This window comes from Canis aureus, chromosome X (genome assembly GCF_053574225.1).
Source record: "Canis aureus isolate CA01 chromosome X, VMU_Caureus_v.1.0, whole genome shotgun sequence".
Lineage (NCBI taxonomy): Eukaryota > Metazoa > Chordata > Mammalia > Carnivora > Canidae > Canis > Canis aureus.
In genome coordinates, this window is record NC_135649.1 from 115,128,803 (window position 1) to 116,282,235 (window position 1,153,433).

The 1,153,433-nt window shown below is 41.9% G+C and overlaps 6 protein-coding genes, 6 long non-coding RNA genes and 4 pseudogenes across 28 annotated transcripts; 6 read left to right on the forward strand and 10 right to left on the reverse strand.

Annotated features, from left to right (window-relative positions):
* Positions 1-1,273: 1,273 nt before the first annotated feature.
* On the reverse strand, positions 1,274-32,157 carry TLR7 (toll like receptor 7). 6 transcript variants are annotated; one of them, XM_077890348.1, is made up of 5 exons: positions 32,035-32,157; positions 28,807-28,930; positions 28,193-28,298; positions 27,520-27,752; positions 1,274-6,293 (listed from the first exon to the last, which is right to left on the reverse strand). In XM_077890348.1, exons 4-5 carry the CDS (start codon positions 27,733-27,735, stop codon positions 3,144-3,146), a joined length of 3,366 nt encoding a protein of 1,121 aa, XP_077746474.1. In that variant the 5' UTR covers positions 27,736-27,752; positions 28,193-28,298; positions 28,807-28,930; positions 32,035-32,157; the 3' UTR covers positions 1,274-3,143. The 6 variants fall into 6 exon arrangements, 5 of the variants coding, with proteins under 5 accessions (XP_077746474.1, XP_077746472.1, XP_077746475.1 ...); XM_077890346.1 differs by lacking the exon at positions 32,035-32,157 and adding an exon at positions 30,422-30,562; XM_077890349.1 differs by lacking the exon at positions 32,035-32,157 and adding an exon at positions 30,235-30,415.
* On the forward strand, positions 30,637-32,537 carry LOC144309163 (uncharacterized). Its single transcript, XR_013375250.1, has 3 exons — positions 30,637-31,120; positions 31,210-31,407; positions 32,240-32,537. It is a non-coding gene; the product is annotated as an uncharacterized LOC144309163 (long non-coding RNA).
* Positions 32,538-35,262: 2,725 nt separating this feature from the next.
* PRPS2 (phosphoribosyl pyrophosphate synthetase 2) lies at positions 35,263-80,563 on the reverse strand. Of its 7 annotated transcripts, XM_077889136.1 has the most exons (8): positions 75,664-75,802; positions 75,394-75,452; positions 72,501-72,684; positions 54,722-54,820; positions 53,905-54,029; positions 48,069-48,242; positions 46,814-46,973; positions 35,263-36,066 (listed from the first exon to the last, which is right to left on the reverse strand). In XM_077889136.1, exons 3-8 carry the CDS (start codon positions 72,603-72,605, stop codon positions 35,617-35,619), a joined length of 1,113 nt encoding a protein of 370 aa, XP_077745262.1. In that variant the 5' UTR covers positions 72,606-72,684; positions 75,394-75,452; positions 75,664-75,802; the 3' UTR covers positions 35,263-35,616. The 7 variants fall into 7 exon arrangements, with proteins under 7 accessions (XP_077745262.1, XP_077745260.1, XP_077745261.1 ...); XM_077889134.1 differs by lacking the exons at positions 75,394-75,452; positions 75,664-75,802 and adding an exon at positions 80,352-80,563; XM_077889135.1 differs by having other exon boundaries at positions 75,394-75,800.
* Positions 55,277-59,781, forward strand: LOC144308530 (uncharacterized). The gene is made up of 2 exons (XR_013375000.1): positions 55,277-55,521; positions 59,000-59,781. It is a non-coding gene; the product is annotated as an uncharacterized LOC144308530 (long non-coding RNA).
* Positions 80,564-132,230: 51,667 nt separating the features above from the next.
* FRMPD4 (FERM and PDZ domain containing 4) lies at positions 132,231-697,774 on the reverse strand. Of its 4 annotated transcripts, none has more exons than XM_077889744.1 (17): positions 697,369-697,774; positions 329,837-329,953; positions 225,581-225,741; positions 220,349-220,451; positions 178,743-178,788; positions 168,666-168,770; positions 166,112-166,219; positions 161,568-161,699; positions 160,128-160,247; positions 154,650-154,786; positions 150,928-151,054; positions 148,593-148,682; positions 147,845-148,027; positions 145,545-145,683; positions 139,707-140,771; positions 137,948-139,237; positions 132,231-136,307 (listed from the first exon to the last, which is right to left on the reverse strand). In XM_077889744.1, the coding sequence occupies exons 1-17, from the start codon at positions 697,398-697,400 to the stop codon at positions 134,983-134,985; spliced, it is 5,280 nt and encodes a 1,759-aa protein (XP_077745870.1). In that variant the 5' UTR covers positions 697,401-697,774; the 3' UTR covers positions 132,231-134,982. The 4 variants fall into 4 exon arrangements, with proteins under 4 accessions (XP_077745870.1, XP_077745869.1, XP_077745871.1 ...); XM_077889743.1 differs by lacking the exon at positions 697,369-697,774 and adding an exon at positions 696,119-696,558; XM_077889745.1 differs by lacking the exon at positions 697,369-697,774 and adding an exon at positions 449,264-449,477.
* On the reverse strand, positions 223,843-224,244 carry LOC144308607 (large ribosomal subunit protein eL38-like; annotated as a pseudogene).
* Positions 313,883-314,344, reverse strand: LOC144308281 (large ribosomal subunit protein eL29 pseudogene; annotated as a pseudogene).
* LOC144308758 (uncharacterized) lies at positions 555,467-572,379 on the reverse strand. The gene is made up of 2 exons (XR_013375085.1): positions 572,223-572,379; positions 555,467-555,649 (listed from the first exon to the last, which is right to left on the reverse strand). It is a non-coding gene; the product is annotated as an uncharacterized LOC144308758 (long non-coding RNA).
* Positions 566,237-584,502, forward strand: LOC144308757 (uncharacterized). 2 transcript variants are annotated; one of them, XR_013375084.1, is made up of 3 exons: positions 566,237-566,529; positions 576,376-576,509; positions 584,224-584,502. It is a non-coding gene; the product is annotated as an uncharacterized LOC144308757 (long non-coding RNA). The 2 variants fall into 2 exon arrangements; XR_013375083.1 differs by lacking the exons at positions 576,376-576,509; positions 584,224-584,502 and adding an exon at positions 571,900-573,273.
* A 206,843-nt stretch (positions 697,775-904,617) lies between the features above and the next one.
* On the forward strand, positions 904,618-904,734 carry LOC144309342 (U4 spliceosomal RNA; annotated as a pseudogene).
* A 55,155-nt stretch (positions 904,735-959,889) lies between these two features.
* LOC144308699 (large ribosomal subunit protein eL39-like) lies at positions 959,890-960,187 on the reverse strand. The gene has a single exon (XM_077889575.1). The coding sequence runs from the start codon at positions 960,158-960,160 to the stop codon at positions 960,005-960,007; it is 156 nt and encodes a 51-aa protein (XP_077745701.1). The 5' UTR covers positions 960,161-960,187; the 3' UTR covers positions 959,890-960,004.
* Positions 960,188-997,393: 37,206 nt separating this feature from the next.
* LOC144307934 (uncharacterized) lies at positions 997,394-1,004,532 on the reverse strand. Its single transcript, XR_013374594.1, has 3 exons — positions 1,004,439-1,004,532; positions 1,004,060-1,004,185; positions 997,394-1,000,855 (listed from the first exon to the last, which is right to left on the reverse strand). It is a non-coding gene; the product is annotated as an uncharacterized LOC144307934 (long non-coding RNA).
* Positions 1,004,533-1,041,708: 37,176 nt separating this feature from the next.
* On the forward strand, positions 1,041,709-1,058,033 carry LOC144308602 (uncharacterized). The gene is made up of 5 exons (XR_013375019.1): positions 1,041,709-1,041,866; positions 1,043,507-1,043,654; positions 1,045,888-1,046,054; positions 1,054,351-1,054,390; positions 1,057,844-1,058,033. It is a non-coding gene; the product is annotated as an uncharacterized LOC144308602 (long non-coding RNA).
* On the reverse strand, positions 1,050,193-1,066,540 carry MSL3 (MSL complex subunit 3). 2 transcript variants are annotated; one of them, XM_077889355.1, is made up of 13 exons: positions 1,066,380-1,066,540; positions 1,065,013-1,065,095; positions 1,064,519-1,064,614; positions 1,063,962-1,064,062; positions 1,063,319-1,063,404; positions 1,062,519-1,062,641; positions 1,061,568-1,061,728; positions 1,060,623-1,060,781; positions 1,058,686-1,058,948; positions 1,057,910-1,058,019; positions 1,053,700-1,053,799; positions 1,053,170-1,053,254; positions 1,050,193-1,051,000 (listed from the first exon to the last, which is right to left on the reverse strand). In XM_077889355.1, the coding sequence occupies exons 1-13, from the start codon at positions 1,066,479-1,066,481 to the stop codon at positions 1,050,901-1,050,903; spliced, it is 1,569 nt and encodes a 522-aa protein (XP_077745481.1). In that variant the 5' UTR covers positions 1,066,482-1,066,540; the 3' UTR covers positions 1,050,193-1,050,900. The 2 variants fall into 2 exon arrangements, with proteins under 2 accessions (XP_077745481.1, XP_077745482.1); XM_077889356.1 differs by lacking the exons at positions 1,063,962-1,064,062; positions 1,064,519-1,064,614; positions 1,065,013-1,065,095; positions 1,066,380-1,066,540 and having other exon boundaries at positions 1,063,303-1,063,387.
* Positions 1,066,541-1,069,456: 2,916 nt separating this feature from the next.
* LOC144308963 (uncharacterized) lies at positions 1,069,457-1,075,746 on the reverse strand. Its single transcript, XM_077889908.1, has 5 exons — positions 1,075,481-1,075,746; positions 1,074,103-1,074,226; positions 1,073,860-1,073,969; positions 1,073,299-1,073,789; positions 1,069,457-1,069,895 (listed from the first exon to the last, which is right to left on the reverse strand). Exons 1-5 carry the CDS (start codon positions 1,075,744-1,075,746, stop codon positions 1,069,729-1,069,731), a joined length of 1,158 nt encoding a protein of 385 aa, XP_077746034.1. The 3' UTR covers positions 1,069,457-1,069,728.
* Positions 1,075,747-1,081,637: 5,891 nt separating this feature from the next.
* Positions 1,081,638-1,081,751, forward strand: LOC144309343 (U4 spliceosomal RNA; annotated as a pseudogene).
* The last annotated feature ends 71,682 nt before the right edge of the window (positions 1,081,752-1,153,433 follow it).

Sequence of the window (1,153,433 nt, forward strand, 5' to 3'; positions counted from 1 at the left end):
CAGGGCTCTCTGCTCACTTGGGCGCAAGCGGAAGACGCAGAGGACTGATGGAACCTTCTCCCCATCCCCATTTCCCACTTCACCCAGAAGTGCCACCCGTGTCTCCCATCCGTCCTGGTTAGGATGAGAAGGCGACAGAACCTAAAAAGCCGGTTCGGGGGCAGACGGCAGCCTCACCAGAGGGAAGAACGTGGGTCCTTGCCTGGCCTTTAGTTCCCTGGTAGCCTCAGGACCGAGGCGCCCAGGTTCTCAGGTCACCGTCCCCCTCACGTACTCTGTACTTTCCGATTATGTTTGAGAGACCATCTAGACCTTGCAGTGTCCAATCAGGGCTGGGAACAGATGTGAGGATGGGGCCCGGAGCCCCTGGCTCAGGAACGGGGCCATGATCACACTCGTTCCCTCTCTTGAGAGACGCCAGAAGCTAGCTTTGCCTTTTCCCAGCCATGACATTTGCCCTGCCCAATGCTTGGGTCCCCCACCCCTACCCCCGGCTTGGATCCCTCAAACACTTGGGTCCTGAGTCTTGCTGAGGCACAGGATGTGTGTGAGGAGGAAGGACACAACCCCGCAAGTGCAGGGGTGAAAGGAGCTGGGGGCCAAGCCTTGACAGCGGAGTGGGATTCTTGGACAGTCGGGGAGGCCCTTCCGGAGTAGAGCCAACCAGAGGTGGGTCAACCGAGCAGCAGGACATTCAGAGCTTTGGAGGGGACCCGGCAGCCAGACGCTCCTAGCAGCCTGAGTTCTGGCTCCAGGTGCACGGGACTCCGCGGAGGGCCCTCTCAAGGTTGAAAGAGTGACTACCCAAGAGTACAAAGAATTTAAAATGAAAACCATTTGTCGATGTGCTCTTGGTTGTTGCCTACAACAAAGCGTGTACATAACCTCCTGTCAAAATACGCTGTGGTTTCTGAGATGCATTGTTTTCACTTTCCCTTCCCCTTAATCCATTTCAGAAGATGTTTAAGCTGTCTTCAAGGGCTTTATGGTTTATAAATCACCAAAATAGCTTCAACCTTATGTGTTGATGTGTTTTAATCGAAGAAGCTTTAGGATGGCCAAGAGCCAATTTTTATGACATTGTCTTTGTTCTTCACACTGAAGAAGAAAAGAAGAAGAAGAAGAAGAAGAAGAAGAAGAAGAAGAAGAAGAAGAAGAAGAAGAAGAAGGAGGAGGAGGAGGAGGAGGAGGAGGAGGAGGAGGAGGAGGAGGAGGAGGAGGAGGAGGAAGGCATCTATTAAGTACAATAAAGCTTAAAGACGTTGTCAAATAGTTGGCTCTAGCAGCTTAAGTCTTTATTTGTGACCCTTATCGATTACAAGTCCTTTGGAAAGAATTCCTCTACTGTGTATCTACAACTAGACTTAAAGCAAAACCCTTGGCGTGTCATGCATACGTAGCATCTCCCAACTAACGCTCCGAGATTTGGGCCCACGCACGCTTATTTTCCAAAGGACCCCGACACCTCTGTTGATAATCGCTCTCAGGAAACGGAAGCCAAGTGATCAGGTCTCAAACGTTGAACTCGTGTGACTTCGTACCCAGTTGAACGCGTGCACGTCTTCAGCGCGTCTTGGTCCTCTCTCTTGCTGCCTTGGAGAACGCAAGTAGGTGCTCAAAACTGAAGCCTTCTGAGTGTTGAGGTCCGTCCACCTTGGTTTGTCCTCTCCCTGCCTCCTCCCCGCAATTTAAAAGGAATCCATGGAATGGGCACCCCTGCCTGATAACCGTAAATAAATCAATGGTCTTGGGGTCCTCCAAAGCCATCTAATGTGGACGGATCAAGTTGGCAGATAATTACAGATACATGATATTAGTTGGCAAAGCGGTCTGAGAGACCATCGCATGAGGCCGTTTTACTTTGGACACAGCACATTGCAAAGCAGATAAAAATAGGCGTTAGAGTCGCTCAGGCTGCTACATAACAAAATCTCACAAACCGGGTGACTTCCACAACAAACACCTATTTCGCCCAGTTCTGAAGGATGGAAGTCCCGGGTCAGAGCGCCAGCATCGTCCATCTGGTGAGGGTCCTCGTCCGAGCTGCAGGCTGTTGACTTCCCTCTGTATCCTCACAGGGACGTGGTGGGAACACAGCAAGCTAGGTCTCGCTGTCTTTTTTTTTTTTTTTTTAAAGATTTTATTTATTTGTTCATGAGAGACACAGAGAGAGGCAGAGACACGGGCAGAGGGAGAGGCGGGCTCCCTGCGGGGAGCCCGAAGCAGGACTCCATCCTGGGACCCCGGGATCACGCCCTGGGCCAAAGGCAGATGCTCAACCCCTGAGCCACCCTGGCGTCCCTCTGCTATCTTCTGATAAAGCACTGATCCCATTCCTGCAGGCTCCACCCTCGTGGCCTGATCACCCCCCCAAAGGCCACCTCCTGACACCATCCCACTGGGAGTTGGCACTTCAACATCTGAATTTGGGAGGGAACAGACGTTCAGTCCGTAACAATACTTGAGCAGGTGAATTATCATCAAAGGTAAAGAGCCTCATTTGTATAAAGGCAGATCAACTTCAATTTTTTTCCATTTGTAAGTAGGCCAAGCCCACCAGTGGTAAGGGTGTTTCTCACTATTTCCACCAGGGACCCAGCAACAGGCCCAAGGGCAAAGAGACAGTGGCACGTAGGCAATCCTCCGTGGGGAGCCAGCTCTGGGTCTGCACAGAAAGAAGCCATCAGGTGACGAGTTGACTGGGTTTTCATTTCACAAACTCTGCTACATTTTAATGTCCTGTACGCAGGCCCCGAGCGTTTTTGACACATACCAGTAGTTCTTCTTCGGGAAGAAGTGCAATTCTTCTCAGTAGTCTGTGATTGCACGTCTATTTAATAATCACTAGAGAATTACAGGAGAGTCAGAGCCTCGTGTCCTCTCCTTGCCGCCGTCCTCCCAATAGCATCTATCCAGGAACAGAAAGGAGAGGCTCCAGTGCAAATGGAGTCACAGAGAGATAAGTAAGATGACTCGATGTATCATATAAATTCCATTTTCCAACTTCCACCAGCCTCTCTGCTATGGGCCATCCCGGGTCTTAGAGAATTTACGAACACCCTTCTAGTGAGACATCGAAGAGAAAATCTAGGCAGCCAAGCTTCTCCTTGGTGAGTCAGGCAGCCCCATTTTGCAAAGAAGGCCTAGACCGTCTCTTTGAACACCTGGCTATAGGTCACATGATTGTCTGTGGCCAGGGCATTTTTCAGACACTGCCAGAAGTATGGGTGAGCCTGTGGGTTTCTTGGCCACTCCAGGACAGAACTCTTACAGAGCCTCTTGCGGAGCTGGAGGAACTTGGATTTCTGAAGGGGCTTCTCAAGGAATATCAAGATAATGACGTCCACTTTTTCATCCATGAGCCTCTGATGGGACAAGTAAAATGCTATCTTAAAGTTCTCGGTCTTTGCATACTTGTTCGTCATCACAAACACCGTCTTTTTGCTAAGCTGTATGCTCTGGGAAAGGTTTTCCAGAACTGGCTGCCCTGGTAACCAATCCCTTTCCTCAAGACATAAATTGAAATGTTTCTCCCTTGGGTCTTCCAGCTTGGCCACCAGCTCATCCAAAACCCATTCGGTCACTGCTGGGTCTTTAGTGTCATACACAACGAAAGCATCATAGCAAGAGTCCAGTGATTTCAGACGCCGATACCCCTTTATTTTGGCCTTACAGTAATGGTAACTGTACCACACGTCCCAGAAGTAGAGGTGGTTTGCTGTTGTAATCACCATCAGAAAAAGGGCCAGCGATAGGGAAAATGAGAACAGAACCAGGTTAGTCAGATCTAACTCACAGGTATACAGATCCAGGGAGACCACACTCTGGCCCTTGTGTGCTCCTGGCCCCACACAAGTCACATCTGTGGCCAAGTAAGGAATAGTCACCTCTGTGTGGTTGACCCACCAGACAAACCACACAGCATCACAGGTGCACAGAAACCGGTTATGATGCAAAAGTAACATCTCCAGGTTGTTGAGGACATTTTCTGGAAAGCTAGTCTTCTGGATAATCTGGATTTTATTTGAGCTGAGGTCCAGATATCGCAACTGGAAAGCATCTTGTAGAAAATGCTTTGTCAGCTGCCTGATTTGATTATACTTAAGAATCAGCTTCTTGAGGCTTCTGGAACAGTTGTATAATCTCTCAGGGACAATCTTCAGCTCATTGTAGCTGAGGTCCAAAGTCTCTAGATTCTTCAGATACTGGAGTCTTTCCCAGTGAAAGGACTTGAGCCCATTTTTGACCAAGGAGAGAGTCTTTAGATTCGGAGGCATGCCATCAAACACTCCAGAAGGCAAGAAGCTCAGGGAATTTTCAGAGATGTCTAATTCCTCTAAGTTCAGCAGATTCTTGAAGAACTTTAAGTATCTGTTATCACCATCTCTCCATAAAACATCCAAATGATTTCCTCTGAATTCCAGAATTTTAAGAGACTCGCTCTCCATGGTCCTGCTGGTGGACGTAGCGATGTCATTGTTGTTCATCATCAGTTTCTTCAGAACTTTTAGGTTCTTGGTGAAGTTTAGCATGTGAGTGATTCCTTCTGATTGAAAGTAATGGCTGTTACTGCTAATATCTAGAACTTCCAGTTTGCGTAGCTCCTCAAATGCCGTCGAGTAGAGTAAATCAAGCCGGTTGTTAGAGAAGTCCAAGTATTTCAGCTCCACTAGTGGCTGAAATTCACTGCCATTGAGAGTTTGGCCAATGGTATTTCCTGACAAATTTAGGCATTTGAGGAAAGAAAGATGCTGAAAATCAGAGGACTTGATAAAAAAGATGTTGTTTCTACTTAGGTCCAGGGTCTGCCCATACATGTAACAATCTTTGTTAAAAGGCAAGAAAGAAGGAGTCTCTTTGTTTTTGAACCTGCAACTCCTTGCATACTCGTCATATCTGAAATAATGTAATGTCTCAAGGACCTGAGGCGCATGACCTTCGACAGAGGTTCTGGTGCTAGAGCAGAAGCCAACTTCACCTGAATCTCCTGAAGGGGATATCTTATTCATCGAAAGGTCTATGACTTTCAGTGTTTTAAATTGTTCAAATATGCTGAGGTCCGCAATTTTTATGAAGTTAGTGCCGAGATCAAGAACTTCGAGATTGGTAAGGCTCTGTAACGGAGAGAGATGATGGCTGCTCAGCTCCTTAAAGACGTATCCTTTGATGCGCAACACTTTCAGGTTTTTCAGTGAAGAAAACGCGTCGGACAGATTCAGAGCTGCACGATAGACCTGAAGTTCATAATTGAAAGATAGATCCAGTTGGACAAGGTCGTGAAGAAGATACAAAAATTTGGCATCCCCAATTTCTTTGGCCAAGAAGTTTTGGGACAGATCGAGCTCCTTGAGCTTTTTAATGTTTTTAAACCATCTCTGGGGCACACGCTGAAGAGAGTTACTGTGTAGACGTAACACCTGTAATTCTGTCAATGCATCGAAAGCTGACTCATGGATCTGTAGGGGCGAATTATTTTCACAGGGTGTGCAAGGAAATGGGACATTGTAACAACGAGGGCAATTTCCACTTAGGTCGAGGATGCGCAGTTGATTGAGGTTATTAAAATCATCTTCTTGGATTTTTGCAATGGCGTTGTTATAAAGGTAGAGTTCTGTTAAAGTAGACGGCAAAGTAGTAGGGACATACGTGATGTTGTTATCTTTGAGGGAGAGCAATTTTAGATTTTTCAGACTTAGGAAAGCATCTTTTTCGATGAAAAATGAAACATTACAAGGATTGCGAAAATAACAGTTTTGGCCCAAGTAGAGCCTTTCTATGTTGGTCAGTTCTGTTAGGTTATTTTTCATGATAGAGAAGATACTGTTGGCTTCGAGGCTCAGCAGCTCCAAGCTGGGAGGAAGACCCTCGGGTATTTCTAGAAGCTGGTTTCCATCCAGATAAAGGGATTTCAAATAAGTGAGGCTGCTAAAGCTTCTGGGTTTAATCTGTGGCCTCCTGGTGCACAGATGGTCTTTCGGCCCCAGTCGAACAGGTATACAGTTGCATCGGAAATCGATCTCTACCAGATAGTCCAGCTGGTGGAAGGAGGCTGGAGAGATGCCGGGTATGTGGTTAATGGTGAGGGTGAGGTTGGTGGCGTTGGAGGGAATACCTCCCGGGATTTCCGTCAGGTGCTTGTCCGTGCAGTCCACAATCACATGGGCCTTCGGAGCATCCAGGCTGACATCACAGGGCAGAGTTTTAGGAAACCATCTGGCTCCAAGGAGTTTGGAAATCAGGATTATGTTCAAAAGGATAAAGAACTGTCTCTTCAATGTCCACATTGGAAACACCTGAAAGCATAAGAAAGAACAAATCACCGTCATTCTAAATCATTCTAAAATATATCAAGAATCAGATTTGAAATGTTCCATTTGCTGCCTCTCTTTTGCTACAGTTTATTTATTTTTTTAAAAGATTTTATTTATTTATTCATGAGAGACACACACACACACAGAGGCAGAGAGAGACACAGGCAGAGGGAGAAGCAGGCCCCATGCAGGAAGCCCGACGTGGGACTCGATCCCGGGTCTCCAGGATCACGCCCTGGGCCGAAGGCAGGTGCTAAACCGCTGAGCCGCCCAGGGATCCCCTTTTGCTACAGTTTAAAAGATACAACCCAGGTCTTAATTCTCTGTTGCATCTCCCCACCCCCTGACATTATGATGAACCTACTACTGAGGGTCATAATAATCAAGTTACACATTTAGCTTTTAGCACATTAGCTCTTCAGTTCCATAGATTTGAAGGTGGTAGAGGAAGCATTTTCTTACTCGCTTTTATTTAAAATAGTATAACAGAAGGGTTGTCAACTAGTTGCCAAAGTCTGAAATTTGGGGATGAAGGAATATTAAAAGGAAAATGCATTGGGAAGAACAACACATTAAGTCTTTAGTGCTGGGGCGCCTGGGTGGCTCAGTGGGTTAAGAATCTGCCTTTGGCTCAGGTCACGATCTCCAGGTCCTGGGATCAAGTGCCGCATCGAGCCCCACGTCGGGTTCCCTCCTCAGCTGGGAGCTTGCTTCTCCCTCTGCTGCTCCCCCTGCTTGTGCTCTCACTCTTTCTGTCAAATAAACAAATAAAATCTTTAAAAAAAAGACTTTTGTGCCATTACTTTTTGCTTGCTAAGCCTGCTCTGATACATGTTACAAGAGGCCTTCATAATACTCAAACCTCTTAATATTCTAAGTAGAAAAATTAAGAGATCTATCATCCCTATTCTACGGATTAAGACCCCACCTAGCAATAACAGCTCATTTGCCCAAGGACACTCAACTGTGTCATTCCGGCACTGCCATCCTATGAGCTGGCTTTCCTCTTGGATTGTTTTTGGAAATCCAAGATGATCTGGGGAAGGAGCATTTCCCCTACACTTTTGCTTTGCATTACATAAATTTGGAAAGAAGAGAGCAGAGAGTCAGGCCATTGCCTTGGTGATTCCTGATTGATCAAAGAGGATACTCATGGGAGTGAAAGGAAGGGGAACCTATTAATAATTTCGCTAAGACTACAGGCAGAAAACCAAGACTCTCTCAGGCAAACTGGGACATATGGAAACCTACTCATAATGGTGATTCTTGGGCAACCAGGTTTAGCATGAGAGACCCCGGGACCTTGGGGAGAAAGACCTTGAAAGGTAGTATGGGGAGTACTGAAGAGCTTTGCCAGTCATCATGTTAACTTGGACTGGCCCTGCCTTAGAGGGTGGTTTAACCAGAGACTAGCCTTCAAGTTTCAAGATTTCTATCAATATTCTACTCCAGAACACTGGTTTTAGTTTAGCTGGTGCTTATCCATGGAACGATCTGGCCTGTGTCTCTACAATAGGCTTCTAGATCAATTAATGCTTTTGTTCTCCCAATGGACTGAATCAACCAATTATGTTGATATCTAAGAAACCAAATGCCTACTTCCCTTAATTCCTCCAATAGAACGTAAATAAGCAATTTTCCCCTCAGCTTTTTTTTTCTCTGATCCAAGATGGTTCAGAAGGATCTTAAAGGACTTCTTCATACACATTTACACACCCAACCTTGTTGAGGTTAGAGGTACAACATTGTCTTTTTTCCCCGCCTCTTTCACCACCTTGTCTCCTCTTCTCCTCCTCATGAAAATCATTCACTGAGTCCAGTTGACATTCTTCATTGACCTTCTTGGCATCCTCCTCGCTTTGCCCATTTTAGCTGACACAATTTCAGTTGAGATTATTCACCCTTGGTCCACTCTAAAGCCTCATCTTTGTGCTCAGGCTCTCACTCTCCCAATCCACCCTAACCATTTAAACTTTCCAAACATTAATCAGATTACGTTATTCCACAATCTTTAAAATGATTTCTCTCTCTCTTTTTTTTTTTTTACAGAATGAGCCCTAACTTTTTATCATGACATCCAAAGTCTTCCATAATTTATTCCCTATCTACTTGTCCAGGCCTTCCTAATACACTGCCCTGCCAGCTTTTCTAGTCACTAACCCAAGCCCAGTTTGTGTTCCTTACTTGCAAGTCCTTTCACCTGGACTTCTCTTTTCTATCATTTCCACCCAGCAGAATTCTGGTTATCCCTTAAGGCTTTACCTTCCAATCTGGAGGAATCAAATCCCTGGGAAGATGGCAATAGGCCAGGGTGTACAGGAAGCCCTTAGATAAATAGGGTCTATCTCCCTTGAGCACCAATCTTACTCGAAGATTTAGGAGAAATGTTCATCACTCAGGGAGGAGGGGTTGAGTCAAGATGAGAAAAGGGGAGAAGGAGAGTGAGTTATTTTTATGGTTCCTGACTATAGGATCCCAGACCCTGGACCCCATCTCCAGCTATGCTTCTGTCAGAAGACACGATGGGTTCATGAACCCCGCTATCAGAAGGTAAAAAGTAATGCTGCTAAGGGCATTACTATGGACCTGGGAGGTGAGTTGTATTCCGAAGGGGGCCAAAATGAGTAAAGGACAAATCGTGAACCAGGTGCCCTCTTCTGATCCCACTCTCACAAACCTAGACGAGCTCCTGGGAAGAACTGGGAAGATCCCTGAATTAGCAGAGTTAAAGACATGAAGTGACAGCAATCACCACACCAAGGTTCCAGAATATGCCTAGTTCTATGATGGGGGGAAGTAGATGCTCTAGTTTAGTTGTAGGAAAAAAATAACAGTGGTGTGCTGGTCAATGTTTAACAACTGGCTGTCTCCCCACGCCCCACACCTCTGATTTGTTAAATCCTGATTTATAGCATTTTCTAGTTCCCATAGTGTGAGCTGCCATCGTGATGTCACTGAATGCGGAGTTGGAGAGAGATGTGCAGAGCTGCCCTGGCAAGCCCGTGGGAGCTGCGTCCAGCAGACCCTGCCCTTAACACACCTGCGACCATGACTGTGGAGTTTTTAGCCTTTACCTATTGACGTAGTATGAACTAGAAGGAAAAATTAATCAGAAAGTATTTCACTCTTGTCTCTCTCTTTTTAAAAAAGATCTTATTTATTTATCTGAGAGAAAGAGAGAGAGAGTGCGCACAAGTAGGGGGGAGGGGCAGAGAGAGAGAAGCAGACTCCCTGCTGAGGGACATGGGGCTCGATCCCAGGACCCTGAGATCATGACCTGCCAAAGGCTGGTACTTAAACAACTGAGCCCCCCAGGTGCCCCTCTTTCTCCCTTATTTCTAAACTTTTTTCTTGCACCTGTCCACTTTTCTCCTCGTCTACTATCACCTCCTTCCTGCCATTAGCCATTAGGTCTTACCTGGACTACCGCAAGAGACTCTAAACTGGTCCTCCCAATTCTCCTTCTCCTCTACAATTCTTCCATCAAATGGCATGAGAGCAGTCTTTCTAAACATGAATCACATCAACTACAACGAATCGTTACTGCTTATATCATGCATGTTCTGACTCCAGCCTACTTCCATGACCTTGAACCATCCTCCCCCTACTTTGACCACACGCCAGACATCTGGCCTGTTTTCTGTTCTGCATTCGAGCCAGTCTTGGCACTTGCTGTTCCCTCTTCCTGAAATTATCTTTCTCCTCCTCTTCCCACAGCCAGGTCATCCTCATCCCTTAGGGGTCTGCACAGATAACACGTATTCAGACAGACCATCTCTGGTCAACTTACGTAAATACGCTTCCATGTAATACTAGTGATGGTGACCGTAACTTTGGTTAACTTCGGTAGCACTTACTCTATTCTGAGCCTTATTTTCAGGGTGTAAATATATTAACCCATTGAATCCTCATAATAACCACATGTGAGTGGTACTACAGATCCTCAATCCTTACCCAAAACCTTTGGGGTTAGATGTGTTTTGGAACTAAGAATTTTTCAGACCTTAGAAGGTAATACATATCCATGCATTATGTAATCTTCCTACTGGGGCCCGGGGCAGCATCCCATAATCAAACACATAAAAATTTGTGCAGTGAAACAAAGAAGCCTCCACAGTAAGTGGGGAAGGAAGGAAGGAAGGAAGGAAGGAAGGAAGGAAGGAAGGAAGAAGGAAGGAAAGAAGGAAGGAAGGAAGGAAGGAAGGAAAAGCAAGAAAAGCAAGCAAGCACACAAGTAGACAAGGAAGAAAAGAACTAGTTTGTTCAGTTCAGATCAAGATTCACCTCCAGATGAATTCAGGTCATGTATTTGCCATTGACTGAGTTAGGACAAAGCTTTCAGTCAGGGGATTTTGGAAATGTGAATGTCTACTATTAATTTCCATTTTAGGGATGAGTCCACTGAGGTGCAGTGGGGTGCATATATGTCGTACCCTGTGCTAGACCGCCCTGCTTTATTTCCTTCATGGCCCTTAGCACAATCAGAAATTACCTTGCCGATAGTTTGTGTGCTTGTGATTCATGTGCTTAGTTGTTTAATGTCTCTCTTGCATGAGAAGATAGATAAGCTCTGAGAGAGTAGGGCTTTGTGTGTCCTTGTATAAAACAATGCCCGGCACGTAATTCGTGTTGTATCATGCTTGCTAAATACATGAATAGAAGAATGAAAGCATGAATGAATGAAATAAAGCAAAATACTTCCAAGAAATTTCTCCTTGGAGTAGATTGCTTTAGGCTAAAGCCCCACATTGCCAGGGGATAACAGTCTATTTCATCTATTTGCCCAAGGATTCCTCGGGGAAAAAGGTTTCAAAAGCTCTGCTTTCTATTGCTCACTTCGAATTCATCTTCTTCAAGGCACTCTCTGGGACGAACCCAGACAGAAGTAGTCGCTCCCTCTTCTCATCTTCTGCTCTGAGTACACACATGGCTGTGAAATACCACTCTGGAATGAGGGTTGGAAGAACTGGCTCCCAGTCCTGGCTTGGTACTCCACCCACGTCCCCTTGTGAGGCAGCCACTGTGCCCAGCAGAAGAGCCCCTCCAAGAGAATGGTGGACACAGAACCAACAGTACAAGACACATCAAGGACCCAGACAACTGTCCGGAACCAAGGCAGTGGACCCGGGGATGCCAGGGTAGCTCAGCGGTTGAGCACCTGCCTTCAGCTCAGGGAATGATCCCGGGCCCTGGGATCGAGTTCCGTATCAGGCTCCCCACGGGAGCCTGCTTCTCCCTCTGCCTGTGTCTCTGCCTCTCTCTCTGTGTCTCTCATAGATAAATAAATAAAATATTTCATAATAATAATAAAAAGACAGTGGACCCAGACCAGAAAATTCTCCAACAATTCATTAGCTAGGAATTATACCAAGTACCTGGTGAGAAAGAATTCATTTAAAAAAAAATCAGGATTCCACTGACACAGTCATTCTTTCATTTGACAAGTATTTATTGAATACCTACTAGGGGCAGCAAACACACAGCCCCTGCCCCTAAAGAGCTCAACTCACAGTGGAGGAGAGAAAAAATATGTGCATTTAAAATTAAAACGTGGAAAGACCAGTAGTTCTTTCCAGACAAGATGATGATACTTGTAGAGGTGGAGCTTAATTGTTTTTTTTTTAAGATTTTATTTATTTATTCATGAAAAACACACACAGAGGCAGAGACACAGGCAGAAGGAGAAGCAGGCTCCATGCAGGGAGCCCGACGTGGGACTGGATCCTGGGACCCTGGGATCATGCCCTGAGCCAAAGGCAGATGCTCAACCACTGAGCCATCCAGGTGCCCCGGTGAAGCTTAATTGTATGTTGTTCTTATTTCATGCAGGGTATTTTCTGACACTTTAAATTGGTTATTTTTATCAGCCTCATTGAGTCCAGAGATTGTTAAATCTCTACTCATATCTTTGTCCCCTTTCTTTCATTTCATAGTGAGAGAGTCTTCATTAATAGTTGGGAAAAAAAAAGTTGGGCATATACTACTCTGAAGAAAAGATTCTATTTCCCAGACTCTCTTGCAGCTAAGCATGGCTACATGACTAAGTTAAAGCCAATGTGATGTGAGAGGAAGTGAGACGTATGATTTCTGGGATATGTCCTTGAATGGCGGGGCTCTTCCCCTTCTTCCTGTCTACTTCCATCTAGCTTCTTGTAATATGGGTGTGGTAGCCACCTATCTTGATTTTTGCAAATGAGGAAAATATGCTAGGGATGGCGAAGCAACAAGGTGGATGATCCAGAGCACCGGATCCTCCTCGCACGACCTCCTAGAGCGGAGTATAAATAATGGCTCTGATCTCTAGGAGTTGATGAGAAATCACAAAGTTGTTATACTAAGCCAGGGTTAACTGGACTTTCTTTCTTCCTTTTTTTTTTTTAAAGATTGATTTATTTATTCATGAGAGAGAGAGAGAGAGAGAGAGAGAGAGAGAGAGGCAGAGACACAGGCAGAGGGAGAAGCAGGCTCCATGCAGGGATGCAGGGAGCCTGATGCGGGACTCGATCCTGGGACCCCAGAGTCACGCCCTGAGCCAAAGGCAGATGCTCAGCCGCTGAGCAACCCCGGTGCCCCTGGACTTTCTATTGTACAAATGCAATAGAAATTGCATTTCTTTTAGAAACAGAAATAGTCTACTTTTAGCCAGTGTAAAAGGTAGAACTTGGGAGTAGGTTGCTGCTCCTGAAAGAACCTAAAACACGTGATGTCGATGTTATTACGCTACGGGCAAGACAGATGCCGATGTTGGAGGCTGGAAAGCTCGCAACGCATACCACACCATTGCAAAACACCGGATACAACCATCACCCAGCCCATCTTGGAAGGCGGGACACACGTCCACTGTGACTTCTGTTTCGTTCTCCCAGCTTTATGGAGATACAACGACATCCTAACATTATATCAGTTTAAAGTGTCCAACATAATGATTTGGTAAACCCATATATTGGAAAATGATCACAATGAGTCTAGTTAACACCTCAGATCATTACCATTGTTTTTCTTGCAGTGAGAACTTTTAAGATCTACTCCCTTAGCAACTTTCAAACACACAATACAGTATTGTTAACTACCGTCACCGTGCTGTACGTAACATCCTCAGTGTGCCAACCGTGACTTGTGACTTCGCTGTTAGGGGAAATGGTGTGGCGGTATTTGTAATGATGATGCACGCTGATGACCTCTTACTGTTTTTAGCAGTCTTAGGGGAGGCATGAGCCATGGCTGAAGTCAGCCATCTGCAAGCATGAATGGAAGGAAGTACAGCTCGGCCAAGGGAGGCTTTCTCTGCCTGCAGCCTGAACTCCAAGGTTGATTAAGACTTCCTTAATCTGGGGCCTTGCGGGGTTGAAAAAGCCTCCTGCCTTACCCCAAATGAAAGCAGATGAATGGACAGAGTCACTAGCAGCCTTAAGAGAACATAAGTGTGTGCTCACATGCATTTTTCAAGCACTTTCCATTAAGTATTTTCCAGCAGACAATGGAAGCCAGGCCAGGCCAAAGAATCTGATTAGGATTGCTGCCTTCCCCTTGACTCATACAGCCTCTGGGGAGTTGATTACATTGAGACTGAGGAACATTGACGGAATACAGAATCTTTACATTTAAAATGGTCTGGAGCTGCTCTGTCTAATATGATAACCACCAGTCACATGTGGCCATTTAAATTTAAATTAATTAAAATTAAATGCAATTTTAAAATTCAGTTTCTGTTACACGAGCCATATTTCAGGTGCTCAAGAGCCACATTAGGCTCAAGGCTACGGTAGTTGAGCACGCAGAGAGATTGCAGGAAATTCTATTTTTTTAAGATTTTATTTATTTATTCATGAGACACACACACAGAGAGAGAGAGAGAGAGAGAGAGAGAGGCAAAGATACAGGCAGAGGGAGAAGCAGGCTCCATGCAGGGAGCCCGACGTGGGACTCGATCCCAGGACCCCGGGATCACGCCCTGGACTGAAGGCAGGAGCTAAACTGCTGAGCCACCCAGGGATCCCTGCAGGAAGTTCTAGTAGACAACATAGGTCTAGACCGAGGGATGCCAAACTTTTTTCTGTGAAGAGCTAGAGAGTAAATATTTGGGGCAAAGTTGAGGCAATTATATGGGTATTTAAATTACCATTTAGAATGTAACTCATCAAAGTGATAAAAACCATCCTTAGCTCACGAGCCACACAAGCACAGGTGGCTACACAGATTTGGCCCACAGGCCGCGATTTGCAAACTCCTGGTCTAGACAAAATCTTCGGGTGTATTAAACTTGTGCATAGAATTCGCTCTAAGCAAATTCAATCCAAGACTGCCTAATATTAGAAGAAATTACATTGCCTGCGAAGCCTGTGCGTCTGTTCACGTGCTGCTGATTTCAAGCGAATGATTTCCTCGTCATTGCGATTCTAAGAAATAGGTTGTTTGCAATGAGGAGAGTGAAATGCAGAGCCCACAGAACCGGCCCAAGGTAAGACTCCGGCAAGTCAGACACACAGCTTGCACTCTTGGCTGCTTTGTTATACCTCCTTTCTAGAAGGCTCTATGTCAATGCACCCATTCCTCTCCCTGGGAGCTGAACGCTCTTAGGTCCAGAACCCGGCCTGTCTCTCCACACGCTCTATCATTATGATGCCTGCCACATAGTGAGCGTGAGATCAATATCTGCGGAATAAATCAAGGCTTCGAACGTCCTTACAATCCCATGGAAGACATGCACTGAATTGTCCTCAATAGTGAAGTATTCCAAAGGTCAGATTGCTGACAAGGAAGCGAGGAGACCCCAGGAGGGCTGGGGGCCTCTAAAAGGAAGGGGTACAGTGGTGTCAGAGGAAGGCCATGCAAGTGAAACTGCAGAAGCCCCCACTCGATCCTTTCTCAGTTCTGTTCCCTGGAACCTGAAACCCCAGTGACAGTGCAGAGCTCATTTGTCTCTCCTGGGAGAGGCACAGCCTGTGCTCCATAGCTGAGCCCCAGCCCCGCTGGCCCTTGTGATGCTCTAGGGTCGACGGGAGGTCTTCTGGGTCCCCACCCCCGCTGCACCAGGAGCCTGGAACTCCGAGGTATCAGTGAGCTTGCGCGGATCTTGGAACCAAGAAAATTAACTGCAATGAGAGGTTGGGTTCTGACCAAGCAAAGGAGGGGGAAAAATGGATTCAATGAACAAAGCCTTTCTAAATTTGTTAAAGAGAAGTAATGCCCTTTTGAAACTTCCAAATTTAAAAGATATTTTTGAGAAGATGACTGAAGGATGTGAAGCTTTGGGGATCCTGGGTGGCTCAGTCGATTGAGTGTCTGACACTTGGTTTCGGCTCAGGCCGTGATCCCAGGGTTGTGAGATGGAGCCCTGTGTTGGGCTCTGCGCTCAACATGGAGTCTGCTCGAGATTCTCTCCCTTTACCTCCCCCTCTGCTCCTCCCCCTGCTGGTACTCACTCTCTCTCTAAAATATTTTTATTATTCTTTATTTAATTTTTTAAAGTTTGTATTTATTTATTTGAGAGAGAGAGAGATAGTCACAGAGATAGTGAGAGAGCACAAGCAGGAAGGAGAGGGAGAAGCAGGCTTCCTGCTGAGCAGAGGGCCCGACGTGGGGCTCCATCCCAGGACCCTGGGATCATGACCTGAGCTGAAGGCAGATGCTTAACCGACTGAGGCACATAGGACCCCCCCCTTAAAATCAATCAATCAATCAAACAAACAAACAAACAAACCTTAGAAAGATGTGAAGTTTTCCTAAAGTTTTCCTTTATTCCTTAAGTGTAAAAATGTCCCCTTTCAGACCACCAGGAACCCCCTGCCTCTGACTAAAGTGAGGACCTGAGCATCACATAATGGTGATCTAAGAGTTCACTCAATGCTAGAGGGGCACCCAGATGGTTTAGTCAGTAGAGCATGTAACTCTTGATCTTGGGGTGGTGAGTGTGAGCCCCACGTTGGGTATAGAGATTTCTTAAAATATACGAATAAATAAATAAATGAAAGTCTTTGAAAAGAGTTCACTCAGTGTTGAGCCAGGACTACTTTTTCATCTGAAACAAATAAATAGATTTATACAAATAAATCCACATTATTCTGTTTTGCTTGCTTTTTGGGCAACAACTGCCAAAAGACATGTGCCTTTCAGTAATTTGATTTATAAAGTAAGGGAATACACCCCAACGTGGGCTTAGCGTTGGCCACAAATCACAGCTAATTACACACGCAAACATGCTGGGTAAATTTGGATGCTCGATTAGCAAACTCAATACAGTTAAAATGGGAATGTTTGACGTTGTATGCACAGGTGTTCTCTTCTCTCAGTAAATCGTCTCTTTTTGTTAAAATGGAAAATGTAGAATTCATATTGAACGGTCATTAGTCATTTTTGTTGAATGGCTGCTTTCTATCTTGTGATTACGTGCCAGACGCTGAAGAGGACACGGTGCTGATGCTACATGACTGAGCCCTGACGGTGAGGTTAAGAGGATATATAAATATCCTCATTTCACTCTTGAAGAGGCAGCAACCAGAGAGGCAACTCTGAACCAAGAGTCAAACTCCATGATGACCAATCATCTTCAAGTTACCTCGTGAAGTTAGAGCAAACGCACTTGGCGTGCGTGCCTGTGTCTTCATTTATCTCCATTTCCATTCAAGGATTCTGAGCACTGTAATGTTTCCATATTGCGCTATTTAGAGGTTTTTTTTTTTTTTAAGATTTATTTATTTGAGAGAGAGAGAGAGAGAGAGAGCAAGCAGGGGGAGCTGTAGAGGGAGAGGAGGAGGGAGGATTCCCAGCAGACTCTGTGCTGAGCATGGAGCCCGACGTGGGGCTGGATCCCCTGACCCTGACATCCTGACCTGAGCCGAAATCAAGAGTCAGCTGGTCAACTGACTGAGCCACCTGGGTGCCCTGCTATTTAGAGTTTCCATAAAGAAATTTGCCAAAGAACAAAAAAGATATTTACAATTTGAGCGGGACCAACTTGAGGGGAAAAGGAGGCTTTTTGGACAATGCATTCCTTACAAATTGCACCTGCTAGCCAGCAACGCTATGTCAGGCTAGTCTGTGAATTTGTAAACTCAAAGGCGTGCTGAGGTTTATGTTCTGCAATAAAGAACTATATGCTTGCATAGTCATTCAACAACCATATTGGGAATGTACCCTATGCAAGGGATGGTGCTAGACCAAGTAGGGGCCTTGGACACCATTCCTGCCCAACTCAAAACCAAAGGGCCTTGCAGCTGCCACCCAGAGGCCGTGTGTGCTTGAAAGTCTCTGCAGTCGGGGCAAGGCAGCGTGGAAATCCAAGACTGTAGGACAACCTCTAGTCAGGCCTAAAGGTAATGCTGCCCACCCTTCAAACGAAAGCTTCAATAAACCCTTCAAAGCAGCAAAACATATCCTCTTGGCTGCGTTGTGTCATTTGTGTGGTTCTTATATTCAGATCCAAGCTCCCCAACTTGAGACCCACATTTGGTTCCCGCCAGGAAGTCTATGGCTAAGAGAGCTATGATGACTGAAAGGGAGACCCATTTCCCAAGAGGTTGCCAATGTCCCACTTTGCAGATAGTGTTTTTATTTTTAAGACTTTGCAAGCTTGGAACGGACGTGTGGCTGCAATCTGAGGAGTTCTGAGGACAGCTGGCCCCAGTGGGGAAGTGAGGCGAAGTGGTTTGTGTCTTGCAACAAGCTAGAGGAAGACCAACTATAGTCTGGCTTCGCCTGTTTATTCTGGGGGCTGGCGTCCCGGGAACTGAGTCAGCCTCTCTAGCGGATAGAAGGCGACCAACTGAATTCTCCTGAACCTTGACCTTCTCATCCACAAACTGTGTGGGTTGAGCTAACTGACCTCCAGAGCCCCCCGAAACTTATCTGCCAGCATCTGACCTCAGCTGGGATCTTCCTAACCCCCCAGAACCTCAGGCTGCTGCTGTTTCAAAATGGTCAAAGCAAGGCTTCCAATCACTGTGAATCTTCTAAGGGGTCCATAGAAAGGAAAAAACCACCACTAGCACATAACAGGCGTCCTGTGTCTTCAGGTGACACCATTTTGTGAGCTTTCTTCAGCTCTCTGAAATTAATGAGACTGGGAAGAACTGGATGATGATCCATCAATGGGAGGAAATGGCTAAAACCATTTGGAACACCAAACATCCCTTTGAAAAGAATGTGGCAGACATATAGGTGAAAAGCTGTGTGGTTATGCTATTAAGTAATAAAGAATAAAATGAAGTTTTAAGACAGCATGAAAATAACATAGCATATGATCCCTTTGTGATGAATACAGACACACAGATTTGATTTGTATCTGCAGAGAAAAGTACAGAAAGACATGTGAGAAACTGAACGGTGATACCTTCCAGAGTCTTTGCCAGGTAGGAAAGAGTGTGTTATATCTTCTAGTCCTTGAGGGTTTTTTTTTTTGTTTTTTTTTTTTAAATAAAGATCATGTATCGCTTTTACCTTAAAAACATTTTTTAAAAGATTTTATTTATTTATTCATGAGACAGAGAGAGAGAGAGAGGCAGAGACACAGGCAGTGGGAGAAGCAGGCTCCATGCAGGGAGCCCGATGTGGGACTCGATCCCGGGTCTCCAGGATCACGCCCCGGGCTGAAGATGGTGCTAAACCTCTGAGCCACCCGGGTTGCCCTTAAAAACATTTTAAACATCACAGAACAGGCAATAAGATTGTGTCATAACAATGTGGAAGAAAATTGTGAGAAATGAGGATTTCAACAAGTATTTACTGATACCTGCCATGCGCCAGGTGCCCACTTTTAAGCATTGGGTCACATCGGTGGCCCAAACAGGAGATTCCTGCTCTTTCTGAAGCTTATGTCCTCCAAATAATAAACTGGAAAGTATAGAACTTTCCGTGATAATCATATCGATGTCAGGTGGTATAAGGGTTGGAAAGGAAACGTAGGGCAGGGCGAAGGGGATCAGACACAGGAGACAGGTTTGTGACCGTAGATGGGCGGCTTGCGTGGACATCACGGAGAGTTGACATTTGAGCAAAGATCTTGAGGGGAGGAGGAAGTTGACCACGCAGCTCTATCCAGGGGAAAAGCATTCCAGGCAGAGGGGTAAGCCTCACGCAAAGGTGGAAAACTGTGCTGGAATATTCACAGAGGTGGCAACGAGACTGGTGTGCCGAAATCAAGGGGGAAAATTTGTCAAAGAACAAAAAAGATATTTACAATTTGAGCGGGACCAACTTGAGGGGAAAAGGAGGCTTTTTGGATGATGCATTCCTTACGAATTGCACCTGCTAGCCAGCAATGCTATGTCAGGCTAGTCTGTGAATTTGTACACTCAAAGGCATGCTGAGCTTTATGTTCTGTAATAACCAACTATATGCTCGCATAGTCATTCAACAACCATATTGGGAATGTACCCTATGCAAGGGACGGTGCTAGACCAAGTAGGGGGAGGAGATGAGTAGGAGATGAAGTCAAAGAGGAGGGCCTCCTGCCCCTGCCAAGGACGCGGGCCCTGCTGACCCCTCCGAGGACGGTGGTTTTTACTCTGCGTGGAACCCTGGGGAGTGACGCAGCCTGACCTACATGCTGGAAGCCTCACGCGGGTGGCCGTGTTGAGAAGGGACAGTGAGGGCGCACAGGTGGAAGGATGGAGGCCGGTCAGGAGGCGATTACAGCGACTCAGGCAACAGACCCAGCTGGCAAGGGTGCAGGTGGTGAGAACTTGCCAGACCTGGATACATTTTGAAGGTGAAGCCAAAGAAAATAGGACTTGAAAGTTCTTGGAAGAATGAGGGATTGGAAACAGCAAACATTGCTGGGGAATTTCCGACCAAGGGAAACAAAGCCCCTGGCAGGCGTTCGCAGGGCCGCAGGCGGGGGAGACCGTCTTAGGAGGAAAGAACAGCACGTTACATAACGCTGGTGGGGATGAAAAACCCCAAACCAACAAAGCAACACCCAAAAGCACTAATGATGACGACGACGACAATGATGATGACATAGAGAGAAGGGACCACGGCTGGGACATTGACTGTGAGCAGCAGAGCAGGGAGGAGCCCCAGCGAGGAGAGGAGCAACCCCACCCTCCGGGGTTGAGTGGTCCCTCATTCCCACCCTCCCCCCCGTCCCCCCCTCCCCTGGGCCGCAGGCCGGCTCCTGCGAGTGACTCCCCCGCCAGCAGCAGCACAAGAGATGCCACAGAGTTTCCAAGGCCGGGAGAGAAAAGGCGACCGGGGTCCCACGTCCCCCCCCCGGAGCTCGCTCCTTCGCCCCTGATCTCGGTCTCTCCCCCACTCTGGGAGCCCTACGGCCTGGGGGCGGCCGCGGGTGGCCTGTTGAGAAGGGACAGTGCGGGGCCTGTCCCGCGCCGAGCAGCCCCGGCTCGCATGCACCTGCTGAGGGGCGGCCCCGGGCACCGCACCTGCACCTGGGAGCCAGCGAGTTTTCCGGGGAGGCCAGCCCCCGCCCCAGGGCCCCGATCCCACGGGTGTTAGAGACCCAGCGACCTAACCGCGCCCGGTTGGAGACCAGGACACAGAAGCCACAGGACTGCGGTTGACTTTAGCGCCGTTGTTTCAGGGCGATCTGCAGGCCGGGCTGGGGAACCGCCGAGGCGTTGAGGGGGGCAAGGGGGGACAGAGGCCAGGCGAGGGGCGCAGGACCTCGTCCCCACGTTCGCAGCGAAGCGGGAGGCAGGTTTAGCAGCCCCAGGTGAGCAGACAGCAGGTGCGGCAGGAGAGGCGCCCGAGGGAGCCGGCGCCCCGGCAGCAAGGACCCCAGCCCCTCGCCCTCCCTCCGCCTCTGGCTCTGCCTCTCTGTGTGTGTCTCTCAGGAATAAATAAATAACATGTTAAAAAAAAAAAAAGCACACAGCAGAAAAACAGCCAAGTCGCCCTGGGGGGCGGCGGGGGGGAGGAAGTTCTAGAATGCCTTTCTGGTGCTTTTTCCAGGCAAACCGGGGAAGGAAGGCAGCTCATGTTTCGGGTGGGGGGCCTGCACCCCGCTGGGCTGGGGGAACCCAACGCGATGGCTGGCTGCAAAACAATGAGAGGGGGCCCCGGGAGGCAAGGGGAGGCCAGGGCGGCGGGCAATTGTTGGCAACCTGTGAATCTGAGTTCACTCGCCTTTTGCCAGGTGCTGTGAAACCGTGCACCCCCCCCCCCAGGGTTAATGAGGTTGGGACTACCGGAAAGGTGAAAGCGGCCTTTTCAGACAACTGATTTGCCCTCGAGGTCAAGTGAAGACTTGGTGGGAGTGTGAGCTGGTGCAGCCACTCTGGAAAACTGTGTGGAGGCTCCTCAAAGAGTTAAAAATAGACCTGCCCTACGACCCAGCAACTGCACTGCTGGGGATTTACCCCAATGATTCAGATGCAATGAAACGCCGGGACATCTGCACCCCGATGTCTCTAGCAGCAATGTCCACAATAGCCAGACTGTGGAAGGAGCCTCGGTGTCCATCGAAAGATGATGGATAAAGAAGCTGTGGTCTATGGATACAATGGAATATTCCTCAGCCATTAGAAACGACAAATACCCACCATTTGCTTCAGCGTGGAGGGAACTGGAGGGTATTATGCTGAGTGAAGTAAGTCAATCGGAGAAGGACAAACATTATATGGTCTCATTCATTCGTGGAATATAAAAAATAGTGAAAGGGAATAAAGGGAAAGGAAGGAAAATGAGTGAAAATATCAGTGAGGGAGACAGAACATGAGAGACCCCTAACTCTGGGAAACGAACAAGGGGTGGTGGAAGGAGAGGTGGGCAGGGGGTTGGGGTGACTGGGTGACGGTCACTGAGGGGGGCACTTGATGGGATGAGCACTGGGTGTTATGCTAAATGTTGGCAAATTGAACTCCAAAAAAAAAAAAAATTTTAAAAAAGGTCAAGTGCAGAGGGTGGGGACTGTGAACCAGCATAGAGTCTGTATTCCTTCCTGGAGATCAGGAGCCCAAGACCCCACCCTGCGGAAGCCGGCTGTCCCCTGGGGCGCCTCTCCAGCCCCTTCGCCGTGTCCCACGGCCACCCCGGAGCCGCCGACCCCGGGAACGCAAGGTGCACCGATGGGCCCGTTTGCAGGACGCACCTGCGCAACCGTGCGCCCACTGAGGGTGCCAGGGCGGGGAGCGAGGCTCCGGGTTCTGAATTTCCATCTTAACCATAAATAAAAGGAAGCCCCTCACATCTGCTCAGGGTTTCTGGAAGTTATTCCGCACGGCCTCCTTCTTTGCTTCAAATACCTTTTCCTTCGTGTGAGCGCTGCGCTGCTGTGCTGTCTGGAGCTCACCCAGGAGGGCCCTCCGGTCAACTCGGCAGCGCCCTGAATTGTTCCAGAAGGAGGTAGCCATGTGGCCACCACACTCCGCGAATAGGGAAGTTAGCTGGTGAATCACTCCACCTCAGGAGCCCCTGGTTTCCTTCTTTTTCTATTTACTTTATAGACTGAGACTCTATTTGGAATTTCCCTAATAAATTTATGATGAAGTAGCCCCCCTCTTTTTATTTTTTTTTGCAAATTTTCAAAGATTTCTAATTATAGACTAATCTCTGTAAAATGTAATTACCATAAATGTCAAAGTCTCATTATATAACCAAAAAAAAAAAAAAACCTAAGGATATAATCAACTCACTCTAAAAATACAGAGACGTTTCATCATTTATTTCTTACCATTTTAGCCCAACAGACTTAGTTTTCAAAATAAGAGAATAAAATGATAGAAAGTAGTCTTACATAAGCGAGGAACTTGACAGCTGTTACCCATCACGACAGGCACCCAAGACCAGAAGATACTAAATCTTATTTGACCTTACACCCTGTGTGCTTGCTTCCCATAAACCACACCAAACCATCGGCACTTGTTTTCACTTGTTAGTAAGTGTTTTATGTTTCGCAGGCCACACGGTCTCGGTCACAACTACTCAACCAACGAGGAGGATGCCCTATAGTGCCAAAGCAATTACAGACCGTATCTAACCAAACAATAACACTATTTGCGAGCACGGAAATTTGAATTTAACAGAAATGGGATGGGTCATGAAATAGTATTCTTCCTCTGACTTTCTCAATCACTCAAAAACTGAGGGCTTTCTTGGCTTGTAGGCTGTGCAGACGTAGGTGGCCAACCGGGTATGGGCCGTGGCCACGGTGTGCCGCTCAGCCCCAAGCTTTGGTAAGCTTCTGAGACAGAAGGGATCTGCCCTTGGCCTGCAAGACACTGGTTGGTTCATCTGTAATGATTGGATTTAACTGTAGCACAATCTTTCAAATGTTTAAATGATCAGGTTTGGGGAGTCCCTGGGTGGCTCAGTGGTTTAGCACCTGCCTTCGGCCCAGGGCGTGATCCTGGAGACCCGGATCGAGTCCCACGTCGGGCTCCCTGTGTGGAGCCTGCTTCTCCCTCTGCCTGTCTCTCTGCCTCTCTCCCTCTCTCTGTGTCTTTCATGAATAAATAAGTAAAATCTTAAAAATAAAATAAATGTTGGTTAATTTGGTTTGATTAATTTAGGAAATAAATTTCTCATTACCTCTTTGCTGGGCCACAAAGAAATATATTATAGTCGAGAGCAGAATAACGTTTTTACTTTTAAAACTGCTTAACCACGGGTACATATCGACACGTTTCCTTCTAATACGGATCGCCCCATTGCTGTGTCTATTTCACGTAGTCAGAAGCATTCCAGTCTTAGCTAGGGGTTTGTTGGGGGAAAGATTTCATTTTATTTTGTTTAAAATTTTTTTTAAAGATTTATCTTAGAAAGAGAGAGAGAGAAAGAGAACACGAGCAGGAGGAGGGTGGGAGGGGCAGAGGGAGAGAGAATCTCAAGCCGACTCCCTGTTGAGCGTGGAGCCTGATGCGGGGCTTGACCTCAGGACCCTCAAATCATGACCTGAGCCAAAATAAGAATCAGACACTCAACTGACTGAGCCACCCAGGAATCCCAGAAAGATTTGATATTCAATTCTTATCGTACCACATAAGAGCTCTCTGACTTTGGTGAATCACTTTGCCTCATGAGAATCTTCATTTCTCAACTGTAAAATGGTTAGAATGCAGGGCTGTTTTGAGAAACTATTAACAAAAATAGGTAACACATGTGTTCGTGTAAAACATCCTCCCAGATGAGCCAATGCCGAGTAAGCATCTAGCGTGGGCACGTTAAAAACACCAGGAATATACGATACTTCCCAATTTCTAGCTTGCTGTTTTCATTTATCACTATCTTATAAGTACCTTCTTGTGTGTGTTCAGTGTTCTTTTAAAAAACATGATTTGAGGGGCCCCTGGGTGGCCCAGCTGGTTAAGCTCAGCTCAGGTCATGATCTCAGGCTCCCCGGATCGAGCCCCGCGTGGGGCTCCCTGCTCAGTGGGGAGCCTGCTTTTCCCTCTCTCTGCCCTCCATTCACGCTCTGTATCTCTTTCTCTCTCTCTCAAATAAATACATGAATAAAATCTAAAAAAAAACAAAATTCACAAAAAAACATGACTTGAGGGGCGCCTGGGGGGACTCAGTCAGTTGAGCATCCAACTCTTGGTTTTGGCTCAGGTCATGATCTCAGGGTCGTGAGACCGAGTGCCACGTCAGGCTCTGCACTCAGCACTGAGTCTGCTTGAGATTCTTTCCCCCTCCCTCTCCCTCCCCCTCTGCTCCTCCCTCCCACTGGCACACACTGTCTCTCTTTCTCTAAAATAAATAAATAAAATCTTTAAAAATCAATCAATTAATTAATTAAGACATGATTTGATGGGGAGTCACATTTAAGTAATCCCTCCCCAACATTGGCATGAGATACTCTCTTTGCCACGCTGCATAGACTATTCTATAAATAATTTGCCACATCCTTGATCATGCCTTTAAAAAGAGTTTCTAGAAGTGGAGTTTCCATATCAAAGGATAGGACATATAACTATTAATAAGGTTGAATAGGGGCACCTGGGCGGCTCAGTCAGTCAAGCACCTGCCTTTGGCTCGGGTCATGATCCCCGGGTCCTGGGATCGGGCCTCGCATCGGGCTCCCTGCTCAGCAGGGAGTCTGCTTCTCCCTCTGCCCCTCCTCCCCCTGCTAGTGCTCTCTCTGTCAAATAAATAAATAAATAAATAAAATATTTTATTTTCTTATTTTTTATTTTTTAAATATATATTTATTTATTTAATTATTTATTTATTTATTTATTTATTTATTTATTTATAGACATAGAGAGAGAGAGAGGCAGAGACACAGGAGGAGGCAGAAGCAGGCTCCATGCAGGGAGCCCGATGTGGGACTTGATCCCGGGACTCCAGGATCACGCCCTGGGCCAAAGGCAGGCTCCAAACTGCTGAGCCACCCAGGGATCCCCCAAATCTTTTATTTTTAAAAATATTTTATTTATTTATTCATGAGAGACACACACACACAGAGAGAGAGAGAGAGAGGCAGAGACCCAGGCAGAGGGAGAAGCAGGCCCCACGCAGGGAGCCCGATGTGGGACTCGATCCCGGGCCTCCAGGATCACGCCCTGGGCCGAAGGCAGGCCCTAAACTGCTGAGCCACCCAGGGATCCCCCAAATAAAATCTTTTAAACAAAAGAGGTTGAATAATTTCCCTGTGCTTTCTGACCTCTTTTATCTCTTCTTTTGAAAATTGTTTCCAAATCTTTTCTTATAAAAGATCTGCCAGTCGCTCCTTTTGCCGGCCGCCGTAAGGGATCATAATGGAAGTTCACACGTACGGTCCCCTGGGTATGGGTGTGCGGTGGGCTTGGCCTAGGAGAGCAGGGGGGCCCTGCACGGCTCCTGCAGTCAGGGCACCCGGGCACGACCCCCTCGGGTTCCTTAAGCCCCTGAAGACCCACTTCCCTCATCTGCACCGCACCGGGCGGCTTAGAAGCCGAAATGCTCTGCCCTTAGCGTGACATGTGGCCTGTAGCTAGTGGTCAGTCACTCTGAGCCGTCTTTATTATCACCAGTCCCCTCATCCCATCCCTCAGGGGGCAAAGGCAGATGTGGGCATGGGTTGGCCTAAAAATAGACATCTGAGTTTCTAGGAAATGAAACTATAAGCAGTTGTTTCCTTTGTCACATAGCTCCCCCCGTGGTTAACTCTTCATTAGACCTCAGGACAACATGAGCCCTGGCGCCAACATTCAGATCTAGAAATCGGAGTGGGTTCCCGCTGAAACGCACTCCACCATAGCTCACTTGGGGGACAAAAGAGTTTCTGGAAAAGTCCACTGACGTCTTTTCCTGACTAGTTTTGGGCTTCTCTAATGGCTCACTCTGCTTGCAAAGAACTGGAACACATCTTCTGTGACTTGAGCCTCACCGTGGCCCTGGAAGGCACCTGGAGGGGTACTAGAATGTTCTGCCTCGACAGAGGAGGTGGGGCTCGGAGGCCTTTGGTGACTGGGCCACTCATTGGCTGAACCGGACTCAGGCCCCTCTCAGCCACTAGGCCTTGACGTTTGGGTTTCTGTGTCCATCTGCACAGGTTCAGCGCGAGTGCTGGTAGGTGGGTTTAGTGAGAACCCCTCCCCACTGATCCCTGATCATCCTCGGCCCCTCCCGTCCTCCGGGTGACAGCCCATCTGCCTGGCCTGCTGGCAGCAAGTGTCCTGTCCCGTCGGTTCATCCAGAAGCCCCCCCACCCCTGATGTCCCCTTACTCATTTTCTATCCACCGACCCGCACTCTGCTCCTTGGCTGTAAATCCCCACATGTCCCTGCTGTGCTGGCAACCGAGTCCAGGGCTCTACTGACGACGCCTCTTTCCCCCAGTTTCATTCGTTCTCGAACAAAGCCTGCTTTTCCAGCCACAACTACTGTCCACAAGCGCCCCTGGTTTCTTTGCCAGCACAGGTCTCCTGCCCCGCTGCTCCTATGAGTTTCCCCACATACGTACTCGTTCAGAGGACCCCGCATGCTGGACAAAGCACAAAGTGACTTCAGGGATTTGTACAGTTTTAAAGCCAAAAATGCAGAATGAACAAATGAGATCCACAGAGGCGATTGCCTCAATCCAAGCATCTGTTTTTCCTCACGACAGCCCGCATTAACGCTTGCAGGAAGTTGGACAGAGCAAGCTTTGATTAATCTGAAATTATGTAAGACTCCCATGATTAATCTTGATTATGAAATATCACGAAGAAGTTTCCCCCGCAAATAACCAAGATGCAAATTCTTAAGCATCTCTCTTGCCAGCTGCTTCCAGTTCTCCCCGCAAAAGATTACAGATCACACTCGTTTTCAGGGAATCTCTTAGCCGTTCTTACCATTTTTAGTCTTCTTCCACCGTGAAATACAGAAGTCTGGTTGAAGAGAGCAGAGCAGAGGGGCTGTGGGGACCTCGGTGGTTCAGGGGTTGAGCGTCTGCCTTCGGCCCAGGGCGTGATCCCGGGGTCCTGGGATCGAGTCCCACATCGGGCTCCCTGCAGGGAGCCTGCTTCTCCCTCTGCCTGTGTCCCTGCCTCTCTCTGTGTGTCTCTCATGAATGGATAAATAAAATCTTTTAAAAAAAGAGAGAGAGAGAGAACAGAGCAGAAAAGAGGTCAAGATGAACCTGAGATGGACCCAATAGCATCAAGTAAGAGAAAGAGAAAATACTGAATTTTACATCTCAGAGATCTTAAAGGACTGTAGCTTCAAAACATGCTAGAATGTGGCTTGAAAATGTGCTGTTGAAAACAGCCATTAATAGTATTTACTTCCTCTAAGTTATATAAACTAGAGATACACTCCAGAAAACCATTTCTAATATTATTAAACATCAGACTCTATCTTCTAAGAACTGGTGTTCGAGACTATCAAGATTTTTCTTTAGATTAACGGAAAAAAAATTTTTTTTGCATATGATTTGGGTTCGCTCTCCTCCCCTCTCCTCCCCTGAGAGCGGCTCAAACATCTACTTGGTTAAATTATCCAAATTTGTCCCAGTGTTGAAAATACCTTTTTGGGTGGCATGGAGTGATTCTATGTCTGGAGTCTTCTGAGATGAAGAGATGGTCTTCAGGAAGCATGGGGTCACAGAGACTCCAGGCTACCAGCCCTAGAGCTTCCCAGTGTGAACACAAGGTTGGGGGTTTAGGGGAGGAGCATGAGTGTTAAAGCCACCCCAGACAGGAGGTTTGCAGAAGCCCCAGGTTCCTCTTACTTCTACCACTGTAACTGGGGCAATGTTTTGCCTAAAGCCAAACAGCTCAGTAAATTGACCTTCCTTCTTGTTGTATGGGTGACTTTCTCAACCTCAGCCCTATGGACCTTTTGGGGGACATAATTTTTTGTTGCATTGTAAGATATTGAGCAGCATCCCTGACCTCTACCCACTAGACGCCAGTAGCACTGCCCTTCCAGTTGTGACAACCACAGATGTCCCCAGACATTGCAAAATATCCCCTGAGGGCCTGAAGCGCTCCAGATTGAGAACCACCATTCTATAGATATCTGAGAGGTTTAAATTTACCTTGCTCTGTTGTCCACCCCACACCCCACACCCCACCGCCTCCCCGAAAGGGCCCCTTGGGTTTGTAAGCAGTAGCAGAGCTTCCAGCTAGCTGACTCACTTCAGTAAAAAAAAAAGGGGGGGGGTCAGCTGCACTTGTAGTCTGGTGTCATATAAAGCCTTGCTTCTCGAAGTGGGGTCTTCATGAGAACTGTTCCTTCTTCTTAACTGATGATTGGGTCCTTCTGTAGAGAGAGTCAAAATATCAGTAGGCATGTTTAAAGGTCTATAGGCCACCTCGTCCACCTGGAAAGAATGTGAAGAAGGCAGGTTGGCGTGGGGAGGTGAGCTGATAACAATCAGGGTTAATATGCTGAAAAGTCGCTGGTGCCCCAGATTGGCCCCTGGATACAATAAAAATCAAGATCTTTCCAGGGATGTTGTTACAAGCCAGACACTGTTTTAACTGCTTTATATGTACTATCTCAGCAAATGCTAAACAGAAGCAAAGTAAACATATTATTTTTTTTATAAGTACTGGAATTAATGCACAGACCATATAAGTGATGCTTACAAGGGCGGTAAACATCAATACTTCTTTTTTTTTTTTAAAGATTTTATTTATTTATTCATGAGAGACACAGAGAGAGAGAGAGAGACAGAGACAGAGAGACAGAGAGGGAGAGAGGCAGAGACACAGGCAGAGGGAGAAGCAGGCTCCATGCAGGGAGCCCGATGTGGGACTCGATCCCGGGTCTCCAGGATCAGGCCCTGGGCTGAAGACAGCGCTAAACCACTGAGCCCCCCAGGCTGCCCCTATCAAATAGCTTCTTATCAGACCAATTTGCTCTGGAAACAATATGTACACATTGGTCATTTTCTCACATATAAACAATGACCGATCCAGAGGGGCATTCGGAGGAGAGATCCCATTGAAAACAGTAACAAAAATAGGAACTAGTGGGGTAGCAAACTAGCACAGAGCATTTAGGAACTCAGGGGGCAGGAGGAAGGCAGGAGGCTCTAATGCTCCGCCTTGAGGGCTGCGGGCCCTCTCACCTGCCCCCAGGTCCATTCTGCTCCATGTCCCAGGAGGCTGAGCTGTATGAACTTCACCAACTGGTTGGTGCCAAAGGCTGCTGGTTAGGTTTGGCCAATGGGGGTAGGGGTCAGGGTATTTAACCCCCTGGCTCCCTCCCTTTGCAAGGCTGTGGGTTGGCGGCAACCCTCTATGGACGCTCTTGTCAGGTGATGCCCTCCTGGACACCACTCTTCTCAAATTCCACTGATTGCTCCTTCCCTATGCCATTGTAGGCCTGGGGTTGCAAAGTGCTGCCCTGAAGTGCTGCACTATCCCGATTTCCCCAAATCCTGTCCAAACTGTCTCTAAAGGCACTTTGCTAAATTCATTGATTTCTTTCTTTGAGCGTGCCACCTGTTGCCTGCCAGGACCCTGGCGTCCGTGAAGAAGATGTAAGTAAATGAAGAGAAATAAGTTGTCATTAAGGCTAGAGTCCACAATATGGTAAAAAATGGAAATGTTGCTTACATTGATTTATAAATGCTGTGCAACCCCAACCAAACACCAGTAGGATTTCATGAGTAACTTGCCAGATTGACTCCAAACTGGGAGGCATGTTGGAAATCACTTGGGCATTTTTGTTTATCACAAAGATTAGGGTGATCTCCTAAAAGAAGGATGACATCTAAGAGAATAAACAATAACCCCATAATACCATCTCGTGTTGATTCGGTATTCAAATTTCCCTGATTTGTCCCCAAGGTCATCTCCTTGCGAAGATTGAGTAAATCTTTGTTAGAGACACGAGGCATTGGATCTGACTGGGCTAAGAGCAGGTGTGAGACCAGCCAGGGAACTTCTAAATGGAAGAGTAACAAAGGGAGGGTTCCCCTTCCAGATCTATAAACGCATCATAATGCTGCATTGCCAACGGCATGGTACCAGCACGTCGATGAAAGAGAGGAAATGTCAGAATTAAGCAAAGGCACATACGAGACATTAGTTTAAAGACACATCAGTGGCAAAATAAACCATTAAAATAATGTTGGGCAGCTGGTTTAAAGTTTAGAGAATATTAAGCTACAGTCCTCCTTTGTTTCTTACATCGAAATTAATTTCAGATGGTTCAAAATTCAAATCTAAGTAACCTAGAACATTGAAAGTCCTAGAAGAAAAAAAAATAAAAGTCCTAGAAGAAACCACAGAGAAATAGTTCTACGATCTTAAGATGAGAAAGTCGTCCTACGTTCTATGTACGAAGACGACAACGAACAAACAAAAACCCAACAGCAACAACTTCAGAGCCTCAAGGAAACACTGAAATATTTGACTACATGAAAATAAATCTACTCCCCCATCTGTCAGGGAGGGATGAGACTTTGTGATCAGCAAAGACACATCCAGTTTTCATATGGTAAGATCCTGAGAAATGATGATACCCTGTATGTAGCATATTGATTACGCTTTCTTGTATTGTTATTACCTATGATTTGTATCTCCTAGCCCCCGAATGATAATACAGGCCCCAAGAGTTAGGAATGCGTTGTCCCCAGCATCCTGTGCATAGCGGGTGCTGAAGAAATCAAGCTCTACGATGATGAAGATGAAACTAATCATGAAAACAAGAACAATGTGATCAGTTAGGTCAATTTTGAAAGAAAGATGGTTACAGATTCATCCATCGAAGTGACTAGTCATCTGGTGAGTTTCACTAGCTGCTTAAATTAACCAGTTCGGTCAAATGCCACTTGTCTAGTAGTCGAGTGTAAAGAAAGCCTGCTTTTTAAAAATTATTATTACTCAAAAGATCCTAAGTCCTCCTTAAATCAATGTGGTAAATACAGTAGCAGAGCAGTTATTGATTTTCTAATAATGGATATTGTATCATTCTACTTTAACTTCAATTATATCAATAGCCTGGTTGTTTAAATAAAATCTTCCTTTTTCTGCCCAACATAATCTTGAAAACTTTCAGCTCTATGGAGGGACAACAGGTGTTCAAGAAAAATCATATTGTTTATGAAAACAGTTGAGTTGCAGTGAGCCACTCTTATCAGTTCTGGGAAATGGTGCGAACCCACTAGAAATCCAAGTTCCCAGATGAACCCACTAGAAATCCAAGTTCCCAGATTCTAAAGGCCAGGCTTAAAAGCGGGCCTTTCTGAGGAGAGAAGCCTATAGCCTGCTGTGTGGTCTCTTCCGTACAATATCTACATACAGCCACGTGCAGGTGGATACAGAGTACAAGATGGTCCACTGCCCTTATGCACCAGCCACCCGATTCCACCCCCTTCTCCACAAGAGCCTTTGTCTGTGGTTTATCCTTACTTGTCTTTCCAAAGTTTCTTTCCATCTGCAGACCACTGGCCTTGGGGAGTGGAGGACCAGAACTTTTCCCAGGCCACAGAAGCCAGGGAGTCTGTTGGACGTGGCCTGGGCTTTCTGATTAGCCTACCTACTTTTTTTTAGCAACATATTTTTCCTTTTTTAGGTCACACAAACGATTTCACTAACCTCCTTTGTGTATCCACAGACCTTGCCCTCCTTTGCAGAAAGCATAGAGTCCTCCCGCACATCACCAGACTGAAACAGGACGCCCCTCCCTCCTCCCCGAGCACTGAGATAACGTTTGTAGCTGGCACCATCGAGTCTGTAGGACGTCAAGAAATGTTGCAGGCCACGGCACTCCCTTTGCTGATTAACTACCCTAAACCCCTTTCAAAGCCCCCTGGGCCAGGCGGAAACCTCAGAGTGGGCCTTTGAACAAGAGTCCGCCTTCTCCCCGGGCTGCCGGCCTCCCAAATAAAGCTCCTATTCCTTGCCAATCACAACTCGTCTCTTGAGTGATGGCCTTCCGGAAGGAAGACCAGCTGAACTTGGGTTGGGTAACAGCACACTTTGTTGGCAAATCCTTTATCCTTCTCTTGCTTCTTCCATTCGGAGTTCTATACTGTCTGCCCCTGAGGATGTATAAGGAGCATCCTCCTCCTTTCCCTACAGCTGGAAAATCTCTCATTTCTGGACATTCCACAAGTTATCTAACTGTCTCCCTATCGACGGACAGGTGGCATGTTTCTGATTTGAGTCCCTGTCCTACCATTTGACTCTGACATGGACGTCAAAGTAGTTCCATAGAAACTTAGCATCATCCACACTCTCCTAGAGCTGATGGGAACCTAAGTTAAGGCCCTTAAACAAATTGCTCCAGTCCCCCTACTGCTGTGTTCCCAGCCCGGGGAAGCATGACGTCTTACATTTCTCTGCCACGGTTGCTTGATTTCGGTGAGTGTGTGAGTGAGAGGGAGGTGTTGATCCCATCGCCCCCCCCCCCCCCCAGTTTCTGCTGGTCCCACTGGCAGATGCTGGAAGTCAGGGTCTGCTTGTAGAAAGGAGAGAGGACTTTAATGGTGAGCATCATGGTATTTTTATAACAAGTCTGAACTTCTAATCCATTCAGTCAGATACAATCATGACCGTTTCCAAATAATATTCTTTGTTGGAAATGTGCAGATCCCGTGAGCCAGCCCTGCGTGAGCGAGACGTGGAGTAGAACACAGCGTGCGACGCTCCGTTGTATTCCCTATAACTGTAGCACTGGAAGGCCCCGGGATCATCCTTGACCTTGCCTTTTGTTCCTCGCCTCCATCCCCATAAACCCTCTGCTTAGTCCCATAAGTTTCATTTCACCTTGAAATGAAAGTGTTCTGAAGATGTTCTTGACAGGATATGCAAATTCGTATAACAGAATCCTTCCTTCACCCAGGGCTGGTTCCACCCAAGTATTCGCGTTCACCAGATGACTCCAAAAGGTCAGATGCTTTGAAAAAAAAAAAGGCCCCAGATGCAAATAATGGAGTAGATGATGTGGTTCAAAAGAAAAAAGGCTATTTCTGGACGTAGTGGTCTCCAAGCAGGTCTACCTGCTTGTCTTGGAAAACCCGAAGCGGGTTCGCCAAGTGGGCACTACCGGTAGTCTGTCTCGCCGTCTGGTTTCTGTAGCCCCAAGAGGGGGTTCATGAGTAGTGAGGTACAGTGGGAGGGTGCTCGCTGGGGATTTGAGGGACAGGGCCGTGTCACAAGCAACAGGAACTCGCATCCGCACATTCCTTCAGCCGGTTGGTGATTCCGTTGAGTTGGAAGCACCATCATTCACAACACTTGCGATGTTGCTGTGAAGGTGTTTTGTGGATGTGATTAACCTTTACACAATCTGTTGGCTTGAAGCAAAGGAGATGGCCCTGGGTAGCGTGGGTGGGCCTCATCAAATTAGTTGAAGGCCTTAAAAGCAAAAACAAATTTCCCACAGGACAAGGAGTTCTGCCCTAGGACTGTCACGTAGAAATCCTGTCTGACTCTCCAGCCTGTGGCCTGCCCTACAGAATTCGGATTTGAAAAGATAACCAGGGTTTCATTGACCTTTTTACTGTTCTTTACCTGACCGATGATATTGGGGAGACAATGGCGCTAAATAAAGCTACTTCTCTTGGTTCTAGCTTCCCTCCTAAAGAAACTACTTATTAAAGGAGAGTCTCATATTAATAAAACCATTGGAAATTACTTAGATATCAAGGAGTGTGTGTTGAACCCCTTATTATAAATGATTAAGAACTATTTTTAAAAATATTTCTTGGTAACAACTATATTTTCACCAATGAAATAATACAAGAGCATTATCTTAGATTTTGTGTTCCTAGAAAACCGAGATTGTATTTTTCTCTTCATAAGTTCAAAGCATGAAAGGGACGTCTGTGTGGCTCACTCGGTTAAGCGTCTGACTTCAGCTCAGGTCACGGTCTCAGGCTCTGGGATTAGGGCAGAGCCTGCTCCCTGCTCAGCGGGCAGTCTGCTTCTCCCTCTCCCTCTGCACGCCCCCCATCCCGCCTGTGCTCTCCCCCTCTCTCCCAAATAAATAAAGTCTTTAAAACATTAAAAAAAAAAATCAAATCAAAGCATTAGAAACAACTCAAATGCCCCAAGCAATTAAGTATCTGGCAATGATAGCTGTTGGGTAAGTGAACACAGATATCAAAAATTTCTATTCTAGGGGCGCCTGGGTGGCTCAGTCCGTTGAGGGTCTGCCTTCCAGTCTGGTCATGATCCCGGGGTCCTGGGATCGAGTCCCCTCCCTGTCTAGCTCCCTGCTCAGTGGGGAGCCTGCTTCTCCCTCTCCCTCTGCCCCTCCCCCTGCTTGTGGTCTCTCGCTCTCTCTCAAATAAATAAAATCTTTTAAAAAAAAGAAAAAAGAAAGAAACTTCTATTCTAGGGACACTTGAATCTTCAGATAAATTGAAAACCATTATTCCCTCCAAATGTCCACAAAGCAGGCCTAACTTTTGAGTTGAATACGAGAGTTACAGTCATGCACCATGAAACGTGACGGCAACTTACCCGAGTCAGAAGCACGTTTATTATTATTATTATTATTATTATTATTATTAATTTTTTTTTAGAAGCACGTTTATTAAAGCAGGAAAGGATCTTCCCCTATACGACACACACGGATCACCACCTCGACAAGGCCCAGGCAACAAATTCATCATTTTTGAAACTGAGACATAATTGACATATAACATTTTATTAGTTTTACGTGTACGACGTGATGATTTGATACTTGTATATGTTGAGAAATGATCACAAGAAGTCTAGTTCACCTCTATCATCACACACAGTTACAATTTTTTTTAAATCCATTTCATTTAACCAATATTTTTCGAAGCTCCTCTGAGGTGGTTCTGATACGCAACCAAGTTTGTCCACTACTCGACTAGAAAACGTGGCCTTACAGGGTAGTTCTCAAACTTTGGTGCGCTGAACCCCATGCCTGCCCCTCCTCCCCATGCAAGCCACACCACCTATACCCAGAGTTTCTGATATAATACAGCTGGCAGGGGAAGGGGGAAAGCAGAGAATTTACATTTTTCCCAAGTTCCCTGGTGATACAGATGTGGCTCGTCCAGGACCCCACTTTGAGAACCACTGTCCTACAAAATAATCATGATCTGAAAACCATCCATGACCCAGTGCCATTGTTTTGAATCTCCCCGTGTTGGTAGGACCCTGAAAACGGACCAGGCAATGGCAGGGAGTGCAATTAAGAATTTCTGGAAGAAAGAAGGTGAACAACCAAATCTGCGGAGGAAGAATTCCAGGTTGATGGAAGTCAGCACAGCGTATTTTGTGCTTTTCCTCACGGCCCTGAGGCCTAATGATAAAGTGCGCCATCGTGATACAGCGGTTGGTCATCAGAGGTGACCTGGGTTCCAGCCAACATCTCCGGTCGAAGCAGCAAGAGGTCCTGTTTCTTCTAAGGCATGGTGTGGCTTCACTGAGCCAATAAATTCCATCTCTTTGAGCCTTAACCTGTAAAATGAGAGGGGACTCCCTCAGTCTCGAATGTTCCATCTCACTCCCAAATCCAATTAATTCCGTGACATTTGTCAAGAAGTGATGGACTCTGGTTTGAACACGGGAGACTTTGGCCCTTTTAGCGCATGGCAGTTCCATGGCCTTTGGCATCACCATTAGCCTTCATGCGGGCCTCTCACGGCTGGGTGAAGAATTACTGAAGGGCCACCAAACCTGCCACCTGCACCGTGCACCAAAAACTCTGCCCTCCGGAGGTCACTTGAGGTGAGACCAAAATTCAGTCACCTCTTGGAGGGTTGCTCTGCTTTAATCCGTTTTTCTTTCTTTCTTAAAAGATTTTATTTATTCCTGAGAGACACAGAGAGAGAGAGAGGGGCAGAGACACAGGCAGAGGGAGAAGCAGGCTCCATGCAGGGAGCCCGATGCAGGACTCGATCCCAGGACCCCGGGATCACGCCCTGAGATGAAGGCAGATGCTCAATCTAGCCTGAGCCCTCCAGGCGTCCCTTAATCAGATTCTTGATTAAAACAAAAACAAAAACAAAACACACTTCATGACCCATTCTAAGGCTGGAACCATTCCTGGAGGACACTGAGGAAACCAATAAGTTAGTGACTTGCTCAAATCTCACCCACCTCCTGCCAGAAGCAGGGATCAGTGTTTGCAGCCCTGCACCAAAAGGAGAATGTGATTTTTTTCGGTATTAATTTCAAGTCCTGCCAAAACAGTGCCGCTTAAATTTTTTAAGTGATTGATGATCGCCATTGCCTTATTCACTTTGCTCCAGGCTGCTTTTCTACTTGAAATTGGTCCAGAAGCCAGGATGGATCTTCTCTGGAATTCTGACCTGAGTGAATGTCAGGAGAGAGGATCAAGGAAGAAGGTCTTGGTTAGAATCCATCGGTGGTTCTCAACCAGGGGCGATTTTGCCCCCAGGGCACATGTGGCAGTGTCTGGAGACGGGTTTTTGGTTGTTACAAACGTGTGTGGGTGGCTGGGGGGGGGAGCATTGCTACCTGCGTCTCCTAGGTAGAGGCCAAGGAGGCTGCTGAACATCCTATAGTTCACAGGGCGGCCCCCACCACAGAGGGTGACCCAGCCCCAAATATCCAGCTAAGGTTGAGAAACTCTGACATAAATTCTCCTGGGGGAGCAAAGAAAAATGGCCCGAGGGACAAAAAGGAGGGAGCAGTGGGCATCTGTCCCCAGGGAGAGGCAGCTGAGCTCAGGGAAAGGCTGGTCCTTGCTAGGACCCCCATCCTCCCCCTGCTTTCCCTCCTCACCTCCCGCCTCCCCTGCCCCTCCCCGAAAGGCCTCCATCAGGGACCCTGAGACGTTCCTTGGGGAACAAATTGGCTCTGAGGAAAATCCGTGATAAGCAGGAGAAGCCAGCGGATGTAGGAAAACAAGCTTAACAGCAGAAGCACACCAGAAATGGCTAGCAAAGCCGAGACGTCTCTTAAAGCAGGTTTTTACCCTGGAGGGGGCATGGTCGTACTTTTTATTTTATTTATTTATTTTTATTTTATTTATTTATTCATGAGAGACACAGAGAGAGGCAGAGACACAGGCAGAGGGAGAAGCAGGCTCCATGTGGGGAGCCCGATACGGGACTCGATCCCGGGTCCCCAGGATCACAGCCTGGGCCAAAGGCAGGCGCCAAACCACTGAGCCACCCAGGTAGATGATCCTTCTAATTAAATGTTTTTTTCGAATATAAAAGAATACTGACCTCCTTCCAGTTGTGTCTGTCAAAAGGATTGCTTCAAAGGCATCTCTTCTGCTACTTAATTGTATAAACTTTTTTTTTTTAAGATTTTATTTATTTATTCACGAGAGACACACAGAGAGAGGCAGAGGGAGAAGCAGGCTCCCCTCCGGGAACCCGATGTTGGGACTCGATCCCAGGACTCAGGGGTCACGCCCTGGGCCGAAGGCAGATGCTCAACCGCTGAGCCACCCAGGGATCCCGATCGCACTTTTTAAAGAGATGCACTTTGGTTGTGTTTCCGTGTCGTGCCGAGTGTGGCTGCCTGGGTAGGCTCACGATAGAAACCCTTCGGGTTCCGGATTTTTTTTTTTTTTACAGGACCCAAAGAGCAGCAACACGCCAAGGAACGCGCACAAAACCAGAGCAGGTTGTAGCACAAAACGGGGAGGGGGAGAAGGCATTGCGATCACCGCCGAGGGTTTGCCCCGGCAGATGGCATTCCCAGCTCTTTCCTAACCCCCCCCACCACGACTACCCGGGCCCCAAATAGATGATCGTGTCCACAAAGGGGGGGGGCGGGCACCGTCCCTCGTGTGTGGTCTATGTCACACAGCTGTGTACAAAGCAGTCCATGTCAACTGTCTCGGCTGGACACATGGGAGCCTTCGCCATGTGTTTTATTTCTCGCCTACCTACTCAGAGCCCCCCCATCCTAAATGACAGTCCCCTGGCAGGTGCTTAGTAAAGGATGATCGGTGAGTGAAAGAAAGGAGACCCACTCCTTCACTTGATCCCATGGAAGAAAGCATCCAGCCAAAGCCTTCACAAGAATCACAAGACATGGGAGCAAGTGGCATTTGTTAGGTCGATTACAGCGCCCAAGTTGTGTGCGCGGAACGAAACCTCTTCAGATCACCGGGGTGGAACCATGTTCATGGCCACACCAAGGCCAACTGGGAAGGAATCCGTGACTCATCAAAAACTAGTCTTCTTGGGCCTCCTGGGTGGCTCAGTGGTTGAGCACCTGCCTTCAGCCCAGGGCGTGATCCTGGAGTCCCGGGATCGAGTCCCACGTTGGGCTCCCCGCATGGAGCCTGCTTCTCCCTCTGCCTGTGTCTCTGCCTCTCTCTGTGTCTCTCATGAATAAATAAAATCTTTTAAAAAAAGCCAAAACGAAAACAAAACAAAACAAAACAAAACAAAAAACAACCCCTAGTCTTCTTGTGCCAACTGTCCTTTCTCCGCACACTCTCTGATTCATGGGACATCTGTGAATTTTGTCTCCGCCAAGTGTTGCTCTTTGAAGGCTCTGAATGCAGTTAGTGTGGGAATGAACGCACCATTGCTGAAGACACGGGTCTGTCCCTTTTTCAATACCAGGACACTGCTCAGTAGCCCCAGTCCTAAACAGACGATATTCTGGGGCTCAAAGAATTTAGGGTTGGTTCCTTGGTCCCTCAGATGAGTACATGTCAGCGGCACTTCCTGGAGGAGGTCATTCTACAGCACACACACATCAAGATGTGTCCCCAAGGAATCACCGTGATGATGCTAAAGAGTGACACAAATTCAGGCGGAGTCCTTCATTTTTTTTTTTTTTCTGTGATTCGTAGTCTTGGCTTCAATGTCAGAAGATACTGGATTTAACGCTCCCTTGTCTAGAGAAAATCAGAGAATTAGACATCCTCAGACACGGATGGCCAAGTGCTCATGGATCCATGACCCACCCCCCCAAGTGCAGAGGCCAATGTCCATCAGTGAACGTTCGGGACACACTGCCTTCTGCTTGGACTGTGCCGTGGTGTCTCTAAAGACCACTTACGGCATTGAGGGCCGCTGTGCCGAATGACTGACAGCCCAGGTCTCAAATGCATTTTCTTTGGTTTTTTTTTTTTTTTAAGATTTCATTTGTTTATTTGACAGAGAGAGAGCACAAGCAGGGGGTGGAGGCAGAGGAAGAGAAGGAAGCAGGCTCTCCACTTAGCAGGAAGCTGGACACGGGGCTTGATCCCAGGACCCTGAGACCATGACCTGAGCTGAAGGCAGACGCTTCACTGACTGGGCCCTGCCAGGCACCCCTCAAATGCATTTTCTAAAAGTGTGTCCCAAAATAAAAATAAATAAATAAATAAATAAATAAATAATTTATTTTCTTTATGATCTTTCTAATTAAATGTTACAAGTGTGTCCCTTTTCCCTCCTTTATTTGTGACTACAGCTCTTCAGCTTCTACAGTTAATTGACAACGTATTCAGTAAGAACTGTGACATCACAGGTCACTGGCACCCAGTTGGGCTTGTCATATGGCCGGGCACAAAATCAGAGCCACACTCATGGGAGTCCTTAGGGCCGGTGCTGGGGATCCAGAACCAGCTACCGTAGAGGACAGAACGAGGGTGACCACGCATCCTGGTTTGCTCAGGCCTGGGGGGCTTCCTGGGAATCAGGGCTTCCAGCAAAGAAATGGCGAGCGGTGCAGCCAGCAAAACTAGTGCTGCACCTGAGGGGCAAGTAACCAGCTTGTCTCTTTGGGGCCACCTTTGGTTACTAGATGTTCCAACTACGTCTGGAACAGAGAGCCTAGGCTAATTAAAAACTGCTGGGGAGGGATCCCTGGGTGGCTCAGCGGTTTGGAGCCTGTCTTCAGCCCAGGGCCTGATCCTGGGGTCCTGGGATCGAGTCCCGCATCGGGCTTCCTGCATGGAGCCTGCTTCTCCCTCTGCCTGTCTATCTGTTTCTCGAATAAATAAATAAAATCTTTAAAAAAAAAAACTGCTGGGACTTCAGCAATCATCTACCCTCTGATTTTTGCAGATACTCAGACTCACAGGGGTGTAGCCCTTTTCCCAAGGTCACACAGCTTGCTAGTGGTATATCCGGAACCAGACTCCAGATTGCCACACTCCCGATTTAGGACACTGTCCACTGCATGCCATCTGTCGCTTTCCCAGTCTCTTTTTATCGCTCTTTTGAAATGCAAATTTAAAAACATGTAAAATGACTGCTGCTGGTTTTCCTTTTGACCACGGAACTCTGCCATTAGGACAGTGTAAACCGGTGGGGGGTGAGGATGGTGGCCGCGAGGCCAGGCAGGGAGAAGCCCAAGGCCGAGGCCACCACGTCCCCAGATGACCACCCTATTCACACTCCCTCGGGCACCCGCGGGGAGGTGCGCACCCACAGCCGGAAAGTGCACGTGGGCCAGCAGCACGTGTTCGGGGGCGGGGTGGGCCGGCACCCTGTGTGTGGGCTGCCGAGGCTGGAGCCCGCCAGGTCACCGGATCGAGGCTCGGCCCGATCGCGCGGCGTGGGCGGCGGGAGCCAACAGGTCAGAGCACGGGCGACCGCGTTGCGGGGCAGGGCGGCTGGGCTTCGGCCTCTCCTCGGGCTCAGCGCTGCACCGAGCTCCGGGCCCCAGACGGTGGCGGGCACCCGGCGGCCTCCTGTCCCCGGGCCGAGCCACCGAAGACGGGGACAAAGACAGGGCCCGCTGGTGGCAGAGCGGCTGCCAAAGACGGGGAGCCCCCGGTGGGCGTGTGGACCTCCGTGTCCACGGAGGTGGACAGTGACACCGCCCAGGCGGGGACCCGAGCGGCCCGGCCCGTCGCGCCCGCAGGCCAAGCGGCAGGACTCCGCGGCCCGGCCACCGGCTCGCGGTCCCCGGACAGCGCTGGGGGGACAGAGCCCTACGCGGAGGGGCGGCTGACGGCGGCGACGGCGAGGTGCGGCGGGGGCATGGGCCGTGCGGCCACCACCTGGCCTGCAGCCCCAGGGAGGGCCCTGCTCCCCCCCTGCAGGGCTCTGAGGGCCTGGCCTGCCACCACAGGACGGTCTTATTCGGGGTGCATTTACGCCCCTAAGTCCTCAGCTGGGGAAGCCCCCAGGGCGGAGCGCCCTTACCCTTTACACCGGCGCCGCCTTTGCTGGTCTTTGTGCGGGAAGGAGAATCGAACCGGGTCTTTGGGAACGGCCCTGATCGACCCCGGGGCACGTGTGCCCTTCTTCCCCGGCAGCTCTACGCCACTGCAAGGATTCTCTACATGCAGCCACTTGTCACCACCGACCGCCGTCGTTGACAGTCACATGTCAGGACGACATGCTTGTGAGGAGACCACACACGCACGAGCCTTGACATCTGCAAAATGCATGAAAATCCTGCGGCTTCGCATCTACTTAGCTTCTTTCAAAGTAAGATTTAAGACGCCTGCCCTTAAGGCGGAAAGTACTGTGCAAAACGTCTAGGGATCTCATGCAGTCCCCGTCACACCCCAGTACAAGCCCTGTTAGGCCATTTCCCATCTATGGAAACTGAGGCACGAGACGTGAAGCAACGCTCCCAAAGAGCTTTGGCTGTTGCCTTGACGTACTAAGTGGTAAAATCTCTGGGCATCACGCGCTTCGCTGTCGGAGAAGACAGAGCTGAGACCACAGTGAAGCAACTCTGGAAAGCAAGGGCAGGGAGAAGGTGGAGGGGCGGGACCCTGGGCTGCAGGAAAATGAATCAGTAAGGTGAAGATCTGCAGCGAAAAGGAGGCATTCTGGAGACTTCTCCATGCAATAGAGGTCAACGCTCTGGCGACGTGCTTCAGCCCTTACCTTCCAGCCTCCTCGGCCAACCTCAAACATATCGTGTACCAAATGCCCTATGCTGTCCTGCTTCAGTCCCTGCTGGAATAGAGCCACGCGGTTCTGGAAGATTCCTCCAGGAATGATCATCTATAATGGCAGTCCCTTCACAAAGCCCTTTCTGATCTCCCCAGCCTGATCGATCCCCTGAACCCCCGAGAATTCCTGTTTTCCCTTTGACACTTGGCCTGTCAGCTGGCAGGATCTGCCCATATGAAAGGAAACCCTTCCGGAAGACATGTGACAGCATTTTTAGGTCTAAGAGTTTTTGGATTCCAGGTCTCCATCATTTTTCTTCCTTCTAGTACATTCCATCATGTTGGGTCTTAAACCGTGACATTCTCTGGAAGACTGTTTTAGTTCTTTATATTTTGCTGGAACTTTTGAGGCAAAATGCTGCCACTCTCAGCACTACCCACACTATAAAGCTGAGCTTTGGCGGGAGAACAGAATTATAAATTTCCTTTGTCCCCCAAGAGTAATTTAAAGCTTCACTGAATAGATAGTTGCTTCAAGGGAGCAGGAAACTCTTGGTGCTTCTGAAATCAGAGCAGATGGAAAAACTCGATGGGGCCTACGTTTGGTCTGCTCCAATCTGGGGACACCAACCATTACTACTGTAATGTGTAAGCATACCGTGTGATCTCCAATGTTACAGGCAACGTCTAGAATGTTCAACTTGCGTCATCTTATGTGGCACGGCTGTTACACTTTGGGACGAGGAGACTGCTGGTCACTCCCCAAAGAAATACCTTCAAAACAGACAAGAGCTGACTTCCATTAACTTCCAGCTTTTCTGTAATTGTATCTGCCAGGCTATAATCCTCAAGTACCAAACACGTTCGGGTCCCCCCGTCAAAACACAGCACTCCGTAATGATGACACGAACTATGATAGAAAGAAGTAGCATGATTTTATTGAAATGTTTTAGTACAGTGGTGGATGATCTTAAAATCGTGTGTTCTAAACCAATACAAGCACTGCAAATGATACATTCCTGAATCTAAGGGACATCTAAACAAAGGCAAGTTCTAGTATGAATTATCTGCAGGTTGATTAATATCATTTAAGTTGGAGGACGAGCAGCTTTGGTATGCATGTACTTCTCTGGCTCCCCTTTTCGGCTAGATATCCATGAGTCCAGCTCCATTCGGCAGAGTTGGACAGAACCGATACACTGGGTGGTTTCCCTGAATGCTTGCACACCAGCGGCAAGGGATACACAAGTTCTGCGATCGGGCCGCTCCTGAGGCCACCCCCATCATCTTTCTGGAGCTGAAACCATCAAATGGTTGAGGTCTACATCGCCCCCGTGTATGGCCAAGTCTAGTCGAATTAGTGAATATAGCAGAACTACTTGAAAACAAAAAGTGAGGCCAAAAGAGAGAAAAAGTCAGTTAATTCGATGACAATGCAGATTTTTATCTGAGGATTATTTTAAAACTAGCTCTGTATCTTAGACTCAATCTGAAGGCGAAATGATCACGTTTAAATCACCTCTCGTCAGTCATGTCAACATGTCTATGCTTATATGCCAAGGCCGTCTACCTGCGTGTGTCTGTAACTACATTTTCATCTGTCTTTGCATAGAAATTCCAAGAAATAGATATCACTCATTTATCAAAACTAAAAATTACATACATCTAAGGAGGCTCTTTACATTATCAAGTCAACTCTTCCTAGGTAGAGCCAATAGGTATCGCATAGCTGACTCTACCAGGCTAGAATGCCATTGTTTTTTTCAAAAACCATTTTAAGGTACAGCAAAATGCCGGTCTCTGCAATGACCAACACGATACTTGCTAAACTTCAACCTCTGCTGGACTGAAGTTTGAAATCTTAAAAATTGCTGTTCAAGTGACTTAAAGATTTGGTTTTGCCACCTGCAAAACTTAGATCAGGCAATTTCCTCTCTTCAAGTTTTAAGATTCAGCAGAAGGGAGGGATTGTTATTATTCCCAGCCTTTGTCTACGCAGGCAAATTCTCTTCTTTCCGGGCTGAAGAATTTAGTTGGTTGTGCACCAGTGCGCATCTACCAACACTCATGGGGAGTCAAAGCTCGCCTTAGGGATGCACCCCACTGAGGAAGATGCTGTCAAGCGCCATCTGTGGATAAAGCAATCTTTGCCTCCATGATCACTCTTGGGCCACCACTTGAACCTTATCTCAATGAAGCAATTAATGCTTACTTATTTGTACTTTCTTTGTAGGCCTTTCTTACCCACGTTTTCATGTAACAGTTTTAGTTAAAACAATCAGTTGTCTAGGAGACCTGCTACTTCTGATTACAAAAGGCAAAAGACTATTAAATCAAAACGAAGGAGGTGATGTTTAAATATGCATTTGGTGGTACTCACAAAAATTCGCCTTTTTATGATGTCAGGAACAAATAACGAACAGACACTAGTAAGCCTGAGGGAACTTAGGGGAGTCTTGGTTTTGGTGGAAACCCACAACGTGAGATTATTGGAAAGAAGGCGAAGTAAAAGCTAGAGCTAAAAAGAGGCCATAAAAAAGATGGTAGGACGGAGTTGCTGCTTGCAGAGCCGCTTGCAGAGCCATCCGCCTCAGATGGCCAGAGCGCAGCGTGAGTGGCACCAGCGAGCCTGTAGGGTCTATCTTGACACTTTCTCAATCAGATCCATTGCTGAACATAATTTTGGAATTTCAGAACGCGACATTTCAGGTAAGTGGCAGTTATAATGCGTTTCTCAGCAGTGGTAACAACAACCAAAGAAATGCTGAATTGCTTGTGATAATGTCTAATGTTTATCAGAAAGTAAATGTGTCAGCAGCCCTCTGAAGCTACCTAAAATTTGGTCGAATTGAGCACGATAACAAAGGTTTATTTGAAACCTGGTTACTAAAAAAGCAAAAAAACAAACAAACAAAAAAAACCCAACCGAATTCAGGGTATTATAAATTTTCTAAGGTGCACTTGGAAGGAAAAGGCTAATTCTGTATACAGGGTTTGACCCAAATGTCCATAGGCATTATCAGTATTTACACAGAAGGCTTTAATCTGAAGTCACCTTTGGCGACCTCGAAGTAGACAGACTATGACCTTCCGCAGTGGAATTACATACTTGAAAGTTGTGGCCTCGGAGTACTGGTAAAACAAAAGAAAGGTCACCTGTCAGAATGAGCCAGGATGACCTTAAGGACAGTTCATGTAAAAAGATCAGATAACCACCACCCTCCCCCTACCCCTCCCAAACCAGAAGTAAATGGTCTTGAGCTTGAGAGGGGGGAAACAATGGATCTTGCAGGGTACAAAGATCGGACGCTTTTGCATTATCCTAGAGTTGCTGAGTCCTAAAACTAAAGTCAGGCAAACGCACACAAGGCAGCGGCCCGAGCAGGCCTGCTCCACACCTCACGTCCGGGCCTATAGCGGGACGTGGCTGAACAGGTAGGACACGGATTCACCGTTGTGCGTTCTTCGGATCGCCTCTGCCAAGATCATCGAGATATCAATGACCTAAAGGCCAACAGAAAAGGGGAGAGGACAGTGGGACACCTCAGTCGGAGTCCACGAAAAACTTAGAAGCCAGAGAGCCCAGGAACGACTTCTCCAGCACAAAGACGCGCGATCACCAACCCCCCCCAACCTGCGCCCGTTTCTACCTTCCAATTACAATCACACGTGGGTCCCTGGAGGCGAGACCTTCAATCAAAGGCTTTTCGGGGTCACTGGTACTCAGAGATAGCCTTTCCTTGGGTTGTCTGTTTGATTTTACTCAATCATCACATGGAAGGTTTTCTTCTTAGTTTCCAAAAACGCAGTGACTGCGTCACTTAAGAGCACAGCTGGGGACACCTGGGTAGCTGTCTGCCTGCTTTTAGCCCAGGGCGTGATCCCCAAGTCCTGGGATTGAGTCCCGCATCGGGCTCCCCACAGGCAGCCCGCTTCTCCCTCTGCCTGTGTCTCTCATGAATAAATAAATAAAATTTAAAAAAAAAAAAAAGAGAGCACAGCTGTGATCACCTCACTCAGGGTTCAGTGAGTAGCTTTTGGGTAAAAATAATTTACCAACGGTAAATATTTTCAGCTCTGCGGGGCCAGACTCGACTCAAGTCATCGTAGCGTGACGACAGCTACAGACGATACGTCAATGAATATGTGTGGCTGCATTCCACCAAAACTTTTTTGCAACAACAGCCTGTTCTTAACTGCTTTTCTAGTGCGGTTTTGACTATTTCCAACTCTGACCTGCACCGGCCCCAGCCTTTCTCAGACCTAACGTGAATCCCACCCCCCGTTACGGGAAGCCACAGCATCTGGCAGCTATCCCTGGGCAAGCATGTCACACACGCAGTCACACACACAAGACTCAGCGCTATCTTTTGGGGCTCAAGGTAGATTCCTCACTGCGTGCCTCTGCCTGCTGTGTAGCAGTACCTGAATCTTGGGACAGTGTTTCATTTTGTCCTCTTGCGGAATGGTGTTTGTGACGACAACAGCCTCAAAGGCGGCGTTGTTTATTCTGGAAATAGCTGGCCCAGAGAAGATCCCGTGTGTAAGGATAGCATAAACCTTGGTGGCTCCGGCGGAGAGCAGCCTGTAAAGCAGAGAGCAAAACAATTAAGTGTACACAAATATTCCTGAAACATTCTCCCCTCAGTGTGAATTAAAAGGCAAAAAGCGTGTTCCATAAAGAAAAACAGAAAACCAATCTGACTCACATTTATTAGCCTCGAAAACAATCTTTGAAGGTACGTACTGGCAAAACCTTTTGTATTCCGCTAAATCAGGGATTATCAGCCTTGGCCTTGGGCCCACATAATGCTTTGCTGAGCAGCATCCCAGGCCTCTCCACTAGCAGCCACCCCCTGACCCTCGGCTGTGACAACCAAAATCGTCTCCAGACACTGCCAAATGTCTCCCGGGGAGCAAAAACTGTCCTTGGTTGAGAACCGCTGGTTTCAACTGATAAAGCCAAACTACCGGGCAGCCTGGGTGGCCCAGCGGTTTAGCGCCACCTTCAGCCCAGGGTGTGATCCTGGGGACCTGGGATAGAGTCCCATGTCGGGCTCCCTGTGTGGAGCCTGCTTCTCCCTCTGCCTGTGTCTCTGCTCCCACCACCCCCACCCGTGTCTCTCATGAATAAATAAAATATTAAAAAAAAAATAAAGCCAAACTACCATCATTTTGAGCCACATTCAATCTAAACTACTGACAGATTTTGCATTCTTGGTTTCACACTGCCTTTGGCCCAGTGGGAGCTGCGTGCTTGCAGCCCGGCTCAAGTCAGAGCGGCCCCGCGCCCAGCGCTCCGTACCACGGCTCCCACTTGCCACGGCCCAGCTCTCGAACCTTCGGGAGCCGCAGCGGGGGAGGCTCAAGCGAAGGCCAAAGAGAAGGAAGACCAGGCCCAAAGGAGCCCACAAGACGGTCTCTTCCCTCCGTGCTCAGGTGCGGGGGGAGCACCTTCTTGGATCCTTTTCCAGACACTGAAAGCTCATCCTGGAAAATGAAAACCAGGCCCTAAAGGCCCAGGGGATTGTCTTCCACCAAGAAAAAAATAAATGGGCCTGAAAGGCCACCCCCCCCCAGCAATCAGCAATCATTAGGAAGAACAGGCCAGTTTTTAAGAGCTGACATTTTTCCTTTCCTAATGCGATGCTCTAACGCTTCCCCACGCCACCCCTCGTACTTGTCCGCGGCGTGGCAGATGGTGCCACAGGTGTCAGCCATGTCGTCCACGAGGATAGCCACGCGGTCCTTCACGTCGCCCACCAGAACCATCCGGTCCACTTCATTTGCTTTCTTCCTCTCTTTGTGAATCAAGGCGAATTCCACATTCAACCTGTCTGCAATCGACGTGACCCTGCTCGAACACACAGCCAGACATGCAAAATACTGTCAACAGAAGAAAAGCCCTTGACGTCTATGGTCGTATTTTAGGAACACGGTTAACCAGCCACGCTCAAGATAACGAGGTAATCGGGGCTCACTTGGAAAGACAGGCCTGGCATGGGGTGCACAGTAGACAAGCCGCGGGGAGACAAGTGCAGAGGTGGCCTTGTGTTCGTGGCACCTGGCAACGAACGCCGGGTGCCTGGACCACTGGATGGAAGTACTGGATGGGAAATCAATATGGGAATCTGTTAGTGCCTGTGCATACTTTAAAAAAAAAATCACGGGCACGTGTACAATCAGGTGTATTGTACACCTGAAACTGATATTACACTGTGTGTGAACTGGAATTTAAATACAAACTTTCAAAAAGGGCAGCCCGGGTGGCTCAGCAGTTTAGCGCCGCCTTCAGCCCAGGGCGTGATCCTGGGGACCCGGGATCGAGTCCTGCGTCAGGCTCCCTCCATGGAGCCTGCTTCTCCCTCTGCCTGTGTCTCTGCCTCTCTCTCTCTCTGTCTCTCATGAATAAATAAATAGTCTTAAATAAAACTTTCAAAAAAAAGCATAAGGAAAAAAGCATTAGCAGCAAGAAAAATACAGCATATATGAAACTCAATAAAATAGAAAAAAATACAAGTCATAGACACAACTCAAATCAAGTGATTTAGAAACCGCCACTCGCTCAGTCTGTGGTGCAGCCAGTGGGGACAGAAGTCCTAGCTCACAAAGGCACATACCACACTGGGGCTTATGAAAGTGGACTTCACTGCGCTGCAGGCCTTGGGGCTTGTAAACCTTGAGTTTCCTCATCCCTGGCAAATGCTCCAAAGTCACTCACTCAGAAAGGGCTGGGCTGGCACCAGAAAGAGAAGGTGGCAGGCCAGGCTGATCAGTGAGCTCTGGGCACGGGGCTACAATCCTCCTTTTCCACGTACAGGACACTTAAGGTGTGTTCCTAACAACTCCTGTTGAGACAACGTATCACACGGAAACCTCAGGCAGGGCAAGCTGGAACCCAAATCACATGCAGTTTCATTTCTGTTTCTTCGACACACGTGTTTACGTGCTTTCCGGAAGAAAAACAATAAAAGTTAAACCTGAATTATTTCATTTCACCAACTTCCCACACCAGTTTCACGTTACTACTGACGGGCAGTAGGTGTGCTCCCTGCTAAGGTTCACTCTTCCTTAGCCCGAGCCAACCGAGCCGCAAAGCCTACCGGACAGTGACCTCTTGTGGCAATGTTAAGTTTTACCTGCAGTGTGTCAAGCTTTGAGGCTTTTCGCAAAGGCAGAAAGTTCTAGTTGGTCAGAGACCTGTTTCCTTTGATGAAATGACTATTTTGCATCAAGCAAAGATGCCAGTGGTAGTATCTACTGCATTATCACGTGTTACCGCTGTGACTGTTCTGTCCGCTGGGGAGCAGCTTACTCCACAGTAGGAAGGAGGTAACGAAACTTGGGGGGAAAAGGAAGGAAGTGGCAAAAAAATTCCAAAATATATGCTCTTAAAAAGCTTGATGGTCCCTGGCAGAGGGAGCAGGGCTGCTCGAGTGGGACAGCTTTAAAGGTGACCTGGAAAAGGACAGCATCTCAGTGCTGGCCATTAACTCTGCTTCGTTGGTTCTGCATTTTTGAAAGCAACAGTTGGGACACCTGCGTGGCTCAGTGGGTTAAGCATCTGACTCTAGGGTTCAGCTCAGGTCGTGATCTCAGGGTCCTGGGATCGAGCCCCGAGTCAGGCTCTGCACTCAGCATGGAGTCAGCTTGAGATTCTCATTCTCCCTCCGCCCCTCCCCCTCTCTGAAATAAATAAATCCCCCCCCCCCAAAAAAAAAGAAAGAAAAGGCAAGAGTTGGCAAGTAGATAGGGGAATTTGGTGCATAAAATGGTGTTTCAAATCAGCAGGGGAAAGATGGATTATTTAACAAATAGTTTTGGAACAACCAGATAGCTGGGGGGAGAAAAAGCTGGATTCTTCTTCACTCTTTGTTCCAAAACAAATATCAGATGGAAGAAAAATTGGAACATTAAAAAGGGAAGAAGGCAATTTGTCTTAAAATATATGAAATCATGGGAGAAGAAGAATTGAGGAGGGTGAAAACTTCCTACACCCAGAAGTCAGAACATGAAGAGATAAATGACGACAGAAGCAACGTTCTAAAAAGTCTTGCAGAGATGAAAAATACACCAAGGGAAGACATGAAAAACTCGGGGAAGTATCTGCACCGCCCCCACCCCCACAGGAAACAAAGATGTGACCTCCTGTCTGCACAGAACTCCTAACGATCCGGAGGAAAAGGCTTCCGGCCAACGTGACAACAGGCAGAGGCACGACCAGGCCCTCGGGGAAAAGCAGCAGGCCGCAGAGGGCGCTTGACCTTGTCCACGGCAACCAGAATTAACAGGAAAAGATCCCGTATCATCGCCATCTGTTTATAAACCAGACGATGTCTGCTCCACAGCAGGCCTCGGAGAAAGTCACCCGCGTCCACACTCAGAGCGCTGACCCGTCTACCTTTTCCGAAAGACCCAATTATTTTGTCACTGTCCATCAAAACCCGAACGGCTCTTGCCCCAGGACCTGGTCTCTTCTAGAAAGAGACCTGAATGTACACAAAATGTAGTAAGTACAGTGTGGCGGGACGGTGCTTAAGAGGACACACAATGGTACCCCCAAGTGAGGAACGGGGCGACCTGATAAAGGAACGATGATCTATGCCTATGACGAATTATCACCCAGCTGGAAAGAGCAATAGAGTAGATGTACTGCACAGCTGTGGAATCGCTGCTAAGATGGGATGAGGATGTTTTTTAAAAAGCAGATATTTCCATTTGTATGAAGTAAAAAGGGGGACATGTCTGAATAACGGAATTCTGGCACTGGGAAGAACAGAGGCCTCTAAAGAAGGAAATGGGGTGTGCCTCGGTGGCTCAGTGGGTGAAGCGTCTGCCTTCAGCTCAGGTCATGATCCTGGGGTCCTGGGATCGAGCCCCACATTGGGGTCCTCACTCGGCAGGGAGCCTGCTTCTCCCCTCTGCTGCTTCTCTCGCTCCTACTGTCTCTCTTAAGTAAATAAAATCTTCAAAAAAAAAAAAAAAAAAAGAATACACCAGACACAAGGACCACATATTGCATGATCTATCCATATGAAATGTCCAGAGACACAGAGAAGAGATGAGTGGTGACCAGGGGCCGGGGGCAGAGGGAATGGGGAGCGCCTGGCTATTGGGAACAGGCTTCTTTGGGGGTGATGAACACGTCCGGAACTCGGTGGTGGTGATGGAGGCACAACTGTACGAACACAGTGAAAGGCACTGAGCTGTGCACTTTAAGTAGGTGGACGGTAAGTAGATGACTTCTATCTTAATAAAACTGTTACTAAAAACAAGTTACATCTTATGCTCAGGTACCTCTGGCCTGCTTGTTCACCTCGAACCTTCCATCGCACCAGTGGATTCACCATATTTGAAGGGAGTCCACTATGTGACTTACTAAGGTTTCCAAGTGAACAGCAAGCATTTGCTATAGAAATAACTCCAAAATGCCACTCACATTCCCTGTGTTTTTTTTTTAATACTTGAGAGAGAGAGAGAGAGAGAGAGAGAGAGAAAGAGAGAGCGCGAACGAGAGAGAGAAAGCGAGTGTGAGCGAGCGCAGGGGGAGGGGCAAAGGGAGAAGTAGACTCCTCGCTAAGCAGGGAGCCCAACGTGGGACTTGATCCCAGGACCTGAGATCATGACCGGAGCCAAGGCAGATGCTTAAGTGACTGAGCCCCCCAGGCGCCCCCACTGCCCCGAGTTCTTACGCGGGCAGACACTCCACGTGCTTTGACCCAGAGGTCCCTGCATGGGGGCTTTGCCGCTCACTTTCTGCTTCCGACTCTGATGTATTTGTGTCTCCTTCCTGTCAACGGCCACTTCCTGCTGCTGTCAGAGGCCCAGCCCCACCTGTTCACCCCCTCTCCTGTGCGGGGGACCAAGCACCAGAGATGGCAGCTTGGTGCTCATCGTGGCTCTTCTAAGAATTAGCACCTCTGCTTCCCAGCTCGGGTTCATGACAGCTTTCTGGGCCACTCCTGAGCTTTTTAGTTTGATTCTAAGTCCCTTAACCAGGCTACAGGTGGACAAGAGAGCCAGGTGACGCATCTGCAGGTTACAGACGTACGTCCTGGAGCTGGGCGGCTGCAGGGCACTCCTGGCACGTTTATCAGCTTCTTTGCTTTTGCAATGGACTGACAGAGGTCTTCTGTCCCTCTCCCTCCCTGACGGAGGCCCCTACACCTGGGCCCTGAAGCCCCAAGCACCCTGTCTTCCTTTTCCAGGAGGCCGCTGCCCCGTGCGACAGGGTCACGTCGGGTCGCGGAAGAGCAGCGCGTCTCGAATCCGTGTTGCGTCGTCGTCGCCCTTCATTCTGAGCTCCCTGCACTGACTGTTCCTTCATTCCCAACGCCTGCGAGGTCCCCCGATCCGAGGCTCAGGGCCACTTTCTCACGCTAGTCAGTGTGCTAGCATTGGGACGCTTTGGGTAGCGTGTCCCTTTCTGTCCAAGCTGGTCATTTTACGGTCCAGAAAGTGTCCTGTCACCCCACAGGGCCGGCCGCCTGCCGCCGACTCCTCTGCGCACGCCGGCTCCGGGTGGGCTGTGCCCTCCCGGGGATCATCAGGCGCGAGGCGGTCTCCTGTGGGGAGTGCTCAGCTGGGACAGTGGGATTCCCGGTGGCCCGGGACCAAGTGTTCTTAGCGTAGGGATCCCCGCACCAAGGGGCACGCAGAGCTCACCGCACACCTGCACAGGGCACAGGCTCTCAGTCCGATTTCTCATGAGTGGCTATTTTGTCCTCCCCACCCCCACCCCCCCCAAAGGCCTGAGTAAAGCTGGCTGTCCCCCTGTGCCACTGGGGAGAGGTCAAACTTTCATCTCCCTTCTCTCTGAAGACCTCTACGTGGGCAGTTAACACCCAAGCCAGCAGCCTCTTCTTGGATCTGATAACCCCCCGCCAGGCCACATAAGCAGGGTCTTCAGCCCTTCTTTATTTCCCAGCCCTGGACATTTCCTTTTTTCCTGGTGTTCTATGGACACAGATTTCTTTTTTAAAACGCTATTTTGGCCTCCACTGTCAGGTGTTTATAGGAGGAGGGACTAGCTTAGTCAATCGTGTTGTTAATTAAAAGTCTTATTTTCCAGTTGGGCTCGTTGCTTTTATAGTCAGAAAAAAGTAACTTAAAAACCAGCACTGGGGCACCTGAGGGCTCCATCGGTGAAGGATCTGCCTTCGGCTCGGGTCGTGATCCCGGGGTCCTAGGATCGAGCCCCCCATCGGGCTCCCTGCTCAGCGGGGAGCCGGCTTCTCCCTCTGCCTCTGCTGCTCCCCTGGCTCGTGCTTGTTCTCTCTCTCTCAAACAAATAGACTCTTAAAACCACCGACTGAAACATATTTGCTGAAAACAAAGACGTGCCTGTACTTCTTGCATGAACGATGACAAAGAGGACCGCTCCCTGCCCTGCAGGTGAGGACTGCAGTCCCCTTACTTGTTCATTTACAAAACAGAGCATTAAGTAATTCAGAACGTGCTTCCTTATCTAACATATTAAAAAAAATAAAACAAAGCAAAACCGCGCGTCTGCCTACCTCTTGGCTCCCCCGGCGTCGGGCGAGACAATGATACAGTTCCTCCACTCAGCAATGTTCTCTCGGATCCACTGCAGGACGGCGGGCTCCGCGTACAGGTTATCCACCGGGATGTCAAAGAAGCCCTAAGGGGAGAAGTGCGCGACACACCGCACAGTTTTGTTTTAAAGAGAACCTCTTGCATGAAGTCAAATTTGAATTTTTTATTCAAAAGAAGTCTTTTCAACAGACTCCCTTTTCTTGATTTTAACAGAATTACATTGAAAGACAGATACATTCCGGGAGCCTATGTAAGTCCAACCCATTATCTTTGGAAACCTATTATCTTAGGGTTGCCTATATCCTAAGGAATAGGAGAACGGTCTTGCAGGGCAGTGAGGTTTGTTGTCTTAATTAAGCACCTTATTATAAGCCAAACGCTTCTTCATATTCATGGTATCACAGAGGAGGCACAGTATAAAGTGGCCTGTTTTATAGATGAAGAACTAAGCTATGAGGAGGGTGAAAAAACATACGTCACAACTCTGCCACTGTAATTATTTGAGGAGTGGAGATGGAATTGTAAGGCTGACTACCAAGAAGCCATTCCCACTCCTCTGAAGCCGTTTGCAAGTTGGTGGCAGACAGCGGTAACAACCTTCAACCATGTTTCCAAGTCCACTAAAGATGAAAATCTAAGAGAGCCACCGCATACAAACTTAAACACGACTCACGTCACCCCCTTCGAAAACAATTTAACTTAATAGAGTTAGGATTCAACCAGTTGCATTAAGCCCCCGATCACCACCACCAAGGGCAAGGAAGAAAATGCTGGAACCTGGATCTGAGAAGCATGCAGGTCCATGGTGATGATGTGATCGGCCCCAGCGACCGAGAGCATATTGGCCACAAGTTTCGCAGAAATCGGAGCTCGGCTCTAAAACATAAAGATGGAGATTTTATAACAGGAAAAGAGAAGGGAAGAGATGCATTAATAAAATTAACATGTCATTTAATACTTTATTTGATTATTAATAACAAGGAAATTACATTCTCAGAACGGAAGATATGCATTCCATTTTATTCGCCCAATGTTTACGACTTACGTACGCTGTTGCAAGACAATGTGCTTGACACCAGGTAGAGAGAACAAATATCAAAGAAGCAAACAAATATATACACGTTAACATCACTTTTTATACAATTCAAATAGTGACAACTGTGCAAAATAAAAGGTACCGAGGATAGCATGAAGGGCATCCAGTTTAAGGAGACTGGTAACCAGAAGCCCCTTGGAGGAAACTACTTTTAAGGTGTGGCCGGCAGAGAGGAGAGAGAGGAGAGACCAGTGTTCCAGAAAAAAGCAACATGTGTGACATCACAGAGGCCGAGATGTTACATGCAGGGACTGCAAGAAGTCCACTGTGGCCACAGGCTGGTCTGGGAGGGAGTGTAAGGGGATGCTGAGAAGGGAGCCAGAGCCTCCCCTGCACAGCCCTGAGAGCCCAGGCCAGCTCCTGAAGACTTGATGTACTACAGCTGGAAGCTCGTACCATCACAAATTCAACGAAAACCAGACTGAAAAAAAGAACACCATACGGCGATCGAGAATTTGCTACTTCAAAGAAGGGATGCCAGGTGATTTATTGTCACTGTATCCTCTTTAAAAGTAACCTAACTTCTCCATAGCTTTAGTTTCTGTATCATAAATCCTGGACCATGGCTGTCTACATCCAAAATAAAAAAAAAAAAAAAAGGAAAGAAAAAGAAAAAAAGAAAATACACAGAAGAGACTACACATAGATTAAACCCAAGAAAAGAGGTCGGCATTTTACTGTAAACAGTAATATTCTCATACACCAACCCTAAAATATATAAGCTGAAAAGATTTCATTCGGACTCACAATGTTGTCAATTACACCTCAAAATTGAAACAAAAAAAATTTCACTCCCAACAGCCACAAACTATGCCCATTAAATACACAAGAGTGTATTCATGTAAAAACACACAGGAAGGAATTACATCATAATGTTGAGATCATTTAGGTTTTCTCTTAACACACCATACTGAAGAAAACCTTCTAGTTCCTAACAGCCTTCCCAACTTCCCCCTGGCCTCCTTCAAAAGCCTACTTCTCCTGTCTTCCGCGCTTGCTATACAGTCTTGCCACACCTTCCTCGTTTGTTTCTAATTCTCTTTCATTCCCAAAGAAACCCATCCTTGCCGGTAGAGTGACTGGCAGTGTCTGTGTTTAAGGTTAGGATTACTCGGTGATCAGAGGCTGAGATGCAGAGAGGACCCCCGATGGCTCCGGGGCTGGGGAGCAAACAGGTGCAGCACCCTCCGAGCTGTTAGGCCGCACTGCTTTGTCAACGACCCTGGGGTTTTAAGGGTACGTTTTCTCCTGGATTTTGAGCTTCGTGCCTTGTGTCTGAGTTCTCCAGGCTTTACTTGGGATCTATTTAGGTCCTTGGTTGTACCAGTATTTCATCGGATTCCTTGTCGAATCAGGCTGTTCATGAAGCACGTCTATGAAACAGGATCCCAATCATCAAAACGCTCTGAGGGCACGCCAGCCCCTCCAACTGGGGCTCCAAGCGAGTTTTATGTTTAAAACCTGTGGTCCTGCCACATGCACATTTATAAAGAAATGGACTGGCTTAACCAGAAGCAATTTAGAACTTCAATGGCCATTATGGGGAACTTTCGATCTCTCCAAACTTAATTTTCTCAAAGTTGAATTGGACAACCACCAGGATTCTAAAACGGAATGGGATTTCTATTTTAATTGGTATTTTGAAGCTTCCAAACACTCTCAGGAATATAAAATTGCCTCTCTCCAACATACACTTTATAAACTAAATGAGGCAAACAATTAAAAAAAAGGGGGGGCTTCTAGGGCCTCTTCACCCTGCCCCCCAGACCCGAGGCAGCCATCCTGTGCTCAGGCCCCGCCCCTGGGAATCATCTTCTCTCTGCACCTCTCATCTCCTCTGCTCTCACCTGCTAATCCTTTGGCCGAACTTTCCTTTCATCACAGTCTCCCTCTGCTCTCTCCTCTCCTGAAGCAATTAAAACTTGCCCCTTAAAAAAAAAAAAAAGGGAGAAAAAAAAAAACTTGCCCCTTTAATGTAAAGTCTCCTAAGGACCTGAACAGACCCAAGTTTCTTATGTTCCCTGGCCTACTGCTGAACTTCCAGCCATAGCTATAGGGTTTCCTAAAATGACTGAGGGACCCCCACAGGTTTGCTGAAGAATTTAAATCATGATTTGAACTTACCACCTTGCTTTCTCAGGTTTCTATCAGTTGGTGCACGTGCTTGCTGGTGAGGGCCGGGCAGGCCAGACAGTGGATGAAACTAGCCCAGTGGGGAGATCCTGAGCAGGATTTTAGACAAACTGACCCCTATCCTTTGGCAAGATGCTATTAAGCTGGCTGGAGATCTCCACTGAAAAATTATAATGGCTTTTCCTAAGCCTGTTGACTGGAACAAAATTGAGGCTTACACACAAAATTTGATGGATCTGTTTGTGATTAGTAGAATCGACTCCAAACTGTCTTTAATGAAAATTCTGGTCTTCCTTTAGATGCTGAAGCCATCGGGGTAACATTCAATTCTATGTTATTAATGACTGCTCTAGGATCTTTCCCTTTTAGTTAAAAGGACCAGGATGGAATGAGAAACTACGTCCATTTCAGATTTGACTAACCTGGCAAACCACCTTGCTCACACCCTAGATGAGTTACCCAGAGGAAAGAGCAGTGAAATTTTCGATATTCGGCTCCAGCAAATGAAGGCCCCCAACCCAAACTGGAAGAGTAGTTTCTGCTGATTTCAAGGAACCAGGACACTGGGAAAAGATTTTGTTGCAAATAAACGTCAGGCGCCTTCAGCCCTCTCGCCAACCTTCCTAATGTCCTAATTCCCAATGATGAGTGTACAGAGCAAGATGGAGTCACTCATGTCAAGCAGGAGCCTGTGTCAAGCAATGACACAAGCACTAAGCATACTACAGCCATAAGGTATCGCCAAGACCAGCATCAGGTGACACCCCAGAACCCATTACAGGCAGAAGCATTGAAGGTCTGCTTTGATAATCACACTCTAGGGGTTATCAAAATCTCCTGGGTCCTCAAGTTGGGCACCTTGAGGTCCCCAAGGGTACTTCATCCTTTAAATTATTCATTGATTTGTCCTTCCGTACTACTCTATTAGCTAGCTCTTTGCCTGTCCTGGTCTAACTGTGAGATGGTTTTCATCAGTAAGATGGGAACCTCCACGGTGGGCACCCGGGACCCTAATGGCTTTACATTTTTAGGGTCCTTCAGATCCATGATTACATCTCCCAGGGTCTCGGTACTGAGTTTCCTCCTGACTTTTTTTTTTTTTTAAGATTTTCTTTATTTACTCACGAGAGGCACAGAGAGAGAGGCAGAGACACAGGCAGAGGGAGAAGCAGGCTCCTCGTGGGGAGCCCGATGCGGGACTCGATCCCGGGACCCCAGTATCATGCCCCGAGCCAAAGGCAGATGCCCAACCGCTGAGCCACCCAGGCGTCCCATTCTTTCTGACTTCTAACTCCATGGGGTAGGGTAGCCTGGGTCTTCTGTACAGAATGCGGGGTCTCAGGCCTCTTAGCCCTTTTCACCTTCCACTTTAGGCACCTACCTAATGCCCATATCTTTCTTCCCTTTTTGTGACCCAGCAGCTGCCATATACAATTTCTTAACTATGTAGAGCTCTATTTCCCACTTATACTTAGCAGATTTATACACATTTCCTCACAATTTTCCTTCACATGGCTCTGCCAAGTTAGAGATTACTGGGGCCAGTAGTGGCATGTATTTTTGCAAGATCCCCGAATGGTTCAATTCTTCTCCGCCCCCCAAGCACCTTTCTGAGGCATTCTCCCTTGGTCTCAGCTCTGGCTAGTTCCACCTCGTGCCTGGGGGTGCAAAGGGGTGAGCCCCGGACCGCCTTCCGCTGACTGCTTCCTGCAGGGCGCCGGGCTTGGCCTCACCTACGTGTGCCCAGCCCTTAGGATCTCACCCTGCGTGAGACGTCTGCAAAGTCTACGGTCACATACGTTCACTCTCTGATTTATTCCTTTTAGTGCTGTTATGCTCAATTCAAGCAGGACTCCGGGGGACTTTTCTGACTCTTCTGAATTTTCTAACATCCGAGGAGTCGAGGACACAGAATCCTGTGGGCCAGGCCAGCGGTCCTGAGCATGCTCCGAGGTGCACCTGCGGGCTGTGTCTCTCCACGGTGTCGGTCACGGAGCAAGGGCAATGTGATTGTGAAGCGGGCGAGGAGTCCACACTTCAGGACACCCCACCACATGGCTAGCTCGGCTTCTTACACGGCGCGCAGAGCAGGACAGAAGACAAGCCACACAGTGAACCAGAGGAGGGGCGGGGGGGCAGGACGTTCCTGGGCCAAACACGAAGTCGGGCTGTGGGCGCACCCCTGAGCTGGGGCGTCGGTGGGTCCGGTGGAGAGGCTCAGTTCTGTTGGGGGACACATCGGGCACAGCCCTTGGCGGCGGCTGCCTTTTCCGAGTGCTCAGACACAGAGGGGTCATTCTCAGGAGTCTGATGTTGCTGCAGAAGTCCTCTCTTGCTAAAGGGATTTAATCACCAGTCCTGGGCCCCTGCAGACCTCCTCTGCTTCTGCCTGGTATCGGTTCTGGGGTGTCATCAGCTAGTGCTGGTCTCGGTGCTGTCTGGTCGCTGCACTGCCCTTAACTGCTCGCATCATTGCTTGACATGAGTGACTCCGTCTTGCTGTCCACAACGGGGCCACCAGGAACTACAGGGGCTCTTCCCAATCCTCCCTCTAATGAGCTTGCAGAAACTACTACCCAGATTGGAAATAAACCTGTGTCTGTCCTTACTGACACCAGAACTGCACTCTGGGGGCTATAAAGCAGCCCCGGCCTCGGGGTACTGAAACAAGTCCAAATGGGGGGGCGGGGGATGTTGTCTGGAAAATCTCACCAGGCTCCAGTCTCTGCACATACTCCTTTTTGTCTCGGCCCTTTGATGGAGAGACACACACCCCTTCTTCCCTACTTCCTCTGCCCATATGCATTTACAGGGCTGAGATTTCTTAGAAAAATATGCCGGAATTGCCTTCTTCCCAACAAGGAAAATAATTCTAGAATTTGACAGTAGTAACCAAAATAGCCAACAGGGGGGGAAACAAATGACCCGCTGGCGTCTTTTCTACGCTCCATCTCTGAGAGCACTATAGCAGTCTGGGGGCCCTGATCATTTATTCCTACTGAATCAGCTACCATCCTCTTTATGGGCAAAATCTCCAACTGATATTGGCAGAACCCACATTGTGCCTCCCATGAGGATTCAAATCAATCCCTAGAATTAATACCCTATAAACAAAGAAGCCCTTCAGGGCATCGAGCCCACAATAGAGATTACAAAGCTCAGGGCCTCATATGTCCCTGTGACACCCCAATTTTACCTATGAGAAAACCCAAGGGCTGAGAATGGAGGTGTGTCCAGCACCTCCAAGCAATAAATACCACTGGCATCCCTTGACACCCTGTCGTTCCCAACCCGCAGGCGTTACTGACATCCATTCCCCCTGAAAGCACATTCTTCACTGTGACTGACCCGTGCGGTGCATTTTTCCCGTTGATAAGGACAGCCAGCATCTCTTTCACTTGGGCAGAACGGCAAGACACCCAGACGGTGACGCCCCAGGGTTACAGAGTCCTTCTTAACTTTTCACAAACCTTAAAAGCTGATTTGGAAGCTACAAAGTTTTCTGCAGGCCCTACTTTGTCATAATACACAGACCATTTGCTGCTGTCCCCCTCCTCAAAACCTCTTCCCAGAAAGACAGCATGCACCTGTTACAACTTTTGGTCTTAGGGACCCCTGGGTGGCTCAGCGGTTTAGCGCCCCCTTCAGCCCAGGGCGTGACCCTGGAGACCTGGGATCTGAGTCCCACGTCAGGCTCCCTGCATGTGGCTGCTTCTCCCTCTGCCTGTGTCTCTGCCTGTCTCTTTGTGTCTCTCACGAATAAATAAATAAAAATCTTAAAAAACAAACAAACAAAAACAAACAAACATAGAAGTCTCCAAAGAAAAACTGCAGTTTGTTCAAAGTCAGGTCTGATGTCTCAAGTACGTGATCTCAGAACACGGGCCAGATTTGAATCCGGGTAGACTCCAAGGCATCCTGAATTTCCCAAAACCTAAAACTAAGAGCCAATTATGAGGTTTTCTTGGACTGGCTGACTTTTGCTGAACTCGGGGTTCCCAACTTCTCTTTCACGCTTCTATGCACTTTACTGAAAACTGACAAACCTAACCCTGTTCTTTTTTTTTTTTTTTTTAAAGATTTTATTAATGAGGGATCCCTGGGTGGCGCAGCGGTTTAGCCCCTGCCTTTGGCCTAGGGCGCGATCCTGGAGACCCGGGATCGAATCCCACATCGGGCTCCCGGTGCATGGAGCCTGCTTCTCCCTCTGCCTATGTCTCTGCCTCTCTCTCTCTCTCTCTGTGTGACTATCATAAATAAATAATTAAAAAAAAAGATTTTATTAATGAGAGAGAGAGAGAGAGAGAGAGAGACAGGCAGAGACACAGGGAGAAGCAGGTTCCATGCAGGGAGCCCAACGTGGGACTCGATCCCAGGTCTCCAGGATCAGGCCCTGGGCTGAAGGCGGCGCTAAACCGCTGAGCTACCTGGGCTGCCCACCTAACCCTGTTCTTTGGAAAGGGGGGGGGGATGACAGAGTCTCAGGGACTTGAAAAGCCAGGTCTAACAAAGGCCCTGTCCTTGGGCACCCCATCACCAACCTGCCCTTTTCTTCTCCATACGCAGGAGGTAAGGGAATGCCCTCAAGCGCTCACCCAAAAGCGTCACCCCAGGGGGTTGTACAGCTGGCAACCAGACCCTGTGGCTCCTGTGGCTCCGGGCTATCCCCCCGGCCTCAGGGCCATTCCTGCCACCGGCCTCTTAGCTAAGGCCACTTTAGAAAGTCATGCGGGTGGCCCTGCCCCGTCCCCTTGTGCCCCACAACAGACACCCTCCTCGATTCTCAATCACACTCAACACTTGGCCAGTCACCTTGTCCGATGACATCCTTCTCCGATGACATCCTCCGGCTGACTGCTGCTCCCCGCAGCAGCCTCCCTCTGCCACCCTCCTCCCCCTTCCACTGATGAAGCCCCTCCCGACTGCTTAAGGCCACAGGTGACCTTCTGACTGGCCGGGACAAGTGACAGGGACTCCTCTAGCCGGTGCAGGCTTTTCGATGGTTCTTAAACAGTAAAAATGGCAAATCCCCCGCAGGGCATGCTATCTCGACTCCCTCTGAAGTCACCGAGGCTTGTCACCTCTGCCTTCAGCGACCTCAGCCAACAAGGCTGGGTTTTACACTCGGACTCAAAGCCTGTATCTTCGCCAAGGGCAAAACCACAAACATTTAAACTGACAAGTCAGTATGCATTTGGGGTGGCTCATGATTTTGGAATGTTAATGGCAGCAATGAGGTTTCCTTACTCTCTAGTGGGGCTAAGATGAAAAACGGCTCCTATGGGGGCGTCTGGGGGGCTCAGGTTGTGATCTCAGGGTCCTAGGATCAAGCCCTCTGTCTGGGCTCTCTGCTCCGTTGGGCGTCTCCTTCTCCCTCTCCTGGCTCATGCTATCTCGCTCTCATATAAATAAATAACATCTTTTTTAAAAAATGACTCCTATGTCCAAAATTTATTAGGTGCCATACTTTTGCCGGCAGCTCTGGCTATGAAGGTTCCCAGACATTCCAGACTCCGTTGCAAGCCCAAGGACATCACTTCGCTGTATTTCCACCAAAAAATACTGCTCTCGAGGAGCCTGATAGCCAGACCCCTGTCATGTTCCAAAGGATGTCCTTTCAAATTAGAAAAATTGACTGGAGAGATGCCCAACAATTAGGCCCAGAAAAGGAGAAACGATATTGGAAATCTAATAACTGTCGCTTCCATGAAGAAAGCAAGCTCTGGTTTGGACCAAATAACAATCCGGTCTGACCAGAAATTCTACAATTCCCACTGCTTCCAACTGCACATGCATTAAATCATTGGTCTACTGACAAAACGAGAGTGTTCATGATGGGATATTGATGGGAAAATATTAAAAAGGCTGCAAAAAGGGTCTCCTTGACTTTGCTTGTTCCACCTGTCCAAAGTACAATCGTGGGAAGCCTCGCCCTACTGCCCCTGGTGTCTCAGGTTGTTCAACAGGGCACCTGTGCCTTGCAGATGGACCTTACGCAGCCCCCCCCCCCCCACCTCGTGGGTACAAGCATGGTTTAGTCATGGTCTGTTTTCTTACTGGACTGAAGCTTCCCTAGCAGGTAGGCCAGTGCCTCTTCGGTGGCTAAAACTGCGTAAAAAAAAAAAAATAATAATAATAATAATAACCCCTACCTGGGGAACCCATTTTACAGGTCAGGTGCCTCTACAAGCCCGTGCTGTGTGGCCAGTTTTACACAATCATTTTCATTGTGCGTCCCATCCCCGATCCTCAGGGCTGTTCGAATGTGCTGAAGACACTAATGTTAGGACTCAAGTGGCAAAGTTTATAGACTCCAAATCCCTTGGCCAAAGGCACTCCCGTTAGTCCTTCTAGATCTCATGTCCTCCTCTCTTTTGGGACTCATGCGCTCTCGCTCTTGGAGACAGTCCTAGGACGCCCATGCATGTGGCCCCTGCCTCTTATTTAAACCCTCAGCTGACAAAGAGAGAGATCTTCATTATTAAAAAGGTCTAGTTGCCGCTATTAAAAATCACCATGCTCTCTGGTGATCTCTTCACTGTGCACTCTGAGCAGACCATGATCCTGAGTCCTCACACTTCCCAACCTGGACAATCTGTCTACTAGAAAGGACACCTCCAAAAAGATTCTTCAGCCTCGCTGCGCTCTGTGCTGCCAAACTCCAGGGAATAGATTCATGGGGGTGTCTGGGTGGCTTAGATGATTGAGTGTCTGCCTTCAGCTGGGGTTATGATCTCCAAGTCCTGGGACGGAGCCCCACATCGGGCTCCCTGCTCAACGGGGAGTCTGCTTCTTCCTCTTCCTCTCCTCCTGCCCGCACTTTCTCTCTCTCTCTCTCTCTCAAATGAATAAATTTAAAAATCTTAAAAAAAAAAAGGAATAGACTCCTGGATCCATGTTGACACATCTAAAGAAACCACCACACCTCGACTGGACCTGTATACCATCTGATGATGTGAAAGTAAAGATTTTCCCAGAATTGGAACACACAACATCCGGAGAGACCCCTTTCCCAAGCCATCCAGACCAGGCCTGTATAGTTTTTCTCACTGTTGCTTCTTGCATCTTTTTTGTGGCAAGAAAATGCCCTTTATCTGCCATTTCCCAATTTCTTGCACAAAAAAAAAAAACAAACTTTTGAAACAGAAACAGCCTCATTAGGATCCTGTGAGTGTTTCCACAGAGTTACAAGGTCCAGAATTCACACGGCTTTCTTTTATCTAAACTGTTAACTGACCCTGGATTCTTATCCAAATTCATAGTTGAGGAATTCACAACTTTACAGACTATTACTGATAACACACGTGGTTCTAAACAGCTCTTTTGAGATAACAACGCTGTTTCTAAAATGCCCTTGAAGTTTTGCTGTTCTTGCAAAAAGGGTTCATTAACCGCTGCTTCATGTTTATACGTGTCCTGTAGCCTCCTGAATGCACGCTCGGTTTTTCCCTCCAGTGTACTCTTGCACCGTTGCACTATTTTGTCTCAGAGCCACTTGAGGAGGCAACTTTCTGGAGGCAAATGGCCTTCACAGGGAGAAGCCTTTCTTCCCTAAATCCAAAGAAGAGCCAATAAGTATTTTGAGACCAAGGGTTCTGGTTTAGAACCAACACGCAGTTTGGGACAGACACGTTGCTCTGGACTGGGTACCTGTTGTCTATCCATCGTTTGCAAAGGACAGGCCCTCCCTGTAGGCGGATGTCGGCTCCGTGCTCGCAATCCAAAGATACAGACGTCAGATGGGCAACGCCTGAGCCTTCGTCTCTTCTAACTCTCCCTGTGCTCGGTGTGGCTTAAGTGGTTTCCGACTGCTACGCACTTGCCCTCCGTGACGGGAGACCTGACAACCAGGAAAGGCCCATCCTGGCCCCGAGAGGTCAAACCACTAAATATAAAGAACCTGATTGCTGATCAGAGAGGCTTCCAAGGAAAGATCTTGATCAAAAGAGGAAAATAAGAACGTCAGTAACGGGAACCCTCTCTAAAACGGAGTCCGGAGCGCTCAAGCCCTCCCAGGCCTAGTCAATGGCAGACCCAATGGCAACAAGAGGGCGACTTGACCTTGCACGGGGATACCGCTCGATCCCTCCACTGCTCCAGCAGGAGGAATTTTCCTTATTTCTGGCAACAGCTCCGCCGATGAAAAGCCACCATACTTCAAACTCCCAGTTTCCTAACGGTCCTCCCAACTTCCCCGTTTGCTCCTTCAAAAGTGTCCCTCTCCTTCATCCTCTGGACTTACCAATGCTTTTTTTTTTTTTTTAGTTCTCGAATAAATCTACCTTTTGCTGGGAAAATAACTGGCACTTTTACTTTTAAGGTTAGCAATACATATGTAACAAACACATGCACAGACACATTTTTTCCAACACACAAGGAATGAGAAACACACCCCAAAATGTTAACTTTCCAGAAAGTGAAATTACAGGGAAATATTCTTTTTTTTTTTTTTACATTTTTCAACTTTTTCCACGAACTACATATTATAATTCATGTTTTCATTGTTTAATTCCCTGTTCTGGAGGGCCTGGGTGGCTTACTCGGGTTAGGCATCTGCCTTTGGTTCAGGTCACTATCTCAGAGCCATGGGATCAAGCCCCAAGTCAGGCTCCCCGCTCAGTGGGGAACCTGCTCCTCCCTCCTGCTTGTGCTCTCTAATAAATAAAATCCTTTTTAAAAAAAATTACATAAAAAAATATTTCCCATGTTCTGTTCCACGTTGCCTTGGGATAAAAAGACCCTGACCAGTATGGCTCTAGTTCCTGTGAGCGGTTTCTCCACGTCTCAGCTCCAAGGGTCCTCCCTGCGGTCTACACTGGGCTCTACTCTCTCTCTCTCTTCTAGAGAACAATTTAAGACTTGCTGTTTATACCCACATGTCTGCCTGGCTCCCATGCTGCTACTGCATTTGACCCTCCCAGGTCTGGTTCAAATCTCCAAACGTTGCGACGCTCTGAGAACTCCAGAGAGAAATGGTCTGTCCACCTGAAAAGGGACACCGCCTTGGCGGAGCCCTCAACCTCTACCGCTGGGGCCAACCTTACGCCATCCACTGGAAGTTTGACATTAGAAGATGTAATACGTACGGGTGTCATAGTTCACAACTAGCCTAGGCATCCCTTGAGGGCAAATAATTGGTTTTGGAGATTTTCACATCCTCTGCGGCACACAGCTCTGTATCCTAAATATTAGCTCCTAAATATCCTAAGTATTAAATATCCTAAGTATTAGTTCCTCACTAAATACTTTTTTTTTTAGTTCCTCACTAAATACTTAACAGAATCTACATCACGTCAAGTTTGTTTCAAGGCTTGGTTATTTGCCTCAGTGACAGAATTATTCATTCTAACATGATTTCAGGATAATTAAAAGAACGAATTGATCACTGGGACTTCTTTCTAATAGAATGCGATTCTCCATGCTAATCAAAGTGGGGCTGGTTCCTATAATTTTGTAACTGGCAAAAACATTCCTCCGTGGCATCCAGCATTTCCCGCTCCTGAGATCCAAACCACAGGTAATTTCTAAATTCATACTTTCTGATTTCCTTCTCCAGATCTTGTTTATAAATCTGCGTTCTGTACTATGGATTTGGCTCAACACCCAACTGAATCTTGCAGGAAAGAGGATTCACAAGTTAACTCACTTTACAGCCACTAACAGATCAGTATGACATTTCCACAAAGGTAGCGTCAAGGTACAATAACCAAAAGTAAAATGTTCAACTCCCCAGATAAAACACGGAGAAAGGTCAAACATTTTGTGAGCCAGTCCAATCGTGACAAAGACTTCCAGATAGTCCAGACCTTATTCATTGTATCAGAAGCCACACTGCTAAAAGCATAAATTTGGGACGCCTGTGGGTGGCTCAGCAGTTGAGCTTCTGCCTTCAACCCAGGGCGTGATCCTGGAGTCCCGGGATCGAGGCCCACGTCGGGCTCCCTGCGGGGAGCCTGCTTCTCCCTCTGCTTCTCCCTCTCACCTCTCTCTCCACCCCCTCTGTCTCTCTCATGAATAAATAAATAAAAATCTTTTTTTTAAAAAAGCATAAATTTGATGAGCTTCATAAATTTCTAAGACTGGAGAAACCAATGTCAGGGCAAATGTTCCCAATTTTTCCAGTTTAAAAAAAAATGAAAACAATTTGATAATTGAAACGAGAACATAATCTTGAAAATGACTGTGAAAAAAGCTACAAGTTCTCTACCCTGTCAGAAGTAATGCTTCCCAGCTTTGCCCACGTCACACTGTTTGTACCAGGGAAGGAAGCTGGCAATCACCGCGTGTCCACCGTAGCAGGCATCGGCCAGCTGCAGCCCGTAAGACCAACCCAGCCTGTGGTCTGTTTTTGTACAACCTGTGGGCTAAGAATAAGAACAGTTTCTATGTTTTTAAGAGGCTGAAAAGCATCTGAAGAATGTTTTGTGACATTTGAAAAGCTTATAAAATTCTTATTTCCATGTCCATAAACGAAATCTTATTGGAACACAGAGGACCCCCCCCCCTTCACTTCCGTACCCTATGTGCTGTTTTCATGCCAAAATGGCAGGGCTGACCTATTGCAAGAGATCTGGTGGTCCATCAAGTCTAAAAACTTGACACCTGGTTCTTTTGGGGAAAAAAGGATGCCTACCCATGGATTTATTACACGCTATATGCATTTTAGAAACAGTGACAAACGCTATCCTTACTTTACACACGAGAAGGCTAAACACACACAGAGTTTAAGCTACTGTTCCAAAGGACACACTGAGTGAATAATGGGGCTGAAATTCAAACCCGAGTCCACTTGTTTCCCAAGTTGTAACCCCAGAGCTCAGATGACGCTACAGCCACGCATTTTACAATCCACCCTACGTCACCTGCCTTTCTGCGGGTCAGCGCCAGCCTGTGCTGGTGTGTCATGATTTATGGACCCGTTCCTTCACCGGCAGAACTAGGCCCCGGTTTCTCGCACACCCCGATGGAGCCAAAAATAAAACTTTACAGATGTGCGGGGTGTGATTAAAAAAGAAGCAGTACGATTAAAAATAATGAAGCAGGTTTGGAATACGGTTAAAAGGCTCTGGCTTTTTCTGGGCCTCTTGGCAGGGAACTCTGAACCTCACAGGCAGCACGGTCCTGTGGGAGGGAAGAGGGCAAGGGCAATCCGGGTTTGGGGGGCCCAGGAGGGGTGGCGGTGGTGCTACCCGGGGTTCCTCCTGCGGCGGCGGAGGATTTTCTTCCTGAGGCCCGACGGCGGGTATGGCCCATGACTTCTGGTCACATTCAAACACTACACGGAGGCAGCCCGGGTGGCTCAGCGGTTTAGTGCCTGCCTTTGGTCCAGCTTGTGACCCTGGGGTCCTGGGATCGAGTCCCATGTCAGGCTCCCTGCATGGGGCCTGCTTCTGCCTCTGCCTGTGTCTCTGCCTCTCTCTGTCTCTCATGAATAAATAAAATCTTAAAAAAACACAAACTAAACACTACACGGCCTTCGGCCTAGCTGCGCAGAGCACAAAGGGGGAAGGAGGGCTCCCCCCGCATCCTGGGTCTCACCTCAGCCCGACAGTGACAAACGTCGCTAGTGTGCTCCCAGGCTCAGGCTATTTCCCTCAGCACCTGCCAAATCCCCGTGATAATCGCTTCAAGCGGGAGATTTCACGGACATGAGAAGCCAAGTGGAGACAGAAGCTGAGGCTGGAGGGCTGTGCCTCAAGCCCAGGAGCGACGCAGCCCCCAACACGCAGGGCTCAGCGCCGGCTCGATAGAGACCCCGACCCCAGAGCGCGAGGCCAGCGTCCTGCGCCCTAAGCGCCCGAGCTCGGTTAGCTCCCTGCAGCACCGGCGCCCAGTGCGGCCCCCACCGTGCCCTCGTCTCATCAGTTCTGACGACGAGCCACGCAACTTTTTTTTGACTTAAGATTGATTTATTCAAGGGGATCCCCGGGTGGCTCAGCGGTTGAGCACCTGCCTTCAGCCTAGGACGTGACCCTGGGGTCCCAGGATCGAGTCCCACGTCGGGCTCCCTGCGTGGAGCCTGCTTCTCCCTCTGCCTGTATCCCTGCCTCTCCCTCTATGTGTCTCTCATGAATTAATAAAATAAAATCTAAAAAAAAAAAAAACATTAAGATTGATTTATTCACGAGAGACCCAGAGAGAGAGGCAGGGACACAGGTGGTGGGAGAAGCCGGCGCCCTGCAGGGCCCGACGTGGGACTCGATCCCGGGCCCAAGGCAGGCACCCACCCACTGAGCGGCCCCCCCCCGCTGTACCCGCGCAGCACACGCCGCCTCTGCTCGTCTCGGCCACCGGCAGCGAAGCTCGCGGAGTCGGGAACCTTCTGAGGTGGTTAAAAACTACCAACTGGGGCAGCCCTGGTGGCGCAGCGGTTTAGTGCCACCTGCTGCCCGGGGTGTGATCCTGGAGACCCGGGATCGAGTCCCACATCGGGCTCCCTGCATGGAGCCTGCTTCTCCCTCTGCCTGTGTCTCTGCCTCTCTCTGTGTGTGTCTCTATGAATAAATAAATAAAATCTTAAAAAACCTACCAACTGCTACCAGGTTTTTTCCAAGGAACACACTTAGAGCCAAGTGATTCAGAAAGAGTGGAGGAAAGACAGACCCAGGGGCTCGAAACAGCCCCTAACGGGACCCCCCCAAATGTCCGATGGTAAGAAATAGGACAAGGCGTGAGCCCGAGGCCACGGCTGCACAGAGCGGCTCCCCCCACAACTGGCGTCTGAAGGACGCCGGCGGCTGGGCCCGTGGGTGCGGGGCAGGTGCAGCGGGGCCGGCAGCTGGGGGCGCCGTCACAGCCCCCCGCAGGCAGGCCCGGCCCAGCAGGGAGGGTTTCCCCACGCAACAAAGGCGCCCTTGAGAATGAACATAAGCAACCAAGTTTGCAAATACAACCTTGGAAACCGAGGTAGCTACAGAACGGAGACTTGGAAACAACTGTAGGAGTCCTGGTGGGTATCAGCTAAGGAAGTTAGGGCTCCCTTCCTGCGGGGCAGGGGCCATGCAACAGTAAATGCAATGGGTTACTCGAGAAGATACAACCCGTAGCTTAGCACCAAGTGCAAAAGTTCCTAGAAGTGAAAGGAGAACCGGATGGCAAATTACAGAATTTGCTAGACCTCTTGCCAAGCGGAAGAGAACAGCAGAATATTACTGGCTCCTCTAGGACATGGACAAAAATGGAGATGTTCAACGATGCTATGAACACACAAACAGGGGAAGACCTAAGTCAACAGACCGTGCACCTGGGACAAAAACAGAAATTTCGCAGCTAAAACCGCACAGAATGGGCAGCCCGGGGCAGCGGGGGGGCTCAATGGTTTAGCACCGCCTTCGGCCCAGGGCAGGATCCTGGAGACCCGGGATCGAGCCCCACGTCGGGCTCCCTGCATGGGGCCTGCTTCTCTCCCTCTGCCTGTGTCTCTGCGCCCTCCGTCTCTCATGAATGAATAAATAAAATCTTAAAAAAAAAAAATAAAACCACACAGAAAATCCTTCCCATCAAGTTGGAATTAAAAAATGCTCCATAAATAACAAGGGGCAGGTCATATGCTTCACGCAGCGTATGTGACCTAAGGTTTTGGCTGCCCTTAGCTAAGGCTAAACCACAAAGTGATACGTACACACAGTCACAAAGTCACTCACGCCCAGTCAATGCTCCAATCGAAGGAAGGGCTGCCAAACTAGGCTACGGGCCAAATCCAGCCAGCCACTTGTTTTTGTGCTGCTTGTGAGCTAATAATGGTTTTTGCATGACTAAATAGCTGGGGGTAGGGGGGGTAGGGGGGCGGGGGAGGATCAAAAGAAGAACATTTCATGGCACATGACAATTACATGAAATTCACATTTCAGTGTCCACAAAGAAGTTTCCCTGGAACACAGCCACACCCGTCATTTACATACTGTGTCTTTGAGATACAAAGAGAATTCAGTTGCTGCCAGAGACCAGACCCCCCTTTACATAAAGTGTGCTGATCCCTTCTAATCTATATAGGGTAAATCAAAACTCAATTGCAGAACAGAGTTCTGGAGATCCAATTTCGAATGAGAAATTAATTAACTGACAGCTGTGTTCAGCATGGGGTCTGGACACCACACCTGAAGAGGCATTAAAATTTAGGGGGGCCTTGGTATAGGCATTCAAATTTGTAAAGGGATTTTCTTCCACATATGAGGGAACCTTATATGCTGTTTGGAAATTTGTGCTGTTTCAGAAAACAGATAAACAGATAAACGGAGGTGAAGCGAAGGAAACTTTTCTCACGATTAGTCACCACATCACAGAACAGCCATGCGTCTTGTCAACTGGCAGGATCTGTACGGAACCCAGCTGGATGTCTATCTATCCATAAGACATTAAGCAGATAACAGCTGAAGAGTTGATCCCTATCGTGGTTGGAGTGATATCCCAACACTCATCCACCCATAACCTTGGAATGTGACCTCATTTAAAAAGAGGTTTTTTTCAGCTCTAAGATGAAGAACAAAACGGGATCACTCTGGATTAGGATGGGTCCTAGCCAATGGCTGTCCTTTTATAGAAGAGGAGAGCACAGAGACACAGGGAAGAGGGCCATGTGGGGAAAGAGGTGGGGATGGGAATGACACTACCAGAAGCCGAGGAATGCCAGAAGGCACCAGAAATGAGAAGCAAAGAAGGCTTCCCCCCAGAGTCTTCAGGACTACCACCCTGACCCCTTGTTCTCTGATGCCCGGCCTCCAAATTGTGACACGACACGTTTCTGTTGCTTTAAGCCACTTCGGTGTGTGAAAAATGCAACACATATTAACTTCGTTCTTCTTGAAAGGTTCAAAAGACATAACGGTGTATTTCTAAAATTCAATTTGTGTTTTGAGAGAACCGTAGATCCGGATGCAGTTATAAGAAACAATTCAGAGATCTGGTTGCGCCTTTACCCAGTTTCTCTTCATGGGTAACATCTGCAAAACTATAGTACAGAATCACAACCAAAATAGTGGCAGAGACAGTCCCGTGATCTGATTCCACTTCCCTAGTTTAAGGTACTCAGTGGGTGGGTGGTGTATTTAGTTCTACCCACCACCATAAAGATACACACGATTTCATCACCAGGGCTATATGGTCTCACATCACCTGCAAAAATATGCCTTGTCTGTCTCTCTAAATACTCACATGATGGCTAGTTCAAAGACAAATCTTTGAAAAGCCAAGATGAGAAAGCTTATTTATGCGATCATGAAAAAAGAAAGCAAACATTTTTCAGATATTCTGAGTTGGAATCTGGAGGAAAGAATGTAGATGTTAGTTAACCCAGAGCAGGTTCTTCCAACATGACCCCAACTCTCATACCTTGTCCTTCTTATCCTGTCGGGCGTATGGAAAACACGGGATGACGGCAGTCACCCTGGATGATGACGCGATCTTGCAGGCGTTGATCATGATGAGGAGCTCCATCAGGTTGTCATTGATTTCTCCACAGCCGCTCTGGATGATGTAGACATCTTCGCCCCTCACGCTTTCACCGATCTCGACGCTAAGAGAAGGAAAATACCATCCGTTAACGGTCAAGTATGTCTGTGTTTTGGCGGTCCCTGGGAGCGCCACCAGGTGTGCCAGGATTCACTGGATACTAGGATTTACCACAGTGAGAGGATATAGAGGAAAATGAACAAAGGGAAAAAGGGCAAGGAGCAAAATCCATGGGAAACCCGATGCAAGCTTCTAAGAGTCACCTTAAGGTGGAGTCACACAGGCTGAGCTTCATTCCCCCAGCAACCAGCCATGACAGTATGCTTGAGGTGTTGTCCACCAAGGAGCTCATCATTGCCCAGGCCACTACTGGGGGTGCTGGTCACATGGGCTCCATCTGCCTGGCACAGACCAAAATTCCAGACCCCAGGCATTCCACATTAACCACATTGTTTCTACAGTTAGGGAAGAGTCAGCCGATCCCATCTGGGAATGGCGGGAACCCTTCCAAAAACAAAGCTCCCGAAGGCCAGCTGAGGACTACCCCGCAGACCTTTTTCATATAGGAGGGGATCTTATATGCTCGTTAGAAATAGGTCTCAGTCCTGTTATATCAACTTCTTTCTGGTCAACGGTAGATTTTTACTTTAATTATTAAAGTTACATAAACACACTGCTTCAAAAATTCAAGTCGTTCAGTAAGGCTTGTAACAAACACTTCAGAGGCAACCAATTTCAATCTTGCTATGGTTCTCGGGCATTTATCTTCAAGTCTCCAACTAGAACGTTTCTATTGCTTCATCTTGAGCTTTCGTTGTAGGCATCACGTGTTGATTTCTTGCTACGCAGATGAGGACCTAACTACCCCCCACCTCCTCCCAACACTTGCATCCCTTGCAGCCTTCTGGTCTCACCACCATCCCAACATAGATCAATCTTCTAATCGAATAGGATGCCTACTTTTAACCATGTGCTATTTAGAGCTGAGCCATAAACTTACATTCAAATTTAGACTTCCCTTTTATACACAATTTTTGGTGGTTTGTTTTCTCTGGAGTATATTATCCTACCTTTTCACCTGCTGAGTTTTCTAAGTAGTGAATACAAATTCCAGCCTAAACACTGGGCTAAGGACAATCTACATTCCCACCACGACAGGGGCCGCAAGTCCAATCTCTAGCTCACTGCCCTGCCCATGTTTCCTCCCAGTCGCTGGCTGACTGGGGGGTGTGTGTCTCCTGTCCATGCACAGATGCCTCCTGGAGAAGCCCACTGCCCTTCCCCTGCACTCAATTTCCCACCTTCAGTGTCCTCTTTTTTGCTGTACTTCTTTGTTTCGCTGGTTGGCATCCTCTAGTAACTTTTGAAGAGTAAAGAGGAGCTTCAAAAGTCTTTGAAAACTGCATGTTGAAAAATTTCTGTTTTGTGGGCATAGAATGCTGAGTGTTCAACATGAGAGCAAGCCAGCCCATCCCTGGCATGTACCTTCCATGGGAAGCAAAAAAAAATGCTGTGTGCAGGGGCAGGTCCTTCCCAGAGTACTGCCAAGAACTAAGGAGACCTTCAGCTGCTCTGTTACCATGTGCATTTTGAAAAGGCTAATTTTGTTCCAATTGATATATTAGGAACAATTCAAGCATAATATGAATTTTACATTTGCTTACACACCACCTTTCATCTGGAGATAAGAATGTAGAACACTGCACTGCACCCAGCTGAATGGAGGAGCCAACTTAGAAATACTCCCCCACCACACCAGGACCACAGCCACACCCACCCACATCTGGTATCACCATTTTCCACATGACTTCGGATCACCCACCTTTCGTCGCCTCACAAGAGCCCAAAAGCTACAGCCCTTCCAAGACCCACTTCCATAGGAAGCTGTCGGTCTTCTTCAATGGAAAGTGCCATACTTACTACAGAGTCTATGTATTTTTTAAACCTGTAGTATTTGTAAAGTGTTTTACCATTTCTATTATACTCCCATCTTTTAAAAACAAGTTACTGAAGAGGTTTGATGTTGTGCCCCCAATCCTATTTTTCCCATAAACCCTGTGGTTTTTATTGTATGATTTTGCATAGCATGATGGATTTTTAGGAAAGCAATAAGTCATATTATAGTACGACTGGCTATAAATGGGCTCACCCTAAAAAATATAATGAATCTTATTCTAAAACTACAAGGGAGGTACATAAGCAATTGCCCTTATCTCTTCTACTATCAGAAGCCAATTATACCTGATGACACTGTTTTATCAACAGAGCCAATTATTTCTACAAAAACTTTAAAATGAGTTAACATTTTGGATACCATGCAATAAGTGTACTGAATCAACAGAAGCTTCTAACCGACTTCAACCAGAACACAAAAATGGAAGTTTTTCAAGTTGAACTGATCTGAAAATGAGTTTTGGTAAACAGTGGGTCATAATTTTTTATGTTCTCTGCTATGAACGGAAACAGGATGACGTCACCCTCAGGATGAGAGAGACTGAATTCTATACACTCCCTCCTATTTTGAGTTCTAAGGAGCTAAATGTAATTCCTTTGTGAATATCCTATCAACTGGGGAAAAAAGTCCATTTGGAAATCGCAGTATCACATAGCTAGGAGCTGACAATCCACAACCCACAAGCTGAGAATGACGACGTAGGCAGAATGGTCCCACAAAGAGGTCTAGGTCCTAAGCCCCAGAACTTCTGAATAGGTCAGTTACTTGGCAAAGGGGAAACAGGTTGGCAGGGAGAATTAAGGTTACTAACTGGCTGACCTTAAAATAGGGAGATTTTCCTGGATTATTCAAGTTGGCCCGTTGTGATCACAAGGGTCCTTAAAATGGAACAGGAAGACAGAAGACGTCAGAGGAAGCGATATGAGGTCTGAAGCAGGGTCGGAGAGGTGCTATATTGTTGGCTTTGAAGATGGAGGAATAAATCAAGGACTGCAGGCAGCCTCTCCAGCTGAGACAGGCAAGGGAATGGCTTCTGCCCTAGAGCCTCCAGGAAGGGACGCAGTGACCCATGACAGACTGCTGACCTACCCAGCTGTAAGACGCAGCAGCAACAGAGGACGTGGGGCCCCCAAGCTGGAACTATTTACTGCCTGGCCTGCCTGTTACAAAGAAAATTTGCCAGCCTCTGGCGTTATGACCGTTTATCCCCAAAGACCTGCTTCTTTGACCTATTTTTCTTCAGGAACTTCAGTCCCCTTATGATTAGCAGTCCAGCAGAGGATGGAAAATTCTATCACCATGGCAACTTTTCCCCCAAAGCCATTCCTGCTTCTACTCATAAAGATGATCACGACTGATCTTTCTTGTAGGGCCTCTTAAAAATTGTGGCCAGAAGGCAGCATCCATTTGTTGTTCAGATGGAGAATCTTCACAGATCCCAAAATAAGAAGGCAGATGAGTTTATCTGACTCAACAATGAATGGGTGTGGTAATTAAAAGATGGCTGCAGATGCTTTAAAACTTTTCCCATCAAGAAGTAGAGTCTAAAAGAAAAAAAAAAAGTAGAGTCTAGGGGTACCTGGGTGGCTCAGTCGGTTAAGCATCCGACTCTTGGTTTCGGCTCAGATCACGAGCTCCACCTTGGGCTCTGTACTGAGTGGGGAATCCGATATTCTCTGCCTCTGCCCTTCCCTAGCTTGTGTGCTCACTTGCACACACTCTCTCTCTAAAATAAACCTTAAAAAAAAGAGAAAGAAGTGAAGTCTATGTTCCCCTTCCCTTGGATTTGGGAGGAGTCTGCTTGACAACAGAAGTGACAATGCACCAACTTCAGGCCCCAGACCTTACCAGACTGGCAGCAGCTTCTTCCTGTCTCCCATGCTCTAAGGAAGCTCAAGCAGCCCTGAGGAGAGGTACTGAGGTTCCTGGCCAAGCTCCCCGGCAAAAGCTAACACCAACTTACCAGCCAAGTGAGCAAGCCATCTTCGAAGTGGACCCCCCAGCCCCAGTTAACTGTCCCAGGTGCCATCACATAGGACACTGCCCAAACTGCACCTTTGTGAGTCATATACACAATTGTTGTCTTAAGGTGTTAAATTCTGGGGTGATTTATTACACGACAGAAACCAAAACTTTGGGTCTTTCAGTACAGCTAACCACTCTGTGGGCAAGTTAACTGACTAGGATAAAATGTTACAACAGACTTTCAGACACCTTCATTGCGGGATTTCAGTGGTCTACAGTGAAGCTGGTGCAGACATCTCTCTGCATACCTAAGACGATTCAGAGGTGTGCCTGGGTAGCTCAGGTCATGACCTCAGGGTCCTGGGATGGAGCCCCATGTCGGGCTCCACACTCAGAAGAGAGTAAGCTTGTCCCCCGCCATTCGTGCTTACTTGCAGTCCTTCTCTCAGATGAATAAATAAAAAAATAAATCAGTAAAATGATTCAGAGATGAGAAGGGAAAATCAGGAGGCCCTGTGTCTGATTACGTGGTGGTGCTTTAAACGTGAGGAATGGGGACTCCTGGGTGGCTCAGCGGTTGAGCATCTGCCTTTGGCTCAGGTTGTGATCCTGGGGTCCTGGGATCGAGTCCCGCATTGGGCCTCCCACAGGGATCCTGCGTCTCCCTCTGCTTGTGTCTCTGCCTCTCTCTCTGTCTCTTATGGATAAATAAATAAAATCTTAAAAAAAAAAGAGTGGGGAATGGCCACAGGGGGTGGGGGGTGGGGGGTGGTGGGTGGTAGCTGGCTGAGTCGGTGAAGCATGCTACTCTTGATCTTGAGGTTCTTAGCTTGAGTCCCACACTGGGTATAAAGATTACTTAAAAATCAAAACTTTAAAAAAAAAAGTAGGGAATGGAAGGAGTGACGACCAGGAGACATGAAAGCAGATTTCTGGTCCTGGCTCAGGGGAGAGGTTCAAAAGGGGCCTCTTAAATGTACTGAGTCCATTTTCTCTTCCTTTTACCCTGTTTCTCATCTCTAGGACCACACAGTAAAAAAACAGGTCATTAGGACAATACCTAGTACAGAGAGGACTCTTTATAAAAATCAACCTCTGGACCTAGACAGATCGTAGGAAAGAGAAAAGTCAGGAAGAAGCTAAACTGTTATATTCTAAATATTAAAAATGTATAATGTTGGGGTGCCTTGCTGACTCAGTAGAGCATGTGACTCTTGATCTCGGCGTTGTGAGTTTGAGCCCTACCTGAGGTATAGAGATTACTTAAAAAACAAAACAGGGCAGCCTGGGTGGCTCAGTGGTTTAGCACCGCCTTCAGTCTAGGGCGTGATTAGGAGCAGACTGTGATAGTTCAGTGTATACAATTATAATCTCATTGGGATCCCTGGGTGGCTCAGCGGTTTAGCGCGCCTGCCTCTGGCCCAGGGTGTGATCCTGGAGACCTGGGATCAAGTCCCACATGGGGCTCCCCGCATGGAGCCTGCTTCTCCCTCTGCCTGTGTCTCTGCCTCTCTCTCTTCCTGTGTCTCTCTCATGAATAAATAAATAAAATATTTTAAAAAACAAAACAAGGGCACGAGGTAGCTCAGTCAGTTAAGCATCCAACGCTTGATTTTGGCTCAGGTTATGACCTCAGGGTCCTGGAATTAAGCCCCACAATGGGCTCTAGATCAGCTCTGGGTCTGCCTGTGATTCTTTCTCCCTCTGCCCCTCCCCCTGCCCACATGTGCCTTCACATGCACACTCTAAATAAATAAAATCTTTGAAGAGTGAATTGTTAAAAAACAAAAAAACATATACTGTACTAACTATTGTTAGTCTGTGACAAGCAATTGCCAGACTTCATGCTGAATGGTTTTTGAGACCTCAGGATTTCTAGTTATCAGGTGGTGGCTATAAAATACTCAAAACCAAATAAAACAGAGTTAAAACAAACATGCAATTGTATTTCAATGTCTCAATGAGTTCCAGCCAACAGTACATACAGTATCTTGGGCAGAAATGCAACAGTAACATCTCTAAGCTGGATTAACTCTGCTCCTGGAGCACCAAAGGACTGCACTGCCCTGGGGAAACAGGGAAGACCAACATACTTGCTTTCAAAATCTACTTCACCCAGAAATTTCTCCTCTAGTTACAGGATGCCACCTGGTGAACAAAACCCCGTATCCCATTCTCCGTCTAGCTGCTGAAGCTTGAATAGGGCTGGCCAGATACAACAACATTGACACCTAGCTATAGTAGCCTTTTCCAGAGCCCTCCACGCCATCCTCCCAGACTTCTGTATTAAACCCTTCCTGCAAAGCGGAAATCTTGGCAAGGGCCGCCCGCACATCTACCACCTGTTACTCATTCACGAGCGATCTCTCCTTGCTGGCCTTATCAACAGGACTGTCTGTGTGGTGATTTCCCACCTGGAGGAAGGGCTGCACATAGCCTATAAAGCTGACTCTAAAACACCATCCTCCCCAGATGTATTAATATTCATGAACTCCTCAGCGTCTAAAAAATTTCTGTCTACTCCAAAAGTCCTCAAGGTCTTCTCCCTCGTTTTTTCTTTTTTTTTTTTAAAGATTTTTATTTGTTTATTCATGAGAGATGCAGAGAGAGAGAGGCAGAGACTCAGGCAGAGGGAGAAGCAGGCTCCATGCAGGGAGCCCGACGTGGGACTCGATCCCAGGACCCCGGGATGACGCCCTGGGCCGAAGGCGGCGCTAAACCGCTGAGCCACCCAGGGATCCCCTCTCCCTCGTTTTCTTCTGGAAATGTTTAGTTCCAGGCTTCACATGTACGTCTGCGATCCGTCTCAAGTTAATTTCTGAAACAGTGGGAAGCATGGATGGGTTTTGCTGTCGTTTTGGCAGCTCGCTCCGCTTGTGGAAAGTGGTGGTAGCCCTGGACCTGTGCCAGAGCGAGAAGTGATCGGTAACCGCGGGCGCGCTGGATCCTTCGGGAAGGAGCTAAATAGGAGCTACTTGAAACTGGTTCAGAGCTTTGTGGACTCAGGCAGGTGGAAACCGGAGCCCGTCCCGCTTGTGAGGCGGGCCGCCGGCCTGGCGACCGCGGCTGCTGCACCGAGACCCGGGTGGCAGTCACGCTGGGCCACGGCCTTGCCCTGGACCCCGCCGAGGCGCACAACCACGACGATGATGAAAGCCATCAGCTTTGAGGCAGAAAAATTCGAGGAAGCCCCGGGAAGCAGCACGTGCGCCCGGGCGCTCTCACGCTCCGTAAAGGCTCCGCACCAACACGCCCTGCGGGTAAGCCCGCGGGCTGCACCCCGGCTGCTGGGGACTCACCCGGGGGCTTGGAAAAGGCCCCCGCCCCCGCCCGCAGAGCAGAAGCTCCGGGGCAGGGAGGGGAAGCGGCTTTTTAAACGGCCCCCAGGTGAATCCGGCGCGCGGCCCGGGCTGGGGACGTGGGCGGAGCCGTCGGTCGCACGCCCGGGGCTTGGGACCCGCCCGGAGGGGACCGGGAAACCGGACTCGCACGCCCAGGGCCGTCCCTAGCCGCGTGCCCTGCACCCAAGCGGTTCCCGCCGGCGGCGCCCACCTCGCCCCGACGCTGCGGGCGCCCCGAGGTCGCCCTTCCGGGCCAGGGGCCGCCCTCCTCCGCGTCTCCCGGGCGCCGCAGCGGTGGCGCGGAGGCCGCGTCGTGAGCGTCCCGCCCCGGAAGGGGGAGCGGGCGGCCGCGGAGTGGTCCCCGGGGGGGGAGGTGGCGAGGTGCAGCGGGGCGACGGTCCCCGCCCGGCCCCGCGGCAGCGCGCCCAGTGCCCTCCCCGGCCCGGCCCGGCCGCCGGCGCGGCCCCCCACCTGGTCTCCTGGTTGCTGAACTTCTTAGTGACCACCTTGCCCAGTTCCAGGCCCAGCCGGTCGGCCACGCGCTGGGACAGGTCCTGGTGCGAGCTACCGCTGAAGAGCACGATGTTGGGCATGGCGGAGGCGGCGGTGGCACCGGAGGCTGCGACGCGAGCGGGAAAGCGCGGCTGTCGACCAAAGGAGGAGCGCAGGGGAAAGGAGCTGGAGGGGGCGGAGCTGGAGGGGGCGGAGCTGGAGGGGGCGGAGTCGGGGCGGGGCTCGAGGGGGCGGGGCGGTGGAGCGGGAAGGCGCCGCGGCGGGACCGGAGAGGGGCGGGGCTGGAGGGGGCGGGGCTGGAGGGGGTGGAGTCGGGGCGGGACTCGAGGGGCGGGGCGCAGGAGCGGGAAGGCGCCGCGGCGGGACCGAAGAGGGGCGGGGCTGGAGGGGGCGGAGTCGGGGCGGGGCTCGAGGGGCGGGGCGGAGGAGCGGGAAAGCGCCGCGGCGGGACAGGAGCGGGGCGGAGCTAGAGGGGGCGGAGCTGCGGTAGGACGGGCGGCAGACCGGGAGCACTTGACCCCGTTCTTGACCTTTCTGCCCTGCCTGGAGGTGCCGGACTAATTGGACACCGAGGGAGGGTGCAGGAGGAGGCGACCGACGTGCCCGGCAACTGCAAGCGACCCCTCGACCCGGAATACCCCAAACCCATTGCAGACGACCGGTGTGCAGCTACGGGGGGCTGCAAAACTGCGGCCCGCGGGCCAGGTGCCCGGCGCTGCCTGTTCCTACCGGAGAGCTAAGCATTGCTTTGACACAAGAACCTTCGCAATCTGCGTGATCACAGCTGTACGACGTTCGCAACCCAATTGAGAAAAAAAAAATCCCCTTCAAAAAACAAACACAAAAACCCCAAAACCCTTTCCTCTCATTAGTGGCTGTGTACTGCAAAAAGTTGTACCAAATTATTATGTTTTGTCAATAAAAATGTTGCAAACGTGTTTTCTCTCGTTATGGAAGTACCTACATAATAATCTCTCCATTTTGCTTTGTAGCCCACAAAGCCTAAATTATTTATTATCTAGTCTTGAGTCAAAATTATCTGATGCCTGAACTACAGGATTACCCTTTGTCCTTGAAAAAGCCAGGATGCCAGATCTGAGCCCTGACCACAGATGGAGGGGCAAGGTTGCTCTCCTTAATGACGGTAAATTGGATCAAACCAAGCCTCCTCCATATTCCTCATTTGTAGGTACCCATCCGGCCAGCTTTGCAACTTCCTGCCTTTTGGGTTCTCAAACGCCTGACCCTAGGGACCTCACCCCCAGCGCCCCAACTCCCACCAGATGGTCCCCAGTCACAGCTCTCCATACCCCTGCAGCGGGCTGCCTTCCCCTCTCTCCGGGCAGGCCAGAGCAAAAAAAAAAAAAAAAAAAAAAAAGGTTTTCTCAAGCAAATGCAGTCCTAGAGCCAACCCTTGTGCACAAATCAAATGTAGGGGAAAGGAATGTATTACGTGGGAACGGAGGACCAGCGTGTTAGTGATGCTGGCCAATTTAATGCTTCTCAATGACAGCAGATTAAATAGGTCAGATAAATGGCTGGGCTTTTCCTAAAGTTGCCAAGAATTGGCCGGCCATCCACACAGAAGGCCACTTGCAGGTCAGTTGTAGCCCACTGTAACCTGACTTCATATTATTTGGATTTGGGTGATTTCTGGGATTATTCATGCAATTCAGATTTTTCATCCAGGTCCATGCACTTTTCAAATTTGATTACCTAGCACACCAAGTGTTTCTTTAAACTGAATCGGCCCGCTTACCAAAAAGCTGTCCAGAGCACCAATTCTGGCAGCGTTTCTGCCCCTTTTTCATTCTTCCTGGAGACGTGTATGTGCTCTATTATTAAAAAAGAAAAAAAAATCCAACCCTACTTGCAATGATTTATTATCTATGTGTTTTACAGTTAATTACCATAGCAATGAGATTTATACTGATACTCAACCATATGTCTAAAATTTTTATTGAATGAGTCTGCTAATGTAATTATTTTTAAATTCTCCTAATAAAATTTTCTACTAACAATATTACTGTAATTTTTATGTCCTTAAAATTTTTCTCATAGACAAGCCATATACATGTTCTTTTTAGTGGGAAAGTTGCTTCTCCTTAGCATGGCAGAGCCATGGTTCTTTGGTAACAAAACTGACGGACTCTATTATACAGTAGAAGTTAAAGCGCCTGGTCCCTGAGTATGTTAATGGGCCAGGATTTGGAAGCTAGGGTTGAGTTCTCACAAACCATGACCTCAATACTACCAGGGAGAAGCAATATCTAGGTTGGGGCAACTAACAAGATGGTCATTGGCTCAACACTCTGATGAGTTACTAGGCTTAAATGCTGCGGGTAAACAAGGAGAAAAGTACCACTGGGATCGTCTAAGATCACCATGAGTAGCAGATGCCCAGAGAGCTGGCACTGGCACAAGTGCAGGATTAAAAGAGCAGCTGTAGGTGATTTCATTTAAGTATGAACACTTTCTCTCCAAAGCCCTTTACTTTGACCCAAAGGATCCAGGTTGTTGTGACAAAACCTTGGTCTAGAGCAGATTTCTCAACCTTGGCACTATGAACATTTGGGCTGGGTAATTCTCTGCGCTGGTGCTGTAGTCTCTGCAGACATTGCCAAATGTCCCCTAAAGAGTAAAATCACACCCGCTTGACAACCACTTGTCTGAACGAACCTCTGTCCCGTTCCTCCATGTGGGGTTTTCCTTAGGGCTCTTTGGACTTCCTCCCAGAATGGCCGCAGGGTTCCAAGAAGGAGTGTTCCAAGAAGATAAGCCTCAATGAGCAAATACCGATCAAGCCTCTAGTATTATCACATTTGCTAATGTCCCACTGGCCAAAGCAAGTTATGTGGCAAAACCAGTATCAGTATGGTACGGGACAGTATACGGGCATCACTACTAGGTCCACTAGTCCACCAACCGTCTACCACGGTGTACTTCTTGGACAGAATGTAGAGTTGAGAGAGCCTCCAGGAAAATGGAACACATGTACAAAGACTCAAGACTCAAGTGAAGAGAACGTATGCCATGTATATATGGGATCTCAGATTTTGGACATGATATAAAATATTCATTATTTTGAGATAAAATGTTTGTGGAGAAAATAAAAATAAGATATTTCCAGGGAGATCCCCGGGTGGCGCAGCGGGTTAGCACCTGCCTTTGGCCCAGGGTGCGATCCTGGAGACCCGGGATCGAATCCCACGTCGGGCTCCCGGTGCATGGAGCCTGCTTCTCTCTCTGCCTCTCTCTCTCTCTCTCTCTCTCTCTCTCTCTCTGTGTGTGTGACTATCATGAATAAATAAATAAAATCTTAAAAAAAAAAGATATTTCCATTGTTGGCTTCTGCCTTCACCAACTCATCAATAGGGCTGATAGGAGAAAATACTGATTTGAGTTGGTGAATAGTTTCACATCGTGCATCCCCCACAACTCTTAGCAAAGATCTTTGTAGATGGTAAGAGCTCTCAATATTTGCAGAATGAATTTATTCTCAACAATCTCAGGGCTGAGAAATGGAAGAAATGGCCCAAAGTGAGATGGCTAATAAAAGGCAGCAAGGGAATCAGAATGCAGGCCTTCTAACTCAGTTCTTCTCTCTCCAGAACAGTGATGTGCAAAAGAAGTATAATGCAAGCCACATATGTAGTCTACACCTTTTCGTAGCCATATTTTAAAAAGAGTAAAAAGAAACCAGTGATGTTATTTTAATGACACACTTTTATTTAACCTAATATGTCCCAAATGTTATCACTCCTACACGTAATCAATATAAATTAATTAAAGGGATATTTTGTATTATTTTTTTGTTCCCAGGCCGTCTTTCCAGTGTATACTCTACACCTATACACATACTCTACACCTATAGCACATCTCAATTTGGACTCACTATATTTCAAGGGCTCAACAGCCACATGTGGCTAGCAGTTGCTATGAGAGTGGGAGTTCTAGAACACTGGTTCCTAAGAGCAGTGCTAAGACACCTTGATGTATCCATTCTATTGTGTGTTTTTTTTAGGAGTGTGGCAAATAATTTATAGCTGGTTGTAAACTGCAAGAGTTTATAAATAATTTAGTTTAAAATGCAAGTTAAAATAAATACAAGCAAAAAAATAAAATAAAATAAATACAAGCTTATTCCTGTATTACTGACATTATCACTTATAACCAATTTTTTTGTGATTTTTATTTCTATATCATTTCCTTTTACTTTCTATCATTTAAAGAAAAAAATTGTTAATAAAGAAGAGTAGAATTAATATCCATAAACCCATCACCTAGATCTAGCAGCTATCAAAATTTTGCCAGATCTTGGAAGCCTGAGTGGCTCAATCAGTTAAGTCCTTGGCTCTCGATTTCGGCTCAGGTCATAATCCTGGGGTCCTGGTATCGAGTCCCAGGTCAGGTTCCCTGCTCAGTAGAAAGCCTGCTTCTCCTGCTCCCTCTGCCTCCCACTCTCCCTGCTTGTGCTCTCTCAAATAAATAAATAAAATCTTAAAAAAAGAAAAAAGAAATTCTCAGTAGAAAACATAGGTAGAGCTCTTTATGACCCTGGTTAGGCAATAACCTCTTTAATATGACACCAAGAGCACAAGCATCAGCAACAATAGAAGTAGATAAATTAGATAGATTTAAAAAATCAAAATTTTAAACTTTTGTGTTTCAAAGGATACCATCAAGAAAGTGAGGACAACTCAAAATGTTTGCACCTAATCTATCTGATAAGGGAACTGTATGTAGAATGTATAAAAATGGCCACAACCCACTGAAAGACAAATAATTTTAAAAACAAGCAAAGGAATCTGCACACGGATGTTCTTTTTTATTTTTAAAGACTTTTATTTATTTATTCATGAGAGAGAGAGAGGCAAAGGGAGAAGCAGGCTTCATGCAGGGAGCCAGACATGGGACTCGATTCCAGGTCCCAAGGATCACGCCCTGGGCTGAAGGCAGCACTAAACCACTAGGCTACCTGGGCTGCCCAATGTACATGGGTGTTCATAGCAGCTTTATCCATAACTGCCAAAACTTGTAAGCAACAGATATGTTTTTCAGCGGGTGAATGGATAAACAGTGATACATCCAGACAACGGAGTATTATTTACTGCTGAAACAAAATGTGCTATTAAGCCATTAAAAGATACACAGGAACCTCAAATGTATATCAACTGAGTAAGAGAAGCCAACGTGGAAAGGCTACATAAGTGTATAACTTTAAGCATGTGATATTCTGGAAAAGGCAAGACTAAGAAAACAGTAACAGAAAAAAAAAAAGGGGGATCAATGGTTGCCAGGGCTTGTGGGGAGGGAGGGATGAAGAGACAGATAATCAGTGAAACTATCCTGTAGAATACGATAATGGTGGATACATGTCATTATACATTTGTCCAAACCCGGAGAGTGTACGCTAAGAGTGAACCCTAATGTAAACTATGGATCTGGGTTGATAATGACGTGTTGTGGTCGGCTCATCATTTGTAACAAATGTACTGCCCTGGGACAGGATGCTGATGGTCAGGGAGGCTGAGCTGTGTGTGGAGGCTGGGCGGGTGGGGGGGGGTATGGATGGGAACTCTCTGTACTTTCCACTCAATTTTGCTATGAACCCAAAACTACTCTTTAAAAAAACAAAACAAAACGAAAAAACAAAAACAAAAAACAAAAAACAAAACCCAACAACACCAACAACCCAACAACCCAACAACACCAACATTTAAAGATGAAAAAAAAACCATTTAAAAACAAAAAAAAAAACAAAAACCATTTAAAAACAAAAAAAAACAAAAAACAAAACAACAAAAAACTTAAAAACAAAAAAAAAAACAAAAACAAAAACCAAAACCCAACAACACCAACAAAGTACATTTAAAAATGAAAAAAAAAAAAGAAGAAGAAAGAAAAGAAAAAGAAAAATAAGCAAAGGGCCTGAATAGGTATTTCCTCAAAGAAGGTATACAAAGGGCGAATAAACACAAGAAAAGACGATCAGCATCGTTAGCCATCGGGGAAGAGCAAAAGAAAACCACAGTGAGATACCACTTCATATCCAACAGGATGACTCTAATCAAAAAGACACATAAGACGCGTGTTGGTGAGAATGTGGTGGGAATTTAAAATTGCGCCACTGCTTTGGAAAACAGTCTGGCAGTTCCTCAAACAGTTAAACACAGAATTGCCATATGACCCAGCAATTTCACTCTTAGGTGTATAGCCAGCAACCGAAAACAGGTGCCCGAATAGTTGACGTGAATGTTCATAGCGGTACTATTCACAATAGTTAAAAGATAAAAACAACCCAGATGTCCACGACCTGATGAGTTAGCTAAACAAAATGTGATCCCTCCACACAATAGACTATTACGCAGCCATAAAAAAGGAATGAAGTTCTGATACATGTCATGACACAGGTGAACCTTAAAAATAGTACGCTAATGGACTCTTGCTGTCCTTCCCTAAAAGAATAAAAATAAAAATAAAAATAAAAAAATAAATAGTACGCTAAGTGAAAGAAGCCAGTTACCACGGAGGACCACATATTGCTTGATTCCATGATCAGAATAGGCAAGTCTAGAGACGGAAAGTAAATGAGGTGCTGCCAGGGGCTGGGGGATGGAGGCATTGGGGGAGGGTGGTGGTTAAGGGGGGTGGGGTTTCTCTTGGGGGTAACGAAAATATCCTAAAATTGTAAAGTTGATTGTGGAGAAGGATTGCCCAACTCTGTGAATATACTAAAGCCATTGAATTTTGCGCTTTAAGTGGCTGCATTGAATGGTACAGAAATGATACTGCAGTAAGAGCAGTTGAAGAAAAAAGAAAAGATAAGGACATTTCTCTTCATGATTCCAACACCACGATCACATCCAATGTATTAACATGTCATTGTTCTGGTATCCATGATCCTGAGATCGATCACCAGTTTAAGGTGGTGACAGCCTGATTTCTCCATAATTAGGCTTTCTACTCTGCCAAGTGCTAGGTTTCTAGTTCCACGATCCCATCCTGTCTCCAAACACTAGCTGGAATTCCTCAGTAAAGAAGGGCTTAAAAAGACAAAAACAAAAAACAAAACACAGAAGAGCTTCCGTTCATCTTCTGGGACTACTTCGTTACCCTCCAAACATGGTTTGTATCGGAAAAGCAAGGGAAAAGCTTCATTTTCTTCCCTTCATTTATGTATTTTCAGAGAAAGGAGTTAGTGGTGCCTCCCACTAAAAGGAACTAGAGATTCTTGTGGATTTGGTAGGTCCAAGGTCTGGGGCAGGGAAGGGACAAGGTGAGCCAGGATTCCTTGCCTCAGCTATATATCAAAGACAAGGAGGACTGTGTCCAGAGGATAAAGAAACCAACTTGGAGCAGTTGCTACTGACCCAACGTAGGACGGTGGGAACATCAAGAATTCATGGAATGATAATTGCCTGATATGTACCAAATATGTTCAAATCAATGAGTCTACCATGATACTCGGTTAAATGAAAACCGGAACAAAATCGAGAGAAGTAAACCTCACTCAAACCCAATGAAGATGGATATGAAACTAACTCCTTTCCCTGAAAATTGGTCATGAAAGAGTTAGCTTTCTTGAGAGGCAAGGTGAAGATGGACTTAACTGATTTCTTGGGTGATTACATATCATCTGATGCTGTCCAGGGGAATGTCCTTTTCATGTAGGTCGGATCAGTGACTTCTGGAAATTAGATCAAAGATAAAGACCTTGGTGACCTCCATGAGCTAGAGACAGCATACATAATTGAAGCAGAGGAGTCAAAGGTAGGGAACGCCCATCCAGGGTGTAGATGGGGGCATGGGGAGGTTTTACAGCAATGGAGCTACAAGGTTTTTAGATGGGATGCACCATTTGCTTTGTTGCGGCAAGGTGGGGTAATGTCCTGATGAGGGGAGCAACAGAGTCGGTGAAGTTAAGCTGAGCTTCATTTTAGGGCGAGCCAAACTGACGGAGAAGTAGAGGATCTAAATGAAGTGGGGGTCACTAAGTTTCCTTTCTAGAGTAAGGTAGCCAGTGAGAGAAAGAAGAATGGTATTGGAGCTGTATACACACGGCACACCTTCACAGCGACCCTATACAGTCAGTTTTATTATTCTCACCCCCATTTCACAGGTAGAGAAACTAAGGAACAGAGGGGTTAGGTAACTTTCCCAAGGTCACACAGCTACGTAGGGGAGCCAGGCAGCTTTTACTACGGCCTCTTACTTCACTCCGTTATGTAAGTGGGAGCAGTTGAAGACAGCCGTCCACCTGGGATCAATGGGGTGTAGAAAAAGGGTACTACTCCCTTGTCATAGGTTTCCTGCTCCCAGATAATCCCAGTAACCCAATTTCGGTAGAGATTATCCCACCCACCCAACATTTTTTTGGAATGTTGTTGGAGTAGCTCCAAAAGCATGATCCAGGGCTCTCCTGTCTTCTTTTTATAAGCTCTCCTTACCATCAACTAGGCTCCTGACTGAATCCTAATGACTTAGATGTTTATATCTCCAGCTCCGATCTCTCTCTCTCCAGGGCTGGAACTTGAACACCCAACTCTACAACAGGCCTTGGCAAACCAAAGCCAAATCTTGTTGTGCTTTCTTTTTAAAGATGTTATTTATTTATCTATGAGAGACACAGAGAGAGACGCAGAGACCCAGGTAGAGGGAGAAGCAGGCTCCCTGCGGACTGAGCCGAAGGCAGGTGCTCAACCACTGAGCCACCCAGGTGCCCCCCAAAGCTTGTTCACAACCTGTCTTGTAAATCAAGTTTTAGACATTCACACACTTATCATAACCTTGCCCACGGCTGCTCTGCACCACGAGAACAGAGTTGAGGAGCGGGGGCAGAAATCATGGGGCCGTAAAGTCTAAATATTTACAATTTGGTCCTTTACAGAAGAAGCCAGGCCTCTCCAGTGAGAAGTCCTTTGCTCCTCCAGCGTTACCGAGATATAACTGACGTATACTTATGTACGTTCGAGGTGTGCGAAGTGCCGATCTGATACACTTACGTATCGCAGAATGATGACGACCGTGGCATTCGCTAACACCTCTATCATGTCACGTAATTACCATTTCTGTTTCGTGGTAAGAACAGTTAAGATCTACCCTCTTTGAGACTTTCAAGTATATAATACACTATTATTAACTATAATCACCAGGCTGTCCATGAGATTCCCCAGAGCAGGTTAATCTTATAACCGGAAGTTTGTACCCTTTGACCAACATGTCCCTGCTTTCCCCACCCCATGGCTTCTGGTAACCACCACTCTACTCTGTGTTGTTCTGAGCTTGGCTTTTTTAAAAAAATTTAATTTATTTATTTTTAGTAATCTCTTTATCCAGCGTGGGGCTTGAACTCGCAACCCTGAGACCAAGAGTCGCATGCCCCATCGGCTGAGCCAGCCAGGTGTTCCTCTGGCTTCTTTAGATTCCACATATAAATGAAATCATGCAGTGTTTGTCTTTCTCAATCTGGCTTATTTCACTTAGCATAATGTCCTCAAGGTCCATCTAAACTGTTGAGAACAGCAGCATTTCCTTCCTTCTCACGGCTGAATAATATTCCACTGCGTGTGCGCACACACACGCATGCACACACACACACTTTTCTCATTCATTTTCTGACTTGACGTTTTTCCTCCCAACAACCCATTCTTCCCTCATTACGTAGCACCACTAACCATCCAGTTGCCCAAGTCGAAAATATGTGACTCATCCTTGATCCTGACTTGCCCACTGCTTCTTGCATGCTGAGACTGTTGGTTCTGTTTGCAGAGTCTCGATCCAAGCCTGTTCGCTTCTCTATGTGTCCACGGCCGCCGGGCAGCCCCAGCATGAACCTCCCCCACAGTATTTTCCTACCTCAGCCTCCTCCAGCCCCTTTCCACACAGCAATCAGAATGTTTTTTTAAAATCAAAGCCAATTGTATCATGTCACCCTCTTGCTTAAAACCCATCTTAATGACGTGTCGTCTGTGTGTCTTAACGACGTGTCCCATCTGTGATGGGACGCCTGGGTGGCTCAGTGGTTGAGCATCTTCCTTCAGCTCAGGGTGTGATCCCGGGTCCGGAGATTGAATCCCACATTGGGCTCCCTGCATGGAGCCTGCTTCTCCCTCTGTCTCTGCCTCTGTCTCTGTGTCTCTCATGAATAAATCAATAAAATCTTAAAAAACAAAACAAAACAAAACCCATCTATGGCTTCCCATGCTACTTGGAATTGGGCCGTGTCTCTTCTGCCAGCTTCACGTAAGATTCATAAAACATATACGAATCTTCTGGCCACAGGACCTTTGCATATGTGCCTTCCTCTCTCACAGAGCTCTTCCCACCGGCTCCTCCATCACAGGCTCGGCTCCTTTGATCTCTTGGTCTCAGCTTATAAATGTCATTTCTTTAACCTCCACTCAAACCACAAGTCTCCTTCCTCTCCCACCCCCACTCCAGTTTCTCTTTTTCTCATTGCTCCCTGCGTCAACTGCCGTCATAGCGTTTATCTTGATCTGTAATTATCATTTTGTTGCTTTTATGCGCACTTTGCTTCCCTGTTCCATTAGTGACTAGTCTCTAAGTAGCAGCAGGTCAGAAACTGGGTCAGTCTTGGTCACAGTTTTATCCTCAGAGTCCAGAGAATGAATAGTCTCAGCTTTGTCAGCTGTAGGGTACCTATCGCAGCACAAAAGCAGCCACACAGGGAAGCTGATGCACATGGCTGTGTTTCCATAAAATTTTATTTATGGGCGCTGCAGTGTAACTGTCGTTTTATTTAATGTGTCATGAAATATTATTCTTTTGGGTGGGATCTTTTTTTTTTTTTTTTGGCCTCCAACCACTTAAAAATGTAAAACCCATTCTTAGCTCAAAGGCTGTACAGAAGCATTTGGCCATAAGTGGCTTGCCAGCTCCTCATCTAGCACATTGCTTGGCAGATTCGCACCATTTTTTCCTTCTTTTCTTTTTTTGGAAATAAAGAAGACATGCAGTGAAGAACTTAAAAATGAGAAATGTTTGGGATGCCTGGGGGGCTCAGCGGTTGAATGTCTGCCTTCGGCTTAGGCCGTGATCCCGGGGTCCTGGGATCGAGTCCCATATTGGACTCCCTGCATGGAGCCTGCTTCTCCCTCTGCCTGTGTCTCTGCCTTTCTTTCTGTGTCTCTCATGAATAGATAAATAAAATCTTTAAAAAAAATGAGAGATGTTCTCCAAACAATATTCCTTCAATGTGCATTCAGAGAGGACACAACACATGGATAGACGAAAATGTGATTATTTTGCAATTGACATGATCAATCTAGACAGCAACCAAAAGTCCCTTCAACGTTTGGCAGCTTCCAGAAGATCCACTTCCCTCTGGTCTGTGCAGACACAGCCACTCTCATAAATCCTCCCATGATCAAATGGGAATTCATATGAAGTGACCCCTAGAAACTTCTTAGATGACAAAGACCTCAATGAGGGATGCCTGGGTGGCTCAGTGGCTGAGTGTCTGCCTTCAGCTCAGGGCGTGATCCCGGGGTCCTGGGATCGAGTCCTGCCTCGGGTTCCCCGCAGGGAGCCTGCTTCTCCCTCTGCCTGTGTCTCTGCCTCTCTCTGTGTGTCTCTCATGAATAAATAAATAAAATATTTAATTAAAAAATAACTCAATGAAATATGTCTCTGATCATTATATAATAAGGGACACACACACACGCACGCACACACGCATGCACACACGCATGCACACAGCTCTCCAGATCTTTCCAGTTCAACCATTGGCGTTTTGTCCATTTAGATTCTGAATTGTGTCAACCTCTTTGCCTCTTTTGCCAGAACGCTGACACCCTATTCCTTGGAGGAGCAGGTCGTGGCCAAGAGAACAACCCCCAGGTCGGCAGTGCTCTGGCTTGGGCTCCTTTGTCTCCTGACTCGGTTCTTTCCCCCGCCACCTGTGTTCCAACACTGCCATTCAAGTCATCAGGGCTGTGATGGTAAACCCATCTCTCTGTTCTCCCGTGCTAAGGTGCTTTTGTTCCCCAGGTTTGGCGGTGTCCAGTTAACAAGAAACTGTCTAGGTCACCTATTGAATTTAGCAAAGGTAGCAGGGAAATGTTGAAATCAATGATTCTTCGTGTTTATTTAAAAAAAAAAACCCCACACCGCTTTATTTTAAAAAACCAGTGTCTGGGTTTTGTTTTTCTTTTTCCTTTTTACAAAGAAAACGAATAATTTTTTGAAAACATTTTTTTTTTCCTGGAACCTAGGTCTCTACAGGGGGCAAAAGAGTTCAGAATGCACTTTCCGAAAATTTATCATATATAAGAATCTGATTTACAAGCACAGGTTTTTCACCAAAAAATGTTCATTTCTCTGAATGCCAACTTATGACAACTATCTACCATCGATCCTCAAAAGCATGATGTGATTTTTCTTGATCTTTTAAGAGAAGAATAATGTGACCTTATTCAGGCTTGAAAAAGCCTCAGCTCAAGTGTCTTTGGGGAGAAAGCCATGCTTAGTAAATTATTAACCTCACTGGCACTCCTTCAAGGTTACAGTATCATAGGTAAGAGAAGGACTGTAGCCAAGATCAGGAATTTTCGTTCGAACACACTCCTCCTGGAATATCTAGACCCTTAAATTCCAGGTGCTTTTAAATTCAGTCAACATAATATATTTAATAAGCCGCCCCCCCCACTGAGTGAGGCACAAAGCATTAGGTATCCATCATCTCAGTGTAATACCGAAGAAGGTTGCTCGTGAATTCCTTCATTAACGGAAACCCCGGAGGGAAACTGAGTCCCTCCTGTAGGCCACACTCCTTCACACCGAGACGTTCATTCAATTGTCCCCACAACCCTGTGGGCCATGGTCCCATATCACAGACGAGCAAACTGAGGTTTAGAAGCTAGTAAGGCATCCAAGGCGAGTGGTGGGCAAGTGGTTTCTGTGTTCCACTTTTCTTATATGTCGAATCAGACTTTAATTGCTCACTCCTCAGTTTGGATTCAGGAACCAGTGGGATTCTAGACATCTGATGATAGCCACCGGTGAAATAAATATATTTACGGCTGCAGTGGGAATAAAATTAATATAAAAACCAACACGTAAAATTAAAAATGTGCTCCCTGTACACGCTAAATTAATGAAACTACACCAATCCCAAACTACTCACCAAGTAGTCTAAGTGGTAGCATATTGCTCGTCAGATGTCCTAATAATCCAAATCACTTCTCATTTTTTAGAAACTGTTGATGTGATCTTTTGTTTGTTCAGCTACGAAGAGCTAAGGGATGCCTCTGTCTGAGCCATGACTTAACACGAGGAACCACGTCTAACGCATCCAGTGACAGGCCCCTTAAATGGATGTTATAGGGCCCCAGTGCCTGATTTTTGGATGTGCCGTGGCCCAGGGACCACCAGGCTGGGTGCCCCGGATCTCGGGTGGCTGAGCCTGTGCACACCACAACGCTCCGCATGGTGTGGACCGGAGAGCTGTGGCTCTGCAGACCCGGGCCCCTCGCTCCAGCGCCGGCCGGAGCTACCCTACCCTGCGCTGCCCCCCATCCCATCGCCCGCCCTCGAAGCTGCCAATAAGCTCTCCGATCTGCTGACTTCTTATCTAATCAGCAGAGAGTCTATGTTCACGGCACCGACATTATTCTGGGCACTGATTTTCTCCTCAGCTTCTGATGAACCCACAGCAGATTGATGAAAACATTTTCCGGCCGCTCCCCCCAGCTGGGATGTTAATATATTTACCATCTCTACAATCTACCGGGACACAGCTGCTGCGATGACTGGTTATCATGACGCTCAGCGACATGGCAATTAGCTCCCACTAACAAGTCTGCATTAGAAGGCAGGGTCTTCGATCATTTTCCTACTACCAGCAGTCGCTATTTTGCCCTTTACCAGTCAGTGTAGACATGGACCGATGTCAGGTTGAAACTCATGAAATTGCTGATATTCAATCATTTCTCACCAACAAAGACGTTGGTTTCGAAAGGTTTGGTGGCACCTGCCAGTTCTAACAACCCGAACGGCAGCACTGGGCATACCTGTGGAATAAGCCCGGGTTTAGATAAACCCGCTTGACTCTTTGCCAGTGGTTCTCAAGCAGGGCCAACGTAGTGCCCCGTCCCCTCCCTGGGAGACATGTGGAAACGTCTGGGGGCATTTTTGTTTGTTATATAAATGGGGGGGGTACTGCTGGCATCTAGTGAGAAGAGACCAGGGAGGCTGCTAAACACCCCCCCAGCTCACAGGACAGCCCCACCACAAAGAAAGATCCAGACCAAACCGCCAGTAGTGCTGAGGCCGAGAAACCCGGCTCCAGGCTGATCCGTGGACTAGCTGGCCACGCCTGTGTGCGCTGCCTTGGCTTGCATTTCACATCGTTCCTTTTCTTCTGGTCCTTTATTTGTACTTCATCTTGACCGGTACATACCTTATATTTCATTGCCTTGGTGAAGGCAAAACAATTGAAAATCACAAGCTAGGAAACTGGTAGACCACAGATGAAAAAAGCAGCCCTACCGTGACCATAAAATGACATTTTGGGGCGCCTGGCTGGCTCAGTCGGTAGACCGTGCAACTCATGATCACAGGTTTGTGAGTTCAAGCCCCAGGTTGGGTGTGGAGCCTACTTAAAAAAAAAAAAACAGACAAAAAAGAAAAACAAAACAATAAGTCCAGAGAAAACAAATGAGTCATGCCACCGTCTACTGCCTGCATATGGCGCCCAGGTCTATAGCAGCTCGCCCTCAATTTTTTTCAGACTTTTCACCTAAAACTTCCCCTAACAGATCCTCTGCCCCATCCACAGTGGTTTACCTAATTGTCTTAAGATATCTTGTTCTTTCTGGAATTTTTACTTTTGCCCATACGTGAACTCAGCTGTGTCTTCACCCTTATTTCCTACTTACTTGCGACACAGACAAGCAGTGATGTTCACGGACAACCTGCTTGTTCAGTATGTGTTTTATGAATTAACTGATTGAACATGTTTCACACATGTCATTGTATATAGCTTCTTTTAAAGCAAACTGTATTGGGACATCTGGGTGGCACAGCCCGTTGAGCATCTGACTCTTGATTTCAGCTCAGGTCGTGACCTCAGGGTCATGAGATCGAGCCCTGCATCGGGCTCCGCACCGTGTCTGTTTGAGATTCTCTCTCCCTCTCCTCCTGCCCCTCTGCCTCCACACATGCTTGTTCTCTCTCTCTCTCTCTCTCAAATACCTTACCATTATGGGTGTTTTTTTTCCTCCTGTTCCAGGATCCAATCCAGGATACCACCTTGCATTTAGTGCACAACATTTTTTCTTTTGTTATTTCTTTGAGCGGCAAGTTTCTGAAAGAATGGTATTTGTCTCTGTTTATATTTCAAGGAGAAATGCAACCCTGAAGCGAGCTGCATATTTTAGGCCACAATTAGAAACCTGTGCCTAGCAGTTCTGTTTTCTTTGCTTGTCATAGTGATGTTGCTGTGTTATTGCCTGTCACTTGAACGAGTTGCTAACTTTTAAAACACAGAGCAGCTCCTAGAAAAACCAGATTTAGGATTCTCTTGAAAAAAATCCAAAGATCTGGAGTGCCAGTCCCGCTTTGGCACCAGGCCACAATTGTGTGCCCCCGAGTCAAAGCTGTCACCTTTCTGGGGGATAGCGTTGTCCCCTCTGCCATGCCCCAGCGGTCTCTATTTTATCCCCCATGGAGGCCAAATGTCAACTGTCCTTTCTCATCAAGACCGTGCTTCTGTTTGTCATCACGCCACGCCCTAGTCACACGTTTCCGTGGCCGGCTTGGCTCTTGCAGGCGGCTGATTTTCCTTGTCTACCTCTAAGCCTTAGGACCCATTTAAATTAAAGGACAAATAGCTGCCTGGCTCCAATTATCCTGGGCCTGCAGCTCGGGACATGCATGCATCTAGAGAAATTTAATTATCCTTCCAGAGAGGGAATATGCTTTTACTGTTGAAGGGAAAAAAAAAAAAAAAAAAGAACCCAAACAAAGAACATATCGAATAAGTCTGTATAAATGTTGCCTTAATATAGAGGCGGTGAGGCAGGTGCTTCTGCAGTGGCCTCAACAGAGCCTGGCAGCAGCGTTGAGGTGGGGAGAGAGAGATCCAGAAGGTTAACAGCTCCTTGCTCCTAATGGATCTGCCCTGGCTCATCCCCCCCCCCACCCCCCCCACCTCCGTGGCCTTGTACTCTTTGAGAATTAAATATAATCTCAATTGTGAAATAAATAATGCATCCCTAAGAAAACAAGTGACAGTAGAATTGTTTACATTTCAATTTTTGTTTCAGATACTGGGGGTTGGCAATTTTCCTTTCCATTTGGATTGATTATATGCAGGTTTAGCTTCACCCCCCAAATAGCAATTATTTTAGGAATGTGTTTGTATTCTAATTGTCTTCTACAAAAAGGCATTTACTGAATCGTCATTGTTTGGGTAAGAATTTTCATTTTTTTGTTGTGCATTTTCTCTGCGACTTGGGAAAATGAAAATATGGGAAGTCTGGGTCTCATGGTGAATTCAGTCTGTAGAAGGGAAGGCACCAGAACTTACTATTTTAGCTTTCTGGAGTAGAGCAACTTCCAGCAAACTTGTTTTTCTAAAAGTGAAGGAAATACAAGACTGTTTTACCTCTTGGTTATTTTATCGATATGTGTCTTGAGATCATATATGGTTAATTTTTAAATTGGGGGGGGGGAACCTCCCAAGAAAGCATCTAATTATCTTGAATTAAGGATCCCCCTATGCAAATCAAACCTTTAACAGTCTTATTAAACTAGTGTTTCCCTACAGCTACATTACAGATATAAAAATTCAGGAAAAAACACTGGGAAACTTGTGAAGAGGGAAGTAAGGTTTTCCTAAAGGGTTTTCTTTCCAGAACCCCCACACCTTCTTACAAAAGAGAGCAATTTTAATTGTGCCTACTATCAGAATGATGAATAATAACAGAGCCAGTCACACAGTGTTGTCTGGCTTTCTTCTGGAAACAAAACGATAAAACTATACTTAGCATATGTGGCTATACTATAGATTAAGCGCCTGTTATGCGTTCTCCAAGCGCTGTGCGAAGTGTTTGCGTTGATCTTCTCAGTTTATCTTCACAAAAGCCAAAGAAGGGTGAATTGCTGTCCCCATTTTACAGAGGAATAAGGGAAGGACAGAGAATAAGCAACGTGATTGACAGGTGGCATGTGGCACAGCTGGGGTTTGAACGCAGGGGTAGCCGATCTCCCGAGCCTACCGGCCGAACTCCTGCACACACCGTCACTGCTTACTGCTGTGGCTTTCTGCCCCATGATTCCTATGTTTTTTGTTTTAAGATTTTATATTTATTTGACAGAGCACGAGAGAGCACAAGCAGAGGGAGCAGCAGAGGGAGAAGGAGAAGCAGGCTCCCCGCTGAGCAGGGAGCCCGATGAGGGGTTTGATTCCAGGACTCCAGGATCAGCACCTGAGCCAAAGGCATATGCTCAACCGACTGAGCCCCCCAGGTTCCCCGAGTCCTATGTGTTAAGAAAAAGGACAACAAACGCATGTTTCTACCCCCAGCCACCTCCTCCACTTCCATAAGCAGGAAGCAGGGTCCAGGGCTCCTGGTCTCTTGTTTCCCTAATTGATCTGATTAGCAAAAGGCTAAGCAAAGGCTCGGAGTTAGAAATGCATCCTTCCAACTCATGTGCTTGCTCATTCTACTCCCCTTTCTAAAGGGATTTGGAGCAGCTGGAAGGGAAAAAGCACAGAAATCATAAAACTGACCCTCCTAACACAGGATTCAAAAGACCTAGTGATTTGGACGAAGTACATTAGAAAGCCAAGGTAATAGCGAACATTCGAAACCCCGAAGGGCTCTGAGCTTCCAGGCGGCCAAGGGAGGCAAAGAAGGCAAAGTAGTGTATTCGATTTCTGTTCCCGGAGCAACCTTGGTGATGGGGGGGGGGTGCGGTGGAATTGCATTTTGCAAGACAGTTTCTGCCATTTACTGAAGATCCAGTTGCAGGAGGAAATGAAAGGAGCGCTGGCCAGAGCTGAAGCAGCTCAGCACGCCTTCCTTAACGCAAAGGTCTCCGGAGTTCTCTAGCATACACGAGGCCAAGCAATCCCAGTCAGCAAGCAAGGTTCACCCCTTGCCCTTCCAGAAACTACTTTGTGATTCCCAGCTGAGACAGGCTTCCATTCACAAGTAAAGACATTTCAAAGGCCATTTGAAACACAAAATTGATAGTATTTTTGAGAAAGAGGTTAAGCTTGTATTTGAAGATGAGGGGAATCACTGGCTGCTCAGAAGAATAAAGGCAAGATTGACACTGAAGGTCAGTGAGGAGCCATAGCGGATGTTCAGGGGAGTAAACAAGATCTTTCTAGTAGCTCAATTTTTCATGTTTAGAGCACAAGACATGAAGTTCTCTTGAATATGGATGAGTTGGAACAAGTCTTTAAAAAAAAAAAAACGGGGGCACCTGGGTGGCTCAGCGGTTGAGCAGCTGCCTTTGGCTCAGGTCATGACCTCGGGGTCCCGGATCGTGTCCCGCATCGGGTTCCCCGCAGGGAGCCTGCATCTCTCTCTGCCTGTGTCTCTGCCTCTCTCTGTTTCTCTCATGAATAAATAAATAAAATCTTTTAAAAAATAAAAATAAACGTTCTCAGAGAAAGTATTTTTTAGAAGGGGAAAGAGAGAGAGAGAGAGAGAGAGAGAGAGAGACGTTCTTCGTGTGCATGAAGCCATCCCAGGAGAAACAGTACTGGCCTTGAAGTGACAGCCACTGGGTTTGGCTGCGGGGGTCTTACAAAATCGAGCTGGTGGGTCGCCAGCTCTCATATTAGAAACACGAGTCAAGATAGTCATCTTGCATCCTTCTGCAACACCCAGCATCAGAGCAGCCCCACCACGTTGCACAAACAAGGGGCTGTGATTCACATCATTGTCCACGCGGCACAGGCCTCCTGGAGTTGTGCAGTGCACAGCCTGTGTACCCATACACAGCAGCCCCCAGGGAGGGGGATCTCTTTGGGTTTTGGAAAGTTCCTCCTTCTGTTTTCTCATCTGCTGGATGGACAAGCGCGAAAACAAAGAGCCAACGACTTGGACGAGTATTTTGATGTGCTCAGCTTTAACCCAAAAAAAGATTGCCAAGTAGGTGAATATAGAATTAGGGTGGGTTTTTTTTTTTTTTTTTTTTTTACTAACTGATTTAAGATATAGAAAAGGAGTCCATTCTCTTAAGAAATCCCATGGTCAAAAAAAAAAAAAAAAAAAGAAAGAAAAGAAAAGAAAAGAAAAGAAATCCCATGGTCAATTTTTTTCATAGAGGAAGCCTTTCACAAAGTAAATAATCACCCCATATAATCAGAAAAATTTGGATTTTCCTGCCTCTCTTTTGCTTTAAATAAAGCACACTGAAATGAAGGACTTTGGTCTGGGATGGGGACCGGGCTCTGGAATTTTTAAAAGATCCCAGGTGATGCTAATGTGCAGACAGCTGTCCAAACCACTGGGGTAGTCCAGTTCTCCCCCTTTCTCTAGACAAACCTCTGCTAGGAGACATCTTTGCTGGATTAGGATACAGAGAAGAGCTTAGCCATCAATTCTGTCCCTTGGTTCTCTTTCACATCAATACATAAGCCGTATCTTAAAATGTTTGGTTGAACTACATTTCACTTTACGTCAAACAATCTTGAACATCTACTCCGCATTAGGCGCTTAAAAAAACCCACCCAACTCACATTTCAAGGATGAGATCCCTACTCAAAAGAAAGGATGTGTTCTTAATTTAACCACTAGATGGCAGGAATTTGTAAATCAAAGTGAACATACAACCCAAAGCCCTGGATAAATCAAAGCATTTTTACTGCAAAAGCAAATAAAGGGCCCCTAGGTGAGGATGGGGCGGGCTTAGATAGTATTTTAAGGGAAATGCAATTTATCTCCGATGCCTCTAGAGTTCCCCGTCCCCTGCTGGTTTTGGCTCTGCTCCCATCTGGTACGGCCCCACCCCACGTTGGTAGCTAACACACACACACACACACACACACACACACACACACACACACACACACACGCCCCATCTGCTCCTCTTCCTGGGAGCCCCATGTCTCCTGGTGATCAGGAAGGGCTGGGAGAGCAAACCAAGGGGCAGGCCACGGCACGTGGATTCTGCTAATCCCAGGCCGATTTTTGCACGATGGCCAACAGTGAGTTACGACCTTTTCCGGTCTACAGTTTATTCCAGGCCACCAGGCAACTGGTAGAGGCAGAGAAGGAAATGTGGGCGCACTGCCACCTGATCCAGGGTGCGTGCTGACCCCATCAGTGGAGGAAGCCCCAGGCCCGAGCGACCCTAGTCAAGCAGGTGTGCTGACTTGGGTGCCATACCACTTTAGCTGGGATTAGGATTGCCTCCATGTTTAAATTGTGACAGATAAGCAAAAGAAGCGTAGTTGGTTCCACCTCCCACTATTACCTGTCAGTGCTAGCAGGTGAATGTGGCTTTTTCTGCTTTAGTTTCTTAGCCCCAGGTCAGGTAGGCTGTCTCCCTATGCCAGAGTCCTTGGAGTCCTTTTTACACCTCAACTAAAGTCCCCACCTGCTAATTTTCAGCCGCCAAAGTTGTAGATTGAAACTGCTCTTCTATATAGCAATGACTCAGTGCTTTCGATAGTGAGGTGGGACAAAAGACACCTGTAGAGCATTCATTTGGGGGTGCCTGGGTGGCTCAGTCAGTTGAGTGCCCAACTCCTGATTTTGGCTCCGGGCACGATCTTGTCATGAGACGGAGCCCTGCCTGTGTCATGCTCTGTGCTCAGCGCCAACTCTGCTTGGGGTTCTCTCTCCCTCTGCCCCTTCCCCTGATCGAGCGCTCTCTCTCTCTTTCTCACTTTCTTTCTCAATATCTCTAAATAAATAAAAAATTAATTTAAAAGAAACAACAACAACACCCATCTGACTCATTTCCACTTTCCAATGGAAGAAAGATGTAAGCCATAACAAGGGAATGTTGCTTTATAAGCACCTTCAGCTGATAGTGTCATCTTTAGCAATAGGAATGGGGAAGACCACCAAAATCCACCTCCTCCTTCCTGGGCTCATGGCCACACACATGAAAACTTGGAGAAAATATACTGAGATTGTGATTTGAAAACGTATCTAAAATATTCTTTCAAAGTAAGTCCAGACTGGGGCACCCGAGTGGCTCAGCGGTTGAGCGTCTGCCTTTGGCTCAGGACATGATCCCGGGGTCCTGGGATTGAGTCCCACATCTGCCTCCCCATAGGGAGTCTGCTTCTCCCTCTGCCTGTGTCTCTGCCTCTCTCTGTGTGCCTCTCATGAATAAATAAATAAAATCTTAAAAAAAAAAAAAAAGTAAGTCCGTCCTATGTTTCCTGATGTTTCAGATATGTGCAAATTTCCCAGCTGCCTTTGCAGTTAGGTGCGGGCACGTGGCTGATTTCTAGCCAGTGGAACTGGAGAAGTGACCTCAAGCATCACATACTCCTCCACGGCCTTCCTCACTCCTGCTGGCTTCCCTGCTGACGACTGCGGTGTGCCCGGAAGCCACATACTGAAGATGGCAGAGCTGCCATCAGCCCCGGGCCCTGAGTGACTGTGTGGAGCAGAGCCCCTCCCTTCCCTTTCGCCACCAACCTTGCACGCCGCACCCCCTCCCGGCCCTGTGCTCCTGCCCCTTCAGTGTACTCTGTGAATCAGAAACTGCTTTGCATGAGCTGTCACACTCTGGATCTACTTGTTACGGCAGTTCAGCTTATAACAAAGCATGTGGATGATTCACATTTGGAGTCTCAATCTCAGGCACCTCATACCTTGTTTAGGGAAATTATAGGCTCCCAGCTGGCAGTAGCATACCTTGGACTGATAAAAATCAGTGTCAACAAGCTAGAGGAAAACTTTGCAGTGGAAAGCAACTGCAAATCGCACTCAGGGCAGCACCGATTACGTGCTCTCAGTGTTCTTGAAAAATCTGGGAATCCTTTCTGCACGAGCTTTATGTTGCCAGGTGTTCATTGCACAATGCTCCATGGGCTCGCCTGCCAACCCTAGTCACATGCCAGGTTTCATTCATGAAACCTTAGTGACTTTTTATGACCCACCTACATGGAAAGCCACTTAAAACCAGGGAAAGGCGAGGGGAGACAGCAGTGTGGTGGTGGCCACAGGGCTGTGGGGGAACCAGGGCCGGGAGAACCAGGCAAGGTCCCTCCACTGCCCTGACCTGGACCCAGATCCAGACCTGGATCCAGACCCAGACTCGGACCCAGACCAGGACCCAGACCCAGACTTGGACCCAGACCCAGACCTAGATCCAGACCCAGACTCGGACCCAGACCCGGACCCAGACCAGGACTCAGATCTGGATCCAGACCTAGACCCAGACTAGGACCCAGACCAGGACTCAGACCAGGACCCAGACCAGGACCCAGACTCAGACCGGGGACGAGCTGATTCCCTGGGCACACCTGTCTCCTCCCTTGTCAACAATGCAGCTGACCGTGATCTCTGCCAGTGCTAACGTCTTAGGATTCTGTAGTCATTCATTTTCGTCGTCGTTGTTGTTGCTTTTCTTTCATTTAGTTTTTATTCTTATAAGCACTGACTTGATCAATGTTTTATGAAACAATCATGGCCATCAATATTGTATTCATTTCAGGTGTAGAAATACTGATGGTTTAAAATGGGGGTTGGGAAACTTCTGGAAAGAGCCAGATAGTAAATATTTTAGGCTCTGTGGGCCACAGAGACCCTCCCAACGACTTACTTAGGTCTGCCCTTGTGGGGGGAAAGCAGCCAGAGAGACGGTACATAAACAAGTGGTCAGGGAGGTGTGCCAGGAAAACTGTGTCTCCAGCACCAGGTGGTGGGCTCACTGTCCCCCCAACGTCGCTGACCACCAGTGTGGGGGCCAAATCTCTTTCTGACAGGGCCTACTTGGGCGATCACCAGAGTTTCCTGCTCACGCAACTCGCCCAGGCCCATCACTCCCTCCTTCCGCAGATACAAGCACTTTCAACAGTAACCATCTCTCCCCTAAATGATCTCCGGAGCTCTCCAGAATATGTACTTGGAACAATTACTGCCCAGGAAGCTTGCACTGCTTCAACTAACCGTCAGGGTGATTTACGTTCAAGTTGGAGACCTCTGCTCCAGAGAATTTTCTCCGCTACATTATTCAGGATGTACGGAAAACACTGTTTAAAAATATGTTTGCTTTTCTCTTAAGCCCAGTCCTTCAGTTACTAGCCCCACCTTTATCACCGGTTCCAGACTTTTTCTGGAACCATCTTTCTTTCTTAGGGACCGACTCCCTCATGGGGTGGGGGTGAGGGGCTGTCTTCCAGTAGCTTCCTGAGAAATAACGCATAGGAAATGCATTTTTGCAGTTCTGCAAGTCTGAAAATGTCTTCCACGTGCATCATTACACTTAACTCCAAACTTGGCTGCCTGCAGAATTGTTAATTGGAAATTGTTTTCTCCCAACATTTTAAAGGTTTTGTCCTATAAACATAGTCCCCCTTATCCGTGGGAGATTCTTTTCAAGACCTGCGGCGGATGCCTGAGACCGTGGTTAGTACCCAACGCTATGTGCTATGTTTTGTCCTATATATACATACGTACCTATGACACGGTTTAATTCATAAATTAGGCCCAGTAGATTAATGGCAATAATAATAAAATAGAGCAATTATAACAGTATACTGTAATAAAAGTTAGCTGAATGTGGTCTCTCTGTCTCAAAAATATCGTACCGTGCTGCACTCACCCTTTTCCTTTGATGAGATGAAGTGAAGTGAACGATGCAGGCGTGTGACACAGCGTTGGGCTACTGTTGACCTTCTGAGGAGAGGTCAGGAGGAGGAGCATCTGCTTCCAGACCGCAGTTGACTCTGGGTAACCCATACCATGGGTTAAGAAAGTGAGGACTGCCATAGTTCTTCCAGCTTCATTTCTGTTGAGAAGCCCAAAGCATTTCAACTGTTTTTTTTTAATTTTATTTATTTATCTGACAGAGAGAGAGCACAGGTGGGCAGAGCGGCAGGCAGATGGGGAGGGAGAAGCAGGCTCCCCACTGAGCAGGGAGCCCAATGCGGGGCTCAATCCCAGGGCCCTGAGATCATGACCTGAGCCGAAGGCAGATGCTTAATCGACTCAGCCACCCAGGAGCCCCAGCATTTCAACTTCTGATCTTTGGGTTATTTCTTCCCCACTTTCCTTCTCAAAGCATCTATGAGCTTCTCTTTGAGCATGGGTCTTAGGGTGGTTCTATTTTCCACCCTTGTCCCCTTGGGGGACACTTTCATGTTTTTGAATTCTGGAAAGTTTCTTGAATTACTTCTATGATAATTTCCTTCCCTCCATTTTTTTCTCTTCCCTCTTTCTCTCACTTAGCTGTTGGACCTCCTGGAGAGATACTTTTTACATCATTTCTATTTTCCATTCTTCATCTTTTTGTTCTACTGAGAATTTTCTCAGTCTTTTTTTTAAATGTCATTTATTTCCTAGAGAGAGACAGAGAGAGGGAGGATGGGAGACAGCACGGGCAGGGGGAGGGGCAGAGGGAGAAGGAGAGACAGGCTCCCCGAGGAGCAGGAAGCCCGACACAGGGCTCAATCCCAGGACCCTGGGAGCATGACCTGAGCCTAAGGCAGATGCCCAACCGACTGAGCCACCCAGGTGCTCCTCAGTGTTTTCTTCTATTGAGTCTTTTTTTTCCTGTGTTCATAATAGGTAGAATTGTACAAAATTGCTAATATTTGATGGCTTCCCATCTTAAAAAGTGTCAATTTCATATACTTCCAACTACTATTTTGAATTTCCAAAAGCATGCTCTTGTTTTCTGGTTGTTTCCCTTCATTTTGAAAGTTCTCATTTCAGGGATATGACTTTTTTTATGTCCCAGAGGAAATATCAATGGCAGATTTCTTGGTATGTTTTCATCTTCCTGTGCAGTCTTTCCCCCCCTGTTTTTTTCCCTCTGTTTTATTCTCTAATTTTAACATTAGAAGGTTTCCTTTGATGATAATACTATCAAATAATATAAGCCAACATTTTTATGGTACTTACTGTCTGGCAGAAAGTCTTTCAAGCACTTTACACATTTAACTCACTTAATCTTAATATTCCTAAGTGGAAGGGACTATCAGAGATAAGAACGCTGAGGCTCAGATATCTAAATGTTCTGCTAATATTTAAGACATGCGCCAAAGAGAGGAACAGAAGCTGTGTGCCAGTGAGCGGGGCTTGCCAACCAGGGGTTTCATTGAGAGTGATGGAGACATCGGTGATGAGAGGAATAATGGCCTCTAAAGGTGTCCTTGCCCTCAGCTCTGGAACCCGAGAATATGTTATTTTATATGGCCAAAGAGGACTTTGCACATGTGGTTAAGGACCTTGAAATGGAGAGATGATCGTGGACATTCCAGGAGGGCCCAGTGGGTTCCCAAGGGTCCTTGCAGATGAAGAGGAAAGCGGGAGAGAGAGTCAAAGAAGGAGATGGGAGGGAGGAAGCAGAGGTTGGGTAATACAGGGCCATGAGCCAAGGAGTGCAGGTGACATAAACCACGTAGTATGCCTTAAATTGACACAATGTCATATGTCAATTATATCCCAATACAACTGAAAAAAAAATCCCTATTCTTAGCCTAGGGAGCTTTGGGATGGAACAGGGAAAAGTGCTGAACTTTAATGGACCATCTTTACCTGGCAATCCTGGTCATTAAATTGATATTTGGGCATTTCAGCAGAGATCAAAAGAAATTGAAAATTTGAAAATCCAATTTTTTTTCAGAACTTACCCAGGGTCCTTTAAAAATAAGCCAAACTTGCTAGAGTATTCCATTTTAAGCATTTCAATAAATACCCTAGCAGATTTTTGAACTAGCACCAAATCTCTGTATTTGAATGACCTTCCTTGAGGTCCACATAGTAAATGATGGATTAGTTCTAATTATCTGAAGAACATGTGCTAAGAAAGCGTTAGAATGTTATAACTGCCAATTAAATGACCACGGAAGTGCATTTTGCACTTTATTCATTCTCATGAGTCCATCAAGGTGATGTTGCTCATAAAGCTAGAATATTCTTAGAGACAGCGGTGAGGTTCTTGCATGGACTAGGCTATGAGGAGACAGATGTTTCACATGTGAGTTCTACAACTCCTCTCTCAAATCTCACCTCCTGAGTGTGTCACAAACTGAAAACATCTTTTAGAGTATGCACCTTGACAGGTGACTCTTAAGAGTAGTGGTTCTCGAGCCGCCTGGGGGGCTCAGTCGGTGGAACGGATGACTCTTTATCTCAGGGTTGTGAGGTCAAGCCTAGGTAGGGTGTAGAGATTACTTACAAATAAAATCTAAAAAAAAACAAAAAAACAAAAAAAAAGCAGTCGTTCTCAAGGTGTGGGCCCTGGACCCACCCAGCATTAGTATCACCTGGGAACCTGATAGAAATGCAAATTCTTGAGCCCCATCCCAGACCTTGTGAATCGGAAACCCTAGAGATGGGCCGGGAGTTTTAACAAGCCCCCCAGGGGATTGCAATGCACACTCAAGTTTGAGAAGTACTGTCTTAGAGGACTCCAGGATAAATTGGCTGCTATTTTAGCAGCTGGCACAGTGTCTCACACACTGAAGATACTCAATAAATTTTTCAGAGAAGGAACCTAAGACTCACTTAAGACACATAATATTGGAAGAGACAGCCTAATGGGCATAGTATATCTTTAATCTTTATAAAGGATCAATAGAAGAATCCATCACGCAGACAGCCAATGACTCTTACATAACTGTAGTTAAAGGTGTTGTGTCAACTTTGGGACCAAATGTCCTTTACTCAATACCCTGTTGTGATAAATGAGTTGACTTTAGGAGAAAAGTTTATTTCTGAAGAGGAATAATAATGAAAAAAAAAAAAACACTACATAAGCCAAGATCTGCCTTTTTGGCTTCATGGTCAGGAAGCTTAGGGCCTCTCGATCACTCTCTGCTCCCTTTGTCATGGGGGCTCTTTATTTTCTAGTTACCCCATTGGGCCTTTTGCGTGTTCAAGTGAGTAGCCTCCAAGCCTTTGGAAACAGGCAGGGTTTGGTCTGAGATAAGAATGTGCCGGAAGGCAGCCCCACGGCCAGGGCCAGCTAGCAGAAACCAGGCAGCAAAGGTGACCTTGGATCACCGGGGACAATGCAGTAGCTTGCGCCCAGAGCAGGCGGGTTGGCCAAGACTCCACAAGCTAGAGAATGTGAAAAACCCTGAGGGAATGGCAGACACGAATTTCTGGAAAACAAGCCGTGACCTCCTCCTCCCTGATCAGCTGAGTGACTTGGGGGAAGGTCGAGTTTAGTGAAGCTTGTCCCCCCAGTTGGGGGCACGCCCGGGCTCCTTCAGTGGGTAGATTACTGGTCCATCCTTTCTATCCTGTAACAACACCGAAGGAACTTGTATCCTTGGCCTGGCATCTTTTCAGCAATTGCATCCTTGTCCTGTTGTGACAACCGAGCAGTGGTTTATTTATTTATTTTTTAATAATAAATTTATTTTTTATTGGTGTTCAAATTGCCAACTACAGAATAACACCCAGTGCTCATCCCATCAAGTGCCCCCCTCAGTGCCCGTCACCCATTCACCCCCACCCCCTGCCCTCCTCCCCTTCCACCACCCCTAGTTCGTTTCCCAGAGTTAGGAGTCTTTATGTTCTGTCTCCCTTTCTGATATTTCCTATTCACTTCTTCTCCCTTCCCTTCTATTCTCTTTCACTATTATTTATATTCCCCAAATGAATGAGACCATATAATGTTTGTCCTTTTCCGATTGACTTATTTTACTCAGCATAATACCCTCCAGTTCCATCCACGTTGAAGCAAATGGTGGGCATTCGTCGTTTCTAATGGCTGAGGAATATTCCATTGTATCCATAGACCACATCTTCTTTATCCATCATCTTTCGATGGACACCGAGGCTCCTTCCACAGTCTGGCTATTGTGGACATTGCTGCTAGAAACATTGGGGTGCAGGTGTCCCGGCGTTTCATTGCATCTGTATCTTTGGGGTAAATCCCCAGAAGTGCAGTTGCTGGGTCTAGGGCAGATCTATTTTTAACTCTTTGAGGAACCTCCACACAGTTTTCCAGAGTGGCTGCACCAGTTCACATTCCCACCAACAGTGTAAGAAGGTTCCCTTTTCTCCGCATCCTCTCCAACATGTGTGGTTTCCTGCCTTGTTAATGTTCCCCATTCTCACTGGTGTGAGGTGGGATCTCATTGTGGTTTTGATTTGTATTTCCCTGATGGCAAGTGATGCAGAGCATTTTCTCGTGTGCATGTTGGCCATGTCTATGTCTTCCTCTGTGAGATTTCTCTTCATGTCTTTTGCCCATTTCATGATTGGATTGTTTGTTTCTTTGCTGTTGAGTTTAAGAAGTTCTTTATAGATCTTGGAAACTAGCCCTTTATCTGATACGTCATTTGCAAGTATCTTCTCCCATTCTGTAGGTTGTCTTGTAGTTTTGTTGACTGTATCCTTTGCTGTGCAAAAGCTTCTTATCTTGATGAAGTCCCAATAGTTCATTTTTGCTTTTGTTTCTTTTGCCTTCGTGGATGTATCTTGCAAGAAGTTACTGTGGCCGAGTTCAAAAAGGGTGTTTCCTGTGTTCTCCTCTAGGATTTTGATGGAATCTTGTCTCACATTTAGATTTTTCATCCATTTTGAGTTTATCCTTGTGTATGGTGTAAGAGAGTGGTCTAGTTTCATTCTTCTGCATGTGGATGTCCAGTTTTCCCAGCACCATTTATTGAAGAGACTGTCTTTCTTCCAATGGATAGTCTTTCCTCCTTTATCGAATATTAGTTGACCATAAAGCTCAGGGTCCGCTTCTGGGTTCTCTATTCTGTTCCATTGATCTATGTGTCTGTTTTTGTGCCAGTTCCACACTGTCTTGATGACCACAGCTTTGTAGTACAACCTGAAATCTGGCATTGTGATGCCCCCAGATATGGTTTTCTTTTTTAAAACTCCCCTGGCTATTCGGGGTCTTTTCTGATTCCACCGAGCAGTGGTTTAAAACAGAAAAGGCTGAGGGGCGCCCGGCTGGCTCTGTCAGTAGAGCCTGTGACACTTGACCTCAGGGTCATGAGGTGGCGCCTCATGTAGGGTTAGAGATTACTTAAAAAATAAAAAATAAATAGGGGCACCTGGGTGGCTCCATGGTTGAGCATCTGCCTTTGGCTCAGGGCCTGACCCCGGGGTCCCGGGATCGAGTCCCACATTGGGCCCCCCAGCAGGGAGCCTGCTTCTCCCTCTGCCTGTGTCTCTGCCTCCCTCTCTGTGTCTTTCATGAATAAATAAATGAAATCTTTCAAATATAATAGTAAATAAATAAAATAAAATTGACTGAGATGTGGTGGCCTTAACCCATGCCCCGAAATCCTTGGCCTGGGCTCCCATCAAGAGCCACTGAACACAGGTGGGCTTTCGTCACTGGCCTCGAATGAGATGCTTCATGACTCCTGACGCTAGGTCATAAAAAGTGACATGACTCCTACCTGCTGTCTCCTTGGGTCATGTGCTGTGGATGGTGGGAGAGGTGAGGCTGCTGGGAAGCAGTCGCAGGGAGGAGACCCCGCAGGAAGATCACCACGCTAGAGGATGATGCTTGAGGGGGCTCGGCTGCTCCAGCTGTTCGCATCCGGCCAGCAGGCCTGCAGAGCCGGGACTGAGGAAGCCTTGAGACGACTGCAGCCTCAGCCACCTGCTGACCGCAGTGCCTCGGGAACCCCTGAGCCAGAGCCCCCAGCTGAGCCCACTCAGTGCCCCAGACCACGAGAGAGGGTAATGATCAAGGAGTGCTGCCTGAGGGCACCGGGTTAGGGGCTGTTTGTTACGCAGCAGTACACGTGCGCAGCCCGCACTAGGCACTTCTCATCACGCAGCTTCATGGTGTCCCCTCCCTGGGGTTTCCTCTTGTTCTGTGGCTCCCCTTCCCCATCCCGCCATGGGCTCTTCTCTCCCTGCCAGTCTCAGGTGGCTTGCTTCCTGGAGATTCCATCCTCTGTGCTTTTCATTATTTGCGCTGTCCTTGGATCACATCACCCCCATGACTCCCGTGACCTCAAGTAGGAGACGGGGTAGCGGCGGGTACCACTGACAGCCAACCCACCAGCCACAGGTGGCACCGCTGAAAGAACAGGGACACGTTCGGGTCTCTGGCGGCGACCCCCCGATCTCATTCCCAGCAGCGGGGGATGAATCACAGTTGGTCTAAATCCACACGGGGATCTCGTTCCCTTTGGCCATTGATTGGTTTGGGGGGCGAGCGTTTCTCGCAGTGCTGGCTGATGAGCTGAAAGGGGAAGTTTGCTTGGGAGTTTCCCTTCCCACATAAAGAAACGACAAGAATGTGGGAGCTGGCAGGGAAGACCTTTTGGCTGTCATCCTTTCCCACTTCTTTCGGCTTGAAACATGCATGTTACGTCTGGAGACTGAGCAGCGGCTCAACCTCTAAAGCAAAAAGCCAACATGCTAGGGATGGAGGAGCCACGAGATGGAGCATTTGGTTTCTGGGTAGCATTACCATCCCCCTGATCTCACTCTTCCAACGGCTTCCCTCTGTGTTTTTTGTGGAGGAAGAAAAATAACATATGGATGCCCCAGTGTTCTGCCCAAATTTCCTTGGCTACACGTTCCTGGTTCCAGGGGCTACTTCTCCAGTTTGGGTGCACATTGCTTCCAACTGTTCACACTGGTGACCTTTTTTGAGTTCTACCCGCAGGCTACTGGAGTCCCAGCAGCTTGACAGCAAGAGGTGTCTGTCGCAGCATACAGCCTTCTTGGGCGGCCGCGGCCAATGACAGATGGGGACAGAGATTTGAGACCCCAACTCCTTTCTCTCAAAGTGAATCAAACACCCCAGAGCCCCTCCAAGAGCACAGTGACTAAGTAACTAGGATGAGAATCAGAACCCAGTCTTGTGCCCAAAGGCAGAGCTCTGTTCGTTCGATTGATCGATTGATCGATCCATCCATCTGTCCATCCATCCAACCATCCATTTATTTGACACAGAGAGAGAGCACATGAGCAAGTACAAGCAGGGGGAGTGGCAGACAGAGGGAGAGGGAGAAGCAGGCTCCCAACTGAGCAGGGAGCTTGATGTGGGTCTTGACCCCAGGACCCCAGGATCATGACCTGAGCCAAAGGCAGATGCTTAACCGCCTGAGCCACCCGGGTGTCCCCAGAGCTCTGTTTTTTTGGAACTCTTGATCGCACTCTTTTGAAATAACAGAAATCCAGGAGTAAAATGACTCACAGCCTGGTCAAGATCAAACTTGTGTTTTCATACGCCCTATTGCTTTCTAGTTCTTCTCAATCTGTACATTCAAGTTTTATAAATTTGCAATTAAATATCTTACGGCATTTGACGTCTGATGTGCCCCGTCTATATTACAATATGCATCCTCTTCCATCTGCTGGTCTTCTGTCCCCAAGCCCCGGCTCTGCAAACCTTTCTTCCCCTGCCCTTTCTCTGCTTGTCATGAAGACCAGTTTTGGAAATGGCAAAACGATGTAAATGTGTGAACACTAGAATTTGAATTTTGGCTTTGCGGCTTCTGGGTTGTGTGATCGCAGATATCTTTTGTCGTTTCTTTGTGCCTCATTTCCTCATCTGTAATATTGGGATCAAAATACAGGTATTTACCTCCTAGAGTTGTTGGGAGGCTGAAAGGGGTATTATCTATCCTGCCCGTGGAGTACCCAGAGCATAGTGAGCGCTCTGCACACTTGCTGGTTATATATATCGATCACACACCTATTGCTATGCATATTTCCGCCCAGCAGGTCAAGGCCATCTTGGCTGGCTATTGAGTTCTTCGACTACAAATTCTCTTTTCCTCTATCATTTGTGGATGTTATTTCACATCCTTCTAATTTTAATTTTTTTTTTTAAGAGAGAGGGAGAGGGTGGGCGAGGGTTAGAGAGAGAGAGAGAGAGAGAAAATCAGAATCAGGATCTATGCCCAGTGCAGAGCCCAACACAGGGCTGGATCTCACCACCCTGAGATCATGACCTGAGCTGAAACTGGAGGGTATTATGCTGAGTGAAATAAGTCAATCGGAAAAGGACAAACATTATATGGTCTCATTCATTTGGGGAATTTAAAAAATAGTGAAAGGGAATAAAGGGGAAAGGAGAAAAAATGAGTGGGAAATATCAGAAAGGGAGACAGAACATGAGAGACTCCTAACTCTGGGAAACGAACTAGGGGTGGTGGAAGGGGAGGTGGGAGGGGGGTGGGGGTGACTGGGTGACGGGCACTGAAGGGAGCACTTGACGGGATGAGCACTGGGCGTTATTCTATATGTTGGCAAATTGAACACCAATAAAAAATAAATTTATATTAAAAAAATAAAATTAAAAAAAAAGTAGAATCAGACACTTAAGTGACTGAGCCCCCCAGGTGCTCCAGGTCTTTCTAATTTTAAATGTTGTTTATGAGAAATCTGAGGGTTGCCTGATTCTTCGGCCTAAGTAATGCATGATTTTCGTCTGAACGATGTTTATAGGATTGTCTCTGTACCTCTGGAGCTCGGGAATATCATCAAGACATTGCTAGGTGAGGGCCTTTGATCTTCATTAATCCTACCTGGAGCCTCAGTGGGCCCTTTTGGTCTGCAGCTTTGTCTTCCTTCAGAACAGGAAAATCATTCTTTTATTATCTCTTTAATTATTCACCTCCCGTGTGTTCTTTTCCTGCTTCTAGAACTCCTGTTATTTACATAGGAGAGTCCCTGACCTCTTGTTTCCATGTATCCTATCTAGCGCTTCCTAAATTCTGCTTTGGTGAATTTTCTCCAGAGCTTTTTCATCTTCCCAGACTGAAACTTTATGCCCATTAAGCAATCCCCCCTCCTCAGCGCCCACCAGCACTCTACTTTCTGTCTCTATGGATTTGATTATTTTAGATATCTCACAATTTTTTTTTTTTTTTTTAAAGAGGGCCCCTGGCTGGCTCGGTCAGTAGAGCATGTGACTCTTGATCTCAGGGTCTTGAGTTCCAGCCCCATGTTCCATGAAGAGTTTACCTATAAAAAAGAAATTTAGATACCTCATGTGAACTGGAATCATACGGTATTTGTTCCTTTGTGTCTGGCTTATTTCAATTAGTAAAATATCCTCGAGGTTCATCTGTGTCATACCAGGTGTCAGGGTCGTCTTCTTCTTCTTCTTCTTCTTCTTCTTCTTCTTCTTCTTCTTCTTTTGTTGGGGGGGGTTTCCTTTCTTTTTGAGGCTGAATAATATTCCATCGTGTGGATAGACCACACGTTGGCCATACATTCACCTGTCAATGGAGACTTGGGTTGTCGCCACCGTTGAACTACTGTGGATGCTGCTGCTCTGAACGTTGGTGTGCACGTGTCTGCTCGTGTCTGTCCTCATTTTTTTAAATTTTTATTTATTTATGATAGTCACAGAGAGAGAGAGAGAGGCAGAGACACAGGCAGAGGGAGAAGCAGGCTCCATGCACCGGGAGCCCGATGTGGGATTTGATTCCGGGTCTCCAGGATCGCGCCCTGGGCCAAAGGCAGGCGCCAAACCGCTGCGCCACCCAGGGATCCCTCTGTCCTCATTTATTTTGGGTGCATACCCAGAAGTGGAATTGCTGGGTCTCATGATAAGTCTACGTTTCATTTTCTGAGGAACCATCGCACTGCTTTGCACAGTGCGCCCTGTCACCCTCCCAGCGGCAGTGCAGGGTTCCCTTTTCTCCACATTGTTGCCAACTCTTGTTATTGTCTGTTTTGCTTTGTTGTTTAATAATAGCCTTCATCCTACTGGATGTGAAGGGGTAGCTCCTCGTGATGTTCCCTTTCATTTCCTTAATTGTTGTAGCATCTTGAGGCCACATGGACGCCCCCAATTGTCTTCTCATCAGTTCCCCTTGCCTCTTCTATTTTATCTATTGAGTTTTATTCACTTATTCATCGAATATTTGTGCAAATGTGCAATGAATAGGAACAGAGAGCAGTGAACAAAACCCATACATTCTCTTTTAAAACTTAGACATCTTTTGCTTGGTTTGCCTTTAGCTCCAGAACGTGGTTTTCTAATGCTAACTTGAATTTCCCGAAGTCTTCTCTTTCATTTGCTTTTTCAGTTAGAGGCACTATGTGTCTTCCATGTATTGTGGTTCACTTGAAGCTATACAAATTCTGGGGCTTCTGTTTCCTCTCCCTCTCCTTGGTACTGGGCTGAGAGGTCACCTTCTACAGTCGGGTGATGCTGTTGGCGTTCCCCCCTGCCCAGGGATGGCAAAACTCCGTCTCTCCTCTGATGGGGTGAGGTTGACCCTCAGGGAAGCTCCTGGGAGAGAAAGCCTTTGGCAGAAGAAAGAGCCAGTGAGCCCTCCTAGGTTAATACTCACAGAGGCAGATAACACACGTCCTGGGAAGGATCCATGCACCAGCCACTTCAGAAGATTTAGTTCCTTTTATTACTTCTACATTTTTCATTAGAACATATTGTGCGCGTTCTGCTCCTGAGAAAGAAAATTTGTGTGAAATGTTTGCAAAGCTTGCTCCGCGACCCACCGAGGCTTTTGGTGATTTGAAAATTTAACCCAATGTTTATGGCTAAGTTCTCTCTAGTAACCCTTTACGGCGGGAGAGGAGAGGACGAAATTGGAAGTGTGGCCACTCCAGGCGCAGAGAAAGGAGAAGGAAGCAGCTAAAAATGGGTCATGGGGAAGTTTGAACTTGGTGGCTGGGAGCGGGAGTGGCATAACTGAAGTGACTCCACTGGAAGGGTTCAGTTCCTATCCCATGATCTTTAATGTGACAACTTGACTGGGCCATGGCGGCCTGACATTTGGTCACTCTTCCTGTGAGGGTGTTTTGGGGTGACATTAGCATTTAAATGGGTAGACTGAGTAAAGCAGATGGGTCTCCCTCGTGTGGGCAGGCCTCATCCCGCTCAGCTGAAGGCCTGAACAGAACTAAAGGCTGACCCACTCCTGATTAAGAGGTTTCTCCTGCCTGTGGGCCCAACGGGGACATTGGATCTTCTTGGTTCCGGGTGTCTGGGCTCCAACTGGGACAATGGTTTTGGGTTTGCCAGCCTCTACAGTCTCACGAGCTAGTTCCTTATAATAAGTCTCTTTCCATATATATACTCATTCTATTTCTGGTTCTGTTTCTCTGGAAAACCTTAATACACGTCCTCCCCAGGGATATGTAGAGTTCTACTCTTTGGCCAGGTGGCTCCACCTTTTGTCTCTTGCTTCACTGGAGAACACAGTCCCTTGCTTATTGTTACCTCTAGGATGGTAGATACTACCTCTCTCTCTCTCTCTTTTTTTTAAAGATTTTATTTATTTATTCATGAGAGACACACACACACACACAGAGAGAGAGAGAGAGAGAGAGAGAGGCAGAGACACAGGCAGAGGGAGAAGCAGGCTCCATGCAGGGAGCCCGACATGGGACTCGATCCCAGGACCCCAGGATCATGACCTGAGCTGAAGGCAGACGCTCAACCACTGAGCCAGGTGCCCCACTACCTCTCTTTGTAAAAACAATTTCAGCATCATTAGAAACACATACTATGTACATAAATGTACTTATTTATGAATTATATACACGTACCACTCCACTGATGAGTCAAAAATATTGCATACATTGACTTACAAATTAAATAAAGGGATCACCTCATTCACAGAGCAAATGTGCAATATACTATAAAAAGATGAAAACATAAATACAATGTTCTTCTTTCACCCCAGTGAACAATCTCACATGACTCCTGGGGTGTTTGCACTGCAATTTGCAGACCACTGGCTTAGAGATCCCTGCCCAAGCTGAGGCTCCGGGTGCCCCCCAGGCTCTGTGAGCACACCAGGGGGCTCTGGAGAGGAGATTGAATGGGACTTGTGAGAGGAGGGCAGTCAGGGGCTCCGGCTGACATCACCATTTATCTTTTCACATTAGACTATTCGCCTACACGAATGCGTCCCCAACCTACTGAGAAGGTTGGGTCTCCATATTTCTTTCTTTGTTATTTTTTTTTCCTATGGCTTTCCAGGTGATTATGATATCTAGTCACTTTGGAAAACTGTAAACTATAGGCAACCCGGGTGGCTCAGCGGTTTAGCGCCACCTTCAGCCCAGGGTGTGATCCTGGGGTCCCGGGATCAAGTCCCACGTCTGGCTCCCTGCATGGAGCCTGCTTCTCCCTCTGCCTATGTCTCTCATGAATAAATAAATAAATAAAATCTTTAAAAAAAGAAAAAAAAAGGAAAACTGCCAAACTAGACCGGGCTGCTTTCTTTTGCCATTTGTGAATGGTCACGGCTTCATACGAATGAAAACAGAATTTTTTTTTTTTTTTTGAGGAAGGTCAAAAATAAAACCAGGAACAAATTCTGGTCTGTGCCCCAAAAGGTCTGAGAAGGAATAATTTTATGAGAGATACAGGGTATGTCTATTTTTATTGATTTTGCTTTTCCTTTCCCCTGAGTTAAGTACTGCCCATCTCTTACATTTTACTGAGATTGAGCTGTCTTTCTAGTTTCCCAGCTGCTCGGGGAAGAGATGACATGACTAAATTTCATTTTACTCTTGAGCATGGGGCTGTGTGTGTGTGTGTGTGTGTGTGTGTCTGGGAGGGGGGGTGTCCCGAGTTTGAATATCCAGGCCTTGCCACAAAAAAGTAGACAACATTTCTATCTATCGTTCACAAGGTATATATAGTTAATTTGTATATCTACTACGACAACTTCTAGCAAAAAATAATAAATTGCATTGGCCTAAAAAAAATTCAGTACACTGCAGCAATTTTCCAACATGTGCAGTAACGGATCTCCGGGAAGGTGTGGCCTTTTTTTCTAATTTGCACAAAGGTATCATGTGGACTAAGGACAGCCTTTGTGGCTGTGGGGTTGATTAACTGTTCAGCTTCCCAGCTGAGGCCTCTGGACCGTGCCCCAAATACGATATCCCCCTACGGAGTGGAGACTGCAGTGCCAAGTCCCATTATTTTATTTGGCGACCCTTTCTGGAGGCTTCCCCATGGGGCCTGCCTGCAGTCCTACCCGGTTGGCCTGCTTGACCTGGAAGGCACGGCCGCACGCCCTGGCCCCAAAGCCTTGCACGCCGAGCTCAAAAACCCCATGAGATGCTTTCCTTCTCTGTACTCACTTGATTTTAAGGAAACTAGAATAAGACCTTGGGGCCCCATAACAGAGGCACAAGGCCCTTGCACGGGATTCTCTCCTTTTGTGACAATCGAGTCACATAATCATTGTTATCTGCATTTTAAATGGAAGAGGGGGTGGGCCTCGGAGTGGTTACGTGGCTCCGGGGAAAGAGCATGACTGGGCTTTGAACTCAGGTCTGTCTGGTTCCCATGATCACAATTCTGGTGGTCACTGGTCCTGACAGAAAATGACTCTCTGGATTGCCACTGTCAAGGGAGGGGTTTGGCTTCTTCTCACAGTTGATGCAGGAGCCGAGCTGCCTATTTTGTTCCCTTAACCACGGGTCATACATACAACCTTCGCGAACATTCTAGAGTTAGTTAAGGGAAAGGGAGTGGCTCCTGAATGGATAAAGCTACCAAGTTGAAGTCAATTAATAAGTGTTCTATTAGGGACACCTGGGTGACTCAGCGGTTGAGCGTCTGCCTTCAGCTCAGGGCGTGATCCTGGGGGTCCCGGGATCGAGTCCCGCATCAGGCTCAACACAGGGAGCCTGTTTCTCCCTCTGCCAGTGTCTCTGTCTCTCTCTGTGTGTCTCTTATGAATAAATAAATCAAATCTTTTTTTTTTAAATAAGCGTTCTGTTAAATGGCTGTGAGATTTAATATGCCACCTTGTTAAATTTGGTGCTCAAAGATCCATAAAAATGCATACATTTTGTAGAAAGTTCTGCACATTTGAAAACAATTTATAAATTGGATTTTTTTCTTTGTGACATTCCTGCGTGTTCATGAAAAGAGCCAAGAAATGATAAGCAAAAGCTGATTGAATGGTTACTCATACCTAATTTCAAAAGCGAATTATGAAAACCGTGTCATTCTAAATACACATTTAGTATGGAATACGGGTGATTCGTTAACAGTTTATTTTCCAACTTCTTACTCTGAAAATTTTCTTTTTTAGATTAAAAAAAATTATTCATAGATACACAGAGAGAGAAAGCTAGAGACACAGGCAGAGGGAGAAGCAGGTTCCCTACGGGGAGCCCCATGTGGGACTCCATCCAGGATCCCCGGATCACGTCCTGAGCTGAAGGCAGATGCTTAACCGCTGAGCCACCCAGGTGTCCCATGAAAATTCTCAAATATATAGGGAAGTTGAAAACAACAGTGCAACAATTGCCATATACCCATCACTTAAATTCAATTGACAACATTTTACCATATTTGCTTTCTTTATGAATCGATCTATCTTTATTTTTGTTCTTTTGAAAGCTGCAGGTGTTATAAGGTATCACTCTTGTAACCTCCTAAAAATAAGGATATATTTTTATGTGATCCTAATAACTTATCGCCCTTAAGCAAGTCGACAACGTCCTGATAGCATACACTATCTAGTCCACATTTGAACCACCATAATCTTACCCTGTATCAGTCCTCACCTGCCACGTAACAAGCATGCAGACTCCTGCTCGGTGCCTTCGTACAACAGCCATTTACTTAGCCTGTAGGTTTGCTCTGCAGGCTGGGCTCGGCCGGGCGGTTCTGACTTCCGTTGGGTTCTCTCCTGCAGTGATGGACGGCGACAGGTCAGCTGGGCCTTTCTGTTTCTGGGGTGCGGGAGGCAACCGAGCCTTGCGCCTCTCCTCAGCTAGCGGGCTTGTCTGAGATTTCCCACGTGCAACTATGTTAGCTTGTAGGGCAGCCTTCTCGATGATCACAACACTGTCCTGGGCCTCTCTCCCTGTTTGTCCATTTAGCTTCATCGTTTCTGCACGACCTCCGTTAGCCACCACGGCGACACCTTGACTCCGGAGAACAGTTCTGTCTGTCGGGCTGGCTGCACGTGGCATTCTCAGGCAACCTGTGCTTCGAGCCAGTGTCCCATCCTTTGTCAGCCTGCTCACTTCTTGGCAACTGCTCCGGGCCTTCAGCCACGCAGCCACAGGAGGCAGTGCTCCAAGCGACAGAAGCCACCGCACCTAAGCAGGCAAGTGTAGCCAACGCCCCAACCTGGGGGCTTTGAAGACCACCCACTTCCCCTTAATTCGTGGGACCCAGCCTGACTGTTGGGGACCTGAAACCACCCCCTTTAATTCCTCATTCTCTTTCTGCCCAGCCTGGCTTCCTGATCTTTCTCTCCCCTCCCCTCCCCTGCACTTGGTGCCCTCAGGAGACACTTCCAGTGTGTGGCAACCTCTACTACACGTGGGCCACGACCATAGCAGAGGAACTTCGGGTGGATTCAAATGAGGGCTATTAGTCAATATCTGACTTTTTTACTTCGGGCAACAGGTGACTTTGCATCCTTCATACGTCCACAGGGCACGACCTGCCATCTAACATGGGGTGGTTTCGGGATGCGAGCTCAGGACTCCAAGTCAAAGAGCAGAGCCCCATTTCTGCCTCCCGTCCTTCCCTCTCCATGCACCCCTGAGCAGATCCCCCAGCCTCTCTGAGAATGCTCTTCGTAAATGAAAAAAACAGTGTGGAAGCCTAGGGAATCGTTTTTAAAAACTGTGGTGAGAGAACTACCCTCTTAACTTTCCAAGTGTACAGTGTTGGTAAATATAGGCACAGCGCTGTGCGGCGGATCACTAGGACTTCCTCATCTCGCACAACTGAAACTTCATCGTTCCTAGAAACCTGTCTGTTTGCCGGCCCTGGCTCCTGGCAGCCCCCACCCTGCTCCCTGCCTCTCTCGGTTCCACCACTCCAGGGGCCTCCTGGAAGTGGAGTCGAGCCACATTTATCCTGCTGTGAGTGGCTTATTTTACTCTGCAAACTGTGTTCCAGATTCATCCATGTTGCATGTGGCAGGCCTTCCTTTTTTATGGCTGAACAATATTCCAGTGTGTGTGTGTGCACGTGCGCGTGTGTCTTGCATGTCTGTGCTACCAGTTGCATTTTCTTTGTGTAGTCATCTGTCGATGGACACTTGGGTTCCTTCCATGTCTTGGCTGTTGTGAAAGGGGGTGGGGGGGCTATGAACATGGGGGTGCGGATCTCAGGAGCCATTAAGACTCGGAGAGCCAGGAAGCAGCGGCCCGGGAGCACCGGGTCTGAATCAGGGAGGCGCCACGGCCAGCTGCGGGGGGGCCCGGGTGGGTCTGCCCTGGGGGGGGGGGACTACGCAAACAAGGCCCCTCGGGGCTCAGGATGGGGGGGCTCGCCTCTGGCTACTGTGGGAAAGCCCGCACCTTCCTGCAAACGCATTTGGTTTTGTTCAATCTTAAAATAATCGCAGCGAACAGTCATTAGGGCTTGACACGTGTCACACACGCTCCCGAAGACCTGTTCACCCGCGTGTTTCCCAGGACAGCCAGGTGGCCGGACGTGGGCCGGGGAGCCGCCGCCCGGAGGATGTCTCTTACTAGGCCTCAGCGCAGGTGCTGCTCCCTCCGAGCCAACCCCCCGCCAGCGCGCACCACCTGCCGCCGACCCCCGCCCCTGGAGCCCGTCCCCAGGGAACCGACGCCGCCGGCCACAGCCCCCATCGCCACCCGGATAGGGATCGGGATCCAGATCGAGATCGGGGTCGGGATCGGGGTCCAGACTGGGATTGGGGTCCGGATCAGGGTCCAGACTGGGACCGGGGTCCAGAATGGGGTCGAGATCGGGATCGGGATCAGGATCAGGATCGCCTGCCCCGGGCCGCTGGGCTCTTGCCATTGCGGGTGAGGGTCGCCTTAAACGCAGCTGGAGCTCATGCCCCAAGGTCTTGGGAGAGCTTTCGAGATCAGCAAAGAGCGTCCTTGCGCGGCCCCAGCGGGGGGACCCCCTGCCCCCCGGAGCCCAGCTCCCAGGGCTTCTCTCCTCCCGGGGAGGAGGCGACACCCTCCGGTCTCAGCTGACCTCACCCTTCTAGCAAGACACTTTACTCATAAAAACAACTCCTTTTACTGGGTGACGGGCACCAAGAGGGACACTTCACAGGATGAGCACTGGGTGTTATGCTATATGTTGGCAAATTAAGCTCCAGTAAAAAAATACACAAAAATAAATGAACTAAAAAAAAAAAACAAACCTCCTTTTTTGTCACACACAGGTGGCCCTGAAACCGTATCAAACCAGAATCTACAACAGCTAGTCTTTGTTTTTTTTTTTTTTTTACATCTTATTTTTTTAAGCGCTCCCTGCTCCCAAGGTAGGAGTCAAACTCACCACCCCGAGATCAAGCGTGGCATGCTCTACCCTCTGAGCCAGCCAGGGCCTCCCAAGAGAGCGGCTTTATCCCCGTCTTACAGGTAAGAAAACCGAGGTGCCTAAACATTAGGTGCCTCACCCAAAGTCCCCCGCGGGACACCACAGGGCTGGGGGAAAAAAAGCAGAATGTGGATTTATCACTCTGTTAAGCAGAAAAGTCTTTCTGACTAAAAAATAACTTCTGAAATCTAAAAAACAAACACCTAACTGCAAAAAGATTCCTTTTATTAATGAAAACTTTTACAGTAATAAAAGCCCCTGTTTATTTATAAAAGCAAGGCCCTGTAGGAAAACTTTCTTAATAAAGCTTGTGATAAAGAGCCACCGTAAAAATACTTGCCTGCAAAAATAATTCTATGTATCATTAAATCTGAAAATTAAAAAAAAATCATTTATAGCTCAGCAACCATGGATCCATCCCAGGAGAGTCGTGTTCGGCATTGAATTATGAGTCTCTCATTCCCAGCGCTACCTGGTGGGGCCTTCCGTGCTTGCACTACTTGAAAGCAGCTAAAATTAGAGAATTAGCATAAAGCCAGGACCTAAAGGGCTATTTGGAGCCCAGGGTTTATTACTTTTATTCATTCCATAGCAAACATTTAATGAGTACCTGCTCTTTGCCAGGAGTATTCTGTGCTCGAGAATAAATAGAAATAAAACTCGTCTCTGTCCTCAAGGAAGTCAGTCTTTCATTGAGCTAAAGACCCACCTTGTACTGCTCAAGAACAAAGGCCAAAGGTCCACGGAGCTGGACGGTGGCAATTGCCTGGGCAGTTCTGCTGGGTTGACAGGCCGGGGCTTACGGCAGCAAAGGGTTGAAGGATGGATGGGGAAACTGAGGCTTGGGGAGGTTGAGAACTTTGAGAGCTTCCCAAAGGGATGTAAATCACAGGTTCGAGACCCAGAGCCGGAAGCCAGAATCGGAGCCAAAGTGAGGCTGAGTCTCTGAGCTCACGGGCCACCAACTCACTGGCAGATGTCAGATGGTTCCGAGGTGCTCCCACCTGTTCCTGGAAAGGATTAGATTCTGACGATTGTTGATGAACTGGTCCATAATATGGTTTCAGGGTGACTTTTATTTATTTATTTATTTTAAAGATTTTTTTGTTTATTTATTCATGAGAGACACACAGAGAGAGGCAGGGACACAGGCAGAGGGAGAAGCAGGCTCCATGTGGGGAGCCCGATGCAGGACTCGATCCCAGAACCCGGGGGTCACAACCTGAGCTGAAGGCAGGTGCTCAACCGCTGAGCCCCCCAGGCAGCCCTGATGGAGCCAGTTTGTAAGCCACTGTCTCGGAAGTTTGGAAAAGCTTAATTGCACATTCATTTGCTTGTTGATCAGTCGTCCAAATGTTATACATAGATTTCGTGCATTTGGTTAGCAGTGAGGACTAGATTCTGGCCACTTCATGTATTGGCTGGTGGATCAAAAACCCGGCGGCCTAAGCCAGTTTCCGTATTTTAGCAATTGCCCGGGTGATTCACACCCACGTCAAAGCTTATGTCAATAGGGAAAGAAGGTCCTTGGCATTTCAGTTCAATCTTTTTTTTTAAAGACATTTATTTATTTTATCTTTTGAAGTAATCTCTACACTCAACGTGGGGTTTGACTCATAATCAAGAGTCGCACACTCCGCCAACCGAGGCAGCCCCACACCCTAAGAAAAACCCCATTTATATGGTGGCTGCTGTATACACCAGGTATTGTTTGAAGCATCAGGAATACGAATATGAATAAGATGCAGGTATTTTCCCAAGAGCAGATTTAAAAATGAAACCTAAAAATATAATACTGAGTGAGTAATGCAGTAATGGAAGTATTGACCAGAAGAGGGAGTGTTGCTCTTTAGGGTTGGAGGGTCAATGGCAGAGGGCTGTCTGGGGAGGTGACCCCTGAGGTGTGATTTGAAAAACAAATAGAACCATTACTTGGATAAAGCAGAGAAAAGGCTTCAAGATGGAGAGTTATTTTCTTAAAAAAAAAAAAAAAGCTCACTTCGAATTATAATTACAAATTCAAGAAGTATTTTTCTTAAATCAGTCATTATTACACTCTTAATCTGTACTTACTCCTGGGTTTCCCCAGGCACCTGTGACCTCTACTCTGCCTTCTGTTCCATATTCTCAAAGACAGGAAAAAATGTCTTCCTGAATTTAGTTATTTTTTCCATTATGCTATTTTATTTGAGATACATTCAAGTGTGATTCAGTGAGATTTTTACATGATTAAATGTTATAATTATAATGTCTTATTTCATACCCATTCACCTTTAACAGTATAAATATTGTGTAATAGAAAAATAATTCTAAAATATAGAGTCATCTTTCACTCATAACAACATGAATGGGAGACCTATACAGCCTTGGTTTCAAGAATAAACTTTTTTTTTTCTTTTCAAAGTGCAATTTACTCCCAGGAATGTAATTCCTATTTAATGAACCTACAAATAAGTGGTAGTTTTACCCCACCCCACAGTAGACAAGGCGATTTACATATACTGTCCTATTTCCCTGACCCCACCAACGGTGTGGTTGTAGAAGGGATCGACTTGGTAGCAACCAACAATGGCCTGGCTGTTCTTGAGCCTACCTAGGAATGCAGGACTTTTCCTTCCTGCTAACGTCTCACCCAGTTTCTCCTGGGAGTCCTTGACGGCATCTCATGGGAGTTGACCGACAGTTCTGCCTAGAACATGGGACATTTGCCGTGTTCTTCTGCTTCAGTTCACCCTTGTTGTGATCTGCTCCCTATAAGCTAGTGGGGAGCACCTCAGTTTTTCCCCAGGCCACTTCACCGCCATGCGATCTGTGTCCTGGCCAAGGGTGTACCCCCAAAGAGTACCAAGTGGACCAGAGGCAGAAGGAGTATAACTTAGAAGTGATACAAATCACCATCCCCAACCTGTCCACACTTCACCATCTGAGCCTCTACAAATTCTGCTCATTCCACAGGATCTGATGGGCGATTTGATGTTAAGGAAGTGGTCTACATCTCTGGGGAAAAATAAAAGTAGATTCCTACCTGACATCATACAAAAAAGTGGATTTCAGGTGGATCAAAGGCCTAAATACGAATGGTGGAACCATAAAGTAAATAGAAGATGGTGTGGTAAAATACATCTCTCATTAGGGGCTGAGGAAGGACTTTTAAACTAAACCCTGAAGGCATTCATCATATATTTAAAGATTGGTGGGTGTGGTTATTTCCACACTAAGGTTTTCTGTTTTCAAAAGGAAACTATGGGCAAAGATCACTAATGATGGATTGGAAAAAGATATTTACTATGTCCCAAACCAATGAGGACCTTCTATATAAATATATTTTATTTTATTTATTTACTTTTAAAGATTTTATTTATTTATTCATGAGACACAGAGAGAGAGAGGCAGAGACACAGGCAGAGGGAGAAGTAGGCTCCAGGCAGGGAGCCCGACGTGGGACTCAAACCCTGGACCCCAGGATCACGCCCTGAGCTGAAGGCAGACGCTCAACCACTGAGCCACCCAGGTGCCCCTATATAAATACATTTTAAAAGTCTGTAAATTAACATAGAAAAATAGAAAACTTAAGTGAGAATTGGGCAAAAGACATGAAAGGAAATTAAAGGAAAAAGAACCCAAGTGGTCACTGACCATATGAAGAGAAGCTCAACCCCTTTATCATTCAGAGAATGCAAATTAAAAAAAAAACCAAATCCATCAAATAGGCAAAGTCAGAAAGCTGGATAACGCACATCATTGGTGGGATACATCATTCAATGCCCTGTGGGAGTGTAGACAGGTGCCACCATCTTGGTCACATTAAGTATACCTTGTGATCCAGTGTGTGTGTATATGTGTGTGTTTGCCTTGTTGCTCCTTTCTCAGAAGTCCAGGGAGTACTAGAGGAGTAGTCCAGTAAAGTCTGATTCAACAATATAGCTTTATAAAGCTCTGGAAAATGAAGGGGGAGAAAAAAGGGCCACAGAATCTGGGAAGAAATGAGCCCTGTTCTATATTCATCTCTGCTGGAATCCGCATGGAGGAAGTGGCATCCTTTTAGGGTACTCTGGCCATGAGTTCCAAGTGGGACATGGTGGGGAGCTGAACTAGAATGAGTGGGTTCCACTTCCAGCTGAATAACTTAGGAGCAAGCAACCTGAGTCGACTCATCCCCCTTCTCATAAATACTTGAGAAACCCATGGTTACACTGGTTAAAGTTCAGCATCTTTAATAATTCATCTGCCAGTTGAATTATTTGATCTAACCCGATCTTGAAGTCATAACTTGACTCTAAAATGAGTGCGACGAGAACAGTCATATTGCCACAGAAAGCTTACCTATGGACTTAGCACAAATAAAATTCTGGCCTGCACAGGTCAGAACATAATTATTGGCATTTGCAGCCCCAGAGGAACTTGGCATATTAACAGGGAAATATGTCTAGAGAATGGGCCTGGGCCAGGGCAGAGAAGGCTGAAGTCCGCGAGTCCTGAAAGCCTTTCAAGTCTGCATTTCAAGTGTCTACACTATTTCTTCTGTCCAGAGGAATATGTGATCTGTTGAGTTTGTGGCTGAGGGAAGAGCCCTAGCGGGCATGGTGGAGAGACCCTAAGATGGTCCCCCATGATTCCTGCTTCCTAGCATTCACACCCCAGACAGCCCTCTCCTCTTGAGTGTGGGCAGAACCTGTGACATGCTTCTAAGCAACAGAATGTGACAACAGTGAAGTAATTTTGGAGATGTACTTATGGCCCCAACTCAGTTAATTTGTCTTTTTTTTTTAAGATTTTATCTTTAAGCAATCTCTATACCAAACATAGGGCTCGAACCCACAACCCTGAGACTAAGAGTCACATGTCCCACTGACTGGCTGGCACCCTCAGCTCAGTTAATTTTGAATTAATCAAAAGAGTGGGTCTGACTTAAACAGGTGAAATCCTGAGTGGGTCTGACTTAATCAGGTGAAATCCATGAAAGAGGGACTGGATCCTCCCTGAGGTAGGAGGGGGGCTTGATAAAATAAGCAGCCATATTGGAAATATCCCTGTAGCAGGGAAATGTGGGCAGCCTCTATAGCCCGAAAGCAGCCTCCAGCCTTCAGCCTCCAGCCTCCAGCCCCCAGCAGCAAAAACACCAAGGCTACTTGCCAGTCGTCTAGCAGCAGGTAACTGAATTGTTTTTAACAATCTGAATGAGTTTGGAAGCAGATTCACCCCCAGCTGAGCCTTCAGATGAAAATGCAGCCCAGCCAAAACCTTTATTGCAACCCTGGGAGACCCTGAGGGGGTGACCCAAATAAGCTGTGCCCACACTCCTGAGCTCTGGAAGCTGTGAGATAATAAATGTGCCACTAAGTTTGTGTTCACTTGTTAAAGAGCAATAAAAAACTATTACAGAGGGTGGGTTGGGGAGTGTGAGGGGAGATAAAGAGGGGAAAGAAAGAGAGAATATAATGGATAGTGGAGACTAAATTTAAATTGGCTTTCATCAAACTCTGAGCTCATGTCTTCCTTTATTCCTTACCCTATGTATATTTTAGACTGCAGAGGGTATTGGGTCACATCTGAGTGGACTTGGGTGCAGGCTTGGAACCAAACCAAGAAGGAAGTTGGGCCCAAGAACTGGTAGAAAGATGAGGAAAGCAGAAGAAAATTCCAGCTCTGGGGTAAGGGTTGGTATGGAATCAGACTGTGTTGGGAAGGACATGTTTTAGGGAACAGATTGCTTATGCGGGCTGTCAGGTCAATACCTCCCACAACACTTCTCGTACCCCAGAACAGTTGGTCATTCACAGACTGACATGCACCCAAAATTCCACAGCAGAACTTCAGCTCTTGGGAAGAAATAGTCATCCATGCAAATCACACATCATCATCATCTAAGGCACCCAAAGGCTAAGAACAAGTGTGTGTGTGTGTGTGTGTGTGTGTGTGTGTGTGTGTGTTTGTGTTGTTCAGGGAGTACTCAGTTGTCTTTGGACCTGGAACTTCCCTGGGGCTGAGGGAAGGATTTGGTAGGTCAGAACCTGAGTCTGCAGAGGGAGAGCCTTTATCTGCTCCTGTCCTATTGCACATACCATTTAAATACCTTTAGCAGGGCCTGTGTGAAATGGGCATCACGTACTAACTGGTCAGAGTTGGCTCCTTCATTCCAAATCCAGACAAAGTCCTGACTTATGTGTGGTCCCTTCCTCGGCAGCCTATCCATTTCCCTCTTAGAACTTACTGCATGCAATCTGCCATTATTGTTTATTTTTTTCTCTTCTTTCCTTGCCCCCTAGCCCTGCACTTGCCCACCAGACCTCCACGGGCCACTAGCCACAAATGAGTTTCAAATTTAAATTAATTAAACTATATTAAAAGATTCCATTGCCTAGTCATTCTGGTTGCACTGCAAATATACAATAGCCACAGATGGCTATTTGCTACCGTATTGTGCATCATGGATTTAGAAAATGTCCAGGGATGCCTGAGTGGCCCAGTGGTTGAGCATCTGCCTTAGGCTCAGGGCATGATCCCAGGGTCCCGGGATCGAGTCCTGCATTGGGCTCCCTGCAGGGAGCCTGTTTCTCCCTCTGCTTGTGTCTCTCATGGATAAATAAATAAAATCTTTAAAAAAAGAGGGGATCCCTGGGTGGCTCAGTGGTTTAGTGCCTGCCTTTAGCTCAGGGCATGATCCTGGAGTCCTGGGATCAAGTCCCACTTCGGGCTCCCTTGCCTATGTCTCTGCCTCTATCTCTCTGTCTCGCGTGAATAAATAAATCTGAAAAAAAAAAAAGGAAAAGAAAATGTCCATGATTGTAGGAAATCCTACTGGACAGTGCTGAATGCTACCCATTCAGCTCTTTTCACCACAGGCTTCAGATCCTTTAAACCTCTGTGTACAGGCAGCCCTCATTCTGCATGGGTCTAATATGCATGAATTGCAGTTATCATGCTTTAGCTAGACACCCATCCTTCAACAACATGGCTTAAACTTCAGTTACCATGGCATGATAACTGTGAGTCATTACACAAAGTACAAACTTTGCTATTAGTCCCCAAATCACTATATAAATAAAAGATGTGCATGATGATTAGTGACCAATCATATCACTTCTTTCAAAGTCCATTGGTGATTGGCACTGAGCATCTGCTAGCTGGCTTGGGCACAGACAGCAAAGCATGGAGTCGTGCCGCCTCCTTTTCCCCCCTGGGTGATAGAGCCACATAACATTTTATAAAAATGGATGCTTGAAAGACGGAAGTGGCCAACAGAGATGAAAAGTGCAGTAAAGAAAAAAAAAGTGATAATGCTGGAAGTGAAATGAAAATCAAATGCAAATGAAATTATAGAAAAAAGTAGCTGATTATAGGAATATGAACACTGCCTTCATTTGAGACTGGACATACGCAGACAGAGGAATGCAGTGAAGGCGAATTCATTGACATAAGTGATGAGGGTGGCTGTGATGAAAAGGATGAAGCTGTCCCAGAGGAAGTGACACTGGAAAAGAAACCCACTTACATTAAAGGAACTCTTGGAAACATTTCACAACACTGAAAGCATGAACGATAAAATATGGGAAGCTGACCCAAATTTAGAAAGCAGTATGACAATTTGCCAAAGCATGGAAAAGATGCTTACTCCAGATTACAAGTTAAATAATGAATAAAAGAAGACAAGCACTGTTCACACTACCCTTTATAAGGCTTTACCAAAAAGGGGACACCGGGTGGTTCAGCGGTTGAGCATCTGCCTTCACCTCCAGTGTGATCCTGGAGTCCTGGGATCAAGTCCCACATCGGGCTCCCTGCATGGAGCCTGCTTCTCCCTCTGCCTGTGTCTCTGCCTCTCTCTCTCTCTCACTCTCTCTCTCTCAATAAATAAATCTTTTTTTTAAAAAAGGCTTTACCAAAAAGGCTCATTTTAATTCGTGAAGTTTCTAACGTTTTCAATTACTGTGTACTAAATATCCATTTTAGTATATTTTTTCATGTCACTACACTTACAATTGACAGTAAGATTGTAATGTTTTCACAAAAATATTGGGACAATTGTAATTTTTTCCTCATTGACTGTTAAGATCATTTTGCACATTTTTTATGGCTTGCTTGGTCATCTTTGTGCTGCTGCGATGCCATGAAAAGTGAAGACCGCCTGCAATGCTGACTCACTCTGAACCCTTCCTTTCTTGAGGAATGACAAGTGATTACTCATTCTAGCAAGGGTGCTGCATTTTTTTGGCAAGGACTATGTCAATCATTCACCATTGTATCCCACCTCCAGCACCTAGCACAGTGTTTGCCCAGATGAGGAATGAAGGAATGGACTCATCTTGCGTCTTTACGTGGGTGACAGAAAGGAGTCGTGGAGCATTTAGAGGGCAAAACATGAAAAGGGTACTAATCAAAGTAAAAACAGAACTATTACTTGATTGGAGCTTAGCAAGAAGGCTCAGCTTCCCGAATCCCACATACCTCCACTGCCAGAGCTAATTCTGCCTTAATTTGTGAATGATGATGCTGCAAACAGGATTTTGGTCCAGACTGTTGAGTAGAAAATGAGAATTAACAGAAAGAACAAAAAAAAAAAAAAAAAAAAAAAACCAAGCCCACAAATAATTCAATGCTTTGAGGTTAATGTGTAACAGAAAATTGAGATGGGATTGGAAAGACTGGAGAACGCGCAGCTGAAGGCAGCAAGTTAATTTCAAGTTGAAAGGGTGAACGAAGCAGCGTGGGATAATTGGCTCTCTCCTTCCAGTGACCCAGGATTTAACTCATTCCATTATTTTGTGCAGCAGAAACGCTTGATAAAGCCATGGATTGTTCTTCCATGGATTTCCTATGTACAGGCTTTGAAATTGAAAAATGAGTGGAGTAGGCCAGAGAACAGGGAGATAATTAAAAAGTATCCAACTTAGTGATGTTCAAGTTCCTATGAATATAAATTCAGTTCAAAAGGTTAGATTCTGACTCTGATCTTTCAAAGCAGAGAAGCTATCTCTGCAATGTAACTTTAAAGGAAGATTTGGGATGTTATACAGAGAAATGTTTTATCTCAGTTTTTGGACTGCCACAGGGGAAAGTAGCACTGGAATCCATAAAGCCGGACTGAAAGCTAGTCTCTCTCTCACACACACACACACACACACACACACACACACACACACACGCAGAGCTACTCAAATACCCACCCCACCTCCATGCACCCCTCCACCCCCCAAAATGTGGAGACAAAGTCAGGTTAGCGAGAAACAATGTAATATGTATGTATTTTGATCCCTATGAAGATTTCTAAATATTTGGAAGAGGAATCACCTGAACATAGCTGATTTGCTCATTTTCCAATTTAAAAATCTGTTGACAAAATCACGAATGGTAAACCAAAGAGAGCGGTCTTCTCCCAGGGCCGAACCAAGAGTAATCCAGGAGAAATAAATTAGAGTGACATCCTGAGTAGCTCAGGTGTATCATTCACAAGATAACTGGCATTTGGAAATGTATAAAAAAGGAACATTAACAAATGAAGCCTGTCTTTCCTAAGATGAATGATCATGGAAGGTGAAATTCATAGCAAAAGGAATTGATTCATTACAGTGATGCTGTGCTGGGCATTCCAATATTTATTGTTAGTCTTTCTTTGCTGGAAAGTAATTTCTTTTGTGATTAGACTGATTCCAGCTGGGCCTAGGCAGCCTGTGTTAATTTCAATGTCTGAGGCAATTGCACCAGTTGTTGGTCTTTACGAGAAGCCTAATGGTGTGGTGGTTGTTCATCTGAGTCTTTCCACATCCATCGTATTCTGGCCAATCTATTTACATAAAATATGCTGGGATGGGGACTCAGCTACAAGGGCAAATGCAGTCAGACCTATTCTGAGTCAAATGTTAAACTCATAAACCCAGATGATAACACTAACATCAGTATATACACATAAAGCTGAAAGCAGATGCCTTACATTGTTGACAGTGACTATGGGGCTTGGGTTTATAGGAATTTTCACTTTCTTCGTCACTTACTTCTGTAACATTTACCTGATAACATTAAGAAATGATTGATTTTTAAAAGTGTGAAAATGGCATTGTGGTTGTTTAAAAGTTCTTATCTTTTAAAGAAGTTCTTAGTAAATGAATTGGTGTGTGAGAAGTACAGATGAATTCATTATATGATTGTGTCTACTTCTGTATATGTTTCAAAGTTTTAAAATGAAAGATTAATAGCGGTACACTCGGAAAACCAGGCTGGGAACTCAATATGAAGGACCTCAAGTACGGGGGCGCCTGCGTGGCACAGTTGGTTGTGTGGCTGACTCTTGGTTTCAGCTCAGGTTATGATCTCAGGGTTCTGACATGGAGCCCTGGAACGGGCTCTGTGCTCAGTGAGGTCTTTCACTCTCCCTCTCCCCCTCCCCCCACCCACACATGCTCTCCCCCTCTCTCTAAAATAAATACATCTTAAAAAAAAAAAAGGACCTCAGGTACAAGGAAATTTTATTCTCTTGTTCAGTGGTCTCTCAACCTGTGTGAATGCAACCTTATCTGCGACAAGATTTTTGCATACATGCACCAGGCATATGCTTATTAATTGATTTATTTATTTAAAATGATGTACATATACCACCGTACTATTATGCCATTATAAAACATACACAAACATAAAAAAGGCTAGATAAAAATAAACACAAGGATCATTCTAACATGTTCTTCCTACACTCTAGTGGACCTGGACCCCACTTAGGAGCCCCATGTGTAGTGAATGGGAGGGCTCTTGAGGTTTTCTAAGTACTAAAGAGTTTGTTTATAAGAAACAGAAACGTACTGGAGCACCCATAGGTAATGGGAGATGGTTTAGAAAGACCCCTGCTTCACTGAGGCCTCTCAAAGAACTGGGATGGACTGGGCAGCTGTCCTATCTAAGGGGATAGGATTTGAACAAGGATCACCACTTCCTTGTACACTTCTTCTATACACATGCAACGCACATAATGCATCCTGCACATACAGGCAGGAGACAATATGCATACAAAGCAAACATCCCCCACACATTATCTTGGGCAAGATATTTACCGTAGGGACTACGATGAAATCATCTTAACATTAAGTAAGTATGTACTTTGCCAGGTATTGCAGCAAAACCTTCACACACATGATTGTACTTAAAAGTCATGACAATCCTATGGAAAGAGATGTCCATTTTACTATAAGGAAATTGAGATTAAAAAAAAAATTGATGAACTTTCCCAAGATGAAGGGGGTAGAAAATGGCAGAGTCGAAATTTAAATCAAGAAGTTTCTGACCCCAGGCCCCATGTCCTTAACTAGTAAACCATATTGCCTCCATAGGGAATTAACAACAGTGTCCAAACCATAAGATTGTTGCGATGGTTAAATATATGTGATATGTTTAGCACATTGTCTGACATAGAACACACATCCTATTAATGTTAGCATTTTAGTACACAGAATATTTACCAAAAATTTCCACAGTAAACACCATTAATATTTATCAATATCAAACACCAATATTTATAATTATAAGAAAATAATGTATTATTTAAACATTATTTATAATAACACACACCTAAACTCCTTTTGTTTGCTACCATCTAGAAATATGTGTGACTTTTGTGATGGAGTCTCTATGGAATGACTGATGAGATAGCAACTATAGACTGTTCCGCCTCCTGCCCAGTAGGCTACAAAAATGAAGTATTTGCACCTGGCATACTCCTGTCATCTTTAAAGGAGCCGTCTACACAAACAGGAGTAGGTGTAGCTTAAGCACTAAATGACCCATGAAGTACATATGTACATATCAATTTTATTTGACAATTGCGGTTTGTATCCTTTCGCTTTGACCAAAAGACACATTTGTTGACAGAGGACAGTTCTGAAAACTTCTTTGCATTCCATCAGTTTCACGTAAAGTGGTCAAATTTGCCACTTGCTTGTTTGTTTCCTTCAGCTTTCATATTTCTCTCTACCAATCCAAATTAGAGCTTTTACTAGATACTTTGTTTATCATGGCTTCTGTATCAGAGGAGCCATCTCTCCCTGATTTTTCTGGAACGTTCTGGATTTGAAACTGTCCCAACGTCAGGCTGGAATTCCAAATTTGGTTGGAAGCATTGGCCCCTAGAAAGGTGATGCATGAAGCTCTGTACGGAGAGCTGTGACTCACAGGCTGGTGTCTGGGCTGCTTTACATGACTGGATCTGCACTTATTTGATGATCATTGAATGTTGCTTTTTGTAATTTCGCAAATACTTCACTAAATGTTCTGTCACTCTTAATGGAATTCTAAGTTTCACGGTTGAGTCGGGGTGGGGAGGAAGATGATGTCTTTGGTTTATATATTTTGACATTTAATCAAAAGAGATCTCTCTTTTATCAAACAATTTAATTTTGATATTATTCATTCCTTTCATTTTACGTCATTAGATCATCTCTAACTCTAGGTATTACCTAGGAACCTGCGCATCATTACCTCTCTTCTTCTATTTGGGAAGTATTTGAACTACAGAAACATCATGAAGAGCATTCGTACTGACACAATCGAATCCACCCCCACCCCATTTCTAGCCCAAATGGCAGAAGCCAAAATTAAATTTTATGTAGGATTCTTGGAAGAAAGCATCAGATAACCAAACACTATGAGCAAAAAATTAATTTATTATATATATTCTCTAATAATTCATAATAGCTTCTTGGATTTTAAATGTCTCTTTTGCTATTTCCAATGCTTAAAAATCATAATTTTAAAACATAAGTACTGTTTTATATACACTATGATTTCTTTCTCTCTCTCTCTCTCTCTCTCCCCCTCGCTCTCTCTCTCTCCCTCTTTTTTAACTTCTAAGTATGAATGATATGGTCTCCAAGTATCCGCTTGGAGGGAAAGGGGATGGGATTCATTGTTTTGCTCTAACACGGGAGAATTTAAAACTTCACATCATATACCTGGAGTTTCAACTATATGAAAAATAGCCAAATGTCATCACTTTCTTGTATATTTCTTTTACATGTATATATATGTATAATATAAACAGAATACTTCTGATTAGTACATTTCAACATTTCATCAATGTGACTTTTATCTCCTATTTTATATAAAATAACAAAATATACAGAGAGAAGAAAGGAGACATCTGTTCATCGTACACATAAAGTAAATAAAAGTTCATGTATGGCTTTGCAAAGGTAGATTATGATGTGACTTTCATACTTTATTTATTTAAAAGCATCTTGAGAGAACGTGTTAGTGTGCTTACGAGGGCGGCCATGGTGGTTGAATGTCGCGCCGAGAGTCCAACATTAGGATCCCCAGTGGTCTTTCCAGTGGCTGCCTCTGCAGCTTTCAGGAGACAAATGTAGTTTATGACCACTTCATTGATCTTCGCTACAATTTCCTGCCGCTGTGTTTCTGAGTTCACGACTTTAACTAATCGCATGCAAGCTTCCGTTAGGCAACAGAGCACTTGAAAGCTGGAAGTCATAGCTAGGAGCATCTCCTCTGGGCTTTTCTCGGCCATCGCCAGCTTCCTACAGGCACTTCCCAACTGTCTGGACTCAATGGACAACAGTTGCTTGTACTGAGAAAGCGTAAGGTCATATGCTTCAGGGCGTGACTCCTCCCTCTTCCCCTTTGTCGCCCTTACGAGGCAGAGCAGCTCATTGGCATCATTTTGGGCTGCGAGGAACCCATCGGGCATTGCGTATGTGCTCTCTTTTAGGGCATTTATTCTTGCAATCCGGGCATCGAAGGCCAGGTTGCTAAAGTCCGCGTCATCTGGGCCACTCAGGTCTTCCGCCCAGACCTTCAGCACTGACCCCCTGGACAGCTCCCCTCCTTGCTTCTGAATCCCAACAGCCGGAGGTGGGCTGATTGGTTCTGGCGTGGCTTGAGTCATCTGTGGCCGAAAGAGGCAAGAGACCTGGCGCGTGGCCTCTCCCTCCTCTTCATCCTCATCTCCATCTTCATCCTGCCCTCGGTTCAGGAAGCAGTAGCTGAAAGGTCCCCGGCATCTCCAGTTGCTGCCTTCCAGCTTGCGCAAGGGTAATGTCCTGTACAGCTTGGAGTCTTTGTGAGCCACCGGGGACCTCTTGTGAACTTTTCCCTCGGAGCTAAAGAACATCGAGCTTTGGGAAAAACTTTTGGTGAGCTTCTTCCCCAGGGGGAGTTCTGCTCGCCTTTCCGAACTGGCCTCCGGTGCTTCTGTGATTCCCGGACACTTTAAGCTGACCGCACCCTTGGTTCTCTCTTGGAAGGTCTCCAAACCCACAGATCCCGAGAGGATACTGCTGCTACGCCGCAGAGCCTTCTGGCTGGGGGGTGTCCCGAGGCTCCCCCCTCTCAGATCCAGTGGCCGCCAGTTCACAGCCTCTCCGTATGCCAGATTTGCTTGGGAGAAATCATTAGGGTCTTGATTTGGAATTGGCACCTTTGATTCCGAGTGAATGTTTGATGGTAGCAGGATGGGATCAGCTTCAGGATGTTGAGACCAAGCTGAAGGCATGCCTCCTCGTCTCTCCTTCCCAGGCTCTGTCAAAGCTACACTAGGGGTAGCAGAAAAACAGAGAGAATCGTTAAGCATCTCATGGGTGGTCATTTTCACTGACTCTCTAGGTGCTGGCTGTCACTTCCCGAGGATGTACTCTAGAAGGGCTGCCATTTGTCAGGGTCACCCTCCTTTTCAAAGACTGCCTCCTGAGATCTCATAAGATTTCCATTTCAAGATATATTGGGTAGCTGTTATTTCTGAAACTATGGATTTATTTGTTTTGAAACTATGGATTTATTTTGAATTGGCTAGAAATCACAATTATTTGCAGAGACTGTGGCGCTTCACAACTTGTCTGACCCCCGGTATTTATCTATCAGTGTTTAGACATGTAATTAGAAAACACACATCCTAGATCTCGGCTATTCAAAATATTTATGACATTTGAGTTTCATTTCAAGGGCGTTAGGTTAGTCCTGGCATCAGTTACTTAGTTACCTTTTTTTTTCTTAAGTGGTCTAATTAAGGCAAAGTAAATAAGGTCAGTTTTTCAAGAGGACCCCACGAGGACTGCCTGGTATGGGGTTTGAAGAGGAGACCCTGGGCGAGTTGCTCAACTTTTTGCAAAAAAGTTGTCATGTGAAGAAAATATTTCCATCTCACGGAATTTTTGTGCGAAGAGGGAAATTAGGTGAAAGCTCTTCATGAGCCACGAAAGATTAAACAGCGTGCTTCAGTTAGAGGTCAAGACACTAGCTGAGTGATGAGTTAGGGAACATTCATAGGCAGGTTTCCCGAGGCTGGTGATGTCAGTGGTGGGTTTTGTGAAAGTAGATCATCTTAAAAGGGCAGGAATGGAAATGAACCTATGCAAGATCTCACTAACATCTACTGACCTAGTCTGGAAGAGATGTTATGGATATACTTTGATATCTGAGAGTAGGAAAGAACATCTGTTTTGGCCACGTGATGGCTGGCCGAGTGGATTGGTGAGAGGAATATGTGCCCACTGGGTGGTAGGATGGTGAAGATGGGCACAGAGGTGGTTGTGTTCTTGTTTCTACCTATGCCTATGTTTTATTATTTGGGGGAAAATAAAGCAGCTCATCACACGTACCCCCAAAGCCTTCCTGACACTGAGGTGTACCGGATACTTCAGGACATGTCTCTAAGAGAGTCTTACGGAGTAGGGAGGGATATTAAGTATTGCTGAAAGGCAAACGATCTTCCCCACCCCCTTCCATCTCCCTGCTACCCTGCTCTATCATCCCTTCTTGACTCTCAATAATGAAATGGCAAAAATAGAAATTCGAGGTCTTGAGGAGGAAATCAAACTCTTGTGACACTACATGACACCATCCTGTAATTAAGAGTCACCCTGAGCACGGCTAAAAATCTACATTTTTAGAAAAAAAAATGTGTCGCTCTGCCAAATTTTGGAAGCAAGCATAGAGCAAGGTTCTGAAGAGCAGATGCCATCTCCACTATTGTTACAGATCTAGAAATGTCAGTGTTTGCTCAGACACTGGGGGATCGCTGACCGATACTTAACCTGGCCATAGTTTTGCAGCCCCTACCAAAATTCTAACTTCTACTTTTCTTCCCGACTTTCTACTTTGGGGTTTGTTGTCAATCCGGGTTACACGCTTCTGGTGGGCAAGGCAAAGCGCTAAATCCATCATTGCTGTACCTGTGGTTTCCTTAATCTTGGGGAGTCGATGACATCCATCTCTCAAAGTGCCAAACAGGGGTTCTGCATTAATAGCTGTGTGCAGAGCGGGCACTGCCATCCGTGGACACATGCCTTCTGTCTGGGGGTGCAATTCCTTAAAGGTGGCTCCATGGCTGGGGAGCCCGGTGGCTCTCTCCTCGGCGGGAATGTAACTCATGCCTTTCCCTGAAGTCTCAGGAATCAGGTGCTTCCCCATGGCGGGGCAGAGGGGGGACTCCACAGGCGTGGCACAGGTGCTGCTGCTGCTGCCTGTGCCACAGCCCGCGTCCACCGAAGAGCCTTGAGAGCTCTGCAGAGAAAAATGGCACTCGCTTTGTAACGATGACATCCGCTTGGCCAAGTGGTAGTCACAGAGGCGGGCCACGCTCTCTTCAGCCTCCGGAAGCTTGGAAGGATGGTCACAGGTAGACGGGTCGGTATCCTCTGGGTTATCTAAGTCTTTGGCTGAAGATACACAGGTCACGTCAGTTAAGAAGTGGTCCCGTTGGCCAAGTGCTGAAACCTCACCGGCTTCTCCGTCGGGAGCCCCTTCGTCCTTCTCTTCCGCCTCCCTGGGCCCCAGTCCGGGAGCTCTGGGGAACGGGATCCCCGTCGCTGCTTCCAGCCCACTTTTGTCGGCCACTGCCCCCTCGGTGGCCACGTACCATCTTTGGCTGTCCTTGCGAAAGGCAGTTCTTTCCAGGTTAAAAGTGCTGAGGTGTTGGCTGTCCCGTGAGGACACGGTACCGAATTTACCTTTGGCTTCCTCCTCTGCCTCGGCTGATTTGGTCCCCTGCTGTTTTTTCCCCGGCACGTTCCCACTAGGGGGCGCCTTCCCTTCCCCGTCGGCCAGCTTGCTTTTCCTTTTGCTGGTGCAGGAATACACCACCGACCCCATGTGCAGTTTGCTAAAATAGTCAGTGACCGACTTGGTCTCCATGGTCTCGGGCTCCATCTCCATGGGGTCTGGGTGCAGGATCTGCTTGGAAGGCACGACTGGGGGCGGGAGGTCAGTCCCGGGGCGGGCGGCCAGGCCGTGAGGGGGCTTGGGAGGCAAGCCCCCCGCGGGGGCCTTGGAGGCGGGGAACTCTGTCTGCTCTTCCGCAAGGGGGTGGTAGCCTTCGTGAGTGGCCAAGAACATGCGGGAGAGGCTCTCTGACTGCTTCTGCGCGGTGGCCAGTTCAGAGTTCTCAGTCATTTCAGAAGAGTTAGTCTCATTGCCCGAGTCTGACGAAGACTCGGGACTATAAGCCCGCAAGATGGCTACACCTGCATGCCGCAAAAAACAAGAACCGATTAATGGATGCATCAGAGGCACTAGGAGACATGTAAGAAGACGGGACTCGTTATTATCAAAAAACCAAAAACCAAAACAAAACAAAACAAAAAAAAACCCAAAAGCCAACGACAACAACAACAAAAAACCAAGTTTTTCCCTTTTCAGCAAGGACTCTCAGTTTATTGCACAACTGTTCCAGAAATGGGGAAAAATACGTGCCACATATTTAAAAAAAAAACACAAAAAACCAAAAAACAAAACGAAAACAAAGGAAACCACATACACAAGAAAAAAAAAAAAAAGGAAAAAAAATACCCCATGACGGTAGCTTCAGCACACTCATGAAACGGGACATGCGTGAAATGGACAACAGCACATCAACAGGGCTCCAAGGGTAAATGGCTTGAGAGGATGGAATGCATGGTTATCACTGAATAAATGTAACAATCGTGAAAGAACCTGAATTGTCACTGGTCTGCTGTTCTTCTGACACGGACAGAGCTTCTAGAGCTTCCAGCGTGGAAACCACGGTGCTATCCAGCCCCTTCTCACACTTCCCCTCGGCGCTGGTGGGCACAGCGTCAATGAGGGACACGGGGATCTCATCATTTTGCAGACTTCGGCCCGGCTCCTTATCCTCGAGGAAGGACGCTGCCTGGCTCTGAGAGTCCTCCTCGTCTGAACTATCTCGAAAGCCAGGTGGGGGTGCGGCGATGGCCATGTTCAAGGAACGCAACAGGAAGTCATCCTCATTGTCATCCCCTTCTGGAGGGGGCAGGGATGTGAGGTCGATGATGTCATCGCTCGAGCCAGACAGGTTGAGGATGGCTGGCTGGTTCATCTCCCCCACCACGAGGTCCTCCTCACAGCTCACTTCATCCTCGTCCTCTGCGTCGTCAGTGTTTTCTGCATAACAGATGTCGTGCAGGAGGGGCTCCTCTATCCCCTCGGCGGCCTCAAAGTTTTTGACGTCACCTATGTTTGCGTAAACAGAATTTGCCACAAACTGGATGCTCTCTGCGTCGGGAGTGAGATCCAGGCCCTTCATGTCATTGGCACTGCTGATGTAGAGATTCCTCTGCTTCTCCAGCAGTTCTGGGCTCTCCTCCAATAGTCTCTCGTAGCCGAGAGTCGGGGGATTAAGACCATCATCCAAGGCGAGATCTCCGAAAATAAAGGACACTTTGGCTCCTCTCGGAGACTCCTGTGCTTTCTTGAGAGTTTCTGGTCCCGAGAGGGTCAACAGGGACCGCTGTGCCAGACTTCTGTAGTCCGCCTCACACGCGGCATCGCCCGGCTGGGTCAGCGGCTGGTTGAGTTCATCTGGATTATAGGTGTTGTCTAGATACAGGTGCCGGTGGTCTTTGGGACACAAGGTGCCATCTGAAATATCGACCGTCTTCTGTTTTGAATCGATGTATGTTATCTGGGCTTCTTGCTCCCCTTCGCCGATAAAGGTGGTCATCTGGGGGATACAGTTCCAATCTGGGCCAAGGAGGTTATGCTTTCCTTTATTTTCAGCTCCTAAGAAGAAAGAATCATGCAAAGACAACGTTACTCTGAGGCCTGGTTTCTTAATTTAACGACTGGTAGCACCACTTCTGTAAATACAGTCATGCAGCTTTCCGGACATGGTACCGGTTGATTGAGGCTTCAGGTGTCAGGATTTCTTGGTTAAGGTGAACTGACCCTAACAAAATACATCCCGCACAAAATATAATTGCTATTCCATAAAGGACAACACCATCTGAGTACAGGGAACTACCCCTTATCTCCATCTGACCCCTGGTTCTGTTATTAGAAGATCTCATCTACGTCTACGAATGTGAATAGACGACACGCCTCTAAAATTCCTTAAAGGCCGCAGTCCAATCGGCTGGCATTCCAGAAAATAGATTCCCCCCTTCTTGGTAAAGCGAGATCTAACATTTACCACTTCGCCGAGGGAGATGTTGGACTTTTTTCCTCATTGAGGTAGAAGAAAGTCAAGGAACCTCGTACTTCCACCACAGATTTTAGGAAACATTGTAATGATAATGTCATAATAGAAATAATCTAGTATATACATAAATAAAAACATAATCATGTTGTAATGATGGCACAGAGACCTCTTATCTTTAGCCTTTTTACATCCTAGTAGGTGTTAATATATTCACGTATAAATGTCAGCATGCACGCCTGTTTGTGTGCGCATGCACACACATGTATGATGCAGCTGGTGGAGCGTATCATAGGTAACGTACTTCTCTCTGCTATTTTTTTCTCTTTTCTATTTCTAAGCGTAGTTAACAGTTTGGCTAATTTCGATTTTTATTTGTATCATGAAAACTCCTGAAGATCTGTTTGATGTTCCTCATGAATTAAAATTGCAAAACCCTAATTTAAAAATCACTGTTTTCTTTCTTCCTCAAGGGTCTTCCAGCAGGGAATTTTGATGTGGAGACTCTGCTCTGATATTTAACAAGACAAAGCAGTGCGTCATTCTGTCAATATTGCTTTGTAGACTGCAGAGGAAACATTCTGAGGACATGTTAGGGCCACATATTCTCCCATTAGTGCCCTCCGATTGCTCCCTGGCCTAGGTTTGGATAATACTGACATCAGATGTGCAAGACATACGGGGAGAAAAGTCAGTTTTACTGAAGATGTTTCTGCTCCAACTTGTACGCATTGAACTCAACGCTGAATGTTGTTCCAAGTCCTTTTGCTAAATGCACATGTTTTCAAGAAGAGCAAGTAAAGAAATAATTTTGAAGACACTGAGCTACACAAGAACATATTTACATGTTACCTTACAATAAGTATACTGGGGGGGGGGTCAGCACTGTTTTGTGAACAATTTCGATTACGACCGACTGTGTGCGGGGCTGGGGGTGTGCACGCGCACGTTCATGTATGTCAGGAGACTGAATTGCTGGGGGAGGAAGAGTCGTTTAGCAAAGTTGTGACGGAGCTCTGGGTTTAAACTGGTGGTTGGCAAACTTCTCCTGTAAAGGGAGGGCTAGAGAGCAGACATTTTAGGTCTTGTGGGCCAACTGCTCAGTTGAGCAACCACTCAACTCTGCTGTTGTAACAGGAAAGTAGCCGTGGTGAGACATCCACGAATGCATGGAGTGGGGTGAATGGTGGCCTCGTCAAAAGATAAGTCCACTCTGTGAATATGACCTTATTTGAAAAAAGAGCCTTTGCAAGTATCATTCAGTTATGGATCTTGAGGTGAGTTCATCTGGATTATCTGCGTGGGCCTTAAATCCAATGATGACTGTCATAGGAGGAAAACAGAGGGAGATTTGGGCCCCACAGAAAAGCAAGGAAGGCCATAGAAGATGGATGCAGAGACCGGACTTGTGCAGACACAAGGAACGCTGGCAGCCCCTGGAAATTGGAAGAGGCAAGAAAACATTCTCCCCTTGAGCCTTTGGAGGGAGTACGGCCCTGCTGCTGCCTAGATGTCAGACCTGTGGCCACCAAAACTGTGAGACAGTAAGTTCCTATCATGGTAGACTTTTTTTTTTTAAGATTTTATTTATTTATTCATGAGAGAGGCAGTGAGAGAGAGCGAGAGAGAGAGAGAGAGAGAGAGAGAGGCAGAGACACAGGCAGAGGGAGAAGTAGGCTCCATGCAGGGAGCCCGATGGGGGACTCGATCTCGGGACTCCAGGATCATGCCCTGGGGCGAAGGCAGGTGCTAAACCACTGAACCACCCGGGGTCCCCCCCCCCCCAGGGTTTGTAATAACCTGTCACAGCAGACCCAGGAAACAAATACAGTGTGCTTGGCTGAGTACCAATAAAACTTTATTTACAAGAACAAGATTTGATCCATGAGTCATAGTTTGACAACTTCTGGTTTGGAACAACATGAAAGCGGGACAGATCAGCAGGCTAAAACAGCTTGATAGATACTTACTCGGCTCCTCCTAATGCTCAGAGGTGCACAGATAGGTGGGTTCAGGGATTTTGAAAGTAACCAAAGGTTAATTTTCAAGATAGGGAAGAAATGGGGGCTTGCTGTTCCTTATCAAAGATCTTGACTCAGGTCTCTGATCAATTTGAGACAAGAAGAAAATACACACTCAATCTTGGCTTCCTTCTAGAAGGGTGTACTGACTTAGCTTTTGGAATGATTTTAGAGCCACAGAAGGAAGTGGGTTAGGAACTGGCCCCATCTCCCGCAGAGTGGGAGGACAGTGTGGACCACGGATGAATTGGTCTAAACAGACTTTATTCTCTACACTTCTTGGGTCTCGGGTGGGGGTGGGGGGGTGTTTCTGAAGAGGAGAGGGAACTTGCAACTATGAGAGGATGCTAAGCCCCTGGCTGCTGCTCAGCTCGGGTCAACCAGGTGCTTGCTCTTTGGAGCGTGTTGACTCTCTCTCTCTCACCACCCCCAACCCCCTGCTTACACGCGCATTCCCCACACCCCCTGGTGGGGAGAGATACCCGGAGCACATGCCCTCACCCTCATTCTCAGTGTAGAACTGGGAGAAACGACTGAAAGGCTGAGGTTCCATTCTTTCCCCATGGAGATAATAGCTTTTGCCCCTCAAAATCTGATTAAACATTACACTGTGAGTCACCATCTACTGGACAGAATGGAGGCCCCTTATTACCGTGACTGTTTTTGACACGGTAGGTTGCAATTTCTTCACGCACCTCTACAATCTCAACAGTCTAGGGGAAGAAAGGTTTTATTTTCAAGATAAAATTCAAGATTTGAAGATAGATAGCCAAAAACTGGTTTTCCAACGCGAAAGGACTATGTTGCGTTGCAGAACTGACCTTTGGAATTTCCCGGGCCAGCGCGAAGTTGCTCGAAATCTCCTAGCTCAGGGAAAACAACTGCTCGTACAAATGTTCACCACCAGAGCCAGTGCACACTCGCCACCACCATTTCGTTCCTTCCCTGTTTATCTTTGATCACTTGTGTGTCTCAGGGTCCTTCTTTGCCTCCCATCTGTGTTCCCTTCCCTTCTCCATTTCTATCACTTTCTTCCTCAAGTTCTCCAACTCCTGCTTCCCTGCCACTTGTTGAAAGAAGTATCGGGCATCCTTTTAGGTGTCGTACACAAGTTCCTTCCGAACCCTTTTGTTGCAAGCTAACTTCTTAATCCCAATTTTACAAATGAAGAAACCCAAACTTAGAGAAATTTTAAAAAGCTACTTCCAGGTGGGGCTGGACCACATCTAGTTATAATTCAGAGTTGCCTTCTGGCATGCCTTTGCCACTCCCTCGTTTTCTCTTGGCTTCCCTTCTTCCTGTGACCAACTGCTTCCCCCTAACCAGCCATCATCATAAACTGTGCAAGTCTGCCGGGTTGTGTGTGTCTATCTGCAAATAACAAGATATTTATGGAATAATGATTTATGTTTTCTCCTAAGTCCGAAAGTGAGAGGATTTTCCTTTCTCCCCCCATCCGTTCAGAAATAGTGACAATGGGATTGCTTCTTAAGGCTTTCCCTTTCTTTTAAGAGAAACTCTGATTATGGAACCCCAGTGGGTCAGCAGCTCTGGCTTGAGGACTAGTGTCTGTTCGTCCATCAGCCACGTTTGCTGAGTGTTCACTGTAGATGGAAGTAAAGAGTCAAACACTAAAGAACAAAATTCTAAAGTGAATGAAAACCACCCACTCTCAAAGAAGCTGTTAACACCGCAGCCCTCCTTGTCATCACTCATGAGCTATCCTGTCTTGTCAAGTGACTGAACCTGTTGGATGTCTTTGCCATCTCGATGCTCCCGCTACAGAGCTAAGATGGCTGCTGGGGTTCCTTCTAGAGGCCCAAGTCCAAGTGCTGGGTGAGACCCAAGTCCTCCAGTTGGTTTCAGAGCTCCCAGAATCCCGGCTGGAAGTCTGATGTAGGAGGAGGTGTCCGGATATCTGGGCCTAGGGCCCCTTAAGGAGGGAGAAGCCCTAAAGGTGGGGGTTCACAACTTCTATTGTGCATTCCATCATTGGCTCTCTGCATCCTGACCTCTGCAAGAGTGAGGCAGTAAAAACTCAGTCATAAAGACTGATGCTTACTGTCTTCAGAATAGGAAAATCACTCCCTTTGAAACATGTTCTCCAGCATTTCCAAGTGATGAGTAAAATAGGATGGGGGAAAAATGAATATTTTCACTAAAAAAAATAAGGCCACATCAGAATTATTTGAAGGCTTTTGTCTTAAATTTGGATATAAGACTTTTGAATGAGCACAATTTTAACTTTTCAAGAAATGTCCTTATTGTTGTCACATTTAGGTGACAGGGGATGGGGAAGGGAGGGGTCGGTGTGTCATGAGTTTAGGAAGAGAATACCTGTTTCCTGGGTTCCTGTATTTTTCTTGTTGGCCATGTTAAATATTGACCTCCTGGAATCCACAAGGAGCCGGTAGTAGCCAGCAGTTAAGCAGGCCAGGTTCATGGCATCTGATGATTCCATCAGCAGTGTGATGGGCTGCGCAAAAGAGAATAGTTTGGTTAAAGCCATCCCTCCTTAATAAGCTCCCTCAGGTAAGTTTGTGCTTATGAAATATAACAAAGAAAGTTACTGAGCAACCATTTCATTGGACCAAAAGGTCGGAAGTAACACCGAGAGCCTTGCTGAGAAACATTTAGGTGACGCCATCTTGAAAGCGTAGACATTTTGAATCTTCCCAAGTAATATTGGAATGGGAGAAAAAGATAACATTGGTTTTACTCCAAATAGTTAACATTTAAAAAAAGTGACAGGGACACCTGGGTGGCTCAGCAGTTTGGTGCATGCCTTCGGCCCAGGGCGTGATCCCAGGGTTCTGGGATCGAGTCCCACATCGGGCTCCCCGCATGGAGCCTGCTTCTCCCTCCGCCTGTGTCTCTGCCTCTCTCTCTCTCTCTCTCTCTCTCTCATGAATAAGTAAATAAAATCTTTTTTTTTTTTTTTTTTTTTGTAAATAAAATCTTAAAAAAAAAGTGATAGTCAGTTACCAAATGTGAACCTGGGGTCCGAATAATCACAGGAAGATTAAGTTTGGGTTCATAGTGAAAATTAGTGTTGAAAAGAAGTAAAACTTCAAGTGAAAATTATGTCTAAGATGGAATGAAAAGTGTCAAAAAGATCCAGGAAAAGGATGCTCGCAAAAGACGTTGTAAATTCACAGGAGAGCAAAACAGATGCAAGTTGAGAAAAGGCCTTGCTATAGCTTTCTGGAAACAATGAGGTTATCATAGGATTGGAGACAAGTCTTGGGCATATGGGGAAGGAAGTGTTTAGTTGAAGCAATTATTCTCCTTGAATTAGGAAGGGTGGACTGGCTGGTGTGTTCTAGTTGAGAGAGAGAGAGAGAGAGAGAGAGAGAGAACTTGACAGAGGAATAAAGGAGCAACATGAAAGCAGACACCCAGAGAGGGACAGAAACGTCGAGGTGACCAGCTCTTGCTTTCACTCCCAGGTATGGGACCGTTGCCACGTTTGATGGCCCTGGCTAGTGGAATCTAACTTCCCACCCAAAGTCTCACGCTACTTAATAAACTGCCTTTTCTTTCTATTTCAATTGAGGTCTCCCCTCAAAGGATCCCACAATTCTTTCGTATAAGCAGGAAACCACCAATTGGGTCGTGCCACCTGCTTCTGTTGGGCTGAACGATCCCGTTATCAGGTGTGTGATGGCTGCATCCAATCCACGCTCTTCCCTACTGTTTCTATGAGGGGGCCATTCTTCTTAGCATCTTTGCTCATGGAGTGGGTCAGGCATTCTGAGTCTATTCTAGCACTTTCACTGCCATGAAGTTCAACCAGAGTCCCTGGATTTTGCCCACGAAATGCCATGAACCATGGCCACCATGTCTGAGCTCCATACTCTCCCTTCCACGGTCACTTCGTCCCACTGCAGAGCACACAGAGGCTTTTGGATTTGCTATGTAGACAGAACCCTTGCCTGTTCTCAGAGCATTCCTCTTGGTTGACATGGCTTCTTTTTTTCCATGGAAGCAGAGATATGTTACCATGGCCAAAATCCAATGACTCATCTACTACTGGGGTAAGAAGGTAGGCCCAGGGGACCTGGATAATTTCCTGTCAACTTCTGTTTTGGGAGTAGAGTTCTGCCCTTTGAGGACCATCTCAGATTGTTGTTTTCAATGGAATGGCCATGACATTCACAGGGGCCAGATGTTCGGTCGGTTCTAATTGCTGTAGCACAAAAAGACAGACTGACTCAAGTCCTCAGCTTTTCCCAAAGAATAAACACATATGGGCTGGATCTCACAAAAGGGAATGGGAGTTCTTAACAGAGTTGGGGAAAATCTCCCTGACTCTCTGGACATGAATATTCTAGAAGGTTAGCAGGGAAAAATCTCCCCCGCCTCCTCTCTGATTCATGCACTTGGGAGCTACAAGGAACCTCAGAAACGAACTGGTTTGCTTTCTCATGTATAGATGAAGACTTTGAGCAACTTGTCACGGCTCCTTAGGGAGGACTGGAGTCATCAGGCCTAGGTTGGGTGGATGTTTTCTGTAACTCGTCACATTTCTGATCCTCTGCCCACGTTGAAATTTTGACCGCTTTGTAAATATTGGCGGTGTTATCACAAATGTGCTGTTCAGATCAAGGCCCTGTGTCAGCACCTGAAGAATTTACCTTTACATCCAGCACATGGAGCTCCACCCGCACCAGGCTGTCCTCCTCGGTAAACATCTCGATCCTGTTGACGTGGCTGAAGTCAGCTAAAAGAGCCACCAGATTGGTTTTGGTGTTTATGACGTGGCTTATGCCATATCGGGGCCCAACCAGGAGAGTCACTTCTGAGCGCTTTTCCGCCTGCTGAGAGACGTTGACAAAGTATAAAAATCCTCGACCTCCAAAACACCATGCAGAGTTGAACCTGAGAGCCTATTCTTACAAGATCACATTTTCTTTAGGAAGTGTTTCTCGATCATATTGTGCTAAATCACCCAATTAGAAGAACCAGACATCATGATTGCATCGAGGCCCCGATAAAGTAGGAATAACGTAGAGAGTAAATGTTATCAGAGCACATAGATTCATAATCATGAGACACTTTTAGAAATGAGGATTTTTTTTCCCCCTCTTTTAATATGAAAGCAACTTCTGGCCCAATGATTTAAAAGAAGGCCATTGTAAGAGCGCATCAACTCTCTCGGTTCTTCATATTACTTTTTCTAGGGCATTCTGCAGTGGTGTTATCTAGTTTAACATTTCTTCTGATATTTCCAGACTGGGGTGCAGCCGATTAGAAATGAAGGCTGGAAAAGATTCACAGCTGATTTGCTTTTGTCATCAAAGGCAGCTCATTCAAGACAGCCTATGGCAGTGACATTTTGCAGGCTTCCGTAGCTTCCAAGAGAAAGCAAGAAAAAGCAATTACCACTAATGTTGCCTTGAACACACGACCCCCGTACAGTCGAAGGTCACTGAGGAACTTGAGATAATGGACCTTGGCTTGCAGTGCAGAGAGCTGAGGAGAGAAAAGAAACCTCAGGTGTTAATTCCAGTGGGTATGGTGTGGTTTCTGCTGGAGACCAGCTAACCACAGGGGCAAACCGGGATGCTCTCACTGCCAACAGAAGGGGTGTGACAAGGACTCTTCATGACGAGTGAGGGTAAACTGCTATGTATTTGGGTTCGTAATAAAGGGTTGCAACAAGACATCCAGATTAAACCCTTTTTTTATTTGGGGGGAAAGGCCTGGCGGGGGAGGTCATAAACGTGGATCCGCTGGGCCGGGGCACTCAACAAAAGAGATAAGATGGTAAGATATTCCACTGAAATGTCTGCTCACTGGAGACCCCCAAGAGTCGAGTGGTGCTTTCCAATCGCAGGTAGGGACGAAGCGGGTTGTGTACAGGAGACTCACCTGTACACAGAGTTCGTGGGAGCCGTTTTGAACACACACCTGCCATCTACATACAGCCTGTGAAATAGGCTGGCCACGCTCATCTCAAGTTTCCTCCAGCCTTGGCATGTTTTCAGGGAAAATGAGCTTTCTGTGCTCCAATCATTGTAGAAATGTTGGGACTTGCCAGAAGTCCCTGTTTGATTAGTTCAACTCAAGGATCTACTGAGTTTCATAAAGGATATAAAACATAAAATTTTATCCAGGTGAGATGTATCTTTCGAAAGACTCAAAAATGGAGATTCCCACATCACAAAACAAGTACTTGATTGTTAACTATACCCAAATGCACTACCCTTTATGTCACTGGTAGCCAGCACTGTTGGGCCATCCTACTTCTTTCGAAAACCCAAAGCACTTTGCAAATTGATTTGAAAGCAAACCACTCACTCTTGGGTAGAAAAACTGACCTTTATAGAAAAACAGTGATCGATCGATCGATCGATCAATTCTAGAACAGTTAACCAAATCCAGTGGGCCACACTTGAAAAAAATCCTATTGGGCCAATCAAAAGAAATTAGCTTTGGGCAAATCAGAACCAAAAATTAAAAAAAAAAATTTTTTTTTTAAAGTTTACTTATTTAAGTAATCTTTACACCCAACACGGGGCTTGAAGTCAAGACCGCGCGGTCAAGAGCTGCTCGTTCTACCAACTGAGCCAGCCAGCCAGGCGCCCCTACAAAATCTTCATCCCTGACGTCCTGCTAGATTTCTGTGAGCTGAATGCTTTCAGAAATGAGGAAGTAAGGCAACAGTGGCTGGAGTGTGTCGAAGCTGATTTTACTTTTTAAAAAGCCATGGGGTGAGGAGGGAATAGCAATAAGTATGTTTTAGCCAGTAAAAATGACTTATAATCCAATACCAAGACCAAAGAATTACCCACATAAACAGTGATTTGTATTAGAGCCACCCAAGTCTCTATGGCCAATATCAATTGTTAAGTGTTCTCGGGTTGTAACACTGCTTCCAATTTTATAGGTCCTGTATTTTTAGGGTCCTCTTTCTGGTTCTTGAAGCCCTTTGCTTTTTATTGCCTATAAACATAACTCTCTATTCCGACCAACAAAGTTTTAAAATGCCCTTTCTGTGTCTTCTGATAAAAAAATAATAATAAGGGAGATTTTAACACTAATGGTGGTGAATGGCAGAAATAATTTTATCTTCCTTTCAGAAGTAAGATTTAATTCAGCGGTTGTCAACCGGGGGTGATTTTGTTCCCCAGGGCACATTTGGCAATGTCTAAAGACGTTTTCCACGTCGTGATGGAGGGCGTCTTGTAGGTAGAGACCAGGGATGCTGCTAAATACCACACAATGCACAAGACCGCCTCCCTCCGCCAGCAAACAATGATTCCAAATGTCAACAGTGGGGACGTAGGGAAACCCCGGGTTAAATAATGCGGTATCTGGTCTGCAAGGCCCCTTGCTGGCTGCTGTGTATTTAAGACAGTCTGAGCCGTACGCAAGAGCACGATGGAAATGCGCAGTCGTCTTGCAATTCTGTTCTCTAATCACAAGATCTCAGTGGCTATGCAAGGTTCTCTTGCACGCACACGTGAACACACACACACTCCGTACAACAAGGAGTCCATAGCTTACAAGAAAGAAAGAAGTCTCCACAAGAACACCTACTTTTCATTAGCCTTAGAAACAGGTTAATAGGGAAGAAAAGGGGTGGGGGCGGGGGTTATGCGGTGTTACTGCCTCTGAAAATATTTTATTCACGAGCTAATTTTAAACATTTTTAGAAATGCATGCAAGCCCGGCTCTTTAAAATCCATTTTCCATTAAGATGCAAATGTGATACCTTTTTACCCGGTGGTACCAAGTTTTGATTTGCTTTGACAAGGTGTGAAAGTGCTTTCTTTATGTTCTTCTCTTTCATGCTTTGCAGCACAGCAGAGGGAAGAAAAGTCTCTAATCCCCATTCTTTTCTGCAATAAAGAGCATATCTTTAATTTCACGTTCTTGTGATGATTAGTTATCTAAGACAAGATGGCACTCTGATGTTTGTGGGAACAAACGAACTCCGAGCAAGTCAGGAAATGGAGCTGGGGCCCCAATTAGGGAAGCAACTTTGAATTTACGCTCGGGGAACATACTAGCTGATTAGGAATACAGCTGTTTGCACCTTAAAGGAAACATAGCCTTCCCTCTCCAGAGAGAATGCCTTGGGGACCAGTGGAAATGGAGACCATTTGTCCAACCCTCTTGGAAGGCTGGAGTCTCACTGAATTCATTCACATACCTGAGTATGTATTTCCAACACCATTTCTGCCGGTTCCTTTGCTTACTGCCACTGTTACTACTCCCCGTCCCCCACACCGTCTCTCTCTTCACTAGAAGGGCCTATGCCAACTCCTTCATGCCCCAGACCGCTCTTCCCTCTCCTGCCCCCTCCCCCCCCCGCCCAGTGGCTACTTCACTACAAACATACACTTCTCCGCCGGCCACATGATGTCCATCTAGCTCCTTCAGGCAACAGCTCTTGCTGGGTGCGTGTGTGCATGCAAGGAGCGCGGCTGGTGTGGTGACGGGGTGGGGGTCGTGACCCTTAAGTGTGTGTGGTACTGGTGGGGAGGCGCCACATTCCCGACAGGTGTGCACAGACAGGAAAAATGGGCAGCATTGGGTTAATAAGGTTTGTGGAGGGCCCATTTCCTCAGCAACGACTACACCCCTACCCCAGCAGGGTTCCATAGTTTGAACTCTATGAATTCCATCCTGATTGGTCAGGCGCCCATCCAGGGTCTTCTAAATACTATAAAGACCTTCAAGAAGGTTTGCTTGTGTCTCCGACTCCAGATCCCCTCCAAAGAAGCGTGGGAAGACGGCCTTCCCCCACTTGACCATCCATGCCCATCGCTGGTTAAGATGGTGTTTTTCATGATCACCATTTCCTCCTCCTCCTCCACTCGCACTTATTATTTCTACCCATCATCTGGCACTCCTTATGGGGTGCCTGGTAATTCTACTTGTATCAGCACTTTAAATCATTACTTTCGTATCTTTTTTTTTTTGTTTTTAAGATTTCATTTGTTTATTTGAGAGACAGAGAGTGTGAGCATGAGTGGCGGATGGGGCAGGGGCAGAGAGAGAGGACTCCCTGCTGAGCAGGGACACGGGGCTTGATCTCAGGATCCCGAGATCATGGCCTGAGCTGAAGTCAGATGCTCAACCGACTGAGCCACCCAGGCGACCCTCGTATCTTTATAATCAGATCATGAGTTCTTAGGATGCTCGGGATTATAATTTATACTTATTTGTACTTCCTGCTGTCCTAGCGTGAATACCACATAGAACGAATGCTCAGTGAACAGGGATTGGGTGAGTGAATGAATTAATAAGAACATCATCACAGACTTTGTGAGATTCTTACTCAAGCCAGTTATCTCTGGGAGGTTTCTGACTGTACCATATTCCAACTGGTAAAATGTGGGGACAGATAATAGGAACAGAAATGCATTTTAACAGTCTGAAAACCATGTCAAGTTGTACGGGGCGCTCTTTCACATGGAGGCCAGTATCATCCCTCCCCAGGAACATAAGAAAGGGGAATGGAGGGACCCCTGGATGGCTTGGTGGTTGAGCATCCGCCTTTGGCTCAGGGCGTGATTCTGGGGTCCTGGGATCGAGTCCCGCATCGGGTTCCCCACAGGGAGCCTGCTTCTCCCTCTGCCTGTGTCTCTGCCTCTCTCATGAATAAATAAATAACATTTTTTTTTTTAAAGGGGAACAGATGAGGGAGGGAATGTGCCCAACTGAGCCTAAAACCTCTCTGCGAGCCGAGTTGCTCTCAGGTGACACAGCACGTGTGGCAAGAAAGAGAGAAGCCATCTGCGAAAAAGAGTGGGCTGAGAAGGGAAGGCCCGAGGTTCTCAAATTGCACACAAGGGTTTGTCCCTCGGTGTAGACAGGAGAACCCAGAGTTGTGAGACTAGTGGCCTTGGAGCCAGAGCGCTGGAGCTCCCATCCTCCCCAAGACAGGCTCGCGAACTCGTTGAGAAGCCTTTCTGCTCCCTGGTGGGTCACCCTGGCACAGCGGGAGTCGAGAAAGGCTTTCTAGGCAGCCCACGGGAAGCTTCTGTGGCAGGTGGGTCGCAAGGAGCTTGCACATCACTTGTGCAGATGGACAGGGCTCTAAGGCTTGCAGTGTTACGTGGCCATGTGGCTGCACTTCTGCCATCGACTTTGAAATATGAGGGTTCCTTGCTCTCAGCAGCAGAGCTGCCAAGACCAAGGGAGCGGTGGCTGCGGGGGGCTCCTGAATCACCTGCCAACGGCAGGCGCACAGGCGGGTGGCAAAGGGTTCTCTTTTAAAGGACGGGCCTTACGTCGACCTAACTGAAGGTAACGCAAACTGCTTTTTTGTAGGGTGGAATCTTCTCTGGCCAAAGAGCAGGAGTGGGCTGATGCGGAGCGAGACAAGGCAGCCCGATTTCCCGCAGAACATTCGAATCACAGAGCCTGGCTTGAGCGTGCGGCCTTCTTTCCCACCGTCACGGCTCTTTGCCACAAACACCATCCTTCCCCATGGTGACGGAGCGTTCCTTTTACACCGCACTTAGGCACCTAAAGTGATCTCAGGTGACGCGGGCCACCTTTAAAGCACAGGTATTTCCACTGACTGCCCCAACTAGCACAGTGCGAGCCCCGCCGCCCGGGCCCGAGTCCTGAGCCCTCTGGCTCGGAGCCGTGGGACTTGGGCAAAGCAACCCGTCATTGTGCCTGGGTTTGCTCATCTGTAACCTCCCGTGAAAATGCTACCGATCTCCTAGGGATGTCACGAGAACTTAAAGACCTGCATGTCTGAAAGGCACTGACACCTAAGCCTGGCTTAGGACCAGAGTCTGCTTAGGAATCTTAAGACGTGCGCTTCACTTGAAATCGGCTCCCCATTTTCACCACAACTTGCTAATGGTGGATTGTGCAAGGAGTGCCCCCCTCCCACCTGGTGCATTGTGCAAGGAGTGCCCCCCTCCCACCTGGTGCATTGTGCAAGGAGTGCCCCCCTCCCACCTGGTGCATTGTGCAATGAGTGCCCCCCTCCCACCTGGTGCATTGTGCAAGGAGAGCCCCCCTCCCACCTGGTGCATTGTGCAAGGAGTGCTCCCCTCCCACCTGGTGCACTGTGCAAGGAGTGCCCCCCTCCCACCTGGTGCATTGTGCAAGGAGTGCCCCCCTCCCACCTGGTGCATTGTGCAATGAGTACCCCTCTCCCACCTGGTGCATTGTGCAAGGAGTGCCCCCCTCCCACCTGGTGCACTGGGCAAGGAGTGCCCCCCTCCCACCTGGTGCATTGTGCAATGAGTACCCCTCTCCCACCTGGTGCATTGTGCAAGGAGTGCCCCCCTCCCACCTGGTGCACTGGGCAAGGAGTGCCCCCCTCCCACCTGGACCGAACACGGTGTTCGGCCCCTTTGCCCGCCTTGCCCCGGGGTTTTGGGAACGGAGGCCACGTCCCCAAACGCGCCGGCATTAACGGAGGCCCCCTGCGGCGCCCCTCGCGGCCTGGGGCCCAACACTTACTCGATGTACTTGAGGGAGATTTTCTGTGTCTGCTTGGTGGTGACGGTGGCGATGTACATCTGCAGGGCCGCCAGCCGCAGGGCGATGTCGTACTTCAGCTCGGGCCCAAACCGCTCCTGAACGACGTCGTTGCAACTCTGCGAAACGGACACCAGCAGGGGGCGCCGCGCGTCAAAGAAAGGGCGGCAGGGTGGCGGGGACAGGGGACCTGCACCCCCCCCCCCTCCACCTTCCTGCCCAGCCAGGAGGCCAAGCGTGCACCGTGCAAACACTGCCGCCAGGCCGCGTGGAACCCGGTCAGCACCAGCACGGAGGCCGCGCGACACATGCCACCGCGGCCGCCAAGGGAGCTGCGGCTGGCGTGGTGGCTGTTTGTAAAAACAACGAGGAGCCGAGGCCCACGTCGGAGCACAGGTGCCACCATGCGCCCTGCAGAGCCCGGCGGGCGCCGCGTGGCTTGTGCCGGGGCGGAATCCTGGGTTCGAATCCTGTTCCTCCACGTCGGAGGGTGGGAACTCAGGCAAGCGCCTTAACTAGTCGGTGCCTCAGTTTCCACTTTAGTACACTTTAGTACAATACTGCTCGCCATTCCCAGGGTCAGAGCGAGGATTCCACGAGTGAACCACGTGAAGGACCCCACCGGGTCCGGGTCCGTTGTAAGTGATCGCCCGCAGAAACAGCTGTCGGGGCCACATCCCTAACTTCCTCCTCGTGCCTAGAGCAGCCGGGGAGGCCGTTCGCAAGGTAGTGGGCTCACCCCTGCCTGCTTCGGAGGCCTGGCCTTGCCAACGGCCACCGGTGCATGGAACTGCGACCACTTTGCCCTTGCAGCCTCGGTTTACCTGTTTGTGCAATGGGGGTTCGTGCCAAGGGCCTTACGGGGCGGGAGTGGAGGGAGTGCGAGGGCCCCCCCAGGGCGAGCTCCGTCTGGTGGTCCAGGGTCGTGCCTCTCGGCTCATCCCATCAGCCCTAAGCGGGAAGTCATTCCCTCCCCGCCTCCCTCCTCCATGAGGGCTTCTCCCTTTGCTCCTCCTCCAGATCCTATACCTGTTGGGGTTGCAAGCCAGCACCCCTTGCTGGAGGCAGGTCACAGGGCGGGCTGAGTGCACCTCTAGGCTACCATATTGCTTTAGTGTTGGGTTCCTAGTTACTTCCAGGTGCCTTGGGGTGTCCATAAAGGGGCACCGTGGGGTTGAGCGTCACCCTACAGTCTCGCGAAGGGTGAAGGTGAGGAAGCCACTTGGCACAGTGCCAGGCCACGAGCAGCCCTTGAAGCTTGTAGGTAAATCATTTTTATTATTATTATTATTATTATTATTTTTTGGTAAATCATTTTAGTACATGGCCTTCTTCTAGTGCTGCTATTGCACATCACGCAGGATTTAGAGACGCAAGCCTTGATCCTAGGCTCTGTCAACGACTGATCAAATGACCTGGGACATGGCATTTCATCCCTCAAGTCTGTCTCCCCAGCCGAATAGCGGGCTAACTCTCACGGTTGCTGGCACACCTGTAAGGATGTTTCATGAAACGGAATGCGCTTCATTAGGGTGAGTCACCACTCTTATTTCTCTGAAGAGTTGTGACGGGGACTGTTGTGTCCTATTCCTTTCACACCCTGTGTTTAACCAGACTTCTTGGGTGAGGTTTTTGTCAGGGTGATTAGTCACTTAATTACATTATATAATTAGTTCAGACTGATCCTGGAGAATTAGCGTGAAGTCTGACATGTATATTGTGCGGTACGGATCGTGCTTTTATTACTCATAATTACATTACTGAAAATACAGTTCACACGAGCAAATGGTGGTCGTTGTTTTGCCGAAGAGAGGTCCTGACAGACTCTACTTGGGGCCCCCAGAAAGTTCCTTTACAACGGACATGTCAGATGCTAAGAAGGAAACCAATGCCGCGCAAGTGTCTTAAAACGCTTTGTGGCCTCTTAGGTGTTGTCCTGTTGACGAGTTGGGGGGACAACCGTTCTCTTCATAGCTAGCACACGGGCGATTATGAGTAACAACCGTCTGAATGGCGAGGGTTTTCTGTTACTGTATATGCTAAAGTCTGTGAAATACGTCATGGCCCATTAACAAGTGGGAGGCTAACAGCTAGGACCATATTCGAACTTCTGCTCGTCTGGAGTCAAGGGCTGTTGCCCTCAACAGGAACCCACAAAGCTGAACGGGGTTTGGTCGTTGTAAGATGATATACATTGCTTCTGCTTACTCTTTTGTTCTCTAGGCTAATTTTACTGCATCTTTTTAGTGCCTTAGAATCGACGTGGGCACCCGGCACCATTTGCAGATCCGCTGACTTATGTTAGACAGCTAAGTTATTTTAGACACACCTCACATTCTGTGATACAAAGGCTGATGCCAAGAAATTCTCATTTCCTATTCTCAGTGGAGGACATAGGGGATGATGGGAGCTTAATTTTGGTCCACCACACATGGCTTCCCACCTCCTTCCCTCCCTCCATTGGCTGGTCCCTGAAGGGGTGGCTGGCTGGTCCACCACCCATGCAACACCCAGGGTGGGGAAGCAGAAAACATCATCACAGTGTTTTGCGAGTCCCTGGGCAGCATCGCGGGGCAGGCTTTCCACTCCCCAGCAAGGCCCCACGGGAATAACAAGTGCATCTTTTGACTGAGGAAGATCTCCATGCGCTGCATTCGATTTGAGTAGACAAACCTTGAACAGAACCGTGCTTAGCAGGTCTCCTGGTCTACGGAAGAGGTCGGCCCTCCGCGGGAGAAGCACAACCGCGTTCCTCTTTCGTAAATGCAACGGGCATTTTTTTTCCCCAACATGTGATAGTTTTTCTACGGTTATTTCAAATAAATTAATGCATATTTTTAAAGGCAACCGGCATCGCTAAGGGGGCTGTTGCAAACAGGAGCGGAGTAAAATGGTTTGGAAGCATCATCTTGTGGATGGGAGGGGTGCAGCATTATAGAGAATGCCAAGTGAATGCTTCCATCGTCTACACCGATGCCCTGACTGGCACCTGTAACTATTTCCTTGCAACTCACAAGCTGAGCTGCTGTGGCAAAGCCCCGGATTGGGTCTCAGCAGGAATGGGGGGGCTGGAGAGGCAGTAACTGCCGGCTCAGAATCAGGCGGTCACGTCTGGGTTACTCGGCCTGCAGGGCCCAGGGCTTCTAGCTGAGGGGTCCAGGTGACCCGAGGTCCCACTTAGAAAAGCCAGGTCATGACAGTTTTGCCGTCCTGGGTAGGGAATGGTGTAAGGTGCAATGCACATTTCTTTACTTGATGAACAGGGTACACCGCATAGGACTTGTCTTTTCCAGATGCCTCGGGGTTATGGTCATGACCATTAATCATCTAATCATCCTACTGTGCCGGAGCTACTGCAGTCTCTTCCAAGACCACTGAGGTGGGGAACGTTTTAAGTGGACCTTGCCTTTAGTGCCCCATCTGCTGGAATGTTCTAGTACATATTCTGCTTCTTTCTCCTTCGACCTTAATTTCTGTTCTCTAGGGCTTAGCGCCACTTTAATTTACGTCACCATTCCCAACCTCTGGCCTTTAGCTTGTCTGTGTTTCTGCCGTCTTCTACTGGTTTTCTTTTCCCACTCAACTTTTCAAAGACCACAAAAGTTTTGAAATGTGCAAGGAAATACTGAGAATAGGAAAACAAAAACCAGTTTATCAACTACCTAGAACTAACAAACGTTTCTATCTTTTTTTTTCCTTTTTTCCAATGTCTTTGCTTTTTTGTTTCTGATGATTCTAGAAATCTCTGCCTTATACAGGTACGCCCAGCCAAAGGGAGCACATCCTTGGGGTTTTTTTTTTTTTTTTTCCTTGCTTTGGCATTTTCTCCCTTTTCTTTTGTCAAGGGAGGTTACATTTAGGTTTACAATCTCTTTGAGTAGCTCTAATGTGAGATGCTTAAACTTCAGGTAAACGGGTTCTTACTGTTTAATGTGATTGTACCGGGAATTTAAGTGAGAGTAATGGGAAGCAGTTACGGAAAAATACAGGGACATCTCCTAAATGTCAAACGAATAAATTCCCTTTGGGGCAAACTGGTAAAGATTCTCATCTCTCGAAGCCTTGTTTTTTGAGAATTGTAACCCAGAATTGGAGAGAGTCAGTCTGCAAAAGATACTATTTTCTCAAAGTCTTATTCCCTTGAAATTAAGTATTCCATTTTAAGGAATATCACATTTCACAACAATCTAACCAGCAAATAAATGAGTGTATAAATGGGTAAATAAAGGAGAGAAGGGAAAGAAAATCTTTTTTATAGTAGAAAGTCAAACAATAAATGAAGAAAAAATAATGGAATTAGAAGAATCACCATTTTGAACCCTTGCAGTAATAGTGGATTTGGGCAAGAACCATCAGTGAAGATGAAAACCAGTGAGTGAAAGGGTATTAAGAGAGTTGCAAGCACCTCTCCACGAATTACTTATTCATTACCAAAAAACCCTAGTAACCTCTGGATGGATAGCTTTGGGGAACATCACCGTAACCAAGGGTCAAAGTTAAGCTCATCGTTAAGGGGACAAACGGACCTCAAATGTCCCCTGATATGGTGCCCAGGTGACATAACCTCAACCTCATCAGGAGAAAACATTAGACCGGGAGGTTTCTACAAAATAACTGCCCAGTACTCCTCAAAACTGTCAAGGTCTTAGAAGACTGTGGAATATTCTGGATTTAAGGAAATTAAAGTAACAAGACATTTAGATGCAAAACAGGATCCTGGCATGGATCCTGTTGTAGGAGAAAATGGATTTCCAGAAGAAAAAGGCCATTTAGGGGGCAGTAGGCAAAATCTGGATATAGGTTGTACACCAGGATGGAAATATATCTGTGTTAAATTTCCTTATTCTGTTAATCATACCAAGATTATATGAGAAAATGTCCTGTGCTGGGAAATACACACTGAAGTAGCTAGGGGTAAATCAGCAGGATTTGGTAAATGGCATTCATATGCTTTAGAAAAAGGACTTGTGTGTGTGCGTGTGTGTAGGGGGAGAACATGTGTTCTCACTAAAAATAAAGTAAATATGTAAAATGTGAACAACTGGTGAGTCTGTGTGAAGATTATCAGAGTTCTTTTACTACTCTCGCAACTTTCTCTTAAGCATGATAGGATTTCAAAATGAAAAGGGAAAATAAAAAAAACACACCATGGAATGGTTTCACAATGCCCTGAGCTTGGGATGGGGGAAAAAGAGGAAGAAGATCCCAAATGCAAGCATTTAGGGGCAAAACCCTGCACTTAATTCATCCCCCGGCGAAACGAACAAGGGGTGATGGAAAGGGAAGTGGGCGGGGGGTTGGGGTGACTGGGTGACGGGTACCGAGGGGGGCACTTGGTGGGATTAGCACTGGGTGTTATACTATATGTTGGAAAATACTCCAATAAAAAAAATACAACAAAAAAAAAGAAATAACTCATCCTCCGGTATTACTATAAAGCATGCTCCAATTCTCACATACCTGAACATAGAGATACTCGAAAGCAACTGGATCTCTCCTTAAAAGGTCAATTGGATCCTTTGGGACGAAGCTAATGCGGAAAAGACACCTCATCTTATGGGAGCTGGGCCGCTGTGTCACCTGGAAGAGCAGACCAGACACGAGCATCCGTCAGTGCTGGCCGAGGGACACGGAAGCAAAGGCACGTGTGTTTGGACACCAAGGAAGGAAGTGGTCCAAGTTCTTTTGCTACGTGTCCTGGATCCTGGTTCCCTGAAAACTGCACATATCCTGGGTCGGTTCCCCAGAAGCAGACCCTGAGCGGAGGGACCCGCTAAGGAACTGCTCCCAGGAGAGGCCAGGAAGGGAGTGGGCAAAGCGGGGCAGGCAGGAGAGCCGAGCAAGGGCACAGAAGCCAGCAGTGGGTCGCTCCGGCCTACACCGTAGAGCCACCAGGACCCGAGCCAAAGGACCACTGATCAGTCATTGGGTTCAGGCTGGCCCAGGGGGATGCGAATTTCCAGGTGCGGACAGCATGGGTGGCAGTGGTCTACGGGCAGTCCTCTGGAGACGATCCGAGGGTGCTGGGGCTGTAAGTCGTAGCACTCCAGAACTAGGGTGGGGGTGGGGGGCCGAGAAGGAGATCGGGGGGTGGGGGGGGAGTGCAGAGACTGCTATTACTCTCTAACACCGCTGTGGGTTTCTCCCTAAATCAGACTCCAGACTGATTACAGCAGGGAGAGAATGACCATGGCTCCCCTCACGTCCCCCCCCCTTCCCCAAAGTTCCCTTATCCCTGAGCTCTCCTACAGAAGAGGAGTTTGTGGGAATCCCTTATACTTCCAGCAAAGACTCTGCTTGTGTCGAATCACAAGAGAAGTCAGGGTGCCACGCGGAATTCAGCAGCCAAGCAGCCTGCTTGTCTCCCGAGAACAGATGGGGGTGGCACTTCGGTAACCAGGAACTGGGACGCATTGGTGGATCACGTATTTACGGTGGGCAGACTGGGGCAGGGATTCCAAGCTTCCACCAATAGTCACCAGTATGCAACCCAGAGCTTAAGACAACGAAATAGAGTTTTGGCTTCATTTCAGTAATCTCAGGAGCTGTTTCCTGTCGACAGTTTCAAGAGATCGATTGTCAGAACAGGTGAACGAGTCGTTGCCCTAACACAAAATATGATTCTACGGAGCCATATTCCCAGTGAGTAGTTGCGGAGTCTGTGACAGTTCTGTATGTGACACCGATCGACAATCTATGAAAAATTGCCCAAAAAGAGAAACATTACCTTGAGATGTAAAGCCCATTATGAACGCCAGAGCTTTCTTTAGCGGGAATACCCAGGGCTGCAGTGAGTACGTTTAAAGGGTCGGAGGACAAGGGAATTCTGGGGCCGGGCAGCCTCTGCTTTCAGCAGCAGGTGTAATTTCTGCTCTCACCTGGGGGTGTAATTTCACACACCTGAGTTAGAGTCTCCTGTTCGTGAAGCAAAAGCAGCTTGGTTCCGGCCCCTTCCGTCCTCTGCTCCAGCATGAGGGAGAAGTGTTCGATGCCTTTGATGGAAAGCTTCTCTTGAAGAGTTAAGATGACATCCTTACAAGGAAACATTGACAGATGCCGTCAACATCAGCAAGGCCCGCGTGCCGAGCTTACCAGGAATGACAACTGTTGCACGAGTAGGCTTCAGATCTTTCAGTTTTATACTTCTGGTTCATTCCGAAGCTTGATGATCCTTTTCCTGACCTCACCCACCGCCCCAAATCATTACGGAGCTCAGAAACAGGGAGGCAACAAGTTGACTCGTTGGAGGAGGTGCCTACTTAAGTCTTAACTTAGGGAGGGAGAGACTCTTAAGCAGGCTCCACCCTGGGTGCTTGATCTCAGGCCCCTGAGATCATGACCTGAGCCAAAATCAAGAGTCGGATGCTTAACCGACTGAGCCACCCAGGCGCCCTTCTGTTAAAAAAAAATGTAGTAGGGATCAGGGAATGGTGGTTTCCACTCCCAGCTCGACTTCATGTTAGCTGTGCAGCTTAAGGCAAGTTATTTAACTTCTGAGTGTCTTAATGTCCTTATCTATAAACTGGGGATAATACTAATACCAGCCTCCGAAGAGACATAAGGACTAAATGAGTTCATACACAGCACACATTTATTGTAGCACCGCTCGATAGAGTTAGGGTACTGTAACAATATACGTTATTGTTATACAAGAATACAATATAGTAGCTTTTATTTTAAATCTCTGGGGGAAAGTAGAATGAGCAAGCTTTGTTAGCAATCCTCTGCAGGATTAAACATCTATGACCTGATAGGTGTTCTACACGGAAGCCCATGTTTACTGCAGTGCAAAAGAAATGTCTTTGAAAATGAAGGAAAAAAAAACACATACATTTTTTTCATGTCTTTGAAAACCAGTAAATGATCTCTCTTCAAGATATTTTTTACTCCGATGCTAAAAATCCCAAAGAGCAGTGCTTTGCAACCCCAGAGCAATTCTGTCTCATAGTAACATTTGGCAATTTCTGGAGACATTTGTGGTTGTCATAATGGGGTTGGGGCTGCTATTAATATGGAGGAATGCAGCTAAGCATCGTGCTCTGGACAGGCCCCGCAATAAGGAATTACCTCGTCCAAAGTATCAACAATGCCAAGATAGAAAAACCCTACAATACAGAGTAGGTGTTTTTTTTTTTTTTTTTTTTTTTTTTTTTACTGAGCTGTCTGAAATTTTGATTCTTTTCTACAGACCTTTCTTAATTTCCTCAAGCTCCTTTAATGGTTTTGCTGTTATTTACTTTTTTCTTTTTAAGTAAACTCTACCCCCAACGTAGGGCTTGAACTCACGACCCCGAGATCAAGAGTGGCATGCTCTACCCACTGAGCCAGCCAGCCGCCTTTCCCTAGGCCTCTTTATTTTTTTTTATTTTTTGATTTTTAAATTTAACTTAATTTAATTTTTAATTTTTTTCCCTAGGCCTCTTTAAAACCAAGATCCCCGTACCCACTCACCACCGAAGAAGTCATTCCACAGAAATGCCTTGACTATATTGAATTTCATAAGAAAGATTCTCTGTGTCATAATTTTTGTTCAAGGCCCAGAAAAGAACAAACAAAACCAGCCTTTGTGTGGCAACACATAGTTTATAAACTATTCTCCTGAATAGTTTATAAACCAGGGAGGACACTGGAAAATCAGAAAATCGATAGCAAGTTTTTCTTCCCTGTGATTCTGTAGCAAGAATTTTGGCAATTTTTATTAAACAGTGTCATATCCCTTTCGTAACTATACTATTTCTATTTTACGCCTACCCACCTGTGTCTGTGGCGATAGTAAAGCTGTTAGGTACGAGCTAAGCAAGCTTTAATTTGCTGTGAGTTCTGCACCGTTCCCTGTCTTCTCACCACCATCTGCCACCCTCAGGGAAATCACACTCACTCTAGGGTGGGTTCCTAATAAAAAGGCCACAGGGAATTAACAGCAGGGCTCTCTTTTAAATTTAGAGTTCTTTCTGTTAAGGAATGCATGCAAGTCCTAACCTATACCTTCGGATGGGGTAGGGGGTCTAATGGCAAGGAGCTCTCCTGACTATTTGGTATCATAGACCAAGCCATGGTGTCACAGGGCGTTATCATGATGCGGTGCTCTGGGTTATCTCAGGGCTATTTATTTATTTATCTAATTTAAAAGATTTTATTTATTGATTCACGAGAGACACACAGAGAGAGGCAGAGACACAGGCAGAGGGAGAAGCAGGTATCCTGTGGGGAGCCCGATGTGGGACTCAATCCCGGGACCCCGCGATCACGCCCTGAGCTGAAGGCAGGCGCTCACCCACTGAGCCACCCGGGTGTCCCATCTCAGGGCTCTTCCAACTGTGGCCTGGCCCGCGCCCAATCTGGTCATGCCCATTCATTTGCACATTGCGTGTGTAGTAGAGGCTTCGTCTTGCCTTAAAGAAAGTTTTGCCTCCTGGCTCCCGGCTCTTGGGAGGTAAAGTGTAAGCCCGTGGAGTGTACTGCCCCAGGAGTGTCTGTGTACCTGGGAGCCAGGTAGAGAGCAGAGAGCCTGTGCTAACGACGTGAGGGCCTTGGGCCAAGTCGTACCAGCTCGACCTCTGCAGGAGCAGGATACGGGAGCTCAGCTGGTCTATGTGGCCAACGTCTAACAAAAACCCTGAACACCAAGGCTCAGGGGAGCTTCCCGGGTTGGCGCTACCACACACACGTGGTCACCTGTCACTGCTGGGAGAAATAAGAACCATGTGAAGGACCCCACAGGGAGAGGGCGTTGGGAAGCTGTAAGCTGGGAAACTCTCTTGCCCTATGCACCTCTGCCCCCTGGTGATTTTAATCTGTATCCTCTGGCCACGATAAACTGGAACTGTGAGGGCACCTGGCGGGCTGAGTCAGTGAAGCGTCTGCCTTCGGCTCAGCTCATGATCTCGGGGTCCCGGGATGGAGCCCCATGTCGGGCTCCCTGCTCAGCGGGGAGTCTGCTTCTCCCTCTCCCTCTGTGATCCCTCTCGCTTTTGCTCTATCAAATAAATAAATAAACTCCTGAAAATAAAAGACCTGCAATTGTGCTTCTAACAATTTGCTGAGTTCTGTGAGTCCTTCAAGTGAATTATGGAACCAGAGGGCGGACTTAAGGACCTCTCCGAACACACCGTCTACGGCTGCTTTTATGATACACCAACAGAGCAGAGTAGTTTCGAAAGGGATCAAATAGGCCACAGGGCTGGAGATATCTACTCTCCTTCCAGAAGTCCGCCCACCTCTAGGCTAGCAGATCAATAATAAGAGTAACACGTTGCCATACACGGATTTTGAGTAGGAATAAAGGGAAAGGACTTTGTCAGCCGCCCCCATTGAAAACGAGCAGTCTTGCACGAAGCTGATATTTCATGTGGAAGGAGTTGAGGATGGCTTATACACTCCATCATCAATCTAGAATACTGTCTGCCCTGTTACGTGCTACGTCACCACCTATTTAAAGCAATTCCAAACAGGCTGCTTGTTGGTGTTGTGGCAATAAGTGACAGGGCCTTGGCACAAATGCTTCCACTCCCAAGGTCCATGCTGACTAATATAAAAAACCCGAGAATTCGGGGTTGACTCTTGACAGACATTTTTAACACAGACTTGATATTCTCTTGATACATTATTATACAGATCATCACTACTACTTTTTTTTTTTAAACCTCAATAAAATCTCTTTTATTGTTCCATTTGCAGAAAGCCTATTTTAGGCTGCTGGAGCATTAGGGAGCAATCAATTTCTGAACATACTTTTGTCCAATAAAAAATAGAATATGCGCTTTTTTTTCCCCAGGAAGAGGGCACAGGGGGAAAGAACCCATCTGCTTTGTTATAACACCCATTACGTAAAACTCACCTGTGGCTCTGCAATAATAGGACTGCTAAGAGACTCTTCCTTTTTACTCCTTCTCCGAAGAAGCATGCTTCATTTCTGCCCTTTTATGCATTATTTCCATGAAATTAGTTACAGCAATTAAAAGTAAATGTTATCTTTATATTATTCCACCCCTTGTTTTTGCCGGACATCAAAGTAGCAGATATTCAATTAACGGCTAACATCTTAATCTTTTTGGTGGCTGACATTGCTAAGAAATCATACTGGCTTTTTTTTCCATTTTTTTTATACTGGCTTTAGGCAGGGTGCCAGGCTTTCCTGGGGACAGTCACACTATTTTAATTAAACTGGAGTTGCATTAAAATGACTAGCCCTAGTGGTTCGTCACTGAGAGCATATTCTATCATTTTGTGACACACACATACACACAGCAGAACCTTCTTAGTTTCAGCTCTTCTCCCCCAAGTTTGTTTTTAAGTATTCACACACTACCTTATTTGGAAGCAACCAGAAAAGCCTCAGAAATAAACAGGTAGTTCTAAAAGAAGGCGCTGCGACACAAGGCTGTGGGTGTGACTTCCACGCCATACCTGCCAGGGTCCAGGTGGAGGTTAGCGGGTCCGCTTACCTTTATGGAGGTGCTGCAGTCAAAGCGAAATGATTTGGTCTGCCCGTTTTCCAGATACACTTTCAAAACATTTGGCATAAAAAGAAGTGAATTATCCTTGACAGTTTCCTGTTTTATAACAACAAGGAAAGAGGTCAAGTGAGAATTCTGCTCTTTGCAGAAGCAGCATATATCTACAATTTATTATTTTTTAAAAAGATTTATTTATTTATTCATGAGAGACACACACAGAGAGAGGCAGAGACACAGGCAGAGGGAGAAGTAGGCTACGTGCAGGGAGCCCGATGCGGGACTCGATCCCAGGACCGCGGATCAAGACCTGAGCCAAAGGCAGACTCTCAACCACTAAGCCCCTGAAACATCAGGGGCTTAAACAATTTTTTAAAAAGTAGGCTCCATGCCCAACGTGGGACTCTGACCCATGACCCTGATGTTAAGAGTTGCACATTCTGCTGACTGAGCCAAGAGGGTGCCCTTTTATAGAACAGTTTTTACCCCATTTAGAAATGTTCTTTAAATTCAAAAGGGACTTATAAGGAAAGGGTTAGTGTGTTCAAGATTAGAACACTGGATCTATAACAAACACTATAACCTAAAAACAATTCAAAAAGAGATGCCTGAAACATGACAAAAATTAACAATAGAAACATATTCCTTTGAATTCTCTCTTTAATTGGAAATAGGGAGAGATGGCAGGAGAAGAAAGAAGGCATGTTGGGTGAGTTCTGGCAATCTTTGGCGGGCACTGCATTTCTCACATGTAGCTGGTCACAGAGTCATATAAGTCAAGTGGAACTGGACAATCATGAAACCATATGTCCTTTGTTTTACAGATGAAGAAACAGAAGACAAGATCTCCAGGGATTGGCTAATGTCCTACAGATATTCCGTGAGAATTCAATCCCTAGGTATTTCTCTAAGAGGCTCCGTGCCTTTCACTTCTTGTTCCTTTCTCTGAATTTCCTCCCTCTCCTTCCTCCTCGTGTGAACCTCACACGTGACTCTCCTGCTACCCACTTCGTGGAGTTGGTTTGGCGCCAAGTCCACACGAAGTGCCACATGATGACTCCGTAGAGCAAGAGTAGGCTGGAAATGAAGATGGTCCCAAAGGTTGAGGAGCAGACACGTGAGTGGACATGCCTGCCACACACCAGCCTGGGGGGAGGCAGCGGGGGTTGCAGGTGATGACTGACCCCTGGAGCTGTCCTTACACACCAGCTGCCTTGAATGAGCCCCCTATTATATCCAGGATGAAGTAAAACTGCCATAGCAGCTTCTAGAATCATAATCTCTCTAAAGATACATAAACTGCCCAGTCTCATGCCTGGAAGCTCGAGAAAATATGGGGGAAGTTCCAGATGACTTTCTGTGATACTGTGATTCCTCTGTGACTGGAACCTTCCAGTTTTGAACTGCTATAGTCTTGTGAAATGCTAATGGATGCTAATTGCATCCAGAGGGACAGGGATGCACTGTGTGGAGCAGAACAATGTGGGGTGAATGGAGGCAGCAGAGATGGGGTAGGAGATGGTGACTGGGAGGACAAGGCTGAAATGCCCCCAGGGCAGCACAGTGACAGCTGGAGGCCCCTCCTACAAGCGTCACAAGGTTGAACAGATTAGTCATCGGAGCTCTGGGCTCCAAGGTGGGCAGACACAGGTCAGCAAGTCTTGACAGGGAGACACTCAGACCAGGAGGGCCTAGCTCAGGACGTGCAGGCCCACAACTTCAAATTCAGATCCCTCAGGGAAGAGTTTGTGACCTCTAATGCACATGTCATGGATGACATTTTGTCGTTGTAGGTTTATTTAAACACCACCCCTGGCAACAACAAAACCCCAACAACGAAAGCTGCTATTTCAGAGGTCCAAAAACATTTAGTGCCTCAGATAACAGCTTTCTGAAAGCTAAAAACATGAAGTTAGATTTTCTTGGGGGAAAATAAAAATCAAAAAGAGAGCATCCTACTGATGTTTGCACTCTTCATTTTGAAGACCAATTATGTGCCTCAGCAATCATGATTTCTTTCAAGACCTATTGATGGAGATCCAGGCAGTATTTCTTCACTTCTGGTTGCGCACATGACAGTGGCCCAGCATTTTAACTTCTTTCCATTTTGATTAGTGAAAAGAATAGAGGCATTTCATTTTTGAATAAGGCAAAACTTAGGGGAAGCCTTTCTCGAAATATAGAATGGAAGCATGCTCAGTTGGCATGATGGGAAGAAGTAGGTAGAAATTTCAAAGAGGCCTATTTTACTCAATATGGGGCAATGCCAGGGATCTCAAATCAAATGAACTCCTTTGCAAAGCAGTGAGGTCTCGAACACTGGAAGCGTTCGAAGAAACCCTGGACGACTATGTATTCTGGATACGATAGAGAGGACCCATCAAGCATGACATGGGGATCTCTCAAGCCCTTTAGAGTTCTGAGATTCAGCAGGCCTGAATCTCAGAATTCTAAATTGATCTTTCCAGAGGGGCAACTGGCTGTGCTTCGTGCAAAGCCCCTATGTCAGCCACTCTGAGTCTCAAGCAGGCAACAGTCAACTCACCGACACTTGGCCATTGATGATGACCTCCTCAGAGAACCGCACTTTGACTGGATTGGACTTTAATCTTGCCTTTTTTGCAGCACTAATAAATGCTGACTTGGGAGACTAGAAAAAAGAAAGCATTGGATATGATTATTGGGAACATAATGCAAACCCTGGAACAGTTGTTTTCTAGCTTTATTCTCTCGAATATGCATTATTTTTGCTAAAAAGTATGTTTGGTGCATGCCCAGTTCAAGGACGAAACACAAATCACAGAGGCAATCAAAACCCTGTCATGCTCATAAAGTGGGAGGTTTGATTTACTCAGCAGACCAGAACTGCAAAGAGTACATTCCATGTTCTAGCTGAGCACATTCCCAAAGATCTTCTTATTTTTTTGGGAGAGAGAGAGACACACAGAGAGCATGAGCATGGGGTAGGAGATGGGGTGAGAGGGAGAGATTAAGTAGACTCCTTGCTCAACACAGAGCCTGATGTGGGGCTCGACCTCACGGCCCTGAGACCATGACCTGAGCTGAAACCCAAAGTGGGTCATTTAACCAACTGAGCCACCTAGGCACCCTGCCCAAGGATCTTTAAAAATGATGCCTGGGAAAGTACGCAAACCTTGCTTTGATTACAGAGCTTTGAATGCAATGTGGAGGGGAAGTGGTGGTCAAATCTAATGTTGGGTTCATGTCAAATTGATCATTCCTGATTTTAATGAGGTGGAGAAGAGTCACTAACAGTTCTAACTTGATTGATAATCCCACTATTTTTTCACATGAAGGATTTAAGGGCACGTGAACAGGCAAGTGCACACACTCATAAAAAAACCCCTCTTTATGTACCCAAAACTCTAATTTCAGCCTCTTGTTGGTAACCTGTCATCCTGTGGTCTTGCGGGACAGGACAGAGAGACCACCCTGGCTTACAATTGAATGTTGACTTCATATTCTGTCTCATTGTAAAGGTTCTTTGTACCGTTGACCCTTTAAGAGCACAAGATCCATTTATACATGGATTTTTTTTTCTGGAAAGTACAGTATGATACCATAAACATATTTTCCTTTTTAAAATTTTTATTTATTTCAGTATTATTTCTTTAAGTGATCACTACACCCAACGTGGGGCTCAAACTAATGACCCTGAGATCAAGAGTCAAATGCTCTACTGACTGAACGAGACAGACACTCCAACATATTTTGCTTATGATTTTCTTAACACTTTCTTTTCTGTAGCTTGCTTTTTTCTAAGAATACAGTATATAATACATATAAAATACAAAATATGTGTTCACATTATCGGTAAGGTTTCTGGTCAATCATAGGCTATTAGTAATTAAGTTTTTAGTTGCATGCAAGTCTGCATGCAACTTTTGACTGCAGGGAGGTTGGTGTTCCCAACACCTACATTGTACAAGGGTCAACACTGTCTTTTATTGGAAAGAGGGGCTGAGTGACTCAATTTTTCTTCCTTAGAAACTAAAAGTACAAGAGGGAAACTTGCTCAGAAGGGTACCGTGATCCAAAGCAAGCTCTTGCTGCACAGTCCTGATCAATGTACACCCTCTGAAAACCATCCTTGTTTAATTATAATGAAGCCTGAGGAGAAGGGAACTCACATCTAGGAGGTATCTACTATGTTGTGGACAGCATTTGCTTATTTTCAAAAAGGACTGCATTCTCATTGAACCTAATATATAGGTAAATATTTAGTTTGAATCACGAAATTGCCATTTTGTATATTAAAATAGTCAAATATTGCAATTTGCAAATTGTTCAACCTAATGGTTTTTACGGTATGTATCTGTAAGAGGTTCAGACTGTTGTGAAAAGAATCCTAGTAATTGACTCTAGAACCAACACAGAGGCTCAACTTTCTGTGTACTGTATTAATCTCAAGGCACAAAAGCCAAATAGGTGTCCCATACTTTGATGTTAAACTCAACACCCAAGAAACAAACAATCCAATCATGAAATGGGCAAAAGACATGAAGAGAAATCTCACAGAGGAAGACATAGACATGGCCAACACGCACATGAGAAGATGCTCCGCATCACTTGCCATCAGGGAAATACAAATCAAAACCACAATGAGATACCACCTCACACCGGTGAGAATGGGGAAAATTAACAAGGCCGGAAACCACAAATGTTGGAGAGGATGCGGAGAAAGGGAACCCTCTTACACTGTTGGTGGGAATGTGAACTGGTGCAGCCACTCTGGAAAACTGTGTGGAGGTTCCTCAAACAGTTAAAAATAGATCTGCCCTATGACCCAGCAATTGCACTGCTGGGGATTTACCCCAAAGATACAGATGCAATGAAACGCCGGGACACCTGCACCCCGATGTTTCTAGCAGCAAAGTCCACAATAGCCAGACTGTGGAAGGAGCCTCGGTGTCCATTGAAAGATGAATGGATAAAGAAGATGTGGTCTATGGATACAATGGAATATTCCTCAGCCATTAGAAACGACAAATACCCACCATTTGCTTCGACGTGGATGGAACTGGAGGGTATTATGCTGAGTGAAATAAGTCAATCGGAGAAGGACAAACATTATATGGTCTCATTCATTTGGGGAATATAAATAATAGTGAAAGGGAATAGAAGGGAAGGGAGAAGAAATGGGTAGGAAATATCAGAAAGGGAGACAGAACATGAAGACTCCTAACTCTGGGAAATGAACTAGGGGTGGTGGAAGGGGAGGAGGGGGGGTGGGGGTGAATGGGTGATGGGCACTGAGGGGGGCACTTGATGGGATGAGCACTGGGTGTTATTCTGTATGCTGGCAAATTGAACACCAATAAAAAATAAATTTATTATTTATTTAAAAAATGATCCCCATCTTTGTCAAATACAAGTACACCTGAGATCAATTAAAACAATAGGATGAGAGATGCCTGGGTGGTTCAGTGGTTGAGCATCTGCCTTCACCTCAGGTCGTGATCCTGGGGTCCTGGGATTGAGTCCTGCATCCCCTGCGGGGAGCCTGCTTCTCCCTTTGCCTGTCTCTCTGCCTGTCTCTGTCTCTCATGAATAAACAAATAAAATAAAATAAATAAATAAAACAGTAGGATGAAATGGAGAAATGAAATGACAAATCCATTTGATGGAATATTATTCAGCCATAAAATGGAATAAAGTTCTGGTTTGTGTTACAACATAGATGAACCTCGAAAACATTATGTTGAATGAAAGGAACCAGACACAAAAGGCCACGTGTGGTAGGAGTTGATTCCATTTACATGCACTGTCCAGCACAGCCAAATCCATGTGACAGAAGGTAGCTTAGTGGTTGCCCTGGGCTGGGGAGGAGAATGGAGAACTATCATCTGCGGGGTTGGTTTCCTCTTGGAGTCACAGAAGGTTCTGGAACTAGTCAGCAGCAACCGTTGAACAAGATGGTGGACATACTTAATGTCACAGATTTGAACCATTTAAAATAGTGAAAATGGTAGCTTTCTGTTCATTTTAAAATTCATTCTTATTTACTTGAGAGAGAACAAGAGCTGGAGAGAGCACAGAGGGAAAGGGAGAAGCAGACTCCCCGCTGAGCAGGGAGCCCAACCTGGGACTCGATCCCGGGCCCCTGAAATCATGACCTGAGCCAAAGGCAGACACCCAACCACCTGAGCCACCCAGGTGCCCTTAGCTTTCTATTCTGTGCATCTTATTATAATAAAACAAAATCACTGTTGAAAAAAAACACAATATGTCTATGTATATTTCCAGGTGGAGTTTTGCTTGAATACTGGGGAAAAAAAATCCTGTTATTTCACGTTCTCCTCTGCACCCATCCCACCTCTGCTTTGATCAGGGTCTTCGAGGACTGGATGGATGAATGAATGAATGAATGGTTTGGCCGCCAGAGCTTTAATTCCCCTACTTACTCAAGATGTTTTCAGAGAACGGCTGCCCTCTTGGAACGAAACCAAAGAAAACAAAACCAAGAACTCAAAAGACTCTAAATGGCTGCTCCTCAAGAACAACTTTGAACATGTTCAACATGACTTTTTTTTTTAAGATTTTATTTATTTATCCATGAGAGACACAGAGAGTGGGGCAGAGACATAGGCAGAGGGAGAAGCAGGCTCCCTGCAGAGAGCCCACTGTGGGACCCGATCCTGGGACCCTGGGATCACGCTCTGAGCCGAAGGCGGACGCTCAACCCCTGAGCTACCCAGGTGTCCCTCAACATGACTTAAAAGTCCTACTACAAAAAAATAAAAAATCCTACTACAGGGGCACCAGGCTGGCTCAGTGGGTGCAGCGGGATCAGTGTGCTTCTTGATCCCGGGGTCATGAGTTCAAGCCCCACGTTGAGTGTAGAGATCACTAGAAACAAACAAACAAATAAATAAACAACGACAAACAAGAGTCTACGACAGAGCTTAAGTGATGGGATAGTGGTGTTCTCCTCGGTATCTCTAATTATAGGCTGAGTTTAGTAATGATTAACAGACAAATCGTACAGTAGTGAGTTCATTTGCTTTGGATATGCCATTTTTTAGCTGAAGGGAAAACATTCTTCTCCCCTAATGATTTTAAGCAGGCGATATTTACGCTGGCACGATGGGTTCAGTGCAAGTGAAGTGGCTGTAAGAAAACTACCCAGAACAGACGCTACTAATTAGATGAGGTGCTTGAACGCTGAAGCACCCCGCTGCTCCAGCGTTGTTGGGGAATGAAGGATCTCACCCGTGTTCAACATGCCAGGCACCGAGGCTCATTTCCCTTGTGCATCAGAATCTTTAAATGGGAGATTTTGCCAGATTTTTCTAAAATGATCTGTGTCACTCCTTGCCTCGATAAAAAGGTATTGCACAGGACTTATTTCTTATGCTTACCAGTGGATATATAATCTTAGAAGGTATTGATGTTCCCATGGAAGTAGTAGGGTGATTGGCCCCTAAAGTATGTGGCCCCATGCGGCAGAGCTTGTCAAAGCTGGTGATGCTTCTCTCTTCTCCCTGAAGCTAGAGCATGCTGTCCCTTATAGCCTCGTTCCCCTATTTTTTTTTTTTTTACCCTGCCCTAATGACAAACCTGATAAACTAGGAGAGTCAGCAAGGAAACCAGATAGCCAATGTAGTCAAGTAAATACTATTTTACATGTATTCTGAAGTCAATGCACTTGGGATAAAAGTCCAAGAATTCACACGAGGGCCTTTTTCTCATTCTGGATTTGTGACTGTTTCATATAATTGCCACACATTTTACAAATTACTTTTTGATGATAAAAACATAAGCTCCTCAAGTGTGAAGGTTACTGAATTGGAGTCAACAAAGTAATGGCTTATTCCACTGGCTGCTGGAATTACTTGTGCCACACATGCTACGTCAACCCGTCACGACTGCGGTTTGCACTCAGATCTCCTTTCGCAGCTCAAAAAACATACAATGTACACCACTCAGAAACCTGATGAGTTAATTCTTAGCAACCTGCAGACCTGTAGGGGCTGATCATAAGCACTTCCTATCCTGTGGTGGGAATGACAAGTAATTACCATTTAGAATAATCAGATTCTCCTGCTGTTAATTAATTTTAAGATTAGAAGGGCTCTAATCAACCTCGGCACCTCTTTCCAAATTTGCTGTTGCTGAGGTGGCCAGAGTAGATATGTGGCATGTTCTTGATGCTTTTAGATGCTGAGAAGTCACTAGAACATCATTTGGAAAAAAATTACGTAAATAAGATAAATTTCCGAAACTACAGCCAAAAGTCTTAAATGAGCAATTCATAGTCGGCATGGAGTAAATATTTGGTGAGGTCTAAGTGGCCCACAGTTATCACTGGGTAACTTAGTTTGGAGTTCCCCCAAAGCAGACCCCAAGACAAGGATTCACAAGCAGGTCGCTGTCTCGGAGGTGCTTGCAGGAAGCGCGCATAGGTGAGAAGGAGGAAGGGAGACAGGGGGTGGAGGAGTGAGCCAGTGAAGCATTCTTTAAGCCATTCACCACTGTAAGCAACAGGAGCTTACGCCTGTTGGGGGCCTCTGGGAACGAGGCAGGCCACAGGCCTCAGAGTTATCATGTCCGAGGAGACAGAGAGCTCGGGTATATATATTCACCAGCTCCTGTCAATCAGTGATGGAGTGGCTGTTCTTCCAGGAACGTTAATTCCTCAGCACCTCTGGCCTGCTGCATGAGCCTCATCTTGCGGCCAGAAAAAACCCACGGGCGAACAATCGTTGGTGCTCTCAGCTGGAGACTGGACTGGCATGCTCAGCGTGACACGTGGCAGGAGGACACGGTCTGGGTCCTGATAGCATCTAATACACTGGCGCTGCCGTGAGGAGATATGTAGCCTCCCTCAGGTGTGTGGGACATGGTGGAAGTTGGGCAGGAAGTGAGTAGCAGGCAAGTAGGTCCCTCAGCTCTTTGGCCTAGAAAAAAAGCTGAGTGAATCTTGATAGCTCCAGGACAAGAGAACGGACAGTGACTTATGCCAAGCGCCAGCGAGCTGGGATTGTGCGAGGGGAGGTAATCGGGACTCTTTCAATATTCCCTGTCTCAAGCCACATCAGGCTAGGAAGTTCTGGAAGTTCTAGATTTGGCAACTGTGGAAGGCAGAGTCAAAGGAAAGGAAGAAGGAGCTAGCCAAGAAAGATCTGTAATATCAAATGGTAACGGTGCAAGGAAAGAAGATGGCATGTCAGAGCAAAACAAACAAAGTTCATAAGAAATCCAGAAATTCCTTTTCTAGAAGGCCATCCTAGTGGAATGGGGAAATGCTACTATCTGGATACAGATAAAGACTTCTACGCAAAGGTGTTCCGTGCAGAATTAGAAGAGAAGGCCGCTGAAGTATGAAGGGCTCACTTAGCCAACATAAGGGGGTGCTCGTTAAGTAAATCCTGGTTTGATATAATGCTTTACAGCCGCGTATATGATGCTTATAAAGAATTCTTGATGATATGCAACCACGCTTATGCTAGACTAAGTGATAGGAGCAGAATAAACCTATGTCCAAGACCTCCACTACCGACAAGGCATATATCAGAGGACTAGAAGGAAGTAGGCCAACTGTTTACTCAGAGACTGGCTGTCTCTGAGGAAAAGGTGTGCCGACACACATGGTCTTGCTTTGTGGTTTCCCGCTGCACGTCCATAATTTTTCTCTAAGAAATAACGTGAAAATGGTGGAAGGAGAGAGCCGTCTGTTATACTACTTCAAAAACAAGGCAGCAGCCGGTTAAGGATGACTTCTCAAAAGCCTCAGGAATCCTGAGACTGTTCTCCCAGGCCCTCTTGACCTGAGCATCAGTAAAAATCTGGTCCCTGCAGCTGGGTTCCCTGGGGGTGCCCGGGGACCATGCGGAGTGAGGTAAGAAGGGGGACGCATGGGCTCTCTTGTCTCGACTGGACCTTATTATGCAGAAAAAAGACAAGGTAACAAATGCTGGCCAGCACTTTACAAAAGAAATTAAAATGCTGATTTTTACTGTCTGCTATAAAAGTAGAATTTACACACATTCTTTTGGTCCGGTGGGTCATCTGTTTTCAGGACGTCAATCCTGGCTGCTGAGAGGATGTTCAGCAAGCGAATGGAACCCAGTAAGTTTTTGTATCTGAAAAAGCAAATGTGCCGATGGGAAAACCCAACCACAAGAATGTAAGGAACAATTTGTAGCCTCTTCTCCCATCTTCTCTCCTCTCTGAGTCTAATCTGCCCATTTAAAGCACTTTACAGTTTTAATTCCTTCATTTCCACTCCCACATCACAGAGGAAAAAGCCACTCTGGGCTGGATCAGTGAGGGGAGATTCTGTGTGGGACAGTGGTTCCCAAGTGGAGATACCCCCCCCACCTCCACCCAGGGGACACCTAGCAATGTCTGGAGATGGTTTTGGTTGTCACAATTTGGGGAGAGGGCAGTACTGGCATCTAATGGGTGGAAGCCAGAGATACTAATAAATATCCTATAGTGCATGGAACGGCACCAGAGAATGGAGAGTTCTCCAGGCCAAGTGTCGCAGTGGTGATGGTGAGAAACTCTAGGAGAGCATCTAGAAGTTGTTCCGAGGCTTGGAAGGTGAGAAGGGTTTGGCTAGGCCAAGGAGGTGTTGGGGTGGAATATGCAGTGGGCATTTCAGGAAGGAGGGCTGGTCAAGGAAAGTCAAAGATGAGGATTCCATCAACAATGACCGGGCAGGGGGAGAGTGCTGCGAGGGGCAGAGGTGCAGCTGTTGGCCAGAAGAACATGCAACACTTGCTCCTAAATGCTGACTTTCAATATAGCACAATAGCAACAGCCGCCTGAACTCCCGGAAAGTTGCAGATGATCTATTATAGGAAGTTCCATGACTCACTGATAATAATGAGTATTCATATGAATAACGCACACTCAAATGGCAAAAAGAGCAAGCAAAGCCACAACCCTTAACTTAAATGCCACCTCCTTGATCTTTCTCCAAGCTTACTGTATGGGCTAAGACATTACCTCACTTTGCAAAAATAGCCTGGTTCGAACTAAAATGGTTCCGATCTCACACGCCCTAAGAGGTTACAAAGTGGGAAGAGAGAATTCAGGAAAGACAATGTGAACTTGAAGTGCCACCAGGAATTTACAGTTGGTCAACCACTCGGTCATTGTAGACATTTCCATTGGCTTCCCCCAACCTATCTGTCCACTGCAAAGAAATGACAAAGTGTGGACAGATTTGAAGTGAGCATGAGTGACAATTTGGTTAACTGAAACAATGTAAAAACAGACCAGCTGTACTTTATCTGGAAGGAATCACGGAATCATGAGATGGTGGAGCAGGGAAGCCCTTGGATGTGAGTCAGTGTGACCTTCTCAGACAGGCGCGGAAATCCGAGCAGGTGTGGGAGTCACCTGTTCTAGCGCCAGGAACTAGATCTCAAATCTCGGTTCTCTTACTTCCTGCTGTCTCCTTGGTTTTCAAATCCACACATGCGCGTGTGGTTGCATCCCAGAGTGGGACTAAAGGTGACAGTCAATAGTAAACTAAGCTTTTATTATAAGTAGTTATATCCTGGATGGCACGATCTGTGGTCTCGGTTAGTTCTATTTGTCATCTTATCAGAATCTTGAATACTTATTTTTTCCTGCCTGAAATGCTTAGGCTATAGGGCTTAGGAGGAAAATGCTGGGACAGGAGACAGGAATGACTTTGGTCAGGAGATGCAGAGTGGCCACTAGCAGAGCCTCCAACTCCCTGGGGAAGAAACGAGAAGCGCAAACAGGCGGGAATCTCTGCCAATCCCTGCAAGGGGCACACAAGGTACCAAAGGCAAACGTTTGGGGGAAAATCTGAAGGAATTCGCCTTGGTATTTTTTAGCTCAACTGCCAATGTATGGAATTCACAAACAACAGCAAATCTCTAGAAATAGAAAGTCAATTAGTAGTTGCATGTGACTGAGGGTGGGAGGGGTATTCACTGTAAATGAGAACGAGGGATCTCATTGGGCTAAAGACAGTGCTCCCAAACTGGATCCTGGTGATGGCCCCATGCCTGAGTAAATTTTATACAGATCATTGAATTGTATGCTTAAGATGGGTGGATTTTAGGATACACAAATTATACTGTGATCAAGTTGTCAGAAAAAAAATCATGGCAACTGAAGGCAGTACGATTTTAATCACTCCGCATGCTCCTGACCAAGGCTGCCGACATCAAATTCTGACAGTTGTATTTCCTCTAAGAGCCACCTTCAAAAGGGGGAGGCTCCCTGAAATATCTACCAACTGATTTAGAAGGGGATATGAGAAAGCATCACGCTGGAACATCCTACAGTCAAACAGTCCCATTATATTTGTGATTCTTACGCTGGGAACCCTAGGAAAATCTTGAGTCTTGTGGGATTTCTAGATGTGAGTCCCATAGGACCGAAGAGCCGGTTTTCAGGATCTATAGAAACTGCATTACTTTCTTTTCTCTCCTCTGAATGGTTTTGCTATCACGGTGTATAAAATACAAATAATGAAGATTTCTAAACTCATATGGTGAATGCGATGCTGTTTTCCTCTGCCGTTATTCGCGGGCACGGTTTCAGGGGACGGGGAAGAGGAGACCACAATCCTGGGCTCATACACCGGCACTTTTACTCACAGGACACTTACAGGGTAAGGCTGAATGACAGTGAGGAGTATCGATTCTTTGCAGCTTCTGAAAGAGAAGAAAAACAAACATATTTATGAAATGCACAGAGGCCGGTCTCTTGATAGTGACAGCGTGCTTTTGAAATGCGATGTGTGATGTGTTGGCGACTGTTTCCTGGGCTCTCAGGCAGAGTAAATCAAAAAGCTCAAAGATGGGCTTTCAGACCGCGGAGAAAACCAAAATCAAGTGTTCACCCAGTGTAACAAACGGCCTGATGGAAAGCTTCCCCTGCGGTTTGCGTTGGGCGCTATTACCTGTGATGCCAAACACCAGGGCTTTCGGAAAACACTCGCCCAGGGAAGGGGTGTCTCAGAGGCCTCGACTCCCTCCGTCTCGCACTTTCCGCGGCCCTCAACACTGATTCTCCCCTTTTGATTTTAATTTTCTAGAAAGGGAATCGATTTTTAAAAATTCACAACATCATTATCTGCTCGGGGTCATCAGCATCATGAAAGAAAACTGTCACTGTGGGGTTCTCGTGGGCAAACGGCACCCCCGCAACATCACTTCCCCGCGCCAGGTGGCTCATGGGGGTCCACAGTCGCAACGCCCAAGACGCTGGGCCGCTAAGCATCTCAGGTGGCTGCTCGCTGGGCAACGGTGTCCATGGTGGGGGACACCACGCAGGAGAAGCAGAACGAGGCAAGATCGTGGTCTATTTTTTTTTTTTTTTAAGATCGTGGTTTATTTAATTTCCCCCAGATAACCCAATCCTGACAAATAACTCAACCCCTTGGGAAAATCATGCTGTGGTTATAGTGGTTTTCCTTCCTTCCTTCCCTTTTTATCCCAAGTAGGAGAAAGGTCAGTTGTCACTTTGTTGAGGAGACGCCGACTTTTTTCTCCTTTAGGTTTTAATTAATGGCCTCCTCTTGTGATTTATTCTGCAAAGGAATAAGGTGAAGGGAGTCTGCTGCACGGCCGCTCCCCGGAAGGAGCCACTGCAAATCGGCCTGCTAGCCATCATTGCACTGAGGCTGGGTCGGACCGGGTCGGACCGGGTCGGAACACTTGCCCTGGCAGCGCTCGGTGTGGACCGCGAGGTGCGGGAGGAGAGCAGTCAGCCGAGTGGGGAAGGGTGGGCTAGAACTCAAGAGCAACTGGAAGAAGTATCAGAACATTCCGGGTGATGGTAACTGTGGGGAGAGTAGCACGTGGGTGCCAGTGGCCTGGATGCTCCCACGGGGTCCCAGTTGCCAAGGGTGGGCGGAAAGCTCCACTAACAAGTAGGCAGCCCGCATTCTCATTAGATGGAGAAATGCAGCGACAGTATGACCAAACCAGAGTTAAGTGGATGAAATGAATGACCATGCACGGCTGCTGGGTGTATGGACCCGCGTAGCAGTTCAGGGGAGCAGTCTGGCACCACCAGGCAAAGACCTCAGTGTCACCTGTGCCACTGAGGCAGCCGTTCCCCTCTGGTTGACACCGCAAAGGCATCCTGTCTGGCTCCCAGGACCATGGAGGTGAAGTGCTGGAAACGAGCTGGGCGTCCAGCTACAGAAGAGTGGCTAAGGAGACGCATGCGTGCACGCCACGGAATGATGTGGCGAGACGAGGCAGGAGCCCAGTCTTGCCCGGGCACTCCTGGAGGGTGCTTTGCATGTGGGGGAAGAAACTGGACGAGGAACACAACATAATACCATTCCCAAGAGCTCAGAACGTATGTGCTCCAAAAAGCAGCACACACTGGGGAGAAGGCAATAAGAGAGCACGAGACACGCCAAACAGGTTGGAGAGGATTTCTCTCGGGGACATGGGAGCGGGTGTGACTATAAATAAGTAAAATCAGTGGAGAAGAGCCTTACATGGGTCTATGATGACGATCGTTGATACCATGAACAGATGAGTTTGATGACCTCAACTCTCTGCACGTATGGTTTAATAATAATAATAAAAAAAACCCCTCACAATTTGGAAGAGGATGAAGAAATGTGGGGTAGACGTATGCTAGCAAACTCACCAACTGCTTAAGGGGAGGTGGCTCTTGGGGGCCTCTAAAGAAATCCCTCATTTGCTCACCAAGACGACGGAGGACCAGCCTCCCAACTCTCTGGGGCTGTTCAACTGCACCCAACTACCACTGGGGGCTGAACACAAGCCCCCAGCCCCCACTCTTTCCACACAGATCTCTGCGTAAGAGAAACACACACTCAGAAAGCGACACACACAGAAGCAAAGTACTGCTTCTTAGCTCTCACTCAAGTTCCCCTTGTTCACGGGAAACAAGGAAGGCCCAGCAGAGGAGAGATGTGATACAGCCCAGCTGATGGAAGCATTTGTGTGCATGTGGCAGCGGGGGTCCTTGCTAGTGGGCTAGTAGGGCTCTGGGGATTGTGCCCTGGGCACAGCTGATTGGGCCTAGGGGCTGAGTGAGCCAATTAGATTCCCCTCTGTAGGATCAACTAAGAAACAGAGTGTTGGGAGCCGAGTGCCAGTCATGACTGGGCAAGAGTAGAGGTGACAAAGGCCGGTAGTCCCCTGCGCAGTCCTGGCTCCCACCATTCTGTCAGAAAGAAAGAAATTGGTGGAAAAATCTCAATATAACTATGATCAGTTCTGGGAATGGGCTTTTACTTCTGTTTCCTTTCACCTACAAGTACTTAATTATCCCCTGCCAGACATGAAGAATTAACTCCATGGTGCTTTGCATCCCTTAGGATTCCTAATTCAATCCTACAAGGGGTAAAAAACAAAAACAAAAACAAACAAACAAACAAAAAACCGAAACAACAACAATAACAACACCAGCAAAAAGGAAGCCCTATGTGTTCATAGGTCACAGGATGCCAAGACGGCTGAGGTAGCTCCAGCTGGGGCCTCAGGCCAAAAGATGCCAATCACCTTTGCGCGCCAAAGCTAGGTGCCGCAGGACTTTCAAAGGAAGTATGGAAAACCAGAGTTTGGGACCTCTAACCCCTTATGCACCTTGGAGCTGGACTCATTACTTAATTAAAAGCGACAAAAAAAAAAAAAAAAAAAAAAAAGGCTACCGGGAGAGGCCGGTGGAAGCAACCTATGCCCAAATTACAGAGGCTATGTTTGCAAAATTGCTACCCTTCCACTGAGGCAGGCCCAGTGTGCCATTCCTAGGGCCAATATGTGGAAGACGTGGTAGAAACAGCACCCGGAGTCGCTTACTAATGGCATCTTGCTCAGCTGAGCTGCCCGAGGGGTGAGAGAGCCTTGGTAGAAAGAGGTAGAAGCTGAGGAGTATTGGACACAGCCAGCCTCTGCCTTCTCTCTGACTCAAGAGAGCTACAGCTGGAGCCACCCGACAGACATCTTCCAGGAATCCACCAACATGCCCGCAAGGGAAAGAGTCAACTTTCTTTTTTTTTTTAAGATTTTATTTATCTATTTGAGAGAGAGATGGTGAGCATGAGCAAGGGGAAGGGCAGAGGGAGAGGGACAAGCAGGCTCGATGCGAGGCTTGAACCCAGGACTCTGGGAACATGACCTGAGCTGAAGGCAGATGCCCAACCGACTGAGCCACCCAGGCGCCCAAGAGTCAACTTTCATTATCCTCCACAGATAGAGGAAACCAATGGCAGGTTACATTGGTGCCAATCAAGTGAGAACCCTTGTGGCTCTTTCCCTCACTGTCCTGGTCCCATTTCTATGCGGAAGGAGCTAAAGCTATAGAAGAAGGTTGGGGAATGCCTCTTAGCCCACCGCAGGCTTCCCAGGCAGGAAATAGGGGCGAGAGAGAGGCATTTTGTGCAGTTGGGAGTTTTGATTCTTATTGACAACTGAACATTTAAATCAGAGATTACAAGTTGTTGTGATTATAAGTGTACAAGTGACGGAGAATTTTCTGAAACCTGCCGGATATGCTGATGGAGCCTGCCTGAGGTTTCGTTGAGGGCTCAGGAAGAGCTGGCCCTGGTGGGCAGTCACGAACGGGCAGCGGGGAGAAGACAGAGGCTGTAGGATTCCACCCTCTGAGACCTGCTGGCTACATGCTTCTCCAACTTCTCTACTTCAACTGACTGGAAGAGATCGTATTCTTTGAGCCCGAACAACCCTTGACGGAGACAGTCAGTGCTCAGAGCTCTAAGAAATAAACAGTCAAGAGGAAAACACAAGAGTGAGGGGACACGAGGTGCTGGGGAAAATGCTCATGTCCTCCAGAGCGATGCCCAATGGCACCGTATTCGTCTGTTCACTTCTGGAAAGGGAAGCAGATATCCCAGCTCCGGTGTAGACTGTTTGAAGCAGAACAGTGCCTGGAGAAGGGCACAGGTTATGCATCTCAGATGCTAAACAAATAAGCCAAGAAACCGGATTAGCTTCCTATCACTGCTGTAATAAATTACCACGGACCTAGTGGCTAAAAACAACACAAATGTATTATCTTACAAAGATTGGAGGTCAAAAGTCTGAAGTGGGCCTCACTAGGCTAAAGTTAAGGTGACAGCAGGGCTGCACTCATTCTGGAAGCTTTTCCAGCTTCTAGAGCCTTCCTGTATTCCTTGGATCATGGCCTCTTCTTCCATCTTCAAAACCAGCAGCGTAGCATCTTCAAATTTCTCCCTGGCTTTCCTGCCTTCCTCTTTCAATTATAAAGACCCTTCAGATTACATGGAGTCCCCCTGGAAAATCCAGGATAATCACCCCCTTCTTAATGGAATCACATCTACAGTCACAGGCTTTGGAGACTACGCTGTGGACATCTTTGGGGGTTGGAACATTATTCTCTCCTACCACAGATGCTAGCTTTATTAGTTATCTAGTGCTGCATAACAGACCATCACAAATTTAGTGGCTTCAAACAACACACATTTATTATCTCGTACTTTTTAGGAGGCGGAAATATGAGCATGGCTTAACTTGAGTATCTTTTTTTTTCTTTTTAAAAATGTATTTACTTGAGAGAGAGAGGGAGAGCACAGAGGAAGAGGCAGTAGCAGATGCCCTGCTGAGCAGGGAGCCCCACACAGGGCTCGATCCCAGGACCCCGGGATCATGATCTGAGCTGAAGGCAGATGCTTAACTGACTGAGCCACCCAGGTGCCCCTTAACTTGGCTGTCATTTAAAGATTTTTTTTTAAGATTTTATTTTTATTTATTCATGAGAGACACAGAGAGAGAGAGGCAGAGACATAGGCAGAGGGAGAAGCAGGCTCCCTGGGGGGGGGGCCCAATGCAGGACTTGATCCCAGGACCCTGGGATCATACGCTGAGCCAAAGGCAGGCACTCAACCACTGAGCCACCCAGGCGTCCCTAACTTGGCTCTCATTTAAAACTTCTCTCGGGCAGCCCCGGTGGCACAGTGGTTTGGCACCGCCTGCAGCCTGGGGTGTGATCCTGGGGACCCAGGATCGAGTCCCACATTGGGCTCCCTGCATGGAGCCTGCTTCTCCCTCTGCCTATGTCTCTGCCTCTCTCTCTGTGTGTCTATGAATAAATAAATAAAATCTTTAAAGAAAATAAATAAATAAATAAAATAAAACTTCTCTCATGGGGATCCCGGTCTCTCATGAATAAATAAATAAATAATAAATAAATAAAAAATAAAATTTCTCTCATGAGACTGCCATCAGAGTGTTGCCCAGGGCTGAGATCTCATCTGAAATCTCGACTGGGAAGGATTCACTTCCAAACAAACCTCTGCAGCTTTTGGCAGGATTAAATTCCTTTTGACTTGTTGGACCAAGGACCTCAGTTCCTGGCTTGCAGTTGGCTACGGTTTACCCCTAGTTCCTTGCCACGTGGGCCTCCCCAACATGGCAACTTGCTTCATCAAAACCAGCAAAGGAGAGTTTGCTGGCAAGATGGAAGTTACAATTGTATATAAGATAATCACAGAAACGACATCCCATCACCCTTGCCCATATTCTGGCGGGGAGAAGCAAAGGTCCCACCCATACTAAAAGAGAGTGGAATGCAAAAAACTATGAATATCCAGAAGCAAGGATTATTGGGGACCATGTGAGATTCTGTGTGCCCCACTAGCAGAAAGATTAATAACCAAGTGAACGCTAAGTATCTTAAAAGTGGTCTCCACCCATGAATTCACCTCAGGCGAGATTATTTATGCATGGTAAGGAACATCCGCATAAAGAATTGTTCAGCACACCCTGTTAATTTAAAAATGGAAAAAATTTTCAAAATATGTCTATTATGTTTATGGCATTTAAAGTTCTTGTGCCTATAGTAAATTCTCTACAAAGTGCCTGAAACACAACCTAGCTTGGTTTTAACTTTACCAATTAATGAATAGATGACGTTATTTGAATTGAAGTAAAATACTCCAGTATGTTATTTATCATCCAGGCTGGAGAGGTGCTTTTCTTCTGTTTCTCTCACCTATAATTCTTTCATTATAACCTGCCAGACAAGAAGAATGAACTTCATAATGTTTTGGATCTCTTAGAATTCCGAACCCTAAGATCCTGGGGATCCTAGGGAAAAAAGATCAAAGCCATTTTAAAATCGCTTCCACAGGAAGATTAGAACAGAGAATGGAAGATGCCACATTCCAGGAAGCACATAACGAACTTTTATGAAGGTCTGAAACAGCTGGGGATGTTAAAAAATACAGTTGGGGCATGTGTAGAGAAGTATTCTAATAAATTCCAAGTACATCTTCTACTTTTGACGAATAGTTTCAAAGCGCAGTACCAATAGTTTTGAAATAGTTGAGCTTGTTAAAAACATCATTTAAATCCCCGAATCACAGTGCTGACATGCAGAGGGAAAATAGAGTCTGACCTCCCCTAAACTTCTCCTATCAAATTTGCCTTCAATTCTTCAACAAAAGTCTCTTTTTATCCCTTTTTGATGGAATCCCTTGCAGCATGCTTGGGACATCGGGCATCAGTGGTTGCAGGTCGTGCTTTGCCAACACATCCCATTTGTAAAATTCATTGGCTGTGATTTTGTTGCAGCAGAAGCAAAGTGATGTGAGGAAAAGCTAGGATTCTAATGAGGCTTTCGGTGTTAAATCTCTTGCAACAATGCAGCTAAAGCTGGTGTGGTCTTTTTCTTAGAGCGGCATAGCTTGGCATCTTTCCCAAACTGCCTTTCTCACTCTATATTTACACGAATTTAATATTGCAGTAGGTAATCATATTGGCGTGCAGAATGTTTCCTCCTATGCCACCTAAATAGATCCCTTGATCAACTCTGAAATCGATAGGGATGTAACAGAGCTGTGAAGAGCATGGAGATCTCAGAAATCGGGAAAATCAAACAAAACCAAGCCCAAAGAACTAAAATATATAGGAAGATATTTTATGTCAAAACTCAAGACTCTTGCTTTACAAAACAAGTCCAAACAAGTTAACTGGAAGGTTCTAAACTTCAAAAACGAAGTAAGGATCCAATCCATGAAGGCTGGAAGGTGATGCTCCCGGAAAAGCAAAATAAGGAGGTAACTGAGGGCCACATCTGAAAGGATTTTGTAAACTGCAAAATGACATCCTCGCATAACTCGAGAGACTGATGTGCATTAATTTTATTTGGAAAGAAAGGTGCTAAGGCACAGAGAAAGGGCACTGGAACCTTCACTTCTCAGGTAAATGCACATACACGTAAGATTCTTCTTGCACTTCAGAGAGATTAGCAAAATATTCTGTTCTGCAAGCTCCTTAGACTCTCGGCTGGTGGACGGCCACGGATGATGGAAATCAGAAATGATTATAACAGCATTTCTCCAGCGACTTTGCTCAGAAGAGGCTTTCTGCAATCCTAGGGTATCGGTATCCCAGTGGTTTTCTTTCCATTTTTTTTTTCTATCCGAACCAGGAGATGTGAAAAGAACATTAAGATTTTTATGATCTGATAACCAGCCATAACATAGTCCGCCCAGTCAATCGCTGGCCAAGCTGGAGGAAATGATGCGCCCTTCACTTCTAGAAAAGTTGCCACAGGACTACTTAGATTGGCGGCTTAATGCTTCGTCTAGTTGACCTTTCCAACACTCTGAGAGACACTAATTATCCGTTCTATCGATTCCGAACATGTACTCAAGCCATTAGCTGAAAGGGAATGAAAACAGCTAGCAAATGACTAAGCATTCAAACCAGATCAACACATTAAGGCTAAGTGTGATCCGTCATGGACTTTGGGAAACATTAACGCTCTAGACATTGGTGCGGAACCGAGCCTTTCCTTTGATAACTGCAAAGAATGGGATTATGTGGCATTTCTCAGTCAACGTTCAGGGAATGCTGATGAAGACAATGCACATAATGAAGCCAGCAGAGTCATCAGGGCAACAAAGACAAGAGCTGGTTTAAGGGTTTACTTGTCCAGGAGCACTGGCTTGGCTTCTCCCAATTCTACAATGTCCCTCTCAGTACCATTTTACCCTTGAGAGGGGGGTTAGACAGCTGAGCAAGGAAACTCCACCACCTTGGTAGCCAATGGGGAAAATGAAGAGACTTTAAGAAAAGATCCTTATAAAGCGATAGGTTGAAGACTTCACCCTGAAAAAGTGGATGACTGAACTGTTCATCTTTTCCCATCTGTGACGCAGGGGCCCCGGAGATGGACCTCAACGAACCACAGCTTTTCGAAGACCCTGTGTAGTGTCCTTCCCTCGAATCTGGGCTGGTCTGTGACTTGCTTTTGACAAAGACAAAGTGTGGAAGTGGCCCTGCATGACTCCCAGGCCTTGGTTAGAAGAATCCTAGAAGCCTCCCAGAGACCCCTTCTGGGGATCTTGAAGTCCTCACTGAGAGAAGCCAGCTACCAGGTGAGAAGGCCAGCAACCCTGTGACCACCATGTTGTGAGGAGGCTGGCCAGGTGGAGAAGCATGGGGGGTGGTGGGTGCGGCAAGGGGGGGCTTGCCTGGCACCTGGCTGGTGGCACCTGTGTCAGCTGCCCGAGTCCAGGCAACAACCAGGAAGGGAGGAGCCACCTGGGATGTCCGGCCCAAACAAGCCTGTGTGTGGCTGCAGCTCTAGCTGGCTCCTAACAGCCACATGAGAGATACTTGTGAGAACTACGTGGATGAGTAGTCAACCCGCAGAGTCATGGCACATGAGAAGTTATTTTATCAAGCCATTACATTTATTGGACAGCAAAAGAAAACAGAATACCATCTGTCCATAAAGACATGGAAAACTATGTTTTGGGACGCTTGGGTGGCTCAGCGGTTGAGCCTCAGCCTTCGGCTTGGGGTCCTGATCCCGGGGTCCTGGGATCAAGTCCTGCATTGGGCTCCCTGCATGGAGCCTACTTCCCCCTCTGCCTTTGTCTCTGCCTCTCTGTGTGTGTGTCTCATGAATAAATAAATAAAATCTAAAAAAAAAAAAAAAAGGAAACTGTTTTTAAGAGCACCTGGGTGGCTCAGTAGGTTAGGCATCTGACTCTAGGTTTTAGCTCAGGTCGTGATCTGAGGGTTATGAGATCGAGCCCCATGTTGGGCTCTGCACTCAGCTGGGACTCTGCTTGGAATTCTCTCCCCCTCTCCCTCTGACCCTCCCTGCCACTGACACACACTTTCTCACTCTCAATAAATGAATAAATAAAAAAACTTTAGAAAAAGACTAAGTTTTTAAAAAACAGTCCTCCAAGAGGTCAAATGATTTTGAAATTGAACATGGCTCCCCAGAATACTGACACGGACTCACATTTAAAAACAAAATGTGGGTGCCTGGGTGGCTCACTGGGGCCCTGGGATCGAGTCTTGCATTGGGCTCCTTGTGGGGAGCCTGCTTCTCCCTCTGCCTGAGTCTCTGTCTCTGCCTCTTTCTCTGTGTCTCTCATGAATAAATAAAATCTTAAATACATATATATTAAATCTTAAATATATATATTAAGTCTTAAATTTATATATATTACATATTAAATCTTAAATATATATATTATATATATATAATCCATCCATCATACAAACTGAGGCGGAATCGTGGACAAGGATGCTAATGCTCTAACTGGCGGAAGTGAAGAGAGCACAACTGCCACAATTACACACTTTGGAGACTGAGGTGGAGGAGAAAGAACTAATAATAAACTTATGAGAGAAAAAGACCCATCAGAGTCTTGGACTAAAAGTGCTCTACTACAAAGGAGAATTTGGAGGGCACAATCAGCTGCATATTGTCGGGTATATATTTGAACTTTGCAGAGCACGGATTAAAGTACATTGTAATTTTAGCTTTCGAATTGAATACTTATATACAACCGAGGCCTATAAATACAAACCCTACGGAGAAGCCAGATTTTTTTTTGCAAAATCTAATTCACATTTTAATGAGTGTATTTAAGGCTTAGGCTGGGTTTTTCTTTGTGAAGAATATTAGGTCATTAGGTTAAAATCCACATAAATGATGCAGTGGTTATCAAAATTAACATTTAAATGAAATCGGCTCATTTCAAGCACTTTATTTTATTGTCCTTTTTAAACCTTTGCAGTGAAATTTCAGGTTAGGCACTTGGAAACTGCTGTCAAGAGAGTTTTATTTGCATGTAGTGTTTGTTTTTGGTTTGACCTAAATTTTTTGTCTGTTTAATTCATTTTCAGCTGAATGAATGCTGTCTTTCGCCTTTGAACTACTTACCTTTAACTAATGGATGAAACCGGTACTTACATTTAAGATTCATAAAGGACAGCAGGAGTTCTTTGAGATAAAAATTAAATTGTTTTACACACACGTATGATACTAAATAGCTCTCACCTCATTCACCTCTTTGATGAGTATTTACTGAGTATCTCGGGGTGCCAGGCATTTGAGATACATCAGTGATTCTCACTGGGGAACGATTTTGCCCCACAGAGGGCATTTGGCAATGACTGGAGACATTTATGGTTATCACAACAATGGGCTGCTACTGGCATCTAGGAGGTGGAAGATAGGGCCACTGCTAAATGTCCTACGGTGCAGAGCACAGCCCCCTAAGCCAAAGAATTTTCAGCCAAAAATGTCAGTAGTGCCCAGATTGAGACACCCTGGGCTACATCAGACATTCCTCTCTGGAATAATCACTATCCTGACTGTCGTCTTCTTCTTCTTCTTCTTCGTTTAAAGAAAGAGAGAAGGTGGAGCAGGGAGGAGCAGAGGGAGAGGGAGAGAGAGAGAGAATCTTAAACAGGCTGCATGCCCAGCACAGAGCCGGATTTGGGGCTGGATCTCTGAGATCACGACCTGAGTCGAAACCAAGTCTCATGCCCCCATTCACTATCCTGATTTTTTTTTAAAGATTTTATTTATTTATTCATGAGAGACACAGAGAGAGGCAGAGATACAGGCAGAGGGAGAAGCGGTGAGGGACTGGATCCCAGGACCCCGGGATCACGCCCTGAGCCAAAGGCAGATGCTTGACCACTGAGCCACCCAGGCGCCCCTCACTATCCTGATTACCTTATTTCTTTTTTTTTGTTTTTTAGGTTTTATTTATTTATTCATGAGAGACAGTGAGAGAGAGAGAGAGAGAGAGAGAGAGGCAGAGACACAGGCAGAGGGAGAAGCAGGCTCCCTGCGGGGGGCCCGATGTGGGACTGGATCCCAGGACCCTGGGATCACGCCCTGAGCTGAAGGCAGACGCTCAACCAGGTGCCCCTCACTATCCTGATTTCTAAGACCACAAAACATTTTACGAACTGATGGACATGTCGCTGGTTTTCACACTGGAGCTGTAAAGACAGTATTGCTATTATTATTCTTGTAGATGTCTTTTGGTGAATATACGTACGCACTTCTGTTTGGTACACACCTAGGAGTGGGAATGATATAGGTCATGCACGTGCCCAGCTGAAGACTGTTTTATTTGGCTACGCCATTCCTTTGTAGTTCTGTGACATGGATATCTCTTTACTCTGATGAACTCTACTAGCCTTTCTTGACCTGATTCTTGTATTCTTGCTGAGTTCCAAGAACATCCTAAAGTTACTTACACGTAGTTAAAGCTCCGTCATCTTAGAGAGTTGCAAAAAGGGGTAAGTGTACAACATTCAACTCCCCCAAACTAAATAGTATACATTTTATCAAAATTATTGGGAATCCCAGTTTTCAAACTGTGCTCCATGCAACCCTTCTGAGACAGAGACAAAGGCTGGTAGAAAGAGACCTGGACGTGCTGTGCATTTTCTTATTTTTTAAGAGGATTTTTTAAAAAACCATTTTATTCATTTATTTGAGAGAATTATTGAGGAATACACAAGCAGAGGGAGGGGAAGATGGAGAGGGAGAAGCAGACTCCCCAATGAGCAGGGAGCCTGACGTGGGACTCGATCCCAGGACCCGGGATGATGACCTGAGCCGAAGGAAGACCCTTTACCAACTGAGCCACCCAGGTGCCCCTAAAATGGCAAATTTAATGCTATACAATGTCACCAGTGTAATAAAAAAGAAAATCCTTGTTGTTACAAGCCGCTGAGACCTTGTGGTTATTTGTTATGAAGCAATACGGCCCCTAATCTAAGGGTAGAGCAGATATTCTATAAAGAGAAGAAGGAGAATTTGCTGTAACGCTAAATATGAGTAAGAGGAGAAGAAAGAGGGGGAAATGTCAGATCCAACATCTGGTCTGCTGAATAAAATCTCTCCACGTTAAAAATAAATTAGGTAGCGGGCCAAGGGAGGAACTGATGGTTGGGGCCATTAAAAGGGACCATTTGGAAGTGGTTTGTGCCATTTCAGGGTCATTCCCACGGAGGCACTGCTGTTGTGGAGCATCCGAGATGACTAGAAAAATTCAGGGAGCTGGAAACATTAAAAAAATTGAAGCCAATAAAAATTTGGAGCCTGAAAGACTGGAAGAGATCAGAAGGAGACAGGTAGTGTCATCTGCCAAGTTGAAGCTGTTAGAAAGAATAGTTCATATCCCCCAGTCGATTCTTAAAAAAAAAAAAAATCACATTGTTATGCAATTCAAATCAATTTGCCTTGACAGTCGCTTCCCATTTCTCTCTTTAGTTCAGAGGAATTTTATGTTTGATCCTGCCCTCTTTCAGGGCTCACTTCACCTTCTGTTCACCAGTCCTGCAGCGCGCACACAATACAGGGATTTAATATATTTTTAAACGATAAAATTAAACAGAAGGCCAGAGACCGTAATGGAATACGTGGCACAATGGCAAATGGGAGGTGGCAGTTGAAGCCTTTTTTAATACGTAAGCGGAGGGGCGAATATTGTTCAAGAAATGAGGTGTTGTTGGCCAAAAGTCTCAGCGGCAAGCAATGTGCCCACAAAATGGAAATAATAACAGTAATAGTAATAACAGGGCTGTTCGGGGATTGTTGTGAGGAGGACAAATTATAGATGGCTGAATTGCTTTTAGTATCTTGGCAGAAAGGTATTATGTAAATTCCAGTTCTTTTTCTTTTCATTATTTTTCCTTGAAGACTGCCAAAGAAAAAAAGAAAAAAGATCCTAGTGGGTGGATGAGAATGGGGATTGAGGGAGGAAAGGGGAGAGAAAATAATTCAGAGAAGCGAGCGATAGAGAGAAGCACTTCTTGGCCATAGCATTTGCTTTAATAAACTTTGTGTACTTAGCCACAGGGCTACGGAGGGCACAGAGTGTCTGGGAGATTCCCAACCCCAACCTGCTCTTGCCCAGGAAATATTTAGACTTTATGCCCATTTTGCTAAGAGAATCCTCTCCGTCTTGTTGACACAGCTATTGCCTTCACTTCCAACACCGTGCTTCTGGGTTTTAGCATCCATCAAGAGCATCTCCCATAGCCAACTAGAGGTGCCGGGCCCCAAGGGTAGATGCTGTGACCCCGGGCTCTGGGACAGGGCTGTGCAAAGGCCCGTAGGTGCACCTCTTGTTTCTAATGGACCATTTCAGAAGGAGGGGCTGAAGGTTGGCGTGTTGCAATGTGCAGTGAGAGAAATGGAATTCCGAGCTTGGGCTAGAATGGATAGAGTGGATGTTGCCAGGTGAGACGATAATGAGGTGCTTAAGGCTTTCAGACAGGCAACACAGGGATTGGCCTTTGAGTTCATTCAGTTCATCAGCATATTTGGAAAAAATGGCTTTTTAAAAAAATATATATATTTTTTATCAAGAAGTGGAATGCTTCCTGTCTCCATTCTCTCTGGTCTATTTGGAAGCAATTTTAACCATCTTCTTGAGCTATTATGTTGATTGTACCACTTCCCTTCACAAAATACTATAATGATTTCCAACTGCATCTTATCTCGAGTAGGATTCTTAATCTTTTCCTCCCAGTAGAGGACACCCTTAGTAGCTCTCCATTTATCTTTACTTACATTCAACTTTAAAAACCACTGGAATTCATTGAGCAAATGTTTGACAAGCCCCTACTCTGCAACAAAGACTCTTCTAGACTATACCGACATATCAGTGAACAAAACACAAAATAATCCCTGCCCACCTGCGGTTCCCATTCTATGGGATCACCTGGGGCCTGGGCATTGAGCACAGGATGCCTGAGCCGGCTGGCAGTGGGCAGAGGGCAGAGCCCCTTATACCTCTGGCCATTTGTGTTCTTATCCTGACGATGCAGAAACCGGATGGAATCTCCAAATACAAGGGTTTCTCCTAGAGACCCTGGGCCACTTACTATTTCCATCACCTACATCAACCAATCTGCCTTGTTCAATGTCATTTACCTAAAACTCCCCATAACCTTTTCTTTCACAACAAATGACACTCCATCCTCTTTCTTCAGACCACTCTCCAAGAATCACTCCCTTCAAGTCTTCCCAGATTACCCCAACTGCCTTCAAACCTATTGGTGTCTATGGCAACCTTTCAACATTTAGAGACAACTCTGCAGGGGCGAGTGGGAGGAAAGATGGACTCTCCTTAACGAAAAGAGGGAACAAATTGGGGAAAGAGAGAAATGGGTTGCTTGGCGACCTGCAGTCACACAGCCCAGACCGGTTTTATCAGAAGGCTACTGCACACAAGCTTTCAGTGTGCATAGGAATGAGGGATGGTCAGGATCTACGTGGGGCCAACTGGCAACTTTGTTCTGAAACAAAGTACTGGGACAGCTGAGCATTTATTTCATGCCTACTGTATGCGAGGGACTATGTAAAGCATTTTGTACCCAATATTTCTCACGTACTCCTTTTTTGGGGGGGGGGGATGCACTTAAAAAAAGATTTTATTTATTCATGAGAGACACACATAGAGAAGCAGAGACACAGGCAGAGGGAGAAGCAGGCTCCTCAAGGGGAACCCGATGTGGGACTCGATCTTGGGACTCTGGGATCATGCCCTGAGCTGAAGGCAGATGCTCAACCACTGAGCCACCCAGGTGTCCCTCACGTATTCCTTTCAAGTAAATTAGGAATTAAGTGTTATTATTTCCCATTTAGAGACAAAGATACAGAGGCTCTGAAGATGCAAATGCTTTAAGCCCAGGTGCCAGAAGTAAAAACAACAAAATTGAAAAAACCCCCTCATTTACCAAAGCTTATTCAGTCCTGTTGTCCTGCTGCAGGAAGGTCCTTGCTACAGACTCAGTTGCAAGCTCATCCCTGGGGTAGAACCTAGGTCACGAGTAGTAGGACTAAGTAGGACAAGGTATGAGAGAGGTACTGCACACTACCCTGACCCATATGTCTTTGTAAGTGGTGGGGCCTGCTGTCGTCATTGCAACCATTATTGTCTTTATTACCATTAATGCCTGTCCCTAGAGCCCAGAGGAAGAGCATTCTAGAAGATCCAGAGGAGAGGGTAGCTCAGTGATGGAGCTGCTCATTTCACTGCAATGTAAAGAATCGCTCTTCCCCCACCAGGCACGCTGCCCACTCTTAGAGCTTCTGTGTCAGCTCACCATCCCTGAGGTTCTGAGGATAACTCGGACAGGAGGTGACAAGATGCTCTAGACTGTTCTCACCGGCGACTTGGAGAAGGCCTGGGAGTGTGCTGGTTTACAAGGTAGGTTACTAAGGCAGGAACTGGACACTTGCCTGGGTCGGCAGCCTCCTAGGATGGGACTTAGTCTCCTGGGCATGACAAGCACTTTCTCAGGCCTCGACCAGCCACAGAACACTGCGTCTTGCCCGGGGCATGTGTCCCAGCCCGTGTGGCCCATGTAGGAGATGATAAAGGGAACACTGCAAAGCAGCCAAGTTCAAGACATCACAGGCACGTTGCCTTCCACTCATTATTCATCACTGACTGCACCAGGCTGGGCTGAGGCTGTCTAATCCTCATTATCTCATATCTTTAAAATAACTCAGCAAGGTGTTTTTCATGATCTCTGCCTCCACATCAGAAAACAGGTTCCCTTCAGAGGCTAAGCATCTTGTCCAAGACCACACTGCTCATTCAAGGTGGAGCCAGGAACCCAACCCAGGCCTCATGCCTCAGTGTCCTTTCCCTCTGTCCATGGTAGCCACTAGGGTGTTCAGAGGGCCTACATTCCGAAGTTTTACTGCTGACACGTGCCTAATACAGATACATGCTGTGTTTATCTTACAGGCCCCAAAACATGCTCCTATATTGTTTCTTTATATCTCTACGATGCTAGTGACAAGTATGGAGCTCTCCATTTGGTAGTTGACTAAACTGTGGTACAGAGAGGCTCACCAGATCTGTGCACTTGACCCAGCGGGGTGGAGTTTGGCAGCTATAAAGCAGAGCTACTGCAGAAGTGTTGGAAGCATAGAATGGGGAAAAAACCAACTATTCTTGTGGGAGCTAGGGAGATGCTCAGTGGAGAACCACAGAGAAGGAAGCTTTTGAGCTGTATCTTGATGGATGGGTAAGAGCTTGACAAGAAAAGTAGTTTCTAGGAACATTGAAGGTGAACACAATTCCTTTTTTTTTTTTTTTTTTTGAGAGAGAGAGAGAGAGAGAGAGAGAGCAAGCAGGCATAAGCAGGGAGTGGAGGGACAGAGGGAGAATCTTAAACAGGCTCCACGCTCACGACCCTGAGATCACGGCCTGAGCTGAAATCAAGAGTCGGACACTCAACCACTGAGCCACCCAGGTGCCCCAGCTTTTATGTTTTTAAAGTTTTTATCTAAATTCCAGTTGGTTAACATAGACAATCAGCTTTATTTCTTGAAAGGTTCGCTCAGCCCACAGCGCAGGCAAATGTCAGGGGCGAGGGGAGAAAGTGACTCAGTGATAAAGCTCTTGCCATATTCCAGGTCAGGGGAAATGATGACTTAAACTAAAGATGCAGAAAGGGTGACAAGGAAGGGAGATATAAGGACGCTTTAGAGGGAACCTGTGTCCGGAGGCCTCACAATCTGAATGGTGTCCAAGGACGAAAAGGTGAGAGGCACAGATGGAGCTGGTGAAATGGAACCCGTCTATAAAGTCATTTGGGTGCCAGAAGTAGTAGCTGGGCTCTCAGTTGTTCCGAGGGGCTAATGATCATAGCCACTAACTCCCAATCTACGCGTACTGGAGCCGGGATGACGTGGAGCTCTACGGGGATTGAATTTGCTTGAATATGAACAAGGCCATGGTACTCTCTGAACTCCTGCCCAGTTGGTAACTTTGATACGCACGCCAGTGAAGAGGCGGCACATGCTAAGTAGAGAAATACTATTTTTAATGTTGACAAGGAAGAGAGGTGATGCCGATGGAGAGGCTGTAATTCGAAGATGGCACACACACAGAGTGCCTGTAAACAGCTGCAAGACAGACTGTACCTTCCCACTAGGAGAAAATAAATCAGGTTAAGGAAGCACAGGTATGAAGCTCAAACAGCTATCCTAAAACAACACCCCAGATCTCAGAAAACCTAGCAATGCCCTAATCCCCTCTAAAAGTTGACAGATTTTTCAGCCAACCATGATATTTCACTGATGGAAAAAGGTTGTGGGATTTATACTAAATTTCTGAAGTGTGCCTGCCACGTCCGAATTTAGCCTCAACCGAAGAAAACTATTTATAAAATAATCCATGGCGAGGCAGAGAGAAATCTTGTTTTCCTGTCTATTGGGAAATAACTGCTTTGAACATGAGCTTGGACTGCACTAACCTTGCAACTGAATTCTGAGACCTTTCTGCTTTGTATGAATAGGGTTTATAGACTATGTTTGGGCTGACGATATGAAAAAAGAAAGTGTTTCACTCTCAAAAGCTATGTAATTACTACATGAAGAATCATATGAAGATTATTTTTCAAAAGCAGATATCCACTGGGGTTAAAAACAAACAGCAAACAAACATAAATAATGAAATAGCTTCTTTCCTATAGAACCTAAGAGCATGGCGTAGGATCATTTCCCCGTATATAACCCCATTATAATAAGAGATTAGAGTTTTAGCACAACAGCCACCCTTTTCTACTTTCAAGGCCATTAAGAACCGAGGGTGTGGCTGGTGATTTCTATTTGGAATCATCCTGCATTTTTCACTCCTGCCACCAAATGGAAGCATGTCCATAACCAGAGACAATGCAAAAGGATGTAAGTCAAAATGTATATAACAATCTTAAAAATATGAACAAATTTGTATCTCTTACACTATTTTTTTCTCTTGAGTTTCATGAATGTCCAAGGAGGCTCAATATTCAACTAGGTAAAATAGAAAAAATAAAAGTCCTGTAGGGTGGTGAGGAGATTTAAGAAAAGGCAAATATAAAAACTGAGTTAAAGAGCAAGTTTTCAGAATTACCCGATGCATAATACAAAGTAACACGCATAGGCTTGTATCAGAATTGCTGTGTGGATTAAATATTTCAAGCGCCCAGTATGAAATAAAATACAACAAGGCCTAAATGAATCATAACATGTTGGAAACAATGGTAAGGGATTAGTAGGAAATATAAAACAGGTAGGAAACTATTGCCATGTGGATATTACTTTCAGAAGATGGTGAAGTCTTATTTTTCATATTTGACGAGCAGTTGCAACATTAAAAATACCAGGAGACACGATTATCCAAACATACATTAGGAGCTCTTTCAAAACATGCATTTTCTTGGCCCAAATGAGACATTAACGGCTCCTTTGAAACTCATGTAATGTATCATATAAATAGGTCTTTAAACATATGCCCTATGAAACTCTTAGGGGGGAAGTCTGAACAGAACAGGTGAAGTAGTCCATTTGCATAGTCAATAAGTCACTCTTCACATGCAGTTTCTCCAGGTAGAGAAACGGCTGTTCATTTAAAGAAGGGGAAACAAAAGTCCTCCCTATGGATCCCAGAAAGTAATTACGTGTGAGTGGTACTCTGAGCTTGAGCCTGAAATGTGGCTAGCGGGGTCATCCTTCAGCTTGCAAGCTGTGCCAGGTTCTGACCTGGGCCGGGTCTGCTTAAGAGGACAGGGGTGGAGGTACCGTGGAGCTTAAAATTCCCTTCCACCCGAGGGGAGCAGTGAGGCCCCGAAGTTAAACCCCTTACTGGCCTCCCAGCTGCCTGTGGGAAGATGGACACATGTGGGAGGTCTCGCTCAGGAGCTGCTCCTGGCCGGTCTCTGGCTAAGCACAATTCGATAATCTCCTGATTTCAAATCAGGACCTGAGAGATGTTAGTGAGTGGGTCTCCCACGGCTGTCGGAGACCGATGTCATGGTGACCAGGACCCGACAACTATTCTGAATCCTATCCCGTATGTCCTCAAAGATGCTCCCTGCATAATGTATGTGGGTACTACATAATTCATAACCGAAATATTTTAATCAATGGTCTGAAATGTTTTTTTTTAAAGATGAAGCTTAGGATTAGCTCACGCTTATGCATAATATAAATTATACATAAACTCTGTCAAGTATAAAGACAAGGCCACACAATTAGAGGCATATCTGCCTAAACCGGATCGCTCTGACCATTTCTTGGGGGCCCCGATTATATAATTGCTCCAAAGATCAGCAGAAAAAAAGATTTATTGTCCGTGATCTTAGGTCAAAGGCGCTCATTCAACAGAGTTAAACTCACGTGCTGATTCCTACGGAAGGCCACGTCGTTTATCTGAAACCCATGAGGAGCTGGTCTCCAAGGCAGGCTTTGTGACCCAAGGACACAGAACTCTGAGCAACAAACTTATTTACTTGCCCAAATTACTTCTGCCAATTCCCGTTGGCTTATCCCCTTGCCTGGCACCACCATTCACCTACAGCTCCAGCTAGAAATTCGGGAGGTACCCTCCATCCTTTCTTGTCTCGCAATCTCCGCATCAAATACACCACCCAGTCCTATACCGATCCTTCCTCTACGACACCGCTTTTATACTCCCGAGGACTCCTCTGGGCCAGTTCTCTAGCTGTTATTTCTCACCATTCTCCACACAGGACAGCTGGAGTGAAATTGTAAAAATGCAAGCTGGATTATTCTCCTCTACTGCTGAAAACCCTCCAGTGGGTCCTTCTCTCTCTCTTAGAATAAAATCCAGACTTTGTTTTTTTTCACAGTCTAGATCAAAGGTCAGCATACCTTTTGTGTAAAGAGCCAGACAGTAAATATTGTAGGCTTTGTGGGCCACATGGTCCCTTGTCACCACCCCGGTCTAGAGTCAGAGCACAGAAGTAGCCACAGATACTACGCAAATGCGTGGTCGTGGCTATTTCCGATAAAATCTGATTTACAAAAACAAGCAAAGGGCCAGATTTGGCTCTTGGGCCACAATTAACTAACCCCTACTCTAGAAGGCCCTCTATTACTCAGTTCCTTTTTTTCTCTCTCTCTCTAGTATTTTCATACCACGTTTCAAATAGGACAACTACACTGTCCTATTTTTCTCCCCAAACACTGTAAGCTTTCTTCCTCCCTCCACTCTGCCTGGTTGGCTTTTCTCATCCTCTTAGGAACAACTCGGATGTCACCTCCTCCTTCAGGATTTCCCAGTCTCCTACCCTATACCATCATGCCCCCTTTTAGCGTCCCATTCTCTTCCTTCATGGCACTTACTCTAATTGTATTTGCTTGTTTCACGGCTTTACTGTCCATCTTCCTCAGCAGACCACATGCCTGCGGAAGGAAGAGACCAGGTCTGTGTTCAGTACCCATAACCAGCAACCGTCACCTGGCCAAGCCCAGAGTAAGCACCTGGAAAATGTTGTTTCTTGGAGTCTTAGATTGGCAGTAACGATACGACTCGCCCCACCGGCTTGTATCAGAATTGCTGTGTGGATTAAATATTTCAAGCGCCCAGGGAAGTGCTCAGATTCATTTTCCTTCCATTTGGTTCTCTTTAGCACAGATATAGTTAATAAATAGAATCCATTCTTTTAAAAAACCCATCCAAAACAAAAAACAAAAAAAATTAAATAAATAAAAAACCCATCCATTCATCCATTCTTTCAAGCAGCATTCGAGTAGTTGGGGATCTATCACCCCAGGCAGAACATTCAGGCTACTTTACTTGCATATTTATGATGGGAGTTAAAGATTAGAGAAGCATGTTTTCCTTTTTATAGCAGATTTTTTTTTCTACTTAAATTAATTCACTCTCAAGTCCTTTTTCTAGAGATAATTGCCAGTAAATGTGGAATGCTGGGCTAGAAACAAATGTTGGATTAGGTACAAGTGGTCTCCGATATTTAATGTGTTTCTAGAAAACATATCTGAACTTGAATCTCTTACGCACCTCCGCTAAAGATGCCCATGGAAACTCTAGGATGTGTTGCTGGAAGCAGCCAGAATAAATCACGTGCGAGAAGCAGTGAGAGCGCCGTAGGCAGTCATTGTACCGGGCATATGCTGATCCCAAGGGCTTTTACTCTGGTTACTCAGCACCTGGACTTGAATCTTTGCTCAAGAAATACCTTCACGCTGCTGAGTTGGCCATTGCCTTAGAGCATGGAGGGGGCGTGAGTGGGAGTTTACAAGCCTCAAGGGGAGACCCTAGCCAGTGACTGTCCTGTGGTAAAGGAGGACTACAGATGCCTCTGATGGGATGACTATTAGGTGTGACATAGAAGATACCCAGAATGCCCTTGTGGATTGAGCCAAAGATACCTATCTGGAATATGGCCTGATATGGCATCTTTGTTTGGCTTCCTTTTGTTCCAGGTCTGAATTCCCCACTCCTCTATTTAGTTTTTTTAAATTTAAATTTTATTTTATTTTTAAAGATTTTATTTATTTATTCATGAGAGACACAGAGAGAGACACACACAGGCAGAGAGAGAAACAGGCAGAAGGAGAAGCAGGATCCACGCAGGGAGCCCGACGTGGGACTCGATCCTGGGACTCCAGGATCAGGCCCTGGACTGAAGGCGGCGCTAAACCACTGAGCCACCCGGGGTGCCCCTAGTTTTTAAAATTTTTAAAAAAGATCTTATTTATCTATTCACACAGAGAGGCAGAGACATAGGCAGAGGGAGTAGTAGGCTACCTGTGGGGAGCTTGATGCAGAACTTGATCCCGGAACCCTAGGATCAAGACCTGAGCTGAAGGCAGATGCTCAACCACTGAGCCATCCAGGTGCCCCTTCCCCCCTATTTAGTTTGAGAGAATTCTTCCTACGAAGCCACTTGCACATGAATCTCTATCTCAGGGTGAGCTTCTGGTAGCCCGGCCTAAGACAGTGAACAAGTGCTTAATGACAGAACATTGATATTCCCCCTACAAGTTGTCATTTCTTTTTTTTTTAAGATTTTATTTATTTATTCATGAGAGACACACAGAGAGAGGCAGAGACACAGGCAGAGGGACAAGCAGGCCCCCCGTGGGGAGCCCGATATGGGGACTCAATCCAGGGATTCCAGGATCACTCCCTGAGCTGAAGGCAGATGCTCAACCACTGAGCCATCCAGGCATCCCCAAATTGTCATTTCAATTCCACATCTTAGTGGTCATGATTTGGGTAAACGTTTTGTAGAAGGTATACACAGAGAAGTCCAGCTTACTTGGAAAGTTGAAATAAATGCCGTTCAACAATCTGAACTAGAAAGAGTAGAAGAAGAAAACTCAAAGTATTTGGAGCATGCAAGTAAATAAGAAACAGACCAGATTAAAACTATAGCCTCCCCAGTCAAGGCCATACTGGGAACATTTTCCCTCTATCAAAACATATTGAAATAAGTATCATTAATAAGGATCATTCTTTTAAAAGGATGACTGGAAATGTTCTTTTAAACCTAAGAGATGCCAATCTGCATTAGTCTTACATAAAGATTTCTCTGAGCAAAGAGATAATTACAGCCTGACAGATGCCTAAAATAGCCTCGATTCTGTGTTTCTTTTTCAATCCAGAGGTGGGCAGATACCACCCTAGTGCCTCTCTGAATTATAGCTTATGAAACTTGGGAGAAAAAAAAAAAGATATCTATTGAACCGCAATGTTTAGACTACCCAAGCCTTTCAACAAGCTTCTCCTTCCCCCTCCTCTCCTCACCATCCTAGAAGCAAATGAAAAGCCTAAGTTCTCTTCTCCAATGGAAACTGTTCGAATCCCTTCTTGTGTTGAAAATGGTGCTGCAGGCTTTCTGCATGTGCTCATACGATGGTTCTTAATCTCCATTCGTGTATGTTTGACTTAGTATCCATGTTTGACTCTGGGCGCTGCTATTAATTGGCTGCATAATTGCAAGAAAATACTATACACCTTTAAGCCTCTATATCCTCATTCATGGGATAAAGAAAATCTTGGGGATCCCTGGGTGGCTCAGCGGTTTAGCGCCTGCCTTTGGCCCAGGGCGTGATTCTGGAGACCCGGGATTGAGTCCCAGGTCGGGCTCCCGGCATGGAGCCTGCTTCTCCCTCTGTCTGTGTCTCTGCCTCTCTCTCTCTCTCTCTCTCTCTCTCTCTCTCTGTGTGTCTATGATGAATAAATAAAATCTTAAAAAAAAAAGAAAATCTTTGCTGTCAGTCTACCATTTTGTGAAGGTGAATGGTACCCTTAACTCACATATATTGATCATAGAGGAACATATGGTAGGAAAATAATACCAGCAGAGGCAATTCCTTCAGTGGATTGAATATTTCCCGCACTACTTTATAAAAAGATACTTTACAGTGCAGGAAGTCAATTTTTAAAATCTATGCTTTGCTTGATGTCCACAAGTATTACAGTCTCAACATTTAAATTCAGATGGCAAATTTCACGAGTACCATAAAAACTGGTCTGCTTGTCATATCTAAGGAAAAAGGAAAACATTTTGTTTCCAACAGAAGAGCTATGTTTTTAAAAAATTTTTCCATAAAATAGGATTATTTCTTCTTTATTAAAAAGAGCAGGACTTGACCTGAACCCATGATCATTGATTGCTATTTGATTATATTTGTTGGATAGGACTGAAAGTGAATGACTCAAATGAAAGTACTATGTGACCATAAGAGATACTGAATATTTATATAGTTCTTCAGATGTCAAGCTTTTCAATAATATCTGCAGCTCTTGGAGGATTATGTGAAGTTGGTGAAATAGTATTGGAATCTCATTGAGTTAGCCCATAAAAAGAGAGAAAGCAACTAGGATAGCAAAGCCAAAAACCCATGGCAGCATCCCAGCAAAGCTAGGTGGGAGATATCCCCATGGGAACCAAAATTGGAAGACAAACTACCAATGTATCTATGTGGGAAGACCTCAAGGGAAGGGAAAGGGGCCTCTGATGGCTCAGAGACCAGAAAAACCTCGGAATTGCCAACAGATCCTCCCCCAAAGTGGGCGATTGCCATCCAGGGAGAACAAGCTGCAGACATCTGTACAGAGTGGTGAGGTGTAAGCACATACTTCCCTATGGCACTACCACTCTGATGCTCTAAGGGCGACAGGGAGCATCTGTGTTGGTTCCATTTGGACAAGGTGGATATAGTATATCTATCTAAAAATGGGGAAGAAAAAGGAAATTTGACCAAGAGCCGAGGTAGTTAGATGCTTGCCTTATAGGTATTAATATGAATTATGAGTATAAAGATTATAATTCAAGTTAAATGTTGAAGCAGATGGCAAGAAGGGCAAAGAAGAGGTTATTCGTTAATTTCAGAAATGTTCAGAGTAGGAAGCCAATAGATAATAGACCGAAGTAAACAATGGTGGGTAGGTGTGTGTGGGGAGACTAGGGCATTATATAAAGGCATCCGTCTAGGGCAGCTGGGTGGCTCAGTGGTTGAGCATCTGCCTTCGGCTCAGGGCGTGATCCCAGGGTCCTGGGATTGACTTCTGCATCGGGCTCCCTGTGGGGAGCCTGCTTCTCCCTCTGCCTATGTCTCTGCTTCTCTCATGACTAAATAAATAAAATCTTAAAAAAATAAAGCATCACTCTAATGACAACCACCTGACCAAAAATATATGTCTTCCTAATTACGATGAGTCACCCACAAACATACACGTGTGTGTGTAAGAAACACGGTTTTATGACATGGTGATCCGTAGGATGTATGTTAAGAGAAAAAAGTATGTCTCATTTACTACCATTTCTAAGAATGGAGAGAAATTGGAGTATGTGCTCATATTAAACAACAGAAGAAAGAACTGCAGTATAAAATAAAAAATGTTACATATCTGAGAGGAAATAGGGAGGGGAGCACAGGGTCAGAATTTATACTTTCTTGAACATACATTTTGTAGATTTGGCTTGGGAATCCTGTACATAAACATAATTATAAAACACAGCTAAATAAAATCCCTAAATATTGCTTTTAAAATGAAATAAAGAACCCACATATCCTGTTGGAGGAATGGTTCTAGCTACGCATAATTTTAAAACAGAATTAAACAAAGGTGCCATCCTAGCAATTGTAGGTAAGATGAAGTAATTGCACCTGTGAATCCAGTTGGAGGCAGAGTGACAAAGAGAGGAAGTGTCCCAAGTGCTTTTAAAACAGTATTTTGAACATTCTCTTGAGACATGTCAGGAAGACAAATAGAACTGCAACGCAACGATCTTAAAATGCGCTGGGTAATCAGGTTATTTGTGGTAGTGTTGTTATTCTGAGGTGGGAACGTGTGTAGTGTGGGATCAAACTGAGAAGTCACGATAAGGTCGCTGAGAACAAGGATGTAGTTTGAGAAAAGGAGATAAAGATTAAAGATAGATGGGGTCAAGTTAAAACATTTTGTCCTCAACTTGCATCAGACCTATTGTTATCAGCTCATGATGTAGTTCATCTTTAAAAGACTGTACACCGATGTCGTAGTTCTATCCGTCTACCGAGCACGCTGGCATTCAGATTACCAAACACCATTTCCCACTAGAAGAGATCATGGCTGCTTGGAACCACAACTGGTTCCGGATCTGGAGTAACAAACACGTAAGCCAAACCTTGAGCATCTTGTCTTATCAGAAAGTCAAGACACGAACACAGAGCATTAGGGTCATGTGGACATTAGGGTCTCGAGGACAACAGGCTCCCACTTACCAAAGATGAGACGAATTGAGCTTTGACAAGAATAAGAACATCAATGGATTTAAATAATCAAACATACATAAATCCATGAGTTCATAATAACATTCAAAAAAACTGTTTTGGGGGTAAATGGCAGTGAAACAACTCGTTTTGAAAAGTGGTAAAAGAAGGGACAGAATCAAATATTTGCCCTACCGTCCATATGAATTGTTCCTCAGGGTAACCAAATTTATTTTCTCTTCAGAGTTGTTCAGCTAATGGATTCCACGTTGGCCGCGGAGCACACTCATAAATAAACAAAGAAATTTATTCAGCTAAGAAATATTAGAATTAGATATTACTTCATTGCAATCACTAATGAAATGAGAGCTCTTGGCCAAGATTATCAATAGGAGCTTTTATTACACAAAGAGTCACAACTTGCTATCACACTGCCCTGGAGATGCAAAGTACACAGTATCCTCCATAAGGAAGCAATCAGACCCTTACAGAAAATACAGGAAGACAGAGGATCATGGGACATGACACCCAGGGATACGGTTGGCTCTAGGATTCTCTACAGGACAAATAACTTGTTTTTTTTTTTTTTAAATAAATTGTTAAGGAAGACAATTAAAAAAAAAAGATAAAAGGAGAAAGTATAGTTTAGAAGAGTCATGGGGCCCCTGGGTGGCTCAGTTGGTTCAGCGTCTGCCTTTGGCTCAGGTCATGATCTCAGGGTCCTGGGTCAAGCCCTGCCTCGGGCAGGTCCCCTGCTCAGTGGGGATCCTGCTTCCCCTCCTCCCTCGGTCCCTCCCCCTGCTTGTGTGCTTGTGCTCTCTCTCAAGTAAATAAATAAAACCTTAAAAAAATAAGAGAATATTAAAAGACATATGAACAACCTCATATTACATGGACTTTATATGGATCTTGAATCAAATACACTGTAGTAAGAAATCATTTTCTGAGACCATGGAAGAGATACAAATACTGTGAATATTTGATTATATTGTATAGTATACAGTATGAAAATGCTATGATGGGTTTTTAACTTTTATAAAGAATGCTGATCGCTTAGAGGTACACACTGAATTATTATAGGTGAACTGATATGTGGGGTTTGCTTCAATATCATGAAAGAGTAGAGGGGTGTCTTGGGGTATGGACGACTGACTGGCCGTGAGTGAGGACAGTTGAAGCTGGGTGATGGGAACATGGGTTGACTACACTTTTCCCAACCCTTACGATCCTTTTCAAGATTTTCCATAATAAAATGTTTCCCAAACAACCTGCAGCCGTGAGTGACCAGTAATAGTGGTAGAGGTCTGCTTTGCTGGACCAGGATTCAGCTCACTCTTCTAGTAATGGCCACCAGATGTCCTTGGCAGAATCCAACTCTTAGATCCTAAAAATCCATGGAAGGCTGATCCCAACTTTGTCACATAACCCAGACCTTCCCTACCCCCACCCCCAGGACATAGTCTCCTCCCCGAATGCCAGGGGTTTTATTTAGGGGTAGACAGTCACCCTACTGGGCCAGTAAAAGCTCTGTCTGGGAAGTTGGGTTAGATTTTTGTGGGAAATGGTGGGCTTTCCCCGCCTTGTGTTGTTGAGCCGGTGGCATGCAAGCCTAGAGCTCTGGTTCCGCCTCGCCACCACTTGGAGAGAGCTCTCCTAAAGAAGCTGATGCAGGAAGGTGGGCCGGGACCCCAGATGGAGGCCAAAGGACTCCCGGCACCCACCGTCGGGTTCCAACACCCGACTCCCCTTCGCCTGACCAGCTCCACCCTGGATCCGTTTTGAGTTCCATCAGCCAGTAGATTCACTTCTTTCCTTAAGCTTGTTTGAATTATGTTTCACTGGTGCCTGAAAGGCTCTTACTAATCACAGCTATGCTTCTCTACTTTTAAGACCTACTATATATTTGAGAGACCAAGGAAAGGGACTTCATGGAGAAAAGAAAACAAATTACAGAGGAAGGCCAGTTTTAAGGGCCTCCCACGTACTGTATTTCTTGGTAAAAGAATGGAAACCGGCACCTCACTGTGCTTAAGAAATGTAATATATGCAGGAAATTAAAGGGTGAGAAATGTGAGTTTTTAAAAAAACGGCCACACTTTTAGAAGCTTTCCCCAAACTTGGTGTGTTTTATTATGAATCCCGAGAGGTTTCTTTTGTTATTGTGTGTGGCTATTCAGTTTTGAAATCACCAAGCTCCTAGTCACCCAGATACCCTGAAGTGCCCTATGAGAAAGAACATTCCCTGTTATTTCCAGAATTCAAAGTGAGCTGATACTGTTGATTGGGTTCAATGAAGAACAGTGTGTTCCACCTCTAATATCCTCGATTTAACATTAAATATAAATGAAAACACCCTGGGGCAGAGTTTCAGAGCGCATGATGAAAATTCAGCTCTGACACGCTTCTTGTAAAAGCCCAAGAATGCTCAGCCCACAGAGCAATCCCATTTATTAGACACAGACGTGCAGAGTATTTTGTGCATAAATATATAGATAGCAGCAAGGAGGCAAAAAAAAAAAAAAAGAAGAAGGTTGTTTAATAGTGAAAGTTCTCCTATGGGGGGAAATGAACAAATCTTTTGTTTTCTGGGTCCTTTATTATTTGATCTAGAATCTGAAATGAATCTTGCCTTGGTTGTTTAAATGGGAAATACTCAGGATACTAGAAAGGGAAGGTGTTGAAGTAGAAGTGAAATCTTGTTTAGAATAATAATATATTACACATGCTTCTGTCTAAATGCCAAGATCCACAATTCTCTTTTTTGGTACTTTTCCATCTAAACGTATATAACTTACAGAGTAAATGAGTTTATATTTCATTTTTTAAGTTGTAATCAAATGGCTTATTAACTGCTTTTTAATGTCTACTATGTGGTGGCATATAATTTGGTACGCTTAATAAAGATTGATTTATAATATACCGGATACTAATAAGCCAAAATGTGGAAATAAAAGCTGGTTTGAAAGAGTTTTTCTTAAATTTATTTGAGAGGGAGAAAGAGAGAGCACGAGCAAGCACGGGAGAGGGGCAGAGGGAGAGGGAGAAGGAAAGAACCTCAAGCAGACTCCCCACTGAGCACAAAGCCAACGTGGGGCTTGACCCTACAACCCTGAGATCATGATCTGAACTGAAACCAAGAGTCAGATGCTCAACCGACTGAGCCTCCCTGGTGCCCCAAATGCTGATTTGATAGACACGAGCTCATACGTTTGCACGTGGAATCCAAAAGCGTTTCAAGGTGGACAAACGGCCTTCAAGAACGTGTGCATTTTCCTTGTGTGTGCATTTTGTCCAACCTAAGAAAAGGACGAGGTAGTGTGTACCACATTTTAACTCCATAACACTAGCTGTGGAAAAAACCCATCCTTTTAGAAAAAATATTTCTACTTAATGTATCTCTGCTCTGAACTCCTGCCCAGTGGCCTGGTGGGAGACACATGCTCAGTTGTATCTCGGGGAGTTTCCTTCTTGCCCTGGCCACACAAGGGTCCCGGAGATGTGACTCGGCTCTCACCATTCAGGAAGGCTACTCTGGTGCTAATCCGCACAGCCACCAGAGACCGGTCTGGCTCAGTGTGTTTAAGGGTCCCTCAGATACCAGGTGACAGCACTGAGTAACAGACAGTACATACCATAGATGGACATTGGACCGACCTCCTGGCTTCATCAAGTATGACGCCTCTAGCATAATGTAGAGCCCAGAATCCACTTGGCATGAGCTTAACTCTGTTTTCTTTACTTCTTTAAAGATTTTATTTATTTATTTAATTTCTTTACTCATGAGAGACACACAGAGAGAGGCAGGGACACAGGCAGAGAGAGAAGCATGTTCCCTGCGGGGAGCCCGATGTGGGACTCGATCCCAGGACCCTGGGATCACACCCTGAGCTGAAGGCGGACGCTTAACCGCTGAGCCACCCGGGTGCCCCAACCCTGTTTACTTAACTATAGATGAGTCTGATTATTCCTAATCACAGAGCAGTGCTAGGATTTGGTGTGTGGGGCCCAGAGGCGGGCTTCATAAATGGTGGTTGCTTCACTTTTCCATGTTTGAAAAATTCTGGTTCAAGGGCCTCTTTCGGAGGGTTTTGTTTGCTTGAAGAAACACGGTAGTAAGAGAGTGGCAAGGGAGTACAAAATCTCTCCTTGCATCTTAGTTGTTCAAAGAATCCTTTTCTGCCTGAGATTTACAAGCCAATATGGTTTTTAGAGATCCTATTTATAATGAAAATTCACTGTCTTACCATTTAGTTTATGAACATGGGGTCTCTGCTACCACACCATCTGGACTCCCAGCAGGCAGAGGGTGGCTCTTGGTAATCGCTGCTTCCCCGCTCCCTGCTCTGTTGCCTGGGAACAGGGACAGGACTTGCCTCATTACTTCCCCTCCTCTCTTCTCAACCATTTCATGGTTATTTTGCCATTTTTGGACATTCCCACTTGCTGGGGGACCATTCATCTGCGGGAATTTGAAATCACACCCTCTTGAGAAAAAGGAGAAATGTTGTCTACAACTGCTTAAGATGGTAAGATTTCATAACCGTCATCTCCAGTGGCTCTTGATGGGGGGGGGGAGAACATCCCCAATTATCGGGGAGCACCACCAGGCTTTAGTGGATGAGATGCCAGATGTTAAATGTCCTTCTGGGGCCACCTGGGTGGCTCAGCGGTTGAGCATCTGCCTCCTGTTCAGGTCATGATCCCGGGGTCTTGGGATCGAGGCCCACATCAGGCTCACTGCGGGGAGCCTGCTTCTCCCTCTGCAATGTCTCTGCCTCTCTCCCTGTGTCTCTCGTTAGTAAGTAAATAAAATCTTTAAAAAAATATGTCCTTCCATTCAAGGACAGACCTACATATGAAGAATGGTCCCATGCAAAAGGCCTATAGTCCTTCATCACAAACTTCTGGGGGATGAGGACTCGGAAGCAGTTACATACCCAAACTGACAGAGCTGGTTGGGAGGTGCCTGGGGGACGAACCCCGATCTTCTCTCTCCCACACGCAAGTCTAACACACGCTCCTACATTCGGCATCTTCACGACAAGGGGGCACAAGGAGATTCCAAAGCATCGGTGCCGAGTGTATCAGAAAGGGAGGACGTTTATGTGCAAGTTCACACGTAAGCAATGCATATTAGGCATAAACACAACCTCTCAGACCCCACACTGCATTTTCGTAGAGCAGCCTAATGTACACTAGAGATCATCTTAGGCGTAGGCATCAGTGTAACTCTAGTTATGCTGGCTATGGGGTCTGACACTGCGCTGAGGCCAAGGGGCGGTTAATTCCAGAACGATCACTTAAACCACTTACTAAATACCCCGCTGCAAACCTACGAGCAGAGCGTAAGGTGATGTAAGAGGTTGAGGCCCATGAAGTCAGGAGAAGGGAGGCAGGCAGGGACAGGACAGTGAGCCGTGCTGGCGAAGTGGGCAGGTGTTTGGAACACAGGTGTCAAGAATCAACACGTCTGCAAAGACCTGAGACAAACACAGGACTGCCGGAAAGGTCATGAACTTACTGACATCTGATGGAAGGACTAACCTAACGAACCGTTCGAGCTCATTTCAAAGGCAGGCCCACAGGGAATCCACCTGGGGTATTCCTAGGAACCGTCATTTCTGTTTGATTTCGCGTTGAGCACTGCACCTGGCACGACGGCTAGCGTGGAACAACGCAGGGCCCGGGAGGGAAGTGGCTCTGGGCTCTGCAAACCCGCTCCCTCCACTGATGGGGCACAGGCCTGCACCGCAGGAAGCTTCCAGGGCAGGGAGATTGACCCAGCTGGCTGACTTCTTACCAAAGGGAGGGGAGTGGAGGCGCTGTATACCCTCCCCGGGGTCGTTCCAGGCCCGTGTCCTTCCCGACTGTTCCCTCCGTGCAGTATGACAAGGTCAAGGCTGAGCTGCACCAGCCAGGAGAGCTCAGGACGGACTTTATGGGATGCACTGATTCCCATCGTGACGGAAGCATCATAAGGTTTTGGGTTCGTTACAGCAGCTAGTGGTACCCTAACCCGGGCCTTGTCACCGCGAAACACAGACTCGTGACAAAGACCCACAAGCTCGCAAATAAAGAAAACAGATAATAATAAAGATCTTGGTATGATTCAGAGGATCAAGGTACGGGAGTGATTAGCTGTGAGGGCTGACGGGAGAGCATAAGGGAGGGCAATACGCAAATCGGTGAGGTTTCTCTGTTTGCTTGTTTCCTTATTTTTTCCCCCCATCGCTCCACTTTCCAGAAAGGTTTTCAGGTGGCCACAGAGCTCCTCATATTTGCTTTATCTTTACTGTTATGGCCAGCACCCCCCCCCCCCCCCCCCCCGCCCCGCTTCACTGCTCGGCCTCTCGGGCCTCTGATCTCAGAACAGGTGTCTAAGTTTCATTGCTTGAAGTCGTGGCCCAGCAGACAAGAGCCTGGGGGGTAAATCCGTCCCTCTCTGTTTCTGTAAACAAAGTTTAATTGGAACACAGCCACACTCATTTGTTTACATATTATTTATGGCTGCTTCTGTGCTACAATGGCAGAACTGGGTTGTTGTGACAGAGACCATATGGGCCGCAAAAGCCTAAAATATTTACAACCTGGGCCCTTGCAGGAAATGTTCACCAACCCCCGATTTAGGCCGTTCCTCACCCAATCTTCACCTCTGCAGGGCACGTGCCAATAGCTCCCAAGTCTGTTCATACCCACTGCACCCATATGACACGACACTGAAGTCCCTCTGGTTCGAGCCACCAGCTGATCACCCTGCTGCACACCCGTGTGGACCCCCGAGTCAAGTTCACCCATCATCACTGCTGGGTTCTAGCGCCCCAGGGGGCAGGGGGTGAGACTTGGCTACCTTTGCCAACAAAGCCTGGGGGCGCTTTCTGGGCTTTTTCATCATTCCTCAAGTCATCTCCATTCATCCTAAAAGACTGCATTTCGGCTCGGGTTCCTCCTTCGTTTTGACCGAATACCTGGATTGTGCCCCAAACCCCTGCTCTGCAATTTCAAGAGCATTAATGACAACATCTGACACAAGGGCCCGAGTGATGACAAGTCATGAGGTGCTGTCACATACGTTATCTCATTCCGGTTCTATCCAACTCTTCCATTTGTATGAGCTAGGTCTCCGGTTTTAGGGCTCAAGATACAGGATTAAGTAAATGAAGTCCTCGCCCAACGGCAGCCACTGCTAATCTATTTCGGACGGAGCACTTGAATTCACATTTTTTTCTGATTTCTATGCCATGTGTCTTTTCATCAGGAAGCAGGAGAGCACTTTGAAACGTTCGCCAGTGTTCCCCTCTCCCCTCCATGACGTCCCCGCTCATTTCTTTGCTTGATCCCCTCTATTCCTCTGCCTGTTTGGTCAGCCAGACCACACACCAATCATCCGCCCAGGACAGGCTCACGACACAGGTGGAAAACTATAGAGGGTCTAGGAACTGAGGGTAAAAAATAAGAGTAGGAAGGACATTCAACAAAGCAGAGTAAAGCGTACTCCTCTCCAGCACAGGGACTGGTGAGAGGATGGGGAGACAGAGTGAATCTGAGGGTACTCAGAAGAGCACCGAATCGGGGTGCCTGTGAAACAACAGGCATCCTCCCTCTCTTTCCAGAAGCTTATCCTCCAGGAAGATTCCATTGGGAATCCCCAAATAGTCTGGTGGAATGAAAGACTACAATGACTGGTGCCTTCTTTTGTACTCAGAACCCCAAGACCATGGAGGAAATTGGCCCTAGAGAGTAGTCCATGTCCTAATACAGCACAGGAGGGGCAAGTGCACCCAAGATGACACACAAGTGGCTAAGGAAGTGCTGACAGTGGTGAACAGGGGTGCCACAGTACCTCCCTGCCAAGGTGAATGACCAAAGGCAGACCAGATGGGCACAAAGGTATCTCAGCAAATTCTCATGGCTGACGCAGGTAGAGTAGATCCACTTCACCTCTCCTGGTGCCTCCTCCTGTTCAATCAACCGGCCCAGTGGAGAGGCAGCATCATGGAAAATGGGACGAACTGACTGCACACTAGGATGGGCATTGGGAATAATTGGGATTATTATACATAATAGATAAATAACGGTACACTTCTGGGTGCCAGGCTGGCTCAGTCAGTAGAGCATGTGACTCCTGATCCTGGGGTTGTGAATTCAAGCCCCATGTTGGACAGAGACCTTACATTAAAAAAGAAGAAAAAAGAGAAGAAAAGATACACTTCTTCCGTATCTGAGCACGTGGCCCGAGATTCTTACCCACCCACTGTGTTGCCTGTAAAGATAAGGCTCGGGTGCTGGGCTCCTGAGACCTTCTAATAAAATCTCTAGGAAATGGGGCTTCCATTTGGTCCTGGGCATGTTCTGACTGCAGGCTCACCAGGATGTCTTTTGTTTGTTTGTTCTTGTCTCTGTAGCTACTTATAGAAAGTGTGTGGAATAATTTATCAATTTGTATTTCTAAAGGATCAACAGAAATAGCATAGGGCTAATAATCATCTTCTACCATTTGTTCTAAGATGGTAAGATGTTAAGACGTTCAGTAGTGTCAACCATATGAGATCATTGAAAATATGCCCTAGCTGAAAGATTTTTTCCTGTTCTTCCATCTTTGCCATCCATCGCCATCCAAGAATTGCATAAAAGCACGTATAGTGATGGAGAGATCTAGTGAGAGAGTAGCAGATGCTCATCAACAAGATATAAGGGACGTTGAAATAATCTAAATGAAACCATTTTTTAAATTAATTTTCATTATAACTTTCATGAACTATGGACCCAAGTCACTTTTTCTACTTTGTCCTTATTAGAAGGTTTTCCCACATATTCCATTTTCTAGAATCGCTGCCCTCTCTCTCCCCAGGCTCTGTAATTTGCAAATGTCAGAAAACGTGTACACTGCAAATGTGTATTAGGTGACTCTACAATGTGTAGTGTCAGCGTACCAAGGGGCTGTTCTTTTCTGTTTTCACCGAAATTGCTTGCCGGTCTTACTGTAATAAGGCCTTATTATATCATACATCATCATGCATATTTTATATGCCTGATGCTCGGTGGATGCTCTTTGCTTTGTTATTTTACGAAGCAGCATCGAGATGCATCTCAGCCCAGCTGAAATTAGACAGGAAGGTGACCCTCCTAATATATTCTTGTGCAGACACAGTGCCCCCGGAACATGATCTGATTTGACTTTCCATTATAATTCTGATGAGGACAGGCTGATACAAAGACAGAGGGGTTAGATCTCATTTTTAGATGGGTCCCTTCTAAAGTGTTTCTCTTGCTCCTATTAAGCTTGCCAATCTCTCACCGACTGCAGCAAGCAGGTACTCCTGAGCACTTCCTGCTAAATTCAAAGCAAGTGCTTGGCAAACCTGGGATAGGAGACAGGCTCTGTGCATAGAATTAAAAAATGGGGGTGTCTCTGGGGTGCTGAGACCCATGATCTAGAGGCCAAATTCAGCTCTGCTATTTGATGGGCCTACTAAGTGAAGACTTGATGTGTCAGATCACTAGGCTTGGTCTCCTTCTGAGCCGACGGGTCTTGGTGGTTGGTACTGGCTTGTTCCACCCCCACTGTGTGCCTCCCTATTTGCCCTAAGCAACTGCTTTACTCCTTTGAGCCCCCTTCCCCATTCTGTAATGGGGGTCCAATAAAAAATACTTGCTCACAGGGCTGTTGTAAGAAATACACATGATGAGCAGGTTATGAGTGGTCCCTAAGGAGCCAGACTGGGTTTCACTCCACCACTTACTAACTAGGGGATCTTGGGCACATTCCTTAACCTTTCTGTGCCTCAGGATCCACATCTATACATCAGAGGTAACCACTGTACCCATTAATCACTGTGAGGACTGAATGACTTAATATACAAAACGTACACAGGACAGTGCACAGTAAGTGCTGTAGAAGTATTATCTGGTGTTAACACTAAGGAAGGAAAGTGTCTTGCATGTAATAAGGACTTGATACATGTTAACTCTCATCATCATTAGTAGGGATGCGACCAATAATATTTGCTTTTTCTCTCCTGAGAGTCAAAAAAGTTACCCTTAACAGTTAGTTGTACACCAAGTTCTGGCTTCGACTGTGCAAGTGAGTTGGCTCACTTGTTTTGTTGAGATGCGTGTGTTCCAGGAGGACAGGAGTCTTATTTTTGAGCTTTCTTGCTATAATTGGTAGAATAATCTTCCTGGCCTTAGAAGGAAATTTGCACATTGCTCGGCATGTGTGTGTGCATATTAGTTACTTAGGTAAAAGGAATGTCACTAAAAATTAGCGTTTGTCCATTGTGAATTGAAGTGATGATTAGTAATGTATCATCTATTCTTACTCTAGTTACTTATTGGAAGAACCCTAATGCTCCCCAGAAAAGCTCTCCAGTCACAGGACATTAGTACAGAAGGGGTGACATGTCTGAGAGATGCGGACAATCTTCTCTAGATGTGGCTGTAGCTATAGCACAGCTCATTAATTAGATCAGCAGGCCTAATCAAACTAGGTAGTGAGAGAAGACAGATGGAGGGACAGTCGGCTGCCTTATTGTAGGGGATGGGAGAAGGGAGCTTTGGCCCCTGTGCCTTCTCATCATGGGTTGGGCAGCCCTCAGCTTTCACTGCCATGATGGAAAGGGGTGAGATGGAGCTGCTCACATAGCTGGCTCTGCAATGTTGCCTTCTGATAGAAACAAAAGGAAAGGAAGAGAGCCAGTCAGTACTTTCAGAGTCCACTGCCAGGGCCCTAACACTGGGGTTCAAGAAGCATTCTGACGCTATATGCAAAACTGGTATGCATATGGATTCTTCTGGGTGGAGGCAGAGGTCCATGCTATTTATCCAATTCTCAGATGGATCTTGAATCGCAAGAGACCAATGCCTTCAGTCCAACACAACAAGCCAGGAGTTTTATTGCTGTCATAAAGGGGTGACTGCTGCAGGAGGGTGGGACCAAATTTTGAGGTCCTGGTTTGGGACCGCCATGTGGCAAGGGATATTTCACTATCTGCAGGTTGGAGAAGTTAGCGTCCATCAGGAGGGTCTGGGTTTCCAGAGACAAAGGCAAGATGCATTTGACAACCCTCTCTCCAGCCACGAACCTGCCATTCTACTGAGGGTCAGTAGCTACCCATTGCCACTTCCCTACATTCCTGCACATTCCCATCCATCCTCATCAAACATTCCCACCAAACACTACCCTCCACTGCAGCCTTGCAACACGCATAAATAGAGTGCAATTAGTTAGAAGTCTCCTCCTGAAGTGCAGGAATCAGGTCTTTGGTATTTATGCATGGCCAGTACCCTACACGATGTTTGCCACTTACTTAATGTTCAATAATTGTTTATTGAAGTCAAACGAATTCAATTGGGTTGGCTAGCCTTGAGGGACGGGGCATGATTCATAATGTCTATGAGCAATTATACTCCATAGTTTTCAAAAATGAAATTTTGGAAACTGTTTCAAGTTAATTTGTCTAATTATGAAAAGCCAAGGGAAATTATCCGCAGATACTTCTAAAGAAGAAAGATAGGGTAATTTGCAAAGGGCACGAATTCTGCAAAGATTTTGCTCCTCAGCCGCTATAAAGTATGAGAGAGAGTTAAGAACTTAGAAAACTGTGAAATGAACAGAACTCGTCTAATTTCAGTGAAGCAATTATAGATGTTTCTGAGGATACATGAAAAAACCCAAATGTGGTTACTATAGTAGTAAATTGGTCTCCAAGAAACTCTTTCATTTTCTCTAGAAAAATAAATAATTTTCTACCATAGAGAAACCAAATGATAAGAAAAATAACCCGCAAAGAAACACAAATGTATCTGGAAAGAAAAACGATCCGTGAGCAAAAACTGTGATGGGAGGAAAAAAAAAAAAAAAAAAAAAAGAACAAAACAAGACTAAACCACTTACGTGAATGAATGGATGCCAATTTTTAAATAGCGAATTTTACAGGGTTATTAAAATGATGAGTGTTTTTCCGAATTTCCTTAGTGGTGAAGAAAATGGGATATTTTATTAAACAGAAAGGGAATTTATCCCAAGTAAGATACAGGCATTAAAACACATATCGGCTGAGAAGCCCAGAGCTGGTTACACGAGCTACATTTTTAGGTTGGTCCACATATGGCAGACAGATGACTAAGCTGATGGGAAGGCGAGGAAGATTTTCTAATACTTGAACTTCCTCATTAGTGAGAAATGCATTATTTCCAAATTCTGGTTTAATGAGTTGGAAGGTATCTCCACGACCGACTGCATTTCATCTCTGCGAATTGCACGAGGCTTGCTTTGCTTAAAAGAAAGCACCTTGTTACCTTTTTTAAAAAAGATGTTAATCATTTATTCATGAGACACATAGAGAGAGGCAGAGACACAGGCCGAGGGAGAAGCGGGCTCCCCGAGGAAGGGCCTGATGCGGGACTCGATCCCAGGACCACGGAGTCACGCCCTGGGCCACCCACTGAGCCACCCAGGGGCCCCACCTTGTTACTTTTTACACAGATAAATGGACTGTGCTGAGGTGGAAGGGAGCACCTTCAGGACTGCTGCTCGCCGTCTCAGTGGCGTCCAGGGCCCGAGTTTCTCTGGCTAGACAATCCCTTGGATCCTGGCACATGCCCCCAAGGGTCTGATGGGGGGTCTCGTCTGTCTTGGGGGGTCCGCGCTGAGTGCCCTGGCCGTGGCAGCAAGTGAAACTCCCCCTAGAACTTTCTAGAAAGCGGCACAGTGTGATCTGCTACTGCCAGCCAGCACCTCCTCCCTCCTCCCCCTCTCGTTTCCCTCCTCCAGGCCTCATAAGGAGTGGAGAGAGGGACCTTCGGCGTTGTCAGAAGGGCCGAGATCCAGGGAGAAGTTCCTTCCTCTCCTCTGGGGTGGGGCCCAGCAGACAACCCAAAGAGTGGCTGGTCTTACTGGCGCCAGGCCCCCGGGCACGGTACTGTGCAGTGCGGTGGCTCCGCGGGATGCCCTCCTTTCCTGCCACCAGAGAATTCATGGATGAGCTCCATGGGAGAGCCATGGCACACGGGACCGATGACACACGACGAGTCGGCAGCCAAGGCCAGGCAGAGGAGCAGCCACAGCTGACTTAAGGGGGAGGCGGCTCTAACGTGGGCAGTTTGGCAAGAAGGCCTCGGCTCTCTATTGCCCTGCGGGCCTCTGACCCAGGGGCTGGTCTTGACAAGCCAATGGGAGTTTTAAGGACCCGAAGAACTTCATGATGGTTAAAGAGCACCCGTGCTTTCCATTCTGAACAGCACAACCTCTTTATCAAGTATGTGGGCATGGTGCAGGGATCGCCAAGAAAATGCTATTGATGACTTTAGGATCTTCTGAAACAAGGGCTGACCAGCTTTCCCTGTAAAGGGCCCGAGAGGCGTCGGTCACAAGCACTCAAGCTCTGCTACTGTAGGGAGAAAACACTGAGACAACACATAAATGATGGCGTGTGACTGTTTTCACATTATTTATGGACTCTGGAACTTGAATTTCACATGGATTGCATGTGTCACAAAATATTCTTCTTTTATTTTTTTCCCAACCGTTTAAAAATGGTAAAACCCATTCTTAGCTCATGGGCTGTGCAGGAACAGGTGGCAGGCTGGATGTGGACTGTGAGCTGTCGTTCATTTAGTCAACACATCCTGGCTGAGCCCTGCTACATAGAAAGTTCTATAGAGACTTTGTTTATGGTGAGGTCACTTGCTTCAAAGTGCATTGAAGCAGAAGGAAAAAAATGGTTAGGAGAAACATCTCTCTAGATGCCCTGGTAGGATTGCTGGGAAATGATCCCGCTTTTGGATGGTTTTTGCGCTGGCTGTGTCCTACAGCGAGCAAGTCAGCCCCAGCACCCCAAAAATGCCACCTTCATTCTACCATCCTCCGGGCACCCAGATGAACAGAACTGATTATAGAGGGGTGCGCCCAGGGGAGAACAAGAGAACCCCGTGGCCTGCCCTCAGGCCCAAACAAGGCACTCCAAGATGCAGGCCTACCGAAGGCTCAGAGCCTGCCTGGATGAGGTCTGTCCACAAGCATCTCGAGAGAAAAGGGGCTCCAGATGGTAACCTTGCCACTCCCTTCCCAGGGCTTGAAAATACAGAGTCACTCCTGATTCTTGCATTCCTGGCCCCCAGGAAAATTGAAGGTGTCCCCAGGTCTCATTCCTGATGCAGGGTAAGTCTGACGGAGCATGGTCAGTGACTGCTCACATGGATGAACAGCCTGGGGAGGAACCCTTGGGAGATGTGGACGCCCCACGAAGACTTGGCCAGCCAGCTGCAAAGCCTCCATGATAGTGGGTCTACACTGTAAGGTAGGGTGACCAACCCTTCTGGAACTGAGAGGCATCCCGGGATGTGGGCCTTGCTGGGCTTCAACGGGAACGGTTGCTCACCCTTAAAGTAAGCCTCTTCTATTTCTATTTCTCTGTCTTTTTACCCCTCTCCCAGTCCTCCCAAGGAAGCGGGACCCTCCAGGGTTTCTCTGAGAAGCAGAAGCAGAACAAACCTTGGGAAAGAAACTTTCTCTTGAAAGCCCCTGAAACACTCCACTTAATGCCTTTTCAAAGTGTAGATGTAGTTTTGTTTTTTGGGTTTTTTTTTTTTAAGATGTAGTTTTAGATTTTTTTTTTTTTTTAGATGTAATAGCTTTAGCTTCTGCTGCAATCTTGCTTGAAAAAAATCAGTATATAAAAGACAGGTGTCACCCACCCATCATTCCTCAACACCCCGGGAGCCCAAGTGGATCCACTCATACAATAGGCATAGCCTCATTTCTAACTTGTAATGACCCGTTTTTGCCCTAAGTACACTGTGGGAGAATAACTCCAGGGGGCTTCAAGAATCTTTTGACCAATATTTTAACATCACATAAAATATTTTCTGCTGCTCCACTAAGAGTATCACACGACAAATTATTTACATCTATGATCAAGCTAAACCAACAAACCAAGCACATTTTTAAACAGTCATATCCTTGACCTATTTATCCTTTTGCTTCGGTTGATGATTCACAATTCAGTAATGAATCACTCAGTCAAGTATGAAAAATCAGTGAACTGTATGTTTGTGTATCCATGAGATTATATAAAATTACTCATCACTTATACGGAATTCGGGTATTGCATTTTGATCCCCTTGATGAGGCAATATCAACGTGTCAGTAATTTTGGAAGGGGAAGAAAATGCAACCTTTGGATAGAGCAATGGAAGTAGGAGTCAAGGAGTGTTCCAGCTGAGGCACAGGCACCCTGGCTGTTAACACAGAACGGGCAGTTAGGTGTTTTGTCTTTAGGGGGCCTGTTTCTATTTAGAGGTCAGTGTCAGCCCCGTCAAGGTGAACGGCAGGGACTTGTGATGCTGCCCCACACTGGCTCACGGGAAGCCCTTCCTCCAGGGCCCGAGGTCTGCCTTTGCAGCAGGACAGGGCCCAGGGGAGTCACGCACCTGACCAGGTCGATGACCCGCTCCCTCGGCGCAGCGCTGACTGGCTCATCGTTAATCATTACAATCTGATCTCCCGGGATCAGCTTGCCTTCGGAGGGGCCACCTGGAGACAAATGAGAACGAAGCGCAGGTGAGAAGACCATCGCCAATCCCTCCGAGTCCTTCTCGCCCCATCACCATTCATTGTAAGCGCCGGGCACTGTCTGCCAAAACAAAACCCAACCACCCGTCCAAGTTCTACACAGTCATCCTTCCCAACCCTGGTTGGACATTAGGAAGAACTGGGGAGGGGGGGCTGGCTGGTTTGGTCGGCAGAGCACGTGAATCTTGATCTCAGGGTCATGAGTTCAAGCCCCACATTGGGAAGAGAGAGGAAAAGAAGGAAGGGAAGGAAGGGAAGGAAGGGAGAAAAGAAAGGAAAGAAAGAAAGAAAGAAAGAAAGAAAGAAAGAAAGAAAGAAAGAAAGAAAGAAAGAAAGAAAGAAAGAAAGAAAACTAGAGAGCTCTGGACAAGCTCCAGAGACCCAGGCTACACTCCGGCCTATTAAATCAGATTCTCTGGAGGTGGGAATCAGACATCATTATTTCTCTAGAACTTCCCAGGCAGGCTTGAGACACAGCAGCCTAGCAGAGCCTGTCACACTTTAATGGGCACACATGACCCTGGGGACTTTGTTGCCCTGCAGACTCATTCAGGAAATTTGGAGGAACAATGGGTGAGGCAGTGTGCTTCTTGCCAGCTCCCAAGGGCTCTGGAGGCTGTTGGTCAACTGATGATACTTTGAGTATGGAAGCCCCTAGAACGTATTGCCCCTGATGGATGACCAACTACGTGCAGCCAAAGCTGCCATAACCTGGGCACTCCTGGATTTGAACAAAGCCTCGTTTACACAACTAGGGAGGCCACATACTGTGGGGAACCGAGAGGCCCCTGTATTATGTGCTTCTGGGGAGGGTTCAAGAAGTGGGAGCGTCTTCAATCATCCATGCCTAAAAAGTGGGGGGAAGGAAGCAGAGCTAAGGCGGGGATGGTTAAGGAAGCAGCAAATACTCTTATCAGCTGGGGGATGAGGATGTTTTATTATTTTTGTGGCTGGGACCATGCCTGTGTGTGTGTGTGTGTGTGTGTGTGTGTCCATGCTCACACAAGATGCCAGATGGCTTTTGTTTTGGTCTTGACCCACCATGGTCTTTGTCGCTTGTGTTGGCAAGGGCGTAGGGAACTTATATTTGTTGAGCATCTATTATGTACCAGGCAAGGGGCTAAATGCTTTGCCTAGAATCCCGCTGACACTTTGATCCCTTCCATATAATAAGATGCCTCAGGCTCACACAGGTTGAAGAACTGGACTAAAGGGTAGAACAGGGTCCCAGCTTAGGTCTGTGGACTCTTTCAAGTTCAGGTGGCCAGCATCTCTTTTGAACTTGCTCCTATAATTTAAAAACTGATCATTGCCAGGTCCCTCGATACATAAAGCCACAACTGCATGAAGCATACATCCAGATTAAATAAAACCTATAAATATCAACTATCGGGATCCCTGGGTGGCGCAGCGGTTTGGCGCCTGCCTTTGGCCCAGGGCGCGATCCTGGAGACCCGGGATCGAATCCCACGTCGGGCTCCCGGTGCATGGAGCCTGCTTCTCCCTCTGCCTGTGTCTCTGCCTCTCTGTCTCTCTCTGTGTGACTATCATGAATAAATAAATAAAATCTTTAAAAAAAAAAATATCAACTATCTACTGGTCTAATGTAATTACCTCCCAAATATTGATGGGGTACTATAATTTCATTTCCAGGTCTGTCACTGGGTAGTAAGTGCAGCTGAAACATTATCTTTCAAATATTATTGCTATTACTTTATTTAGTAATTGGAATGAACATTTCACACCCAGAGATGGGATCTCGAAGTAATTCAGATGCTTCCCACCCACCCAGACACTTGGCATTATGTGTCACTCAAGCTGGAGGATAAACAAATCTTTCTGGGTAGTAAAAAAGTGGGGAAAACCTTAATATTTCCTCATATCAGTGATAAAAAAAATATTCACTTCAAGATGTGGAAACTGAGATTCAGTGTTTGCACACATAAGAAAATTTGAAAATCACTTGAGAGAGTTTATATAACCATTGGATTATCTGCAAACATTCACTCAAATTCAGTCCAACAAATGGTTAGAAATCAGATGCTGATCAAATACAGAAAAATTTTCACACTAATTGGCTAATGGATTTTAACTACTTTCCTGGGAAAACCACTTGCAGATTAATAGGACGTACATTTACATCTGACCTATGCTTCTTTGGCCAAATGGAAATATTCTTGTTTAATCGAGCAACTAAAACCAAGAATTTCAGGGGAAGCAGGACGGTTCCATCCAGAATATGAAGCAGAGACATACTTCAGGGAATTGTCTTGTGCCTTGTGCTCTGAAGGCTGGGCTGTCGAGCACAAAAAATCTGGTCATGCCACAGAAATCATTTGAGACCTCAGCAGTCATTTTTATGAAAGACACAACTTATTCGACCAGTATTTTCACACCTAAGAATGACTGGTAACAGTACTGTTTGACTTGTTTTCACTTTTGTCCACTATTCTCAAAATTGTCGAATATTAGGTGTTAGTGGAGGACCAAGGAGAGTGGAGGGTGAAAAAGGAAAGAGGTTGAAGGAGGAGTGAAGCAATACAAGAAAATACAAAACAATACTCAAATCTCCAGTCGGCTCTAGGGAGGACCTAGTCTTTAGAGAATCTCAGAACCAGAGAGGTTATAGTGTCCCATTATCAGAAAGCAGCATGTCAAATGTTAACCCACTTAGGGAAAAAAAAGGTGTACACACCCACCGATTATACATCATATATCTCATACATATGATACGTAACATATGCATATGCACGCACAGAACTGTCTCCTCTATGTACGTGTTACTAATGGTTCACTCCGAGGACTAGCAGCTCAGGGCGACTTTTGGTTTTAACTTTCTCCTCTATACGATCTACGTTGTAGGATTTTTACAACGCATATGTAATATTTTGTTATCACAGCAGGCGACAAATCTCTTTCATTTTCAGAATGAAATTCTAAATTGCGTAGAGCTCAACAATCCCACACAGAGAACTGAGGTGGGACCTGGGGCTAGTAAAATAAAAAGCTGGGCAAACAGGACCAAGTGGTGTGGTGAGTCAGTGGTGGGATAGAAAAGGAAGCCTCTTCTGCCTGAACAAGTCTGTGAAGTGGTTGACCGTGTTTGCAGCGCTCACCCTGGGCCAGAATGATATCAAATAATGAAAAATACTATTAACTTTTGAGATCTATACTACTCAGTAGATGCCTTTCAATTTCCTTAACTGGCAGACTCAGAAGCCCAAATATTTTAGAGTTCAGTAATAATAACAATAAATATGTTTTGGAATGGGAAGCATGTACCTGGTGCTCTTTTTAAACTATTTTTTCAATTTTAAAAAATCTTAATTCGGTTCAAGTCAGTGTACCACCTTCATTTCAGCTCCTTCACTGCCAAACCTGGGGGCAGGAACTGCGTCACTTCTCTGCCTTCTCTTTGCCTGGAATGATCAAGGTATAAAGGTTTCTGCTGCACCCAGACTTTATTTTTATTTATTTATCTATTTAAAGATTTTATTTATTCATGAGAGACACAGACACAGGTAGAGGGAGAAGCAGGTTCCCTACGGGGAGCTCGATGCAGGATTCGATCCCAGGATCCCAGGATCATGCCCTGAGCCAAAGGCAGAAGGTCAACCACTCAGCCACCGAGGTGCCCCTGCACTCAGACTCTGAACTTCACATTATCCTTATTTTTCTTGATCTTGACAGGTTTGGAATCCCTTCGCCTGGCCAAGAGCAGAGGGTCTCTGATTCCTTCAATTTTTCGAGGCATGGTGAGGAGGGGAGCAGGGGACTGTATGGCCGACACAGCAACTGGCAAGACGGGAGGGCAGAGAAAAGGCACCTGCACTCTTATAATGTATTTTGTTCTCTCCCGAGCCCTTAAAGACAGATACGAGTATGGTCCCCATTATTCAGGTGATGTAGAGAAGTGTCCATCAAACTGAAATGCAAAGGAATTAAGGCGGAAGCTAAAAACAATCTAATAGGGGGCAGAGACGAGCTCGGAGCGCATCACACCCAGGCACTCTGCGTGGCACCACAGGACTGTACCACTGTGACTCTGTTACCGGTTTGCCCAGCCCGGGGGAGGAACGGCATGCAAGGGAATTTCCTTTTAATGTGAAAATAAATCCAATACAAGTCCATTAAAACGAGCACATAGATGCGTATCTTGAAGAAAGAAATCATTAAAAGAGCCTTGTTTCTGGAAAGGCAGAGGGCAGCCCACTTCGGGCAGTTGCATCCCCAGGGCAATGTTCAACTGTGTTGAGAGTCGAACGTGTGTATAGTCTGATAAAAAAAGACGGAGGTGAAGGACATTAATGATCTGATCACGCTGCAGAACAAGAGACCGGCCACGGCGTGTATGAGTGGGCCACTGCCGCGTAACAAACTGCCCTCAAACGCCGTCGGCTGGCCGACAGTCGTCACTGCTTCTCAGGCAGATGGGCCTTTGGGATGACCACAGACCGGCTGGTGCAGGCCAGGCCACGTCTACCTCCACACAGCAGGCCCGTAGTGCCACGTGTTCAAATGGGAGCTCGGGCTGAACAGGTGACAGCCACATGAGGGAAACGCTCCCATCCCATCACGCCCATGACAGAAACCCGATCGAGCAGGTCAAGCGTGCAAGCACCTCTCAAGCCCCCCGAGTGTCATCTCTGCTAATATGCCATCGGCCAAAGTCAGTGACCCGGGCCGGCTCCGCAGCCTCGGGGTGGAGAACTCTATTGGGCCTCGACTCAGGAGAGAAGAGCGCATCTTCAAAGAACGATCCAACCGCTCCCATGACTAAAATCCTTCTGCGACTTAAATGTCACTTTCTGCCTTTCTTTTCCCCCCACTAAGGGGTTTATCGGGAACTTAGTGAAATCCAGTGCAGCGCCTGCCTCTTTTGATGTGCATTCCTACTTTAAGAAGTGGGTCATTTCCATGGTTACAACTGATAGATCAGTGTTTTCCTAAGTCAAAAGATACGATGCATTTGGTAACTGAAACCCGGTTCACACCCAGATGTTGGAAGGACTCCGCGAGGCTCCACAGCCGGACAGGGAGCAGTAGGTGGCGGGTGACCCCAGGGGCCCGGGAGTGGCCCGGGTGCTTACCTGGTGTCACGGAGCGGACGACCACTGGCTTTTCACTCCCGGCCACGAAGCCAAAGCCCAGCACGGGGTCCCTCCTCATCTCCACCCTCCGAGGGGCCGGAGGGAGGATTTGGCAGCTCTCTAAGCGAGGGTCGTCAAACGGGATGCCCTGCGTCATGTGACTGTGGGAAAAGGACACACAAAGGAAAAGTGGCATTAGCGTAAGCGCTTGGCAGTGGCTTGGCAATCGCATCCCCTCTCCCGTTTCAAAACTTTCTGCTCCCTGTCTGGGAGAGCGTGGGGAAGACATGGGAAGGCACGTGGTCATGCTTCTCGCCTGCCCTCCTTAATTCCTTGAAATCACTAGAGCCGCTTCTGCTTCAGGCTTTTGCACTGGCTGTTCCCCCCCAGCTGGCATGCTGATCCTGCAGCTATGTGTGTGGCACGTGCTCAGCGCTCTCCAGCCTCTGCTCAGGCGTGGCCCTCCGGCCACAAAGTCGCACTCGGCAAGCCTGCTCCCCCGCACCCACGAACCCCGTACCCTCTTCTACTTTTTTGCTCTTAGCGCTAATCGCTTGCTAATGTGCGATAAAATAAGACTTCTTTTGATCGTTTGGCTCTCCACACTGGAATGTAAGCTCCACGAGGGCAAGGAACTGGGTTTCCTTCACTCATTTATCCCGGCTGCCTGCAACAGTACCTGTCCCAGAGTGGATTCGCAATAAATAATTGAGTGAACCGAGAGAGAGAGAGAGAGAGAGAGAGAGAGAGAGAGAGAATTCTTTGTGGAACACTATCGATTTATAACTGGTGTGCTGAGAAAGAGCCTCAGAGGATTCGGGATACTCAGTAAGTAGGGTCTATGGCTTCTGGCTCCAGTGGAAGTGAAGTGATGGGAATCCTACTGGTGGTGATAGGTTATCCTAGCGTCAGCCGCATTTCCCCCTTTCCAAAAAAGATGAGAAATGAACTCTTGGCATTTATTTTCTGGAGACATTTTCAAATGATTTAAATGAATCTCTTTGTTCACCACCTAACCTCAGAAGTTTTATCAGTCGTCTAAACTCAAAATAAGTGTGGCGTTCACACACTTTCAAAATGCACCCACAAAGATCTCATTGGATGCACAAAACAAGCTGGGAAGGAAGGAGCCAGGCCGGTGTTATTATCTGCATTACCCCCGGACGGAAGCTGATGTCAAAATAGCAGCTTATTGTCCCACAGGGCCCATGCCTCGTGTGCCAGAGTATCGTGTCAAAAACCCACTCGTGTGACTTTTCATGCAGTCTTCGCCATTGTCCAGTAATCAGGGCAGCCTTTTTTGAGGGAAGAGTTATTAGTCTGAACGCTAGAAACCTCTTTTAAGAAATGTAAGGCATTGTTATTTCAACAACACGGACTTCATTCAAGTTTTTGGTTCTCTAATGTTCAATAAGTAAAAGAAGATCATTTCTAAATACCTTGAAAGATGCTATTCTATATGCCACGTAGACAATACATTGTTCCAATGGGAAAAAAAAAAAAGACGACGACTGGGAAGGATGAATTCTTGTGGTCCTTTTGTGTAATTAATAAGATTTGAGAGAAATGAACGGAAACCCTCCAGGATTCTGTGCTATAGGCATATACCACTGACTAAGAAAATAAAAGTTTAAAATCCCCTTTAATCAGAAAGGAGGTGTCTTCATTTAGCAGCTCGCAGTCTGGAATGCTCAGAGGGAGAGAAGCGTTGAGAGCTAACGTGGTATGCGCTGCCTGCTGACACTCATCTGTTACCCGATCCCATCTTCAGAACACCCCACAGCACCGGCAGTTTGACCCCACGGCCCCCTCGTTGCCAACGCCAAAAGCAGGAAGAATAACTGGGTCAAGGTCGCACGCTTCTCAGAGGTAAGCCAGGTGCAACTCACACCAGGTCTCCCAAGTGTCACGCGCTTGACCAGCTACATGATTTGCAATGACAGTGCAAAACCAAAACACGGGACCCCCTCATCCAAACGTAATTACGGACTTCAAGGCAGCAGAATGTGCACCCTTGCCCAGGGCCCCGGGGGATGTCCTGGGTCACGCACCTGAGAAGCTCGCCCCGGTAGTGTACTAGCTCCAGTGTCCCACCACCATTCCAGGCACGACCAGGCTCTGAGGGGTGGTGTTATAGGGTCAAAGGGGAACGGAGTTCTTCTGTGCTGCTGCAGGTGTTTGGCGGGAGCCAGAGGGGAGGCATGGCTACCGTGGTGGGCCATGTGCTCCGGATGAAGGGAGGTGAGCAGGCCACCTGGGGGCATGAGGTCACATGAAGAAGGCCAGCAGTCTCCAGGACAGAACTCAAGGCCCTGATTAAACCAGCAAAACGGATGCGGAGTGAGCCCCAGCGTCCAGGACCAGAGCCTCCACTGGGCTCCTGGCAGGGAGGGCCTGAGTCATATGGAACAGGTCAGGATGCTGGGACCAGAAACTGCTCCCCAGGGAGGCCTCGCTGGTGGGAACGTGACCCCTGACATGGATCCCTCCCAGGCCTGTCACAGGCATGGCTGTGTGTACCTGGGGGAGGAAGGAGCCACTGGGGCATGGGGGACACTGTTCTGTTGTCCTGTCTTCCTTACAAGAGAGCATCTCAGAGCAGGCTCTTCTTGAGCTACTTGCTGTTCATCCCCAGATGGAATAATGGGAAAAAAGAGAAGGGGATGCCCACCGTTTTAGGGTCTGGCCTTCAGCTATTAATTGGCATCATAATCCACAGAAGACATATTCTAAATGAAGAAGGTTGGAGACGTGAAACCACCAGCTCATGGTCACCCTTGTTGCAGAACAGAGAACCGAACCCTGGTTGGCTGAACTCTCAATTCCAAGTGTAGAAAGGAACTGGGGAAGGCTTTGCCCTGTGCCACTGCCGGTCTGGGAAAAGCTTCCAGCACCCGTTTCCAAACTTGGCTGCACATTAGAACCACCCAGAAAGGATTAAAAAGTCCTAATGCCCAGGTTTCGCTCCAGACCACCACATCAGAATATCCGGGGGTGTTTGGCAGGATGGATTTTGAAAGGAACTCTGGGGGATTCCAAAGTGCAGCAAGGACGAGGGACCATTCCCTGCTCAGGGAGGGGTGGCTACTGGCTCTGCTTCGAGGCAACAGGAAAAAAGACACAAACGATGTGCTGGACCACTTCCTCCAGCATCTACTGAAGTGCAGGTTAGGATATTGAAAGCATTTATCGCTTGATTATCCTCTTCCCACCGCATGATAGAGTAATAGCCTCCAATTCTTAATTCATCATTCATTCAATAACTGTAATATTGTTATTTTATTAATACCTGACATTTATTAAACACTAATTTCATGCTAAGCAATTTTTGAAATTATTTCCATATGTTAGTTCATTTAATTCTCTGAAACAACTCCATAATGCATTCATTTAGTCAACAAATACTTATTGAACGCCCACAGGCTTCTTGCTTCCAGGGATTCAACAGGAACCAAAACAGAGTAAAAATAATAAAATGTTCACTCTGGTGTTCTGAGACAGAAAATGAACTAAGAAATTAGGAAGACGTATGGCATATCAGGTCTTTACAAGCACTGAAGAGAAAAATAATGCCGGGAGGAAGAGCGGGGAGCCACTGGGTGGGGACACTTGGGGGTTCCATCAGGGGTCAGATAAGTATCTGGGGGAGGAGTGTTCTGGGCAGAGAGACCACCAAGTGCAAAGGTCCTGAGAAGGGCTGTGCCCTGTGACAGTGTGTCTAGGGGACAGCCGGGAGGCCAGGATTCCGAGGTAGGGGTAAATAAGGGAGGGGGTGTGAGGGGGTGATACAGGCAGCCTCTGGAAGGCTCTGAGTGGAGAAGTGATGTGATTGCGAGCTACCCCACAGAGAACAGACGGGGGAGGCACCGGTGGAGCAAGGAGAGCTTTTCAGGGCCTACTGCATCCCTCCTGAAAGAAGAGCACGGTGGCCTGCACCAGGGTGAGAGGGGCAGGGAAGGCAAGAAATCGCTGGGGTTTTAACATATTTGGAGGCCACTCCGACAGGGCCCGGACTCCTACTCTGGAACCTCCTTCCTGCACACATAGGATGTTTAACTGAGGGTGGACATATGAGCACACTGTCTAATGCAACTTCGAGGTCCTGATGTCTGTAGATCGCAGGAGCCATTTTTTTCTTTGAGGAGCTAACACCTATGGTCTACCCAAGAGACCCACACATGCATCCACCCAGGTACAGGGCAAGCGTGAGACTGCTGCAGTGGTCTGCACTGAGACTGTGGCGACTGTCTACAGCCGAATCCTGAGCACCCCCCACCTCCTAGCAGCGGGCCCCGTACAAACTACCTCCTGACTCGGTGCCTCAGTTTCTGCATCTGGAAGATGGCGAGACTAACAGTCACAATCGCCTAAGACAGTTGTGAAAATGAAATGAATAGGAGTGAAGCGCTTAGCACAATGCCTAGCACACAATCAGTAATCAAAAAGCAATAGTTCTTCTTTTCATCTCTTAGAGCCAATGAATAGAAAGGAATAGGTTTCACATATGATGAACTCATTCACTCTTAAAATATGAAAACAAGGGGTGTCTGCGGGGGAGGGGCTCAGTTGGTGAAGCATCTGCCTTCAGCTCAGGTCATGATCCCAGGGTCCTGGAATTGAGGCTCACATGAGGGTCCCTACTCAGTGGGGAGTCTGCTTCTCCCTCTGCCCCAGATTGTGTTCTCTCTGTCAAATAGATAAATAAAATCTTTTTAAAAAAATGAAAACAGATTCAGTATTGTTTTAAATGCCGATAGGCGAACTCCCAGTGAAATGCCACAACAAATCCTAGCTAAGCTCTGAGACCTTTAGTTTGAAAAATCTTATCAAATGCAATGACACAATAAACACAACTATAAACTGATACACATGAGGCAAAACTACAACAGAATACAGACAAAGAAGAAGGCAGACAAAGAAGAAGGAATAAAATCCAGGCTGTCTGAGGATTAAATCAGGAAGTTTTCCTTTGCCACATTTCGAGAACCCTAAGTAAACATCGAATCTAGGGCCGGGGCAGGGACCCACGTCATGGGACAATGAGAAGCGCCACTTATGTTCAGAGGAGCCTGCACTTTCAGCTCAGATGCTGCCACCAGCTGTGTCCACAAAGTGACATTGGGCTACATCCATTCAGGGTTCTTTCCCCATCCAAATACCATTTGAAACTCACAATCGAATGTGTATTTTGTGGTTGATGTTTGTTCCAGTGTTTTTGTTTTTGTTTACAATTTTTTACTCTGTTTTGTTTGCACTTGAGGATACCCTTCCAATTGCATTTTTAGTCTTGCGCGACAAGTGGGGTTTTCAGAAGTTACTTAAAATAATCAACCTGTCTTTGATCTCCCCCATGAAACATCATTTTGTGGTTTGTATTAAGGTAAGCACTTTTTGGCTCCCTCTTCGTGGCATTTTTTACAACGAAGCTTGAGTCCTTTTACAATGAGCTGAGAAAGCAACATCTTCTTTACCTGCTCAACATGCTTCAGTGAATTCTGATGCTAAGAACAGAAGAACACAACTGATGAGACACACAAACTTCCAGCCCCTGCCCCCAACCTTCTGCAACACACACATAGAGACCAGGAATAGGTGACCTGAAAATCCAGGCTATGTTAATTGAGATGGAAAACATATCCACTGAGATTCAATGAACAATCTTCCTGTTTTGACTAGATTCATCCTATTTTATTTTAATAAAGATTTCTTTATTTGAGAGAAAAAGAGAGAGTGCATGAGCAGGAGTTAGAGAGAAGCAGACTCCCCACTAGGATCATGACCTGAGCCTACTGAGCCACCCCGGGGCCCCAAACAAATTCATTTCAAAAGGAATGATGGTGATCCTGCTGTCCAACCCCTCATAACAAAAGGAAATGGCTTTCCTAGTACATTGGGAGCCTTTCTTCCTCCACAGAAGTCAAAGACTGATACATCCACGCATCACAAAGAGTCACTTTGGTAGATAGAATGCTATAAGAAAACCTAAAGTGGGGACTCCTGGGTGGCTCAGTGGTTGAGCATCTGCCTTCAGCTCAGGTCGTGATCCTGGGGTCCTGGGATTGAGTCTCACATCGGGCTCCCTGCTCCATGGGGAGCCATGAATAAAATAAATAAAATATTTTTAAAAAAAAGAAAAGAAAAAGAAAACCTAAAGTGATTCCATTTTTATATATACTCATCAAAGACAGTGATGTCCTTTTATGGAATATGTGCTGAGTGGAAAGATTCTGGTAGGAAAAGCTAAATTTAGAAGTTATTACTCTTAAAACTTAAGAATGTAGGAAGATGGTAGCAGGTAGGACACCTGGGCAGTTAGGACTGGAATGAAAAGAAGTATAAATAAACAGACGGTCCAGAGTTCTACTTGGGAAGGTCATTGGCAGTGTTACTTGTCAGGGAGGGCCAGCTGTGATTACATGACAGCATGACATGTCAATACATCATATGCTCACCTTGGTAGTACTGGATTCGGTGACAGACTGAATTATTCTTTATTTGCTCCCCAAGAGGGGATCTGCCAGCTTAGACCACAGTGTTTTCCAGAGCCTCCCACTATTCACACGGTAGATTTTGCTACTCCTTGACTCTGCTAACATCTCACAGCACAAAGCATGTCACACAGCTGAGCCCAGATGTGACAAAACAAAACAAAACAAAAACCTCTGTAGTTGCTCATGTGCTCTTGCCTCTATTTTTAAAGATTTTATTAATTAATTAATTAATTAATTTATTTATTTTTGAGAGAGAGAGAAAGAGCAAAAGAGCACGAGTTGCAGGGAGAGGGGGCAGAGGGAGAAGCAGACCCCCCGCTGAGCAGGGACCCTGACATAGAGCTTGATCCCAGGACCCTGAGATCATGATCTGAACCGAAGGCCCCTGCCTAACCAACTGAGCCACACAGGTGCCCCTGCTCTTGCATCTTTATCATCACCACGAGAAGACCTTCACAAGGCAGCTGCTGCCCTTCCAGCTTGGGCTCGAGAATGGACACACGTGGAAGAGGTCAGAGCTCACAACTCAGGAAGGAGCCAAGTGTAGCAGAGATTCCCAGCCCCCAGGCCGAAGACACGCTACTAAAGAATGACTCTAGGACACTGAATTTAGGGGATGTTTGTTATGTACCAGAAGCTCACTCATACAATCTTTAAAATAGTGATTTCAGTATTACTTAAAAACTCTGGAATTCCAGAGGTCGCAGAGGACTCTACCAACCTTATAGTCCACACCATTTATGCTCGAGTATGTTACATTTTACAAATGCTACAGACACTTCCAAAGGAAACGTCCCCCCTCATTATCTCAGCTGGCAGAACATCCACAGGAACCCGATGGACTCTTCCTCATGACTTCCTCATTTCCCTGAGCGGACGTGGGTCGCAGTGGCTCCCAAGGCAAGGGGAAGTATTCATAAGCCTTACTGTGGCCTGTGAGGGGGCCTAGTAAGGAAAGCTCTGAGCGAAAGTCCTAAGCTAGGCAAACCAGAACTCCCCAGAAGAAGCAGCAGGAAGGAAAAGGAATGCAGAAGTATGGATTATTAAAGTTGGTAGCTTACCACTGAGAGGTCAGGAAGTGGATTAGACCCCAGGATGGGTTTCCAGCAAGTCCGAATCATAATGACGTATAAGGCAAAGTAACGTACTGAAAAACATCTGAGCTTGCTTCTCATGGAGTTTTCCCCTCTACTGGGTCTAATGAAGAAGCCAGGCCGTCGGCAGCCCCCCAGCCTCAGGGAAGATGCATTTACCAGGGTCCAGGGCAAACGATGACTACCGATACCCCTCTCTTCTGACTTTTGTTTCCTGAAAGTGGGAGCACCTTGGCTAAGGAGGCAACGGCAGAGGGTACTGGGAAGTGGCAGAAACTTCAGGAGAGAGGGTGCCCGTGGTGGGCCTGACCCAACACCAACATCCCCAGGTCGAGTGTAAAGAAATGGTGGAGTCCGTGAACCTCAGGGACCTACCCAGTCTCGGGTGAGGGTCTTAGGAGCAGGTACCCATGGGCTGAGGAGCAGAGGGGCCTACTCCAATTCTGACTCTGTGAACACCCAGGGGACTTCTGAGTATTTGACGTGATCATACTCGAATTGCCAACCAGCAGGAACATAATATGACGCTCCCGCGTGACTTTAATTGTTTTGCACACATGACTTGTCTGTGCTATGTGGGAGAAAAGAAATGGAGTAAACAGGATCTCTGAGGGGAAGGAGAGAGGAGCCAGAAGAAAAGTGACTAAGCGTGGAAAGACACCATCCTGTGCAGGGACACCACGAAAGGAGCTCTGGAAACTTCTGTTAATATGGATCGAAATCCCCAGAATCTGGAGCTACATCCGCGTGCTGCATCCCACGAGGTGGGAGGCTCAGCCACTTCTCTTGTATGTCCAGGGGATTCCAGCCTTCTTATGATCTGTGGATTTTTACACCCAAAACCGATGTTTTGAGAGCAAATCTGGGCAAGCCTCTGACCTCAAGGATCAAAAAGGCTCAACCAGACGCCGCCACTGAGGACGAACTAAATTTACTATAAAAATATATAACTGTACCTAATGTGTTTCCAGCTCACATAACATACTTGGTCTCGTGCCTTTTTTGCCTTCATGAATATTCATATTGTGGGTTCAGAAGAACTCAACCTGCACTAATCAATTCCACAGGCCACTGTCACTCAATTCCACAACACGGCAGGAGCATTTAAAGATTTCCAACTGTTTAGTCAAGCTTGGAAGCTTACACGGTACGTGCAGAGTGAAGAGAATCCTGAATGCTTAACTGAGAAGACACAAACTGTGGAGAAGCCTCTTGTTGGAGAGGTTTTTTTTAAGATTTTATTTATTCATTCATGAGAGACACACAGAGAGAGGCAGAGACACAGGCAGAGGGAGAAGCAGGCTCCCTGCGGGGGGCCCGATGTGAGACTCGATCCCAGGACCCCGGGATCACGCCTTGGGCCAAAGGCAGACGCTCAACCACTGAGCCACCCAGGTGCCCCTCTTGTTGGAGAATTTTATGAGGGTCTGAAATAAATGGGACTTCGTAATGGGTAGACTAAATATGAAAATCTCAGTTCTCAAAAAAAAAAAAAAAAGAAAGAAAATCTCAGTTCTCTTCCAGCTAATTTACAGATTTAATGCCATCCAATAACGATACCTCAACAGTCCGTGTTAAAGAATTCAACAAAGAGAATTCTAAATTTTTATATGATCGTAGACAAGAACACTTTGAACAAGAAAAACACTGACTGTCTAGCCGACAAGAATAGCAGACCCTATTATAAAATGACAATTCTTAGGAAGCTCTGGCCCAAACATAGAAAAGAATACACTGGTGGAGTCGCAGCTTTGACGAGAACGAACAAGGGTCTCGGGGTACATGTAGAGATGCCCGCCCTCTTGAAAGAGTTGAATGCGAGCCAAGGCACCAAAGAAACTGAAGTGCTTTAGTGTGTCAACAGCACGGTTGGTTTGGAACCGAAGCTCCAGCAAATCTCTCGTCCTCCGCAGGGGCTGCCGACTGGTAGCTGGTGACAATGAACTTAAAGAGTTGTCTCTTCAGAGTAAAGGAGAGATCAGAATAGTGAATGAGAAAGTACCTTAAATTTTAAAAGAAACTTGGGTTGTGTTAAGAATGTAGGGAGACAGATGTTTAAAAATGATTCTACTATTATGTGCTTGTTTTATTGAAAATTATGCAAATATGTATCTATAAAAACAGCAGCCATTGAAAACCCAGAAATGAATTCTTCGAACCCTTTTAAAAATCCTCAAGTGAAGCATTTCTGGGGATTGTGAACTCATTTGTTAACTATAATAACAAGTAACATCTTCCATTTGGTTTGTGAGAGCAGTTGGAGGACATCAAGGAACATGGAAACTTTCTGGCTGAATTTTAACACTTGCAGAGATGAGATTGTTTCACCAGTAAGCAAGCTGGTGAAACATTCTGTCCCTTTGCCTCTTTTTTTTCTTTTTTAAGATTTTATTTATTTATTCATGAGAGACACAGAGACACAGGCAGAGGGAGAAGCAGGCTCCCTACGGGGAGCCCGATGCAGGACTCGATCCCAGGACCCCAGGATCACGCCCTGGGCCGAAGGCAGATGCTCAACCACTGAGCCACCCAGGCGCCCTGGCTCTTGGCCTCTTGATAGGTCTCTGCAGCTTCTTTTTTTCTCCCAATGACAACGACTGAGACACCAAGTGAAGAAATAAGCTGAACTTGCAAACAGACCCTCGAATTGTTATTTGATGAAGTGGTAAACTAAGGTGCTCAAAAATAAATAAGCATCCTCAATCACGTTGCTGTCATTAAAATATTACATAATTTGTAATACAGCAACAGCAGCAAAGTGTTTACAAGTGATTAAAATATCCTACCTTCATCTCATCTTATTTTCACATCTTATTTAACATCTTTTTCACATATGCTTTCTGTAATATACTCTTCACTGTGGTGTGGGTGTATATACATATAAATTACAAATAAATTAGTATATATTCAGAGTTTGCATGTTCACAGCTTTTTAAATAATAGAAATGGAGTACAAAAGCAGAAAATGTGGAGATTTCTCTTCTGTATAATATGACTTATGGTGTGGGCCCGAAAAGTGTTTTATATACTCAAACATGATGGACAGGATCACTGGTACTACAAAACTCAGCATAGCTCTTAAAAAGCCCAGCTCTCACATTCCAATCTCGTCAGAAGCATTTTTAGAAACCTACAAATGAAGTTAACGTGCTGATGAGAAATGGTGCATTTCATTCTACTTGTCTAATCCTTAGTAATTCTAGCAAGAACCATGAAACAGGGTGGCCTCAGGTTTGGGTGACAAAAGGACAGACAAATTGATCATTATTAAATGCGTTCCTGCTCTGGGCTCCAAATGATTGAACTCTTTGGGGGTCGGAAACCCAAGCACTCCAGATCTCTCTAACTTTCATTTGGTATCTGGTGTTTACGGAGCATATAGAATTACAGGGCAGGGCAGACTTTCCCATCTTGAATGATTCCCCTTATTTTTTTATACCTATGGGAAAACCATTTTTGAACAAAAGACTTGATAACAACGAGCAAAGCCTTCCCCAAACATGTTAAAAATCATCGCTTTAGGTCTGAAAGTTTGTCTCCATCAAATTGGATTCTATCCATACTTCAGGGCAGTACATGCGGGAAGCAGAGGGTTGAAGATGCAGGAGGTACCCTCCCCATCGCAACATCGGGCTGTTGTATTTCTCTGTGATCTATGTGTATTCTTTGAAGATTTCTATTATAGTTTGATATTTGGAGAGTGGAAACAATCCCATGGGTTTGTAAATTCAAACTATGAGTGGTGTGTTATAGAAACTGTGATCTAAGACAATATTGGACAGCATGAATTGATATTGGGGCATGAGACTGGCTTAATTGATAGAGCAGGAGACTCCGGATCTTGGGGTTGTGAGTTCGAGCCCTACAGTGGGTGTAAAGTTTACAGAAAATAATTAACTAAATAAGTAGATACAACGTGGGGAACATTTGAGAAAGCATGATCTGATTTTTAAAAAGGACATACGTTTAGAGAGATGATTAGTCACACTTTGTAAACTTCATGATTTTATAATCTTTACACAAAGGATTTGAAAAAGTGAATAGTAAGGGCTCCTTTGATGACTGAGAACTTTTTTTAAGTTTTATTTATTTTAGAGAGAGAGCTCGTGCACACGAGCGCACATGAGTGGGGGAGGAGCAGAAGGAGAGGGAGAGAATCTCAAGGAGACTCCCCACTGAGCACAGAGCTCCATGCAGGGCTTGGTCTCATGACCCTGAGATCAAGACCTAACCCAAAACCAATAGTCAGACACTTAACTGACCAAGCCACCCAGGCACCCCCAATGACTAAGAACTTCTGATAGAAGTTAAAAGAAGTTGGTAAGGAAATCACAGAATCCAAGGATTCAGCTAACGGTTCTATTTCAGTTAAGAAATTGTGATCTCTTAATCTTTTCCGCATTCAAATAATTATTCATAGCCCCTTCCTAGGAATTTAGTTTCCTTAGACATTGAACTACATTACAGCCCAAGGTTACACAGCTTTTCCATTTTGGGTTTTGTTTGCTTCTGTTTCCCCTCTTCTAAGCTCCATATGGTATGAACTGAACCTCTCTACCCCAGGCCCCGGATCCAGGCCTGCTTCCTTCTCTGCCTGCTCTGTGCAACGGGAGCTTTGCCCCGTGGGTGGCATCACGTGGGCACCTTGCCCACTTCCCAGGTGTTGCTAGTCGCTAGTCCCTGGGTGTCTCAGTGGGACTTACGGATATCTTTACCTGTGTCTACATCCATCCATTCTCTGCCAGGACTCAACTGTACACCATGCCTCTCTCCAATGAAGAAACCTGCCAAGTCCCAGGAAATACTCCTTGCCTTGGGAATGGCACTGATGGGGAGCGTCCTCATCCCAACTCCCAGTTGAAAAAACCAGAACTTCTGTTTTAATTCTTAGCCAAGAGCAATAAACATTTCTGCCCTAAGAGCAATACTGAGATCAATTATTCAACTAATATTTATTTATAATACATCAACTATACCTACATATACACCAACAGTTCTCACAAAACAAACAAGTCCTAAATACCTATTAAATAAATACTTCTTTCAGGATGTAACACATTTTCTACATAAAACCTTTAAATACAATGAAAACTTTAGCTTCATGTATTGACCGGTGTAAAATTCATTTCTAGTTGCCTAATTTAAATGAAAAGCGATCTCCTTTGTCTTAACTGAAGCATTTTCTCTGGTTGTCTTTGTACAAGTATTATCAGTAAACCTTTGTCTTTGGTCAATATTAGCCACATAGCAGCCATTTTCATGTTTTAGAGGATTCGATAGGCTCAATGGAAGATTTTGTCTATCATTTTCTCTCAGACTAGCAGCCGCTGACTTCTCAAATTCAGTCAAAATTGGGCTCTTTGGTTACTTGTGGTGGATCAAACTTGATTCACCATTAGTTCAACAACTATTTAATGGAATCTTTCTATGTGTCTGGTACCCAAGATATGCTGTGATTCAGACCAACGAGCTTGTATTCCAACACAGGTGGCAGCAAACTACAGTTTGACCCACGGGCCAAATCTGGCCTCTGCCTGCTGTAATAAATAAAGTTTTATGGGAACACATTCATGCCCTTTTATTGATGCACTGTAGCTGCTTTTATGCTACCAAGGCAGAGGTTGTAGTGGTGATGGGGGCTTTTTGGCCCACAAGGCCTGAAATACTTAGTATCTGGTCCTTGACAGAAAAAAGGTTTGCCAACCCCTCTTCTAGTGGAAGGACTAAAACAATGAAAATCAAACATAAACTATATCTCATATTGTTGGTGGCTGATATGTTTTTATGAAAAAAATACAGCAAGATAGAGCGAGAAAGAGGGGGTGGATTGTTTTTAACAGGATGGGAGTAGAGGATTCTCTCAGGACGTTACCTTTGAGACCTGAATAAAGGGAGGGATTTAGTTGGGAAGCTATCTATGAAAAAGATCCCAGGCAGAGGGAAGACAGGTATAATGGCCTTGAGAGAATAGTCTCTGGGCCATTGTTTACCCATGCATTCCTTACTCAGAAAAGTGTTATTTATTTATTTATTTATTTGTTTGTTTGTTTGCTTGTTTAAGATTTTATCTATTTATTCATGAGACACACACAGAGAGAGACAGAGACATAGGCAGAGGGAGAAGGAGGCTTGCCATGAGGAGCCCAATGTAGAACTCAATCCCAGGATTCTGGGATCACGACTTGAGCCGAAGGCAGACACTCAACCACTGAGCCACCCAGGTGCCCCTCAAAAAAGTTTTAGTCCTATTTACTGTGATGTTCTCCTTGGTTCTATGTCCTGAAAGAAATTCCAATCCAGTAGGAGGAGCTACGGATATAAACATCTGAGTACAACAGCAGGTACCGAGGAAGGATGTAGCTTGTACTATGGGGGTGCATCCCACAAGGGTAGTCAATGTAGCCCAAGGACAGTCACTGGGGACCAGGAAAGACCTCACAGAGAAGGTGCCCATGAGATGAGGTTAGAGATGTGAGGCGGTAAATACCAGATGGATAAGGAAGGGAATTACATTCCAAACCAAGGGAAGAGCAAGCAAAAAGCCATAGAGGCATTAAAGAAACCAGTGTTTGGGACAAGTGGCCATGTTACTTGTTGGGTAATGGGGGAGAATGTTTAGGAGAGCGAGCAGTACCAAGGACAAAAGAGGTTAGAGAAGAAAACTATAAGCCATGTTAGAATGCTGTCTGGTATCACACACGCACCCTTTATGTAAGCAAGAGCACATCCTTCCTGCGAAGGTCAGAGGCTCTAAAATCTATCACTTGATTAGGATCTGGTATACGCTGGGTTGAGAAAAGAAACATCCTAAAATTCCTTCCACTCTGTGGAAGATGAGAAAGATTATCTTAGAACAAAAGGTTAATACAGTTCTTAAATATTAACTTGAATGCACATATTATGAATTTTATTTATGAATCAGTAATATTCATGTTGAGGGTTATAGTTTGAAGGACTACAGAGCTGAAACAGAACCCAGACTGATACATTTTTCCAGTCGTGGCTTCAGCTTTAGCAAATGAGATGCAATAAATCAAGGATCTATTAGGGCTTGTATAAATTAACGTCCAAAATAGGTTCCATTAATTCATGATCAAATTTAGCTTTCGAGGGTTCAGTTCTATTTGTCAATACTATTGAAAACCACTTCAAGAATTAGTCTTTTATCAACAGCCAGTTCATCTACCCAGATTTTTGTCATCGTTAAAGATGATGAATTTAGCGCCTGCAAAATGCTTATTGACCGTGCCTTGTGAATCTAATGGTAGGATCTAAAAGGGCACAAATGTTTGTGAGTTTCCCTAAAGCTTGCAAAATCCCTACAGCTAGGTTGGTAATCAATTACATTGAGTTCAGTTCAATGTGTTTAAGAGATGACTTTTATGTTAATGACACTCTAATGTGTTTGAGACAAGAATAATCGAGTCACATCCTTGGGTTGATTGAGATGCTCAGCAGAGCCAGTAGCTCTCAACCTCACCTCACACCATCAGGCCAGATAGGCATGACTCCTAAGGAACCTTAGATTGAGATTTATTGGGGATTACTAATTTAAAAGACAGGTAATATAGGAAGATAGCCACACAACAGATGCCCAGAATCGTATGGTTGGCAATAATCTGTATAAACACATTTGTGCCATTTGGGTGAGTGTAAATTAATGTGAACTGAATTAGAGAGGAGGCTATAGAACACTTCAAATACCACTATGGAAATCTATTCCTGGAGCAAACGTTGGAACAACCACGTTAGAAAATGATTTAGTAGTCGATCAACCTTGTAATTCTCAACCCTGACTTCTGAGCTATTGGATAGAACACAGAAGTACGGGTCTTCAGAGCATGTTAAATGGTCCTCCCATGATACTTGGTAGGCAGTCTAAGGTTCGAAGGGTGGGTGCACCTAAGCCAGACGAGAGGTGGTAGTGAGCAAGAGGAAAGTGGACTGGGAAGAAACCAGAGGATTCCGTTGTTCAGATCCCATTCAAGCAGGGAGAGTGATCAATTTCAGTAAGAGGGGAATTGTCACTGAGAAGAAAGGTCAATATCTTCCAAGACAATAAATTTCCCAATACCGGGCTCCATGTCAAAACAAAACCATTAAACAAAATAATTAAAGAAAGTACAACAATGCTCTGATATCTTCCATATCTACTTTAATGCTGTTTGCTTAAAATGATTTCATTTTTCAGACCCAATTCAGCCGATAACCTAAATCATAATTCAATTTGCCCCATTAGTTAATGCAGCCTTAGCCAGGAATCTGTGCTTTTAAAGGGTATTCCAGGTGATTCTGGTGCAGGATTCAGGACCACACTTTGAAAAGCACTGGGTCAGTGGGAGACATCCAAGGAGGAAGCCCAAGAGATGAAACAGACGGCCAACCTCCATATATCTTGTACTTTGCAGTCATGCTCACTCCATAGCTTGCCTTGGTGACAGCCTCTGATGTAGCATCTTCTTCCCTGTGACTATCTTGAGCATCTGAGTTCCCAGATGGAGAAGCACGAAGGGGATGCCATAGCAATTCTTGATGATAAACAATTTCATGGCTTGAATTAGCATTTGCCATTATATTAGTATGAATCCAGGACACTCTCAAGGATTGAAAAGCATAAAGATTAGAGGTGTGCATCTCAAAGTCTAGTGTGTGTTGCATTGTTGTGAACTGGTGTCCCGTCAACAACTGGACAAAGGAAACCGCCTTTCATTGTTTTATTTTATCTTACTGTGCTGCTCCAACACAGACTGGATCTGATGAGACTTGAGAACGTGCCTACCTGAACATCTGAAGTCTAAACCAAGTATCTTTTATAGACCCTTGGCTATAGCCAATTCCATTTGCCTTTTGTCTTACTAAGAGAACTTTAGGAAAAATTTTACTTCATTTCATATTGTTCAGATTCATTTGTATAAGCTCAAAATAGCTCAGACCTTCAGAGGACGTGCATGCTTAAATCCATATGCAACTTTAAAAGAACTCTGTTATTTTCAAAAATAATTAACATGTATCAGCAGTACCCATTTTACTAGATGCAGATTTCTTATGAACATAATTGATGTTTAACAAATTATGAAAGATAGGCATTTTCAATGACATATATTTAGCAGTTTTATGCATGCCTAATTAACTTGTCACAATAGCATTCGTTTAACTCAATTTAAGGGCTAAAAAGTATCTTCAGCTTTTATTAGTGTGACACTTATTTTCTGGGCCACACAAACCAAGGGGGTAAACAAATCAAAGGCACAGGATACAACTGGGAGATTTTGCCTCAATCCTTCTTCACCTTTACAAAAGGGCATTAAAACTTTCCATTCTTCCATCTTCTTCACAGGGAGTTTCCATTTGCTACAATAATTTGTGAACTCATTTATCTAATCTTTACAGCCGTCATTTAGTCAGGCCCTGTGCTAGGTCCCAAAGAAAAGAACCCTTACCATAAAAGCAGCAGATGCTGCCAACATGTTTGAGCTTGCCAAGCACTGTTCTTGATGATATATATGCATTGCCAACATTTATTCTCACAACAAACTCACTAGGTGGGTAATATTTTTATCATTTATACTTGAGGGCACGGAGGAACAGAGCAGTCACATTTAAGCGTTGAAAGTACTAGAATAAAATACTTTTTTAAAAAAGAAACGACAAGCTCAAAATGGAGTCACTTGTGCAACGCCTCAGGTCACCAAACCAAGGCTGGATACAGAACCTAATTGCAGTTTCAGCCTCTCCCAGGAATGTAACCTTTCCACTCAATTTGAAATTACCTGGTCAGCAATAGTGAGGTAATCCACCTCATAGATGCTGCCCATCCCCCTTAGGGAGGGGGCTTTGTCTGAAACAACCTATTCTTTGCTAGAAATTTCCTTTTCCTGCCTCCTTCTATCCATAAAAGCCTTTTATTTTGTGCAGTTCTTTGGAGTTCCTTTCTATTTGCCGGATGGAAGGCTGCCTGATTCATCAGTCACTGAATAAAGGCCAATTAGATCTTCAAATTTACTCAGTTGAAATTTTTTTTAACATACTAAAGAATACATTTAGAGTCTCGTGGTAGGAAGAGAATTTCCAAGTATAATGCGAAATCTAAAAGCTACAAAGGAAAAGACAAACAGGTTCAACTCCATAGTAATTCAAGAGGGCAAAAGCACAAGCAAAGCTACAAGACAAAACGCTGGAAGAAGATGTGTGCAACATATAGAACAGACAAAATGTATAATATATGTAATAGATAAAGAGTTTGCACAATTCAGAAACCAAGGAGAATCCAATAAAAATGGGAAAGTATATGATCAGGGACATAGATGAAAATAATACAAATGGCCAATAACGTTCTCAAAGATCACTCATTCTCATTGAGAAATGCAAAGTAAAATACTGATATACCACTTTTTCCCCATCAAAGTAAAAATGTAAGGTGGGGCAACCTGTTTCTGAAGGGCCATCAGAAGCTTCCAAAATTTAAGTGCATATATTGTGTCTCAGCAATGTTGGTTCTAGGCCTGTATCCTGTAAGATAACTGGGTAGAGCCGTGTACCGATGCAGCATTTTATTGAAAACAAAAATAGGGAGAAAACATGAGAATGAGGAAGTGCTCTTGAAAAGTAAATATCTACTTTCATATTCAACGCAATAGAGACCTTGAAGGAAAAATTTTTAAAAAATCCTTCACACATTTGAATAACAAGGCAAGGTGTTGGAAATATAAAGGAAACAAAAAAATTACAAATGATCGATTCAGAAAAGCCAATACAAATTGATAAGAATTTCTAAAATCAAAAAGCAAAAACAACAGGGAGAAAGGAATTATCGAAGAAATGATTCTGAATAGTCTCTGAGCTGAATGACCTGGGAACTTAGCTGGAGAGCCTTTAGCCAGACAATAGAAGTAACTTTCCATCTGGATGTATCACAATGAAATTTTAATACACCAAGGATAAAGAAATTATCTTTAAAACCAGAGGGAAAAAAAGGTACACTGAGGATAAAGACATGAGGGGGGCACTTGACGGGATGAGCACTGGGTGTTATTCTGTATGTTGGCAAATTGAACACCAATAAAAAATAAATTTATTATTAAAAAAAAATCTAAAAGAAAAAAAAAAGATAATCAGATCATTGTCTCAGTGCAGCACTGGAGGCCTGACAGCAAGGTAGCCTGAATTCAAACATTCCTGGGAAAATAATTTTCAACGTCAATTTCTACATCGAGTGCGAGAGCAAAATAAAGGCAGGTCCAGACATGCAAAGATTTAGAAAGTTTACGTCCCACACATCTTCTCTAAGAAAATCATCAGAGGATGTGCTCCAATCAAATCAAGAGAGAGAAAGGCATGAGATCAAGAAAACCTTAGCTCCAACTAAGGAAAGATGGAAGCAAAAGTCTTAAGATGACAGTTTACTGGTGGCTCAGGGAGTCAGCAATCAAAATTAGAGCAGGAAGAGGCATTCAGGAGGGACACGCTTGGGAAAGAAGGTGCTTCCAGAGATCGGGCTCTACCATTGAGAACAAAGTATTCAAGACACGGACATGCAAGGGAGAAAAGGAACACAGAGAAACTGCTAGAAAACCAAAAAACTTTAAAGTAGTGGCAAGATAATCAGCACTAATTAGTGATACAATGAAAACCCTTTATTAGTCATAAAAATTAAAACTCTTTGGTGAGCTTGAAAATTGAGAATCAACCTATAGATAGGGCCCTTAAGACTCCCTAAAGATTACAAGACGACTCTAAGTTTTCAACCTTTGTCTTATTAAAGAGAAAATATGTTTTAAAAAAAGTGGGAAAGAAGAGGCAAAGAGAAGCAAGCAAGAAGGGTGCCAGAAATCTATTTTCACCTCAGTACGTGGAAATTACTAGTAGCAGGACCTGCTGCTTAAAGTAGAAGGAAAAAGAAATAAAGGTATAATCTATCAATTAGGATCAGAAGGGTAAGCAGCAGTAACAGAACTAAACTGAGAAAAGAGAGCATGAGGAGAGGGAATGGGAATAGGGAATGGGGCCACTAATCCAGCCTTTATCTGGCAGAGTGAGCAACAGGAGATAAGTTCTAAAACTGGTAATCTTAGAAATATCAGTTTAAGCATAATATTTACAACAGAAGTCGGCAGACAGTATTCTGGTAGAAGCCAGAAAGTAACTATCTTAGACTTTTTGGTCATATGGTCTTGATCACAAATCATCAACTTTGCTGTTGCAGCACAAAAAGAGCCTTAAACAAATGCATAAGTAATGAATAGGGCTGTGTTACAATAAAACTTTATTTACAAAGACAGGTAAAGGGCCATTCTTTGGCCTGGGAGCCACAGTTTATGGAGGCCAGATCTAGCTGCGCATAGGAAGTCATCTCATTACAAAACTCATAGAGCACGATTTAAAAACTACCATTAGAGAGACATTGAAGCCAAATATCTAAATTGACTTTTTCATTTAGCTCCTAGAAGAAATTCTCGTCCTTGATTCCTAAAGTCCTATCAGGAGCAGAAACGTTCCAGGAAAAATCAACAACGGGCGCCTTTTCCCAAAATTAAGGCCAGGAAAGGTCCAGACCGAAATGTACGTAACGTAAATATAAGCTTTGTTCCACTGTTTGTCCTGGTGAATCACTGATAAATGCACCCCTTTGGGATTTTAGACCTGAATACTATTAGGTTCTAAACTCTTTGAAAGTTGTGTTGTCTCTCATCTCTGTCTCTTAAGCATATGCCATCGTGGTGCAAAGCATACTTGAAAAATACCCCCCATTTGCTTCGACGTGGATGGACCTGGAGGGTATTATGCTGACTTAAAGAAGTCGATCGGAGAAGGACAAACATTATATGGTCTCATTCATTTGGGGAATATAAAAAATAGTGAAAGGGAATAAAGGGGGAGAGGAGAAAAAAATGAGTGGGAAATATCAGAAAGGGAGACAGAACATGAGAGACTCCTAACTCTGGGAAACGAACTAGGGGTGGTGGAAGGGGAGGTGGGCGGGGGGGGGGGGGTGACTGGGTGACGGGGGCACTTGACGGGATGAGCACTGGGTGTTATTCTATATGTTGGCAAATTGAACACCAATAAAAAATAAATTTATAAAAAAAAAGAAAAAAAGAAAAATGCAGGTATAACGTAGCCAAACTCACCTATTCAGTCACTTTAAATTTAATTTAGGAATATATTATTATGTTTCACAAAGAGTTCCGGAGACATTGCTCCCCACATGAAATTTTACAACCATTGTTTGAATTCGAAACTTGGTATAGTCAGCATTGTTTGGTGTAGTTGGAAGAGAAAGAAAGCCTATAAAGCCAGATGATGATTCAGGGTTAGAAACTTTTGCAAGGTTCATTTCAGGCTTTCGAACTGCCTGATGAATAATGGGGTCTTTTTGCACGGGTATCTCAAAAGCTATCATAAAAGCTTTACAGAATATTTTCAAGGCAAAACCCAAAATGTAATGCTGATGATAAGCACTTCGTAAAGTTTGAGAGTAATGCCTATTAACACTGAAGCGGCAATCATATTCGAGTTTCCAGTTATTCGTCAATTCAAGAAATTGCCTTCTCTCCTCAAAATTAAAAAGGTTCCCACGGGAACTTAAACTGTGTTGGAAATGAATTGCTTGTTTATATCCCCCCTCCCCCCCTTCCCACCACCAAACGAAAGTTAAAGCAAAGAAATAAACTTTTGTGATTTTAGCTCACATCAAACCTTGTCTAGGCACGGGAGCAAAACCACGTTTCATCATTTAATTATAGATAGTCTCACATGATAATTATGCAAAGTAGACTTTCATTATGTCTCAAATTGAGCCCTGAAAAATGTGGATTCTGTAGGTGGAAGAAATCAGCTGATGAATTTCTGCTACGGAGCTTTGCCCCGTTAATCACGACCATGAAATTGGAGTGTAGGGCGAGGGAGAGGAAAAAAAGAAAATGTTTGGTGGAAACATCTGGAAATAAATCTAACTCTCCTTTTCGGAAAAGCGCTGCCTTTGAAATGTTATGGCTATAAATATTATTTTATGGGCATTATAAAAGCATGCACAATTAAGAAACAAATTAAGCATGGAAAGGCCACAATTCACTTGTCAAAAGCCTGTCTCCAGAAGTGTTTAATGATAACAGTGTATGAAAATGGAGGTTATGGAGACAAAGAGTTTAAACGCTTGTTCTCTGCTCATATCAAATTTAGAGGTTTGTAGAGGATAATCACAAAATTGCTAATACTTCCTCTCTTACCTGGGCTATGGGAAAAAGATAAACATTGTGAGGATTACTGTGAAACAGAATGTAACGCTTTTTGTGTTCAATCTCGGATATGTTAAAATCTGGGACTTTTCACACCCGGGAGCCCGGGTTTCTCTCCTCACAGCATTTCTTGAATTTGGAGAATTTGTTAAGAAGCAGCTGAATCCACAGTGAGGGCCTCGATGTCTGGAAAGGTAACTGCGCCGCTGCGTTCATCAATATCTTCAATAGACAGTCAACGTTTCACATGAAACACCTACTTTTGGCCGAAGGGAAAGGGTCAGGTTAGCCATTAGCTTAATTTAAAACACATTGGATAAAATTTTCTCAAAGATTCTAAGATTCTAACCTATCAAGTCTCAGTGAATCTAAAATGCCTAAGTCTACCTTATGAAAAGAATCCGACACACTCAGTAAATAGTCTAATTTCAATATGCCGTCGGCCAAATATTTGGATAATATTGACTAGGGTAAAACTTTTATTCAATAAAAGCTGGTGATAAGTGATGATTCCCCAAGACAATACATAAGAGCATTGGAACCAGAGTATTTTTTATGAATGTTGATAGTTCTCCATAGAATATAGGTGTGTATATATAAACCTATCCATACACATATTTGAAACGAGCTGAAAAATATTTCAAAATAAGATATATTTGAAATATACTGGTAAGCAACTGAATGTTCCGAGCAGACTGACACTAGTTGTGGGATGGAGGATTTCCTTACAAACTAAGTACGCGGAATTGGAAATATACAGACTTGGCTGCATCATGGAGAACCATCTGGCTTACTTTTAGCAGGGAGAGAAAGCAAAGTGAAATGTGAAATATTGTTGGGGAGGTTCAGGATCTCTATAGAGATATCTTCTGTAGCTGATTCCTTTTTTTTTCTTAAAAAAAAGACTTATTTATTTATTCATGAGAGACACAGAGAGAGAGGCAGAGACACAGGCAGAGGGAGAAGCAGAGCCCAGTGCAGGACTTGATCCCAAGACCCCGGGGATCACGCCCTGAGCCAAAGGCAACCACTCAACCGCTGAGCCACCCAGGCGCCCCTGTATCCCATTCTTTAGCTCCTCGTGAGTTGTGTCACCTTTACTTACTTATGCAGTGAACATAAAGATGCTCTGATTTTCTTCTTTCTTTTTTTTTTTTTTTTTGATACTCTGATTTTCAATTCAGATACTCACGGACATGGGCGACCCTGTCCAATTGTTAACAGCAGAGTAGGGTGTGTGACATGGCACATACTAGATCCTCATTTTATACCCCAAAGCAAGAAATCCTGGGTCCTGACATTTTGCACTTCACAAAGACTCCTATCATCATTTCAGTTAACAATTCTCTTAATTACTATTTTTTTTATCTATTGCTGAAATCATATTAAAGACCTAAGAATTCTACATACCAGGCCACAGTGGTTTTGAAAACTGCACTACATATGGAGGTTCATCGGTAGGTTAAACACAGAGATTGCACGCAACTCAGCGATTCCTCTCCTAGGTACGTACCAAAAAGAATGGAAAATAAATGTGAAAACAAAAAATTGCACGTTAAAAGGTTTATAGCATCACTATTCATGATATATCCATTTATCTAGTAATGGAAATTTGGGTTGGTAGCACTTTCCACAGATCATGAACAGTGTTGCTGTACACATATATACACAAATACACAGAGCAAGGAAGCTCCACACTCTTTCCCCAGATCTTTCGAGGCTTCTCCATTTGCCTGTTCTTGAGGTATATTCTTTTATAATAATAAGCTGGCGATCTAGTAAGTAAAATGTTTCTCTGAGTTCTGTGAGTGCTTGAGCAAATTAATGGAACCTAAGGAGGGGATGTTGTGTGTAGGTTGGTCAGGAACACAGGTGACAATGGGCAAGTGCTACTGGCCTCTGCAGTTAAGGGGATGGGGGTCTGTCTTGAAACTGAGCCCTTGACCATGGAATCTGATGATAGCTCCAAGTAGGCCCGAGTGGAGGACACCCAGCAGGTGTCAGAGAATTGCTTGGCGGTGTGGGGAAAAATCCACGCAGTGGAACTGGTTGCAGAATCATAGCCGTTAACATTATGAATATATAAATGTCCCTAGTGGTAAATTTTGGGTTAATGATATTGTACCACAATAAGAAAATGCACTCAAGTATTTCCTTTGGAGGGGCTAATTTTCTCCCTGAATCTCCCTTGTTCCCCTCAATGTTCCCATGGGGCATTGCCTGGGAGTAAGGATAATATGAAAAAGAAATGAAAGCTCTTGTGCGAAGTCCAAGCATTCAATCTCCTGAGACATTATTCACAGGATTGTTTCTAAGGAAGGGAACGAGGGAGAGTAGGAGGTGGGGAGGGATTCATGAAGGAACCGTCGGAAAGAAAAGACACAATGAATCCTACCAGGTAATGGAGGGTCCTACAGTCCTGTTGGGACAGGCTCCTGGCCCGATACATGGTGTTTGTGATTCTGAGCAGGAGACTTGTTGCCGTGGAATTAGCTTTGAGTCCCCGTACTTCCTGTGTACCAGCGAGTGAGCAGTGACAGCTAAAGCTTGTGTTGCATCATCTGCTTAGTAATGTCAAAAGCCACATTTAGGAAGCTAGGCCGCCAGTCCAGCTCAAACCTTGCAGTGGGCAACCAGCGCCGATGAGTGTTTAGCTTTGCAGAAAAAATGAACAGCATGCAAAGAGGGGCCAAGTCGCAGACACCAGATACTAAAGACGTTACTGTTTTTTTGAGGAACCAGAGCATATGATCTCTTTGGCATTAGATCCATACTTTCTGTGTTTAAAGAAAGCAAAGAATAAGCTTCGAGAGTGGTTGACACTGAAAGTTGACTGTCCCGGAACCAACAGGTTGGCAGAGGTTCTAGGTGATTGGGCATAGCTGCCAGGTGGGTTTGTGGCTCTTATAATATCAAAGCTACTTCTCCAGTGTTTCATCAACTCTTGGCCCTAGCAACAAGGAAGAAGGAAAGGTCACGGTGTACAGCGTGAGGGGAGCTCGGCTTTGTCACTCACTAGTGACAGCTTATAACTTCGCTTTCCATAATGCAGCAAATATTTCTGGAGTGCCTCTAATGTACGAGACAGTAAACAGGCACTTCCTGAAGTACAAAGGTATATCAATATATTGATCATCTATCTCAAGGGTCTTCTATGTACCAGACACTACACCTACATTATTCTTAGTCTTTGCAACCTCAATTTGGAAAATTTACTGTTTCTGACTTTCAGAAGACATGGGTGTAGTTCAGAAAGCAAAGTATTCTTATCCTCGGAAGTCTGCAGTCCACTGAATGTTGACAAATATATTCATAATTTTTTAAAAAAGATTTTATTTATTTATTCATGAGAGAGAGAGAAAGAGAGAGAGAAAGAGAGAGAGAGAGAGAGAGGCAGAGACACAGGCAGAGGGAGAAGCAGGCTCCACGCAGGGAGCCCGACGTGGGACTTGATCCTGGGACTCCAGGATCACGCCCTGGGCCTAAGGCAGGTGCTAAACCGCTGAGCCACCCAGGGATCCCTATATTCATAATTTGAACACACAGCAACTAGTCACACAATCAGAGAATTCTTGCCCTTGAAGGGACCTGAGCGGTCAGATTGCAAACCCTTGCCAGGTGAGTAACTGGACACAACAATTTGTCCAAAGACAAATAGCAATTTTGTGACACAAGTGGGGGGCAGAGCCCAGACTCAAGAATATAATGAAGGTTCATAAAAACGAGAGTGCGGTGAGGTTCTGGGACCCCAGAAAAGCTTGATTGAGAAGGTCGGAGAGGAAATCAGTCTTAAAGGATGGGTAAGCATGGAAGGAGGTGGGGGGCAAGGCAGGCGAAATGCAACCAAAGAGTAGAGAGCGACTCTGGCAACCCGAGAGTAGTAAGAATAAGGCTAAAAAGGCAACAGATGCTGGCAGTGTAACATGGCCTGTATTTCTAGAGTCCATGACCATTTCCCTATATCGTGTCTCCAGATGCTTCCCTCCCAACAGCTAGCACACTGTCTCTTGGTTGGGGGACAGCACTAGGCTGCCACAAACTATCTTGCCTATGATCCCAGAGAGCCAGGAAAAAATTTACAACGAAGGGAGAAGAGCCTGAGAGTATACTGAGGTAGAATTACTCCAGCTCCCTGTCCCTAGAGTGTAGACAACACTGGAGATGTGAACTTAATTGTCCATAGCACCCCGCTGTACAGCTGGATGAAGACGGCCATCCTTCCTGGTGATTGTCTTCATGTTGCAACCTTGTGAGGTCTCCTTCTCTTCCGGGTCCTACACTTCCTGACTCCCACACGGGGGTCTTCCTGCAAAGCGTTCCAATAACTCAGTTCACCAGAAAGCCCAGTCTCAGGCTTTACCTCTGGAGATGCCACCTAAGACAAGGGCTGTATCACAGAGTCTTGAATAATAGGATGTGAGACACATTCTTAATTTATTGGGGCAGGCAAGTTTTCAAGCTTTGGGAAAGGAATCGGCTGCTGACATAGACGGTGTGAGAAAAACCAAGAGACGATTTTCATCAGGCAGGTATTATTGACTTATCAGGGCAAACCAATCCAATTCCATTATACAAGTAATGGATTTTTTTCTCTCAAAAGGAAACCAAGGCAGGGAGACACCAGTGCTATTTTTCAGGATCTCCTTTGATATCTGCATTTCTGAGTCAGGGGCATACGGTGAATGTATGGCAATTAATTCATGATTATAACATGTTGTACAAGGAGATAGAAAAAGGCCCTTCACTCACTCATGCGTTTCATGAATTTTTTTTAAAGATTTTTATTTATTTATTCATGAGAGAAACACACACACACACACACACACACACACACAGAAGCAGAGAGAGAAGCAGAGAGAGAAGCAGGCTCCACTCAGTGAGCCCGATGTGGGACTCGATCCCGGGACTCCAGGATCACGCCCTGGGCCAAAGGCAGGTGCTCAACTGCTGAGTCACCCAGGCGTCCCTTTCATGAATATTTTTAACAAGCTACTCCATGTCAAGCATTGTTCTAAGAACCGCAGAGACAGCAGATAACAAACAACAGAGGTCTCTGCACTCAGGGGAGCCTACATTCTAGGGAGACAGGCAGTAAAATATGGAGTCAACAATACACAGGTGAGAGGCTAACAGGTGGTATGGAGGAAAAAAAACCAGGAAATGAATTTTAAAAAGTGTCAGGAGGCAGAGGTGAGAAAGGTCTCCTTGAAATAATAGGGTTCCAGCAAGAATCTGAAGGAACAGAGTGGGTGCATCATATGGATTCCTGAGGGAAGGGCATTTTAGGCAGAGGGAGCTACAAATGAAAAAGCCATAGGTTGGCGGGGGATGGGTGTCCACTGGTCTATAGGGAGACAGGTCCAAGGGGCAGACCATGTAGGGACTGGTACGGAGTGGACCTTACTCATAAGTTTACCAGGTACTGGACATCATGCTCAGCACCGGGGCACTCTTACAGGCCCAGGAGCTCCAAGACCTGCAGGCACCCTGCCTTTTCATGCTTCCCTACCTTGATCTGGAATGCTCTTCCTGTCTCTCATCTCCTTGGCTAATGCTTCCTTCTCTCTGGGCTCAGTTCAGTTACCTCTTTTGTTAGGTAATCTTCATTGGCCCCCTTTATCCCAGGCCAAATTAGAGGACTGCCCTCCTTTGGGGGCTCCTGTTATATCCTGAGTTTACTTTCTATAACATTCGGATGACACCGCAGGGACCTGCCTGCTCTATTGTCATTGTCACCTGTAAGACTGAGATACTTGAGGGCAAGAGCCACAGGTTTAATCTCGGCAGCGATAGCATTGTTGAAGTTTCTAGCACACAGTAGGTTCTCCATAAATATCTCTAGAATAAATGCCAGAAGAGCATTCTCAAGGTCCACTTACTTGACAAACTGAGATATAAAAGAGACTATCAAAAATAAAATAAAATAAAATAAAATAAAATAAAATAAAATAAAATAAAATAAAATAAAAATAAAAGAGACTATATCACTGGGCAGCCCAGTGGCTCAGTGGTTTAGCGCTGCCTTTGGCCCAGGGCGTGATCCTGGAGACCCGGGATCGAGTCCCATGTCGGGCTCCCTGCATGGAGCCTGCTTCTCCCTCTGCCTGTGTCTCTGCCTCTCTCTCTGTGTCCTCTCGTGAATAAACAAATAAAATCTTTAAAAAAATAAATAAAATAAAAGAGACTATCACCAACTCCACTTTTTATTTTGGGTTCTGCATTCAACTCTCAATCTTGCAAGAAGGTCCATGACAATTTCCTCGACCACTGCCGCATAGGAAATAAGAATTTACTTCAAGACTAGGTGAGAATAAGGATTTAGACCTAGAAACATTAGTCTCAGTGTCTGCCCCATTCATAGTTCCTTCCAAGATGAACCACCCTGCCTAAATTCCCTGAACCATGTCACTCCGACTCTACCACTGGGCCATATCTAACTGGACAGGGATGGCCATCCAATGCAAGGGAATCTGGTTCATAGTGTGACCGTGGGACCTCTAATTTGGTTCAGCAGCAAAAGACGAGCTGGGCTAAACAGTGTCTCTGTTGGAGACAGAAACTGGGAAACGATGTCTCCTCTCAAGCAAACTAGATCCAGATAACCAGAGTCAATAACCGCACATCTTTCGAGTAGCCCAATCTATAGAGGCAAAGGAGAATTAGTATATCCCTCTTTAGTCAACACCGTGGGGGGTTCTTGGAGTTAAAAAAAGTCAGTACAACCAGTTTTATTGTTGATGCGGATGAAAGAAAGGAAGAAAATAATCCATGGTCAAATGATAAGAATTTATAGATACATTACACCAACTTTTAATCCTGCTCAAGAATTGTAATAACTTTGACGTCGGTTAGACCAAATTTGCTACAGTAGTCTATGAAAAACAAAAGAGACTTAAGAAACAACACTTAGCAAACAATAAAAGATTGCAAAAGACCCTTTAATCTTTTCTTAAAACTTTAGATAGCACGTTGGTATTATACATATATATGTATAATATATATATAAGTATATATATATATACTTAAAATTATAGTATATAGAAGTATATATAAAATTAAGTATATATAAATATACTTAAAATATATATGTATAATATATATAAGTATATATATATATATATATATATATATATATATATATACACACACACTTAAAATTCTCAAGCAGACTACAAATGATCTGTGGCTGTTACTTAAAGCAGGAATTCTTGACAATTTATCTGGCACTAGTGTATACTATTATCCAAATCTTAAAGTCATTGTGCTATACTGACTTTTCAGAGATCACATTTTTCAATTCCATAACTTCCATTTTCTTAATGAATTCTACTTCTCTGCTAAGATTTCCAAGCTTTTCATTTATCATACATAGATTTAATTTTATGTCGGTGAGCATGGTTATGCTCATTGGCATCATCAGTATTGGTCTCTATTGACTGTCTATTTTCTTAAGAATGATTCACATTTTCGGGGTGCCCGGGTTGGTTCAGTCAATTGAGTGTCTGACTGTTGGCTCAGGTCATTGTCCCATAAAAACTAGCAAATATCTCTTGCAGTTCCTTTCTTCCAAGTGTCAAGTCCACTCCAGAATCTTGTTACCCCTGTTAATTTTCTGCTGTCTGTAGTAGGTGTTTAAATTTTTTTCCTGTCATGTTTGGCATTTACAATTATTATATAGGAGAGAATCAGTCTAGTAGGAGTTTCTTTGGCCATACTGGAAAAGGAAACCCATTTTTATTTTGAAATAAATCTGTAATTTGAACTTGTCACCTGTTCCAATAACTTTCCTTCTCATGGAATGAAGTCTTATTTTATTTTCCAAAGACATTTTATCTCCTAGTTTCAACAGCTTTTCTTTCGACCGCAATTTTTTCTAAACCCCATAACAAGGAAACGTTTTGAGTTTTATTTTGCTCACTGGGAGTGTTTTTGAACTGTAATGAAGCCTTCACGAAAGGAACTAGATTCAATTTCTCTGTCCAATACAAATTTAAAGAAGGCCCTAAATAATTAGGTCCTGTTGGGTTAAAACTGACTTTTGTCTATAAAATTCAGATTTAAAAAAAAATATATATCAAAAAGCATTATTATGTAATGATGAAAATGTCAGGCTGAACACAGCATACTCAGGCCACTCCTGACTCTTGATCACCGCACGGGGCTCCACTGGGGAGCTACAGGATTTGAGACAAGGTCAGCAAACAGTTGCCCCTGAAGCGGATATCACTCAAGACGACACATAATGGATCAGGTGGGGTAACTCTCCTCAGTAGATGGCTCTGCAGTGTGTCCCTGATGACACTGGAATCTGCAGTCTGATCCAATTAAGAAAGCTAAGATGGTTCTCAAGGGCTATCAGCAAGTGAACTGCATTATAACAAGTATGAGACAATTGCTATATTATCATAAAATTGGAAGGGTGTTCTGAAGGGTGTCTAGAAAAAGCAGAATGGAAAAAACAGATTTTGGAAATTCATTCGGCATTGTCGACGAGACAGCAATATTTTATACACGACAGAGTTAGATTTTTTTCACTAACATAAGATCTTATAAGTTTTTTTTTTTTTTAAGATCTTATATGTTAAGAATAAGAGTTAGGCCAGCAGATGTTTCTACACCTTGGATGAAATGTTCTGCAGGACTATCCACATCACTGTCTTTGACGCGGTGGTCTGCAGGCAGTCCTCTTCCCCCGTCTACTACCATTTTCCTGGTAGATGGTTGGAAGGCCGGAATATTCAATCTTTTGGAAAGCAACATGTTCCATTGTGGATGAAGAAGTAACATCTGATTTGGCATCTTATCTCTTTTGCACAATAAGGTGACACACAAATGAGTACACAGACGCGTACACACAGACACATATGTAGTATGCTTTCTCAGTAGGAGTGATATTGCTTCCAAGAGGGCGGAAATTGGTTCTTGTGAGGCAAAAATTTCACTCTTTTTATATATAAGGCACAGATATATACATACAGTACATATACTTATATGCAGCTAAATACCTGTGCTATTGAAATTAAATGGAGGGGCAATTAGGAAAAAAATTGTTAAATTGTTGAAAAAAGCTTTTTCTACAGGGGGAAATAATGAAAAACGCTAGAGAAACACGGACATAAACGCACACACACCTCTATCTCTCAGAATACTCATTAGGTATAGACAATTATACGGAGCTAAATAGACTTAAATCTAAAACTATCTTTATATCACTTGGGAGCTTTGTGTGAGTCTGTCAGTTTACTGTGATTGCCTCAAAAAGCTATGTATGCCCCAAACCAACATCTAATAATCACTGCTTCACACAGTGGGTAAAAACCACACGACACTAGTCACTGAGACCCATCTTGGGCAGGGCCAGCGCATCTACTGCCATCTGCAATAGCCAAGTGTGGGCAGCCCGAGCTCCCAATCCAAGCAGCCCTCTTATGTTCCCCTGAAGTTCAGTGCCTACTTAACTCCTCCCTCCTCTCCTATCTAGGCACCCCGGCTTTGGCCAAACCTGAGGGGTTCAGCACCCCCACCCCAAATTCTCATCTCTGCCCATCCAGCCCTCCTGCTGTGGAGTGTCTCGGCCACCAACGTGGTGTGAAATCAAATCCTGCAGACACCAACAGGCAGCTCAGAACCTCTTCCCCAAACCTGCCCCTGCCTCACTCTGGAAATAACGCCTTCTAGGCCCACAGGCCCCATCCTCCGCCTCCCTGGCTTTGTTTCTACTTCTTCAACAGCACTTCTCTGATTTTGCTCCCATGACAGCTGTCTGCATTGGGGTCTTCTCTCTTCTACTGGGGGGTAGCCTTCTTTCTCCAGGAGAGATTGCTTTGGGGGGGGGGACTGACTTTAGAAATGCAGAGCCCCTAACACGATGCCTGGAAGGTATCAACAGCTGGGGATCCAGACAAACGTATTGTCTCTCATCAGTAAGTAATAAGCATTTATGGAACACCCCCTATGTGTGAGGCTCCTGCTTCTGGAGGGATAGGAGCCTAATGATGAGGCAGGATTCTTTTCCTCAACGGTCTGAGAATTCAGGAGGTATCTTAAGACAGGTCCAGGGCTTGACAACTTAACAGGAATCGAAGAGGCTTCAAGTGACAGCTCTCATGGACTTCGGGCATCTGTGTCCCTCAAAGACCCTTGGCCAGCCCAAAGGACAGATGCAGCACCCTGAACCGGCCTCAGAGTGAGTGCCCATGCCTACACGCTTTCTTCCTACAGAAAGAGGCTAAAAAGTGACGAATCCTTCAAATTCAATGATCCTAAGTTCCTTTGCAGATTCCACACAAGATTTGTGGGATTTGAAACATGACACCTGTAGCAGCGGGCTGTGTGTGTGTGCGTGTGTGTGTGTGTGTGTGTGTGTGTATGGGGGGGTGTCAGGCAACGGGCCCCGCCCCCGTACCCCCCACCCCTGGGATGCCACGGGGAAGGTGCCCTCCACTCATTTTTCCCTCTTGCCCGGGCTCAGCCAGCCTCCTGCAACCTTGACAGCGGATTTGTTTTTCTCACTTGGATTCCCACGAGAGTGCCAGAGGGTGCTGCTGGGAACGAAGGGACGGACAGCTTTCCAGATCCACAAAAGTCCCCTGCAAGCCATAAGCAGCTGAAAATGTGCTCTGATAAAAAGCAAAGTCCCCCCCCCGCCCGGACAGATGGACTGCCTGCAGGCTCCTTGCAGGCCCAGACATGCTCAGTATCTGCGTTCGCGTGGGCTCTGTGCAGAGCAGGAATCTTGCTTATGGTCCCGCCCCAAATTCAGCATGATTCATTACAAGTCTGAAAGGAACCTCTTTTTCTGATTTTGGTTTCATTAAAAAAACAAAAGAAAAAAAAAGAAATCCATCCAACATGAAGCTAAAGCCCTTATTTTTATTTATTTATTTATTTGAGAGAGAGAGAAAGAAAAGGAGGGAGGGTCCGAGAGGGAGGGGCAGAGGCAGAAGGAGAAGCAGGTTCCCCTCTGAACAGGGACCCCAACTTGGGGCTCGACCCCAGGACCCCAGGATCATGACCTGAGCCCAAGGTAGACGCTTCACCAACTGAGCCACCCAGGGGCCCCTAATCTCCCTAGTTTAAGGTCAGCTGAGTAGATGCCTTGATTATTTCATCCGCAACCAAGATTTCCCCTTTGCCATTTTCTGTAACATATTTACAGATTCTGGGGGATCAGGGCATGAAGCTCTTTTGGGGGGGCCCTAGTCTGCCTACCAAGAGCATCTTTCTGGGGGAAAGGATTCCTAGCTATGAACAGATCCTCAAAGGGCAACTGAGGCAGCACTGGATTCAGTGCTACAAGTTTTCTTGAAACACTAACATGGCTTGACACTAAGAATGTTCCAGAAGTGCCATGCATTCCCAGGTAAAGGGTTTCAGCTCATCTACCTGGGCCTCAGCTTTATTAGGACTGAGAAATAGAGAGGGTCACAAAAGAGATAAGACATAGTGTTGAAAAAATAGATCTTAAAATGTAAAAAATCAATTTACAGCTTCCTCTTTAGCCCATCAGGAAACAACATTTTTTGGCTGGTTTTTATAACCTACTTAACCAATGGGGGAAAAACAGAGAATAGATGATCTGCCCGGTTCCAGGGAAGACTGACAGTTAAGTCTGGTGATCCAGGCTGACGTGGGCTTTCTGGCTTGGGTTTTTTTTCCCCCCTCCCTGTGGATTTAAATAATCGTGCACATTAATGAGTTCTCCATGAACAGCATCACTTGAGGGACCTCCTTGATCTGTCATTTCCTGGAGGGAGCGATGAGTCGGGTGGAGAGGACAACCAGACAGCCCAGGGACCCGCAGTCCCTCTCGTGAAATCAGAGCTCCTCTTTATGAGTTAGTAGAAGGTGAAGACGACGCAAAAGCTGTCAAGAAGGAGCCTCATTTTATTGATTTTCCTGTTTAATTAGTGCCCTCAGGAGATAGGAGAGTGTCAGAAGAGAAGCCTAATTTTTAATGGGGCATTTTATTGGGTTGAAGATGTTAATGAATCCCAGCCGTGAGACTTTAAACTTGCTTTCAATGTGTATTTAAAATGCTCCCCCATGCTACAGGCTCCTTTGGGTGTAGTCTCATCTTTCCCTGTCCACACACACCCAACAGAATATTCTCATTCTCTAGCAGGGTCCTTCTTAAACTCTTGGACGCACAACCCCATTTTCTCTGTCTCTGAATTGCTAGGGACCTCAAGGAGCTTTCACTTATATTGGCCATATCTGTTGATCTTCACCCTGTTGGATGTAAATACTGGGAAAAAAATTTTTAAATACTAACTCATTTATTAAAATGACAATAAGCCCATCTATTGTAACATAAACACCATAGTTATAAAATATAACTGTTTTCGCAAACAAGAAAAATCAGTGGCAAGAGTAGGGCTGCTTTCCATTTTTGCAAAATCTCTTTAATGCCTGGATTAGCACAAGACAGCTGGTTGCTCATCTGGGCTTCCCTATGCCAGCTCTTGTAAGATCACACGGAGTAGCAAATGCCACTGTATACTTTTGACAGACAGATTTTAAAGGGCAACTAAAATCTCAGCACTATTATGCACATAGTTTCAATATTGTGGACCCCCTGATAGGTCCTCACCCCCCCCCCCCAGGGTCCTTAGATCACCCTTTGAGAACAGCTGCTCTAGTGGTTTTTCATCAGGGAGTTAGTACTATATGGAACCCTGAACTTAAGGGCTGTACTGAATATGTGCTGGAGCTGAAGTCAGAGAGAAACTGCATTAAAAAGTGAAGTTTTGGGGCACCTGGGTGACTCGGTGGTTGAGTGTCTGCCTTTGGCTCAGGTCATGATCCCGGGGTCCTGGGATCGAGTCCCACATCGGGCTCCCTGCGGGGAGCCTGCTTCTCCCTCTGCCTGTGTCTCTGCCCCTCTCAATCTGTGTCTCTCATGAATAAATAAAATATTTAAAATAAAAAAAGCAAAGTTTTGTTCTAAAGATTCCATGTTACCAAACTGTAAATGAATTTAGACTTTTTTTTTAAAAGTGATCTCTACCCAAATGAAGGGTTTGAACACAGGACCCCAAGATCGGGAGTCACACACCCACCAACTGAGTTAGCCAGGTGCCCCTTCATTTAGTCCTTAAAATTGAGAAGCAGGAAAAGTTTCAGGGAGCAGGACATCTCTGGGGGGCTGTTCTTTTTTTAAAATCTTTTTTATTGGAGTTCAATTTGCCAACATATAGCATAACACCCAGTGCTCATCCCTCCAAGCGCCCCCCTCAGTGCCCATCACCCAGTCACCCCAACCCCCCGCCCACTTCTCTGGGGGGCTGTTCTACCCTCTATTCTCTCACATGCCCTCTGCAAAAGGCTGGTCAAGCTTTGATCCTTCATGGTCTTTTGAGATTTTTTTTTCAACTGGAAAAGTTTTAAGTGGCTTTTAACCAGACCTACAATTAAAAGCAGCTTGCCTTTTAAGTCCCTTTTAATAAGGAAAACAGGTAGAGCACTATTGTACTTTCAAGGTACAAAACAAAAGCTCTCGATCGATGTTCCCTTTGGAGATTTCCTGGCCTTGCCTCTCAATTCTATTAAGCAACTAAGTTCATATGTTTCATTTGGTTCTACCTTCAATAGGAACATAGGAGATATTGCTGGAAGGGAGCAAGGTACATTTTGAACAACTCTGAATATTTCATGTCAAAAATGAATTGGTGGCCATTCACGGTTAGGGTACATCAGGCAGTGTCTGTAGACTTTTCTGGCTCTCCTGACTGGGGATGGGAGGGGCTATTGGCATCTAGTGGTCCAGACCAGGGATGCTGCCCACAACCTATAAGCTACAGGCCTCGACCACAAAGCAGCCTCTGGCCTCAAGTGTCAATAGTGGTACCGCTGTGAAGCTACGCTCTAAAAAAAATGATTTTATTTTATTTTTTAAAGATTTTGTTTATTCATGAGAGACACAGGGAGAGGCAGAGACACAGGCAGAGGGAGAAGCAGGCTCCCTGTGGGGAGCCCGATGGGGGACTCGATCCCATGACCTCGGGATCACAGCCTGAGCATCACAGCCTGAGCTCAACCACTGAACCGCCAAGGCATCCCTAAAAAATGATTCTATCTTTAATTTTCATCTTACAACAAGGGCACGTCTTTTTCTAAAAGCGGCATGCATCCTGCATTCTTCAATGGGACCCCAATCACCTCTCTTTCCATCGTACCTTTTGAGGAGGTTTTGGAATCCTAATGTAATGAACTGAGAATGTTTATAATAGCATGGGGAAATGTTTGAATGCATTATAAGCGAAGTTTTACAGATGTCACCTGAACACAGGCTCTCACAGTTATCTGGGAGACGATGTATTGATCTAAGTTAGAAAAAGTAAGAGTAAACTAAACAGGGTTTGTTGTGCTGTTGTGTTTTAGACTCTCAAAATCATCAGAGACTTCGAGAGTCTAAAACACACTGTGAGGGGTGCGGGGGGTGCCTGGGTGGCTCAGTCACTGAAACATCTGCTTTCGGCTCAGGTCATGATCCTGGGGTCCTGGGATGGAGCCCCACATCGGGGAGTCTGCTTCTCCCTCTCCCCTGCTTGTGCTCTCTCTCTCTCTCTAGTTCTCTCTCTCAAATCAATAAGTAAAATCTTAAAACAAAACAAAACCCCCACACTGTGAATCTCAAAAAGCAGTGTATACTGCATGTCATTTTGGAAGCACGACTCTTTTCTGAAGGGAGCCCTTTCGGTGGGCGTATCTGAGGAAGACTTGGCATAACTGTCTTTTTTTTTATTTAAAAAGATTTTTTAAAGATTTTATTTATTTATTCATGAGAGACACAGAGAGAGAGAGAGACAGAGACACAGGCAGAGGGAGAAGCAGGCTCCATGCAGGGAGCCCATTGTGGGATTCGATCCCAGGATCTGGGATCACGCCCTGAGCCGAAGGCAGACGCTCAACCGCTGAGCCACCCAGGCGTCCCTACATAACTGTCTTTTGAAGACAGGGCAAATTGTTCCAGAATTCTATGTATGCGAGGTGAAAAGCTCATGAAACTTATTCATTTTTTTCTTGCTGTTTTCTTCAATGTAGAAAATCCTGCCTTTGTTCAAGACAAATAGAACGAAAATCACTATTACTTTACACACATGTTGACTGCTGACCACACACAAAAGAACTCTGGTTGGAGCAAATGAAAGATTTGGCGACCTCGTGCTTAGTGGACCACAGCTTTAGAGCAAGGAAATCTCCAGTTGCGTCAACAGTGGCAATTAGGCCACCCCTTCCCAAAGTTTCCCACATCTGCAGAGTGTTCATCATACCACCTGAGTGTAGACACGGCCATTCAGATGGTAAAGAGGCGGGGATAGATAATTGCCTAGAAGGGTACAAAAGAGTAGGCCGGGGCCCTCCAATGGATTGCTCCAGAAGAGCCAGGACGTGGCCTGACTATTGCCAATCACAAAGTGGAATGAAAATTTATCCTGTACAATTAGGAGACGGAGTGACAGCTCTGAGCTATACTCCAGAAGCAAGACCCCACAGACCCTCGAGATAGAAAGCCTGAAATGGCTCGGGCGAGGAGGGGGAAGCGGGCAGGAAGGGAAGACCCGGCCACCCCAGGTCTCACCAAGCCACTGCCACGGTCCGTGGCATACAAAGACATGCTCGAAAGAGATTACCCAAGACCCATCCTTACTTCGTGTGCCAACTGTCCCAAAATTAAGAAACAAACTGTTTCCATAGCAACAGCTATCTGTAAACAGCGAAAATATGTTTTATATGCAAGTTAATAAGGGTTTTCTGAGGATCGTTTGTGCAGTTTGCGTTTAATTAATTCACAGGCATGCTTGGCTGAGGAGTGAATTATTCATTGTGGGAGAAGAGAACTCAACAGTTCAATAAACGAAGGTCAGGCTTAACGATCGATCAGGGAGAGAATCTTGACCTCCAAGTGGAGGTTTGGATGCAGGTTACTTAGAGGCACTTCAAGCAGAAAATGACATTTAGTTTACTTACTGAGATGAACAGGCTTGCTGTGTTTTGCACTGTGGTGTTGTGGGGGTTAAAGGCTGAAGGTAGATGCCTGTTGGGAGCTAGAGCTCAGAGGAGGGGAGTCCTCCTTCCCTGCAGCCGGGGGCTGGACGCTGCCCCCCAGGCAGCTCAAGGGCCAGAAGGGCTCCCATTTACAGGAGATGCCCCGGGCTACCATTCCAGTCCTGTCTCAGGCAGGGGTCTTCACCTCCTGGCCACTCTTGGGGAATATACATGTGCCCCAAAGCCATAGCAATGTAAAAAGCAACTATAAAGTGCTTTTCGATTTTTTAAAGTCAAACCAACCACGAGTATAAATTAAGAGCATAAGGCAAACACACGAACAGGGGGTAACGGGACATTTAAATGTAATCAGTGCATCTTGAGATCCACAAGTGAGCCCTTTGTAAGACTCAGGATTCATTTATTTTTTTTTTAAGATTTTTTTTATTTATTCATGAGAGACACACAGAAAGAGGCAGAGGGAGAAGCAGGCTCCCTGCGGGGAGCCCGACGCGGAACTCGAACCCAGGACCCCGGGATCACGCCCTGGGCGGAAGGCAGACGCTGAGCTCAAGGCACAGGATTGTAAACTAAGGCAGCTCAGAGGGGGAGCTGGAGCACAGCACTGCAGGGGAGTGGCTGGATTTCAATCAGGAAAGGAAAGGATGCGGGGAAGTGAGATTATGTATGCGGATCAGTAGACCAGGAATTCCCGGGGATGAAGCATTGGGGGTGCTGTGACATCACTGTGCCTCCCCTTGGTGCGGGCACCTTGGCGCAGGAGAGTGTGTCTCCAAGACGGAGTCAGCTGCCCCGGCCAGCAAAGGGATGGGAGAAACAGTGGACAAGCAGCCTCAAAAGGGAGTCCCGGCGAGGGTAAGACGAGGCACTGGGAGGCCCGGGGGCTTTTGCTGAGCAGGCCGGCTAGGATAGGCAGGAGGGCAAGTATTTCTGACCGCCCCATAAGCACTTAGGGAGGGGCCTGGAGGCTCAGGGACGCTGTCAAGACCAGGGCCCAGGGGATCCCCGGGTGGCCCAGCAGTTGAGCGCCACCTTGGGCTCAGGGCCTGATCCTGGAGACCCGGGATCGAGTCCCACGTCGGGCTCCCTGCATGGAGACTGCTTCTCCCTCTGCCCGCGTCTCTGCCTCTCTCTCTCTCAATGTGTGTCTTTCATGAATGAATAAATAAAATCTTAAAAAAAAAAAAAAAAGACCAGGGCCCAGGAGGAAAGAGAGCTCCGAGAGACACAGTGGGAAAGAACTCGAAAGTCTACATTATAAGCTGTTGCAGAACACGAGCCATTTGGGGCCGGGAGACGGCACCTAGAGAAGGCACAGGAAGGAGACTCCTCCAGGCAGAAGCAAACAGCTTTGAAATCAGCCAAGGCTCGATTGCATCCCCCCACCAACTGGCCTTGTGATCTACATCTAGATCGATTAAAAAAAAATCGATTGGAGCGGAGGGTGGGAACCTGGGCCTCAGTGGAAACCTCTGCTTTACCCCGACCACAACATTCCTGGGTACCTGATTCTGTGGTAGCTATTTTACCACTCTTTAAATCATGGACGAACTGACAGCAAGGCAAAATCATTCTTGACCGTAGATAGATGTGCAAATCCCATCCCCGCAGGCCAGGGGGCTTCTGTTGAAGCCTTCTGGACTGTGCCAGCTGATGCTGCCTCCATTTGCATATTTACATCAATATTCCTGATCACCACGGGGATCTGTTCCTTGGATTCTCTTTTGGACTAGTTGTAACATCACAGCACTTTCCTATTTAATGAGTTAAATGAAATCTATTACACAGGTTAATTTTAAATCTGCACAAGAGTCATGATTTTCCCTTGTTTTGAAAACTATCTTTTTTTAAAAAAAAAGGATTTTATTTATTCATTCACGAGACACAGAGAGACAGAAAGGTAGAGACACAGTCAGAGGGAGAAGCAGGCTCCATGCAGGGAGCCGGACGTGGGACTCGATCCCGGGTCTCCAGGGTCACGCCCTGAGCGGAAGGCGGTGCTAAACCAATGAGCCCCCCGAGCTGCCTTGAAATCTATCTTTTAATGGGTAACTATTAAGTAACGACTAATATGTCTAATGCTGTACCAGGTAGTGCTGTAGATACATGAACAGGTGATATAAGTTCTGAACTTAAGGCATTTACCTCCAGAGTGAACCATCAAAACGAACTTGTACAATCTCTCTGATTTAAACACATTTACTGTTGCTCAATTCCTTACATTGATATATATTATGTTTTTAAACTACATTCCCAGGTCCCTAGACCAAGAGAAAAAAGTATCAGAATTAAATGTTATTTTACCAGTACAAATGGACTAAAACCTAACAGTAGGAAACGGAAAATTAGGACTATGTTCTTTTAAAATCCTTTTCTTCAAGTTTCTATCTGAATTTCTGAAGACTAAGTCATGGGTAAAAAATGTTGGTCTCCCACTCATATGCATGAATACAGTCATTCCCATTCTGCTTATTGATAACCTGTGGCAGAGAGAACAAAATACCTGAATATTTTGTTCTCTTTATGTTTTTAATATCTTATTGTAGGATGAATGCTTCAATCAAGAGGGAAATTTTACACGGTGAGTCTCCCGACTTACAGCTTAAAAGCATTTGAATACAAACTTGCATTAGCATCACCAGTTTTCTTTAGCACAGTTTAGTTTATCTAAATGCTCACTTGATGTATCCTAAATTTCAATCTCAAGGAACTTCTTGGGTATTTGAAATTTAGATGTGATTTTTGTAGGCCATGTAACTCTGAAATGTCCATCATCTTTGTTCACGGACCACAGTAAATTGTCTGCATCACAGACTAGAAATCATGTTGTAATTTATAAGTAAAATCTGCGTTAGGAGAAAACTTCACATAGTACAGAAGAGTCTAAAATGAAAAATAGGCACCTTGTCCCAGTTCCTCAGATGCCAGCCCAGAAGACATTATTAACCATTTCTGGTGTACCTTCAAATAAAGCATTTAATGATATACAAAACTCACACGAAATGGAATTCTATGTAGTATTTTTTTTTAAGATTTATTTATTTATTTCAGAGACAGAGAGTGCATGCACAAGCAGAGGGTAGGGGCAGAGGGAGAGAATTTCAAGCAGACTCCCCACTGAGCACAGAACTTGATGCTAGGCTCTATCTCAGGACCCTGAGATCAAGACTTGAGCTGAAACCAAGAATCAGATGCTTAACCAACTGAGCCACCCAGGCCCCCCTCTTTATGTAGCATTTAAAAAGGATGAGAGAGGTATATGGAAAAGGTCAAGATATACTAATTTAGCCTTTTATTAATCGTATGTATGGCAAATATTTTCCCAGTTGACCTTTTAAGTTTGCTTTGGTATTTGATCCTTAATCTATTTAAATTTTGAAACAATTATTGTTAATTGCAACAGTTATTGCCAGCTTAAGGTTTACAAAGCACGACCCTTAGATAAATAAACTATGCTGGAAAATTATTTGAACTAAAAGATAAGACAATGAGATGCAAGGAATCACCAAAAGGTACCATATAGTACCTTTCTTGACTGAGTTCTCCTTCTAGCTGCTGTACCTAGTCTGCTTACCTAAAATTATTCCGAGTGCCAATATTATTTTGCTAAACAAAATGAAGCGTGATGCAGATTCAAAACATATTTTCAAAAGCATTGAGCCTTGGCGGCCTCTGGAGGGCAGCAAAGAGGCCTCTCCATTTTGTGGCTGTCATCAGATTTATTTTTTAGACAGTCTTTCCCGAACTGTAGATAATGCTTTAAATACACATAATTGGGTCATTCTTAAAACAGCCAAAGATAGGGGTGCCTGGGTGGCTTAGTTGGCTAAGCGTCTGCCTTCAGCTCAGGTCATGATCCCGGGGTCCTGGGATCGAGCCCCACATCAGGCTCCCTGCTAAGAGGGGAGTCTGCTTCTTCTTCTCTCACTCTCTCTATCAAATAAATAAAATATTATATATAAATAAAGGAACCCTGGGCAGCCCAGGTGGCTCAGTGGTTTAGCGTCGCCTTCAGCCCAGGGCATGATCCTGGAGACCCGGGATCAAGTCCTACGTCGGGCTTCCTGCATTGAGCCTGCTTCTCCCTCTGCCTGTGTCTCTGTGTCTCTCATGAATAAATAAATTAAATTAAAAAAAAAGGAACCTGCCTCAAACCATCCTCTCCACGATAATCTGGCATGCCACCTCACTAAGATCCAGGGACACTGATCCTAGCATAGAGAAGACCTAAGCCCGATCATGGGCATGACAGTCCATGCTATTCCCTCTTTCCCCAAAGTTCAAGGCTTATCTACATAGAGTGGACTCGTGCTCATCACGTGTACGTCATCTCATCTACTGAAACCTTCTCCAGTGCCGGTTATTTCTGGAGTTCACCACTGGCCACACTGTATGGTGATTACCTTCTCGAACTATACTCGTTCCCTCCATGAAATAGTAGACTCTTTAGTGTAGGGCGCCCTTGGCTTATTCATTTGGTAATCCTAACACACAGTAGCCGCCAAGTGTTTAAGCAAAGGATGAGTGCACACATGCATGCACGCAGAAATGAATGGTTAGGGGGAGCCAGGAATTGTAGATTCTATTTTCTTAAAAAATCAATTCTGTGTCACAGAAACATCACAAAGAGACGGAGATATTTCACTTCAAATAAAACCCTTCTCTTAAATCGAAATGGCTCTAGGACAACCAGCCCTGGGGGGGCTGCTGGAAGAGGACTATTGTACAAATCTTTGACCTTGAAGCCTGATGTAGCCAAAGTCTACCTTCCTCAGAAACCCAGAGCAGTAAGAGTACAGTTATTTATTAGAGCTTCGACAATGGAAAACGCCAGCAGTTTCGACTGTGTCTGTGGGTGACAGAGCTAGCCGAGGGAGGAGAAATTTGTGAAGAAGGAAAAAATTGTTTCCTTCTAAATCTAGGACAAAAGGGAAAATGTACGATGGCTTATCTGTCTTTGTGGGAAGAATATACTGAAATGGAAGGAAGGAAATTAGCATTACTTCCTCTTCCCTGTGAGTAAACTTTGGGTTATGGCCAAGATAAGAATGAAGGATTTATATTGCAAGTGAGCAAAGAAAGGTGGTTTTCCCATCACTGAGCACTAGGTGAGAGCGCTGGTCTAAGGGTGTGATCTGGGGGGGCACAGTTTCTGCCATTTTCTAAATGATCCCCAAACACTCCTCAAACAAAAGGGTCAATTCCTAAATCCAAAGAACAGTGAACAGCTATTAACAAGATCTGCTATGAAAAAAATCCCACCCTCCTGCCTCAAGGGAAAGGGGAAATAAAGATATTAGATAAATAACTTCTTATTCATTCTCACTCCTTCAAATTTTAGAAATTTAAGACAGTTCCTCTTACGGCTGCTGCTTTTTTGTTGTTGTCTTGGAGGTCCATGGGGAAAAGTGACTTTTCCTTCATTTGTCTTCTGTCAGCATGATGAAAATAATCGCACAATAAAACAGTACACACACACATTATGATACTGGGTTGCGTGTGATTTTTCTGAAATGAATCCTTTTTTGAGAACAAAATAAGCATATTAATTTGGAGTCTTCAGGAAGGAGTCATGGTGGTAAGATTAGAAAGCATATACAGAAAACAAAATGCCTAGTGTCAAGAACTGTAAAATTATTTGAAAAACATGAGTCTTCCCCAGGGTTTGCAGGAGATGGGAGCAGACGAGGTCGAGCAAAGACTCAGACCCGACAAACATGCTGGGGGACCTGAAGCCCTATACAAATCCTTTGCACAGGGTGCCTGGCTCAGTGGTTGGCTCAGGGTGTGATCCTGAGGTCGCAGGATCGAGTCCCACATCAGGTGCCCCGCAGGGAGCCTGCTTCTCCCTCTGCCTGTGTCTCTCCCTCTCTCTCTGTGTCTCTCATGAATAAATGAATAAAATCTTCAAAGAAATAAAATATACAAATCCTTTGCACACTTGGCTACACCGGATTTCCTGCAGTTTTCTAGGCCCCATGGTATTCAGATGATCACATACGGAGTTATGTTCGGATTCTCTTGCTGGCGGACATTCTGCGTAAGACGCTGGGTCGAGCCATAGGAGAGAGTTCTCAGGCCCTGGCTTGCATGTGCTCAGGAGCTTTTAGGCTTGCAGGACCCCTGACTTTGACACTCTTTCCTGGACCACCCCCCCACCCCGCCCCGCACAGTTCATACACCAGCATCAAGGTCTGCAATGACTCAGTGCCCCACCTCCAGAATGCCTGATAATGAGAAAGAAGACTGTATTTCAGATTCATGGGTTAAAGCTTCACTCCATCATTTTAATACATTTTGTACTTTGGAAAAATTTTAGGTTTGGAGAAGAGTTACAAAGATAGTACAGAGAGTTCCAGGATACATACTCCTGGCCATTTCTCCCACTGTCAAAGCTAAGAAACCTACACTGGCATGTTCCTATGAACTAAACGCTGGGCCATATTTGGATTTTTCAGGTTTTCCCATTAATGTTCTTTTTCTGTTCTATGATGTATTTCGGGGTGCCACATCACATTCGGTTGTCACATGTCTTTAGGCTCCTCAGGTCTGTGACAGTTCCTCGCTCTTTCCTTATTTTTCATGACCTTGACAGTGTTGAGGAGTGCTGGTCGGGCATTTGATAGACTGTCTCAAGAATTGGGTTGGTCTGACATTTTTTTCATGATTAGACTAGGTCATGGATTTTTGGAAAGAGTATCGCTGTGGTGATAGGCCTTTCTTGTTACATTATGTCAGCAGTTCACGCTCTCCACATGACTTCTCACTGCTGGTATTAACCTTGATCACCTGGGCAAGTACTGCTCGCCAAGTTTCTCCACTGTAAAAGTTGGTTGGTTTGTTCTTTCTTCCTCTGCACATTCTGCTCTTTGGCAGCAGCAAGAGAGGAAGCTCAGCTTAGACTCAAGTAGAGGGCCTGGGGGGAGGGGCTAAGCTCCACCTCCCGGAGGAAGTAGTTACACGAATTATTTGGCATTCTTTCCTAAGGAAGATTTGTACTTGTCTCCTTTCTCATTAATTTATTTCTTAAATTGTTCATTTATTTCAGTCAGGGCTCATGTCTATTTAATGTTTACTGTGGGTAGTAAGGCAATACTACATTATTATTTTGTCGCTGAAGTTTTCCAGGGATGGCCACTGGGTACTCTGTAAGGTCAGCTTCTGTGTCCCTCTGATTTGTCTTCATTTATCTATTTTTGTCAAGCATTTCTGAACGTTCCAGCACAACAAGACGCTTTGGCTCAATTTGCATTTTCCCTTGTCAGGTCCCCATATCACCATGTCTCCAAGGAGCCCTGCTTCCTTTTACTAGAAATTGGTCTAATTCGTTCAGTTTAATGCGGGCCATAGTAAGAGTCCTGTGCCTTAACCTGCCTCAATCCTACTTATCGATTCCAATGATGGCTTCTTGAGTATAAAACTCACTAAGTACCTACTTCGTAAAATATTAAATTGGGAAATTGCAGGCTCTGGGCAAGACTCATTTGGGAAGAAATCATTGCATTTATATATAGCATTAGCTCTTTCAACTAAATAGTGTCTTTGATGAGGGAGCAGAAGGCAAGCTGAGGACAGAGCATGAGCTGACCCTCCTAAGCCCCACCCCACCCCGATTCCTAGGTGGGATGTGTGAGACATGCCTCAGGCACTCCTGGCTGCCCTGAAGCCAAGGGAAGGAAAACCTCCAACTGGTTAACTAATAGAGATCACAGTCTAGCAAGACAAGAGCCTCCCTCAGTTTAGAAATGTCTCAGTGATTTGCCAAAATAAGGCATTCTTATCAATAACCTAACTTCCAGAAGGGAACTCCCAACTGTCAATGTTAATGCTTTACCAGAGGGAAAAACAATCTTAACTTGACATGGCAAGGCCTCCAGTATCTTGTAGGTCCTCTTCTACATACAGGAATTCTTTAGAAAACCTCCCTTTTTCCTTACCTCTTACTCCTAAGTATATTATCAGTCACGTGTCACAAGCCTGGGGCAACAGATCCTTCTACCCACGGCTCCTGTCCCCTGTGATTTAATAAAACCACCATTTTGGGCAGCCCGGGTGGCTCAGCAGTTTAGTGCCGCCTTCAGCCCAGGGCATGATCCTGGAGACCTGGAATCGAGTCCCACGTCCCACATCGGGCTCCCTGCATGGGGCCTGCTTCTCCCTCTGTCTGAGTCTCTGCCTCTCTCTCTCTCTGTGTCTCTCATGAATAAATAAATACAATCTTAAAAAAAAAACCCTACCATTTTGCACCAAAAGACATCAAGAATTCTTTCTTGGTCATTGGCTCTGGACCCAGCCATTCTCAGCTACATTCGAGGGGACTGTCTTCATGCAAGAACACATGGCCGAAGAGTTTCGTTTTGCCAGATGAAATCAACTCTATCGATGCATGTTTTATCTTTTGTTATAACTTTACCATAAAAGAGAGATCTGAGCCATTCAGATATAAAAAATGTAGCCAGTTAAACTCAGGTTGTTTAAATGTGTAAATCCGCACACCTATTCCCTTCTGGAAAGCATTGAAAGGAATCGGCAAGAATGGGAAGTCAAGTTCCCTTGGGATTTCTGGTGCGCAGGTGAAGCAGATCAAAACCTAACGCTCCATGGAAATTTCCATGTTTCAGCATGCTCAGGGCTTACAGGAAAACACGACTGGCACCTGCTTTAAAGGGCAGCTGAATAGCCACCCGAAGGATGGAGGGCTCCGTAATGACAAAGTCTCAGGTAGGCCTGGAGCCCTGTGTTTACATTCGATGGTGGTGAAGCAGAGACCTTTCCCTCCTCTCCCAGAGAGGATCTGTCTACATATCACAGCAGAGCGATCCTCTCTCTCTCGAGGGGGAAATGGATAGATGTTTTAGCAGTTCCTATCTCAGCTCTGGGGTTCATAATTCTGGAATTCATCTGTGTTGGAAAGCTTCTACACATGGCAAGATACATTTGGCTTTCACTGACTTGCCCTCGGAGAACTGGGGCTCTGAGAAGAGTTTCTATATGAACAAACAGTCTACATCTGATCCACAGGTCTGCGGGTGGGGGGTGGTGGTGACAGGCTGATTTGTTGTTAGCTTGAGAATAACATTTCAGACTCAACTAGGAGCACAAATACCCCAAGGAAAGAAGGGCTGTGTTTTCATAAACTTCCACGGTTTGGTGAGGAGATGTCATTTTTGATAATGATCTCCCCTGATTTCTCTTTGTCCATTCCATAAATGCTATTAAAATATTTGGACTATCCCATAATAGCCACACTGTGGAAGGAGCCTCGGTATCCATCGAAAGATGAATGGATAAAGAAGATGTGGTTTATGTATACAATGGAATATTCCTCAGCCATCAGATATGACAAATACCCACCATTTGCTTCGAGGTGAATGGAACTGGAGGGTATTATGCTGAGTGAAGGAAGTCAATCGGAGAAGGACAAACATTATATGGTCTCGTTCATTTGGGGAATGTAAAAATTAGTGAAAAGGAATAAAGGGAAAGGAGGGAAAATGAGTGGGAAATATCAGAAAGGGAGACAGAACATGAAAGACTCCTAATTCTGGAAAATGAACTAGGGGTGGTGGAAGGGGAGGTGGGCGGGGGGTGGAGGTGACTGGGTGACAGGCACTGAGGTGGGCACTTGATGGGATGAGCACTGGGTGTTATTCTATATGTTGGCAAATTGAACACCAATAAAAAATAAATTTATAAAAAAAAAAGAAGCTGTGGTCTATGTATACAATGGAATATTCTCAGCCATTAGAAATGACAAATACCCACCATTTGCTTCGACGTGGATGGAACTGGAGGGTATTATGCTGAGTGAAGTAAGTCAATCGGAGAAGGACAAACATTATATGGTCTCATTCATGTGGGGAATATAAAAAATAGTGAAAGGGATCATAGGGGAAAGGAGGGAAAATGAGTGAAAATATCAATGAGGGTGACAAACCATGAGAGACACCTAACTCTGGGAAATAAGCAAAGGGTAGTGGAAGGGGAGGTGGGCGGGGGGTTCGGGTGACTGGGTGACGGGCACTGAGGAGGGCACTTGGCCGGATGAGCACTGGGTGTTATGCTAAATGTTGGCAAGTTGAACTCCAATAAAAAAAATAAAAAAATATTTGGACTATCACCCATAATAAGAAACACCAAACAAAAAAAAAAAAAGAAAAGAAACACCAAACATACTAAGCTCCAAGGTTTCACCTGGGAAAAATGTCTTTAGTTGAATGCATGTAAATAGAAAAAAATAGGCCAAGATTTACTTCTGCCCCGACATGCTTCATGACAGATTTTAGCCAAATCAGTTTTTTCAATGGTTTTTCACTCTGGGTCTCAGCATGCAAGGTCAGTTCACAGAGGGTGTGTTTATGTGGATTTTCAACTCAATTTCCTGTGTTTCATTTTGTTTCATCTTTCAACTAACACCACTGACAGGAATAAAAGAATTAATCATAACACTTTGTACTTCTTTTGCACATTTTTTCCTCCTGAGGAGATGATAGGACTTCCACTGAGATCGAGAAAGGAGTCTCTGAGGTAGACAGACTGCAAGTATTTTCCTAATTGTCCAGACGAGGGAAACGGAGCCACAGAGATGTTTGTGATGGCCAGTACTGGAGAACAGCAATCTGGGGCAATTTCCCAGCTATCATGGTGCACGATAGTCCAAAGTTGGATGAGATCATTGGAGTTAGGCAGCTCTTTGTAAAACAGTAAGAGGAAATCCCCCAAAGAAGACAGAATCTTAAGAAAATAATATTTACTTACTTTTTTAAATACAGATTTTATTTATTTATTCATGAGAGACACACAAAGAGAGGCAGACGCTTAAGCATCTGACTTTAGCTCAGGGCAAGACCTCAGGGTCTTGGGACCTAGTTGAGTGGGGAGCCTGCTTCTCCCTCTCCCCCTGTTCCTCCCCCTGCTTGTGCGCACTCTCTCTCTCTCTCAAATAAATAAATTCTTAAAAAGAGAGAGAGAGAGAGATTCACAGAGCCACAGTTTTTTTATTCTTTTAGAATATAATGTGCCATGGTTTCTCTTTACTTTCGATCTTTATTGTATTCTTGCCTCAAGGTTAATCTTTAAAATACCATTTCCTCTGGCTCACAAAATGAGCTGCAATAGAATGCTCGGAGAGCCAGGGGAGAGCCACTGTGTTGCTCAATGATTTCAGGTTCATTGCTGTAACTACCAGAAACCAACCTGCTGCCTATAGCTTTAGTGGGGGAAAGTATGAATCTGCAAAATAATACGCACAGTTCTGCATATGCATAGTCTAGAAACAGGTTATCATTACCGTCAGATCCTCCAAAAATATCTGGGACCCAAAGTAATAAGCCTTCGTCTAAGGCAATCTTTGTCAAGCTTTCTTTATTGTCTGTAAGGAGCCATTTTAGACATTTTTTCCTAATAGCCCACACATGAAATTTCATCAAAGATTTATTGTAATATTATTTATGTACTATATTCATATCTGTGCTTTATACATGAAAAGAATAAAAGATTTTTGCCTCTAAGAAGCAATTTTTGCCCACGTTGAAGCCGCATCAGCCTCCACTGAGAATGCCTGGTCTACAGGGTCACAACCAAATCCCTCTATTTGGTTCACTGCCTTTACCTTCTGCTCATTCCAACACTAACCAAGCCCAAGCTGGCAGTTGATCAGGGGCATCGTCCTCCAGCATTCCAGCCTGAAATTCCCCTGCACAATCGTATCTTCCGTTGGTCCAGCAACTCCATGAAGTTCATATTAGATGCTTTTACTGGCTCTTCCTCCAAATACCTAAAGGTGTTTCCATCTCAACAATTTATTCATGGAATCATCAGCTTTGGCTTGGCTGTCTCTTCTCCTTGGAACTCTCCTTTCTTTCCATGACATAGATCAGGAAAATATATACTAGAACCATGGCATCATTTTTATGCTTCTATTTTAAATAGCAGGTAGACAGCTAAGTGACTTTGCCAGGCACATTCCTCCTTCTCAAAAGTTTTCCTCTGAAGAACCACTTGGCACCCTTTTAACTCACGTCTTTGTTGAGGTGACCCCCAACATTTGGCTCCTGTGGCAGTCACACGATGTAGGTCTAGACAATGACCACATCCCACCAAAGCCAGTGACATAATTTGCGGGATATGGTTTATTTTAGTTTATTTTTTAAAGATTTATTTATTTTAGAGAGAGTACGAATGCATGAGTGGGAGGTGGGGGGCAGAGAGAGGGAGAGACAAGCAGACTCTCTGCTGAGCTTACTCCAGGTTCCATCAAGACCTGAGCTGAATTCAAAAGTCAGCTGCTCAGGGCACCTGGGTGGTTCAGCGGTTGAGCGTCTCCCTTTGGCTCAGGGCGTGATCCTGGAGACCCAGGATCAAGTCCCACATCAGGCTCTCCACAGGGAGCCTGCTTCTCCCTCTGCCTGTGTCTCTGCCTCTCTCTCTGAATCCCTCATGAATAAATAAATAACATCTTCAGGGAAAAAAAAAAAAGTCAGCTGCTTAACTGACTGAGCCACCCAGTTTAAAATGAAAATGCAGGGTGCTTGGCTGCCTCAGTAGGAGTAATACACAAATCTTGATCTTGGGGTCAGAAGTTCGAGCCACACACACGGAATAGATATTAGTAAAAAAAATAAAATGAAAATGTAGGACTCCTTATTCAAAAAGTAATATGGATTTCAACACGGTAACAGCAGAGGATTAGAGCAAGCATGGGAACCTTCTACAAGCAGGGACCGCAAAGAGTGCACGCCTAGGAGGTTAGCCCGGCATCCCACGCGTCCCCCCACAGTTAATGATTCAGGAATGGACACCCAAGATATCAAGATTGTTAGACCTACATACTTTGTGCAGGAGGGAGGACCGAGAAAGAGAAACACTCTTGCTGCCAGATCCAAAGTTGGCAACAAGAATCCCTGAAACTGATGGTGGTCCTTGAAAATCAAGCCAGCACAAAGGGAAACTCAGCAGGGAGAAAGCATAGATACTGAGCCCTGGTAACATTATTGGAGGCCCTGGGTCCAGACCTACTGCTGGAAATGAACCCCCAAAGATCCTCTTCTTTCTCAAAACACTTTGAGTTGGAATTTCTGTCATTTGCAACCTAAAGAGCCGTGACTAACAAAAAACTATGTTTTAGGGCTGTAGGTGGATGGAATTAACATGGTACCTAGAACAGATAAATATTAACTGCTATAATTATAATGATTGATACTTCAAACTCCAAAAGCACATTTGCACTTGAGATGCATCACACACACTGCTTTATACTGTTGATTAGGTTTATGACGACCACATTTAAAGCTTTTTGAGAATACGGGTTATTTAAAAAATATTTCGTAAAATCTAAAATGATGACTCGAATAAGATATACTCATAAATATGTCAATATGATTGTGTTAAAAAATAGGACGTGAATTGATTCCTAATTTACTAATCTGGAGGAAGATTAAGTATAGATAAGCATATTTAAAATATGTGATTTCATTCGACAGAAACAGAAAATTCTGAGGCGCAACACAAAATTTGTGAAGTTTCTAATTTCTTAGGATCGTAGCGAAGGCACTTTTCCAGGTAATTAAATCCATTGGGAATATGAGATTGAACTGGAAAATATATTTTAACCTATTTATATCTTTTTGAAAAATTATTTCAACTATGAATGTTACACTGAATTATTGCAGTCTTCAACTAATTGAAAAGGGAGACTATCTGTAAATTTTTAGGCACTTAAGACCTATAAATTTCCTGAAGGCCTTGGAAAGTAAAACTGGGTAAAAGCAAATTCACAGTTTCCATTTGACTGAGAAATTAATGGTGGAGCTGTCAAAAAAGATGAGGGAACATGTAAACACAGGGATGGTACAAAAATGATACACCAATTATTGTCTAGACACTTGTCATGTCATATTTATAAAAAATAGCAAAAATTTGAGAATCACCGTACATAATAAATATTTACAGCTAATGGAACTGAATTTTGTTAGCTCCAAAATTTTATTTTCCTGTTATTCTTAGTAGGGTTTTCCAAAAGTCATACCATTGCTTTTTTATCTTTTTCAAGAAATCATTTCCTTTTTTTCCTAAAATTAAGAATCAATGTTATGAATGCAAAATACTGTAAAGTCTAGTCAACATCCCTCCTTTGAGGTCCATCAGTAGATGTGGGTCTGTTCTGGTTCCTTGGAAATTCCTTCTTGCAGACTCTCCTTTTCCTCTATCAATCCAGGCTGTTTAATCTTTGCATATCCATGAGATCTCAACTTGGTTATATGTGGTTTTGGCAACTCTAAAATAAACGAACCTCAGATAAGAGAACAGAATCATATATTTGAATACAGATTTTGACAAGTGAAAAATATTAATTACAAAAATCACAGGCCCTTATATTTAAAGAGGAGCAGTTTGCACCTGTGCATATACTGCCTGTTATTTTATTGTGAGAGTTAAATCAATATTTTCTTCAGTGGATTTTGAAAAAAGTACTGTGAATTGTTCCTTAATAAATTTTGTCGCTTCCTCGCTCAATAAAAGCTCTATTTGAATGCACTGTAATTGCAATGCATTTCTAAAAGAAAACTCTATTTTCTCTCTGAACTAGATCTTGGGTTTACTGCACTGAAAACAGGAAGGGCATATCGAAAATAGAGTAGATGTTTTTTATTCTTCCGAGAACAATATCTAATTTGAACACATCAGCTTTCTCTTCCCTAAATTTAAAATTTAAAGTAATTGCTCAACCAAGCAAGTCACAAGTGCCCAACACTGTATGAGTTTCTGTAACTAAATGCTTGTTTGAGGAAGGTAGTTTTGCTCGAATAAGAGTTATATGAATATTTCAACAGAAGAAGCAATTATGCCCTAACTGGAAGGTTCTTCTACCACTTTTCCAAACCTCCTCATTCTTATTAACTATTTCTCCTTTACCTACTCCTTTAAGTAATTCTGTCCATTTCACTGCTATTTCTCTTTTTGCTATTATTTTCTCAAATGTACTTTACTACTGATATGCTAGAAGGTATGTCTATTACCAATACACCATTTCTCAACCCAAAATCTGGCAGGGTGTAGGATGTACAGCCCAAATAACTTTTCTTTGCTTTAGAATTATCCTGGATAATGGATAGGCAAATTTTGTCAGTTTCCTTTTTTTTTTTTTAAGGATTTCATTTATTTATTCATGAGATACACACACACACACACACACACAGAGGCAGAGACATAGGCAGAGGGAGAAGCAGGCTCCCTGCAGGGAGCCCGACGCGGGACTTGATCCCGGGACTCTGGGGTCATGCCCTGAGCCAAAGGCAGATGCTCAACTGCTGAGCCACCCAGGTGTCCCAAATTTCATCAGTTTCCAAATGGAAAATTCTGCTACTTAATTTGTTCCTCTTGGTTCAAATGTTGATGCCAAGATAAAATTCTTTTTTTTTTTTAAGATTTTATTTATTTATTCATAGAGACACAGAGAGAGAGAGAGAGAGAGGCAGAGACACAGGCAGAGGGAGAAGCAGGCTCCATGCAGAGGGCCTGACATGGGACTCGATCCAGGGTCTCCAGGATCACACCCTGGGCTGCAGGCGGCGCTAAACCGCTGCGCCACCGGGGCTGCCCCAAGATAAAATTCAAGAAAGAAAAATCTATAAAGTAGTACTAAGGAGGTTCAGTCTCTCAGAGGAAGTCTCTAAAAATGTGCCACTTTGGCAAGAGGAGTATTTTGAGCTGAAGGTAACTGAGACCCTATGGGCCAAACACAAACCTCTGCCTCTCCCTTAACTATCTAGCAAAATCTGAATTGGGATCTTTTCTAGAATGAGATTGATTACCAGAGATCCATTTTATCTGAGTGACCCATCTGTATGGAAGGGCAAACATGAATTACCGCACATCTGCTCTACATCTTATTGTGCCGTGAGGTGCCATCCTACCCTCTGAAGCCCCAGGACCCTATCCTGTTGCTCAGCTGAGGATGGCATTGATGCTTCATTTTATATTTCTGTCATTGAACTTCTCAAATATGAGGGGTTCCTGTATGAATGAAGTTAAATTTGACTTGTTAATCTGTCTCACAACAATTTCATTCTCAGGCCAGCTGGAAAAACCTTTGCAGGGTAGAGAAAATTTCTTGCTCCCCAGCCTTTTCATGCCCTGAACTTGCCCTTTTCATCCTGGGAAGGTATTTAAATGCTGTCCTTGTTTGAATAAATCCATTTAATAACTAAGCCTGATGTTTCCCAAAAGACATTACTTTTGCTTAGCCTTCTTATGTGTAAGGGAAAAAACCATGCATTTTGTCTGCTATCTCCTGTTGAAGAAAGTTGACATGTATCATGCTACAACAGGCATCATTTAGCAAAAAAAAAAAACTGTTTATATTTTAAAGGCAGATAACTTCCTGAAGATATGTCTCGAATTAAAAACATAAAATGTCTGGTTTTCATTATAACCTTATACTTGCAGAGACAGGTAAGAGTGTTGCTATTGTTTTGTTTACAAGACAACAAGGATGGTCATCTAAATGTCTGAAGGCCCTTTTCTTTTCTCTTTCTTTTTATCAATGGCTTGTTAGGCAGGAATCTATTCTTGTTCACTTCCAGATTATGTGCTTTCAAGTGTTTTTAAAGGGAGAGCATAGGACAGTTTTGCATGATCAATCAACCTTGTGAGATCAAATGAAATGCATGCAGGTTAATTGCAGCCCAAGAAGGAATGTACAAATGGCAGCCATTATTGTCACTCATGAATGCTTTAGTTGGTGACTTTGGGGAAGAATGTGCAAAGTTTGACATCCTGTTCATCTCCAATTGTACAATGTGGTGGTAAAAGACTGGCTTTTTGGTATCTTTCCGACTTAGGATGGAGTAAAAAGGAGACCTGATGTTAAGTATGTCTTTGGTTGACTTCATCTCCCTGAGACTGTTGTCTCTTTCCCAAAAAAAGGGGGAAATACGTCTAATCCAGAAGATGATGATAAAATTAAATAAGCTTACTGAATACTACAGAACTTGATCCATAGAAGACTTCCAATACTGATTTATCGTCTTCTCCTAAAAAAATCTCTAGCTCCCCAGCTTTTAAAAATATTTATTTTAGAGAGAGAGAGCGCATGAGTGGGAGGAGCAGAGGGAGCGAGAATGCTAAGCCGACTTTGTGCTGAGCCCTACAGGGACTCCATCATGGGACCTTAACTCAGATCAGGATCTCAGCCAAAACCAACACTTGGGCAGTTAACCAACTGCGCCACTTAGGTGCCCCTCATTGTGCCTATTTCTTATTGCACTTCATTGAGGCACTGATGAAGGTGTTTTACAATGACCTGGAAGAAGCCAACCATCAGATCAGAAAAGTTCTGATATCAACAGAATACACCAAAGAACACACTCGACAAGACCTTCACCTGCCCATGAGCATGGGCTGAACACATACTGACGCTCCACCTGTGATCACACGCTCCCTGCCTGGACTGACTGCCCTAGGGCTTTCCTATCAACTCTAGGTGTCCATCTTGCAGGCAGAGAAGTCAGTTGTTGAGGTTTGGGCCCGCCACCTCCTCCAGACACAGGCACCCGAAATAAATCTCTGGCTTTCTCTTCTCCAAACCTCATTTCTTGAGTTATTGGTTTCTCTTGTGATAAATTTATTTGGCAACATTCTTGGCAAACCCAGCCAGGGGCTATGCTTTCGATTTGTCTAGACCCCTTGGGATTCCCTAGGACAGAGCAGTCTGCTGTGGCAGCTACAGGGCTCACCAAATCAATTCGATTTCTGAGTTAGCAGCTGTGATAGATCATTCCACAACAAATAGAGTACAAGAGTTACTACTAGGCCAAGGCTAGGATTTGAAAAACAAGAACTCCTTTGTTAACCTTTTCTTCACATATAAACCACCATATTCAACATTTGGGCAGCTCCTGAAGACACAGGGGGCCTTGCATTGGAGATTAGCAACTCTAGGAATCAAAAATACCACTCTTTCAGAGCATATCTAATTTGTCAAAGACACTGGCTAAAGAAGTTATGTTTGTATAGGACAAAAATTTATATAAAATACTCCTCGATCATATTTTTTGACATGAACATAAACACAAGCTAAAGTGTAACATTAAATATAAACATACATACATATATATATTTATCACTGTTACTAACTTTTTTATTTTTTATTTATTTTATTTATTTATTTTTTTTTAAATTTTTTTAAATTTATTTATGATAGTCACAGAGAGAGAGAGAGAGAGAGAGAGGGGCAGAGACATAGGCAGAGGGAGAAGCAGGCTCCATGCACCGGGAGCCCGACGTGGGATTCGATCCCGGGTCTCCAGGATCGTGCCCTGGGCCAAAGGCAGGCTCCAAACCGCTGCGCCACCCAGGGATCCCTGTTACTAACTTTTTTAAAGCAGAGTTAACTACTTGCCAAATTCTAAAACATGTATGTCTTTTAATATGTTCTTTGTTTTATAAATATACAAAGGCAGAAACTCATAAAAATTAAAATGCCCCAAAGATAACTATTGACACCCCCCCCCCATTATGTGAAATTATGAAGGAGGCCTCTGAGGTCCCTGATGCAAATTTTTCAATTAAAAAAACCCCTGACCCCACAGCTTCTTGGGGGTCAAGTCACTATTTTTTTTCTGGAATCCCCTCAAAATGTCATCATGGTAGAGAAATACACATTACAGGGCTTTGGAAACCTGCAGTCAGATACATTTTTCAAGGGCACTGATGTTTGTAAACATCCTTTTAAATGGAATAACAAGATATATTTGCATCTGTCCTCCTAGAATACTGACAAGGCCAGGATACAAAATGAGACTGTTGCAGCAAGACTTTGGCTTCACAGACCTAGAATCACTCAATATTTTAAAAAATGATGTTTACCATAATACTGATTTAAAAAAAATTTAGTTTAACAAGAGAAAGGAAAATACAATCATGTAGTTTTACATATTGCTGAGTGGGTCATGAATTAGGCACTCAACTTTCTGGAAGCAAATGTGGAGGGAAATCTAGCCAGGTTACAACTCAAAGTGTCTAGAAGATAAAACTCAGAGCATTATTTAAATGCTTAAATTAAACAGATGTTTCTCCTGAAATGCTTCTCAAGGTAATGGACACAAACGAGACTCCAGCTTTCTTGCACCCAGTCATTAATTGAGCAGGACCTGGGCCTGTGAGTTCAGTGCCAACTACAGCTTTGGCGAGTTTGTGCAAAGACCTGGGGCCCAGGGTCAGGGGCAATGATTTGAAGGCAATCCCATGTGGAGAAGGTTGCTGCAGGTAAAAATAGAGGACCAGATGTCCTTTTTTGGAATATGGATAAATGTCATGAAGTTAGTGTACTATTTGTAGTAGGATGAGACTAGAACCAACCCAAATGTCTGTTAGCATTCTCTGCAGTTGCAAAATAAAACAAAGACCACTTCTTTATTTCTCTAGTAAGTGATCTCCAGAATATAAGGTAAAATGAAAAACATGGTGGAACAGAGCATGTTGAATATGCAACTGTTTATTTTAAAACCAAAGATAAGTGGTAAATTAATGAAACGAGGAGGCCATTAGACTAGCCTGGCTCTAATGCCAAAGGCAGCCTACTTAAGCAAACCAAAATCTAAGCCTTTAAATGCCATAAGTTGATAAAGTCAAAACATTAAGAACAATCAAACACAGAGCCAAGTAGGCTTTACACTACAGCCAATCAATGATTTTCTGACGTTCTTCTGCCTTTTGTCTAGAAGTCCTTGCCCAGTGCCCACACTGGAGTGCTCCAAACTACTTCTGGTTTGGCATGTCCCAACTGGAATTGATTTTTGTTATAATAAACTCAATTTTTTTAGTGTGCCTCAGTTTATCCATAATCAAAGGATGGAATAAAAACTAGAAAAAAATTAAAGTATTACCTCTGAGGAGAGACTGAAGAAGGTGGAATGGACAGAGAAAACATTTCACCTTTGTATATGTGCTGCTGAAGCGAGCACAACATTTCACCTTTGAATACATCTCATTTTGGAGATGGTGCACTGGGACCAGGTACAGGTTTTAAAAACTTATAGAACAAGATTAAATTTAAAAAGGAATTTCTAGGGCAGCCCGGGTGGCTCAGCGGTTTAGCGCCGCCTTCAGCCCAGGGCATGATCCTGGAGACCCAGGATCAAGTCCCACATCAGGCTCCCTGCAAGGAGCCTGCTTCTCCCTCTGCCTGTGTCTCTGCCTCTCTTTGTGTCTCTCATGAATAAATAAATAAAATCCCTTTTTTTTTTTTAAAAAGGAACTTCAATAAATAAAAGCAAAGTGAAAGAAAAGAACATAACTGGGAATTGAATTGGTAAAGTATAAAGAAAGGAAACATTTCAATTAAATTTAAAGCACAGAAATGTAACTAAACATCTCTAGTTAGTTGTTCCATAGGAGAGAGTAAAATAAAATATAGAAAAATATTCCCCAAAATACATATGTAGAGGATGTTATATAAGAAAAACTAATATATAAATATGTGGGACTATATATGTACTGTATTCACATATATTATGCTCACTATAAAGGAGGGCAGCTACACTCACAAAGAGAATAGATATGAGCACGCATGTAGGGGAGCATTATTTGAATCGAGAAGGATTAATGTTCTACGAATTGAGGAGTAATATGAAATCAATCTTCCTCACTCACAAACCAAAAGGAAAAAAAAAGGCTGTGAACATATAGAGAACATTTTTTTTTTTTTTTGCTACATCATTTGCCTCTGAAAATGAATACTCTTCAACAAATGGGTTGGAAAACTGCATTCAAAGTTGAAGCTACAAACACAGTACTATGGTTCCTGCACTTGGCATGCTATCATGCAATATTTAATACTACACCTCAGTGAATCTGAAATCAATCAGTCTATTCTGTGAAAAATATCAGATATAATACTGTCATTTATTTACTTATTTTATTTGTATAAGTTTTACTCTTCAAGGAAGATGCTAACTTTCATCTTTAAGATCATTTTGTGGGAGTTTAGTCCTGGAATTGGAGCTTGGTTATGTTCCACACCTGACATAGAACTAACTCTACCCTAGAATAGTGATAGAACTAATTGTTGATCAATGGTATCAATTTGAATTATGGTTTGAAAAACTCAAGACTACACTTCTACTGTATACCTGTTACTTTGTAATGTGTTATACCTCCTTCCTGTTGGAAAAGTATTTCCCCAACTTCCAAAATGCTCCACTTAAGAAAGACATACATGCAATTTCTAACTAAAATTGACCCTGTCACAGGTAAATATTTAAGCTAGGAAAACAAAAAATTATACATTCTCAGGTTAAGAGATGTAAGTCTCAGGGGCACAGGGGTGGGTCAGTGGTCGAGCATCTGCCTTTGGATCAGGTCATGATCCCAGAGTCTTGGGATCGAGTCTCTGAGGAGAGCCTGCCTCGCCCTCTGCCTATGACTCTGTCTCTCATGAATAAATAAATAAAATATTTTTTTTAAAAGAGAGAGATGTAAATCTCACTGATTTTATGTATTAGATGCATTATTCCCCTCATCGCTATTCTGGTAAACTGACTGCATGTAATACAGTTTTATAAGTAAATCAGAGCTCAGGAAGATAGTATGTGGACTACTATGAAAAAAAGGGGGGTTTCTAAGATTCAAAGGATTGAGAAAACCCTGAGTTGAAGGGCATGGAAATGATTTCTTTATTCAGAACATAAATGATAAAGAGCATTGTGATTCTCCAAATAAAGGCAGAGGAGAGGCAGAGTTTTCCAAACTTCTATTCCTTGGAAGCCTTTACTTTCAGAGAGTTTGGGAAATGTTGGTATATTGGCGCATGGATACTGTTCAACAATAGGTATGGAGAGCTAGCAGCATGGAACCCAATAAATCTTTTTGTAGCTCTGACTCAGAACCAAATGCAGAGGTTGGCAAATTTAGAGAAGAAACGAAAGTCTGTCTACATAGATACATTCTGGGCTTTTGTATTAAAATAACCTTATACAAAATACAAAATTGTAAGAATTAATTAAGAAAATGAAGCTTAATTTCAGCTATAGAATATAAATGAAAAAGATCTACAATTTGAGTAATCTAATTTAATGGAAAATTTAAAAAGTTAATATTACACGAGAAGCAGAATTTTGAATTCTCATGGTAGGAATCAGATTTGTGAAATAAATGACATTTTTCCTTTACAGAATTTTCCAAAGAGGAGGCTGGCGTCGTTAGTAGTTCTGAGCTCCCCTAGGAGAGAAAAGCTATGGGGTGGGGTGTGGGGGTGAGGGCGGAACCCATAACTCTCTATGAGGTCCCTATCACCAACATACACAAAACAACCTATGGAATTCCTACTACTATTGGCTAGAAGTGATGGCTTTTTAAAAAATCTGATAATCTGAGTACTTTTGTATGTGTGGTCACCTTCATTTGTGTGTGTGTGTGTGTGTGTGGTCACCTTCAGCAAAAGGCTTATTTTGCTAGCTGCAGCTCTATCTTCCTTATGCTGCATGTGAGATCCCCAAGGAGATAATAGGAAGTTTTTCAGAACTAAAACTTCTGCAAAAATTAAAAAAAAAAAAATCAAGCTGGAACTCCGAGGGAAAGCAGCCTCCTTCCGAACCTTTACCATCCCGGGCACTATCCATGGTTCTGAGCTCCTCCAAGGGAAACTCCTAACGAAGAGTCACATCCCTGAGCTGGGCTGCCCAGGCCTTATTTGCTTTCATTGAATTCCAGTCTATTTTTTGCTTCTCAAAAATGTATTAGCTAACCACTTCCCAGACCCACGCCTTCCTCATGATGATCGAAACCTACATCTTCTGCCTGATGCGACCAGACGCGACACTGGCTACTATATCCTGTCAGTAGCTGGTCTCCTGTCCATTCAATTGTTGACTGTGTGCCATGCTCTAGACTAAGCCGCCGAGTTCCCTCTGGTTCTTATCAGATTACTTCTCATTCAAGCAATCCACAGAGTGGTGGAGAAAATACCAGAAAAGGAAGCCATAACGGAGTGACACTCTTTAATGAGAACCAAAGGACAGTTTAGGGTAGGATGCACTGCAGTTATACTAGATGTCATCATGTTGGCATGTGGCCAAACGGGTGAAAGGCACATTTTCCACAGAACTGGATAGGATTCCAGACTGTTGCATTTAGCAGTTACATGACTTTGGGCAAGTCAACTTATCAAATTTCAGAAAGTGTTAAACAATGGGTTGCAATAATTGAATGACATGAGGAGGGAACGCATAACCCAGAGAGCTGGACTAGTACATGACTAAAAGGCCCTCTTTATGACCCTCTCTAGGGTCGTAACACCTCTTATAAAAGCCTTTTCATTTAAACTAGTCTTTTTTTTCTGTTTCACAATGTTCAGATATCAATGAGATAGCTTCATTGTTAGTTAGTGATCTCTTTTGACATCTTGAATTTCAATAATAATTATGATGATGATAATATAGTGGAGCAGTATAGCCAATGGGGCAAAATTTCTTTTCAGGATAACCACACTAAGAAGCTAATTAAACCTGAAACAAACAGAATCTTAAGGTCTACATTTTCTACTATTATAGAATTAATAAAGATATATATGAAAGATACTTAGAAATTTGTAAAGATCATACTTGTGAACGTGTAATTTACAATTCTTGTAATGAAAAAAGGGCGCCTGGTTGGCTCACTCAGTAGAGCTTGCAACTTTGGATGTCAGGGTCAGGAGTCTGAACCCTATGATGGGTTGAGAGATAACTTCCAAGAAATAAAATAAAACAAAATAAAAATAAATATATAAAATAAAATACTTGTAATGAAAGAAAATTTCGTGTAATGTACCTTTGGCAAGTTTTAATCCCTGAAAAGTGATTTACATCTAGAGGTTATTAAAATGGACAAGATAGGGGCACGTGGGTGGCTCAGTGGTTGAGCATCTGCCTTTGGCTCAGGGTGCAACCCTGGGGTCCTGGGATTGAGTCCCACATAGGGCTCCCCACAGGGAGCCTGCTTCTCCCTCTGTTTGTGCCTCTGCCTCTCTGTCTCTCATGAATAAATAAATGAAATCTTAAAAAAAATGGACAAGGTACAGTTAGAAATTTTGATCCCAGAGTCCTTCATTAAAGGATTATGTGTTTTTGTCATTTATAATCTTTTATTCTTTGATGAATTATCCTATCCTGCACCAACCTACTTAATTGTTAAAGTTCACATTGTTACTGCAAAAGCCATACCTTATCTCTGGAGAGAAGGTAGAAACTATAGATTAAAAAAAAAATCACACCGAAGAATATTTCTATATTCCATTGTTAATGTTTTGCTGTATTGACAGTAACATGAGTTTTCAATTTTTACTCTATTTTTAAAAAAGATTTTATTTATTTATTCATGAGAGACACACAGAGAGAGAGGGAGAGACACAGGCAGAGGGAGAAGCAGGCTCCATGCAGGGAGCCCGACGTGGGACTCGATCCCAGGTCTTCAGGATCAGGACCTGGGCTGAAGGCGGCGCTAAACTGCTGAGCCACCTGGGCTGCCCAATTTTTACTCTATTTTTGCACTATTTTGTTTAAAAAATTTTATAGAAATAAATGGAATCACACGTCCTATATACTTTTTTAGCTCTTATCATTATGCCATAAACCTTTTGTCATATTGAAAATTCTTTATAAAACAGCTTGTAAATATGTCTACTGCACATTTAATGTTTACTGTAATGTTGGGTATTAAGTGTGCTTACTGTTCACTCTATTGTGAAAATTATTCCCCAAATTATTTTTATATAAAAATTATTTCTACATTCATAATTATATCCAAAAGATTATAATCTTTGAAGTAGTTCTAGTGGGCCAAAAAATGAATTATTTTTTTAATTACTTGTATCATTTATAGTGTTGCAACAGTAATTTTCCACCACAAGATTCTCAAAATCCTTAATAATTGACCTCTAAATCATAACTCCATATAAATTCATTTATCCATGTACTTTAAGTTTCCAAAAACATTTATCTCAGATAATACACCAAAGAGTGGCAACGTACAAAGCTCTAGGCACTTAGCATTACTTCATTGAGATACTTTTATTTGGGACACCTGGGTGGCTCAGCGGTTGAGTGTCTGCCTTGGGCTCAGGGCGTGATCCTGGGGTCCTGGGATCAAGTCTCACATCGGGCTCCCTGCGGGGAGCCTGCTTCTCCCTCTGCCTGTGTCTCTGCCTCTCTTTCAGTGTCTCTTATGAATCAATAAATAAAATCTTAAAAAAAAAGAGATTTTTGGTTGAGGCAGGAGCCAGGTCATATCTGACATCAAATGTTACTTTGCTAAGTTTTGGTGAGAATGCCAGTGTTTAAAGGTGTAGGGCATGGAGAAGCAACTCATTTATACGTTAGAGCAGAGACTCATCTATATGTTTAGGCATTTTCTTGGTCAGAGCTGAACAGAGGTGGAGGGAGATGTCATCACTGCCTCAGCTGCAAGGACAGCATAATAGTTGCCACTTTACCCATGGTCCATGGGCATTCACCCCACAGTGTTTAGTTCTTTCTGCCTAAGGGTATTTATTCTGGAGACAGGGTCACCTCAGCCTGAGAGTAGCACAAGTAATTGTCAAGGTGTTAATGCTTCCAAGTAGTTATCCTTCCATCAATGCTAATACCATGGGGCCTGCCCCTCCTTTGGCAGAACTCTGAGTCTTGTTCTATACTGGCTCTAGCGTTCTCCGAGGAAGGTGGAGTCTACAGGAGCCATGTATTTGATAACACATCTTCTGCTGACTCCCTTCCCTGTGTGTGTGTGTGTGTGTGTGTGTGTGTGAGAGAGAAAGAGAGAGAGAGGGAGAGAGAAAGGAGAGAGAAAGAGAGAAATAGGATACATCTCTCTTAATATATCAGCTGAGTAAACATTTGAGGAAGACAATGAAGTGAGCCACAATTATTTATTTCTTCTCCAGCTCGCTACCATTGGGGTCGTAGCCAGGTCTTTGCTATTAAAATGCTACTCTGAATATTTTTGTATGACATTTTTTATTTTTTAAAGATTTTATTTATTTATTTATTTGAGAGAGTGAGTGGGGGGGAGGGGCAGCAGGAGAAGGAGAAGCAGGCTGCCCACTGACCAGGGAGCCCGATGTGGGGCTCCATCCCAGGACCCCGGGATCATGACCTGAGCCGAAGGCAGATGCTTCACCACCTAGCCACCCAGGCACCCCACAATCTCTTAACATACATAGGCAAGAGCCTGTCACTACTAAATACTTCTGCTAGATGTTACATTCCTCATTTACAGAGACTATAGTATTTCAGGCAGGGGAGGTACACTCTGCTTAGGAATGGATCCAAAGTATCCCTCTCGGCTGTGGACTGTGGGCTGCCAGGGTCAGTGAAGGATCTCAAGATGGCTGGGCGAAAACTTGCTCTAAAAATCATTGACTGGGTAGCTTTTGGGGAGATCATACCCCCAAACCAGAAGGCCACTGCCAACTCCCTGCAATCCTGGAATGAGATGCTTACCTCCAGGTTGGCTACTCTTCCTGAGAAACCACCTGCTATCGACTGGGCTTACTACAAGGCCAATGTGGCAAAGGCTGGCTTGGTAGCGGACTTTGAGAAGAAGTTTAATGCCCTGAAGGTTCCTGTGCCAGAGGATAAATACACTGTCCAGGTGGATGCTGAGGAAAAAGAAGATGTGAAAAGCTGTGCTGAGTTTTTGTTTTTGTTTTTTTTTTTTTATAAATTTTTTTTAAATTTTTATTTATTTATGATAGTCACAGAGAGAGAAATAGAGAGAGGCAGAGACACAGGCAGAGGGAGAAGCAGGCTCCATGCACAGGGAGCCCGATGTGGGATTCGATCCCGGGTCTCCAGGATCGCGCCCTGGGCCAAAGGCAGGCGCCAAACCCCGCTGCGCCACCCAGGGATCCCTGTGCTGAGTTTTTGAACCTCTCAAAGGCCAGGATTGAAGAATATGAAAAAGAGCTGGAGAAGATGAAGAACATAATTCCATTTGATCAGATGACCATTGAGGACCTGAATGAAGTCTCCCCAGAAACCAAATTAGACAAGAAGTATCCCTATTGGCCTCACAAGCCAATCGAAAATTTATAAACTTGAGTTGAGGAGAAAGCCCTGGCCCTCATATTATAAACATTGGACATTAAAAATAATGATATGGAAAAAACACAAAAAACTCCCCCAAAAAACCCAAAGTATCCCTCTCAGTCAACACCTTAAGACCCTCCCAGGCAGCTGGATTTGGAGTCTAGCCCTCTAGTCCCCCAGAAGATGCATTTGGTCTTCCTGGAGCTCTCCTGCCTAACAGGACACCAGCGAAGATCTCAAGAACCACTGTCCCAGTGAGACAAGCAAACCCTCAGGCTCAAGGCCTTTGAGCGAGCCCTGGCAGGGGAAGCTAGCGGGGGCTTGCAAGGAGGTGCCGGCAGCAGGGTCCTGAAACTGAGGATCGGGCTGTCTGGCATCTTCTGAATGGGAGAACCCGGTGCACTAGCTCCAGCAACGGGAGGGAGACGAATTTGTTTTTCAAAATGCCAATATTGATTGAGGATTTATAATAATAGAGACGTTGGGCCCGAAAGCTTCCTGTGCACTAAAGCAGAGATTGGCAAACTTCCTGAAAAGGTCCAGAGAGTATTTTAAACTTTGTAGGCAACAGGGTCACAACTACTCAATTTGGCCATTCTGGCCCCAAAGCAGCTAAACAGAGTATAGACACGAATAGGCATGTGCTGTGTTCTAGCGCTTGTGGTCCTATATGCCTGTGTGAAAGCAGGAATTTATATTCCGTAGCATTTTCACAGGTGACACAATACTCTTCTTTACCAATCCCAACACTTTAGAAATGGTAAGACCCTTTTTAGCTCAAATGCCACACAGTAAGAGACAGAGCGCTATGGTTTGCTGAGCACTGAGCACCTAGGGCTCCACATCTGACACCAGGCCACTTCCGCTTCAATTGGTTCAGCTGTTTGAAAGCTCTATGACCTTGGGCAACGTACTGGATGGACATCTCTGTGCCTCAGTTCCTCAGCTGTGAAATACGGAAGTAGCACTACTCTATGGGACAGTTTATAAGGGTGATGGACACATATGAACATTTAATAAATATTATCTCCTTGTATTATTGCTCTTATCACATATGATGATTTTTTAATTAATCAATATTATCTCCTTGTATTATTGCTCTTATCACATATGATGATTTTTTTTTAAAAAGATTTTATTTATTTATTTGACAGGAGGAGCCACAGAGGGAGATGGACAAGCAGACAGCCTGCTGGGCAGGGAGCCCAAGCTGGGGCTCGATCCCAGGACCCTGGGATTGTGACCTGAGCCAAAGACAGACACTTAACTGACTGAGCCCCCAGGTGCCCCTTGCTCTTGTCATATTTACATGTAAACACAAATAGGATCTTTCAAGTCAGATACTAGTGTTTTAGTGGAGGATGAGGTCAAGGCCAGGCAAAGGCTCAGCTGAATTCAGCTCTGAGGATTTTCCTGGGTGGACTCATTTGCCACTTCTGCTCCAGGGGAAGGAGAGCTGAAATTAATGGATCATAATACCATGTCGCACGGGAAAAATATGGGAAAGACTCTATAATCCCAAATACAGCTAAATTATATGTTAATTAAGTACCTTTTGTGGGCTAGCCTGGAATTTTGCCACCACTTTTAACATTATTTCTATGGAAAATTACATTCCACCTTCCAATTTGAGGCTTACAAACCACTAATTGGAAAACATTCTGGTAATAAGGACACACTGTAATAGAGCTGCCTGTGGGCTACTGAGAACAGGAAGAAAGGCAGTTGGCACCAAGTAAAGCTCTCACAATTCAGGATACAATATATTTCATAAACTGATGGCTGGCATAGAACTAACATTCATTAGGAAACGCTATGCAAAAATCTGGACGACTCTTTTATTGACATACTGCCACGGTGGCTCGACACGGGGCCTTTAAATGACATTTCTCCTAAACCATTTCTCCAGCTGTTTCTAGCAGTGATTTTAAGCAGAAAAGCTAACTGTTGGACAATAAAGATAAGTAAAGTGGCTAACTGATAATTAGGGAGCTTTCAGCCCGGCTTTCAAGATTTGCCACTGGCTGGGATGCATTTTTATTTTTTCAAATTTTCCTTAGGCTGCGGAGCCCTAAGCTGGAAGGATTATTTTTATTTATTTATTTTAAAGATTTAATTTATTTATTCATGAGAGACACACAGAGAGAGGCAGAGACACAGGCAGAGGGAGAAGCAGGCTCCCTGCGGGGCGCCCGATGTGGGACTTGATCTCGGGACCCTGCAATCCAGACCCAAGTCGAAGGCTCAACCACTGAGCTACCCAGGCGCCCTGGAAAGATTATTTTAATAAAGGGTTGGCCCATGCATTAAAGTATGGAAAGATGCTGTTTTTTTCTCCTCCCTGCCTGACCCTTGCAGTTTATCACTAAACATCACTACCTCGATCTTTCTAAACTAAGTCATGGTGGGAGTCTGCAGTCTAGACAAATCTTGCAGTCTTATTAAAATAGCTCTGGTTTAAAAAATAATAATAAAATAGTTCAGGTTTGTAGCAGGAATCTGCTTCTCAAAAAAAAAAAAAAAAAAAAAAGAGGAATCTGCTTCTCCCTCTGCCCGCCACTCCCCCTGCTTTGTATACTCGCCCCCACAATTAAATATATAATAGAATCTTTTAAAAAATAAAATAAAATAGCACAGGTTTGAAGAGAAAAAAATAAATAAATAAAAGCATGGAGAGCCCATTCCCCCCACCTGGCAGTAGGTCCTAAATGCTTCCCAAGTGAGTTGTGCCCATCTGAATTATTCTGGGAGATCTCAGGGGTTTACACTTTTTAGAAGTTGTTCACTGTGCCTGCCCTGGGGCACTGAGCATCCAGGGAGACTTTGATGTATCTTACACTTTGGCCCTGATGACAGGAAGATATAAATGAGAAAAGTGCTTATTCCGCAGCAGATCCAGGGGGAATGAATGGCTGAGTTTCAAGGAGCACAGGAGAAGGACTCCAGAATCAACAAAATTCTATTATTCGATATGCTAATATCAGAGCCTCGGGAGTTTTGGTGACAGGCTAGACAACCGGGTAGAGAATTCAATCGGATCAGATTTAAAAATCCAAGAACCTGGTGGGTGCTGAGAATATAAAAAGAAACAGCATTTTGCCCCCAGTTCAAAAATCCTCAAATTCTACAAAAGGGAATTGACAGGGACATAGAGGCAAAACTACGCGAATTCCAATCGGGTGGATTAATCCGGGCGGGGTCTGCAGTGTTCAGGGAGAAGAAAGGACCAGGTCTTGTATGTAATTCAACTGCAGGGATCTGGGCTCCCTGACCACACCCCTGGGAAGCCCTGGGCTCCCCAACATCAGTCAGGCAGACACGGAGAGCACAACACATTAGGATTCCTCCCAGGGACCTGCTAAAACCGCTTGTTCAAATTTTCAGCAAGCGAGGCAGGTGCCAGATTTCATGGGATAATATGTTTGTTTGTATAGAAACACCCAGCTTCGATATGTTGAAATCTCGGGTCCAAAGTCATCTCAGAAACTGACACTGCGGGGCGCCTGCGTGGCTCAGTTGTTTGAAAGTCTGCCTTTCACTCAGGTCAAGATCCCGGGGTCCTGGGATCAAGGCCTGAGTCCGGCTCCCAGCTAGGTGAGGAGTCTGCTCCTCCCTCTCCCTCTGTCTGTTCCCCCTGCTTGTGCTCTCTCCCTTTCTCTCTCTCTCTCTCTCTCTCTCTCTCTGTCAAATACATAAATAAAACCTTTAAAGAGAGAGAGAGAGAGAGAGAGAGAAACTGACACTGCATTTGACTTGCTAAGTGTAAGAGCATCTTTAAAATCTGGGCATTCAAGTACCAGGCACAATTAGAAATATTGAGATTGTAAATTGTAAATTCAGTGTAGAACTGAAAAGAGAAATAACCAAAAGACTGAAAATCCCCATGTTAATATTTCTTGGTTACAGTATCTGCACAAATTTGGTGTGGAGTAGTCTTATAATAGCTAAAAGAATTTGACCTATTGAGATACTAGGATTTTCATTTACAACTGAACTCTAAATAAATTTATTTATATTTGAAAGCATCGGATGGTGATTATTTGAGCAAAACAAGCCCCTGAAGAGTCCCTTCTGTGAATAAAGGCTGCCTGGAGACCAGCAAAGATCTTATATCAACAAGTGAAAGGTGACAAAAATCTGATTAGGTGGCTCAGCCTAGATCTGGCATTGAGCTAAATCTTTTTTTTTTTTTTTTAAAGATTTTTATTTATTTATTCCTGAGAGACCCAGAGAGAGGCAGAGACACAGGCCGAGGGAGAAGCAGTCTCCATGCAGGGAGCCCGACATGGGACTCGATCCCAGGACCCCAGGATCACACCCTGGGCCGAAGGCAGATGCTAAACCGCTGAGCCACCCAGGGATCCCCATTGAGCTAAATCTTTATGCCCGGTGTCCCTTCATCCTTACAGCTATATTCTAAGTCAGCATCAAACAAACCTTTTTTTTTTGAGAAAGGATGGATTGTAAATATTTTAGGGACTGTGGGCTATATGCTCCATGTTGTAAGCAAGCTCTGCCATTGGACCGTAAAAGCAGACATGGATGATATGTAAACAAATGGGTAGGGGATGGGTTGCAATAAAACTTTATGGACAAAAACAGGCTATAGGCTAAATTTGGCCATTTGTAGCCCTAGTATCCTGACTCTGGGTGAAGGATTATTTTATCCATCTTTTTTTTTTAAGATTTTATTTATTTATTAATGAGAGAGAGAGAGAGATTGAGAGAGAGAGAGAGAGAGAGAGAGAGAGAGAGGCAGAAGGAGAAGCTGGCTCCATGCAGGGAGCCCAATGTGGGACTTGATCTGGGTCTCCAGGATCACGCCCTGGGCCGAAGGTGGTGTTAAACTGCTGAGTCACCCCGGCTGCCCTATTTTATCCATCTTGTGTGAGAAAACAGATTCCAAGATGCTATGGTCTGAATGGCTGGATTCCCCCCAAACTTCACATGTGGAATCCAAAGCCCCAAATCGATGGTATTATGAGGCAGAGATTTCTGAAACTGATTAGGTCAGGAGGGAGGAGTCCTCAAGATTGCGATTAGTGCCCTTATAAAAGAGGCCACAAGGAATGGACTTTTTTCTTCTACTATGTTTAAGGATGCAGCTAGAAGGTACATACCATCTATGAGTCAAAAAGCAGGTTCTAACCAGACACTGAATCTACCAGTGCCTTCATCTTGGGCTTCAAAAGTCTCCAGAAGTGTGGAAAATAAATTGTTGTTGTTCAAGCTGCTCCATCCCCAGTACTTTGTTACAGAGGCCCAAAAGTACTAAGACAAACAAAGTGTAAATGATTTGGTCAAAGTCCTAGAAGCTGTCTGGGTAGAGTAGGCGCTTGAACCTTGTCTTATTCCCGTGTGTCAGGCTACGCCCTACCAGAGCGTCAGGTAGTTGAGCTACAGTTTCCTGGTCTACAAACTAAAAGATCTGAATCCAGATGACGCCTGCTAGCTCCTTTTAACATGCTTTGTGCCATGGACCCCTCTGAGAGTCTAGCAAGCCTATGAGGCTCTTCTAAGAACAAAGTTTGTAAAGGCAGAAACGAAAATACACAGGATTACAGAAGAAATTAACTATACTACAACATAGTTATAATATTTTTACAAAGCCTTTAGTGGGCTTTTCAGTCACAGCACTATTGAAATTTGGGCCTGGATGCTTTTTCTACCAAGGGGACTGTCTTGTGGATTCTAGGATATTCAGCGGGATCCCTGGCCTCGATTACACGGGGTCAACAAAACTTCCTTACCTAGTAGCAACAATCAAAAATGTCTCTATACCTTGTGAAATGTGACCTGTGAGGCAAAAACTCCTACTTGACAAACGGGGTGATCGTACTAGATGTGCTTTTTCACTAGCGTGTCCAATGAGACGAGGTAGTAGTAGGTCTAAGAAGCACCAAAACGTTGATGTCGTAGCAAATATCATGAGATTCTGATGTCTATAAAACCTGTAATGTGACATAACATGTATGTGTGCTTTGTATTGGTGACGAAGTCACAATCACTGCAAATACTACCAGAGTCTGTCCCTTATATTCCTGATTAAGGAAAGTGCTCACTGACAGCCAGAGGGCAGTGAAAGTAAAAATATAATTCCACACACGTCCTCCCCAGCGAATCAAGGTTCATGGACTCTCTGACTTCTATTCACAGAGTTCTTGTGGAGATCCATGGACCTCATGTTAGGAAACTCTCTCATTTAGTTTAGACATATAAGGAGGCTATGAGGCTCGATCAGCCACTAGGTAATCAATTTTAGCAGACCATAGAGGATTATTTAAATTTAATGTACTATTTTACAACCAACAAAACCTGGGCTCAGGACGGGTAAGCAATTTCCTCAAGGTCATATAATTGTTTAGCGCAAAGGTGGAGACTAGGGCTGCCTTGTTTTGAGCTAAACCACCATTCCCTAGGAACAAAGGCTGAACGCATCCCTCCCTTGTTTTCCTAACACACAACGCTGACCCGCCCAAGATGGCAAATTATCAGATCCCAAATTCCTACTTAAAAAAGGGACTTGATCCCTGACCTCTGAACCTTAATTGATTGTGCCTGTTTGAAGACTTTTTCAGGCAAGGGGCGGGGGTGGTGGAACCAGAAGACTAAATCTAAGGACTGCAAACAAAGCATTAAGGTAAGAAATGGTGGCAGAAAGTGGAGGGAGAGACACTCAGCTTTGACAGCTTCACTAAGGATCTGGAGGCAGGGAAAGACAGCATGCTGGAGCTATCCCCACATATTATCATTAAGTTAGACGAGCTAGAAGCATCAGGGAAGGGAGAGATAATAAAACTTCACACAGGGAGGCTATGAGCAATGGCAGGAGGTAAATGAAATTATGAAAGGCAGCTTACAGCCTGACTGTGTCACCAAAAATAGATGAAGTCAGCCAAGTCACCAATACCAAATGGTACCTTACCATCCAGGCCATTCAAAGGGCCATCCATGGAGTGGTGGCAGCAGAAATGCCTCGAAGCTTGTTAGGAAAAGACTGTCAAGCCCCAGCTCAAAGTCTGAATCCACATTTGAAGTAGATCTCTAGATGATGTACTTTTCTTTTTTTTTTTTAAGATTTCATTTGAGAGAAAGACAGAGCACAAGCTGGGGGAGGTGTAGAAGGAGAAGGAGACTCCTCGCTAAGCAGGGAGCCCGATGCCAGATTTGATCCCAGGATCCTAACTGACTGAGCCACCCAGGCACCCTAGAGGATGCACTTTAAAGTTTGTGAAGCACTGCTTCAGAAAATCTGATGTCCAAGAAAAGTGCCAAGAAGTATGGTTATGGCAGTAATAGAAAGCCTTTTCGATATGAGTCTCTGGAAAAATTTTTTCAATATTCCCACGTTCCTAACAAAACCTATAGGGATGCTAAATGGCCTCAGTGACCAGACTGGTAGTTGCCTTACAGGCTTAGAATGAAGTGATGAGAAATTTAAGAGATTTCCAAAATGTTCATATGATCTTCCTAAAGAGATTTGTTCTCTAACGAAACTATTCTTTCTCAAAATTTGTGGATGCAGATGGAGTAACAAATTCTTGAAAACTAGGAAAGCGTGGAATAACGTACAGAAGAAACATGGGTTAGTTTTCAAGTTGCTCTCCTAAATCTTTCCACTTTAGCCACCTGAGGTTCTTACTACTTCTTTCGACACATTTCCTCACATAACCCCCAAACTGATTACTCTACGGTGTTCCCTGGGATGTTCCACAACTCCATCAATAGACCCATGCTGCCCACCCATCATCTTTCCATCCATCCAACATACATCATCTGCTCATCTGTCAACCCACCAACTGTCAACATTCAAGTACCAGGCACAATTAGAAATATTGAGATTCTGTTATCAAATAAGACAGGGTTCTTCTTTTCAGAGGCTTTTATTCTCTTAAAATAGAAATTCCACAGAAACCCTTGGCTCTTCCATTTGCCTCCCTCATTCCTAATAACCCTTGCTTGAATCTGGCAATCCTGTCAACCTCAGCCCTAAAACAGTGCCTGAAATTTGACCACCCCATTTCCTTGGCCTTCTTCTTTCATTACCTTATTTTACAACATCATCAAACTCTCCTTGGAATATTATCTTTCCTTCTTTGATCTAGTGTCTCCAACAAATACTCAGTCCTCCTCCCATTGTTCTTTTCTAAGGCATCTATCTCAAGCACAAAATCTACTAATTAGAGAACCTCACTGGCACTCTCCTTTCTATACGGTAACGCCCACACCGCATGGTAATAGCATTCACGTTTTCTTTCCTATAAGCACACTTCTCATTTCCAGACATATTTTATGCCATCAACAACTCCCTTTCCCTAAACATATCCCCAATATTTCTAGCCATATTGTAAGTTCCACTGCTCCTGGAATGTGTCAAATTGTACCATCTCTCCATGCCTTTCATTGTGCTGTTTTATACCTGGAAAGCCATTCCTATGTTCTGGGTTTCTTAACAACAACCTCAAAAAACTTAACTCTTTTGGGAATGGAGTTGGGGAAAAACAGAAGTGTCAGAGAAAGTTCCACAGAAAAAGTGACAGCGTGTTTATTTTTAACTGTGAGAGAAAATGAGAGTCCCACGGTGGGATCAGTTTTGGACAAAGATATCCCTCTTTTGCATATGCTTATTGGGTTTGAACTTGATTTTACTGTAACATTTTCCAAGTTAAAGTTGTTAGAGGTTAATATGTTCATGTTTGCAAGCCGACTAGGAGATGCTTGAGGGCAAGGGCCACTAATTATCACAGTTGCACCCTAGAGGTGACATAAAAGTTGCTAAGTGAAATAATTACCGGTCCAACTTCTAAGATGTCTGCAAACACTCTCTACCTATTGGTATTAGCTGCCTTGCATAATCTCTTCCCTTTGCGCAAATTGTTTCTAAATAATACAATATGCAATGTCAGGAGACACAATTATTGTAATTGGATTGTAAAAATTATTATTTCCATGTTGCTAGCAGACAGTCTCTATGGCCTTCTTGGATGGGATGTCATGATGAAATGAGCAGTTCTGCTAGGGAGGCCTACTTGGCAAGGAATTGAGGGCAGCCTCTCAGGCCCAACAGCCAATGAGGAACTGGGACATTCAGTCCATCAAAAGTGAAGGAAGTGGACCCTGCCAATAACCACTAAATGAGTCGGGAAGTGCATCCTTCTCCACTCTAACTTCCAAAGAAGACACCAGGCATCAGCCAACTTTCTGAGTGCAGCTTATGAGAACTCTGGGGCTACGGAACCACCTTAGTCATGGCCACATTGCTAACCCACAGAAACTGCAAGGTAATCAATGCGTGTTGTTTTAAGCCACTAAGTTTTGGGATCATTGGTTATTGCAGCATAGGTAACCACCACAACAACCGCTCTGAGTGGGTCGCTAAATAATAATGACTCAAGGATAGTTATGGAGGATCGGGGACGCTGGGTTAATCATAAGTATGAAAAAGAGTCTTTTAAAGGTGAGATATATTTAAAGAATCCTGATGCTGGATTTTTATATACTATGCATCTATGCTATAAAGAATTATCCCTCGGAAGAAAGGTTAAGATACTTCAAAAAGGAGACTTCCACTTAGCAATGCTGCTATCTTTCTTCTCACCCTGGCAAGTATTTGTAATGTGAGGAACCCGGTGCAGACAAGGTCAGGTCAGGGAGGCTTTGCAGTCACATCAGAAGTGAAAGAAGTCACCAGAAGATCGGCTATTAAGAGGGAGATAAACATTTCTGCCAGCTACTTCCTCCAGGAGGCTTTGTCCTCTCTGATCTCCTGCACAGCTCTTACATACACAATATGCTCATTTCGCCTCAACTAACTTATGTGTCTGACACACATGGGATGTTTAATAAACATTAGTAAAATGAATAAAAGAATAGATGCACGAATCTGGGCTCCCTGAAACCAGGGCGAAATTCTGTATTTTTCCCTATTTACTAAACACGTTGTTTGGCATACAGTAATGGCTCAATGTATGTTCATGTTGATTAATTGGCTGATGGATGACACATAACATTTTTAAAATGCTGATAGTGATAACATAAGACAATATTTCAATGACCCTACTAAGCTAAAATCATTTCCTACGCTTGGACATTTTATTGGGATGAAAATTTGAGAAGCCTCATCAAAACACCTTAGGAAAATTTCAACTATGGCACCTTGGCACTCTAAGTATATTTTTCTAGTAGAACAAATGAACCTAGCACCTGCATTGTGGTGATTCACTTCCAGATGGTTGGGAACTAAATGTTGCATTGGTATTTCATGTATGCTGACCCAAATCCAAGTGGGACTTTGTATACACGTTGTTACTATACAGATGATGGCTAACATGGGAAAAGGATCATTTTCTTGATTGGCGGAGTTCTCAGAAATGCAAAGCCAAGTGAACCAACAATCCAACAAATAAAAAACACCCACATTCCAAGGAGGGTGACTTGCTTGTGCCTCACAAAGAAGGAAGTCACTAAACAAACTCAGATCTCTGATGTTGGCTAGGGGCTAATTAATATTGTAAACCCTAAATCCAAAAGATTAACAAGGATCTCTTAGAGTAACAGAAGCAGTGCCAATAAAAAAACCAGAAATGTAAATTAACAGAGGAAGAAATGAGGCTAAACAGTAGGCAACAGGGCACCTGAGTGGCTCAGCGGTTGAGCAGCTGCCTTCAACTCAGGTCATGACCCTGGAGTCCCGGGATCGAGTCCCACATGGGGCTCCCTGCGAGGAGCCTGCTTCTCCCTCTGCCTGTGTCTCTGCCTCTCTCTGTGTGTCTCTCATGGATAAATAAATAAATAAATAATCTTTAAAAAAAATAGTAGGCAACATAAGTGGAAAGACCTCTAGTGACTTCCCCAGGTGCAGATGTGGCCGGGAAGATGTCACTTATCCGCCATTTTCTAGGAAGTAAAAAATCAGTAACAGATTTAATTAAGCACCATCAAGTATGTGGAGATATTGTAGCTACTCACCTGATATTTATGTCTCAAGGGATGCACTGATGATGAGTTCACAACTTTAAAAAATAATGGTAACTAAGGCCATAATTTTCTTCAGGGATTGCTTTACTATTTTTTTTTTTTTTTTGAAATTCCTCAAATTTTATCCTGGTTATATGAGAACCTATGAAACTAACTGGATGTAACAAATGAAGGCAGACCATAGATAAAAGGAAGCATTCTTCTTTGTTTTTTTGATCTACTTCTTTGGACTGATCCTCCCGGGAATCTCAGGAGGAGCATTTACAACCAAACGTGTTGTGAAAGATGAAGAATTTAACAAGTTCCACACGCAAGTATTTCCTCTTAATATATGTATACTGATATATGTGCAAGACAACAAGATTATTTGAAAGCATAAGAAGTCTTTTTGCCTTGGTAGAAAATCAGACTGTTTCCTCATATAATTTCTTCTAGGAACTAAACACCTTTCTGTTGTTGCCCACCTGCGATCTCGCATGGAAACCCAAGGTGCTTCCTGAATTGACAATTTCCACAATGCTGTCAAAGGCACTTTTAATGCACATTTGACCACCAGATGGCTGATGCTCACGCGAGAAAAAGATTTAGAGACTGTGTTATGAAGGTTGGCACTGGAGGGCAAAGGGAAAATGATGCAGAGGGAGACAAATGGTGAGTAGAACGGACATTAGGATTCCTCTCGAGTCCTTTAGAAACGGTCTTCTGGGCAGTCAGCAGTTTCTGCACTCTATCTCTGTGCTGCTAACACCACACTTGCCCCAAGGGGCTCCTGGTGAATGAAGACGCAAACCTGTGCATGTATTAAGAATGATATACCAGGAAGGGCTCTCATTAGGGGCTCCTGGCACTCTGGCGGTGAGCAAACATGAAGACTTAAGGTGCCTAAAATTAAAATTCAGGGCAGATGACTGACTCAGCTCTTGCTTTTGGAACACTGACACAAACAACCTCCACTTTGATGACCTGGTCCCACCAAGGGAACAAAACCATCAAGGGAGCCTGCAGATGGCTTATGTGTTTGTGGGGATTGTTAATCAGTGCTGCACCTGTGAGGAGTTACTGTGAAGGCCTGGGAACTTTATTTATTTAAAAAAAATATTTCATTTATTCATGAAAGACACACAGAGAGAGGCAGAGACACAGGCAGAGGGAGAAGCAGGTTCCCTGTGGGGAGCCTGATGCGAAACCCGATCCCAGGACCCCAGGGTCACAACCTGACCCAAAGGCAGACGCTCAACCACTGAGCCAGCCAGGCACCCTAAGGCCTAGGAATTTCAAATTACCTACTGTAGCACTGTCAGATAGAGAAAATAATTATTACCAAATGTTTCAGGAAATAAAAAAAGAAGTTTTATCCTGAATATATGAAGAACCCTTACATCTCGTAAATAAGAACATAAATGATCCCGTTTAAAAAGGATTTCAATCATTTTAAATTAATTTTTCATTAAGAGATTTGAATAGATATTTCTCCAAAGATAGGCAAATGGACACTAAGCATACAGAAGACCTTCAGTATCAATAATCATCAAGAAAATACAAATCAAAACAACAAGATATCACTGCACACCCATGAGGATGGTGATATTTAAAAAGAGAGATAATCACAAGTATTGGTGAGGATATAGAAATAGAAAGCAATTGGTAGTTTCCTTAAAAGTTTAACATAGACCACATTTGATCCTGTAATTCCACCCCCAGTAATCTACCGAGAGAAATGAAATCCTACGTCCACAAAGACTTGTACATGAATGATCAAACACTGGAAGCAACCCGAATGTCCAGTATCTAACAGACAGATAAACCAAATGTGAAATCAGCTTCCAAAGATGCAGCTGGGTTTGCATCAATGGACCGAGGAAACATCTGGATCTGACGCACAGGGGCTTCCTCTATTACAATGATGAGGCCAAAGTGGGTGAGAAGAGATAAGAGTGCACCTATGTTTATTGGAATGTGAGTCGGTGGGTGGGCAAGAAAGTGAAAGATCTTAGTGAGGTCACTGACACCAAAACTCTCCTGGTTAGGTTTAATTGTAGGGTTAAAGGTATTGTACTTTTAATAAAATGCAAACACCCCTGGGAAGCACAATACCCTGGATCCTCAGTAATTTAGATGATAATATGGCCAGCTCCATCACCTGCATTCCCTACTGAAAGTTTTTTTCTACTCTTTTTTTTTTAAGGATTTATTTATTTATTCATTAGAGACACAGATTGAGAGAAAGAGCCAGAGACATATAGGCAGAGGGAGAAGCAGGCTCCTCTCGGTGAGCCCGATGCAGGACTCGATTCCAGATCCTGGGATTCCGACCTGAGCCAAAGGCAGGCGCCCAACCTCTGAGCCACCCAGGAGTCCCCCACTCTATCTTCTTAAAGACATTCCTTTTTGGGGATGCCTGGGTTGCTCAGCGGTTAAGCATCTGCCTTGGGCTCAGGTCGTGATCCTGGAGTCCCGGGATCAAGTCCCACATTGGGCTCCCTGCATGGAGCCTGCTTCTCCTCCCTCTGCCTGTGTTTCTGCCTTTCTCTTTCTGTGTCTCTCATGAATAAATAAATAAAATCTTTTAAAAAAATTCCTTTTTCAAATTTCTGCTTTTATAAGGCATACACCAGGATGATTTGAAAAACATTCACATGGTGAAATTATTACAATGATGTTAACGCATAAGTAACCTCACGTAGTTACCATTTTGCAGGTGTGTGTGAAGGTGGGTAAGACCAGATAAGAACTTGTCTTGGTGAATTTCAAATATAGAATACAGTATTATTAACTACAATAAAGGGGCTCAGATTAGATACCCAGAACTTACTCATCTCAAAACTGAAAGTTCGTAACGTTTCCCCAACATTTCCCCATTTCTAATCCAAACTCAGAACCATCATTTGACTCTATTTGTTATAAAGAGTTTGACTTTTTCAAATTCTACATATATTGAAATCATAAGCTATTTGTGTTTCTCTGTCTCACTTATTAAATTTAAAATAATGACCTCCACATTTACCCAGGCCGTCATAAATGGCAAGATTTCCTTTATTATTACAGCTGAATAATATTCCATTGTAGACATATGACTCATCTTTATTCATTCATCGCTCAAAGGACACTTAGATTGTTTCTATTATCTTGATTATTGTGAATAATGCTCTGCTGAACAGGGGAGTACACATACTGATTTAATTGAAGAATCTGATTTAATTTCCTTGGGCAACATTACCAGAAAGGCGATTGCTGTGTCATATGGTAGTCTATTTTTAATTTTTGAGGAGCCTCCATAGTGTTTCCAACAGTGGCTGTAGCAGTCTACATTCCGACCAACCATGCAGGACGGTTACCCTTTGCCCACATGCCAGCCAACAGTTCTTCTAATAGTCATTCTAACAGGTGTGCAGTTATCTCATTGCAGTTTGGATTTGAATTTCCCTGAGGATTAGTGGCTTGATATGTCTATTCGTTATATGTATGCCTTCTTTGAGAAAATGAGAAATGCTTATATTATGCCCACTTTCAATGAGGTTATTTCAATTTTTGCTATTGAGTTGTATAAATTACTTACATATTTTAAATACTGCACCACAATCAGATAAGGTTTGCAAGAATTGTTTGCCATTCTGTAGGTTGAAATCTTACTGTTTCCTTTGCTATATAGAAGCTTCTAAGTTATTTATTTTTTGATATTTTATTTATTTATTCATGAGAGATAAAAAAAGAGAAAGAGAGAGAGAGAGAGAGAGAAAGGCAGAAACACATGCAGAGGGAGAAGCAGGCTCCATGCAGGGAGCCCGATGTGGGACTCGATCCCAGGACTCCAGAATCATGCCCTGGGCCGAGGGCAGGCGCTAAACCGCTGAGCCACCCAGGGATCCCCGAAGCTTCTAAGTTTAATGTAGTACCACTTGTTTATTTTTGCATTTCTGTCTTTGGTGTCAGATTCAAAAAATTATTGCGAATACCAGTGTCAAGGAGTCTTTTTCCTTGTGGTATCTACTAGAAATTTTATGGATTCAGGTCTTACGTTTAAGTATTTAATCCATACTGAGTTAATTTCAAATATGGCAAAGGGCCCAATTTCATTCCTCATATACATATCCTTTCCCAATACAATTTATTGAAGACATAATCCTTTGTCTATTATAAATTCTTATTTATTTATTTGAGAGAGAGAGAGAGAGAGTGTGTGTGTATGTGAGAGAGAGAGAGAGGGAGAGAGAGGAGACTCTTGCTGAGCAGGGAAGCTGATAATGGGCTCTATCCCAGGACCCCAAGATCATGACCTGAACCAAAGGCAGATACTTAACCAACTAAACCACCCATATGAACCCCTATTGTAAATTTTTAATGCACCTGTCAAACATTATCTGAACATATAAACATGGGTTCATTTCTGGGCTCACCATTCTGTTCCATTGATTTATGGCTCTTTTAAAATAATTTTTCTAAGATTTTATTTATTTATTCATGAGAGACACAGAGAGAGGGGCAGAGACACAGGCAGAGGGAGAAGCAGGCTCCCTGTGGGGGGCCCGACGTGGGACTAGATCCCCGGACTCCGGGATCATGCCCTGAGTCAAAAGCAGACAGACAGCCGTTGAGCTATCCAGGCGTCCCAATGGCTCTGTTTTTATTTTTATTTTATTTTTATTTTTTTGGCTCTGTTTTTATGCTAGTACCATAGGGTTTTGATTATTAGAGCATTATGATATAGTTTCTAATAAAGCAGTGTGATGATGCCTCTAGCTTTATTCCTCTTTCTGAAAATTGCTTTGGCTTTTTTTTGGTGTTTTATAATTCCATACAAATTAAAGGATTGATAGTTCTACTCCTATGAAAAAATGCTGTGTGACTTCTGATAGGAGTTGCAGTTGAATTTGTAGATTGGTTTGGGTAGCATGGTCATGCAAACAATATTAACTATTCCAATTTATAAACAGGATATACATTACCATTTATTTGTGTCTCCTTCAATATCATTAATCAAAGTGTTATAGTGTTGACTGTATGGGTTTTTTACCTCGAATAAATTTATTTCCATGATTTTTTATTCCTTCGGATGCTTTTGTAAAGGTCATAATATACTTAAATACTTTTTCAGATGATTTAAGTTTAGAGTACAGAACTGCACCTGATTGTTAGGTATTGATTTTTTTCTATAACTTTACTGAATATATTTATTCTTTGTTTTTCTTAAAGATTTAATACAATTATTTGAGAGATAGAACAAAAAGAGGAGAGGAACAGAGGAAGAGGGAGAAGCAGGTTCCCTGCTTAGCAGGGAGCTTGATGAGGGGCTCAATCCCAGGACTCTGGGATCATGACCTGAGCCCAAGCAGATACTTAACTGATTGAGTCACCCAGGCAACCCTGAATACATGTATTCTAACAGTTCTTTTTTTTAAAAAAAAAGTATTTTATTTATTTATTCATGAGAGACACCGAGAGAGAGGCAGAGACACAGGCAGAGGGAGAAGCAGGCTCCCTGCAGGGAGCTGGATGTGGGACTCGATCCCAGGTCTCCAGGATCAGGCCCTGGGCTGAAGGCAGCACTAAACTGCTGAGCCACCCGGGCTGCCCCTATTCTAACAGTTCTTATTGGGAGGTATGTGTAGTGCTTTCTAAATATAAAATACTGGGCACTTGGGTGGCTCAGTGGTTGAGTGTCTGTCTGCCTTTGACTCATGTCATGATCCAGGGGTCCTGGGATTAAGTCCAGCATCAGGCTTCCCATGGGGAGCCTGCTTCTCCCTCTGTCTGTGTCTCTGCCTTTCTCTCTGTGCCTCTCATGAATGAATGAATGAATAAATAAATAAATAAATAAATAAATAAATAAATAAATAAAATAAATGTAAGATCCTGCCATCTGCAAACATAGACAAGTTAACTTCTTTTCCAAATTGGATAACATTTATTTTGTGTTCTTTTTTTCTTTTAAGATTTTACTTATTTATTCATGAGAAAGAGAGAGAGAGAGAGAGAGAGAGAGAGAGAGAGAGAGGCAGAGACACAGGCTCACAGAGAAGCAGGGTCCATGCAGGGAGCCCGATGTGGGACTCAATCCTGGGACTCCAGGATCACACCCTGGGCCGAAGGCAGGCGCTAAACTGCTGAGCCACCCAGGGATCCCCTTATTTTGTGTTCTTGCCTAACTACTGTGGCTAGAACATTCAACACTATGTTGAATAGGAGTAGTGAAACTAGGCATATTGGTCTCATTCCTGATTTATAGGAAATCTTTTAGCTTTTCATCACTGAGTGTGAGGTTAGCTGTGGAACTGTCATATATGGGTGTTGTCATGTTAAAGTACATTCACTCTATACTTAATTTGTTGAGAGCTTTTATCATGAAAGGATGCTGAATTTTATAAAAGTTTTTTGATTCATCAGTTGGGTTGATCATATAATTCTTAGCATTATTCTTTTACTGTGGTGTATCATGTTTATTTATTTCTGGATGTTAAACCATCCTTGCATGCAGAGATAAATCCTACTTGGTCATGGTGTGTGAATTTTATCAATGTGCTTAACTGGGATTGTTCTCTTAATTTCAATTACAGATAGAACGTGGTGGATAAAAAAGCAATTCATTTTACATACTGATTTTGTTTCCTGATGTGCACTTAAATTAGATTTGTGAGTATTTTCTTGAGGATTTTTGTACGTATGTAGTTAAATTCTTCTCTCATAGTGTTCTTATCTGGTGTTGGTATGAGGGTAGTGTTGGCCTTGTAAAATGAGTTTGGAAGTGTTCCCTCCTGTTCAATTTTTAGAAAACTTTGAAAAGGACTCACATTAATTGTTCTTTAAATACTTCATGGAATCGATCCATAAAGCCATCTGGTCCTGGACTTTTCTGTGTTGGGAAGTTTTGAATTCTTCTGCAGTCTCTTTCTCATTATTTCCTATTCAGATTTTCTATTTCGTGATGATCGTCCTGGCAGGCTGTGTGTTTCCATCCACATGTTCTGTATCATCCAGTTCATTGGTATATAAATGCTCATAGTAGTCTGTGATAATCCACTATGCCTCTGTGGTTATCCGGTGCAACATCCCATGTTTTATTCATTATTTTATTCTCTTGAGTTCACTCTCTTTTTCTTTGGTTATTCGAACTTAAGGTTTCTCAGTTCTGTCCATTCTTCCAAAAAGACAAAGGCTCAGCTTCGAAGAGTCTATCTATTGTCTCTCCAGTCTTTATTACATTTATTTCAACTCTAGTCTTTATCATTTCCCTTTCTGTGGGATGCCTTCGCCCCACCCATTCTTCCCATTGCTCAGGGTGCAAAGCTGGGTTGCCTGTTTGAGCCATTTCTTTTTTCTGAACAAAGGCACTCATTGTTATAAACTTCCCTCTTTGAACTGCCCTTGCTGCATCATACAAGTTCTGTCATCTTGTGTTGCCATTTCTGCCAATCTCAAGATACACTCAGGTTTCCCCGTTGATTTCATCCCTAATTGGCTGTCCAGGAGCATGCATTCCATTTTCCAGACATTTGTGAATTTCCCATTTTCTTTCTGCTATTGCTTTCTAGTTTCATATCATTCTGTCTGGGGAAGAAACTAGATATGATTTCAATCTTCTCAAGTTGGTGAAGATATGTACCGAAGCCCAACTTTGACTCCATCTTGGAAAATGCTCCATGACTGACTGAGAAGAATATGTACTCTTCTGCTGCTACTGGAAGGAAGACATGTCTGCATATGTCTGTTAGGTACACCTGGTCCACAGGGTTATAAAAGACCACTATTTCCCCATTATTCCTCTGTCTGCTGAATCCATCCGCTGGTGAAAGTGGGGGCATTGTAGTTCTCTACTATCATTGCAATTTTCTTGTTTCTCCTTTGAGCTCTGTTCCTTTTATGTCAACTGGACTGGGCTAAGACATGCCCAGATACCTGCTAGACATTACATCCAGGTGTGTCTGTGAGGATGTTTCCAGATGTGATTGCCATTTCAATAATGAGACTACATAAACAAAAACACTCAAACCAATGTAGGTAGGCATGATCCAATCCCCTGAGGGTCTAAACAGAACAAAGAGAGGAATAATGGGCAAACTGATTGACTGTGGTTGAGCAAGAACATCCATCTCTTCTCCTGTTCTAGGAAATTGACGGTCCAGAATCTCAGGCCTTCAGATTCAGACTGGTATGTACAAAAGTGATACAGTTTGATGCAGTTTGGACTGAAATTACACCACTGCTTTTTGGAGACTCCAGCTTGCATATAACAGATCATGTGGCTTCTCAGTCTTCTCAATCATATTAGCTAATTATTCACAATACATCTTTCTTTTTTTTAAAAAAAGATTTTATTTATTTATTCATGAGAGAGACAGAGAGAGGCAGAGAGAGGCAGAGACACAGGCAGAGGGAGAAGCAGACTCCATGCAGGGAGCCCGACATGTGACTTGATCCTGGGTCTCCAGGATCACACCCTGGGCTGAAGGCGGCGCTAAACCACTGAGCCACCTGGGCTGCCCACAATAAATCTTTCTATATCTTTCTATATATCCTATGGGTTCTGCTTCTCTGTAGAATGCTAATATACCTTACTAATATAATGCTTTATTTATAAACATGAATATTTCAAAAAGACAGGTATTAGAAAAGTACACATCACATGTCTTAAGACACCATTCCCAGTGGTGATATTTACCTTGATGTCTGCAGGGAGAGGGAGGCTTCCTTACTTTTTCTACAACTTGATCTATTCCCAATGGAAATAATAATAATAATAATAATTCTTGAATATTTACTATTTTTAACACATAACATCAATAAAGCATTTAACCCTCCTAAAAGTCAATGAAATAAAAACTACTATTATGCCCTTTTGACAGATGACTAAATGAAGACAGAGAAAAATTAGGTATCTTGTCAAAAATCATATGACCAGAAAGTGAAAGATGCAAAGCCAGGCAGCTTAACTCCAGTGCTCTCATGCTTAACCACCAAGTTTTCCTCCATCTTAGCTTTTTTTCCCCCACAAAAATTAAAAACACTAAGTAATAATACTATTTGCAAGCCACTTTCATATAAAGGCAATTATTTGGAATACAAAAATTAAGAATTGGGGACACCTGTGTGGCTCAGCAGTTGAGCATCTGGCTTTGGCCCAGTGCGTGATCCCGGAGCCCCAGGATTGAGTCCCACATTGGGCTTCCTGCAGGGAGCCTGCTTCTCCCTCTGCCTGTGTCTCTGCTCCGCCCCCCGTGTCTCTCATGAATAAATAACTAAAATCTTTTTTAAAAATTAAGAATTGGAAAGGACATAGTTAATGGAAACCCAAAGACTATTTGATCAGATGATAGAGATATAAGCAACCTTAACACTTAACCCATTTCTCTTTTTTTCCTAAATCCATAAGGATCTTGTTAGAGACTATTAGCTTTTAATTTATTTATAATTCTACCAACCCCAACTAAATGCTTTCCTAATCATACTATTAGGCACATTGAAAGATGAAACCTGTGTCAACAAGACACTGGGCGAGGCAGGAATCCTCCAATTTAGAAAATAAAAGAAATTAAAGAAAAAATGCAACAACGACGGCCAGAGAAAACAGAAAATCAGCAAGACCATGATGGGAACACTTAGATTTAGGATCCAAACTAACACTCTGTACTTTCCTCGAGTCTATCTCATAATTGTGGCTCAAGAGAGCTTGAAAGGAGGTACTGCATACTATTCACGTGGAAATCTTCCTTTTTAAGCAACTGCTATAATAACATTCTGCAGTTTATAATATTTGTGCGTTGGGATTAGGCCAAGTAAGCTTGTGAAGAGCTATACAGCTAGATGTCTATTTCGTACGTACATTTTTGTCAATGCATGTGAATTTCACCTAACCCTTCACAGTCCTGTCCCCGTAAGTGGCCTTTTGACCCTGTGTGAGAATTATACCTGAGAAACAACTATTCAGTGGACTGCCACTCAATCAGGTGACTTTTAGCATGGACAACCTCAAACTCAGGCCCCCGCAATCGGACCATGGACAACGAGCCAAATTGTGCTTGAAATCTAACCCTATCACGGGGCCCTGAGAACCGTGAATAATATCACAAAGATGCCACAAACTAGTGCACAAGATGCCAAATGCTGCACGACTTTAATTCAAATTGAGAGCTCCACAAATGAGTTGAGGCTCACATTTTTTTTTTTTTTTAGAAGTAGGAGGGTCATAAAGAGGGAACAAATTTAAAAAGTCATTATATGTGCTAAAGTATTTGGACAACAATTCAAAGGCTGCCAAAACACATTTGACCAAATCATTCCACGGCTGCCAATTTTAGTTCTAAAACAGATCATTGCCCTCCCACAGCACCAAGCTATTCCAATCAAGTTTGCTTTCTCCCAAGCCTGTTTTCTTTTCATCTTCCTCCAGAGATAGAGCCAAACCCTCCCCTTGAAGGAAATTAAAAGCTTCCTTGACTTTATTCTTCCTCTGCTACTTACTGTTGAGCTCTATCTCTAATTCCTCTCTCTGCAGTGTCACCCTATGACACTAAAGATCTTGAAACCCACATTTTGAATACTCACTTCAATCATTTACATAATGGCACTCTGATCAATGACTGGAAAATAAAGCCATTAAGAGAGAGATCTTTCTGAAGACTGTTTCAGTCCTCTAAATACTTAAGCTAGACAAAAGGACATGAGGAAAAGTCAACAAAAATAGGAGAACAATTGCATTGCCACATGAAAACAGTTTTAACCTAAGTCAATTCATTGTTCCTGCAGATTTGAAGGTATCTCTTTAATTTCCAATAATAGTGGAGAAGAGTCATATATCTCTAATATTTAACAGTACACTGTCCTGTATGTACAAAGTGTCCTATGGCGACCAAGGAATTATGACAATTCAGCACACAAGGGAAAAGGAAAAGAGATTATTGCATGACCTTCCAAATGCCTTGTTGCAACTGAGACACAAATGCCTTCTTTCAAGAGCTAAAAGGCATTTGGACAGATTATCTTGAACAGGGAATCTGCAAACTACAGCCTGTGGGCCAAATCCTACCAGCCATCTGTGAGCTAAGATGGTTTTACATTTTTAAATGGTTAAGAAAAAACAAAGTGAGTATGACATTTCATGATAGATGAAATTATATGAAATCCAAGTTTTAGTATCTGTAAAGTTTTATTGGAATGCAGCCACACTCCTTTATTTAAGGTCTATGGCTGCTTTCATGCTACCATTGGAGAGATTAATAGCTGCAGGGGAAACCACATATGACCCACAAAGGAAAAATATTTATAATGTGGCCCAATACAAAAAGTTTGCAGACGCCTGGTAGGAAAACGACCTCTCTCCCAAGTGGTAAGGCAAGGATTGATTCCACTGGCACTTTCAGGGTAAGCCCTGTTTGTTTTAGGTCAATCGACATTTCCCATATGTCCAACCACTGTGATTTGTTGAAGTTGGGGTATGTGGCCTACACCAGTTGGACCAGTGAGAAACCAGGGACTGATTCCGAGCATGCTGGGAGGCTGCTTATCTCTCTTTTGAATGGTGACTGCGAGAATGGGAAGAGTTGCCTCTGTGAGGTATGAAACTGGAGGGTGAAGGCAGAAAAGAGAATCCGGAGATGGGGGGAAGCTCTGATGACGCTGGGTGCTTGTTAAAGCTCTTGTGAAGCTGGTGCTAGTACTTTGCATGTATATATATATATATATTTTTTTTATCACGGTGAAAAACACGTATCATAAAATGTTCCTTCTTAAGCATCTTAAGGAGCCGAGTTCACTAGTGTTATGTAGAATTACATTGTTGGGAAACATTTCCAGAATCGAGATTCTGTTCAGAACAAAAGCGTTATACGTATTAAACAACAACTTTCTGTTCTCACTGCAGACGCTGGTAAACACTGTTTGACCTCTATATATCTGCAAATGGGATATTTTTTTAAAAAGACTTCATTTAGGGATCCCTGGGTGGCGCAGTGGTTTGGCGCCTGCCTTTGGCCCAGGGTGCGATCCTGGAGACCTGGGATCGAATCCCACGTCAGGCTCCCGGTGCATGGAGCCTGCTTCTCCCTCTGCCTGTGTCTCTGCCTCTCTCTCTCTCTCTCCCTGTGTGACTATCATAAATAAATAAAAATTAAAAAAAAATAAAAGACTTCATTTATTCATTTGAAAGTGAGAGAGAAAGAGCACACAAGCCTGGGGAGTGGCAGGCAGAAGGAGAGGGAGAAGCAGGATCCCTGAGGAGCAGGGACCCCAACACAGGACTAGATCCCAGGGGATCATGACCTGAGCTGAAGCAGACCCTTAACCAACTGAGCCATGCAGAAGCCCCATTTCTGAGTTTAGATATTGAAGGCTTCTCTCCTTTTTTCTTTTCTTTTCTTTTTTTTTTTTTTTTTGACAGATCCTGCCGCAGGTTTATTTGTACAAATAGCACAGCAGGACACCAGGCCCATGCAGACAGAAGCCTCTACACTGGAGCCTTTGTGGGGGCCTGGGCACCTTTGGGAACCTGCGCTGCAGGAGTAGAAGCAGGAGCCGGAGCCGGGGTTGCAGCTGTAGCCTGGGCCTTGGTTTGAGCCTTGGCCTTGGCCTTTGGCCGGCAGAGCAAGTCGACTGGGCTTGCAGCTGCCGCGCTTTGGGATCTTGGGCTTAACCTCCTTGGGCTTGACAAGGGCCTTGATAGCCTCGGCACGTGCAGTCATGGCCTTGGCATTGTTGGCCTGCATCTTCTTCAGGCCCTTCTTGTGCTTCCTGGCAAAGCGCATGTTCCTCAGGAACTTGGGGTCTACCCCCTTAAGATATTTGTATCTTTGTGACTGGGGTTTCTTGATGCCATTTCTGTGCCATTTTCGTGACTGGTTGTGCGTGGTGTGGTTCTTGGGCTTGGCCATGCCTGCACCAAAGCCCGCGGCTCCCCAAGTGCCTCGGACTGGACGAGAAAAAGAGTTTCTCTCCTTTTTCTTAAACAAGATAATAGCTTGCCAAGGATTGTGATCTTTTTTTTCCTTTTTTTTTTTTTAAATATTTTATTTATTTATTCATGAGACACACACACACACACAGAGGCAGAGACACAGGCAGAGGGAGAAGCAGGTTCCATGCAGGGAGCCCGATGTGGAACTCGATCCCAGGTCCCCAGGATCACGCCCTGAGCCAAAGGCGGCTCTAAACCACTGAGCCACCCGGCCTGCCCTGATTATGATCTTTTTAAAAAAAAATCACAACTTTGGTTTTATTGAATTTTTTCTCTTCCTTTGCTATTTCCCAGTTCATTAATTTGTGCACTCGTCTTTATTGTTTCCTTCCTTTTGCTAGCTTTAGGACTAATTATTTCACGTTCTAGCTCAAGGTATAAATGTAGTTTATACATTTCAGAAATTTTTCTTTTTTTTTAATGTACATTTTGAAGCTACTAACATCCCTCTTAGGTTCTGAATTCAGTGCATCTCATAAGTTTTAATATGTTGAGTTTTCACATTCATTTCTCACAAGGTAGTTTATAATTTCCCTTGATACATTTTCTTTGACCAATTGGTTGGTTAAATGCATTGTTTAATTTTCACATATCCATTAGCCATCCCCTTTTCCTTCTTCTGATGATTTCTAGTTCCATTCCAGTTTAATCAGAAAAGAGATTTTGCATAATTTCACACTTTAGAATTTGCTGAGCCTTCTCTGAGGACCTAACATGTAGCCTACCTTGGATAATGTTTGAAAGGTTCGTTGAGAAGAATGTATATTGTGCTGTTCTCTGCTAGAGTATTCTGTGTATGACTTCTAGGTGCAATTAGTCTATTTCTTTATTTATCTTCTTTCTGTTTTACCCATGATTGAAGTGGGCTGCTAGGGTAGCTCAGCGGTTTAGCGCCGCCTTCAGCCCAGGACCTGATCCTGGAGACCCGGGATCGAGTTCCACTTCGGGCTCCCTGCGTGGAGAACTGTTTCTCCCTCTGCCTGTGTCTCTGCCTCTCTCTCTGTCTCTCTCATGAATAAATAAATAAAATCTTTAAAAAAATGAAGTGGGCTGCTGGAAGTCTCCAAAAACCACTGTGTTGCTACATATTTCATTCTTGAATTCTGCTAATAGGTGATTCATGTATTTAGGAGCTTAGTTATGTTTGTTGTATGAATATTTGTAAGGATTTTGTCTTCTTGGTGAATTGTCATTTTATCCTAACATAACATCCCTCTTTGTCTCTTGAAATTGTTTGTTTTGTTTTGTTATTTTTAAATAGTTTTTGACTTAAAATGGACTTTGGGGGTGCCTGGGTGGCTTCTCTTTCTGCCCCTCCTCCTGCTCATGCTCTCTCTCTCACTCTCACTCTCTCTCTCTCCCTCCCTCTCTTTCTCTCTCAAATAAATAAAAAATAAAAATCTAAAAAACAATATGTAACTGACTTTGTCTGATATTAGCATAGCCACTCCTCAGCTCTTTCGATACCATTTCAATGCAATTTTTCTCAAACTTTCACGTTATTTCTCGTGAAATCAAAAGTGAGTTTCTTATACACTGCATATAAGCAGACTCTCCATTTCTAAAATACCTTCTTGCTAATTATGTGTTTTGATTGGGGAGTTTAACCTATTTTTACTTCAAGTAATTATTGATATAGGATGTACAATTGCTATTTAAATTGTTATCTTTTTGTCCATCCTTCTCTCTCGTACCACCATTCACTGTGTTTCATTGAGATTTTGTACTGACATGCTTTCATTCCCTTCTCATTACTTTTTTCTTCTATTTTATAGATAATTTCTTTGTGGTAATCATTACAATTACATAAAACATTGTAGTATTATACCATTCTATTTCAAACAGATAAAACCTTAATTTCAATTGCATAGAAAAAACACTAAAACAGCTCTACACTGCCCTGGCACATTATGTTACTGATATCACAAATCACATTTTTAAATATTGTATATTCATTTGCATAGATTTGTCATTTATTAATGTTTTTATCATTTAAATTCTATACAGGAATTAAAACTGAATTGATGCATGGAGACACTATTAATAGAAGATGCTATTTATGTTCTCCTTTCATGAAGAACTTTATAATTTCATTTCACTTTGCATTAAGGTATACATTCTTTCACCTTCAAGGACTCCTTTTACCATTTCTTAAATAATTTTTCTTAGAATGTCTTAATTCATTTTTCAAAAAAGACTTCATTTATTTATTTGGCATAGAGAGAGCAAATACAAGCAGGAAGAGCAGTAGAGGGAGAGGCAGGCTCCCCCCTGAGCAGGGAACCCAATGTGGGACTCAATCTCAGGACCCTGAGATCATGACCTAAGCCAAAGGCAGATGCTTAATGGACTGAGCCCAATTGGTGCCCCAATTCCTTCTTTTTTGAAGGACAGTTTTTCTGGATACATTATTCTTGGTTGAAAATTATTTTTTATTTTAGCAATTTGAATATATCATTTCACACATCGTAGTCTACAATGTTTTTACAGAGGAATCCACCTATAACCTTATAAAACCTCCTTGTGTGTGATGAGCTGTTTTTCTCTTCCTGTCTAAGGTTCTCTCTTTGCCCTCAACTTTAGCAGTTTGATTATCATCTGACTGACTATATGTCTTCTTGGACTTATCCTGATGTTAATTGAGTCTAATTTCTTCAATTACTACGTACATTCCTTTCCTCAAATTTGGGAAGTTTCCACAGTCACTTGTTCAAGTAATATTTATGTCCAACTCCGACCCTCTTTTTATATTTATTTTTTTGACCCTCTTTTTAAACTTCCCTAATGCATATAATGTGGATTCGGGTCCCACAATCTCTAAGGCTCTCTTCATTTTTCTTCTTACTACACTTTTCTTTTTGCTCCTTTGACTCCACCATTTCAAATGACCTGTCTTCAATTTCACACCAGTTTTTTTCTGCCTCATCAAGTCTGCTGTCAACTCCTCCAGCATACCTTTCATTTCAACACCAGAATTTCCAATTGGAGTGTCTTATAGCTTATATCTCTTTAGTGAAATTCTCACTTTGTTCATGCATTGTTTTCCTTATTTTGTTTAGTTGCTAACTCTGTTCTCATTTGGCTCACTGAGCATTTTCATGACCGGTATTTTGACATGTAAAACAAAGCCATGCACATGGATGTATATTAGAGACAGTTTCTTTCTTTTTTTTCAAAGATTTTATTCATCCATTCATGAGAGAGAAAGAGAGAGAGAGAGAGAGGCAGAGACACAGGCAGAGGGAGAAGCAGGCTCCATGCACCGGGAGCCCGACGTGGCACTCGATCCCAAGACTCTGGGATCACGACCTGAGCTAAAGGCAGGCGCCCAACCTGAGCCACCCAGGTGCCCTAGAGTCAGTTGAAAACATTTAATTTTGTTGCTTTGCATGGTTCATATGTCCTTGTTTCTTAGTATGCTACAATTTTTTGTTGTTGTTGAGACAGGCATTTGAGAAAAAAAAAAAATCTCTTCCAGCCTTTATACACCGGCTTTGTTTAGAAAAATACTTTCCTGATCAGTCCAGATTGAAACATATTCTGAGGATGTTTCTTCTCTGGATCTGTGCATATCATTTTAGTCATCTTAAATTCAGTGGGCAGCTTATTCCTACTTCTTCTCAGAAGCCCACAGTCTTTTGCTCCTGCTGACACCAGCCCCAGGAACTGTAGTTCGAAGATGCAATAGTGATAGCATCTGGTGTCATCAGCTTCCAAATGACACTTTCAGACCAATCAGCACACCATGGCAGGTGAAACAGATTACAGTCCTGGAGGGAGCCCCCAAACCAGCTAGAACATTGGGTGCATGATATGCTATACTGTTTGTGTCCCTGGGTCCTGGGATTGAGCCCCGAATCGGGCTTCCTACTCAGCAAGGAGCCTGCTTCTCCCTCTCCCTCTGCCTGTCCCTCTGCCTACTTGTGTTCTCTATCTCTTTCTGTCAAATTAATAAATAAGATCTTTAAAAAAGAAAGAAGAAAGAGAAAGAAAGAAAGAAAGAAAGAAAGAAAGAAAGAAAGAAAGAAAGAAAGAAAGAAGGAAAGAAAGAAAGAAAAAAAGAAAGAAAGAAAGAATCTGTAGCGCAGGTATCTTCCTGGTTGCACAATGTTAGGTCACACAGAGGGAGGAACGTGGCCAAGGATGCAAAACAAGAATTGAACTAATAACCCAGTTACTAGAAGTTTTTCTTTCTTTTATACTGGTTAGGGTACTATTACTTCCTAACTGGTCTAGAGACCTCTCACAAAGGTAAATTGTGTTCCATATAGAAACAGTTTCTATGTGGGAGAGTGAAGTCATAAAGCTTCTTTGACTGTTATCCCACCACTGTGAGTATTTCTTATATACAATTTATTGTAGAACACTTGTACTGTTATAGAAAATTACAGAGTTTGGGCAGCCCGGGTTGCTCAGCAGTTTAGCGCTGCCTTCAGCCCAGAGCCTGATCCTGGAGACCCGGGATCGAGTCCTGCGTCGGGCTCCCTGCATGGAGCCTGCTTCTCCCTCTGCCTGTGTCTCTGCCTCTCTCTCTCTCTCTGGGTCTCTCATGAATAAATAAATAGAATTAAAAAAAAAAAGAAAATTACAGAGTTCCCATTCATCTGGCACTCTCAGTTTTGACTAATGTTAACATCTTATGGTAGCCTGGTAAATTTGTCACAATCAGTGAACTAATACTGATATATTATTAGTAATTAAAGTTAACATTTCATTCAGATTTCCTTAGGTTCTACACCTAATGTCATTTCTCTGTTCTAGGATGCCATCCAAGATATGGCATCACATTTAGTACTCCTACCTTCTTAGGCTCCTCTAGGCTATGAGCATCTTACTGCTATGTTTTAGTGATACAAACCAAAAAATTCGTTTCATAGTTAAAGCTAAATTTGTTAAAAGTTTTCTGCTGATTGTAACTTGCTAAATTGCCAAATGGTACTGTTTTCTAGTTCAAACACACTATTTTATAATGATAAATGTGAGGCCAGGCCCACAGTACCTAACGATTACCCACCATTACACAACTAGTACTAGGAAGAGCTGGGATCTTAGCCCAAGAGTTTTTAGTTTTTATCACCCAATTTCTGTGCCTTACAATGTAATTACACTACCCTAGAAACTCACCTTCATTACCTTCTGAATTTTGAATATCTGATAAACGGACACAATAAGGTATGAAGCAGTGACCAGAATGTGATGATTTTTCAAGGTCTCAAGATTTTATTAAGAAATATATGCTTTATCAATGTGCTCAAATTCTGTTAGTGAATTTCCTAAAGCAGAAAGTTAACAGGTTATTTTAAGTCATTGACTTAAAAACCAACCCTGATTAATTTGTAGATGAACCATCATGAGTTTCCAGGAATTTTTGGACTGAAATTAAATGGTATCGACATAATGAAATTAATAAATCCATTTAATATTTTGGAAGTTCTAAGTAGAAATGTAGGCTTAGTACGGTGAGAAATGGAACTTTAATCATTGAACTAAAAAATAAGAACTAGCTGAGGAGATAAGAGAAGGAATGGCTTTAGAGAAAAAAGGAAGGGGTGGTATCATGGAAGCCAAGAGAATAACTTAGAAGAGAACACCACCAGAAATGAATTGGGGATTTTTATTTGGGAGCTTTATAAAATTCCTCCAGTAAAATGAGCAGTGTGACTTCAAAACACTATGGACAATTAACTTTTTCAAAGTATAATGCTGCTGTTTCTCTGTCGACCACTGGTGACAACAAGTTGCTATGTAATTTTCACATCCCTAATAATTATTTGCACTTGCATTTGGCATTCCATTGTGACTGGGTTTCTGTTGCTATCACTGCCTCCCCTACAGCCCCTCCCACAAAGGTGCTGGGTGTTGGTGGGCGCAGCTGCAAAGCCTGTGATCAGCACACTCCTTTCCCTCAGCCCCCATCACAAGGAAGGGGGAGCCACGATATTCACATAGGGAAGGTTTTACCTTTCTGTTGGGTTTTGATGATGTTAATAACCCTACCACACTCTTTAGAGGTAGGTAATGGTTGTTAGAGCTGTGCAAGGAGTTCCTGTGGACAGTAGAAACACCATGGAAGTTTGCATTACTCATAATACAACCTCAGAAAAGTCACTTTACCAATGTCTGCCATAATTTCAGTCATACATAAAATAAATGGCAGCTTCCCATTTTATGGGAGGGTTTTATGCATTTATCAAATAGTGAATCAGAAATACAAGAATGGGATCAAATGAAGATATTATAGGGAACAGTTTGGGAAACAATTACATGCCATAGGACCGTTGTGGGTACCGATTTCTTTTTGTAAATAAAGTGTTATTAGAAAAAAACCCCATCAATTTATTTACATATTTATGATGGCTGCATTCGCTACAATGGAAGAGTCACACTGCTTTGTGTTGTGACACAGATCACATTGCTTCCAAAGCCTAGAATATTTACTATGTGACCTTTTACAGAAAAGGTTTGCTGACTTGGCTTACAGAAATAGAGGCTATGGGGGCAACTGGGTGGCTCAGTGGTTGAGTGTCTGCCTTTGGCTCAGATCATGATCCTTGATGGAGTCCTAGGATGGAGTCCCGCATCAGGACTGGTCATGGTCCTAGGATGGAGTCCCGCATCGGGTACCCCATAGGGAACCTTTCTTCTCCCTCTGCCTATGTCTCTACCTCTCTGTGTGTCTCTCATGAATAAATAAATAAACTAATAATAACAAAGAAATAAAGGCTATGGGTGGAGGAAGGAAAGTGTGAATCTTTTGGTGAGAAAACCCATCCTTAACAAGGCAGAGAGATGACTTTTTGAACGAGTCAATAGCTAGAAGCAATTTGTCCTCCTTGCTTGGCCTTTATTGAAAAAAAAAAGTTAAGAAACAAAAATCAAGAGGTGGGGGCTGAAGGTTAATCAATCTTTACTCGTCAAAGAAACATGAATGATCAAGCAATCTTGTTACACCCTTTCTGACTTGTCTTCCTTCCCTGGATTGGCCATCAACCTACTGAAAATGATGACAGAGAAGAAAAGCGAACGATAGGACAAAACATAGTTCCTTTTACTTTCAATTCTACTGTGCCCAATAGTAAGCCAAAAGTAGGGAGCTTTGCTAGAGTGCATTCACGCCAAGAAGTGAAATTAATTTTGTGTACCAGTTTGACTTTCCAGGTTGGAATGCAAAACGTATAAAATGTATAAGCTATGAGATACAAATCCTATAACTTCGCCAATTCTGCATATTGAGCGAAAAGCCCTTATATTTGCATACAAAGCTCACTTTGTACCATAGAAGGATGATCAATAATACCCATGATAATAATTCAAACTTTTAATTTTAACTTCTTAGACTGGTGTCAAATGGCCAATACAAAATTATGAAATATTTGCAGACCACGAAGGAAAGGGAAAACCTGTAGATTTTAGGAGCTTCCTGAGAATGTTTATCTTGTTTTTTGAGGAAGGGGACTCTGTTTTCATTTGGCAACGGGTGCTGACAATTCTGGGGTCGGCCCTTTGTACTGACCAGTACCCTTTAAGATCAACTACTCTTCTTAGAGAGTCTCTCCTGGCATCACAGTCTGAACTGCTATTGTCAACCATGAGCTTCTTGGGCAGGTGAGTGGCACGCTCCATGAAACAACCAAGAGATATGCCTACTCTTGACTCAGGCTGATCAGTGTGTCCACCGGCATAGAAAAGTAATGCCACAGCTCACCAGTGCTGCAATGGAAGAGACTCTCCTCCAGAAAATGGCCATTGATAACAAGGTGTTATTCAGGCTTTGAGAAGCAATAGAAGACAAGGGCTTGGCAGGGAGTGGGGTCTCGGTCCCCTAGGGCACCGCAGCGAGACACTGTATATCCAGCCCTCCTCTCCTCTTCTGTAGGAGTGCAGACATAAAGACACCTGCCACAAGGGTGATACTATGTCCTCTTCAGTTCAGCCGATTTACTTGGCAAAAACACCCACAGCCGCCAGTTGGCATTTGGCAGAGGCCAAAATTTCCTGCCTGTGCCCCAGCCTTAGGCGAGGACATCAAAATTGCTCTCTGCAAGTGTTGGCTCAATCCAGAAAGAAGAGCTCCAAAGGCTACTCAAAAGAATCAAGAGGTGGTAGCAGCCTCAAGCTAGTATTTCAATTACAGGCTGTGACAGAAACCTGGTCACCCAGGTGCTTCTCTTTTTCATGGTTTGGCTGTCCCTGTGATCCTAAATGGCCTCTGTGACCCAATTCATGTACATCCCTAGAGGCTGCAAAAAAAAAAAAAAATCAGGAGAAGAAGGAATGGATCTTGTTCACCACCTTGCCTGCTGTCCACAGCTCCCTTAAGCGGGCAAAAGCCAACTCTCTGTAGTTAAGTAGCCCAAGGAAATTCAGATAACGACAAAACCTTCAGATTCTTTGGCTTCCTAGACTAAAAAAAAAAAAAAAAAAAAAAAAAAGCCAGGGGTTTGAGGGGTTTATACAAGAGAGATGGACACATTAAGTAAACCAGCCACATTTCTAGAGCAAATACACAAGAAAATGGAAACAGACTCTGATACAGGAGAAGACTGTGTAGCGCAGCTCTTTTTGCCATATGCCAAGTTAGAACAGGAATGATAGAGTCATTTCAGAGCCTTACTTTTCAAAGCCCTTCCATCAACTCTGCAAACGTACCTTCCAGCTGGGAGCAGTAATTATTAACTCAGCAGATAGGTGCTTTGTCAGATCCAAAAGAAAACAAATCTGCTCCAATGAAGGGAATAAACAGCCCCTAACGTTCAACCAGGGAAGCTGGTGCGTTGACAGGACATAATTACCTTTCATTGCATGTAATGATATTATCACTTTTACTTTGTTCCTCCAATTCCAAAATTATAATATACCTCCCTCGCTTAAATGGATGCTTGGGATCCTCAGGAACTCATTTAACTCAATGGCATTTGCTTTTGCCATGAGGCAATTATTTGCATTTTATGAAGAATTCATTGTGTATGCTTGGAAGCAATATGTTTTATTTAAGAATTCTTCATCACAAACACAAAAAATGAGGCAAACTGCTTCTTTTCTAACATAATGCCAATTTGTAACTCTTTCTACAGTTAAAAAGTCACAAAATAATATAGCAACCCAACTCAAATAAATCTCTCCTATTTCCATCCTTGGCACACCTTTCAATTTCCACAAAAAACTTTTGCATTTCATTCCCAGAATCAAAGGGTGACAACTTATGTAATCACTCAGATCCATTTGTCCTTTGTTGGATGTCTATTAATAATGTCGGATTGATGAAGCAGGAAACTGATGTCTATTTCAAATATGAAAATAATACAGGGGATAGTGGGTGCTACCGCCAATATCCAAATCCAACTTTACAACTTTAATTTTTTACAAAAGGAAAAGATTTAAAAAACTGATGAGAGAGAAATGGAGGGATTTATCCACAGAATATGAGCCAGACTCTCTTATGAAATCTTGGGGTGAAAATCAAGGGAAAAACACCTCAAAAATAACCTTAAGAGAACCATATAATACTTGTGAATAATCAGTTGCTTGTGACTTGTTGGGGATATTTGAATTACACTAGGTAAAGCCTAGGGAAAATACTCTGTGGCTCCAGCTGAAGGATGGGGTAAGGATTTGCTATTTCTCTATTCCATGATAATACAGTTGATCATGGTGACTTGACTATTCTGCTTGTAGTTATTAATAAAACTGAGAGATGGAAGACATAATCTGATTAAATTTCCTTAGATTATTCTTTTCTGGAGCTAGATAAGTCAAAAATGCATTTCACACTGACCACTGGACTGGCTAGAAGATGGGAATGCCTAAACTACTCCCAAGACTGGCAATGTCCACACTGGAGAACAAAGTGGAAGTTTCCACATCTCATTATGAATCTACACTATTCAGGATTCGGGACTGAACTCTCTTGCATTCAGAAGATAGTGACTCAGTTTAATTGCCCACCATGGGAATTGCTGGCAGAGTAATAGAACAGTGTGTCTTGTCCAATAAGTAAGCAGGGCTACTTTTTGTAGACTCACAGGGTGAAGGTATCCAGAAATCCAACAGGCCAAAAAAGAAGAGGAGAAAAAAAGAAAAGAAGAAGAAGGGGGGAAAAAAAGCAAGGTTCTCAAATGTAGAACTTGAAAAATCAGGGCATGTATTTTTGCAATGACCCTCCAGTCTCCTTTCCCGCCCCCGATTGCTATCCCCAGACTCCAACTGGGCTGGCTGTTCATAAACATCTATCTTGCCAACAGTGTTCTAATATTTATTTTGACCATGTTTTAATTTTCTGTTCAATCCTCAAAAGCCAAAGTTCCAAATTTATGAAGGACATTTTTTTTTACATGAATCCTCCCCACTTGCACAGGCCAACGAGAATGTTTTTACTCCGTTTAATGAAAAAATGGTGTATTAGGAACACACAGTGCTCCCTAGTCTCTATGACATATATTTTATGTCTCTGAGGAGGTTAAACAGACCTTGCACAGTCGAGAATGATGGGACACCTATCGCTTGCACCATACTCTAAGATCATAAAAGGTAAGACATTGTCTTACTAATCTCGGTATCCTCAGCATACACTTGTGTTCAATAAATGTTTGGTGGAGGCATGTTGGCTGGGGCAAGGAGTGCTTTTCAAGGAAGTGCATGACCAGATGACCAGGTGGATGGGCCATTTCTAATGATGCTGAATGGGGAGGGTAAGCCAGGGAAAGGTGGAGGTGAGTAGAGCTGGACACACTTTAATAGGGCTGGGTGATTCCAGGGGTGGCGATGAAGGCTATGGAATATAGGAGGCTTAACATGCATTAGACTCCATTACAAAGCACAGACAAGCGAGGCTTTATAGTCTGATGATGTGGAACAAATGCTACTCTGACTATCCAGAGGATGTGGCAATCTCAGTTCCAGCGAATCTCACCTTTTTCTCAAAGAGTCAATTCCCCAATGTAGCTCACTATCTCTCAGGTCGGTTGTCATGGTTTAATGAAATCTTTGGTCTCGCAATAATTTTCTAAACTTGCTTTATCCAAAATTAGATCATGTGAAGAGGAAAAGGAGGTGCTGTCCATTAATTATGTCAGAACAATACTCATAAACCAGGATGCTCCTGGGCAGACAAGGTTATACTCCTCTATATGTACTGTCCTATATGCGCACATAGGGATCATCTATATGTATCTTCTATATCCATTTATACCAATATCCACAACTACATCTGTATCTGAATCAAGAGCTATGGTAATATCAATATTTCTTTTTTAAAAAAGATTTTTAAAATTTATTCATGAGAGACACACACACACACACACAGAGAGACAGAGAGAGAGAGAGGCAGAGACACAGGCAGAGGGAGAAGCAGGCTCCACACAGGGAGCCCGATGCAGGACTTGATCCTGAGACTCCAGGATCACAACCCGAGCCAAAGGCAGGCGCTAAACCACTGAGCCACCCAGGCGTCCCAATATCAATATTTCTATCTACAACTCTAAGCTTTATGCATCAACAGCCACAACCACACCAACAACTCTTATTTATTGATGCTGTTCTTATAGCAAACATGGCAGTGCACATCAAATTCTTTATACTTCTTTCTCTTTCCTTCTATTTCTGGCTCTCTCACCATTTCTTAAAAGGACATTCTTTCCTGAGACTTTCCTTCCAGTCCAGTTTCTCTCTTCCTATCCGAATCTCTCATTTCCCCTGGCTTAAATGGTAATAATAGTAAACTGACCAATTCTTTTTTTTGACCAACTTTTCTTTGACATCTCCCGTAATTCTTAAAGAATATTCTCAGTTGCTCAAACAAATGTATTTCATATTTTTCTGACAATACCAACAACTGTTGTCCTTTTCTTTTTTTATTTTATTTTTTTAATTTATTTATTCATGAGAGTCACAGTGAGAGAAGCATAAACATACACATAGAGAGAAGCAGGCTCCCTGCAAGGAGCCCAATGCGGGACTGATCCAAGACCAGGGATCACACCCTGAGGGAAAGGCCGAGGCTCAACAGCTGAGCCACTAGCCCACTGATCTTGGATTTCACAGACTCTAGCACTGTGAGAAATAAAGTTCTGTATTTCAGCCACCCACTCTTTCACAGTTCATTATAAAGGTCCAAGGAGACTAAGACAATAAGACGTCAGGATTTTTTTACTGCTCCTGAAGCTATTTCAATGTGCAGCAAATGTTGATAAACAGTAGTCTACAGAACATATAATACTATACAAATGGGCACTAAATATGTGCATAATGACATTAAAGTCTTTTTTTAAACTTTATGTATTACCAGTGTTTTTTTTTTAAATCAAATATCAGGTATTGGTTCTACTCTAAATAATTGGGGATGGGAAAGGAAGATGAAATTTAAACACATTTAACTTCCTTCGGCTGTGTTCTAAAGGAATCATCAAGATAGAATTAGCTCATTATTGAGCTAGGAGACCCTAACTTTGAACAAGGGAAGCCTGGATCTTCCCATAGCTTCATTAATAACTTGAAAGTAGTTATGCCACCATCAAAACCAATTGTCTGATATGAGATATCATTTAGATCCTAAGAGAAGATAAAAAAAAGAAGAGATCTAACATCTTTCAAAGAGAATATGTAAAAGAGTGAGAAATTAAATGCAAAGGTGCTAATTACTAGTCGCAGCTTAATTTTCAAATTGTTCTTTTAACTTACAAAACTAATGAGTAGATAAATACTCCACACTGCAAACTAGAGCTCCACAGAAACCTGAGTAATTAGAGTATTTCTTTGTAATCGACAGTACTCAGTAGATAAGAAAAAAAAAAAAAGACCCATCAGGATGATATTCATTATAAAACTCACTAGTGATAAAGAACAAACCCTTTTGAAAAAAGTAGTGTTCTTCACATCTGAAAACAATGAGTCTGAGAGAACCGTGGAAACTTACTTTTCCACTAAAAAAATCCTACAGATTTAGGGGCACATGGGTGGCTCAGTATGTTGAGCGGACAACTCTTGATTTCAGCTCAGATCATGAACTTGGGTTCCTGAGATTGACCCCTGCATCAGGCTCTGTGCACAGCAGGGAGTCAGCATGAGATTCTCTCTCCCTCTGCACCTATCCCAGCTCAGGCACTTATGATGGTTCTCCTTCCGTCTCAAATAAATACATACATACATACATACATACATACTTTAAAAAAATCTTACAGATTGGGAAAAGTGGCACTGGTAACAACGGTTTTTAATGTTGCTATTCAGTAATCTGTGTAGCTTTCTCTATGAAGTTGCTGCTTTATTCTTATAGGTTTTAAGAGCTGACAGTAGGCCAGTGTAAATGTTACATTCACACCTGGGCTTGCCCTTAAAAATGTCAAGAATACAAAGAGAAATGCATGTGGCTAGAACGAGCTATGACACCTGGCATCTACAAACAACAGGCCTTGGTTTGGGTTTTTATCTATTGATCAAATGGTTTGGAATGTATGGGAGCCCCAATCCAAGGAAAAAGAAAAATTCATTTTCTTGAAAAAGTCTAACATATACCTCAATACATTTATAATCTGAATCTTTTAGAAAGTGCATTTCTTTGACAGAAATTCTTATTGTTTTGAGTCAAAGCATCTAGGCCACCTGAACTGAGCCAACTGCATGAATTCATAACCATGCTATAAAATAGCACAATATGACAAAATATCATCTTTTCAGCAATAGAAAGCACTTGGTAAACTGTTCAAAATGAACAACTCAGAATCGAGGATATAAGCAAAATTGTTGGTCTTTCTTCCAGTCTTTGTGCTTTTGGGGAGATTTTACTCCCATGGCCAATCCCAGAGTAGTTTCTATGGTATCATATCCTCAAGAAAGCCATGAAGAGCTAGAAGACCATTGCCCATAGGCTCCCTGTAGTGGGTTATGTTCAAGGGCAACCTGAAAAAGGCCAGGCCATCAGTAACAAATTGTACTCTGAAGAGAGCTGCTCTCCCCATTACAGGAAATTCTAGAGGTGAGATTTGAGTGACAAAGACTGGAAATCTAAGCACAACGTTCATATGTTTTCCACACAGATCATTCCCGTAATCATGTGGAGGTGCTGAGCTATGCAAAGACCAAATCCCAAAAAATAATCTTGAGGAATAATTTTATCTTTATAAACGAGAACTTCCACCTCCGAGTAGCCCTGTTTGCTTATCAGTCCACAGGCAGATTGACAAGAACAAAGAAATGCAGCTGTGGTCTGAACAATGTTTCCCTTGGTGTCCAGTATCAACTCAATTGTGTTCGGTTAGGATTGGACATGCTTGCTGGTCTAAAAGTTCTTTTAAAAATCCTCATACTTAAGAATATTCCACATAGGTTGTAAAAGAAAGCAGGGTGGACCCTTGCTTTTTTGATAAGTGCAATATGAAAACTCATCTCAGACAATTGCAAAAAACCAGAGAACTACAACCACTGATTCCTCCAAAACTCTTTACCCAAACAGTAAACATAGATTTATCTTATGATCCAGTGATTACACTGCTAGGTGTATACCCATAAGAATTAGAAGCAGGCTCTCAAACAGATACTTACAAAGCAATGGTCACAGCAGAATTATTCCTAAGATCCGAAAGGTACAGACAACCCACATTTCCATTGAGAGATGAATGGCTACACAAACAAAGGCTATCCATAAAATGGAATATGTACAATGGAACATTATTCAGCCTTGAAAAGGAAGGAAATTGTTATATAAACCACGCCACGGATCAATGCTGAGGACATTGTACTATGTGAAATGAGCTATTCGCAGAAGAACAAATACTTGATTTCACTTAGATATCTACAATAGGTAGATTCCTACAGAAAGAAAGTAAAATAGAGCTTACAAGAGGGAGCAGGGGAATGGGAAGGTAGTTTTCAACAGAGCTTCTGTTGGGCATGATGATTAAGTTTGAGAAATGGAGAGCGGTTAACAGTTTTACAATGTTCTGAATGTAGTTAAGTGTCAGAACTGTACACTCCCAAATGGTTAAAATGTTAAAAAAATTTACCATTACATTATACACATTTTATCCCATTAAAAAATAAAAAACGCACCACACAAGTCCAAAATCTTAGCCAATGTCAGCAAAAGGAACACATATAATCCTGTTAGCTCATGTTTTTTTATAATGAATGACCCAGTAACATCTCTGTCTTGACCATTTCTACAAGGCAATTGAAATGACACTCCTCCAGTGGGGACAACTGGCCTTGGATTGACTAATGAACACTTTTGCTCTTTCCCGGAATCACCTTACTGTACCAAGAACTATCAGCCTAACAGGGCATGTGACCAACTCTGAAGCAACTGCATGTCACAAGACATACAAGTCAGAGGAGATTAAGCACTTTGATTAATGGCCTACGAATATAAGTATGTTAATTCTCTGAGTCAAGGTCGGAAATAGAGACACAGAAGATGGAGAAGATATCACAGTTTAAGCCGTTAGCTCTACCTACTTGATGAAGCAGTCTCGGCCATCCCGGTTCGCAGTCATCTCCCATCCATAGGGTGGCACCTGGTTCAAGCCCCAGGTTCCCGAGGGAGGTGGCCAGCCAGAAGACTTCGTCCTGTGGCTAGAAAAAAAAAAAAAGAAAAATATCATTACACCTGACACCTGAACATTTCTTCTGAGACAAACTCCAGAAGGACCATAGGATTTGCACCATTCACCTGTGGGCTAAATCCTCAGCTGATTAAATGAATAAATATAATGAGTGATTTTACTGTAGGTACCATGCTCATCGGTTTTCCTTACACTATCCTCCTTCTTTCCTTCCTTCCTCACAGACACCCCGAGTAAGTACATGTATTCCATTAATGTGTTCCATTAGAGAAGAGGAAACAACGAATGGCTCAGAAAAGATTAAATAAATTTATTAAGGACACAATACACATTTTGAACAAAATTTTTGCACACATTCCATGACATTACACATTCCTGATACCAGACATTAAGAAGAGTGGCACATAAATAGTTATCACACACAATATCAAGATGTAGATGTAAACTTTCTAGAAGCCTGCATTCCCTCTACACCGAGGACCTTCAGGACATCTGTTTGTTCAACACAACCAAAATTGCTTCAGAGCAAAATCATAAGAGGAAATATGAAGTAGCGATTTGGGATTGACCAACATCTTTCATCATTGGTCCACCCACCCAATGTGAATTTCTGGATGGCCTAGGAGATCTTCCAGGCACTTGCAGATTGCAAACTGGGGTCAGGAAATGTGGGGGGCAAAGCCGTGCTAACATTTCCAGGGCATCGTACTCAGGATCTGTGTATAGCACCCAGGAGCATTTTAGGAGACACCAGGTACAACACCCACAATAAGCACAAGTGAAAGTGGCAGCTCTCCCTAGCCAGGGGCTGGCCCCTGCAGCAAGCATCCGAAGACTGGATGTTAGCTTTCCTAAAAGGAGGCAACATTTAATTGCCCTGAACACAGGGCAACTCAACCCCACCTCCCACCCAATGTAGACATTTGCTCTTAAGGCAACAAGTCTCTGCCGGTGAAACAAGCCCATTTCCGGTAAGATTTCTAGGCGGGAATTATTTTGCATAATTTAAACCAAGTTTGTGGCTGTTTTATCAACCTCCTTTCAGGTTGCCCACCTCCTTCACGAGGTGTGGGGAGCAAAGGTCACAAATCTAATACAGATCGGGCAAACTGAAGAAAATCCCACCATAGGATTCGTTCTTGGCCCAGGAACATTCTTGTTCATTATTAACAGAAAAGACAAGGGCAACAGTTTCTGTTCCTCTTCTTTGCCCAAAAGTCAGCAGTGGTAACTTCCTCTGCAGGTTTTATAAAAACGGGCTGCTTCCCTACAGTTAGAGAACACATGAATTCGCCACCCCATGGCAAGAAAACCTAAATGCCAATTTCCCAGAAGTAGCAGAGAATGCATTTGGAGACCTTTCTCAGGTTAGACCAAGAGCACAAGCCCTTGGTGGGAAGAACACACCATATTCTGTTATTGAAAAGTCTTCCAAAAGCAACAGGATATCAAGAGGTAACAGAAGAAATACTCTAGCGAAACACTGTTCATGTAGAGAATGCAACTATTTATACTGGATGACTAAGTTACGCACGTATCAGGACGTTCATGTTCATCCATGCCAGAGAGGGCTAACTTACTAAAAACACTCTCCTCTTTTAGGTAGCCTTCTCTTTCATGGGTCACAGCCACCAGAGTCTAAATCACTAAAACAAGACACAGGCTTCCTAATGTAATTAACGTGTAAAATACGGTATTAGAAGGCCTGGACTTTTTTAAAGATTTTATTTATTTATTTGAGAGAGAGGGAGAGCAAGAGAGAGCAAGAGGGCACCAGCTGGGGGAGAGGCCGAGGGAGAGGGACAAGCAGGCTCCCTCCCAGGACCCTTACATCATGATCAGAGCCCAAGGCAGACACTTAACAGACGGAGCCACACAGGAGCCCCTAGAATGCCTGAATTTTATTATAAAGTACATTCTCTCCTGTACAGTATGTTCAGTAAGAAGAAAACAACAGTTCATGAAGATGTATTCCAATAAAGTCTTTTGTCATAAAACACCAAATGAAGTGCTAATACTAGAGAAATTTACAAATGTTAGTTCAGTAATAGGACATTAGCTGATACAAAAAAAATCAAATAATTTGTCTTTTAATGTGCTGACATAAAATACATGGAATGTAGCAAATTAAAAGTGCACGAAGAACGAAAAAGAGCACCCTAAGTATCTAAACATAAGGGTCTTAAGACAAATCAAGGACAAGGGTCATAATTATAGAGGGATTTTGCTCCTGTTTCTCTGGGATTGCTGGAGGTCCACCCAACAATATGTAGCCTTGTAAGCGGAGTTTGTGCTCCCTTTACTAGGGACTCCTTTCCGGGCTCCAACCCCTGTGTCTTCCTGAAACTCTCTTCCACTCAGACATTTCTCCATCCCGGAATTGCTGAAAGATCTATCTTTTCCACCAGGAATGCAAAGAGTTAGCATCTTGGAGAGGAGAAGATGGGCCTGTGCTTATAAAAGTAGAGTTCCCTGGGATGCCTGGGTGGCTCAGTGGTGGAGCATCTGCCTTTGGCTCAGGGTGTGATCCCGGGGTCCTGGGATTGAGTCCCACATTGGGCTCCCTGCAGGAAGTCAACTTCTCCCTCTGCCTGTGTCTCTGCCTCTGTCTCTGTGTCTCTCATGAATAAATAAATAAAATATTAAAAAAAGAAGAAGAATGTTCTCCACCCTAGGGGTGCCAGATTTGCCAACTATAAACACAGGATGTCAAGTGCTATGAGAATTTCATATAAAAAACAAATTATCTGCATAAGAAAATCTCACATAATATTGGGGGGGCTACATATACTAAAAAATGGATTCATCACTTCTATGAAATTCAAATTTGACTAGACATGCTATATTTCATCTGCAAGCTCTATGCTAGCGCCTCAAATAATTGAATACCCAGATCCTCTTCCACAATCAAAGAAGACAACTTATCCATGGAAGTAAAGTAGCAAAGCCCCAAATCCTTACAATTTGCCCTCACCTACTAGTGGGACCAAATACAACTCTCACAGAGTCCGTGATGTGCTATGAAGCATCCTCAGCTCCCTGACTAGACTGAAACCAAACTACCCATCCTCCTCAGGTGTCTGTGGTCGTGACAGGGGCATAACAAGGAGTCATGACGTAGGGGTTTTTCTATTTCCCAAATTTACCTGGTAAGAATCGCCTCACATCATTTGGTAACTATAAAGATTACCACACCCTATAAATTATGATTTTGGAGGTCTGGGTTAGAACTAGGAATCTATGAGTGAGTGAACGAGTAAGTGTGTATGTTAAAACAAGCAATTCACATAATTCTGTTTTGAATAGTATTGCTTGATTGACCAGACTAAATCAAACAAAAGAAAACAGGAATGCCCAAGTCAATAGAATTTCAAATACACAATGAATAAATTTTATTATAATTATGACCCATGAAATATTGGGAAATACTGATACAAAAGAATAAATATTTGCTGTTTCTTGAAAATCCAGATTCAACTGGACATCCCATATTTTATATGGGAGCTGTGGAGTGTGGAGAACACTAGTCTCTGCTACTCAAAGTTTGTGTGAAAATCCAATGGCCCGAGAATCCGCTGCGATGTCGGCATAATGTGAAAACTGTGTTTTATCAAGATCCCCAAGTGACTCCCACATGCATTAAAGTTTGCTAACTACAGCCCAAATCAGTGGTTTCTGATGAAAAAGCCTCCCAGCAGGTTGGAATCACGTGGTAAAACTTGTTAACTCCAGATGCCTGGGATGGAGGCCAAGCCACTTGAGGCAAGGTATCTGAGAATGAAGCCAAGGCATTGGGATTTCACCCCAAGATGGCCACCCACTGGTCAAAGTCATTCTGTATTTGTATTTGGGCTGATTGAATCAAGAGCCTGAATATCTCAGCAGTGGGTTCTCCAAGTGTGGCCCCAGGACAGCAGTGGCAGCAACGAGGACTATATGGCAAATGCAAATTCATATCCACCACCCAAGACCTACCAAACCGGAAAGGCGGAGGCGATGATGGGGCTGGCGCCTGATGGAGGGAGCTCTGTCTCACAAGCCTCCAGGCAAGGCTGATGCCCACTTAACGTGGAGAACCACTGAGTTAGAATCAGACTCTCTTTAACTCAAGCTCTGCTACTACTTTTCCACAATCCTCAACGAGTTGCTCAACTTCTAACCGCCTCGGTCCCAGCAATTTCTCTATAAATGGTGGTAATGGGCCAGGTCCTTGGAAAAACATTAAATTAGTTTTGTAAGGCACTTAGTACAGTATGTGCTAAAAAGGCACGGCTAAATAAATCCCAACGTAGCACTGCAGACAATAAAGGGACTTAGGGGTGAGGCAACAATAGGTGTCTCTAATCATTCTCGAAATAGAAGAAGGGTGAATGGCTCAGTCCTCTATTCTTTTCCAGTCAGGCAAGAGCAGGCTGATAAGGGGCTGAATCAAGCCAGGTGATACCTTCTTCCAAGGTCACAAGTTGAGTTCAGCTGTTCTCGAAGCAGAGGAAAAACATGAGAGAGTTTTGCCCAAGGAGGCAGTAACCCCAGTCCTGTGTGCGATCCCAGGGTACACAGGGACAATTTCAACTGCTCTCAGGCCACACCTTGAGATTCCTTGCAACCCCAGGTCCTGTCACTTCAACCTGAGATCATGGTTGTGTGAACGGCTTTCAAACACTTAGCTCAGCCTTCAAAATAGCGACCTACATTGCCAGGGCTATTTCAGTCATTCCAGAAATTCTCGGCCACTGACTGAACTGCTTTGCAGTGCTGTGCTTCTCACATCTATTGTTTGCAGCAGATCGAAAATGGCCTGGACAAAAAAGATCTTCATAGAGGAGATGAAGGGAGAGGAGCCACGAGGGGTATGGGTCAATCTGCGACAGTATTGGTGTTGGGACCGTCAGTGGAAGCCACGCACACTTTCTAGCTGTGTGCACACCTCTAAGCCCAGGACCCAATCCTGGTGTCATATCTACCCCCCGGAGAGGGCCAAACCTTAGAAACCAACCACAGGGCAATACTGGGACCTGGTGGGTGAGAAACAGGACTCATGATGGGAGAAAGGGATGATATCTGGGAGAAGGATGGTGACCAAGGTCTGGCTCCACAGTCCTGATTCAAATGCATTCAGATGCTGCCACTCACGAGCTCTGTGACCCTGGACTCTAAAGTACTTAGGTTCCCTCACCTGTGAGAGAGCCTTAGTCACCGTCAATGGTTCTCACCACCAGGAAGACACTTGTTTTGGAGACATTTTATGTGATCATAAAAGAGGCGAGTGGAAGCACTGCAGGCGCGTACAGGGGACGAGGCTTGGATGCTGCTACACATCCTCTAGGGCACAACTCACCGCCAACACAAAGAGAACATGACATTCTTGCCCCATCTTAGCTCATCAAATTGTTGTGCAAAAGAAACAAAATGATGAACACACAGTTCTTCCCACATTCCTTGATGTGCTCAAAACACTTTGGTTGAAAAACAAACAAAACACCCGAACATTCTCAAAGTCTCCACTTAAAGCCAAATTAAAACGAGCAGAATCTTATCTTTCCATCACAATGAGAGAGTTCAAAACCAAGGTTGTTCCACAGAAAGCCTCAAGGCCTTGGGTAAATCATTTGGCCTCTCTGGGTTTTAGTTCAATGTGTAAAAATACAAACATCAACATCCAGCTCTCAGTCAGGCTGTGCAGACAACTAATCTATGCCAAGCACTGAGGTCCAGTGGTCGACTCAATGAGAATAGTCTCATCAAATGCTGTTGTGTTAGAAGTGGTTATCATTATAATGAAGGTGATTTTAGTATTTGACCTCTTGGTTTAACCACCACTTCTACATACGGAATGTCTTTTGATACAAAATCGGTGTCATCATGGAACAAAACGCCTGCGAAAGCAATAGTGTTTTTGTTTTAAAGACGCAGAAATGTACCTCGGAGAGAATGAGCAACTTGTCCCATGTCCAATGGAGGCACCCGATTGTCCTCAATGGAGGGAAATAAGGTCAGCCAACAGAGTTGGACTAGAGAGCACGGTGTGTTTCATGGATTGTACGAGGGATGGACATAGTGGGGCAGAGGGAACAGGCCCTGAAACGACTCCCTGTGCACAATGCCGACTGCTGTGACACAACTAGTTAGGAGCACCCAGGGCTTCCTACCCTAAATTCCATAATACTTACAGTGTCGTGAATTGTGACTTCAGCATATGGGCTTATTTATATACCTGGGAATATTATGGACAACAAGCCAGAATTAGCCTGAATTGTTTGAAACTGGTATTGAGAAATGAGTTATTATGTCCATTTCAGATACGATAAAACCGAAGCCATATCCATTCAGTTATTCATCCCGGATATGCAATAACCTTACAAATCTGACAAAATCTAATTCTTCCCCCAAATTTGATCATCCTTATCTCTTTGGACTCACAAATATTATGTTCAGAATACCCCAAGGTTATATAGTGATACAGATGATGTTACAGAATGTAAAGCATTTTCTCATTTGTTTTGCTCCAAGTGGTGGCTGGATTACAGTACCCAAAAACCTACAAAAATTCCTAACGTCACACAACACACAAACAGGTGATATACAAAGTAGTAGGTGACAGCCATATGGTTTAAGGTAAAGGAATTAGAGGAAATAGAGAGGGATTGAGACAACTGAATAAAGAATGCTTTTGAGGACTCCAGGGTGGCTCAGTCAGTTAAGCATCCGATTCTCTATTTCTGCTCAGGACAAGATCTCAGGGTCTTGGGATCAGTCCCCATGTCAGGCTTCTCACTCACTGGGGAGTTTGCTTGTGATTCTTTTCTTTCCCTCACCCTCTGCCCCGCTAGTTCTCTATCACTCTATAAAGTAAATAAACTAATCTTTAAAAAAGGATTGTTACTGGATGAATTAAAAAAGCTCCATGACTAGTGGCAGCTTTGTTCCTACAGTGACCAATGCGCTGTGCCTCAATTGTAGGCGAAGGCCTCTATGCTGCAAAGTTTCCTGCCTCCATGGATCAGGGAGGACTTGCCCGGCCAAGCCTTTGGGCTCCAGTTAATCATGCTATTGACACAAAGACACATCCTAAATTAGCTGCGTTGTGCTCTCTCAGAACAGAACTATCTTCATTCATTCAGGCTGTAGTACCCAAGTCACGTCACAGCATGTCAATCTCACTTAGGAGGCAACAGCTTTCCATCCAATTGCCATTTTTTGGACACATTGAGTGCAGGTGCATGAGAAAGCTTGATTGATAAGATAAGAATAATATCAAAGCCATACAGGTAGAACTAAAAGTCATCCAACCAATAATTTATAAGATGTCACTTCTGTTTAAACAAGGAATACAAAAAAAAATACAGTAAATGGGGAATAGCGAGTAGTTAAAAACTCATTTAAATATTATTAACAAATAGCATAAATATATATATATATATATATATATATATTCCAAAGTTATAGTCAAACAAAAATGTATTAATCAAGAGTTTAACTGGGTGCCTGGTTGGCTGAGTTGCTTAAGTGTAGGCTTTTGGCTCAGGTCATGATCCTAGTAGAGTCCTGATATGGAGCCCAACATCGGGCTCCCTGCTCAGAGGGTAATCTGTTTCTCCCTCTGCCTGCATCCCGCTTTTTTTCTGTCTGTCTCCCTCTCTTTCTCTCTCATCTCAAATAGATAAAATCTTTTTTTTTGATAAAATCTTAAAAGAAGAGTTTAAGTATATTAGGGATGCCTGGGCGGCTAAGCAGTTGAGTGTCTGCCTTCGACTCAGGATGTGACTCCGGCATCCTAGGATTGAGCCCCGCATCGGGCTCCTTGCCTGGAGCCTGCTTCTCCCTCTGCCTGTGTCTCTGCCTCTCTTTCTGTGTCTCTCATGAATAAATAAATAAAATCTTTAAAAAGATTATAAAAAGATTTTAACTATGGTAAAAGACATTTGGATGTAATTTTAATTACCAAATTTAAAAATTATTCTGATCACTTTCATTTGCTTCACATACCTAGTGTCCCTAAACATTGCACACATTGTTGGCCATTAATGACAGATACAGGTTTGCACAGAATTAAATTTTTGCTGTTTGCAAAGTGCAGTTTTATGTATTAGCTGGCTGAATTCTCTAATACTATGCATTGAGAAGGACATTTATAATTAGCCTTGTACTACACAAAATAAAATAGAGACTGGACGCAGGAGCAGAGGATTCTCAGAAAGGCAATAGAGGTATGTGTAGGAACATTCACCACATCAAGGTCGGAGCCACTTTTGATGGAATGCTTTTGAACTGACTCCTGGGTTCAAAGCCCTAGCTCTCAGGTACCCACCTGATGTCAACGGGCTGCTAAGGTGGGTGTACACCTGTGAAAGGGGCGGTCTTCTATACCCTTACAAACTATTATTCACAATATGATCTAGCACATAAGAGATACTAGGTGTGAATCGAATTAATAAAGGAAACCAAGGTGCAAGCTACTATTCACAGAGAGTCACAGGCCTTAAAAGTGCAGCTTCCTGCCTTCGGGCATTTCACAGTCTGTAAGGGGAAGAGGGCAAGGTAATGAGATTAATAAATACTATTAGGCAAGTACCATTCTAGGAACTTTCATAGATTATTCCTTTTTAAATCTCATGACCAGTCAAAAAGGGGGGCTTGTTGCCACCCTGATTGGCTAATCCAACAATGGATACCATTCAGCCCTGAATCCAAACGGTACACGAAGACTTTTTGCTATAAGATTTTCAGTTAAATGAAAAAAATTGGTTACAAAAGGAATGACCACAACATGATCAACTATGTAAAAGGGAAAGTCATTGGCTATCGTGGCCATTGCTGCTATAAACATCGGGGTGCAGGTGTCCCGGCGTTTCATTGCATTTGTATCTTTGGGGTAAATCCCCAACAGTGCAATTGCTGGGTCGTAGGGCATTGTCCACAGGAATAGAAAAACTGTATGGAGGGATCTGAAGTTGCTGTCCATCAGTTGTGAAATTGTGATTTTTTTTTTTGGCAGGGGTAGTTTGTGAAATTGAGATTTTTTTGGGGGAGTGGTTTCTGGTAGGATTGTCTTTCCTTATGCCCTACAGGAAGAATGCATTACTTTTATAAATAGAATTTTATTTTTTAAAAAGATTTTATTTATTTTTTTGATACTGAGAGAGAAAGAGAGATGTCACAAGCAGGGGGAGCAGCAGAGAGAGGAGAAGTAGGCTCCCTGATGAGCAGGAAGCCCCAAAAGGTGCTCAGTCCCAGGACCCCAGGATTTTGACCTGAGTTAAAGGCAGATGTTTAATCAACTGAGCCACCCAGGATCCCCATAAAATTTCATTTTAACCCCCCCCCCAAAAGAGGGATTCCATATGGAATTTGGGTGGCTTCAGTGGAGAAATTGTACAAAGATGGTATTGGAAGTCTGAAAACAAGGTGTTAATGAGGCTATAAGGAAATACGCATTATAACATAGTGTTCAGGGTATATGTCAACACTCCTCTATGGAGAACAGCCTAGGAGTTTCTATCCAAATGGCAAATGTCTAAACCCTCTGAGGTCCAATCAGTGCAAAATGGATTAAATAAACTCTAACACAAACACGGTAAGATACTATGCACCTATAAAAAAAGATAGAGGATTTGCAATGTTTACAGATTTACGAAGATCCTAAAATCTAAAAAAATATATATAGACAAAAATATAGAAATACGGAGACCCTTTTACCATTTCACGAATATCAGAAGTAAAAAATTCCACATAAGACTAACTCACAGAATTTAGATTCAAACAGAGTGACATTGAAACGTGGATTGATTCTGGTCCCTATTCCTTCCCAAAACAAGAGCATCATCATCTGAAAGTTAAGCTTTGCCAGGACTATTGTAAGGAATACAATGATTAAGTATAAAAATTAGATACTATCATTACAGCTTGCACATATCGATGCACATAAATAATATTGATTGAATACCTAGGATATGACACATGCTGTTCAAGGGGCTGCCAATGCATCAGTGAACAAAACAGATGCTGAAAATAAGACTCATGAACGCAGGAAATAAACACCCCAATCATCTGAACCAAATCTTTTTATTCACGATGTAGAATCATGCTTTGTAAAACGATATCCTGTGACTTTTAAACTAACTTCCCTAATCATTCCCTAAACACGTTTCTCATGTTCACATTCCACTTCTGGCTAAAAACACTTTTTCCTCCATTCAAAACCCACATGCCTCTACATACCACTAAACTTGACCCATGCTACAAAACTCATTACAAATGTTACTACCTGCATAAAGTAGTCCCTGAATAGCCTCACCCCAAAGTGACTACCTTGCTTCTCAATAACGATTGGAAATGAATTTGCACTATGGAGGTAGCATCTATATCATGTAATTACAAATACCTGTGAATACATGTCTTCCTAGATTATAAGATGCTGAAAGTTCCTACAATTTAAAAAAAAATTGAACGTTTGCATGTTCATATGTTTATTGAAACTTGAAATTTTCTCATTAGCCTTGCCACCTTTATCTGTTATGCTACGTAACCAATTCTGATTTCCAGAAGGTCAGGGGTGAATCTCCTTCATCTTTATATCCCTGGAATTCACGTAGTACTTGGCAATGCTAGCTGTGCAATACATACTGTGTGTTAAATGAGCTGATACAGAAGTTGTCCTGTTATGCTTGGTTTAGTAAGGGTTTCAAAATTATACAGAAATTGGAATTTTAGCAATTGCTTTTGGAGCAATTTGCTTTCAGATCTAAACACATGAAAGCAGTAACAGGACTTCTTTTTTTTTGTTTTAAAAGATTTTATTTATTTATATGAGAGAGAGAGAGAGAGAGAGAGAGAGAGAGAGAGAGAGGGGCAGAGACACAGGCAGAGGAGAAGGAGGCTCCTCGCAGGAAGCCCGATGTGGGACTTGATCCTGGACCCCAGAATCATGCTCCGAGCCAAAGGTAGACACTCAACCACTGAGCCAGTAATATGACTTCTTAATATTGCCTTTAATTGCTGAGTGGCCAGGTGGATCTATCTCTGCATGATGAAGATGTAAAGACAGAAGATTCATGGGACTCCAGGATCAACAACCCTCAACTCTGGCCACCAAGCCTCGATTCTGCATAACTGCACCCAAATCCACAACTGCTCCTTACATAAATATTCAGTGCATAATCTGGCACATGGAAACAGTTTTATAATAGGATTTGTTTGAACAAACAAACGAATGAATACCAATCAACTATAGAGCAAACTCCACAATGAGCAGTATGATAGTGCCCGTGTGGGTCCAGGAATACAAGAGATGGACATTAGAGCCTCAAAGAGTCCACCATATAATCAACACACCTTCCTACCTTGGCATTCTGAAAAGCCTCATGATTTCTTCTGAATTAGGACCCAAATGGTTTACATATAACTTTATCGATGTTAACTTATTAGAACTTGGTTAGTTTCCTTGACAAAACCTTGTTTTCTTATTCCAGTTCAAGATTCCTAAAGTAGGAAATGGCTCATCATTGATGGTGAGCTTGAAGTCACAAGCATGATTGTATCCCTGACTTATAATTTTGAGAAATGCCAATCACAGAAAAGTTGAAGGAGTACAGCAATCATGTTTGTAATCTTCTCCTAGAGCAGTGGTTCTCACCAAGAGATGGTTTTGCCCCCCAGTGGACATTTGACAATATCTAGAGACATTTTGGTCACAAGAGGGGGTGGTGGAATGCTACTGGCATCTAGTGGGTAGAGGCCAAGGATGCTGCTACTCTACACATGACAGAGCCACAGCAGAAACCAATTTGATCCCACAGGTCCATTGTGTGGAAGCTGAGAAACACTGACTGAGGTTTACCAATTATTTATACTTTGCAACATTTCTACAATTCCTTTTCTCTCTTTATTTGAAATATTTATTGAGTCATCTGATATGTACTAGTGGATGTTACGTAGTAACGGACAGGAAGACACTTTCCCTCAAAACTCTACAGAATCTATCACTTAAGAAAAATGAAAGAAAAAAAGAAAAATGACATACTGCAAAGCCAAAACAGCATATCAAACTAAATTTTACTATTTTTAATATATTATATATATCCCATATGTAAATTTCCCCAATGATATTACTATTTTATAGGTTTTTCTGTGTGATTCAATATCCAATTAAGCTCTATATGCCTTGCATTTAGTTATGCTGTCTCTATTAAATGATCATTTCAGGATGCAAACCTATCTTAAAAATGATAGAAAGAATATTGCTGCCACCTTCACACCCCAATAAACAACGATGACCAATATTTCTAAATGACTCTATATGACTGAGACTCCCAGAGTTCAGGAAGTGCCTAGCAATGCTAGTTGACTAACAGACACTGTTAATTGACAGAGCTAACACACAAATTCTTAGAAGCTATTGTGCAAGAGCATGGTACTAGCAGGAGATTGGGACAAGGCAGAAAGGGCCCCAAAGAATCCTAAAATTTCTCAAAAGCAGAGTTCAAGATGACAACATAATATAGCAACGTAAACAACAAACAAAAAGCAGAACCCAAAGTGTCCAGCGACTCATGATGAGGAAACTGAACAGTTATCAGAGGCCCCAATATTTTGTGCAGCAACACAGGCAGACAGAAAAGGGGCAACAGCACACAAATAAGCACCAGAAGAAGGGCTTTGAGATCAAACATCCCACTGCAATGAGAAGGTCCCTCCCAGATGTCTTGATGTACTGTGAAGCCAACGTACCTTTGGCTCAGGGAGTAATCCTGGGGTCCGGGATCAGGAAGCAGGAGCCTGCTTCTCTCTCTGCCTTTGTCTCTGCCTCTCTCTGTGTCTCTCATGAATAAATAAATAATCATAAATAGATAGATAGATAGATAGATAGATAGATAGATAGATGATAGATAGATGATAGATAGATGATAGATAGATGATAGATAAAAATCAATGACAACTCAATGTACTGACTCCTTTCTGCAAGGGTGTGCTACACTGTGTGGAAAATATAGCCACTCTATAATGCATGCTTTCTATTCCCTGGGCCAAAAGGCAATCTAAGGACTTTTTGCCATTGCAAGCAGCTAGTGCTCTCAGGACACTAAATTGATTTCCTAAATCCTTCAAGACACTTCATTGTAGAATTTCATGGCAGTCATTGTATGGGATGGGACCTGAGATAAGCAGACTGGATGTTTGCCCTTGGGGAATTGATAACACTGTTGACCTAGACTAGCAGGATAACATCTCACCCAACCTCCACAGGGTATGAGCTCTGGTTTGTTCCATGCACATTATTCTTTCATTGAAACTTGGCAGTTAGGAGTCCCATCCTAGGATATTCAAGCATCAAAAGATAAAGAACTCTTCCTTATACAATGAGCCAACAATACAACTATTTCACCCATACTAAAAATTAAGTATTTTTCCCCCACTTCATCTAAGGGTCAGTCCTCTTTCTCTTATTTGTAATATGGAAACTTAAAATTCTCTGACGACCCACCAAATGCATTGTTGGAGAACTCGACAGTGATTATAAAATAAATAAAACCCAACATTGGCAAAATCTGCCATATGGTCTATGGTAATTTTCCAATGTGTTATTAAAACACTTTTGCAAAGATTCATCATTTTAAGAGGTAGATTCATGTTTACATTTGACTTTTTAATAGATGACTCACAGAGTATATTGCTACTTATCAAACTTAGCCAAATTCAACTGGCTTATCAATGAACATGCTCATAAACTGTATATAGAAACTTCAAACACTTCCCAAGTTAGCTATCCATTGTGAAAGTTGTATTTTCGTTGTTTGTTGAAGATATCCATATGTCTTTTGATCAGTTTTTAAAGTTTATGGTTTATCATATAAGTATTTGCTTTTACAGACCAATTTTCTTAAGATTCTTAGCCTTGCTTTATAACTTTTAGCACGGTGTGTTACACGGATATCTGTTAGCTATGGGATTTCCCATTTCATTGAAATTTAAAAACAATTTTTTTTAGTGGGGATCCCTGGGTGGCTCAGCGGTTTGGCACCTGCCTTTGGCCCAGAGCGCAATCCTGGGTCCCGGGATCGAGTCCCAATGTCAGGCTCCCAGCATGGAGCCTGCTTCTCCCTCCTCCTGTGTCTCTGCCTCTCTCTCTCTCTATCATGAATAAATAAATAAATAAATCTTTAAAAAACAATTTTTTTAGTAAAATAATGAAATATTATTTAAAAATTCTCCGCACTTTGGTGCCAACTGGAAAAAAGGGAAGAGATTAGTACAAAGAAGAAAGTGGTGAGACAGAGGAAGGAAGAGAGAGGATGCAATATGTACCTTTGGAGAACTCAAAGTGAGAAAGAATATAAATGGAAGAACACTAGCCAGGAAGGCCAGAAAGGAAATTCTACATTGGTGACTGATAACAGGGACAAGCAAATGTTCATGAAAAGAAACAGATAATAAATATATTCAGCATTAAAAGTCATAGGGTAAGTGGGTTTATGCTAGAGAACTCTATCATTATATCAACTTAGCCACACAATTCATAAACTAATGAAAAGGGGTGTATTCTAACAAAACTTCAGTGAGAGAATTAAGACTGGACCTTTGGCACAAGCAGCAGAGTTTGCTGATCTGACTTATAGTGACATTGTTGAAAAGTCATTTATAGGGGCGCTTGGGTGGCTCAGTCTGTTTAGGAGTAGGCCTTGGGATCAGGTCATGATCCTGAGGTCCTGGGATAGAGCCTCACTTGTGCTCCCTGTTAAGCTGGGAGACTTCTCCCTCTCCCTCTGCCCCACCTCCTTCTGCTCCTGCTCTGTCACTCTCACTCTCAAATAAATAAACAAATCTTTAAAAAAAAAAAAAAAGGAAAAGTCATTTATATTTTTGTGCCTTGCTTTTTTTTTATTCAAAAATAATAGTGCTGGTCCGCATGATTTGAGGCTCCATTAAAATTCAAAATGTTCACCTTTGAAAACTAAAAAGGTCTCTTAGTCAAAGGTCATAATTTTTAAAAGGATTTTTAGAGACCTATACAGACAAATTCTATGAAACTATTTTTTCACACAGGTAACAGTTTGACAGTCATAAACAGTGAACATGATTGCTATTTTATTTTATTAATAGATTTTATTTATTTACATGAGGGAGAGAGCATGAGCAGAGGGGTAAAGGAAGAGAGAAAAGCAGACCCTACATTGAACAGGGAGCCCAATGTGGGGCTCAATCCATAGACCCTGAGATCATGACCTGAGCTAAAGGCTGACGCTTAACCAACTGAGCCACCCAGGCAGCCCAAGATTCCTATTTTCAACAGCATTTGAGCCAAGGATAAAATATTATACTTCAATCCATTATGTACCTGAATATTTATGGGGAGATTTAAATCTCTGAACCATTTATCTTGTCTTATAAATAGGACTACTATCTAGATGAATAGTATTTCAAATATGCAATATGTAGGAAGTCTAAAACCATAATTGAAAAACTCAACTCTAGTGGTTGCATTCCAGAATTCAAATAAAGATTTTTTTGGTCTTAAGTAAACAATATCACAAGTTGATTGTGTTAGGGTTTTCAAATGTGAGGTTATAAGATGGTATTAATACCAAATAGTATGATGCTTAATAACACATAGCTTTATTCACATATTCTAAACGACCAAAGGGCATGGATCTGACAAGCTAGAATAAGTCTATTTGTTTAAAAAAAAAAATATATATATATATGCTTGACTTTGGTTTGCTGTGTCCGAGTCTGCTGGAGAATTCTTTATTTATGGTTGAATTACAATCCTGAAAGAACAGGTGTTTATAGGACACCTGCTGACATCCTTAACACAATAAGACAGAATGTTACAGCCCATTTAAGTATAAGGAAGTACACTGTCACACTAAAACGTGTGATCTGGCTTCAATCCCGAGGGATAGCCTGCGTTTACGATGTTGTTAAAGGGTTATTTGCAAAGTAAACAAAACACACCAACCTAGTGTTACTTTATTTTTATCTAATTGAGGAAGATTTCTGATGGCTTTTCAAGTAGAGTCATATAATACAGAGATTCTTGGATTTATTCCTGCATTTATATGACTGTTGCCAATCCCCATCACAACCCTGAATTCATCATGCATTTCCAAGGCTTCTCCTCCTTCTCAAACAATGAACATAGAAGCAACAAATGTGGACGAGATGCTAAGTGCAGAAAATTAAAATTATTTCATTAACACACAGCCTAGATAACAAAGGGGAATACATTATTTCACTAGATTTCTCAGTATCTGCACATCGCCAAGGTCACTGAAAATGTATTAGAATAGAAAGCACGAAAGCCTCAGAGGAAACATAAACACATATATTTAAAAATACCTATCTACCCTCAGGGCCTCCCCTGCTATATTTTGTTGCAGGGCGGGGGGCAGTCTTTAAACAGCTGTGAAGATCTAAGTGAGAAAATATTTGTAAAGGAGGAAGAGAGAATTCTCAGGTCATAATGGGAGCCAGCCTCTGTTGCTTCACAAACATTATTGACTTTCCTCATATTTCTTTTGGTTCTATAACTTCAAATTGCTTCCAATAAGCACCATTGTATAGGGAGTAGTGCAACAGATGAAGATGACAGACCATTGTCTTCAAAGAACAAACAATAAAAAAAAAATGAGAAAGTACAAGTAGATGCTGAGCTCGGGTTTAAAATCAAAGCCTGAGGTCTTGATGACGCATGGGGAGAAACCCCAATGATCATGTATGTGTTCAGAAAGTCTCTGAGAGTCCGAGTCAAACTGAAACTCTGCAGGGGAAAGGAAAGTCGAATATTCTTTGAGAAATTATCAACATTGCCCATTCTACCTTCACCTTTTCCTGATAGCGTGGGAAACAAGGATATTGATCATGAATGGTATAATAAAAACTCTTGCAAGATAAATGGCGCGATTATGCAAAATACTCCGTGGTTTAGTTTTTGTCTATCTTTTCCGATTTCCATTTGCCCTTCATTCATACTCTCCATTCCAGCTGTTCCTAGTATAGGTAAGTTAACTCTGAAAAGAGAAAGATCCAGAAATTTCCTGTCCCGGGTCAAGTAATGCGCACAAGGAAATTCTGCTACCTTTGGATGCGCAGACATAGGATCATTTTATAAACCAGAACAAAGGCTATCATGACATTTCCCTACGAGGTATCCTAGAGAAGAAAGGGCATAAAACAGTGGGAAGAACAGGAGCTCTGAATATTATTACATTGTGGAGTATTTACATCCACAGCAAGGAAGACATTTATTTACAAAGTGTGCAGACTTACAAATTATGGGAAAACATAATATTAGAAACAAGGCATGCTAAGTTTTTATTAGACAAGGTCTGAAAATCTGCTCTTCTGCAAATGATAATATATATTACAACCGTTAATATCTCTAGGAAAGAGATGTTAGCAACTACAGCATACATTCATGAGAAAAGGGCTGAAAAGCTTTTCATGATGAAAACTGCCCCTTAAATCATCCTCTGACATTCACATGCATACATTATTATCTGAAGATCATGTTAAAAAATAGGTTCAGATTCAGTACGTCTACGTTGGTGCTCAAGATTCCACATTCCTAAAAGCTCCCAGGTGATGGTGCTGGTCCAAGGAACCCCACCTGAGTATTAGACCTAAACATGTTTTGAAAACGGAAAGTAAAGAATCTCAGCTAGACTCGGGGCAGACCATTTCACAGGTGTCTCTGAGTCCTTTGAGGTTGGACTGGCAGGTATCCTGAAGGGTGGAAGTCAATACCCACTCGTTCCTTGGCACTGACCTGGGCAGACCCAGCGTAACTGGTTTGAATAAGGAAAAAAGAAAACAAAAGTAGGTCTCATGAATAATAGTGACACTTCACATTTGTGATTATCTTACATTTAATATAGGAGCATTGTGCACACGCATTAAATGGAGACTAAATCATTTCTGTTGAAAATCACAGAGCCTGACTTGTAATCTGCATTCGAAGGGTCTGCTTTACTGGGCAATGTTCTAGAGTAAGTGTCTACCTTAGAAGCTCTATCAGCGTCCATAACCATAGAGAGTACATGAGACATGGCGGGGCTCTCAGCTTTGGTTGTGGTTTTCATTTCTTAGCCCAGCAGAGACTCAGAGCTGTGGAAAACTTTCCTTAAAGACCCTACCCTACTTCTGTCTGAAAGAATTTACTGAGCACATATTGTATCTTACAACTCAACTGAACTGTGTAATACCACAAACTGATCACCTGTTCTCGGCTCTCAAGTAGCATAACTTGAGAACATCAAAGAATAAACTAGAATGAAAATCCCTACGAAAACTCTGCATATTCCGAGGTGGCCCATTTCTTGTGCTACCTCCCTCACGAGGGCTTAGCTATCGGATGTAGTAAAAGTATCTCCCCTCTATTCCACATAACACTGGACGGCAAATGACAGGCCATGGGTGTGAATCACCAGGCGCTTTTGTGAATAGAAGGTCATCAGAATATGGCCATGCACACTGATTTAAGTATAGCATATGGTTGCTTTTTCGAGAAAATGGCAGAGTTGAAGAGTGGGGGAAGAATCCGAATGGCCTGCAAAGGCTGAAATATTCACTATCTGGAACATTACAGAAAGATTTGGCCAAGCAGTACCACCCTGAAATCACTCAGATTTCATCTTGTATTACATCAAGAAGGGTGTGGGAAGGAGAGAGGGAGAGAGAGAGAGAAACAGAAAAAGACAGAGAGAAAAAGAAGAGGGAGAGAGTGAGAACCAGGGAGTTGTACAAGTCCAGGTGACGTGATGTCCTAAGTGAGCCCGTATCCTACACACATACATCTCTCTTAAAGGTCTTGAACTTTCTTTTATCGGAGTGAGTCTGGGATGACCAGGATAGGGATTGGCCTAAACATGGAGCTCGATGGGTACAAGTGAAAGTAAACTCTGGAGTTTTTCCAGGGCACAACTAAAGCTGTGATATTTAGGATGGTGAAATGACTAGAGCAATAAGCAAACATCTGATTATACCTGTAACTAAAATAACAGAAACCAAATGGTGCTTTTGGCAGCTCTGTAAGAGCTGATTTCTTTCACAGGGATTTTACAAGAGCATCCATAATGAATTGCAGCCATAAAATACTTGATATTAGCACTACCAATCGATGGTGGATCTTCAAAACCACAGCAGAGTTAAAGAACACAGTCTCTGCCCTTTGCAATGCAAACAACCCAGAGGCTCAGCCATCACCATGCTGGCTTATGGGCTGTGTATTTCTCCTTCTGTTCCAGCACCCCCATTCATCTGTTATTTTACAATCTTAGCTAGGCTCCAAGGACCCAGCAGGAAGAAGAGGCAGTAATTGCACTCTGTAAGCAATTAACTTCTTTCTTCCTTTTAAAATTTACTCCTTTACGTTCATCAATTCTTAAGAGAATGAAACAAAAATATACACCTTCTGCCATTGCCAATGGAAAGAAGACTAAATCTTATCCTTTCCAAATCACCGTATGCATCTACTGTATGTTCCGGCGTGAAGCATTTCATTCATTTACTATATTTCTACGAATCCAGCAAATGGCACACTTTACCATTGTGAGTCCTCTGACCCACACAAGTACTACTAGTCACAAATATCGTAGAACAGCAGACTTCCCGAGACGCTAGTGATGTTTTCGATTTTGAAGTTCATATTTATGGACAAAGCAGGCTATTTCATTAGATTTCCCTCACTAAAAAACAACAACAATATTAAATCTTCTCATACACAGATTCTATATCAGAACTTAATATATAAGGGCAACTGAATGTCTCTCTTGGTAGAGCATGCGACTCTTGATCTCATGGTTGTAAATTCGAGCCCAACTATGAATGTACAGATTACTTAAAAATATTTAAAGAAAAAACTTAATATATAAACTTAAAATTTTTAAATATTAGAAACAATCGGGATAAAAAGACTAGTAAATACGATGCTTAAATTTTTTAGGTAAGCTGGACACCCAACTCACGACCCCAAGGAGATGAACCAACCATAAGCTTCAACGACTGAGCCAATCACGGGCCTCAATATGATGCATAAACTTAATATGATGGAAGAAAAAAAAACTACATGGTAAAAACTAAACATTTTAGTAAATGAATTTGCCTATTAACATAAAATTTATAAATTCCCCTAAACGACACAGAATGGGTCTTGACTTCATGAAGGAGTAGAAATACAAATATTATAATTAAAGATCTAGTATCCTATATCCAGACGTCCTTTTAACATCACAAGAACCCCAACTTTATTTATAGAAGATAATGAGGTATGAAAGATATAGTCGAAATCGGTGGACATCAACTTGTGATGGTACCTATAACTACCTTTGTTCCTCTGAGGTGAATGGGAAAAATGAAGAAATCTAACCCAATGGAAAGCAAACACTGTAGGATAAATGGCACTGGCTACACCCAACCTTGAAAATGCTGTAAAATTCAGTCCTCTCTGTTGAAGCCTCATTACTCCAATACACACTGAAGACTCCAAATTCCTAGACTTCTGATCATCTCACTCCTCTCCCTGGTCATCCAGAGGTAAGTCCAATTCAATAGATCCAAAATGTCCTTTCCCTCACATCTGCTCCTCTACCTCATATCCCCATTCGGATAAATGGCCAACCCTTGTCTTCCAAGAGAGGCTACAGTGAATTTCATGTATTTCTGGGAAGACACCTGCCTTCTCTAGCCCTGAAGTGTTGAAAGTTCCTAATTCATCAAGCAGGGAAGCATTCCCATTGCCATTCTCCCAAATGACCAAGACCTAATGCTTCATCCTCCAAGAAACCTTCTGTCAACCTGGTTTGTCCGATATGGCAGCCAAACATCACACATAGTTTATTTTCTTTTTAAAGGGTTTTATATTTAAGTAATCTCAACACTGAACACGGGGAGGCAACTGATCAACCCAAGATCGAGGGTGGCATGTTCTCCCGACTGAGGCAGCCAGGCAATCCACGCCAGAGTTATTGAACACGGCAAATATGGTGAGAGGGAATGGAGATGTGAGGCATGTGTAGAATATACATCAGACATCAAAGACTTAATAGGAAAATAGGAATACAAAATGTCTCCGGACCTTTTTTTTTTTTAAAGATTTTATTTATTCATTTATTCATGAGAGACACGGAGAGAGAGAGGCAGAGACACAGGCAAAGGGAGAAGCAGGCCCCATGCAGGGAGCCCGATGTGGGACTTGACCCTGGGACTCCAGGATCATGCCCTGAGCCAATGTCAGGCACTAAACCGCTGAGCCACCCAGGGATCCCCTGGACCTTTTTATACATTGATTATATATTGAAACAATGCTATTTTGCGTACATATGGGATAAAGCAAAATATATTTCTCAAGTAAATTTCAGCAGCTTTTTATTTTTAAAATATGGCTGGCAGAAAAATTAACATAACACATGTAGCTCAGATTATTATTGGACTATGCTGCTCTAGATTTTTGGGAGAGGGTCAGGCGTTCCTCCTACAGCTTCCGTTGCGTCTCCCATTCTCTTTCTTAATTTGCCAGGTGGCTTGTGATCTTTTCTGGGTGCTGTTAGCTACGTGAAGCAAGGACTCGGTTCTCCTTGATCGCGACGCTTCCTGTAGCTGACCCTTGATAGACATTCACGTATGTTCACTCAATAACAAGAACTACATTAGGAATCAAGAATTGCGGGGCACCTGGGGGGCTCAGTGGGTTGAGTATCTGCCTTTGGCTCAGGTCATGATTCCGGGGTCCTGGGATAGAGCCCCAAGTCAGGGTCCCTGCTCAGTGGGGAGTCTGCTTCTCCCTCTCCCTGCTCTGCTCTATCAAATAAATAATAAAATCTTAAACAAAATAAAGAATCAAGAATTGCTGTCCCATTACCCTCCTAGGTCATGATCACACTGAGAGATTAACATACATTATCTCCACCAGCCCTTAAAAATTCAGGGACTGAAATGAGTAACAGGGATGTGTCAAAGACTGTCTTATTCAGATATTTAGATCAGTCCAAAAAATGCCTTGTTTTGTTATCATTCAATAGACTCAGTAAAAGTTAATATCTGAAAAGTCATTATGGAATGAACCAATAGTAAACTCAACTTTCATACAAGTTCTACAAGGTGGGTCTGATGTAGGGGAAGTACTGAAATTCGATGGACCCCTTCCATCAGGTGGAAATGTGGAATCTGTGTCCCGGGAGAGGAGAGGCTAATCCCAGAAGCTGGGGGACAGAAGTGGGCATAGAGGGAGGGACTAGAGCAGCCTCTGGCCTGGTTGGCAAACTCCCAAAAGCACTTGTGCAAATTCCCCACACGAGCCTGAGGAAGCCAGGATGCAGAAAAGGCTGTTTCCAGGGACTGGGCCTCTCTCCTACTTCCTCCCCTCAACAGTAAGGAGCAGGGAAGAAAGACTGCCCCAAAGGTATTGTGCATTACCGCCACAGCGAGGTACCCAGCTCTGCAAACTGTGCCTCAAGACCCCAAATCACCTATTCTTCACAGCTAATGATGCTCTTTTCTAGAAAAACACAAACTTAATTTACACCGCGATAAGCAAGAACACAAGTGAACAACTGCAAAGATTATTTAATGAAAACAGCCACATCGAGACATATGTTTCTTCTGAGGCTTTTTTTTTTTTTTAATTTTAAAGGAAACTCAAAAGCGGGTTGTCCAATCCGTCATTATTTACATGCTCACAGCCTCTGTTCGGCCCACCGCTATGATAAATGTTTCTGATGGGAGCTCCCAGAGTCATTAAGATCATTTGCGTTATTCACACAAAGGATACCAGCCATCAATCAGGATGCACAAGGCAACCTGATGATAGGCCAATCGCAGGGTAGTGGAAGGAGGCAAGCTGAAAGTAGCTTTCTCCAGAACACAGGTGAAGGACTTGAAAGGCAGAGCCTCTGCAGTCGAGAAGCTTCCTTAGTAAGTTGCACAAAACGAAACGACTACTTATGTTCCATTAGAGTCTATGTGCATGTGTCCCATTGATATCCAGGATCTTATGACTGAAACCTCTTTTCTGGGAGATAAAGGAGTCAAAGATGCAAAGGGAAATTGGAAATCTTTCTATCCCAGTTTCATTTCATTTTTGATCGCCTGTAGCCTACCTGAAGCTTCTATTCTCGAACCTCTCTGATCGCCACTGGAGAATTCGACATTCTCTCAAAGGGTTTTTGTTGTGTTTTTCTCCAAACACAGCAACTGCCTTCCTCCGATTCTGGGATTTTGGCCATATGTCCTTGAAGCCAATCTCTGTTTATGTAATTGTTCTAATTTCTTTCCTGCAATTACTTTTCTTTTCTTCTTTTTTTTTAATCTCCCCCTTCGTTCCATTTCTTTTTCATCTCTTGCCCCAGGAAACTTCTCTTTCTGGCAGGCTCCTCTTGTTCGCTTTGGCAATATTTCACAGAGGCACAAATAGTCATGATGATCAAAATGTGCACATGGAAAGGGGGCCTCACCCAGGAGGTGGGGCAACTCACCAGCCTTATCTCATCATTCTGCCCTCCACTGTACAAATTAGGGACCCATTTCCCAGCAGATAGAGCAGTAGGTAAAGACAGCTGCATTATTAGACTTATAGAACCAGGAAGGGACAGAGACTCATTTTCATCACATTATGACTCGTTATTTTTTACTTCTCCCTACCTTTCCTTAGAGTCCCATCCTTCATTGTTTGCCCAACACAAAAGTTGTTGACTCGTCCCTTGAGATTAACATCTTATTATATATGTGGTTAATATTCTCCTACTGTTCCATGTTGTAGAGGCAACAGAGGGGACGAAATGTCAGTGTAGTTTATTTATTTATGTATTTAAAAGTAAGCTGCATCCCTAACAAAGGGCTCGATCTCAGGAGCCCAAGTTAAAGAATCCAATGCTCTAGCCACTAAGCAAGTGAGGTGACCCATTAATTTTACTCTTGGGGTTATAGGTTTTCCTGCTTCCTTGGACAGATCCACAACCATTCCTCCTTTTCCATTTATTATTCCCGTTTTTACCTACATTTCATTAATACTGTTTAAGAACTTTAAAAGAGGGGCACCTGGTGGTGCAGTCGGTTAGGCATCAGACTCTTGGTTTTGGCTGAGGTCAGGATCTCAGGGTGCAGAGAGCTAGCCCTGCCTTGGGCTCCACACGTGGCTGGGAGTGGGACTGAAGATCCTTACCCTATGCCCCTCCACCAACCCACAGCCACTGAGGGTGGAGACCCCTGGGGTTCTCCCAGTCTCTTTATAAAAAAATAAATAAATCTTTTAAAAAAATTATTTCAAAAGGAAAAAAAAACTTGCAGTCGCACCATGCTACTCCACACCCATTGTGATCAATGGGGCCAGTGGTTCTGACCAGTGGAAAGATGTGAACAAGGTAAGGATGTCCAAATTAGCCATCTTAATGAGGACCTCAGACCTTTTTGGTCTCCACTTTTATTTTTTTTTAAAGCACATTATAACAATCATTGCATTTAATCATCTACATGGCACTGGAATGCCATTACTCCTCTTCCAGCTCCATAGATGAAGCCACTGTCAGACCACATGTCCAGAGTACTCTAACTCCTAAGTGGGTAGAGCCCAAATTTCAAAGCAGGTTTGTCTAGTTGCAAGCCAAGGCCTCTACTATTTGGTGTTTAACTACATCACTCTTGACAAGTTAAAGAAACGGGTTACCTCGCCCTCACCACCACCCCTTCAACAAGGTTTGTTAGGGAGTGACCTGACCAGCTATCACCTCAATTTGGAATGTTCCCTTGAAGGGAATCAACAGCTCACCAAATGTAGACCGCCAACCCCTGTGAATAGAAAATGCTGCCAACAGACACGCAGAGCTTATCATTTTGTATGAAACTTGAAATACAAGTCCCTGAGAGGCAACACAGTTTTGCCCGCTAATATGCTCTTGGACTAGTGTTTCCAAGGACACGAGGAAGTTAAGGGCCTAGAAACATGTTCCTCCACCTCTTGTCCCTCTCTTACCACAGGCAGTTGACTGCTTCAATCTTTCAGGGGTCACCGAGGACAGAAACATAAACTATTGTAGCATTTTAAAGGAAGCAAACATGCAGCTTTTTTTAAAAACACATTTCTGCTTGGAGAGTAAAAACAAAACAAAGAAAATGCTATAAGTACCTTAAGATGGTTCTTTTAATCTATAAACATATGCCCCCTCATGCACACACATTTGTTTGTGTAAAAAGATTATATATTCTGTTGCCATAAATAAGAGATGGGCAATAATTATTAACAATGCAGTAAAAAGGGAAATGTGTAAATGTGCAAAGTTTTCATATAATTTTCAAGAGAGAAGAAGAAAGAAATCTTGCTTCCCTACTGATCTAATTATCTCGTCATCCAGCCTCCCCTGAAATTATCTGCAAAGGCAATATTCCCTGAAAGATATAATAACTCAATAATTAGATATGGGTGTGTTATCTGGAAGAAAGAACCGCATAAAGTCAAGTCTTCTTCAACACAAGCCCTCTTCCAAAATTCAATGTCAATGGGTTTATAACATTGGCGAAGAGAACCTGAGAACAACATTTTGCTGAACATTGAAACCGAGTAGATGACAGTCCTTGCCACATAGAGCTCATACTGCTTTCCAGTTTGCAGATGGGTACTCTGGGATAACACCAAAAGAAGACTTGAAACTAAGCAAGAGAAGTCATGTTTTCCAGGGTTACGTTCTGAGGCGGCATAACCATCAGTGTCTAATTACGTGCTGCGCATCTGAGCAAACACAATTAAGAGCCCAGTGTAATGAGAGGTTTTTATATTAAAATTGGACTTTTAAGACCTTATATATTTTATAGACCGAGCCACGAATGGTATCCACTAACAAGGGTGGAAATGTATGAGTGTTCTCGAGCTGGGCACGTATTGGGTGTGATTCCAATGACTGAGCAAGACTCCTAGATTTCACTCCACATTGGTGATCATATGCAGAAAATTCTACGTAGCAGGAGTGGGACAGGAATGCAATGGTGAGACGTTCTAGAGTTGGAGTAACAATCTTCCTAATTGTTTTTTTTAAAATACTTTAGAAACTCTAATTTGTTCTATTACCACAAAAGCATTATGAAAACCTTTTGAGGATAACAAAAGAAATAATGATGGCTAATAGCAATATACACCCATTATACTATTCTATTATTATGTAACGTGAACTTAATATCTGTCAGCAAATGACAACAATAACAACTCATCTGTTCCTAATTATGAGTTATGCTTCTTAATAACCCCACTGTGTCTAACGCATGGCCCTATTCTCAAGGAGCATTCAATATTTGGGATTGGCGTTTGTATTCAACGAGGCAGCTGGAAACAACCCAGCTGAAAATACTGACGTCTACCCAGCAGTTCTTCTCATGCTCCCAGCAAGGCGAGCCTTCCAAATGATTTATGGCACAAGCAACAGCTTCTCAAATTCCGTGTAGGTAAAACCCGGGATAGCCCTTCACAATGCAGGGTTCCATAATGAGGGTTCTCAGGCTCTATGCTCCCCTCACAACACATATTGTTCTTGAAACAATTCGTCTTTTAACATAACTTCCACCTTATAAACAGCATGGTTGCAGAAAATAACTGGGTGAATGTCTTAAGAATTAAAACTTGTACAAACTCAGCTTTCATAATGGATTCCAGGTTCTCTTTTGTACTCTTTGAGTTCAGCTAAAACTGGGAGTAAAAAAGCTTACACAAATTTTTACAAAACTCAGGGGACCTGGGTGAGTCACTGGCTGAGTGCCTGCCTTTGGCATTCAGGTCGGGATCCCGGGGTTCTGGGATTGAATCTTGGACTGGGCTACCCGTGGGGAGTCTGCCTCTCCCTTTCCCTATGTCTCTGGGTCTCTCATGAATAAAAAATTAAATTAAATTAAAAAAAGAAAGAAAACTTTATAAACCATTCTAACATTCCAGAACGATATTTTTTAATGAGAGATACCTTTGCTTAAAAGTGCTTGTCTGCTCCACCCACCAGGGGGACACGTCCCAATTTCTGGAAACATTTTTGATTGTCACAAGTAGGGGGCTGCTACTGGCATCTAGCAGATAAAGGGCAGGGGTGTTGCTCAGCTTCCTAGAGTGGACAAGACAGTGCAGATCACAAAAAGGACAATCGAGGCACCAATGCTGACAGTGCCAACATGGAGAAGCCAGCTCTAGAGAGGGAGCAGGAAAAGTGGGTGAAGGGGTTGGGAAAGAGGAAAGCCTGAGGTTGAGTCTGGGCTCTGTTTTGGCAAATAATTCAGCTTCAGTAACCTGAAAAATACATTCTCATTTGCTCGGAGGTGAAGTAAGTGAGTCAATGAATGCTGAAGACAGAGTCCAGTGTCCTTCCACTCAAATACAGGGTAATCCACCTTGCCAGTCAAGGAAGGTCAAGAGTGAGTTTGCCAGGCCGTGAGGGTCAATTGACAACTTCTCAAGGTTGTGGTGATTACAGTAGGGGAGGAGTGCTATTCTCCTCAATGAAAAGACAATAATGAGCACCAGAAACTGAACAACACCGAATGTCCCTATTAACTGGCCCAACTGGGAGCCAAAGAAAACTCTCCATATTGGTGCTGGTGAGTATGCCTGAACTCTCATCTGTGCTGAAGAATGGCCAATCAAATGTGCCCACGTCTTTTATTTCAAGCACAGCAATGCCAGCCAGCTACTGGGCTCTTCTCGTTGGTTCTAATCACCATCACCTGAATTCCTGATAAAAACAATTCTGCGAAGGAGACTAAAGTTCCTTAAACACAAATTATTTTCATTTCAGATATCTTCTGTGAGTATTTTAGGCGTTTCTCATTGTACTTATTCTTCCTCCAGTGCTCATAACCTTTTTTTTTTTAATATTTTACTTATTTACTCATGAGAGGCACAGAGAGAGAGAGAGAGGCAGAGACACAGGCAGAGGGAGAAGCAGGCTTCCTGCAGGGAGCCCGTTGCAGGACTCGATCCCAGGACCCCGGGATCACAACCCGAGCCAAAGGCAGACGCTCAACCACTGAACCATCCAAATGCCTACTCATAACGTTCTTAAAAACAGGTTTTTTGTTTCTTAATTCTTGAGCATCCTTCCTTAGGGTGGAATTTAGTTTGGTGTAAAGTGGCTCCTACTCAGGCACGAACAAGGCACAGAACTCTTCTCAGAGTCAGACAGATCAAAATTCACCCTGGGCATGAAATATCAGCCTAGCCAAGCAAACTTGAAAAGACAAGGTGAGGAGAAAGTTTCTTAAGGCCCAAGTTCTGATTTGAATGGTAAACATTAGAAAGATGACAGCTGCACTGATAGGATGCTCAGGGAAAAAATTTCAATGAATAAAGTATCAGTAGGGGGCTCTGAAGGTTAAGCATCTGAATTCAGCTCAGGTCCAGATTCCAGGGTCCTGGGATGGATCCCAGCCCCGGGCTCCCTGCTGAGCGGAGAATCTGCTTCTCTCTTTCCCTCTCTCCACTCATGCTCTATCTGTGACTCTCTCTCTCAAATAAATGAAACCGTTAAAAAATTATTTATCCGTAAAGAAGGATTCCTTGATCTAGGGTCTTTGAAAGTATCTAGTATATGACACTACATGGGAAATAAATATGTGTTGCTTGGATGGATAGATGGACGGATGGAGGGATGAACAAACATAACAGTGGTAAACAATGAAGGGATTAGAAGCATAAAAAGCTAGATTTCTGAATTTGTTTTCAATAGGAATAGTGAGATATTCAAAGATTAGGATAAGGAAGAAGACTTACCTAATATGATGCATGTAGCAGATATATAGAAATACCATCAGCACAGGACATCTGAATTACAGACCTTATTATATCAACTTGATCTTTTCATATGAGGTCTAAGAAAAAAGATAATACTACTTTCCCAACGGAATTTGAGACAGTTTTCTAATACATTGGTTTTTTATTGTATTTCAAATAACCAAAAATAATTATAACAATACTACAAATAATTACTTCATGTTTAGTATGTGTGAGCCTAACCACAAAGACATCAGGCCATTGGACGTTGCTGGAAGGAAAACATCATAGTAATTGTAGTCAATCAACTATGTTAATGAACAATTCATTTCATCGCTACGCAATTGCAATTTAATGAATGGGGTTATACAACCAGAATTGGGTATTCCACATGCCCAAAAGGGGGGCATCAATAGCTGTAACTACATTTGCTTATTATGAAAATAATGGCATTGGATCATCAGTTAGATGGATATTACAGTGGAAGAAAACAAAGAATATATGATGTTGAACCACTTTCCAAGTATGTTTAAATAGAAAGAGATCCTAAAGAATCCTGCCTTCTTAGAGATAATTTTTACTAGTCCCTAAGTGACCCCAAATGGAAGCGTTTCTTACTCAATGCTGCACAGGTCTTAATTGTGCCTTCATTGTGATTGGCTCATTACTAAATTTCTCAGTAAGGATACGTTTGTATACAATATCGATATAAATATATTAAACTACTACTGCAACACATGCAGTATCTGCAAAGGTCACGACATGAATGTCTTAGATCATTGCTTTAAATTTAAAAAGTGTTTCACAACTGTCATTTCACCTGAACACTAACTGTACAAGCACAGAGGGTAAAAACCATTCCCATTTGAGAGGTGGTAACTGGACTAGCCCAAGGTAAATAGCAAATTGTTTAGTATCAAGGTTCATTAGCGTTCCTACCATTCTATGTTAACTAACTGAAAAGCTCCACTCCCAATGGTAGGTCAGGTCAGACTTTGCTGGATATTTTTACTTAATGGATGACTTCCTGTTTCTCTGCATATATTACCCATTGATAAGCCGCATGGATAATTAATTTGAAATAAGTTCGAAGATTTTCAACTAATCAGTACTATTTTAAAGGCTGAAATCCTCATCACCTTACTTATGAGCATTTGCCAATGCTTAGCTTCAAGAAGGTAATTATTGTTATTTTTTAAAAGATGTTATTTAGTTATTTGAGAGAAAGAGCACGTGCACAAACAAGGGGGAGAAGCAGGGTCAGGAAGCCGGATGAGGGGCTTGATCCCAGGGTCCAGGGATCATGCATGAGCCAAAGGCAGTTGCCCCACTGCCTACCCACCACCCAGGTGCCCCAAGAAGGTAATTATAAAAGCTAATCTATGACAACCTGAAGTGCCACGACCCTGAGAATAACAATTAAGAGGCAGTTTGTCACAATGATCTTTAAAAAACAAATCCAAAAAGAACAGATAAAAAAAGAAAAGGGAGAGAAAGAATGAAGGAAGGAAGAAGGAAGGAAAAACTAATCTCTGTTAAATCCAAATAACCAAACTGTTAAGCTCTACTTCCAAATTTCCGACATTCTGTTTACCAAAATTTTAGACCTGGACTCCTATGCCAAATGTCCAGGTCATTCTAAACGAATGGTAAGAATCGATTTAATTTTCACATGGAAAAGAACTTTAAAAATCACATAAATAATTGACATTTTACTCAAGAATCAAAGCGTTGATTTTTCCCCTCCAAAATTGATTGAAGGTTTTCATTAGAATGTAGCAAATATTAAAGAACTCAGATTTGGCCATGCTACCATCCAGGGTGTCCTCTCCCAACAACGCGAACCAGAGTTAGACAAATATTTATAATGCACTTTTCCTTTTAAGATCACTGAGCAATTTTAGTACACTTCGTTCCCTATGAACATCTCTCCAGGAATTTCTATAGGACTGTCAAGCGCAGAAAAGATCACATATCTTCCTAGTACAGGATGTCAAGGTGACTCATCCTTGGGACCCCATGTTAGAAGGGTGAAGATATGGATAGAATCTTCTCATCATTTAGTTCACAGTTCGGGCACATCTGTCACTTATAATCTTCAAATCATGCATGCTAAATGACAAACAAGGTGTTTCTGAGAATTCAATGGATCCCCCCAAATGAACAATTTCTTTTCTGCAGGAGCGCCCAAAATCTTGGTTCTTCATAGGGGATGAATAAAGACACTTGATAAGCTCTGAGGATCAAGTGACATGAATTTGCCTCATCAAAGGCACAGGGGCAGGACTACCAATGATGGACGAGACACCTTTAAATGTCGATTGTATGGATTAATTGTTGATAGCTTTTGCCATCAAACAAAAACTTTTTTTGTGTTCTCTTCAAAAACACTTCTTACTTAAAAGCATAATTTCTTCTAGTGCTTTAATAACCATCTAAAGTAAATACAGCTGGATCCAAACCAATTACTTACTCAACAAAATTCATACACGATTGGTACCCATGAAATAAGGAAAATGCACTTCAATTCTCTAATGGCATTGAAATGAAATTCTTACATAGGCTGAAAGGCAGATACCATGTGGGGGGTAAGAGAAGTAAATGGGATTTCTGAGTGATTCACAAAAACTCACAAAGTCTTACAAATTCACTCTCAGCTCCAATTATTTTGACTATTCCATTTTCGGACTTAACCGTTACTCTATGCCCCACATAGCACAGAGATTTTACAAGAAAAAAAAAACGGGACAAATGTACTAGTACTTTGTAGCACATCAGTAGTAAAGTGTATTAGAAATTGTTTTCCTGCAAGTGTGATGAACACAAGCACCTCTTCTGACTTTGGATATGGAGTTTTATTTATGGTAGCTTTGATTCAGTGACAACTTAAATAGTTCACATGCTGTAAAATCGAATTCCTCAATGAGGCATTACCCATGGCAAGGATGTTATATAGAACAGTATGCATGTTTGCCTTCGCCCTTGTTTACATTACATTGGAACGGATTAACTTAATGTTGCATGAAAATAAGTGATGTGTCATCTTAATTAAAAGATAGAAGTGCTGTATCTATTGGCTGAAACTCAACAAGCACTTTTCATTCTGTAGAATTAAAACAGATCATTTTTCCTGATGGATCATAAACTAGAATTTCATCTTAATCTATTTTGCTATGTCGGACCAGGAACATTTGTGCTCAGAACCGGTGACATATCACTTGTGAATCAAGCCTGGACATTTTCACGATCGCCCAGTACTGGGGATTCTCCAAAAGGGATAGGAAATGACAGTGTCCATCCGGGGTGGTCTGCTACCAGAACGTGAAGGAACAATTGTCAGGAAAGGAACACTTTTTGAGTAGACCCCCACATACTGCAGTTCTGTAGGAAGGGACTTGAGTTTCGCTCAATGAGTCTTTGAGCCTGAGGTGAAATGTAGTCTCTGGCTGTAAAGGGAAACCATGATGGAAATTTGATTAAAAAGAGAGATTGCACAGGACAAGTTCGCCTGTTTCAATGGAGCACGTGTTGGGGGTGAAGCTCTGATGTACTTTCCTGAACTGGCAAAGGTCTGTGGATGCACACTATTTTTTTTTCCCATAGCATATGGACAGAAAGCGTAGGTATCTTCTCACTGACATTTGCAAAAACTACCGTAGAGCTGCACGATTATTATTTCTGAGCAAGCAATCAAACATGCACTCATGTAGCAGGCACACAATGAAGTCTCTCTAGCAACAACACAAGCACATGTGCATGCACTTAATTTGCTCCATGATTGGAGACAAATGCAATTCTAAGTGCAAAAGAAAAAAGATAAGAAGCCAACAAGAACGCTCCAAAAATGAACTAACTGGAATAGATCAACTCTGATAACACACAGTTTGACGCTCCTTGAATTGATCACACCCTTCCCAATATACCAGTCAAGTTAACTGGTACATGACGCTGACCATTTCTTTCAGGGCTATTCGTTTAGGAGGACAGACAGCTCTACAGAGTGATTTAGAGCTCCCTGGACATTCCCTGAAGCATGGTCTTCAGGCAGCTGTAAAAGATATTTCCTGTGACCCTCACTAACAGGGCTTCTTGTGAGCTTTTCTTCCTGTCTTCCTCCATGTTTTGAAGACTGCAGGCATTCAAAATTGGAAGTTCGTTTTGCACTTGTCCTGTTCTTAAAAAAAACACACAAACAAATTAAAAAAACAACCTGGTTTCAGAGGATATAGAAGAGTAAGAACAGATGATAGGGAAAAAACAATTCTGGGTGAGTGGAACTTAAAATGGAAACCAGGAAGATCTCCATTAGACATTGGGAGTGAACACCACAACAACGACGCCTGTATTTGCAAAGAAAAAAAGTTTCTTAATCCCATGGTTTTAGAAGTATGATTTTCATCATCTTTCTTATTCATTGCAGGCACATCTGAGGGGAAAAATGCAACACCGGAAAAAATATTCAACTATGGTTTTTCCTGGCAAAATATTTTGTTTGCCTGTTTAGTCGCATATGCAATCCTGAGAAGGCAAATCAAGAAAGCTCATTCTCAGAAAAAGAGTTATATTCACACTACTAGTGCTCCATGTATATTGATGAGATGAATATTGATAAAATAAGAATATTCAGACTGGATATTCCCTTACACCATTTAACTTCCCTCTCACTCCACAAATTCAAAAGATAGCCACCATCTGATTCAGGACAAAACTCCAAGACTCCAATGAATAATCTAATTTAAATATGTCTATAGATATCCATAATCTTTTAATTAGAAAATGCAACTGAACACTGGGTTTTCTACACAGGAAGGAAGAGGGCATGGTGTAGGTAACTTAATGCTTCAATCAACCCATGGAACCCATGGTGCCAATCTACCTGCAAAAGACATCCATAGTCTGTGCCATTCCTATGTTTCGTAAGAGATGTGCTAAGAATCAAATGACTGTCAAACTTCCTCTTTAGCATTAAATACAAAATCCTTATTTTGACATGTTATCATTACTACATACAAGCAGCAATAATTGTACATTTGAAGCACAACATTTATTTCTCAATCTCTAACTCTGTTTAATCTTACTATTCAAAACTCTTAAGCAAATGCTTATTAAATGCTATGTCTTCAAAAATAAAAAGTACAGCATCCAAGAGGATAAACAGAACTTCTAGAACCCAACTGAAACCCAACAGAGCATTCCTTATCAAGCACAGATGGCAGGGAAAACCTGAGTGTTTTCTAAGCAATGGAATATGACATTCATATTAGGTTTTGGGAGGGATTCTACTCTACAGTGTTTTATATAAAATAAAAACTCATTTATGTTGATTGAAAAAAAGAAATTCAGCCAAGTATTACCAGGCATGGACCTTTGAGGCCATAAGGACAAGAAGCCATTAAGCAATGTACAATTGGGGGCCATTTTACCAGGTTTTTTTCATTCAGTGATTAATTCTAAGACTAGAAACACTTCCTAGTTTGGGATTATGTACTTTTTTCCAAAATCAATGACATTTTGTTTCTCTTATGCAGTAGGTCATGGGGACACTGACAAAAAAATTAACACCTTCACCCTCCTACACTGAGCTAGTCCACTGGAATTGGAGCAGGTAAGTTCCTCCTGGAAAATATGGTTTCAGTAAAAGAACTGCTATGGATATAGACTCAAAATGTTCTCTACTGCAAAATATATGTTCTATTTTGTGAAATAAGTGGTTATTACCTATAACAGATAATGTGTTCACAAAATCATTGGCCATAAAATTGCACTTGTGGTAATGTGAAAGGAGGGGGCGTACCATTTCATGAAAATCAACTTATGTTTGCATCCTGGATCCATGGCTTTGCCTACTCAAAATGAATCCCTCTTTTTTTCAACTGAATTCAGCATTGCAGCACCTAGCCCACCTATAATTCTTATATAATCCAACTCCAAAGTATCTCTTCATGGGAATATGGAAAGTGTTAGTTTTGTACATAATTATGGATAATGAGCATCTCAAACAAGATCAAAAGAAAAATTGTTCTTCCAGGAGGCATTCCATTCCAAAGAGCTTGCTCTTGCTGTCAGGTACATGCATTATTTAGAAGCTGTCTGTTGGACAGGGACTCCTGTCGACTCCGTCCCTTACTCTGTGACAATGAATAAAATTCCAACTTGGTCATATTGTCAGCCTAACTTATTTTATCAAGTTTACTTAAAAAAAAAAAAAAGAAAAACAACTACTGGGGAACATGTGCATGCAAACATACTCACACAGCTAACATTTGAATATGAGGTATTTATGTTAACCAGAACATTCTGAGTGATGGTAAAGGGAAAACAAACTCTTTATTGATCAAATAAGCACAAATGTTAGCAGATGAGAAGAAACTAATACTTGGAAAAATAACATTACTACAATAGCTGCTTTTAATATCCATACTGTAGCTGCGGTAGATAGTTCTATGTCCACTGGTGTTCTCACATTAAGGGTGCTAGTTCATTGACCAGTGTATTTTTTTGCCTCAGAAGTATCACGTTAAATTTATTTTATTTTTTTTCACGTTAAATTTTTAAAATGCAATTCTTATAATGGTGGAAAAAAATCTTGGCTTATGGTTAAGGGTTCAATGAATAAGTTACTCTACTTTCACCTTTCAGGAGGTCAAGTTTGGGATAAGTTCTACACCAGATGCCAGTAAACTTTTGCAGTACCGACGCACATATTTTTAGGTACTTAGATATTTAAGGCCACATGATCTCTATCCATATACTCAACTCTACCACTGGACCACAAAAACAGCCCAAGTCCTAATGTACACAAATGCATATGGTGGCATGCCAATAAAACCTATTAGCAAAAAGCTGGTCAGGTGGTCCAATGGATGTCATCAATTAACTTCTGTTCTAAAGGACTTCTTAGAAATTCTCCAATGGTTGGGGCCTCAGATATGCACACTGCCAACCTATTATACTCCGCTGTTCTCAATTTCATCCATCACTCTCATATTTTTCCCACTAACCTAATAAAAACAACTTCCTGCTGTCTACAATAACATACCAAAAAAACTATTTACACTCATGTCCTTCTCTCGTACAATAGGCACAGGAGCCATTCAGTGTCAACTGACAGAAGTAATGAAGGAAGCACACAAGCGCAAATGTGCACAGCCATTGTATGGTGGTTCAGGTAGAAATGGCTGCTTTATGGAAGGTGGTAATAAAGGTAAAACAGCACCACAGGACCTAGGCTTATTCTAGGATGGGAGTAAATTGTAGTATCACCTTTATATTCTACATCTTATCCTCGTCATGTATTTAATGGAAAAGTATGATAGGGGAACAAGCCCGGATCTTGTACAGCTATAAAACATTATGAAGAATGCTGACTGGTACATCAATGTTGAAGCAATGGCCCTGGCGAGGATGGCAACTGGACGCTTGTCAAGCAGTTTTCAAAAACTCTGCTAAGACCTAGTCTATCCCCATCCCAAAATGTAGTGAACAGGAACCACAGGTGGGGAGCCCTGCTAAAAATAAGAAAACCAGAGGATGGAATCCTCTTAATGGCCTCTACAATCACGTTTTTGGTTACTCAAATTCTTAGAATTCACTTTTTTTGCTGTTTTTCAAGGATGGAGGGGGCTTTCAGTTTCAGACCTAACCACTATCTCTTAGCTAACAATAGTGATTAAAAAAAATATATATATATATATATAGCACTCTTCCTTCGGTAACAATTAAATGTGACATTAATGGCAACTTGATTTACCCAAAGATATAGACCTAAATAAAATGTTTCCCTCGTATAAACCTACACAAGACAGTGGATTGAGTAAACTACACTTTAGGAGAGTGCTTTTGTCTATTTAGGTTTATTGAATAATGGGAATATGGCAAGTGGGCAAATATTTGACCATTTTCCATAAGGGCTTAAAGGCCCTGTGACTGTATAAAGTTGGTAATGATAACTGACTAATCTCACAATCAAATATAAAGATCTTGACAACAGTCTAGTCCACAAATTCCCAAAGGGTTAAGTATTTAAGGTTCCACCTAAAATAATATAAAAAATACATGATATCTACTGTGTTATCCCCGCCTCTATGAAAACAGTCACCTGTTTCAAATTTTATGGCTGATAGGCTATGTTGTTTTGTATTTCCTCCTCATTCTTCTCATATCTCTTGCCAGCATGCTATTCTTTCATTCATAAAATAACAAAATGCAGTTAACTCTTGAACACCATGAGTTTGGGCACCATTTATATGGGGATTTTTTTTTTCCAATAAATTAACTGTAAATGTATTTTGTTTTCCTGATGGTTGTCTTAAAACCATTTCCTTTTCTCAAGCTTACATTAGTGTAGAACACAATATGTACTACATATAACATACAAAATATGTGTTAATTGACCGTTTGTTATTGATAATGCTTCTGGTGAACAATAGGCTACATTTCGAGAGTCAGCCCCTGAAGCCTAAATTGTTTAAAGGTCAAATGTAAATATTATCTGTTAAACCACAAGGGTGATTTGGAACACAATGTACAATATCTTTGCTAGGGGCAGATTTATCTGATTACCTCATAGCAGTCAGTCTTGGACAACTGACTTTCTCTGGCAAATAAAAAATAAGTAAAAATGATTAAACACTTCTTACTAAAAATCTGTAAGAAAAATCATGTTGATCTACCTTCCATTTCCTTTTAGCCGGTTCCCAAAATAATGGTAGCATGGCAGACAGCAAGTAACAAACAAGTAACAGGTACTCTAAAATATGGTGTGGGATGGGATTATGGGTGATGTTGAAGAACACAACTGTTGGATTCAGGGAGCCCGGGATGCTAATACCCTGTGGCTTGTAAGTTGAGCTAGCATACACAAATAATTTAACCTAAGACATACAAATATATTCCTTTTTTTCTTTTAAGATTTAATTCATTACACAGAGACAGAAAGAGACAACACTAGTTGGGGCGAGGAGATGGAGAGAGAGAGAATCTCAAGCCAATTCCAATATGAGTGTGGAGTCCTATGTGGGGCTAGATCTCAAGACCCCGAAATCATGACCTGAGCTGAAACCAAGAGTCAGGCACTGAACCAACTGAATCACCTAGGCATCCCTAAAAGTGTAAGTATCAACCTGCTCAGTTGGTGGGAAGAATAACTAAGATTATATCACCAATTACACAGAAGACACAGTCGTTTTAACCCAGTAAGTGCACAATCCAATCTGTGAATAATTCAAAGTTGTTTAAAGGAACCCAACATAACAAAGAGGGACTTTGGATGGATAAGAGATTTTACAACTTAGTTTCTCTAAAGACCTTGAAGTAATAATTGTTCATCAAATAATAAGACAATGTGTAATATGTCCTGAGACCTGGCATCAACCTTATGAAATTGTTAGGTTACTAATATTTCACTGAAAAGATAAGGAAGAAAAAGAAAAGAAAAGAAAAGAAAAGATAAGGAAGTTGTGACTTCTTGAATTTTAATCCAATAGGTGGAGCCAATACAAAAACCCTACTTAACACCAAATCATAGGCTTTCTTAAAATTCATTTAACCATGTTTTATCTGAAAAAAAGGATTTCCCATTATACTGGATAGATCCACTAACAGTGATGGATTGATATTTATCCCTAATAATCTGTAACAAAGCTGCAGATCTATATTGCCTTACAACCTATCAGCAATAAGTCTAGAAAATCTCTGCTCACATGGGATGGCATCTCTCTTTTTGTTATAAAACTACATTGGCAGAACTGGTCTTGATCATCAAAAAGGTCATTTTCCTTTACAAAATCTCCCTCCAGCCATTCTTTGACATTTAATATTCTCTGCAGTCCATGATCATGTGATGATTCTTAATTGCATTGTGGAATCGTACAGTATCGTGGAATGCTTCCAGAAGTCTCATTGTGTTCAATGCACACATGACTTTTAGAAGTGATTATAGAGCAAGAAAAGTCTTCTTAGCTTAGAAAATAGGAATCTGTCATGCAAAAGTGACCTATGCACATTCCAGGAGAAATATGTTACCAACCCAAATCTCTAAAGCCTCACTGTATTTGGGAAAATAAAAAATTCAAAGCTTGAAGCTACATCACTGAAAAAAAAAAAAAGAATAGAGAAAAGAAAAGAAAAGAAAAGATAAGATCTTATCCAGAGATTCACTTTTGGAAATACAACTTCTTTAGAATGTTAGTATTCAAACACACATATGCATCTGAAGAAATACTTTTACATTATGCACCTATAAAGTACATTTCAAATGTTCTCAGAAGTCAAAATAAAGATACTTTTTGGGGTATCTATTTGGCTCCATTGGATAAGTGCCTCACTTTGGCTCTGGTCAGGATCTTGGGGTCCTGGAATCTATCCCCACAACAAGCTCCTTGATCAGTAGGGAGTCTGCTACTCCCTCTCCATTTCCCTCCTCCTGCCTCTCTCTACCTCCTGCATGCTCTATCTCTGTGAAATAAATAAATCAAACCTTTCCCAAAAAAGGACTACTTTTCATCTGCTTAAAAAAAATTCTGAATAAAAAGGAAATCCATTCACAACCAATAAATTACATTACCATATCTTTTATACCTATTATTGAAACATAACAAATAATAATCCTTTATGATAATACAGAGGAATAAAATTTGAATAGACATCCATAGACTTAGGATATTGATAGGCTAGCTAAAGGAGCTGGAAAACATTAAAGGATAGGTGAGATATTCAATATAGTACACGAAACTCAAGATCTATCTTTATGTTTTTCTGTAACATACAAGTGCTTAAAATGTGGTTCTAAATTAATGAAAAAATGAATGATAGGATTAGGTGTTGCCCTTTTCCTAGTGGCAGACCCCAGCTTCCTATAACCTGCCCAAGATGATGTTATCAAGGTCATTCAGAATGGATTCTGAAGGATGATACTCTAACCAATGAACCCATGGCCCTATGGTTACATTTCTACTACTACTGATAACATAAGGATGTACTACCTCCGAATGATGAAGGAAGCCATTCCTTTCTTTAAGAAAAAAATAAAAAAGGGTCCAAGTAAATTCTTAGCTTCAACAGTAAATAAAGACAACAACAAACTCAAAATGGAATCTTAATAGAAAAGGAACCCGGGCATTCTACTATGAACATAGACATTCTGAGCGAGCCTAGGTGGATCAGTGAGTAGAGCATGCAAATCTTAATCTCAGGATGCAGAGTTGCACATCATTTTGGATATATAGATTGCATTAATAAAAAACAAACAAACCTAGTGAAAACATCAACTTCTGTAGCTACATTGTTCTACAAGTGTATCTTATTTTCAGGCTGGAGAACATCTCACAATTTGAAAGATTATCAAGTACTGATTCTCCTATATTTTCTTAATTTCTTAAACACACTGTAGGGACACTAGAAAAGAACAGGAGACAGACACAGATCTTACAATAGGCAACAAAATAGAAAATAATCATTCACCTATTCCATGCTCTTTGAGTCTTAAGAAATACATGTTTGATTCTGTTTAAGTAAAGAGAATCACATTATACAATTATACTTTTTCAACATTACTCTACCTTCTGTACTCAAAATCAAAAGTAGCAATAATTATGTCCATGCTGGGCTGGAAGCCTGGCTTTGCCATTCAGAGCACCAGGACAGCAACCAGCAGGCATTCATCAGGTCTGACCAGACAGTAGGAGCAACTAGTAAGGCAGTTTTCAGGTAGTAATTCACAGAACTACAGGAAGCCCTCACAGCAGTACATCTTTAGAACTAGCAATTTTAGCCTCATCAGTGGTAATTTACAAGTGATTTAATGGGCCTGAATCATGGGCCGATTTCAACATTTATGAGTGGACATAAAAAGTTATGACAATTTGACATTACAAAATGAATATTAATTTTAAAAATAGGCTTGGCTTTTAACTGATATTAAGTGTCTAAGGTATTTGGATATTTCAGGGTTGCTTTTATAATGTATATATACAACTGTAAAACACAGCAGCAAAGGATACAGTTGGCACTGGTCGACATAGAACAGAGAAAGAGGTGGATCAGGGCACTGACAACGAAGACCAGTACCATGATGGGAAATTGACATTCTGCAGATATAACAGCTATTTTCTGTGGAATACGGCAAAATTTAATAATTGCTGCTCCTTGCTCTCTTCATAGTTGTTTGGAAAAAAAAAATACAACATAATACTTATGGCCATGAATATGTTGTAAATATCAAAGAGTTATTCTATACGTAATAATGCAATGCATGACAAAGTAGATAATAGATGAAACTCCATTGGCACATCACATTTTTATTACAAGTTATAATAAATTGCTTTAGAAAAATAGTTAAAATTACCACTCGTTTAGGAATAACAATTTGGGAGACTTTGCAAAAATAACCTCTTTGTATTTGTTCTGTACGGATACAGATGTTTCCTTGGTAGGGTCATGGATTCAGATACAACAGCATTTATTGGTCTGACTTTTGCAATTTATGTGATTTTCATTGACAATTACCACTGTAAAGGAGTCAAAATGAGAGAATTTCCAACTGAGAAAATTATATGATGTTACTTCTTATAGCATTCCTCCAGAGTTTCCTGCTATAAACGCAGAAGTATGCTAGAAGATGAGTACGAAAAGAAGAGGAGAAAAAAGGAATTGAACAGACAGTGATAAAAATTCCAGGAGAAGATGAAAACATTCCAGAAAAAATAAGCAAGTTAGTGAGTGAGTCTAGACACTGGGAATAATATGAAGAATTTATTCAGTATGTTAAGACTTGTTACTCACATAAGAATGGAATAGAGAAAAAGCAAAGAGAATTCCCACTCATGCACACACGTACAGAGACACACACATCACTGACGATACCCACAGTGGGACACTATAAGGAATATGGAATGTGAAAACAGTATTTAAAAAAAACCTAGGGCAGCCCCGGTGGCGCAGGGGTTTAGCGCCGCCTGCAGCCCAGGGCATGATCCTGGAGTCCCGGGATCGAGTCCCACGTCAGGCTCCCTGCATGCAGCCTGCTTCTCCCTCTGCCTGTGTCTCTGCCTCTCTCTCTTTCTCTCTGCATCTCTATGAATAAATAAATAAAATCTTTTAAAAAATTTAAAAAAAACTAAAGATTGATAGTGAAAACAGTCTTAAACATTAGATACAAAGACATTACATATTTAACTAGACTTTCCCTATGGTTTCATCTTGTGCGTCCATTTGTATATACATAGAAATAGAGATCAGGAAATATTTTGTGACACTGATGCCATTTTACTCCCCGACTTTAAGGAATACACTCTTTGTGAAATTTCTCTCTCCTTCCTTCACAATGGAACAGGTGGGAAAAGTATCTCATGTGGAGTGAAAATTAGAGAACCAAAGGACATTCTTTACCCATTTTACAAACATAATCTCAAAAAATGCAAAGTGTGCTCATTTATTTATTTTATGAGGGTGGAACACGATGAAGAAATGTTAGTATTCAGTGTCCTCTACAGAAGGTACACTGACGATTCTGACACCCAATGGCGCTGTGGGTTGGAACAGGAGGCTGATCCAATGAGCAGTTTTATCACATCAGGTGGATATCCAAGGCCTCAACCCAATTCTGTCACTATCTACCAGGAGATATCATCAGACTCCAGAAATTGAGGTCTGATTCCCACTAGACTGCCCACTCCCTGCCCACTCCAGATGCCACAGACAAGTCCAAGTTGTCATTTGTGCCTCTCACCAGCTGCATATCTGAGGTTCCAAAGACCACCTGCTTAGATATGATTAATTTCCTGGAACAGGACACGGAACTCAGAGAAACATTTTACTTGCTTGATTACCAATTAATGGTAACAGGCTATGACTCAGGAACAGCCACACTAAAGAGATACGTACAGCAAGGCATCAGGAAAGTACCCAGAGCAACCACGTCCCCCCCAGAGCACCAGTATCGCTGGATATCCACATATGCAATGACAGACAAGCTTTCTAAACTCTTTCTATGCTTCTGGGAGGTAATGGAGGCGTCATTACATAGACATGATTGATTAAATAATTGGTCACTGAACTCCATCTCTAGCCTTCTCCCCTCATTGGAGGTCAAGGAGGTGGCATTTACAGTGCAACACCTACCACAATGGAGGTGGGGGGTAGTGAAATAGGTGATGGGGATGTAGGAGTGCACATATCCTGAGGAGTACGGGCGATATCTGGAAGTAATGAATCACCGTACGGTTACCTGCAACAACTATTACGCTCTATGTTAACTAAACAAAATTTACATAAAAACTTAAAATAAAAAACGAGAGTGCAGCCATTTAATTACATGGTGGGATCGCATGACAACTAGAACCCATCCTTAGGTGATTTCCAAAACCATATCACTAACATGGAGACAATTTCATGTCTTTTATGATAAAGGGTTTTGTGAGCTCTATGGCAGGAAGAGGGATGGAGACCAAATATATATTTCTAACTATAAATCATAATATCACAATAGGTTTTACTAAAAAAGGAAATTTGAGCAAAGGCTAAAGGAATGAGAAAGAATGAAGCAAGTAGGTTGCGAGGCAACATTTCAGGCCCAGTGGAACACCCAGGGCACATATCCTAGGGCAGTTACCTGCTTGGGAAGTTCAAGGTTACTGTCTCTGAAATAGAATGAACAGGAGGAGGACCGGTAAGGGACTAGCTCCTAGAGGGCCAGCCCCATTTGTCATTCAAAGGATTTGGCTTTTGCTCCAAGCAAGGTGCATTCGCTTGGTGCATTTAAGCCTTTTGCTTAATGTACTTTAATCATTTCTCTCTTTTAATTTATATCAATCTTACAGCACTGAGTCTAAAAGAAATATATATGTTTTCATTGCTTTAGAGGGAATTACTAAGGACATAGAAATCCCCCTCACTCTATCTCAATTACACCGAGTGTTACTTATTCAGGGGAAAGTATGGCACATTTGGATTCCCAATAGGAACCTTACCTTCTTACATGGTGAAATAATCCCTCTTTAATTCATTATTAAAAGGCACCAAGACAATCCCACTTCTAGCTCCAGAACTTGGTACGATCTTGTTCTGGCCATTGAGATGGCTGGGAAAGTGCTGAGTGGGATTTCTCAGAAAGGAGGGAGGAGCTAGGAGGTGCATCCTTACTTCTCTCTCCATCCTTTTTTCCCTCTCCGGAGAGCAAAGGTCTTTGTGTTCAGATCACGGAACACCCTAGAACATCAAGTGAACTTGAGATTCATTAAAACATCAGGTTTAACTTTAGATTAATACCAAATCACTGCAGGAACACAATGAAAGGTGGAATCACCATGCATCCAAGGAGGACTGCGGGATCCATCCGAGCCTTGTCCTACTATACTTGTACAGGCGACTTCGACTTCGACCTCTTTGCACTGTTGTTTGATCAATACTAATCTCCTATTACATGCACTGGAACAAAATTCTAACAGCTTCCATATTTTAGTCTCATGTCTTTGGCTCCAACTTTTCTTTCTTTCTTTTTTTTTTTTTAATGATTCCTTTGGCTTTTAAGTAATACATCCGTCTTTCCCCCAAAATAACCACCACGAATTTAGAAAATCTATTCCCAGGGGGAAAAAAGTGCCAGATCAAATAAACAGCACTACCTATAATTAAGGATATGGCGTAGTGAACCATTGAAGTAGAATCCAAGAAAAGACTAGACACTAATTGGTGAAACTACACAGACACTCACTGAGTGGTCAGGACACAGGATGCCTGTTGAAAGGCTACGTTCAAATTAGCGTACTACGCACTGTCAGCTATACCCACTGGAACAAAACCCCACATATGTCACCACTTGAGGAAAAATTACTCAAAGTACAATTCTTTCCAAATTCCATCCTCTTAAAACATATGCAAAAGGGTTCAAATTTTAGAACTGTAGGGAATAATAATAAGTATTTCATATAACTCTGACAAGCATAAACTATGATGTAATAAAAAAGATAAACTTACCATCAGCTCAAGCATGACTCACAGCAGGTGCTTAATAAATGTTCATTTGACATTTCTCCATTATACCCCAGTTTATGGCATCTGTGTCTCTTTTGTGTCATTAGTCAAACATGACCAAATACAATCTCCACATATTTTCACAGGACTGTGAGGATCACAGGAAATAATAGGTGTGGAAGCCGTATAAATAAATGAATAGCGTTGTTATTGGTACTTGCACGATTTATGTCAGGATTATATTTTCATTAGATTAAGAAATATATTTATGGTTCATTCCACCAGTCTAGCCATTCTTGTAACACAATTTCAATTACTAAGAAATAACACTATTATCTTTTATGTTGAAGGCAAGTTGAGATGTATGGTCGTTGCAAATACTTACAATATTGAAATATAGAGCAGTTAAAACGGTTACTCTCACTTAACGCCTGAGGACACTGAAGATCAAACAGTTCAAGCAACTTGTACAAAGCTACCCAATTGAGAAGGGAATGGGGAACTTTGAAACGGGTGTCTTCAGGATGCAAAATATAATGTATTGCTGTAATCCCATAGTTAATCTCTGCAAAAGGATTTGCAGAGAGCACGAGGATGACAACAATCAATTTGGCTAAAAGAGGTCTTACTAAAATCAGTTTGCCAAGAAATTCAAATAGCAGGATCCTCCAGTGGATCTCTACGTATATGAACAACACAGGCAGATGTAAAATGGTCAGAGAATTAATTCCTTTAAGTGTCGCAGAAACACTGCCTGGCCATCAGAGGGACAAGTTTTCTGAACGCAGGAGAGATGTTCAGAGTTGTACGCCAGAACCATAGCAGAGTGTAACTCTCAACCTGCTTGATGTGGACAGGTGGGTGGGGAATCTCTTGGACCCACAGTGGTGCTAAACTGAAAGTACTGTTGGTGAGATCAGACCTGTCTTCCACCACTCATCAACTCAGGAGATGTTTATTCTTCAACATATCACTTAACTGCAAAACAAATATATACATGGCGACAATACAAAATAGAAATTCCTTCATTCCAGTGTGAGTAATCTCTGATCTCTATATTTCCATGAATAAAGCAATACTTCCTATCATTCTTTCATACAACAACAACAAAAAAGACAACTCTTGTGAACTATATCAGAATTAAAAATAAAAACTTAGTAAACACATGAGTGGTGCAGTCCGTTAAGCAACCAATTGTGGCTTTCAGCCGAGGTCCTGATCTCAGGGCCATGAGATTGAGCCGCCAGGTGGGCACTATGCTCACTATGGAGTCAGAGTGAGATTCTCTCTCTCTTCCCCTTGACCCCTACCACCACTGGAGCTCGTTCACTCTTTCCCTCTCAAATAAATAAATAGATCTTAAAAAAAAAAAAAACAACAACAACAGAAAATAACCCCAAAGCCATTTATCTGAATAATTTAGTACTTCTCAGGCATATGTCAGGAATATTATGTACTCTCTCCATTGCACTGTATCTTAACAATTGGCGCAAATAATAAAATTCACAAAGAACAAAACTGAACTGACTGGTTGAATTTGCCAAGACTACAAAACACATTTTAGCAATGTTTATTTAAAGTAATGGTTCCATTTTATTTATTGAAGTGTTTTCTGGGCCAAGAACTAGATAGGATTTTTTCTTCATTACTTCTTATAAATGCGCTCATCTTCTTACTGACCAACAGCACGAATTCTAAAGAACAAATTTCTATTATACTCAGCTCTAAATGTAGTTATCATTAAAATAGGGAACAAAGTTCTCACAAATGCATAGATCATTTCACTTATCAGGAGTAGCAACACTCAATTAATACATTTTAAGAGAAGCTTATTTTCTTTGGAAGCAAGACACTTCCACTTTGATTAACTGAGTACACAAATATTCCATCATTACCTAGATGTGCACAGTCAGTGGATTCTAAAGACATTCATGCAATATTTGTTTTATGTAATTAATTACCATCCTGTAAATACTGGCTTTGTAAAACAAGGACATTTATCACCCTTGATACCTAAAGCTAAAATATATTTCCCTGAAGATGTGAAAGTAGGATTCTCATTGGGAGGAAAGATCTACATTGTAAAAGGCAATACTACATTTAGTTTGACGAAATAAAACAGAAAACAGAAAAAGAAAAACACAGGTGAAAATCAAGTAAACAGCACAGGAAAGATGCTTAAAGTATGTGTTTTGATAATAACTGCAAATGTGCCTTGGCCTTACATGTCACCAAGTGTCTTTGTTCCTTCAAACAAGAGATCACCGGAATTTACGCACACTGCCATTTCCATATTTATTCTAATGTAACTATACAGAATAAATCCTTGGATCCATGATGGAGTTTAAGCTGTAAAATAATTAGCTATCCACCCATGAGCCAGAAACATATGAGAAGCAAAAGAAGCATTACCCCCTTACCCCCATAACACTCTAAATGACTGAGAAACCCTGATGTACTGATTCCAAAGGAACATGACTTCATAAAGCTCAAGGGATTTGACCTTTCTTTCTTGAACATAACATTAAACCTTGTTGTCACAAACAGTTCACTGCAGAACGTACAGGAAATAAGATTCTAGGAAAAGGAGAAAAAAAGTATTAGCAGTTTGCACCATAATCAAGGTGTTTTCAGTGACACAGAAAAGTAAGAGACAGGCTTGTACTTGTCATGCTACTTGTGAACTTCCCTTTCTGGCAGACAATTGCTGATAAAAGTCATGGGCTTGCCTTATTAGTCAAGTAGTTCTCAACAGGAGTGACATTGACCTCCAGGGGCATATGGTAATATTTATAAATTTTTAAAAAGATTTATTTATTTACTTTAGAGAGAGATAGAGAGGGAGAGCTAGATGGGGAAGGGCGGAGGAGAGGGAGAGGGAATCTCAAGCAGACTCTCCACTGAGTGCCACGCCCAAGTCATTTGATCTTATAGCCCTGAGATCAGGATCTGAGCTGACATCAAGAGGTGGACTCTTAACCGAATGAGCCACCTAGAGCCCCTATTTATAAATATTTTTTATTGTAACAAGCAGGGTGCAGAAGGCAGTGCTACTGACATCTAGATACAAGGCCAGGGAACCTGTAAAACATCCTACCTTCCAAAGAGTGCCCAGAACAAAGAATTATCTCTCTCCAAAAGTCAACTGTGTCAAGGATGAGAAATGCCACCTTGGGCTTCCCTGCTGCTCACATGCTGCTTTCCTTCTAACCCTATATTAGGAGTAGATGATTAATTTAGTAATTTTAAACAACAGGAGCAACCCTCAAAGAAAACCTCAGATTTAGTCTTTGTTTTGCATGTCCGATGCCCTAAAGGACCAGGCTTTCCTATGGGCATGGAAATACCCAAAACATTTCCCCTGGGGAGATTTGCAGGCAAGTTTAGTAAGAAAAACTCTGCAGTGGAACACTGCTCCATTCTCCTCATTACATCAGTATTTCTGCGCTTCAGCGACCCAACACCACTAGTCCTCTCAGTCATGTTCACAGACATCATGCTCAGCAGTGCTTCCAAATGCTCTCAACAAGAAGGGAAATACTCCATGTGAGGAAGGACCTGACCATCTCCTGACTATGGGCAACTGAGAAATTCAGAAGCCCCAAAGAAGGGCTTTGGGAACCAGTACACTCTTTCCAATTAGTTTCGGCAGTGCTGATTATCTTCTTCCCATCTGAATAACATTTATGGTCTATTCCACATACTCAAAGCACTTTAGGTGACCTAAAAACGTGTGCTATACACAATGATTTACATATTTTAATATTTTCAACATTGTACATTGTTACTGATTAATAGCATGCTGAATCACTATAGGGGGTTGTGGTTAACATTTTTTAAAGGTTTTATTTATTTATTCATGAGAGACACAGAGAGAGAGAGGCAGAGACACAGGCAGAGGGAGAAGCAGGCTCCATGCGGGGAGCTTGATGCGGAACTCGATCCCAGGACCCCAGGATCACGCCCTGAGCTGAAGACAGATGCTTTAACCACTGAGCCACCCAGGCATCCCCATGGTTAACATTTTTAAAATACATAGAATAGCAAACAGCACTGTCTAGCACACATACAAACTAAAGTTTCTGTCTTCTGCACTTTTGTTTTAAAAACATGGCCATAACTTATTAATGTCCTCAAATGTATTGCAAGCTGCATTTCCACCTAGGAGTATTGGCAAAGAGATCCTCAAGCCACTGATATGCACAGTCATCGATGCTCTCTCCTGAGTTCCAAAGACTGACATTATTTCTTTCTCTCTCTCTTCTCTTGCTCATTAACTCACTCATCCTTGAGAACAAGGACCAAGTCACACTAATACTAACACTTCCACTGAAGAATCCTTGTAATAAACCATTTTTCATTGTCATTCTCCGAACAAGAGGTGCCATCAAAAATAAGAACAAGTGAGATTGGTAGGAACTCGCTTTCTTTACTACATCTGGAAAATCCATTCAGGAAGTGCCACATACACACTTCGAAAAAAAGCAGGATATGCTCCACCATCCATTAAATATTTTTCATAAAACCAAAAAAACGGTGACGACACTAATCACCTCAGTCAGCAGCAGCTCAGTACTGACACCGCTACCCCTCGCTGGACCACGCAGGTTGAATACACCTGACCAGCACTACAATTTTATTGGTCGGTCTTATCAGCAGGTGATACTGCGTGAATTATCCATTCGGAATAAGTTTCTTCAGTTATACGACAGGGATGTGAATGGATTATATGCTACTAAACTTTCACATATGCTGAGACGGGAGAGAACGAATGTAAAAAGTGCGAGAAGACGGTCTTCCACATGCTAAGCTCTCAACGAATAATTTATTATCCTAGAATCTCTATTAACATATCGTTTCTCTCCTGCTATAGAAACCTCATTAAACTAGGGATCTCCCATTATTTCTCTACTATTTCTTTTTAAAGTACCTCCAATGGAGCACAAGATAATATATCCAAAGCATCAAATGCTCAACAACAGCATTCTCAAATGTAAGCCTACATGACAGTCACAAGATGGGGTGCTTAACACGCAGATCCTGAGGCAATAGACCTTGAAAGAGGCCCTAAAGTCTTCACCTCAACCTGGTTTCCAAGGGAGGCCAATGAGATCTTTTCCAGTGTTCCAGGACCACTGCTCAATAAGGACTTTTAAGGACAAAAGTAGCAGCCATTCCAGGAGGAGCGACCCAATCACAGCACGACCAACAGGAAAGAACTGGAAGCGGCTGCCCTGAGATAAAGACAAGCCCCTAAAAACTATGAAACAGAAATGCTAATGTCATAAACTGCCTGAGCCCAAGTAAGTTCAGGACACTTACTCCTGCAATAAGGGGAATATAAACTGGTGAAAGACAGGAACAAGGTGAAACGCCTACCCTCAAGTCCGCAGAACATCGATGTCCAGAAAAAAAACAAAACAAAACAAAAAACTGTCTTCATTTCTTTTTTTTTTTAAATTTATTTAATCATGAGAGACACGGAGAGAGAGGCAGAGGGAGGAGCATGCTCTCTGTGGGTAGCCTGATACAGGACTCAGTCCAAGGACTCCAGGATCTTGTCCTAAGCCAAAGGCAGATGCTCAACCACTGAGCCACCCAGGTGTCCCTGTGTCTCCATTTCTAGAGTAGGTAACACAGGTCTATCTCTTCTCAGGCTCCTAAGCCACTGTCCTAGGTGCTACTGTTTGAGATTCTCTCCAAGGATAACTGAACATCCCTTTATTCCCACCTATCAACACCAAAACATACTGAAAAAATTAATGATGGACATACCTCTGCTTTGATTTGGGTGAGAACTTCCCTTTCATAGTCTTATGTTCTAGAAATTTTCAGATTTAGGAAAGATATGGGCACATTCCCCATAGGTGATTTCTTCCCTTCCTCTGCTTCAAAATTAGCCCCCAGATTGCCCTATAGGATATTGAACATCCTGGATCTCTCACAAATTGGGGGAGAAGCAGAATGTTCTACAGTGAGTTAAGATGTACTCCATGCCATGAGGTTGAGACAGGAGGGCAACAAAACCACCAGGTGGACCAGAAAACTGAAAATTGAAAAATCAGGTTTCCAAGCAAATTTGTACAGGGATGAGCATTAGGCCAAATTTTAAAGAATGAGGAATCGAGGCAAATGACATGGAAGCTTGAAGTTTCTCAGAGAAAGCAAAGTCACCCTATGGCTGGTCCAAACTTCTCTGGAACACCAAGATATAAATGTGAAAGGATGCAGTTGTGAGCTGTGGGATTGCTGTTTGTCTCTGGAAACAAAAACATCTGCGTCCCATGTTTATTTCAGAGGCATAACAGACAGTGCTAGAAGTTAAAACAAGCTGGCCCTATGAATACACAAAACCCAATTAAATCATGCTTTTATTTACTTCCACTTATACTAAGATCCCACAATAGCTGAGAATATTTAGGCCTTCTGATGTAACTTAATTATACTGAGCACACAAAACCCTGGAGCTAACAGCTGTGAATAACCATCCATTAGTACGGTTCAGCCTCAACCCTACAGTACCCACAAGTCCCATGTGACACTTGACTCTTTCAAATGGGGTAAGTATGCACCGACTGTCCTTGTGAATCTATAATACAAGCTGGAATTTGAATACCACGGTACGTGAATGAAAATTATTTCAGAAATACTGATGGATGTTAAGATAGTATTTTGGACATATTAAGTGAACTACGCTATATTAAAATTATTTACACCTATTTCTTTTTAACTTCCTTAATCTGTGTAGTATAAATTTTATACTTAAATATGTGGCTTGCTTTTTATATGTATGTATACATATATGACATATTATTGATATCAGTTATGTATCATAAAATTCCACCTTTAGGGACACCTGGGTGGCTCAGTGGTTGAGCATCTGCCTTTGGCTCAGGGCATGATCCTGGGGTCCGGGATCGAGTCCCACATTGGGCTCCTTGAGGGGAGCCTACTTTTCCCTCTGCCTCTCTGTCTCTCTCCATGTCTCTCATGAATAAATAAATAAAATCTTTAAAAAATAAATAAATAATAAATAAATAAAATTCCACCTTTAAAGTGTATAAGGCAGTGCTTCTTCTGAGTGTACTGAGTTCTGTAATCATCACCAATGGCTATTTGTAGAACATTCTCACCGCCCTCCATGTTACTCCGGTGCCCAACAGCACACCTTCCTCATTATGCTGCTCTGTGGTCCCTGGAAACAACTAATATGCTTCCTGTCTCTTACAATTGGTTGATGGGAGGTATTTCTGTTAAGTAATATCATACAATGTGTCACCTTATACAACCGGCTACTTTCAGATATAATCATGTTCCATAGGCTCGTCCATGTGGTAGCAGGTACCAGTAGTTTATTTCTTTTCACGGCTATAGAATGTTCTACGGTGGAGATAAAGCACAATTAGTTTCACCATACTTCAACTGGACAGACACCTCTGTTGTTGCCACATGTTGGCCGAAAGGACTGCTATTGCAGTGAATATTAACGTACAAGTTAATCATGTGGTCATGTGGTAATTCTATGTTTCACACTTTCAGGAAATTACACTTTATTTTGAAAACAGCTCCCAACATCATCATTAAAACCTGTCTTGATGGTTCCTCATGTCAGGAACCCTAAGCAAGGCAAAGTAGTAACTCATTGAGTATTTGTTTCCATTATAGACTCCTTACACGGTGCCAAGTTAGGGGTGACACCAAAGAGCCACAAGTGCTTCAGTTTGTCAAATGTGCATTCAACATTTCGGTTTCATAACTTCGTTTCTTGATGTTCATTTTCTGTCTCCTGGCTTCTCCTCCAACCTAAAAATCCCCATGTCTCTGTGGGAGATTTTATAACCATGCTGTGCTCAGTGAGCATAGGTACCATGACAAATGGAGCAAGTGTTAATAATTATGCTGACACTGCGGGCGTTAACAAAGTGTCCCAGCAAACTGTGACATATGATCACCCTACTTATACTCTACTTGTGGCACTCTAGTAGGTAAGCTTCCTCTAGAAAGCTCTGCCTCTCTGTAATGAACTCCTTGGATTATGTTTGAAAAATCTTAACCAAAGGGACCAAGGAGCTATGTATTCCTTAATCATTTATTAGGAAAATACTACCAACTGATTAGTCTCAAATGATCACCTACATAGAAGAAATTCTTGAAGAGAAGGTATTATCAATTCAAGGCATGCCACTATGACAGCCTAATCACCTGGTGGTTCATAATAATTCTGCATTGAGTTAGGAGACCTTATTCGGTGGTTTGTTCCTACAAAACTCATTTTCTCCTGAAACACTGAGTTGCCAAAAATCAGTCTCCCTTGTGCCTTGCCAAAGACTCTTTACCTCTTCTATTTGTGACTCCATTTCTTCGTATTCGCCTCTAAGTAAGGCACAAGGCAGTGGCAAAATGCCCTACCCAAAAGCCTATTGTTTTGGGACTCGGGAGTCTCACACTTGAGCATAAAGGGAGTGTGTATTGTATTAGAGGATTCTTTTGTTGTGAAAGTATTCATTGAAGGAAAAAGAAGAGGCAAAAAAGCAATCAAATAAACAATAATTTCCATACACATTTTCTTTTTCAGTACTGTAGTAAGCAAATTTTACCTTTAATATTGAGAGTTTTGTGGGCCAAGCAAAGCCCACAGCATCCTGGGAAGACTTCCTCAAAATTACAGGGTTTTAATGTGCAATTTGGACATCAGTTTAAGGCCATTCAACATCTCTCCATGATTTTTCACAAAAAGCCATGTAGTACTTCATGGACTTCCAAATGATGCCCTGTAATTCCCACATGAGATGCCCCTTCATGGGTTGTAGATTGCATGTTTATAGTTGCCTCCAGCTGGGCTTTCAATACCACAGTAAGTAGGAGGCTGTTCCTCTCTGGATTCAAGGAATGTTCGCTATTTACTAACAGTTAAGTGGAAATAAAATAGAGAAGAGATACTAGCCAATGTGCTAAATGAGTGAGATGATACAGGAAAAAAACCTATCCTTAGAATTTAACCCTGATCTTTGAAGGAGAAAGACCTCTAGCACTTTGAGTCATTACAGTTTCCAATTTATATGTTGAAATCCTAACCTTGCCCACCACCCTTGAGGCTGTATTAGAAGGTAGGACTTTTGGATGGTGATTCAAGTCCAGAAGGTAGACTCCATTATGGCATTACTGTGCTGTGTAATAGACTCCAGAAAGCTGTCTTGCCCTTCAATCACATGAGGACACAGTGAGAAGACATGTGACCAGGAAGTTACAATAATCATGATCTCAAGACATGTTGAATCTCTTCCTAACCTTGGCTATGGACTTCTACACATCAAATCTCAGAAACAAATTTTTATTATTTCTCAGTCACCTAGTCTGTGGCATGGTGTTACAGCAGTGAGAACCCAGTTAAGACCATTTCTTAACTGAATCTACTTTCCCATTTTCCTTCTATCTGTTTTAGAAAGCACTCAAAGTATTCTATAGTTTCCAGAGTAGTATTTTGGATGCAGCTGGATGTCTTCCAGGGAAGAATTCCTTCATAAACCATCTGAACTGGAATCAAGTCAGGGTTATGATGATAAATATAGAACACCGAATTAAATTTGAATTTGAGGTACACAGCAATTTAGGTAATGTATGTGACATACAGTATTTGTGACATACTAATACTGAATACTTATTTTAAATTCAAATCTAACTGGGCAAATGGTTTTTTATACTCTAAATCCGGCATTCTTTCCCATTAGAAACACATAGTACCCATTAAAATGATTATTATCATTTATAAGATCAAAAAAATAAAGCTTAGGGCACCTGGGTGGCTCGGTGGTTGAGCGTCTGACTTTGGCTTGGGTTATGATCCCGGGGTCCTGGAATGGAGTCCCCCATCAGTATCCCAAGGAAGAGCCAGCTTCTCCCTCTGCCTATGTCTCTGCCTCTCTCTCTGTGTCTCTCTCATGAGGAAATAAGTAAAATCTTTAAAAAATAAAATAAAGCTTAGAGAATTCTACTGACTTTTAAAAAGTCATAAAGGAGTTTGCAGTTTTCAGGCTCACACGTAATTTCTATGGTCTTTCTCATCATCTCATTTTCTTAAAATTCTGCACTCTTCACCTTCCCTGTTAGAAAAGGAAACTTGGGAAACTAATTAAAATTAAGGTTCCAATGGCCAATAAGCACTTGGTGTGTTGAACCAACTGAGAATATGCATTTTAACAAACAATGCCTTAATTAGAAAATGTGAACTATTCACACTGGAAACATCTCCACAGCTGACAGGTGACATTGGCCCAATCCTCATACATTGTAAATGACCCATTTTCTAGGCCTCTGAATAAAGTTGGATCGAATTTAAAGGATTATAATAGATAATGAAATGAGATCTGGCCTTGATCAGTTCAGAATGTAAAAATAAAGCAATTCGAGTTACATCATGCGCTCTTGCTGAGATTATTCGTCCCTATTTCCTTTTTTTTAAGATTTTATTTATTTATTCATGAGACACACACACACACACAGAGAGAGAGAGAGAGAGAGAGAGAGAGAGAGAGAGGCAGAGACACAGGCAGAGGAAGAAGCAGGCTCCATGCAGGGAGCCCGACGTGGTACTTGATCCCGGGTCTCCAGGATCAGGCCCTGGGCTGAAGGCGGTGCTAAACCGCTGAGCCACCGGGGCTGGTCACAATTTCCATGTGAACCAGAAAAAGGTGGAGCTTCACACTTTGGGTCTGTGGCTCAATCTGCATGGTTTCGAAACTCCCCACTGCCTACCCAAATGGGTTTCACTCTTCCTAAGTTTTAGGAACTGTGGAAAGTCAGACATTTTTTTAAGATTTTTAATTTATTTATTCATGAGAGACAGAGACACACACACACACACACACACACAGGCAGAGACACAGGCAGAGGGAGAAGCAGGCTTCATGCCGGGAGCCCGACGTGGGACTTGATCCCGGGTCTCCAGGATCACACCTTGGGCTGAAGGCGGCGCTAAACAGCTGAGCCACCCCGGCTTCCTGGAAAGTCAGACATTTAACTCTACTATCAAGGTAACCTGTTAGTTGGATAAACTGTCATATTTCCATCCACAAGACACTAAGTTGAGTCAAAGATAAAAAGAATTTTGTAATAACAACTATAGCAATAGCCAGAGTGCCAACAGTTTCACAAGTTGCAGACCCCTAAATCCCAGTGTAGACACGAAGAGATCAGATGAAAGCTGCACATAATTCGTTATAGGACGGGAGCATTGAATGTAGGAAACTTGGATCTTTTATAATGGACAGTAAAAGACTTTCTGATTTGGCCTGGAGGGAACCATTATCTTCATTATAGTCGATAAGATACAAAGTGATTTTTACTCTGTATGGAGTCACTGCCCTGTTGTCCAAGTTTGTAGAGAACAAACTTTCTCGCAAGGATATTTTATAAAAAGGGTAATCAGTGTCTCCGGTTGAAAGACAATGTGGGAAGGTAAGAGATCCAAGGAGAAATGATCTCCCAACACTAAGACATGGCTTCCTTATTTACACATGGGAGAAAATAGTGTCTACCTCACTGAGTTCCTCCTCACCTTTTGTTTAGAAAAGCTCCTTTATATTGAACAGTTCTGATGCTTGCGTGCTCAAAACCCGATGTATGATGGCATATAACTGAATGCACCTGAGGAAGGAGAACGTGCCTTGGGTTTAACAACAGAATCCCAGATAACCCACTCATTGAGCAAATGTGGTTAAGATCCTACCACTAACAAGTCTTTGTGATGTTCTAGATTAAACTCAGAATGCGAGGGTTCATCCATCAACTCTTTTAAGGCAGAAAGTCTGATTCTCTCTGAAACGTCCTTCTATCTCAAATAGGAAAAGCTGCACTTTGTCCATAGCGACATTAGGAATCATGAGTTTGTAAGTCTATAAATCCACTATTGCCTGAAATTTATTAAAGGACGGGTGTCCTGTAATGACCAAGGAGAGAGTACAATTTCAAAAACAATTCCAAACTGCATAAAGGATGATAGAGAAAGAGACTACTTCACTGATATTCTGCTCTTAGATTTCTCATTTCACCATATTTGTGTGCTGGATATCTTTAAAATGACTTATGTAACTTTCCTAAAACAGTGGGGATAATTTTAGTCATAAGTTCATCTCAAAATCTTTTATAGATAGGTTTCCTGATATTATCAGTTGTTAAATAATACAGTTGCCTATAATCCAGAGATTTTAATTCTTTTCAGAGCTAGCAAATCACTAGATAATAAATCTCAAAAGGCAAGAGGAAGCATTGATTTATCTATTTCCCTCCCTTATTTTCTAGATTAGGTGGAAGATGGATGGGGTACTCTCACATCATTTTTTATCAATAAATATTCATCCTTGATTTTGAACAGAACTCACAGAACAAACTCTTATTCAACTTTCCAATTATGAGTAACCAAAGGCCTTTGAAAGCATGAGGTACACTAGTTTCACACTGCACCATAGAAATAATGAAGTGTATAAACTCAGAGGAAAAGATCACTTGAGTTTCAGAGACTTCATAGCAAACCTTCACAAAATCAAGTGTCATAAGAGCTTCATGAATGGAAAAGATGTAAAGGCAGATTGCCTATGACACACAAATGGATGAGGACCACATTCAGATTATTCATCTCAGCACTAAATTCCAGGACACAATGGAGCAATACATTTAATGAGCTGACTACACAGAGAAAGTTCAGGAAGAGAAGACACCTAGAAGACAAAACAATTGTTCAAAAAATAAGGGTGAAATAAAGACATAGTCAGACATAGTAAAACTAGAAGTGTTAAACTGATACGCCCAACCATAAGGGCAGAATATAAGAATTGAGGCCAAGATGCCTTAAATTCATAAAATGAGGACAGACGTGGGTGAAATACACAGGAAGAAAAAAGAACAAAAGAAAATAAACTGTTCAAACTAAATAAATACTGTTTGGGATACAAGTGTGAAAACGTGTGTGTCTGTATATTTGTGAGTATAAAAATAAGTTGCAAAGAAAATTCTAGACTTGGATGCCTAGGTGGCTCATTGGTTGAGCATCTGCCTTCAGCTCAGGTCCTGATCCCGGGGTCCTAGGATCCAGTACCACATCAGGCTCCCTAAGGGAGCCTGCTTCTCTCTCTGCTTATGTCTCTGCCTCTCTCTGTGTGTCTCTCATAAATAAATAAATAAAAATATTTTTTAAAAAAGAAAGAAAATTCTAGACTCCAAGTAGTATTATTTTGGGAGTTGACAGTAGGTTACAGATTGGGAAAATGAACATGAACTAAAGTGATTTGAGAGAGAAAATACTGAATAAGTGTAGATTTAAGAAGAGAAATATGAAAGTATGTTTGCAAACTATTAAAAAATAACAATAGATAATAAGAAGTGTAATTTATAGTTTACAAGCAGTTAAAAGGGAACAAACAAAACATAGTCAAGCAAATATCAGAAATTTTAAAAACATAAAAATATAAACACACTCGAAGTAGTCAAACTATCTCAATATCACAAAAAAAATCAGTTCAACTCATCTACTAAAAGGCAGCTATTCAGATAATAAAAGAAAAATCTATATAATGGGGAAAAATAATTCTTTCTTAATATCACCAAATATCTGATGTCCTACTGCCCTTAATCGTGACAATACAACAAATAGGAAAAAAATATAATTTCCAAATATTTTAAGACAAAAATATAGGTTTAAATAACTCAAAATTTAAAAACGAGATAAATTTTATTCAATATATAGCAGGAAATTTAAATGAAAATCAGTCTAAATGAAAAATAGCTAGATGAGCTAAAACAGGAAATAAATATTTTTATTTTTTTTTTAAAAAAAAGGAGACAAAGGGCAGCCCTGGTGGCACAGCGGTTTGGCGCCGCCTGCAGCCTGGGGTGTGATCCTGGAGACCCGGGATCGAGTCCCACCTCGGGCTCCCTGCATGGAGCCTGCTTCTCCCTCTCCCTGTGTCTCTTCCTCTCTCTCTGTGTGTCTATGAATAAATAAATAAAATCTAAAAAAAAAAAAAGAAGACAAAAAGTAAAAATGAATTAAACTATAAAATGTTCTTGCTAGAGAGTGCCAAATGGAGCCAAAACAAAAAAATGAAAGATGAAAGAAGTTAAAATGGAAAAAAACCAACAACCAAATTCCAATAGAAGAGATAAATGAATCTAATGTTGGTTCTATGAAAGTGGAATGAAACATAAATATCTACAGAGGGAAAAGAACAGAGAACACAAAAATAATATTAAAAATGAAGAGCTTAATTATAGATACTACAGTGATTTCAAAAACCATAAGAAAACGTGATTATTATATAAATATAAGACAAAAATATAAAAACAAGGAAATACATTTCTACAAAAAAATGAATAGAAGATTTAATAGGGGAGTGAACATTAAATCAATTAAAACAGTAATAACAAGTTCCTAAAAAAACTCCAACTAAGGCTAGTGATTTTACAGGACAGAGACTAAACTTATACTAAATTCATTCCTGTCTTACAATAAATAACTGCCCATTAGGTAAGTCAAAAGATGTCAAGCCTGTCAACTTGCATCAAGAGGTTAGCATAGCTGTGAAACATAACCAAAGAAAAGTGACATTAGAAAAATACAAACTCATTTATGAATTCTGATGCAAAAATAATTCTGATTAAAGCAATAAGAGCATACAGTTTAATTTAATACGTATTCACGGGCAGCCCGGGTGGCTCAGCGGTTTAGCGCCACCTTTGGCCCAGGGCCTGATCCTGGAGACCTGGGATCGAGTCCTACGTCGGGCTCCCTGCGTGGAGCCTACTTCTCCCTCTGCCTGTGTCTCTGCCTCTCTCTCTCTCTCTCTCTCTCTCTCTGTCTGTCTCTCATGAATAAATAAATAAAATCTTTGAAAAAAAACAAAAACGTATTCACATGATGAAAAGTCATAATAAACAAGGAATTCTCCTTTGTCAAAAAGAAGGGTGTATATTTAAAAAGAACAGAAAAACAAATCTACTCTGTAGTTACATTTAAGACATATTCCAGTGAATATCCAGATATAGCTGAAAATCTCTCTGCCAGCATATATTCAACACTTATGCAACATTGTACTAAATATTCCACCTAACAAAGTGGTTTTAACATTTGGAAGAGGCATTATTTGTTATTTATTTTAAGATTTTATTTATCTGAGAGTGAGAGAGAGACAACAGGAAGTGGTGGGAGGAGCAGAGGGAGAGGGAGAAGCTGAGTCCCCACTGAGCAGGGAGCCCAAAGCTGGGCTCCATCAGATCAAGACCTGAGCCAAAGGCAGATGGTTAAATCAACTGAGCCACCCAGGGGCCCCAAAAAGGTTTTAGAATTATAAAGTATGGAACAAAATTTTAATTAGTTAAGGATAACATATTACCTAACATAATCAATGCATAATTATAATTTATATGAGAATTGGGCAGGAGCCTAGGGACAAGATTAACATACAAATGCCTCAAATATCACATTCTAACCAGTTAGAATACTCAATAGAAAAACAAATCCTGTTTCCAGCAGTAAGTAATACTATCAAATATCGTGGCAGGGATTTACTGAAAAACGTATGCTGTGAAGAAATCATTCCTAAAGAACCTAATATAAATAAAACGTTAGCGAGTTAACAGAAATTAAGAGACGATAGTAGCATGTTTTGTTCAAGGAAGAGTAGGATAAAATCTCTGGCAAGAGTCAATTCCTCTTTTCTTTTTTTTTTAAAGATTATTTATTTATTTATTTATTTATGAGAGGCACAGAGAGAGAAGAGAGGCAGAGACACAGGCAGAGGGAGAAGCAGGCTCCACGCAAGGGAGCCCGATGTGGGACTCAATCCTGGGACCCTGGGATCACACCCTGAGCTGAAGGCAGACGCCCAACCACAGCCACCCAGGCATCCCTCCTCTTTTATTTTAACCAAAATTTCATTCAACTTCAGAAAAAGACTTGATGGCACTTAGCTAAAAGTTAATAAAATTCATACGGCGGAGGAAATGCGCAATTACAGCAAAGACAGTTTATATATGCAAACTTCATACATGCAATTCTATACTTATTCCACGGTTAAACCATGAATACTTGGACTCTGGTTTTCTCAAACATCCATTCCCACCCTCCACGGTGTAGCTGCCAATCCAACACCTAGAATGGCCAAGAGTGGGTAAGTCCAAAACAAATCCAAACCACCTGCAGGAGGGTGGTTTCAAAAGCAAGGCCTCAGCCAGTCAAGCTACAGAAGAAGATTCAAGAAAGAGTATATGACACAATTCAGACCCAGGAGGCTGCATCCCCAGGTGCTTCTAGAAGGATCATAGTATCTGAAGAGTTAGTCAGCAATGCATTCCCTCACTTTGATATTTTGTAGCATGGACAAGCCAAAAGTCCTCAGCCAGCATCTGGGAATCAGCCTAAGCAGGAAGCTATAGCAAAGAGAAAAACAGATTAAAGACCAATAAATGGAGATAGAGTCACAAGCACTGGATCAAGTCAACCTGGATGCCTTTATAACAATTTCTGAATATTGTGAATTTCCAGAGTTCTCCTCCTGAATACAATGAGAGTTAAGGACTCAACACAAAGTCTCCCTGAATAGCAATTCCTAGAGGGCCTTCAAAACCCAACGTGGTTTACATAAATTAACGCACAAGTAATGAAGGAAGAGAAACTAGGAAAAGCCAGGAGTAGAGGACAAGCTGGTGTAGACAAGGACCTATGGAGAACAGATCTTTCATAATCATTAGGGCTTCTCTGCAAGGCAGGCTCTGCAACCACAGTCCAACATTCCTTTTCCCCTTACACAGAAGCTTCTCTGCTCCTGAGCACACTTTCTAACATCCCAGAAACAGGCTTTTGAATAAATTTACACTATTCTACTGACAGGGAACGCCTCCCCTACAGCTCTCCCTATACATTCACTTTCATCTTGAAAACCCGGCTGCGACTTTCCTTCCCTGCAACTACTTCCCTGCTAGCCACAGGATACTCCTATATTCCCAACCTCTGAATTCCTTCTTAAGGCTGATGTCACCAAGTTGGTGACTGTAGATGTATTTCCATGCAATCACTTCTGCTCCTTCCCAGATCTGATATTGTTTAACTTTTCCAATACTTGTCTTCTTTCCAAATACATTGTAACCCACTTAAGAACAAGAGTTTAGTCCTACTTGAATGGTCCCTTACACTTTTAACATTAGGAATCTCTTGAAAAATGTTGTTGACAGAATTGGATTTGGGGAGTCATGCTTTTTGGAACATCTTCATTCTCACTAAATTCTTCTTGCCACTCAATTTCTTCGGACCAGATTCCATTCCTGGCTACCATCAAGCTGCCTCCAAATTATAAAATTTGCTCCCTCCCCTCTGATCAGTTAACTCAGAAGATGTAACTGTGAAGTTTGGCTAACCTCTCCAGACTAACATCTCCCCAGCGGCAAGAGGCCAATTCAATCTCCATGATTTAAAATCCCCAGAAATCATTTGTACCCTGGGGAACTGTTGTGTCCAGGGTGGAGATGACAACCCCCAGGCTTAATCCTATCTATCTCCTTTCCAAAGATGCAGAAAAAGATTGCTTTTTACTTTGCACTATTCTGTGCTGCACAGGACTTCATTTACGAAAACAAACTGTGAGATAATGAACTACTTCCTTTCTCCTGGAAGCTTAGGTAGGTGCTCGACAATTTTTTTTTTTTTAAATAATGACAATTATCAGAAGTCAAAAGTTCACCACTGAAACTTGAAAGGAGTTAAGATGCCTAATTATATTAATGATGCACATACTTACCTTGAAATCTCCCATTTTTCAAACATTGTTTTCACAACTCCCTGTTTGATTGTCAAATCACATCGCAGAAAAATACACTTAAATTTCCATATATGAAACTGTAATTACCATTACTTATTAGTTAACTTAAACCAGAGCTTTAAAAGGATGATATTTAAAATCCTACTTGATCATAACATGTTCATAAACCACCAGGCAATTGAGGATGTGATTAAACGAATTAAAAGATGATTTTAAATTTGCATTCACAAAATGTATCACATGTTAAAATGTGCTTTATTAAGTAGAGATTCCACTATGTTTTTATCAAAGGTTCACAGACTTTCTATAATGGGGTACAAAGAAAACTGAACATGAGACCTCATGTTTAAAAGAGGGGGAAAAAAGCTCAGTTTAAAGAAATTTTCATAAGAAGTTAAATAAAAATAAATGTTTCCATCTATACTATATATTCATTTTTTAGAAAGATTTCATTTATTTTTTCATGAGAGAGACAGAGAGAATAGGCAGAGACTTAGGCAGAGGGAGAAACAGTCTCCATGCAGGCAGCCCAATGTGAGACTTAATTCAGGGACTCCAGGATCACGCCCCTGAGCCGAAGGCAGACGCTCAACCGCTGAGCCACCCAGGCATCCCTAAAATTCATTTCTACATCCACATCACACCATACCTTCTCGTCTGTACACAAGTTATATAACCAATTATTCTAGGACAGTGGTTCTTCCCTGTGGACTATTTTGCCCACTTAATCTCATCTGGGGACATCTGTCAATATCTGAAATCAATTTACATTATTGGGAGAAGGGGTTGCTAACTGGCATCTGTTAAATAGAGACTGGGAATGTTGCTGAACATTCTACAGTTCATACGACAGGCCACTCCTGCAAAACAAAACACTATCTACTACCAAGATTAATAGTGTCAGGTTTAAGAAAATCTGCCTGGAAGGTAAGAATAAAGAAAATCACTATAAATGTAAACAAATAAGTTTAAATACATGTGCACGATGAAGAGCTTAGTATATATGCGAGAAAAGATATATGAGGGGGAAAAGCACTGATGCATTTGTCTGTATGAAAGTTGAACTGTTTTTATATCAAAATATAATAAAGGGGTGCCTGGGTGGTGCAGTTGGTTTAGAGCCTGACTCTTGGTCTTGGCTCAGATCATGATCTCATGAGTCAGGGGAATGAATCCCAAGTGGGGCTCTATGCTGCTCAGGACAACTCCCTCTGCCCCTGCCCACCATCTTTTCCTCTCATGTACTTGTACGTGGTCTCTCTCTAAAATAAATAAATAAATCTTAAAACAAAAACAATGAAAAACATACAAAAATATGTGACAAACTGGGATAACCTAATGGTAATAAATGTTGGCAATACAGAATAGAGTCCGTAATATACAAAGAGTGCTTACAAATCATTATGAAAAAGGCTGCCATCCCCAACCTATACCAAAAAGAATAATCGTGGAATGAATACTTGATTCACAAGAAAAAGAAATATGAATATAGGATATACACATTAAAACAAATCAGTCTGGGGCACCCCGGGTGACTCAGTGGTTTAGCGCCACCTTCAGCCCAGGGCCTGATCCTGGAGACCCAGGATGGAGTCCCACGTCAGTCTCCCTGCATGGAGCCTGCTTCTCCCTCTGCCCGTGTCTCTGCCTCTCTCTTTCTCTCTCTCTCTCTCTCATGAATAAATAAATAAAATCTTAAAAACAAAACAAGTCAGTCTCACTGGGAACCAAATTTTATTTCTCAAGCTGGGAAACCCTAGAAAGACAATATTACATAATGCTAACTATGGAACAATAAGTGAGATAGTAGAAGATCAAGAATATATAACTTCCTGCAAGACAGTTTGCTAATAGGGCTCAGGAATTTTAAATACGAACAAAGCATTAAACTCTGAAGTATCATTTCAAAGAACCTAAGGAAAGATAAGTTAATAATTTCTAATAATTGATATTTATAATTATGGCAACAGAAAACAAATGATATATCTCAAAAAGTCAGCTAATGAAATCATGGTACTCCTTAAAATAACATAAGGGAACAAGGGATGTGAAATGAGGGGAAAAAAAAGGAAAAGTCCTGTAAAATATTATCCAGGAAAGGCTAGTTGAATTAGTATCCTCAAATAATCAAGTTAAGTGTCAAAGGATATCAGTATGTGAAAAAAATAATAAAAGGATTGACATATTATCTGAAGTTTCAGAGATAGCAGAAGAATCAAAGATGTACTTCTGACTAGTTTGTGAAGAAGACAATTTCGCATGAGGATCTGTTTCTGTGAAGATTCAGGAATAAAACTAGAGCATAATGGAAGAAATGAAGTAAGTTCCACATAGCTAAGGCTTGGAATATAAAAGGGGATTATCATGGCGATATGGGGGAGAGATATCCAAGAGGTTATTAGTGAGTATGGATTTGTTTCAGAAGAGAGATGCAATGCTGTAGGGTAAATATTGAGACAAATTATACTACCATTCATTTCAAAATCACCTTTATTTTATAAAATGCAACATTCAACAATTATTCATTGGATTTCCCCGTATTCCAGAATCATAGAGATTCACCAGGGAACATAACAGGCAAACTGCCAGCGTAGCTGCTTGAGTTTATATTTTGGTTTCTGGAAGAGAAGACGTAAAATAATTAATAAAATAAAGTATTTGGTAGGTACGCTTCGAAGATGGCTGCCAGTGAGGTTTGCCTCCAACCTGATTACAGCCCATGTCCTTGTGGAACCCACAATCCCAGAGTGTGGGCAGGACTTAGTGACTTTCTTGTGATGATGGAATTCAGCAAAAGTGCTAAGATTTCACTTCTGAGATTAGCTCTTAGAAAATTACGACCTCCATCAGGCTGGCAGTCTCTCTCTGTAGCAAGCTAGCTCAGGATGATGACACCACGTGCCATGGTGTGGGCTGTGCTACAGGGAATCTGATAAAGCAACTTAAGGTAGCCTCTGCCCCAAAGGCAAGGAAACTAAAACCACTGTTCTAATAATGTAGAGCGACAGAATCAGACCAAGAGTCCAGCAGATGATCTTGGAAAAACAATCGCTCCAATTAAACACCGAGATGCCTATGGCCATGGTTAAAACCCAGATGCAGTCTTGTGAAGGACCCTTAGCCAAGGAGCAAAGTCAAGCAATGCTCAAATCCCTAACCAACAGAAATCGTGTAAATATAAATGTTGGTGGATTTCAGGTACGAAATTTTAGGATAATAGATTACATAACAATGGATAACTAAGAATATTTTGGAGGTTCACTACAATGGATAAAGATACAGAGTATAAGGGTTGCTGCAATGGAGCTTGCATTTCTGTTTGTTCAGGAATGATCAAAGAGGGACTCTCTGAGGAAACACTCTAGTATAGAACTGAAGAGAGTGCAGCTTTAAGCCATGCTCAAATCTCAAGGAAGTTTTTTCTACAAAGGAGGAACAGGTTCACAGGCCTGAGTTAAACATAGGCTTCAATGTCCAATTCTGCCAAAGATCAATCTAAATCGAATGTAGAAGCCTGAGTTACGGAGTACACAAAGGAGACTGTCGGCCCTACTCGGCCCAGATCTCCCTCTAAGTGGACCCTGCGCCTGTTAGTTCTTCGTTACCTTAAGGTGAACAGATACTCCTCTGCAAAATTTGAATCCTTAATAAAAAGAAAATGTCACACCAGATAAAGGACAAATGGTACTGTTTTTCTGTCCTTCAAATGATGTGCTATAAATAAGGGTAAATAAGAATGCTTCCTATACCATGAACTAAATTTAGCACGACAGGCCAATTGAACGTAAAGCCAAAATTATCAACCACATAGGTTGTTGTGGATGATCTTTGGTACAACAACCATTTATTGTCATTCTTCAATATGCTCAAACGTAATAACTACTTCAAAAGGACCAAAGGACCTCTCCACTCTGGATTCTGCAAAGACCTATTAGATAACCAACAAATCTCCATGGAATAGAAGTGAATAAAAGATTCCAACTGTTTGTACTTACCTACTAAGTTCCCTTTATTCTGTTGTAAATATCAATGCAAACTTACGTTACTACTTTTATTTGGTATGTATAAACACTGGGACCCTCACCTAACATTTATTAGGTGGTCAATAAGTAGTTGATGGATTATAATCTAAATCTTGCTTGAACAGATTCACATTTATGCTGTTATTTGAAAATTTGTTGAGAATAACAAGATTACCTATTTCCTCTTTATTGAAGCTCAGTCATCAGAAATCACACTCGAGTCCTTTTACATTGGTATCATGAACCATTATACATTCAGATGGGATGCATTGTATTTGCTTTAAATTATGGTTTTTTTCACTCCAAGATGCCTTTGGAACAGAGAACATATCTTATTTATATATGCATACCTAAAGCCCCAAAATTGCTTGACTCATAATAGTTTTCAATAAATGTTTGCATAAAGGAATGAATAAATGGATTGAAGATATGTTCCTAAAAGCCAAAATTGAAAGCTATGTCTCTCTTAAATATAATATTTAAGATGCAATTTGATTTGTAATTCAAGGATAAGAATGAATTTCTATGTGCAATTTGAATATAAATACTTTGTGAACCCTGAATGTTATAGAAATATTGTTCTGGAAAACTAACAGCAGCAGTTAAATGCTTCAGATAATGTTTTTCATCTAAAGCAGACTGCAATAATGTCATTTTTTTCCTCCAAAAGACAAAGCTACATCTATCTGAGAGATGTAAGAAAATAACGTCTAAAAATTTAAAGATCAAAAAGAAGGATGAATTTATAAAATTAGGGATAAAATAAATCTGAGACAAAAACAAACGTGAAAGTGGAATGGATAATTCATTAATCAGAAGGACAATCCAGCAACAACTTCTCATTATCATTTAGAGCATCAATCTCCAAGTACTGCTGAAGCAGACACTTGCACCCCAAAATAACCAAACTAGGAGAGAAGATCATGACGGACTTCATCTCTTAGAGGGTTATCATCCAAAAGTACTATATCATTCAACCATGCATATAAGCCAGGAAATGCAGTCATTGAAGAGTCCCAGATAAATAAGTGGTTCTGGAGACAGATGTGTAAACAAACCCTGGGATTAAAGAGAAGACAAGAGGAAGTGCAAAGAGTTAACATCCCTCCAGACAAGAAACAAAAAGATGTAGATCTTTTGATGAAAGTCACATTTTGTACCGGTTTTCTTGAGCTGTGAAAGTACCCAGCAACTGCGGAGAATGGTAAATGATGACATGTGGAAAGACCACAGAATTCATTATGGTAGAATTGAGGGAAATGGGGTTATAAGAACAACCCTTAGTTTTGTTACGAATCACTCTAGTTCAGTAATTGGCCCCTGCAATACAACTCTTACCAACTCCAAGTCAGAATACACAAAAGGGTGTCTGAATCATATTTTCGAGATCAAGAGGTCAGACATTACACATAGTACTTTTGAACAAAGGGGAAAAGTCTCCATGAACATAGGAGCAACTATGTCCTCAATTACAGAAATCAACTGGAGGAAAGCGCAATGAAATTAGCAGAGGAAGAAAGGTCAAAGCTAGTTGCTTTGGTTAAAGAATTGGAGTGCAAATAATAGAAGCAAGCACTTGATCTCTTCAGAAGCCCCAAGAGTTTGAAGAATCAGAGACACAGGTTACAATGTAAGGAAGGGTGAGGCAACTGTCCATTAAGAGGTCCCTTGATCGGGGTGCCTGGGGGGTGCTCAGTCAGTGAAGAGTCAGCCTTTGACTCAGTTCATGATCCCAGGGTCCTGGGATCAAGCCCCCTGTCAGGCTCCCTGCTCAGCGGGCTCCATGCTCAGTGGGGAGACTGCTTCTTCCTCTGCCTCTGCCACTCCCCCTGCTTGTGCATGCTCTCTTTCTCTGTCAAATAAATAAATAAAATCTTAAAAAAAAAAAAAAGGAGGTCCCTTGATCAATATTCAATAGAAACAGCTTTACTCACCTGGGCTTGTATTGCCACTAAATCAATGCACCAGCTATCCCCAACCAATGCACATGCCAGGAAGTTTTTCCACAGTAAAAACGGAAAGTGAAGCAGGCTTGAATTTACACTTAAATTCTCTATGAGACAGGAGAAGGCATTATAGCCAAACACCGTTTCATAGAAACATAATGGAGAATGTGCTCTGTCAAAGAGAGGGAGTAAGCCTGGGTAGAAATAACAAGGGATTCAAAAAGAGAATCAAGAAGCAGTGAAAGAGACAATGAAAATTTAAGAGGAAGATATAATGGAAATGTGAGACTCCATTTCAAAGTCAGAGAATCAGAGTCCGCCCAATGAAACGCTGGCCAAGACTGGTGTGGACGTTCGAGGTATTCAGGAAGAAAATTAAAACGGACCAATTATCTACCCCACTGGACCCAAAGGAAAAATGCGTTGAGAGGTATTTTTAGGAAACCTTGGGAGTGTATGAAGAACTTTCCAGATGATTAAAAAGAAACAAACAAACCCAAACAACTGTAAAAATAAAATCAATTCTTCAAGAAAAGGAATGTACTAAAATGCATAGCTTAGGATAGAACAGTATTTAAATTTTTTTTTTTTTTTTTTATTTATTTATGATAGGCACACAGTGAGAGAGAGAGAGGCAGAGACACAGGCAGAGGGAGAAGCAGGCTCCATGCACCGGGAGCCCGATGTGGGATTCGATCCCGGGTCTCCAGGATCGCGCCCTGGGCCAAAGGCAGGCGCCAAACCTCTGCGCCACCCAGGGATCCCTAGAACAGTATTTAAATCAATATCATTATAAAACACTGCATGTGGATTTACCAAAAAGTAACGATGTGGTAAAAAATCTGTCCTAATAAAAAAATAACAAGATAGCAACTGACCCCAGAAGAATAGAAAAGATAGCAATTCATGCATTATGTTAAAAAAAAATATGCTTCTAAATGACAGGATAAAATAAGCCACGGTCAATGTATTTGCTTCAGCGGAATATCTTCCGCTGGCAAAGGAGGGGATGGGAAGGAACAGACTTTAGTGTCATGTCATAAGCAATTTAGAATAAACTGCCTTTCAAAATTATTGGTAAGTAAAATTGTGATTATAAGTTGAATAAATGGCGTCTTTTACCGAACAGAGACTGACACAGAACACTCTTTTTGGCATGGGCAACCGTCGCAGGCTGCAGGAGATAACATCTGGATGGAGGGTTGCTTGAGCCAACAGTGCTGGCAAGCCAGTGGCCTTGGCCCAGGACAGCACTGCCATCTTCCTTTGCTTTCTCCACATTATTCCCCGCTCTGTGCCCAAAAGAGATCGACCCAGGGCTTGTTTCCTTTCACTCATACACGGACATACCTTTCCTAGTTTTTCTACACTCCCTTTATTCATGATCACTCAGTCATCTGGGCCATGTAGCTGGAGGTCAAAGTACAGAACGGGCCTAACTCAGAAAGAATAAGTGTGCACTGGCCTGTGTCTCGGTGTCAGCCAGCGAAATTCTCGCTGCTTGACTGTTGCCTTGTTTTCAAGGGATTGGTGGAATGAGGAGAAATGCAACTGAAAGGAAAAACAGGGCTCACTACAAACACAAACTTTTGTACGAAGGACATAGAACACTTGTAAATATGCAATGTAGGGACATCTGGGTGGCTCAGTGGTTGAGCGCCTGCCTTCAGCTCAAGGTGTGATCCTGGGGTCCCGGGATCGAGTCCCGCATCGGGCTCCCTGCAGGAAGCCTGCTGCTCCCTCTGCCTGTGTCTCTGCCTCTCTCTGTGTGTCTCTCATGAATAAATAATGTTTTAAAAAAGCAATGTAAAGTACTGGAAAAGGTGTTTAAAAAGCAGTTAATTATCTTCACGTCAAAACAAAAGTCAGTAGTGAGGTGTATAAATGGAGGTTAGCTTCTAGGTCTACACATGATGATGATGGCTAATGTTTATATTGTGCTTGTAATGTGTTGGCCACTGTCTAAAACACTTTACATACATTAATTGTGCTAATCGTCACTACCCCATATCAATGTACTGGCTGTTATTATACTCATTTTCAGAAGGATTCGGCACAAAGAAGCTCTATAAATTTACGTGAGGTCACATAGCAGGTGGCAGCCAGGATGCTAACCCATGTAAAAAGCACTAAGCTCTACAGCCAGGAACCCCCAGGAATAGAAGGAGAGTGAGAGCATCTTATTTTCAAGGGCCAATGGGGCTCTGAAATTGTTCCTTGTATCTTCCTCGAATTCTGTGATTTGTGTCCTAGTCTTGTTTCCTTGTTTGGGGTAAGAGGGAGTCAGATTATTGTTCACTGGTGCTACTACTAAAGATCAAGGCGCATGAGCGGCCTACAGAGACCCACCTAAGAGTTAGCAGCTGAGATGAAACATGATAAAAAGGCCAAATGCAAACACAGCCTGTCCATATTGGCTTAAATTAGGTCATTGATTTCAGGGCTCAGCCTTTGCTTTATATAATCTCATTACCGTTTCCATGGATAATACTGGCTAACTGCCAATACAAGTCTCTAAAGTGAGGGGGCTGGTCAAGCCTGCTCACCCTGGGCAGTGGAAGACTCTGGGAAAACTGGCACAAAGGTTGCCCATGTTGTCCACGGGCACTCAGAATGAACAGGATTCAAAAGGAATTATCTTGTCTCCATAAGTTATGCATCTGGATGCCACATTACGGTACTTCTAAAGAAACAGGAATCATACCCTGTAGCCTGGGGGAACTTTGTTTGAAGAAATGGATATACCTGAAATATATTTTTCAATAAATGTGCTCAAATGACAGAGTTGTATGGTATTCATATTTCAAAAAAGAAATTAGTGAAATGTTTAATGGGTTAGTATATACGGGTGTATTCGGGTGTCGAGAAGATAAAAAAATTTTACTTGTCACGAACTATAGCAAAACATGAGAAAGAATCCAATTTTGTTGACAAACAATATACTCACAATTCTTGTTTACCTAATATGAATTGCATCGCTAACACCCTCGCACAGCTGAAAAATAAGAAGGCAATACTGGATCAAATAATAATAAATCGAGATTTCAGACACTTATCACACGTGACATTTAGGTACAAATAATTCTTTGTTGTGGGAAACTGGGCTCCACATCGTGGAATATTTCACAACCTCCCTAACCTTGACCCCTAGCAAGTCAGCAACCCTGAGGCACCCTGAATCTGAGGGTCCTCCTGAGAGCCAAACTGTCACTGTCATGGCCAAGGGTTGTGGGAGACAGAATGAATGGATCAGCTATTATCAGGAAATAATTAAGTTCTGATTTTAATGGTATTACTTTCTAAACCACAAATTATTTTCTACCTATACTATGATGGTTACAGATTCCTTTAGCAGAGAACAGGGAACAGGGTTCAGACAGCTCAGAACTCTAAGAAAACCTAAGAGAAGGGCCTTTTTACATGGAATTCTCATCTGCTTTATTTTCAGGAACAGTAATGAGAGGGAATAGAAATACAACTTGGGATTACTGGTCGTTTCTAAAAACTTTGAAAGTTGTTCTGCCAAGTACATAGAAGAACATTGTGAAACACAAACTTAGAACACTAAAGAGAAGAAAGTTGGCATTTCTTTGAGGAATGTGGTCTAACCAAATAGACGGATAGGAAAAAAAAAAACGAGCTAAGCAAAAACCCAAAACAGTACATATGGCTTTGTAGCCAAGAAGGCAAGGCTCTAACTGATTTTTACTTCTTTTGTCTTTGTGAATGATGGAACAAGTGACCAATTAGCGATGAAGGATTTTTTTCTTCGTTTGAATACGTATTTGTTTCCTTTCAGAGAGAGAGACATTTAGAGAGCAAGAACAAGGGGAGGGGCAAAGGGAGAAGGAGAAAATCCTCAAGCCGACTCTGTACTGAGCCCTGGGAGCCCAGCACGGGACTCGATCCCAAAGCTCTGAGAAGATCTGAGCAGAAATCAAGAGTCCGAAGATTAAGCAGGTGTCCCAGGAAGGCCTTCTTTAGAGCAGTTCAGGAATTTTTTTTCAAAGAGGGTCTTCATATATAAAACTTATTCTTTGCTATATTACCCAGCTTGCACTGATATAAGAAAATCCCCTACCTGGCGAGGCTTCTACAACAGACGTTTATTTCTCAGGGTGCTGAAGCCAGGGGAGTCCAACCAACTTTAATGACTCAGTAGACCTAATACTTGGTGAGAACCACTTTCCAGGCTTTCACAAAGCCAAGGAGTCAGGAAGATAGAGCAATCTGGTTTCTCGTGCTCTTCCTATAAAGACACTCATCCCATGGTGTGTACTCAACCCATGATCTCATCGAAACCTACTCATCTCGTCATCATCCCCCACCAAGTACCATCACATTGGGGGTTAGGGCTTCAAGCTCTGAATTATGAAGGGCCAAGAGCATTCCAGTCCACAACACGTGGGAAAAATTAGAACTGAGTTATGGAGAGATTTGTTCTGTCAGGAAGGCCTGTCTTCGAGAACACCAAAGCATTATGTAAATAAAACTGCCTGGACCCAAGACTGAGTAAATATGAAATTATGACCTTTACTTATACTTCAGGTAGCACTTGCAATCGCATAACCAGAAAATGTTCGAATAATTCAAAGATTGTTAGGAGCTTTCATATTTTCATGATGTGACTACGTAACTTGTCCTAGATAGAAAGGCTGAGGCTTTCTTTCACCCCCTCCTTGGGGGACACACACTCACTTCTTTTGTATGCTGAGACTTAGCTGGAAACTGAACTTGAAACTTGGACTTCAACCTTACTCTTCACAATATGATCTGTGGACTGACGGTACCAGCATCACCTTGGGAGCTCCTACGAAACTCAAAAGCTCAATACTTGACCCAGATATATTTAATCAAAATCTGCATTTTAAGCACATAACATGGAAATAATCACACTCATTGAAGTCTGAAAAGCACTGCTCTGGAGGATTCCATTTTATCACTTAAGATCATACTATATAAAACCCTTTGCGATAACCAAGACATATTTTTTTCGAAGTGGTCTTTTGAGAACATCGTAGAATATATGAAAAAATTCTTTCAAGAACTTCTCATATTCCAGGAATAATATATTATATAGAAAATGCAAGAACAGAAAACAAGATAAATGTAATTAATAAAACGATGACTACGATAATCATTTATTGTAGATGTTTTCAAACACAGGCATTTCTGATTGAATTCAACACGGGCTAGGCATAATCCACTGAAAAAACATGACAATGATGAACCATGAGAGACTCCTAACTCTGGGAAACAAAGGATTACAGATGGGGAGGTGGGTGGGGGAGATGGGTGACTGGGTGACGGGCACTGAGGAAGATACTTAATGGAAGAGCTTTGGGTGTTATATGTTGGCAAATTGAATTTAAATATTTAAAAACATTTAAAAAAACAAAGAAATGACAAGGTCTATACTTCAGGGTCTAAAAAGAGACTGTTCTCTGACCAGTTACAATACCCAAGGTGGATACTCCCCATCCCTTCTTACTGATGACATGTTTCAGTTCTTCCACACAAACATACAAAATGCTACATTAGCACGAACGAATATAAATCAAATTTATTAAAAAATCTAACAAGGCTCCTTCAACCAAAGAGCAGGATGTGCTTTATTTTGAAAGGTTCCCTTTCTTTCTTTCATCTAATCTTCCTTTCTTCTCCTCTCCTTTCTTTCTCTCTTTTCTGCTTAAGAGTTTAAGATGACAGGTGTTATTTGTTCCCCACTGCTGACAAGCCTTAGTTGATCCCAGGCATTGAATGCTTTGAAACTCTTGAGACTGGGAGATTTGGGGAATCTTGGCAGAAGTCTCCCCACACTAACACCAGTGGTTGACATTGCGCTTCTTTTAAAATGGTAAGTCAAGGCCCAATGCACAAGACTAAAGAACATCAATAAATAGCTGGCAATTAGTTCAATAAATGAAAAACAATCTCATGTAATTAAAAAGCAATTGTAAAAATCTTTCCAAAAATGGAATAAAATTAAACTCAGCCACTGAACTGTAGACAAAGACATTCCGCATACATTGAGGGGGTTCATTTTCCTCAGCAACCCTGTTTTCCCCCTATTCAGGCAACAATAATACAAAACAGGAAATATGTCAAAAAGGTGGAAGATTAGAAGCTTAAAGCTCATAATCCTTGTGGTGGCAGCCAAAAACATCATTAAGGAGGAACACTCATTTATGTTTCCATTCTCTTCCAAAGCTAATCTCATTATTTTTTTTGAAGACCTTCAGAAGGGAACAACAATTTGGGGTCAATGTTTGAACAGTGCTAGATGACTGCTTACTAGACCTGATGACCTGGCTCAGAATGAAATCATGTACCAACCTATTTCAGGAGTAGGAATTTTTAAAAAAGAGATTTTTCTCTCCCAAACTCAGAAAGTCATCCCCTTATACAAGAATGCCAGGAACACTAGAGTGTTGCCTCTAGAGTTTGCTTTTAGAAACCTGATGGGTTTCCATAGGGAGGACAGGAGACACTCAGCTGTCAGGGAAAACTTTGCCCTCAACATCTCAGCTCACTGTACACAAAAACAATCAACATGGGTCTACTGCCCTTCCCCCCTCCAGAAAATGTCAGTTACAAACAAAAAGTCACAACTTTTCCACTTCTGGTCATGCTTTGTCTTTTTAAGGGGAAACATCAAGAAAACAACAACAACAACAACCAACCCCAGGGACTTGCCAATCAAGTCTGTGCAATAGATCACCTTGATGAATATTAGATGAAACTAATTAGCAAGAATGCTAATTTGAGATACATGAGCATAAAGCTTTCCAATGTCTCTGAAAGTGGATTTTCCCATTGTATTGTACTTCTTCTGGAAACAAAACACTTCTTTCTAGCTTACTTTGGAATCCTGGGGAATCTTTCCAGATCTTTCATAAACTTGCTCAGAAGGCCATCATTTACTGAGTTCTGCCTCTATGCCAAGTGCTGAACTAATCACTTAATAGGCTTTACCTGACTTTTAACATACTTCTGAAAAATAAGAATACATTTTCCCATTTTTCAGATGAAGAAAGTAGGACTGAAAAAAAAGTGGAGGTTAATTCAGTCCAGGACGTGATCCTGGAGACCTGGGATCGAGTCCCACGTCGGGCTCCCTGCATGGAGCCTGCTTCTTCCTCTGCCTGTGTCTCTGCCTCTCTTTCTCTCTCTCTGCCTCTCATGAATAAATAAATAAAATCTTTAAAAAAAAGTCTTAAAAAAACCCTTAATTAAAAAAAAAAACCCTCCTCTAATCAGGTTTTAGACACCAAATGTGATGATGACCTGTGGTCTGCCCCTAGCATCTGACACAATGTCATTATATAAGACTGCCAATAAATATTTGTTCATTGGAATAGATTTGCAGATAAAGGTTTTCACTCACTAGATAATGAGTGGGTCCTGTGAAGGAAATGCATCACATAAGAAAAAAAAAAGAAGCTGGTGGTCATATGCCCCACCTTTTTTAAAAGCAGCAAACCCCATGGCCATAATCATTTATAAATGCCACAATTACTCACCTAAAATTATGATCCTGGAAGGAAATGCTTTATAAACAAACCCAAATATCAAAGAACCAAAAATATTGGACATAAACATCATAAGTGCTTATGATTTAAAGTATATGAAGGTCTGTTGAGTTGTCCACAAGAGTGGGAATAAAATGGAAAGGGCAAGAACGGAAAGCAGGAAGATAAACAAAGTAGGAAACTAAATACCCTTGTTAGATGCTCTACCTTTAAATCGACTTCCTGTCTTCTGTGATGGACTAGAAATTATATAGTTCTATGAAAAATACACAAATGAAAAAAACCATTTTACCTCCTTAGCAAATATTTTACTTTTTCAGAAACCCAAAGGTAGCATGAAAGCTTTTTTCCCTCAGGCTTCCTAACCAAACAGATAACATTTATGTAGAACTTATCTCCTATGATGAATTCTGTAGTTTCATTTTTTCATCTCCGTGATAAAACAGCTTTAAAAAAAAAGGCACCATATTTATATTTAGGGTTTTATACTTTAAAGCCATTTTGGGAAAGAAAAAAAAATGGAATTAGTTCTGTGATATACTCATCTCAAAAAAATGTTGTTATCAGATCCTCATTCACTACAACCACCCTCCTTATGTTCATGCAGAAGTTTTGAACCCGGTCAACATGTTGCCACCTCCAATTACCACCCCAGCACATCAGTGTTCTTTCTTAGATCTTTCCTGTGGGTGGTAGATGAAATTATACCCATGTTGGCTTGGGAAAACTATGAATCCTGTATTTTGTAAATTCTGAAATCATTGCTATTCTATGCTCCAGGCACTGTATGATTGCTTGAAAATGGAAAATCATTGAAATCGCTGCACCTTTCAAGGAAGAAAAAATTTTGAAAATATATGAACATCCCCACTCGACAAATAGGTACTGAGAGTTTCTGGTGAGACTGCAAATGCTTCCAGGATCCCAAGACAAATGAGAAAGGTGAGGTTGCTGTCAGCCTGCAGGTCACATCAAACAAACAATTAAATAGGTGGATTGACAAATGCCATCTCTGGGCACTCAGGGCTCTATAGAGGCTCCGACAAAGGGCAGGAGGTGGAGGGGGAAAGGCTTGCTTGGGGAAGAATGTCGGCTCTAGAAAACAAGGACGTGGATGGAGTTAGTAGGAACAGCATGTATTTGAGGAGGAAGATGCAAGAGGAGGGGTGGGTGCCAGTTCAGAAGGAAAGCAAAGAAGGCAGGAGAGACCTGAGCAGGCAATACACAAGAGCTCTTCGGGCCCGGAAGGGGGGCAGAAGGTGATATGTGAAGCAGCTGGGGGGACTGGAAGCAGCTGGGAGATCCTTGCAGTCATTCAGAGCAGAAACAATGGGGATCAGGGCAGGGCAAAGGGCAGGGCATTATCACAAGTTAGAGACACGGCATGGGTGACACTGATCTTGGATACTGTGAGGGATGTTGAGGGCTCAGTACAAAAGAAATCATCAAGACTTGTTTCCAGGGCAGCCCGAGTGCCTCAGCGGTTTAGCGCCTGCCTTCGGCCCAAGGTGTGATCCTGGAGCCCCGGGGTCGAGTCCCACGTCGGGCTCCCTGCATAGAGCCTGCTTCTCCCTCTGCCTGTGTCTCTGCCTCTCTCTCTCTCTCTCTCTCTCTCTCTCTGATGAATAAATAAATAAAATCTTAAAAAAAAAAGACTTATTTCCAAACTTCTGAACTGAGCACCTACATGGAACATGGGCCAAGGAAAGACAGATTAAGGGGCAGGTGGGGTGGTGACATGATAAGCTCAATTCATGACACATGAAAATGGCGGTGTTGTTGGAGTATCCCTCCAACTATTGGTAGTCTAGCAAGCTGTTCAGTATTCAGGTCCAAAGAGTGGGAGGAAATCAGGGATAGAGACGTGGCTGTCATCAACCCAGAGATGGTAACAACTAAAAGCTAAGTAATGAGATTATTCAGGGAGCAAGGGAGGATGCCACATCCCAAGGGTCATATACCTTAAAGAGAGGGAACAGGGGATCCCTGGGTGGCGCAGCAGTTTGGCGCCTGCCTTTGGCCCAGGGTGCGATCCTGGAGACCCAGGATCAAGTCCCACGTCCGGCTCCCAGTGCATGGAGCCTGCTTCTCCCTCTGCCTGTGTCTCTGCCTCTGTGTGTGACTATCATAAATAAAAAAATAAATAAAAAAATTAAGAGCAAGGGTATTTAAAAAAAAAGAGAGAGAGGGAACAGAAGAAGCACAAAAAGGAAACAGAGGAGGTATAACGGGGAGAGAGAGGGAATCCCAGGAGTGTGCGGGACACCCCTCTCTTGACTTCCCGGAGTCAATATAAAAGCATATCCAGAAAATGGCCAAGAATCACGTGGAATCATTTCCACAGGTGTAGTAAGAATTTGCCAGTTGAATTCACTGACTTTGAAACTAGCAGGTTCAATGTACTAATGAGGGTAGAAGCCACATTAGATTGGATCACAGAGTGGATTAGAGGTGAAGACACATGTTCTCTAAGAGTAGACCAAGAACAGCACTTCTCAAACAATCCAGATCTTGACTCCTTTATACCCCCACACAGGACTGATGATCCATCCAAAAAACTATCTATCATGTTGGTCACATCTATTGATTAAAATGCACTGTGGGGGCACCTAGGTAGCTAAGTTGGTTAATCGTCCTACTGCTAGAATAAGCTCAGGTCGGGGATCCCTGGGTGGCTCAGCAGTTCAGCGCCTGCCTTCGGCCCAGGGCGTAATCCTGGAGCCCCGGAATCGAGTCCCACGTCGGGCTCCCTGCAGGGAGCCTGCTTCTTCCTCTGCCTGTGTCTCTGCCTCTCTCTTTCTGTTTCTCATGAATAAATAAATAAAATATTTTTTTTGAACAAAAGAATAAGCTCAGGTCAAGATCTCAGGGTTGTGGGATCAAGTCCTGGAATCAAACAGAGTGGAGTGTTTTCCCTCTCTTTCCACCCCCAACTCTGACTTGCTCTTTCAAATAAATAAATAAATAAATTAATTAATTTATTTATTTATTTTAAAATGCAGTGTAAGTTTAAAGTGGAAAATGATCCAGATATTAATGAATGGAAAACTATAATAATTCCATTAATGAATACTATATTTTCTAAAACGGAACTATGTTTTCCCCCCAAAAAAAAGCATGTGGTAAGATGAACATCTTTTCACGTTTCCAGATACAACTCCTTAATATACACCTTAATGGATGAAAATGAGTCTCCCCTTTATATTGCTGAATGCCATTCTTAGCAATATTTTACAACAAACAGGACATAGTACAGAAAGTCGCCTTCCCCTGAAACAGGAAAACAAAAACAAAAAACTTCCCTTCTATTGTAATGAGGGCAAGGAGGCAATCCTGGGTGTGGATTTAAGTAAAAGAATAGGTTTTGAGGCAAGAGGTTGAAGACCTTCAACTAGTAGATCCTACTTTCCCTGAAAACTAGGATCATAAGATAGTGAAATGAGGGATCAAACATTTTAAAAGCTAGAGAATATCTTTTTTTAAAAAAATATTTATTTATTTACTTATTCATTAGAGACACAGAGACAGAGACACAGGCAGAGGGAGAAGCAGGCTCCATGGAGGGAGCCTGATGTGGGACTCGATCCCAGGACTCCAGGGTCACACCCTGGGCTGAAGGTGGCACTAAACTGCTGAGCCACCCAGGGTGCCCTAGAGAATATGTAAATAGAAATAATCAAGTGACCCTTTCTTCTTATGAATAGACAGAATGAGATGTCCTCTGAAAAATGTACACGAAATATCACAAAAGACATGTGTGGTCGTTGAGAAATTGGGAGCCATCTGAAACACTAAAATTCATGCCAAAAGGTTTTAGAAGACACAATTAAAGAAACGCAACATCACTGACCTTTCTGGAGAAAAGTCAAGAAAGTGGTGGCTGTTTTCTGCTTTTTAGAAACTGGGAATAATGGGATTATCATGCGATGGAATAGGAGAATAACATGATTATGTCTGGCACAAGAGCATTGTTCCTCCGTGGATATCTCAACCATGTCACAGAGAAACAAATGTTTTTTACAAGTACAAACACTTATGGAAGCTCAAATCCAAGAGGCAACAGCTGGACCTGGAATACCCCACAGTCGCCCAACCTCTGCTCCTCTCTGCACCCGACAAATCTGAAAGCATTCTCCAGACTGATGATGAGGGAACCAATCAATGACTAAGACGGCAGCCAGGTCAAGGGTATGTGAAACCATCCCTTCCAATGTCTTTGAAGTGTCTCTGATGTCAGGAACATGTTGTTCCAGGAGAGGCTCGTAACCTTTTATGTGACGCAAGCCCCTATCCAGACTGCTGAAGCCGCAGAATCACAAAACAATGTTGTCAATGTAAAAAATAAAATCATTAGAAGTGGAATTAAAAACTCAATTTATAATATAGAAAAATGCATGTATCATAGTTATCACCTTCCTTAGAAACATCTAGCACTATTTTTACGTCCTAATAGTGTTACGAATATCTACTGTTGGGGTGACTGCTGGCAATATAAACAGTAGTTTATAGCCTAATGGGAAGGCAAACCTATAAAGAGATACATTGAATAGAATGAAGAAATATTAAAGTAGAGAATGCACTGGAGCAAAAGAGATACATTAAATAGAATGAAGAAATATTAAAGTAGTGAATGCACTGGAGCAATTCGATACAGAAGAGGGTCTCTTAGTTTCCACAAGGAAATGCTATCAGCGCTGAGCCCTCAGGTCATGAAGATTTTAACCTTATCTATAAATTAAGGAAAAACTTTCAATTAAAACGGGGTAGTTTCTGGATGACTAAGGAAAGAGATTATGCAAAAATGAGACAAAGCCTTCTAAAAAACCTGCTTGTGGTGTTTCAAAAACAAAGGATTTTAAACAAAGATAGATTAAAATATATGGCACTAGCAACTTAGTTTTTAAAGTGACTCAAGGCTAAAGATCAACTTCCCATGCACCCAGAACAAGTATCACGTTGAAAAAGCCAGATATCTTTTTCTTTTTTTCTTTACCCATAAACCGAGAAAAAACAACTGCTATCATATGTCTCATCTCCAAAGAGGCAAAAAGGTTGAACAAAGGAGTCATAAGGCACCAATTAAAAGATCCTCAAACCACATGCATTTGTTATTTAAAAATCTGAAACTAGAATTTAGTCCCATGAAAATTTACCTTGTGAGAATGCCAAGGTCATTGACGTAATAAGAATCTATGTAAATCTAAAGGGTATTGATGATCAAAAGTGTCATTTGAGAAATACGAAGCCTCCCTGCCTTCAAAGAGTACAGCATACAAGTTGTTAATGGCCATGTGAGAGGACTTCCAACACCTGGAGTGGAAGGGGAAAGTGATGGCCAGCGAGGGATATCACATGACAGTGTGCACAGGAGGAAATATACAGTCCCCCCTCCAAGAATCTCCAAGAATTGATCTTTCTCTCAGAAGACAGAGTGTTGTTTTGCCCTCCTAACTCAACCACCATTTGTATCCAGAAAAGAACAAAAAGAGGGAGAGAGGATGGGGGGAAAGAAGAAAGAAGGGAGAAGCTGAAAGGTATAAGAAAAAAGACAGGCAGAGAGAGACAGAGAGAGAGAAGGGAAAGAAAGAGGAAAGCAGGGAGAAAGAAACCATGGAAAACACTTAGAAAAACAATAGTTGCTAGGAAATGCTAGCACTTTAGCATTTAACACAAGATGGACTACTTCTTTCCCTTCCACATTATGTATGTTACCCAAAGGGCTAGAAGTTTCTTCGTATTTTTATGAAGAATTCTAAAAAAAACAGCAAATTCCCTGAAACTCAGTGTCTGAGGACTGCTGTGAATAACGCAAAGGGCCTGTGACCTTGAAATGATCACAATCAGAGGTAAACAACATTGTTAACAAAACCTACTTCAAAGGGAAAGACCGGTAGATTTGCCGGAGATAAACCAGCACTCCTCTCAATCAAGACCATTCATAAACAGCAGGTTTTGCTACATGAGCAACAAACCATGAAGATGTCAAATACATCCATAAACAAAATTAGTTGTTATAATCAAAAACAATGCAGGAAAGAGTTAATTTCAAATATTGAACAATATATATATATTCAGATTATGTAAATGGCAACTCCAGGCTAGTTGGAACACTTCGGTAATGGTAAGAGCCTGAGGAATCAATCCTATCCCCCTTCTAATATATTTTTTTAAGATTTTATTTATTTATTCATGAGAGACACAGAGAGAGGCAGAGGGAGAAGCAGGCTCCCTGTGGGGAGCCTGATGTGGGGTCAATCCCAGGACCCTGAGATCATGACCTGAGGTGAAGGCAGACGCTCAACCACTGAGCTACCAGGTGTCCCCCCACCCCCCATTCTAGTTGTAGTGAAAACAAGAGACAGGAAAGCAAATAGGAAAGCCAAAAGTCATGTTTCACCTACTTCTGAATTCTGCTCTTGAAGAGCCCGGCAACGTTCATTTCATGGAATTCCTAAGGGGAAAGACTACAGTGGTTGTCTGGAAGCCAATTATTCCCTAGGAGGAACCCATACATCTCCCTCCTCTGGACTCACGTCCGACATTCACAGCGTGTGCTGAGGGAGGGAGTTTAAGAAAAAAAGAACAACCCTCTTGTTAATATATCACCTGATCACATGAAAATCGTATTCATATGAAAATAGGTTAAATAGGGATCCCTGGGTGTCTCAGCGGTTTAGCGCCTGCCTTCAGCCCAGGGCATGATCCTGAAGACCCTGGATGGAGTCCCAGGGGCTCCCTGCATGGAGCCTGCTTCTTCCTTTGCCTGTGTCTCTGCCTCTCTCTCCCTCTCTCTGTGTATCTCATGAATAAATAAATAAAATCTTAAAAAAAAAAAAGAAAATAGGTTAAATAGAAAATGGAGTTCATAGGGGCGAAAGGAGTGTTAGTAGAGGCATCCTGATACAAAATCCTTTCATCAGGTTTTCTCCAAATACATTAAGGAGACTATTTTGTTAACCCTAAGAACGAAAGAGATGAGAATGTTCAATTGGGAGGAAAAAAATGAACAAAGAAAGTAAGGGCTGCAAGACTCAGATCTCTATGAAACCCACGCATATTGTCCAACAATATTATTTCTCCAGAGAGACGCTGGCCAACATAAAATGCTCAGTGCAGCTGTACTTGTAATTCAGACACGCTTATTCTCAGGTTTCAGGTGTGTCCAATGATTCCAATGGGAGACACACATTCCAAGCAGCATTCTGCTGTCAAAATTAGAAAGTGAGTAAACAAAGAGTCAGATGTGTCATTGACAATGGCTTCAATGGAACATTGGGGACCACCATTGCATTCACACTGCTTTCCCACAGCCTCAACATCCTCTTTAACTTTATAATATTCACCATCTAAATGAAATAGCTAGAAATACCCCCAAATTTCCCTCATAATGTCATCTAAGGGACCACTAAAAAAGTCTACAAATTTCCATGCTTCCAGAAACCAAAAGAAATCTACCACGTAGCTTGGAGGCTTTTCAATACTATCTGGTAATGATGTATGGAGAAACAACTGTACAGTCAGACAGACCTGTTTTTGAAGAATGCAACAGTCTCTCTGATACTATCACCAACATAGGAAAATGACTTACGCACTTCCCGGTTTGAGATAAAAATTAAGTCATACGACAAGCACTACGATAAGGCGATGAACGGAATACTTTCTTTAAAAATGTTAGGTCCTCGTGGTATTGAACTTTCTCCTTCATTAATTTAGGGCTTCCTTTTCTCTAAGGCACCACCAAACGATAGAAGCATTCATGTCCTCCACGTACTGATGGTGTTTCAACACTCCAGGGAAGCCAAATCCTGGATTCCAGAATTTCCTAGTACTTTGTGACTGAAAAGCATGGCTCTCCATGCTGACACAAAGTGTTTTGAGGATGTTAGCATTTATTAAATGGAGAGGGAACAGATAAAAAAAAAACAAAATGAAACAATTTAGGCTACACAACAGCTTTTTCAATACATAACAGGCTTTTAAAGTAATTTGAATACATCTTTGACATTTAAAATAAAAAGGTAGACCTTTTGAATTATAGTCTAGAAGAAATTAGGCAATCCAAAAATTGAAATCGGGCAGTTAAAAGCTACATTGTTAGGAACTGACTAACGAATTATGCTGTCTTACATGGGCAGGATTAGTCAAGTCCTATTTGAATTACTACATGGGGATTTTATTAAGATAGAGGGTAGAAGCAACACATATTAACTTATCACTAAGTATTATTGCATGAAGCCTTTGTGGCAATAACTTTTTAATTTCTTTTCACTTAGACAAGATATACTATTATAAAACCACTGCAACTCTTATTTATTGCCGTACTGACCAACGTTGGTTTAACAGTGAAAGTCACCATCTTACTAACAATAAATCCATAGCACTATAAGATTTAATTAAAAGACATTTATCATCCAGACACAAACAGAGTGGAAGGAAATAAAAGACAAAAACATCACCCTGTAGATGGCTGACAATTATGGTGGGTTTTCGGCTGGGAGAGCTGAAAATTCCCCAAGTTGGAAGTGATTTAAAAATCAACCCTCTCACTCTCAGTAGGTTCACTGGTGGAAACACCAGGTATGCAAAAATAAGAGTTTGCATTTTTAAAGACTAGCATGAAATGTTCAAAAAATAAATCATAAATAGAAGAGTCTAGAACACACTCTTCACATGGGACCACATAATTTTCCTTTGGAAAAGTAACTAAATCTACAGACCACTAAGCAATTCCTTTTTCTATCTGAAGAGATTCTACACTTGCTAAGAAAATTCTCTACACTCCTTTGCTCAGCTGATAAAGCATTTCTTTTGCGTACCTAGACCGCAGACGATGAATCCAGACTCATTATGAGCCATATATTGCCCCTCTGATACTTCCTTTACTTTTTTTGTTTCAATTTCCAGGTGTCTAAAATTAATGAAATACCAGTACCTAATAAACAGGGTTGAAATTAGTATTTATCTTAGTTTAGCTTTCCTCCAACGTAGACCCCAAGACAAAGATTGTACTTAAAAGCAGTGGAAGCTATACTGAGAGGAGAAAGCACTCAATAAACAAAGTATCTTCCTACTGGCTCCACAGTGGGTCATTGTAGCTTCATCCTCCCAGGAAATTCCAAAAATCATGTAAAACTCACATCCTTAAACACTGCTTCTGAGGAGCAAGGGAACTGGGGTATTTATATAGCAACTCTTGTCAGTCATTTCTGATATACTCCTGGACAACAGTAAAGCACCAAAAACAGTCTCAGGAAAATATCTCAGCCAGGAAGATGGAGATGACATGATATAATGGAAGCGATAGGAGTGGGTGGTGGATGAATTAATGTATATAACGTGCACAGAAGAGTACACAGCATGTGGAAAGAGTTCTGTGAATGTTACTTCCCATTACTATCAGGATGATTAGTCCTGCTAGCAAGGGGGCATTGAACAATGCTACCAAGTATGCATGGCTATATCCCGCCACGGGGAAGCTAGTTCATTCTCCCAGCAGAGTAGCTATTCCAAAACATTTAACGATCATCATTATGCTGACTGACATTTGATCAGAAGCTGACACTGAACAAGAGAGTGTTCGTTGCTTTTGTGTACTTATAAATCTACGAGATATACAAACCAGCACCAACCCTATATAAGAAGTCCTCTTCCAAGAACCACTCTTTATTTCCAAAATCCATGGCTTCTGCTTGGTGGCCATTTTCAGGCATGACCCTGAAAATCTCACTGCAGGTTGGAGCTGCTTTTCTTTCATTCTCAAAGATATAGTAATGCCTGACCCAGAACTGAGGCCTACCACAACATTAATTAAATGTTCACAAGGAGGGACACCTGGGTGGCTCAGCGGTTTAGCACCTGCCTTCAGCCCAGGGTGTGATCCTGGGGTCCGGGGATCAAGTCCCGCATCGGACTCCCTGCATGGAGCCTGCTTCTCTCTCTGCCTGTGTTTCTGCCTCTCATGAATAAATAAATACAACCTTTAAAAAAATTTCACAAGGAGATAAACAAACAGTAAGTATTTCCACTTCTCAATCTGCTGCATTTACTAAATTCTTTATGGACTCAAACTGGGAATCTCAAACACCAATTCAGCTAAAAAGCAAAATCTAATCCAGGCCACCAAAACCAGATGATATCAAATCCATGTATGGAGCGTCTGTCGAGTAAAAGTGGATTTGGACAAGGGGCAGCCAGGTGGGAGGTGGAGTGGGACAGGTGACTATGATGGAGAAGACAGATCTGTAGCTTCATTAGGCAGAAGCAGTTAAGCCACATGAAATACCAATTATTACAGGTAGGATTATTTTAAATTGAATATAGTGAGAACAAAATGTAAGGATTTGTCTCAGGCATTACACAATGAATTGTCCTGTGATTGAAAGTAGGCTAAAGAGGGCTGCCAATCGGGTTGCCTGGGAAGTGCACCTTTGAAAATGCTGTGATCATCGACTACCTCCTCTAATATCAACACCCCAATTTGCTGCCACGGGACAAACCTGCCCAGATAAAACACTGCATTTCCAAGCCAACCTCCTTTCAAGATACAAGTATCCAATGAGTTGGAGATCCTTGGCCTTTTGTCCTTTCAGACTTTTCCTTGCTCGCTGGAGCTAACAAAGTCATGATGCATCCCATAGTCACCTTGACATTGGAAGCCCTGTGATAAGAATGCAACAGCAGAAGACAAGGCCCTACATTCACTGATGGACAAGGGAGCTACCATATTGCATTTTTAGTATCTACCTCTGAACAAGTCTTTAAAAAAATGTATATATTCCACACTTTGACATTTTTAAAATTGGGATGAGAATTACACTTGATGGTATTTTATTTCTTATTTTTTAAAGATTTTATTTTTTTATTCATGAGAGACACAGAGAGAGAGGCAGAGACATAGGCAGAGGGAGAAGCAGGCTCCCTGCAGGGAGCCCAAGGCCAGACTCCATCCTGGAACCCCAGGATCATGCCCTGAACCAAAGGCAGATGCTCAACCACTGAACCACCCAGGTGCCCTTACACTTGATGGTGTTTTAAATTGCAGGCGATAAAGCAGTAGTGGTTTGCGTGGCATATGTTGGAACACTACTGTGATAGCTACTTATATGGAATTATTTCTAGTGCTGATGCCACTCCTGTTAAGTTTTAAATCATTCATAATATGTCTTCCAAAACAGTACACGATGATTCAATATTGAAATTGAAATTTACTGGTACATAAAAAGGCATTGAAACAGTGCAGCAGGCCATGAATTCAATATTAGAAAAACGAATATTCACTGTTGAGGAACTGTGACATGTTGTCACAACTTCTGGCAAAGCAACAAATGAATTAGGGACCACACAAGAAGATGAAGCTACGTTATACTGGGCTACCAAAACACTTAAAAAAGTATTACCTGTTCCATGCCAAATAAGAAAACCCCAATGTGAAAACTGGCAGAGAAGGTTTTAGGAATTAGGAAAAAAAACCTCAGACAATAGTGGAGATTGCTACAAAATCCCACATCACCGGAACGCCTAGGTGGGTCAGTGGTTGAGCATCTATCTGCCTTTGGCTCAGGGTGTGATCTGCAGATCTGGGATGGAATCCCACATCGGACTCCCCACAGAGAGCCCGCTTCTCCCTCTGCCTGTGTCTCTGCCTCTTTTTGGGTCTCTCATGAATAGATAAATAAATCTTTAAAAAAAAAATCCCACATCACCGACACAATTGATGGTGCAAAGGAAAATAGTGGATGAGCAAGAGTTGGCATCAAGGATTCTCAAACAGGCATTCAAAGGGGGTGATGAACGAATGGCAAGAAATTTTAGGAACACCTTAATATATTTTCAGTATATGTTCTTTTTAAAGATATGTTACAGGGTGACACAAGATAAAAACTCTAAGACTCAAAGATGGCTGTGTATGAAAGGGAGAGGTAGACACAAAGGACAATTCAGACTCCATTTCTCAATGGCAATAACATGAAAAGAGCCCAATACAACGCATTAGGAGGGAAAGGTAACCACTTAAAACATTATATTTAAATGGTATTTGGAACAGTTAGCTACCTTAACAAAATTATAGCCTCAATAGAATTTAGGAAAGCTTAGGGGTTCTGAAATTTTACTTCTATGGGCTTGAAAGTAAGAATATTTTAATGGGTTGTGGAAGGATCAGTTTTGAGGGACCCGAAACTGACATTTTAAGTGCTATTCACAGCTAGTAGGTTCTCCTTTCATTACACTTTTATGACTCCATCATCAAAGGGGCAAAGGCAAAACTACAAGTTTCTAGTGTAAAGTGACTGTATCTCAAAAACCAAGATTTCTGCACACCACAAAACATTATGTGGCAGCTAGAAAAAAAAAATAACAGATGAGAAGTATACAAGGCAGAAGTACACAGAGGTATAAACATCTTAAAATCCCAGGGCTCAGAAAATACAAACAATTGATATTTAACACTCAATAAACTTTATACAAATTGCAGAATGTATGTAAAACAGTAACATTCATTTGCAAAAATAACTGCATACTGGGAGAAGATATTTGCAAATGACATATCAGATAAAATAATTGCATACAACAAAGATCTATAGTAAACTCAGTAGCATAATTACCTGGGTATGTAAATCAAGGAGGCATTGGGAGAGAGAAATTCCTTAACCACATGAAGAAGTCTAATTATCACAGGTGATCATGTGTCAGAAACTGATAAAAGTATTAACTCAATCTGATGTGCTCCCATTATGAAATAAAATTCCCGCTTCAATTAAAAGTTCAAACGCGGACTGCCATAAAGCCCCCTTAAATTATTTTAAAGCCCAATTCTCCAAAAATTTAGAAGAGAAAAGAAGAGGTGGCACTAACAGATTGTGAAAGTATCATATGCTGAATAGGGAAAGGACGTGAAATGTTTAGTGAACATCAATGAATGTAATAAAGACCTTTCTTTCAAGCCAAAAATAGTCATTGAAATCCCATTATAGTGAGAAGTTTTTGCATGGAAAAAATCCCTTTGCGATACTGAAAAACACACAACTGATTCCTTCTTAAATGAATTAGTTTTAAAATCTTTTCCATTTGACCATGGCAACATTCTTCAGGATTTCATGACTATGTGTTTCCTCAGGATATTACAAATGTCATTTCTTCTGTTAATGTATGTTTACCAAAGTTCTGAGTTGACGTCATACAGGTAAGTTTTGGAAATCAGTCCTATAATTCTTATTTTGCTGCATCACTCTGCTCTAATGTCAACTTCATAACCTCTTCAGGGTCTGTTGCCTTCAATAAATCCACAGACTCAAATACCCATGAATTCCATCTACCGTGATCACATAAATAAGCGCCTGTGACACACAGAGAAAGAAGTTTTTTGTTGTTGTTGTTTGAAGATTTTATTTATTTATTCACGGAAGACATAGAGAGAGAGGCAGAGACATAGCAGAGGGAGAAGCCGGCTCCCTGAGGGGAGGCCAATGTGGGACTGGATCCCGGGACCATGACCTGAGCCAAAGGCAGGCGCTCAACCACCGACCCACCCAGTTACCCTACTATCGTATCATATTTTAAATGTCAAAAACTAGTTATAAAAATTGTCTTGTTCACAATGCCAAAAATATTTACTATGTGGCTCATTACAAAAAGGTCAACCGACCTGTCAATTATTTTGTTTAATCCTCTTAGCAGCTAAGACATATTAAACGATTATTATGTGCCAGGAGTTATACATACTACTGTGAGTACATTATTTCCTTTACACCCCCCAAAAACAATCCTACCAAATAGATATTATTGAAATGGAATTTAGAGATAGAGAATTAGAGGCAAGTTGAAGTAACTTGCCTTTATCCACCATGTAAAAGACTGAAGAGCCATGTACGGGAATCCATGTCCTTTCTCTGTATACTACAAATAAACTATGTGACCAGTTGAAACCTTATTTAGTAACCTTAAAGCTAAGGTAGGCAGAATAATGGTGCCGAATGATATTCACATACTCGTCTCATGGCTTACAAATATGTCACATTACATATTAAAAAGGACTTTGCTAAAGGCAATCAAGTTTAGGATCTTGAGATAGTTACAGAATATTAGATAGCTCAGTTGGGTCTAATGTATTCACAAGACCTTGGTAACTGAAATAGAAGATAGGAGAGGCATTGAGAGAACAAGTGACTATGGGATCAGAAAACAGAGTGAAGGGGGACACACAGCAAGGAACACCTGAAAAGGCAAGACAATGGATTCTCCGCTAGAGCCTGGAGAAAGGATCAGCCCTGAGCAAACCTTCATTTTAGCTCAGGGTAGACCACTTTGGAATTCTGACCTCCAGGACTGTAGGATAGTAAATTGTTGTTGTTTGAACCCAAAAAGTTCATGCAGACTTGTTACATCACCCATAGGAAACCAAAGTACAAGCCATATTTTACTCCCTTGAACTGCGCTTGACTATATACCCAATGGCAGCAATAGAAGGATGTGCTATAAATCAAGCTAACGGTCGAAAAATCACAGAGCATTAGGCTGCACAGTTAGATAGGGTTCCAGTAGGTAAATAACCCAGGGGATAAGGAAATACCTAGAAACCCCAAAGGAGGAATTGAGAGATTGATTCCTCATAGAGGAACACTAATTTCAGCATATCTTCTCTAAAGGCAGAGGCTAACCCACCGAGGAAGGCAGATGGGGTGGGGGGTGGTGGTGGAGATTAATATAGCAAGCTAGAGAGAGAGAGAGAGAGAGAGAGAGAGAGAGAACACAAGCAAGCCAGCTTACCCAAGAGCTGAACTGCCCCAGGGTCGATATGGATAATGAGGAATTTTTCTTTTTTTATTATAGGAGCAGACCTTCCTTTTATCTGATTTTTTCCGACTAGCATCTAAAAGCAAACTTTCTGATATCCAGATATATTAATGCCATTGGCCTTGACTTTGGTAAAAGATATTGTTGTGATTTGAGATTATTACAAATTTGGCAGATGGAGATGATATTTTAAGTACTCCTTAAAATACACACAAAAATTTTCCCTAAAGGCTGTATGTCTGGAACACACTAGAATATTCCAGTGTTTTTCAGGCATGGCTCTACTAACGTTTAGGATCAAATAGTTCATTCTGTGGGGCTGACCTGTGTATTGATGCAGGCTTTGCAGCATCTCTGGGCATACCCACTAGATGCCAGTAGCAAAACCAGGATCAGTCACAAACAACAACAAAAATGTCTCCACACAATGCCAAATATCCTTAAAGGAGCCAAATTTCCCCTGGTTGCAAACAACTAACACAATTGCAGGCAACTTTTTTTTTTTTTTTACCTTAGTTACAACTTCCTTTACTAAATGTATATTATCCTCATCACTGCTGAAAAATCTCACTGATCAAACATAAATAGAGGACCCAGTGGAATTGAGGAATTATTGAAAGAATTATTTCATGGCCAACACATAGAACTTATTCCATTGTCTCTGTATTGTTTCTTAGACATCAGATTTTAGTTTCAGATCCTTAGAAAACCTTGATATTGAGGTAAATATAACATAAATATTCATTTGCTTTTTGCATTGACAGAAGAGTAGGATATTGCCAATGTGCAAATGAAAAAAGTCCACTGGAAATGGGACTTAACTCTTTATTATATTCCCGATTCCACATTAAGCAGGGAGACAGGACATCTGAGATATTTGACAAGAGATGGCTAGTGTATTTGCACAAAACTAAAATGATTTGGAATTCAAGGATAGCTCCAATGTAATGATCTAGAGAAACATTTCTGGTGCCCATGGTCTTTCTTTTGATGGGCTACCCCGTGTTCTCTCACAATTATTTAATTAGGTCTTTTATTGGATTTAGTTGTTCACATGCCCATCTATTTCACCTTGGGTACTACTTGTATCTAGTGGGGATAACTTCCTTTAAACCAGGGGTTTTCAACAAGGTCTACACACTGAAATTACACGGAGAGCTTTTTATTTATTTATTTATTTATTTATTTATTTATTTATTTATTTTTCATGGAGAGCTTTTTAAAACAACAATTAAGCAACAGTAACTCTCCTTCATTGTTGGTGGGAATACAAACTAATACAGACCCTTTGGAATAGCCTAGAAATTTCATATACATTTAATCATACTCTTAGCATATGATGCAACAGTTGTGCAATGCAGTATTTATTAAAAGGGACTGAAAACCTACATTCACACAAAAACTGTTACAGGGCTGTATTAAGCAGTTTTATTCACAATTGCCATGACTTGAAAGCAACTGAGATGCCGTTTAGTCGCTGAAGGGTTAAATAAAGGATGTGACATTCAGACAGCAGTACAGTATTTTGCTCGAAAAAGAAGTGAGCTATCAAGCCATGTAAAGCAAAGGAAGAAACACAGATGCCTATTAATTAGTCAAAGAAGCCAACAGGAGAAGGATACATACTGAATGACATTCTGGAAAAGGCAAAATGAAGGAGACGGTAGAATGGTCAGTGGATGACAAGGGGTGGAGAGAGAGAGGGATGAAGAGGTAGGGCAGAGGGCTACTGGGTAGTAAAACTATTCCATGTAGCAGTGAGAATGGTGCATACATATCATTTTATGTTTGTTCAAAGCCACAGAACGTACACCTCTGAGAGAGCAATCTAAACTATGGACATTATGAATATGATGTGACTTCATCGATCTTAACAAATACAACAACCTGTTAGGGGACACTGCTAATGAGAGAGCCTATGCATGAGTGAGGACAGGGTATATGTGGAAAAATCTCTGGACCAGGCCCTTAACATTGCTGTGAACCTTAAATTACTCTGCAAAATAGACATTTAAAACACAATCAACAACAACAACAAAAATAAAAATAAAAATAAAAATAAAAATAACATGATTAAACTCATGCAAAGCCCCTACCCCCTGAGACGATAGTTTCATTGATTTGGGGGTGGGGCGGTGTAGCGGCACACTGACATCAGTATTTCTTAAAACTCTGCAAATGTTATTAATGGCCTTGGTTGAGCACCTATATTTAACCAAAGAGGCAGCTTACAAGAACATGCAATGCAAGCAATTCCATGAGCCACCTACCGTTGTAAACGACGTTTTATCGGAATAAACGCACATTCCATTATGTTCATATTATCTATAGCTACACTTGTGGTTAACAGGAGAGTTCAACAGGGGCTTTCTGGAAGGCAAAGTTGAAATTCATTTCCATCTGGTCCGCTACTGTAACAGCTTCTGAGCCCTGCTTTAAGTGATTGTGAAGTTCACATAGGAATAGCTTAAGAAAAAAAAAGTCTATTTACCCCACAGAGTATTGGCTGATTTTAAGAAGAAACAGTAAACATAAGAAGGACCTCGCTTTCATCCCCAACGGCCAATGGTGCCACAGAGACAAATTGTGTTTGGCCAGATGTAACGTAAGACTTAATACCAACAACATGCTTTATGGCAACTTTCCCAACGGGTTTCTTTGAACTTCACTCAGACCTTCCCTTGTCATTTCCCATAACAGAAATTATAGATGATAAAAGGGAACGTGAAACAAAACTACAACAAAGAAATTCTACAAATCGAGAAGTTGCGATATGCCACAGGACAGGACTTCTTCAATCGCTGCGATGAAATAAAAGGCAGGCAGGCAGGCTACATTAAGGAGAACCTCGAAATGTGAGCCACTGAAGGATCCTAGTTCACACACATATTTGGGGGACAATTGAGAAAGCCTGAATACAAACTGGGGATTACGGGATTTGAAGGCACTGTGAATCTACGTAGGTGGGGGAATGCTATTATGTATACATAACCAACTACACTTTCTGAAGGTACACACTGAAGCATGTACAGTATATGATCATGATTTCTATAATTTCTTTTAAAATACATGCTCCAAATCCAACCCAAATATAGCAAAACCTTAATGACTCTTAAATCTACATGATGAACAGGTAAGACGGGCATTTAGGTGTCATTACACTATTCTCTGTGCCTTTTTCTGTTTAGAAATGTTCTTAATTATCATGAAAAAAAAAGAAATGTTCTTAATTAAAGATCTAAATATGGTTACACACGTCCACATCAACAACACAAATATCAAGAGACTGGTCAAAGCATCCAGACATACTAGTGTCAAATTCAGCTATACCAACACAGTCAAAAAAAAAGGACCAACATCATGAACTCACTGAAGAGGAGATGTATCAACACAGGAATAGGAAGGAGATTGAACCTCCCAGAGATGAAGGCTGAAGAAGAGCCAGGAAGGAGGAGACACCACTCAGGCAGCAGGATGGCATCATTCTCACGGTGCTGCTGGTGGATTATAAGGGCACCAGGGATCTTCATTTCATCAACAAGAAATTACCAAGTGCTCACATCCTATTTTAGATGCTGGAGAGACAGTGATCCACACTATATGCTTGGCTCTCAAAGACATTCCACCCTTAGGAGGAATGGAGGGGACACTGAGTGAGGTGATAAATAAGGGAACCAATTAATGCAAATGTCTAAAATCCAGCGCACCTGGGTGGCTCAGTGGTTGATCGAGTCCCACATCAGGCTCCATGCAGGAAGCCCGCTTCTCCCTCTGTCTCTGTCTCTGCCTCTCTCTCTGTGTCTCTCGTGAATATATAAATAAAATTGTTTTTAAAAAATGTCTAAAATCCTAAAAGTCATCTAGAAACCAAAGAGAGGAGATGGAATACAGTTGAAAAAGTAGAAAGGGGGGAATGACTTCAGATGAAGTGGTTGGGACACTCTGACATTTTCTCAAGAGATCAGAGTACAAAGATCTGAGGAAATAAACATTCTAAGAGGAAACACAGAATATAGGACTCTGAGACAGGAATAAAGTCGATGTGTTACAAAACAAAGCATAGCAAGTACAAGCCATGCGAAGCAGTAGGGGGAATGGGGAGTGTCATCCCAAAGAAGGAAGCAAAGGTAGGCAGGGGCCAAATTAGTACAACCATGTGGGACTTGATTTGAGAGTCAATTTTTGGTGCAGTGGAAAGACACTAGTGCATTAAAAGCAGGGGCATGACAGGATCAGAGCCGTGTTCTTGAAAGAACTTTCTGGCTACTCCATAATAAATGAATTGTAAAGGGGGAAGAGATGACGCATGAAGGGCAATAAAGAAGCAGCTGAAATGACCCAGGTGAATTTTTGAGGCAGACCTTCAAGAAAAATTGCAGGGATCAACCAAAAGGGGACATTCAAGAACCTAGTGAACACATGGGATGTGGGGAAATCAGCAAGGGGGACAGAGGACTCGGGGATAACTGTGACCTTTCACCTGAGTATCCCTGTAATGCGTAAATTTACTGAGACAGGGCAATTCTCCTGATCTTAAAAAGCAGTTTGTTTTTGATGCCGAACACCCGAAGCTTTATCCTGGCTCAAGGTCTTTGGATTTCTCTTCCCTCTTTGGGGAACATGTCTTCCCCTTAGACCTCAAAGGTCATATTATAATCCAAAGAGCCACTTTCACCCAGAATAGTGTCCTGACTGCTCTGCATTCAGAGGATGGGGCAGCAGTAGAAACTGGGGAGTAATAACTGGCTTTGATAGAGAAAGCCAGGATTACAAAGGATTGGAGAGGTAGCACTGGTGCCAAAGGTAGGCATGGCAGTGACAAAATGCTGGTCATAGACTGACTTGTGCGCCCCTGTTCCTTTACATTTGCCTCTTCTTTTTCATGACAGCCTTTGGATTTCTAAGCTGTCACTTCACCAGGACATGTCAAGGTACTATGGGTTTCACTTCCAGGCATGCTAGTAGTTAAGGCTACCATCCCACAGTGACCCAAGAGAGCCTCGTTCTCATCCTCTGGGACCGGGCCTAGCCGAAGTGTGACTTGACTTTTGGGTACAAACATCGCACCTGTGCTCACCTCTGCACTTGTCCTTCACCTTTACTACACAGGAGGACATCGCTCTGACGAGCTTTCATCTCCCACAGCACCGGGTACATTACTTTGTACATGAATAAATTAACAACACTTTGCACTAATTTGCAAATACACTATTAGTGGACTGAATGAATCTGTAACTATGGGAAATGGAAGCTCTCAAGATTTTTTTTTTACAGTATCACATAAATCATTCTTATATCTAAGAAATATCCATATGATAATATTTTGAAAGGCCAATTAACTGTATCAAACTGATATTTTTTAATTATCATCTATGCCAATTTAACTAACATATCCAACTTATGTTAGATATTTACTCCTCTTTACTTATTTCCACATTTATCTCTGGCACATTTGGTCCTCCCGAAGACAGGGAGAGTGCTGGGGTCTAAGAATAACAAGGAAAATCTGGAACGCAAGAAAGACCTGAAATGAGGAATAACATAAGCCAAAAACTCTTTAGAAGCAACTGTCCTCGGAATGTCCTCACTCAACCTGCCATGAGCTGCAGAAATAGGCCAACATCCCTATGAACGTTTTTATTTACATGCATGGAGAATAATATTTGTCAGAGTGGCAGAAAATGAGAGAGAAAAAAGTGAAAGAATGAAATGACTGCTGTTCAAGAAAGATCAACAATGCAGGTTGTAAGCTCAACCAGTTAGTTGGTTTCAACTATGTTTGAGATGTCCATTTTCCAAGTAAAAAATTAAATGAACGTGAAACTTGAACATTAGATTTCTGTTCAAAGGCAGATTTTGTTCCGTGAAGATCTAGCTTAAGCTAAGGGCGATGCAATTTAATTATGTTCTTCTAGCAAAATATGAGACTTAACTTGTTCTATGAGGCTTCCTTAAACTGGAATTAGCAGATCTTTAGTTTCAGGATTCTGTGTCCTTCTTTTTATTGTAGGTCATAACATAACTTTCAAATGTTCCCTTAAGATGAGGGCTATCACAAAATCTTTCATTCCCTTAAACTATCAAAACAGAAATAGTAATAAAACAAAGTCTACTTCAAAAGGACAAAACTCTTTGGTAATCGTGACATTTGGCCTCAACTGATTTGCAAACCAAACTGGAAATCAAACCGAAAAAGGTAGAAAAGTCATATAAATTAAAGTGGTGTTTTGGCATCCATCCTAGTGAAAAAGGACACTAATAATACCAAGAAAAGAGCAGAAAATGCACAAAAGTAATGCTCACAAAATCACACTTCATAGTTGTGAAATGCCAATAATTAATGTCACTTCCTTTTACACCAAATGAACTTGATCCACGTAGGTCGTGGAGCTTGCTGCATTCAAACGTGTAGTGACATCCAAGGTAGGGACCATTAGAACTAATACTCCTCCAATTATTTTATGCTTTGCACTCTGTCAGTTGGCGTTTTCACTCTGCTTTCTACAGATCTCCCCAAAGGACACGATGCTTGCCCATTTTCTAATCAAAAAGCCATCGTGGTGAATTAAATATGACAAATACGAAGAAGCAGATGGTTAAACGTACTTTCTAAAAATCTCATTGAAGGTTAATGTTACTAATTATTTCACATGGACATAATTTCACCTCAATATGGGGGCAGACCACTGTTACACAGGCCTCTCAAGAAAGGGGGCTTATTAATAAATGTACTCTGGGCAGTACACCTCTGTCACACTCCCCACGTAAGGAATTAGAAGCATGGGCAAATGGCAGCATGGATTTCCTTCTAAGGCTATTTTGCAAAAAAATACCTTTCTTTTTTTTTTTCTTTAAGATTTTACTTATTTGACAGAGAGAGACACACACACAGAGGAAGAGAGAGAGAGCGTGCGCACAAGCAGGAGGAGCAGCAGGCAGAGGGAGAGGGAGAAGTGGGCTGCCCACTGAATAGGACCCCAGGATCAATGGCCTGAGCCAAAGGCAGCCACCCAGGAGCCCACCCAGAAATACCTTTCAGATGAAGATTTAAGAAACCGATACAGACCACCATTATTATACTTACAGAATATCCACGACAGCTCATGTTCCAGAACAAATAAAAACAGAAGTGGATCGTTACACCATAAATATTTTGGACAAAGCTTCAGTGTTAACGGTGTTTTGATATTTAGTGGCTGTGAGGAACTTGTAAGACACTATAATTTAAAAACAATCTATATATCAAATACCTACAACTCTACCTACATCTCTATGTCTACAGCCATATATGTGCCTTTATTCACATATATGTTGTAGAACCTCCTGAGTGCACCAAACCGTAATATGGACCAAACGTGCACCAATGAAGCAGGCAGAAGGGAATGTTCCTTATGGACCTTGCTGCCGAGAGGGTGATACAAGATAGTTTCATAAGCACTCAGGTGATGGCAGACGCAAAACTCTGGAGATGTGGGGTGCCCGAGGGGCTCAGTCAGTTAAGCGACTGGCTTCAGTTCAGGTCATGATCCTGGGGTCCTGGGATCGAGGCCTGCATCCAGCTGCCTGCTCAGAGGGAGCCTGGTTCTCCCTCCCACTGCGTCCCGCTCTGCCTAGTTACACATGCTCTCTCACTCTCGGTCAAATAAATGAAATCTTTAAAAAGAGAGAGAGAGAGAGAGAAATAAAAGAAATCTGGGGACTTTCTCAAACTAGCAGCTGGGCACGGCTGAGGGGATAAGAAAAGACATCATCTTAGCAGGAATGATGTGGGCACAGAGATGCAGCGATTGAAAAGCAACTAACCATGGGGAGGGGCCGGACAGCAAATGCAAAGCTCCTAAAGACAGGGCTTGGCTCATAGTGGAAAGGGGCTTTGCGGCTCATACTAATGTGCAACTGAGTACAGATACGACGTCGAGGCAGTTCCACAGATACATCCGAAATCACTGTCAGCCTATTACAAAAAGGATGGTAACACACAGGACAATCACACATGAAAGATGAAAAGAATGTCACTGTTATCACATGTGAAATAATTACAGCCGAAGACATAGCTGCAGGTTGCCATGCAAAGGAGTTATTACGAAAAGGCAAAACTCAATTTTTTGGAGAAATTCTATTTGTTTCCCCTTTTTGAAATAGTTTCTTCCCCCTTCGTAATTTCTTGTAAGTGAATGAGCTTCTTGAACCTCCTATCACTTTAAAAGAAATGGAGAGGGCAGCCTGGGGGGCTTAGCTGTTTAGCGCCACCTTTGGCCCAGGGCGTGATCCTGGAGACCCGGGATCGAATCCCAGGTCGGGCCCCTGCGCGGACTCTGCTTCTTCCTCTGCTTGTGTCTCTGCCTCTCTCTCTCTCTCTCTCTCTCATAAATAAATAAATAAAATTTTAAAAAAGAAAAGAAAAGAAATGGAGATGAGCTCAGTCAGTTAGGCATCCAACTCTTAATCTCAACTAAGGTCATGATCTTGGGGTCTGGGGATCCAGCCCCACTTTGAACTGCATCCTCAGCACAGAATCTGCTTGGGATTCTCTCTCCCCCTCTCCCTACACTCTCTTTCTCTAAGTAAATAAATTTGTTTAAAAAAATGTAGATCATAATTTAGGACTAGATAAAATGACTTTATAGCCTCATACTTGTCATGCCCATCATATCCTCCAAACTAATTTTAGCTAGAGGGACAATATTGTGAGCCAGGGAAAACAAAAAGAACAAAAATAACTGAAGGTATTACTATAACATGTGAATCTCCTAGCCAAAGACCTAGAACCATGCTGAATATAGAAGTAAATCACTACCACTGCTGTTTCCCTCTATAGCCAGGTAAACCCATCACCCTTTCCTCTGGAAGCCAACGGGACAATATAGCAATGCCATTCTTAGTTCACGTGGAATTCCTTCAGCACTGCCTTTTCTACTAAGAAAATCAGAAAAATCACCTATTCATTCCATCTTTTGGTTACTAAATCAGGGCAGTGGTAAACATAGAAGGTAACTTCTCTCAGGTGTAAATATTGAGAAATATTAATATACTAAGTGTAATAAAGTTACATTAGTGTAACATACCAACTGGACCCACTTGGTACATAAATTAAGACTAGAAGAGTTTCCCAAAGGGATTAAAACAAGGACGTCATACCCAACACCATCTAACCTCCAGGAAGAAAGGGCCAGCAGAGACTGGGGAGCAGAGGATGCCTCCATGGGCCTTAGTCTCTGGCTGCACTCTTTTTTGAAGGAGCCAACAGTAATGGACACCAATACACACAAACAGGTTCGTGCATTCACCAAATACCCTTGGAGCTTGGTGTTAGTGAACGTGCTGGTGATACAGCAGGGAAAACAGAAAAAAACCCCATCCTGCAAGGAATTTACATTTCCTCTTACATGATGTACTATGATGAATAGCAACTGGACTCCCAGCATTTATTTATACAACATATTGCACTTCTCTGAAACATTCACATTACTCCAGTCTTCACAAGAAGAACATTGCAAAATGACCATGGAGCCACCAAGGGATAGAGAAGACAGAAGAGAGGCCGAGGTCCCCAATATCTCTACCTATGGGCCCCAAAGTCATCGCCTGTCAAAACAGGACCAGAAAAAGTAGGTATTTAAGAAACCAAAATGATCTTACTGAGACATGTTCTGTTTCATATCCTTGGTTACAATAAAAAAAAAAAAACATGACTTCTTGATCCATTTTCCAAAACTATGTGACTTGAAAACCTGAAATCTATTCTTCGAATTGTAATTTGAAATCAATGCAATCTGCTCACTTACTATCTGCATTTTATTTTCCTCTGTCACTTACAACGCTTAAACATCACCTATATACTTCTGTTAATTGTTACAACACAGCGTGTTTCCAAAAATACATGCCACAGAATGCTACTTCTGAGAGATGTAATTTTGTTTATAAATTTGTGAGGTTTTTGAATGAGGAAATTCTGAAAAATACCGCAAACCCTTCAGTCCTAGTATTTGAGGTAGAGAGCCATTACACGAGTCTGAGGGTCCCAGGACACGCACTCTGATTTGGTTGTTTATGAGGATGGTGTTTGGTTGTATGAGAGTAAGGGACCAAGAGACCATCTTTCTCTGAAAATCAAGGGGATGTCAGGGGAATACTAAGTAGTAGCTCAAGTCCTACTTGAGCTATTTCCCACATCCGTGCCCTAGAACTCAAGACAGCCAGCGTTGTGCTGGGCTCCTCACCTTCTGGGAAATAACTCTTGCACAATTTATGAGCATCTTCACAAGACACATTGAAGATGACTGAAGAATAAGAAAAAAAAAATCGCAGATCCTGGGTTAAGTAAACTGCTTTCAGTACAGAACATGATCTCTGGGTTTTGAGATGGAGCCCAGCATTAGGATGCCAGCTCAGGGGGGAGTCAGCGCCTCATTCTCCTTCTACTCAGCCCCTACTTATGCTATCTCAAATAAATAAAATATTTAAAAACAGAAATAAAGAAGCAAAATCACCAAATGTTTAGATTGCTGGCAAAAGAAAAATGGATTACAATGAGATGATTCTTTTTAAATTAATAAAAATGAAAAAAAATGTTGGTAAGAAGATGGGTTATAAAAACAACTCTTACAAGACGATTTCAGGATGGGGGAAGTATGGAAACTCTTTACAAAGTAACATGAAGAAAGAGACTGGAAAAAACATACATGTAAGGTGGATGCATAATTATAAATATATACATATTATACATGTCTATCAAAAAAACTATAGTTTTTTGAACTAATGCCATTTCAAAAACGTTATCTTTTGGGATGCCTGGGTGGCTCAGTGGTTGAGCATCTGCCTTTGGCTCAGGGCGTGATCCTGGAGACCCTGGATCAAGTCCCCCATCGGGCTCCCTGTGTGGAGCCTGCTTCTCCCTCTGCCTGTGTCTCTGCCCCTCTCTCTCTCTCTCTCTCTCTCTCTCTCTGTCTCTCATGAATAAATAAATAAAATCTTAAAAAAAGAAAACAAAACAAAACGTTATCTTTCAACTATACACAGAGGTATCTCCCTAAAATAGTTTATATAGGACTACAAATTTGGAATCCATCTAAATATCCAATTATGTTAATGAATAAATGAATTACAGGATACTCATCAATGGAATAAGCAACCATCATTATAACATGAGATTTTAAAAAGAATACAATGCCATCAAAATGCTTATTATCAAATATTGACTTAATAAAGTACAACATGCACACACACAAAGACAGGCATGCACACAAAAAACACAAAAGTGTAATTATGATGGCAGGGTGAGTAACGTTTTCTAAAAAAATCTCCAGATCAAGACAGAAGAAAGGCAAGAAATATAACAAACACTAATCCCAGTGATTATGCTTGGACAATAGGACTTATAGATTAATCTTCTCACTCCTTCTCTCTCTGACTTCTTTAATGAGTATCAGTTTTCTTGAAGGATAATAATAAGTATTTATATTTTATAAGGTTCCTCAGGCCACCAGCCATAAATGTCTGCATTCAACTGTAATCTAAAAACAGTTTCCTAAGAAGATATGTAAATAGTAAAGAGCATGTGACTGAACCAGGAAACATGAGGCATTAGGAAGTTATCAGCCAGAAGTCAGTGAAAATCACATGCCGGTTTTTACAACCATAAAAAAGGTTTTTAAAAACCATTTATGGGATGCCTGGGGGCTCAGCAGTTGAGCGTCTACCTTTGACTCAGGGAGTGATCTCGGGTCCTGGGATCGAGTCCCGCATTGGGCTCCCTGCAGGGAGCCTGCTTCTCCCTCTGCCTATGTCCCTGCCCCTCTCTGTGTGTCTCTCATGAGTAAATAAATAAAATCTTTAAAAACAAAAAAAAAAAACCCCATTTATGTGAAAGATGACTAGCTGTCTACCAAACCTCCATGGCCCTTCCACACTGCAGAGGTATTGCTGGGATGGACATAGCTGGCCACCAGGGATGACATCTTCAGGCCTTCCTCCTATCTAAGGAAGAGCTGGGGCCACACACGGGGCAATGGAATGTGGGTAAAATCAGGTCTGCTACTTCCGCGCCCACCCATAAAAATATGCAAGTCTCCATGCTTTCTTTTCCCTTTCCACTGCTTTCTGCTGATGATCAAGGACCACAGAAACCCCAGAAACGACAGGTTTTGAAAACAGCAAAGGTTCCCTCAGACTTGGTGACTGAGTGGCTAAATTCAGGAAAAGAGTTACCACCCGATATAACCAGCCACTGATTGGGCTTTTTTTGTATTTGTTAATGACCTGAAGTTCTATCGTTTTAGGACTGGATTATGAGAGTCACAGCTACCCACATTACCCTAAATAATATCCCATTAAATTGTGCTGCTTACATAGTAGGATATCATCCTACTGAGGCGCCTGGGTGGCTCTGTCTGTTAGGCGTCTGCCTTCTGTTCAGGTCATGATCTCATGGTCCTGGGACTGAGCCCAGAGTCCAGCTCCCTGCCCAGCGGAGAGCCGGCTTTTCCCTCTCCATATGCCCCTCTCCCCTGCTTGTGCTCTCGTTCTCACTCTCTCTAGAATAAACAAAGAAAAATCTTTCTTTAAAAAAAGGGTATCATACTAAAATTGAAAATATTATAATAGGTGTAAATCCCGAAGAAAGTGGTACAAACGAAAACTGAAAAATTGCTTGCCTTCAGGGAGCTCTGAAATTCTTCACCTTTTAATCACTCAGCCCCCTGAAAGCAATATTAAACTGTACATAGACATTCAGTAAAATATACACTCTAAATGACAGCCAAGTTAAAGAAAGGGCTGAAGAGCCCCAAGTAAGGTTTCCAAGGAAAATACATCAAGGAAGAATATAGATGTAAATTTGGTATTTTCCAGGTAATGTGAATGAACCACCCATTAATAACATTCATATAATCATTTAAACATTCAATATTCATCCTTAATTAGATGAGGAACTGGAAACAAATTTGCAAATTACTTTTGTGAAAAGTGGTTAGTTTGTAATTAAAATATAGTTCATATCATAATCTTTGTGGGAAGAAACCCAAATGTGAGAGGGGCCAATTTTATGGCTTTTATATCCTCAAAAGAACTCCTTTTTATTCTCCAAGTCAAGCCAGCCCTAAGAAAAGGTTTGTTTGTAGGCCTAATTAACTTCCATTCTGCAATCACCCAGTTTTCCAGGGAAGCCACCAGGAACTAATTAATCAACTGGTATGCCTGTCAACAAAGCTTAACTAAGTCTGCATTGTGCCTCACAGGACCAGTAGGAGGCTATAATTGCCATTGGTCAGTACCCAACACCTACACCAACAGATGTCTGTTAGTTTAACTTGTCAACACAGCCAGATAAGTAGGGGATTTTATGCTTCAGATGTGACAAGCTGGATCCAGGCTTCTCTGAATTCAGGAAATGCCAACCAATAAATAATATGCCATAAGCACACGACATGCCCGAACATTTCATTCATCTGTACAACATCAGGTGCAATACGGGTGCCAATCTTGGGTGCAACACTCCTCCAGAATCTTTAGAAAGAAGTATTCTGCAATGTATATATTCCATGGATCACCATTTCCAGCCAAAACACAAATAAATCCAAACATGAGGATTAAAGCAACAAACTACTACAACGCTTCCATGGCTGTGCCATGTTGCACATTAGCAATACAGCAAATTACTTTTTCACAACCAAAGCAAAAGAAGGACTAAACTGGACAGAAGGGAGGGGAGGAAGAGGGAATCAGAGAAAGGAAAGAAGGAAAGAAGGGAGGGAAGGAGAGAGAATACAAACACTGACTCACATTGTTTATCCACAGGAGAATTTGACAGTTGCTGGTCCGGGAACAAAAAATGATATGATTCGAAACCATCTATGAATAAATATACTTTTTATTTTGTTTTGAAATACAACTACAGGGACGCCTGGGTGGTCCAGTTGGCCAAGCATCCAACTCTTGATTTTAGGCCCAGATCATAATTTCCTGGGTCCAGAGATGAGCTCAGCAGGGAGTCACAGGCAAAAGATTCTTGCCCTCTGCCCCTTCCCTGCAATGCTTTTGCCAATTCTCAAACTCTCAAAACTAATAATAAAAAAATTACATCTTTATAAAGATGAAAGAAAACAAATGCAATTAAAAAAGAATACCTGAATGAGAATTGACAAGTTCAAAAAAGAGGTAACCAGTAACAGGGTGAAGGTAAAAACAAAATTGCACTTGTCATTTGGCCTTAAAAAGAAGCCATGATTCTATTTCACCATCCAAAATACTTATTTTAAAATTCCCTCATTCCACCATCTCTCAGCTTCAACATGGAGACATATCCTACTTTCTCAGTATTAAATTCCAGGAGTCCATGGTGATTCTTTCCTCATTCAATGGTTTTTCTTTTAGTTTTGACAACCATCACTCAATGCTGGCAACATGGGTAAGTCATGACAATTCCATCTTGATGTCAACAATATTGCCTGTTCATATTATCACACATAGAAAGTAATTTCACATAAAGTTTTACACAATGGACACAGATGCCTATTTTTCCTAAGTTGTCAAGTAGCTAAGATTTGCTTTAAAAGCTCTGATTTTTCAAAATGCATCTGGTAGATCTGTACTGAAATATTTTATTACCTTCTACTCCCTCAGGGGTGGAAACACTTTCTTGTCAAATGGATTACTCGAAAAAAAAATCACATCCAAATTCTCAACCTTCTTGCAGAAAGACATTACTCAAAAAGCAATGTAATCTTCAGTAATTTTCATGAAAAGCTTGGTATATTCGTTTGAAAAATAGCAACAAAACAAAAATGCTCTTGCTTTAAAAAGAATAAGTGATCCTTCGTTTGGTCATTTTCAAAATGGGGCCTGTAAATACATAAACGATTCAGAATGGACATTAATGAAACATAATGACTCTTTAGAATTCACACTTCAGTTCAATACCTACTTAATTCTCTTAGAAACAAGAGGTCAAGACAGGCCAAGCCAATCTTAATTTAGATTAATCATGTGTCTTTTAAAAAAAATTAACTCTGTATACAAGCAAATCCTATTTGGGAATATTTATTTATTTTTTTAAGATTCCATCATTTATTTGAGAAAGAAAGAGAGTGCATGAGTGATGGAGCGAAGGGAAAAAATCTTTAACCAACTCCCAGCTGAGCATGGGATCCTGAGACAGGGCTCCATCCCAGGACCCAAGAGATCAAGAACTGAGCAGAAAACAAGAGTTAAAAGCCTTTAGGATGGAGCTACCTGGGAGACTAAAGTTCTATTAAAAGTTCTATTAAAGAACTATGAATGAAGGGGGAAAAAAGATAATGGAAATTTACCAAAGAATTTTTTCCCAATGTTTTTCTTTCTCCTTGAAGCAACAGAAGGAAATAAAAACACAGAATAAATGCTATAAAAATGCACGATAATAAGTTTACCAGAAAAATACAAAATACCCAATTAAATTTGAATCTCAGATAAACATGCAAACCATCGCCTACTATTTTTCCATAGATCTGGCAATTCTACAAGTGATTTAAAAAAAAAAATAGAGAAATAGAAAGCACAAGTAGGCAGAGCAGGAGGGAGAGGGAGAAGCAAGCCCTCCACTGAGCAGGAAGCCCGACACTGGGCTTGATCTCAGGACCCTGGGATCCTGACCTGAGCTGAAGGCAGATGCTTAATCGAGTCACCCATCATCCTTTATTTCTTAAGAACTAGGGAAATCAAGGCAAGAATGATAGACATCTAAGACACAGATAAGAAAGCTTAAAACCTGGATTTGCAGTTTCTGTCCTCCAGACCACTGATATAACCAGTTCACATCCTCTCTATCAACTTTCCAATTTCTTACCTTCAAAAATGAATATATAGACAGTGATGTTTTAATGAATCAAGGCATATTTTTTAGACATATTTTAAAAGAAATAGCATGCTTTGTGGGATACCTGGGTGAATCAAACCCTTAGGAGCCCAACTGTTGATTTCAGCTCAGGTCATGATCCAGGGGTCATTAGATCATATGCCTCGTGGGCATCTATACTCAGTGGAGAGTCTCCTTGTGATACTCTCTCTCCCTACCCCTTTCTCAAACAAACAAACTAATAAAATCTTTAAAATAAAATAAAATAAAAGCCATACTTTTATCTCCAAGACGTGGGAAGGAAAAAGAAAGTAATGAAGCCACTTTGATCTCATTTGGAAATTGATAAAGGAAGAAAGAGTTTGTGCTCGGATCAAACCTCATGGGTACATGGGGCTCCTCATATTTACAGTATTTAAAACTAGCTAGAAAATTTAGTTCCTGAGATATATAACTCTTACTTTTAAACACGGAATGGTCACATATAGCTATGATGACAGATTTTTACCATCGCAGAACGTTTTATCGGACAAGGTGGGCTGAGAATCCAATAGGATGCCACTTAACCGAGTGGTGCAACTCTGTCGAAGCAGCAGTGCTCAGGAAGAAACAAGCCTCGGGGAGCTATTCCTCTTGGCCACAATTTTTGCTTTTGCAGTTTGATCACAGTTGAGGCCCTGGGGTCCTACTGCATGCAGATGCTCCTCATGCCTCAGGAGACCCCAGCAACAGATATTTACCACGTGGCAGGCTCACAGGAGGGAGGCCAGAGCCCTTGTGCAGAAGTCAGAGAACCTGGCTTCTGAGTCAATTCTCTGGCCTGTAGGGACTTACCTTATACTTCACTGTATTGATGCTTCCCCGTTTCCAAAAGGAGAGCCAGAAAAGGGCAGCCCTGGCTCTTGATCGCTAGGATGTGGGGAGTGCATCACGGCCTCAGGACCCGAGAGGACAGAGGCAGGGGCACAGCTAGAGGATAGCAAGACAGGCAGCTTGCCTCATTTGCTTCCCACCAGCACAGAACCCTGGGGAGTTCTCAAAGGCCAGGGCACCACGCTGAGGATTCATTATTCACACAAATCAGTAGGTAGCAAGGACTTCTGTTCAGAGCACCGCCCCTGGAGAAGCTCTTCGTCTCTTTCTTGACAAAGTAAAGACTCTAAATGGCAATAGTCTGCTTTCTGTTACTCTGTCCTCCCCTTCCCCGTTTGAACCATGTAAACAAGGGCGGGAGGGGTAGTGGTGACCAGTGACTGCCCAGTAAGGATCATCACTGTCTTCAAGAATCCAAAACTTTCCTCTAAAGAAGGAGTCGATGAGAAGTTTATGATTGTGAGTTCCAAATGGTCTCACTCTAAGACAAGGAAAATTGGAGTGAACATTTCTTAAAGGCCCTGTGCTCCATCCGGGGTGGTCAGTGGTAGAGTGTCTGCCCAGGGCATGATCCTGGAGTCCCCAGGGAGTCCCGCAGTCCCGCAGGGAGCCTGCTTCTCCCTCTGCCGGTCTCTCTGCCTCTTATGAATATATTTTTAAAAAATCGTTAAGAAACAAAAACAAAACAAACAAACAAAAAAAGGTTTGTGCTCCAAAACACCAACTCTGTCAAGTACACAGGCTTCATTCCATTCTGATCTAGAAACCTCAGAGATTACTGAACCACAGCGAACTCTTGTGAGACAAAAGGGGGAATGAATTTAATAGACGATTTCCAGCATCATGCTCTTGATTACATTTCGAAGGCCCTCGTGAGAGCCCTAACGTCGAAATCAGTTATGTGTCAGAGGAAAGCAAACAAGAAACGATTTTCGAAAGATGTAGGAGACCCTAGAAGTTGGCATAACGTGTGATAAACATCAAAAGTAATTCATTTGAGACTTCCCTTCATCATTACTGAACGATATAGCTGAGACCAAAGTATTAAACCTTTGTGGGACACCCACTTCCAGGCACATCTGAAGTCAGAGGGTCCCAAATGCTAAGGACCCAATCCTAATGACCAATTCTGACACTCCAGGGGTAAAGACAAAGCAACTAGGAATGTGAAGTTGCCCTACTGTGATGCATTATCTGGGTATATCAAACATCCTGGAGAGCATAAGTAATGCAAATTAAACACTGTGCAAAAAGCTACACTTTTGTTAAAGGGAAAGAATTCTCAAAGTAATCATCTCTCAAGGATGGTATAAACTGGAGCGGTCAAGAAACCTACGCAAAGGTAAAAAGTGCTCATGACCGAGTAAAGAGAAAAACCTCACCGCCTCATTACTTATAAGTGATTTTATTTCTATTTCATTGAGTTTTTCTTACTTTTTATTTTATAAATTTACACAATTTACACTCTCCCTTTGATATGAATGACAGATGGAATCCTTGGAGCAAAACAAACCGAAACAGCAATGGCCCCCACTTCGAGTAATCTACCTTTGATTCCTGCAACATGTTCTTCCTCCATCACAAAGCTAACGTTTACTATCCTAGCCTGGTACATAGGTTAGCTGTATGAGGGAATATTCTAGAAAGACTAGACATGACAACAACCAAAGCTAATAACTTAATCAGACTCCACCTTCAATTTGCTTTCTACAGCAGCCACAATTCCATCAACTCATCTGAATGGATTTGAGGTCAGATAAAACTGGGGTTAAAACTTGGCACTATCCTGCTTGGGAGCAACAGGACGGCCAATGACAAGCATTCCTAGAGGCGATACATAAAATGGGATTGGGAAATGGGAAATGAGGAAACATATGGTATGTCTGATGGAGAGTCTCTGCTACCGTTACTAATTATATAAAATAATACACTGTTCACAATTCTGAGAACTTTTCTTGCTTAAAACGTAAAGTCTTCTGTACATTCACAAAAATGCATCTCATGATCAAATGTGTGATTAGTTTTATAAATTTTTTCACTGTAGCCTAATATACAATAAAGAAGATGAACCTTAAGTGTAGAGATGAGTTTTACATATGTATCCACCCATGGAGTTGACACCCAAGCCAAGGTATAGACGAGGTCCGGCACCCAGATATTTGCCTCATATATAAGCCTAGTCATTATCAATCTGGCACTCATTAGTAAACAGTGTTCCGATTTCTATCACTGCACATTAGCTGAATTTGCTTTTATTCTCCATCTCAATGGAATCATGCAGTATAGAAACTTCTCTCTGGCTTCCTTCACTCAAACACTATGTCCCTAGGACTGTAGCTCATCCATTGCATTGCTGCATGGTGATTTCATTGTGGAACGAAACTACTACCTGATAGGGGGTGGGGGGGGGGGGGGGGACACTCTACTCCAGAAATAATATAAAGCTAGCAAGGAAAGTATTGTCACAACGACTACTGAAGTGATCAGGAAATTGTTACACCACACTTGGGCACGGACGCTGGCTCTCAGACAAGCTAGGACCACGGCCAAGACGCATCGACCCTAGGTAGGAAGAAGAAGGGAAGGAGGAAAAATAGGGAAAAAACGCTACATGATCTCAGAATTTGCTTCATATCACAACATTCTACTCATTTGGCATTCACACACTTGTTTTGTTTAAAAAAAAAAAAAACACGCACACACAAAAGTTCCTGAAATGATACAAGTACATTAAATTAGGAGGAGTGAAACTATTAATATAATTTTTATTAAATCCCATAAACCAGAGAGATTTCCAAACAAGATGTTGATGCATGATTAATTCATTTTAATTATGTTTTTCTTATTTACCTGATTTAAACTTCTCTCTTCAATCATGACACATTATTAAAAAGGTTCCTTCATAGACATAACTTTCTTTCCGCAGTCTCCCTGCCTGAGTGAGATTCATTTCACTTTATAATCAATAAGCCTTGTGCTCCATTGTGCATCCTTCAGCCGGCTGCTTTCACATTATTTAATCTGTCTTAGCGATTCCTAGGGGCTTAGAGATTTAATGTCGTAAAATAGAAATGAACAGCCTTTAATCACCAGGTTTGCCGGAAACGGTGTCAACCCAAGTTTAATGTCCCTGTGTCCCCGGGGAATGTTCAAAGGACCCAAAACAGTGAAAAACATTTTTCACGATTTCATTGCAAATTTTGTGACTACAATCCTGGCTCATATCATTGGACATTTATTCGTCTCACATGGACACAAACAATGGATGGCTCCCCTATTGTTTTATGATATTGTTAACCTGGTAGTTAACAGAACAGTGCAAGTCCACAAACACATACTTAAAACTAAATACAGTACAGAAAAATAGCCAACAACAAAATAAAAGAATCCTTGTTTTATGTCTTGTTTGCCAATAATTGCATGTTTTGATTGCTTTCTAGTGTAACTCCAAAATGTTAACCAAATGTTTTTCTCCCAATATGAATAATTAGCACAAGAAGACAAACTTTCCATAATGATTCTTGAGGAAGAGCCTGAACCCAGGAAGAATAGCTCTATCTCCTTAGTACAATTCTTTTTTTCACTAGTAAATTTCCTGCCCTTTCATCTCTTAATCTCTATCACCATTCACTCCTCTTGATGAAACAACAACCTCTGTCCCTTGAGCTAAACCTCGTAATTCTCCAATAGCACTCCTGTGTAACCTGGGAAAAATTCAGGCAACATGCGAGCAGTGCCTGAGGCATTTTCATGCAAACATACTGATGAGTTGGCTACTGTAAAACAAGCAGAGAAGCAGAGGACTCACTCAGGCTCTTTTTCTTTCTTCAAAGCAAATGAAATAGGAAAAGGCCGAACCTAGTGAATAAGCAATCAGCCATGATGCACATGCCCTAAGAAGGTTGGGGAGACCCCAGAATGATTTGAAGAGCCCATTTATCAAACTCAAGGGCTGAGCCATGAAAATCTTAAAAAAAATCCTTCCTGATCAATCCATCCACACACTTTTGTCCTTGGCTCCTCTTAAATTTCACTGTGCTCACTCACTGCACAAACCGTTTAGTCTATATTTGGGTGCCAACCCTCCCACACTTTCCCCCTCACAGAATTTGCCATGGAAATGGGTTGTTGCTTTATACTACATCATGGGAGAGGGTTATTTCATTTGGTGGAAATGTTGGCTGCACTGAGACCCTTCCAGATGTTACGAGATCTAAGGCAGAGAACACAGTTTCACTGTGAACGGCTAGGATCTGTTTCCAATCAGGAGACAGATACCCGTGTTCTTCACGTGATTCCCCAAGTAATAAGCTTTTGATCATGGTGAACTTGAATGTCCTCAAGTTCAAAGCAGAGAAGCAAGAGTGAGCCAACTCCAAGCTCACTTGAAAGCAAAGAGTCCTTATTCTGTTTACCTATAAATTTTCCACATTTCTGAAAATACTCTCAATAGGATCCTTTTCAAGGCCTTCGGTTACAATTAAGAGGGAATTTGGAGAAACACAAAGCAAGATTTTAGGCTTTGCAAACAATACTACCTCAGTGGACAGCTTTTGCAAACAATACTACCTCATTCTCTTTGAAGTGCTTTTCCTGGAGGGTAACTTGCAGATTTTTATCTATCATTTAGCTCCATGCCAATCTGGATTATTCTAAGAAACTCTAGGACTCTCCTCCTTTATCACTGTTCTTGAATCCATGCTATTTTCCTTTCCATAGATTTACCAAGGGCTTTTCTGGGACAAGTATTTGTAAAACGTGCATATTTTGATAAGCTCCAATTGGCTGTATAAAACCTGCTACATATAGGGCAAAGTTTGTGTGGTGTTATTGGAAATACAAATCGATTTAAATACTAAACCTGTGACACTCATACAAAATATGTTTATGCTAATTATACTACTCAAAATGTAAAATATAAAATAAACCAGGCCTACTGTCTCCCCTCATCAAACTCCGTATGTAACTGTTTTGAAAGTCACTGATAACCAACTACATGTAAGCTGACTTGCCAAGGCAACATCCTTTCAATTCCAGCCCAGGGTCTTCCTGCATGACAGGGCTTCCATACACACCTGTCTCGCCAAGACTAGTCTCAGGTACAAGTCTCTGAAACCTTGGCTTGACACTGAAAAACCTCCGGTGAGAGACACAAATATACTGATGCATCATGCTTTGGCTGGCTTTTCCAAAAAGACAGGGAGTAATGGGAAGGATGGGAGCAAACATGGGCCATCCAGAAGTCTACCTGCAAGTCCCAAAGAACCCCCAGCACTCCCAGCACGTCTCTGTCAATTATATAGATAACCGAGGTAGAACAGTATTTTTCAAACTGTATTCACAGAGCCACTCACGGGGTCATATAAATGATCTCCTTCTTCATAAACAAGACAGGAGCCAAGGATAGGACACTCTTAGAGAAGTAGAGCATAAATGAAAACTTCGGAGGGATCCTTGTACAAACAAACCTCTTCTGTTTGTTTACCCTAGCATTTTCTAAATGTATCTGACCACGTAACCCTGAATTTGTATAATATCGTCTGCAAATAAGATTCTATTTAGGGAAGTTTCTTAAGGTGAAGAGCACAAAATGGAGGGCCCCAGAGCCCCCTATCTGGGACTCTGGATAAAGCTCCTGATGTCTGAACCCACAAGGTTACTACTCCTCTCCAAAAATGCTGGTGATGAGCAGCTGGTTACCAATATTTCCTTTTTTTTTTTTTTTTTTTTTGGTTACAAATATTTCTTCAAGCCCTAACATTCCTTTATTTTCACTTCTGTATTAATAACGAAAATAACCACGGTAGTTTAAGGTCAAATTCTACGATGCCATAAAGATCGAATGTGTTACATTCAGTACTACATCAGGGGTTGCTGCTTTATCTAATCATTAAAAGCAGTTTGTTCTTCCAAGATTTTCTCAGGCTGATAGACCAGTGACACATTAGCGTGATGAAGATATATACCAAGACTAAGAATTAGAAATCATCCTACTCTTGGCTGTGCCATTTACCTGTGAGACCTTAACGGAGTCATTTCACATCCCTTGCTTCACTTGTCATTTTAGACGGTTGGAATGAATGACCCCTTGGATCCCCTTCTTGGCTAATATTTCATGACTTGAAGCACTGTGACTTTGTGAAATGAAGACATGAATGGGTGGCTGCTGCGCCTCTGCTTTTACAACCTGCAATTGACCCTACTGATGATTTTCTGTTGAGGCTATCATTAGAAATGCCTAGTTTTGAATGATAACGGTGTCTCAAGGAGGATACTGGAGCATCTTTTTTGATATCATTAGTATCCATTCATTTATCAGTTAAGCCATTATTTATTACAAGGCTGATATAGGCCAGGTGCTAGTCTGAACTCAGGAACAGAAACACAGGTAAGACAGCTACCCACCCTCGGAGTTTAATGGAAAACACACGCAAGTAAGAATTTCCATAAAGGTTTCATTTTAATGCAGGGCTTCTCAACTTAATCAGCATTGACATCTAGGGCCAGAGGATTCTCTGTGGACAGCTAGCCTGTGCACTGCAGAATGTTCCCCGGTCTTCATCCACTAGATGCCAGTAGCACACCCCTACAACCACCACATGGGACAACAAAAATTTCTCCAACGTTTCCAACTATCTACTGGCGAGAAAGGGCCAAAATCACCCTTATTTCATAACCACTGATTTACTCATTTTATGAAATTGACTTATTTATTTGAGAGAGAGGGAAAGAGAGAGCATGAGTGAGGGGAAGAGCAGAGGGAGAGGGAGAGAGGGAATCTTCAAGCGGACTCCTCGCTGAGCACAGAGCCCAAGGAGGGGCTCGATCCCAGGACTGGGAGATCATGACCTGAGCCAAAATCAACCAGGCTCCCCAACAATCACTGATTGTACTATAGTCTCTCATTTTTGGGGAATTTTCTATGTCTGTGCTATGCTCTGAGTCTGAACATAAAATTCTAAGGATAACAATGATATCCTATTTTAATTGGTATAATTTCGATTTTATAATTATTAATTAAGTACCTCCACAAGGATACGGTGCTATCCTATTCACTAAAGGCCTTACAAAATTAGGATATCATAATTCTGTGTCCTCAAAAGGTTTACAATCTTGTTTAGGAGAGTGGTTGGAAGACAAAATGCCTCCAATAACAGACAGGTAGAGTAAGTTCCAGAAGGGGCTATAAATAAATGAATTAGGAGCAAGTCATTTATTCAACAAACATTTCCTGTTGTGTTAGTGGCTCAGCTTTGGGCTATAGGGAGAGCACAGTAAACAAGATATATCATTGCTACCAGGATGGAGCCTCCATTCTCATGTTTGCACATAGTGAAAACATGCAGTGTGTCAGTTGGCTACAGGGCCTCTGGTTAAGAGAAAGCAAGAGGGAGGTGTAAGGAGTGCTGGGTGGGCTGTGGGGTGCAATTTTAAAGGGGCAAGTCATTCCTCCCACCCCCCAGGAATCCTGAGGTTGACCTTACAGAGGAACTGGGACCATTACAAGTAAGGACCACGGAGCACAAAGATGGACTTTTCTTGAGGAAAGAATTCATACATACTACCAACCAGGTGAGTCTACAAAGGCAGGAGATGAAAACACCCAATGCTACAGGGTTACAGCTTCTTCACACTGGGCACTGGGGACTTGAGCCTTCAACATATGTGCCTCCCCAACTGTCCCAAACCCCAGCTCTACAGTCTTCACTGGGCTGGCCCTCTGGGTCTCTGGCCTCCACTTCCGGGTCATCCGAGTTCTCCACGCTACTATACTCATGAGCTGGGCTCACAGAAACGAGAGTCCTTTCTCACCCATTTTTCCTAGGCACCTCTTTTTTCATGGAGCTTCTAAAACTGACACATTAGGGTCCTTTATGTTCTATTCTCAAAAATTCTCTCGAATCACATCACTTTTTCACTGTGCTGGCAAACAGCCACGTTCCCTGCAGGCCTTCATGATTCTGTCCCTAACTGCCATACCCAGGTCCATCTGAATCCTTTGGGTTTCTTCAACCTCCACCGAACCTTGTTCTTCCCCCTTTCTTTGGTCTCTCCTCCTGCTGGGAAAGCCTTTTCAGGACTTATCAGGCCTCCACAGGGGCTGTGTTTCTAGGCTGCCTCCCTCAATTTGGGGCACCTCTCTCCCATTCCATAGATGCAGATCTAGCAAAGGACAGTGCCAAGGAGGTCCAGTCCAGGGATAAGGTCTTCTTGTGAGCTATTCTATTAAATCGCCTAGTAGTTCAGCCATTTTGTAGAATGTCCTCCTACCATCCATCTGCCCAAATCGGCCACTGGATTACATTATCAATAGTACATTTTCAATCTGACCAGAGGAAGAAGAGTCTCTATTTCTAATGGTCTGTAAAGTCCTTGCCTTGTCATTCAAATGTTTGTGACTCTAAATGATACACTAAGTAGCAAGTGCTGATGTGCTTATTTCTAAATTGAAACCATACCAAAAAATAGAAGACAGACATAACTTCTCTGGTCACGAATTCATTCTCTTATCTTGTAACAGGGACATAGCTTCGTCCAGAATAACCACTTAATAGAGTAGGGAATACAAAGAATACATTGTTCATGAGTGTATGAAAACAGTTTTTATCTGGTAACTCAATAATTTTAACTCAACTTTGAGCAAGATTAGCCTGTCTTACTGCCTGTTAACTGAAATACCAAAAGAAGCATTTTTCCTGTCATTTTTATGATTCATGTATCAAAGGAGTGAAATCATCCCAACTCTATCCTCAACAGATGATGGGCTTTGGAGAGGCTTCAAATCTCTTTAACTCCAAACATGGGGTAAGAGTCTTATGTCCTGTTGCTTTCTGCATTGGTGGTAAAGACCTCTAGCGACAACTGGCTACTTTTGCAACCCCACTTTTGCAGCCCACAAGGCTGCTCTTCATTGTTTCCATCACAAATTTTAGAGGGATCACTGGGATGCTACAACCACAAAGTGGAAGACATCCCTCTTGAGCTCAGGAACCATGGGGGCAGACTGAAAGCCACCTGGTAAGATAATGTGATTGCAAAGGCAAAAGGACCCCAGACCTATCCACAGAGCTCACTTGGGGTCACCATTTCCTAGCATAGGTCAGTGTTCTTCCAAAATCGTCTTGGAAAATTGTTCTACCTCTCTATCCATCCGTGGTCTCACCTATAAAAGAGAGATAGCATGAGCTCTTTCACTGTGGCATTCCGAGAATTAGATTAGGTCCAAAATACACTGAGCTCTTTGCAAAACGATACTCTGTAAACATAAGTTCATCAAAATTGCTTTGATAAATCACTCCAGGAAAGAAATCAGGCACAGACATTCCTGACTTCCAGTGTCATGGAACTCTGCTTGTTTGTTTTAACAAGTCCAGGTTGGACCCTCCAATAATTGAATACTGCAACAAGAGTTGGTGCCAGTGAGATTTTGGATACCTTGCTTCAATGGTCCAGACATTTGCTTTTGTTCAAGGAAAACAGTCCACAGAACAAACTCTACTCATCTATACTGGCTGAAACATTCTAGAACATAGGCCCAGCCTATGGTCCTCCTGCTTTCTACTTTTACACAGCTCCATATTGACTAATTAAAGGCATTAAGATAACAAAATTTAAACACCCATTGTAGGGGATCCCTGGGTGGCTCAGCGGTTTAGCGCCTGCCTTCGGCCCAGCGCATGATCCTGGAGTCCCGGGATCAAGTCCTGCATCGGGGTCCCTTCATGGAACCTGCTTCTCCCTCTGCCTGGGTCTCTGCCTCTCTCTCTCTCTCTCTGTCTCATGAATAAATAAATAAAATTTTTTAAAAAATAAAAAATAAAATAAACACCCATTGCAACTGAAGGGAAACCGATAGGATTCCACTTATGATATGGTCTTACATCTTGCCCGTTTCTAAACTCAGTACTCAGTACTCCAAACTATTTCTCAAAAATTGAGTAAATTATCTTTTGTAACATGCTTGCTTTTCACATTGTCATGTTCCTTTAAATGTTCTATAAAACTATATGTTTATACCATTAAAAACTCAAGAAAAGGGGGATCCCTCGGTGGCTCAGTGGTTTAGCCCCTGCCTTCGGCCCAGGGCCTGATCCTGGAGTCCCGAGATCAAGTCCCACATCGGGCCCCCTGCATGGAGCCTGCTTATCCCTCTGCCTCTCTCTGCCTCTCTCTCTGTCTCTGTCTCTGTCTCTGTGTGTCTCTCATGAATAAAATCTTAAAAAAAAACTCAAGAAAAAGGTATTACTTGAAAAAAATCTCATATCTTAAGAAAGTCAATTAATAAAACACGAAGAGTGGTAACCATCATTTTATAACCTTAAAATGATGAAGCATCTATCGGCAATCAAAATTGGTTTTCCTATGATGTCATCATAGAGACGATCCCTGTGCCAGCATGGACTCATTTAGAAGCTACTATACTGCTTCCAATACCGATTTCCACAAAAGACTTTGTACCACTTCTCTTAATCTTTCCCCTATTCCCATCCTCTCATCCTCAAATGAGATGTGCGGTTCCTGGTACAGAAATAATGATCTCCATACCACACCACAAAGAATCCCTGGGTAATCACTAGCACTGTTTCTAAAGTAATGGACCAATAGATGGATACTTGAGCATCTCTTATCTTTTTGAGACCCCATATTTATATGCTGAGAGTGCTTTACTCTATCCCACATCTTGTTAACTCTGCTACTGGCACATTATACTTCCCCCAACCTAATTATTTGAACAAAGTCTTCTAAAAGATACATATATGCACAAGCACACATATATCCAGGACTCTATAAATGAACTGTATATATGTAAATGGACAAAAATGGGCGTTCATATATCACAAATTACATTATGTGTTTATAATAATCTGAGCGTTCATTGAAACAGATAGTCACTTTTGTGGGATGGTAACAAAACACCTCAGAGATCGAAAGAGCAGCAGACTTATATTAAAACTGCAACATATATGACCAGTCTGTTAGACACAACACAATCCCACTGTATTCGTGCCCACATAACTGCATTTCAGCTCCCTGAGGGCAAATACAATGCATAATTTAATTACATTTTCAACCACCTATTTTTTATGCAGCTTGTAAAAGAGATCAAAGAGCTGGACAGGAGATTTACTAGGCACAAGCTAAGTTGAAAGTCAAAAAACTTATGAACTTGCCCTGAACACATATTGCTATGAGACACTGCTTACTTCGCATAGTCTTAATACAAAGCCGACACACGTAAGAATGATTTGCAGTAGACAATAGTGAACTGCGTTGAGCTGATGACATGTCTTAACTCAGAACTTCAGCCACCCACCCAGAGTCCCCCGCCAAGGGATTAAGGAAACTACATACGCCCTTAGAAACAAACCTGAGTGAAATATGAAGTTTCCCAGGCTTTGCCTCCGAAAGCCACTGAACATGTTTTGGAAAAACAAACCAACAGAGCCACCCGATAGAAATAACCAAGTGAATTTCAAAGATTTCACCTTAAGGAAAACGAGAAACCAGAGTATACTTCCATTTCCGAGGCAAGAATTGTGCTTCCACCCCAGATTCCCACTGACAACACTCCAGCTTCCAGAACAGGAGTCCACAGAGCTCTGAGTCCTTAGGGGCAGGAAGAGTCACCAGCGTGCGTAAAAGGAACTTCGGGATTGTACTGGACTGTCAGTGAACAGCGAGGTGAAATCTCTCCCCCTCTTCTGCTGAGCCACTGGCAGTAAAATCTAGGAACCTAGCTTTCCAAACAAAATGAAACAGGTCCCTCTTTGCCCATGCACTCCCCCCCTCGGCCCACATTTTCCTACACGGAGCACACACTTCGTGGTTTACCTTTTAATTACTGGATTCTGTCAAGGGCTCTTCCTACGACATCCAGCAGGATTGCAAGTTGATGCGTGCAGGTCACCCCCGAGTGGCATTGGACTCCACTCTATGCAATGCCTCTCTACAGCGCGGATGAGCGGGCCAAGTTCAGGTTCACTGCCCTACAGGGTCTTTATCCCTCACAGCACAGGGCTAGAGAGCAAGCTGGCCACTGCTGCCGGTGCTACTCCGCTCCCCGGAAACCCGATGGAAAAGGCGAGTTGCCAAAAGCTCTTTACGGGCTCGCTCGCCTCACTCTTGCTGTGACAAACTTAAAGCTGGAACAGGATAAAGGAGCACAACAACAAAAACAAAAACCAAAAAAAAAAAAAAAACCCCAAAAAAACAACAATACAAGCTGCCCCCCTCCGGAGGAGCTTTCTCTTCCAGCAAAACGTTACCCACGCCAGGCTTGGGGCCAACAGATGAAGCCACGTCTGAAGCCTTGAACCTTACTGCCCAGAAGAGTCCGAGCAGAAAGGCTTGGGTGCCTGGGCCGAGCAGGCACCCATCAGCCTGGCCTAGCGCTGCCTCGACGCCCCATGCGCCGGGTGTGCAACAGGAGAGCAAACACACCTCCAATAAACAACAGAGAGCGCGGCCAGCAGCTTAACCTGGCTCCCGCCTTCAGAAATGCCAGGCTGGTCTGTTTGCTCAGGACTCTCCTTTTACCTACATTCAATTTGAATGAGCCAGTGCAAACGCACTGCTCCTCCGCGCTCCTGAGAACAGGATGCATTTATGTGAAACACGAGGAGCATGCCGAATGCCCAGGCATCCTCTGCATTCCCAGGAGATTTTATTACACGGCTAGCTTACATTTCACTGCTGAACCACTGCCAGCACCCGCTGCACTTCTGCAAACACCGTGACTTTAAGCCAACCTCCGATGCACACACTCCCATGCACCTGAACCGTTGTGACGTCCTGTGCTAAGAGAAACACCTTTTGCAAGCATCCATATGCACCCGGGGATGCAGAGAGGGACAGAAATGTTGAGTGAGCAGCCTCGGCCCGGTTTTGCTTTTCTCTTTTAATCAGCAACTTTCCAGACTGGGAAAAAACGAGCACCAGATGTACTGTGGTGCGTAAGCTTTATCCTGACAAGTAACTGCTCTGTGGGCCTTCAATTAGAAATGGATTCATGAAAACAGACCACCATAGCTTTAATTCGTCTTTGATATATAACATTAAATACAAGCTTCATAAAAACCCACTGTACAAAAAGTGTGTGATGTTATATAACATAATAACGCATGCCTACCAGGCCACAGCCAACATCCCATCTGATTAAAACGACCTGCTACCAGCAGTGATGGAAAGCCGGTCTGCTTCGTACATTTAATTTTACATGTCCCCCTCACATCGAGCCCATAATTGATTGAGTTGAAAAGACACTACTATTATACTGCTCATTCTTCCTCCTCCAAATTGCCCCCATTGAATAACATGGTTTGAAAATGAAATTTGCATGGCCGTGTGATACTAAGGGCCGGCCTTTAAGTTCAGGCATCCAGGACAGGGTGGCCTCACAGGGACCTTCCCTGACCGTCTTTGTGACACATGCATTTGCATGTAGAAGGGAGATCGTCCTGTGACTTTTGTTACAGGACTTGGAGAGGATGGAGGCTGCCAGAGACAGGGCAGAGGTGAGCAAGCACCCCGCTGGGAGGAAGCGGTTTGGATCTTGGGCCATATTTCACAGGGAATGCTGAATGATGCCGCTGTGAAGGAAGGCATGCTGCTCCAATCTGCAAGTCAAGAAACTATTTGATCACTGTACTGAGGGTTTCTGCACATCTCTGGAATGTCATGCTAATCACACTCACGAGAAAATGATGCCTAAAACAGATGTTAATTTATAAAGAATTCACCGAATAAATAATGTATGACAAAATCAATGTCTTTCAAATGACCAGAATTCTCACATCTACCAATCAAGCTTGATACAACTCCCTAGATTAGGGTACCTAAGACGGGGTTATTATTATTTGGGATTTCTGTTGTACATTCTACTGTACAGAAAGACATTTTTGAAAAAGAAAGGATAAATCTAGTACAGTACAAAACTGAGCATAACATTTGTTAAATGGCAACATTACCTTCTATGGGTCTCTTTGAAACTGTAGCCTATTTGTCCTCCACCGGACTAAGAAAATGTGTGTTCGTGTGTGTTCGGGTAAGTCAGGGAGTATGTGTGTGTGTGTGTGTGTGTGTGCATGCGCACGTGTGTGCATTGAGATCATGGGAATAAATATCAAACGATGTATTGAGTCACACCTTATAAGTCAATGAGAACTTAAAAGTCTCATTAAGAGATTTTAACCAATAGTTCATAAATCACTATGTTAAAATAAAATCAACTTGGTCCTTAGACTTAGCAATAGGCCAAAGTATACTGATTCCAGTTCTAATCCTGCCACAGATATTCAAAACATTAGTGTAAGACTGGGAAGCATGAGTAGTGGTGCAATGGAGACGTAGATGCATAGTTAGCATCAATGACTAGGAAAGGACACTTTTAGGCCAACATTCCAAACCCATTTACTTATGATTATGATTGCTCACAGATAGGTTAGAAAATCGGAGATGGCTTCCAACATGTCGACAAATATGGAAACAGTGGTTAGGAAATGGTGACAATAAATATCGGCTCAAAAACTCTTGATAGTACATTCTTGGAATTGATCAATTCATTTAACTATTGATTTCTTGACATCAGTATTTTGAGACTGCCTCCCATGGGCCATATTCCATTCTGCCCATCAGCGGACAAAGAAATGAATAATAGATCATCCCTCCAGACCAGATGAAATGGGACTCATGTTCTTAGAACTCAGGATGGCTTTCCTCATTTCCTATAGGAATACCTCAGCCAAAATCCCATGAAATGACATTGCAGGCCTCAACAAGAGGGATGGGAGACCCATAAGGAATATCCCCGTGCTTCTTAACATCTGAACCTAGTCTTCCCAAATAACTTAAGGAGAGAATCTAAGACGACACCAAATATGATTGGTCCCTGAACTACCAGGAGAAACTGCAAATACCTGGCTGCCTCCCATGTCCTTCACCTTCAGCTATCAGACTGTGGTTTTTGGTAGGTAGCAAAAGAGACATTGCAGATGTACCTGCAGTAAGGGTATTAATGCAAGGTTATTAATCAGCTGGCTGTTTACTAGGAATAGTCTCCTGGTTGGCCTGAATGGGTCCAATGGAATTACATAAGCACTAATGGGCAAAAGAAAAGCAGGAAGAGGAAGTCAGACACTGAAAGCCTGAAGAGGATCCAGTGAGCCATTGTTGGCTTGAAGATAAAGGAAGCCTGAGTGAGTCGGCAGACTCATCTGAGAAACACAAAGAGTGGACTTCTGCCCACACACAGGGAGCCTGGAGCAACACCCAACCACTACAGACTGTGGGCCCCAATCCTGGTGGGTATCTTGAATTTAGCCAGGTGAGACCCTAAGCAGAAAATCCAGCCGCAACACGTAGGACTTCTGACTTGAATGACTTGTGAGCGAATCAATGGGCACTACCCATGAAGTTACTCAATTAGTGGCAATTTGTTCAACAGCAGATCTCTGATGAGCCAGCAATGCCAGTGGCCTAGGTGGGTGATCTGCTACAAACACGTCCATCCTCTTGGCACACTTTCTCCTTTATGTGGCTCATCCCAGGGGAGTAATCCGTACCACTGCCATAGATGACGCTGGATAGACAGGACAAGCCCAGAAAGACTCTAGGTCAGCCCAGGAACACCGAAAGTCTTGGAACATGATTCTAAGCCCGATGGAGTAGAGAGGGGAGCAGGGTACAAATCATTGCCGGACACTGTGTTAGCTTCTGTGGATTCAGAGGCAAGGAAGGCAAGATCTTTGTCTTCAAAGGTATTCGAATATATTGAAGGAAGTGGGGCAACGAAGTGAAAGAAATCAAAGAACTGAGATGGGGGCGGGCAGAGAATCAAGTCATCTCTTCTATTTGGAGGAATGGGGTTGGGAGGTGGGGGGGCCCGGAGTGCCAGGTGGTGTGAATACCAAGCTGCCACCACTCCATATATGCCATCCACCAAGAAAAAAGATCAATAACTATCAAAATATAAACATTTTCTCTCTCACACACACATATTGTCTCCAACCTTGCAGGTGCGTGACCCTGTGTATCTCACTTTCCCATTGTTTCAACCAAATAGGATTCCGTCTTTATTGAAAACGCTGATATTTTGTTTATCTTGGATTTTGTCACAGTCATTTTGATGTGTTTACATATTGTGTTAAAATATTGTAATATCTAGTTGGGGCCTTTTTGTGGCACCCTGTTACATTTTGCTCTCCAGCTGACTGCATCGTGAGGCTTACCATAGTGAAAACCAAGCAGAGTGGACCAGGCCAGGGGTGGAGGGATGGGGGTAGGGGGCCGGGAAAGAATTAGTGAAAGTTCCCCATGGATCGTTCCGGCATGGGTCAACAGGAAAATTGTTTTCCGTGTGAACTTCAGTTTTCTAATTCCATACCTAGACGACACTTCTCTCCCATCTAGTCTCAAAATTGAGTCCAAGATTCCTATCTTTGTCAAGATGTAAAAATGCTCACCTTGATTTTCTTGAAGTCTGTCCATTCTGAGTACTAATCTCCTTTCCTATTAAATTAGAATACTTTCACTCCAAAAAAATCTACAGAGTTCCCATTGTGGAAATCCAACACAACTATAAAGAATGTTGACCTGAATTTAAGGCTATCAGTAAATTAAGGGACAGCAAAATCAGAGGTTTTCTGTATTCTAGCATAATGAGGTCAAACCACTTCCCAAGTTCATGCAGATGGTAAAGCAGGTTGCCAGAACCACCAACTGCCCCCTTATGTGGAGGTTACCCGCAAACAGAACTCTCTGGTCCGCCTTTGAAGCACTGCCACCTTTGTAAGCTTCATTTTGTGCTTTAATAAAAGGAAAACCGGTCTGCAAAATGGTGCTCAAAGGGAACTCTGAGTTTCCCAGTGGCCGACTTCATATTTAATTGTATCATTTTTACAATAAGGAGGATTCTTTTCCCCTCAAGTTCTAAAAATAGCAGGAGACCACACAGATTCGGCTTTGGATTATCGACAGAACAATTTGTCCCATTGGCTTTTTGACTTTGTTTAGTGGGGAGATATTATTTTATTGTCAGGTTGATGTTGGTTCCTTCTAGCTGTGAGTGGGCTTAACACAAAAGGTGTTCTTCGGGCCAATTTAAACCAGCAGGTAGAAATTGTTACACATCTGAATCAAAATAGAGAGGCAAAGTATATGCCACTTGCTTTGATAAACTCCCACCATTTATTATCTGGAACTGAGGTTTTTAAAAATCAAACACTTTGTAGAGTTTAAGCAATCAGCATCTGATTAGTACTTAATGACTGATCTTTCTTAAAGGCTCCACAATCATTAAAATGCAAAGAAGGCAACAGAATGTCACGAGAATTTGCATTTTAAAATACCCAGGTTAAAGCAAGGGAAATGTAACATTCTCCCTGAAAAATGAATTCTTTTCTTTCAAGGAAGCAATCAGTTACAGACTCCAATAATTCAGCAGAACACACAGTGAGGGGAGTCAACTTGCCCGGAGAAAACAAGCATATTGTGATTATACACTAGACTTTACAAATCCAGGGCTTACTTATGCATTTGCAACCTGAGGAATACCAAACAAAATGAAAGGCTCCTGTAACTGTAGAATAATCTGGTAGGGTAGCAAGAAGGGTGAACTCAGTGGGGCTGATAACACAAAGTTCAAAAGGGCATCTCTGTTATATCTGGGCACCTCTTGGGGGGCGGTTAGGGAACTTTCCTAGATGGTGGCAAGGCCCTATGGTGCTCCAGGACTGATATGTCACCATTTATTCAGACAGGGACACTTTCTGCCTCTGAGCCCACTTGCCCTCTCTGAGGTAGTGCCCGAAGCTCTACTGAAAGGAAGCGCAGCTCTGTCAGCACGGGACAAAACAGGAAAATGCTATGGATCTTCTTAGGAGTCTATTCAAATTTTATTAACCATGTGCGGGCCCGAGTTCCAGAACCTAGAGTCAGAGGCAACGGTCTAGCCAAGACAGGGTACTAGGAGGACCCAACATACCTGGTTTTGCAACATTAGCAAGAATTCAACTTTGGAAGATGAGGGATCCAGTATGGAATCAGAAAGCTAGAAAAAACAACAGAGAAGGGGCTAGGAGGGGTTGACATCCTTGCCTTAGGGCCAAGGATACAGAGGGCCGGTGAGCCTAGTAGGTGGAGCGCATCACAGGTAAGGCATTGGAATCATGTGGGAAGCATTAAGAATACTCATGCCTGGGACGCCTGGGTGACTCAGCGGTTTGGTGCATGCCTTCAGCCCAGGGCATGATCCTGGGGTCCCAGGATCAAGTCCCACGTGGGGCTCCCTGCGTGGAGCCTGCTTCTGCCTCTGCCTATGTCTCTGCCTCTCTGTGTCTCTCATGAATAAATAAATAAAATCTTTAAAAAAAAAAAAAGAATACTCATGCCTTTTATCCCCCAATTACTGACATAATTGGTCAAGCTGGGACCAGGGCATCAGGATTTGTAAAAGATCCTCAGGTGGGGTTCTCTCTCCAAAATAAAAATGAATAAAAATCTTTAAAAGATCCTCAGGTGTTCCTAACATTCAAGCAAGGATGGGAAGCAGCACTGTAAGGCTGACAGGTATCCAGCAATTCTCAAAAGTTACCATAGGTCAAATACCAGGAGGTGGCTTGTCAGGGCAGTTAAATGAAGCATAGAGACCAGAGATCCAAATAAACTCAAGAAACTGATGGAATCCAAGCTTCTCGTGGGTCAGCACAAGGGACACTGAGTGGGTGAGTCTTCTGCAGAGGGAACCAGAGGTGTTTCTGGAAGAATCTCAAGCATTTTTCACAGGCTACCACTCTGCCATTTGTTCTTATTTTGGATTGTAAGATGAAGCACAGAATGCCTGCCTAAATATGATGCTTATTGTTTAACTGAGAAGGTTTTAGCATATCTCCCAAATGATACATCGGATAATACTCTTTGGTAGAAATATGTCCCAAACACTGCATGGGCCACACTAGTGCGAAAAAGAATTATTTGTTCATCTGAAATTCAATTTCACTGAGCAGCCTGTAATTTTATTCACTACATCTGGGCCCAGAACTCCTATTTACTCTTCGCTGTTATCACAGGCATCTATGCTGATGGCACGTGCCAGCCACTGTGCTAAGCATTTGGCATCTGCTTCCCCTTCTCAGAAACCCCATGTGAAGACTGCGCCATGAAGGTCCCTAGGCCTGAAGGCAGGGAGCCCTCCTGCCTTCCTGTAAACACCCAGGCGGGCACACCCATTCAACGGCCTCCTTGGACCAAATACTGGAGCCTTTCTGAGCCTCAGTTACCTGCTAACCGGGGGATTTCTCGTGGATTCTATTCAGAAGCAAGACGCTGCCAAGCAGGAATCCGAGTGAGCGGCATATAAATGCTTGTAATCATCATTATCACAACTTCAGAACAAGCTGGTTTCACTGAGACCTTCGACATGCTGATGTGAAAATGGAACCAAAACAAACTCTGAATACAGGAAAATCAGGCTCTGTTCTCCAAGCTACAAGTAAGTTAATTTGGAAATAACCTTTAATTAGGGACATTTCTTCTCTACTTCCAATGCTTCTGCCCACCACACCCTTCTTCTCATCATACCTGCCTCTCACACGTTATCTTGGTCCACATGATTATCAGATGTAATCATCACCGTATAATCTCGATGTGACTTGGTAGGGACAGGGGACATGAGGTAATGGGATATGGGGAGCTAATTCATTCATATGCTTGCCATCTACAGGTTACTGACATAACTTCTACAAAGAAACAACCGTACTAAGAAAACACTAAAATAGGTATAAAAATATGAAATGCAAAGCAAGGGAAAGGAGATCATTTTACAAGAAAACCTAAACTGAAGACCACTGTGGCAATCTAATGTAAACGAGCCCAGCAGTCAAGGCCAAAAGGGACACATAATTTATCACCGAGTTCCCTGTCTCCTAACCGTAAACACACTTTACCAGGAGAGCGAACTTCCTCCCGGCAATAATATTCATATGCGACCCAGCTCCCCAGACAACAAAGTAGACTTGGCTCTGTTTTTGTAGTTTCCTAAACATACAGCCGCATTCTGGGCCCGGAATACTTTTAAGGATACAATCCCTGAACACAAAGCAATCAAACACATATTACAAATATGTTTAAGAGAAGAGTTTTGGATTCCAGCAATTGTAGAAATGTTGAAAACTGGAAGAATTCTGATTATAGCCCAAGGATCTCAAGAAGCTTTGCTTATTCTCACCAAATCCCCGTCTTTAAGACACCTGTAACATCTCGGAGGTGTCTTCCAGAATCCTTACCTGTTCCCCGACCACATCTGCCTGGGGCTACACAGAACACTCCCAGCAAGCGTTGGCAGCAGAATCTACTGCCCCCAGCAAGGGCTCCTGTCCCCACAGGGTCAAACCCAAGGGAAGAGGGCTCCGCATTCCTGGATTACCGAGGGACCTTCCAGGAATGCAATTGCTACAAAGACTCCCAACCCATTCGGCTTTTTTGTTGCTTTTCTTCATCAAACCTTCCCAGTACAAAATCTATGAATAAAGGCGCCAACGTGAAGCAAATTCCCTGTGGACACGTGAATTATGTTACTGTGGAACAGCATGGATTTTTTTTTTCTTTTAAAGGTGAACATTATAGGGAGAGAAAGAGCATTTGCTCAATACTAGAAAACTCTTTTACAAGCAAAAGTTCTGGCCAATCCAAAATAGACCCATTAAGTCTTACAAAGGAGGCAAAAATTATGTATTATATAAAATACAGGAGGAGAATCAATATTCTGAATTGATGATTTAGATGACTCACAATGACAGTCTAAACCTTTTAGCATTTAAGCAACAAGGCCTGTTGGAATTTGGCCTCACCCTTACTCTCTCATTAGCACTCCTGCTCCTTCAGCTAAGTTCCTTGAAAATAAGGCTCATTTTATGAGTAAGGCCCTTTTTTAGGACACAGGTTTCCACACATATGAGATCCTTCCCATTTCTCTCCTACTACTGAACTCCTAGATATTTCTCTTTCAATGCTCAAATTAAATGCCACCTCCTTGCAGCCGCCCCAGAATGCCTCGGGCATACTACTTAGGCAGCGTGGCATTTTACACAGACCTATGACACCCTCACCTAGTATAGTTATGCACATGAGTCTGTTTCCCACCCTCCATTACACAAGGGCCAGTGTGATTTATCCTCTCTGGGTTGTGACAGGATCAAACCCAAGCAAACGTGTTGAGTTCGAAATCAATTCATATGAAAAGGAGGCCTGAAATAATTACAGAATACAACCCAAGTGCCAAAATACTGTTTGGGAAAAAATGGTAAATAGATAAATCTGTGCGACTCCAAATAGTTGCTTGAATTCATAAATTAATAAATTGTCAAAATGAAAGGAACTTTGAGTTTAATTTTCAAACGCCCTTACATAGACCGGGGTGCCCCTTGGAAAGCAGGAGTCTACCAAAAGCACCGAACGCAAACGCTGTGTTCTAGGGCTAGTTTCTGAAGCAGGGTGGGGGGAGGGAGGGAGAAGGAGAGACAAAGACACAGAAAACATTTAAATTCAGTCGGAATTTATCATATACTTTTTGTTAATTGGGTGGTAACTTATAGCTTTTCCCACATATAATAATGTTTTTAGAGAACAGGTTGTGTTTAAATGTTTTAAATCTACTGACTGGCAAAGAAACCAAACCAAAACAGAAACACAACAACCAAAACAACAACAACAAAACAACAGAAGAAAATGTAAAACATGTTCCCTCACTAGCTAGTGATCTGCCAACTATTCTTTTTTGATTTTCTTCCTTTCTTGGGTTACAACTGGCCTTCACTTTATTAAAAAGAATGTGGCGCGTATAATCTGTGTGAGCGGATTTCGCCTCCTTCAGGGGTACCTTGTATTCAGCCTCCCTCATGATGTCTTATACACACGTGCATCTCCAGCTCCCCAAAAAGTAAAGGCTTGAGCAGTGGGCTGCAAGGTCTCTTTGTTCTATACGCTGCACCTCTATTAGTGCCTGCCTCCAGGGTTGTGGGGGGAGGGAAACTGAGGCACAGAGCTACAGCCACTTGCTCTAGCCCGGGTGCTAGCACCTAAGGACCGTTACATGAGACCCCCAGGGGAAATGCCAAGTTCTGGGCCACTCGAATGGATTGGCAATTTAAAGTCATTGCATTAGGGCAGCCCGGCTGGCTCAGCGGTTTCGCGCTGCCTTCAGCCCGGGGCCTGATCCTGGCGACCTGGGATCGAGTCCCACGTCGGGCTCCCTGCATGGAGCCTGCTTCTCCCTCTGCCTGTGTCTCTGCCTCTCTGTTTCTCATGAATAAATAAATAAAATCTTAAAAAAAAATAAAGTCATTGCATTAGTGATGGCATCTGTATGGAAGCTCAACGTGGAAGTTGGGGGGCTCGGGGGTGGTCTGGAGAGAGAGAGCTAAAGGGTGGGGGTGTCAGGGAGGAGGAGAATAAACAGGGGTCAGGGACACGAGCCTCCTAACAGGATTTTCTTTTGATTCTCTTTGTTTGTTGAAATATTTATTGAGAAAGCGAGAGAGCGAGAGAGAGAGCAGAGGGAGAGAATCTTCTAGCAGACTCCCTCCTGAGCACGGAGCCGGCCACGGAGCCGGATCATACAACCCTCGAGATGATGACCTGAGCGGAAACCAGTAATGCCACGCTCACCTGCCGAAGCCACCCAGGGGCCCCGGATATTGTTTCTAGGGCAGGTGTACCAACTGTAAGCCTGTTCCACTGGGGTCCCACGTACACGGGACAAAGCCCCCGCAGAACCCTCGCAGCCCCTTGCTCCCTGACGCCGCCTTCTTTCTCCCTTCCATATCTAATCCCTGACCGTGCCTCAGTTCTACTTCCCGAAAGGCTCTCGACTCGGCCCCATTGGCATGGACACCAGCACCCCATATGACTGCCTCGTCCACCACCGTCACTGGCCCCCACCTCTGCAGCAGCTCCACGGTGGGGCTCCCTGTGCTCCCAGCACCCCCTGCCAGCCCCCACCTCCCCACTCCCCCCCCACCCTCTACACCCCCCCCATCCCCAGCCACCCACCCCCGGCTCAGCCACCAAGCCCTCACCAAAGTGCACAGCAGGCCTGCGGGCAGCTGCTGGGGGGCTCGGGACACAAGTGCTCAAGGGCTGCAGGAGAGACACCAGGCCACAGGGAAGGCCCTGGGATGGTGGCGCAGCGCGGGCCCAGCTGGCCCAATCAGGCCGGGGAGGATGCAAGCCTCCCCACCCGCGGGGAGGAAGACTCAGGACAGCCCGGAATGAAGGCAACACACAAAAACGGGGCCAGGGGACCTTGGAGTTTCTAAGAACATCTGAGAACTTCTGGATACTCTGTTCCTGTAACACCGATTCCGGTCAGGTAAGGGAATTTAAAAGCAAGGTTGTGGATTTCCGTACTGGTTCACCTATGCCCAGTGAGAACAGGCCATGGGCTGGAAAAAGCAAAGGTCCAGTCCCCCACCCCCCTTTTTTGTTATTAAACCCTTATTTTAATGCACTTACAGGTAAACATATGTACATAGAAAGGCCAAGTGTCCTGGCACATGGAGCATTTAGTACACGTGCCAGCTCTTAGATTATGCTTCCACCCTTCTAGCTTCCAGATGACAGCCCACCTAGAGGAAGGAAGAACACAAGAAGGGGCCACCCGAGCAAGGCCAGCATCAGGGTACCCACTTTTATCTCTGGGCTGGGTCTGAACCTCTTTGGGCTGGTGGTCGAGACCGCAGCCACCCCAGGGTTTCTGCAGTAGGGCTACCCTCGGCCTCGAAGCGTGGCTCTCCCTTCATTTGACTGAGGCACTAGCAGCCCCTTCCTCCGTCCCTCAGCAGTCACTGGCTCACAGTGTCAGTCTCAGCCCAGTGCCCCAGGACGTGTCCCCACAGCCCCTGCAGATTTCGTTCAATGCAGCCAAAGCCACTGGCAAGCTCCACTCAGACATGTGCTGATCAGAGCCAATGCCCACTCCTATGTGAATCAGAACAGGGAGCAATTTTGCTCCATTTTATGTTGCTTAATCTGACAAATAATCTGTCATGTTATGTGGCATGTTATATGGCCCATGGGACCGACCTGGATGGGTGTGATCACATTTAGGCTGCATCATTTGTGATAAATCAATATATGCAGGAAGATTGCTAATGCCATGACTAATGTACATTATTTTCATCTTTATTCTGGACGACAGCCCCAACCTCCTACGTGGGTTCTGAAACTAGTCTCTGAGCACTCTGGTCCGCCCTCTGTACTGCCACTGGAGATGGGTTTTCCTAATGTCACATGATTCAGTTTTCTCCCCTGCTCAATCCTACCCAATGTCAATGGCCTGCAATGCACAGTTCGAATGCGCAGTTATGGTGTAGGAGATTCTCCATCACACAGCTAAGCTTTGGATAAAGTCCCCTGGCACCCAGGTCCCACCCTAACTTTGCCTTCTCTAACTTCTGCTCCCACCCTCACAAGGCTGGACTTAGGGGCAGCCCGGGTGGCTCAGCGGTTTAGCGCCGCCTTCAGCCCAGGGCGTGATCCTGGGGACCTGGGATGGAGTCCAACATCGGGCTCCCTGCATGGAGCCTGCTTCTCCCTCTGCCTGTGTCTCTGCCTCTCTCTCTCTCTCTCTGTCTCTCATGAATAAATAAATAAATAAAATCTTAAAAAAAAAAAAAAAGCAAGGCTGGACTTAGATAATCTTTCCCTTGATAGCCATCTCCTCACCCCTTCTTTGGCTGGGCCAACCCCTCCCAAGCTTTACAGGCCCAATGCAAAGATTCTGGGGGCTGATGTTGTCCTGAGAGGCGGAGCCACCTTAGTAGCTCCCTGCAATGATTTTCTACAATTTTCTCTCACAATCCAAGGAAGACCACTACTTATTTATTTGTGAATCTCAGCTTTTGAGGGCGAGAGAGTGGTTATTTATCTGTCTATCTCCAGGAACGGGTACAGAGCCTGCTGCGTGGAGCTATTGAATGAATGAGTGAGTGAGCAAATGAAAAACAGGAATGACTTAGGAAGGAGGAAATGTAGCAGAAAATAAGAAAATGAAGCAGAAAATAATGCAGCAGAAAATAAGACAGGGCAAAGGCAAGAGGAAAGAGGTGGAAGGCTTAATAAAAAGACCCTTAAACACCTAGCTGTCTCCTGGCCGCGTCCCCAGCTCAAGGCTGCCAGCCCGGTCCCGAGCTGATGCGGCCAGCCAGCCCCCATCTGCGATAGCCTCGTGGAATGGGGTCAAGCCTGGTGAACTGTGAAGGATGGAGGAGGACGAGGACACACAGAGGCTAAGGACCTGTGGGAGTCTACAATGTGCTCTAACCCCAAAGAGACAGGCCCACATGGAGGACAGCAGGAAGGCTCCAGACCCCAGCAACCAGAGCCCAAGGGTGGAGGAAAAGCAGGAGCAAAACAGAAGTCGTACAGGCTGCAAACAAACTCACTATTTCACAGCTGCCTGTCTCTCCTACGATGGAGCCAGGAACCAAAACCAAAAAATATACGACGAGACCTCTGGCTTCTTTGCAGAACCATTTCCAAACCAACCTCATCGCCTGTGCAACGTGCCCCGACAGTCACACACATTTCAGAGTTGCAAGACCAAGGCCCGAGATGCAGGTCTTGCCCAAGGCCCCACTGAACAAAGTTCTAGGGATCTGACTGAAAACCTAGGTCTCTGTCTCCAATGTCAGGCAACTGTTACCCTATAAATTGTCCCACAGAAAGTCTCAGCATCAAGAAACTGCAGAAAAGGCAAAGAATCCTTTAGCCTGAGCAGCTGATTCACGTCTGCCAGCATCTACTGGCTTTGGCTTCCTGTCCCCCCTCCCGAGCTAAGTCTAGAGGAAGCAAGCCCTAGATCTGTTGTCACTTGGGCTGTTTGCAAAGATAAAGAATCACATTAAAGGTCCTATCTCGGTAGAACACCTGCTGGATGTAAGAGGCCTCTAGACCAGGACTAGAGGAGCTGAAAGCCTGCTCCATGTACAGCTTCCTTGCCTGGTGTGACAGAGATAAGGGGAGGGAGGGAGGAAGACTCAGCCAATCAATGAGTATCTCTATACTCGAGGTAGTCTCCAACCGATGGAAGCTCTATGAACCTCCCTAGACCAGTCTGCTACTTTGTAATAGGGGCCTTGAGGTTCCAAACTGGCTTCTTGCTTTTGGATGAGAACTTTGATAACATCGTATGTGCGTTAGCCAGGTATCAAGCTTCCGTAAAATTGGTGTTTGAACATCTGCGCTACATACATATGCCAGACACTCCTTGACAAGCCGGTGGTCTCCAGGACTGCCCCTGCCTCTCCCTTCCTCCCTCCTCATGGTCTGTAATCCTCCTAAGGGGCCCTCTGCCAGGAAGCACACTTCTCAAATGCAATCCAACCAAAACAAAGCCCACACCCCTAACCACCCTGTTTATTTGCCTCTCCAAAACTGGACCATTATGCCCTTCCCATAATCACCCCCAGGGTGAGGCAATCATCTCCTGATCTATTAGCCATAATATACCTCATAATTTCTGATATAAATACATTTTAGAATCGCAGGGGTGGTGGCAAAGTGGGGTGGAGTATCTGATTCTCTAGTGATCTTGAGGGAAAATGAAGGTTTCATTTTTCCCTTGATACGAAAACATTGAAGGTTCCAACACCGAAGACATGCCAAATATAAACAAATGAAATTTGTGGGATATAATGGACTTGCAACATAGGTATTTGAATGGAACTGAGGAGTCTGCTGACCTCATTCCAAAGTGCTCTCGATCACCTGATATGCTCTCAGGCTTCTAACCATGTGGAGCTAAGGCCAAGGGCATCACTTTCTTCTCCATTTGCAAGATGCCACTTTCTGGGCTGTCATGCTGACAACTTGTCACTTCACTGCCTAAAGAGGCTGTCAAATTCTTCTTTAAAAAACACACCACAACAACGGAATGAACCACTTCACAGTGACTCAAACTTCGGGTGTCTGAGTGCTTTCATGGGCCAAGTGACAGCAATTATAGATACCCACGATTGTATTTAGGGTGGTTTCCAGATGGCAAGATGCTGCCTCGGGAGGGTATCAACCCCGAGGGTACCTGACTATGATTTTCAGTCTGAGGTGTGATCACTGCTAATTCCTATGTCCTTGGAACCCTGTATATCCCAGGAGAATTGCAAATATTTAGCTATTACGTGACACAGTACTTGTAGAACTGTATCTTTCCAACAAGGCAAATATTTTCAAAGAAGAACATCTTCTACCAAAAGAAATGTAGTTTAGAAGTATAAGAGACTCTAAGTTAGGATGAAGACAAGTTGTCAGGTAAACTTTCCTGGTGGAGACACCTGGGTGGCTCAGCAGTTGAGCATCTATCTGTCTTTGGCTCAGAGCATGATCCTGGGGTTCCGGGATCTAGTCCCACTTCAGGCTCCTCTAGAGAAGCCTGCCTCTCCTTCTGCCTGTGTCTCTGCCTCTCTCTCTGTGTGTCTCTCATGAATAAATAAATAAAATCTTTAAAAAGAAAAAAAACTTTCCTGGTAATATTTGCAGAGACCCAAAGAAGATTCAGACCACCTGGATGAGGGGGGAGGAAAAACATTGAACAGATTTCTACTAAATACTAATTTGACTCTCCTATGCTGTCCAGTGGGTTGAATTGTGACCCCCCTCCCCCCCGAAACATAAAAGTCCCAACTCCTAGTAACCATGATTGGGAGATTATTTGAAGAGGGGTTTTCGAGATAATTAAGTTAATGATCTCACGATGAGAAAACTCCTGGATTAACTGACCGGGCCCTATATTCCGTGACACGTATCTGTAAAAAGAAGAGGAGGCAGAGACAGGAAAAGCACACAGGAGACGGGCATGCAGAAGACAGATGCAGAAATTGGAATCCTGCTTACATAAGGGGAATGATACCTGGAGCCCTCACAAGGAGAAAGAGACATGGCGGGATTGACGGCTAGAACCTTCGCAGGGAGAACATACCTGCCAACATCAGGAAGCTGGACTGAGACCATCCAGAACTGTGAGAGAATAGCTATCTGGTACGGTAACCCAACCACTTTGTTACAGCAGCCATAGTACACTGATACTCTATGACGTCTACATCCAACGTCCTCAAGGCACAAATAATAATCCAAAAATGTGAAAATGCCCCAAAATAATTGAAAATCACTGTGTTCAAAGGTGCATCTAGCTCGTTCTCCTACAAACAGAAAAAGCTAAAGGATCAGATCTTACGAGACCCCAAATAGAAAGACAGGATCAGGGTTCCCAGCAAAGCCAGGCGTTTCACCGGCCAGCTCTTCTGCATGAAGGAAAGCCTGTTCCTGTGATTTCTAAATTATCACACGGAGTCGATGTCAAGATCGGCCTGGAATCCTTCCAGAGCTGTCATACCCATCATTCTCCATGACAATTTTCTTTTATTGCTTATATATTGTATAAGGAAGATGTCCTTAATACCCCAACTGAACTTTCATCGCTCTGGCTGTTTGTAAAAAGCTATCTCTTAAGCAATACATAAATATTCTTTACAATTACCTTACATGTGAGGGTCAGAAAAATGCAATGTCAGGATCACAGTCTCAAAGAGTTCAAGAAAAAAAGCTGATTTCCATTATTTTGTAAGACAAGGCCATTAAACTCAACTATTCCATTGCATTAACTTTTTTTCTTTTTTACAGAGAAATTCCACATTCCTTTAAATCACTCTAAGGCGACAAAACAAGGGTAATTTTAGTATTTTGGTGATCATTCCCGAAAAGCTCAGAGCTCCACCTAGGTCTGCAGACTCCAAAATACTTACTGGCTTCTTCTTTACATAACTTAATACAGGAGCAAAAGCACAAAACCCAAGGGGCCACAGATAGCTCTGTTGTCCCCTGATTGGGGGGGGGGGGAAGAACATGGAAAATGGGACTATCAGGAAAAAATTATATTGCCTGATCAATATGTTAATTCTCGAATATACTTATTTCTTAAAATTGTGGTCTCAAGGTAAGGTCACCTTCTCTGTGGAAGAACATGCAGCATGCACTCAATATTTGGCAACCAACCAGTTTTTTAGCAACTAAAGAAATGTCAGGAAGTAACCCAAGCATGATAACAATATAGCAACTGTTCAGTTGTTCAGAAGCTGAAAAGAAATTTCTACAACTTGCCCTACATGACTACTTTTCCCACCTCCCCTCACCTTTAACTGAACTCTAATTGCCAATTTGTGACCACACTTAACAACTAAAAGTACTGGCGACCAACAGTGAATCACACAAGATCAAAATTGGAATTTGTATACATGACAAAGGAATATTTTCTCCTTCATTTTGTCCTACATGTTTAATTTCAATATACAAAATAAGATTGAATACATTGGGCTTGCCAACATACATACATGGATGGTTGTCCTCCATGAAACCATCCCCATTTGTCCAAATAAACTATACGTTTTTTTTCACCCAACTCAACTTACAGAGCAGGATAGTCTTTTGCAAAGTGTTATAGCAATTGGAATTTCATTTCAGTGGCCCTTAATCCCAATCATATTCATAATTTAAAAATTATATAAACCCATTCACACTTGAGGCACAAACAGCTGATAAAATTTGAGAACATATCTAAAATATCCAATTGTTTAAAGATCAACTCCTACAGGTAAGGTACATACTTGAACCACTACTTTTACAACCTCTGCCAGTTAACCTTACAAGAAAACTAAAATTAAAAGCAAAAGCAGGGATCCCTGGGTGGCTCAGCGGTTTAGCACGCCAGCCTTCGACCCAGGACATGATCCTGGGGACCCGGGATTGAGTCCCCCATCAGATTCCCTGGATGGAGCCTGATTCTCCCTCTGCCTGTGTCTCTGCCCCCACCCCCTTTCTCATGAATAAATAAAGTCTTAAAAAAAAAGCAAAAGCAATCCTTGAATCATCCAAACATATTTAAATATAAAAAAGTAACATTAAATCTAAAGGTAAATATCAGAAGGGGCACCCTCAACAGATGTTGTAGAGCAACAGGCCTGAAGAGTCCACTTTGGGCATTAATACACAAGTGGAGACTTTGACGTAACATAAAGACACTGAAATCTCCAGCCTTGCCACTAATGCTTGGACCAGTTGTAAAAGCAGAAAGAACACTACCTCCTCTACTTCCTGCCCTCCACCATGAAGGTGACACACCAATGTCTGCTTTTAAACAAACAAAATGAAAAAAAAAAAAAAAAGAAAGAAAAAACAAACGAGCAAAATGGTGGAAAGATGAAGAGTCAGATCTATAGGATTTCTTCTTTTGAATCAGATTAGCTTCAAAATAATATTTATATTCTCAAACGATTTGATGACAAAACACAAATTTATGTATAGACATGCACTTATTTTGATTTACGACTTGAAACACAATATGCTAAATATTCATGAGAGAAGACTGGTAGGTGCCCTGGATTTCCTTCAGTTCATTTTGGTCATCTCCATTTTTATAGGGCTTCTTTAATTTCACAAATCCAAGGTCAAAAATCAACTCTGAACTATTAATAGGTCTACCAGCAATCACATTTGCAGCATCACGGAAACAGACATCACATTCTCCCCATCGAGCATTGATGATAGCTTCCAGCATTCCGTACCCTTGTTCAAAAAAAAATTTTTTTACAGGCAGTGGTTCCCTTCAGGGCAAGCTATGTAACATATTTTGAAATACTGTTGAAGTTAGGGAAGTACTGTCTATCTAGAAATCCAGTTAAAAGTCATTAGGAATGGCACATTGAGTGAGGCAAAAATCAAATTATAAAAAACAGAACAAGCATGAGAAACCTGCATTCTGAACATTTTTAATACAGTTTCATACAGACTTGTTGTTCATACAGACATGCAGCACTGACTTTTTGAAGCCATCCTTTTCTGCTTTGAGAACTATAATTAAATTCTCTTTCTCTGTTTCACAATTTATTACCTCCTTGAATTTCAATTATGGTATGGAAAGACTGCTCTCAGAGGCTCCCAATGACTGAAGTCTAAAATTAATTATCAAAGGAAAGGATTTTGAAAAGATGAGTAAAACCACCCGTAAGGGGATGCCTGGGTGATTCAGGGCTTGAGCGTCTGCCTTGGGCTCAGGTTGTGATTCCTGGGTTCTGGGATTGATTCCCGCAGCAGGCTCCCCAAAGGAAGCCTGCTTCTCCCTCTGTCTATGTCTCTTCCTCACTCTCTGTGTCTCTTATGAATATATAAATAAAATATATTTTTTTAAAAACCTATAAGAACTATGATTTGGGAATCTTTAAGATGAATTATGAAGTCGACATAAATGACAAGCTGAGGGTCTGGCAATATGAGTGCCTTTACTGGACAATCCTGTAAAGTGGATACATGAAGCCCCCAATATGGGAACTATGGTATTTCTATTGTCAACAAAGAGCACAGGAAAATATACAACATAACATAGTCACTGTTCCAAATGCATCAGCATTTTGAATTTAGCATCCAACAGACCTGGAGTTTGACTCAGAAGTCATTTGGTCCAGGCAAGAGAGATTCCCAATGGCCTTGGGAGTCTCTGTTTATTCCTGGTCCACACACAGGAGGTATGGGGGATAGGAGAGGCTTGTAAGAGAGATGAAAGATTGTGTGCTAATTACATCATTTGGGAAAGCATCAGTAAATTAAAAAAAATAATCTCAGCAGTATTATAACTAAAAGCCAAAAAAATGGGAAAATCACATATATTTATAAAGTGGAGAATGGATCGCCAAACTGTGGTATATCCATTCAATGGAATGCAATTCAGCAATAAAAAAGAACAAAGTGCTGATTCATGTTGCAGCATATATAAACCTCCAAAATATTATGCTACGAGAAAGAAGGCAGTCACAATGGACATCCTGCTTGGTCATAACAACCAAAACTGGTCAGAAAGTTTAAATGTACAGAAACAGAAAGAAGAGTAGTACATGCCAGCACTATACATAGGAACAGGTATTGACAGTAAATGCACAAGAGATCCTAATCTGGATTATGGTGATGCTTTCACAACTCAATGCATTCTTTAAAAACCCATTGACTTGGGCAGCCGGGGGGGGGGGGGGGGGCGGGGGCAGTGGTTTGGCGCCGCCTTCAGCCCAGGGCACCACCTTCAGCCCTGGAGACCCAGGATCAAGTCCCACATCGGGCTTCCTGTATGGAGCCTGCTTCTCCCTCTGCCTGTGTTTCTGCCTCTCTCTCTCTCTCTCTCTCTCTCTCTCTCTGTGTCTCTCATGAATAAATAAATAAAATCTTAAAAAAAAACCCATTGACTTATACACTAAAAATGGGTGAACTGTACAGTATGTAAATTATGTCAGTGTCTTCAGAGCTCAGGATGCTCACATCGGGTCCTGAAATACAATTGTTTTCTTTCTATGCTCCCTATTCTGAGAGACATTGTAAAGACCCAAGTAAATTGCCAGGCCATGTGAGCACCAAGAAAGTGCATTATCTACAATTACATGAAGTTTCATCGGCTGGGGCAACAGTGGATGTCACCCAATGCCATGACCAGCTCTCCTGGATGTGGGTAACCTGGATCAATATCTGACTCGAAGACACTTATAATTCAGACCACAGATGCTATATATCATGCTCCAGTTAACATTTATCTGGAAGAAAAGAATAAGAATACTAATACCTACCTGACAGAGTTGTCAGGATTAGATGAAGTATCACATATATATAGGACTTACGTAGCAAGGCCTGGAACATAAACCTCATTCAATATGCTAGTTACTACTTTCTTCACTCTTTGAATAGAGCTAAATAATTTTTAAAACGTAAGGCCACATCTTTCCAATGAAAATATGAAGGATTTTTGCCCGTAATTTAAGATAATTTCTTACATCCATTACTGAGAAGATGTCTACTAATTTATTTGACATCACTACAATTCCTTATTCAAATATACAAAGAGAAAAAATAGGAAAACAAAAATCTGTATTTATATCATACCTGGTATGCTACTGAATTGAATGAGAAAAATAATAACATGGGGCACAAGGCTGGCTCAGTTGGTAGAAAATGTGACTTTTGATCTGGGAGAGGAGGGAGGGAAGGGTGTTCCATCTCAAGTCCCACAATTGGGTGTGCAGCCTACTGAAAAAATGATAATAAAATAAAAATTTTAAAGAATTGCATATTCAATTATGTTACACATTTTGAATGACTTGAGTTTTTCAAGTAAATACACATTTTAATTTAAAGCAGTTTTAGTTGCATAGAGAAATGGGAAAAAAAGAGACAAAGATGCCACATACCTTCCCTTCAGCCCCTGAACAGGCTCCCTAGCATCAACATCCTGAAGCAGAGCGCTGCGTTTCATGTGATCAATGAACCAACCATCACATCATTATTAAACACATCATTATTAAACCATGTTCAAATTAACATTCGAGATCAATCCTTATGTCACTCATTCTATGGATTTGGGCAACTGTATATTGTCACGTATCTACCATCTAAGTATCATACATAATAGTTTCACTGATGTCAAAATTCCATGAGCACCAACGACTCATCTCTCTCTCACCTTGGTACCACCTGCAGCGAATGATCATTTGAATCTCTCCATGGTTTTGACTTTTCCAGAATGTAATATAGCTGGAATCATATGGGATGTAGCTTTTTCAACTTGGCTTCTTTCACTCAGCAAGATCCATTTAGGGTCCCTCCCTGTCATTTCACAGAGTGAGTCTGCAGTACATGAACAACAATTCTTGGGACGCCTGGGTGGCTCAGTGGTTGAGAGTCTGCCTTCAGATCAAGTTGAGATCCCGGGGTCCTGGGATCAAGTCCCTCATCAAGCTCCCCTGTGGGGAGCCTGCTCCTCCCTCTGCCTATGTCTCTGTCTCTCTGTGTCTCTCATAAATAAATAAAATCTTTAAAAAAATTCTCTTTATAATGAGGTTATTTACAAAATTAGTCCTAAAAACCTGAAAATTTAGTGTGCCTTCAAAAATCAATAAATCACAATGAAGTCAGCACTACCTTTGAAATACCTGGACATTTTGAGGCCTAAAGATACAGTAACTCAGTGTTTTCTTATGCTGGCAGAGCTTGCTATAGATAATATAATGACATTTTAACAGAAATGATAACCTGCCTGGTGAAGACTAGAGTAAACCACAATATGGCCAAAGCCCTAGAAATAGTCACATAAACATACCTTGGAACAAACGGAAAGTGACTTTTAAATCAATAGAATGTTCATCGGTCTAATTTAAATACAGTGCAAGTGTCCTGTACTGGGATGAAATCAGTTTCCTCTAGCAATACCTCATGATTGAAATATCCAAAGATCCCAAGGAAAATTTTAAAAATCAGAACAGTTGAAATAGATGATGGGAAAAAACTCTTTCTTTCCCACAGAGATTCCTAGATTATTATTAGAGCTGAAACAAGCCTCATAGATGATTTCAAAACTGTCATTTCAACAAATGTGCAGGCTTGGCAGTGAAGTCAAGAAAAGAACTGTGCAGAGAAGCCTGGATGATATTCTGAGAACCTATTATCTGTAAAACACTGTCTTCTATACTGAGGAATGCTACCCAGTAGAGCCTACAGAGGTGGTGGGAAACTTCTGTATCTCTTCTGTCAAATTCGATAGCCACTCGACACATGTAAATATGTTTCCTTTTAATAAACAATTCTACCATATTTATGTAAATTAAGAGATTTGCATAGAAAAAATAATAACATATCTGACAGTTACCTGCAATGTTTAACATTACTTCATTTCTTGAACGAGAAATAATTCACATGCCATAAAGTTGGTGGATTGAGTGGTGTTTTTCACATTCCTAACGTCGTGGAAGCAATCACCAATAATTCCAGAACATTCTCATCACCCCATATTCATTAATAGTCACTCCCCATTCTCTCTTCCTCTAGCCTTAGGCCATCACTAATCCAGTTCCTGTCTCGATGGATTTGCCTATTGTGGGCATTTCATACAAATGAATTTATAGAATATGTGGTATATTGTGTCTGGTTTCCTTCACAGGACATAGTATTTTCTAGGTGCAATCCAGTCATGCATAGACCAATGCTTTATGCCTTTTGATGGAATAATAATATTCCATTGTATAAAGAGACAAGGTTTTTCATCCATTAATCAGCTAATTGCATGTATTGCTAACAATCATCTGTAAGGTGCCTAGTGCGACTCATTGTTGCTTTTCTTTCATTTTCATCAAATGAAATTTCAATATCCCTTATCTCTAAAGGATACCAAATGAAGCACTGTTCTAGTGCTTCAGGAAAGGCTGCAAAATCCATCGTGACCACTGGTACATAGAGAAGCACTCCCGTGGTGCAGAACCTCTCGTATCTATTGCCGTCTGTCCAGAATCTATGCTTCACACTAATCGGCCTGGGCAATTCAGGAGATTCCAAGAACAAATGCTAAGCCAAGCATTAAAGGCACAGTCACTACTGAACTACCCTGGATTTGGGGTTCCTTAAGGTATCTCTCCCATGTTAAAATTTTGCTGTTCCCTCTACAAACCTCCCCCAAGGCAAAGTAGCTAGGAAAGACCATTAAACTCAGCATATCAGGGACTCCTGTGTGTGTGTAAGCGCTATTGTTGTGTAAAACGCATGTAACAGAAAAGTTACCATTTGAAACATCTTTAAGTGTACAGTCCTGTGTCACTAGTACATTCACACTCTTGTGCAACCATCAACAACATGCATCTCCAGCATTTTTTAATCATGCAAAACTTCACGTCCATACCCCCTAAACACTAACTCCGTATTGTTGCCTTCTTCTCCCAGCCCCTGGCAACCACCTTTCCATTTCCTGTGTCTATGAATTGAAAGACTCTAGACATCTCTTTTAAGTGGAATTAGACAATATTTATCTATCTGTGACTGATTTCACGAGCCATTAATGTCTTTGAGGTATATCCAAGTTGTAGTGTGTGTCACACACTCCTCACTTTTAAGCCTAAACAAAATATTCCATTTTGTGTGTGTATTAATCACATTTTCGTTATCTAGTCATCTGTCAATGAATACTTGGGTTACATTCACCTTTTGGCTATTGTGTATAATGCTGCGGTTAAAACGAGTGTACAAACCCCTCTCTTGAGTGTCTGCTCTCGTCGCCTTGGGATAAGGATACCCAGAACTGAAACTGCTGTATCTAGTGGCAATTCAAGGTTTAATTATTTGAGGAATAAAAAACCCACGTACACAAACACTGCACAGCTTTACATTCAAATCAGCAAGGCACAGGGTTCCAACTCATTGTGGTTTAGATTTGCATTTCCCAAATATTAGCCATGTTGAGCATCCTTTCACATGATTATTGGCCATTGGATGTCATCTTTGAGGAAAGATCCACTCCAGCCAGTTGCTCATGTTTTTATCAGGTTGTTTGGGCATTGTTGCTAAATTACATGTCTTTAACTCAATCGAAATTCTAGATTACAATCTCTGATCAGTTATATGCTACCCCCAATTTTTTCCCATTCTGGAGGTTGACTTCTCACCTTCTAATAGCATCTTAGATACAAAAAAAATTAATTTTGAACAAGGCCAAGTTATCTCTTTTCCTTTTCCTTTTATATGTTAAGAAAATGTGATTATTTTTTCTTTGAAATTAAAACTAATTAATAAAAATGAAGATGACAATAAATAACACCACCCTTGATTAGTGGACCAAGTATGAGTATCTGATGGGCGAACAGGTTTCAAGTGATGTGGATACTGCCAGCTTCACATTGTTTGACAATGTGCAAAGGGAGTGTGTGACTTATTCTTGGTCAAACAACACATCTTATAGCTCATGTTCAAAGGCAAGGACTCTCATGCCAAGGATTTTTCTCATATGCCACTTTTTTTTATTGTAGCTTTGACTGTGCCACCTAATGCATTAAATGCACAAAGCTAATATGAAATGCACAATTTTCTGCCTCTTACAAGGAAACTACAATCCTATTGGAAAAGAGGAATGGAGAGGAAGATTTCATGGACCCACATTCATCTTGAAAATTATGTTTTTCGTTCTGAAGGAAGAAAATTCACTGATTTGATCCACTTTCCCTATTTCTTAATATAATAAAATTTGCCATTTGCCATACTTTTATTAAAACTTTGCAGCTACTTTGAGAGCTATAAAATATGCTTTAAGTATATATAGAAGTGCATGAATTTTAAAGAAGGCTTTAAAATTTTAAATATTTAAAGTAGTAACCCACGAATATAAGAATATTGCAGATACAAACTTCATTGCACAAGATGGACCCATTATGTGGTATGAGGATACTGAGTTACCAGAAAGGAAATCTGTTCCATCATCTCTAGTTTAGAGGAACTACCATACTACAGATACTGTAAGTTTTCCAAGTCGCTTTTTCATTCATATACATTAAATCCCTTGTATTCTATCAAGGAAAGCCCAAACTGAGAAGCCCACCATAAAGTAAACATTGCACATATACAGTGAGATTTGGTGACAATTTCCCCCAACCATCTTTCATCTCACTACATTTTATTTCCTGTTCCTTCAGCAGGGAAAAAAACAGGCAATGACATTTGCCTCTGTTACCACTGGGCACCAGTGGATAGATTTTATACTTCTGGTCAGAATTCTTTTGCATCATTTAATGTGCTCTTCAGCAAATAGATTTACATCAGTGATCGTACAGCTACTGAAAAACATTTGAAAATGCACTAAGTATTCGAAAGGCCTAAATTATCATTAGTAGTATTTGATTTGGGTCTATAAAGCAAGGAATGTTTTTCATTAAATAGCAAAGGAATAAAATCTTGGCCCAAAGCAAAAGCTCAAGATTAACTTTACATGGTCCGATGATACAAAATCTTTGGCAGAATGGAATAAAATAGGAAAAACAATTAAAGCTATGGACATGATTGGACTATGGATCAGGTATTCATGTAGCAGCTTCTTCCATTCTTGTCCAAATTTGGAGGTTGCCCCCACCAGTCAACTGACTCGAAGGCAGAGTAGGCAATGGTCACTGGACCAGGCTGCAAGCCCATCGCCCACTCCACAAGGGGCAGCCATGCCTACCTTCTGAACCCAAGGCAGGCAGGGATTCTGGCTCAACTGTACTTTTTTTTTTTTTTTTCAATTTCATTTATTTGCTAGAGAGAGACAGAAACAGGAAGAGAGTGAGACAAAGAGAGAGAGAGAGAATCTCAGGCAGGCCAGCGCTGATCCCCACATGAGTCTAGATCTCACAAACCTGAGATCATGAACCAAGTAGAAAACAGAGTCGGGGGATCCCTGGGTGGCACAGAGGTTTGGCGCCTGCCTTTGGCCCAGGGCGCGATCCTGGAGACCCGGGATCGAATCCCACGTCGGGCTCCCGGTGCATGGAGCCTGCTTCTCCCTCTGCCTATGTCTCTGCCTCTCTCTCTCTGTGACTATCATAAAAAAAAAAAAAAAAAAAAAAAAAAAAAACAGAAAACAGAGTCGGACAGTTCACCGACTACAACCCAGGTGCCCCCCTGGCTCACATGCTTTTAAGTTTCATTCTCCACGAGAAATGGCTGATGCTACACGAGAATATGCTTCCTGTTTTAGAGGACTCAGAGAACCTGGCCTTTATGCCAAGGACATGAATAGATGTAGTTATTTTGCAATAGAGAACATGCCTCCTTGGCAAGTGGAAACAAAACCAGGCTTCCTTGTAAATTTATTCTGTGTTCAGTGAGTTCAAGACATGAAACATTTAAATATTATACTAGATAATTATTAATATAAGCACAGTGCCCTGGCAATACAACTATTTAGATACAGGTCCCTGGGAAATCCTTTCCAAAGTGACAAAAATCATAGCATCCGTCCCAGGGGTACTGTGAATATCAAATGAAATCCTGTGCAGATGAGTATGGAACACAAAATGAGCACTCAACAAATAGTGGGCACTGTTCTCATTAACCGAAAACCACTTCACGACTAATTGTAGCATTGTACTGCTAAGGATCCTTAGCCAATTTGAATTCCCAAGTTCTGGGCCAAAGGCAAGATAAAAATCAATTAAGACCTGAAATAAAATTTAAAAATTGAGCAACACACAAGACATCAGAGGTATGCTTCTTGTCCACGTTTTGTGGGATCGGAGGATGATGCAATTGGGTGCGGACTGCCTTAAGAACAAGAATAGGAAATTAGATACGGAATCTTATATGGAACCTACACAGTGAAAAGCTGTAAAGCTTACCGGTCGGCAACTTCACATTATATCCCCCCCCCCCCACTACCACTTTCTGGTGAGTACTCCACATATTTTGAGTTTCAGCTGGTGAGATGAGCCTGATTGGCTCCTAGCCACAAGGCAGAAGTCACTCTACTGGGACAAATGTCATGTGGATGGATAAAAATAGGACTCCAAAGCAGATGTTAAGTGATGAGCTAAAATGGCACGACCCGAGGCAGAAAGAGAAAAGTGCCCGCGTGATCAAATGCAGCCTCTAGAATTAGTCAGATCCATTGTTTCTAAAAGCCAATCTGTGCATGCGTGTTGATCAGTGGCAAGCATTTGACCAGTTCCAGGATGCGAGACCTATTTCTGTCTCAGCTGGTGGGTCGAGATCAGGGCAACATCCTCTCCCTGAACCAACACAAGGAGGACATGCCCACTAGAGGCCCTTTCCCTGGTATTGAGTTTCCGTTCACAGGGCACTCATCATGGGCACAAAGGTTCTTTCTCATCTGTTGCTTTCTTCTATTTTGGGCACATCTTCTATCATGATAAATCCTGTACCGAGAATTCTATCAACACTCATTGTGGAACAAGTATCCTTGAACCTTTCCTACTGAGGTTTTCATTGCTCACCTCCACTTTTCATTTCCTGTCTCTTGACCTGTTTTTAACTTATTACAAAGTTAATCTGAAATGTCTAACCTTATTCAACAAACAGTTCTTATCAGGGTAGTTTTAATCAAAAAGACTTTGAAATTTTAATTAGATAGGAGACAGTTCATCTCTACCCACTATTGCAGTACCAAAACCACTTTCCTTTGCAATAAAGATGAGGTCACAACCACCAGGGCCAATTTGGGGACTCCATAAAAAAATATTCACATGTGAATCTGGGGGATCCTCTAATGAACTCTAGCAGAGAGAAAAATCCAGAAATTCTGCACTTGGAAAACAATAATACAACCATTAATGCAAATCTGGAATTTGAGGACTAGAAAAATATATTACCTGATTTTTAAATAAACAATTATTTTATAAAGGCCCGTGATATCAAGAAATAAAACTAGAAATCACATCCTACAGAATAAAGGGGATACAGGACAAAAGGAAAGGCATTTCTCTCTATGTCTTCTACTACACTTCAGTTCATACAGCCTCAGCACCCTCTTGGTATATGTTCTGTTTTCTCTATGTAGTCAACTCTCTAATGGTTTCTCTTATAATTGTGTTATATATCCAAACACTAGTTTCATGCATTACTAACCTTGCACAGGGACTATAAACTATCAACTCTAAGAGAAATAAATATATGTACAGTTCCTGCGAACTTCCCTCCTTGCTCCACTAGGAAATTTTCATCTGTTCCGTTATGCTTTTGGTTCCTTTAGAAAAGTATCTTTGTACTGTTATTTTTATTTGATTATTTACTTATTTATTAAGTACATTTTATGACTGATTCTACTGTGGTTTTGGTTCATCTACTGGTTATCTCTGTAGTCTTATTTAATTAATTAGATAATTAAATAATTAATCAATCTATTTGTTTTCAATAAGCTCCAGCCCAGGGAGGACCCAGTGCAGGGCCCGAACTCACAACCCTGGGGTCAAGACGTGAACTGAGATAAAGAGTTGGACGCCTAACCAACTGAACCACCCAGGCACCCCTCTTTCTACTTTTAAACAATATATTTATAATTTAAGCCTCATTGTTGAATTTACTCATTCTAGGTAGTATCTTTTTATGCCTGCCTATGAATCATGAGGAAATACACCCAAGAAACTTCTCCAACATTCTGTTTGGCTATGAATTTTTGCTCATTAAGTTAAGAAATCTAAATTAATGATCCATTAGGAAGGCATAAAACATTCGCATTATCTTCCAGATCCCCAATTGCCACAATTTAGATATTTATATTGAAATGCACTTAATACTCATTTCAGCATTTGTATTAATTCCTGGTTAAGGAAATCTCTAAATTTTTTGTTTCAAGATGAGCTCACAGATGTCATATTCACTGACATGTTAAAAAATATCTCTCCATTGGGCTGCCAGGGTGGCTCAGATGGTTAAACATCTGACTCTGGGTTTCGACTCAGGTCATGATCTCAGAGTCCAGGCATGGAGGCCCACTTCAGGCTCTCCGCTAAGCAAGTACTCTGCTTGAGACTCTCTCCTTCTCCCCATGCTCCACAAGACTGAGCTGAGCTATGGCAATTTGGGGGGGGAGGGGTTGTACCACTAGACCCTGATATGGACTCCTAACACAGTTGACTTGCTTAATTGAAGGAGGGCATATTAGGAGTCTTTATCCTTCTTACCACTTTGCAGGCAAACAGAAGGTCTACAAATGACTTGCAGGGAAAACCTGTATGTCACAAGGTTTCTATGTATCTGTGGTGATTTCAAGTTCTTAAGTTTATGTGTCCTTGGATGACATTAGCAGTTACAGAGCTGACTAGCACTGAGTGTCTAACCTGATGAAGGATAGATGGACCACCTTCATCAGGCCACCATTGCAGACACCATACCTCACACTTTGGCCCCTGGCAAGGAAAGAACTCACGCAGGTCCCAGTGCTGCTCACGGGCCCTTTCAAACATGTACTCCCCATATATGAGGAACACCATTCCTTAAGATATCCATCCTCTCTAAGGGCCCTTCAATTTAGACTAATCCCCTGTGGCAATTGCCTGTCACGATTGGGGTTTTTAACTTTTACGTGCTCTCTTAGCTTGCTTCTTTAGTTTCGTAAAAGATGGGAGTTTTCTTCTCAATTTAGAAATTTTGATATTACTTCCAACAGTTTATGAGAAGACACTGGGATCAGACGCGTTGGAGGTCATCCAGACAACAAACTCATCCAAGGCTACTTACTTGTGTAAAAACTAACGCTAGCATTTGCTGATTGGAACAGAGAGCCACTGGGTTAGTGTCCCCAGGTCTCACACCAGAAAGGGATGAGAAACACCTGCTTCTTCCTGTTCCCTCTACCATTACGGATGGACTGGAATTCCTGGGGAGCTCCAATTTCATCTCTCCCTCCTAGCTTGAGAAGTAGAATCACAATGTATCCTCGCTACTTGCCGCCCTCTTGCTCGTGGAAATATGGCAAGTACATTATGCATGTCTCAGATTTTCCTTTACTTACAGCCTAAGAATGGGAAGAGGTCAACATTCGTGGATGGAGAGTCCTGGCCAGACACTGAAATAGGTTCATAAGCTGATTGAAAGAACATTTCATCAATATAAAATCTAAACTGTATTTTTAATTAGTGTTCACTATGAAAATTAGGTACTACCTCTGAAATGTAAGGGTTTGTAAATATTTTTAAATGACTATCAAGGAATAATTCATGTTACCAGCCTGAAGTAATTTAATTAAGTAAAATGTATCCTTAATACTTGAATGTTTTCTCTAAACAATTATTCATAAAATACTACAGCAGAAAGAGTCAAATGTGCATGTCCTAACTTAAGAATATGTTAAATGAAACTCAATGGTATTAATTTAAAATATATAATCATTCTTGGTAATAACTTACAAATGTGTACATATAAAACAACAAAATACTTAATAGAAAAGCAGAGAAAGTATTAGTCAGATATCGTAATATTCTAAAATAGTCACATGCAAGAACAATTTTTTTTTTAATTTTTTTTTGCAAGAACAATTTCAATAGTAATTCATATAAACTACCATCACCTTAGATTACAAAAGACTTAATATTTTGAAATTTCTTTTTTTTAAGATTTTATTTATTTATTCATAGACACAGAGAGAGAGGCAGAGACACCGGCAGAGGGAGAAGCAGGCTCCACGCAGGGAGCCCGACGTGGGACTCGATCCCAGGTCTCCAGGATCACACCCCGGGCTGCAGGCGGCGCCAAACCGCTGTGCCACTGGGGCTGCCCTATTTTGAAATTTCTATAAAATAATTAGGAAGAATAGAAATTATACTATGAACTACTATTTACTTATTTCATCTAAAAATAATTACTGATATTTTTGTATGTCTAATAAAATAATGGGTCAGATTTTTAAAAGATACTTATTGGGCAGCCCCGGTGGCGCAGCGGTTTGGTGTCGCCTGCAGCCCGGGGTGTGATCCTGGAGACCCGGGATCGAGTCCCAGGTCGGGCTCCCTGCGTGTAGCCTGCTTCTCCCTCTGCCTGTGTCTCTGCCTCTCTTGCTCTCTCTGAATGAATAAATAAATAAATCTTAAAAAAAAAAATATTTATTTATTTATAAGATCTATTTATTTATTCATGATAGACATGGGGGGGGTGGTGTGCAGAGACACAGGCAGAGGGAGAAGCAGGCTCCATGCAGGGAGCCCGACGCGGGACTCCATCCTGGGACTCCTGGATCCCGCCCTGGGCCAAAGGCAGGCGCCAAGCCGCTGAGCCACCCAGGGATCCCAAGATTTTTATTTATTTAATTGACGGAGAGAGAGAGAGAGTGAAAGAGCATAAACACGGGGAGTAGCAGAGGGAATGGGAAAAGCAGGCTCCCTGGGGAGCAGGGAGCCTAATGTGGGACTGGATCCCAGAACTCTGGGATCACGCCTTGAGCCAAAGGTAGTTGCTTAACTGAATGTGCCACCCAGGTGCCCCTGGGATCAGATTTTTATAATATATATATTTTTAATTCTAGCTTTCATTTTTAAAAAACATTTTACTTAATTAATTAGAAGAGAGAGAAAGACAGAGAGCAGAGGGACAGGGAGAGAGAGAAAAAGAGAGAAAATTTCCCAGCAAACTCCAAGCTCAGCACAGAACACGATGAGGGTTTGGATCCCACGATCCCAAGATCATGACTGTGATCACAATCAAGAGCTGCACGCCCACCTGACTGAGCGGCTCAGGCGCCCCTAATTTTAAGTGATTAGAAGGTGATAAATGGTCCAGAATTTTTATAAAAAATGGCCATGGAAAAGACTAAATACATAAAATACTGAAGGCTTATTTTCAATAGAGGGAATATATTTCAGAAGAAATACCAAATTTACCCAGCCTGCATTCCTGTGCCCAAATCAAAAGAAAGCAGCTTTTCCTCAATCGGATTATATGACTTAACAGAATATTCCTAACTAGGCTGAATCACTATATTATCACAAATACTCTCAATTAATTACATAAAAAGAAAATTATATAACCACTTTGAGACAATGAAAAACATTATTTATGTGAACTACTTGTCTCCGAATATTGGATAAGAGAATCCACATAATTTCACATCCGATTTCTAAATGCCAATTCTACCAGTATGAATTAATGAAAAAGTCTCTAAGATTTAAGAGAGTAACACAATCCTTTTCTTTCTTTTTTTTTTTTTTAGAAGAGGACTTTTCTTTTTTTTTTTTTTTTTTAAGATTTATTTACTTATTCATGAGAAACACAGAGAGAGAGAGAGGCAGAGACACAGGCAGAGGGAGAAGCAGGCCCCACGCAGGGAGTCCGTTGTGGGACTCGATCCTGTGACTCCAGGACCATGCCCTGGGCTGAAGGCAGGTGCCAAACCACTGAGCCACTGAGGGATCCCACAATCCTTTTCTTTAACAGAAAGGTATATTATTATATTATTCAAGATAATAATGCAACTATCCATCTGAATCACTAAAGATTGTGACTTAAAAAAAAAAAAAAAACAAACCTATGAGCAAAAGAGGGAAAACTATCAAGGAATCAGTACCCTCTGTCAAGAAATAAAAAGGCAAATCAAGAAAGTGAATGGAAAATATTTAAAAATGCATTATTCCGAGGCGCCTAGGTGGCGAAGTTGGTAAAAGGACTGAAACTTGGTTTCTGTTCCTATATTTATCTCAGTGTCTTGATCTCAGGGTGGAGGGATCATGCCCCAGGATTACGGCCACAATCAGCGCCCAGTAAGCTTAAGATCCTCTCTCCCTCTCTTTCTGCACCTCCCCACTGCACTCTCACTTTCTTTCTAATTATCAAATAAATAAATAAATAAATAAATAAATCTTTTTAAAAAGGCATATTCCAGAGACACCTGGGTGGCTCAATGGTTGAGCCTCTGCCTTTGGCTCGGGTCACAATCCCGATGTCCTGGGATCAAGTCCCACAAAGGGCTCCCCTAAGGGAGCCTGCTTCTCTCTCCCTCTGCCTGTGTCTCTGCCTCTCTCTCTCTCTCTCACTCTCTCATGAGTAAATAAAACCTCAAAAAGAAAGGGGAGGGGGATATTCCATTTTTGCCAAAACTAGGAGGCAGACTACAAAATACTTGTTAAGGTGTGCTGGAAGCAACTGGGTATTTATAAGAGTTAGCCTGGAAAGAATTGCTGTACAATTGATAATATCCATTCTAATTTGCAGAAGAAGTTTTTTTTTTTTTTTTGTCAATTTTACAAATATGGAAATTCAGCCAAAGAAATCACATAATTTTGACCAGGTTTCAGCAGGAATCAGTGAGAGAGAATTCTGACCAGGGACTCTCTTCTGAGCTCTCCATGCTTGAGCCTTGTCAAGAAGTGGCAATCCCCAAATATGACAATTTTAGATGGGGCTCTGGCCTTTCTATCCTTTATTTACATAATCCCAATTCAACCTAATTTTTTCCTTGCAAAACTTGATCTTCCCAAGAAAGACATTATTTCTTGGTAAAGCATATAACTCATTAATGTTAACATTCAATGCACCATCAATTAGCTATACCAATGACATACGAATGTATTTGCTTACTCATTTGTTTTTCCCTAATTAGCTTCATAACTGTGAGTAATCCAATTACACTAATCTTTAGTGAGCATTTACCTTTAACTGTACATTTCATGAAACTGAGATATTTTATTTTATTTATTTTTTAAAACTGAGATATTTTTAAAATTCTGATGGAAAATGCATTTCAAAGATAAAATTGAATTCGGAGGCTAACGACAGTAAAGATGATTCCTTTTCTTTTTCCTTATCGATTTCTAGTTCATAAAGTAGCTTAACTAATGCTTCTTATAAATTCAAAGAAAAAATATTTCTGGGCTCTTTGTCAAGTTTTTATGCCTTAAGCACATCATATATTGTTGTATTTTTTAAAGCTATAGAGATTACTAATGTTTTATAACATGTGAGTAGATTTAGTGTTCAATAAAGTACAGAATTAATAGGATTGAACTAAATTGGCTAAATTAGAAACAGATTAGATTTTGCTACCATCCCTCCCAGCCTCCAAATATACCACAAATCATGCATCCATATGACAAAATGTAGGCTTTTCCACAGGGAAACCAGCAGGGAGAAATACATCTCGGCAACATGAAGAATTGAAAAGGTTCCTGAATTCTCCAGGAATTCACAGTCAATAACCCTGGCTGACAGCTCATAATTCTAAGAATGGAAAGCCAGGTCTCCCACTCATTGGTCCTGGGTCATGGGGAAAGTTACTCTGCCTTCCTAAAATGAGGGCGGAGAGGGCCAGAGGCACAATGGCTAGAAGGAATGGTCGAGTTTTCTTGAGCTGATACTAAACAGATCTGAAGTACAAACTCACATACATTAATAACCAGACCATATGCATCAACTTACCTCTCACACGGAAGGAGGAGACAAAACACCTCCATTCACACATTCTGTCCAACTATCCAATCATCAGGCCTCCATCATCAGTCCACATATCCATCCTCAATCCACCCAACTCTTCTAGCCACCTATCCAGCCATCCACCACCCTCCATTCTCCATTCACCCATCCACCTGCCCGTCCATGCTTCCAGCCATCCATTTGAATGCCCTCCATTCACCTGCCCACTAATCTACCCACCCCTCCACCATCCTCTATCCACCCATCGGTCCGACCAACCTCGATCACCCATCTAGCCACTTAATGCCTATTGGGATGATACCACGTTTTCCATTTGTTCATTATTAACGCAGTTGAACTTGTATCTTAAAACAAACAAGAAACATGGAAGGCATTTCTAGGACTATTTTCTTCCTGCTGTGTCTGTTCTAAGGGAGGGAACAAAGGAGAATTTCAGAGTTAGATTTTCCTACCCTCCCAGCAGTTGTAGATATAAGGTGGTCTACAAATACTTGGTACATTTAGCACTTGCCATCTACTGAAACCTGGGGGAAAAAAAAAAAAAAAACTCGAACCAAGAAACAGAATTCAAAGCCAATCAGTACCACCTGTCTGCAAACTTCAGTGAAATCTGACTCAAGTCCAGAAATGAAAATGCTCTTCGACTATGAATCCAACGTACACAATTTATTGAAGGTGGCTCAGTTCTATTTCAATAATTAGCATGCTACAATTAACATTTGCATTCCCATTCCTCCTTCCCTACCTCCTAATGAAGATAAATAATAATAAAAAATGCACTGGTTTTGACAAGGACTCCAAGTTGACACACAAGCAGAGACACAGAAAGGAAGTCAGGCTAAAGACTGTAAAGTGGGAAGGCCATGCTGGCAGGGGGACAAAAGAAAGAAGCAGAAAAGGGTAACAGGAACATTGCTGACAGGAATGGGAAAGAGAAGGACATCAGTGGGGATTGGGGGGGCGGTTGGCGGTGAGCTGTGATGCCCCCACATCCCACACAAACATGTCCTCCAACGTCCAGCAAGGACCCCAAAGGTTCTGGAAGGCTTCCTATGGTGGTGCTTGTTTCTTCAGAATTCCACAGCCTGCTGAGGTGAGCCTTGAAGCAAGAACAGGCAGGTGAGGTAGACATGAGTGATGCGTCTACCTGAGACCTTTGGGGCAAAAATCCAAAATGGCACTAACAGAAGAAATTCAAAGTCCATTGCTGAAATTTGCGACTTAAGGCAATGGTTCTTCCAAACACCTTTAATCAATCACTGTATTTCAAAAATCCCAAACTTCAATTACTTAAATTAAATTAGCCTTATAAGAGCATTAATAAACAGCCACCATGATTTCACTGGCAATACATGATGCCCCCTAGAAAAGAAAATGACTTTGGGACATCAAGAGTGAAAAGATATAGGTCAACTGTACAGCAAGTAAACATTAAAAAAAATTTAATAAAAATGAATTGATGGGGCACCTGGGTGGCTCAGTGGTTGAGCGCCTGCCTTTGGCTCAGGTCACGGATCAAGTCCCGCATTGGGCTCCCCACAAGAAGCCTGCTTCTCCCTCTGCCTGTGTCTTGACCTCTATCTCTGTGTCTGTCATGAATAAATAAATAAAATCTTTCAAAATAAAAAGTTAAAAAACATTAAACAAAAATGAATTGATGAATAATCCCCCAAACAAGAAAAGAAGAAAAAGAAGTGTGAATGGAAGACCTGCTTTCAGGCTCTGTGCATTTAATAAGTATGAGGCTGTGGAGGTCCTGCTGCTCAAGAGATTTCATGCAATGAATTAGCAAATGTACAGACCAATATAGCAGGGTCATTAGAGCCTGAATCCTCCAACTCATTAGGGATGCCAAGAAGACAAAAACCCAAGATGTCAGGAAAGAGAGCAGCCACGGCCTCACATCTCAAGAAAGGCAGTAACTATGGAAAAAGGCATCTTGGAAAATGGCATGTGCTCCTGGGAACCTGCCTCTCAATCCTCCTCTCCTGTTGTGTGGAGCAGATACGAGGGCCCCATCCGCACTCCATCCTCTCATCCCTCTCCTCATCCCCACTAAGGCAATTCCAACTGACACATCCCGGGAGGAACCTCCTGAGCCCATTCACACTCCTGACAGCTTTTGTCTGAGTTGGAGATGCTGATTTAAACTGACTCACTGGCAGGGCCAGATGGGTGGCCTGATGAGACCTTACAATCAGCTGAGCCACAACGGAATTCATTCCCCCAGCTCCGAGGTATTTTCCGCTTTGTGAATGAGCGAATCAAAGCAGAGAAGTCCATCCACTAGCCCAAGGTCACAAAGCGAAGAAAAGCAGGGCCAAAATTCATACTGAGAGCTCTTACTTCCAGATCCCAAGCCGATCTCACTAATCTGTGACCTCATGCGTGTTTTCAGTGCTAGTCACCTCCACAGACACTGAGGACCTCCCACGCAGAGTGCTACAGTCACCTCAGCAGGCCTCTGCACCCCTCGTCACTCATCTTTCTGTTCCAATCTTCCCTATTTTTCAGGTCCTCACTCAAGGTCCTGAATCCAATCATTTCACTCCATTTTTCATAATATCTGGGCCAACACAGCAGTTGCAATCATGCTCTCTGGACTCACACTCCTTCAATTTGAATCCCAGCTCGGCCTCTTACTACTGATGTGATGTTGGGCAGGTTAATCTGGGCATCCTTGCGGTGTGCAATGACAAGGGTTACAATAACACCTAACCTCATTATGAGGACTACAGGAAATGACGTAGAAAGTGGGCCTAGGGTAGGTTCATTGTCAAGGTCTGCTGTTTCCAGATAGTTTGCCAGTTTCGGCCTTTTTGACCTCTACAAACTGACTGCCCCACGCCCCCACCCCTCCACTGGCCACATCACCTCACATGCAGGGCATTCCTAACCGGGTTCACTGCTTCACAAATGTTTTCTCTTACTTTCCAACCTCTGTACTTTTACAAATGTTTCCTCAGATCAGAGCGACCTTGCCATTCCCACTGTCTGAATCTAGATGGCAAGTGTGAACTCATCAATCACAGCCAAATTCCAAAGCCCTCTCCTCTGTAAAGCTGATCGACTACAGTTCACCACGCCCACCCACTACGCCACCGAGGGTCATACGTACAGCCTGATCTGAAACTCATGCTCTTCCCCCAATATTTTTGTGACCCGGGGCAGGTCATTTAAACTCCTCATGCCTCAATTTCTTCCTCAAATATAAAACGAGGATTACAATAGCACCTTCTTTACAGGGTTGTGACCACTGTATGAGACAATGTTTGTACAGAACATAGAACAGCACATGGCTCGGAATAACATTCACTAAGTACTAGCAATGGGTTTTAGAAATACACCTATTTGCTTTCGTATAGGTCTCCCACCTTGAGAGTGTGCAAGCCTAAAAAAAAAAAAAAAAAAAAAAAAAAGCTGCTGAATTCCTTTTGCAGTGCGCTGCTCTGTATCCAGTCCAAACGAGACACTACCAGAACCAAGTGTCTGTAAAATGCATGATTATCAGTCGGTCAGCTCACCTGCATTAGTAGCTCAAACACAACCGCTGTGTGGGTCAGGTTCCAATCTGAATTCATCTACTGTACTGAATATCAATTATAAAAGATACAAGATATCTGGCAAAATCCAGAGACAAAAATCAATAGTTTGCTAATGAAATATTTTCTTTCCAATTACCCTTTTAAAAAGTTTCCCTATAGGACTAGAACAGAAAGCAATTCTACATGAGCTTCCAGCTCCATTTAATTATGGTGCCTCTGGACTTTTTGAATTTTAATTCCAAGAGCAATTAAAATATCCGAAAAGAGGACTTTTTTGAACATTCCCTGGATCAAGGATGGTTCGTCCACCCTGTAAGAGGAGATCTAAACGCTGTGCAACAGTCAATCAGCAAAAAATCAAATATAGCAGAAAAATAGACGAGATCGCAATCTACAAAATTGCAGTCTTAAATCTGTCACTTGCCAGCTGTGTGACCTTATGGCACTGATGCCAGCTCTGTGACCTTATGACACTGATGGCTCTGTGCCTTGGTTTACTAACTGTAGGTAAAGACACTAAAAACAATCCTGTTAAACAGCAGAGGGGCTGAAAAGTAAACACTCATTAAACGGTATATGCTACTCAAAATACCAATGGCTCAATAATAATAAATTGGGAAAACAAATTGGACCTGTCTTCTTAAGTCAGTAATCAGGATACAGAAGTTCCTGTGAGGGGTGCCTGGGTGGGTGACCGACTCTGTTTCAGCTCACTCAGATCCTAATCTCAGGGTTGGCTCAGGTCCTGATCTTAGGGTAGTAAGATCAAGAGCCTTGCTTGGCCAGGGTCTGCCTGAGATTCTCGCTTCTTCTCTCTCGGCCCCACCCACTTGCGCACTCTCTCTCTCACTCTAAAATAAATAAATCTTTAAAAAAAAAAGTTCCCATGAATTACTCAGCAATTACACATTGGGTTCACAACTTTGGATCTAGAAAAATCTGTAACCTAGTCACAAATAAAAAAGACAAATGGTTCAGTACGCTTCCCTTCCTTGCATCATTACTTTCTGATCAAGGCTGTAGAGTCATTTCCTAAAATTATGTGATTCTGGGAAATTATTTCATACCTTGAAGAAAAAGGGAAACACTTTGACAAGATTTCATGAAAGATAGTCCTAGGCACAGAATTCAAGGCTCAAACAACTTGAAATACCATGGCCTCAAGCCCAATCATCTTACAAATAAAGAAGTTGACTTGAAAATAAAACCCAGGGACGCCTGGGTGGCTCAGTGGTTGAGCATCTGCCTTCAGCTCAGGGTGAGATCCTGGAGTCCCAGGATGGAGTCCCACATTGGGCTCCCTGCAGGGAGCCTGCTTCTCCCTCTGCCTGGGTCTCTGCCTCTCTCTGTGTCTCTCATGAATAAATAAATAAAATCTTGAAAGAAAGAAAGAAAGAAAGAAAGAAAGAAAGAAAGAAAGAAAGAAAGAAAAGAAAACCTAGCTGAGCAAATAAAAAGACCCGAAGAACCTAACCTCAGCTGAAGAATGGTGGCATAAAGTTTAGAAATAAAAATAAAGTATGCAATTTATGAGATCTCCGTTCTCAAGCCAGCGTGCATACAGCAGAAAGTTCTGGTCAATTCATCTAATGTGATTTGAATCTCATTGACCTGTTGGTACAGTAATGGGAAAGTAAAGATTAAGATGTCACTTCCTTGAAACAGATGATTTGGATAGACCATTACTCATAAGGAGTTACAACTTCTAAAAGTAAAGCAATCGCCATTGATGGTGAGGCAGGTTTGTAGTCCACTGAAAATCAATGATGACAGCAAAAATCCAAATGCTTCAGTGAGCACGAGAGGCTAAAATCAAGATCCACAAACTATCCACAGCATAGAGAGACATGTCATCTGAGCTTCTCAGCTAAAACCTTTCCAAAAAGCATGTAAAAGCATAGATTGTTTCCATTGATGACTATTGGTCTAGCCCTAAAAGACAAAATCCTCACTTGGATATATTTGCCAGCCATCTCACCAGTTTCTGCAGAAACGTCTACCACCAGTCAGTGTTCCTTTGCTGATTTTTGCCCTCTGCTCACTGTCTCAGAAATCCAGTCTGCCTCCTTTATTTTTGGAAAAAAGTCCATAAACCATTGTTCCTTGTAACCAAATATTCACGAAAAGTATGTTTGAAAACAAATGAGTATTGAAATGTTGCACTGACTGTCACTGCAAACATGACATTCGTGGGAGGGTTAACAACTTTTATAAAACAATCAACACTGGGCAGCCCGGGTGGCTCAGCGGTTTAGCACCACCTTCGGCCCAGGGCCTGATCCTGGAGACCCGGGATCGAGTCCTGCGTCGGGCTCCCTACGTGGAGGCTGCTTCTCCCTCTGCCACTCTCTCTCTCTGTGTCTCTTGTTAATAAATAAATAAAATCTTAAAAAACAAAACAATCAACACTGTACAGGTGTCACATGGTTGCAGGTGGCCTAAACACTCCTAAACACTACTTGTCTATCTGGGATAGTAGTCCCTAAGTGCCACTGAGGAGAAACTTGCCACAGGAAGGGTGATGAATCCCAAGCCTGATGGCAAGAACAACTTCATGGAAATATAGAATTAACTCTTAGAAATCTCATTGACCGCTGAGTCAGCTGATTGCTCCCCAAATTTGAATGCTAATTAAACTTTTTCTAACCATAATGTGGTACGTCAGCAAGAAGTTGGCCAGGTGATGCCTAATCTCTTACTTTGTATTTTCCCAGAAATGCTTAGAGAAAAAAATATGGCAGAAAGTAATGAGGAAATGGGGGATGAACACACGGACACAGATTAAACATAGGTTAGGAGGACTAGTGAGTAAGTAGGTGAGCAGTGGGGTTGAAGGTGGAAAAAGAGAAGAGGACTCAGTGATCTAAAACATCAAGGCAAAAAAGCAAGGACGAGGAAAAAAACCACCACCAAACAAAATCTCATGTGGGGGGGGCACCTGGGTGGCTCAGTTGGTTAAGCGGCTGTGTTGGCACAGGTAAGGATTTCAGGATGCTGAGTGGGCTCCTCCATCTGCCTCTCCCCGCCTTCTTGTCTACTCTTGCTCTCTTTTTCAAATAAATAAAATGTTAAAAAAAAAAAAAAAAACTCATGTGAGCCATAGTCCATGCATAGAAGTCTAGTATCTGAAAAGTAACTATATGCATCCTTTCCAAATACAGGCAAAGTGCCCTATAACTTTAAAAAAAAAAACCATGATTTTGGGACGCCTGGGTGGCTCAGCGGCTGAGTGTCTGCCTTCAGCTCAGGGCGTGATCCCAGGGTCCTGGGATCGAGTCCCACATTGGGCTCCCTGCAGGGAGCCTGCTTCTCCTTCTGCCTGTGTCTCTGCTTCTCTCTGTGTGTCTCTCATGAATCAATAAATAAAATCTTTAAAAAAAATAAAAATAGGGGATCCCTGGGTGGCTCAGTGGTTTAGTGCCAACTTTGGTTCAGGGTGGGGTCCTGGAGACCCGGGATCGAGTCCCACATCGGGCTCCCTGCGTGGAGCCTGCTTCTCCCTCTGCCTGTGTCTCTGCTTCTCTCTCTTTCTCTGTGTCTCTCATGAATAAATAAATTAAATGTTTAAAAATAAAATAAAATAAAAATAAAAAATCATGATTTTGTCCAATAAAATAATCTTTTCTCCCGCTGCCCTTCCCCCAAATGCTTGGCCCCAATTAACAACATTTTCACATTTTAATGCCTTTCCGCATTTTCTGTTCTCAGGTCAAAATTTCCTTTACATACTTAACAGTGTATTCTCACTTTACCCTTCAAAAACCAACATGAAACAGTGGCAAATGGTTTCCTGAATGAAGGGACCTGCGCATGAAATCCTGGCTCTACTCCTGGTTAGCGTGAGCTGATTCACCTCTGGAAGTCTCCCTTTCTTTATTAAAAAAAAAAAAAAAAAAAAAAAGGCAACAAGGTTGCTACTTCATGATCCTAGTAAAAACATAAAATACTACACATACGACACGGCGTGACAGGAAGGCTCATCCAGGTAGTATTTTCCACAGCTGTGTCTTCCCTTCTCATGGCTTCACTTACTTGGCTAACATGAAATATCATTGCTGAATTTCTTAAATACTTTAGATACATTCCTAACACTATATTCCCCATTGCTGTGTGAATTCTAGGTAAGAGAATGGTTTATGTCCCATTGTACTTGACTTACACCTAACCAATGGACGGTACATAGTATTCAGGGCCTCCAACGAGAACACAAGAAATGTTTATTAAGTCAATGGACTGTAGGATGAATAAGGTAGGTGATTTCTTCAGTCATACACAAAGTCAAAAGCAAATTTATACAGATAGTATGCTAATCCCCTCTAAAGCTGCTTTTTACCATTCCTTTCCACAGGGCTCTATGCTGTCTCGGACACCCATCAATGACTAAGACATTTTTCACCATGAGCATCCCACTCTTTTTCTTTATGTTTTAAGTCCAATCTAAAAATGTAGAATAGGGATGCTTGGGTAGCTCAGTGGTTGAGCATCTGCCTATGGGTCAGAATGAGATCCTGGGATTCTGGGATCTAGTCTAGTAGCGGGTTTCCCACAGGGAGCCTGCATCTCCCTCTGCCTGTGTCTCTGCCTCTCTTTCTCTGTGTCTCTCATGAATAAATAAGTAAAATCTTTTTTAAAAATGTAGAATAATATTATTCTTTAAGGGGATCCCTGGGTGGCTCAGCGGTTGGGCGCCTGCCTTCGGCCCAGGGTGTTATCCTGGAGACCCGGGATCAGGTCCCGCGTCAGGCTCCCTGCATGGGGCCTGCTTCTCCCTCTGCCTGTGTCTCTGCCTCTCTCTCTGTGTCTCTCATGAATGAATAGATAAAATCTTTAAAAAAAATTATTCTTTAAAAGACATTTTCATCATTAAGGTAGGACCTGACATGATAAATTAATAGTAAACCAAATAACTATATAAGGGAAGTATTTTCACCCTCAATGTTCATTCTGCAAAGCCGCAGCTGACCTTACAACCCACTTTGAGTCGAGTATAAATCACTCTCACAAATAGGGGAGTCTATCTTCTACTCAACGTGGACTCCATTATCAGTACATCTACTCAGGAAAACATTAGCCCCTGACAGTGCCCTTACTTGATGCAATCAAGAAAGTTTATAATGGTGTACCTCATTACCAGAAGCACAAATCCCAAACAAACATCATACACAGGACACATAAAAATATTACACAGCATACTGCTAGAATATATGTGCATTCCTTATAAATCCTAAGTGAATTGTTTCTAGTCAGGTACATCCAAACTCTCTCTGGATCCTCAATTAAGAATTTTAAAGAGCCCCATGTTCTGGAACAAAGGGAAGAAAGATAATTTTTTATTTCATTTTTGCAATTAAAAAGATATTGAACTAATAAATAAACAGAAAAGCCTCATAATGAATACAGGCCTCCAAAAAGACCATCCTTAATTCTGGCATTAATCATAAGCCAAGGAATATATGGTGTGGGGATCTAATTATAATTTTTGGTTGTGTTTGAATTGCTCTAATTGTTTCCCAGTTGGGTCAATGTCAACCGATTTTCATCCATTCATTGTGTTTTGCAATCCTGATCCTTTAAAACGTGATTGACTCTGATTCTCACTTGCCTGTCCTACCACACGCAAGCCTGCACCATTCTGTGGCGGGTTAGAGGCCTGAGAGCAGAGTGCCCACTGCCCCACGATGTAGACCTGCTGCTCCCCCAACGCATCCTCTTGATTCAGTCCACTGCTACTCGCCATCACAACCAGCACATGGCTCAGCTTTTCTTGAACCTCCTTTCCTATGGTTGAAGTACAAGAGAAAGGCTTGATTTGGAAGTTGGACATTTTTCCTGGACCAACTGCGTGACTTTTCAGGCCCAGCATGGACCTAGCTTGTTCTACAAAATCCAAAACAGTTTTTAAAAGTCCTAAGGGCTCCCTGCATGGAGCCTGCTTCTCCCTCTGCCTGTGTCTCTGCCTCTCTCTCTGTGTTTCTCATGAATAAATAAATAAAATCTTTAATGGAAAAAAAAAAAAGATCCCCTAAGGGATCTTCTTCCAGGGAAGGATCCTTTGGCCCTTGTCCCAAGATAAGCTTTCCTAGGTGAGATGTTAGAGTCCCAGAAACAATATCTGTGTTCCCCATCGATCCAGCTCCAGGAAGGTACCAGCCATGTGCCAGGCACAACTCTTAACTCTGATTTAAGAAAAGATGTACCTGACTCCTGGAACCTATATTACACTATATTTTAACTAGCTACAATTTAAATAAAAATTTGAAACAAGGTAAGACAAACAAAAGATTTACCTGTTTTGACCTCCCCCTCCTGAGAGGGCAAGTCTAGGATAGCAAGGGCAACATCCAGTGATCTGATACCCATACCTTATTATGCCAACGCGAGAAAGAATCCTTCCCAGCCCAGGGCGACCAGATTGAGCACTGGCAAGGCCATGACTAATGCTGACATTCAGATCTCGATGAAAACCTATGTGAGCTGCTGGACACAAACCATTTATGAAGCTCTAATGATTGCCCATTTCATACTAGGCCTGGAAACGGTTGGCCTACACCTTCATGAGTGGCCTCTAAACTACAAGCTCTGTCCTGGACATCTCAGAGGTAGCTGAAGGAAGGTGCCGAGGAAGCAAATCCTTATCCTATCAGTCCTCAAACCTGGAGATGCCTTCAGCCTGACCACAATTAAAATGGCCACGTTCTGATGTTTGGTCATCTCTCTCTCTCCTTTGTCACTACACAAAAATAAATGTTGAAACTGAGGAGATTCATTCCCTTAAAGTAGGTCACACACAGAGAAATAATGTTATACACTGAGCTAAAGGCTCACGTTTAGAACCCCAACCAGGCCAACTCAGTCACCAAAAATGAACATGAAAGCGAGTCCTGGGGTTCTTTTCAAGAGATGCAGTGAATACCTTTGCACAAATGAGGGTTACAAGTGAGGTGACAGAGGGGAATAAAAACTATGATATTGTCACAGCTGATGGCATGGAAGCTAATTACTCTAAAAGAAGCCACATTCCTCCTTGGGACAGAGCCATGCCTTTGTTGGGGGAAATCCCTTCATGGAAAGGCTTGATGCAAAGCTCTGCTTCCCCTCCAAGCTGTGGAGAGGCTGAGAGAAGAAAGGATGCCTAATGTGCTCTGCAGGAATAGGAAAGGAGATTGCCATTATCATCCTGGTAGAAACTGAAGTTTGAGAGTCTTAGAATAAGGGGAAGAGAGTTGATGATGGTAAAAGAGTCTCAGTGGGGCATTAAATGACCCCAGAAAAAATGAGAGTATATTGCACTCAAGAGTCCAAGAGGAGAGAAGCCCGTAATAGATCCCTTGTGCTGGGGGAGAGGAGATGTATCATTTTAAACAAAATCTACCACTTCATTCAAAGTCAAGGAGTTAAGGAGGCAGCACAAACTAACACGGATCACTGAATCTCAAAGCCCTGCCTTCCCCAGGAACATAGAAAACCAACATCTCCTGAGCTAAAGTCCTAAGTGAAGTAAGCATGGAGGTGTGTGAGTCTCCAAGTGTTATTTAACTTCGATTGTAGCATATATGACAATGAGACAATAAACTTTAGTGTTACTCTGAGGGTTAACTGGCTCGTTACACGTTCTGGGCTCAGAACAATACCTGACAATCATGTAAGGACTCATTTTAGCGAGTAAGTCAGAGTAACTGTACATGGTATCTCACGGCATGTTTGGGTCTCTTTCCCATCACAACGTCTAAGCTCCTTGGGGGCAAGGGCTATGTACCATTCATCTTCACACTACAGCTGGAGCATACAGGTGCACAATGTTTACTGAACTGAACTGAAAAAATAGAACTGTCACTAAATATCCACAAGGGCCACAATATCTCTTCTGGCTAACTATTATAAAAATTCTCTTATTGATCAATGAGTACAGTTCCCCAAATACCATACTTCTTTATATGGAGGAATGGAGAAGAGGCATAACAACTTAGCCAGTATGGAAACTTTGACCTTTCCCCAGAACGTATGCCTCTATATGAAGTTTACATTTACATTTACATTTACACTTAGTTTGCATAGCACCTGACTCTTGTCATGGGCCTTTACTTGTCAGATTTACTAAATTCTCAGTGGTGGGATCACTACATACCTACTGAGGCAGGTCCTTGAGGGAGAGGTTTCTAGCACCAGACAGATAGGTGGTTTGGATCTAACATAAATCTGAGAAAGAAAATCAAAAGTAAAAAAGAGAGAAGAATGGAAGAAAGAAGAAACCAAGGGTCTGAGACTATTTGATTTACATGCAAATTGAGTAATGAGGTTGACACTAGGGAACTCATACTATTAAAACAACCAAAGGCAAGACTTGCTCTCTGAGTAAGAAAATATGACTAAAGTTAGTCTTGGAACTTACTTTCCAGTATAAGGCAGATACTAATGATACTACAGTGAAATTTTGCAATTCAATAGGCAAGAGAGATAAAGGCCTTTTCAGTGATCTCCTGATAAAAGAATATGATTGCTCGGTATAAACAGGGATGCTTTCCAGAGAAAGGAAAACAAAGAACCACAGATGTTGGTTGTATCTTGCAAATCTCCAAAAATTCTCTACGGAACTGGAGAAGCCTGTTCATTACCTATGCTTGATGTACATATGTTCTTGCAAGTGGACATGATTATCGTTTTTTGACCCAAGAGAAAACAATTTGTAGATAATCACAACAGTAAAAAAGTTACATACCTGAATGTTTCTGCCAGCAAACTGAATACAGGATTTCTATATAAATTATGTGGAACATTGGAAAGACTTCCCAGTTTCAATTAAATCTTACCCACACACAAACTTTGGTTACTTGGCTATAGACAAAGCATACAAAGAGGGTGATCATGTTTCTAGTCATTTGTTTAAAGAGTTATGTTTACAATTTTACTGGGCTGACATCATAGACAACACAGGGTGATGAAAGGTAAACGAAATTTCTCAGAAATTGCAAAGCACAACTGTACCAACCGGTAGCCCAGATTTTAATTTTAACAAGTGAGAACACAACCCGGGTTATATAGCATCCTCTGACATATTTCTTTGCCTAGTTAACTTTTAATGATACGAATTCATTTTCTCAGTAACAATGTCTGAAGCTACCATTGAGGGCTATCACACTTCTTTTTTCATAAACATCAGCTAATTTCAGTTACCTTTTATCATTTCCAATCTCTGTAACTATGAGTTCAATTAAAAAAAAAAAGAAAAGAAAAGAAAAAAGAAAGAAAGAACATTCCCTAGTGGCGGTCTTTGTACAAAAACATTCTAAATGCAAAAAAATACTCAGTGTACATTAGGTAATGAATCATATGTGCTTGCAAAATTTCAAGCACATAATTGCCTGTCCATAATAATTTTTGAAAATTAGCCCATTTCTAGAGTGGGCATATGGCCCACAAAATGTGTCACTTTCTCTATGACTCATAGACTTTATTCCAATTTTAAGGCAGATGTTTATATTTAAATGGTGTAGAAAAATAAAATGCTTTAAAAACTTTTGGTACGTTTATTATGGTAAAAAATGGCAAACATCTGTAGTTAGGAAAAATATAGTATACTATGCTAGTCCTGTGGGAAACCACAAATTAGGAGTTGACAAGTTGCAAGTATTTAAAATGTCTGGCTATACTGCCATTCCATATAAAATAGTGAGTTTAATCGGGATTATATTTACTCTGCCCATATGTTGTTTTCAGACTGCAAGGGCACCTTGCTTACTGATGCAGTATTTTTAGTGTGAGCTCTTCAAGAGGAAAGAATAAACAATATAGTGGGCTTATTAGTTGATTTCATTTTACACTTCATAAATGTTAAATTATGTTGCTAAGCAATTTGAAAATTCTATGTTTTAGAAATGCCAGGGCTGAACAGGAGCTGGACAGACAGGACCTAATTTCAGAATTAATAATTAACCCATACAATGAGTATCTTAGGTATTAATATTAGCTCCAATTTAAATCTGGGCGAAAATAAGTAAATGGCAATTTATCTGTTTCTTAAAAGAAAATAAATTACAACATAAATATTGAAGTAATTGGGAAAACACTAAGCATTTATTTAATTGGATGTTTGTGTAAGTGTGCACATTTCAACTACTTATTGTGCATCCAATGACCACACTTGATCAACTCACTTGTTTCCTTATATTTAGATTTAAGGGCACTACTGTTTCTATATAACGGCTCTTTTGAAAACAAGGAAAATAGGGACATCTGGGCGGCTCAGTTGGTTAAGTGCCTCACACTAAAATAAATAAATAAATCCTTAAAAAAAAAAAAAAGGTAACAACCCAGCCTAAGTGGTGAAAACTCATCATTAGTGGTTCATGGACCATGATGAAACCCGAATACGAAGGGGATCCAAAAAAAAGATTTTGCCCTATGATGCCCAGATTTTCAATCCCAAGATTCTCAACACTCTTCCCTCTTCCCAATGGCTTTCTCTATACCTCAAGCCTTCTTTGAGTCACTTGCTCTCTGAAGTTTGCTTTACTAGGTCATTCACATAATTATGTACTATCCCTTCAGAATTAGGAATCAGGAAGTGATTTGTCTAGCTTGTCCACTGACTAGATGCTAACCTGGATACACTATTGATAATGTAAGGGCTCTCTTCTGTGGTTTTTCAGACTCAGTCCATCTGACAGCGTATATAACATCATCCTAGAATGGGGCTGCCTTGATCACATAAGGAAACTGAGGCCTGGGTGGCTGAGCTGCTCTGTCCAAGGTCACACTGCTGGAATTCAGTTCTTGATGGCCAGTTGCGTGAGCTTCATTGAATTAGTAACTATATTTTTGAGTGTTGATCAAGTTGCAGACACTTGTAAAAAAAAAAAAGTATTCTACACGAATCCTGTCATACAAATCTCAAAGCAATCCTATTAAAAGGTTTATAAGTAATTCCATTTTCCAAGTGAGCAATCAGAGGCAGTGGAGATAGAGGAGATTTGTACCTGGAAGAGAGACCGCTCTCTAATCTCTGAGGCTGGAGGATATCTGACTTTTGACTCATGTCTAAGATAAGGGCAAAGGGATTAAAAGTCTACTTTTTTTTTATGGCTAGAAACTCTCATGGTCAGCTTCTGTATCGAGCATTTGCAACTATCCTAATCAGTTTAAAGAACCTCTCTGGATTATGACAAATAGGATTTAGGAGTGCTGTGCACTGAGAGTGACTCTGAACTATTTCCAGGCGAAGATCAGACATGCAGACCTTAGTATTCCAGCCAGTTATAGAACATGGCCCTGGGTGCTTCAAGAAAAGGGCCCTAGAGAGTTTGGATCGGTGGAAGGGGTCTCAAACTCCAATATCTACATACATTTGCTTTCCCTAACTTGCTGCACCTTATCTGTCACCTTTAAACAAAAGGCTCATGTGAGTCATTTCTGTTACCAGTGAGGACTTTCCTGTATGGAAATGTGGGAAAGCAATACAGAGGACATTAGAGACGAAGCTCCTCCCAGAGATCCTAAGTCTTCTCTTTATGTGTGCCGAGAGTGGAGTGCAGCAAGCGGACTCTAGATTTCATGGCTACTCCTTACACTTGTTGATGCTGAAGACTTGCAAAAGGAAACCCGTGGGAGGAAGTAATGGTGTCCACTCTGGAAAGGTCTGTGCCAGAATAAGGGTGCCATTATCTAACTCCTGCATCCCTAGGGATACTTTTTCCCAATTCCCACTTTTAACAATCTTTCTGTAGACAGCATATCATCCCAAATTAATTTTTTAAAGGTTTTATTTATTCATTTGTGAGAGGGAATGTACAGGAGTCATGGTGATGAGCAGAGGGAGAAGCAGACTCCCTGCAGAGCAGGAAGCTCAATTATGACCTGAGTCCAAGACAAATTCTTAACCAAAGGAGCCGCCCAGGCACCCCTCATCATCTCGAATTTAGAGGATGAAAACAACAACTAAATATCACAACTCTACAAGTAGGCATTAAGCTGGGTTCAGCTATGCACTTCTGGCCTCAGCTGGGCTCACTCAAGTATCCGCACCCAAGTATTTTTAGTTGGCTAAGATGGATGTCTTCAGTTGGGATGGCTCCTGTCTGTCCCATGCGGTCTATTATCTTCCAGCATTCTACCCTGGCTTATTCTCATGAGAGCTGTGCAGGTCCCTAAACAAAGACAGCAGAGACGTGCAGGGATTCTTAGGGACATGGCTCATCACAGGCTCATCACTATTGTACCTACATTCCCAGAAAGGCACAAGAACATTCCTCACTCAATGGGAAGAGAAATATGACTCCAACTAATTGATGGGAACATCTGAAAAGTCATTGTGCGATAACATGAATGGAACCAATGCTGTCATCAATCCATGATATTCACAAAGGCATGGTATGTACTAGCAGGAGCAGTGATCTAGATGTAATCATCCCTTTCTCTTTGAGAAATGATTAAATACCCAAATGAAACTGTAAATCAGATCTGCCATGCAGGGCATTCATCTCAGGCGGTACATGAGGGTCAGTCCTCTGGCTGACCCAGACTTACTCCTTCTGGAAACTGTTATTGCAGTCAATTGAATCAACTGAAAATTTGCATATCACAACTTCAAGAAATAACCAAATACAAAATAAAGTTCAATATTTGGAAACTTAATATTTTAATCACTGCATAATATAAAGTGATTTTTTTTTTTACAGGAGTAAATGAATTATGCTTGATCAGATTGGGAAGATTTTCTAAGGGCCATCATTACTCACACAAAACTGAGCAAATGCCAGCTTTCCTCCTCACAAATAATAGTCCTATTAACAGCCTGACTTATGATGCGCCTGGCATGGAAATCAGCTACACAACTCATTTGATGAGGATTTTTTAAAACACTATATAGATGGATGGACTACATAATGGACACTAAGCAATAGCGAATTCCTAATTTGAATGAAAACTCCTAAACTATGGCAAATTGTTTCCCAGCCCCCAGCATATGATTTTACAGATCAGAGACCCAGTTCCAAATACCAGAGAGACAATATATATTTATCTCTGTCCCCACTTGAGATTCTTTGAAGTGAATATAAAGACAAAAAAGGATCAAGAATTGATAGGAAGAGAGAGAACAGGAAAGGATGATGGGCAGCTGAGGGAGGCCAAGCTATGAGAGGATGAGAAGCTGATGGAGGAGTAGGGCCAGAAGGGGCAGGCTTGGGATGCTTCCCTACCTCTTCATTTCATGACTCACATGGAAAATAACATCATGCCTCAATAGATGAACACAGAGAAGGTTCACACCTGAAAGCTAATGTCCAGGGCCTCTGGTTGCACGGAGATGACGCAGGAAGGCATTTATTTCTAAGCACTCCTATGACTCAGTGGTTCTCAACCTGGGGCAGTTTTGTTCCTGCCAAAGCACATTTAGTAATGACTGGAATTGTTTGGGGGCATCACAATTGGAGGGATTAAGGAGGGGGACTGTTGGCACCTAATGAGAAGAAGCAGGGATGATGCTGAACATCTTCCAATCTGTAGGGCAGCCCCCACAACAAGGAAATATCTGGCCCCAAATGGCACTAAGCAAAGGCTAAGAACCCCTATGGTAAGTGGTCCATCTGTGGCCCAGGCCCAGAGGCTGAGAAGCTTAGATACATTCACTGGGATCAACAGATGAGAAAGTCAATCTGACTGGAGAAATGACGGAAAGGTTAGGACTTAGGAATGCCAGGTACAGGGGTGCCTCAGTGGCTCAGTGGTTGAGCAACTGGCCTTTGGCTCAGGTTGTGATCCCAGGTCTGAGGATAGAATCCTGCATCAGGCTCCCTGCAGGAAGCTTGGTTCTCCCTCTGCCTATGTCTCTGCCTCTCTCTGTGTGTCTCTCATGAACAAATAAAATCTTAAAAAAAAAAGAAAAGAAATGCCAGGTAGAGACTTGGGTGACATGGGGCCTGACCAAAAAGTAGAAGGAAACTTCAACATCTGTTCATAAAATCAATCAACCCACTAAATCTCTTATGCAGATGCAATCAAAGCCAACATTTTTCCAGGGCAAAAAATTACATGGTTCTTCCTGTGGAAATGGAGTAAACCATGTGAGAATATCTAGGGCAGAAAGAATAATTAGAACTTACTGGTGCCCCATATAAATATCCCCATATTCTTAGATATTGGAAGTCCACAGTGAAATATGTTGCTCCCTACCCACTCAGCCTAGGAGTAAGCCAGTGCCTGTTCATTTCATGGAGCTTCTTCAGGAGCTACTTTTGTTTCTGTTTGAAGAGCTACTAGGTCCTTACCCTTCCAACTTTAAGGAGACAATGAGTTTTCTTCAGATCTTATTAATATGTAGGTTCTGATTAAGGACTGAAGTGGGGTCTGAGAATCTGATTTTGAAGGAGTTCTAAACAAAACTGCCATTCTATGCTGGTTGACTCTTCATAGAATGACAAGAGTTTGAAGAACTTGGTAAACTGCAATGGGCCAAATGTAACCTCAAGCCTATTTTTGTTTTGTTTTGTTTTTTAAAGATTTTATTTTATTTATTCATGAGAGACACACAGAGAGAGGCAGAGACACAGGCAGAGGGAGAAGCAGGCTCTCTGCAGGGGAGATTGATGTGGGACTTGATCCCAGGACCCTGGGATCACGCCCTGAGCCAAAGGTAGACCCTCAACCACTGAGCCACCCAGGAGTCCCTTAAGCCTATTTTTGTAAATAAAGTTTTATTGGAACATAGCCACATCCATTTGAGTTATTATCTATGGCTGTTTTTGTGCTACAGGGCAGTTTAATAATTGCCACAGAGACCACACAGTCTGCAAGTACAATCATTCTAAATGCTAGAATTACAGGGCAGTAATGCAAAATATTCAAAAGTAAGACTACTTTCCAGGAATGCAGTAAGTACCTAAATAATTCTAAACGTGCGTCTGGGGGCACCTGGGTGGCTCCAGAGATTAAGCATCTGACTTTGGCTCAGGTCAAGATTTCAGGGTCCTGAGTCGAGCCACTCTTGGAGCCCAGTGCTGGACTCCACACTCAAATGCAGAGTTTGCTTGTCCCTCTTCCCTCCTCCTCTGTCCCTTGTTCTCGATCTAAAAGGAATAAATAAATCTTTTTAAATAAATAAATAAATAAATAAATAAATAAATAAATAAATACTAATCATGCATCTGAATTACAATTTCTATAAGAAGACAGCAAATGGTTTTGGCATTGTGTGTCACATGGTCTCTGTTATGCACTCCATTCAAAGTAAAACTGCATCTAAGTGAAGTGGAGTTAATCAGCTTAGACAGGTCTCAATCACCAAGAATTAGACTGGATGTCTTGAGAATACGTTCAACAAGATGCCTTTAGAAAATATACTACACAGGAGTCCAGTATTTAAAAACAAAATTCAAAATACGATATGAAACTGTGACATATTTTACAACAACTACTACCTTTCCTGAGTGGAAAATGGGGAACAAATTAGATTAATTTACATTATTTTCCTCTACTGGCATATTTTAATTTCTCTTTTGGGTAATGGGAACCATCATAAAAATAAAAAGAAACTCAATTGAGATTACATTAAATAACTTAAAGCTTTGACAAAGCATCAAACAAAATTGTTTTCTGTCCTCACAGAATTTTATTGCATCTGTGAAACCTTTCTTGTCATCCACATATTAAAAGACAATAAACTACCAGCCTCTGCTGGATAAAAGTCTATTATGAAAAAAAAAATCCACATCCATTATCTTACTTAATTAGAAAATGTATTAGTAATACCAATTGCTTTCTAAGTATACTGACCAAGGGGAAGGTAATTAATTTGTATGCATCAACACATCTACTTATATATATAGTCAGAAGAGAAATGAAATAATTTAAGAACTTAATATTTAAGAACATAAAGCAGTCCACTTGTTATAGATAAGCCAAAATAACGTGTAAATTAGAAAAATTTCACTGTCACATTGTTTATTTTTAAACTGCCATTTAGTTAACTGGCAGTTTCTGTTTCATAATGCATTAAAATGGCAGTTTCTCTTCATAATGCACTGAAATTATGTTTACAAACCCTAACATTTATCCTAGAGAACAATTAACAAACACAAGCAAAATGTGTCACTTTGTCAGGCTCGAGAAATACCTTCTCCTGTTGTAAAGCCCAGCTCTAAGGGCAGAAGTTATGGTTTGAATGAAAAATTCATTGAAGAACAAATTATCACATGCTAATTTCCCCATCCTGGGTAGCCTTCAGCAATTTGATTAATTTTTGTCATCATCTGCTGACAATTAATAAAGGGCCTGTTTTGTAGTACGTGTTCCAAGATGATATGTGATGACTAAATTCAGTTCCTTGCAAAAAGGTTACGCAACTTGAACTAGGCATTATCAGAATGCTGAAAAGATATTTCTTTGTTCCCCCTTTCCTGTCTACATAGAGAAACGAAGATAGGCTTTCACCAGGCAGAACGAGGCTTCACTTCCAAGGCAAAACAACACAGATGCATATGCCATCCTTCTATCGCTTGGCTTGACCAACCTGTGGTCATTTGCATAGCTTCCAGTAATTTCCAAACTCTCCCGAGAGGGGTTGAGGTAAGCTGTGCCAGGATTCCAGCCCCGGCGTTCCTCCTCCTCCTCAAATCAAATCATTTACCTCAGAGGCTTACTCTTGCCTTTAAAGGATCTGAAGTCAGATGTATACAGATGGGTATTTACTTAAGCCCAATCCAACAGCATTGAAATCTAGTTGCCCTTGCTTCAAGAAAGGCCTGGGCCTGGTTTCCGTTTAGTCTCAGACGCCCAGTCCTCAAACCTTAGACTCCCAAAACACAGTGAGGCGGGATCTTTCCGTGCACAGACTCTATGTGACTGTCCCCTAAGCAGAGGTCACTGCTGCCTAAGCCAAGAAGACGCAGCGAGCAAGCCATGTGCTGCGTCTAGATGAGAAGTGGTCTGAAAGGTGACCCCAGTGAAGAGCAACCTCCTCCTCCTCCTGAGGTTGGCCCTCCAGTGTGACAACAGCCATGCCCCACGCTTTGTAAGGGGGCCTTGCACATTGTTCTTTCAGCACTGGCCTCGTTTTGGTAAAAGCTAAAGGCTATCTTTACTCCTGCTTTTTGCAACCAGTGCACAGCGCTGTGAACAGCCCAAGCCCTTTGAGCTCTTGGGCTCCCTCTGTCCACTGGACATCCTCCCCTCTTGACACAATTAGCCATCAACGCTTAAGTCTGCTGGCCTGGACACATTCATCTGATACAGTCAGACTGAGAAACAACTGTATTTGCTTCTATCCCCTCTGAACAACCCTACGGGGAATGAGAGCTTCCAATGCCACACAGTCTTCTACTTCCCTTGGGTTGCTGCAAACTGCCCCCGTTAACTGGGGCTCTACAATTTAAAAACCACGAATCACAGTTAGACATGAATATTGGCACCCCCCCCCCCAAAAAAAGAAAGATTGCATAGCAACCTACTTCACACATGTACATATAAAACATTATGTCATATTTGATGTCACTCATAATGAGACCCACCATGATTTTAGAAGAAAGGTCGAAATTGGGAAAATGTGCACTAGATATAAAGAAAATATTAAAACAAAAGTTTCGTGAAACAGGGGCACCTGGGTGGCTCAGTCAGTTAAGCATCTGACTTGGGCTCAGGTCATGATCCCGGGGTCCTGGGATCCAGCCCAGCCTCAGACTGCATGTTCGGTGGGGAGTCTGCTTTTCTGGCTCCCTTTGCCCCTCCCAACTGGTGCTCTTCCGCTTTCCTCTCAAATAAGAAAATGAATAAAATCTTTAAAAAATTCCCTGAAACAATACTCATTACATGTTATATAAGAAACTCTCATATTTTCTCATTTGAGTATTTAAAAACTGTACTGTGACCAGCCGAATTGATTTATTTACCCACTGCCTGGCTGAAAAGCAGACTCTGAAAATGCAGAAGATCCTTTGTGTGCTATAGGAATAGGCTTCCCATCTCACTTGTGAAGCAGGACCAATTCAAACCAAGGCACACAAGTCCCTAAGTGGCCTGACCTCCGCATCTCCCAAACTTAACCCACCCCCCTGCTTGCCCATGAGGCTCCTGCCATGCTCCTCTTCTTGAGGTGCCCTGAACACAGCAGGCACTGCGCCAACCTCATGGTGTCCTCTCTCCAAATGCCCTTCCCAAGTTACTGCTATAATTTGCTTTCTTCTGGGTCAGCTCTAAGGTTGGCTGTCTTCTCTGTGACACCTTTCAAGCTGCTTCCATCACAGCACCTCACTTCCAGGTTGGGAGGTAATTAGGGTATGTCTAAACGTCATCTCAGTCAAGGGCACGGAGAGCTCTGTTCAAGGATGCTTAGAAAGCAAACAGGCTGGAAGCCACAGAGAGGATAAGCCTGGGACACAGATTTGTTTCCCCAACAAGAGAAATCCGACCTCCCCGTCCTCATCTTCCCCATACTGAGTCATTCAAGGATTGGAAAGTCTCCCTCTCTCCTGAGAGAAGATCTGCTCAGCTTCCAGGCTGATAAAGGGAATCTCTCTCCCAAGAGAGGATGGGCATGTTTGCTTAGAAATTGGTTATGATTCGGAAGTTTCCTGAGCTCTGTTTCTCAACTGACACACAAACTTACTGTGTGCCAGCATCTACTCAGAACCCTCCACATCACCCTGTGGAACTTAAGAGACAAGGTAACCAAGGAGAACATGCTGTGCCAAGAGTTGTAACTGTCTAAAACCATTTGGGCTCATGGTTTCCTTACAGATTTCATTTACGCAAGCGTGAAAGCCAGCCTAGCAGCTCACGGCCACGTAGGGAATGCTCAATACTGGTTTAAAGCATCAACCACAACTTGACTTACTGCTTTTATTCTCAGCTTATTGACAAACTCTCCCCACCCCACTCCCCAAATAGATTAAATCCTCGTGAGGCCAGAGATCAGGTAATAGTAAAATCATTAATCTGAATGTCTACCTCTATCCACTAGGTTCATAATTTGCAACGGCTACAACTTACTTCTTTATCCAGAAAAGCCCCAGCTATAAAAACTCTTAAACGTCATAGTGGGGGAAAAGGTCTCATTTTACAAAACTATGTTCTCCAGAACACATGTTGGTTGACACGTTTATTATCTCAAGCAAAACTTTGCTTGAGACAATAAATACTTACAGTTGGAGATGCTTACAGATAAAGCATCAAAAAGATAAACTCAATTTACTAGAGTTCTTGATGAATAAACATGGCTTAGCCACGGTTATGGAATAGTTTCAACAATTAATAAAACTTATTCTTCTGCCTTAGAAAGTACAGAGAGACAAGCAAATCTTGTTTGATAATTGAGTGTATTGCTTTTCCTCAGGGTCATTGTCATGAATATTAAACATGATTCCATTTCACACAAAGAGATTTTCCATTGGAACTTAGTCTAGAAATTAAAATTTTTTAATAAACTAACAAGGACTTTTTCTTCAATGTTTTCTTGTTTCCAGGTACTGTAAAGTTGGGAATATTTCTATTTACCCGCTGTTCTGGCTAATCAAGTTTCTGCAGCACCTCCTTTAAAAGCATTCTAAATGAAATAAACAGCACAAGCAAATGCTAAATCATACCACTGAGAAAACATACCACTAGTTATCACCTTCTCCTATAGAACACTGGTAGCATTAATTCACAACTGCTAGGTAGAGTATGCTACCTATCTAGAGTCCCTGGTTTAATTTTAAGAAGCAAAATGTTGGTTTTTCAATGGATCAATTTGCATTTATTCCTTTGTAAATTTGAAGAAGTTTTCCTTAAGGCAAAGGCAGAGATTTGGTCCTGTGTTTTACTACAAAAGTACCTGCTGGGGATGCTTTGTATTCAGGGAGGATGGAGACCAAGAGGGCTTTATCAAGGCCCTGCAGTGGAGGAAACCAGTAGGGGGGGCTGGGGACCTTGAGATCTGGGCCTCCGATGACCCCTCCTGGAGGCATGTCCTTGAGAAGTCCCCTGTCCTCCTTTCCCCCACCCCCCATTTAAAAAATAAGAACAGTACACCTGGCAGTGTGCATTAACTAACTAATCATTTTAAATGGCTAAAAGTGCTTTAGACTCGAAAGCCATTTTATAGGATGTAACCTACTATCTTCCCAATACTCCATATGTGCCACTCTATTAAGCTAAAGAAAAAAAACCAACAAACAAACAACAAAACAGTGTTTTCACAGCAAATTATATTAAGTGCCTTATAAATTCCAGAGGCAACTGCTGATAAAGGTTCTATAAACAGTGTTTACAAGGACAGCCATGCACAGAGCTACAAAATAACATTATGTGGCAGGCATTCAGAAACAAGATTATTACCGAAATAATCCTTAGTTTCTAAACCATGGAGGAAAAGAAATCGACCATGTCGAAATTTCTAGAACTTCAGATCATTTTCCATTGACATTTGAATGGAAGATAACTACCAGGAGCATTGCCAATAGAATTTCTTTGTTCAGTGGTAAAAATAGGCACCAGAGGGCCAAGGAAAAGACTGAAATAAAAAGACAATAGAAGTCCTTGGGTTTTATGCTTTAATGAGGTCTGGAGATGTCGGTCTCCTTTCCTCTTGCCATTGCCCTAAGAAGTTTGTTTGAAGATGCAATACTAGTCCCAAACCTGTCCTCATCCCACTTAATATGGGGACAGCTCACCTCATGCTTCAGTTAGCTAGAATAAGTAAGCAAGAATAGTTCCTGTAATGCTACTTGGGGGCAGCTCGAACCTGCAGAGAGAAATCTCCCTCCCATCAGGAGTATCCAGCACTGGGCAGCCCGGTGGCGCAGTGGTTTAGCGCCGCCTGCAGCTCTGGGTGTGATCCTGGAGACCCGGGATCGAGTCCCATGTTGGGCTCCCTGCATGGAGCCTGCTTCTCCCTCTGCCTGTGTCTCTGCCTCTCTCTCTCTGTCTCTCATGAATAAATAAATAAAATCTTAAAAAAAAAAAAAAAAGGAGTATCCAGCACTGAAATGCAGTGGTTCCCAGGCATGGCTGCACAAGACGTTCTGATGTGGAGCATTTAAAAATCCTTGTGTCTGAATCCTACCCCATACTAGGTTACAAGAGAATCCCTAGGAGTGGGGTGAGCCAGCAGGGTTTTATTTTTAAAAGATTTATTTATTTATTTATTTGAGAGAGAGAGAGAGAGAGAGAGAGCACATATGCATGTGAAGGGGGAAGAGCAGAGAGAGAAGGAGAGAGAATCTCAAGCAGACTCTACTGCTGAGCACAGAGCCAGATGCAGGGCTGGATCTCAAGACCCTGAGATCATGACCTGAGCAGAAATCAAGATGCAGATGCTCAACCCACTCAGCCACCCAGGCATCCCAGGCAATGGTATTTTATCAAACTGTCACAATGTTCAGCCAGATATGAGAGACAGTACAACAAGGCATTCAAACTGGCATTAGTGGAATGAAACACAGGGGGGAATTTTCTTGCCCATTGTTTCCTTATTAACCTAGACCAAGGGTCTAAAAAATGGCTGTAAAGGCCAGATTGTGAACACTTTTGGCTTTGCAGGCCACACAGTCTCTGTGGCAACCACTCAACTCTTCCAAACACAAAAGCAGCCAAAGGCGATATGTAAATTAGGAGTTCGTGGGGTCACTTTTAGCCAGAAGAGCCCTGTTTTGCTGGCCCCTGACCTAGTCTAGGCTAAACTATTTACCAGCCTCACTGTAACAATGCTACTTACATTATAAAACACAGGCAAATGGCAATTGAAAATGGACAAAATAGATGTAGTGCTAATATGTGTTTTATTATTAATAGTACAGAATGTGCTGCTGTGGAACTCTTCCTGCTAGCAGCTTTTATGGAGAACAATTCATCTATAAATGCTTAATTAATTTTGAAAAATTTAGTTTCATGCTCTATGATACAGCAATCTGAAGGTCTGGCATGAACTTCATTGTAAAGCTTGGACCGGTGGCTCTCGGACTAGAAGAAAACCTTGACGGAGTGATGTTGATCTAAATGCTGACTGGCTGAATTTTCCAACTCATGAGTCTTAGTTTTCATTTTAAATCTTTTTTTAAAAAAGATTTTATTTATTTATTCATGACAGACACAGAGAGAGAGGCAGAGACAGAGGCAGAGGGAGAAGCAGGCTCCCTGCAGGGAGCCCGATGTGGGACTCGATCCCGGGTCTCCAGGATCACGCCCTGGACTGAAGGCAGACACTCAACCGCTGAGCCACCCAGGCATCCCGAGTCTTAGTTTTCAACCGATGCCCACCAACCAGGCCATCATTTCTGCTGAACCGATGACAGTAAATGTCCATCTTCCCTGGCAACCTGTCTTAGAATCTAATTGGAATGTGTTTGTTCTCATATTTTTAATACATGACGTCAGAACCCAATGAAACCTTAAATCTAGAAGCTTTGATTAAAGTGGGTTGAAGGGGCACATGGGTAGCTCAGTCAGTTGAACATGATACTCTTGGTTTCCGCTCAAGTCATGATCTCAGGGTCTTGGGATAGAGCCTCTCATCAGGTTCAACATAGGTGGGGAATCTGCTTTAGGTTCTCTCCCTCTCCCTCTTCTACTACCCCTCCCCCCTGCTGTCCTGGGTTTTGTCTCTCTCAAATAAATAAATAATTTTTAAAAATAAAAAAAATTAAGAAGTATCTGTTCCCAAGAATTTTCAGTAAGCAGCTATGAGTGTGGATAGGTAATACTCCTCATTTTCATACACGATATATATTCATTTCAAAATATATACCAATGGAAACACCCACTTGGAAAATGGTTCAGAATTTCAAACATATTTCTCTTGAAAAGTAGTTAATTGCTTGTTCATTGTATAATTTCTTTTTCTGAAAGTAACAGATAAAATGTCTCAACAAAATTGACTACATAGTATACCCTCCTGACATACTGGGAAAAAGATTTTGTAAATCAAAAATGACACTTTAAATTTGAGAAAACTTTTAAGGAGTACTTTGCTGTAAGATAAGAAGCAAGCCTCTGCAGAAATCAAAAGATTTTTCATGGTCATGTCCCATCTCATTACTAAGAACACTAAAGTGTGAACTATTTAAAGGTATATTTTTATTTGTTGAGTTTTTATGTAAGCTCTACACCCAATGAGGGGCTTGAACTCATGACCAGAAGATCAAAACTCACGCTCTACCAACTAAACCAGCCAGGGACACCTAAAGCTATGTTTAATTAAACTAGAAACACTACTGACATCCCAGAGGATGTCTATGGTAACATGTTACAGAACACCAAGAACCCATTTCACGTCGGCCAAAAGGATGGGGCAGTACAGTTAACAACTCGTTCATGTTAGAAAACGGTTACATTTATGACCTGACACATGATCACACATGAAAGAAACATGAACGCAAAATTATGTGGCAATGTCAGGGTTCAGTACGAATGGTCAAGAAAGAATTAATTCTTTTTTTTAAAAGATTTTATTTATTTATTCATGAGAGACACAGAGAGAGAGAGGCAGAGACACAGGCAGAGGGAGAAGCAGGCCCCATGCAGGGAGCCCGACGTGGGACTCGATCCCGGGTCACCAGGATCACGCCCTGGGCTGAAGGCAGTGCTGAACCACTGAGCCACCGGGGCTGCCCCAAGAAAGAATTAATTCTTGACACATCTCTGGTCCTGGGGTTGTAACAGGTGACTAATTATACTCTCAAGCTGGGAGGGGCTTAGGGATAGCATTAATTCTCTAAGAGATTTTGGAAGCAAGATTCCCATGACCTTGAGGGGAGTAGCTATTTCTAGGAAAAGATAGTTTATTACTGTCTAATAAAACCTTACTCATGAGAACCTTTGGATGTCTATCAGTGGGCCATATGCTTGGAGGATCACAGCCAACATGTATCGTGGGGGAAGGGGTACAAAGAAAGTTTCCAGTGGAATTTCTGTATGTTAAAGTAGACTCACAGGATCTTGTGGGGTCAGGCTAAGACTGACTTTTGCCCTTAGCAAAATGTCAGCATCAAGGCATCTGAAATCCCAGAGGAAGGTCATTCAGCCTCTTTCAAGGACTCGTCAATGAGCCATAAGTACTATGGAAGTTTCCCACATTGATTAACACTGACCAACATGAAACAATGCATGTTAGAGATGTTTTTAAGAAAAAAAAAAAGCAAATATAATGCCCCACACTGGATCAACATGTTACACTCTTAGCTTGGTAGCCGAGTGCTCAAGAAGGCAGCCGTGAAGGGCTTAGTGAGGATGGTCATTGCATGGTAGGAGGACCAACATACTCCTTTCTGTTGCCAGCAGCAGGCATTGCAAATTAATCACCATGCTTCTAAGCCTCTAGGGTTCCAAGCCACTGAATACCAAATAGAACAATGAAATGAAATCGATCTCTCATTTCACGAGTTAAGGAGGAACAGTTTATGATTTAGGGAAACTTACAGAGACATTGCATCCTCATCCCAAGCAACTTAGACTATAGGAACAAAATAAGCAAGAGACCCCCCCCCCCCCAGAATTACAATTTTCAACTTCTTATTTCAACTGTATATTCTTATCATTTTCCCTTAGGTTCTAATCAAAACAAAATAGAATAAAGGAAATATGTTTCTTATTAATGGCAAGAAAATGTGTAAGGTGTTTCCATTTACTTGAAATCCACTTTATGCAGCTGAAGGTGAGCAGAGTATGTGACCCCAAAATATGTCCCTTTGGCCCAAGGTTTATTGAAAAAATGGTTATTTTTAAGAAACTGGAGACAGATAAGAAGCTCTAAAAGCCTAAGGAAGTTACCCTATTGTTTAAGAGACATTCACATTTATAAAGAAAATCTCCATTTTTAAGAGTGTTTCCATCAGTGTACCAGGAAAATGGTGATAACCAAATCTTTAGAAGTTCTTTAAAAAATAACAAAGCAATAATTCAAATCTATATACCAACCTTATACTTCTTTATAGTGCTTTTCCTGATACCCTCCCAGAATTGACTCTGTCCTCCCAAAATCATGTCTTTAAGCTGGAAGATATTTAGGGTAATGGCTTTGGTCATACCAGGGAGTTAACTCAAGTGTTTCAGGGTCTCTCTTACATATCAAGAGGTATACATGTGGTTAAATTTCTGTTTGACGCCTGTAAATTTTTATCTTATTACAAGGTGGTCTCAGCAATGAGTCTAGATGGGTGGAGGGAAATTTTTTTTTCTTCCTCCACAGACATCAAAGACCCTAAAATCCAAATGACTGCTGTATTGAGATCTTAAAAAGCCAATAAAGGAAGTTCCTTAAATGAGAACTACACATTCTTTAGTGAATATGAATTTTAACAATTTTAGTAACATTACAAAATGCAAAATTGTACATGCCATTTTCAATCATAATCCCCATAACTATAAAAGTTTTTTTCCTTCCAAACCAGACAGTGTGATCAGTACATTCTGGCAGTTATATGCCTGTCTTTAAAGCAAGCTTTGTAATGTAAAAGAAATGCCAGAGAACCCTGGAGGATTTTTATGACACTCTTTGTAATGCTAAAAGCAAGCACACCATGCAGTGGATTTACCTGGATACCCTTGTGAAGGAATACATTTCGTAAGTGGATCTAAAATAATAAGAAAAGGGAAATGTGAAAACTATCCACAAAACTGATTAAATTTGATAAAAAATATGTAGTCCCCCCTTTATCCACAACTTTGTTTTTCTTTGTTTCAGTTAGCCATGGTCAACGGTGGACCAAAAGTGGATTATCCTCTTTCTGATGAATAATCAGGTCAGTACTAGCCTTCTGCTCAGCCTCGATGCCTACATTATTCACCTCACTTCATCTCATCACCCAGTCATTTTATCATCCCCTATCATCACAAGGAGGGTGGGTATAAGACACTAAGATATGTTGAAGAGAAATAATATTTACATAATTTTATTACACTATACTGTGAAAGCTCTTCTATTTTATTATTGTTGTTATTCTCTTCCAATTATGATTAATTTATAAATGAGTCTTGAAAAAAAATCGTATATATTGGGTTCAATACTATCCATGGTTCAAAGCACCCACACAGGGTGGTCTTGGAATCTATCACCCATGGCTAAGTGGGAGCTGTTATTCAGCCGAGTTTAATAAAAAGCTATTGTAGAGGAACAAATTTTCCAACCCTAAGATAGGCTTCTTTGGCATACTGATCACTTAAGCTGATTATTTTTAAGAAACTGTAAACACAAGAGAAATTGTAAAGCCCGAATGCAAGTTACTCCTCTTAGAAGTTACAAGTAGAAGGAAAATCTCTATTTGCAAAGGTGTTTCCCTGGTCTATACCAGGAAGAGGGGGATGACTCTAACTCTCTAAAAACTGTTACTGGTGAAGAAGCCAATCCCTAAAATCTGCATGAAGACCAAGGACCCTTACTCATTGTGCTTTTCCTGGTAAGGTGCCAATATTGATTCCCTGCCTCCAATTTCTTTTCTCTTTAGTTCCAGAAGGTATTCAGGTTGATGGCTCTGCTCATTCTCTTAAGGCCTCACTCAATTTTCTTGGGTGTCTCTCAGGTATACTGGAGGTATACATATTATTAAACTTTTGTTTGATTTTCTCCTGTTAGTCTGTCTCATGTCAATTTGATTCTTAGAGCAGCTAGAAAAACCTTAAGGGCAGTGGAATTTTTTCCCTTCCTAACACTATTATGGTTATATAATCTTCAAACACTCAATGGTTGAGAATCTTTTTAATTTTGTGTTTCTCTCCTGAATTTAGATCAGGAAATTACCATTGAAGATACTGCACTTTAAGAACTTTGACAATTGATGAGTGTCCTAAACCAATCCTGGCATCTAAGACCTGTGCTTACCTTCAATACCACCTCTGTCCTGCCAGCCCATTAGCTAAGGACGCTAAGTGGATTCTCACTGTCCACACAATTGATATTTGAAGCCAGATAATTCTCTAATGTGGGGGTCATCCTGTGTATTGTAGGATGTTTCGCAGCTTCCATGGAATCTACCCACTACCAGCCAGTAGCACATCCCCTTCCCTCTGATTTTGACAACCCAAAATGTCTAGAGACATTACTAAATGTTCCCTGAATGACAGAAGTCCCCTGGTTGAGAACTACTCCATGGGCTTAAATCTTCTTCGGCCTAATCCTGTACTCTAACCAAGCAGAGGTGACAATATTTGTTTTTTGGTGCCTGGCTCTGATTCTCATCCATCCATCCATCAGAAATCCAGCCTTTTCCTTTGCTCAGGATTCTGCAAAGGAAGCCTTTGATATGTGTCTCACCCATGAGATCTATTTTTTTTTATTTTTAAAGATTTTATTTATTTATTCATGATAGACACAGAGAGAGAGAGAGAGAGGCAGAGACACAAGCAGAGGGAGAAGCAGGCTCCCTGCAGGGAGCTCAATGCAGAACTCAATCCCAGGACCCCGGGATCAAGCCCTAAACCTAAGGCAGATGTTCAACCAGTGAGCCACCCAGGCCTCCCGTCTACCTATTTTTAATCCATGCCTTGCCCTCCTTATTCTCAGCCACCTGCATATCCCCTAAGGATCACCAGCTGGTTTTCACAGTCCAGTCACTGCCTCCTGTCTTCCCTCTGTTCCCTCTGCCAAATCTACCAAATTCTACATGTGAGATGATGTTGGCAGGGTTCAGGACACACTACTGAAAATATGGTGCGTTGGCATATTGAATATTTTACGTTGAAGGAATTTGAGAAACACCAGGTTGAAGAAGGACTCCAGACAGTCCTAATTTTCCCCTGAGATAGATCAAAATCCCTCAAGTAAAACATGCCATTCCAATAATCAGAAGAAAGGAGCACCTTTATGACTGAAAATGAAGAGATGCTGAGAGGAATGAACGAATAAGCCTTGCTACGTTTGGCTTGCTGCGTTTGCTCTGATTTACTACTCTTGATGGGGGAACACACGGCTAGCTGAGGACAAGGCATGAGCCTGGGGCAGCACATGGACAAGTCCTTGAAACAGGCAGAGGGACCTTCCTCTACGGACTCAACTGCCTCAATGTTCATACTTTGCTAAGGGCAAAAGGCAATCTTAGTCCGATCCCCAGGATCCTGTAAGTCTACTTTAACATATAAAAATTCCTTTAGAAATTTCCTTGATCTCTAAACCCCTAAGATACATGTTGGCAATCATCCCCTCAGCATATGACCCACCAATATACATCTGAAGGGTCTTATGACTAAGGTTTTATTAGACAGCAATAAGTGACCTTTTCCCAACAATAGCCAGCCCCCTCAAGGTCCTGAAAACCTTGCTTCCAAAATTCCTTAGAGACTCCAGCTCTACCTAACCCCCTCCCAACTCCCAGGTATATAATCAGCCACCCCTCACAGGTCTGAGGCAGCAGCTCCTCCTCCCCACAGGTCCTGCCCCATGCTTTAATAAAACCACCATTTTGCACCAAAGACGGCTCAAGAATTATTTCTTGGTTGTCGGCATCGGACCTCACCTATATTCCAAAACTTCATCACTCTTTCCTCATAGCCATTATCCTATCACATTCTTCCATGGTGTTGTGCACCTCAAAACACCTAGAATAAGAATGCTCACATTGAACTCTCTGAGTCCTGATTTTGTTACAAAGGTTCTCAGGTCACTTAAAACTTGTATTAAATAAATTTGTATGTTGTTCTCTTCTAAATCCACCTTTCTTGGTCCCATTCACATGGCCCCAGCTAGAACACCTAGGAGAGAGAAGAAAAAAAGAATTTTCTCCTCTCCTTCATTAGAAGAATGTCAAGGGAATGTTGTTATTTAATTCATATTTGGAAACATATTGGTGTAACTGGTCAATGAATAAATATTACTATACTCATTTCAAGACAACAAAAGGGAAGATTAACCCCAAACATTTTTACAAGAAAAAAAAATCCCTTTGTTTGCAATATTAAAATGAAATGAGTTTTCCAGCTTGCTGTTTGAAAAGAAAATGAAATTCATTTTAACAGTCTTTAGCCAAATTTTCTGGCAAGCAAACTCAAAACTTAATCACACAAGACATTAAATAGTATATTAGTCACTCGACGCAAGTTAAATTTATAACTGTTAAATTGAGAAAGCCATAATCAGAGAAAGTACTGAATATCTAAAGTATAAGTAGTAACACCGACTAATAAATATGACATGCAAAATGTTGGCTATAGAAATCGCTGATCCATGGTATTTACTGAAATGCCTGCACATTAAAGATAAAGCTTTTTTTTTTTTTCTTGCTTTAAGAATGCACTAATTGTGGTGCATTTGTGTTTCTTTAGGCAACCCAGCAGCTGTGGTTCCAAACATGAGCCTTTGAGAAATACATTTAAATGAATATTTATAAACTTTTCTCTGGCAATTATATTTAGCAACTGTAGCAGATGCCACTGCTTGCACAGTGTTAGCTGTGTCACTAATTACGCCCCTCTCTAATCCTGCTGTCCCCCAGTCACTTGTCTCTTCTGTGGACCACTACCACATTGAGGAGAAAGAGACACATGGAAGTATAAGTCTACTGCCAAGTTTAAAAAAAAACTCATAAAAACATACATAAACCATAAGCACTGAATGTTCATAACCTCAGATTTTCCCAAAGCAACTATAGGACCATCTGAAATTGAGATTTTTATGTTCTGAGCATCTCAATAGGATATTATCTCAAGTAACGCCAGATAACCTCCATGCATCGGTTACAGCCCATCTGCTTCAGTGTAGGGGCCACAGACCACCAGGACAAAGCCACACAGAATCCTCAGATTTACTCCTAACGCCGGATCTAGAAGATCTGGGAGGAGTCTGGAAATGTCTAATTTACCAAGATCTCCATGTGATACTTTGGTGGCGGGAAGTTTGCAAAGCACAGCTTCTAAATAATTCAGGTCCAACTTCTCCAGGAAACCTGTTTGATACCTAGAAGCTGGCTTACAAATGCCCACCTTTTATATTTGAAGGCTGCCTTGAGTCCTGTTATTATCTATAGTGGAATAGCCTCCTTCATTTCTTCCCTCTTCACTCTCAACTACTTGAAGAGGGGGTCTCAGACTGCTCATTTCTGCATGCCCAATGAATGGGAAATAATTAGTGATTGATTCATTGAGTAAACACCTCCAGCTTTCTGATACTGACAGTTAAGTTTTCATGTCTCGAGCATTACCGAGAAGAATACCAGAAATATTCACCCACTTTGAACCCTACCAGCAGCTTTAATATTACTTCCAGATATGATATTTATAACCATCTTTCATTTTTTTTGGTTTTGATTTCCATTCTGTGATTTACTGCATATACATTATTACACGACAGACATTGCACTCATTATGTTTCACTACCATGCACATTACATTTTGGAGAAGCTCCATTTAAACCTTTGAAGCCAGAGAAATTCTGAAAAATTTATGGGGATGAATAGGGATACAATGAGAGGGAAAACACAGAAGTTAAAAATAGTAAAAGGCTCAAGTCAGGAAATAGATTTACACAATAAAAACGAAACCATACACTCTTCAGGATTATTAAAAGTAGCTGGTTATAAAGATAAAAGAAATGGGGGAAAGAACTCACAAAGCCTTACTCTTTCGAAGGGATGGGATTTTTCAACTTCCTGGCTATTTTACATTACAAGCAGAAGAAGACCTTTGAACACTGGTCAAGAGCCCTCTCTACATTCCTATTTTTCAATTTCAATTTTTGGTAGATATATTAATCTCTCTTCACTCTTGTGTGTTTAGTGTAGTAGAGCAAATCTTAACTCCTTTGAGGGTGATCTTTCCCCTAGCTCCCACCTCCTATTTCGTTGAGAATCATACTCCCCACTTAGCCAACTCTCCTTCAGCCTTTCCCCTCCAATTATCCCTTGGAATTTGACTGAAACATGCTCCTCTGTACTAATGAAAAGAAAACAAGCAAAGCTTGACTCCTTTTGTGTAATTCAGTGGTCAACAAATATCTGTGAAGAGCCAGATAGTAAATATTTTTAGCTTTGTATGTCATACAATCTGTTCCAGCTACTCAACTTTTCTATAGACGATAGGTTTAAAACAAATGCGCAAAGCTACATTCCAATAAAACTTTATTTCCAAAACAGATGATCAGCTAGATTTGGCCGGGAGGCCAGAGTTTCCGAAAGCTCGATGCAATCTCCACAAGCAAAGCCAGGCCCCATAGGGTTAATGACATTAAAACTAGCAGAAAATTTAGAGCTGGGTTATCAGAGACCTATTTCTCCCTAATCAGCTATTGTTTCTTTTCAGCACCCACTAATAAATCCACTAGCTGTCACTGCAGAAGCCTGGACTCAAAGTCAACTGATACGGTTCTAGCCTATGAACAAGCAAAGCCCTGCATTTCTTACTCGAGATAAGGATCCCAAGACCCCATCCAGTTTACACAGGTTCTCTGCCATTGCCCACATCCCCTTCTCCTTGTTCTCAGATAAGCCCACCTGGTCCTAAGGTAACTCCTCCTGACCAGAGGGGTTGAAATTTGCTTTTTTCTGGTGCTAAGTCTCCATCCCAAAGTGAACATGGGATGTTTGTTACATATTTTTGCTAGCTGTGCATGTTCCATCTCTCCTCATGAATAGTCATAAACTTCTCCACCCTTTTCATCAATATGTATGTAATCTCAACCCCAGTGATTATAAAAAAATTGTTGCTTCCCCTTCAGGGAGACAGATTTGAAGCTTGCCTCCTGCCTCTCAACCCTTTCGCTCGCTGCACACCTGATGTCGCAGGGATTGGCTTTGCTGCGAGTGAGGCAAACACACTGAGGTCCACTGACAAAAGTGCTTCTCGGGATTTCCATGTCAACTACAAACCCTCCATTATGTTACTATGCCTGACCACTGCAGTCCTGACCCCCCCCCCCCCGTCAATTCTGAAATTGTTCTCACAAGGGTCATCAATGACAACCAAACTGCCTGAGCAGATTCTCTGTTGACCTGATTCAGTATTAACATTCTCAGGTTGAAAACCAGGCTGAACCCCCAGGAAGTCCAGCTCCACCACTCTTGGATTTTTAAATAATATTTCTCAGTTTTCTTTTGCGTCCCTCTTTCCCCACCTCACCTCATAATCTCTAATGATTTTCCAGACCTGGTCTTTCCTTCTCCTAAGGGACATGTTATACTGAGTGATCAAATCCATCCTTCATCTATCATTCCCCCAGGGAGTCACCCCTGCCAAGGCTCTGGGTCTCCTTTTTTGTTTTCCCACTGCACCATGGGTGCATACTGAATTATTGCTGATGGCTTCTTGGCCTGCTATCCCACAGTGTAATGAGGGCAGGGAAAGCCCACCTAATGAAAACACGTGGTCCCTTAAAAGAGGTCTGTGATTTGGATGATGAAGTCAAGTATTTCAAGACACTGTCACCCAAAATAGGGGAAAGTATGCCTGAAGCTAGGGCATGCAGATTCCAGTAATGAGAAGTTTAATTTTTTGTGTCAGTCTTCGAGATGGAAACAACTGAAAAAAGTGCCAACATATAACGAAAAATATCATGTGAAATCTAGCAGGAACAATAAACTATAAAGAGCAATGAAGTAGATTTGAAAAAGAAACAAATAGAAATTATACAAAAAAAAATAAAAGCTAAATTTAAGAATTCAAGGGGATAGGTCAAACAGAAAATTAGACTAAGCTGAAAAAAGAATTAGTGAACTGGAAGATAAATTGGCTGTAATTATTCAGAATGTAGCAGAGAGAGACAACATGTTGGTAAAGACATGAGAGGGTAAAATATCCACAGGATCCCGATTGAGGACCTGACCTACTTACAAAAGACTACTGAAGAGAGGCAATACTTGAAGAGATCATATCTGAGAATCTATTACTGAAATAAAAGACAACAGTCCAGGGGTGCCTGGGTGGCTCGATACATTGAGAGGTTCTTTCTTGGTTTGGCTCCAGTCATGATCTCAGGGTTGTGGGATTGAGCCCAGTTGGGCTCATCAAGGAGTTTACTTGGGATTCTTTCCCTCTGCCCCTCCCCCCAATGGTACCCACTCTCCCTTGTGCTTGCTCTCTCTCTCTAATGAATAAATATATTTTAAAAAGATTTTATTTATTTATTCATGAGAGACACAGAGAGAGACAAAGACACAGGCAGAGGGAGAAGCAGGTGGGGAGCCCAACGCAGGACTCAATCCCAGGACCCCGGGATCAGGACCTGAGCCAAAGGCAGAGGCTCGACCACTAAGCCAACCTGGTGCTCTGAATAAATAAATCTTAAAAAAAAAAAAAAAGTCCACAGTTCCAAGAAATCCTCAAAACATTATCAAAGAAGATAAAATTTTAAAATGCACACCGAAAAATGCATGGATCATAAAAAAGTAACCAGAGTAAAAGGAGATTGTCTTCAAAAGACTTCCATTTAGAATCATATCTTAATTATCAACAATGGAAGTTCCAAGAAAGTAAAATACAACCTTAATACACTGAGAGAAAACAACTGCCAGCCTAGAATAATATAAACAACAAAAATACCTTTCAAGAATAAAAGCAAAATAAATATATTTTTTAGCCAGATGAAAATAGTTAACCACCAACAGAACCACTCAAAATGAAATTCTAAAGCATGTACCCTCAACCAAAAAAGAGAACAGATGCCAGAAGAAATTTATAAGAAACAGAAAGAAAAGAAGAGCACAGACAGTAGTAAATATTTGGGTAACTCAACACAAACACTGAGTGTATCAAGCAAATTCATTTTCTTTGTGGGTAAGTTAAAATACCTAGTAACAATAATGGCATACATGCTTATAAGGAAAAGAGTGAGCAAATGGAGTTTAAATATTCTTGTTAATCCCTAGGAAGAATGAAAATATTAACTTCAGACTTGGGTAGCTAACAATTCACATTTTTCCCCCAAGAGTAGCCACTAAAAGAATCAAACTGTACCAAATCACCTAGCCCTGGAAATGGGTGGCAGTGGACTGTCACACCCATGCCCAGCCTTCAAGTCAATGTATCATAGCAAGAAGGGCTCTACAATGATAAGCCCAGATCCCACCGCTCCTTCGAAAAAAAATTAAGAAACAATAATCAAAGAACATGGACTCATTAAGACAAATACAAAGTACTAAAGGTGTTAGATTTAAATCTTTGCATGTAATATCATTACATGACATGTAAATGAAATAAACGCTCAAGGTAAAAGATAAAAGTCAGATTCAATACTTTAAAATTTCAACTTTATGCCACTTAGAAGAGTCATAGAATTTAAGACTACAGAAGAAAGTTAAAAGATAAATAGAGCATGAGGAAATCTAGAGAGGAACATCTACCTACTAACAAAAATAGAGTAGAAAATTTAAACTAATTATTGATCTTCTTCCCTGCTGGGTAGATAAGGATTTCTGGTTATATTAGGGTATGCTACTACTCAAGTTGAAAATAGTTAACCATTATGACCAATTTCTTGAATTAAGTAAACCTAGCTGCATTGGCTTGGAGATAATACCCCTTTAGAAGCAGTCACTCCTTCTTTGCCCCATATGAATGCTATTTCATGTGGAATACACGCAAAAAAACCTATTGATTTCATTTAATGACAATGATACTTAGTCATTGGAGAGAAGGTAGGAAACTGGGCTGTTGGTGGCTTCTGAATTTCATGTTAACATTCTGCCTTCATTTTTACTGTGGGGATTGACTAAGACTAAGACCAGGAAAGAGTTATGTTGACGTTGTTCAGCTCATTAGGCTGGAAGGACAGGGCGCGGAACACAAATGAGCAGAATCCAATCTGCAGGGACCAGTTAGTTTTGCTCCTGCACAAGCACAGATGTCCTTTCTAATCCAATCAGCAACTCTTAACACCGGGGGGATCAGCAAGACTGTGTCAACAGAGCAGAGCAAATCTGGAACACCACAACACGGTGCAAGGATGCCCTGCCTGAAGGCTGCTCCCAGGCATCGTCTAAGAAGGACAGCATGTTTGGGGCACTGGAATTGTATTACAGCTATTTGTTTCCAAAATAAATAGTCCAAAACATCAGACAATCATGTCTGCATGCCCCATTCCTTAATTCATTGAACATTCATTCTTATTTCATTTATTAGGCGCCCATGACTAGATGCTAGGTATACAATGGTTAGTGAAGAAAATGATCACTATCATCTCGGTGTACGCGGCTTAGATAATGATCACATTATCTTGTTCTTACATAACAACTTCTCACTTCAAAAAGCAAAATGAATTACCATGAAGTACTGCAAACAAAGGTTCAAAAGCTTTAAAGTAATCTGCTGCTACTCTTCTACTGGGCAAAAACACAATTGGCCTCAGGAATTCCCACGCTATTTTTTTTTTTATAATTTTCCATCAATGGTTTAAATCTTAACTTCTAAACAATGAGAGGAAACCTTCTAGGTATCTCTGAGAGATAACTCCATGTCGACCAAGTTCCCACTTTTCAGTAGTAGACACATAACTCAATACAGTAACTAACAGAACTTGGCTCTGAGTGTGCAAGGTCTCCTAGAGCAGGGGCTTGGAAAACTATGGTCCACAGGAAAAACTCACAGCCACTTACTTTTATAAATAGAGTGTGGCTGGAAGACAGCCTTGCTCGCTCGTTTATGCACAGACTATGGGGTATGCCATGCTGGAACAGCAGAGATGAGTAGCTCCAACAGCGATCATATAGACCTCAGAGCCAAACATATCTACTACGTGGTCCTACACGAAAAGTTGGCTCTAGACAGAATCCAGGGAGGGACATTGGATAACTGGGGGGTGGGGGGGGATCCCATTCGGCAACTAGTACACACGGAGCTGGCTTTGTACGGTTGGCTAGGTGGTTATTGAATAAAAGACTTTCATTAAAACAAAACATTTATCTCCATGTGATTAAATCTATCCCACCTTATCAAATGCTAACCGGGCAGCTGGGTCCCCTAGACTGCCTTGGTGAGTCAGGATCAGAGCCTTTCTCTAAAGAGCCCAAATTCTGAATAGGACTGCCTTCCCGTGAAAGCCTGCTGCCTTCTTCATTCCATCCTCCTCCTGTGGCTGGCCTGGCACTTGCTGCTGGTTCAGAGAGCCCCCAACCTCTGCCAGTGCCGAGACTTCTTCAAAAACACTGTTCAATTCAAATTCACAGGCCCCCGAACACAGCTAATTGGCCATGTGTGAAGTCCCAACCCTGGTCTCCAGAGCCCAGCTGTACACATAGAAATGGACAGACAGGAACGGGCAGCGCATGTTCTTGACCTTTCTGTGGATGCCCAAACAGATTCCTAGTATCCTTTGAAAATCGGCTAGGGAGCATCAAAATTTCTCAGTCACAATGACCCCGAGAGGACAAAGCTTCCTATAATTGCAGACCGCAGAATCTTCTGGATATAGTGTAGTTTCTTTCCAATGACCTTTGTGAGACTACTTTTAACTTCCTCAGTGCAAAGGTTGCCTCCACAGAGTACAAGGTGAATGTTAATGAGATGCAGAGGACCAGGGGGGTCCTTGTATTTCTATAGGTGTCAACCAAGGGAACAGAAGCAGGTCAGGATATGCTGGGACCTCAGAGCCAAGGTAAATTCAGCCCAGGCTTTCCAAGACACTGAAAAATCCAAAGGTCATCCTGATTGTATGGTACCTAACTGGTCATTCCCCGTTTTGGTTACTATGGCAGCATGCAGGTGTGCACACTTAAGTGCACGTGGGCACGCACACACACGCACGCACACACACAGCCTTACTGACATTTACCTGCCCATGAAAACTTCCAGTCCCGCTTTAACTCCTCTCCCTTCTCTGAGTCTTCATTCCAACGGCTTGGCAAGCCCAGGGCTCTGGCTGCCTCCTAAGTGCGGTACCGTCTAGCTCTTGTATCCACCAGCCTCAACTTCAAGCCCTTTTTCTCTTCCACAAAACTGTTCTACTGGTTTTTTTAAATCCTTTCTTTTAGTTCTCTTTCATTCTAGGCTTGACTGTTTCATTGCCAGAACCAACCACGCACACAGCAAAGTGCACAGACCGGGAGTGTGCCCATTGATGGATTTTGACATGTGGATACAATCACGTATACAGACTACTTGCAGTACCTGGGAAGACCTCCCTACGTGTTTTCTGTCACTATCTCCCCTCAAAGGCAATCACAATTCTTATGGCTCCCACTATGGACTAGTTTTGCCTCTTTTCAAGTTTCATAGGAATGGAATGACTTGTGATGACTTCTTTGCTCAACACTGGTCTGTGAGATTGATCCAAGTTGTGGCGGGTAGAGGTGATGCATTCTTTTTTCATTGTGAATATTTATACCGCAGCCCACTATGCGAGAAAGTATTTATCTATTTTACTGTTGACAGACATCGAAGTTGTTTGCAGTTGAGGGCTATGATGGATAAAGCCTGCCGTGGCCTTTTATTGGTCTCCGACTTCCAAGCTCTTCCTCATCATTGGTTCTTGCACAAGCTGCGAAATTGACTATCCTCACAGTCAACCTTCCATTATAGGACTCTGAAGCACACCAAACACCAATGGCTTCTCACTGGCTTTCTAAATAAAAATAGTCTCCTCATCCTACCATTCAAGAGTTTCTGCTACTGCACTGATGGACTGTCCAGGCTTGGTGGCCCACCTCTTGTTTGTGTACCTTCAGACAAATTCTCACCAGTGCAAAAGCCTACCCTGCTCACTTTCCCTCTCAGGGGCGTTTGTTTTGGCAGTGGCTTGGGCAGCAGATGCCCCCGCTACCCACTACACTCATTTATGCCTATAGGAAACATCCATAGCTTTCTAGGCCCATATACAAGTGACAGCTCATCCAAGAAGTCTTGAGAAAACATCACATTTTCCAGTTTGGAAGACCATAACATTTTAACATTCTGTAACAATTTCTGTGGCATAGTAGTGGTAATTAGAGTGACTTCTTCATTATAATTATGTGGGGAACGGAGGGTCAGTTCCTATTTTCAAACTTCTGATGTTATTTGTACCATACCCCTATTGACATCCTTTCTGGGTTATTGGAATTCCATTCAGCAAGTAGATATGGAGATTAATCATTTAATCACTTAAGCAGTGGGTGATTTTAGCAACTGAAGAAGTCGGTTGGTTGGATGATATTCCATTTTTGGCTAATTTTAATAAAATAAGGCATTAAGAGACATTGATTTTTGTGAGCACAATAAAAGAAAGAAAAGAATTAACAGAAAAGGATCATTCGTTATAGTCAGTCTGCAATCTCGTAATGAATACACATTCCTTCCTCTTTTCAAACATCCTGACCACAGCAAAGCCCTGTGCTGGCAGTTGTGTGGGATGTGGGGACCAGTGACTCCAAAACCTTACCCAAGAATCTCACATTCCACGGAGGAAAATAAAAGGATAAGAATAGAATAATAGGAAGAAATATTGGCTTTGAGAAATCTTCAGAGGAAACAAAGTACACAAGGAAAGCTTTTTGAGACCAACAAGAAATATAATCAGCATTTCTGGTCGTACAAAAAAAATTCTGTAAAAAGAGCCAATGTCAATTTAGAACCCATGCTGACCCACTACCAGCAAACTTGTCTTGGGTCAGGCTTTGGGGGGATTTTTTTGAAGCACAGAGTAAGTTTGCAAAATTAATGACCAAAATTTCCTGTAAAACTCTAAAATGGAAATCCAGCTCAGGTAGCTATTAGGGGCTCAATTTTGCAGCTAGTCGCCCTTGGAACTTCTTAGAATAGCTCAGAAGACACAGTCATTACAGCTTTGTCTAGTAACTCTGTGGGGGAATTGCAAACATCACTCCACAAAGAACTATATGGAGAGATGTCAATCTTTAAATCAATTCAGTGTTTTGCTGCCGAGGACACTTGAGCACATCTATGAAGATCTGCACATCACACTTTCAGCTGGCTGTCACTACCACTGCCCCCTGGGGATAATTTCAGGATTCTCTCTAACTCTTCCGCAGTCAGTGTATCTGTCTGTGGGGCCACTTGCCTACCCCGAGAGAACTCGCTTCAGTTCCCTTGTCAGTGGTGGAAGAGTCTCCAAGGCCATTCACATATTCTCTCTAGAGGCTTTGCCATCTTGCAAATTGTTTCGCTTCCCTGCCTGACTGTGGGCACAGGCTAACTGGTGGAAATCCCGAGGACGATGTCATCCCGCACCTGTCCTCCCGTCTTCTACCCACCTGACTCTACACTAAATACAGCTGAGTCTGAGTAAGTTAAAAGTGCAGATGATGCTAACTCTGTGCATAAAAGTGGTGAAAAATCCTCATGAAAATGGCTTCTGAGGAGTTCTGTTTAAGACAGGGCACACACAAAACTTTTTCTCATCAGTCATGCTTCATAATTTCTGGGTTCTAATCATCTTTACCTGTAATTTTGCATTAGGCTGTAAATAATTGGTAAAATGGCAGAGTAAGATCTGACCTACAATGTTCATATTTTATTGATAGTCACCCAATTAATAAGGTTCTCTGTGGCATATTGTTCTACAATAGATTGTATCATGTCTTCATCATAAATAATTCATGCTATATGACACACATCAACTCAAAATTCAAACTCATGTGCAAGGAATCTATATTTTATAATTGATTATAAAATACAAATTTTCCCAGGGTGACTTCCACCTCCAGAGTTGAATGAGTGATGGGAGGGGCTGCCTTACAACAGCTCCACTGGGCAGAGGCAGAGAGTGAAGCCGCTCTGTCTCCACTCGTAATGAACACTGACGGAACTCTACACCTCCATGGGCTCATCACCAACTTATTTTCTTACTGTGATTAGCTTAGGACCTAAAGGGAGATATAGCTTGTATCATTACAGGCTTACTATAATGCACTGGTTTTCAACCGCAGGCGATTTTGCTCCCCACTGGAAGTTAGGCAATGTCTGCAGAAATTTTAGCTTAAGACCATTTGGTGGACTGAGGGTACTGTTTTCTAGTAGGTACAGACCAAGTGAACTGCTAAGCATCCTACAATGTACAGGGCAGACATTCCCACAACAAAGTTATTAGGCCTCAAATGTCAATAATGCAAGGGTTAAGACATCCTATTTTAACATCGTGTTACCACTTTAATTGTACAAGTCTTTCGGGTAATGGGCCCCAAATTACTCCTTAGTTTCTCATTATTAGAATCAGCACCTGAGAACATAGTATATAGGCTATAATGTTTGGCACTAACCTTCATAAATGGGCATCATTACTTTTATCGTTCACACATATAAATATTTCATATCATTTTCTGAGAAAGAAACCTCCTACTTGTGTATGCAGTGAATTTCTCTGTACCATCTCAGGCACCAACAATCAGGATAAGTCATAACCACTACATAGAACCTTCTTCTTAGGAGTGCACAGTTGGCCTTGAAGAGCTCTTAAGTTACACACGTTAAAATTACATAGAAACAAACGAAGCATTTGCATTTAACCTTTTATACTGCTGGTACAAAGCAAGTTTTCCTTTGACATTAGTCTTCTCTGCTTCTAAAATCTGCCTTTCTCCATGGTGACCACAGCATTTTGCCCTTTCAAAGCTCTATTTTTATGAGGGGCCCCCCAATAATGCCACCATCAGCCTGACTTATCAACTGACAATTTCCACACTCTATTTTGCTTCTTAACTCCTATTTTCCTTATTTGGGTGATTTCCATTAATCCAACAATAAAGGTCTAAATAATGTCTCCTGAAACATCTATGGGATACTAGTTAAAATGACTAATCGATCTTACATATTAGTAGCATATATACACACACGTATTTATAGTCAAACATCCCATAACATTAGTTATCTATCTCTGTTCTATATTCTGAATTACAAGTTGGTTTATCTTTTAATTGAGATGGTTAATGAGAAATAAAGCAAACCTAGGCTTTTTCTTTCCAGTTAAATCTCAATATGCCATTATTATTATAACTGATTAATTTTACCCTCCATCTACCTTATCTGACTTGCGAAAAATCAAAATTTGGCTTTCTTTCATTTTTTTAAAGAATTTATTTATTTATTTATTTATTTATTTATTTATTTATTTATTTAATTTATGACACACACACACACACACACACACACACACACACACAGAGGCAGAGACACAGGTAGAGGGAGAAGCAGGCTCCATGCAGGGAGCCCAGTGTGGGACTTGATCCCCGGAATCACGCCCTGAGCCAAAGGCAGACGCTCAACCGCTGAGCCACCCGGGCATCCCTGGTTTTATTTCTTTATTTAAAGCTTGTAGGAAAGGATCTTACTTTCACTTTTATTTATTTATTTATTTATTTATTTATTTATTTATTATTTTAAAAGATTTTATTTATTTATTCATGAGAGACACACAGAGAGAGGCAGAGACACAGGCAGAGGGAGAAGCAGGCTCCACGCAGGGAGCCCGACATGGGACTTGATCCCAGGTCTCCAGGATCAGGCCCCGGGCTGAAGGCAGCGCTAAACCACTGAGCCACCCGGGCCGCCCCTTACTTTCACTTTTAAATTAATTTTTAAATTATATACTCAGATATTATCCCCTTTAAAGATTCTTCTTGAGTTAACATTGAGTAACAAGATTTAAATTCATTAGGAAAAGAGCTTCCACGTTGTCATTTCCATACTCTTGGGAATCAATGAGTTGATCCCAACAAATGCTGTTGAGGAGACACATGCCTCTCCTCTCCTTATGACCCCACTGAGGCCCTCTAGCTTCTTAGCTTCTTCCCTTCTTGAACACCCACCAGCTTATTCCATCGGGGCTGTTCGAAAGCTTCAACTAAAAGGCATCTATACAGTCAGTATCACTATGCATTCTATTCACCAGCTTGTACTTCCACCTAATGCTTGGCCCTTGCACAGGATATGTCCCCCAGCTATACCTAATAATCATATTAAATTCTACATTTTCCCGGAAGTTTTGAATTTCTATAGATTTGGATATACTGCTTGCTTCTAAAATGCCTAGCTGAAAAATAAGAATAACTGATTATACATTTTTTAAAATTCCTTGACAATATGAGGGTTGGGGGTCTTCCTAAACAATTTCTTGTTAATCTAAGATTTTATACGAAGAAAGCTTTTCAAGTAATAGCAACATTTACTAAGCTTAATAGAAACTATGCAACATATGACCTAAGCATTATTATAAATAGGGTTTCTATGCAAGAGTTGTCACAACAACGTGAAGGAATGGTTTGTGGCATCTGAGCACATGACTGCTCATCTTGGTCTCATCCAAGTGAGCTGAGGATGGGCTCCTCTAGGAAATCTCACTTAGTATTTCCTTACCTCTAATAGGATCCTAATGACAGTAATTCCTCTGAAAATTATGATGAGCATTAGGTGTATTAAATATGATATTGCATGCTATGTGCTTAAATAGTACCTGATACATACTAGGCAATCAATAAATAAGTATAATAAATTATCTATTATCTAATCATCTTCTGAGAAGTCATGTATCGTTTCAGGAGAGAAAGAAAACAAATGTGAGGAGTGGAATTCACAAGCAAAAGACGAAGGTGAAAATTTCTAATCTGCATCTGAAATATCAGGGCAGTTCACTAGGAGCTAAAAAGGTGGTAGGAGTAGGGAGACAGCCCATGGCAGAGCGATTCCCTGCAGCAGATTCCCATTAGTTTAACCCAAGGCACTGTGCTGCTGCCTGGACGCAGAGGAACAGGTAGCCAGCCTCCTCTTCTAAAGTGGTAATCTTGAGACTCAGATATGGGTGCCTCTAGGGCTGTCCTCACTTCTTCTTTCCAGCTGCTTTGATTTTGCTCCATTTAGTAAAGGCAGGGAGCCATCCAGAATGTCAAAACTACTTTGCTTCCCGTGGAGGGAAAGCCCAGAGATACAAACTACACACAGTAAATACAGAGCCGCTCCTTGTTATATAAATCGCCATGATGAAGCTTGACTTGTTTATCGTATCCTTAAGTGTCTACTACTCTAGGTTTTACTCCAAGGCTAAAAGCCTCACACTGAGCTTCCATTATAAACTACGATGTGATGTCTGGCACTTGCTAAGGGTATGCCAAAAGTTAGCTCATTTGGATCTTAAATAAATACTCAATTGAACATCTACTGTATGGTAAACACTATTTTAGCCAGATGCAAGTTTCCTTGAGAAGTATAACATATGAGACTAACGAATAAGGAAGTACAATGCTGTTTTCGATTTTTTAAAGACCCATGTGTTATAGGAACAAAGAAATTGCAGGTATTCTATTGCCTCCGGGGAGCACCGTTGAATGTATCCTGAGAAGTTGATGTTCAGGTTGAGTCTTGCACCACAGACCATAGTGGGAGAAAGAGAAGAAAGAAGACGCTGTGATGTGAAATGCAGCAGAATGGGGGTGCTTGGGTGGCTCAGGTGATTGAGTGTCAGACTCTTGGTTTCAGCTCCGTTGTGATCTCGAGGTTGAAGAGCTGAGCCCCTTGGCAGGCTCTGCACTCTCTCTCGTGGCCCCAGAGCCCGCTCATGGGCTCCAACCCCCGGGGGTCTGATCTCCCACCAGCTGCACCACGCCCTCCCCACTGTGGTCCCAACGAAGCTGTCCTTCTCGGGGCTTCTTCAGGGACCACACTGGTAACGTATTTTTTCCTCCCGGCTCTGTGAGTTCGGGAACCGCTTTGCAGGTGAGCTAGCAGCCGCTCCACCTCTTGCTGCTCCTCTCCCATCTGTTCCCAATGTGACCCCCCCCGGAATGGTGTGGAAAGAGTACACCCGAACCACATCTCCTGTACCCTTGAGTCCAGGTGTCACTTCCAGGCGGGCACAGTCACCGAGGTCCAGAACACGGTGGCACGAGGCCCACGTGGCTGGCAGATGACTTCCCAAGTCCCCTTGGCCTGCTTCTTTCACTCCTACAAATCCCCGGGCCCCAGCCTTCCTGGCTCCACAGCCTCCCAGGCCCTGCCCTGGCTGTTCAGGCCTGGTGGCGCCAGTCTGACGGGACCTTGGACAGCGCCCGGGCCCTGGAATGCTGCGCCCACTTTCCTCACCCTCCACCCTGGCACTTACAGGGGAGGCATTGCCACCCTGAAATCTTCATCAGCACCCGGGGCCTGTGGCAGGCGGTACAAACTCCTGGGCCTCAGAGACCTGAACCCAAGCAGGCTCTTCAAGTGCATCTACCCCAATGCCCCCGCCCCTCACTCCCCCACCCTCCACCCCTGCCCCCCCACCTCCTGAGCCCTCCTACCTGCCAGTCCCTCCACTCGCCCCGTCTCACCTCCATCCTTCGTGTGTGCATTTATTTTCACACTGCTTCCTTGAATTCAACACTGTGAGCTTTCTTTTTTTTTTTAATTTAAAACAAATTTTTTTTTTTTTAGTAATTTCTACACCCAACATGGGCCTTCAACTCACGACCCCCAGATCAAGAATCACATATTCCACCAACTGAGTCAGCCAGGTGCCCCTTCATTTTTTTTTTTCAAGTTTAAATATCTGTGCTATTGTCCCAGGTCTATCTCAATTACCTCCTTTGAGAAACCTTTCCTTCTTTTTGCTTTTGCTTTAGACTCTCATAATTGACTTGTCGAATCTAATTACTTTAGATTCTTGCCTTGGCCTGTGTTCCGATAGCATTTTATTCACATTCTTAAATGCATCTATTGCGAACATGATTTACTTTTATGTCCTACAACCTTGAAAGTTAGTGTAGGGCAGGGATTACATTTTGTTTGTTTTCACACTTCTCATGGCCCATGAATATTAGATTATTGAATACAACGGAAATGACCAATCCTAATCATACACCCGAAGTACTAAAAAGGTTGTGTTGAGATAAAGAAGTGTCTCAAATTAGATTACATTTTTTTGTCCTTCCTAGCCAGAAAACGAAAACAAGTGCTTGTCAGATCTAATAGGAACAGCCTGGGGAGGTGGGTGGCCATATAGGCTTGTGTGGACTCGCAGGGGAATGGCCTTGGTAAGAGAAGGCCTGAAAGGAGTGCGGGAAGGGGTTTGGTTAGGTGACTGGTTAGGAGGGAGCACCTATGCCAAGGCCAAACTCAAGAGTATGGCCCTACCAGAGATATGGAACCCAGAGGGCCAATGATTGTTGTCTTCCACAGTATGTCCTATCTTCCACCATGCTTTATTTTCATCTACAAAGTTCTATTATCTCTCAAAATTCCTTATTTTTCCCATAATCTTCCCTTCTCTCCCACAATCCTCAAGTTCTTTCCTCCGATTCCCTATTCCATCTAAAGATCTTCCATTCTATCCCATAATCCTTTGTTCTGTCCTGCTGTTCTCTCTCTCACAATCCTGTTCTTTGTTACAAATCTCTGTTCTTTCCCATATTCTGAATTCTCTAAGAACTCTTCCTCTCTCCAATGATTCTGTCTCTCACAATTCCCTGTACTGTCCCACAATCCTTCATTCATTCCCACAATTCCTCGTCTCTCCCACAATTCTATTCTCTCCTTCAGTTCCCCATTTTCTCCCACAATTATGTCTTTAAAATGTCTTGCCTGCCAAGAGGTTTCTGAAGTCTAAAGTACTTCAGTGTTTATCCTGCATATATGTTAAACACCAGCAGTGTTCACTTCACATACTATGCTCTACCTGGTGGTCACATTTACCTGAGCTTCCCCCCCCGCCAGTGCAAACCCCACCACTCATTCCTAGACAATTCATTGATTCCTTTATGCCTTCCATACCTGCTTATTGGCTGCTTCAGTGACTGTCTTTTTGTACAGCAGGAATTAAGTTGACAGAGGACAATGCCAGCCCCGTGTCACTGGTCCAACCTGAGATAAGCAGCTTATACTAGAATGCAAAACTAGTATACCACTAAGCACAGTGTTTAATTCAGATGGCTTTTTTTATAGCAAAACTTTCTTGGGAAAAGAATGCGTTGTTTTCCTTTGTTGGGCCAGCTCATTATCACACTGTGCCTCAAAAATACAGACACTGTTGGTGGCTCTGATTTTCTCTGGAACGAAGCATCAAATGCTACTGTCAGGTTAGTGGCAAGTTATTAACATTAATGCTAATGACTTCTTCTCATCTATTTTTCTGGGAAATTTTGAGAGATATGGACAGATAATGAAGACGTGAACACCAGTAATGTGCAATATTTCCTCTAAAATAGAGATTTTCAACAACTGATAATCATGAAAGCCATGGGATGTTTGGCAATGTCTAGAAATATCTTTGGCTGTCATAACTGCGAGAGGGGCATATTACTGGCATCTAGTGCATAGAAGCCAGGGATGCTCCTCAGACATTTGATGATCCATGCCCAAATTATTTTTTAAAATTTATTTATTTATTCATGAGAGACACAGAGAGAGAGAGAGAGGCAGAGACACAGGCAGAGGGAGAAGAAGCAGGCTCCATGCAGGGAGCCCAATGCAGGACTCGATCCCGGATCCCAGGATCACGCCCTGAGCCAAAGGCACTCAATTGCTGAGCCACCCAGTGTCCCCATGCCCAAATTCTAACCCAATTATCATTAAAGTCTATTCTAAAGGATAGGGATTTTAAAGGCTACAATTAAATCAACTATTTAAGCAATAAATATTTACGAAATACCAAGTAAGTTCCTTACACTTGTGTCATGTGATCCTCACAAAAATTTTATGAGGTTATTATGAGACATAGATCTTTCTCAACAGCACAGGATCATAGCACAGGCCATACACACAGTGGCTAGAAGAGACAGGCTCCCTCCACACAAACCAAATACCCTTTTCCTGACTGCTTGCCTCACCTGAAGAACGTGATGCAATTACCCAATCAACTGACAATCACCACCCCTATTCAGATTCTAATCTCACCAAAGTAGCCTTTTGATAACTTGGTTTCTCCTGTAGATTCTCAGTAAGGAAATCGTGAGCAGGTCAAGTGACAGGAACCTCCAGTTGACTCAAAGGTTCTCATAACACTTTGATAAAACTGGAAGTCTGACTGTGAGTTAACTTATCACAAGCCAGCCTCCTACATGAAAGGAAGGTATTGACATGAGAAAGTGAATATTCCAATCTGCTTGAAAATGGTATTTCCTTCTCATGGTAGATTCATATGTTGATATTTCAACAGAAGAATCATGTATTTTGAATATATATAAATATAAATAATATCTGGTAGTTACATAAATAGTTAAAATATGTAAATTTATATTTTAAATCTATAAAATTGACTAATAGGATTTCATCAGAGGCCAATTTATGTTCAGGATGAGAAGAAACTCTGATTCTCAAACTATACATTTGAAGACCCAATTCTTCCATCAGGGCTATCACTCGGCCTTCTGAATATAGTTACTCATTTAATAGGGATAACTAGGGAGAGATTCCGCCTCTAGTGGGAGAAGCTCTGTCCTTATCAGTGGCCTTTTAGAAATCGGACCAAAGACACTCCAAAAAGATAATACAACAAGTACTGAAATCCTTGTGACATATACAGACATGAGGTAGCCCCTTGGTTAAATACACTTTGTTACATACCAAACATAAGAAAAATGCATTCCAAAGAGGTATGTGTGGGAACACCTGGGTGGCTCAGTGGTTAAGCATCTGCCTTTGGCTCAGGGTGTGATCCAGAGTCCTGGGACCGAGTCCCGCATCGGGCTCCTCAGGGGTAGCCTGCCTCTCCCTCTGCCTGTGTCTCTGCCTCTCCCTCTGTGTCTCTCATGGATAAATAAATAAAATCTTTAAAAAGGGGGGGGGAGGTATGTGTGGTGGGGGGAAGAGTGTGTTTGTGTGTTTGTGTGAGTGTCTGTGTGTTTCCAGCTATGGGTTTATGACCCTGTTTTCTATTGTGTTTAATATGCACATAATGTCTCAAATACTTCCTTTGATGAACAAATTTAAATACTTAGATCTCACAATTCATTTTCTAACTCCTTTCGGACTTCGTATATATGTCCCCCGTTAATGTACATCTTTTGCTGCCACGAACAACATCATTAGCTTTTCAAATGGGCATCTTATTTCATCATGTGGCGCAACGGTCTTGACATATCAGTCTACGTGCCTTCAGAGTTCTAAGAACACCCTTCAGAGATACCTGGGCAGGCCAGGGGCCTTCTGAAACCCCACAAACAACCTTCCTTGCAACAGCAATTCGGGGCTATATCTTGTTCGAAAAGCAGATTCTGACAGGAGAAGAAAGAAGAGAGGCAAGGGATTTACCAAACACTGATGATGTAGACTATAAACTAGAGTTCAAAGGCCTCTATATGAAACTGTGTTTTCAGCACCAGCTCACCACCTTAGACCAGTGAGTATCCAGTAAATATATCCTGACTGAGGCGTCTATTCTTTCAATACATATAATACATCGCTCTAAGGGCTCCTCTATTATTGGTGGTCAAAGATACCATTAATGAAAATGAAATTTGTTGACATACATAAAACATTTAATCAGCTTCATGTGTTGAAAGAGTGAGGTTTATAAAATAATTCCTATGTTCGAGTAATATACAATAGTATGCAACTGAAGGACGAAAGTAGAAATGTTTAATTCACAGCAAGATTAATACTAAAATGCTAAATAAAAATTTTAAAACATTGCACCTGAATTCTCCAGCTGATTGATACTTAAAACTCACAACAGTTGACTTGGACTAAATTCAAGCAAAATTACCTAACATTAATTCTAAAGTCAGTGGCGTTGTCTTATGCAATCTAAGTCTGTCGATCTTAATTTATGAGTCTCTCTCGTTGTACAACAGTGGGCAACCACTCCAACAAGAATAATTCAAGGAAAGGCAACGAACAAATTAAATGTAGAAAGAATCCAGTGTTTCTGTAAGAATTAAAATGGACAGTGACACCACAAGTGAATTAAGGTATAAGTCTTTCTTGCTATTTCAAAGACTGGAACAATTTACATATTTATTCTCTGCTGTTGGGTTTCAAATTGTTCCCCTTCTCCAGGCAATGATTTACATTGCATACCAATTGTAACACTGCAAATGGACTCCCCTGAGATAAATCTATTTGCCAGATCTGATCTATTTCTGCAACGTGATTCTTAGTATTCTCTTCCCCAGCCTTGCTTTCCACAACTCCATACTCTTATTGTCAGCTGCTGTCTTGTCCTTCTAGCTGCGAAGTTCTGTAAGTACACATATGAATAAGCCACCAATATAGCTGAAATCTTCTTCTTCTTCTTCTTCTTCTTTTTTTTTTTTTTTTTTAGCTGAAATCTTCTTAACAACAGACCAGGCACTAATAAGCATTAACAATCTGCAGGGCGATGGACAGAACAAAAATGCAGCCACAATTACAATCAAACTTCATTTTAAGAAAGCTTCTTCTATATCCATAAGGAATATTAGAATGTGCATATGTGCCTGTGTGAATGTACTTATACATCAAAAGCGTTTATACTTGAATTAGATTCATTGAAGAGTTCGAACATTTAGCTTGGAATTCTCAGTTAGGCTCCAATATACAAAAATGACTGAGCTCTTTCACTGTTTTCCCTAATGTAGTTCGAGAGACTTCACCACCTGGGAGGTATGATTTGAATAGAGTAATGCATATGAAAAAGTTGTCATTTAAATTGACATATTCAGTTTGAAAAACACTGAATCATGTATGATTAGACCCTGGTTCAAGTCTCATACCTCAATTTTTTGAGTGTGATCATGAGCAGACAAGCTAATGACTTCACAATTGTATCCTCAACTACAAACGAGGGTTAAAGAGAATTAGCTTATATTGTCCTAAATCTAAGTCCCATGATGAACTCGCAAGTACTTGACCCTGAAAAGAAATATATAAATACAGAACATTTATTCTACCATTTTGTGGGCCAGGCACTGAATTTGTTGTGAAAACGCTGTTAAAGCAATAATTGAAAGAGGAAACGTGGTGGCTAAGGATACGCTGCCCCAAAATGTGACAAGGTGGGTTATTGATTATTTAAAATAAAACTTACAGAACAAGCAACTGGGTACAACAACACTCAGACCCTCCTCCGCCCCTCCTGAAATCGGTTAAGAAAACTTCCCATATGAAAGGTAACTTCCCTATGCCAAGAAGGAAAATGATACACTCATCACCAGAAATGGGAACTTTACGGACCAGAAATCTGTAGAAACGATCCTTGTACCTTTATAACTGATCTATACCACGGAGCAAATTCTGCTTAACATCCTTCACCAATTAAAACTCCCAAATATATTTCCTTTATACTGTCAATTCCCCCACAAATAAATTGTCTCTTTGTCTGATAAAGTATAAAAACTACCAGCTTTGGTCATTTCTTTAGGTCTTAATTTCAATATAGGCCTCGCATATGTAATAAAATTGTTTTTTTTTCTCCTGTCTCATGTAAATTTAATTCTGAGATCAGCTGAAAGACCCCAGAAGGACAGAGAAAGAAATTTTTCTTCCCAATATAGAGCAACAATGCCCTAATCCACAAACACCATCAAAAAATAACAATAGATCGCACTTATTTGTTATTTCCTATGGCCCAAACAATGCTCTAAGCACTGAGGACATATACGCCCACAACATTTCTTGGTTGGGACTACTATTATTTTCATTTAACAAAATAAGCAAACTGAAAAAATTAAAGATTAGGTAACTGGCTTAAAGCTTTATAGCTGGCAGGTTATTCAATGGTGAAGGTTATAATACAGAGAGAAACCCACATACCATGCTGCAAGGTAGAAATGGCCGAAATAGAGCTCTGGTGAGGAGGAGACACTTGATGAATTTGCATTTTCCAGGCAGAAATATAGGAGTGAGGGACACCTGGGTGGCTCAGTGGTTGAGTGCATGCCTTTGGCTCAGGGCTTGATGCAGGGTCCTGGGACTAAGTCCTGCATCCAGCTCCCCACGGGGAGCCTGCTTCTTCCTCTGCCTATGTCTCTGTCTCTCTCTGTGTGTCCTCATGAATAAAGAAAGAAAATCTTTAAGAAAAAGAAAAAAAAAGAAATAGAGGAGTGATAATGAGGGTCTGTTTCCAGAGAAGGCCAATGGCTGAATGGCAAGAAACATCTTGTCATGGTTAAGAAAATGAATAGACATTCAATGTAGCAAAAATACAGGATGCAAGGCAGTAAGAATAGTAGGAGCGAGTGGGAGAGTGTGTGTCCAGGACACAGAAGTCTAGAGAGACCCACTGTGACCAGTTGGCTAAATGCAAGAAAATGAAGCTCTGACATCAGACATCTGACATCTGGGCACCAGCAGACATTCACATGGGCAATTTCAGACCAAGGCCATCACACAAAGCCACTCTGTGACCACAATGAATCAAGACAGAAACAAGGGCTCTCTGTAATTATGTCTGTAAACAGACAAAACAAGAACATTCTCCAAATCATAAAGATGGCCAAACATTACTACCTCGTTTAGTAAGAGTGACCCATGTTTCTTCACTAATTAAGCCTCCAACTTTTCTTTTTCCTCAGACTTGAGATTTCTAGATCCAATTCATTAACCCTGCCTATACTCTTATTAGACTTGTGCTACTTCTGAAGCATCCAATCCAGAGCAAAGTCCTATTTCTTTGAACACTCCCCCAAATCGCCTAACAAGAGCTACAATCCTAAAGTGCTTCCTTGCTCTTAGTCTCACTTAGAGGCCACACGGTCCCCCCAGTATGCATCACTCCTCATTTCAGTGGGTGATAAATCCAACCGTCCAACTGCAGATGTATTCTTAGTGGTCAACATCTGGAAAGCATCTCTTTGCCATGCACAGACCTGTGCGTTTTCAATCCCTAGGCAACAGAGAGCAAAGAGGAGGTTTCCATGCAGAGAAGTGCAATAAAAAGTGATGTTTAGGAAAGTAACTCTTACAGTAATATGATGAAGAACGGGACTGGGAAGAAGCTGGTGGAATTAAGAGGGAGTAGGAAACAATGATCCCTGATAGAGATGATGAGGATGAGACAGAGTCAACGAGCACCATGAGGACGAAAGGAGTCTACACTGGTGACACATGTCCAAGGTAGAACTAAGAAAGGACCCAGCATCCAGATGGCTTTTAGACCCCTCTCCAGAAACACTGTATGGATCGGGATGTTATGAGTGCTCTTGGCCAAAGGCTCCAGGGCTCCTACACAGGCAAGAAGTCACTGGGCTTGCACAGTATTGATTTGAGCCCTCTCATGTGCTGAGGATTTTCTCTTCTGCACTTGGGCGCCAACATTCAATCCCAGGAACACTAGGTTTGGAAGTTGTGGGGAGCCACATCAGAAACAGCACCTCATTTCTGTAAATCCTCATGTAAATAGAGTCATCTCTCTGTCTTGTACCTTGTATATCCCAAATATCCCCAAAGAATGAAATAGGCAAGACTAGCAAGCATTTAGAGTGGTACATTCCAACAGAATTTTCAGCAATGATGAAAACGTTCTCACCAGATTTTCCAGCATTATGGCCACTAGCTACATGTTCATCTTAAGTACAAAGTTGGAGCTAGTGCAACGGAGGAACACAATTTTAATTTTTTAAAGTTTATTTTATTTATCTGTTTGTTTAGTTTTTAGTAATCTCTATACCCAATGTGGGGTTGGATCTAAAGATGCTGAGAACCACGAGCTGCAAGATCTCCTGACTGAGCCAGCCAGGAACCCCAGGAACACAATTTTTAGATTTTGTTCAGTGTTATCATATCATTTCAGTAGCTGCATGTGGGCGAGCAACTTTTCTATTTGAGATTAGAATACAATGTAAACACAAAATGACTCAATTCCAATGATAAGTAGAAAAAAATGCCAGGAAAATGGGGAAAAAGTCAAAAAGCTTGTTTCAGAAACTCTGAAAAAAGTCAGAGACTAAATAACAACACCAAAATATTTTTTTAATGCTATCATGTTTCAATCCCTTTCTGGCGAGGCAAGCATTTAATTATTTATTTTTTAAAGATTATATTTTCTAACCAATCTCTACATCCAACATGGGGCTCAAACTTACAACCTTGAGAACAAGAGTTATTTACATGATCCACTGACTGGGCCAGCCAGGCACCATGAGGCTGGCATTTAAAAACCAGACAGGGGGGCACCTGGGGGGCACCTGGGGGGCTCAGTGGTTGAATGTCTGCCTTCGGCTCAGGGCGTGATGCTGGAGTCCCGGGATCAAGTCCCACATCAGGCTCCCTGCATGGAGCCTGCTTCTCCCTCTGCCTGTGTCTCTGTCTCTCTGTGTGTATCTCTCATGAATAAATAAATAAAATCATTTAAAAAATTTTTTTAAAACATCAGACCAGGGGGCACGTGGGTGGTCAGCTGGCTAAGCATCTACCTTTGGCTTGGGTCGAGATCCCAGGGTACTGGGATCAAGCCCTGTGTTGGGCTCCCTACTCAGTGGGGAGTCTCCTTCTCACTCTGCCCTTCTCTATTCTCGTGCCCTCTCTCTCACACACACACTCTCTCTCAAATAAATAAAATCATTAAAACAACAACAACAACAACAACAATAGACTGGGGGCACCTGGCTGGCTCATTCGGTAGAACATATGATTCTTTATCTTGGGGTTGTGGGTTGGAGCCAATATCAGATATAGAGATTACTTAAAAATAAAAAGATCTTTAAAAAATTAAAGAAAACAAAACTGAATAAGAAGTAGAAAGTGAAAAAAAAAAAGAAGTAGAAAGTGAGGTGAAGAACAAATGCAAGGAAAAGAAGAAACTTCATGGGTTTGAGACATGGAAAGGAATAAAGACCCAAGAAAAAGGGAAGAAGACAGTAAGGTTTTCTTACTTACTGCTTGTCTCCCACACAGCTCATTTACTCAGGAAACCAGATAAGTAAATGGATACAATATGAAAATGTTCATCGTTTTTTGAGCTCATCCTAGCACTGTGCTGTGTTAACACCTCTCCCAATACATCTATGAGGCAGGACCTATTATTAGCTCCGCTTTAGACACAGCCAGCAAGGCACTATTCTCTGGCCACTGAAGTCAGAAATTATGCATCATATTGGCTAACATCCATGTGCCCCTGCCTTCCTCAAGAGTCACAGCCAAATTTGAACATGTGTGAATAAAAATTTCAATAAATAGCAAAACGAATTGTCAAAGCGCTTTTTTTTAAAGGTGGAATACTGTCTACTACTTAATTCAATCAGAGAATAGCACTTTTCCAAGCCAAATGATAAACTCTAACATGTTCACTCTAAGATCATAGCACATTGATAACCAAGAAGAGAAAGCTGGTCCAGAGTGAACTGGTGAACTGGAGATGGAAGATCTTCACGGAGAAAAATTCTAAAAGAATAGGGCCAGAAGACTTGGTACAAAAGTGAAATGGAGAGCAGGAAGTGTAATCTCCCCAGGGCAGTGAAGCTTGCACCTTTCTTCCATTGGGTACGAGTAGAAACTCAAATTATACATCTCTATAGTATCGGTCATCTAAGATAGGCACACCAAAACCCCACTCATTATGCCTGAAAACTAGCATTCTACTACAAAACAGTTTGGGTGGAGATATTTATTACTTTAGAGAGGAATAGGTGACATTTTCATTCTTGGTTTTTAGTGCTAATTACTTTAAGCCAGGCTACCTCTCTGGTTGACGATCATTAATAGTTTTGGAATACTATGTTTGATTGCCTAACTATCGCCAGGCTCCCCTGCATCCCTGTTAACAGATCTGACTTTATTCACGACTTGAATGGCATTATACTCAAGGCAGGTATCATAACTTGTCCAAAGCAATCACAGTAATCCTATTGCTGTTGTCATTAATATGTGACATTGTAACGGCCAATGAGACGATGGAAGAAGTCTTAATGGAAGATGCAATTCCAGGAGAAATGAGTATGGAGAAAAACACAACATCTGATAGCCTTTGGATGCTGACATAGGAGGACATGCTCTTTGGATGAGTGGCATCCACCCTGTACTCCTGAGACAGAAACCAAATGGACTTCAGGGAAAGCAGAGCCCTGATATCACTGAGCAACTCTACTAACAACACTGAAATTTTATAATACATATGATTATAAATGCATTTAGCATTTGGCCATTGTTCATCAGGTACTCCTAGCTAGCAGCCAAACTATGCCCAACAATGCAATATTTATCATTAGCAGTAAAACATCATGTTTCAGTTTATAACCCAGTCGAAGACTTTTGTGGCTCTTGAATCCATCTTTTTATACAATTTCTAACAAAACTCAAGTCATTGCCACATCTGTCCTAGAAGATTTGCATCAATCCAACAAACTCAGCCCTTGGTTCAATGCTTCTAAACCTTCTTCCAAATTGAAAAATGGCATTTTTGTCTTAAAATCCTCCAGTGATTCCCAACTGCCATCCAGGTAAAATCTGAACTCCTTGCCAGGCATTAAAAGTCCTCCACGATCTGCCCCTTGATGGTTTTCAGCAAAGCCTCTTGTTGCAGTCATTCTGACATGGTTCATACCTGTGCCATCATCACCTTCCTTTCCAATTCCTGGCACAAAATCTTCACCTGGGAGGCTGACCCTACCTCCAACACCCATTGAGCATAACCCCTTCTTGGGACTTGGGACTCACCTTTGTCACTAGTCCCACTAGACTAACCAGGAAGTCTTCTAGACTAACCAAGAAGTCTTTTAAACTAACCAGGACCTGGTTTAGCTATTCCTCTCAAGGGCTCCCCTTTCATACTATTCTACCTTTAACTTTACCATTGCCTATTTACTTGTCTTCTCCCAACCACTCCACCAACAACCATCATCTCCCAAAGGGCAAACACTTAGCCTTGCTCTCTATTCATCACTGCATTTCCGGCATGTACACAGAGCCAAGAACATAAGTAAAATTCTTTACATGAACAATACTGAATGAACATATGAATGTTCATTGTCGGGGGATCCCTGGGTGGCTCAGTGGTTTAGCACCTGCCTTTGGTCCAGGGCTCCTGGAGTCCCGGGATCGAGTCCCACATCAGGCTCCTGCATGGAGCCTGCTTCTCCCTCTGCCTGTGTCTCTGCCTCTCTCTCTTTGTGTCTCTCATGAATAAATAAATAAAATCTTTAAAAATAAATAAAAAATATTTTAAAAAGAATACTTAAAAAAAATGAATGTTCATTGTCCTGCCTCAACTGTGAATCAATAAAGATTCCAAATGGAACTAACCCATTCTCCCAATTGTTCAGGACTTAGGCAGACTCAAAGTTCCTGAAGGCGAAGTATACTCCAACTGTGAAATGTTGCAAATGGTCCTCTTACTTTCATTTCTGCATTTGCTATAATGAAGAAAAAAAAAATCAATGGACCATTTTTTTCATTCTTTAGAGGGCATCAAAATGTCATGTACTTGACTCTCTTAAATCTCCACATTCTTTAGCTTTCTTATCCGCTCACTATTGTCTACACAATGACAAATGAGAGCCCTAAAATCTATCACAAGATACAATTCCCACTCAGTCTATGACCAATTTTATCAAGGCAATAACAATACTGACATCCTCATAAGGCACAAAAATCAGAGGGTTCCATGTGCACATTCCAACATTCTGGCAACCTCAAAACTGCAATATAATATGTGAAACTTTCTCAAAGCCTAAGTATGACTTTCATAAATTTCATTAATGAGTCATAGAAACCATGGAGTTCAAAGCTATCTTCCAAGATTGCCTAATTCAGTGTCTCAAATCCAGGGTATATTGCACTGCCAATACCATTCACATCAGAGCAGGGGGTCCTGCTCTCGTTATAGATGAGAAAATTGGGCTGCACTTACAATGCATATTTTTATATATACTGGGAGGGTCAATGATTAAGAGGAAAATGATAGCAAGATCTTTTCACTGAAACCAAAATCCTTTTAGAATGCAAACAATCAACTCAAAATTCATCTGTCAAGTATAGTTAAGTGTCTGTGTGTGTGTGTATGGTACCCTTTATAATAAAGTGTTACCTTCATCTATTTTGTCTTCTTTACTGGGCACTGGCATATACATAAAAAGTATTTTGCTCATTTAAATGGAAAGATCCATCAATGGAGAAGTAGGCTATTATTCCCCACTGATGCTGGAGTTACGGAAAATGGGATGTGTCACAACGTACTTGTCTAACAGGGAAATTTCACGCAAGCTGATCTATTTACACCACTATTGGGTATAAAACCGAAACCCGGAAATTTCATATATCAGACCCATTTTTCTACAGACATTCCCTGAATTTGAGTCTACGTATTGGGTTACATGAGATTTCTCCTTTGGTAAGTGTAACCCATATGCATTGAGTCCTGAGATATACCTGGCATCTCTGCCACTGAGTGCTGGACTTCTAGAAGAAGCATATCAGAAGAAAGTTCTTCTGAGAAGAAAAATAGAAAGCAATAGTGTATTCAAATGTTCCTCCATAATCTTTCTCCAGAGTGTCAAGAGAAGATTCTTTGCTTAAAATATTTGGGTTCCCAATAGCCTGAAGAACTCACTTACCTTTTATTAGATCTCCAGGCCAGCCCCCTTCCTGTCTCAGCTTACTTCACCCTATACTCCCTGTCTTGCCCAACCTTGGTTTCCTGTCCCCACCTATATGAGACACCTAAGCTGCACACACAGAGACACATCAAATTATGTCTCAGTTTCCCCAAACATATACACATTATTGTGTTTGTTCATCTCAAGCTTTTTGCTCTTAAATTCGTCTATTACATCTCAAAACACAAAATGCAAAATAACAGGCTCAGGTTTTCCCAGGTGATTCCTCATCCCCACCTCACCAGAAGAAGCACTGATATAAGACCAGTAGAGTCGATGTTGGCCATGGTTAACAAAAAAAGTTACATTTAACGAAATCCTCCTTGTTCCTTGGGAACAAGATGGAGCTGTGTGTTACAAGAAGTACTCAAGGGGCAGCCCGGGTGGCTCAGCGGTTTAGCGCCACCTTTGGTCTAGGGCATGATCCTGGAGACCCGGGATCAAGTCCCACATCGGGCTCCCTGCATGGAGCCTGCTTCTCCCTCTGTCTGTCTCTCTGCCTCCCTCTCTCTGTGTGTCTCTCATGAGTAAATAAAATCTTTTTTTTAAAAAAAGAAGAAGAAGTACTCAAGATTTCTATCTGAATGAATGCCCAAGCTCAAAGGGGGCTAAGCAATTAGGCTTCCCATCACCTAGGAGCACCTCAGAGTGGCAAGTCAAATGCTCCCCTCACCCTTGCCCATTCAATACTTCTACTACTGACTTCAATATGGGTAAAAGAAACCTGATCAAACTTAGAGTGGGTGAAAAGGTAGGAGAGCTCAATAATACATTCATCAAAGGTCTAGCCTGAAAAATAATAGTACCTTCCTTATCACCTACTGTATGCCAGGAATACTTTTAAATGCTTTACATAGGCACGCCCGGGTGACTCAGTGGCCTTTGGCTCAGGTCTTGACCGCAGGGTTCCAGGATTAAGTCCCACATTGGGCTCTCCGTGGTGGGCCTGCTACTCCCTCTATCTATGTCTGCTTCTCCCTCCGCCTATGTCTCTGCCTTTCTGTGTCTCTTAGGAAAAAATAAATCTTTAAAAAAAAATGCTTTACCTAATTTAACTTCTACAGTTCTCTCAACAACCTTATGTTATGGGTCATCTTATTTTCACCATCTTACAGATAAGAATGCTGAGGACTAGAGAGATTTTATTTTTTATTTTTTTAAAGATCTTATTTATTCTTGAGAGACACACGCAGAGAGAGGCAGAGACACAGGCAGTGGGAAAAGCAGGCTTCCTACAAAGAGCCCAATGTGGACTTGATCCTGGACCCCAGGACCACGCCCTGAGCCAAAGGCAGATGCTCAACCGCTGAGCCACCCAGGCATCCCGGGATAGAGAAATTTTAAAGTTCACCCAGTTCTCAAAGCCCTGGAGGAAGCAGAGACAGAATGACAAAACAGGCTGTCTAGAGAGATCTATGTTTTTAACCCCTTCACTACCTTTAAGAATTTTGACAGCTGGAAAGGACAGGCCAAACCTAGCACAAGAAAATGCTACACGGACAGATCCAAGGTCCTGCACCCGAATGTGGGACACATCTTCAAGGCATTTTTGGGACACGGACTCGAAGGTGAACATGAATCCCCATGAGGTAAGAGTGCTGTAAACCAAGCCCCATCCTGGAAGTTCCAACAGGCTGTAGCGGGTTAGTTCAGCTTTCCTAACCCCAGCCTACAACACGTTAGGAAAGTACATTTTTGTCTGCAGTGCAGGGTTTACCTACTGCAAACACGTCTCCCCTGCTCTGGTCAAGATACAAAAGGAATTCCTCTTCCCACAAGGGGCAATGGAACCAGTCACTATCCAAGGAACGGAATGAGTTTGAGTGCATAAGGAGGGGAGTGGGGGAGCAGTAAGGTAATCTGTTTGGCATCTGGGGTACCTTACAGAAGGATAAAGATGCCAAACTGGAGGTGCCGACTGCAGAGGGAGTTAAGAGAACAAAAGCAGCAGAGTCCATTAGTGTGTCTGGAGGCCCCCACATCCTATTTCTGAACTTTCAGGAAATAACACTAACATAGTATTCAGGGACTTTAGGATGGAGTGATTTGTAACCAAAGAAAGGTGAAGAAAAGCTGAATAAGCACATCTTCAATAGATTATTTCTTACAAACTATTAGATTCATGTGCAGTGTTTGCCACACTACCTGCCAGTGGGTTTGTGTTTTTTTTGTTTTTTTTTTTCTTTTTTTTTGCTTTTGATGAAAACCCATTATCGTAGTTCATGGCACAGCTGGGTACCTCCAAGCACAGTCTGGGAAAATCTGTGGTGGTAAAATGAACCACAAGATATAGTTCCTGAGCTATCTATACATCAAAGACTATTAATCATTTGTTTCCAGGGGCACCTGGGTGGTTCACTCAGGTAAGCATCCAATTCTTGATTTCGGCTCAGGTCAGGATCTCGGGGTTGGGAGATCAAGCCCCACAAAGGACACCGCACTGGGCATGGAGCCTGCCTGAGATTCTCTCTCTCTCTCCCTCTGCCCCTCCTCACTGCTCGAGCTCTTTTAACAACAACAAAAAGTTTCCAAACAGATTTTTCAGAATTTCTGAAATTTATGTTCTAGAAATAACAGGAACAAGAGTCCTAAAAACACACAAATATTTTATGTGAGCCTATGGGACTGTCTGGGGTGTTATTCGTTGTGCCATGCTGGTAAACGGATGTGAGAACAAATATTAGCAATGGAAAGAAAAATTGTTCACATATTTACAGAGGCATCCAATGCATCTTATATGGTAATTAGTCACATAAGCAATTGAAACTCTGAAAACTCAACTGAAATGTTTACTAGAGAAAATACGGTCTCACTAAAACCTCATTAATTAAGAGCCCATCCATTTAGCATGTATCACCGTTTGACCCTGCCTCGCTGAAAAGTATCTGCGCTCTGTGCAGCGTGTGTTCATCAGTTTGAGGGCACAAATGAGATTTCCAAAGATGGGTTTAATTTGCCCACGAGAACAAAATGATCTCAAGGACTTGAAAAGCACTCACTTAGAAATAACGACGGAATTGACTGCAAATCATCCCCATCTTTTCATTAAACAGGCATGCCTCCTCGGTTTTCCACTTGGCCTCCTCCCTAAAATGCTGGATTGTCACAGCAACAGACGGAACTTTGCAAGAGAGGTGTTGATGCTAGCAGAAATAAGACTGGGTGGCCTGTTTCTTCTCTGCAGGGTCCGTGACTTAAGAGTTTGCATCTGGAAAATCACATTGCCAATCACCTTAGAGAAGTTTTTAATACAGTTTGTAGATCAGCACCGTCCACTCCAACTTTCTACACTGATGGGAAAGCTCTGCATCCGCACTGTCCAGTGGGTAGCCCCTGGCCACAATTAAAGTGGGCAGTGAAGGGTGGCGCCTCAGTGTCACGGATGGTTAAGCCTCTGACTCCTTCAGCTCAGGTCATGATCTCAGATCCTGGGATCAAGCCCAGCCTTGGGCTCCATGTTCAGTGCAAGGATTCTGCTTGGGTTTCTCTCTCCCACTGCCTCTACTCCCCACCCCTCTGCCCGCCCCAGGTTCAGGTGTACTCTTGCTCTCACTCTCTCGCTTTCTTTCTCTCAAATAAATAAAGAGAACAGAGAGCCTGATGCAGGGCCCCACCCCAGGATCATGACCTGAGTAGAAGACAGTAGTTCAACTGAGCCACCCAGGCCCCCCTAAGTTTTTTTTTTTTTTTTTTTTTTTTTCATGAGAGAGGCAGAGACATAGGCAGAGTGAAAAGCAGGCTCTCAGGATCACGACCTAAGCTGAAGGCAGATAGATGCTCAACCACTGAGCAACCCAAGTGCCCCTAAGTTTTTAATTATGTTCAATTTTAATTAATTTACATTGCACTACCCACGTGTGGCTATTGGCTCGGTGCTGGACACGGCAGGAATAGACAGTGAACAATTAGAAGATTTCTGGGCCTCCATACTGCACACATGTCCTGACGATGGGCACCCATTTGCCCTGTAGTACTTAACATAGTTTGTGTCAAGCCAAGAGTAAGCTGATATAGGCCCTAGTAGTGGCTCCAACATGATTGAGTCCCTCCCCTCCTAGATGATTCTAATTCCCTTTTGTTTTACAGATGACAAACTGTCATTATCCTACCACTCTGTGAGAGTTCTCCTGAGCTTCTCCAAGCCCTCAGGATCACTCAAATGTCCACAAAGCCTTCACAACAGTACACTTGGATTTGCATGAAACCAGTTTTTGCTTCGGGCTTTGGTTTCAGTTGCCACCTGCCATGATCCTTTCCATGGGCTCAAGGCACTTTGACTTTTCCCTTTGCGTACTCCTTCATCCCTAAAAAAAATTAAAAGCTATATTGTATAACTATGTTGGTAGAAGGGTTTCAAATATATTAATATTTTATATTAAGATATGTTCTTTGACCTAAAAGTTCAATTTTTTCTTTACTATTTAAAAAATTAAAAATATCACAGTCCTTTAGCCCCGTGCCTGATGGGGAAGCTTGTGTTGGTTTCTGTCATGATCCCTTGCCTGGGCTTGGGCTTCCAGTTTTGGGGGGTTTTTTTGTTTGTTTTTTAAAGATTTTATTTATTCATGAGAGGGAGAGAGAGAGGCAGAGACACAGGCAGAGGGAGAAGCAGGCTCCATGCAGGGAGCCCGACGCAGAACTCGATCCCAGGTCTCCAGGATCACACCCTGGGCTGAAGGCGGCGCTAAACCACTGAGCCACCCGGGCTACCCGGCTTCCAGTTTTTGAAAATCCAGGACTTCCTGTAGGTCTTCTGACAGGTTGAAAGATATGCAGGTCATGGAGAGGGTGAGGGGCCTCACACTGCAAGAGCCATAATATACAGTTAACCTCGGCATCAATTCCATATGGGTGACATCTGAGTTCATTTGTTTTCAAAATTCTTATATTCACAATGAAAAGACAACCTAGAAAGGTCCCTCAGGCCTCTTCATTTATGATGACATCTGTATCAACAGTCCATTAACTGCTTCCTAGGTAACAGGAGGTCTATTAATCAAACGTCAGAACTTGTGGGTACATACAGGGCGAATGAGGAGAGAAACTCAGATCAACATCATATAGGCTTTGGAATCTCATTAACTCGGTTTTAAATCTTGGTTCTACTGCTAACACTGACCTTGGGAATGTTAATTAGTATCTTGGAATCCCAATTTTCAAATGACTCACTGAAATAAAGTAATATCTACCTGACCAGATTGGGATGGCTATTAAATAAGATCATATCTGCAAAGCACAAGGTCTGTCATGATATATCCCATTGCGAATATTAAAATTAACAAAAATGACAAAAGGTTGCTGGACAAGAGGGAAAATTTTTTTTTTAATAAAGATTCAAAGAGTTCAGAATTCTTCACTTTGAAAACTTCATGTTGATCATGGCAGATACCTCATCCTTTTATCTACTTCCTTTGTTTGGGAGATGAAACTCCATAATAAAGGAACCTGTACTTCAGCCTAATATTCTGTGGAACTTTCTTTTATTCTTTCATTTGATTATTTTATTTTAATTCCAGTACAGTTCACATGAAATGTAATATTAGCTTCAGGTGCACAATACAGTGATTCAGCCCTTCCCTGCATGACCCTGTGCTCATCAAGATAAGTGTGCTCCTTCATCCCCATCACCTATCTCACCTGTCCCATCACCCAAACTTCCCTGCCACTGGGGTGGGTGATTAGCACCCAACAATGAAAACGAAACAGAGGCAGCTGCTGGCTTTTTGTTTTGATTGGTTTTCTTCACTTCTCCCCGTATAATGCTTGGGGCTTCTTTTACTTTCCTCCAAGAAATGGAAGACAGAAGCAAAGGAAAAATATTGCTATCAGCTGAGACAGGATCCTTAGGAAGCAGTACAAGGGCAGGCCTCGTGTGCCTCCAGAAAGGAGGTCAGGAAAGCAGAACGACTCGATGGAGATACAGCAGGCCCACAGGAATTGGGGGGAAAGATAGCGGGACTCTGGTCATGATGGGGTCGGCAGCCCTATATTGGCTATCGGTATCTCCATTTTGCAGGGGACCAGACTGAATGGTAGAGCAAAGTAGCTGTCTTAAGTCATGGGTAGTGAATGGGAAGGCTAGGGCCTGGGAAAGGAAGGCTCTGTCAGTGCAATCCCCCAAGGGTACTGGGGCTTCAAGGTATGTGAACAGTTACCATCCTTACGTTTATTATGGCTCCGATGAAGTAACATGACTTTCTCTGTGGATTAACACTCTTCATTACACAGCAGACCACGAATGTTTACCATTCGTGTCTGAGATTCAAGGGTGGATGTGTATGAATGGGTGTGTGCGTGTGTATTCATGTATACTAAATAACAAGCCACCACTGTGCTCTATACACAGCAGAGTTTACATCTGTAACCTCAATATTCCTGACACCCTACAAAGTGAGTCCTGTTATTATCCTCATTTCATAAGGGAACTAAGGCACAGAGGGGACCTGGGTCCCCTGCCAGGAAGAGATGGAGTAGGGATTCGAGCCCCATCATTCTGGCGCCGTTCAGAGTCTGCATCTCGGTCATTGTGCTCTTCAGCTGAATGTGCCAGCCCACCCAGAGAAGCATGCCATCTCTGCACCTGGGGACCTCTAGGAGCAAAGGGGAATGAGGATGTTGTACTCCCCAGGATGTCAAGATGTGGAGTGATGAATCCCCCGATATGTTGAACCAGGCCTGTGGAGAGCTAGGACCTCACATGCAAGAGAAAAGGATTGAGATATCGAAGTTTTTTTCAGAGGAGATACAAGGCCACGTGTCCCCTGTCAGCCCCGAAGGAGCCTGCCTGCAGAGGCTTGAGAGGAACCTGTTAGGAACGGCTAACATGCATGAGCCCACTGGAGGTGGTCTTCAAGAAAGAGACCAAAACCACTCTCTCTGAAAGACAAGAACCACCACCGGAATACCAGAAAACAAATAGCTTTCTATGCTTGAAAATGGACAGCTCCAGCAGTCCGAGAGCATCCAGGCCAGCAGGGAGGTAGCAGATGCTGCACTGCCCTGAACCAGAGGAGGCCAAGATGGCAGCAGAGTAGAGGCTGCACCAGTGATGGTGAGCAGAAGGTTAGGTCCACCAAGAATCCTGGGCCCATCCCTGGGTGTTGCTGGGAAGAGAAAGGGTGGGACAGACAAGTCTTAGAACTCCATTATACTACTGGAGGCACTCACAACCCAAGACCAATGTAGATGCAATGGCAACAAACATGATGGGCTTCTGAGCAATGCTGGCCAGGGCAGCTGGGGTCCTCAGAAGCAGACCCTGGAGGCAAAGATTTGGGTGAAAACACTTTTATCTGTGAGATTGTTCCAGGAAGCTCTGATAGAAATAATGAGACTCTGTACAACATGCTTCGGAGTTCTTCCACCTGAGGAGGGAGGGGGCTGGGCTATTTACCCTCCAAGTCCCACAGGTCATTAGCTGAGGCTGCTCCCAGAAATGTTGACGGCTTAGCACTTTTGGCTTACCCGAAGGAAGAGCAAAACAGTTCTCACATAGTGAATCCCAGACGCTTCCAATAGGGTGCCCTTAGCTCATCCAAGCAGAAGGAGGATGCAGGGTTTTCCTGCGGGGCCCAGAAACCATTTGCTATACCAGGGTCATTTAGGTGATATGAAAACCGAGGCACTATAAAGGCCCCTTGTAGGCTTGCCTTCCCACTTCCGCTCCAATCAGAAAGGAATATCTTCCTTATCTCCTTATTTTCCCCTTAGGAGTTAAGCTGCAGGCTAGATGAATTGATGGGGGGGATCCCTGGGTGGCGCAGCGGTTTGGCGCCTGCCTTTGGCCCAGGGCGCGATCCTGGAGACCCGGGATCGAATCCCACATTGGGCTCCCGGTGCATGGAGCCTGCTTCTCCCTCTGCCTGTGTCTCTGCCTCTTTCTCTCTCTCTCTCTGTGACTATCATAAATAAATAAAAATTAAAAAAAATTGATGGGCTGTTTTTTCACTTTTAGAATTAGATTTGGAAATGATGCCTGTGACTTTTTCTTCTTGGCTGCATGTGGACAAAGCTTTTCAGATTGAATGGGTTTAATAAATGAGTGATGGCTGGAATCTGCTTTGCCAGTATCAAAACAAATGGGAAGCCAGTTGGGAAAAGAATATATTCAGAGAACAGGTGGCTGAAAGTATTTGTGACCAGAAGTAGCAGCTGAAATGGGTGAAAATCCAGCAAGAGCTGGAAAACAAAAAAAAAAAGCCCCATTCCCGGGGGATTTCCTATCAGAAGATAAACTTGGTACCTCTTTGCACTTGGGGAGGTGGAGTGAGGGGACTCTTTTTTGTTAATATTAAACCCTAAATTTTAGGTGAGATCAATTTTATTAAGAAAAGGACCAGGGCAGCCCGGGTGGCTCGGCGGTTTAGCGCCTGCCTTTGGCCCAGGGCGTGATCCTGGAGACCCGGAATCGAGTCCCACCTCAGGCTCCCTGCATGGAGCTTGCTTCTCCCTCTGCCTGTGTCTCTCCCTCTCTCTCTGTGTTTCTCATGAATAAATAAAATAAAATAAAGAAAAGGACCACAACTTCCTGGGGGGAAAAATGGACCCTTCTGAGACCAGTGAACTAAAAGGTTCGCCAAGGACTTGAAACCTAAGCAGAGCCCCCATGGAGATTTCTAGTGGGAGAATAAAAAGTGAGATTCTATGTTTCACACAGAGGGTGGATTTTGGAGACATTCCATTATTTCTTGCAATTCCTGAGACTAGCTACATCAGACAAAAGTAAGACCAATTAGGATAAGAAATGCCACACTAAAAATTCAGAAACCACCTTTTAAACCTTAGTCTAAAGCTTTCTATCTGTGTTGTTCAATATAGTAGCAACAGCCCCAGATAGTTATTGAGCTCTTATATGGTGGAGAGTCCTAATAGTGATATGCCGTAATTGTACAATTACAAAAACTTAATTTAAAAAAAAGCAGTAAAATGTCTTAATGATACTTTTTATATTGATTACACGTTGAAATGATCATACTCTAGATCTATTGGGTGAAGTCAGGTATGTTATTAAAATTAATTTCACCATTTGTAACTTTTTAAAAATATAATATAACTACTGGGGGGACACCTGGGTGGCTCAGTTGGTTGGGTGTCTGCCTTCAGCTCACGTCATGATCCCGGGATCCTGGGATCAAGCCTCACATCAGGCTCCCTGTTCAGCGGGGAGCCTGCTTCTCCCTCTGCCTGTCGCTCTATTTCTGCTTGTGCTCTCTGTCAAATAAATAAAATCTTTAATAAAAATAAAAATAAAAATATAACTACTGGGAAATTTTTAATTTCTCATGTGTCTCATTTCTATTGGATAGTGCTACTGTAAAACTTGAAAACTTGTCCAAAAAAACTTGAAAATTGGTATTTAATCAAACAAGTATCTGATATTTTAGCTACCTATCCGTTTTATCTTGTTCCTTTCCACCTCTGCCATGGTATAGGGAGGGGAAAGGTTTTTGTGAATCAAGTTACAGGGCTGGAGGGGAGCCTGACAGCCTCAGTTAGTAGAGCATATGGCTCTTGATCTCACCGTCCTGAGCTCAAGCCCCATGTTGGGCATAGAGCTTACTTTAAAAAACATAAATTAATTAATTAATTAATATTTTTAAAAAGCTATAGGGCTGGAGGTTGATCTTGACCCATAATGTCTTGGTGGTAAGAAGGAAAAATTGTCTGTCTAGAGACCAAGGTTGACTCCCCTATTCACTCTGTGGTCTTGATAAGCTGCTGCCCCTCCTGGGCTCAAGTTTATTCTTCAGTGAAGACAGAGGCTGAGCTAAACTGATCTCCAGATCACCTAAATACCATCAATTAATCTTCCTCAACGGTTCTGGTCATTCCCAATTCCACCTCCTTTGTGACCTTCCCATTACCCTCTCAATAAAAGGACAATGCCACCTAGCCCTGCTGGCTGTCCAGGGAGGGGACTCCTTTCCCACTTCTAGCATCTGTTCCTTGCATTTCTGTCTCAAGGAGCTGACCTCGTGCCTTTCCCTCTTCTGAGACTTGGATCAAGTCCTCTGGAATTCTGTTGAAGTCCTGCTTTGCTGCATCCCCACACCTTCAAATGTCACCTGTCAATCAAAGGCGCGCTGAAACGTTACCTTTCCTGTGAGAGCTTGTATTTCCTCAGCTGGCAGTAATCTTAGCTCTTCTGGGTTCCTGTGACACCATGTCTCGCTGCCTTCTAAAAAGGAAACGCATCCTATCTTGGGCAACGGTTATTTACGTGCGTGTCTCCTCTCCAGAACTCGCAGCTGAAAAGCGGGGGCCATCCTGTGTTCCAGTGGAACCAGCATGGGCTCTGAAGGCAGATGGGCCATGGACCACTCCCCACCCCCCCCCCCCCGGGCCCTGCTTCCTACTCCCAACACCCCTCCAGAACCACATTCTCAGGAGGAATATATATGCAACAAATGAAGGCTGCGTGCACTCACTCCATGGATTACTTGGCTGCTGACATAAGCTATAAAACTCAAATCGTGTCGTTTCTTTGCTTTATTGTTCTCTCAGTGCTATCTCTTTTTTACAGAAGTTTAAGAATGAACATGCGCTTGTTCAGCGTACAGAGGCCCGTCTTCATTCCAAAGCGGATCGACCGAGAGGCTAACGACGTCTCCGTTAAAGGCCGTAATTGCGCAGCTCCTTCCGAGGCTCCGGGTGCGATTCTGCCAATTTGTATTCATAATTTTGGATTATTCTTCCCAAAGAGGACTTTTCATAATATAACTGCTTCTGGTGCCACAAAAACTGGATCTCTGCCTGATTTTAGTTTTCTTTTAATTTTTAACTGGGAAGAGCAGATACCAAGCCTTTTTTGCACTCTTAAAAACATATATATATATAATCTAATGGCCATTTAAGGGCCCCCCAAATCCTCGGGAGTAGGTTGGCTCCACATTCTGTTCTCTTGGTAGGACCCCCCCCCCCCCCGCTTCCGTACATAAAAGACTCATACGTAACTTACTGAATCAGTGAATGCATCAATAAATAACTAAATGAATTAATATATGAAGTTTTGTGATGTCACTATCTTCCATAATGAGTAAATAGGCAATTTTATAGAAATGGCACATCAGGGATCCCTCGGTGGCGCAGCGGTTTGGCGCCTGCCTTTGGCCCAGGGCGTGATCCTGGAGACCCGGGATCGAATCCCACATCGGCTCCCGGTGCATGGAGCCTGCTTCTCCCTCTGCCTGTGTCTCTGCCTCTCTCTCTCTCTGTGACTATCATAAATAAATAAAAATTTTTAAAAAAATGGCACATCAGCATGGAAATATTGTCACCTCTGTGTAGAAAAACAAAATGTAGGCGACAACCCAGTTAAAAAAAAAAAAGTTTCAGTCAAGGAGGCAAATTAAATCACATGCATTTTTGATACCCAGGAATGCAAAGGTAGCAGAAAAAGAAATATGTCCCAAACGAACTCCCTGTACACAAAACATAAAAAAGCCACATGGACTTTCAGGGTCTTAGGAGGGGCACAGACACTGTAGAGTGAAACACAAGGACTATCCTCCTTACTAACTGGCACTGTATACTCTAGTATGCTTCTACTAAAGTATCTTCCCCACCGTGAGACTAGCACTGCAAGGAACCAGAAACTTCTATAAAGTGAGAGCAAGCTATCATCATAGCATATCATCTGACTAAACCCTACATTTACACAAAACACTATATATATCAGTTTCAATTTTTTTAATTCATGATACAATCTGTATTTGGAAAAACAAATCTATGTCACCTTTCATGCTTGAAAAATTGGTAGTGTCTCTGAATGTTTGATGTGAAAGCCAAATTACCCTAAGTGCAAAAAAAAAAGTCATACTGTACTTTGGCAGGAAATATAAATTACAAGCAAATTGAGTAAAATGGACAGCAACCTTCTTTTTTAATAATTTCAGGAATTTACCTAATACTTTCTTTTTTTTATGTAATATTTTCAAAATGTCATGTTCCAAGGCATTTTCTGAATGCTTTTGGCCCAAGTTCATTTTGTAAAACAAAAACAAACAAAATAGACCTAATATTCCATAGAATCATCTTTATCTAGAAGAACAAAGACCACAATTGGCAGGGGGCAGGAGCTGGATTTTATTAAAATAGTAAGGGGGTATGTCAGTAGCACTAGTAACTAAAATGACAGGCATTTTTCTTCTGTTAAGTTGTGGTTTCATGCAAGAATTGTGCTTTCTTCTAAAAATATCTTCAGCATGATGTTTATTTTCCACCTTGACTTATTTCTCTACAAGGTAGCTACTAATTACCAGCTAAGAATTGTTACAGATTTCATATCGGTCAAGGTTCAACCTTCAAACTTTGACATCAGATGACCTAAAAAGAAGATGAGGGACGCCTGGGTGGCTCAGCAGTTGAGCATCTGCCTTTGGCTCAGGGTATGGTCCTGGGGCCCTGGGGTCGAGCCCCACATCAGGTTCCTCGTAGGGAGCCTGCTTCTCCCTCTGCCTATGTCTCTGCCTCTCTCTGTCTGTCTCTCATGAATAAATAAATAAAAGCTTTTAAAAAAATGAAAGAAAAAGAAGAAGATGAGTCCGAAGTCCTACAAATTGCCTCTTCAACAAGTCGTCCTAAACCCAACCACTCCAATCACCTATTTCATCAGAGTGTTGCTCTGGTATTCTCACTGCTTACAAGATTCCATCTCTGCCCTGTCACTGATCTGACCTAGGTCCTGCAGCACTGTCCACGCCTTCATGATGCCCATCCCAATCCAAAAGTCAAGACCGAACTCTGTCCTCAACACTTCTCCCGGAAATACACACGGACCTACCTAGAAAGCCAAATTGTTTCAAGTTCAATGTCAGTGATTGACAGAAAATATTCCCGACTGCCCAGTCATTGACTGATGAGTATTACCTTTACTGAGTATTTACTATGTGCTGGACACTGCTTGAAGCATTTCCCATGTATGGTATCATCCAGTCCTCACAAAACTCTGCTACTGGGGGCGCCCAGGGTGGCGGTTATGTGACAGACTCTTGATTTCGGCTCAGGTCATGATCTCAAGTTGTGAGATCGAGCCTCATGGTGGGCTCTACACTGGGCATGGAGCCTGCTTGGGATGATTCCCTCTCTCCCTCTGCACTTCCCCACCTCGTGCTCTCTCCTAAAACAAAAACAAAAACAAAAAACCAACCTGCTATGATTTGCTCCCCCCCCAACAGATGTATAGAACTATTAGGAAACTTCTTTGATGTCCATGAGTATATGGCAGAACAAGGATTTGAATCTAGACAATCTGGCCCAAGTTCCTGTTGTCACCCACCACATAGTGACTCCCCTGGTTATAAGATAATGTCTACATTATCGTATTGTAATAGCATCACGTGGTGACAGATGGTAGCTACACTTGTGGTGAGCACAGCATAAATGTATAAACCTGTTGATTCACGGAGTTGTGCACATGAAACTAATGTAACATTGTGTGTCAACTATAATCAAATGAAGAAAAAAAGAAGAAAGAAAGAGAGGGGAAAGAAAAAAGAAAAAGAAAGAAAGATAGAAAGAAAGACAGACACACAGACACATCAGTGTGGTCCTTGTACCCACCTCATCAGGGAGAGGAGCTTCGTAGGAATGCAGAATCCACAACACAACCAGAAACCTAGAGAGCATGAGAATCTGCATTTCAAGAAGATCCCCAGGGGAGTGTGATGCTCACAAAATTTGACTTGCATTGGTCCAAGTAACTCATTAATGACAAAAGATGCAGTACTGACTTTTTGGTCATCATGCAAAACCTCTCACTTTCATCTGAATAAAAGTTCCTACTCTACCTTAAAATGACCTGCAGAAGTCACAAACTTAAGTTCCAAAATTAAGGAGAACCTGGGATACCCAACCGTACTTTAGCTCCGCTGGCACAGGTGAACAGCAGAGAATAGATCAAGAGCAGCTCTTTGCACCTGGTGTCAGAATGGAAACCTCTCGACTGTTGCAGCATTCAACCTGCCTGATAACAGGCGCTGGACCCACATCTCTCTCCTGGAAGAGAATGTGAGACACTTGAAATTTCACTAGGCCAAAGTTAGAAACAGTTAAAGCTAGAGCCACCTGGGTGCCTCAGTTAGTTAAGAATCTGCCTTCTGCTCAGGTCATGATCCCAGGGTCCTGGGATAGAGCCCTGCATCTGGCTCCCTGCTAGTGGGAGCGGGGGTGGGGGGGGTGGGGGGTGGTAGGGGCCCTGCTGCTTCTCCTTCTGTCCCTCCCCCTGCTTGTGCTTGGGCTCTCTTGCTATCAAATAAATAAATAAAGTCCTTAAAAACAACAACAACAAAAAAAGCTCGGCAGCCCGGGTGGCTCAGCGGTTTAGCGCTGCCTTCAGCCCAGGGCCTGATCCTAGAGACCTGGGATCAAATCCCACGTCGGGTTCCCTGCCTGGAGCCTGCTTCTCCCTCTGCCTGGGTCTCTGCCTCTCTGTGTCTCACATGAATAAAAAAATAAAATCTTAAAAAAAAAAAAAAAAAAAAGCTAATCTATGGTACCAGAAGGCAGGATATGCCTAACCTTGGCAAGGGTGGGACCCAGCTAGGGATCGGAAGGGGCACCAGTGAGGGGGTGGTGATGATGGTGACTCTGGTTGATGGTCATAAATCCAGTCCTAATCTGGCTGCTTATTACATGAGTATGTTCAATTTGTGAAAATTCACTAGCTGTATGTAGACTTGGGATTTCTGCGTGCATGTTATATGTTGATAAAAGTTTACATAAAAGAAATTACTATTTCTATAAAATAGTCTCACTAATGAACAGATGCAACATAATAGTGTTTATAACTGAGTGTTAGGTATCACACAGTACCTGTGGGAGTATTATTATATTTTTCCAACCAAAAAAGCAAGGTGTGCTCCCTTTTTAGAAAAACTATTTATACGTTTCTACTCTCGGAAGCAGGGAGACAATCTTAGTTGTTTTCATTTTTAACATTTTATTTTAGACTCACAAGGAAACTGCAAAAATAATAGACAGCTACCATGTACCCTTCACCCAGCCTCTCTAAATACTAACTCAATCTTCCATAACCATAGCTTATTGTCAAAACCCGGAAACTGACCTTGGCACAATACTATTTATTATATAGACTCTACTGAGATTTCACACCAGTATGAGCGTTTTGCCTTGTCTACCAATATCATACCTTGTGGCCCCCTCGTAGAGTTATAAAAGAAACACTGATGCATAATCAGTGAGGCATGAATACAGTAAAAACGTGTTGCTGAATGTGACTGTTAGACATTAGGTTTTCTTTTTTTTTTTTAAGATTTTATTGTATTTATTCATGAGACACACAGAGCAAGAGAGAGAGAGAGAGAGAGAGAGGCAGAGACACAGGCAGAGGAGAAGCAGGCTCCATGCAGGGAGCCTGACATGGGACTCCATCCCGGGTCTCCAGGATCACGCCCTGGGCCAAAGGCAGCGCCAAATGTCGGGGCTGCCCGACATTAGGTTTTCTATATACATATGGGTTTATATATGTATATATAAGAATCTATATAGAAATACACACGTATGTATGTGTACATATCTGTATCTCTAAAGGTATATCTGAAATTGAAGAGCAAAACAATCACTGAGTGAACTTGCATAGTGACTTTTCCTGTTCATGACATTCTCACGTAACTTGATCATAATCATTTAGTCCCACCACTCACCCAACTACAATACAGGGATTGCTCTGTATCTTCTCCCCTCTTGCAGTTCCTTATGTGAAATTAATAAACAGATTTCAGTTATCAGGAGCTATAAATCAACCAGATGGTCGCAGAATTTTAAGAAAACAGAAAATTATTGGACACATGGCTCAGGTATTCAGCTCATCCAGAACAAACCAAGAAAGGTATTTTTAAAGAATTTTTTAAAGGGCAGCCCTGGTGGTGCAGTGGTTTGGTGCTGCCTGCAGCCTGGGATGTGATCCTGGAGACCAGGGATCGAGTCCCGCATTGGGCTCCCTGCGTGGAGCCTGCTTCTCCCTCTGCCTGTGTCTCTGCCTCTCTCTCTCTCTCTCTCTCTCTGTGCATCTCTCATGAATAAATAAATAAAAATCTTAAAAAAAAATAAAGAATTAAAAAAAAATAATGGCATTCAGCATGTTAACTGATTGCCCCTTATCAAAATGATATCATAAAGAACTGCTATAAGCACATGGGTATTTTTGCATCTGCAAGTTCTCTCTGAAGAATCCACGAATCTGCAATTTCACCAGAGAAAACTTCCTACAAGTCCATTAGCACTTCGGGAAGTACATGTCACCAAATCCAGGGGTGCCTGGATGGCTCAGCTGGTTAAGCTGCTCAGTTTGCGATCTCAGGGTCCTGGGATGGAGCCCTACATGGAGCTGGAAGATTTTCTCCATCTGCCCCTCCCCTCTGCTCACACACTCTCTCTCTTTCTTAAGTAAATAGATCTTCAAAGATAAATAAATAAATAAATGTTACCAAATCCAAGTACATGATTTTGAGAGACACCTTCTCACTGCTCCCCGTATTGCTCCCTCCCCTCATCTATCTACACAAATTATAGGTTACACATGGTCCAAATAAGTACCCACTTCCTCCTGAACATGCAACCCCTCATCCCAAAGGCACAAAGCTGGAGAATTGGAGTCTTCACATGCTGCCTCAAATTCCAAGATCCCCAGACTCAGCAGTATTGACATTCGGAGGCAAGAACTCTTTGCTAGGGGGTGGGGTGGGGGAATCCTGTGCACCGTGGGAGTGGGGCAGCCTCCCTGACCTCCACCCCCAGTTGCCAGAGCAATCCACTCAGTTGTGACAAAACCAAAAATGCTTGCAGACACTGCAAAGTATCTGTTGCGGTGGGGGCAAACCTACCACTGCTACCACGGTATACCTAGATGTACTTTCAAACAAAAACTCAGTCCTTTAACAATAAACTAGAAATCGTGTAAGGTGACTAGAAATAGTGTCCATTCACTGACGTGAGTAGACCCCAAATATGTCCTAAGTTTTCCATTCCGGCATTAAAAAAACTGTTTCCCTACCTTGTCAGTCAACTGGTATATGTAATAGAGCCCATAGCTGGAAGGTTTAAGAGCTTCAGAGAAGACTACCTTTTTATTTAATTAATGAACACATTGGGGTCCTCTGAAAAGGTAAGCATTTTCCCACAATCACCCAACCAGCCTAGCCATGTGGTTTCCAGTCCACTTACCCTGGAGGGTCTCCTTGGCTTCTCCCCACACTCTTCTCCACATCATTTAAGAGGTAACCATGCTATCGATGGGCTACAAAGCCACAAGACCAGTCATCTATACTGGCAAGCAATAGCAAAAAAATTGTAATAATAATGAAACGTAAAAATGACAACAGAACCAAAGCTAACAGTCAAATTTCACCCCAGGGCAGGTCAGGGCCAAACTGGCAGAAGGAAGGAACTGCAGTTTGCTTTTAGAAGAAAAGGGAGGAATTAAAGGACTCTTCTGGACTGTTCTCAAGAAGGTACCACTCAAACTGGCATTCGTATCAGAACTCGATCAGTACTGTGGTTACAGCCCGCGACTCAGGAATGTAACTCCTTGTAAAGACTGTATACCCTAAGGAACCGCTGAGCTAGTCTCATCAATGAAACAGAAAGCTTCTCTCTGGAAAAACGAGCCACAGAATGGCTATGCCTAGCTCTGTGCAAGGGACTGTAGAATAGAACAGAAAGATGATACCTCCTCCAAGTAATTTCCAAACTGTTGGGTCATCCTTTGACCCTCGTCTTCATAGGGGAAGAAACCAGGAATGAGCCCCTAATCATGCATGAGCAGACTTGAGATGGGAACCCAGATTCTCCGCTGTGAAGGCAATCTTGGCTCCACACCTCAACTGCCTCCAGAGGTAGACTATATTTGTACCCCCAACCAAAACCCCCCTGTCTGAGGCTATGGCCGAGCCTGCTACCACTCTTGGGATTCTTGTTCTCCTCTTCCTTCAGGAAGGCTAGGTTTTTCAGCCCTCTTTGTAGTTGGCCATGGCTGTGTGAGGAACTCTGGCCACTGTAATGAAAGTGAATGCACTAGTTCCAAGCCTGATCAATTGGAACTCTCCCACTTCAAGCGCTTCGCTTCTTTTCCCACTCTGCTAGCTAAATAGAGACTCTACAGATCTAAAGAAAGGCTGATCCCCCAGATGGAAGGAGCCTGGATTCCTGAATGACCACATGGAGCTGGGCCATCCCCATCCAAACTGTGCCCGCTAGCGATGTGAGCAAGAAATCAACGTTTATTGTATTAACCACTTCCGGAGGTTCAGCCCATAGAAGAGCAATATAGACATTCTCTGTAGCTTCCCAAGTATGGTCTCCAGCTTGTGTGGGGAAGCCCAACAGGCTGAAATACAAGATCAGAAGGCCCTTTCCACCTCTGCTCCAAGAGTTCACTTGCCAAGGCCTTTCCTGCTAGCCTCCTCGGCAGGGCACTCCGAGCAAGAGGCAACACCGAGCCATTAAACACTAGCTTCGCCTCACAAAACTACGGGAGACCCCATGGTACCCAAGTGAACGCCTATTCCCAACCATTTTCTGTATGGAAGAGTACGTGTAAACCAACAAGACAAGTAGCACCTTATCATCACTCTGCCAACAGCAGTAACCCAAAAGTGAACCAATAATTTGTTGCTGAATTTATCAGTAACTCACACTAATAACCATGCTTCAAGATTTCACTTCCAAGCATCCCATCTGTCTTAGAAAAAAGAAGCTATTTGGAGCACTACATACTTTTTTATATTGTAAAGGGGGGAAAATAAGCTGTCATAACCAAACTTAGTAAAATTACCAGTACTTAGTATTCTGGAGGAAATTGGGGGAAATTACAAGGTGCTTTTAAAGTCGTGCTTGAAATATTTTTTTCGTCTAAATAGATAAGACCTGTGGTGTGCAGAAAGAGGGCAAGTGCTTAATTATACAGCCATCTAATTCAGACTTGCAATTCTGCTGTAGGCCACTCTGAACATATAATCACAGGAAGTGCATCTCCCACATTATTTCCAGAGGAAAGGATAAAACATGAAAACATGCATGGACCATACCTACTTTATTTCAAAGTTTTATTTAAAAAAAAGATTTTATTTATTTATTCATGAGACACAGAGAGACAGAGAGAGGGGCAGAGACCCAGGCAGAGGAAGAAGCAGGCTCCATGCAGGGAGCCCGATGCAGGACTCGATCCCAGGACCCCAGGATCACACCCTGGGCTGAAGGCAGAGGCTAAATCACCGAGCCACCCAGGGATCCCTATTTCAAAGTTTTAAATACACCCACATAAGTCTTCTAATTAAGCAGAACCCATATGGACACAGAAGACTCTTTATTACATTTACTGGGCTCCTTTTTCCTTCTAACAGTGTAATTTAGTTACTATAAAAATCATCACTGTTGCAGTATCTGGGTGGCTCAGTCAGTTAAGTGACCCAACTCTTGGTTTTGGCTCAATTCATGGTCTTGTGGTCATGGGATTGAGCCCCTATGTAGGGCTCAGAGCTCAGCACAGGAGTCTGCTTAAGATTCTCTCCCCTGCCCCCCACTACCTGCCTTCCCCCTTCCCTGGGTGCTCACTCTGGTAGATAGATAGATAGATAGATAGAATCTTTTTTTAAAAACTTCAACGTTGATGCACTAGTAAAAATGCAGGATCAGGAATCTGTTCTGTACCAGAGGTTCTCAGATTTGGCTGCATATTATAATCACCTCTACTGATTGATGTTCAGGTCACACCCCAGACCAATTATAGCACAGTCATTGGGAGCGGGCCCAGGTATTTTTCTAGCTCCACAGATGATGGCCATGGGCAGCCGGACGGAGAACTACTTTGTCTTTGATTATCTTGTATAGGCGGAAACCAAAACACAGGTGACCCGGGCTCTTCCACTCATACAAAGTCAATAAGGCAACCAACCTTTCCTTCTCCTGAAATATTTAGCCTGGTCACGTGAAGCATCAGGCCTGAATTTTCCTCTACTGAAAACTGGCTTGCTCTGCACCACAGCTCTTCACCTGGAGCTTATTTAGGAGATGGAGGGACGAGAACAGCTAATTTCCCTAGTAGATTTCGCAGTAGAAACTAGGCTTAATACAACCCAACTGCGTATTTTCCCATCTAAACGTCCCCAATTCAGAACAATTTAAAATAATTGTCTCTGGAAAATTAGTAAAAGAATGCTTTTAAATCAACCAAACAGTAGCTTTAGGCATTCTTCAAGAACGATGGCATAATGAACCATCTCCTGAGATTCAAAAATTCGTTACGTTAAACTAATAGACAAACTCATTAAAGTCTTGTGGGAAAACAAACATACGGTAGCCCACACTTACACCTCACTTAATTCCAATCAACACCTGTTGTGGGGAGATGGATTTATTATCACATGGCATTTTTAGACACATTAATATAGGAGAGAATTGGAATAAAATGTTTGCGGAAAGCAGCTGCAGTGTGAAACAGCAAGCCCCCGTCATGAACGGAGAGCGTGGGGAGTGTCTTGAGCCCCCGTGGCAACACCCAGCCCGGTCCCCCCTCCCGAACCCCGAACCCCGGGCTTCTAAATCCAGCTGCCTACAGAACATTCCCGCTTGCATTTCCAACAGGCACCTCAATCTTGCCTTCTGATCCTTCCCTTTCCAAAGCTGTTTCTCCCAGTCTCGGTAATTGGTCTTTTTCTCCTTTCTGTAATAACTCAGGACAAAAGCTCCGGAGTCACCATGGATTCCTCGCATTCTCTGCCTCCACATCCACTGTCCTGGACCAGGGGAGGCTGTCCCCCACCCCGGCCAGCACATTCACCCAGAATCACACCACTTTTTTTTTTTTTTTTTTGGCAGCTACACTTTAACCACAGAAGATGACCAGACCTCAAAGAAAAAGCAAGCCATTAAGGATGTTATCAGGAGTCCTTGCTCAAACCAAGACAGCACAAGAATCTCAAGGCCACAAGCCTCCCGGGTCAGTTCTCAATAAAAGATTGCCAGTGGCAGCCCATGGTGGCAACCCATTCAGGACCCCTCTCACTCTAGAGAGCTCTTTTTTTTCCTTTTTGGTCTCTACCTTCACTGAATAAACTTTCACTTCACCCTTTTGTGTCCACAAGATTCATTCTCTGACTCCGTGAAAGAAGAACCCTGCGATCCTGTGCTTTGGTCCAAGCTGCCTTCGTCCCATCCCTAGGTCATCATGGGGCTTCCCTGCTGTTGTCCTGGCTCCCTTTGTGACTCTCAAAACAGGAGCCAGCATGGGCCCTCAGGAAGAGACATCAACCCATGGCACCCTGACGCCAACCCTCCAATGACTGCATTTCACTCAAAGTCAAAAAAGCCAGTCCTCAAAATGCTGACAAGGCCCTAATGCTTCTGATGCCTCATGTCACCTCGGATCCCATTGCCTGTCACCTCCTCTGGGACTTCCCTCCAGCCACACTTGTCCGCTTGCTAATCTACACCAGGCAACCTCGCCTGTAAGATCACCAGCATCTGGGTTCATCAGGGACTGACAAATTGTCTAGGATGCAAAGACCTTTGGTGCTAAATACCAGTAAGTGTTGGCCAAACCAGGTCACTCTACCTCTCCCTCTTCCAGACACCTTCGCTGGCATGTTTCTTTCTTCCTGTTAGGTCTTAGCACACTACCTGGCTCGAAATCGGACTCCTTCCCACCTCCCACCTATATCCCTCTTCTATCTTCTCCCTTTTTCTCTCAGAGCCCTATCATCATCTACCGTGCTCTACATTTAGTTATTTATTTAGTTTCGTTTCTGACTCCCTCCAATGGAAGATAAACCCATGAGCAGTTTACTAACTACTCTATTCCCAGATCTAGAACAGTGCCTGGCACACAGTAGATGCTCAGTACCTACTGGCTGAATGAAATATTTGTTTATCCTCTATCATAACGTTCCAGGGAATAGTTATAATCCAAGATGACAATATTGTTTCAAGATGACAATCCTGGATCAATGCTATTCCTTAATGATATTATTAAGAACTATAATCAGTAAGATTAGGAAAAATCCACGGCACATATGAAATTTGGTGATTATGGGAGAAAATGGACTTAAAATCTGAGCCAAAGTCTACCTAGAAAGAACTGGCAGAAAGAAAGGCATTTAGTGTGACATAAAGTGCATTTTGCTATTTGTTCTTGCATTTGTATGCATTTAAATCCACTTCTGAAAAGCACATGGAGATTTTTCCCAAACACAATATAAATTAATTATTATAATCTCTCCATCAACACCATCCTCATGACGTAAACAACTCATCCAAATGGGAGGAAGATGTGTAATACATTTTATTGTCATTAAAAACTGGTAGTATATCAGGTACAATGCATATGAGAAACCACAATCACCTCATTTCACCCACAACTGGTTTCATAAGCAAATTTATTTTATTGCAAGGATATACTGACAGAGTCTGTTTTCCTCCCAAATAAATATCTCATTTTAAGAGGCAAATGTTTACTTCATGAAGATAAATGGGAACATTCCTAACAGCTTTCGTTTTTTCCCCCTATTATGAATATTGGCTTTGATTTCACTTTCTGGATATATTTTTCCATCAAGCGTTTGAGGCTTATAAAATTCAGGGCACATGCTGCTCATCAACCAGCACACCACATCCCAGTGTACAGTATCAAGCTCTTTCCACAACAGTGAATATGTAATTGCTATCTGAGCCACCGGCTTCTGCACCACAGGACTCCCCGGACTTGCCCACAGTTCTGCAGGGTAGACCATAATCTGATTCAATACATCGACATAACCAAAAAGGATGGCAATCAAGTCCCCATTCTGCTTGAAACAGAGTCTCAAACCATCAAAAGCTAGCATTTGCTATGCCAGCGTTGTCCGAATCTGGGTTCTAAAGCTTGTTTTGAATCCATTTGTAAACTTCCATGGAGAGGTATGTACCTGACCATGAAGCTTAGAGGTACAGCACTCAATCTCATTAGCAGTCCTAGTTTAAAAGCAAATGTACAGGGGGGCCTGAGTGGTGCAGTCGGTTAAGCATATGACCCTTGGTTTGGGCTCAGAGCATGATCTCAGGGTCTTGGGAGTGGAGTCTGCTCAAGATTCTCTCTCCCTCTGCCCCTTCCCACTCATGCTATCTCTCTCTCTCCCTCCCCCTCAAATAAATAAATAAATGCATCTTAAAAAAAAAGGCAAATGTACAAATTGCCGCCCAAGTTTATATATCAGTCTCATGACCTGAAGTCTATTCAAGAGGGAGAAACTTACTCTCAGAGAAATAACAAAATATGGATCCAAGACCTTCACAGCTGAGGCCTAGATTCTGGACTGTAGCAAATTCATCAAAGTTTGGAATATTATCCCAGGAGGTCTTGAGTGCCTGTAGTCCCAATCTCTACAAAGATCCAGGTGCCCAGCACCTCCGTCGAAATAGAGAGTACCTACAGAAACACACAACAGCCCCAGTTCCTGAGCCTTTGGCAGGTCCCAAGGCTTTGTTGACTTCATTCCTGCTAATAGTCTCACAGGATGCAAACTAATTATCACCCTTTTGCACATACAGAAACAGGCTCAGCCCTAATAACTTTCTTCCTCAATTCCTAAGTGGTACAGCTGCAACTTGAAGCCCACTGGTTTATAAGACTCCAACAGGACCACCCCATTGCCAATAATATTGATAATGGTAACGATGACAAAGCTAACCATGCCTAGGGGCCAAACAGGCTTCTGAGAACTCACATGTGTTTAAACTCTTGTGATCCTCAAAACAACCCCAGAAGTGAGACTTTTCATTTCTATTTACAGAATATTAAATTATCTCAAAGAGATTAAGTGACTCATCTAAGGGCACATAGGTGATAAGAGGAAGCTTCTATGCTAAGCCAGGAGTTGTCAAATTTTATCTGTAAAGAGACAGAAAACGTTTTAGGCTTTGTTGGGTCATACGGTCTGTGCAGATACTTCACTCTGCCACTGTAGCCCACGAGCAGCCACAGACATTGCACAAATGCATGGACATGGCTATATGCCAATAAGACTTTATTTTCTGGGCACCTGGGTGGCTCCATTGGTTACATGTCGGCCTTCAGCCCATATCATGATCTCAGGGTCCTGGGATTAAGCCCCACATCCAGCTCCTAGCTCAGCAGGGAGCCTGCTTCTCCCTCTCCCTCTGCTTCTGTTCCCTCTCAAATAAAGAAATAAAATCGTTATAAACAAAAAAACATTATTTTCAAAAAATAGGGGCCATATTTGGTCCACGGGTTGAACTCAGCTCTTATTCTAATCCACTAACTAAAGTGCTTCCTGAAACAATTAGAAGTAGATATAATATCATTCACATGAGCAATGATTGTTTTTCTGATTTCTTTGTCACGTTTTATTAAGCAAACTAAACAAGAGACAAGTTATACTGCTACAAGTTAAAGGAATAAAAATCTAACATTTTGTATTTGTAGTATTATTAATTTCATGATGGAACTATTCTTAAAATAGGTATATTGGCCTTGTAACTTCTGAATATATAAAATGAAAGCCACAATTTTACTGCAGAAGAAAAATGGGGGAATGGCAAATGTCTGGTATATAGAGGATTCAGAAAAGGCACCATGTTCATACTTGCTTGGGAAGGGTTGTTCTGCTATTCTGTTTGCTTTAGGCATGTTTAAAATTTTCTTAAGGAGTTCAAATCATGAAAACCGTACTTGTTGTTGAATACAAAGTGCATGGCACCCAAAGTTCCTTGGGGGGCTCTTGTCTTTCTCCTGACCTCTTGCTGGGATAAGCTGTTCAGCTTTCCTATCACCAAAACAATGCCTGCCAGTCCTTTAGCTTCTGATAGCTTCTTCCTTAAATGTCAAGTCCTGCTGGTAGGCACTTGGGCAGGAAAGTGCACTGGTGGCATTTTAAGAGGATGCAAATCACCAGCTTTTGAAGTCAGAGGTTCTACTAAGCATCAAAACAATGCTGCTTTTTTTTTTTTTTCTTAAATCAATAACACCCAAGGAATCAGACAAAATTTAGAGCTTTGTATATTTTGCATTCTATGCATGTCATCTTTAATGATTCTGAAATGCTATTTTCATGGATTTTTACTGAGTAAGGCATCTTTTTTTTTCTCCCCTGGGGTGTGAGGGTGACGAACCATCATCTGTGGTCATGTCCAGGCTCAAAATCTCTCCCCAGGTCCTCTGTAAGAAGCTCAGCTCTGATCAGCAAATATTTATTCGGCATCTGCTATGCTCCCAAAACTATCACGTCAGGTCCCGGGACGTACTTCCCTGCCCTCAGGGAACCAACTCTTGGCAGGAGACACAGAAATAGGGATCCCGTATACCATCCTAAGTACAAGGAGAGAGAACCCCAGGGTGTTGGCAGAGCCCAGAGCAGAGCAACCTGAGCCAAGCTTAAACGCAATAGAACAGACACCTGAGTTGCCTTGAAGTGGAAGAGCTAGCTCCATGCAGAAAAGAGGAAAGGGCATCTAGGGAGAAGCACCAGCTTCAGCAAAGGCATAGAGTGGAACAGCGTGGCATATTGGGAGAACAGTGTGCTAGCACTAGAGCATAAGGTACAGCACTAAGGGTAGAACAGGAGGCCAAAGGAGAGGTGTGGAGAGAGGTCCTTCACAGCCTTCTAGGCCACTCAGAGGAGCTTGCATCAGGACCGTAAGGGGTCTCTGATGAGTGAATAGGGAACAAGTGCATACAGCTAGCACTTCAGATAGAACATCTGCTACCGGTGTAGATAATGGATTTGAAGGAGGCAGGATTAGCAATGAGAACATCAAGAGCTCCTGAAATCAAATCCAGTGAGGAATAATGAGACAGAATCAAGCAATGGACGACAGTCAGGAGTTGAGGCAGATGGTTTCAAGTTATATTGATGAGGTACCAATGGTCAAGAGCCACAAGAATTGAGGATTACTGCTGATTTTCTGTCCTGGGCGATTGGGTGGTGTCACCTACTGTGAGAATACAGAAGGAAGGAAAATCTTAGGATGAAATTGGAGAAGTACCCTGGGAAGAGGCTGAGTTTGAGGCATCTGGGACACATGCACTAGGCAACTGAACTTTGCATTCTGCAGCCTTGGGATGGAGATTTCGGTTTCCAAGTCATCAACACACCAGTGCAAGTAAAACCACAAAAGGGATGAGGTCGCTGAGGGAATGCATGTTGACTAAGGACAGAAAGCCAAGGTCACAGCTAGGAAACACCCAAATCCAAGACATAGATATGTCTTGTCTAAACCTACAAGAGTACAAAGTCTCCACGTATAAGTGTAATCGTATGGTATTTATTTTTCTCTGTCTCACTAGTTTTACTCAGCATATTGCTCCCTAGGTCCACTCATGTTGTCGCAAATGGCAAGATCTCATTTTGTTTTATAATGGTTGAGGACTATTCTGTTGTATATACTACTCACCACGTCTTCTTTACCATTCCTCAATCAACAGGCGCTTAGGTTGTTACCATATCTTGGCTATTGTAAATAATACTGCAATAAACACAGGGGTGCATAAATCTTTTAGAATTAGTGTTTTCATTTTCTTTGGGTAAAATACCCAGTGGATGCCAGACAGACTGGTGGGGAGTGGGGAGATGGGCAAAGTAGGTGAAAGAGATTAAGGGGAATAAACTTCGAATTATAAAATAAAGTCACAAGCATGAAAATACAGCCTAGGGAACGCCATCCTTAACACTGTAGTAACGCTGTATGGTGACAGAGGGTGACTACACTAATGGTGGCAAGCATGGTGTAATGAATGTATAGAACTGTCGAATCACAATGTTGTACACCTGAAACCGATATAACACTATATGTCAGTGACACTTCAGTAATAAAAATATTTTGAAAAAAGAGAACAGAGAAGCAATACTCAGAGATGACAATTGAATAGTAAACACTCATTGCTCCTTTGTACCTCCCTTAGGCCTCCCACTACTACCGCACTGATGGCACCCGACACCAGACGTGTGGGGCCTTTGCCCCATCAAGCGATTCTCTGCCATGCCAGCTGTGTGTCCTACAATTTAACTCAAGTCTGACACTAGCTGAATGGAGACAGCATCACATCCCACAGGTCAAGACTCCCAGACTTCCGCCTCCCCCTCCTGCAGACACCAGCTGCAAGTCCAGCTGGTCACCTGTGCCCTGGCCAACCAGCTGCAGATCTGAGGTGCCCACGAACCCCTCCCTCCCTCAGGTTTGATTAATTTACTAGAGTGCTTCACAGAACTCAGGAAAACAGTTTACCTCCCACATGATCAGTGTTTTCATGAAAGGCTACAACTCAAGAAACGGATGAGATGAAGAAGACAGGGTATGTGGGAAGGGTGGGGAGCCATGCTTTCTCCAGGCACACCCCTCTCCCTGCACCTCCACGTGTTCACTGGCCCGAAAGTTCCCAAACCTCTTACACTTGAGACTTTTCTGGAGGCTTCACCATGTAGTCATATCACCCATTAACTCAACTTGCAGCCTCTGTATGGAGAGCCAGGAGTAGGGCTGCAAATTCTAAGCTTCTCATCGTGGTTTGGTGTTTCTGACAACAGTCCGCATCCAGTCACTGGAATGTCTCTTGGTAACCAAGAGACATTCCAAGAGACATTCCAATCACCCAGGAAACTCCATGGGATTCAGGGACTCGGTGCCGGAATCAGGGATAGACATCAATGTACATATTATCTGTTATTTCATCAAACCCCAAGAGAGTTAGAGGTGGGGGCACAGAAATAAAATGTCCTGCAAGGAGAGTGTCATGTGCTAAGAGACATAATCCCTCCTTGGCAAGGCTCTTGGGAGGAGAGTCTGAGATAACAGCCTTGAAGCACACTGCCTAATGCCTGGCAAGGTACTCAGTGCCTGGTAGCCACCATCTTCCACGTCCTCATCAACATCAAGACCCTGGAGAAGGTGAGAGGGAACGGAATCAGGAAGACAGAAGGAGGGGTAACTTCAAAAAATAAAGGGACACCTTCTCTCAAACTGGAGGGAAGCACATATGGAGGTTTTTCTACGTAGAAAAGATCACAAGAGAATAAGCAACAATCACTGACATCTATTATGGCCGCCAGCACAGTGCAAGATAATTATAAGTGTTTTCTCATGTACTCCTTAAAATAGTTCTTCAAAGGTACATGAAGCAAGCATTAGGATTTCCTTTGTTTCAGGTGAAGAAATGACTCAGAGCCTAAGCTCTTTTCCAAAGTCATAAAGTTATTTATTAACAGAATCAAGACCAGAACCCAGGTTCATTTAACTAAAAAAAAAAAAAAAGAAGAACAAAATCTCATGTTCTTTCTAACACAGCTGGCAGATTAGAAGGGGCCTCTCACCTAATTTTGTTTACCCTAACTCTTCTCATGCTTCAGTGGGCAAAAACCAGAAGAAGAAAAAGAAATATATCAAAGCAAATGAAAGATTTATTCTGACTTCCATGAAGCTGGAAATAGCAAGATAATAAAATAACAAGAAAAGGCTTTGGCCCCAAGCATCAAGACACTGAAAATGATTCAAGAATCAAAGCATGACCCTTTTTTTGGTGTTAGGGTGCATAGGAAGGAGTAAATCACATACCTACAATTTGTAAGGTGGTAGAAAAAGAAAAAACAAAACAAAACAAAAAAACAAACCACAAGTGTGATAAAACCTAAAATCACAGTTTCAACCAAGAGACTGCCCTCATCTCGGCATGTGGGTCTTGAGGATTTGTAAAGAAAGGTCATAAAGCCAAATGTTGGTGAAACGGAATGACTTGTAAGCACCAAACAATTATAGCAGAAAGAAAATGAAAATGTTGGCAAGAGATACCACAGCAGTAAACCAAGTAAGAAACATCTAGGATGAAGAGTCATTTCAAGTAGTATGATAATTAAAATTTAAATGAGAAACCGGATGGTATTTCTAACACTTGGCAGTGAACATCTTTACTGGGAAATATTTTTACAGAGTTACCACACCTCGGTCATTAAATAAATGAGAACACTGAGATAACAATTTGATTTCATCAACAGTAGTGGAACAAAGATTCAGGGAATTAGGAAGAATTGTGGGATAACCTACAATATCAAAGTACACTGGTGTGCCACGAAAGGGTTATAAGTGTGCAGAGATATTTAACTGGATTCTTTTCTTTTTTTGAAAGATTTTATTTATTTACTGGAGAAAGAGCCCAGAGGGAGAGGAAGAAGCAGACTCCTTGCTGAGCAGGGAGCCTGCCCCAGTGGAGCTCAATCCCAGGACCCTGAGATCATGACCTGAGCCAAAGGCAGACGCTTACCCAACTGAGCCACCCAGGCGCCCCCTTAAGTGGGGAGTCTTAACCAGATTTTTAACCAGAAGAAGTGGCCTAGGACAGTTGGAACCTCTGGATCTGTACTTTCTGCCACAAATAACCTCACCCAATTACTAGATTCTGAATTGGTCCTGACATAAAAAGCTAGAAGGCTAGAGGTATACGCAAATAGAGGTGCTGCCATCATGAATAGGACTTTATGAACAGGTCACTTTTACAGAACCTGCTTATGACTTTTCCTGGTTATAGGCCTTCGAGATCATCTCCGCTACAAGGTTAATCAAGAACACCCACCATGGACGCCCGGGTGGCTCAGAGGTTTAGCGCGGGCCTTTGGCCCAGGGCATGATCCTGGAGTCCTGGGATCGAGTCCCGTGTCAGATTCCCTGAGTGGAGCCTACTTCTCCCTCTGCCTCTCTCTCTCTCTCTCTCTGTGTGCCTCATGAATAAATAAATAAAATCTTAAAAAAAAAAAAAAAACACCTACCATGAGGGCTCAAGGCTTACAGTCACTCAGTCATGCTTGATTAGGTTCAAACCTTGGCCTCACCCCCCAGGTAGTGATTGATTAGCACAGGTCCCAGTTACCTACTCACGGACCTAACTAGTGTACAGGAAATCCTGGCTGGATTCCTGGGGCATAGGCTCTGGTTGTGTGTAGCTGGTGGTATAGGGACCTAGTCTATCATCTTTGTTCTACCTTCCTCTCCTATTTCTGGGGAAGGGGAGTGGGTAGGGCAGCGACACCTCTGGATGAAACATGGAAAGCATCTGAGATTTGTGTTATAAACATCCCCATGGAGCTTGTCAGGAGCACTCCAGGAGTTTGAGTTAGAAATCCACAAAAGCCAACCACCTCAGAAATCTCATTTATTACCTGCCCACATATCATGCTATGGGGCCTTCCCATAGAGTGATGGTCAAGCACATGTAATTATAACTGGCCACCTGCCCTTGGTATTGGCATCCAACCTCTAGATCTAGCCTGTGCACCTAGCAATGTCAGGTTGCTGATCTGGCCCACGAAAATAGGACTTGGCTTTCAGCTTCAAGAACCAAGTCCCAGGGGATCCCTGGGTGGCTCAGCCGTTGAGCGCCTGCCTTCGGCCCAGGGCGTGATCCTAGAGTCCCAGGATTGAGTCCCACATCGGGCTCCCTGCATGGAGCCTGCTTCTCCCTCTGCCCGTGTCTCTGCCCCTCTCTCCCTCCCTCTCCCTCTCTCTTTCTCTCTCATGAATAAATACATAAGATTAAAAAAAAAAAAAAAAGAACCAAGTCCCCACAACACAGGCAATGCCTGCATCAGTACCACTACCCGTGGTTTTGCCCTTTGTCCAGCCCTCTACATCCATTGCACAAAATAAAGTCAACAGTATAAACACCCACATGCAGCATTGCCATTCTGGTGGACACCAAAGCAAGAAAGAGGCTTCTTTCCTCTATCTGCAAACCTGCTACCTTAATGAATAGGCATACAATTGCATGGCCAAGTTCTCCCTTTTAACTACCCTGGAGAATAACACTTCATTTTGCATACCTAAATACTGTAATTTTTTAAACTTACAAAGTACTTAAGAATAAACAGAAACAGTATAAATATATATCCATTGAATATCTGAATTCTTTAAAGGAAAGCCTGAGTTACCACAGAAATCCAATTGAATTGAATTGCTATTCCAGAAACACAGTGCTTCATAAAATATTTCCTGAACTCTGTAAACAGAGATAATACAGCAGTTGATAAATCCTGGCCTATAATCTGACAATATTTCTTCCTTAAGATTCTAACCATAAAGTTGTCCTATACCCCCCTAATCGTGCCACCCCCACACAAGGTTCTCTTGGCAAATAGGACTTGGGCCAAAACAAAACTCTATCTTTCCCCTTATTCAAGTTGAGAAAACTCTGACAATCCTCCTTTGTCCCTCTGCCTTGTGCCTAAATGCCATCACCTGTCCCAGCCAGGCCCCTTTTCATGACCTGTGTGCTGGTCATCTCATATCGTATCCCTCGTCCCACTTTCTTTTCTGAGCTCAAGACCCAAGATTGGATGCAATAGAAGTTACCTAACATCAAAATTGTTGCTTACTTCTGCTTTAATTTTATGTAAAGGAGAAAATGAAGTGCTTTCAGCTCCATCCCAGGAAGGATAACACTGAATCTGCCTGCCTGTGGTGGTCCTAGGCTGTAGCAGGATGGGGCCTAGATCTCAGCGCAGGGGAAGCTACTGAAGAGTCTTGGGAAAGGTAAGAGTAAGGATGGAGCTAAAAGCGCTGTGATGGGCTGGCTCAGTCGCTGGAGTGTGCCACTCTTGATATCAAGGTTGTGGGTTCGAGCCCCACGTTGGGTGTAGAGGTCACTTAAAAATAATAAAATATTAAAAATAAATTAAAAAATAAAAGTACTGTGATGTAAGGAGTATGAGAAACTGACTCCCAGAAGAGTGTGCAGGAAGGATCCAGAGAGCAGTGACACAGAGGGTCTTGAAGAAGAAAGACACGGCTGAACAATCAGGTAGGAAGGCAGAAAAACAAGGGGGTTAGAAAACAATTGATCTAATGTAAAGTCTTCAAGTTTGCTAAATAAATGCTTTGTGTAAATCATTACTGTTAATGTTATCGATAAAGTGGGACTCTTCCACACTTGAGACCACATAGAAGGGGAGCAAGAGAAAACAAATAGACAATCACTCTCGTGAACGAATTTAGTGGAAGTAGAAACTCGGAGGGAAACTCAGTAAGATGAGCAGGACACAATTTGCATGCCTGCCTCCTCCCTACCTCCTGCCCTGCCATCAGGAATCCCAGAGATGGGAAGGAAGGGCAGCAGCCTCCAACTGGGCCTTAATTAGGGTCCCACGTAATTTCATCTGGATCCCAAAAGTGAGTTGCCTCAGATGCCTTCCACGTTATACGAGTATGTTCCACTGCCCACTGGATATCTTCGCTGTGCGTCTCACAGACACACATCTTGTCATCAGTCTCAGAACTAAACTAATGGTCTTGTCCCCAAACCTGTTTCCTCTCCTGCAAAAAGGCGCCACCATCTGCCTAGGGTGCTCATCGTGGCCTCCCGGCTAGACTTTTACTCCCCACATCCCATAAGTCGTAAGAGTTCTGTCAATTCTAACATTTTGTTTCTCTACTTTCTGTACTTCTCTTCCTCCAAAACCTAAATCATTTCTACGAACCTACAACCTGGCTCTTTACAGCCACTCTCTTGACCTTGCCTAATCTAGTCTTTTCCAAGAAAAACCATACCAGCATATTTTCTATGTTTTATTTATATTCTATACAATATTCTATACTGTGTGTACACACAGACACACACACACACATTCTGACTCTGCACTTACAACACTGAACTGATGGGGAACCTGGACTTACTCCTTCATGGTGAACCTCCCTTTCTGGAAGAAAAACTTATTTACATGCTCTCCTGATAATATTACGTTGTTCCTGTAGCACACTCTCTAGTTGTTATCTCCTAGTAGAAAATCTCTTGTGCTTTGTTTGCTAGAAAAAAATCTTTTACTTCAACTCATCCTTGAGAAAGTGTTTCTGGACATAATTATTGGTATGGAGTGCCTCCCTCCCTCCATCTGTCTCCACCCCCCCAGCACTCAGAAGATATTATTACACTACACACACATGTTCCAATTACTTTAACTAAAAATATGCTTGGAATAATTCTGTCCATTTGAAAAAAGATCATCTTCATTTTTATAGGAGAAGTAGCATCAATAATTAATATCCATTGCTTTTAGTAGAGGGTAATGACATTATATGCAGTCTATTTGACTTCAAGACACAGCTTCTTAACTAGACTCATAGAAATCACAAGGGTATAAAATTCATGACACTTTAAAAATACCTTATTAAGAACATTGACTGTGTTTTAATTATAAGGACCACAAATGATTATGAAAATTAAGATGAAATATTCATAGAAGTCAGGGAGAGGTAGATTTTACCCGAAGCTTTCTAGAATATCTTCATTAAGTGGGAAACACCTCTAGTGATGGACAACTCTCTCGCTGTTTACAGCTGAGCTGTAACAAAGCACATCCTTGGTTAACTGTAGCTCTCCTCCTCCAATTTTTGTTCTACCTTCCAGAAGTCCCAGGTAGAAGCCTATACCTTCATCCAGATCATAAACCCCCCAGCCCTGGAAGAACTTTCCTCTACTGCCGAATGTCTTGCTTTTATCTGCACTTTGCCTCAAACAAACAAACAAAAAATAGAGACCCCTTACGTGATATGACATTATTTTGTGTCTTTCCCACTCCAACTGTTCTGTCCTCTGGATGTTCTCACAGATAGCTGAGGTCTCCCAGATCTGGCAGCCTTAAGCCCTCCAGGAATCTCAAATATAATTTGAAGTCCTTTATATATTATTCAAAGTCCTATTTATAAATAGATTCCCTACCCTTGAACGTCCTACCTAAACTAGTGAGATACAGTCACTTTTTCTCTGTTACGCATTAAAGGCTTGACTCACACGTGCCCTCCAACATCAGTCTGACCAGGTGAGATTTCTGTGCTTTGATATACTGAACACACCTGAGTTTTTTTCCTCCCAGTACATATGGTTTCCCATATGTCTGATCTTAATTTCTTTGGGAGTAATTAACACATACATAAATTCAATCATATGTAAATTTATGCACATGACCTTCACATTTTCCATGTGACATTTTCGAATTCACAGATTCAAGAGCTTCTGCGAACACCATCATCTACAATCTCTTTCATTTCCTCTAGCTAAGGTAGAAGAATCAATACCAGAGATTGGAATCATCTGAAATGAAGGATCTCATTTATTGAAATATTATTATTGCTTGTGGCATTCAAAGAATGCTTAGAGGACACACTCTTACTGTGTTATCTTATACCTCTTTCCTTAGTAACAGACTATTTCTCATTTCTTAAGATCTCATGTCCATTTTCATACTTGGAATCCAATGTACTCAATGGCCCAAGCAAACACATCTCCAAAATGCCGGGCCACTGGATGCCTAGAAGTTGTACCCCAGGTAAAGCAGTGCCTTGCTAGTCCAGATTCCTGGGTGCTGGTCACAGACCACAGCAAACTGCATAACTTCACACACAGTCACTAGCTTTTCTGAGCCCATCTGCTTACACCTACAAAATGGGTACACGTACTGCTGTGCTGCTCTGTCTCGGAAAACTTCCGAGTTGTGCTATAGAGAATTATCTAAGCCTACGGATTTCTCTGAATCTTAAGAACAGGGTTTTCTATACAGCTAACATTTATTGAGGGTTTACTATGTGCCACGAACAAATGTTTGTGAGTATTATTTCTTTTAAGCTTCACACCAACTTTATGAGTTTGCTTCTATTTTTCCTCCATTTTGCAAAGAAAGTGAAGTTCAGAGACGTTGGCCACTTTGCCCAAAGTTCCACAGCTAGTAATGGAAAAGCTGGAAGTGCAATCAAGGCTTTCTTTTTCTTGTCTACAGCTTCTGCCCTCAACCTTCAGCCACACAGCCACGCGTAACTCGGCATTGTTGGGGTCAGTGCTTATTAGCTCTATTTTAGTCCCCAAATACATGTGTTGGCCGACTATCTGAGACGAGGTTCTCCAGAAGCAAATACTGAAAGGAGGGCTTGCATGCAAGTGACCATAAAGGCAGTACTCCCTAGGAACATGTGGTGAGGAGGGAGGCGAGGCCGAGAAGGAGAGCCCCCAGGAGAGCCTCCCTGGGTTATTACAGGTAACGTCAGCCTCATTCCCACAGGAGACTCTGGAGTGTGCGTTACACCCACCCGTCAGTCATTGGTCAAGAGCTACATGTTCGCATGTAGGGAAATAAACTCCCAGCTACTCCCAGCTTTCTGTTCAATCAAGCCATGTGGGTTCAAAGTGGGCCCTAGGGCCAAAGAGAAAATCACCAAGGAAGGGTTAAAGGAAGGGCACCTGGCTGGCTCAGCTGGTGGAATGTGGGACTCTTCATCTCAGGGTTGTGAGTTCAAGCCCCACGTTGGGTGCAGAGTACTTTAAGAAAAATTTTAAAGTCTCAAAAAGGAAGACAGGGAGGGAAGAAAGGGTTAAAAGAAAGCACAAAAAACAGTCAACAGTCTAGTAAGGGACCAGCAGACCCTGACATTGTCTGTCCTACCTGGAACCACACCATTCTCCCAGCTTCCCTGTGGATGACACCTGCTCCTTGCTCTTTCATCAGGCAGGTCTCCTAGGTCTTCAAGGGAACTGGCAGAGACTGTGACTCACTCATTAAAGGGCATTTCCGAACATCAGGCAATTTTACCCCATCTTAAATGCCATTAGTAATGTTTGGCATTGTTATTCTTTTCATGGCAGATCAGCACTCCCACTGAGGCCAGTTTTATTTTATTTTTTTAAAGAGATTTTATTTATTTATTCATAGAGACACAGAGAGAGAATGAGAGGCAGAGACACAGGCAGAAGGAGAAGCAGGCTCCATGCAGAGAGCCCGACATGGGACTCGATTCGGGTCTCCAGGATCACTCCCTCGGCTGCAGGCGGTGCTAAACCACTGCGCCACCAGGGCTGCCCTGAGGCCAGTTTTAAGCAGGGGGGGCAGCAAAACTGTAGCTGGGTGCTTTGATGACCGGCCAGAAGACAACGGGAGGGTAGGCCTGGAGCCTAGCTGGACTCTCCAGGAGCAAAGGCCTCTCCCTCCAGCAGGGGCCGGCAGGAGCAAGACAACAGAATGGTGAAGGTCAAGGAGCCCTTGGTCAACAGAGCTCTGAGTGGGGATATCTGACCTGAATCATGAACTAAGTACAGCATAGACTTTCTGGATTGTCCATCTGCCATTCCACAGCCCTCACGCTAGAGGCACTGCTTCATCCAACCCTGCTAGTTTAGTTTTTTTTTTTTTAATGTTTTGTTTTAAATATTTTATTTATTTATTCACAATAGACAGAGAGAGAGAGAGAGACACAGGCAGAGGGAGAAGCAGGCTCCTTGCCGGGAGCCCGACGCGGGACTCGATCCTGGGACTCCAGGATCACACCCTGGGTCAAAGGCAGGTGCTAAACCGCTGAGACACCCAGGGATCCCCGTTTTGTTTTGTTTTGAAGTAGGCCTCCCGCTCAGTGTGGAGCCGAACTCGGGGCTTGAACTCATGACCCTGGGATTGAGACCTGAGCTGAGATCAGGAGTTGGACGCTTGACCACCGACCCCCTGAGCCACCCAGGGGCCCCTAAGTTTTGTTTCTTTTTTAATTAAGGCAATCAGCACTTTGGCCTGTGAACTGGCAGGACCATTTGCTTGAGAATTAGGGAAGCAAAAGTTTGTATTTGTGCTTTTTGATACTGATCTCTCTTTTTTTTAAAAAAGATTTTATTTATTTATTCATGAGAGACAGAGAGAGAGAGAGAGAGAGAGAGAGAGAGAGGCAGAGACACAGGCAGAGAGAGAAGCAGGCTCCATGCAGGGAGCCCGATGTGGAACTCGATCCCGGGACTTCAAGATCACACCTTGAGCCAAAGGCAGATGCTCAACTGCCAAGCCACCCAGGCATCCCCTGATCTCCTTTTAAAAGCAGTTTATGCCAAAGTAAAAATCTGACAGCATAAAGACACTAAATTAATTTCAATGAATTTTAATTTTCACTATACTTTAGTGAAATCTTTTTTTTTAAAGATTTTATTTATTTATTCGTGAGACACAGAGAGAGAGGCAGAGACCCAGTCAGAGGGAGAAGCAGGCTCCATGCAGGGAGCCCGATGCAGGAGTCTATCCTGGGTCTCCAGGATCAGGCTCCGGGCTGAAGGTGGTGCTAAACTGCTGAGCCACCTGGGCTGCCCTACTTTAGTGAAATCTTAATTTTCTTTCTCTGGGGTACTCAATTTGACTCATACAGAAACTATCCACTTAAGAGATTTCTATATTATGCTTTCCTCTATGACATTAATTCTATAATATGCCCCACAACCTCCCCAAAGATATACTCCCTTTCCAGTGTGAATCAGCAGTGAATCCTGCCAAAGAAACATCTGGTCAACCCTGGAAGTCTGATTTTATAGTGGAGGACTCACATATGGTATTCTCAAGAAAAGTACCTTAAGAATGCATAAGATGCTATAACCTACTCATTAGAAGTTTAGGTATGTTTAGTGATCATATTAGTCTATTTTGCTCTGAAAATCATCATTGCCAAATGAAAATGTTAAGGAAAACAACTCTCAAACCTCATTTAGGGGTGGCAGAGGACCTGGGTAAATGCCCAATTATACTTCACTCCATGGACAAACAGCTTCCAGTTGGTATCACAGTGTGTTCCTGAAAATTAAGTCACTAAGCAAATCTCCCTCCCAGAATAATATCACAAGGGACCTTTAGCACATACACACACACAAATCCTTTTATGTCTTTTATAACTACTATATCTAAAAATTTGAGCAGGATAAAATTAACATATATGTATGTGTAATATATTTAAATTTTTAAGCAGGATAAAATTCACGTATATATATATGATCAACATTAAGTTAAACTTAAATATGGTTACTCTGCCCAATAAAAACTATATTCTAAACTAAGTCCTACAAAATGAGCAGACTGATGTACACAAGGGGATCAGCATATCGATACTCACCATATACAGAACTGCAAAATGCAACTTGACTGGTATGGGGGTTTTTGCCCTAAAATCAACATACCCATTTTAACCACGATTAAGTAACTCAGTAATAATACCTTTTTTGGTCTTCTTGATGACTTAGGAAAGTTTTTTTGAGGGGATGATTTGAATGTCTTAGGTCTCTGTAAAAACTGTGCAAATGGTCTTTCTCAGTACATTTCCAGTTATTAAGCAGACACTTTCAGAAGCATCCCACTTTCCTTGGAGGTCCACCAAACAGAGAAAATAGCCAATAAATGTGCTAGGATGGCGCTTCTGGCCGCAGAAAGCATCATTAAATACGAAGCAAATCGCTCTTCCCCACTCCTCTCCATCCAGCTGCTGCTCCAAGGCACCAGTGCCCAGCAATGGCCCCAGGAAACAAGGGCTCATCTTTTTGGGTTATCCTTCTTGTCCTATTGACTGTTAGCCAACCCTGCCCACACTTCCCCAGTCAAGTCCTGCTGCCCCACTAAATATAACTGGTAAAGTTAACACCAGCTTTTTTCTATGAGACCTTTTTGGACCTGTGTCTTACACAAAAACCAAAATCCAGGTACCCATGCTTCCCTCTACCTTCCCCAGATTTTCCTGACAAAATCTGACACTACAAGGGACCTACACTATGCCCCTCGAAATGCCTTTTATGCCATTCGTGCCTACTATGTTTAAAATTTTGAATAGAAGAATATATTCAAATACCTAGAGCATCATACGATGTGACATAAAACCGAGCACATGCAGTCATCAAAATCAAATACATGAGGATTCTAGAAAATACCTGTATCTTGTATGCACAAAAATGCTATGATCACTATGATTCCAATGTGTTTGTTTTCTTAATATATGTATGTAACTTAAAAAAAAAAAAAAAGACTAAAAGGACAGACACCAGGGGCTCCTGTGTGGCTCAGTGGTTGAGCGTCTGCCTTTGGTTCAGGTCACGATCCCGCGGTCTTGGGATCGAGTCCCACGTCGGGCTCCCCACAGGGAGCCTGCTTCTCCCTCTGCCTATGTCTCTGCCTCTCTCTGTGTGTCTCTCATGAATAAATGAATGAAATCTTTTTTTTTAAGTAAAATAAATAAATGGACAGACACCAAAATGTCACCAGTGATTAGGACTGAGCAGTGGAATTATGGGTAATTGGCTCTATTGTTTGTTGTTTTCCATTGTTTCCAAATTTGCTACAGTATAATTACACAAAGAGTACATTTTCAATAGTAATTTCATAGCTGTTAAACATAAAATAGATAAGACCCTTAATGACTTTTCCCAGAATTTGGAAGGTGGTCAACATGTAACAGAATACCTTAATATTTCCCTCAGAAACCAAGAAATCAAGGACCAGGTTAGTCAACTGCACTCTATAAGGACTATCACAGTAGCTCTTGTGAAAAGTGCCATGGCAAGGGCATATCTGATGGCGAATAAATATGTCATGATCTCCTATAAGAGGAGTACGAGGAAGAGCTTCTTCTGCTTTTGTTTGCAATAAGTGAAGCTTGAAACTGGAAAGAGCTGCCTATCCCGAAAATTACTGAGTGTCAGCAGCTGGAATGATTATACTTTGTATTACCACCACCCCCGAATTGCAATAAAGCTCAAACTGACATATCTCAGTTTCTTAGAATTTCACGTCTCCAACACTGTTTCTGTGACTTCCGCGGAACAATACATGCCACGAAAGACTATGCCTTTCCATGTCAGGCGGAGGCAGAGAAGGAAGAGTATTAGTGATCACTTGGGGCAGTTGGGGTGCAGCTAGAAGGACTCTCTTGACATTTCACAATAACCTTCAACACCAGGCTACAATCCAAGAGACCAGAGTGGCATTCCTGTCTGGTTTATAGCAAGCTGTGTGATCTTGTTCAAGTTACATAATCTCCTTGTTGTCTCAGCTTCCTCTTCTGTAACCTTACCTATTGGAGAAAATCCCTGTTAAATCTCAAAAAAAGACTAAGTGACAAATAGTAGTGCTACAAATGGTTCCTTTCTTTCTTTTCTTTTTTTTCTAACAGATCAGTTCATTTAACAAGCTCCTCTTCTAAAATGCAGTGTGTTGAGGGGTGCCTGCAAGGCTCAGTTAAGCATCCTTGATCTCGAGGTCTTGAGTTCAAGCCCCACGTTGGGCTCCATCCTGGGTGTGGAGCCCCTCCACCCCCCCCCCAAAAAAAAAAAGATGGCTTTGGGGCATCTAGGTGGCTCAGTTGGTTAAGCCTCTGGCTTATAATTTCAACCCAAGTCATGATCTCCTGGGTGATCTCCTGAGTCATGGGATCAAGCCCCAGGGCAAGCTCTATGCTGTGCAGGGAGTCTGCTTGAGATTCCCTCTATCTCAATAAATAAAAATTAAAAAAAAAAAAAAAGAAGGTGGGATCCCTGGGTGGCGCAGTGGTTTGGCGCCTGCCTTTGGCCCAGGGCGCGATCCTGGAGACCCGGGATGGAATCCCACGTCGGGCTCCCAGTGCATGGAGCCTGCTTCTCCCTCTGCCTGTGTCTCTGCCTCTCTCTCTCTCTCCCTCTTTCTCTCTCTGTGACTATCATAAATAAATAAAAATTTAAAAAAAAGAGATTCCCTCTACCTCTTCCCCCCACTCACATGCTTGCTCACTCTCCCTCTCATAAATAAGTAAATCCTTTTATAAATGTAGTATGTTAGGAATGCCTGGGTGGCTCAGCAGTTGAGTGTCTGCCTTTGGCTCAGAGGGTGATCCCGGGCTCCCGGGATCAAGTCCCACATCGGGCTCCCAGCAGGGAGCCTGTTTCTCTCTCTGCCTGTGTCTCTGCCTCTGTGTGTCTCATGAATAAATAAATAAATAAATAAATAAATAAATAAATAAATAAATAAAATCTTTTAAAAATAAATGTAGTACATTGGTCTGAATTCAGCACATGGCACATTCATGTAATAGTGTGAACCACTTTAAAGAAATCATACCCTTTTCTATGTGGGTCATGGCTTAGTGGGAAAAGAACACGGATTTTGGAGCAGGTATTTCAGTGGAGGGCACTGGGGGATGCATCACCAGTGTGATGCTTTCAGACCTCCAGATGGTAGCATGGACTCCCCAGTAGCTGGAAGCCATTAGAGAAGAAGTTCTCAACTGGGAAGGATTTTGCTCCTTCCTTGTCCCCAGGGAACATCTAACAAGGTCTGGAGATATTTTTGGTGGCCATCAACTGGGAGGGGACCCTACTGACATCCACTAGGTAGAAGCCAGGGATGCTGCTAAACGGCCTACCGTGCACAGGGCAGCTCCCACGAGAAAGAGCTATCTTGCCCTAAATGTCATTAGTGCTGAGGTTGAAAATCCTTGCTCTGGAGATAAAGAAGTGGAGAGAGAAAGAGTGAGACAAGAAAAATCAAATTCCACCTACTCTGCAAATCCCCTTAAGAGTCCAGTTGGCACCAATGGCTGGTCCATTAGACCAAAAAATTTTCTCCTAGACTTATGAGTTGCCAACACTTCTGGCTTTAAATCACAGACTTAGGGTGATAGAAATCTGGTCTCTCAATTTTTCATCTCCTCCTTTTAAAAGTATAAGAACCCCATCTGTTGGCAGATGTAATGGTTCTCTATGGACATCATGTTAATGTAAAGCAAGACCTTAATTTTAAGGTATCCAGGAAAGATTATACTAAAATGCGCTAAGAAAAAAAATACTCAACTGACTCAGGAATCTCCTGCAATATGCATCTCCTTTTGTCTGCACTGTTTCTTATCAGTAGGAAAAAGAGAACAGAAATCATCAAAACTATGCAAAGGAAAATAGGGCTTTTTCTAATGGCTCTAAGTGGTTTAGCCACATTATCAAATGTGAAAAATATATCCTTAAAAATAACTTGGGGGGGATCCCTGGGTGGCTCAGCAGTTTAGCACCTGTCTTCGGCCCAGGGCCTGATCCTGGGGTCCCGGGATCGAGTCCCACGTCGGGCTCCCTGCATGGGGCCTGCTTCTCCCTCTGCCTGTGTCTCTGCCTCTCTCTCTTTCTCATGAATAAATAAATAAAACCTTAAAAAAAAAAAACTTCAGGGGATCCCTGGATGGCTTGGCGGTTTAGTGCCTGCCTTCAGCCCAGGGCCTGATCCTGGAGACCCGGATCGAGTCCCGCATCAGGCTCCCTGCATAGAGTCTGCTTCTCTCTCTGCCTATGTCTCTGCCTCTCTCTCTCTCATTCATGAATAAATAAAATATTTCAAAAATAAGCAAACAAACAAACAAACAAATAACTTCATAGCCAGTCTTCCTCCAATTTGAAGGAAGTAGACACCAAAAAGCCAGGGGAAAATAAAGAGGCTCATCTTGGAATTCGAGGTAGCTCCATAGCAGGTCATTGTACCCTGGACCAGTGGTGAAGAAATGATGCTATGAGCTGAATAATCCTACAAGTATTTTTCTACCATCTTCACATTTTGTCTGCTAAGAGGCACAGAAATGTGACCTTTAAAATCAGAAGGTGGTGGGGGATTGAAAGTCTTCATATCAGTCAAGTGAACGCAGAGTCAGCTTTTAGAAAAAGGAGGATGGGTCACCTCATTTTGATGAAATTTGAAGAAGCCTTCTCTTTTAACAGAGCAGCAATCAGACTGTGAAGCCTTCTTTTTGGCACCCCTGTGGGGTCCAGGGTTCAGTAATTCCAAGAAAATGAATCACAAGAAGCAATTGTGAGCTGTCAAAACATCTGTTTGCAAAGCCCAAGGGGAGAAGAACAATAATGGCATCTCTGGCTGGATCAGAAGGTACTGGAACTGCATTTCCGTCCAGGCAACTGAGTGGCAATCCAGCCATAGTGATTGTATTTGGACACACTCTACGGGATGGCGCCAAGAACCCAGAGAAACGAAAGATCAGTATGTGAGCAAGGAGACAAGATTGGAAAAGGAGACTAAGGGGGCGATGCCAATTATTACTGCCCTGCGTGATGACACAGTATCTTTTTGACAGTGAACAAAAGACCTACTGGCACTTCTCAAACCCTTGGGTTGTCTTCCCCCCTTGACAAGAAAGTTTATGGGCTTAATGAACCTCAGGGCAAGCCACAGGCACAGTTCTTCGGTGCAGCAAGGATCCCAACCCACTGTGTCCCTGCTTCATTACCTCAGGGTACGGCTACATTAAAAGGCAGGTAGGAAAAAAAAAAAAAAAAAAAGGCAGGTAGGGTGAGATTAAAGAACCAGCTCCCCAGTGCCTCTACCCCTGTTCTGGGCAGGCTCACCCTCAACATTTGCACGAACATGAACAGAGTCCCCCACACTACACGTCTACATATGTAAAAGTTCCCAACCCAACTAATAATCTGTTAAGTCAAATACGTGTTTTATCCTAATTTGACAAACGTACATTCCTAACAACATGCATGACAGTTTCACATGTAAAACTTGGAGACTCCTCTGGGTCTCACCCCACAATATGCCATCAAGGAGGCAGCATTCACGGGGGCACGTCCCATCCCTTTCCCCACTCACATTCAGGCTCACACTTGGCCCACACACCTCGCCTCTGGCCCCTGTCTCTTTGCCATCAGCCGCACCTGACCATTCTTTGGAACAGGGTAGGGCCCTACCCTTAGGAACCTGGAAGCAGGCTCAGGACTTGGGGTAAGGAATTCCAAGGTCCTAGATATCCAAAATGTGGTCTAAATCAGAAACTCGTAGATTTTTTCCTGTAAAGAGCCTATTTTAGGCTTTATAAGCCATACTCTCTCCGCCACAGCTACTGCACTCTGCATTGAATGCAAACTGGTATTGATAATATATAAATGGGGCTGTGTTCCCCAAAAAACTTTTATTTACAAACATAGGCTGTGGTCCAGAGGCCACCATTTGTGGGTGGCTGGTGTAGAAGGCAGGAGGGTATGGGCTGGGGAGGACACATCCTCTTGGACCTGCATTTTCCCTGCAGTGTGGCAAGAGGAGCACCTAGAGGAGAACCAAAGTGGGCCCTCTAGAACTGTCCACTACTGGAGCCACCAGACACATGTGGCAACTGAGCACTCAAAATGTGGTGGCTGGCCCACACTGAGATGTGCTATGTGCAAAACACTCACAAGGTTTCAGGACGCCTGGACGGCTCAGTGGTTGAGCATCTGCCTTCGGCTCAGGCCGTGATCCCAGGGTCCTGGGATTGAGTTCCTCATGGGGTCCCCGCGGGGAGCCTGCTTCTCCCTCTGCCTGTGTCTCTGCCTTTCTCTCCATGTCTCTCATGAATAAATCAATAAAATCTTTAAAAAAAATACTCACAAGGTTTCAAAGACTTAGTACAAAAAAGAATAATGCAAAATATCTCATTAATTTTACATTGATTAGCTGATGAAATACTTGGGATCCAATGTTATGTTATGAAAATGAACATGAAAATGAACTCTACATCTTCTTTTTTGCCTTTTTACTGTGGCTACAAGAAAATTTCTGCTCACATAGGTGGCTCCCACTTGCAGACCGTGATGTATGTTCCTATGGGCAGCGCTACTCTGAGGTGGGGGCCTTGCTTTCTCTTGGGTCTAAGGACTGCACTGCTGCCATGTCTAGAGCAAGACACACCTAGACTGGATTTGGGCCCCACACTCATGCCCCCCTGTTCTGCCCCAGGCTGGTAACAAAACGTGTAACTGATACGTAGGTAGGGGTTCGGACTGAACATCCCTCTGATAAATCAGAACTAGGACACCAGCAAACTTCACTGTCCACAGTGAAATCTTCCCCTAACTGGCAAATGAAAATTTCTTCCACTGCCTAAAGAGAAGAGAGACCTCGGAGGGAAAAAAGAAACCTTTTCGCATCCACTAAATGGTGGAGTGACTTACCTGAAGGGGATTGGCCTCCACCCACCAGATGCCAATATGATCACACAGACACACCCACACACACACACACCCTGCACCCCTGTTATGACACCGGAAAGGTCTCCAGGGACACAATTTCCCCCAGTTGAGAACCACTGACATATAGACTGCTTAGTTTCAGCCACCAGAGGCCTCAGGAGCCATCACTCAAGCAGGTCAGAGTCAGGAAACAGGCCCTGCCCATAGCCATCAGCTCTTGTTGATGGACCTCTGTGGTATGCTGTGCAGAACTTGGCCTCTACCGGGGGATCTGGGCCAAGGCATTTGTCAGAGGCTCAAAAAACTTCCAGTAGCACATGTGGACCAAAGGAAGTCCAGGTTGGAGTAGCCTGAAATCATATGTGTTACACAAAGGAACTGAAGCTTAAAGAAGTAACGGACATGCCCAAAGGTCTGCAGCCAGAGCAATACTGAGTTGCTCACCCACACGCCTCCTCCCCGCACCCTCCATGCCACTGTGATTTTCCCAAAGCGCTCCAAGAACTCTTACAGACCCAATGTGGACCGCACAAAAGTGATCCATTTGGACAAGGTCTGCATCAGTCCTATTCCAGTTTGAATCCAAAGCAGATAAATCTCCAGAATATACCAAGTTCAATACCAATTCTGTACATCACCTTTGGTATAACCGACAGTTCTCCCTTTAGAAATAGAAAACTCTGATTGCTGTATTCGTGTTGTCTCTTTCTTCTGTCTTAAAAGAAAAATCTGGTTGATCATCGTCTTTCAATTTATAGGACCTTCTACTCTCACATGAAATTTATACTCCAATGAAACATTACCCTTTGGGAAGGTGCCCATTTGACAATAATTCACAAACATCAGCAGGTGCAATCCGACCAAAAAGAAAGACGACAGGATCCAGAAAAATAAAACATTGCTTTGATCGATATTTCAAACACCGATTGCATGACTAGTTCAGTAAATACACAAATGAGCCTGTCAAACCCAACTCAATTATTGGACACCCCTGCTGTTTTCATCACATTGCTCATCGTGATCCAAAAGAAAAAAAAATCTAAAAACAAAAAACAAACAACCTGTCTTTCATTTTGTGACTATGTGCATTGAGGAAACAAAGCGTGATGAGCTGAAATCATGACAGTGTGGAGAGGGGAAATAAAAGAGCTCATGCATTTATAAAAACTTAAAATCATGGGCAGTCAGAGTTGAGGTCAGGGTTCAAGAATGAGTCCACAAAAATACATTTTTTGTATAAAATGGCAGACATTGACCAGTAGTACCTGTGTTTTCTCTTCTGCAGCACTTTGTCAGACCTCATTTACCAGCCTCCCTTGCAGGAACTGGGGACACGTTTGTGTTGTGGCCAATTGTGTTCAGGCAGAACCACATGTTACCCTTGCCCTGAAACCTCTAAAATATCCACCCATTAACTCTCTCTTCTTTCTCCAGTGGGGTACTAGGAGACCCCAGAAGATGATCAAGCCCTTAGACCAGGAGTTGCCAAACTTCTTCTATAAAGGCCAGATAGAAAATATGTAGACCCTGCAGGCCACATGGTCTCAGTCATTAACACTCAACCCGCTGCCATCATAGTGTGAAAGCAGCCACGGACTGTAAGTAAACAAATGAGCATGGCTGTGTCCCAATCAAGCCATAAATGAAGGATACAGAAACCTCCATAATTTTCATGGGTCACAAGATATTATTCTTTTGTTATTTTTAAACCATTTAAACATCAGAAAACTTAAAAAATTCTGCTTAGTCCAGAAGCCATAGTTGGCTAGACTGAAGATCAAGCAGGGGGGGTCCCCCTGTAGGGCCGTGTGGAGACTTTTCTCTGCCAACCCCACAGCCTCGCCACTAGACGATGACAGGAGTAAGAAATAGGTTTTCTTGTGGGAGGTTCCTGAGCCTGTTGGAATACCCTCGACTAATAGAAGTAATTGCAGAATCTCAACCATCGTGAAAAGAACAGCTACCATACAAGCTGTTTCAGAAGGGAATAAAGGCTTTCCTTGGAGAAACACGCATGCCCCCATCCAGGTCCTTGTGACCAACTTCAGCATCGAAATTTTCTGAAGATCAAGCCTATTTACAACTTTTAAGCAGGCAGTTGCTTTTTCTGTCTCCTACCTCTTTCCCTCACCCTTTTTAAACATGTGCCAAGGATGAACTGATAGGATACCTCCCCAAGTGTTTGAGACAAATCCTACCAGGGACCAATTTCTAAATGATCAATACCTGAAAACAGAAGTGGTACTCGTCTAAAACAAAGAAGGTACTATTGCATTCTTGGCATTGGTGTCAACTGAGACCAAATGTGACGTAAGGATGGCACATAATTCATATACAATGACATACAAATAAGTCCATTTCTTTTCTGCAGAGAGAACCACAAAAGAGAACATTTCATGTAATTTGGAAAATATTGTTCCTAAAAGCATTATTATTCCACCATCTAAAAAAGACTCAGAGGGACGCCTGGGTGGCTCAGCGGTTAAGTGCCTGTCTTTGGCTCAGGGCATAATCCTGGAGTCCTGGGATTGAGTCCCACATCAGGCTCCCTGCATGGAGCCTGCTTCTCCCTCTGCCTGTGCCTCTGCCTCTCTCTGTGTCTCTCATGAATAAATAAATAAAATCTTTAAAAAAATGACTCAGAAAAAATAGTATGATTAAGTCCTCTAACATTCCTCATTTTACAGAGTTTATAAGTACACAGCTCATGTTAAAGGGAATATTTAAGCACAGTGAAAGGGGATAGAAAAAATTAACAAAAATATTTATAGTCAGTCTGAAGGCTATAGACTATTATCTGAGAGCATACACATAGTTTTCTTAAGAGAAATTATTTTTTGGAAATGTGGATGACTTTATTGATTTTTTAAATATGTGAACTTTTTTTATTTGAGAGGTAAAGAGATATAAAAGTAACTTTAGGATGATAAAGCATATCATGACCAAATACTGATCATACTTTTAAATTATATATTGTGACAGATAATAAAGGACACTTAACCTTTTTTAGAAAAGTTTTATCTACAGTTTATAGCAGACTACATATCAATTTTTCTTTAAAAATCACTTTTTTAAAAGATTTTATTTATGTATTCATGAGAGACATACAGATAGAGGCAGAGACATAGGCAGATGAAGAAGCAGGCTCCCTGCAGGGAGCCCAATGCAGGACTCGATCCCAGGACCCCGGGATCACGCCCTGAGCTGAAGGCAGAGCTCAACTACTGAGCTACCCAGATGTCCCAACAGATCACTTTTTTTTTTTTTTTCCAGATCACTTTTTAAAAGGTCTTACCTTGGGTGGCCTGGGTTGCTCAGTTAAGTGCCCAACTCTTGATTTCAGCTCAGGTCATGATCTCAGGGTTCTGGGATCAAGCCCCCCATCTGCCTCTGCACTCAGTGTGGAATCCGCTTAAGATTCTCCCTCTCCCTCTGCCCCTCCCCGTGCTCAAGCTCTCTCTCTCTAAAATAAATAAATAAATAAAATATCTTTAAAAAATAAAATAAAATGCCTAAACTTGGGGTGCCTAGCTGGTTCAGTCAATGGAAAACAGTGACTCTTGGTATTGGGGTTGTGAGTTTGAGCCCCAGTTGGGCATAGAGCCTACTTAAAAACTAAAAAATGAAAGGTCTTACCTGGTACCAAAAGGTTGGCAAGTATTTTTTTTTTTTAAGGTTAGATAGTAAATACTTTTAGCCTTGTGGGCCATTGTATCTCTGTGGCAACTATTTGACTCTGTTGCTGCTTTGCAAAAGCAACCACAGACAGTGTATAATGAGTGCCTGTGGCTATGATCTAATAAAACTTGATTTACAAAAACAGCCCCCAGCCCTCTGTATAAAGTTTGTCAACTCCTGTTATACTGGGTCCCAGTGGTAACCTAAAAGACTGTCTTAAAAAAGTAGTTGCCCCACCACTCATACCATTGGTATTGAGGAAGAAAATTCTAAGGATTTATAAATATTAGGAAATACAAGAAAACTCTAAGGATTTATAAATGTTAGGAAATAAATAATGATATACTTTGTTTCTCCAGTTTCTGGAAATTTGGGTCAAATCATTACCCCTCTGCAAAAATAGACTTTCAAATAGATTTTTCAAAAACATGTGAATGAAAACAAAACAAAACAAAACAACAACAACAACAACAAAAACATGTGAATGGTGTATCCATCTTGATTTTAAGAGTAAATGACATCCTGACTCAACTATCAATTTACAGGAAATACAAAGAAACTTGTTTAGCCCTGCCATGGAATTATATCAGCAAAATCCAGAATGAGTAGAAATTCCACAGGATAAATGACCCACTTTCTCAAAAAAAAAAAAAAAAAAAATTATAAGAAAAAAAGAGAGAAATGGGGAAACCTGCAGATTAAAAGAAACTTTAGTGGGCAGCCCCAGTGGCGCAGCGGTTTAGCGCCGCCTGCGGCCCGGGGTGTGATCCTGGAGACCCAGGATCGAGTCCCACATCGGGCTTCCTGCATGGAGCCTGCTTCTCCCTCTGCCTGTGTCTCTGCCTCTCTCTCGCTCTCTCTGAATGAATAAATAAATAAATCTTTAAAAAAAATAAAAAAATAAAAAAAATAAAAGAAACTTTAGAGGCATATCAATCACTTATAATGGGTAGACCGTATTTGGATTCTCATTCAAATCAACAAGTCACAAAAAAGTATTTGAAACAATTAAAAATGTGAACGCTAAATGTATTACTGATATCAAACAATTGTTAATATTTTGGCACAATTAAAAACAAACAAACAAACAAACAAGAAAATTGTTGGGTGCCCGACCAGGTGGGTTGGTAAAGCATGCTACTCTTAATCTCAGGGTCACCAGTTCAAGCCTCATGTTGGGCATGGCACCTACTTGGAAACAAACAAAAACCAAGAGGACTGTTGAGAACTAGATCAGGGTAAGTAAAAACCTTTGGAGTAGACATCAAGGAGAAAGTGGTAGTAGAAAATATTTAATGGAAAAATTTCCAGAAATCCTCAAGGTTAATATCTAAATGTAGCCTCTCTTTTGGAATTTATCAAGTATGAAACTCATATAATACAAAAGTAAATAAACTATGCTGGCACCAAGAATTGAAAAAGAATTTAATTGACAATGTTTTAATAGATCTCCCTCCCCATAAATATGGAAGATATTTGTTCAAATGCTAAGAGCACTCCTAAAACAGAGCAAGACTGATTGCCAAAATAAAATATGGCATGAAATGATCCTTTTCTGGCAGACATTTTATTTATGATCAGGATGAATGGAGCATGTCTGAACACACCGCATCGTCTATTTTCTGATGTAGCTGCAAAGCAAATACAAAAAACAGAACACATACTAGAAAACTTCGACCTATACTTTGGGAAAATGATGCAAAAATCTATTTCTTAGATCTAAAAACAAGCTTCTAAAAATACTTTTTATTCTATCAAACACAACCTCTATTAGAAGAAGAACTCTGCATAAGCTATGTCCGCATACATATTCATTTGAGGAAATAAATGTAAACTCATGTAGATTAAAGTTTCTCAACCTCTGCACTATTCACATTTGGGGCCAGGTAATTGTTTGTTGTGGGGCTGCCCTGTGTGTTATTGTCAGATGCGTAGTAGCATCTCTAGCCTTTACTTTCTCAATGTCAGGAGCAATATACCCTTGTGCCAGTGTGACAGTGACAACCCTAAAGGTCTCCAGGAATGGCCAAGTGTGCCCTGGAACAAAATCCTCCCCAGTTGAAATCAAATGGTATAGATCAATTCATGTTCTAATACCAAGAGAAATAAATCTCCATCAACACTGAATTAAGCTGGAACTTCCAAGCTTACAAAAATGGAGATTTCTTAAGCCATGACCATGACAAGGTATCAGTCTTCGGACTTCTAATGCATAGATGGAAGTGCATTGTCAAGCTTTCTTGCTGATCAGATTGGTGCATATTTAATTGGGGGTTATTTCAAGATCCAGCAGTACCAGTCAATGGAAACCAAAAGTTCCTCAGAAATGTAGATTTCAGGGCATCTGGGTGGCTCAGCGGTTTAGCATCTGTCTTTGGCTCAGGGTGTGATCCCAGAGTCCTTAGATCAAATCCCACATTGGGCTCCCCACAGGGAGCCTGCTACTCCCTCTGCCTGTGTCTCTGCCTTTCTCTCTCTGTGTCTCTCATGAATAAATAAAATATTTTTTAAAAGGGGGGGGGGTTCATTTTGCCAAACATTCCAATCATTTACAGAAAAACACATTGGCACACAAGGGCAGTGTTTCAAATGCATTTCAGGGGAAAAAAATCTTCATAAAGTGCCCAAGATGACTGGAAATGCTCCTTTTCCTTTCTTTTCCATTTTTTCATTTCTGAAAAACTATCTGTTCAGAGGTGCCTCGGTGGCTCAGTCAGTTAAGTATCTGACTCTTGAATTTGGCTTAGGTCATGATCTCAGGCCCGCGTCGGGGCTCCACACACTTGGTGAGGAGTCCACTTGAGATTCTCTCTCCCTCTGCCCCCCTCTGCTAGTGGTTGCTCACTCTGTCTCTAAAATAAAAATAAATCCTTAAAATATATAAATAAAAAAATTAAAAACCATTTGCTTATGATTCATGATTTTTTTTTAAGATTTTTATTTATTTATTCATGAGACACACAGAGAGAGAGGCAGAGACACAGGCAGAGGGAGAAGCAGGCTCCCCACAGGGAGCCTGATGCTGGACTTGATCCCAGGACTCCAGGATCATGTCCTGGGCTGAAGGCAGATGCTCAACCACCAAACCACCCAGGCCTCCCAGGATTCATGTTTTTTGTTTTTTTTTTTTTAAAGGATTATAGGGCAGCCCCGGTGGCGCAGCAGTTTGGCGCTGCCTGCAGCCTGGGGTATGATCCTGGAGACCCGGGATCAAGTCCCACATAGGGCTCCCTGCACAGAGCCTGCTTCTCCTTCTGTCTGTGTCTCTACCTCTCTCTCTCTGTGTCTATGAATAAATAAATAAAATCTTTAAAAAAAAGTATTATAAAAATAAATAAATATAAATAAATAAATAAAACTTTAAAAGGATTATATTTTTAAGTAATCCCTACACACAATGTGGGGCTCAAACCCAGAATCCTGAGATCAAGAGTCACACACTCTACCTGAGCCAGCCAGGTACCCCAGAATTCATGATTTAAATTTAAAGCACTTTTCCAATGAAACTATTTCAAGTAATATATTAATTATATATAATATATAAATTATATATAAATATATAAAATAACAATTCCAATGAAATTAATTTTTCACTACAATTTTTTTTAATAGAAAAATATAGAAATTCTATCCATGAAGGGGGTTTTCTTGGTGCATTTCCAGATGCAAAAATTACTTTTGAATTCTCTCTCCTAGTTCATTTCTACTTGCTTCTGATTTCTTTTTTAAAATTTAGTTTTCTTGACTTCACCGTATCATTTTTGTAGTAGGATGAAAAAGTATACATACCTGAGTTGTGGGTACATGGTTGAGTGTTGTATCATTCTGCAGACTTTAACCACATTTTAAAAATATCTTCACTGAGTTATTTAAATAAAATAATTTTTAAAAAATGTACACCTCTACTCTTAGTGCTGTAGTTTTTAGTACTTACTGATGCCCTAGTTTTTGTTCTTGTGTGTCTATTTCTGATAAAAAGCCATGGGTCCGGGATCCCTGGGTGGCGCAGCGGTTTAGCGCCTGCCTTTGGCCCAGGGCGCGATCCTGGAGACCCGGGATCGAATCCCACGTCGGGCTTCCGGTGCATGGAGCCTGCTTCTCCCTCTGCCTGTGTCTCTGACTCTCTCTCTCTCTGTGTGTGACTATCATAAATAAATTTAAAAAAAAAAAAAAAAAGCCATGGGTCCTTCTATGACTCTACTCTGACTTTCAAACGTGTTGAGTAATGGCTCTAGATAAAAGACAATACTGGATAAAAAGTACAATACTGAATACTGGATAGAAAATACTACAATGAAATCTAAACACTGTCCTTTAATTTATACTTACTTTCATAATTACTGATGGCTTAATCTTCTAAAGCAGCTTAATAGTACTAATTACCTTATTAGTTATGCATGCCAAAAAAACTAATTTTTCTTTTTTTTTCTGGTATAGAGAGAGCATGAATTTTAATATCTAAAAACATGTTTCAGAGAGTGACAAGTTGGAATCTGTTTAGAAGCCCAAAGTGAGGGACATCGGGGTGGTTCAGTGGTTGAGCATCTGCCTTTGGCTCGGGTTGTGATCTCAGGGTCCTGGCATGGAGTCCCATATCGGGATCCCCTCAGGGAGCCTGGTTCTCCCTCTGCCTGTGTCTCTGCCTTCTCTCTGTGTGTCTCATGAATAAATAAATAAAATTAAAAAAAAAAAAAAGTCCAAAGTGAGAAGTTTCTCCAAGCTATGTGGGTAGGGAATTGGCTGGTTGCAATTTGGAGAGACTATCAGTGGACACCTAGAAGCCCCAGAGTGGCAGCCAATGATATATCTGTGGAGAATGTCACACGGAAAATGAAATAAAATCCAGGGATCCAATCAGATGCAAAGAATGTGGATATAGAAGTAAGTGCTTTTACAGATTAAAAGATTGGTGGTTTTTGGTATTCAATGAAACATAGAATTCAGAGGATTATCTTCACTTGGATTTGCTGTGAATGTTGTATAACCTTTTTTTTTTAATATTTTATTTATCAACTTTAGATGGTGGGGAGAGGCAGAGGGAAAGAGAGGACCTCAAACCGACTCCACAAGGAGCCTGGGGCCTGGGGCCTGACACCTGATATGGGGCTTGAACTCATGACCCGGAGATCATGACCTGACCTGAAAAGAAGAAACCAAGAGGCATACACTTAATCAACTGAGCCACCCAGGCACACCTGTTGTATAGCTTTTGATTAGTTTACTCATTGTTATGATTACAACTACATACTCATGATTTCATTTTAAAATCCATATTGTATTTAGCATCTATTTAATAGTTTATATAAAGGAAACATTTTTTGCTCAATTAAAAAAACTTTCAAAAACAAAAAATTAGTTATCTGATGGTCAATCAAAAATCAGATTACCTAAAATCTTTAGTAACCCTAGCCCCTATTTTGGTATCCTACTCAGAGTTTGGAAGGCCTCTCTTCCCACAGGAAAGGAATGGGGAAAGTCGGCTGCTATTAAGTACAGTTAAATTTAGTCTGTAAAAGGAGAGAACATTTCATCCTCCCTCTTCTCCTTGCTTTACCTTAATTTGTCCTTCAAGTCAGAACATATTATCTCATTCTCAAAGCCATTACCATCCATATCTTCCCCAAAGAGCTGTGTAGTGCCGAGCACACTTGGTTCTCAATGGTCACCATTTGATGAGCTCACTAAATTCCACACTCTGATGATGCTGCACCCTCTGCCCAGCTTCCAGCGTAGGGGAGGACAGTGTTTGCAGGTGGAGTGGCAATACAGGGATGTTAAAGAACCTATTCAAACCCATCCTATATGTTCTTGAGCCTAGTATTTAACATGGAGCACACGAAGCAAGAATGAATGAGTGAATCACAAACAAGCAAAAAATCAAAATCAGAGGGCAGCCTGGGTGGCTCAGTGGTTTAGCTCCGCCTTCGGCACAGGGGGTGATTCTAGAGACCTGGGATTGGGATCAAGTCCCACATCAGGCTCCTTGCATGGAGCCTGCTTCTCCCTTCTGCCTATGTCTCTGCCTCTCTCTTTCTCTCTGTGTCTGTCATGAATAAATAAATAAAATCTTTATAAAAAAATCAAAATCAGATAACACCAAGGCAAGTCCTTCTGCAGATGGCATTTCAAACAAGAACAGTGATGAATTCCCAGGAGTTTGATTAAAACTATATGGAGAGGCTGCTTTTATTCCTGGTTTTTAGCTCTTCCCCAAGCAGTGTCCAATCCATTAGCAAGTTGTTAGCATGTTTTGTTTTGTTTTTTTTTCTTCCCAGCTTTGTAATTGCTACTCCATTGCTTTGTCTGGTTTTCTAACACCCAATCCCACTGCTCCTAAAAGTGTTATGTATATAAAATTGCATTTTAAATAAAAGTGAATTTATTTTAATTTTGTTTTGGATATTTCCTAACACCCCTGGAGATGGCTGGCAACATTCCAGGAGGCTGCAAATCAAAGTCGCCAAAAAATGCAGTAGGAGGAAAACCTAGAGTGCCGCTGAGTAGAATCATCTCAATGGTATTTATGCACCTCTCTGCTCAAGCCAGAGCAAACCTGCTACATAACTTATCTCAAACACTGGGTCATTTCTCACCTTCAGAACTGACTTTGGCTCATTTTGTAATTAATCTGTACTTCGAAGGTTCTAATGTAAGTTTTATACTGTAAAATGCCAACACAGCAATCTATCTTTAGCATGGTGCTTGCACTCTCTTTATCACTTTATACACACACACACACACACACACACCCTCATATTCAGCCCTAATGTTAAAAGTAGCCCTCTGCCTAGCTTGGTTGGCCACACAGTCTACCAGTCCATTCTTGCTCATACTGATTCTTTTGCTGAACCCCATGAGGCCATTTACAAACTTAAATAAGGGAAGTACATATGGGCAGGAGCCAGCTAAGAAATAAATTAGCTAAGTATTTCAATTCCCAGTGGATTATGCAGAAGGAAAAAAAATCAGAAGATAGCCCCTTGGAAGAGGCAATTTAATCCACCAAGTATTTGAATAGTTGCTACGTGCAAGGACTGTATAAGCTATGTGGCAATGCACTATGCATACGGCACAATCTTGCCTTCAAGAAGTTGTCCTGCTTTGTCTACATGCCCACAGTTGTCTGTCTCCATTTCCAAGTCCACCCCTGATCTTGGTCCTACTCTATTCAGATCCAAACACTGACTGCCTTCCCTGGAAGTTTCAGTAAAACCACACTGCTTACAGGTGCAAGCCAACTATACGCACTTGAACCTGGGCTTCCAGTTCAGAAACTTCACTGTTGGCTCCCCTTCATCACAAGTGACCTCTGTATCTGAGTCCTGAACCACAGTAGGAATAACAAATGGTTTTTGAAAAAAATGAAAGAAAATAATCTCACGGTGGGGCATGGTTAGGGCTAAGATTATAAAAATAATAAATCAGAGTTTCAGGAAGCTTCAGACATAGCTCTCCAAATATGTAGGGTTGCCATGTAAAATATAGAACACCCAGTTAAATTTTAATTTCAGATAAAGAATTAATATATTTTAGCATAAGTATATCCCGAATATTGCATGAGACATATTCCTATTAGAAAGAGAAGCTGTTCGTTGTTTATCTGAAATTCAAATTTAACTGAGCATGTTTTGTATTTTTGTTAAATCTGACAACCTTATACCATTATGAGAATCATTTGGGTTAAGGTATCTCACTTTTGAATTAAAAGTAGTCCCTAAGAGGGTCACACCCTCATATTAATTATTTTATTATTTTTTACAGTTTTATATATTTAAGTAATCTCTACACCCAATGTGGGGCTTTAACTCAGGACCCCAACATTAAGAGTCTCATACCCTTCCGACTGGAGCCAGACAGGTGCCCCTCCTCCTATCAATTATTTTAAACAGTCCTCACCATATATTAATGGCCTCAGAAAATTTGATTTGTGGGTACCTTCTTGAATTATTATTTCTGGGTTTACATGGACTCCCTGCAACATGTGAAATTGCACTCTTCTTTCCGAAGCAAATCTGGACTTAACTTCACACAGTATTTGAATGGCCTGTGTACTTCCTACTATAGTTAACTCCGTGAAGCAAGAACTCTTTGATTCTGGTGTCCCAGAGCCCAGCTCATCCCTGATTATATGGTGGGTGATTATAAATATTTATTCCCTCTTGTGGTTGACTCAGGTGGCATGTCTGGATTTAATTCCAAGGTTGCACAACTCAGCATAATCTGGTTCACAGATCATTCCAACATTGTTCCCTCCCTGCCCCAATCCAACCAACAGTGGTGTTTGCCAAACTAATCTCCCTAGGCAAGACTGGTATGTTCCCTTGGGTACCAAATACAGTATCAGAAAGGAGAAAAGCAGAAAAAAACAAAGCAAAACAAAACAAAAAGCATGGCAGGTCTACTCCCATGTGATCTTCTTCAATGGGTTCTTCTCTTCTTATTCTCTCTCCTTTGACTTAGGCCAGGTCCTTATGGGTGACCATACATCTCTGTTTGCTTGGGGCAGCTCTGGTTTATGTTTGTTGTCCCAGGGTAATTATTAATGGCCCTCCTTTCACTCTCAGAAGTGCTCTGGATTGGATGATCATTCCATTCATACAACACTCAAGAACTCATGCTAAGTAGGAAGGTGGTATAGAAATAACCAAAAGAGCACACAAATGTTTGTCCTCAGAATCGCCATGACAAGGATAATCATGCAGGTTCATGAGTACTCTACTCCAGAACTAGAAACTAGAATGAACAGACTCATAAGGTGGGAAGTACTGGGGTTTTTAATCTCATCAGTCGGCTCCCAATGCTGGTGAGAAGCCTAGCTGCACAGAAAAATCACTTAGAAAAAGAGAAAAAGAAAAAAAGAAAAATCACTTAGGCTCCAGGAGGTTTCAAAGCACAGAGTAACATTCCTCCCCCTACACTAGGAGGTTCTTATATAGCAAATCTGGATAGGGCAAAGAAATTTGTTTTTTTTTAAAGTTCACCCAAATAGGCTCCGTGGTTAATTTGGCTCAGGGCGTGATCCTGGAGTTCAGGTATTGAGTCCCACGTCAGGCTCCCTGAGGGGAGCCTGCTTCTCCCTCTGCCTGTGTCTCTGCCTCTCTGCCTCTCTGTCTCTCTCTCTCTCTCTCTGTCTCTCTCTCTCTCTCATGAATAAATAAATAAATAAAATATTTTTTAAAATTAAAAAATAAAGTTCACCTAAAGGAGTCTTCTGGAAACTGAGGCTCATAAATATTAAGTAAGTTTCTACAGTGGCCCCAGGATGGAAACAGAAACCTCCCTATCTCCCCGACTTGAATGCATGATAAAACCAAACAGGGAAAGCTGTTACTGGGGGAAAAACTTCTATACATCACAATTTTCGCCCCTGTGACATTAATCACAATATCCAATGTGATTATGTGATAGCTCCTGCCAGAACACCTTCAACCGATTCCCCCAGCTTGGTCTTATCTCACTTCCTGTTTAAGAGAGAACTTCAAAAGGAGCAGCTGTCATGCATAAAATTTGATAGATGATTTATGCAAACAAGAGATAAAAACCTAATTTATCTTCCACTAAACATAATGAAAAATGCCCAATAAATCCACCAATTGATCCAGCTTTCTAAACATGAAAACCACGTCTACTCCCCAAGTCATAACTACATTCTTAATATTTTACCCAGCAACAGTGACGATGGACTCAAAACCCCACACAGACCCAAGGAAAAGGCAGTCTTAGCCAATGGTGACCAACGTTGCATCCCACTGCCAAGTAATTCACAAATGACTGTCAACAAGTTTGGATAGTCCATAAACCTGTTGTAAAAATGGGAATGTACCACAATAAGGCTGCTCAAGCTCTATGAAAGGCAAGTATGTTTGCCTTTCCCCAGAATCCTATCAACTCAATGTGGTATCTGTGGCTTATTAAAAGCTTAGATGAACTTGTCATGTCACTGTCAGGAATTCTAGATCACGTCTGGGGGACTAGAGCTTCTCACTAGTGAGGACTATAACGCAGTGCCAGGATTGAAAGAGTTTAAGTTTGTAACTGACCCTAGGTACAAGCAACAAATCAAACAAAGGGATGGCTGAAAAGCTCTTAAGTAATCTGGAAGTTTGCTGTGACAGTGCTGTCATGTTACTATAAGGCAGTTTCTGGGGCACCTGGGTGGCTCAGTCAGTTAAACATCTGCCTTCAGCTCAGGTCATGATCCCAGGGCCTTGGGCTCCCTACTCTGGGCTCCCTAGCTCCCCAGGGGGGCAGGGAGTCTGCATCTCCCTCTCACCCTGTCCCTCCCACCCCCGCTTGTGCTCTCTCTCCCTCTGCTTCCTCACTCTCTCAAATAAATACAATCTTTTTAAAAGACAAATAAAGCAGTTTCTGGATTGTGCTCTCCCAAACATTGGTTCCATGAGATTTTTGTGAATGCTATGCAAAAAGAAAATATTGTGATCAGGTGAATTTAGCAAAAGTCAGTTTAAACAAAGTTCAAGAGCATCCATCCTTAAAGGGAGGATAACTAAGAGTCTTTAATATGTTACTGTGAAGTACAAATACCCAAGAGGGAAGGGTATGATACTCAGCATTTTCAAAATTTGCCCAAAGGTTTTCTTCTGTAGCATAACTGAAGGAATATCCTAAAGTACCCCAAAATATACCCTGGGAGTGCTGAAATAGACAGTTGATAGTTATACATTTGGACCAAAAACTAATCAGAAAACCAGTGACACAGGTAAATCCATTTGACTGTCACCACTTCATCATTACTGTTATTTTTTTTCTTACCAAATGAACATTTCTGCACACACATCAACACACTACAGAAATAGTCTTTTAAATCAGGAACAGCAGGGGCGCTTGGGTGGCTCAGTGGTTGAGTGTCTGCCTTTGGCTCAGGTCGCCATCCCAGGATCCTGGGATCAAGTCCCGCATCAGGTTCCCTACGGGGAGTCTGCTTCTTCTGCCTATGTCTCTCTCTCTCTCTCTCTCTTTCTCTCTCTCTCTCATGAATAAATAAAATCTTTTAAGAAACCAATTAATCAATCAACCAACCAATCAGGAGTAACAGAAGCCATTCGCCATCTAACTGGTGTTCTGCTGAATCTCACTCCCTCCAAGTGTTGGGGAGCCTACAGTTCCTTATAGAGCTGCCTCTCATTGCTTCTAGGACCCCTCAACAAGTGCCTAAAGGCGCTTGAGTAATTCCTGTTTGCCCTTATGAATTATCCACCATGTACTCCTTCCTCTCTTGGCTGCACATCTGTATAGAGATCCTTCCTCAGGCTCTTCTAAAGCCAAGAAGGAGCTGCTTCCCATGGTGTTACATTGATGAACCACCAGGAACCACCACCTCCAGAAGCACCAGGGGACATGTGCCATCAAACACCTGTACACAGTCCTTGAGATGCCATGTGTGCTTTGGGGTCTTTAATGTGCCATAGTTATGCTCTCCCTTTGTGTCACATTTTGTCACATTGGACACCAAAGCAATCCTTCTTATCTTCCAGCATAAACATGGCTTTCAGACTTTGCTGTCAGAAAGCAACTTCCCATGGATCGCCCCCATTTCTACACATCCTTCCAGCGGAGGCCCTGACTGCCTTTGTTCGGGACTAATTTTTCAAAGGTGTCTGTACAGGGAACAGACTTCAAAGATAGAGTGCTTCCCTCCCTTCCTTCTTCCCTCCCTCCCAAGCAGAGGGCAGGTTTGCTTGCAGCCTAGGAAGACAGAGGTAGTTCCAGCTTTTGGAGCAAAGGGTATACACAATTCTTGCCCACTATAAGAGATTTGGGTTCTCTAAGCTCAGGGCTCCTTTCCTGTAATGAAAACCATTGCATGCCCTGCACCCCTCCACTCCTCTTCACGTTGTGCTAGGTGGACTGGCATTTAGAGAACAGACACGAACGTTCATCCTCTGGCTACTGCATGGCTGTGAGCAATAAACTGCCTTTTATCTCTGACACAGGTGTTGTGTCTTCCTTCTGCCAGCATCCATGAACTGTAGCAGGCTACCTTCTTTGCTTGCAAGTAAGAAAAGATCTCTGACCTGGGGCTTGATGGGAGTGAGGGGCGAGGGCACCTGGCTGGCTCAGTAGGAAGAGCATGTGACTCTATCAAGATCTCAGGATCTTGAGTTCAAGCTCCATGCTGAGTATAGCGCTAAAAAATACAAACTGTTAAAAAAAAAAAAAAGTTCCCATCCTTAACAAAAAAATAAATCTGTGGCCCTACATAGATCTTAACATTTATATTTAGGAACCTACTGTCGGGAATTAAGGTCTAAATGTAGATTTTTGGGGGTGCCTAGGTGGCTCAGTCGGTTGAGCATCTGACTCTTGGTTTTCGGCATGGGTTGTGGGATAGAGACCTGTGAGGGCTCCATGCTCAACGGGGAGTCTGCTTCTCTCCTTCTCCCGCTGGCCCTCCCTCAGCTCATGAGCACTCTCTCTTTCTCAAATAAATATATAATTTTTAAAAAATAAAGAAAATAAACTAAACACAGGTTCTGGAACTAAACTAGGAAAAAATCCAAGTGGAATTCACCACTTTAGGGTGCCTGGGGGGGGGCTCAGTTGGTTGGGCATCTGCCTTCAGTTCAGATCAGGTCATGATCCCAGAGTCCTGGGACAGAGCCCCACTTTGGGCTCCCTGCTCAGCAGGGAGTCTGCTTCTCCCTCTACCCTTCCCCCTGCTGGTGATCTCCCTCTCTCTCAGGTTCTCTCAAATAAATAAAATCTTTTTTAAAAAAAGAAAAAAAATAAATTCACCACTTTACTCACTTTACTCAAGTGCCCCTTGTTGGGATGATTGAGACTTTGACATTGAGCCATTTGTGTTTGGGATGACTTTCCCTCCAACCCACTGGAGGTCCTATGATTAATAGGAGTTTCCTATGATTAAAACAAACAAACAAACAAACAAACAAACAAAAAAATGCAACACTGGGACCCCTGGGTGGCTCAGTGGTTGAGCATCTGCCTTTGGCTCAGGGCATGATCCTGGGGTCCTGGGATGGAGTCCCGCATCAGGCTCCCCGCAGGAAGCCTGCTTCTCCCTCTGCCTATGTCTCTGCCTCTTTCTCTATGTCTCTCATGAATAAATAAAAAATAATAAAATCTTAAAAAAAAAAAAAACGCAACACTAACATATGCTTGAAACTTGCTTAGTTCTTGTACCAGACACCAATTTTTTCACTTAATGCTGACAACATCCTGAGGAGAAAGTCACTACCATTCCAACCCAGGCCAGCTGATGCTAGAGGCAATGCGATGGGCCCACCACCCCACATGCACTGAACTGGAGGAGAGCACACCACTTAGGCCCAACCAGGTATCATCTTCATTTCTCATTCCTCTCGCTTACGTCATTCTACTATCCCTCAGTGTCCACACCTGTAAAAAGGAGCTTGCTTATGAAACGCTGCAAGTTGCTACAACACTCATTTCAAGCAAGAGAGCGAGGCTCTTCCTTGTCCAAATGTCTTCAGGTAACTCCACTCCAGAGAATTCCACCCACTGAAATGTTGCTAGCTTGGTATAAAAGAAGCAGAGCTGCCATTGCAAAGCTACATCTGAGTTATTTTTGTTGTTGTTCCATTTTCAGTTAAGCTATGGAAATCAGAAACTAAAAGGACAGGAAAGACTACATTTATGCCTGAATTACATCAGGATTTTAGGGCACACAGAGCCCTTAGAGAAAGTTGCTATTAAGTATTAGCTTCACTGTTGCGTAGAGCACCATCAGGATGGCCATCTATTCTTTCTTAGTTTTGGTTAAACAATCTTGGACCAATTTATGACGAACAGTGAAACAGTTCTGCCCTCATCTTATTTGCCATAATCGCTCCTTCTATTTCCTCTTCCCCTGGGTACATTAGCGCTCACTTATACACACAACCTTGCTGTTAATAAAAAAGATTTATGTGCCAAGTACAATTTTATTCCTTCCATCAAATGTTTACTTAAGGAGGCTTTATTGCATAAAATACTATCCTTACTCAGGGCACAAACAGATTTATCTTTTTAAACTCATTTCCTTTCTTTCCATACTTCAAATCTTAATCTGTTGTGGGGATTTTATTTAGCGCTACCATTCTGACTTAGCATATTGTTTGTTTCATATATAGGATCTTTAAGAAAGGAGAAGTTATTGCTATTACCGTTATAGGCTTGCAAACCAGCACAGCTGCTTCTCAAGATGTACAGAAAGGATGGTTTATTCAAAGACTGTTCTTTGGTACACCAGAGCCGATACAAATTGAAAATGGACATTTCCTAACTGGTTCAAATTTAGAAAACAAAGAGGTAATACATATTAAAATGAATTTTGAAAGTTAGGTCCTTTATCCCAGTAATACTATTCACAGATATTCATTCTAGGAAAAGTAATTCCAAGTAAGAAAAATAAAAACTATCTGAACAGAGGAGCACACTGAAAGGTTGAACTCAAGAACACAGAATCAGAGCCAAACTAAATCACAAAAGGCATTTGCAGTCCCTCACTGCCCAACAGAGGCTTTTGGATAAAGATCAGAAGGAAACACAAGAAAGGAAATTACATTGCTGTCAGGATGGTGGAAAAACAGGATATATGGATGACCCTTGCGCAACACAGATTTGAACTGTGCAGGTCCACTTATATGTGGGTTTGTTTGGGTTTTTTAGTAAATACAGTACTATAAGTGTATTTTCTCTTATGATTTTAATAACATTTTCTTCTCTCTAGCTTATTTTAAGAATACAGTATACAGGGGCACCTGGGTGGCTCAGTGGTTGAGTGTCTGCCTTCAACTCAGGACAGGATCCCAGGATCCTGGGATGGAGTTCCCAGTCAGGCTTCCCATGGGGAGTCTGATGTCCCTCTGTCTATGTCTCTGCCTCTCTGTGTCTCTCATGAATAAATAAATAAAATCTTAAACAAGAATGTATTATATAATACATATAACGTACAAAAAAGTGTTAACTGACCATTAACATTTAACGGTTAACATAACACTATGTTATTGGTAAGTCTTCTGGTTTTTTTTTTTTTTTTAAGATTTTTTATTTATTTATTCATAGAGACACAGAGAGAGAATGAGAGGCAGAGACAGAGGGAGAAGCAGGCTCCATGAAGAGAGCCTGACGTGGGACTTGATCCTGGGTCTCCAGGATCACACCTTGAGCTGCAGGCGGCGCTAAACCGCTGCGCCACCAGGGCTGCCCGGTAAGTCTTCTGGTTAACAGTAGGCTGTTAAAATTGGAGGAAGAGTCAAAAGTTGTAGACAAGGAAAGTGTTTGCCTGGCTCAGTCAGTGGAGTAGGAGACTCTTGATCTCAGGGTTGTGACTTCTAGTCTATACAAAGCCTTCTATGCACGTGTACACAGTAACTTTATTCATAACAGCTAATCACTGAAAACAAATTGTCAAACATCTGGTCAGTAAACAAAATGTAGTACATCCCTACAATAGAATACCACTAAGCAATAAAAAAGGAATCAAACACTTCTTTTGTTTGAAACAACACAGCTGACCACCAAGTGTTTAATGAGTAAGCTTAAATGTTTCACAAAGATCAGAAAGACAACTGGGACACCTGGGTGGCTCAGTGGTTGAGCATCTGCCTTTGGCTCAGGTTGTGACCCAGGGTCTAGGGATCGAATCCCACATGGGGTTCCCCTGCAGGAAGCCTGCTTCTCCCAGTCTATGTCTCTGCCTCTCTGTCTCTGTCTCTCATGAATAAACAAATAAAATCTTTTTTAAAAAAGATTAGAAAGACAACTACCAATTTCAAATGTCAAAGAGCTATGACTAAGAAAGAAAGCAGAGAAATTCATTTTGCTATCTAAAGACATAATTAGTGCATACCTAAACATTCTTTAGTAGCACAGAACTCCCCGGGATTAATGTTCATTCCCATGAAATTAAATGGTATTCAGGATGTATTTGACAAATGAGTTGTCCCTAGAAGTTCACATTATTTTACCTTTTCTATATTACCAGCCATCCGCCACTGCATATAATGGTATTCAAGTAATCATTAATATAAATATGCAGCTATTTGGGAATGAATTTAATTTCTAAAGAAAATTAAGTGAAAGATAAAGAAAAAAGTAGAATTAAGTTAGAAAGTACTGAGTGTGGCTGGCTAAGTCGGTGGAGCATGCGACTCTTGATCTTGGGTACAGAGATTACTTAAAAGTAAAATCTTTAAATAAGCAAGCAAGCAAGTTAGCTTTTATTGAAACTGCCACACTCATAGATAGGCATTTCTAGAAAGCTATCATTTGGAACATGAGATTATATTCTAGATTATAAATTTAACTGTAACAAAGAAAATAGTATGTTAACCACATTGATTCACTTCCTGGAAACAGAGGACACATTTCCCAGTACCTTTTGCAGTTAGGTTGAGGTTCCAGTGTCACCTTTCTGGTCAATGGAATGTGGTAGAAAGCGACGTAAGCTACTTCTAAACCTGAACTCAGAAAAATCCTGTATGTTAGGGGCACCTGGCTGGCTCCATTGGTGGAGACTCTTCGTTTTGGGGTTGTGGGTTTGAGCCTCTCATTCGATGTAGAGATTACTTAAAATATAAAATCAAATATTTTTTAAAAATCCTATGTGTTAGCTACACTTACTGGGGATAGGGATGGGCAAAGACTGGAAAAGGAAACAAAAGGTTTACGTTCTGTTTCTTGATCTGGCTAGTTAAAAAGTGTGCTCAGTTGTAAAAATCCATTCATCTGCACACTCATGATTGTGCTTCTCTGTATGTTTGTTATAGTTCAATAACAAATTCATTGAGCATGGTTTTCCATCCCTCTTCCCCTTCTATGGCCCCTTTGGACACCACAGGCTTTTGATGACAGAGTTGCAGGACAAAAGCAGTCCAAGTACAATGCAGCACAGCTTCATATGCTAACGTCGTCATCTACTTTGTCACAGTTCACCTCAATAGAGGGCGTGGTACCAAGGACTATATACTAGTGGCCTTCAAGATCCAATCAGAAAGCTTTATAACAGTATTTTTTATTTTTTTTAATTTTTTTTATGACAGTATTTTTTAAACAATGGTGCATGGACTGCACTGTACCAGAAGCATCTGGGATGTTTGATTAAAATACAGACATTCCAGGGCAGCCTGGGTGGCTCAGCGGTTTAAGCGCCTGCCTTCGGCCCAGGGTGTGATCCTAGGGTCCCGGGATCGAGTCCCATGTCAGGCTCCATGCATGGAGCCTGCTTCGCCCACTGCCTGTGTCTCTGCCCTTCACTCGCGCGCTCTCTATCATGAATAAATAAATAAAAGCTTAAAAAAAATACAGACATTCCACACCAGAATTTCTAAGAAGGATCAATGGGAAACTGATTTTTCTTTATCCTGAGTTCCCCAGGTGATTATTATGCATACAAAAACTTGAGAACTATTATTATAGTGTGATGACAATAGCTGACAAATACTAAACTATTGTTTTAATGCCCTTAAGTGAGGGTATTAAAAATACAAATGTTCACCCTTTGTCTCAGCAGATTAACGCATGGGAGTCAGCTCCTCCCTGTCACAGAATCATAGATAAAAGCCTTCGATGGAGCACAAAAGAGCTAGATTCTAAGTGCAGTTCTACTCTAATTCACGCTATGAGCCAGGTGAACTCACCCACAGTGTGGCCGCTTCAGGCTCTTTATCTGCAAGATCTGAAAAGCTGCTCCCAGGATCTATGATTTCCAAACATTTCAGTAAAAACGATTCATAAAGCAAATCTTATGTGTAAGGCAGTATACAGAAAACAGAACCATAGCTGTTTCGGTGGGAAGGAGAGGGAGTGACACTGAACCACCCCCCACCCCTGGGGCCTCCAAACTGCAAGGGTCCCTGAAGATGCACCAGGGAACCCACAGAACCATAGACCCAGCAGAAGAATTAAAAATCTCTGGTCTAGGGGGCACCTGGCTAGCTTAGTCAGCTAAATTGGTTAAGCATCCGGCTTTGGCTCTGGTCATGATCTCAGGGTCCTGGGATTGAGCCCCACATCGGGCTCCAGGCTCAGTGCAGGGAGCCCACCTCTCCCTCTGCCCCTTCCTCCACCCGGCCAGCCTCCCTCGCTTGTGTTCTCTCTTTCAAGTAAAATCTTAAAAAAAAAAAAAAATCTCTGGTCTAGCTCATCTCCCAGGCTCCTTTTTTCTTAAAATTTTGACAGTCGTGATTATGACCCTAAAAAACCTTTAATTAAAGTTGACTCTACCATCTTCCTACGTTTAGAGTGGACTTAATTCTTCTACTCCCATTTGGAGGAGGACAGGTTATACCAGGAGGGGAGAAAAACAAATACTAGAGATCGATGAACCCTGATTATGAATTCTATGAACTCTCATAACTAAATTTTCAGACAACTTCATATTATTCCACTATAAAGCTTTCTACCCATGAGAACAGTTAAACGGACACTAAGCCTCTCCTTCCTAGCACGTCGGCCCAGGTGGAGCTCCCTAGGATCAGTCTGCAGTATCTGTACACTCCTGAACATTCTGTCCTACGGGCAAGGGTTTCCACCACTGCAGCCATTCTGGAGAGTCAGTGGAAATCTCTCCACGAATTTCCTTTAGCCAAATATCATTGTACATTAATAGGGTGTTATTAATAATTGCTTTTTCTAAAGAGTTCATCTCCTAGATTCATAACTTCTTGTCTTGACCTCCTATTTTTGTCTCATTAATTCTTTTGAAATGTTTAAAAAAATTAAGGATATGAATGAACACTTAAGACTAAATTCCTTTTTTTAGAGAGCTTATTTCTCAGGCCCAATCAGACAAGTACCAAAATGAAGAGATATCTTGATTTCTCCAGATACCTTTATACTGTCCAAATACATAATTCAGTGTAGAGTTAAGTTTAGCCTTACTAAAGCTTGCCATGTGATGGACTCACTGTATTAGCTGACAACTAAATGGAAAAATAGACACACAAAATTAGTTAAAGTGGCAAAAATGTTTTGGGTCAGCAAACGTTTTCTGTAAATGTCCGGAGAGTAAATATTTCGCTGAGCGGAACCAAACATCTCCCTCACAAGTGCTCAATCCAGTCAGTATACTGCGAAAGCAGCCGAAGACAACACGTCAATGAATGGGCTGAATTGAATTCCACTAAAACTCTATTTACAAAAACAGGTGGAGGGCTAGATATGGCCAGTAGGCCAGTCTGCTGACCCCTGACTTAGGTGGAAAATTTTATAAGGGGTAGAAAAATATAACCAAAGTATTATTTCCTGAGATGCACTGTAATGACTATCCAGTTTGCCAACTGAAAGTCTCATTCAAGCTTATTACCCCAAGAACCTATGTGATAGAACATCAAAATGTTCTTTCCGATTATACTTTTTTTAAAAAAATAAATAAACTCATTTAAATATCAAGGGGAAATTTCTTTTTTCTACTACCTATTGAAGGCTTGGCTAGAAGACCAACAAGAAGAGTTCCTGATCCAATTTTTTAAAAAGATTTTATTATTTATTCATGAGAGACAGAGAGGGAGAGAGAGAGGCAGACACAGGCAGAGGGAGAAGCAGGCTCCATGCAGGGAGCCCGACGTGGGACTCGATCCTGGGTCTCCAGGATCAGACCCTGAGCTGAAGGCGGCACTAAACCGCTGAGCCACCCAGGCTGCCCCTGATCTAATTTTTAACTTTCTTTTTACCCTTCCATTTCCTTTGCTAAACCTCAAAAAAGAACCCGGCAGAAGCTTAATTTCCAAAGACCATGAGAAATCATACCTGGCAAAGAGGTTAGTCTCAACATAAGGAAATTAGCAGAACCCAGGGATGACATAAAGACATCAACCCTACCACCCACAATGTTTTTTAATAATGTCCGTTGACTTTTCTTGTGTGTGAGATATAAATTCATCTTCAAGACAGGAGTCCTGGTTCCTTCCTATCACATAGGCATTTCACATTGTCTGAGATGGTCACTTGAATCCCTTTTACATAGAATTTCTGCACACACCCCACCAAGGGGTAATGAAAATTTTAAACATAGGACAGAAGAGAGACCTTGCTTAGGCACAGAGAGAAAAAGCAGTCACTTCCAGATTTTAAGATTTGATTCTGACTCAGAAAAACAAACACATTGATTATTAACATACATAAAAAGAACAGACCTGGAAAAAAAAAAAAAAAAAAAAAAAAGAACAGACCTAGAGGCTGGGAGTAATTCTCAAGGTTTAGATTAAGATTTTGATGTTATCTGGCTTCTGGGACCCAATTTCAATGGGGTGGGGGGTAAGTCCCCTACACCAGCAAGCAATTCTTGGACACCAGCTGGATCTCCTACAAAAATTGAACTCAATTCTGACACTATCTACCCCAAGGCAGCAACAGATTCTACAAGTTAAAAAGGCTCAATGCTGTAAAACTGCCCACCAGCACCACCACCACCACCACTCCGCCTCGATTTCTGAGGCCAATTCCAAGTTGTCACCTGTGCTTCTAATAACCAGCTAGACATCAGAATCCCGCAACCCTCTCCTTGGGTTTTGCTAGATTGGCTCACAGAACTCAGAAATCAGAGAAACATTTGACTTACTAGATCACCAGACAGAACTCAGAAATAGCCAAATAGAAGAGCTGCATAGGGCAAGGAATAGATAGGGAAAGTGCGTGTAGCCTCCAAGGCTCTCTGGCTGACCACTTTGCTCAAGCCTCCCCGTGTTCACTACCCCAAAAGTTCCCTGAGTTCCATCCTTTTGGGTTTTACAGAGGCTTCATTACATATACAGGATTAATTAAATCATTGACCATTAGTTATAGGTTCAATCTCTCCCCACCCCATTATTCAAGGTTGGTTCCCCTAGCAACCAGCCCCCTTCTTTAGGTGTTTTCCAAAACTCACCTCATTAACATAAACCCCATTGTGGTGGAAAGGGCCTTGTTATGAATAACAAGATACCCATTACACCTTTATGGTTCTGAAGGGATTTCAGGAACTGAGGGCTAGAGAGCCAATGCTATAACAAAAGATGCTCTTATCGCTCAGGAAATGCCATGGGTTTTGGGAACTGTGAGCCTGGAACCATGGATGAAGGCCAAATATATATGAGAAATAAATACTGGTCAGATGCATGACCAAAATGCGTTGTTATAAATCACAGCATTGCAGGTGTTTTCTGCTGACGGAGGATAGGGTGAGGTTTCAGAGAGGAGGTAGCACATAGCAGAATAGTTGTTAGCCCAGGACCCTAAAAGAGCTCGCTGTTAGGGTCCACGGGGATAGAATGATGTCTAGAGTTAAAGACAGGAAGGTGGTGGAGGCGGTACTTTTAGATTCCAGACATAGTCACGGTGATATATATTCCACCTCATACACTTCTTACAATTTGACACTAACACCCTTCCATTGAGAGGGACACCTATGTTCCACCTGTTTGACCCGGGGGGCCTCTTTGTGGCGGCCTTGACCAACAGAACACAGCAGAAGTGGCACCACGCGACTACCCAGAGTAAGACAGAAAAGGTGGGACAACTTCCAGCTCATTCTCTCTCTGGGGACGCACGCACTGGGAAGTTCGAGCTGCCATGTCACAGGTCTGGAGGCCTGAAGCTGCCATGTTGGAGACATCATGGGGGTGGAGCGCGCAGAACTAGGGAGCGAGGCCTGAGAAGCCCCTGCTGCTCCCGTCGCCAGGTCTTTAAATCTCCCCAGTCTAGCTACCAGACACCCTAGAAAAGAAGTGCTGTGCCCTGTCGGGATTCCTGACCCACAGAATCTGTGAGCATGATAAATGGGTCATTTTTACACTGCTAAGATTTGAAGTAATTGTTCTACAGCCATAGTAACTGGAATGGTTGGCTCTAGAAATGGTATTTTAGACCAGGGGTCAGCAAACTTTTTCTTTGAAGGACAAAAAGGTAAAAACATTCAAGGCTTTGCAGACCATGTGGTCTCGGTGGCAACTATTCAAGGCTGCCATGGTACTGAGAACGCAGCCAGGCAACATGTAAATGGACGGGCTTGACTGGGTTCCAAAAAAACTGTATTCACAAAAGCAGGCCTGGTGGGTGATGTGGGAAACAAAGGCAGAAGAGAAATGATTAGATTTCCTTAATTCCTACAGCCCACTGACAAGTCCTTGAAACAGGCAGAGTGACCTTCCTCTAGGGACTCAGCTGCCTCGATGTGAATACTTGGCTAAGGGCAATAGGCAATCTTAGCCCAACACCCCAGGATCCTGTAAGTCTATTTTAACGTATAAACATTCCTTTGGAAACTTCCTTTATCTCTACCCTCAACCTATGTGTTGGCGATCATCTCCCAAGCATATGACCCACCGATTTAGACCTGAAGGTCTCAGGACTAAGGTTTTCTTAGGCAGTAATAAATGACTCTTTCCCAACAATAGCCAGCCCCCTCAAGGTCCTGGAAACCTTGCTTCCAAAATTCCTGAGAGACTCATGTTCTCCCTAACCCCCTCCCAACTTGAGAGTATATAATGTGGGGGCCACTCCTCAGACCTCCGTGCAGATTTTTCTGCCCATGGGTCTTGTCCTGAGGTTTTAATAAAATCACCTTTTTTTTTTGCACCAAAGAGGTCTCAAGAATTCTCTCTTGGCTCTCAGCTTCAAACCCTAATGTCTCTCCTACATCAGTGGGGAGCAGACAAGGACAGATCTGGTCTATAGTACATAGCTTGCTGACTTCTATTCTAGGCAAAGGAAGAAACCTGATGTTAGGCCAGAGGCTATTGTTCTGTGGCTGTTTATTCTAAAAATTCTAGAAATTACAGAAACTACCCTGGAGGCAAAATAAGGTACTTAGAGATCAGGATGGCTTGGTACTTAAGGACATGGCCTATGGATCCAGATTATCTCTTGGCAAGCCACTTAACCTGTTTTGTCACCTCATCTTCAAATAGGAGATAATAATACTAAGTACCTCTTAGGTCACTATACGTGACCTTGGATAACATAACAGGCCTTAGAGTAGTGCCTGGAACATAACAAGCATTACTTAAATTTCTGCTGCTATTTCTATTGTGGTTAACTAGGGAAGACGCTCCAGAAAGAGAGAGGAGGACAAAAACATGAGAAATATGGCAGAAGAGAGGCACCTGGGTGGCTCAAACAGTTGAGCATCTGATTTCAGCTCAGGTCCTGATCTCAGGGTTGAGGGATCGAGCCCTGAGTGGAGTTCCAGGCTCGGGGTCAGGGGTGGGGAGAGAATCTGTCTCCTTCCCTCTGCCTTTCCCCCTGCTCGTGCTCTCTCTCTCTCTCACTCTCTCTCTCAAATAAATAAATAAAATCTTTAACCAAAAAAAAAAAAAAAAAAAGAAAAGAAAAAGAAAGAAAGAAATATAGCAGAAGAAGGGACTCTAAAACTATCTGGACTAGAGGCAAGAGGAGGAGAGGAGTCACAGTGTGTTCAGAGAGACCATTAGTTAGCACTTGTCCTTAGAAAGAAGTAACCCAGCCAACCCAGATGGGAAGATGGCAGTATTGGAAAGAGGCAGAAAGTAAGGGTTGCCTTTTAGGTTTCATTCAACAACTGTCTTGGATGTTACTTCCTGATTAGCAATGCACTTCATAATAACCTTGCGTCACGAAGTAAAGGAAACATAACTATGGTGAGAAAAACCTCATACAGGGGTCCCTGGCTGGCTCAGTTGGAAGAGTATAGATAGGACTCTTGATCTCAGGTCATGAGTGTAAGCCCCATGTGGGGTGTAGAGATTACTAAAAGTTAAAAAAAATTAATTAATTATTTTTAAAAAAATATTTTATTTATTTATCTATGAGAGACAGAGAGAGACACAGAGACACAGGCAGAGGGAGAAGCAGGCTCCATGCAGGGAGCCCGATGTGGGACTCGATCCCAGGGTCCTGGGATCACGACCTGAGCCAAAGGCAGATGTTCAACCCCTGAGCCACCCAGGCGTCCCTAATTAATTAATTTTAAGAAAAAAGAAAAATCTCATGCAATGTCACTATTCAGAAATAACCAACACTACTTTCCTGAGCCATATAAAATTGCTATTTTTGCAGGACAAAAACAGTTGAATCACAGCAATTCTATATTAATCAACTTTGTGGAGTGTGGTAGTATTTCCCTTCTAATATTATACAGCATACACACACGCTGATATATACACACACATTTATATGCTAAGATGGAAAATAATATTTTACCTATAAATGTTAACTTACGTATAATTATCTAATATTTTATGATCCTTGAAAATTACTATAAAGGAACAATATAAATATGAATATATATACCAAAATTATATGTCACATATTTATCTATGTATCAATTTTTTATTTAAACATGATCTCTTGATCATTTTCTCACAAAATTAAGGTGAGTTTTATAAGAAAGACTTTTTTTTTTTTTTTAGATTTTATTTATTTGTTTGAGAGAGCATGAGCAGGGGTGAGGGAGAAGCATATCCCAGCTTGATCTGGGATCATGACCTGAGTGAAAGGCAGATGCCTAACCAACTGAGCTACCCAGGCACCCCTTTAAGGAAGATTTTTAAAGGATGCTTACTAATCCATCTACTCATGACTGTAGGAGACACACATTGCCATATGCAGCTGAACAGCATTCACATGAAGATGCGGTGATTAGTTCCTGAGAAACATCAAGGGTTTAGCAGGGGTAGCTCCTATGACATGATGCTCTACTTAAAAGGTGACAAAAGAATTCTGTGACATTTGTGTTCTAGAGCCCTATTTGTCCAAAATCACTCTTTGCCCTGAGGTTTCTTTTAACTCTTAGATTTCTTACAAATAAGCAATAAATTTTATATTCTGCCTTTAGCTGTGATTCATTGGTCATTAGGAAGCTGATCTACAACAGGGTATAAATCATAGCAGATAAAAAAATATGTATGAATTGAATTTCAGTACAAACTAAGTTCCAACTTATCCCTAGTCTGAAACGTGGGATCCTGTCAAGCTAAGTGACATCAGACTTCACAAAGGAAAATATTATGTAACTGATGCCAATAAAATATCTTATTGCATGAAGCTTGTACTTCTTAGGCAAGTTTATTTGGTATTTTTAAAGGTCAATTATCAGGAACAAGCTGCTTCAAAAATGCCAGTTGCTAAGAAAAAATACATATACAAAGACAAACTTCAACTGTTTATACTGGTAGAAAGCTTTTATTTTCAATTAACTTCAAACTTGATAAAGAACTTAATAAATCAATATTATTAAGTTAATATAACATGACAACATAGGAAAATATTTGAAGTGTGTTATAATATTCTTAAATTTTAATATTCCTAAAAAATTTTAATATTCCAAAATAAAATAGTTACAGATTCTCAATAAATATTTCTCTTTTTTTTTTTTAAGATTTTATTTATTTATTCATGAGAGACACACAGATTGAGAGAGAGAAGGAGAGACACAGGCAGAGCGAGAAGCAGGCTCCATGCAGGGAGCCCGACGTGGGACTCGATCCGGGGTCCCCAGGATCACACCCCGGGCTTCAGGCGGCGCTAAACCGCTGTGCCACCAGGGCTGCCCTCAATAAATATTTCTAACTCCACTTTAAGTATTGATTTGATTTGATAATTTTTTTAAGTAAGCTCTATCCCCAATGTGGGGCTCAAACTCAGACCCCAACATCAAGAGTCGTACACTCTACCAACTAAGCCTAGCTAGGTGCCCCTCTAACTCCACTTTATGTATATGTGTGTGTTTTGTTTTAATTTTTTTAGGGTGGGTTTGTTTGTTTGTTTATTTAATTATTTATTAGAGAGAGATAGAGCACACACAGCGGGAGGGAAAGCAGACTCTCTGCTGAGCAGGGATCCCAATGTGGGGCTTGAACTCAGACCCTGAGATCAAGAGAAGCACATTCCACCGACTCAGCCAGCCAGGTACTCCTCTGACTCCACTTTTTTTTTTTTTTTTAAAGGTTTTACTTATTTATTTGACACAGAGAGAAAGAAAGAGAGAACAAGTAGGAGGAGCAGAGAGGAAGAAGCAGGCTTCCCACTGAGCAGGGAGCTCAACACCGGTCTTGATCCCTGGACCCCAAGATCATGACCTGAGCCAAAGATAGACACTTAACTGACTGAGGCGCCAGGTGCCCTCTAACTCCACTTTTGACTAGAGTTTAAAAACTGGTATCCCAAAAGCAAGTAAAATAAATGTACTAAGACATATGCACTCTTCAATGTATGCCTACCTGAGTAAGACAAAGGTTTCAAGGATACTGCATGAGACAACTGAGGACCAACACATAAGCCATTTCCAGTTTCATAAATACTATGAGAAGTCCCTTCAGCAGAATTTGGCTAAGCCATACCTTTTTACCCTTTCTTATTTTCCACAAAGTAAAGCATCCTGTGATTGCAGGTAAAAAGTACTACATGAAATTTCTAAATATGTAAAGCCCACACTCTGAAAATTGAGATGCAAGCCATTTTGAAGGTACTCAGCAAGTCAGTACTCATCCAACAAGAACCTGAACTGGAAAACATGTACCAAACGGGTAGCCCGGGTGGCTCAGCGGTTTAGTGTTGCCTTCAGCCCAGGGTGGGATCCTGGAGACCCGGGATCGAGTCCCACGTCGGGTTCCCTGCATGGAGCCTGCTTCTCCCTCTGTCTGTGTCTCTGCCTCTCTCTCTCTCTCTCCCTCTCTCTCTCTCTCTCTCTCTGTTTCTCATGAATAAATAAATACAATCTTAAATAAAATGTACCAAACAAAAATGATTAAATTCCCATCCATCATTTAGAACTTACAGCAAAAATTGAGCCACTCAAGGAAAGTACTCTCAGGAGGTCAGTTCCTCTTTTGAGGAAAATATGTCCCAGTTTCTTTATGACAAAACATTTTCCATAAATTCTGGATGCTTTCTACCTATCCTTCAACTTTTATGTATGAAGGGACCAATTCATTCTGGCAAAATGTGTTTATATTGTATGATTTTATTTTTAGGTCCAGCAATAAGAAGGGTCACCAAAATTTATGCCTTTATTCTAATTTTCAAAAGCATCAGGAGTAAGAATTAATATTCATGAAGTCTCTGCTATGTGCCAGGTACTTCATCCTAAAGGGGGCCATATTACAGAATGAAGACTTGAAGGTAGATTCTATTTTGGAAGGAAGCTGGCAAACAGAAGCCAGAGCAAATTATCAAAACTGAGGGTCAGAAACACAGGAACCAGGAGGAAAGACAGCTATAGCCATGGCCTGTACCAGTCAGACACTGGGTCTCAGGAGGAAAGCAGTGAGGGAGACTTGATCGAGGGCCTTAAGAGCAGAATCTCAATATCCTTCATGCCTCATATAGAGGCTGCGTTTAGGCAGCAGGCTTAAGGAATGGAAATGTGATCATGGCAAGGGGGCCACAGCAACCACTGAGCTGAATGCAAACAGGCTCATTAAGCAACCCACCTCGAAATAACCACAGGTCCTAACTGACCGATTACAACCAGGCACAGTTCCTAAGATTATGAAAAAAGGGAAAATTCCTTACATTCCTCATACTCCCTCACTCCATCCTATAACTATAGCCCCTCATCACCACCACCTCCTGGGCAGACAGCGTCTCTTCTCTGCTGTCCTGCCCATTGCTCTCATGGTGTATTTTTTTTTTAAGGTTTTATTTATTTATTCATGAGAGACACACAGAGAGAGACAGAGACAGGCAGAGGGAGAAGCAGGCTCCCTGTGGGAAGCCCGATGTGGGACTCGATCGCAAAACACTGGGATCACAACATGAGCCAAAGGCAGGCACTCAACCACTGAGCCACCCAGGCATCTCCCATGAGGTGTATTTAATAAACTCTTTTGTTCTGACCTGAGGTGAATTCTTTCACTGCCCACAGCACCAGCCTCTACCTGATGAGGTCACCCCATATTTGGTGGCCCCCTCAATCCAATCAGGGTACCCCACACCTCACATCACAATTCATAACAGAAGGTTCAAGGATCCTTACATCCTCACACACACAAACAACCCAGTCTTAAGAGAAACCAGCTAAACAATCAAACACACAAAACAAGGCATTGAAACAATAGCATTGGGATTTCTTTCAAGTAGGCCCCTTGACCAATATGGGGCTTGAACTCAGGACCTCAAAATCAACGATCACATGCTCTACTGACTGAGCCAGCCAGGCACCCAATGTCATTGGGACTTCTAATAAACTGTGAAGAGGATTTAAAAATCCAATGAAATAGCATTAAAATTTCTGTACATCTGGGTGAGGGATGGAGGATTTTATCATGAAAATGAGAAAAAGATGAAAGCAATTAGCAATTACTAAAGAACTAGTTATTTTTAATGACAACCATAACGTGATTACGAACTTTTGACTCACTAACTTGAGATCCCTTGGGTTATGAAATCTGTCCCCTTGAAAGTGGATTAGTTCAAAAATAGATTTGGCTCCAGGTTATAGTGACATCAACTGGATAGAAATGTATTTTTCCCTCACATAAAAGTATAGGCTGGTATGTCAACACTGTTCTGTGAGGTTGTGGGAGTGTTACAGCATCCCACGGTGCCATGGAGCCCTGTGTCCTTTCCTCTAGGTGCTCTGCCATTCCCACCATGCTGTCCTTGACCACAGATCCAGCATGACGCATCACTAGGTCTACATTCCATTCTGAGGGAAAGAGGACAGAAATTAATCTTGCCTAGGTATAAGGAGTCAGGGAAATGTATCCTGCTAAAAAAAAAAAAATCAATCAATTAATATCTTTTTAAGATTTTATTTTTTAAGTAATCTCTACACCCAACATGGAGCTCAAGCTTACAACCCCAAAGTCAAGAGTCACACACTCCATGGACTGAGCCAGCCAGGTGCCCCGAAAATTTCTTTGATTAGAGGTGCCTGCCTGGTTTATTAGGTAAAACATGCAACTCTTGATCTTGGGATCATGAGTTCAAGCCTCACCTTGAACACAGAGTTTACATAAAAATAAATAACCAAAGAAATAAAAAATAATTTTTAAATTATCAAACAGGGGGTCAACAAATTCCAGCTCACAGACCAAGTTGAGCCCACTGTGTTTTTACATAAACTAGAGGGTTAAAATGATTTATAGATTTTTTTTAATTTTTTGATTTTATTTATTTATTTGAGAGAGAGAGAAAGAGCGAGAGAGCATGAGAGTAAGAGGAGAGAGCATGAGAGTACAACTAGGGGGAGCAGCAGAGGGAGAGGGAGAAGCAGGACCCTGAGATCATGACCCAAGTCCAAGGCAAGAGGCCTAACCGACTGAGCCACCCAGGAGCCTCAGTTTTAACATTTTTAAATGGTTGTTTAAAAAAGAAAGAAAAACGATAATTGTGACAGATCCTATGCATGGTCCACAAAGCCTAAAAGATTTACTATCTGCCGTTTCACAGGAAAAGTTTGCCAATGCTTGTTATAGAGGGAAGGAAGATAAGATATAGGAGAGGAACTGGAAGTTTCTGCCACGGTGCCAAGTGTCTTTTCAGCTTTGGGAATATTTAGAATTAAGTAAACAATTGAAACCACACAAACCATACAATTAGTATTTTTTAGTAAATTCCATGAACAATCTATATTTGTTATATAAGTGATTTAAAAAAACTCCAACATATTTGCCTTTTCATTTTAAGGTGAAAAGGGTAAGAAAATTGATAGTTTTAAAAAGAATTAGAACATTTCACAGAGGTTGTTTGCTTTGTAAGTTTAATTTATTATAAGAGCACTTTTAAGTGCTTGGAAAGCTTTTGATTGTTTGCACATCAAGTTGTCCTGTCAGTCACTGGAAACACATCAAAGGAAAATATAACACATTAAATGCATAATAGCAGTGTAAAATACTCAAAAGAATTTAATGAACTACCTTCGAAAAAGACTCTGATTATTTAAATAAGTATCATTTGTCTGATGTGAATTAATTAAATATTAGGCAAAGAAAATACGAAGGTGATTTTCTTTTACTAGACTTAAAAATAGATTAATAAGGTTTATTCACTGAGGTTCAAAACACAAGAAAAAGTAGGATTTTTGCAAGTGTAACTGTAGTAAACGAAATATGAAGTTAAAAGCAGTTACTGTAAATAATCCTCTCCATACACACAGGCTTCCCTTCGACATCAAAGAGCTCATGGGGTGGTAAGCAGATCTATAAGCCAAGTGGAGCAAAAGGCGGGGGGGGGGGGGGGGGGGGGTGCAGTTGGCAACTAGAACAGGAGGAAGCAGGGGACACAATCCAAGTCTAGAGAAGATGCTGCCGCTTTAGCCAATCTTAGGTTCCACCATTTCCTGCCAGAGCTCCTCCTATAGTTGCTTATCAAAGAAAATTCGAGTCTAGCCAGAGGCTCAAGCAACTAGCACCATTCGTCTTGGTGGATTCAATCCTGTTAATGAGAACGACAAAAATGCCAGTCACTCCCACTCTGCCACAGTCCGTGAAGCTGTTCTGTCCTAGGTCCTTGCTGAGAATGTAAAATAAATGCCAGAGCAAGGAAACAATCACCCAACTGAAATCAAACACCTTGATTTTAACAAAAGTACCTTTCAGAAAGATATTCTATTTCATTTTGTCGCTTTGAAATTATATCCATGGAATTTTTTTTTTAATGCCTAGTTTTGACATTTTAAAACCTTCATATTTCTGAAAGCCTAACATTTCAGTGTTTGATATTTTAAAATACAACTCACCATTTAATGTTGTCTCTTTAAATTTGGTGAATGTTAAGGCTGTCACTTTTCATACATCTAAATTCAAACTGCGGGTTGTCTGGTTTTATTTCCCCCTTTTTGGAGTGTGTGTGTGTGTGTGTGTGTGTGTGTGTGTGTGTGTCGGTGTGCGAGAGGGAAGGGTTCCAACAGTGACACGCGATGACTGCCTGCAGAGTCTCCAGAACATCAGACTGTGCTCATTGGGAACAGTGCCAAGCTCTTTGTAAATGTGTGTGAAGAAGCTACACCCCCTTGTCTTTTAGGAAAGAAGGGGACATCCTTGTCCACCCTTTTTGCCCGGCCAGCCCCTTCAGAAAGTCTTCCCTGCAAGTCCACACTCCCAGTTAGACTGCTGGCACATATTTCAACTGGGGGTTACTTCAGGCTCCAGCAGTACCAGCCACTGCAAATCTAAAGTCCCTCAAATATGTGGATTTCTCTTTGCCAAATATTCCAATCATTTACAGATTAACACATGACACCGTGAAGGCAGGTTCCCTGGGTACCCTTTGCCTCCCTTTGGAGATCACTTTTCAGACTGCGCATCATTGCTGACTTCTCTACAAGACCGTCGGCTTCTCAGAGGCAAACTTTCTCACTACGCTACATCCCCTGTGCCCAGCAGCACACCTGGCACCAAGGGGTCAGGAAATATTTACAGAAGGAAGAATGGAAAGGGGGGGAAGGAGACAGCCACTGATGAGACTAGGGAGGGAAGGGGCAGGACGGAGGGAGGACAGAGGGACCCCTGGGCTCCAGAAGGAGGAAGCATGGGTGCGCTCTTGCTCTCTGACCCAGGAGCTCTCCATGAGAATGGAAGCCAGAAGGATGCGTCACTCCTGTGCTTCTAATCAGGTCACTCTGGCTTGTGCTAGTCCAGGCAGGCTTGTGCTCCTTCAAGCTGGATTCCGCAGGTTCAAGCTAGTTTTGCTGACCTGCATTCTTTCCCACTCTAACTCAACTAACTGTCCCCTTTGTGCTGATTACTGGGAAGATTGGTCCAATTCTGAATTGCGCGTCGAGCAAAAGTGAGGTCGCTTGAGGCACATGTTTTATGTACTAACATTTGGCTTCGTCATCTTTCTTTTTGATCTAAGTCCCCTGTATACTTGCTTTTATCACTTACTTTACGTGTTGCCTTATTGTTTTGTGCATGTATTTAGGAACGGCTTTAAATCTTTTCCTGAATAAGGTGGGGAATAAATATACTTAGACGCTCAAAGTCATGGGGCCAATAATTCTTCCCAAAGGTACTACCACGGAAAGAAAACCAAGCAACTGTCACTTAGGTGGAACCTATGAGAAGATGGCAGCAGCTTTCATATTTTACAATAGCAACATCTAATACTAGAAAGATTCACCTCAGTTTTTTATAAGTGGAATGATTTTAAGAAATGACCAAATTAGTATCCCTTTAAATTGAGTTTGTTTGGGACGCCTGGGTGGCTCAGCGGTTTAGCGCCTGCCTTTGGCCCAGGGCGTGATCCTGGAGTCCTGGGATCGAGTCCCGCATTGGGCTTCCTGCACGGAGCCTGCTTCTCCCTCTGCCAGTGTCTCTGCTTGTCTCTCTGTGTCTCTCATGAATAAGTAATTAAAATCTTTTTAAAAATAAAATAAATAAATTGAGTTCTTTTTGTCAATTTTTAGAAGTTAGGAGCCACGAGGAAATGAAAGAGATTTGCTACTGTCAATACTGAAAAAGACTCTTCATAGGGATTCTGATTCTTTTTGGAATCAAGGACACAGCTGATAATCATCTGAAAGTTACAAACCCTCCTCCCAGAAAAGGACCAATGTGTATATATACATTTTTGCAAACATCTTCAAGGGACTCATAGACCCGCCCACTTCTATCCACCTCACCCACCCACTACACTGAAGCCCCTCACACTACAGGAGGGGTTTGCCAATGGTAATCTGTAGATTTGGGTTAAGTGAGGAGGTGTCCAACATTCTGCAGTAGAAAAAGAAAAATGAGGTCTATGCGGTATATATGGAAATAGTTGTGGTTGTAAAATGTCTATAGTTGGTGATTGTAGAGGATTTCAGTTTCTCTTGTTATTATGCTTTCCTCAATTAATTTCTGGTTCTGTAGAGTTATTTTTTCTATGAAATGAAGATAGTACACAGTATTGGTTTTCAGTTTGCTCTTTCAAATATCCAGCATGGGGCTCCCTGCCAGGAGCTGGGGGTAGAACTTGATCCCAGGACCCTGGGATCATGCTCCGAGCCAAAGGCAGACTCCGTCCTGACCATGTATACAATTCCTTTTCAAAAAGTCTCCTTCAGGGTGGCTCAACGGTTGAGCATCTGCCTTTGGCTTAGGGCGTGATCCCGGGGTCCTGGGATCAAGTCCCACAGCAGGCTTCCTGCATGAAGTCTCCTTCTCCCTCTGCCTGTGTCTCTGCCTCTCTCTCTCTCTCTCTCTGTGTCTCTCATGAATACATAAATAAAATCTTAAAAAAAAAACTCAAAATGTCTCCTTCAGAAACCCCTTCTACAATATCCTTTTTCGACACTCAACCATTGAGTCACCCAGGTGTCCCAAAAAAATATACTTTTAAATATATTACTTCATAAAATTTAAAGGATATGGTGATATCTGCTCTTAGTTTTATGAACTCCAGATTAAAACTCTATATTACATAATAGATAATTAAGGAAATATTTTATTACTGGAAATCATTTATATATTGATATAAGATACAATGGACCAATTCACAGGAGGGCTGAAAAAAACAAGATACTATAGCAACTACACCAATTTAAAATGACAAAAGTCTGGGACACCTGGGTGGCTCAGTCAGTTATGTGACCAGCTCTTGGTTTAGGTTCAGGTCACAATCTCAGAGTCATGGGTCATGGGTATATCACATGGTCTCCACGCTCAGCAGGAAGTTTGCTTCTCTCCCTTTCACTCTGACCCTCCTCCTACTTGTAGGCTCTCTCTTTCTAAAATAAATAAATCTTTATAAATAAATAAATAAATAAATAAATAAATAAATCAAGTGGTAAATGCAATAGATGATTTTATCAAATTGGACAGAGTGGCTTAATTGAAATAATTTCTTCAACTGTACTCAAAAATTACTCAGATACATTATTACATTAATTTATTGTAAACTTAGATGTTAATGAAGTACTATCTGCCAATTTTTATATGAATTAAAGAAAGAAATCCAAATTTATGGATTTAAAGAAATTTACCTTAAATATGATTAATAATCAGCCATAAACAATTCTATTTGGCATAAAGGCATTGGAAAGGATACCAAAATGAATAGGATAACAAAAATATATTTACTTCTCTCTTCTAGAATTTCTATTCGGTTCCTGGTTTTTTAAGTTTCCTTCACTCTACCAAAATTCCTCATCTTTTTACCTGTTACACCCATCTTCTCTTTTTCTTTTAATACATTATAATTTTTAAACACATTGTAGTAATTATTTTAAAGGCCCTGTTGGCTAATTCCAACACCTGGGTGGCATGTGGATCTTTAGCTACTGATTTTTTTTTTCTTGATCATGGGTTACATTTTCCTGGCTCTTACATGCCTAGTAATTTATAATTACATACTGATATTACTGACAATATGTTGTATACAGTCTGGATTCTGTTATCTTCCTCTGATGAGTGTTAATTTTTGTTGTAGCAGGCAATTATATTACTAGAGGATCACTTTAATTCTATAGAGGCCTGGGTTTAAGTCTTTTAGGATAGGTCTATTTTAGTTTTGTTCTTATTTCAAGAGCATGGTTCTCATTCCTGAACAGTCCCTACTCCAAAGGTGCTACTCTGGGGCTCCAATGAAAACCTGTGCTTACCAAACCCCTATCACTTGGCTAAATTTGTACTCCAATCTCTGTTTTCCCAGCACCAGGCAACTGATAAAATCTCTGCTCGGTCCTTCACTTTTAACTTTTTACTGTTTTCTGTTGTGTTTCTTGGAGCCACACCTGAACATGCACAGTTTAGGAATCAAGGAGAGATTTGCATGCAGATTTTGGGGTTTCTTCTTTCCAGGATTCCTTCTCATTTTCCAAGTGTTTCAGAAGCCCTGAACACCAACCTCCTGAGTCCTCCACTTAATTAAAATGTCACTTTCTGCTTGAGGTCTATTCCTGTGTGCTACACAAAAAGGGAAACATCATCTACTGAAGAGTTAAGTGTGGATCTCACCTAATGTGCTTCTCTTCTATGAAGGGTCATATGCCCTGCAGTTCCTGCTTGCTTCTGTTGTTCTCCAGACAGCTTTCTTTTTTTTTCTTTTTTTAAAGACTTTATTTATTGGGCAGACCAGGTGGCTCAGTGGTTTAATGCCGCCGTCAGCCCAGGGTGTGTTCCTGGAGACCCGGGATCGAGTCCCATGTTGGGCTCCCTGCATGGAGCCTGCTTCTCCCTCTGCCTGTATCTGTGCCTCTCTCTCTCTGTGTCTCTCATGAATAAATAAATAAATTCTTTAAAATAAAGAAAATATTTTATTTATTCATTCATGAGAGACACAGAGAGAGAGAGAGAGGCAAAGACACAGGCAGAGGGAGAAGCAGGCTCCATGCAGGGAGCCTGATGCGGGATTTGATCCCAGGACTCCAGGATCACACCCTGGGTCGAAGGCAGGTGCTAAACTGCTGAGCCACCCAGGGATCTCCTCCAGACAGCTTTCAAATAATTGTTTTTACAGTTTATGATTTTGAATTTATAGTTGTTATTAGCAGAATGGTTAGTCCAATAATAGTATAATAACTGCCAGTGCATTATAAAATAAAAACCTCTAAAATTTATTTTTGATGAACTGTTTCTTGTTGTTGAAATTTATTTATTTATTTGTTTGTTTGTTTGTTTGTTTAGTAAGCTCTATGCCAAACGTAGGTCTTGGGAGATCAAGAGTTGCATGCTCTACCAACTCCTGTTGCTGTTTTTTAATTAAAGAGGTATTTTTTTATCTAATTCACAGCTTTGGTTTAAATATTGAAAAATTTCCAAAAAAAAAATTCAAAAATTTCTATCTACAGCAGAGAGCGTTAGGGCTTAATAGTCAGGTTTTAAAATAGAATACTGATGAAGAGTAGTGAGGCATTGGTTTTCATGCCAAAAACAGAAAGTCACAATTGTTTTTTCTCCGCATATGGCATTATAGGTTTTGGCAATTCTACAAGGTATATCTCCCTGTCATGTTGATCTAGCATCAAGAGTAGAAACTCTGGGACACTGTTGTTTTTCTAATAAGAAATGACATGTAACAATAAAGAAAGATGTAGAAGGGTTGAAAAAGAGAAAATGCAAACTAAGTGAAAAAGGATGGTGATGGGACACCTGGGTGGCTTAGCAGTTGAACATCTGCCTTTGGCTCAAGGCGTGATCCCGAGGTCCTGGGATCAGGTCCTACATCAGGCTCCCTGTGAGGAGCCTGCTTCTCCCTCCACCTGTGTCTCTGCCTCTTTCTCTCTGTGAGAGAATAAATAAAATCTTAAAAAAAAAAGGATGGTGATATGGTGATAAGGGTCAATTTAATATAGGATAAAAGAGTCTTTCCTTCTTTGATAGTGTATAAGATATTACTGCATAACCAAAAAACTCATTATGACAATTATAACAATATTTTTATCAGCCCAGCTTGAGTTGTGAGCATCAGACACAAAATGTGGATAACATAAGTTCAAGGGGTGGGGGGGCCTGGCTGGCTCAGTTGGAAGAACAGGCCACTCTTGATGTTGGTGTTGTGAGTTCAAACCCCACGTTGCATGTAAAGATTACATAATTAATAAATAATTTTTTTTTAAAAAGCTCAAAGGGATTAATGAAAGGAAATACGGTTGTTCATGAAAGCTGTTCATGAAGGTCTTGAGACCCAGGGTTGGAGGCAATGCCCCCAGAGTCAAGATTAAAAGTCACATCACAGATGGAAACACCAAACTACTGCCATCACAGAAATGGACACCGACGCTTGCATGGTGGATTCCACTAGCGTGGACATGAGCTACAGTTGAAACCTCTAGCAATGAGGTACACTGGCTACCACACACATGACTTAGCAGCAGAATGGATTCTTGTGGTCCCTGCTTCTCCAAACCAAGAGCCACTAATTCAAGGACAGGTGTCAGCATGCCCGACTGGCCACACACACCACCGCTGGCTGCAAGGAAGGCTGGAAATGGGAGTCTGTGGCATCCTCAGATTTTACGAGAAGGTGGGCTCTGCCTCATGACTTGGGAGAATCCCCACATGCAGGAAGGGGGTTTTGAAACCAGGAAGTGACCTGCTGTCCCGCATGAAAAGAATAAAAGTCCTTTACAATATCTTCGAATCATCAAACAGAGAAGATATAAACAACATTTATCAAGTACCTACCCCTACCCAGAATTAGGACCTGTGCTTAGCACTTTTAAAGCTGGTTACCTCATTTAATGTAATTTAGCTTAACTTAACTTGATCTAATTCCATCATCACAATGATCTTTAAGGCACATACAATTTTGTTCCATTTGCAAGGGTAGATTCTGAGGCTCAGAAAGATCACCTAGCCATGACGACCAGATCTGTCATCAGGTTTTATCTTGGTTTAAAGGCATATGTTCTTGAGGAATGCAGAAAAGCATACTTACTAGAAAGTTATATACCAAATGTTTCCCGTTTTATGTTGCACGTACTGCTACACGGAGCCCATAGTCCCTTCCCCAACTTCCTTATTTACATGTCTAAACTCCCTGCTCAACTCTCTAAAGCCCCTTCCAGGTCAAGACAGTGTCATCTTCTCCAATTCTATAATTAGCCCACATGGTGCCAGAGCACACAAGAGAAGCCCAATCCATGTTTGCTGAATAAACTGCAAAAATCTTGAAAATTCATTTCTGCACTGAAAGGGGAAATGCTGAGGTAGACAGAAGTGCCCTGTGAAGTTGCATAATTTAACAGCTGCCCTGTAGGAAGTTATGAAGGAAACAGTACAATGCACCATTTTAATACAGAAGGAGAGATGACGTCTTTAGAGAAATAAACACCCCAATATATGAGTCATCCTAAAAGAGCTCTGGGCATTCGAAGTCAGCTGTGCGGGAGCACCCTCCGAGTACAGAGAAAGAATTAAACTGTTTTTTTCTTACCTCATACAATCTATCATCTTTTCAAGCTACTCGTGTATTCTGAATTCCAATCCCCTTTGCCAAAAGCCCTAGCTTAGCAATTTTTTTTTCGGATAAAAATAAAAATCCTCTTAACTTGAAGGGAAATTGTACTATATAAAATTTCTTATATATAAAGAAAATCTTAACTCATATTTCAAACTGTATTACTCTATATTTTTACACACTGTTGATTCCTTAAGAGGCCGGAGATGTAGGTTAGATAGAGGAAAGCATCATACCCGGTAGCTAATAGCTGGAACAGGTGGTGAAATTTTCCTCCCTGGAACTCTTTGAAAGTGGACAGATCGTCATCTGTCTTGGATGATGTGTTGCAGTCTGCCTGCGTGCCCTGGGAACAGACTTTCAGGGGGTTCCAAGGTCCCTTCCAGCTTGGGTTATCATCACCTTCGCCATCAGATAGTCTTTCTTTAGCATCGAATTAGCCCTGATTTTGTACCTGGGTTGGTGAAAGAGGACTACAGGGACCTTGTTTTTGCCCTCTAAGAATTTAGCCTTTGCTAACCCAGAGAAGTGACTCCCCTAGCATCAGGCAAATGAGCAAATGAAGACAATTAGCCCAATTCACAAATGGGGCAATCTACAACCTGTGCAAATTCGGGAGAGCACCCCAGGCATGGGGGACCACGTGTGCGGGGAATGAGCAGAGTGGGATTTGGGATTTCTATAGCATCAGCTTTGCTCCAGCTGAGGCAGTGAAGATGAGAACATTTAAAATGTCAAGACCCAGATTGTTTGGCAAAGGGCAGGGGTGAAGGGGAGAGCGATAAAGGGAAAAGAAGAGAATAAGCCTCTTAGACACGTGATGAGACTCCGAGACCCTCCAGAAAACTCCGGCAAATTGACAGACAGGCTGTTTCCAGACTGTGGGAGGAAGAAAGCTTTGAAAGAGTGGGGATTTCAGCATGAAACAAACCCAAAGAGGGACTCGAAGGGAGGGGACACACTGCCAGCACATTGGTTCTGCACTGGGTGGCCAGGAGCAGAATGCTGGCCTCCCCTTTCGGCAAGCTGCCTACCTCAGAGGACAGTGAAGGGCTTAACGCAGTGGACCTTGTGACAACACTGCATTAATAACAGCAGCATTAATGATTACCTGGGGTTAGAAAAGGGTCACAGTAATAAAGATCCTCCTCACCTTCTCCCTCTAACCACACTTGGGGCTGGATCATTCTTTGTTGTGGGCTGTCCTATATGCACTATGGGATGTTTAGCAGCATCCCTGACCTCTACCCACTCAATGACAGTAGCACCCTCTCTACTTCAGTTGTGAACACCCAAACACATCTCTAGATATCACACACGATGTGCCCAGTAGAGACTGGAGGTGGGAGGTGGGGGTGGGGTGGGCAGTAGGCAGTAAAATTGCCCCACTGATATCCACTAATGATGACTATTTATTTATTTATTTATTTATTTTTAAAGATTTTATTTATTTATTCATGAGAGACACAGGCAGAGGGAGAAGCAGGCTCCCCATAAGGAGCCAGATACGGGACTTGATCCCAGGACCCCGGGATCATGACCTGAGCCAAAGGCAAATGCTCAACCACTGAGCCACCCAGGTGCCCCACTGATAGACTATTTAGAGGAATTTAAACATTTTACCAGAATAGAATCAATTGTTTCTCATCTATGTATTTGTATAAAAACAAAACCGCATGTATCAGTGCATGCACAAAGAGAAAACCAGACTGGGTTAGAAGCCTGAAGAGCATAGATTTCCACCTACGATCTCTTTGTATCTCTAAGGACTCCTCAGAAAACACTGCTGTTAGTATGGCCCTGTTCCAACTAGGTGTCAAATAAATTGATTCACTTCTTTGAATTAAATCTCTGAGCTTATTAAAGTGCAAATAGTTGTGGGATACAAACAACAAATATTTAAAGTACCATGGGTCCTTAATACCTTGGTGTAAATGAACAGGTCATCAGAATCCTTTAGAGATGAAAGTACTTTTGTTCTTGTTTTGAGGGAAGGGAAAATTAAGATGAGGAAGCAGGATATCATCTCCTGTGGTTAGGTCTGTCCCCTGTCCTCAGCACGGTTTACAGCATCACAGGGCTGGAAGCCCGGAAACTACATTTCCCAGCAGCCCCTAGCAGCAAGGCTCCATGTACATTCTGCTGATGAAAGTCACTCACAGAGATGTGGTAGGAGTAGAGGGAAAAGACTGTTCAAGGACTCAGGCAGGAGCAGACACATGGCACCAACATGTGATAAATGCAGAGTTTTGCTGGGATCTTCCAAGTAGCTTTCTGCAAATCACCCCTATTGAGTGCTGCAGGCTGCTAAAATACCAAGGAGTCGTCTCTTGCCTTCCCTGTACTTCCTGGGTTCTGGACACTAGAAAGGTTTCCCTGGCCTTTGATAATTCATTCTTCCAACAGTACGGAAGCTGACAATTCTCTATATCGAATCCCTTCCTGCTCAATATACCTAGAGTGGTTTCTGCTTACTTTATTCGACCTGGACTCATACATGGTGAAGCTATAAGATAAGGGCATGGGAGATGAGGGCAGTGACAGACACTAAGGAAAAAAGGGGGTCATCGCCAAGAAGTAGGAGACACTGCATTAGTTTCCTAGGGCTGCCATAATAAATGACCCAAAATCGGGGGGGAGGGGGAGCGGGGAGGGCTTAGAACAACAGGCATTTGTTCTCTCACAAGCTGGAAGCCAGAAGTCTGAACTCAAGGGGTCAGCAGGGCCATGCTCCCTGTGAAGACTCTAGGGAAAAATCCTAGATTAAGAATCCTTCCTCATCCCCTCCCATTTTCTAGTAGCTGCTGGAAATCCTTGGTTTGCAGCTGCATCACTTCCCATCTCCATCGCTGTCTCCTTCTTCTCTTGGTGTCTCCATGTCCATGTCTTCACATACACTCTGACACTGTCATTACATCAGGGCCCATGCTAAATCCACACGGCTTCATCTTCCCTTTATTTAATCTGCAAAGAACCGATTTCCAAATAAGGTCACAATCACGGTTACCAGGGCAAGGGGGACACTATTCCACCCAGGAGAGGCATCGGAGACCCTCTTGCTCCTTGTGTCCCAAGGCCAGTCCAGGCCTACAGGCTGGTGCCCTGAGCATGCTGGGAAGTATCCCCAGCACTGTAGCAGATGTAGCGTTTTTACAACGAAACCTCCAAAGCAAACGTGAACACCAGTTCCCCAAGTGCTTCTTATAGGTGAAGTTATTCCTTCAAAGAGCAGGATGCTTACATAGCCACACACAGTGCTACTCCAGAAAGGTGATATAGAGCTCAATATAAATAAACATTATTCAGTTCATTCATTCAACAAAATATTTTGGCACCGCCATGCACACAGCTCTGAGCTAAACTGAAGAAGAGCGAGAGACCGTTGTTTAATTATTGATGTGATCTTCACCATCCTCCTACAATGGGGGATGAATATAACCTTCTAGGGTTATCCAAAATGTTCCATGTGCACTGTCAATAAGACACACACTGTATGGTATGTGTGAGCCAACTTCTCTGCAAATCTCTCATCAGTCAGAATGAGGATTAGAAGAAAAACCTGGCACCCAAGAGGAGCTGCAGTTTGGCAGGCTGTAAGGACATGAGGATTATAGCCAGAAGCACAATGGCATGAGAGGGAGAAAAAAAAGGGAAGAAAAACACCTAGAGCAGTGAAAGACAACAAATCTCTGGGCAATAATCGATACCTAGGCAAATACTTATGAAATATTATAAGCCGTCAGCATATTTATTATCTCTTTATGACAACTGGGGAAAGAAACAGCTCTGTTTAATGTTCAAATGAGTTCTATAAATAAGCACATTAACCCGAAGGAGGTTGTGTGAACCCAGGAACATCTCTTCGTTAATAAATGTCATCACACAGTTATGGGAAGCAGCTTCCCTTCCAACACACCATGCACAGCCGCCGCTTCCTCCCCTCTCCTACCCAGAAGTTTGCTCATTAACAAACAGGGGTTTTCCTGACTCAACACAAAATATTAGCTTCTTGGCACTTCATTCATTGAGCGATAGAGTTCAAAGCACCTCTGACATGCCAACCAACGCACCTTGGTTGCATCACCGTCTCTTGCAAGTGGGACTATTTTAGGACTGAACACAAAGCAATCCATCAGAGGACCAACCAGACATAGCAGGTTAGCAAGGGGATTGTGGACCATCCCGTATTTTCTGCCCTTACTCTCCTGCTATTATCTTAATCACAGCACCCTACAGGCAGCACGTCTGTGGCATACGCATTGCTTTTGTTGTGGTCGTTGAAGGATTCAGCAGAAACAGGAGAGGATGGTTTCTGGTTGTTGCACAATATGGAAGTAGGGGCTCATTTTTTCTGATTATAAAAAAATATGACATGCTCTTTTAGAAAGACTATGAAAACACAGAAAATCTGAAATAAGTACAAAAGTAATAACACAAAATCCTGCTACCCATGGATGACAACTTAAAATCTTTCTGTTCTCATTTCAGATTTTAACATATACACGCACACGGGAAAAAGTTGTATTTTAGGAAAAAATTATGCATTGTTTAGGCACTAAACTTTACAACATCTTTCTAGGCTGATTCTGATCATACGGTGGCTCTGCACCTTTTGTTGCCTTTGAACTATTTTGCAACTCTCGAAGTTGTACATAACTGAAAGTGATGCAAAATAATACTTCCCCACAGACGAGCAAACGAGGTCTGTAAGGTGTGGGCACATCTGGCCCCCTTTGCCACTGTTGAAGAAGCCAGTGTTGCAATCCTCTCCAACTCATTTCATAAACATGTTCGCTCTTCAGATTCTTCAGATCCTCCTTTAAACTGTTCTAACACCTTACTGATTGCCTCACTAATAACGAGTTGAATAAAATGTATAACATGTTCATTTTAAATCTGCAGAGGAGTCATTTTACTTTGTTTTGAAAATGTAAGACATCCATTATTTTTTTTTCCAATAATGTGATCCCATTATAACTATTTCATTGTAGCCCACTGTATTCATTTAACAATGCATCCTAGCTCTTTTCCATGATGACAATATGGATTTGTAATGAATGCAGATTATTCCAGCTACAGGAATGTTCCATATTGATGGTTATTTAGGTAGTTTCTAATGTTTTGCTATGGTGAACGATACCACAATGAGCATCCTTGAACCAAAATGCACACCCTGTCCAGTAAATTCTTTGGGCAGATTTCTAGAAGTGGTATTGCTGGATGAAAATACTCACAGATCTAAACACAGATACCTATTGTGGGCAAGCTGTACCCAAATACACTCCTACAAACACCCTATGAGGACCTATTTCTAGTAGAATAGCAAACTTAACTGCACACAATGCCGGTGCTTGCCCAGGTGGGCACCAGAGCTACATTACCCAGGCCTTGATCAGACCATAGAGCAATTATCTATGATGGGAATTGAAGTATGCTCACGGCTCACTGCCTGCTCCCAAGCTCTCAACACCACAGGTATTCAGACACACACACACACACACACACACACGTTTTCTGAAAATTTAAGTTGCCTAATTTATTGAGTAAAGTAAAGTAAAAAATGTGACAAATTTGGCTGGGCATTTGGTTAAAATAAAAAGCTTGCTCTGGGGGATCCCTGGGTGGCTCAGCAGTTTGGCACCTGCCTTTGGCCCGGGGTGTGGTCCTGGAGTCCCAAGATCGAGTCCCACATCAGGCTCCCTGCATGGGGCCTGCTTCTCCCTCTGCCTGTGTCTCTGCCTCTCTCTCCGTGTCTCTCATGAATGAATAAATAAAATCTTAAAAAAAAAAAAAAGCTTGCTAAGGACTCAGTAAGGAAAAGAGAGGAGGCCAGCCATCAGGTTAAAACAAAACAAACTTGGGGGCACCTGGGTGGCTCAGTGGTTGGGCATCTGCCTTTGGCTCAGGTCATGATCCCGGGGTCCTGGGATCAAGTCCTGCATTGGGATCCCCACAGGGAGCCTGCTTCTCCCTCTGCCTGTGCCTCTGCCTCTCTATGTCTCTCATGAATAAATAAGATCTTAAAAAACAAACAACAAAAACCCACCAAACCCTGCATCTGTAGGAATATCTCAAATCAGTACAAAGTATCTAAAAACTGTCTAAAAAATAACTTAGATGCAGAAACCAATCTTCAGAAATCCTTTACCTTATATTTCTAAAACTCAAGAGAGTTCAAGTTATTACTCTGGCAACCTTATCCCCATTCTTTCTAATGTGTTTTTTCCTAGTGAATTATTTCCATGCATTTACTTCAAAACAATCATTTTTTCCCTCTAAATGAGTCAGAGTAATTTTAATCTGCAAGGTTCTTTTAATTTTATGACAACAATGACACAAAGTCTGGAGAAGTCTACAGAGCCTAATGGGGATGACATTTGAATGTTGTAAGAGAGTCAAAGAAATGGAAAACCAATCCCACTGGGAGGGAAGATATCTCTGTGCAAGAGGAAGTCATCTGTGCACAACTGGAAGCAGCATAGAAAATGCCATGGGAGCATCCCAGGGAGCTGGTGAGAAATGCAGAATCACAGGCCCACCCAGACCTTCAGAATGAAAAGCTTCAGTTCAACAAGACGCCCAGGTGACTCGTGTGTACATGAAAGATTGAGAAGCACTGGTCAGGAACTAGGGATATTACTAGCGATGGGTACTTCTCATCAATGGCACGAAAATGAATAACAAGACCAGGCCTGTGCCTCCCTAGCTGAATGAAAAATTGGGTGAATTGAGATGGGAAGCCCAACTTGCCTTGGTGAGAATGATTTTTTTACTTATTGGATATCTTTTAACCCCATAAAGGTTTAGAATCAGGTATAGAAATGACAGAAAAATCAATCCCACGGCATTAATATCTTTGTCTAAAGTTTAGAGTTAATCTGCATCTATTTAACATTATGAGTACTTTATATTATTTAAGAGAATTTGGCACAGAGAACACCTAATCTAGCCTTGAAATTCTAATTTAAAATGTGTATCTGAGGAGCACCTGGCTGGCTCAGTCGGAAGAACACGCAACTCTTGATCTTGGGGTTGTGAGTTCAAGCCTCACATTGGGTGTAGAGATTATGCCAGGAAATAAATAAATAAACTTAAAAAATAAAATAAGACATGTACTTGTGTCACTCATTTAGATTTGGATTTATACACTAAAAGACAGTTTGTAAATGGGGCTGGAACATTTAAGAGAACAAAACACTTGTATCTGTAAGTTCAAAATGTTAGCTTTATGAGAGTAATTTAAATACTTGGAAGGATTTGTCAGACACACGAAGGAATGTTAAAGAAACACAGAAATGCCACTTTAAATGTATGAGGGAATTTAACGATAAGTCTTCATAAAAGTAACTATGAAATTTTGCTAGACTTAAGGATTTTTTAAAAGGAAGAAACAGAATTTTGAATATGTAATTTGAATATACTGCTTACCAAGTTAGTCCAAAACCTTGCCCTCAAATAATCTTTTCTATGTACAAAATACTCCCTCAACCCACACAAAGGAAAATCACATTTATAGCCACATGGTGCAACATTGAGAACCCGGAAGCACCATCAGCAAGCTGACCTTCATTGGGCCTCACTTCAGCTTCCACTCAACTCATGGGCCTACTTCTCTTTTCCACCTTCTCCCATCCTTGGTTCTCTACAGCAAGCAATCAATGGAAACCCAGCAAAAGGCTAAGAACGAACATATGTCTGGAGCTGTCAAATGTCTAATTGCTAGTGCTATGACAACAGCAATAATCTTTCACATAATATTACTTTTTCACAGTTGGTAAATGAATCTCTGCTTTATTTGGTCTGTATAACCCCATTTTGTGGATGAGGAAATGAAGGCTTAAAGCATCATAACTAAATTCTCTTGGGGTTACCTCTGGACACCCAGAGTCCACACACAGTCATTTTGCTGTTTCCCAAGACCAACTTAAGTACAAGTATGCTCTTCACATTCAAAGAAAACCCCAAGAGTAATCTTTAATTTAAAAAATACATAAACAGGGATCCCTGGGTGGCTCAGCGGTTTAGCGCCTGCCTTTGGCCCAGGGCATGGTCCTGAAGTCCCAGGATCAAGTCCCACATCGGGCTCCCTGCATGGTGCCTGCTTCTACCTCTGCCTGTGTCTCTGCCTCTCTCTCTCTGTGTCTCTCATGAATAAATAAATAAAATCTTTTAAAAAAAATACACAAATATATGCATTTGAAAAGAGGTAATACACATGAGACATACATGCTAACTTCTGTTAAACTGTAATATGTGATAAACTAATGTTAAATTAATGAAACAAGGAGGCTATCAGACTGAGGTGGTTCTAACGCCCTGGTGGCCTATGTCAACAAACCAAACTCTAAGCCTCTAGGTTATGAAATTGATACCTAAGGACGACAGATCATGAACAGCCAACTAGGCTTGAAGTGATAGCCAGTCGATAATTTCCTTTCTTTGCTTCCACACCTTCTCCACATAATTCTTTCCCCTAGCTTCTATCAAGGAATGTTCCTAATAACTTCCAGTTTGGTACTACCCAATTTGAACTGATTTTTAATATGCCTCAGTCTACCTTTTAACACTAGAGTATTCCATTTCATGATCAGGCTCGATAAAAGGGTCTATAAAGACAGTTCGGAGAAAGTTAAAGAGGCTCTTAACTTTCATAACAACTCAATTCAATTTTAAGTGAGTTTCCCTCTGCATTCTAGGCTGTTAAATTTAAAAAGGGAAAGAAAGAAACACTGATTCAAGTGTCTACTTATTTTCTATTCAGAGGCTCTATTTCATAAACGATTTGTACTCCATCCTTAAGTGGCCAAACACACTTTCACGATCCTTTTAACACATATGCACACACACACACACACACACACACACTTCTTTTTGCAACAACAAAGGTTCTGAATGAGAAGTCTGTACTAAATCTGATTCAGGCTCTTGCACACTGTCCAGAGCTTCCACTGGCCCAGACGCGGTGGGTAAACAGCCATATCCTCTTCTCCTATTTCCTTTTCTCATCTCTGATGTGATTACTGTGATATTGCGCCCTAACTGGAAGTTGGGCCTGTGACGAGTGTTTAATCCGTCCGAAACCGGAGGATGACTGATGGTGATAGGCCCCGGGCCAGGGCGGGCGGCTGTGTGACCTGCAGAAGCATCATTGCCATTCTCGCCCTCTGCCATAGTCGTGGCCAGCGCCACGCAACCGACTGGAACATGCTAAGTACTTGGTGGTTAGCTTAGACAATCTAGAAATGAGGTCATATTAAGATTACTCCGGCCAGAATGCCAGAATTCTGTTCAGAAAATAAGAATTTTACCATCTGTAAATTACACCCACAGCTAAATTATAATCTAACAAATATTCAACTTTTAATTTATACACAGGACTAAAACCCCACTTCCCACTGATGGATTCATTCATGTTTCCAGAACACTTCCAGAACGTGTTCCAGAAACAGTCTTTAGGTTTCCCTTCAGGTCTACCTGTCATTCTGGGTGCCAGCGGAACACAGATAAATAGGCTGTGACATCTGCCCTCAAGATGCTGATGGTCTGATATATTTGTTCAAACAAGCATACATTTATAGGTCATTACACAAAAGGTAATACAATAGCATTTTTTAAAGTATACATCTCTGCAGGAAAGGGTTAACCTAGTTGGCCTGAGCTGTTTGTTATCTTAAGGCAGGTCAGCTTGTAGGGTTGGCCCCTGGCTGGCTTCTGGAATCTCGGCTTCAGAAAAGTTCCCCACGCAGGATGGGAAGTTCCCTGCGCAGGACACCTGGGTGGCTTAGCGGTTGAGCATCTGCCTTTGGCTTAGGGTGTGATCCTGGGGTCCTGGGATGGAGTCCTGCATCGGGCTCCCCGCAGGGAGCCTGCTTCTCCCTCTGCCTGTCTCTGCCTCTCTCTCATGAATAAATAAATAAAGTCCTTTAAAAAAAAGTTCCCTATGCTAGTATGTTGTTTTGCCCACCTGGGGCTCAAAACACCTGCTTTCCTTGGGGGAATCCTGAATTTCAGTAATAGTGGCAGGTCATTGTGATGATGTGACCAAACCCCAATAAAAACCCTAGGCATTGAGTCTCAGATGGCCTTTCCTAGGCAGAAACACCATACAGGACATGAGCATTGTCCCGCTGGGGGAGAGAGCGCTGTGTGTGGCCACATTCATGGACAGTGCAAGAAGCTTGAGCATTGATTTTTCCAGACTCTGCCTGTGCCTTTTCCCCTCCCTGGTTCCAATGTGCATCCTTGCTGTGGAAAAGAAGAGAAGAAAAAGAGGAGAGGAGAGGAGAGGAGAGGAGAGGAGAGGAGAGGAGAAGAGAAGAGAAGAGAAGAGAAGAGAAGAGAAGAGAAGAGAAGAGAAGAGAAGAGAAGAGAAGAGAAAAAAGAAGGACGGAAACCATACACACGACTCTGCTAAGTCCCCATAAGTCCTTCTAGAAAACTATCAAACGTGTGAGTGGTCTTTTGCTGTTCTTTTTTTTTTTTAATTTTTATTTATTTATTCATGAGCAATAGAGAGGGAGAGATACAGGCAGAGGGAGAAGCGGGCTCCATGCAGGGAGCCCGACATGGGACTCGATCCCGGGTCTCCAGGATCACACCCGAGCTGCAGGCAGGGCTAAAACGCTGCGCCACCGGGGCTGCCCTCTCTTTTGTTTTTTAAAGTAGACTCCATGCCCAGAGTGAGGCTTGAACTCACAATCCTGAGATCAAGAGTTGCATGTTCTACTGACTGAGCCAGCCAGGTGTCCCCATGCAGGTGGTCCTTCAGACCCCAAAACAATCCCACTGTCCCAGTAGTCTACTATTTGGATTGGTATTTATACATCAGTGCCCTTCCGGACAACCAGTCAGTGAATTTGAGAGTTTGAGATAAAATAAAATTGAAAATTGCATGAAATAAGTTACTTTTCCAAGTTCATTTTAATTTTGACTCACCTGCCTGTATAGTCAGTGTTTTTTAAAAACCAGAAAATCTATACAGTATTTAACAAGCACACACAAATGTATATAGAAACACGCATATACGTGGTCATGACACTGGATTTACAAGGTGGAGCTGCCCATCAAATGGCATAAAGAGAAAGGACAGAATGAAGCCAAGGGCAACATGACTTCTATTAACCTTTCGGCCTCAGTCTTTGATTCAAGTTATTTGGCAAATTAAATGATCTCGGATAAAGGGAAAGCCAGTATTGGGAACTTCATTTCATATTGTCATTGTTTTCAATGATTAAATGCAGGGCTTGCTATCAGCACTACCCAAGGGCTATGCTCTGAATAGGAAAGTGTGAAAAGAAACCGTATCCCCTCTGAAAATGATCCATTCGGCTTTTTCAGCATGGCTTTGCTCTTGTTTCTTTAGTTTTGTTCCGGGGGGAGGGGGGGGGTGCCTTAGAGAATCTAAAATCCTGAGTCTTCAAGATGAAATTAAAAAACACTAAAATCAGGGCACCTGCCTGGCTCAGTCAGTAGAGCATGTAACTCTTGATCTTGGGGTTGTTTGAGCCCCACGTTGGGAGTAGAGTTTACTTTAAAAAATTAAAAATAAAAACACTAAGATCACTTTGAGGGGCATCTGGGTGGCTCAGTCAGTTGAGCGCCCAACTCTTGGTTTCAGCTCAGGTCATGCACGTTCAATCTAGAAATGAGGTCATATTGTGGGATCACGTTCAGCCTTGGGCTGTACTCAGTGTGGCATCTGCTTCAGATTCTCTCTCTCTCTCCAATAAGTAAATAAAATCTTTCTTTTTTTCTAACGATCACTTTAATAACATTTTCTTACATACTAACTTAAATCATACACAAAACATCCACATTCTATGCAATGATACTTCCATAAACACTAATAAACTTCTTTCTCAAAAAAAAAAAAAAATAAACTTCTTTCTCTACTTTCAACACCTAAAACGTGTCCACTTGATACTGGGGCAGCCCTCCCAAACTTTTTTTAAGGCTGTCTGTGATTAACCTCTAGAACTTTATGCCTCACCTCCTCTAGCTTCCTTTTGTAACTGGAACAAAACAGTGCTATGTATATGGGTACATAAGTTAATTTTAACCCATATCCTAAAGCTAATTAGGTCATATTTAAGGGCCCCTAATCAGGAATCCACACTTTAGAGGCGGCCAAGGCAAGCACTTCAACTGTGTTATCTAATTCTGCACCAGAAGCTTGTTAATCAGCAGAACGAGTGTCAGACCTCATTGTCCTCTGAAGAAATGGGTGGTCCCGCAGAAATGCGGCGGCCAGGAAGACTACACGGGCCCAACTGCCCTTGCAGGAGACAAGAATCAGAAGCAGGCAAAACCAGCAGCCGAACCCCCACGAGCAATGTGCTGCCAGACCATCTGGTCTTGTGCCCACCCCTCACCCACACCCACCACCCACCCGACAGAGGACTCTGTGCCTGGTCCAGCTACACACCTGACACTAGGTCTGTTTCCAAGAGAACTCTTCAGGCAGGTACCACACAGGGGTGTCGCTAACCTCACAAGGAATAGGAAGCAAATCTGTTCTTTCTTTTCCTTTCTTTTTGCCAGCTCACTAATTAATATCTATACAGACTCTGATCTGAGACTTGCTTTCACTATAACTCGGTAACGTACCACCCACATGCTGGGTTATGGAAAAGAGACACAGCTCTCACCTGCCTCTACATGTCAGACTTTTACCAAGGAAACAAACACTTTTCAAATTATCCAATTAGCATAAATCCTCTGGCAACTACTCTTTCACCTGCTAGTTAGAACTGGCCAAAAAAAAAAAAAAGAAGAACTGGCCAGGGCCCTAAAAGCAGAGATGTATGTTGTAACAATTGAAAGCACAGAACCTAGGTATTTATGACATTAAAGGAATATTTGATAATATTTTGCAGGGAAAATAGGAATCGGTTACCAACAATTCAAGAAGGTCATCAAGCCATATTCAGAAAATGACAAGGGCGCCTGGCTGGCTCAGTTGGTGGAGCATGTAATTCTTGATCTCAGGGTGGTAGGTTCAAGCCCCACATCGGATGAGAAGGTGATTTAAAAATAAAATCTTAGGGACACCTGGGTGGCTCAGCAGTTGAGCATCTGCCTTTGGCTCAGGGCATGATCCCAGGGTCCTGGGATCTAGTCCTGCATAGGGCTCCCTGCAAGGAGCCTGCTTCTCTCTCTGCCCATGTCCCTGCCTCTCTCTCTCTCTCTCTCTCTCTGTGTGTGTGTTTCTCATGAATAGATAAACAAAATCTTTTAAAAATATAAAAAGAAAACCTTAAAAAAAAGAAAATGACTAAAGTTTTGAAGTCAGTAGATTTATTCTAGAAGCTTATTATGTGTTGCATAGAATCCACGCAGGTAGCACAACTGAGAAAACCATCTAGTAATCCTGAAGCAGACGAATAGGTGAAAAAAACCTAAGAAGTGATTTGGGAACCAGGCACCAAAAGTTCCCATTTTTCATATTTGACATTGCTGTCCACCTTCTGCTGGCTCTTTGTTCTCATCTCATACCATTTTTGCCAATGCCTTAAAAGGAAGATGCATACACTATTTTTTTTTAATCTGGAACACTCATTATATTTTCTCGCAAGACAAAATGTTCTAAGCTATTTCTCCATTAATAAAAAGTCAGATAAACACGTATGCTACTTTCCGGCGTCTTAACACCTACTACTGAGTTTCCTCAGAAGAAGGTAAACCTTCTAGAGCAGAAGTTCTTTTTCTTTTTTTTTTTTTTAAAGATTTTCTTTAAGTAGTCTCTACACTCAACATGAGGCTCAAACCCACAAACCGAGATCAAGAGTCGCACACTCCTCCACTGAGCCAGCCAGGCACCCCGTAGAGCAGAAGTTCTTAAGGCAGGGTCCCTAGACCAGGAGCATCAGCATCATGTGGAAACTTGTTAAAAATGCAAATTCTCAGGCTTAACCCCAAACCTAATGAATCAGAGATCTGGGGATGGGCCCAGGATCCAATTATATAAGAAGCCCTCCAGGTGACTCGGATGGACACTAAAGTTTGGAAATCACTGCAACATTTGGCACACACCTCGGTAAATGTGGTTGACCCTTATTGCAGATGTCCCAAACTGTCACCCTTAGAGGGAGGGGAAGCAGATGGCAAGGAGGATCATTGTCTGTCATGCTTGACTGACAAGTGAAGGAGAAGTGATCATGCAAAATCCACAATATCCTCCCTACCACCATGTCAGACCTTGCTTTAGTGTCTGTGCTGCTGCCATCTTCGCACACACTCCCCAGTTATCAGCCACCATTCTACAGCTTGCTACGGGCAAAACATCAAAAGGTCTGTCAGTAACAAAGAATACAGCCTCTCCTCTATACCACTACAGAAATAACAAAGGCAACTTAATTAAATCATCATGGATGTCCAGGTCACATGGTATCCAGTAGCGTGGAGGCCAGTCACAGCAGTGCCACCACAGGGCTCTGAGCCCCAGTTTGAAGAATGTGCCCAGAAATTTTGGTTGTGTTTCAAAATGTGATAAAGTTGATTCAACCAGCAGAGAAGAGACAGCTCATTGAAACCAAACCCAAAGAAGGCTAATAATGCCTTAAGGGGAAAGCTCTCTAATAAGGAAAGAGTTGATTCATAAGCAATTTTTGATTCAATTTAATAGCCTTTATTTTTATTTATTTTTTTAAATAAGACATGGCTTTTTTTTAAGATTTTATTTATTTGACAGAGAGAAAGAGAGCATAAGCAGGGGGAGCGGCAGAGGGAGAAGCAGGCTCCCCACAGAGCAGGGAGCTCATACGGGGCTTGATCCCAGGACCTCAAGATCATTACCTGAGCCAAAGGCAGATGGCTAACCCACTGGGCCACCCAGGTGCCCCGGTTTTATTTAACATTTATTTATTTATTATTTATTTACTTATTTATTTAAGAGAAAGAGCGAGCTGAGCACAGGTGCCTGACTCAGGGGAGGGGCAGACGGAGAGAATCTTCAAGCAGACTCCCTGCTGAGATGTGGGGCTCAATCCCATGATCCTCATGGGGATCCTTTTGTTTTTAAAAAACAAAAAAAAAATTGGTATCATTTCTTCCTTAAATGTCTGGTAGAATATAATTCACCATTCATCTGGTCCTGGTGCTTCCTATTTGGGAAGGTTATCAATTATTGACTCAATATCTTTAAGAGTTATAGGCCTATTCAGGGGCACCAAGGTGGTTCAGTCCATTAAGCATCCAACTCTTGATTTCAGCTCAGGTCATGATCTCAAGGTAGTGAGATTAAACCCCACATCTGGCTCCATGCTCAGTGCAGAGTCTGCTTGAGATTTTCTCTCTCCCTCTCCCTCTCCCTCTGTCCCTGCCCCGACTCATGCACACACACGTGAACTCTCTCTTATATAAATAAATAAAATCTTAAAATTGTTATAGGCCTATTCATATTTTTTAAAGATTTTATTTATTTATCCATGAGAGACACAGAGAGGAAGAGAGGCAGAAACACAGGCAGAGGGAGAAGCAGGCTCCTCGCAGGGAGCCCAATGCAGGACTCGATATCAGGACCCTGGGATCACGCCCTGAGCCGAAGGCAGACACTCAACCACTGAGCCACCCAGGCATCCCTAGATTATTTCTTCTCATGTGAGATTTCGCAGATCGTGTCCTTCAAGGAATTGGTCCTTTTCATTTACGTTAACATATTTGTAAGCACAGAGGTTTTCATAATATTTTTTATCGTCCTTTTAATGCCCACAGGATCTGTAGCGATGTGCCCTCATTCAATTCTGACACTGGTAATTTGCATCTTCTTTTTTTTCTTTTTTTTTAGTTAGCTTAGCTAGAGGCTTATCAATCTTATTGATGTTTTCAAAGAACCAAGTTTTGGTTTTTGGTTTTGTTGTGGAAATAAAAGTAAATTTCATCCACTTGTTTAGAGAAGACTGACTTGGAGACAACTAAAATACAATGTGATGCAGTCAATAATGTAAAACATTTTGAAGGGATACTGTAAAATACATAAGAGTGGGGAGGAATAGGGGAAGGCCCCATAAAAAAACAATGGAATCTGGTTGAGGACTAATAGGAATAGTCGGCAAATGGGCAAGTGTATTCAAGGCATAAGAACCTGGGTATACATCTTATTTATTGCGGTGGCCAGTATCTTCCAAAACAGTTCTTCCAAAAATCCTATTTACTTACATTATTGCCACCTTTTCCACTATTCTGTCAATAATCAGAGGAGAGAAAATTATGCTGCATTTTCATATGCAGGTAAGATATATTCATATTTTCTAGATGCCCCTCACAGAAACTCCTTAATTAGGCTCCCTATACCTGCTGCTATGCATGGTCTTTGAGGAGATACACATGAAAGATTACAGGGAAAATATGAAGATGTATTGACGTGCTTGTGGATGTATTTTTTTCTCCCAAAGTTGAAGAAAAAAAGATATTGTGCAATGGTGCAAGTAGAGAATGGGAAAAGACCATATAAAAAGACAGTTATAACATAGTTTTATTTCCTTCCCAGAACTCATAGCCCAACTTTCATTCTATGAATGGAAGCATTATTATTTATTTTCCTCTTAGTGAAATTCTCTATCATCATGGCACAAAGACACATTTAAACCTCAGTTTTATTTTGTATTTTGCTGTTAAGAAGTCACTGCTACTAATTTTGAATAGCTAAGGTATCAAAATGTACTATGGCTGTCATCACCAAAAATTATTTAAGTCTTTTCTTTGGGATACTACCAGATTATCACATGACATATACAGCAAGTAAAATAGAAAACAACACCAACAGGGACACCTGGGTGGCTCAGCGGTTGAGTGTCTACCTTCAGCTCAGGGTGTGATCCTGGGGTCCCAGGATCAAGTCCCACATCAGGCTCCCTGCATATGGCCCACTTCTCCCTCTGCCTGTGTCTCTGCCTCTCTCTGTGTGTCTCTAATGAATAAATAAAATCTTTTTTTAAAAAAAGCACTTTGGGAGATTCCATTTAAAGATTTTTAATCTACACCCAATGTGGGGCTCAAATTTACAACCCCAAGATCAAGAGTCACATGCTCCACAGACTGAGGCAGGCCCTGGGAGATTTCAGTTAAAAAATAATAATAATTATACGGAGCCATCTTTTAAAACCAAAGATCCCAGCCACTCTCAAGTACTGTAAAAGTATGACAGGAGGAAGTAAGAACAGACTACTCCTGCTTTCTTGTTTGAAGAGAATGCCATGCTTCACAAGACACAGGCATTCTAGATTATTAGCAAGGAGGGCTCTAATTCTAGTCTTATGGTCATGGTGTGCATTGCTGGCGCGATTTTTAACAGGTGTTTTACACGAAGTACAGAGTTGAAAATGCCTTGGGGTAGAGGCAATGCAAGGAACGGTATGCAAACAATAAAAGACACAAAAAATACAGATTACTCACCTTTAAAATTATTTATGCTGTGGGGCCCTGTAATTATACCTATGGGTTCCTTTTATAATCACTTAATCATCTTTCAAATGTGAAGTAATGGGCAGCCAAAAACATCATCTGCAAGGCTGCATATCATCTGTCATTCTCTTTAATCAGACTGGACTTGACAGTCATAATTTCTTATTAGAGGGAATTTTATGACCAGGGATAATGTAATTCAAAAACTACCAAAATGTAATGATTTCTGGTGAATATGCAATAAAGTTATAGTGGGATTTGATAAATGGAGCCCCTGGGAATAAAGTGAGTTCTTTAAACTATCACCACCATTAGCACTCCATTTTTCCCTTTTGTTACTTCTGGAGGCCAGAATTGCTTACATTTGCAATGACATTTTTTTACTTTCTTAAAAAAAAAGCATTTATTTTAGGGAGAGAAAGAAGAGAGAGAGCATGCACACTCGCAAGCATGGTAGGGGAGTGGAGGGGAGGGGAGGGCAGAGGGAGAAGAAGAGGGAGTGAAGTAGACTCTCTGCTGAGTGTGGAGCCTGAAGTGGGCTTCAATATGATGATCCTGAGATCATGACCTGAGCTGTAATCAAGAGTAGGACACTCAACCAAGTGAGCCACTCAGGAGCCCCTACAATGACATTTAAAAATGAATCAGTGAACAGGTTGTCCCTTTGAGGTGCTTTCCATTCCAGGAAGTGTGAGAATGAGTAAGCTAAGGGGAAAAGAAAGAGCACAGTGGGGAGGATGGGTGACTACAGGTGTAGAGCTATTGGAAGAGTCAGCCCTGGCATGACGTCTAATGGTGCAAGAGAAGGTTTTTTATTTCATTTTGCGCCAGTAATTCTTCATAAGATTCACTTGTGGGGCACTAATTTTGTACCCACGCCAGAACACCATCCCTGGAATTCTGATTGGGTGGGTGTGGGGTGGCACCTGGGCACCCATGCGCTATAAGATCTCCACACCTGAGTCCTTTGCTCGTCCATGGTCAATAACCACTTCCATGGTGACTATGCACATTCTTTACCAAAGCTTGAAGGAGTCCTTTGAAGTAGGAGCTGAGGAGTTGTGTGTTGCCTCACCTGTTTGCCACATAAAACAAACCATGGTTTTTCCATGAGCACTTACTGGGGTGAATGCGCGGTGTTGGTGCGCTCACTGGCTAATGAGGGGGAAATGGATCCGCAGAACTCTTGTGGTGGTTTTTTATAGCTACGAGTGATGGTTTTTATTACAATTTGTTTCAAGGCTGAGCATGTACTGGGGGTATTTATCCCTTTCAGGCCAGTGGCCCCAGTCCAATGGCTTGAACTTTGAAGTCAAACTCAGTGATGGCATCCTGTGCAGTGTAGGTATGTCCAGAAATTCACAGGATGCTCAGGGCCATCTCTCTGGGTCTAGTCCAGGCAAATATTTTTCAAAAGGCTGCTTCCAGGCAGCCTGGGTGGCCCAGAGGTTTAGCGCCGCCTTCAGCCCAGGGTGTGCATGATCCTGGAGACCCAGGATCAAGTCCCACATCAGGCTCCCTGCACGGGGCCTGCTTCTCCCTCTGCCGGTGTCTCTGCCTCTCTCTCTTTCTCTCTGTCGCTCATGAATGAATAAAATCTTTAAAAAAAAAAAAAAAAAAAAAAGGCTGCTTCCAAACATGCATTTTTTTTTTTTTATGTTCAGGATTTTTATTCCTGTTTCCTAAAGCTGTGGTATGTTTTAAATTAGTGTAGTTCTGTTAGCAAAGATCCGAAAGTAGCTTGGGACTTTAAAAAAATCCAACTGTGCCCCAGACTGCTTTGCTAGTGAATTCGCACATAAATGTTTCTTTCCTTCTTTTCTTTTTTTCATGTGTCTCCTTTATCTACCCAGGTGACGTGCTCCATTTTCAATATGCAGTCCTAGTAAAGAATAATTAAAAATTATCAGAAAATTGTGCCTTTTTGATTTTCAGGGAATTTAAAGAGAACAGTTCCTTGATTTGTTCCAGGAGAACTGCCATTTCAGAGAAAACACTACAGGACTTAATGAGCCCAAAACAGACACCTCAGCCCAACTTTAATTTCTAACTTAGTTCAGGGAAGTCAATTTAGAAAGCTCCAAGTGTGTTTTCAATGCTTCTATTTATATTCTGAAGAGCCCTAGACTGGTGTGCTTGTCTTAAAAAGCCACGGACTCTGAGTGCCTATCAGTGGGAAGAAATGTTAAAGTTACCTCCTTGGAAGATAGAAGGAAGGGATTAAGCCCTTATACTCTACAATTTATATTAAAAACCTTTAAGACCAACCAAAGCTAAGCACAAACCTGTACAGTGGGAAAACCCTCACATTCAGGGAGAAAATTATTTGATGTAATTATTAGACTAGATTTCAACGTCTAGGTTAAAGATCAGAAAATTAAGTCTTCCTTGGAATAGCTCTTCTTTTCCCAAAAGCTTTAGGACTTCTCTATTCTAGTAAGAATCTCTGAGATAAGGAAGAAGGAGGCAAAAAGACTATCATCTTGAACTTTCAACTAACGTAGATTTATGCTTCACAGATTTGGGGAGGATGAGCCATGCTGGTTAAGGACAGATGTTGGGCAGAAGTCAGCGAATGTAAATTTATGCCAGTGTATGCTTAGCCAAGCATATTCGTAATTGATAACTTGTTTATATTACGAGAAGTCAAGGCAGTCCCATTTCATTTTCTATGCTAGCAACATAGTTGAATGACCCAGAAAAATGTAGCCTATGAATGTCAGCAGGTGTGGTGGACCTGGGAAAGCAAGTACTTTCTAATGTTTTCATGCTGTGGGTTTATACATAGATAGCAACAAAGACATTTCTATAAGAGAAAGAAAGCTCAGAGAGGTAAACTGATCCAAGAAACACAGCTTGTGAATGGCAGGACCAGGCATCAAAGCCCAGAAGATACCTTGTGTTTTCTTCTGCCTCAGTACAGCTGACTTCAGAAAGGTGTTCTCCAGGAGCTGCATGAAACTATGGCAGGGGCAGGCTGAAGTCAATTAGCCCCTGGCTCCCCTGATAAACTGACTGAAATGAAATTGTTAGTTAATTCAGATGTCAAATTTGACATGGAAAATATGGTCAGATATCACTGGATTAGAATGGATATCCTGGCTGAACTGATTTGCGTGTGTGGTGACTCCACTGTGATGATGATAACTCTACATGGTCCCGGTGCTACCTGGTTCTCTTCACCTTTCCAGGCATTAGACTCATGATTTCAGCAAAAATGTCAAGTTTCAAGCCAAGCTTATCAAACAATGAGCCCAAAACAGGCACCTGTTCAGCAGCAGGACTGACTGACCAATGCAGAAAGTAATGACTAACCTATGTATATATTTCTTCTCCTAAGAAACTGAATAAAGCTTTGAAGGAAAGATGGGCCTGAGAAACATAATAGGGTTCCAAAGAATATTCTTCATTGATTAAAATAATTTCAAGGCAGGGTAAAAAGTGTTGGATCTCAGAATCTTGACAGATAGCTTTTTAAGGAAGAATAAGGCTAAGAATACAAATGTTATCCTGAATATACATGAGGCAGGAAAAATCCCGCTTGCATACCTGAGAAAACAGAATTTTAAAATTTAGCACACTCTTTGGAGGGAAAGGAATCTGTTCACTTATTGGCAAGCTTTCCGAATTAAGACTTTTTCTTACTCTGAGTCACCTCATTATTGCTCACAATTGTTTGCTAAGCAGAGTAGACATTTATTATTGGACTACGCTGCGTACATTGCCCCTTCTTCAGGTAACTCCTGCATGTTTTTCATTTTAGAATTATCCCTTTTTCTCCTGGTCCCTATGGTTTGAGTAGTGCTGACTCTACTCTCTGCTTCAGAGGTAAACATGTCACCCAGTTCTGGCCAAAGGACCATGTATTTGAAATCGGAGGTAAGAAAAGTTTATTTGAAATTATCTGGCATCATCGGCTGCTATTACCAAGGGAGAAGAACACTTTTTTGCAGCTTAAAAAAAAAAAAAAAAAGCCTTGAGCTACCAGTGAATAAAGGCTGCTGAAAAATGAAAAACGAGATGGACCTAGAGAACACTAGAGAGGAAAGGCAAAGATGGAGAGATGATGACCTAAAGGGGGCCGGCCTCTTGCGCTCACAGCCCGGGAAGTCTCACAGAGCCTTGCATTTGGAAGGGCCCTACCCTTGACTTAATGCTATGCTGTCACCATTTTGAGATTCTTAGTTTTTGACTAAGGGACCCTGCATTTTTATTTTGTACTCGGCCCTACAAATTATGTAGCCACTCTGACCTAAAGACTTTAGTAAGACCTCTGGACCCAGCCATGTCTGAAGTCAGACCTATCCTGGGACCTTGTAGTTGTGTTAAGCCAGTGGGCTTTCTTTTAAGATTTTATTTATTTATTTATTTGAGAGAGAGTGCATGAGCAGGGGGAGGAGTAGAGGGAGAGGGAGAAGCAGACTCCACACTGAGCACAAGGCCTGAGATTATGACCTGAGCCAAAACCAAGAATTGGACACTTAACACCCCGAGCCACGCAGGCGCCCCTAGATTTTCTTTTTTCTTTAAGCTACTTAGGGTTGAGATTTCTTTACATGCAACTTAGTTATAATCTGATAGAACAACAACTTAGATGATTATCTTTACAACCTTCTATCCATTTTTAGAACAAATTCTTCAATCAGCTAATAGAAACTTTACATCCTTTTTCTTTATAGTTTTTTTTTATAGTTTTTTTTTAAAGATTTTATTTATTTATTCATGAGAGACAGAGAGAGGGGCAGAGACAGGCAGAGGGAGAAGCAGGCTCCCTACAGGGAGCCCAGTGTGGGACTCGGTCCTAGGACCCCAGGATTATGACCTGAGCTGAAGGCAGATGCTCAACCATTGAGCCACCCAGGCGTCCCTACATCCTTTTTCTAAAATCCTTCAGTTTGTACTGTACAAAACGACTTTGTACAGTAGCTCATTTTGAATCAACTAAAATATTCCTTCCTTCCTTCATTTTAAGTAGGTTCCATGCTCAACATGGGGCTTGAACTCATAACCCTACCGACTGAGCCAGCCAGGTGCTCCCAAAACAAATATTCTTAAAGTTCTCCTTTTATAAACTTGCACCTATTGGTTCTTCTTTTTTTTCTTTTAAGATTTTATTTATTCATTCATGAGATACAGAGAGAGAAGCAGGCTCCCCTTGGGGAGCCTGATGCAGAACTTGATCCCAGGTCCCCAGGATCAAGACTTAAGCTGAAGGCAGACACTCAACCACTGAGCCACCCAGGTGCCCCATGTACCTATTGGTTCTATTTCTAATCTCTAGAATTATTAAGATAAATCATACCTCCTGTGATGTGGCAGGACTACTAATTTTTTTTAAAAGATTTATCTATTCATGAGAGACACAGAGAGAGAGAGAGAGGCAGAGACACAGGCAGAGGGAGAAGCAGGCTCCATGCAGGGAGCCCAATGTGGGACTCAATCCTGGGACCCCAGGATCATATCCTGGGCTGAAGGCAGAACTAAACCGCTGAGCCACCCGGGCTACCCAGGACTACTAATTCTTTTTTTTTTTTTTTTAATTTTTATTTATTTATGATAGTCACAGAGAGAGAAAGAGAGAGGCAGAGACATAGGCAGAGGGAGAAGCAGGCTCCATGCACCGGAAGCCCGATGTGGGATTCGATCCCCGGTCTCCAGGATCGCGCCCTGGGCCAAAGGCAGGCGCCAAACCGCTGTGCCACCCAGGGATCCCCTGGGACTACTAATTCTTGACAGCTATACTCACATCTGGCAATAATTCACCATTGTTAAGTTAGACCCCAGTTCCTTCCATTCTCCTTTTATTCACTTTCCAAATCCTTAAACATTGCATGCAATATGCAAACTAACTGCAAACTCCTATTGTAAACTACAATAGAATTCTTCATTCCCTGACTTCGGATGGAACATGTCTGTTAACAGACTTAAATAGCATTCCGTAAGGCAACTGGCTCAAGTCAAGCCCCCCACCCAACTAAAGACCTGCAGAACACTGTCAGGTGAATAGCTCTTAGGCCAAACTTCCTAATTTTGTACTTGAACAACTGACTAAGTGCAGGGGTCAATAAACTACAGGCAGCAAACCAAATCCAGCCCACCACCATTCTTGGTAAATAAAGTTTTATTGGAACACAGCCCCGCACAATTTTTTTACATACTGTCTATGGCTGCATTCATGCTACAATGTCAGAGTTGAGTAGTTACAACAGAAACTGGCTGGCCTGCAGAGTCAAAAATATTTATAAACTGGCTCCTCACGAAAAAAGCTTGTCAAGCCCTGATTTAAGCCAACAATATAAGCACTTAGATTTAGCCTTGTTAGATTTTATTTTGTTAGTTTGGGTCCTTCATTCCAGCTCAGATAAGATTTTCTCTAAGTCCATTGGTATGTAACCTATATCTAAACTTTTTTTATTCACAAATGGTCTCGAACATAGTCATTTTATGTTCCCTGTCCCCAGCCTCCACCTAAAATCTATTTTAATTGATGCAATAATGCATTGCAATGGGTATTTTAGATCACATAGGAAATTACCCTTTGCTCTTAATTTTAATCTACAACATGGGGATCTAACACTGGCATTATCTGTTTTATTCTAATTGGACAAGACATGTCAGAAAGGGGCTGATAGAACTTTCCACATCATGGAAAATGTTGTACATCTGCACTATCCAAAATGGTACCCACTGGCCACATGTAGCTACTGAGCACTTCAAATATGACTGGTACAGAGGCACCTGGCTGTCTCAGTCAATAGAGCATATGACCTTTTTCTTTTTTTTTTTAGGATTTTATTTATTTATTATTGAGACACACAGAAAGAGAAACAGAGACAGGCAGAGGGAGAAGCAGGCTCCATGCAGAGAGCCTGATGTGGGACTCGATCCCAGAACTCCAAGATCATGCCTTGAGCCAAAGGCAGATGCTCAACTGCTGAGCCACCCAGGAGTCCTGACCTTTTTTTTTTTTTAAGATTTATTTATTTATTTGAGAGACAGAGAGAGTCAGGGGTGGGAAGGTTGGAGGTAGAGGGAGAAAGAGTTCTAAGCAGACTCTGCACTGAGCACAGAGCCCAACACAGGGTTTGATCTGACGACCCCAAAATCATGACCTGAGCCGAAACCAAGACGCCGTAACCCACTATGCTACCCAGGCACCCCTGGAACATGGTACTTAATCTCACAGTTGTGAGTTCAAAGTGCACACTGGACGTGGAGCCTACTTAAATAAAAAAAAAAAAAAAAGAGGGGCACCTGGGTAGCTCAGTTGGTTAAGCATCTGCCTTCAGCTCAGGTCTTTACCCCCAGCATCCTGGTATCAAGCCCCATGTTGGGTTCCCTGCTTCTCCCTCTCCCTCTGCCCCATCCTCCTACCCCTCACTTGTGCCTCTCTCTGTCTCAAATAAATAAAATCTTTTTTAAAACCCCAAAAAGAGAAAAGAAAAAAAAAACCCAAAAAACAAAAAACAAAAACTTAAAAAAAAAAAAAAAAAGACAAAAGAAATATGGCTGGTACAAATGAGGAACTCAATTTTTAATATTATCTAACACGAGTTTAAAATTAATATGAATAGACACATGTGGCTATGGCTAGTGTATTGGGTAGGACAGCATCAGGGACTTAAGAATACTAATAAATATAAAGTTCCATCCTCTCTAAGCAACATTTTCCTGTTCAGGGCTCTTCCAGACTCTCCTATAACTATCTCAGGAGAATTCCCTATTTTTCTGGTACCTAACACCAACAGATGACTAACAGGGTGAAGTCCATCTTGTCCATAATAGTTAATGGCAAATGAGGGCTCTGAATCCAGCTCATGTCTGAATGAATTCAGGGAAATAAATAAATACACCATTTTTTTTTAAAGGTGAGGTTAGCAAGACAGCATGCAAACTAGAACACTAAAGAAGCTATTTAGTAATTCAAAAAAGAATTTGTAATAAAATTAAAACTTCATGAACACAATAAATCCCTGTGTAGGCAATGGATGTTGTGGTTAGGACTGGGGATGAAAGCCAATTTGTTAACCTACTTTCCATAGAATCACCACAGGAAGGGAGATTGGAGATTGGATTCTTCACTTGTTGGTGTCTAGTAAGTTTCATTTTACTGTGAAGTCCTGTGTTCTCCCCCCCAACATTTTGCTGCACCTTTCTCTTTTCTTTTTCTTTTTTTAAAGTAAGCTCTATGCCTAATGTGGGGCTTGAACTCACGACTGACCCTGAAATCAAAAGGGGCATGCTCTACCACTGAGCCAGCCAGGTGCCCCAGAGGGAGTTCTCTTTCTTAGATAACAATTGCCATTATTAAAAATAAAACAACAACAACAACAACAAAAACAATTGCCATTATTGGGACGCCTGGATAGTTCTTGATTTCAGTTTAGGTCTTAATCTCAGGGTCATGAGTTCAAGCCCCATGTTGGGCTCCACACAAAGCATGGAGTCTACTTTTAAAAAAAAATCATCATTATTGCATGTGGAGCATATGGAAAACTGCCCCATTCCACAGGGGAATCTGATGTGCAACCAGGATTTAGAAGCCTTTAATATATGCATCAATAACTTCTAAATCTCTATCTTCCATCCAAATCACTTGACCTTCAGAAGCATCTATGCAACTGTGATAGATTATGAAATGTGGCCATGATTTCTTCCTGTCCTATGTATAAAGACCCTTTGCAAAGTGCCTTTGCTGCTCCTCCCTATTAGAAAATAAATCTTTTTCCCAATCCTTCAAAGCTGGGCTGATCTTGAAAATTGCTTGTAGCTGAAATTACATTATGTGTCTTCCAAAGCTGGGCCTACAGAAGCCTTGCCATTTCTGCTTCCACAGCATTGGAATGCTGCTCAGAGACCATGAAAGGAAGAAAGCCAATCTGGTGTCCTACAGGATCAGAGACCACATGGAGAAGAACCGAGCTGCCCTAGCCAAGCAGAGAGCTACTGCCAAACAAGCGTGTGAAGCTCCACTGGACCTTCCAGCCTAGCTCTCAACCTGGATGAGTGCAGCCATATGAGTGAGCTCAAGCAAAACCATCAGTGGAACTGTCCAGAAAGCCCAATGAATTGTGAGAAATAATACATTGTTGTTATTTTAAGCCATTAAGTTTTAGGGTGGTGTGTTATGCAATGAGAGAGAAGAGGAATGCCAGCTATCTCCAGGATGTTTCCACTTGCACATCTGAGAAACATGTCAAATGTTACAAGCCCACAGTGAAGCGCTCTCATCCACTTTCAGATTCCACATCCTTCCCTAATCCCCCCACCCCCGCCCTAGTGAGATGCCTTTGCAAATGCCTCTCTGTCTAGCACAGGGTATTACAAACTCTTGTACTTTCTCCTTGCTGTCAGGGCACACATCATATTCATGTTTTATATCCTGTATCCTCTAGCTCCTAGAATAGTATTTGGCACATAGTATGTGCTTAGTAACTATTTATTAAATGCCAAAGGAATGACTCATGCATCTAAGGACTTCAGCTATCTAGAAACATAAAAATAATTGGAGGTGTGTGGGGGGAGAAGACAGCAAGGCAAAGAAGCAAGAGCCACTCACAATTTAGGAAGTTACTTAACACCTAGTGTGTCTTATTTTTTTACATGTCGATAACAAATCTAGTGATTATATCATCAGATCACAATAGCAACGACCCAAATTCTAGGCAAGAAAGTCTAAATCAACTAACTAAAAGAAAAAAAAAAATTCTCAGTAGGCTGAGAGGTAACAAAAGCAACAACTCAGAAAGAGAAATGAGAGGAATGAAATTAACTACAAATAACAGACAAAAGAGCTAGAAAAAGTACAGGACTCTGAGCTATTTGGTGGATCTTCTTAAAGTTCTCACCTAACCCCACTTAAACATCCCAATAGCCAATAGAACAAAAATGCCATGAGGGCGGGGATTCTTGTCTCCTGTATTCAATGGTACAAATCCCAGTTCCTAATCCGTCTTCAGCGTTCAGTAAATGCTTGTTGATTGAATTAACAACCTTCAAGGCAATCACCATAGATACCACTGAACAGACTGCCTGAAGGAAGAATGGACCTGGGTTATCAAGACAAGGTAAAAATATATTCATTATCCCAAGGTTAAGAACACAGGGCAGGAGGGAACATATTGAAAAAAAAAATTCTACTAAAATTGCTTTTCAAAGTTTGGATACATAAGTGGTAACCTCCAACCATCTGAAAAATGTATGAATGTGGACCGCCTGGCAAGTGAGTTAGAATGTATCTTTATTGTCTCTTGCTCTTTCTATATTTTCCACTCTGCCTAGCACACCAGGTACAAACAATACAACTGAAATGAATATTTTAAACCTTTTATCATGGAAAATTTCAAACATACATAAAAGTAGAGAATAATCTAATGAATCTCCATGTGACCATCACTGCTTCAATAATCATCCACTCTTGGTCAACTTTGTTTCACGAAAACCACATCTACCTTCCCTCCTCTCATACTATATGAATATTCTGGAATGAATAATTGGTTTAAGATCCAGTTAATCACTATCACCTATAATCCAGTAGGTGAGGTTTCCAGATTTATTCGTATTTAATTGACACTAATGAATAGCATCTTTTTATTAGTGGTGATTTCTTCGAAGTATATGAAGAATAACTCTTGCGTTATGGCTTTTTATTTTTATTCATCCACAGAAAACCAAATGTCACACTAAAATAAATTATTCATCTTTATTTTAATCAATTATATATTTGTTGCTCTTATTAAGCCATTTTTCTTCCTGAGGATCTGAGAAATTGCATTTTTCAAACGTGACTATGACAAGCCACATAAAAGAAAATTACCTTACAGTTTATCTTTTTTACTAGTATTAGATTTTTCAAAATGCCACATGTCTTTATATTTCCTGTGCCTTTTAGTCAAACTATATATTGTAGTTTATTTTAATGTTTAGAATACAAAACATTTAAAAAAAAAAAAAGAATACAAAACATTTATGTTTTCCTTTAGAATATTTGAACCTGATTTTACTTTATTATTTTTTTAAGATTTACTTATTAGAGAGTGTGTGTGTGCACAGGCGAGCATGGAGGGGAAGAGCAGAGGGAAAGAGAGAGAGAGAAACTCAAGCAGACTCCGAACTCAGCCCAATGTGGGGCTTTTCTCACAACTCTGAGATCATGAGCTGAGCCAAAACCAGGAGTTCGACGCTTAACGGACTGTGCCACCAGCTGTCCGTGAAACTGATTTTAAAACCGACATAACATCAATCATGGTCTTAAAATACATTTGTATAGTGAGGAAAAAATTATCTTGTCTAAAATATAATATTTTATGAAAAAATTTGATTTGTATTACTGAATAAGCTAAATCTGATTGTAATTATATAGATTTTTAACATCACGTTTAGTCGTACACTTACACAAACATTTTTTAAAGAAAATCTGGAGAAATATATAGAATTTTCACACAATTCTTTTTCTTGGGGTGAAGATCAGTGACTTCCCTATAGAACCTGCTTCTGTCATAGTATGGAAAGGATGAAACAGAAAAAGCAGGAAGTATTTTGCCCATGGCTAGGTGAGGGGAATTTGATTCACATGTACTCTACTGCCACTGAGCTCAAACTTTGCTTCACATTGGAATCACCTGGGGCACTTCTAAAACCATCCTGATGCCCAGATCACACCCTAGACTGATTAATCTGGAGCTCTGGAGATGGAACCAATGTGTACTGAGGCCAGCTTGCTCCTAGTAGCTCCCAAGAGCCAATAGGGCACATGTCTTTCCCAACTCTGGGTTCAGCAACGTCAATGTTAGTAGCCTGAAAGTGGCGATGGTGGGAGTATTTATACCACAGAAATGGGCAGACACTGGGACACCTGGGTGGCTCAGTCGGTTAAGCATCTGCCTTCAGCTCCGGTCGGGGTCCTGGGGTAGAGCCCCGCGTCGGACTTCTTGCTCAGTGGAGAGTCTGCTTCTCCCTCTCCCTCCTGCTTGTGCACGCTCTTCCTCTCAAGCAAACTCTTAAATATATATATATATATATATATATATATATACACACCTACAGCTGGGAAACTCTCGTAAACACTAACAGCTTCTTAGCCTTGAAAAAGGAAAAAAGAAAAAGAAATGGGCACACACTATAAATCAAGGCTCTTCATCTTCCAGGCAGTCACTTGTTAAACACTTACCAGCACATCACTGAACTGGGGATGAGGACATAGGCATCAGTACTTTTTAAGGCTCTCTGGATGGTTTCAATGTGCAGCCAAGTTTGAGAACCAGTGATCCAGACATGGTGGTCCTTAAACTTGAGAGCTCATCAGAATCACCTGGAGGACTTGTTAAAACACTGATTGAGTTTCGGACTCAGTGAAGCTGGGGTGCCACTGCCAAAGGTGCATTTTTAACAGGTGAGGCTGATGAAACTGTTTCAGGGACCACATTTTGAGAACCACTGGTCCAGGTCATTTAATGAGTGTGAACTGACAAGAAGACCTCTTAATCCCCGACATCGAGAGGAAGCAAAATAAACCCAGATCGATCACTGCTCACAGTAAAAGCTGGGGAAAAAGAACTAAATACTACAAATCTCTCTTTAGTCATGCCTTTCATCTCCTGACCATTCCTTATCACCTGCCCTCCATTCTCTGGGTGTATTCATTCATTCATTCATTCATCCCACCACCTGTTATTGAGTCTATATTATGTCTGGTATGATACAAGGTTAGAAATAAAAGATAAAAAAGAAAGAAAGAAAAGATCAAAGGAGACCAGGTTCAGTCTAGAAGCTCACATACTGGTTGGGAAGACAAGCAACTACACATTCAATCAAAGTAAGGTCTGGTAATTGTGCCATCAAAGAGTTCTATGCAGCTGGCTTTAAGACCTCAAAATAAGATAGGGATCAGGGCGTCTGCCCAGAGGCACTACCAGGTGACATGTTTGTACAAGATAAGAGTAGGTAAAGTGGACCAGAAGAAAGATGGAGACAAACCATTCCTGGCAAAGCAAATAGCTGGTTTAAGAGCCGGATGGTAGGGGCAGCCCGGGTGGCTCAGCAGTTTAGCACCGCCTTCAGCCCAGGGCCTGATCCTGGAGACCCGCGATGGAGTCCCACGTCGGGCTCCCTGCATGGAGCCTGCTTCTCCCTCTGCCTGTGTCTCTGTCTCTCATAAATAAAGAAAATCTTAATAAAATTATATTCAAAAACAAATTGTGGGTCTGGCTGGCTCAGTTGGTAAAGCATGCAACTCGATCTCAGGGTTGTGGGTTCAAGTTCCCCATTGGGTATAGAGATTACTTAAAATCTTAGGGGTGCCTGGGTGGCTCAGTCAGTTGAGCATCTGACTCTTGATTTTGGCTCTGGTCATGATCTCAGGGTTATGGGATCCAGCCTTATGTTGGGTTACTCAGTGGGGAGTCTGCTTGAGATTCTCTCTCCCTCTCCTTTTGCCCCTCCCCCTACTCTCACATGTGATTGCTTTACACGCATGCTCTCTCTCAAATCTTTTTAAAAAATAAAATCTTCAAAACAAAACCAAAAACTGAGGAATTGTTTATACCTTCTGACCATCCAGGTATCCCATGCCCCCAAGGAAAGGCAAAAAGCTCTGGTTTTCTAGAGCAGAGGTCAGCAAACTGCAGTCTATCCCCCCAACCAGGCCTACCACCTGCTTCTGTGCCACGCACAAGCTAAGAATGGTTTTCAAATGGTTAGAAATGGTTTTAAATTTTTAAATGATCAGAAAAAAATGGAAGACTAATATCTTGTGACACATGAAAGTTCTATGAAATTCTAATTTCAGCGTCCATAAATAAAGGTTTATTGGAACACAGCAAACTCATTCATTTACAAATTATCTGTGGCTGCTTTCACGTGACAATGGCAGAGCTGAGCAGTTACGCCAGGGACTATAGCCAGCAAAGCTGGTCCTTTACAGAACCGTTTGCTGGTCCTCACTCTAAAGGCTAAGTCTGTGAAAGTCTGGAGCTAGAGAAGATTCTAAAGGGTAAGGGAGAAGGAAGTGACCAGGTCCCAGGAAGAGTTAGAGTCCCCCAGCCGGGGACAGCCAGCTGGTGGCTTCTATGCACAATGGAGCCCTTGGAGAGCCAGACACCTGGTCTCAGCCCCTGTTTGGGCCCCAGAGGCAGAAAGTGTTTTCTGGGACCATCTGGCCCAGGGCTTAGAGAAAGGCCACTGGGATCTGTGGTGTTGTGTGTTGCAGGGAAGGGCAGGGGCCAAACATAACAGCGCAGAGAGCAGGCCATCACCTTTCGGCCCCCACCTTCCAACACCATCTTGGACCTTGAACACGGCAACAGCACTCATGATGAATACAGACCAGAGGCATCATGGTGTGGTCGTAACAAAGCCCAAATGTAGGAGTAGGGACTCTATGCCCTGTACCTTCCTCCACTGAGGCAGGTGGTGGCTAAGCCACTCAGCCTGATTGAGGAAAAGGGAAATGTGGCATTTCCTGATATTCCTTAGTCTCCCAACACTCTGCTCAGATTTCAAATGACCTTCTCTTGGGTTGGCTCTCCTTGCATCTGAATATTAAAAGCCATTTTTCTTTCTGGCCTTGCTGACACACAGCCAGAGGGAAAAGCTGGTGATCCCTGGAGCAAGAGGTATGAGCACACCTGTGGCCTCCGCCTCAGCACCACACCCCACTGTGGTTGGTTGCAAGGAGGCTATGCCTTGCTCCAAATATATCTGCTGGAGAACAGCCCAGATTTAATTTACTACCACACTCTGGGTGCAGGATCTGTTAATATCTTCCAATTACCTGCTTCATACAACCATAGTTATTTTAAGCAAAAGTCACTTAAGGCTTCCTCATCATAGAAAACCTTCCCGTTTCCAGAAACTTCTGGTCAGAAAAAAGGTCAGAGACCTTGAGCTTGGGCGCAGCCCAAAGATTGGATTTTCTATCCTTGGAACCAAAAGCTACAGACGTTTTGGGTTCCTCGGGGTAGAAAATGGATATATGCTTTGGAGACACAGTTGTGTTATTTGGCAAAAGCTGCTCAAAGGGACCACTTAGTTAAGCAAATGGAAAGTGAAGACTCTAATTAGTAAAAGAAAGTTCTAAAATGCTAAAACTACATTAGGAGTGACCTTAATGGTTGTAGGCAGAGTGCCTGCCTTCAGATAATGTGTGTTTTAAAGAAAGGTATCTTGTCTGTGATAGATTTGGCTGCCCTTTGTCTACAGCTTTTCGATTCAACTTCTGGAGGCAAGCAGCGGATCTTGTGGTCGAGCACAGAGGGAAATCTGGGGCCTGCCTCCTGAGCTCTTAGAATGGCCCCAACCAAGGGCCAGGTTGGGCTTCACCCTGTTAGTTCCTCCTTTCATCCCCAAGTCTCCAGTATCTGTTGATATGACCTCCTTTTCTTCCACAGGTTAATGAACCCATGAAATCTCGGGGTCACCCCTAGGTCGTGGTGACTGGGAAGGATGAAGGCCCATCCTCCTTGGCCTACAAGGACAGCTCAACCTGGTTTTGTCTTCTCAGTCCAAGACGGCTTTCACTTAGTTTGGTTGGGCTCTAAAAAAAAAAACAAACCTGCAACCACTGCCATCCTGCAACACTGCCTTTTATCTCCAGGATCTTGCCAAGTTGTAAGGGAGCTCTTCCACCTGAACAAGTCAGAGACCCACACACCAAGCTCTAAAGTACAACTGATTTCTCTGTTATTCTCTTGCTGTGGGAAACAGCTCTCTGAAAGGCCTTGAGGATCCCACAAAAGCAAAGTACAGCAAAAGCGAAGGCTTTCTTTCTCATTTTGAAAGCTGCTCATATAACCGTATCTGGCATAAAGAAAAAAAAAATAGAACTTACAGCTCACACTGGGCCGTACAATCAGTAGAAAGGCCCCAGCATCGACCCCCTGGTCCTTCCCTGGCACATCTGAAAGCTAGCTCTTCCCGCCAGGCCCCCTATTGGCTTGAATCATTTGCCTGTTCGGTTTGCAGGGTCTCCTCCGCAGGGAGAGTTCTGGAAATTAGTAGCCCTCCCTCAACTGTACTTGGGGTTACATAATATTATGATCCTAACTCTCAGGGAAATTTTAAAAAGGGTTTCTAGAGCCCGAATGCTGGGGTGTCCTGAGACTGAGAAAAACAGCTTTACTTAACAGACCCTGGGGTGCTTTTGTTTTTTTTTAAAGATGTATTTATTCATGAGAGACAGAGAAAAGCAGGGACAGAGGCAGAGGGAGAAGCAGGGAGCCCGGTGAGGACCCGATCCCAGGACTCCAGGATCACACCCTGATGTGTGCGATCACACCCTCAGCTAAACCGCTGAGCCACCCAGGGATCCCCCGGCCTCAGGTGCTTTCTAATGTTCCGTGTGAGCAACTTCTCTGAAGTGCGGCGCCAGCAGCTAGAAATCGGGAGGAGTGGGAACACCTGCGTGTTAGGCACCACTCTTTAAACACACCAGTGAGGGCACCTGGGTGGCTTGGTGGTTGAGGCCTGCTTCGGCTCAGGGCGTGATCCCAGGGTCCCAGGATCGAGTCCCACGTCGGGCTCCCTGCATGGAGCCTGCTTCTCCCTCTGCCTGTGTCTCTGCCTCTCTCTCTGTGTCTCATGAATAAATAAATAACATCTTTAAAAAATAATAATAACAAACAGCACACCAGTGAATGGAAAGCCGCTCGAAGAATGACCTCATCCTGTTAACCCAACAAGGGATTTCTAGACTTCTACAGGACACCGATGTTTCACACAGGAAAGCGGAGGGGGCTTAGTTATTAAATTGTAAAGTTTTTATACATTGGATCCCACGGCTGCCGAGGCCGAAGCCTGATTGAGGCTCAGGGCCAAGCCCCCCAACGGCGCGGAGCACCAGCAATCAATGGGAATCCCTGCGGCCCCCGGGGGATGTGGGGCAGCTTCAAATCTAGACACTCAGGAAGAACCTCCATTTCCATGAACTTTCACTTTGAGCCTCGGTAGGAAGTCTATTTAGCTTGATAAAGCAAAGAACGAAGAGAAAATCTCAAGTATATAAGTAGTCCCTGGCTTCCAAGAGACCAGCAGAAACCCGAAACTGGATCTTTTCCTTCCCTGCCCTCAATTAACCAGAAACTACACCACTCCCTACCTGCTGGGAAACAGACAAGCTAACATATTTCTTGAATTCTAAGAAGCACATGCCTTTCACATTTTATTTATTTTTTATTTTTAAGATTTCATGTATTTCCTCTAGAGATAGACGGAGAGAGAGAGAGCAGGAGCAGGGGGAGGAGCAGAGAGAAACAGGCACAGAGCCCAACACGGGGCTCCATCTGGAGGTCGTGACCCCGAGATCATGACCCTGAGATCATGCCCTGAGCCCAAAAGTCGGGTACTTAACCGACTGAGCCAGCCAGGTGCCCTGCCTTTCATATTTTTTAAAAAGATTTTATTATCTATCTATCTATCTATCTACCTGACAGAGCACAAGTAGACAGAGTGGCAGGCAGGGGAAAGAAGGAGAAGCAGACTCCCCTCTGAGCAGGGAGCCCAACGTGGGGCTTACTCCCAGGACCCTGAGATCATGACCTGAGCCGAAGGTAGACACTTAAGTGACTGAGCCACCCAGGTGCTCACCCCCCACCTTTCACATTTTAAATCCAGGTTCATTTTACAATGAATGGCATTTTCGAATCCTGGCCTTCTGGAGCAAGCACAATTGGTTGATTATTTCTGGAGTCACAACTGGACAACCACAATTCTTCCCTGATGCAGCCAACAGACTAAAGACCATTTGAGGAAGGAATGGGAGACCTGGTTGTCACTGAAAAAAAAAAAAAATCTGCTGAAAACTTCAGGGAAGGTCACGAAAGTATCTTCATCAAAGCAAGTAGAATAGGTTTCAGCATCTTGGAAGAAAATCTTAGAGACAATAATGAAGTACTCATTCAAGAAATGCTGCATCACTGATGCTTTCCAAGACACTGGGGAAAATATTTTGTGGAAGCTCATGGATACTGCCTGCTGCATTTAAAAGTGATCCAAATAAATAAATAAATAAATAAAAAATAAAAGTGATTCAAATGGGTTGAGTTCTGTATGTTATGCCTACAATAGGTTGAGGAATACCTTAACTTAGTTGTTCACTTATGTTTCACTTTTTCTATCCTCAAGAGCATTATATGGTTAAAAATCTATCCCTAAGTCTAAAAGTTAGCTCAAGAAATATAAAATAAAAGTATAAGAGTTTGCCAAATTCTTTCTGTAAATTGCCATATAATAAATAATTTGGACTCTGTAGGCCACACAATCCCTTTTGCAGCTACTTAGTTCTGCCACTGTAACAGAGAAGCAGCCCTAGACAATATGTAAATGTATGGGTGTGGCTGTGTGCCCAAAAACTTTATTTATAAAAACAGGCAGTGGGCCAGATTTGGCCTATAGGCCAATTTGCCGGCCTACGATCAAAGTCATAAAACATTTTGTCTTAATTTCCCAGTGGTACACACAAAAAGATGCCTAGCAGTTGATGAACTCTTAGATTCCATCAAATTTGATATGCCAATGTCACTAGTTGTGGCCAGTCAAGGAAAAAAACCCTACAACTTTGTTTCCCACCACTACTTTCTTTCCTATTTAGGAGGATCATAGACTAATCACTACTGCAGCCATCATCTTTGCATAATACATATTCCTCGCCTCTTTCCTTATTACTCTCTCTTCTAAACTTCTTGTCTGGTGACATTAGAAAGCTACCTTCGCAGGAGTCAAAATGCGGGCATCATCATGAATAATAACATAGCTGTATTAGGATGTGTCTTGTCAAACTAGATGAAAGAAACACGTTGAAGTGAAAGAAGGTAATAAAGAGTCAATGCCTTCCTTCTGAGATTCTCAAAAGGGTGCAAAATAACTTTCAGAAGCTTACATTTCCTTATTTTCTAATAAAATCTATTTCCCCTGCTTCAGACATGAGCATTTTTTTTAAAGATTTTATGTACTTATTTGAGAGAGAAAAAAAGCATATGAGAGAGAGAGAGATCACAAGCCAGGGGGAGGGGTAGAGGGAGAAGCAGCCCCCACACCGAGCAGGGAGCCCTATGCAGGACTGGATCCCAGAACTCTGGGATCATGACCTGAGCCCAAGGCAGATGCTTAACCGACTGAGCCACTTGGGCACCCCAGACATGAGCATTTCAAAAGCTTATTCAATTTTATTTTTTGACTCTTTTGTTTTTGATAGCGTGACCACAAGGTTGTGCACTGTGCATTTAAGTTATATGCATACAGCATTCTGATCACACTGCATGTTAGAGAGAATGTTTTTTCAACCTAGCTTTGAATTTCTATTAGCAAGAGAGGCTATTTGCCACCACAAAACAATCCAGAGTGTCCGTGGTTGAACTTGGTCAAAGTTCGTTTTCACTTTCCCAGTCCAGTGAAAGTACAGAGAGGTAGACAAGGAGTGTGGGTGTGTTTTGCTCTACACAGTTGTTCTGGGTCCCAGGCACCTTCCATCTGTGGTCTCTGCCTCCTCTAAAACCTTTAGAGCAGGATTTCTTAATATTGGCGGTGCTGACTTTTGGGACCAAGTAGTTCTATGCCGGAGGGGGCTGTCCCCAGCATCATAAGATGTTTAGCAGCATCCCTGGCCTCTATTCACTGGACACCAATAACACCCCTCCCTCAGGGTGTGACAAACCTAAATGGTATCTCCATTTATTGCCATATTGGCAAATATCCCCTGGCAGCACAACAGTCTTCCCCTAACCTAACAGCGAGAACCACTGACTTACTCAAAAACACTACTATCACTCAGCAGACATTATGTGTTCCATTGATTCCCAGACCAGTAATCTATTAATGTTAGGGTTTTTTTCATATTAAATCAGGTTATCTTTGGTCATGTAATACATGTGGTATGTGACTCCAAAAGCTATTGGGCACAGGTGCTCAGCTGGAAAGCCCATTATATTATCTTCCCATAAAAAGCAAGGGTCTTTCTGGGACGCCTGGGTGGCTCAGCAGTTGAGCGTCTGCCTTGGGCTCAGGTCGTGATCCTGGGGTGCTGGGATAGAGCCCCATGTCTGGCTCCCTGTTCAGCAGGGAGTCTGCTTCTCTATTGCTCTCGCTCTCAAATAAATGAATTTTTTAAAAACCTATAAAAAAAAAAAAAAAACACAGCAAGAGTCCTTTTTTCCCGCCTCCAATTGCTTCACAAGCATTTCAGGAACAAGTTCTATCCATGAATCCCACAAAAAGTCTTTCAAAGTCTGAGGACAATGGGTTCCCGTGGTGGTTTTGCCAGACCCCAGTGAGTACCGCTTGATATTCATTCCTATTTCCCTTTAAAAATCCACCATCTGGGAAGCCTGGGTGGCTCAGTGGTTGAGCATCTGCCTTTGGCTCAGGGTGTGATCTCAGAGTCTCAGAGTCCTGGGATCGAGTCCCGCATCGGGCTCCCCGCAGGGAGCCTACTTCTCCCTCTGCCTGTGTCTCTGCCTCTCTCTCTGTGTCACTCATGAATAAATTTTTTAAAAAATTGCACCATCCTACCAGCTTCTCTCCAATGGGAGGCCGTAATCCATGCACAAAACCACTTCTGTAAGTGAGACCAAATCCTACAAGAGAGTTAAAATGGCTCTTACAAGCCAATTGTCAGACCCCTAATAATTACTTATGTAAGCCTAATTCCCTTGAAACAGTCCCACCTCTCACTCTTGCTGATGCAAAGCTGCTAAAAGTAATCAAAGACAGGCCTGTGTCTTTCGTATGTTCCCATCAACATTTAGTGGTTGCTTAGGAAAGAGAAGTATAATTAAACTGATAATGTTCTGCCTGCAACTGGCACGTGCTGGAGCCCCTGAAGCCATTCACTAGAAATCTCAGAGGCAAAAGGAATAGTGCATTGGTAAGTGTAAGCACTGCCTGGCACTGTGCTGACACCCTAGTAGCTACAATTCACCCAGCCCAGGGGACTGAGAACAAGGTTACCCACAAACCAAACTTGGGAATCCTGAGGTCTCAAGCACCACTTTTTTTTTCCCAAGAAGGTCACTGGAACCAATAAATCCAGCTGTGACAATCAAGAGTGATCAAATAATAGTGACCATATAAATGAAAAGAATGATAATAATAATAATGTTAGGCCCAAAGTGTGGGAAACATAGGGAGAAACACCATTCTAGAGAAGGAGCAGGAATAATTGGAAGAGTTTATCTTGGTCAAAGTCCTGGGAAAATGTCACCAACAAATATCCTTAGCTCTTGGATATCTCTGTTGTGGGTTACCCGTGCACTGGGGAGGTTAGAGTCCCTAATTGGAATGTAATAGATCCATTTATCATTGGAAAACCATCTTTTGACAATCATCTATTTCATTTTTACCTGCGCACACACATAGAAAAATGTGCCCTCTCTTCCCTCCTTCCTTCTCCTTCCATGATGTAACCTAAGGAGGAGGCATCAAAAGGTGTTACAAGTGAGGGACGCCTGGATGGCTCAGTGGTTGAGTGTCTGCCTTCCGCTCAGGTCCTGATCCCGGGGTCCTGGGATAGGGTCCCACATCGGGCTCCCCGCATGGAGCCTGCTTCTCCCTCTGCCTGTGTCTCTGCCTCTCTATGTCTCTCATGAATAAATAAGTAAAATCTTTTTTTTAAAATGTGTTACGCGTGAGCTATTTACAGTCTAAGAGGAAGGAAAATTCTCACTTTCAATCAATCAGGACATTTTAATGGTAGAGAAATTCACAAAAGTTGAAGAATGTAGTTGAATAAGGTCTATGGCTCATCATGACACTTCAAATTAGAGGGAGAAGAAATCTATCAAGTTTCACCATTTTTGTAACAGAAGTAGCTCCTGTGTTGGGACAAGAAGGAATCTCCCTGACCTGAAAATGCCACGTTCACCCCAGGAAAGGGGACATGCTATCTGCTAGGGGTAGAAGCAGAAGAGTCTTCCCAGGTTTGCCTGGGACTCAATCCCAGATGCTGCTGTCAGGGTGTCTGTGGGGGGCAGTGAATCCCAAAGCATATGCTATCACCACTGTGACTCACTGCTACACACACTAACTTTTCCTGGCACTCGTGGTCCTCAGTTTCAAGGGCACTAATTGTAAATGTCATTGAAAATGATAAACAGGAAGCAAGTCACCAAAAAAAAAAAAATCATCTCCTTATAGAACAGTCTGGATTCAATTACTATTGCATTCCGAGTAGGGAATCTGGTCTTCCAACTAACACGCCTCATGCAACCACATCTGTTCCAAGAAGTTGCGGCAGTAATTTCAAACCCTCTGTTCCTCCAAGGCTCTTTATCTTGTTCTTAAAAACCACCAGCAACTTGATATGGTGCTGCCCAAAATGGACCACACAACTCCACCTAATTAATTCTGATTTCTACATTGTTCCCAACTGGATAAACACTGTTAAGTATGAGAAACCTGTTCCCACCCTGGAGTTAATTATACATGCTGCTAAGAATTCTTAATCAGACCCTCCAAAAATTATTTCAGGAGGAAAATAACTAGTTTTACCTACAATTTCAGATTACCTCTACAGTGCAGACTTCTTTACATTCTCTGACATCTCATGACAGCTATGGTTCTTTTGAGTAGACTGCATTCATCTAATTCAGAAACAAAATGTACAAAGGCAGTATAGGTTCAAAAGAAAGTAGGGAATATGCAATGAGATACTTATCTATAAAGAGGGTTACTTGGGATTTGTGAAATGCCTACTGCTCCGTGTCCTTTGGCGGTAATGATAACCATTCTGCCTTAAAAGTGAGGGAAGAAGCCACTTTCATTAATGCCCACATTGTTGGAAATGAGACTGTTAGTGTTTGATTCCATAGCTCTGAAAAGGTATAAATTACAAGGAAGAATATAAATATTCTCTTTGCCATAATATAGTGTTATCTAAAAAGGCAGCTCCATGTGCTCATAGGAGGCAAATGAGAACCACATCAAAGTGACATTAATTGACTCAGTATGCATGGTGGTTTTGAGTAGGGACTCTGCAGCAATGGTCAGACCCTGATGATGAGGGATGGAAGCAGAAAAACGTTCCCCCTTAGCCCAGAAGGCTGACCTAGGGCAGCATATTTCCAATAAGGATCGAACACAGAGTAGTAGCTACATTTTTTTTCTTTTCTTTTTTTGAGTTTTATTTCTATCCCCAGTGTGGGGCTCAGACTCACAACCCTGAGATCAAGAGTCACCTGCTCTTCTGACTGAGCCAGCCAGGCACCCCAGTTGCTCCTCCTAACTGCTACCTACTACTACTACTGCTGCCTTCTATTACCAGGACTACCTAAAATGTATGGAGGACGGATTGCGTCCCAGGCACTTTGATTAGCATTTTGCCAACAATAGCTCAAGTATTTAATCTTCACAGTAACTCAATGAGATAGGTTCTATTGTTATTCACATTTTGCAAAAGAGGACACTGAGGGATAGTCAGTGTTGCAAGATTGTTGTATGGTCAAGACAGAATTTTTGAGACGTTTTATGGTGCAACTTAGCGTATTCAAGTGGCACGGGGACAGGACTCGTGGGCAGAAAGAGCTGCACTTTTGCTGTACGAACAGGTGGTTCTATGCTTAGTGCTTGAGGGAGAGGGGAATGCAGGGAGTATTAGATCATAAATGTCTTCGAATTTCCACATAAATTAGGAATTTTCCATAAATTACTTTTGCAAGATTTCTCTGGTGCTTATCATTCAGTTTGATATTAACCATTGGTGAGATTTACAGGCAGCCATGAGCTCCTTTAAGAATGTAGCAACTGGGGTGCCGGGCTGGCTCAGCGGTTTAGCACTGGCCTTCAGCCCAGGGCATGATCCTGGAGACCAGGGATCGAGTCCCACGTTGGGCTCCCTGCATGGAGCCTGCTTCTCCCTCTGCCTGTGTTTCTGCCTCTCTCTGTGTCTCTCATGAATAAATAAATAAAATCTTTAAAAAAAAGAATATTACTGATATCGTTACTAGTATTAATATTGTTACTTATTTCTGCAGTTTTGCTTATTACTTATAGTACTTTTTACTATTCATATTAGCTTTATTTTTTATTTTATTATTTTATTTTTTAAAAGATTTTATTTATTTATTCATGAGAGACACAGAGAGAGAGGAAGAGACACAGGCAGAGGGAGAAGCAAGCTCCCCACAGGGAGCCTGATGCGAGACTGGATGCTGGAACTCCAGGATCACATCCTGAACTGAAGGCAGACACCCAACCGCTGAGCCACCCAGGGGTCCCAGTAATGCTCTTCTTAACGCTAATAGTTAACATCTCTAATATCATTGGTGATTAGTAACACAAAGATCATTAAAATCATCACTACTCATAATTATACTAACATTCTAGGCCCTGAAATCATTGCAGAGCCAGTAAAAATAATGCAATTTAAAACTGACCTATTTTGTGCCAAAAATCATTATTTATTTTGAACACAGGGGTATTCTAAAGAGTGTCTTACTCTTCTGCCTTCTTTTCAAAGAAGATAATTGTATCTTGGAGCAGTATTAGGAAAACAAAGAGCAATCTTCCTGTAGGTAAAAGGGAATGAAAGCCACAGAGGAACCTTTAAGGTAAGGGTTATTTATGAGCTGTGTGGATTACCAATGAGGAGAAAACATCACTCTGAAAAGAATACAGAAGAACACACCTGAAAGGGAGAAATTAGCATACTCCTCTAAAAACAATAGCTTCCAAACTAGAGATAATTCTTGATTATTGAGAAGCAAGCTACCTGGTTTGAGGATGATGGCAGTCAAAAACATTCTGCAGAGGGCAGCCCTGGTGGTACAGCGGTTTAGCGCCGCCTGCAGCCCAGGGTGTGCTCCTGGAGACCTGGGAGACCTGGGATGGAGACCCACGTCGGGCTCCCTGCATGGAGCCTGCTTCTCCCTCTGCCTGTGTCTCTGCCTCTCATTCTCTCTCTGTGTCTCTCATGAATAAATAAATAAAATCTTTAGGAAAAAAAAACATTCTGCAGGGGCGCCTGGGGGGCTCCTGATCTCAGGGTCATGAAATCAAGCCCTGCTGTATGGAGTCTGCTTGTCCCTCTCCCTCTGCACTGTCCTGGTACAGTCCCTTCTGCTACATGGCACTTATTTTTGTTTTTGTTTTGTTTTGTTTTGTTTTGTTTTGTTTTTAGTTTTTTTTAAGACTTTATTTATTTATTCATGAGAGACATGGCGCTTATTTTGTAAGTGTGAATCTGTTTCGGTGGGGTTGATACATCAGGGAAGGATCTGAGCTGGCACAATCCTCCTGTTTGCTGAAGAACCATTTCATCTAGGAGAAGTACTTTAAGCTTGGAAAACTGCATCCAACCCAACAGTGCTACCCGGGAATCCTGGGAATACAACAAGTGTGTGCGAGCACATCGCCACTCCCTCCAACTATCTAAGAGCCCTGCAGTTCACACCTACTGTTACAACCGCCCCTCTGACTGGAGATCACCCTCCTGCACCCCTTCCAAGTAGCACTAAAGCTGCAACCCTCCCTGCTCCCATGTCCATGGGCCAAATTCAGGACTTTTCAAGGCAAAGCGACCTGTGGACCATAGGATCTCTGTATCTCTTAACTGCTTAACTTGTGTACAACTGTGCTATCATCTTTATGAGGTTCTCATCTGTTTTTTTTTTAATAAAGATTTTATTCATTTATTCATGAGAGACAGAGAGAGAGAGAGAGAGAGAGAGGCAGAGACATAGGCAGAGGGAGGAGCAGGCTCCACGCAGGGAGCCCAATGTGGGACTCAATCCTGGGTCCTCAGGATCATGCCCTGGGCCAAAGGCAGGCGCCAAACCACTGAGCCACCCAGGGATCCCATCATCTGTTGTTTTAACACGGTCACTAACAGCATTTTTTAATATTTTCAGTGGCGTTCCTTTCACCCATTTTTTCCTATAAGCCTTGCGGTTTTATTATAGGACTTTACCATCACGCTGTGACTTCAAGAATGCCTATGCTGCATGATAGCAGAACTGACTATATCTGTCTTCCAAATCTTCCCCAGTGTAAAACAGAGAGGTTACTGCCAAACTTTCTGTGAAGGAATATAGAGTGTGGAGGCTGACTATGGTGGCCTAGAGCATCTATCTGTCAGAGGGAAATTGTAATAGTCCTTAAGATCAAGACTTTTCTCACCCCTCAGAGGAGGACAGAGTACTAGGAAGGCAACAAGCTCTGAGATAAGTATGAAAAGATTCTGGCTGAGACTGGCTAGCTGATCACCAGAGCAGCTTCCTTATTCAAGATATCCATGCAACTACCATTCCCAGTGTCTCCCAGCATCTAGTATGGTTAGATCAGCCTCAGAACAAGTTCTCACTAACGGATGAAAGCAGAGGTGATACTTATGCCTGACTCTCCACCCTGTCCTCCTTTCAAAATTGGCCTGCCTTAGGCTAACAAGCATGACGTCTTAGAAGCTGCATACAGAAGATGATGGAGCCACAGATAAAAATAATTTAGGTTCCTGTATCACCACTTGGAGGAGACCTTGTGAGAGCAAGACAAATGATTCTGGTATGGGACACTTGCCGTGTTTGGGTTTATTTTGTTATAGGAGCTTTACCTCTTCTTATGAAATCCAGATGGACTTTATTAAGGCCAACAGAACCTGCCTGAGCAAGTGTGTCTTACCCAGTTGAAATGTTAAGGAGTTAATGCAGGAACCTTTCAGGGGTGTTCGAGAAGTCTGTACACTCTCCATGCAACCGCAAGTGCAGGGGTTAGATGATGGTGAATAAGATGTCTCTCCATTAAAGGAATTTACAGTCTAGGCAGAGGAGAAACATGAGTGACTACAAAGGACAGTCACAGAGCCAGCCGTTCTACCCCCAGGAATATGCACAATAGAAATACAGTTGACCCTTGAGCAACACGGGTTTGAACTACACAGGTCCAATTATACGCAGATTTTTTTTTTTTTTTATAAATACAGTAAAGTACTACAAATGTATTTTCCTTAAGATTTTCTTCAATTTTTTTTTAAAGTAGGCTCCATGCTCAGCATGGAGCCCAACATGGGGACCTGAATTCATGACCCTGAGATCAAGCAAGACCTAAGCTGAGACCAAGAGTGGGACACTTAACTGCCTAAGCCCCAGGTACCCCCTCGCCTTATGATTTTCTTAACAACATTTTTTTAGGGATGCCTGGGTGGCTCAGTGGTTTAGCACTTGCCTTTGACCCAGGGTGTGATCCTGGAGACCTGGGATCAAGTCCCGCATCAGGCTCCCTGCATGGGGCCTGCTTCTCCCTCTGCCTGTGTCTCTGCCTCTCTCTCTCTCTCTCTCTCATGAATAAATAAAATCTTTAAAAAAAACTTTTTTTAAGATTTATTTATTTTTTTGAGGGAGAGAGAATACAAGCAGGGTAGAGGCAGAGGGCAAGAGAAAGAGAGAGAGAGAGAGAATCTCAAGCAGACTCCCTGCCGAGCACAGAGCCCAGTGTGGGGCTCAATCTCAGGACCCTGAGATCATGACATGCATGAGCTGAAACCAAGAGTCAGATGCTCAACCAACTGAGCCACCCAAGTGCCCCAATAATATTTTTTTCTATCTTACTTTATTATAAGAATACAGTATATAATACATATACAAAATACGTGTTAATCAACTGTTTATGTTATTGGTAAGGCTTCTGGTTAACAGTAGTTATTAGTAGTTAAGTTTCAGGGGAGTCAAAAATTATAGGCATATTTTCAACTGTGTAGGGGGCCGGCACTGCTAACCCCTACATTGTTCAAAGGTCGACTGTACTTCAGTGAGCTGCACTCAGCAGAATTAAAAATAAAAAACGATAGGGGGTGGGACACCTGGGTAGCTCAGCCGTTGAGCGCCTGCCTTTGGCCCAGGGCGTGATTCTGGAGACCTGGTATCGAGTCCCGCATAGGGCTCCCTGCGTGGAGTCTGCTTCTCTCTCTGCGTACGCCTCTACCTCTGCATGTGTGTGTCTCTCATGAAAAAATAAATAAAAATCTTCAAAACAAAATGATAGGGGCACCTGGGTGGCTCAGTGGTTGAGCATCTGCCTTCGGCTTGGGTCATGGTCCTGAGGTTCTGGGATTGAGTTCTGCATCGGGCTCCCTGCAGGGAGTCTGCTTCTCCCTCTGCCTATGTCTCTGCCTCTCTTTCTGTGTCTCTTACGGATAAATAAAATCTTTTACATAAATAAATAATAAAATAAAAATGATAAAATAGAACAGAATCAGATTGTATTCAAACGATTATTTTGTGAAATTTGCTTTAATTGTGTGTGTGTGTTTGTGTGTTCTGATAACAGCGGAAAATGAATTTCTTACTGTGAGTTTTGGTTTAAAAAATCAGAATGAGACAGCCCGAGTGGCTCAGCAGTTTAGCGCTGCCTTCAGCCCAGGGCCTGATCCTGGAGACCTGGGATCAAGTCCCGTGTCGGGCTCCCTGCGTGGAGCCTGTTTCTCCCTCTGCCTGTGTCTCTGTCTCTCTCTGTGTGTCTCTCATGAATAAATAAATAAATAAAATCTTTAAAATAAAATAAAAAATCAGAATACTACAATATTCTAAGCAATCATCAAACATCAGATTTGTTTAACATGTAAGCATCTACACCTACTCATTCACGGGAATACTCCAATATGTTTCATATCTATCATCATGCCTTCATTTAATGTGATTATGGCTATAGATATACAAAAAAAAACTATAGTTAAGATATTTTCATTATGCACTCATACACCTTATTCAATCAATGAGAAAATGGTGAGGAATAAGAAATGCATAATTATCAAATTATTTTCAATAAAAACCACCTAATACATTAATTGGCTTTATCATAAATGCCAAGAAAAATTATTTTAAATTATTTGTTTATAGTTATCTTTTTTTTTTAAAGATTTATTTATCTATTCATGAGAGACAGACTGAGAGAGAGAGGCAGAGACACAGGCAGAGGGAGAAGCAGGCTCCCTGCAGGGAGCCCAATGCAGAACTCGATCCCGGATCCCAGGATCACAACCTGAGTGGAAGGCAGGCGCCCAACTGCTGAGCCACCCAGGTGTCCCTATACTTATCTTTTAAACCTTATTTTTGATCAGATGGTTAACACATTCTTGTCAGAAATAATTTGTTCATTACAGAACAGCATGAAAGAAAAGATCTTTTCAGTTCATGTGAACTCCAATCCTGTAGCATATGGAACACAGGAGAGCTCATTAACCACTCAGGTAAAACTCCAGCACTGTGAGCTACTCCCCCTCAGGGAAACCACTGTCCTTGTCTGATGAGTCAGTCCACAATGATCAGGTATCGGTGCATCCATCCCTTTCTGCATATCAATTTAGCAAATCCTCTCTGCTCTCCACAGTCAGCACTTTAGGCTGTAGAACCAACAATTTCCTCTCCTTCTTTCCCCATAGTCTCAATTTTGCAGAGGTTTTAGCTGGTCATATACTGGGTTGGGGGTAAGATGGGGGTAGCAGGAGCTGAGGTCCTCTCCCATGCTAGAAACTGACTCTTAATTGATATGTCAGTGTTTGTCCATAGGAGGGTCCCAGTGCGATTATGAGTGGGACAACTCTTCATTACACCCAACTATTTTGCTTATGTTAGGATGCTTGGTATCCCTGGTCCCTTCCCAATTTATGGCCATAGGACCCCGGGCCCCAACATCATTAACAACTAGAACATTCAGGGGCATTGCCCAATACCTGTTTTCCACTTGAGAACCATTGGTTCTCTAAACCAGGGCTCAGGGGATCCCTGGGTGGCTCAGTGGTTTAGCGCCTGCCTTTGGCCCAGGGCGCGATCCTGGAGTCCCGGGATCAAGTCCCACGTCGGGCTCCCTGCATGGAGCCTGCTTCTCCCTCCTCCTGTGTCTCTGCCTCTCTCTCTCTCTCTCTCTGTCTATCATAAATAAATAAATAAATCTTTAAAAAAAAAAAAAAAAAAAACAGGGCTCAGCAAACCTTTTCTATAAAGGACCAGATAGTAAATAAAGCTTTTGAGCTTCAAGGGCTCTATGGTCTCTGTTGCAACTACTCAACTCAGTTGTTGTAGTACAAAAGTAGCCATAAATTTTAAGTATACAAATGGGCATGGCTGTATTCTAATAAACTCTATTTATAAAAACAGGTGATAGGCTGCATTTGGTCCACAGATCACAGTGCCAACGTCTGTAAGCCTAAACCAGCCATGGTGATTCCCTTTACCAGGTAGATTTAAGAAAGACATGAGACACAATGATAGTCCTAGACAATGTCAGATCAAGGGACTCTGCTATGAGGTTTCTGGGAAATTTTTTCACACTCTCAAAAAGAGAAGCATAGAAACAACATATTCTACTCCTCTCTCATTTTTTTAAGATTTTATTTTATTTTAAAGATTTTATTTATTTATTCATGAGATACACAGAGAGAGGGAGAGAGAGGCAGAGACACAGGCAAAGGGAGAAGCAGGCTCCATGCAGGGAACCTGACGTGGGACTTGATCCCAGGACTCCTGGATCACGCCCTGGGCTGAAGGCAGGCACCAAACCGCTGAGCCACTCAGGGATCCCCTAAGATTTTATTTTTAAGTAATCTCTACACCCAACGTGGGGTTTGAACTCACAACCCGAAGACCAAGAGTTGCATGCTCCACCTACTAAGCCAGGGAGGCACCCCATCATCAGTGTGTGTGTGTGTGTGTGTGTGTGTGTGTGTGTGAAGATACGATCGATGGAGATACTATAGTCACTTTGTGACCATAAGAGGTTCAGGCCACATGCTTATGCGGTGCATGAAAAAGATGACAAAACCCTTGAATCCAGTTAACCAACTCTAAAGTGGCTCTACCTCTGGATTTTTATCTTTTCTTTTTTTTTTTTTTTTTTTTAGTAATCTCTACATCCATTGTGGGGCTTGAACTCATGACCTTGAGATCAAGAGTTGCATGCTTTTTGACTTAGCCAACTAGGTGCCCCATAACTCTGGATTTCTTATATAAGAGAATAAATTGCCCTCCTCCTCAAGCCATCTGTAGTTATGTTTTCTACCACTCACTGCTGACAGCATCCTAAGTAATACACTTACTATTTGATCACAGAGCAATAAGGGCCACATAATTCTACCAGAATATGAGTATAGTGTCCAAATGGACATTTTATAGCTACCTTTCAAATTCAAGTGTTTCTTCTGCAAACAAGAGCCTTGTTGCTGTTCTCCAAAAGTGCAGCTCTGGTTAAAAGAGAAAATATTGAAGAGGAATTGCATGTTGACTGCTTTATTTACTTCTTTTCTTTTTCCATGCTATTAGGACTCTGATTCTGAGTGTTAGGATCTCTGGAGAGGTAAGTCAGAAATGAACATCTGATTGCCCTTTGCTAGATATGGCCAGGAGACCCACTCTGGTCAAGGATACCATAAGGGAAGATCCTCAGCTCTTGCAAAAGATGTTCTTCCATGATAAGAGAGAGAGATAAGGAAAATGCTCACAATGCTCCAGCCACCCTATTTCCTGCCTCTGAACACAGCCATAGGATGATACAATGCCTGGAACTGTGGCAACCACTTTACATGCATGAGGTAACAAGCATACAGCTGGTGGAGAAGAAGGAAAGAGCTTGAGTCAATGAAGCCCAATCCAGGAACCACCTACCTCTAGAAATATAGTGTGTAAGCCAATTTCAGTAAAGCAGTCCTTTATTTGCAGCTAAAATATCCTAACTGATACACATAATAAGAAAACATAGCGAAGATGACATTTTTAACCTTAAAACATAGAAGCTATTTAGGTTATACAAGAACTACTAAGTATAGGTATCCCTAAATAAACTATCTATGTTGTACTGGAGTTTTGATGTACACTTCCTAGGAAGTAGACAGAGTCAGATAACCAAGTAGGACCGGCCAGGGTCGGGGGGTTCACATCCTCTTCTATTTCTTCTATCCTCCCACACATACTTTTCCAGTGTGGTTTCTACACTTTCCTTCAAAGCATTCACCTGTCATAGCAAAACAATCCGTAGACAAAAGGGAAACAGTTTATCAGCTTTTTGCTTTGAATCCTTTACTATATAACATGTGTAGGTTATTAGATCTTCCTTGTGGGAAAGAAAGAAAGCACAGCAGGAGGATTTAACCATTTACAAGATGATTTTTTTAAAATATTTATTTTTTTAAGTAATCTCTACACCCAAAGTGGGGCTCAAACTCAGGACCTCAAGATCAAGAGTCTTCCAACCGAGCCAGCCAGGCACCTCTATTAGATAATTTCGATTCAAATTGTTTAAAATCTACTGGAGAAGAGACAGGATTGTCCAAAGTAAGAACATTTATACAGAGAATCATCTGTAAGTGCAAAGTGATACTATCTAGCATCCCATTTATGCAGGATTTCCAAAAACCCAAAAAGAGGGCAGCCCTGGTGGCACAGCGGTTTGGTGCCGCCTGCAGCCTGGGATGTGATCCTGGAGACCCGAGATCGAGTCCCACGTCGGGCTCCCTGCGTGGAGCCTGCTTCTCCCTCTGCCTGTGTCTCTGCCTCTCTCCCTCTGTGTCCATGAATAAATAAATAAAATCTTTAAAAAAAAAAACCCAAAAAGATAAAAATATTTATATATCTAAATCTGTATCTACATATTCATTTTTAATTCTCTTCTCACCAAGCACCACTTGATATTTGATGACATAGGACAAGGCTCAGCAAACTTTCTGTATAGAGGAGATATTTTAGGCTTTGTGGATCATATATTTTCCATAGCAATCATTCAGCTCTCCAATTGTATCAAGGAAGCAGCCACAAACAATACATAATAGGGATGGCTGTGTGCCAATAAAACTTTATTTTTGGATACTTAACATTTCATTCTCATATAGTTTTCACATACCATGAAATATTCTTCTTTTGATTTGGGGGAACCATTTAAAAATGTAATAACCATTCTTAGCTTTATACAAACAGGCAACAGGTTGGATTTGGTCCAGAGGCTGTAGTTTGCCAGCCCTTGATCCCTAACTAGGACACAGGAAAAAAAATCAGAAATGACTTCTAGGTCAGAAATAAAAGTATGAATTATACCCCAGAATGGTTTTATGCATATATCTTCTTGTGTTCTGATGATCTTCAACAAATGTTAACACATGTACCTATAATAGACGATTTGATTGAACACATCACTATATTCTAGATAAATGGAAGTTGGGGGAGTTATATATGACCACAATAGTACTAAAGAAGTGAGGTCAACTAAAGAATTAACCAGTAGAGAAGGATTAGGCACTTTATTGCCTCCTGCGTGTGTTCCATCAACTTAGTTAAATAGCATTCTATTCTTTAACCTGTCAACATGATCTTAACCGGAAAGCCAAATTATGAACTAATGGCATCATAACCAAATTACGGTCCTAAAGGAAACATCCATCAGTACATCCCCAGAATGGGTTCTCCAAAACACACCAAGTTGTCCCCTTTTGATGAGTGGAAGATTATCAGAAGATAAGATGTTAATACTGCTGTCAAAAACTAATACATTTTAAGTTTAAAAACATATAAAATAAGCATTCCTTGCTGGAAGGTAGAGAAAAAAGAAAAATATTTTTGTTTATATTCCTATGAGAGAAAAGCTAAACTAGATTAAGAAACTGAAGAAATTTTGCTTCAGAGTACTCTCAATTCTATACAAAAAGTTAACACCTTTTAAATGATACCATCCCATCTTCCAGCTTTATCTGCATTTGCTAATAAAAATTACCATGAAAATTTTATAAATCTGAAATTTCTATTATACTTTTCAGATATATATCCTTAATATATTGAATTATCTTTTATTTCATTAGTTCTAAATAGAGAAAACTAGGAACTTATAGGTTAGAATGGCCTGATTTGGCAATTTATATTTCATCTGGAGCAAATTTTTCAACATTTTATCCTATTGGGAGGATCATATTTACCCAATTTATTTCTTCTAAGCAAACTTTCTTCTCTCCCTATCTCCCCCATTCTTTTTTTTTTTTTTAAGTAAGCTCTACATTCAACGTGGGGCTTAAACTCACAACCCTGAGATCCAGAGTCCATGCTCTATCAACTATGTCAGCCAGGTGCCCCTTAACCTCCCCCCATTCTTTTTTTTTTTATTCTTTTTTTTAAAGATTTTATTTATTTATTCATGAGAGACACAGAGAGAGAGAGAGAGAGAGGCAGAGACACAGGCAGAGGGAGAAGCAAGCTCCATGCAGGGAGGCCGATGTGGGAATCAATTCTGGGACTCCAGGATCAAGCCCTGGGCCGAAGGCAGGCACTAAATCACTGAGCCACCCAGGAATCCCCTCCCCCCCATTCTAATAGCATTTTTATTATTTTCTTATGTATCCTTTCAGTATTTTTTATGTAAATACAAGCATGTTTACTGTTGTGTAGTTTATTTTTACTTAATAAATATATCCTGGAGATCATTTTAAATCACTGCATAGAACATTCTTTTTTTCTTTATTTTTTACAACTGCATAGTGTTTCATCCTATTTTAATCAAAGTTCTCACGGATGCTCTTCTTAGAATTTGCTTATTCTATGGTAAAATGATAGAATTCTAGAAGTAGAATCAAATTTATTTTATTTTATTTTATTTTTTAAAGATTATTTATTTATTTATTCATAGAGACACAGAGAGAGAGAGGCAGAGACACAGGCAGAGGGAGAAGCAGGCACCATGCAGGGAGCCCGACGTGGGACTTGATCCAGGGTCTCCAGGATCACATCCTAGGCTGCAGGCAGCGCTAAACCGCTGCGCCACCGGGGCTGCCCTAGAATCAAATTTAGAGACAATATTACACGATTTCCCCACTGCACAATTTGAGGAAACAAAGGCTGACTTGCTCAAAATCAACCTGAAAGTTCCAACCACCATTACTCAAGCTTTCCCCACCACCAACTGCTTCATGTCTTGTCATGAGGTTCAGGTCCCGGACAAATTCTGCTCGTCAATTTTAATACCTATGAGGAACTAGAATGCCCACAATTTTAGCATAAAATTTGAATATCACTTAATGGCATCTCAAACTACCTTCTGACTTTTATGAGTTTTGAAATATTCAGTATGCTATTATTAATGTCATAAAAAATGTCCATAATCCAAAGACTTAGCTGTAAAGATATTTATTGCATCACAGTGTTCATCCAAGTCAAAACACTAGAAATGATCTAAATGTTAATTAAATAAGAAGTCATTCACTAAACTGTAGCATATGTAGCTATGTATTTTATATTTACAAGAATATTTTAAAGGTTTTATTTGTTTATTTGAGAGAGCAAGCACAAGGGGGTGGGGAGCAGAGGGAAAGGGAGGAGCAGGCTCCCCGATGAGCAGGAAGCTCAATGCAGGGATTCCCAGGGCCCTGAGATCAGGACTTGAGCCAAAGGCAGATGCTTAGCTGCCTGAGCCACCCAGGGCTCCCATTTATAAAGAATTTTTAATGATACAAAAACAATGTTTTGTAAAAATGTGAAGTATAGATTCATGTATATATGATACTATGTAAAACGAAAGGAAAGATTAAAGAAAATAGATAACAGTGATTATATCTGGCTGATGAAATTTCAAATATTTCTATATATTTTCCTTTATATATTCTATATTCTCAAAACTTTCTACAATACAGTTATCTCACTTCTACAATCAGAAAAACATTTGAAAACTTACTGATACTGTTTGGACTTTGGATTTATGTAAGTATCTTATTAGCCCCGCCCACCAAACACCCAGTGCAAAGAGTCGTTTTTATTAAAGCCCACGGATAGGACCCAGGGGCAGAAATTGCTGAGGAGCAATTGATTATATACTATGGAGTTGGGGTAAGTAAAGACAAGGGAAGTTTCCAAAAGGATTTTCATATGCTAAAGAAGACTTACAGGATCTGGGAGGCCTAGCTATTGTCAAGTAGTGGCTTTTTTGAAATTCAAATTTACTTGTTAATGGTTCATATAGTCCTCGGGTTCAAAAATCAAAATAAAATATGAAGTGTGAATGGGGACGTGGGGACCAGTCTCTCTCACACATAACTCCCTGTGCCCCTAATTTACAGAGTTAAATTCTGCTTTTAGTTTCTTATGTATCCTTCCAGTCATTTTTATACAAACACAAGAAAAAAATATATACCTAATCCTCTAGTTTTTAAACAGTTTTGCATCTTACTATTCTCACTTAAACAATAAATGTACCCAGGGGCGCCTGGCTGGCTCAGTTGGTGAAGCTTGGGACTCCTGATCTCGGGTTGGTGAGTTTGAGCCCCACATTGGATGTAGAGCTTACTTTAAAATAGATAAAAGATGTACACGGTTCCTGGGTGCTCAGCGGCTGAGCATCTGCCTTTGGCTCAGGTCGTGATCCCGGGGTCCTAGGATCAAATCCCGCATCAGGCTCCTTGGGGGGAGCCTGCTTCTCCATCTCCCTCTGCCTATGTCTCTGCCTCTCTTGGTATCTCGAATAAATAAGTAAAATCTTAAAAAGAGAGAGAGAGAGATGTGTACATTAATATATATCCAGAGATCTTCCTATATCACTTTATAGAGCATCTCCTTGTACTTTTCCCTGACCTCTGCACTGTATCTCACGTTCATTTTTTTAAAAAGATTATTTATTTATTTATTCATGAGAGACACAGAGAGAGGCAGAGACACAGGCTCCCCGGGGAAGCCAAATGTGGGATTCGATCCCAGGACCCTGTGATCACGACCTGAGCCAAAGGCAGAAGCTCATCTACTGAGCCACCCAGGTGTCAGTGTCCCCTCATATTCATTTTTAAGCAATGTTCTCATAGACTGATTTCTTAAAATTTCCTCATTCATGGTGATATTTTAAAAGGGCAATATAAAAGCTAACTCTAGGTCAAATATATGCACTTTATTTAAATAACATTTTTTAAAGATTTATAAGTAATCTCTACATCCAACATGGGGCTTGAACTCACAACACCAAGATCAAGAGTCACAGGCTCCACCCACTGAGCCAGAGAAGCCCCACCCCCAAATATGTGCCTTTCATTTAGTGTAGTGAGTATTCCACTTCCCAGTCATTACATTTACTCAATGTACTGTACGTAAAATACCTTGATCATAGATTCTTTAATATGACATTTAAGGACACAAAAGTCTCATTATCAAATCTTTAAGTATGTTACAAATATTAAAAAAAACAAAAAACAAATATTATGCACAATTCTCTTGTGGCGGTAGAGAAACAATGTGTATAACTGGTGAACACTAGGACTTGAAGGAAGGGAAAGAGAACAAGTGTCAGAACGAGGGGTTCTGGCTGGACTTCTAGCTGCAGGCAGTGGTTCGCTGCCTAGTGTCCAGCGGGCGCAAGTACTAGAGGCAGATCCTCAAAATCAGGAGCTGTCAGATCTGCTGAATGAAGTGCCAAAGCAGCCGTAGCTGTGATAATCAACACCTGACACCACGTGCAATGCAGCATGGTTTCACTCTGATTCATTCATAACTCACCAAATACTTAGTATCTACCCTGAACCAAGGAGGTGTCATATGAAGAGGGTTTGCCCTCAAACAATGCAAAATTGGACTGAATTATAATACAATGTGTCGGGGATCCCTGGGTGGCTGGCTCAGCGGTTTAGGCCTGCCCTTGGCCTGGGGCGTCATCCTGGAGTCCCGGGATCCAGTCCCACATCGGGCTCCCTGCATGGAGCCTGCCTCTCCCTCTGCCTGTGTCTCTGCCTCTGTGTGTGTGTGTGTGTGTGTGTGTGTGTGTGTATCTCATGAATAAATAAATAAAATCTTAAAAAAAATAATACAATGTGTCCTAGTCAACTACTGCCACCATGATGCTGTATAACAAACTTCCCAAAACTCAGTGTCAGCCAACAACTAGCATGTTTTCATGCTCACAGGTTTGCAGGATGGTGCTGCGCCATGTGAATCTAGCTTCTGGGACCAACATACTACTGCAGGCACTTCTTCCTATAGCAATGCTGGAAGGAAAAAGAAATGCACACAGCCCCTTAAGGTCTTCTACGAAAATGGATAGATACCCTGTGACCCTGGCCCACCTCCTGTTGGCCAAAGTAAGTCAGAAGCCCAAGAGCAATGAGGCAGGGAAGGCAACTCCACCTCTAGCAGGAGGAACTGTTATGTCACATAGAAGAGGCCTGGATTTAGGAAGGGTTTAAGAATTGGGAACAAAGAACAATCTACCACATAGTGAATACATGTTACGACGAAGTCGGGACCTGCATTAGCTACTGGGTGCACAGCTGGATTAAATTTCCCAGCAATCCTTGCAGTTAGGTGTAACCAGGGTCCTGGTAAATGGAGGGTGGGCAGAATCATATCCTCAATTCCAGGCATGACCTTTCAAAACCTCCCAGCCAATCTTCAACCATTTCTCTCCCCTCATCTGTCAGATGAATGTTGATGGGCTTCAGCTTGAATCTCAAGCTGAAGGTAAGACAGCCTCCGTCTTGCAGGTTCTCTGAGTGTCTCACAGAATCCCTCCCCTCCATCAGCAACACGTGTTTGGGTCTCCAGGTCAGCAGAGATAAGCTGCTAACGACTGAGGGGTTGATCCCTTAAAATAGTTGGACTATCTAAACTAACAAAACATGCTAGTCAGCCATTTAGCCCAGGATTGGAAAGTTGGAAAAGGCTACATAGAACAATCTTAGATTGGAAACTAAAACATAACAAAAACGCAAACAAACAAAAACCCCTCTACAACATAAAAGACAAATAGTACTTTTTCAGGTAAAAAGGAGGCAAGGTCAAGAGTGTTCTAGACATAATGAAGACTATATGCAAAGGCTCGGGGGTGTGACATCATTTAAGACTTCTAAAAAGTTCAACATAAAAAACAAGTAAGTAAATAAATAGAGTTCAACACAGAGGTAGAATGTGTATGTGTGTGTGTGTGTGTGTGCTTGCTGGTATATAAAAATGTGTGCACATGTGTGTTTGGGGGTTGAGTAGGAAGTTAAGGCTGGGAAAGACAAATCACAAACATCCAGAAATAAGATGGAAAAAAAAAAAAAGAGGGCCAACCCCAATAGGGTAGAGATAAAGAATGAGGATTTTGCCCCAAGTACATGAAGGAACACAGAGATAGAGGATTTGTTTAGAACTTTAGAAAACTTCAAGGAGCACCTGGATGGTTCAGCCAGTTAAACATCTGCCTTCAGCTCAGGTCATGATCCCGGGGTCCTGGGTTTGAGCCCCATATCATGCTCCCTGCTCGGGCGAGGAGCCTGCTTCTCCCTCTCCCTCTTCCTGCATCTCCTCCTGCTTGTACTCTCTGTCAAATAAATGAATAAATAATCTTTTAACAAAAAAGCATCTGACTTCAGCTCAGATCATGATCTTGCGACCCTGGGATGGAGCCCCACTTTGGGGCTCAGCAAGGAGTCTGTTCATCCCTCTCCTTCTGTCTCTCCCCCTGCTAGTGCTTTCTCTCCCTCTCTCAAGTAAAGAAATTAAATCTTTATTATTTTTTAAATGTTCCATTTACCTATTCATGAGAGACACAGAGAGAGGTAAAGACATAGGCAAAGGGAGAAGCAGGCTCCAGGTGGGGAGCCCAATGCAGGACTCAATCCCAGGACCCCAGGATCACGCCCTGAACCAAAGGCAGATACTCAACCGCTGAGCCACCCAGGTGTCCCAGAAATAGAATCTTTAAAAGAGAAGAAAACTTGTAAATGCACTCTCAAGTGGTACAATGAGTGCTAAGAGGTAAAGACCCCCAGAGAGATGGCCAGGCTGGCTGGGTGTGGGGTAACCCCTCAACCATACCCACCCTTCCCCATCCCAGAAAAATAGGCAGACACCCAGGGCACAGCTCTAGCTGTGAATGTGAGCACTGAGCTCAAGGAAGAACAGTAAAATACTCCTGTTAAGGGCAGAGAGTATAAATACTATAGGCCTTGCAAGCCATGTGGTCTCTGTCACAACCATTCAACGCTGCCAAAAGCCACCAGAGACAATATATAAACAAATGAGCATGACTGTGTTCCAATAAAACTTTATTTACAAAAACTGGTAGTAAAGCTCTTATAAAATAAGTACATAAAAATAAAAGCAGGGGAAACAAATTGGGTGGCCTAGGCCACAGAGGGGAACATTGCCCTGAGCCACAATTCAGTTGGACACCGGAGGGGCTTGTAACTAGGACTATAGATTCATAAGAGCCAAGCACCCTGGGCTCCAGTTCGAAGAGCCATTGTAAAATTGCCCTGGTTAGATGTATGATCCAACACAGAACCAGCACACAACAGCCCCGAAGTGGGCAGAGGGCATTTCGACCTCCACTGGTCCACACATTCCTGCCTACACGTGCTAGGCCTATTGCTTTCTCTGAAGCTCATCTTTGTCAGAAAATTATCATGTCCTTATTTTCAATTAAGCAAACCCTACACAATTTATGGAACATACGAAAACGACCACCATAAAAAATCAAAGCCCTATAATAAATGTAATTATAGGGAAATCACTTTTCCTTTGCAAACTTGAGAAACATTATTTTCATAGAAACGATAGTATGTTCTATCATTCAAAGAGGACTTCCTAAAATAAAACCTCCTGACATCCATAAAAACCCATTTAGCACAATCCTAAGTTTGCCTTTTGAGGTGATAGAGGTAACACACAGATTTCTTAGAAGTCCACGTCGGTGACTTTTTAACCATCAATCACAGAAAAAAAAAAATGCTTCAAAGGTCAAAACAGAAATAAAAGTTTATTCCCCAAGTCCAAAAGCAGGCCATTTATTTCTATGTGCGTACTCCTTTACATTTCTGAGTTACTGATCATGAAAATTGTGCAGCTAAACAAATTACGAGAATTTATTTGCAAGAAGTATGAGAATGGGTTGTGTATAACTTTGCTCACTAATTATTTAGTACCGAGTATTTATTGTATGCCAAATCCTGTAAACCATACTTGAAAATATATTTCTAAAAGAAGAATTCAGGCAGGAAGCCCTTCTCATCTCTTTGCCAGGAAAAAAATGGGAATGTTAACTTTGTTATCTAAAACTAAGGCTTAGATTTCTCCTAGATAGTTTGCGCAGCTTTAGCACATAATGACCTAAATTGCTCAGAAGCAAGGCAGCGTACTTTTGAGATGTTTTCTCTGTGCCGAACTAAAGGTAGCCTATGGTTTTTCGTTACAACGCCCTCAATCAAATCATAAGAAAGTTGGGTTAAACTCAACTCCAAATTGAGACAGTCTACTTCCAGCCTTCTGCCTAAAACGAAACCCACGTATCTAGTTTTCCTTCCATTTGGAAAAAGATTAATGAAGGTCATCAGCCATTAGGACCAGATGGCTCAAGTGTACTGTAAGGAAATACCAGGCATTCTCCCATGGACTTGCTTATCAGCTCATGGGCACATGTCATTGAGGCTGTACAAATATTATTGCCCATTCTTTTTCTATCCATGTTAAACTAGAAGTTTAAAGGCCTAAGGAAGGGAAGCATCAGTCTCACAAGTAAGAAACTTGAACACAATTCTTTGCATTTCACTTTATCCTTTCATTTATCATTTCAGCCCTAGCCACTCCCCAACACAAAGAAAGCAGGCCAACCCAGTGATCAAAGAATAAGTATGCAAAATTGTCCCTGGTGCAACAACCAAAGAAGGATGCAAAATTGTCCCTGGTGCAACGAATACCAGTAGGGCAAATATGTTCACTTCTAATGGTTGATGTCCAACAGTTAAACAAGTAATTTGAGATCAGAAGTTTAAATAAAGAAAAGGTCCACATTAATTGTGAATGTACATTAGTGAATTCATGTGCTCGATATGCTAAATTTTGTATTACCAAAGTTTCTCTCCTTAACCAAACTCTAGCCAGGCTCCTTTGAGCCCTTTCTCCACAAGGCCTCAACCTTGGTCTATCAAGATCTGAACAAACACTTACTCAGTTTCTAACAGCTCAAGGCCACACATTGTTACGATGACTCCAACTGCCCACCCCCGTACAGTACCTGCTTGAGAAAATTTTGAGGCTGTCGAAAGAATATACTGTTTGTTCCAGCCAACACCTGAAGTAGGGCCCCTGTCTCCCAGCTTCAGTGGGAGGGAAGGAGCCTATCTTGGATAAATGCTAGTTAGCAAACCCATCTGAGTTTCACATGGACCAATCTCCTTCTCGGTTTTGGTACTCTTGCACTTCCCTGCCTCTACTGAGCTCCAGCGCACCCCTTCCCCATCCCCTCATTGTCTCTTTAAAATGTCAGGTCACCTCAGACACCTGGGTGGCTCAGTGGTTTAGCATCTGCCTTTGGCTCAGGGCGTGATCCTGGAATCCGGGATGATGCATCGGGCTCCTCCTGGGGAGCCTGCTTCTCCCTCTGCCTATGTCTCTGCCTCTCTCTGTGTGTCTCTCATGAATAAATAAACAAAATCTTTAAAAAATAAAATAAAATGTCTGGTCACCTCTCTACAAATTGAAGTTGTGTTGAGTTTACATTGGACTCTCTTCCCTATTACAGTGCTGTATTACTGACTAAAATCTGTCCTTGCTTTAAGTAGCGTCTGGCTCCGCCGTTCTGTGAAGGTACGTAATCGGTTATCCTTGTGCCCACACACATGTTCTGATAATGTAAAGAAGGACAAATAGGAAAAGGCATTGTTTAACCCAGGGGTCGGTAAACTTTCTATGAAAGACCAGATAGTAAATCTTTTAGGTTTTGTGGGTCATAAGGTCTTGTTAGTATCTGTTAAACTTCGTTGCTGTAGAGCAAATACAGCCTCAGACAATATACAAATGCATGAGCCTAGCTGTGTTTTAATAAAACTTTATTTACGAATACTGACACTTCAATTCCATCCTATTCTTTTGATCTTTTTAACTACTAATTTTCATTTAAAAAAAATTTTTTAAGATTCTATTTATTTATTTATGAGAGATACAGAGAGAAAGGCAGAGACACATGCAGAGGGAGAAGCAGGCTCCAGGATCAAGCCCTGAGCCCAAGGCAGATGCTCAACCACTGAGCCACCCAAGCATCCCATTTTTTAAAAATTTTTTTAAAGACTTTATTTATTTGCTTGAGAGAGAGAGAGAGAGAGAACTAGCAGGGGGATCTGGAGAGGGAGAGGCAAGCTCCATCCTAGTACCCTGAGATTGTGACCTGAGCCAAAGCAGATGCTTCACCTGACTGAGCCACCCAGGCATCCCTAAAACAATTTTTAATTTTGAAAACCATTCTTAGCTCACATTCTATACCAAAACAGTCCGCAAGCCAGATTTGGCCTACAGGCCATAGTTTGCCAACCCCTGGCTTAACCTATTTATATATTTTTCTTTCCTTGCTATCATTAGCTCCCAAAGTTCAAGATCATTTAATGGTAAGGTTAGTAGATTTGGGGGTTATATTCTCAAAAACTCAAAAATGCTCTCAATTTTTCTTATTGAGCCAACTATGAAATCAGTGATTTTAAGTCATTCTTAAAGATAAATTCCTAGCTCGTCAATAATGTATATTCTCTCACAGCTAAACTTCCATGGCAAACTCCAAATGGAATAATAATAAAGTTGAACCATGCATCTGTGTGAGTGTGTACATGCGTGTGCATGTGTGTGCATGTGCATATAGAAAGAGAAAATGAATAGCTGTAAGGTCCATAAGCAGAAAGTGAGAATTTTCACGTCATGTGTTTAAAGTACAAGTAAACTTCACAGTAAGTGACTATCTCTATCAAATTCTGATAGCAAGCAGGTAAAATTCACTTGCCCCAAGGAGAGAGAGAAAGAGGGAGAGAGGAGAAAGGAAGAGAGAGAGAGAGAAAGATGCTTGAAATGGCATAAAGCCTGAACTAGACATCTTCCCCCAAGAACTGCTAGCAACTAGACTTTTACAGCTGCAAACTAGCAACCTCTGGGAAACTAGAGTTAAATATTCCTAAAACAGGAATCTAGTTCTGTTATGAAACTGTTCATCATTTCACCTCCTGACAGTCACAAAAATCAGCAGAACTCAGAAAGGACTTGGATGATGAGCAAGTAGCATTTTTAATAAAATTCAAATCCAGAGTCTTTGGGGGTTTTTGGTTGCTAGCCTCTAGAGCTCACTATTATCAGCAATATTAATGCAATTATTTGGGTAGAAAGAGAGGAGATGCGAAAAATATGACCTTTTGCATTGCTTCCTTAACTTCCCTTTCCCCCCGAGAAATATTTAATTCTGAATATGGTAAAGGTAAAAAATAGAAGTTTAGTAGTCTCTAAGTAGGTTTTACAGAGGAATCTGAGGAAACTCTCTATATAGAGTTTTATTCTTCTTCAAATGGATGATCCTTGCCACAAAATAGCCTGTGCAACCGCATGCTAATGTGAAATAAAGCAGCCTCTAAATTTACCTACCTCTATAAGGAATAATCTTCCTATTAACAATTGGGACCCAATCATTATCTCAAAGTGTGCCATTTTGTGTCAAGAAGAGCCATGAAGTCAAGCTATTTAATCCCTGAAAGCATCCCTCAGTTTAATAACACCCCTATGAGTTTTGGGTTTCAAATCACTTCCCTCAGGCGAAGGGGGCATAATCATATGTTTTTCTACTGAACTGCATTCTCCTATAAACATTTCAAAGAGTGCATCTGCTTTACAAATGAAATAGTCGATACAAAGTGCAGTAACAATAAAAATATATGCCTATTTTTATACTATTACTGGTTTATAAGGCAATCATCTGTAATGCTCTCATCTACAAGGATGAAAAATGATATATAACTGTTACCAAGGAAACAGTGAAGTAAAATTGCATGTAAACTATCAAACAGTTTAATAACCAGAAAATTAGAAGAACAAGAAAAAACATCTCCAGATAGCACCACGATACATTGTGCCACCCACGATGCACGCAATCAAGGGGTCACAACTCATTCAAAAAGAGGAAGAGGCTCACGACTTGCCAGCTATTCCAGCGCTTGGTGGCATTATTTAAAAATGATGACCATAAAGTGGTACTGAATTCCTGAGGGGCGATTTGAATTGTGAGGTTTTTTTTTTCACATGATTAAAAGGGCATAGATTCTGGGAACAAGTGGTTAAACGTGGGTACTTTGAGAAGTCAAACTACTGTGTTAATTCCAGCGTGGACTCATAGTCTCTCAATAATTCTCTGTAATTACCTCTGTCTTTACTCGCAGACAGGACATTTGGCAAATAGCAGGTATGCTTTCTACAGCAACCGCTTCCCGAATTAACATGTAGAAACTCAAGTTCTTGGGAACCAAAGACAAGGCGAAGGCCCGGGGTAACTGTGTGTGTGTGTTCGTTCACCTCTAAACCACGAGAATTTTAAGCACTCAAGTAACCACGCTGATCAAAGCTAAATCCTTTAGGAAGATTATCCATTCTGAAATCAGGAAAATCCTGCAGTGTAAGCACTTTTATACTTCGCCTTTGAGAAAAGAACCTGATTTCTGTAACAGTGTTTAAAACACATGCACAAGACTTTATTCCTACAAGGCCAGGGAGCAGCAGCTGTAAACATGTGCCTCGGCGTACTGATGACCCTCTACACGTACTGCTATCTCAGCTTGGGGACCAGCGCCGAGCTCACACTGAGCAACAAGAAGAATGCCTATGGATGAAAGATTTCTTAATGGGCACATAAGCTCAGAACATGTGCAGCTTCTCTCTTTAGAATAAACACTCTATTTGGATCACGTTAAGGACAGAAAGTGAAATTCACACTCATTTACTAAATTTTAACCTCTCTTTAAAATAAGATCCTAATCCCCCACAGCCTGGCTTGGGTTTTGCAAAAACTCAGATTTGTGAATATCACGAAGGCATCCCAGAATTTAGCAAAATGAATATAAACCATCTTTTCACTGATATACAGCACTGTCCTCTCCCAAACTCCAAAGTTTAAGGACTAAATCTAGGCTCTGGATGTTTTTTAACATCTATCACTTCTAGCAGTTGAGGCCACCAAAATCTATCTTGGTTACTTTATACTGTTGAACTTCTTTTCCTTCGGCAGTCTCTGTCCATCACGCAGATGGCACCAGGGCAATCACTAAACTGTTGCTCACGGCCGTTTACCATCCATGGTTTGTGACTCGACAGCTGTTTATAAACCAGCCATAGGCAGAAGCATGCAGGAAGTTAACAGAACAGAGGTGTGATGCCTGGCCCTCTGTGATATTGGCGTGAGATCAAACAATTGGCCACACTACAATCACCCACCCTTTGACATGTCAGTCTTCTGATGTGCAGGGAAAACACCTCTTCGTGGGCTGCTCCAAGACAGACATATTTACCCATCAGCCGTATACCTCATGTCTATCCAGACTAAGTTACCCTGGGCCCTCTCCCTGGAAAATCTGCTGTGACATTAAGAGTGACTCATGTGAGCAGAGAGGGAAGGTGGAGATGGGCACTAAGAACACATAAAGACCTGTGGATGTTGGTGAAAGGCACATCTGAAAGGCAACTTGCAAACCGAATGCTTCCGAAATGGCCCAAATGTAATTTGGCCAAGCCAAGTCAACACACATTTTTTATCCGGGCTATCTGAGGCTGCTCATCCTTGCCTGGTGCAATCAACACATCCCACCCTGACACTAAGGAATAAAGGAAAACCTAGAACCATTTTCTCGTAATTCCAAGGAAGTCTAAACTGCATCCTGGAAAACTCTTCCTGTCTACCTCCTAAGGCCGTGGTTGGTGACTGCTGTAAAGAGCCAAGCTCAAGGGGCAGAAGGCTCATCATCCCAAAGACGTGGGTGAAGAAGGTGGAGTGTGGTCTTCTAAGCCTTCTCATACCAGGCGCTTCCCAGTTCACGCCACACTGCCAGAAGGACAGACCTACTTCCTGGGTTTGATGAAGACTTTGGAAGCATAAGCAGGGCAGAAAACCTAGAGCAAATGCTCTGACCAGGTAACACCTAGGCGCCCCCAAAGTGGAAATCTTCTTCCTCTATCAGCACTGCCAGAGAAATCTGCCTGAATCCATGATTTTTCTTCTGTCTCAACAACATGGCCCCTTGGAAGCAAATTTCTCAATTTTTCAGGGCTTGGGACTACATAGTTACCCAAGGAAAGGCTAAAAGGTCTCTTTCTTCGGTCTCCGTGTCTTCAGCATCTAGGTCACTGCTGGAAACACGGGACAATTACCCAGGTCAACCTACAAGCTGAGTTTTCAGGGTGTGGAGGTCTAATTTAGGGGTGGGGACCAGGGGGCCACTTTTGGTCAGTGCCGCTTAGGAAGCAGGAACCCAAACTCCAAGCACTTCTGGCTTTGCCTCCAGTAGCAATTACAACCATCTTCGCTTGGCCCTGAATTATACATGTGACCCCCAAGCACCACTGGGGTTTTTCCTAAGGGAAAACAAACTGTCATGACTATTGGTGCGTGCCTGAGGGTGTGCATGTGTGTGTGTGTGTGTGTGTGTGTGTGTGTGCGCGCGCGCCTGTGCTCTACAGCCGCCGATACACAAGCCCCACCAGCCAGTGGGAGAGAAGTTGAACGCAGCCCCTGGCCCCCTCCTTTCAGTCCTTCCTTAAGCCCCGCTGCTCTCTCCAGCTTTTGCCTCCCCCCAAGCCTCCCGAAAAATAAAGCACCAAGTTGCCGGCTGCGGCGGCCCCGGGTGCAAATGAACCGGCGCAGCCCCTACCTCGAGAGCTTTGCAATCTTCACAAAGCTGAAGACATCCATGCAGGCAGCCGGGCACCCCGAGCACGGAGGCTGCGGCGCCCCTTCTCACGCCAGCAACGGCAGCCCCATGGCCGGCCGGGACCTCAGCGCGCCCCGGGGCTCGAGTGGCGGCGACGGCGGGTGGCGGCGGCGGACCTGGAGAGCCCGCACCTGGAGGCGGCGGCTGCTACCCCCCTCCGGCCGTGAGCTGCGTGTGCATCCCGGAGCAGGACCATTGACGGGCGCCCGTGTTGGAAAACTCCACGGAGAGGGGGCCGTGGAGGGTGCGAGGGGCGGGGGTGGGGAGCGTGGCCCGGGTGTGCGCCCCGGCCTGGGGGACTCCCGGGCGCGCCGGGGAGGCGAGGCCCGGGCGAGGGGCGCCGCTCCCGCTCCCCAGCCCGCCGGCCCGGCTGCCCCGCGAGCGGAGGAGCGCAGACTGAGCCGGGAGGTGGCGGGCGAGCCTGGCACACGCGCACGCACCCCTCGCGGCACTGCAGCTGCCTCCCTGCCTCCTTCCCCAAGCTGAGTCCCTTCTCCTCTCCCTACCCCCACCCGCGGGGGGCGGGGGGGCTCTCCTGTCACCAGCTGCGGGTGCCTCCAGATCTGAAAGATTGATCTAACAGTCTCGGGCACAGCGGGGACGGCGAACGCTCCCCCCTCCCTCCCCAAACCGGGGGAGAGCCGTGCAACCGCAGGTTGCCCGAGCCTTGGTATGTTCCATAAACAAAACTAGCGATGGGGAAGGAGTAGGGACGATCCGGGCCGGATGGTCTGTCAAGGGGAAGGGGAGGGAGAGATGCCCAGCACCGCGGCTCGGTCTGGAGAGCACAGAGGTCCCACTGCTTCCCCCAACCACTGGAGCTAGACGCGACAGCTGGGCTGGCTGGGAAGGTGTGTCTTTGGACAGCAGCACCCGGCGAGCGTTGGAGAAATAAGAAAATAGGACCGGGAGGCGTTTGGAGGGGCGACGGTGCACACCGGGCGGCTTCTCGCTACGGGGGTACGGAGAGGAGGGTCCCAGAAGCCAGCGGCGGGGAGACGGCTAGGAATGGGGCTCCGAATCTAAAGGAGGAGAAGGGACGCGATCGGGGTCTGGGAGGCAGAGCTGAGACGCTTTCTCAAATTGAGCAGCCGGTACAAAAGGAAAAAAACAAAAAACCCAAAAAAAAAAAAAAAAAAAAAAACCTTACTCATAAAAACAAAACGCCGGACACATAAACAAACACTCACCTTAGGCAGAGTAAACTCCAAGTTGCAGCCATGTAGAACTCTAGCCTTCTCTTTTACATAATTATCTTGGGTAATCAGCCCTCTTCATTAACTCAGTTCTCTGTCCCCGGAGGCTCAGGCTTCTCCGGGCCTCTTTTTTCTTGTTCTTTCCCTTGGAGTCTCAAGGCCTCTTCTCCAAAATCCTTTAAAATCTCTCCCCAGACTCTCTGAAGGTCAGATGGCTGCACAAAGTGTGTGTTCTCCCACCCAGAAGCGTTCACCTGATGGCAGGGCCACTGCAAAGAAAAGATGCCACCCCCGAAATGTTGGAGGATCTGGCCAGTGCGCTTCGAGCTCTCGGAGGGGATTAGGGAAAAGGAAATAGGTTTAAAGTTCCCAGACTTCTGCCCCTCTCTGGGTCTGCTGCTGTATTTAAAGTCTCCAGTATTCGAGTCTAGTACTTCCACTTTGTTTTTTTGAAGGCATTTCTTTCAAAAATGAGACATAAAATCGGTAGCAATCTGAAAAAATCTAAATGATGTGAAACTCAGGCATAAAATTACATTATTTAAAAAATAAAGAGACTCGGTTTTCCTTTGGCTTCTTACAGACATACTAGTTTCATTCCATGAACGGGGTTACCACACGTCAACAGAGGAAACAAGAGGGACCTCGGCTTTTGAACCCCCCGTTGTCTGTGTAAAATAACTGTAGTTTAGGTCTACACTGTCCTGTACCTTTTTTAAAGCATTTTTGCATTCGAGTCTCATAGCAACCCTGTCACATAAGTAAGGCAACGCGTTTAAAAAAGAGAAATCTCTTCTTTTTATGCCACCATCTATTCTCCATGTACTAGACGGAGAGATGCGTTTTAAATGTGGGTCACATAAGGTTGCTTGTCTAATCAAAACTCCGCAAAAGCTCCCCATTTCCCTTCAACCCAAAGTTGTGCTCCTACATGACCAAGAAGGCCCTAGATGTCTATCTATTCCTCCCCTCCCAAACTCTCTCCCATTCCTCTACTTCCCCCAACACTAACTGAGCCCCAGCAATACTGGCCTCCTTGCTGTGCTGCAAACTCTGCAGGTGTCCTCTCACCTTTGGCTCTTCCCGCTAGTTGTTCCCTCAGCCTGGGATGCTCTTCCCCCAGTTGCCTGCAGCGGTAACAGCTCCTGGGCCACATCGAGCATTGCACAAATATCACGTCCAACGAAAGACCTCTGAAAAGCCTATTTAAAATCGCAAGGTCCCCCTGCCCCGGATTTCAGGGCTCATTAACTGGTTTTTTGTGGGTTTTTCTCTTGTTTCCATAGCACTTATCACCCACTAGTGCTTTATATAATTAATTTTTGTGTCTACTGTTTCTTATTTCCTGTCTGATGTACTTGCTGGAACAAAAGCTCCACAAGGGCAGGGATTTTGGGGGTCTGTTTGTTTGTTTTCATGGATGGATCCCAAATGCCTAGAATAGTTCCTTGGAAGTAGAAGGACCTTACCAAATATCTGTTGAATGAATGCATTTTATGCTCAAGAGATTCACAGTCAACCAATGCTGGCCGGGCATCCCCAGTGCACACTGCTCCGTCTCTGACCTCTTCATTGATATGTCCATCTCCCCAACACTCCTCCATCCCCAATATCCTTCTTCCTCGTTTACATTGCTCATGAGGACAGTGAAGGGCCTTTCATATTCGCCAGCTCTTTGCCCCTTAGCCCTTTCTAGATTTCCCCAAGAGAGGGGCCATCAACACTTTCCCTCATCTCTGTGTCAACATCTGGCAGCAGGACACCAGCTCTTGATGGGGAAAGGGACCTAAAGCAATGCCTTTGGAGAATGTGTTTTGAAAAAGCACTTCCTTCTGAGAACAGTGTGGATACCCTTCTTAAAAAGATAACACCATCAATCAAGAATTGTTTCTGGGACACCTGGGTGGCTCAGCGGTTGAAAGCCTGCTTTTGACTCAGGGCGTGATCCTGGGGTCCAGAGATCGAGTCCCACATCGGGCTTCCTGCATAGAGCCTGCTTCTTCCTCTGCCTGTGTCTCTGCTTCTCTCTGTGTGCCTCTCATGAATAAATAAATAAAATCTTTTTTAAAAAAAGAATTATTCCAGTTATCAAATAGCTAGTTATTCAACAGCAAAAATGACAGGAAACAGGCATTGTGTTTACTTGTAGAGAGACAGCCTCCCTTTAAGACATCTGGTCTACCTGGAACAGCTTGCTGTTTGGGCTTCAATCTGTGCCAGTTTGCGCACTCCAGTTATGAATGGTGCGAATGCCGACCCTCCACAGCCTGAGAGCTACCAGGAGAAACAACTGGCTCCTTCAGGTCTTTATACTCCTCCGCTATATTAATTACCTATTATGTTTTCTAATGGACTGATGTCTTTTCTTTTTTAAGATTTTATTTATTTATTCAAGAGAGACACAGAGAGAGAGAGAGAGAGAGGCAGAGACACAGGCAGAGGGAGAAGCAGGTTCCATGTTGGGAGCCCGATGTGGGACTCAATCCCGGGACTCCAGGATCATGCCCTGGGCCAAAGGCAGGTGCTAAACTGCTGAGCCACCCAGGGATCCCTGAATCTACAGCCATACCACCCTGAACGCCTATCTCGTCTTTTTTTTTTTTTTTTAAGGCAAAGAGATTCTTGCTCTCCTTTGTTTTTCATTAACATACAAATGGAAGAATCTGCTCCCTTGAAACATGACAGTTTATACCTTTAAGCCCTCTTGGCGGGAAGGCAAAGATCTAAGTAGCTGGTCTCCCAGCTCTGTTCCCTCTCTGTGCTAGGTGTGTGCGGCCCAGGTTGGGATAGGCTTCTTTATCTAGCATGAAACGGATCTGCCTAAAACAAACAAAAAATGCTGAGTGGCATTTGAGTACATATGTGGTCTCCTAAAGTTTTATTTTCAGCCTGGATAATCCCTAAGGCCCCTTCTAGAACTTGTAGAGATTTACTCATTGGAAACTCTATTACCTAGCCTTCAGAATCTGTTTAATTTGCTTCACTTGGATCCAAGTGACATTTGGTCATTTCTGAAAACCAAATTTGGTTTCAAACACTGTTGAATGTATTAATGAATAAGAGACTCAAGGGCATCACATCCAGAGCAAGACATTTAACTTCTCCAAGACTCAGTTTCCCTACCTATAAAATGCAAATGGTAATACACTCCTACACATAGGATGAGCCCTTGAAGGGACACCTGGGTGGCTCAGCGGTTTAGCGCCTGCCTTTGGCCCAGGGCGTGATCCTGGAGTCCCAGAATCGAGTCCTACATCGGGCTCCCTGCATGGAGTCTGCTTCTCCCTCTATCTGTGTCTCTGCCTCTCTCTCTCTCCGTGTCTCTGATGAATAAATAAAATCTTAAAAAAAAATGAGCACTTAAAGTTGAACACCAGTTCAGAGCTGTACACATGTGAATTGAGTCACATGGGTATTAACTCCAGAATGATTTCCACAGCTGCCTTGAGCCTTGGCAGTACACATCTTCCTCGACTTATGATGGGGTATACCTAACCTACCAATCATCCTAACTTAGCCTACCTAAAACAGGCTCAGAATATTTACATTAGCCTACAATTGGGCAAAACCATCTCACACAAGGCCTATTTTATAATAAAGTGGGGAATATCTCATGTAATTTATTAAATACTGTACTGAAAGTGAAAAACAGACTGGTTGTCTGGGTACAGAATGGCTGTCAGGGTATCACTTGTTGATCCTTGGGATTGCGTGGCTGACTGGGAGCTGTGGCTCACTGCCACTGCCCAGCATGACAAGAGAAGACTGTACCACATAGTGCTAGCCCAGGAAAGGATCAAAATTCAAAATTCAAAGTACAGTTTGTACTAAATGTGTATCACTTCTGCACCATCATAAGTTGAAAAAAATCTCAAGTCAAGCCTTCATAAGTCAGGGACCATCTGTACCGTTAGGAAAAGTTTCAGCTGCCTAGAACACTACTTTGAACGTGAAAACATTTGCTTTGATTGATCAGAGGTCAGGTGTCTTGCCTAAAATTGAACCTCATCATTGCCTGGTCAGTCACCAAAGCTCTATGCAGTAGTATCCTTTATGCTCTGTGGGCGCAGGGTAAAGAGGGAGGAATTTCTTCATCCCTGGTAAGGCTTTATCTCAAGCTGGTGTCAGGAATTTGCTATTGGGCCAGGTGTCTACACAGGATGGCAGCTCAGTATTCTTTTGCTGTAAATTGTGGTTGAAAGAGCCTCATACATTTCTCAGATGGACTGTAGCATCTTGATCATCTGACTGCAGTCTTGAAAACAGAAGTGACTAAATAAATGGAAGGTATCTATCATTTCAACAAGTATTTAAGAAATTTCTCCTATGAGGGGGCACCTGGGTGGCTCAGTCGGTTAAGTGTCAGACTCTTGATCTCAGCTCAGGTCTCAATCTCAGGGTCCTGAGTTCAACCCCGTGTTGGGCTCCACGCAAGTAGAAAATTCTCCTATGAGCCAGGCACTGCTATAGACACTGGAAAGCACATCAGGCAGCAAGACAGCTTCTCTGCTCATAGACTTTACATTTTAAGAGGAAAGAGAGATGATAAACAGCAAAATAAAGGAATACCATAAATAAGAAAAATAGATATGCAGAGAATTAAAGTCATTTCTATTGAAAGGAAGTGACTAGGTGACTATTTATGGTCCAATAGTCAAAGAAGACCTCTCTTTGTAGGTGACTTTTTTTTTATTTTTATTTATTTATGATAGTCACAGAGAGAGAGAGAAAGAGGCAGAGACACAGGCAGAGGAAGAAGCAGGCTCCGTGCACCGGGAGCCCGATGTGGGACTCGATCCCGGGTCTCCAGGATCGCGCCCTGGGCCGAAGGCAGGCGCCAAACTGCTGCGCCACCCAGGGATCCCCTGTAGGTGACATTTTTTTAAAAAAGGTTTTATCTTGGGGGATCCCTGGGTGGCTCAGCAGTTTAGCGCCTGCCTTCGGCCCAGGGCCTGATCCTGGAGTCCTGGGATCGGGTCCCACGTCAGGCTCCCTGCATAGAGTCTGCTTCTCCTTCTCCCTCTCTCTTTCCTTCTCCCTCTGCCTATGTCTCTGCCTCTCTCTCTCTCTCTCTCTCTCTCTCTCTGTCTCTCATGAATAAATAAATAAAATCTTAAAAACAAAAGATTTTATCTTTAAGCAATCTCTACACCCAACATGGGCCTCGAGCTCACAACCCCCAAGATCAAGAGTCACATGTTCCACAAACTGAGCGAGCCAGGTGCCCCTCAATGTGGGTGACATTTAAAATGAGATATGATGAACAGGAAGGAGACTGCCACTCAACATTCATGTGGAAAAGCACTGCACACAGAAGGATCAGCAAGGACAAAACAATAACCGAGTTCCTGAGTCAGGAACAAGTATTGAAGGCAGCTGGTGTGCCTGAAGGGGGTTCTGTCAAATGGAGTGAGAGTGGGTGAATTTGCAGGGGTAGGCAGGGGTGTGATCACATGGGGCACAGAATGCCACGGGAAGCCATCGACCTTTCATTGCGGAATGGGGATCCACAAGAGGCTTTTTAGCCTCAAGTGGCAAAACCTGATTTATATTTTGAATAACCATTCTTAAGGGACATGAGCGTGGGGACAGAGCAGCTAAGGAGCATGTTGCAATAATCCAGGTGAGAGATGGCAGTGGCTCGGAAAGGAACATATATAACAAGGATACAGTGAAAAGTAGCCAGGCTCAGGATATGTTTTGAGCAGGACCTGTTGATGGATTGGATGTGGGAGGTAAGGACAGCAAGGAATCAAGGACGACTCTGTGATGAAGATTATTTTAAAAATACTGCTTCAGGGGATCCCTGGATGGCTCAGTGGTTTAGAGCCTGCCTTTGGCCCAGGGTGTGATCCTGGAGTCCTGGGATCGGATCCCGCGTCGGGCTCCCTGCGTGGGGCCTGCTTCTCCCTCTGCCTGCGTCTCTGCCTCTCTTTCTGTGTCTCTTGTGAATAAATGGATAAAATCTTTTTTAAAAAAATTAAATAAATAAATAAAAATACTGCTTCATTTCACCAGGTATTGACTATGTAAAAACCAGAAAGATTTCTCTACCTCTGTGCTCACGTCCTCTGCCTTCCCTCCTGTTCCTCTCAATAAACTGCCATGCTCTGGAGGCTGACCCTACGGATATGTGACTTGGCCTTCCTTGTGTGCCCAAGGTCCTCACTCCAGCAGGTACCCTCTCTTTCTCCTACAGTAATGTTTCTATCTGAACAACTGGATCATTCCCATATGCGCACAGACATGCTGCTCTTTATCCCATCCTTTAAACAGATCTCTTAACACCTACCTCCAGCCCCCTTCAGCCAAGTCTCATTCATCTGTTCATCCTTAAGGCAAAAGTTCTCCAAAACCTTGCCTCTCTTTGCTATCTGTCAGCACATTCTGAATCTACTCCACCTGCGTTTTCTCACCTCCCTTACAATTACCAGTCCACAGAAATGATTCTTCTTAAGGTAGCCAGGGACATCTATGGAGCTCAATCCAATGGCCAGTGGCTCAGTGCCTGTACTTGATTCAGATGACTATTCCCTCTTTCTTGAAATAGTTTCTTCACTCGGCTCTGGGGATATCACACTTTCCTGGTTTCTTTCTTCCTTGCTGCTTGCTCCTTCTCAATATCTCTTGTGACTCTTCTGTCACCGAACCTCATTTTGCCAAACTCTAAACATTGGAATGTCCCAGGATTCAGCCCTAGACCTTCTTCTCTTTGAATGTTTATACTTACTTCCTAGGTAACCGCATTGAGTTTTATGATACCTTACGCTATCTATATGCTGACAATTCCCACATTTATATATCTGGCCCGGATCCATCAGCTCCAGACCACGTACTTATCATCTCCATCCAATGTCTACAAGGTACCTTGAATTTAACATATCGGAAAACTAATTCCTCTAGAGGAGACTCCTCCCTACAGTCATTCGCAATTCAGTGAATGTCAACTCTATTCTTCTAGTCACCCAGTTCTAAATTCTTGGTACTGCCTTTGCCCTTCCCCCCCCCTTAAACAGCATGTCAAGCCAATCATCAGATCTTTCAATTCCACCTTCAGAAAAGATCCACACATTGGGGCACTTGGGTGATTCACTTGGTTAAGTGTCCAACTCTTGATTTCGGCTCAGGTCATGATCTTAGTTAGGGTGGTTAGATTGATGCCCAGCACCAGGCTCTGCACTCAGTGAGATTACTTGAGATTTTCTCCCTCTCTCTCTGCCCCTCCCCCTGCTCTTATGCACTTCTTTCAAATGAATAAATAAATATTTTTTTAAAGATTGTATTTATTTATTCATAAGAGACACAGAGAGAGATTGGCAGAGATACAGGCAGAGGGAGAAGCAGGCTCCCTGCAAGGAGCCCGAGTCAAAGGCAGGCGCTCAACCACTTAGCCACCCAGGCATCCTGAATAAACACATCTTAAAAAAAAGAAAATCCACATTATTTACACATCTCACCAGTTCCACCATAACCACCTATGTCTAAGCCATCGTCACTCTCCTGGATAATAGCAATGGCCCATCAACTGGTCTCCTTGTTCCTCCCAGAGTTCCTACACTCAACAACTAGCAGGCTTCTCTTAAAACAGCAGGCAGATCATGCCATTTCTCTGCTCAGAATCTCCAACAGTGTCCCCTTCTCACTCATAAGGGCATAAGTGATATGGTTCCTTGTTCCTTTTAGACTTCATAAACTGTCCCTTCTCTCTCCCTTGCTCATATCAACCACTTGGTTGCTCCACTAGTTGGCCATGAGACCTTTGCACTTGTTCTCTCTGCCAGGAAAGTTCTCCCAGATATCAGAAAGGCCTTTCTTCTATAACATTCCATTTCAAATAGAAATACCTTACCCTACCCTCCAGACTCCTTATTATTCCTCTTTCTTTGTTTTATTTTTCTCCATAGTGCTTCATACCCTAGGATAATTTTAATTTGTTTTTAATTTCCTATTTCCCCTATCAGAATGTAAGCTCCATAAAGGTGAAAAAGGGGATCATCAAACATCATTGGATGAAGGAATGAATGATGATTGAATCAACTATGTTCCATATAGGTGAAATCATTTACAGTCACACATATAGTTAGTAGCAGAGAGGGCATCAGACGAAACCAGGGTGCTTGGCAATATACCATCTATCATCTCTCATATCTGAACCAGTCCATAATGGATAGCAGATTGTCGGAGAGAGAAAGGACAACTAGGGGTAAAGAAGGAATGCTTTTTGAAGGTGGTAATACACTGCCTTCAAAGATATGTGAGGGGTGCCTGGGTGGCTCAGTTGGTTAAGCGTCTGAGTCTTGGTTTCAGTTCAGGTCATGATCTCAGGATTGTGAGATGGAGCCCTGTGTTGGGCTCTGCGCTCAGTGGGGAGTCTACTTCTTTCCCTCTCCCACTGCCCTCCACTCCACTGCTCACACACTCTCTTTCTCTCTAAAAAGTAAAAAGTAAATAAATCTTTTTTTTTTTTAAGATATGTGAAATTTTGTTACCCTAAAGGTAGTGATGTGGGTGGGTACAGAGAGCTTACATGGTGGAAGGCACAACATCATAAAACAGAGGCATGAAACAGTGTTGTAAATGCAGGAAGTGTGGCTTGATTCTACAGTGAGAAAAAGGGAGAGGAGAGAGATAAAATTTGACAAGCAGGCAGGGTCGGGTCATAGATGGTACCTTTTGGTCAGTGGGCTTCCAACTTTACAGCAAAATGTTTTATCCCAAAGCAATTACTTCCAAGAACCTCAATGAAGAAAGGTGAGATTTCCCTATTTGAAGTGGGAATGTAGACTCCAGCCCAAAGCAATAGCATCCCCTTTGCCTTCTTCCTTCTTTCCAACTAAGGCATTCCCATGGGCTCCATATGAACCCAGTTCGAGAACCCTGGTGTCAGTGGTGGGAGTCACTGACTGGCATGAAGCAGATGATCTGATCAGATGGTTATTTTAATTGGATCCTTCTTAGGGCTATGAGGAGAAGAAGGGGCATAAGGCCAGTTAAGAGAATATACAAGGAGTCTATGGAAGAAGGTGGAAGGATGGAGAACTGTGTTAGGGAAAAGAACCCAGGGATACATATTTGATGATAAATGCGAGTAGGAAGTGCGGGAGGGTCAAGAAACTCTGCAAGTGTCTATCTTGGATGCTTCTGCCAATGGAGATGTCCCTGAGACATGGGGTGCCTGACAAACACTTTTGAAGGGAAAGATGATGAGTTCACTTTGTGACATGTTGAATTTGAATGGGTGATGTCCATAGGATGTTATATGTACATGCCTGAACCTAAAGAGTTGTGATATCTCAGTGAGCCACCAAACATTTTCACATTGGGTGTGAATAATGGAACAATATTCTCAGAGGTGGAGTAGGCATCTAAAGACAGTGGGATACTTGGGGAGAGGGCGGGGAAATGAATGAAATGGGCAAAGGAGATTAAGAGATACAAACTTCCATACAAATAAGTCATGGAGATGAAAATACTGCATAGGGAATATGGTGAATAATATTGTAATAACATTGTATAGTGACAGATGGTGACTACGCTTACTATAGTGAGCAGTGAGTAATGTATAGAATTGTCAAATCACTGTGTTGTATACTGAAATATATGTCAACTGTACTTCAAGAATTATAAAAAAATAAAATGCAGAAATATAAAGACAGATTCTTGAAAAATGAGGTAAAAAACAATAAAAGTAGTAAAAGAAAATTATTTTAATTTCTTTCTTTCTTTTCTTTCTTTCATTTTTTACTCTATACCTTGCATGCATATCTTAGTATACTAAGGGGGTGGGGGTGGGACTAGAGGTTGGAAGTCAAGACAAGCTGATTTTAATCATTACCATGCTTGGGACACTTGGCTGGCTCACTTCGTAGAGTGTGTGATTTTTTATCTCTGGGTTGTGAATTCAAGCCCCGTGTTGAATGTAGAGATTATTTAATTAAAAAAAAAACTTAAAAAAGATTATTACGTTTATTAGCATTAAATAAGATGAACCATGCTGTACATTTGTAAGTTTTCATTTTTCTAATTTTTTTCATTCTATCAGTCCTTGAAATAGCCCTATAAATTACACAAGGAAGTTATTATTATCCCATTTTAGTGATGATAAAAGGTGAGACCAGAAAAGCTCAGTGATGACAATAATTTCTACAAACTATGAGGATTAGTATAAGAAGCATTGGTTCCGGAGGATAAGTCTAACATCAGTAGGTAGCTTTTAAAAAAATTTTTGTGAGGCAGCCCAGGTGGCTCAGCGGTTTAGCGCCACCTTCATCCGAGGGCCTGATCCTGGAGACTGGGGGTCGAGTCCCTCGTCAGGCTCCCTGCATGGAGCCTGCTTCTCCCTCTGCCTGTGCCTCTGCCTTTCTCCCTCTCTCTCTCTCTCTCTCATGAATAAATAAATAAAATATTTTAAAAAAATAAAAATAAAAAAATTTTTGTGGAATAAAAATTGCTCAAGTTCATGGTGCCTGGGTGGCTCAGTCAGTTAAGTGTCTGCCTTTGGCTCAGGTCATGATCCTGGGGTCCTGGGATGGAGCCCCGCATTGGGCTCCCTGCTCATTGGGGAGCCTGCTTCTCCCTAACCCTCTGACCTTCCTCCCTGCTCATGCTCTCTCTCTCTCTCTCTCAAATACGTAAATAAAATATTTAATATAAATAAATAATCACTCAAGTTCTATCTATCAATATAATTCATTTCTTTCCTCTCTTATTTGATTATCTTACATCTTCAAAAATTGAAGATGCTATATGGGGCATTAGAAAAGACAACAGACAAGGCACTAGGACTTCTTGGTCCCATTCCCAAGTCTGTAAATAGAAGTGACCCTTGAGACATCACTTAACTTTTCTTGGTGTTAACTTACTCATTTGTAAGTTACTCATTTGTGGGTTAGAAGTTTGTATTTCCTATTTCCTTTCCCCTCTCCTGCAATGCAGATATGTAAGAGATTCGTCCTAAAGGATGGTTGATATTTTAAGATCCCATGTATTTTGCTAATTGTCTAATCTAGAAAAGATACTGCAGCCCTGTATTCATTGTAGCATTATTTCCAGTAGCCAAGATGTGGAAACAACCTAAGTGTCCACTGATGGATGAATGAATAAAGAAAATGTGGTGTACATATATACATAAATGGAATGGAATATTATTCAGTCATAAAATAGAAGGAAATCTTGCCATTTGCTAAAACATGGATGGACCTTAAAGACATTATGGTAAGTGAAATAATTCAAACAGAGAAAGGCAAGTACTCTATGATCTCACTTATACATGGAATCTTTTTTTTTTTTAGATTTTATTTATTTACTTATTTGACAGAGAAAGCATGAGCAAGGGAAGCAGCAGGCAGAGGGAGAGGGAGAAGCAAGGTCCCCACTGAGCAAGGAGCCCACAGTGGGGCTCAATTCCAGGACCCTGCGATCAAGACCTGAGCCAAATGCAGACACTTAACTGACTGAGCCACTCAGGTGCCCCTATATGTGGAATCTTAAAAAACAAAAACACCAATTATCCAAGGGGCACCTGGGTGGCACAGTCAGTTAAGCGAAGTGTCCAACTCTTGGTTTCAGCTCAGGTTGTGATCTCCAGATTGTGAGATGGAGCCCTGTGGTGGCCTCTGTGCTCAGGGTGGAGTCTGCTTCAGATAAGCTCTCCCTCTCCCTCTGCCCCTCCCACTCATGCATGCTCTCTCTCTCAAATAAATAAATCTGGGGGGAGAAAACACCCCCAAAAAACCCAAAACTAAACTGAGTCATAGATTGGCAGTTGTGGCTGCTGTGGAGGATAGGTGAAGTGGGTGAAGTGCACCAGAAGGTACAAACTTTCAGTTATAAGATAAGAAAGTTCTAGGTATTATGTACAGCATGACAGCTATAGTTAACAATACTGTAATGTATATTTGAAAGTTACTAAAAGAATAGATACTAAAAGTTCTGACCACACAAAAAATTGGGCAGCCTGCGTGGCTCAGCGGTTTAGCGCCACCTTCAGCCCAGGGCATGATCCTGGAGACCCAGGATTGAGTCCCACATCGGGCTCCCTGCATGGAGCCTGCTTGTGTCTCTGCCTCTCTGTCTCTCTGTTTCTCATGAGTAAATAAATAAAAACTTAAAAAAAAATTGCCACTATATATGGTGATAGACATTAACTATACTTATTGTGGTGATTATTTCACAGTATATACATATATCAAATCATTAGGTTGTACGTTTAAAACTAAAACAATGTTCTATGACACTTATATCTCAATTCTTTAAGATAAAAGATTTAAAAAATAAATTTAAATAAAAGAAGGCTGGGTTCTATAGGAACAAATTCAAGATCAGAGACTTTTACCAGTCAGTTGTATATCAGTGAGATAAAAATTTATTAGTCTATCCTTTTAGCTGAACTTTATTCAAGGATAAGAGCCACATTTGCTAAATGTACCTTCCACTAGGCCATATTAGGTCACCTAATTTCCTTTATATCTTTATCCCCACCCTCTCTCACCATTTTGCTCAGGCATATATGAAAAGTCTGTCAATGTGGGAAGGATTATAATTACTGCTTTCTCACTGAATCTCCTCTTGTCTGATGAGGTATAGAAAGGAAAAGGGGAGGTCATTTAAAAGATTCTGCTGGTGTATAATTTTCAGAATATAAATTCTTCCTGTGATATACCCTGTAACAATATTTTGAATTCCTATGCAACAATGTATAAAAAGAAAACCATAAAGGTTCATATTGTCTGAGACATATTTTAATATTTCAGACTCATTTTAAACCTCTCAGATCCAGACTCACTTTTATGCTGTCTTTCTAACATAATGTTCCTACATCTTAGCCCCTGACTAGACAAAAACTAATCAAATCACTTTGAATAACAGCACTTCTGCTTGAAGGATAAATTGCTCTAATCCTGAAGGCTATTATGAGGGTGAACTTTAAGAAAGATGTATGTACAAAAATGGCTGAGTTGAGACCAGTTATTTCAGGTTTTTGAAATCTCATTCATGTATTGATTATTTATTAATTCGTTCAATTAATATTTATTGAACACCTACCATATGCCATCTACTATATAGTAGGCACTGTAGGGAGGAATTCAGATGAACAAGAGTTGATTTCTGTCTTCAAGGGCTGCTAGTTGCATACTCAACTGGAAGGCTCTCTTTTCATATGGAAATGAGATCCGTTGTGCTGGCCACAGGAGGGCCCACCTCCAACCTGGCACTCCCCCTACTCTCCGCCTGCCTGATCCCAGCACAGCTTCCTGTCTCCAAATAAGGTCATCAAACCTTGAGCTGAATGTATGACTAATAGATACAGGAGTTAACACCGGTTGTGGGAGAGTGAGGTAAAATTTTGCAAATAACTATAGTATAAAAGATATAATAAGGCAACTATATAAATAACTGTAAGATAAATCATTATGATATCCCACATTGGTAAAATGCTTCCGATCTAGAAAAGGTCTCTGTACATATCATCTCAGGCTTTACAACAATCCTATGAGGCAGGGATTATTACCTCCCATCTGTAAATGATAATACTGAGGTTCTAGTTGGGTAAGCCATTTGCCCGAGATTGCACGGCAAGCAAACTAGAAGCAGTAGCCCTCCAACAGATAAATCCTAATTTCTAGCATACTGAGCTTTCAGCTATAGTGGAGCTACCTCAATCAGCACAGTGGCCATGGGGCCTGAGGAACCCCTGTGAGCAGGGCTGTAAGGGTGTGGCGTGGGGTGAACAACATGAACAGGAGGCAAACATATCAGGTGATGAAACAAGAGAAGCCTTCTAAAGAAGGGATGCCTTTGGAGTCGGGCCTTAAGGATGGCTGGGAATTCAGGAAAAGGTCAGAGGAAAGAACTAGTGCAGAGAAAATCACAAAGATGAAAAGAGGAAGACGCAGAATATACTGAACAAGTAGTTCAACTGGAGTACAAGCACTGAGTTAGAAAAAAAACAGAAGATATAAGGGACATAAGAATTCTGAAACCAGGTCTTAAATGTCATGCCAAAGACTCTATTTTAGTAGGTAATAGGGCTCTGTCAGCAACGCTAGAAGAGAGACTGTGGGGACAGTCACAATAGGAAACTGGGTTCTTCCAATACAGCTCTGGTAGGTGGTGGGGAGAAGAGAGCCCAGAAGCAGGAGCCAGGAAGTGGGGATGGGGGGTTGTGGTGGTCTGACCAGACAAGAAAGTATGTGATGGCCCAAACTAGGGCTAGGACATCCACAGTGGAAGAGATGGGATGGAGTTGGGGTTGTGGCTGGACTTGCCTACTGGGTGTGGGAGATGATGTGGAATGGAGGAACCAAATGAGACTTCAAAAAAAATTCACTAGAAGCAGGTTTAGGGAAATGGCATAGATATGGGTCTGCTGGCACAAATGGTACAGTTGTCATTTGATGTGGAACCTCTCTCTCATGCTGCCTAGTCACCACCAAAATTTCGGATCCGTCTTTAGCTGTGTGCCTGGCTTTGCGAGACACTAAAATCTACCTCTCGCACATTATCTTTCAGAGCAGGATCATAGGGAGATCCATGATCTCACTCTTCCTGAGGCACGGGCTTTGTCTCTGATCAGGAAATGTGATCTCCTCTCTATGGCTTGTTGTTATTTCTCGTGGCTTTCCTCGGGATCCTCACCATCAATCGTCAGACAGATGTCCTTCTCTATGGGTCCTCCTATGTCTTGCTGCATCACTGGCTAGTGACAAGCAGTGGCTGAGTTGTCAGCTCCCTAATTACAGGACAGTCTAATTACAGACATGTTACACTTGCAAGGTATTATTACTGAGGCCTTGTCTGTCATTGCCCAGAAGTAACCTAGTGAAATGTCATCACACTTGTTAAGGAACTGGTATAGGATTGATGTAAATTCTTCCAGGCATGCTTGCTTGATCTTGGGAACACCCTTGGATTCTGGGGAGGGGCCAGTGGAGAAGGGCAGAGGAAAATACTAGGTAAGAGGGGAGAGCTGAAAAGAACAGGAGCGTCGGGGATGGAGATGGGCCACTAAGCTAGGTTCTTCAGGGCCGTTCAGGGTGGCATGGCAGTTCTGTACCCCTCACCCTATTCAATCCTTGCCCTTCTCACCCTGACAAAACTTTGTGTCTGTTTGCTTAAGCTTAATAACGTTTGTATTCTTGTTATGAGGGGCTGTCAACAATAACAAGTGGAAAGTTTGTCTAACGATTGTTCTATGAGGAGGTAAATCTATTCCTGGGAAGGATTTCGCCTCTGGAGGGACATATTGGATCCCTTCCAGAAGAGGTCTAGGAAAGACAGCTTCTACCCACCTGATCCCAGTGTGTTTGCCAGGAAGGCTCCTGAAAGGAACCAGGGGTAGAAGAATTAAGAAAAGGGATACAGGGTGGGGAAAACCTCTCAAGTGCCTATCAGAGGGTGACTATCAAGCTGAAAGGATTCCTCAATTAGAAAAGTAATGGGTACTATTCTCTGGCCTTCCTGTATATTTGAGATTAGCCAATAATGAGATTAATTTCTTTCTGAAAATACTGCTGGAAAGCCTTCCAGATATAACTTCCTTCCAGGACTGTAAAACCTAAGGGTAATCCTTCTAACTCCAGATGCCTGATATCCTGGGATAACTAGACTCCAGGAGAATCTTCTGGAAAATTGGTGTGACCTACCTACACTGGCTCACAAACAAAAGCTATGGCCATATCAGAGGGTGTTAACACAGTGGAGGAGAGCTTTGGGTCCTCAATATGGACTTATTGAGAGAGCCGACATAGCTTTGATAAAGCCTCCGGGGTCCCAAGTATCATCTGAAGATCACTGCCGTATCATTTACACAATGATTTAAGAAGCCAGCTAGGCTGTGGGACTGTTCATGTAGGTCACTATGTCTCAACAGCAATGAGGGTAAAAAGGTTTTCAGCTGATTTGCAGGCTGGAAAACAAACTATGCAATGCAGAAATTAATTGAGCAGGGGGTTTTGGCAGGAGAGAATATTCAGTGAGTTATGAATGCACTCATTCTTTCATTGAATAAATATTTATTGAGCGATTACTACACAGAAGGCATGGTGTAAGATGCCATGGCTATAACTGTGAGCTAAACAGATGCAGCTTCTAGTACTTTCACCCTCTAGGAAGTGCTCCGCTTTGGAGCTCTACCACCGCTGTCACCATCATCCTACATTATATAAAGAATATTAAAATGCACCCCCATCACACATTAATTAGATGTTGCTGTATAATTTTTGAAAGGATTTTCAAAATATTTATATTGGATTTTGCTCAGAAGAAAACATTCAGAGTGGGCACCTATGTGGCTCAGTGGTTGAGCATCTGCCTTCAGCTCAGGGTGTGATCCTAGGATCCGGGGATCAAGTCCCTCATCGGGCTCTACACAAGGAGCCCGCTTCTTCCTCTGTGTGTGTCTCTACCTCTCTCCATATATCCTTCATGAATAAATAAGTAAAACCTTTTTAAAAAAAGAATAAAACATTCAATTTGTTACTGTGCTTTAAATTTTATTTATATATATAGTATTTCATATACATAAAGCATATACACATATACATGCATACCTGGGGGGACTTGTAAGGACTAAAGCGTAAAGGCAGGCCATTCTCGTACAGTTATATAGGATGTACACAGCACAATAGTAGAGGGCACCATTCACATTATATTAATTATAGATTTGTATATTTGCTCTGAGAATTTTCTGGAACATAGGATTGAGGTGTCTTAGGAAAATAAGGTATTTTTCTAATTTTCTTTTTTTTAATTTTTAAATTTTAAATTTTTATTTTTTATTTTAAAGATTTTATTTATTTACTCATGAGAGACACAGAGAGAGGCAGAGACACAGGCAAAGGGAGAAGCAGGCTCCATGCAGGGAGCCCGACGTGGGACTCGATCCCGGGTCTCCAGGATCACGCCGCGGGCTGAAGGCAGGCACTAAACCGCTGAGCCACCTGGGCTGCCCAATTTTTAAATTTTCAAAAAAGATTTTATTTATTTATTCATGAGAGACAGAGAGGTAGAGATGTAGGCAGAGGGAGAAGCAGGCTCCTACGGGAAGCCTGATGTACGACTTGATGCCAGGACCCTGGGATCATGACCTGAGCCAAAGGCAGACACTCAACCACTGAGCCAGCCAGGTGCCTCTGTTTTTCTAATTTTCACTAAAATGTTATATGGACTGTTTAGCATTAACTATCATATTAAAGTTTTTTGATAGCTAACTCCAGGCCCATATATATTTATATTTGAGGACCTAGGCCCTGGAAGCCTTAAAGAAAAAAAGCTTCCATGTTGAAGATACAGAATTATTGGTAGACCTTGTAAAATATCAGCTGACTTCTGAGCTCAGACCCCAGCAATATTCCTGGTGTCTCCACATTATTACTTAGCATAAAATTCTTCAGAATTCTCATGTAATTGTGTGCTCAACTCTTTCCTTTGCCTCATGGGCAGCTAGACTATATTTCCCAGCATCCCTCACCCTTAGGTGTAACCATATGAGTGATCTAAGGCCATGAAATATTAATGGGGGTGCTGGCTTGCCCTATAAAAATCTCTTATGGGAAGTTTTCCATCCTTTCTTCTCCCATCAACTGGCTGAAGTTTGAAAACTCCAAGAGCCGGCAGAAAATGGAGCCACAAGATGGGAAGATCCTGGGTCTTTTTCTTTTTTTTAAACGCAATTGATAATGCTTTTTTTTTTTCCTTAAGATTTTATTTATTTATTCATGGGAGAGAGAGAGAGAGAGAGAGAGGCAGAGACACAGGCAGAGGGGGAAGCAGGCTCCATGCAGGAAGCCCGACGTGAGACTTGATCCCGGGTCTCCAGGATCACACCCCAGGCCCAAGGCAGGTGCTAAATCACTGAGCCACCCAGGCTGCCCAGATCCTGGGTCTTGAAGTGACCATATGGAACCCTCACCAACCCACTTTGCACTAGAACACAAAGGAACAACTCTCATATTAATCTTTCATAAAGGTTAGGTTGGTTGTTACAGCAGTTAGCCGACCCCTCCTAGTTCATTGCTAGGGGGCTCTTACAAATCTATACAAATCAAATCTATAGGGTGGGTAATACAATATAGTGTTTAATGCCATTAAACCCAGAGCCAGGATACTATGCTTGAATCTGACTCCTGCTACTTTCTAGCTGTGAGACTTTGGGCAAACTTACTTAAATCTTTGCCTCAGCTTCCCCATTCATAAAATTGGGAAAATAATTATACTTAATTCCTAAGCATGTTGTAAGACTTGGTACACGTAAGTTGCCTAGACCAATGTCTCAAATGGCATGAATGTCCATAACAGCTATTCTGAAGCTGATACTTGAACATTCTGACGATTCATATGCTGAGGGATGTGCAGAAAAGGGCTGCTAATGTTCCAAGACCAGGCCTGTCAGCAAGTCCAGACCTTCCCCAGGAGCCTTCCTTCAGTCTAAAATACCATCAATCTCTGCCACCCAGAGAAGAGTAATCTTGTAGAACCCCTACAGCACGGGAATGGAATATGTTGTGAGGTTTGGATAGGGTGGTGTTGCCTAGGGAACCAAGCACACAGTTTGCTTCATTTTGTGTCAGTTGGATAGGGATCCCAAATATATGTACTCTGAGGGATTCTCCTGAGGGTCCCACCAACCATCAGAGGACCATGGGACAAGGAGAGAAAGTTAGAATGTGCATGGATCACCCTAATTCAGGGTCACTTCACCAAGGTAAAGTGGCAGATCAGTGGTTCTCCAACAACTTCATGTCAAGATCCCCATCACACTGTTAAAAATGATAGAAGACCTCAAAAAAAAAAAAAAGTTTTTTGCATGAGACGTACCTGTTGATATTTACTATGTTAGAAATTAAACAGAAAAAAGTTTAAATATCTATGAACTTTTTAAAAATTAAGGCAGCCCGGGTGGCTCAGCGGTTTAGCGCCACCTTCAGCCCAGGGCATGATCCTGGAGACCCGGGATCGAGTCTCACGTTGGGCTCCCTGCATGGAGCCTGCTTCTCCCTCTGCCTATGTCTCTGCCTCTCTCTCTGTGTCTCTCATGAATAAATAAATAAAATCTTAAAAAAACAAAAAACAAAGCAAACAAAAAGATCTAGCTTAAAGAAGACAGCTGGATTCTCACATCTGCTTCTGCATTCAATCTGCTGAGCTATCATTCACCATCATTCTTTAGCCTCCTGAAAACTCCACCAGGCATTCATGAGAGAATGCGATTGAAAAGAGCAAACAAAGTCTTAATGTTATTATAAAAGTAATTTTGACTTTGTGCTCCCCTCCACCAAATGAGTTTTAGGGACCTCAGCATCCCAGACCACACTTCAAGTGGAAGTGGTAGACTGTGCCACAGTGCCCAGTGCTTGCTCACTTCTACGTGGTTCTCCCCATTGGGCAGGACTAGTGAAATTAATGGCCTGTGTTTTATTCTGAGTGATCATACCTTATTATATCCTAAAGTAGATGTGGTATATGCATTATCTTAATTTCAAGAAGAAATTAGACACGAAGAGTTTTTCAGTTTCACTCAAGGTCATATAATACATCTCTCTGGAATCCCAATCTTGGGTTTTCTTCTACCCATTCAAAATTCTTACCTGGCCCAGATACTACACTGAAATATCTACATAGTCCACTATTAAGTTAATAAATACAGATAATGTGAATATTAGTACACTTTCCACAAGTGACCTCAGCTCTGGTCCAATCCCACCTTGAGGCTATACTCAGCATTTTCTACGCATCTTAATACAGATTCAACTCCATGACTCAATAATCAGAGACAAATATTTTATGATGATTTTATGGGAGGGGGTGAAGAAAGATGACTTACACCACACACTACTTACAAGAAAGTATTTTAATTTCTCTAACTGAAATTTCCACCACCTTTTCTCCACTTCTGGTCACACCATCTCTCCTTTCTCTCTTCTCACAGAGTCACTTAGAATTCTACTTTATTATGGAGAAAAATATGGCTTGCATCCTTAGTTTATAATTCCCACTCTACCAAAGAAAGTTCAGAGATTGGTGACTATTGCTGCTCCTTTGAATGCCCCTAGGAGAGCACAATTCATTTGGCCATGCCTGGAATAACTGATGAAGAAAAATGTGATTACAAAAACTGTTTACTTCTGTCTTTCATTTCTACTAGAGTATCATAGAACTGACCTCAGCCTTACAGAGCTTGAGGCAATCTCAATGAAGTTGTCTGATTTATACTCATGTGACTATGATACCACGTTCTGCTCCAACAGATACATTTATATGTCTTATCTATAAAGAGAGTCCGTGAATTTCTCTACATGTAGCATTGCAGTCTGAAAGGTTGAGTTTATGCTGTCATTAAAATCTATATGCTGTTGTATATTATACCAAGGCAATAGAGATGAGCTCAATATATCCCTGTTTCACCTTCATATGTTTGGGGGAAATTTTCACTTCATTACTCTGTCTTTTCTTCTCCAGGCTAAATAAGCCTATAATCTTCCTTAATTTGAAACTCACATTTCATTTTATTTCATATTTTCCTTAGCTTTCCAAAGACCCCCCTCCAATTCTTCCATCTGTTCTTTTAAATTTTCCAGCCCAAATTGTACCCAGCCTCTAATAAGTTTGATTTTTAACCATGAAACATACAGCATATGTGATTATTAGAATTCACATTTTTTTCATTTCAAACTGATGACATCAGTCATCAGTAACATGTTAATTTTAGGATTAAATTGGCAATTTCTCTCCTATATCATAGTGAACTAGCTACTAAAATTAGAAGAAAGGAAAGAAATAGCTATAGAGTGTTAAAGAAATTATTCTTCTTTTATACCACTCAATGAGAAATCTCAAATACATATACCACATGGAACTTTTTACAGTGGAAACTTTGAAAACTATGTGTGATTCCACTCAAATTCCTCTTGAAAGGACAAGATCAAGTGTTTATTTTTATAATGTGTGGCACCAACTCCAAACATAGTGCTGTGGACAAACAATGATCACTTGGCCTAAGGTCGACCACCACTGTCAAACCAAAGATTAGCCAAATTCTTTCACTTGAGAATTTGAACTCAGTCACAAAAATGTAGTTAGTCAATGGTGATGGAGCTGTAAGGTCATGTAACTTGGGCCCTTTTGAGCCCTTTACAAACAGTCAACATTGTTGGAGAGCAGAGACTAAGAGAAGCAGAAATGGAAAAAACCCTGTAATTGCTAAGAAAGAGTTGAAGAACAATAAAGAAAGTCAGTCTCAGCACCAATTCTCAGGAAGTTTGGCCACTTTTGATTGCCATGTCTGAATGACTGCATAATGTAAATGTACAACTTCCTTCTTTGAGCAGATTTCTAGCTCCTGCAACCAAATAATTCCCAGCCAAGACCCTCTTTACCACCAGACAACTTAGGTATGAGATGCCTGATGCTCCAAGTCTGACATAGCCCTGGATATACAACACAACCCTGCCCCAACCTCCACTCTTTAGTGGCAGAAGATGTTCTCATTGAGTCTCCTAGACACACATAGAGGGCCTTTCTGCTTCCATTGACAATGCCAATGACCCAACGGTGAATTGAAAATGGTTTTGCCTGTTACTAGGTTTCTTAATAGTCAGCAGTGATCTGCTGTGGAATGAATGAATGAATATATATATAATGTATAGTAATCCCGGGGCATCTGGGTTGTTTAGTCAGTTAAGCATCCAACTCTTCGTTTCAGCTCAGGCTGTGATCTCAGGGTCATGGGACTGAGCCCCACGTCAGGCTCCACGCTCAGTGCAGTTTCTCCTTGTCCCTCTTCCTCTGCTCCTCCCACCACTCTCTTAAATAAATAAATAAAATCTTTTTTTCAAAAAGTATAGTAATACCCCCTTATCCATGAGGGCACATTCCAAGATACCCAATAGGTGCCTGAAACCATGTATAGTACCAAATCATATATATATATGTGTGTGTGCATATATATAATGTTTTTTTCTATCCATACATACCTCTAATAGAGTTTATCAATTAGGCAAGGTAAGAGATTAACAGCAATAATAATTAAATGGAACGATTATAACAATATTTTGTAAAAAAAAAAAAAGTTATGTGAATGTGGTCTCTCTTTCAAAATATCTTACTGCCCTATACTCAACCTTTTTTTTGTGTGATGATATGAGATAAAATATCTATGTGATGAGATGAAGTGAGAGGAATGACATAGGCATGTGACAGAGCACTGGGCTACTACTGACCTTCTGATAATTCATCAAAGGAGGATCATCTGATTCCAGACCATGGTTGACCATGGGTAAGTGAAACGGCAGAAAGCAAAACCACTGATAAGGGGGAACTATTACATTTAGCAATTTGGTATAAAAAAGAAAAGAAACTGGGGTAAGAATACTTCTAAACATTTTTTTTTAAGATTTTATTTATTTATTCATGAGAGACACACACAGAGAGAGGCAGAGACACAGGCAGAGGGAGAAGCAGGCTCCATGCAGGGAGCCCAACGTGGGACTCGATCCCAGGACTCCAGGACCATGCCCTGGGCCGAAGGCAGGCACTAAACTGCTGAGCCATCCAGGGATCCACTAAACATTTTTTAAAAGGTCTCTTCTTCGCTGTCCACTTAAGTACATACTTAACAGGTTAATTAATGGTTCTTGATGAAGAGAGTTCCAGTGGATAATTTTACTTACTAGTTGTAGACAAGGCAATAGAGTGTAAGAAAGAAAATTTGTAAAAAGTATTTATTTATTTATTTATTTATTTATTTATTTATTTATTTATTTTTTAGAAAAAGAGAGAGAGGGGATCACTGGGTGGTTCAGTGATTTGGCGCCTGCCTTCAGCCCAGGGCTTGATCCTGGAGTCCCGAGATCGAGTCCCACATCAGGCTCCCTGCATGGAGACTGCTTCTCCCTCTGCCTGTGTCTCTGCTTCTCTCTCTCTGAGTCTCTCATGAATGAATAAATAAAATCTTTTTTAAAAATTAGAAAAAAGAGAGAGCACACATGAGGAAGAGGGAGAAGCTGAGGGAGAAGGGGAAAGAGAATCTTAAGTAGGCACCATGCCCAGTGCAGAGCCCCACATGGGGCTTAATATCACAACCCTGAGATCATGACCTGAGCCGAAATCAAGAATCAGATGCTTAACCGACTGAGCCACCCAGGTGCCCCATGAGTGAGTATTTAAATCGAAAAGAGTCAAGTAGGTTTCTGGAAGGAGGTAGATTTTGATGTGGTACTAAGGTGTTTTAGAAGGCAGTAATGATTTAAAAAAAAAGAAGAATTTGAACACTCTATAATTCACCCTTTGTTTATTTTTCTTAATCACTGTATGTGTGTTACATTGAGTAAAAGAAAAATAAGAGTAAAAAATTCTAAATATAAAAAAAGAATTATCCAGATGAAATTAAGTATGGAAAATAGGAAAATTAAAAGCAAATCAGGCAGAAAAAGAAGCAATGAATACAGGTTAATATGCCAGGAAGCAAAATGGTTGGAACATGGACATTGGGAGGAACATTTGGTAAAATCTGATGATTTTTTTTTTAAGATTTTGTCTGTGGGGCACTTGAGTGGTTCAGCCATTTAAGCATCTGCCTTCAGGTTCAGGTCATGATCCCAGGGTCCTGGGATTGAGTCCCACATTGGGCATCCTGCTCAGCAAGGAGTCTGCTTCTCCTTTTCCCTTTGCCCTTCCCCCTCCTTGTCCCTCTCTCATGTTCTTTCTCTCAAATAAATAAATAAAACCTTTAAAAAAAAGATTTTATTTATTTTATTTTTTATCTCTCATTCATTTTTTAAGTAGGCTCCATGCTTAGCTTGGAGCCCAACATGGGGCTATTAACTCACAACCTTGAGATCAAGAGTAGGATACTTAGAGCACCTGGGGAGCTTAGTCAGTTAGGCATCTGACTCTCAGTTTCAGCTCAAGTCATGATCCCAGGGCCATGAGATGGAGCCCTGTGTTGAATCTTGCTTTGGGCTTTGCACTCAGTGGGAAGTCTGCTTCCCCTCTCCCTCACCCTCTGCCCTTCCTCCTGCTTGCACACTGTAAAATAAATAAAAATAAAATCTTAAAAAAAAAAAAGAAAGAAAGAAAGAAAAAAGGGACTCCTGGGTGGCTCAGTTGGTTAAGTGTCTGCCTTTGGCTCAGGTCATGATACTGGGGTCCTGGGATCTAGCCCAGTGTCAGGCTCCTTGCTGAGTGGGAAGTCTGCTTCTCCCTCTCCCTCTGCCCCCTCCCCCCATGCACGTGCACACTCACTCTCTATCTCTCCTCTCTCAAATAAATAAATAAATAAATATTTTTTTAAAATAAGAAAAATAGAAGAGTCAGTCGCTTAACTGACTAAACCACCCAGGCTTCCCTTAAAGATTTTATTTTTAAGTAATCTCCACACCCAGCATGGGGCCCGAAACTCAAAACCCTGAGACCAAAAGTCACATGCTCCACCCACTGAGCCAGCCAGGTGCCCCAAATCTGATAAATTTTTAAAAAGTCAATAATATAAGTTGCAGGAAGGAATAGCATGTGCAGCATAAGCAAAAGAGTGTTCACAGAAGAGAAACAGCTCAGAGTAGAGTGAAGGGGAAGCAAGCTGCACCTAGAATATGAGTCTGAATCACAGGACACCTTGAATGCCAGACCTAGGAGTTTCTTTTTTTTTTTTTTTTTAGATTTTATTTATTTATTCATGAGAGACACAGAGAGAGAGAGGCAAAGACACAGGTGGAGGGAGAAGCAGGCTCCCCGTGGGAAGCCCAATGTGGGACTCAATCCTGGGACCCCAGGATCATGCCCTGAGCCAAAGGCAGATGCTCAATCACTGAGCCACTCAGGCGTCCCGCAGGCCTATGAGTTTCAATGTAATGTGAAAGCCAGTTGGTATGATGTTTGGAAGAGAAATTATATTATGTCCTTTTATTTGGGGGAAATTTTGACATGGGTTCAGTATCACTGAAGAGGAAGGAGTGAAAAAGGTCAATGGTGGCATCAGGAGAAGACTGCGGAATGCAAGCCAACATGAGAAACACCTAGGCAACTATGGTGGTACTAAAATCAAAACCAAAAAGTAGACTCCGTGTGACAATGTAAATAAAGACTGATGTGTGTGGTGACTGATCTGGTATAGGGAAAAATGAAAATGAAGGCATTCCAAAGGTTATTCATCTAATTATTCAATAAACACATATAGTCACAAATACATATTCTTTGATGTTGCTAAAGCAGAAATGGGTCATATTTGTTAGCAGCCAAAACTGAATCTAGTTATCTTAGGCATAAAGGGAATCTATCCTAATACCAGGTGCTCATACCATCAGTGAGAGCTTTGAGGATCAGGCTTAAAAAGATGACAGATCCAAAATGCCCAAAGCAGTCCTTCCAACTTGAGTTCCATAAGAAAATTAAGCTCCACCACCCTCTAGCACACATTACACACCATGACCTCACTCCTCTCCTTTGCATCTAAAATGGCACTAGTTGGGGTGCCTGGCTGGCTCAGTCAGTAAAGCATGTGAGTTGATCTCAGGGTTGTGAGGTCACATCCCACGTTGGGTGAAGAGATTATTTAAAAATAAAATCTTGAAAAAAAATGGTACTAGTTATGTGCCATCTCTGGCAGAATTGCAAAAATTATCACTCAGATCATTTTCTGTGTCTGTGGCTGAGATGAGGCACCTCAGTTGAAAAAGGCTGTCTAGGCACTAAGCAGAAGGTACCAGAACAAGATGGTCTCAGCTACCCACTACTCACTGCCTTTGTTCCGGAATTATTGCTTCACTTGCTCAAGATTAAAAGTCCCAGGAGCATGAGAAGAGTTCAAGTATCTGGAAAGGCTTTAAACAGAGATGCTTTGAAACAGATCTTGAAAAAAATCAGGGAATTTTGCAAGTTCGGCAAAAAAGAGATCATCATGGGGGTGCCTGGCTGGCTCAGTTGGTAGAACATGCAACTCTTGATCTCAGGGTCATGAGTTTGGGACCCATGTTGGGGTAGAGTTTTTAAAAAAAGAGAGATCATCATGGGCAAAGACAGAGGTTGGAAGGGCTTGGCATGTTTGGGAAATAGTGAGCAGAGTGCTGGGGCTGGGGATAGTGAGTCTGACAGCTGAGGGGAGAAGATGAGGTAGGAAATGTGAACAGGTCATGAAGGGCTTGATTTGTTCTCACAAAGTTTAGATCTTACCCTCTAGATCCGGGAAAGTCACTGAAGTTAGTAAAGTTTGAGAGTGACGTGATCAGACTTGTTTGTCACAACAGGAATACTGATGGGGCATGAGTTATAAGAAGGAAAGACTAGAAGAATAGGAAAACAGTGATATATATATGATATGCCAGGGGCAATGAGCTATTCATCCATGACTCTGTGTACATAAATCAAGACTCAAAAATGTTAAGTGACTAGTGTAGACAAGCACAGCTTGCAAGGGAAGAGTGAAGATTGAAACCACCAGGAAGCAAGGAAACCATCCAGAAATGAATTTAAATCACCTACATGATAAATGATAAGGTTTTGGAAAAAGGGAATGGTAGTAGCGGTGGGGAGCAGAAGGCATTGTGGGAATGATAATAAGGCTGAGGGAAGGGCTGTGAGTCAGTTTTAGATCCTATAGAATTATCCAATGTGTGTGTGACATAAAGGCACAGTCTGAAGTAAATGAGGAAGAGAATGGAGAAGCCAGCATTGAGGGCTGCTCAGAGTTAGGGGATGAAATGAGGAAATGAGCCATTAGAGGGGACGGAGGAGCAGGAAGAGAGTATGAAAGATGAAATGCCACGGGTGGGGGTGCATACGACACTGGAAAGAAGACAGTCTGGCTGACTCACCCAGTAGAACATGTGACTCCTGATCTTGGGGTTGGGAGTTTGAGCTCTATGTTGGGTGTACAGATTACATAAAAATAAAATCTTTTTTTTTTAAAGAGGGGGGCACCAGGGTGGCTCAGTCAGTTAAGCATCCAACTCTTGATCTCAGCTCAGGTCTTGATTTCAGAGTCGTGAGTTCAAGCCCCACATTGGGCTCCACACTGGGCATGGAGCCTACATAAAAAAGAGAGAGAGAGAGAGAGAGAGAGAGAGAAAGTAATCACAAAAACCAGAAACATCCTCCCAAGGAGATACATCTTATTTCTTTTCCCCTGAATCCTTCAGATCCTAATCTCATTTAAAAAGAAAGAATAAACACTTCTTCTAATATTGTTCATGTGATAAAGAATAACCTCATCTCCTTGCTTCTCTGTGTAGGCTTCCTTCCATCAAAATTTTCATTTTCATTTTCATTTACTCTCTGGGGTATTTATTCTGACAGCACTAAAAGTCTACTAGAGATAATTAGTTATGACCATTTGGCTTGGCCTGGTTTACTACCTTTAGGAATATATTCCAAGGAATTACTTAAAAATATATTTAAGACTGGTTATAGCTGTATTGTTCGTTGTAAAAACAAACAAAGCAGAAGAAAAAAAACAGGAAAGATACTTGACAAGTGAGCAAAGCTGGAATATGTATAACAATGCACTGTGTTGTGCATCAGGTAGATACAGAAAAAAATTTATACGGATTAAGGAAAAAGGAAAAAAATAACATAAAACCATGAATGTACCAGAATAAGAATTGAAAAGCAGTCGCAGAATCATACCGATAAATAAGATCACATTTAAAACTTGTTTTGTATTTTTGTTGTCTATTACTTTGTTATAGATGTTTATTTTAAAAATGATTAAATGGTGAATAAAAGTAAAATATAGAAGTTATTCCTTACACGTTAGTGAGAAAAGAAACTCCATTCTTGGATTAAATTGTCACAGATAAGGATGCCTGGGTGGCTCAGTGGTTGAGCGTCTGCCTTTGGCTCAGGTCATGATCCCGGGGTCCTGGGATCCAGTCCCGCATCGGGCTCCCCCCACCCCACCCCGCCTACTTCTCCTTCTGCCTATGTCTCTGCCTCTCTCTGTGTGTCTCTCATGAATGGATGAATAAAATCTTTGAAAAAAAATAAATTGCCATAGATAATATAGTTAGATTCCATTGTGTAAATAAGGAGCTTGTGCAATGTATTTCATGGGGCTCAGGGCACCCTACCATAAAATACCGCACCTTGGCATATTGCAAATTTTAAGCTGATGGAGTTTAATTAAAACAGCAAAAGCAGGAAGAACATTCTGACTTCCTCCCCTCCTCACCCTTCTCCTCTGAAACAGGCCCTGAGACCTTCGGATAAGAGCGGCTCTACCTATATCTGGGGGAAAGGATATCCTGAACTCCAAAGACAAAGGGACACGAAGAAGAATCCCAACAAATAGGCCTCGCTGTTTCCCCCAGTTTACTATACTTCTCTCATTCTCCTTAACGGAGCCCACTCCTCCACAACTGCTCACTCTTTGTCAAAAGAAGCATAAAAATACACAGATCTTTCTTTGAGGCTTCACTTCCTTTCAAAGTCTCCCATGTCATGTAGAACTTACATGAAATCACTTTGTATGCTTTTCTCCTGATGATCCAACTCAGATGATTTTTCAGACCCAGTCAGGGACCTCAAGAGGCTCAAGGAAAAATTCTTCCTCTCTTACATATTCTTATGAGCAAAAACTCAAAATGCCCTGTTAAAATCATATTTCAATTAAACATGGATGCAACTGAAATATGCAAGAGTAAAGACTAAAAATACGATTTTATAAGCTTTTCAGGAAAGTAATATAGGGCTATATAACTTATATAGAAACAACAAAGAATAAGAACAGTTTTGGAAGAGAGATTTATTTACTCATTTATTGTGATATGGGAATTCGTGTTTATTTGATACCAGCCAAGAGAATTATCATAAAACATTCTTTAGAACAAAAGCACACAGTTTTCTTTAAAAAAATAAAATAAGGGATCCCTGGGTGGCGCAGCGGTTTGGCGCCTGCCTTTGGCCCAGGGCGCGATCCTGGAGACCCGGGATCGAATCCCACATCGGGCTCCCGGTGCATGGAGCCTGCTTCTCCCTCTGCCTGTGTCTCTGCCTCATTCTCTCTCTCTCTCTGACTATCACAAATAAATAAAAATTTAAAAAAAAAAAAAAAAAAAAAAAAAAAAAAAAAAAAAAAAAAAAAAATAAAATAAAATAAAAAATAAAGCTTTGAGCCTATTTCCCACTCTCAAAGCCCTGTAGAAAAAAAAAAATTCATAGAAACAGCAAACAAGAGAAAATAGTCTAAATTTAAGAAGGAAAAAAATGAATATTCCGAAAAATGAGAGATGTGACAGTTGAGAAGGAAAAAGCAACATGGATAACAAGAGGAAAAAATATTTCAGAAAGGCTCTGTAGCATATAACAGGCTATAGGAAGCAAGATATTTTAAAGGTGAACTTGAGTGAGAACAAGAGCATGTGAAAAAGAATTCCCAGTTGGTAGCATAAAAGAAGTGAAAAAGATGGTTAAAAAAGATATAAAGAGATTAAAGGACAGGAAAATACTGGAGCCATTTAAAGTTACATGTATAATTTAATGTTCTCTGTGCAATTCTTTCATCTTTCTGGGGGAAAAATGCTTCATAACTCCAAATATCTATATATATGTCCTTAAATTGCTACCATATCTCATTTTCTTTTCTTTTCTTTTCTTTTTCTTTCTTTTTTTTTTTTTTAGAGGGAGAGAAAGAGAGAGAGAGAGAGAGAAAGGAGGGGTGGGGCAGAGAGAGAAAGAAAGACAGAGAGAGAATCTTAAGCAGGCTCCACAACCAGCAGGAGCCTGACAGGGGGCTCAATCTCACGACCCTGAGATCATGACCTGAGCTGAAATCAAGAGTCAGATGCTTAACTGACTGAGCCACCCAGGTGCCCCTCATTTTCTTTAATGTAGTGTTTTTTAAGACTTTTGTTTGTCAATGACAGTGTTCCAATTCAGACCAGTTTTAAATCTTTTTTTTTTTTTAAATTTTTATTTATTTATGATAGTCACAGAGAGAGAGAGGCAGAGACATAGGCAGAGGGAGAAGCAGGCTCCATGCACCGGGAGCCTGATGTGGGTTTCGATCCCGGGTCTCCAGGATCGCGCCCTGGGCCAAAGGCAGGCGCCAAACCGCTGCGCCACCCAGGGATCCCTTCAGACCAGTTTTAACTCAGACCAGTTGTTCGTTGTGTTAAGTCCCCAACGATGTTCATGTCCTAATCTCCAGAATCTGAAAATAGGCTTCTTATATATGCAAAAGAGACTTTTGCTGATGTGATTAAGTTAAGGGTTTCTGAGATGAGATGATTATCTTGGATTATCTGGGCAGATCTGATGTAATCACTAGGGGCCTTCTAAGGGAAAGGAAGGAGGTGAGCAGGAAGGTCAGAGACAGAGAAAGAGGAAGAGGTTATGGAAGAAGCAGAGGTCAGAGCGATGAGAAGCCAAGGAATGCAGGCAGCCCCTAGAAGGTGGAAAAGGCAAGGAAATGGATTCTCTTCTAAAAGCCCCAGACGGAACATAGTCCTACAGACCCACTTGAGATTTCTGACTTCCAACCTACAGGAGAATGAACATGTGTTGTTTGAAGCCACTAAGTATATGATTATTCGTTACAGCAGCAATAGGAAACTCATACACTCACATAACCAGGAAGTTCAAGGAATACAACTAACTTCCAGCCCATTTTAATCCAGTGGTTCAGCTGATGTTGTGAACCTGTCCATTACAATAATCTCTAAACAATGCTTTCCTCTGGGCCAGTCTCACTTTCAGGCAGTTCCTCCCCATGTCATAGAAAAGATAAACAGGGGTAGATCAAAGCTTGCCATGTCCTTAATGAATGGAGATCCCTTGGGCTACATTGTGTGGTGGGCCTGCTTAAACCTGGCAAACCTAGAAGAAAATCAAGAGCTTTCCCCCCCACCATACTGCAAAAAAGCCGGGGGGTAGGGGAGTGGATCTGGCTGGCTTAGAAGAAGTCACACCTTCTCCTTGAACCAGTTATTTAGCTAGGGGTATGCAGTACTTTAATTTGCCAGGTCTTGGTCCTCTTACCCTTTTGTTTGGAGCAAAGGGGATGGGAAAGGGTCAGTCCCATAGAAATCACATAGACTTGGGTCCCCACAAGAAAGACAGGTGCTATTACCAGAAGAAGGAAAAGGAAAGGAAAGGATATTGAGTATCACTGGGAACAAATATACTATTTCAAAAGTACATATTTGACTGAAAAACTCAAAATTAATGCACTTCCCTTGGCTATTGATTATATACAGATATATATAATTATATGTACACATATAATAATTTTTTTAAGTAAATTATATCCTCAACATGGGGCTTGAACTCATGACTCTGAGATCAAGAGTTGCATCACCTACTGACTGAGACAGCCAGGTGCCCTGATTTTAAATTTTTAAAAACATTATAATATAAAAACCATATGCCATATTTTGATTACATGTGTGGTTTCATTAATGGCCTTGATCTACCACCACCCATCATCCCCATTATGGATACAGCTCCTAAAAAATTGGCCTATTTTATGTTAATAAATGAACTTGGTAACTCAACAGTAAAAAGGGCAATTATTACATATGCAATATCTAAGTGGCATTGCTTTCTTTTTCTTTCTCTTTTTTTTTCTGAACGAGAGCACACATGGTCAAGGTGGTTGGCGAGAGGGAGGGACAGAGGAAGAGAGAGAGAGACAGAATCTTAAGCAGGTCCACACCCAGTGTGGAGCTCAACTTGGGGCTCCATCTCATAACCCTGGGATCATGACCTGAGCTGAAATCAAGAGTCGGATGCTTAACCGACTGAACCACCCACAGGTGCCCCTTAGTGGAATTGTTTTCAATCCAAGGTGGGACATGGTCACTGTTCAAAGGGCGCTTGGGATACCAGAGTGTCAGAATTCCAAAGAGCTGATGGTTGGTGGAATCAGATGGGAGAGTATCGGGACTCCTCCTTCATTTATTGATCTGTTATCACCACGTCCTCCCTTCCTGCTTTGAGGATACTGGTCATGTCCAAAAAGTGGTGGTGGAGGTGGTGGCGGTGGTGGTGGTGAAGGTTTCATGGAAGGTGGTAGAGCCCAAAGAGGTGGAGTGACCATCAGAATCTAGCTCTTATAAAAGCAATTCAAACATGTTCACTTTTTTCTAGATGTCTTTTAAAATCTCAGGTGAGTGGAACCAACTCTGATGCATCAGTAGGAGTAGGAAAGGATTTTAATTTACTTTAAAGACTTAGGGGGTAGCATACAAGTTGATCTATTATCTATAGTACCTTCATCATCTTGATCAGCCTACCACAGGTCCTAGCACTTAGGAGGAGCTCAATAAACACATACCAAATGAATAAACGGGCTTCAAAGTGTCGCCCTTGCTTGCTTGCTGAATATAAATTTATCTTTAAGGCTATACAAAAAGGCAAAACTATTCTTTTTCATTCTGGTTCTGCATTTTTATTACCATCAACATTCATTTGGATGCTTGCTTCTTTCTGATATTACATTCATGTTATGAATCTGAAGTCAGGGGTTAAGTGAAAGATTAAAGGAGTTACACAAGCGATGATTCTGGTGTTACTATAACCACAAACACACATACATGCATATACATACACACACGGAGGGTATTCAAGTTAATGCAAATTTTAAATGTCTAAGATAATGCAGATTGGAATGCAGCCAGCAAAAATGTCATTTTCTGACTTAATGGAGAGATTAATAAATCAAAACCATGAATTATATATGAAGTCTCACCCAGGATCTCAGTTATTTTTAGCACAGGAGAGTAACATGATGCTGCAGGTACAGTTTGTGCCAACACCATAACTGGAAGAACAAAGTACCAAGGAAAGCAGGGCCAGAATGTCTCAATCAACAAAAGCAGAGACAAAAAGTCAGCATCCTCCAGAAGAGAAAGACAGCTTTTCTCATGTGCAAAACTGAATGACAAATGTGATGGAAGGAATCACAAGTGTAAGGAGGGGACTTTACCAGCATACTAATAACTATGCAAATAACTGAACTCTGTCTTAAGTGCATCTCTGCTTGTCAAGTGACGAACGAAGGTAATTCACAGCTGGAATTTTAACTTTCCCTACTCTAAAGAAGACCATCATGTGAAACAAAAATGAAGGGGCTAATTAACACCAGACAAACTTATAGCAAGTATGCAGACTAAAGAGGAGTCCACAGACTCAAGTTTAAATCCAGCGTTGCCACTTACCTCTGTGTTGTAGTAATTCAACTCTAGTTGAATTCAATCTCTAGAAGCCTTAGTTTACTGGTCTGTAAAATGAGAACAGTATGTCTATATCATAAAGTTTGGGGAAGGATCCAATGAAATGACACATGTATTCAGCATGGTGTCTAGTATACAGCATGTGCTCCATAATTAATTCTCAGAAATGTAAATATGACAGAAATGAAGTACACGTGTGTGCCCCACCTTAACCTTTCAAATCATTAAGAATTTATTGTGTGCATGTATAACATTTATGGGATATGGATCAAAAGGTTTTGGCAGATACATAACATAGTGATAGAAGTCTAGGTCCCATAGATATTAAATAGTTTTGAAGCAACTAGTGTGACCATCACGTAAGGAAGTTTGCTATTCAATGAAGAGAGAAGACTACTCTGAAAAGAGTAAATCTATCATTTTTTAGTTCTCCACTTCTCCCCTGGCCTTTAGTGCAACAGGTACTGGACCCGGACAGTAGCTTTGCCCATGAACTATCATAATTAACCCTTAAGGTTAGGCCAATCATAAACAAAACCAGCTCCCAGAGACCTACAGAGGGAAGACGTTGAGAACATCTTTCTACTAGAAGAATATTCATCGAATACTCGTCAAAATGTAAGCTCTAGTTATCTCTGGGTAGTAGAATGTAAGTGATTCTTACTTTTCAACATTTTTCAAAAGATTTATTTATTTATTTATTTATTTATTTATTTATTTATTTATTTGAGAGAGAGAGTGCGTACAGGTACACATGAGTGGGGGGAGGGGCATAGGGAGAGGGAAAGGAAGAGAAGCAGACTCCCTGCTGAACGCAGAGCCCTGAGATCATGTCCTCAGCTGAAATCAAGAGTTGGACCCTTGGGGCAGCCTGGGTGGCTCAGCAGTTTAGCACCATCTTCAGGTGTGATCCTGGAGACCCGAGATCAAGTCCCACATCAGGTTCCTTGCATGGAGCCTGCTTCTCCCTCTGCCTGTGTCTCTGCCTCTCTCTTCTCTCTGAGTCTCTCATGAATAAATAAATAAAATCTTAAAAAAAAAAAAGAGTTGGACCCTTACCGATTGAGCCACCCAGGCACCCCTCAACATTTTTTATTTTTTAAAATTTATTTTTATTTTTTTTAAAGATTTTATTTATTTATTCACAAGAGACACACAGAGAGAGGCAGAGACACAGGCAGAGGGAGAAGCAGGCTCCATGCAGGTAGGCCAATGTGGGAATCAATCCTGGGACCTCAGTATCACGCCCTGAGCCAAAGGCAGACTCTAAACCTCTGAGCCACCCAGGGATCCCCCCTCAACATTTTTTAATAGGTAATTTATAAATTTTAATTTGCAGATATCACATATATGTAGCTTTTATTAAGAAACCAAAGGAAAAAAAAAAGAAACCAAAGATACTCAGGTCATATCTTCTTATTTTATCTAAGCAGGAAGGGGAAGCAGAGGCCTGAAAGCTAGTCTGGCCATCCCTTGTTTTTGTAAATAAAGTTTTACTGTAACACAGCCACACCCCCTTGTTTACACATCATCCAGGGCTGCTTTGGCATTACAAAGGCAGAGTTGAGCAGTAGCAACAGAGACTTCACGGCCCACAAATCCTAAAATATTGACTATTTGGCCCCTTAGATTTTGCTGACCCTGAGTTAGTCTGAAGCAAATTCTTAAGCATGGCTTGCCCATTATGAAATACTTAGTACAAATGGGCCAGTCCCTACCTGTGATGGCTTGGACAAGTCATCTAAAGAAAGAGAGGTGATCTAAGGTCCTGGGATGGAGCCTCATGCCCAGTTTCCTGCTTCTCACTCTCCCTCTGCCTTTCCCCCTGACTTGTGTGTGCTCTTTCTCTCTCTCTCTCTCTCTCTCAAATAAAAATATCTTTAAAAAAAGAGAGAGCAGGAAGGTTGGTTTATCTTTATTGTTATTTTTATTTCTTTTTTTATAGATTTTATTTATTTGAGTGAGAAAGAGAGAGCACAAGCAGGGGGAGAGGCAGAAAGAAAAGCAGACTCCCCACTGAGCAGGGAGCCTGACTCAGGGCTGATCTCCCGCATCCTGGGATCATGACCTGAGCCAAAGGCTGACATTTAACTGACTGAGCCCCCCAGGCACCTCTTTACTGAGTATTTACTATGTACCAGGCACTTTTCTAAGTGCCTTACATATATTAACTAATTTAGTTATCATGATAGCCCTGAAGCATAGATTCTATTATTATTGCCATATGATAGATGAGGAGGCAGTGTGACTTGTCCAATGTCATTTGGTGAATTTGATAAGAATAGACCCAGGAAATTTAAGTTCCAAACCTGTGCTCAACCAAGCAGCTGAACTCTTGAACAAAGAGGTATCCCTACTGCATGACCTCTCAGATACCTTAGTCTTCGAAAATTTAGGATTTTATATTGTGGTATTTTGTCTTGAAAAATATGTTAAGCCTTGGTTTTCCTTAAGATGGAAGTCACCAGCTCCTGGCCCACTTGTGATGTTTTCCCATAGCTATGTTTTGGACAGCACAGTGCTTTCTGGGAGCCTCTCCACCCCAGTGCAGATGGCTCCTTCCTATCCTATCACATCCAGCTGCCATTCACCTTCACCTCTCTGCTGGGCCCAAGAAGCCATGTGAGACACCCCCACCAAAAGACTTTGGTAGAGGAAGGCCTATTGATGAGTGCTTGTGTTACAGGATGTTATAGTGGCAGGGGTCCTATCTTGAGCAAAGCAGAGATCCCTCTCTGAACAGGAAGAGGGGTGTGGAGGGGGTGAGGGTGAGAGGACAGCAAATGTTTGTCTGAAAGTTTGGTCCTCTGGGCAAGCTCAGAGACTCCTGTGAGAGAGAAAAAGGAAAAGACAGAAAGAAGAGGACACAGTGGCAGGTGCCAGGTGGTGGGGTAGGGAGGCGAGGGTTATTTCGACACTTCCAAGATACCTCCTGGAAAATCTCAGAAATAATTGGGAGAAAAGACTTTGCTGGATTCTGGAAGCACATTCTCATATACACATTGCTACCCGATATGCCACGAGAAGTTCTATAAACAAAACGGCCATCACCTTGAAAGTTTAATGCATTCTCAAGTTCCACCCTTGTCTCAGCCATTGTTTCACCGTAAGGAGAACATCATTCTGAGAATACCAACTAAGCCTTTCAGGAAGCTTTCACTAAGGTACTGTTGGGAGCAATCATCATGCACCATAAGAAAATCTGGCAAGGGCCCTATCTCAAGGGAAAAGATGGTCACACAAATATTTGGGTAAAAATTCCAGGGGCTCATAAACCATTCCTCCCAAATGCCCATTGATTCTAAGGCAACTATAAACCCTTGGTTAAGAACTCTTGCTTTAGGGCAGCCTGGGTGGCTCAGCGGTTTAGCGCCACCTTCGGCCCAGGGTGTGATCCTGGAGACCCAGGATTGAGTCTCACATCGAGCTCCCTGCATGGACCCTGCTTCTCCCTCTGCCTGTGTCTCTGCCCCCCTCTCTCTCTCTCTGTGTCTCTCATGAATAAATCAATAAACTCTTAAAAAAATAACTCTTGCTTTAGAGCATTAAAACACACATACCGTAATTCCTACTTATTTTGAGCACACAGAACAACCGGGAATCTGAAACTAAATTTTCTAAAAAGCTCACATTTGTGGACACCAAACAGAAAAAGCCAATATCTAAATATATAGTTTATTACCTTGAGGAAGAACAGAGCATAAAATGAAAACGGTGTGCTAAGACCTATTGAAGCTTCTTTTACATGTACAAAGACACACACACACACACACATCACGGGCCAACTTGAATCAAACCTAGTGATAGCTTTCATTTTAAATGATCTTATTCTGTCTCCTGTATGTTTTACAGTATATATATATATATATGCCATCACATCTGCAAATGTGCCTCTCCCCTATAGATTGATAGGTCAAACATGCTCAGATGCCAAAGAGAAGCTTGACTGGAGAACTAAGAAAACGAAGTTACTTTCCAGACCCCCATTCACATGTATAAGAATAGAAGTTGACTCAGGGCAGGGCAGGGGCCAGCCCCACTCCACCTCTGCCAAGCTGCGATCAGCCTGGAACACTGTGATGGCCTCTGTCAGTCACATTGCAAAAAGGGCACAAAGCAATTCTTATCTATCTATACAAAAGAGTAAAATGTAGTCACTGCTAACCACACTTGTGAATAATCTGGTAAACACACACTGTCCACTCATACACACACAGACTGGAAAATAAGAACTAAAACGTTTGAAGTGTTTCTCTGGGTAGTGGAATAATGGGAGACTTTCTTCCTTTCTCCCTTTCCTTTCTCCTTTCTTTTCTTCCTTCCTTTCTTTTGGGCTTTTTTATAATGAATATTTGTTATCTTTGAAATCACACAAAAAAGCTACATTTGGAAAAGAAAACCACTGATGTACTAGAATGGATCAATATAAGCATCCCCCAGATAACAAAAGGTCAGAATTCTGTCTTCTGAGAAAGAGCGGAAGGATGGTGCAATTTTGATCTTGGAAAAACTGCAGGCTCTAGAGAATGAGTAAAGATTCATCAAATACTCTAGAGAACAACCATGTAGGGGAGGGATGAAACTTTAGTCTGGGTGGCTTCCGAGAGTCCAACGAGGACCAACAGACAGAAAAGGAAAGGGAGATTCACTGAACTCACTAGAGAAAAGTACTTTCCCAAGATGAAAGTGTGCTAAAGAGCTTGACAGGGCTCCCTCTCTGTGGAAGTGCACTCTCAGATGACCATCTATAGAAACACACCCCTAGATGTTAGATGCCCACTGATGGAAACACACCTCCAGATTCTAGATGACCTTCTATGGACATACATATCCAGCTGCTGGATGGTGATCTACAGAAGCACCCCAGATGCTGGATGACCATACATGGAAACATCCATACAGATGCCAACGGCCATATGAAGAGGCAGATCGCTCTCTATGCTGAATGTCCTTCCTGACCACAACCCAGCATAAGAAGTGACCATGAAGTTGGTTTTCCATCCATAAAGATATTCCTCAGAGCTGTGAGCTATGTCCTAAAACAATAAGCCACAAAGCCAATAGCTTGTCTTTAGGGGCAGCAGTGTTTCATGAATATGAAGAATGCCTTGGAACCGACAGCAATGGTGACAATTAGCTTCAGAAGAGCTGCATGGTAATACTCAGCTGTTCCTTTCAACCACCTGCTTTATGGCTTCACAGATGCAGGAGATACACATTACCTCCCTTCCAAAAATGCTCTCAATTAAGAAAGAAAGGGCAGAGCTTCAAGAAGGAAGAAAATACCAGATCAAGGAAAAGAGGAGAAACAAGGGATGATATAGTATGGAGAACAAGGAAAACAACAACAAATGTAAAAGCTTTTAGAAAACATCCAATGGCAAACACTCAAAAGAAATGTACACTCTGGCCTTGGATGTTTAGTCACTTGCCTCAACAGTCAGCTACTTTTGTTTAGATGCTTCAAAAACTGTCCTGCTTAAGGTCTCACATGGTATAAGTAGAGAAAAAGATTAGGAGAAAAAGAAACACCAAAACAGCTGTGATATTTACATTTGTATCACAATTCTCCTAATTAGCTGTATGACCTGGAAGAAGTTACTTCATCTCTCAGAAATTCCACTTTTTAAAAAAATATTTTATTTATTTATTCATGAGAGATAGAGAGAGAAAGAGAGAGAAGCAGAGACACAGGCAGAGGGAGAAGCAGGCTCCATGCAGGGAGCCTGATGTGGGACTCGATCCCAGGACCCCGGAATCATGACCTGAGCTGAAGGCAGCTGCTCAACGACTGAGCCACCCAGATGTCCCGAAATTCCACTTTTTTAAATATACAAACTGAGGATTATACTTACCTAGGCTGTTGTAAGAATTAAATATCTTCTTACTTGTAGGTACGTACTCACAGTTGTTGAATAAATCCTAGCTTTAGTATTATGGCTATTGTTAAAAAAAAGTTTATTGGGTCTAGAAAGGAATAGGTACTAATATTTTTCTGAGATCCTGTCTGAGATGAGATTTACATAGACGAATTCTACTGAAGTCCAACAAATCTTTGAGCTAGAGCTGCAGTTGACACACTTTTTCTATAAAGGGCCAAATAGTAATTATTTTAGGCTTTGCAGAGGTACAATGTCTACTGAAACTACTTGACTCTACTTCAGTAGTGCAAAAGCAACTGGAGACAATATGGAAATGTATGGGCATGGCTGTGTCCCAATAAAACTTGATTTATAAAAGCATTCCAGATTTGGCTTGTGGGCAGTAATTTGTTGACCTCTGAGCTAGATGGTATTCTCAAATTACAAATGAGGAAACTATTACTCAAAGTGCTCGAGCAACTATTACAAGCAACTATTGCTCAAAGTCACTCAGCTCATGAGAGGCAGGCCTGGGATTTGAGGACCATATGTCCCAGAGCTCATGTTCTTTCCTCCATGCTGAGTTGTGTTAATTGGCATTATACCTTTTGTAGTCATTTAAACACAGGATTTATGGTTTAGAGGAGAAATTCCACTCACCTAAATACACAATTGCTACACAACACAAATGGTGCCCAAATAATTCAAGTACAACATATCAAGATTCCACTAGGGCCTGTACTCACTGTAAAATTTATAGTCTCAAAAGAGTTTGCTAGTATTAGTGAAAAGTTGGTCTTGCCAAAATCAAGTGAAGAATTATTACATGAATGTCAAAAAAATAATTTTAACCTGAATTTCCTGGAAAATACAAATAAATGTTTTCTTATTTGGTTTTCAATAACTCAGAGATTTGTCCCAAACATCCAATGCATTGTTGCAAAGAAAGGAAATGAATGATTGGTTCTTCACGGAGTAAGAAACAGGAATAAGAAAATATCCATTCTTCCAATTATTTATGCTAAACATTAATTTCCTTTAAAGATGGGCCACAGACATTTACAAAATTCTTAAAGTCATAGTTTTCAATTGGGTTGCAAAGAGAAAGAATGGAGAAGGAAACACAACAGAATTAACTGGAAATCTCTACCACAAATATACAGTCCAGTCTTCATCCCTACTAGCGCAAGATTCAAACCCCCTCGGTCAAGTCAGGAAATGACTTGGTATCTGCACTTAGGAAGCAAAATAAGGGGGAAAAACACTTAAGAAATGATTCTAATTATTCCACCTTCAGAAGCATTGGTTAAAACAGAAATTCTCCCTTTCAACACTACTGACACTCTCTAGCTGGATAAATCTTTGTTATGGGAGTTGCCCTGTGCATTGCAGGACATAGAGCAGCAGACCCGGGCTCTACCCACTAGATGTCAGTAATATCCCGCCCCCAATCATGACAATAAAAAATGTCTCCAGACATTGCCAACTGTTCCTTGGACGGCAAAGTTGCCTGGGTCAGAATCTAACTCATCCTATATTGGCTTTACCTTAACACTCAATCCAAAAAAAAAAAAAAAAAAGAAGAAAAGCACTTTTCTTCTGCTTTATTTAAGGACCATGAGCCCACTCATGGCCCCACCTTTTTACCAAAGTGTAGCCATTATTCTGTAGCTTTGAACTCATTGCAAATCTTATATATGCACTAACACACTTTCTTGGTATTTATTATGGTATCAGTTATCACTTGTCCTTCACTGTAATAGGTTTTATGTCAATATTAATGCTCTGTGGATCAACAATTTATTCCCTGGTCTTTTTTTTCATTCTGTTTTTTACAGATTTTAAATGATCTTGGAATTCATAATAACAATCTTTCAAAACTTATAGCACCTCCAGCCTTCCCTAACTAAAATCAGTTACCTGAAATACATAATAAAAAGTAACAGGTCCTCAGATAAATGTCATTCTTGAGTCATTTAAAGTATTACCCCGGTCTAGACAAGAACAAGCATTGGCCAAGATGTAGAAAAATTGGAACTGTCATGAATTGCTGGTGGGATGGTAAAATGGTACAGCTGCTTTGAAAATGGGTTGGCAGGTTCTTATGTTCTTATGTTAAAACATAATTTCTCATAAGACCAAGCAATTCTACTCTCAGTTATCTAAGAAGAAAGAAGACATACATTCATTTACACAAAGACTTATAAGCAAATAACAGCATTATTCATTATAGCCAAAAAGTAAACACAACTCAGATGTTTACTAACTGGTGAATGGATAAACAAAATGTGATCTATTCGTATAATGAAATATTCTTCAACAATAAAAAGGAATGAAGTCCTGACACCTGCTACAACATGGATGAACCTGGAAAACCTAATGCTGAACGAAGGAAGCCAAACATACAGGCCACACACTGCTGATTCCATTTATATGAACTACCCAGAATAGGCAAATCTCTAGAGCCAGAAACTGGATTAGCTAGAGCTGGGTGTATATGTGGGGGGAAGGGATGGGAAGTAACTGCTAATATGTACTAAGCTTCTTTTTCAAGTGATGAAAATGTTCTAAATGTTCTAAAATTAGATCATGGTGATAGTTGCACAATTCTGTAAATAAACTTAAAGATATTAAACTGTATACTTTAAATGGGTGAGTTTCATGGTATATAATTTATATCTTATTAAAGCTGTTAAAAGTGTTTATTGCACAGGTATAGATGGAACCTCTCTTAGATGAAAATTGAGGTTCACCTACCAGGCTATAAACTCAGTCTGTAAGCTTCCACTGTCCTTTCATTCATCAGGCCTTAGCTAGAAGTCTCAACAATATGAGATTTGTCCATGTCTCTATGTCACCTTCCATTCTAACATTCTCTGCATCCTTAAAATTAATGAGACAGATAAGATACAAGTTTAACAGGCTCTGATTACATTGCTGTGGTGACATTATAATAGAATCACAGAGCAATTTACTTAACTCATATATAAGTATATCAATTAGAAGGCAATCCTTCATTTTAGTAGAGTAGGTGGTAGTTACTTTCGGGAGGATTCAGGAGCATTTGAAGTCTTCATGCCCCAAAGTTCCCCTTTCTATTCTGTCCCTAACTCCCTTCTTTTTGGCTTAGGCATTGATTCTAACAGTTCCTGTCAAATGTATGCTAAACAAAGTGTTTTGATTAATGGATTTTGATCAAGCTGGAGAGAAGATTCCAGTGGCTTGCCACAGGACCATGTTATCAACATCACTGAAGACAGGGTCCTCATTTAATTTGTTAGCTACAAAAATAGGAGGAGCAGAAAATACATTAGCTAACAGAGCTAAGGCTAAAAAATATCTCAATAAGCTGGAACAACGTGCTGAAATAAACAAAACAAAATTAAAAATAGATGTAAAAGTTCAAAAAATCCATTTCACATGAGCAGAATGAAGGAGACCCAGCTTCACAATCACTCATTTAAAAGAAGTCGATAGGGCAGCCCAGCTGGCTCAGCGGTTTAGTGCCGTCTTCAGCCCAGGGCCTGATCCTGGAGACCCAGGATCGAGTCCCATATCGGGCTTACTGCATGGAGCCTGCTTCTCCCTCTGCCTGTGTCTCTACCTGTCTCTGTGTCTCTCATGAATAAGTAAATAAAATCTTAAAAAAAAAGAAGTCGGTAAAAAAAATAAATAAATAAATAAGTTAGTGGGTTTTACATGCCAACAATTTCCATATATATTGCATACATCATTTATTTATATATAAAAATAATAATAATATGGTCTGGGCAGCAGTAACAGAACTTCAAAATTCAGATGACATTTGGAATATCACACCCATTTCTGAATGTAATATTTTAAGAGGTGCATTACAGAATAGCTGTTCAACAACCTTCAACAAAAAATTCTGGTGTCAGTGTCGGCCACCATGCTGGGCGCTGGTAATCTAGGACACCACAAGGAAACAAAGTCCCTGGCCTTGTGAAGGCAGTTCTTGAGTCGGCCATTACCAGCATGGTGAATCTTTCAAAGGAAGAGGGCAGAGCTGATGAGGGCAGACAAGGGTGGACCTAGCCTAGATGTTCCTTTGGAGGAGGGTGACGGGTCTAGAAACAGGCACAGTTGAGGGATCTAGGGATGGATAATTTAGGCAAGAGAGGATTGATGGGGTGTGGCCAAAGTGTTGTTACATGGATAAGGAATTACCTTTATATTTGTTGTTTCCAAGAAAAGAATTAAACCAACCAGGAGACATTCCAAGGAGGCCGACTTTCTGTGGGGATATTAATGAGAACTTCCTTGGCCCACAGAGGAGGTGGCATAATAAAGTAGCAAACTGGCCAACACACAAAATATTCAAGCTGATCACCTTGGTGTTAGACTAGATCAGGGGTTGGAAACATTTCTGTAAAGGGATGAAGGGTAAACATATGAGGCTTATCAGTGTGCACAGTCTCTATTGCCTCGACTCAACTCTGCCACTAGATCCAGAAAGAGCTACAGAAATACAGACATTAATAAACATGACTATGTTCCAATAAAACTACACTTACTGACCCTGAAATTAGAATATAATCTTCACACGTCATGAAATAGTCTTCTTTTGATTTTTTTTCCCCCAACAATTCCTAGCTTGTGGACTGTGAACATACAAGCGGTGGGATGGATTTAGCCAACAGGTTGTGGTTTGCCAATGCCAGATGAGATGATGTTGGAGATTACTTCTAGTTCTGTGACTCTGAGTTTGAGTAGAACCTGACGGGGAGAGGCTATTTATTTATTTATTTATTTATTTATTTATTATTTATCATATCTATCTATCTAGCAATCAAATATTTTATTTATTTATTTGAGAGATAGAGCACGAGTGGGTCAGGGAGCAGAGAGAGAGAGAGGGGTAGAGGGAGAGGGGGAAGCAGACTCCCCACTGAGCAGGGAGCCCAATGTGGGGCTGGATCCCTGAGATCATGACCTGAGCCGAAAGCAGATGCTTCACCCACTGAGCCACCTGGGCACCCCAACGAGTGGCTTTTTAAAGGTGTGTGGGCTTTTGTGTGTGTGTTTGTTTAATATTTAAGTGGTCTCCATATCCAATGTGGGGCTGAAACTCACAGAGATCAAGAGTCTCATGGTCTACCGATTGAGCCAGCCCAGTGCCCCAAGGAGCAGTCTTTTAAAACCACCAGCCCTTTGCCAATAATTCTAACTATGGGTAACCTTCATTGAGACCAAAGCATAGGAAATGTTTCACAGCATCAAAGTGGTGAACGGGGTTTTGGATGCAGGAAGCCAGGCTCCAGAATCATTCTTCTGTATATCCTTTCAGTTAATCCATGCAACAAACCTAGAAGGCAGGCACCCTGGACGAGAACATCGAGGCACAGAACCGTTAAGTCACCCCGCCACGCTGGAGAGGGGACGTGCTGGGAGCAGACTTCCACCTGCCCCACAGGCCGCACACTAAACTCACCCTCCGAGGGCGCAGAGTAATTGAGTTCCTGCCCGTAAACTGCTTGAGGCCTTTAGATGGAACTAAAAAAGTCAGGAAGTACAACAGGGCAGTTGATTTGTATTTATTGTCGCATTTATTAAGTTGTCCACTTCCTGGTCTTTGGGAGGGTTTAGGCATAGACACCAGTGTATTAATTATTCTCAGAACTATTCCTAGCACCCTGAGAAAATCAAGTCTAAATGCCAAGAGACGAAGGCCACTGCCACTGAGAAGATTTGGAGAGCCAAAAAACTGCCATCTTTGAAATCTTTTTCCTCTTTCTGTCAAGCTACAACTCTGTCCTGGAAATGACAGGACCAATTTTGGCGCTCATGCTGCCTTTTTTTCTAAGTAATTGGAGCAGGAACTCCCTGCATTTAGGAGTTCTTTTACATGAAGGCAGTCTCCTGCCTCCTAGAAGGCAGCAGGTTGGACAAAGACGGGAACTGGACGGATAAAGCAGGAGAACTGGTCCCCCTGGTTTAAAGGGGATGCTGATTTTTGGTCACCTCATCGATGAGGCCTTCCCGGATTTGCAGGCAGAGTTGGATGTCTGTCCCCTATACTTCCATAGTACCACGCACACCTCAATCGTACTACTTATGCCCTTACGAAATTGTTGATTTGCTCATCTGGCAAACAGGACATTCCTTGATGACAAGACATTTCGGTCACGGTCTCGTCTGTAACTACTGCATAGCTGGGCAGAGTATGGCTTCCCAATAAGTGGGCAATAACAATAAACAATAATAACCTGTGCTCAATTTGCTTATTGGGATAGCAAGGGAATAGGATGAGATGGTCATTGACGTCTCTTCTGGCCTTGAGATTTAGATAAAGACCACTGTTCTAATTCCCAAGCAGACTCTTATACAGTGGTTGTGCTTTCATTTACATGACTGGATCCATCTTCCTATAGAAAGGACATTGTCTTCTCAACGTGGCAACCAGAGAGATCCATTTTCAAACAGTGGAGCTCTTATCACTCCCCTGCTCATAATCCTCCAGATGATTCCCCATCTTGCCCAGAGCAAAAGCCACAATCCTCCCCGTGACCTACAGACACTGTACTGTCTGGCCTTTTGCCCACTCACTTTCCTGACCTCTGGCTCTGGCTCACCGCAGTCCAGCCACACCAGTCTCCTTAGTCCTCCTCCAATTTACCACATACCTTCCACCCTTGAAGTCCACACCCTTCTGGTTTCCTCCTCCTGGAACTCCTCCCCCTGGTTGTCCTAGTAGCTTGCTTCTTCACCTCCTTCAAATCTGCCAAAAGTCACCTTCACAGGCGCAACTATTCTAACCACCCCATTGATAGTCTGCAGTCTCCCTTCTGGCACGCCTCATCCTCTTTGCTGATTTATTTTCCTCCATAATGCTTGTTACCTTTCATTATACCGTAAAGGTTACTTTTCCTTTATAGGCTCTTGTAGCCGGTGCTTTTGTCCAGTCCTGATCACTGCTGTGTCGCTGCACCTGTAAGATTGCCAGGCATGCAGCATGGGGCTCAATGAATGTTTGTTGGATGAATGAACACAACGAAGCAGCACAGTGAGGTGAGTGTGAGACTCAGCTCATGAACCTCAAGCCCCACTGCTTTTCCAGGTTGGCCTTTGGGCTGTTCCTCTAATCTCCCCCTCCGTGGCCTCCTCCAGAGTCCACATTTGCTCTGTTCTTCCTGTGCATTTTCCTTTTGTAAACTCTGTTCTCTCTTTCAGGACTGTGGGAGCTCCATCCCAAGGTAAATTAAGCAGGAGGTAAAGTGACTGAAAGGGAAAATGCCTGCATGTACTAATAGAAGGCAAAAGCTATTATCAACAGGGAAGGCATGGGGTTGACCACTGACCTTATTTCTTGATGTGGAAAAAAGAGGCAAACATCACATTTTCAATCCCAGACTCTCACAAAAGCTGTTTTTGAGCCAATGGTACTTAGTGATGCAACTTTACAAATAAAACTTGAATACACAAATCTGGCACTCTTTCCTAGGCATAGCTGGTGTTCAAGGAGGTGGTCCAAACATTGAAGTCCTTATGTCCAATGACATGATTCATTGTAATAATAAGAAAGAGGCAGCAGGGTAGAATGGAAAGATTCAGATTCTGGATACAGGCACTTGCTCTTTTTTTTAACTTTTTTTTTTACTTGCTCTTCTTCAAACAAAGAAATAAAATCATAATACGTACTTTATGAATTTGTTTTAGAATGAAACAGGATATTTTAAGAGTGGGGTGTTATTATGTACAATTATCCAGTCTATAAGGGGCACTCAATAGACAGCAGCCACCACCACCACCAGCAGCGTCATCATCATCATTGTCATTTGGAAGGGTTGATCTGCCTCAGAGGCAGTAAGAGAGAAAAGGACCATCATACCGAGAGAATTAGAGAAGAGGAGACATTCTATAGGTTGAAAGATGAATCTGGTTCAACTAGTCAAGGGTTACTCAAAAGTGGCACAGCTGACATCTGGGGCCATATAATTTTTTGCTGAACAGGTCCCACCCTACAAGCTGCAAAACGTTTAACATTATCCACGGCCTATACACACTAGATGCAGTAGTGACACCCCCAGTGCTGATCAACGAAAATGTCTCTAGACATTGCCAAATGTCCCCTGAGAGGTTCCATCACTTCAGGTTGAGAACCACTGATGTCTAACCAGGAAACAAGAAGTAGAAGGCAGTAAAAATAAATCTCACTTAAATCTTTTGCATATATAAAGGGCAATATGCCTTTATGGTTTACAGCAGAGGCCAGCTAACCATGGCACACAGGTCAAATCCATCTCATCACTTGTTTTTGTAAATAAAGTTTTACTGAAACATAGACAGGCTCATTGCTTGCATTATTGTCTATGGCTGCTTTCAGACTACAACAGCAGAGTTGAATAGTTGAGACAGTTAGCATGGCCCACCAAGCCTTAAATATTTACTATCTGGCTGTTTTCAGCCAAAGGTGTTGGTTTATAGCACAGATAAGATCTGGAAGTGGGCTACTTGCTTTTAAATCCTAGTTCAGCTGCTTATCACCATTACAGTTTGCTGCAAGGTCCTTAAACCTCCTGGTGCTCTAGCTTCCTAATCTGTCAAAGGGGCTGATGATAATAATGGTGCTGAAGTCACAAGGAATCCTAGGCATTTAATACTTGTTTGCATTTATGACACCTTTAAAGGGGAAACAAAGAAAACATGGTGATATTACTTTTTAAGGGATTGATTTCTATAACTATAAAATCTGCCCAGAAAAGAATAAAATCTCTCACATCTAATCAACTTACTGGTCTCTCTCCCTTAATAGCCTCTAATTTTTGATGTGCTCATCTCAAAGAAAGGAGAGGATCAAAAGTCTTTAAAAAATATAAGTTTAAAGTATCTGATGGAAAACCCAAGAAAAGAAATAAAAATTGATAGTGAAAGTGATATGGGCTTTATGTACTTTCTGACCATTTCATATTAAGAAAGGCAGTGCTGGGATCCCTGGGTGGTGCAGCGGTTTGGCGCCTGCCTTTGGCCCAGGGCGCGATCCTGGAGACCTGGGATCAAATCCCACATCGGGCTCCTGGTGCATGGAGCCTGCTTCTCTCTCTGCCTGTGTCTCTGCCTCTTTCTCTCTCTCTCTCTCTCTCTCTCTCTCTGTGACTATCATAAATAAATAAAAAAATTAAAAAAAAAGAAAGGCAGTGCTTTCTTTATTTACTGTCTCATTTGAAAACTCCTATAAAGGAAAGGCCTTCAGATAATAACATACATTTATGTAGGCCTAGATGTGTATACAGTTGACCCTTGAACAACATAGGTTCAAAATGTGTGGACCCACTTATACGTGGATTTTTTTTTATAAATACCGTACTGTAAATGTATTTTCTCTTCCTTATGAATCACATTTTCTTTTCTCTAGCTTACTTTAAAGTAATAATATAATATATAATACACATATACAAAATATGTGTTAATCAATTGTTTATGCTATCAATAAGGCTTCTGCTCAACAGTAGATTATTAGTAGTTAAGCTTCTGGAGAGTCAAAAGTTATATGGTAGATTTATGACTGTGTGGAGGGTCAGTGCCCCTAAACCCCACATCATTCAAAGGTCAACCATATGTCCTCACCACAAATCCCCCACTCTAACTAGACCTGGAGCCTCACCATATAGGATCAAATTACATTCTTGCCTTTCCCCTAGCATTTGTTTGAGTTGTTTCTGCTTCTCTAATTCCTATCTATTCTCCAAATGTCAGCATGGGTACTTCTTTTTTTCCTGTGGCCTTTGGCATGCTCTCCAAACTATTTCTTCAAATTCCAGAAGTGCCCAGAGGACTTTAGCTCTCAATAAGACACTGCATCCCACATTCCCCACAGCTGTTATTCAACTGCAGCTCATGTGGTTGCCTTGTTTCCAACCAAATTTATTTTTTTCCCAATTTTTAAAAAAGATTTCACTTATTTACTTTAGAGAGAGAGAGAGAGAGGAGAGAGAGTGTGAGCCAGCAGGGGGAGGAACAGAGAGAGAGGGACAAGCAGACTCCACACTGAGCATAGATGCCAATGTGGGGCTCAATTCCACGACCTTGAGATCATGACCTGAGCCGAAATCAGGAGTCAGATGCTTAACCAACTGAGCCACCCAAGCATCCCTCCAAATCAAATTTTCAATGACTTGTGGCAAGGACCTACCTTGTGTTTCTCATGTGGATCTCCTGTTGCACTATGTTTAGAGGGGAAGCTCTTAGTAGGCACTAAACACATAATTAAAAGTCACATTGGTTGACACATACCCATATTCAATAAAGGACTCAAATGTATAAATATAGATATGTATAGTCCTACAAATCAATGAAAAAGCAAGTAATATCATAGTTACATGGGTGAAAGACTTGAATAGACACTCCACAAAAGAGTTTACCCAGATGGCCAACATAAATAATGAAAAGATACCCAACTACATTAGTTATCAGGGAAATGCAAATTAAAATCTTGTGTTACTATCATTACACACCTACCACAATGTCTAAAATGAAAAAGATGTAGAACACAGATTAGAGCAACCAGAACTCGCACACACAATGGACGGGGCCACAGAATGATACAACCATTTTGGAAAACTGTTTAACAGTATCTACAAAATTTCAACATAAGCACATCTTGCGAATAAGCAATTCCACTCCACTCATTGGCTTATTCTCCACAGAAATGCAATCTATGTTCATTAAAATTTAAATACTAGAATATTCAGAGTAATATAATTCATAATAGCCAAAAGGTAAAAACCACTGAAATGCTGATTAGTAGTGAATGAATGAAGAAACACTGACATTCTTCTAATGGAATATGATACAGCAAAGAAAAGGAACAATATACAATATTCCCATTAATATGAATGAATTTCACAAACATGATATTGAGTGAAAGAAGCCAGACAGAAACAGGTACATAGTGTATAATCCAATTGATCACACATGATCCACTGATACACAGTGGATCCAATCCACTATGGACTAGAGATCCAATCCATAGTGTATGATCCAAAAGAAGTGAGACAGAAAAGGGTACAAAACCTAGGGAACAAACTTATGCTGTTTGAAGTTAAGAAAATGGTTAGTCTTATAGAGTGGATAGGAGAGGTCTCCTCAGAGAGGAGTGTTAATGTTCTTTTTTTTTCTTTTAATCTGAGTGTTGGTATTATGGACATGTTCAATTTGTGAAAATCTATTGAGCTGTACAGTTAAAATATATACCCTCTTCTATCTGTAGACTATTCTTCAATATAAAATTAAGTTAGTTTGGTTGATTCGATGAGGAGTAAGTTAGCAATATTCACCTTTTCTTCGAGATACTGCTTCCTGTTCTATACACAGTATGTAGGTAACAAAGTCACCATTCCCTAGAGAAAACAACCTATAATGTTCTGCTCACGTGGTCACAGAAACCCTTCCATTCACCAGCACCTGCTCACAACCTCCAGTCTTGCTAACTACACAGGAACATATCATTCTTTACACAGATGTCAGTACCAAGAACTGGAAAGAACTTCATTTTACAGGCCAGACAATAGACTCTAAGAGGCGAGTTGTTGGTCTGAGACCAGTAAATTCACAGTTGAGACAGGAGCGAGGTCCCAGAACCCTGCCTCCAGCTACATTCTTGCCTCCTGTCTGCCAGGAACTACCCAAGCTCCTCAGGAAAGGTCCACAGTTTACAGTCTCCCTGGGGAAACTGATCATCCTGGGAGCACACAAAAATATATCCCGCCTGCTGCAATGGTACCAGGAACTCCCCATTACCACACTTTTCTATGACAACTTGACAGGAATTTAATAGCAGAGGAGACTTATTAATTTTCTTCAGGGCCAATTGTTTCTTGCACACTACATGTATGTGCTAATTTCTGTAGCTAAACAGCAGACTCATAAGTACTTGGTTAATAATTATATGGTACATTGTGTTGTAGAGTTGTTAAGTGCTTTGGGGGGAAGAAAGAGAAAAATCTTACAAGTAGCAGTTCTTTGCCTTGTCATTTTGAAGGCAAAAAAAATCTATATTTTGTATTCAAAGAAAACATGTTTAAATTAACGATGTGAGTGTATTTTTTGTTTCTCCTTGAACAAGGCTTTTGTATCTCTTCTCTACTTAACGCATACTGATGCCAGAAGGAGGTGAAGCTACAAAAGAGGCCAAAGTATTACATAACCCAGCCTGGGTAAACAAACCCGTCTACCTGGGAGGCTTCCTGAATCTCGATGCTGACCCTGGGTGATATCAACAATGAGCAAGGAATTCTAAGATGAGAGCACTGAGTGCATAAACTTGTACATCAAATATAGGCTTCAGAGCAGGATGGAACTGAATCCAGTTAGAAAGCCTGTTGCTGCCATGTACAGAACTTCTTTTTTCTTTGATTTTCCCCTAACCTCTCAGCCCCTGCTCCTCCTCCCTACCTCCCACCCTTAGGCTGTTAGTGCTTTTATTTATTTTTTTAATTATTTATGTATTTCAGAGAGAAAGAGAGCATGAGTTGGGGGGAGCAGCAGAAAGAGAGGGAGAAGCAGACTCCCACTGAGCAGGTAGCCCAATGTGGGGCTCAATCCCAGGGCTCTGAGATCATGACCTGAACCCAAGGCAGGTGCCCCCACCTTGGTGCTGCTTTAAATGGACACACCCTAAGGTGATCCCCAAAGAGTCACACCCTGTATGATCGCTTCCTCTTGAGAGCAAGTAGGATTTATAATCTGCTTCTAATCAGTAGAATATAGCAAAGATGGTGGAATGTCACCTCATTGATTAAGTAATGGTAATGGCAAAGGTGATGATGTTACATAAGGCTCCATCCTAGCAGGTTGGAGTGAGAGACACTCCCTGACTGACCCTGAAGAAGTAACCTGTCATGTTGTGAGAGGATCTCATGGCAAGGAATGCAGGCCTCCTGTAGGAGTGAGAGCGGGCAGCAGCTGACAGCCAGCAAGAAGTGTGGGGACCTCCATTCCACAATGCCAAGCAACAGTTCTGCCAACAACTAGGTGAGTCTGGGAGGGGATCCCAGGAAAGTAAGGCAGCCCAGCTGACACCCTGACAGCAGTCTTGTGAGACAATGAGCAGAAGACCCTGCTCAGCCATGCCAGGGCTCCTGACCCACAGAAACTCTAAGATACTAAATGTTTGTTGGCTTTAAGTTCATGGTAACTTGTCACACAGCAACAGAAAACAAATACACAATAACAGGAGGAAAGCTAGAAATCTCATAAATATCTGGAGATTAAACAACATGCTCCTGAACAACCAATGGGTCAAAGAAGAAATCCAAAGGTAAATCAAGAAATATCTTGAAACAAATGAAAATGGAAGCACGACATATTAAAACCTATGAGACGCTGCCAAAGCTGTTCTAAAAGAGAAGTTTATAGTGGTAAATGGCTACATTAAGAAATATATCTTTTAAAAAACGAAGTATATCTCTACTGGGGAGAGAGGGACTGGTGATAGGATAGAACATAAAAATAAAGCAAACCTAATCATGAGAGAAAGAAAGAAAGAAAGAAATCTCAAATAAACCACCTAACATTATACCACAAGGAACTAGAAAAACAAACTAAGCCCAAAGGTAACAGAAGGAATGAAAAAACAAAGTTTAGAGCAGAAGTAAATGAAATAAGAGACCAGAAACAGAGTATATCAATGAAATTAAGAGCTAATTATTTGAAAAAATAAACAAAACTGACAAACCTTTAGCTAGACCAACTCAGAAAAAAAGAGAGAACTTAAATAAGATCAGAAATGAAAAAGGAGGGACACCTGGGTGGGTCAGCAGTTGAGCATCTGTCTTTGGCTCAGGTCATGATCCCAGGGTCTGGGGATCGAGTCCCGCACAGGGTACCCTGTGAAGAGCCTGCTTCTCGCTCTATGTCTATGTCTCTGCCTCTCTCTTTGTATCTCTCATGAATAATTAAATAAAACCTTAAAAAAATAAATGAAAAGGAGACATTAAAACTGATACCACAGGAACACAAAAAGGATCATGAGAGACTATTATGAACAATGATATGCCCAACAAACTGGGTAACCCAAAAGAAATTAATAAACTCCTGGAAACATACAACCTACCAAGACTGAATCATAGCAGACAGAAGAGAGGGAAACTCTGTACAAACCAATATTGAGTAGGTAAAATGAGTCAGTAATCAAAAACCTCCCAATATAAAAAAGTGAAGGACAAGACGGTTTCACTGATGAATTCTATCAAACATTTTAAAAATTAAGGCCAATCCTCCTCAAACTCTTCAAAAAAAAAAAAAGGGACGATAGAAAGAAAGAGAAGAAAAGAAATGAAACAAAACTGAAGAGGGAATACTCCCAAATTAATTTTATGAGATAAACATTTACCTTGATAAGAAAGCCAGATAAGGACACTACAAGAAAACTATAGACAAATATCTCTGATGAATACAGATGCAAAAATTCTCAAAATAAATTAGCAAACTGAACTCAACATCAAATCAAAAGGGTCATACACCATGATCAAGTGGGATTTTTTTTCCCCTGGGAGGCAAGGATGCTTCAACATATGCAAATCAATAAATGTGATACATCACATTAGAATGAAAGATAAAAATCACATTATCATCTCAATAGAAGCAGAAAAGAAATATGATAAAATTAAACATCTTTCATGATAAAAACTCTCAACAAACTGAGTATAGAAGGCACGTGATAAAGGCCATATAAGGTAAGCCCACAGTTCACAGCACATTCAGGGGTGAAAGGTTGAAAGCTTTCCTTCACAGACCAGGAACAACACAAGGATAGCCACTCTCACCACTCCTATTCAATATAGTACTAGAAGTCCCAGCCAGAGCAATCAGGTGAGAAAAAGAAATAAAAGGCATCCAAATAGGAAAGAAAGAGTAAAATTGTTTTAGTTTGTGGATGATGTGATTTTACATATAGATATTTCTAAAGATTCCACCCAAACACTGCTAGAACTAATTAACAAATGCAGTAAAGCTGCAAAATACAAAGAAAACAGTTGCATTTCTATACACTAACAACAAAACATTTGGAAAAGAAACTTCAAAAAATCAATCCTGGGGCACCCGGGTGGCCCAGTCAGTTCAGCATCCAACTCAGTTTCAGCTCAGGGCATGATCTCAGGATCCCAGGATGGAGCCCCACCTTGGGGCTCCCTGCTCAGTGGGGAGTCTACTTGTCCCTCTCCCTCTGCCCCCACCATGCTCATCCTCCTTTCTCTCTCTCTCAAACAAATAAACAAAATCTTTACCAAAACAAAACAAAAAAACAATATAGCATCAAAAACAATAAAATCCTTAGGAATAAATTTAACCAAGGAGATGACATATCTGCCTACTGAAAACTATAAGATTTTGATGAAAGAAACTAAAGAAGACACAAGTAGATGGAAAGATATCCCATGTTCACAGATCAGAAGAATTAATATTAAGATTCCATACTATCCAAAGCCATCTACAGATTCAATGCAATCCCTTTCAAAATTTCAATGACATACATATTTCACAGAAATAAAACAATCCTAAAATTTGTGTGGAGCCACAAAAGGCCCCAAATAGCCAAAGAAGTCCTGAGAAAGAAGAGCAAAGCTGGACATACCACCCTTTCTGATTTCTAACTATATTACAATGCAACAGTAATCAAAACTGTATGGCACTGGCATAAAAATAGACAAATAGTACAATGGAATATAATCAAGAGCCCAGAAATAAACCCTTATGTACATGGTTAACTAATATTTGACAAGGGACCAAGAAAACTCAATGGGAAAGGTAATCTATTCCATAAATGGTACTGGGAAAACTGGATAACCACATGCAGAAGAATGAAATTGGACTCCTAACACACACAAGATAATTTGAAATGGATATTAAAGGCTTAAACCTAAGATCTAAAACCATAACATTCCCAGAAGAAAACATAAGGAAAAAGCTTTTGACATTGGTTTTGGCAGGGATTTCCTAGATATAACACCAAAAGTATAAGCGAGAAAAGCAACAGTAAAGGAGAACCACCTCAAACTAAAAAGCTTCTGCACAGTAAAAGAAACCATCAACAAAATGAAAAGGCAACCTGGAGAATCGGAGAAATACTTGCAAATCATATTTCTGACAAAGGGTTAATATTCAAACTATGAAAACAACTCTTACAGCTCAATAGCAAAAATATACACAATTCGATTAAAAACTGGACAAAGGACCTGAATAGACATTTTTCCAAAGAAAACAGACAATGGCCAACAGGTACATGAAAGGGTGCTTGACAACACTGATCACCAGGGAAATGTAAATCAAAACCACAAGAAGACATCAGCTCACACCTGTGTATCACAAAGACAGAAGATAACAAGCGTTGGTAAGGATGTGGAGAAAAGGGCACTGTAGTGTGCTGTTGGTGGGAGTGTAAGTTGGTCCAGCCACTGTGGAAAACCGCATGGATTAAATTAAAAATAGAACTATCATATGATCTAGCAACTTCACTTTTAGGTATATATACAAAAGAAATGAAGGCAGGGGGGTGGCCCCGGTGGCTCAGCGGTTTAGTGCTGCCTTCAGCCCAGGGCGTGATCCTGGAGACCTGGGATCGAGTCCCACGTCGGGCTCCCTGCATGGAACCTGCTTCTCCCTCTGCCTGTGTCTCTGCCCCTCTCTCCCTGTCTCTGTGTCCCTCATGAACAAATAAATAAAATTAAAAAAAAAAAGAAATGAAGGCAGGATCCCAAAGAGATATTTGCATCCTCCTGTTTATTGCAACACTATAGAAGATATGGAAACCACCTAAGTGTCTGTCAACAGACACCTGGAAAGAAAATGGGAAGATAAGTGAGCGTATACAGTGGAATTATTATCATTATTCAGCCATTAGAAAAAAGGAACTCTGCCATTTATGACAACTTGGATGAAACTTGAGGGCATTATGCTAAGTGAAATAAGCCAGACAGAGAAAGACAAATACTATATGATCACACTTACATGCGAAATTTGAAAAAACCAAACTCAGACAGAGTAGAGTGGTGGTTACTAGAGGCTGGCCAGTAGGGAACATGGAGAGATATTGGTCAAAGGGTGCAAACTTTCAGTTATAAGATTAGGGAGCTCTGGGGAGCATGGCGATTACAGGTAATAATACTGTATTATATATTTGAAAGTTGTAAACCTTTGTTTTTGTTTGTTTTTTTTTTTGAAAGTTGTAAACCTTTGAAATATATTTGAAAGAGTAAACCTTCAAATGTGCTCACCACGAAACAGAAACGGTAATTATGTGACAGGACGGAGGTTTAGCTAATGCTACTGGTGGTGATCATCTTGCAACATATAAATGTATTAAATCAACAAACCCTAGACCTTAAACTTGCACAATGTCATATGTCAATTACATCTTGCAAAGCCGGAGTGGGCCAGGGTGGGGAGGGTGGTAATGAAAACAAATACAGTGCTCTCGGGATTAGCTTGACTATTCCCAGCCCTCATGTCACAACACACCTAAGCCTTCCTATCTTTGTCCCATCTTTGAGAGAAGCTCTCCCAAAAACCTCTTTGCTCAAGCATCCAAACTCTTTTATTTCTTCAGAGCCTCAAAGAGAATTGTTAATCTCTGATAGACTGATTAATAATTAAACATTGGTGACTCTGTCATCTATCCATTCCAGGAATATAAACTTTTAATAGAAAACATCAGTACTGGGGCGCCTGGGTGGCTGAGTGGGTTGAGCATCTGACTCTTGATCTCAGCTCTGGTCTTGATCTCAGGGTTGTGAGTTCAAGCCCCTCGTTGGGCTCCACTCTGGGAGTGAAGCCCACTTAAAATTAAAAAAAGAAAACCTCAGTATTTTTCCAGATGTGCTCCCTGAGTTACTGTTAGAGGAAAACGCAAAACAAAACAAAAAACCAGTTCTGTGGCCAAATTTTTGGGAAACGCTGAGCAAAGCAAAGTTAAACACACTTTTTCTTTTTACTGCAGGAGTTTTATTTTATTTTTTTAAGATTTTATTTACTTATTCATGAGAGACAGAGCGAGAGAGAGAGAGAGAGGCAGAGACACAGGCAGAGGGAGAAGCAGGCTCCATGCAGGGAGCCCGACATGGGACTCGATCCCAGGTCTCCAGGATCATGCCCTGAGCTGAAGGCAGCACTAAACTGCTGAGCCACCCGGGCTGCCCCTACTGCAGGAGTTTTAGAGCTTATGACACCCTACAGAAGTTTGAGTATCCCAAGAGGAGATAAGCACACAACATTTGTATAAGGTATTTGACCACAGAGCCATTTCCTGTTCCCCTTTTATTGTCTGTGCTTTTGTGTGCATATGTGTGCGGAATCTTACAGGATAGCAGCCCAGAGAGCAGGTAGGCAGGCAGGCAGACAGACAGACATGTGAAAATAACTAAAAGATATTAAAATTGAATGTCTATAAATAACAGTAGTTATATCAGTAGTTATTATATAATAACAGGTTTAAGGGTGTTTATTTGTCCCCTCTGCTTTTTTTAAAATTTTTTTATTTATTTATTCATGAGAGACAGAGAGGAGAGAGAGAGAGAGAGAGAGAGAGAGAGGCAGAGACGCAGGCAGAGGGAGAAGCAGGCTCCATGCAGGGAGCCCGACGTGGGACTCGATCCCAGGTCTCCAGGATCAGGCCTGGGCCGAAGGTGGCGCTAAACCGCTAAGCCACCCGGACTGCCCCTCCTCTATGTTTTTTATTGTTTGCAAATACTTTTTAGAAGATAAACAATTTTTTTAATGATCAAAAGATTAGAAAGAATAACTAGCATGTATGCATCTTGAGCCAGAAATTATAATTTTTTAAAGATTTCATTTATTTATTTATTTGAAAGAGAGAGAGAGCACACGAGGGCAAGTGAGGGAGATGGAGCAGAGGGAGCACGAGTGTGGGGGAGAGAGAGGGCAGAGGGAGAGGGAAAAGCAGGCTCCTTGATATGCAGGAAGTCGAACACAGGCTCTATCCCAGGACCCCAGGGATCACCACCCGAGCCGAAGGTGCTTAACCAAACGCAGATGCTTAACCCACTGAGCCACCGAGGTGCCCCAGCCAGAAACTATATTTTTTAATTAATTAAGGGTGGTTATTCCTAATACAATCAGATCAATTGATTTTTATCAGTATTCAAAAGATGTCCACAGGTTTCTATAAAAGATGAACCTCCTCATACATTTAAATTATGTTTCAATTTTTAAAAATTGAAATACACATGTTTAGTGCAATAATTGCTGTATGGTAGATTCACAAAAAGACTTCATTTAATTGAACTCTTTGAAGCCACGTTTACTGGGTAAAATTTACCATCTGGTGGTATATCTGCTAGTATGGGGCATTAGCAAATACCATTACCAGAGTTCGTTATTTGTGATTAGTCTTTCATGATTTCTTTTATCCCTAGCACTGAGTTGTAAATATGTTAGCTATAGACTAAAATATTTTATCCATGGTGTTTTTCATTTTCTATTTATTCTTCCATTATTTGTGATCCTTTGATGATATCCAAACATCAATATTTTTCCTCAATACTTTCCTGGCTCTACCAAAATTCAAGATGTCATATGTGAGTTTGCCTTAAGGCTTTTATGCCGCCAATCAGCTTATTCTAATATCCAAATCTATGTGCCATTGAGTTTCCCACATACAAAGGGGATCTCACACCAAAGTCATCAGCCTTTCCAAAGCTTCCACTCAATGCGGCTTCTCTCTTCTGCAGTTTCCTACACCAGAAGATTCCTTTAAGTAGCTATTATACCATTCTGCTTTCATTCACAGTGGAGAGGCAAGAAATTTTAAAATCCATTGCTTATTGGTTTTCCTGATATGTCAGACATTAGTCATTATTTTACATAACGAAGCCACCAAAATGTCTAGCTGTCTTTTGGTGACCACAAATAAGACTCAATGTTAACATCAGAAACTTCCCATCACTCCCCATCACTCCCCATCATGAGCCAAAATCAAGAGTTGGCTACTTGGGGCGCCTGGGTGGCTCTGTCACTTAAGTATCTGCCTTCAGCTCAGGTCATTATCCCAGGGTCCTGGGATGGAGCCCTGTATTGGGCTCCCTGCTCAGTGGGGAGCCTGCTTCTCCCTCTCCTGCTCCCCTTGCTTGTGCTCGCTGTCTCTCTGTCAAATAAATAAATAAAATCTTTTTTAAAAAAGGAGTTGGCTGCTCAACCTACTGAGCCACTCAGGCACCCCAAAAAGAGTGCTTTAGAATGCACACACATACACACAAAAGCACATATAAATATGATTAGATATTCTCAAAGAAACAATAAATAATAAATAAGGAATTAACTGCATCTTATATTATCATCTCATTTGGTTAAAATCTTATTTTCTTTAAAAATTAATTAGTCTCCTAAAGAAAATGACTTGTGCTTGATTCCTGGAAGAAACAAACTAAAAATATCATGAGTCGGGCTACACTGGGTAATTTCAAAAGCATAACTCACCAACTGTCTGAATAATGTCACTGTGAGAGGGAAGAATATTTATGGTGGCTCCTTCCTTGCATCATAAATTTCATAGGAACGAGGAAATTTGTTTCATACACAGCAGAGAATACTGATGAAATTTTCGAAGGTAGGAGCTGTCAATTTTGGTGACATTAGGGGATTTCAAATGTAGTAAAAAATGAAAAGCACAACTCCTACAAGAGTCCATGCTCATATATTTCTCCTTCTCCATTAGAATCTAAAATTATACTGAAAGAATTAAGTAGAAGAAACCGGCATTCTAAAAACAGCAAGCCAAGCGTCATCAGGCGTGGGAAAGGTCGGGCAGCTTTGCTATTCCTTTTCATCCCGTTACTAGATCTACGAGCTTCCTTCCTCCCAGTTAGGTACTTAGAGTATGTCTAAGACAATGGTCAAATTCACAGCTGAGAAAGCAGCGTGGCCAAAGAGAAACCACAAGTCATGACAAGCTCACTGCTTATAAAACCATGACCCGAAGACTGCCTGAAAAAGACTTCCCTGCTCATATGAAACTGTAAGCAAAAATATGTGCAGTCCTCTCACCGTGCAGCTTCTGGGAAAATCTTAGTTGGGAAAAGAAAGATACCGTTATCCTACAGGGGAAGAAAATGTAGTCGGCATTGACCTCAGCCAAGTCATAACACATATGTTGTTGTATCTACAAGCAAAATAAAAAGAAAGGCGACGAAAGAAAACTTATTTTCATTCTCTGTGGTCTTAGCCCGTGGGAGGACTAGGGTTTTGTGCTGGGCAGCAAGCCATGGTAGAACAAGACAACTTAATTTTGGGTCAGGTGCGAACCACTCTGTCCAAGGTGACTTGGCTCATGAAAAGAACTAAAGTGAGAAGTCAGGAAAGATTTGCCATGATTGAGTTTCCTGTGGGTAGTTTTGAATATGCAGCCATTTAAATGGGAGGGAAGGCAGACAAATAGGTAAATAATTCACCGGAGTTGGGTCTGATACATTTTCAGAAGATAATAAAATGCAATATTGATGCCTTTATAAAGAAATAATTCAGCTTTGCATTGTTCAGCTGGGTTGCTCAAAAAAAAAAATCTATGATGATATTGTATTGACCTATGGTTATCTAGAAAAGCAGCTGTAAGCACTACTGAAAGGGACATGCTCATAAATTCTCTTTGAATTATAATTCCCAAATAATCACAACATAAATAATTTCTAGAATTCTAGATGTTTCCTCTTATTTTTTCTTCTCATCGATGATCTTCTATTCCTTCTTCAGGTTCTGGTACTTTCTGACATTTTTAGTGTAGACTTTGCTTTTGTTTTCTGCTTCCAACTTTTAGAAGTTCTACTGAGAGCTAATGTCTTCTCACAGATATTCATGGATTAGCTTCTCTCTCTCTCTCTCTCTTTTTCTCTCTCTCTCTTTTTATAGACTTTATTTCTTTTCTTTTCCTTTTTTCTTTTTTTAAGAGAGAGGGTCTGTGTGAGTGCACATGGGGAGAGGGAGCCTGGGGAGGGGGAGAGAAAGAATTCAAAGCAGGCTCCATGCTCAGAGCAGAGCCTGACCTGGGGCTCAATCTCGTAGCCTTTGACTATGACTCAAGCCAAAATCAAGAGTCAGAGGCTCAACCCACTGAGCCACCCAGGCACCTCCAGCTTCTCTCTTTCTTAAAAATCTGCCAGGAGAAAAAAACCTTCTTTAGCTGAGAGATGTAAGCCAGAAATAAGAACACTTCCTGATGGGCATCGATGGCAATACCTCCTAAACAGAAACATGGACTGCTTTCTCTCCAGACTCACTCAAGAAGTCACGGTTAAGAGGAGGACCATATACGTTATGGTCCAAACTAAAATGCTTGTCTAAGAGCAAGCAAGTGGAAGTTTTGAAAATAAGGACACCCAGAAAACAGATGTAAACCAGGACTGTTCTGGGCAAACAGGGATGTATGGCCATTCTAAGTATTAAAGTTAAAAATCGCAAATTTGTCCCTGGGTAACTGAAGTGAAGCAAGAAATCGAATTTGTGAACTTATGGAGAGGAGACCAGAAAAAGTCATAGCACTGGTAAATAATACTGTCATTCTCTCCTCATTGGGGAGGATGTAGGATGTCCTTATTCCACCTGCACTCAGAGAAAAAAGCACATTACTGATTGAAAGGAGATGGCACCTGATTTCCACAAGTTTCCAAAAGTAATAGGTGCAGCAACAATTTTCAAAATGCAAGAATTTCATTTCCACACACATATAAACGATCCAAATGGCACATTAAGCCATAATATATCTTTGGTTTTATTCCTTATTTAAACTCTGGAATATAAAGAGATATCCATGTTTCCAGCCAATTTATATTATAGGTTATTAACAGGCCTTCTCTATTTTAAGACCTTGGTTGCAGAATATATTTCAATTAATGCTGCCAATAGCAGAGTGACCTGAAGAGATGGGTCAAGACTGCAGATATTTACAAAATAAATGAAATCATCAGGTTATGACTATAGAACTGGCAGGACTTAATACTAACCTCAGCCTGAATGAAAAAATTGCATAATAAAACAAAATAAATGGAAATAATCTTTCATGAGTGCCAATAATTTAGATTTATGGGGTCATCTCTACAAATTGCAATTCCTAATGGATTGCCAAACATGTGTCTGAGGACTTTCATTTCCTGTTTTGTACATTTTATTATCATTTGAAGGGCTAGAAAATTGGAGTCTTAAATTAAAGTGCAAAAATGGGGACATAAACAAATGTTTGGAAAGTGGATCGGGTGTAGAGATTCAATAAGCAAACTGTATGTTTCACAAGAGTTTTTATTATTGTTTAATTATGTAAGTTGTGAAATTTCATTCTTTCCTCAGTTGAAAGAAACGTCTTGAGATTGTAAATGGTAAATTCAGATACTCTGTCAGGCCCATTGCTGGGGTGGGGGGATTTCAATAGATGAAGCAGTACTTTTCAAACCAAAGTATCCTTTATGTGATTACAATACCCTTATTTTATGGAGGTGTATAAAATCTGCCTTATTTTACAGGGGAAGTGACTTGGGCAGAGTGAAGTTATAGTTCAAACTAGAAATGGAACCCTTTAGACCCTATTAGGCTGCCTGAAGCATGGCTTGAAATTTCCCACTGCCTTATATCATCAGTTGTAATGCAGTTGGGTAGACTCACAGCTGTATTCATACCAATTCCATCCTAATTATGGTTCCATGAAATTACACTGCACGGATTTTATTGCAATCAGGAGACGCCCACTGTCTCCTTAATGGAAATCTGGGAACGACCCTGGCTTAATGGATCTCAACTGGGGTTGATTATGCTCTCCTTCCTACAAGGGACACTTGGCAATGTCTGGAGACATTTTTAGTTGATACATCCCTGGAAGGGGGAGGTGGGAGCTAGGCATGTTGTTAAAGATCCTACAACACACAGAACAGTCTCCAACAACAATTATTCAGCTTCGAATATCAATAGTGTTGCAGTTGAGAAATCCTGCCCTAGACATAAGCACAGTTATTTCCAAGGGATTTAGTTGAGATAGAACCCACCCATTTGATAACTCATCCAACTAGTTGATATTGATGCCTATAGGCTGTAAAATCAGATACCTTTATAATTAGTTTCCAGACTGTGGGAATGTACTGCGTCTGAAGCCTGATGTTCCCTATTCAAAGTGTTGAAGGATCTTTAGAAGGTGTTCTGGCACAGGAAGGGAAGGAGGAAATTCTGAGGGACTCTGCTAAAAAGAAATGGCCAGGGGGCACTTGGCTGGCTCAGTGGGAAGAGTGTGGGACTCCTGATCTCTGGGTTGTGAGTTTGAGTTCAAGTTCTACACTGGGTATAGAGATTACTTAAAAATAAAATTATTAAAAAAAAAAAAAGGGACGCCTGGGTGGCTCAGTGGTTGGGCATCTACCTTTGGCTCAGGGCGTGATCCTGGAGTCCTGGGATGGAGTCCCACATCAGGCTCCCTGCATGGAGCCTGCTTCTCCCTCTGCCTGTGTCTCTGCCTCTGTCTGTCTGTGTGTCTGTCTCTCATGAATAAATACATAAAATCTTAAAAGAAAAAAAAAGGAAATGGCCAGCCTCTCATCCTTCATACCCTAAGGTGACCTCCCGTGAGCCACAACCCTGCAGAGTCCCATCCTCTTGAAGATGGCTGGGACTTGTGACTTGCTTCTAATTGTCAGAATTTGGGAAAGCTGATGGGGTGCTACTCTCACGATTATATTCTGTTATAGAAGACTCAGTCTCGGAAGACTGGAATGAGAAATTCTCCTGCTGGACTTGGAGAAGTAAGCTGCCATATTGTGAACTGCCTGTGAGGAGAGAATGACAGTATTATTTACCAGCGCTATGACTTTCTCTGGTCTCCTCTCCATAAGTTCACAAATTCGATTTCTTGCTCCACTTCAGTTACCCAGGGACAAATTTGCGATTTTTAACTTTAATACTTAGAATGGCCATACATCCCTGTTTGCTCTGAACAGTCCTGGTTTACATCTGTTTTCTGGGTGTCCTTATTTTCAAAACTTCCACTTGCTTGCTCTTACAAGCATTTTAGTTTGGACCATAACATATATGGTCCTCCTCTTAACCGTGGCTTCTTGAGTGCGTCTGGAGAGAAAGCAGTCCATGGTGTAGGAAATGTGCGGACAACAGGGATGAACAAACAGCTGTGCCCAGTTCCCCATGTGGGACTCCAAGAGGAAGATTCAAGAAGAGTTCACATGACAGTAGAAGTGAATCGAGGTAACCGCTGGTGCTGCTCACTGAGGAATGAGCAGAGGTGGATGCGAGCAGAACCGTCCTGAGTTGAAGCACACAAAACACGGAAAAGCAAATGTGAGGTCTCAACAAAAGGGCTTGTGATGGAATGAATGCATTTTGGATGGAGAAGGTGGATGATGTGAATAATCAGGGGAAGACTGATTCAAGTAAACTGCAGAATGTTTTCAGTGACTCAAACGCCGATAGAAATGAAAGAAAACACAGGCACTATAAAACCATAGGAAAAATGAATAATTAAAAAAATATAATGAGAGGGAAACGGTGCTGGTAGAGCTGAGGAAATAAATGAAGGAGAAACAACCCTGATACGCTGAGAGAACCAGAGGCCAGTTTACTGAGGTAACAGAAATTTGGGGTGAAATGAACCTGTAGGGCTCCAGGCAATGAGGCTGGAAGAGGAGCACAGATTTAGGGGAAAGAGAAGAGGAGGCAGGAAGAAAGGTCTATTCAGAGAAGCAGGGAGAGAATGGCTATAGAGCCACTTGGTGCAATTTGAGCAAGGAGTTTCTAGAAACGTGAACAGTCAGGGTTAAGTGGTAAAGAAAGGTCATCGATGAGTAGACAAAGTGGGGGGAAACTTTCTCTCCGCAGAGGAAGGAAAATTGGAGGGCCTTCAGTTGTGCTGCCCTCAGGGACTTTGATCTCTCTGGGCTGCTGAGAGGAAATCTGAACTTTCCAGATCAAAGTGGGAATAGCAGATGTCTGTTTGATCACCTGTAGTTTTCAACCAGGACTCTTAAGCTGCTAAGAGAGTTCTTTACCAATCACCCTTACTTCTAACAAATGGACTTCAATTTGAAGGCAATTTTTAGTCTTTTAGAGAAAATTTCTGCCTCAAGACTATAGGCACTCTTATGAATCCTGGCAATAGGTCAGGATACTTCTCTCCCACGCCACCCCCTTTCTCTCTCTCTCTCAGGAAAGGGTTGAAGCTGCAGTTGATGCTTTACCCAGTATTATGCCATCTAAGGACTATTAACTTGCCAATGGAAAATATTAGTTGGTACTACTCTGTAGAGGTTAAGAGTCAGCAAGAGGGGCCAAATGCTTTATTCATGCATCTGATATGTTTTAGTCAACCTCCTCTAGAACGGACAAGTGTTCTTCATTATCTACCGCAAGTGTCTACTCATAACACGGTACACGGAAGAAAGCAATGAACATCATTCCTTTTGGCCGTTTCAAAAGAACAAAACAGGGACGCCTGGGTGGCTCAGTGGTTGAGTGTCTTCCTTCAGCCCTTCGGATCCTGGAGTCCTGGGATCGAGTCCCACATTGGGCATGGAGCCTGCTTCTCTCTCTGCCTATGTCTCTGCCTCTCTCTCTCTCTCTCTGTGTCTCTCATGAATAAATAAATACAATTTTTAAAAAAGAACAAAACAAAAGACAGGCAACAATTTCAGAAACAACTCCTAGAATGACTTTCTGAGATATTTATTACAAAGCAGAGGCCAGGGCAGCCCAGGTGGCTTAGCGGTTTAGCACCGCCTTCAGTCCAGGGCATGATCCTGGAGACGTGGGATCGAGTCCCACATCAGGCTCCCTGCATGGAGCCTGCTTCTCCCTCTGCCTGTGTCTTTGCCTCTGTCTCTCTCTCTCTCTCTCTCTGTCTCTCATGAATAAATAAATAAAATCTTTAAAAAAACAACATTAAAAAAAAACAAAGCAGAGGCCAGAATTTGGGGTTAAGGCACTATTAACAATGGGACAGGGAAAGGAAAGGACTTGCCAAGGAATAAATGTCTTATTTTGCATTTCTAGATTCATTCTCCCAGTGCTATTTGAGTCAAGACTCCTGGAAAGCTCAGTTCAGTCTAGGCAAACTAGTTCAGCCACCACTGTAGTCATTAGCTGCTTTGCTAATTTGCTATTTTAAATAAAGCCTGCAGAGAGACTTGCTGCTCTGCAGTTATCATTAGCTCTGGCTAAGCAAGCTAACTTTCCATGATGCCGGTGCTGGGCAGTGGGGAGAGCCAGGGCACCTGTGCATTGCCTTCATGCTCAATGCGGTACCGGTACTGGCACAAGAGCACTTCCGTGCAGCCAGATTGATAAGAGCCTCAAAAACACAAAGAGAGAGAGCTGATTCAATGCAAGGCTCTGACCACCACTAGCTGTGTCTCCTTCAGCAAGTCTCTTAAACTGACTAAGCCTCTTTTTCCTTGCCTTTCCCAAACAAAGAGGGTAAGATGAATGAAGGATAAAATGATGAGGCACTACCGCATCTGCTTTAAAACAATGTTAAGAATAAATGACAGACTTCAAGCACGGTGCTTAACACAGTGTTTGGCATTCTAAGTACCCTTTTATATAAGTTGTTATTTCGTTATAGATTTAATTGCTTTGGTTGATAACAAGATTGACTTTTTGGGGCCACCGAGGTGGCTCAGTTGGTTAAACGTCTGCCTTCGGCTCAGGTCATGATCTCAGAGTCCTGGGATGGAGCCCCACGTTGGGCTCCCTGCTCAGTGGAGAGTCTGCTCTCTCCCTCTCCCTCTGCCTCTTCCCCTGCTGTATTCTCTCTATCTCTCAAATAAATAAATAAAATCTTTTTAAAAGTCGACTTTTTAAAAAGTTTATTTATTTAAGTAATTTCTACATGCAATGTGGGGCTTGAACTCACAACCCCGAGATCAAGAGTTGAATGCTCCATTGACTGAGCCAACCAGGAGCCCCAAGACTGACTTTTTAAAAAGAAGACCACTAGAGTTTTCAATCTATCTTCCTGACCTGGCTGTTTTGGTCACTAGCGGGATCAGTGAGGGAAGAGCCACTTTATATGTGGATGTGCATGGTGAAGGTAGGGAGTGGTTTGGAACAGAGGAACAGGGGAAATTTTAGGTATTAGAGCCCAATAGCAAGCTCCTCTCACAGCACCTAACTACTAGACTATCATTATGTGTTTATCTTTTTTTCATCTAGATTATGAGTTCACAGAGAGCAGGTGCTTATCTTCCTTTCCTGGTTTCTTTACAAGACTAGTTAGATGGACTGAATGGGAAGAAAGCATAATTTTGGTGGAGAAGTGTCAAGTGTCTATTTCAAAATCATGTCTAATAATAGCACTTGCTCTGACCATCTCTTTGCTGAAATGCCCAGGTCACAAATACAGGTCTTATCTTTGGACACACGGGCACTCTTTATTCAACTCTCAGCACCATCAGTATTTCCTGTGTAGCAGTAACATCTTGTCCATCCTCCCCTGGGAGAGATCATTTAGCATCATCATTTTTTTAAGATTTTATTTATTTATTCATGATAGAGAGAGAGAGAAGAGAGAGAGAGGCAGAGACACAGGCAGAGGGAGAAGCAGGCTCCATGCGGGGAGCCCGACGTGGGACTCGATCCCAGGACTCCAGGATCATGCCCTGGGCCAAAGGCAGGCGCTAAACCGCTGAGCCACCCAGGAATCCCCTCATTTAGCATCATCATTACCATCAACAACCCCACCAGCACCACCACCACTATGAAAGGGACATAGACATTAAATCTAGAGAAGGCTAAAAGCTCCCATTTCCATCTCTCTGTCTTGTAACATCCACTGTAAGGAAGAGTCTCCTTCCTCCCTGGGTCCTCATATAGAGTTTTTACCGTGAATATTTGTATCTTGATCAGATCCCTCAATCCAGGCTGCTGAGTTGTCTGTGCTTCTCTCCTTTTCTTCTAGGACTCAGACTAAAGAGTCTTGGTACACTCATTCCCTGAGGTTGCCTGGTGGCATCTAGAGCATCCTTGACCCAGAAGGAGAAAATCTGTTCAGATCTGGTTTTTTCAGACTTCCATTCTTTCTTCCCTACACTCTGTGGTCCTGAGTCATATCATCATTCTTTCCTTGTAGAAAGGAAGAAAATGACTTCTAGAGTTCTCTGAAAGGTGCCTTTGGTTTCTTCCCAAATCTCACCATCACCATTCCTCTTGTCTTTCCAGAAACCTCCAGGCAGCAGCCTCTGAGATGTTCCACCACTGTCCATGCCCTCCCAAACTTTGAATAGCATTGACAGTACAATTAGCCCAATGTTTTTGATCTCTGGCCACCTCTTGCATGCTCAGTGAACATAGGCATATACAAATAATAGTTTCCTGGGGGGGGGGGCGGTGACTGGGTGACGGGCACTCTGAGGGGGGCACTTGATGGGATGAGCACTGGGTGTTATGCTATATGTTGGCAAATTGAACTCCAATAAAAAAATAAAAATAAATTTAAAAAAGACAAATAATTTCCAATCTAAAAAATGAAAAAAACAAGGGCACCTAGTTCAATCAGTTGAACATCTGACTCTTGATTTTGGCTTAGGTCATGATCTCGGAGTTGTGGGATTGAGCCCTAGGTTGGGCTCTACACTGGGCATGGAGTCAGTTTGAAATTCTCTCTCTCCCTCTACCACTTTCCCCTCCTTCAGAAAGAAAGAAAGAGAGAGAGAAAGAAAGAGCGAGGAAAAATCAAGCATTACTGGATTTGTTCTATGCCCAGGCAAAGCTATAGAATGTCTCTAGGTAGTAAATATTTTCAGTCATAGGGCTCAATGGTGGATTCAAAGTTATAGCCTTCAAAGGCATCAGATCCACTCACTCCTCAATTTCTGACATGATCTGGCCAAGTCAATTGCCTTCTTCCACCAGAAGCTTATTACACCTCAACTTTTTTATTATTGATTACAATTCTCTAGCCACACAGGCTACAAGATCCTTCTTCTCTTCACAAACACTGCACTTCTTTTTAGAAAGACCATAATTTAAAACATATGGGGAAGAATGTTTCTGAACACTGTTGTAAGAATTATAGAATAAGAGAGATTATCTTAATTATGTCACTCGACAGTGCAAACCCATGCAGAGCAAATGTAGTTTCAATCTCTCGTCATTGGAGAAAAGCTAGCAAAACGTGTAATGCATTTTTGGAACACTTACATTTTTATTATTTCAAATTTTCTTAATAGAGTATAAGAACCATATGTTAAATCAATAATATGCTGTGTTGAAGGAATAATCTTACTTATTTTGCAATGGTAAGGCAGGTCTACTGCAGTATCACTGGCTTGATTTCAGGCAGTCAAGAAAATCCTCTTTTTTTAAAAGCTGACTGATGCTTGAAATTTTACATCAGTCAATTATCCCTTTGGGTGAAGACATTGATCTCTTGGGAAAAATCTCTAAGCAGGTATGAGGGATTTGTATCTATGTGGGGACCTGAGAGCAGGGTTTAATTGGACACAGAACGGGCACAGAGAAAGAGAGGAGGGGGCAGTTCTGGGAGATGGGGGCTGGAGGGGAGACACAGGGAACAAAGAAAAGTCAGAAGGAGGGGCTCATCTAGGGTAAGTGTCACCTTTGTCTCAATTTTGGAGTGAGAGCTGCAGTAGTGGTGGTGGTCTTTTAAATAGACAGCAATGATTTTAAAGCAAGTAAATTAATCTGGAAGTTTCCTTTACAAAAAACACAACCTATGAAGAAAATATTGATGAATTCTGTATTAAATGTTACAGTACAACAAAGACATAGCACAAACTTGAGACATTTGCAATGTAGTGTCTATTTCTGTCAAAGAATTAGTATGCAGAATATAGAGGGTCCTACAGGGGTGCCTGGGTGGTTCAGTTGGTTAAACGTCTGCCTTCTGCTCAGGTCATGATCCCAGAGTCCTGGGATTGAGCCCCTTCATCGGGCTCCCTGCTCTGTAAGGAGTCTGCTTCTCCCTCTGCCCCTCCCCTTGCTCATCTTGCACACACGTGCACACATGCATACCCACACTCTCTCTCTCTCTGAAATAAATAAACAACATTTTTAACAGGAAAAAAAAAGGCAAACAACCCAATAGAAAACTTGAAAAGGAAACAGATAAGCAAATCAATAGAAAAAAGAAAATTAAGCAATTAATGAACATATGAAATATTATCTGGAAATCCTGAATGAATAAAGAGATGAAAAGGCCAGTTTGTAGAAAACAACTATTAAAACAAAACAGATACATGGGGCAGCCCGGGTGGCTCAGCGGTTTAGCGCCGCCTTCAGCCCAGGGGGATCAGGAGACCCGGGATCATGTCCCATGTCAGGCTCCCTGAATGGAGCCTGCTTCTCCCTCTGCCTGTGTCTCTGCCTCTCTCTCTGTGTGTCTCTCATGAATAAATAAAATTAAAAAAAAAAAAAAACAGAAACAACCTTTCTCACACATCAGATTGGCAATACAGAAAAAGTCTGATAACAAATGTAGATAAGGCTATCAGAAAATGTAGACAGGAATAGAAGGAGAAATTAATACACCCATTTTGGAGAATAATGTGGCACTATCTAGTAAAGAAGAAATTGCACTTGCCATTTGGTAATTCAACTTGAAGGTATAGCCCTTAGAGCGAGGGTCAGCAAATAATAATTTGGGCTAAATCAGGCCCTATGCCCTTTTTGTATAGCCCATGAGCTCAAAACATCTTTTAACATGTATAAGTGGCTGAGGAAAAAAATCAAATACATAATAATGATACATGAGAATGATATGAAATTCACATGTCAGCATCCATAAATACAGTTTCGTTGGCACACAGCCATACCCATTTGTTTACCTACTGTCCACGGCTACTTCACACTACCGGAGCAGGGTCTAGTAGATGTGACAGAGGCCAGATAGAACTGCAAAGCTGAAAATATTTACTATCTGGCCCTTTACAGGAAAAAAAAATTGCAGACCCTGGCCATAAAGAAACTCTCATACATGTGTGCAAGGAGAACGTGCAAGAGTGTTCACTGGAGTGTTGTTTTTATTAGGAAGAACCTGGAAGCAATGTGAATGTTCATTAAGAAGTGACTGCATAAATCAATCTTAGTATATTTGTACAATGAAATCTAATAGCTTTTAAATAATAGACCTACACGTGTCAACTTGGATAAACCACAAATGTTGAATGAACAAAAACAAAAAATGGCAAAAGAATACAGTATGAAACAACTTACTAATTCTGAAAAACCTTAAATGATATAGTACATGCTATACGGATTACACATAGAATTACAGTATAAAAATAGGGATAGGAATAATTCACACTTTCAGGATGCCAGTTATTTCTGCAGAAGAGAAGAAGGGAATTGGGATGGAGACCTTCATCTGCATCTATATTGTTCTATCGCTTTAAAAAGAAAAAAAAAAAAGTTCCCGTGGCAAATAGTAAAGAAACAATATGTTTACTATGGGTGTATGTGTGTTTACTGCAATGTGCTCTATGTCTTTGAAATGTATGAACTATTTTCGCAATTTAAAATATGATCTCAGAGTTACAGAATTACCCCACTAGCTCTTATTTCTATTGTCCACATTTTTAGCTGACCACAACCTTTTCTGTAAATGCCCTTTGAATTACATAACACTTGGGGAAGGCAGTCAGGTGGGAGGTTTGGTTAGTGTCAGCCCTGCATTGTTGGATGCTAGGAAATGCACACCAGCGGGCATGATTAATTACATAGTCCATAAAGCTGTGTTCTCCCACTATCCACCTAATTACTGTGACACCATAGGGTATGGGTGACAAAATAATTGCTGTAACCCCAGACAAATGTTTTATGAATATTGGAACAGAGACGGAAATGGGAAAGAATTCACTAGCAATATATTTCATGAGGAGTACGCATTTCCCAATCACCCTCCTGTTAATAAAGAGTGTACATTTCCCAGACGCGGTGAATGAAAAATTAGCTTCGTTTCCACCAGCAGTATCAGGAAAAGGAATAGAAATGTGCTCTTCCCAGCTATAAGTCAAGGAGGATGTAGCTGTGAAGCATGATTAAATACTAATGAGAATGATGTCAGACGTGGTGGGAAACTTACACCATCTATTTTAACGTTGGGCAGTTTGAGGTTTGCCGGTGCCAGAGAGTGTTCATGGAACTCACGCTGGGTCAAACGCCTGCCTGGTTGGGTCCCTCCTTTTGCTGGCAAGGGTGGAGGTGGAGCACTGGAAAAGTTTTCACCACTCTAGGGAAATTTTTATGGAGAAAGGGAAAGCAGCCGACAAGGGTGTTTTGTCAGGCTCTATCAGCCTCGCGATTGTGCCTGTTTGCCTTCACTAACGAGGAGGAGGCGAGGAGGAGCCGAGATTATGCAGCATTAGGGCAAGCATCTTGGAGCCAGGAAACCTGGATTTTGTTATCAGCGTTGCCACTCGCTGTCTGTGCAACCCTGGGTGAGCATCTCGAATTCTCCAAGGCCAAGTGAATGAAGCTGTAAGCTAATAAGGGTAAATAATCTATCCTACAGGATTGTGGAATGTTTTAAAGGAGAATATCTGCCAGAATGCTTTATAAAGGGTTAAGTTCTGTAGAGATATTAGCTGTTCTAGCAGATGCTTTGTGCAGTGTGCAACTTAGTGAGAATATTTCCACTGATCTGTGTGGTATATGCCATGGTTCATGGGATTTACAAAGGGGAGGAGACAGAAGGGAGGCACGAATGGGGCAGGAGGTAGGCAGGAGGAAGAAGGAAGGGAGAGAAAGGGGGAAGGGAGAGAAAGATGAGGGAGGGAGAAAAGCAGGGAGGGGAGGAGGAGGGAGGGAGGGGAAAGGCAGGGAGGGAGGGAGGGAGAAAGAAGGAAGGGAAAAGTGAAGCCTGTCTCCTAGCCCCAAAGGAAAATCTTGACGAGGTCTCATCATTACTCAGAGACTCATTCTTATCAGCACTATTTATGGGCTCTGGGCAGGTAACTCAACCACCTTATTATTGTCACCTGCAGTGTGTAGATAATTTAACCAGTCCCTCAAAAATACTGCAAAGTAATTTTCTCAGACAAAAAAACTGACTCTCCAAAAAATCCAGAGCACACACTCCCCTGAAAGGTCTTAATGACCGATAAAGCCCAGTGCTATGACGAAACAGAGTGGTTTGCAATGCAAATGTCCAAGAGGCTCTAAGGCTCACACTTTAAATGATTTAGTTCAATTGTATCTCATCTTTGAAAACGCTGTTTCATTACATTGACAATATCAGTTCCACAATATATATCTATTTTTTGGCCCAGAGGCCCATCTTTTATATGAGATAATGATGCTGACGCACTGTCATTGGAGCTGGGTTTTTTCCAGTAGTTTGGAGAATCCTGAGGTGAATCAGCCCTATGTGCTCAAGCTCCCCCAACCTTTATTTATATGGCTCACTTTAGTGGTGCGATCCACAGCTACAAAACAGTGGTTTATCTATTTAAACAGAAAGCAGAACCACGTTGGGGTGGAGCCTTGAACCATGGCCTTGACTTAAGATTCTAACAAAATGAGTTAAACCAGATATAACTACACTCAGTTAGATAGTTGTCTGTATATAATGGTTTCCTCTGAAAGGGCAGGTTTTAAAAAAATGTTACATCCCATCATTCCCTCGACATCAGAACAATTTGCAGAAGTTTCTGTTTTTATTCTTTTTTTCATCAAAGCTACATATTTTGAAGTGCCTCTCACACTAAAAAGTGACATAAAAAATCCTTTGTTAAAATATATGCCCCTATCAGTTGTTCAGAAAATATGTGACTTGTCTCTTCATCACTTTTAAGACCAAGCTTTTCACAGGACCTTTACGCCCCACCCCTACTTTTTGATCACATAACCAACTGATGCCTGACTCTCCTGCATCTTCAGTTCCCCACTCTCTATTTGATCATCACTATCCACATTCAAACATCCTGTAATATCTCCAATATTAAAAGTAAAAGGCTTTCCGTGGTCCCACATCATCCTCCAGCTACTGCCTGTTTGCATTCGTAGCTACATTTCTAGAAAGGTTTGCCTACACTCACTGTCTCTACTTCCTGTCTACCTGTTCTCCCTGGATCTACTGCCATCAGGTTTTTTTCTCCATCATTCTATCTGAACTGCTCATTCAAGGTCACCAATGACTTCCCAGAGGTCAATTCCCATAATCCATGCTCTGCTCCCATCTTTGCCATTTTATCTGCGTGTCAAGGGTGCAAGATGCAATTCATTCCGTGCTCCTCACAACACCTTGGCGACCCCACCCTCTGTTGTCTTCCCTGCTCACAGGCAAATTTCTCTGAGTCTCATTTCCTTTACCACCAAACATCGGGGTGCTCTGGGTCCAGCCCTCTGTAAGCTGCACACTCACTCCTTCGGTGCATTCAGTAAGACCCCTGTATTGAAAAACCATCCACCCACTGACACTTCCAAAATTTAGGTTTTCAGCCTGGACCTCTTCTCAGAACTCTAGATTCATATCCCATATCTCACATCCAATTCATGAACAAGTCCTATTAGTACTTCCTTAGAAATATATCCAAAATACAGAGACTTCACCCCACCTTTGCCATAGCAACTGGGCTCTAAACCGGCATCATCTCTTGCCTGGATTCTTGTTCTCTCTGCCTACGGCCTAATCTCCATACAGCAGCCTGAGTGATATTTACAGACTGTCAGATACCCCCCCCCTGAAGCTTCTTCCCATCCTACTCAGAGTGAAAGTCAAAGTCCTAACCATGGCCCTCATGACTAGCCCAGTTTACCTCTCCAAACACCCTGCCCTCGGTCTTCCATTCATTTGCTGGGGTCTATCCACAGGCATCTCTTCATATCTCGAGGAATATGCCAAATATCTGCCTGGCTCAGGGCCCCTCGCTCTTAGTTGGATTAGCAATACTGGTCACTTCCTCCTTTATTTCAGGTTCTACTCAAACGTCACCTTGGAGTGGCCTTCCCTGCCTCTGCCTCTCTATATAACAGCAGCAACCCAATACCCTCCATTCCACAGGCCATTTATTTTCCTTTAAAACACTGATCACTGCTGGAGAAACTGCATATTTATCTGTTTTTCTTGTTTCTTTGCTGTGTATCCCCTCTAAATATAAGCACCTCAGGGACAGGAACTTCTCTTTTATATACTACCCAGGATTGAGTCTCACACACAATAAATACTCAACAAATGTTTAATATTTGTTGATACTTAATGAATATTTATAGAGAACTATGTTTTAATAGCATTTCATCAATTAATCAACGAATCAATGAGTTCAGCAATCAATTGTTGACTGTGGACCTACGTACTGCGTGTTAAGAATTTTGCTAGAAGCTAGGAACGAAATGAAAGAAAACAGAGCTCTCAGATCTCTTACTTAAGGAGAAAGTTAGAAAAATAAGCAGTCCATGGTGCCTGCATGGCTCAGTCGGTTAAGCTTCTGCCTTCCGCTCAGATCGTGATCCTGGGGTCCTCGGATGGAGCTCGCATTCAGCTCCCTGCTCAGTGGGGAGCCTGCTTCTCCCTCTGCCCTGCCCTGTTTCTGATCCCTCTCCCAATCTCTCTCTCTCTCTCTCTCTCTCTCAAATAAATAAATAAAACCTTTAAAAAAATAAGCAGTCCAGTTCCATAGTTTACGGCATAATGTGTTCATTAGACTTTGGCAGTAAGGAAGGAGGGGTTGGGGTTTGAGGGTCAGAAGGTCCCCACACAGATCAAGCTTCAGCAGGACTGCCGTGTTCTCTAAGTGATTGTTTCCTTCTTCCGTTTATACTTTTCTGAAGAGCAAATGTTTTTAAAAATCGAAGCTTGTTATCATAATCAGAAAAAAAGTGGCCTATTTTGAAAACCACAAAGTCATCTTTGTATTAGTTTCCTATGGCTGCTGTAAAAAACTCAGTGGCTGAAAGCAACACAAATGTATTTTCTTACATTTCTGGAGGCCGCAAGTCCAAAATAGGTCTCTTGTGGCTAAAATCAAAGGTCAGCAGCACCATGTTCCTTCTGGGGCCCTTAGGGGAGATTTTGTTTCCTTGCTTCTTCCAGCTGCTACAGGCTACGCCACATCCCTTAGCTTATGGCCCCTTCCTCCATCTCCAAAGCCAGCAGAATCACACCATCAAATCTCTCTCTCTCTTTCTCTCTCTCTCTTTCCCCCTCTCCCTCTCCATCCCCAACTCCTGCTTCTGTCCCTCTCCTTCTCAGATTCTGATCCTTCTGTCTCCCTCTTGTAAGGACCCTTGTGATTACACTGGAACTATCCAGGTAATCCAAGATAATCTTCTCATCGCAAAATCCTTAATTTAATCTCATCTGCGGAGTCCCTTTGGTATGTGAGTGAAGAGGTTCAGGACAGACACTCCCACCTTCACCCCTGAATGTGCCACTTTGGAGTATCGATTATTTTGAGCTGAAGGCACTTGAGATCCCATGGGCTCAAAAGAAACATTTACCCCTCCCTTAACTACATAGAAGAATCTAAATGGGGGGGGGGGTGAGGGTCTTCACAAGAATAAGGGTTCTGTATGGTAAGGCAAACATCATTTCTTTCTTCTTAAATCCCAGACCCCTCCCCACATCTCCTTAGTTCAGAATGACATATAGACCTCATTTTACCTGCCTGTCTTTGGAATTCTCATGCCTTCATGGATTCCCTGTACATATGCCGATTAAGTTTGATTTTCTCCTGTTAATCTGTTTCATATCAATTTGATTCTTAGTCCAACTAGAAGAACCTTTGAGGGGACAGGAATTCTTGGCTCTGCAACATGAGCTAACATTCAGGATTAGGACTCGGACATCTTTGTAGGGAGGCCATTATTCTGCCTATATTAGTCATTCACTGTGAGACTGAAAGGAAAAGATACACTATTTCAAGCTATCAGATCAGTAACTTAGGCATACCAAAACTGCAGAACTCAAAAATATAAAAATTATTTGCATAAAATATACTCCACTTGGTACTTGGCTTTGAGTGATCAAGGCAGAAGGGGTGAGCACTGATAGCTCTGCTTGGCCATAGGCATTTCTGGGACTGGACACTGTCTGTAAGCCAGTGGAGGAGGGGAGACCAAGGGTGTGCAGGCCATCCTCATGTGAAAGAAGTTCACTGTGCAAGAAACTTGTCATCGAGGCCAGTGCTTCTTTAAAATCTTGGGGCTGCTGCTGTATTTGTGCTGTAGTTTGTCTTTTTTTTTTAACAGTATATGGAGTTATAAACTATAGAATCTAGAGTGAGTTTTACAGTAGTGTCCCCCAACCCCCAATAATGGCTGCTTTATATTGTTTCTATAAAAACAAAATTATCCAGAATCTTTAAAAAGTTATAATAAAACAAAACAAAAAGTTATAATAAAACATTATTTCAAGAACTTAGGTAGTCTACAATATATGAATCTCATACCTTTTAGTATTCTTCAAGCATCCCAAATATTCAAAAACCTACATACTCCATAATTAAATTTTTCTTTCCCTATGAGCAAGCCCAAAGTAGTTATATTTGTTAAAGCGCAAACAGAACTTAAGTTGTTTAAAAAGGCAAAAAGGCAGAAAAGAAACGCTGAATATCTCATCAAATCGATTTGCTTAATTGACCCTTTCAGGGTTTCTGTGCATACCTTGCTCACAAAAAGGCACATCCCTGGGAAGTTAAATTTCAAGGATTCATCTCCAATCATGGACAATTATAGAAAACACAGTCTTAGAATTTGATTTGTTTCCTAGGTAACACCCCTTCCAATCTGGTATCCGTGCCTCATCATTTTGCTCCTACACATGGATAAAGATCCTGAAACTGCCTAGTCTACATTTCAGGTACAGAAGATGACATGCTCAAAGAAGGATCTGGGATGGATGCTATTCTCCAGAAAGAAATTTAATTTGTTTAAGTTAATAAAAATAGCAAGAGAAAGAAACAAAATGGGAAACTTGCTAAAACTTAATTCACAGCAGGATATTGTTATTTAGCAAGTTAATCTTGGGCCCCAACTAAATGATTTAAGTTTCTGAAAAACATGAAATATCTCAGTTTAACCCAATGGCTGTGGCATAACAGAGCTGGGGCGGGGGGGTGGGGGGGTGGGATTCAGTTAGATTTATATGTTTAAACAGTTGTGGTTGATTTCTGAACTTTAACAATAGGTACAACTAGAAACATAACATAAATGAGATTTATACAGACTGAAAAAAGTGAATAATCTCCCACATAGCCCCAAGGTACTAATTTGGGTTACTAAACATATAAACATTACAATTACTTTGATATACAGAGAGCCATCCCTCAAGGTGTAAGAACCAAGGGCAAACCATAAGGTGTGTCTAAGTCCCCAACTCCTGCTATAATATTCATATTCAGGGAATATTTTGTTTAAAATAACCACAAAGCCAAAAGCGGAAATGAGAGCAGCCACAGTGGGTAGATTGCTGCAGGAATACATGTACCAAGTGAGAAGAGATATTCACATTCAATATGCAGCCTCAAGAGTTGGTATGGAAGTGGAGATGGAGGAAGGAGTAATATAGCTATCTGGCCGCCAGGCCTGGTCTATCTAGACAGCCAACCCAGCTCCTTGCTCCTTTTGAATGGAACTGTCCTATGTGCTGAAATGGGCACTTAACTAAACCTCGCTTCCTCTGATAACAATGTGAAATTGTCACCATTGTTTGGCATTGGTTGAAGACATACTCTCCTTTTTGTGCCTTCTGCCACTATGAGTCATTGCATTTCCAGCTACCTGCTTCTCACAAGTATCAGTACCTGAGACTGGCCAGGGACAACTACTCAGAAAGGGATAAATCAGAATACCTGGAGCTCACATAGAAATCTGTTTAAAGGTTTAATAATTTATGTTCCTCTTGTATTCACTGGCTTCTTAAAAGTCACAACTCCTACTCAGTTTGCCAATTGAGAATGATTTAAAATTCAATAGTATTTGCAAATAGGAATCTGTACGTTCTTTAACAAACTACAGAAGCTTAATTACTCTATTTTCATGTTAACTGCCTCCTCTTTATTTAGTAAATGCAGGTTATTAATTATGCACATTGACATTTAAAAACCATATGAATTCAATGTACTTATTACTAGCTTGAAGGGTACAAACCATATAACTTCCTCCACGAACTAGCTCATTTTTGCTAAACCAGCCAGAGAATTTTTAGTAATCTTTATTAAAAAGTTACATTAATCCACTGAAATGAACATTTTTTTCAATTTCTTTTAGGGCTCAACTAATTACTACATTTAGCCCTAGAATAAATTTTCTCCCTGTATATATTGTCAGGGATTCCTATGATCTATTTTCTTTTCTTTTAAAGTAAACCCTTACACCCAAGGTGGGGCTTGAACTCATGACTCTGAGATCAAGAGTCACATGCTCTACTGACTAAGTCAGACAGGTGCTCCCTTTTCCATTATTTTTAAAGCACTGGAGAAATCACCTAATTAAGTAGATGATGGATTTCTTATTCCTGCATAGATTAACCTCAGTGTTCCTCACTTTTCATTTTCCCATACCTTATTTGTATGAGCAACAACCCCAAACCTCCACATGTAAGTATTTTCAGCGATAGACTTAAAGCATGCTTTGATTCAACTCTAGAAAAAAGACATCTGGCCAGTAACTCCAATGTCAGACACATTTTTTGGCCAGGTACCTATTAGGCTTGAGATAGGTCCAGGGAGGTATATTCTGGGAATGCAATGATTGATCTGCACCCCTGAAAAGTTCCATCACCATTCAAGTTTGTGCCAAAGACATGGTTCTTAGGGGTACCAGATTATGCCACCCCAAAATATGCCTCTTTGACATATGGATTATTTTGAGCTAAGAGCCATTGAGAACCAGCCAGAACTCTAAAAACAGAGCACAGGTTTTCCTTTTGTAAAATAAGTTTTCATTTGTAGACATGTCTCCCTTTCTCTTACCAGGAAAAGGACTCTTAACAACTCAAGGGGAGAAATCTCTGATTTAAATCTGCATTAATAAATCTTTTTTGACAAACTTTGTTTACTAAACTTTTCCAGGTCTCCTTCTCTTAACTTGTCTCTCCTGCACAGTAGCCCCAAACTCCTTTCCCTTTGTTGGTGTTTAGTTAAATCCAAATTCTAACGACCTCTTTGGGTTATGCATTGCTGAGTGCTCCCATGTATACACTGATAATGGGAAACAAAAGTAGAAGAGAAATTAGTAAATTTCCTTACTCCCTACAGCCCATAGACAAGTCCTTGAAACAGGCAGTGACCTTCCTCTAGGGACTCAACTGCAAAAGGCAATTTTAGCCCTATCCCCAGATCCTGTGAGTCTACTTTAACATATATACATTCTTTCAGAAATTTCCTTTATCTCTAAACCCCTCAAGATATGTGTTGGCAATCATCCCCCCAGCATATGGCCCACTGATATATACCTGAAGGGTCTCATGACTAGGGTTTTTAAAAAATATTTTATTTATTCGTGAGAGAGAGAGAGAGGCAGAGAGCGAAGCAGGCTCCACAAAGGGACCCCAACGTGGGACTCGTTCTGGGACTCCAGGATCATGCCCTGGGCCAAAGGCGGGCACCAAACCGCTGAGCCAGCCAGGGATCCCCCAATGACTAGGGTTTTATAGAGAGTAATAAATGACCTTTTCCCAACAATAGCTAGGAGGTATTAGGCTACTGTGCAGGAGAGACAAGTTAAGGGAAGGTGACCTAGAAACCTTGCTTCCAAAATTCCTTATAGACTTACTTATGCTGTCCCTAACCCCCTCCCAACTTGAGAGTATATAATGGGCTACTCCTCATGACCCTGGTGCAGCTCTTTCTTCCCATGGGTCCTGTCCCTGTGTTTTATTTTTATTTTTATATTTTTAAAATATTTTATTTATTTATTCATGAGAGACACAGAGACATAGGCAGAGGGAGAAGCAGGATCCTCTCAGGGAGCCTGATGTGGGACTCCATCCTGGGATTCCAGGATCACACTCTGAGCTGAAGGCAGAAGCTCAACCGCTGAGCCACCCAGGCATCCCTGTCCCCATGCTTTAATAAAATCACCTTTTTGCACTAAAGATGTCTCAAGAATTCTTTCTTGGCCATAGGCTTTGAATCCTTAACATCTTTGCCTACATCATATGCCATGATGCATAAGTTAATAAACTTCTATTTGTTTTTCTTCTGCTAATCTGTCTTTGGCCAGTTGTATTTATAGCTGGAGAACCTAAGATAGGTAGAGGAAGAGATTTTTCCTCTCATACTGTACTGTCTCATGAATTTTCTCCTGCTGCCACAGAATTTGGTTAAAACCCCAACTCTGCTATAAACTTGTTCTGGAATGTTGAACAAATACAATACCCTCTTAAGTCTGCATTTAATCATTTGTACATCAGTGTTAGTATCTATTTTATAGAGTTGTTTAGGAAATTAAATGAGATTTTATACACAAAGCATCTTTCTTAATGCCTGAAATAAGTGGATGATCGAATAATAATATGTTCTGCCAGATAGGTATAAAATAGGGGGAAAGCTTACTTTTTTAAAGCTAATCATTCATCCTGATCTTCCATCACTCTCTACTTAAACAGATGAGATTCAATAGCTTGTTGTGCTTACTAAAATGGGGTTATGATATGAACAGTCATCATCATCAACAAGGAAAACACCATCGCTAACAGTCTAGGTGCAATTCGGATATATCTTTTACAACAGAAGCAAATCCATTTAGTTTTTTAATAGACATGGCACTGATAAATTTGAAAATCTAGATGAAGTGAATAGTTTTTTATGAAAATGTAAATTTTTAAAATTAAGTCAAGGAGATACAGATAATAGGAGTTACCTAATAACCACAGAAGAATTTGAAGTTAGTCAAAATCAACCCCCACAAAGGCGTGGATGGCCTTATTGAAAAATTCTAACAAACGTGCAAAGATCATATATTTCCATTAAGGTAGTCCAGCACATAGGCAAAAAGGAAAACTGCTTTTCTTTTTTTCCTAAGCCAAACATCTCTGAAAACATCACAGATAAGGAGCACTACAGATCCCTCCCGCTTATTATCGAATATACAAAGTTATGAACTACATATTAGTAAATTTCATTCTGTAAATTTGGTTTTCCCATAACCATGCAATCAATATTAGGAAATGTATAAATGAATTTCACTACATTATTCTGTTAAAGCAGAAAAGCCTATTATCTTTTCAATACATAATAAAAAGTATTTGATAAATTTCAATATCTGCTCTCATAAAACTCAATAATACAGGAATGGTGGGAAATCTTCTTAATTTGAATAAAGATCTCCACCAGAAAATTACAATAAACTTCATTCTCAGTGGTAAAATATTAGAAGCACTCCCATAAAGCCATGAATAAGACAATACTCTCAACTTTTTCATCTTGACTAATTGACATTGGACTGGAAGTCCTATCTAGTGCAAAAGAATATAAGAAGCAAAAATATTGTGAAATGACAGAAAAATCCATCATGAATATTTTTATTATAACCCTCTGACACAATTTTCTTTTCTTTTCTTCCTTTTTTTTTAAATATAATTTTATACCTAGAAAATTCTAGGCTTAATAACAAATACAGTAAAACTAAAACAACAAAAATCAGTAATTTGGTAAGATAGAAAACTTTATAAAATCAAAGTGCTTCTGTATACTACCTATAACCAATTAGAAAATATAATTTTAAAAAATAAGCATAACTTTTTCACAATACTACAACCTCTACTCCACATATCTATCCAGCCACTCATCCATTTACCCATTCATCCACCTACATGAAGAAAAAGAGGAAGCAAATATCAGAAAACTAGGAATAAGCTTAACAAAAAATGCAGAAGACCTAGATGAACAAAATTATAAAATATCACTGAAGTGTTTTTAAAACACTTGTAATTAAAGGAAAAACTGATCATACTCCTAGAAGAGAATACTCAATATTGAAAATCGTTATTTCTTATCAAAATAATCTACATTAACAGTTAAATTTTATACATACATATTTTGGAATACCATAAAGGTCCAATAAAAGTGAAACAGATTAATGTGTACTGACAAAGACAAATAACCATAATACATTGTGTTAGGAAGGAAAAATATTTTCCCTATCCTTCAAAACTCTTCTAGCTGGTCTAAGAATTAAATTGACATGAGACAGATCAACATGGGAAAAAAAAAACAAAGTTTAATTACATGTGCACAAAGGCCCAATAATAAAATTGAGAATCAAAGAAATGACCAAGGCAGGCAGCTTTTATACTTTTTTTGTTTTGTTTTTGTTTTTTTAGTTTTTATACTTTTTAGACAAAGACCTTAAACCTCTGAGGAACTGGCAGGACAAAGAAAATTTACATTCAGGAGCTTCAATTTGTAAGGAATTCTTTTTTTTTTTTTTTTTAAAGATTTTATTATTAATTCATGAGAGACACAGAGAGAGAGAGACAGAGACACAGGCAGAGGGAGAAGCAGGCTCCATGCAGGGAGCCCGACGCGGGACTCGATCCTGGGTCTCCAGGATCACACCCTGGGCTGACGGTGGCACTAAACCACTCAGCCACCCAGGCTGCCCAGTAAGGAATTCTAAAGAGAATTTGGGCTGGTGTAGTAAATTAGAAAAAGTACAATGTTTGTTTATACAACCTTCTTAGCTCTGAATTGTCTATCTCCGGTGATAAGCATGTTTCTTTACCTTCTGATGCAGAGAGAGGGTATCTTTCACATAGAAGATTTATTTTCTACTTTCTGGAGACAAAGGGGAGGGGGTCAGAATGTTCTTGAGCTGGCTGTTAATTCTTAAGTAACTTTTAATTAAAAATAATCAATTTGCCAAAATGGCATGTTTTGGGGCACCCTGCCTTTGGCCCCTATAGATGTCAGGTGAAATAAAATTAAGTTTCCCAAATGATTCCATTAATGCCAAAAAAATTTTTTTCAACAGTGTGTTGAGTGTTTGTGCAAAGACCCAGAGATCATATATAAATGGTAATAACACAGGGAGTTAAAGGGGTAGGGTAAGGGCAGGGAAGTAGAATTGTATTTTATCCCTATGACTGCACCCTTTCGGTTTTTACAACAAGCTTTATTCTTTAATTAAAAACTTTAAGGGTATTAGGGGTGCCTCGGTGCCTGGGTTCTTTGAGTGGCAACTCTTGCTTTTAGCTCAGGTCATGATGTCAGGGTAGTGAGACCGAGCCCAGCATCAGGCTCTGTACTAGGCATGAGCCTGCTTAAGATTCTCTCTCTCTCTCTCTCTCTCCTTCTGCCCCTTTCCCAACTCTCTAAAAAATTTAATTAATTATTTTAAAAAATTTTTTTAATTAAAAAAAAACTTTAGGGGTATTAAAGACTTAATAGAGTTTTATTAGTTTCTTCTAGATGTTTTCAGATACAAATTATGTATCTCTCATTTGAGTATAAGAACATTAGTGTCCTGGGCAGCCCGGGTGACTCAGTGGTTTAGCACCGCCTTCAGCCCAGGGCGTGATCCTGGAGACCTGGGATCAAGGCCCAAGTCGGGCTCCCTGCATGGAGTCTGCTTCTCCCTCTGCCTGTGTCTCTGCCTCTCTCTCTCTCTGTCTCTCATGAATAAATAAATAAAATCTTAAAAAAAAAAGAACATTAGTGTCCTAAACTTAGCTCGAAATAGATTTTAATAAAATCTCCCTAACCTTCATGATCCCAGGGTCCTGCTCAGCAGGGAGTCTGCTTCTCCCTCTCCCTCTGCCCCTCCCCTTACTTGGGCTCTCCTTTGTTTCTCTCAAATAAACAAAATCTTTTTAGAAAATCTCCCTAATCTGTCAATTCAACACACCTTGATTTATAATAAATATATGTTAGAGTTTGAGCTTTTTGGGGAACAAAAATGTTCCTCAATACAATGGAACAGAGAAGTATATAAAAACAAGTAAACTATTTTTTTAAGATTTTATTTTTTAATGTAAACACCCCCAACATGGGGCTTAAGCTCACAACCTCAAGATCAATGCTCTACTGAGTGAACCAGCCAGGAGCCCCAGTAAACTATTTTTAATAGATTTTTTAGCACAAACATCTTTAGCATTCATTACATATACTGTTACTATAAAAATGTGAAATCTTCAAGTTTCAAAAAAAATACCACTTGCTTTTGGTGATCATAAGTAAGCATAATTTAATTTTTTTTCTGTTTTTGTTTGCTACTTTGTGTCTTTTCTCCTAATTGTAGGATCTCCATTTGGCCATTCCTGTTCCATTATTCCAGTTCCATTAGTTCCCAGTTGGTGAACCTGATCTCTATTTCTTACTTTTGTCATCTCTAAAATGGGCATAATAATCTTCCCCATCACACAGGAAGATTAAATGAGGCACATGGCAAATATTATGCACTAAAATATGTAAATTATTATTATTCCCAAATAGTAAGGAGTCAGGAAAATGTGTAGCAGCCAATTTGGATATACAGCACAGTAAATTACAAATATAATCATGAGTCATTGCACATAAATGCACAACCAAACTACATATAATGGTCATGTCTACAAAATACATTATTTTTAAATAGATTTTAGATGAATAGAGAAAGGAGAGGAGGAATACACACAGCAGGTGAAAAGGGGTGGGAAAAAAGAAGAGGCTTCATACATCTACTCTTTCTTTGTAGGCCAATGATCCATTTAGCACCAACTTTTATGTAAAATATGTTCTTTGTTTAAACTTAAAGATAAGAGGGAACAGTTTCATTCTTTAAAGATACATAGTCTGGAAAATACATCAGTAGACTTTTTTCACTATACTAGAATAACATTTAACATAGTAAACTAGTTTCACTTAGCGCAAAGTTTCTCAACCCCAGCACTATTGACTACTGGATTGATAATTCTTTGTTATGAGGGGCTGTCCTGTGCACTGTAGGAAATTTAGCAGTATCCCTCACCTCTACCCACTACATGCCAGGAGCACCCCTGTCTCCTACTTATGAAAACCAGAAATGTCTTCAGACATTACTAAATACCTCCTGGTAGTTGGGGAAGTGTATGCAAAATGGCCCCAGGTTGAAAAATCACGGACTTTTCCTCTGTCATGAAATACTCTCTAAATGCATCTCTTAATGATTTTAAAATATTATCACATATGTTAGTTTAATTCAATCATTATATATAGACATTTTAGTTTTATCACCATTTAATTCGTTTCATGATAAATAAAAAACACTCGCACAAAATTCTTTGGTTGGATAACTGATGATTTTCTTAGGATAAACTTCTAGGTTGAATTATTCAATCAATGGGTATAAATATTTTTTTAAATGAATCTGTGGTCCTCTCTCCAGAAATGTTGAATCAAAGACACACTCTTTTGCAGTGGAAATGTGTTTTTATACCACCAATACTAAGCAACCCTGTGTATTATGCTTGATAAAAATTATGTATGAAACCAGGGCCTGAAAAAGGATGTAACATATCATGGTGTACTATTTTTATTTATTAGCATTTCTTTTCCTACAATGAATTTAAAGTCATTTTATTTGATGATTGGGTCTTGTATGAAATATAATCCTTCTGTTTTACAACAATATTTGTTGAAGTAATTTCTAATTTTGAATGACAGATGATACCTTCTGTGTTCCCTGTGTAATTTTAATTTACTAGCCCTGACCTCATTGCTTGGAAAGATTTGAAATGGTGTGTGGAAAACAACGTAAAATGTTTATAGATGAACTGTGAGAGGAAGCAGGCATTTTCTTCCTACCAGCCCAGAACAAGAATTGCTTACTTACCTACTAATAGATAGCCTGGGATAAACTTAGGCCTCTGGAAACCACCCCTAAAGCAAAGATAAAAAGGCAGAGGCAGAACTGATTAGACCTATAACTCACAAGCTGCTATCTAATTGTGCTCTGGTGCGATTCTACTACCTGTGTAACAACAAGGTACATGATGGATATTCATGATATTATTTGTGCGTTTTCAGAAACATCAGGTGAAGTATATAGCATGGTCTGTTTGAGAAGGTAGAATTGGAAGGTGGCCTCCACGCTCTCTGGCCTCTCGGCAGCAGCCTGGAGGGAAGTAAAGTTGCTCAAGGATTCCTGACTCACAGAAATTGAGAGATAATATAAACGTGCCTTGTTTTAAGCCATTCTTTGTGGCTACTCAAAATGGAAAACTAATACTCTAGGAGGTAACTAATATTGATTTAGGATAGCTTCTGTTAAAATGGCTAGATGATTTAAGCCCTTGCAGAAGTACACCTCGATTATTTTATCCAGAAGTTCATTCTCTCTGAATACCTGAGGACCCCACAAGGCTCAGTGAGAAAGGGGTAGTTTCTGTATTTCACCACCTCTTAAATTATATCATTAATACATAACATAGGACAGCATACCCATATCTAAATTCCTGATCTAAATGTTTAAATATAGTCCATTTATGACAAAGAAAAGCGACATGAGAGATAACTAAAATAGTAAATTCTGATTTTGATTCTTTTCAGTGATGCTGATGAAACTAAATTATGCTCTGTTCAAAAACACCATCACCAGTAATGTAACTAATTGACAAATGAAAGCAGAAGGGACATCTGCCAAAATTTGGGTAATTAAAATAAATGCCTGTCTTCATTATGTACACATTAAATTTATCATATAATTAGTGTATGGTGCTTATATTCTTTGCTTCAAAGAATTTTATACTACCAAAATTTTTTTCTAAAAATAAGTACTAGGGATAGCTAGATGGCAACCTGGATGGCTCAGTTGGCAGAGCATGCAGCTCTTAATCTTGGGGTTGTGAATCTGAGCCCCATGTTGGTGTAGAGATTGCTTAAATAAACTTTTAAAATAAACATAAAAATAACTACTACAAATTAAATTTACACAATGGCAAAAAAAATAAGTAAGGAAACAATTTACTATCAAGTGTTTTTTTACTATTTTAGGAGTCATCTCAACAGACATAATTGCATAATTTCTAAAATATATAAGGATGATCATTATAACATTATTTGTGCTAGTGAAACAGAGAAATACTCCACATACTCATCAATACAAGGACTGTAAAATAAATTTTGGTATATTCACATCATAAAATGCTATGTGGCCATTAAAAAGAATAAGCTTGTCAGAATGTACTGTCCTGGATATCCAAAATATTTCACTGAATGAAAAAAAAACCTGTTATACAATATATAGTTTGATGACACTTTAATTTTTTGATAACACTTTTATTTTAAAAATATTATGTGCAAATTTATATTTTGTGCATAGAAAAAGTTTAAAATAAAAGGTTTGTAAAAATAAAACAACAAAGATTAAAAAAAAACAAACTGCTAAGAGAAGATAATGTTTAGGGAAAAGGAATGAGGATAAGGAGGGCCTTGGGGAATTTATTCTTTTGTTCACTGTACCCCCTCTGAGTCCCTAAATCCATAGAATCCACACAAACAAAATGATCACTGTTGAAAATGCCTCATTTCCAAATAAATAAAATCTTTAAAAAAGGAGAGTGGGGGGGCCTGGGTTCCTCAGTGGGTTAAGCCTACCTTTGGCTCAGGTCACGATCCTGGGGTCCTAGGATCAAGCCCTGCATTGAGAGTCTGCTTCTCCTTCTCTCTCTGCCTTTCCCCCCACCCCTGTTTGTATATTCTCTCTCTCTCTCTCTCAAATAAATAAAATCTTGAAAAAAAAGAAAGAAAGAATATGCCTCATTTTCAATCCATCTACTTTCTAAAATATCTAATTGCAGATCTTGTAACGTCACATCAGATTCAAGTCTGAACCCTAGAGACATGAATGATATTTCCTTCCCATTTTGTCCTGGTCCACTACTTTCCTTCCAGCTCTGTGGTCTTTTATGAACCAACAGCAACCAGGTTGAGATAGATGTGGCTTAATTTACCACACCTCTTGGGGCCCTGTGCCTCAAGTGCGTAGGTGTCCTCTTCCTCTAGCTATTCTCTGGTTAAACCCCAAACCCCCAAGAAACTCTTTGCCAAAGAATGCAAACTCTTCTCTTCTTTGAGTAAGCTCAGGCAGGGAGATTGGAAACATCTATACATTAACAAATTATGGCTTGTCACATCATACTTTAACAATTTTTTAAAAAGATTTTATTTATTTATTCATGAGAGACACACAGAGAAAGAGAGGCAGAGACACAGGCAGAGGGAGAAGCAGGCTCCATGCAGGGAGCCCGATGTGGGACTCGATTCCGGGTCTCCAGGATCACGCCCTGGGCTGAAGGCGGCGCTAAACCGCTGAGCCACCCAGGCTGCCCTACTTTTACAATTTTTAAAAATATCAACATGTTTTATTTAGGTTAACTTTTTCTTTTTTTGATATGTACTTTTTCCCCCCACTTGCTTCTTGGGAGTAAGATCTGCCTCTGTTAGAACTTTTCCATTTTCATCTGATCAGATTTAATTAAGCTTAATTCAACAAATATCTCTTGACCAGTTGGTGACCAAAATGAAGATGGTGACCAGATGAAGATTGATGTTCTCATAAAGAGTACATTCTAGGGAAACGAGCCAAATGCTTAAACAATAGACATAATAAATCAGTAAATTGTATGGAGGAAATATAGAAAGAGAAAAAGAGGATAATGAGAATTGAGGAGGGGGAGGGCATGCATATGTCAATTAGGCTTTTAAGAAACTCAACAAACTTGTGAGGAACCAGGATGAATCGAAGGCTAACTAAAATCCCGATCACAAGTCCAAGTTGCAGAAGGAGGGTACTGGCCTGTGGGAAGGGAGATGTCTGCCTGTCCCCATTTCCACCTGCTTGTCCTTTAAACCACTGTTGCAGCTCTGCAAGTACAGTCAGGCCTCTTACCCCAGAGCCCATAATTGCAATTGAATGCCAATTCATCTTTGTTTCCCAAATGTCATCATCCAGAGAGTTTACAGACGCTTGCAATTAAAAACTGGCCACGGTTAGGTTGTTTCCCGAAATATTTTCTTCTCACCTTTTTTATTTGGGGTGTGTAGGCCTCAATTGTTTCTCACTTGAATCTGTACCATAAACTCACTTTTTCAGAGTGTTTTTTTTTTAATATTTTATTCATTTATTCATGAAAGGCAGAGAGAGAGAGAGGCAGAGGGAGAAGCAGGCTCCACCCAGGGAGCCCGATGCGGGACTCGATCCCGGGACTCGATCCCGGGACTCCAGTATCACGCCCTGGGCCAAATGCAGGTGCTAAACCGCTGAGCCACCCAGGGATCCCCTTTTTCAGAATGTTTTAAAAGAATCTTTAAGTCTTGCAACGTGTCAAAGATTTAGCCAGAGAAAATGTGGTCCAAGTTTAGGATACCTTTATATTGACTACCCTCGCAGCCGAACCTTTTCATTTCCCTGAAACACTCTAGCTTCCTTGATACCTAGGTTCTTGGCTCTACATACTGCCATATTAGGGTTTTATTAATGTTAATATTAAGGAATTATTGCCAATTTATTATAGGTTCTTTTTTGTTGTTACTGGTTGCTTACAAATAAAGTAACTGAGAGAATATCTGAAGTGAGAGACCTGGAAAGGACTCCGAACACTGGGGGAAAGCCTGTGCACATGGTTATTGGATGGCTGTGTACAAAGCAGATAAAGAGATCTAGGACACTCTAAGATGGATTTGGAATGGCTGATTGATTTGCCCAATGTCACAAAGTGACAGAACTAACAAAAGGATAGAATTCGGGTTCCTTGATTTTCAATTCAGGGCTTTTCTACTACATCCATTTTGGATGAAAGTCAAAGTATATATTCTTTTGCCCACCCAAGCAAACACAAAGCACTGTATTTGTGGAAATATTGTAAAGACATTATCTGAATACTCAGATACTCTCTCCTCCCCAACTCCCTACTGATTCTCTCACTGAGTGAGATCAAAGATACAACCCCATAAATTTCTTTGATGTGTTGGTTAGACAATATAGCAAGCGAGGCAGAAGACAAAGGGCATTTAATGACCACAAGAAACCCTTTTACAAGCTTCCCTTCTCTATAAATCTGACACTCTGATTTATAAAGGACTCATTTGAATCTACCTCTAACTAGTAGAAATAACCTCAAGAATATGGAGCCTGGTAAAACCTTGATATCCTTATTTAGCACAAGACATCGAAATGGCAGACCACCACTGGACCAACACCTTTGAGGTACACCATAAAATATATCTAAATGATTAATGAACAAAGTCCCTGGCTCCACTTAATGAAAAGAATTGTTCTATATTCTCTACATTGAACACAGCAAAAAACCATCTCCACTGACCAAGTTATTACTTCCCTCTCTGTGCTTCTGGAGCATTTGAAATATATCTCTTCTCACACGGTGATGGGTGATGTAACTAATTACTTTCTTATGTTGCCTTCTGGTAGATGTGGAGGAAAGGGAACATGGTTTATTTCTTTTTCATCACTTTGACCATCAAGTGATTGGTACAATATTGAGCATTTATTAGTTCATGGATATATGGCTGGCTGGCTGGCTGGTCATGGCCATGATATTTATAATATGTAACTACCACCCACCACTGCTATATAATATTTTCTCCAAGTTTTCCTTCTAAATTAGCATACCACTTCTATAGTAAGGTTTCCTTTGCTGCCCAGTCTAACCAAAAAAGTAGGACATTATAAAAAACACTTTTGTGCCCATCTGAATAAAATATTACAAATATATTTACATTTCTTTGTGTACACTTCTCCCTACACCCCTTAAAGTTTGCATATTCTGAATTTGTTGTTCATCCATTTCCATTGCCTACTGTTACAGTTTTTACTATGCGGCATGTAGCCTGAAGCGATAAATAGTATTGTTTACATGATTTTAGACTTCACATAAATAGTATTATACTATATGTATCATTATACCATGTGCTTTTTGCCTTTCAACATGAGATTTATCCATATTAATACATATAGCTCTAGCTCTAGCTCATTCATATTTCCTGCTGTGTAGTATTCCATTGTAGTAATGTGCCACAATTTATTTATCCATTCTTCTCTTTTTTTTTTAAAGATTTTATTTATTTATTCATGAGAGACACACAGAGAGAGAGAAGCAGAGTCACAGGCAGAGGGAGAAGCAGGCTCCATGCAGGGAACCCGACATAGGACTCGATCCTGGGTCTCCAGGATCACACCCTGGGTCAAAGGCAGCGCTAAACCGCTGAGCCACCTGGGCTGCCCCTCCATTCTCCTCTTGATGGATATTTACATTGCTTACAGTATTTGGCTCTAACAATGTTGATATGAACATTTTGTATTAGTCTTCTTATACCTGTATACAAACATGAATCATGTTCAGGTAGTACTGGAATGATTGGGTCATAGGATATAAATGTCTCTGACTTTACTAGATATTGCCACACTTTTCCAAGGTGACTGTACCAATTTATATGCCCACCAGAAATATGAGAAAGTTGTGATCATTCCAAATCCTCACCAATACTTAATATCATCAACTTTCAATTTTTTAAATCTCAATGATAGTTACTGATATCTTATTTCCATTTGCAATTATCTGATTATTAATACAGATAAGCATGTCTGTTGCCTACTTAGGCTTCCTCTTCTGTGAATTGCCTGTTTCTACTCTTTGGTTATGTGGAATTACATTAATTATGGGTTTTTTCCTATTGATATTAATATATTCTTTTTTAAAAAGATTTTATTTATTCATAGAGACACAGAGAGAGAGAGAGGCAGAGACACAGGCAGAGAGGGAGAAGCAGGCTCCATGCAGGGAGCCCGACATGGGACTCGATTCCAGGACACCAGGGTCATGTCCTGGGCTGAAGGCAGCGCTAAACCGCTGACCCACCAGGGCTGCCCAATTAATATATTCTAAATAATTTGTTGTCAGTTTTATGTATAATAAACATCTTCTCCAAGTTTGTGACTTTTCTCTTTTTTACACTGTGTTTTGATGCATATAAACCTTTTTTTTTTAAGTTGTTTTTTTTTTTTTTAAAGTAATCTCTACACCCAACATGGGGCTTGAATTTAGAACCCTGAAATCAAGAATAGCATGTTCCACCAACTGAGCTAGTCAGGCGCTGCATGATGCACAGAAGCTCTTAACATTTAATGTAGCTAATGTATCTACCTATTCCTCTATGGTTTGTGCTTTTTGTGTCTTATTTAAAAAATCTTTCCCTACATTAAAGTCTCAAATTATACTCCTGTATTTCCTTTAAAATATAGAAGTTTTAAAGTTTTGCTTTTTGCATTTTAAAACTTGTTTGATTCTAGGGATGCCTGGGTGGCTTAGCGGTTGAGCACCTCCCTTCAGCCCAGGGCATGATCCTGGAGTCCTGAGATCGAGTCCCACATCGGGCTTCTTACATGGAGCCTGCTTCTCTCTTTGCCTGTGTCTCTGCCTCTCTCTCTCTGTGTCTCTCATGAATAAATAAATAAAATCTTTAATAAAAAACAACACTTCCCTAGAGAGCTATATTCTTAAAAAAAAAACTTGTTTAATTCTAAATAACATTTGCTTGCATTTAACCAATCTTGCATGAGTATATAATGTATATATATATATGTACATACACACATATGGGTATGCATTTGTGTATGTGTATAGTCTTTAAAGAATGAAATTTTGGCTAAGTTGATTTGTTTTTCTATTGTGTCTTTGTCTCCTATTTTATTTCTACACCTTATTAGTTCTTTCTAATTTCTTTGGGTCTATTCTAACATCTTAACTGAAATGCTTAGCTCTTTAATTTTTAGCTTTCTTCTTTTTATTCACATGAGATGTTAGGATTATTAATTTTCAATGTCCACTTTAGCTACATCCTACAAATTATGAAATACAGTATTGTTTTATCATGGCTTAATTACAAATGTTTTCTAATTTCATTATAATTTTTTCTTTGATCCATTGGTTAATTTAAAATGTGCTTTTAAATTTAAATTTCTAAACAGGCACTTTTTGATTGTTTTTCTGTTATTGATTTTTCAAAAGATTTTTAATTTATTTATTTGACAGAGAGAGAGAGAGAACACAAGCAGGGGGAGTGGCAGGCAGAGGGAGAAGGAGATGCAGGCTCCCTATGGAGCGGGGAGCCCGATATGGGGCTCAATCTCAGGACCCTGAGACCATGACCTGAACCAAAGGCAGATGCTTAACCCACTGAGCCACCCAGGTGCCCCTATTATTGATTTTTTTACTTCATTGCATCACAGTTGAAGAATTGGGTCAGTATGATACGATATTTGGAAATTTGCTGTTACCTATTTCTTGGTTAATTTTTGTAAATGTTCCACTTACTGAGAATAGTGTGTTAAAACCTCGCACTATAGATTTATTAGTTTCTCCTTGTAATTCTTTAAATAATTACTTTTTATACACTTAAGATTATGTTCTGACTTTATCATGAGAGGTAAGAATGGGAGCGCCTGGCTGGCTCAGTCGCTAGAGCATGTGATTCTTGATTTTGAGTTCAAGCTCCACACTGGGCATAGAACTGACTTTGAAAAAAAAGTTTAGAATGTGCATATCTTTAGATTGATGTGTAGCTTTCTCTCATTGTGCCATGATCCTCTTCATCCCTAATAGTGATATTTTTACTTACAGCATATTTTGTCACAAATTAATCAATATTCCTATCTTTTCTCCAGAATACAGGAACCTTAGAGCAATTTGACTCTGCAAATACCCCATCCATTTTGTGTGCCACTATAATCCATTAATTTATTTTCTCCTTGCTTTTTTGCTCCTAAAATTTGGACATTAACATTATCTCATAAAGTCATTATATCACCTTTATAGTGATATTTTTCCCTCTTAAATCTCAATTCTGAGTTTAATTTCCTTCTTCTCAAGGACTCTTGAAGGTATACAGACCTGAGCAAAAAACGATAAGACTACAAAAAATGCTCACACTGGCTGAGACAAACAGGGTGATGTGTCCATTTCAACATGGGCTCTTGCAGGAAAAAAAAGAAGCCTTCCTCTGGAATTTGAAATCAACCATCCCTCACATGGGTTCGGGGTTCATGTGTTCAACATTGATGTGATCTAGGACCCTCTGAGCCAGGGAGAGGATAATTACAAATGGTTCTCTATTTATAATGCCCCTAGAAGCAAAGAAAAAACATCCCTAGAAGCCCCATCCCAAGAAAGAAATAATTTTAAAAGGTGTTTAATGAGTGGTAGTAATCCTGGGAGTAAACACAAAACATATTTGGAGCCAGTAGCTTCAATCCAGGCCTCTGAGAGAATTCCTTATTATGTGTTTAAAATATAGGCCAGAAAAATTTTTCTATAAAGGACCAGGTATTAAATATTCAGGCTTTGCAGGCCATACAGTCTCCACTGCAACTACTCAGCTTTGCCGTTTTCATGTGGACTAAAGCAGCATGGCTCATAAACAAATGAGTACTGTTGTGTCCCAATAAAACTTTATTAAGGGATGCTAAAATCTGAATTTTGTATAATTTCAAAGGTCAATAAATATTCTCATTTCCTTCTCAACATTTAAAAATGTAAAAAGCACTGTTAACTCTAGGCAGTCTGAAACAGGCAGCCAGTCAGATGTGGCCCACAAGCAATAGTGTGCCAACCCCTGATGCAGAGTATTTTCTTTTTTTTTTTTTTTTTTTTTTAATATATTTTTTTAAGATTTTATTTATTTATGATAGTCACACACAGAGAGAGAGAGGCAGAGACACAGGCAGAGGGAGAAGCAGGCTCCACGCACCGGGAGCCCGACGTGGGATTCGATCCCGGGTCTCCAGGATCGCGCCCTGGGCCAAAGGCAGGCGCTAAACCGCTGCGCCACCCAGGGATCCCTATTTTCTAATATCTAGAAAGCAGTGTCTGTGTTTGCCACTATTATTAAACTAAAAGGCATCAATAATCACTAATTTAAAGAGGATTTTTTTTAAAGATTTTATTTAACAGAGAGAGACAGAGAGTGCCAGAGAGCACAAACAGGGGAAGGGGCAGCAGGAGAGGGAAAAGCAGGCTCCTCAACAAGCAGGGAGCCCGATATGGGGCTCGATCCCAGGATTCTGTGATCTTGACCTGAGCTGAAAGCAGACACTTAACTGACTGAGCCACCCAGGTGCCTCATACTTTTGTTTTCATAGCAATTTTCCCAGCAGACAATCTGGCCCACGGAAGCCTCTTATTGTACCACTTAAAGCAGAGCTCATAGTACATGAGACCACAGCCTCCTGTTTATTGATCTGATAAGATGGCCAGGTCTGCAGTGATCTGGGAAAGCAAAACTTTAGAGCTAGTTCTTGGATATGTTGGTATGTTCTTGGAAATGTTTAAGTGACTTGATCCGTATCTGACCTGAGGAGAGTAGCACAGAGAACCCTACTCATCATTCAAAATCCACCTCAAGGGTACCCTGGGTGGCTCAGTGGTTTAGTACTGCCTTCGGCCCAGGGCCTGATTCTGGAGACCTGGGATCGAGTCTCGTGTCGGGCTCCCTGCATGGAGCCTGCTTCTCCCTCTGCCTGTGTCTCTGCCTCTCTCTCTCTCTGTGTCTCTCATGAATAAATAAATAAAAATCTTAAAAAAAAATCCACCTCAAATTAGTCTGGACTGTCCAACGGTAATGCTTCCGTCATCTGCATGCACTTTATCCATTGTACATGCTCCCTGTAACAACAGTGCACTGCAAACTTGCTTTGCTCTCTCGCTCTAGTGTTTCTTGTTGACCTTCCTATCTCTCATATCTAGACCAGTGAAACTACACCTCGGAATGGCTCATTTAAAGATTATTAAATAAATGAATGTGGTCTCCATAGAGCACAGCTCACATACTTCCAATAGACAAGACCAACTGGGAAGAGTAAGAATAAGCAGGTCGCTTATCACACAATACGAGAAGAACGGTGTGATACATAAATCCCTTGCATCCCCATACAAAGCTCAGGATCTTCAGAATACAAGTGTTGTGAGGGGAGCATAATGAAATTCTAGGAGTAGAATTCTGGATTGCTGATTATAAAGTCATCTAATCATTGCTAAATTGATTTAGTAAAGAAAGATTTAAGAACTGTGGGTGAATTTTGTCCCAAGCCCAAATAAGATTTTATCATTCGGAAAATTGGTAAAAATTAACTCAAATAGCTAAATTACACAGAAGGGAAAGCAGTAATTCATTATTCCTGTCAGTTATATAAAAGCCTTTCCTATGAAGAACAAACCACATTATAATATCATAAGATAGTATTTTTCTCCTCTTAAAACACTGAGTGAAATTGAGAAAAAAATTTAACATCTCAAGACTCGCAGTAAAATTTCCAAATGCGAGGAAATAACATGCAGTAGACAAATGTTAATGTTGGTAAATAAGAACATGATACGTACATTCCTCCCATTACCACCCTTTCAGAGGAGAGAAAGGACATTTCATACTAAATGTAGGAAAACAATGTTACTTTATGTAAAATGTAGTCCTTTAAATCAAATAGACTTAGCTTTATGAAAAGCACGTTCAATTGTTAGTATTTTTAAAGTTGTGCTATGGACTAGAGAAGATCATTTTACGGGCCCCAAAGGCCCTAAGAATCCTCGGCCTACTATTTGGGGACTACTGCGTTAATAAGCATCCAAAGTCTCTTTTAATGTGAATTTTTTTCACATAATTAAATTCTTTCTCTGTATCTTTATTAAATGCTTCTCCCTCTTCTCACAAGCCTCACAACAGATCATCACAGACAGTTCTTTCAGAAGCTTTTCACTTTTCTTAAAATTTGATATTGAATTTAGTTTCTAATTTACATTTTTATCAATTTCAATTATCTTCTTGTCTGATTTATAGGCTTTTATCATTACCTCGCTAAATTAGCCATATATCATTTCTTTCACCCACCCCCCCAAAGTCATACATTTTTCATTTAAAACCCATATAATTGGCAGAACTTCCATCTATGACAGAGTAGAGATTTTGGCAAATTCTCTCCTCAACGAACACATATAAAGCTGTACAAAATGGTCACGAACAACCATTTCAGAGCTGCAACAATTGACCAAAGGCAAACGAGAACTAGAGAAGCACTGGTTGCTGAAAAGCTCCAGAACTTCAGGCAAGAACTGTGGGAGTGTGTGGCCTGCTTGCCTAGGGCTGCTCCCATCTCCACTGCCTGCCTCAGAAGACAGGAATGCTAGTTGTACACGTGTGGAGCTTCACTGAAAAGCAGCAGCCTCACTCACTGCCTGAGAGCATTGACATGATTTGGAGCAGAGCTGAAAATCTATTCCCAGCAGTGTTGTCAGTAAAAGTAGCAGACTCGGTGGGAAACTAAAGGAGAAAACCCATAGTCCTGCTAGCGTCGGCTTCCAGGGCAAATGGGAAGCCAGGCAGAGATTTAACAAGGAGGTAGTCCTGGAAATGAGATCACCTTAGAAGTGCAAGAAAAGCTCTCCACACATCTCTGACTGACTGGGAAAATTATGTGTATGGGCAGGGAGAGCCAAAATGGCCAAGTGGAAAGTAAGAGCCAGGCCGACTTTCAAATTGACTGAACTCTGAATATGCTCTCGACCCACAATCAAATTCATTGGCACCTTGAAATGTTTGAATACAAGCTCTGCCCAATCATTGCCTGACTGTTAAGTTATGAACACAGAGCTGTGGCATCAACATACCCAGGTTAAAAACTACAATTAGAGAAAAAAAAAATGAGCAGAAAGAGCAGTGACCATGACCACACATACCTAATGAACATAAAACACTCCACTCAAAAGCAGCAGAATACACATTTTTCAAGTATGCATGAAACATTCCTTAGGGTAGACCTTATCCTAGACCGCCAATTAAAAAAAACTTCTCAGTAAATTTAGACATATGAAATTATTTAAAGTATGTTTTCCAACCACAGTGGAATTAAGTTAGAAAACAACAACAGGGGCAGCCAGGGTGGCTCAGTGGTTTAGTGCTGCCTTCAGCCCAGGGTGTGGTCCTGGAGACCCAGGATCGAGTCCCACATTGGGCTCCCTGCATGGAGCCTGCTTCTCCCTCCCTCTCTCTCTCTCTCTCTCTCTCTCTGTCTCTCTCTCTCTGTCTCTCTCATGAATAAATAAATAAAATCTTAAAAAAAAAAGAAGAAAACAACAACAGAATACGATTTAGGAAATCACCAATTATTTGGAAATTAAAAAACACTTTTAAAAATACTATACATGGGATTTCTGGGTAGCGCAGCGGTTTGGCGCCTGCCTTTGGCCCGCGGCGTGATCCTGGAGACCTGGGATCGGATCCCACGTCGGGCTCCCTGCATGGAGCCTGCTTCTCCCTCTGTCTGTGTTTCTGCCTCTCTCTCTCTCTCTCTGTGACTATCATGAATAAATAAATAAAATCTTTTAAAAAATACTATACATACAGGTAAAGAAGAAATAACAAAGGAAATGATAAAGTATTTGAACTGAATTAAGACAAAATCACATATATTAAAATTTATTAGATGTAGCTGAAGTAGTACTTAGAGATAATTTATAGTTTTAAAAACCTATAGTAGAAAAAAAAGAAAGGTTTTAAACCAATAATGTTTCTACTCTGAGAAATTGGAAAAAAGGAGAAATTAGATCCAAAGCCAGCAGGAAAGAAACCATAAACATTATAGGAGAAATCAATCAAATGGAAAACAGAAAAACAATAAAGAAGATGCATCATTAAAATTGATAAATTTCTTTTTTTTGAAGATTTTTATTTATTTATTTGACAGAGAGAGAGGGAGAGCAAGCACGGATGGAGAGTGAGAGAGAGAAGAAGAAGCAGACTCCCTGCTGAGCAGGGAGCCTGATGTGAGGCTTGATCCCAGAGCCCTGGGATCATGACCTGAGCCGAAGGCAGACACTTTGCCGACTGAGCCACACAGGTGGTCCAAAATCGATAAATTTCTAGTCAACCTGTCCCAAAAAAGAAGAAATAAAAGACCAAATTCAGGAAGTTAAGTGAATTATAAGAAAGCATTATGAACAAATTGATATCAACACATTATGCAAATTCATTGAAATAGACAAATTCTTAAGAAGACATTTTAATGACCAACTTAAATGTAAGAGCTGAAATGAAACCTCCTAGGAGAAAAAATAGGAGAATACTTTTGTGAGGTCAAGTTAGGTGATGATTTATTAGATGTAGACATGAAAAGCACAACCTATAACAAAAGTTGGTAAGCTTGACTTCATCAAATGTCTGCTCTACGAAAGACACTCTTAAGAAAATGAACAGGCACTCCACAGAACTGGGAGAAAATCTCCGTCAAAACACATATCTCTTAAAGGGTTTGTATGTTGAATACATAAAGAACTATTACAACTCAAATGAGCTGACAATAAAACATTTGGACAGAAAATTAAGATCACAATGTTATACCACTACACATTTCCTAGAATGGCTCAAATGAAAATATTAGGAAAATATTAGGTGCTAATGTGGATAGAGAATGATTGGAAATCTCACACATTGTCGGTGAGAATGCAAGGTGGTGCAGCCTCCGTGGAAAACAATTTCACACATATTAAAGACTTAAACATAGATCTAATATACATTCCAGAAATCCTACCCCTACATCATTACCCAAGAGAGATGAAATCATATGTCAAAAAAGACTGGCATATAAATGTTCATTAATAAGTTGATTTAGAATCAGTCAAAAACCAGAAATGTAAATATCCCATCAGTTTATGAATGGATAAACAAATAGTACATCCATGCAATGAGATACTATTCCATAATACAAAGAAACAACCTACAAATACACACACAATTATGGATGAATCTCAGAAGTCTTGTGTGAAATTAAACAATCCAACCCCAAAATGTTGCACACTGATTCCATTTATGTCACATCTTGGAACGTGCAAAACAATAAGGACAGAAATCAGATCAGGGGCTAGGGATAAGGGGGAGAGGAAATCGGTGTACAGGAACACAAGGGAACTTTGTGGCATGATGGGAATGTTTTACAATGGTGGTTACGTGATTGTGCCCCTTTGTTGAAATGCATCTTAAATAAATAGGTACAAAAAGGGGGGGAAGATTACTGGTGACTATAATCCTCATGAGAAAATACAGGCTTGGAAGTAGGTCTCCTCAAGCTGAAAAGGAAATATCTATCTATAACCCAGCTGAGGCCATTGGAGAACTACATAGAAGTTCCACAAGTGAGCTCATTACCTGTGTTAGGAGACAGACGTAGTCTAATTCGTCTGTATAGTCCCAGTTCCCAGCAAAGGGCCATAATCTCATAGGTGCTTAATCAGTATTTGTATAACAAATGGACAGATAAATGGTTTCTAAGATACTTAGCCAAATCAGATACTCTTCCGGGTGTGAAGGTGGAATATTTAATGGTGAAATATGAAAACAGGAGATTCTATAAATTAATCTAATTCCCCCACACTACTGTGTCAATGGCGCCTAGAAGGCTCTTTGTAATCTTTTTTTTTTTTTTTGTAATCTTTACACTTAACTGTACTGCCAAACCAGTAAGCAGACAAATAGCATTTATTTATTTATTTATTTATTTATTTATTTATTTATTTATTTTTTAAATAGCTTTTAAAAGGGATCACATATAAGGAACAAAATGTCTCTCAAATGACTCACTTGAAGATTACAACAGATAAGCAAATCAAAATAAAGAAACTCTACCTAAATCTTAAAATTCTATTCAAATACAAATGATCTAAGTTAGATAATACCTGAGCTGAAACAAAGTTCTGTAATAAATTTGTTTCCCTTGAAATAGGCAGAATTTCTTATTTCGTTGCATTTTGAAATAATGAAGCAAACTCAAAGGCTTCTCTGCAAGCTGCTCATTTCTTAGCTCTAGATTGCTTCCAAAATAACTTTCAAATCAATTCATATTATTTCTAAAGAAATGTCAAAACGTTCTCAATTATTTGTAAAGATATTGCTATCTTTTCTTGCTTAACTTTTTATTTTGCAAATTTTCCTAATAATATCCTTTATAGCAGTTTTGTTTTTTCAATCTAGATGAAACTCATTGCATTTAGTTGTCATATCTCTTCAGACTCTTTCAGTCTGGAACAGTTCCTCTGCCTTTTGTCTTTCATGATATTTCCATTTTCAAGAGCATAGGCCAGTTTTTTTGTAAAATGCCCCTCAGTCTGGGTTTGTCTGATGTTTCTCATGATTAAATTGTGGTTAAGCATTTTAGGCAGGTGCCTAAAGATGTGATATCATGTCCTTTATGCTATATCACACCAGGATATGTTTGTTTGTCCTTGTACCGGGCATGTTAAGTTGGATCATTTGGTGTAAGTGGTGTTTATCATATTTCTCTATGGTAAAGGGATCTTTCGCCCTTTTAAAAAATTTTTTTATTTATTTATTTGAGATACAGAGACAGTGTGCACAACCAGGGGGAAGGGCAGAGGGAGAGGGAAAAGCAGACTCCCCACTGAGCATGGAGTCCCGTGTGGGCTTGATCCCGGGCCCCTGGTATCATGACCTGAGCTGTAGGCAGACACTTAACTGACTGAGCCACCCAGGCCCCCCTGATCTTTCACCCTTTGTAATTGATAAGTAATCTATGTGGAAATACTTTGATAGCTCATAATTTAGTTCTATTACATATACTGGAATATTAAAATATTATGACGAGGTATATCTTTGAAGATAAACACATTTAACCACTAATAACCTCAGTTGATATAATTTCAGAATAGAAAAATGTTTGTTTAATATCATATATTTCTATTACTTTTAAGGTGTAGATTCAAGTAGATATTGATAGAAGGGCTCTATAGGCGTTGCCTATTTTCTTGCTATACCAACATGAGGCTTGTTGTTTATGCTTTGTGCCCATGAGCCCTGTTGGATAGTCATTTCTTCTGCTTAAAATTCAAGAGCACTGCTCTTAATTCTGGAGGAAACAGAATGATTTTCCAATGTACTGACAAATGTACCATCTCACCAAATATCAAGAAACCCAAGAGGCCAGAATAGATCAATAAATAAACCTTCAGCCCCTGGCCTAAGCTCCAATGATTTAATTCCATTTATAAAGTGTTAACCTTGAAATATAGTTTGAGATCAAGTTGAAGACACTTTATTACAATACAAACTGGTAGCACACTAGAAACTCCACTTGCTCAAGGTTAGCTCATTTTAACAGAAAGATCCCTAGAGTGTACTACAACCAGTGTTTTTACCTTAAATCCATCACTCAAACCTAGCTTTCGGTAATCCAGTTTTCCTTTCTGAAAATCCAGTTACTCATCTTTAAATTGGGGGCTCACGGTACTAACTCTATGGGGTTGTATAAGAAATAAAACATCTTGTGCATTAAAGAGCTTTGGAAGCCATAAAGCACTTAGAAATGTTAGCCAAAGAGGGGGAAATACCCTCCAAAACACCATTATGTTGTTATTTCCCACATGAAAAATTCTTCAACTTAGACTTGATGTCAAATAAAAATCTATTTACTAAAGAATATTCAATGCTCTGAATGTCTGAAAATGAAGCATTTTTTAAAAAAGATTTTATTTATTTATTCATGAGACAGAGAGAGAGAGAGAAAGGCACAGACACAGGCAAAAGCAGGCTCCATGCAGGGAGCCCGACGCAGGACTCCATCCTGGGTCTCCAGGATCACACCCTGGGCTGAAGGTGGCACTAAACCGCTGAGCCACCGGGCTGCCCGAAAATGAAGCATTTTGATTGTACAAATGAAGCAACACTGAACAGAAGAGAATTTTAACAATGCCAAGAACCAGGCATAAACTGCTCAAGAGACTGACTGCTCTCTATGCTCACTTCATGAAGTAAAGTACAGAAACAGCTGCCAGCATGGGGATAACCCACTGCGTACCTTTTACGGTGATGCTACAGGTACCTAAACACAGTTACAGGAAACACTCCCACACAGGCTGCTTTTATTAGTGGTGTGTACATATGCACATGTGTGCATACACACAGCAGTTCTGGCAAAGACACAAATCAGTTAACCAAAGCGTAATTCCCTTCAAGCAATGCCTACCTGCTGTTTTAGGAGTTCATCGGATCCAATTCTTGAATAATTAAACTACAGGGATGGTGGCTGAGCGGACCTTCCCAGTGAAAGAACCAGAAAGGGTGGAGGCAAATGGTCCGGCTGTATTGTAATAGGTGCTCTATTAGCAAGTGCTAAACTAAGCACGGGGAAAGATACTGACTTCGCCTGAAGCTTCATGTAAAACAGGATTATGTACTGGATGAAAATGTTTTCAGCTGAATCAATTCTCAATGGAAAGAAGCAGCAGGAGGCAAGAGCTAGATGGATTGGAGCTCAGAATGAAGGATAAGCAAAGAGGAATACGGAAAGAATTCGCAGGCCTTGGGAACACAGATAATGTGCAGAAATTAGCACTGAAGGGCAGTAAAATTAACTGATCATCTGAATGCTGATAAGGCTTGTATCCCTCTCTGTCTCCACACCAACAACCACAGCCCTAGGTCAAAGACTTCATTACCCTCTGTCTTAGTTCTGTCTCCCCACTCTGACCAACTCTTTTTTTTATTTTATTTTTATTTTAATTTTTAATTTTTTTCCAACTTTTTAAAAAAGATCTTATTTTTTAAAAATTTTATTTATTTATTCATGAGAGGCACACAGAGAGAGACAGAGAGAGAGGCAGAGGGAGAAGCAGGCTCCATGCAGGGAGCCTGACGTAGGACTTGATCCCGGATCTCCAGGATCACACCCCGGGCTGAAGGCGATGCTAAACCGCTGAGCCACCGGGGCTGCCCTAAGAGATTGTATTCTTAGGTAATCTCTATGCCCAACATCGGACTTGAACTCACATCCTTGAAATCAAAAGTCATGCTCTATTCACTGAGCCATCCAGTCTCCCCAAGCCACTCTGACCAATTCTTACATATCTCTAGCGTAATCTCCTTACTCAGAACAGTGAAATAATGGCTGATTTTTTTTCTTCTTCTCCCCTATGTGTTCCTTCCAAGTCCATAAAGTGAAATCTGCAGTTTCCACATCTCACAGTGTAGTAGACAAATAGATCTATGAGCTCTTCATACTGCCGGACTACTTCTGTAGACCATCAATCCTGTATCCTAGCTTTAAACTATCTCATCTGTTGGGGTGCTGGGTGGCTCAGCTGGTTAAGCATCTGATTCTTGGTTTTGGCTTAGGTCATGGTTTTGTCATTCCACAGAACCCTTTCTTCACTCCCCTTCCTTCAGATCCAATTGGCCAAACCTTAATCCTAATAAACAAAACTCTCTACATTGACACTGTCTTCACCAAGATGCTGACAACTGCTATAGAGAGTCTAAAACAGAATGGATTTATGGCACCACAATAAAAAAAAGCCAGCCTTAACTGAGCCTCAGAATTCCTTTGATTGGCGATCCTTTGTGTTTCTCTGGACATACCTTTCTTCTAGTTCCCGCAGCAGCACTTGCCAGATGCAAGTGCTATGTCTGACATTCCAAGAATGTATTTGATGCACAAAATTGCATGAACATACATTGCTTAGATGGGACCCACAATAACAATCTACATATAAATAATCCAGGTAGTTTATGTTAAGAATGATTACAAGGGTGTCTGGGTGGCTCAGTCGGCTAAGTGTCTGACTTCAGCTCTCCTTCTGCCCTCTCCCCCACTCAGGTGCACACTCTCTCTCTCTCTAAAAAAAGGGATCCCTGGGTGGTTCAGTGGTTTGGCACCTGCCTTCGGCCCAGGGCATGATCCTGGAGTCCCGGGATGGAGTCCTATGTCAGACTCCCTGCATGAGCCTGCTTCTCTCTCTGCCTGTGTCTCTGCCTCTCTCTCTCTGTGTGTGTGTCTATCATGAATAAATAAATAAAATCTTTAAAAATAAATAAATAAAGTCTTTAAAAAATAAAAAATAGAATGATTAGAAACTCTAAAAAGCAAGAAAGCCTCTTTCCGTCTGATTATGAGAAAATCATATACATGGATATTACACGTGAATATATAATATCTTTGTAATATTCATGCATTATAAATATTGTATGAATAGTAATTCAATGGAAATGTAAGAAGAAAATCATAACTGAAGAAAAGAAAGATACAAACTATTCTAGCTATCATGTTCATATGCTCAAAAATCACAACTGAGGGGATCCCTGGGTGGCTCAGTGGTTTAGCACCTGCCTTCCGCCCAGGGCGTAATCCCCGGGTCCTGGGATCGAGTCCCACATCGGGCTTCTGCATGGAGCCTGTTTCTCTCTCTGCCTCTCTCTCTCTCTCTCTCTCTCTGTGTCTCTCATGAATAAATAAATAAAATCTTTTTTAAAAATGAAAGCTGCTAAGAAAGTAAACATATAATATTTTTTTAAAAAAATCACAACTGAGGGCAGCCCCGGTGGTGCAGTGGTTTGGTGCCACCTGCAGCCTGTGGTGTGATCCTGGAGACCCGGGATCGGGTCCCGCATCAGGCTCCCTGCATGGAGCCTGCTTCTCCCTCTGCCCGTGTCTCTGCCTCTCTCTCTCTGTGTCTATGAATAAATAAATAAAATCTTTTAAAAAAAATCACAACTGAGCCTCAAGTTTGGCCCTGAACTTCCTGGCTACTCAGGCAAAAAGGGAAAGAAGATATATTATGTGGATCTTATTAAACAGGAAGTGCATGAACATTCCTCAGCAAAGTGTATTCTTTTTTACCAGCAACAAAATTAACATTAAATGTCTCATGTAGGGCATGAACAATATCTTTTTTTTAAAAATCATAAATGTCATGGGGCACCTGGGTGGCTCAGTCTGTTAAGGGCCCAATTCTTGGCTTCAGCTCAGGGCATGATCTCAAGGTGGTGAAATCAAGCCCCACCTCTGGCTTCACACTCAGCACAAAGTCTGCTTGGGAATCTCTCTCCCTCTCCCTCCACCCCTAACATTCATGCCCTCTCTCTCTCTAAAATAAATAAATAAATCTTTAAAATAAAGTAAAATCATAAATGTCACATTAAATTCTGTATGCTTATTTTTAGTGGGTTTTTTTTTGACAAAGGTAAAAGGCAAAACATCGAACTGCATGATTCTATGGGGTGCTAAGCTAACACAGTCCAAGGAGGTACCATTTGCTGGTTCAACTTTATCCAATAATAGAATGAAAGTCCCTAGGACAGGGTTTCACACCTTGGCACAATTGACATTTAGGGCCAGATAGTTCTTTGCTATAGGGGGCTGTATACTGCAGGATGTTTGGCAGCATGCCTGACCTCTACCCACCAGATGCCAATAGTACCACCTTTCCTTCCCACAGTTGTGTCAATGGAAAAGGTCTCCAAACATTGCTGAATGCCTCCTGAGGGGCAAATTTGCCACAGTTGAGAACCAGTGGCCTAGAGCAATCAAAAGCAAATGACTCCTCAGCTTTTACCCTCCTAGTTCCTTATGTACACTGATCATTTCCACTTTGCCACTGGCCTCGTGGGAAATTCACCACCATGGACATTATCTCTTTCAACATTTTGAGCTTTTGTTCTTGACATTCCTCTATTCTTCCACATTTCCTCTTAACCTGTCAAATATGTCTTGCAGACATAATTTCAAAAGATTTTAATAAAGAATTTTATTTGCTCTGAATGGCATTCATTATATGGACACAGATGATACAGGCTTCTATTCATTACGGTTTCTACCAGAAGACTGACTTTGTGAGGGAAAGCACAGCCACTCCTGTTACTGAAAATTGACCAGGCATGTTGAAACATGCTTTTCTGTACTCACTCCTCCTCTTTCCAGTCCTCCCATGAATTACTGTGAACAGTGGTGTTGATTCCTTATAGTTGTCTCCTCTGGGGAGACTGCACTGTAGACAACTCATACTGTTTCTTTATAGTTACTACAGGTTAGCATTTGCTATGTGCATTCATTATCTGCCAGGCATTATGGTAGGTATTCTAAAGCATTCTTGGGGGCACATGGGTGGCTCAATCAGTTGAGCACCTGCCTTGGGCTCAGGTCATGGTCTCAGGGTCCTGGGATCAAGCCCAGCATTGGGCTCCCTGCCCAGCAGGGGATCTGCTTCTCCCTCTCCCTCTGCCCTCTCCATCTGCTCTGCCCTCCTGCTTGCACCTTTTCTCTCTCTCTCTCTCTCTCTCAAATAAATAAATAAAATCTTAAAAAAAAAAAAAGCATTCCTGGTGTCCCTCACTGAAACTCATTTATAGAGGTATTAACTGGCATCTGTTAGGGAATCTTCAATAAATAAATGCTCAGTTAGATTTGGGGTAATATTAGGCACTCAGCTTAAGAGAAAAATGTCTACTGTCAAAACATAGCCTGCATTTCTCACCTTTTTGCTTTGTTTCAACTAACATTCTGTTTCTCCTTATTTCTAGTAAGTCAATGGCTAGCTCTAACTTGATTTTTGGTTTCCTTTTCTTTTTTCTCCTTACTAGTATTAAAGGATAGTGTCTTCTCTAACAACTTTCATGTCGGTTCATCTTAGAATGGTCTAGATTCCATGTGTAACTAAGCAATGGTCAGATGCTTGTAGCTCGTTGCCTTCTCAGATCTGCCATAGAGAATATATGCTATTTCTGCTGTCTGTCTTATCAACTGATGCTGAATTTGCAGAGATTTCAATCACCAGGAAATAAGGCTTCACTAAGTAGCTCAACATGACACTTTCCATGATGATAACCATAACCAAGAGACCTCAAACGACCAGAAAGGAACCCAAACACTAATGGATCTCACTGGGGTAGAAGGTCTCATTTGGAGGTTTACTCCACCATCTTGTTTGTGGGTGAACCTTCTACTTATCATGGTGTACTATGCTAGTGGCAGTGTCACTGACCTGGAAAAGAACTGTGAAAGATGTGACAATGGAGATAATAACTTTTCTGGAAAGCTTGTTTCTTTGAGATGATCTAGAAGACATAATATTTTCCTTCCAAAATGCCAGTGTGCCTTGTGAAGTCTGGAAAGTTTATGATTCTATAAGCCAGACTAGCTTCTATCATTACCATGATAGCATAAAGACAAACAGAGTTGCTGCTAGGAGTGGGGTCCTAATATCTTTTGCAATTCTCATTTGATAGATGATATAAGTGAAGTTCAGGGGTATTAGGATCAGAAATGAGCAAATGGAATGTGGTAGGCTGAACTCTAACATGGTCCCCAAGATTCCCACTGCCCTAGTACACATGCCCTATGTACCCCTCTCCTTTTAGATGTGGGCATTATCTGTGAATATGATGGGACAGTCACTCCCATGATTCGGTTACATTATATGTCAAAGGTAGAGGGATTCTGCAGATATAATTAAAGTCTCTGATCATTTGACATTAAATTAATCAAAAGAGAGTCTGTCCTGGGTGGCTCTGACCTAAAGAGGTGAGCCCTTTAAAAGAGGCTTTAGAGATCACAGAGCTTCTCCTGCTGGCTCTGAAGATGTAAGCTGACATATTGTGAAAAAGTCAAGTGGCAAGGAACTGCAGGGGTCTCTAGAAGCTGTAACAGCCCTTGGCTGACAGCCAAGAGGAAGTGGCAATGTCAGTCATACAACTGCAAGAAACTGAATTCTGTCAACAATCACATGAACTTGGAAGTGGACCCTGAGCTCTAGAGAGAAACACAGCCCACTCAACATTTTGTTTTAGATTTGTGAGACACTGAGCACAGAATCCAGTTAAGCTGTGCATGGACTCCTAACTCATATAAATAATTTTTTTTAAGCCACTAAGTTTCTGGCAATTTGTTATGCAGCAATTGAAAACTAATGCATCCTGGGTGTCTGGCTGCCTCAGTTGGGAGAACATGAGACTTTTGATCTTGGGATCATGAGTTTCACCCCCACATTGTGTATACAGATTACTTAAATAAACAGAATTTAAAAAAGAAAACTAATGCATCCTTAATGTTAAAATATGAAATCCAATGGTTGGCAACAGAAGACCAGTGACATATTTAATAAACTTGCTTGCTCCATCTTATAGAAGCCTCAAAGACATGGGCAATATTTAAACATCAATGACAGAAAAAGAGGGACGCCTGGGTGGCTCAGCGGTTGAGCACCTGCCTTTGTCTCAGGGTGTCATCCTGGAGTCCCGGGATCGAGTCTCACATCAGTCTCCCCGCATGGAGCCTGCTTCTCTCTCTGCCTATGTCTCTGCCTTTCTCTCTGTGTGTGTCTCTCATGAATAAACAAAATCTTTAAAAAATAACAGAAAAAGATGTTATAGTTTATAAGCAAATGATTCCCATTCATGCATTTAAGACTACACTGACCAATGGGGCACCTGGGTGGTTTAGTTGGTTTAGTTGGCTAAGTGACTGCCTTCGGCTCAGGTCATGATCCTGGGGGTCCTGGGATTGAGCCCTGTGTCAGGATCCCTGCTCAGCAGGGAGTCTGCTTCTCCCTCTTCCTACTCGTTCTCTCTCTCTCTCTCTCTCTCATGAATTAATAAAAAAAATCTTTAAAAAAAAGAGACCACACTGACCATTTATCAGCAATAATTTTATCTGCATAGGTAACATATCCCAGATATTGGCTTTACTTTTGACTAGAAAAGGAAGGTACAATTTAGTTCAAGATATTGCATTAGATATTTATAAATGCATCACAAAGTCCAATTTATAAGAAGCAAGGGCTGAGATTTTTTTTTTAATTGAGACTATCTTTCATACTTATTTACATCTTATCTTATTTATGCCTTAGGCAAATTTGTTTTCCGAAAGCAAGGACTGAGGAATGAGTGTTGACTTCCATAAAACAGTTTTTGCTGATCACTCTGTCATCCTCCATGTAACAGGAAGGAATTGTTGCAAGCTGATTCTAGTTTTCCTCACATAGATTGCTTGCTCACATCAGATGACTGCATCAAATATCTATGTGATTGAGGAAATTATAGTTTCATACAATTCAAGTTCTAAGATTGTCTCTTGCAATAAAGAATCCATTGAACTGACGGGAAGACACACGAAGTTAACTTTGAAGACTTAGAAGTAATAAGCCATCTAAAAAGCCTTAGTCATGAGACTTGGAAGCTTTTTGATATAAATTTACAGAGTAGCAAGGGACCCTAGGTTAGAATTACTTAGCTTTGCTAGAAATAAACAGGCCCCACAGACATAAATAAAAATAAAGAAAATTCTGAGGTGTCTGGCTGGCTCAGTTGGTGGAGCATATGACTTTTGGTCTCAAGGTCATGAGTTCAAGCCCCACATTGGGCATGGAGCTTACTTATATAAATAAAAAAATTTTTAAATAAAAACAAAGGAAAGAAAATTCTAATTAATATAAAAAGTCACAACAATTTCATCTTTGTAACAATTAAATGAGATGCTTTGTGTAACAATGAATTGTCAATTACTACAAATGATTATACAGCAGTTGGAGGATCACTAGTTATGAAGACTTCAGGGAAATTTCCACACTACACTGGGGAGTCAACCCAATGATCAGTGAAGTCCGTATTTCAATACTAAGAGTTTTACAATTCAAAAGAAAAATAGATGTAATAATTTAAAGAGATATCCTACGTCATTATATGCTTGTATTGGAACACTCATTCATTGTATATTATAGGAACAATTTTATGCCTTTTTCCCTTAGGTATAATGCAACCTTGACAATTTGCCCTCTTTGATGGTAAAGGTGGGAAAGATCACCCAACCATAGTTTCTGGCATTTAAGGCCCCATCCCTGGAGATTCATATATGGGGAGAGTAATTAAGGATGGAAAGAGAATAACTAGTCAGATGATGAAACATAATGACACATGCAAAGCTTTATCAACCAACACTTTCTACACCATTCTGGAAAATTCTGCCTCAAACAAGTTTGGAAGCCCCTCTGATCAAGAATGATTCTCAACATCAATTTCTTTTTCTTTTCTAATAAATTATTTTTTTATTTGTGTTCAATTTACCAACATACAGAATAACACCCAGTGCTCATCCCATCAAGTGCCCCCCTCAGTGCCTGTCACCCATTCACCCCCACTCCCCGCCCTCCTCCCCTTCCACCACCCCTAGTTTGTTTCCCAGAGTTAGGAGTCTTTATCAACATCAATTTCTTGAGAAATAAGTACATTGGGATCTTATTCTCATAAAATAAAATATCCCTTCAGAGAATTTTCACATTTCTCAGTTAATTTTATAAGATGGGTCTCCCTTGCAAACTCCATGACTCTTGGGACCATGTTAGGTTTTGATCACCATCCTTAGTACTTAAAAGAAGGAGCTCAGTAATAAAAAATCTATTAAACAGGCAAATATAAATTAATAAGAAAAAAGGGCAGGAGAGTAAAATGACCTTAACATCCCCTAAGGGGTCTGTTCAAAGACCTCTTCTTTCTCCCTCAAAAGAAGAAATGATGACAGCTTGGCTTAGTGTCTATCAGTGGAGAAATAAGTAGAGATATTTATATGAGATTTTGAAGATAGAAGCTACAGGCTTAATGAATGGATTACTATAGAGGATGAGGAAGAGGAATGAGTCATAGAAGAATCTAGTTTACAACCTGCATTACCAAGTAGATGTTTTATTGATATGGGGACTGCTGGAAGGTGAACAGGATTTATATTAGTTATCTAATACCGTTTAACAAATTACTCCAATGCTTAGCAGCTTAAAGCAACAAACATTTATTATCTCATAGTTTCTGTAGGTCAGGCATCCTAGGGCAGCTTGGCTGGATCCTCTGTCTCAGAGAATCACAAAAGTACAGTCAATGTATCAACTCTAGCAGGGACATCTTCCAAGTTCACACTCATGGAGTTGTTGATAGAATGCAATTCTTTTTTTTTTAAGATTATTTATTTATTTATTCATAGAGATGCAGAGAGAGAGAGAGGCAGAGACACAGGCAGAGGGAGAAGCAGGCTCCATGCAGAGAGCCCGACGTGGGACTCGATCCACGGTCTCCAGGATCACGCCCCGGGCTGCAGGCGGCGCTAAACCGCTGCGCCACCAGGGCTGCCCAGAATGCAATTCTTCCTTGGTATTAGACAGAGACAGCTCTCAGTTTCTCGTCATGTAGTCCTCTTCATCGAGCAGCTCACAACCTGACAAATGTCTTCATCAGAGTGAGAAAGTAAGGAGAGCTAGAAGAAATGCAAGCAAGATAGCAGTCTTTTGTAACCTAATCTTGGAAGTGACATCTCATGGCTTTTGCTCTACTCTATTCATTAGAAGCAAGGTCCAGCCCACACTCAGGAGAGGAGAGTACACAAAGATGTGACTACCAGGAGGTGGATCATTGAGCTACCATATTAGAAACTCTCCACCACGGGTTTAGATGGAAAAATAAAGATTCTCTCTCTCTTTTTTAGATGCCTTAAGTTTGAACTTGAGTGGCCTCTGATAGATATCCAAGAAGAGGTGTCAAGTAGACAATTGTCATGATTCATGCCTGATGTTCAGAGAGGAGATGTAGGCAGGAGACAACACTCTGAGTATTTAAAATAATAGAAATAGATAACACCATCTAAGAAGAAAATGGGAAGGAGAGAGAAGGGCAAAGGGTTCAATAAAAAGTTTTGGGGAACTCCCAAAATTTCAGGTGGAAGAAGGCAAGAAGCTAAGGAAAACTGAGGAGACTCCAGAGGGCATGGAGAAAAACAAAGACTCTTGGAGTTGCAGAACCAAGAGAGAGAAAAATGTAGAAGAATAAAAATGGCTAACTATGAGAACATGTTGCTGAGAGGTAGAATAAAATGAAGACTGAAAAGTGACAGTATCATTTTAAAAATCAAAATACGAAAACAGCCTAATTATATATCAATAGGAGGCCATGTAAATAAATTGTGGCATATTTAAGCAATGGAATACCATGAGCAATTAAAATGAATGAAACAGGGAGACCCTCCCATCAACATGGAAAAACTCCAAAAACATATTGTTGAGCTAAGCAAAAGCAATTGCTACAAAGACATATATTATTTAAAAGTTTAAAAAAACTAAATCTAAGTAGTTTTTAATAGATCCATTTGTACATAGGAATAATGTAAAAGCAAGCATAGGAATTATATTTTAAAATTCGTGAAAGCAGTTACATCTGGGGAGGGAGTGGGAGAATGTGATCAGGGAAAAGTATACAATAGGCATCACCTTATCTGTAATATATTATGGTTTTTAAAAGTTTGAAGAAATATAGGATAATACAGAAATATTCCTGATATTATTTTGTCTTTTTGTCTATATGTTCGAACTGTTTCACAGTGAAAATTTTAAGTTAACAGAGATTGACAAGATTTGGTAATCTTTGAAGAGTGATTTTATCTTCATTATAAAGAACAAATGCATGGTTACCAGAGGGGAGATGGGTGAGGGAATGGGTGAAATAGGTGATAGGGATTAAGAGTACACTTATCATGATGAGTACCAAGTACTGTATAGAATTGTTGAATCACTATATTGTACACCACCTGAAACTAATATAACACTATATGTCACATATACTGGAGTTAAAAAAAAAATGAGAGGAGTGCCTGAGTGGTTCAGTGGTTGAACATCTGCCTTTGGCTCAGGGTGTGATTCCGGGGTCCTGGGATCGAGTTCTGCATTGGGCTCCCTGCAGGGAGCCTGCTTCTCCCTCTGCCTGTCTCTGCCTCTCTTTCTGTGTCTCCCATGAATAAATAAATAAAATCTTAAAAAAAAAATGAGAGGTGAGGAAGGGTGGATTCTTCTTTTCAGAAGTTTACTTCACCTTCTAAGTGATCTTTTTTTTTAAGATATATTTATTCATTGGAGAGAGAGAGAAAGAGCACGCACGCACGTGTGCGAATGGGGGGGAAGAGGGAGAGAAACACATATATAAATGCACACATAGATAAATGTATTGCAGGTAATAAATAAATGATAGCTGTAATCCAACCTTCACAGTGAAGGCTGACAAAAAGACAATCTTGCAGAGCTTAGCTAGAATAGAGATTACTGATAAAAGAAAATGGCAGGGAATACTGCCAAATGGTGTTCAGATCTGTCTCCATTAGTACAAAGAAACAAGAAGAAAAAGGATCTTCAGAAGCTGGCCAAACATTGTGGCTGGACTGTAGTTACGTGACTTTCTAAAGGAAGCAGTCTTCAGTCCTACCCTTTCCACCACTGCCCTCTCCAAAAAAGCATAAAGTTAAAAGGGGAACAGGCATCTCTTCAGCAGCTGCTTAACCAAGAAAAGACAGACTGAGGCTGGAGCCTAAAGAGTATGGTCATTGTCATTATGACTTAGAATGGGAAAGGCAAGCTAAGCTCAGAGACTCTGAACAGAAATTTAAAGGGTGTTCATACTGAAAAGAAGAAATGGAGCAGAATTCCTGGAGGTGGATAAGGAAGTATAAGCATCTGCTCCCGAGTGCCATGTGCCCATTACTGGTAGAGAGCCACTTGAAGCTTGTCTTTCGAGTTTCTACCATGTGCCAGGCGCTGTTTTTGCCACTAGGAAGACATGGCGAGCAAGGCAAAGTCAATGCTTCCATAACAGTTATATTCTAGCAGAGAAAACAGACAATAAGTGATGAAAGAAATTATCGGCAATATTAATTTAGAAAGATAATGCAGGTGTGCAGCAGGGGGGAAAGGTTGGAATTAAAAATCCAGTGAGCAGGAACACAGTCACAGATAAGGTGACATGTGATACATGTAAGGATGAGAGTCCAGGAGATGAGGGATGACTTGGGGGAGTTCGAACCTCCTGTGACTTCCAGTTTAAACAGGGATAAACAGAGATTTGATCTGATGGCTTCAAGGCACATCAATAGTGGCATCAAAGCTGTGAGTGGGGAGGGAGGGACGATGGGAGGGAAGCAGAGTGATCCAGCCAGCTGCACACTGGCTAGAGCCCAGGGGCTTCTTTTCAACTCTGATTTGGTCTTATAAGTGATTTGAACTGAATAACCTACTGAAAGACTGAACTTATACAAGAAGAAATACATTGTTGGTGCTCAACTCTTGCTTGAGTTGGAAGAAACTATCAAGAATGCCGTGATTAAAGGTATCAGTATAGGGAGCCTGGGCAGCTCAGTGGTTGAGTGTTTGCCTTCAGCTCAGGTCATGATTCTGGGGTCCAGGGATCGAGTCCTGCATCAGACTCCCTACAGGAAGCCTGCTTCTCCCTCTGCCTGTGTCTCTGCTTCTCTCTCTCTCTCTCTCTCTCTCTGTGTCTCTCATAAATAAATAAATAAAATCTTTAAAAAGAAAAAGGTAACAGTATAGGAGAGAGCCTGAGTCCTTTTTTTTTTTTTAAAGATTTTATTTATTCATGAGAGACAGAGAGGGAGAGAGAAAGAGAGAGGCAGAGACATAGGCAGAGGGAGAAGCAGGCTTCACGCAGGGAGCCTGATGTGGGACTCAATCCCAGGACTCCAGGATCACACCCTGGGCCGAAGGCAGGTGCTAAACCACTGAGCCACCCAGGTGTCCCGAGCCTGAGTCCTAAGGGAGATGACCAAAGAGATGTCTAGATCTGGGCTTTCAGAAACATAATAATGTTGATGATGTCTTAAGCATGACTGATGAGGCCTGGTGTACCATGTTCCAGCCCAGCTCCACACTGACCTAACAACACAGAAAGACCCAGGAGTGAGTTTCCCCTGGTAAGTGAGAAGAAAAGGTGCCAAATTAATCCATAAGTATTTCATTCTCGGATCCATTTCTGAAAGAAATTCTGATATTGAAAAAAAATTAAGATTTTATTTTTAGTGGGTGGGGGAAAAGGGGGAAAAAAGATTTTATTTTTAAGTAATCTCCACACCCAACATGAGGCTCCAACCTATAAATCCACAATCAAGAGTTACGTGCTCTATCAACTGAATCAGCCAAGAGCCCCTGGTATTGAAAATCTCTGTTATGTGTCTTTTCAGCAAGGAATGAGTGGGCCTAGCTACCAAAAAAGGTTCAGCTTGACAACTTTCCTTTGCTACCAAATGGGCTCATGGCGTGCATGCTGCCAGCAGTTCTTATGAATTCAGATAGAGTGTTAGTTAAAATAATATCAAGCAATTGTACAGTGCTCACATTGTACCACTTTCCAAAGTGCTTTATGTGTATTTCTTCACTAATTTTGTTCTCATTTAAACTTTTGAAAAAGGATTAGGACCAGCAGATTTGAATTTGAACTAGCAACAGAGAATCACATAACTCACAGTTTCTATTCCCTAGGAACAACAGAAGCATTGTCAATAGGAAATAAATTGCAAAACAAAATAATATATAGAATATTGCACACCTATTAGAATAGCCAAAATAGGGAAGAGCGTCAACACCAAATCCTGGCAAGGATGTGGAATAACAGGAACTCTCCTTCACTGGTGGTAAGAATGCAAAAACAGTCCAACCGCTTTGGAAGACAATTTGGCAGTTTCTTATCAAGCTAAACATACTCTTACCATCTGATCCAATAATCAAGCTCATTGGCATTTATCCAAAGGAGTTGAAAACTTATGTCCACACAAAAACTGTACACAGACATTTATAACAGCTTGATTCATAACTGCCAAACTTGGAAGCAACCAAGATGTCCTTCAGTAGGTGAATACATAAATAAACTGTGGTCCATTCAGACAATGGAGTATTATTCAGCCCTAAGAAGGAATAAACTATCAAGCCATGAAGAGATATGGAGGACCCTTATATGCATTATTACTAAGTAAAAGAAGCCAGTGTAAAAGGCTATGTACTACATGATTTTAACTATGTGACATTCTAGAAAAGGCAAAACTGTGGAGATAGGAATATGATCAGTGGTTTCCAAGGGTTATGAAGGGATGAATGAATAAATGGGGCACAGAGGATTTTTATGGCAATGAAACTACTCTGTATGATATTATAATGATGGAGATAGGTCATTATACATTGTTCCAAACCCATAGAAAGTACAATACCAAGAGTGAACCCTAATGTGAACTAGGGACTCTGGGGGATGATGACATGTCAGTGTAGGTTCATCAGTTGTAACAAATGCCCCACTCTGGTGGAGATATTGATAATAGAGGGGGCTAAGCATGTGTAGGGGCAGGGAGTATATGGGAAATCTCTGTACTTTCCCCTCAATTTTGCTGTGAACCTAATATTGCTCTAAAACAAACCAAAGTCTTAATTTTAAAAATGTAAAACAAAAAAAGAAAGAAAATAAGAGAAAATAATAGTTTTTCACCATAAACTTCTCTCTTATTTTTGGACAATAGACCTTTTGCTCTTCATTGACCATTTGGCACAAACAAGCTCTTCTATGAAGGGCTGAGTTTGATGTTCCTTTGAGATAAAAGCGTTTTTAAAAAATCGTTCATATTTGGAATTTAAGAAACAGAACAGAAAAACATAGAGGAAGGGAAAAAAAGAGAGGGAAGTGAACCATAAGAGACTCTAAATTACAGAGAACAAACTGAGGGTTGATGGAGAAAGGTAGGCGGGGGATGGGCTGAATGAGTGATGGGCATTAAGGAAGGCACTTGTGATGAGCACTGAGTGTTTTTTGTGATAAATCATTTAAGTCAACTCCTGAAACCAGTATTACACTATATGTTAACTAACTAGAATTTAAATAAAAATTTGAAAAGAAAAAAAGGAATTAATAGCTAAGTGCTTGAAATGTGGACATCTGAAATTAAGCCTGTTCATAAAATCAGATTCCAGCAATTAACAAGTTACTGATTGTCTGAGAAAGGGATTCTATAAACATGGTCACAGGCAGGAAGTCTGGCTTCTACTGTATGGGACACATACAGGTTATGTGCTCATTTGAATTTCCTGCCAAATTTCCTCATTCTGCTCCTCTGCATTTAACCCTATGAAAGAACTCAATGAGTTCCAAGGGCTCAGCCCAGGAGGCAGATACAGGGTGTTAGTTATTGACTGAGCAAATATTGGAAGTCAGAGCAGGAAATGGATCAGAAGCCACAAGATGAGCCAGTAAGGAAGCGTACACAACTATCCAAGATTAGGGCAAGTAAGGATTCCAAAGCTAGGTCAATCAGCAAGAAGTAGGAAGATATAAATAGTACTGGTATATGGGGCAAGCACTATTCTAAGGCAAACAATAGCCCAGTGAAGGGAGAAAATAGAGAAACCGTGTAAAACTCAGGAGGTCAGATGCAAGCTCTGGAGCAGTGAGACCAGAGTTTGCCTCTAATGAGAGGCTTTGGCCTGCTTCATAGAAGGCTGGGCCTTTCTCTGGTGTGGACAATCTGAGGTCCATGCTTGGAGTCATTTGGGAAAATCTGTCTGGAGGAAGGAATGGGGATGGGTGGGGATGGGCTAGTGGGGGTGGGACAGAAGTAGGGAGAAAGCTATGTTTTATACTCCCTAATATGGACTGTGCTTTGGCCTGCAGACCTCAGCTTCCAAAGCAGTTTTACATTTATTGGCAGGGTACTCTCTATATTTAAGTATGGGGAAAAAAGTTGACCTAAATGGCTGATTTTGTATGGATAGTGTTCAATGTAATCTTTCTTTTTAGGCGAGCCCTCCTTTGCCTAATGACCAGAAGTATAGTTCCCAAGGTCAAATAAGCACACTAAGTAATCTATAACATAGATGAAGGAGATTAGATAAAATAAACCTCCCTTCCCCAAAAGCTTTTCCGGAGAAACACATTTGCAGAGTTGCATTAGTCATTATTTTTCTAAAAAGATGGCAGGGGATAGTTGTACAAAATCAATTCACTCCGCATTTAATGCACTCTGGTCTGCTTAATGCACATAATAACTATATTAACCACATAGAGCCTCTCTCCTCCAACTCAACCACACTTAATAACAGGAACATTAGATATACCACAGACTCTCATAACTTCCCCTCCATTTCCTTTGACGTAACTTGTTCAGTGAGTTCTTTTCCCTTCTTGAGTGGGATGTTGGCCTCACCCTCAACTTTCTACTCCACCACTGACTTCTTCAATCATGACTCCCAGGAAGGGTCATGACTCCCTCCCATCACTCCTCAGTCTAAGGAAACCCAGCTCTCTCCTCTAGGCCAAGTAGTCCATACCATTCCTTCTTTGCTTATCCTTGTGTACCACTAAAAACCAACAATACAAATAAACAAAACCGGAGGGGAGCAATGAAAATCCACAACACGGTTATTTTTCTGGTGTTGAAATGAAGTCCCAAAGAGTATGGTGGCTCTGGGATGGCACTGGGGGAAACCATGCTGTATCTCTCTCTTTATTCAGCCTCAGCATAGTATGTGGCTTGCACCTAATGCTTGCTGCCTTATGCTTGCAAAGTGGCAGCTTCTCTTCCAATATTGTGACTGTGCCCTAAGCAGGAAAACAAGGAGCATGACAGGCAAAACCCACCCAAGTCAGTTGTGTTTGCTGTCATTTAAAAATGAGCATTCCCTGAAGCCTCACTGTATAATTTCACTGACATCTTAATGGTCTAAATTATGTCATACAGGGACAGCCTGGGTAGCTCAGCAGTTTAGCGCTGCCTTCAGCCCAGGGCGTGACCCTGGAGACCTGAGATCGAGTCCCTGCATGGAGCCTGCTTCTCCCTCTGCCTGTGTCTCTGCCTCTCTCTCTCTCTCTCTCTCTCTCTCTGTCTCTCATGAATAAATAAAATCTTTAAAAATATATGTCATACAACCAGTTGTAAATGCATAGGAGCCTAGGGAATGTAGATTTTAGATAGAAAAATTTCCACCTCAAACAAAATAGCTATTTTAGATAGAATAAAATGGCAATAACACAAGCAACAAATGTCAATAAGTGGGACTACATTAAACCAAAAAGCTGCTGTACAGCAAAAGAAGCAATCAATAGGGTGCCTGGGGGGCTCAGTATGTTAAGTGTCCAACTTCTAATTTCAGCTGGGGTCATGATCTCAGAGTCGTGAGATCAAGCCCTATGTTAGGCTCCCTGCTCAGCGGAGAGTCTGCTGGATATTCTCTCCCTCTCTCTACTCCTCACACCACTCAAACACACACTCTCTCTCTGTCTCAAATAAATTTAAAAATCTAAGAAAAAAAGCAGTCAACAAATTTAAAGGGTGACCTACAGGAGTACCTGGGTGGCTCAGGTACTGAGTTAAGTGTCTGCCTTCAGCTCAGGTCATGATCTTAGGGTCCTGGGATAGAGTACCGTGTCAGGCTCCCTGCTCAGCAGGGAGTCTGCTTCTCCATCTCCCTCTGTGCCTCCTCCCTCCCCTGCCAGCTTATGTGCATGCATGTGCTCTCTTTTTGTCTCTCAAATAAATAAAGAAAAAGTGACCAACAGAATGGCAGAAAATATTTGCAAAGCATGTATCTGATAAGGGATTAATATCCAAAACATATAAGGAACCCATACGACTCAATAGTTAAACAACAAACTATCAGATTTATTTATTTTTTTAAATATTTTATTTATTTATTCATGAGAGACACACACACACAGAGAGAGAGAGAGAGAGAGAGGCTGAGACGCAGGCAGAGGGAGAAGCAGGCTCCATGCAAGGAGCCTGATGTGGGACTTGATCCCGGGTCCCCGGGATCACACCCTGGGCTGCTGGCGGTGCTAAACCGCTTCGCCACTGGGGCTGCCCCAAACAACCAGATTTAAAAGTGGCAGAGACCTCACACCAGTGAGAATGGTGAAAATTAACAAGACAGGAAACAACACATGCTGGAGAGGACGTGGAGAAAGGGGAACCGTCTTGCACTGTTGGTGGGAGTGTGAGCTGGTGCAGCCACTCTGGAAAACTGTGTGGAGGTTCCTCAAAGAGTTAAAAATAGATCTGCCCTACGACCCAGCAACTGCACTGCTGGGGATTTACCCCAAAGATACAGATGCAGTGAAATGCCGGGACACCTGCACCCCGATGTTTCTAGCAGCAATGTCCACAATAGCCAAACTGGAAGGAGCCTCAGTGTCCATCGAAAGATGAAGGGATAAAGAAGATGTGGTCTCTGGATACAATGGAATATTCTTCAGCCATTAGAAACGACAAATACCCACCATTTGCTTCAACGTGGTTGGAACTGGAGGGTATTATGCTGAGTGAAGTAAATCAATCAGAGAAGGACAAACATTATATGCTTTCACTCATACGGGGAATATAAAAAATAGTGAAAGGGAATAAGGGGGAAAGGAGAGAAGATGAGTGGGAAATATCAGGGAGGGTGACAGAACAGGAGAGATTCCTAACTCTGGGAAACGAACAAGGGGTAGTGGAAGGGGAGGCTGGGGTGACTGGGTGACAGGCACTGAGGGGGGCACTTGGCAGGATGAGCACTGGGTGTTATGCTATATGTTGGGAAATTGAACTCCAATAAAAAAATTATTTAAGAAATAAATAAATAAAAATAAAAGTGGGCAGAGGATTGGAGTGACATTTTTCCAAAGAAGACATAGAGATGGCCAATAGGCACAAGAAAAGGTGCTCAACATCATTAATCATCAGGGAAATGCAAATGTGAAACCACAATGAGATATCACCTCACGCCTGTTAGGATGGCTGTCATCAAAAAGACAAAAGAGGGCAGCCCGGGTTGGGTGGCTCAGCGGATTTGCACCACCTTCAGCCCAGGGTGTGATCCTGGAGACCTGGGATCAGGTCCCATGTCAGGCTCCCTGCATGGAGCCTGCTTCTCCCTCTGCCTGTCTCTCTCTCTCTCTCTCTCTCTCTCTCTCTGTGTGTCTCTCATGAATAAATAAATAAAATCTTTTAAAAAAAAGACGAAAAATAACAAGTGTTGGCGAGAATGTGGAGAAAAGGGAGCCCTGTGCACTACTGATAGGAATGTAAATTGGTGCAGCCACTGTGGAAAATAGTATGGGGATTCCTCAAAAAAATTTTAAAAACCATATGATCCAGCAATCCCATTTCTGGGTATTTACTGAAAGGAAATAAAAACAGGATATTGAAGAGATATTTGCACTGCCATATTGCAGCATTATTCACAATAGCCAAGATACAGAAACAAACTGTCAATGGATAAAAAGATGTATATATAGAAAATATGGAATATTATTTGGCCACAAGAAAGAAGGAAATCCTGCCATTTGCAACAACATGAATGGACCTTAAGGGCATTTTGCTAAGTGAGATAAATCAGAGAAATACAAATACTGCATGATCTCACTTATATGTGGACTCTAAAAAAGCTTAACTTGTAGAAACAGAGACTAGAATTGTGGTTGCCAAGGGCTGAGAAGACAGGGAATTGGTTTGATGTTGGTCAAAGGGTACAAACTTATAGTTAAAGATTAAGTAAGTTCTGGAGATCTAATGCACAGCATTGTGAGTACAGTTAACAATACTATATAATGTATTTCAAAGTTGCTATGAGACTAGATTTTAAGTGTTCTCACCACAAAAAAAGAAATGGTAATTATGTGACATGATGAAGACGTTACCTAAGGCTAAGGGGATGGGGAATCATACTGCAACATGCAAATATATTAAATTCACAGTTGTGTACCTTAATCTTAGACAATGTTATATGTCAATTGTATCGCAATAAAAAATGGGGGAGGGCAATAAATATCAGCTATCTGGTGACAGACATAAAAGAAATAATCACAAAAATACACAGTAAGAAGCTTTGATAAATGGTAAGATAAAAACATACATATAGGCTGGTATGAGACTATCTAATGGGGCAACATGTTCTAATGTGGTGAAGGTGAGATGATCACAAAAACCTTATTATTTTTTAAAGATTGATATTGATTGATTGATTTCAGAGTGGCGGGGAGAGAGAGCATGAGCAGGGAGAGGGGCAGAGAGAGAGAGAGGGAGAGAATCTCCAGCAGACTCCTGGTTGAGTGTGGAGCCTGACTACATGGGGCTTGATCTCACAACCCTGAGATCATGACCTGAACTGAAACCTAGAGTCAGAGGCTTAATTGACTGAGCCTCTTCATTAATTAAGCCACCCAGGTGCCCAGATCACAAAAAACTTATTAAGTGAAATTGGAGAAATAAATAAGAATTACTAGGTTAGGGGAAATGTGTTTTCTCCTTGCTACCTTCAAACTGGGGAGATGGCCAAACAGCCAAAATTGGAAACAAGTTTTAAAATTTACTATAAAATGAACTATAACATGGTGGGTGTGTATTTTTAAAATTCCTAAACTTGGAGACAACAATCTTGCCAAAGCTAGTCTACATCAAAATCAATCCCTTTGTCTGAGCACACTCTTGGATTTAAAAAAAAAAAACAGCCAAGATTTGTTTTTCCTTTTTTCAAAAAGCCAGCATAGTGCTGGCAGTTACAGAATGCAGCAAAGAAACTCACCCACTCTCGCCCTTCTTTATATATCCTTGTGTCCAACCACAGAGTCCTCATCAAGCTAACATATTTGTCCTCTACTGCCTAGAATGTTATTGTATAGTGTTATCTGTTGGGAAATAGAGGGAGATTTGCAATTTAATCATCACAACTGCACCTCCACCTTCTTCGATCCCACTTCTCTGTCGCAGCCTGCAGTGCTTGTATGGTTATTGCTTCCATGGAAGCGTACACTCAGTAGCATCAAGGAGCACTTGATGCTGTATTCTTTCAGCAGCAATTCAGACACAGTTCTCTCTCTTGAATTCTTTCAACATACACCCACACCCAAGCTATGCACACACATAATCAAGTATGTGTAGATTTCTAGTTTGGTATCAATAGACTTTTTTTTATTCTGTTCTTTCCTTTCAAAGCACTAAAAACTCTGGTGGAAGGATACTATCTTTTGCTTTCTTTCTTACTTTCCAAAATACTGGCATAATATTCTGCAAAACGGGCACTGACCAGATGGGGATACCCATATCCTACCACACATGTCAGAACTAGTCAAACATTTGAGCTGGTAGATATAAGCTTTCAGATTCACAAAACAACTGAAATATAGCATTAAAAATAATAACTTGTAACCATTAAGTCAGGCAGCATTCACTTGACATTGTAAAATCTAAATGGTACAAAAACAGGTCAATAACTACTCATGGAACAGAATAATAAATGTCATGCGTCAGAGGGACAGTGGGTTGAGGCTTCATGGGCAGCACTTGTCCTCTTTCTAGTTAAGCAGAGAATGAGAAACCTTAAGAAGCTCCTGCCCCATTTTTTCTTGCTGCTTCCTACCAGCAATACACCGAGGCACTGTGACAGCTATTACTTGCACTGCCAAATCTGTCTGGTGTCATCTGGATGAAGGAGTGGTGGAAGCCTGAGCAGACACCTTTCCATTCTTGGCTTGGGAGATATGTAGGAGAAAAATGAGATCTGAGCCTAGTCATGCTTTTGATAAGCACATTCCTTGCTTCTCAGAAAAACCAGGAAAACATAGTTTAAATAATGTACCAGATTTCAAGATCATTTTCAAAGAAGTACTAATATGTGATTTGCATTAAGTCAGTTCCATTAGCGTTAGTTCTCTGCATACCATGATGATTTCTTTGTGATTTAGGTAATGGGCTTAAAGAATAAACACACAATATTTTCTTAATAATGGGAAGTTGGGGGATGTAGCTGACAGCTAAAGAGAAATAATTCTGACAAGCTGGAGAGCTGCAGGAGTACAAACCTGGTGCAGGTCAATGAGAACATAACTGGGTCAGACCATAAAGGAAGAAAAAACTAATAACCTTAGAAACTGGTCTATGTCAGTTTCACATACTAATGGTAATTATAAATTGAGCAAAACAAGTCCTAAAGAGCTGATTATTAGGGATTGTAAGGTTGATAGCTGTTACCAGTAAAGATGACCTTATGTCTAAAAAGAGTTAGCAGTGGTCTCTGTGGGGCAGAGCCAGGGACAGGCCCTACTCCAAAATATTGCCCTTCCTGCTCCTATGTATCTAGATGTTCACCATTTGGAAGTCACTACTTGGGATTAGATATTGTCCACTTGTATGAATGACTTATTGCTACATAACAAATTAATACCAAATTTAATGACTTAAAACAACATACATTTATTATCTCATAATTTCTCTGAGTCAGGGATCTGATGTGACCTGGCTGAGTCCTCTGCTTCCTGGTTTCTAAGGAGGCTCAAACCAAGGTGTCAGCCCAGGCTCTGGAGATTCATCTGAATGTTCAACTAGAGAAGGATCTACTTCCAAGCTCATGTGGTTGTTGACAGGACTCAGTTCCTTGCATGCTATTTAACTGAGAGCCTTAGTTGCTGACTGGCTCTTGGCCAGAGGTGGTTATCAGCTCCTTGCCATGTGGGTCTCCCCAGAACTGCAGCCTGCTTCACCAAAGCTTTCAGTCAAGAAAAACAATAGAACAACAGAATATTATTCAGCCATCAAAAAGAACGAAATTTGGGGGCACCTGCATTGCTCAGTTGATTAAGCCTCTGACTCTTGGTTTTGGCTCAGGCCATGATCTCAGGATCCTGGGATTGAGCCCCATGTCAGGCTCTGTGCTCAGTGCGGAGTCTGCTTTTCTGCCTCTCTCCCTCTCCCTCTGTCCCTCTCCCCTGCTCACACACTCTCTCTAAAATAATAAATAAATATATTTTTAAAAAAGAATGAGGGACACCTGGGTGGCTCAGTGAGTTAAGCGTCTGCCTTTGGCTCAGGTCATAATCCCAGGTCCTGGGATCAAGTCCCACATCAGGCTCCCCGCTCAGTGGGGAGGTTGCTTCTCTATTTCCCTCTGCAGCTCCTCTTGCTTGTGCTCTCTCTCAGAGAAAGAATTCCCTGGGGCCATGTCAGAAGCTGCTCACCACATCACTCCTTGCTGCTCTGGTGTTTTAAAATGTTTGTACTCTGGGGAGACATAACCATAAGTCCACTATGAACAATGGGATTCCAAATCTGAGTTCATTAGATTAAATTAAAGTTTTATGGGAGGACTTTTATGGAAAGACTCACATGCTACCTATTTATGCAGCAAAAACACCTGACTCATATACATTAACTCTGTCTCATCCCTCACTAGTTCCTGAATATTCCATGATCATTTTACTTCCTTGTCTTTTCTCATGCAGTTTCCCCAATTTAGAGTCCCTTCCTTTCCCATGCTTTATCTTATCCTTTTCAAATCTCCATCTTCTATCTTCTCCCCCATACTACTGCAGTACCACATCAATAGACAAATTCCATTGTTGTCCATGTCAAGATAATAAATTTCAGGGGCGGCTGGGTGGCTCAATTGGTTAAGCATCCGTCTTCAGCTCAGGTCATGATCTCAGAGTCCTGGGATCGAGCTCTGCATTGGGCTCCCTGCTCAGTGGAGAGTTGCTTTTCCTTCTCCCTCTGCTCCTCCCCACCAGCTCGCATGTGCATGCTCTCTCTTTTCCTAATAAATAAATAAAATCTTTAAAATGATAATAATACATTTCAAACAGTAATGGTTCTTCCGACAAGGGATATGTTTCCCACTGTGGTAGGACATGAGTTCTGCATTGATTCATTAGCAATAGCCTTAACATAGGTGCCATGGATTTGTCTAACTCATTCATATACTGTTGTCTGGCCTTCCTGGAAAGAAAATTCTTTAGGGAATGCTAGGTATAACTAGTCACCCAGCTGGTTTCCACTCCCATAAGGAGCTAAGAGAGAGAGAAAAAAATTAAATGAAGGAGCTAATAGAAGATGATAAATAAATTGAATGAGCAGAAGGCAGCAAGCACCAATATGTCTTCATGATAAAAAATGAAACAAACTCAACAGACTAAGAAGGGAACTCCCTCAATCTGATAAAGGGTATCTACAAATAATCCACAAGTAGCATTATACCTAATGGTGGGAGACTGAAATTTTCCCATGTAAGATCAGGAATAAGACATGAATGTCAGGACGCCTGGGTGGCTCAGTGGTTGAGCATCTGCCTTCGGCTCAGGGCATGATCCCAGTCCTGGGATGAAGTCCTGCATCGGGCTCCCTTTATGGAGCCTGCTTCTCCCTCTGTGTCTCTTCCTCTCTCTCTCTCTGTCTCTCATGAATAAATAAATAAAATCTTTTTTAAAAAGACATGAATGTCTGCTCTAACCACTTCTATTCAACAGTGTAGTGGAAATTTTAGCCAGAACAATTAGGCAATAAAATGAAATAAAAGGCATCTGATTGGAAAGAAAAAAGCAAACTATCTCTATTTGCAAATGACATCATTTTGAACACAGAAGCAAACAAGGAAATAATGAAAATTTCCTGAAGATACTGATACGGTAGCATTGAAATAATAGCAATGTCTTTTACTTATGAAGAATTTCACAGCTTCCAAAGAGCTGTGCATCATTTTACCTTCATAATAACCTGTAAGATAAGTACTATTAGTACCCATATCACAGATGACAAAATTAATACAATTGACCCTTGAACAACACAGGTTGGACCTGTGCAGGTCCACTTATATGTGACCGTTTGTTTTTTTCCATATATATTACAGTACTATAAATGTATTATCTGTTCTTTATGATTTTCTTACTAACACTCTTTTGTCTAGTTTATTTAAAGAATACAATATATAATACATATACAGAATATGTGTTAAGCAATTGTTTATCTATAAGGCTTTTAGTCAACAATAAGCCATTAGTAGTTAGGTTTTTGGAAATCAAGAGTTATACATGGATTTTTGATTGTGCAGAGGTTGGTGCCCCTAATCCCCACATTATTCGAGGGTCAACTCTACTTAGAAAGTGATGTACAGGTATCACCTGCTTTCCAAAAGTTCATGTTAGGCCACTTCACTTCTGTGAAAGACCTCCAATAATACCTGGTTCCACTAACCAAAAGAAATCCAAAGAGGATTTTTTAACTTTCACCAAAAAAGCCATTACTGTGCTACTATAGGTCTTTCATAAAAGCATAGTGGTCTAACACAAACTTCCAGAAAGCAGGGGAAGCTTTTTGCTTTACACAATTTCGACTTACAAAATGTTTCATAGAAATGCTTTACTTTTAGATAGCCTTTTGGTTAATGGTGCCGGTCGCTAAATGTCATAACTGTCATCCAAATCTCCAGCCCCAGGACTCTAAGTCAATGCATAATGGTTGCTTGGTTTCTTATCTCTTAAGAGAAGCAAGGCCCAATAAAACTTTCTGCGATGGTAAAAATGTTTTAAATCTACATTGTTCAGTATAGTGGCCACTAGACACAAGTAGGGATTGGACACTTTAAATATGGCTAGTATGACTGAATAACCAAATTTTAAAAATTATTTATTTATCATAAGAGACACAGAGAGAGAGGCAGAGACACAGGCAGAGGGAGAAGCAGGCTCCCTGCAGGAGCCCCATGTGGGACTCAATTCTGGGACACCAGGATCACCACCTGAGCCAAAGGCAGATGCTCAACCATTGAGCCGTGCAGGCATCCCTGAACAACTAAGACTTTAAATTTAAATAGCCACATGAGGCTAATGGCCACTATGTTGAACAGAATAGCCATAGAAAGCTAGACCCTACTCTGAATCAGACATTCCTTCTCATGGTTCTGTCCTTGGAGTAGCCAACCTATGTGTAATTCCTCATTGATTGATGAGGGATAGCACCATGAAGACAGACAAACCATCCTCGGCAATAATTACAAGTTGCTGCACATCCTTAGAAGTACCTAAAATAATAATTATATATATATATATATATATATATATATATATATATATATATATATATAACAGAGCAAATTATTAAAATTGCACACTTCTTCATTTTGGTTAAAAAAAAAAAAGAAGTACCTAAAATGATTCTGCAACATAGAAACATGTAACAGTTCTAATCAAGCAAAAATGTAAGAAATATTTTCCTAACAATTATAGCTTAGTATTCATTACAAAGGCAGTGTAAGGTCAAAAATAATATAGCTTACATATAAGTGACTATGTATGCTTTTCTTCTTTTACATCACTCCAATGAATTCTTGTTTCTAACTTTACCCCTATAGTTTGGCCAAACAAATTGCTTTCTTTTTCTCTCTCTTTCTCTCTTTCTTTCTTTCTTTCTTTCTTTCTTTCTTTCTTTCTTTCTCTCTTTCTTTCTTTCTTTTTTTCTTTCTTTCTTTTTGGAGAGAGAGAGAGAATGCATGTGTGAGTGTGCACTCGAGCAGGAAGGGGCAGAGGGAGAGGGAGAGAGAGAATCCCAAGCAGGCTCCATGCCCAGCATGGAGCCCAGTGCAGGGCTTGATCTCATGACCCTGAGATCACAGTTTGAGCTGAAATCAAGAGTAGGACACTTAACTGACTGAACCACCCAGGCACCCCTACTTGTTCTTCTTTAAATACCTCCTTCTTGTTTCTACCTTTCCACCTTTTCTCGGACTATCTTTTCTTCTGGGAATGTCTTCCTCCGTCTTACAATTCAAACATGCCCACATTTTTCAAGGCCTAATTCAAATCTGCAATCTCCTGGAAGACTGTACTGCCTCAGTTGAATGTCCTTTACTCTTCATTTATTTCATTTGTAATATTTAGCACTCTGACTGCATATTACAGTTAAATGTGCACTTTCATCTTTGATTAGACCCAGGGTCAGCAAACTACAGTCTGTGGATGAAATCTGGCCCCTTGTATCTTTTTGTAAATAAAGTTTTATTGGAACACAGCCATTCTCATTATTTTGCATATTGTCTATGGCTGCTTTTGCCCCACAACAACAGAATTGAGTAAGTGTAACTAAGACAATCTGGCCTGCAAATCTTGATACACTTCCTACCTGGCTCTTCACAGAAAGTTTGCTGGTCCCGTATAAGCTTCTGGAGTGAACTCAGGAATCATCTGATTTATACATTTTTTAATCTTCACAAAACCTAGAGAATTGCCCTACATATGGCAGTAATACCATAAATATTTTACATGAAGTTTTTGTTCATAAGAAATAGCAGTGTCTGCTTATGTATATCAATTTTCTATTTGCAAACATTATGCCACCCAATTCACTGTTTCCTAGTCAAAGACAACCTCCTGACACAGAGAAAGTAGGTCTCATTATCTACATTTTACACTGTGAAAAATCAAGGCACATGGTCACACAGCTAGTAAGGAGTTGCAAAACTGGGTCATAAACCCAGATCTTCCAATTCATGGCTTCAAGCCACCTCATTCTGCCTCTCTGTGCTTACCTGCTTTCCCTTAAGTTGAACTAAGATGCCAGTGGAAGCCAAAATAGCAAAACAATGCATCTATATCTACATAGCATATTAACAGTCATGGCTCAGGTAAACCATGGTTATTTTTAATAGAAGTGGAACTATTTTTGTGAGAACTAGTCAGATTAAAATGCTTTTATGTTTCTAAGTTCAAAAAGTAATTAAAGTCAAATTTAATACTAAATTAAGGTGTGAAAAGCTTTACAAAAAAATACCCCCCATACCCCTGCCAAAAATATGAAGGGACTTTTTTTTTCAAAAATTCAAAAGATACAGAAAATATACATTTCCCACTCTGGTCAACCAATTCTCCCTGATTTGTTTTCTTCCTTACAAAGGCAGTTACTCTCTCTTTTTCATTCAACATCTTAAAGTTATTGACTTCAAGTTAGTAGCTATCACATTAAACCATAAGTAAGAATAATATGCCCCAATGGTATGTTCAGTCTGTCCAAGCCAAGTTTATCTAATTCAAGTCCATTATCGGCTCAGCAACACCTCTTTACTATTCAGTATCGACTGTTTACACAGCAGATATGAAACATTGGGAAAAAGCAGAGTGGGGAGGAATACAGGACAATTGTTTTATGTCTTCCTGTAAAAACATTCTGACTTTATTCTGAATGTATTAAACACTAACTCATGAATTTAAAAAATATATTTGTAATGTCCTTGCATTTATATTAGATAACTACATTGTGTTTCGATATGCAAACAGGATTTTTAAAAAAATACCCCTTTCTCTGAAATGGGTCACATTCTTTACAGTTATGGAGAGTCTACTTATTTCTGCCCAGTGAGAAAGAAGGGATTTGTTTCTGAGCCTCTTTGAGGTGTTATAGTCAGCTTAAATTATGCATGCAATTTAATGCAAATGAAAGATTTCAATATAAGCAGGTGGTTCTCTGAGCTGGAGGCTACCCCTATTGGCAAAATACATATCATGAAGTATGCATTCAACTTTCTGTGGGCAACCAATAAATCTGTGTAGACTAAAATAAATCTACATCCATTTTTTTTAAAGCAAGAATTAATATTTTTAAATGTCACTGTAATAAGGGTTATTAGAACGCCTGTAAATTCAGGAACACATGCCTAATGCAAATAAGAACTAGTTTCCTAGTTGATCACAGTAAAGGCCAGTGAGCTAATGGGGTGACAGGCTGGGCCCCCAAATCTTCATTCTTATTACACAAAACTACTCCGTTATCTTTTATGCTACTTTTTGTAAGCTACATTTGTTTCTTTATTTTCTCTCTACCTTCTTCTGAGAATGACTTTAAGCAGACTACAAAGGGACACATGATATATTTGAGATTAAGATGTTTAAAATAAGAAAACTGAAGCTCTCTTAGCCCATGTGACATGAGTGTGACATGATGTACAACATGAACCAAAAATTACAAGTGTCCTGGAAACTCAAACCGGACTCCTGCATACCTAGAGTTCTGACGTGAGAGATAATAGAGCCAGGCCCCCGGGATTGAATCCTGGTTTTTTGTTCTGTTTTGTTTTGTTTTTTTAATATTTTATTTATTTATTCATGAGAGACACACACAGAGAGAGGCAGAGACATAGGCAGAGAGAGAAGCAGGCTCCATGCAGGAAGCCTGACATGGGACTCGATCCCGGGACTCCAGCATCACACTCTGGGCTGAAGGCAGGTGCTCTACTGCTGAGCTTGAGTCCCTGAATCCTGGTTCTGAATTTGGTTATGAACTGTCATGCTGTGTGACCCTGGCCAAATGGTGCCTCCTCCCAAAGCTGCAGTTTGCTCAGGTATAAGTTAGGGATAGGAGTAACATCCACCTTAGTTCATATAGGATGCTGGAACATCAGCCAGCACAAAGAAAGCCCACTATGTCATCATATAGAAGGAGTATTAGTATCGATCACAGTGATGTTTCATCATCAGCCTGACATGCAGTGACTCAAGAGTATAGTCTCCCGTAGGCAGGATAAACCACCTAAGTGTGTTTTTGATGCATTCCCCATTTCCTGTCTCTTTCACTGTATCTCTGCTCACTTTTCTCAGTGGTGAGTGTTCTCACCCTCTTAGCACTCTTCAGGGGGTAGGTCCCTTCCTGTGGCCACCGACAGGCCAATCTTTGCTCTTGGCTAATTGTCACCAACCCCTGCTCAGAATTTAATACCACAGATTTTAGCTATACCCTTAAAGGCATATTTATCTCACCTGGGTAGGGAAGGGCAGACGTAGAAGACTGAGAAGCTCTTAGCCTTGATAAAAAGTGTTCTGTTGGTATGATTGACCTAGCAATAGGCTGGAAATTTCAGGCCACTTCTTGCTTTTGACCTCAAACACATTACTTGGTTAATCAGTGGGCTCTGAATGAGAGAAAGCAATATTACACATTCGACAGAGCTGGGGGAAATACAGAGAGCATTTGAGACTACAGCATTTGCCAGGGAAAAGAACTGGGAGGACACCAGGACACCAGTTCCAAGTGCCTCATGGGTTTTAGAAACTCCAGCAGGACCCCACCTGAAAAGCTCTGCCATGAGAACTATTGCATAGTCTTTGCATTGCCTCAGCATGGAAAAGAGTAGGAAAAGGAGATGTTCTTTGTCTTGGATGTCTATTGCTATACAGAAAATGACTTCAAAACTCAGCAGCAGTTTAAGATACCGACAATCATTTATGTTACTCCTGAATCTGCAAGGTGAACAAGAGTTAGCAGAAAGGCTTATCTCTTTACTACACATTAGCAGCCAGGGCAGTTCTACTGAAGCTGGTGGATATAATTCCAACATGGCTTATTCATATGGCTACCAAGTGGGTGCTAGCTGTAATCTGGCCTCAGTCCCTCTCCATGTGGACCTTTCTACAGAGCTGCTTAGGCTTCCTCACAACATGGAGGCTAGGTTTCAAGAATGGGTGTTCCAAAAGACAGGAAACAGAAGCTTCCTGTCTTTTAAGGTTTGGGCCCAGAAACTGACACAGCAACATCGTACTGTATTCTATTGCTCAAGCCATCACAAAGCCCAGCCAGATTCAAGTGGAGGGGTCACAGAATCTTTTTTTTTTAAGATTTATTTATTCATTTGAGAGAGAGAGAGAGAATGCATGAGCAGGAGGGGTAGAGGGAGAGGGAGGGGAGAGAATCCCAAGCAGACTCCATGCTAAGCGCAGAGCCCAACACATGTGGCTCCATCCCACAACCCTGAGATTACCACCTGAGCTGAAACCAAGAGTCAGATGCTTAACCAACTGGGCCCATCCAGGTGCCCCATGGAGAGGTCACAGAATCTTCCAATGAGAGGTGTGTCAAGGAATTTGTGGCCATCTTGCTACATTTTTAAATTAATATTTTATTTTTAAGTAATCTGTACACCCAATGTGGGGCTCAAATTCACAACCCCAAGATCAAGAGTTACATGCCCTTTTGACTGAGCCAGCCAGGTACCCCATTACTTGCTATACTTAATTGTCTTAAAGTAGAAGAGAAGACTGACTAAGACTCAAATAGGCTCTCTCTCCTCCTTCTCTATTACTTCAGCAAAGCAGAAGAGTTGGATTGGCTACCTCAGAATGATGTAGTCCTTCCTCTAGACTCAAGACCACAGAAACTCTTTGGACTTTGGATTGCCATATTTTAGAATCCCTTCTCTTTGGGTTCCTGGTATCCCTTTGCATAATCTACCTCCTGCTTTCCTAAAATTGATGGTCTCTGCTTCACTGAGTAAGATTAAACTGTAGAAACAAAATGTTACAGCTATGGGGAGGGAGGGAAGGATATAATGAAATGTGCAGTGTTCCTCTCCAGGGATGCTTGGGAATTTTTGATATGCTTCAAAATGACGTTTCCAACTCTATATTTACAGATACAAGTTAATTTTTAAAAATTGGCTATTTTGTTGGCTTTCTGGTAGTAAAACCATTAACAAGACATTTAAAAACAAAAATTGGCTATTTTGGTGGCCTTCTGGTAGTAAATCCACTAATGTGGCATTTATTTAGCCCAAGGCAGTGGAAGCATGCAAAAAGTTCTTGTACTATAATCCCAAATTTAAAGATATTAGAGAAACCTTGTTTTCAGTTATTTCTGCTTCAATATACATACCTATTAAATCCTTCTGTTCTTAGGTGAAAATTTGTACATACCTATGCCAGAGGGCTATTTTGCTAAGAATCGACTTCCATTATGGATTTTATAATGGGCTTAAAGAGCAAATGTTAAGTGTATGATAGAATTAGTTTCTCAAATCCTAGTTTTGAGAGGGCTAGGAAATCAGAAGAGTCAGAGGTTTCTCAAATAAAGCTAAAAGATAAAGCTGGTTTACATGTAGGGACCTGGAGCAGTGACTCCTGTGGGAAGATTGCCTTTGTCTGGAAAAGAGGCAAATAGGTCCATTGTACCAAGGCTATAATCATTTTACCATTTCTTCTAATAGCCTGAAAATTTTCTTAAAAGATCAGGTTCTTAAAATTTACCCAAAGGGAAAAAAAGAAGCAGGAGAGAGTCTAATGACTAATGATTTCTTCTCTAAAAATAAATCCCACTTTTGAATGTGGCAGCCTGGGAGGAGACAGACCTGCTCACACAAGCATGGAGGTAGGAGGCTTGAGTAACAGGGTCACAAGCCACCCTTTTCCCACTTAGCGCTGGCCACAGGGTTTTCTGCCACACTTCTGGGCCACCCCCTCAAGTCAGAGTTGCTGCATGATGGGCACACTGAGGCCATCATTTTACATCAGACCCAAAGGCATATCAATTCTCTCTGCAGAGCTCAGAAGAATGACATAATGCATTTAGTGACGGCTCACATGTCTGTTAAAAGATGATTCATCAGGGTAAAAAGTAGGACAATAAAATTCTACAGAATGGTTTTGCATCTCTAGGTACTTACGGATTAAAGAAAACACTGGAAGTGAAATGGACTCTGTCTAGACTACAAAACATACATAATGGCAAAATAAGGAGAACCAAGCAAATGATGATCTTGTCACAAGTTCTTCATGCTGGGGATCCTCAATCATGGTCAAGCTGAGGTTCAAGTATAAATTGTCAACCCAGGATGGGATGTCTGTGATTTGGGCCATTGCTACTCAAAGTATGGTCCATGGACCAGCAGCATCGGCATCACTTGGCATGTTAGAAATGCAAATTTTAGGGCCCCAGCCCTGAGCAACTCAATCAGAATCTCTAGGGGTGAGGTCCAGCAATCTGTGTACTAGTTCTCTAGATGATTCTTAAGCATGCTATAGTGTGAGAAGCCCCAATTCAGACTGTGGCTAGAGGAAAAAAAAATAAAATAGACAACTGGTTTATTCAGACTTAATCCTGAAGAATGCATAATAAGATGAGCCATAATTCATGTGTCATTTAGGTACTTAGATAATTGCCTTGAGTTTGATAGCATCTGAATAAAATAAATGTTAATCGATGAAACTTGACAAGTTCACAGATCAGTTACTAAAAGAAGTTGTCCCCAACTTATTCATGGTGTATTTCATATTTCAGGAAATGATGATGAAGGTTATATGTGGGGTGTAAGGACCTAAACAATGGGAAAGAAGTCAGGCAGAGTGCTGGGCCAGCAGAACATGGTTCCTGATCCTGGGATGGAGGAGTACCTAGCATCAGTACAAAGGCCAAGGGGCTGGGTTAGGCTGGACAGAACATATCCTCCTGGCAGTAAGAGGAAGCAGAGACTGACAGTTCACATAAACATAAGAGGACAATTGTAGATCATGGACAGCAAGCACAAACACTAAATCACAAGCTTAAAATCTAACCTGTTCCAATTTCTTTCCATTTTTAAGTGGCTCAACACCAAGATGATAAACAATATAAGGATTTAGAGGCCTAACTTTATTAGGTACTGGCTCATAGTATGGTCAGGCTTCGTGATGAGCACAACCAGATAAGTACTAGGTGGGCTGCACAGCAATTAAATGTGATAATGCAAATCAGAGGCCATGTTCATAATTAAGTATACTGTTGATGTGTCCAAAGCAAGGAAACTGCACTCACGTATTCTACAGCAACTGAGTAAGTGCAAAGAGTCAGCTGAATCAGGATCCTACTACCTTAAAATGGAAGCAGCATTCACCTGAATGAGACTGGCAGACCTTGGTCCAGGCAGATGTCTTCCATCCTACCAAGACCTAAGTGAAGCTCTGCTTTAGAGCAGTGGTTGTCCCCCTTTGGCACTTTTAATACATAATGTTGTCCGGACTCAGATCAATTGTATAGCTGAAGGTGGGACCCAGAAGCATTTTTAGAAAGCTCACCAAATCATTCTATTACGCAGCCAGCATTAAGCGGGGAAGAGGAGAGAAGGGCAGGAAAAGCCAGTCTTGGCCCAGCCTATCTTTGGGGAGGTAGAGGGAGGGAAGGGACAGATTTGTAACAAACCTCTGTTGAGCTAATTATGGCAGGAGCCCATGTGCCTGAAATACCTACACTGTCGGTTGTCTACAACCTGAGATAAAGTGTTATGAAAAAAAACCTGTGCATTTCATAATGTTAATGATGTATGTTTGGGTGACAATGCGTAGATAAAAAAGGCACAGTGAGAGGAACAAAAGGAAACCAGGTGAGGAGAGAACTAACAGTTCCCCAGCAAAATCTTGATGTGGGTGTAAGGGTCAAGACTCTAGTAAAGTGTAATAGATCACTTCCCTCAGTCCCATGACTCTCTCTACTACCTTCTTATAAGATCCCTATTTTACAGAGAAGGAAATCAAGGCTTACACAAGCGTAAAGCAACTTGCAGAGCTAGCATTTCAAATCAGTCCCCTCAGATCTCAGACCCTCTTGCACTATCTTGGACTAGAGCTGGTAGGAATGACAGGGGGTGACCTGGCTCAATGCAGCTGTTCCTCCTGGGTTGCTGCAGTTGGCGTTTTTTGAGTTTGAGTTCCTTAAATGGGTGGGGACTTGATAAGACTAGCTTTTTTTTTTTTTTAAAGATTTTATTAATTTATTCCTGAGACACACAGAGAGAGTGAGAGAGAGAGAGAGAGAGAGAGAGAGAGAGAGGGAGAAACAGGCTCCATGCGGGGAGCCTGATGTGGGACTCCATCCCTGGTCTCCAGGATCAGGCCCTGGGCCAAAGGCAGGCTCTAAACCGCTGAGCCACCCAGGGATCCCCGATAACACTAGCTTAATGTAAGAACAGCTTCTAGAATAGATGGTAGACACCTATCCAGTCCCTGCTTATTTTATTAAAACTCCATCCAATAATATCTCAGAGCTTAAGTCTTTGAGAGAAAAATTTACACTCCTTCCTCTATTAGTAGAACTACTGAAATGTACATCTACCATAGCAACTTTGGTAAATATATTAAGTCAATGTGTCTACATGTTCCAAACCCTATCTCTCTAGGCTTAAGAATCTCAAGCATTACATCCGCAATACCCAATACTAGGAGCGACGTAGTAACTTCTCAATAATGGTCGAATGAATGAATGAATGAGTGAGTGAGTGAACAAATACAGACATGAATCCTCAGGGGATTCCTTCTCCAGTTTCTAAGGGATTTTTTTCATTCATTCAACACACATTGAGCATCTACTACATCTTATGCACAATTCTAGGAGGTAGAGCTATACTGATAAACACAAAGGTTCTCATTTGTCAACACTACTGCACTCATGTTAAGGGTTTAAAAATTGAGTGTAAGGTAGAGAGGAACAAGAATATAGTATGACTCATTTTGGCTTCTAACATTACTTAATTTTACTTAGCTTTTCTGTTATATATTTGGTTTAAATCAGTCTATGGCATTGTCCTGTGATTAGAAATACAATTCTAGGAGTAATGCTATCAAGTTTCTTCAAATTGCTGACTTGACGCACAATCAAAGCCACCTGCCTATGAATAACCCTAGGAAAATAACGGATTCCTATACCCACATGAACAGAAACAGCCAGGCTATTACTCCTGTATATCATTCCAGGCACATAAAGGGGAGTGAGGGGTCCAAGAACTCACTAGGGAGACAGAAAGTTAATTAAAACACATCCTTCATTGTCCAGAATTTAGGTAATAAATGCTCTACAGAATGCACTGAGAAGGAAGTCCAATGCTCTGTGGTCACATTTTGCATCTTCCTTTCCAGCATTATGAGAACGAGCCTCTGAGGAGCCACCTAATCCTGTGTTTAACGCAGAGCTTTGTGTGTCGATGGATGCTCTGCTGGACCCTGGGAAGAGTGGGAACCACGATTATTATTATTTACTTCGTAGATTCTGGTTACACACAGACAATACATTCATGGCTCACTCTAGATCATATTTTCTAAAAGCCTAGGCATTGGTCCTAGTCTGTTCATTATAGGAAGTCAATTTTTATTCAAAACCAATAGTCTTTGGGGGAAAAATGATGGAGAGAGATTTAATTCCATGGCAATTCTGAAAAATTCATTTATAGGGAAAAATTACAAAAGTCTCGTTCAATTACAAAGATAAAAATGCATCCATTTTGCAGGTCAAGTCATTCCAGCAAGCCTCTCAGAGGAAAAATTCAAAATTGAAAATTGGTGTTGTGAGTGTGGTAGATAGGATGCCTTTCCTCTCCTCTTCAATAGCTGATTGCTTTGTTTGTTTTTTTAATGTCAGTTTCTCTGTGTTTCTGGCACTGGGCTGGAGGAGATCGTATGGCAACACTGTCCACTTCAATCAATATTTGTCCACTCTCATAAAACATCTGAGAAATAGATGGTCATTCATATGGTCCCTTCTTTCTTAATGTAAACTATCTATCACCTATCACCTTCCTGTATTTTCAATTATGCTCTTGTGATTGTCAAGTAAATCATCGGAAAAGGCAACTCACTAAAACTCCTGCACTTTCGACTCTGTTCAATTCCATGTGGTCCACCTTAAAAGAATATTAGGAATCACATAATGGATGTGGTTGTCTCTCAGTCTTTATTACAGCAGCTAGCACAGCCAACCTTAACGAATGCAAATGCTGCTAAGTATAGGTACTGTGCCAGGGAACAGTGTGTACGTGGAGAGACCTACCAGCCTCTATCTGAAACTCTTAGGGAGTATGTGCATACCTCAAGTCATCCTTTTTCTTCTGATTTTAGAAAGGTGAGCAATGCATATGCCATTTAATACATAACCCATCAGTAGGGTCCAGAATAGCACCAGATATTCAAGCACATTTAGATTTCTGCAGCTAAATGCATGAATATTCACACTGGGCATGACAAATAAAGATTTCAAATAGATTCATGTCCGTTTTTAAAATGTATCCAGTGAGTTACAAATTATATCAAGTAGAAAAGTAAGATCTACAGATAAAAGAACCATTCATTCAACAAACTTCTGTGGTGCCAGGGGTTTGAGAAATGAAAGACACAATTTTATAGGGAAGGAGCTCACAGATGCATAAAGTACAGTAATTTAGTGCGATGAAAGAGCGAGCCAGAGGATGCTAGGGTCACGGAGAGAAAAGACATCAAAATCTAGTTCGGGGGTTTGGGAAGACTTTCCTGGGGAGAATGATGCCCAAACTCAGTCTTGAGAGTCTTTGTAATCTGAAGAAGGGAACAGAGAGGGAAGAGTGTCTGGGCAAGGAAAATAAGGCAGCTATTGGGATCAGGAAGGAATGAGCAGAGGATGCTCAGAATAAGCTGAACTCAGTACCACATTTGATAATTTCTCTACAAGTAAATCATCTATTTTAGGTCTATTATGGTATTGAATTTCTTTGCTCCTGTTAAACATTGCCACATATTTATGTCAAAGTTGTTTTTGTTAGACTTTTACTGGACTTCATCTTTGTTTCTCTTGCATAATTATAATTGTCCTGGGATTTTTTTTTAAGCCCCAATGTGGAGCTAGAACTCACCATGCCAAGACCAAGAGTTGCATGCTCTACCAATTGAGCCAGTCAGATGCCCTTGGGAATATTTTAAAATGAGAGTTGAGAGGCGCCTGGGTGGCTCAGGTCATGATCCTGAGGTCCTGGGATCAAGCCCCTCATCAGGCTCCCTGCTCCACAGGGAGCCTGCTTCTCCCCCTTCCTCTGCCTGCCACTCCTTCTGCTTGTGTTCTCTCTCTGTCAAATAAATAAAATCTTTAAAAACAAAAATTAAAAAAGTAAAATAAAATGAAAGTTGAAATCCATATATGCTTCTTTGGCGTATTACCACCTTACCTCCATGTAACTCAAAATCTTCACAGATAGTTTCACAGCTCAACTCTATGCCAAATTAATTGGGGAAAAATAATCCAATCTTGTATCAAAACCTACAGAAAAGATTTAATGTGGTAAGAGCAAAGAGAGGGTAGAGTGGAGATGGCAAAAGAACTCAAGCAGGTAAGGTACAGTAAAGCGGCTTTTTAAAACTATCATTGAAACACGTGATTTTGTGTAATTAAAAAATAATAAATCTGAGAAGGTCTATCATTTTTCCACTTCAAGCTTAATTCTCAAACGTGGGCCTTTAAAATATTTGTAAGTTGAGTTCTTTTCCTCAAAGAGTAGAAGAGAATTCAAAGTGTAGAGTATCTTTTCAGGATGTGCTTGGTGCATTGCCGAGGAAAGGCTCATCTTTACCACTTTTTGAATATCACTGATGGGCTCCAAAGACAGACACAGCCATCAACGACATGCACAGATGCTCATAATCATTTTAAGAGGAGGTTTTCAGTTTGGGGAGCTGATGTGCTCCATTTGCTAATTGCTTCCTCTGCCTCTTTTTCTGTAATCTCCCTTTCAGACTTGCTTTCTGTGTTTTGAGAGTCTCTGATGTGATGAGCAGTGGGAGATATAGACCTAATTCGTGGGTGATTGTTACAGGTGCATGCGTCACTTCACATTAGCCAATTCATCTTGTCCTGGAGCATTTGTCAGTAACTTCTGTAACTTCCTCCGCTGAGTTTCAAACATGTTTTAATGACATCTGGAGGGAATCACTGCAATATACCCAATGTTATTTGTCTTAATTGTACGATCTTTTGTCAGAGTTGTTGAAAAAACTTATTCAACTTGAAAGTTTTCTGACTTGTTAATGTTAGTACTTCATTATTAAAACTCGATGTTAATTTATGGGGTTGGGCCATTTCTGGATCTCTTTTTTCCCCTCAAGTTTCTTTAGAATATTAATCATTGAGAAGTTGCAAGGTGAAATACTCCCTTTCAGTCTGGTATAGTTAGTAATGTCTTTATTGTTTCTGGATTGAGTGGCAGGTCATGGGCAAATATGGCAACTGTCAAGAGAGCCTCGTGGACATGAGTATAGGCAGGTTATGGGCACCCAGGATAAAGCAATGAGGTAGGTGGGGGCAGTGCTACAGAGGACCATCCCCTAAGGCCTCTCCATGGAAGGGCTTCCTAGATGAGATCCATATACATCAGCAGTCAGATGATCAACTGTTATTTACTGCGTGTCCCACAGACCTACAAAATTATGCAAAGACTGATAGCCCATTTAGATAGCAATCCTGAGCTACCCCTGCTTTAAAAAATCAAAGAAGATTTTTTTTTTTTACCAGGCAAAGGAAAAACATCATCCCATACAAACTGAAAAGCACTTAGTCAACTAGTTCTTTTAAGTGACTACGCAGCTGTTCCTGATGTAAGCTGTTTAGAAATAAAAGTTTTAGAGGTAGGATATGTCAAGTTGAAACAATCATTTTTCCTCTGAGTATGAACAATCACACATTTCCTATGATTTAGACACGATTTAGGGGTTGACTGCCAAAAAAAAAGTCTTTAAAATAAATCCCCTTTTATGGCAGAACTTTCAAAAACAGGATTTCAGATGACAATTAGGCACAAAAGACTATAACACCATCATCAAGATTTCAGTACAGTTTTACTGAAGATGGTGGCCAAATTGGATTTTCTACTCTGGACCTTTTACCTTTGCTCCAGTCCCAGACTTTCAGCTATGGAGAGCCACTGTGATATCCTGCCCTCAGCTCAAAATTAAAAAGGCCCAAAGGGAAAACTTCATTTTCTTATCCCTCCATCCACCCATTCAAAAACAACCAAAACAAAAAGCCAAAGAAAACCTTTGGTTCTGCTTCCCAAGTTCTCAGTTCCTTCAAAAGTTACCCCCATTATCCTAGTCTTAATCAACACACACAAGGGAAATATAGATAAACGAGCCACATGCCCAACATTCAGAGTGCAGCATTAAACTGTGGAAGGTGTTGTGACAGTTATGCATAAAGTGTCAGGGAATATACATCAGTGGCATCAACAACAGCCTTTCAAGGGGGTCTCTGAGAGAAGACAACACTTAGGTTGAGAATTAAAGGATTCAAAGGAGAAGGGGAACATTCCAGGCAGAAAGGAACAATGTGTGAAAAGAAGGCATGAAATTTCATGGTGAACTGCACATAGGTCAGTGTGATCAGAGTGAAAGATAGAAGTAGGAACACAGCAGAACAGGCATGGGAATGTGAGCAGATCATGAAGAGCTCTGTTCACTAAGAATTTTGATCTTTACACAAGTAAGGAGCCACTTGAATGATTTTTCTAGATGCATTTCAAAAAAAATTACACCAGTTTTAAAAGTTTGGGTTGTTGCTCAGAAAAGAGTCACTTAATTTCCCTTCCATTTAAGGTGGAGTATATACATCTTTGCCCTATGGACTTGGGCTTTGTCATGTGACTTTGACCAAAGGAATATAACTCTAACAGTAGCTGTAAGTATACTTTGCCCTCCTGTGATGACCACAAGAAGAGCATATTCTAGATAGCCTGTGTCCCTTCAGTCCGAGCCTCATAATGAGACCCAGGCTGCAGATATGAAGCCTGGAGTTCAAAGCCTGATTCATGGATTCCAAAACCAGAAAACAAGCCCCATGAAGTTGTAGCCTAAGAAAGAACCACTTTAGCCTACCCAAAGATTTATGAGTAGGAACAGAGAATGCACACTGTTATCAATCACTAAGTTTGGGGATAATTTGTCACACAGCATTACTATAGCAATAGCAGACTAATACATGCATGTTAGGAAATATGAGAACAATTTTTTAAAAGATGATTGATTGATTGATTGATTGATTGATTGATTGATTTAACGGAGGTAGGGGGAGAGCATGAGCCAGGAGGAAAGGCAGAAGGGAAAGTAGACTCCCCGCTGGACAGGAAGCCTAATATGGGGCTCCATCCCAGGACCCTGAGATCATGACCCAAGCCAAAGACAGACACTTAACCAACTGAGCCACCCAGGTGCCCCTATGAGAACAATTTTTAATTCCCATTGAACCTTACACCCCTTCTTCCAAATCCAAAATACCAAGAAGATATTCTTGCAATCCTTCCTTAGAACTGGATTACCAAAACAGCCTCCTAACTAATATTCCTGAGTCTGTTTGCTCAGTTCTCATCCATCCTGAAGTCTATGTCTCGACTCTTCTTCTTAAACACCACCTTCATGTCACATCTCATCTCACCATCTGCAGGGCTTCCCATTGCACAGCATTTCAGATTCAAATTCTGCCTTGCTTCCAAAAACCACCAACTAGTTTAATCTCTTCACTGTTTGCATCCCAGACTAATTCTTTATGCCATATCTTTGTTCAGACAGAAGGACCTCTCTCCCTGAACCCCATTTAGAATATTCACTTCTTCTTTTAGGCCCATCTACAAAGCTTCATTTTAAGCCAGGTTTCTTTCATGTAGTAATCACCCTCCCCAGACTTCTTAGAGCTGCAAGGGTTGTACCATTCCTATGACATTTTTCAGTCTCTATCACTGGAGCATCTAGCTACACACTGACTTTGCATGTATGTGCATATGTATATCTCATCTTCACCACTACCTTGAAATCTCCTTGAAAGCCAGAACTATATCAAAGTTTACTACATTCTCTGGTTTTCTCCTCAAAGTTATTTGCAGAATGGCTGGACACAAAAGGCAATGGATATTTATTTGATACCCTAAAATAGGATTTCATTTGTCCAATATATATCAACTAATCACCTACTATGTGCCAGGCACTGATACATAATGGCTGAAAAAAGATGAATAATCTATCACCTATGGCCTTGAGAGCTTTACAATTTATAGCAATAACAAGTAAATACATAAAAGGGAGCATTACTATTTTCCTCTGAAGGAATTTCATTCTATTTGCTGCATATATTTTAAATGTTTCTATCCATTGCCAGACTAAAAAGATGGAAGCAGAGCACTATAGATGCATTTCCTGAAGATTCAATCATGTCTTACCCAGAGAATTTTCTTAACCTGACTGCCATCACTCTGGGAACATGATTGTCAATTCTTATTTATTTTCTTTGCAAAGGCAGTAAGGAAGGGCCAAGAGGGCACGTGGGGATGGAATCTTCTGCTAAAGCACACTATTTATAGTTTCTCAGTTTACCAGAAACAAATATTTAAATGTATTTTCTTAATTTTCCCCTTTGTCATCTGACAGATAGCAACTTCCATAATTTATCAAAGAGGCAGCATATTAGGTTAAAAATCAATGCACTAACTAATGGAACTGCATTTGCTACAGACACTGTCTTTGCTCTTTTTTTTTCTTTTTATAAAAGGACAACTGATCTAAATGACTGAAACTTTATACCTGGCACATTGGGGGGATGTGAAATTTTAAAATCCTATTGGTGATTATGAAATAGAACTCAACAACAGAATTTTATTTTTATTTTATTTTTTAAAAGATTTTTATTTATTTATTTGACAGAAAGAGAGAGAGAGCACACCAGGGGGAGCAGCAGGCAGAGTAGAGAGGGAGAAGCATACTCCCTGCTGAGCAGGGAGCCCAATATGGGATTCTATCCCAGGACCCCAGAATCATGACCTGAGCCAAAGGCAGCCACTCAACTGACTGAGCCACCGGGGCACCCCTCAACAACAGAATTTTAAAGTAACATTGCCCAAAGATTCTGAAAATTAGCCTTGACACATTTATGAAGGTGAAATTTAATTGAAAACCACTTCCAGTCTCTAATATCTCAGTCACATTTAGTGAACATAAGAGTTGGAGTCTTTGATATTTCTCACACAATCTAATATTAATGATAGAAGTGGATGATTTTGCCCACACTTTTAGTCCAAATCCACAATGGTCCCTGGCCATGATAGATGCCGAGTAAAAAGAGGGATTGATATACCTATTGGGTGAAAATCTTCAAATGACCAAAAAGGACAGTAAGATTTTAACAATTTAAATGTGTTTCTCTTAATACTTTAAATAACTGCATGCCTAAAAATCTAACTGATGAAAGAGCATCAAAAGATGCATTATCTTCAATTCTCAATCTTTCGATTTTAGGGAGTGTTTTCCAAGGAAAGTAGAGTCTTCCCTTGTGCCTACTGGTGGGGGAAAGAAGTCTGAAATGTTGAAGATTCAACTCTATTTACAGCTCACTGGCAACTAAAATGGGAAACGTGAGAAAATAAAGATAGCGGGACCCAAGCAAGAGTGGGAAAGATGGAATGACAAAATTAAATTTCTCTGGGACCTCCGCCAGCTGATCTGTGACTGAAAAAATATGAAGTGCTACAGGATGCCACCATGAAAAACCAGATGTCAGGAAACCCAGACCATAGGGGAAGCTGTGTCTCAAAGCATGACCCTGTGGTGTGACCGTCTTTGATCTTCAGATAACTTTTGCAAGTTTCTGCCAAAGTCTTAATGAAACCCACCTTTCATTGTAAAGAACCACAATTTAAAAATGAGAAATATCTCAGTACACAGACAAAACACATAATCTGGGAGGAACAGAAATGGTTTAAGGACCGCAGATTCAAGCTGTTCTGAGAGAAAAAGGAGAGCTGTTGCAAGTATTTTAGAGTCTTCCATGAAAAAGGGACTGGGGAGAAAGGACTTTCTTTAAGTGATACCAGTATTTCAAATTATTCTAGGCCTACTTCAGAGCACATATGAGGCATTAAATATGCAACAGTGAAAAGAAAGAATATAAAAACAGTTAGAATGAAGGACTAAGCTGAGAGCTTCCGACAGAATTGATGTCTTCTAGAAGACTCTGAGCGAAATGTAAACTCTGTAAGTACTTGAGTTACTGGGATGAGTAGGCTCCATTATCACTCATTAGCTGAAAGGTTAGAAAGTATGGAAGGTATGGAAACTTCATTTTACAGGGATCATCTTTTAGATTTAATCTAAATTACAACTCCTATGCACACACCCCTGAACATATAGCTTGCTATTTTGTGTGTTCATAAACGTTAACAATGCTCCTGGAAATAACCAACCACAAAGAAATGAAACAATACTAAACTACAGCCTTAGGATGCCTGGGTGGCTCAGTGGTTGAGCATCTGCCTTTGGCTCAGATCATGATCCGGGGGTCCTGGGATGGAGTCCCCCATCAGGCTCCCCATAGGGAGCCTGCTTCTCCCTCTGCCTGTGTCTCTCATGAATAAATAAATAACATCTTAAAAAAAAAAAGTTCAGCCTTATAGACCCCATTGCCCCTTTCAGCAGCTTCTCCTTCATTTCAAGGACTTCTCCCACTCCCAAATGCATTCCCCAAACAAAGTGGTTGTATTTGCTCTATCCTGCAATCTTCTTACCATGAGAGCAAATTGTCTGAAGTGTTCTGACTGTATTTTAGTAACTCAATAGCTTATCTCTCCCAGGACTATCTGCCTTTTAAAAGAAGAGAATGAGAAGTCAATGCTAGACTCACAGGAATGAACTCCCCTAGGCCAAAAGGGGAGAAATTTTTGCAGAAAAATAACTTTCCTCTGACCCTCAAGTCACCTTACATGCTGAAGCCCTCCTTTCTCATATATATTCATGCCAGGGTTTCTCAGCCTTGGCGCTATTGAAGTATGGAGCTGGAGAATTCTTTGTCATGGAGGGCTGTCCTGTGCATTGTAGCAAGTTGAGAAGTATCCCTGGTTCCTACCCACTAATGCCAATAGCATCATTTCACTCAGTTATGAAAATCAAAAATCCCCAGACACTGTCAAATGTCTGGGGGCGGGGGAGGGTGCAAAATCACTCAGGTGAGAACTGCTAGTCTATGAGAAGACAGGCATCACTTGCAAACATCAATAATCTTAAATTCATTGCCTCAGATTCTGTTTTTTTTTTATTCTTGTGCAGTTGCTATTAGCACATAAATCACTCTTTGGAAAACAAAACAAAACAAAACAAAACAGGAAACCTGTTCATCACAAAATAATTAGCAGAATTGGACTCCAGTCAAAAGCTTTTGTTCTTGTTTTGCTGGAGAAATAATTTACACATGAATAATATTCTCAAGCAAGGACTCGATACATCATCATTCTTTGCCCTCAGCCTGATTTACAAATATCTACTTGAAAATGTACTAAAGGGCAAAAACTGACTCTATTCTTTTAGACTTACTGTAGCCCTTGAAATGACTGTACCACAAAAACTGTTGAAATGAAAAATAACTTTTAAGAACACATGAAGAGGAAAATCTTTGTTTTTACAAAAATTCTAATATTAGATCTCTGACTTGTACAATATATGTCTCTAGCCCAAGTTTGACCCAGTAATCTATAGAACATGCTGATTTTAAAATGAATGTTTATTTTTGCTTTTTTTTTTTTATTCCTCATCTCTATTCCCTATAGTTTCCTGAGACCAGTGGTTTTCAATGGGGGCCAATTGTCAATGTTTGTAGACATTTTTTGGTTATCATGGCTCAGAGGTACAGGGTTGGGGTGTGTATGACTGACAGCTAGTGCACAGAGACCAGAGATGCTGCTAAACATCCCACAATGCATAAGATGGCACCACAACAAAGAATCATCCATAGTGCGAAGGCTGAGAAATCCCTGTCTAGACACATAATTAGAATTGTCACTCATGGCCCCTGATTTGGTAACAGCCTATGGGAAAAGAATGGTACCCACAACGTCTCCATTTGTTTACTGACCACGATGCTATATCCACTGCAGGTATCCAAAGTAACTGTTGCCTGAAAAATCCAATATTTTGGAAGGAGAAGACAAAGAAATAACATTACTCCTCTTGGTTAAAACATTCCTGGTAAACCAAAAGCTTAAAGTAAGTTGGGATAAAATCCTATTTTTAAATGAATGGAATTGTAATATTTGCAAAAAAACAAAAACCAAAAAAACCTTAAAGACAATAAAAGTCACCAATCTGTTGGCTGTGCATTTAAATCTCCAGGGGGTGCTCAAGACTATTCCTCATGCCAGGCAGCTACTTCCACCCCCTATTCTCCCACCAAGAGAAGAGGAGGCAGCTCCCTGATGGGTAATAATGTTGAAAGGCCTTCTGAGGGAGCAAGGAGGCCACCATGCTAGAGGGTGAACAATAAAGAGGACTCGGGTGGGGCTTGAATCTTCCTCCCTCTTTAAGTAAATACCTTCACCATCTATTTCTCTCTTTGCATGTCTTCCCTGGAATTACAGCTAAAATTGTTGAACGAGGGCAGCCCGGGTGGCTCAGCAGTTTAGTGCCGCCTTCAGCCCAGAGCCTGATCCTGGAGACCCAGGATCAAGTCCCATGTCGGGCTCCCTGCACGGAGCCTGCTTCTCCCTCTGCCTGTGTCTCTGCCTCTCTGTCTCTCATGAATAAATAAATAAATAAAATCTTTTAAAAAAATAAAAATAAAATTGTTGAATGAGAACTCTGGTCCGAATTTTTGGGGAAGATTTATATAATTGTATCCCATTGCTCCAAGTTCTTTAAAGGCTGTGGAATTCAAACAACAACAACAAAGGGCAGTCTGAGTATTAAGGCACACAACACGGTGGCGAAATAGCTCAGGAAACGCAGGCATCTTGCCTGTGGGACTCTGGGTAAGCCACACAAGAGCCCTTGCCTGAGAGACTAAACACGTGGCCACAGCAATACCATGTTGGTTTTTGTAATCCTTGAAAGTGTATAAATAAACCAAATTGCTGCAAATAGAAATCCCACGAGCTCTTCTTGAGATTAAGAATTTAAAGCACCAATCTTCTCCTGGGCTTGGAGACTTTCAGAACAAAAAGTTTTAAGTGGAATTGGAAAACAGTTAAATATTACTGATGCACCCATATTGCTCATGTAATATTTATGAGTCACAGAATGATCATTCTGATTATTCCCAGCTGATTTTAACAAGGGATTTTTCCCCCCCTCTCTTAATTAGGTGCCTGCATGCAAACAAAAGCCTATTATAGCACTCAGAAAGAACACACTGAATAAAATTAGAGTATATCTATCTTCTAAATCACTGGATAGTAGTCTAGATATAAAAATACAACAGTTCCCTGTGATCTGGATGTGAGTGCACTTGCAGTAAAATTTCAATGTGATTTCAATTGCCACTCTTTGCAATTAGGGCAAACGAACTAAAATCAACTCTTTATCGCGCTCTTGTAACATCTCAACTGAAATACGTGCCTTATCAGCATCAAAGATAGTGTTGTCTCCTCTTTGGTGTAAAGAAGCAAATTACTAAATGTTTTCAGGTGACTCCAAGGCAAATGACTAAAATGTAAAGGAAATCATTTTTCTTATTGCTCAAAGCACAGAAGAAATACTTCAGATTCAAGTGAATGTAAGAAGGGTGGGAAGTTTTAGAAGTAATCACTATCCTTAAGCTTGACTTTAGAAGTCTATTCAACTACAATTAGTGTCTAAATTTAAATCCCTGTCTGTTGTTGGAATAGAGGTACATAGTTAGAAATTCTGATCCAGTGTGCACCTACGTGTCTTTTATTGAGGCATCTTATCATATATGTCTGTTTCCAGAAAAAGATCAAATAGATTCAAAGGCACGAGATCTTTACAGGCAACAGTAAAAGGCTGGCTCCTTGTTTTACATGATAATTAGTTTATGGAATCATAACTTGGGAGTGTTTATGTCTGTAAGATTAGACCTCCTTTTTTTAAAGATTTTATTTATTCATGAGAGACACAGAGACAGAGAGGCAGAGACATAGGCAAAAGGAGAAGCAGGCTCCATGCAGGGAGCCAGATGTGGGACTCAATCCCAGGAATCCAGGATCACGCCTGAGCCAAAGGCAGACGCTCAATCGTTGAGCCACCCAGGTGTCCCTAGACCTTCTTTTAAAATGCTATTAAGGGGCATCTGGGTGGCTCAGTTGATTGAGTGTCCAACTCTTGATTTCAGCTCAGGTCATGATCTCGGAGTCATGAGATCAAGCCCCATGTCAGGCTCCACATTCAGGGGGAAGTCTGCTTGAGATTCTCTCTCTTCCTCTCCCTTTGCCCTTCCCCTACTCTTGTGCATGTGCTCTCTCTCTCTCTCTCTCTCTCTCTCAAATAACCTTTGAAAAAACAAACAAATAAATAGAATGCTATTAAGGATTAGATCCTACAGCAGACAGACCCTAAGAGGGCTCCCAGTGAGTCCCACCTCCTGGTACTGATATATTTCACCTTAATCGATTTTTGAAGACAGTAATAATTATAAAAGTGTTTAGTGCTACAAAGAATAGATATTATGGGAATAAAGAGGGACCTATTCTAGAGTAAGTTGTTAAGAGTGGAGAGTGGTGGTACAGAGAGAGACCAGGAACATTACCACTATACATATCCTGGGTTTTAAGAAAAAGCACTGACTCTAATGTGAATCAGGATCTTTAAAACGCCAAAATATGAAAACATCCTAGGTGCTTGTCAATGGATGAAGGAAATGAGCCATGCACACACAGACACACACACACACACACACACACACACGGAGGAATATTATTCAGCCTTAAAAAAGAAAGAAATCCTGCCTCTTGTGACATTGATGAACATGGAAGACATTGCGCTAAGTGAAATAAGCCAGACACAGAAAGGCAAATACTGCATGATCTCACTTAAATCTTAAAAGGTTGAACTCATAAAATCAGAGAGTAGAATGGTATGAGGCTGAGGGAAATGGGGAAATGTTGGTCAAAGGGTATAAAGTTTCAGTTAGACAGGATGAATAAGTTCTGCAGACCCAATGTACAACATGCTGACTATAACTAACAACACTGTATTGTACAGGTAAGATCGACTCTTGTAGCAAATTGCAAGTGTCCTCGCTGCACACACACACATTATGTGAAGCAATGGATATACTAATTGGCTTCATTGTTGTAATAATTTCATAATGTATACATATATCAAAATATGTTGTACATCTTAAATATACACAATTTTTATTTGTCAATTATGTCTTAATGAAGCTGGGAAAAAATTAAAATCTTAAAGATGTTCTTTTCTTTTGTTCTCTAATTTTCTAATTGCTTCAAAATAAATTTTTTGTATTTGTGGGGTATGATTTAGTCTCTACAAGCACACTCTACTCATTAAGATTCCAATTTTCCTACCAGCACTGAATTATAGTGCTCATAATAACCATTTCATTAATACAGTGATTCATTTTAGATTTTTTGTGCAGTAATTACTAGAAGAATTTCTTTTCCTTCCCCTCCAAAGATAGATAACATATATTCTTTGAATTGGTTTTCAATTCCAAATGTATTTTGTCTTTATTTTTTAAACAGGCAAAATGCCCCAGATATGTCAATCTTGCTAAAGTAGATATGCTACAGGATGCTTAGATCTAGTTCTCACATCTCCATTTAACACCATTTAACATATTCTAGCCTTTTGAAAGAGGTAACCAACCCCTTTTGAATCACAGGAAATGTCAGCCTTGGAGAGGTTTTTTTGTTTTTGTTTTCGTTTTTTTTTTTTTTAGGAGGAAGCTCCACTGTGAAGCCCCCATAACATCAGATAATTCTGAGTACCCACCAGAACACCAGAGAATAAAAACATGTGGGCTGACCAATGCCCTTGACTCCATTTTGTACACAGACTCCATTTCTGAGACCCAGGACCAAACTGGAATAATTCTGAAAAGCAAACTTATGCAGCAGTTTGCTCAGCTTTCCATGGCCTAACTACTTTTAAAATAAGAAACAGCAACAAAATCTATCAGTCTAAATGCCTTAAGATTTTTTTTTACTCATTATACAGGAGGAAAACACTACCTGCTTGGTAGTAGAGTACAGTTTCCAAATGTTTCCATGAACCAGAATTTATACTTTTATTTGTCTTACAAGAAAAAGCCCTTCTACAATAAATGTGATCCTGTGTGATGGAAAATTAAAATAAAAGTCTGATGCAATTTACAAGAAAGGACAAAACAAAGTGAAAATGATCACAGAATTGGTCCCATCAAAGCTGATGAGTCATGGCAAATAAGTAGGAAAGGACTGAGTCTAATGAAGACCGCTGAATCACGGCCATTCAGGGGCTCTTTTGAAGCAAGGTTAATCTCTTAAATTGGCTAGTCACTGGCAGTTTGTTTGGCATGAATTCTCATAAGGCAACAACCTGAATAGGAAGGGCTTGTTTGTTAGAAAACAGAGTGTGTGAGCTGGGGAATCACATTATAATTGATCAATTGATCTAATATTTAAAACTGTGTCTTCCCAATTACTTTGATGATTGTAATTAACACATTCAAAGGGTCACCAGATTGATGCCCTTGCCAAAAAGTAGGTATTCCTTCCCATTTAAATAAAAATCAATGTATTGATCAAGGCCACAGCTTACCTGAAAATGGATGTGTAATCAAGTGTGTTTGTGTTTTAAAGGGTTTTGTTTCGTTTTGTCTTGAAAAGACAGCACCAAAACATCAAAGTGGCACCATTTTTCTTTAAAGAAACAATAGCTATTAGAGGAAATACTTTTATCTTCCGTGGTATTCACTATCTAAAGGCCGGTAGGTCCTTTCTTTTCTTCTGCTGACTTTTCCACGGAGAATTTATCTTTAATTTTTTGTGTGTGATAAGCTACACACTATTCAGATACCTCTGTAGCAGAATCCGAACTCTAAGAATCCACTTCCCACCTCAACTTCAGGGACGTTTAGGATTAATCTGGAAGAAGAGAGGCTCATGCGGAAAGAAAATGTTCAGGAGTGCTAAGGACAGGAATATCATAAAGTCTCCCTGTCTCCAATCTGTTCTCCAATGGAGCTGCCACAGCATAAAAAATTCTTAGTGTAAGAGTCTCTCTCGGCTTTGAATGGCGGAATTTTTCTCTGAAGATCTCTGTTAAAATGCAAATGTCTTGTCTGGAGAGGGAAGTGACCTAACTATACCCACCCACTAACTTCCAAAGCAGCTCGTCTTACACAAAATTTAATAATTCACCAAGTAAAGACCAGCTCTTGGACTGATATAAGCTGAGATGTTGGCCCTCACTTTCCAGACATAGACTTTCCGGGTTATCACTTAAGAGACTCTTATTTTCCTTGAGGCTGTCTGCCCACCAGAGAAGCAGGCAGTAAATGGCAGTTGTTGCTAGGGCTCTGCTGTGTGCAGCCTCTAGGTAGAGTTCAACTTGCCCTCAGTCAATTCTGTTTTAACTAAGAATTACATTTGTCCTCTTCCATTACCTACTAGAAATAGAGCTATCATCTTCCTTGTACAGTAAATGCCCCCCCCCAAAAAAAATTAGTATCCCTCAAATACAAAAAAAAAAAAATAGTGAGAAGTCGATAATGAGCACTGGTAGGTAGAAGGCTTGGGCAGCAAGTATGAAGGCTTTCTCCTCCCCATAGTTATTTGACTGCATCTAATTGAGCCTCTGCTATGTGTCTGGTGTTACTGCATTAGACATTCTACATGCTCTTAAGCCTTCCCAACAACCCTACGGGGAAGGTAGCATTTCCTCAACTTTATAGATACCAAAACTCAAGCTCAAAAGAAAAATTTCTGAAGCCCCAATGTGTCTGATTGCAATGCTTGCAAATTTTCTTGATAGCATGCTTTGTCCTAGATTCAAAATGCTATCATTTCCTTTGGATGAAGATTTAGGCAACTGAAAATCCTAGACCACAGTACAGGCTTCACCTGTCTGGGATACCTTGCTCTCATTCTCTGCAAGCCTCTGCCGTCCTTTGTGACAGGAGTCATGCTTCAGGTCATCCATGCCTGTCAGGCTCTATGGAGAGCACAGAGAACCAATATGCAGATGTCAGCTTGCCAGGTCAACAGCCTTGTTCGCCTGACTCTTCTTGCCTTGTCGACCTGGGCTGACCTTCCGTTGTTTCCCTGCCCCCAAATGATCCTTCAGGAACTCTTTGCTCCTCAGCCTGGCCTAGTGGAGAAACCCAGGCTTCTCCATTAACCTCTCTCACTTGAGCTTCTCTGACCTCGTGGACTTGATCTTTCCTGTCCAGGCTTGCCCTGCTGCCATGCACAGCACAGATGCCTGCCTGGGCCAACAGCTCCTGGTCAGCAGCTGCCTCTCTTTGTGACCCTCTCTCCTCACTCAGCCGGGAGCCCCCCCCTCCCCCCCCACTTCATTACAACCTTAGATTCTTGGTGAAACACATGGGAGGCTCAGTATCCTGCACTCACCAACAGCAAACTGTTCATAGGGCTGACATCCCAGATCTCCTTTCCTTTTTCCCTACCTCTTCAACATCCAGGGCACTTCTGGTTTCTGATTATTGCTTTGGACTTTCGATCTTTTTCTTTGCTCTTTCCCACACCACTTGCATGGCTCCTCTCCTAACTTTGACCTTTGCTTTCTGCAAATTCTTCAACTCTGGGCTGACCGGAGTTCCTTGAAAACCACTCACTCCAGATCTCTAGTTCAAGCATGACTTGTGGTCCCAGACTCTCCTGGGGCCTACCTCTGTGCCCACCCCCTTGAGCTGTGGCAAAGGTCTGTTACCCCTGACCCCCTTTCATCCCAGGGTACACGGGAATCTTTTATCATTGCCAACTGCTGCTGGATCTAATCCTGATTCTCCTCAAGACTCAAGTAGAATCAATGAACTGCTATCCTCACAGCCTCTGAGCTTTCTCTGGCAGAAGACATGTTTCACTCCCTAGTGTCTTATCACACCCCTTATCACGGGCTGGTCTCTATCAGTGTAGTTTCTTTCTTACTAAATGATGAGCTTTCTCTCTTCACAAAGGAGAATAGTACAAAAGACAAAGACGAGGAATGAACACAGCATAAAGTCACGTGAAGGCCTTCTTCCAATCAGAAGATGAGCCTCACAGTCCCTTCTCCACCCTGGTCCACTTAGGTTTCTGAGAGCAGAGCTCCTCCAGCATCAAGGCCATTTGAGGACCTGTTAACTTGCAGATTCTGGTTCGGTAGGTGGGGCAAGGGTGCTGAGATTTTTGTATTTCTAACAGCCTCCCATGTGATGTTCCAGCTACCTCAAGGTCAACATTTTCTGCAGCAAAGCCCAGATCAGCCAATACCTGGAAATGAATTTAAACCTGGCCTCCAGGGGCACCAGGCTGGCTCAGTGGTTAAGCATCTGTCTTTGGTTCAGGTCTTGATCCCGGGGTCCTGGTATTCAGCCCTGCATCAGGCTCCCCACGGGGAGCCTGCTTCTCCCTCTGCCTGTGTCTCTGCCTCTCTCTCTCTCTCTCTCTGAAAAAAACCTGGCCTCAAAAAAAAAAAAAAAACAACCTGGCCTCCTTCTTAAGCAGTACCCACAAAATCTAAGAGCCCTAGTCTCTGATTCAAACCACAGCCCTTTTCTTTGAAACATCACATTTTATAATACACTTAAGTAAAACCAAGTATTTTCAAACAATGGCTTCTTTATTCATAGCTATGGGTAGGAGCCTGATTAATAGACACAGAAGCTGTTTCTTTCACAAAGGTAAGAAAAATGAGAGAGGAAGTATGAATTAGAAAGGACGCACTGAAGTGGAGGTTACTGAATAACCAGGCAAAAATAAAGCTACTGAAGTCTGCAGCTCAAAGAATAGAAGACCCCCCAAAGACATGAACCTATGTAAGAGGGAGGCAAAGTCGAGCCACCTGTTTCAGAATATTGTGCTGGGACAACTCCAGAGAAGACTTGACTGAATCTAGACAATTAAGAATCTTACTTGTCTATTATCTGTCTTGAGGCCTAGCAGCTTTTACTGGCTGAAAAGTTGTCTTTATTTATTCTGACATACTCAAGAGACTAAGGCCACCAGACTATGATCTCTTTTGGTTATGGCATATAATCAAAAATGATTTCTAAGTTTTCCCAATATTAAAATCAGCATCTGTAAGGCATTCATTATGTCTTTACATACATCAACCTCATTTAATTCTCTTAACAATGCAAAGGGTTAGACCCATTTGGCAGAAGAGAAGAAAAGACAAGAAGCCAGCAAGGTGCCTGAGGTCTTAGGATGAGCAATAGAGTTAGGATCTGAACTCAGGACAGGACTCTAGCCCTAAGCTTTCAATCACTTGCTATCCTGCTTCTCGGTTACTTCTTTTGTTTGTTTCTTTTTCCCCAAACCGGACAATTCCAATTTATTTTCTTATGTACCTTCCCTGGGAGACTCCTGGAATTCTCATGAAAAGACCTGCAAATGGACTCTAGAGCAGGAGCCAGTTGTGATCTGAGAATCAGGCAAAAGTGAGGACACAGAAGGGATATTTTGCTCCATGTACATGCCATCCTTTCTTTCACATTCTACTTTGTGTGACAGTTTGGATTTCTTTGCCTATGATTCTAATTGCTGCATAGTGTATGGTCCGTCCTCTTAAGTTCAGTTTCCTTTATTAAAAGTCATACTTGACTCAGGATGCTTTAAGTTCCAAATTTTAAAAACCAACCAACTGGGACTGGCTTAAACAATAAAGGAAATGTCCTAATATACACAACAGCAGAATTCCTGAGACATGACAGTGTCGAGATCCCAGTTTCTTTTCAGCATTCCACATTGCCATTGCAATCACAGGCCACGTCTGGGGCCAGCCGTCCTGAGAATTGTAGGATGTTGGTGGCCAGGGACACTCAGAGCCACCTGTTTCCTCCTTTGTACTTGAGAAGGGGGTATCTCTTCCCCAAACTATCAAACAAAAGTTCTGAGCTTCACTCTGAACCAACTCACCATATCCCACCCATTGTAAGATGCATATTTTTGTATTATAAGAGCTCTGATGTAAAATACATCTTGATGTATTTTGTTTCATGTACATGTTACATGTTTTGTTACATATTGATTTATAGTTACCTCCGGGTTTTTCCTCATTTTTTTCTCTCTGGTACCTAAAACAGTGTGCCCTTTCTAGTATCTAACACTGGGGTGATAGGCCTAGACTAGTCCAGAATTATTCCTAGAGCTGGAATGGCCCCAATCCCTGCACCAAATGCATTACTGCTGCTTCCCATCAAGGAAGTTGGAATGAATGTTGGGAAGACAATTGAAATGATAAGTTACTAGCCACATACTGAGGGGGAAAAAAATCTATCAGTGCGAGGTCATTCATTCTTTTATCCATGCATTTATTTATTCATTAAAATAAAAGCATTTCTTGAATTCCAACTATGAGCTGGTACTCTTCAAGGTGCTAGGATATAAATGAGTAATGAGATACAGACTGTGCCACTGAACAGCTCACACTCTGTGCTGATATTTACAGTGCTAAATTACATATATATACACACACACATCTCTCTACATAACTAATAAAATCACAATATGGTGATAATTCCTGAGTCATATTCTACAAATAACCAAACAATAATCAAATACAAGAAATGGCAAGGCCATAGATAATGTGTTATACGGAATGTTATGCTCAAAAAACTTTGCTGCAAGTCAAGGGAAACATGTTTCCCTGACCCTAACAAAATCAAGTGCAAGTAAGGAAGAGACTCAGATTCTGATTTTGGAATAAGGATGGCAGGCCAGCCCATGGCTAAGACACATCAGTGACTCACAGATTGCAGAAGGCAGGAAATAAAGAAACCCTGGGGATCAGATCATGGCCTGTAGAAATCAAGAAAGCCCCGTGGGAAAACCTCTGACAAATTCAGCCATCCTAAACCATGTGAGATACGCAAATGATCTGGAAGAGGGGAAGAACAATTGCCAATTACACATACTGACCACTAGATCAATACTATTTTTATTTGTAGGGGAGGCTTCAACCAGGGGACAATCATATGAAATTGGATTGAACCGAAGGGTGATCATCCAATTTCTATGAGATTCTTGGTGCTAGGAATAAATTCTCTGCCTCAGCTATGTGTAGTATGAGATAAATGACAGGCATTTGTGATGAGAGCCCCAGTGAGGTCAAACCACATTAGCAAAACTAGCAAGTGCTTTAGGCAATCACTGAAACCTTCCGGGAAAAATCATTTCACCCAGCCAAAGTGGCAGAGATTTGCAGTCAGCAGAAATTTTATTCCTGACTTGGCTTAAACACCTACTCTTCCTGTTAACCTGGTGGTTCTTGAGTAGCTCATATCTATGAAGAGCAGTGATCCAGCTCATTCACATAGAGCATTCTTAGTTAATTTTTGTGATTGGGACCAAGCCAGTTAGTGCTAGGACAAAGCCCTTCTTTTCTGTTTTCTAGATAGAGTCAGTGGGATTGGGCATCTATCCAGACCAGAACATGAGGGCAACAGAAAGACCAAAGAGTAATCAAGAAGCTCACACACAATGTGGCAGCATCAGGCTCCAGTTGGGAATGCAAGTCCAAAGGTTGTGATCATCTGCTACAAAGTGCAAAGGGCCTGCAAGATGTAACATCACCAGATGGACTCAGGAAGAGAAGCAGAAGACACCACAAGAAGCTTTCCTCTTTAGCCTCTCTTGATATTCACTGTGTATTATGAGATGAAGGCTGTCATGGTGACAGGAGGGGGCAAAGGTTACTGAGTTGAAAGGGTGCCTTAATAATATACATCTTTGGAAAAGTGTCTCTCTTTGATCTGGGCAAGAAACCCAAATTGCCTACTCTCTTGGTGCCAACAGGCATCACAAAATTAGTAAAGTTTCCTCAAATACAACAAATTATAATTGTCCCTGGTTTTGCTACAGGATCTTAGAAAATTTCCAAATATCACAGTTACAGGATCCCAGGGTAGAGGAAGAATGTACTAGCAATGGTTTATTACTGTACCTCATAATGCGACTACCTGTGCTTTGGCTATTCCATTGAAGATTTGTGGGAGCGGAGAGGCAGGAGTAAAGGCAGGGTGAGAGATGTAAGAATGAATTGACATATTTGTTACATACTTTTCAATAACAAAGATGTTGTTTTGTTAAATCATATAGATTCCTGGACACCTGCTCTGCAGTTGAGTGTCTGCCTTTGGCCGAGGACATGATCCTGGAGTCCCAGGATCGAGTCCCACATCAGGCTCCCTGGACGGAGCTTGCTTCTCTCTCTGCCTGTGTCTCTGCCCCTCTCTCTCTCTCTCTCTCTGTGTCTCTCATGAATAAATAAATAAAATCTTAAAAAAAAAATCAGAGATTCCAGGCTTTCTACATCTCCCTAATCTCAAATTTAGCCAGACTTTCACAGACCAAAACATTTCCACACCTAATCAGTGGGTTTATATCAAGATGATCTTGAGTTCCCAACTATTTGATCCTGATGCTTAATGCAATCAAGGCAACTTTACACTTGGACCCAATCCCACGCTGCAGGACAATCCCCTACAATTGCTTTAAGGCCATTTGGAATCTCAATATCTAGGATCTTTTATTCCATTATCCAAGTCATTGATGAAAGGCTCCCTATTTTCAGATCAAAAGCCTAACCCCATGGAAATCCACAGGTGATTTCCCCCTGGGATGGCACTGCCCCATCGGTAGTGTTCTTGGTCATATAACTCCATAGTTGAATTCATCAATATTGACAAGAAAGCCCAGCAACTTGGCCTGGCTTCAGTAAATGGACTGGGGCTCTGTTGGAGGCGTCGCCTAAGAAGACTTTCAAGGCACACTGCCATCCTGAGAGAGCCAAGAAGAGGTCCCTCTTAGCAGTCCTGTTGCAGAGAGGAACCGTCGACAAGAAATAGCCTACAGTTGAAGATATGATCGAATCATCCAGATTGTTTGGGTCACAATTCATACTCAATCATGGCCTGCCTGGTGATCAGCTTTGCTTTAATAATAGCCTTGCCAGAAATGGTCTCATACACTCTCTTCCCAACCCAGTATCCTGCTGTAAGTTTCTTCACAATCCCAAGGCAATCTCACTGCTCTGAAATGTGATCTGACTTCTAGGAGACTCTTGGTTGTGATATATTTCTCTGCTTCAGTCATTGTAATATGAGAGAAATGATAGGCATTTTTGACCAACATACAGTGAGTTAGAAGCTAACAAGTGATTTAGGGAAACATCCACACTTTCAGGGAAAAAACATTTCAACAACCCTAAACTTCCTCGTGGAACAACAGATGCTCCCTATCCTCCAACATGCATCCTTCTCTCCCTGCCAGCAAACTCATGGCTGTCTTATCTTCCTTGAGACCACCTATTACCTTTTTAAAATATTTCCCTATAACAACTAGACAATAGCTAACAGCACCTCCATGAAACTCTCATGTATAGTACTATTCATGAGGGTAGTATACATCAGTTCAAAAACTGTCTGGATTGGTATGAATGTTATATAGACAGGACAGAAGACCAACACCTTACTCCGCCTACATATGTAAAAGCAAACCCTCCACCAGTTCCTTATTTTCTCTGGAGAATAAGAAAGAAGTTGAAATGAAAGCAAACGGGATTTTGGTTGGCCTACTGGTCAGGTCTCGTGGCTGTTATAAGTGGCAGAAGGAAATGGTTTCATTGCCTTCCCTAACTGGGAAGGATGGGGCAGAAATGGTACAGAGCAACTGAGTGACAGTGTAGTTTGCTGGTTGAGAACACAGGTACTGGAGCCAGGTTGCCTGGATTTGAACCCTCTGCCACCTGTTACCCATGTGTGACTTTGGGCAAGTTACTCACCCTCTCTGTGCTTCAGTTGCCTTATCTTGGAAAATTGAGGGGAATACAGAAAGTACTAGCATCTCCTCATTGGGCTGTTGAAAATATTAGCAAGTGCCTGGTATAAAACAGTAGCTTTTACCATGAACTAAACCCAAGGCTCAAATAAAGGGGGTTGAGAGTAAAGCGGTCTCTAGTTGGTTACAAGAAAAAGGAATGGAAGAGCAAAAAAAGACGGAATGGAAAGAACTGGTGGACCTACGCTGTCAAACAGAGGAAAAAAAGGGGATACAGAACTCTAGATGGTGGCCACGCCCCTTGGTGAAGACACCTGCAGATCTTCCGTTTCTGCCTCTCAGAGCAAACCAGGAGGTCAGTGACAGTAGCGTCTGCAAGGAACAAGCCTATTCCAGCTGCCACAATTGGCGAAGAGTCATCCACTTCTCAGTGTATCCCAGGCTCTGACAGTCTGGGTCTAAACTGAAGGAAGCCAGTGAGCTTCCCCTCCACCCCAAATCTGTTAGAACAGGTGTTCATTGTAAAAATGTAAATGACAGGGCCTATGGGAAGAAAGAGCTGAAGGCATTGAAAATTTACAAATTCAAAAGCTTATTGCTTTGAATGCTTTCTGCAAATACAAGTCAAGCAGGAACTTGGAAGGCACAGTTCTAATTGAGGCAGTCAATTGTGACTCTCAAGTTAAACTCAATAAAAATGCCTCTGTCAAGGTCTGACGGCACACCATCATGTAACAGCACTGTCCACACAAAACAGCTCATTACTTCATACATTTTCGGTAGTAATGAGTGGGAGAGGCAGCGTCTCCAATTTCTGAAGGCAATGAAATGGAGAGAAGCCTCAACATGGATAAGATATCTTTACATCTAAAGTCATTGCAGTTTCTTTTTTTTTTTTTCACTGCAGTTTCAATTCGAGGATGGCAATAATGTCCTTTTTTAATTTTTAAAATATTTTTTATTGCGGTTACCTCTTCCCATGAAAAGCATGAAAGAAACCCAGATAAGGGTGAGTGGGTGAGTCAGTTAAGCCTCTGCCTTCAGCTCAGGTCATGATCCCAGAGTCCTGGGATCTATGTGGTGTCTGGCACTCTGCTCAGCAGGGAGCCTGCTTCTCCCGCTCCCTCTGCCCCTCCTCCTGCTCATGCTTTCTCACCCATTAAAAAATAATAATAATAAATCTTAAAAAAAAAAAAAAGAAAGAAACCCAGATAAGGGATTAAAACTCAGACTCAAGGGGAGCCTGGCCGGCTCAGTTGGTGGAACATGTGACTCTTGATTTTGGGGTTGTGAGTTCAAGCCCCCCATTTGGTGCAGAGATCAATCAAAAATAAATAAAATCTTTAAAAAAGAAAAATCCACCCAAGCCACTTACTTGTTGATGGCTAGGGAAGTAGAGGCTGAAATGAGGATCGTTAGAAGAGGATCCTCCAGTATAATCCAAGTAAGTGTGGCCACTCAGAATGTTTAATCTAGCCTATTTGAAAAAAAACAGTTGCATTCATACAAGTTGGATGCTTAAAAATAAAGGAGACTGGAGATTTAAAAGATGAAGCATTCAGGAAGATTTTGGATCGAAGTGAGAATCTGTGTGAATCAAAAGAATTGTCATTTGGCATTACGGGAAAGGTTAAACAGGAAAAAGTGAAATTCAACTTAGTTGGTTTTACTTACCGATTTTGCTTTAGAAAAATACTAGGTTGGTAAAAAAATTAAGTCTTGGTGAAAATATTTTGAAATCATAGATGATTGTTACATATCCATGCTCTTCAACTCCTGTATGGCAAATTGAGGCTATTATAGCTAAAATAACATTATGATTATTAGATGCAAATGTTTCCATGGCACAGAAAAGGTTCAGTCAATTCTACTCTTTGTATAGAAACTTCTTTCCTTCTAACTTTGTATATATTTCCACTATATTTTAAACCTCTTTCAGGTGACGTCTGTGTCTCAGAGGTCTTTTTATCAAGCACAGTGCTTAAAAATGCTCCCTGATTGAGTTATTAAATTTTAAAATATGGAGTTCAGGAAGTATGACAATATTGTGAGAAAGATCAGAAAACTATTATTTCCCCATTTTTAGAAAGGAAAGGACTTTTTGATTTGGAACATAAGAAGGTTGCTTCTAAATAACAATCAAATCAAGACACTATTCAGGTTCTATACTGGAGTGAAAACAGCCAATAGCATTTTCTTTTGTATTCATGTATTGTTTGATTTTTTTTTAATTTAAGATGCTGAGAAAGTGAAAAGCAACAGATAGGAACGATGTACTACTGACAAAAGAATGCTGATTTCTGTTCCCAACAACAATGACTAAACAGGAAGATTATTTTGCTGGACTCATCCTGCCAGACACTCCAGGGAGTCTTGGAGGAATGAAACATTTACACAATGAGAGGAGCGTGTGATCCTGGAGAAATGACAACAGCTTTGGGAGCATGTATATTGATCTAAATAAGCGGAAGTAATATCTTTTTGGACACTGAGATGAGTTATAGTGATTCGATGAGTTCTATTCCTGATTACAACGTACCTCATGAAATTATTCTGGTGTATGAACTGAGTAACATGAAGGAATCCTTTTCAGAGAACTAAAACTCGGGAATGGAGGCACTTTCATTCAGCATTTAGCTCAAATTCATCCAACCATTCAACCATTAATTATTGAATGATTACTTTGGCAAAACACCCATCTAGTTAAAATAACATGTGGTCCTGTCCTCTTAGGAATCTAATTTGGAAAACAGGACATGAGGTAGGCAGAATAATGCCCCCTCAACGATGTGCAGACCCTAATCCCCAGAAGCTGTGAATGTTATATTCCATGCCAAAGGGAGTTAAGGCTGCAGGGCACTAACCAGCTTACTTTACAATGGGAGAGTGGCCTGGGTTTTCTAGGTGAGCCCAATACAGTCACAATCCAGTAGGACTCCTTATCCACGGGGGAAGCACTCTGAGACCACAGGTGGAGGCCTGGAACCATGATAGTACTGAAAATCCTGTACAGATGGCTCCCAGCTTAGAACTTGACGATTTTTTGACTTTACGGTGGTGCAAAAGCAATATTCATTCGGTAGAAACAGTACTTGGAATTTTGAATTTGGATCTTTTCCCAGGCTAGCAATATGCGGTACGATCCTCTCTCATGATGCTGGGCAGTGGTAGCAAGCTGCAGCTCCCAGTCAGCCATGCGATAACGAGGGTCAACCACCCATACACTGACAACCATTCTGCCCCCAGACAACCATGTGTTTGTCACTTTTGGCACAGCACTCAGTAAATTACATGAGATAGGCAATACTATTATAAAATAGGGTTTGTGTAAGAGAACTTTGCCCAACCACAGGCTAATGTATGTGTTCTGAGCATATTTAAGATAGACCAAGCTAGGCTATGATGTCTGGTAGGTTCAGTGCACTAAATGCACTTCAAGGGGTACCTGAAGGGCTCAGTAGATTAAGCATCTGACTTGTGATTTCGGCTCAGGTCATGCTCTCATGGGTCATGGGACTGAGCCCCATGTTGACAGGCTCCGAGTTCATTGAGGAGCCTGCTTGAGTTTCTCTTCCTCTGTCTCTCCCCCCACTCACTCATTCCCCCCCTCCCCAAAATAAGTAAATAAATATTTTTAAAAATGCATTTCACTATCTGATATCTTCAACATACAATGGATTTGTCAAGACATAATCCCATCATAAATCAAGGAAGATCTGTATATACTATGCTTTCTCCTATACAAACATACCTATGATAGTTTAATTTATAAATTAGGCACAGTAAGAGATTAATGACTAAAATACAATAAACTTATGACAATATACTATAATGAAAGTTATGTGAATGTGGTCTCTCAAAATATCTTACCATACAGTACTCAACCTTCTTGTGATATAAGGTGATCAAAATGCCTGTGTGATAAGATGAAGTGAGGTGAATGAGGTAGGCACTGTGACATAGCCCGAGGCTACTACTGAGTTTCTGATGATGTATCAGGAAGAGGAGCATTTGTTTCCAGACAGCCACTGACCATGGGTAACTGAAACCTTGGAAAGTGAAACCGCTGCTAAGGAATGACTACTGTAGTTATAATCCCTAAAAGTGGAAGAAGAAGGCAGAGAAGAAGTAAAAAAAATGGTAGGGTAAGAGGGACTTAGCCTGCTGTTGATGGCTTTGAAGATAGAGGGAGGCCAGACCCAGCCAAGGAACATGGGCTGCCCTGCAGAAGCTGGAAAGGATGAGCAGATAAATTCTCTCCTAGAGCCTCCAGGATGGAATAAAGCCCTACCCACACTTTGATTTTTAGCCTTGTGAGAACCATTTCTGATTTCTGACCTCCAGAACTGCAAGATGATAAATTTACATTCTTTAAACCACTAAGTTTGCGAGAATTTGTCACAGCAGCAATGGAAAACTAGCACAAGTGTAATTATAAATAGAAAAATAACTACCTGTGGTAGTAATTTCCTAGTGCCAAGTGGTCCAAACCATATATTTGACAGGATATTAGGACTTTGAGGGAAAGGCTGGTTCTCCCAAAGGGCCTAGGTGTTGTAGTTTGCAGATAGGGCAACATGGGAATCCTATTGCATTTGATCCGTAGTACAGGGTCCTCAAACCACAAAGATCATTAGAGCATTGCTTGAGAGCATCTTAAAAATACTGAATTCCAGGGATCTCTGGGTGGCGCAGCGGTTTGGTGCCTGTCTTTGGCCCAGGGTACGATCCTGGAGACCCGGGATCGAATCCCACATCGGACTCCCGGTGCATGGAGCCTGCTTCTCCCTCTGCCTGTGTCTCTGCCTCTCTCTCTCTCTCTATGCCTATCAGAAATAAATAAAAAAATTTAAAAAAAATACTGAATTCCAGCCCCACCCCAACCCTGCCCTAGATTCTGATCCAAGTAGGTCTGAGGTGGGAGTCAGGATTTCAAATTTTTTAAAAGCTTCCCCCATCTCTCCTAGGTGAATCTTACGACCAGCCAAATTTGGTAAACACCTCCTAGGAGATCTCCTATAGCGAATCTAACAAACTCAGAACAACTTGAGGACAAGTTAGTGTTGTCTATTTGTCTTTTTTTTAATGATTTTATTTATTTATTCATGAGAGACACAGAGAGAGGCAGAGACATAGGCGGAGGGAGAAGCAGGCCCCATGCAGGGAGCCCAACGTGGGCCCCGGGTCTCCAGGATCACGCCTGGGCTGAAGGCGGCACTAAACCGCTAAGCCACCCAGGCTGCCCTCTATTTGTCTTTAAATAGAAGGGTTGGACTACATGATCCCTAGGGACTTTTTCCTCTCTGTAGTCTGGAGCTTAAAGCTGGTCCTGCCTCCTACCATTCCCCACCTGCAAACTTCCCTTACAAGGAATCTGCTGACTTCTGTTAAGAGTCACCAGCTTCCTTCCAGTTCCTTGCCTGAGGCTTACCAATTTTTGCCCAGATTCTCCCTACATTCTTCAGGTAAACACTGGTCAGATCCAACACAAATGAATTTATCCACGCATCTCTGCTCTTTCTGTTCCGCTGGACTTCAATCAACATATTTAGCAGTTAGTTCTATTTTACTTGCTGGAAAGAAAATGGTCCTTGGAAAGGAAATGGTTGCAGGCCTACAATCCACTGACTTTCTTAAAAGAAAGTTTACCTGGGCAAATCCCTGTGAAAACATGCTAATGACAGACCTCCTAGCAAATTAATGGCCTGTTAGAGATTCCTTATTTATATAATTCTTTTTTTTTAAGATTTTATTTTTATTTATTCAAGAGAGACATAGGCAGAGACATAGGCTCCCTGCGGGAGCCTAAAACAGGACTTGATCCCAGGACCCCAGAATCACAATCCGAGCTGAAGGCAGATGTTCAACCACTGAGCTACCCAGGTGTCCCTAAAATTCTTTTAGCAAGATATACCTGACTTGTCTAGGATGGTTTATGGCAAACAGGCCTGGACTCTATGGATTTATAGGGCACGGAAATGTCATCTAAGCCATGTAACATAGTATAAATGTTTTATGTCCAAGACAGCTCCCTACTGTATAATCAGCACAGTATCATATGCTTTGAAGCCCCACATGTTCAGTCTCTCACACAGTGCACCCTACACAGGAAGACATGCAATGAGTGAGTGGCTCCTGCCCTCTCCATGCATTGCAATTTGTATCTTAAAAATTATTGAGATCTCTGATTTATGTCCAACTTAATAATTCTATCCTTTCTGTTATGTCACCAACCCCAGTACAGGGATTGAAAGAAATTAGATAAATAAAAAATAAGGAAAATAAAGCAAAAAAGAACACTGGCACAAATTTTGCTTATTAGTAGTGGTGGTGGCAGCGGCCGTGGCGGTGGGAGGGACTAAGAGAAGGGAAATAATAAAGAAACTGAGGCAGCTGGAGGCAGTTAAAGCTATAGAACTGGGGCAGCCTGGGTGGCTCAGCAGTTTAGCACTGCCTTCTGCCCAGGGCCTGATCCTGGATACCTGGGATTGAGTCCCACGTCGGGCTCCCTGCATGGAGCCTGCTTCTCCCTCTGCCTGTGTCTCTGCCTCTCTCTGTGTGTCTCTCATGAATAAATAAATAAAATCTTAAAAAAAATAGCTATAGAACTGTGTAACAAGAAACAGTACAGATCATATTTAAAATGCAAGTGTCTGACCATAAGAGAAATTTTTAAAAGAGGTGTCCAAAAACCAGCTACCTGAGCCTTAACCCACCCACCCACACAGACTATTGGGGGCCGGGGGTGGCCAGTAACTCTGCTAAGAGCCCTGGCCCCTCAAGGGGGAATGGTGGTGATACCACAAGCCACACAAGAGGGGTTTCAAGGGTTGTTGAAGACACCCTTGTAGTCTTGTTGTTCAGCACATAGCATGTGCTGTTGACATGCTATGAGTCCAGCCCCACCCCAAGTCACTGCCATCTGGCTGAAAACCCACTCTTCCAAACTCTGCTCTGTAATGCTGGCTCTCGGTGCCTGTTCCTGTTCCAGCCTCTCCCTGATAGGCTCTTTCAACAGGGGCGCTGAGAGAGCCTGGAAGCCTGGAAGCGGAAGATGAAGACAAGGATGGGTTTGCTCTTCTGAGAGTTGGCCATCAGCATGCAGTCCCCTAGTGGCACCTCATGAATGCCCCTTCACTGCCACAGAAGTTTGCTCCTATGGCTGAGCACTGATCCTCCCCAGAAGGATGGGTTGCAGAGACCCCAGCTTTACGAGGCTCCTTCTCTTAGTTTCTAAATTCTAGTAACTGCAACCTCTTCCCTCTGATTCCTCAGTCATAGAGGTGGTGATAGATTTTAGCAAGTGGCTATCTCTGCTACCTCCCAGTGTCCACCTTCTATCTCTTCAGTAGTTAACAACTAGTACTTATCTAGCTAACTTATGTGAAATGTTTCACAGTAATACTCTGTTCATATTGCCTATGTGCTTTCCTTCTCTTGACCGGACAAGGCAAATCACGAGTCATATGTGGAGGGATGCCTGGGGAAAAAGATCATCAAAAGGAGTGCTGGGGGAATTAAGAGAAGTGTCCTCCAGTTTGAGTGTTTGACTCACACTTGAAAAATGTGAAGCGTGAAAGGTGAGCTGGCTAGCTTCTCTGAAAGTGTGCCATGGTGGAGGGGATCACAGGGGATCTGAACTCTTAGTGTCTGTCATGAAAGACAATGCAGAAGTGCTTCCCAGGGACTGGATGTCAACTGTTGTATGAGGGTGAGCAGGCATGGCATTGCTTTAATCCTGCATAAGAGGACCCCCGAAGGGGGCAAATAGACTTAGCAGGGAGAAGCTGGAGATACTTTCAGATTTGTTAGGGCAAAGAAATGAATAACAAAGATATGAAAATGCTTAAGATACCAAGAGCAGAGAGAGAGAGAGAGAGAGAGAGAGAGAGAGAGAGAGAGAAAAGAAAAAAGAAATCAACATCATATCTCTGCCTAGTGAGGACTCCAAGGCTAGACCTGTCTGGCAGTACCAGTCAAGTAAGAAGTTTCTTGAAATACTGAAAGTTTTCTGTAGATGTTATGTACAAATATACCATTGTGTCTTCCAGCACAGACAGAGCTCTCCCTCCTAGCTGATAGTTTTTTGCATTTAGATTAGCTGATAAAGGCTAATAACCGGGGCGCCTGGGTGGCTTAGTCAGGTAGGCGTCTGCCTTCTGCTGAGGTCATAATCCCAAGGTCCTGGGATAGAGCTCCACATTGAGCTCCACATAGGGCTCCCTGTTCAGTGGGGAGTCTGCTTCTCCCTCTCCTGTTACCCCTGCTTGTGCTCTTCTCTCTGTCAAATAAATGATTAAAACTTAAACCAAAAACGGGGGGGGCCACCTGGGTGGCTCAGTGGTTGAGCATCTGCCTTTGGCTCAGGTCATGATCTCAGGGTCCTGGGATCTGGTCGCGCATCAGGCGCCCCGCAGGGAACCTGCTTCTCCCTCTGCTTGTGTCTCTGCCTCTCTCTGTGTCTCTCATGAATACATAAATAAAATCTTTAAAAAATAAAAAAAGATTCTACCTCCTAAGTCCTCCTAAGTCCTTCTTGTTCCACATACTGGTTATTAGTAGGTAATCAAAGGACAGTAAGGTGAGAAGCTAAATATGGTTTTGATTATCAGGCTAAAGAATTTGGACTTCATCCCTTCAGGTAATGGGGAATAAATTAAATTTAACTCCAATATGTATGGAGCATTGTGCTAGACAGTGAGGATATAAAAATGAATAGAATAGGAGGTACCTACAAAGAGGTAGCAGATATGTATATACACAGGCATTTAATATGCTTCAATACTCTGTGATGAATGCTATGACCAAGATGTGCATCTGGTGCCAAGTACATGACATGCACAAGGCAGAGCTTCATCAAGAGTAAATTGCAGGATTAGACTGCAGAATAAAGGCAAAATAAATCTGCAAAAAAGAGCATATTCAACTCTGTATTACAGGAGATTTAAATCCTCAAATAACTATATAGACATCAAAAATTTTAACCATGCTGAAAGCCATAAGAATCCCTAGAAAATTGTGCCAGGAAAGCGATAACTGTCAATGGTCTTTAACAATTCCTTGATACGGATCAGTGCATCTCAGTTTCAGACTGCTTCTAAGGTCCTCTTTGGTGGCAATGTGTGGCCTCGCCAATGACAGACTGAATGCAATGATACCCAGAAGAAGGAAGTAGCTGGTAACTAGTCCACTCCCTGGTAAAAAAAGAACTTCACTTACTTTTCAGCCTTTAAAATCCAAACAGTCCCTGGCAACACGTGTGCACACATGCATGCACACACCAGCTGGAAAGGAAAACTGCAGAAAGGAAAAGAAAGGGGAATGACAGGAAATACTAAATGCTCCACAAGGAAGCATCTCCATATTGACATATTTTTCCCCAACAGTGTGATCATCAGTGCTGTAATATGTGTAATATGCTGGGCCCGTTCTGGGACGCACACCCCATCTGCTAAAAAGGCTAACACACCTGCTATTTTCTGTGCATGTTGTTCCTTTTCAACACTGATGGATTAGGGTTTCCTGAATCTGCTGAATGATGTCCCATCATTTGAGACACTTGAACCTCCAACAGAGCTGTCTGTGGCATCATCGATTACTGTTTGCTGAGGTGATTTTTTTTCCCTTATGAGATAGAGCATATGTCAATTAAGGCCTTTTATATCCTTTATAGAAAGTACTTGTATTGGGAACAAAGCATGTCTACTTCACTTATGGAAATTGTTTAAAGAATACTATAAAGAAAAACACACTCCTGTGTCTCCTTTACTCACTTCTCCACAACAACACCGTTTCACTTCTGATACCAGATGTGTGGGTTTTCCACACATGGAGCAATTTTGTGACACTGGCCGGATGTCCTACAATTCAATTCAATTCTGATTGACTGTAGGTCTCCATGACTCCCTCCTCGGGTTAGATTAATTTGCTAGAGGAACTCACAGAACAGAATTTAGTTTTACTAGATTACTGGCTTATTACAAAGGATATTCAAGGACAAAAGGAAGAGCCAAATGAAAAGATACATAGGGAGGGGTAGGTCTAGAAGGGTCTCAAGCACAAGAGCTTCTGTTCTCATGCAGTTTGGGGTGTGTCACCCTTCTGACACACGGATGCTACTTGTTTACCAACATGGATGCTCTCTGAACTCCATCCTTTGGGGGTTCTCACGGGGGCTTTATTACACAGCATGACTGATGAAATCAATGGCTGTCTGTGATCGACTCAACCTCCAGCCCCTCTTTCCCTCCCCGAGGGAGGGGGCTGAAAATTGAAACCTCAAATCAAGATAGGTTCCTGTGACAGCCAGCTTCCATCCTTAGGATGCCTGGGGCTTTTCAAAAGTTAACCTCATTAGCAAACTCAGGCGTGTTTGAAAGGGACTTTGTTATGAATAACAAAAGGCATTTATCTCTCTATCGCTTAAGAAATTACTAGGATTTTAGGAGCTCTGTGCCAGGAACCAAACAAAGACCAAATGTATATTTCTTATCATAAATCACTAATGGGATCAGAACACACTCCCCCAAAATATGGCATCCTGACATATTGAAGCTGAAGGAGTTTGAGAAGACAGCAGAAGCAAGGTCACTTTTGGCCCTCCTCCAACCCCATTCTGCTCTAATCCTGGTTATAAAACCCTCAAGTGGGACGGGGCCTCCCTATACCGGAGGAAAGCAGTATCCTTATCTCTGAAGACAAAAAGAGAAGAATGTGAACGAACAGGTCTTGATAACTCTTCAGTCCTCCTCAGTTCACACTCAGGTCTCTGTCGCTTCCTTCTGAGAGCTCTCAAATCATGAATCATGTAGAGCTTACATTAAATACATTTGGTTATGCTTTTCTCCCATTAATCTCTTTGTCAGTTTAGTTTTCAGACCCAGCCAGGGACCCCAGAGGGTCGAGAAAAACTTGATCCTCCTCAGCATTACAGTATCACAAATACAACCTGCAATAATAATAGTTTAGGCTTTCCATTTAAGATTTCTTTTCAGGACACAAACTACATTTTGAGGTTTTTTGTTTTTTTTTTTTTTTTTGCATGATTTTTTTTCATAATCTCTCTTTTTTTAGAGTGAGCTCTAGGCCCAACATGGAGCCTGAATTCCGGACCCCGAGATTAAGAGTCACATGCTCCACAAACTGAGCCAGCCAGGCGCCCCTTTTTACATGATTTTTTAATGTCCATTAAATTAAACTTAATGGAGTTTAAAACAACCAACCAGGGGCACCTGGGTGGCTCAGTCAGTTAAGTGTTGGGTTCTTGATCTCAGGGTGAGTAGTTCAAGCCCCACATTGGGCTCTACACTGAGCATGGAACTTATTTAAAACAAAAAACCTACCAACCGTAACCTTCATTTTCATTGGTTTTGGTATAAAATAATATATGGGCAATATAGACAATTACATTCTATCACAAAATATGACTTTCTAAAGTAATGGTAAATGTTGGAATTAATTCCAGTTTGGCAGTGGAGAGAAAAGCTATACTAACGTGAGTGTCTAATGATTTAAATATTATAAAGATGATAATGAGCCTTACCACCATCTAACAATTTGCTCAGTGACTGGAAATCATCCTCAACTCATGAAAATTTCTCCTCCTCCCCCAGCATCCATTACAATATTCTTTTGTCACTAGGTCCTGCCACTTTCACCTCAAATATTCCCCTAGCCCACTCCCCAGCCCATGAAGGCTGGTAGGTATTTCCTCCTTTCAGGACCCTTGGTTTCTAACCTAGAGTAGATCCACAGACTCCTAACTTGAGCTTTTGTTAAAGACATATGTAGAGCACTATCTTCTGGGCTGATTCTAGCCTTTCATTTCCTTTGAGCTATTTTTCAACCCTATAAATCGTAGGTAATAGCAATATAAAATAATTCTTGCCTGAGACATGCAAATAAATTATCTGCTGGCAGTTCAATGGACTTCCTCAATCACACCCCGTTGGGAAAAACCAGTTTTGTGTCCATTTGTAAATTCATTTCAACATTTCTTTACTTCATACAAATTTTACTTTGAACTGGTCATAGCATCTTCCTGGGGCCCTCATTTAATTAATGAGCTATGGGGATGCCTGGGTGGCTCAGCAGTTGAGCGTCTGCCTTTGGCTCAGGTTGTGATCCCAGGGTCCTGGGATTGAGTCCCACATCAGGCTCCCTGCAGGCAGCCTGGTTCTCTCTCTTTTTTTTTTTTTTTTTGGCCTGCTTCTCCCTCTGCCTATGTCTCTGTCTCTTTCTAAGAGTGTGTTTCTCATGAATAAAAAAATCTTTTTTAAAAATACATAATTAATGAGCTGCAAAAAATATTTTGCAGTGTTTGTTTTATATTTGCATGAGAGTCATGAGTTTACCTCTTGTTAAAAATTATCCTTTAACAGATTCTATCAAGGAAGTTAATGTTCAAGGGATCTAGAGGGAAAAGAGGCCAGTCAGTGAGTTCATCTAGCTTTTTCTTACTTATTTCTCTGGCTTTTCCACAAAACCCACAGCTTTTCTATAAGGGAGAAAATGCAGTGTCAGATACAACAGATATTCTAGTCTTGCTGCAAACTGCATTTCTCAGGGTAGGCAAATTCTGACTGTGATGATAAACCAGCCTCTTGAGAGTATGGTTAGGCTATATTGAAGGCTGACTTTGAGTGCCACACAATTTCCATTTCTGAAACTCCAAACCTGAGGGCCAAATTCTGAAACATATGTTAGTAGCCTGCCTGCCTCTATTCAATTCTATCTCAGTTCTCTAACTTTAACACGGGGGGAAAAAATTCTAATGCTCTTGAAACATTCTGAGTTTATTTTCTGAAAGGCCAAAAATGAAAAAAGAAAAAGAACAAAGATGCTATTTAAAACGGATATAAAAGAAGGTTTCAAAGAATTTTCTACACAGAAGGAAGAACTAGGTTACACTAGAGGGTCATTTAAAAAGTGCATCCAGTTATCATGGGACCTTAGCACCAGTGAATCTCACTAAGGTTTTATGTGTGTGCTAACAGTAAAGGGAGCTCCTCTTGTTACTATATTCAGTGTTGTTATTGTTGTTGTTGTTGTTTTTAAGAGAGAGAGGTAGTGGGGGTTGGGGCAGAGGGAGAGAGAATCTTGAACAGGCTCCACGCCTACACAGGGCTGTATCTCACAACCCTGAAATCATGACTTGAGCCAAAATCAAGAATTAGACACTTTACTGACTGAACCACCCAGGAACCCCAATATTCAGTGTTTTCTAAAGGAATGGCTCTACATTCTATTTGAGTAGCTAATGTACTCTAAAGCAGTCCTCCTCTCTCTAAGCCTCACATGTATCTTTAATTGAATGTGTTATAATCCCACCTTTTGGAAAGCAAGAAACAGAGAACAGAGTGGCTTACAATCCCAGGGAAGAAAACAGTGTCCTAAAAAAAGACTAAGTGTAACTGGTCAATGAGTTACAGAGCAGGGAGGCCAGGGGCTGGGCCATTAGGAAGGCTCTGACTCTGACATCATACCCATCATCAAGCATATGGCTAGCAGTGACAACACTAGAGCTCATCTTGCAGAGGGTGTATGCCATCACAGAGGAGGAAAAATATCTTTTCCTTCTACCCTTCTAGATTTTTAGCTGGGACCTCTATAACATAAGGCAGATTATCAAAAGAAAAGCATCCAAATTTATGTAATACAAGTTTTATGTGATATGGGAGCCTCCATAATGAAATGAAGACCTGAAGGAACTATTACATCTGAGTGTTTTTATGTTCACTCAGTTGAAGAACTGAAAGCCATAGAAAGATGTGATAGGACAGAAGGGTATATATAAGCTAAGGGTTATAAACCCAGGGAAGCTTGGCTAGGCCCATTCTTTCCAGACTTTTCTCATCACCTCTCTACCTTCAGAGATAAGGATGCTCCTTTACTCTAGGTAGAAGGAGAGCACCTCTCACATGGTTCTCTGACCTGCTCCAAGAAAAGATCAGACCATCCTTCTTGGGCCTACCTTTTCTCAAATGCCTTCAGCTTAAAATAATGAAATACTGAGGTGCCAGATTTGGGGGTAGCATATCCTGAGCCCCATAACCATTAATATACTGCCTACAGGTGTCAGAACTGATTCTGCAACTTGGCAAAGATGAGCCTTAAATATGAAGTCACTGAGGCCCACAGCTGAGAGAAGTTGGAAGGAGCAGGCCTCCTTCCACCCTCCCTCTCCCCAGCCCTTTACTTTTCCTTCCAAAATCTGGGCTCAAAAGACCCCTTTCTTTGTCATACATTTTAGAAATTTCCTGTAGTGTAGTAAAAAGACTGAGACTAATCTTCTGGAAATTCAATTTTGCCATCTGTGGAGTGAAATGATATCCACTTAATAAGTTGTGAGGTTTAAATGAAATAAAATGTATAAACTCCTATTTTCTAGGGTAAGGGAAGCTAGCTAAAGCTGAGTTGGGAGATCGTGATTCATATTAGTTTTCCTTGACAGAGGTGCTTCCTGTAAGTGCAGAATGACCTCGGTTTAGATTTGCTATGTGGGCTAGGCCACAGGGGTGGCCCCCATTTTGTGGGTCCCAATATAAGAATTCACTTTATCACTGCCCAAGACAGTGTCTGGCTTATTCCTAATAAATGGTTTTCTTATTCTTGCTGTCATTGTGGATGTTTTGGAGGAGTTTTAGGCTAGTCCGTGGCAATGAGACTTTTCTACTTTGCTAAATAAAATGCCTCCAAGGACACCAACAAGGTCAAGAACAAATCCTCAGTGAGAAATCAGCAGTTCCTACAATAATTGATGATCCTATAATGAAAGACAGAATGACAGAGAACAACAATGCAAACTGTAGAACACTACTAGCAAGACCCTAGGATGATATTAGAAAGGATTTGCATTATTTTATAGAAGTTCTAGTCAGCTGGTGGTAATAGTGCACCACAGTACTGAAAAATGTGGTGTTAAAAAATTAATCTTTTTCTTCCATCACTTTTACTTAAAGATTCTCCTGCTCTTAGTTGTTTTGTTTTAATGATTAAGCTTTCCACATGAAAAAAGCACTGCAGCTATGAAGATTCTTTTTAGGAGGTGCTAATGGGACAACTTGTGAATACTCTCTTAGCCACATTGTTCTCTTATTACTATAATTAATGACGTCCCAGCATTTCTTTGTTCACCAAAGTCACATATTATGTAGACCAGATTTACTGACATGGGCAAAAAATTTGTAGTATCTTTTTCAGTTGTAACTCCATCCAGCTTTAAATAGTTCAGTCAATTCCATCCTCAAAGAACTTTCTTTTTCCTTTTTAGAAAGGGAGAGAGGGTGGAGAGAGGGAGAGAGGGAGATAGAGAATCCCACCAAATGGGGCAGCTGGCTGGCTTAGTGGAGTGTGTGTGACTCTTGATCTCAGGGTGGTAGGTTTGAGCCCCACATCAGGCAAAGATTACTTTAAAAAAATAAAATCTTTTAAAAATAATAATTACCACCAAAGAGACTTATATTGAATAAGATGTGAAAATTCCTATCACTGACTTTTTTCCTGCATAGAACTGAGTGCTTGTTCAGAAGTCCATTTTGGCCAGTTTGGCCCCAGTTTGTACTTTTCCCCACCCTCTGATAATGTTGCTCAGGGTGATCATGGTCATAGGCTAACTAACCACAGCCCTCACTGAGCCTGTACTTGACCTCAAGTAGACTTCTTCTTTAAAAAAAAAAAAAAATATTTATTCATGAGAGACAGAAAGAGAGAGGCAGAGACATAGGCAGAGGGAGAAGCAGGTTCTCTGCGGGGAGCCCGATACAGGACTCATCCCAGGACCCCAGGATCACAACTCAAGCTGAAGGTAGGCACTCAACCACTGAGCCACCCAGGCGTCCCTCAAGTAGATTTCTAATGATGTTGGTCTCATTTGAGAATCCTGGAAATCAGTGACATTCTGGATGGGTGACAAGAGGAAAAGGGGCAAACTCCATTCCCCCTCTAGCTCCACCTCACCACCACATACATAGACACTTTTGCAGGGCTCTCCCCAGACAAAACTTCAAAAGAATCAAATTTGTCTTTGGAAATATGTCACCTTCCAAAAGTCTCTAACTTAGATTATGTGTTACGAGTAGCCCTCCTTCCTCTTCCATTTCTGAACAAATATACTCTCTGAGAGTTTCAAGTCTCTTGTTTCCACAACAAGGGCTTCCAGAAAAGGAATCCCGAAGCACCAACACTGAAGGGTGAGTAGGAAAAGCCTCATGGGTCAGTCAGTCCATGAAGGGGCAATTTCCTTATACACATACCCTCCCCTACCCTACACAATTCATGAGCCAGACTGAACTAATATCACTCTGTGACTTCCCATTTATCACATAAATGGCCCCTTGAAAATGGAATCCACCCAATGGCTTTTTCTCAAAGTCTCTAATTTTACCTAAAGTCAGAATACTAAGTGTGCCCTTCAGTGCCACTAATTCATGAGTCAAGGAGGAGACTCTAGGAGCTTCAAGTAACATCTCATTAAATTTTAACATAGTAGAACTCTCATGTGATTAACCTACAAATTTCCAAATCTATTACTTGGTTTTTGAGGAGGCAGAGAAAATGTCCTAAGGATCCATACACTCATGATTGCCAGAGCATTTAATATTTTTAAAATGTTATCTCAACATGCTACATTAAAACTTTAATTAGCCAGAATACCAGGATACTACGAATAACTAATTCATTTATTTTTAAATGAAATTTATCAAAAAGCCTTGTTTTTCAACACTTGCTGCCAAAGGTCTCTCTAAAAGATACTACTCTAATGGCCTTCAAAGTTTTTTTTATCCATAGGATCCTTTCTTCAAGCAAAAAGTCCTATGTGGAAACTAATCCATGACTGTAAAGCACAGCTGCTGAGGTTGGAGCAGACAGTGATGGTTTAGGCCCTACCCACCGCCTCAGCCTCCCCAGGGCTCTGAGATTTCCCACCTGAGGAGTATTAAGAGGGGCTTCAGAATCCATGGACCACAGTAAAGCACAGTTTAAAAGTCATAGTGTTAGCTTTTTTTTTATGATTTTATTTATTTATTCATGAGACACACAGAGAGATAGAGGGGCAGAGGGGCAGGCAGAGGGAGAAGCAGGCTCCATGCAAGGACCCCGATGTGGGACTGGATCCCAGACTCCGGGATCACACCCTGAGCCAAAGGCAAATGCTCAACTGCTGAGCCACCCAAGTGTCCCAGTGTTAGCTATTTTTCCCCTTCTTATATAAAGTTTTATAAGGATTGCTACCTATTTTTTTTTACTACCTATTTTTTTTTAAGATTGTATTTATTTATTCATGAGAGACACACACACACAGAGAGAGAGAGAGAAAGAGAGAGAGGCAGAGACACAGGCAGAGACACAGGCAGAGGGAGAAGCAGGCTCCATGCAGGGAGCAGGACATGGGACTCCATCCAGGGTCTCCAGGATCACACTCTGGGCTGAAGGCGGCGCTAAACTGCTGAGCCACCTGGGCTGCCCATCTATTTTGTTTCATTAATATCAATAGCTAAAATTACTACAAGTTAACTCTAAACCGATTCTGTGCTAAGAGCCTTCCTTGTTCTAATTACTTCAGTTAATTTTTATATCAACACATGAGCATTTACTTACAGCCACTATATTGTCTTTTCAAACAGGATTTGCCCTGCCTCCAGTTCATTATTTGAACAAGGCACAATTGTGAAGTAGACAAAATAGATAACTTTTGCCTTCACCTCTTAGATATTCTCTTTTTGCTCTTTCCCCTGGAGCCTCAAGTTCCAGGTGCTCTTTGTGACACCAATTTTTTCAGTGCCTTGTGTACCAAATGCTCACCCCACATCAGGCATTGAGCCTACCCAGATAAATAAGACAATCCCTGATTTCCAAGAGCTCAGTCCAAAGTACATTGCTCAGGTGCTAGTTTACTCTTCGGGAAATGGCTATGCTCAAAGCATTGACACAGTTCAGATTTTCTTGGGAAAAAATTGCTAATTTCATATATTCAAATAAAGATCCACAATCTCTTATCTGAAATCCTTGACACTGGATCTGTTTCAGAATTCAGAATCTTTCAGATTTTATTTTATTCTTTTTTTCCTTTCAGATTTTAGAAAGATAAGGTGGTACTTATATCATTGTTAATGTCAGAACAGGCTAGATTATGCTCAAGTAACAAAGATCTCCAAAATCCAGGTAGGTAGGGCTCAGGTCTGTATCCCCTCTAGGTCTCAGGTTGTCACAGCAAACATTATCAAAAGCACTGCTAGCCAGAATTCCAGAAGGAAAAACAACTAAAGCTGATTGCAAACTGCCTCCTTAAACTTCTGTTTGGAAGTTACATGTATCACACCTGGTCACAATTCAGTGACCAAATTAAGTCACGTGGTCATACCTAACTTCAAAGGGGAAGGAGATTGCGACCCTACCATGTCCCTAGAGAGTGGAAAGCTGGTAATATTTGGTACACAGAACGTTGGATTTCCACAGCTGTATATTATGATAAAGTCCTAACAGAGTATGCAAGGAGTAGGGAAACCCAATAACTATGCCACAAAAAATGTGACTATTTATACTATGAGGAGTAAGAAGAGATTATGCATCACCTTACATTTGTTCAGTTCAGGTCTTATAGGCAAATGAATTTGGGGACCAAACTTCAAAATTCTCTATTTTTCAAGCCTTGGGAATTTCAAAATTAAGATTAAAAAAAATTATGGAGTTGTGCTGTGCTCAAGGATTTTTGCTCAGTTTTATATTCGTTTTGTTATAATTTGATTATTTTTCATAAAGACATCATCCATTTATGAAACTAAATGTAGAAGCAGTGTAGCCATGACTTTGAACCCTGGAGATGGACTCCCAGCTGTCACTTATGTCCTATGTGTAACCTTAGACAAGTAACTTAATGTTTCTGTGCCTCAGTTTCCTTATTGGTAAAAATATGAAAATGATAATGCTTCCCTCATAGGGTTGCTATGAGGATAAAGTGGGACAGTATATAGGAAGTGCTTAAAATAGTGCCTAAATTTGAGCTATTATTCATTATTAATTAAATATGACATAATTCTCATATTTTTACATTTAAAAAATCTTGTTCTAAAACCAAAATTAGGGACCCCTGGTGGCTCAGTGGTTTGGCTTCTGCCTTTTGGCCCAGGGCATGATCCTGGAGACCTGGGATCAAGTCCCACATCAGGCTCCCTGCATGGACCCTGCTTCTCCCTCTGCCTGTCTCTCTCTCTGTGTCTCTCATGAATACATAAATAGAGTCTTAAAAAAAAAAAAAAGCCTCTGTATCTGACTCACCTTTAGGGCCTGTTCAAACTCAAACCCCATTCAGTTTCTGATCTAGTTGGCCTGGATGGAGCCTAAGATTCTGCATATCTAACAAGTTTCCCGATGGCCATACTTTGGAGAACCAAGGCTCTAAAGGAATGCCTGGGATGACAGGGAAAATGGCAGTCATGTGAGGAGACAAACTTCTAGCAGAAAAATTTCCTTAAAAGGGTGTGCTTTAAAACAGGAGATTTCAACCTGGCTATGCATTGAAATCACCAAGGAACTTTTTTTAAAAATCTTTTTTTTTTTTTAACTTTTGATTACTTTGTCTTATTGTGGTAAGAACTCTACCCTCTTCACAAATGTTTACATGTACAGCACAGTATTGTTGTCTAGAGATCTAGAGCAGATCTCTAGAACTCACTCACCTTGCGTAACTGAAATTTTATGCCCATTGAACAACTCCCTCTGACCCTTGGCAACCACCATTCTACTTGCTGCTTCTATGAGTTTAACTATTTTACAATGTTCAAATAAATGGAATCATACAGTATCTGTCCTTCTGTGCCTAGCTGATTTCACTGAGCATAATGTCCTCCTCCAGGTTCATCCATGGTAACCCATGGCAGGGTTTTCTTCTTTTTTTAGGGCTATATAATATCCCATAATATATTTATATACTACACTTTTTTTTTTTCGATTTTTATTTATTTATTCATGAGAGACACAAAGAGAGAGGGGCAGAGACACAGGCAGAGGGAGAAGCAGGCTCCATGCAGGGAGCCCGACGTGGGATTTGATCCTGAGACTCCAGGATAATGCCCTGGGCTGAAGGCAGGCACTAAACCGCTGAGCCATCCAAGGATCCCTACACTTTCTTTATGTATTTCTTCATCAATGTATATTTAGCTTGTTTCTATATCTTGACTATTATGAATAATGCTACAATTAACATGAGAATGCAAATATCTCTTTGGGATATTGATTTCAATTATTTTAGATATATACCCAGAAGTAGGATTATTGAATTATAGGGTAGTTCTATTTTTAATTTTTTTTAAGGAACCTCTGTACTGTTTTCCATAGTGGCTGTACCATTTTATACTCCCACCATCAATACATAAGTGTTCTGCTTCCTCAACATCCTTTCCAACACTTGTTATTTTTTATTATTTTGATAATAGTCATCTTAAAAAGTATGAGGTGATATCTCGTAGTTTTAATTTGCATTTCCCTGTGATATTGAGCACCATTTCTTATACTGCTCTGGTGGCTGTTTGTATGTCCTCTTTGTAGAAATGTCTATTCAAATCCTTTGCCCAGGGATCCCTGGGTGGCACAGCGGTTTGGTGCCTGCCTTTGGCCCAGGGCGCGATACTGGAGACCTGGGATCGAGTCCCACATCGGGCTCCCAGTGCATGGAGCCTGCTTCTCCCTCTGCCTGTGTCTCTGCCTCTCTCTCTCTCTCTCTGTGACTATCATAAATAAATAAAAATTTTTTTAAAAATTTAAAAAAAAACAAAAACAAATCCTTTGCCCATCAGCATGGTGAAAACAGAAATACAAACCGATGGAACAGAATAGAGAGTCCAGAAATAAACCCATGCATATACAGTCCATTGATTTTTGACAAAAGAGCCAGAAATACACAATGGGGAAACAACAAATGGTGTTGGGAAAACTGAATATACACATGCAGAAGAATGACATTGGACCCTCAGCTTACACCATACACAAAAAATACACAAAGAGTTAAAGACTTAAATATAAGACCTGAAAGTATAGGGGTGCCTGGGTAGCTCAATCAGTTAAGAATCCTGCTCTTGGTTTTGGCTCAGGTCGCAATCTCAGGGTCATGAAATTGAGCCCTGCAATGGGTTCCGTGCCAGGTGTGGAGTCTGCTTAAGATTCTTTCTCTTGGGATCCCTGGGTGGCTCAGCGGTTTAGCGCCTGCCTTCAGCCCAGGGCGTGATCCTGGAGTCCCAGGATCGAGTCCCGCGTCAGGCTTCCTGGATGGAGCCTGCTTCTCCCTCTGTGTCTCTGCCTCTCTCTCTCTCTGTGTCTCTCATGAATAAATAAATAAATAAATCTTAAAAAAAAAAAAAGGATTCTTTCTCTCCTTCTCTGCCCCATCCCACTTACATACACTCTCATTTAGTCCCTCTCTAAAAAACTGAAACTATAAAACTCCTAGAAGAAAACATAGGGGGAAACTATAAAACTCCTAGAAGAAAACATAGGGGGAAACTTTATGACTTTAGATTTAGAAATTATTTTTTAGAAATGACACCAAAAGCACATCAACAAAAGCAAAATAGACAAATAGGAGGACCATATCAAACAAAAAAGTTTCTGTGCAACAAAGGGAACAATCAGCAAAATGAAAAGACAACTTATAGAATGTGAGAAAATATTTGCAAACACTGTCTCTGATAAAGAGTTAATACCTTTTTTTTTTAGTTAATACCTTTATATTAAGACATTTATATATCTTATATAGGAACTTGCACAGCAGCTTTAAAATGCTAATGCCCAGGTCCTACCCCACTGAGAGTCTGATGTCAATAATCTAGGGTGAGGCCTGGGTATCAGGATTTCCAAAGCTCCCCAAGTGACGCTGTTGTGCAATCATGTTAGAAAGCCACTGCTCCTGTGGCATTTCTTGCAATATTGAACCTGCATTCTCTAGTTGAAGAAAACAGTGGATTTATCTTTCAGCCCTCTTTCCTCAGCCAATAGCTCAGTGAGAATTTTGTACTTTGCTCTAGGAGAGAAAGGGAAGAATTCTGGAGCATAATCATGGTTTGAAGATATACGTGCTCCTATCCCCATGTTTACTGAGAGGTATTGGTTCAGAGAGTGGCTTCTTGTCCTATTTGCCACCATGGCTCAAGGTTCCACGGTACAAGGACTAGCCACTGCTCCTGCTGGCCTCAGTTCTACTTCTGGAAGGTGGACATGGAAGAAGCCATCTCCAGATTACCTGAGCATATTGGGTTGGTGCAGGCCCATCTTTGGGAGAGCTATTCTTCCTACCTACAATTTGCAAGTTAGCCTCCTAAATTGACTGTGCTGCCTAAAATCTATGGTCTACTAAGTTCACATGAAGTTATAAATGCTAAGATCCCACCAACTGCCGAAAACAGATTTCTTGACAAAGGCTAAAATAAAAGTAAAATTTGCGTCACAAGAAAGGAAAACAAAGATTGAAGAACCCAAATTAGTGGGCCCTACAAGAGGGTGAAACAAGTAAAATCATTTAAATGGCCTACAGTGTCTGGGTTAAATTACAGAAATAAGTCATGTAAACACCTCACACTACCCTTTATTAGTTATTGCTTAACTGCACTGTCCAGGTGAAGATGACAGAAGAAACAAGATATTTACTTACTTTCACTCTTGAAACTCCAGTAAAAGGGCTGTAAAAGGATTAAAAACATACAATCTCAAAATAAGAATTGGAGGGGAAACAGCAAAATTTGGGAAGCTGATAAGTTAGCAGACCAAAAGGAGCTGAAAACCTGAACCAGCAGTGGGGAAAGCCACAACATGGCCCAATTTCTATCACCTACCAGGGACAAGTAAATAACTGCTGCACAACCACTCACGTGGGTAGTCTATGGCTCCCTTCCTGATACAGCAGCAGAGCTGAGCAGTTGAGAGGTGTTGTGATTTTATACTTAAGCAGCTGCATGGTCCACAAAGCCTCAAATATTTACTATCTGGTCCTTTAGAGGAAAAGTTTGCTGATCCCTGCTTGGTTACCCCAAAGGCTCAGGAACTGGCAGTGTCATGTACCTCAGGGAGTTGGGGAGAGGATGGAGTTATAAAAAAGAGCGGGTTGATTAAAACTATGTTTAATAAGCAATTAGATTTCCAGGTTCCCAGATCTTATACAAAAGGAACATCCAGAAACTAAATATAAAAGGAGGGTTCAAAGAAATTAAAAATAAATAGCTCAATAGACGGGTTAGAAGATAAAATTGAGTAAATGTTCCAAAAGTTGGGAAAAAAAGAGAGAGAGAGAGAAAGGACCAATCTAGTGGTTCAATACCTGGATATAATAAGATATCAAGGGCAGCCCCGGTGGCTCAGCGGTTTAGCACCGCCTTCAGCCCAGGGCCTGATCCTGGAGACCTGGGATTGAGTCCCACATCAGGCTCCCTGCATGAAGCCTGCTTCTCCCTCAGCCTGTGTCTCTGCCTCTCTCTCTCTCTCTCTCTCTGTCTCTCATGAATAAATAAATAAATAAAATCTTAAAAAAGAGCTAGTATCCAAAATCTATAAAGAACTTACCAAACTCAACACCCGAAGAACAAATAATCCAATCAAAAAATGGGCAAAAGACATATCAAGAAGAAAATAGGAGACACAAAATCATCAATGCAATTATTTTTTAAATTTCAGGTACTGAAAAGCATGCATGTTGACACTGAATTGGTTCAGTGAGTACCCAGCAAAATGGAGGATCAGATGCCCAAACTAAAGCCTGTCATCATGAAAGAGCAGAACAGAGAAGATCCTTCCAGCTTCTGGAGAGGAAAAACCAGGTCAAAGTAAGGCATCAAGAACCAGAACGGCTTTGGTCTTCTCAACAGCAGTACTGGGAGCAAGAAGATAAACATGGGAGCAATGCCTTCAAAATTCTAAAGAAAAATGGTGCCATCTGCTTGGCACAGAGAAGTATTAATAATGTTTATTAAACTGCAACAAATTATCAATTTGATTCCCGATTTGTATTTTATTTCATTCCAACTCCCCTAGATGGATGTTACAGGGATCAAATATCCCAATGTGAACACCCATGCTTATTCCATTCTGCTTAGCACAGCCATAGGATTCCATAAATGACCACTGGCATGAATAGGTGTATTTCCACTATGTCCAGGCCACCACTATCTTTCACCTGGACCTTTTCATTACCCTCCTAACTGGTTTCCATGAGTCTACTCTTACGCCCTTAATCCTACCTCCTCATAGCAGTAAGTAAAAATGTACATTATTGTTTCCATAGTGTTGACCCTATTATATGTTCAATAAGGTTTGTTTTACAGACATATCGACCAATGGAATAGAGTAGAGAACCCAGAAATGAACCCTCAACTCTATGGTCAACTAATCTTCAACAAAGCAGGAAGGAATATCCATTGAAAAAAGTCTCTTTAACAGTGTTGGGAAAATTAGACAGCCACATGCAGAAGAATGGAACTGGACCATTTCCTCACACCATACACAAAAATAGACTCAAAATAGATGAAAGACCTAAATATGAGACAGGAATCCATCAAAATCCCAGAGAAGAACACAGGCAGCCACCTCTTTGACCTTGGCTGCAGCAATTTCTTGCTAGACACGTCTCCAAAGGCAAGGTAAACAAAGGCAAAAATGAACTATTGTGACTTCATCAAGATAAAAAGCTTTTGCACAGCAAAGGAAACAGTCGACAAAACCAAAAAGCAACCTACAGAATGGGAGAAGATATTTGCAAATGACACATCAGATTAAGAGCTAGTATTCAAAATCTATAAAGAACTTACCAAACTCAACACCCGAAGAACAAATAATCCAATCAAAAAATGGGCAAAAGACATGAATAGACATTTTTCTAAAGAAGACACAAATGGCCAACAGACACATGAAAAAACTGCTCAACATTACTTGGCATCAGGGAAATACACATCAAAAACACAATGAGATACCACCTCACACCAGTCAGAATGGCTAAAATTAACAAGTCAGGAAAGGACAGATTTTGGCAAGGATGCAGAGAAAAGGGAACCCTCGTACACTGTTGGTGGGAATGCAAGCTGGTGAAGCCACTCTGGAAAACAGTATGGAGGTTCCTCAAAAAGTTGAAAATAGAGCTACCCTATGACCCAATAACTGCACTACTGGGTGTTTACTGCAAAAATACAAAGGTAGTGATCTAAAGGGGCACCTACACCCAATGTTTATAGCAGCAATGTCCACAATAGCCAAACTATGAAAGAGCCCAGATGTCCACTGACAGATCAATGGATAAAGAAGATGTGAGATATATATATATATATATATATATATATATATATATATATATATACACACAATGGACTACTACTCAGCCATCAAAAAAAATGAAATCTTGCCATTTGCAACAACGTGAATAGAACTAGAGGATATTATGTTAAGTGAAATAAGTCAATCATAGAAAGACAATTACCATATGATCTCACTCATACGTGGGACTTAAGAAACAAAACAGGATCATAGGGGAAGAGAGGAAAAAATAAAACAAGATGAAATCAGAAAGGGCGACAAACCATAAGAGACTCTTAATCATAGGAAACAAACTGAGGGTCACTGGAGGGTAGGGGAGTAGGGGGGACAGGATAACTGGGTGATGAACATTTAGGAGGGCACATGATGTAATGAGCACTGAGTGTGATATAAGACTGATGAATCACTGACCTCTACCTCTGAAACAAATAATACATTATATGTTAATTAATTGAATTTTTAAAAAGATTTTATTTATTTATTCATGAGAGACACAGAGAGAGAGAGAGAGGGAGAGAGAGAGAGAGAGAGAGAGAGAGGCAGAGACACAGGCAGAGGGAGAAGCAGGCTCTATGCAGGGAGCCTGACATGGGACTCGATCCCGGGTCTTCAGGATCAGGCCCTGGGCTAAAGGCAGCACTAAACCGCTGAGTCATCCGGCTGCCCTAATTAATTGATTTTAAATAGAATTTTAAAAATAAAATAAATTTTTAAAAATAAAGTTGTTTTTTTTTTTAAAAGGGTGCCTGGCTGGCTCAGCCAGTGGAGCCGGGAATCTTGATATCAGAGTCATAAGTTCAAGCCCCATGTTGGGTGTAGAGCTTACTTAAAAAAAAAGAAGAAAGTAAAGGAAGGAAGGGTAGGAGAGCTGGGGAAAGTAGGGTTCTTAGTTTAGTAATTTCACACACCAGACTCAGGTCTCTGTAACAATGTGACATTCTACTATGGAATTCTGCCCAAATTTCTGGTTTGGGGACATAGGAATTCACCTGAAATTCTACACTTTCTTCTACAAGCACCTAGGTATTCCAGCATTGATTTCTGCTCAATTATCAAGATTCTCCAGCTTGTCCTTCACTTCTGGTGTAGGCAGCTGGCAGAAGGAAGGTTTCCAGATTGCAAAATCCAACCATTTGCTCATATCTCACTTATCAAATGGTAGCTGCTGCTGGCTTGGGTTTTCCCCTGTTAAAAAAATCGATCCCAGGAGCACCTGGCTGGCTCAGTCAGTACGGCGTGTGACTCTTGATTTTGGGGTTGTTTGACCCCCACACTGGGTATAGAGATTACTTAAAAATAAAATCTTTTAAAAAAATGACCCCATTTATATGAAATACTTAGAATAGGTAAGTACAAAGAGATAGAAAGCATATTTACTGAATTGCTTAAGTCTGTACTTGGTTACAGGAACTGGGAAGAGGAAGAAATAGGAAGTGGCTATTTAATGGGTACAGAGCTTTCTTTTGGGCTGATGAAAATGTTCAAGAACTAGCTAGTGCTGATGGTTGCACAGCATTGTGAATATACTAAATGCCCCTGGATTGTATACTTTAAAATAGTTAAAATGGTGAATTTTATATGAGTTCTACCACAATTTTAAAAAATGATCCCACGTGCTTTCCTTTTACTTATTCTAAAAATAAGAGACCATTATTATGGAAGACAACCTAATCCCTAACACCCTTTTTTGTCAGACACAAAATCTGGTCCTAAATTTATAATAAATGTCACTATATTGGGGGAAGCTTCCACTTTCTTTTTTCTTTTAATTTTAATTGTAGTATAGTTTTTTTAATTTTTAATTCCAGTATAGTTAACATACAGTGTCATATTAATTTCGATGAAATTTCCACTCTTTAATTTCCAGTTAATATGAGGTAGGAGGTTACTACTTTTCCCTTAATTCTACCATAGCCAGAATTTTACATGTGTTTCCTCTGTGCCTAATTTTTATTTGATACTTTATTTAAGTAATAATATATTTTATTTTATCTATTTATTTTTTAAAGATTTTATTTTTAAGTAATCTCTAACCCCAATGTGGAGCTTAAACTTAGAACCCCAAGATGGAGTACCATGCCCACTGACTGAGCCAACCAGGTGCCCCAAAATAATGATTGATTTAAAAATGTATCTTACAGTTAAATTAATAATCAACATATCTACCTAGACCCTTTGGAAAAAGGGTCAGAGTTTGAATGAAAAATCTAGCATAAATTTCTATGAAAGCATAACTCTTTCAAAGGTAGATTTACTGGGAGGCATCAGTAGAGGCCTTTACTTTTTCTTTTAATAGGCATCACAATCAGAAGCTAATTTGCAATAATGTTTAGGTTTTGTCCATTTCAAAGCTTTAGCATTCACATGCATCTGGGTAGTGTGTTTTCTTGACTTCTCCACTTCACCCGTCCTATCTGAAGCCCTTGGTCACCACTGACAATTCAGGACTGATATTTTTTTTTTAAGATTTTATTTATTTATACATGAGAGACACAAAGAGAGAGAGAGGCAGAGACATAGGCAGAGGGGAAGCAGGATCCATGCAGGGAGCCCGACGTGGGACTCGATTCTGGGACTTCAGGGTCACACCCTGAGCTGAAGGCAGACAACCGCTGAGCCACCCAGGCATCCCTCGGACTGATAATTATTAACAAGGGCTCCTATTAGCTTCACACACACACTGCATTAGAAGCCAGCACTGCCTTAAGAAGGAGGAAAAAGACCTGTTTTCAGCATAGCAGAAAAACCTTCTCAACTTGCAGAGCAGTAAATGTGTCCCTCCACGATTTCAATAGTGCTAAAAATAACTTCCATGCCTTCATCTCCCTTCCCTAAGTCTTTTAAAGTAGGGGATAAATCTAGAAGCTTGCTTGAAACCGACTGGATTTCTTCAAACTTTGAACATTGGATTTGTTCCCACAAAGGTACTGCTCTCTTTAAGCTTTTAAATACTCGAGGCTGAAGTATTTCTTAAATTAAACACTGTACATGCTTCTCATTTTGGAATGAGCCTTCATATATGGAAGCTGTTTTTCTTTCCCAAGAGGGAGTGATGTGGAACAATTACCTATAGATATGAAGTGGCATATGGCTAACTGTGGGGGAGCAAGGGCAGAACGCTTCTATATTTCACCAAGTGCTGAGGGCCATGGGGAGTGCAGTTACCAGCAAACACCATAATGGCCTACAGGTAAACATATGGTATTTCTCGTAATAATCATCTCTTAAAACCTCCTGACAATACCGTAAAAAATTCACCAATACTTTATTGTACTGCTAGAAATCCAGTATCACAAAAGGCCAAAAGTTTACTGACCAACTTGACCTTCAACATTCACAAGAAAGGACCAATTGCATGTACTCTGTCCTGCCTGTGTATTGTTCATAAAATATGGAATGGGTTCCTCTTCCTCTATAAACAAGTTCACCACCAACAACAAACTTGGGCAGTAAATTGCTACTAACTTCAAGGATATCATTATCCCTTCATCAATCCATACATATCTATTGACACTCTGCCAGGCATCAAACCCTGGTTAGGACCCCTGGTTAGGGGTCCCAGGTTAGGGATACAGCAGTGGGAGAGACAGACATTGTCCATAACGTCGAAGAGTTTATAATCTCACAGGAACACAGACATACAAGTATTAGAAATAAGTAATCACCTTAGAAAAGACAAATAACTCCTTCATCAAGTTATCTTATCAAAATACTAAATATTACCTGGTTATGTTTGGCAAGAACACATCTTTATGTAGGGACAGAAAATGCCCCCCCCACACACACACACACAAATGCTCCCTTTACATTTATAGTGAGAGTCATCTCTCTTACGAATTCAGTAAACCACCCTTTACTAAACCACCCAAAGTCTCCATGGAGACTTTCCTGGGAGTGGCTATAGTCTAGAAACCACTGTAACTGGAAACCCAAGCAGCCAGGAGATGCTCTCCATCTCTCAATAACTTTTGTATTGGTGTTGTGCTTGGAGAATTGGGAATTGGGATATTCTTTCCAGCCCTAAACTCCCTGTTTCTATGCAGACAGACTGCCATGCAGGTTAGTAGAACCTTGCTTATGTGAGAAGTCAAGCAGTTTACTTTTTTAAAAGTTAGGGGGACCCAAGTAAGGCAAGCAAACAAACAAAACCTCAACATCAAGTGCTAGCACCCAGTGTAGTAAACCAATAAGCATGAGGGGTCCTTGCATCTAGCCAGCACAGTAAATGAACTCCACACTCCTTGCTTGAAATCTTTGAAATTGAGATTACCAGGTAGTAGACTAGTTGCCTGGCATTATCAAACCACCTTGATAAGCTCATCCACCCTTTGAGTAAGACTAGCAATGGGCCAGGAAAGCTGGGTATATGCCATGAATGAGCCAGGACTACTTAACTGAAATAAAAATTCCACACCTTCAACTCTCTTCTGAAGAGTTTAATTTAAAAAGAAAATTAGCACCGAGGCAAACATAAATGAAGGAGCAAGGTTATTGCATGCTTCTAGTACGAGATTTATCAACGGAATCATAATTAGAAGCCTTGCCACTGAAATAATACAATTTGATGCTACATTTATTCTTGTGAGATATTGATCATCCCTAAAGAAACACAGTGAAACCTCAATAATGTCACCAAATATTTTGGAAACTCAGTTTCGATCCTACAAATGGATACAATTATTTTCCCCAGTTAAGAGTGGGTGGGTACAACTGGTTCCTGAATTAAAACTGATGGTGGTGGGGGGCCTGGGTGGCTCAGTTAGGCATCTGACCCTTGATCTCAGCTCAGGTCTTGATCTCCATTGATGAGTTCAAGCCCAGTGTTGTTCTGGGCATGGAGCCCACTTAAAAAACAATAATGGTGGAGGCACTGATTGACAGTGAAGTTTTAATCCTTTAGAATTCCTGGGCACTGCTTTGGGTGTAGTAAGAATTGAAAATCATTCTGCAGCAATAAAATAAAATGTTTGACTTTCTGCTGACTTTTTCCTAGTTTACTGCAACTCCTCACATCTGGAAAACTTTCACTTATCCAAATGAAAGATACTTCCAAAGAATCATTTGAGGTTGCTGAGATAGCTCATAGCTTAAATACAAAAAAAGGAGGGCAGCTGGTGGAGGAAGGTGGGGAGTGCTATGAAAACAGGAAACTCATCTTCATGAAGAGCATTAGAAGGGTATGGTTAGTACAAAATGATAAATACTGATGATGAGCCATCTTCCAAGAGGAAGAAACAATTCTTTTTTATGATCCATGAATAACAAGGCCAATCTGGAACTGGCAGCCTTTTCCACAATTGGTGCAGATGTCTCCACGTTAGATTCTAGGCTTGGCACTTTTATCGGCAGTGTTTATCTTTCCCTTTTGTGGAAACATGTACCTGTTTTTGGAGTGTGTGAGCCCTCGACTCCTGTGCATTACATTAAGCTAACATTTGGGGACTTGATCTTATGAATAATACACAGGTATTTACTGAGCAGCTGCTATGTGCCAGGCACTATAGGGTGGCTGTGGGAAGGCTATGCCTCTGTTCTCAGTGGAGAGAGACAAATTATAAACAAGAAACCAACAACTCAGTGTGTGTGTGATGAAGAAACTGAGAATAAAGGGGATGCTACGCTAGTAAGGGTGGTTGGGAAAGGCGACCCTGGTGAGTGAGGTGGAATTTGAGCAGGACTTTGAATGGAATCAGAGGCAAGTTCTGCCAAACAGGTGAGTTCTAGACAAAGGAGGATTTGGGGAGAATAGGCTGGGCAAAGGCACTCAGGAACATGCTTGCTGGGTTCAAAGCATTTTTGAATGTTTCTTATTTTATTCGTTGGTTTTCTTGAAGACCTCCCTTTGTTCAAACAGATCAGTACTTGCTTTGGGTATTTAATACCTAGTACTTGAGACATCCAACTTAAAGGAGTAAATGTTGAAGAATTTTGCTGTACATTATGTAGCTGGAGATTCCTCCTTTAAAATGACACGGCCAGAGCGCCCGGGTGGCTCAGCCAGTTAAATGTCTGCCTTCAGCACAGGTCATGATCTTGGGGTCCTGGGATCAAGCCCAGCATCGGGCTCCCTGCTCAGTGAGGAGTCGGCTTTCTCCCAGTCCCTCTGTCCTTTTCCTCGCTTGTGCTCTTCCTCTCTCTCAAATAAATAAATAAAATCTTTTTTAAAAAAATGGTGGGGTGCCTGGGTGTCTCAACAGTTGGTTAAGCGTCTGCCTTCAGCTCAGGTCATGACCCCAGTGTCCTAGGATAGAGTCCCTTGTTGAGCTCCTTGTCCAGTGGGAAATCTGCTTCTCCTCCTCCTCCTGCCCATCCCCCTCCTTGTGCTTGCTCTCTCTCTGTCTTTCTCTCTGTGTGTCAAATAAATAAGTAAAATCTCTTTTAAAATTTTAAGATAGGGGATCCCTGGGTGGCTCAGCGTTTTAGCGCCTGACATTGGCTCAGGGCATGATCCTGGAGTCCCAGGATTGAGTCCTGCATCATGCTCTCTATGGAGCCTCCTTCTCCCTTTGCCTGTGTCTCTGCCTGTCTCTCTCTGTGTGTCTCTCATGAATAAATAAATAAATAAAATCTTAAAAAAAATAAAAATAAATAAAAATTTTAATTAATTAATTAAAAAATTTTAAAATGACATAGCCATTTGAACAGTTGACCAATCTCTTAATTTGAACATTTCCCAAAAAACATATTGATATTTTCCCAGCATTTTGATATACTTTTTTTTTTTAAAGATTTTATTTATTATGAGAGATACAAAGAGAGATAGAGGCAGAGACACAGGCAGAGGGAGAAGCAGGCTCCACACAGGGAGCCCAACATGGGACTCGATCCCAAGTCTCCAGGATCACGCTCTGGGCTGAAGGCGGCACTAAACCACTGAGCCACCAGGGCTGCTCTTGATATACTTTTTTGTATGATGCCTGAATCACTAATGTAACTGGTAGCATTTAATTTATAACATTAAGAAAATCATAGTACTTTAAGTTAGAAAATGTAGGACTTTCAGGACTCCTGTCATAGGAAAGAGAGATGGATAAAGATTAGGAAAATGTAAGCAAAGCAAATAATATGACTTATGAATGCAGAATTATTCAGTAAAGGTGAGATGAATACATTGATTTAAAAGCTTTTTAATTTTTTGAAGTTTTTGAGTGAATGGCTCATCTTTCTTAATTCATGCCTGTAACAGTTTTATCTGCTAGATTAGAATTCATTAAAAAAGAAGAAACTAAGTGCCATTAATACTTCTTTGTAATGAATGAGTATCTTTAACTAAATGACAAGGGGCAGGCAACAGTGTCTTCCTGGGGCTTAGCACTGTGGTATATATATGTATGTACCCTGTAATTAACAACACGATTCATTAATAACACCACTCTATGCTGACATTGTACTCTTAACCAGACAAGAGGCTTTTCTCTTTTTTCTAATCTAACCTTTAAACAGTATCTCTAAGCAATTTCAGTTCCATGCTCTTGGCGATTATCAAACTCTCTTTAAAGTAACTTAGACATTCTGAAACATAGCTGACTGTTTGCATGCATGTATTCATGTATTTGTGCAGTCTATTCATCAAATATTCACTGAATACCTACACTGTGCCTCTTCCACTCCCATTTGTTCTGCTGACGGAAAATGACAAAAGCGCAACTTTTTGTAAATAGCCCTGAGATGGCCTTAAAGATGGCTGCCCATTCTTTATCTTCTCCCATCAAAAAAATGGAAGTTATTTGTCCTTCCTTGAATCTGCTTTATTGTGACTGCTTTAACCAACAGAATGCAGCAGAAGCCAGGATTTCCCATTTCAGATCTGGCTTTTCAGAATCCTGACAGTTACCATTTCCTCCCTCTTGGAACTCTCATATTCAGGACCCCAAAACCACCACGTATGACGGCCCAGCCATCCCAGTGTCCCAGGGGAGCCTCCTGATGACTCTAGACCCAGCATTATCTGATAACAACTATGAGGAACCCCAAGGAAGGCCTGCAGAAATGCTGCAGAGCTGAGCCCAGTCAACCCACAGAACTATTCGAGAGGATGAAAGGACTGTTGTTTTAAGCCACAATGTTTTAGGATGGGTTGTTATACAGTAACACATCACTAAACAAGCCTTAGTGGAATTTGGGGGCTCACTGATGGGGCACTCCCATACACGCACTGCATTCAGAATATTTCTGAGGTCAGTTTTCCCGAAGAGGCAATATATAGCCAGATGATTACAACAGTTCTTTTTTCAGAAGGGAGTCATTAAAAAGAATTCATTACCCTTCCTTTAGTAATGAACTGGTCATTCTGAGAGCTAAAGGCAGCCCATTAAATATCCCCCTGAGAGGGTGCTGGGGTAACTCACTGGGTGGGAAGAGGCTATAGAACCTCGTGGCAAGGCACAGCCAATGTCTCTAGAGGCAGATGTTTCAGTTTTAGCTCCACTGCATCTCAGGGCTCACCCATAACTCATCATCATCCCACTCTCTAAACACAACTGGGCCGATAATAATTGCCTGATACCCTGCAAAACTACCAGAGTTGCCTTTCTTTCTGATAGACAAATCAGATTGTATCAGTTATATCTTTCATTTTTTTTTAGGGAGAGCATGTGTATCAGCAGGGAGGGGCAGAGGGAGAAGGAGAAAGAATCCCAAGCAGGCTCCAGGCCCAGCACAGAGCCGGATGTGGGGCTCAATCCCACAACCCTGAGATCATGACCTGAGCTGAAATCAAGAGTCGGACACTTAACCAACTAGGCCACCCAGGTGTTCCATATCAGCTTCATCTTAAAGATTATCAATATTGCCACCTCTGCCCATCCCTTACTCCAAACTCCACAGCAAGATACAGAACAGACTCTTCAGATCCTCATGTATTACTTTCTTGTAGTTGTCATAACAAATTACCATAAATGTTATGGCTTGAAACAACAGAAATGTATTCTCTTAGTTTTAGAGGCCAAGAAGTCTGAAATACAGGGCTGTGCTCTCTCCAAACACTCTAGGGAAGAAACCTTCCTTGCTTCTTCTGGTTTCTGGTGGCTCCAGATATCTTTTCATTTGCGGCTACATCACTCCAATCTGCCTCTGTCTTCACATGGCCTTCTCTATGTGCCTGTGTTCTCTTCTTCTTGTAAGGACACTTACACTGGATATAGGACCCACCTGAGTAATTCAAGATAATCTCATTTAGAAATCCTTAATTTATTTGCATCTGCAAAGACCCCTTTTCCAAATAAAATCATATCCACATGTTTTGGGGGAAAATATCTTTTGAGGAGGGAGGCCACCATTTAATCCACTATACTTCACTCCGCCATGTTGTCTTTTTCTCCCCATTGTTCCTGGCCTAGTGATGCTGTGACCTGGACACTCTGCCACTTGCACTTCCCACGACACACTGTACTCGTTTGTCTGTCTGAATGAGGGTAAGCACCCTTCTGACTAGAATGCCGTTTGCTACATGCCCTAGTAAAACAGTCTTTGGAGCCAGTTCAGATGTCACCTTCCATACAACCTTCTTAATACCTCAAAGGGAGAATTAGTTGCTCCTCACTTCCCACAGCACATTGTCCAGGGTCTTACATGGGCATAGCTAGGTGCTTAATAGATACTCACTGTACTAGCTGGGTCAAATTGGGCTTATGAATGGATGCATATAGGTTCTATCTCCATTGATCAGGTAGATTATTGGCATTTTATTCCTTTGAGGTTCACGAGGCTTTTTGTTTATTCCTTTGTTAAAACATATGTATCTGGGGGTGCTTGGCTGACTAAGTTGGTAGAACACGAGACTCCTTTTTTTTTTTTTTTAAGATTTTTAGTTTATTTATTAGAGAGAGAGAGAGAGGCAGAGACAGGCAGAGAGAGAAGCAGGCTCCCTGTGGAGTCTCTGGGATCCTGGGTCTCTGGGATCACAACCTGGACCGAAGTTGGCACTAAACCACTGAGCCACCAGGGCTGCCCAAACATAAGACTCTTAATCTCAGGGTAGTGAGTTTAAGCCCCACACTGGGTATAGAGCTTACTAAAAAAAAAAAGAAAGAAAGAAAGAAAGAAAACAGATATGTATCTAACACTTTATGCCACTGCCAGTCAATACACTTGGGGTATTACGAAGAGCTAGAATAAAGGACTCCTCTCAGGAATTAAACATTGGGGATAGATGATCAAGTAGAGGGTGACAAAATGGTCACCAATATTTCCCTTTTTTGGGCATTCTGGAAAACTGTATTTCTAAGCCTTCCTTACATTTAAGTTTGGATCATGAGATTAATTCTCATCAAAGAAATGAAGACAGAGTGATATACTCCATTTCAAGATCTGCCCACTAAAATCTCCCAACAGATCTCTGGCTTTCTCTTGTTTCCATCTGTGTGGCTGGAAATGAGGACCTCAAGATCACAGGACCCTACATGCAAGGAGCTATTTGGAAAGAGAAACATAAAGGAGAGATATCCAACCTGCATTTGACTTTAACTGAAGAAGAAATGCATTTTTATATTGTTACATGTATCAGCCAATTTTTATTAGGTTATGCTGTGGTAACCACTCCAAAAAAAAATCAATAGCTTATGACAAGTGTTTATTTATAATTCATACTACATGATAACTGCTTTTTGACTATGACTATGCTCCTTATGTTTTCTTTATTCCAGAATCCAGGCTGAAGGATCAGTCCCTATTTGGGACATGCTGTTTTCATGGCACAGGAGAAAATGAACCACCAGCAAAACTGCAATGCAAGGCTCTTAAACCTTCTGCTCAGATGTGGCATCCATCATGTTTACTTGTATTCCATTGGTCAAAGCCTGTCATATGGCCAAGCCTCAGCTACCAGGGTGGAAACTCTACTTACTCCCTATTATGGGTTGAACTATGTCCTCCAAAATTCATAGGTTGAAACCCTAACCACTAATGTGACTGTATTTGGAAATAGGGCCTTTATAGAGGTAAGGATAAATGAAGTCAAAAGGGTGGGGCCCTAATCTGTTAAGACTGCTGTCCTTATATAAGGAAGAGTCACCAGGAGTAGGCCATATGAAGACACAATGAGAAGGTGGCCATCTGCAAGCCAAGGAGAAAGGCCTCAGGAGAAATCAAACCTGCCAGCACCTGGATCTTGGATTTCCAATCTCCAGAAGTGTGCAAAAATAAATTTTTGCTGTTGAAGCCACCAAGTCTGTGGCATTTTGTTGTGGCAACCCTAGCAGACTACTACACCCCACATAAAGGGGCATTGCAAGTTCCATGGCAATGGATGGGAATGACGGTCTTCTTACAAAGTAGACTAAATAATAGGGGACAATTACACCATCTACCACATTATGCCACTGAAGTCAGGGGATATTTGTGAAAGCAGTATTACCCTGACTCTTCAGATACATCAAGAGTGTCTAAATAGACAAATGGAGAAAGGTAGTTTGGGGGCACAGACAGTAAAACATTCTTCTCCATTTATCTAGGGCTGACTCTGCCCCTAGACGTCACAGAATGAGCTGCTGGTCCCAGTAGAAGAGATGAGTGTCATAGTTACAGCACTCTGTCCTTGGAACTTAATTTCAACTCTTTGAGTTCTACCGTGTTTGTCAAATAATACTGCTAACTGCTTCCCAGGGTTGCTGTGAAAAGTAAATGAGAGAAAGATCTTGCCACACAGTAGGTTTTCATCAAACGTTATTCTGCTCTCTTCCTACATTCTTATTAGGAACTGAAGAAATGTATCCTGGGGGGAATTTAAAGCTTAGCATGTATCAGTCTTATCAAAAGAGACATTTTCCTTTGTTCCATAAATCATTATTTCAAATCAGAGCTCATCTTACAGGACTAATTACCGTACAGAAGATACTGTGATTAATTGTTTGGGGACTGGAGAGAGTGGAGATGGGAAAGGAAGAAGGGAGGCTGTTAGAGCCAACCTGCAGGCAAGAAGAAAGGTTCATTGCATTTATTTAATAGGCCACTATGCAGCTGACTGGAGTTTATTTGTCATAACAACACTGGCATTTAAATAAAGATGTTAGCATTAATCATCAATTGTGATTAAAGCCCACAGCTACAGCAAAAGCTGAAAACATGCTCGGCTTTTTTTTTCCTTCCTTATTTTTCCTGCTGGTCTCAGCAATGCAGAATCTCAATGGTCCAGAAGAAAAACTCTCTATTTTTTTTTAGAAACAGAATGGGGTGGGGGAAGGTTTTGGAATTAGAGGAATATAGATGGTGAGAGGGGGAAGAGTTTGCTGTATTTATGTAAAGTTTCATAAAATGATGCCAGCTATATTGTTTTTAATCCAGGAATTATAGGGCTAAAAAGATATTTACTCACTAATAAATATCCATTTCCTTATTCTTCATTGCCATATTGTCCTTCAGTAACTCAGGACTAATTCCAGAACAGTTTGATATTTACCCAGCAGATAGCATGCAGTGCTGTCACGGCTCCTGAGCTCTGTACCACATATAAACAGATAATCTCCAAAGAGGAGCAAGGAGGCAGAAAGAAGGCCTTCCTAAAACCATGCTTTCTCTGTGCAAGCTTCAAAATCTCGAGAACTGACTATAGTGATGCAGCTTCAATTAATAGCCTTCAATTAGAAACATGAACCAGTTTTCGTGGTAGAATTCCTGACTTGGGCAGTATTTTCTCTCCATTGTCATTCCCAAACTCAATTCCTGAAGGAGGCAGGAGTTGTCACTGGATCCCTGTGATGATAACAGCCAAGCCTGATTTCTTGGTGCCCACTGTGGATTCTGACTCCCTAGGACTTCTGTGAAACATTCCAGCCAGACCAATCCTCCCTCCACAGCACCCTGATCTCACCCAGCCTCCCTGACCTGTGGGCACAGCCTCCCACCCTCCATGAGCCCTATTCTCCCCACCAACCAATCTATTTAGACAGATGGATTCTTATGGACTCATCCATAATTTATAACAGATATTTGTGTAAGCCTTATTATTTGCTCTTTAGATTTCAAGATATAACTAAAGCATTTGCCTAGAACAGTGGTCTTCAACTAGGGGAAAGCTTGCCTCCAAGAGAACATAAATAAGAGAAGATTTTTTTTTTTTTAAAGAGAAGATCTATTTAAAGACAACATAAAAAGTAGGAGGAAGTATGAGGAGAAGGGCAGTTCCATGTTTGGTCCAGGGCCTAAACAACATCAGAGTTCAGAGTCAGCTTCTTTGATTCATTCAGATTTGCCTCATTGTGACAATATAGTGACCACAACTCTGTTACATTTTCACAAAATAGTGCCTTAAAGTTGGGAAGGGAAGGAAGCTGCCTTGTTACCTTGCTCCTCTGTCAAGGAAGAAAGTGTCTTCCCAGACTCAGCCCCAACAGTTCTCTCAGTTCACACTGGCCAGGACTGAATCACTTGCCCATGTCCATGCCTTGGTGGCAAAGGAGGCTGGAAATACAGGTATCTGGCATTTTCTTGGGAGGGTGTGCTTGCTAGCAAGAAAAAGAATGTGGGAGGTTCCACAAGAAGGCCCATGACGGTGCACACACTTCCTGGTCCTCTCTTGGTGGAACTCACAGCCTACTGCAGGGAGAATCAGATTAGTACAAGACAGTGCTGGTGGCTGACAGCTGTTGCCATCTAAAGTTAGAATGTAAGAATGGGGGTTCCAGTCCCAAATGATGACACAGGAAGGCCCTGAACTCACCTCCTCCACGGAACACACCAAATTACACCTATATATAGAACAATTCCTCCTAAAAAGAACTGAGGGCCGACTGAACAGCTTCTGAAGAACCAAAGATAGAATAAAGAGTTTCCCCCAAACAAAACCACTAACCCAGCTCTATAAGAAACATTAAAGAGACTTTTTAAGTGGAAAAGAAATGGCCATAATTAGACATAAGAAAACTATGAATGAAAGGATGTAAAATATGACAACATATACAAAAACTGTGGAGGAGACAGTAAAAAAGGGAAAAGAGGAGAAAAATAAGGTTTTTTTTCTTTTTTTATCTTCTTTCTGTTTTTATTTTTATTTTTTTCCTATCTTAGAATGTGTTTGAACTTAAATGACCATCAAATTAGTATCGACTGCTATTTACTTAGGATGTTATATATGAACCTCATGGTAACCATAAATCCAAAGCCTATAATAGGTACACAAAAAAACAAGGAGAAAGAAAGCCAAACATGACACTATAGAAACTCATCAATCACAAAGAAAGAGAGCAAGAAAAGAAAAAAGGAATAGAGAAGAACTATAAAAACAACCAGAAAACAAATAACAAAATGGCAGTAAGTGCATACTTATCAATAATTACTTTAAATGTAAATGGCCTAAATGCTCCAATCAAAAGACACAGTGTGGCGGAATAGATTAAAAAACAAGACCCATCTATATGCTGCCTACAGAAGACTCACCTCAAACCTAATGGCAAAAAACAAAACAAAACAAAACAAAACAAAACAAACCCAATGGCACATACAGACTGAAACTGAAGGTGAATGCAAAGACACTCACCATGTAAATGGAAGCAAAAATAAGTCAAGGTGATAATATTTATATCAGACAAAATAGACTTTTTAAAAAAGATTTTATTTATTTATTTGACAGGAAGAAAAGAGAGCACATGAGAGTGCAAGAGCAGGGGGAGGGAAAAGCAGACTGAGCAGGGAGCCACAGGCCGGGCTCCATTTCAGGAGCCCAGGATCATGACCTGAGCCAAAGGCAACCGCTTAACCAACTGAGCCACCCAGCCGCCCCCAAGATAGACTTTAAAACAAAAACTGTAACAAGAGACCCAAAAGGACATTAACATGATGATAAAGGGATCAATACAACAAGAGGACATTGTAAATTATAAATATTGTACAATTTACAAATGTGAATATCTATGCACCCAACACTGGAACACCTAAGTGCATAAAACAAATAATAACAGGGATCCCTGGGTGGCGCAGTGGTTTAGCGCCTGCCTTTGGCCCAGGGCGCGATCCTGGAGACCCGGGATCGAATCCCATGTCGGGCTCCCGGTGCATGGAGCCTGCTTCTCCCTCTGCCTGTGTCTCTGCCTCTCTCTCTCTCTCTCTCTCTCTGTGACTATCATAAATAAATAAAAATTTAAAAAATTTAAAAAAAAAAAAAAAAAAAAAAAAAAACAAATAATAACAGACACAAAGAGAGAAATTGGTGGTAATACAATAACAGTAAGGGACTTTAACATCCCACTTAAACCAATGTTTAATCATCCAGACAGAGAATCAACAAGGAAATCAGATCTTTGCATTCAAAGATGGACTTTGGACCAGATGGACATAACAGATATATACAGAATATTTCATCCACAAAAAGTAGAATTCACATTCTTTTTACATGTACATGGAATATCCTCCAAAAGAAATCACATAGTAGGGATCCCTGGGTGGCGCAGCGGTTTAGCACCTGCCTTTGGCCCAGGGCGCGATCCTGGAGACCCGGGATCGAATCCCACGTCGAGCTCCCTGCATGGAGCCTGCTTCTCCCTCTGCCTATGTCTCTGCCTCTCTCTCTCTCTCTGTGACTATCATGAATAAATAAATAAAATCTTAAAAAAAAAAAAGAAATCACATAGTAGGTCGTAAAACAAGCCTCAATAAATTTAAAAGGACTGAAATCATATCATGCATCTTTCCCAATCATAATGGTATGAAACTACAAATAAATCACAAGAAAAAAACTGGAAAAAATACAAACACATGGAGAATAAGCAACGTGACACCAAACAACCAATGAGTCAATGAAGTAATCAAAGAAGAAATTTAAAAATACAGAGACAAATGAAACATGACAGCTCAAAATCTTTGGGACACAACAAAAGCAGTTCTGAGAAGGAAGTATATAACGATACAAGCTTACCTCAAAAAAACAAAAAACAGCTCAAATAAACAATCTAACTTTACACATAAATGAACTAGAAAAAGAACAAAGTCCAAAGTGAGTAAAAAAAGAGGAAATAATAAAGATCAGAACAGAAATAAATGACACTGAAGGGGTGTCTGGGTGGCTCAGTTGGATAAACATCCAGGTCTTGATCTCAGGGTTGTGAATGCAAACCCCACATTGGACTCCACAATAGGCATGTGGCCTACTTAAAAAGAAAAAACAAACAACAAAAAGAAATAAATGACATTGACACTAAAAAAAAATTAGAAACTAATGAAACATTGGTTGAAAAGATAAACAAAATTGACAAATCCTTAATAAGACTTACCAAGAAAAAAAAGAGAAAGACTAATAAATAAAATCAGGAATGAGAGAGGAAGTAACAGCTGACATCACAGAAATACGTAGAACCAAAAGAGAGCAGTATGAAAAATTAAATACCAAAAAATTTGACAACCTAGAAGAAATAGATAAATTCCTAGAAATATACAATCTTCTAAAAGTGAATCAGAAAGAAATAGGAAATCTGAACAGACTGATCACAATTAAGGAAACTGAATTGGTAATCAAAAAAGTACCAAATAATAAAAGTCCAGGACCAGATGGAGTCACAGGTGAATTCTACCAAACATTTAGAGTTAATACCTATTCTCCTCAAACTATTCCAAAAAAATAGAAAAGCTTCCAAATACATTCTACAAGGCCAGAATAACCCTAATACCAAAACCAGACAAAGATACTATGAAAAAAGAAACTATAGACCAATATCCCTTATGAACATGGATGCAAAATCCTCAGCAGAATATCAGCAAACTTGGGCAGCCCGGGTGGCTCAGCAGTTTAGTGCCGCCTTCAGCCCAGGGCCTGATCCTGGAGACCTAGGATCAAGTCCCATGTCGGGCTCCCTGCATGGAGCCTGCTTCTCCCTCTGCCTGTGTCTCTGCCTCTGTGTGTGTGTGTGTGTGTGTGTGTGTGTGTGTGTGTGATGAATAAATAAATAAAATCTTAAAAAAAAAAAAGGAATATCAGCAAACTTCATACACAATACATTAGAAAGATCACCACAATCAGGTGGGATTTATTCCAGGGATGCAAAAATGGTTCAATATTCACAAATCAATCAACATGATGTATCGTGTCAACAAGACAAAGGATAAAAATCATATGATCATCTCAAAAGATGCAGAAAAGGCATTTGACAAGATTCAACAACTATTCATGGTAAACACTTTCAACAAAGTCGGAAGGAACATACATCAACATAATAAAGGCCATATATGAAAATCTGCAGCAAATATCATACTCAATGGTGAAAAACTGAGAGTTTTCTCTTTAAGATCAGGTATAAGACAAGGATGTCCACTCTCGCCACCTTTATTCAGCAGAGTACTGGAAGTCTTACCCATAGTAATCAGACAAGAAGAAATAAGAGGCATTGTATTGATAAAGAAGTTTTACTGTCACTATTTGCTGATGATGTGATAATATAATAGAAAATCCTAGGTTCCACCAAAAAGACCACTAGAAGTTATAAATGAATTCAGTAAAGTTGCAGGATAAAAAATTAATACTCAGAAATTGTTAGCATTTTTATAAACTAATAACAAAGTAACAGAAAGAGAAATTAAGAAAACAATTCCAGGGGTGCCTAGCTGGCTCAGTTGGAGGAGCATGCAGCTCTTGATCTTGGGTGTTCAAGCTCCACATTGGGTATAGAGATTACTAAAAATAAATAAATAAATAGGCTTTAAAAATAGAAAGAAAACAATCCCATTTAAATTGCACCAAAAAGAATAAAATACCTAGGAATAAAAACCAAAGAGGTAAAAGCCTGTACTCTGAAAACTATAATACATCGATGAAAGAAATGGAAGGTGACACAAACAGATAGATATTCCATGCTCATGGATTGGAAGAATTTACATTATTTTTTTAAAGATTTTATTTTTTATTTATTCATGAGAGACACACACACACAGAGAGAGAGAGAGAGAGGCAGAGACACAGGCAGAGAAAGAAGCAGGTTCCATGCAGGGAGCCTGACGTGGGACTCGATCCTGGGACTCCAGGATCATGCCCTGGGCTGAAGGCAGTGCTAAACCGCTGAGCCACCCGGGCTGCCCAAGAATTTACATTATTAAAATGTCCATATTACCCAAAGCAATCTACAAATTCAATGCAATACCTATCAAAATAGCAATAGCATTTTTCACAGAACTAGAACAAACAATACTAAAATTTGTATGGAACCACAGAAGACCCTGAAGAGCCAAAGCAATCTTGAGAAAGAAGAACTAAGCTGGAGGTATCACAATTACAGATTTCAATATATACTACATTGGGCTCCTGGGTGACTCAGTCCATTAAATGACCAACTCTTGATTTTGGCTCAGGTCATGATCTTGAGGTTCTGGGATTGAGCCCCACATGGGACTCCATGCTCAGTGGGGAATCTGTTTGATATTCTCTCCCTCTCCTTCTGCTCCTCCTGCTTGTGCTCTCTTTCTCTCTCCCTTTCTCTCTCTAAATAAATAGGGACACCTGGGTGGCTCAGTCTGTTAAATGTCTGACTTTTGATTTCAGCTCAAGTCATGATCTCAGAGTGGTGAGACTGAGCCCCACCTTGGGCTCTGCACTCAGCTCAGAGTCTGCTTGAAATTCTCTCTCCCTCTCTTGGCCCCTCCCACTCTCATTCTTTCTCTCTAAATAAATAAATATAAAAAAATAAAATTAAGTAAGTAAATACATCTTTTAAAAAAGATATACTCTAAAGCTGTAGTAATCAAAGCAGCATAATACTGGCACAAAAACAGACACATAGATCAATAGAACAGAATAGAAAGCCCAGAAATAAACCCATGTTTATATGGTCAATTAATCAATGATGAAGGAGTCAAGAATATGCAATGGGGGAGAAGACAGTCTCTTCAATAAATGGTGCTGGGGAAACTGGACAGCTACATGTAAAAGAATGAAACTGGACCAGTTTCTAATACTATACTCAAAAATAAACTTGAAATGGATTAATGACCTAAATATAAGACCTGAAATCATAAAAATCCTAGAACACAACCAGTAATTCCTCTGATACTGGTTATAGCAATATTTATCTAAATATGTCTGCTAAGGCAAGAGAAATAAAAGCAAAAATAAACTATTGAGACTACATCAAAATAAAAAGTGTTGGCACAGCAAAGGAAACCATCAACAAAACAAAAAGATAACCTACTAAATGGCACAAGATATTTTCAAATGATATTTATGATAAGGGGTTAATATCCAAAATATATAAAGTACTTATATAATCCAACACCAAAAAAAAAAAAAAAATCTAACTGAAAAGTAGGCAGAAGACCTGAACAGATATCTCTCCAAAGAAGACATACAGATGGTCAACAGACACATGAAAAGATGCTCAATCTCATTAATCATCAGGTAAATGCAAACCAAAACCACAATGAGCTACCACCTTATACCTGTTAGAATAGCCATAATAAAAAAGACAAGAAATAACAAGTGTTGGCAAGAATATGGAGAAAAAGGAACCCTTGTGCACTGTTGGTGGAATGTGAGTCGATACAGCCACTGTGGAAAACAACATGGAGGTTCCTCAAAAAAATAAAAATAGAAATACCATATAATCCAATAATTCCACTATTAGGTATTTACCCACCCCCCAAAACAAAATTCTAATTCAAAAAGAGATATGCACCCCTATGTTTATTGCACCATTATTTACAATAACCAACATATGAAAGCAACCTAAATGCCCATCAATAGAATGGATAAGGAAGATGTGGGATGTGTGTGTGTGTGTGTGATGTGTGTGTGTATAGATATGTACACACATGTTTATACAACACAATGGAATATTACATAGCCATAAAAAATATGAGATCATGCCATCTGAGACAACATGGATGAACCTAGAAGGTATCATACTAAGTAAAATAAGTCAGACTGAGAAGGACAAATACTGCATGATTCCACTCATAAGTAGAATGTAAAAAAAAATGAAAAAACAATAAAAGCAGAATCAGACCTATAAATACAGAAAACTAATGGTTTCTGGGCGAGTAAGTGAAGTTGGACAAAACAGGTGCAGGGGAGTAGAGATACAGGCTTCTGGTTACAAAATGAATAAATCATGGGAATAAAAGGCACAGCATGAGAAATATAGTTGATATTATAATAGCAATGTATCAGGACAGATGGTAGCTACACTTGTGGTGAACATAGCATGATGTATAAACTTGTCAAATCGCTAAGCTGCATACCTGAAACTAATGCAACATTGTGCTGCCACTACACTCAAATAAAAAATGAATAAATAAAGTTAGAATGTAAGACACAAAATAGGAGCTGTCAGCCCTGTCTGAGGAGGTCAAGGAAGGCTTCTGGGAAGATGAATGCCTGATCCTTCTCCTGAAATCCTGCTTTAGTAAGAACATTTCCACCCACATCAGAAGCCTAAGGAATTTCTTCAAATCCTCCTTTTCCATCTCCCCACATGTGATTCATCCCCCATATTTATCACCATCCCTCTTTCCTAGCTTTGCGCAGTGGCAGTATCGTAGCCAATGAGGTTTATCCGAGGCGCGATTATTGCTAATTGAAAACCATCCCTCTTTCCTTTACTTACAGACTTTCGGCCTTAGTTCATAATCTCATCATCCCCCTTTTCCCTTTCTGACTGCTGGGCCCTCACCTTAATCCATTGTCCACAGTATCATCGTAGTTATCTTTCTAAAACTTAGGTATGATCATGTTAAAATCCTTATCCTTTACTGTTTTTGTTTTTGTTTTTGTTTTAATAAAATAAAATCTGGCTTCCTTAGTGTGGCATGCAAGGCACACTACACAGTCTGGCTTCACCTGCTTTCTTGTCTTCACCTTCTGCTTTCCTTTTTTCGACAGACATGTTGGGCAATTTGCCATCACCCAGATGTGGCACATAATTTCATGCCTCCATGCCTTTGCACAGCCTGAATACCCCACCTGCCCATCCACTTCCCTTCTTTACTTGTTACAATTTATTACTGTAGGTCCAACTTAAATGCTACCATTTCCATGAAACTTTCTCAAACTTTGTGTCAAGATTAATTTGCTTACTCTTCTGGGAGTTCAGAATGTGTTGAACCTCTACTGGGGAATTACCCCACTGCTCCTATTGTATACTTCCTATGGGCCAGGTATTTATAAAAGAATTACATATTATAAACTCATTTAATCCTCACAGCAACCCTCTTATGTAAGTATCATCCCCATTTTACAGACAGGGAAGCTGAGACACAGTGATCTCAAGGAACTCTTCTTGGTTTCAAACCCAGTTAGTCTGACTCTGGAGATGAGTTCAGGATTTCTACACCAGTGCTGTTCAATGGAACTTTGTGATAATGGACATATTGTATATTTCTGCTCTCAAATCTGGTAGCCACTAACAACATGTGGCTATTAAGCACTTGTATTATGGCCATTGTGACTAAGAAACTGCATTCTTAATTTCATTTCATTTTAATTTATTTCATTTAAATGTAAACAGCCACATGTGGCTCTTGGCTATCATATCGGACAACACAGTTCTGTACCATATTTGTCTCCATCCCTCCTGAGGGCAGGGATTACAGCTTGTCCATTATCAGATGCCCCCAGAATTCACTTTCAAGGTTTGTTAGATTGAAATAGGCCTATTTCCTCTTTGGCCATAAAAATGTAGGGCTGCTTTTCTACCCCTACAACTGAGAGATAAGACTATTTTTCTGAGTTCCCGTTTTGCAGCATATGCTGAACAATCCCTATTATTATAAAATTTGGTTAATCACCCTAATTGAAAACGCTTCTCAAAAAACTGCTTTATTACTTTCGATATTACAAGCTCACAAATAATCTCATGCAGTTTAGAGAAGAATCTGACCTCTGTGTTCAGAAGTGCAATTCCACTTACTGACAATTCTTAGTTATATTTACAGGTCAACACCTAATATTTATGAGGTCAGCACATTGTGCCAAGAAATAGGAAATAAAAGTTAACTACAGTAAAGACAAAGCAAATCCTAAAAGTTATTTGTGTTGTGTTGTTACAAAGCTCTTTTTCTTTTTTAAACCTAAAAACAAACACATCCTATGGAAATTTATGCTTAGAAACTTTAGCAGGTATCTGTATCAAGAAGTCACATGATTTTATTTTTTTAGGATTTTATTTATTTATTCATGAGAGACACAGAGAGAGAGAGGCAGAGACACAAGCAGAGAGAGAAGCAGGCTCCACACAGGGAGCCTGATGTGGGACTTGATCCCGGGACTCCATGATCACGCCCTGGGCCGAAGGCAGGCTCCCAACCATTGAGCCACCCAGGCGTCCCAAGAAGTCACATTAATATAAATTTCTGAACACTATTCACAACTCAATGTGAAAACATCTAAGTGACTAAGGTAATATATGTTTTGTCTACACCGTGTTATTGAACGTATACACAAAAAAGTTTATTTTTCTCCCCCATTTGGCACAGTGCGTAGAGAATAATAATAACCACAGAAATAATTTTCCCATATGTTTAGCCACCAGCTGCTACAGTTTAAAGAACACACAGGGCTGTTTGTGTGTTTTGAGTTTTGTTTTTTTTCCCAGGGAGAGAAGAGAGCATGGCAACAAAGTGGCATATTAAAAGTTGTAAAGAATTTTGAAATCATTCGAGGGATTATGGTCTTAAATCTATATAATATAAGCCTGCAACAGGATACTAATTGGTTTTGTTTGGATCAGGGGTTGCAAAGTGGTGGCCCTCCAACCTGTTTTATTCTGCTTACACAATGTTTTTTTTTACAAACGTGTATTTGAATGCTTTCAGATAGGACTTGCATGCTCAAAAATGCCATTGTTCCTATCATCCCTTCTTGTTTTACATCTGCTCAGTCCTCCTACCTATTTTACCTACCCAGTTCCTCGTTGACGTTGGCATTTGCAAACCCTGGTTAGACAGTATTCCACTACAGGAACTCAGAGCACTCAAATGCTTTCCAAAAAAAGCCATATTCTTACCTAGTTATTATACAAATGACATCAAAACTGAAGGACACTGTGTGGTGTATTGTTCAGATACAGTACACTATCAGTTTACCATGGTAGATGGTAATTCTTTAAATAAAAAAGACAAATTCCCATTCTGCCTCCATGAACCTTCTATACACCTGGAGGAATTAATTCATCCAGGAAATATTTATGGAATATAGAGTTGTATTTATGGGATACAGGGTGGTAGATCTGTGTTCTTCAAGACATAGAATTCTAGCAGAACTAGAATTCTAGGATATATTGGCAGCTTTTACCATCTACTGTAGTTAAAATGATTATAATTACCAAATCTAAAAATACTGTCATTCTCTTTCCTCCAAATCTGTTTTCTCCAGAGTTTGCTGGGCATCCCATTGAAACAGGAAAGTTGATCTGGGTTCTCACCCTGCCTCTGCTCACTTACTTTATCTACCATCTTCAGCCCTTGTCTTTCTTCTCCCATTCTATTTCATAGTTTTGAGAACATTCTTGATTTCCATTCTGAAGGAAGTGTTGAAACAAAATCAGATTTTACTTGCAAATATTATAGCTCTCATTTGCCAAAGGGAAAGTGATATTTAAAATTTTAATTCCAGAAAGCAACCATATATAACATACTTGGAGGTTTTATTGAAGAATCAATAATGCATCCAATATCAACTAGTTTTCCTCTAAGACCCAAGTATCTAGAAGAGATATTAAAGGTAGAATCCATGTATTAGTCAGCATTCTCCAGAGAAGCAGAACCAATAGGATATATATAGAGAGATATATAAAAGGAGATTTATAATAGGAATTGGCTCATGTGGTTATAGAGGTCAAGAATTTGCCTTTCTTCTGACTTTTTGTTCCATTTGGGCCTCCAGTGGATTAGATGATGCTCACCTATATTGATGAATGCAGATTTTCTTTACTCAGTCTACGGATTCAATGCAGCTCTCTTCCAGAAACACCCGTTGAGAGACAATGCAAATAATGTTTCATCAGCTACCTGAGCATCCCTCAGCCTATTCAAGTTGACACATAAAATTAACCATCACAATCTAATGCCTTATGGAGGAGGAAGGACTGTCAGTAATCATGACATTACTCAGTGATGAAAGTAAGACTGGAAACAGCTAGACCAGAGAGTCACATCCCTCACTGTCCATCAGAATGACCATTATCCAGAGGGGGCAGGACTTTACTTTTACATACTGATGCCTGAGCTCTGCTCCAGAGAGTCTGGGGTGAGGCGGTAAGCATTGGTACTTTGTAGACTTCCTAAGTGATCAATGTGTAGCCAGCATGGAGAACTTCAGGTCCAGGCTAGCACTCCTCCAAACATTGTGTTCAGTCAGCATTAAAATCATAGGGAATGCTGGAAAATGAAAATTTCTAACTGCACCTCCCAAATAGCAATAGAATTAGGATCTCTGGGGCCAGAGTTCAGGAATATGTGTATTCCCAGCTCTCTTTGAAATATGTAGGCCCAATAAAGACTGTGAGCCACATGCTACACAAAAATACAGAACTATAAGGACCATGGGCTTTGGAGGCAGGTATGGATATTAAGACCAACTTGGCCACATAAAAGCTGTGGGCACCCTATAAGGGTCAGTTTCTTTTTCTTTTTCATAAAGGTCAGTTTCTTATCCTTTAGCATTAGTTTCCTTATCTCTAAAATGGGATAATGGTAATGACCTCAGAAATAAATGAAGTAATAAAAGTATAGCACCCAGGCCCATGTCTGGGACAGAGTTAGTAGTTCATAAATTCCCTTCCCCATTTTGCTATTGTGTAGAAGCAGTCTCTCTCTCTCTCTCTTTTTTTAAGTAAACTTTACCCTCCAATGCGGGGCTCAAACTCATGACTCCAAGATCAAGAGTTGCATGCTCTCTCAACTGAGCCAGCCAGATGCCCCAGAAGCTTCTTTATTGTAAACTTATTTATTCCACTATATCAGAAAATAAGTAATTTGTTATCAGGTCCTACAATTATGATTGGATAACAGAGTGCTTCCACATATTAAAATATTACAAGAATTGATAGAGTATTCTTTTAAAGATTTATTTATTTATTTTAGAGAGAGAGAGAGAGATCACGTGTGTGAGTCAGGGGAGGGGAAGAAAGAGAGGGAGAGAATCTTCAAGCCGACTCCCCACTAGCACGGAGCCCAATATGGGGCTTGATGTGGGGCTTAATCTCACAACCCATGAGTTCATGACCTGAGCCGAAACCAAAAGCTAGACACTTAACTGACTGAGCCACCCAAGTGCCCCAATGTAGCATTTTAAAGTACTCTGTTTCACCGAACGGAAATCCTCAGGCAGAGTCCCAAATCTTGTTTTGTCATCATGTATACATAGGATTTTTTTTTCTCCACAGGTCAAAGTAAGTTCACTAGCTTGTCAAGCCAATGGACTCATCTGTCAAGCGGCATCTTTGTCCTCAGAGGAATCTGAGCCTTTATATTTCTTTTATATGTTATTATCCCAACAAGCCATTTGCTATCTAACCTCCAAGACAAGTAGTAAACTAAAGCTATCTGTTCATTGTGTCAATCATTTAGATGGCAGACAGGCAGGAAAATATATTTCTGGTAAGTGATCTCCTTTTTGATCTCTGAGAAAAGGAGAATACAATTCGTCCTGTGTTAAGCAAGAGTTTCCATTTCCAAGGGTAACATTCTAAGACTGAACTACATATAAAGATGGGAGGCCAGCCTGGTTATACTAAAACTTTTAAAGTAAGAGGCAAAGAGTAAGACAAGAATCTGGGTATGGCTCACAGAAACTCGCTTTCTCCCTAACTACCAGCTGCAATTGAGAAGATCAAGGGGCATGTTCTTCCTCTCCTTTGGTGGTTTCCGAGTAGGAAGAACCAGCCTCAAGTGGCCTGTGAACGGGTTTTGTTGTTGTTGTTTAGATTTTATTTATTTATTCATGAGACACACACACACACACACAGAGGCACAGCAGGCTCCACAGGGAGCCCGATGCAGGACTCAATCCCAGGACCCCGGAATCATACCCTGGGCCAAAGGCGGCGCTAAACCTCTGAGCCACCCGGGCTGCCCCACCTGTAAACAGTTAATCTCTTCCTGATAACCAGCCAGTCAGTTAAACCCATAGACCAAGCCAGAATACCACCTCCATTCTTCTAGCAAAGCACTCCAAGGGAAAGTACAGAGGTCTTCCCTGCCCATCTGCTATTCTGTGGCCAAATGTGGCTGTGACACCACTTTGCCTCATCTCAGCTATTTCCTCGTGTTGCTTAAATATCTTCTGGTTCAATAATACTCACCTGGAAAGCAAATGGACTGAAGCCCCAGCTCTCTCTCCTACCATTATGATCACGCTATCAGTTCTCATGAGGATGCTTCCCTTGTGTCCACAAAAATGTCTGCCAGCTATAATTCATCCCAGATATCTACCCTTTCCTCCTTTCTTGCTTTTGCTAACCTGGTATCCATTCCCTGTCCATTGAGTCTCCAGAAGAAGCCTCCCTGCTGCCAGCACCTGTCAGGCCCCACCAAAATTTTATGTGTCTCTCTAAGGATGCTCTCCAAGGTGCCAGAATGGAATTGGAGTCCATTTAGAAAGACAGAGAAGTTCTTTGTCACTCCTTTGACAGCCCCACAACACTTCTGTAATTGCGGTCAGGGTCTCTTAACGTATTTAAATAATTTTGTTAACCATGGCATCTACATTGCTTTCATTGTAGGAAGTTCAAAACGAGCCCACTTGCCATCCCAACCTCTTTCATCCTTCTGTTCTTTCTCCTTATCACCCTCCCTGAACAGGATATCTTCTTACCTCTCTCAGTTACCAAATACATGTAAAGAGATAAACTGCAGTGTTTGAATAGAGGGAGGGGAAAGCAGAGATTATTATCTATAGCAGGGGGTGGCAAACTATGGCCTAATAGGCCAAATCAGACCCACAACCTGTTTTTGTAAACAAAATTTTATTGGAACACAGCTATGCTAATTCCTCCACATATTGTCTATGGTTGCTTTCTGAGTACAACAGCAGAGCTGACTAGTTGCAATAGACTGTAAAGCCTATTTACTATTTGTCCCTTTACAGAAAATGTCTGCTGACCCTTGTGCTAGACTAACAATAAGCCAAAGCCAAAAACATGCTGTTACAACACTTAAGCAGAATAGACAGTCCCTCTACAGGGATTCTTGGCAGACCTTATTTGAGAGCTACATTTTCACTTCTTTATAAAAGCAAAAATAACTACATTCCTTTAAAAATAATGATGAAAACGGTTGATTCTGAATGTCTATTATGGATGTTTAATATTAATTCACACAAAAAATAAATGCTTAAGTCCTACCAGGCATTACCCTGTGCCTTGACATGTTGCATACTTATGAAAAAGGCTTGATACTTTGGTAGGAGTATCACATTACAAATGCAAAGCTGTGTGTTCTATTACTATATTAAATTTTTATGTTTATACAGTGTTGCAAGGTGGGTTTTATTTTTTTTATTATTTTTTATTTTTTTAAAAGATTTTATTCATTTATTCATGAGAGACACACAGAGAGAGAGAGAGAGGCAAAGAGAGAAGCAGAGGGAGAAGCAGGCTTCATGCAGGAAGCCTGATGTGGGACTCAATCCTGGGACTCCAGGATCACACCCTGAGTCAAAGGCAAGATGCTCAACCGCTGAGCCACCCAAGTGATCCAAAAGGTGGGTTTTAATGAGATAATACATTTACATAGTAGTAGATGGTTTACAATGCTTCTTCCTGATTTGTCCATTTTAGTGAATACAACAACCCTCTGAGGTGGGAAGAGAGTATTAGCATTTTACCATGAAGAGAAATTGAGTCCATGAACTTAAGGAGTTTGTTCACAGTGGTGTAATTAGTGAGTGAAGACGATTTCTTGAAAAAGACATATCAAAAATTGCAGTTGAAAGTTTCAAATTTTTTTCTCATAAGTTGAACACATAAGGAGAAAATCAGTAGTGTTATAAAAGACTTGACGAACATTATCAACCAACTTGATAGGATGTTCATTTATAGAAATTCTATCCAACAACAAAAGAATACACATAATTATTCACCAAAATAGACCATATTTTGGGACACAACAAGTCTCAATACATTTCAGATGACTGATTAAAAATATGTTCTCTGACTATGATAAAACTAAACTAGAAATCAATTGAGAGAAAGATACTGAGAGAAAGAAATCTCTCACATGTTTAGTTAGGTAACACAGTTGCAAATAAGTTATAGGTTGAAGAAAAATCACAATGGATATTAGAAAATATTTTAAATAGAATTTTCAAAGTAAAGATACAACATCAAAATTTGTGGGATGAAGCTAAAGCAGCGATTAGAGGAAGAATTATAGTATTGAGTGAATACTTTATAAAAGAAGAGAGATCTCAAATCAGTATTCTAAAAGCTTCCACTGAAAGAAACCTTGGGGGAAGAAAAGCAAATAAAACCCAAAGCAAGCAAAAGGAAATAATAAATTAAAAAAGCAGAAATCAATTAAATAGAAAACAGACAACAAATAAATTTAATGAAACCATTATTGAGAAGATAAATAAAATTGAAAAAAAAATTAGCCAGACTGATCAAAGTAACAAGGGAATACAAATATTAACAATATCAGGAATGAAAAAGGAGATGTCACCGTAGGATCTATTAAAGGACATTACAGGAATATCATGACCACTGTTACAGCAATATATTTTGAAACCTGGGTAAAATGTTAAGATTCCTTGACTATTAAAACACATTTAAGAAGAAACAGAATAGCAATTTGTAGTTCAAAAACTTTTCCCAAAAAGAAAGCTTCAGAGGAGAGAACTGTAAGGGCTCAGGGTAGGCTGAGCATTTTGACAAAAAGATTATTTCAAGTTAAAAGTAATCAAAACCCAGCAGATACAGGAAAGCTCTCTGCCTCCCCCATCAACTGCCTACATTTACATTGGAAAGGAGAGCCTATACCAGGAAGAGAGCTATTAACAGACTCTCTCCTTTACCTAAGGGACTTATCTGCATAATAGGGCAACCTTTGTTTTTCAAAATATCTCTTGCCTTCCAGCCAATTTCCTTCTCCCCTTTGTGTGCTCAGACCCTACCACTCTCCTTAGCTCATAAGCTTCTAGTTGCCTCACTTTCTTTGGAATTTCATGTCTGTGATTCCTCGTACATACACCCATTCAATTTGATTTTCTCTTGTTTTTTTTTTTTTTTTTTTTTAAACACACACACAAAAAACCTTTCCTAAAAATAAACTCTAGACCCAGATAGCTTCAGTGGTGAATTCTACCTAATACTTTAAGAAGAAATAAGTACACACAGACTTTTCCAAAACTGGAAATTGGGGAATATTTTCCAACTAATTTGTTGAGGTTAACATTACTCTGATGCCAAAATCAAACAAAGATAATACAAGAAAAAGCTAGAAACAAATATCACTTAGGAACACTGACAGGAAATTCTTAATAAAATGTCAATAAATCAAAGACGGTAATATATAAAAAGTATAACCAACTTGACCAAGTTGGGTTTATTCTAGGAATATAAGGTCTAACATTTAAAAAAAACTAATCACTGTAAAAGCAAGACCTTCAGTGATACTACAGTAAAGCAGTCAGCAAATCTCCCAAAAATCCAGTTAGAAAACTGGACCATTGCCAAAAACAACCATTTCAAAGTTCTCAAAATCAACCAAAGACAGAAAAAAACTTGAGACGTATTTATTAATGAAAAACTGGTAAACTTTGTGTAAAATCATGGGACTCTATGGCACTCTTGCCTGGAACGGGTCATACACACCCTAGTCTACTCAGATTATTAAGCAAATTAGTAATACTTTGGTAGTAATGTCAGGTGGGGCTGGTTGTATAAAATAAAACATTTATTGCTAGATGGTGCAATTTGAAGCAGAAGGTGGGAAACCCATGACCAGTGGTATTGTCAGTAAAAATTCCAAGTTTGGTAGGAAACAAAGAAACAAAGAAGGAAAGTCCACAGCTGTATTAGCCTAAAGTGCAATCCCAGTGAAGGCGAGCAGCAGACCAGCTGGAAAGTGAGAAATTTAACAGGGAGATCCTAAAAATTAAGATGCAGAGAGGGGTTAGAGATGCTCTACATATATATTCCTGGCTAATTGGGAAGCTGTGTGCAGGCACAGGGCCAATCTGAGTGGGCCTAAGCTCTCCACACATCCTAGATGACTGGGAGGCTGCTCTGCTCCTTGCACATACAGAGAAGCCCCAAGAGGACCCAGCAAAAAATTAAAGAAGACTGAAAACTGCCTAGACTTTGAAAGTGCTTCTACACACACACACACACACACACACACACACATTCATCAGCAGAAAATAGAATCCTTACTGACATAAGTTGTTCTAGCACAATTTCTCTCTAATCACTGACTGAAAATAAAACTACACAGACAAAACAGTGACCCATAGGAAGCCAGGTTAAAAATAAATGGGGTGCTTGGAGTGTCGGTAGAGTATATGACTCTTGATTTCTGGGTTGTGAGTTCAAGCCCCGCACTGAGCATAGAGCTTACTTTAAAAACTTAAATCCAATCAATCAATCAATCAATCAATCAAACTAAGATAAGTGTTAGCAAGGATGTGGAGAAAAAGGAACCCTCCTATACCGTTGATGAGAATGCAAACTGGTACCGCCACTGTGGAAGACAGTATGGAGGTTCCTCAAAAAGTTATAATTAGGGACGCCTAGGTGGCTCAGTGGTTGAGTGTCTGCCTTTGGCTCAGGGCGGGATCCCGGAGTCCTGCATCTGGCTCCCTGCATGGAGCCTGCTTCTCCCTCTGCCTGTGTCTCTGCCTCTTGCTCTCTGTGTCACTCATGAATAAATAAATAAAATATTTTTTAAAAAGTTGAAATTAGAACTACCCAATGATCCAATAAAAATGCTACTGAGCATTTACCAAAAAAATACAAAAACACTAATTCAAAGAGATACATGAACCCCCATGTTTATAGCATCATTATTTACAATAACCAAATTAGGGAAGCACCCCAAGTATCCATAGATAGATGAATGGATAAAAAGGTGTATATACAATAGAATATTATTCATCCACAAAAAGAATGAAATCTTGACATTTGCAATGGCATGGATGGAGCCAGAGAGTATAACGCTAAGCAAAGTAAGTCAGAGAAAGACAAATACTATGTAAGTTCACTCATAAGTAGAATTTAAGAAAAAAAATGAGCAAAGGAAAAAGAGAGAGAGAGAGAAGCCAAGAAACAGACTCTTAGCTACAGAGACAACTGATGGTTACCAGAGAGGAGATGAGAGAGGGGAATGGGTAAAATAGGTGATGGGGATTAAGGAGCACACTTGTGGTGATGAGCACCTGAAACTAACATAACACTATATGTTAATGATACTAGAATTAAGATTTTTTAAAAATAAAGTAAAATAACAATAAAAATAAAACTTAGAAGTGAAAAAAACAAACAACAGAGACATCACAGCCACAAACATGGGGAATGAGGGAGGGGTGGAAAAGATTCCACAGATCAAAGCAAAGCAAGTTACTAACAAAATAAAACTGAAAAAAGAAGAATGAGCAAAAACAACGACGCTAAGAGGAAAAAATGCAGAATCCACAGTTTCTACAGTATATTATCTAAAACATAAGTTTTCTTTTTTTCTTAGGATTTTATTTTTTTATTCATGAGAGACACAGAGAGAGGCAGAGACATAGACAGAGGGATAAGCAGGCTCCCAGCAGGAGCCCGATGCGGGACTCCATCCTGGAATTCTGGGATCATGGTCTAAACCAAAGGCACATGCTCAACCACCCTAGCCACCCAGGCATCCCTAAAACATAAGTTTTCAATCCAGATTTTAACAACAAAATGAGACATACAAAGAAATAGGAAAGTATAACCCATATACAGAAAAACAAAAGGAGAAAAAAAGTGGGAGAGGGGGACTCTAAGTGGGTCCAGATGCTAGGTTCAGCAAAGACTTCAAAGCAGTTATTATAAATGTGTTCAGTCAATTAAGGGAAATCATATTTATTTATTTATTTTTAAAGATTTTATTTATTTATTCATGAGAGACATACAGAAAGAGAGGCAGAGACAGAGGTAGAGGGAGAAGCAGGCTCCATGCAGGGAGCTCAATGCGGGACTCGATCCTGGGACTCCAGGATCATACCCTGGGCCAAAGAACAGGCGCCAAACCACTAAGCCACCCAGGGATCCCCAATCATGTTTATTTTAAAAATTCAACAAAAGCATAATGACAACGACTCAAGAAATAGGGAATATCAATATATCAATAGAAACTATATTAAAAATAAATGGAAACTCTGAAGTTGAAAATACAATAACAGAAGTGATAAATTCACTAGATGGTTTTAGCAGCAGATTTGAGATGGCAGATAAAAGCATTAGTAAGTCTGAAAATAGATCAATACAATTATCCAATCTGAATAACAGAAAGAGAAAAAAATGGAACAAAGAATTAGCAGAGAATCAGAGACTTGCGGAACAACCTCAAGTGTACCCATGTACATGTAATGGGAGTACCAGAAGGAGCAGAGAGAAATAGAATATTTGAAAAAATAATTGTTGCAACCTTCCAAATTTGATAATACATATTAATCTACTGACCAAGAAGCTGAACAAATCCCAAATAGGATACACACAAAGAGATCTGTACCTACACACCATAGTCAAACTGTTGAAGGCCACAAAGAAGAAAAATCTTGCAAGCAACAAGAGAAAAACAACTCACTATAGACAGTAGAAAAAAATGATAAAAAGCTTACTCATTATAAATATGTAGGCTAAGAAGGCAGTGAGATGATATATTTAAAGTACAAAAAAGAAAAAGAAAACTGTCAACTAAGGATTCAAATTCAGCAAAATTAACCTTTTAAATGGGAGGGAGCTAAGCACATTGATTTCACATTCCAGAAAAGGCAAGACTATGTGGACAAAAATGAAAGCCAAAGTTCGCCAAGGTCACAGGATCTGGGGAGAGGATTAACTGTGAAGGGAACTCTTTGGAGGGATTTGAATACTCTGTATCTTGATCTTGACGGCTGTTACCCAACTGTACATAAAATTTACCTTTAAAATTGGTGAATTTTATTGTTTGTAAATTATACCTCAATAAAACTTATTTAAAAAGAAAAATCATCTTCTATTCAGAAGCTTTCTCTGTGCCTTCCAAAGTGGAGTCCATAATCCCAGTTTTTGCTTCAATAACTTTTAGTCAATACCTCTGTTATTATACTTGACTCAGTATATCAAAATTATCTATTTAAAGCCAATATCTCCTACTTGTTTCTAAGATCTTTTGGGATTAAGAGCACATATTATCGGGACACCCAGGTGGCTCAATGGTTGAATGTCTGCCTTAGGCTCAGGTCGTGATCCCATAGTCCCAGGATCGAGTCCCACATCGGGCTCCCTGCATGAAGCCTGCTTCTCCCTCTGCCTCTGTCTCTGCCTCTCTCTCTGTGTGTCTCTCATGAATAAACAAATAAAATCTTTTTTTTAAAAAGATCACATATTATCAATCTTAATATCTCCAATATGTAGCACAGGATCTGATGAATAGTCATATAAAGTGGAGTATGGATGATTTGCCTGAAGAATATAACAGAAGCTGAATCAATAAGGAATGCTCCTTTTTTTTTGTTTTAAGGACTTATTTATTTATTTTAGAGTGTGTGTGTGTGTGTGTGTGTGTGTGTGTGTGCGCACATGTGATTGGGGAGAGGGGCAGAGGGAGAGAGAGAGAAGTAGACTTCCCACCGCACACAAAGCCCTGATGCAGGGCTCCATCTAACAACCCTGCGATCACAACCTGAGCCAAAATCAAGAGTCGGATGTTTCATTGACTGAGCCATCCAAGCACCCCAATAAGGAATGTTTCTTATTGAGGAATAGAATTATTAACAATGTAAAAAATTAATATATTTTATTATCTCAAAACAAAAGAAGGTAGGGAGTTCCTGGTTTAATGCCTCAGATTAACAAAATCACCAAGGTCTCAGGATCATTTTCATTTTTCTACTTTGCAATCTTCAGCATTTCACCTCGGTTTATTGCCCCATGGTTTCAAGATGGATGCATTTAAGCATCTAACCACATTCAAGGCAGGAAAAAGGAGGAAAGTGCATGGCTGGGGACGTGTCCTTCTAAACCCTTATGTCCCCTTGACCGAAAGTCACATAACCACCTAGCTTGCAAGAGGGAATGGGAAAGGGAGTATCAAGGAAAATGGAATGACAATGCACTTATATAAGCCACCAGTTTAGACCACTGGTATAGATTCATCTCCTGGGGAGCGGGGGTGTACATTGCCACCTAAATACAATTGTGTTCCTGGTGGCAAGGAGAAAGGGGAAGTGTTATTATGGATATAACTAACTTTGCCACAGAAAGTAAACCACAGTCTTGCTATTTGAGGAGCTACTTCCATTATCACCAAAAATAGATTTATTTTCTACATGTCAATATTATTGTTGTATCTTTAAAAATCATCACATTATAAAAGCTCCAGAGCTTATGGGGACAAGGTCAAGACTTCAGAGCCCTAACATTAAAGTGAGAACAGCAATCAAAGGATCAATAATGACTGTCTTGGTATGGTCACTGTTGATATTCCTAAAAGGTGGCTGATGAGTATTGACCTCCCATGGGCCTTGGAAATCAAGGCTGATGCAGAGTCAATTCCAAGTTGCTTCCTGAGAGGGGTGAAAGTGAGGACCAAGACAGGAAATTCGATATTGACTTCAGCTAATCATGTAAAACCACTTGGCTCACCACTGGTTGGACAAAATTGAATGGCTAAATTTAAAACCCAAATCAAGCTCTTGTCTTCCTTGCAGCCAACATTTTAACAGTGCCCCTTGCCCTTTACCTAAAAAGGCCAAAGATCAACAGGATTTGATGAAAGTGACAAATACCCTTCCTTCATCTCAAGTTTAGTGGCGAAGTCTCTCCTTAGTTATTTGAATTCAGTGAGTAAAGCAGCACTTTATGAAGACTACCTTTCAGGATGGAGGGCTATGTCTTGTTTTTCTTGAAAGACACTGTAAAAAATAAAAATGACAATGCCTTAAACCAGATGATGACTATTTATAGCCATCTATTTGAAAAAGAGAGAGGGGATAAATGCAACCATTTCAAAATAAATTAACAATTCTTCTGTAATATCCAGATGTTTCACTTAGTAGTCTCAAAATTAGACTCAAAACAGCAGGATGTATAAAAACTGAAATAGCACAGGATTTAAAATAACAGCAATTGTTAAAAAGACAACCTGTAGGGCTCCAAAGAGAAATTTCTATGGATTTTTGGCTGGAGAACATAAACTCTAAATTTACAACTATGGTTCAAGTTCTGGGTCTCTAATATAATTTACTGACTTTTAGATGTATAACTTCAAAATTTCTTGATTATTTATTTATTTATTTATTTATTTATTTATTTATTTATTAGAGAGAGAGAGAGAGTCAGAGACACAGGCAGAGGGAGAAGCAGGCTCCATGCAGGGAGCCTGACACGGCACTCAATCTCGGGACTCCAGGACCGCGCCCCGGGGCCAAAGGCAGGCGCTAAACCGCTGAGCCACCCAGGGATCCCCCAAAATTTCTTGACTTAAAACAAGAAAGCGTGGAATTTGAAAGGTGGAACTTGAACAAAATGGAATTATGATTTGGATTTACATCAGAGAAGAGGAAGTAGGGCCTTAAAGAATCAAGATTGGGTTTCCATGTGGCTTACTAATCAGCCTCATTATTTGCTAGCTACACTAAATGTTTTGATGTTCCAGCTCAAATAATTTAGACTATATGTAAGTGTGCTTTGCTTTAATTTGCTCTTCAACCAAAGTTGGATTAAATTTATCTTCAATAAAAGTATTATATTAGCATAAATATTAAGGTTGAAAATGTTATAGTTTAAAAAACAAGGACAGTAGATTCCATTTGGGGGTTGAAATCTATGCTCAAAACTGACATATAAACACACACCACTTATTTTGCCTAGCATTTTTCATTTACTAGAAAGCTTTGGAGAATGTCCAGTGATAGATCAGACTCATAGCCACCATGAAAGACTTGTCAACAAAATGAAAACCGGGCATTGTTCTTGCTCACTGCCACCTTGTTCTTCTACATCCTGCCTTCCTCGGTTTCCCTTCAAGAACACCCTGTGTATCGACTTCATTCTTCTAGTAATTCAGGCTACCACCCTCCAAGTTATCCTTGACCCACACCATATCTTTATCCCATCAGCACATCCCATTAGCCCCATGTTTAAAACATATCCAGGGATGCCTGGGTGGCTCAGTGGTTGAACATCTGCATTTGGCTCAGAGTGTGATCCCAGAATGCCAGGATCAAGTCCCACATCGGGCTCCCCATGGGGAGCCTGCCTCTCCCTCTCCCTGTGTCTCTGCCTCTATTTCTCATGAATAAATAAATAAAATCTTAAAAAAAAAAAAAAACATATCCAGAATCTACCCATCTCCCAAGAGCTCCAAAGCTAGCCCGGTGGTACCAGCCTCTGTCATCCCTCTCCTGGGTGACTGCAACAAGCTCCTGACTGGTCTCCAGGCCCCCACCTTTGCCCTTTGCTCAGCCATTTGTTTTCCTTCTGGGAACTCGATCTTATGGTAAGTGTGAGAGGGACGGAAGAGGCTACCGCCATTACCATGCCAACTCCATTCCAGGAGATAATTTCCCAAGTGTGAGCAGCCATGGAACATATTTCTAGCAATTGTATTTTTCTGAGGCAAGAGTTAAATTAACAAATCTCATTCAAAGGCAATTTAATAATCTGTCAAATTATTACATCTTTCATATAGTATTGTTTACAACTGGATGAAAAAGCAAAAGAGACACAGGGAGCTCAGCTCATGACAGACCTGAAAGAAACCAACCAAAAGAAAATTGTTCAGGGGTGCCTGGGTAGCTCATCAGTTAAGCATCTGCCTTTGGCTCAGGTCATGATGATATCAGGGTCCTGGGATGGAGCACCATGTCAGGCTCTCTGCTCAGTGAGGAGCTTGCTTCTCCTTCTCCCTCTGCCTGCCACTCCCCCTGCCTGTTCTCTCTCTCTGTGTGTGTGTCAAATAAGTGAATAAAATCTTAAAAAAGAAAGAACGAAAGAACGAAAGGAAGAAAGGAAGAAAAAAAGAAAGAAAATAGTTCAGAAACCTGGACCCTTGAATCAATGAGTATTTTTCCAAAGACCACGCATTTGGATAATTCTTTAATACACAATACTTTTGTATTATTGTGCGATTGTAGTAAGAAAATGATTCAGGGAAATACAATGCTATACTGATAGTGAATAACAAATTGATGGAAAGGAAAGAATACTGTTCATTTAGAATTGTGTGCTCTATTGTTGGTGCTAATTGACCCAGAAGGCAGCATAAAAATTCTTTCACATAATAATCCATTTAAATGAATGTATGCTTATATTCAAAACTCCTTATAAAGATCAAAGTATTATTGGGTAACTCAGTGCCCATGGCTAAATAATCAATATATCACTTAAACCTTAATCCTTAGTTCTCATGAGGAGAAAAAGATGTCAGTGGGGTGACAAAAAAAGAAAAAAAAAGCCAAAACAAAGAAAGGAAAGGGGATTGGTGGCACAAAGTGTCAGCTGCAAAGTCAACATCACTCCTGAGTCACAACAATTGGAAACAAGATTAGGATTGATGTCGGGTCTTAATTTACGATAAACCCTTCAGCCATTTTCTTCTGTACTAACAAATTACTCTGCAGCATTCCCCTTGCTACAGTCACCAGCCACATCCTGAAAAGAAGCAAATTCGTTCTCAGTCACCCAAGTGCATTCTAGGCGTTAAAAATTAGGATGCTACAGAGAGTAATATAGAGCATATTGCCATTAGCTGCTAACATCACATGAAGTGCCCTACAAATTTACATACAGTTCAGACTTCCTGCATTCCTCAATAACCTCCTCAAATTTGCTTTGACAGTAAAGCCATTTTGTAGTTTTTATGACACCATTGCACAAATATAAGTCTTTAAGGAAGTTAGATGGTATGTTCATGACAGAGCAGAGGGTATGTCAAGCAATCTTCAAAGCCTTACTTAGACATCCAAAGCATTCTTCCCACCTTAGAGGCAACTCCATCTTTCTAGTTACTCAAGCTCCAACCTTGGCGACATCCTTTATTCACTGCTATTCTCACAGTCCACGTACAAATACGTCAGGAAATCTTGTCGGTTCTACTTTCAAATTATTTCCAGAATCCAACTTCTTCTCTCTACCTTGGGAGTTTCCATCTTGTCTGGCTCTCCCACTGTCTCTCATTTGGATCAGTGGTGGAGTACCTCCCAGGTGCGGCTGATGCTGCTGGTCCTGGGACCTCACTTGGGTAGTGAGGTGCTGAAGTGTGTTTCAAACCAAAGGTTATATGAGAGAAGGGGAGAGACTAGAAAATAGGAGTAGCCTTGGCTGTGAATGATGGGATATGGAAGCATCTACATGCAGCATGTGAGGAAGGCACTGGGGACAGACCAAGTAAGTGAAGTCTCCTGCTCTCCAGCCTCCCTTACTTCCACACTTGCCCTCTAGAGTCTGGTCTCAAAAGGGCAGTCAGGTCCTGCCATTCTCAGCTCAAAACTCTCAGGAGGCCACTATTTAAGAGTAAAAGTCAATTGTTACCAATGACTCATCTGGACCTATCACCACCTTGATCTCCTTTCTTGCTGCGCCCTCCCCTCCTGTACACACCACCCAGTCACAAGGGCATCTTCCTTTTCACTTGAGCTTCAGTCTGCTCCTGCCTGAGGCCATCTCACTAGTCATTCTTTGCCTAGATTATTCTTTCTGATTATCTGCATGGGCTCAATCCCTCACTTCCTTCCGGATTTGATGCAAATGGAACCTTCTCGAGCACCCAACTCCTCAATGAACCCTCACCTGTCCCTCTCACTCTCTCACCCTGCCACCACTTCTGATCTCTTTACTCTGGTCTAGTTTTCTGTAGCACTTATGTCTAACAGACTGTACAATGTACTTACTTCCTTATTACCTTCATCAGTTACTGCGTGTCTTCTGTACCAGAATGCAAACAACAGAGCAGTAGCAATGTTTTTCCAACTTCAGTCATTGATATATTCCCATTACCTAGCACAGCACATGGAACATAGCAGGTGCACAACAAATTTATGTTGAATGAACAAAAGTAGTCCTTAGAGATAACATCTCTTCATTTGTAAAAAGTATTCATCATGAGACGAAACATCTCAACAGAAAATCACCTTTTTAAAAAAAAAAAAAAAAAGCATTCTGGTCATACACACACATGTAGAAAATTATACAATGAGGGCCACAGACCCAATACCCAGCTTCAACAACTTTCAACACTTGACCACTCTTGTTTTATACGTACCTCCACTCATTTCCCCCAGCAGATTTTTTAAAGCTGGTCCCAGAAATCATAGCCTTTATTTGTAAATATATCAGTATTATCTCTAAAATATAAGGACCATTATCACTTCCAACATATGTAGACAACCACCATCATCGCCAAACCCAGCCCCACGAAACCACTGATCTAGATTATGTCACACTAGGTTAGTTTCCCCTGTTCTAGAATTTCATGTAAATAAAGTCATACTGTATGCACTCTTTTGTGTCTAGCTTCTTTTGCTCAGCATAATGTTTTTGCAGGTCATCCACATTTCATACCATATCTTAAAGTAGAAAACTGGAACAATAATTATCAAGGTTTTTGAGGAAAGCAAGGTGAGGTGAATGTTAAATAACTTATACCCAGATGAATTCAAACACTGAATTCAGTAGTTTCCAAATCTCTAGCTGCAAGACTGGTTTAAATCCTCACTACTTAAACTGTGGTCTGTCCTAGGGATTGGCAACATCAGCATCCCCCTGGAAACTTGCTACAAATGCAGAATCCCAGGTCCTGGGATTACTGAATTGGCATCTGCATTTTTACAAAATGCCCAGGTGATTAGTGAGCATTTCCTGGGTTGTGAAGCACCTGTTTAAATACTCCAGGGGGAGAGGCTTGGAAATGCAGTCATCATACCACACTCTATATTGTGTGGCTATTATGCCAGGGCTCAGCTGGAACATATTTCACTGCTGCTGCTCACTTGACATAAACTAAGCAAAGACTCCTAATATTGTCTTGGCCTCCTTACAAACACCAGCTTGGGACTAGGGGGTGGAAAGATAAGGAAGGAATACTGCACAGGACAAAGCAACTAATGTAGTCAAGTTTGAATTCCCTTTTTAAAAATACCTATGCCTTGGAGATTTGAGAAAGCTAATTGGATTATCTAAACTCCATAGTCTATAGAGCTCAAGGAGGATGTCTGTGTAATTACACAGGGGAAATCATTCAGAACGCAATGGCTGGAAGTCCAAAATTGAGAAATCACATCGAAGAGCATCAATAAGGAATAGGTCCTCACAAAAAGAGAATCTTTCAGCTCTTATGTATTCATCCAAAGCAGAAGGGTAGCTTGATTAGAGGGGATTAAAAAATACTAGAAAAAGTATTCTGGTGCAAATATAAATAGGAACTTTCAAAATGGCTATCACATCTCAGGATGCTTACACAACTCTGTCAGAACCATAAATTGACCCAGCTGCAGGAAGGAAACAACTTATGTGAAGGGAGCTCTTCCTATTATATGGTTGAGAGGTTTCTAGAACTACAAGGCAAACAGGCCCTGGGTAGGCACTAATGGAAGACAGGGTCAGAAGACATTCCCCATCTTAACATAATGTACAATGAACCTACATACTGCAACAGTCTACCTCTCTATTGGTCTCTGCAGTGTTACCAAGAGCAGCAGGATACTCTCTGCTTGCTATACTTAAACTGCCTATTTTTCTTGTTGTTGTTGTTTTAAAGATTTTATTTATTTATTCATGAGAGACAGAGAGAGAGGCAGAGACATAGGCAGAGGGAGAACCAGGCTCCTCACAGGGAGCCCAACATGGGACTTGATCCCAGGACCCCGGGATCACAACCAGAGCCAAAGGCAGATGCTCAACCACAGAGCCACCTAGGTGCCCCAAACTGCCTACTTTTGAAGTTCAGAAAAATTTTTGTAGATTTTAATAAGTTACCTTGGATGAATCCAAGTCCCTTTGTTCTTATTTCCTTCTCCCCCTTAACCGAGTGCTCCCTGTTCTCCCGGGTAGTGACTGGATCTGCCATTCATTCTTTTTTCCTCAAAGTTTTCATTAATGCTCTAAATATTTGATCCTGGAACCTAGTGCAACAGCCTTGTGCTAATTTTCAGTCTATTCCAGTGGATTTCAACCAACCAGAGGCAATTTTGTCCCCCAGAGCACATGTAGCAATGTCTGGAGACATTTTTGGTTGTTACAACTAGGCGGTGCTCCTGGCACACCGAGGGTGGAAGCCAAGGCTGCTGCTCAACATCCTACAATGCACAAGACAGCTCCACAATAAAGACTCATCTGGCCCTAAATATCAATTAGTGCTGCTGTTAAGAAACCTCACTCTACTATAATCTGTTATATAAGCAAGGAAGAGAAGCATTTTGTCCGGATCAACCATTCAGCAATCTTTCCAGTCTTTTGAGTTCATATTTCTGGGAGGAAGCTCTAAGGCCTTTTACCAATGAACCCCCAGCCCTGAGCCCCTAGCCCCCACATCCAGCCTGAGTCCACCCATCAGGCAGGTGACTCCACTTACTTGGTCTGTCCCCAGGGCCCTCTCTCACATACTCCATGTATACTGCTCCATATCTTATTATTCACAGCCAAGAATACCCTTCTCTTTTCTAGTCTCTCACCTCCTCTCAAATATCCTTCACCTTGAGGCACACTTAAGATCCTTGCTCCCCAAATGTGGTCCCTGCACCCAACAATATCATAATCATCTGGGAGGACCCCCTTTCAGATGTAGAATCTATGCCTCTACCCAGGCATACTGAGTTAGAACCTACATTTTTTTTTTTTTTTTTTTAGAACCTACATTTTAACACCATGCCCAGGTGAGTCTCACACACATCAAAGTCTGAGACATATTGCTCTAGTCTAGAGCAGTGATTCTAGAATTTGGCTGTGCACTGGAACCTTGGGGAGAGCTTTGAAAACACTGATGTGTGGGCTTCACCTCCACAGAGTCTGATATAATTTGTTTGGGGTTCACCCCAGGCATTGGGATTTCTACAGCTTCCCATTAAGGTTCTAACATGTGGCCAAGGTTGAGAAGCACTACTCTGGATTGATCATTTTTGTAATGGTTGATACTGGCTTCTTTCATTTATATATTCCACAACCTATAGAGGAACTGGTATAATAGAGCAGTCAAGAGCCTGGGTTTGGTATTAAACTCCCTGGGTTTAAATTCCAACTGTCATTTACTGATTATGTGATCCTGGACAAGTTATTTAATCTCTTTGTGCTTCAGTTTCTCCAGATATAAATGGGAAAAACTACCTCATATGATAAGGGCTTCCAGCAATAAGGGTTTAATCAGAGAAGCAGAGCCTTTAGAAGATTGTGTGTGTGCGTGTGTGTGTGTGTGTGTGTGTGTGTGTGTTTTATAAGGAACTGGCTTATGTAGTTTGAAGACTACTTATGAAGCCTGACATCTTTAGTGCAGGCAGTCAGGAAGGTAGGATCATAAGCACACTGCAAGCCTACAGGCATAAGCTTCAGCTTGTCCATAAACATCTCTTAACTCAGGGAAGTATAAATTCTCTTTTAATGACCAGTTAGGCCCACTCAGGATAACTGCCCTTTTGGTTAACTTAAAATCAACTGATTATGTGTCTTAATCACATCTGGAAAATCTTTTCATGGCCACATATAGACTAGTATTTGAATAATTGCGATGTGTGTGCTAAAAATAGTCACTGTGTCCCTTTCATCCTTTGATATTCTTGAGAATGTCCCTTGTAGCCCACTCTAACCAGAAACAGAATTCTCTAGAAAGGAACCATTGGACTGTCATTGAGCCTAGCCAATTTGACTCATCTAAAGCTATCTCAGAGTTAAATGCCTTACCATATCTAACTCACTGAAGATAGTACCTCATTCACAGTCAGCAATCAGTAAGTGATTATTCTTTATCACAGCCATAAAAGTTTTTTAGCCAAAGATTCTTAAACCAAAGTGCTTGGGCATATAATGTATTTTGACATGGCTAAATCTCAGTTTCAACTTTACACTGGCTTCTATTATAGCCAAAGTATGCTTTTATCCCTAACCAAAAATAGGTTATTTGTCACCAAAATGTCATAGATACCTGACAGGCAGTAAGAAATCTTAATAAAACCTTTCAGAACAGAGGAAAAAATATATATATACAAAAAAAAAAAAAGAAAGAAATGCAAGCCCAAGTACCTATACACGAAGGAGAGCCTAACAGTGATGCCCTTCAGAATTAGAATGAACTTGATACATTAAAAAGTAAATATACTTCTGGCCAGGATTTCTCAAGATGATCAAGGTCATGGAAAACAAGGAAACACAGAGAAACTGTAACAGGGAAAAAAAAAAAAAAAAACTGTTACAGACCAAAGACTGGAGAAATGTGACAACTAAATGCAATGTAGTATTCTGGATGGGATCCTTGAACACAAAAAGAAAGAGTAGAAGGACTGATGAAATAAATAAAGTCTGAAGTTTAGTTAAAAGTAATATACCAGTGCACCATGGAAGTCTAAGGCTTTAACAATGGGACGAACTGGTGAAGGCTGCCTGGGAATTACCTGGGATATGGCTGAAACTCTTTTGTAATTCTGAAATTATTCTAAAACAAAAAGGGTTATTTAATAAAATAACAAATATTCATTGATTCTGAAGTAAACTCCAGGGTTGAGACCCATCCCAAGCTCCATTTCTAAAAGAATATCTTCCTGGGGCACCTGGGGACCTGGTGACTCAGTGATTGAGCATCTGCCTTCGGCTCAGGTCATGATCCTAGAGTCCTGGGATGGAATCCCACATCAGGCTCCCTACAGGAAGCCTGCTTCTCCCTCTGCCTGTATCTCTGCCTCTCTCTCGGTGTCTCTCATGAATAAATAAATAAAATCTTTTTTTTAAAAAAAAGAAGATATTATATTCCAAATTCTTATTATAAAATCATCCCTTCAGAAATGCCAGCTTGTGAGGGATATAAGAATAAGCCATGCCCAGGGTCCTTGTGGCACTTCCTTGCTCTCTGACCAAAAGTTGCAAACCCCCCGAGGAAATGCAAGGTTAGACGTCTTTCATTCTTTGCCCTTTCTTTAACTGTGAAAAGTCCCCTCAGTTTCACCATCTCAGAGTAAATTCATTCTCTGCACAGCAGATGTTTATGTACTCATTCTTATGCCTCTGGTTGTATCCTAGTACACATGTGTCTTTTTGTTTACCCTGCCTTCCTTCCAACACATATGGGAGTGAAGGAACAGGTGATTGTCAGAGCCTCATGGCCTTCAACAGGCCAAGACTGGGAGACCACTCACACCTCCAAGGAGGATTGCAAAATGACTGCCCTGACAGTTGAATTACAACTGTTAAAAAGAAAACCACAGGCCCAAAATGGCGTTACTTAAGTTAAGGCCTCGAGTCAGTAAACCAAGACTTAATACCTAACGTAACTATAGTGTTAACTCCCTAGGATTGTGACCTTACAACCAGTCAGCAGAGAATATCTTGATGAATACTAGGAAATTTATTGATAGACCCCTTCCATTCCCCTTAGGAGGGCAAACTTGCCCAAACAATGCATCCCTTGCTAATACATTTCTTTCTTTCTTTTTAATGCCCTCTTTCTGCCTTTAAAAACCTTTCTTTTGTTTAGCTCAGTGGAACTCCCCTCAACTTGCTAAATGGCATGCTGACCAATTCATAAATCGTTCAATACAGCAATTAAATCTTCAAATTTGCTTGTTTGAACTTTGTTTAACATGACAAAAGCAAGTAAGCGCACTGTTGCAAGACCATCTTTAGAGCAGAGAGGCTGTACTGTTTCACTTGGCAAAGACTCTGGGTCTACTGTGAGTATGCAAGCTGTCTAGATAGGCTCTGAGGCAGGATTTAACACCAAAGCCAAAAGGGGATGGGATGGGATGTGATAGGATGGGATTGGATGGGATGGAATGGGATGGGATAGGATGGAAAGGCAAGGCAAGGCAGAAAGAATGCATGTGAGAGTCAGAACAGGAGTACACAAGAGTGTGCAGGTACACAAAGGAAGGAGTGAGGGAAACAGACAGCTAGCTCCAGGGAAAAAAGGCAATGGCATTTCTGACCAACTGAGCAGCATCTGAAAAATCTCTACCCCTATCTATATGCATATATACACCTCCTATGTATACATACACACAAACACAATTACACACCCAACCCTCTATACCTAAAGCCATCAAGTCCTCTGATAAAGCACAAAAATACCTGCTAGAGTATTACAGAGTTTATACATTCATTCATTCATTCATTCATCAAATAATTAACAAGTACTTAATGTGTGCCAGAAACTGTTCTGGGAGCTGGGGATATGGCAGTGAACACAGTGTCTACCCTCACAAAAATTTTAACATTACTAAATAACATTTGTCAGATATGTATGAAATGCCAGTTATTGAGCTATGTAATCTCTTTACATGTATTTTCCCATTTATTCCTCACAGCAATCATATGAGGAGATTAAATTATGAGTCCCAATTTCCAGATGAGAACCTTGAGGCTTATCAGGATCAAGTATCTTACCCAAAGAAAGTGATAGCACATAGATTTTAATCAAGAGAGGGTAATCACAGTAACTAAGCTAGCTCATACTACAAATTCAGTATCAGATGGCAAGTGTTAACCTATCCAGTGGTGGCATAAAGTGCTGACCGGACCAAAGCAAACATAAGTGTTTCTCTCTTTACTCCAAGGTGGGCAAATTCTGGAGCTTTCTTTCTTGGCCCCCTCTGTCCTCAGTTCCTGGGTCTAGGAAGAGGAGTGCCCTTGCTTGCACTTGTTCCTCATTCCTCATTCCTTCCTCTCTCATTCCTGGAAAGGGAACAGCAAGGAGGAAATTGCCTTTCCATCCCACGCACAGCTGTTGGAAAGAAGTTCTGGCAGGCACTAAACTCACCCAGAAGCAGGAATCCAGGAGGAGCTGTTCCCTGTTCCCTGCTCCTTGCCCTGGCTCACCCACTTTGGGATGAGCTTTGTCCACATACCACCTGTTATACGAAGCTCAAGGTCTGGCATGAGCTCCCAGTCAGTACCCAAACAGTGTTCTCTGCTCCAGGTGGAGACCTAGAAGCAGAGGGAAGACGTATCTAAAAGGGAAGGCAGAGAAAACACTGGACTGCACTCTCTGAGCAACAGCCCTTGGAGACACTTCAAGAGGCAGCTGCCCAACTGGCAAGGCCTGTATCAGGCAGCTGTGTGCCCAGGAACAGGGAGCAGGGCACATACGGCAGAGCGAGGCCTTGCCATCTGTCACATGCCTGTGCCAGTCTCTTCATTTTAAGCAAGGTGGGAGTGGGAGGCATCAGGAGAGAAGCGACCGCTCACCAAGCTGAGCCACATGCCACAGCTCCCCTCAAACAATCTCTTCCTCTAAACATTTAGAGTCCTTTGCAGCTGCTATATAGCAGTTGCCAGTGTATATGGTCCTGTAATTAAGAGCACGGAGTTTAGAGTCACAAAACCCTAGATATGAATTCAGCCCCATCATGTACAAGTGTGGGTCTCTAAGCATCAGTCTGCTCTTTTGTAAAATGTAAATCATACTACTTACCCCTGAAAGTTGTTGTGAGGGTTAAATTCAATAATAATTTTAAGGTGCTAAGGGCAGTGCTTCAAAAATTCAAAATAGGTATTAAGTAAATCAAAACCTTTTTCATGCTGAGTCAAATCTCTGATGGCAAAACATTCTTATTTCACAGGTGGTAGGTCTTCTGTCTCAGTTTTGGAAGTAAAAGGGGCAATGGAGCTTTTAAGCACACTTTACTGGGCATTCAGAGCCCCTGGGGATCTTGGGAAAAGGCAGATTCTGGTTCAGCAAATCTGGGGTGCAGCCTGAAAGTCTGCATTTCTGGTGAGTTCCCAGGACTGCTGCTGCTGGTCCAGATGCCACACTTGGTGTAACAAAGTTCTGGGAAACCAGCTTGGGCAAGCCATCTCATTTCTCTAGGCTTCAGCTTTCTAAGACACAAAAATTTTAAAGTTTATCTAGATGATTTCATGTTCCTACTACACTATCATTTTGTGATTATCCATAAAAATGGCTGCCAACAGTTGTTCCCACCCTACCTGTCCCTTTGCAGAGTGACTTTGCAGCTCCTCTCATTGAGAGGTGGAGTCCCTACTCTTAATCTGGCTTGTCCCATGACCTGTTTGGACCAGGAGAATGTGGCAGAAGTAAAGCCATGTGATTTCTAGGTCTAGGCCTGAGGAAGCCTGGTAGCTTCCACTTTTGCCTGCTTAGAACCCAGTTACCATGTGTAGAAAACGAGCAAACAAACAAACAAAAAAACCTTCAGCCAGACTGCTGAATGAGAAAGAGGGGAGAAGGCTAGCTAGCTCTCAGCTCTAGGCACTGCAGATGAAGTGCCAGACATGTGAGCATAGCCATGTTGGACATTCCAGGCCCAGCTGACTTTCACTTTCACAAGTGACCCCAGCTGAGAAGGCATGCAGCAGATGAACCACCCTGCTGATCCCAATCCACAGAAATTATGAAAAATAGTAAGTCTCTGCTGTTTTAAGCCATTATGTTTTGGGAGGTTGATTACACAGCAATTGATGATGGATATACATGTTCTGCTTGCACAGGAGATAACAGAAATTTTAAAAGCCAAAACACTTGGAAGAACTATATAGAAACATGCCTACCAACTGGAGGGTAGAATATATGCCAAGTTCTGACTTATACATTTAGAGTAGATCTTCTTCATGAAGACCTCTTTTCTGTATTCAATTCAATTTAATAAGTATTTATGCAGGGCTATTGGGTAATGTGAGAAAAGTTGGAAACATAATTCTAAGAAATTTGTAATATATTTGGGAATACTAATACTTTACAAGAAAACAATTAGAAAATATGTATCAATCAATAACATACACTAAACATATATCTGAGAATCAAAATATTTTAACATCAAAAACAAAGTTCTATGCACACCTAGAAAAAGTTCAATTAGTGTATTCTAGAGTTATCTGAGAACTGTCCAATAGAGGAAGTACAACTTGAATCTGGATAAATGGAGGAGTAAAAACAGGTATGTAATGATTGAGCATGGTATTCAAATCTGGTATAGAAAACTGAAAAAGTCAGTCCCACTGACAAACACAGTCTAGAAAGTCCTTTATACAGAGAATGACAATTTTTTAAAAAGTAGGAACCATGCCCAGCATGGACCCCAATGCAGAGTTTGAATGCACGACCCTGAGATCAAGACCTGAGCTAAGATCAAGAGTTAGATACCTTACCAAGTGAGCCACCCAGGTGCCCTGAGAATCATGACTTTATTTTTATTTATTTTTTTTAAGATTTTATTTATTTATTCATGAGAGACACAGAGAGAGAGAGAGAGAGAGAGAGAGGCAGAGACACAGGCAGAGGGAGAAGCAGGCTCCATGCAGGGAGCCCAACGTGGGACTCGATCCCGGGTCTCCAGGATCACACCCTGAACTGAAGGTGGCACTAAACCACTGAGCCACCTGGGCTGCCCAAGAATGACAATTTTAAATAGACTTTTAAAATATTATTTGCTAAAATATATATATATATATATATATATATATATATATATATATATATATATATATTATTTGCTATGGGCACATGACACACATAATTTCACTAAATTAGTGAATTGTGAGGATACAAGAATATCATAGACTATATGATCCAGAAATAGAAATAGTAGAATTTCAGAAATGTCATAGAGGTAAAAATTGTGAAGGTATTGTGTTAAAGCCAAAAGATGACTACATAGAACTTTGAAGGTAAAAGGCATATACCAACTAGTATTGGGAAATAAATATAAAGGATTTAATGTATGTAGTAATCATCTTAGGCCTCTCATCCACATCTCAGTCATAATGTGCTTTTTGGAAAATACGTTGTATTAAATGGTTGCTACTGGTCATGTAAAATGTCAGAACTAAAATTTTCCAATAATATGCCAATAAAATGGGTTTCATATTTAAGAATAAGATGCAAGAAAATATAAAAATATACTTATTTTATCATCTCCATAAGCATTTTCTGTAAGGAAATTATGTACTTACAAATCATGTTTTAACTGTACTAGATAATAAATAAATAAATCCATTTTTTAGAACAGGAAATTAATCTTGTAGGCACCTTCTCAAAACTTCATTTATCTATGTTATCATTTTGCTACCTATTTCCCCATGAAAACTCCAGGGGAATAAAGATAATCCTGATATACGGGTAATGTGAGACCTCAGAATAGCACCCATTTTAGATGAAAGTTTCAACCAGAAATCCTAGTTGACAAAAAAAAAAAAAAAATCATAGTCAAGTGTTCATATACTCACAAAGAGACAAAAGACTGACTTAGTAATATTATAATGTTACCCTCCTACTAGCATATATATCAGTACCAGGTATACTGTTAGTAAATAGAGTCATTAAATGAGTGGATGCCAACATGTGCAAGCTTCCTCCGAGGAGGAGACATCTGAGTAGAGACATGAGTGATAAAACATTCCAGACGAAGGGAACAATTTGCACAAAATCCTGAGTCAGAAGAGAGGGTTAGTATTAAGGAATGATTATCAGATAACAACAAAAATAATAGTTAAAAGTAGAGAAACAAAATATGTAAAACAAAAAGTAGACAACAAAAAAATGAAAGAAGTGACTACTGGAGCTGGTTTGTGTGTGTGTATTCCCCAACTTTGGGCTTTTGAGTTTTGTATTGGAAAGGGGACATGGTATTCCCCCAGCAAATATATTAAAGACACAGAACTTCCAACCCATTACCCTCAGTCCCCTGGGAGGATTGTGTTCCACCCCATCAGCAATTGTCCGTAATACAGGATAACCATCTTCACCTGAGACTAGGCTCTGAGAGGGCAAAACACAGTCCTTGTCAGAGAAAGGTCCTTCAAGTGCATGTTGAATTACCTGGGGAAAGACCTTCTGACTTCTGTTTGCTTTTCAGAGCACTGAGTTTGTCTGTGCTTTGTAACCAGAAAAAAAAAAAAAAAGGCGGGGGTGGGGTGGGGTAGGGAATGTCGATCCCCTCTCTGCAATTCCAACGTGTTTGCCAGCTGTTTCCTTCTACAAATCCACTGTACTGAAACAGAAGACTCCCTCATTATCGTCTTAAAAAACTTCAGGGGATCCCTGGGTGGCGCAGCGGTTTAGCGGCTGCCTTTGGCCCAGGGCGCGATCCTGGAGACCCGGGATCGAATCCCACGTCGGGCTCCCGGTGCATGGAGCCTGCTTCTCCCTCTGCCTATGTCTCTGCCTCTCTCTCTCTCTCTCTCTCTCTCTCTCTCTCTGTGACTATCATAAATAAATAAAAATTTAAAAAAAACTTCAGAAAATAGAAGTGCATACTGGAGGAAAATTATGAATGGGGGAGTACAAATCGGTGGAGTTTGAATCATTGATTACTATTTAATACACCTTGATGTGTGAGAAAAGCTGAGAAACTAACAAATATGATTCCTCGGGGACATGTGCATCCCGTAAAATAAGGTTGCCCTCTAAGCCAAGCATCTCACAAGGGCACTTGGGTTTTATAAGTATGTGGCCATAAATTCATCCCAGCCACTGAAAGTACAGATGGAATAATCAATTACATAAATGAGCTTCAATAAAATTTTTTTTAAGGAGGCTCCACACACATTGTGAGGCTTGAACTCATGACCCTGAGTTTAAAAGTCACATGCTCTATCAACTGAGCCAACCTCAATAAGATTTTGTTTTGAGTATATATTCAACTCAAAGCTTTGAAATAATAGCTTTTGTACATAGTTAATTAAGTTTATTAAGTAGAGACAATTTGTTGAGCCTTTTTGGGTGAGTAGGGAGTCATGTGCCTCTCTGAGGAACTTAAGAAAGTGATGGGCCCTTTAACCCAGAAGAATACTTCAACAGATAAGAATCTGCATCAAGTATGGAGGAATTCATGAGTCCCCTGGGTCTACTGTGGAAACCTCCTGCCTTCAAGATACTGGAAGACAACAGTAATACCTCAGGTCTGCATGGCATTGAAAGAATTTTAATTTTGTAGGCAATGTGTACACCCAGGCAGGCCATGTTGACATACAGATTTTTAAAAAAACATTTTAAATATTTAAAATTTTTTCCTATTTCCCTATTTCCCCCTCCCCATCCTCTGTAGCAACTACCATTTTACTTTGTTTCTATGAATCTGACCACTCTAGGTGCCTGATATAAGTGGTATATAAGAGAATATTTGTGGGTTTTTTGTCTGTCTTATTGCACTTTGCATAATGTCTTGAAGGTTCTTCACCTGTGTTGTAGTATTTGTCAGAATTTCCTTTCCTTTTAAAGACTGAAGAATATTCCAATGTATGTGTATATACCACATTTTGCTTACCTATTCATGAGTCAATAGACATTTGGATTTCCTCCACCTCTTGGCTATTATGAATAATTTTGCCATAAACATGCATGAGCAGATATCATCTCTTCAAGATCTTGCTTTCAGTTCTTTTAGATATATACCCAGAAGTGGAATGATGCAATGGTTTTGATACAGCCATTTTGATGGGCCCTTTTTATGCAAGGAACACCATGACTTGGCAATTCTGAGTCAGGTCCCTTATCAAAAGGGCCCCTCCAAAATGTGAAATTGTTGTTTCATTGCCAAGTCATGCACATGACAGACTTCCTGATCCTTATGCTATACTTATCCCTTCTTCAGTTATGTGAATTTTACTTTCAACTTTATTCCTTTCAGTATTTTTTTGAATTTTTACAAGTATGTATTAAATTTATAATAAAAGGCAATAAAGATCTTTAAAAAAACTTTAAAAGTTAGTATTTAAGGGTATCTCAACTATCAAGACATCAATTAAAAGGAAATTTATAATATGAATATTAGTAAATTAATTCTATATATAAAGAAGGTATATACTCTAATAAAATAACATTAGATCTGTTAGAAATTTATTTGAAGACTTTCTGTGCAATATGGAGCTGTGAATAAAGACACATAAATTCTTCCCCCTCTTTACCCTTTGTGTCCAATATAACACTGATGAATAAAACTGAGTATACTCAAGAAGTCTTCAAATAACAGAGATGTCTATCCCTGAATTATCAAATGGAAAAGAAAATAAGTTAAATTTTTAGCTGAGTGAGTATAATTCTTTCTAACATGTAAACAAGTAGAGCCATTGTAATTTTAAAGGTGAAATTAATTAACATGAGATGCAGACCATTCAAGATGTCATGGCAGCTCCAAAAATAAGCGGTCACTCAGCTTAGAATGACCAAAAGTCTGTTATTAGCTGGGGACAATGGTTAGCATGTGATTCCCTGTCATGGGTAGTTGCCTGCCAGGTGGTGCCTGAACCATTTACCCTCCCACTTTGGATTCACACCTTGTCCCAAACCCACCACCAGGAGATGATGCCTGGGGTGGAGAAAGGACATCCATTTCTTTATTTCCTCGTTGTCAGAATGGCTAGAATTTTAATGTTTTGGTTTTTGGGGGGTCACATCAACACAGTAGCATCAACAGGAATCTGAGTCACAATAGCTCTAACAACGCAGCTGGGTTAAAACTCTTTCATTAAAAGAATCTCTTCAAAATACCACATGCCCATTTAAGCTGCCCAAAGTCAAACCTAAGAACTTGGCCTATGTCATTTCAATTATTGTCAGGTCATCAAAAATTGGCTTCAGAACATACTCCTTTTGGAAGTGTCCTTGATGATTGCTTTGCAACTCTGCCGTGCATATGCACTGCAAGATTCAGTACCCTCAGCAACCTAGAATTTCTACTTATTTGCTGATGGCTGTTATCAAGCACCACAAATACAAAGGGTAAAGGAGCTAGCTCTTCTTGATGACTCTAAGTGCTTTCAGAACAAGGACCAGGTCTGCTCTTTCTTTTCCATTCCCTCCCCATCCTAGAGCTTAGTATAATGCTATACATGTCAGAAACACTTATTAACTTTAAGGCAGTCTCTTCTAGAAAGATTAGAGAACCCTTTACCAGGATGTCATAAAAAGGGAATCTGGGTGGATGAGCACCCTTGAGATTACAGCATAAGATAGATGCATCTCTCCTTCTCTCATATAAGAACAAGTTTTAATGATGATTCATTGAGAATTTTGGTGAGAAAAATAGATTTTCTCCAGCTTTATTGAGGTATAAAAAGTAGATTACTCAACCAATTTCCAAGGCTCTGATTTCTTTGTACCAGTGACTACCAATTTGTATTTTCAGCCCAGTCTAGTTTTTATAGGACCTATCCACTAGATAGTATTACCTCAGAGACCACTTGCACTTCAAAATTGTCCAAAGCTGAGCTCATTTAGCCCCTAAAACACCAGCTCTACAAGAGCTGGGACCTGGTTTTGTTCACTGTTGGATTCCCAGGACCTAAAGTCGTGCCTGTCATGCAGGTGGGTGCTCAATAAAGATGTGTTGAATGAATTGGTGATGAATGAATGGTTGAAAAGATTTTCCCAGGAGGCAGAGTCTTCTATTAATGCTACACATTGCAAGAGTGTTCTTTAGCACTTGACAGTTACAATTGAACCCTATACTTCTTCCCATTATATCATCCCACCAGTCTCTTCTCTCTTCTATCAAATCTCCCTCTCTGCCACCTCATCCCCATCTCCATCTAAATAGCCTCAGAATCCACCATCATAAAACCAAATGTTCCTTTATTATACAAGGTTATCTAGAAATCTGTTCCCAGTCTCAGTTCTCCAGCCTCACCTCACCCTTCATACTCTTGTAATCATGAATACACTAGAGCTCCCAACTTGCATCCCACTTTCTCTCCTAATTGCCTTTCTCAGGGCAAGGACTGGCTTGCTTGCAATGCCTAGCTATATCTTTCTTATCCTTTAATTCCCATGGCAGGCATTACCTTCCCTGTGGAGCCCTCCTCTTCCCAGGCAAGCAGGCAAAGTGGTCTTCCTCTATGTTCTCGTAACACTTTAATCCAGGACTTCCCAAACTTTTTCACATTTTGGTACACACAGAAGACAGTTGAGGGTAAAGGGGCAAGGCTGTGCATGGCCATAACAATTGGCCTAGGTCTCAGGACACCACAGTCCCTGTGTAGCAATATCTGGATACGCTTGTAACCCAGTCATGGCATACAAGTATGACATGTCACACTAGTTGGCAGCTCTGCTCTCAGCATGTCACAGTCACTGCATTCACCCCACTTTATTATAATTATTTGTGTTTGTCCTTCATTGCACCTGTGAACTCTTTAAGAGCAAGAATTTTGTATTCTCATTTTTCATGTTTTAAATTATCACACAGTAAAATTGACCTTTTTTGACATACAGTTCTATAAATGCTATCACATGTATAGATTCCTGTAACCATGACCACAATTAGGATATGGAATAGCTCCATCACATAAAGTACTATCACACCCTTCCCTAACCCCTAATCACTGGTACCCATTGATCTGTTCTCTGTCACTACAGTTTTGTCTTTTTGAGAATGTTATAGAAATGGAATTATACAGTATATAACCTTTGAAACTGGCTTCTTTCACTCAGCACAATGCCTTTGACATTTATCCAAAATTGTTGTGTGTATCAATAGTCTGTTCCTTTTTATTGCTGAGTAGTATTTCATTGTGAGGATTTAACACAGTTTGCTCATCCATGCATTCCTTGAAGGATATTTGGGTTGTTTCCAGTTTGGGGTAATTTTGAATACAGCTACTATAAGCATTTGTGAAAGGTTTTTCTGTGAACATGAGTTTTCATTTCTCTAGGGTAAATACCCAGGAGTGGGACTGTATGGGTTTTATAGCAAATGTATGTTTAGCTTTATGAGAAGTTACCAAATAGTCTCCGAAGTGGCTATGCCATTTTGCTGGTACACTGTACTGGCAATCAGTGAGAGTTCCAGCTGTTCCACATCCTGGCTGGCACTTGGCATTGCCAGCATTTTTCCTTTTTTGCCATTCTAATAGGTGTGGTGTGGCATCTCACTGTAGCCTTGACTTTGATCTTTGTACCCCAGCATTTAGCACATTGGTAGGTTATCCATAAATATTCATTATGCTGAAATCAACTCATCCCATTTTTTTACTTCTGTTTTTAAACTCACTAATGTTTTCATTATACTTTCTACCAAGCTTTGTGTTTAAAAACCAAAGAAACTGCATAGAAGTATTATATTCCTTCCTACCTTCCTGTACTCATTCCTCCTACCAATTCTAAATGAATCATTCTTCCTGCTGCAAGATTAGAATCTTCTTACCAGAAGATAAGCAATATAACCTGTAACTTTCTCTCAAACTTTAACTGAACCTGAAGACTTGTGGTCCATATTGTTTCTGAAAGGTTCTGCTATCACTGCTATTAGCTTACTAGCTAACAGTAGAAGCACCATCAGTAGTTAGATAATTGGATGAGCCAGGCACTGTGAAAGGAGACATTCCTATATTAACTAACTTACCCCTTCATCCCCATGAAGTAGGCATGATCCTCCTTTTACAGACATGAGGACTGAGGCTTAATGAAACTGACAAAATTACCTAAAACCATATACTCAATAAACGAAATACCAGAGTATACACCCAGGTTAGACTAGTTCTGGAAACTATAGTTCTTACCATTCTGTGTGGCTTCTCTACTGGGAAAAGGAACCGGTTGCTCTTTAATCAACAATGAAAAAAATCTCAAGTCACTTTAATTTTGAAGGTTATAAAACTTCAGGAAAGTGAACCATTCTCAGGGACCTCCCAGTCTAGGGAGCTTGCACTGCCTAAATGGAGGACAGGCAGACTAAGGATTTTAATTCTTGCTCCTGTGAAGAGTCAGCAGCACAAGTGAGACTCAATGGAGTCAACTGGACCAGCATCCCTTGCTCTGTGAAGACTGTCCCTGCCCACTGAATCTTGAATCACATTTACGTAGTTCTATACCTGAGCATCCTCCACTGTAGACATGAGCCGGAATTAAAATAATGGTTGTTCTTTGTGTTGAGTCATAAAAATAAAGCCGTATTTTATGTATAAAAAGAAAACTAATAATATACTAACTTGGATCATCTAATGACTAAGCACACCCAGGAATAACATAGAACTTCAGACTTTAGAGACTCATCTAGCACTAATTCTGATAAAACAAGACACACTAGCCTTTTCACTGGATACATGGAGTTAAAACTATGGCCAACAAACTATCAAACTGGAATTCGGTGGTTTGGCTTTAGTATTTTGATTTACAATATTTCTTTTTTCTTTTTTGATTTACAATATTTCTTATCTCTTTCATTACCTACTTTCTTCCAAACCTATATACAATATGCTTCAATGAGCATGGAACCAAATCTATTTCTTTTCATGCTACTGATCAGGCAAGTAAGAGACACAAATCTCAGGATCCTATGTCTTAAGCGGTCATTTTCCTTAACCCAAATGTATTCAATCATTTCATCCTTCAGGTACGAAATCAGAAAGAAAATGCATGCACTTAAAAAAAAGTTATCCAATGAAATGACCTCATAAGCAAACAGTAGTTTTGGGAGATTGTAGTTGCTAGTTCCAAAATATCACACTGTTTTGTGTGTTTTAATCCCATAGAATGACAACATAAATTTCTAAATCTTCCTTACAGTGAACTACATAACAGAAAGAGGTTTCATTTGTACCCATGCAAACTGTCAAAACTGTTTTAAAAGAGATAGTGCCATCAAGTGATTACTATCATGGAAAATTATGGCAACTCTAAACACATTTGGCTCAAAGTCTCAAGTGATAAAAGTCAAGGGTAATGAATTTTATCTATTTGGAGAGCTTCTCTTAACCTGTGGTAGTTCCTTTATATGTGGGCCTCCAAACAAAGTTATTATTACAATATTTAAATACTCAATAATCATAGAATCTGCTGAAAGAGTATCATTTAAACAAATTCATAAGTGCCAGTGATTAATGAGAAAGCATTAAATAGCAGAATGGCTGGAAACTTTCCAATTAGCATTCCAAAAATGTATGCATTACTGACAAATTCCTCATACTCAAAATTTAGACAACCTCAAGAAAGAATTACTTATTTATATAAACCATAAACCACTCATCAAGGATCTTAACTTTCAGTAAAAAGGTAGTTTTTTCAAAGGAGAGATACTTATTTATCACGACCACTGAAGGTAAAGAAGCAATTAAATACAAACCAATTTGTACAGCCCACATAGCATTTTCTGTTTAAAAATAAAAACTTTTCATCCTGACAGATACATTTGTCACTGAGAAGATACCACTTTTAAAAGAAAATAAACACAGCACAATCCAATTTCCTTTGCAAAAAGGGCAGTCAGAAGTTTACTGTGAATGACAGCTTATTATTATACCATATAGTGGGACAAGCAGCTCAAATCACCTTCTCTCTTTCCAAAAGTGCCTCTGGACAGTTAGTCTTAAGGAAATAAACAGCCAAAGTAGTATATGGTGTTATTCTTTTCTTTTATAGGCTATTCCTGCCTTACCTCCAATGTTCTTTTTTAAAAGTTAGAATTATTGATAAAATTCAGAAGGATCCCATCACTTTTATATTGCAGGCATCATTTTTGTATAATTCCGAGACACGGTCTCTTCAACCCATGTTCAAATAAATTCATCCTACCAAAAACACGGGCTAATCTCAGAAAACAATGATAGGACCCCTGATATTTGTACTTGAGGACTATTACTCACTGGCAGATATGTTCTCCTTCATCCTCTACTGCTTGGCCGAAGCCCCAGGGAATGGAAAAGCTCTGCCAAGTTTCTCCTTCAAGATCCTCGTCCATGGTAGGAAGGCAAAACAGCCCACCTTTTCCTAAGGATGGAAAGAAAGAGCTCCGTTCTTTATTCTTTTAAAAGAAGAATGATTGTATCATAGCAAACAACTGCTAGGCAAGAAGAGAGAGGAAGGAGAGGAGGAATCGATGCTGAGAGGCCAATCATATTTCATCACTCAGCTACTTGGAAACCAGATATGCTTAGACAATCACGTGCTTTGAGAGATTTGAGGATGCAAAAGAGGAGTAGCTCTGTCTTTTGTAAATTATTAACAGGGATTTTTTTTTCCTGACCATGAGCAAAGACGCACAGGTTACTCATTGAAGACAAAAGCAATCAGGTTTGGAATCGAGCAGATAAATCGACAAGTCAAGAAACGAGATTTCTTCTGATTGAAGTTCTGCCACTGACCACTATGAATCAAGACACCCCAGTGCAGTTAGAATCTAAGTGGTATTATACTGGGAATGAACTGGCAGCTTCTGAAGGTCTGAAGAGGTCATAACTGCAGTTTCAGCATTTGCCTCTGATGAAAATGAATATTTGCTCTTCCTCATCTGCAAACTCGCGATGGGGTGTTTTGCGCTCTGAGCTGGAGTAAAGCCACCTGCACACAATTCACACAAGCGCTGTTAGATTTCAAAGTGCTGCTTAACTTCTCTCATGGCTTTTTTGTGTTTCATCCAAATTTGATATGTAACATGTCTACCTTAAATATATTCAAAAGCTGCCAATTTAAATGCTAGATCCTACCCAGTAATTTAAACCCAGTGGAAAAATGCCAATCCAGGAAGCTTTCAGAAAGCACTGGTTTCTCATGGCAAAGATGGGACATTTGGGGCACTATGTCGAGCACTATGCAATGTCTCGTTTTCTCTAGACCAGAATTTCTCAACCTCAGCCTCAGCATTACTGACATTTTGGGCTGGATATCTCTTTGTTGTGGGGCTGCCCTGTATGTCTGAGGTTGTTGAGCAGCATCCCTGGCCTTAAACCACTAGATGCCAGCAACATCTCCCCAGCTGTGACAACATTGCCAAATATCCCCGGGGAGGTAGACCTAGTGGTCTCTCCCAGCTGAGACCACTGTTCTAGATAGAACCATTTCTTTGGTGAAGTTGTTCAAAAGAGAAGGAATGTTATTTACATTTGAGATAGGCTCATGCCAAAGACTGGTGGTAGGTAAAGTCAAGGCTGTGGGTGAACCATAGAACTCACATGCAGGTGGTCATTCGATTTGCCAGAATGGAGGCATATCTAAAGTTGGGAATACCGACTCTCCATGGACATGTGCTAAACTGCTCCCTACCTGTGATGATTAATTCTGTGTCACCTTGACTGGGCCATGGGATCCCTGGATATTTGATTAAACATTATTTTGGGTGTACCTGTGAGGGTGCCTCCAAATGGATTAACATTTGAATCAGTAAAATGAATATAGCAGATTGCCTCCCCAATGTGGGTGGGCCTTATACAGTCTACCAGAGGTCTGAATAGAACAAAAGATGGAGTAAGGGAGAGTTTGCTCTGGAGTAAAGGAGAGTTTGCTCTCCCTGCCTAGTCTTGAGCTGGGACGTGGGTCTTCTCAGGCACTCTGACTGGAACTTATACCACTGACTCTCCTGGGTCTCCAGCTTACAGATGGCAGATCATGGGACTTCTCAGCCTCCATAATCACGAAAGCCAATTCCTTACAATATATCTCAATGAACCCTTGTCCAAATACGTGTGTGTGTGTGTGTGTGCGTGTGTGTGTTTATTCCATTCGTTCTGTTTCTTGGAGAGTCCTAACTAATACACTACTATAGTTCGCAAGTTTCTCAAATCTGCCATTTAAAATATGCTAATTTCTCCTTAGTTACATATTCTTCATTTTACTTTGGTTTCTGTCATCCGATTGCAAGTAGGGTTTATTCTGAGCTGATCTTTGACAGCAAAACAAATCAAGGCAGAGATGATGAGGACATAGATTCCCTGCCTAGCCCTGTAACCTTAACCAACCCTAGTTGAGATATTTCCTTATGAGCTTTAGATTTGTGCAAAAAAAACAAAAAGCCTTTTCAATTAAATATAATAACAGCAGTCTATTTAAATTCAACACTGAGAAAATTAGGCAGATGGTTGCAAAAGCAAAAGTATGGTTCGAGTCCACAGGTGATGGCAGACATCTTGTCATTAAGAAGAATGGCATGCCTAAGGGAGCAATCTTGCAGACAGGATGTTGTCTTGGGAGAAGGAACAGCCTTCAGAGCCTCAGAATTTGCTTTCTGAGTAGAAGTGGGTGTGACCCAAAGGAAGGCAAGTTCCTCAGATGGTAAACTGTGTCAGTACAGCTGTCTGTCCACTCCAGAGCTTATTTTGGAGATGAGTATAGAGGGGTCAGTCTCTGAAGTGCTGAGGTTTATGCTTCCAGGGTCCTCTGAAAAAGGGTACTGAATAGGCAGGGAAAGAGAGGTACATGCCCCATTTGCTTTGGGATAGGAAGGAGAAACAGAATATTTAATAGAGCACAATGGTGTCCTGAAATGGGTAACCAATGTCCTTCTCTATGGACTGGATTAGAGGAGGAGGAAGCTGTCTGCCTTGGGAAATGTCCAGGATGCTCAGTATGGCCTGGATGGGGGAAAGACTCTCAGTTAAGTGCTGGGTCCTAGAAGCAGGAGCTTCAAGAAATAAATCTATTTCCAGCCTATTTCCCATGTTTATTCCTTGGCTGTGTGGTGTGGATTTTTCTTTTCTTTTCTTAACTTGGCAACACTCATTTCTTAATAATGTCAAGAGCTACCAGCTGGATTATTACAGTTTTACATTATAGCTGGATAGCAAGGATGTATTAAACACCTACCAAATGGTCTGCACAGTGGCAAATGTGAAAGACTTAGGTCCCATGTTGCTACCTTTAAAAAGCTTACATTCTAGGATTCTATGGAGAGATGGTAAATATCCAAAGTAGCAGATTTGGAACATGTCATTTCACATCCTCATTTGTTTTTACATCAAATTGGGTAATTTTGCCTACTTCAAAATACTAAGGTAAACTTTGACTGATTTTAAATTACTTATGAACATAATCATCTTTTCTGACTAGCCAATAGAAAAATGAGACTACTATTTTATAGTTGAGAAGATAATTTTATAGCACTCTAAGGAAGGTGTTGAAATTATTTCAAGTTGTTCCGATAAAGTTCTTAATTCTGGGTCTGACATTCAAGGTCTGACATTTCAGTGCCATGATTTTCCACCTCTAAACATTTGTTTTTTCCTCTGTCCTCCCATTAGAACACCAATTGCCTTTTTCCTGACCAAAATCAATCTTTCCTCAAACACCTGATTCACAGCTTACTTCCTATGATGCCTTCCACTTTCTCCAAGAGAATTAATCTCTCCACCTCGGTACTTCTAAAGGTCATAGTACCTCTATAAAAGCAGCTATCACATTCTGCCAAATATGAATAGGTACTTGTGTACAATTTTGCTAAACTCCCTTATTGTTCTAATAAGCTTCTTGTAGATACTTTAGCATTTTTTACATAGATGACTGTGTAATCTACAAATGAAATCAGTTTTGCTTCTTTCTCTTCCCATCCTTCTCTCCCCACTTCTTCCCCTCACCTTAATGTACTGGTTAGAGCCTCCAGTACAACATTGGATAGAAGTGGTAAGAAGGGAAACCCTTGCCTTGTTCCAGATCTTATGGGGAAATCACTCTTAAGTAGTAGAAAGAGCTCCTAAACTGAACTTTATCAAAAATTTTACAATGTGGTGTTCAACAGGGTGGGTGCAGAAAAAAATATTTTTTGTGTTTCTGAAGAGGTAGGGATTTCCTAATAAATTTTGCCGAAAACTTGGGAGCCAGAGAGAAGAGCAAGCCTTGGGAAGGTAATTTAGAACAGTATAGATACTGAGAGTACTCCAGAGAGATTCACCTAACTCGGGAGATATGTGTTAACATTTCAAGGGAAAATGAGGCTCAGGGCCTTGGAGAGCTAGAGGCATTCAGGCTTATCTGGTCCTTAAGATTTAATTATATTCTCAAAGGTTAGAGTGAGAACCCAGGATCCTTTCATCCCATCTCTAAGAAGCAAAAGTTTTATTCCCTCTTTCTGAGAGAAGAGGGGAAGACAACTGCCTCTTTCTCCTAATATAAGCAGAGAAAATCCATTCTTCTCCATACTTCACCTATGGATCATCTGTTTCCTCACAGTGGCAATTTTTCCATCTAACTTTCATTGTGAGGCCACAATGGGTAAGGTTTGGAGCAAGGTTGGCCAATGGAATGATGATTATGTAAATAACACTAATGATAGTCTGTCTCTGACTCAGAAACCTCATGGATACAATCAGGATAAAATTAATGAGATGAGGATTAAAAACCCAACAAAAAGTAAGTAAGTAAGTAAGTAAATAAATAAATACAAACCCAACAAAAATACTCTGTGCTTTGCTTTCTGTCTCTCTTGCTGCAGGAGGCTGTAAAGAATAGGTCTTAATTTTCTGAAAATTGGTATGCCTTCAGGTCGAAAGCAGCTTCTATGCTCATTTACCTGTCAGGTTTCTCCTTCATTTTTTTTTCTGTGATGAAATATATATAACATTAAATTTGCCATTTTAACATTTTTAAATGTACAGTTCAATGATATTAAGTACAGTCACAATGCCATGCAATCATCACCACTACCTATTTCCAGATCTTTTTCATTGTCCTCCAAAGAAACTCTGTATGCCTTAAGCAATAACTCTACATAACCCCTTCCCATACCCCCTGGTATGTATCTACAAATTTGCCTGTCCTAGGTACTCATATAAGTGGAACCACACAGTATTTGTTCTTTAGTGTTTGCTTTATTTTACCCAACCTCATGCTTTCAAAGTTTATCCATGTTATTACATGTGTGTGAATTTCATTCCTTTTTACACATGAGTAATCTTCCATGGTATGGATGGGCCACATTTTTATCCATTCATCTGCTGATGGACACTCGGGTTGTTTCCACCTTTTGCATATTGTGACAAATGTTGCTATGAATATTGGTGTACAAGTATGTTTGAGTTCCTGCTTTCAATTCTTTTGAATAGACACCTAGGAGTGAAATTGCTAGATCATATGGTATTTCTATGTTTAACTTTTTGAGAAACTGCCAAACTGTTTTCCACAGCAGCTACACCATTTTTCATTCTCACAGCAATGCACAAGGGTTTCAATTCGCCGCATCCTCGCCAACGCTTGTTATTTTACATTTTCCTTCACTTTTGTGCTTTTGTCAGCTCTTCAGTAATTTTAAGCTTTATAAAAAATATTTTATCCAGAGAATTGGTCTGAATAACTGACCCTGCCACTTTCAGAAACAGGAGACCTCCTTTTACTTCTTCTATAAACTTCTATGATAGTATCACACAGATTTGGTAATAAACCTCAAAGTAATATCATTGGCTCTATTAAATAACACAAATTTAACAGAGTAAAACTTAAAGATTTAATTGGCTTTGTTGAATGATTCATGAATTGGGCAGCATCCCATCTAGCAAGTGGAAAGGAACCCAAGGAGCTATACAAAATGGAAGGCTTTTATAGACAAAGAGGGCAAGGATAAAGAAAGACCAGATTACGTCATCTTCTTTAGGGGATAGAAGAAGGTCTATGTGACAGATTACCTCATTGGTACTAACCAGGAAATTCCAGACTGACCCATTAAGACTACATTCCCAGGGAAGTCTGAAACTACAAATAGGTTAGGTATTAAACCCTGCTTTGGTGACGTGGGCCTGGTACAAATGACTCCATTTGGGGCCTATGGTTTTTTTTTTTTAACAGCTCTATAGCATCAGAGGAAGCTTTTACTTCTGATACAAAAGTTAGAACAAATACATCTTTAATTTTACATTAAGACATATATTATTTTGAATTCCTAGATGCATTTTTAGTATTTCTCCATGTACAGGTTTTTGCCCTTCTCATGTGGCTGACACACTATTAACAAAGAGTGAACATGTTAATTCTAAAAATATATCATCCACAGAATAAATGATTTTAAGTTGAAACCACCCTTTGGAGACCAGCCTGCTCAGTGTTTCATAAAAATCATTTTCACTAATAACAATAAAAGCTGATTTTAATGAAAATTGAGGACATGCTAGTGCTACTCTTCTGTTATCTATATGCTGTCATTTGTTTTTGTATTTTATTTTCTCTATAAAAGAGGAAATTTCATATAAGCTTGCTGAGGATAAAACCAATCTTTTTCAGCTTTGAACTTATAGTTAGAAATAATAAACATAGGATGAGATTTTATCCTTCCTGCAGAAAGAAAAGGAAGTGTCATTAAGAAGATAAATTGAGGGCAGCCCAGGTAGCTCAGCAGTTTAGCGCCACCTTCAGCCCGGGGTGTGATCCTGGAGACCTGGTATCGAGTCCCGTGTCAAGCTTCCTGCATGGAGCCTGCTTTTCCTTCTGCCTGTGTCTCTGCCCGCCCCCCCTCCCCCGTGTCTCTCATGAATAAATAAATAAATAATAAAATCTTAAAAAAAAACATAAATTGAGGGGCGCCTGGGTGGCTCCGTTGGTTAAGCATCTGCCTTCAGCTCAGGTCATGATCCCAGGGTCCTGGGATCCAGCCCTGTGTTGGGCTCCCTGCTCAGCAGAAAGCCTGCTTCTCTTTCTCCCTCTGCCCCTCCTCTGCTTCATGCTCTCTCTTGAACTCTCTCTCTCAAATAAATAAAATCTTTAAAAACATTTTTAAAAAACATAAATTGATTAAAATCTTCTGAAAGTGAATGGGGACTTTTTATCCCAAACTCCCTCTGTCAAGCTAAATGCTCCAGTAATATTGTTCAAGGTTCAGATAAGTTGGCTATTAAGTAAATTAGCTTTGAACATACAAGTGGCATTCAAAAACCTGGCTAGCCATGAAAGATTTAAGTTGAATTGTACCTGCAATGAAAAATGAGGAAAGGATTAGAAAAGCTCATTACTTAGAATTCACACAGCAATTCATATTTTCTATGCTTCTATAATCAGATGCAAGTCATTGCTCTAAAAGGCCCTATGCATTTTTTAGTGGGCATCATTTTCCATAAAGCTCACAATGGCAGAATTTCCTATTTTTACCAACCTTCCTTCCTATCATTTATTCGGTGTTTACTGAGCACCCAAAGTGAGCCAAGCACTGTGCTAGGCAGCAGAGCTAGAGAAATGAATAATGTCTGGGCAAGGTCACTGACTTCAGCATCTCCTTCCCCACAATGTTTGAGACTGCTGGCTGCAGTTTTGTTGTACCCAGTTTTTGCCTCCTTGCCCAAGCTCTTTGATCATTCCTTATTCACCACTTTACAACCATCTACTGTTGGGTACTCAACACATCTTTATCTCTAAAGCATTGCTATTTGGGTCTGCCTCACTCCCTCTACATTCTACATCTTCTAAGCCAGTCTCCATCACTCTTCTTTCCTCAGCTCTGGAACTGGTCAGGTACAATGCCCACTGTTCCCAGTGAGAGTTGGGATTAAGGATAACAGGTAAAATACAGGACTCCCTCTATATTTGAATTTCAAATAAACAATGATTTTTTTTTTAGTATAAGTATATCCCATGTGATATTTGAGATGCAATATACTTACAGGAAACAATTATTTGACATTATCTGAAATTCAGATATAACTGGGAGTCCTATATTTTTATTTACTAAGTCTGGTAACCCTAGTCAAGGTAAACAAGATACATTCCTCAAGGAACTGACCACTGTGAATTAATGCACATGTTACTAGATGAATTACAATAGGACTTGCTTGGGACTAGTCTGAGGTTGGGTTCCCCTAGAAAACAGACCCTGAGATAAGGATTTGAGTGCAAGTGGTTTATTTAGGAGGTGACATAAGAGAGAAAAGAGAAGGAAGTCGATGTGGTGTGCATTAACCAACAAGTTACTGCTGTGGATAAGCGAGAACCCACTTCAGAGATGTCTCCCCTAAGGAACAAGAATGCCGCAGTATCTTTCTTCAGCTCACATTTGGCATTAATTGAGGACCACTCCTGAGAATCTGAATTCCCCTGTATTTCCAGCCAAGCATGTCTCGGCAGCCAGATGAAAGCCTCTGGCAGAGTGATAGTGAAAGCCCACAAAAATGGTGAGTGTCATGGGGATACGAACAGGCACTGCCGTGACAGCATCTGCTACAGTGATATCTCTGGATCATGGGCCCTGTATAAACTGAGTTAATTTGGGAATCAAATTTAAGTCCAAAAATCATGAGAAATAAGAATTGGGAAAGACCTCAAAGATAATCTAGTCCAATTGCCTTATTTCACAGATCAAGAGAATTACTTACCCAAAGGCAAAGAGTTACCTATTGACAGGTCTAAGAGGCTATTTTGAATTATTATCAGGTCACCATCAAACACTGATGGATGACGTGCAAAGAATTTTCACATTTCATAGACTCCGGTACAAGCATTCTACACCCAAAAGAGAAGTAGCTTTTTGAGTTTGCTTAGGAGTAGGATGTTGGGCAAGCACGAGAGTTATCTGGTAATTATGTAGATTCATGCTATCACCATGAGCTGAAAATCCAGCCTCCTGCTTGGGTCTGGGAGACAGAATAGGGTATAAATTAGGAATCACATCTCTTGCATGCAGAGGTTGTGCTGCACCAGTACCATGTCACTGACCCTTTTCTGCTCCCCATCCTCAGGTCAATGAGGTGCCCTGTGTTACCCATTTCACACCAAGATCCCATCTAAAAAATGTCACCTGGAGGAGGCCAGGGCAGGCTGGGTTCACCTCTCCACTTCATCACTCTAGTATTCCTCCAGAGGAGTCTCACACAAACCTTAGGGGTAGATGGAATCCTTGTTCTGATTCTCTCCCAAAGTTTTGTGTGAAAATCAAGTGGGATCATGGTGTGAAATCTCTCAATTTCTATAGATATGCAGTCCATAAAAGATAACATACAACTGAGAAATTCCAGCTCCTGGTATAGAGCTGCCACATAGTAGATGCTCAATAAATGTTTAATGACTAAGGGACAGAGTCTCTGAATTGCAATTTATGGCTTATCCTCACATAAAAATTCAATGTATTCTATTCTTTTTTGTTCAGTTTGTTGGAAACTCCTGATTTGATTATGTTGTTCATTTTCTGTGATCTTTGATATAGGGTGCAGACGATAGTAATAGAAGTAGCTAAGGACAGGGGCGCTTGGATGGCTCAATCAGTTAAGCATCTGCCTTGGGCTCAGGTCATGATTTCAGGCTCCCTACTTAGTGGGGAGTCTGCTTTTCCCTCTCCCTTTGCCACTCCCCCTGTTGTGCTCCTCTCTTTCTCAACTAACTAAATAAAATCTTAAAAAACAACAGCAATGAAAGAAGTAGCTACGGACAAAGATGCCAAGTATGAGAAGAAATATGCAATGCAAATTCTGTGACCTGAACAAAATTTTTGCAGAACTAATGATTTTTGAAAGGTATTCATGAGACTTTTATTTACTTAAGCATTTATAATGTAAACCCAAACAAGAAAACCAATCAAGATAAAGTAATTGATTCTAACTTAATTTTTTTCTTCCCAAACCAGAATTTTTCTCCTGCAACATGCAGCAACTAATAATTTTCTTATCTGGCCCATAAATGACCTCACAGTAAGTCAAAGAAATTTAGCTGAGATTTTCATGTTATATTTAACATTATTTTTCACTTCTTAACTCAATATCCTGGACCCACACTTAAAGCATTATAGATAATAAATGAACACACTTTTCAGAATTTCTTTACAAACTCTTGACTTTCACTTTAGCAAAGCCCTTGGCAAAAGCAGTGGGAAGGTACTAATAAGCAGGGTAATAAGTGTATGGCTCCAAGCACTTAAATACCAAACCAGAGAAGTGAACTCTACCTAGGATATTCCATACATTTTTAAGACATAGGTGGTAAAACCTTTATGTCCATTTAATGAAAACATAGCTTCTTGAAATCATGTTTCCTAAGAGACAATGAGGGTAATCTTAGATCATATTACTTTGAGTTTCCAAACATAGTCATCTTAGATTCCAGGATATGCAGATGTGAGCTCTGAGAAGGACCTCAGACACTACTGAGTCCATTCAACTCATTTTACGAATGACAAAATCAATGCCCAGAGAAGTTAAGTGACATTCTCCAACCTAGGGGTCAGCAAATTTTTCCTATAAATGTCCAAATAGTAAATATTTTAGACTCTGTGGGCAATATGATGTCTGTTACACCTACTTAACTCTGCCACTGCCGTGTGAAAAACAATACTTCAACAAATGAGCATGTCTATGTTCCAATAAAACTTTCTTTATAAAAACTGGTGGTGGCCTGAACTTGGCCTATGAGCCATAGTTTGTCAGACCCTAATCTGGGTTGCACAACTGAATAATGTCAGAGCCAGGTCAGACCTAACTCCTATAACTATGTTTATTTATTTATTCATCTGACAATACCTATTAAGAGTCTACTGAATACCAGACATAAGGCAGGATGGTGGGGCATTTAGGTATAGTTGATTTTTTTTTTTTAATTTTTATTTATTTATGATAGTCACAGAGAGAGAGAGAGAGAGGCAGAGACACAGGCAGAGGGAGAAGCAGGCTCCATGCACCGGGAGCCTGATGTGGGATTCGATCCTGGGTCTCCAGGATCGCGCCCTGGGCCAAAGGCAGGCGCCAAACCGCTGCGCCAACCAGGGATCCCTTTTTTTTTTTTTTTTTTTTTTAATTTTTATTTATTTAAGGTATAGTTGATTAACTCTAAATTCAGAGCGTAATATTTTATCTACAGGGATAAAATTTAGCAGTCTCTACTAACTGTGTCTCAGGAAAACCTCTTCAATTGGAGATCAAATTTCTGATCATGGAAATCATCTATAAACACAAAAAACTGATTTCCTTTAGAGCTAGTAGCATAATTCATCTGCAAAGTTCTCTGTTTTCTAATGTGTAAGTGGAATAACCATTTTATTGCCAGAAATAAACCATCAGCACTTCCAGGACTAGCATCCCTACCCAGCTCCCGGGTCATGAGCATTTCTTCCAAGGAATTCTCACACCATTTGGCTTAACCTACAACCACCCATCCTTCCTAATCAGGGTCTCTACCAACTGATATCATGGGGAAGAACTGGTTTCAAAGAAAAATGAGAAAACTAGATCCAAAGGCACTGGCTCAAATGAGGCAGAGGAATAAGACAAATGTTAATTCATTTGTTGAATCTTGCCACAAATATTTACCAGCCCCCAAAACATCCTGGGGATATTGGAGTATACCGTAGGAACAAGATCTCATTCTAGAGGGGCTGAAAGTGTGTGGGTGGGATTAAACATGTAGTGATAAGTTCTATAAAAATAAATAAATAAAAGAGAATAATGGAATAGAGAGCAACTGGGGCTATGGAAAGAGGAGGGAGCTATATGAAATACAATAATCAGGAAGGCCTCTTCAAGAAGGTATCTTTTTAGCCAAATCCTGCATGATGACAAAGAGCTAGACTCATAGGGGTCATGTGGGATAATGAGAAGCACCAGTCCAAATGCCCTGAGACAGAAACTTGTTTGGTGTGTTCAGTGTGGTTAGGCTAGAGCAGACACAGTGGTGCCACATGAGGTCAATACAGAAGGCAGGGGTGGCTGCAACTAGAGAATGTGTCTACAAAGCAAGGCCCATGCCTCACGGAGCATGGCTCAAGACAGTCCACTGGGTTGCAAGATAACAGTATCCGCACTTTAATTTTTTGTCTAAAATAATAAGAAAGAAATTAAGCTTTGCTAATAGGTCATATGGAGATTGCCAGTGGTACTCTCTTAGTCAGGATGTTTGAAGGTCATGAGTCAAATATGTTACTGGAAATCGCCTGAAGGAATAGTTATCAAAGGGTCTGTCAGGCACCCAGAATACTTCTGTTGCAGTTGATACATACCTTGCTAAATGAATTTATAGATTATATTCTCGACTTGCAACTAAATGAACCCTCACACAACACATGAATGGCTTAAAGTTTTGTGTAAAGGAATCAAGGACTGACACTAATGCAAATAATGCAAGCACAAGAGAAAAGCAAGAAAATAGTGTTTATATTTCTCTTTCTCCTATTACAACCTCTTACAACAATGACAAATCCTGAGTAAAAGCAATAATAATTTAATTCAATACTTTTGGGATACCTGGGTGGCTCAGCGGTTGAGCGCCTGCCTTCAGCTCAGATCGTGATCCCAGGATTCGGGATCAAGTCCTGCATCGGGTTTCCGGTGAGAAGCCTGCTTCTCCCTCTGCCTATGTCTCTCTCTGTCTCTGTCTCTGTCTCTCTCTCTCAGTCTGTGTCTCAAATAAATAAATAAATAAATACTTTCAAAAGTGTTTGCCACATTTCACATCATGATTCAGTATTTAGAATGTATATATAGATGTGTAAGTACAGATATAGAGATATAGGTATATAACCGAAAGTAAACTTTCTCAAAACAATACTTATTTATAACATACTCTAACATTTTGTCTTTTATTTTATTAACAAGTAGTATTAGTTATTATTAATATTATAACCTACCAATAAGTTGTGATGTTAATATTATACTCTAACACTAGGTTGTGATATGCAGTATTTGAAAAATACTGGTATAATCAGATCTAAGGAGAAGTCAGCCACACAACATTGAAATTAAGGGATGCCTGGGTGGCTCAGTGCTGAGTGTCTACCTTTGGCTTTGGTCATGATCCCAGTGTCCTGGGATCAAGTCCCACATCAGGCTCACTACAGGGAGCCTGCTTCTCCCTCTGCCTACGTCTCTGCCTCTCTCTGTGTGTCTCTCATGAATAAATAAATAAAATTGAAAAAAAAAAAGCATTGAAATTAAGAACACTCCCTACATATAGTACTGCTAACCATCCATCTCAGCACAAAAGTATATTTCCATCTTAGAAATTGGCTAGTGGTAGCATGAAGTCATCAAAATTTGTAAAATATTTTAAAACTACACATCCAGACTATGAAAACAAACCACTACCATATTTTTCAGTAATATTATAAACCTCATGGTTTCATGAGGAAGCAGCCCAAGTGTCCATTGACTGATGAATGGATAAAGAAAATGTGGTATGTGTGTGTGTGTATATGTATAATGGAATGTTATTCAGCCATAAAAAAGAATGAAATCTTTTCATTTACAATGACATGAATAGAACGAGAGAGTATTATCTAAGTGAAATAAGCCAGTCACAGAAAGACAAATACTATATGACTTCACTCATATGTGGAATTAAAGAAACAAAACCAGCGGGCAGCCTGAGTGGCTTAGCGGTTTAGTGCGGCCTTCGGCCCAGGGCGTGATCCTGGAGACCCAAGTCCCACGTTGGGCTCCCTGCATGGAGCCTGCTTCTCCCTCTGCCTGTGTCTCTGCCTCTCTCTCTGTGTCTCTCATGACTGAATAAATAAAATCTTAAAAAAAAAAAAAAAAAACAAGCAGAGAGAGAGAGAGAGAAACCAAGAAACAGACTCTAAACTACAGAGAACAAATGAAGGTTACCAGAGGGAAGGGGGGTGGAGGATAGGTAAAACAGGCGATGGGGATAAAGGAGTGTACTTATTTTGATAAGCGTCAGTGATGCATGGAAATGTTGGATCACCATATTGTACACCTAAAACTAATACAATGCTATATGTTAAGTATACTGGAATTAAAAATTTTAAAGAAAACATTACAGAAAGACAATATTCAGTCCATTGCTGTACAAAATTTTACTAAACCTGAGTATGTTTAAGTCTCATTGAGGGGTGCCTGGGTGGCTCAGTTGGTTGAGTGTCTTACTCTTGGTTTTGCTCAGGTCATGATCTCATGCATTGTAAGATAGAGCTCCATGTCAGGCTTCAAGCTCAGCAAGGAGTCCACTTGGAAGTTCTCTCTCTCTCTACCTTTCCCCCTGCTTGTGCATACTCTCATTCTCTCTCTCTCTCTCAAATAAATCTTTAAAAAATAAATGAAAGTCTCATTAAAAATCTCTGAATATATTAATTCAGTAGTACAGTTACCCTCCCTTATCCAAGGGAAATACATTCCAAGACCCCTAGTGAATGCCCAAAACCATGGGTAGTACTGAACCCTATATATGCTATGTTTGGTCCTATACATACATACTTAGGATAGAATTTAATTTATAAATTAGGCCCAGAAAGAAATGAACAATAACTAATAATAAAATAGAACAGTAATAACAATATACTATAATAAAAGCTATGCAAATGTGATCTCTCTCCTCAAAATATCATATTGTGCTGTCCTCACCCTTCTTGTGATGATGAGATGACACAATGCCTGCATAATGAGATGATGTGAGACTAATGACATGGGCACTGTGATGGAGAGCTGGGCTACTACTGACCTTCTGACGATATGTCAGAAAAAGAATCATCTACTTCTGGACTGCAGTTGACCATAGATAACTGAAACCACAAAAGGCAAAACCACGGGTATGAGGGGACTGCTGTGTGTAGTCTATAAACATGTGTATACATACACAGACACATGCATCTATGGATGCTTAGCATTTTTTGCTGAGGTGATGTGTGAACAAATAAGTTTGGAGACCACCACTACAGCTCACAAAATCTGTCTACCCTGGACCGTTAGTAGCTGTCTGTGGATTTCTAGGACCCCAGAACTGAGAATTGTGCTTTTTAAACCCGTTCCTCCTGCTATTGCCTAAACTCAATGTCTGTAGTCTTTTATTACCTAAACTACTTGCCTGGAAACTACCTACTTGGTGAAGCCCTTCTCCTTAAAGCAATTAAGTTGTAGACACAAGACATCATAAGGCCAGGCATGTAGTAGTCATTCCTATGCCAAAGCCTTGCACGAATCAGAGCATTTTGATTTGGCTTACTCTATAATCTGGATATCCTTTTAGAAGAATCAAATGTGTGAAAGGAGCTGGTGTATTCCAATCACCACTCATTTTACCAGTTATATAATCTGCCCCGGTTAAGAGAATTATCTTTGGAGAGAGATAACAACCTGGTCTAGTCATATTAGATACATGAACCTCAGCCAATGTCTTAACCTCTCTATGCCTCAGTTTCCATATTCATAAAATGCTGAAAATATTTACCTATTTAATCTTATGGTAAGGATTAATTGGAAAATCTATGGAGTGCACCTTAGTACAATGTCCAGCACAGGAGGACTCCCTAGGCTGTGGCTATCACTGTTGCTATAGTTGTAGTAGTTATCCTTCCTGCGGAGATTGAGTTCTGTATAGCACATCTTCATATGTCCTACATAACTCAAAGAGATGTGCTTTAAAACAAATCAAGTCGCACATTTCCACATTCACGAATAAGAAAACAATACCACTCTAATTGTATTTGCAAGAAAACCAAACAAATCTTTGACTCAGATCTGCACTGCTGTCTTGGCCACTTTGTTTTCACAGTCACTAGATCAATTTTTGAAATGATGACGCTCACCTGAATTTTTCAAAAATGAAGATGAAATGGAAGGGCGGGGTTTAGAATCTTGCATTTTATTTTCCATTCTCTGGGTAGAGTTGGGTCATTAAGCCACTTATTTTTTTTTCTTGGTCTCTTTTCCATCCACCTAGAAGATAAATGATATCTGGTTTTGACTATCTTCTGTGTACAAAATGTGTTATACATTTTTAAAGAACAACATAATCCACTCAGTTTTATTCATCGCAAGAATTCGTCTCCTGAAAATGTCACAAATAGCTGTTCTTCTGACTTTTCTATCTCTACCACCCTCAATTTAAATAATGATTAATTTTATGAAACTACTCGTTACAATGAATTATAAAACCTCATTCACATTTTTCTGCACAGGAACAAACATTTACTAGAGAAAAATCCATTTTACTACCCAAGAAAATACTCACATTTTACTATAAACAGAAATTAAGAATGCTAACAAAATCAAAGCATGGGAAGATCAATGGAAAATGTCCATTAAACTCTTCAATTTTAGAATGTATCTTTGTTCTTAGGGGATTAGCAGATGAGTGGAAGTCTTCAGGGATAAAGGAGGCATCAATTCTCTCAAATATTCCCAGAGCAACAAGAGAATGACAGGATCATTTTGCATATAAAGACAACAGGGCTGGTTGCTTTTGTATTTGTTAAATAACCCCTGGGTCACTCAGGAGAAGCACATGCTTTCCCTAAAGGATACCAAAAGCTTCTAATTGTCCAGTTGTGCATGTAAATCAAAACTGCTGGCCACTTTCCCCTTCCCTTCTACTTACCCTGTTCACACTCTTGGCTGATTCCTGGGGGCTCTTGCATCCTCTAGCTGGCTTCCTCTGTCCTTTCCCCTCTGCTATGTCTGACCACCCTGTTAGCGCTGCCAAGGCAATGCCCTTCAAGGATCCTCTCTTCTTCCTCTCTCATTCCTTCATTCTTGTTAACTTTCTGAGCAGTCTTTGTTTATTTATGGCACATATTCCCAGTAGAAGTTATTTTCACAGACTCATGCAATGTGTGCCACTTGCCAAGGCCGCAGGATGTGTGGGAATCCAGTTTTCCCTCCCTCTGCCTCTGCCTGGCAGCCTATTGTCTCCTCCTGTTAGCACCTGCAGCAAAGTCACAGCCTAAAGTTGTGACAGTACCATGAGATCCAAGGCAACCAACGGCAAGGTCCTAAACATAGAATTATTTCAATGCAAGACCAAAGTATAACCCAAAACTGAGTAACAGGCAAACAAGGAGCATGCTTTAACATATGTCTTTATCAATACTAAACTGACTCAAAGTAATTTCTGGCTGTCATAAGAGTTCTTTCACAAATTATACAAAGAAGGGGCATTGCAAATTAAGACATTGTATGGCTATGTCATAGCCCCTGATAAAATGTATTAAAAGGATACTGAGGGAAGAAAATAATAGAGGAAAGTATTTCTAAGCTGTCTTTGTTAAACACAACACATTAGTTCTAAGTCAGAAGTACTAAACTATAGCCAAAAATTAGCGTTCTTATGTAATGATATATAGTTTACAACTGAATTATGAAATAAGCTGTGTCATCATTCATGTAGTAAGTCAAAAATATTAAGTGAGTCCCCACTACCAACACCAAGGGAAACCTGGGAAGGTCCTATAGACCTGTATAATCACCACCAGGTCGACCAAAGTCTCTTCAAATATCCATGTGATCTAAATTAAGCAGTGTGCTTGCCGTACAAATGCATCTTTGAGACACTTCCCCGAATCATATACCTCCAACCAGGTTGCTACCCTAAACATCTCGGGTTAGTCCTAGTCCTTTATCTATGAAGCAAAAGTCAAGACAAGATTAAATATATGAGCATTTTGTTAATAGAAATACCTATGCAAAGGGAAATAACAGATGGGGTGAGGTAAGATTAAGAGAACTAACAGACCCAGGTTTACTCGGTAGAAGCATCCTAGACCCCCTTAATGTCTAAGGAAGGTTCAACAAAGCTGTCTGGGAGTTCCTGAGCCAAGGTCAACCAACAAAAGAGTTTGCCTCCTGAAAGAGCATGCTTTAGTATTCCCATTCAGTCACTGCTGAGGAGGAGGCCATGGGAGGCAAGAGCCACAGTGGATCCCAGACAGCAGAGGCTAGGTCCCTGGGGCAACTGTTCCCCTGTGTAGGAGGCCTATGAGGTGAATTCTCAAGGACAACACACCACTACTACATAGAAATTCAAAGGTTTATATCTGCAATAAATCTTTTTTTTTTTTCAGCTGAAAGGTCTCACATTTATTATTGAACCAACCTACTGGTATAGAGGCATAGTAACAGAGAAAAGAATTTCCTTGATAAGATATGTCTATTGGCCAGGTAGGAAGGATGTTTGCATATTGATAGGATAGGAACATGTGATCTCCATGCAGCTTAAATATGTGTGCCAATTATGTTTGCTATTTCATGATGTGCTATGCTTCCTCATAGACCCAGCTTGGTTCTTCTCCAGTGCCTCCTCTTGGAGTTGTACCTGATTTTATTACCAGTTTTCATCTGAATCCACTGGGGAATGGGAAGATTCTGCTTTTGTTTATTGGCCAGGAATCGCTTGATTCTGAAAGTCTTGTGAGAAGACATGGCGAGAACAGTAAACTACACACAACCAGGATGGAGGTGAAAAGCAGAGACTATATCTGCAATAAATCTTGAGCTTGGCATCCAAATTTCCCCTGATCTCCACCTTCGTTTCTGGCACTTCCTTTTTTGACATTTTCACATTAGTCTAAGTAAACCTATGGTCCCCATATGAGCCCTGTAGGTGACCAAAATGCTTTCCCTCATAGTATTCCATCTCTCTATACTCTCCTCAGCTCAAATCCTCTTTTCAAGATCCTACCTACTCCACTGTAATCCTCTTTTCAAGATCCTACCTACTCCATTTCATTCTGAAATGCCAATCTAACATTAAGACCATCTTCAAAACTCTTGCCCACAACCCCATCTGCTCAACCCCTACCCTTGTAGAAAGCTTCCTTCTCACTTTAGATCATCCATAGAACTTTGTATACTCTTCTATTTAGAGTATTAAGCACTTTCTATTTGCTTTAGTTCTTATAAGTTTTATCTCCATAGCAAACCCCAGGAAGGAATGTAAACATTTCAAGTGTGTGTTCCTGTACTATTGTACAAACAGTACATTGGAAAAAACAAATGAACTAATGAAAGATAAATTCTGGCCTGATGCATATCTATTGACCCAGGACTAAAAATAAAGCTAAAAGAACTTCTTTATGTCTTATTTTCTTATTACCATGTTTGTGTTGTTTTTAAAAAAAAAAAAAAAGATAAACAGGAATTATCAGACCCAAAGTAATATTGATTCTAAAATTCATGGCAAAAACTCCCACTGACCTAGGAAAGAACATCATCACTGCTGCAGTCATAGAGAATTCACACAGTATAATTAGCAGACATAGGAAACTGACCCAATAAATGAATATTCTGTGAGAGATTTAAATATAAAATCCTATTAAATTAAACAAAGAGGCCATTAAACTGAGAAGGCTCTAATGCTGTGGAGATCTACAAAAGCAAACCAAAATCTAAGCCTCTAAATGCCTCAAAGTAACAAAATCAAAATGCTAAGGACAACCAATCACAAACAGCCAAGGAGGCTTAAAGTGATAACCAATCAGTAACTTCCCTGCTTTGCTTCCATGTTTTCTCTACTAAACTCTGCAGCTCCTGTGAGGGGAGTGCTCTTAACCACTTCCAGTTTGGAGCTGCCCAATTCGAACTGATTTTTGCTCAAATAAACTTTCTAAAATTTTAATATGGCTCAGTCTCTCTTTTGACAGTTCCAGAGCAATGAAAAACCAAACATAAGTACCTGTGAAGGCACCTGAGCTGCTGCTTTCTTGCTGCCTGTGGAGATGGTAGGCAACTCCTACTGGCTTCCTGGATCCTAGGTCCACAGCTTTTGTGTTAGGGGCTTTCAGACTTTATTTGAACATTTCTTTTTCCGGACTGAGTCCAGAACTGCTGGAAATGGACTGGGTCTGACTTAAAAACTAGACCAGTGCCAGCATGAGGCCTTGGGTGAATAAAATTTTAAGACTGAATAAGGGCATGCTTGGGTGGCTCAGCGGTTGAGCGTCTGCCTTTGGTTCAGGCCATGATCCCGGGGTCCTGGGATCAAGTCCCACAGGGTGTTCCCCGCAAGGAGCCTACTTCTCCCTCTGCCCGTGTCTCTGCCTCTCTCCCTCTCTCTCTCTCTCTCTCTCTCCCTCTTTCTCTCTCTGTGTGTCTCTCATGAATAAATAAATAAAATCTTAAAAAAAGAAAGACTAAGTAGGTTAACCTTACCAAAGATAATCTTCAATTACACTGGCTTCAGTGGGGAACTTTGAACCGTTTTAGATAATCTTATCAATTTACAAGGTGCCTAGAGAAAAAGGGGTCTCAGCCTGACACTGACCACAAAGGGTGGAGAGAAAATTGTTTTTCCTCCTCTATAGTTGCTGGTGGACAGGATAAGACCTGCTGGCACATTCCCGCTCACTCTGGAGCACACAGAAAGCATTCTGGGAAAACTGACAGAGGCCCGCAAAGGGTAACAATTCTTACCAAATCAGCTCTCCCAGACCTCTGTTGTGGGGCTTGGTTGACAGAAGAAGGTAAATTTCACGTTTTCCCTCCCTTTCCAAATTTGGATTGGCAGAAAAAAACATTCATCCTTTCTCTCTTAAGGACATCCTTTCTCTCCTAAGGATGGCTATAGCCTTCTTTTTTGTCTCATTTTGCATCCTGAGAACTTGGCTTGGCAACTGTCAGACTGGAGGCCCCCAAAAGATAGCTGAACAGATATGTGTGTTGTGCCTTATTCGTGGCTAGGTAAGCCTAGGCAGAAATGTGCATTGCATTCCATTTGCAGCTAGGGTCCTGCCAACTGTTAAAATTCCCCAGTAATTCCAACTCTCAGGGCAACTGTTCAAGTCTTCTTTCTATTGGTTATCTTTGGGAATGGCCCTGGATTTTGGGGGGATACTATCTTTTGCACCTCTTTGAGAATTCCTCTTGGCTCCATAAGATTGTTCAATTCTACCAAGAATATTTACTGTTGGTCTCAGCCGAAACCTGACAAGATACTCAAAAGGATTTTTTTTCCAAGTAATTCCATGTCCATAAATTGACAAAATTGGAAGCTGATACACAGAACCTGATAGAAACTTTTTTTTAAGAGAGAGGAAAAAAAAAAAAACACACACACATATGACCAGGGAAGGGGCAGAGGAAGAGGGAGAGAGAATCTTAAGCATTCTTAAGCAGTCTTAAGGTGTGGATCCCAATGCAGTGGCTCAATCTCACCACCCTGAGATCATGACCTGAGCCGAAACCAACAGTCAGATGCTTAACCAACAGAGCCACCCAGGTGCCCCGTAAAAACTTCCTTTAGGACTTCTCCCCTAAGCTAAAATGAAACTATGCACCCAGAGGGAAAGAAAAGCATTCTGAGCATTTACTAAAATGTTCTAAAGAAACACAGCTCCAAATCTAGAACATATGAATCGTTTGATTTGCCATCTTAGTTGAAGATCTTCTCCCTGATATGAAGAAGCACATGGAGGATGATGTAGTTGGATGGCTGGTCAGGGTCACAGTATCTTTCAGATTCCAACCTAATTCTTTGAAAAATTAAAAACAACTGTACTGGTCTTACAAATCAATCTTTAGAAGAACAGAAATGCAGCTCTAGAAACAATTCAAAGCCCATCTATCCATTTTACCAATCCCAAACTCTCCCCTATCCATCTCAAAAGGCTTGCAGATATTATAAAAGATTTGGATTCAGAATGCAAAAGCCCAGAGGGTGCCTGGCTGGCTCGGTCAGAGGAGCCTGCAACTTTTGATCCTGAGGTTGTGAATTCAAGCCCCATGGTGACTAGAGATCACTAAAAAATCAACAAACTTTAACAAATTCTCTTTATAAAAAAAAGACAGCAAAAGCCCTTCTTAAAGAACTTTACATCCTTTCTCTGTGTCTTTGAGATGCAAATTTCTACCTGGTTTTCTCTAGAAGCCCAGAGCCATCTTTAAATACAAATTTCAGGGAGATAATTCTTATGAGAGAGAGAGGGAGAGAAAAGAAGCTATTTGAAAATCAGGTAAATGAAAAATATTAAAAGTCTTTTTTGCAAATATTAGTAAAAGCTTTAACCACCAGAGCAGGCAATCTTAACTTATTCTGCCAGAAACTCTATCTATCTATCTATCTATCTATCTATCTATCTATCTATCTAGAGAGATATATCCAGTGAGTGTGGGTGGTAGGGGGTGGGGTGCAGAGGGAGAGAGAGAATCTTAAGCAGGCTCCATGCTCAACACAGATCTGATCCTACAACCCTGAGATCATGACCTGAGCCAAAATCAAGAGTCAGATGCTTAATTGACTGAGCCACCCAGGCAACCCCCTTGAAACACAATTTAGATACAACTATTCTTTTATAAAGCTGTGCATTATCATACCTGTCTCATAGCTAAAATTTTTAAAATATTTTTATAACATCCTTTTCTTCTTTTAATTACTTTTTAAAAAAATTTATCTGTATTTTTAATAAAGATTTTATTTTATTTTTTTAAAGAGTTTATTTACTTAGAGGGAGAGAGAGAAAGAATGAGAGCAAGGGGAGGAGAAGAGAAGAAGGAAGAGAGAGGGGAAAGAATCCCAAGCCGACTCTGTGCTGAGCATGGAGCCCAACATGGGGCTGGAGCCCAACATGGGACTCAATCCCCAATCCCATGACCCTGAGATCATGACCTGAGCCGAAACCAAGAGTCGGACACTTAACCAACTGAGCCACCTAGGTGCCCCAAATATATTTTTAAAGATTTTATTTATCTATTTGAGAGAGAAAGAGAGCATGAGAGAGAGATCACAAGCAGGGGAGATGGAGAAGCAGACTCCCCGCTGAGCAGGGAGCCCAATATAAGACTCAATCTCAGGATCCCGGGATCATGACCTGAGCTGAAGGCAGACATTTAACCAACTGAACCACCCAGGTACCTCTAAAAATGAAAGGTAGAAGATTTCTGTGTCTGTAAGTCTATGTATATATGTTTTATAGATATGTGATATTTTTCTACCTCCTGATGATAGCACCAAAATTATAAAGACCTCTATTTAATAGACTTAAAGACAAAAAAGTATTTATATAATTCAGTATACTCTCAGAAATAAAGGAACTAACCCAAATGGTTTTCAAGTTCAGATGATCTAGAATAATCTTTGGTAAATAAAAGCTAGTTTAAGGTATTAATTTAATTAAAATAGGCATGTCTTTAGAGTTACGAGCATTAAATATGCTTTTATTCTACCTAGGTTTACTAAAAGTGAAATAAACTAATGTTATCTCTGTTACAGAATATGTCAGCAAGAATGATGGTTAGCTGCTTAATGCCTTATAAAACTTTCATAAGCAATTTAAACATAATTGTTAAGAACAAGTAAATTAGGGATCCCTGGGTGGCGCAGCGGTTTGGCGCCTGCCTTTGGCCCAGGGCGCGATCCTGGAGACCCGGGATCGAATCCCACATCAGGCTCCCGGTGCGTGGAGCCTGCTTCTCCCTCTGCCTATGTCTCTGCCTCTCTCTCTCTCTCTCTCTGTGACTATCATAAATAAATAAAAATTAAAAAAAAAAAAAAAAAAGAACAAGTAAATTAAATATATGTAAGGAAGATAAAGGCTTATAAATGCACTTTCAACAATAATTATGCTTAATAGTATATCTACTTAAAAATAGTTTCCAAAATCTAGGGTATGGGATAATAGGCAAAATAGGTAAAGGGAATTAAAAGGTATAAACATCCAATTATAAAATAAGTCACAGGGATGAACAGTACAGGATGGGAAATATAGTCAATAATATTTTAATAACTTTTAGGGCAACAGATGGTAACTACACTTGTGAGCATTTCATAGTGCTTCAAATTGTTGAATCACTGTTGCATACCTGAAATTAATATTGTATGCCAACTATACTATAATTAAAAATGAAGAATATAATGTAAACAAATCTATACAATATATTAAGAGAACTTAAAAGATAAAATGAAAAACTCAAGCCATTACTATACTATGAATTATAGTACCAATTTTTGTTGTGTTTTATATATTTATTTTCATTTGCCAAAAATCATCTCTTTTATTATTGACGTGATAAAAAGAAATATTTTTAATATATGAAACAAATATAAATATATATCAATAATATATGCATTCTTGGCAATCATATATGTGTGTTTGTATATATGCATTTGTGTGTCCATATAATAGTACATATTTCTATTTACTTAATTTTTAAGTCATCGCTACACTCAACATGGGTCTCGAACTCAAAACCCTGAGATTAAGACTTGGATGCTCTACCCACTGAGCCAGACAGGTACCCCTAATAGTGCATATTTTGTAGGGTCAATATGAAGATTAAATATAAAGTGCTTGGAACATAAAAAACACTACATAGATTTTGTTAATATTATCATTATCAATGATACTAAATCTTTTTAGTAACTAGAAACCTGAACGTTATACTAAGTTAAATGATGGCTATTAATTGAATTTCTCAATCATTCCAAATATGATAAAATACTAAGACATTAAGTACCGAACATAGGTTTATCCACTTTTGGCTTTTGTTTACAGAGGAACTAGAGATATCTGGATCTATTAGTAAACATCTGTGCCACATGAAAATTTTACTATGAGGAAGAATATATTTCTAGAAATTGTGAATTTATAAATTTCCCAATCCACAGAAGCTAGCATAACCAACAGTCCACATTGCTTACTTCTTAGGTTTTACTAGGAATAAAGGATCCTAAGGGTTAAGAATTCTAATTAACATATGTAATTAAAACTACTTGGGAGGGGCAGCTGGCTGGCTCTGTCAGAGGAACATTGGACTCTTGTTCTTGGGGTCATGAGTTCAAGCCCCATGTGAGGTGTAGATTCCTTAAATAAATAAAACTTGGGGTGCCTGGGTGGTTCAGTTGGTTGAGCATCTGCCTTCAGCTCAGGTCATGATCCTGGGGTCCTGGGATTGAACCCTGCATCGGGTTCCCTGCCTGGTGGGAGACCTGCTTCTCCTTTGCCCTCTGCCTACTGTTCCCCATTTGTGCTTTCTCTATCTTTGTGTCAAATAAATAAATAAAATCTTTAAAAATAATCTTTAAAAAATTACTTAGAAATAATAAATGTGAAAGGAAACAATTGTATACTCCTGAGACCAATATTAGACTATATGTTAGCTAACTACAATGTAAATAAAAAATGGATACAAAAAAAAAAGGAAACTACTGTGTATCTGTAACCTGAACTAGATGTTGGATTCCCCTAGTTTCCTCAAACATCTGGCTGCAACTCTCCAGACTAACATTTCCAATTTTCTCCCACCCTTCTGATTTGGAATCACTAAGAACAAAGGCTGCCCTTGAACCTCCTCGGTAGAAACCAGACCCAGTCCTTCTCGCTGCCAAGACCACAGCCAAACTTCAGGGACTTGAACTTGGGTCCACTTCTCACAATTAAAAAGGGCTCCTCCAGACTCTTGGAACTAACTGCACACCAGCTGGAGATAGAAAGTTAGCGTTGACTAGGGAGGTTCCTCCTCAGAAGCAGATGGCCTCTTGAAGTGGCCAGCTCCCCCAAGATCATGGGCTAAGATCTTCATCTCCACTATGAACCTTTATTCCTCTTGCCTTTCTGCTACTTGCCTCTTCTGTTAATGCACAGAATGCTCCTTAACTCGGGCAACTATTGCTGAATCTACTGCTGAGTCCATAGCTACACAAGAAAGTATTTAGACTTTTCTTGCTAAGATGGTTTCAGATGATAGAACTGCTTTAGATGACTTACTGGCTGAACAAGAGGAGCCTCTGCCGTAGCAAATTCCTCCTACTCTACCTGGACCAACATGCCTGGTCTTGTAGCAAATATAATAAATTAAAAAACCAGACACTTGGCTAAAACAGGTTGATGTGCCCCTTCTTTGATTTATTTGACACCAACTGGTTTGGCTCATAGGGGCCCTGGTTGAGGAGTATACTTCAGTCTTGTGGTATTATCCTTATAAGTCATCACTTTAGTCCTCTGGTATGCTATTTTCTCTTAAAGTTCTTAAGTGCGTGTGCACAGCCCCCAGCAGCACATCAGATGGTCCCACTGGGCTTGGAGAAACAAAAACAAGATGAACAAGATGAATGACAAAATCATTCCTTCCATGGATCCAACATCATAACCTATGAGTTTCACAGTGAGACAAGAGCAACTGACCTCTGATGGTGAATGAGAGTGGCTCTAACATCAAGGCACCTGGCTGGCTCAGTCAGTGAAGTATGCTGCTCTTGACCTTGGGTTCAAGCCCCACGTCAGGCATAGAGTTTCTTTCAAAGAAATGTAAAAACAAAAACAAAACCAAGAGTAAGAGTGCCACTAATACCAAGATGTGTTCTATCTGTCATGTATGAGAGAATTACCAAAAGGGAGAATTGTTAAATTAATGAGACAAGGAGGTCATTAGACTGAGGTGGCTATAATACTGCTGCAGCCTATATAAGCAAGCCCAAATTTAAGCCTGTAAATGCCTCAGGGTTATGAAATCATAATGTCATGACAACCAATGCCAAACAGCCAACTAGGCTTTACGGTACAGCCATTCAATAATTTCTTTACTTTGCTTCCTCCTTTGCTCTATAGAAATCTCTCCCCAAGCTCCTGTTGGTGAAAGGCTCCTAACTACTTTTGGTTTGGTACTACCCAATTCCAATTGGTGTTTGCTCAAAGTCTTAAAAATATGCCTCAGTTTCTCTTTTAACAATCCTAATAAAACCTCTCAGCTATCTATGTCCTTTTTACCACTTTATCACTTATCTTAGATCTCAAGGTCAATCTTCTATTGGAGCTTTTGGCTCTTGTTCACTTTTGTACCAAATACATATACAATCAATACAAAAAATAAGATCATTAAATGCCTTAAAGTTGCTTTAGAGTCTCAAAGCAAAGATTTAACTGCTATTCTATTTTTTAAAGATTAAATCCTCTGAGAAAGTGTTTCAGTTGAATTCAAGAGTCTTACACTAAAAAGAAAATCTCCAAATTAATTCTACTCTTATGTAAATAGAGAACCTTGTAAACTTTTCAATAAAAGAACAATCAGTAGTAAATCAAGATTGATCAATCTTTATCTTCGAGGGTAACCTAGAATTTGAGCTTTACAGAAAGCCCTTAAAACTCAGCCCACCTTACCTGAAGCAATGAACAAATCATGTATTCCTAACTTAGTTTAGGGAAAATCCAACTTACTTAGAAAAGGTTTATCTCTTTCATGAGTTCATTTATAATCAGATTTCAAGAACCTCGTAAGATGCTTCCAAGGCAGAAACATTTTCTCCAAGACAATTCGTCTCTTCTAAATATCATTGTAGTATGATTGTCACAGAGCCCTTGGGGAGCTGACACCCAGAGGGAAAAGAACTCGTCACTAATAGCTAGTTAGGTACCAACTGTCTCTACATTGCCAACTCCCTTTCCTGGAAAAACCAAGTATATCTGAGCAAAAGGAACATTGATGATTATCAAGAGACATTCTCTGTCATCAATATGCTGTCTGCAAGGGATGAATCAGGATTGGAAATGCCACCTGAGTCATGGAATAGTTCAAGCAGAGTCCACATACACCCTGGAAGAAGCTGAACTTCAGGCCAACATCCCATAGAAAATCCTCAACCAAAAAGTTCTTCTTACATCTCAATCTCAAAAAGGTGATTAAACTGAGAAATAGTAAGCACGCATAATAAGTTTACATAAAATACACAGCCAAGAACTATCGCAATGCATTCTTAGAAAACAGTAAATTGGGAAACTATTATTTCCAAAATAGATGCCCATTGTCATAGATTTCAAGTGCTCTGGCAAATGCATCCTTAATTTTTTAAAAAATGTGTTCTTAATTTTATATTGTCCTGAGAAGAATCTTTGCCTTTAGTTGCTAATTTGACTGATTTAAGTCAACAATAATTCTTGGAAGTTTGCAACACAAGGCAAAAGGTAAGCAAAGTTAATAGAAGTGACAGTTCAAATCCTCAAATACAAAGACCAGAAAAAGCACACTCAACAATAGGAATATATCCCCCCAAAAGAAGAACGATACAGCCCGAGGGAAAACATCAGGAAAGAGCAGGGAGCTTCTGTGAAGTGGCGGCAGCAGCTAGCCTAAACTCGAGGGGAAACCAGTTAAAGTAACAAGGGACAGATGCAGGGTGGTAAATAACTCCAAAAGCAAGACTCAAAATACATGGAGAAAACAATTTTAGTAATTCTTCCCTGACCTTCAATCTCAACAGTATGTCTAAAGTGTGATAAGCTGAATAACAAAGCAATCTTAACTATTTAGCTTCTAAAACATAAAAAGGCAAGAACTCAAAGTCTTAGAAAGAGTCCTTCCTTACTATATGCGAAATGGAGGAATTCTGTTGTCCTCACATGGATTTTATTTTTTTTAATTCCCTAGAAAAATGTCAGCTCATCTCAAGATTCTACCTCAAAATGATCAATTCTAAGGTTGAAAGAACAAAAGTAAGTATATTTTGCAAAATTTTATCACCTGATAAACCTGATGAAAACCTGAAATTTCTTTTCTTTTTTAAGATTTTATTTATTTGAGAGGCAGTGTGAGAGAGAGCCTGGGTGGGGGGGAAGGGGCAGAGGAGAAGCAGACTCACCACTGAGCCCATAAAGGGCTTAATCCCGGACCCTGGGATCATGACCTGAGCTGAAGGCAGATGCTTAACAGACTGAGCCACCCAGGTGCCCCTTGAAATTTGTTTTTAACACTGCATGACAAAGCCTCAAAACATTGCTTAATGCTGTGCTTTCCCTCTTTGTGCTTTGAACTTTTCGTTATTATCAACTTCATACTGCGGAGAATAAAAATTGATATCCTGGATAATTATGTCCTTGTCTGCAAGTATAGTTCTTCCCACGTGCAGTAAATGAATAATTTTTTAATTAAATAAATGTCAAATAGCTCAGTTCAAGCATGGGAATGGCCTTACTAAACCTCTATTATGTACACAAATGTTGAAGAACATGGTGAGGAAAAAATGTCTTCACACCTTCACTTGTTTATTAAAACCAGGGATAGGAAAAAATAAATTATTTTGACAGCTACATTTTTAAGGATTTCTGCAAGTATAATATTTGCTTTCTTAATAATTTGCATCATAAATATGCATCTCCTTGTTAAATTTGCCTTAGGAGAATAGGAAGAAGCTTCATTTACACAACGGTGTCATAAAGTGATTCAAAGTACATTTCACAGGATACTTTATAGTCATAATCAACCTCTATGAGAGTATTCATAGTAAGGATTCTTTTAAAGTACGTATGAAACATTCTACAGGATAGACTCTAGACTGGACCACAAAACAAGTCACAATAAATTTGAAATATCTGAAGTTATGCAAAGTGTGTTGTCATCATAGACTCTGAGAAAGTGGAGTGTGGTCCATTTTACTGATGAACCCCTGTGCTTCCTTCCTGCGCATACATAAGTAATTCCCAATAGAAGGTATGACTGTGAAGACCAGATGGTGCAAAATGGCCAACTGGGGATATCCCAATCTCTTCAACCATTCCTTTTTTCAGGCCAGTGGGCTGGTTTTTTATTTTCAGCTAATAAGCAATGAAGAAGGAAGTCTTGCCACTGAACCAAAACAACTCTTTTCTTTTAAATTTTATTTATTTATTCATGAGAAACAGAGAGAAAGAGATAGAGACATAGGCAGAGGGAGAAGCAGGCTCCACGCAGGGAGCCCAACATGGGACACGATCCCTGGTATCCAGGATCCGGCCCTGGGCTGAAAGTGACGCTAAACCGCTGAGCCACCCGAGATGCCCCCCCTCCATTTTTTGTTAACAAAATCTATAAGAAGAGTTGAAAGCTTATTTAATTTTTTAGTACTTTGTATCCAGAATACCTAAAGAATTCTTGTAACTCAATAAAAACACAAGCCAATTTTAAAAATGAGTAAAAGCCATAAATAGTCATTTCACCAAGAAAGACACACAAATAAATAATAAGCACATGCAAGGATGTACATCATTAGTCATTTGAAGAAACTAGAACACTTATATACTGCTGATAAGGATGCAAAATCATACAGCCACTTTGTAAAGCAGTTTGGCAGTTTCTTTAAAAATTAAATTTATCCTACAAACCAACAAGTCTACTCCCAGGAATCTACCCAAGAGAAATGAAAGCATATGTCCACACAACACTTGTATGTGAATGTTCATAGCAGCATTCTTCGTAATAGTCAAAAAGTAAAAATAACCTAAATGTCCATCAACTGGTGGCTCTATAAACACAGTGTGATATATCCATACAATGCAATATTGCTCAGCAATAAAAACAAACTACTGATACATGCTACAACATGGATGAAGCTCAAAAATTATGCTAAATAAAAGAAGTAAGATGCAAAAGATTATACGATTCCATGTATATGAAATTTCAGAAAAGCAACTCTATTCTAGAGATAGAAAGCAGATCAGTGTTTGCCTGGGCTTGGTAAGGATGGGGGTGGGGGCATAGGTCTGGGAATTATCTATAGATGGGCTCAAGGAAAATTTTGGGGGTAATGGGAAAATCCTAAAACAAGATTGTGATAATGGTTACACAATTCCATAAATCTACTAAAAATTAAAAAAGAAAACCACTGGCTTGATTTAACCCCAAATCTTTATTTTACAAATAAGAAAATTGCCTTTTCAGCCGATAAAAATGTCAGAATATCCTTCTAGTGCCTTTGGTTTGTGTCTCATAGTTGAACTCTGATATTGCTTTCTAATTTTTCATTTTAAGGGTCCTATTTCCCATAAGATGAAGTAAACATAGGGCAGGAATTTATGTTAAATTCTTGATGAGTTAATTTGAAATGAACTTACTTGGTTTAAATTAGTAGGAATAAGCATAGCAAGACTGAGCCATTCTCCTGAATCAGATCAAACATAATGGCTTTTCTACTCCTTAATTACTCAGCTTGTACTGTTAAAAATTCCCCAAACATACACAGGAATAAGCATATCTAGGGACAAACAAAAAGTAGCCTCTAGGATAAAAACAAGAAACAAAAAACAAACCAGAAACTGTTGTACCATTGTGGATTAATAGTCATTTCTGTTTTTCATCATTAGCAGCATGGAGAGTTCTACATGTAAAATGAAGGGACATGCCAGATGAGCTCTAAGATTCCTTCCAGTTCTAACATAAATCATGACCCCCTGTTATTCCTATTATTTATCATTTCTACCCATTATCACCTATTTCTGTAGTAGCTGAGCATAAATCTATTTTTGTCACACTATTCTTTTACCAAGAATAAGTAAGATTTTTTTTTTTCAAATCCAGAATAGAAGAAACAAAACCTCAGCTTTTTAAAAACTGAATCCAGGAACATTTCAAAATGGCTTTCTTAAAATCCAACATTGACATAAAGATTTGAGATTCCTAACGTAAAGCATTAACCAGTAGGATTTTTTTTTTTAATGAAGAAGAAATGTATTGAAATACAACTCTTTTTTTTCTCAGTTTAAAAATAAACTCAAAAAGAGGTGCCTGGGTGGCTCAGTCAGTTAAGCGTCTGCCTTTGGCTCAGGTCATGATCTCAGGGTCCTGGGATTGAGCCCCACATTGGGCTCCCTGCTCAGTGGGGAGTCTGCCTCTCCCTCTCTCTCTGCCCCTCCCTACCCCTGCTTGTGCTCTCTCTCAAATAAATAAACAAAATCTTTTTAAAAAATGAACTTGGGCAGCCAAGGTGGCTCAGCGATTTAGCGCCGCCTTCGGCCCAGGGTGTGATCCTGGAGACCCTGGATCGAGTTCCAGGAGTCCCATGTCAGGCTCCCTGCATGGAGCCTGCTTCTCCCTCTGCCTGTGTCTCTGCCTCTCTCTCTGGGTCTCTCATGAATGAATAATAAAATCTTAAAAAAATAAAAAACTGGATGTGGATTTTGACTTTTCACTTTGCTTTTTGAACTGTCAGGCATTTTTGTCATGAACATATACTTCTTTTACATTTGAAAACCTAATAAAAATTATTTCAGAACAACACAGAACCTTTTCATTTCCTCATATGTATGACCCTTGAAAAAAAGGAGGGTCATAGCAATAATGGACTTTAAAAAGCCTAATTTCAAATTCCATAGCACTCCAGGTTTATATTTTAGTCTTAAGCTTTCACCAGAGTGTAATAGTTAGGTTTTTCTGTCTCTTCCCTGAATAGTGAGCAACTTTATCATTGGTTCTCAGTCCCACTGATCACTTTCTCTCTTATGCCTAACACATTGTTATTTGTTGCTCAATAAATGTTCATTAAGCAAAACTAAACCACTGAAGTTTTGCCTCTCCGACTCCCATCTTTGTGATCTTTATTTAGTGAGTCAACTTTGTACATTCAAAATAGGAATGACAGAACTACCTCACAGGGATGTTAATTAAATGACCCAATATATAGAAAGCACTTAGCACAGTGCCTGGTATGTGGTAGTCTCCACTCCCCTCACCTATTCTTTTAAGAGAAGTTTCTTCTCAGTTGGAAACAATAATAACTTCACAAGATAAAAAAAAATCGACAGTCCTTTTTCTGACTTTTAAATGCCGCTTTAAAGCTGCAAAGATGGGCCAGGCAAAACATTAGCCTTGGTATGTGTTTCAGGAATCCTGAGACCACCCATACATTCAGTGATCTGCTAGGAGGACTCACAGGATTCAAAAGCAGTTGTACTCAGGGTTATAGTGTGTTACAGCAATCGCCAAGGGGGAAGGACCCAGCAGGATTGGTCTAGAGGAATCCATGGCTACATTTCCTGCTCTCTCCCTAGCAGCAGGAAGTAATGTATTCCTCCAGCAAGGATATGCAGCAACACACATGCAGTGTTTTGCCTGGCAAAGACTTCACGAATACTCGGGGTTCAGGGCTTTTCTTGGGAGCTGGTCATGCCGGCCTAATGATCTGTCCCAATGGCCAAACTGCCAGATTCCCAGAAGGAAGCAGGTGTTTAGTGCCCCAGATGGGCAAAACAACCCATCACTTAGAGAATGTTTCAAAGGCAAAGTTCCCAGGTGCCAGCCAAAGACCAACCTTGCAAGATGGCCTTTAAAGACAGCAGCCTCAGGCTTCCTGTGCACATGGCAAGTGAGAAACTGGGGAAGGAGGGCACACATTGCAGGAAAGAAGAGTAGTTCGAACTGGGGAAAGCAGAGAAAGGGCAAAACAGTGGAAAGGAAAGAAGGAAAATGAGGGAAAGGGAAGACAAGGAAAGAAGCCGGGAAAAGGAAGAGGGAGGGCAGGAAGAAGAGGAAATAATCTCTGCCTGACCCAACCTGGCTTCCAACTCCAGCCACCTGAGTCCCTAGCTCTGGGCTCAGTGCTGCTCCTCCCACCACCCCTCCTCATACTCCACTTCAGAAGATGCCACAATGCCACCTTGTTCGTGCCTACTTTCATCCCCTCTGGTTCTATAAATATATATATGTATATATCTGGTTCCCTTTGTCCTGCTGGCTAGGTGTCATCTGGCTGCTTTGATAACAAGAAAGATAAGAGGGAAGGAAAACCCAATAGTGATAGATTCAATAGGAAAAGGCATTTCAGCTAAGCGGAACAAGAGAAAAGTAACAGACTCCCAAAGCCCCTCTGAACTTTGAAAGAAATACATAGTCTTGGGGCACCTGGGTGGCTCAGTCAGTGAAGCATCTCCTTTCAGCTCATGTCATGATCCCGGGGTCCCGGGATAGAGCCCCACATTTGACTTCCTGCTCAGTGTGGAGCCAGCTCCTCCCTCTCCTTCTGCCACTCCCCCTGCTTGTGTGCTCTCTGTCAAATAAATAAATGAAAATCTTAAGAGAAAAAAAAGGGGAAAATACATAGCCTTCTTAGCTTTATTAGACAGGAAATACTGGGAAAATATCACAGCAGAATGAACTCTTTTGTTTTTTTTTTTTTTTTTTTTTTTTTTTTTTTTTTTTTTTATTTTTATTTATTTATGATAGTCACAGAGAGAGAGAGAGAGGCGCAGAGACACAGGCAGAGGGAGAAGCAGGCTCCATGCACCAGAAGCCCGACGTGGGATTCGATCCCGGGTCTCCAGGATCGCGCCCTGGGCCAAAGGCAGGCGCCAAACCGCTGCGCCACCCCGGGATCCCTGAACTCTTTTGAACATACAGTTGACCCTTGAACAATGTGGGCATCAAGGGGCACCGACTCCCCATGCAGTCGAAACTCTAACGATAAGTTTTTTTTTTTAATAAAAAAAAAGATGTTATTTATTTACTTGAGAGAGAGAGTGCACTAGAGAGAGCACGAATGATGGGGAGGTGCAGAGGGAGAGGGAGAAGCAGGCTCCCTGATGAGCAGGGAGCCCGATGAGGGGCTCAATCCCAGGACACTGGAATCATGACCTGAGCTGAAGGCAGACTCAACCAACTGAGCCACCCAGGCGCCCCTGTAATAACTTTTGACTCCTCCTCAAAACTTCACTACTAACAGCCTATTGTTGACTCAAAGCATTACCGATAAGATAAACTGTCAATTATTACATAGTTTATATATTATATGCATTATACACTGTGTTCTTACAATAAAATGAGCTAAAGAAAATGTTATTAAGAAAATTGGGATGCCTGGGTGGCTCAGTGGTTGAACGTCTGCCTTCAACTCAGGGCATGAGTTTGGAGTCCCGGGATCGAGTCCCACATCGGGCTCCCTGCATGGAGCCTGCTTCTCTCTCTGCCTGTGTCTCTGCCTCTCTCTGTGCGTGTCTCTCATGAATAAATAAAATCTTTAAAAAAAGAGAAAATGTTATTAAGAAAAACATAAGGAAAATACATTTACAGTACTGTACTGTGAAATATCCATATACAAGTGGACTCATGCAGCTCAAACTAGTGTTGTTGAAGGGTCAACTACGCTTTTAAATTACAGTGGCTCCTTGACTTTTGAGAGGTCATTGGTTACTTCTCCCATTTAAATATCTAGAGCAAGAAGGCTTTTTAGAAGTTAAAAGATACTGGGGTTTTATTCTTCCAACCCTCCCGTTTTTTGGACTTTCTGCGTTCATAAAAAGGAAAAGAAGATAAGCAAGCTATTTCTTGCCCTAGTGCTTTTGTAATTGAAAAATATAACAGATACTTTTCTCCTTTTCTCACATTTTGTATTTTAAAAATTGCTGTCAGACTAAGGCTTTGCCAAGTTTCAACCCCAAGTGAAATCTTATCAAGAAAACTGAAAGATATATAAAAAGCAGATGGATTATAGGTATAATCATACAGCCTACACAAGTTATGATTTTTAAACAAGTTCATCTCTCTTGTTAAATGTATAATATTAATTAAATTTATGTACTGAAATATATATCCTTTTATTCCATTTTCATATCATCAGAAAGGTTTCACTTTTGTAAAAAAATATATATGTATTTATCTGGATAAAGACATATTTTAGGTAAGAGAAGAAATCAGAAAGAACATGATACCTTGCCATCTTCAGTTACCCGGAAATCTACCATATGGACAAAAGAAAACATATTTTGATAACTCCAGAGGATGGAGGTTGAACATATAGAAGACAATTTTTATTAGGCACATTAAATTCACTTAAGGAAAAATTTGATATCTGATACCACTTAGTCCCTTCTAGAAACAGAATGGCTACTTCATTTGTAATTGTCAAGTGAGGGGCATTTTCACTGAGAGAGCTCAAGACCAGAATGCTGGTACCAATGAGACTCTGAGAAGTCAGTGGAGAGCCAATGGAAGACAGAACACAGAGCTTCCCACAGAGGCCAAAGACAAAGATAGGCTACAAAGAATGAATTGGAAGACTGGGAACCTTACTAACATGGGGCAGATTCCAAAAGCCTTGTGAGATGGGCCAGGCAGCCAAACAGAACTAAACAGGTCTGAAGCTGAAGTTTAGCACATAAAAGAGAATTCCAACTGGACAGAGAGAAAGGGATTGAGCCCCAAGAGAAAACTCGAGGGTCAGCAAAGAGATAAGCTAGACCATGTGGAGGTAACAAATTAACCCTGAAATCTCAGTGGTTTAACAACAAAGTTTATTTCTTGCTCAAAAGGCATGTTTCAAAGCAGGTAGGTAGGGAGCTCTGTTTCACCCAGTTATTCTGAGGTCCAAGCTCACTGAGGTCTGATGCTTTATAGTTGCTTCATCTGTATCACAGAGGCTCCAGGTTCTTTTACTGTAAGAAACAGGAAAAGGGGAGCACTCGGACTCTTACTTGACTCAGAACTACAGGGAGGCTTCACTTCTCATATTCCCATTGGGCAGAGCTCAGTCACATGCCCCAACCCAACTATGAGGGAGGCTAGGAAATGTAGGGGAGGAAACGGACATTCAGTGAACTCAGTTGCTGGAGGGTGCACTGGTCAGATAAAGCCCTTTCCAAGCAGAGATGCTATAAACATTCTTTACCTTAGTCTACAACCCTATAAGGTCTTCCTTGCCCAGCCATTATATAAGTTCTGAATTTCTGACATGGTGGATTACCATTGTTCAAGAATTCAAACAGAAACTGGGGAATGGCCAAAATTCAAAACACTGACAACACCATATGTGGGCAAGGATGTAGAGCAACAGGAACTCTCTCATTCATTGCTGGTGGGAATACAAAATGGTACGGCCACTTTGGAAAGCAGTTTGGCAGTCTCTTACAAAATTATAAATACTCTTACTATATGATCCAGCAATTGCACTCCTTGGGGTTTAGCCAAATGAATTGAAAGCTTATGTCCATACAAAAACCTGCCCAGAGATGTTTATAGCAGCTTTATTTAAAATTGCCAAAATTGGAAGCAACCAAGATATCCTTCAGTAGGTGAATGGAAAAATAAACAGTGGTACATCCAGACAATGGAATATTATTCAGCACTAAAAAGAAATGAGCTGTCAAGCCAGAAAAAAACCATGGAGGAAACTTCAATGTATATTACTAAGTGAAAGAAGCCAATCTGAAAAGGCCGCATACCGTATGGTTCCAACTATATGGCATTCTGGAAACGGCAAAACTACAAAGACAGTAAAAAGATTATGGTTGACATGGGTTGAGGGGAGAAAGGGATGAATTGGCAGAGTACAAAGGATTTTTAGGGTAGTGTAACTATTCTGTATGATACTACAGCGATGGACACATTTCATTTTATATTTATCAAAATCCATGGAGTATGTGCAACATCACAAGTGAACCCTAATGTAAACTACAGAGTTTGGGTGATAACAATGTGTCAACATAGGTTAATAAATTGTAACAAAAACACCACTCTAGTGCTTCATGTTCATAGTGGGTGAGGCTGTGAGTGTTGGGGCAGGGGGGTATAAAGGAATTCTCTGTGCTTTCCCCTCAATTTTGCTGTGAACCTAAAAGGCTCTAAAAAATAAGGTTTATTAATTTTTTAAAAAGTGGGGATGTTCCTCTTCAATAAGATAGTAGAAGGGATGTATTTATTTGGTACAAAGTGAATCAGAAGACCTCTTAAAGTCCCTTACTACCCTGAGGTTCCCTGATTTCTATGTTCTGTTTGGTGGTGAGAGACCCCTGACTTCTCAGGACAAGAAGGAATTTTAAAGGTCACCCAATGGATGAATTATTTTATCTGTGGCAGGACTGCTGAAAGGTCATCTAGACTATGCTGTAAGATCTTCAAAGAATGGAAGTTTGTGCCTCTTTAATTAACTATTTCAACACATCCTTGAATCACCTTGTCTGAGAGTCATCCTTACATTGAACTGGGCTGTGTCTCCATAATTCTTATCCTTTAGATAGATCAATGGGAACCAGAAAGATAGCAGTAAGTGTCTGGAGGCAAATCTAATATCTATTCAACAGAAACCCTACCAAGAAATATGAAGCCCTTGCCTTATATGTAGGCTTTGCAAGAAAATGAGGCAGGGATCTGGGACAACTGGACAGCAAGCCAGACTCAGAGTGATCTTGAGGTCCTGAAGGATAGAGGCAGGGGCTCAGTTTAGGTGCTTGTGAAGTTATTGCTGTGTGGGGCCGCAGACAAATTTGGGTAAAGAGCACATTCATTTGTTTTGGGGAAGGTCTATATTCTATTGATGAATATTGAGCTAATTTCAACTAAACATTCCTATATCATACCTTCCCCCCAAAAGTTCTTTTAACTTGATTATAGACAGAAGATTCTATCTAGGCAGTTCACAGCCTTATTTAACAAATATAAAAGAGGGCAGCCCCGGTGGCTTAGCAGTTTAGCGCCACCTTCAGCCTGGGGCGTGATCCTGGACACCCAGGATCGAGTCCCACGTTGGGCTCCCTGCATGGAGCCTGCTTCTCCCTCTGCCCGTCTCTGCCTCTCTCTCTCTCTCTGTGTCTCTTGAATAAATAAATAAAATCTTTAAAGAAAAGAAATACAAAAGAATTGTGCCAAATCAAGTAGATACTGCTCATTCCTTATTTTGCTTGGTATCCCTTAGAAATCTAATAGTACTAAATATTCTTTCTTTGACACTTTCCTTTTCCTTGGCTTGACCTTCTTAGTCTTGGACCTATTTTCTCTCAACTTCCTTAATTGGATTCTCTTTCCTTCCTCTAATAGTGGTGGTTTTCCCAAAGCCCAATCCCCAGCCTTGTCAATAAAACATCTCTCCAGGACAATCTATCTACTCCCATGGCTGTATCTCCACTTCTATGTTGATGAATCCCAAATGTGTATCTCCCCAAGAGTCTCTCTCTTGCACTCTCAATTCACCTCTACCTAAATAGGGCACAGATACCAAGGGTATGGGTGCTCACAATTGGATCCCACTATCATTTACTCCCCAGTTCATACATTTCCAACTTGGCACCGTATTTATCCAGTCTCCAAAGCTGGGAAACCAGACGTCATCCTGTACTCTTCCCTCTCCATGAACTTTCATAATACAGACATGAAGTCCCATCAATTCTGTCTCTAGGCAGCTCTAAAATCTGCCTCTTCCTTCCATCCTCATCAACAACAACATGGTTCATCATCTCTCATTTGGACTACTGTAACATCCAGCTTTAACTTTTACATGTTTCATTATACTCTATTATAGTTTAAGTGCTTTTATAATGAAAAACAAATTTCTTTTAAAGATTTTTTTAAGTTTATTTAAGCAATCTCTACACTCAACATGGGGCTTGAACTTACAACTCCGAGATCAAGAGCTGCATGCTCTACTGACTGAGCCAGCCAGGCAACCCAGAACAATAAATTTCTTGACTCAAACTTACCCTGTTCCAGTCTAGCTCCCCACATGCCACTAACTGAAACTACTCCAGGTATTTGATCATCTAGTAGTTGCCACAGTATCTCTAGATAGTATGCTTTATGTCATAATTTCTTGGTTTAGCAAAAATCAAATTTCTATTAATTTCCTGCTACTATAGATGAGATTAAACCTATCTCTCACCCTCAAATGTCCAGTAGCCCTTCTTCCCAAAATTCTGTGTATACTCAATTACAAGGCAAAGTTTTTCCTCAAAATTATTCCATCACAAATAAAGTCCCCCAAGGGGGGATCCCTGGGTGGCTCAGCGGTTTGGCGCCTGCCTTTGGCCCAGGGCACGATCCTGGAGTCCCGGGATCAAACCCGCTTCAGGCTCCCGGCATGGAGCCTGCTTCTCCCTTCTCCTGTGTCTCTGCCTCTCTCTCTCTCTCTCTCTCTCTCTCTCTCTCTCTCATAAATAAATAAAATAAATCTTAAAAAATTATAAATAAAGTCCCCCAAAATAACATAAGGTCCTTATTAAGATTTTCAGGGCACCTAGGTGGCTCAGTGGTTGAGCATCTGCCTTTGGCTCAGGTCGTGATCCTAGGGTCCTGGAATTGAGTTCCGCATCGGGCTCCCCAGAGGGAGCCTGCTTTTCCCTCTGCCTATGTCTCTTGCCTCTCTCTGGGTCTCTCATAAATAAATAAATAAAATATTTTTTTAAAAAAAGATTTTCATATTACAGGCAGAAGGCAGTCTCTCAATTACTTAGTTTTGAACAACAAAGTGCTATTTGGGGAAGACACATTAACCTGAAATGACCTCAATCAAACTCAGCTTGAATGCTTATAGAGGTCTCTTGACATGATGGGGGAAGGTAAATAAATTTAAGACAGATTGAGTCACCATTTCTGGAGAAATGACTTCAAACTGCAGCTCTGGGCACCACTGCATACAAGCCTTTTTTAAAAAAATCAGTTGATTACCATACATTAAATACATATGTCGTGGAGCTTACAACAAAGTCATGGGCATACATGAATCATGGTAAAACTTCTATTTTTTAAAGATTTTTTATTTATTTATCCATGAGACACACACACACACACACACACACACACACACACACAGGCAGAGACACAGGCAGAGGGAGAAGCAGGCTCCATGCAGGGCACACGATGTGGGACTTGATCCTGGGTCTCCAGGATCACGCCCTGAGCCGAAGGCAGCACTAAACCACTGAGCCACCTGGGCTGCCCAATCATGGTAAAACTTCTAATGGTAGCATCATGCTCAGATTCAAAAAGTGCTGCAATCAAACAACTTTGTGGAAGTGAATATGGCACTATCTTCAAGTGGCTCTTGATGGAGGAGAAATGAATGTCAATGAGCATGTGCAGAGTTTGAAAAAAACTGTATCCTGAAATGTGAGAGTGAAAAAGAGCAGTTTTATATTTTATATAACATGAGATTTAAAATATGCAGGTATAGTTAAAGTTCAAGTTAAATATTATAGGTAAACATTTGGCTATTTCAACTCATTCCCTAAACATTGTATATTCAAGTCTAAAAAAAAGAGAAGTTGTTTTCAACTCTCTCATTTGGGAAAAAGATGTTTTCACTTATATTTAGGGTCCATGTATACTTGGGCATATATTCCAGTTATATCTCCAGATTAAGACCTCCATTGGTCAATGTAGCTAGTAAGTGAGTACACTTCTGTTTCTCTATTTCACGCTCCCTCCACCATAGGCACTATCTTTTGGCTTTTCATTCTATAAAGGGAAGCAGTAATGTTCTCTTCTTTCCCTCTACTGCTCCTTCCCTGTCCCTACCAGTCTGATTCTGCAATAAAACTCATCTGTGATTTGCCCAGCAAGGGTGGCAAACTGTTGGCCCCTAAGTAAACAATGACATAAATGTTTTTTAATTTAAATACACATTTCTAAGTTAAATTAGCTTCCCAGTACTTTAAGCTGAGAAATTTCACCTGTAACTGAAGTAGTCTTTTCTTATTTCTTTTGTGCTTCATTCTTTCGCCTTCTCAATTTCATGACCTTCACCCTAACATGTTCAGTCATCCAGCTGCCTGGAGAGAGACTAGAATTCATTAAAGAAAAAATCTGAAGAGAAAATCCAAGGAAATATTAATCTTCAGGTCTTTAAAATTAGGTTATAAAGCAGGACACTAATCTTCCAAAACTCGCTTTTTGCTTGAGAGAGGATTTTCTAAATTACTTTATGTCCCTCTTAAGTTTGTCAAAGAACAAGCTTTGAGGACCTAGCCTCATAGATTTCTACAGTAGCCTGACAGGAGGTAATCCATCTCTACCAGCTAGACACACGCTATGGCAGTCAGAGGATGTCACATGTAGGGTCACTATACAGCGTGGTGTGACCTTGTACAGTCCCAGTTTACACATGTCCATTCAGCCCCTACAGATACTGACTCCTTTTAGCTCTCAGATGTGTTCCAGATCACATGATACATTTTATGGATCATCCTAGTTATGGTGGAAGCTAAGGGGCAGCTCTCTGTGATGGTTAATTTTATGTATCAACTTGACCGGGCTATATGGTACTCAGATATTTGGTCAAACGCTATTCTCAGTATTTCTGTGAGGCTGTTTTTGAGTGAGATTAACATTTGAACTGGTAGACTGGGATGCCTGGGTGGCTCAGCAGTTGAGCATCTGCCTTTAGCTCAGGGCATGATCCTGGAGTCCTGGGATCGAGTCCCGCATCGGGCTTCCTGCATGGAGCCTGTTTCTCCCTCTGCCTATGTCTCTGCCTCTCTCTCTCTGTGTTGCTCATGAATAAATAAATACAATATTTAAAAAAAAATAAAAAATAAATAAATTAGTAGATTAAGTAAAGCAGATTGCCCTCTCTAATTTGGTTGGGGCTTGTCCAATCATCTGAAGGCTTAAATAGAACAAAAAGGCTGACCCTTTCCCAAGTAAGAGAGAACTCCTCCTCCCTGATAGCTTTCAAACTAGTACACTAGCTTTTTCCTGCCTTGGGATTCTAACTCAAACATTGGCTCTTCCTAGGTCTTCAGACTGGAACTACACTACTGGTTCTCCTGATTTTCAGTCCTTTGGATTCAGACTTGAACTATATCATTGTCTTTCCTGGGTATCCAGCCTGCCAAGTCACCCAACAGATCTTGGGACTCATTGGCCTCCATGCATAAGACAATTCCTTCTAGTAAATAACTTTATACACACACACACACACACACACACACATACACACACCCCTATTAGTTGTTTTCCTGAAGTACCCTAACTCTTACACCCTCCTGTCTTCTGATATGAAGAACTCTGAGAAAGAGAGAGAGAGAGAAAAGCAGGAGAGCAAAGTAGAGAGTTGGATCTTCTGATTTCTTTTCTTTAGTTTGTACCTGGCAAAGGAGAGACATCATGGACAAATGCAGGAGAATACAGAGAATCTGGAACTCTGAGATGATACTCTCTCACAGCACTCTGCAGTGCAATCGTACACCTTGTCTGACAACCAAGTCAGGCAGGAGGAGACCCTGAAATTCAGCTTCCTCAGGTTGCCCTGGTTTCCACTATGGAAAATAGCTGAGTTTCTAGATGTAGAATTTGCTAAAAAGAATGGCCACAGTAGGGGTAAGGTGGCATCTTCTGAAGATTCTAAAGAAGACCACTTAAGTCAAGATTTCTATTGTCTCAATGTTTGTGACACATTCCCCAAATCATATGTTGAAATCCCAACCCCCAAAGGTAATGGTATTAGTAGGCAGGGCTCTTGGGGTGATTAGGTCATGAGAGTAAAGCCTTTATGAATGAGATTAATGCTCTTATAAAAGAGATCTTACAAGGCTCCCTAGCCTCTTCCACCATGTGAGGATACATTGAGAAGTCTGTGACCCGGAAGAGGGCTCTCACCTTGATATTGGGCTTCCAGCTCCCAGAACTGTGACAAATAAATTTTTGTTGTTATACCCAGTCTTTGCTATTTTTTTAGAGCAGCCCAAATGGACTAAGACAGGGCCAAATGAAAGTCAGGGTCAAACCTCAGAAGAATCTACAGTGACAACAGAGGAAGATCTAAAGCCAAAGCAGCAACATGAGACCCTCATAAAGCCAAGAGTGGCCATATCATCAGCTGTCCCATCAAAAACGTGAGCCACAAATGCCAGCCAAGCTAGCAGCACCCAAGGGAACAAGTAACAATGGTTAAAGAGCCCAGAAGATGATCTAAAGAGCCTGACTCTTCCCTCCTGCCAGGAGGTTACAAAAGCATGTCAATGTTCTTCTAGGGGGAAAAGCAGTAGGAGACTGGGTATTTTTATATTATTTTGAACCATATTAGTCACCAATTTTCAACCATTTGTTGAAATGGTTGAAATGACCTGCAAAATATGACCAAAACATATATTTCAAACTATATAAAAAGCTTACAACTCAATAATAAAAAGATATAACCCATTTTTATTGTATGTAAAGGATTTAGACATTTCTTCAAATAGATATACAAATGGCCAATAAGCACATAAGAAGATGTTCAACATTATTAGTCATTAAGGAAAAAAATCAAAACCACAAAAAGACACCGCTTCATACTCACTAGGATGGCCATAATCAAAAAGACAGACAATAACAAGAGTTGGAGAAGAGATGGAAAAACTGGAACCCTCATACACTGCTGATGGGAATGTAAATTGATACAGCCACTTTGGAAAACAGTTGGGCAGTTCCTCAGAAAGTTAAACACAAAGTTCCTATTTGACCCAACAATTTCGCTCCTAGGCATATACTTAAGAGAAGTGAAAACATATGTATACATAAAGACTTGTACACAAATGCTTGTAGCAGCATCATCCGTAATAGCAAAAACAGCTCAGATGTCCATCAACTCATACATAAACAGGATGTGGTCTACCCATACAATGGAATACTATTCATACATAAAAAGGAATTAAGTATTGATACATGTAACACAGGGATAAACCCTAAAAACATTATACTAAGTGAAAAAAGCCAGTCACAAAGAGCCACATATTGCATAATTCCATTTAAAAAAAAAGATTTATCTATTTATTTGAGAGAGAGAGAGCATAAGCAGGAGGGGCAGAGGCAGAAGGAGAGAGACTCTCAAGAAGACTCTGTGCTGAGCATGGAGCCTGATGCGGGGCTCAATCCCATGACCCTGAGATCATGACCTGAGCCAAAATCAAGAATCAGATGCTTAAATGACTGAGCCACTCAGGCGCCCCATGCATGATCCCATTTACATGAAATATCTAGAGTAGACAAATCCACAGAGACAGAAAGTAGATTAGTGGTGGCCAGGGGTTGGTGGGGAGGGAGGTGACTACTAATGGGTATGGGTTTTTTGAGGTGATGAATGTTCTGGAATTAGTAGCAATTATACAACTTTGTGAATATACTAAAAGCTACTGAATTATAAACTTTTGAAGGTGAATTTTATGGTATTTGAATTATACCTTAATAATTTATTTTTTTCTTTTTATACCTTAATAATTTAGAAAAGAGGAAAACATTTCCTAAAATTCCAGAGTGGAGTAACATTTAAACAAGCTTGACTTATAGGTGTTGTTGGTGTCTTAATATGTTTTTCCTCTAACCAGAGGAAGGGAGATTGAGAAAGGCTAAAATTACAGACTAAATAATGAAATGAGCTCCTTTTATTCATATCTAGAATATGGCATGAAAAGGATTTTCTTACTCTGTGATATGCATAAAGATTCAGCCTTCTGAGGTGCCTAGCAGGCTCAGTCAGTGGAGTGTGTAACTCTTGATCTCAGGGTTGTGAGTTCGAGCCCCACAGTGGGTATAGAGATTACTTAAAAATAAAATCTTTTTTAATTAATTAATTAATTAATTAATTAATTAATTAATTTATTTATGGTCCAGCTTTCTGGTTCTCTTGAAATGCTTTTATATGGTAACAGGGGTTGGTCATCCTGTATGAAAATAACCCTCTCAATCCAACAACAGCAGCACTGGCCCACTTTAGAAGGGCCACACACTCTCCAGGTTGTCATGGCTCCTTCTTCAACCAGCATTACTCACTCACATTGCCTCTCTAGTTCTGAATATATTTGAGTTTGTGATTCCTAGTAAAAGAGTTGATTTCAAATGTCAAACCTCAATAAGCAGTGTTCCTATTTGTTTTAGTTAGGAATATGTTCAGCTGCAAATAACAAACATCTAAATAACAGTACCTTTAACAAATAGAGTTCTTTTCCTTTCACATATCAAGAAGTCTGGAATCAGGTAGTTGCTCAACTAGTATCAAAAGCCCAATGATAAGAGCCTACTGTCCAGAGGTTACTGGTTACCAATCTCTTTTCCATATTACTTGAACCCTGAGATTATTTGAATGGTCAACGTGACAAGATAAAAACAAAATTTCCTGTTTCCCTTACAACTAGGAGTATTTGAGATAGTCCTGGTCAATGAAAGGCAGGTAAAAGTCACTAAAGGGGACTTCTAGGAAGGCAATTTTAAGGAGTTAACACAGTTGGCATATACCTTCTTTTCTCTTTTGTCTTCCCCTTCTCTATGGTTAAAATGAAAATATGACAGCTAGAGCTCTGATAGCCATTTTGAAAACAGGAGGATTAGGATATCAAAGCACAAAGCTAAAAGAAGTATGGGTCCCTGGTTATACAGCAGTCCTAGACTACCCACAGTGGACTAATACAGCCATAATTTAAGCCACCTTCTTTTGGGTTTTTATTACTAGCAGCTGAATGTAATTTTTTTTTTAAAGATTTTATTTATTTATGCATGAGACACACAGAGAGAGAGAGAGAGGCAAAGACACAGGCAGAGGGAGAAGCAGGCTCCATGAAGGGAGCCCGACATGGGACTCGATCCTGGGTCTCCAGGATCACGCCCTGGGCTGAAGTCGGTGCTAAACCGCTGAGCCATCCGGGCTGCCCTGAATGCAATTTCTGATTGATATACTGCCAATGTACATATAGCTACTTTGGCCTTTTCATTAAGGTATTAAAATTGATGCTGCCTTGCTTATTACAAGGATATGGAAAGGGGAAAGGGTCTCTCATAGGCACAGTTTTCCCATTTGGTTAAAGGCATGGTAAGGACCAGGGCATTATTCAGAAACCAAATGGATATTAGGGCACCTGGGTGGCTCAGTGGTTGAGTGTGTGCCTTTGGCTCAGGTCGCAATCCCGGGGTCCTGGAATCAAGTCCTACATTAGGCTCCATGCAGGAGGTCTGCTTCTCCTCTGCCTATGTCTCTGCCTCTCTCTGTGTCTCTCATGAATAAATAAATAAAATCATAAAAAAAACACTAAATGGATATCTTAACCAGTTGTGGTTGAAATCATGAATATACAAATTCTTCATTGATTACATACTATTACACTTCCTATTAAGGAAGTTTTGCTAGTTGGAACAAATAAAGATGGTATCTATGCAAAACACCCCCTGGAACTCAGAATATGCCACTGATGTTCTAGTTCAGGTTCTTTGAATTCCATATTTCCAACTAACTGAGTTTTCTTCTCTACTTCCCTCTATCCAAGCTAAAGCAAAACTCTCATTTAAACAATTCATAGGGGACACCAGGGTGGCTCAGTGGTTGAGTGTCTGCCTTCGGCTCAGGGCATGGTCCCGGGATCTGGGATCAAGTCCCACATTGGGCTCCCTGTGAGGAGCCTGCTTCTCCTTCCGCCTCTGTGTCTGCCTCTCTCCTGTGTGTCTCTCATGAATAAATGAATAAATCTTTAAAAAAAATTAACAGTTCATAGATGCAAATGCACTAAAACCATGTGGATACGAGTATTCAGTAAGATACAGGCTCATCCAATTCACAATTACAAAGATGTGGAAAAAAACTAAATGTCCATGGGTGGATGAATGAATAAAGAAAATGTGGCATATCCATACAATGGGATATTATTCAGCTTAGAAAAAGAAAGAAATTCTGTCATTTGTTACATGACATAAATGAACTTGGAGGACATTGTGCTAAGTGAAATAACCCAGCCACAGAAGGGCAAATACTATATGATTCCACTTATATGAGGAACTTAGTCAACCTCATAGAAGCAGAGAATAAAATAGTGGTTTCCAGAGGCTGGGGCCAGGGAGGGGGAAATGAGGAGATGCTGCTCAACAGGCTAAAGTTTCAATTACGCAAGATGAATAAGTTTTAGAGATCTGATTATAACACTGTGCCTATAGTTAACAATACCGTATTGTGCACTTTAGAATTTGTTACGAGGGTAGATCTGTTAATGCTCTCCCTACAACAAAAGAAAATTTTTTTGATATGTACTCATCCAGATAACTAGAAAAAAATACATTTCTGTGTGTATATGTGTACTTATAATTTCCACCTAATGAAAATACAAAATTTTTACATTCTTGTAGCAAACAACACGCTCCAAGAATACATACTTTTGTAGGCCCAGTTTGAGCCACGCTGTCCTAAATGGGTGATCTCCCTCTTACTCCTTTCTCTGAAGCTTGTATGTGCTGCTCTGACTGTGCTTGTCATTTTGTAATACAGTTCTTTGTTTTTTCATTTCTTTCCTACTTGTTTGGGAGCCTCTTAAGGTCAGCAACTGCTCTTCTCTATTTCCTTACAGATAAATCTAATGACTTAACACTGGATAAAATGTTCTATAAATACTGGTTGCTTTGAATGAAGCTCTAGAAAAACTCATCACACTTTGAAGGAGGCCCATCGGTATGACAAATTTGAAATTATCTTTCCTTGCAATTTGTACAAACACAGAAAAGGAAAATCCATTAAAGTACTCAAGGCCTCAAGAACTTGACTTTGATGGCCTGCAAAGAAGACCAAGGAAAACATGCTGTTCTCCTTGATAGGTATTTCTTATTTATCCTTCCTATCAGAACTCATAGATTTTGTTTATCCTTCCTGTTCAATCAGCACCAAGAGGTGTAATGGTTGTGAAAGGTCCCTAATGTCTTTGGCACCCTCCTTCCAGTCTCCTATTTTAGGGAAGAACCGATGAGCTCATTTACAGAAAGGCTTGCCAGGCTCTGCATATGGTTTGTAATATAAATAGATCACATCTTAGGCATATCAGCAAGATAGAGGAGGCTTGCCCTCCCCGAAGTCTGCTGAAGTAGAAATTCTCACCTAAAAAAGTATGCAAGCCACCTCTACTTTCTACTTCTCAGGGAATTTAAGGATGTGTTGTGTGAAAATTTCAATCTTTGGCAAACTTACATGAATCTTGGACTATCCAAAAATAAAATGTTCCAAAACTAAAGACTAAATGGTAATCCTGTTTAATTTCAGACTTTCACCTATCATTGGGCTTCATGACTATGTATTTATTAAGATCAATTTAGGTTCACAATCTGGGTTATAACCTATTGCATTAGCCTAAACATATAGTGATTTGACTCCACTTTGTCATTTATAACTAAAACCTGATCATTTGATTTACTTGTGATATGAGTCTCCATTAAAATAAAAATGAATCTACAAGGTAAAGTTGGCAACAAAACCAAATGATACAGAGCTACACAATAGTCACAAACAAGGGGGCTTTTTGATCTATGTTAACATTGAATTATTTCTTCATAATGCTTTTACATTTGAAATAGTTTAAGACTTACAAGAAGTTACAAAAATAATAGAGTTCTGTATACCTGTGCCCAGCTTCCCCAAATGAGAACATCTTACAAAACTATAGTACACTGTCAGAACCAGAAATTGATATCGATAGAATACTACCAACTCAGCTAATAATCTCATTTGGACTTCACTCTTTTGCTATACTTTTTTGGGGGTGGGGTTCAGTGTCTAGTTCTATGGAATTTTAAAAAATATTTTATTTATTTATTCATCAAAGACCCAGAGAGAGAGGCAGAGACATAGGCAGAAGGAGAAGCAGGCTCCCCGCGGGGAGCCCAATGTGGGACTTGATCCCAGGACTCTGGGATCACAACTTGAGCAGAAGGCAGATGCTCAACCACTGAGCCACTCAGCTGTCCCATAGTTCTATGGAATATTATTACATGTTTAGACATGTGTAACCACCACCACAATCAGGATACGCATTGTTATTCTTTTAAAACATTTATGGAAGCAACTAGGCACTAGGCACTGTCAGGCAGTTTTATATAATAACCTCATGAGGTAAACTTATTATCTTCATTTTAGAGTGAGAAGATAAATATAAAAAGGAGAAAACATACATCGCCCCTTCTTTGGTACTTTGCTATCAGGCATATGACTAAGAGGAACTCTAGTCTAATGACATCAATTTCAATATGAGGGATTGATTTTCTTTTTTTTTTAATTTGTTCATTTCTTCTTTTTTTTAAGATTTTATTTATTTATTTATTTATTTATTTATTTATTTATTTATTTATTCATGAGAGACATAGAGAGAGAGGCAGAGGGAGAAGCAGGCTCCATGCAAGGAGCCCGATGTGGGACTCGATCCCAGCACTCCAGGACCATGCCCTGGGCCAAAGGCAGGCGCTAAACTGCTGAGCCACCCAGGGATACCGTGATTGATTTTCTTAATCTTTATATTGGGCCTTCATTAAGCCATAGCTCTTCAGTTTTCAAATGTATAAAGAGAAAGTTCACACAAGTTCAAGCTCACATCTCTTGACTTTTTTTTTTTTCTTACTACCGTCAGACATGAAGCGAGTGAAGAGATCACAAAACAAAGAGGATCCAACCTGCAGCTCAGGATGGCAAAAGCCCCAGGTCTTAAGTCCTTTTGCTTCCCCTCAAAACCATAGCAACTCTATTTCTGTTCTTGCTTTTCTCCTGCACCCAGACAATAACATTTTTATCCTCTGAGGATTATTTCTAAAAATAAAATGAAAAAGAAGAAGAAACATGGAATGGTCTCTATCTTTGGTTTGTAAATGTTACTTTTAATGTGCTATCTAGTTTAGTTCCCTACTAGGAAACACTCTGTCCAATGCACTGTCTTTAGGCGCCATGTGGTTAGAAAATATATGACCTCAATGCTTCATGTGCCCTTGTCTCCCTGCTAGCACTGGGAGGTCCCATAAAGGAAACACAGTGGAGCTCACTAGGGCTCAGTCTTGAGCTATGGGCCATTACTTTTTAATTGACATTCGTTCCTGCCTTTCCTCAACTATTACACCAAGTTCAGCCTAAGCAGTTGGGGCCTAACCATTGAGTTTCTCCCCAACTTCACTGGCCACTCCTCTCAGTCCGTTTCCCCATTTCCTCCTCCTCTTTCTGACTTTCAAACTTGTGGTCCTTGGGGACCATCCTCAGCCCTTTCCCTAAGACAGTGATTCTCTCTCAACCAAGGGTGATTTTCACCCCCGGGGGGTGGGCAGGGTGTGTAGAGGCTAGGGATGCTGCTAAGCACCCTATGGTGTACACTGTAGGATGAGACAGCCCCGACAACAAAGAATTATCCTCCCACCCTGATGTTAATAGTGCCCAGGTAATGGAAGTTTGCCCTAAAAGATCTTATTCAATGCTATGAAACACCCAGACTCAGTCTACATGCTGACCACTTCTAAAGTTTAATCTTTAGTCCTGCTTCCCCTGCCAACTACAGGCACTTCTATGCAACTGTCTTCATTTATGTCTCTTAGGTGCCTCGAGCTTAACTTGTCCACAACCAAACTCTTGCCATCACCCACAAACCCGCACCTCCCCCACCCTTTCCCATGTTAACGATGGCATCATCCAAGTAATCATCTTAGATTTAAATTCCAATTTCATGGAAATCATTTGGTGCAGGCATACTATGAGTAGAATTCAAAGAACAGTGGGGCTATTCGGGAGATGAGGTGAGCAAGACCCAGAAGTTCTTGAAATGTACTTAAATCTACACATTAAATTTGATGGTACAGCCAGAATGAGGACCATTGTTCCCTACAGCTTCTGTGTCCTAAAGGTTTTGATAATTTATCCTGTAGATGACTTGACTCCCTTGGGTAAAATATGCAGCTCAGTTGCTTTCACTTAGTTTCCTAAGTCACTGTGAGATAGCTGGTTTCGTGGAGGGTGGGGGTCAGCAAACTACAGCCCATGGGCCAAACATGGTCTGCCACCTGATTTTTACCACTTTTTAAATAGATTGGGGAAAAAATTCCAAAGAACAATGATATTTCACAATATGTGGAAATTATGTTAAAAACAAATTTTAGTTTGTGTAAATAAAGTTTTGTTGGAGCATAGCCACATTCATTCATTGGTGTATTGTGTATAGCTACCTATGTGCTACAACAGCAGAAATGAGTAGTTGCAACACATGCCATCTGGCCAACAAAAGTGAAAATAGTTACTATCTGGCCCTTTACAGAAAAAGTTTGCTGACCCAGTATATTGGTAAAAGCTCAAAGTTTAGAAAAAATAACAGATTTCAATTTTGTCTCAGCTTGCAGTATGTATGATCTTTGAATATGATTCAACATCTGTGAGCCTCAAGTTAAATGAGGATAATGATACTTTCCTTGAAGGATGGTTAGGAATATTAGAAGTGATGTCTGTAAAGGTTTGGAATATAGTAGGAACTCCACAAATACAATAATAATAATAATATTTGTTAATATTATTATCAACACAAACTACCCCTTGAAATTTCCCCTTTGATATGCTTTGAGAGTTCCTATGTCAAATGACTTTTTCTGAAATCCAAGCAAATACACAACTTCAAATGACTGTCCTAGTCCCTTTCATCCATTAGTGGTGATGACAGAACAAGTTCTCATCACATCATGTTTTGACAGCAAACTGGAGGAAGGTTAATATCTTAATAATTCAAATGTCATTGTACCCAGTCATGAATTCCCTGAGTAATTAGTTTCCTGGAAAACTGTCTCCTGAGTGATAAAGGTGACACTAACTGAAATAGGAAATTATCATGACCTGCCCGATCCTCTTTCCAACTTTGTCATCCCAAGAATGTCACAAAATAAGTTAACAGAAAACAGGAAACTGACACTAAGTGAGTAAACAGCCTGTAGAAACAGAAACAGCATGAGCTACCAGAACCCCATCTTCCAGACTTCCTGAAGGGCCCTTAGAGGGGCCACAGAAGCAGAGAATGGCCTTGATTTGTGATGGGCACCCCCACAGGCTTCCAGGGGTAAGAGACAGGAGCACGCATGCCTGACACTCACCTTGCCCGTTGCCTCCTTCGAGGCCTTGCCCTCAGCCCTGGCCACCTCCAGTCCTTCAGAACATTCTGCCATCCCTGGTGACTTCTTGGCCTCAGGCTTGTCTCCTGGCTTGCAGCTCATTCCTGGAGTAGAAAAGAGGTCAACTCTAGCTCTTTTTCTTCGTGTGACCCCATCCTTTTGCCCTCTTGCATCCTGCCATTTTCTCCTGCTCTCTAAGGTAGTTTTGGCTAGACAGAGAGTCACTTCCAGCCTCCGTAGACTTCCTCTTCCTGCTGAACTCCCCTTTCTATGGTACTTTCTGCGATGATCCACATCTCTCACGAGTGACAAGACGTCATCTTGCTAATTAACATATGGCCTAATTATGGCTGTGTTACACTTTAGAAGACAGAATTAAAGTCTGAAGTGACCTAAGTAATTAGGAGGGGTAGGCAGAGACAAATGAAAACAGCAGCATAAAGTGGGGGTGGACAATGACTCGGCCATGTCCTGTGAGGCTGAGACCAACTGGCAATGACTCAGGTGCATGGGCACCTCGGGATCCGCTCCAAGCAGGCTTCTGTTGTAAAAAGGGAGCATCCTATATAGGACAAGATGGGATTTTCTTTCTTCCTCTTGCTCTCTATCCTCTCCTCCATCATCCCTGGTGCAGAGGTGGCACTCAATAAGATAGAATATATGAACTAGAAAAAGTCATGTCCGCAAGGTTGAATTGTTAAACAGTGCTGCAGAAGAGACAGGACGGTGGGGGTGGGAGGGGCGTGATAACTTAATCATTGTGCTGAGGTTGACCCTGCTCTTAAGTGGTCTCTGCTCTGCTAGTAAGTTTGTCCTGGAGTTAGGACAAACAAGGACATGATGTGTGCATTGGTTGGGTTCCCCCAGAACTCCACTTTGGGTCAAGAATGTGAGTGCAAGTCATTAATTTAGGATATCCAGGAAATAGTGGCAGGGAATAAAAAAACGAGACAGGGAAGAAAAAGATGTCAATAGAAGGTATGTTAGCAAGCAAATTAGCGCCGTGGAGCTCAAATTAGCGCCGTGGAGCTCAACTCAGCTGGGGAACTGGGGGAGACAAGTACAACAGGGCTTGACCCAACTTTCCCTATAAGGGCAAAGAGTGAATATTTCAGGCTTGGGGAGGCACACAGTGTCTGTCGCAATAGCTCAATTCTGCCACTGTAGAGAAAAAGCAGCCATGGATAATACATAAATGAGTGGGTATGGCTGTGTTCCAATAAAACATTACTTACAAAACCAGGCAGCCAGCCCAAGGGCTGTAGTTTGTCAACCCCTTGCTATAGAATAGTGTTTCTCAAATTCCCATGATGAACTAATTCTTAAAAACTGCCCAATCCATTGTAAAACAGGACTTTTGTAAACATAACAAAAATGAATCACTGGGAAAATGAAATTTAAAAAAGACAGACATACAAAATACAAGAGTTTAAAAAATTACTAGAATCAAAAGATACAATGTTTCTGTCCAATTACTATAAGAGCTTCTAAATGCTCACTCTAAAGTTTTGAACCTAATATCACAGACAGCTCAGACCCTTGACTTCAGCCATGGCCATCACCAGTATCCACAGCTTCATTGTCTTTCTTATCAGGTGAGGAGGCTGGAACAGTTATCCACTGACACCCGTCCAGCATTATCAAGGGCTGCTCCCCAGGATACTGACTCCCCGTCTTTCTAGCCTACCCAGCAAGCAGGCCAAGCACACCTCTACAGTCTGAGAAGGTGGAGAAGTACAGGGGCTCCTGATAAGAAGCTGTAAGCACGTATGCCATGTATGGAAGAGTGAGAACCAAAAGGTTGTAGACTGGGCACTGTCGGTGTTGCTCCACTGTGATGGAGTAGGAAAATGTGGGCTTTGGAGGCAAAGAAATTGAGATGAAAGTCCTGGTTCTGCCACTTAACCTCTATTTCCTTACTCTAAAATTCAGTATAATAATGGTAAGGGTTGGGTTGAGTTTTGGGGATTTTCTTTAAAGAAGTTTTTAGAGCAATTTTAGGTTCACAGCAAAACTGAGAGGAAGGTACAAAGAATTCCCTTATATCCTCCCTCATTATTAATACCCCCATCAGAGTGGTGCATTTGTTAAAACTGATGAACCTACATTGACACAATATCATCACCCAAAGTCCATAGTTTACCTGAGGGTTCACTCTTGGTAGTATACATTCTATAGGTCTTGACAAATGTATAATGATATGTATCCATCATTATGACACCATAGAGAGTACTTCCACTACTCTAAAAATCCTCTGTGCTCTGCCTATTAGTTCCCTACCCCAATCACCCCACTCCCTGGGAAACACTGATCTTTGTACTGTCTCCAGAATTTTGCCTTTTCCAGAATGTCATATAGTTGGAGTCATACAATAGGTGTCCCGTTCAGATTGGCTTCTTTCTCTTAGTAGTATGCATTGAAGTTTCCTCCATGGCTTTTTATGACTTGATAGCTCATTTCTTTTTAGTGCTGAATAATACTCTATTGTCTGGATGTACCACTGTTTATCCATTCACCCACTGAAAGACATCTTGGTTGTTTCCAAGTTTTGGCAATTAAGAAAAAGGCTACTATAAACATGTATGTGCAGGTTTTTGTGTGGACATGTTTTCAACTCCTTTGGGAAAATGTCAAGGAATGTAATTGCTGGATCATATGGTAAAAGTATATTTAGTTTTATAAGAAACTGACAAACTGTCTTCCAAAGTAGCTATACCATTTTACATTCCCACTGGCAACGAATGAGAGAGTTCCTGTTGCTTCACATCCTTGTCAGCATTTGGTGGTGGTGGTGTTCCAGATTTTGGCCAAATAGATGTGTAGTGGTTTCTCACTATTCTTTTAATTTCTTTTTCCCTGATGACATATGATGTAGAGTATCTTTTTATATCTTTAGTTCACCATCTGTAAACATTCTTCAGTGGTGTGTCTTTTAAGGTCTCTGGCCCATTTTTTAATTGGGTTGTTTCCTTATTGTTGAGTGCTAAGAGTTCTTTGTATATTTTGGATAGCAGTCCTTTATCAGATATGTCTTTTGCAAATGTTTTCTCATTCTGGGTGGAGTCTTAAATGGCACGATGAGCTCTAGCATATGTGGAACACTTAGGCATATTAACAAGAGCTCAGTGATAATTCCTTTCCCAGAAAACTCCAAAATTATATAAAAAATTAGAGCTAAAAGGGATCCAATGGATCATCTCCATGAACCTCTATTTTCCTCCCTTAGCGTCTATTTTACATCATTCAATTGCACTGGCTCACCCAGGTTAAGTGTCGTCATGGATAAGTCATAAAGGAGATGGGGCTACAACAGGAGCCTGAGAGAATGAATGGGATCTTTTTTTTTTAATATTTTATTTATTTGAGAGAAAGAGAGAGAGAGTGAACACGAGCAGGGGGAGCAGCAGAAAGAGAAGCAGACTCTTCACTGAGTAGGGAGCCAGACTCAGGGCTCGATCCTAGGATCCCGGAAATGGGATTTTAATAAGACAGGGACAGGGAGGAAGAAGACAAAATAGTAAATGTTTATTAAACACCTATTATGTCCTAGGCTTCATAGGGTATACATGTAAGAATTATGAACTGTTCTTATTTTTAAAGAATTTATGGTTTAATGGGGGGGATAGAAAAGTCATAAGATGAGCAGTGATACTCATGGATTGCCTACAAAGTAGCAGGGATCTTGCTAGATCCTTTGTATACACTAGCTATAATCCAGTTGACAACCGTGCAGGAGAGACACTGTTGACTTCATCCTAGAGAGGAAAACTGATGCTCAAAAAGGATGAGTGACTCATTCCAGGCCATACAGCTAGTGAGAAACAGAGCTGGGATTCAAATCCAGGGCTTTCTGATTCCAACGCTCACATTCTTCATATACCAAGCTGCTGAGAAAAAGCTTTTAAGACAAATCACACATAATTTCACTGTGAAAAGTGCAACCTGGACTGGGAAAAGAATACACAAAGACTTAAAGCAGAAAACAATCAATAGGGAAGATATGAAGGAAACGGCCTAACTATAATTTAAGTTTGTGAAAATGGAAACAGGAAAAGTAGGATCACAAAATTGAGGGCTTTGATTGCAAGTCTGTGAGTTTTGAAGGAGTTTGTGAAGGCAATGGACATCAGAAACTCTCAATGGGATTTTTCAAGGAGCTGGAAACAATGAATTAAGATGCATCTGAAAAAAATCAATTAAAAAATTAAGTGAGGGGCGCCTGGGTGGCTTAGTTGGTTAAGTGTCTGACTCTTGGTTTTGGCTCAGGTCATGATCTCAGGGTCGTGAGATCAAGCCCTGAGGTGGGCTCTGTGCCCAGAGGGGAAGTCTGCTTGAGATTCTCTCCCTCTCTCTATGTGCCCCCCTGTCCTCTGCCCCACAAGTGCATGTGTGCACACGTGAGAGTGTGCACGCAGGCACACACTCTCTCTAAACAAATATTTTTAAAAATTTCAAATGGACTTCAGAGATTTTTTTCTTAAAGTTAAATATAGAAAAACTGGAAGAAATTCAAAGTCCAAATGTAATTCTGATAGAATATCCTTAGAAAATAATGAAACATGAAAAAAAGGAAATACAGGAAGCAGTTCACATATCTGATTTTCAAGTGAACATATGGCTAAGGAATGACAGTACTTCAGCTCCACAGAATAACACATGGCCATTCAAATAATTACAAAAACTACTGCAACCCCCCAAAAAATATTTAGGCATGATGTAACTATAAGAAATATGGTGAAAAAAAATATGGTGTCTTACTTTTCTATTGCTGCTGTAATGCTCCACATTACCACAAACTTAGCTGCTTAAAGTAATGCATATTTATTATCTTACAATTTTGGAGGACAGAAGTTCAATACAGGTCTATTGACCTAAAATCAAGGTTTTGGCTGGGCAGTGTTCTTTTCTGAAGGCCACACAAGAGAAGTCATTTCCTTCTCACAACCTCTATTGGGCATCCACACTCCTTGGCCAGTGGCCCTATCCTCTGTCTTCAAAGTCCCCAAAGGCCAATTGAGTCCTCACATCACGCCCCTCTGACCTACCTCCAGTCACATTTCCCTCAGAGTTTTCTGCCTCTCTCTTCCACTTTTAAGGGACTCTTATGATTACAGTGAGCCCACCCAGATAATCCCAAATAACCTCTACATTTAAAGTCAGCAATAAGCAAACTTCATTCCTTCTGCAATGTTAATTTCCAAATTTGTCTGTAACCTAACAAATTACCAGTCTCAAGGAATTAGGACATGAACATCTCTGAGAGTCCATTATTCTTCCTATTACATATGGTTGGCGACAGATAGAAAAACATACATAACTATATAATAAGGCAGTGGGGCAGTGGGTAAATATTTGCTATTCTATTTTCCAAACCCCTTGCATTGTTGTTACTTCTGTGATCTTTTACAGACAAAACGGTGGCAGTTGATGGGGCAAAATAGGAGAAAGTTAGGCTCAATTTCCACCTATTCGATGCTGGGCAGTACATTAAGATCCACTGCCTTGCTGCTGTCCTTGCTTTCTTTCTGAACAGTTTTAGATTCCTCTCAGTCTGGGACTGATAGGCACAGCCCTGACCTGTCAGGCTGGTCAGCAATTCTTGTCAAATAACCTCCAACCATACCCCACACAGGCACTTGATCACCGTTCATTTTTCTGGACCTTTAAATATGTATTTGGAGCCTTCCTATAACAGTGCTCCGCAGAGGTGGTGCTTTGGCCTTCTGTGTATTTGCTAAAGGATGCTGATGGAACAGAGCTCACAAATGTGGGAGTTGAGAGAAAGGAGTGGAAAGCAGAAAGGGAAGCAGATGTTTAGGCATTCACCTTCTTGACATTTTTCAGAACTAATATTCTGGAGCAGAACCAAGTAGTATTTCCATTCAGGGGTGTACAGAGGAGTATTCAAAGCCAGGCAAATCACACTGAGGCAGCGGACAGCATCGGCCAGGTCACTGACCAGCAAGTACCAACCAGAAAGTCAAGGCTCGGGGCAGGGGGGTGGGGGAGACGCTCTAAAGGCTGCCATCACCTCCAACAAGACTGGAACAAGAGAAACAACTTCTTGGGGCTATCCAACTCTTGCTATTCAGTTTGTGGCTATGTGCACTCCTCACCTGGCACCACGTTAAAATTCAGATTCTGATACAGAAGGTCTCCTGTGGGCCTGAGAACCTGTGAGAGTCTGCACTATTAACAAACTACCAGGTGATACTGATGCTGCTGGCCCTGGACCACAATCCGAAAAGAAAGAGTTACCTGGGAACCTGCAAGAACTACAAATATTCATGTCCCATCTCCAACCTACAGAATCAGGAACACCTTCAAAGGTTTTTTTGGCTTTTTGTTTGTTTTGGTGACCAGAAACTTTAATTCCCCCAAATGGGAATTCTTAATTTTTTACCTACAGGGTTTATAAGCCCTTTTGTAAGGAAAAAAAAAAACCAAAAAAAACAAAATGGGCATACTTCTACAATAAAGTTTTGAGCACTAAATATACATTATGTTTGATACTCAGGTACAAAACATAAAAGGCCTTCTTCACCTGTGGTTGATCTTCATAAATGGCACAGCCATTAGGCTAAATACTATGGCAGGTCTTTTATGTATATATGTGGTTTCCATGAAGGGACCCTGGTAAAAGGTACCCTGCTTAGAAAGAAGTCCGAGCTTTAGCTACCCAGAGGATGTTTTTGCCCTGCACGGGCAGCTGCAGTCCTCCAAGCCTTCTGGCACACTCGCTTAGACAGAACAGCGGTGGGCTGCAGATGCCGTCATCCAGCAGAGGTGGCAGGAGCATCACTGTGCCATCCCAGAGATGCGGAGAGGTAGGAGACATAGGATGCCAGGCTTTGGAGGAAAACAGGAGAAATAGGCAAAATTACCCTAGTGTGCACAACCTCCTCTCCCAAGAGGAGTGTGATCAATGCAAAGATTCTATCTGTAGCCACAGGAAGTTCTTCTGTGTTTATGCTCCTTCAATATTTGCTTGCATTTCAATATTTACCACAAACATGCTCACAAAGTTGGTATGCACCTATGTGCCTTGTCCATTAGACTCTGAGAACCTACATCAGAATCTTGTATGTGGGTGGAATTAAATAAGGGACACTCTCAGTATGTATGCCAAACCATAAAATAGGGATTGATCACATTAATTTACACAGGCAAACATGTTTTGGGTGAACTTCTCAAGACATCTTAACAACTGGGTATATAAGTGCCCTTTCACCGAAATGGAGTTAATTTTTTTTGTCTTTGCATACATGATTCTTTCTGCCGAAACAAACTGGGGGAAAAAGACATAAGTATTAAAAAGTTACTAAGAGAAAAATATGCCTCTCTGGATTAGCTTAGTCAAGGTGGAAAACCCTACATAACACTGCATGTTAATCTACATTAACATAAATCATAAATTATAAGTTGCATTTGAGCTAACTTGCATTATTCTGATCAGCTCAGAAATCTAGGATTCAGTCATCTGAAGCAAAATCATGCTTTTGGTGTTTAGGAGTTTGAGAAGTCTATTTTTATACTCAATAGAGCCAACTGTTGAATATTAAATATGTCCTAAACAATACCTCTGTAGAAAATCATCAATTTAAGTTACAATAAAATGTGTTCAAAATTCTATGGGGCGTCTGACTGGCTCAGTTGGTGGAATGTGTGCCTCTTGATCTCGGGGTTCATGGGTTCGAGCCCCATGTTGCATGTACGGTTACTTAAATAAAATCTTTAAAAAATCTATTAAAACATTTAATAACTTTATACTACAAAACTTGTCCTTAAGGTACATCTAATATACATAAATCAGATAAGTAACATTCCTTAATAACAGAGTTAACAACATCATCAAGGGTGTTTGAATTTGAGGCACTGGAGTTAAAAACAAAGGGAAAGATTCCATCATTTTGTGGTAAAATGACTGTGGAAGCCTTTTAGTCAAACTAAAAGTAATATTATTATTGGCATTTTGATAGTTAACCACACGTTTCAGCAGCTCCCTTAAGCTGGGAAACGCAAATGTGGCGCTGAGAAAATGCACTGGGCCTGCACTTGCTCTTCCTACTCTTCTCCCCCAGCTCAGTAAGTGGTAACTCTTCTGTGGTTTAGGACCAAACTACGCAGTGATACCTGATGCTTTCCTCCCTCTCACATCCAAACCTTGGGGAAAATTCTGTGAGGTCTGTCCTCAGAATATATCCAGAATGTTCTCCGCAGCTTCCATACTATCAATCGTGATTTCTAGCTTGGATCATTACAATAACATTTAATCCAAAAGTGCTCATTCATTCCAGTGTTCCTCCATCCACCCATCCAACAACTACTAATAAACAACTACTTAACCCAAACATCCGGGTGCTTAAGCACACAGAGATCACCCTGTTGGCCCCTATGAAAGGAATATTTCTTAGCCACCCTGATTCTTCCTATGGTGTGCTGTTCTAGGACACAACTGCCATGGCATTAAACAGTCAATACTGAGAAAATTAATGACTTAGGCAAGAAGTCATTTTTCAAGTTGGGATTCCAGTATTTTGCTTCTAAAGCAGATTAAACGAGCACATGACGGACATGTCATTTGACAGTATTCCGCTAGATCGGTCTTACTAAATTATTTTTGGCATATAACTCAGAAGGAATAAAAAGAATTGAACCACATTACTATATTAACATTCTTTTTATTCCTCTCAGCTTAAATGAACAAGATGTTTTGGCCTTACAACTCTAAAAATAAAAGAGAGAAAGAATTGATGTTGAACTCTGTCATGTTCTAGCAATGAATAATATCCATCCATGGAAATGTAAGCTAAATGATTAAAAAAGCCCACTCTCATTAAGAAGTACATTTAATCAAATATTACTTTTATTCAAAATCGTGATATTTGTAATCAGCTATATACGTGTAATAGCTGTACAGCTTTCCCTATCTGAAAGTAGAGCATTTCTAGAACTTTTGTAAACCAAAATAGCATAAAGTGAAGAAGCAGCTACCTTTCATTTACATTGAAAATGTTTTGAGTGTTCCCAGACCCAAAAAGCCCACCCCTCTTAGGCTTTTCTGATAACCTTAGAGCATGTCTCGCCAATAGATGCACAAAATAGACCCAGATAAAGCACAGATGCTGACATAGTTCAAAAGCCACGGCTACCAGAAGTCGAGATGCTGGGTATAGTTCCCAGGGAAGGAGCTTGGTGGCGCCATTCTCGCTCAGGGTGCACCGTGCTGGCTGCTAAAAGCTGAACACTATTTTTGCTTTTCACCTTTTTTGTAAAAATGAAAATCCTCTACAGATATTTTTCAGGTAGTAAAAACAAGTAGTAATGTAAGTGTTTCGAAAAGCTAAGTGGTATAATGTAAACTTTCAAAAAGCAGAGGATACCTGTAATGATTCTAAAAAAAAAAAAAATGTTTCTCTGGAATGATTTAACATTTAAAACCTAATGATCACAAGATATTCTACAAATTTAAATATACACACATTTTTGCTGCAGGAAGGGATGCTAACCAGTAAGACTTTAATTTTAAAACCACACTACGTGAGAGTAGAAATCTGTAGGTCAGGGTTTCTCAACAGCACAGCACTACTGACATTTTGGGCTGATTAATTCCTTGCTGTTAGGGGTTGCCTTGTGCACTGTACAATGTTCTGCAATATCCCAGGCCTCTTCCCACTAGATGCCAGTGTCCCCCACTCCCTAGTTATGACACCGAAAACGTCTCCAGGTATTGCCAAATGCCCTCTGGGAAGCTCTAGTCTCTAAATCAGAACCACTGCTGTAAAGAACAGAATAACAATACAATGTAAAGTTTTGACTATCAAGGAGCTAGTTCAGTTTTTAAAAATGGATGATAGGTATCAAAACAATTTAATTCCATTGCATACATTTAGACAAGAGTGCAAAATAACATTTTATAATGCACTGGAAATTATATTATTTGCCATTATTTAAACTTATGGGAAGAACTTTAAATGTTAACTTAAAACCATTAGTCAAAAGCATTCTGCATTTTATAGAATAGGTGGGTCATGTAGATTAACATTCACTTACTTTTCTGAAGCCCTCAATATGGTACTTTAAAACACTCTTGGGTTTATCTCCTCTAGTCTAAGCCTTCTGTTCCCCTTGAGGAATGTATTAAGTTCTTGAAGATTGTTAAAAATGTAGAAAACCGAACTGAAAAAAAAATATCGGGGCTTTTAAACAAATGTAAAATATTTAAATACAAGGCAAATATTTTTCAAGATTCAATTTATATAGGCTAGTAACCTTTTTTACTCCCACTCTCCAAATGAGGCCTATACAATTCCAAGGATTTGGAGATTTGAGAATAGTTTAAGAATTCCTTTTTTTTTTTTTTTTTTTTTTTTTTAGTTTAAGAATTCTAAAGCTCTCTTCCGTACTTTTCCTTAATCCTGGTACTACTCACCTAAATAGTGTTTTACCAAGCCATAGTTCTCTCAGCTTAATCAGTTTACTGACAAGAATGGCAATGGAATTGTTGTAATAAAAAAATAAACACGTATGTAGCGCTTTTATTGTTCCAGAGCAATTCCACACAAGTTATTTAGTATTAATCGAACATACCCAGAGAACAGGTAGAAAAGATGTCAGGGATAAGAAATTCGCAATTTAGTGATAACTTGCCTAGTTTGCAATTCGGCAGCGTTTAGCAGAGCTGACATCTCCAGACCAACTACACCAAACTCTTCCCTTACGAAATCCTCATTTGGATGCTGCTCATAACCTCACAACGTCTGGAGTTTGAGGTGCCTGAAGGCAAGTAAAATCAAATTATTGCCAAACGTGAGAGAAAGTCCTCAGTTGTAGCAGCCAAGGTGAAGTGGTCACTTTGTACAAGGCTTTGAAGACTAAATCCTTCCAACTGTATTCAATGTAGTATCGTTTAGAAATCACTTTAGTAGTAAATATATTACCCAAATGTCCTAAGGGTTTTTTTTTTCAAAGTTTGATATTTACATCACGAAGGACCACAGTAACCTCAACAGAGCTTCTCAAAAGGATGGCTCTGTATTTTAGAATCAAATAGCTGTGGAGAACCATACATAAATTGATTTTTGATAACCCAGTATAAATCCTCATTCAGGCCCAGTGGAGTTCGTCTATACGTGGTAGGTAGCAGGGCCTTTTAAAGAGCATTGCTCGGTCCCCAAAATTCATTAAGACCCAGATGATGAATACCGTGTCGGGAACCACTTGTTCCTCAAATTGACAACTACTGCTCATTTTAACGATTGTAGCCTTAAAACTAACAAAATGCACCGTAATTATATATTCGCACCTATCGCTAAGAGTCCAGGTCCGCTAAAACTTTTTTTTTTTTTATGATATGATAGTCAGAGGGAGAGAGAGAGAGAGAGAGAGAGAGAGAGGCAGAGACACAGGCAGAGGGAGAAGCAGGCTCCATGCACCGGGAGCCCGACGTGGGATTCGATCCCGGGTCTCCAGGACCGCGCCCTGGGCCAAAGGCGGGCGCCAAACCGCTGCGCCACCCGGGGACCCCTCCCCTAAAACTTATACCAAAATAGGGCACTGTAGTTCAACATTGCTGAGGGTTGTTTTGCTTTCTGCTGGTCTCAGTGTGGCGTGAATCTGAGGCAACACGCCCGAGCGGAGCGCCCGGCGGCCACGGGCCCCCACCGCCACCGCCTCGGAAAGGCTCCCCGGCGCGCGGGGGCGGCCGCAGCCCGGAACGGGGAGGAGCGCGGCCGCCGGCTGCTCCTCAGGGACCGCACCGGGAAATTCACCCCGCCGGGCACTAGGCGACCGCTTCACGGCCGGGCCGGAAAGACCGGCGGGAAGCCAAGCAGAGCCGCACTCGCTGCTCTTCCGCGCCCGCTGAGGGAAACCTAAGATGTCTCCACAGATACGTCAGACGCCACAGCGCACGCCTTTCCCACGCTCTGCGCAGGCTCGCCCTCGACCCAGACTCCGCCCCGCCCCGCCCCCGGGCGCAGGCCGGGATGACGTATCGGGCGCAGGCCGGGATGACGTATCAGTGCGTGAAGGACGTGGCCCGCCCAGGCTGCGCGCGCCGGCAGGCGGGGAGGAGCTGCGAGAGGCTTCCGCAGTTCGCCTGCCTTTTGGCCCCTTCCCAGGACCCGTTCCGCAGTGGCGACACGTAGGCCCCCTAGAGCTTGGCAGCCGTGAAAGACGAACTATTGCTAAAAGTCACTTCGCCACCGGAGCTCGCGACTGTGTCCTCCCGAGGCTCGCGCCCCGCTCCCCCGGAGCCGCCCCGCCCACCGCGCTGACGCTCTCCCAGCCGCGCCGCCAGCCACGCCCCCGCCGCCCTCCCTTCCCTGGGAAGCCGGCGCTGGGAACTGGGGCGCGCGGCCTCCGGGAGCGCCGGTGCCTCCTCCTGCCCTGCTTCCTGCGCTGCGGCTACTTTTCGCTGTGAGATCTTCTACCTTCTCGTCTCCCTCCGTGTTTCCCTCCTCTCCTCCCCGTAGAGCGCCTGCTCGCTCGGCAGGAGCTCCCCCCAACTCGCGCGGGCTAATCTGTCATAACCCCTCCAGGTGGGAGCACCGTGGCTCTGGGGTTGAGCGCCTGCCTTCTGCTCAGGGCATGACCCAGGGCTCCCGGGATCGAGTCCCTCGTGGGGCTCCCCGCGGGGAGCCTGCCTGGGTCCCTGCCCCTCTCTGTGTCTCTCATGAATAAATAAATAACATCTTAAAAAAAAAAAAACCCTCCAGGTGATTCTGATGCACTCTCAAGTTTGAAAAACACTGGTCTAAGGATTTCAGGGCTTCTCTACAAATCCAATCCGTGTCTTCCCCACACATCATCTAGAAGGGGATCTTAGGACGGATGCCCCTGGCCACCTGACGGAAAGGTGAACACGGACCAAGAGAGGACAAATGAACCTCCCTCTCTCTCAGAGTCAGTGGCTGTTGCAGCACGAGTTTCAGGCAGCAGTTCCCCTCTACAGCACCCCCACATACTGCTCATACTGCTGTGTCACTAAAATATTAGAGCACTTTCAAAGTAGCCCTGCAATAGCCTCACTCTCCTTCCTCTCATTTTCACGTAAATTGGGAGTGGGAGAGAAGTGCCACTCCTGCAGAGCGTAGGCTGTGCATGTGAGATTAGGTCTCGTGGGTTATGTGATCATTTTCGGGTGTTCCAGGTGAAACGGGATGGGAGCCATTGATCCATAAACAGTGTTCCTCCAGCAGGACTTAAGCCCTACAGCAGCTGCTCACACTTCAATGTGCATGAATCCCCAGGAGACCTTGTAAAAGTGCAGCTTCTGCTTCAGTTACGTCTGGGGTGGGGCAGAAGGTTCCACACTGTAAATAAGCTCCCAGAGGATACTGATACAGTTGGCCCATGGATCATATTTGAGAAGCAAAGTATTACAGTACACCCAGTTCCCAGTTCTCCTGGCTTCCAGAAAGATACCTGGGTAGGTATAGGGTGACCAACAGTTCCAGTTTGCTTGGGATTGAAGGGGTTGCCAGGATGCACCCGATCCCTGCTAAAACCAGGAAAAGTTGGTAATCAGACCTAGGTGCCTGTATCAGGACTGACATTAGAACAGTAAAATTTGGGACGCCTGGGTGGCTCAGTGGTTGGGTATCTGCCTTTGGCTCGGGTCTTGATCCTGGGGTCCTAGGATCCTGTCCTGCATCAGGCCCCCTGCAGGGCGCCTGCTTCTTCCTCTGCCTATGTCTCTGCCTCTCTCTCTCTCTGCTTCTCATGGATAAATAAAATCTTAAAAAAAAAAAAAGAACATCGAAATTCTCGCCAAGTATACTATTCTCCCAACTAATCTCTAACTGATCACAACTCTTTTTGCCAACAGAGCCTAGGCTTGGGCTCCTGACAATTCTTCTTAATACTGAGTTCCAGCAACCACTACCAATCAATTGACATTGGCAAAGGAAACAAAACCTATTTCCAACTATTAAAAAGAAACCACAGGCCCAAAATGGAGCCACTTAGGCCCAGATGCCAAACCAGGGCTTAATATCTAACCTAATTGCAGTTTCAACCTCCCCCAGAAATGTAGTCAGGGAGTTGGTCAGTCAGGACTTTTCCCGTAAGCACCGATGACATAATCTGTCACTAGGCCCTCTTCATCCCCCAAAGGAAGAAGAGGTCATCTGCAAGATAAGATCTCCTGGGTTTCCTCCTAAGGGAAAGTGACCTTGCCTGGAATAATCCTTCCCATAGAAACCTTCCATTTATACACCTCCTCAGAACTCCCCCTACTTGTTAGGTGGGATGCTGCTTGAGTCACACATTGCTTAATAAAGCCAACTAGATCTTCAAATGTACTCCATTGAATTTTTGTTGTTTAACACAACTGAAGTTGGAACTAGATGTAAAAGAACAGGCTACATTGCTTACTGCTGTCTCCACAAAAATGATAAACACGATGATGACGGTGATAATTCAGCAAAAATTTGTGTGTATTAAGGGCGGGATGTCATTTTTTACATTTGTGTAGCAGTAATGTAGGTGGGAATGACCCATTCAGATCACAATGATTAGTTATAAATGCAGCTTGGAAGAGTGGAAAACTCATATTTAGGAAAACGTTGGGTCTGAACAAGTGACATAATTGCCATGAACCTGTCCCAACCTGAAGGTTTGATGGGGAATCCACTGTCAAGCTCACTCAAGTGGTTGTTGACAAGATACATTACCTTGTTGGCAAGATTCACTTCTTCAAGGACTGTTGGGCTGAGAGCCTCAGGTCACCACTGGCAGTTGGGAGTTTGCTTCATCAGAGATCAATCGCTCATGAGGTGAGTCAGAGAGAGTGTAAATATTTCATAAATAACAGTCTTGTAACATAATACCAGGAGTGACATCCAGTCACTTTTGCTGTATGCTTTTGGTTAGAAGCATATCACTAGCTCCAGCCCATGCTCAAAGGGCGGAGCTTACACAACGGCATGACTACCAGGAGCTGGAGATCATTGAAGACGTCTTAGAGATCACCTACTACACATACCTCTTACTGAAATTAGTTTCCATTCCTGCTTCTAGAAATGAAAGCACAACTACTCCTCTGTCATACAATTCAAGGAATAAAAAGAAAAGATGAAGTGTACTTTATTTGTTGTCATGGTGCAGTATCAAGACAATAAGGTTGTTAGGGGAGCAACCATGGAAAAATCATAGTCGGGTGTGTAGTTTTGGAGAAATTTTGTAAGTTGACCTTTTGTCCATGTTCATGCACCATCCAAATCCATGGAAACCGGTATCAAAAGAGCTCCTTCTCTTAAGTTGTTCCCTGGTCCTCCTGACTTCCCAACTTTGCTAAAAACTCCTCTGAATGTGTTCCAAGATTAACCCTCTCCAGTTCCAACCATCCCATTTATTGAATAACTTCAAATAACTCATGAATAAGTACATACATATATGTTAAGAGTCACCTACATAGCTTGAGAATTCCTTCTTCCCATGAGTGTAAAATATTTTATTCAAAAAAAATTTTTTGAGTGTAAAATATTTTACTATTATGGGTTATGTCAACCAAAATCATTGGCATTGAAATGAGAAACAGATCTGGAAAGGATCTTAGCAATTTTCTCTTTTCTGGTTCTCAATCTTGACTGCGTATTTGGAATCACCAGAAGGAACTTTTTAAAGTCCTGATGTCCTGGGGTGCCTGGGTGGCTCAGTCAGTTAAGCACCTGCCTCTTGATTTCGTCTCAGGTCATGATGTCAGGGTCATGAGATTGAGCCCCACATGGGGCTCCCCACTTGGTGTGGAGCCTGCTTAAGATTCTCCCTCTCCCTCTGCCCTTCCTCCCTTCTCTCTCTCTCTCTCTCTCACTCCCAAAAGGAAAAGAAAATCCTGATGTATAGAGCACACTCCAAAAGGGTTGCATTAGAATCTCTGGGGGTAGGACTCAAAAAATTAGTGTTTTTAAATATCTCCAGTACTATAACCAAGATTTAGAACCATTGCTCTATTTTAGAAAATAGTTGTCCAGGACTCAAAAAATTAGTGTTTTTAAATATCTCCAGTACTATAACCAAGATTTAGAACCATTGCTCTATTTTAGAAAATAGTTGTCCAGGAGGTAGAGTGACTTCCCTAAGATGACATAGCTAAATAGTAGCAGAAACACCAGCACTGTGCTTTCTTTAGAGCTGGTACTAAAGGACTGAATTCTATGCTGGGTACAATCCAAAGCAGTGGTCCCAATCTTGGCTGCCTAATAGAGGCACATGGAAGCCTGTTAAAATATAAATTCCTGCCCCCACCCCAACAGAGATTCTGATTTAAATTTTTATGAAGCTTGCCAGGGGATTCTAATGTGTAGCTAGGATTGAGAACTACTGCTGTAAAATTTTACCATATAGCATATGCTATCTTTCTTAACCACAGACCACAAAGTAGGAGGATGTGTCTTCTTCATGTCCAGGGTGCTTTATCAGAATGAAGTCATATCAGTAAGTTTTTAATGTCCAGAAGGAAAATATAGAATAGACATAATACATTAAAATACCCCCAAATTACAGGAATCCTTCTCTGAAGAATGAGGAAGGTTACCAACAACATGCTTCATTGTTTAAAGCTTTAATACCAGAAGAAAATGTAACGCTGATCATGTGAAAATTAATCCAAGGCATAACACAAGGGAATTTATGATACAAATATTATTTTAAATATGAGATGTTTGAAGGTAATGGGAAAAGATAGATATGTTCCTAGGAACCCAGACTGAGTCAGTGTGAAGAGGACTTATTAAAGAGTGAGGAGGTGGAGATGCCCAGATTGGGGTTTAGCCAAGGGAAGTGTGTTAGGTATCCATTGTTACATAACAAATTACCCTAAAAATTGGCAGTTTAAAGCAACAAACATTTATTATCTTACAGTTTCTGTGGGTGAGGAACTTGGGAGCAACTTAAGACTGGTTCTGGTTCAGTCTCTCATGAGATCGAGGTTACGATATTATCTGGGCAACAGTCATCTGAATGTTTGGCTGAGGCTGAAGGATCTGTCTCCAGAAAGTCTCATGATGGACAAGTTGATGCTGGTGACTAGTAGGATGTCTCAGTTCCTTGCTAGATTAACTTATGACAGCTGCCTTTCTACAGAGTGAGTGATCCGAGAGTGGGCAAGGAGGAGGCCTCATGCCATTTATTTCTTTGTTTATTATTTTAATTCCAGTGTAGTTAATATACAGTGCTGTATTAGTTTCAAGTGTACAATATAGCAATTCATTAATTCCATATATTTCTCAGTGCTCATCATAAGTGTAACTTTTTTTCTTTTAAGTAAGTTCTACAACCAACATGGGGCTTGAACTCACAACTTTCTCATGAATAAATAAATAAAATCTTTAAAAAAAAAACAGTGGTATGCACTACTGCCTGAGCTAGCCAAGTGTCCTGATAAGTGTATTCTTAATCCCCTTTACCTATTTCCCCCACCTCCTCAACCACCTCCCCTCTGGTAACTATCTGTTCTCTATAGTTAAGAGTCTCCTTTTTGGTTTGTCTCTTTTATTTTCTTTACTTTTTTTTAAAAAAGATTTTATTTATTTATTTATTTATTTATTTATTTATTTATGATACACACACACACAGAGAGAGAGAGAGAGAGAGAGAGAGAGAGAGAGGCAGGCTCCATGCAGGGAGCCCAATGTGGGACTCGATCCGGGGACTTCAGGATCACACCCTGGGCCAAAGGGAGGCATTCAACTGCTGAGCCACCCAGGAGTCCCTCTTTTTTTTTCCTTTGTTTATTTGTTTTGTTTCTTAAACTCCACATATGTACGAAATCATATGGTTTTTGTCTTTCTCTGGTTTATTTCACTTAGCATTATACTTTCTAGATCCATCTATGTCATTGCAAATGACAAGATTTCATTCTCTTGGCTGAATGGCTGAATAATATTCCATTGTGTATATATACCACTCTTCTTTTTTAAAAAAGATTTTATTTATTTATTTGAGAGACAGAGAGAGACAGCACAAGTGGGGGAGGGTAGAGGGAGAAGGAGAAGCAGACTCCTTGCTGAGCAGGGAGCCTGGCGAGGGGCTCAATCCCAGGACCCCGAGATCATGACTTAAGCAGAAGGCAGACACGTAACAGACTGAGCCACCCAGGCACCCCATATATACCACCTTTTCTTTATCCATTCCTCTACTGTTGGATACCTGGGTTGCTTCTATAATTTGACTATTGTAAATAATGCTGCCATAAACACAGGGCTGCATATATTCCTTCAAATCGGTGTTTTTGTATTCTTTGGGTAAATACCCAGTAGTGGTGTGATTAGTGAATCACAGGGTAGTTCTATTTTTAACTTTTGAGGAACCTCCATACTGTCTCCCATAGTGGCTGCACCAGATTGCATCCCCACCAACAGTGCACAAAGGTTCCTTCTCCACATCCTCACCAATACTTGTTTCTTGAGCTTTTAATTTTAGCCATTCTGACAGGTGTGATGTGATATCTCATTGTGGTTTTGATTTGCATTTTTCTGATGGTGAGTGATGTTGAGCATCTTTTAGCCACATGCCTTTGATAATGTGTCTCAGAAGTCATGTATTATCACTTCCATCTCCACTTAATAGAAGCAAGACACTTACTCAAGGCCGCACTCAAGGGGAGAGTAATTAGACTCCACTTATTGAAGAAGGTGTCAAAGAGTTTGTGGACATATTTTAAATCATCACATAAGGCAATAGAGAATAGACAAAGACCTGGGAGTAGGCCTTAGGTAGACCTAAGGCAAACTCCATTTCCTTTAAGAAGGTAATGACAAACAACACAAACCCTTTATCTTTGACAAATGCCAAGAGGTCCAGGAATAGGCCTTTAGAATTGGCTAGAACAGCCTCTGGTAGGAAACAAGGGATTACCTGAGATTTTAGGAACACTTCGGCTCCACAAATATCTATCCACCTGCTTCCTGAAGGCTAGAATTATTTGTTTGCTTATTTGTTTTTCAGAAGGCTCCACACCGAGCATGGAGCCCAAGGTGGGGCTCGAACTCATGATCTTGAGATCAAGACCTGAGCTGAGATCAAGAGTCAGCTGCTCAACCCACTGAGCCACCCAGGCGCCCCATGGAATTATTTTAATACTGAGGTGAAAGCCACAAATGGAGATAAGAGATAACAAATGAAAACAATGATTGAAATAAACACTGAGACACCTGACAATAGAGAAGTTTCCCAGCCAATAGGTGAGAAGACTCAGATGATAGACTTACCCTTTGCTTGTAGGAAAAGGATGACAGATTTGAAAGAATTAGGAGAAAGGGCACAGAACTATTAAGATGAGAGGTAACAAGACTGGGCTCCAGTAACCCCACAACTTTGCCCAAGTGGGGTTTCCACCTGTTCAGTAATTAATCAGCTACTTCTGCATTTTTGCTTTGCTCTCTATATGAGAAATCTTAGGCCAGACAGTTAAGATCTCATTCTCTGGAGCTCCGTGGGTGACTCTCAGTTCCACTCTTTGGTTGCTGTGTATTTTAGGGAGTCACAAAAATAACCAGCACCCGTCCTTCCTCGTCTGGACAATGAAAATAAAAGTGTTTACTTCATAGGTTACTAAGTGGGTTAAACAAGTGATTATTTTGTTATCATTAAAAAAAACTCAATCTCAATATTTCTGAACATTTGCAGATTAACAGCAGTAACCAAACTTCTAGAATTGTACTTCCTCAATCACTACAGTTATTCGTCCTTACAACTGACTCTGTTGTGTGAGGGGCGTTTTCTGTGAGGCTTCTTGTTCACATACATATATTAAGAGCCAAATCATAATCCTTGGGTCGCTCCTGAAAGTAGTGAGGTTAATTATTAAATGTTAATAAATGTTTTTTGCTTTTCCTGATATCAGCTTTTACATGCACAAAAATAATATGCGAACATACCTTTGATATTAAAAAATATGGGATGCCTAGGTAGCTCAGCGGTTACGCATCTGCCTTCAGCTCAGGGTGTGATCCTGGAGACCCGGGATCGAGTCCCACATCACGCTCCCTGCATGGAGCCTGCTTCTCCCTTCTCCCTTCTGCCTCTCTTTCTCTCTTTGTGTCTCTCTTGAATAAATAAATAAAATCTAAATAAATAAATACATACATACATAAAAATAATCAGTTTAGGGACACCTGGGTGGCTCAGTGGTTGAGCATCTATCTGTCTTTGGCTCAGGTCATGATCCCGGGGTCCTGGGATCGAGTTCCACATCAGGCTCCCTGCATGGAGCCTGCTTCTCCCTCTGCCTGTGTCCCTGCCTCTCTCTCTCTCTCTGTGTCTCATGAATAAATAAATAAAATCTTTTAAAAAAATAATCAGTTTATTAAAGTTTCCAACTAAAAACCTAGTTTTCAGCTTTTTTACATTCAATTTCCTAATCATATTACTATATTTATCAATTTACCAAATTTTAATAATCACTCTTGAGGGATCGTTAATTAATGTTTCTTCCCATTGCCAATATACTTGATTAGACTCTCTTTAGTATGTGAAATAGCACTTAAAATTTTAATATATTCTATTTCTTTTTTACATATTTCAATTGCATAACAAACCTTCCCGAGTACTTAAGTAATATTTACAAATCTAATAGATTAAATTTGTAAATATGTTGATAAACTTAAGTTTTCCTGAATTTTCTAATATTATTTATAAGTTTCTTAGGATTTCAAGCTACAATCATAAATTTAATAACTAAAAAACACCCTTTGAATTTGTATCACAGAACTGATAGGTTATTTTAATAGGCCAAGTTCTCTTAAGTGTAATAAACACTTAAAATACTGAACTTGTATAGGTTATTCTTAAACACAAATATGGAGGTGCCTGGGTGGCTCGGTCAGTTATGTGCCTGCCTTGGCTCAGGTCATGGTCCCAGGGTCTTGGGATTAAGCCCCATTTCAGGCTCCCTGCTCAGTGGGGAGCCTGCCCCTCCCTCCCACTTGTGCGCTCTCTGGTTCTCTCTCAATCTTTCTCTCTCAAATCAATAAAATCTTTTAAAAAAAACACAAAAATGTTAATGTTACAGTTTCAATTCTCTTAATTTTTTTACTAAATTCTAACTTTTCCTTGGATTAAAAGATATTTACCCACCAAGGAACTGTAACTGTTTCCTTAAGCATTCAGCACCTTGATGTTTTCATTCAAGCACTTACGGCACCCCCCAAGAATGTTGGGTTACCTCCCCACGTGATGTTTGGGCTTGCCTCCTAGTTCCCAGTGAAAAGGCCCATGCCTTGGGCCCTTTGAGATGCTTGTACACAATCCTCAAGGGGCACCGAGCAATCTTTATTTATTTATTTATTTTTAAAGACTTTATTTATTTATTCATGATGCGGGACTCGATCCCGGATCCCAGGATCACGCCCTGAGCTGAAGGCAGATAGATGCTCAACCGCTGAGCCACCAGGTGCCCACTGAGCTCTTTATAGCTGATACACTAATGCTTTCTGTACAGAGTGGTCTCACAGTTCAACTCCTTGTAATCTGATCTTCAGTGAAAGCCAGTGAAAACCTGGAACCCCTCTCTCAAATCTAAATGACTAGGTTTTGAATCTATTTGGCTCACAAAGATGCTGGACACTTTCTCTTCTAGCTCTAGACTTGAGGGAACGCTGTAGTCTTTTCATACCCTTACTATCATTAAAAAACAACATTCAGGGGATCCCTGGGTGGCCCAGCGGCTTAGTGCCGCCTTCAGCCCAGGGAGTAATCCTGGAGACCCGGGATCAAGTCCCCCATCGGGCTCCCTGCATGGAGCCTGCTTTGCCTTCTGCCTTAGTCTCTGTCTCTGTGTGTGTGTCTCTCATGAATAAATAAATAAAATCTTAAAAAAAAACACAACATTCAACTGACATTTGAAGATCTATTTGACTTTGTTAAGTGATCTAGCAAGTAGAGGGGAGCTCTGAGGAGAACAAAATGGAAAGTTTTTATAGGAGGAAGTGGGGCACAGAAGTTATCAGCCAAAAAAGGGGGGCGATCCTTCCGGGCAAGGTCACTTTCCCTTAGGAGGAAGGGCAGGGAGTCTTATCATACAGATTACTTCCTCTTCCTTTGGGAATGAAGAGGGCCTAGTGACAGATTATCTCACTGAGCAGCTCCATTTCTGGAGGAGGTTGAAGCTGCAATTAGGTTAGATATTAAGCCCTGATTTGGTGTCTGGGCCTAAGGGCTCCATTAGGGGGCTGTGGTTTTCTTTTTAACACTATCTAGTAAAGTCATAATACTGTAGTTACTAAAATAACATGCAACTGGAGAAGGAATTGTGGTGGCAAAAATGGAAGCAGGAGAGAGAATTAGGAAAGTTTGTCAGTGGCCCAGGCAAGACATGACAGTGGCTGGGACCAGAGTGATTGATACTAGTAGGAAATGGACAAATGTGGACAGATCAGGATTATGTTCTAGAGGTAACACTGGCAGGACTTGGTGATGAATTTAACTGTCAGGAAGGAAGAAGGGAATCAGGGATAACATGTAGATATTTGCCTGAGCAACCAGGGGGTTGGTGCTACATACACCAAGCTAAGGAAGACTTGAGTGGGAAGTTTCAAGAGAAACTTCAATAATTTTCTCTTAGGCATGTTAATGTTGAGATGCTATTGATGTGGCAAACAAAGGCAAAAGAAAAGTCAAATTTCCTTACTACTTACAGCCCATTGACAAGTCCTTGAAGCAAGAAGAGTGACCTTCCTCTAGGGACTCAGTTGCCTCCACGTTAATACTTGACTAAGGGCAAAAGGCAATCTTAGCCCGACTTCCAGGATCTTGTAAGTCTTCTTTAACATACAAAAATTCTTGGGGTGCCTGGGTGGCTTAGTGGTTGAGCATCTGCCTTCTGCTCGGGTCATGATCCTGGGGTCCTGGGATCCAGTCCCATAACCGGCTCCCCTGGGAAGCCTGCTTCTGTCTCTGCCTCTCTCTGTGTGTCTCTCATGAATAAATAAATAAAATCTTAAAGAACATGTAAAATTCTTTTGGAAACTTCCTTTATCTCTACCCCCAAGATACATGTTAGCAATCGTCCTCCAAGCATATGACCCACCGATACACATCTGAAGGGTCTCATGTCTTGCATTTTTACTAAAGAAATGACCTTTTCCTAACAATAGCTAGCCCCTCCCTGACCAAGGTCCTGGAAACCTTATTTCCAAAATACCCTGGAGGCTTGTGCTGTCCCAAACGCCCTCCCAAACTTGAAAGTATCTAATCAGTCACCTGTTGCAACTCCAGGGCAACTCCTTCTGCCTGCAGGTCCTGTCCCTGTGCTTTAATAAAAACACCTTTTCAAGAATTCTTTCTTGACTGTCTTCTCAGATCACACTACTTCACACCACATCACTCTGATACTGTGATTTATAATAAGATATTTATCTTTGGTCGTGTCCTCATTTCAGGAAGAGCTCCTAAATCCCTGAGCATTTCCTAAGTGAGGTGCACGATTGGTAAGTTAGTGAAGTGACTGTGCCTAAGGATGGGGGCTGGTTGCTAGTGGAGCCGACCATGTGATTAAAGGATCTGAGCTTTATGTCCCACCCAGTGTCAGAAGTACACATGAATAACAGCATGGACTTGTGACTGTCTGGTGTCTGAAGCAGAGTGGGGGACAGTTTTGTAGGACTGAGCCCTTAACCTGTAGAACTTGACACTATCTGCAAGTAGATGGTGTCAGAATTCAGTTGAGTTGAATGACACCGAGGTGGCGTTGGGAAATTGCTTAGTGATGTGGGGAAAACCCCTACACACACACACACACACACACACACACACACACACACACACACAGAGGAGTTGGGTCCTAGAGTCATCAGGTGCCCTTTAGACAATCAAATGGCAATATCATATCACAAATTTGAGCTTGAGGGGTTGGAAAAAAGTCTGGGTTGGAATTACAAATTTGTAAGTCATCAACATATAGAGATTAGTAGAAACCAGTTGGATAAAGTCCCCCAGGAAGTGAGGGTGAAGAGCCCAGGAGAGAGCCATGCTGGCCTCCCTCTATCCCATGGGGGCAGTATTACCTCAAGAAAGAAGTTTTGAGAGCCAAAGCATTGGTGGTTTCACAGACAAGAGGAGTTCCCAGAGCTCTTGGCAGGTGGAGGTCGGGGGAGAAGTGGGTGGGCAGTGAGCTCGAGCACCGAGACAGAATGTAGGGGTGTTTTGTCATCAGACAGTCGACACTTCAGCTTTATTTCCAGAAGAAAAGACAAGACTTGGGTTATCCACTAAGTATATTTGCTGCCTGGATCTAAGAGAAGGACCTCTACCTCCCCCTTTATCATCTATAGAAATTAAGGCACAACTTTATGCCTATGGTAGATATTGTTTATCTTCAAGTAAGCAGCTTGAAGCTTTGAATACATGCAGTTCTTTATGCCAAGATCTGTGATAAATGGTATTGCTTTTGAAAAATCGGACTTTATAAAAATAAAATATGTTGGTTCCAAATAACCTAATAGTCAAAATCTGCTCATTATTATTGTGATAGTTAAATTTTGGGTCAACTTGTCTTGGCTACTGTTGGTTGGCTGAGCAAACACTAGTCTAGTGAAGGTATTTTGTAGATGTGATTAATATCTACAATCAGTCGTCTTTAAGCAGAGGAGATTACTTTCCAGGTGGGTGGGCCTTATACAATCAGTTGAGGGCATTACCAAAAACTGAGGTTTCCTGGGGAAGGAATCCTGTCTTAAGACTAACAGAGCAGTCTTGCCTAGTTTCTAGCCTGCTAGTCTGCCCTACACATTTAGGACTTAGGACTACAACATCAACTCCTGAGTTTCCAACCTGCCCTACAGATTTCAGATTTGCCAAACCCTACATTCACATGGGTCAACTTCTTAAAATAAAAAATTTAAATGTATGTATGTATGTACATACACATATAGATACACACATACATATGCATACACATATACCCCATTGGTTCTGTTTTTCTAGAGAACCCTGACCAATATAGTTACTTATTCACATATTTCATGTAGGTAAAAATTAAGAAGAAAATGACATTTAACAAACAAGAGGTATCCTCGGTGCTCTTCTAAATATGTGTACTGCCCTTAGTACATCAGAGGTACTTCATAAATCTGTGATGAACGGAAGAAGGAAAAATAAAGGAAGGAATTTCCATCGCAAACCGAACTTTTCTGGAGTTTGTGCTTGGAAATAGAGGGAAGTCCTCTATAGCAGCTGGCTTTGCTGCTGATAAAGACCATTCTCAGTACCTCTTGGAGGGTTCACCATGTGCCACTCAGAGAAGAAAAGGGCTGATGAATTCTGCATAGAAGCTGAGGGAAGAGATTTCCAAAACCGGAACTATTTCCAGAGACAATATGCCATTGATAAGAAATTATTTCAATTGCAAAATGCATCTGTGTAAAAGAAATGCATGTAAAAACCTGCACATTCTTTTGTTAGCAAAACTGAATTCAGCTAGATAGATAATCTTTCCCATATTATTACAAAGCGAGTTTTACATTAATTAGCAAGCTCTCCCAACAGAATGAAAGGCAGCTGATTTTCTAAATCACTTGCTTACTAATACATGATTGCAATTTAATAGGCCACTATGAATAGCTTATTTTTAGGACATATGTTTTGCATGCCATTATTTTCAAAAAGAACTGTTTTGTCATATAAATTGTTTTTTAAGTTGCTGACATATTTGTATATAAGTAGTAAATAAGAAATACCTTCATAGAATCATAGGCCTAAATGTAAAAGCAAAAACCATAAAAGTTTTTAAGAAATCATAGGAAAATATCTTTTTGACCTTGTAGTAAGCAAAGATTTCTTTAAACAGGACCCAGGGGTGCCTGAGTGGCTCAGTGGTTGAATGTCTTCCTTTGGCTCAGGTTGTGATCCCGGAGTCCTGGGATCAAGTCCCACATCAGGCTCCCCACGGGGAGCCTGCTTCTCTCTCTGTCTATCTCTCTGTGTCTCTCATGAATGAATAAATAAAATCTTTAAAAAAGGACCTCCAAAAAAGCATTGACCAGAAAACAAAAAATGATAAATTGCACTTCATCAAAATTAACATTTCTACTCACCAAAAGACATCTTTAAGAAAATGGAAAGGTCAGGGGCGCCTGGGTGGCTCAATTGGTTAAGCAACCAACTCTTGATCTCAGCTCAGGTCTTGCTCTCAGGATTGTGAGTTCAAGTTCCACGCTGGGCTCCGTGCTCAGCATGGAGCCTACTTAGGATAGAAAAAAAAAATTAAAAGGCAAACCACAAACTACTATTGGATTTGTAATATACCATGAATGACAAAGTACATGAGTCCATACGATAAAAAGAGCTACTACAAATCAATAACAACATGACAGAAAACTTAATGTTTTAAATGGGACTTAAAATACATTTCACAAAAGAAGATACAGATGGCCTTAAATAAGCACATGAAAAGATACTCAGCATCATTAGCTGTCAGAAAATGCAAATTAAAAGCACAATGAGCTATATAAACTCAATAACATGGTTTAAATGAAAAGATTAGCATTAATAATAGTGATAGCTAGGATGTGGAGCAACAGGAATTCTCATACATTATTAGTGGTGGTGTGAAATGGCATGTGATATATTTGGAAAATAATTATGACCTTTTCTTCTAAATTTTGCATACTTGGGGCACCTGGGTGGCTCAGTGGTTGAGCATCTGCCTTCAGCTCAGGTCACGATCCCAGGGTGCTAGGATCAAGTCCCGCGTCGGGTTCCCTATAGGGAGCCTGCTTCTTCCTCTGCCTGTGTCTTTGCCTCTCTTTCTTTGTCTCTCATGAATAAATAAATAAAATATTTTAAAAAAGAAATTTTCTGGGCAGCCCGGGTGGCTCAGCCGTTTAGCGCCAGCTTCAGCCCAGGGTCTGATCCTGGAGACCAGGGATCGAGTCCCACGTCGGGCTCCCTGCATGGAGCCTGCTTCTCCAGCTGCCTGTGTCTCTGCCTCTCTCTCTCTTTGTGTGTCTCTCATGGATAAATAAATAAAATCTTTAAAAAATATAAATTTTCTATGCTCTTACTCCTAGGTATTCCACTCGTAGGTAGTCAGTAGGTAGTCATTCAGCTGAAATGAAAACATATGTTTACACAAAGACTTGTGTGTAAATGTTCACAGGAACTTTATTCACAGTATCCAAAAACTAGAAACTAACTTCCATCAACAAGGGAGTAGATAATCAAACTGGTATATTCACGCAACGTTGTTACCCAGCAATCAAAAAGGAACAAACGAATTATACATGAGACAACATGAATGAATCTCAAAATCAGTATGTTGAGTGAACAAAGCAGATGTGAAAGAGTACATATTGTACAGTTCTCTTTATATCAAGTTCTAGGACAGACAAAACTTCTGTAGTGAAAAATCAAACAGTGCTCAGCTGGGGCTGGAGGTGGAAGAGTTGGAGGTAGATCTGACTGGAAAGGGACATGAAAGAACTTTCTGGGGAGACAGAAATGTGCCATATCTTGATTGAAGATAAGGGTACATGGGTGCATTCTTTGGTCAAAACTCACTGAACTGTCCACTTAAGATCTTTGCTTTTTTTTTTTTTAAGATCTTTGCATTTTACTGCCTGTACATTACGCCTCAGTAGAAATTTCTTCTTCAGGGGAACATACATTGTTGCTTCCATGTTTTCCCCCACTCATAAGAAATTTTCCAGAATCTTACAGTTAAGATGATAGAATGTAAGATTTTTTTCCCCAAAGGCTCCAAAGAGAGCATCATCCTAAGAAACTACAGCAAGTGTTCTAACACTGTTAGACTAATGCTTACTTTCCATGAAAGAGACAGAACGTCCTAACGAGAAGTTAGTATTTTATGCTATTTCGGTGGGCTGCAATAGCACGGATAATAGTGGGCACAGGGTCACAGGATGAAAAGCAAACAGCATTCTTGGCAGCTCACTTTTACTCAATGAGGTGTCACCGGCTCCCCAGGTCGCAACATCGTGTGCCTGTGTTCCATCGTGACAATCGTGCAGCTCTCAATAATCTGCTGTGGGGCCCTGTGACCAGGTGGCCGCGGTCCCCTCTCAGAACGCTGTAGGCTCTGTGGCCCCCAAGCCTCTCCAGTGACCCCTCCCCACCCTCAGGTCATCCCAGCACATCTCCAGCAGTGCCGGGGTGCCCTCTGTTCGAGAGCACCCTAGGAGCTCTTCTTACAATGGCTTCATTCTGCCCTAGTCCCAACCTCTAACCTTCTCTTTGCTGGGCTCTGAGCTGTGAAGTCTTGACCTCTTCTGGACCCCACTGTTCGAGGGAAACTTCAAGCAGTTTGAACCTCAGCTGTTTCCACCTTGGCTTGGACCTTCAATAAACCACGTGGCTCTCAGCACCCCATGTTCTACCCTGCAGATTCCAAACCCCAATCCAGGCAGGGGGGCATCACTCCATTATCCCCCACACTCTGGGTGGAGGTTGAGGAATGATGTAGAACAAGTAGGATTATGTTGATAAGAAAGCTAATATCTGGGAACAGTTTAAAGAACTAAAAGGAGAACACCTGGGTGGCTCAGTGGTTGAGCATCTACCTTCAGCTCAGGTCCTGATCCCAGGGTCCCCGGGATCGAGTCCCACATCAGGCTCCCCCACAGGGAGCCTGCTTCTCCTCTGCCTGTGTCTCTGCCTCTCTCTGTGTGTCTCTCATGAAGAAATAAATAAATAAAATCTTTTTTAAAAAATAAAGAAAGAACAGGTCAGCAGGTTTATATTATCCCAAATTTAGAAATCACCTTTTCATATTTTGTCAAAGCAGTTGAATAAATTCCTACCTTACCTAGCACTTTGGGCGGGCAGGTCATACTGGACTTCTGATACACACACATTTACTGACCCTGAACCAACTTACTGTCTAAAAATAAAGAGGCCCTGTTTCGGTCTTCTCCCCATGTGAGTGCAGGAACTAACTTGAGTTGATAGCAAAACCCAAGTAGCATGTCTTCATTGACTGAAATCAATTTCTGCAAAATTAAGTATGCATCACACTTGAAAACACCGATGTCGAAGAGAAATTCACACACTCTGAGGCCAGTCTTTTGTCCTGGGCTGGAACACAACAGACTGAAGTTCAATTTCGAAGGCCGGAACTATAACATATTATTTTTCACTCCAGCCACTGCACTGTTGAAATGGAAGATGTGGCTAATCGGTTACAGCAGCTGAGGTGGAACACTGTGCAGCGTGTCATCTCCGAAGCTTAAAAGAAAATCCGTTTACAAAAATTCAGAGATACATCAAAATGACAGGGGGGAATAAAAGTGCCTTCATTTTCAATTAGCACCAGCCGGAGTTTCAGAAAGCTGGAACATCCTTCTTCCCCTTTTCTTTACCTCTCCTAACATCTTCCCAGTCGATCATAAGCATGTCGTGGAAACAGAATTGATGGCATGTTTACAAAACAGATGTTTTCAAGGGATGCTAATAATATATTTAAGCCCAAGATCTACCTTTCCAAAGGGACATAAATTGCAGGTGACAAAATACGAGGTACACAAGAAGGCATCAAACTATGTAGCACGGGGCAGATGAAATCACGGGAGATGTCATCTAGTTGGTATTTATTGAATACCCACGATATGATAGAAAGTTCCCAAATTTCTCTGGAAGAATTAGTCTTCTTTCACTCTGTCAAATTATGCATTATCGGTTTAGAAGATGACTCCAAAAGAGAAGCATAATACATCACCATGATCAGAACCAACAGGGGAAGAAACGAGGAATATTCAGGATGCCATCTTCTTACGAATGACTAAAGGGGCGCAGAATCATATACGTGCATGTACAGGCGTGCGTGTGAGCGTGTGTGGGTGCATGCACACACATGACCATAATGACCAAGTGCTTTTTCCTGACTCCGTTACCAACGGGATGTGCTCGTGTCTTCCAGTGGGCAGTGCTCTCGAGCAGGAGCAGGCCCCCAGGCGAAAAAAGGATCCTGTCCCAAGTGTCTGTAGTGCTGAGACTTAGCAACCCCACTCTAGGGCTGGCGTCACTGGTCAGGTATGAGGCCTACTCCGCCGTGGGCTCTCCGTGAAGCCATTGTATTTTGGGATTTCAGACGCAGAGGGTTGAATTAATCAAATTCCCCAGTTAAATGGTACATTTTCATCATTGAAGTCTACAAGACCTTCTTCTTCTTCTTTTTTTTTAAAGATTTTATTTATTTATTCATGAGAGACACAGAGAGAGAGACAGAGGCAGAGACACAGGCAGAGGGAGAAGCAGGCTCCATGCAGGGAGCCCCACGTAGGGCTCGATCCCCGGACTCCAGGATCACGCCCTGGACTGAAGGCGGGCGTTAAACAGCTGAGCCACCCAGGGATTCCTTTATTTTATTTTATTTTATTTTATTTTATTTTATTTTATTTTATTTTATTTTATTTTATTTTATTTTTTATTTCCTATCCCCATTCCCTGATTCCACCATGCTAACGTATTTGACGTGTATCCTTGTATTTGTATATGACCTTATATAGCATTTAGGAGTGTTGGTATACATGTATTTTATGCTACATGTGCAGCATTGGGGTCTAGACCCACAACATTGTTTCTTTCTTTTTTTTTCACACAGAACTATTTTTAAGATCTACCCATGTTGCTGTGTGCAAATCCAATGTCCTCCTTCTAATTGCTAACACATACTCCAGAGTATATTTTCATCACAGTTTACTAATAAATACCTGCCCCTGCCCGCCCTGACACCACCAGTGGTGGCATGTACAATGCTCCACTACTGTTTAAGTGTCATGATAAACACCTTTGAAAATATCCCTTAAGCATCTATCTGAGAAGTTCCCCAAGACATATATCCAAGAGAGGGATTACTCGGTGCTATTTCAGGTATCATCGCAGTTGATCTTGCAACAGATGCTGTGAGATAGGCATCGTTGTTTTCCAAGGTACAGATGGGGAAACCAAAGCTTCAATGGATTGTATAATTTGCCCAAGGTTACCCAGCAGAGCTAGCGTTCAAATGTCTATAGTTTATGAAGTTCACACCTTACTTTCTCCTCAGAAACCTCTAATTGCAAAGGAGGATGAAGCCCAGTGCAGAGCTGCACTGACAGAAGGGAGACACGGAGGGATTTGTGTGAGTCTGTACTCACATTCTAGAGCCTTCTGCCTTTCCCCAGATGAACTGTCTTCCTCTCCAGCCTTTTATTATTCCCCAGCATCTTCAGCTGCACATCTCAGAAGGGCACCTGGACCCATCACAAGGAGGAGAAGGAGGACTCTCAGCCTGAGGCTCAGGCCCAAAGTAGACTTCACAGAGAAACCCTAATTTTTTCGTGGGATGTGAAAATTGTCACAATTCATCCTTTCGTTCATTTTCTTTGTTTCTTTTATTTTTTTTTTAAGAGAGCAATAAGGGGCAAGGGGAAAAGGCAGAAGGAGAGAGAAAAATCTCTTTTTCTTTTTTAGAGCGAGAGATAGAGTGAGTGTGTGTGTGGGGGGTATGGGCAGAAAGACAAGGAGAGAGAGAATCCCAAGCAGGTTTCTTGCCCAGTGCAGAGCCCGATGCGGGGCTTGACCTCATGGTCCTGAAATCATGACCTGAGCCAAAATCAAGAGTAGGATGCTTAGCCAACTGAGCCACCCAGGAACACCTCTTTAATTCATTTTCAATATTAATTAATCAGCTACTATGTGCCAAGCAAAACCTATCATTTGGGGGACTGTGTTTCTATCTGTGACTCCCACATTACAACCAGAGAGTGCCCTTGCTTGGACTGCTCTCTGAGCCATCACATACATGGTCCTCAGGGAAATGCCAGATGGCCATGACCTGGAGCACAGAGTGGAGGACTGGTGGCAGAGCTGGGATCAGCTTCTGTCCATGAGACCCCACTGCACAGGAGCTAGTCAGAAATCTCTCCCTCCACCCACTCCGATGGTCAGACCTTGGTCTGGAGGGCACCTTTGTGGCACCCCACACACAGCAAGGACAGCCAGTGGCTACAGTTCTTCCACTTGACAGCACCACTTCCTGGTCCCCAAACAAGGGAACATGGAACTAAAGCTTAAAAAGTCATCAGAAGATGGAGGGAAGGTTGCCGACCATCATTATTTTCACATATTTTCCAGGTGAATCATTTAGAGGCTTCAAAACTGGATGTGACTCTGACTCCTTGGATGCAGGTAGGCATAGGTGAAGGAGAAGGCTGGTGGAAAGAGCCCTGGCCTGGGGTCCAGATATGCAGGCCCGGGTCCAAGTGTTATTATGGATCCTCTGAGCAGCTCGGAGCAGCCTAGCTTCTCTGGGTCTCCCCAACCTCCCCTGGGAAAGAGGTGAGGTTTCAGATTATGTTCTAGTGTGCCTTCAGGGTCAGTGAGGGTCCCTTGGGATGAGAGGGTGGTTGGTAAGGAGCTCCAGTACCTGCCCACTTTGGGCACTTATACATTGATTTTGCATATAAAAATGAATCTTTGCACAACAAAGAGGTCCAACACTAAAGAAAGATTCTGAAAATGATTGCTCATGATGACCTTAAAATTCTGGTCAGTGCTAGACATTCTCAGCTGCTGTGACTCATTCCACTTCCCTTGACCCTAAAGCTCTGGCTTCCCATAACTCTCCCTTCTCCTATAAAACAAAACAATTGAACAAGGAATCACATTAGAGTGGACAACTTCTCTACTAGGCACAATAAATCCGGGGCCCACGGTATGTTTAGAGGCCCAGGAAAATCATTTTAATTTTAATTTCTTTTAAAATCAGAAAAGGGGCACCTGTCTGGCTCAGTCATTAGAGCATGCACCTTTTTAAAAAGATTTTATTTATTTATTTATTCATGAGAGACACAGAGAGAGAGAGGGAGACATAGGCAGAGCGAGAGGAGGCTCCCCACAGGGAACCCGATGCGGGACTTGATCCCAGGACCCCAGGATCATGACCTGAGCCAAAGGCAGACACTCAACCACTGAGCCACCCAGGTGCCCCAAACATGCAACTCTTGAGCTCAAGGTTGTAGAGTTCAAGCCCCACTTTGGGCATGGAGCCTCCTTTAAAAAAAAGTCAGAGGTCACTGGGTGGCTCAGTCAGTTAAGTGTCTGACTCTTGATTTGAGCCCACAATCTCAAGGGTTGTGAGATCAAGCCCTACATCAGGCTCTATGCTGTGTGTGGAGCCTTCTTAAGATTCTCTCTCTCTCCCTCTGCCCCACCCTCCTCCCTCTCTCTCTCTCAAAAACTTTTTTAAAAAACTAAAATTAAAAAAATCAAAAGAAACAATAAGTAATGTAGATATAATAATTAATCTAGCCTGGATTATATTTGTCTTTATGTCAAAATAGTGGTAAAATATAATTTTTAATATTTTTTTGGTGGAGATGGGGTCATCATCATCAGCCCTGGTACTGGAAAATATATGGTTTGGGGAGACAGACAGATCTGGTTCAGATTCCTGCTTTTCTCTTATTAATTGCACGTTATTCATGTCTGTGTCTCAATCTCTTCATCAGCTAAATGGGAATGCAGATCCATCCAGGAGCTGTTGGAAGGCTGAAAGGGGCGTGTGTAGGAAGCTGTGGCCCAGCTCATGGTAAACCGATGGCAGTTCTCCTCCCCCATCCTCTCCAAACAAGCTCCCAGCCAGATGGCATCAGTGGACATTTCAGGGGACACTGTAATGATCTGCAACTTGACCTTGCCTCTAAGCTTCTTTATTTTTTTTAAGATTTTATTTGTTTGAAAGAAAAAGAGAGAGAGAGAGAATTAACATGAGCAGGGGGAGGGAAAGGGAGAGGCACACTCCCCACCGAGCAGGGAGCCAGATGTGAGACTTGAACCCAGGACTTGAACCCAGGACCCTGGGATCATGACCTGAGCCAAAGGCAGACACCTAAGCGACTGAGCCACCCAGACACCCCTGCCTCTAAGCTTCTAAAAACTCCTCCCTGCTTTGTTCTCTCTTTGCAAGGGATTAAACAGAAACCATATCATGGTCTTACCTGGGGCTTCTCTGGAAAAAAATTCTAATTTGGACTGAAATAAACCGAGGTAAATGAAGAAGCTGCAGCCTGGACCTCATCCTTTCTCATTTTATCCCCAAGAGTGGAGAGGTTGCCAGACCTGACAACAGAAATAGAAATTAACAGAATGTATGGCTTGATTGACATAAAAGCTCTGTCCCTGGAAAGGTGCAAATAAATCCAGTTTTCATAGATTGAATCGTGTTTACCTTTCAAAAACACAAAAACTTTTACACTTACAGATGATTATTTGCTGTTTGAATTTAAAAAAAAAAGAATATAACACTAGCAAAACCATTCCAAGTTAAAAGCATACTAAAAATAAAGCAGAATTGATAGGATGCTCTAAAGCTATGGAGATAGTATGAGGAACTGTGTCAGAAAGTGAACTAGAATTCATTTTAGAAACTGTGCAGAATGTGTGTGTGTGTGTGTGTGTGTGTGTGGAGAGAGACAGAAAGAGAAATAGATACGTGCACATGGACACACAAGCACACAATCAGTTAAAAGGAAATTAGGGTACAAGAGTGACCCAGGAGCCCACCGCCATCTGGGTCATGTAAACTAAAACACGGTTGGGATCATGGTTTATGTAAAAAGGACGCTTCTACCCTTCCTTCCCGTGAGAGAGACCTCACTTGAACTCAGCTTCCCACAAGCCCATTGAAATTCCCATGGACTCCAAAGGCCTTGGGTCCCGGGTAGCTAGCATTTCCAGACAAGCCCTGCCAACATCTGGCAATCCAATCTAGGCTTCCCAGTGCCAACCTTCGGATTACTCCACCCTTGACATGGTCGCTCTCATACTGTCCTATAAGAATGAAAACTCATGAGGGGCATGGTAATTCCACTAGAACATGGACTTCTGATGAATATATATATACGGCAAAAAGCCCTGACTTAAACACCCCTTTCAGTGGAATATGAGGAGGATGGGGTGTCCATGCCTCTCATCTCTTGCTAACCCTAGTTTTATGTCTACCCTTTCCCTATAGGGCCTACTTCTTACTTCATACTATGTAACCTATAATTTATCTCAGATCTTGATGGATGACCCATAAGCAGCCGAAGGAACCAACAGTATGGCAGATGCAAGCTGAAATACCGGGGGTGATCACGTCTGGGTGGCAGGGCTGTGGGCAACGGCTATTTTCTTTCTACCATCCTGGCTGCTAATTTTCTCCCTTACCCTTCGAGTGGAGTCAGGGCGGATAGTTACCTCCACTGGACTTGAAACCACCCAAATGGTAGCCCCTCAAAAGACACAAATTTCCTTGGGTGATTTGGTCTGGAATTGCTTCCTTTGAGGATGAAATCTATGCAATGCTGACTTCAAGGGAAACCTAATCTCTGTTCTCAATTTATCACCCTGAATGTTGCCAAAAGAGAAACTAGTCCACATCTCTTTAGTTTAGGGGATGACAGTCTCTGTTACAAAGAGTCTTTCTTAGACAACATCTTGTTGCATCTTTACAAGGTTGCTTTCCCTCCAGGACTTTCAGGGAAAGCTATTCTTGTGAGAAATAATAAATCAAGCTAAATAAAATATGGCCTAAAAACGGATTTACACTTGCATTTATGAGAATGGATGGTGGCAGTAGATGAATCAAAGTCACCTCATTTAATTCATTGTCGTAACAAGGATGGTTACTTGGCTTCTTGGCGTACAAGAAATAAAAGATGCAAAATAGGGGATGGACGGAGAGAGAAGATGCAAAGATGCAGACCATAAGGCTGGTGGTGATAAGCAGACAGAAATGAATGCCCGTCAGACCCAGAGGGTGCAAAGGAAGAGGTATCGAGAGGTATTTTTAAAGTACATAAAATTTTCAGAATACTGTGAGGTACTATTGGACCAGACAAATTTTAAAAAGTTGAGTGTTTTCATTTTATGAACAGTGCTACACACATAGTAGGTACATTACAAACGTTTGTTGTATGAATATTGAAAATATAAATAACACGGATCCCTGACAGGGATGCAGCGAAATGGCGACCAGATTTTGTTGTTGTCACGAGAAATTCTGTTTTCTTTTTGGCAAGTAATTTAGAAAAATAAATCAGGCCTTAAAAATGCCCATCATTTTGGATTTAGCAATTGTAGTTTTAGGAATCTGATCTAAAAATGTAATCTTTTGGGCAGCCCGGGTGGCCCAGTGGTTTAGCATGGCCTTCAGCCCAGGGCGTGATCCTGGAGTCCCAGGATCGAGTCCCGTATCGGGCTTCCTGTGTGGAGCCTGCTTCTCCCTCTGCCTGTGTCTCTGCCTCTCTCTCTCTCTCTCTCTCTGGGTCTGTCATGAATAAATAAATAAAATTCTTTAAAAAAATAAAAATGTAGTCTTTTTTTGAAGATTTTATTTTTTAAAAGATTTTATTTATTTATTCATGAGAGAGACAGAGAGAGAGGCAGAGACACAGGCAGAGGGAGAAGCAGGCTCCATGCAGGGGACCCGATACGGAACTCGATCCTGGGACTCCAGGATCAGGCCCTGGGCCGAAGGCAGGTGCTAGCTAAACCACTGAGCCACCCAGGGATCCCCTAAAAAAGCAGTCTTAAAGCCATAAAAAAAAAAACCTTATTGCAAAAATATTTCCAATTGATAGGCTATTAGCAGTAACGCTGTAAAAAATCAATTTTCCAACAAAGAAGAATGGTTGTATAAACTCAGTGGGATATTGCACAACCAGCAACGTGATGTCCAGGACAACTAGTAAAAATATAAGAAAATGCTCTAAATTCTTTATATTTATCTAACAATCCATCTACCTATATACATATGTGTGCATATGCACGTATAAATGTGTACAAAAGCATGTCTGTGGCACGATTATGATTCTGAGTGAAAGGAATAACTACTATTTCCTATACCAGCTGTACCACAGAGTAATCAAACAGTTGCTGGAGGAAATTTTCTCCTTATAGAAGTATTCCAGGTAATAAATGAAGATTGAATGAAAGAATTAGAATAATACTGAATGAGCCATCTTCGTTGAGTAGCAAATTACCCCAGAACACGAGGCTTAAAACAACAGTTTCTGTGGCTCAAGAATTCGGGAGTGGCTGAGCTAGGGGTTCTGGCTCGGGACCTGGCAGGGGGTGCAACCAAGATGCCAGCTAGAGCTGCAGCCATCTGAAGACTTGACTTCCAAGCTCACTCATGGGGCTATTGGCAGAAGGCCTCAGTTCCTTCCCACACGGTCCTCATGACATGGCTGCTGGCTTTGCTCAAAGTAAGTGGCCCAAGAAAGGGGAAGGGTCCAGAAGCTACACTGCTTTTTATGACCTCACCTCAAAAATGGCATACCACTACTTCTCCCATATCCTAATATGGTCATTCAGACCAGCCCTGATATAGTGCAGAAGGATGCGACATAGGGCAGGAATGCAAGGAGGCAGGGAACACCGGGGGCTGTCCCAGAGGCCGGCTACCACAGGCTCCAGGCTCCAACTGCCAACAATGAATGGAGCTACACTATAATCCATGGCTGCTGACATCACAACAAGAGAGACAACCAGACCTGAAGTGCCACTCGATACAAGTAACAACAGCAGCTGTGAAGTAGTCTTGCCAAAATATTTGAACTTGAGGACACCTGGGTGGCTCAGCAGTTGAGCGTCTGCCTTCGGCTCAGGTCGTGATCCCAGGGTCCCCCGGATCGAGTCCTGCATCAGGCTCCCTGCATGGAGCCTGCTTCTCCCTCTGCCTGTGTCTCTGTCTCTCTCTGTGTGTCTCTCATAAATAAATAAATAAATAAATAAATAAATAAATAAATAAATAAATAAATAAAATCTTTTTTTTTTTTTTTTTATTAAACTTGAATCTGATAAAGGCTCTGGTTCTCTCTACAAATGTAAAGGAGCTGGAGGGGACAGAGGAACACATTAAACAATATCACACAGGGCAGCCCCGGTGGCTCAGCGGTTTAGCGCCACCTGCAGCCTGGGGTGTGATCCTGGAGACCCCGGATCGAGTCCCACATCGGGCTCTCTGTATGATGCCTGCTTCTCCCTCTGCCTGTGTCTCTGCCTCTCTCGTGCTCTCTCTGAATAAATAAATCTTAAAAAAAAAAACAATATCACACAAATGCAATTAGCAAAATCCAGCCTGTGAGCAATTTTACAAGACAAAGAACTAATTTCTTAAAAAATAATAAATTGCAGGAGGATTAAAAAAAAAGAGGGAGAAAACCTACAGATTAAAGACTAAAGGACAGGACAGCCTGGGTGGTTCAGCGGTTTAGCGCCGCCTTCAGCCCAGGGCGTGATCCTGAGGACCCCGGGATCGAGTCCCACGTCGGGCTCCCTGCATGGGGCCTGTTTGTGTCTCTGCCTCTCTCTCTCTTTGTGTGTCTCTCATGAATAAATGAATAAAATATTAAAAAAAGACTAAAGGACAGATCAATAATTACAATGCTTAATCATTATTTCTATTCTGATCTGAACAAGTAAATTGTGCAGAAGAAGAAAAAGTACATAAATATAAAGGAAAAACTTTAAAATAGACAAATACAACATTCTGAAATAATTCATTTTCAGGGGGAAGAGAATCTTATACACTCAATATCTTTTTTTAAAAAGGATTTTATTTATTTATTTGACAGAGAGAGACCACGAGCAGGGGATGCAGGCAGAAGGAGAGGGAGAAGTAGACTCCCCATTGAGCAGGGAGCTTGGTGCAGGGCTCGATCCCAGAACCCTGGGATCATGACCTGAGCCGAAGGCAGACCGCTTAACTGACTGAGCCAGCCAGGAGCCCCTACCCTCAATATTGTAATAAAACTTTATAGTAAAAACACTCATTTATCCATGTAGTTATCAAATGCTTATTGAATACCTAACATAACCAAGGCATGCAGTAAGTACCCCGGACCAGAGTAGAAAAGGTTATATTATGCTTGATATCTAGTATTCAAAAACGCAGCAAAATGAAAGTTGGTATGAAAAGACTGAGCCCAATAATCCTAAATTTGACTTGAGCAGCAGACATCAAACACATTCTATCTTCCTTTCACTGTTTAATTTTATATTAGATTTTTAAAAATTAAAAGAAAAAAAATTTTTAAAGAAATTTTAAAGAAAGCTCTCCATCCAAAACAGGACTTGAAGCATGACCCCAAGATCAAGAGTCACATGCTTTACTGACTGAGCCAGCCAGGCACCCCTAATTTTATACCAGATGTTTTTAAAACACTTCATCATTTTATAATAATGGCTAACATGCCTGCCTTAACCATTTGAGCTTTTAGTGGCAAAGTGATTCTATCTCCTTTCTTTTGGTCTGATTAGATATTCTTATTCCCAAAGCATCTTTTCATGGCATTTTTTAGATCAAGATATGATTCACACATCATTAAATCCACCCCTTTAAAGTGTACAACTCAGCAGTTTTCGGTTTATTCACAAAGTTGCACAACTGTCACCACTATCCAATTCTAGAACAATTTCATCGCCCCCCTAAAGAAATCCTGTTGCTGTTAGCATTCCCTCCTCAGAGCCCTCACTATCTGTGGCCTCCTTTCACCCTAGGCCACCATTAATCTATTTTCTGCCTCTATGGATTTGCCTATTCTGACATTTCCTGTCAACAGAATCATATAATCTTTATGGCCTTTCGTGACTACCTGCTTTCACATAGTATGTTTTCAAGATTCATCTATGTTGTAGCATCTATCAGCACTTCATTCCTTTTTATGGCCAAGTGATATTCCATTGTATGGATAGATCACATTTGTTCATCCATGCTTCCACTGATGGACATTTGTGTGGTTTCTGCTTTTTGGCTATTATGAATAATGAGCGCTGCTATGAACACTTGTGCACAAGTTTTTGTGTGGACATACATTTTCTTTTTCTTTTTTTTTAAAGATTTTATTTATTTATTCATGAGAGACACACACACAGAGAGAGAGAGAGAGAGAGGCAGAGACATGGGCAGAGGGAGAGGTAGGCTCCATGCAGGGGGCCCGATGAGGGACTCGATCCTGGGACTCCAGGATCACGCCCTGGGCCGAAGGCAGATGCTTAACTGCTGAGCCACCCAGGTGCCCCCTTCTTTTTCTTTTTAAAGATTTTATTTATTTATTTGACAGAGACAAATAAAGCTCAGAGGGTGAGCACAAGCAGGAGGAGCTGCAGAGGGACAGGGAGAAGCAGGCTCCCCACTGAGCAGGGAGCCTGATGCGGGGCTCAATCCCAGGACCGTCAGATGGTGACCTGAGCCAAAGGCAGATGCTTAACCCACTGAGCCCCCCAGGAGCCCCTGTGTGGATATACATTTTCAATTCTCTTAAGTATATACCTAGAAGTGGAATTGCTGGGTTCTATGATAATTCTATGTTTACTTTTTTGAGTACCTGCCCCACACCTCTTCCTGGTGTCTAATCCACTCCAGCTCTTATTGGACTGGCTTGTCTTGAGCACACATCCCTCCGGAACCAATCACCATGGTGGCCAAGGGTCTCTGGGGAGCTGATTGGCCAGTATATGTCCTGGGCCCAGCCTTGGAGCCGGAATGGGAGCCACCCGCTTCACATATGAGCCGCAGGGACTGGACTTGAGGATGGGGTGGCACCCACAGGAAATGTAGGGGAGGGAAATAGAGAAGAGAGCAAAAAGCAAAAACACCTGCCACGCTGGCTTTCCATGTGCACAGAGCTAGTCCACTCCAAACTAATCATGGATCAGGAGCAAGAAATAATGTAATATCATCTTTCCACTTCTACCTGGCATTTTGTACGATAGCTTGCAATAGTCAAAATCATTTTTAATACTTTCAAAATCATGTCAGAAGCAATACATTCCATTGTGAGAAATTTGTAAAACAAGGAAACGCAGAAACTAAAATCTCACTATTGTGAGCAACCGTGGCTAAAATTTCAGTGATTGTTTAAATTCTTTTTATATACATATATAAATATGTTTACACATAAAATAAATATTTGTTGACCAATTAAAATATTTCAATTTGACTGGCTCTCAAGTTACATCTAATTCATTATTTTCTAAAAGTCTGGTTCTCTGCCATATGGCTGACATTTAAATGCCAGACAGCACTCCATTCCTTGAATTATGTAGATATAATAGCTGTTATTACCTATTACCTGTTTATACTATATTTTGTCCAATATGTTAATTTCTATTTATTTTAAAGATTTATTTGTTTAAGTAATCTTTACATGAGTATGGGCTTGAACTCAATGACCCTGAGATCAAGAGGCACATGCCCCACCAACTGAGCCAGCCAGGCACTCCTGGCCAACATTTTAAATGCTTTTATTTGTAAAGGTACTTTTAAATGATATGATATCTGGAATTTACCTCAGAATAATCTGAGAGCTGTATAAGAAGTGAGGAAAAGTATTGATAAAACAAGATTGGCTATGAATCAATAATGGTTGAAGCTGATGATCAAACCTGAAGACTCAACATTTTACTGGGTCGATGTTTATATATGTTCAACGTTTCCCATAATAAAAAGTTTAAAAATAAACATATCTTATGCATCCCTTTCATAAACTGAAGTCAAAAAATTTTTTAAATGCTGAATTTATAGTTTTCATTTTGGCTGAAAAAATAATTACATCCTCCTTTCCTGTTATAAAACATGAAATAGATTTCACTGGATAAATTTTCTCTTTGTTTTTTGTTCAAGAGGTACCATAAAAAGATATATATGTAGATTTGTCTGTTGTACATTTTGTTTTTTTTAAAAAAAGATTTTATTTATTTATTCATGAGAGACAGAGAGAGAGAGGCAGAGACACAGGCAGAGGGAGAAGCAGGCTCCCTGCAGGGAGCCTGATGCAGTACTTGATCCCGGGACCCCAGGATCACGCCCTGGGCCGAAGGCAGATGCTCAACCACTGGGCCACCCAGGTGTCCCTACATTTTGGTTTTGGATTCCATGTGAAAAAGATCTCCCTATTGTGTTGATGAAAAAGGAAAATTGCAGAATCATGTAGCAACAGTGAAGTTAAACCACTTAATTTAATACACCTTAGAGCAGACTCCATGTTGACAAACTGGCCACAGAACAGCCAACTATGCAAAATGGTGCTGTGGTCTGCGGGCCTCGGCATCTTTTGTTTGTCAGCCTGGCCATCCTGCAGCCCATTGGGAGCCAAGCCAAGGGTGCATGTAGATGGTTTTCAACCTGACTGGAGGCAGGTCTCCGGCAAAAAGCACATGAATGATTGCCACTAATTACTAGGTATTATCTGTGTTATGCTGTCTTAAATAATTCCATATTTTAAGGTAACAAAAATATGCTCAGATGCTCTTTGGTTGACTTGATTGAAATACAGAACTCAGTCATCAACAGGAATACATAATTTGCATCACATCGTTCTCTCTGCATGTCGTGATAGCAGGCTAATTCTGTGTGCATCACAGGAAAAGATCCTAGATTTGGTTCACTTAGAAAATCTGGGAAACAGGAAAATATCCTTGGGAAAAGAATATCCCCTTTTTAAAAAAAATATTTTATTTATTTATGAGAGAGAGAGAGTGAGAAATGGGGGGGGGGGAGGTGTAGAGGGCGAGGGAGACAAATCTCAAGCAGACTCCCACTGAGTGTGGAACCTGATATGGGGCTCAATCTCACGACCCTGAGGTCATGACCTGAGCCAAAACCAAGAGTCAAGAGTTGGGCACTTAACGGACTGTGTCACCCAGGTGCCCCAAAGAATATCCTTGTTAAGATTGTCACTTGCAATGAGACGTTAAAGAAAAAATAATGAATTTTGAAGGACTGAGCAGTCTATTGGAAGAATAATTTCTCAAAAATATATACTGTGAAGTGCACAAGGAGAGCATACAGAAGTTTCTCTGAGAGCAACGAGGCTGAAAAGTTAATGGCAATGTTCTAAAGTGTTCTTTTTGCACCCGCCAAAGCCCAGATCCTTATGAGGTAGCAATTTACACCGTAATCCAGGAAATCAAAATGAAATAAGCGTCACTGCTGAGTGTTCCAGAAAACTCATTACCCGCGCTTTCAAATGACTGCGTGCCTTTTGGAAAGGGGAACAAGAGGACTGTGTTTCCGAGTGGGTCCCCGGCCGCCCCCTCGAGCCTCCAACCTCTAACATTAGGCAGCAGCGTCGCAAACATATTCAATGTGTCAGTGTCAGTATCTCTAAGAAAGACCCGTGAACAGATGGTGGGAAAGGAACTAGGCCGCGAATCCAAGGCGCGCGGGGCAGCTACGCCCAGGCAGAGGCTTCCTGGAGGAGGCGTCAAAGCGCACGCGCTCCTCCCAGAGCCCGGGCTTCCTGGGCTTCCAGAAGCTTCTCCCTTCAAGCAGCGGGGAGCCCGCCCTGGGCCAGGAGCTGGCGGCTGAAGGGGGCAAATCACAAAATGAAAAGAGAATAGAAGGGAGGTAAGGGCCGCAGGGGCCGGCGGGGCCGCACCCAAGCAACGGTGTCAGCCGTGCGCCTAGGACTTTCCATTTCGTTTTTGAGGCAGGGAGAGAGTCGGGTGCGCCGGGCGCCAAGAGGGGGCCCTTCCGTGGCCGGCGGGGCGCACTTCAGGCAACAACCGCTGTCCTGGGGCCACACACGTCTGCGTCGAAAGCGCCCCATGAGGCAGCCCCGGTGGCTCAGGGGTTTAGCACCTGCCTTCGGTCCAGGGCGTGATCCTGGAGACCCGGGATCGAATCCCACGTCGGGCTCCCTGCGTGGGGCCTGCTTCTCCCTCTGCCTGTGGCTCTGCCTCTGTGTGTGTGTGTGTGTGTCTCATGAATAAATAAATAAAATCAAGACAAGAAAAGAAAAGAAAGAAAAGAAAAGAGAAAAGAAAAGAAAGCGCTCCACGGGCCACGGAGGCCCAGCGCTGTTTCCACCCGTTGGGAGCTACGCGGACAGGGGTTCCAGGAGCTGAGCAGACCCCCTCGCGCTCATGGAACGCACAGAATGGTCAGGAAGCACAACTCCGCAGGGAAGTGTGGCCTCTCCCGTCACACTGGGCCCAGGGCCCCCCTTCCCCCGCAGCTTGGGGTCCTTGAGGGGCGCAGGGTGGTGGTGCTGACAGCTGGCCACGGGGACAAGCGACACAGCCACAAAAGGTAGCATTTTCACGTTAGCTCTTACAGGCTGCTAGGGCCTCTCAGTCATGACCTGTGAAAACGAAATCCAGCAGCTGGGGGGGCACCTGGTCAGCTCATTCCATAGGAGCATGGGACTCTTGATCTTGGGGTCATGAGTTCGAGCCCCACATTGGGTGCAGAAATGACTAAAAAACAAAGAAACTTAGAAGTAAAGAAAAACCATGCTAACGAACAACAAAACTGCACCGTAATAGCTGAGAGTTGGAAAGGGCAATAAAATCACTACAGTTTTGAGAAACATTTACAATATTTGCTTTTTAATAGATTGCCTATTGCTTAGCTTCCCTATTTGAATTTCCAAAAGGAATACTTCTCCTTGGATTTCATGTAAGCCATAGTGTAGTAATGAAAAAGAATGACATATTTGATGTGTATAATGCACATACATAAAAATGTCTGAAAAGAAGTATCTTTGGTGCTGAGGGTGGCAACCATTTTCCCTGGGATCTCTTGCACTTTTAAAGATCTCATTTATTTATTTTTGAAGTAAGCTCTACACCCAACGTGACACTCGCACTCATGACCCCGAGACCAAGAGTCACATGCTCCTCCAGATGAGCCACCCGGTCCCCTCCTCTTGCACTTCTACATGGTGTGCAGACTGAGGAGCAACTCTCCGCAATTCCCACCCACATATGGACATGTGTGGTTATGAACTAGAACAAGAAACTCTGACCGCACAGGGCACTAAATGTGTCACGGGGAAAATATGAGATGGTGAGGGTCTACGGACAAGGGCAGAAGTCAGAAAAAATCAGTCACTACAAAAATGGTCAAGAGGGTTTTGAAATCCTGCCTTGCCTTTTGCTGCATTATTAAGAACCCAGGAACTCAAATATTTGCCAGCATGAGAACATAAAGCTAGTAAACGTATTTTGAAAATAGCAACTATCCGACTGTTTGCCTTTTGCTTACCAAACAGGATTTCACATTATCGGATATCCTTTCTCTGAGGACACTGAGGGATTTCACAGAATCTAAAAGGCAATGCTAATCAAGTAAGGAAAAGGATGTGCTGCCAGGCCTCGCTCTCGAGTAATAAATGGGTTCACACGCGGTGCTTAATGCTATTAGCATGGGGTGATGTTGATACCAAAATGACAAGGACAAGCTCACTACATGTTGATCGTTATATTAACTTCAGTTGCTTTCAGATACTTTACAAGGGTAAATCTCCTTCCTACATAATTACTTGTAAATTCTTCTAGAATGCAGGAAAAGGACCATTTGTCTAGACCAAGAGGCAGCAAAGTACAGTCCACGGGACAAATCATCCCCACCAACCCAGCCCTGCCTATTTTTAAATATATTGTCCACGGCGGCTTTCACGCCGTAATGGCAGAGGTTGGGTTGCAGCAGAGACGGTATGGCCCACAAAGCCTACATTATTTATTATCTGGCCTTTTACCAATCAATGCAGTAGACATTTAATTATTTATCCTCATTGTCCCTGTGGCACAATAAATGCAGATAGGTAAAATTTCAATATCTAGTGTGTTGTCTTCCTGAATGTAATTAATGGGGATTACATTAGGTTTTGGTAGAGTCTCATCAAACAGGGCTGCCAAAGGGTCTTCCCCTCACTGTGTTGCATCCTGTTCTCTCCATCAAGACGTGGAGTTTGTTTTCTTTCCCCTCGGATATGGGGGAGCCCCGTGACTTGCTTCCATTGCACAGTATGACAAAAGATGCCTGGTGGCTTGGCTTTGCTCCCTGTGCCCTGAGTCACAGTCTGTCTCCTCTGCTGAAGAGCGGGGCCCCGCCGGTCCCCAGACACAGCAGGTGCCCCAGCCGTGGTGCCACTTGTGAGTGCGGCCGTCTTGGATGGTCCCACCCCAGATGAGTTCCCAGCTGAAAGCAACCACAGGAGGGCTGCGGCCTCATGGAGCCCCGTGGCCTAGCTCAGCCTAGGCCACCGACAAGGCAGCAAGAAGGAACTGTTTGAAACCAGCAAGCTTTTCCATTGTGCGGCAATAAATGAACTCAACTTAAGGTTTTGATGTCCCATTTAGTATCTCAAAACTTTCTTTAAGATATTTAAATCCAGTTCTAAAACAAGCCAATCCCATCACCTTCTTTTATAACTTAAACGTAGGAAACATCATTTTGTGCAGAAGGCAGCGTGAGCAGGTTGGATGAGAAATGCCTCTACTAAACTATAGGTCAGACATGGAGAATTGTTTAAGAAAGAGCAAAGTCACCTGGCAACAGCATAAGACACAAAATACAATCATCCTGGGCAGCCCGGGTGGCTCAATGGTTTAGCGCCGCCTTCGGCCCAGGGTGTGATCCTGGAGACCCGGGATCGAGTCCCACGTCGGGCTCCCTGCATGGACCCTGCTTCTCCCTCTGCCTGCGTCTCTGCCTCTCTCTCTGTGTCTCTCATGAATAAATAAGTAAAAAAAGATTTAAAAAAATACAATCATCCTCTAAGCTCTGGAAAGATCTTTTGATAGCTACCAACTCAGTGCCAGGGGTTTCAGAATCTCGTGTCTAAAGAAAGCATTCCCCCCTCCCCCCCATTCTACTTGTCTTATTAAACAGAAAGGTCGGGAGAAAGACTTCACGGATTCAAGAAACATCGCTGTTGAATTTCCATTGGCTGATGAGAGGCAATTGTGATTGACCAGTGATGGAAGGATTCAAGTTGCTCACTACTCCCAGAAAAAAAGAGAAGCCACTCAAGGAGACAAGGCAGTGAGAGAAGAAATGGATCCGGGCACGAGAATAAGAGTCTCCTTTGGAGTCACGGAAACCTGGAGCAGGGGATTAGATTCTCCATAGAGTATGGACAAGGAGCTCAGGCAAATTGAATTTAAATTTCAGAGGACAGGGCGCCTGGGTGGTTCAGTCAGCGGCTGCCTTCGGCTCAGGTCATGATCCTGGGGTCCTGGGATCAAGTCCGGAGTCGGGCTCCCTGCTCAGTGGGGAGTCTGCTTCTCCCTCTGCCCCCTGCTTGTGCTCTCTTGCTCTCTCTCTCTCTCTCAAATAAATAAATAAAATCTTAAAAAAAAATCGCAGAGGACAAAGTAACTTCCACTAACCCTTGAAACACATGTGCCTCAAAGAGACTAGAAAAAAAGACTCCAAAATGTTTATGGCAAGCAGCTATGGTAGTGGGATGAGGGATGATTTTTTTCCTTTTCAATTGTGCTTTGGCGAGTCGGTGCCTTTTAGTTTTTAATTTGGTGTTAGTTTGGGGGTAAACAGGTTAGTATGATGGTTTTAAAAGACATGGGCTGGGTCGGTTGAATAATAACCTTCACATTTTTAGAAAATGATTGTTTAAGTCTAGGTAATCAGAAGAAAATAAAACATAAAAGTAAATAGAAAACAAAAATACAGCATTATTTATAAATCCAAGAGTAAAATTCTTTTAAAGACATAACAGACCTTGGACAAATATAATCAGTAAAAAAGAAAATGCCTCCTGAAGATATTCTGAGCGTTAAAATGGACCTCTGAACAGCCACTGAAAAGTCACTCTGAAAACGTACAAACTGGGCTGGCACAGTTGTAACCTATTTGGAAACCTAGACCAGGTCGGCAAACTTGGTCCGTAAGGGGCCTGAGAATGCACACTTTAGGCTTCGTGGGCCATACGGTCTCCATGGAGACCGCTCGATTTCCACCGGCACGTGGGACCCGCTGAATTCAAGAGTCCCGTGTAAACATCAGGAAAAGACAACGATGAGCTCATTAACAATCGTGGGGGAGAGAGCTTTCTAGAAGTATTTTCACACCTAAGCCGGTGCGAGCGTAAATCACAAGAACTCATCTGGAAAGCAAGTTGCAAAGGTATCTAGAACCTGAAACGCATTCCTACGTGTGGATGCCTGCGCTGGGCCCCGGGCCGTAGGGGGGAAGCCCACAGAGCCCCCCCCCCCCACTGCCCACCCCCGGGAGCGCGAGCCCCCCGCCCGATCGCCGCCCACCCACCTTGGGAGGGAGCGTGCAGCGGGGGGCCCGGGATCCGAGGAAAGCCGGCAACCCCCGGAACCTCTCCGTAAAATGTCCCTCAAGTGTACAAAATACGCTGGATAGTCCCCAAACCAGAGCCCTGATTCCACAGATCGTAAAGAACAGAACTAAAGAAACCAGCATCAGAGGTTCCATTTATTATCATTTCAAAGTCAGCTCTATGGCTCACGTGGGGCTTGAACTCACAAACCTGAGATTAAGAGTTGCGCGCTCTACCGACTGTTTTTTGTAGAGTGATTTCTGAGAGCGTGCAGACGTTTCCTTCATTCCTGTTCTCTTACTACTCACTTTCTTTTTTAAAAAATTTATTTATTGATGAGAGACACACAGAGGGAGAGAGAGAGAGAGGCAGAGACACAGGCAGAGGGAGAAGCAGGCTCCATGCAGGGAGTCAAATGTGGGACTCGATGTGGGACTCGATGTGGGACTCGATTCCGGGTCTCCAGGATCACACCCCGGGCTGAAGGTGGCGCTAAACCGCTGAGCCACCCGGGCTGCTCATCTCACTACTTATTTTCATCATGATTTGGTGATTGGCCTGGCTTGGAGGTTTGAGGACAAGGATGTAGTTTTTCAGTCGTTTTATTTCTCCTCATTTTTCTATGCAAGATGCCGGAGTGAGTATTATTCTTCTGCTAACCAGCAATTCTTATCTCCAGTTATAAACATTTTCAGCTCAGAGCAGCTGCGGTACTGAGCGCCTATAATGTAACCTGACGTAAATGGAAACAGCTAGGGCAGCTCTCAGATATGGTCACGCACCCAAAGCACTAGGCTGATGTTGCCATCATCCTATTATGGTCAGCTGGTGTGGAATGAACTCGAAGGACAAAGGGCACACACAATCCCTTGAGAAGAACATTTATTATGCAGACGGGTTTCTTGTGTACTAATTCACTTTTGACAGGGGATGTGTAAAACCGAAGAACACTCAGCTATTTACTGCTTAAACAACAAGAATGATTCTCTCTTGTTTGCAGAGACACTATTGCTTGACCTAACCTTGCTCCTGCCGTGGTAGGTTTACCATCTCATGTCTTGGCATGTTAACATGCAGGTTTTTAGACTTGACCTCTCAGTCGAGAAAACCGAAAGAGAACCGGTTTGTCTTATTGAATGATGAACCTGAGGCCCCTCAGAAATTACTCCATGTGGTGCATTTGCTCCATTCAATGCAATTATTTGAAAAATCCCTTGGATGACCAAACAACTCCGTTCCGTAATGTCATTAATAGTTGCCCTGGAAATCAATCAGTGAGCAAAGTAGCAGACTGTCACCTCCTACTCTGCTTTTTACCACTGTGAAGCTATGTATTTCTAATTTCTATGAGACCACCAACTTATCCCCAATCCTGCATAAAAACACAGGGCCGGGGAAGAGTGGGTAATATGAGATGAGATTACATGGAGAATGTTTCAGAGATTTCAAGTTTTCATCCAGTTTTTCTTCTTTTTAGCTCCCAGTGTTATAAATCTGTCCCACGAGAACAGCCCTGAAACTGAACACCCAGGAACTCTTATAAAGCCAGCTCCCTGTCCAACAGGGTAACTCTAGACTCTAGAAAATGTGAAAAAAGCTTGTGTCTGACCATCCAGCAATTCTGGGTATGTGACCTACAGAAAGACTAGCATTTGAATACAAGGACCTCTGTACAAGTGCTGGTCTTTGCAGCACTATTAGTAAAAGGGGAACTTGGAAGCAATCTGAACGTCCAACAATGGTAAAGAAATGCATACGGGGTATTATATCCATGTGATAGTCTTATACTGCAGTTAACAAGGTTAAATTAAATGTGTATATGTGTAAAAACACAAATTGATGTAGCTGTATATACACACGTTCCTGTTACGTGTACATGTATACATGGAAATATGCATCCATCTATATGTCAGGAACATGATGAAGAGTACCAGAAATTCCATGTGCATAATATGAGCCCACACTACACCAGACTCAGAGTGTTGTCACCTCTGGGAGAGGGGCTGGGGATTGAGATCCAGGAGCAAGAGAGGGAATTTTAGCCAAATCCAAAATGTTTTCTTTCTTTTTAAAGCAGTGGCTTGAAACAAATCTTACCAGATAATAATAGTTGTTAATTTTACAGGGAAAACATACTTTATATTCTCTGTAGTTTCTACGAACTAAATTTCTTACAAAATAAAACTCACGTAGTCCTAGTTGCAAAATCCCAAAGACATGTTGCTGTCTCTATCCATTTTCTTTCTTGTCAAACTGAGCAACAGCAGAGGCACGTACACGTTCCCTTGGTTAGCTGATGGCTTCTGCACATACCAGAATTTCAGCAGTTTCAGCTAAGGCAATGAGGTCTGAGCTGTTCCATAGAAGGATGCAAAACATCAACAGCACAAAGACATACTGTGCTGTTAGGTGTCGCTGCATAACAAAACACGGCGGCTTAAAACCGTTAAGTCTTCATCATCCCTCAACAATATAAGGGTCAACTGGGTGGTTCTGCTAACCTAGGCTGTTTGGCAGATTTGGGGTGGCTTGTCTATGCATCCGTAGTGGGCTCGTAGGTAGGCTGGGGGTTGGCTGGTCTGCAGTGGTTTCATTCACATGTGGGGCAGTTGGCTGGTAGGTGGCTGGGTGATGAGAATAACAAGACGACATGTCTCTTATCATCCAGCAGGTTAGCCCAGGGTTGGCTCACATCTCAGCAAGGTTCCAAGGGAGAGAAGGAAAGTGAAGCACTTCTGCCCTATTTTCTTGGCTAAATCAAGTCCCAAAGCCAGACTAATGCAGGTTTCATACTAAGCAGAACAGTTCCCTTGCTGCGATCTATTGAAAGTCAGCCCTGAGCACAAGAAAAATAAAAGCCAGACCAAAATCAAGGGGAAGGAAAATGGATCCTGACTCTTGATAAGAGAAACTAAAAATTCACATTTGAACTTGATGTAATGAGCACCGGGCGTTATATGCAACTGATGAATCACTAAATTCTACCCCTGAAACTAATAATACACTATTTGTTAACTAAATTGAATTAAAAAAATTTTTAAATCACCTTTGAAAGGTTACGAATAGGGACATGGGTGTGTGTGTGTGTGTGTGTGTGTGTATGTGTGTATGTAAGATTTAGAAGCATTTTGTGTGCGAAGATTTAGAAGCATTTTTCAATCCATCTCCCACATCATGGCTTCCAAATTAACAAAGGGCTTGTGTGATTGGTTAAACTTTATGTGCTACAGAATATAAATGATAAGATGAACAGTCATATATCAAAAGAAAATTCACTAGGTTTCCCTCCAACAGAGCATTTTAGGTTTTCAGACTTCATTTTATGTACTGCCCAAACACACTTAAACAGCCTTCCTCGTCTAACACTGCTAGGTGTGTTTCTATACAGCTCACGAATCATCTCACCCAAAATCACTCTGTGGATAATAATTGACAACTAATAGATGCTGATGATCAGAAATTGTCTTAGAAGCCACCTTTACAATAGTGAACATTGAGCAGTAAATAGAATCAGCAGGCTGGTGTAATTCACCTTGTGCCAAAGCAGATCTGTAAAATGACTTATTAAATCATTCCACTGAAAGTTGTAAATCTGAGTGAGAAAAGTCCAAATCAATAGATAAACACAGTCGAAGACTTTACTACCTAGGATTGTTCATGACCTTCTGGAAGGATAAAGATTGATGTAAAGAAATCCCAGAACATGAAGACTTGTAAATACAAACTGGCTATGGTTTGTATTATTCTTAATTCATGCTATTTCTGCTGTCACTGACCTCTTCTGTTTATTAACCTTTTTTTTTTTTTTTGCTTATTTTGCTTATTTTTTTTTCTTATTCCCTATGCCCTGCCCTGCAGAATTTGGGAGTCAAGGAGATTCGAAGATCTGTCAACTCCGTATCTGGTCACAAAGGAACTTGTATGAAGGTGCAGCACTGGGTTATCTGAACTCAGTGGAAGTGGAGTGAGAAAAGGACTACGTATTGCATGAAACAGCTTTTCAGTTCTCAATATGCATTTTCATGGTATATTTCTCTTAAGTTGTAGGCATATCCAATCCCTGGATCTCTCTGTATCAACTGAGATATAATTCACATACTGTGAAATTCACCTTTTAAAAGTGTACAATTCAGTGGTTTTTAGTAAATTCACAGAGTAGTACATGACCACTACTAATTCCAGAATATTCTAGAAGACTTGAGACCTATTAGCAGCCAGTTCCAATTCCCTCCTGTCCCCATTCCCTAATGACCATTCATCTTATTTTCTATTTCCTGTCCTAATGGTTTGTATGGTTTCTACTCTGGACATTTCATAGAAATGGAATCATAGAATATGTGGCCTCTTGTGTCTGGCTTCTGGAACACTTCTGATGAGTGAAGGAACATATAAAACTGATGTTCCCAACTCCTGGGGTGCCCTTGCCCTTGCCCCACCTGCCTAGAGGCCAATATCAGCCTGGCAATCCATTTCCACAAAAGGTCAAGTACAAATCCATTTCCTCAAGCAGTAAGTGAATGGCTGACATTTTGACAGAGCTATCTTACAGAGCTGAAGGGCAGGCTTACTGCATGTCACCCAGCAGAAGTGCCCCAGTCCTTCATTTCTAAAGCAAACCTTTTGTTGCTTTTCTCTTCCTTTGCTCCTCAGAAATTGCCACCCTGAGTTCACAGCCGACTGTCTACCACCACATGAACACTTGATTATTCACCCACTGATATAGATTCTAGTCCTTCCTGTGGACAGAGATAACATGTACACTTTTTTAAAAAAAGATTTTATTTATTCATGAGACACACACACACACACACAGAGAGAGAGAGAGAGAGAGACAGAGAGAGAGGCAGAGACACAGGCAGAGGGAGAAGCAGGCTCCATGCAGGGAGCCCAATGCGGGACTCGATCCCAGGTCCCTAGGATCACACCCTAGGCCGAAGGCAGGCACTAAACCGCTGAGCCACCCAGGGATCCCAACATGTACACTTTCAACACACGAAGCACATCAGCAACATGTATGATGTTACCATCCCAGTAGATGCTCCAGTCAATGTGCAGAGAGAAGACCTGCTAATAATTGCCCCATCCCATGCCTCGTGGACATTCACAGGGGACTTACATTCTGCTCATCAATCAGAAAAAAAGCTGAAGCAAAGAAATAGCCATTTACCAATTCACTTTGAGTTTAGGTGTATTCCAGGCAACACAGAGGCAGAAAGCAGCATTCTCTTTTTATTGGAATTGGGTAAAAACAACACAACTCAATTAACTTAAATACGCACTAATGATTTCTCTCAGACGAGCATCAGGAAGAATTTGGCACATGCATAAGACAAACAGAATTAGAACAAAAAGGTGTCTCTCCAATTGCATTGCTTGAAAAAAGATTTAATTGGTTTATTGAAGGATCTTATCGAATTGTGAAGTAAACACAATTTCCCCAAATTACTGCTTTTAATTTTAATCTGTTGAAACTGGGATCCCTGGGCGGCTCGGCGGTTTAGCGCCACCTTCAGCCCAGGGCGTGGTCCTGGAGACCCGGGATCGAGTCCCATGTCAGGCTCCTTGCACAGAGCCTGCTTCTCACTCTGCCTGTGTCTCTGCCCCCCCCCCCCGTCTTTCATGAATAAATAAAATCTTAAAAAAAATCTGTTGAAACTCCCTTCCCCAATGCATATCAAGTCCTTTAGCATCGTATCTTGCCAGATTTTTCAACTAGCGAAAACTTAATAATCAAACCTACCTAAACGGACATCCATATATCAATTAAGAGTAGAATTATCCATTCTTTCTTGGACAACGGGACGGTTAATTTTGGAAAATGTTGTCACTTAGGGTTACATTATACTTCTTAAAATTAAGAACTAGTTTACATAACACACTTCCTTAATATAGGACTTAAGGAAGAATCAATCTTAAGAGCATTCCCTACCAAGGATCATGCCTTATTTGTCCTTATCTTTCCAATACTTTGTGGCACAGTTTGTAACACCACAGTAGGTGGTCATCAATAAATGTTCAGATAAACTTACTGTTGACAAGCTAAATATTAAAGGGCAGAGGCCACTGAGTTATTAAAACAATGGAAAAACAGGGTAACTGCACTTCCTCAAATGTTTAGAGTTGATAATAAAATCTAATGACAGATGTAGACTTTCATAAATTGATAGTTTAGGGACGCCCTGGGTGGCTCAGTGGTTGAGCATCTGCCTTTGGCTCAGGGCATGATCTTCGAGTCCCGGGATCGAGTCCCGCATGGAGCCTGCTTCTTCCTCTGTCTGCGTTTCTACCTCTCTCTGTGTCTCTCATGAATAAAAAAATAAAATAAAATAAATAGTTTAAAAAGTTTTTTTATTTTTTTGTTTTTTAAAATATTTATTTATTCATGAGAGACACACACACAGAGAGAGAGAGAGGCAGAGATGCAGGCAGAGGGAGAAGCAGGCTCCATGCAGGGAGTCCAATGTGGGACTCGATCCCGGGTCTCCAGGATCACGCCCTGGGCCAAAGGCAGCGCTAAACCGCTGAGCCACCTGGGTTGCCCAAGTTTTTTATTGTAAGTAGACTCCATGCACATCCAACACAGGGCTTGAACTCACAACTCTGGAGATCAAGAGTCGCATGCTCTATCGACCGAGCCAGCCAGGTACATCAATAAATTTTTCTTTTGCTTTTTTTGTGTACACTGTACTAAGGAATGATTTATAAATCTACTTCTGTTCAGACAGAAGTGTTTTTCTTTTTTTGTTGTTGTTCTCAAATGTTCTTTTCAAAGTCCTAGTACACGGACCTGATATACAAGATATTGAAATATTTTCAATATACTTTTAAATGACTTAAAAGGAAAACATTAACATGATGAATGTGATACTTACCTGCAAGGTTTGGCAGTTTAGGGATATAACAATTTAAAAATTAACAAAGGGAAGGTAACATATAATTTGTAGGAGGATGGTCTAGACATTTAAATCATATTTTTAACTGATGAATTATTTGAAAAATTATTAGTAATATACAAGAAAGGGACATTTGGTAGTTCTTTAAATCAACCTAAGCTGCAAATAATTAGCTTAAAGGAAGTTATGATTAGGAAATGCCTTGTGGGAAGAAAAGTTTTCATTATTAGAGAGTGAATAAATTGTAAATTCAAGGTATGCAACTATATAAATGTCCCCAGAGATAGTCTGTTCATTTCACTGGAGACATTAAACAAGGAGATTCTCATAAAGGAATTTTTTTTTTCTTTTCCAGGCCATGAAGAATTACTGATTAAACTTTTCCAGCAATTCAGAGCACACTGCAGGTGGACCAGATTAATTAAACAGGCACTGCATAAATCAAATGGAGATGAAACATAGTATGAACTCAGTGCTATTCTTGATTAGACACCAAAAACTTAAGTCTTACTTAGCTACTAACTGCACTAAGATCATGTCTACTCTGCTTTACAGGTTTTGAATCTTACCAGTCAGCATATACAGAAGTCTCTTTGATAGAACCATTGAACCACTTTGGATTTTTTTGAAAAAAAAAAAAAAATCCCCTGTGGCCTTTGTCATTCATGACCAATGGTCTCTGGAAGTTAAGGTCAGCTGAACTGAGCTCTAAAAAAAGGCAGATGCTATCTATGGTCAAGGCCTGCATGGTACTGAGATCCCTTTAACTATAACTGAGTTACAACTTTCTTAAATGTCTAGGCCATTCTCATAAAAATTATATGTTATCCTCCTTTTGTCAACTTTTAACCTGTTATTTTTCTAAACTGCCAAAACTTGCAGTTAAGTATCACATTCATCATGTTCCTATTTTCCTTTTAAGCATCTTGGGGGAGAAAGGAGCACATAAGAGACAAAAATGAGGATCAGAAGGGTGACTTAGAGACCATCAGCTAGTAATAGTGGACGAGCGTAAATGTCTTGGCTTCAGACCACCTCAGAGGGCAGCAGCAAGATAGCAAAAAACTGCACCGACTCCCACTAGCCACCTTCTGGTCAAGCCACCAAGTGGGGCAATATGAAAGAGGGATAGAAAACAAAAGGCCTTAGCAAAAAAAAGGCATAAAAGTTAAAACGAAATAAAACAAAAAAAAAAGTTATGAGTCAACAGATATTCTCACTGTTCCTCTGCAACAAAGAAACAGGACAAGGCCAGAGTGAAAACTCCTGGTTCTTTGCAACAAGATGGGCAATACTTTATTTAGATCACCAAAAATAAGGTTTTACAGAAAGGGAACCATAACATTACACAACAAAGTATAGCTGTAAAATCTCAAACAAGAGAGGCAACACTTTATTTAGATTACCAAAAATAAAATTTTGGAGAAAAGGAACTGTAACAAGCAAATGTGTGACTGCAAATTTTCTTTTGCCATCATTATCAGTTCCCTCTAAAATCTTTTGGGACTACTTTGCGATTTCTAAGCAAAACTAAAATTTGTTGGACAGAGTTGCTGAGCCTCATCACAAGAACGAAAACAATTTGGAAAACAATTTTGCTTAATGCTAACAAATAACTAAAAAATAGTGGTTATTGCTAACGAATAACTCCAACAGCTACTGAAACAGCCTGACCTACACATATTCTCATTAACGCTTCACCGTGAACACAGCTGTTCTTTTCCTGCTGTCACAGATGACATGAACGGTGGCAAGGGTCACATGCTGGAGGCCGTTCAGGCACCTAGGAAGTAAACCTTAACAGAAATAACTACAGTATGTAAGCAACTCAAACAAATGGGCCCACCTCGGTCAGAGCCCCCAGGGTGGGTGTCATGTCAGCTCTGTAAAGAAGGTCCACCATCTCCCTAAATATTCACTGGGAACCCTAGAGCACAAAGCTAGACAGAGAAGTTGTTCTTCCAGAACCACCAAAACTTCAATAAATCGCCCTGGGGTTCTTGGTGCTGTAGTGCGCTTCACAGGCAGCGACATAGGCAGACTCTGGGAAGAAGTCGTCATGGTATTCAGCCAAAAACCTGGGAAAAGAAGAAAACAGCCCGGATGATCCTTATAGTGAGGACCAAACACCAGCAAGCAAGATTTTAACTGGCAACCACTCTAACATTTCACTCTTTTTTGGTATTTGAAAGAAAAAAATGAATATAATCTTGAGTTCTATATACTGATCACTTGCTTTGCGCATTTATGGCTTCTACCATTTATTAATTACCATTTCATCAGGATCTTTTCACTATCAAGTGTACAAATAAAAATAGAACCTAAATTCCACTAGGTGGCAGGCTTCATCATACAAACACTTGGTGCAAAAATGGGCTCTGAAGACTATTGCATTTTCCCGTTATAAAAACAAACTAGAACAAACTACAAACTCGGGGTTCCTGGGGGACCCAGTCGGTTAAGCATCTGCCTCCTTCTCAGGTCATGGATCGAGCCCCAAGTTGGGCTCCCAGCTCAGCAGGGAGCCTGCTTCTCCCTCGGCACTCTGCCACCACCCACCCACCCCCGCAAGCTCATGCTCTCTTTCAAATAAAAAAAATATTTAAAAAATATTTTTTTAAATAAAAAACCCTATAAACTCAACAAATGTCACTTGAGAAATTTCCAATACTTTCTACAGGCTAAGCTAAACCAAAATTGAATAGTATAAATAGTAAAGAGTATTTGGGTCCTAATTGGCCATTCCAAAAGGTGTTACAGTTTCAGCTTATAGTAGCAAAACTCGTAACAAGGCTGACTCATGTCAGATGATGGATGTTACTTTGAGGCCGGTCATTCAAAAGTTCAGTTATGCAGATGCTATCCTGTATCTGAAGTGTCAAAGACCTCACCACAGGGGGCTAAAATATTCTCACATGGGCCATATTAACCAGTAAGCTAATTAGTTTCATGGTTGTTCCCCCAGCCTCTTTCCACCTGTCCAAATTCCTAAAAATGTAAAGATAACCTAATACCTTCCTTTAGTAAAAACCGAGTAAAAGTTCATTCGAGAGCTAACTCTTTTTCTTCTTCCCATTGTGCCATTTTTAAGGTGATTATTGAGCCAATGATTCTCTAGTCAGTGTCTTTGGGTACATTTTCAAAACCAACTACTGTATTTGTAAATCTTTCCAAGTTAATCCTTAAAACTCAATTTTGTATTGGGCATACCTCAACATCAGCAGGCTCTCCTAATGCTAACTCACAGCTACTCTTCATATTTTATCGGCATTATCAGATTTTGGCCTACACAATCTTTATGCCAAATACAATTGTGCGTTTGAGGGGAGATTGGAAAGGAAGAGTATATTTTTCATATGTGTTTCTAATGAGTAATAAAGTCTAATTTCACTCATGGACACTTTACTCAAAATGTCTACATAAAAATAGCCCTTAAAAACTCCAAAAAACGATTTCCACACTGATAAATCCTACTTGATTAGCTCTTGCAGGTGGGAGCCTGACTCTAAGGAAAAGGTACCCCCCTAAAGAGAAGGAAAAGACAATATCGGGTAGATTGATGAGCTGAGTAAGGCAGGGTGATGAGCAGCCTTGAACACCAAGGAGAGGAAGTGGTCAATAGACACCTGGATGGGAGAGAGCTGGGCCACAAGCACAAGTGAGTCTGGGGTTCATAGCATGGTGCAAAGAGTAGGGGGCAGAGCCCCAGGGCAAATGATCCTAAGATTTAATAACTGGCTCTATCAGATGAAGGAAACAATACCTTTCTCTGAGTTTACAAACTGTCAGTGTGGACTACTGGTCATTTATCTTAACTCTAAACACAAAAATCCAACCTGTAAATGCTAATGTTTAGGTTAGTTTATGTACATGCAACAAAGAAAAGTCTAATACTTAAGGCACTTCTAAATAAGAAACGTAAAACTAAATTATTATCAATCTCAATCACTTCTGTAAAAAATTAATTTTTTATTCACATGGTTACTCAACTGGATTCTTCTAGTGACGTAAAAATTTTTTTTTACCTCTATACAAGAATATTCTTGACTCAGAAACCAGATAAGTTACAGAAAAAAAAAACAGCTAAAAAACCCCAATGTTACGATTACGGTTAGAACCAGTCATACTTGGCTAATACTGCTACTATTTAAAATACCACAGAGCTAGCTTCCACATCTGTTATGGAGAAGTTCAGAAAAGTCATACATAAGGCAGCAGAGATAAGTTTTCACAAAAAATTAAAATACCTAAGAAAGAGATCAAAGTGCTTCAGTAAAGCCTTCAGATTCTTCTCAGAAAAGGACATCTTTCCAAGGATTTCTGGAAGTTTCACTGCATTAAAAATAAAACCCAAGCCACTTATTATCAGCAGACTCTGGCAATGAGCAGGACATACTGAGGGTCCTTGCTTATCCTATTCAAACTGAAATTAACATCTCCATTATAACCAAAAACTCTTACTGAATACAGTATAGTGGTACAAACACAATTTTTATGAAATTTAAGATTCATTCAAGTTCCTTTTAAGAGGTCATTCTTCAATGATTTTTCTTAGACTCTCAAAATTACCACAAGATGTGCATAAACTAACAAGGGTGCTAACATCAAAGTGGAGGGGTGCCTGGCTGTCTCAGTCAGAAAATTGTAGCTCTTGATCTCAGGGTTGTAAGTCTGAGTCCTACACTGGGTGTAGAGAGTACTAAAAAAATTAATTAAAAAAACCCCAAAGTAGGGAGAGAAAAAAAGGAAGAAGAAAGCAGGGACCAGGATTTCTTACCAAACAATCGTAGCAAGTGTTGTGCCCCATAAATGTAAGAAGGTGGAGGTGGCTGGTCACCCGGGGGATAACTGTCGGGTACGAGTTTCCAGGAAAGGACCTGAGAAAAGCATGAATTGAATTTGTTATTATATCTTAACACTGTTACTGAGATATTTCAAAATTTGGAATCCCAGCAGAAATACACATGCTTTGAGGTTCTCAGTCTCAAATCGAGTGTCACATTCTCACTGTCCAGCTTCCTGTCCTTCTGTCAACTCAGGAGTTGTTTCACAGCTGGACCATAAAATAGGAGTAAACAGTAACGACAAACCAATGTAGAATTTCCAAAGCCACCTCTCTAACTTTCCCATGATCTCGGTATATAGGAGTATAAGGCATTATGGTGAAGAGAACCAAGCTACAAAATAAGTGCACTTAGAAAAAATACACAATGTCATGTATAGAACTACTATGTAAATACATAGAAAAACTACCAAGAAGTATATACCAAAATGTTAAATGTCCATTTCTTATTGGTGGAATTATGATTTGGCTGGTTTGGGAGGATAAAGGTATGTTTTCCATATAGATTATATATTAACATATATCTTATTGTTTCTTGCTATGATTTTTTCAAAACATTTTTGCCTTTTAAATCGATCATATGAGGATCCACCTTCCTTGGCGACATGGAGACACTTCTAATCACGTGAGTTGTAACAATAAACTGTATGTAGAGGAAAAAATATAGCTCTCCTTCAAAATAAACACAAGCTTATAAAAATAAAGTATGTGTGTAGGGGGAGGGAAGACTTAAAATTAGATTAAGGAAATATTTGATTTCCTAATTCTCAACAGCTATTACCTATAAATTATATGTAACTGTTCTGGTCATTTTGTCTCTTTTCCTTTATTGGAAATCACGCTAAATATATTAGAGAATGAAATAGGAAAAAGTAACTCAAACATGTTTTGAGTAATATTACCATTGTTTTAAGATTCTCTAATTTCCTGATATATTTGATTCACTCTGGAAACTAATCTAAACCATTGAATCAAATGAAAATAGACTTTAACCCTGGTAACTGATTTCTTTTCCTTCTTTCTCAATTTTAGAACTGTGGGTAGATTTTGGGCTTTTGTTAAAGTTGAGAGTTGTATTTAGAAGCCCTTTGATGAGCCTCCACAGAAATACTTCAGCAAATTATTGGACTATTTTACGGAGTTGCTGCTTTGCCTTTTGGGATCTGTCAAGTTTAGTCTGGAAATAGTAAGGCCAAAGGAAATCTTCTACAAGACAAAGCAGAAGGATGCCAAAACCACCCCAGAAAGGGATGATGTCCTCAATTAAACAAAATGAAATTGTAGAAGCTATTAAGTCTCACCATGGTTCTGTATGGCTCCATGCTGGAGGGCCAAGCTTCAGCCCTGCTTCAGCCCTGGCCTCACCCACCCTACCCGTCTGTGGTGTAGATTCTTGCGGGTAGGGATTTGGTTTCAACATCTTTATTCCATGCCCAGCACCTCAATCTGTGGTGTACACAACTGAAGCTTGGAAACTGTTTTGACACTGATATCTGAAGTTAATGTAGGGGAATCTGCAATCATTGGAACCATGAAACACAGATGTGTACAAAAGCAGGTCAATCGGATTTTTTTTTAAAGATTTTATTTATTCATGAAAGATACAGAGAGAGAGGCAGAGACACAGGCAGAGGGAGAAGCAGGCTCCCTCTGGGGAGCCTGATGTGAGACTTGATCTCAGGACTCCGGGATCACGACCTGAGCCAAAGGCAGATGCTCAACCACTGAGCCACCCAGGCACCCCCAAAGCAGGTCATTTGGCTAGTTAGCAGGCCAGTCTACCTCACTCACTCAACGCTGCATTTCAATGCAGTATATCACCTTCTATTTACCAAAGATAAATTTCATGGGGGAAAACAGGTTTCTAACAGAGGGATTATCAACTGGGGTGTGCAGACAACCACCTGTGAATCTCAATGAGAAATGTATGCATCCAGGCCCTACCCTGATGCAGTAAGTCAGTGAACAAAATTGGCAGTGTGTCTCAGGTGATTCAGATGCAGAGCTTTTACTAAAATACACTGAGACAGAGGCGCTCATGAAGGTGGAATTCAGTAAGTTCTCATAAGTCACTGTTAGAGCCTGTTGCACCCTCCAACCATTTACTAAAAACGCTATTCTACTAGAGCTTGCAGCTGTATCCTATAACCACTAGATGGTGGGCTCGCACTGCTGACCTGGGTGGGAATGGTTTTGCCCGAATATTCACGTGCCTTTTAAAAGAAACAGGACTCCCCTAGTAGTACCTGCAGGGTCTTGTCTGAAAAACAGGACATTAGGGACTGCTCCTGCTAGGAATTTCCTAACCTACCCTTTGTGTCATTATAAAACAAATTAAATTTTCTAGCTTTTCTATTACAGGTCAGCCAACTAAGACCTTCTGCCAAATACAGCCCAACCCCTTTGTGCTAAAAATGATTGTTATATTTTTAAATGGTTAAAAAAAATCACATGAATAGGAATGCCTGGGTGGCTCAGTCAGTTAAGCATCTGCCTTCAGCTCAGGTCATGATCCTGGAGTCCTGGGATCAAGAGTCATGTCGGGTTCCCTGAGTCGGCCTCTCCCTCTGCTCCTTCTTTCTCTTTGTCTCTTAAATAAATTAAATAAATAAATAAATAAATAAATAAATAAATAAATAAATAAATAAATAAAGTTAAAAAAAAATCCCATGAAAAATATTTCATTACGTGAAAATCATATGAAATTCAATTTACTAGTGCGCATGAATAAATTTTGGGAGCACACAGCCATACCCATTCATTTATGAGTGGTCTATACCTCTCTCATGCTACAGCAGAGCTGGATAATCTCAAAAAGAGACTATATGGTACACAACCCTGAAAATATTTACAATCTGCCCCTTTACAGGAAAAGTTTGCCAACCCTCATCATTAAATGTTGTCTCTCCCTCATATAGCCATCTCCCCTATGCACAGAAACAAGGAAATCCTACCTCTTAGGTGAGATTCACATAATATCCCAGCAGACTAAGTCATCTCCTGAACCTCGAAACACTCACTACCTACACATCAGTTAACTTAACTTAAAAATAGAATTTTCAGTTTTACTAAGGATTGTATTTATTTGGTTGAGAGAGAGAGAGAACGAGAGAGAACGAGCACACAAGCAAGGGGAGTGGCAGAGGGAGAGGAAGAAGCAGATTCCCCGCAGAGCAGGGACCTGCCCCCAACCCCAGATGTGGGGCTCCATCCCAAGGACCCTGGGATCATGACCTGAGTCAAACGCAGACACCCAACCAACTAAGCCCCCAAAACAGAATTTTTATTTATTTTTATTTTTTATTTTTAAAGATTTTATTTATTCATGAGAGACACAGAACGGCAAAGACACAGGCAGAGGGAGAAGCCGGCTCGCCATGGGGAGCCCAATGTGGGACTCAATCCCAGGACCCCAGGATCATGCCCTGAGCTGAAGGTAGACGCTCAACCACTGAGCCACTCAGGCATCTCAAAACAGAATTTTTAAATGAAAAGTTTCCCCACTTATTAAATGGAAACCTGGTGGCAAAGTTGTCCTAGAAAATCTGAGGTGATTTAGGTCAAGTGCCTGGCACAATGCTGACATGCTGTATGCCCTCAAAGGGATGGGTTACAACTATTACCATTAACAAGGAATTTTATTTTTTTAAATGGTTGAAAAAAACACCAAAAGAAAAACCATATTTCATATCATGAAAGTTATCTGATACTCAAATTTCAGTGTCCATAAAGTTTTATTGGAACACAGCATGTCCATTCATTTACCTCGTGCCTAAGGATGTTTTTGGAATTGAGTAGTCTTGAAGGAGACTATGTGGCCCACAAAGCCTATATTATTTATTCTCTGGACCTCTGCAGAACAAGTGTGCTGACCGCTGTTCCATAAAATGGAAACACTCATATATTTCAATACTTGTGCTCACTTTTAAAATGACCATAAGCAGAAGGCTGGAATCCTAATGATTTTCTCATTTTAGAAACCAAAACCAGTATTAAACATCATCACATGAAACATTTTGTTAATATCCACAGCAAGAGCAACATAGTGTTTCTAAGGAAACCTGATTTCTGCCCACAGGACTTAAGCAACCATAGAAGGAAGGACTCACTGGGGATGACCAGCAACACCAATGCTTTACCTCACCTCGTTTATTTCATTAGTTCTTCTGCCTTCGAAGCCAGCAAACACTGCACTCCCTTCCTTGCTAGGGGTCAGAGGAACAGGCGAGGATGATCTGCTATGCACAGGTGTCTCTTCAAAAGGAAAAGATGGTAATTATTCCCTTGTAAATCACATAGCAACTGACTTAAAGATGGCTAGAAGACAGTTACAAATAGCAGAAAAGTTATTAATCTTTAACAATAAGGCTTCTTATGCTAAAAGACAGTATCTGGATTATTTGGATAACAAAAAGGAAATAAGTACTGATACATGTTACAACATGATGAACCTTGAAAACCTTAGGCTACATGAAAGAGGCCACAGGCAAAAGACCACTTACTGTGTAGTTCTACTGATAGGAACTGATGCCTAGAGGAGACAAATCCATAGGGACAAGAAGTAACTAGTGGTTGCCAAGCAAAGTGACAGGTTAGGGCTGGGGGAGGGAATGGGAAGCTCCTGCTACTGGACCCATGACACAGAACTAAACCAGCAGGTGCGGAGCATCCAACTGCAGAGCTGAAGGTGTGGTTACTGCTCTGTCTCCAGGCCACATGGAAAATGCTTGTGAGCCTCGGTTGGAGCCAAACTCCTAAGTGGATTTCACAAGCTCACTGGGTGAATCTGAGTATAACCATGCACTTGTCCCCAGTCCTGTCCCGGCCCCTTTTGTCAGCTGGATTCCTTTCAGGAAAGCGTTGGCTGGCACAGGCCAAGCACAAAGTGAATGGCTTTCTCGCACCTAAGAATGGACCTACTCTTTTCCAGGTGCAGGAAAAGCTTTGGCATGCTGGCGGACGTGTCCTGCTGCCGGCGCTTGGGCTGAGGCGAGGCACTGCTCTCTGACAGCCTGTCACAGTTGGCAGAGTGGCGTGTGGACCGCCTCAGAGACTGCAAGGCTTCTGGTTCAGCTTTGCGCCTTTTGGGGGTGGCTGGTTCACCTGTGGTGGGCTGACTCTCCGTGGACTGTGGTGTGGATGGATTCAACAAAGGTGGGCTTGGAGAGAGCTCCTCCTGGTTCCTACAGAAGAGAAGACAGCAGTACAGACACCTGGCCCACAGAACTTCTGCAAAACCTGGAGCAGTTCTTAAATGTCCTCCTTCAGACAGAACAGAAAATCCTCTTGACTCCAGGTTATAAACTTTTACTTTCAAACGTGTCAAAACAATGTTCCCTTAAGGAGTAGCCAGACATACTCAATCATTTAAATCCTCTTGATAACTCTGCAAGGCATGTTGGCATTAAAGACTGCGATACCCCTTTTGTATTTATTTTATAGCAATGGTTCTCAATTGGTAGTCACTTTGCTCTGCCAGGGGACAGTGGCACTATCTGGAGACAGTGCTGTTTTGGTTGTCACAACTGGCAAAGTACTACTGGCATCTAGTGCATAGAGGCCAGGGCTGCTGCTCAACAACCTACAATGCACAGGACAGCCCCACCACAAAGAATGATCTCGTTCAAAACACCAATAGGGCCAAGGTTGGGAAACTCTGGTCAGGAGAATAAGACTACAGTAGCTACACATGAGGTGAGTAGCATAGCATAACATTTAGAATTGTGCAATGCTGAGTTGTGCACCTGAAAGTAATGGAACACTTTATCAACTATACTTCGGTACATTTTTTTTTTAATACAGAGAGTAAGGATACTATGTTATCTCACCACATTGTAACTACTCACAGACTAGAAAGAAAAGCCACAATCATCTAGCCAGCTTTGTGGAACAAACAGTCCACTCTGGAGGTTGGCAACGTTGAGGTTTGGAGTAGGGCAGGGGTTTATCAACAAAGGTCCCCAGTGAGTTGCACAGGCCACTCACATAGGGTAAAACCAATGGGACAGTCTGGCGGGCTGAAAAGAGATGATCATGAAGCAGACAGAGAACCAGGAGCAAGTAGCTGGGAAGGGAGATGGGGATGGAGGGGCAAGACGGCCAAAGCATGGCATGTAGCAAGCAGGAAGTTGTTAATATCCTCTCTTGGGGAGCAGAGTTAGCAGCAGCAGTGGCAGACAAAGGCAGATCGTAAAGTAGGCAAGAGCAGATGAAGAAGTGGAAATCATGATAACAGGCCACTCTCACAGGAAAAAATAGAGGAAGACAGGGAAGTAGCACATACAGGTGAAGGTATAGACTTCAGGTTGGATTTCTGCCCCTCATGCCTCAGCTAAACAATAGAGATTTGGGCATGCTTGGTGACAGGAAAAGAAACTAGTGACAAAGCAGAGCAAGAAAGGAACTAACCTTTGGTTGAAGGCAAAAGGTGGCCAGCCCTTCATGAACTTTCTAATTTAATAACTACCCAATGAGGCAGATGCTCTTTCCATTGTACAGAGGCAAAAGAAAGAGGCTCACAAGGCATCTCCGTGAGTCACACAACCAGTAAGTGAAGGAGCTACCTTCAAATCCACACCTTTTGCCCTCTTCTCAGCCTGTGCCTTCACATTTGTCTTCGGAAAGACAGGTTAGCTCCTCAAAATCCAACCAAATTCTCACACTGGAATCTTCACTTGGTAAAATCTTTCAGAGCCATGTGAAAGTGAATGACTTAGCTTACCCAGGAAAAAACTCCACTTTTCAATCTCTTCCTCCAAATCTGTTGGTCCCATAGCATTAGATGGAAACCTTCAAAGACAGAGTCAACTATTTGATTGCTGATATCTGACAGTTAAACTGCAGGCAGTCTAACTTACCTGTTAGTGTTTGTGGCACTTTCCTTAATGGGAAGAAAAAACTTGGATGAGGTGACCTTTTTATATTGAACTTGTTCATATGGATACAGTAAAACCAGTGGGAGCGTGTAATCAAAGGTTATTCTTAATCCATCCACCATCTCCTTACAAAGGTCAACGCTAGGAGAATAAAAGATTAGAGATGCAATAAATGCTTTCCAAAATGTCATAATGAAGTTGCACGTTTTCAATAAGGCAGAGTTTTAAACACTATACCTTGCCTCTACACGTAAAGAACACAGGGAGTTTGTAGATGCTGGCAACAAAAAATTAAATGGAAACATTGATCTATAATATAAAGTGAAAAAAGTGCACTAGTAACTTTAATTTACCACGCTGAACACAAATGAAAACGTTCAGTGCCACACGAGAAGCCCAAGCAGCCTTTGCTGAAGATGGACAGATCCCAATTACTGGGCACCAAAGGAGTCAGATCTGATGAACTACTCCCAATATTTGTTTTGAATCTAACAATCTACCTGTCTGACTCCAATCCAGCTGGGTCACATGCACAAGAAAGGCTATTAACACAATTATCCTGATTGAATAAAAACCTGTTTGTAAGCAAGCTTTGATAAAATTGGATTTGCCCATTCTGGTGCTTCTCAAGGACAAAGTTACCTCCCTGTACTGTATCACTGAAAAAAACTGGTCTTGGTGTTTAGGCAGTGCATACACTTAATATATCCAGACCAGATACCTAAATAGTTATTGAGCACTTTGAAAAAGGGACAATATTTTGATATTAAATTTGTTATTAAATGAATTATTTATAAGTTAATTGAGTAATACATTAAATGAATTCCATAGTACAGCAACAAGTGTGTCACCTATTCTAAATGGAAGTCATTTCTCTAATACACAAAGAGCCACTGAGACATCAATCCCTCCCACCCACCAACTCACTTCTTTTCTGCTGGGATATAATGCACATTCATATTGGCATGTGGCATAGCATGATGGTGACGAGGCCTTTCATTGGCTGAAAAGGCTGCATTGATAGCAAAATGCTTCACGTAGGACTCCAAAATAGTTATGATGTTGGTCTGGCATGGAAGTTTCACTAACTGTTAATAAAAATACAGACATTGGATGCATGCATTTCATTGTATAGACCATATAGTCCAAAGAACAGTGCTCTTAGCTACATAAATTTTTCAACTCTAAAGCCAATTCTGTTTGAAGAGAATCTTTTAAATAAATATGCTTTGAAGCTCTTTGATTGCTTTTACTAATCCTATCCCCATGAAGATCACAGTATACATTTTAAAAATAAGCAGTGAGTCACATCTTAATGATCAATTATGACCACCTGAGGAGACCATGTCCACAATCAGCCTCCATGACAGATCAATTACATCCTAATCTCTATTTTAAAATATTTATTTATTTATTTGAAAGAGAGAGAGAGAGGGAGAGAGAGGGAGTGAACATGTGGGTAGGAGCAGAAAAGGAAGAGGGAGAATCTTAAGCAGACTCCTCACTGAGTGCCGAGCCTGAAACGGGGCTGGATATCATGACCTGAGCTGAAATTCAAGCATTGGGACACTTAACAGACTGAGTCACCCAGGTGCCCTGTGTCTTAACCTCTCGAATGAAGCCCAGCCATAAGGAGTTTGATAAAGTGCCCCAGAGGATTCTAATGGACCGCCAAGGTTGGGAAAGACTATGCATGCCTTAATTCAGTCAGTGGCAGAGCATTATTGTCCGAGAACTCTAGAACCTGAACTCAGTACAAAACTTAAGACATGAATTTCATTCTTACAAGGCTCTCAATTGTTGGAGTCTGTGACTGTAAAATGTAGCTAAATGAAAGCTCTATTACAAATCTATGTCTTATGTATTCTCTCTGCATACCCGTTTTCTCCTGTTGATATAGTAACAATCATCCTCAAGCTTCTTTTTCAGAACTTCAGGGATTTCTATAGTTATTGTTCTTTCTTCCATTTCCCTTTTTGTGTGCAGCTCAGGTTCTTCCTTCTGCAACATCACAATTTCATTTTTAACTACTTGTAAGGGTAGAAAGGTCAATATCCAAAGGATACAGACTAACACATGAGAGCCTACTATGAGACAAGCCCAGTTAATCCTCAACAGTGAGGTCACATGTCCCACAGAAAAGTGCATTAAAGGCCAAAAGGTAACAAATTTTAGGGCACCAACCATGTTGCAAATGCTAATTTTGTTTCTCCTCCTTTTAAGTCTACAAATGAGATTTATATTAACTTTGAAGGCAGACAGAAGATGCCAGACTCTGATATACAAGATTTAAAAACCAATCACCATTATAAAAATAAAGCTCATGACATCAATGGAAAGAAGGAGAGAACTAGGATTTGTGAAAGTACTTTATGGGTAATAAGAGCCACCAAGACGTTAATATGAGAACTATATAAATCAGGGTTATTTTCCTTTATTTTTTTTTTTTATTTTGGGGGGTTATTTTCCTTTATTTTTTTATTTTTATATTTATTTATTTATTTATTTATTTATTTATTTATTTATTGTTATTTTCCTTTAAAGATCAAGTGCAACTTTACAATATATGGTCAAAAAATGCATTTTTACAAAATGATCTGCAACTGGAGAATTTTATCACATAATTTTACCACTAAATATATGCCAAAAACAGTGTTTTTACAATAGAAACTTTATACCACTTCCGGCTTTTCTTCAATATCACTTTCTTCACTTATTTCTTCATCCTTTTCTTCACTACTGTCATCAGAGGAACTGCTTATTGCTAGGGAAAACAAAAACTATCAGGTAAACCAGCATCATATACCTTCCTAATGTTTACAATTATAATTCTTTAAGGTAGAGCATGTGTCCCACTACTGGCAACAACTGTGGTCCTGCATATATTTTAAATGCTGAACACAAATACTGTACCTTTCAGAATAGCAATTTATTTTGAGAATTGTAACATCAATTTCCATGAAGGCAAAACCCACACAAGTTAATGATCTGAAAGCATTTAGTCACCTAGGATTCTATGGTTCTCTGTTGCCTTCATAACTGGGGCCAAGGCTTGGGAAGTGCCAAGAAGAAAACATGAGGAGTTAGTACAAATAAAGACACTGGCTGAAAAGGCAGTGGTCATGAGCAAGACTGCTGAGGTATTACAGTTGGCCCGATTGATACTTTGTCAAAAACAAAAGTTGCAAATGTTACATGTAACATTTTTGGTTTTTTTTTTCCCCTGTCTGTAATTGCAATGAATCCTCTCCCTCAATCTTGTGGTGTAAAAGGATTAGGTGAAAGTTGTTTTAGCCAGAGAAAATGAAGTCAAGCACTCACAGTTTTCATCATTTTCATCTTTTTCTTCAACAGGGAGGCTTTTTAAGACAGAGTCCACTCCAGGCAACCTGCAGCGCTTCTTCTTTCTTCCTGTGCTTCTCCTGAAAGAAAGTATGCACAACTAAAATAAATTTTGATGCTGACTGATCAGGATCTTGAAGTACAAACGACATACAACAACAGTGATGTCTAAGAACCTAAAAATCATTAAATCCTAGAACATAAATGTTAATTTCCACGTAAGAAGATTATACAGTAACTGCTCTAAAAATACAGCATTTAGAAAACAATTCTTCACTAACACACTTTAAATATACAAAGTTAACAAGCCATGTTTGTCACATTTTTACTTTTATATTTTAAAAATTGTAAACAATAAGAGAGAAGACATTTTTTCTGAACTTGGGAGGTTTTTATTTTTATTTTTTTTATAAATTTATTTTTTATTGGTGTTCAATTTGCCAACATATAGAATAACACCCAGTGCTCAGCCGGTCAAGTGCCCACAAGAGAGAAGACATTGAATAACATTCAGGTCATGATTTTTGTGTTCTTACAGGCGAGCTACAGCTTTTCTTGCCAATTTACGCTGTAATCTCCGATTTTCATCGGTGTCACGAAGGACATGATCTTCAGCTGCCCATCTATCCCAGCTAATAAAACAAAAAAAGGAAAAGGATGTAAGTAAAATTCAGTATTTTTGTTTAATATGAAACAAACTCTAAAAGCACCTCACAGGAACAGAAATGTCCCAGAAGTACTTATGTTTTAGAAAACTATGTAAACATTTTAAAATCACAAAAAGCAGATAAACTAAAAAGGAACTCATGCAGACACAGAAACAACCAGGGTTTCCAGACTTATTCATAGAGAATTCAAATATAATTGAATTAAAAGTAATGATTCTTCAAGAATAGGCAAGGTTTAATAAAAGAGCAGAAAGCAGGAAGTGAAGCTTTTTCTACAAGTGCTTCTAAAACTTAAATAAGTTTGCAATGTTCCTGTGCTGAAAGATGATCAATTTTCAATCCCGTGTAACAATTACACTCACCTTCTGTTCCAACCATTAAAATGGATCAGATATTCTGGGATCTTTCTGCCTTTTTCGTCTTTCCCAACAATAACATCGACAATCTGAAACCAGGAAATATTGTCCACAAATGACAGATCATACAGGAATATTGGAAGCCAGATCAGAAAAACTAGATCATAGATCTCTTTTTAAAGAAAAGAAAGCATTCTCTCCTTTTTTAGACTGAAAGCTGGGTTGAAACATTTTTCCTTTCAATTCCATTTTTTTCCCTGAGTGGATGCCTCAAAATAGGAAACATCCCTCCAACTGCCTCGGGATTGGTCTCTGATACAGAGACTGAGTTCAGCTTCCGAAGCCATTGGCCGACCGATTTGTCACTAACGAAAAGAGTCCAGGCCAGACACGAGAGCTGCAGCCCTGAGACCTCTGGGAGTTGTAGTCGCCCTAGCTCAACCGCGTCCGGGGCCAGGACGGCTGGCCGATCCTGCCACCCCTCCCAGCGGGGTCCCTTGAGGGAACATCTGGGGCAAACGATGGGGCGTGCCACCCCCAGGGAGGGTCGAGGCGGGGAAGGAGGTGGGACAGCAAACAGCCACAGGCTGCGGGAGCGGAGTCCAAAAACTTGCAAACCCCACACGCTCTGGGGTCCCCCTGAGGACAGAGTCGCCCAGAAGCATCTGGGGCCCCGGGGGTTCTATTCGTCATCCAGACCCCAGGAGCTATATTTTCGACTCAGTTACCCTCTACCTCCTGTCAGTCCCCGAAACTTGGATGGGCAACGGGCGCGACTCAGGGTTTGAAGACCTAAACGCTCCAAGGCCGCAGGGCCGAAAGCGCCGGCTCAACACTGCCCTCGGGTGGAAGGTCGCGGCCTCCGGGCGGCCTGGGCCCGGTGCGATTGGTGCCGCAGAGCAGTGACGTGGCCAGTCGACGGCCAGAACTCTGGCGCTGCCGCTGAGGACCTGGCCGCGGCGCTCAGGGCGTCGCTTGGCAGCCCCCGCGGCGGCGGGCCGCACACCACGGGGAGAGACTCGGCACGAACCGGCAAGCGGCCTCCAAGAGCGCAGCGCTCACTGGCGTCGCCCCCGCCAGGAGACGTCGCGGCCGCAACGTCGCCACACTGCCCGCGCCAACTTTCCGAGGGCGCGTGCGTGGCCCCGCAACCGGCGGAAACGGAAGCGCCCGCGCCCCGACTCCCCCGCGCGGCGTCCCGCGAGCGCCCCCTGCTGCACGCACGGCGCGGCGCGAGCCGAGGAGCCACCGGCATGGAGCGCCGGGCCCCGCCACTTCCCTGCTCCACGCCGCCGTCCGCACCCGCATCCGCAATCGCCGCCCGTCCCGGGGCCCCCCGCCCGCGCCGCCTCCCTGTCCCTCCGCGGCGGCACCTTGGCATCGTACAGCACCCGCGCCTTGGTGGGGTCAGGCTCGAAGCACAGCACTTTCTCCCCTGAGTGGAATTTAAATTTCATGCCCTCGCTCGCGCTCATTTGCTCATCGTGGCGGAGGGCGAGGCTCCGGGGCGGGCGGAGCGCGCGCGGTGGGGGAGGGGGGTGGGGGCGGGGAGGTGGCGCGCAGTGGCGGGGGTGGGGGGGAGGGATCGGGGAATGGCGGAGGCAGTGGCCGCCCCGCCCTCAGTCCCGCCTCGGCCCGCCCCGCGGAGTGGCCGGACCTCGGAGCCGCCGGGCGCGCGCGCCGGTCGCGCGCGTCTCCGCGAGTCTCCCGGGGCTCGGCCAAGGCCGCGGGCCGGGAAGGCGACCAGTGGCCGTGGGCTTCCTGCAGAAGGGCCCCTCCCGCGCCTGGGAAAGGTGCTGGCGCTGGCCGGCCCGGGGCTGGGACGCACCCGGAGAGCGCGGGTCTGCGGTGGCACCGGCGGCGGGGAGGCCTGCGACCGCCGCCCTCCCGCTGCCACTGGCCGCGCCGCCTAGGCCATCCTAGCACAGCTGCGCCAGGAGGACGTCGGGCTGGAGTCCGGTCTAGATGGCCGAAGGGTGGTGGGGAAATGACGAAGGCCCTGGGCACACCTGGGCTGGCACGGGCAGGGGGCAGGCCGGGAGCCCTCCAGTGACAGCGGCTGAGCCCTGGGAGTGAGGCCCATAGATCCTTAACCAGTCGTTAACCAGGTCGTTAACGTGTTAAGTCTCGGCTTCCAGTTTGGTGCTTCAGCCCCCAGCACTCAAGAGTTGCTCCCTCAAGCTCTGCTGCAACGCGCTGAAAACTCCCCTAAGGGGGAAAGTACTGTGAGACTGGTACTAGGACGTACCTGCGCCTTCCAGGGGCTCAGGAGGTTTTATGAACAAATGACAAGTGCTGGGAGACGCTTGAAGAGCAAACCTCCAAGACAGGAAAGAGGGTGCTGATTTTTTTTTTTTTTTTTTTTGCTTTCTTTTAGGGATACAAAGTATTTCAATAGTGCAGTGACTGGATTAACACTGGCCTAGAAACCAGCTTTTGAGGCTTCCATGTCATGAACTGCCAGTTCTCCACACTCTGGGCTCTTTTCTTGCCTCTGGAAATTAGAACTTGCCCTCCCCTTCATTGGGTTTCTTGGTATGCGTCCTTCACGTTTCAGCTTGAACAGTGCCAAGAGAAAAACCCCCAGACTTCGCCAAATGAATCACATGCCCCTCTCATATTCCTTCCCAGCCTTCTATTTACCTGTTTCTTGCATTTACTGTATGCTGCAGAAGGGGCTGTTCATTTGCAAAATGCTCTCTATAAGATGCTCAGTTCCTTGAAATTGGGAGGGCAGAACTGCGGGGAGTCTCATCTAGTTCATCACTGCATATTCCTGGCACACAATAAATGTTTCATGAGTGGATGAACAGATTACAGATTTAAGAACTAGAATCCCCAAAACTCCATGACCAATTGGATGTGATGGGGGAGAGGGAAGGAGAAATCTTGAGAGATGTCCAGGTTTTCTGGCATAATGAGTTAGGTGAGCGCTAGATCCATTGGCCAGAATAAGGGTCATGAGAGAGACAGGTTGGGGGAAGATGAACAGATAGTGAGCTTTGTCTATAATAATAATACAGTGGTGAAGCCAGATCTGGAGCTGTGATCCTTCACGTTGTGGTTTATCAGGAATGAGCTCTTGATGGTGATGTTCCCCATAAATAGCAGAGGGAGCTCTAGGGCACAAGAAATTACCTGTCCTGGCTAAACCACAACTGAGTATTAGCATTCTTATTTTTCTTGTTGGAGAACAGAGATTTCCTCTCCAGACTCTAACCTTGCAAGGCAAGACTTCAGATGCTTTCGTTTGTTTCTCCCCATTCCCCCCCCCCCCCGTGTCCTTGAGCGTCACCTTTTTCCCTGTTCCCCCTAAACCATCCTAGAATGCAAAAGCCTCCTGTGATAGCACCCCTTGCAGGCCTCCTCTGGATTACAAACCACTAGAGAGTTCTCCACCTTTAATGTAGATGGAGCCAAGGTAGAGAACATGGCAGGCTCTGTGATTCAGTGCTACACTTGTCACTTCTAGTTTGTGACCTTAGACAAGTGATTAATCTGTGATGCAGTTTCCTTACATTTGGAGGTTCTAGCAGGGGAGCACAGCTACTCGTATACCCTTGACCGAAGAACGGTCCTCCTCTATCGGGGATGGTCGTCCTCTTCGACCGAGCGCGCAGCTTCGGGAGGGACGCACATGGAGCGGTGAGGGAGGAAGGGGACACCCGCCTAGCCAGCCAGATCAGCCGAATCAACCCTGGCGATCAATGGGGTGACAGATGTCGCAGCCAGATCGCCCTCACATCCAGTTTCCTTACATTTAACAGTGGCTCCTACCTCACTGGGTTGTTTGAGGAATAAATCTACTCAGCGTACATGAATTTGTGTAGTGCCTGCCATATAATAAGCATTAGGTAAATGCTTGCCATTAATATTAGGCATTTCTTGGCCATTTCTCCTTGACCTCATTCATTCAACAAATACATTTTTTAAAGTCATCTCTATGCCCAGCATGGGGACTTGAACTTACAACCCTGAGATCAAGAGTCACATGCTCTATCTGCTGAGCCAGCCAGGCACCCCATCTAACAAATACTTATTGAGCTTCCAGTGTACTGGATGCTAGATACAAAGTAGAAGACAGATACTACTCTTGGCCATAAAACACATTCAGAAAGGACACAGCAGTATGCAAGGGAGTGTAAGCATCATGCCTGCTCCCTGATGGAGCAGTTCTCGTGAGAGAAGACACAGGTGCTTACATCTCCCTAAGAGGAAGGAGAGTGTCAGGGCTCCAGAGAAGAAGTCTCTCTTGTTAAATAATAAACTGAAGCATGTTGCGAATATTTAAGAATCTGAGCAAAAATCTATTGGAATCAGGTAGCACCAAACTGGAAGCACTTAGGAGTACTTCCGTGCCAGGAGCTCAGAGATGTTTACAGAGAAAAAGGCAGAAATAAGGAAGTTCCTGATTGGCTATTGTGTAAAGAACAGTTGGCTGTTTGTGGTTGGTTACCCTTAGTGTTTTATTTCATAGCCTTGAAACCATCTTAGCAAGAAGAGTCTAGATACTTTCTTGTGTAGCTATGGACTCAGCAGTAGATTCAGCAATAGTTGCCCGAGTTAAGGAGCATTCTTGTGCATTAACAGAAGAGGCAAGTAGCAGAAAGGCAAGAGGAATAAAGGTACATAGTGGAGATGAAGATCTTAGTCCATGATCTTGGGGGAGCTGGCCACTTCAAGAGGCCATCTGCTTCTGAGGAGGAACCTCCCTAGTCAACGCTAACTTTCTATCTCCAGCTGGTGTGCAGTTAGTTCCAAGAGTCTGGAGGAGCCCTTTTTAATTGTGAGAAGTGGACCCAAGTTCAAGTCCCTGAAGTTTGGCTGTGGTCTTGGCAGCGAGGACTGGGTCTGGTTTCTACCGAGGAGGTTCAAGGGCAGCCTTTGTTCTTAGTGATTCCAAATCAGAAGGGTGGGAGAAAATTGGAAATGTTAGTCTGGAGAGTTGCAGCCAGATGTTTGAGGAAACTAGGGGAATCCAACATCTAGTTCAGGTTACAGATACACAGTAGTTTCCTTTTTTTTTTTTTTTTGTATCCATTTTTTATTTACATTGTAGTTAGCTAACATATGTATATATATGTTATATATATGTTACATATATGTAACACTGATTTCAGGAGTATAGGGTAGTTTCCTTTCACCCTTATTATTTCCAAGTGGTTTTTTTAAGTGTTATTTATTTAAGAAGGAATCTTTGCACCCCACATAGGGCTTGAATTCATGCCCCCGAGATCAAGAGTCCCATGCTCCCCTGACTGACCCAGCCAGGTGCCCCTTCCAAGTAGTTTTAATTACATATGTCATTAGAATGATTAACCTTTAGAATCTTTTATTCCTAGTGAAAACCAAGAAATAAGCAATGTGGACTTTCAGTTACACTAGCATTCTGTGGTTTGGGAAATTTATAAATATATCTCATAATTTCTAGAAGTATATTCTTCCTCATAGTAAAATTTAAAATGTGACACTAAAGATGTTTACTCATAAATCCAAATATCTTTAGTTCCTCTGTAAAAGAAAGCCAAAAGTGGATAAACCTATGTTCAGTAATGTTTTAGTATTATTTTATCATATTTGGAATGATCGAGATACTCAACGAGTAGCCATCATTTAACTTATCTCAGTATAACTAGGGTTTCAAGTTCTCAAAAAGATTTTGGAAACTAGCTAAGTAGACATACCATATAGAATATTTATTCTTTTCATATAGAATATTTATTATTGAAAATTATATTTATGAACTTTTACTTACATTTATTTAATTTTACGTGTTCTTAATTATGTTTAGATTACTCATGAAAATTTCATGAGACATTAAATAGCTAACCATTCTTGCTGACACATCCTGTAACAGTGATAACATGTTAGCTTATTTGACTTTTAGGAAACCTAGATAGAATTCAAGTATTTTGCTTCATGCCGATAATTCTAAAGACATTCCTGTTTTAATTAAACCAGTAAACTTAAACTAGATTTTATTGACTGAAGATTATTCTAGATCATGTGAACTTGAAAAACATTTGGGTTAGTTTATTTCTGAGAGTATGTTTGATTTATATAAATACTTGTTTGTCTTTAAGCCCATTAAATAAAACTTTTTACGAATTAGTTTGGAATATCATCTGGAAAGTATCACATCTATAGCAGGCATACAGAGACACAGAGATCTTATAGCTTTCCATTTAAAAATTTCAGCCACGAGACAGGTATGATCATGCAAAATTCACTAGTTTATTTATTTTTATTTTTTATTTTTTCACAAAAACTCACTAGTTTAAAAAAGAATGGTTGTATCTAAATTGTGTTTCTGATAGAATAAGTTAAGGTTACCTGCTCAGATGGCTAAAGCTTTTACTAATATTTGTGGGAAAAAATGTTTGAGATTTTTCATTCACCTAATTTCCAAATAGCTTCTTTTTTGTTTTTCTGATAAGAATTATCTCCCTGAAGTTTGCACTTCAAGAGATGGCTCTGGGTTCCTAGAAAAATCTGGGTAGCCATTTGCATCTCAAAGGCACAGAGAAAGAATGTTTCTCCAAGAACAGCTTTTGTTTTCTAAATCCAGATATTGTAAAAGATCTTTTCACAATATTGTAAAAAGCCTTTTGAGATGAATAAGGGAGAGTTTGGGATTGGTAGTAAAAAGTATAAGTGGCTGTGAATGGTTTCTAGAGCTGCATTTCTGTTCTTGTAAAGACTCGAATTGTAAGAGAAGTATAGTTTTTAATTACTTAAAGAATTCGGTTGCAATCTGAATGATATCTAGCCACTGACTCAGCCATGCAACATTATCCTCCATTTGCTTCTTTATGTCAGGGAGAAGATCTGCAATTAAGATGGTAATCAAAAGATTTGTATGTTCTAGATTTAGAGCTAGGTTTATTTTTATTTTTTAAATTTAAATTCAAGTTAGTTAACATATAGTGTAGTATTTATTGGTTTCTGGAGAATTTAGTGATTCATCACTTACATATAACACCCAGTGTTGGGGGGAATCCCTGGGTGGCTCAGTGGTTTGGCGCCTGCCTTTGGCCCAGGGCGTGATCCTGGAGACTGGAGATCGAGTCCCACATCAGGCTCCCGGCATGGATCCTGCTTTTCCCTCTGCCTGTGTCTCTGCCTCTGTCTTGGTGTGTGTCTTTAATGAATAAATAAATAAAGTGTTTAAAAAAAAAACCCAGTGTTCATCCTTAATGCCTGTCACCTATTTAGCACATGTGTACATCCTCCTCCCCTCTAGCAATCCTGTTTGTTCTGTATAGTTAAGAGTGTCTTGTGGTTTGCTTCCTAGAGGTGGGTTTCTTTAAAACATTCATTTTAAAATTTTATTTGTTTTTCTTTTAAAGATTTTATTTATTTACTCATGAGAGACACAAAGGCAGTCATAGGCAGAGGGAAAAGCAGGGTCACTGTGGGGAGCCCGATGAAGGACTCAATCCCAGGACCCTGGGATCATGATGGAAGCCTAAGGTAGATGGTCAACCACCGAGTCACCAAGGTGCCCCTTAAAAATTCATTTTATTTTATTTTTTGTTTTTGTTTTAATTTTTAAAAATTTATTTTAGAGAGAGAGAGAGAGACAATGAGGGGGGGGAGCTACAAAGGGGGAGGAAGAGAGTCTCAAGCTGACTCTGTATTGAGCATGGAGCCTGTCCCCAAGTTTCCATCTCATAAGCCTGAGGTCATGACCTGAGTCAAAATAAGAGTTGGACACTTAACCAGCTGTGCCACCCAAGCACCCCTCTTAACATTTTAGTAAATCCTTCCACAGTGGCTTCAGAATGCTGTTCTTTCCCTCTGGGTACACATTTTCATTTTAGCTTTGGGGAGAAGTCCTTTAAAAAGCGTTCCTATCAGGCTCTGAGTATCAGCCTCCAATTTGATGTATTTATGACTGTAGTGCTACTTTAAAAAAAAATAATAATCCTTTTGAGTATCTTGTCAGGTTTCAGCTTGGACAAAGAGTAAATATTCCTGCTAGTATTGAACCCCACGGAACCAAGAGGGATCGTCAGCAAGGTGAGGTGCAAAAGATACTCCTTTGCCAAGACCCTGGGGCCACTCCCAAAGATAACCAATAGAATGGGGATCTGGACGGTGCCCCTGAGAGCTGGACTTACTGGGGCCTTGTGACAGTTGGCAGGACCCAGCTGCAAGTGGGGTGCAATGCACGTTTCGGCGCAGGCTTATGTAGCCAGCGACAGCTGTCCTTAGGTGAGGAAGCATGGGTAACCCGTATTTTCCTGTGTTGATCTGATTTTGGGAAGGAGGGGAAAACGTGACGTTTACCTTCTTCTCTCCAGCAGGTGACACACAGAGGTGTGGGCGAGCTGCCTGTGGGAAGAGCGGCTGCCCTCGGCGGGCCTGCACCAGTTTTCCCGGGATGCTTCGCGCGTGCTCGGGGCGAGCGGGCGGTGCCGGCGGGTCTTATCGTCGCCACCAGAAAGTGCCCAACGTTCTCTTCACCGGTTGTAGTGAGGGCCTGTGCAAGTCCCCGATTTCTCTGGGGCACCTCGGAAATTGGTAGGGGTATCTGAGATGGTTCCGAGTTCCCCACTCTGGCCACTAGTTGAGGATTATCTTTGACGCTTGGTCCGCCTCCGGGCCGAATCTCGTCCACCGGGGGCCTCACGCTGCCTCCGGGCCGGCTTCGAAGTCGGACCCAGTCGGTCCCGGACCTATCGGAGGCGGAACCCGTCCGTCCCGCACTCGGTCTGGCTTTGAAGTCGGACGCCGTCCAGCTGCGGCTGCTTTCTGGATCCTGACCCGAGAAACAAACGCTCAGGTGACGTCAGAAAGCCCCTGATGCCGGGAGCGGCGCGGCGAAGGCTGCGGAGCTCTGAGAGGGACTTGCCCGCCGTCCGCGCGAGCTCCAGGGGCTCGGCAGGTACCCATGCTTGTGGCTCCGTGTTCCGGGGGGCCCTTGGGGTCCCCTTCGCTTCCCGCTCCGGAGATGCCAACTGTGAAAAGAGAAGCTGACGCATGTTGCAGACCTTAAGGCTTTATTTGAGGGGGAATCACTTTGAATGTGGCAGCGGAACCGGAAGTGGTCAGGCGGGCCCCGCCTCCAGGAGCTCAGGCGAGAGATTTGACCGGGAAGAAGCGGAAGTGAGGGTCTGGCCGTCGCTTCAAGTGGCTTTGGCTGCGCTTGTCGTCGCTGCTTCTTAGTGTTTTGACTTCATAACCTCGAGGCGTTTCCACGCTGATTTTGGTCTGCCTACGTAGGCCGTCATCACATCATAACCACTTCGGTCTAATGGCTTTTGTGTTTAACAACACTTTCTTGTTGTTGTTGTTTTTTTAAAGATTTTATTTATTTATTCATAGATACACAGACAGAGAGAGAGGCAGAGGGAAAAGCAGGCTCCATGCAGGGAGCCCGATGTGGGACTCGATCCCTAGTCTCCAGGATCACGCCTTGAGCTGCAGGTGGCACTAAACCGCTGGGCCACTGGGGCTGCCTTTAATAACACTTTGGAGCTGAAATTTATGAGGTATTTTTTTCATTTCCCAGCTTTTGCAGGCATTACGGATTAAGATGTCTACATTGTACACGTTGTAGTTGCGTTATGAAGCCATCACATGTCTTCTAACAAATCTTTTAAGCTTGTCATTATACGTCACCTACTGGGTGATCGGCCTGCAGAGACCCCTTCTCTTACGTGCGGCAAGCTGTGTCTACGTGGCTGTTCCTGCCCCGCCGCTGCCGGCAGAGCCCCGAAGCCCGTGCAAGGAGGACACTTGATTAGGCTAATGCACTAGGGCAAGACTCTAAGTATACTCTTGCAACAGGTGTGCAACTTTTATTTATTTATTTTTATTTATTTTTAATAATAAATTTATTTTTTATTGGTGTTCAATTTGCCAACATACAGAATAACACCCAGTGCTCATCCCGTCAAGTGCCCCCCTCAGCGCCCATCACCCAGTCACCCCCACCCCTACTTCGTTTCCCAGAGTTAGGAGTCTTTATGTTCTGTCTCCCTTTCTGATATTTCCTACCCAATTCTTCTCCCTTCCCTTCCATTCCCTTTCACTATTATTTATATTCCCCAAATGAATGAGACCATATAATGTTTGTCCTTCTCCGATTGACTCATTTCACTCAGCATAATCCCCTCCAGTTCCATCCACGTTGAAGCAAATGGTGGGTATTTGTCGTTTCTAACGGCTGAGTAATATTCCATTGTATCCATAGACCACAGCTTCTTCATCCATTCATCTCTCAATGGACACCGAGACTCCTTCCACAGTGTGGCTACTGTGGACATTGCTGCTAGAAACATCGGGGTGCAGGTGTCCGGCGTTTCACTGCATCTGTATCTTTGGGGTAAATCCCCAGCAGTGCAATTGCTGGGTCATAGGGCAGCTCTATTTTTAACTCTTTGAGGAACCTCCACACAGTTTTCCAGAGTGGCTGCACAACTCTTAAAACCTACTGTTCCTAAGAACTGGAATTTTGTTTCCAAACCTCCGAGGGGATTCCACTGTGCCAGTAGTGATGAGAGCCTTTGCTCTTGCACTGGTTGGGTTCAGCATGGCCATGTGATACACTCCTGGCCAACCAGAGAAGTTGTCACAGTGTGGGAAAGTTTGCAGGTGGGGGCAGAAACACTTCTGGAAAACAACATTCCTCTCCCTCTCCCCGAAGAAGAGATCATTGTGGCATAAACTCTCTCCTTTTCGTCCTGGGGCTTTTATTGTCTGTATGGGAATGTGGTTAAGTGCTGCAGCCATCCCGGATACTCTGACAATAATGGCAAAAAGCTAGGGGTGGGCTTAGCTCTATCCTCCATACTTTGTCGAGCCTCTGACTCACTGAGTTAACCAATCCTGCTGCCTAACTGTTAAGCTTCTTGCTATGCAGTCTGACAAACCCTGGTGCAGCCCAAACTCTCCTGGTCACATCTCTTCTACATTGGTAGGAAGTTAAGTGATTGGCACCAGTGTGATTTATACTGCTACTTTTGGTGATATTGATGACCTGGACCTTCCACAGTGACAATGCATTTTTGCCCGGACAAGAAGACATAAATGATGGCGCAGTTAAAATGTATATATTCAGAATTAAATAGGCTTTGGAGATGAACGGTAAATCTAATAACCATTTATGATACAGTTTCAATTGGAAGCTCTGTGTTAGAAACTCTAAGTGAATTTCTGAAACAACCCATTTATAAATTAGGAACGACCTATGGCCTTACAGCTAGACACTTTAAAGAAAATGTTTAGTCTTGAGTAATATGCAGACTGCATTCTAAGAATGTGTCTTGTGGCTAATGAAAGTTCTCATAAAAAGTTGTAGTGTACCTTTAAAAAAAGTTGCAATGCAGGCAGCCTTGGTGGTGTAGTGGTTTGGCGCCCCCAACAGCCCCGGGTGTGATCCCGGAGACCTGGGATCAAGTCCCACGTCGGGCTCCCTGCATGGAGCCTGCTTCTTCCTCTGCCTGTGTCTCTGCCTCTCTCTCTCTCTGTGTCTCTATGAATGGATAGATAAAATCTTAAAAAAAAAAAAGTTGCAATGCTGCTGCTTCTTTTTTTAAAGATTTTATTTTTTTAAAAAAGACATAATCTACACCGAACATGGGGCTCAAACTCACAACCCAGAGATCAAGAGTCCCATGCTCTTCCCACTGAGCCAGCCCCCCAAAGTTGCAATGCTTCTTAATTCTTAATCTGTATTGGTGTTTCTCAAATTAAGTGGGGATGGCCATTGCTTCCTGGCTCCCACCTCTACTATTTCAAATGATACATGGATAAAGTTCCAGGGTGCAAGCAAGCTTCCTACATTGTAGTTTCCTTATGAAGAAAGGGTTCCAGAACAATCCAGCAATGCCCTCCAGCTGAAGATCATCAGGAACACACTTGTTGGGATGCCTGGGTGGCTCAGCGGTCGAGTGTCTGCCTTTGACCCAAGGCGCGATCCTGGACACCCAGGATCGAATCCCACATTGGGCTCCCTGCATGGAGCCTGCTTTTCCCTCTGTCTGTGTCTCTGCCTCTCTCTCTCTCTCTCTCTCTCTCTCTCTCTCTGTGTGTGACTATCATAAATAATAAATAAATAAATAAAATTTAGAATTAGAATGTGCATTAAAACAACAAAGTCCAAATATTTAAAAAAAAAAAAAAGGAACACACTTGTTCAGCTTGAGTGGAACAGGAACAGGTGGGTTTATTGTATGCTGCAGCCGGGGAGAAGGTGTACCTTCGGGAACTGTGAGGCATCTCAGGGAGGGGGTTGGAAAGGACTTACTAGTGAACTGGGCTCATGTTAGATTATTTGGGGAGGAGGTAAGGAACTGGGGACTTTGCTTTGGATTGGCTGCTGACAAAAAGGGGATTTTATGATTGGGTATATGAGTGCGTCGTGCTAAGGAGGACACTAGAATGAGGCAAAGAAGCAGCAGTCACTCATTTGCTGGGAGGAGGACTTTCATATTTTGTGGTTTGGACAGTATTCATGGTTTGTCTGTGTTCAGGCAGGATTATAGAGTGGGTAACTTAGTGACTATGGTCACTAAAGTGGGCTTGTCTGATGTTCTGTGACATTGTTTATGGTCACTAGGAGAGCAGCCAGGACCAGCTGTGAAGGCCTGGCCAGCTTCTGGATGTCAGAGCCTGCTTTTTTCTACTTTTTTTCCTCAATAGTTAAGATACTGTTTTCTATTGTGTTGGGCACTGTGGTAAATGCTTTACATATTCAGATTGAATCATCCCCACCTTAATGAGGTGGCATTATGATCATCTTTCCTTAATAGATGCAGAAAATGGCACCTGCATTGCTAACCAGCTGTCCAGAGTTGGGGGGTGAGTTCAGACCAGTGCCAGAATCGACGATGTCTTAAACACTCCTCTCTACAAAATAAGGCTGTGCCTGGGCATTAAGACTCAAGCCAAGGCCACTTCCTAAATAGCACATACATGTATGTGGTGCCTACCTAGAACTGGAAGCCAAGCACAAATCTGAAACAAATTATAGCAACACGCTTGTAATATGAAGCCATTTAAAATTATGTTGTAGATGGGCACCTGGGTGGCTCAGTCAGTTAAGCATCTGCCTTTCACTCGGGTCATGATCCCAGGGTCCTGGGATCCAGCTCGGTATCAAGCTCCCTGCTCAGTGGGGAGCCTGCTTCTCCCTCTCCTTCTGCTGCTTGCCCTGCTTGTGCACTCACACACACTCTCTCTGTCAAATAAATAAAATCTTTCAAAAAATATAGAAAGATACTTATTGACATGGAAAAACCATTAATGATATAGGAAAACCCAAAAGCATTACAAAACAGAATTGGGATTTCTGCTCAGCTGACGAGCTTTTTATTTTTTTAAAATTTTTATTATTTTTATTATTATTTTTTTTTGACGAGCTTTTTAAACCTGAGGTTTAGACCCACTGAGACAAAGTATTGACGGTAGGGCTTCAGCATCTGTATACCCAGGAATTTGAACTCTTCCGGTACAGGTTACTAAGCCTAGCGTTTTGAGGGGTAAAATGAGGCAGATACTCATCAGGCTTTTCTCTTGTATGATCAAGAACATTAATGGTTTGCAGGAATTCAGAACTGTGAGACATGGCTGTTTAACATTCTTTCTGGACATATTACTTGGCTAGTGTCCACTGGTACTCTTGAAGATGCTCCAGGTGATTATTTACAGCCATTGGCAAGTTTGAGTAAAGCCACTGTTAGCATTAGATTTGTCCCTAGTGATAAGTCCAAAAGATAACTTTTGGTTCTCAATGAAAATTAATCTTTAGTGTTCAAAGCTGAGGTTTACTCCTTGTAACAGAACCAAATAATAATAGTAACGATTTATGGAAGTTACATGGCTATGTGCCAGGGTTCGTTTGTTCGTTCTTTCTTTCGACTTTATTTATTCATGAGAGATGCAGAGAGAGGCAGAGACATAGGGAGAGGGAGAAGCAGGCTCCCTGTGGGGAGCCCAATGCAGGACTCAATCCCAAAACTCTGGGATCATGACCTGAGCCAAAGACAGATGTTCAACCACTGAGCTACCCAGGGGCCCCTGTGCCAGGGTTTTCATTCATCTTTTTATTTATTGCCACAAACAGCCCTCTGGTGTAGCTATTACCTCCACTTAGAACAAGAAGGTTAAGGCACAGGGACAGTGAGGGACTTGTTCAAGGAGGCACATCAATAAATGTGTCACTGAGTCCAGTTCCCATATCCTGCTACTTTCTCAGTTTACTTGTTAACATCCCAGCAAGTTTTACAAGCTTTGAAAAAAGCTTGCAAAAGTCTAAAGAGGTTTCAAATGTCTGTGCCTCTATATTACCAGGTAATCTATGCTTTCTGCACCTGTGATATATCAAATTAGCACTAGTACAGAGAATATCATTTGCATGACAAAAAGATACTGAACTTGCAGTCATAGAATCATTTCAGTCTTCATGATATTGAGAGATCAGCTATAATAGCCAGATTAAAAGTCTCCTTAGAGTTGGAATTCCAGAAAAATTTATAGAAAATAATTTTATACAAGGTCCAAAATATCAAATTAGTGTTTTAAAATTTTGACTTATGTAATAGAATCCAAATGCCAAGATGTTTGAAGTATTAAAGCCCAACTGAAGTTTGGTGCAATAATTTTAAAGGGAACACTGAATGTCTTATTCATCTGAAATTTGCTTTAAGACTCAGATGACATTTCTAAGTAAATGACTATATTCTTGGCTAATTTCACATAGAAATGACTTCGTATTTTGATAATAAAACTACTTTAAATGTATATTTTGAATTGGTGAACCCTGACTGGGGAACAAAATTCACATAAACTGTACATTTTGCTGTTAACTATATTCTGAAATTTATTAGTTTCTTGATCGTTCAAGTGTTCAGATTTCAGTTAGTGAATCTTGTAAATGATGTTGTTTAGTTTTATCATGTTTGAAAAATGGCTTTTTGGTCCCTATAATTGTTTTTGAAGAAGGAATGAGAAAGAGAATTGAACTACGATAAATGGTTATTATTAGCTTTCAGTTCTCCCAGGAATCATGGCTAGGTGTACTTCTTATTTACTCAAATCTGTAATCAATGTTTATAAGGTGTCATGTTGATGTTGTTTTTAAAACACAGAATCTCATGAAGAGAATATTATATGAGTATGTGATTAATGGATCATGAGAAAGATTAGCTCAATCACAAATGAAAAGTTATTGGTTTAGATTTTTCTTTATTATGCTTGTATTGCATATAGTAAAATCTAGACTAAAGATGGCAAATTTGAGTTCACAAGTAGCTGAAAATGATGTTTACATCCTATTTTTTGGAGATTAATATTTACTACAAATATGATATTTTAGGGATGTTCAGTGACACACAGGCTTCTGTCCCCAATCTCATTCTGTCTATGTACACAACACCCCCCCCATTGAGAATTTACATTCACAAGGATGATTCTGAGGTATTGTCACAGGTTTTTTCATGCCACCCAAAAGATAAGATTTTTCGGCATCGCCAATTGTGTGGATTGTAGGATAATGACTGGATTGTATGGTAATGATTTTATTTGGTAGACCTCAAAAGGTTTGCCATATCCTTTATTGTGATAGCAGTTCTCTCCTTCTGGCCCAGGCCTGACCCTATGAAATATCTCATCTCCCCACCAAACAGAATCATTCCTTGTTCTTGCTACTTGGACATGGGGAGAAAGCAACTTGAGTAGAAAGGAAGTAGCCCAACTCTGACTGGGGTGACATCTTTCCCACCCATCGGGGAAGATGATATACAATAATAGTATATGAACTAATTCATAAAGAGAAGCAGAAACAAGTTGAAATCCCAATGGGTAAGGTGTTTTGGTGGTGGTAGTCCCTGATTTCTCATATTCTGCAGCTTTTTCTTAGATTCATTCAGTGAGCTACCTAGCTATCAAAGGCAATCCATTCTTTTCTCTTTAAGTTGCTTTTAGATAGGTTTTTGTCACCAAAACCAAGAGTCCTTTGTATTAGCATACATAGAATGTAATAGGGCAGCCCGGGTGGCTCAGCGATTTAGCGCCGCTTTCAGCCCAGGGCCTGATCCTGGAGACCCAGGATCGAGTCCCATGTCAGGCTCCCTGCATGGAGCCTGCTTCTCCCTCTGCCTGTGTCTCTGCCTCTCTCTCTATCTCTCTGTGTGTCTCATGCATAAATAAACAAAATCTTAAAAAAAGAATGTAATAGCATATTGAGTCCCTGCTGATATGGCCATTGTTTTGCGTGCAGCAAAAGCAGGAAAGTAAGCCAAGTTATTTTAGACACACTTAAAAAAAAAGATTTATTTATTTATTTTTTAGAGAGGGAATGCACACAGAATGGAGGGACAGAGGGAGAGAAAATCACAAGCAGATTCTCTGCAAAGTATGGAGTCCAACTCGGGGTTCCTTTCCATGACCCCAAGATCAGGACTCTGAGAGTGGAAATCAAGAGTCAGTTGCCCAACTGCCTGAGCCACCCAGGCCACCAGACACACTTTTTTGTTGTTGTTGCTGTTTTCATGTCAGGTGCCCTTTTTAATGCCCATCAGTTACCCCATCCCCCCACGGACCTCCCCTCCAACAAACCTCAGTTTGTTTCCTATAGTGTCCCTAGACACACCTTGAACAAGGTTTGAAATATAAAGGATTATAGCTTTGTGCAGTGGCAGTATTGTAGCCAAAGAGGTTTATCCAAGGTGCGATTATTGCTAATTGAAAACTTTTCCCAACATCCTGGAGCGAAAATTTGAAATATAAAAGATAATACCAAAGGTGGTACTAGAGTGGTACAGGGCCGTCCACAAACCTTATGCCAAATTTAATTTTTCATTGTATTGGCATGCATTTAAAGTTTAATAATGAAAAATAAATATTAGGTATAATGATAAATCACATCCTGGGTTTGCAAATTTTTTTTTTAAGATTTTATTAATTTATTCATGAGAGACACAGAGAGATAGAGAGAGAGAGAGAGAGGCAGAGACACAGGCAGAAGGAGAAGCAGGCTCCATGCAGGGACCCTGACGTGGGACTCGATCCAGGGCCTCCAGGATCAGGCTCTGGGCTGAAGGCGGCACTAAACCACTGAGCCACCCGGGCTGCCCCAATGCAGATGGTTTTCTGAGTGGTACACATGAGCCTGTCTTGTGCATATTGTTTCCTAAATGTTGCTTTGTTGCAGTATGAGGCTAGAGAGGCCAGAGAAAGACAGAAAGAGGAGTTCTCATACAGGAACAGCAAGATTGCAAAAAAAGCTACAATGTTAAATTCTTCTGCTTTTCTTTACTCAACACTTAGTTTCCATTGGAGGAAAATAGTGAATCTGATTCTCAATCACTATGCACCCGCCCAGGAAGGGTTGTGATCAAACCTGGGGAAGTTGCACAGATAAGATATGATTTACTTAGGGGCTTCATAAACATGGCTGAAAAGAGGTTGGGTTCTAATTAACATAAGAGATGGTGAGATCTGCAGCCCTAATTCTTTTTTTATAAATTAGTTTTATTTTATTTTACTCTTTTAACATTTAAATTCAATTAATTAACATATTATTACTTTCAGAGGTAGAGGCCAGTGATTCATCAGTCTTATGTAACACCCAATGCTCATCACATCACATGCCCTCCTTAATGCCCATCACCCAGTTACCCCACTCCCCCACTCATATGCCTCCAGCAACCCTCAGTTTGTTTCCTAGAGTTAAGCATCTCTTATGGTTTGTCTTCCTCTCTGATTTTGTCTTATTTTTCCCTCCTTCCCCTGTGTTCATCTGTTTTGTTTCTTGAATTGCACGTATGAGTGAAATTATATGATAATTCTTTTTCTCTGATTGACTTATTTAGCTTAGCGTAATAGCCTCTAGTTCCATCCACATTGTGCAATGCTAATTCTTTATGGTAGTTCTTCCCCAGAGTCCCATCTCCACTCTCACTGATGGGACCAACTGTAACCTACAAAATCCTGAATCCCATTCCTTTGTCTCTACTCCAGACACTCTACTCCCAGTGTCAAACTCCTGTCCTTAAACTACCTGCTTGTCTTGTACCCATGGAATACTCAAAGTATCTCAACTGCAAAGAGTCCAAAATGAAACTGATCACCTTTCTTCCTAAACTTCCTGCTGTGTCTCAGTGAATCTCAGTAGCTAAATCATTATGCACTCTGTTGTTCAAGGCATATGTCTGGATACCACCCATTCACTTTTCTGCCTCACTTTTTTTTTTTTTTAATAAAATAATTTTTATTGGTGTTCAATTTACCAACATACAGAATAACACCCAGTGCTCATCCGTCAAGTGTCCCCTTCAGTGCCCATCACCCACTCACCCCCACCCCCCGCCCTCCTCCCCTTCCACCACCCCCAGTTCGTTTCCCAGATCTGCCTCACTTTCAATATTCAGTCAGTTCTTCCTAAATAGCTCTTAAAATTTGTAGTCATCCTTGACACCCCGTTTCTGTCTGCCCTCTCAGTAATCCCGCACCAAGTCCTAGCACCTAAATACCTGTCCAACTCATTTATCTTTTATTCCATCTCTGCTGCTGCCACTGTGGTCTGAGCCATTGTTACCTCTCTCCTGGATCAGCATGGTAACCTCCTAACTGGATGCCTTGCTTCCAGTCTGGACTCTGTATAATCTTTTCTCCATGGTACGGTAGGATGGGCTGTTTAATATGGAAATCTGCCATGATACTCCACTGCTTTCGCTCTTTTAGGGGCTTCCCTTTTCTCTTAGAAAGAAGGTGTGTAGTTTCTCATGGTACTCTCTGCCTCTCTTTTTTTTTTCTTTTTACATTATCTATGCTCATCTTGTCTCAATTCCTTTAACATCCTATCCAGAATGTTCTTCTTTCATCCCCCTCACTTTTCTAATCAAAGTATAATTAACATACAGTATTGTATTAGTTTTAAGTGTACAATATAATGATTCCACAATTCTGTATATTACTTGATAAAGGGTTAATATTCAGAGTATATAAGCAACTTATACAACTCAACATCAGGAAAAAAATCCAATTTAAAATGGGCAGAAGACTTCTTTTCCAAAGAAGACATCCACATGGACAACAGACAAATGAAAAGATGCCCAGTATCACTCATCATCAGGGAAATGCAAATCAAAACTACAATGAGATCACGTCACACCTATCAGAATGGCTAAAATCAACAGCACAAGAAATAAGTGTTGGCAAGGATGTGGAGAGAAAGGAACCTTGGTGCACTGTTGGGAGGAATACAAACTGGTGCAGCCACTGAGGAAAACAGTAAGGAGGTAAGGAGGTTCCTCAAAAAATTAAAAATAGAAATATGGTATAATCCAATCATTCCACTATTGAGTGTTTGCCCAAAGAAAACAAAAACACTAATTTTTTCATCCCTTTGCCTAGTTGCCAGGGAGTCTTCCCAGACCTCAGGGGTAGGCCCAGGTGCTCATTATATGTCCACTGGTTCCTTCATTTTATTTTAGCACTCATTCCAGATTATCATTTTACATTCATTTGTATAGTCATTTGTCTCTCACTAAATTATTACTTCTATGAGATGCAGGCCTATGTTGTTTTTTACTATGTATCCCTAGAGTCTTACATTTTTTTATTCACTTGACATAATGGTGATTCAGTATATTTGAAATAGGACTATTCATACTTTACACCATGGGTATTATGCATTAAGTAGGCTTTGGGGGTCAGAGGGTAAACCTAATCACCATTTATAATATAGCTTCATTTAGAAGCTGTTGTTTAAGAGCAACCAAACTGTAAATGAATTTCTGAGACTTCCCACTACAAAGTTATAAACTCTTAAATTATAGCTATTTAATATACATATTATTAACTTTTGTCTTAGCAATATAACAGCATGCAGACTATATTAGCAGAAAGTGTTCAGAAGTTCATGGATATTTAGACAAAAGGTCTTATATATTATATTATAAATGCCTCTTATCCTTTATGTTAGAGCTACTCAGGAGAGCAGGGACTATATAGATTTTTTTTTAAAGATTTTTAAAATTTATTCATGAGAGAGACAGAGATAGAGAAGAGGCAGAGACACAGGCAGAGGGAGAAGCAGGCTCCATGCAGGGAGCCTGACATGGGACTTGATCCCCAGTCTCTAGGATCAGGCCCTTGGGCTGAAGGCAGCGCTAAACCGCTGAGCCACCCGGGCTGCCCAAGACTATGTAGATTTTTACTTATCAGTTTCTTGTGCCTAATACAATGTCTGTGACATAGGAAAAACTCAGTAAGTTTTTGTGGGATGAATGAATGATGCTGTTTTGTTTGCTTAGTTTTGACCCTTTACTCCTGATGTAATATTTCTACTTCTACTCCCCTTTTACTTAACTAAATTATATTTCTCTTTTAAGCTTCAGTTCAGATATCACCTCTTGTGCAAAGTCTACACAGATGTATCTATGTATGATCACGTGTGTGTGTATGTCAGCTTCCTGTGCTGTATGATCGGTGTCTGGGTTTCAGTCTCTCCCTGTATACTGGGACCTCTTTAAGGAGAACTCTGTATCTCCAGGGCCTCGCACAGTCCCAGATACACCATAGTTTCTCAAAAAAATATTTGTTAAACGAAATAGTTAATGAATGTTCAGCCTTCAAAGTTCCTAGAGCCTAGCATCATTCTTGGTACATTGTAATTGCTCTAAAATTGCTTCTTAAATGAAAGAGATGAATTAGTGCATCTTTAGCCTTCAAAACTCATATCTCAATTTAAATTAAAAATGTAGATAAGAGGGGCCCCTGGGTGGCTCAGTCAGTTAAGTATCCAACCCTTGATTTCAGATCAGGTCATGATCTCAGGGTCATGAGATGGAGCCCTGAGTTGGGCTCTGTGCTCAGCAGAGTCTGCTGGGATTCTCTCCCTCTCCTTCAGCCCTTACTCACCCCCCTTTAAGGACAAATGTGGATGAGTGACCTGAATAGCATTGATATAAATCAAAATCTATGTATTTTTATTTTTATTTTATTTCTCAAAATGCAATAAAAAGATGATATCCAAACAAAAAATAGATCCCTTAACAGATTTTAGTGAAAACTACATTGATACTTAAAATGGAAATCATATGCCAGAAATTTATACAGTATTGACCTTTTAAAAACAACCAACCAAAGGTGGCTTAGTCAGTTAAACATCCAACTCTTGATTTCAGCTCAGATCATGATCTCAAGGTTGTGTGATTGAGCCCTATATCAGGCTCCTTGCTGAGCATGCAGCCTGCTTAAGATTCTCTCCTTCCCTCTGTCCCTCCCCCTACACGTGTGCATGCTCTCTCGCGTGCGCTCTCTCTCTCTCTCTCTCTCCCCCTCTCCCTCTCCCTTTCCCTTTCTCCCCCCTCCCTCCCTCCCTCTCTCAAAATCAAAGTAAAAATTAAACCCAAGGTTACTATATATATATATATATATATATATATATATATATATATATATATGAGAGAGATTCTTAAGTGCAGCAAACTACCCATGTAATTAATATTAAAGATCTAATGATAAAAAGTCATTGTGGAACATATCACTTAGCAGTGAATTATAGAAAGCTTTTCCCCTGAGATTGGGGAATGAGAAAAGGATGCCTACTGTGCCTCAGTCCTATTTAATATTTGAGGTCCTAACCAGAGCAATAGGGCAAGTAAATGTGATGAGCAAACGATTCAAGGGTAGGAGATGAAACTATCATTATTCTTAAATGACATCATTGTCTTTGTATTAAAAAAAAATCCAAAGCTCTATCTTAGATAAATTATATGCTTTAATAAGTACATTTAGTAGGGTTGTTGCATACAGAGATAGTTGTATTTCTATATGCCAGCAGTATGCAATTAGAAAATGAAATTAGGAATACCATTTACAATAGCATCAAAAATGTCAGATACCTAGAATAAATCTAATAAAAGATTCAAAAAGTGCACCATGATTAAGAGAAATTAAAAAGACTTAAGTAAATGGAGGAATAGGTCACGTTTATGGATTGGGAGATTCAATGTTGTAATGATACCAGTTCTCCTGAAACTGATCTACAGATTCATTAATAGTGCAATCCTGGCAGTTTTTAAAAAATTAGCAAGCAGATTCTAAATTTTGTATGGAAATAAAAAAGGTCAGTAATTGTCAAGAATACTTTGGTTTTTTGTTTTGTTTTTTTTTTTTTTTTAACTTTATTTATCATGAGAGAGAGAGGCAGATACATAGGCAGAGGGAGAAGCAGGCTCCATAGGGTGAGCCAGATGTGGGACTCAATCCCAGGACTCCAGGATCACACCCTGAGTCGATGCCAGACACTCAACTGCTGAGCCACCCAGGTGTCCCATCAAGAATACTTTGAAGAACAAGAACAAACCTAGAGGATTTAGAAGATATCATCAAATATCATGGTATTAACATAAGAATAGAAAAATAGACAAACAGGGCAGCCCGGGTGGCTCAGCAGTTTAGCACCGCCTTCAGCCCAGGGCGTGATCCTGGAGACTGAGGGTCGAGTCCCATGTCGGGCTCCCTGCATGGAGCCTGCTTCTCCCCCTGCCTGTGTCTCGGCCTCTCTCTCTCTCTCTCTCTCTCTCTCTCTCTCTCTCTCTCCCTCTCATGAATAAATAAATAAAATCTTTACAAAAAAAGAAAAATAGACAAACAGAATAGAGAGTCCAGAAATAGACCCACACATGTCACTTGAATTATGAGGAAGGGATTGCTTCAGTGTCATTGGGTAAGGAGGATCTTTTTAATAAGTGATGCTGAGTCTACTCCATGTCCATATGAAAAAGGTATCTTGACCCCCTAACGCAACCATATGCAAACATCAGTCTCAGATGGATTGTAGCTGTATGTGTAAAAGGTAAAAACAATAAAATATTTAGAAGAAAGCATAGGAAAATGTCTTCATGACTTTGGAGGTAGCAAAATATTGCTACCCAAAAGCACTAATTAAAAAGTAAAAGTGTGGGAAGCCCGGGTGGCTCAGTGGTTTAGCGCCGCCTTCAGCCCAGGGTGTGATCCTGGAATTCCAGGATCCAGTCCCACATGAGGCTCCCTGTGTGAAGCCTGCTTCTCCCTCTGCTTGTGTCTCTGCCTCTCTCTGTGTCTCTCATGAATAAAGAAATAAAATCTTTAAAAAAGTGTACTGCATTGAAATTAAGAACTTTTGTTCATCAAAGGGCAACATAAAAATAGTGAAAAAGTAAGTCACAGTGTGGGAGAGAATATTTGAAAAGTGACAGACTCCAGCAGGGAGATGCACATTGCAAAGGTACCATTTCATGTACACCAGAGGGCCTTAAATAGAAAAGACCAATGATACCAAGTTTTGGCGAGGCTGTGGAGTGACTGGAACTCTCATACCCTGCATATGGGAGTATAAATTGAAACCATTATTCTTGAAAATTGTTTGAGAGGCTTTACTAAAGTCGAACATACAATACCCTAAACCCAGCTATTGTATTCCTAGCTATGTGCCCTGCAGAAATGCATAAGTTTACCAAAAGACATGTACAAGAATGCTCATGGTAGCACTCTTTGCAATAAATAGCTCCTAGACTGTCAGCTATCCAAATAGTCATCAACTATAGACTGGATACATAAATTGTAATATATTAATACAATAGAATACAGTATATCAGAACAAACATAGATTAATCTCTCAATATTATTGAATGGAAGAAGCCACACACCAGGCAGCAAGTCCTGGATAATTCTATTTCCATAAAGTTCAAAAACAAGCAAAAATAATGCATAGTGTTAGGGGTTGAGATAGTGTTTACCCTGTGAGAAGGAACAAAAGAGGATATTCTGGGTGCTGGTAATGCCCTATTTTGTGATGTACCCATTGTATACCATTTGTGAAAATGTACTGACCGTGCACTTATGATTTGTGTACTTTTCTGTGTGTATATGTCAATTAAAAAATTACTTTTGGCACTTGGGTGGCTCAGTTGGTTAAGCAACTGCCTTTGGCTTAAGTCATGATCCTGGGGTCCTGGGATGAAACCCCACATTGGGCTTCTTAGTGGGGTGTCTGCTTCTCCCTCTTTCTCTGCTCCCTCCCCCCCTCCTGCTCTCTCTCTCTCAAATAAGTAAATAAAATCTTTAAAAAAACCGTGCAAAACAGTAGTGTATATGATCTATGCTATTTGTATAAAAATGCACAGAAACAACAAATTCATAATGATGATTGCCCATAAGAAAGAAACAGGAGGAGGGAAGAGGTACATGTTGGGGAGGGGGCTTTTCATTTGCATAATTGTATAACTATTTTTTACTTAAAAATAACTGAAACAGGATACAAGATAAAGAATTGATAAAAGCTGTGTAGTAAGTGTGCAGATACCTGTTATGTTACTCTCTTTAACTTTCTCTGTAATATTTTACAATAAAAAAGTTTTAACAGGAATAAGAAGTGAAACACTGTGCTGTTTTCCACAAAAGTAGAACCCCCTCAAGAAAAAAAGCTACTTCGGCATGTGTGTCCATGACACTTCACTGGATACATCTTACTGATTGATATCTTGTTGCTACATTCAAAAATGCATCCAAAAGCATAGGGAGTTGTCTTGAGGCAATAATAGCTGACAATTACATAATGCTTCCTTTGTCAGGCCCTTCCTTTCCCGCCCCCTCCCTGTGGCTCTCTTTCTCCATCTCCCCTCCCACATCCCTCCCTTCCTTCCTTTTCTCGAAAAAGAGAAAAAAAAAAGAGACTTCTTTTTTAATTGCAAAGTATTACATTCATACAAAAACTGTACACAATGTCGACATACAGCTTACAAATTATTGTGAAGTGAATGCTTTACAAATGCCCAAAACTGCAGGCCAGGAATACAGCCTGGTCAGCACCTGGGTCACCTCTGCTGGATTCTGTTATAAGAGGTGCTCAGAGGCAGCACATACATGTACACACACATATCGCGATTTCCACATGTGGTGATTAAGAGATTCCTATCTAACTCTAACTCCTAGGGTTGCCGTGAAGCTTAAATGAGAACATATTATAAAGTTCTTAGAACAGCATGCCTGGCAAGTAGAATTGTTTGCATTCCTCTCATCCTGTTTCTCCTCCCAGCCCTCCCGCCTGTCAAATGTAACCCCCAGAAATAGACATGAACACTATTTTCAAGACTTTCCTTTTCATTAGAAATGTATGGGCAGGCAAACTCACGAAAAATGTGTATAACAAGACATGTAAACTTTTCTGATCTAATACTGAAATGAACACATTAAAGTTTATGGTGGGTACAATTCAGAAATTGAGAGTCCTGAAGAGACCTGTACCACTTTAACCCAGCAGTACTTTTACACCAAGGAGAAAGGTTTATGTTGCAATGAATCTGTAATGTGAATTTTGCAATTTAAGAGATGTGTCCCAGCAGCAGAAACACAGTGGCTGAGAGGCAACGGGGATAGTGAAGAGAGGATTGTGCAGTGTGGTTGTGTTGATCATTGATTTATCCAAAAAGTATTTAATATGCCCTAGATACTAGAGGAGAGACAGTCTGAGGAGGTGACAACACCAATGCTCATTTCTGGCCTCAGGAAACTTACTTGCCTCTTGGACAAATTTACACACACAGCAAAGAAAACAAATGTAACAATAAAGCCCATACAGAGCTCTAGAGTTGCATAGAGAAGCAAGCAATTTTGTATGTGAAGGTCAGGGAAGGGTTTTCTGGAGGAGATACTGTGCGGGAAGACCAGAGATTTGCTTTGCCTGGAGCCTACACATCAGAGGGAGCTTCAGGAGTTGCTTAATGCCCAGCATGGCCTTTTTGACCACAGCTGACAATGGAAAAATGTGGTCAAGGGTGTCACATCAGCTCACTGTGTTTCCTAAATCCTCATATTGGATCGTGGCAGATCTAAATCACCTATCTTATAAACATCTTTGGGTCTTCTCACAGAGATGGATAGTTAATTGTGATAATTTTTTAGTTTACTATATTGAATCTTTTCTACCATTTTTTCCTTGTTTATGTCCCAAAGGAAAAAATACAAATAATACTGGATTCATCTTATAAACAGAAAGCTCCTAGATTCCCTATAAAGACTGCGTCTCTGACCAAATAGGTTTGTGTTATCAAACTTTCCTTTTTTGGAAATCTTTTAAAATTTTCATCAGACAGTGTTTAAAAAAGTTTTTAGGATTATCATAAACTGATGTTGTAAAATAGCACTTGGGACAAGTCATGCATTCTTTACTCACTGTTTAAACTGTGTCATTTCAACTAGACCTAAATATTAATTTGCTTTTATTAGCTTAATAACATTTTCTGGGCAATTTTATAATGAGAACTAGTTATTTTGCAGATTGGTCTCTTATAGACTTAAGACCAATAAGCCTTCAAAAAGCGTGAAAACAACAGAATGTATAGTATTTTGATTTTTAAGTTCTTTTATAACTGAGGAATGAAATAAATGAAATATATATTACATATATATTTTTTCAACTAATATATAATTTAAACTTTATACTGTCTGCACCACTGAATATCCATATCAACATCATTTTTCTAAAATTTTTTTTCTAAGATTTTTTTAAAAAGGTTTTTAAGTAATCTCTACACCCAACATGGGACTTGAACCCACAACCCCAAGATCAAGGGTCACATGCTCCATTAACAGAGCCAGCCAAGTACCCCTTTATCAACATTCTTTTGATTGATTGATGAGAGAGCATGCCAGTAGGGGGTAGGTTGGGAGAGGGAGAGGGAAAGAGTGAATCTTAAAAAGGCTCCATGCTGAGCATAGACCCTGAGATCATGACCTGAGCCAAAATCACTAGTTGGACGCTTAACCAACTGAGTCACCGAGGTGCCCCCATCAACATTGTTTGTATTAGATTTTAAGTTCCAAGGGATAAAAGATGTGGCTAATAAATTACTCTGAGCTATTTAATTATTCTGGAAGACAAATGAAGATAGTGGGCTTTAACAGGAATTTAGTGGAAGAAATAAAGATAAAATAAATCTTAAACCCATGACATCACCGTTTCCTCCTGATGACTCTTCTTTTTTTTTTTTTTTTTTTTTTTTGGTTTTGAGAACACTTTAATCCTTTGAATATCATTTTCCATATACAAACTAAAAGTAGCCATCCATGTTACCCTCCAAATTACTAGCAATCATCGACCTCTTAAAGACTTTGTAAAGACAGTAGTAAAGGACTAGAATTGTAATTTGGAGATAAAAGGCTGGATCTTAATAGATAACCAAGCTATTTCCTAGGAAGTTATATTAGCAGGTATGTTCTAAATCTCAACTGAATGACTGCTCTGCCTAAGTGATTTGATTTCACCTAGCAAGAAGTCTATAAACTTTTAATAGCAGCAGTTTATTAGTATGTATGCACTAGCAGTATGTAGGGGTCTCCAAAATGATTTCAATCTTTAGAGTCCATCTGAATTGACTTAGCATTTCAATAAGCAATACAACTTTGTAAAAAAAGTACCCTTGTGTCTCTTCTTTCAATCCAATGACCTCTTTGTATTCTTCAGAGGGATGGAGTACGCATACCATTAAATTTTCCTTCACCAAGACCTCTGATGACCTTGGTGTACCAAGTGACAATTCAGTTTTTCAGTTTTGCTTCATTGGTCCTCTCACAGTATTTTTTTTTAAAGATTTTATTTATTTATTCATGAGAGACACAGAGAAAGAGAGACGCAGAGACACAGGCAGAGGGAGAAGCAGGCTCCATGCAGGGAGCCTGACATGGGACTCAATCCCGGGTCTCCAGGATCACACCCTGGGCTGAAGGTGGCACGAAACCGCTGAGCCACCCAGGATGCCCCCTCTCACAATATTTGACCCAATTGATGACTTTTGCTTTCCTTAAGTGCTCTACTCCCTTTGCTGCTGCTGCTTTTTTTTTTTTTTAAGATTTTATTTATTTATTCATGAGAGACCCAGAGAGGCAGAGACATAGGTGGAGGGAGAAACAGGCTCCTTGCAAGGAGCTTGATGTGGGACTCGATCCTGGACCCTGGGATTATACCCTGAGCCGAAGCCTCAACCACTCAGATGCTCAACCGCTAAGCCACCCAGGTGACTCTTCTCCCTTTGCTTCTATGCCACTATTCTCCAAGCTCTTTGGCACTCCCCAGCTGTCTCTGCTTCTCTTCCTTTATCTGTTGATATTCCTTAGGGGTTTCTTCCACATCTTCTTTTCTTTTTACCCTATATCTTTTAAATTTCTTTCTTTCTTCCATAAACTTTGTGTGTGTGTGTGTGTGTGTGTGTGTGTGTGTGTGTGTGTGTGTTTAATGAGTTGATAACAAAATCCCAAAGGTACAAAGAGTGATGAGTGAAGACTACTTGGCTTTCTACTCCTAGACACTCAATTCCTTTTTTTAAGGGGGCCTCCATTATGGATTTCTTGTGTGTCTTTACAGAGTCATTCTATGCATATACAGGCACACAAACATGATACTGTATAATACTATATATAGTATTATTGTGTGTTATGCTTTTAAAAAAATTATTGAGATATATAATCGACATATTTTAGGTGTAGAACATACCAATTCAACATTGCATACATTATGAAATGGTCACCAATATAAGCCCAGTTAACAGCTGTCACAAAGTTAATACAGTATTACTGACTACATTCCCCATGGCATACATTACATCCCTATGGCTTATTTATTATATAAGTTTGTACTTTTTAATCCCCTTAACCCATTTCCCTCACCCACTTTGGCAACCACCAATCTATTCTCTGTATCTGTGAGGTTGAATTTTGTTTTGTTTTTTAGCTTCCATATATGTTAAATCATGTGCTATTTGTCTTTCTCTGACTTCTTTCACTTAGTATAATACCCTCAAGGTCCAGCCATGTTGTTGCAATGGCAAGATCTCATTCTTTTTAGGACCGATTAATACACACACACACACACACACACACACACGCCACATCTTCTTTATCCATTCATCTATTAATGGACACTTAAGTGGTTTCTTTCTTTTCTTTTTTTTTTTTTTTTTGGTCGTTTCCATGTCATGGCTATTGTAAATAATGCTACAATGAACATAGGAGTGCATATGTCTTCTCAAATTGGTGTTTGGGTTTTCTTCAGATAGATACTTGAAATTGCTGGATCATATGGTAGTCCCAGTTTTAATTTTTGAGGAAACTCCATACTGTTTTTATTGGTGACTGTACCAACTTGCATTACTACCAACAGTGCATTAGAGTTCCTTTTTCTTTATATCCTCTCCAACACTTTTTATTTCTTGTCTTTTTGAGTCTAGCCATTCTGAGAAGTGTAAGGTAATATCCCACTGTGGTTTTGTTTTGTTTTAAAATTTTCCTCTCATTTCTTTTTTTAATGATTTTATTTATTTATTTGACACAGAGAGAGAACACAAGCAGGGGGATGGACAGGGGGAGAGGGAGAAGCAGGAGAAGCAGACTCCCTGCTGAGCAGGGAGCCTGACATGGGGCTCCATCCCAGGACCCTGGGATCATGACCTGAGCCTAAGGCAGATGTTTAACTGACTGCACCACCCAGGTGCCCCTCATTTCTTTTTTTTTTAAAGTTTGTTATAATTATTTTCTAGTAATCTCTATACCCAGTGTGGGGCTTGAACTCACAACCTTGAGATCAAGAGTAGCATGCCCTTCCAACTGAGCCAGCCAGGTGCCCCTCTCATTGTGGTTTTGATTTGCATTTCCCTGATGATTTGTGATGTTGAACATTATTTTATGTGCCTGTTGGTCATCTGTATGTCTTTGTAAAAATATCTATTCAGATCCTCTGCCCATTTTTTTAAATCAGATTTTTGTTGTTATTGAGTTATATGAGTTCTTTATATATTTCGGATATTAACCCCTTATCTGTTATATCTTTTTTTTCTGATTTACAAATATCTTCTCCTATTTAGTAGGTTGCCTTCTTGATTTATTGATTGTTTCCTTTGCTATGCAGTTTTGTAGTTTGAGATAGTTCCATTTATTTATTTTTTGCTTCCATTTTCCTTGCCTTTGGAGTCACATCCAAAAAAATATTAATAAGGCTGATGTCAAGGAGCTTATCACTATTTTTTTCTAGGAGTTTTATTGTTTTGGTTCTTACATTCAAGTCTTTAATCCACTTTGAGTTAATTTTTTAAAAGATTTTATTTATTTATTCATGAGAGACACACACAGAGAGGCGGGGGAAGAGACACAGGCAGGGGGAGAAGCAGGCTCCTTGCAGAGAGCCCGACGCAGGACTCGATCCTGGGTCTCCAGGATGACACTAAACCGCTGAGCCACCCGGGCTGCCCTGAGTTCATTTTTATAGATGATGTAATATAGTGGTTCAGTTTTCCCACCACCAGTTATTGAAGAGACTGTCCTTTTATTCTTTTTTTTTTTTTTTTTTTTTTAAAGTAGGCTCCAGGGCAGCCCTGGTGGCGCAGCCATTTAGCGCTGCCTGCAGCCCAGGGTGTGATCCTAGAAACCCGGGATCGAGTCCCACGTCAGGCTCCCTGCAGGGAGTCTGCCTCTCCCTCTGCCTGTGTCTCTGCCTCTCTCTCTCTCTCTGTGCGTCTCTCATGAATAAATAAATAAAATCTTAAAAAAAAAAATAAAGTAGGCTTCATGCCCAATGTGGGGCTTGAACTCATGACCCTGAGATCAAGAGTTGTATGCTCTACTGACTGTGCCAGCTAGGAACCCTCCCCATTATATATTCTTGCCACCTTTGTAGTAAATTAATTGACCAGTATTGTGTGGATTTATTGTTGGGCTCTCTATTCTATTCCATAGATCTATGTATCTGTTTTTTATGCCAATATCATGCTGTTTTGATTACTATGGCTTTGTAGTATCTTTGAAATTAGGGAGCATGATACTTCCAGGTTTGTTCTTTCTCAAGATTTTTTTTGGCTATTTGGAGTCTTTTGTAGTTCCATACAAATTTTAAAGTTATCTGTTCTAGCTTTGTGAAAAATGTCATTGGAATTTTGATAGAATTGCATTGAATCTGTAGATTGCTTTGGCTGGTATGGACATTTTAACAATACTCTCCCAAACCATGAGCACAGAATATCTTTCCATTTATTTGTATTTTCTTCAATTTCTTTCATCAGTGTAAAAAAATCAAAATCTATAAGATTTTCAGTGTACAGGTCTTTTACCTCCTTGGTTAAATTTATTTCTAGGTATTTTATTCTTTTTGATGAAATTATAAATGAGATTGTTTTCTTAATTTCTATTTCTGATAGTTTGTTATTAGTGTGTACAAATGCAACAGATTTTTATCTTTTAATTTTGTATCTTTACTGAATTCATTTATTATCACAATTTTTTGCTGGAGTCTTTAAAGTTTTCCACTTATATTATCATGTCATCTGCAAATAGTGACAGTTTTACTTCTTCCTTTCCAAGTTGTATGCTTTTTATATCTATTTTTTGCCTGATTGCTGTGGCTAGGACTTCCAGTACTATGTTGAATAAAAGTGGGGGTAGTAGGCATCCTTGTCTTAGAGGAAAAGCTTTCAGCCTTTCACCATTGAGTATGATATTAGCTGTGGGTTTATCATAGATGGCCTTTATTACATTGAGTTATGTTCCCTCTGTATCCACTTTGTTGAGAATTTTTATCATAAATGGTTATTGAATTTTGTCAAATACTTTTTCTGCATCTGCTGAGATCATCATATGATCTTTATCTTTTATTAATGTGGTGTGTCACGTTGATTGATTTGTGGATGTTGAATCATCCTTGCATCCCTGGAATAAATCCCACTTGATCATGGTGTATGAGCCATTTTATGTATTGTTGAGTTACATTTGCTAATATTTTGTTGAGGATTTTTGCATCTATATTCATCAGGGATTTTAGCTTATACTTCTGTTTTTTTGTGTCATCCTTGTCTGGTTTTGGTATCAGAGTAATGCTGGCCTCATAAAATGAGTTTGGAAGCTTTCCCTTCTCTTCAGTTTTTTGGAAGAGTTTGAGAAGGATTAGCCATATTTCTTGTTTAAATGTTTGGTAGAATTCATCAGTGAAATTGGTCCTGGCTTTTTGGTGTTGGAAAATTTTTGATTACTGATTCAATTTCATGACTAGTAATTGGACTATTCATATCTCCTATTTCTTTATTATTCAGTCTTGGAAGATTGTAAATTTCTAGGAATGTATCCACTTCTAGGTTGTCCAATTTGTTGGTGTATAATTGCTCATAGTAGTCTTCTATAATCCTCTGTACTTCTATGGTATCAGTGTACCTTTTCTTTCACTTCTGATTCTATATATTTGAGCTCCCTTTTTGTTCTTGTTCTATCTAACTAAAGGCTTGTTAATTTTTCTCTTTTCAAAGAACAAGCTCTTAGTTTCTTTGATCTTTTCTTGGTCTTTTTAGTCTGTATATTATTTATTTCCACTCTGATCTTCATTATTTCTTTCCTTCTGTTAACTTTGGGCTTCATTTTTTAAAAAAACATTTTATTTATTTATTAGAGAGAGTACACATGAACAGGGAGAGGGGCAGAGGGAGAGGAAGAAACAGACTCCCTGCTGAGCATTGAGACTGACATGGAGCTTGATCCCAGGACCCTGAGATCGTGACCTGAGCCAAAGTAAGACACTTAACTGACTGAGCCATCCAGGTCCCCCAAGCTGCTGCTGTTGCTGCTGCTGATTTTTTTTTAATTGCTCCTTTAGGGGCAAAGTTAAATTGTTAGAGATTTCTCTTTTTCTTGAGGTAGGCCTATATGACTCTGAACTTCTTAGAACTGCTTTTGCTACATTCTATAGATTTTGGAATGTTATATTTCTGTTTTCATTTGTCTCTAGGTGGTTTTGATTTCTCCTTTGATTTCTTCTATTACCCAGTATTTTTTCAGTAACATGTTTAATCTTCATGTATTTATAGTTTTCCCAGATTTTTGTAATTGATTTCTAGTTTCATACTATTGTGGTTTGAAAAGGTGATTGATATGATTTCAGTCTCCTCGAATTTATTGAGACTTGTTTTGTGGCCTAACATGTGATCCATCCTGGGGAATGTTTCATGTGCATTTGACAAAAATGTATATTCTGCTGCTTTTGGATAGAATGTTCTATGTATATCTATTAAATCCATCTGGTCTAATGGGTTGTTTAGGGCTGATGTTTACTTATGATATTTCAGTTTGGGTAATCTATCCATTGATGTAAGTGGGGTGTTAAAATCCCTAATATTGGGAACCCTGGGTGGCGCAGCGGTTTGGCGCCTGCCTTTGGCCCGGGGCGCGATCCTGGAGACCCGGGATCGAATCCCACGTCGGGCTCCCGGTGCATGGAGCCTGCTTCTCCCTCTGCCTGTGTCTCTGCCTCTCTCTCTCTCTCTCTCTGTGTGACTATCATAAATAAATAAAAATTAAAAAAAAATCCCTAATATTGTATTTCTGTCAATTGCTCCCTTTACGTCTGTTAATATTTGCTTTATATATTTTGCTTCTCCTATGTTGGGCACATATATATTTATGAATGTTATATCTTCTTGCTGGATTTATTATTATTATTTCTTTTTGTTTTCACTTGCATGGAATATCTTTTTCCATCCCTTCACTTTCAGTCTTGTATGTGTCCTTATTTCTGAAGTGTATCTTTATAGGCAGTATACAGATGTCTTTTTAAAAATCAAATTCAGCCACTCTATGTCTTTTGATTGGAGATTTTTACTTATTTAAAGTAATTATTGATAAGCATGTACTTATTGCTATTCTGTTAATTGTTTTCTAGTTGTCTTTGTAGTTTCTCTCTTTTTTTCTTTTTCTTTTGCAGTTTGATAACTTTCTTTGGTGTTATGTTTAGGTTCTCTATTCATCTTATTTTGTGTATTTACTATAAGTTTTTGCTTTGTAGTTACCATGAAGTTCACATATATCATCCTTTGTATATAGCAGTCTGTTTTAAGTTGGTAGCAAGTTAAATTGAGCACATTTTAAAACTCTGTATTTTGATTCCCCCTACCATGTTTTATGTTTTTGATGTCACTTTTTACATCTTTTAATTTTATGTATTCCTTAACTAATTATTATAGTTTTAATTTTACTACTTTTGTCTTTTAACTTTCTTAGTAGCTTTATAAATGAATAATCCACTCCCTTTACTGTATATTTACGTTTTCCAATGAGATTTTTTACTTTCATATGTTTTCTTATTATTAATTAATGTCATTTGTTTTCAGCTTAAAGAAGCCCTCTTGATAGTTCTTATAAGGCTGGTTTAGGAGTGCTGAACTCCTTTAGCTTTTACTTGTTTGGGAAAACATTCTCTGTCCTTCATTTCTGAATGATAACCTTGCTGGGTAGAGTATTCTTGGTTGAAAGGTTTTTCCTTTCAGCACTTTGAGTATGCCATGCCACTTCCTTCTGGCCTAGAAAGGTTCTGCTGAGAAATTCACTGATGGCCTTGTGGGATTTCCCTTGCACGGAACAATTAGTTTTTTCTCTTAGTGCTTTTAAGATTCTTTCTTTATCCCTAACTTTTGACATCTTAATTATAATGTGTTTCAGTGTGGCTTTCTTTGGGTTCATCTGTTTGGAAATATCTGAGCTTCCTGGACCTGGAAAGATTAGGGAATCTTTCAGCCATTATTTTTTCAAATAAGCTTTCTGCTTCTTTCTGTCTGTCTCCTTCTGGGATCTCTATAATGTGAATGTTATTCTGTTTGATGTGATCCTAGAGGTCTTTCAAGTTATTTGTTAACATTCCTTTTTTCTTTTTTCTTCTTTGTCAGGATGAGTTTCATTGCTTTATCTTCCAGCTTACTTATCCATTCTTCTACTTCATCCAGTATGCTGTTAAACCTTTCTAGTGTACTTTTCAGTTCAGTTACCTTATTCCACAGTTCTGTGACTTCTTTTTGGTACTTTCTTAGGTCTTCTGCCTTTTATTTTTGAAGATTTTATTTATTTTTTATTAATGAGAGACAGAGAGAGAGAGAGAGAGAGGCAGAGACACAGGCAGAGGGAGAAGCAGGCTCCATGCAGGGAGCCCAATGTGGGACTCGATCCTGGGTCTCCAGGATCAGGCCCTGGGCTGAAGGCAGTGCTAAACCGCTGAGCCACCTGGGCCGCCCAGTCTTCTGCCTTTTTGTTCTCATTGTGTTCATCCATTTTTCTCTTGAGTTTGGAGAGCACATTTATGACCATTACTTTGAATTCTTTATCAGGTGGATTACTTATCTCCATATCATTAAGGTATCTGAGGTTTTGTTTTGTTCATTCTTTTGGAACACATTTCTGTTTCCTCATTTTGTTTGACTCTCTTTGTATGTATTAAGTGAAACAGGTACCTATCTCAGTCTTAAGGAGTGGTCTTGTTTAGGTGACATTCTTTCTCATTCAACCTTGTCCTAGCTCTTGGTTGTCCTTCAAACCTTTGTGATTATCTGAATCATCTGATTTATTCTTGATAGGTCCCCACCATTGAGGATGTACCAAGACCTATCAATGATTCCAAGGGAGGAATCCAATTTAGGAATCTCAATTTCTGGCTAATTAAAAGATCCTCAGGCAGCAGCTTTTAAAGTATGCAAATATATTAAAAAAATAAAGTATGCAAATATATGTAGTCCTGTGGGGTCAAAACTGTAATCCCTGCTGGCCTCCAGTCCAGGAGATCTTGAGGTGACAGTTGCAAAAGTCGGGGCTCCAAATGAGTGTATAAGCTACTTTCTGGGAAGTCTCTTTGAGCTGTAATGAGGCCAAGGGGATACATAGAGATGGTGTCTCCTTGCTTACATTCCCTGAGAGCTCCTCCTTAGCCTAAGCCTATCCCTCAGGCTGAAGCTCCAGGCTTAGTAGGCATTTTTCACAGGAAGACTGGGGTTGTGTTTCAGTCTGCTGTTTGTGTAGTGCTCTGAGAGTGGTGAACTGCCAAGAAGTGTCTTTCTGATTTTTACAGTCGCATGGAGCTTGAAAGACTAGCCCTTTTGGACACCAGGGCCAAGTGTTGAAGAGGTGTCCCCAGTGTGGATTGTGTGCTTTCTGGCTTTAGCAAAGCAGCTGAAGAGTGTTGGGGGCCTGACATCCTTGACAGCTTCAGAAAGGCTGGGGGGAAATGTCTTCACTGTGTACACCTGTAGGCTTCAGTAGTGTAGTGGGTGAGTGACTTGCCTCTGCATTTGTTGGCTCTAAGCTGGGAGTGCGAGAATGCTGTCACTACTTGCTAGCCCTAACCAGGAGGTGTGGGAGTGCTACAATCACTGGTACTTTCTGGCCTTAGCAAGTGCTGTGATGCTCACCCCTTCCTGTCCCAACAAGGTGACGTTAAGAGTGATGCATCCAAGCTCATCCACCTGTGCTAGTAGGCTATGTGGGAGTACATAGCATCTGTCAGTGTCTTCATCTCAGGAAAGTGTTTCACCTGCCTTCCACCCCACCAACCAATGCCCTCAGATTAGCAAATGAGTCTCCCCTACATAGAGTCTTGGTGATTTACAAACTGCTGTGGTTTTACTAAGTCTCAGGTCAATTGAAACTATATATGTGCCCTCCAAGAGGGGAATCTCAGTTTTCTTTTTCTTTTTTTTTTTTTGAATCTCAGTTTTCTATACCACTTGGGGACCCCTGGACATCTGCCTTATTGGTTTTCCAAGGCAGACATTCTGGGGCTTGTCTTTCTGGTGCAGATCCCAGGGTTGGGGGGTGCAATGTGGGGTACCATCCCCTCTCTTCCAGGGGAAGTGCCTATGTGGTGGGATCTCTCCCTATTGTGTGTTGCTGTGCTAGAAGTGTTTGTGTGTGTGTGTGTGTGTGTGTGTGTGTATGTGCGTGAGACTGTGATACTACTTCTCCTGCCTGTCTCAATGTAGTTCTTTTATCCTTTTCTGTGGTGAACAGTTCATCTAGTTCTCAGATATTGTTCCAGAGGAAAATGATCCATATGTAGCTGTAGATTTGGTCTGTCCATGGGAGGAGGTGAGTTCAGGATCTTTCTGTGCTGCCATCTTGGACCCCAGATGCGTTATACTTTTACTGCTACTATAGATTGAATGTTTGTGTTCCTCCAAAAGTCATATATTGAAAACCTAATACCACTGTGGGATCTTTGTGAGGCAATTAAGTTATGAGGGCAGAGCCCTCAGGAGTGGAATTAATGCCTTATGAAAGAGACTCCAGAGAGTTATGTGGAGCCTCTTCCACCATGTAAGGATACAATGAGAAGTATCTGACCCAGAATCCAACCATACTGGTGTCCTGATCTTGGACTTCCAGCCCCCAGAATCTTGAGAAACAAATTTCTATTGTTTTTAAGCTACCCAGCTTATGGTATTTCATTATAGCAGCCCAAATGGACTAAGACAGTTGTTTAATAATATATCATGTAACTTGTTACATATATGAACATACAGAGCTGCATCTTTTTTTTTGGTGGATGTAGACTATGCCTACATATGGATATACCATAATTAACTTAACCAGCCTTCTTGTATCAGTCAGAATTTCATGCACAAAGGAGAAATTCACCCTATTTCTGGCAGAAATGAAGTTCACTAAAGGGATTTAGGTGATAATGAAGTAATTGAAAGGGACAAAGGGTGTGACAGTCATGGTGTTGCCACTGGAATGCTGATTTCAGAGTTCCACAAGCATAGCCATGGTACAGAGTTCCAGAAGCTGCTATTGCCACAGCCACAAGTGTCATGACGCTGAGGGAGTATACCCTGGCATATGGAGGCCAGTAGCCCTTACACTCCTCTCTGACTGTAGCCTGTGCAGTGTCAGAGGGATGGCCCTTGTCTCACTTATACTTGGACACTTTCCAGCTCGGATTCATTTTCTTGTTGTCTGAGAGCAACTCATAGCAGGACCTAAATAAAATAGGAAGGGGATTAGAAATGGGTACTGAAGGCTGATGGGTCAACACTGTCCACTGTTTTGGCTGTTCAGCATGCATACCCAGCCTTCCATCTATCCCTAAACAGCAGCAACATGGTCATGCCTTATATAATTATACCTTAGACATGTGAAAATATATTCATCCTTTCACTGTAAAACAGAGAACCAATTTCATCAGTTGCAGAATCCATCTTTGGATAATTTTTTTTATTTTTTATTTTATTTATTTATGATAGGCACACAATGAGAGAGAGAGAGAGGCAGAGACACAGGCAGAGGGAGAAGCAGGCTCCATGCACCGGGAGCCCGACGTGGGACTCGATCCCGGGTCTCCAGGATCGTGCCCTGGGCCAAAGGCAGGTGCCAAACCGCTGCGCCACCCAGGGATCCCAATCTCTGGATAATTTTAATACTCTCTTAGAATGAGTCATATTGGAACTTTTATATTGTATAACTCAGGGACTAAATGATAAAAATAGCCGCTATTTACATGTCTTGGTATATGATTAGAAAGGAGGAAGTAGAAAAGGAATTTGGCTAATATATAAAGGTATATCCATAAAATGGCAAAGAAAAACAGATATGTAGCTATTCCTCAATTGACAACCAGTCATGATGTTGTACTTGGTATTTACAAATGTTTTTCTTCATTTGGCATTTCATGTTCCTTTTGCCTTTGAATAGTATTTCAGCTGGGTAGGGTGATTTATATAGTGGGGTGATATAGGCCAATATAGTAATGGAGCTGTTAACTGCTTCAAAAACCAAACTGGTGAGATGTCTAATCCCAGTTCTCTGTCTCGGTACTGGATACTGTTGTAGTCAGAGTTACATGCAGAAAAAAACAAAACAAAACACAAAAGAAAACAACCCACAAAACCCAACACATTAGGTATTTCAAGTAGAAAGAAATTTACTATAGAAAATTAGGTGCTTGAAAACTCATTGGAAGCAAGGCAGGAGTTACATTCAAGGGTAATCACTGAGTAATTGTTTAAAGGTCACACCATAGTTGCTATTATTACAAAATTAGGAAGTTGCTCCTGCTGCTGTCACTACTGCCACCACAATTGAACCTCTTACTCTTGGAGCTCGTGAGTAGACCCTGGAATGTAGCAGAGTCCAGCTACTACAAATTCTTATGTCTTTTCAGACTTTTCAGGCTCCAAAGCACCAGGAAGATGTCTCATTTTTATTTTAAAATTCATACACAAACAGGTCATTGATGAAATCTAAATCATGTCACAAATCCTAGCTGCATGGGAGCCTGGTAAGGACAGTTTTTAGTGTTTTTAAAGCCCTGTGGACGCAAAGTAGGAACAAAGAAAGGGGTGGGAAAGTTCTGTGCTAGCATAGGTAGGATGGCAGACATTTATGTTTCTTACTGTTTTATATTTATTATACCCAATTTCACAGGGAATATCTTTGTGCATATACCTTTCCCACATACGCAAGAATGTAAGTAGGATAAATTCTTAGAGATTGTGTTGTTGGTTTAAGAAATACTTGCATTGAAAAAATTTTAATATGTCACCAAATCACTAGGTCTTATACACAGTGTGATTTCTGGACCAGCAGTGTTGGCCTCATCTGGGAGCTGGTTAGAAATATAAAATCTCAGATAGAACTAGAGGGTATTATGATAAGTGAAATAAGTCAATCAAGAAAAAGACAACTATCATATTTTACTCATATGTGGAATTTAAGAAACAAAACAGAGGAGTATAGGGAAGAGAGGGGAAAAATAAAACAAGATGAAGTCAGAGAGGGTGACAAATCATAAGAGACTATTTTTAAAAAGATTTTATTTATTCATGTAAAACACAGAGAGAGAGGCAGAGACATAGGCAGAGGGAGAAGTAGACTCCCTGTGGGGAGCCCGGTTTGGGACTCCATCCCAGGACACTGGGATCACAATCTGAGCCAAAGGCAGACATTCAACCACTGAGCCACCCAGGCGCCCCTCATAAGAGAGTCTTAACTATGGGGAACAAACTAAGAGTTGCTGGAGGGGAGGTGGTGGGGATGGGGTAACTGGGTGATGGCATGAAGGAGGACATGTGATATAATGAGCACTAGATGTTATATGCAACTGATAAATCACTGAACTCTACTTCTGAAACTAATAATACACTATATGTTAACTGAATTTTAAAAAAAGAAATAAAAAATCCCGGGCCTAAGCCACTGAACCATAATCTGCATTTTCACAAGATTCCCAAGTGATTTGTGTGCACATTTCAGTTTGATAGCCCTGGGCTGGAGGTTGTATATCTTGCATTCCCAGTAATGGCATATGTATGGTATTCTTTCCGTACCTTCACCAAGATTGTACTCTGTCTTTTTGATATTTTACAATTTAATATTTGAAAATATATTTCTTTATTATGAAACTGAGCATCTTTTCAGATATTAGAATGGTTTTATATCAATTTCTGTGAACTTTTCATATCTATTGAATTATTGGTTTTACAACTTAATGTGTTTAATACTGAGAAAATCAGCCCTTTGTCTTTGATGTGAGTTGCAAATAATCCTTACATTTTGTCATTTGCCTTGTGATTTTGCTCATGGTTTAATTTCCACACGGAATACATGAACATCTTCCTATGTGGTTGAATTTGTTGTCTTTTCTTACATGGGTTGGAGATTTTTATCTTACGTTTAGAAAGACCTTTATCACCTTGATATTGTTTTTAAAGTTCTCTCATGTTTTCTTTTGTGATGATCAAAGCTTTGATCCATCAGAATGTGTTTTGGTGAGGGGTGTGAAGAACGGATCCAATTGAATAGTTATCCTAGATGACTATACACCAAGGGTTCCTAACCTGACACTCATCGATGCTTATAGAGCCTTTAAACCTCTGATATTGCATGCAAAATTATATATGAATTTTGATTTTTATGAAGCAAAGATCTGTAGGGTCCATTAACTTCCCAAAGAAGATTAAGAGTCATTTCCCTGTGCAGTGTTCTGTCATCCAGTATGACTTCACTTGCTTTCTGTATCTGTAGTACTCCTAAGTGTTCAGTCAGACTGTTCTCTTGATCTCCAGGTTTGTGCATACCAGAGTGGATGGACCCAATGTAAACAAAGGATTCTGGTAAGAGAGAGGCAGTAAGGGCAAAGGAGATGGAATGACAGAAGCAGAGGTTGGAGTAATGCAGTTTGAAGATGGAAGAAGGGACCAGCCAAGGAATGCCGATGGCTTCTAGAAGCTGGGAGAAGCCAAGAAGTTAGTTCTCCTCTGGACCTAGACAAGGAATTAGCCTTGTCAAAGGGACTCTGATTTTAGCCCCTTAAGACTCACTTAGGACTTTGACTTCCAGAACTGTAAGAGAATACCTTTGTTTTATTTTAAGCCACTAAGTTTTTGTTGTTTTGTTATAGTAGCAATAGGAAACAAATACATGATATACCATGGAGAAGGCGGCTACTGTGTAGTTCCAGGAATTTAACAAATTTACTGGTCTTGTAACTGTTGGTATCACAGGTCCAGACAATACAGTATCCAAGCCCATCTTATTTTTTTTTTCCAAGCCCATCTTAATAGAATATATTTTATAAAGTTTTATGAAGTTAAAAAAAAAAAAGCCTGACTGGCTCAGTTGGAAGAGCACAGGACTCTTGATCTCAGGGTTGTGAGTTGAAGCCCCATGTTAGGTGTAGAGATTACTACTACTAATAATAATAATAAATAAAAATTAAAAAGTTTAAAAGAATAAAAACCATGTATTTGCCGACCAATCTCTTTTATTACCTTAAAACTGCATCTTATTACAAGTGACTAGAGCATTATTGAAAGAGATGGAAGAAACAAGCCTGCCAATAGAATCTTGGTGGGAAAAATTGAAACGTTTTGTTCTTTTCTAATCTAGAATATGAGGATGAATGCTATGTCCAGGAGGATGTAAGAGTACCATAGTGGAAGAAGGTACATAGGGGGCAACAAGAAGAGGCTGAGTAGCTAGTCAACCTGGTGTTGCAAAAGGACATAGCATAGTGTCCAACTAGGTGATTGCCTTTCCATAATTATAGAGCTGAACAGCAGTACTTCCTAAAAGTTATTGCACATAGAAATCAGCTGGGGATCGTAGAGCCCCTGGATCTGCATTTCTAACAAATTCATAGATGTTACTGCCATTGCTGGTCCAAGGGCCACATTTTTTTAAAGTTTTTTTTTTGTATATTTTTTTTATTGGAGTTCGATTTGCCAACATAGAGTATAACACCCAGTGCTCATCCCATCAAGTGCCCCCCTCAGTGCCCGTCACCCAGTCACCCCATCCTCCCTCCCCCTCCCCTTCCACTACCCCTTGTTCGTTTCCCAGAGTTAGGAGTCTCTCATGTTCTGTCACCCTCACCGATATTTCCCACTCATTTTCTCTCCTTTCCCCTTTATTCCCTTTCACTATTTTTTATATTTCCCAAATGAATGAGACCAAGGGCCACATTTTGAGTAGTGGTGGTAGAGAGTTATTTAATGGGAATTAAAACCTGTATGTCAGGCATGAGACTCTGTGCTTTTCCTCTGTGTTGTAGAGGAGAGAGACTGGAGTAGGAGCCAGAACACCCAAGTTCAAATTTGAATCTGCCACCTATTTTGTGACCTCAGTCTTTTGAGGCCTGTTTCTCTTATTTGTTGAATAGGAACAAAAGCACATACCTTGTAGGATGTTCATGAGGACTAAATAGTTATCGTGTGTGTGGCATTTGGTAAGGGCTCAATAATTGTTAGTTAACTCTGAACGAGCCACAATTGCTAGTATTCCAAGAAGACTCAAGTTCTGGCTACATACCACCAAACTATCTAGAAGAAAAATTTTATCAGCCTTCCAGATGGCTGTCGACATGATGCCAAGCATCCAAATGTTTGGACTGCATTCAAAACATATTCGACAAGCATCTTTCTCCCTTTCGGATGGGTGTTTTGGCCTCAAGAAGACCGAGTGAGGGGGTTTTATGTAGAAAGATGTTATCTATCTAACTTCACTGGCTCTTTTGTATACTTTGGAGCAGCTTACAGACACATTGGAAAACAGTAATGCATACAACATGGATAATCTCAATTTTCAGAAAGCCTTTGATACTGTTCCATCTAATGGGCTGCTTAAACCCAAGACAGCAGGGATTCTTGATGGAACCCTGGGAAAAAGGAGAAACTGGCTAGAGAACAAAACAAAAAGTTTAGAATGAGACAGAATGGAAAATAGAAGATGGGGTTACATTCAAAGAGCAGGGGAAAAGGTCCAGATGTTACCATTGTGATTGTGACATAGGTTGGTGTGCAAGTATGAGCCTATAGGAGACATGGCAATGGGGACTGTAACTCTGCCGTACATTAGTATCCAGCTTGACGGCATAACCTTATATGACAATCTCTTAACATTGGAAGGGCTGTGTGTTAGTTAGGTAGAAAGACTGTTAAGGACACTCAAAATGATATGAAACCAGTTCTGATTTAAGAATAAAAATATCCAGCTACAGCATAAGACTTTAAGTAGAATTTTAATTTTTTTTAAGTAGAATTTTTAATATTTCCAATTATATTTATTGCAACTCTAGGGAAATAAGAAATACATATTCCTTTAAAGCAGCAGTTCTCAGGGGACCTGGGTGGCTCAGTGGGTTAAGCCTCTACAAGCAAAAATGTCCTGGGATTAAGCCCTGCGTCAGGCTCCACACTCAGCGGAGAGTCTGCTTTTCCCTCTGCTCCTCCCCCACTGGTTCTCTCTCTTTTTCACATAAATAAATAAAATCTTAAAAAAAATAAAGCAGCAATTCTCAACTGGGGACAATTTTTTTTGGCCTCCTAGGGGATATTTGGTGATGTTTGGAGAACTTTTTGGTTGTCACATCTTGGGGGAGGGGGTGTGGTGCAACTGGCATCTAATGGGAAAAAACCAAGGATGCTGCTAAATGTCCTACAGTACATAGGACATCCCATTAATAGAGTTTGGCAGCCCCAGATGTCAACACTGCCAAAGTTGAGAAACTGTTCTAAATCATTGTACCCTGAAGTGTGAACAGGAGGGAAAACTTCATAAGGTAAGAATGTTCTATAGAAAGCATTTGTCTGAAAAATAACTATCATTTGTGCAATGAACTATTCATTATCACTAAACCATAATATGGCAATCTAAACTAGAAACAGGAGGGGATCCCTGGGTGGCTCAGCGGTTTAGCGCCTGCCTTTGGCCCAGGGCGCCATCCTGGAGTCCCGGGATCGAGTCCTGTGACGGGCTCCTGGCATGGAGCCTGCTTCTCCCTCCTCCTGTGTCTCTGACTCTCTATCTCTCTATGTCTATCATAAATAAATAAATAAATCTTAAAAAAAATAAACTAGAAACAGGAGCAAGGAGAAGAGGCAGGAGAACGACAGAACTTTGAGCAGAAAATGAGAACAGAGGACCAAGACATTCAACCTCTGCTGTGAACTTTGTGTCTCCCTCAACCACCTTTCCTCATAGGTCTTCTGCTAAATTCACTTCAAATGAGTTGGCCTGAAGTTTGCTATATAACAGGATCCATAAAAAAAAAATCTGTTCTAGTCTGGCACCCAGATGTTTGAGTCTGTATATGCCAGCTAGTGAGTTTTCAGACATCATTTTCTTTTAGAGAAAAGAAAGTAGGTCCAATGAGAGAATGAGGGATGGTAGCAGGAATAAAGAAAAAATTCCAAAACTTTAAAAAATGTATGAAATTTCTTATCTTCCTGAAAGATAAATCCTAGAAGAAAGTAATACTTCTAACTAGATTTTCCTAGAGGTACATTAAAAATTAAAGGGCTAGCTTTTGATAACTACATTCTAGGAAGTTATGGTGTACATGGTATAGTTTCAGGGGTTCTGGAGAGACCCCCAGGTCCTGTTGTCCACCCTACCACTAGTCATTTCACAGTAATAGCTATTTTCTTCAGAAGTTTTGCCTCTTATTGTGGCACAAACTTCCTGTTCAAGATTCCTTTTTTTGTTTTGTTTTGTTTTAAAGATTTTTTTTTATTTTTTTATTTTTATTTATTTATTTTTTTAATTTTTATTTATTTATGATAGTCACACACAGGGAGAGAGAGAGAGGCAGAGACATAGGCAGAGGGAGAAGCAGGCTCCATGCACCGGGAGCCTGACGTGGGATTCGATCCCAGGTCTCCAGGATCGTGCCCTGGGCCAAAGGCAGGCGCTAAACCGCTGCGCCACCCAGGGATCCCAAAGATTTTTTTTTAATTTGAGAGAGAGAGAGCACAAATGGGGGAAAGGGGCAGAGGGGGAGAGGGAGATGCAGGGATCCCAATGCAGGGCTTGATCTCAGGACTCCAGGATCATGGCCTGAGCTGAAGGCAGACATTTAACCCACTGAGCCACCCAAGACCCTTCTTAAGCAACTTACTCAGCTAACTCTATTTATTAGTTTACATGGAAGATGAACCAGAATGGAACATGGCTTAGAAAGTGAAGAATCCCAAGTAGAAAATAAATCTGGCTGAAAATAGATAGCAGCGAAAGCTGCCTTAATTTGCATTTTCCTCAAAATTGAGCCTTGTTTGTAGGAAGGCAGGGCCCTGAGTCATTCAGAATTCCCTCTAATTTAATGGAAAGCAGAACATACATGTGACAGGTCCTTGGCTATCAAAATGGCACTTATTGACCTGTGGCCAATTCCACTCAGGAGATTGTAATATACAGGCCAGGAACCTGGTCTGGTCTCCTAAAATGAAGGGATTCATCAGAAAATTGATGAGTTATATTGAGTAGTATCATGCCAGAGCCAGGGACCCGCAAAGCAACTTGAACAGGACTCTGTAACTAAGCTCGTTTATGTGCACAAATATTCACACAGATGGTTTTGAGTTTCAACACCATTGTCAACATTCTTAGTTGGATGGTTTACGAAGATTAATTGATAGAACTCTGTTAATTAATCAAGTTTCTTTTTGAATTAGTTTGTGAGATGTGTGTGTGTGCATGTTACATACATACACATGCTACATATGTTAACTGATGGGTCTGAGTGCTATTTTCATCCCTTTGTTCATATTCTATCTTAAAGTTTGTGAAGGTATTAATGAATTTAAAGGTCTGTATTTGATATCAGGTAGAGCCAGGTATACCTTTTTTTCAGTCCTTACCTGTAGATCCCAGCTTATCATTGAAAAATCTGTATCTTTGTTCATAAACGGAAAAGAGCAAGAAGGCAATGGTGAATCATTGCCACTATTTACCCTTAACTGATCCCTTGGTGATAAGGGTTAGTAAAAGCATCTCTGTACACAAAGAAGAGGACATTTTATATGTATCTAACATACCAGAAATGGTTCTCAGAGGAGATAGATGGTCAATGTGAGTTTCTTACATTGAGTAGCCAATAGTTTATCTCAGTGCTAGTCTCTCTTGTAACTGCTGCATGTAGTTTTATCAAAATGGTAGAAGTGAGATTGTGGTGTCCTAAGTATAATGACAGGTCCTCACTGGCTTTCCAAATACCAGTGATTTGTTCAGAAATCTATTTTGCATATGCATATGCTTTGGGGCCACTTTCAATGACCTCTAAGGCTCTATTGCAAATGCTTAATGGGGTAATGAGTAACATTGATGATGTGGAAACATCACGAATAGAAGCTGCTCAGTTTGCATCTATGATTGTCCTATTACATTTCGGTCATACATCGTCATCACCATAAAGCATCATAATAGTTTCGTTATGTGAAGACAATAATTAACTTTCTACATATAAGGGATTGACTCGTGATTTAGAGCCAACGATTCAAAGGAAATATAGAATATAGAAAAAACACGCAAGAATGAGGAAAGGGGGGCATCTGGGTGGCTCAGTCAGTTAAGCATCCTGCTCAGTTGGGAGCCTGCTTCTTCTCCCTCTGCCCTTTCCTCTCCCCCGCCCCCTGCCACCTTGTGCTTGCTCTCTCTCTCAAATAAATAAATAAAATCTTTTTAAAGAAAAGAATGAGGAAAGGAGAATTATAGATTTAAATCAGCTTAATAAGGAAGATTGAACTTTTTTTGAAGATTAAATATTTTATGCTTTTTTACCTACAATAATAATTTTGTAAATGTGCTATTAGCCTGAACCCTTATAAAATTTTTTGAAATTCACTTATTTAGTTTAATGTAATACCCTCCAGTTCAATGAGAGAAAGACAACTATGTGATTTCACTCATATGTGGAACTTAAGAAACAAAACAGGATCATAGGGGAAGGAGGGATAAAAATCAGATGAAATGAGAGAGGGAGACAGACCATAAGAGACTCTTAACTATGGGGAACAAACTGAGGGGAGGGGGTGAGGTGATGGGTACCTGGGTGATGCGTATCAAGGAGGGTGCTTGATATAATGAGCACTGGGTGTTATTTAAGACTGATGAGGGGATCCCTGGGTGGCTCAGCAGTTTAGTGCCTGCCTTTGGCCCAGGGTGTGATCCTGGAGTCCTGGGATCGGGTCCCATGTTGGGCTCCCTGCATGGAGCCTGCTTCTCCCTCTGCCTGTGTCTCTGCCTCTCTCTCTCTCTCTCATGAATAAATAAATAAATATTAAAGACTGATGAATCATTAAACTCTGCCTTTGAAACTAGTAATACACTATGTGTTAGTTAACTGAATTTAAATAAAATTAAATTAAAAAACTTTTTGAAGTTGATGCATATGTTTCATGCAGTAAAATATCGGGGACTTACACGTGGATCATCCTCTAACATAGTGTACTTTAGATAAAATCAAATTTGGTGCATCAGTATTACCAAGCAACTACCATGTATGAAATTCTGACGTTAGAGGGCACAAACGTGCCTAAGGAAGAGCCTCTACCCTCAAGAAAACTACATTAATAATGATGGCAAGAAGACATAGGCTTGAATAAGTTAGATGGCAAAAAATGTTTTACTTATACGCCAGGACATTAATGGAAGATATGTCATCAGTGACAGGTACAGTGAATGCTGCTGTGCTAGGCAGAACAATGCCACCCCAAAGATGTCTGCATCCTAATCCCTGGAACCTGTGAATATGGTGTCTTGCATGGCAAACCACCCTTGGTGAGTGTGGTTAAGTCTCTTGAGATGGAGAGATTATCTTGGATTATCTGGATGGCTCCAATGTTGTCACAAGGTTTTTTTTTTTTTTTTGGATTTGTTTATTTGAGAGAGTGAGCGTGCATGTGGACAGGAAGGGGGGAGAGGGAGAGGGAGAATCTCAAGCAGACTCCCTGCTGAGCACAGAGTCAGATGCAGGGCTGGATCTCAAGACCCTGAGATCATGACCCAAGCGGAAACCAAGACTCAGATGCTTAACTGACTGAGCCACCCAGGTGCTCCACAAGAATCTTTCTAAAATGGAGGCAGGAGAATCAGAGGCAGAAAAGGAGATAGGAGAAGAGAAGCTGATCAGAGTAAGGCAGGGCCACAAACCAAGGAACTCGGTTGGCTTCTAGAACCTGGAAGAAGCAAACAAATTCTCCCCTGAGCCTCCAGAAAGAAGGAGGGCAGTCCTGCTGACCCATTTTGGACTTCTGATCTCCACACTATAAGATAAGTTTGTGTTACATCACTGAATTTGTGATAGCAGTCATGGGAAACTAATGCAGTTGCTGTTATAATTCAACTCATTTCAGTGGGCCCCAAAGTTCACAGCTGTCAAAGGGGGAAATTAGACTAAATCTATTTTGCCACCCTGAATCATACCCTTCACTAATGAAATATCTAAATATACTGTCTTCAGAGAAGACTGGAACAGAGGAAAAGTAGCAGAAGTGCAGAGGGGATGAGATGGGGATGCTGCTCAGTTTATCCCTCTGGGCCTCTACTGGAGCAAGGATGGTGAATGATTTTCAGGTCTTCTCCAGTTTTAACTCTGTATGTCTGTATGAGGAGAAGTGAAGCCAAGGAGAATTGTTGCCAAGTCTACCAAAGCCATTGATTCTACCAAAGCTGGTTTGATTGGTTTGATTCTCAATAATGAGTAAAAGTTTTTACTGGTTTCAGTTTTATCCAAACTGATGTCCCTATTTTCGGCTAAAACTAGGTCTCATGGCATAGATATTTTTTCTAATCATCATTCTATGAAAATGTAGTTGATTTTTTTCTTTTTTTGCAAAGGAATGATCTCAATTTATAGAAGACATTGGCATTGAGGTGGGAGTGGACATGTAGGATCAAAGTAGAGGTGCTAATCTAAAAACAATGGCACAGTGAGGACAGCAAGTTCCTCCCTGTGAATTCAGCATCTTTTTTGTTGTTGTTGTTGTTGAAATCCACAAGAACAAGATAGAGTGGTTATTATCCCAAGCTCCATGAAAAGAAAAGAAATAGGAAAGTCCCTTAAGAGTGGGAAACCACTTGATGTTCAAAGAAATCTGTTTTTTTTTTTAATTGCTGTCCCAGGAATGGCTAAGTGACATGGGCTTCTCATTTCTTAGAGGTCCCAGGAGGCTCTAACTTCAAGACAAAATGATAACAAAAAGAACTCTATGCACATATGCAATGCCAGATATCCTAGTGGTGTTGGAAGATCCAAATGGAATACCTCCATAATGACACAGGGACAGTTTTCACCAGGAAAACTGGCTAAGAGGGGGATTCTGTGAGATGACAGGGAAAGTAAAAATAACACAAGATGCTCCCCCCTCCTCTGCAAAGAGAGAAATTCAAACAAAAATGATTTATATAGGAACTTTATGAAAGAGAAGAATACCATTTCAAGAACTGAAGTGAGGTAATCCAAGGTGCCACCTTAGTTCCTAAATCAATTCCACACTAGCTGAGATTTTTCATGTGCTTGCCAGTTACAGTAATGGTAACTGCTAACAAAAAACCAGTCCCTGTTGTAAGTGTCCCCTGCGTTAGTGGTCACAGTCTTCCTGTGGAAGGTAGATCGACAGATGAGAGGCTTAAGCTATTTGCTCAAGATCTCCATGATCAACCCTAAATCTGTCTTCTGTCTGGTTCCAAAGTCCATGTTTTCAAGCCCCCCCCCGCCACTGTATAAAAATTTACACATGCCTACAAGAGTATTTCCTGGAAATATCTCTGCCATTATCCCTACAATTATTGCCACCTCTCCTCTCCATCCTTACAGCTGTAATTTCTATTAATTGTGTGTTAGAGCTCACCATTTCATCTGTTCTGTTTTCCTTTAAAGATCTTATGTATTTATTTGAGAGAGTGTGAGTGAGTGAGAGCACAAGCAGGGGGAGCTGCAGAGGGAGAGGGAGAAGCAGACTCCCCACTGAGCAGGAAGTCTGACACAGGGCTTGATCCCAGGACCCTGGGATTATGACTTGAGCTAGGGGCAGATGCTTAACCAGCTGAGCCAGCCAGGCACTCCTCGTCTGTTCTGTTTCTTATCTCTTATTGAGCAATTGTGCATATCTTTGCCCTTCTGCAGTGTGATTTGGTCTTTTCTTTAGATCTTGCTTCTGATTTACAACTCTCTGTTCAGCTGTGTCTATTGTTCAGCTCATTTACTGAATCCTTTATTTTTAATGATCAAATGAGATTCATCTATCCTTGATATTTCTCATGGCATTTGATTTCCTCACATGCTTTGTAAATTTTGTCTGTGAGCTCATCTTTAGAAAAAATGATCTCCTATAGGGATCCTTTACTCAGCTTATTATTTGCTTTTCATGGTTGTCTTTGTTGGCGCTCTACAGTTTTTGACGTTTCAAGATGGAACATTAGTCTCAGAGCCCCGCTTTTCTTTACTATGTGGAGACACAAACAAAAGACACCCAGCACACACATGTAGTGGATAGCCTTCACAGTCATCCTGAAGGAAGGCCATGAATAGGGCAATTTGTAGGCTAGACCAGAAGTCTGAAAACTATGGCCAGTGGGCCAAATACTGCCTGCAGCCTGTTTTCATAAGGCCTATGAGCTAAGAATGGTTGTGGCATTTTTAAATGGTTGAAAGAAATACAAATAATATTTCATGACGTGAAAATGACATGAAATTCAAATTTCAGCGTTCATAAAGAAAGATTTATTGGAACATACCATGCCCATTTGTGTACATATTGTCTGTGGCTGCTCTCATCCTACAGCGGGAGAGTTGAGTAATTGCAACACAGACCATATGGCCTACAAAACCTAAAATATTTATTATCTGACCCTTTACAGAAAAAGTTTGCTGAGCTAGATCATCTAATTGAAGTCATTTCTGTTTGAAAGTGAAAGTACACTCCACAGCTGTGTGTCAAAATTCTCCGCCGATATAAGGAAAAGCTCTGAGCACACAAGATAAAAAAGGACTGTGATTGTCAGTCCCTTAAGATATCAAGGAAATATTTAAAACTTCTCCAGTTTTAACAGAAGGCACAGCATAGGGATTATAGTCTATGATACCGTAATAGCGCTATATGGTGACAGATGGTAGCTGTACTTGTGGTGAGCACAGCATAACATATTGAAAAGTTGAATTACTATGCTGTACACCTGTACACCTGAAACTAATGTATTGTGTGTCAACTATACTAAAAAAAAAAAAAAATTAAAACCTAAAACCTAGTTTAAAAAATTCGCCTATCATTTTCCTTTCAAGAAAACATGCCACTCCCTACTGTGACCACCAGATGGCGAGTCCAATAATGGTTCAAAGGTTCCTCAACATTTACTTACAGACATAGTTTATGCATGATTTAAAAAGATGAACCTTGTGAACAGTCTGTATTTAGATATCAGCTCAATCGTGCCAAACTCAGAACAGTCTCTTTGGGGAAACAGGCTGAGACACAGCTCTTAGCTTTTGAGGAGGTGTGGGCACCCCAGGAGTAAGTAATCTATGCATGACCTAAGGCAGTGGTCACAAACTGTAATGTACAAAGAATAATCTAGAGTACTTACCCCAAGCCACTCTGCCTCAACGATTTGAAGAGCCTGCATTTTTTTCTTTTCTTCTTTTTTAAAGGTTTTATTTATTTATTCGAGAGAAACACAGAGAGAGAGAGAGAGGCAGAGACACAGGCAGAGGGAGAAGCAGGCTCCATGCAAGGAGCCCAATGTGGGACTCAATCCCGGGACTCCAGGATCATGTCCTGGGTTGAAGACCGGCTCTAAACCACTGAGCCACCCAAGGATCCCCTCCTTTTTTTTTTTTTTTTACCAGCAATACATTTATTTCTGATGTAGGTGGTCTGAGGACAACAGATTTAATATAGATACCAATTTGGGGAGATTTCTTTAGGCCTGATGAGAAGGGTGACTGATTGTCCAAATACAAGATTTGATGGGGAACAAGAACCTTGTGGCCTACTTCATGGGCAGGGGTTCAAACTTTTGGGCAGGATGGGCCTGTTGTTTGATCTCTCTTTGCCTCAGTTTCCTTAGCTAAAATTAGATCTTAATGGCATCCACATCAGAGGATTGTTAACATTATTAAATAAGTTAATATATGTGAAGTGTTTGGAAGACTGCCTGCTTCTTAGAAAGTTCTCTATAAGAGTTAGCTAACAGTACAAGGCACATTGCTCTCATCACACAGCCTCCAAGCTAGCCCATGGAAGTTTCAGGCTCTGCTTCTGTGTCTTTACTCATGTGGAGCAGCCATACCACTTCAAAAGATAAAGTGACGTGCATCAGGAATAAGCAATTAAGATGGAGGAAAGACTGACAGAGCATGTATAGACATGTCAGATGTATCAACCAGCAGAGTGCCAAGTTCCCCTCTAGGGGGCCACAGCCCATATGCAGCACCCAGATGGAGAAATGGTGATGGCCTGTTCTTAGCTCAGGGGTAGCCCAGGAGCAAAGCACAGAGTCTCCACAGGTTAGGGAGATGACCTGGTGCAAAGGTTGCCTAACAGGGCGTCGGGTACTAGCTAAGTTGATGAGACTAGCTCCTGGTGAAATCTGGGTGGGAAAACACAGTGAGGGATCCCTGGGTGGCGCAGCGGTTTGGCGCCTGCCTTTGGCCCAGGGCGCGATCCTGGAGACCCGGGATCGAATCCCACATCGGGCTCCCGGTGCATGGAGCCTGCTTCTCCCTCTGCCTGTGTCTCTGCCTCTCTCTCTCTCTCTGTGACTATCATAAATAAATAAAAATATATATATAAAAAAAAAAAGAAAACACAGTGAGCACGGGGTGGTCGAGACATGAATAATGGAGCATTTGGAAGAAGCCGGAGGTGCCGTGAGGGGGGCGCCACGGGAGCCCTGGGGAGACCAGAAAGCGAAGCAAGTCCTGAAAGCGGTCTGGGGGCCTGCGTGGACAAACGGTTCCTGTTCTAAGATTGTTCTTGCCTCCTTATAGTAACTCCTCCTTTTCCAAAGGAGGCGGCCTTAGAATCCCAAGAGGCTAAATACGGAGGATCATTTTCAAGAAGTTCAAGGAACAGAGATGGGGAAGAACACGTGCTGAGATATAACTGCTTCTCAGAGAGTTTGAATGAGGCCAACGAAATCATGACCAAAGGCCTCGTTTCCTCCAACCAGCTCCCCTTTCCTTTCTTCCACTATCCGCCGTGCTTCCTTCAGCAAATATAAACCAGAGATACTTAAGAGTCAAAGGTAGAGAACTCGTGGGCCCAGGGAGTTTTCCCGTAACTATTTTATTACTACGTGTTGCTTTTGATTGTTCTATTGGTTTCCAAGGGTGATGTAACAAGGTACCACAGACCGGGGAGCTCGAAGCAACAGGAAGTAATTGTCTCACTGTTCTAGAGGTCAGAAGTCTGAAATCAAGGTGTCTACAGGGCCGCCCTTCCTCTGAAGATTCTGGAGGAGGATCCTTCCTTGCCTCTTGTAGCTTCTGGCGTTGCTAGCAATCCTTGGTGCTCCCTGGCCCGTACACACATCTCTCTAATCTCTGCCTCTTTTGTTACATAGCTGTCTTCTTTCTGTGTCTCTCCTCTTTTCGTTCGGACCCAGTCATATTGGATTAAGGGCCCACCCTACTCTCGCATGACCTCATCTTAACCCATTATATCTATAATGACATTATTTTTAAATAAGGTTACATTCTGAGGCCCTGGGGCTAGAACTTCATCATATCTTTGAGGGGGACAAAATTCAATCAGTAACAATTACTAGGTCTTTTTACCCCCCCAAACTGCTTTGAGTTAAAGAAGTGTATTCATTATGGCAGGATGCTAGCTGTCCACCAACAGTTGTGCTCCCCTTCCATCATGAGGTGTGGCCACAGAAAGGCAGCTTCCCAGCCCAGGAACGTTTTCCAGCTGCCCTTGCTTCCGATGTGACCATGCCAGTAGTTCTCGCTAATGAAATGTGGATCGAATTGAGTTTGTCAATTCAGATGGGTCTTGATAGACTGGTACCTTTCTTTTTCTTTTTCTTTTTTTTTAAGATTTTATTTATTCCTGAGTGTGTGTGTGTGTGTGTGTGTGTGTGTGTGTATGGGGGCGGGGGCAGAGACACAGGCAGGGGGAGAAGCAGGCTCCATGCAGGGAGCCTGACATGGGACTCGATCCCGGGTTCCCAGGATCGGGCCCTGGGCTGAAGTTGGCGCTAAACCACTGAGCCACCGGGCTGCCCCCTTTCTTATTCCCTTTATCTGGGGCCTTGGAATAGCAGATCCCCATGGAAGGAAACTGCCTGCCCAGTGACCAGAAATATCTAAATTGGTCTGTTATAGGAGTGAGAACTAAACTTTTGTCCTGTTTAGTGCAGCCATTCAATTTGAGTGGTTTGTTAACAGCAGCCAGCATCACCCTGGCTAATTCACTCAAAAGGCATGATTGGCTTTCCTTTCATGATATTCTCACAGAAGTTAATATTTTGCTAAATATACCTTTAAGTTCCAGTATGATTTTAAGCTAATAAGGGAAGGAAAGCGAAAAAATATATATTATCCCAACTTTAGCCATGCTATGGGGATAGATGCTACATACTGTTTCCTCCTAAGTAAAAAGTTCGAATATATTCCAGATATATTAGATATATTAGTGAAGGAGCTACTAATAGTGAGGTAGTGCACAGTCTTTATATTATACAGGTAAGGAGAGGATTAAGGAGATGGAGGAGACAGTGGGTATTTTATCTTCATTGGTATTTTCATTCATCATTCCAGCATCATGTGGTGCTGTCCTGGTTTTGGGATGAGAATGAAAGGATGTTTGAATTTCCAAATGCATAGACTTTCAGGCAGATATCTTCATTATGTGTCTCTTTGTTCAATCCTGTCTATCCAGATGTCTCTGGTGACTAGTTCTGGCACCATCCACATTTTGAGAGCTCAAGGAAGCTTGAGAGACTTTTCTAGAGAAAAGCCAACCTCACCTTATATATAAATTTTAGAATAAAACTCTCATGCTGAAAGGCTTGGAAGTGGCAGAAGGTCTTTATAGAGGAATATTTTTGGTTCGGACCTAGAGCAGAGTTTTTTTTCCACCTTGGGCAGTTCTGCCTGCCAGGGGGAGGTTGACAGTGTCTGGGGACATGTTTGGTTGTGACAACTGTTGGGGGTGGGGGTGGGGTCGTGCCACTGGCATTTAATAGGTAGAGACCAGGGATGTTGCTAAACATTTTACAATGTACAGGTCAATCCCCCAACAGAGAATCATCCTGTTCTAAATTTCAGTCATGCTGGGGTGAGAAACCCTGCCCTATAGTATCAGGTGTGAAAATAATTAATATTTAGGTTCTCATTTATGAAATTCGCTTTATTCTCAAAGCTGAAATTTCAAGTAGAATAATTGTGAGAGATTGAAGAATAATACTGACTTTCATTAAAATCTGTGTGCCAAGCACTGTGATATCTGCTTTACATAAGCAGGAGAAATTTACATTGGTGATACATAGCAAGGAGTGATTTACAAATTTGCAAGTCTCAGTTTTTTTTTAAGATTTTATTTATTTATTCACAAGAGACAGAGAGAGAGAGAGAGAGAGGCAGAGACACAGGCAGAGGGAGAAGCAGGCTCCATGCAAGGACCTGACGTAGGGACTCGATCCCGGGTCTCTAGGATCACGCCCTGGACCGACACTATACCGCTGAGCCACCGGGGCTGCCCTCAGTTATGTTTTTGATGCAGAAAATAATAATGAGACTCTAAGAAGTAGAAAATTAGAGACTTTTTGAAATAGTAAATTTGGAACTTAATTTAAAAATCCTAGAAACACTTTGGGGTGCCTAGGTGGCTCAGTGGGTTAAGCATCCAACTCTTGATTTTGGCTCAGGTCATTATCTCAGGGTCATGAGAGTGATCCCCACATTGGATTCCATGCCGGGCATGGAACCTGCTTTAGATTCTCTCTCTCTCTCTCTCTCTCTCTCTCTGTGTCCCCATCCCCGTTCTTGCACACTCTTTCTCTCCCTAAAAAAAAAAAACACCCAAAAACAATTTCTCAAAAAGTCCTAGAAACACTTAATCATCAATTAAGCTTAATTTTGTGAGTGTTACTAGTTTTAGAAAAAAAAAAGAGTAAACACAAGCATAATATTCCAAAATGAGTAAGTTGAGAATATTCTATTTTTTTAAAGATTTATTTATTTTAGAGAGAGAATGAGTAGGAGGGGCAGGCAGAGGGAGAGGGAGAGAGAATCCCAAGCAGCCTCCACACTGAGTGCAGAATCCAGTGCGGGGCTCCATCCAAGGATCCTGAGATCACTACCCGAGCAAAAACCAAGAGCCAGGTGCTCAACTGGCTGTGCCGCCCAGATGCCCCAAGAATATTTTATATTTTTGAAGAATATTTAGCCTTAGGAAAACGTGTGTATGATATTCAGTTATAAAACTTAAAGCATGATCTCAAGTCAGACCTATGCTTTTTTTGACAAATGAATACCTTGACAAAAATAGGTAGAGAAAACATGCTGTGATAAATGAAATACCCTAAAATATTGTCTGGATTTTGAGAGTAGCTACCTTATTTTGGTTATTTTGTAAGTTTTTCACATTGAGCAGCATGTAGTATGCACTATAAAGAGAGGAAGGGAGAAAAATAAGAGGAAGACACCGTATCTCCTTGGACAGAAGCTACTTTAACATCATCGGTGAATAGAGATATGCTTTTGATTGAACTATTTATGACTTAATATTAGCTTCTTTAATTATATCGAGTTAGTTAACTGTATGGAATATTCATTAATTGTATGGGATAGCTCTGGTGGGATAAATGATCCTTTTTACCTATTTAAGGAAATTTAAGCAAATTAGTTATTCACCTAACCAAATGTGCTTTGGAAGCCTTCATTTTCTTTGTGCTGTATTTATTTTTGTTGGGTTTTCTCTTTTTTTTTTTGTTGGGTTTTCTCTTGACAGAATATGAAAAAGAGAGAAACATTTCACTTATTAGGTATAGGTATTTCAAACATTCTAAGGCATTTGGCTAAATAGAAAATTCTTATGTCTTTAGCATTTGTGTTTAATATTTCCTTTGCTAATGAGTCCAAAAACTGATTGTTCAGAGAAACTATTTTCTACTTTCACCTATTTTTTTTTTTAAATTCCATTTTGAGAGCTTTCACAATTCAGACATCTTAGAACTCTGGCTTCAACCGCAAAAGCCTAAGATAAATAGTATGGAGCAGTTAAAAAACATAGCTCAGTATTTTGAGCTTTGTACTTGGGAATGCAGCAAGGCACACTCAGATTCAGGAATCTTCTCTCTTCAGTTACAAGCATAGATGAAAAGACTCTGGCCCAAATATGGGAATGGTCTCCTCAAAGATGAGAAACATTTTTTTTTTTTCCCAAATGAAGCTGACAGGATTTTGAAAACCAGTTACAAATTTCACGTTGAGTTAGCAGAGAGGCTATTCCAGTTAGAGATAGTAAGAATAAGAGGCTCATTTCTCATTTCTCTTTATCATTATCAAGAACATTTTATTAACATTGAGCTCATGTGGGCTAGACCAGTGGTTCTCAATCAGGGTGATTTTGGCCCACAAGGGACATTTGGCAAAGTCTGGAGACATTTTTTTCAGTTGTCCCAACTTGGATGTGAAGGCACTACTGGCATCTTGTGGGTAGAGGCCAGAGATGCTGACTTGGAAATGTGTGTTCAGTGGATACACATCTCATTGACATCGACCCTATTTCCAAATTGGATTTAGAGTTTTAAGACATCCATTACTGAGAATTAATTGACAGAAACCCTGGAATCATGAATCCAGGACATTAACACACAAACTCTGTCACTTATCATTGTAAAAGCTGAGAGATTTTAGAGTTTAAATTTACATACATTTGTTTTCTCAAATATGAACCTAGGCAGTCCTAAGAAAATATGCTGATCATTGAGCTGTTGTCTCTCAACCCAAACCCAGTCTCCTATACTCTTCTTTCAGATGTTGGGACTTCATTTCTTTTTGGCTAGTTGGCTCCCCGTTGTGGTTGGACAGCAGGTTGGAGGGTCGGGGTGGCAGGGTGAAAGGGAGGGCTGCAGAAGACCACGCATGAGGCTGGAGGAGGCGGAAGGGGCTTGCTCTTTACTGTTTGCTGCTTGTTCACATGACTGTTACCCTGGCAGCGGCCCTTCACCTGGCAGTGTCAGTTGTTTCAAGTTACCGAGTTGGTGGTTTTTTTTTTTTTTCTTTTCCGTATTCCCAGAACCATCCTCATTGCACTGCCTCAGAGATATCAGCATCAGCCAATCAGTGCCCCCTCTTTAGGGGCTTGGGTTCCAGTTCCATGCAGCTCCTCCTCTGATCTCCTAAACTCTGATAACCCCCAGCTCTCTCCCTTGTTTCCTCTGCCCCAAGGTGGTAGCTACTTCTTGCAGTTACTATGTCTGTCTACCTCAGTGGGCCCTTTATGTCTCTTCAGTACTCTTGGACCTGTTTAAACCAATTCATTATGTCACGTTCTCTGTTAAAACATCTGGTGTGATTTTCCTTTTCCTGACTGGACCCTGGTTAAGAAGTTAAACCTTTCACAAAAGATTACCACAGTAGAGTTGTTTGTCCTTATCTGAATTATGAAGAAGTTTGGAAAACAATTTTTTAAAGATTTTATTTATTCATGAGAGACAGAGAGAGAGAGAGAGAGAGAGGGAGGGAGAAGCAGGCTCCATGTAGGAAGGCCGATGCGGGACTTGATCCGGGGTCTCCAGGATCATGCCCAGGGACGAAGGCAGTCGCCAAACTGCTGAGCCACCCAGGGATCTCCATGAAAAACAGTTTTTAACTGTGCTTGAATTTTATTAAAAAAACAAAACTAGGGGATCCGTGGGTGGCTCAGCAGTTTAGCCCCTGCCTTTGTCCCAGGGTGTGATCCTGGAGTCCCCGGATCGAGTCCCACATCAGGCTCCCTGCATGGATCCTGCTTCTTCCTCTGCCTGTGTCTCTGCCTCTCTCTCTCTTTCTATGTCTATCATGAATAAATAAATAAAATCTTTAAAAAACAGCAAAATTAAAAAACAAAACAAAATTACTAAATGGTGTTATAAAAAAAACTACAGGAAAATTAATCAGAAAGTAGGCAAAGTTACAGGCATCATTATTTATGGTCTGCTATATTATACCTGCTTTCTTTAGGCTGACTTAAAGTAATGCCACGTGTGTGGAATTCCATTCTGTTTAACCAGTGAAAACCTTTGGACAGACTTCCTTTGGATTGTGCGAACCATTGGACAGTTTTTGGTGGCATTCTCCACTTTTTCAGACTTACAAAAGTTCCCTGTGGTTCATAAAACATAGGCAGCCATGATTATCTTATCCTCTATCCCTAGGTGCCCAGCCATTCTTCCCTATTATCTAGAGCAACCAGACGTAAAAAGTTGTTATCCTCAGGGCATAGCCCAACACTGCTCCTGAACATGAGGACTTTGGAAAGAGATACTTAATAAATTCTGCGCGAGTCTTGAATCCTTCAAAAAGGGTTGCATCTGTGATGATGGCATGTTTCTACCAAGCAGGCATTGGAGATAAGATACCATTTGAGTTGGGTCTTAGGGGATGAAAGGAAGTGTTTTACGTGGGACAGGGAACAGCATGAAGAAGAGGCCAGAGTGTTGAATGTGGGGAACTGTTTGACCTTTTGGGGGAATGCTCTGTGAGAAACTAGTTGTATGGGCGGTTCCAGATCCAGGTGAGGGAGTATATGTGATTGCTCATGCTAGAGACGTAAGTTGTGACTGGGTTTGAAGGTATTACATGCCATGCCAAAGAGTAGAATTTATCCTGCAACTACGGGGAAACCACTGGATGATTGTAATCAGGGAACTGACATGGATAGGTCTGTGCTTTAGAAACATGTTTCTGGTAGCTGTGAAGAGAAGGATCGGAGAAGGATATTTGAGGCTCTGTGAGACCCAGGTGACAAGCCATGTCTTTATCCAGGTGGGAGAAGGTAAGACCATGAACTAGAACAGTGTCTGTGGAGGCAGCGAGAAGGAGATGTGAAGTGGTCCAGTGTTATAATAAAAAAGTTCAGTGATCACTCAGAAGCAGGGAGAGGTGGCAGGCGACAACTGAATGAAAAGATTCTTGACAAAGTAAGAACTATAGACATGGTGGGTAGGGGTAGTTTCGTCTTCTCTCTCTCTCTCTCTTTAAAGATTTTATCTATTTATTCATGAGACACACACACACAGAGGCAGAGACACAGGCAGAGGGAGAAGCAGGCTCCCTGTGGGGAGCCCGATGCGGGACTGGATCCCAGGACCCCGGGATCACGACCTGAGCTGAAGGCACCCACTCAACTGCTGAGCCACCCAGGTGCCCCTCATCTTCTCTCTTGTCTCGCAGTGGCCCTCTTTCCATTATTTGCTTCCCATGCCCTGCCATGGCAATAAATATCTGTTGAATGATTTCCTTAATTAGGCTACCTGTCTTCAATTGCTGTTCTCACACCTCTATTTTGGAGATAAAAAAATTTTAACTTCGGTTTGATGTACAATATTTGAATTTGTCTAGTAGATGTGGATAATTCAGGACACATAAAATATAGATACAAAAGAAGTAGGGGCCATTCTTTCTTTCTTCTTTCCTTTTTCTCCCATATTTTTCTTTTTGTGGAAATTCACTTTGACGTTCTAACTAAAATGTAAACAGCAAAACCCAATAGATGGCAGAGTTTTAGATGTTTATTAGAATGAATGTGCAAATTCCCAAATATGCCGTTAGCAGAAGACAATATGAGAAGAGCTTAGTGGTGAAGGCTCAGTGGGAGAGGGTGGGTCTGGCGTGACACTGGTCTTAGTGTGTGAATGTGAGCATGGTGCTTCTGTGGCACCTGAGGTGGTCTCAATAATAATAGAGAAGAGAGAAGGAAAAGTAGGAGTATGGAAGTAGAAGTAGATACTGAGCTTAATAGAAGACTTAAATCTGCTAGAAATCACAGTGTAGATACTGTTCACAGTGCTACTGTAACAAGTGCTGTTTAAAAATCTTTTTTTTTTTTGCTTGGAATTTATGTTGTGCTTGAATGTTTTGTAATTAAAAACAAATAATAATGAACTGGGGGAATGGGGAGTGACTGCTAATGCACAGGGTTACTCCCAGGGGTAATGAAAACGTTCTGGAATTAGTGTGATGGTTACATAATTTGTGAATATACTAAAACTCACTGAATTGTAAACAAAGACATTTGAATAGTAGCTTTAGCTCTTGTTTTAGTTTTCATCATATCTTCTGTTAGCCAAATTAGACCATGGTTTCGTTTGATTTTTTAAAAATACTTTATTTGTGTGTGTGTGTGTGTGTGAGAGAGAGAGAGAGAGAGAGAGAGAGAGAGCACGCAAGTGCGCTCCCATGTGAGCACAGACATGAGTGGGGGGGAGGGGCAGAGAGCGAGGGAGAAGCAGACTCCCTGCTGAGTGTAGAGCCCAATGCGAGGTTCTGTCTCAGGACCTGAGATCATGACCTGAGCCAAAGTCAGATGCTTAACTGACTGAACCACCTAGGCACCCCTGATATTTTTTAAGTAGGCTCTATGCCCAATGTGGGGGTTGAACTCCTCACCTTGAGATCCAAGAGTCACGTGCTCTACCAACTGAGCCAGCGAGGTGCCCCATGTTTCACTTGGTTTTGAATAGATCTTATTTTATTTGATTATATTTGAATAGCTCGTAGATTTACCTGGTTCAAAAGGCAAAATACTTGAAACACTATTTCTTGAGAAGTTTTACTCCTATGAATATTTATTCTTATTTCCCACCTTTTCTTCACAAAAGGTACTGTTCTATATATAGTGTTATATGCCTTGCATTTTTCAAAGTGTAACCTGGACATCTTCCTACATTGGAACATAGTCAACTTCCCAAACCTGGGATTTACAGTTGCATAGTATCCATTAGTGGAAGCAAGAGGACTTATTTAAGCACGGCTCGGTATCATCTGATTTTTTAAAATATGAAGACACCGTTAAACAGAATTTCAAAATGTCAGTGGATGAAGAATGTATGTACATAGCTCACACAGACATATGGTTTCAAATGTTTTGGCCTACAGAATGAACAGAGAAAAGAAACTTCTTATTTATAGGTTCCAAAATAATAATTTATAGGGAATATCCTATAGAAAACTTATTTGGGGTGGGTGTCTGAGTGGCTCGGTCAGTTAAGCGTCTGACTCTTGATTTCCACTCAGGTCATGGTCTCGGGATTGTGAGATCAAGCCTGGAGTAGGGCTCTGTGCTGGGTGTGAAGCCTGCTTGAGATTCTTTCCCTCTGCTTCTCACCCTAACCCCTACCCCCTCTCATGCATGCTCACTCTCTCTCTCTAAAAAAAAAAAAACTCATTTGGAATCAAAACACTCATCAGTTACAGAAAAGAAAAAATTAATGTGCATAGAGCAATGATTTTTCCATATTTTAAATGAGGCTACATTTTTTTAAAGTTTATTAAAAGCTCACATAATGGGGCTAATTCGGTAATTTCACATTTGATAGTAAAACAACCTAAAGCCTTTCATGATAGAAAATTTATTTTTTAAAGTTTTATTCACAGTCATCCTGGGTTTATGTCAAAATCTTGAAAACATAGGTAACATGCTTTCATAGATTGCAGCAAAGCAGAAATAATGTCAAAGTTCAAATCATGCAAAAGGAGCTGATTTTTTAAATTCACATTTAATAGGAAAACAGCTTTTTTTTTGAGATAGAGAGCACACATACATGCATGTGTGGGGTGGGGGCAGGGACAGAGGGAGAGAGAGAATCTTAAGGAGGTTCTCTGTCTAGTGCAGAGCCCAACATGGGGCTGTATCTCACAGCCCTGAGGTCATGACCTGAACCAAAATTAAGAGTCTGATGCTTAACCAACTAAGCCACCCATGTGCCCCAAACAAAAACTTCTTATGATAGTAAATGTAAATTTTGAAGTTTTATTCAAAGGAATTCTAGAGTGATCCTAGATTTTAAAATTCCACAATTTTTAAAACAAAGTGAATGGTTTTGCATACCTTCAAAAGCTAAGATATGAATGTTAACCTTTGCAAATACACCAAGAGTTTGTAAGTCAACACACCAATTCTCTTCTTATTCATCTTGATAAAAGGGACTGACTTTGTATCATTTATACATTTAGAAATAATTTAAAAAAAGAAATTATATCCTGCTGTGTAGGGAATAGCGAAATGTGGGGAGCCATCATTAAATTAGATGACACGCGCAAAAGAACATTTGGTTCAGATATTTGTTAGGTAGCTATTAATGATTTGACCAAGATAACTGGGTTTTGAGAACTGTTACCTGTAATAAAATGTATTTTCCAACAAGCTAATGGGTGAGATGGTCGTAAGTAAATCTTTCACAATTCCATTCATTGTCTGTTGTTTTGCATGCATTATACATTGGAATCTCTTAAGGGCCAACCATGGCATGTATGACTTTTAAGTTCTTATAGTCACCAAAGAGTCCCATTTAAAAATAGGCGTGAGTTTTCAATGTAATCGATTTTGCTGCTTCTAGCAAAATGGGATGGAAAGTTGCTTTCTGAAATTTGTTTATTTTAGTAATCTCTACACCCAACATGGGGCTTGAACATAGGACCCTGAGATCAAGAATTGCATGTTCTGGGGTATCTGGATGGCTCAGGTGATTGGGCGTCTGACTCTTGATTGCAACTCAAGTCATGATCTCAGGGTGGTGGGGTCAAGCCCCGCCTCAGGTCTGCGCTCAGCAGGGAGACTCTGCTTGGGATTCTCTCTCTTCCTCTGCCTCTCCCTCTGCTCAGAGTCTCTCTCTCTAAACAAATAAATCTTAAAAAAAGAAGAGTTGCGTGTTCTTCTGACTAAGCCAGCCAGGCACCCAAGGAAGTTGCTTTTTGAAAGTTGTTTTTCAATGTGGCCTTTGAACAAAAATTTGTTTTCTCTTCTTGGTCTATAGGGTAATACCAGTTGAAAGACAATTCCTCCTTTATTGCTCCCAATATTCCCCATATCACAAGAAACTTCCTCAGATCCTTATAACTGTGCATTTTAAGTGTTAATTAGCTAACTCAATTTATTCAATTAATATCTTTTTAAACAGTCTACTGTATGAAAAGCCCAATGCAACTTGCTATTTGAGAAGTAACGTGAAAAAATGTAGTTGCCTAGTATACATGTAGTGTAACAAAATAGAAACACACAAAAATGTAAGTAACAGCATATGAAGCAAATAATATGAAGTATACCAGTATGAGAGGAGAAGCAGAATGCAGGCGGGACATCCCTGATTGTCTGATACCCGGATTGAACAGATAACCATATGGGTACAGAGAAGAGCGTGATGTGTATGGGCAGGAGCAGTTTGAGTGGCTTCACAAAGAGGGAAAGACATCAACTGACCATAGACAGAGTTTGGGTGAGGGGAGTGTAGGGAAGGTCAGTAGGCATGGGGGCACTCAGTAAGAAACCTGGGTCAGGGGCAGCCTGGCTGGCTCAGCGGTTTAGCGCCGCCTTCAGCCCAGGGCGTGATCCTGGAGACCCAGGATCGAGTCCCACGTCCGGCTCCCTGCATGGAGCCTGCTTCTCCCTCTGCCTCTCTCTCTCTCTTATTCTCTCTCTCTCTCATGAATAAATAAATAAATAAATAAATAAATAAAATCTTAAAAAAAAAAAAGAAACTTGGGTCAGGCGGAAGTCCTCCTATTTGGGAACCAATGACAGGGCCAGTGTGACTGGGATCAAAAGTGAGAAGTGGGAAAGAGCAAGGCTGGGAAGCTGAGGTTGAAGTTAGGACAGGTCTTTTTTTAATAATAAATTTATTTTTTATTGGTGTTCAATTTACCAACATACAGAATACACCCAGTGCTCATCCTGTCAAGTGCCCCCCTCAGTGCCCGTCACCACTCACCCCCACCCCCTGCCCTCCTCCCCTTCTACCCCCCTAGTTCGTTTCCCAGAGTTAGGAGTCTTTATGTTCTGTCTCCCTTTCTGATATTTCCCACACATTTCTTCTCTCTTCCCTTATATTCCCTTTCACTATTATTTATATTCCCCAAATGAATGAGAACATATAATGTTTGTCCTTCTCTGATTGACTTACTTCACTCAGCATAATACCCTCCAGTTCCATCCACGTTGAAGCAAATGTCTTGAATGTGAAAATAGAAATGAATTTGGAGTTTATCTTTTCTATAGTGGACATTAATTCCTGCAAGTACTTATGGAGTGCCAGGCACCATTCCAAGAGCTGACCATGCAGTGATGACTAAGATGCTCAGAGTCTCTGCTGCCCTGGAGTCTTTAATGTAGAAGAAGAAGGCAGAAGGGAAACCAGAAAATGAATTAACAAGATCATTTAGGATAATAACAATCATGGTGAAAATAAAACAGGAAGGTGAGAAAGATGATGAGGGTTGAGGACACATTGGATCATATATATATATATTTTTAAGCAAGGAAATAACACTATCAAAATCACATTTTAGGAGGTTCCGTTTATCTTGGCTTAGTAAACACTCATACCCTAATGGGAAAGAGGAGTCACCTGGCCTCCTCTTCTCTTCTGAGTTTTATAACACATTTACTGCATTTACTGAGTGGAGCTTTTCTGGGGACAATTCATCAGGTTTACTTTCTAAGTTAAATAGGAAGATCTGTAATGATAGAGATTTTGATCCAAGTAGAAAAGTGATGAATTCAAGGCAACTTATCACCTTCCCATATAGGTCAATAGGAAGTTTCTTTCTTGGCTTTTATTAATGCTGATGTTGCTGAAGGAGCCATGACTTTTTGGGAAAAGGGCTTCCCTATCCATACAGTGTCACTGACTGTCCACGTTCCCTCAAGGTTATTTCTACTGAACATAATTATTCTTAAGGAAAAATAAATATGCCCTAAAGCTTGTTGGTTTCAGTCTGTGTTTTTTTAGATTATGTGAGTCAACACCATTTTAGGCAGTTCAGATTGGCCCAAATGAGGCCCCCTGACCAGATGTGCAATGCTAAGCCAACAACATAGTCAGCAGAACTGCCTATGAATATGAACAAAAATGAATGTTTCAGATAAGAAATGATCTGGACTGCATGCCAGAAAACAACTGTGTGAGTTGAGAATTCTGGCTGAGGATTTCTGAAGCAAGTCAATTTCATAATGTTGGTTGTTTCTTTATCCTTAACAGCTTTAGTTTTTCTTCTGAATTAGGAGTGTGCCTGTCATTTGCCATTCACAGTGTAAACTCTGTTCTCTCTCAGATTTCCCCATCTTGTTCTCTCTTCCTCTGTGAGCCTTTGATCTCCCTAGTCTCCCAAATTCTGCCCAGAGGTGCAGACCTTAGCAGTTCATTCTCTCGGTCCCTTACCATTAAAGCAAATCTTCCCTTCCTTCAAAAGTTTTATTCATTTTCCACCTCCTTCCAATCTGTAGCCAGAAATTTAGTGTAGTATAGCAGAAAGGGGTGGGGGTTTTGAAGTCAGGAAGACCTAGCTTCAAAAAGCAGCTCTGTCTGGATGGCTCTAGAGATCACTGCACTTTTAAAAGCCATATTCCCTCATCTATAACATGCGGATCGATGACTACTGTATCTGAGGTTTAAGTAATATAGTGAATATAAATTGCAGTGTGCATGTAAATAAATAAAATGCCTGGCACATAGAAGATGATATGCAGACAAGTGTTTGAAACTAAGTCCCCTGCTCCTCCTTTTCCCCCTGTAATTCCTTGTTTGGAAAAAATTACTGTTATTTTATATATGTACACAGAGTATATTTTTTCTTTCCCTGTTTCCCGAATATCTTAGGACTATGATTTTCAAACTTTAATGTGTATACAGATCACTTGAAGATCTTCTTAAAACACAGATTCTGATTCAGAAAATTTGAGGTGGGGCTGAGATTCTGCATTTCTAACAAGCTCTCAGGTGATACTTAGGCTGCTGGTTCATGCACCACACTTTGAGTGGCAAATTCTTAGAAGGGAGGCTCACAAGTGTAGTGTTAGGAATGCATTTAGTTGCATATAACACACCAGCTAAGAGTGTCTTATCAGGACTTGTTCTCACATATCAAAAAATCTAGAGATGGTAGTTGGTCATTAGCATTGGTTTTGTGGCTCCATCATATCAAGCCCAGCATGACTTGGATTCTCTTGGTTTTTCCTCATGCTTGTTGGTAAATGGCCACAAAAACATTCAAGGCTGTAAGAAGGGAGAAGGCCCATGCCAGCTGTTTTCTTTAATCAGGAGTGCAGAAGCTTTTTCAGAACCCTCTGAAAGCTTTGGCTAATGTTACACATGTCATCTTGGTATCACATGGCCAACACTTGCTCCAAGACAGACTGGGAGAATGAGTCTTCTGGGAAGAATGGAGAGATTGGTTATTGAGCAGGTGGCTAGCAGAGTCTGCTCTATCTAGGTTCATCTTACCTTTGTTAAATCACTTCTATATAGCTTTCCTCTAATACCTAACCTCTTCATATATACTTAGAAATACTTAGTAGCTGCTGTAGACAGACTATGTACCCCCCCCCAAATTCTTAAGTTGAAAACTCACCCCCTATGTGATGGTATTTGGAGGTGTGGGGTCCTTGGGAGGTGATTAGGTCATGAGGACAGAGCTCTTATGAATGAGATTTGTGTTCCTATAAAAGAGACTCCAGAGAGCTTGCTTGTCCCTTCCAGCATGTGAGCATATGACAAGAAGACAGCCATTTATGTACCAGAAAGCAGGCTCTCGCCAGACACTGGACCTGCTGGCACCTTGATCTTGGACTTCCCAGCCCCCACACCTGTGAGAAATAAATGTCCGTTGTTTGTAAGCCACCTAGTCTATGGTATTCTGCTATGTAACCTAAAAGGACAGAGACAGTAACCCTTAAAAAATGTATGTAGTTGCTTCAATGGGTCAGTTGCTTTTTAGAGCTTTTATATTACACAAGACTAATAGGATCTTCGATATTACACAAAACGTAATTGTGGGTAAATAAAATCAGCTTTCAATTATTCAAGAAAATGTTCAAATTCATACCGAACACAGATCACATAATTTCACTTAAGTAATTTTCTCTTAAATACTTTAATTTACATTTAATTAGGTTTTAGCGAAGGAATTAGCTGTTGGGAATAATAGGTCAAAGGGAACATGGGAATGTTAATCCCCTGGCTATAAATAGAAGACTAGTGATACACAGTAAACACAGATCAAAATTAAGTTCAAAAGGCATGCCTGAAATAGACTTTTGCAAATGGGGCTTCTAAGGAGAAATTATTTTAGTAAAAATAACTCTAGCTCCTATTTTAAGAAATCACGCATATTACAGTAATATATTTAACTAGTGGCAAATAAATTAGTCGATGTCTAATAAAATTGCATGAAAAATAATTCTTAATGTGATAAAGACAAGTAAATTTACTCTAAAAAGGTAAACAGACTCTTTGGAAATGAGAGAGAAGCTTCATATCTATATTAAATTAGTTTCAATTAATGTTAAATATCAATAAAGTCAGATTTCAATTATTCAGGTCTCTATTGGCATTTTTACCAACTTTAATGAATCAGTCAATATGCATGGGATCTTATTTTTTCCTTCAAATTTGTATTTAAATTCTAGTTAGCACACAGTACAATATTGGTTTCAGGAGTAGAGCATGAGATCTTTAAATAGCCTACTAGAGGCTGTAAACTAATATTTTAAGTCAACATAATTACCCCGTGTCCTTTGATGGCATGAACCAAAAAATATATATATCCATTTCTAGAGATGATGTGCAAAGACATGGCTTTGGGTTTAAAACCTGCATCTACCACCTTCAGCTATCTGACCTCAGACTATATCCACACCCTACTGCCAAGGTTGACCACATAGGATTGTTCTGAGGGTTTAAATGGAAGGACATAGGTAAGGTGTCAAGCATGCAATAGGCCCCCAAAAACGTTCTTTCCTCTGTACCTTTCAGAGAATATGCACTCTGCTTTCTGTTGTTTCTTGGTTTTCTGGTATTAGAGAGGTGCTTTGAGGGAAAGCATAGTAGGGCAAATGATGAGATCCTAACAGGTTGATTCCATTGTTTTAAAGTATTTTAAGTCCTCCAGGACATCTGAGATGAAGACTAAAATAATATCTAGAAGCAAATATAAATTAAGTTATAATGAAAATTTTAAATATAAAAAAATTGAAAGTAAAATTCTCTACTCTTTTATCATGGAAATCTCAACCTTCAGCAAACTTTGACATAGTGAGATAATTAAGAGCTGATGAATTCCAGAGACTAGATTAGGCTCAGGGATGGCTTGTTTTGCTTCATACTCTAAGAAGCATCTTTAAAAAATTCATATCAATTAGCATCTGAGTTTAAGGAGCCCTACTGCAGAAAGAACTTGGGCAACAAAGATCATTTCCAAAGAAAGTGGGTATACCAAAACTGCAGAAGTGAGAAGCAAAGTCCTACTTGATGTTTTGGAGCAAAACGGGCCCAGTGACATTGACTATTACAGCACTATCATGCAGGCTAGCTTCTGTGATACAGTGATCATCGTTGCCAATTGTTTTGTTTTGTTTTGTTTTAAAGATTTTATTTATTTCTTCATGAGAGACACACACACACACAGAGGCAGAGACACAGGCAGAGGGAGAAGCAGGCTCCATACTGGGAACATGACATGGGACTTGATTCTGGGTCTCCAGGATCAGGCCCTGGGCCAAAGGCAGGCGCTAAACCGCTGAGCCACCCAGGGATCCCCGCCAATTGTTTTGAAGGTCATAAAAATGATTGAATATATTTTTTGTTGAGATATAATTGACATATATTAGTTTCAAGTGTACAACATAATGACTCGATATTTGTATACACTGTGAAGTGATCACTACAATAAGTGTAGTTACTATCTGATATATTCTTTCTTTTCTTGGAGATTGAGAGAGAGGGAGAAGCAGTCTCCCTGCTGAGCAGGGAGTCTGATGCAGGGCTCGATCCCAGGATCCTGCGATCATGACCTGAGCTAAAGGCAGATGCTTAAACAACTGAGCCACCCAGGCACCCCTGATTGCTGATATTTATGATACAGAATTAAAGCGTGCAGGGCACAGAGGTAGGGCTAATTTATTCATTATGCCTTAGGAGCATATGACTATGGCTTTTGAGGTTTTCAGGGATTTTAAAAAATATTTGAGATTTGAAATTGAATTTATGAGCTCAAAAATACAAAATGAGAACTGTAAAATAGAAATTAATGAATGTTTAATTAAACATCCACAAGGCCTAAAATTATGTCGGTTTCAATAATTAATACATTTAGTATCCATAAACATTTCATTACATTTGAAAACCATCTGTAGGTTATGTTTTCTCACTTTGTGAGAGTTGATGTGTATGCATGATGACTGCTGAAAAATTATAATCAACTCATAAATCAAAGGTTACTTGTAGCTAAATATCATAAAACATAATTATAAAATCCTTAACTTTTTTTTTACAGCAATGAATTATATTTCCTATGGGATGTGGGTTTGTTTTAACGTTTCATATAATGTCGAATGGAGACTACAAAAGTAAGAGAGCATGTTTAGGCCAGCCATGGTGGTAAAGACTTGGTTGTGTATAAAAAAGTATGGGTTGGCGAGCAACTTTCTTATGGAAATCTGAGGAATATGATTAATATTTAATAGGTAATTATGGCAGTGACTGGTGGAAGAAATCTGTTTTATACTTTTATGAAAAATTTATCTTTAAAATTCTCTCTCATCACCCTTGTCTTCTGTCCGAAGTCCTTAATGATTCCACATTTTAAGGCTTTTTAAATATAAAATTCTAGGCTTGGTTTTCATGGAGTATCATAACTAACTCCTATTGACCCAATTCTCTACAACTGTCAAACTAACACTTTGTTCTGCTGGCATTGCCCTTCCCATTGCCTTTCTCAGTAATCCTTTACTGGAATGATGCTTCTTCTCCTTCATTCTCATTCATTCATGAGTTCATTCAGCATTTATTGAGCTTACTGTGTGCCATGCAGTGTGTTAGGTCTGGGCAATGCATAGGTGAGGGAAACATAGTCCCTGCCTCAGAGAACTAATAATCCATCACCTTGCTATTCAAAGGGTGGTCTTTGGAGGAGCAGGGTCAGCATCACCATCACTTTATAGAAATGCAAATCTCAGGTCCCATCCCAGGCATAGGGAACCAAATCTGCCCTTTAACAAGACTCAGGAGATTCATATTCTGAGAAACACTTCAGAGTAAATAATAATAGATAAATGGCTAACTACTAAAAGAATGGTGCATTTTGCAATAGGTAAATATGCTATGCAAGTGCTACTCATTGGACTCAGCTTCTATCTCCTCTATGAAGCCATTCCTGCCTACTTCAGCTCACATTCATTTCTGAATGTCTAGAGTTACTTCCTTCTACCACCCAGCTTAGCCCTTAATCACAGACCTTTCTCTTGTCTGCTGATGTTTTCAGCATGGACTGCTCTTTTTCCCAAACGGAGTTTCCATTTGCCAAAGCAGGCATATGGATTTACATTTCTATACCACTTGAAAGCAGCCAGCGTCTGCTGAGCTATGTAATTAGTAAATACTTTTGCTTCGTCAGTTTAGTAAACTAAGATAAAGTAGGCTGTACATCTGAGAAATCTAGAGAATATACCAGCTGATAGCATTCATAGAAGCTGAAAGATCCTCAAAAGAGAGAGATAGACTGGGCCTACTTATCCATCTGAATGAAAATGGAGTCAGATATTTCTGCAACTACCTGAATTGCTGTTATGCAAACATGAGCAACTATCCAAGCAGATATACCCCAAGCCTGCTGGAGAACTGTTCATTGGGGGAAACCTCAAGGAAACAGAAGCAGTAACCAGCATGCAGGTCTCTAGGGCAGTGTATAGCAATCTGGCAGGACCAGATATGCCCTAGGAGAGGGGAAACATACGGCAAAGAGGAAACAATCCAATGGACAGCAGGAATAGAGAAAAAGGAAGAGCACATACACGCACACACACACACACACACATATACACATATATGCACTAACCCCACTATTAGGAATATAAAAAGGGCTAACTACAGATGCCACAGAGATTTAAAAGCTAATGAGAACCACTGGATTAGAATATGAACAGCTCTTCCACAAGAGAGGTTGGAAGGAAGGGTACATGGTTTAGATTTCTTGCTGAGACAAAAAGGAAGAAGTCTTGTGACTTTCTCAGTGAGACAGGAAACAAGGACTTCAAATCAGAATAAGGAAGGAAGATAGGGAGTAGCTCCTTAGCTATTCTGTAAATCACTGTAACTGATCTTTTCTAATGCATCCTCACTAGAATTTTCTCCTATAAAAGAAGTAAAGGTATTCCCTTTGACAAAGACTTGGGAGGCATTAAACTTAGTAGTGATGATGCCTTTGCCCAGATTGCCTTAGGCAACCTACCTTACGAAATTGTGATTAGTACAGTAGCAGTGAGTGCTTTGAGAATATATTTAATTTTTTGACTCAGATAAAAGCCACTTGGATCAACCCTGATAAGAAAGATGAGTCAAGATAAAAAACATATTTTGAATCAAAATAATACATAACTTGAAAGGAACAAATGTTATTTGATTCTAAACTGACATTGGAGAGACCCTTTGTATAAAGGATTTTCACATATTTTAAGCAATAGCAGCATAATACACACCACCTCTGTAGTTGGTTATGCTGGAGAACTCACTTGACAGGCAGGTTTTTAAAGAGCATTAGATTACCTTACTCATGATAATTGTTCATCTAATGTTTGTTGGATTGAGGAAGCTAATTAATAAATCTACTTACTTAATATGTCAGGGGTGCTAAATAAAGAGTAGTTATTTTATCAATGTTTAATATCTTTAATATACCTTATATATTAAAACATGGTTCCTACTATGAGCAGTTATTTCTAAATGATCCATTAAACAGTGATAGACTGGGATATACACCGTTATCTTTATTATTTAAGATTTAGTATCTGATAGTTAAAGAAATTGCGTATACCTATAATAATCATAAAAGATTCTCCATATCCAATAGATGATTGATTCCTCTATTCACTATTATGAGCTTTTTCTGTGCTTGTCTTTCCAGATTAGGGTGACATCTTGCTGACGAGTTGAATCGAATAAGCTGGGAACTGGGGATTTAGTTTTCTTCATAACTGATGGTAAGCGAGTAATTAAAATCAGTGGTACTAGAGCCATCAGATTTATCTAGTTCAGTTTATGTCACCACTGTTCCTTTCCAGTACAAAAATCCCCTCTGCTATTAGACCATGCCTGTGTAAATTGGATAGAAAGTAGCAGATTTATTAATTAAGTTTATGACATGAGGCTTATGCACAGAAAAAAATGAACAGAACATCACATAACTGTACATGCAGTCTGGAAACCGATCTGTCTAAGCACTGTATGCATGTTGGTAGGATAAACACTTCTATCTCATTTTCCTCTTTGTGCAGCCAATAGCTCACAGAGCTGTGTTTTTCCATTTGGATTCCATCATTTATTTTGTTTATCACTTCCTGGCCATTTCCCACGGGATAGCCCCAAACTGATGACTCAGGTTTCAAAAAGCTGCTCAATAGGGCAAAGATAAAGTTACTTCTCTTCTCTCGCTAGCCCCCTCCTCTTTGCTTGCTTTATCATCATGTGAACAATGTTGAACTGTAGCACGGTACACATACACTCAATGACAAAATATGAACAAGCTCTTTGCAACTTGTCCCTTATCTGCTACTGCAGGGAGTACTATTCTTTCGCTTTAGCCCAAAGTCAGGATTTTTAAAAAAGATTTTATTTATTTATTTGAGAGAGAACAAGAGAGGGAGAGAGAGCACAGAGGGAGACAGAGAGGGAGCCTATGAGATTTGGGCACTGAGCCGGGAGCCTGATGTGGAGCTTGATCCCCCTGAGATCATGACCTGAGCCGAAGGCAGATGTTTAACTGACCGAGCCACCCAGGAGCCCCAAAGTCAGGAATTTTTGCATCAAGAAGAAGAATATACCTTTTTTTTTTTTGTTCCTGCATGGAGAGAATAATTGGTATCACAAGGCAACAAAATCAACCCAGGTTTATTTGTTGTTGTTTTTTATTTTAATTCCAGTATAGTTAACATACAGCATTAGATTAGTTTCAAGTGTACAATATAGTGATGCAGCAATTCTGTACATTTCTCAGTGTTCATCATAAGTGTTTTCTCCATCCTCTTCACCTCTTTCACTCATCTTCCCACCCACCTTCCCTCTGGTAACTATCAGTTTGTTCCCTATGGTTAAGAGCCTGTTTTTTTGGGTTATCTCTTTTTTTTCTTTGTTTTGTTTCTTAAATTCCATATGAGTCAAATCATATGGTATTTGTCTTCCTCTGACCTAATTTCACTTACCATTATACTGTTTAGATCCATCCATGTTGTTGCAAGTGGCAAGATAGCATTTTTTAAAATGGCTGAATAATATCCCTGTGTGTGTGTGTGTGTGTGTGTGTGTCCCCTTCTTTTTTTTTTTAAGATTTTATTTATTTATTCATGAGAGACACAGAGAGAGAGGCAGAGACTCAGGCAGAGGGAGAAGCAGGCTCCATGCAGGGAGCCCGATGCAGGACTCAATCCCAGGACCCCGGGATCATGCCCTGAGCCAAAGGCAGACGCTCAACCACTGAGCCACCCAGGCATCCCAATGTATCACCCCTTCTTAATCCATTCATCTCTCAATGGACACTTGGGCTGCTTGTATAATTTGGCTATTGTAAATAATGCTGCAATAAGCATATATATATATATATTCCTTTGAATTTGCATTTTCATATTCTTTTATTTTTTTAATTTTTAAAAATTTTTATTTATTTATGATAGTCACACAGAGAGAGAGAGAGAGAGAGAGGCAGAGACACAGGCAGAGGGAGAAGCAGGCTCCATGCACCGGGAGCCCGATGTGGGATTCGATCCCGGGTCTCCAGGATCGCGCCCTGGGCCAAAGACAGGCGCTAAACTGCTGCGCCACCCAGGGATCCCTCATATTCTTTTAGTAAATAGTAATAGAATTATTGGATTGCATGGTAATTTTATTTCTGATTTTTTGAGGAAGCTCTATATTATTTTCCACAGTGACTGCACCAGTTTGCATTCCCACCAACAGTGCAGAGGGTCCCTTTTTCTCCACATCCTCACCAACACTTGTTTCTTGTGCTTTTGGTTTTGGTCATTCTGACAAGGTGTGAGGTGATATCTCATTGTGGTTTTGACTTGCATTTCCCCGATCACTAGTGATGTTGAGCGTCTTTCAATGTGTCTGTTCACTATCTGTATATATTCTTTAGAGAAGTATCGTTCATGTCTTCTGCCCATTTTTAAAATTGGATTTTTTTTGCATGTATGTTGAGTTGTCTAAGTTCTTTATATATTTTGGATAGTAACCCTTTATCAATTATGTCATTTGCAAATATCTTCTCCCATTCAATAGGTTGCCTTTTAGTTTTGTTGATTGTTTTCTTCACTGTACCAGAAGCCTTTTATTTTAATGTAGTCCTAATAGTATATTTTTACTTTTGTTTTTCTTGCCTCAGGAGACAGAGAGAAATGTTGCTGTGGCTGACATCAGAGAAATTACTGCCTGTGCTCTCTTTTGGGATTTTTATGGTTTCAGGTCTCACATTTAGGTTCTTAATCCATTTTAAATTAATTTTTGTGTATGGTGTAAGAAAGTGGTCCAGTTTCTTTCTTTTGCCTGTAGCTGACCAGTTTCCCCAGCACCATTTGTTGAAGAGACCTTTTCCCATTGCATATTCTTTCCTCCTTTGTTGAAGATTGATTACACAATTGTGGGTTTATTTCTGGGTTTTCTTTTTTCTTTTTTTTTATTTATGATAGTCACACAGAGAGAGAGAGAGAAAGGCAGAGACATAGGCAGAGGGAGAAGCAGGCTCCATGCACCGGGAGCCCGACGTGGGATTCGATCCCGGGTCTCCAGGATCGCGCCCTAGGCCAAAGGCAGGCGCCAAACCGCTGCGCCACCCAGGGATCCCCTATTTCTGGGTTTTCTATTCTGTTCTATTGATCTATGTGTTTGTTTCTGTGCCAGTACCATACCGTTTTTATTACTACAACCTTGTGTAGTATATCTTGAGATCTGGAATTTTGATATTTCCAGTTTTGTTCTTCTTTTTCTTTTCTTTTTTTAAAAGGTTTTATTTATTTGAGATAGAGCATGAGCAGAGAGAAGGAAAAGCAGACTCCCTGCTGGGCAAGAAGCCTGACATGGGGCTTGATCCCAGGATCCTGAAATCATGACCCAGGCTGAAGGCAAACACTTAACTGGCTGAGCCTCCCAGGCACCCTATTCTTCTTTTTCAAGCTTTGGCCTATTCAGGGCTTTTGTGATTCCATAGAAATTGTAGGATTCTATGTTCTAGTACTGTGAAAAATGCTGTTGGTGTTTTGATAGAGATTGCATTAAATCTGTAGATTGCTTTGGGTAGTATTGATGTTTTAAAAATATTGGTTCTTCCAATCCATGAGCATGGAATATTTTTCCATTTGTTGTGTCATGTTTCTTTCATCAGTGTTTTATAGTTTTCAGAGTACAAGTCTTTCACTTCCTTGGTTAAGTTTATTCCTAGGTATTTTATTCTTTTTTGGTACAGTTGTAAATAGCATTGTTTTCTTAATTTCTCTTTCTGCTTCTTCCTTATTAGTGTATAGAAATGCAATAGATTTCTGTATATTGATTTGTAAGCTGTGACCCTACTGAATTCATTTATCAGTTCTAGTAGTTTTTGGTGGTCTTCAGGGTTTTCTATGTATAGTATTATGTCATTTGCAAATAGTGAAATTTTACTTCTCCTTTTTCAATTTGGATGCCTTTTATTTCTTTTTCTTGTCTGATTGCTGTGGCTAGGACTTGTAATACCATGTTGAATAAAGTGGTGAGAATGGACATCCCTGTCTTGTTCCTGATATTAGGGGAAAAGCTCTCAGTTTTTCACCATTGAGTATGATGTTAGCTGTGGGCTTTTCATATATAGCTATTATTATGTTGAGATATGTTTCCTCTAAACCTACTTTGTTGAGAGTATTTTTATCATAAATGGATGTTGTACTTTGTCAAATGCTTTTTCTACATCTATTGAAATGGTTATTTGCTTTTTATCCTTTCTCTTGTTAATGTCATGTATCATATTGATTGATTTGCAAATATTGAACCACCCTTTCATCCTTAGAATATGTCCCACTTGACTGTGGTGAATGATTTTTTAAAAATGTATTGTTGAAAAAATGTATTGTTGGATTCAGTTTGATATTTTGTTGAGGATTTTTTGCATCTATGTTCATAGAGATATTGGCCCATAGTTCTTTTCTTCGTAGTGTCTTTATATGATTTTGGTGTCAGGAAAATGCTGGCCTTATAGAATGAATTTGGAAGCTTTCCTTCCTCTTCTTTTTTTGGAATAGTCTGAGAAGAATAGTTATTAACTCTTCTTTAAATGTTTGGTAGAATTCATCCATGAAGCCATCTGCTCCTGAACTTTTCTTTGTTAGGAGTTTTTTGCTTACTGACTCAGTTTCATTGTTGGTAATTAGTCTGTTCACATTTTCTATTTCTTCCTGATTCAGTTTTGGAGGGTTATATGGTTCTAGTAATTTATGCATTTCTCCTAGGTTTCTAATTTTTGGCATATATTTTTTCATAATATTCTTTTTTAATCCTTTATATTTCTGTGGTGTTGGTTGTTATTTCTCCTCTTTCATTTCTGTTTTTATGTGAGTCTTCTCTCTCCTTTTTGATGAGTCTGGCTAAAGGTTTATCAATTCTGTTGATCTTTTCACAGAACCATTTCCTGGTTTCATTGGTTTGTTCTATTGTTTGTTTGTTTAGCTTCTATTTCTGCTTATTTCTATTTCTGTTCATTTCTGCTCTAATCTTTATTATTTTCTTCTGTTTGTTTCAGGTTTTGTTTATTCTTCTTTTTCTAGCTCCTTTAGGTGTAAAGTTAGGTTGTGTATTTAAGATTTTTCTTACCTCTTGGGTTAGGCCTGTTTTGCTATAAACTTCCCTCATTGAATGGCTTTTGCTGCATCCCAAAGATTTTGGACCATTGTATTTTCATTTTGTGAAATTGTGAAATGCATTGTATCTCCATGCATTTTTTATTTTGTTTGATTTCTTGATTGACCCATTCATTGTTTCATAACATTTTTTTAAATTTCCATGCATTTGTGTTCTTTCCACATTTTTTCTTGTGGTTGATTTCTAGTTTCATAGTATTGTATTTGGAAAAGAAGCATGATATGGCTTCAGTCTTTTAGAATTTCTTGAGACTTGTTTTGTGATTTAATGTGATCCTTTCTGGAGAATGTTCCATGTACATTTATTTATTTATTTATTTATTTTAATTTTTATTTATTTGTGACAGTCACAGAGAGAGAGAGAGAATGAGGCAGAGACACAGGCAGAGGGAGAAGCAGGCTCCATGCACCGGGAGCCTGACGTGGGATTCGATCCCGGGTCTCCAGGATCGCGCCCTGGGCCAAAGGCAGGCGCCAAACCGCTGCGCCACCCAGGGATCCCTGTTCCATGTACATTTAAAAAGAATGTGTATTCTGTTGTTTTAGGATGGAATGTTCTGAATATGTCTGTTAGATCCATCTGGTCCAAAGTGTCACCAAAACCATTGTTTTCTTGTCAATTTTCTGGTTGGACGATTGATGTAAGTTGGGTGTTAAATCCCTTACTATTATTGTATTACTACTGATTACTATTTTTATGTTTCTAATTAACCACTTTATATATTTGGGTGCTCCTGTATTGGGTGCATTAGTATTTACAATCGTTATATCTTCTTGTTAGATTATTCCCTTTCTGACTGTAGAGTATCCTTCTTTGTCTCTTTTTACAGTCTGTTTTAAGATTTATTTTGTCTGATATAAGTGTTGCTACCTTGGCTTTCTTTTCATTTCTATTTGCATGATAAGTGCTTTTCCATCTCTTCACTTTCAATCTGTATGTGTCTTTAGGTCTGAAATAAAACTCTTGTAGGCAGCATATAGATGGATCTTGGATTTTTATCCATTACATCACCCTGTGTCTTTTGATTGGAGCATTTAATCCATTTACATTCAATGTAGTTGTTGATAGATATGTACTTATTGCCGTTTTGTTACTTGTTTTATTGTTGTTTTTGTAGTTCTTCTCTTCCTTTCTTCTCTCACTCTTCCCTCTCATGGCCTGTTGGTTTTCTTTAGTGATATACTTAGATTCCTTTTTCTTTATTTTTTTGCGTATCTATTTCTGGTTTTTGATTTGTGGTTACTATTAGGTTTGTCTATAACATCATCTGCATATAGCAGTCTATATGAAGTTGATGGTCACTTAAATTGAATTCATTCTTTACTCCTCCGCCCTCCCATGTTTTAGGTATATGTTGTCATACTTTACATCCTTTTATTTTATGACTCCTTTGACTGAGTTTTACAGATATACTTACTTTTCTGCCTTTGTGCCTGTTACTTTTCTTACTCCTGCTTGTGATCCTCCCTTTTCACTTGAAGAGTCTCCTTTAGAATCTCTTATGGGGCTGGTTTAGTGGTCGTGAATTCCTTTAACTTTTGTTTGCCTGGGAAACTCTCTCTTCTCCTTCTATTCTGAATGGTAGCCTTGCTGGATGGAATATTCTTGGCTGCAGGTTTATTCCTTTCAGCACTCTGAATATATCATGCCATTGTTTTCTGGCCTGCAACGTTTCTGCTGAAAAATCTAGCTGATAGCCTTATGGTGTTTCTCTTGTATGTAACTGTTTCCTTTTCTCTTACTGCTTTTAAAATTCTTTTTTTTAATCACTGCTTTTTGCCATTTTATGGGTTTTGGTGTGGATATCCTTGGGTTGATTTTGTTTTGGGGCCCTCTCTCCATCCTCGATCTGGATTTAGCTTTCCTTCCTCAGATTTGGGAATTTTTAAGCTGTTATTTCTTCCAATAAATTTTCTGCCCCTTTTCTCTCTTTTTCCTCATCTGAGATCCTTTAATGCAAATGTTATTCTTGGTGATGTCACTGAGTTCACTAAGTCTATATTCATTTTGTATTATTATTTTTTTCTCTCATGTTTAGCTTGATTGCTTTCCATTTACACTGTTCTCCATGTTGTGGATCCGTTCTCCTACTTCCTCTAATCTATTTATCTTCTCTAATGTATTTTTTATGTAGGCTCCACGTTCACTGTGGGATTTGAACTCATGACCATGAGATCAAGAGTCACATGCTCTACTGACTGAGCCAGCCAGGCATCCCTTCTCTAGTATATTTTTAATTTCAGTTGTTAAGGTCTTTATCTCTGATTGGTTCCTTATTATGTTTTCTGTCTGTTAAGGGTCTCACTGAGGTCTTCCACCCTTTTCTCAAGTCCAATGAGTATCTTTATAACCATTAATTTAAATTCTCTATCAGGCATATTACTTACCTCTCTTTAATTCAGATCTCTTGTGTGATTTTGTTCTGTTCTTTCATATGGGACATTCTCTTCTATCTCCCCATTTTGTCTAACTCTCTGTATCTGTTTCTTGGTGTTAAAAAAAAGTCAGCGAAATCTTCTGCTCTTGAAAGTAGTGGCCTTATGAAGAAGAGGTTATCTACTGCAGTACAATGTCTTCTGTTCATCAGAACCTGGCCCTTCAGAGGTATCTTCTATGTGTGTTGTGTATACCCTGTCTTTGTGGCTGAGCTGGTTTTTCATTTAGTCCAGTTGTCTGCAATGGCTCTCATTGCCTGTTGTGGGCAGGGTTTGGTCCCTGTGTTGTTGGTGGGCCACCTGGGGCCACCTTGGGCTTGAGTTGACTCAGACCAGGCATTTGCCAGAGATGGCGGTAGCACCAAGCTGCAGGGTGCTTTCCCTATGTTGTCCCCCAGAAGCTTTCATTGATGGGTGATGCCTGGAGTTAGACCAGATGTCTGCCCCCACCCCACTGCTGGGGCATCTGTGGGACTGATGCGTGTGGTTATCTTCCCTTCTCCCCAGGGCAGGAGTCACTTTGGAATGGTAAATTTCTGTTGGGGCTGCTTACACTTTGCCAGGCTTGTGGCACCAGTTCAGATAGGCTCTGGTGAAAAGCATATTGGAGTGGGTGAGACCACAGAGGAGTGTGGAGGTAGGGCAGGTGGTATCAGCAAGGTTTGCATTGATCTGCTGCAGACGGGGACCTATAGCCTCTGGGACCGAGGCAGGCTGGGTTGGAGGGGGCCTATCTGCGAAAGTGAGCAGATGGAGGGGGCTCATCTGCGGAAGTGTTGGCAAGTTAGTGTCAGCAACACACTAGTTTCTACAGATGTCCATGTATTTATGGTGGGGGGCTGGGAAGGGAAATGGCCCCGTCAGCTCTTTTCTTCTGGAGAAGTTGCCCAATGATCCATACCCCTTCAGCACATGCTCTGAGATCAGTAAATGAATCTCTGTCCCATATACCCCAGACATTTACCAAACTGCTGCTTCTATACTCTATCTCTGTAGGGCTGTTTGTTGTCCTGTCACTTTAAGGGTACAGACTCTGTTTCCTCTCACCCTTCTGGCTCTCCCAGAGCCAAGCCTGCTGAGTTTTAAAGTTTCACATGTTAAGTCCTGCTGATTATGAGAAGAAATCATGAAATTTGGCCCCTCTAGTTTTTAAAGCCAAAGTTATATGGATTTGTCCTCCCCTTGTGGGCTCCCTGGTGTGAGAGTCTGTTTCTCTCCCCTTTCCATGCCTATGACATTCGTTCCTCCCTCCCATAGACAGCCCTGTGGGTCTGTTTAGCTCCACACCACATCTCCACCCTACCTACCATCTTCAGTTCAACGTGGCCCCTTCCCTCCAGTTAGCTGTGAAGTATGTTCTGCCAGTCTTCAGGTCATCTTATGGGTTATTTACACTGATGTGGGTATTATCTAGTTGTGTCTGTGTGGTGAGGTGAGCTTAGGGTCCTCCTACTCCACCATTTTCCCTGGAAGTGAAGATCAACCCAGGTTTCTAAGATTGAGTCAGAGGCTTCAGTTTTAGGCCCACACTTAGACTCTAAGTCTCATGAGTGACTTCATCAATCAGTGTTCTCTTTCCTTCAAGACTTTTCCCACTGGTCACTCACCTGTCTGACAGCATGTTATATAGCTGTGTAAGGTGTGGTATGAGACCAGTGCCATGTTTCCAGGAAGAAAACTATAGAATGGGCCATAGGCAGTGGTAGTTCAGAAAAGACTTTAGTTGTCTTCAGTTTACTCCTGGAAGAGTTCATATCTTTAACACAGCAGATTCAATTATTAATGGTTAAGAGAATTATTGTTCTTTTTGTCTGATTATAAGAAATTTTGGGGTTCTCTTAAAAACTAATTTCCCACATTTTATAAATATTTGCCTTCAGTCTAAATTGTAAGACATACTAACTATAAATTGTGTCCAAAGAACGATAATATTTAATAAACCCAGATGGGCTGTTTTGTATGAAAGAATGAGGGTTTTCCTTGTTTATGTTGGTAGATGAATGAAGCAGGTAACCTTTGTATTTGGTCCTACAAGTGCATTTGGTCCTATGAAACCTTAATGGTTTCTGTTTAATCAAAACAAAAGGGAAATTTCGAGGTCAATCCTCTTGCATGGGAATCATCTTGTCCTCAGGTCCTTGAAATATAGGCCTCAGGCTGTTATCATATGACCTCCATCTAATCCTGTTCTTCAGGGATGAAATGGAGACCAAGGACATCCAGTAGTTGAGAAGGTCTAGGTCCAATTGACCATAGATCCTTAGAATTTGGATGATCCTCAAAAGACACACAGATGGCTAAGTGATCCTCAACAGATTCAAAGACACAAGCTAACAGACAACAGTTAGGTTCAATGGTTGGGCCACTTCTGTTCCTTACCATACACTGTCTCTCCTGAATTCTAATACAATGGCTGCAGGCTTCTGAAAATGGGTAGCAGACACCACTGTCCACCTGGGAGCTGGAATCCCCTCTGTTTAATGTCTTTAATATCTGGTGGGAAATGAGTCATTTGTAAGGTGTAGTCCTTTCTGCTTGCTGTCTCGCACCCTCTCTGGTGAGACATGGGTATTGTTATCTGTCTCATTCTGATAAGGAAGCAGGCCCAGGAACAGGGGGTGGCCTGTTGGGATAACCTAGCAAGTCCCAGACAGAGCAGGAACTAGAATCTTCTGTCAGACCCTGGCCTGTTCTACATCACAGCTTTCAGAGAGGAGCCACCAGCTAATTTTCAGATGCCAAAATGTGACATCGCACCTTGAAGATGGATGCTATCCTGTCCTACACACTCATTCTTTTACGAGACGAAACTTTGAATATTTTCTTGCTTTTGTTTAAACTTTTAATTTCATTATTTAGAGTTCAGATCCACAACTGAGTTACTTATATTGCTCAGTGCATAATATACTATCCTCTACATTACCCATATAAAAATTTTATTTTTCCTATTTTCCTCCTACACTACATTTTAATAGGTTCAGTATACCGTTGACCTTTGAACAATGAAGAGTTTAGGGGCACTGACCCCTCTACGTAGTAAAAAATGTAACTACTGATAGCCTACTGTTGCCTGGAAACCTTTTTTTTAAGATACTTGAAAGGTATTTATTATATTTACAAGCAAAACTGGTGGCCTGTGTATTTCCTCTGTTCTGAAACAAAAACATTTAAAATTTAGCAATAGCATTTAATGAGGACTAATAAACCAGAATTATATAGTATGATAGGAGTTTCAAAGCACATTGATTCTTTACATCTCAAGGTAGAGTTCAAAGTTTTGGACATTTTCCATTAATTCATTATGAAATTACCTCTACTTCCTCTCTCTGCATCTAAATTGCCTTACATACATTAAAAAAAAAAAGGTAGCAATACAAACCCCAACAGCAGCTCACTGAAATCTTGAAAAGATTACATGCAAGCATGTTTACCTAGGACTATTCAAACTGCTCAAAGTATATAATTCTAAATTATGCCCCCTTTTACTTCCCTACATAGATCTTGATCAGAGTCTTGGTTGTAACTGTTGCCTGGAAACCTTAATGATAACACAAAGAGTAGATTAACACACATTTTATATGTATATGTATTATATACTGTATTCTCAACAATAAAGTAAGCTAGAGAAAAAATGTTACTAAGAGAATCATAAGGAAGAGAAGATATATTCAAAGTTCCATACCTGGGGGGCTTAGTTGGTTAAGTAAGCATCTGCCTTTGGCTTTAGGTCATGATCTCAGGGTCCTGGAATTGAGCCCTGTATCAGTCTCCCTGCTCAGTGGAGAGTCTGCTTCTTCTCCCTCTGCTGCTCCCCCTGCTTGTGCTTTCTCACTTTCTTTCTCTGTCATATAAATAAATAAAATCTTTAAAAAAGTACTGTAAAGTATTGCAAAAAATCCATGTGTAAATGGATGTGTGCAGTTCCAACCTGTGTTGTTCAAGGGCCAAAGGTGTCTTTACATTGAAAAAAATCCTCTTTCAAAGCCCACTGTTAGCATTTCAGGCAATGTCTTTCTTCTTTTTTTATTTTGTTAATTTTCTTCTTCATTCTGTATCCTGCCTTAGGCATACATTCAATCATGGTTAATATATGTCTTTGGAAAAGAAAGTATCCTGGGAAAATATTCATTGTTGTTTTGTGTTTTTATATTTATGATTTTAATTTCCATAAATGCTGTTGTATTCTACGTCTGTTTATGATTTTACTTAACTATGTTTTTAAGATCTATCCATTTTTATGTACTTTTAGTTCATTGCTTCTGTTCACTACTTTGTTTTCAATGGGAGACTTTTTTTTTTTTTCAATGGGAGACTTTCATTTTTGGGTTTTTAATTCATTCTGAGGTCACTTTTGCACAATGTTTTGAGATAGCAATACAAATTATTTTTCTTCATAAATAGAGTCAATTTTGCCAATGTTATCCAGGAAATACTGTTGCTGATTTTGAATGAAATAAGTTGAGGTCCTCTTTCTTCCATTATTTTCCAGATATTTAAGTTGAAATTAATTTAAAATGCTTAACACAGTACCTTAAATACCTACTCAGAGCTAAGTGTTGTGCTGAGTAGTAGAAAGCTGAGTTGAATTAAAACAAGTGTTCCTTTTTACTTCACAGTCTAGTTAGGGAAATCACTTCTGTTAACGACCTAATGTGGAAAATGCAATAATGAAGGCATGTACCGAAGATTATGCGAACCAAGAGGGAGACTTCGTAGAAGTAATGTTCAAGTTGGTAATTGATTCTTTTTTTTTTAATTTTTTTAAGTTAGACTCCATGCCCAGTGTGGGGCCCCTGATGCTTTTATTCCCCACTCCCCCGGTTTTATGGGCCTTGATTCTTGAAGCAGGTGTATTAGATATTTTTAAGAGGTGATAGGTCACATTCTAAAAAGGAAAAACCTTAAGATACCAAGGTGTGAAAAGGGAAGGTGTGTTTTAATAGCATCCAGGCAGTGTCATTAGGAGAATGGAAGGGTGTGAGGATGGAATGCTAAGTTAGCGCTAGATTGTGACTGAGTAAGACCATACATGTTCCTGAGAGATGGTGACGGTGATTGTGGTGCTTAACTGGGACAGTGTCCTGATAAAGTTTGAGTTTTTGGTGGTCCGGTGAATGCAACTGGAAAAGGAAGAGGCTAGTGTCAGGGAGGCAAGTTTAGGAGGCAATGGTCAGAGTCATGGGTGACATGGTGAGGGCCTGGTCCATTGCAATGGCAGTGATGATGCAGAGGAGGGGATGGGGGATGGGTTGGAGAGGTATCCAGGAGACAAAAATAATTTGTAAGCTACTGGGGGCCCTGGGAATTGAGCAGAAGGCCTCTGGATTGATGATTTCGATGTGCCTGATTTTTTATTTTGTTTAAATATGGCCATAACCTAAGGAAGAATGGTGCTGTGTTTTAAAAATTGCAGCCATTTATGTATGCTAAGAGATAAACCTGGAGAAAATAATTTCTTACTGGTTTAGGGAAACACCAAATGGGCCTTGAGGATCTGCAAAGCTCTGTGCCTGGACCAAGTCACACACTAGGGGTTTGAGGAAGATGGAGTTGCCTGTTCTGTGCCCTGAAAGAAAGAGATGTGAAGTCTTAGGACTGGGGCCGGAGGAGAGAGCCTGAGGCCTCTGCAAAGAGAGCCAATACTAGCTTCCTCTGTAATAGCCTTAGCTAAGGAAAGCCAGGAGAGTGTGGGTGCCCAGCGCTAAGTGATTGTTGGCACCGTGTGGCCATTCCTTTCCCCGTTTTTCAATCTTTGTAGATTTTGCTATACAACACGCACTTCTTCTTTTTTTTTTTTTTTTTTTTAAGATTTCGTTTATTTATTCATGAAAGACACAGAGAGAGGCAGAGACACAGGCAGAGGGAGAAGCAGGCTCCATGCAGCAAGCCTGATGACAACACGCACTTCTTTGAGTTGCACCTTGGCCATGAGGAAGAGGAGTCTCTGTGTATCCAACCTGGGGCAAAGTGGTTTGAGGACAGAGGTAGCGAGAAGCCTGGAGAGGTCACTGAGGATAGTAGGGATCAGGAGTTTGGGCATCTACCACATTGTCCACTGCAGTGTAGACATAGCCAGAAATCCACAACACTGGACAGTGCTGGAGGGAGGAGGTATGAAGTAGAGGAGACCCTGGACATGAGTCACTTTATTTGGATACCAGGGGAAGGGTGACCCAGCAGGTCAGACTTGGGGGCACTCCCCTTACAGATAAGTAAATCACGTAGACCAGAACACTACCTAGAGTGTCTAAACCCAGCTCAGATGAGTTGGTGTGGCCTCAGTTTCCTCAGTGACTGAGGGACGATGAGTCATACTGGGTCCAAGGTAACTTCTGGTTTGAAAATGTTCATATGCTAAGCTAACCTGCTTGTTCAGCTGCTTTACGTGCTGACCAACACGGCGAGTCTTGCAAATGGTTTTCAGAGTTTTGTTTTGGTCTACCATATTGTACATGAGTGTCAAATGTGTTCTCTTGGTGTTTTCTTTCTCATTCCCTCTTTGATGTTTTCATTTCACTTAAATGGGGGAATGTGCCTAATTAACACCCCGAGTCTTCACTCAGTTCAAATTTTTGTGCAACCACATAAAAGGAAATAACTGCATTTTTCAAAACTTCAAAATGGTTTAAATTACTCACTGCATAGCTAGAGGGGATTTAGTCCTCCTTTTGCTAGGGGAGATATGTCTTTTTGTGCAGACCAGGCCTTGTAAGTTCTAGATAAAGAGCATACCTCCCCCATCAGTTGCATTTTAAGTGAATCACACTCCTCTATGACAATCCTGAAATTCCTAAGTACCTTCCTTAGGCTGATCCCTTACTTCCCTGCCATTCCTTTGGGGCTACTGCTTTTTTTCCTCCCCCTTATTGTGGACTTGAGATCGTTCTCAAAATAACTTTTATTATGAAGCTTAGGTCTTTTCTTACTGTGCCAGAAGCGAGATGGGCAAACTATATTCTATTTTTATTTTCTAAAATTAGAAAAAAAATAGTTGTAGAGGAAAAGTATTTGCTTATACATTTCCAGCCATTGGCAGAAAGAAAATATAATCTTACGTAACATCTGTAATTCTCATTAGTGGTTATATTGCCTAGAATGCAACTGTTGCTATATGTACTGATGAGTGGTCAGAGGTTCCCCCCCCCCCCGAAAATAGAAACAATAGAACACCTCTAGTCAAAATTCAAGGTCCAAATTGATCCATTTGCACCCTGAATGTGCAGTTTGGAATTTCAATAGACTGAATGTGTTCACCCTCTTTCATATGTTGAAATCTTACCCCCTCATTGCAATGGTATTAGGAGGACCTTCGTGATTGGGATTTGTGCCCTTGTAAAAGAGATTTCAGAATGCACCCTTGCATTCCTTCTGCCATTGAGGAGACAATGAGAAGCAGCCATCTGCAATCTGAAAGAGGGCCATCACCAGAATTCAACTATTAACTAAATAAATTTCTGTTGTTTAAAAAAAATAAAGAAATAAAGAAATAAAATAAAATAAATTTCTGTTGTTTAGAAGCCACCCAGTCTGTGGTACTTTGTATAGCAGCCTGAACTAAGGTAGAACTATTGGAATGAATTTTACAAAGATAAAAAAGAATGACAAGTTTGATAAGGAGCAAGTTAGTGTTGACTGGCACTGACCTCCTGTGAGCAAAGGAAGGCTCTTGTGTCCTTGGAAGAGTGTTCCTGGGAAACTTGGTGTCAGGGACCTGTGTGACTTGCTTCTTAGGTTGCATGCACCAGATTCTTGGCCACAGGCACTTGATTGGAATATAATTGCCTGGAGAAAGATGCATTTTTAGCTGTGAGAGTGTACTAACTCCCAGTAGGAAAATTCACTTTAGGAGGGGGGGTATTT

What these genes read in the sequence shown, in the direction of transcription:
- PRPS2 (XM_077889134.1), bottom strand. Translation starts at nt 80,473, where the DNA reads ATGCCCAACATCGTGCTCTTCAGCGGTAGCTCGCACCAGGACCTGTCC. An exon ending in TTCAGCAACCAGGAGACCAG is followed by an intron (nt 72,685 to 80,351) that starts GTGGGGGGCCGC and finishes TCCTTCTCTTAG; the next exon opens with CGTCGAGATCGGTGAAAGCG. An exon ending in GACGCCGGGGGAGCCAAGAG is followed by an intron (nt 48,243 to 53,904) that starts GTAGGCAGACGC and finishes GTGTTCGAGCAG; the next exon opens with GGTCACGTCGATTGCAGACA.
- FRMPD4 (XM_077889743.1), bottom strand. Translation starts at nt 696,159, where the DNA reads ATGGATGTCTTCAGCTTTGTGAAGATTGCAAAGCTCTCGAG. An exon ending in CTGTCATTCAGCCTTACCCT is followed by an intron (nt 168,771 to 178,742) that starts GTAAGTGTCCTG and finishes TCTTTTTTCTAG; the next exon opens with TCTCCCAAGTCAGCATTTAT. An exon ending in TCATCAATGGCCAAGTGTCG is followed by an intron (nt 166,220 to 168,665) that starts GTGAGTTGACTG and finishes GTTATAAAACAG; the next exon opens with GAAACTGTCAAGGATAATTC.
- TLR7 (XM_077890348.1), bottom strand. Translation starts at nt 27,735, where the DNA reads ATGAGAGACACACAGAGAGAGGCAGGGACACAGGCAGAGGGAGAAGCA. An exon ending in GTGGAAGAAGACTAAAAATG is followed by an intron (nt 6,294 to 27,519) that starts GTAAGAACGGCT and finishes TTATGCTTTCAG; the next exon opens with GTGTTTCCAATGTGGACATT.
- LOC144308963 (XM_077889908.1), bottom strand. Translation starts at nt 1,075,746, where the DNA reads ATGGCTGCAGCACTTAACCACATTCCCATACAGACAATAAAAGCCCCA. An exon ending in CTCACTTCCGCTTCTTCCCG is followed by an intron (nt 1,073,970 to 1,074,102) that starts GTCAAATCTCTC and finishes CTCTTTTCACAG; the next exon opens with TTGGCATCTCCGGAGCGGGA. An exon ending in CTCGCGCGGACGGCGGGCAA is followed by an intron (nt 1,073,790 to 1,073,859) that starts GTCCCTCTCAGA and finishes ACGTCACCTGAG; the next exon opens with CGTTTGTTTCTCGGGTCAGG.
- MSL3 (XM_077889355.1), bottom strand. Translation starts at nt 1,066,481, where the DNA reads ATGAGCGCGAGCGAGGGCATGAAATTTAAATTCCACTCAGGGGAGAAA. An exon ending in AGAAAAGCTGTAGCTCGCCT is followed by an intron (nt 1,064,063 to 1,064,518) that starts GTAAGAACACAA and finishes ACTTTCTTTCAG; the next exon opens with GAGAAGCACAGGAAGAAAGA. An exon ending in ACACTTGCTACGATTGTTTG is followed by an intron (nt 1,053,255 to 1,053,699) that starts GTAAGAAATCCT and finishes TTTTTAATGCAG; the next exon opens with TGAAACTTCCAGAAATCCTT.
- LOC144308699 (XM_077889575.1), bottom strand. Translation starts at nt 960,160, where the DNA reads ATGTCTTCTCACAAGACTTTCAGAATCAAGCGATTCCTGGCCAATAAA.